The sequence below is a fragment of the Schistocerca serialis genome, chromosome 6 (assembly GCF_023864345.2).
Source record: "Schistocerca serialis cubense isolate TAMUIC-IGC-003099 chromosome 6, iqSchSeri2.2, whole genome shotgun sequence".
Classification (NCBI taxonomy): Eukaryota; Metazoa; Arthropoda; class Insecta; order Orthoptera; family Acrididae; genus Schistocerca; species Schistocerca serialis.
Genome location: NC_064643.1, coordinates 451,003,167 through 452,156,599, shown reverse-complemented (window position 1 = coordinate 452,156,599; position 1,153,433 = coordinate 451,003,167). Strand labels below are relative to the sequence as shown.

At 41.8% G+C, this 1,153,433-nt stretch overlaps 6 protein-coding genes and 2 non-coding genes across 11 annotated transcripts; 4 read left to right on the top strand and 4 right to left on the bottom strand.

Annotated features, from left to right (window-relative positions):
- The first annotated feature begins 55,494 nt into the window (after positions 1-55,494).
- Positions 55,495-110,604, top strand: LOC126484019 (damage-control phosphatase ARMT1-like). Its single transcript, XM_050107344.1, has 6 exons — positions 55,495-55,932; positions 56,946-57,051; positions 67,871-68,100; positions 73,291-73,456; positions 99,257-99,428; positions 105,449-110,604. The coding sequence occupies exons 1-6, from the start codon at positions 55,808-55,810 to the stop codon at positions 106,027-106,029; spliced, it is 1,380 nt and encodes a 459-aa protein (XP_049963301.1). The 5' UTR covers positions 55,495-55,807; the 3' UTR covers positions 106,030-110,604.
- A 24,489-nt stretch (positions 110,605-135,093) lies between these two features.
- Positions 135,094-135,887, top strand: LOC126483680 (mitochondrial inner membrane protease subunit 2). Its single transcript, XM_050106761.1, has one exon. It carries the CDS (start codon positions 135,396-135,398, stop codon positions 135,885-135,887), a length of 492 nt encoding a protein of 163 aa, XP_049962718.1. The 5' UTR covers positions 135,094-135,395.
- A 74-nt stretch (positions 135,888-135,961) lies between these two features.
- On the top strand, positions 135,962-186,017 carry LOC126483679 (KICSTOR complex protein ITFG2-like). Of its 2 annotated transcripts, none has more exons than XM_050106759.1 (5): positions 135,962-136,315; positions 157,687-157,982; positions 158,181-158,378; positions 185,260-185,503; positions 185,666-186,017. In XM_050106759.1, the coding sequence occupies exons 1-5, from the start codon at positions 135,962-135,964 to the stop codon at positions 185,801-185,803; spliced, it is 1,230 nt and encodes a 409-aa protein (XP_049962716.1). In that variant the 3' UTR covers positions 185,804-186,017. The 2 variants fall into 2 exon arrangements, with proteins under 2 accessions (XP_049962716.1, XP_049962717.1); XM_050106760.1 differs by lacking the exon at positions 135,962-136,315 and adding an exon at positions 148,074-148,253.
- Positions 186,018-212,314: 26,297 nt separating this feature from the next.
- Positions 212,315-761,564, bottom strand: LOC126484194 (uncharacterized). The gene is made up of 9 exons (XM_050107608.1): positions 761,296-761,564; positions 751,302-751,795; positions 729,438-730,023; positions 715,270-715,444; positions 297,656-297,822; positions 286,678-286,910; positions 281,062-281,191; positions 224,462-224,656; positions 212,315-212,590 (listed from the first exon to the last, which is right to left on the bottom strand). Exons 1-9 carry the CDS (start codon positions 761,441-761,443, stop codon positions 212,454-212,456), a joined length of 2,265 nt encoding a protein of 754 aa, XP_049963565.1. The 5' UTR covers positions 761,444-761,564; the 3' UTR covers positions 212,315-212,453.
- On the bottom strand, positions 671,875-671,949 carry Trnas-cga (transfer RNA serine (anticodon CGA)). Its single transcript has one exon. It is a non-coding gene; the product is annotated as a tRNA-Ser (tRNA).
- On the top strand, positions 755,249-755,355 carry LOC126485627 (U6 spliceosomal RNA). The gene has a single exon (XR_007588051.1). It is a non-coding gene; the product is annotated as a U6 spliceosomal RNA (small nuclear RNA).
- LOC126484915 (translation initiation factor IF-2-like) lies at positions 761,551-778,102 on the bottom strand. The gene is made up of 4 exons (XM_050108515.1): positions 778,013-778,102; positions 777,865-777,922; positions 761,719-762,648; positions 761,551-761,621 (listed from the first exon to the last, which is right to left on the bottom strand). The coding sequence occupies exons 1-4, from the start codon at positions 778,100-778,102 to the stop codon at positions 761,551-761,553; spliced, it is 1,149 nt and encodes a 382-aa protein (XP_049964472.1).
- A 163,194-nt stretch (positions 778,103-941,296) lies between these two features.
- LOC126485149 (RNA-binding protein 25) lies at positions 941,297-1,129,318 on the bottom strand. Of its 3 annotated transcripts, XM_050108814.1 has the most exons (19): positions 1,129,189-1,129,309; positions 1,108,617-1,108,805; positions 1,102,755-1,102,858; positions 1,064,580-1,064,680; positions 1,064,451-1,064,494; positions 1,057,280-1,057,535; positions 1,056,667-1,056,804; positions 1,053,315-1,053,512; positions 1,039,552-1,039,646; positions 1,035,308-1,035,388; positions 1,004,632-1,004,870; positions 1,002,814-1,003,165; positions 990,922-991,088; positions 990,616-990,766; positions 980,467-980,881; positions 979,933-980,082; positions 973,970-974,127; positions 950,861-951,007; positions 941,297-941,700 (listed from the first exon to the last, which is right to left on the bottom strand). In XM_050108814.1, exons 3-19 carry the CDS (start codon positions 1,102,856-1,102,858, stop codon positions 941,608-941,610), a joined length of 2,889 nt encoding a protein of 962 aa, XP_049964771.1. In that variant the 5' UTR covers positions 1,108,617-1,108,805; positions 1,129,189-1,129,309; the 3' UTR covers positions 941,297-941,607. The 3 variants fall into 3 exon arrangements, with proteins under 3 accessions (XP_049964771.1, XP_049964772.1, XP_049964773.1); XM_050108815.1 differs by lacking the exon at positions 1,108,617-1,108,805 and having other exon boundaries at positions 1,129,189-1,129,318; XM_050108816.1 differs by lacking the exons at positions 1,108,617-1,108,805; positions 1,129,189-1,129,309 and adding an exon at positions 1,102,440-1,102,594 and having other exon boundaries at positions 1,102,755-1,102,864.
- Positions 1,129,319-1,153,433: the final 24,115 nt, after the last annotated feature.

Below are 1,153,433 nucleotides of genomic sequence, written 5' to 3'. Positions count from 1 at the left end.
TATGTTGTGGTCCAGTATGTCAAAGGGTTTACTTATGTCTAAAAAAATGTTAGTGGCACTTTGTTATTTGTCCACTATTTGCAGGACATTGTGTATAAAATCATAGATTGCACTAGTTGTTGATTTATTTACCTGAATCTATGCTAACTATCAGTGATAACATAGTTTTCCACTAAAAATTTCTAACCTCTCATACATAACTTTTTCTATGATTTTGCAAAAGCCTGATAATAAGCTAATTGGTCTATAGTTTTCTATATTTGATTTGTCTCCTTTCTTATGAATAAAAGATGAATTGACTATATCTGTAAGAGGCAGTGAATTTTTTGTGCTTCATTGTTTTATAATACAATCAAGAATACCATTAATTCCTGATGACAATTTCTTAAGAGTTCATACAACACCATTGATTTCATCTGCTGTTGTTCCACAAACATAGATTAAAGACGAACATGACTGCACTTCGTTTTTCTGGTTCTTTCTAGCACCTATTTTGTCACTGACTATTAAATTATTGGTGATGTCTGCATGGTAACATCTGAAAAGATTTGCCATTGGTTTCGGATCAGTTAAACTCTTGTTCTCATGGTTCAGAGTAATATTTTCCTTTTTAAGGGACACTTTATGTGCTCTCTTATTTACCATACTGCTTGGCTTGTATTTGCTGACTCTGTTATGAACCTATCATTGCCCATTTTTTGCCTGACATATCAGTCTTTTGTAGATTTGAATGTATTTCTGAATGTAGCTGTTCAGAAGCGGAGGTATGTTATTGCGTTATCTATGTCTGTGTAATTCTCTTTTCTTCACACTTGAGATTCTGGTACCTGTTGTTATCCATCACATTGCTTTTGGAGTTGTGCCTTCTATTATTGGTGTTTTGAGAGGAAATGAGATTTCAAAGTAATCACTGAAGATGCCAGAGATTTTCTCAAGGTTTTTTTGCTAGATAATCTATTTGTAAAACTTCTTCCCACATTTCTCCTCATAATAGGGAATTGAATGTTACTCTATTATATAGTTTCATTATCACTAAGGCCTAAGGCCTGTACTTATACGTTTTGCAGTACATTTTGTATCTGGAAATAGTTGATCCATGGCAAAGGCAGCAGTTTTGTGATTCTTTTTGGGGTTGTTATAGTCTGTTTTAAATTGAAAGTACCTATGAGGTTGAGCAGTAGCTCTTTTCTTTTTCCAGTTCCAATAAAATCAGTGTTGAAGTCCCCAGACAGCACTATTGATTCTTGTGTAGATGGAATGTGTCTAGTACACATTCAAGCAGATTTAGGAATGACTCAAAATTTCCATTTTGGAAGTGGTAAAACATGCTACAACTGCATTTGCCTAACTGACTTCAACAAGTGCCAGCTCAAAGACGCTTTCGACATTGACATGCTGAAACTTATTATCAGATTTATATTTTAGACATTGTTTCATGAAAATTACAGTATCTCCATTTCTACAACTGTTTCGACAGATATAATTTGCTAGTATGTACCTAGTATAGAAAAATAGACAATATGCTCAAAATTTAGCCAGTGTTTTGCAAAGCACAGAGCACTGATAAAATGGAGTTCTGTATTCAGTAAAATCTCTACATCTAAAATTTTATTTGTTAGTAACTGAATACCTTAATTGCTGACAAAAAGAGTTTTGTTCCTGTAGTTTATTTAACAAACAGTAGTGATTTTTGAGTTAGCATTAGAGCGCTCTAAGGGCATTTTTATTACACCACTACATCTAAAATTTTATTTGTTAGTAACTGAGTACCTTAATTGCTGACAAAAAGAGTCTTCTTCCTGTAGTTTATTTAACAAGCAGTAGTGATTTTTGCATTAGCATTAGAGTCCTCTAAGGGCATTTTTATTACACCGCTAATCTCATTCTTGCTTACTAATTATTTATCTGTGGTGTCACCACCAGACACCACACTTGCTAGGTGGTAGTTTTAAATCGGCCGCGGTCCATTAGTACATGTCGGACCCGCGTGTCGCCACTGTGTGATTGCAGACCGAGCGCCACCACAAGGCAGGTCTCGAGATACGGGATAGCACTCGCCCCAGTTGTACGGACGACTTTGCTAGCGACTACACTGACGAAGCCTCGCTCCTTTGCCGAGCAGATAGTTAGAATAGCCTTCAGCTAAGTCCATGGCTACGACCTAGCAAGGCGCCATTAGCCTTACATAGCAATTGATACTTATCGTATGAAGCATGTCTCATCAAGAACGATGTATACAACAGGGATGGATTAAAGTTAAGTATTCCAAAAGCTACGTACTTTTCTTTATAGCATTCATTACGTATCCTGTTTCAGACCTCACGCCATCCTTCGTGTGTTTATAGCGTGCATTGCGGTCCCCTCAAATCACACTGTGTCGGCACTTCTGTCGACACATCATTATCCATAACAAGTCTTCTGTGTGGGAGCCTGGAGTCTTCTTCTGAGTTGCTGGAGTCCGAGTCTTTTCTTCCAATGAACTGTAGATCACTTGTGCATAAAAGGGAAATGAGTGATGTGTCGTTATCACGTATTGTAGGGCGGTAATAACACACTTTGGATGCCGTTTATAGATTTATTTAGCACTGAAGTAAGCGAGAACAACATGGCAAAACAAAAGTTGTGTGCCGAGACAGCATAGAACAAAGGTACTGCAAAGATGCTATAGTCGAAAGATATGCCGCTTTACGTCCGAGGCGCCACAGAGCTCGCTCCCCCCTCCTTCCCCCCCCCCCCTCCCCCGCGCACCCTAGCAGCATGGAGCATGGCAGAGGGAGAGGGAAGCTTCCTCACTTGAACTCATAATCCTTGTGCTAGCACAGCAGTTGAAGACAGCGAGAAGTGGGCACATCGGAAACCATGCTGCCAGAGTCTCGTGCATTGAACAGCTGCAAAGGCGGCACAACGTCACTGGAAGCGTCTGTGGCTTTGGGAGGCGGAGCGGCAGCGACGGCAGGCAGATTGGAAGTGTCAGAAAGCGGGTCAGACAGGGACCATGCTGGTTTTAAGAGGTTAACGGAAAGTGTTTGAAGTCGTCCATTTAGATTAATTACGAATATATTCACTCCACGATGTAAGATGTAGTGCAGGCCCAAATAAGGTGGTTGCAATGCCGCACACATTGAGTCGTCGTACAGCAGCATGAATTCACATGATACAACGTCCTTGTGGATAAACACTGGTGGTGTGGAATGAGGGTGAGGCAAAGGGGTGTGCAGGCGAGCAACATGCGCACATAGCTGTTCCACATGGGCCGGAAGATCGATGGCGGCAGCCGGCGGTGCAACCTCGACGAACTCTGCTGGATGGAGGAGGGGCTCTCCGTATAGAATCACCACCAGCGATGGATTCAGACCTTACTTATGGGCAGAGCAGATGCCGAGTAAGACCCAAGGAAGGGCCTCAGACCATAACACACCATGCTACATGAGTGTGGCTTTAAGAGTTTGGTGCCGCTGTTTGCCTGCGGGTGATAGGCCATGGTGGTGGAATTTGGTTACACCGCACAGCTCACACAGCCGAGCAAAAAGGGTGGATTCGAACTGTCATCAATGATCAGTAGTGAAGGAAATACGGCAGCCGAACCTCATGACTCACACGGATAAGAAAGAGCGAGCGATGATCTCTGACATAATGTCAACGAGAGGGACTGGATCGACCCAACAAGTTACACGGTCGATCATAGATAATATGTATTTGTAGCCCTCAAAAGGGGGAAGTGGCCCAACGACGCAATGTGGACATGCCGAAGACGACCCCTTGGGATATTTAACTTGCTTAGTGGAGGCTGTGCATGTCTGCTGACTTTCCTACACTGGCATGGGACACACGCGAAGGTCCAAATGCCGCAGTCGTGCCACACACCAGGGCAGATGAAGTGTTCAGTGACCAGCTTCGTTGTGGCCCGCATTCTGCTGATGGCCAAGTTCTGTAAAACATTGCAGATCCCGCACCGAAGAGTGGGCAGTACCAAGGGGCGAGGAGTGCCCGTAGAAATGTAGCAAAGGACTGGGGTCGTCAACCCGTGCAGGAATAGAGGTTGGATAGCGAGCGATGACTTGCTGTCCGAAACCAATTGCTGTGTATTGGTGTCTTTGGTCTGGAACTGGGAAAGGTCAACTAAGTTCAAGGGTGTGGTAAGCACCGATATACAAGATAGATAGTCAGCTACAACATTCCCCGCGCCACAGATGTAGCAAGCATCCAAATAATGTTGACAAATATAGTCCATATGGCAGAAACGTCGTGGCAGAAGGTCCTTAGTTGGGTTGCATGGCCGGCCGCAGTGGCCGAACAGTTCTAGGCACTTCAGTCTGGAACCGCGTGACTGTGACGGTTGCAGGTTCGAATCCTGCCTCAGGCATGGATGTGTGTGATGCCCTTAGGTTAGTTAGGTTTAAATAGTTCTAAGTTCTAGGGGACTAATAACCTCAGATGTTAAGTCCCATAGTGCTCAGAGCCATTTGAACCATTTGGGTTGTATATCGCGTCCATGAGAGGGTTGTGGTCCGAGTAGACTGTGAAAGGTCACCCCTCGAGGTCACTCCAGTGGTGTTTGATTGCCTCATAAGCCGCGAGAATTTCGCGGTCGAAAGCCAACCACATACACTGGCTCTTAGTTAGTTTCTTCGAAAAGAAGCGGAGCGGCTGAGTGGAATCGGCGGTGTACTTGCCCACAGCTGTCACTAGTATCAGTTGTAATAAAAACACAGGCCTCAGGATCGGGGTAGGCGAGTGTGATGGCTTTGGGAACGACAGTTTTGAGACTATCAAATGTGTCGAACATGGGTTTGGTCCAGTCCAACTTTCGTTTCCCCATGGTATTTTTGCCAGAGAGGGAGTCAGTGAGAGCCGAATGGGCAGAGGCAGCCTGAGGGATATGGCATCAGCAAAAGTTTACCATACCCAGAAAACGATGGAGTTGAGGATAATCTTCAGGAAGAGGCAGGGCGAGAATGATTTTGACACGATAATCCGTTGGTCGGAGGCCATCGACCGAGACAGTATGGCCTAGGAGTGTAACTGATGTAGAACAGAGTTGAGATTTATTGTGGTTGACCACCACGCCGTTGGCCGTGAGGGTCAAAGGGACAGCATCGAGGTGAACCTGGTGCTCCTCAGCAGAGGAGGAAGAAATCAGAATGCCGTCGAAATAAGAGAAAGCAAAAGGCAGTGGTAGCAAAATGTAATCAATGAACGATTGCCAAGTCTGCGCAGAATTTTTCAAGCTGTAAGGCAAGCAACAGTATTCAAATAGGCCGAAGGGTGTGATGACGGCCACCTTCGGAATATCCAGCTTGAGCATAGGGATTTGGTGATGTGCCTCTGCACACGAAGCTGAGCTGGCAGTTGTTGTGGATTCCAGCCAGACTATGCTTGTTTCAACAACAATTGGGCAATAGCTGGCAGCCACTGTTTCTTCTCACAGAAGTAGCAGAGTAGCAATGCACCTGGAGTGCTTACAACAATGAGTTCCTTGTGATGTTCAAGGCAGTGAAATACTTCCGATCATCTGCAGAAGCCCATCCTTTCATGATTTTGACTGACTGCAAGCCCCTAACTCACACATTTCAGAAAAACAAAGACAAGTAACTTCACATCAATTCCAGCAGTTGGAGTACATATAGCAGTTCTCAACAGACATTGACCTTATTTCCGGAACAGACAATATCATCGCCAGTTGCTTGCCCCATGCTTATGGCATTATCTCCCCTCCTGTGAAAATTGAGGACGTTGCCGAGGAACAGGAGAGTGACAAACAGTTGGATAGCCTCTACCACGCCACATTCAGTGGGCGACAACTCGAACTAGTGCCCACTCTGCCCACTCTCGACTCTTCCCATGAGACTTTGTTTAATGTTTCAATGGGCGACACACTAGTCATTCCTGGACAAATTCCAGTGCAGTTATTTCGACCACGTCCATGGACTCTTGCCCCATCCCATGGCTAGCATTACTTGATGACTATGGCGGACAGCTTCACTCATTGTCTGGAGGCAAAACCTACAGTGGACATCAACGCTGGGACCATTGTCACTGCCTTCATGGAAACGTATGTGGCACACTACAGTTGCCTCAGTCACACCACAACAGGTGCAGCCACTAGTTTGATTATACACTGTGCTCGACTGTGTTGTGTGCAATTACACAGAACAACCACCTACCACTCAGCATCTAACGGGATGGTCAAGTAGCTGCATTGAACACTGAAAGCCTCCCTAGCTTGCCACAACACTTACTGGATAGAAGCAGTCCCATTAGTGCTGCGTGGGCTGCGAGTAACACCAAAAGACGAGAATAGCACTTCACCTGCTGACAATGTTTATGGACAGTCCCTTGCCATCCTCCTTGATTTTATGGAGGAGGAACTTCAACCCCACAATACTTCAGCCTCATCATCTGCAAAATATCTGCACACCGATATGGCCCATTTCTGACTGCATGCACCGTCTTGGCATTACGTTGGCAAGGTATTATGCATGCCAATCTAAAGTGCTGTACACACATTATTCCACACACTGCTGCTATGTGTACATACTGCCAGCTGTTGTCGTACCACCACATGGGCCTCTGCCCCACCCCACATAGCTAGCCAGGTGGAACAATGGCCCAGGTTGTGCTTATCACAGGCGGTCAGGCCACCCCTTCCACAGCCAGCAGTGGACTACATCAGGCCCACGTGCTGCCGCATCCATTTCAAACGCCTGTGCTGCATCATAACAATACCCTGCCATGTGACGCAGTTCGCATGTGCCCCAGCAACCAACCAGGTTACAGGCTGGTCCCATCTACTGTCTAGACACCCTGTCTCCAGTGGGCCACATCATCAGTGCATTATCTCCAGTGAAACTCTGGAAGCGACCTCCCACATAACAGGCTTCTTGTCCGTCGCAGCTCCTGCTCCTGCACGTCCACCATATTGGGTGTTGAGGCTGGATTAACTTCAGTCCCGATTTTCCATGTTCTTTCCCATCAAGCTCCAGGAATCACCCTCTGCGCTGCTGGGCTTGTGCACTGCAGATCCAGGATCCGCATTCCTGTCACAACAACACTTTACGTAGCCTCCTTCCCTCTACTGTGCCAAAGCATAGAGGCCAAATCGAATCCCGTACCATGATTCCACGACTATATGTGTTTGTGAATTCTGAATAGTGCAACTCGTGAATGTTGGAACATGCTCATTACTCTGTGTTTACAACCAGTGCTGCCTGTCACTGTTGTCAGTAGCCACCAGCATAAGATCATGCAGACTGTGCACCTGCCTGATCCCGCCCACTGACTTCAAGCACTGCTGCTCAGTCACCACTGACTGGCCCACGGCCATTGTGCTTGTGCTGACATCACAACAAAGAATGGGAAACCGTGAGAGAGGACGAGTTACTCTCTCACCTATTTTCCGCATAAGGAAAATTATTAAAGATTTTATTACAACCTGACGCAAATTGAGCGAGACTCTAGAAAGTTAACGGACTGAGCAGACGTTTATGGAGCCTGGTAGGGCGCTAAAAGTACGTGGTATTTTTACAGTTCTTAGCTCTTACAAACAGCATGTTGGGAGTTGAAAGCAATAGGCGGCGAGCCCATCCCTTATTAAATCTTGCTGCACAGGCCCATAGCCGTACAGGACAGGCAGGGCAGCCCCTCGTCAATACAGGTCTCCAGCAGAACAACGCTACGATACCTGTCGTGGCACCAGTAGAAGGCCTGGGCTGGGGCGACGGTCTGAACGAACACTTCTACACAGTGAAATCGTAAACCAGGCATAGTGTGCAGAGCCACACGTAATAAAAATTCACAAGTTTTCATGTTCGCCTAAAGTGCAAATAGGCCAGTAAACCATTCAACCCTGCTGCCTCAGTTGTATAAGAAAAATCCAATGTCTGAGAAACGTTTGGAGGCTCTTTATTGCACCTCATAGCTAGGACTAATAAGCTCCAAGGCACAGGCGATTTAAATACAGATCTTAAAGACTGTATCTGTTTGCTTGTTGCCATAGGAAGTGCCACGACTTTGGAGAAAATCGTCTTTTTCCCTCTGCGAAAACTTAAAAAAGCCAGTAATTGGCGGTTTCTTATTTTTTCAGGGATGCAGATTTCTTAACTCTTCCCCTGGTTCGACATGAGTTTGTGTTGTCATGTGGGAGAGGAGATTTAGCACCTCTAGAGCCTTGTGATTGAAGGTGGTGTCGTTTGTGCACTTTGCGGGAAAACGGAATTTTTTTTATGGAGAGGAGCGAAGCACTCAGTTGCAGGACTTCAGTCTGGAAAGCACTTCTAGTCAAGGCTTTGGCATGTGTGGTTGGTACTTGGGACCTGTCCTGATGCTGACTTCACTTACAAGTATTTTGGACTGGAGAGCCTGTGGTGAAGTTCTTACTTTGGACTGGAGAGCCTGTGGTGAAGTTCTTTCCCGTCTCCGGCCATCCTGATTTAGGTTTTCCGTGATTTCCCTAAATCGCTTCAGGCAAATGCCGGGATGGTTCCTTTGAAAGGGCACAGCCGATTTCCTTCCCGATCCTTCCCTAACCCGAGCTTGCGCTCCGTCTCTAATGACCTCGTTGTCGACGGGACGTTAAACACTAATATCCTCCTCCTCCGTGAAGTTCTTACTGTACCGACAGTGTGACTTCAAATGTCTCGGACTGCTCGTTTGCCAAGGGCACACTTCTTCGTTTTTGGTTTACCAGTCTTGACGTTTGGTATTCTTGTGCGCTCTGTCGTATAAGTGAGCCAAACTGGTCCTTGGTACAACCAACGAATGGGTGTCACACACACTGAAATCTACTGTGATTTCAGGGCTCTGGTAGAAAGTAAATTGCGATCCGTCTGCCTGACTAGACCGTAAAATTTTTGCATTTCTCTTGTGGCCGTGATCGATTCACAGATGCCGCCTCCACGTCTCACCTCCGCCACACACGTCTCGCCAGCTACAATTTACATCGCTACACGAAGCAAACAGGGTAACATACTGCCACTCCGGCACTATCAAGGCATACAGATCTCAATCGCCACTTGCCCTCAGCTGCACCTATATAGAGAAACTTCAGTAGATTTGATCAATCAAAGTCTGCTCAACGTCAGATCAATTCAGATTGCCTCGTCCACCTTTTTAGGGCCAGAGTTAAACCGTCTTAGCCAACCCAGGATCCTTGTCCAGTGTAGTCTTAAACCACCAGTTAGTTGTTCACGGTATTCAATCAATAATTTATTTATCATAATTTATGTCTTTTTTTTTAGAAATTGAATGTTGTTTGCACACTAAAATTATGCCAACACAATCAATCATTTAAACAGTCCCAACCAGCGTTACCCTTCAAGCCAAACACATGTTGCACAAATCAGCTGTACGCTGTACATCAGAGCTTTCACAGTGCTCCAGGGCTCTGCTCTCCAAGTAGGGATCTGTGTGGGAACTATACTACAGGAATGCGTGAAAAGGCCATAGCTGCTCACAGCCAGTACAAGCTAGCTGCCCATGGTATGTGTCAACATGCAAACTTACCGATAGTAAAATTCTGGCAATGTGTGTGACAAGAACAGGTGCGAGTCAGCAGAAAACAACAGCAGTGTGATCTGAACCCACTGTACATTACAGAAGCGTTTCCTGTATTCCGTTTCTGTGAACCGTGCACCAAGTGGGACTAGCTTAACACAAACTCGTCAACGACATGTACATAAGTTTATTTGGCACTCTCCATTCGTTTTCGTTTTTCTTTTTGTCGCATCCATGAAGTGCATGACACCCCACTATCATGAAGAAAGTTCTCTCCATTCCCGTCAAGTGTTCATTGTTCACCCACAGTCATGCTCTCAGGTGATTTGCTCAATACTGACAAGTGCTCAGGTTGGTGTTCGAGTGGAACTATTGTGCAAACACTTTACTGCGATCGCTAGTTAGCAGATATTGCAATTCAGATTTCGATTTTGTCAGTTGTTCATTTACTATTTAGTGTCCAATAATGGCAACCGAAATCGATCTGCAAAATAAAGGATTTCAATCTTCATGACATATGCTGCCACTTATCCAAAACACATTGACAATAATATGGTCCTGGTGCACACGGTTCCCAATAGAATTAGACCTCAAGAATATTTATGGCAGACATGAGCTTCATCAGTTCCCTTCACCACATCGTCAACATAGCATATCTCCTGAACCTAGTGTGTGGGTGTAACAATAAAGGCGACTCATTGCATGACTGACATGTAAGTGGCAATACCAACATGTTTCCCACTTCGCCATGTTCCTCTAAGGTCCTTTTCAACGCTTTTCTTCCCTCTAAGAAAGCAGTTTCCATTCTATTGTGTGGAACGAAATGTGATTCATGAGAATGAAGTAGTCATATAGGAAGATAGGCAACTGTATTTTCAAGGCCATTTCACTGCACACACCAGCTAATTCATTTTATATCAAAATGAAGGTCGTTTTCCCGTATATCTGACGACGTATGGAACGATTGTATAATTTGGTGTACTGGAAGTTGAGCACAGGATAGCTTCTCTACTATGAAACATTCCAAGAGCATTACTCTTCTCCTGATATGCAGTGGCATCTTTTGTGCCAAGAGCATTGGTTCTTGTAGAGTTCATCACTCTTAAGCAGGTGTGTGTATAGTGGTATGAGAATTTGTATAATTTGCGTTATTAATTGTTGGTCATTTATTTGTAAAATATACATTTGTAGTCGAGTCTGTATGAGGTAACAAAGTGGTACAGAAGCAACAGCACCAATGGGTGTGCTTCCACCATGTAGTAGTAAGGGATCTCAAAACATTAAGAATCTGGTCACTATTTTCAACTAAATCATTGATATGAGCCGCCCATGTAAGTTTGCTGCCCAGCATCAGTCCTATGAGTCAGACATTTGCCCTCACCTGTCTAACTTTATCTTCCACTTGTATTAAACAGTGTGTTAGTATGACATCCTTCTTATTAAATATGACTATGAATGATATCTGCAGCTTCATCGTAACACTGTTTCTGATGAGCCACTGGCTTAAGTTCTTTAACAGTGACTTCAGTTTATTTACACCTTCCTGTAGTACTGCATGGAAGGTAAAAAGACAATGTCAACTGCAAACTGAGTGATAGCAAAGGTCATACCTGTTTAAAATAAGGTTAGCAGAAGAGATTCACAAAACTATTGTCCAATATCCTTGATATCCTTTTGTTGTAGAAACTTGGAATATATTCTGAGCGCAAACATAATGATGTATATTGAACAAAACGACTTCCTCCACGCCAACCACATGGCTTTCGAAAACATAGATCATGTGAAACCCAACTCCCACTTTTCTCACATGATATCCTGAAGCCCATTGATCAAGGCAGTCAGGTAGGTGCAGTATTTCTCGATTTCTGAAAAGTACGAGCACACCTATGCTTATTATCAAAAGTATGATCATGGGGTATCAGACGAAATATGTGGGAGGATTGAGGATCTTGATAGGAAAGACACAGCATGTTATTTTGGAATCCTATCGACAGATGTAGAAGCAACTTGAGGTGTACTCCAGGGAAGCGTGTTGAGTCCCTTAGATATTCATATTGTATATTAACGATAGTGGGGAGAATATTAACAGTAATCTAACCCTTTTCACCGATGATGCAGTTATCTACAACAAAATACAGTCTGAACGCAACTGTAAAATATTCAGTCAGATCTTTCTAAGATTTCAAAGTGGTGCAATGATTTGCAACTTGCTTTAAATGTTCAAAAATGTAAAATTGTGCACTTCAAAACACAAAAAACATTGTATCCTATGAATATAATATTAATGAGTCAGAAATGGAATCTGTAAAATCATACAGGTACTCTAGGCAACACTCAGTAGAAACGTGAAGTGGCATGATCACATAAGCCCAGCTGTGGGTAAAGCAGGTTGTTATCCTACCATCAGGTGGTCTGTGGTCGTCCCCTCTACACTAGTGGCTAAGAAATGTGGAGTTTGGAGGTCGTATGAGGACTACTGTGCACTTTACACCAGAACTGTGCTAGACTGCCAGCCAGAAACTTTGTTGCAGGATTATACTTATGCTTTATGTGGAGCTACTATGTCAACGTCCGCTGGTCTGTACGAAAGCTTACAATCAAACTCCAGTAAGAGAGGAGGACATACCAAAACCGGCTACATCGCTACATTTAGGTTCTTTGAAAGTATGTACATGATCTTTGACTTATGGAATGCTGCTCAGACATGGCAGCAATTTATCGATTAGGTTCTGCAATGCCTGTCGTTTTGCATACCTGGATGATATTCTTAACTTTCCTGCCATTGAAGATTGCAAACGTTTAGAGCAGTACAATGTGGCTCTGAACAGTTAAAAATGCGTTCGGGCAATCTGAGATTATCTTCCTGGGCCACCAAATTTCATCTGTGGGCTCCCTACCGCCACCAGAATAGATCAAAGCCATCCTGCAGATACGAAAATCGAAGACCATTAAAGAATTACGCCGGTTTCCGGGATGTTGAATTTTTATGACCAACTTCTACCACATTCAGCATAAAGGCCTGCAAGTTAGAAACAACAACCCAGATGAGTCGATTTATGCAATGAGCTCCAAATTTGAAACCGCAAAACAGAGTCTGATGAGTGCTGCACCTTCTTGCACACCCCAAGCTTGATGCACTCTTAACATTAGTACTGGATGTGAGACAGACAGGTTATTGTTGCAGTGTTGCAACATTGGTCAGATTGCGAGGTGCCGGGGCAAGCAGTGTATTTAACACTAAATTCTTCTAGAATCTACATATGTAAATGATGCTCTAAGCCCCAACTATTCTAACTCCGACTTTTGCTGTTGCACATGGATTAAAAAATATACGCGAACTGACTGTAATCAACCCTGCAAGTGGAGTAGAAAAGCGTTTGGCACCTGCAATAATTTAATTTGATAAATAAGTTAAATAAAGGAAGGTTTCATTAACATAGTGAGAAATGATGGGTTGCTCTACCGATTAACAGAATGAAAGTTCTGTCCAAAATAACAATATGATTTATTAAGACTAAACACAAAATACTAAACAAAAACACATGAAACATTTATAATACATCAAATTGGCTCAAATTGGATACTCAAACAAACGCTGTGAAGGTGAAGTTGTCCCTAAACTAGATTGTGAGGTTTATGACGAAGTGGTATGTGGAGCCAATTCCTTGCCACTCAAATCTTAAGAGAGACACACAGCTAACCCAACATTAATTGCTGCTACTCAAGACAGAACAAAGTTAGAAAAAGACGAACAGGCGCGCTCTGCTGAGCTCTGATTATCACCTAGGAAAATCCCTATCTGCTGGTGCTGCGGACGTACATTACCAAACTGTCTTCTTAACTGCCAGAAGACGATCTGGCGTACTGGAGGCGATGGCTGGTTGCTTCGACGTCCTCGACCGAAAGGCGAGAGCCAACTACCTAGAGCACCCGTACAGGCCGAACACACAACATTCCCGCCCTCACGACAGTGGCCGTGGTTAAACGTTCCAATCAGCAACTCGAAAACCAGCGGAAAATTCCACTCCATTGCCGGAGCACTACCATTCCACCAATGGAGATTCTTGGCGCCAATTTCTGCGCTGATTTTGCTACGTCACGGAGCTATGCCCTGAGCAAGCCAATCACAGTTACTATTTTGCAGAAAGCGCGGGAATTTTCCCGCCACAACTGCCTGGGTACACAAGTCATTCCCACGCCTCGCTGGTAGCCCGCCAGAAAGTGTTTTCGCTAAGATTCTGCGAAGTAACGGAACCTCTAGCCCAGCCGCTACTTCAGACCCCTCTGGGCGTGTCTTTTGACAATGTCGGCGTCTGCAAAGCATTCACTCGACTTCCTCACACCCATCGGCTTAACCATTCCCAGATCAGTGGAGCCCGCCTGTCACCGGACCACCCGGGTGACGAGAGACGCTGCGTGGGAAGTCCGCGTGTGAAGGAATAGCGACTTTTCACTGCATGCAATTAGAGAGGAAAATCGTAAGATAGAAATATGAGAGGGGGCTCATGCCACCTCTCAAGATGACTCATGGCAACTGCTTACACAGTAGTCACACAAGCTGTCACTATCACAGCAGAAGTGGAGTACCTATACCGTGAGCTTCTTGCTATATATGAAGCAGTGAAGTACTTTTGACCACAATTAGGAGTAAGAGAATTCAACATCTACTCTGACCATAAACCGTTGACGTATGCCTTTAAGTGGAACAGGTATAACCACCCGGAATTCATTGCCCAAATTCAGCACAAACATCAAGCGCATGTTGAGTATTGACAATGTAATTGCTGATTACCTCTTGCATGTCAACAATGTGTCACATACCTATGGCGCAACGTTATGAAGTGTCTCGCCACATGCATGCGCCTGTCAGTGATTTCCCAGATACAGCGTTACGTTTCACGCAAATGCACATGATAGGACGACTGCTTTCGTCGATAAACCGGTTCTACTTACTAACTACGATAAATTGTTTCACTCGTTGGCCGAAAGTCGTGCTAGTGGGCAATGTTCCCACAGAAACATAAGCTTCAACTTTCATGTCGATGTGGTTAGCTGGGTTTGATTTTACTCCGCACATTAAACCAACAGCAGACAACAATTTAAGTCTGATTTGTTCGTCCAGCTTGGAATAATCTGTAAATATGTGCACCATAAGATCACCTGCTATCATCAGGCAAGCAGTGGCGTGATCGAGTGATGACAGCATTGCTTCAAAGCTACACTTATGCGTCATGACGTCAACTGGATGACCACACGTCCAACAGCTTTCCTTGGTAAGTTCCACTTATAAGCCAGACATGAATTCCTCCATAGCAGAGCTGGTTCATGGGAAGCATTATGCCTCCTGGGAGAATTTATTGACGTGAATTTTCTGAAATCATCATCTCAATATCATCCAGACTTTATATAATGTTTGCAGCACCGCAGAGAGCACATCTGCCCTCACAAAGCCTCTAGACATGGTACACCACCTAGTTATGTACATCATGAATTGGACAATTGCTCGTACGTAATTCTATGTATGGACTGATTGAAACCACTGTTACACTCTCCTCACACAGTTCTGCACTATGTCGTAAGAAAAGGTACACAAATGCTATGAGGCTAATCTGGAAAGTAGGGTAGTAGTGGGACAAAGAGAGTATCGCCCCACTCCGAATTGTTGCAAAATTTATTCAAGATGGCGAATCCAATATGGTAGCTTTAGATGTAGCAATGATGTCATGGTGGAAAGTTTAAATTTTGGTGGGAAAATAGGTCAATTGGGATACCTCCACTAACCTTACCTCCTTCACTTCCTTCCTCCCTCCCCTCCACCAGAAAATGGCGGGAAGTCCAAATTTTGTTGGGCACCTCCACTAACCTAAGAAAATGACGGGAAAATAAGTCACTTGGGCTACCTCCACTAACCTAAGTCATCTGACCACCACTTCTTCCTTGGAAGTGGTGGGAAAAGGAATCTGCCTGTGCTAGGCTGTTGAACAGGATGGACATAAGTCTTTATTTTGAATGCAGTCTTTATTTCAAGAATCTGAGGCAGTAAGTCCATCCAGTGTTTTCACCATGAATTTTGGAGTCCAACTGATCTAGTACAGAGTACCGCTACCAAGGGCATTGTCGTGCTTCCGTGACGAAATTCAAGATGGCGGTCTGTGGGGAAAATGGCTGGAAAAGGACTCAGCCTGTTCTCTGCTGGATAGGAAGCACTGTACGTATTTTGGAACAATTTATTTAGGGATTTCACGTAGTATATTTATTACACTGATACAAAACACTCACCCTGGCGCGATTGGGGTCACAGTAAATAGTCTACAGATCTACAAACTACTCGTAAATCATCGAAATAGTCAGTACACTGATGTACAGACAAGCAAACAACTCGTAAATTGTCAAAATAATGCGTGTAAAAGGCTCTGCAAACACGCTGTCGAAATTATGTATTGCACAGCCTGCACACCTATTCACAAAATAATAAAACCGACACTACAACAACATGTAAATTGACAAAAGTAATGCATGTGTAATGCTATGACAACATGCTCACAATGCTTAAATAGTTGAAAATAATGCAGTGCACAAACTCTCGTTGCACGTAAAAAACGCTTTTGAACTATCGTCAACAGCAGCATATCAGCAAACTCTTCCCTACAAAGGTCCCAAGGCATGCATACTGGACGGCGCGCTCATGCCGGTCACATATGGGAGACGTCTCTGGGCCACGTGCACATGTTTATCATTGCTGGCGCGATGCCTCTCTACCTGCGATCCAGCGAAGATCTAATTGCCGAGCGACTCACCATTGTAGGTGCAGATAAAAGATTGTCCGTGTTATACTGACGTCACAGGTCTATGTAAATAATAGCCAAGTCTCTCTCTCTGAACGCGCTGTAGAAATCCTGTGCAATGCTTCCCAGAATAGCACAGGGTGCATTGTTCCTTGTGATCCTAATGGGACACGCAAGATGTGTCTAGCCATGCACATGTTTACCTGCCCAGCTTGGCTGACACATCGCCACAAAATGTTCACATAGCGACTCACCATCACTGGCACAGCTAAAAGGTTCTCAATGTTATACTGACGTTAAAGGGCTATGTAAATAAGATCCAAATCTACCTCTCGGAAATAGTAAAGTGCCACAGAAATAGATAACAGTTGCTTTTGTAGGAGCTTTCGTGATCTCTCAGTTTGTCTGCAGGGAAATTCTTGCCCTAACAGAACCTGTTTACGAAAATATCCCAGAGTAACGCTGAACGCATTCCTCCTGGTGGTTCTGACGACATGGCACCCCGTCTATCACGCGTTACACTTCCTGGAAATCGTTAAGTCCTGCTTTCAACAAACATCTCAAAACGCAAACCTTCTCACCGCTATGTAGAGGCTCCTATGTCCCAGCACAAGGGATGCCTTGCGAATGAGTGGAGCATTCTGATCAGCTCTTACTGAATTTATCCGCCAAATTACTGATGCTGCTGGTGTGGAAGCTATGTCCGCCTTTTTCATTTTGCAGACGTGATTTTCAGCGGCAAAAGTATTTTGTACAGATCGCCATATTGCACTGACAGTTAAACCCTGCAAAAGTGGCCTACAGATCGTCAAATACGGGAAGACTCTTACTAAATTACACTGCTCTGCCACTGAGTACGGAAGTTTGAATATTTCAGCGTGAAACCAATCTCCACGTACCATATCGATGTAGTGAACACACAATTCGTATTCTGCAGCATACAAAATCACACCTTTCGCATCATGCATACAGCTATAGAGCGACACACACTCGTACATATATTTTGAAGACAGACAGCATAAGAACACCATATATACTCTACGCAGCACTAGGTATTTCCCACGAGGTCGGGCATTCATCCACCAGAGCCGACAGTCACAAGTCATCCGCTCCTGATGCGTGACCAGAGTGCTCTCAGTAGACCAAAGTCACTCTCCGAACTGTTGTACAAAGACGGGCTCATTTCCCCTCGGCATAAAGGCGTTACTGTTTCTGGCCATGACCTGCTTGCTTGTTTGCTTTCTACTCCCATTTCCAGATCCTGGGAATACAACAACACATGTATTTCCGCACGGTTTGTCAGAATATTATACCATTTATACGATACTTCTCGATATCAAGCAAACAGCACACAGCACACTGCTTGCATAGCAGTATCGATCGTACATCATAATTCCGAAGACATAGACTCGAAATTATTTCTCTAGAAACTCGAAACTTTAGCGAACTAGAGCGTGCTGTTAACCAATGAGTAACTAGAAATTTATCCCATCTGCGAAAACCTTTACGTGAAAACTCGAAAAAATAGAGGAAACTGATATTTCCACTCACGAATACCGATGTCGGTGATGTAACAGATTCCATATCATTCTTATAATTTACAAAGTCATCTAAGGTGTTTCTCACGTCTAGAGCACCAGCAAACGTGTCTTCCACCCGTCTCTCACCTGCTACATGTGCACCCCACAATCGATGTTCTCTCAACTACATAAAGGCGCGAAATGTGGAGAAGCAGTCAACTGGGCAATTTACATGAAGGGGAACAATGGTCCAGCGCAAACACACTTCAATATTGAATCTTCTAAAATTTCCATGCAATCACGACACCTGTCTAACACGCACTAAGTATTAGCACACATGTCACAACACACACGCATATGTTACAAGCCTGATGCTCAAGGTGAAGCTATCATGCATTCCCTACTACTAAGTATAATACTCCTCCAATAACTGATTGCTAACGATATGAGATAATACTGATCAAAAATCGTTGATTTATGACCTGTCTCATAAATTTTTCTTGCGAGTGGTACCACTATGTATTAGAAAGAGAGGCGTAATGGTCTTACAAACTGCCAGATGTTAAAAACACGACGGCAATAACTACTGTATGTTACAGTCACAAGGGGTCTTGGTTCTATAGGTGCACACAAGTATCCAAGGTAAAAGCTGTACTGGCTTTATAAATCGAGGCATGGCATTACCTCCAAATGAAGTGGTTTTTCCAGACAAATCCGGGACACTGAATGTAGATGGTGATCGCCAGAGCGTATATTATCAGACCAACAGTGCGGTCACACATTGCCGGCGATGCAATCTCGTGATAAAATCACCAACTTTAGAAAGTGATTCGGCTAAGGAACGTGGTATGAAACCAGTATTTGCAACTTCCTCATGCCGTTTCTAGATATTTCTCGTATTTGTAAGGCATTTTGTCTTGATGCCACATCAGAGGTTCAGTGATATAAACGCTGAATTATAGGCGATGGTTGAGTGAGAAGGATCCCAAACAGTAGATGGTGTGTTGATTGAGGTCGTAAGAAATGTACACTAGCTTTTCAAATCTCTAGTACCACCCTTTCGGTAGAAATGACGTCCATGATTTGGAATCAAATCTATCCCTTCAACCATGTACCTGCATTGTATGTGATGGAGAAGCCCTTTAATGATTACAGCCACTAGTGAATCATATTTCTGCCACTCTCATATCTCAAAACGAGTCACCTTTTTCGAACCTTTCTGCTACAGTAAAATTTTAGATAGTCCCTATGCCTCTTGCAACTGCTGACATTTCTGTAGCTTTGCGCATGTGATCGTTCCAATTTAAGTAGGAACTGAGCAGAAGTCGCAGAGAACTGTACCTACCACCTTCTGCAACCCATGTAGAAACAGAGTGACCTGAGTTAGTGCGACAGGACGGTGTTTCGACCATTCGGTAGGAAGGGGAACATGTTGTCACATCTCCGCCAACAGTGTACGATGTGTAAGGCCAGTGCCAAACGAAACCTGCTCTTGCAACATGAGGTAGTATAAAAGACAGTACAGGTAGTGGGAGAAGGGCGGGGTTTTTGCTACTGTCCTGTGGCGCATCCCCAAATTACTTACAGGTACTGCTGACCAAAACAGATCCACGTTCCTCAGGGCCCATTCAAGTCTATCACCCCAACATGCTACCTTTGTTTTTCTATACCATTCAACTGAGAAGAATTACGAACTATAAAAAACTCCACTAACTTCATCCAATAGAGAATTCGTGGAAATTTGATTAGATTCAATATGGACGTGTGTTTGCAGTGGACCATTATTCCCTCCCATGTAAATTGTCCGGTTGATGGCTTCTGCACATTTCGTGCCTTTATTTAATTGAGAGAACATCGATTGTGGTGTGTGCATGTAGCAGGTGAAAGACGGGTGGAAGACACGTTTACTAGTGCTCTAGACGTGAGAAACACCTTAGATGACTTTGTAAATTGTAAGAATGATATGGAGTATCGCGTAAATGGTATAGTATTCTGGAAAACCATGTGAAAATACATGTGTTCTTGTAATCCCAGAGTCTGGAGATGGGTGTAGAAAGCAAGCAAGCAAGCAGGTTGGGGGCCAAAAACAATGGCACAGGACATGAATTGTGTGCTCACTACATGAAGATCGGTTTCACGCTGAAATAATCAAGCTTCCATACTCAGTGGCAGAGCAGTGTAATTTAGCAAGAGTCTTTCCGTATTTGACGATCTGTAGGCCACTTTTGCGGGGTTTAACTGTTAGTGCAATATGGCGATCTGTATAAAATAGTTTTGCCGCTGAAAATCACGTCTGCAGAATGAAAAAGGCAGACATTGCTTCCACAGCGGCAGCATCAGTAATTTGGTGGGTAAATTCAGTAAGATCCAATCAGAATGCTCGATTCATTCGCAAGGCATCCCTTGTGCTGCGATATAGGAGCTCCTACAAAGCAGTGAGAACGTTTGTGTTTCGGAGATGTTTGTTGAAAGCAGGACTTCACTATTTCCAGGAAGGGTAGCACATGCCGGACGGGGTGCCACGTTAGGACCATCAGGAGGAATGCATTCAGCATTAATCTGAGCTATTTTCGTAAACAGGTTCTGTTAGGAGAAGTATTTCCATACAGACAAACTGAGAGATCACAAAAGCTCTGTACATCAATATACCGCATTGTTTCGATGATTTACAAGTAGTTGGGAGGTCTCTAGACTATTTGCTGTGTCACAAGTGCGCCAGGGTGAGTGTTTTGTATCAGCGTAATAAATAAACTACTTGAAATCCTCCCATAAATAAATTGTATGCATTATTTCGACAGTTTTTAATCAGTTATGTCAGTTATGTCTGTAGAGCCTTTTACATCCACTATTTTGACAATTTACGAGTTTTTGCGTGTCTGTACATCAGAGTACTGCATTATTTCGGTAATTTACGAATAGTCTGCAGGTCTGTATTCTGTGTACTGCATTATTTGGACAGTTCAGAATTAGTGAGTTTGTCTCCAGATCCTTTTACATGCGTTGTTTTCACAATTTACGAGTTGTTTTGGTGTCTGCTCATCAGTTGACTGCAGTATTTCTGTGATTGACGAGTAGTTCGGAGGTCCGTAGGCTATTTAGTGTGACCCAAAGCATGTCAGACCAAGTGTTTTGTATCAGTGTAATAAATATACTATGTGAAATCCATTCCTAAATAAATCGTCCCAAAATAAATAAGGTACAGTCCTTCCTATCCAGCAACCCAGAACAGGCTGAGTCCTTTTCTTGCCAATTTTCTAACACACCGCCATCTTGAATATGTCACGGAAGGGACGACAGCGCTCTCCGGTGACGGTACTGTGTACTAGGTCAGTTGGTCTCCAGACCTCATGGTGAACACACTGAATGGAGCTGCTGCCTCACATTGTTGAAATAAAGACTGCATGCAAAATAAAGATTTATGTCCATTATATCCAACAGCCCAGTACAGGCTGCGTTTTTTCCCCACCAATTCCAAGGAAGATGTAGCTGTCGGATGACTTAGGTTAGTGGAGGTAACCCAAGTGGCTTATTATCCTGCCATTTTCTTAGATTAGTGGAGGTAGCCCAAGTGACCTTTTTTCCAAAAAAATTTGAACTTCCCACCATTTTCTGGGTTATGGTAGGGGGGAGAGAAGTGAAAGGGGTTAGGTTAGTGGAGGGATCCCAACTGACCTATTTTCCCACCAAAATTTGAACCTACCACCAAGACTTCAATGGGACATTGCCACATCTAACACCGTCGTCTTGGATAAATTTTGTAACAATGCAGGGTCGGGCGATGCTCTCTTTGTCCCGCTGCTAAGGGTTACAAAAATTTCTTGAAGTAGAGAAAATGGATTTATTTCTACAAAATTTACATGCACAATAACATAGAACTTGCATTGTTTTCCATGTAATCACCACTTACATTAATCCATTTTGTCATATGTGGGACGAGGTTTTTGATTTCTGGTCATAGACGTCTACTGCCGCTTTTTTCAGCCAGTTCGCCACTTCGATTTTCAACTCGTCGTCGTCGGAAAAGTGTTTTCCTCAAAGGAAACAGAACATATGATAATCACTAGGTGTGAGATCGGGGCCTTGAGAAGGGTGGCTTAAAACATCCTAACCAAATGATGTCGACAGCACCTGTGTTGCATGACCTATGTGTAGACCCACATTGTCATGACGGAGACAGACTCCCATTGCCAGCATTCCGCTACGTTTGTTTTGTATGGCTGTGCGAAATTTCTTCATGGGCTCACAATATCTTGTGGCATTTATTGTTTCACCTCTTTACAAAAAATCACCTTACAGAAACCCTTTTCTGTCCAAAAACACTGACACCATGATTTTCAGCGCTGTGTGCTGAGTTTTGAATTTTTTTCTTGGCTGGAGGAGAATGAACATGGCGCCACTGCATTGATTGTCGTTTTTTCTTTGGAGTATAGTGACAAGCCAAAGTTTCATCTGCTGTCACTATAGAGTTGGAAAAAGCATCATCTTCAGTCTCAAATCGGTCAAGAAATTCGCGAGCGGCACTGACTGTTCATTGTGTGTGCCTCAGTAAGCATATTAGGCACCTATGCGCACACTACTTGCGATAATTTAGTCTGTCAGTTGCGATTTCATTAATAACAATTCGTGAAATGTTTGGACAAATTGCATGCAGGTCGTCAATTGTCGAACGGCGGTCAGAGAGAAAATGTTCTTCAGTTTTCTGCACCACATCATCAGTCACAGCAGAAGGCCTTCCGCTTCTGTATTCATCGTGAGTTTCCGTCCTTCCAAAATTGAAATTCCGTACCCATTTCGTCACATGCTGCCTTGACATTACATCCTATCCATAAACTGAAAACTGAAACAATTTCGCGACAAATCGCAGCGGCGTTCATATTCTTAGCATGTAGGTAGCGAATTACAGCGCCCACTTCACATTAGGCAGGAGGTACAATGAGAACGCTCATTTCTAACAGTCACCACAACACTAATCGACGCGCTACTGATTGTTGGGAATGTTCGTTGCTTCCGCTGGCTTCCCGCTACACGACAACGGTACCAACTTCCCCCATGGACATTCCATGCTAAAGCTACAGGTAAATCTCTTGTAAGCTTAGTTTCCAGATAACCAACTTAGACATTGCGGTGAATGGCAAGAGTACAATCGTCTCTCTCATTTTCCGGTACTGGCACCACAACCGCAACAGGACATGCAACGACTGATGACCTCAGATGTTAAGTCCCATAGTGCGTAGAGCCATTTGAGAGGCAACAACAACCCGACGCAGAACCGCAACCAGCGCACACGACTCGTTCTGCACACCGTGTGTATTTTCCAAAGCGTTTTCTCGACGACTCTTCGCTTCCGTAGAGTCAAACTGCCATCATCTGCTGTGTATGAATGCTGTCCTTGTCACTGTTGTTAAAGTTGTAATTAAGCGCCAACCAGCGATGCTGTATATAGCAGAAGCAGTGACAGTGTTTATTGTTTGATTTTCGTACAACTTTCTCTTGTCACTGAATTTTGCACGTAATTACGCAGTTTTCCCCATCTAAACTATGCTGGTCACCTTTCTACGTCATGTATAATATTTCTCATGCCTTTTAATTGAGCATGTTATTGAAGAAAATGAAGTTCTTACATTTTTTATCCCCAAGAGCGCTAATTTAGTCTCTACAGCTCGACTTGTTATTATATAATGACCTAGGTCGCATTGCCCTAATTCAAGCAGTATCTGACAAGGCCTACTGTTGCTCGACACGCGCTGCTGATTAATTCCATTTATCTTGTTATTTACTCGCCTTTAAACACCTAACTTCATTTGTTAAATCTTCAACTAATGCCAATAATGAGCACTTACAGACTTAGTTTTTTATGTTTGTTGTTTTTCCTGAGTTTTGAAGGCAGCTTTGCCTACATTTACAGCTTGTCATAAATTCGTTGTTTCCTTTCCCAGGTGAATCAATTTTTGCATGTTGGAAATGAATGAATTATTGCATTCCTTACATGTGATGGAGGTTTTCAATATTTCATCGCTCTTCCTAAACTTTTAATCGTCTAAAGAACTGTTTGTACATGAACTGAGAAACATTGCACTGTTACTTGTGGCCATGTTTGTTCATCTTTACTGTAATTTTATACGGTTTGCAGCACATTAATTCCTTTTAACTGAATAGCCATCATTGATAACAGTATTATTGCCTAGAAAGATAGGTGACACTTACTGAAAATCACTTAAACTGTGTATATTATGAGAATATTTTAATTTACAAAATACTAAAAACAATGATCCTATGGCTTCCCTTGAGAACACTATAATATTACTTCTTTTCTTTCTTTGCTTTGCATATTATTATTTTATTCTTTTTACTATTGTTTTCCTTTACATCTTGAATGTAATTTTGTATACCTTTAAGTGTATTGTTTACAGTATTTTTCGTTCTTCTTCATTAATATTGTATTCTTTGACTCAGCATACATTACAGTACAACCTTTGTATGAAATGTAATCCAACAGCACCAAAAAACTAAAAATCAATAAAAAATTAAAAAAAAACAAATCATTTCTATTCCTTAACAATATTAGTTGTTTTTGACATGTAGCCTTTCTTCCCTTGGTTGTGGACAAGGAATGTTATAAACATATTTACATTGTCAGAGGGAGCAGTTTAAGAAAAAAAATTACAGTGTGAATTAATAATGTACAAGAGTCACTGAACACATTTTAATAGTTACATTTTTATTATTTAGTTTCTCACAAGTATGTGACTGCAACAATGATTTCTTTTAAATATTGATATGTATGTACACCACCTAATCCAGTTAACTTTCATGTAACGATGGAATGTAGTTTTCGTTCACAAACATACAAGGAACCCCTTGAACGTGAGGTTGCAAAAGCACAATGATGTTTATGGGTTTCAACGCCCCATATATTCTCTACCACACAACCACAACATCGGCTGCAAATCGTAACAGGATGTGGGACTGGAATTATCAAATTGTGAACACAGCATAAAACTGTGAAGCGTCATTGAACTGCTTAGTCAACGAATACCTCACAACAGTTACAGTGCTAGTGGTGTTGATACAAAACAGAGCAATGGCAATGATAAACAAAGAAAACAATGCATTATTTCTACAACAGTTGCCAAAGTTGACATCTTGTCAGAAAGGAACACAAGGAATTTCGCAAGAGGGAAAGAAGTGGAAGATGAAATATTGGCTTTTCTGCAGGATGAGTCATTGGAATGTGTGGTTTCACATACATTCAACTGAGCAGAAAGGTACATGAGGAATATAAAGATGGCAATACATGCTTAATAAGTGAAAGTGATATTGAAAAAGCTGTTGAGCCATGTAGTTCATCATTTGTTAGACAGGGAGCCATAAATCCCACCTCCAGCAAAATATGGTCAAGAGCAATCGCTGTCCAAGAGCGGGTGCTACACATAATTATGTACATGTAGGATCATCCACAGTACAGTAAAAAAAAGCAAGTATGATCAGATTTCGAATAAGTCCACAGCAATATGACTGTGTAGTGCAAAAAAAAATTACAGATGTTGAAGGGAGGAGAAGGCGCACTTGTTACAAATCTGGTGTCTGTGCATTTCAAGGATGCTCGACACACTTTACAGGATGTGTATGGTAGTGATCTACTATGTTAAGCACATCAAATTGTGCATCACAGATATCAAAGTAATTTCAAGGGAAGCAGTGGAAAGTTCCATAGCTTCAAACAGTGCTACAGAATTGGAAGACGTAATGTAACGAAATTTCAAACAAAGCATCAATTTGAAGATGCACAGAAAACTGCTGAACTGACACAAAAATTTGTAGATGAGATAAACAAGCTTATCCTATCTTTCATTGAGGAATCTGCTTTTAACTCACCCCAATCAGGATTTGAAGAGGAAATGCATATGAAAGGAACCCTGGAAATTAGAGGTACCAAGATAGTTGTATCAATATCAACTAACATCAGTGCATTAACACATTCATATACACTTATGTGGTGTGAGGAGCCGAAGGAGCTCTGCCCCTTACGATTCTTTCCTGTTTGTGTGATCTTGCAAGGGCAGTACGGAATACTTACACCACAGAGAGTAAGAGTGGGAAAATGGTCTTAAGAGAACTACAACTATGGTATGAGCCACTGCTTTTGGCCAACAGCTGATCAAAATAACATGCTTTTGCTTGATTCCTGGTCTGTACTTCAAAATTATACTCCTGTAGAGCAAATTATCCCTCCTGAAAAGTATGTGACACTGTAGTTCATACCACCTGGAACCACTGGACAAATTCGGCCTTCGGATTTTGTTTTTTTCTGTGCCTACAAAACATGTTATCCCACTATATGCAGCTACACATTAAAGGATAGCCAGTTTCACAATAAACTCCACAACAGACTGTTTCGCATTCAGTTGTATGCCATCACATTCCATCAGTTCTCATCACCCCATTACACCAATAACATTCTATACGCATTCTTTAAGAGTAGACACCAAGCGGAACATTCCACACGGTTCGGAAATCCCAAGGGGTTCGTCATCGATGTTGATGGTGCGAATCTTTGTGATCACTGTGTCGCGCTTTTCTCATTGAGTGCTAGTGGAGCAAGTTAACGGTTCATTTAGAACATTTATTGAGTGTGTACAATGTCGATTTTGTGAAGGGTAAGACATACATTCCATGGAAAGTTGATTTCTGCACCTTCCAGACACTAATTTTCTATCACCCTGCACAATCTATGGTGTGTGAGTAGGCAAATGTGTCTCATGTGTTTGAATGGCGTACTAGTCCTAATTATATTTGTTAGTAGGCTTCGTCTTTGTCTTCAGAAATAAGGAGACAAAATCAAAAGAACCTAGAGATGAATTTGTGGGCAAGGCTCATACTTCACACGAAATAAAATACAAAAAAGTACGTGTACAGCATTACTTTCAGTTCCATAAACACTGATTAAGCAAAAACAGGTAAAATGAGCGGATAAAAGTCCTATGTCAAGGTCGCAAATTTTCTTTACTGTTTACCAGTTTTGGCTCATATCTGAGCCATCTTCAGAGCAATCTAAAATGTCGTTTAGCATGTGACACCCATTACACTTCGTTGTATTTTTTGGAGCTAAGTCGTCCTAGTTAAATGAAAATTCCTTAAGTGAAAATCAGTTGGTTATGTAAATGGACAATGTTAATCACTAATTAAATGTTGTTACAGTGCCCATTTTCCCACACATATGTATAAACTATCGACAGAAATGATAGTTGCATTGGCCTTTATTCGATAGTTTGTTCATATGTGTAGCAAAATGGGCACTGTAACAACATTTAATTAGTTATTAATGTTCTCAGTTTACATTACCAACAAGGATTTTTTATTTAACTAGGGCGACTTAGATATAAATATATGACGATGTCTGTTTACTTACTGCCACTTAGGCCTAATTTTTCGAGTGTGCATATTTAGCTTTATACCGCAATTGTAAGTGCATTTTCTATAGTTTAACTGATTAAATATGTTCATTTGGGTGCTTTTCAAGCTCACCATTGAAGGTTTTTCTTTTATTTGCATATTGTTACAATAACCGTGAATAGTTAGTTTTGTTTACATTTCGCTGCTTACTTTCCAAGTGTGCATATTTAGCGTTATACCGCAATCTTAAGTGCATTTGCTATGGATTAACTGATTAAATACTTTCATTAGTGTGCTCTTCAAGCTTGCCATTAAAAGTTTTTTTTATTTGTTTTTTCTTCCAGAAATCGCAAAAAGTTCGCTTAGGTTACATTCGGCTGTTTAGGACTAACTTTTGAAATTGCATATTTGGCGTTATACCACGAATTTAAGTGCATTTGTTAATAATTTACTTACGTATTAGTTTCCAATACATATATTGTGTCCTTTTACATCTGTATTTCATATAATATCATTATCACTTAGTAAACGTCTTAACTAATTTCCAAACTACCATGGGTACTAAGTGTGTGAGCTACAGTAGGAAAGTTTGTTCAGGGGTTTTGTGCAGCTATCGTGATGGGTGGTTTCATTGGGGAAATTGTATAGGCGTGGGAATTGGGGAAGCAAACGAGACTCTTCCATTCTTTTGCATGGTTTGCACAAGATATAGGATTATAGCTAAACAGAAGGAGAAAATTAGAGCCCTTCAGGCTGATTTAGACAGAGGTAGGGAGGAACTGAAGAGGTTAAGGGGGGAGGAGGGTAAACAGTGGTGGGAAGTGGTAGCTGGGAACAGGGGCCACAGAAAGAGAACAGTATCTGACAGTTTCCCAATTGGCACAACCAATAGATTTGCCTTGCTACCACAGTTAAGTAAGGAAGAGGCTCCAGTATAAGTAGATGTAGTTAAGATACAACAGAATCTCACTAGGAAACCAACTGTTTCAAAAAAAGTAGAAAGTAAGAGGAAAGTTCTGTTGCTAAGTAGCAGCCATAGAAGAGGTGTGGACCAGATTTTGCAGGAAAAATTAGGTGACAAGTACCAGGTCACAAACATTTTCAAGCCAAGTGCATGTCTTAGCCAGGTGGTAGAGGATATAGGTTCCTTGTGCAAGGGTTTCTCAAAGCAGGATCATGTGATGATAGTGGGTGGAGTGGGAAACAGTATTGATAGGGATCAGGGCTACAGTATTGGGTGTGACCTCGTGAAAATAGCCTCTGCAACAACCCATGCCAATGTTGGGCTGGTGCCTGCTTCCATGCAGCATGATCAGCCCCAGTTGAACCGCTCTGTCAGAAGGGTAAATATTGAATTGGATCAGTTGTGTAGGGTGGCCACTCTGTGAGACATTGGATTGGTTGCTATCGAGGCTATTGATAAGATGGATTTCACAAGGCATGGCCTACACCTCAGCAGGAAAGGGAAGGGTAAACTGGCAGGGTTGTTAGCGGGATCCATAAGGGGGGACACTAGTACTCATGGATGTACCTCTTTTTTAGACTAATATCAGTGTCCAATGAGAAGTTCAGCCAGGCAGATGCTAAAGAGATCCAAAACTCACAAGATTCTCCAACAGTAAAGTAAATAATAATGTTACCATTTTCACCAAAATATTCTGGGATTGGAGAATAAAGGAAATGAGCTCCTGGTTTGTTTAGATGACATTGAATCTGATAATGTAATAGATATACTATGCCTCTCCGAGCATCAATTCAGTAATTCAAAACTACCTTCCAAAGTTGTATGTTCAATCAATGACTCAACAATTCGAAATTTCAGGGAAAATCTTCAGCAGTTAGACTGGGATGAGGTGTACATCATACCCAACGCTAATTTAAAATTTAACTTATTTCATGATACACTTGTAAGGGAATTTGAAAACTGTTTCCCCAAGAAAGTAGTTAAATCTAATTATAAGAAACCACGTAAAAACCTAGGTTTACTAAAGGAATAAAAATATCTTGTAACCACAAAAGGGAACTATTCTAACAACTAGAAAGAGTAATGACCCAGAAACAGCCAAATATTATAAAAACTACTGTGCTACATTAAGAAAGGTTATTAAAAGGTCCAGAATCATGTCTGAGATTAATACCTCTGATAACAAAATCAAAACAATTGGGAATATTATTACAAGGGAGACAGGGAAACCTAAAGTACAGGATGACAGCATTACCATCAAAGCGAATGGAAACTTGACAAACAACAAGCCAGAAGTGGAAAACATTTTGAATAATCATTTTTTAAATCTTGTAGAGAAAATAGGATCCAAATGTCCATTAGAAAAAGCAAGATAGTTAATGGAAGAGGCCTTACCCACACAATTTGATACAATTGAAATTCCACCCACCTCCCTTCTGAAATGGGACAGATAATAAACTCCCTCAAGAATAAAATCTCACATGGAATTGATGGCATTTCCAGCAGGATAATAAAAGCATGTACCTAAGAAATAAGTGGGATTCTTAGCCACATATGTAACAGCTCTCTGAAGCAAGGTATTTACCCAGACAGACTGATGTGTGCCATTGTTAAACCACTGCATCAAAAAGGGGATACATCTGATGTCAACAACTACAACCCAGTCTCTCTTCTGACTGCCTTATCCAAAATTCTTGAAAAAGTAATGTATTGTACAGCAGCTTCACACATTTGTAAAAATAAAGTTGTAACAAAATGTCAGTTTGATTTGCAGAAAGTTTTTTCAAAGGAAAATGCTATATATACTTTCACTAAAGAAATATTAAACGCTCTGAGTAACCGGAAGTCACTTGTTGGGATTTTTTTGATTGTGTAAATCATGGAATACTTCTAGATAAGCTCTAGTACTGTGGTATGAATGGGACAGTGCTCAAATGGTTTAAATCATACCTGACTGGAAGAGTGCAGAAAGTTGAAATAAGCAGTTCACATAATATGCAAAAAACTGGTGATTTCTCAAACTGGGGAACAATCAAGAATGGGGTGCTGCAAGGTTCGGTCTTGGGTCCTCTGCTGTTCTTAATATCTGTTAATGAGTTGCCATTCTATATTCACAAAGATGCAAAGCTGGTACTTTTTGCCGATGATACAAGGATAGCTATCACAGCCAACAGACAAGAATTAACTGATGAAATTGTAAATGATGTTTTTCAGAAAACCATTAAGTGGTTCTCTGCAAATGGGCTCTCATTAAACTTTGACAAAACACAGTATATAAATGGAATGATACCATTAATAAATATAGACTTCGATCAGAAATAGGTAGCTAAGGTAGAATATTCAAAATTTCTAGATGTATGCATTGGTGAGGGGTTGAACTGGAAAAAAACACACTGAAGATCTGCTGAAACGTTTGAGGTCAGCTACTTATGCTATTAGGGTCATTACAAATTTTGGTGATGTACATCTCAGTAAATTAGCTTACCACGCCTATTTTCATTCTCTGCTTTCGTATGGCATCATATTCTGGGGTAACTCATCATTGAGTAAAAGAGTGTTCATTGCACAAAAGCGTGTAATCAGAATAATTGCTGGAGCTTATCCAAGATCATCCTACAGACACTTATTTAAAGAGCTAGAGATCTTCACTTTAGCCTCACAATATATACATTCACTTATGAAATTTGTTATTAACAATCTGAACGAATCCATAAGTAATTGCAGTGTACATGGCTACAACACTAGGAGAAAGGATGATCTTCACTACTCAAGTTTAAATCTAGCTTTGGCTCAGAAGGGAGTAAATTATGCTGCCACAATTGTCTTTGGTCACTTAGCTAATAGCATCAAAAGTCTGACAGATTGCCGTATAGCATTTAAAAGGAAATTAAAAGAATTTCTGAATGGTAACTCCTTCTACTCATTATATGAATTATTCGATATAGTAAGTGGGTAATTTCACCACCCCACACCTAAAAAAATTAACTGTCGTGTAATATTTTGTGTAATGTTATATCTTGTACAGACACCTTTTATTAACCTGACACATTCCACATCATTAAGAAGTGTCGTATTCATGATCTATGAAACAAGTCCTAATCTAAACTAATCTAATCTGAACAACATTTCAGATCGATCTGAAGATGACTCAATTATGAGCTGAAACTGGTAATCAGTGAAGAAAATTTGCGAACTTGACTTAGGGGTTTTATCCACACATGTTATAAATCAACAAATCATATATCTACCCCCACTGACTGCCAAAGAATGACGAAAACAAATAACTTGACAACTGAGAGTAACTTAAAAGATATCCCCTGTACACTTACTACTGTTGATTGCTGATAGAAATGTCTGCAATGGATGTATCTTATACCCATGGATTAGGGCAGTGTGTTGAAACTTGAAACATTTTTCAGACTTTCGCCTGTAGCCAGTCCTGTAATAGTAGTTTAAAATACTTTATTATTCAATTTTTAAATAATATCATTCAAATTTGTGTGCTATTGTTTTTTTCTTTAATTACAAAAACTATTCCAGAAAACTAAGGTTTTTCCAAATGTGAAAAAAGTGGTCCACATTGCAACATGGTCATCTTCCTAGGAAGAAACATTCAATTGAAATTTAAAGGTTTTCGAATTAAGAAAATATTGTGACTGCTTCATTTATGCTCCAATTAAAATTACTTTATGACTGACATTTCAGCATGTCAGTCCAATTGTAGTTCTTTCTTGAGCACCACATGTGGCTATTTTTTGAATGTTTTGTACATGTGAGTACATGCAGCACCTTGTGATGTGTTACTGGCTGCATGCTGGGAACTTTGGCCCCCACCACTGAAATCCACCAATCACAAAGTAATTATAACTAGAGTATAATAGTCTATCTGTTACACCCTAAGAATCAGCAAATGAAATCAAGTTCAGGAGAAATTTTATCAAAAACTAGTTACAAGTAAAATTTATTTTGAAACAGAAACTATTGGAAACTAAAACAATTTTCTGCTTCAAGGCTAGTAAAATATTTGATACATTAAAGAACTCAGTTCATTTGGAAATATCACATTTTCCATAGTAGAATACATTCTCCCATTTCAAGGTACAAGATGATGCACAAATGATAAAGTGTGACTTCATCGTCAGCACATTATATAACTAGTTTTAAAAATACATAGTATGTCACTCATCATGAAATTCTGTAACTAAATAATTAACAATATGTTCCAAGGAGCTTTAATATGTTGAACAACAGTTAATATGTATAACTAGAAAATTAGAAATACTTACAAATGTTGCACAAAAAACCTGATTTCCCACAAGAACATAAACAACAGAAAAAGCTAGAGTCTTCGGTCTTAGTGAATACCCCTTCATTTGACTCTAAAATTGGTCACTAGATTGAAACACCGACTGGAAACATCATGTGTTCCTATGTACACTTTTCTATAGTCACGACACTCTCCCCTTCATCTCTCCACCCCTGTGAAAAGGTTCTTTCAACACCTTATCTTCAAAATTTTGGCATTTCTGTGCTGTATTTTTTAGAAGAAATGGCATAAATGAAAATTCAGATAGGCTAAAGAGCGAAATTACCACCGTGTTTGAAATGCCATAATATGCAATATATATTTAGTTGTACGCTTTACTACAGTCAGTGATGCTGAATAGTTTTGAGCCAGCTAATGAACATGTAAAATTTTGAACGTTTGGTTAAGGGTACCTGTGTGGAACAGTCCTGACGTTTAAAGGGCCACAACCACCATAGTGGCACCATGAGCTGTCATTCTTATGATTGAGGTGCAAAGGTAAAGGTCACCGGCTGTGAGCACGATAGGTTACTCCATCTTGGAGCATTTCTTCGAATATGGCCTTCATTTTTGCTAGGCGCTCTGGGGCAATTATGCGAAAATGCTGTGGAATGATTTGGCTGGATGTGATACAAATATGATGCAAATGATGTGTCTGAAGCCGCTACACTATGCCATTATCCGTAAATCAATATGAGACTTCTTCTGTAGGCTGTTGTAGGAGTTGGCTTTGTCAATAATCCAGTAAATTGTGCCATACACAGAGTCTCTCCACATTCTGGTTATTGTGCTGCAAACGAATGTGTCCTGTGATCTTGCTTTCCTCAAATTCGCTGTTAATGCATAGTGAGCAAGGAAGTGGGCGTCTAATAAAAAACTTGGCGAATACAAATCTTCATTTCAAGGGGATGGTGAGACCTAAGTCGATAGTTAGTAGCTTGTGGCTGTAGATTTCGATCACAGAGTTGCGGACCTTCATCAGGTGCAAACGTTCATCTGGCTTACTGTCAGGTGTGCACAAGGCTGGGAGCATGCTTACATCCAAGCTGGTGTCAATTAGAAAGCTCAAGTACGTGTTTGTCTGACATAGACAACGACTGAAAACACTTGGATGTCCCAGCTGCAGAAGTGTCGGTGCAGCTTGTGTATATGTCGTACTGCTATTGTAGATGTACCAACTGTTGCAGCGCAGTTTGTTTCCTGCCGTGTGGTGATGTTCTGCATGTTGTTTATCTTGCTTCTGTGGCTGGCGGCATTTTTTGTTCAGTTTGCGATCTGTTACGCCTAATCCAGGTCACAACTGTCGTTTAGATAGGTACATAGATTTGTTCATTTTCAAGCTTGTTGTCCAAAATTTCCATAATACCAACCCCAGACTGCTGGTAATATTGACATTGTAGCACTGTAGTGTGTCAGGATCTCAGCTGTTTGCTAGGTCCTCCTTGTTCCTGCTATGCAGAAAACTGTCACCAACCATGGTAATGCAGTAGTTAGTACACTGGAGTCACATTTGCAAGGGCGATGGCTCAAATCCAAGTCTAGCCATCTTGATTTAGCTTTCCTTGATTTCTCTAAATTGTCTTAAGGCAAATAGCAGAAAGGTTCCTTTAACACTGTGTTGCCAATTTTTTCCACATCTTTCCCCAATCCCAGCTTGTCCTTTGTCTCTATTGACCTCATTGTCTACTAGATGTTAAACACTAATTTCATTTTCTTCCTTAAAGGGTATCTGGCTACCTATTTAACAGTAACATGTAAACTACAAAGCCCTTCACAGCAATTGGGCAAGTGGTGTGTAGTGGTGGAGATGCCATCCTGTGTCGTCTCTTTGGGCGAATTTGGTGTCCATTGTTTAGAGTTGGCAGGTGTGTTGTCTACCAATGATGTCACAGCCACTTTTGCTAGCATCTACAATGTTGTGTATATTTCACTGGCCACTGTTAGCAATTTGTTTATTGATTGATTTTCATCCACTACATTTACGATTATAGCCAAATAAGCCAGCTCAAATTGTCTGAAACTGTAATTATGTCTATCACACCTTGTAGGTGCTGCCAAAATTACGAGGGGATTTTGTTGCATCTTTTTTCTTAGTAAAGCACCTCTCTGAGCCTTCGATTTGGCAATTTAGTGCAATGATTAATTAATTCAGCTTTCATAGCAGTGTAAGCCCGAGGATGTGGTGCACAATAATGTCTGATGCCACCACCCACTAGTTTAAACTGCTGATCCTTAGCGTAAATTGTTCATGATTATTGGAGAATTGTTGGTGAACGAAAATATTTCCTGTGACCATGAACCAAATTTCTGGTTGGTTAGATTTGAATAGTAGGGCCCATAACTGGACATGCATTGGAGAAGAGCTACTGGAGCTGACATAAAGGCAGTCCGTTGCTCCTTGGTGCAGTCACAAGATAGAAGAATTCGCTGTTGCTTAACGTCATCTCCTGCCATAACAGGAAGATCAAATACAAGATAATGTGTAATTGGCATTTTTGTTTGTGCTCATTGAGCTGAAATGGGGTTGTCTATTGTTTCACTGTTTGGCTCTTTGCACTGTACTGTGTTCACTTTTTGCATTGCAGGAGGAAGAGCCTAAAATTTTGGATTTCATCCCGACATTCTCGATTCCTGTCACTGATGACACTAAACCTTTATTTCCAAGACACCATATTAAACTGTCCACAACATAACTTGTTCACTTCTATACTTATTTCTTCATTGTTGGAATCTCCTGTTGTATGGGTATTACATAAAATACATAGAAATGTAGTGTAATGAAATACTTTTTATTTCGGGCAACACAGATACACATTCATAAGAAAAATCAGATACTCGACAACTGAGAGTAGCTTCAAAGATAACAAACTGCCAAAGTTAATTCTTGTAGCAGCACAAACACATGTTAAGTCAGTTTCTGGGTCTATCATTTCATAAATTGTTATTTTTATGATGGTGGACTATGTAATCATAGGGTCCATCTACCCATTCAAAATTACTGATTCGATTTATAGCCCCACAGAAGGACATAAACAAAGAAATATTACATACCTCCAGATTTCTCACTCTAGAATCTTTTCTGAAAACTACTTTTCTTTTTTTCTGATTAATCACCATTTTTCATTACCAGGGAGGGGATATCACACTTGTAAACTTATCTGTGGAATTCTTCAAACTCGTCACACTAGGGTAATTCAAACTACTGTTTTGTACTTTATGAAGCTTACTTTTTTATGAAAGTATTTAAAACAGAAAATTTCTCTGCTGTCTTCTTCACAGTTCAGATTTTCAAACAAATTGTAGGGATAGTTGGAGATGCTTTGGGAAAGATGTACGATACAGAAAAGGGCAATGAAAGAGAAACATGAAGACATAAACATAATATCTGTAGCAAGTCGCTAAGGAAAGCTCATTAATTGTTTTTGAATAGTGGCTGTTCCATATAGTTTTGTAGGAAAATGGATTGCATTAAAATGTGTAAACATGTCTCTATACTAATCTCAGTATACTTTACTACAACAGTAAAACATCGAAACATGAGCGTTTCGTGTTATTCAATTACCAGAGTTCCAAATCTCATTACATAATAAGCCTTACTGAATCATAATATGCAGGTACATAGACATAATAAATAAAAACATATAAATCCATGTTATGAACTGTATTTCATGTTGTACACTTTTTATAATTGTACACATTTCATTCTGATACAGTAGTTGCAAACATTAACATTTGCATTTGTTCAGACACACACAAATACAAACAACCATGTCCCTTTCAATAACATTGTCAAATTACATTTTACTGATGATTTGACTATTTTTTTTAATTTTGTGGTGTGTGATGGATGGAATTCTTGATATTATTCCCCATGATTTTCACCTAATAGTTACTGAGAAACCATATAAGACCAAGAATGGAATGGTATATGGTATCCTTCTTGCATGTTGATATATTGTTTTAATGCAGCTTTAGTATAAGGCATCTGGGATGTCTTAACAACAGCAATGCCATGACAAAAATAATCTGATGACAATTGCAATTATATATTTATTTATTACTATTTATCTATTTATTTTCGAGTTCTGTAGATCCTTTATGTGAGTGCATCATTAGGATCTAGAATATGTTAGATTATTACAATAATAACCATATATAAATGGCCATCAGATTTACAATTTAAAACACATGTAATCAGATACATGTGGTTCAAGTGTTCAAACAACAACATTAAATTGTAGTAGTAATTATTGTTACACAAACAAATCGTAAGACTTACATTTTAATTCATATAAAATGCATTGTCAACAACTGATATACAGTGTTACTTAGTAATTATTATAGGAATGTTTAAAACTAAACACATTTCACTAATTATTAGAAATATTCAAAAAATTCCTGTAAAGAGTAGAAAGAAGTATTCAAAAGATAAAGTTTTAGCTGTTTTTTAATACGGTCTTATCCCCAGTGACTGATTTAATATGAACTGGAAGTTTATTGTATACTTTTACGCTTGAAAAATGTCTTCCATTCTGTACCACCCTGAGATTTTTTACGTCTTTGTGAAGATCATGTTTACTTGTTGGATCATGATCATAATGTTCAGTGTTTGCCCTGTTCATTGTCTGGTTTTTCTTCACAAAGCTCGTTAGTGGAAAAATATACTGGCATAGCATGGTGAGGATCTCCATCTGTTTGAATAAATTTCTGCAAGACAATCTAGGGTGCACTCTACCCATAATTCTGATGACCCTATTCTGCACAATAGAAAATATTTGATCATTACTGGTTTCCCCAGAACATGATTTCTCACATCATAAGTGAATGGAAATATCTAAAGTACGCAGGTTTGATTGTTCCCAAGCCACAAACAGATGAAATTGAACAAATGGCAAATGCTAATGAATTCAGTTTTTTACATAGGTCAGTGATGTGAACTGACAGTATAGAGTGTTGTAAATGTGTAATCCCAGAAATTTAGAAGACTCCACTCTCAGTCTTTCTGTCTCACCACAGTTTACAGAAATATTTTCCAGTTTTTTGTTTGCTGTTTGAAACTGAATGAATTGAATCTTGCTAAGATTGAGGGGCAGGCTGTTAGAAGTGAACCAGTCTAGAGCTTGTTTGAATACAATGATCACAGAGTTCCCTAGACTTTAGTTTGGTACTTTGTCTATCATAATGTTTCTGTTATATCCAAATAGGGTGGAGTGTGCTTTTTGTGCCCTACACAGATTATTGATAAAGATTAGGAAAAGTAAGGGACCAAGCACTGAGCCCTGTGGTACTCCACATTTCACTGTATCCCATTCAGACCAGGTGGGTGCCACTGCATAATTATTCAGTAACACCTTCAGCTTTCTGTCGTCTAAATATGAGCCCTACACCAAGTCATATTATTGATAAAGATTAGGAAAAGTAAGGGACCGAGCACTGAGCCCTGTGGTACTCCACATTACACTGTATCCTAGTCAGACCACTGCAGAATTATTCAGTATCACCTTCTGCCTTCTGTCATCTAGATATGATTCGAGCCACATCCCTACTTTACAACACCCCTGCTTAACTGCATAAACCGTAGCACTCAGTCTTCATAATGTACAGAGTCGAATGCTTTAGACAGATCACAAAAGATTTCAGCTGATTACATTTTATTGTTTATAGACTCGAGCAGATGATTGACAAATGAGAAAATTGTGTGTTCAGTTGAAATACCCTTTTGGAAGCCATAGTTATTTTTATTAAGGATATTTTGTTTATTAAGATGATCCATTATTCTCCTGAACCTAAGTTTCTCTAGGATTTTAGAAAGCCTTGTTAGCAATAAAATTGGCTGGTAGTTTGAAACCTCAACTTTATCATCTTTTTTGGACAGAGGCTGTCTATTGGGGACAGTATCGTGGTTTCTAGATTCATTAAATATGTGACAGAGAACTTCAGAAATGAATTTGGAGTACTGCTTCAGTATTTTATTTGATACGTTATCTACTCTAGAAGAACGTTTATATTTCATTTGGCTCATTACTTTCTCAATCTCGTCAGCTGTTATATTAAGCATATGCATCTGACTAATTAGTGCTGCCCTGCTTTTTTGAAGAGGGTTCATGTCTTCAAGCATAGATCCTTTACAACCAGTTTGATCCTCCACTGTCACAAAATGGTTGTTGAAGATATTGGGAACTATTTCACTATAATTTTCCATGTTTCCATTATGACACACTTCGATACTGTTTGCATCTTTTGAAATTTTTCCTGTCTCCAAAAAATGTTCAAATGTGTGTCAAATCTTATGGGACTTAACTGCTAAGGTCATTAGTCCCTAAGCTTACACACTACTTAAACTAAATTATCCTAAGGACAAACACACACACACATGCCCAAGGGAGGACTCGAACCTCCGCCGGGACCAGCTGCACAGTCCATGACTGCAGCGCCTTTAGACCACTCGGCTAATCCCGCGCAGCTTTTCCTGACTCCCTGTTGACCACTTTCCAAATAGTTTCTATTTCAGATTTGATAAATATGCTCTTGGATTTTTTCAAATAGATTCTTAAGGCTGCTACAGGATAATTTGTACCACTCCCTATCCTGAGGTTTGTTAGTATTTCTAAGTGAAACATAAAGAATTCTCTTTGTTTTACAGGCTGTTTTAATTCCCTTGGTGAACCACTGTTTCCTGTAGTCACTCAAGTTGAATGTTTTTAAATTCTCTTAGGAAATGCAGCTTCAAAAAGTGTAATAAATTCATTCAGGAATAGGTTAAATTTATCATTTACATTTTAGCCTTACATACTGTATTCCATTACAACTGCTGCAAGTGTCTGCTGAAGATTTATAGATTCTCACTCTTGATTATTCTAAACGATCTACTGATAAAACTACTTTTTTAGCAGAGCTTACATCACGCATTTTTAACAGCTGCCCATCTTGGTCAGAAAGGCCATTTGAGATTTGTGTTACCCACATGTTATCCGTTCTGTTACTGTCTACAAATACATTGCCAATCAGACTTGTACAGTCCTTTGTCACTCTTTTGGGAAAGTCAACAACTGCCCTCAGATTAAAAGAGCTCATTACATTCTCAAAATCTGTTGTAGCATAGTTACAGGTAAGAAAATTGACATTAGTCACCAAGCATGATAATTTCTTTGGTTTTTGAGAACAGGCTATTTAAATATGATTCTACTTGCTTCAGGAATATACTAAGCTTTCCTGTGGGAGCTCTGTAAACAGTAACCACGTAAATAGGCGGAGTATTAACATAGCGTTCAGTGCAAGAAGCCTCAAAATGTTGATGAACACTAAAATTTCTTACATCTTTAGACTTTTACATTATATTATTTTTAACATCCATTATTACTCCACCTTTAACCATTGAATTACTAGTGTTACAAGCTGCTATGTTGTACTTATGTAGTTGTATGATCTCAGTCCTTTCCTTCAAATGATGTTCAGTAAAACGTAATATATGGGCATTGTTCATTGCATCATTGTCATTAATGCAAACAGACAAGTGGCTCAATTTTTTTCTTAGACCCATTATATTATAGTGTCATTTCCTAAATTCTTTGTTCTGATGTCACTATTTTGTTTTAAATTGTAATTAGAAATTGTAGGAAATGTATGTGTAGGTTTCTGAATGCAGTTAGCTCTGGAACTGCAGCTGGGTACCAAAAATTTTGTGGCATTGTGCATTTTCAGGTTCTTGTGCTTCTTCTGCTTGCCTCTGTTACTGCTGATGATTGTGGAGACCCATCAGAAGGGTAAGTGTTTTGCACTGCTGAAGATTCGGGGGGGGGGGGGGGAGGACTAATACCTGTGAAAGGTTTTGAACCACTGATGGAAGCTCAATAGCAGATGAAGTTTCTGACACTGCTGCTGATGAATGCGTGGGGATGGTAGTTATTGGTTTGATAGCTACGTTTTAAGATTCCATGGTGACTGTTGCTGCACTTGAAGTTTGTGGTAATGACCCTGTTGATTCTTCCATTATCTGTACAGGTATGGTTGGGTCTTCTAAACTTGCACTGCTGCTAGGGGCATCAGGATGTTGTTTACTTTACTTGGAGACAGAACAGCTTTCATTATTTTGACACCATAGCTCCGTTATCCTTGTTATTTCAGTGCAGACCATGAGTTACTATACATGAACAGCCTGTCGGATACCAGCTCACGGGAGCCATCCACGACACATGCACAGACACAGACATACAGATAACAGAGTAAACTTGTTGTGATTGGAGGATGCATTCGAGTGAGAAAGATAGTGTATTTGCGCTAGGTGTTGACAGGTGCAATAGATTTACAATCAATTTTAGAATATGTGGCGATAGGTGATGACATGATCACATGGGCAGAAGTGACAAACTCGATAAAATTATGAAAATGATGTAAAATATGTATAAAATGAGGGAAAATATCCCAAAATGAGAGAGAAATTGAGGGGGTACTTGTGTATCTTCTGTCTGGCAAAGGAAAATTCCTGTACATGGAAACGAATATGCGGCAGTCAGAAAATATGAGAAAAAGTTGACATGAAAACATCGGAAATCAGAAAAACAGTCATTTTCCTTTGACAGCGATAACATGGCTCAAATAGAATGTTTTAACAGCGATGACCGCTAAATGCAGAGTAATAGATTTATGTATGTCGGATCACAGGCCCAGGTGTGACCCCAATGTTACTGGCAACCACCTTATAGATTTTTATAAAGTGTCCTTAGCTAAACAGCGTTGTATTACCAGCTGTGTGACTGCAACACACAACTACAGAATGGATCGCGTGCTTCACCCCGTGCAGGACAGTTTAGCTGTTTAAACCCTAACAAACAGTATTTACAATGCACGTCTTTGTACTCTTCAGCAATCACAACCGTGTGGTGTTAGCTAAGAAATACCTTGTAATTAGTTGCTGTATGGTATTTTTAATAACATTCTACTGTATATCTATTGAGGTAATAGCGATACATGCAGGTTGACTGCGGTCTTTGATGCTTTCCTGGACAAAAAAGAGAAGCATTTGTCTCTAAACTGCCTTGCATCTGCGTTAATGGATGACAGAAAGTGGATGGTGCTATGATTGAGATGGGGTAGTAACGAGGTATGACAGTGGTAGACTGGTGATGCCTTCTGGAGAGAGGGAGAGGTTGCCTGCAGGTCATTTATCAGGCATTTAACCATTTTTTCCGGTTTTCTCTTAGAGTGCATCAGTTGTGCTGATTAACCTGCGTTCAACTCGTATAAAGCGGAGTGTTCTGTGTGTGACTTAGAACACTATCTGCCTGCAATCATTAATGGCTTACCTATCAGCTATCAGAGGACTTCTATCTCGTTTGTAACGATAAAACATGTCCACCTTACTTCGGAACCCTCCTCTAGATGAATGAAGATTTGTGCAACGTACTCCATTCCTCTGCTGAATCTTAAGCATGAAATCGAGTCTCCAGTTTCATACAGGTACAAAACGATTGTTACGATACTTTTCACGTTCATGCTATCCGAAATGCACGTATGTTGATCATTGGGGAGAGGGCATGTCTTAGGATATTTTAGTAGGTTTTTGTATAAGATACGCAAATATCCTGGCACAAAATCAAACAGCACATGGATGTGTCAGCAATATGACCATATAAAAATGAAAAATTGTGGAAAAAATGAAAAATGGCGTTAAATCGGTAAATTTCGAGGAAAACCTGGTATAACCACGAAAAATTAATGTGAAATACGTAAAAATTTTGGGAAATACGATGAAAATGCAAAACAGCGAAGACCTAGTAAAATTAGAGAAACTGACTGAGAAAACATAAAATTAGAGAAAAATACCATGAAATGAATACTGAGCAAAATCAATAAAATTTGGTGTCCTGGAGATGTTGAGTAGACTGATGCTACAGATACATGCTTAATAATGGAGAGAGGAGGCACTCTAGAGACGTGGCGTCAAGGTGAAACAGCAATATTATCCCACACATGAGCAATACAACCTAATAACTGAACATAATTTCTGTATGCAAGACGAAGGTTACCAGGGCCAGTGGTGAACTGGGATAACACTGTTACATCTCCTCTGGCTATGGATCGTTGTGTTTATTTCCTTGCAAGATGTCACTGTTTCTTTGTATGCATTTTCGGCTGCCAATAATCATTTTATGGTCAGCTGCAAATTAAATTGAGGACAGTGTCGCAGGGGGGGGGGGGGTTGTCAAAATCAATGCTAGGATATCTTTCAATATCCCGCTTTTCCTAAAAATGCGAGAATCCTGTGTGACTCCTATCTGCATGGGCAGTCGTATTCATAAATTATACACTTTGGTCAAAGTGATGGAAATATGTAGATCACACTTTGGTCAAATATGTAAATCGATATAGGACTCTGTCTGGCATACTGTAGTGTATATTTTCAAGAATTAACCAAGAATGTACTGGACTGTCATCTACCAACATCCAAAAACTAGTATATGGTACTCCCAAAGTAGAGGCGGGGTGGTTTAGCGATCTATAGAAATTGGGAAGCATGTTGTTGTGTCATTGGGTAACGTTGAAATTACGTAAAAACTGGTAAAATTGCTAAAATTGATCGCACTATGAACTGTGATGCTTATTACAGTGAGTTGTCCCATATCAATGGTGTCTATTCAATCCTATCTGCCCACTGGTATGATGTTGATTACCTCATAATGGTTGACTGACATCACTTGTTTGGGTGCAGAGAGGATTTTGTTGGAAGCAGCACCTTCTAGGGACGACCTGCACCAAAAGGTGAATGCATACACGTCTACAGGATGAGGGATCAATCGAAATGGGACACTGAGACATCAGCTAACATGTCACTGTAGAAGATGAGATTAAATGTAGAGGTCATCAATCATCTTTGGAGAGTTGGCTTGGAAGCGGCCCACAATACCACAAACTCTTCAGTTTCCATATGTTGTGATGTCTTCCCCATTTTTTGTCAATAAGAAACAACCACTCTGGCTTTTATTTCAATAATAGCCTACTGTGTATTGTGCAAGTAGATACAGCATAATTCATATCGTGTGATGTCGAGTTTTCTGTGATAGCCAATGGATAGAAATGTGTTAATGTTGGTTTAGCATCTGACACAGACCTCGGGATGGGGACAGAAAAACAAATGTACGGCGGTGTACAAAGCTGTAGTCATACACTGAATGGATATGTTACAGCAGAAAAAAACAGTGTATCAAACAACAGCATGCGGACCACTCTTGTGACTGACAGTCTGTGGGACATGGTCCTCCTACAGTGTAGGTGACAAAACTTTACACTGGTCTGTAGAAGCAACTTCAATCACTGGCCGCCTGCTTGAGTAGACCAATACCTGTATCTTTAATGGAATTCTCACAAATGCTCGTGTCGGCAGACAGGCGGTATTTGTTTCCCAATATATCAGAAGAGAGTAACATGATAATATCTTATCGACTTCTCTACCGGGTGATGTTAGTGGGGTCTTTATAGTTTGTAGCTTTTCACTGTCTGATGGTAAAAAATAACAATGATAGAGAGAATGCTTGGGTGACAGACATGAATGCACCCATATCTCCTTTGGACTGAAGTACCTGTATGTAGTTTAGAGATGCACTCCAATGCAGTAGCAGAATGCTCATCTTTCTTCCAGTTCCTGTATGATGCGGAGTCTTCCTAATTTTCCCAGTAATAAACACCATTGTAAGTGTTCATTCTGTCTTTTCCACTACCTCGTGTTACAGTAGAAAGCTTCGTTTGGCGCTGGCCTTACACACTGCACATGGTTGGCTGAGCTATGACATCATGATCCCATTACCACTGAGCGGTTAAAACATGGTCCTGTCGCATTAACACAGCTCACCCTGTTTCTTCACTGGATGCAGAAGGTGGTAGACATAGTGCTGTCTGGATTCTTCTCAGTTCTGACTTAAATTGGAACGATCGTATGGATAAAGTTGCAGGAAAGGCAGGGCAGAGACTGAGGAACAGTTACAAGATGCAGAGGGACTGTCTAAAAAACCACTGGCGTTTTGCTGTATGAGGTTCTTAGCAAGTAGGTTTCAAAAAGGTGACTCATTTCGAGATATGAGTGTGCCACAAATATGATCCACTAGTTGCTGCAATCATTAAAAGATGTATCCATAGGATCCAATGGAAGTATGTGGTTGAATGGAGAGACTTGATTGAAAATCACCAACAGCACTTGGAAAGCATAACACTATCAGCAACTCTCGTATGTGCATGTAGAACCAAGACCGCTTTTTATGCAGGGTGACAGTAACATAGTCATTGTGATCATGTCTATAATAGTGCAGTCCTTACATGAAATGTATGTTGCCAATGGTAGAATCCTTCTGCGTTCATCTTCAAATGTCAGTTCTCAGTAGTGTTCCTTAAAAAGAACGTCGACTTCCCTCCCGGGATTGCCATATGAACTACCTGGTGAGTGTAATCTGACTAATGGAAAAAAATTAATCGCCTTGCAAAGCGAGTCTCTTGATTGATTTAATTAATTAGTCTATCAGTTTGAACCATGGAGCTTGCTGTTGGTGGGGAGACTTGCGTGCCTCAGCGATACAGATAGCCGTACCATAGGTGCAACCACAACGGAGGGGTATCTGTTGAGAGGCCCGACAAACGTGTGGTTCCTGAAGAGGGGCAGCAGCCTTTTCAGTAGTTGCAGGGGCAACAGTCTGGATGATTGACTGATCTGGCCTTGTAACACTAACCAAACTGGCCTTGCTGTGCTGGTACTGCGAACGGCTGAAAGCAAGGGGAAACTACAGCCGTAATTTTTCCCAAGGGCAAGCAGCTTTACTGTATGGTTAAATGATGTTGGCGTCCTCTTAGGTAAAATATTCCGGAGGTAAAGTAGTCCCCCATTCGGATCTCCGGGCGGGGACTACTCAAGAGGACGTCGTTATCAGGAGAAAGAAAACTGGCGTTCTACGGATCGGAGTGTGGAATGTCAGATCCCTTAATTGGGCAGGTAGTTTAAAAAATTTAAAAAGGGAAATGGATAGGTTAAAGTTAGATATAGTAGGAATTAGTGAAGTTCGGTGGCAGGAGGGACAAGACTTTTGGTAAGGCGAATACAGGATCATAAATACAAAATCAAATAGGGGTAATGCAGGAGTAGCTTTAATAATGAATAGCAAAATAGGAGTGCGGGTAAGCTACTACAAACAGCATAGTGAACACATTATGGTGGCCAAGATAGGCATGAAGCCCACACCTACTACAGTAGTACAAGTTTATATGCCAACTAGCTCTGCAGATGATGAAGAAATTGAAGAAATGTATGATGAAATCAAAGAAATTATTCAGATAGTGAAGGGAGACGAAAATTTAATAGCGATGGGTGACTGGAATTCGGTAGTAGGAAAAGGGAGAGAAGGAAACATAGTAGGTGAATATGGATTGGAGCTAAGAAATGAAAGAGGAAGCTGTGGTGTCACCGCCAGACACCACACTTGCTAGGTGGTAGCCTTTAAATCGGCCGCGGTCCATTAGTATACGTCGGACCCGCGTGTCGCCACTGTCAGTGATTGCAGACCGAGCGCCGCCACACGGCAGGTCTAGAGAGACTTCCTAGCACTCGCCTCAGTTGTACAGCCGACTTTGCTAGCGATGCTACACTGACAAATACGCTCTCATTTGCCGAGACGATAGTTAGCATAGCCTTCAGCTACATTTGCTACGACCTAGCAAGGCGCCATTACCAGTTATATTGAGATTCTAATTATGTACTGTCAAGAGCGATGTACACCAATTATGGATTAAAGTTAAGTATTCCAGCAACAACGTACCTTATTGGCTATATTAATTACATTGTCCTGTTCCAGACCTCACGCCAGTTTGCGTGAGCTTTAACGTGTGCCTTTCGGCTTCCTCCAAACTCCGTGAATTGGCTCCTGCCAATTCACAACACATGGCGACGAGGATGGGATTCGAACCCACGCGTGCACAGCACAATGGATTAGCAATCCAATCCTCGTCACCATGTGTTGTGAATTGGCAGTAGCTCTCTGACATCCAGCCATGACAACTTATTACTATGGACTGGATCGCATGTTTAGTGCTTCTCAATACATCACAGTGGATTCTGCCTTGCAGAGGTATTTGTTCTTGTTGTTGTTGTTGCTGTTGTTTTTACTCATCCTTCTTTGTCCTGTTGTAGCAGAGAGATTCGGTCAACTTAGGAATTCTGTAGTGCTTTAAGAAAGACAATACAGTTAGCAGACCTGCAGTGGTCGGGAACTCTATAACTGTGATGTTATAATTTCACGTTGAAATGTGAAATTCCAACTATCATTTCATACATTTCCACTTCCAATCGTGACTTGAAGTAATTTAGGGTTTGGATTATTTAATGAAATTTCTCATCAAAAAGATAACACTATTGTTTATGCACACAAACTACTGGGCAGTGTTGATCTTTTTTATTTCGAGTAGTTTTAAAATGTGTGAAGCAAATTATTTAAATGCTATATTAACGATTTAATTAATGTTTCCTGTGGTACATCTTCTGAAGCAATGTTTGTGACATCTTCAAGATGTGATATTCCGACCCAGATTTAATCAGTTCTGAAGCAGTTCGTGAAATGAACAACAAGAAAATGCGCCAGGAAGGGTGGGGCATGTTAGAATCCACATCGAAGTGAAATATGCCATGCTAGTTCCTATGTCATCTGCTAAGCAAACTACAGCTCTCTCTTTGTATGCAAGGTTCTTTTCTTAAAGTATATTTCGAATCAGCCTGCTACAAGTTTTGTGACATTGTCAATTTGTGTGTGTGTGTGTGAAATAGCTACTGCATGTACCTTATATCCCCTGCATCATGATCATGTGAGTAGAAGTTAGTTATTTATTAAGTTCAGCAGTATTTCTGGATCGATTCCCTGTCAGGTCCTTGCTTTGGATATAAGGCATCTCTCCCATGTGCTAGTATCCAACATGTTGGTTCATGCATACAGACCACCTGAGATGGAAACCAACAGCTGACAGTGGTGCAATGACCCCAGTGGTGCTCCCAAGTACCTCTGATGCACTGCAAACCCGGACAATCTGCACAGGTGGCGAGATGAGAGAAAGTTTTTCAGATATGTTTAAGCGGTCTGTGCAGTGTAATCGTGTTTCCTTACATAACAAAAATGAAAAAGCCCCACAATTGATTAAATATTCCAAACATCACCTTGTATCCCGTTAATAGTTAAAGCAAATAATATTCCACATTGTCTAAATTGTTTGAGCAATATTGTATACACTACAATCAGTTTCCTGTCAAATTCTTTAAATAAATAAATAAACTATAATCTATACACTGCCTTGTATCCCATAACTTGTTTACATAAACAATACCCCATAACTTGTCTAAATTGTTTAAATAATATTCCATACAGTTCAATCAATTCCTCACCAAATGGCCAATGAACTGAGTCTTTTTCTATCATAATTCCAGGTAGGGGATGGGAGGGTGAGTGCTGGGGGACTTCCCAGAGGAGGACGAGTTAATTAATTGATAGATTTAATTAATCAGTCAATCAAATTGATATCAAAAGTGTGCTTGTATTGGCGAGACAAGTTTCTAGATGGATGAGGGAATAGAAAGTGAAAAGGGGGAGCAGGAGGGTTTCTTGAAAAACCACTTAACCAGGCAATATCCCAAGAACCTGTCAATCAAAATGACAGATTATCCCCAGGGGGTCGTAATCCTCTTAGCAGAACAATAGGTTAAGGAACTGTCAATCAAAAGAGAACAATAGGTTTGCCCCCGAATGTATACTTGTCTCTGATGTAGACAACCTGCACTAACAAAATGCCCTGATCCTGGCCTTGTCCCCTACTATGATATAGCTCATCAGGGTATACATGAAACAAATGTTTTGACATGCATTAGTTTAAAACATTACAAAAAGTACAGTGGTCCCAGAGACATCTATGGGAACACATACTCATACCATCTATCATAGATTTTCATGTCCAGAAGCATGTAACACAAGAGAAGGCAAAAGAAAGAAAACAATCAAACTTAAAATAAATATATTGAACATAAACTGTAATTTACATTGCTAAACAACAGAAGTACGGAAATGTTCTGATAATGTATTTTATGGTTCCTTTATTTCACATGTTGTCTTCATATTTTTCATTGGTTGTTAATGATATTATGTCAATAGACTTCTTTCACATCAAAGACAGTTCAATGCCTCTCCACATCACTTTATCTTATAAATTTATGTGAAATGTACATGTTAACTGTTAGTTTCTTAGAGTCACTTTTATGCTCAGTGTTTGACAGCTGTTGGAAAAGCACTATGTCACAACTCCACTGAAATAGACTACATTCACAATATATCATAACACAGTGTTGGACTTTAATCTTCTCTGCAGCACAGTGTATATACGTGTTTATACATGTGATTTTGACACATCACATTGGAGAGTGTTCACAGCTTCATCATCAATTACATAGTCACACTTCCAGTGATTAAGTTTTATCTACAAGCCACATTTGACGAACCAGATAGTCCAAAACAAGGTAAGACTGGCAGCACAGCTAGCACATACACACTTCTATTACATGTGCCACAATTGATGTTAAAACAGCAAACTTCACAAACCCATAACACGTTTGTCATTAGGAACAGACTGTCCTCAACAAAGATCATAACAAATTACACTTTCACCAGACTAAAGACTGACTTAATACACCAAAGTTAACTTTAAGAATAAAACAAGTAAAACTTATTCAAGCTGTCTCCAACCACACCTCTTGTTATACAAGAACATATTTTCAAAATGAAGTCCCTAATTAATTACTTTTTGTTGCATGGTTGAAAATCAGACCCAGGGAATAATGATTCTTTACCTGTGTAACTATTGGTCCATCACATGTAACCTCTGCACTGAGCTTCTTCTAAAAAATTCAAAAAAACAACAGAGCACAATCACTTCTGGTCTAGACAGGATTGTAAACAATTTCTAAATAGTCCACCACTGCAGTTGACTGGTGACATGCATATAACTACTACTAGAAAATTTAATTTCCATGCCCCTGTAACATTATTCTAACAGTACAGACACCTATGAAAAATTGCCAAACTAAATTACTTAACTGTAAATTACTTAACTGTAAACAAAAATAATTTTCATCTATGTGTGAAAAATTTTTTACTCATTAACACAAACTTAAAAAATGTACCTGTGCTATGCTACTGATTATGATAGTTCATGCGATTATGGAAAAATATTTATTTACAAGACAAGGTGTGACTCACATCCCATGTGTTTGTATCACAATACGGATATATAGTCCTTTCATTTTTCTCAAACTGGGAAAGCTAAGTAAATGTGATCTGGATGATGGAAAAATATAATCTCAATTGGACCAATTTTAGTAATACCAACTCTTTATTCTTTTGGTTAATTAATAACAACTTGGGATAGCTCTGAACCAAAACTGAGTCACTGGTTTTATAGTCTCAGACCTGAGTAATTTTTCTGTTAAAATATAATTTACACATTCACCACAGTTCACTACCTTTGATTTCTCTGATAATAAAACACATCGCCCTCTTTAAGATAGTGAGTCATGAGCTGTGTGGGATTTCCGTTTGACAACCTTTCTTTCACACTGTGTCAGATGGAAGAAACCTCTCCCAATTCTGACATGTTATTGCAACAATCTAGAAAATATTTTCTATGGATTCTGTCTTTCATGTCTCTTTTTTGTCTAGTTTATAGATGAGGTTTCTTAATTCTAGTTTGTGGGCCTTGGATTTCAATTGCTCATCATTCTCAGATATTTTGAAAGATGCAGGTCTCGTGAAAAGTAATTACATCGATCGCATTTCTGTTTTTATTCCGATTGCGCAAGGAATACCGTCATGAAACACACAACACACGTAATTATACACAGTTAAAAGTCTTTCGATCGCGAAGCACACACCGCCCGCCATCCCCTGTCCATTGGACTGCACAGGACGCTACCGCACACGCTCCCAGGAGTCAGGATGCACTGGCGTCCCCCACGAAGTGACGACGCGGCCGTCAGCTGTCTAACCACTGTGCAAGTGTCAGTTCAGGTCCCGCAAGAATGAAGCGGTGGCATCCCTTTGAAACATGACACCTGAGAAATACCTGTCGAAATACGTGTTCACCTAGGAACCATTGCTGGCGTGCTGATGCAGAGTTGCAGGTCCAGCACTGAGAAGGGTGTAACAGAACAGCCCGTTCATTACTTACCAGAATAACACCGAATGCATTCTTCCGGATGGTCCTAACGAGACACCACGTATTCCCTTCTTGGAAACCGTGACATCCTGCTTTCAATATAACCCTCAGAAACGGTAAACGTTCTCACCGCTAAAAGCCCTCAACATGTCTGTGCACGCTCGCGATAAAAGCATTCTTGTTGTTTGGAAAGAGAGCACTGTCTAAGCACAGACGGGAATATCGGAACAATTACGTAAACAGAATTCGAAGCACTTTCCTACAGAATAGAAAAATGGCTGTAATTTTCCGTGTCCTACAGCTACTGGTCTGGAGATGTCGTAAAGCCACAGTGGCGGATGAGTGACGACATCCCCGCCACAGGTGGGCTGCTTCAACTTGTCTTTGAACACTTGCTTTCTCAGAACTTGCCATAGATACCTTGCCTCCATCTTGTTCGATTCAGTTTGGTGTAACTACAATTACGTATTAGGATTGCTACCGCCATCTGACACCAAGCAATGTACTGGATATATCTTCTCTTCACGACTGTGGTTCTGGAACGAATCTCAGTATCTATAGCGCACATAATTTTTCAGGTTAAAAAAAAATCATTCATTACCTTACGACTATCGACTTACTGAATCTATACCTCCTCCACGATAGGACACACAGTCATTTTCTCTGGACACACAAGACACTATAACTTCACACTGCAACATATACGCATTTCAGACAAACAGTGCAGATATCGTTTATATGTGTACAGCACCAGAAAACATTATGGCATGACCACATTCACACCAGTTCTAGGAAATAATTTAACGTTTAAGTTTGCCATTCAGCACTTCCGGAAGGTGTTTCATCCTGTCAAGACTGTCTCAAACAAGTCTTACAAAGTACAGGCATCCAGCACTATGTGATAATGAATATCTCATCTGCGGTGGTAATGCTTGGAAAGACATCACCAACGCTGGTTGGTGTATTGTAAGGACATCACTATCGATAGAACAACAAGGAAAATGCATGGCTAAGCTTAGGGGTGTCGATGAGCGGACGCATTGTTACAGCTGTATTGCCCATCCTGTTTGTGCACTATAGCAAGTAGAAGAGACTGAGAACAACGACTGATTATAGATTGAAAGTTTATGAAAGACTCTGAATAGATTTAAGTTATTGCATTTTTGTTTGTAACCCTACGTTGCACTCTTGCATGTAATAGTGGATTATACACACATCCAAAAAAGTTTTGCATTACCTCGGTTCCAAGAGTTCCAGGGCCTGTACAGAAAATTTGAATAAAGATCAACATAAACGTAATTTCTGCCCTTCCTATTGCTCATGAAAACCGCGCATTGCATGTTGTATCACCATACTTCGAGACCTTCAGAAGTGGTGGTCCAGATTGCTGTACACACCGGCACCTCTAATACCCAGTAACACGACCTCTTGCACTGATGCATGCCTGTATTCGTCATGGCATACAATCCACAAGTTCATCAAGGCACTGTTGGTCCAGATTGTCCCACTCCTCAATGGCGATTTGGCATAGATCCCTCCGAGTAGTTGGTGGGTCACATCGTCCATAAACAGCTATTTTCAGTCCATCCCAGCCATGTTCGATAGGGTTCATGTCTGGAGAACATGCTGGCCACTCTAGTCGAGTGTTGCCGTTATCCTGAAGGAAATCATTTCCAAGATGTGCACGTTAGGTGCGCGAATTGTCGTCCATGTAGACGAATGCCTCGTCAATATGCTGTCGATATGGTTGCACTATCGGTCAGAAGATGGCATTGACATCATACAGCCATTATGGCGCCTTCCATGACCACCAGCGGCGTACATCGACCGCACATAATGCCATCCCAAAACAGCGGTGAAACTACACCTTGCTGCACTCACTGGACAATGTGTCTAAAACGTTCAGCCTGACCGGGTTGCCTCTAAACACGTCGCTGATAATTGTCTGGTTGAAGGAATATGCGACACTCATTGGTGAAGAGAACGAGATGCAATCCTGAGTGGTGCATTCCGCATGTAGTTGGGCCCACATGTACCACGCTGGATGGTGTCGCGGTTGCAAAGATGGACCTCACCATGGATGTCAGGAGTGAAGTCGCACATCATGCAGCATATTGCAAACAGTTTGTGTTGTGACACGACGTCCTGTGTCTGCACGAAAAGCATTATTCGACATGGTGGCGTTGCTGTAAGGGTTCCTCGGAGCTATAATCTGTAGGTAGTGGTCATCCACTACAGTATTAGCCCTTGCTCGGCCTGAGCGAGGCATGTCATCGACATTTCCTGTCTCTCTGTATTTCCTCCATGTCTGAACAACATCGCTTTGGGTCACTTGAAAACGTCTGGACACTTCCCTTGTTGAGAGCCCTTCCTGGCACAAAGTAACAAGGCGGACGCGATCAAACAGCGGTATTTACCATCTAGGCATGGTTGAACTGTGGACAACATGAGATGTGTACCTCCTTCCTGGTGGAATGACTGGAACTAATCAGCTGTTGGACCCCCCCCCCCCTCTAATAGGCACTGCTCAAAAATGTTTCAAATGGCTCTAAGCACTATGGGACTTAACATCTGAGGTCATCAGTCCCCTAGACTTAGAACTACTTAAACCTAACTAACCTAAGGACATCGCACACATCCACGCCCGAGGCAGGATTCGAACCCGCGGCCGTAGCAACAGTGCGGTTCCGGATTGAAGTGCCTAGACACACTCGTCCACAGCGGCCGGCTGGCGCTGCTCATGCATGGTTGTTTACATCTTTGGATGGATTTTGTGACATCTCTGAACAGTCAAAGGGACTGTGTCTGTGATACAATATCCACAGTCAACGTCTGTTTTCAGGAGTTCTGGGAATCGGAGTGATGGAAAACTTTTTTTGATGTGTGGTTTACATTCATTAAATGAACACTAATGATGGATAATTAGGTGAACATATTTCTGTCTGTTAGAATGGCGTACTAAAACTAACTATCCTGGTTCTTTGTCTTCATCAGAAAGAGGCAGACAGAAGAAAAGGAATCCACAAAAATATTATTGTTTTTTATCTGTGACCTATGTAATAGTAGGTTGTATTTATTCATTTCTAATAGATATATTTATGTTAAAGTTGTTGATTTGATTCATAATCCCGTTGAAGGCGGTAAATAAAAAGATATTACAAACCTAACTTTCCTGTCACATCTGAGGAGAACATATACAGCAGCAGTCGTGACTTGAAGCATGTCTGACTCATACACAGGCTGAAGTTAATGATTGCTGCTGCTCCCTTCAACACACAGACGAGACGGCACTTGTTAATTTTCGACTGCATTTTGACATTGTCGCTTGTCAACACCGCTGATATTGTGTACCTTTGGAAGACAATTTACTGGTGCACTTTCGTGGCATAACCAGGAGCCAGGTATCAGTAAAGCATCACGCTTTCTGTTTCCAAATAAAATTATTGCATACGGTAGTATCCTCTCTATACAAATTACTCTAATATCAACTTTGTCTGCCATTACAGCTGATTTATCCAAACTTGATTCTTAACTAACAGAATCTTGCAGTTTCGTCGCTGTGAACTGTGTCCGTACAACTGATTTATCCATTTCATTCCTTCAACAGTTGTTTTCACACACTTTTTGTGTTTGAACCATTCTCTTACCAGCGGAACACAGCTGTTGCCAGCCAATATGCAATGGGCTTTTGAAGTCACTTTTTAATTTTTCTGTATTTTCATCTAATTTTATTTTAGATGTTGGGACTCTTTTATCCTTAGGGGCCCGGTAGTATTGCCACGGTTGCCACAGCCTAGTTACGCCCCTAACGGGGGTTGTTGTTGGGCATATGATGTATCATGTGTGTTATATTATGATAAAACCATGACTGCGGGCATCACCCCTCGTCTCGAGCAAACATCAAGCTGTTATTGGTGAATATATTCATTCAGATTAACTTTTGATGGGGGCGCGAGTGCAATAGTGAAGTTTTGCTTACAAGTAAGTACTGTACAGTTGCATCTAGTGGAAATCGATCGTACGTTTACGTCTACATGCACACTATGCAATTCACTGTAGAGTACAATCAGGAAGATAACATAATAGTACGATTAGGATATCTGCCTGTTCCATTCGTGAATACGTCTCGGGGAGAATGACGTTCGAATGTTAAATGACTCTATGCGCATTGTAACTGGTCTAATATTCTCTTCACGAACCCCAGGGAGCGAGATGTGGGGGACCGTCCGCTGCAGTGTATCCTCATAATACTGGTTCTTGAAGCCTTGTATGCAGGCTTTCGAAGGACAGCTGGGGTCTTTTTAGTTCTTTTCTATCAAGTGTTGCTGAGAGTGAACAATCTGTTGACAGGACAGTTAACTTGTTAAACTTTTGTAATTTATAATTAGCTCGTAACTATTAACAGGTTCTTCTCTTTGCTGAGGATAGAAAGAGTCAAGAATAGCTGCATCTGTTTTTAGCTAGTAGTACCGGTCATTTTCTTCCTAATAATGTGCACAACCCTTCTGCTGACTTATATTGTACCACGACCTCCTATGAAAAAGTCGTGATTGTGCGTATTTCTTAAATAGGCAACTGACAACTTCCGTCGTAATTGATAGCTTGCAAAGAAGTGTAAAGATCAACCACACTTTACGTCACCTATGACCTTAACCTGAACCCAATACAAAGCAAAGCTCCCTCACCATACATGCGAAATATCGCGTTTAGGGATTTTTTGCTTCTATTGTTGACACTCTATACAATAACTCGTATTGTTGCTAACCTTGAAACTTACGAAGAAATTATCTCTGAACCAAAGAATAGCGACCAGTACTAAAAAAAATACGCTGCTAAAGTTGCGTCATGTTTGTTTACAATTGTGTCGTCTGCAAGTGTGAAACTCTATGTTGTTTTCCCTCTTGAGTTCATTAGTATTGTTGGCACGTGTTATTTGAGTTTCGTATTTGTATGCCAAACAGAGTGGGCATTATAATTAGACTTGCGCTTCGGAAGCGAAGCTGCAGATGTAAGGTATCATTAATTTCGTTTTTTTCTAGACGCGTGTGATTTGATAACAAGAACGTTACATAAAGATCGAAATGCGTGCATATGCAAAGACTTTTCTCAGGTTTAGGTCGCTGGACTGATGCAGTTGTTCGAGTGGCTTTTTAACTTTTTGCATATTTGTATTTTATTTGCAATGCGTTCGAATGAAGATTGCATTGATGTGGAAACTCCACCAGGTGTGCCACTCAGCGCTCAGTATATGAGGTAAATTTAATTTACTTGTTATCTCAAAAATCGTGCATTACAGTGAGTGTGACCGTCGTTATTTAAGAGTTCTTATGTGTGCTTCCTGTAAAATGCAAAATAAATAAATAAATAAAATTAAATTAAAAAATGCATATAAAGAATTACATATTTCTACAGAAGTCTCGAAGAAATATTTCTCTGTATTTATTCGCGTTTTGAAAAATTCCTGTACGGTTTGGCTTGTGAGAACACAGAATAAAGATTGTGGTACCTGCTATAACTTTAAGAAAATTCGAAATCAAGTGAGTACAATCCAAACACAAAGCTTTTGGGAATGAATAGTTATTGTCCAATGACGTGAAATAAACACAAGTAGATACAGACAAAGAGAATGTCATCAGCCATTACACTCATATCATCAGTGTTTAACAGCTAGTACCTTGTGGTGGCGTGCCGTTTCTGTAATCACCCAATTCTGACATATGAGATTCTATGAAATGCTTAAAACATGAACACAGGGATTAAAACTGCGTGATAATTTGTCCAAGGAGATGGAAGGCCTACATATATTTGCAGTCAAAGTAGGAATTTTAAATATTATGTACTACACCGTTAAGGATTACTAACAACAAGAGGATAAAAAAAGGCGATTGCTGGTGTATGTGTTAAGCAAACTTGTTCCAAGTATGTAAAATTTAAGAGAACTACACAGTAGGTATAACTGACAGTCAAAGACATGGACCTCAGTTTTGTGATATTAAAGGCTTATGTTCTTTCTGGAATCCTGATTTTTTTTACATTTTTTGTTGTTTTCGTAAATATCATAATGTAAATGCGGAGACGATTCCTCCAACAATGTCATAGCCTACAACTTGTCCTGCACTCTGCTCGTTAGTCACTCTTGTATATTCATATGTCTACATACTGTATGTTACTTACGTTTTCCTTGTATTAAGTTGGCAGATCACGTATGATTGTAGAATCCTTGGACAAATACATTAGTAATACTGAATGCAATTTATATTTTTCAGGAGTTTTGCGTATGCAACAGTGAAGGATCGGCTACCCATTATATTGACCCAGGTCATTGATCATTTAGTGCGTGACAAGGAAGAAATCATTAAAGAACATGGAGAGGTAAAGTCCTTGAAGCAGTCTTCATTTCTTTTGTTAACATAATTTTTTATGATACACCAAAATTTTACTTGGATAATCATGCACTTAGCAAAATTTGTCTTTTATTTGGAAATTAGAGTAAGATCAACAAACTTAAAATTCATGAAGCTATATGATGTAAGAGCATAGCTGTGCTGTAACATTCCATGCATTTTTTAAAAGAAAAAATGTTAATGATGTAATAATTATGGCAAAGAATGATATTCAGTGAAGAAAATTTTTTGGGAATACATTATTTGTATGGAGATGACTACATCATGCTGCAATGCAGTTGTTTTGGAAAGTTTTAATCCTGGAAAAATTTGTTGGGATATAATTATCAGAAACTATTTCATACATGTCTGCAGTCCCTCTAAAGGACACTGTTCATATTAAGCAATAATAAGAAATTAGTTAATCAGGCAGAAACTTGTTTACTGGTCTCAAATAGGTACTAACTGACTGACAGTAGTTGCTCTGTATTGTAGGCCCATAACTTCAAAAGAAATGTTGTTAATCTAAAATAAAATGATGAAATAGGAATGAGAATGGAGTTTGCATCAAATCATTGCTGTTGATTTTCAGTCATTGGGTTGGGTTGATGTGGTCCACTACAGCTTCCTCCCTTATGTAGGGTACCTTAACATGTTGTTTGCCCTCTACAAATGCTTCTGGTGCCACGAAAGTTGTTCCCTGATGTTCTTCCATATATTGCTTTCTTCACCGATTCTGCAGAGAACCGTCTCATCTCTTTTATTATCAGCTCACTTTTTCAGCATTCTTCCATAGCACCACATCTTGAATGCTTCAGTTCTCATTCTTTCTGGTGCGCCAGTTTGTGCTGTTGATTGGAAGTGTAATGTGCAGTGCTGACGAGAGCAGTAGACTGATGAGAAGAAAACAAATCAGAAAGCTAGTGTCATAAAAGGCAGATAACAATGCCCCATCATGACATGTCATATCTGCATGAGAGTGATGAGTTGCTAAAATAGACTCAGATAACTCACTGTTGCAAAAGGCGACTAAAAGGAGTTCCATCATAGGTGAGTTAACACATTGATAGCAACTGTTATCAGGACAACTAAGATGCATTCTGTGATGTGCAACACTTTCATTTCCTGTGAAGATTCCGCACACCCCACATTTGCGTTGATTTATGCGGACACCCAAAAGCTACCATTATAGTAAATTTGTTATGAAGGAGATGATGGTTCATTATGTAACAACAACATAATAGCCCACAGACATTGCAGTCTACTACCAATGCCTGTGCTGTAAACTCCCCATGAATGTCCATTCCGGGACGTTAGGACTCTGATGTATGGCAGATAGGCACTTTTGTAATGGGTGGCACCCATGGAGAGGGGATACAAATGAAATGAGTAGCATCAGGATAGTTCATCTGCAGTGAAATGTATCAGACTGTCCAGATGAGTTACTGTGTTCACATGGTCACCTCAGATAGAAAACAGAATTATAGGATAGAGAAATATAACCCAGTAACTTTTTCGTCTTTGGGCACTACACACCACAGACGAGAATTGAGTAATTTACCCAATACTTAGCTTACCCCAGAACTGGCATAAAATATTTCACAACAACGGAGCTAGATGTGAAAAACTGAGAAAAGACATGAAACGAATCTGTTGATCAAAACACTGAGCACTAAGAAATTACAGACAGTTCACACCTGTGACAATCTTAGGAGGTTACTAGTCACCATCACTCCTTACAACAAACTTAATACCTCAGGGTCTCATCTTTCATTAAGACCTCACTTTACAAACTGACAAAATAGTGCAATAACGTGAAGTGACACAGTTACACTCTGAGTGTTGCATTTAGAGAGGATCAAAAGATAACAGAGGGTATTGCTACTTTGATCTAGACCAATACCTTTGATGGGAATGCTATACCCGAGATGGTAAAGGTTATAGTATGTAAGGGCAACATTAAACCTCATGTTTTCACACCTGTTAAGTGCCTGAGTTTCGGATATACATCTTCCCACTCAATTAATGATTGCATGTTGCAGAGCATCAACACATCAAGACAGACCATGAGAGCAACTAGTCTGTTACACTGCCTGATAAAAAAAGCAAAGCACAGATAAGACATAGTTGGATGTCAGAGTAACTTTGTATGCACACATACACCATTGGTGAGTACATAAATGATTAGAATTGCAGTTCTCTGTGCAGTGTAGAACAGCCACCAGAGTGCATTAGGGTTGCTTGCATGTAATGTTGTCTACAAGGGCCATAAACAGCGTCAGATATTGAGGAATCACTGTGAAGGACATGGAGATGCTGCACACTTGTGAGAGACAGTGGTATCAACACCTGACAAAAAAATGAAAGAGAGCTCATTGTAAGTGTCCGTTTGGCCAGCTGATTGAATCATGCAATATCCAGGTTTGTGAGGCACTCCCATGTGGCAGTGGCCCGATGTTGAACTGCATGGAAAGTGAGGGCAAGGATACGCATCGTCAAGGTTTTGCTTAACCATGTCTGACCACCACTAGGGAGGATTTGCCATACTGTGCACCAGGCACATTATAACACTTTCACTACCCCACCCACCCTCTGAGAACATGTTATGGACTTCTTGAGGTTTTCTGTGTCATCCCACGCCATTGGTCAGGTAAGCTTTCAGGTCAATGCTAGTAGTGATTGAGGGATTTCTGATAGCACAATGACAAATCACAAACACCCTCATGTGTTAACACTGTAGTGTCCAAGTCCAATCATAACTTGGGCTACAGCACTGTGTTCAAAAGACCGCGCCGGAGTGTAGCTCAGGCCACGATTTTGTTGACGCGCGAGCAACCTGTCACTCAGAAACTGGATTCATTTCATATGAGAACTGTACAGACATCTCACTACCTGTCCCTGGACAGGTACTGCCTTCTGTTGTCAATTTCTAGAATTATTTTGAAAGAAACTAGCGAATTTAAAAGCTGCTGTTGTGAACAATTGAGCCGATATGTGATCACATTGTCATTATTTTGCGTAAGTACACATTAGATGTACTCATTAGATGCCCCCCCCCCCCCCCCCCCCCCCTCCATTGAACCATTGACCTTGACATTGGTGGAGAGGATTGCATGCCTCAGTGATAACATATAGCCGTACCATAGGCCCAACCATGATGGAGGGAGGCTAGACAAATGTGTTTCCTGAAGAGGGGCAGCTACTTTTCAGTAGGTGCAGAGGCAACAGTCTGCATGGTTCACTGATCTGGCCTTGTAACATAAACCAAAACGGCCTTACTCTGCTGGCACTACAAATGGCTGAAAGCAAGGGGAAACTACAGCCGTAACTTTTCCTGAGGGCACGCAGATGTACTCTATGGTTAAATGATGATGGCATCCTCTTGGGTAAAATATTCCAAAAGTAAAATAGTCCCCCATTTGGATCTCCGTGCGGGGACTACTCAGGAAGACGTTGTTATCAGGAGAAACAAAACTGGCGTTCTACGGATCGGAGCATGGGATGTCAGATTCCTTCATCAGGCAGGTAGGTTAGAAAGTCTAAAAAGGGAAGTGGATGGGTTGAAGTTACATATAGTGCAAATTAGTGAAGTTCGGAGGCAGGAGGAACAGGACTTCTGGTCAAGTGAATACACGGTTGTAAATACAAAATCAAATAGGGGTAATGCAGGAGTAGGTTTGATAAGGAATAAAAAAATAGGAACGCGGATAAGCTACTATGAACAGCATAGTGAACACATTATTGTTGCCAAGATAGACACGACGCCCACATCGACCACGGTGGTACAAGTTTATATACCAAATAGCTCCGCAGATGAGGAGGAGACTGAGGAAATGTATGATGAGATAAAAGAAATTATTCAGATAGTTATGGGAGATAAAAATTTTGTAGTCACGGGGGACTGGAATTCGATAGTAGAAAAAGGAAGAGGGGGAAAAGTTGTAGGTGAATATGGACTGGGTGAAAGGAATGAAAGAGAATCCGCCTGGTAGAATTTTGCACAGAGCATAATTTAATTATAGCTAACACTTGGTTTAAGAACCATGAAAGAAGGTTGCATATGTGGAAGAGACCTGGAGACACTGGAAGGTTTCAGATTGATTATGTAATGCTAAGACAGAGATTTCGGAACCAGATCTTAAATAGTAAGGCATTTCCAACAGTAGATGTCAACTCTGACCACAATTTATTGGGTATGAACTACAGATTAAAACTGAAAAATCTGCAAATTTAAGGAGATGGGACCTGGATAAATTGAAAAAACCAGAAGTTGTTCAGAGTTTCAGAGGAAGCATTAGGGAGCGACTGACGAGATGAAATAGTGAACGTATAAGAGGATCAAATAGGTAAAAAGATGTGTGCTAGTAGAAATCCTTGGGTAACACAAGAGATATTGAATTTAATTGACAAAAGGAGAAAATATAAAATTGCAATAAATGGAGCAAGCGAAAGGGAATAAAAATGTCTAAAAAATGAGATTGACAGGAAGCGCAAAATGGCTAAGCAGAAATGGCTAGAGAACAAATGTAAGGATGTAGAAAGTTATACCACTAGGGCTAAGACAGATGCTGCCTGTAGGAAAATTAGAGAAACCTTTGGAGAGAAAAGAACCACTTGTATGAATGAGAATAGCTCAGATGGAAAACCAATCCTAAGCAAAGAGGGGAAATCAGAAAGCTGGAAGGAATATATAGAGGGTCTGTACAAGGGAGATGTACTTGAGGGCAATATTATGGAAATGGAAGAGGATGTAGATGAAGATGAGAAGGGAGAAATAATGGTGCATGAAAAATTTGACAAAGCACTGAAAGACTCAAGTTTAGACAAGGCCCCGGGAGTTGGCAACATTCCATTAGAGCTACTGATAGCTGTGGGAGAGTCATTCATGACAAAACTCTTCCATCTGGTGTGCAAGATGTATGAGACGTGCGTCATATTCCGAGGACAAGCCGATTTCAGGGAAGGTCAGTTTGGATTCCGGAGAAATGTAGGAACATGCGAGGCAATACTGACCCTTCGATTTCTCATAGAAGTTAGGTTAAGAAAAGGCAAACCTACATTTGTAGCATTTGTAGACTTAGAGGAAGCTTTTGACAATGTTGACTGGAATACTCTCTTTCAAATTCTAAAGGTGCCAGGAGTAAAGTACAGGGAACGAAAGGCTATTTACAATTTGTACAGAAACCAAATGGCAGTTATAAGAGTCGAGGGGCACAAAAGGGAGGCAGTGGTTGAGAAGTGAGCAAGACAGGGTTGTAGCCTATCCCTTAAGTTATTCAATCTGTATATTGAGTAAACAGCCTAGGAAACCAAAGAAAAATTTGGAGTAGGAATTAAAGTCCAGGGAGAAGAAATAAAAATTTTGAGATTTGCTGATGACATTGTAATTTTGTCAGAGACAGCAAAGGACTTGGAAGAGCCGTTGAATGGAATGGACAGTGTGTTGAAAGGAGGATATAAGATGAACATCGGCCAAATCAAAATGAGGATAATGGAACGTAGCCGAGGGAATTAGATTAGGCATTGAGACACTTAAAATAGTAGATGAGTTTTGCTATTTGAGAAACAAAATAACTGATGATGGACGAAGTACGGAGGATATAAAATGTTCACTGGCAGTTGCATGGAAAGTGTGTTGAAGAAGAGAAATTTGTTAACATCGAATATAGATTTGTCAGGAAGTCCTTTCAGAAAGTACTTGTATGGAGTGTAGCCATTTATGGAAGTGAAACATGGATGATAAACGGTTTAGACAAGAAGAGAATAGAAGCTTTTGAAATGTGGTGCTACAGAAGAATGCTGAAGATTAAATGGGTACATCTCATAACTAATAAAGAGGTACTGAACAGAATTGGGGAGAAGAGAAATTTGTGGTACAACCTGATTATAAGAAGGGATCGGTTGGTTGGACACATTCTGCGGCATCAAGGGATCACTAATTTAGTGCTGGAGGGCAGTGTGGGGGGGGGGGGGGGGGGGGGAAATTGTAGAGAGATACCAAATGATGAATTCAGTAAGCAGATTCAGAAGGATGTAGGTTGCAGTAGTTACTCAGAGATGAAGAGGCTTGCATAGGATAGAGAAGCATGGAGAGCTGCGTCAAACCAGTCTTTGGACTGAAGACCACAACAACTCATTCGATTTTGCATTTTGCTGTTATTCTGCTACAGATATTTCACGTTTGTTGAGTGAATACAAGATTTTGGAAGGACAAGAAGAAGAAATTGCTCAGTCACTCATCTTGCACTTGTTTTTGGAGAGATAATCATACTTTCTGTCACCATAATTTTAAATTTGCAACCTATCAAAGAACTAATGTAAATATGAAAAAGAAATCTTGAAACTTGGTCTTTTTTGTAGTATATATTATTCTTTAAGACATGTCAATTACATATGTACCAGTAACACTTTAAATAATGGCATAAATGGCTGGTTGTTAAAATGTTAGCTCTCATGTGACAATGTTGTGATATCATTTTTCAACAGAACAATGCTCATTCACACATGGCACGTGTGTCTATGAACTGTCTGCATGATGTTGAAATACTCCATGGCAAGCAAGTTAGTCAGATCTGTCCCTGATGGAACATTGTGGGACAATCTCAGATGTTAACTTTGTCCCAGTGCCAGTATTCAAGGTATCAAGGACCAGATACAACAGCTTGCCTCAGGAGGGGATGCAATTGCGTTATGACACCCCTCCCACCCAAATCAGTGTAAGCATCCAGGCCAGTGAGGGTACATCATCATACTAATAAGTGGACTTATACTGCCAAATTCTTTGTAAACTTGACTCAATATTGTAATCGCTACAGTAACATCATAGATCCTCCCAAAGTGTGACATTTCATTTCATTTCCTCCTTTCCTGGGTGTGTCACTTTTTTGTCAGGCAGGGCTGATGTAAACTGCCCAGAAATACACCATGCTTCATTTACTGATTTGTCCAGCATTCAAGAATGAGAAAAAGATTAAGGCGTACAAAATGCCTGACTGCATACCATATTATGTTACTAGAGAGCAGGACGAACTGCCATGCGCTATCAGTATGTTACCAAACTTCGATAACCCAGTAGCAAAACTTAACAGGATGTAACAAAAATATACTGTCTAACATTCCCAACTATTTGACCTAGAATAGGGGTGGAATATTATTTTTAAGCAGAAGCAGGATTGTATCCACTCAAAAAGTATTACTGAAGACACTTTCCACACAAGTATTGAAATCAGGACATGCACGGGAAAATTCAACTTTACTGATGTGACTCTCACAAATATACATTCATTTTGAAAATAATAGGTTTATAGTCTGTTTTTCATGTTGGTATTCTGGTTGCTATGAGTTTATTTATCAATTATCATTTTTTATTTATAGTTCACATTTGCCGTTTGAGTTTACATATTGTAATTTTGTCATTTGGAGATAGTCAGTGGAGCTGTCGATGCCAGAAAACGGAGTGCCAAATGGAGAATTTGGAACATTTCTGACATATTCTTCTATTTGATTTTAATAGAGGGGTGACAGCAGTGGGGGCAGCCAGAAACATTTGCCCCATGTATGGAGTAATGGGTAATGCCATTGGACACAGCATGGCAAGAAAATGATTTTCTCATTTGAAGGTGGATTGTTTTGACATTAATGGTTCTTCACATTCGGCTGTGATACAGATTGTTTAAACCCATTAATCCACAGCGAAGCAATGAAAAATCTGGCATGGAATGTAACCATATTATGAAAAGGATAGTTGCTGCTCACCATATAGGGAAATGCTGAGTTGCAGAAAGGCACAAAAAGCCTGACACAAAATGAGCTTTCGGTCAACAAGGCCTTTGTCAGACTGACACACACACACACACACACACACACACACACACACACACACACACGGCCACAGTCTCTGGCAGCTGAAGCCAGACTGCAGGCTTGTAGGCTTGTTCAGACTGTAAAACTGTCCTCATCGAATTTTTAGATAGAATAATAACAGTGAACACATAGTGTGTTGTGGGGCGATCACCCTGCTGTAGAAATAATTCAAAAGCCAAGATGGCTTAAATACTGTGTGTGTTGTGGGGACATCACTCTGTTGTAGAAATAATTCAAAAGCCAAGGGTTTCAACACACTAAAGGTGCTATCATCGGATCTGAATGTAGCTTAACATGTATAAATCATTTGGATATAACGATACGTGAGGCAGACCAGCTGATATAAAATCATTGTCATAGAAATAAAAAATGGAATAGAATGACCATGAGAGCAGTTGCTTTTTAATTTTTATTTCTATGACAATGATTTTATTCAGCTGGTCTGCCTCATGTATCGTTATATCGAAATGATTTATACATGTTAAGCTACATTCAGATCCGATAATGGCACCTTTAGTGTGTTGAAACCGGTCATCTAGTAAACAGTATTTAAGCGATCTTGGCTTTTGAATTATTTCTAGAATAACAGCACTTTTCCACCAGAAGAGTAAAGAGAAATTTTTTCAGTTAACCACAATTCGTGATAAATATGTCAGTGTCATATTATTTTTAGCCCCATATACAATGCTTACAGAAAGTTTAGGGTCGGTATAAATACTTTTGGAGATTTAATGTTTTTATTTTGCAGCAGGGCAAAGAAAATGGTATACCTGTTCTTCCAACTACAGTGTTATCTTTCTCTAAAACCTCTGGTTCTTCAGCTATGAAATTTTTCCTTCCATTTTATTACAGCATAGCTACCATAAAAATAATACTAACACAACCTGGAGAAATTTTGTACTTATTTGTTCATCTCTGAAACTAATTTTTCCCACGTAAATTCAGTGGCAAATTTTGGCAGTTTCATTCTATGACAGCTCCCCTTTGGCAACACTTACACCAATTCTGACTGCTCTTTTTTTTGGTCTTGTTTGTGATGGATCCACAGCCAGAACCAGATTAATTTATGAGTAAATAGTACATATACATTGTTTACATAAATAAACTACTTTAATAATATTGTAATTAAAATTTATTTACATTGATCAGCCAAAACATTATTACCACTGTCCACAGCGAGGTTGGATGCCGCCTGATGCATTGCGGGGGTTGTGACATGGTAACAGAAGTATGTAAGTGAAGCAGACACGGATGGGGGATCAGCCTGGTGAAGATATGGGATCCATTCAGATAAGCAACTTTAACAAAGGGCAGATTATTATTATGTAGACCCTGTGAACAAGTATCTCGAAAATGGTGAATCTGGTTGAATGTTCATGTGCTGTTATCATTAGCATCTACAGAAAGATGTACAAGAACTGAGAAACTACACCTAGGCACTAAATGATTGGACGCCCATGACTCTTCGAAGATCGTGGGGTTTTGAGGCTTTTCTGCTCTGTAAAGTAGGATAGATGGTGATCTGGTGCATCTTTGCCAAAAGAGCACAGTGCTGGTGCAGGTACAAGTGTTTCAGAGCACACCGCTTATTGCACACTGTTGAACTATGAACTTCGCAGCAGGCCACCCCTAGTGTTCACATGTTGACCCAATGACATCATCAATTACAATTGCAATTGACACGGGGTCATTTAGATTCAATCGTCGATCAATGGAAACCTGTTGGCTCTTCTGGTGAATCACATTTTTGCAGGTCATCTCCACAAACATCGTCATTGAGATGAATGGTGGCTCAAAATGTGCAGTGCACCATGGACGCAGGCTGGTGGGAGAAGTATTATGCTATAGGAGACATTCTCCTGTGCTTGCATGGGACCTGTGGTAATAACTGAAAACATGCTGATGTCGTGAACCACCTGATCCCTTCATGTTTGATGTCTTCCCCGACTGTGATGTCGTTTTTCAGGAGTATAATTGTCTGTGTGACAGAGCCAGAACCATGCTACAGTGGTTTGGGGAGCATGAACTCATGTTGATGTCTCAGCGACCAAATTCGCCAGATGTAAATCCTACAGAATCCATCTGGGTTGCTATTGGGTGCCATCATCACATGTGCAAATCAGTGGCTTGTCATTAATACGAATTACTCGGTTTAGTCATCTTTTTCATACCGCCACAAACCTACCAACAAATTGTTGGATCACTGATACACAGAATCAGTGATGTATTTCATTCCAAAGATGGAAAAACAGGCCATTAAGCATGTGGTCGTAATGTTTTGGTTTATCAATGTATTTTAGTTTTGTGTAGCGCTTCTCAGTGATGAGCAAACATTTCAGGTGAATGTGGTGTAAGTTTGTTCATCAGCAGCTGTGTAAATTAGTAGTTGATATATTGTGTAGCACATGGAGAAAAAGTGTTTCTTGGTATTATTAAACATTTTTATTTGAAGTGTTGGATAGCTGACACTTCAGAACCCTGTATTGCTTAGAGCGCTGCACAGATGTTGGGCACTATTTATTCCTGGGATGCTAGATGGAATCCTTGTCACTCAAAATGAAACTTGATGACTCTAGTGTGCAATTGTCAGAGGAAATTAAGATGTGAAGTGAAGTTAGTTGGTTTGCCTGTCAAAAGAAAATGTCTGTGTGCCAGGGTATCCAACTTATCTCTTGTTCTTCTGTCTAAATGATTATGATTGCTTCAGAAAAAGTGGTGTTTTAAAGTGAAGGTTGTTTGTTTGTTTGTTTGTTTGTTTGTGTGTGTGTGTGTATGTGTGTGTGTGTGTGTGTGTGTGTGTGTGTGTGTGTTTCATAAGATTTAACAGCTGCTTAAATTTATTTGCCTTTGTTCTTTTAAATGGCACATACCTAGTTGCTTATATCTTAAAATAAGACATTATGAAATTGATACTTAGCAGACTAATTATCATTATTGTGTTGCAGGTAGCAAGAGAAGAGCTAAAAACCGTCATTGGTGCATTTTCACAGTTGAAGAATGAAATTCAGACAAACAAACCACTGACACCACTTAAATCAAATAGCTCTGACATTGAAATCTGGAATTCAGTCCTGGAAGAAGAAACAAAAACTAACAAACACAAGTGGTTCAATAGTGACTGGCTATTTTCAGAATGCTATATGTACAGGAAAGTGAGAGAAATATTTGAAGTAAGGTGAGACTGATGTACAGTTTTATAAATCAAGAAAAATATCGAGTTCAGTTGAATAAAGAGGGTTTGATGAGGAGACTCGACTGCTAGCAGTGTCAATAGGTGGACATAACTGTTACAGTCAAATATCAATGTCTCGGGGGGGGGGGGGGATTATGTACATGTACATGCATATATGTCAGCAGCTACTTACCCACTTGTACAAAGAATAGCCTAAAATCATTGCAATGTAGGCTTAAGGTGACAATTGTACAACCTTCAGTTGAGTGTGTTTTGAAGCTTTTCGTTCTATGTTATGTTTATCTTTTCAGTTTTCATAGCTGTTAATCTTTATCTGGCATTAACATATAGATACTGGAAATTAAGGGGGTAAATAGATTTAGATTACGTTTTTCAAGGTCTGATATTGAATAAGTGAGTGCTTTGAGGGAAAAAGTCAAACATTCAAATATGCACATATTGTTACATTTAATAAAATCTTGTTATATCATGATAACGCTCAGAACATGCCAGAAAAGGTATATCTGAATGTTAGAAAATGATCATTTCACTGATGATGGAGAGAACAGCCACCATTTTTTTCTTTAGAGATCACAATTTTCAGTCACTAGAAAAATATCTTATTTGAAAGCCTTAGTCCTCCTCTTGAAGCAAACATTTTAGTTTTTCTGAAAAAGTTTAATATTTCAAACATTATTCGGATCATAAAACTTCATTTTCTACTGTGTTCCAATATTAAAATGCTGTCCTGTTAAAATTCTCCTGTTATAATATTGTAGTCATGACTTTTCTGATTTCAAAATTATATGCTTTCAGTAAAGTAACATGTTAGTTGCTTAAATTTCCAAATTATAAAATGTAACTTTCCAGAATATCTTGGCTTTGGATATCCCTGTGCACATTAAATCTTCCCTCTCTAAAATAGTACCTGTTATCATGAAATTTTCTGATTATATAGCTTTTGATGAAACAGATTTTCTTCACTGTTTATTGTATGTTTCAGTTTTCCTGTCTTTTATGTTAGTATGTAAAATTTAATAGTCCTGTATTTTACCATAATATGGTTTTTTTAATACATACGTATATAAGTGGGTGTTGTTTGCAAAGCAGCAGTTAATCAGTGTTTGGTGATGTTACCCTTAAGGAATATAACAATTCAGTCACCACCCAGTAATCAAAATGGGTACGTCTGTAGTGAGTCTGCCTGGATGCAGCAAGCACAGTGTAATGCTCTCAGTCAATCATTGCAACAGTTGCGAACTTTGTGAAACTTTTCCTAGTTGCTGCAGCTTACCAGTATGTGTTATGTTGATGTTCATAAACACAAGAAAGCTAATCATTGAAAGTAAATTTATGGTTAATAAATGTGAAGAGAAGTGAAAAGAAAATTCTTTGGTATTCATCATCTGGATTTGCTGCACCTGCATTTGCAATGTTTGCTGATAAAATTATTGGGTATACAGTCTGCCTGTATGCAAAACACTGTTTTGTTTGTAGTACACAAACATTTTTCAGCCACTTTGTGTCATTGTGTCATTGTGTTCCTTTATTCAAATCTGTGAGATGTTAGCATATCTTAAGTGATAACAAATCTATGAAAATTAGCTCTGCAATCAAATGATGATAATATGTACCAAATAAACAAGACAGTGAATGCATAAGGAATCCAGAGAGTGAAACTTACAGTGTATTTCATTTATGGACATTGAACCAACATTCCTGACTTTTACATTAATGTAAATAAACAATTTGCAACATGTAAATAAACATAATTGAACAATTTTAATAACTTGGTTAAAGCAGGGTGTAATACAGCCTGGGGCAATTGGGAAATCTGGGAAAAACCTGGGAATTTTTTCATCTGGGAGAAATAAGGGAAAACACAGGATTTTTTTTTTAGATTTTTGGGAATTTTTCATTGTTTTAGTTTTCCATTAAATTTTTGCAATTTTGACTGGTAAGAACTCATACTCTAACAGAGAATTTTACTTTAGCCCACTACTGCAGAATAATACTGCAGCAATAAAACATAAATGAGAGAGCAACACTGAAATAAAGCTTCAGTTGCAAAGAAAATGCATCGTTTACAACAAAAAAAAAGAACACAGTCTACATATATGCATCTGTTGTCAGCAAAATGTGTCACAGACGATGCAATACTTCGTAACAACAAACTGCTTTTGATGTGTTTTTCTCGTGGGCCTCGTTTTGATGAGCGTGACATCACAACTTGTTATATTTCAAAGAGGTGGTGGGAAGATTTAGTGAATGGCGGTTTGAGAAGCATTACTGTCAGACTAAATTTCCTTTTAAGCAAGTCAAATTATGTTACGTGCGAGAATGTGTGATGAATTTCTTAAATCTTGGAACGTCAGACTGTCATTCAAAATTTAACACTGTGGACGAGGCACTAAGAAAAATTTTGGGCCAAAAAGACCAGTCATTTATGCCATTACTTAAAATTTTACTGGCACATTTGTATTTCATATCTTAAAGGGTAACACATGCTAATAAAGACCAAGTTTAAAGGTTAGTTTGTCATATTTCTTTTAATTCTTCCATACTGGTAAATAATATATATGACAGCTTAGCTTTTCTTGTAACTGTATGTATGTGTATTAATTTAGGCCATTAACTTTTCTCATTTGTGTGTTCATGTTGCTTACTAATGATGTTGCTATTGGCTGATTACATCACATGTCCTTATTGCTCTGAATATCAGCTGTCATCGGCTAGTGCAGTCGTATGACATGAGCTATAATTGGTTGACAATCTAGGTTTCTTTGCTTCGGAAGCCATTGTACTGTATTTGGTGGAATTTGTGTTTATACAGGGTGTCCCACACAAACCTCCCTGATTTTGAGGACCCAGGAGAGAAAAACCACAGTAGATATGACAATGAAAAATGCTCCATATTGTAGAGCATCTCAAAGAATTTATATTCCCATGTTAGAACTGCCAAGTATTGTCGACGGATGCAGCATGGTCACATGAAGTGAAAATTGCGACTCCACAGCAGTGCGCGCAAGCGGTAGTGTGGTATGCAGAAACAGAATCACTGATTACTGTGCAAAGAAATTATCATTGTGTGTATAAATGTGACCCACTGGATGTGGAAACAATTAAGGAATGGTATAGGAAGTTTCTGGCGACAGGAAGTGTTCTGAAACATTCTGGTAGCGCATGTTATGGAGTTTCAGAAGAGACAGTGGAGGGCATCAGTCAAATGTTTGTCAGAAGCCCATGTAAGTCAGTTCGTCAAGCATCTAATCAACTTGATATGCCTTGACCAACATTGCATCGTGTAGTTCACCAGCATCTTTGTGTGTGTGCTTACAAAGTGCAAATGCTGCAACATCTGACGTCGAATGACAAACCACGCCGACCACAGTTTGCTGCAGATAATGCTGCAGCATATTGATAAGGATGCCAGCTTCCTGGAAAGATGTTTATTCTCAGATGAGGCAACCGTTCATATATCAGGAAGGGTTAATAGGCATAATGTTCAGATTTGGGGTTCGCAAAATCTGTGTGTTGTCATTGAACATATTCATGATAGCCCTAAACTAAACTTCTGGTGCGGGCTAATGCACGACAGGATTGTTGGACCGTTCTTCTTTGCCGAACAAACAGTGAATGGGTCAGTGTATCTGGACATGTTGGAGCAGTTTGTGTACCCTCAGATACAAGATTTGCAACCCAACATTATTTTTCAACAAGATGGAGCTCCTCTGCATTGGTCAATGGCTGTTCGCAAGTTTCTGGATAGGAAGTTTCCCAGTCATTGGATCGGACGTGGAGGACCCATTGCATGGCCACCACGTTCACTCGACATTATGCCGCTTGATTTCTTCATATGGGGATTCCTCAAGGATCGCGTGTATGCAACCAAAGTGGACAATATTCGTACGTTTTGACATTGTATCACTAATGCAATTGCAACAATAACAGAGGAAATGTTACAAAGAACTTGGCAAGAAATTGAATATAGGCTCGATATTCTTCGTGCTACAAATGGTTCACATGTAGACGTGAATTGGTGATAAATAAATAAATTCTCTGAGATGCTCTGCAATGTGGTGCATTTTTCATTGTTGTATCTACTGCGGTTTTCTGGGTCTTTGAAATCAGGGAGGTTTGAGTGGGACACCCTGTACTTTCTCATAATACGAAAATAAGCGCTGTAAATGTTGCCACGAATCAAAGATCTTTACAAAACATGTTGTTTCTTGCACGGTTTTGTTTCCTAAACTGCCAGGAATTTCTGTGCCGGAGTAAAATCTTCACTTTTCAAAGGACTGATAAAGTTGTACAGTTTCGAGGGAAAGCATATTGTCACTTTAAATGGAAAAAATGCACCTGTGAGAGAGTGTATTTTTAACTGAGAATCCAGGAAGAATCTGGGAACTTTTTTCTTGTCTGCATGCACACCCTGGGAAAGCTGCAAGCCTTTTACTATACAAACATGATAGTTTAGAATTTTTTTTTTTTTGGTAAATGGTAGCAACTCTACTCTGAAACAGTAGTGCATGTATTATGTGCACTCTGTGTGCCATAATGTATACAATTATATCAAAAGAAAATTCAGTCAAAAAAACTTAAAAATTATCTACATCTATGTGACTACTGTGCTTTTCACAATTAAGTGCCTGGCAGAGGGTTTGCCAAACCACTTTCAATCTATTTTTCTACCGTTCCACTCTCGAATAGCACACAGGAAAAAACGCACTCTTAAATTTTTCTGTGTGAGCATAGACGATAATTCCTCACTAAGCAGATACGCTCCAACAAAATATTTTCACACTCCGAGGAGAAAGTTGGTGACTGAAATTTCATGAGAAGATCCTGCTACACCAAAAATGTCTGTTTTAAAGATTGCCACCCCCTTTTGCATATCATATCCATGGGACACTCTCCCCTAATTTTGACACACAATTTCTGGCCAGTATTTACTTCAGGTGGCAAATTGTATAGTAATGCTGGTAGACATATATAAAAGTAAGAAGAACACACTATCTAGTTTTTGAAACTAACCGTTCCTTTGTTGGGAAGCAGAGGATGATACGTTGGAGAACTGTTAATTCTGAAAGCATGATAGAGAGAATTACAATATTTTTTTCAATTATCTGCGAATTCCTTCCAGTGGACTGTGCTGTCACTGAAATGATGTTTGTGCTGAATCTTGTTTTTCAGTCAGTCTCTTACTGCCTTTGATCCTTTTCGTAAATCGAAGGAATCTGGACTCCATAATTCAATCCATTCAGTTGTGATTTTATCAGATCATATGAAAAAACAGTTGGGAGAAGTTGACCAGCTGAAGAGGAATGACATAAGACAAGCATTGCAGCGAATTGTTTATGTAAGTTGTGCACTTGTAACCTTGTTTAGTAAGAAATGTTTAAAAATAGTATGTGGTTATATTTTGCTTACAGCTGTCGTAAGTGTTAGCTAATACTTATGTCATACGTTTTAAGTCTTTTCTCTTCCTGAAATATTTTATGTAGGCGCTAACGATACCAGTAGCATGTAAAGTAGTGCACATTTGTATACCTCAACACTGAGGAAGTGAGACTATTCACATTACTAACAATTCATTTGTTACGGCATATTCGTGTTTAACTGTTTTTTACCTTGACATGAGTCGTGCCATGATACATTCTGTCAACAAGAAATAGACCTGTGGCATTAGATGCACAGTTTACTTCATAAGTGCATCATATCCTTGTGCTCTGCCACAAGGCAGATGGTTGAGCTCCTGCAAAGCTTCATTGTAAACAAGACACTGAAATGTTTTGAACAGAGTGAGGAACTAATGTAAACATACATATCTCAGATGGATTATATTTTGAAAGTAGTGACCACAAATTGTTTTACTTGCGAAGGTAAACTGTATACCCAGTCGTAGTGGGAACTAACTTAGTTGCATGGTTAGGTACAGCCATGTTCCAATTCAAAGTAGCATTCATTGTTCTTACTCTGTAAGCACAGAGAGCAGCCACAGAAAATACATTCATTGACAGCCATACCAACTAGCTGTTTGTCATAAATTTTGCTGACAATGAGAAGGAAGGTAAAAGGTGTGATAATGTCAACAGAGAGGCCAAAGGAAGGTGTTAAGAAAAGTTAATTAAGTCAGTGGTATGCAAATTATGAAAGGAGGAACATGATGCTGAGTGAAGCATGCTTCAGGTATCTGCCCCAAAGAAGAAGAAGCAAAGTGTACACTAAATAATTTATCAATTTCTGTGGCAATATGAGTATTGCAAAGAAATAAACATCCTTGCAAAAACAGTAGTTTTTGTCACACAGAATTGGATTTGGAGGCCAGCAAATAAACTCTGAGAAACACTATTTGATCTATGGTATTTAATTTTAAAAGATGCTGGAATGAAGAAATCTTTATGCATGTCTGAGAGAACATGTAAAAAAGTGTATTTCATTAGATTTTTTGTGAAAAAATGAAGCTTCAGAATTAAAAAGGCCAAAGGTTTATTGAAACAAACCATGGATTCAGAGCTGATACACTGTGACTATGTGTTGGCAAAGTGAGTGTACAAATAATATTTCCTTAAAACAGTGGAAATCAACATTTCATTGTTGTGAATGGATGCAATTTCAGATCATATTCACTTCTCCTCTATGACTGTAACAGGAAAACTTCAGATAGCCATATAGAAATCGACAGAAAAAAACTGAAAATATGTAGAGACAAGGAATGCTGAACTTTCACTGTTAATTAAGGACCGTCTCGTGTTTTTGCATAAACAAAATTTTGTAAGAAAGTAGTTCCCCTCCTACTATCAATGCAGCATCTAGACTTTAATCCTATAGAACTGGTCTAGAATCTTGCAAGGAATAAGATTCTTAGTCTTAGGTTGGCAAGCAACAAACTGATATAAATTACTCTTGTAGTAACACTTACTTTTTTAGGCTGGGCTACTTCAGTATATTACTTCTGTAGTAATATACTCTTTTAGACCTCAATTTCTATTTACTTCTTTTGTTGTAACTAAAGTAGTAACGTCTTTTTACTAATGTAGTAAGCCATTTCTGCACACTGCTGGCATGTGCATTACATTTCCTCTCGGAAAATATTGATTGTCAGCAGACATTATTTCATCACCTTTTGCGTAATTTATGTTCGTCGCTATAATTTTAGAAACTAGAAAGGATTATTAAATTGAATTATTAAAATTGGAAAATCTAAATGCTATTGTACTAATTGATGATAAGATCTGTGAATTATGAAAAAGAAATGTGTATTAATGGACGAATCTATTGTTAACCCTGTCATCTACAGCTACCAATGTCCATTGTTGGTTGGTGACACGTATTCATTTAAGCGCCAGTTTGAGATACGAGCTAGCAGCAACATGGAGGTAGCCAAGAAATGTTCAAAAACATACCAGAAAATGAAAAAGAGCGGTTTCCTGAAATAATGAAAAAGTACATAACTACTATTGAAGCTAAAAAGCACGATTCCAACAAACGAAATAGGAAAAAGGATGCTTGGGAAAAAATACACATTGAATACAACGCAGAAGCTCTTACACAAAGATCACAAGAGCAGCCTAAAGCAATTTGGAAGGAAATGAAAGCGAAAGCAAGGAAAATGAAAGCTAGAAGTATACGAGAACAATTTCAAACTGGCGGTGGAGTAGTTGAGACGGAGATCAATAATGTAAGCCAAATGGTTGTTGATATGATCCCACAAGTTTTCGAGGCGATAGCTGGAGTTAAGGATACAGGGTATTTTTCTGGCTCAGTATTATGTAAAATCAACACTTATTTCTTTCAGGCATTGTTTATAATGTATATGTTTTACAGATTTTTGCTTAGGGTTATTAAAAAAATTACAAAGAAATTGCTGCATTTTTTTTTTTCCAAAATGCTTCCTCAAATTGAGGTACCATTTAATCCAATGTTATACATATGAAGGAGACCATATTTTTAGGAGATATGCATGACATGATGGCTGAGGTACTAGATCTATTTATTCCACCTATTATGTATATTACAAGGATAAAAAATATCACCTCTTACATTTTAATTTTTATAATTTTTTTCCTAATTAAAATGTTATTTTTTTCTATAATTTAGTTGATTCTGCAATAAAGCTTAGGTCTACGACATAAGTATGGACTATTGCAAGTTACAGAAAAAAATTAGAACAATGCTTTATAAATGTTAGGAATATTTGTACTTGAATTCTGAAAATAAAACTTGCAGGAAATTGCGAATGAAGATGAGTCCAATTAAACTGTGCCTCAGAACTTTCTTGAATCATAGTCTTCATCCTGCAGAATTTCTTCATCTTCAAGCTTCCTCTTGTCATTCCTTTTAGCACTTCTTGCTTCTTTGGTAACTTGAAGAGTGACTCTTTCAACTTCATGCACCCGCTGTTTGTCACACGCAAGCAATTAATCTTCCATATTAGAGCCACATTGTATGCCTCAGTTTCTCAGGACTTCCAACCTTCTTATCACTCCATCATTGAAACATATCACTGCATCTAGTACACCAATGTATTTTGTCCTACAAAAACATTCTTGGGTACTCTTTCCCATATTCAGCGGTCGCAACTTTCATTCGTATTCTGAGTATCCCCCCCCCCCAATAAGACATTTATTAGGCAAAACAGGGTCTCTAAAAATTGGTTTCATTTCATTCATAACAGGTTCAGGAATAGATTGCTTATGATGGTATATTTGGACCACTTTCTTTTGCTTTTTGGTAACCACACCAAGAATCTGCTCCTTTAGGCCTCTTACACATGGGCGATTTTCAGTAGCGCTGCTGAGCAGCGTGCTTCTGTGCCCGCGTTTTTTTTTTTTCTCTCTCTGCTTAGCAGTCGATAATATGAACTCGGTGAAGAAGTATTGGCTCTGGCTTTGTTGATCAAAAGAAAATTCAGACGTGAACATCGTAAATGTAAATACTGGCAACACCAAATGCGCACCATTCGTACAATATACAGACACTTCTATACTGTATATAGTGAGTTACGTGAAGACAGTGCAAAGTTTTTCAACTAATTCAGGATGTCAGCACTGACCTTTGAGGAACTACTACATTTGCTGAAAACATGTATTTCACACCAGAACACTTGCATGAGAAGCAGTATTTCTGCAGAGGAAAGGTTGGCCATCACAATAAGGAAGTACAAATAGTTGATTTAAAATGGTTTTAATTTAACAATTTGTGTTACATAAGAAAATAACAATATGTGTAGACATCCTAAAACAAATCTTCCCACACTGAAGTATCAGAAAATTGAGATGGTGATTTCAACGAGACCCTTTGTGCTGAATGAGCCAGTTGTTTGTTCCTCATAAGTGGCTACAGATGCAGATGAGCCATTTTCCACAAAGTGCGTTCCACTTACATTTCCCTGTGATTTTCCATGAGCGGAATCGTTTGTAATGTATTTTTGCAACACACTCATAAGTTCGAATTTCGCATTAAATCGGTTTTCTTCAGGTATGGCTCTGAAATGAGGTAGCAAAGACAAGAGAAATAATCTATCAGGATCTTCCTCCATCAATGTTGATTTCTTTTGAACACTTTGTGCAAGAATCCAAACAATTTCTGCTCTTCCGAAAGTCTCTTTTTTTTGGGAACGCTAAAGCCTGAGACATTAGGAGATAGTTCCTGATGAGTGCTTGACTCTTCATTTGTTGTATTGTCTGTCTCTTTCTCAACAGGAGGTTTAGTTTCACATACAGGCGCTAAATGAAAGTTGCTTGAAGAAAATGTACTGCTTTCTGGCATCTGCCACTAAACCACCCTTCGCTTTTTTCTGTTTTTGCAGCTCTCGAGTGTATGAATCTCTTACTTTTTTCCACCTCTTTTGCAACTGTGTTGCTGAATAAAAAGATTTCTTTTCTGATATCAGGTATCTTGCATCAGGAAATGCATTCACAGATCTACATTACACATACAAATGTGGAGGTTCTACAATCTCAAGCATAATAAATGACACTTGTCAAAATATTTGGAATGTTCTGAAAGAGTCTACATTTCAGATGCTTACTGAAGAGGACTGGTTGAATATTGCAGAAGGTTTCAAGACAAATGCAGATTTTCCAAACTGTATAGGGGCAATAGATGGTCAGGGTGTATACGACCTGGGAAAACTGGGAGATCTGGGAAAAACCCGGGAATTTTTAGACTTCTGGGACTTTTTCGTTGTTTTAGTTTTTAGTTACAGCAAAATGTGTCAAAGGCTTTAGAAAGATTATGCAGTGCTTCATAACAACAAATTGTTTCTGATGAGCATGATGTCACAACTGTTTACCTTAGATTCGTTTAAGCAGTTGCGAACGCACTCTTGCGCATGCGCTGTTGAGTTGCATATGAGTAGTACCTTCGCCCGCTTCTGGATACAGAAGTGTGGCTGTTAGCTGTACAAGCAGTAGCAGCGAACAGCCAGATGCTACCCGGATAAATTTTACTAGTGCGCCCAAGCTGCCAGATGCACCCATGCGCAAAAGGTCTGGATCTAGGGGGTGGAAGGGGGGGGGGGGGAGCATTTGATATTGGTACTTCCTGAATTATATTTTGTCGTGTTATAAAAAATGACCATTTGTGCCAAAACAGTCTTGATAATTTGATGTACGTTACAATGGCTGCAATATTAGAAAGGACTATTTCATTTTATCTAGCAGACAGTGACAAAATAAATGTAATCAGATCGAGAAACCACAACAGTTGTGGGCACTATTTATATTAACAGCTTTTCAGTATTAGATAATGACATTTCGAGTTTTAATGTAGCAAAACATTTAACGAACTTTGATGAGGTAATAGATTCTTTCGCAGAAAGGAATGCACACCATGTACAGTTGTAGCAAGATAGAGAGAAAATGTAGCAAGATAGAGAGAAAAATTAGCTAGGACCTAAGGATTGAAGAAATGTATACTGTCTTGCATGTTTCTTGCCTATACTGTTTTTATGTATCCTATATTTAATTTTATGTCACACAAAACAGCAAGTTATTAGCTAATAGGCAATAAAGAGTGCAAATTTTCTGAAGAGTTATTGTTCTCCCGGTTACAACTCATGCCATCTAGAATTTATTTCGAGGTGTCTTTTTTTTTTAAAAAAAAAGAGGGTTAGTTTGTCAAACCTGTCCTGAATATAGTTTGATGGCATCCATTACAAAATATAAACGTTTGAATTCCACAGAACGAAATTCATTGACGTGCACTGGAATAATACTGTGTGAAGGGGCATGGCGCTGCACTTTGGCACGTCTAAGACAAAATAACATGTCTTACATGCCCTCGAACATGTATGTTTTATGTATCAGACTCTTCAGAAAGATGTGTGCTACAAAATGAACATATTTTTGAAAAGTCCTATCTCAAATGTTCGCGAGAGGGGGTAGGGGCACTATCTAGTACTGCCCCGGTTCAGAAATATCGTAAATCCGCGCAGAGCAATCTGAGTTGTAGTGGAGAGGTGGGTCGTCCCCACCTGGCTCTTGTTTATGTTTAGTAATTTTGGTGTTTCCTCTCCATTTACTGCTCTCGCGTCAAATATAAACAGAACGGATTTCTGTAGCCGGTAACTGTCAAGTGAATTAAAATACATTCACATAATGTTGGAAGGCTAAAATGTGTTATTAGCATTAATCACGTTGCAGGACAATGAACTTTTTTGTCTGTTTGCTACAGAAATTTGCCTTTTATTAATCTTTTCCGCTGAAGCAGGCAATTTATTTGAAACGAAGTGTTTAATTTGACACTATTGGCTAGTTTCAACTGTTCGCAGCATTTCAAGTGCATGTTTTCAGTTTCTAGTATGTATGGCATTATGCCATAATAAAGAACCAAACATGAGAAAATTTACATCCCGAAAAGCACACTGAAAAGCCTACTTCATTGTCGAGGCCCACTTCATTGGGAATCTGGACATACGAATGTGCACTTTAAGCCAGATCATGCATTTTAGTTTGGTTTACAAAATTCCGATGCTTTTGGAGTATCCTCTGATGTCTTATTTCTTTTATGACATAATATAAGATCTTTTAATTTTTTACACGTACGAACATACGGGTTTCCCACGTCGTCGTAGCTGCGCAAGCCCGGTGATGCCTATCTGGCGCTCTGACAACTGCTGGAACAAACCTGTTTCTATCAGGTCGCGGGAAAATATTGCGAATGGTGGTTTGAAAAGCGTTACTTTCAAAGTAAATTTCCTTTTGCACAAGATGAACTATTTGCGAGAATGTATGATGCAGTTCTTAAATCAGAGCGTTTGACTCTCATTTAAAAATCAACTCTTTGATGACGAGCCAGTTAGAAAAATTTTGAGCCCAGAAGATCAGACATTTATGTCATTATTAAAAATTTTACTAGCACATTTGTGTATGTAACATGCGCAAAAAAGATCAACATTATATGTGAAAGCTTAGCTTCTCTTGCACCTTATTAATCTTCGAGACAAATATTATATATGAAAGCTTTGCTGTTCTTGTAGCAACACTATGTATATTAATTTGAACCGTAACTTTTCCTATATTTGTGTTCGCACAACTTGACAGTGATGTAGCTATTGGCTGACTGCATCACGTGCCCTATTCTCTGAATATCAACTTGTCATCGGCTGGCAAGATCACGTGAGATGAGCTATGACTGGCTTACAAAGGAGCATTACAATCTTGATTTCGATGCTTCGGAAAGTAACATGTGATGTTTAGTGGAATTCGGATTTAAATAATTGAAAATATGCAGCGTACATGTTACTGCATATCAAAGATCTTTCCAAAATGTGTTTTTTCGCATGAGTTTTGTTTTCGAAAGTGCTGGAAAATTCTACACCACTGTATAAAACCATAACCATTCAAAGGATTGATAAGTTTTACAGTTCCGACGGAAAGTATACTGTCACACAACATGAAAAAAGTGTATTTTCACCTGGGAGAAAGTGTATCTTTAACCGGGAAATCTGGGAAAAATCCGGGAATTTTTTTCCCTTGTCCTCCTATACACCATGATGGTAGACACATGCATTTGATTAAGCCCCGGTGTAGTGGCTCAGTTTAACTACAAACACTTTTTCTCAATTGTGTTATTAGCAGTTTGTGATGCAAATTATAATTTTGTTTACATAGATATCAGGTCTTATGGCAAAAGTTCAGATTCACAAATCTTTAAAAACAGTACGCTATTCAATAAGGTAAAGAGACCACAAACTGAAAATTCCTAGACCGACACCAATATGTGCTGGAGGAGGGCCACTGCCATTTACATTCGTTGATGATAAAACATTTGGTTTGACAGAATATATGCAAAGACCCTGTGGTGGAAATAATTTGCCAGTCATCAAAAAGATATATAATTATCGTTTACCACGAGTGATACGTTTCATAGAGAGTACTTTCGGAATACTCAGCAACAAATGGAGAATCTTACATCGTCCACTCAATGTTTCAATTGATTTGGCCTCAGATATAATAAAAGCATGCTGCGTATTACATAATTTCGTTCGTCGTAGAGATGAGTATACATTCGAAGACACACTGAACATCATTGGACTACATTGAGTCGAGGAAGCCCTAATGCCGAGAACAAGGAACAAATCAGCCGCTGTTATGAGAGATAAATTTGCTGAATTCTTCATAGGTGAAGAAGGTGCAATGAGTTTGTAATTGAAGAAAATTTGATCTGGAGACTTCTAATATTTGTACATAATAATGTAACATATTGTACATATAATTCTAAGTACGTACTTTTTGGTTTTTGGGATCTGTTGTTTAATTTGCAAATCCTGGAATAAACAGGTCACACAATTCTTCCCCTGCTCTGCGTTTCACAATCGAGTTGCTGTATACACTACATCTTGAGTCCCAAATAGCAGGATGCATTTCTACCTCAGTATCAAAACTCATGGTGCTGTGAGAATGACTGATTCGCTAATGGAATGCCATGTGTGAAAGGTAACAGGCATGAAAACGCCGCTGCCAGCAGCGGACAGCCGCTCATGCACAGATGGTCACGCGATTGCCCCTTCCACTGGCATACAAAGTGCCATGTGTGTAAATGTCCCATCAATTTGCATTATGGAATGCTGACCGCTGCCGCTGCACTGCTCAGCAGCGCTGTGGGAAATCGCACGTGTGTAAGGGGCCTTAGGGCAAAGTCTGTGAATAGGATGGTCATCTGTGGACAACTTATGAAAGTAACATTGAACTCATTAATTTTATTGAAAGCTTTACAGTCACCAGCGCCTAGGTAATTTGTATATCTAGCGTTATAAATGGTACCTTATTTAAAAACAAAGGTGATGTAACTTACCAAACGAAAGCGCTGGCATGTTGATAGACCCACAAACAAACACAAACATATACACAAAATTCAAACTTTCGTAACCAACGGTTGCTTCATCAGGAAAGAGGGAAGGAGAGGGAAAGACAAAAGGATGTGGGTTTTAAGGGAGAGGTTAAGGAGTCATTCCAGTCCCGGGAGCGGAAAGACTTTCCTTAGGGGGAAAAAAGGACAGGTATACACTCGCGCGCACACACACACATATCCATCCACGTGTGTGTGTGTGTGTGTGTGTGTGTGTGTGTGTGTGTGTGTGTGTGTGCGTGCGCGCGAGTGTATACCTGTCCTTTTTTCCCTCTAAGGTAAGTCTTTCCACTCCCAGGATTGGAATGACTCCTTACCCTCTCCCTTAAAACTCACATCCTTTCGTCTTTCCCTCTCCTTCCCTCTTTCCTGATGAAGCAACCGTTGGTTGCGAAAGCTTGAATTTTGTGTGTATGTTTGTGTTTGTTTGTGTGTCTATCAACATGCCAGCGCTTTCGTTTGGTAAGTTACATCATCTTTGTTTTTAAATATATTCTTCCCATGTGGGATGTTTCCATCTATTATATTCATATCGTTATAAATGGTACTTCGTATATCTAACGTTATAAATGGGCACTGACCTCTGAAATATTTTTAGAGCTCCATCACACTCCATACCTACACTGTAACCATCATAATTCTTAGATCACTGATGTTCAGTATATCCTTCAGTGTTACCATGGCAGGTGTGGTAGCACTCAACATCAACATCTTTTCCATTCTCCAGAGAGGTAACACTTACAACACCATTCAATGAACGATGTCCTCGATGTTGCCATATCCCATCAAGTGCAACGGCAATGTCCCTGGTTCCACTAATATTTACAGTTTCTTCTACTGCATGTTTCATAGATGCTTTAGACACAACTCTCAAGGCACCTAAAAGTATTTTTATGTACGTGGAGGAGCAGGAGGAAGGTCCATCAAACCACAAAACTTTGAGCAGCCTTTTTTCCTATTCCTATTGCACGCATTGCATACACTAACTTCAGATTCGCATCATGTTAATTATGCACAATGTTCAAAGTCATTTACAAGGTAGATTTATTGCAGGATCTGCACAGAAATTTGACACTAAACCTTTCCTGCTACTTTATTGTTCAGTTATTTCCAGACAGCCTACACCATCACATTGTTTACATTTCGCCGATTCCTTTATCAAAGAAGATAAGATACCCACATCAACAACAACAAATCCACTACAAACAGTGTCATTGTTAACACAAAAATTTGAATCGCCAGGAGGTGTGCCTTGTGGGAGTTTCTTCCCTGAAGAAATGATACATAGGTTACTTTCAACAGTGTGGCTTGCTTTTTTTATGAACTGGTTACCACAGAATTTCCTTTTATTGAATTTCTTGATGCGTGGCATAGTTTGTATTTATTGCACACTAACAGATATGTACTTCCACAAATCTATTTAGCACTTGGGCAACAAACATTCAGTAACACGCGAACTGCCTGCTTCAGTGAAACAAAAGTAAATACTGTTGTTGTTGTTGTTGTTGTTGTGGTTGTGGTCTTCAGTCCTGATTGGTTTGATGCAGCTCTCCATGCTACTCTACCCTGTGCAAGCTTCTTCATCTCCCAGTACCTACTGCAGCCTACATCATTCTGAATCTGCTTAGTGTATTCATCTCTTAGTCTCCCTCTACGTTTTTATCCTCCCCGCTGCTCTCCAATACTAAATTGGTGATCCCTTGATGTCTCAGGACATGTCCTACCAACTGATCCCTTCTTCTAGTCAAGTTGTGCCACAACCTCCTCTTCTCCCCAATTCTATTCAATACCTTCTCATTAGTTATGTGATCTACCCATCTAATCTTCAGCATTCTTCTGTAGCATCACATTTCGAAAGCTTCTATTCTCTTCTTGCCTAACTATTTATCGTCCACGTTTCACTTCCATACATGGCTACACTCCATACAAATACTTTCAGGAAGGTTTCCTGACACTTAAATCTATACTCGATGTCCACAAATTTCTCTTCTTCAGAAACGCTTTCCTTGCCATTGCCAGTCTACATTTTATATCCTCTCTACTTCGACCATCATCAGTTATTTTGCTCCCCAAATAGCAAAACTCCTTTACTACTTTAAGTGTCTCATTTCCTAATCTAATTCCCTCAGCATCGCCCGACTTAATTCGACTACATTCCATTATCCTCGTTTTGCTTTTGTTGATGTTCATCTTATACCCTCTATTCAAGACACTGTCCATTCCGTTCAACTGCTCTTGCAAGTCCTTTGCTGTCTCTGACAGAATTACAATGTCATCGGCGAACCTCAAAGTTTTTATTTCTTCTCCATGGATTTTAATTTCTACTCCGAATTTTTCTTTTGTTTCCTTTATTGCTTGCTCAATATACAGATTGAATAACATCGGGGATAGGCTACAACCCTGTCTCACTCCCTTCCCAACCACTGCTTCCCTTTCATACCCCTCGACTCTTATAACTGCCATCTGCTTTCTGTACAAATTGTAAATAGCCTTTCGCTCCCTGTATTTTACCCCTGCCACCTTCAGAATTTGAAAGAGAGTATTCCAATCAACATTGTCAAAAGCATTCTCTAAGTCTACAAAAGCTAGAAACGTAGGTTTGTCTTTCCTTAATCTTTCTTCTAAGATAAGTCGTAGGGCCAGTATTGCCTCACGCGTTCCAATATTTCTACAGAATCCAAACTGATCTTCCCCGAGGTCAGCTACTACTAGTTTTTCCATTCGTCTGTAAAGAATTCGCGTTAGTATTTTGCAGCCGTGACTTATTACACTGATAGTTCGGTAATTTTCACATCTGTCAACACCTGCTTTCTTTGGGATTGGAATTATTATATTCTTCTTGAAGTCTGAGGGTATTTGGCCTGTTTCATACATCTTGTTCAACAGATGGTAGAGTTTTGTCAGGACTGGCCCTCCCAAAGCTTTCAGTAGTTCTAATGGAATGTTATCTACTCCCAGGGCCTTGTTTCGACTTAGGTCTTTCAGTGCTCTGTTAAACTCTTCATGCAGTATCGTATCTCTCATTTCATCTTCATGTACATCCTCTTTCATTTCCATAATATTGTCCTCAAGTACATCGCCCTTGTATCCTCTATATACTCCTTCCACCTTTCTGCTTCCCCTTCTTTGCTTAGAACTGGGTTTCCATCTGAGCTCTTGATATTCATGCTAGTGGTTCTCTTATCTCCAAAGGTCTCTTTAATTTTCCTGTAGGCAGTATCTGTCTTACTCATAGTGAGATAAGCCTCTACATCCTTACATTTGTCCTCTAGCCATCCCTGCTTAGCCATTTTGCACTTTCTGTTGATCTCATTTTTGAGATGTTAGTATTCCTTTTTGCCTGCTTCACTTGCTGTGTTTTTGTATTTTCTCCTTTCATCAATTAAATTCAATATTTCTTCTGTTACCCAAGGATTTCTATTAGCCCTGGTCTTTTTACCTACTTGATCCTCTGCTGCCTTCACTACTTCATCCCTCAAAGCTACCCATTCTTCTTCTACTGTATTTCTTTCCCCCATTCCTGTCAATTGTAAATACTAGCAAAGATAATCATTTACTGACACTAAAAACCTGCACTGTTACCAACATATACAATGTATCACACGTATAATCGCTGGAAACAGAGAGTTCACAGTTCTTTTCGAAATAATATTGGTTTCTGTAACAGAAATAAAGGGGGCGTGGCGGCATACATGACGGTAACTTTAAAATTTGGTATATATAGGTCATTTTTCATTTGAAACCCTATAATGTATATATCAATGTAATCAGAAGTCATAAAAAAAAGTTTCGATTTTTCCACCATTTATAAGTACCCTGAATCCTTAATGACAATGACACATCTGAAGATAATGCGATACTTTCAAGCAACTTCAATAATTTCTCTGAAAGTCATGAACCTCGGCCTGCATTCTCTGGTGGGAGCTTATCAGAAGATGCACCCAGCAAAAGTGGGAGAGAACATGTGATTGTAGTTAAGAACCGAGAGTTGTTGAAAAAAGCAGATGAACTTCAATGCATTTAATATGAGAGGGATACAACATAAAAATGTTATTAATAGAAAGACAAAGAGAAATCCTGCAAGAAGAGCTCAGCCTTAAAATGGAAATTATGAGTAAGTTCAGGAATATAATGGAGAAATCTTCAGGTTCCAGTTCTTCATTCAGTGTGCTCGAGAAATTTGGGTTTTTTGGAATGAATAAGAAAATATTCATATGTATAAAACATCTTTTATTTCCTTGATATTTTTTCAAATGGTTAATATGTTCTTGTTTCTTGTATGGCATAATATTTGTGTTTTATCATTTCAGCATCGGTAGTAATTTTTGTTAACACCATCTTCTAATATTTATGTGAATTTGCAATATTATAAAAAGTCTTTTTTTTTTAGAAATAATTGAAACATTGTATGACTTTGTATACTCAATTACAAAATAAAATGAGAATGTTAATCCCTTATGAAAAAAAAGAAAGATAAAGAAAGAAAGAACATAATTACAAAATTACACATAAATAAAATGAGTCACTTTTCACTCCATTAGTGACAGTCTGGTGGCGTATTTATTTATTTATGAAGGAAAAATCTATACACTAACTTCTAGTTTTACTAGCAATTTAGGTACAATTTTTATTAAAGTAATTAAATATAATAGACCTCCTGACAGCTGGGCCTGCAGCTCCTGACAGCTGGGCCTGCAGCATCTGTTTCTGGCTGAAATGCCCATTGTCCGGTGTCATTCACCTCCACAGCATCAGGATGAAACCCATTTCTAACTTCTATTCCAAAGTTGTGTAGAACTGCAGCAGCCACAATAACATTCCCACACTTGTTTGGTATAAATCACTTTGTTTTTGTGAGAATTTGGAAACATTTCTTTAAAACACCGAACGCTTGCTGTATTACACATCTGGTAGCAATATGGGCGTTATTGTAGTGCTTGCCCCGAGATGACTGGGTGTTTGTGTTGTCCTCATCATTTCATCATCATTCACGAAAGTGGCGAGATTGGGCTGAGCAAAGGTTGGGACTTTGTACGGGAGCTGATAACCGCGCAGTTGAGTGCCCCACAAACCAAACATCATACTGTAGCACCATTTGGCTCCTATGTGGGCTCAGAACACAGGCATCATAAGATGTTTGGAGAGAGGATATCCACTATCTCCAAAAAGCAACCCATCATATTGTCCATTTTCCAATTCTGCAGCAACTCCACTATTGTCCCAAGTAAGTGCATCATGCATGGAACCTGGCCAATGGCTTACCACATTCAGAATCTTCATATTGGCATCGCAGATGATTTGTGCATTGATAGAAAATAAATTCTTGTTATTTCTGCTTGTGCTCCAGAAGGACAAAGTATGGGTATATGTGCACAATCTATGGCCCATATGACATTTGGGAATCCATCAGTTTGATAGAATTCTTTGGTATATTTTCTTGGCTCTGTGGCATGGACACATACAGTGGCTTTAAGGCAATTACACTGTTCATCACACTGTTAAAAGCTTTTCCAGCAGCAGTACAATGGATATTAGCGAGATCCCCTGCTATTATTTGATAAGTACCTATGCGAAAGATTTGCAGTTCACAAAGAAGTTTCAGCCTATACACAAAGCATGGTTCCTGTCCGAATTATGCTGCAGTAATGGCTCCGAAATCACTGTCGCTATACATAACAAATGGGTCTCTTCTCTCCAATACAACCCTCATTCTTGAGATGTTCACCTCTTTCTCCATCTCCATAGAGCATAAAACACAGAACTCAAAGATCCCACATTACTCTCTTACTTTACCCTTACTACAACCTAGGAGTAAATTTTGGCCTTATTTCTTCCTTAAGTTACTAACGTAGTAGCATACTCTTTAATGGTGCTCTCCACCAGTAATGGAGTAGATAAATTTACATCGGAAGTAAACGAAAAATTTACTCCAGAAGTAAATGAAAAATTTACTCCTCGAGTAATTTATCCCTTTAGTTCAGTCTATCGATTGGAAGTCATAAATTTCCTTCTCTTTTAGTAACTTACTACTTTAGTTTCACTTACTCCTGGATGGTGCTTGCCACCCTTGACACATCAAGCACTCACCCTCTAAACTGAATAAATAAAAGCTGATGCTTTGCTGCTAATAAATATAAGTCATGCATCATGCTACCTGTTGCAAACCCGACAACATAATGCCATTTTGGCAACTTGTGCGTCAATTTCACAACTTTTATATTCAAGAGACATTTTATTTGACCTCATTAGGCTGAGTCGATCTCATTCCGGACCTTTCCACTATAATATGGGAGACGAGTCTTTGGTACTGACATCTCAGTAGTATCGATCTGTTGCCTAGCAGCCACAGGTAGCTAGCCAACAATGAACTGCACTCGAGCAGGTAGCAGGCGCCACATTGCTGCTCTGCGAACCTGGCAGGCACGTGACGGAATGTACCAGTGAGTGTCTCACATGCAATTGTGCTGTCGTTTCATTGTGTGTGTTCAGTTCATAGTTCATTATGTTTTTAGTGTTTATTTGCTTCTGTTTCCTTTTAAACAATGTCTAGTGCAACAAGTAGTGCCAACCCAACACGTGAAGTGAAATGGAGGAAGAAAAGTGTGCTACACAGCCAGGCCTGCGAGTGTTTGTTGAGGGAATACTTTGAAAAAGAGAAGGAAAAAACTGATCCCTTATTTCTTGTTGCTCAGGCTGTTAAGAGCACTGCAGCAGCATTGAAAATAAGTGAGAAATTGTTCTAACAATAGGGAATGAGCAGTATAGTATAAATTGTGGTGAGAGTGGCACAACAAGGCTGAACACACCAGGAAAGAAGCGGCTGAGAAAGAAGTAAGTGACAGCTTTGGACAATTTTGAGAAAGATGCTGTTCATCATATACATAGCTATTATAAGAGATGGAAACATCACACTCTGTCTAAATTACTAGTGTCACTTCAGAAAGAAGATCTCTATAAAGGAAGCTGAAAGACATAGGCGTCAGCTGTTGAGTGTTTCATGGATGCAAAATATTTGTGGGAAGAGCAGATGTAGTTGCATGGCGGTGCAGATTAGAAAGGACAGATGAAGTTGCATGGCAGTGTAGATTTTTTTTGTGTGCAGTATTATGGGTGTGTGATTCGAAAAAATACTGTGGATAGATTAAACTTGGATTGATGCCAGCCACTCATTACATAAAGGCTGGAGTGATGGAACACCCGAGGGGACCATGGCAGTGCATAGAAATATAAAAGTTTCATTGGGTGACAAAAATTTTCCAACAGCAAAAAGAAATGCTGTAATGGTCATTTTCAGATTCCAGAGCCTTTTCACACAAATATCATGACAAAAAATAATGTGGAAATGACACAAGTATTAATTTATTATATGCCGCAAACAAAGTTATATTAAGAACTGAATAAATGCTCAAGAATTGACTGAGATTTATACTTAAAGCTTCAGATTTTCAAATGATTAGTTAATTAAAAAATTACTCTAAATGTTGACAAATAACACTGTAAAAAACTAACTACTTTTCATGAAAGAACTAATAAAATACAACCCGTGACTTATTTACAACCTGTAGAAAATCAAACAGTGGAAAATCCAGGATGGAATGTAACAATAATATCATGAAAAGGAAAGGTGATACTCACCATATAATGGAGATGCTGAGTCACAGACACGCACAACAAGAAGACTGTCACAAATAAAGCTTTCGGCCAGTAAGGGCTTCATCAACTGTGGTTTCAGTTACATGAGACTACAGATAGGTGTGTGTGTGTGTGTGTGTGTGTGTGTGTGTGTGTGTGTGTGTGTGTGTGTCTGTCTGTCTGTATTGTTGACAAAGGCTTTACTGGCTGAAAGCTTTATTTGTGATACAGTATTTTGTTGGGCGTATCTGTGACTCAGCATCTCCGCTGTATGGTGAGTAGCAACTTTCTTTTTCATAATATTGTTACATTCCAACCTGTAGAAAAGTAACACAGCATAAACAAAAACAATAAGTTACCACATTGAAATTCTTTGCGCAAAAATGTATGAAAAATGAACTACATACTTTTTACATATGGTAGAAAACATTTTTTTCTACAACTCCTTTTTTCAAAGAATAGGTGCATGTAATTGTTGTTGTTGTTGTTGTTGCTGCTGCTGCTGCAGCTATTACCATGTTGCTCTCCTGGGTGAAAATTGTTGTTATTGCTATTATGTTCCTGCTGATGGCAACTGTTACCATTGTTGTTACTAAATTCCCCCTATTGTGGTTATTGCTGTGCCAATTTTGCTTACTACCTCTTTCAAAATATTTGTGCCTACTGTGGTTGTATTTCTCTGTTTTTTCTAAAGCTCTGTCTAATTTATCTACATATTTCAAAAACTTGTCTACCCTGTTGTCTGGTCTATAGATTAGGTCCCATGTAGCTCAGCTGGTAACCTCCTTTTTAAGGCACTGATCTAAGTGAATTTATTGAAAGATTTGCTCACATGAGCTGACTTTTTAAGTTGATTTTTGCAAAACTATTTCATGCTAATACACTCGTCCCTGTAATTTGGTCCATTGAGAAATTCACTTTTTAGTCTAGCTGAAGTCTCTGACCAAAATCTGTCTAAAAATCCTTCCTCAAAATCTGCATAGGTTGTATCATCATTAGTATACTGAGTAGCCCAACTTAATGTTTCACCTTCTAGAAACTTCTTAACAAACTTGATTTTCATAATGTGAGTCATATAAGACACAAAATTATCTCTGTAATACTGCACAAAATCTACAGGGTGTAAACTACCTTCACCTGACAAGTTTTCACTGGAATGTTGCAAAATGTGGTACCAACATTGTTATCAAGATTTCTATCAACTACATCATTGGACAATTCTCCAGCTTTTTTGCACAGAACAGAAACACTACTTTCTAGAGTGCTAGTTTTGTTGTTACTTATTGATACATTTTCTGTGAATTTGTTGTCTACTATCTTCACCTGTTCAAAAAACTGCTTTCAACAAGTGCCAGTTTAGTATCAACATTAGTTTCCAAAGTCAAACTTCAGCTATTTACATTTTTGTCAACGTTACTTATTTCCTCTTGCACTTTTTCAAAAGCAGTTTTTTTCCCCCTATCTTTAGTGATTTCATCTTTAACATTTTTCACTTCAGTGTTAAATGTAAGTTCAGTTTCTTTCATTTTGAATGCAACAGACTCTACTCCATCATCTAACCTCTCAATTTTTTCATTTATATCATTCAATTGAGCTGTATTTTTGTGGATACGATCAAATAATTCTCCTACTGAATGATCAAATTCTGTGTACTGTTTCTCATTTTCTTCTTTATGATTTTCAAGTTGCTTTTTTTAAAATAATATGAACACTGGTGCATTTTCTGTTGTTGAATAGATATATTTACAGTCATTTCACTTCAAAATAAAAAATCATCAAACTCCAAGCTAACACCAACACACATAACTTGTACTCCATCCTCGCATTTCAAACTCGTACTACAAACAGTCCAAAGACAAAGTTGTACCTCTAACAACATATAGCAAAGAAAATACTGTCATATATTGACCTATTTGTGAAAAATCATCTTTGAAACGTATGTTTCAAAAATAGAGTACAAATAATTGTTTATTATTGCTTATCTTTTGAAGAAGTCCATCATCATCATTGTAATTACATAAGTGTGTATATATGTTGATGCTTATACATTTTCAGATAGCTAAATGGTAGAGGATTTGTGCATTTTGAGTCTTCAACTTGGGAATCATTTGTTTCATATGATCTAAGATTGGTTAGCACATTTATCTCAGCATAACCAATTTTATTACAAAATGCTGCCAGGAACCGCATTGTTACTCCTTCTGTGGCCCCTCATGTCTTTAGGGGTAGTATTTTGAAGCAATAACTGGCAAAATCTCTCTAATATGTCATATGAAATACAATGGATTCACATAAATACATACTGTGAAACGTGCTTCAGTACTTTGCCACCCTTTAAATTACAAGTGTAAAAATAATTTCTTTTAAAAGTGCCTTCATTAGGCCCATCTCTGTCTTTGCCTAACTCTTGGTCTGGACATTGTTTTCCCCTTCTACGCGCAACTTAAGTAACCTCAACCAAAGTCTTAATTTAAGTATTTTGAGAATTTTTAAAAGAATGAAAAATCTCCACATTTTATTCATAACATCCCTGTCAAAGTTTAAATAACATTTTGAATTGCTTTTACAGGTACCTTGAAATATCAGCCAACCAGCTGCAAATACAGTTTATTACTGTTAAGAGATAATAAACCTCTACTTGAAACTGGTTGGCTGATTCTTCAATCTGTTCTGAGTTATAAAGTTGCTGTTTTACAGCCATATTTAAGAATTTGCTCTTCCAAGTGAGAATGTTGAGCTTAGTGAATTGAGTTACTTTCCTGCCAGAGTAAGAAAAATAACTTTCTCCTTTTACCCTTGCATTAGGAATACTTTTAAGTTTGTAAGTTGCCTTGTTTACTGCTCATTTCCTTTTAGGTTGTGGTTCGCTTTCTGTACTTCCAGACATCTCACTATAATATAGGCTTATTTTCACTATTACAAAAAACTGACTATTCTGGATTCAGACCACCAATATCAATGAAGTTCAACATAAAAACACTAAATGTCCCCACATTAAACTCAATGCAAATCCAAACCATTACAGGAAGATAGTGTGTGACTATTTTTTAGCAATAAAATGTGTATTTACCCTTATAGAAAAATATCCTGACATGAACTCATTTTTCTTCTACTGGTGCTTTTCTATTTTCTGAAACAAACATTTTCATTTCTGAAGGTGAAATGTCTATACCACGTCAGAATGACGTTAATTCTCACTCTGTCCACAGCATTTTGTAAGCTATGTGCGTGTTTTTTGGTGGCATAAATGGCAAGGAACTTTGGGAAGTGAGTCACCATTTGTTAAGGTTGGAGTTTTTTATGAACTTTAAATTCTTAAACTGAAAAGTGGCCCATGCTGATAGTCCTTTGTTGGCGTAAGATTTGGGCATGCCTATGTGACCGTTGTTGGTTATGACAGTTGAATGTTTATTACCTCAGAGTGAGGATCTGAGCCTTCCTGGATTAGAAGTATAGACCTCTACAAAAACCTGAAAACTCAGAGTGAGCTGCACACTGATATGGAGGATGAGTGTCAAAAGATAAACAGTTGCTGATATCTTGTCACTCCATTGATATGGACTTGACCAGTGGGAGGGGATGGGGGTTAATGCTCACTGATTTCACGGCATTCTCAAATGCCCCCCAGGCTTGCCGAATGCCAAGTGTGTCAGGGAGCTCAGCATTCGTTTGCTGGGTTGTTTAGTGAACCTGGATTTTCTGAGCTGAGGATGGCTAAGCACCACTGTACCTCTGTTGCCTATGTGTGACACCACGGTGGAATGTTGTGTGTCACAGGGAATGGGGATCGTGGCTTAACTGGCTGGATTGTGAGAATGGTAAAAACCACTATATATATATATATATAAACCTTGACGTCAAGCATGCCATGCACTGATGAGATGAATGGCTGTTGAGGTGGAACAATTGGTGGTGGGCAACTTCCAGGGGATTTGCCCAACCTCACTCATACTTGCCCAGGCAAACGGGGCTCTTGTCTGGCTGGACCGTTATTTCCATAGTTGCTTGTGGCCCAAGATGGTACCCTCAGACCTTTCCAGACCACATCCTGTGGAATGGGTGTGTCGCTAGTACATATCGACATCAGACCCAACAAGAGCACTCATGTTGTTGGTCCTCCGGTTATAGGAATTATTTCCAATATTTCAATTTATAGTAAAGGAACAGACTGAATGTGTTTTTAATAATTAAAAGAAAAGAGGACAACTTTGAAAATGTTTCACCTTCCATTGTTCAAAAGGATTAAGAAGTCATTGCTGTCCCCTTAAAATCTGTAAGCAATTGAGGGTGGGAACTCTGTTGATTGAAACGTCTCATTCCCAACAAGCAACAAACCTCCAGACAGCTAAATCCCTAGGGTAATATGCCATCAAAATGGCTACACGACACCTTGGACTACAGCAGTATTCCCAAAGAACAACAGGAGGATACGTGGGCTCAAGATGGTGTGATCGGTATGTAAAATATCCTGAAAAGTGTCAATGGTGAATTGGTGAAATATGGTTCCTTTATTCTTATGTTCTGTAACACACTGCTTTCAGAGCTTAAGGCTGGTTCATTCGCTTAAATGTAAGGCCTTATATATCCAACCCAATGCAATGTTTAAAATGTCAGCTATTTGGGCACATTACTATATCATGTAAGGAGGGCACCACTTGCAGCAAATGTGGTAAGGCCACCCACAATGACATCATTTGTCCATCCTCTGAAGTGTGTTGAAAACTGCTCTAGAGGTCACCCTGTCTTGAGTAGACTGTGGCATCTGTCTTGAAGAAAGGAAGACACAGAAGCTAAAAACTATGAAGTGTATTCCATATGATGAGGCAAAAAAAAAAAGACGTATAAAGCAATGATATATCCCACTTTCACAGCTTTATTTGCTTCAGCTCTCAAAAAGCCTGTTTAGAATGCAAATGCCTCAACATAAACAGAGGTTGCAAGCGACAGCACTAATACTTGTGGCCATAAGCGCAGTTTCAGAGCTTATAGCTTCTCCAAACGCATCAGAACAGGCCGTGGTTGACAGTATTATAGAGCTTCCAACAACTCAAAAAGGCAGACTACAGTAAACAGGCCAGACTGCCACTACCACTGCTGCAGTTGTTTGTCTGAAGTCTCCTCTTGCAACAAACCAAGCCAAACTGGAAGCATTGACTGCAGAAGGAAACAGGCTTTAAATTGTCAAATCACATACACCTCATTCTGTCTGATGATTCGAATGATTCAGCTTGGGAGACAATGGAGTATGAAATCTACATGGGGGAAACATGTAGCACGATGGCTAAGCGTCTAAATGTCGCTCGATCCCCGGCCTGGTGGAGAGACAGGATGAAATAACCTCACCAGTAAAATCAGTGGCTCCCATACTGAGTGGACCATCAGTGGATTCAGGATGCACTTGGAGAAATTGAAATTTCTAGTGCAGGATCGTCCACTGTGCTAGTGTTTACAAGAGACCCATTGTAAAATTACTGATGTCCCTGTGCTATCGGCCTATGAGCTCCACCACAAGGATGATCTGACTGGGGAAAGGGCCAAGGTATGTTTCATATGGCAGGGGGTGGGAACTCACAATGCACCCATGAATGTTGTTGAACGTGGTAGTTTTGTGGTACAGGTATTACGATGTGGGGTAGCATAATGTTGCTTGAGCATACTGGTCTGCAAATAATTTAACAATACATTCGCTGGTCATCATTATTGTGAGACTGTACTCCTTCCCCATGTGTATCCTTTCAGGAGTGCATTTGGCCCTGACTTAATTTTTATGGATGGCAGTACACGATTGTGTCGAACAGTGCAGGTGGAGGAGCTCTTGAAAAGAAAGGATATTCAGTGAATGGGCTGGCGTCTCTGTTCCACCACCTTAAATCCCAGTGAGAACGTGTGGAATGCATTGTGGAGACGTGCTGCAGCATGTCCACAAGCACCAATGACCATCCAGCAGTTGTTAGCTGCACTGGTGGAGGAATGGAACACTCTACCACAAGAACTCCTTACCAAACAAGTGGCCAATACGGGAGTGCATTGCAGAGCACGCTTTGTCATCTGTGGTGAGCAGACAGCCTATTAAGACTATGTCCCACCTTCTTTAATGTCCAGGGGACCATCACAGATTGCACCAACTCCAGATGTTGGCCCAGGAAGAAGGTAACCAAGAAAGGTTCGAAGTGTAATTTTGACTTCAACAGGCGCACTCACAGGCGCAGGCACACTCGAAGTGGGGGGGGGGGGGGGGCACTGAAAAGGGACACCTTTCGGTAAGAGAGCATGAAGGGGCTGAGCCACTGTGGCTGCATTGGGAAGAAATTTATGGTAATATGTAGTCTTTCCAAGAAAGAAACTCTTTGGCATTGGTAGGATGTGGAAAACCCATAATGACATCGATATACTGGCATAAAAGCTTGATGCCAGCAGGTGAGACTTCAAAATTGAGGTAGACAACAGACTGCTGAAAATACAGTGATTTTTTTCCATGTTACATTTCAGACTGGCTCCCTGCTGCACAATAAACGAGGCACAGAGGTTCCACAAGTGTTCTTCTGTTGCGAAACTGGAAACCACAAACAATACCATCCAGGAAATTAATGCACCCTGTCATGGAAGTTGTGATTTTTCCAAAAATTGTTGGAAAATGGCAGGTGCTGGTCTTGGTATAACCCAAAGGAGGTATTTACTATGAGGCATGTTTGGAATCATGTCCAGAGGCAGTTGCAAGTACGCCTCAGACAAATCAGTTTTGAAAAAATGTTGACTCCTAGAAAACTGTGCTAAGAGTTCATCCTGATGAGGTGAGGAATAGGAATCAGTAATAGACTGTGAAATTACTCCCTTCTTAAAATCATCTCAGAGACAAAGGTTGCCACCAGGTTGTGCAAAATCACCAGAGGAGATAGGCATTATAACACACAAAGACATAAGTCTATCGAGTTCTAATTCGATATGCTCTCATGAAGCTATTGGGAAATGGGTGCGAGAAAAGGGGGGGGGGGGGGTGGTTCATTGTGATGTGAGCCTTAAAATAAGTAGCACACTCCATACCTTCCAAAAACAGGAAGGAATATTCCAAGCAGAACATGTCCAGTTGCTGGTACCGAACTGATATCAGGTGAACTTTGTCAAAAATAGGGAAGCCAAAAATTTTGAAGGCGTCTAACCCAAGTTTTCAGTGTTGGCATCATCCACCACTAGAAAGGTCAAAGGCTGAACAAATGCTTTACCCACTATGGGAGTGTTTATTGTTAGATGGGACAACACCAGTGATCCAAGGTCCTCACAGGTTTGAGAATTTAACAAAGTCACCACTACACTCTTGTCCACTTGCATTTTTAACATTTTGACCATAAAACACACTTCAATATAGAGTTAGTTTGGGTCACCATCACTCGGGAAGCAGTTTGCATCCATGTTTATGTCTGATGAAGGAGGTTGAGAGTTGCACACAGATGCAATATCCCCCCCCCCCTTTTTTTACAGTATTTGTGTGTTGACCAAGGCTTTGGGCACATGGCCCATTCATGTTCAGCATAATAATAAGGGTGCGAAGGGAGAGTAGCACACAGCCACTGTTGTGACACTAACTGCTGTTGCTGTTTAGCACAGTGCTGTCCCATGCATTGTGGAGACCACAGTTGCATGGCTCTGATGTCGTCTTCTCCCCTGTGAGCTAACTGACAGTGTCTGAGGAGGAGAAGCAATGGCGGCTATTTCATGCTAGGCATCTGTCTGATTTTCTGCTTCTCTACATACTTGAAAAGACTGAGCAATGTTCAAAATCTCTGTGAGAGAGGGGTTTTCACATAATAGAGCATATTCATGAATTTCTGCATCAGACAACAAACTGGCAATGATAGCTAAGCCCATGAAATTCCACTGCCCAAGCTTTGTACAGCAGCTGCTGCTGCTGCTTTTGATAACGGAAGACCTCTGCGCGAGCAGCAATAACAAGTATAGAGCAACCGACTTATTTCATCAAAAGAGGTGATAAACCCGAGCAGAAATCCATGACAGAAAGAAAGCCTTATACGCATTGGGGTTAGCAACTCTAAAAGCTTGGAATTGTTGCCAAAGATGTTTTTCATATGTGTCCCAATCTTCCACATAATCATTATATGGAGGAAATGGTGGGGTTACGCCAACAGAAATGAACCCTGACACTTCAACAATGCTGCCAAATTGTTTCGTGCCACAGAGAGAGCCTGGTGCTGATTGGTGAGAGCTCACTGGTGTTCAGCAAGAGATCGAAGAATTTCTTCCACTTGCATATTGTCCATAGTGAACTGAGAAGCGAAACATGCAGAGTAGAATATACACAATATCAGAATTCCAACCAACAAACTTTTATTCCGCTTCCACATGCAAGGATATACTGAGACACTGAGTGAAGTAGTACTTAGTACAAACATGCTTAACCAGGAATCACACAGTCTTAACATGACTATCAGGTAAACGTAAATGTGCCCATGAGTCCCGGCATGCCGGTTTATATATCACTGTTGGGCACACGTTGCAGCACTTGCTGCAACATGTGTGCTGACGTGCAGCCACCTGTTTAAGCTGGCCGTGGAGACATGCGCTGTTTTAATTATGCATGCTCACTGTGTAAGATTACAACAGGTTGATTTTATTTACTGCGAGCAGTTGTCCATCATGATTTGACAGTCCATTGAGGATTTGACTTGCGGTGATACACCTGCTCCTGCTTCTGTCAATGGAGATATTGTCAGTTAGACTGTTACATGTACCTGTTGTTCAAGTGGAGTGTTCTAGTTCTCCCCTACTTTTATTTTTAGTTAAGGTATTAATAATGAAATCACTAATTATAATGAAATACTTGGTTCACTCCTCTTTCATTTAGAGGCTTTCCTGTCAATTTTTTTTGAGTTGGAGTTGTCCCTGTTACAATGCATGTTTTTCTATATGGTATATTGGACCAAAAGGACACCTGAAAATGTGAAATTCTCCATTAAATGGCATGTTGTTAAATTCAGTGTGCTCTTTATTGTAGTTGTATAAACTTGGTAACCTGATTTATCATCCTCAGACCTTCCACTCACTTTTGTTACTGAGATTACTAGATAATGTTAATCATTCTTTTGTGTGTTTTTGGTATTTTGTCATTAGAGAGCCATTTAACTGTGTAATTTTTTAATTAACTTATTTTCTGCCACAGCTGAACCTCTGGGGTAACCGCTTCGACCTATCTCTGTCAAAAGGTGTTCAAATTCTCATAACAGAAAATCCTCTTACATATGCTGAAAACTTCAAAGATGATATCTTAGTAGATGATTCTGATAAAATATGGGAAGTTTTATCTGAAGCTGATGATCAGAATAAACTTGTAGGTGAGTTTTCATCTGAAATTGTTATTTTTAAAATGAATAACAGCAAAATAAACAGTCATCCAAATCATATCATAATAATTTTGAAAATAACGATGTTTTTTTTTTTTGAGTGTGCTATATTACTTTCAGCCCCATCAAAACTAATGTGTAAATAAAGAATATTAATGTAGAGGAGGAGAGAATATCATCTCATTACCCTTCATTAAAGTAGGACCACAGGAACAATATGGTAGATGAATGAACAAAAAGAGCGGACTTCGTAGTTTTTAGAATTTTTGCTCTGTATTTGTTTTTCACAGTCCAATGTCTTACTGCTTACCTCAGTTCTTTCACCATCAGGTACTAACGTCTGCTTTTTAGCAGTCCCCTTCTAATTCAGTATACCGTATTTACTCGAATCTAAGCCGCACTTTTTTTCCGGTTTTTGTAATCCAAAAAACCGCCTACGGCCTAGAATCGAGTGCAAAGTAAGCGGAAGTTCTGAAAAATGTTGGTAGGTGCCGCCACAACTAAGTTCTGCCGTCGAATATATAAATATTTACATAAAATTGAGAAGTAGAGGTGATGAACTGTCACTATGAATAAAAAGAGACTGAAAACTTCACTAGCTACAACGTATTGCCTAAATTCAGATTTCTGTTAGGGAAACAACTTAAAGATAAATAACCAGTGTTCTTGCACACAGAATAGAAAGAAAAGGGAAAGACAGGGAATACATTTGTCTCCTCAAAAGTAAATGACAAGCAGCTACCCTCTGCGACGATGGAAATTATAGCTCTATCCATCTTTATTATGATAGTCCTTTCCCAAACATGAGCTATGTTGCTATTCAGCTTTACACAAGACTGGGGACTATTGATTTCCTATTAACAACACAAATTTATCCTTTTTCTTAAGAATCTCTGGTTAAATTTACATCTATAGCACATATTACCATGCCATGAACTACCACGAACTATGCAGAAAAGACAAAAACCTACTCACAAGAGAGCAACAGAACTATAAACACATCTCATCCTGTCCAATTATGGCTATTCACAGACTGGACCTTGAGTGACATCCTTGCCATATCATTGTAAAGTTCTGGACCATCAAATATTTTCTTCTCTTTTCACCGGACAAGGGAATCCCAAATTGTTATAACATATGAATGTGTTTTCCAAGGTGAAGCTGCCTAGAAGGGGAATGAAGTATAAAAAAAAAAAAATACAGCCAAAATTTCAGGATACATTCCACATACACAGAAGAAGAAAATGTATTACAGGAACAAGTGTCCAGAAACACTTTGTTTCCTCATCGAAACTCATTCATACAGCTCTTCATAGTATGTTGTTGTGTTGTTGTGGTCTTCAGTCCTGAGACTGGTTTGATGCGGCTCTCCATGCTACTCTATCCTGTGCAAGTTTCTTCATCTCCCAGTACCTACTGCAGCCTACATTCTTCTGAATCTGCTTAGTGTATTCATCTCTTACGTCTCCCTCTATGATTTTTACCCTCCATGCTGTCCTCCAGTACCAAATTGGTGATCCCTTGATGCCTCAGAACATGTCCTACCAACCGATCCCTTCTTCTAGTCAAGTTGTGCCACAAACTCCTCTTCTCTCCAATTCTATTCAATACCTCCTCATTAGTTATGTGATCTACCAATCTAATCTTCAGAATTCTTCTGTAGCACCACATTTCGAAAGATTTTATTCTCTTCTTGTCTAAACTATTTATCGTCCATGTTTCACTTCCATACATGGCTACACTCCATACAAATACTTTCAGGAAGGTTTCCTGACACTTAAATCTATACTCGATGTCAACAAATTTCTCTTCTTCAGAAACGCTTTCCTTGCCATTGCCAGTCTACATTTTATATCTTCTCTACTTCGACCATCATCATTTATTTTGCTCCCTAAATAGCAAAACTCATTTACTGCTTTAAGTGTCTCATTACCTAATCTAATTCCCTCAGCATCACCCGACTTAATTCGACTACATTCCATTATCCTCGTTTTGCTTTTGTTGATGTTCATCTTATATCCTCCTTTCAAGACACTGTCCATTCCATTCAACTGCTCTTCCAGGTCCTTAGCTATCTCTGACAGAATTACAATGTCATCAGCAAACCTCAAAGTTTTTATTTCTTCTCCATGGATTTTAATTTCTACTTCGAATTTTTCTTTTGTTTCCTTTACTGCTTGTTCAATATACAGATTGAACAACATCGGGGATAGGCTACAACCCTGTCTCATTCCCTTCCCAACCACTGCTTCCCTTTCATACCCATTGACTCTTATAACTGCAATCTGGTTTCTGTACAAATTGTAAATAGCCTTTCGCTCCCTGTATTTGACCCCCGCCACCCTCAGAATTTGAAAGAGAGTATTCCAGTCAACATTGTCAAAAGCTTTCTCCAAGTCTACAAATGCTACATTTCATCAATCTCTTCGTCATCTGCGGAGCTAGGTGGCATATAAACTTGTACTGCTGTTGTAGGCATGGGCTTCGTGTCTATCTTGGCCACAATAATGCATTCACTATGCTGTTTGTAGTGGCTTACCCGCATTCTTAATTTTTTTTTTTTTTTTTTTTTTTTTTTCCAGTATTAAACCTACTCCTGCATTACCCCTATTTGATTTTGTATTTATAACCCTGTATCCACCTGACCAGAAGTCTTGTTCCTCCTGCCACTGAACTTCAGTAATTCCCACTATATCTAACTTTAACCTATCCATTTCCCTTTTTAAATTTTCTAACCTACCTGCCCGATTAAGGGATCCGACATTCGACGCTCCGATCCGTAGAACGCCAGTTTTCTTTCTCCTGACAATGATGTCCTCCTGAGTAGTCCCCGACTGGAGATCCAAATGGGAGACTATTTTACTTCCAGAGTATTTTACCCAAGGGGACGCCATCGTCATTTAACCATACAGTAAAGCTGCATGTCCTCAGGAAAATTTTGTGGCTGTAATTTCCCCTTGCTTTCAGCCGTTCACAGTACCAGCACAGCAAGGCCATTTTGGTTAGTGTTACAAGGCCAGATCAGTCAATCATCCAGACTGTTGCCCCTGCAACTACTGAAAAGGCTGCTGCCCCTCTTCAGGAACCACACGTTTGTCTGGCCTCTCAACAGATACCCCTCTGCTGTGGTTGTTGCACCTACAGTACGGCTATCTGTGTCACTGAGGTATGCAAGCCTCCCCACCAACGGCATGGGGGGGGGGAATCTACTTGGGTATGCATGCATATGTAGTGTTTTTTGTCAGTGTAGCAGAATGCAGGCGGCCATTATTGTTCGTGGAGTAGCATCACTTTGTGCAGTCTTCCTGGTCCTTTTTCTTGGACTGCATCTGCAAGGTGTGTCAGTTGTTACATTAAATGTTAGCAGTGATAGAAGCAATTTGTAGTACCCCACACTATCACTGTTCCACCAGATGTATAACATTGCCTTTTGTGGATGTGCACAGGTCCTTGTATGGGGAATCACTTTTTTGTTTGGGCTCAGCTGTTTCTTTCTTTTCCTTGTATTAGCATAAAGACACCATTTCTCGTCACCAGTAGCAGTATAGGATAGGAATGGTTGGTGATGATGTTCATGAAACAATTGATGATGAGGAAGCAGAGATGCACATATGGCCACCCACTGATTTTTCTGATTTTGTACCCGATTTTTGAACCGTCTCCACTGCATGTAAATGTTGCTCAGTAGTGGAATGCTTGCAGTTAATCACATTTGCCAGTTCTGAAGTACAGTGAACTGTGTCTGTGGTCCTCTAGGGACTTGGCATGTAGTTATTCCTTGGAAATGTCTTGATTGCTAAATACTTTATTTATTATGCATTTTGAGTAATCATTATCTCGTAAGTGCGGCCAAAATTAACACAACAGACAAAATTTAAAAGTGTGCATAGCTTCCCTTCTCGTTAAAAAACATAGTTTCTCCTTATCAACAGTCTGATTAAGCACAGTTTCTTCCATTTGACCAATGAAGTCATTCATTTTTAAGGGTTGTGACCATTCAGACTAGGCGCGTAGTTATTCCTTGGAAACATCTTAATTGCTAAAAATTTTATTTATGATGCATTTTGAGTAATCATCAGCAGATAACTGTTGCTAAAATTAACACAAAAGGCAAAGTTTAAAATGAACTTTCATAAAAGCATGGATAGCTTTCCTTCTTATTAAAAACCACAGTTTCACCTTTTCAACTACCTGACTAGGCAAAATTTCTTCCGTTTGACTGATGAAGTCATCCATTTTTGGTGTTTGACCACTGAGACCTGGCACATGATAATTCCTTGGAAATGCCTTGATCAGTAAATTACTTATGATGTGTTTTGGGTAATCATCACCATTCGGACTGGCATGTGGTAATTACTTGGAAATATCTTGATCGCTAAATACTTTATTTAGGATGCATTTTGAGTAATTATCATCCGATAGGGTCTGTGGCCCCTTACCAGATAGGATCAAGAGGAGATAAGAGAAGATTCAAAGAAAGGCACAGTATTTAGGAATGACTAATGAGTTCATTTAGTAAACAAAGGGGGTCATAGAGATTCTCAGAAAACACTAGAACCAGCAGCTACAACAGAGGTATTTTGCATCATTGAGATATTTGCTGTTCAAATTTGGGAGCAGCAGTATCTACAACAGTAGTGTTGTCCATCACTGAGAGGTTTAATGCTAAAACTCTTTAAGAGCTTTTGAACTAAGAAAAGACAAGCAATTTGCTACTTCCTCCCACATTATCTTGTGAAGTGTCTGTGGCATTGAAAATGAGAGTAATTGCATCTCGTATAGAGGCTTGCTTACTGTCATTCTTTCTTCATGAATAGAACAGGAATGTAGGGAAATGATGGTGGCACCTGAATTACCCTCTGCTACACACTGAGAGATGGCTTGTGGAATAATGCTAATAGGTATAGACATACTGATACAACTGTAAAGAGTAGAAGGGTGTGGTCACAAAGAAAGGATTAAAAATACTCATAACATAAAATAAAATAGAATGAAAAGGAAATAAGAAAAGGATCAACAATGATGTAAATAACTGTTTGATGTGTCTGATGAGAAAATAAAATTGGTCATCAAATAACTGGAGTAATCTGGACAAGCAAGAAGTTTCTGCATGAAGAGATTTGATCTAGACCATTGTTGCTGAGAAGTTAGACAAAAGGTTTGCCTTTATTGTGTTGTCAGTAGGTGAATGTGTGAAATTTTAGCTTTTGAGCTTGTCATGTTGAGCAGTGTACATGGTTGTGTCTTTTGGTTTTACTGGCAATTTATTTTCGACATTTACTTTTTAATAGCTAATTAAAGGAAAATGTTCCACTAAAATATATTATGTTCTGCTATGCCTTATCATACTAATTACATATCTGCCTTCTTAACTGCTTTGTAATGACTGATGTCTGTGAGATACAAAAACTACCATAATTACTAGAAGGAATTGAAGAAATGAACGTTTAGGTTATGAACTTGCTCATCAAATTCAAAATATGTGCTGGGTAGGGCCAAGAACCCAGATTTTTGTGTTTCATGGACAACACCCCTATTTGCTATGTGAGAGCACACTACACAACCCTTCTTAAGACATCAGGCTGTTGTTGTTGCCCATTTGAAGCTGCAGAATAAGTTTCTTTTTAGATCTAGCATGTAATTTATATGGAACTTATCACAAAAGTCATCCTATTTGAATGTATGTTTCCTTTTTTCTTTCCTTTTTAGTATAAACTAATGGCATACCAACCTCTTGAATTCCTTACTTCAAAGCTAGTAGAAGCATTAAAATGCAATTATATGAATTTAAATTTTTTTGCTTGATAAAAATAAAAATGGAATTCCTATTATTATGAATTGTTTGTCAGTTGTTTCAAAGGCTACAGAATATGTAAGAGTTACAGACCTCTATTGATACTATAACGTGACTTGTCTCAGTCGTAAATTTTACTACAGGTGTTATATTGATGTGATAAGTATTTGTTAGAAGTCTTTTTATGTTTTTCTCATGAATTTTAATTTTGTTTCAGACATTGTACTGGATAATGCAGCTTATGAGCTGTTCACAGATTTCTGCCTTGCAGATTACCTGATCACTGCATCACTCGCTAGCAAAATACGCTTTTATGTGAAGGCTATGCCATGGTATGTTTCAGATACAGTGGTGAATGACTTTCACTGGGTTATAAAAACCTTGATCCTTCATGATTCAAAAAATGTATCTGATTTAGCATCAAGATGGAAGAAATATTTGGATAGTGGGAAGTGGGTAATAGAAGTTAAAGATTTCTGGACTTTGCCCTATAGTTACAATAAGATGCAAGAAATACGACCAGAACTGTATGCACAACTATCACAAGCTCAGCTAGTTATTTTTAAAGGAGATCTTAACTACCGTAAACTTGTTGGAGATATTAACTGGCCTCCAACAGAGACATTTTGCAATGCACTTCAAGGCTTCAATCCTACAAATGTTATAACATTACGCACTATAAAAGCAGATACAATATGTGGTTTGAAACCTGGACAGGCAGAAGACACAGCAGCAAAAAATGGTGATTGGCTGATAACAGGAAAGTATGCAGTTATTCAGTTCTGTGGTAAATCTTGAACTCTAATCTGTTTTATTACTTGCTAACTATGGTCTTGTCTGTGATATGGCTCTGAGAATTTTTATATTCTGTAAGAGCTTTATCTTTTTGGGTACTGGCTGAATTTATTTAGTATAGTGTTCTTGAATAAAGTATATTGATTCATGTGAGAGTGAATACTTTCTTCTGTTAATATAAGAATCCTATTATAGCGAATATACAGTCAGCAAATGTAGGGGCATGTCTAACTTACATCAGGTGTTACATAATTATGAATTCCACATTATGACCAATATTAAAAATTACAGGACCTAGAGAAAGAAAGAAATTAAATGTTGTAAGTTAATTTACATAATCCTTTTTATCACCTTGTGCTGTTTCCTTTTATACAGATTTTATTTTTCTTCAGCACTTTAAGGTGTCATATCTTGTTCTGTTAATATGACACCCTTTTAACATAGATGATTTTATAAGGTATGCAAGTTATCCCTTAAATAAGTTGTTGGGCTGTAAATATATCTGGAAATTCCACAGTTCCTCTGTATAATCTTTTCAGCTTCAGTTACACTGCTTGGTTTTACTAGGTCACTATGTTTAGCACTATTAAAGTAAGATTTCAGTTTGAATGCTAGTAATGCCTCCTATGCTGTTGGGAGTATCTGTGCACTGCAGATAAACCATCCCCCCTTTTTCTTCCCAACTGCTGTTTGCTTGTCCTCATTTTTAAAGATTTTAACTGAACATTGAGTCACTTCTGAAGCATACAAGAGACACTTAAAACATTCATAAATTACAAACGTAATTGAAAACTCTCTCTCTTATTGCATTCCTCTTAACCCCAGGGAAAAATACCCTCTCAGAGTTAAAACCTTCTATTATCATTACGTGCACTAGTTACTTCCATCAGTTTTGTAGCAGTTGATTACTGACTGCCTCTTGTGTTATCTACATGTGTGAACAAATTATTATATTGCTGTTACACCATAATGTTTAGTCTTAATTTTATTAATTAAAGTTATTTTTGTGGGGAAAAGATTGATTAGGGAAGAGAGTAGTCTAGACAGTTTTAAACCACCATTGTGTGTCTGATTTTCTTAAACTCATGGGGTGTATTTGATATTTTTCTTCAACACTGCATTGAGGGTGGCATGAGGCAGATTTGCTATTGAATAATCTGTCAAAGAAAGATTTTAAGCATAATGTGGTGCACTTTTCCCTAGATGGTATCTGTGCACCAGTTTCATCCCTATTGGTTTACAAAATAACACAATGGTTTCAAAAAATTTGAAACACAGTAATTTTTTCAAAGTAAATATTCACTTGAGTCTCCCTTGCACCGCTTCCATCATCTTTGTCTCTGTAAATCCTCACAACAGATTCATCCCTCCCATCCTGGGCTCTTCCGTTACATTCCCCAACCTATCCGACATTCCTCCCCAAGAAAGTAATAGTTCTGAAAGCTAGGATAGTTTAAATGTGTGCCAGTATAGCAGTACTAAAAATTTTGCCTTCCAAATGTAAGTATTGACCGGAGTTAGATGTAAGAATGTAAGCTCTATTTAAGCATATGTTCTGGTGAGCACTACTAATTTCAGCTTTGTAAGTCATTATCAAATGCATCCAAATGGTAGACTTCACCAATAGTATTGAACAGAATACAGGAATTACCAACTCCCAGCCATGCATGCCGTAGTGGGGAAGCCAATTCTTTGTATGCACTTAATATTGGTTTACAGAGGTGAAACCATTTATGTTTCATAAAAGAAATTTTGCAACTGGACCTTACATTCTTACTTGTTTAAGTTCACTGCAGAAATAGAAAATTATTTAAAGATATGTGTTTCAGTAAACAAGTGCTATACTAGGAACACATAGGTTTTGGGTTCAGTCAGCCTGAGGGTTTTTTCTGTCTGTTACTTTTTCTTTTATCTGTGGCAATTACTTGTGAATTGCGTTGTCAAACAGCATTGTTAAACTATATTCCCATCTGTAGCTGGCTGATAAGTCTGTTCAGATGGCAGAGGAAGGCATGGGCATGCCATCACCAATAGGGCCATGCCAAATAAAGCACCATACCACATAAAGCATTGTGGTGTTCAGAGCAACTTTCAAAATTTACAGTTATCAGCAGTTTAAACTGTTCTTAGTCTTCATGTACCATAGTTATGGACATAATATTATCATGTATTTGTCTCAGGAAGATAGAAAGCAAATGGCAGAACAGCATTGAAGTAATATGTGGAGTGTTTCATGGATTATTTCCTTTCACCTTAGTTTCTCTCTCTCTCTCTCTCTCTCTCTCTCTCTCTCTCTCTCTCTCTCTCTTTTGTACAGAAGTGTGAAATGCTTAGAGTCCAAAGTTAAGTATCTTTTGCCCACATGAAGATAATGCAGTAGTTTTCACAAGTTGTGTTTTATAGCTGTATATACATAGTAAACAAAGAAATTTTTTTAGTAGGTTCACCAGTTGGGGAAAAAAGTAATTAACAAAATTGATTTCCTTACGAAAGTTAAGTTGTTTCTCATTAAAATCCAAAAATCTTTTGCATAAACGTACTGTAAATACTTTTGTTAATTTAATATGAAAGTCAATGTTACGCATTTCATTTTTCTGTGATGTAAAATCAAACAATGGAAATTCCAGGTTGGAATATCAACAATACACAGAAAAGATAGAGTGCTAATTACCATAAAGATGACATATTAAGCTGCAGACAGGCACAATTTAAAGAAACTTACTCTTTAGCTTTTGGCCACAGCCTTCATCAGAAAAAAAAGATAACACACATACATACACTCCCCCCCCCCCCCCCTCTCTCTCTCTCTCTCTCAAGCAAGCACAGCTCACGCAAGCATGACTGTCATCTCCAGCAGCTCGGAGCTGGTTCAAGCTGCTGGAGATGACAGTCATATGCGTGTGAGGTATGCTTGCTTGTGTGAATGAATGTGTGTGTGTTTCTCTGTCTTTTCAGATGAAGGCTGTGACCGAAAAATAATGTGTAAGTGTCTTTTAATTATGCCTATCTGCAATGTAATGTGGCATCTTTGTGGTAAATAGCAATCTATTTTTCCTTACATTGTTTCTGTAATTTAAGGTTGATTTCCTGAAGAACACATAACTAATGAAATGTAGTGATAATTGATTCTGAATGAGCTGTTATGCATGAATTCCATTATCCTACCTTTCTTTATCAGTATAAGGTTGGTACTTTCCTTTCTTTATCAGTATAATGTTGGTGCTTTGAGGTTTATAATTCAAACAGCAACCAACCACAAGTATGGTTTAAAAAGATTCATTTGAATTAAACCATGACTGGTTTTGTTTTTATTATGTATCCATCTTTCAGATGGTTGTTACAGGATTCCTTGCTTTCTTGCTTAAATCCTTTTGACCTCTGTCAGAACATGTTGATGGGAGTCAAAAGAATGACTTCTGTAGTAGATATTACCAAATAGTGAATAAAAAACTTCCTGTCTATCTTACTGCAGCAAACTAATAACAAACACAGAACAAGGCCCCAGCAAGAAAACAACAAAATCTGTGACAACATTGAAAATGGATTTGTATGAAATCCGAAACAGATTGTGGTTTAATTCAGATAAATCTTTTTAAACCGTACATGTGGTTGGTTGCCATTTCAGTTATAAACCTCATATTATTGCAGTCACATTTCTCAAAATGTCAATTTTCAGTAAAAAAAAGTTGGTACTTACTGTAATGCTCTAGAATTTGTTGGTTTTAGAGTTTTCAATATTTATTTATAGTCAGGACATTTGTACTTGTATTCATATTTTCCACTTTCATGTTTACCTTTCTTACATAGATTTCATTTTCCAAATATGCCCTATTGAATTAGTCAGCCTTGCTTTATAACAGTGGATGGCACTCTAATATGAATTACATTTCAGCATAATATATTGCGACATTTTCTTCTTCATTTATCTCCTGTCGCACACTGTTATGAAAATCTGATAGCATGAATGGTTATTTTGTTACTCAGTATTTCATTTAAGATAAAGCAGAGTTCATTGAACATTAATTAGCAATTAAAATATTGTAATCTAGTTATATGTTTCACAAATTTTATAAAAATATGCCTATATTGACACAAATATGCCAAAATTATATCACTGTGTGTCAAGTATGTGAATAAAATACTTGAAACTCAACAGGAGGGAGGATCTAAATATTCAGTTTTAGTAAATTCTATCTACTCCATTGTAACACCACAAATTATTTGTGTTAATTTCTTGCTTAAGTTCTTTTGACCTCTGTCATAACATGTTGATAGGGGTCAAAAGAACTAAATATCTAGTAAATATTACCAAATAGTGAATAAAATCTTCCTGCTTGGAGGCAAACGGGTTCCCACAGCTAAACTATCTTGTTTTATTATTCACTTTCTATCAAAGTTCCAATATTGAACATTTATTATCCTGGAATCTAAAAACTGTGATTGTTAATAATCAGATATGCTGTTTCTCTTATCACAGAAGATGTAAAAAGTCATAGTTCTGTAACGAATTTTCACTGTCATTGTGAGTGACTGTATTATGCTTCATTCTTCAGCAACATTAAAGTAATTATCAGCAAATATTGCTTTAATCAGTCCACAAACATGAATTAAATTTTTTCATGTTTGAATCATGGAAGAAAACCTTATATATTTGCTGTTCAACAGCACAAGAAATATGTAGATTAGTATGTCAGATCAATAAAAATATGAGTAACAGTACTGATCAGCTGTTTGGTTTACAGTAACTGCTGCACCAACATTTGCATCTGGTTAGTTGTAACTCAGGAATGCCCTAAGAAATCTAGCCTTGGAACAGTTGCAGATGATACAAACAGAAAGAAGTGTAAGAGATTCAAGTCATGAACTGATCAATAAAACGAAGAATGTATTTGAGGGAATCTACTCCTGATTCATTACTGTTATGCTGAGTCTCACGATAAATCTCAGCACATCTATGAAGACAATGTTGTTATTGCCCCCCCCCCCCCCCCCCCAGCACACACACACATGCATTGTAATGCTGTAATATTTATTAAGACTTCTTCTTACATTAGCTATGCACCTAGTTGTAGCCTATACAGTTATATTTAATGTTGACTCTGAACAAGATGCCTTAAATAAGTGTCACAGCATAAATGGAAAAAATATTGCCTTCAATCAACAAATTTATATTTGCAGTGCGCGCTATGGAGATGATGTGAGTGTATCAAGTTTCTTACGTAACATTCTCCTTAGGCTGATGTAGGACTCCTGTGTAGTTTTTACTCAGTGATAGTGTGGAAGCTCATCAACACGAACACTGGACAGTTGATAACTGGAAACATGTTTCCTGGTCGGGCGAGTCTCGTTTCTAATTGTGTCAAGCGGATGGACGTGAAAGGGTATGGAGACAATCTCATGAATTAATAATAAATTTAATATAAATAAATAAATAATAAAATAAATTTACATCGGAAGTAAACGAAAAATTTACTCCAGAAGTAAATGAAAAATTTACTCCTGGAGTAATTTATTCCTTTAGTTCAGTCTATCGATTGGAAGTCATAAATTTCCTTCTCTTTTAGTAACTTACTACTTTAGTTTCACTTACTCCTGGATGGTGCTTGCCACCCTTGACACATCAAGCACTCACCCTCTAAACTGAATAAATAAAAGCTGATGCTTTGCTGCTAATAAATATAAGTCATGCATCATGCTACCTGTTGCAAACCCGACGACATAATGCCATTTTGGCAACTTGTGCATCAATTTCACAACTTTTATATTCAAGAGACATCCATGACCTGTGAAAAATTCAATTTCCATACCCTTTTATAAGGAGGATTATGTAGGGAAACAGGTATGTCAAGGTGTATAAAGACAATGTATTTCCCCTTGTTGAACATATCAATACTGAATGATATTGCTATCAAACCGATATTGAGCTCAGAATGAAAGAGGATGAAGTTCACGAAACTCTGGCAGAACTCTGCAGAGCAGCTCCCGATGGCTGACTCCTTGTATAAGGGGAAGCGAAATAGGACGTGAAGCTGAAGTCTTTTCCCAGTGAAAATTGTACCCACGTAAAAGAAAACTGCTCCCTCTGGAAGTTGAAGGACAGTGTAGTGATTTCAGGTTTGAAAGTAGCAAATGTAAAGTGGCACTTAAGAGTGGGCAGGTGCATCAGGCTGTAACATCTTAACTCAGTGTGATTATTTATCACTGTATAAGACATTGTAATAACTTGATTTGTGCATATTTTGTAAAAAATTTTAGTTGTGTGAAAACACAAATAGAGTATATGGTGAAAAAATAAAAATGTTAGGGAAATGGGTTAATATATGAAAGAAGGGAGGGATGACGGGGTAGCAGTAGATTCACTTCTTTCCTTGTTACTTGCTGTACAAAACTCATCAGATTGTACGGGCAGCCCAAATCTATTGATCACCTTGCAGAGCGTGTACAGGGATATGAGGCAGCTGACTTTTTCATCTCTGAAACACAGTTGTTGTTGTTGTGGTCTTCAGTCCTGAGACTGGTTTGATGCAGCTCTCCATGCTACTCTATCCTGTGCAAGCTTTTTCATCTCCCAGTACCTACTGCAACCTACATCCTTCTGAATCTGCTTAGTGTATTCATCTCTTGGTCTCCCTCTACGATTTTTACCCTCCACGCTGCCCTCCAATACTAAATTGGTGATCCCTTGATGCCTCAGAACATGTCCTACCAACCGATCCCTTCTTCTGGTCAAGTTGTGCCACAAACTTCTCTTCTCCCCAATCCTATTCAATACTTCCTCATTAGTTATGTGATCTACCCATCTAATCTTCAGCATTCTTCTGTAGCACCACATTTCGAAAGCTTCTATTCTCTTCTTGTCCAAACTATTTATCGTCCATGTTTCACTTCCATACATGGCTACACTCCATACGAATACTTTCAGAAATGACTTCCTGACACTTAAATCAATACTGGATGTTAACAAATTTCTCTTCTTCAGAAACGCTTTCCTTGCCATTGCCAGCCTACATTATCTTTATGATTTGAAAAGTAAAACTAACTATACCTTTATATGTTTTGACAGCTCTTTCCAGATTACAGGGTAGCATATCTCATGAATAATTTTTTTATCATCCAACCTGGAACAGAAACTGAGATGAGATATGCAATATATGTGAGGGGCTTGGGCATTTCTTAGTCTCAAGGGTTGCAATCCACATTTTAATCACTGACATTGTGTTCACTTTTATGGTCTTATTCTCGTATTGTTCTAGCCCAACAACACTGTAATTTGTTGCTCTAGCAATACAAGCACAAGGAAGACAAGGTACACAAATGAAACAAGTTACAAAACAATTAACAACACACAAGTGGCGGTGGAACCTTGCAATCTGGCCTACATAGACATTAGTTCCTAAAGGAGATGCAGCCGTGCATGCATTTGCTGTTATACTAGCAGCCTGGGTGGCGTCTCGTGGCTGAGTCAAGCACAAACTTCACATGCGAACAATGAAGTGGTGCACACACAAAATTGGTATTTACAGCACTTATCTTCTTTTGCCATGTGGTAGGATAGGTGATGCTGGTGTACCTTCCATATCCATAACTGAGTCCAACACCAAGCAAGGAGATTGCTGTGTAAGCAGTGAACCAGGCGGCAACTGCTGCGATGAACCAGGCGGCAACTGCTGCGATGGAGGCGGCTGCAGTGGAGGCATCGTCCGTGACAGTGCAGTAGCCGGGGTCCCCCTGTGGCTCCTGACAGCTGAAGGGGGCACCCACAGCAGAGGACACAGTTGTGACAATAACAGAAGTGGCGTCAGAGAATGCGAGGGCAGCACTGGCTGTGATGTGGGAGACGGCCGGGCAGATGGAGGCAGAGGGGCAGCAGAGTTGCATATGGTGCACAGCCACTTCCGCGAGATCATAGCTGGTTGATGTGTTCCAACGCCCTCCCTTTAACCATGTGGATGACAAGGGGGCATTGCCCACAGGTGCTCTTCATCAGCACCCATTTTGGCCAGCGGCTGAACCCGTGAGCCCAAATGGCTGTGCCAAGCCAGAAGCATTCCAGTGTCGGTGCTGGTGGATGGCCAGGTGTTGGCTGAATGGATGCAGCAGAGTCTTGAGCTAACGAGCACACAACACCTCTGCTGGTCTCTTTACCATCAATAGGAGTGAGCCTATAAGAACTGAGGAACCAGTCAGGAATTACTTCCGGTGGCACATCCAAAATATATTTTCTCATCTGAGTCATAAATAATCATACTAATCATTCTGCTTCCTCATTCAATTAAGGGTGGAAAGGAGGAGCCATGACATGGCAAACACCACTTTTTTTTTGCAAAAATTTTCAGATTCCTGAGATATTAACTGGGCACTGTAGTTTGTAACTAACACATACGGAAGACCTTCCATTGCAAAATTTTTTGAAAAAGCTGAAGTTGTTGCCACCGCAGAGGTAGACTGACAGTGCTCCACATACGGAAACTTAGAATAAGCATCAATTATAGCAAGCCAGTATAAATTCAGAAAGGTCTCACAAAATCTACATGAATTAATTTTGAAGGCTGCTGTGGATCTGGCCATGGTTGCAGAGAAGTACAGGAAGCCACCTGATGGTGGCGCAATGTGGGCAGGCTGCAACAATTCATGCTCTTTCCCTATCAATTCCTGGCCAAAAAACATGTCTGCATGCTAACGCCTTTGTACGAACACACCCAGTGGTCCCCATGTAATAAACGGATAACCTCACACTGAAAGGGGGACGTGACTACAACCCGGGGAGCAGTGTCCTCTGTAGCTAACATTAGCATTCTTCCTCAAACAGAAAGGCAATTTTGTAATACAAAGTAATTACTCAAAGGATCAGAAGGCATGGTGGTTTGTCTGTGCAGCCATGTTATACAAAAGAAACAACTTTATTTAAAACAGGATGTGTGGCTATTGCGGGTGAAATTTTTAGTGCTAGTAATAGAGAAACAATCAACAACCTTTTGAGCTTCCATATGTAAATTAAACAAAAGTAATTCCTCTTTATCAAACTCTGGATGTGGACCAATCAGCAAATGTGATGATACATCAGCATTTGCATCTTGTGTCACAGGTTGAAAATGTATCTCAGAATTGTATTGAGACAGGAAGAGTGCAACGCTGTCAGTGGCGTTTGTCAGGGATCCTGAAGGGTTAAAAAAAAAGACATCAGTGGTTTGTGGCCTGTGATCAGATGCAACTTGGACCCATATAGAAAAACATGAAAAAAATTTTTTTGAGCACACACAATTGCTAAAGTCTATGTCTCCATATGAGAATAATGCTGTTGCACTGAATGTAATATGTGAAGGCATATGCAGTTGGGCATTCAGATCCATCTGCATACTTATGAGCAAAGACGGCGCCAGGGCCAAACTGACACACATCTGTTGCTAACACCAGGTGCTGACCCAGCTGAAAAGTGACCAAAAAAGGTACCGACTGCAGCTTGGATTTCAACAACTTGAATGCCTGATCACAAGCTAGGGACCAGTGGCAAGGAACATCTTTACATAATAATGCATGGAGTGGTTGTGCCGCACCAAAAGGCAAATGCTGGTATTGATAAAGGCCAGATGGGAATTGATAACAAGAAAGCATTTAGAGTCCTCATCGAATTGCAGCTGTAAATATGCTTCTGCCAAGTCAATCTTTGAAAAATAATTTTTCTCACAGCTCATCAGGGTGCAGCAAAGACTAGGTATCAGTGATTGACTGTGCATTAAGAAATTTTGTAAAAAATCACTGCAGAGGCATAATTTATCAGTAGCATCACGAACCATTTTATCTGCCTAGCATTTGCTATAAACATTTCTCACAAAATAAAGATGACAGCTAACTCCATGTAGTTCTACTGCCCACACCCACTGTGACTGTTTTAGCCACTTTTGGCAGCGGTAAAACTCTACATGAGCAGCAATAAAGTGAGTATGTTTATAAAGTGATAGGTAGAAAGTAACTCACACAGCTGACTGAAAGAAAGATTTGAAGATTCTTGTAAGGGGATCAGCTGAAACAACAACTGATACATACAAAGTTAAATTCATCACAAAAAAATGGCCTCGCACAAGTTTACATGTGTTACCCCAAATGCCTGGAAATGTTGCTGGAGGCATTTTTCATAAGCATCCCAGTCTTCTGCTGCATTGCCATTCACAGGGAACGGTGGTAGATATATTGTTGGTGGGGCCGCCAGTTGTGCCATTGTAGTTGTTAAACTGGAAATAGCAACTGTCATTGCCTGCTATTGCTCAAGAAAAGATGAAGCACTGCCTCCATAGAAATTAAACTCAAAGGACCAATGACTGAGATGGAATATGTGGAATAGAATACCATACTCATAGCCAAGAAGCGTTATAACCCAAGAACACCGTAATTTATTGCTTGACCAATATAGACACATGGAAGACAAGATAAATACAATTAGCAATACACAAGTGGCCAGTGGAGCCTTGTGCTCCGGCCTACATACAGAGGGCCCAGAAAAATTTAGACACTGTTTGATAGTTAATATCTTGGGAACATAATGAAATATCATTGCAATTTTGTGTGGTAGTGTAGTCTATTCTTTTCTCAACAGGACTTGGTGTGCGTTTTCCAACAGATGACAGTGCAGCAGTGAACGAAGTAAGAGTGTTGTCTGAGCAACACAAGGCTGTATTGAAGTTGTACTAGAAGTACGAAAACGTGATGGAGCTACAACAGTAATCGCACAAAGTGTATGGAATTCAGCCACCAACACCTATAACAATTTATTGTATTCGGGATGAATTTGAAGCTGACGTTATTGTTCAGGATTTGCATAAGGAAAAATTATCAGCAAGTCCAGCTTCCAGCGTTGCTGGACATTTACTAGGTCACCTAAAATATCTGGGGAGTAGGGTGCATGTGAAAGTGGGGTAAGCCAAGCAAGTGCATAACAAATTTTGAAGGTCGCAAAGTGGAAAGTGTACATTCCAAGATTAATGCAACTATGAATGAGGACGACCTAGATTGAAGGATAGAGTATTGCGAGTGGTTTGAAGGCGTGCTTCACGAGGATGAATGGTTTGCAGGGATGGTTATCTGGTCTGATGAGGTACAATTCAAACTTAATGATACTGTAAGCTGCCACAGCTGTGTGTACTGGGGCTCCTGAAATCCACATGTTCATGTGGACAAATGCTTATCTACTGGGTGTCAGTGTGTGTTGTGGTCATCACATGGTTTAATTGGCCCATTTTTCTTTGAACGTACCGTAACAGGTGAGGTGTGTCTTCACATGCTGCAAACATTGATTTTACCTTCCATCCTAGAGGGGTTTGGAAATGAAAGATTTTTACCTACAACAATATGGTGCTCAACCTAACTACCACAGAGATGTCAGAGCCTACCTGAATGATGGATTGGTTGAAGAGGAGCTGTTGAGTACCCGCCATGGTCTCTAGATCTTACACCTCTGGACTTTTACATATGGGGGGACCTTGAAAAATGAAGTTTATAAACAGAAGCCAGCTACACTGAATGAGCTATGAGCTACCATTGAGGCATCCTGTGCGGCTATCACACCAGCAGCACTGACATCCGTAGTTCAGTCAACAGTTCAGCATCATAGAAATTGTTTGGCTGCTTATGGGGCTCACTTTGAACACACAAAATAACCTTCCCCATCTGCAAGAATTGTAATGGTATGTCATTTTGTTCCATTAATATTGACTGTCAAAAGTGTGTCTACATTTTTCTGGACCCCTCTGTACACATTAGTTCCAACAGGGGGCACAGTCGGCAGGCTGCACAGGCAACTGCTGTGGTATTAGCAGTCCAGATGGCCTGTAGCGACTGAATGAAGAACTAACTATGACTCAGTGCACACAAAATTGGTAGTTACAACACATATATTGCAAAATTGTCACCAAACTTTGTGCGTATATCTGGCATGTAGAATCATGTAAATATCACTTTATAAATGCTATCTATAAATGAAAATAGACTGAAGAGATACTGTGGAAAGCGTGTATAAAGTTTTTAGTGCAAGCAAAAAACGTAATTGAGTATTAGCAAGCAGAACATTTTCTTCAATGCACTGACCAACAAACTCACAACAGGCCTTCCCTTCCCCTCCCCTCCCCTTTTGCTACACAACTAGGTGAAAAATAGACCTTAAGCAGCAGCAGCATACCAAGATTATTTCATGGAGAGGTCATATTATTCAACATTTCTGAATATTACATCCAGGTTTCTGTGTATCAGTCATGCATAACTAACTGTTCAGCAACTGAGACAGACCTACTGATCAGCAAGCGTAAAAAGTAAAATTTTTACCAGTATTGCCTATTATATCTTTTCTGACCACCATATTTCTCTGCAGGATTTGTTCTAACAGCGCAGGGGCAGCTAATTATTGGTAGTCAGCCATCTGTAGTAAAAATTTTACTCTGCATGGAACTCCAATATACCTTTGGTTAATGAAAAGTATAGTTCGTGTATTTACTTTTTCACAAGTAGAGAGAGAGAGGGGCTTAAATATTCCCCTATCTTGCATCATTCTACAGAGACGGGGTCAAGAGAGTTTTCCAGAAGTCAGCGAAAAAGATCGGCTGCGAATCTCATGTAAGTCACTTCGATAAAAGAAGGGGGAAGTTTGTATGTCTATTTCTCGTTTTAAATTGCCATCAAAAACGTTAGAACTTTTACCTGCAAACAAGCAAAAACTGGTTACGTAACTTTATTTTCGTCATGCTGATAAAACTGTATACCTATCCTCTTATGCATGTATTTAGCTTTGTTGTTAATAATAAATTACTGCAGAGCCTTGAACAGAGAACTGGACCCAGTAATTGAAGAAGGGCATAGGAGAACTATTTCACACCATATATATCACTCATCTTCACATGTAGCAAAATTCTAGAATGTGTATTACATTCAAACATAATTACCCACTTGAAACAAGTAACATGTCCATATATCTCAAAAACATCAGCCATAATATGAAACCCGGAGTCTTTCATGGCTGCATGACTGGATAAAATCCTTTCGGTTTTCAAGCCGCATCAATCCCAATAAAATTCTTGAGCTTTCGATTTTGCACCACTTGACCTTGTTGCATACGGGATATTTATGGTAACTCAGCTGCTACGAGAAATGATATGTCTGGTCATCATTTGTGATATTTTAAGTGCTGTGCGTAGAAATATCCACTGTGCTAAAGAAAATATGGACACCATATTTGTAACTGAGCTGATAACTTATTGACAGGCAGAGTCCTACCTGTATGCAAAGTTATCCATATACAAAAGAAAAATGTTTCTTTGCCTTGGTGTGATACTTTAATGGATTAGTAGACAAAACTGGCTGCACATACTTTTCATGGATTATGTGATTTTCTGTGGTGTTGATGTAATAACTGATAAAAATTTTAATGGCTTCTAGCGAGATTTTGACAATATATTATTCACCTATTGTGAACTCTAGCTTTTTATGTAGCGCATATTCTGCCGAAACTGTAGAAGAATATACTTGTTTGACTAAATACACACTGCTCAAAAGAATTAGGGGAATACATGTATCAACATCCGGTATGTGGAACCTATTTTGATACAGGCATTACATGCGGTCATATTGCATTGCTTTAGAGCTTCACTTTCAATGTATGCAACAAATAAAGGCATTTGGCATCTGTCAGCCATGTTTTGCATTATAGTGTTGTGTGACTCCTCAGAAGGAAGTGAGTACCAGTGTCCCAGTGTTCTCTAGTGAGGGACACAGGTGGCAGTTGTCATCTGTTAATGTTGTATGCAACCAAGCACCGACAATACATCATCTCAATGCAATGCAAATTGCAAGGGCTGTCTGTTTGATCCGAGAAGGATGGACTGTCCGTCATGTTGCTGTAGATGCCAGTGTCTCTCGGTTATTATGCATAGGTTGTGGGCACGCTACAGTGAGACAGTACTCAAGGTGAGTTGTACTAGGTCACTGAAGCAGTACGAACCCAATTGAAGACCAATATCTGGCTATCTCTGCATTGTGGTATTGTTCAGCTGCCACCAGAGCACTGCAACATGAACCTTAGAAGCTTCACTGTAGCTGCTGTGTCCAATCAGACTGAAAGGAACAGGTTACAAAAAAGGATCTTGCCACCCAGACACCCTGTTTGAGTACACAGCTTGACACAACATCTCACAGCTCACAATTAGTTCTGCTGTTGCCACATCAATTGGCGACTTTGTCAGTGGTGAAACATGTTATTCACAGGTGAGTTCAGATTTCCTCTGATGCAAAGTGATGGTCATGTTCGTGTGTGGAGACACCGTAATGAGCAATATGTGCCAAATGTTGTCCAAGAAATTGACAGATTCAGCCAAGGTTTTTGATGGTGTGGGGAGACATCAGTGTTGACCACTGTACAGATCTTGTCATTGACCATGATTGCCTTACTGCCAGGCAGTGTATTGAAGAGATCCTGTTGGAACATGTGGTGGCTGCTGCATACAGTAGTGGCCCTGAATTCCTTCTCATGTGTGTGATAATGCAAGGACCATGTGGTGGATGCTACGAGAGATATCTTGTGATACCTAGACATTAAAGTAATGGACCCTGCCTAAATCACATCAAGCATATGTGGGACATGCTTGACATACATATTTATGGTCATCCTGCTCCATCACAGACTTTCAAGGGTTCTCATTGAAGAATGGGGACAGATATCACAGGGTGACCTCTGTAGACTTTTACAAAGCATGCCACATAGGTGTCAAGCAGTGATAAACGTTCACGGAGAGCATATGCATTATCGAAGCTCTTAAAGTCCTATGAAAAGCACCCAGGAGAACAGGATGAATAATTGTTTCCACTTTGTTTTTGGTACCTGTTGGTCCTTTCAGTTCTTTCTATGTAAAAGAACAAGGATGTAATGTTTTGTTGTGTACTTAATTTGTGAGAGATTAACAGAAAATTTGGTAATATATCCAGTCCTCAATAATTGCTCAATAGAGTATGGCAGATGGCAAAACTCGTGTTCCTCTAATTCTTTCGAGTAGAGTACATATTTTTTCTATTCCGAATCCTAGAGGGCTGTTGCAGAATGCTTTGCTTCTCCGCAGCCAAATCACAGCAAACTGGGAGCGGGACAATTGGGTTCCCACTTGAGTGTGTTTGGGAAGGAATTGGCATTTCCCAGATGAAACTCCCATCCTGCAGCCCCTAAAAGAAATGTGTTTCTGGGGCTGTTTTTCCAGACAAAAAATAGCAAGATGGCTGTGTGCTTTTAGTTAGGAGTGTTAGTAAGAAAGTGTTGCCTCCTTTTTTATTTTATAAGAAAAATAAATGCCATATACACCAAAGAGCCAAAGAAACTGGTACACATGCCTAATATCATGTAGGCCTCCGCGAGCACTCAGAAGTGCCGCAACATGACATGACAGGGACTCAACTAATGTTGGAAGTAGTGCTGGAGGGAATTGACACCTTGAATCCTGCAGGGATGTCCATAAATCCATAAAAGTACAATGGGGTGCAGATCTCTTCTGAATAGCACATTGCAAGGCATCTCAGATATGCTGAATGATGTCCATGTTGGAAGTAGTGCTGGAGGGAATTGACACCATGAATCCTGCAGGGCTGTCCATAAATCCGTAAGAGTACCAGGGGGTGCAGATCTCTTCTGAACAGCACGTTGCAAGGCATCTCAGATATGCTGAATGTTGTCCATGTCTGAGGAGTTTGGTGGTCGGCGGAAATGTTTAAACTCAAAAGTGTGTTCTTGGAACCACTCTGTAACAATTCTGGGTGTGTCGGGTATTGCATTATCCTGCTGAATTGCCCAAGTCTGTTGGAATGCACAATAGACATGGATGGATGCAGGTGATGAAACAGGATGCTTACATGTGTGTCACCTGTCAGTCATATATAGACACATCGGGTCCCCAACATCACTCCAACTGCACACACCCCACACCATTAAAGAGCCTCCATGAGATTGAACAGTCCGGTGCTGACATGCAGGGCCCATGGATTCATGAGGTTGCCTCCATACCCATACATGTCCATCCGCTCGATACAATTTGGAACGAGACTTGTCCGACCAGGCAATATGTTTTCAGTCATCAATAGTTCAATGTCTGTGTTGACAGGCTCAGGCGTGGTGTAAAGCTTTGAGCTGTGCCGTCACCAAGAGTACACGAGTGGGCCTTCGACTCTGAAAGCCTGTGTCGATGATGTCCCATTGAATGGCTCACACGCTGACAGTTGTTGTTGAAGGCCCAGCATTGAAACCTGCAGCAATTTGTGGAAGGGTGGCACTTCTGTCATGTTGAACGATTCTCTTCAGCTGTCGTTGGCCCCGTTCTTGCAAGATCTTTTTCTGGCTGTAGCAATGTCAGAGATTTGATATTATACTAGATTCCTGATATTCACAGTACACTCGTGAAATGATCGTATGGGAAGATCCCCACTTCATCGCTATCTTGAAGACGCTGTATCCCATCGCTCGTGCGCTGACTATAAGACCACATTCAAACTCACTTAAATCTTGATACCCTGCCACTGCAGCAACAGTAACCGATCTATCAACGGTGCCAGACACTTGTTGTCTTATATAGACGTTGCCAACCGCAGCGCTGTATTCTGCCTGTTTAAATGTCTCTGTATTTGAATACTCATGCCTTTTCCAGCTACTTTGGCACTTCAGTGTACATAGAATAAGAGCTACCACATTAACGTTTAATTTGTCGCTTTTCAATATAATCATCTTTTCCCACAGTTTTTTCCCATCGTGGAACTAGAGCATATATACCAGTGTGATAAAAATTACGGTCCTAGTGCCTCAGCCACTGGTGCACAAATTTTTTGCATCTCCAAAACGATGTCCCCAACTTAATGAAGGTGCAAAATAGGAAGCATTACTTTGGGACTGGCCCTAGTACATTTTGAGTAATCCATGTAATACAAATAAAGTAAAGCGTACAGTGAAAAGTGGAGTGAGGCGATGACATAAGCCCAGTTATATTGGCGAATGGCAAGCTTCGATTCACTATTAGGAAGTTGAGAGCTAAGGAGAGATTGTTTAAAGAACACTTGTATCGTTTACTACTAAAGAAAGAAAGATCGGCACTGAGTCAGATGAACAGGAAATATCGAGTACACTGTGAGAAAAATAAAGATGTGAATGGTCATATACTTCTTTAATTGGTGAAAATTGTAACTGAATTGCTGCAAATATTTTATGGTTTGCTCATAGATAGATGCTGCGTTTCTGGTAAAGATCCGATAGGGAAAATTCGTGATTGGAACAGAAACTACAAACAATCTCTCCCCCTAACGCAGTGGTGATCAGACTGAAGCGAAAACACCAAATAACCTTAAGAGTTAAGTATTTCTGCTCAGTAACAGACCAAAATACATGTAGGGACATAAATATTTTAAGAAGTGATTAATTTTAATTTACGTTGGAGAATTCAGCCACCTGCTAACTAAAATTGGCCTCTTACCCCAGGGGTAGAGGAGTAACCAATGCGGGTGTGTGAGAGAGAATACTTTATTGTCTGTCTTCGAGTACCAGTACCAACAATTCACGAGCATGCGTGACTCCTACCGATCAGCTGGTATGGTATGGTATAAACTGGATACGTTAATAATTTAGATTCGTGAATGCGCATTACAGAGGCGGTTATCTTCAAATGCGGTATGTATTTGTAGCAAGGAATGTGAAATTAAATTACTGATGCTGTAATGCAATGCAATGACTTGGAGAGAAATGGCATTCATATATTTAGCACCCATTAGTGTTTGAGTCTAATATTGCATAATTTGTTTAAAGTATAGTTATTGTTATTAATCAATTAGATTATCTGCTCACAAAGGCAACACAACACATTGTCAGCCAATTGTAATGTTAAAACTTTGGGGTCGCTGAGGGTGGTAGACATCTGAAACAGAGATTTGTCGACACAAAGTGTTCCAAATGGTAACGAACAGTCGGCATCCAACAATTCGTAATTGGGGATTGGAGGCCAACTTATCGCGCTAGTCTAATGCGGAATCATAACATACGAATTTATGTAGATTACCAATTAGTAATAAGATCGGAAGAGTGTGCACGAAATGATGTGGCTGGTAGATAAGTAATCGGCACGCACACATGGGGAAAGCGGTTGTGTGTGTGGGGGGGGGGGGGGGGGGGGGGGGGTTGCGAGCAGGCGCTGTAGGGGAAATGCCGAGTGCTGGAGGAACAGTGAATTGGGGTTCATTTGTGTCGTAGCATACATAATAGAAATCATTTGATTCAGGTACAGGAGATACGTCAAAATTGCAGTAAAATTTCACCAGAAACATACAACAGCTGATGTTAACAAACAACTTAATAACAATAATAATAATAATAATAAAATTTTGTTATATATTCATTTCATCCTCTATTCCTCTATGAATTGTGCTGTTGAATTGTAACATTTCTCCCACAGAATCTTCTGTAGCCTCGTTTTTGAAATTTCTGGCTCCATATTAAATACGTTTTTGTCCGTTAAGTTGTTATATATTGTCAACCCCATTTACTGTGGAGTCCATGTGTATAATTCCAACTGGTGTGTGGGTACTATATAATTATATTTATTTCTCTTGTAATGTGTGTAGTTAAAATGATTCTCGTCAAGTAATTGTTGACTGCCATGTAGGGAGATTATAATTTCATAAATGTATATGGAGGTAACAGTTAGGATTTATAGTTTCCAAAATAATGGGTGACAAGACGCTGTTTGCTGTGCAGTGCACACGTATTTGACAATTTTCTTTTGCTGTTTCAGTATTTGAGATACACTACTTGAATTCCCCCAGAAAATGTACTGTATGTAATAACAAATTCAAGATAACGATGATACACAATTCTTCATATACTCAAGTCAATGGAATTTGTTAGTATTTTGATTGCAAATGCAAAACTGCATAGTTTATTTGATAGTAAGTCAATATGTGTATTCTACCTTAAGTTCTTGTCCACACACAGTCCTAGGAATTTGACTGTGTCAACTTCTTCCATAAGTTGATTGTTGTATTTTAAGTTCCACACATTTTGAATGTTTGGTTTTAAAATGTACAATTTGAGTTTTTTCAAAGTCCAGTATCAATCCATTTAACCAGAACCAGTTTTCTAGGGTATCCAGCTTACAATGCAGCTCAGAATTTTTTCTGCATTGTCATCATCCACAAAAATGGAAGGGTCACCTGTAAACAGAACTGATGGGGAATTTGTACTTATGGGTAAGTCATTTACGTAGAATAGGAACAAGACTGGCCCCAAAATGGAGGCTTGAATCACACCTTGTGATACTGTACTCCATTTAGTACAATAATCCACAGCATCTGAAGATATTTACGATTCGTTTTCTGTTGTGTAAGTATGTGAGCCAGTTTAGAGCATTGTCATTAATTCAGTATTTGTCTGATTTATAGATAAGCAAGTAATGGTTCACATAGTCAGATGGTTTTGTGAGACCACAGAAGATACTTGCAACTTTACTCGTCTGATCCAATGATTTTCATATCTTTTCAATAAAGTTATTCACTGCATCCAGAGTGTTTTTTCCTGGTTGAAATCCTAATTAGTTACTTATAATAATATAATTTTTTACAATAAAATTTTGATCCTGTTTACAGCTACTTTTGACAGAACTGGAAAAATAGAAATAGGGCGATAGTTTCTCATGTGTTCCCTCGATCCTTTCTTATAACAGGATCTGACTTTGGCATACTTAAAACACTGGAAAGCATCCTTGTGCAAAAGATTGGTTGAATATTTTAGTTAAGGGAGGTGCTATTATGTTACATACTGTTTTAATCACTTTAGTGGGTATCCCATCCCACTCAGCAGAGTTTTTATTTTGTAATGATAAAACGAGGTCTTCCAAAAAAAGTTGGAACCATTTTTTAAAATCTGTATGTTTTAATATTGTTTACAAAACAACCTAACCCCCTTCAAAACACTATCCATTACAATTAATACGTTTGCCCCACCCGTGCTTCCAGTGTTCAAAACATTATTTGTAGTCATCTTTAGAAATGGCTGGCAGCTCCTCCCTCTTCAATGATATCAAATCATTGTCCTTTCATACCCCTTTTCATGTGTGGAAATAAAAAGTCGCATGGATCCCCCTACGTGGGGCAGCGGAAAAATGTCAATTTTGGCCAAAAACTACCTAACTGAGATGGCTATGTGTTCAGGTGCGTTGTTGTGGTGGAAGAACCAAAGCCACAAGGCACAAATCATCTATTGCGCAATCTACATATTCGTATCTCAGCACAAACAAATGTTTTCAATATTTTCATCGATTTGGGCTGTTGATGGACGTCCTGAACGAGGTTTGTCGTCAATCGATAAATCGCCATTTATAAATCGAGCCACGGGAGTGCAAATGCAGCCTCCCTCTCTTTTCTCCGCCATGATGAATCTGGAGCTGTGATGTCACCTGGCAGCTACTGCAATTTGTTTACAACGGTGTCGCTCTGTGTTTCTATCGAAGGCGTGCACGTGAGTTCGTGTTACATGTTAGTTTATGTGTAATTCTTATCCTGCCGAGTGTTCAGTTGGAAAGGAATTGTTCCTTGCGTTTTGTAGCCTCGTTTTTGGAATTATGTCTACAAATACGTCGTATTGTGCAGTTGCTGAATGTAGTAATAGTGGACGTAAGACTAAAGGCGTAATTTGTCATCGTTTTCCAAAAAATGTTGAACTACAGCGTAAATGGATTGCTCGTTGTAAACGAGAGGACAAAATTAATGTTAATAATGCAAGAGTTTGTTCTGGACATTTTTGTGAAAGCGATTACAAACGAGACTTGCAGAATGAATTGTTAGGTCTACCTAGACGGAAACTGCTACAGGATAATGCTGTTCCGTCTCTAAAAATATCAAACTGGCACGGAAATATATTCGAAGTTCCAGGTCCCAGCACCGCGAATGTTAGCCTACCGGTAGCGTTCTAACAGAGACAGAACGTCGCTGTGACACTAGATCAGTAAAAAAAGAGCTCTTTCAACGTTGAAAACTTTATCTCCCAAGAAAAGTAAGCTGGACAAATCCAGCAACACAGACGTTTTTAATGATCCGCTAATTTCACTTAAAGACCAGGAAATTCAAGAACTGAGGAAAGAATTGGTTAGTTTGAAGATTGAAAATGTGCAACTGGAACAAAGAATTAAGTCCATGAAAGAAATTATAAAGCAAGCTACATCTATAAAACGTAATGTGTCTCACACTAGAAGCACGAATGTGTATGCTCGGATGTGAGAAGTACACTTTCTCAGTGTTTAACACCAGGACAAATTCGTTGTCTGTTAAAGAAGAGGAAGCAATTAAAGTGGTGCTCAGAGGACATTGCAAATGCTCTCACATTCAGAGCTTTGCCTCCCTAAGCATATGCCTATCTGAGGAGGAAGAATTATCCTTTTCCCTGCAGGTCAACACTCCAGACATGGACGAAACAGTTCGTGCCGACAAGGTATTTTGAAACCAGTTTTGGAGTTAATTAAAGGTAGGTCAGAAATGTTCACATCATTAGTGGCGATTTGTGTCCTAAGCTTCGACGAGATGAGCATTGACGGTCCTGTGGCTTACGATTTGTCCGACGATGTAGTACTCGTACTACACAACAATGTCCAAGTCGTCCTGGTTCGCAGCTTGTTTTCAAAGTGGAAGCAGCCAGTGTATTATGACTTTGATGTTGCAAAGTCTAGTGATTTGTTGCAGAATCTCATAAAAGAACTTGAAACAGCAGGAATCCATTTCGTAGCTGTTACGTGTGACATGGGACCAAAAAATATGAATGTGTGGAAGCAACTTGGCGTGTCTACATCCAAGACGTTCTTTTCAAACCCTGTTGATCATAGCAGAAAAGTCTGGGTTATTTTTGATGCTCCATTATTAAGAAATCATTTTCTTGCTGACGGAATCACTTTGCCTGATGGTACTGTGATTAAAAAAAATGGTTATAGAAGATATTCGACATCAGAAAGGCGATTTTTCGATCAATCACCACATATCGGAGGTTCATCTTAACGTTAGTGGACGTGACCGCCAGAATGTCCGAAGGGCTGCACAGATATTTTCACGTCGCACTGCCCAAGCTGTGAGATATGTTCTGCATAAAAATCGCGAAGGAAGCTTCATTGAGCTCGTGAACGATGTTTTCGATGTGCTGAATTCGAGATACCCTCAAGATGAGAAAGCTCCCCTTATAAGTAGTTTAATATCAGAAGTCAGGAAAACTCTCTAAAAAGATTTCTTGAAATGTGTTCTAATATGCGAGTAGGAAAAAGAAACTGTCTTCTCCCGTTTCAGAAGGGATTCATTACATCAATAAATTCACTTTTTGGGCTTTGCAATGATGTGAAAAATTTCGGAGCTACTTACATGTTGACAGCCAGACTTAATCAAGATTGTCTGGAAAATTTCTTTTCCAGAATCGGTGGCCTTGGTGTCTTCTACAAAATCCCACACCTCTCGAGGTGAAAAACAGAATTCGTTTATTGATACTGACTGGAAGTGCAAGTGAAATACCATTGTCTTCTGGTGCTTCGACTTCAGAGGACAGGAATGAGAATTCTGCTTCTGAAAACTACCCGACACCAGCTGATGAAACTGAGGAAGATTTTGCACGTTTTCTCTCGAGTGATTTATGTGTCAGAGTAACTGATGAATGATTTGACATCGCTACAAATGACGAAAACTTGCTCTTAGATTTCGAGCTCAGTGATTCAGTGTGTACCAGTGAAGACGTGAATGATGATGCTTTAAAATATCTAGCAGGATATATAGCATTCAAGTGCAAAAACGTTGACAGTTCTTTGGGAAATACAGCAGGGCAGTGTGTTGTTGATACAGAATTGTCTGAAGCAAGACTGGATTACTATTATTTCAAAAGGTGGCCTCATTTCTCCCTCTACCGACTGGTTTGCTAAAATACGTCAGTTAGAAATTATAATTCCTGCTTTTCATGAATCAAATATTTCTCATTGTAGTAGAGTGATGGCAACCTTAGCAGATCATATAAGTGCGAAATTTCCCGAACTTAATAGCAAAATAGTTCAATTATATGCCAGAACAAGAACTTTTATATGGATTAGGCATTTAAACAAAAGCGCCAAAATTGATGCAATGAAACGGAATTCGGCAAGGAAGTATCGGCTCTGGTCAGTGTCGCCTTCAGCATCTTCGACGTAGCTTCTGCATCAGCTTTGTAAGGTAAGTTTGAAGATTACTATCTTTTTATTTACAAAAACATGTGTAAAAATAGGCAGTACCCAATTGTAAAACATTTACCGTAGTCAGATGCCTAAAACACGAGCATGAATGCGGATGCGAACATCGGCCACTAGTTTTGCGTGGCGATATATCATCATTGCTACTAATATTTAACGCATTTTTTCGGAGACCTTGTATATAATATTAACATGAAGTGTGTTAAACCCTGTGAGCGCGAAACTTAAAGTTGCATGAGAAGAGACGTGAAAACAATTATTTTGCAATCTCCCGTATTCTACAAACGGAGACTGCTGCCGTCTGGCTGCCGGGTGACGTAAGAAGACGCTGACCAATGAGAGTGCACTAAGCCAATCTGGCATACCTTTTTTTATTCTATGTTCCTTGAATCGAGCAAACCAGTTGTACACGAGTTTTTCCCATAGCTTCATTTTGGTAAGCTGTTTTCAACGTTAACACAGTTTCAGCAGCATTTCTACCGAGTAGAAAACAATATTACACAGCAGAATATTGTTCACTTGCTATCAGAAAAATGAAACAAGAAAAAGACCACTAGCAAAAACAATCACTGCAAGTGGATAGAACAAGCCAGGTCAACAACACAGGCGGCACTGAACTGACAATGAGTTGCGCTATAAACACCTAGTGGCAGAAATGCTTACTATACAAGCTCCACCCAGTGTTATTCCTTTTTTTCTTTCTTTCTTTATTTATTTTTTCTTGCTAGCTCCTCCTGCAACATTCTCCACATCCTGTATTGTCACTTCTTTAAAATCCTTAAGATACCCAGCTTCTTGGTAGAGTCCAAAGGTATTTACTTTACTCTGACAGCTCTGCTACATCAACATCTGACTTTACACATTTATGAGGAATTCATTTAAACACTCTGATATTTGAGCTGGATTTACAATAAAGCCATTATCTACTTTAATCCTAGATATTTCATTACTATAAACTATTAACACCTAACTCTGATTTGATAATGGATTACACTGCTTTTGTCTTACTTTTATCTTGTGAACTTATTGTTTGCCATTCGGTTGGCTGCCTTCACAACTTAATTAAATACAGCTTTATAATAATAGTCATACTCAATAAAAGTCTGTTTTATTATATTTCAGTTTATTGTGGAGTCTCCTCTTTCTGGCACTAGAAATTATTATGCTCTGAGTTATCCATTTAGGTTTATTAGTCATTTTGTTACACGTGGTTCTAACTGGAAAAGTTTCATTACATTTTTCAAGAAAGCTACATAAAACATTGTTACAGTTATTATTAATCGAAATACAGCTGTTGTAAAGCAATTCAATACCTCATAACTTATTTCTAAATGTAACTGAATTTTTGTCATTGTCTTCCCTTTCCATATGGCTTTTGTTGTATGAAATTCCTTTGTTAATTTTTAGTTGTTCAATGAATAATGCAGAATGGTCAGTGATTCCTAAATCTATGTAAAATTTATAAACATCTTCAAATACATACAATACTGGCAATTAAAATTGCTACACCACCAAGATGACGTGCTACAGACGCGAAATTTAACCGACAGGAAGAAGATGCTGTGATATGCAAATGATTAGCTTTTCAGACCATTCACACAAGGTTGGCACTGGTGGCGATACCTACAACGTGCTGACATGAGGAAAGTTTCCAACCGATTTCTCATACACAAACAACAATTGACCGGCATTGCCTGGTGAAACGTTGTTGTGATGCCTCGTGTAAGGAGGAGAAATGCGTACCATCACGTTTCCGACTTTGATAAAGGTTGGATTGTAGCCTATCGCGATTTCGGTTTATCGTATCGCGACACTGCTGCTCCCGTTGATCGAGATCCAATGACTGTTAGCAGAATATGGAATCGGTGGGTTCAGGAGGGTAATACGGAATGCCGTCCTGGATTCCAATGGCCTCGTATCACTAGCAGTCGAGATGACAGGCATCTTAACTGCATGACTGTAATTGATCATGCAGACACGTCTCGATCCCTGAGTCAACAGATGAGGAAGTTTGCAAGACAGCAACCATCTGCACGAACAGTTCTACGAAATTGGCAGCAGCATGGACTATCAGCTCGGAGACCATGGCTGCGGTTACCCTTGACGCTGCATCACAGACAGGAGCGCCTGCTATGGTGTACTCAACGACGAACCTGGGTGCACGAATGGCAAAATGTTATTTTTTCCAATGAATCCAGGTTCTGTTTAAAGCATCATGACGATCGGATCCGTGTTTGGAGACATCGTGGTGAACACACATTGGAAGTGTGTATTCGTCATTGCTTTACTGGCGTATCACCCAGCATGATGGTATGGGGTGCCATTGGTTACATGTGTCGGTCACCTCTTGTTCGCATTGACGGAATTTTGAATAGTGGACGTTACATGTCAGATGTGTTACGACCCATGGCTCTACTCTTCATTCTATCCCTGCAAAACCCTGCATTTCAGCAGGATAATGCACGACCGCATGTTGCAGGTCCCGTACGGGCCTTTCTGGATACAGAAAATGTTCGACTGCTGCCCTGGCCAGCACATTCTCCAGATCTCTCACCAATTGAAAACGTCTGGTCAATGGTGGCCGAGCAACTGGCTTGTCATAATATGCCAGTCACTACTCTTGATGAACTGTGGTATTGTGTTGAAGCTGCATGGGCAGCTGTACCTGTACACGCCATCCATGCGCTGTTTGACTCAATGCCCAGGCGTATCAAGGCCGTTATTACGGCCAGAGTTGGTTGTTCTGAGTACTGATTTCTCAGGATCAATGCACCCAAATTGCGTGAAAATGTAATCACATGTCAGTTCCAGTGTAATATATTTGTCCAATGAATACCTGTTTATCATCTGCATTTCTTCTTGGTGTAGCAATTTTAATGGCCAGTAGTGTAATTTGTTAGTGTATTATCAATGCAGGTGTGTTAACTCTAGTGGGCTGCATGAAGTTTATTTTGAAGCCGAATTTTTTGTTAAGTCAGCAGCTATTACTATCTTTTTCCTCTTTTATTTACTGAGATTTTCAAGCAGGCAATGAAATTTCACCAGAAAATCTTCAATTGCAGCTTTCTCTGGTACTCTATGAATAGAAACTACTTTGACATTTAGGTCCATTAACTCGATACAACAGCTTTCAAATATACACTCTTCATTCAAATGACTAAAATCATTTCATATTTTATATTAGAATGAGTAAGCATGCACAAGCCTCCATGTGATTTCTCTCATCTACAAAATTTTCAGTTTTATGAAGCATATAAATTGTAAGGCAATGGTCATTGAGGAAAATAGCTTTGATATTTTTCTATTCAGACAGAATAGTTTGTAATTCTTCTACTTTATGACTTTTGCTTGAAAAGTCAGCACTTAGACCATTTATATTCAAGTGCATTACGTAGGGACATTGTTTCCTAATTATGGTCTTAAGCATACTCTTTCTTGGGTACCATTTTGGGCTTGCCGTTTTCGTCACCAAACACTGTTTCTCAGCCCCATCATTTGTTATAAGTTTCCTCTAATTTTCAGAATTTTACATCTGTCAGCGAATATTTTACTAAGAATTTTGGACCCTGACCTGTTTAAATGAAGGCCATATCTACCCAAATATTTATTGCTTAAGAACTTATTCGCATTTATGAATACAGCTTCTAGATTGTTACAGTTTTCGTTTAAATCACAGTTTATTCTCTCTCTATATCGATCACTGACTGATCTTCTGTAGATAATACCACTCACTACGATTATAGATGATTTGTAGAGGTTAGTGGGTGGCAGGGGAGTGCCATTTTAAACTAAAGGCTACACTCACATTTTTTTAAATGTTAAGGGGAGTGCCCCCACGCCTACATCTGCATGGTGATAATTCAAAGATCAACTGTCGCCTCTGCTTCGGTTAGTATCTAAAAAGAAGTCTGCTGAAAATGCAACAAAAGTGCTTTTAATTTTCGCCTAGTTTATTAACTTTCAGAGAAGTGTCATGAGTAGTGAATTTTGAGTAAAACCTACATTTCTCTTATTATGTTAAAGTTTGCTTCTTTTGTCAAAATACAGCCGAGTTTACGAAGTGTCACCTCACTAACAGTTGCTAGAGAATTCTAAAACAGCGGTTCATTAAGTGAGTAAAAGTAAGTTCAATAGCTTAACTACGAAAAAGCTCATCCTCAGTACAAAAATAAACGTGTAATGTCTTTACTCATGCTGTTTCAAAATTCACAGCATTTCTCGTTTAACCAGCTATCGAGGGCCTTTAGAAACTACTTTCTTTCATCGAAAAGATCTGTAGTTAGTGGAATAGCACAGCAGATAATGAAATTTTGTATAATAGTCATGTGGCAAAATACCCTCCTTTTAGTGTGCTATCATTTGCCAAAATCTCATTTCGACATATCCATCAGTTTATGAAATGAGGAATGTTGTGGATATTTCATTCTGGCTTAATAGCTGGCACACGCGATCACAAATGAGTGTGCTACGTCAGATCAGTTTTTTCGAAATTGGTGACACAAAGAAACCTGCACCCAAGTCTAAAGAAAAATTCATTACGTTAGCTAAAGTTAATAAGCAGCAACATATTGTGTAATAGCACCAAGCGCAAAATCATAGAGACCCTATTTTCCAGTGCAAACTTTTTTGAATTGCATGCAATGTCTTCCTCAATTGCAAATATCTCAGTAACTATCACCATTAATGAAATAATGGGCACGTCTCCATGAAACTGAAACAATTATTTTCTGTAGACTCGTTTGAGAAAGATTGAAGGGTTGATTCTGTCATCGCCGCGTGTAGCCGATCGGCCGAAAACGGGCAAATAATCTTGGCCTCACCTTCCGAACAAATGAATAATCTCGCCCAGCGCTTTGGACGAAAATTGGTCACTGCACATCGGCCACCGTATCCTGAGCAGACTCTACATACAGTATGTGACCCGAGCTGCCGCTCCACATTGTCAGTATTGGGTCTTGAGCAAAATAGTTCGACTACTATTTAGTGCCCTAAGGTGTCGCTTCTATGGAGACTGCTGACGTAAAATTAGACAAATACATCATCTGTCACACTAGTTTATAAGCGTTATTTTTACACGATATCCACGCATGACACAAGAAGAAGCCATATTAAAGGCGTACGAACTTGCTACACTGACTACAGAATACAATTGTTGAGTAAGCAGCAGGTAGGTAGCAAAAATGAGATATTGCACTGTTGAATTATTTATTTTTTAGTTCATTTTATAATACCGCACAGGTTGTACAGGTGTTATTGAACATACAGAAAGGACGTAACACAGATTACTAGCAAACAAATAAATATATGCACATTATTACAATAATTTAGCTGATTACATTTAAAGGAAAACTTTTAAGTATTTGGAAATTAATGTACAGAATAAAAACAATTGTTTGCCTTAAATATCTGAAATATGTAGGCCATTATAGTCGCGATCGGAGTTGTTAACGCGTGAAAACAACGTGAGAATCTCAAAGGTGAGAACCTAGGAAAATGTGTTGTTGTGCGTAGTCAGCTGACAACAAACCCCTGGAATAGATATTGAAATATAGCAACACGCCGCGACGTAATACTAAACAGACAAAGCTGATGGACGGGACAACTGCAATTAACTTATTAACCAGTAGCAAGAAGTTCTTTTACGAACGTCTCTACAAAATTCTTCAAAAATTTCATTGGTGTTGTTGGTTGTGCGTCTAGGACAAAATTGTTTGATACAGTGAAATATAAACACTAGTTCTGATCATTGTTTCAATAGTGTGGTTCATCTTTCGAATTCGCAAATTTTTTTGCAGCAGAGAAGTTTTGTGTGGTTCTCCTAGTTCGTGGGAATTTAAGTGGGGCAATGTTACCAGTGCATGGTGGATAATGTGGATTGTGGGGATTCAAAATGGCCATGTAAACATTAGCTGACTAGCTGTGATAAATGTGATGGTCACAAGTGTTAACTTAAGTGACGTCATTAAATAAATTTATGGAAAAATGGGTTTCAGCTAAAGGCTTTAATTTTTGCAGTCCGTTTTTTGAAAGATTTTGAATTTTTATTTTCTCTGTGATTTATGGCATCATACTTGTACCATATTATTTCATTTTAGGCTATTTTTTATTTTGCTGCCGTTTTAAATATCTCATATGAAACTACGTTTGATCTTGCGATCTGTTTTATTCGGAATTCCTGTTGGAATTACACTTTTCGACTCGGTGGGTTATGTTGCAAGAGTCGAAGGAATTTCGATGCAGCCTTCATTAAACCCTAATTGTGATGAAGTGGACTATGTTTTCCTCAATAGGTGGGCAGTTAGAACCTATAATATTGCCAGAGGCGAAATTATTTCACTAATTTCGCCCAAGGATCCAGATCAGAAGATAATTAAAAGGGTTGTTGGTATTGAAGGTGACGTGATTAAGACGTTAGGGTATAAGAAACCTTACGTTACGATCCCCGAAGGACATTGTTGGGTAGAGGGTGATCATACAGGTCATTCTTTGGATTCAAATTCCTTTGGTCCCATATCAGTAGGTTTAGTAACAGCGAAGGCATCTCACATAGTGTGGCCACCACATCGTTGGCAGAATCTGAAGCATGACATTCCTGAGGGACGAAAGCCACTAGGACTGAAGTAATACGCTTTCAAACAATAATTTTGTGCGGCCACTAGCGTCAGTTACAGTAGAGAGAAGTCAACCCTAGTAGTAACATGAGAGCTGTTTGTTTTGTTAATCGCTTAGAATTTGAGTTATCTGGTAACGTTTTTCCAAATGCTATGACACTGGGAGATGTTGATAATGATGGCCATCATGAACTAATTCTTGGAAGCACTGACGGTAATTTATCAATTTTTAAAGCAGAAAAGAAATGGCAGACAATTAACGGTTTGGGTATGATAACAGCAGTTTGTGTTGGTGATCTTTTCAACTGCGGAAAAAATGCTTTGGTATTAGTGTGTGGTGATGGATGGTGTCAAATATTTTTTGCTGGTCTTACAAAGAGTGATGGAACCAGTCGCAAACTGGCGTTAGTACACGTTCAAAGAATACCAGCAAATACTAAGGTTTGTATTTATTTGATTGCTAGATGTGTGGTGCAGACTAATACAGTTTAGAAAAAGAACTGCTGAGTGAACCATTGCAGTCATTTAGATGATTAAGCACAGTAGTAGTAATTAAGAAATTTGACTTTAACATGAAAAACTTTTTGGCAAAGAAAATAAATGTAAGTGACATTTCTGAAGTATTTTATTCATAAGTAGCATCCGTAATAAAATACATTAAATAACTGAGGGAATAAGATTTTTTAAACTGACTGAAATTTGTCAGAATCATATTCTTGACAGCTTTTGTTACAGAATTCAAGGCTAAAGTGCGTTTACGGTGTACCTGGTTCTTATGGTAGGATTGTTTGCATTTTTGGCACATTGCTGGGGGGAGGGGGGGGGGGGCAATAATAATAATAAATAATACTGTAGATAATCACATGTCTGCACTTCTGAGATAATTCTGGTATTGCAGTGTTGCAGAACAATATTCTGTTTAGCCCATCTTGGTGAGATATTTCTCTGAGTTGAAATATTAAAATAATAACTGAGGGAAGTAGCAAACACTCAGCTGCTCTCCATACCCAGTAAGGATATTTTTAAATAAAAGTGATCTGCATTAAAGTGAATTTGTTCTTGCAAGAAATGGTTATGCAACTCACTTGGTGTAACCTGCCAATAAATAACTTGGATAGGCTGGGGTTGTTGGGTTTCAAATTACTACCGGAACCTCAAATTAAAGTAGTGTAGGAGAGCTATGACACCAAGAAAATAAAAGCTGTAGGTGTTTCTTTGTCAAAATATGTACTTTGCTTACCATTGTGATCTGTGTAGAAGTAGTCTTGTATGATGCAGCTTCTGCCTGCCTCATTGGATGCTCTTCGTGTTCCTTTTATTGCATATTTTTACTCTTTGTTGTCTTCTGGGGCTGTGCACCTAAGGTAAATAAAGCATCTGTTTAGCTTTATGAATATTGCGTGAAGCTGGTAATGAAACGTCTCACAGAAGAGTTAAAGGAGCTCAGAATTATTACTCACTACCCAGTACATTTACTACTCAGTGAGTTTTCTTGCTGTCAGTACAGATCAGTTTCAACTGAACTTTTATCTACACAGTCACAATACAATACCCATATATAATTTTCTTGTAGATTTTGTGCCCCCTTGTCCACATTTCAATGTGGAGCAATGTAGTATTGTGCTAAGGTGTTTAACAAGCTCCATCTAACATAAAGAAACTGGTAATTGTATCTAGCTTAAAAAAAAATTTAAAAAAATACAATAGCCACTGTTTTTTATAAAATTATCTGTAGATTTACATTCAGTGTTTGCATGCTTTGTTTGGAATACTATTACAAAAGCCAAACTGAAAAGTACTTTAAAGTGTTCTGCCCAGTTATGAGTTAATATTCTGTCGTAGGCCTCTTAAAAATATGGAAAACTGTAAGGAGTGAAATGGGTATGCTTTTGAAGGTAGATTGCCTATTTCTAGTTTTATAGATGGGTGTTATTAAGATATATTCAATTCATTCACAAAGTGAGTCATAGACAAACAAGACTGAAAGAGCTATAGAAACAGGTTTAAGAGAGAGTTAAATCTTGCAACTGGCTGCTTTATGAATATCTTCCCTTTGTTGTTTCTCAGTTTCAATCGAAACATAGTGAAGAAGTCATTATTTTTGTTTTTTAATACAAATCTTTTCTCCTATGATCCCTAGCTGACACCAGTAGATTTGCGTTGTTAATATTTGACTACCATGGTCAATAAACATTGTTTATTGGTTTTATGTCTAAATCACTGAAGATGCAGAGAGAAGCAGACACTGAAGATTGTTACATGTAAAAACAAATTGTGGTGGCTGTTGCACTTTGCCTTGCATTTGTCTTGGAGAATTTTACTGTGACAAATAATTCAAAACTGGACGTCAGAAGCACTAGGTGTCCTTAGTAGCTAGAACTGTCTGACAGTAAATCAGCATTAAAGTTTTCGTAAACAGTGTTTACCCACTTAAGTGAGCATAGCCTTATTAAAACTGCCTCTGGAAACACGGAAGCGTCCGATCCCGCCCGTCTGCTTTGACCCATGACATCACAAATATAGCGGAAACGACCATAAACCACGATTCCAATATGGCGCATATAAATTCATTACGTACACATTATGAGGACGAAAATACATCGAAAAACGAACCCACACATGTTCCACAAAAAGCCTAATGACACCAACGGGACAAGCGAGGGAAATAGGAGTTTTTTGGGTGGGGACAAACTAAATATAATCAAATTTAGACACCCACCCCCACACAAAGCCACGCAAAACGACGAAAAAAGATGACATCACGAAACTCCCCAAATACCACTAAACACAATATCACCTGGAATCAGACACTTCCCTTGACCTATATAGCTGTACACCAGCTCTGGATCCCATCTCCCAATACAAATACCAACATACACCGCCACATTGGGATCGATCACTTCCCTTGACCTACATAGCTCAACAGCAGCTCCAGATCCCATCTCCCAATACACCGCCACACATTGGGATCAAACACTTCCCTTGACCTATATAGCTCTACGGCAGCTCCCGATCCTTTAAATTGGGATCAAACACTTCCCTTGACCTATGTAACTCAAACACATCTCCCAATACCAATACCAACCTTCACAGCCACACATTTCAATGAAACACTTCCCTAGACCCCAACACACAACACATAAACCGAAAACAAAACAATAAAAACTTACCACAAGACAGATCCAGCACCACAAACTAGGTTGGCCACCGCACGCACGTGCGCACACGTGTACACACACACACACAAACACACACACACACACACACACACACACACACACACAAACCAACAAAAAAATATTCAACCGAAAGAAAGACCCAACCCACCCACACCTCCCCCCCTCCCCCCCCCCCCCCCCCCGCCCAACCAACCCAACCTCCCACTCTCACCCCAAAATAAAAAACCCACAAACAAAAACCAAATGCAACATAAAAAAATCTCAATAACACACTACAACTCAACAAAATACATCATCCACAGCTAAAACACAAACCAACACTCCCCCCCCCTCCTCCTCACAAACACTAACACAAAATAAACCACCCACCCCACCCTGAGCCGCAGCCACCCAGCCACCTACCCAGACCACCCTAACCAACCACTTTGGCCTATACATTTTACTGACAGCCCATAAGAAAACCCGAAAAACACAATAGCCCTCAGGGACACTCTTCTGCTAACAGTACTTATCTAAATGAGACTGAGGGTTGGAAGAGCGCCTCTTCCCCCTCCCAAGAACTGACTTAACAACCCCCACATCCCCTCTATCGTATTGGTGCAAGCCCGCGTCTCATAATTTTTGGACTCTAAGCTATGGTTAGCTACTAAATGATGGAATCCCCTCCCACCCCAGCCCCTATATGAAGAAAATGCAGCTGAAACTACTGTGGACCCCGGTTCTATGTACTCCTCAATTAACCCCACTAATTTGGCCTTAGACCTCCCTTCCACAACCCTAAAAACACATTCAGAACAGCCACCCCCCGGAACAACAGCCCCCTACACCCAGAGACCAACCACATACTTACCCCTCCCATACTTCCTTTTCCCAAACTGCGACTTCCACCTCCACAACAACCCCATGCCCCCCCCCCCCCCCCCCCCCCCCCCCTCAGCTTACCCCTGTACTTAATGAACTTGGAACACACTTCATGGCAAAAAGAAAGCCAATCAAACACACTCCTCTCATTCACACCAGCTTCATGTGCGCAAAAACTGTGTAGCGATCTATAACAAAAGTAGTAAGTCACCAGCATAATCTCGCGCATGCCCAACCTAGACTTCTCGACCCAGGTACCGCGCCGTATGGAACGCCAAATGTCGTTTTTCCGACTGTCCCTGGTCCGAGATGATGGAACTTTAGCCAATTTCATTTCTTCGCCGCAAATGCAGCATTTGACAACCTCGGCAATTAAGCCGAAAAGCTGCAAAAACTTAATGAGTTCTAAAGGAGTGTTCCCCATCATAGCCCTCAGACGCGCACTGTTAATTTTGTCTGTCATATCCATTCCTGAACAAAAAACAACAACTGATTAAATTTAATAAAAATACCACATGACATACAGTGAACAACACTAAATTAACCTTCACACAAAACCACAAAATCGTTAACTCATTGAAACGAATTCCACTACAAACACACTCGAACAATACTCGATAATGAGCAACAGCAAACTGAGCCGATTACACCACACAAATGAAAACCCTGAACATACCACCAGAGGGCACAACAAACCACAACATGACGACATCTACAAATACGCCACACTCGCAAACCAAACTCCGCGCCATCATGACGTCACACACCACAACGTCTTTACGTCACGGGTCAAAGAAGACGCTTGGGATCGGACAATCGGACACTTCTGTGACCCCTGCCTCTAGCTGCTTTATAACATTCAAGATTTTTTTGTCATTTTTGCAAGCTTGCCTTTACAACAAACTAGTATTGTGACATAGTGTTCAAAGAGTTGTTCAGCATAATATTCATTAACCTGTAGGCTGTGGTACTTAACTCCATTTTTTTCCACCCCACTTTTTTTCTTACTGGTTCTGCAGTAGAGATAACACGTTCCAACCTGGAATTTCCATTGTTTGGTTCTACAGTAGTGCAATATGACCTTGAACCCTTCAAGATGAATCTGTTCCATACCAGTGATTTCCATGCAGAGTTCTGATATGGACAACAAATCTACTAACATTCCATCTACTCTGTCAATTTACTATATGGATGCAAGTAGTTCATACTATTTATTAATGAGACTATGATGCTTGAAGAAAGGCAGTAAATGCATTTTCTTTAATATCTGAGGCTTTGTTGAAGCTGTAAGTTGTTGTTTCGCTAGCAGCTGTTTCAACAGTAACCACCCTTACTCTGCAGCTCTGCCCTGTACATGAATTTACCCTAACTAAAGGCCAAGGAGACCCATTGAAATCCACTGGGATAGGATGGATACTGCTTCTTGCAATTAACCGTGCAAGTCAATTAGCCCCTTAGCAGAAGTATTAATATACAAACCAAACAATGTGTGATATGATTAAGTGAGAAGTGCTGCATCAGTTATACATGCATGTGAAGTTCCTCTCCAATGAGCAGTTTTCCAAGCTCTGCATTAAAATGTTCCACAGAATGTTTGGAGGGCCTATTATACAGTGAAGAGGATGACACAGTCTTCGCACAAGTATTCGGAACATTCTCAACAACGTGCCTGTATCACCCTCAGTTGCAGACCTGTAACTAATGGTATTCTCCTAACTGATGCCAGAACTCCCTGCTATTATCGAATGAACTTCTTTCCCAAGAGCTTTTCCCTATAGCTGAAATCGTAGGTGACATTGCTGAGCCATGCACTTGGCTTAAAACCACTGCTTACCTGGTAATCGCAACTCTAAGAGTTCCATAGCTTTCAGCTGTATACTTACAGTTAAGTGCTAATACCCTGTACAAAATATGTGTCTATGATTTGCTTTCTTGTGGGGTTTATGGACCTCAATGAATTAAACCATATTTATGGACCTCAGTGAATTAAACCATAATTGTTAGAACGCAGAGAATTTTCAGTTCTTCATGGGTGCAGTAGCTAAGTTATGACATGGCCACAGTCATACTGTATTTTTATGGCTTCAGAAATTTTCTAGTAGTCTACTGAATGATGGAATTATAAAGTAGTCATTTAGTTGTGGAGTATTGTAAATGACTTAAAAGTAACCAATGGTTTCTTAAGAGATCTATTATTTGAGTCCATTTAGATGCAAAAACCCAGTCAGCTGGTCAGTAACAGTTTCGTATAATAAAAATTTCACTTGTTGTAAGGCATGCTTTAGCAGTACACAAAAATAAATTTGCTGAGATGTTTGTTAAGTGCTTTGCTTTGGAGACAACTAGGATTTGGAGGTGCTGAAATATGGTGAATCCTATTTTGTTGTGTATCTATTAGCTATAGTCAATTTTGTTGGATTTCATTGTATTTGGAATGATTAATTCTGAGATAGCACATTATTATGTTTGACTGTGAAGTCGATTTTTTTTTTGCACACTGGAAATTTTGAAATTATGGTTGTAATTTATTTTAACATTAAGTGCTAATAGATATTGTTGCAATATACAGAGTCCAGCGGCAAATGGAAAACTTATCTTCACTGTGAGAAAAAAAGTTTTAGTGAAGCATATAATGATACAAAGTTTTGTCTCCACTCTTTCTGTGCTATTGCAAGGAAGCACATTTCATCAGACATTCGTAAATTATCATGGGTTTTTGTTGTCGTGGTTTCATAAGATGTGTTGAGCATTGGACTAGTGACTGCTTAAATATGTGTTTGTGGGCTGTAAATAGCCTAACCATGTCTTTGTGGTCCCTACAGGCACAATATGTAATGTGGGGTCAGTACTATATCCCTAAAGTTGTCACTTTATATTGTTTTTTGTGGAACTTTGTAAGTAGGCTTCAGCAGAATTATTGGCATCTTTCTTAAAGTGTTTGTCAGTTCAGGCTTTTCACCATTTCCGTGACACTGTATTGAGTCAGACAAACCTGTCACTATTTGTGTTTTTCTCCTTTGCATATCTTCAATATACTGTGTTAGCTCTACTTAGTGTGGGTCCCACATACGTAAACAGTATTCTAGAATGGGTCTCTCTACTTCATAGACTGCTTGAATTTCCAATCAGTGACCTGGTTTGCCACTTGCTTTACTTATGACTATGCCTATGTGATCATTCCACTTACTATCCAAACAAAATTTTATGTATAGCTGATGAAGGACTTAGTTCAGTAACTTTTATTATGTAGCAGTCTTCCTTTTAGTATGCCTGTAAGCCACTCAACACCACCTCTATGCTGTGAGTGTAACCTATCTTTTTCACATTCTTGTTAGTTCCTCACAGATTACATTTGATTCTCCATGTGATGATATTTTTGTTAATCAGTATTGGCTTTATATAAAGTCAAATGCTTTTTGGAAGTCAGAAAATCTGCATCCATTTGATTGATTTGATAAATGGCACTAAGGATGTCACATTTGAAAAGTGTGAGATGTTTTCACAGTGGCATGGAAGATGATAATCTGTTTGGGCTACCTCTTTACATTTGAGCTCACAGTATTCCTTAAAGTTTTATGACAAATTGATGTCATTGGTGTTGGGAATATTTTTTTTGTAAGATTTCTACTGTGTTATGAGTGTGACCTGCACTTTTTTCCAATTATTGGACACTTTCTTTTTGTGCTGTGAATGTGCAGTATGTTATGGAAGATCAAATTCGGCCACGAATTCTGTATAGAAGGTGATAGGGACTCCATTGGGCATTCATTTGCATAATTTTTCACTCCTTTTTGCAAAGATGTATCTATGTGACTTAAAAACTTCTTCTTATCAAGATGCATTCCTGGATACCTGCAATTTAAAAGTTACATTTCTGGTTGCAGATAGTGAAAAATATTGAAGGAGATACTTAATCTCGGATAATTAACACTGAATAAAAATTATATTTCATGTCTACCACTCGTCAATGTCATATCTCTGTAAAACTGTTCTTTTATGCTCAATCAGTGTTAAGAAATCAAAAGGGTGCAGAATTTTGGGAAACAATACTGGGTAATAGACCATTATGATCAGCAGTTTCGTATGAATCATGAATGAGATATTGTTTGTCAAAAAGCCAAACATTTGTTTGAAACATATGTTAACACATGTAGTACTTATGGAGTCATACTTTGCAAAATAGAACTTCATGTGTTATACATTCTACCCTTATCTGGCAACGAAGTGTAAATGTGAAGTTTCAGTGAACTGATTAAATACTAGTGGAATGGAACAGTTTACATATTGGATGAGGATAACATGTGGATGTGCTACATCGCCTTCTGTGCATCCACACTGCAGTAGTGGTGTCAAAAACCACAATTGTCACTTTTTTTCAGATCTTTGCCATGAGCTGTTCCATTCTAATGTGTATTGATCTCTTCATTGCAAAAGACAGGCCTGACCTCTGTGAGGATATCCCTTTTGAAACTATGAGGTCATGGCAGCAACAATAATTAATTATCAAAGTACAAACAGCAACTAGAATAAGTAGAAAGAGTAAACTAGATAAATATGCACCAAGGAGGATCATGAAACATTTTGCCCTGGGTAGGAAGTGTGTGGAGGAGCTGTGGCTCACATTTAGGAAAGTATTTGATGGAGTGCTGGAGAAAAACAGTTCTTGATATCCACCTCCGTAGCGCAACGGTAGTGTTACTGCCTACCACACAAGGGGGCTTGGGTTCGATTCCCGGCAGGGGATGGGGTATTGAGTGTCCTTCATCATCATTTTCATCATCATTGACACACAAGTCGCTGAAGTGGTGTCAACTAAAAAGACTTGCAATACAGCGGCTGAACCCTGAAGGGGATATTCTGGCCAATAAATGCCATACGATAATTTCATTTCACAGTTCATTATGTGAGGATATAAGAATAATAGACAGAATTGATGACCACTGCATTTTTAACAAACATATAAATAAATAAAATGAAGTATAGAGCTGTAGGTAGATATACTAAATAAAATATGTTTGGGTATCAAAGGGGCAATGTGTGAAGCCATCAAGGACTTCCATAGCAGAATCTTATTTAAAGACCTTTCTCAAAAAATTCCATTTTCAAGTATTCCATCACAAAGGAAGATGTAAAAGTAACCCCTCCTCCCCCATTTTAATTTTTACATCATTGCAAAAATAAGTGATACAGGAATTATTAGTGTCTGTGTTGTTTAGAAGCATCTAACAGATGAATAAACAAATTAATTAAGTTTCCCAGAACTCAGTAAGACCCTGTCAGATTCTTTACAGAAACTGTAGCTGTGTTAGGCCTTCTTTTAACCATAATATACCATGGACCCACTGAACAAGAAAATTTGCACAGTGCTTACAAGAAAGTGCAGGTCACACCTATCCACAAGAAGGATAGCAGAAGTGATCCTCAAAACTACTGCCCATAAAGCCAGATGCACACCAGGGAAGTGCAAGGTGCTATCCAAAATTTTCGGGACTGGTGCTGCCATCTGTTGAAAACCTTACCTTTGGACTAATGGTCACCATCACCCTCGAAGTAGTTCCCATCAGTCCTGTTCTTTGAGGATGTTTATCACCGCCAGCAATGCTTCTTGAATCCTCTCTAGAATGTCGAACTGACATTTTACGTTTTGGGAACAGCGCGAAGTCACAAGGAGCCAAATATGGCTAGTACAACAGTCATGTTTTTTGGTGAGCAAGGACGTGTGACAGGGCATGTTGTCATGATGCAGCAGCCAGTTCCCTTGACGCCAAAGTTTGGGCTGTCATCACCGCACGTTTTCAAGGAGCCATCGCAAAATGTCACAGTAGCATGTGGAATTCACTGTTTGGTTGGGTGGGATGAATTCTTTGTGAGCAGTTCCGTTGGTATCAAAGAAAATGATGATCATGCTCTTCACTTTGCTCTTCACCTGCCTCGCTTTTTTGGGTCTTAGAGAGCCCAGGCTCTTCCACTGGGATTATTGTTGCTTTCTCTCTGGCTCATAACCATAAATCCAGCTCTCGTCGCCAGTGATGACCTGTGATAAGAAGGTTGGATCATCAGATGCGGTCTGACGAAGGTCCATGCACACTTCAACATGCTGTGCCTTCTGATCGGCAGTCGAGATCCTTGGCATGAATTTTGCGGTGACATGATGCAAACCCAATCCATCAGTCAAAATTCGTTGACATGTTCCATAACCAATACTCACTTCATCCGCAAGGTCGTGAATAGTTCGGCGTCTGTTGGAGTTTGGCAACAATGTCTGGCGTTGTGTGGCTAATGGGCCATCCAGTGTGAGCATCATCTTTGACGACTGGACGGCTGGCCCTGAACCGAGCATGCCACTCAAACACACACGTACGGCTCATGCTCTGTCCCCCAAACATTTGTTGAATCATAGCAAGGGTCTCCGTAGCACTTTTCCCAAGATTCACACAGAATTTGATAAACATGCGCTGTTCTGTTCGCGGATCCATCGGAAAATCGCCACTCACCAAACACAGAGTATTACGGAAATCACTGTGGACACGCAACGTGTCCTCCCAGCTGAATGCCACTCTGCACACTGACTCATCAGATATACAGCTCTCGCCACCTAGCTATGCAAAGATCTACTACTCCTACTTTCCAGATGGCAGCACCAGACCCGAAAATTTTGGATTCCACCTTAAATGTTGTGAACCATACTGTTCATGTCGCACATAAATAATGTGGCAGACAAGGTTAATTAGCAATCTCAGACTTTTTGCAAATGATGCAGTTATCTATAATGAAGTACTGTTTGAGAAAAGCTGTACAAATATTTAGTCATCTCTTGATAAGATTTCAATGTGGTGCATGAATTGTCAACTTGCTTTATAAGTTCAGAAATATAAAACTGTTCACAGATAAGATCAGTGAATTCATACAAATACTTGGATGTAGTAATTTATGAGGACACGGAGTGGAATGATCATACAGGCTAAGTTGTATGTAAAGTATACAGCAGACTGCTTCATTGATAGGATGCTCAGAAAATAAAATTATTGTTCAAAGAAGTTTGCTTACAAAACGCTTGTGTGACCCATCCTGGATTATTGCTCAAATTTATGGGACCTGTACCAAATAGAAATGGGGGGCAATTGAATGCATACAGAAATAGGAGGGGGGAGGGGGGGGGGGAGGCAGCATGAATGGTCACAAATTTGATCCACAGCCACAGGATAGGGTCACAGAAATTTTGAGGAATCTGATCTGGAAGACACTTGAAAAAGCCACTTAAAATGTTTCAAGAACTGATTTAAAGTGAGGAATCTGAGAATACACAACAGACCCCTATATACTGCTGTTACAGGAACTGCAAAGACAAGGTTAGCCTAATTACGTTGTGCTCCGAGGCATGTAAGCAGTTGTACTCACACACTACATACAAATTCATTCATGCAGTTATTGTGTTCCACAAGAAACTGGGCCCTTCATGCCTGTGGAAAAGTAAAGTTATACATTGACAAGCAGAAGCAACTGCTGCTGGGTAATGATGTAAAGTATACTAGCAACAAATTATGGTTAGTGCTAATCTACTCAAATTGATAATGATACTTGCTTCTAGAGTACTGTATGTAAGTATGTCAAAAGAAAAAGTTACTTTGGGGAGGGGGAAAAAAAGAAAAGGAAACTAACACTATTCCTCCTACCTTATTACTTGGCTGCTGTTTTTATTTAATACATCAAGCAAAGCATTTATGTAACTTTATACAGACCACCATCAGCTGTGGGTGTACTGGCATAGTCATGATCTGTCTTAAATACAAGTATTAGAATTACCCACAATTTACATTATTGGGTTGAAGTATTCAGGGCAGGGATGTTCAGTCTCCATCCAGATCTCCACCGGCAACCTTTGATAGACTTTTGCACTAGAATATATAGGGGTTGGACAAGACTATTGAAACGCCTCGAAAACAATGCATCACCATGTCTGACAAGGTGTAGGAAACCAATTGCCTTTCAAAACAATATCCAGTCACCTCAATGGGTAATTACAGGTACTGTATGATTTTATAGGGAATATCATAACTTTCTTCCTGCCAAGTAGTGGGAAGTTCAGGTAATGATGATGGAGCTGGATAGTGATCACACACCCTTCTCTCCAAAGATGACCTCAATGGCTGAATAATATTGATGTGTGGAGACTGTGGTGCCCAGAAGAAATGGGAAAGTTCATCCTTGTGCTCAAAAAACCAGTCCTGGATTATACGAGCTCTGTTAACAGGGACCCTGTCGTCATGGAATGGAGAATCACTATTGGTGGACAAGTATTGTACCATGAGGTGGACCTGGTCAGCCAAAATTGGCACACAGTGCGCCTTAATCATAATCTGATCTTGCAGAGCAACCATGGAGCCCATGGAATATGATTATATGGCTGTCCAAATTCACACCGAATCTTCGCCATGTTTCATTCTTGGGATGTAAATTTGGTCAGAATTCGGAAACGGTGTGGAACAAGACTCATCTGACCAAATAAATTTCTTCCATTGCTCCATCGTCTAGGTTTCATGACTCAAACACCACATTTTCCTGTTACTGGCATCCGTGTGTCTGATGAGTTGTTTTGGAATTCCTGTTCACCTTGCAGTTTCCTACTTATGGAGCTGACAGAGCTTGCAAGTGTAACATTCAGTTCTGCAATGGCTTTTGCAGCTGCTGTTCTCCAATTTTTTGTCACAATCCTCTTCAATGATACTGGATCACTCAACAAACACTTTTTTTGTGTTCTAATTTACCAGGTGATGTTTTTCCACTTTCCTTGTTTGCTGTATAAATCCTCGATACAGCACCTATTGAAACACCAAACACTTTGGCTACCTTGTTTGTGAAAGCACCTACCATACGAGCACCAACAATTTGCACATGTTTGGATTCACTTAGCCCTGAAATAGTGCACTCACAACTACACAGGACACTGTTCAGACCAAGACTGGCATTTGAAACATATTGAGGACATTGCATATGTGCTATCCATGATCAAATACAGCAACACAAGCTGCAGGCTTGGCTAGCATTTATGTTAAACTGTGTATTTCTCATGCTGTTTGCATATTTTTGTCCAGCAGCAAAACTCTGTTCTGAAACCTAGAGAGGAATGCATAGTATAGATGGAAATTAATTCTACTTCTAGTATTTTGATCATGGATTGCTGAGTTCATTCTAAATTTGCTCTTGTTATTAACCCCAAATATCATTGGGGATATATGTATTGTTGTATAAGTGTAAGAATCCCTAGGTCACTGAAGAGGCTGCTACAAGATGTTCTGTTGTCAACTTTACACAATATTCTATTTGCACACCTCTGTTGAGCAAATAATTTTTTCAACGTTGGTACAGTGTCCCAGATGCCGTAAGACAGAATTGAGGAAAGTTTTCAAAGTATGCTAGTAGTCCTGTCTGCAGGTCAACACAGTGACTATCAACATGCTGCTGCCCACCTCAGTTTATTATCTGACTTCACACTTTGAGCCTCATCCAGTGTGTATCCATTGATATCTAACTCTGATACCTATGAGTCACTTTTATTTGTTTGGCACTGAATAATATGAGTTTTTGCAAAATTAAGGATTCAATTGTTGGCTGTGAACCAGTTGTAAACTTTTTCAATTATTCTCCCAGCTGTGTTGCTATGGATGTGTTTGGGTCCTTTATCAATATCCTCTAGTTTTGCACCAACGTGACAGGTGATGGAGTATGCATTTCCTGTGTAAGCAGGTCTATTGGATATGCTTTCCTTGGACCCCGTATTTTGAGCTACTGTTTAGGAGGATTTCATGGAATGTAGTTGACAATCGTTTGAACTTCACACCCTGTGTCTTGCTACTATTGTCATGCGGGACTGCAGTATAATTTACCTTACCAAGTTTATTTGTTTAATGCCCAACAGTCCTCCAAATTGACCTTGGCTTGTTCTTATAGTTTTGAATATTTTTTGCGTAGTACAGGGTTTTTGCCATTTTGTTGACATGCTGAAAAAATTTGCATTCTGCTCATAGCACAGTTTTAAGTCTTGATTAGAGCAAGTCCCTTGCATTAAATAAGGCTCTCTCTTCGTAGTTCAAGATATTTTGATCCCAGATGTTAGTCACCATTTTTCTCAGCTTACATTGTAAATGTTGCAGTCCAATTGTGAAGGAAAACAGTGTTCAAAATGTGCTAAGAATGGTTTTTAAGAAAGAAGAAAAATTTCTCGTCTGCTTTGTGTCCTTGGTAAACTTCTTCCCATTTTTCATCGTGTAAATTCTCTCCGAATAGTGTAACTGAGTCAGCATTTAAAATTCTCTGAAAGTTTGCATCTTCTTTGTTTGTTAAACTTGATTGATAAGGATACCTTGTTGTTGTTGTTGTGGTCTTCAGTCCTGAGACTGGTTTGATGCAGCTCTCCATGCTACTCTATCCTGTGCAAGCTTCTTCATCTCCCAGTACCTACTGCAACCTACATCCTTCTGAATCTGCTTGGTGTATTCATCTCTTGGTCTCCCTCAACGATTTTTACCCTCCACGCTGCCCTCCAATACCAAATTGGTGATCCCTTGATGCCCCAGAACATGTCCTACCAATCGATCCCTTCTTTTAGTCAAGTTGTGCCACAAACTTCTCTTCTCCGCAATCCTATTCAATACCTCCTCATTAGTTATGTGATCTACCCATCTAATCTTCAGCATTCTTCTGTAGCACCACATTTTGAAAGCTTCTATTCTCTTCTTGTCTAAACTATTTATCGTCCATGTTTCACTTCCATACATGGCTACACTCCATACAAATACTTTCAGAAACGACTTCCTGACACTGAAATCTATACTCGATGTTAACAAATTTCTCTTCTTCAGAAACGCTTTCCTTGCCATTGCCAGTCTACATTTTATATCCTCTCTACTTCGACCATCATCAGTTATTTTGCTCCCCAAATAGCAAAACTCCTTAACTACTTTAAGTGTCTCATTTCCTAATCTAATTCCCTCAGCATCGCCCGACTCAATTCGACTACATTCCATTATCCTCGTTTTGCTTTTGTTGATTTTCATCTTATACCCTCTATTCAAGACACTGTCCATTCCGTTCAACTGCTCTTGCAAGTCCTTTGCTGTCTCTGACAGAATTACAATGTCATCAGCGAACCTCAAAGTTTTTATTTCTTCTCCATGGCTTCATGTCTATCTTGGCCACAATAATGCGTTCACTATGCTGTTTGTAGTAGCTTACCCGCTCTACCATCCTTTCTTTCAGGAGTGCTAATTCTGCAAGATTCGCAGGAGAGCTTCTGTTAAGTTTGGAAGGTAGGAGACGAGGTACTGGCAGAAATAAAGCTGTGAGGACGGGGCATGAGTCGTGCTTGGGTAGCTCAGATGATAAAGCGCTTGCCCGCGAAAGGCAAAGGTCCCGAGTTCGAGTCTCGGTCCGACACACAGTTTTAATCTGCCAGGAAGTTTCATATCAGTGCACACTCCTCCTGCAGAGTGAAAAATCTCATTCTGGAAACATTCCCTAGGCTATGGCTAAGCCATGTCTCCACAATATCCTTTCTTTCAGGAGTGCTGATTCTGCAAGGTACGCAGGAGAGCTTCTGTTAAGTTTGGAAGGTAGGAGACGAGGTACTGGCAGAAATAAAGCTGTGAGGATGGGGTGTGAGTCATGCTAGGGTAGCTCAGATGGTAGAGAGAGCACTTGCCCGCGAAAGGCAAAGGTCCTGAGTTTGAGTCTCGGTCTAGCACACAGTTTTAACCTGCCAGGAAGTTTCATATCGGCGCTCACTCCGCTGCAGAGTGAAAATCTCATTCTGGAAACATCCCCTAGGCTGTGGTTAAGTCATGTCTCCACAATATCCTTTCTTTCAGGAGTGCTAATTCTGCAAGGTTCGCAGGAGAGCTTCTGTTAAGTTTGGAAGGTAGGAGATGAGGTACTGGCAGAAATAAAGCTGTGAGGACGGGGCGTGAGTCGTGCTTGGGTAGCTCAGATGGTAGAGCACTTGCCCGCGAAAGGCAAAGGTCCTGAGTTCGAGTCTCAGTCCGGCACACAGTTTTAATCTGCCAGGAAGTTTCACTGTCTTATATGTTTCCAAGCCTTTTTCTGAAGTACGGCAGTCTAATGGGTGTTCCGTGCCGGATTCACTGAAGTCTGTGACCTGGGACTTTATTCTTCTTTGTGTGTAGCCACTCCCCCTTTCCACAAGTTACATCTAAAGTAACAAGGTATTAACTTGTATCCATCTAAATGCACCTGTACAGTTTTTGTGACCTCCAGAGGATGTTCTGTTACACATGACACACCTGTAAGAATACCTTTCAATTTTTTAATGTCCTGTACTCATATAAGAACCAAACTTATCTTGTTGAACAAGCTTCTTATGTATTGGTGGGAAATGCCTAATATATCATGATTGTTTACCATTTTACTGTCAAAGCTGCCATTTTTTTGTTTCTTTTTATTGTTCCAATGGTGTCTTTAGTTGTTCAACAGCACTGTCCTTAGGAAAAATTTACCCTAAAAAAATTTTGGAAGTCACAGGGGTTGAACAGAAAATTGAAACAAAAAGAACCGTAACATATGACAAAATTGAAAGTACAGATGTAGATGGGTTAGGCGACACACTTGATTTTCTTTGTCTATTTAATATGATCTGATTAGAGCCATCAGGCCCCCTCTTACATCGGATGAGGGTTTCACACATATAATATCTGTTTTACATCATAGTTGCCTAAGAAAAATAATTTCAATATGACAAGTAGTATTAAATTGCTCAGTGTGTCTGAAGTGGCAATGTGGCAATATGAGTAAATACTGATGATGATGAAGATAATCATGATGATGATGATGATGATGATGATGATGGTAGTGGCAGATATAGAAAGAATTTATAAGTGTACAAAAAAATGTTTTCTGATATAGTGAGTTCTGGGGAAAGTAAATTTAAGGAGACTGCATCAGTTAAGAAAACTTGGAAATGAGGAAGATCTAAATAGTCTTCATGGGTTTGCCGCTGGATCACGTTGTGCAAATTCCACAATATTTCCTCAGAGCACTGTGGTGTGTACAAGATCCCTTGTCAATGTGGAACAGCGTATATAGGCCAGACATGCCGCACGGTACAAGAACGCTGCAATGAACATCAGCGTCATATACGCCTTCGTCAACCGGAAAAATCGGCAATTGCAGAACACTGCCTGGATCAGGACATCGCATGATTTATGAAAAGTCGGAAGTTTTATCCTCAGCATCATCTTTCTGGGATTGCGTCATTAAGGAATCAATACATATCGTACAGCCGACAATCTCATCAACAGGGATACGGGATTTCAACTGAGCACAGCCTGGAGCCCTGCATTGGCTGCTATTAAATCATGACTTGAAAATCAAGATTCTTCGATAACAGGCCTGTCATAACACTGGCCTAGTACAGCCATTGGTGAGTAATGTCTGGCCGCACTGTTGATAAACGCAGCGTACAGCGCACGTCCGGGAGAGCCGCTCTGAGATTCTCGGGAGAGGGAGTTTGAATAGGGCAAATCATTGCGCATGCGTGATTTCCACGGCAGCATATTCTTCGCGTACATGTTCTGAAAATGGGGTGTCGGTGTGTGGATACCGTCAGTCGTACCTAGCCACGAGCAAGGTTTAACCAACTGAAGATGTCAGACAGTTGCTCTGAGGAAATATTCTGGAATTTGCATAATGTGATCCGGTGGCAAACCCGTGAAGACTATTTACAACATATCTGCCAGGAAAGCTTGAAGAGTCACATGAGGAAGATCTAGTTAGAAAGAAATATGTAACTGGGTAATGAGTGTGTACAGTGGCAATGCTGATGTCTTCTTGCACATGCTCCGTCCACTTTAGATTTTCATCTGTTAGTGCTCGTAGATTCTTTGCTGTAAGAGAGAAGTTGATATTTGTCCTGTTTAAGCTTAAAAATGGTAAGGATTCCTGATATTTCATGCTAATGACTCTAGAACGGCCAAACAGTACTGTTTGGGTTTTGGATGGGTTGACGTTTAACCATGTATCCTGTACACATTTTGATAGTGCACACAGGTTGGTATTGAGATTCTTGATAGCTGTCTTTAGGTTTCTTGGTTTTGCACTTAGGCACAACTGGAGATCATCAGCATGCATGTGGTATTTGCAGCAGTACAAAACAGATGACACATAATCTACACACAATGAAAAGGCTATAGGACATAATACTGAACCTTGGGGTGCCTGATCCTACGTGCCTCCATTGTGACTTTATGGTGCAGGACATGGTGTTGGCAAGACGTCAGGTATGAGTGAAGCCATTCCATAGTATTTCATGATTTTGGTCATTCCTTGGTTACTGATGTAACATTTGTGCAATTTACATTGAAATTTTTACATGGAAATAAGAAATAGATAGACCTGAATATGACAATGTATAGCAAAGGCTTGAGAATGTGAGCTGTTTCAGTTTGCCACTAAGGAAAGGAATGGGAAGTGTTGCAGCTGAAACAGAACTTTCACTTTTCATGGAATGAATCCTTTGCTTACATGAGGTGTGATCGAAAAGTAACAGACGTGTTTGTTTCTCTCAAAGAATTTTTATTTGCCAACATCAACTTTGTCCCCTTCAAAATAATCCCCCTCAGGTATAATACTCTTGGGCCAGCACTTTTTCCAATCTTGGAAGCGCTTCTTCTTTCTTTATGGTGTCCAGGTTCTTCATCAATTCTGTTTTTATCTCATCAATGGTGGTAAAACAATGACCGTCCATGGTTCTCCTCAGCCTCAGCAACAGAAAGAAGTCGCAGTGGTCCATGTGTGGCAAATATGGTGACCAAACGCACTTAAGAGTTTTGTTTTTTGCCAAAAAAAATTGTGAAGAAGCATTGAAGTGTGAGTGGTAGCCATATTGTGAAGCTATTTCGATGGGTGGTTTTACCACAGTTCTGGTTGTTTTCTTCAGATTGATATGTGCAAACAGCACATAACTTCCAGGTAGTATTTCTTATTGATTGTACGACCATGAGGCAGAAACTTGTGATTCACTATCCTAGAAAATAGTGAGAAGAAACTTCACATGTGATCAAACTTGTTGAATTTTCTTCGGTTTTGGCTCTTCAGGCAGTTTCCATTGGGATGATTGGGCCTTGATTTTGACATAATACCTGTATACCATTGTTTTGTCACCTATTATAACCTTCTTTAGAAGTTCTGAATCATTGTTGACCTCATTAGCAATTACGGAACGATGTATCGTGATGTCAGTTTTGGTCAAAATTCAACAATTTCATAACAAACTTTGGTGCTACATAAAAAAATTGCTTGGCAGTAGCCAAAGGATATGCTGACATCATTAGCAACCTCTCTGATGGTGATTTGATGAGTTTTCCAGAAAAATTTTCTTTAGTTCTTCCACATTATCAACCATAACTGATGTGCTAGGGTGTCCAGGGTAGTCATAATCTTCAATGGCTTCTTGACCCTCTTTGAAACATTTATATCATTTTAAACTCTTGTCTTACTCATAATGGATTCATCAAAAGCCACACTCAACATTTCAAATGTGGCGCTGCCACTTTATTCCATTTTTCAAGCAAAATGTAATGCAACTTCTTTGATCTATCTATTTCGAAAGTAAAAAAAAAGTTCGCTGTGCACTCAAAACACGTAGAACCTTTTCAACTGTCAACAATAAAGTAAATATTCAAATGAGTTGAAAAAGGAAACTTACATCAGGAACACACATACTAACAAGATTTTTTGAAGATCGGGTTTATAATGCCTGCAAAATTAAAAAAGAATTGTTTATTGCTCACACCTTGTATACCAGTCAGTAAAAGGTGCCATCACTCACATTCGTAGGTATACTACTTGCTGATCTCAGTAACTCATACCTCAGCTTTTCCTGGACCTTTGCACTAGTATTTAGACATTGTTTTACCTGTAAGGCAGTTCTTGCCTTCAAATTGTTAGTCACAAATCTTATTCCCTGTTCCTAACCCTCATTGCAGTGCCTGTACCTGGCATAAAGACATTCCAGCTAATACACACCCTTCTACAGTGGGAGAGGCACGTATTATTCTGCTGTGTACCAGGGTGTGTGAGAATTTTTGGCTATGAACGGACAGATCAAGCTGCAAAGGGGACCTGCAGGGAACTTAATGTGGCACAGTATGCCATTTCACTGCAGGCTGTGCCATTCCCCTGCAGACTAACATTTCACTGAAGAGTTGAAGATCCATGCAGTTGTGGGAAGAGGGGTGACTGGCAGTGATGGATGATAAACTGCTGCTGATAAAGCCAGCTATCCAGCCACTACATTCCTCCTGCTGGTCACTTCAACGGGATGAAGTGTCCCTGACCTGCCTCTGAATTGGTCACTGTCCCCTCACACATTTCTTCCTGCTCTGATGAAAGTACCACCTGGTGTGAGATGCCTGTGGTATGCAAATTACTACACACTACATTTTAACTGTGTGCATTTTATGTAGCGATAAGTGGGCAGAAGCAAATTTAGATGGGGATCTGTTCCGTATATTAGCTGAGGACGTCACGAGTGTTGTCAGGCTTCTAAAATTTTGTGAAGTATCTGGACTCTGTCCTAGGCTTTTGACTGGAGATTTTAGTATGTTGTGGAGTGCCTGGCCCAACCCTTTTATTTCACTGATAAGGTAGCTGCAGATATCTGCTGCATTCTTTTGATTCTTTCCACTGTTTTCTCTCCTTAGGGCATTTTTTTATGCTTTTATTTGCAGTTCACCTTTAAAAATTTTTCAGTCTTTGTTAATACTGGTCTCATGAAATTTTAGTTTGCGCACTAAAGACTGTGCTGCTGTGGGTCCTCACCATCACTGTCTTTGATGTTGTCATCTTGATCATGTTCCAAACCCCTGCAGATAATGCGCTCCTAAAACCTCAGAAATAACATTTACCTGCTTATCTTTTGTCAACCAAACCATGTTTTTAGCAAACATTTGCTTCAGATTGGCGTTTAGTCATAGTAACATGTAAAACTGTTTTTAAATCACCATGTCCCATACCTTGGTGTTTGATCTCCAATCTTTATTGCCACCTTTGAGTTTAACTGTTGCAATTGATGATCTTGGTGTCATGAAATTAAGCATATAATGAGATATTTTTGGCTGAGTGTTTCTGAGATGTCAGGGTTTTGTTGTTGAGAGTGACGACTTGTTTTAATGGTGATTTTCATACAGCTGTTTGTCACAATTGGTCATGGTGGGCTGCAGGCAGTTGTGAAACACCCAAAGTAGAGTGATCTCTGTGAAGTTTGAGAGGCAAGGTTTAACTTATTTGATGTGTATTTTCCAATAATGGAAAGGAACTTTTTTTTCACGTATTGAGTTCTAATATCTAAATGTTAATCCCCGTAGTTTACATTATGGCAAATGAAAACCTTTGTTGTTAGGTATTGTTTAGTTACCTTTTATGCTATATTATGCTCATTTATTTAGACAGTAGTTAGCTGTTTTGGTAGATTGTTTTTACTTGCTCTCTTGGACAGTCAGTTGACACCGAAACCTATCGAAAATACACTAAATGCACACCAACAAGTGTCACTCTGGCAATGCTCTAGCCTTACATTATTCTCTACTGTGTAGTAAGTATGGAGAGCAGCAATTACAATTATGTTGTAACACTAATTGTTACAGTGTAAAAAAATAATTGGTAAAGGGTAGGAAGATTGTAAGATTGCCAGTAGGAAACTAATAATACTTAGAATCATATCAATAGTAATTACTTTCGAATCTATTCTCTCAATTTTGTCAGGTTGCTTTGATAAGAGACATAGATGGTGATGGATGCAATGAACTTGTACTGGGACTGACAGATCGTGTTGTTCGTTCATATCGTTGGATTGTTCAAAATGCAGATATGAGTAACCCTGAAAATGGAAAGCTTCTGTGCCTGAATAAGTGGGAATGTACAAATCAAATTGGCACAGTGACTTTGCACCATTATGGGGAGGATGGTGCTCCATGTCTCCTTGTTGCACAGCCAGGAGGTACTTATATGAAGATAAGTTGCCTCATCCGTGAGAGTGAAGATGCAGCAAATATAGATAGGTGTGCTATATTCTGATTTTTATTTGAAATTTGCTGTAAGTAGTTGTGCAAAAATGTAATGAGTTTATCATTCTAACAATAAAGTGAGGACATTTCTTTTCCAATAATATATTCTGTATTAATTCAATATTTATGTTTGTATGGTGCCCTTTTATAAGATCTACTTAGTAATTTCTTTTTGTTTTGTTTTGTTGACAGTGAGGACCTACTAACATCATCATTAGTGGATTACCACCCTTTAGCATCTTCTCACATGCGTAATCCAAATGTGTCAACAGAAATTGTGGGAGATATTGAACCTCCTGAAGTAGCAAAGAAGTCACCAAAAACCAAGAGATATGCTGTTGCAACTCTGGATGGTACACTGATGCTTGTTGAAGATGAAGAGATATTGTGGTAGTTAATATCTTTGTGAAACTCACTTACATATTTATTCATTTTGTAGGTAGGAAAAAGAAATAACAATAAAATCTTTTGTTTTTGGTGCATGTAGCTGACGAGTGTCAAGTGCATGCTCAGCGTCCTCATTTGACCATCTGTTAGATAAATGTCTATTCTGATGTCTTATTTTTGTGCTACACATTGAACCAGAATTTTAAATTGTTTCATTGCAATTTACCATAGTGTTCTTGAAACAAATAACAACAATGTAAATATCCTAATATAAAGTATCCAATTATTTCAGTCTTGAAGATGAAGATCTGAGTATTGCAAAGAGTGTGGGTGTTCTTCTTCAGAGCTGTTAAGAGTCATTAGAATGTTCAATTGCATATATGTCAGGCAGTGGCAAAACACAGAGGTGTAACAAGAATTCTGAATAATGAATGGAAACCAGTGAGTGAGCGGTTACATGAAATTTACTGTGTTTAGTCAGTGGAAGTGATTTGTGAATAGTTACTATGAAATCCCTACATCTACATACATACTCCACAAGCCTAGTGGGAGTATCTTGTACCACTGCTAGTCATTCCCTTACCAGTTCTACTCACAAATGGTGTGAGGTGAAAAATAACTGTTGATATGCTTCCATACTAGCCGTAATTTCTCTTATCTCGTCTTCATGGTCGTTATGGGAGGTGTATCTTAGTGGCAGTAAGATCATCTGCAGTCTGTCACAAATGCCAATTATCTGGACTTTCTCAATAGTGTTTTGTGAAAAGAGTGTTTTCTTCCCTCCAGGGATTCCCATTTGAGTACATGGAGCATTTTCCTAACACTTGCGTGTTGTTTGAATCTACTGGTAGTAAACCTAGCCACAGAATTGCTCAGACATCTTTCTTTAATCTGACCTGGTAGAGATCCCACATGTCCAATGTCCACTGCCTCAGGATACTAAGGTCCAAGTTCCCAGAAACAGTGTACAAGTGTAGAGTGAGTTGCTCTTGTATGAATATGTGTTAGTTTTCTACTTCTGAACGAAGACTTCCTCTGAAAGCTGAAATATTTCTAGTGCTCACCCCCTGAATGTGGTGAGTAGCAATCTATCCTTTCCACATGGTTTTTATACTAAGGTATTAATGTTGATGTATACCTGTTTATGTTGCACAAAATTGTTGCATGACCACTTGTTGCAATATTGCTGATTGGATTCTGTGTGTGATTGTTTGTTTTAACATTATTCTGCAATTTCCCCAGCATGAGTGGCTGGCATAGCGTTCACCAGAGCACGGCAGATTTCCTTCCCCATCCTTCTTTAAACCTAGCTTGTGCTCTCTCTCTTAACATTTCATTGACAACGAGGCTATTAAACACTAATTTCCATTCCCTCAATTGCTTGTGGTGTGGAGTTCAGCCTGTAACTGGAGATATAATGTACCTGCCATGCCAAAGTCTGAGTGCTTTTTGATGGTAGTTACAGTGTGGTTCTCCCCTTACTACGTGAAAAGGTCATTAGCTGCAAAGTACAAAAGGGACCCACTCATAGTGTTGCAAATATACCGCATACTGTACAGGAAGTCTGGACTCTCCATCAGTACAAGGATTATTAAACATAAATTATTGCACATTGGGACATATAGAAAAAAATGTCCATGGTGTATCATGCACTGTATGAGACTGAACATACAATAAAATTAGCTGACATAAGGGTTCTTGCTGTGAAGGTGAGGTACTATGCCTGCTTGGTGAGAGAAGCAGTGGAAATTCGCAAATGCAATAGTTTCAACAAGAAAGAAGAAAGCCTCACCCCAAACAGATCCTGGATTCCCATGCTGCAGCGAATGGCCCTTGCGTGTAGCAAGATGAGAACCACATCAGTAATGACCACAGAAAAGTCCTTAGACACAGGCATAACAGGTCATGTAATCTCAGGCTGCGAGCTTTACTCCAGTCTGCCACCGGCAATTAAGGATTAACCTTTGACAATGCCAGCCACGTGGGCTGGCAAAATGTGTGTGGCAGAAGACAATAGGCAATAAATTTGTAATGTACTTCAGTTTTGTACTGTGTGTGCATTATATAATGGAAGAAGTAATATGCCTAAAAGGCAGAAACTATTTCAATACATCCATTTGTTAACACCAACACAGTGCTTGATCAGTGTTTGAATTAATCAAAGTTACTGCATCCCCAAGTCTGTAACTAGGTAGATAAGTTCAAACAGCATTAGTCCTTTCCTTGTTGACCCAAAATTTTGAAACTAATTGTTTTTTGTAAATATTACAGAGTTTCTTCCTGTATTTTTGGTTGACACAATATTACTGATTTTCGTGACATATTTTGAGAATAGGACTCTCATTCAAAGGGGGGAAATTTTTCACTTTTTTTCATTCTTATAACTCCAATCAATCTTTAATAAAATGAATTCCCCAAATATGTTCATAAACTCTTGTGGTAGAAAAAGCTGATCTCATTCCTCTCTCGTGCTTGTACTGAAGATCTGAACTTGATTCTGTAATTCATCATCTTCAACCCTCACAGCAACAGTGGCAGATTCAATGTTCTGCTCATGGCCATTTGTTTTCAACATTCCAGTTTATTTTTAAATTCTTTTCCCATATCCTTTTCTTACGTCTTAACCTTATTAGTCTTTTTTTAAAATTCTTGTACACTCTTATAGTCCGTTGGAACCACCCTCTTCCTTTATTGAAATTCAGATATCACCAGATCCCATATGTTTGATACATAAGAAAATCTGAAGTTCACATCTCTTTTTATTTTCTCTGCTTATTGATACAATTTTTGTATGGGTTCCTCAGTCCCCTCAAATCCTTTATCTTCTGGTATCTCATTTAATCTTTTACTCAATCACCCCTTATAACTTATAACTTACAATCAATATTTGACATCAACATCATTATTAATGCCACTTGTAAGTTTTCTGGCTCTTTGAATTTCTTCCATTAGTCTCCTTTTATCTAATAAATAAAAAAAAGTGTTGGTCAGATGTTCTTTGAAAGCTCTTTAAGTATTACAGCCCTGATCAAACTCTTCACTAATTTTTCCTTTTTCAGTGTGTTCAGTAGAGCCTCTCCAAAAGTTGATTAGATTAGAAATGACCAGTGGCCTTACCCAGTTTGGAGTTCCGGTTCCTTTTCTAATAAAAGTCTTCTACTGTTCTGTTTGATCCCACTCTGGGGAAGTAAACTTTTCCCAAATAAATCCAGACATCTTCTTCTATTCGTGCTCATCATGCACTGTCACCAATTGCCATATCTTGATTTTGATCACTATGTGGCTATATTCAGTGCTAAAAAAATGTGAAAAACAAGTTACAATAAGGTAACAAGCATACCAAACTCTTTGCCTCTGTATATGTCTGCTTGTGTCTGTATATGTGTGGTTGGATATGTGTGTGTGTGCGAGTGTATACCCGTCCTTTCTTCCCCCCTAAGGTAAGTCTTTCCGCTCCCGGGATTGGAATGACTCCTAACCCTCTCCCTTAAAACCCATATCCTTTCGTCTTTCCCTCTCCTTCCCTCTTTCCTGATGAGGCAACGGTTTGTTGCGAAAGCTTGAATTTTGTGTGTATGTTTGTGTTTGTTTGTGTGTCTATCGACGTGCCAGCGCTTTCGTTTGGTAAGTCACATCATCTTTGTTTTTAGATATATTTTTCCCATGTGGAATGTTTCCCTCTATTAATTCATATCATTATTAAATATACAGTTGCATAAGCTTTAAATGTAAGTCAGTCATGAAATATATACCAGTAAATGTAAGGTAAAACATTGAAAACAATTGTATATGCACATAGTCCCAACTGGACTATTCATGTCAGATGGTGAGTTCACACTGTGGCTGCTGTTTTTGATTACAACTCAGCTATCTTCAGTGTATGTCATATCAACTTACAATGCCCTCCTTACATGTATGTTGCATTGACAACATGTATTAACTTTATTTTAACGTCACAGGTCATGTGTTTTATCATTTTATTTATTATTTTATGCTTTGTAATAACTGATGTATATAAAACAAATAAGATGGTTGTAACTAAAAGCAGTGACGAACGTTTTACAGTTGTACATGGTGGTAACTAAGTGAACTCCCTAGTGGCCTCAGCGACTGCTGCACATTTTACAATTGAACATTATTTAAAAAATACAAAACATCTTGTTCAAATACCTAAGTTAATACAAAGTACTGTTAAAGGAAATCAGACAGATAAGAGTGGTGCTAAAAGACATCATGCCATCAGCAGTGTTTCGAAAGGCTAGGAACCCATCTCCTTTAAAATGTCCTTGCTTATGAGTTTCATAACAAATCCATTATAATTTATACAGTTTGGTGTTAAAACTAATAAACCATTGACTATGTCATGTAATAATTTGAGAAACACATTACATTTGTCTCCAGAAACTCTTATGCGATGTAGGAGAAATTTAATCATAATTAGGTTATCATCATCAGATCAGAGTGTCTGTTGGGTTCAGGGCATAGTAGCCAAATCCCAACTATTTTTAAATTGTTCCCAAAACTGGGAGCTTCTCATTGCCAACTTCCCTTTATGCAGCGTCACACAAGACAATGCTTGATGGCAGGAGATAAACTCTTTAAACAGTTCCATACATCTTCCCTTCTCACATAAAAGGAGCATCCTCAGTGTGAAGACATAACTGGTGCATTGTGCCCACTTGCAAGAAGGTGCCCAGCAAAATTAGATTTCTTTGCTGCATTTTTGTAATCTAATGCGACATGTTTGCTAAATCTGTCTGAATCAGTTTGTCCCACATAGCAAGCTTTGCAGTCAGGACATTCAATTCTGTAGACACCTGACCTATGGATAAGGTTTCCTTTTCCAACAATATTTTTTTTAAATATTCTACCAATGTTACCCTTGGTAGAAATTGCCACTCTTGCTTTTTGTTTTCTAAATGCTGAAGCTACCCTGTCACTAATTGTACCATAGAATGGTAAACAAATGTACTTGTTATTTTAATCATCGCCTACATCAAAATTATTGTCACTCTTCCTTTTGTTCATACTATTTTTGTTATACATATTGTTGATGTAATTATGCAGGTAGTTGTTGACCTTGGTGCTATATTTTATTGTATTCATCTCAGCTTCATGCCCTGTACTTAAAACTAGAATTTTTAACAACCAGTTAATGGTGCATGAAACTATATATGTACATGTGTACTTTGCAGATCATTCTTAATTGCCTGGCAGTGTGTTCATTGAACCACCTTCGGATTAATTTTTTGTTATTCTACTCTTGAACAGCATGCAGAAAATACAAATACCTTTATCTTCCTGTGTGAGTCTGATTTCCCTTGTTTTATTATGGTGATCATTTCTCCCTAGGGGAGGTCATCATCAATAAAATATTTTGGTATGTGGAGGAGAAAGTTGGTGATTGAAATTTATTGAGAAGATCCCATCGTAGTGAGAAACATCTTTGTTTCAATGATGTCCACCCCAAATCCCATATCATGTCTGTGACACACATTCCCATATTCCTCAATAATACAAAACTTGCTGCCTTTCTTTGAACTTTCTTGATGTTCTCCTTTTAATCCTGTCTGGTAAGGATCCCACACCACACAACAGTACTAAAAAAAAGAGGATGAACATGCCTAGTGTAGACAGTATGTGTGTTCTTTCCAATTTAAGTTGGTTGTAAGTGGAATTTCAAGGTATTTAGTTAAATTTACTGCCGTTAGATTTGATTGATTTATCATATACCCAAAGTTAAATGGATTCCTTTCGGCACTCATGTGGATCACCTCACACTTTTCATAATTTAGGATCAATTGCAAATTTTCACACCATAGAGGTATCTTTTTGGAATTTGTTTCTATTGCCTGATAACTGTAGTAGATGATAAATGACAGCATCACCTGCAAACAACCTAAGATGGCTGCTCAAATTGTCTCCTAAATCATTTATATAGATCAGGAACAGAGGATCTATAACACTGCCCTGAGGAACGCCAGAAATCACTTCTGTTTCACTTGATGACTTTTCATCTACTACTATGTACTGTTACCTCTCTGACAGGAAATCATGAATTTAGTTGCAGAACTGAGACGATATTCCATAAGTACTTAACTTGATTACAAGCCACTTGTGAGGTCAGTGTCAAAAGCCTTCTGGAAATCTAGAAATATGGAATCAATTTGAAATCCCTTGTCAGTAGTACTCAACACTTAGAGTGAGCGAAGACCTAGTTGTGTTTCACAAGAATGACATTTCCTAAATCTGTGTTGACAGTATGTCAGTATAATGTTCTCTTCTAGGTAATTTTTAATGTTTGAATACAATATAAGTTCCAAAATCCTGTAATTTAGTGGATACTCCTATTGCTTTTCTTGAATGTTGGTGGGACTTGACAACTCCAGTCTCTGGATGTATCTTTTGTCAAGCAAGCGGTTGTATGTGATTGTTGAATACAGAGCTACTTCATCAGCATACTCTGAAAGGAACCTAATTGGTGTACAATTTGGTCTGGAAAACTTGCTTTTGTTAAGTGATTTTAGTCGCATCCCTACTCCGAGGACACCTACTTCTAAGTTACTCATGTTGGGAACTACTCATGATTCGAATTTTGGAGTATTTACTTTGTCTCCTTTGGTGAAGGAATTTTTGGAAGGCTGTGTTTAGTAACTCTGCTTTAGCACCACTATCATTGATACTATTTCTGTTGATATCACACAGGTAAGTCATTGCTTGTGTCTTCCCACTAACATATTTTACATACAACCGAAATCTCTTCGGATTTTCTACCAGATTTCGAGATGAAGTTTCGTTGTGGAAACTGTTATAAGCATCTCACACTGAAGTCCTTGCTAAATTTCGAGCTTCTGTAAAATCTTGGGGATTTTGAATTTATTTAAATTTTGTGTGCTTTTTTCATTGTTTCTGCAACAGCGTTCTCACCTGTCTTGTGTACCATGGGTGGGCTCAGCTCTGTCATTTTTTAATTAATTTGGTATAAAGCTCTCAATTTCCGTTAATATTATTTCTTTGAATTCAAACCACATCTGGTCAACATTCACACTGCTAATTTGAAGGAGTGAAGAATATCTCTCAAGAAGGCATCAAGTGAATTAGTATATGCTTTTTTGAATAGATATTGTTTGTTATTTTTTTGGAGGATTTTTGAGTTGTGATATTCAATCTTGCTACAAAACCCTGTATTCACTGATCCTTGTGTTCTTTTTGATGCTCATTATTTGTTCAGGATTACATGTTGCCAAGAGGTCAAGTATGCTTTCACAACCATTTACTATTCTATTCACTGATCTTTGTGTTCTTTTTGATGCTCATTATTTGTTCAGGATTACATGTTGCCAAGAGGTCAAGTATGTTTTCACAACCATTTACTATTCGAGTAAGCTCATGAACTAATTGCTTGAAATAGTCTGCAGAGAATGCATTTAGCACAATTTTGGAAGATGTTTTATGCATACGTTTGGATTTAAACACGTATGTTCGCCGACATATTGAGGGTAAATTGAAGTCACCACCAACTTTTAATTGCGAGAGTTGGGTATGTGTTTGAAATTGGACTCAAGTTTTCTTTGAACCTTTCAGTACTTGTATTCTCTGAGTTTGGAGGTTGGTAAAATGATCTAATTATTATTTTATTCTGCTTGCCAAGAATGATGTCTACCTATACTAACTCACAGGAACTATCTACTTCAATTTCGGTACAAGATAAGTTACTTCTAACAGCAACAAAAATGCCATGGCCAATTGTATTTAGCCTGTTCTTTCTGAACAGGGCCTTTTGCAAAAATTTCAGCTGAACTTATCTCCTGCTTTAGCCAACTTTCAGTGCCTCTAACAGTTTGAGCATCAGTGCTTCCTCTTAGTGCTGGGAGCTCTACTACTTTCCCAACACAGCTACAACACTTTATAACTGTTATACCAATGGTTCTTAGACTTACATTATTCCTGTTTTCAACCTGCACCCTTTGAGACTGAAGCCCTTTTTGCATTTCCCTGAGATCCTGTAACCTAAAAAACTGCCCAGTCCATGCCACACAGCCCAACAATACCATGTAGCTACCTCCTGCATGTGGCGGTCTCCTGACCTATTTAGTGGAGCCCAAAACCCCACCACTCTATAGCGTAAGTCGAAGAATCTGTAGCCTACATGCATGCGGAACTGTCTGAGCCTCTGATTCAGACCCTCCATTAGGCTCTGTACCAGAGATCTGCAGGCAATCTGGTCAACTATGCTGCAAATGTTGAGCCCTGCTGTCATCTTGCAGGCAAGGCTGGTAGCCTGTACGTCTTCTGATAGCTGCTCGAAACCAGAGAGAAGCTCTTCTGATCCAAAGCAACACACATCATTGGCACTGACGTGAGCCACCAACTTCAGTTGACTGCACCCTGTGCTCTTCATAGCATCTGGAAGGACCCACTCCACATCTGGAATGACTCCACCCGGTATTCACACGAAGTGCACACTGGCTTTCTTCCTCTCCTTGGCAGCCATGACACTAAGGGCCCCCATAATGCGCCAGACGTTGGAGCTCCCAACTACTAGTAATCCCTCCCTCTGTGACTGCCTAGATCTTGCAGAGTCTGAGAGATTGTCTCTGAAACAGGACAAGTGACTGCTTCTGGCTGAGGGGCAGTGTCAGCCACAGACAGCACCTGGAACCTGTTTGTCAGACTAACAAGGGAGGCCGTATGTTCAGCCCCCTGGGAAGTCTTTTGCAGCCTGCCCCATACCTAGGCGACCTACCACTTGACCATGGGTGAGGGATCAGCGTCAGGGCAAGCAGTAATAGGGCTGGCCCCCAGTGTGGACCGATTAGTGGACTCGTGGGTCATGCTGGATATCCCTATGGCTGGCCCACAACAGTGATGCCCATCCACTGCAGCCTCAGGCTGTGTAACCGAAGCCAACACAGCCTGGAGCTGAGAGCGAAGTGTCACCAACTTGGCTCACATCTGCATACAGGAATTACAGTCCTGATCCATAATAAAGACCATGGAAAACTACACTATACAGACAAACAAAGGAATATTGACACATGCTGCAGAACTCTACTGTAGACACTGACGAAGATGCTAGAAGTATGTTTTGTGCTGACTGGGGAGGTTTGAGTTGTAATTTATGATACTGTTGGTATGGGTGCCTTTTCTGTAAATCTCAGAGATATGTTCCTTGTGTAAAATATTGTTGTTCAAGTCTCAAAAGTTAATTGATCTGTTTGACCCCATCTCACATGTGTGTGATTTTCCTACATAGGCCAATGAACTTGTCAGTAATTTTTTCAACACATTTGTCGCTATCTCTATTCGTTAGCAAGGTATCATCATTGTATATGAATTCGTATATTAGTCTACTTGTCAAATCTGGATTGTCTTGGAAAAAGTTATTCTCTGAATGGTTGGTAAAAATATCGGCTAAAAGACCTGAAAGGGAGCTCTCCATACTTAAACTACCTCTATGTAAAAGTATATCCCTATTGAGTTTAAGGTAATTATACTCCAGAAGTAATGTAAGCAACTTGTACTCCATGATTTAATCATTGGACAATTGTCAACATGTTCAATAGCCTGCATAGAAAAATCAGATTGACATGTGAGAGGGAGTCAAGAAGATCAATTAACTTTTTAGACCTTAATTTTACTCTCTTAATCGAGAAGCATGCTTTGGTATTTACAGAAAAAGCACCTGTACCAAAAGTATCATAAATTACAATTCAAACCACCTCATTCAGCCCAAGAAAGCATACTTAATTTTCACCATCAATCTGTTGTTAAAAATTCCACTTTCAAGTACAGGGCATGAAGCTGAGCTGAATACAATAAAATATATTGATAAGGTCAACAACTAGTCACATAATTATGTTGATGACACGTATAACAAAATAATGAATAAAAGGCACAAGGAAAGTAGTTTCAATGTAAGTTATGATAGCAATAACAAGTACATTTACTTACCATACTATGGCAAAATTAATGACAGGGTGGTCTCAGTTTTTAGAAAACAAATGGTAAATGTGGCTTTTCTGCTACGGGTAATTTGGGTAGAATTTTAAAAGACAATGTTGGAAAAAGAAATCTTATCCATAGGTCACGTGTCGATAAAACTGAATGTCCTGACTGCAATGTTTGCTGTGTGGGACAAACTGATAAATGACTGGAAGCAAGATTCGGCGAACACGTCACATTATATTGTAAAAATCTGGCAGACAAACATAACTTCGCTGCAACTGGACACAGTGCACTAGTTATGTTCTCACACATGAGAATGTTCCAGCCATGTGAGAAGAAAAAGGATGTGTGGACCTGCTGGAGGAGTTTGAAATCTTCTGCCATCAAGCATCATCTCATGTGACACTACTTAAAGAGCAGGTGGCCATGATTAGCTCCCAGTTTGATTACACTCGTCCTAGATCACAGGTGAGAACAAAGTTCCCAGAGACAAATGTAATTCTTTCCCATATTTTTAACACCAACTTCACAAGAGAGAACATTTTAAAGGAGACAGATTCCTGGCCATTCAACATACTGCTGATGGTACTATGACTTTTAGCACCACTCCTGTCTGTCTGAATTCCCTTTCTTGTATGTAATATGTATCACTGTTTTAATGAAATTTTATTTTTGTAGGTATTTGAACAAGAGGTTTCGTGTTTTTTAAATTATGTTCATTTGTAAAATGTACAACAGTAACTGGCTATTTCACGCAGTTACCACCATGTACAACTGTAGAACATTTCTTTTATGTATGTAAACATTTAAAAAGTGTGAAGTAAAAAATAAAATGATAAAACATATGAACTGTGAAGAGAAAATAAAAAATGATCACGCATGTAAGGAGTGAATTGTAAATTGATATGACATACACTGAAGGCAGTTGCATTATAATTGTAAACATCTGCCTCAGTGTGAACTGGACATCTGACTTGAACAGTCCTGTTGGAACTATGTGCATATACAGTTGTTTTAATGTTTTGTTTACATTTACTGGTATTTATTTTATAACTGACCTGCATGTAAAGCTTATGCTACTGCACACATAATAGGCATGCATGTTACTTCATTGTAACTGATTCTTCACATTTCTTAGCACTGAAAATGGCGACACAGTGACTGAAATCTAGATATGCAATGAACATCATTGCAACTGATTGCTGTACCTTTTACTACATGGAAAAAAAGAAATGTTTCAAAATTAATTAAATTAGATATAGTTCTGCTATATCATTTTGTGTGATCCATACAGTAACAGACAGACCAGAAGATTGATTCTGTTTTGTTTCACTTATTCTCCACAACTACATTCCATTGTCATGCTAAACAACTCTATGAGATGCAATAGAAGTTGATGAATTGGATATAGTATTAGCCAAACTTTTAAGTAAGTGTAATTCATAAAATGAAGTATTGCAAATAGTGCAGATGCTTCTTGAACAGAGTTGACCTAATTTGCTTGGAAAGACCTCTACTGGTGACAGTAATTCAGAATGAACTATGTGTATACTTTTACTTTCCAAAGCAGAAACTGATATGAAGATATGCAAGAACAATTACTTATCAGCGTAAAGTAGTTTTTATTTACTTGTATCTGAGGCGATGCACTGTCTAACAGCATTTACATTGCTACTCAGGACATGCAATATGACAATTTATTTGTCACAACAGGACAATAAAAATTGAATTTTCAGGAAGATTCTTTGCTCTTCTTAGTACTACATGTGGTCTATTTTGTTAACAAAGAAACATGTTATGGTGACAGATAAAAGAGTTGGAAATAATGTTACAAATGCTTGTCAAATATCTGCACACTGTACACAGTAAAAAGCACTAAATTTTGTATTATCATTTGTAGGAACAAGACCACAAAGGTTATTTCATCTCTGCTCACTACTGCAATCTACATCCACTTCAACATGCTTACTGTAGTAAAGCCTTGGGTTCTCTGCACAAATTCTGCTCCCACACATCCCTGCATTATCAAATTAACTATTTTGTGATACCTGAAGATATGGCCCATCAATCTGTCCCTTATTTCTGTCATTAGTCATACAATCTACACATGTTACTTTCCGAATTCTTCTTTAGTAGCAAATTTCAAAAGCTGCTATTCTCATTTTGTCTTTCCTTAGACTTCTGAAATCCAAACAAATACTTATGGAAAATATTTTGTAACATGTCAGTTTATTTTATATATTGAAATAGTTTTCTCCTCTCCTTAAAAATTTTTCCTTCTACTGCCAATCTGCATTTTTCATTCTCTTTGCTTCTGATATTCTGTCATTTTGCCACCCAAACAGCAAAACCCAGTTTCTCTTTGCAGTGAATCATATCCTAATCCAATTCTCATTGCATCATCTAATTTAATTTGACTACACTCCATTACCCTTGCTTTCCTTTAGTTGATATTTATCTTATAACCTGTATTCATCCTCATATTCCAAGTTGTTTATTGTCTCTGACAGAATTGTAATCCCATTGACAAAACTCAACAGGAAAGTTCTCATGCTCAAATTAATCTTGAGACTGAGAGCTGGCTGAAACCCAAAGTGGAAAGTTCTGAGGTAGTTAGTGAGTTGTGGGACATATAAATATTCCCTGTATTGAGGTCAAAGTTGAGTATGACAGTGAAGCTGTCTGGTCGTGTATAACAGGTGTACGTGAAACCTAGTTAATTGTTGGATATTTTTACCGGCCACCAAATTCTCCTGTGACAATTCTAAAGTCATTCAAGGGAAGTCTACGGTCAGTGGCACCTAAATACCCAGATCATGCAATACTAGTTGGAGGCGACTTTAACCTACTGAATATAGACTGGGATGTCTATGGATTCATTGTGTGGGGTACAGGCAGTCAGTCATGTGAAATACTTTTGAACACATTTTCTGAAAACTGTCTTGAGAAGCCAACTCAGCAGCCCACATCCAGTGGAAATATCTTAGACCTTGTAGCTACAAATAGGCTGGACCTTAATGACAATGTCAGTATAGAAACTGGGATTAGCAATCATGTCATTATAGCAAGTATGACTACTGAAGTTAATAAATCAGTCAAGACAACTAGGAGAGTGTTTTTGCTAGATAGAGCAGATAAGCAGTTATTAGCATCTCACTTAGACATTGCCAGTAAGATGGATGTAGAAGAATTATGGGCAAAGTTTAAGCAGATTGTAAATCGTGGTCGGAGAGTTATGTGCTTAGTAAGTGGATGGAAAAGATCCATCATGGTTTAATAATGAAATTTGGAGGAAGCAGAGGCTGTTGCACTCTTAGTTCAAAAGAGAAGACACAAATGAAGACAAGCGAAGGTTCGTAGAGTCACAAGTCTGTGAAAAGATTTATGCATGAAGCATGCAACAACTACCACTGTCACACCTTAGCAAAAGATCTGGCAGAGAACCCAAGAAAATTCTGGTCTTATGTAAAATCACTAAGTGGGTCTAAGGCTTCCATCCAGTCCCTTGTTGACCAGTCTGGTGGCAATTGAAGATAGCAAAATGAAAGCTGAAGTTTTAAATTTCACATTCCAGAAAATGTTCACTCATTGGCTCCTTACCTCGCCTGTATTTATCGTGAATATCTCGCCTTGCACCAAGTCCCAAGTGACTGGAAAAAAGTGCAGCTGACTCCAGTATATAAGAAGGAGAAAAGGATGGACCTGCAAAATTACAGACCAATATCCCTAACTTGGGTTTGGTGCAGAATCCTTGAACATATTCTCACTTTGAATATAATAAATTTTTTTGAGGCTGAGAAGCTTATTTGTATGAATCAGCATGGTTGTAGAAAGCGTCACTCACGCAAAACTCAGCTTGCCCCTTTCTCACGTGATATACTCAAACAGTGGATTAAGGGCAACAGGCAGATTCCATATTTCTAAATTTCCAGGAAGCATTTGACATGATGCCCCATTGCGTGATGCATCCAGATAAGAGCATATGGAATAAGTGCACAGATATGTGAGTGGCTCAGAGACTTCTTAAGTAATAGAACCTAGTACATTGTCCTCAATGGCCAGTGTTCATCAGAGACAAGGGTATCAGGTATCATCAGGAGTACCCCAGGGAAGTGTGGTATGAGCACTGGTTGTTCTCTAAGTAAATAAATGATTTGGTGGACAGCGACGGGGGGGGGGGGGGGGGGGGGGCAGGAATCTGTGGTTGTTTGCTGATGATGATGCTGTGGTGTACAGTAAGATGTCGAAGTTATGTGACTGTTGGAAGATTTGGAAGATACAATACAACTTAGACAAAATTTCCAGTTGGTGTGATGAATGGTGGCTAGCCTAAATGTGGTAAAATGTAAGTTAATGCAGATTAGTAGGAAGATCAAACTTGTTATGTTTAGATAAGTATTACTAGTGTCGTACTAGACATAGTCAAGTCATTTAAATAACTGGGCATACCATTGCAAAGTGATATGAAATGTAATAAGCTTGTGAGAACTGTGGTAGGGAAGGTGAGTGGCTGAATTTGGTTTATTGGGAGAATTTTAGGAAAGAGTTGCTCACCTGTAAAGGAGACTGCATATAGTGTGCTTGTGCGATCTGTCCTTGGCTACTGCTCCAGTGTTCGGGATCTATACCAGGTAGGAGTGAAGGAAGACATTGAAGCAGTTCAGAGTTCGACTGCTAGATTTGTTATCGTTAGAGTCGAACAACAGTTAAGTGTTATGGAGATGATTCAGCAACTCAAATGGGAAAGCCTAGAGGGAAGGCAATGTTCTTTTCAAGAAACACTATTGAGAAAATTTAGAGAACTGACATTTGAAGCTGACTGCTGTATGATTCTACTGCTGCCAACCTACATTGTGCATAAGGACCATGAGGATAAGAGATTAAAAATTAGGGTTCATATGGAGGCGCATAGATTGGCATTTTTCCCTCATTCTATTTGTGATTGGAATAGGAAATAAAATGCCTAATAGTGGTATAGGTTACCCTCCCCCATGCGGCGTACTGTGGCTTGTAGAGTATCTATATAGATATAAATGTAGTGTATTTGAAGATAAGAATTACTCTGGTTATGCTGGTTTCTTTTAATGAAGTATTACAATCTGGTGCTGATAATGCAGTTCCTTGCTTCAGACACAGTTACAGAAATAAGTAAATATCCCTTAATAGTATACAGACTTTTAGGATCAAACTTATTGGGAGCTTTTGCAGTGGAGTCACTACGAGGGGCGAGGTGCACAATCACATCCCAAATGAGTGATTTTGCATACGAAATTTTACAGTTCTAACACGTCACTTTGCACTTTGTGTGCGAGACCCTGCAAACCCACCACCCAGGCAGCATGATTGTGCATGTTGTTTACTACACTGATTAAACTGTAGCCTAGCCACAACATGATGTGTCTACTGACCATACTGTAGCTGGTTAACAGAGTAGAGAAATCATTGAAAGAAAAACCACTTGGATCCAAGAGTGTTTGTAGTTTCTGCACAACTTTGTGTAGGTGACTACTAGAAGACAAAATTAAAGCACTTCCAGAAATGCCATAAACAAAACATTACAGTTGAAAATGATGCAGGTAGACTTCCCAGCTCTCTGCAGATTTATTGAAGGCAGTGAGCAGGAGTGGGGACCTTTGCTCTTGAGCTACAAACAGTTGCTGTTGTAGTGACAGCTGTTGCTGCCAAAGTTCCACAAATGTAGGATCTGTAACAGTGTCCAAATGTGTTGCTGAAAACATGGTAGGGTAAGTCCTCTTTGCAACTGAATTGTTTGCACCTCCATGTGAACAAAGCCAAGTTCATCCTGAGCGGGATACTGAGTGAACACCGAGAATGAAAAATAGGAAGTGAAGCTCCAAAGTTAGGTTGGTTTTCATATGGTGGCTAGATGTGATTGACAACTACTCATGGTATACTGCACTAGAGCCGAGATGTGGATCATTATTATCCTGAGGCTGTCATTTGCTCACACCATGTGACTTGTTTCTGAGCCTGTGGTGGTGCTCTTCCTCCTGAGCTGTAACGCCTCAGAGCCACTGTTGATATCATTAACTGGTGCAGATATTAATGGGAGGATGGAGTTTGCACTATTTGGTCCTACTAATTTAGGTTTTCCGCTGTTTTCATACATCATTTCCGGCAAAAGCCAGCAACACTTCTTCAAGGTGACAGCTAATCACCTCTCTTACCCTCTTAAAGCACTTATATACCCTTCGTGAGTGTGTATTATGAGCTACTTATTTTCAGTGTGTTCTGATGACAGATCCTATATCATTGAGAGATGATTTGTGGATGAATAAATCAAATAAAATCAGATAATTAGTCTAGGTACAAAAATTGGCAGTTGTGGTATAGCATAAATAAATGTAAAGTAATATAGATAAAAAATCCTTATATCATTTTACTACTTAATAAGCAATCAGTCACTGAGGCACCCTAACCCTCAAGTGTCTATGAGCATAAGTTGGGGGCAATATAAAGTGGACTGCGTTGACCTATCCATGGGGGAGGCAGATGTTAAAATGTGGTTCATTGGAATACGGTAATCTTGTAACTCATCCATAGGAAAGGCTGAAAACCTCGTTTGACTAATTCTTCAGTATTAATAATTAGTCTGGGACCATTATGAAGGTAAAATATCAGAAGAGACAGAGAAGAAGCAAAGAGGAATTGCCCACTACTTTGTTTTTAGTTAATGTGTGAGTGTCACAGGAATGTTCAACAAATGCCAGTGGGTAACTGTAACAGAAAGGCATGGTGCATACCAGAGAATCTTTTGTATGAATCAAGAAACTTGTGACTTTCTTCAATTTTTCTCTCATGTTATTGTTGCAAGGGGGGAAATTGGATAAATTTGGGTGTATACTAAGGGGTTTGAGAGTTTTTCTTCTTGCACACTATCTGCGATTGAAATAACAAGGTTCAAAATGATTCTGATACACCATGTACACTCCAACAGACATCATATTGTGGCTTGTGGATTACATGTCTAGAGGTAAGAATGTCATCAACACACTGATGTTAGGCAGCAGCAACAGACCATCCAGGAAGCCATTATCATTTTATTTAAATCCAGTTATGAATTATATTAGTTATATTATTATATTATTAGTATGAAAAACTAAGAACATTACTTCTTCACTATGTTAATTTTTTATTTATCTCCAAAGATATGGATAGTGCTGTTAAGATAATTACATTTCTACAATTCATGAAGTTAATCACTTCTCTGCTGTATCTTTAATCCTCTTTATTAAAAAGTGAAACTCCACCATTCCGATAATAAATCTATTTCATACTGGAACATTTGCAAATGAATTCCACAGATTTTAACATCATTTGCTGGGAAATTGAGCTTGCCTTGCACTGTGACATAAGAGTATTTAGTAATTCCTCCTATCTCCTATAAATAATGTAAATTCCCTATAGTACAAATACAGTTATTGCACAGGTACATAACAAATTTTAGTTTGTAACATCAGGTGAATGTCAAGATTATAAATAACCTTCAAAATTATTGTTTTATCTCAATAACTCAAACTGTAAACTACTTAACTGAGTGTTGGATGTATTTTTGTATCACCATGCTATTGTCATACCTTTGGTTGTTATTTTTTGCTAACGAATCTTTCTGTGCCTTGCAATTTCTAAATGTATATGGGAATTGTATATGTGTCCTAATCTCATTCTCCTTCCTCTCTCTGCCCACTTCTCCCTCCTCCTCCTCCCTCCTCCCCCCTCCCCCCTCCCCCCTCCCCCCTCCCCCCCTCTCCCTCTCTCTCTCTCTCTCTCTCTCTCTCTCTCTCTCTCTCTCTCTCTCTCTCTCTCTCTCTCTTCCTCGCCCATTCTCCTCTTCCCTCATCTCTCTGGTATTATGCCTTGGTTACTGTTGTTGCTAATGAATCCTTGATTGGAAACTGAAGTCACTAAAAATGAATGGGTGAGTTAGTTGGGATCATTGTATGAGAGACCTCTCCTGCTGCTGGACCTGGGAGGATAGTGGCTTCAGTGACAGAACTTCACACTATTTCATTCTGCAAATGGGTATAATTACAAAGTTTTGGGTGATTCAGATTCTGTAGTGATATTCTAATCATAAATCAATAAGCCATAAATACAACTTTCCTGTTTTCTGTTAAAACTGATTGTGAGGAAGAAAATGAAACAGCACGTCCGCAGCTCGTGGTCGTGCGGTAGCGTTCTCGCTTCCCACGCCCGGGTTCCCGGGTTCGATTCCCGGCGGGGTCAGGGATTTTCTCTGCCTCGTGATGACTGGGTGTTGTGTGATGTCCTTAGGTTAGTTAGGTTTAAGTAGTTCTAAGTTCTAGGGGACTGATGACCATAGATGTTAAGTCCCATAGTGCTCAGAGCCATTTGAACCATTTTGAAACAGCACATAGTTTTGTATAAAATATTGTTTAAAATTATGTATGAAGAGAAAAAATATATGCGGAAGAAGTAGTTTGTCTAATGGTTTAAATGCCCTGCTATAGTAGTTAAAACTATTTGTGGGAAAGAACTGGAAACCACACATTTTCACAGCACAGTATAGTACAGCATTTTCTTTCCCACAGTTGGTTTTCACAGAAAACCTGTACACTGTTGCTTAAAAAGATATATAGTGTATATTTGTCTGTATATTTATTTGCATAGCATGTAAAAATGCAAGTAAATCAGTCTAGAAATTTTCGAGATTTTTGCTACTGGCATTTCCCCCGTACATACAATCGTTGTTATTTCGTAGACAGTGTAGGAAAAGATAGATTGCTACATACTGTAAAGATGCCTTATTAAGTTTCAGGCAGATGCAATTCAAGACACCTGCTTATTAGCTTTCAGCCACAACCTTCATCAAAAAAGAGAAACACACACCATTTGTTCACACAAGCAAGCGCACCTCATGCACAAATGACCAGCAGCTTTGGCAGCGAAGGCCAGAATGGCATTCTGGCTTCTGTTTCATAAAATAAAGGCTTATCTAGTTTTGAGGGTGTCTCCAATAGACTATTAAAAATTTGTTCCCATGTAATAAGCCCAGTCTTATATGAAATATGTAGCGCATCACTAACTCGAGTCGTTTTTTCCAGAGAGACTGAAATAAGCTGTTGTTAATCCCCTCTTTATGAAGGGTAATAAGAGAGATGTCAATAACAAGCAACATGTTTCACTGTTGACATCATTCTCCAAAATTTTTGGAGAGATGATGTTTTCTAGGATAGTATATCACCTTAGCAACAATAGTATCTGTAGCAGATCACAATTTGGGTTTTAGAAGGGTTGCTGTACTGAGAATCCGGCAGGCAATTTTTGCGACCTCTCTTAAGGCATTTGCCTGCGTGTGTCACAGTATTCTTGTAGATAAATTGAAGTTTATGGGACTGAGGGTATAGCCAACCAATGGATAATTTCATATCCAGCCAAAAGAATGCAGTAAGTTATACTTAGCAATTCAAGCAGTATAGTCCATTGACATAATTCTGACTCAGGAGAAATCATACATGAGGTTCCACAAGGTTCAATCTTAAGTCCACTACTGTTCCTCATGTATGTGAGCGATCTTCCATCTAGTATACAAAAAACAGAATTAGTCATTTTTGCAAATGACACTATATCATAATCAATCCAAACATATGTATATAAATGGAGAACAGTTCTTAAAAGTATCATTGACTGGTTTTCTGCAAAAGGTCTCACCTTCAATTTTAAAAAGACGCAACATATTCAGTTCTACACATCTAGAGTTATTCATCATTGATAAGTGTAACACATGGTGAGGAAATAAAAAATAGGGTAGATACTTCAAAATTCTTAGGGCCCATGTTGATGAGAATTTAAATTAGAAAAAAAATAAATTTGGAACTCCTAAAACAACTTAGTTCAGCATATTTGTGCTTAGTATCATTGACAATCTTGGGGGAAGACAAATAAATAAGCTCACATATTTTGCAAATTTTCATTCAATAATGTCGGATGAAATAATGTTAGCAAAATATTTCATCAGTTCTTGGTGTAACAACATTATAATAAATGAAAAGCACTAGTTTGCTTTTGTTGTACAGTACTGTAGAACAAAAGCAAACTAGCACTTTTCATTTATTGGAATACTGTTCTGGGATAATACAGCTTTAAGGAAGAAAGGTTTCATTGTGCAAAAACATGGTGTTAGTATAGTATGTGGTGCACACCCACAATCATCTTGTAGACATATGTTTAAGGAGTTGGACTTTCTGACTACAGCTTCACTGTATATTTATTCCCTCATGAAGTTTGTTGTAAATAAATCACTACAGTTCAAAAGGAACAATGAGTTACATAATTACAATGCCAGAAGGAAAAGTGACAGTCATTACTCCACACTAAGGTTGTTGTTGTTGGTGGTGGTGGTTAGTGTTTAACGTCCCGTCGACAACGAGGTCATTAGAGACGGAGCGCAAGCTCGGGTTAGGGAAGGATTGGGAAGGAAATCGGCCATGCCCTTTCAAAGGAACCATCTCGGCATTCGCTTGAAACGATTTAGAGAAATCACGGAAAACCTAAATCAGGATGGCCGGAGACGGGATTGAACCATCGTCCTCCCGAATGCACTAAGGTTGTCTTTAGCACAAAAAGGGATGCATAGTGCTGCACAGAAAATTTTTGATCACTTACCCAGTGATATAAAATGTCTGAAGGACAGCAAAGTAAAATTTGATAACAAAGTGGGAAAGTTTCTCCTTGACAACTACTCCTATTCCATTGAAGAATTTCTATTACTGTAAAGTGTAAAAGGTGGTGGATAACAATTACTAACACACATCCATATATCTTTTTTTGTTAAAAAAAGACAAACATAAGAAATTTTTAATTGTAACTGCATGTACAAATTAATTTGCATTGTGAACGTAAAAGGACTCATTCCACATCCTTATGATATATCGTGAAAAATGATCCATGGAACATGTGACTAACTAACTAACTAACTAATAACTAACTAACTAACTATGGTAGTCCATGCAGTGCATAGTTCATGCAGTGCGATGACCACTGTGTTCAGATGTTGCAGTGGTCAGCGCATCTGCATAGTAAGCAGGAGACCTGGGTTCGAATCCTGATACAGTTCAACTTTCCCCATTGACTTAATACTCCCTGGCAGCTAATGTGATTAATTCTTTTATGCCTTGATTTATAGTAGCCGCAGGATAAAAATGGGGTCTGTTCTTTCGGACATATCTGAAAGAACAGACACCACACATATGTATATAGTTTTTTATGTACCTCACATGATGCTATTACTTGTGTAAGATGGTAGCTTTAATTTTACCAGACACTCTACTACTAGTCATCTGCAAATAAATGAAACTTCGCTGCCTCACCTCAACCCCCCATTTCTGACTGAGAATCTCTATGTATCGCAGTATTTAGTGTGTTACGGTTTTATGATGTTGTAGTATTGTTGTGTTAAAGTACTTTTTCTTATTGTGCTGTGAAACACGCATTTTTGTATAGCTTATCAGTCAAGCATGAAGTTTCTGCCACCATTTAACATGTTGTTGTAGCTATGTGGTGGTCATTTGTTTTGTTTCATGTTTGTTTGGGGGCAGCAAGAGATTTAAAGTGTTTTTAGCATTTGAGATGGTGTACATATAAAATTAATTTATGGTACAGGCTATTACTGAATTTGAGAGTTTTTAGATAAGTTTCTGAGTTTGTTGGGTGGTGGTTCTGTGCTGCCAGATGATCAGCAAATGTTGAGTGGGAGCTATAATTTTTCAATGCTCTGAGGTTTTCTGTACATCTGATGTTAAGATTGCTACATGTTAGGCCCATGTATACAGACTGACAGTAATTACATGTTAATTGGTATATACCAAAGTGGCTATATTTGTTGGTGTTTGGGATATGTGTTCCAACTCTGTTCTTTTTTGTGTTGTTAGTTTGGTATGCTACATTGAGGCCTTGTCTCCTTAGTTCATTGCCCACCCTGTGTATAACTTTGTTGCTGTATGTCATAATGTGTCATTTGTTGTTTGCTGTCTGCTGATTTGTACGGTTTTGCATTGTGGCTGTGTGTTTTGTGATCATATTGTCTGTTTCTGTATTCTGTTGTTTATTTTATCTACTGTCTTTGCATCGTAGCCACTCTCCTGTGCAATTTGCTTTATTGTGTTTAGTTCTTGTATGTACTCATGTTTGTTCGTAGGTGTTCTGTTCAGTCTGTGTGGTAAACATCTGAAACTGGATTGTTTTTGGATTGTGGGATGATTGGATTGGATGTGAATAATTGCGCTGGTGGTTGTAGGTTTCCTATAAATTGCGAACTCATGTTTGTTATTTCTCTTGTGTATTACGGGTAGAAGAAATTCAACCTTTCACCCGCCTGTGTCTTAGTAGTGGACTGTATTTGTGGAGGAATAGTGTTTATATCATCATGAAGTTCTTTTGTCTTTTAGACAAATTATATCATCTACATATTTTTTACTGCTGTGGTTTATCAATTTTGTTAAAGATTTGATTTCCTGTGTAATTTATGAACATGTCAGCTAGGAGGCCACCAATTGGGGCCACAAGAGAAACAACAAACATGAATTACCAATTTATAGGAAACCCAGAACCACAAGCACAATTATTCACAACCAACTGAATCACTTCATAATATGTAAACAAGCCAGTTTTAGATATGTGCTATGCTGACTGAACAGAACACCTGCAATCAATCATGACTACATGGAAGTAGTAAATACAGTAAAGCAAAATGAATAATAGACTGGCTACTATGCAAAGGCAGTAGATAAAATAAACAAAAAATACCAAAATAGGCAAAACATAATCAGGAAACATGCACTCAGATACAACACAATCCACAACAAATCAGCAGATAGTAAGCAGCAAATGGTCTGAAATGGTCTGGTCTGAAGTTAGACACAGGTTGGGCAGCATATTAAAGAGGCAATGTCTCAACATAGCATATCAACCCAACAACACAATTCAGAAAGACTTGGAAAATACTGACAAATATCATCAGTCTGTCATAAATCAGTGAACCTGTAATTGCTGTCAGTCTGTGTACATGGAACAAAGCTGTAGGAATTGTAAAACTAGACGCACAGAACACCCAACATTCGCTGATCACCTGAGAGCACAGAATCACCACCCAATGAAAATAGAAACTGATTTAAGAATTCCCAAATTAACAAAAGAAGAAAATTATCGCATCCACAAATAAATAGTAGGAGAAAAGTAAGTACTGTGGAGGAACATTGTTGAAGAAGCCAAGGCGCGCACCCCCCCCCCTTCCCCCCCCCCCCCCCCCCCCCCCCCCCCCCCCACACACACACACTCACTCTGGACGTTTCATATGGCAGCAGCACTTTAAATCGCATTCCAAACCCCTAACAAACATGAAACGAAACAAATGAACACCACATAGCTACAACATAATGTGAAATGATGGCAGAAACTTTGTGCTTGATCGACAAACTTAACAAAATGTGTTGTGCTGTGCTGTGTAGTCATACAGTGTGGTTGCCGCACATAAGACACAGCTGCCGCCTTCTCAAGCACTGTGTGCCAGTGTTCCAGTGGCATCAGCACAGCATACTTCAACGTGCTCACAGTGGGGGCACCACAAGAAATCCTGCTATCATACTGCTGGAGTTGACAGAGCCAATCAGGATGCAGCCCCAAGTGATTAAGTCACGTTGTCGCAGACCAGAAGGCGAGTTGTCTTGTGGGCCTCCTGGAGTATGTAGCAGATCTCCTCTCAGTCGCGACACTGTTACTGTGTTAGTCTTTATGGGAGATGAACCTTGGCTATGAACCTTGACATGAGTGATTACACTGAGTTATGTTTCACCTTGTTTTCAGAATAAATCTTCGAAGTTGTAATTATTTCCAATTTGCCATTTGGTAGTTCTTACCTGGGACACATCAAATTGTATGTTTAATGACAACAGAAAAAGAAACAAGAACTTTAATGCAAAACATGCAAATAAAAAACACAACAACATTAAAAAACCGTAAGCGTAAGAAGCATGCTAAGTAATTCTATGTCTAGTGATTCTCAGTAGCATTTGAATGACAAACAGAAAATAGAAAACATTTCATTTTTTTGCAGATGACTGTTTGGTAGAATTAAAGCTCCATCATACACAGGTATTAGCCACATGTAAGCTATGTTAGCAAATGTATATGCATGTATATTTAATATAAAACTAATACATTTAAACATATTGGAAATGAACAACATGTAATGCCTCAACTCAGTGACATGCCTTAACGTTACATTGTTTGTAAGCTAGTGTCACATACATGGCACCTAATGACGACTTCCTTTTGTAAATGTAGATACTTTTGCACCATAACATGTATCAGTAATGTTTTAGAAAGAAAATAAACAAGAAATCATAAGACAAACGTAAGTAAAACTGTGTCTTGCATAAGATGGGATCTACATCTACATCCATACTCCGCAAGACACCTGACGGTGTATGGCGGAGGGTACCTTGAGTACCTCTATCGGTTCTCCCTTCTATTCCAGTCTCATATTATTTGTGGAAAGAAAGACTGTCAGACTTCGTATGGATTCTAATCTCTCTGATTTTATCCTCATGGTCTCTTCGCGAGATATATGTAGGAGCGAGCAATATACTGCTTGACTCCTCGGTGAAGGTATGTTCTCGAAACTTCAACAAAAGCTCGTTCCGAGCTACTGAGCATCTCTCTTGCAGAGTCTTCCACTGGAGTTTATGTATCATCTCCATAATGCTTTCGCGATTAATAAATGATCCTGTAACGAAGAGCGCGGCTCTCCGTTGGATCTTTTCTATCTCTTCTATCAACCCTGTCTGGTACGGGTCCCACACTGGTGAGCAATATTCAAGCAGTGCGCGAACAAGTGTACTGTAACTTACTTCCTCTCCAGTTTTTCCTGTTACGGTATTGTGCATGGATTTTGAATTTACTTGCAAAATTTTTGCAATCTTTTATTAAGGTTATTGTTTGCCAAAAATTGAAAAAAATTATTTGGGACATGGTTAGTGGGGAAGACTTAATACACATTGTAAAAAAAAAAAAAAAAAAAAAAAAAAAAAAAAAAAAAATCAAGCAAAAACTTTCATATGAGATTTACATTTTTTTACAACACTATTTCCTTAAATGCTTGCTGTAAACAAATTACTTGACCTATTTCTGAACTGTAGTTTTTTTAACGACAACAAATGATAAATTTCAAAAGAGTACTGATGTAACCTCTGTGTAGCGTCACCCTATGGTTACATGCAAAACGAAAAGGCAACCACCCAGTTACTGAATACGCAGGTTGCAGGTCACACTATAAACTTGTACTTCTCATCCCTCGCTACCTCCTGCCCCCTCTCCCCTGGCATCATGCCTCATCACATGGCTCCAATTACTTTCCTGTCCCTCCCTTCCTTCGTTGCACCTTACCCATCCTGCCATCCAGCTACCTCATACCTATCCTCTCATAGTTACACTAGAAAAAGAGAGATAGCTCAAAAGTGAATAACATCTCTGTACTGTTACATGTTTCTAAGTACTAACCTTAATGTCTTTTCCCATTTTTTTAATAACTTTCCTAACTGTGTTTCAGACTACTTTGCTAATGCTTCTAAGTCGGTACTCAAGTTAAGATGTATTGAGTAGACTTTTAATAAGTTTATTGCTTTACCAACAGCTACCTCTTCACTTATTCCAATAAATAGTAATCTTGTCCATCCCAGTGACTAATGCGAGCAGTTCATTTTATAACCCTATTTGTTGTCACTTGCAAGTTCTTATATGATACTGCTGGCTGCAGTTGTAATGTATAAATTATTTAGTCAAAGGTGGCTACTACATACTTATTCACATTTGTGTATTTATAGCCAGTTGCTAATGTTTGCATCACACTGAAATCCTAGAAGGAAATGCACATTAAAAGTTTACCATTTTGTTGTTGGTAATTTCACTGTTAACAAAAGTCTGAAATAGCAATTAATATTTTCTCACAAGACATCAGTATGTAATGTGGACAGTAGTGACTCTAATTCCTTGATGAGCAGTTGGAATTACTTTCATATACACTGATGGGACTCACTGTATTGTGCTATGTGATCTGACTGTCAAGAATCCTTTATCCAGTCACACATCATTCATAAATGATTTTTTCTTAATTAGTCATTGATGATGTACTTTACCAAAATCACATATTAAGTAATAACCTATGTTTTAGATGGATGAGACAAACTTTTTTTCCAAGTCACTTTTTATAATTTTTTACTTGTCTGATGCATGGCATAATGTGGCCAAAAACAGAACTGGTTCAGTTGCATATTTTATATAGAACTTCACAGCCATGTCTGTGAGTTGTTGGGCATTGTTGATTTTAACAATTTTCATTGCTTTTTAGTGACACTAGTGCTGGTGCATATGTGACTTACTTTTCCAATGAAACAGAATTACTTGATTTGCAAAATGACACTTGAAATTAGAATTCAGCAGTTTGGCATTTGTTCATTTTGTCAAATAGATCATTGAGAAATGTCAGACATATGCCAAAATATTTAGAATTTTAGGAATAATCCTATAATAAGGTTATACTGTGGCAATCATAGAAGACCTTTTGCATTGTCTTTGTGGTAGTAAAAAATGCATATTTTTGCCCTTTTTTATGCTGGTTGTGCAGCAGGTGCCGTTATGAAAGAAATGTTTTAGACTTTCTGCTAAGCTCAGAACATATGCTAAATGCTGTAATGATGGCCATGCTTGGAATGTTTTCTTCTTCAGAGCAGACATGGTAAACAGGAAGTACTAGAAGGCAGATGCAGCATAATTAGTGTTAGTAGCTCCTGCTCTGAAGAAGAACATCTGTCTGAAAGTGTAACAGTCATCACCACTTATTGTGCACCTCTCCACTAAACAGTGAGCATTTGGGTAATATTGTATGTAATTTTTTCCTCAGGTCCATTCAAGTTGATCATCAGTTATTTTCATTAACAAAGCTGTCTCTAACGGGTGGAAATGGAGGAGGAGATAACATTGTTGCCTGTTCTTGGGATGGACAAACTTACATACTGGACCAGGAGAAACAGAGTGTTCGCTTTCAACTTGATGAACATGTCTGTGGTTTCTGTTCAGGCTACTATTCCATAACCCTGGACCATCCACCATCCCCCTGTCTAGTTTATACCACATTTACTAACAAGGTAGTGTAAAATGAATTTTTTATATATGTTTTTGTAAAACTTTTGTTAATAATATATTTAAAGTTTTGTGAGGTTTGTGGTAAATAAAATAATAGTACAGCATGATTTAAACATCATGTAAGATGCTACAAATATAGAAAGTTCGTTTATTTTATGTTGCAGATATATGTGTACTATGATGTAAAGATTCCGGGCATGGTGATGAAAAGTTGTGTCCCATATGGAAACATTGGCTTGAAACTAGACAACAAACAAAGAAGGGAGTTAACAGAATGGATACTGTATGGGAAAAAGAAATAATGCAACATGCAGAAAATAACTCCTATCCTGGTTAGGAAAAAAAGAGACATACTTTTTTTTGCTGGTTAAAAGTAATGTTACATGTGATAACAGATGCCTTTATTGTTAACACTAAATATCTAAAGTTTGTTGATATTCAGTGTATTTTACTTTTGTAAATTCCAGATGTTGAACTAAATATTATGGAATAAAATTAAATTTATTTTGCAGTATATTTGTTGTTTTTCATTCTTAAATGAAACATTTTGGTGGGATACATAAAGAATGACAGACACATTTGGTTTAACTGAAGTGTATGTCCCTTGTTCCATATATAAATGTTCAGCATTTATGATCAGATACCAGGCTGAGTTCCATTGAAGAAACCTATGGGCATTTAATTCACTCACTAAAGAACTTCCTTACAAAACCTTGGTCTGATCAGTCCTTGAATTTGCTAGTTGGAGGCCATTCTCAGGTAGCATTAATAGATGAGATAAAAAAGATCCTGAGAGAAGCAAGTCAGTTTGTCTCTTGTTTATTTAGTAAGTGCAAGAGGATCATCAAGGTTATTATCCAAACCTAGTGGTAGAATTTACAAGAGAGGCAGCGTGCAACACACAGAAGTTTACACCTAAAACAATAAGGCCATATGCTCCAAGAACAGTCGAGTAACTTATTACTTCCTCTCATGAAAAGACAGTATTGGCAAAATCAGAGAAATTTGAAGTTATCGAGTCTTATTGACACTTGTTCTTCCTGTACACAACCCATGAATGTAACAGCAAAAGGAAGTAAATGACAGTGATACCCTAAGCATCTTTCACTTTTTATCATAAAGTGGTTTACAGACTATGGATGTTAGGTCAAAGAGCTACATCAAATACTCATAAGAAAATAGTTTAGTTAAAAAGTACATTCACTGAGGTCATCCTTCATTATTGCAATGATCTGTAACTATTAAAGGTGATACTGTTCTCTGCACAACAGGGAAGCCATATAGATAAACGTATCTGCTAATAAATAGAATATGCCTGGGTTTCAAGCCATGTCAAGTGGTTAACTGCGTACGAGATTTTGGCAGAGATTTGTCTGCCACTGTCAACTGGTTGACTGTCATGTGAATGAATGCCACTACTGTGCTGCTATAGCCATGCTGCTACCAGTGATGTCACTGGTGCCCACTCTCACACCATATATGGCAATGTTTTGGTTGCGTGACTGCCGTGCCCACTTCAACTCCCCAATCACAGGATTGCATTATGTACTCAGATGCAATCCGCCATCTTTATTGAGGGTGTTGTATGAATTTTTGATCTCTGTTGCGTCATTTATTATGGTATCCCAGAAGCAGTTGGTATGTTTAATAAATAATAGAAGTATCGTCAAATGCAATTCAGTGTCAGTTTTCTAGTATATGCTCTGCAAAGCTGATTTTTCAGGATAGTGTAGGTGGAAACAAATTTCATGTTCTATGCAGCACTGTTCAATAGTGTGGACAGTCAAACCAACATAAAACTTCCCACACCCACATAGTATTTTGTATATTCCAAGTGTTCTGAGGCCTACTTGTCTTTCACAGGCTTCATTAGCTGCTGGGGGCCTGAAGACTTGAGTTGATTTTATGTTTCCTTAGAAGCTGTCTAATTTTCCCTGTGATTCTGTGTAGTTCTCCAGAACTGAGTACACAGTTTGGTCACTCCTAGGATTTTTATCTGTCACTTATCACTTCTTTCATCACTGAAGGGTTTATTAATGTGCCATAATTGGTGAGATAAGTCAGTTCAGAGATTAGAGGAAGCCAACGGCATTTCACCTCATACAACACTATGCCTAGTGATGCATTGTGGTATTAAAACCAATATTTTGATGGATAACAGCTTTACTATTTCTTGTGTTTGATAAGTAGAGTACCACTACACCAATATTTGTATTTAAATTTCTCCCGTATCACTATCGTTCCATATTTATATAACAAAATTTCACTGTCATCATCATGTTGCACAGTTTTTTTGCAATGGTTTAAATTGTGGTTGTTTCATTGATATTGAATTATAGTATATTGCATTGTAACATCATGCCCTTCTTTCATGCCTTTTGACATCTTTGAAATTTCACCCAAAAAATCCGTGTAATTGTTTGTGCACCACCAATGTAGGCAAATTGTTTAGCCATGATTGCCATTATCAATGATCAGTGGTATTTTGTGATGACGGTACACATCCATGCTGCTTCTGTATATTTTTTAATGTTATCTGTCCACTTTCCATTAGGTAGTCATCTTAGTCATTTCTTAAATCTTGAAACCTAACAGAAGACTTAGTTTATCAACCATCTATTCGCCTAACTATAAGTCCCATGCACCTCCATTTAACTTTTATTATAGTTATAATTATTTCATTCTGCTCTAATCTATTCTCTGATCCCTTACTTTATTTTCCTACACCATGCAGGAATTTAAAACGTGTGTCTGTCTATCACCCACGCTGCAACTGTCAGTTTTTTAATGGTATCAACAGGAAAAGTGTCTCTCTCACTGGTGTGTGTCAAAACTGGTGGTTCACGAGGACTGTGAACATATTAAAAGCCTAGTTTTGAAAGCCCTATTTAGCTTACGAAGAGCACTCCAGAGTGGGTCATATCTGCTCATCTTTTTATTTTGGTAGCTATCCATTCAGTTTTCATTTTTCAAATATCCTAAATAAAAAGCCCCATTAATTTATTCTATGATTTCATTATTAATTTAAACTATTTTATTTTGTATGTGTTAGTTGTAGATTATTTTAGTTGATTATAATTGATTTTTTGGCTACCTGATGGCTTGTTCTATAAAGTTCTTTTATTTGTGATTTAAGTTTATCTGCACTTGAGGCAAACTGCAAGAATGGTGTACATATTCTTCAGCAATAGTAACAAAGATTGGCTCAATGCCTTGTTTCTGTTAGTTCAGATTTTGTTGAGATTGAGACAAAAGATCAATAAAATTCTATTAATATTAGGAACCGTGGTATTCCATATTTATTTGTTGCATTATAATTTTCTTCACAGCTTGCAAATGTTTCGATGGGTCCAGTTTTAAACACAGCTTTCTATTTATTTTGATTAATATTCAATGTGTTTCCAGTGTGGCTGGTGATAATTTTAGTGAATATATCACATGTTTGTCTTGTTTGTTTCCTTTCTTGTGAAATGGGACAAATATAGCATTTTTCCATTTTTGTGGCATTGTCTTCTCTTTACAGGCATTCAGTATTTTTTGCACTACTTTCACTCCAGCTTTTATGATTTTTGCTAAATCTCAAGTGATATTATACATCTCATCTATCTATTTCTGAAATGTTGTCATTTTAATTTTAACTATCTGTGTTTCAGATTCATCTCTTGAATTTTGTCCCAAGATTACTTTAAATGTTTGTAAATTCCTCTGTGTTTTTAGTTGCTGTGTCATTTATCTGATGAAATTTGTTGCCTGCTCCCACATTAGTAGCTTTGAATTTTGGAGAAAGTAAAGGCACAAACAAACACTTTGCATACTTGATGCATTGAATGGTCAATAGACGTATGAACAAGACTGAAAATGTTGCTCAGATTCTGAACTAAATCCTTCTTTTCAGAGTTACCAGTGGAGAAAATGTGTGCACCCCCCCTCCCCTCACCCTCCCCAAAATCCCTCTGCACCCACCTCACTCACACACTCTCTCAGTCTCTCTGTTCTGGCTGATGGATGACTATGTTGTACCAGCACTGTGGCTCATCTTGGATCAAGAGAAGTGGGCAAGGAGAGAAAGGAGGTAGTGTAGGAGGAAGAGAAGGATAGGAAGGAAGAGTGGCTGGTGGCTGGAAAGGAGAGGCAGCAAGTGAACTGGTTAAGAATGTATTGGTGAGCTTTCCATGGCACAGGCAGGGGCTGTTGTGTATGTTGCAAATGGCATGGAGGGTTGGATTAGGAGGGGAAGACAAAACAAAGGGTGAGACTGTGGAGATTGAGGTGTGAGTATAGAAAGAGTGAAGTGAGGTATATCAGGGACAGGGGCCAGTGATGATTGAGGCAAGGAGGACTGTGGGATTGAAGAATGTGTTGTAAGGACAATTCTCATCAATGCAGTTCAGAGAACCTGTAATTTTTGGAAAAGGGGAGAGGTGGGAAGCCTGATGGCACAGGTTATGAAGCAACTGTAAGGTTTTTTGTTTTCTTTGTATTTGTTTTAAGTTTTTCCTCTTGCCAAATTTCACGATCACATGAAACTCTAAAATCATTTTGTATTGTCACACTTTGCATAATTTCTTTGTTGTTTGATAAAATTAGTGAATTTCATGTTTAGTTGGTCCTTGCCAAGACTATTTTTCTTTGTTGTCTTTTTGACGTATGTAGCAAATATGTTATCCTTTTCATCATTTTCTATTAACATATGATCGTTGTCATTTCTAGTATCACTTATCAATTACTGTACCTTTTCATAAAAATCTTTTCCCTTTCACCAGAAAGAGAGCACGTAAGTGTATATGCACTTAAGGTGTTTTAAATCCATCTGTACAACTTTTGAAAAAGCTTATTTTGTTTTCCATACATGTTTTGTGTCCTGTCATAAACATCACTATTACACATGAAAGTCTGTTTATGTTTCCATGAAAACCACTTGTATGTGCTGCAAGTGAAAATGAATGAAAGGCCAGTGCAAAAGGTAGGAATACATGTCAAACTTGATTGCTGATGACACTTATGGATGTAAGCTCAAAACAAATGAAAATGTAGTAAGTAATAAATGACAGTTCAATAGATCTACAACAAAATCAAAATATAATAGATATGATCAATAATTCCAGACCATTGCTGATGTTTCAAATCAATGAAACAAAATGTTTGTGGTAAAATAAATACACAATTTTACTAGTTCCATAGATGGATTTTACATACTTACTGTAATTATACAGCAATTACACATGCCATGGCCATTCACATGAAACAATTAGTGCATATACTTGAATGAATTCCATAGAATATCTTCCGTTTATTTTTTAAACAAACGTTGCATTCCTTCAACATCTGTAACATTTTTAATTTTCTTGTTTACAATAAATCCTGTATCTACATTCATTCCCTGTTGTAAGGAAACAATTAGCTGATTATACTCCTGCATTGTCTTCATTTTTTTACCACACTTCTGAAAAAATTACTGTTTCCAATTTCATGTTATTTAACTCCTCTTTCAATACTACTAACCTACTGCTTTGTGTGGATCTCAAAGTTCTTCAATTTGTGTTCACTAAATAAAAAGTGGTGATAACAGTTGGGGTTTTAACCTCCATGTTATTATTATAATAGTCATATTTTAGAAGCAGTTGGGTTATCTCCACGGCCTGAAGCCACTGCTCAAGTTTTCTCAGTCTACAACTTTCAGTAGTTTGTTACAGAGTCAGAATATTTATGTCCCAGTAACTCACATGTGAAAGTAGTGTCTGTGGCAGCCGTGCTAATTTTACACTAACCTGCCAGGGTCAGGCGAGACTGCTGGGACACATGAACAGTGCTGAACCTCAGCAGAACTGTGTTCACAATAGTCTCAGCTCTGGCCTGAGTGCTTCTAATCTCTGAGCTTATGATCAAAACAACCATTTCGCGTGCATTCCAGGTGTCAGTAGGAAACTCCTGTTGATAAGTCATTTACTTGTTATTCAGTGTTTGTGTCCTTCATGATACATTCAGTCCAGAGGCTGGAGGACTTTTGCTTCCCACATTGCTTGCAGTTAATGAGCAGCCCATACACATTTGTTGCCCATAAAGTGATTCATCAAGATTATTTCTTTATGAATATTATTATCTGCGACACATGAATGACTGGATTGGGTGTTGAGATCTATAGCGGAATCTGCAAATAAGATCTATGGTAGTGTTTCAGTATTGTTACAGCAATGTAGATGATTATTGTTTTTGGCTGCAGCCATGAATGCCATGCAGCTGAAAAGTAGCAGCAGCACTGGTAGCTGCCAGAGGTCTTTTTATGCCGACTCAACTATAACCTAGTCAATTGGCTTTCTCCTCACTATAATGTAATTAAGTGCCCTCCTCTCTGCTCTTAGTAGAGTCACCATTGGAAATAAATTTATATGTTTATCACTACTAGAGCAGCTATTGTTGAAATACTTACTGAAGACAGAGTTAGCTTGCAGAATGTTTGTGGTAGGTACCGGTTATTAAGTTTTATTTCCAAATTTTGAGTACATTTTATCCACCATAGCTCTACAAGATAGAGGCAATTATATAAATTGTGTTACTAGTTACTTTCAGAAATGTTTCAAAAGACAGAATGAAAATGAAGGGTAAATTTACAACCACCTGAAACAAAAAGGGGATGTATTGGAATAGACAGCATAATACAAAATACAAAAACTACAGAACATCTGGAGAAAGCACCTCAGCAACAGAATTGTGAAAACTTTGTTGTGCAAATAAGAAACATCTTTCAAAACTTAATTTTAAAAATGTTTGTCCAAAGGCAAAGACCATAGAACTGAAAATTTGTGGTAACTCATCTATTCTACGAAAAGGGAACCAAAACAGATACAAAACAGTTACTGGGGACTCTATGTCTCCGATCTTCTCAAACAACACTACATTATTGTGAAATATTAAAGCTGACTGTAAAATGAAGTAAATGTAAATGGTGAGAAAATATCAAAGAGGGTGGTTAACTCTGCTCTTGACCTCAATTTGGCAGTGGTCATTAATTCAGGTGAACAGATGGTTGATGCTCATGCCCATATAAAATGCTGTGCAGAAATTGCAGCAGAGCTGGTATGGCCGCTTTAATGGGATAGTATAATCATGTAACAGGATTGGAGTAGGATGTATTGGACGGGTGTATTGTTCAGATCGCACTTATGAATCTTAAGCCATCGGCACATGGACCGTGCGTCCGAAAGTTGAGCATTGAGCGTGCCGAGTTTCTGATGTCATTGCACATTTAGGAGTTTCTCCGAACATGCAGAGCAATATCTAGCATGTCAGATATTCTGAATGTGCATCTGAGGATTGACCAATCAAATGACACAACGCCACCTATGTCACATGCCTGCCGTCTTCCTTCGGCACAGAACTGTGAGGTGCCATATTGGCATTCAGTATAAGCCTATACATATATGTGCCATTTTTGAGCACTGCCAGATTGAGAATCCATGAAAACCTGTTGTTAACTGTGTGATTCGTTGCAATAAAATAATGAGAAAGTTCATATTTATGGCAAAAGAATTATTGTAAGTTGTGTATTATGAGAGTATGCCATTTGAAGGCAGTGACACACTGAGGATCCACCAAAAACAAATTGTGCTTGGTACAATTTGTTATAGTTAAATTTCATTTAGTAACATAATTATGACTAAAGCTTTCATCAAGTGGCAACATGTTAGGATCGACCGTAAACGAACTGTCGTCTGTTCACCATAGAGAATAGTTTAATGATTCACAGTGAGATGCGTGATAGGGTGGTAGTTTGTTGTCTTGCCTCATTTAAATATTTTTTTCCTAACATTCTCGTTTTTAATATGTTCTGATGCTTTATTATTAGTTTAATGTAAGCATATACTACAATATTTGCTGTTATGTAAATATAAGTTCACCTTTCTTTGAGGAGTGAGTTTGTTCCATTGGCTTAATCTACAGGACAGCTTGCGCTACTTGTATAAAGATATTTTATTCCTTTTTCTGTTAAGTTTCGTAATTCACATGTTGTAAAGATTCTGGTACTGGGTAGGAACAATGATCAAGTAAGAATGACCTTAGGTTTGTACTAAAATGTGCGAATGGCAAAATAATGTTTATCTTATGTGGAGAACTATTGCCAAATTTGTGTCGCACTGTTTGTAATGGAACTTTTATAATCTTTTGTACTTATTGATTGACCATGGTACTTTCCTTTTTGTCTTGGAACATGTACATGGATATTGAAGTTTTTATTTGTGTATATTACATATAGAACAACGTGACTAGGATATGGACAATGGAGGAAATGTGCGTTTTAATAGAGCTAACATGGGAATTTTAGGTGCACCTGTTGAGTAAACAGTGTGATTTATGAACTAAAAATATCCCACAACTGCTGCTGGAGTATGTTGCAATTGTGTATACCATGTTGGAGCCCACTTACCATATGCACAAGTCACATCGTTGCTGAGCGTTCAGCAGCAAGTTGAACTTGGCATGCTCAACGTTGATGTTCAACACCATGGCCTGTGTGCCAACAGCTTTATACAGGGATATGTCAGTGGAGTTGGTGTGGCATAATGATGGGTCAGGTTATTGCATAGATTGGGTAGATGGTGAAACACCATGTTGAGAGATGTGGGAAGGAGTGTGGGTATGATGTTCCTTATTTCTGGGGACAATGATAAGTAGTCAAAGTCTCGGTGAAGGACATGTTTCAGTTATTTCAATATGCGATGATACTGGGCACTGAGGGGGTGCTTCTTTTCAGCTGCTTTCTAGTGATGGTGGGAGGACTGAGGTATGAGAGGATGTGGTATGGGAAATCTGTGTGTGACTAGGTTTGGGGGATAGTGGCTTTGAAGGTATTAGACATTCGGTACACTGGACAAGGAAATATTTGTCACGGCAGATACGCCATCCACGGGTGGCCAGACTTTATGGAAGTGATTTTTTGCTGTGGGAGGGATGACAGCTATTGAAATGCAAGTACTATTAGTGGTTAGTGGGCTTGATGTGTACAGAGATGTGGATGGAGCCATCAGAGAGATGGGTCTCTAAGCTGCTGTGGAACAGGTCAAACAAAGGGAGAGAGATGTTGAGACTGTGGAGGAATGAGGATAGAGTTCTTGGTCCTGGGACCAAATGATGAAGGCATCATCAATGGAGCTTAACTAGACAAGATAATTGGGTGGCTAGGAAGTTTTCCTCTATATTAGCTTAGGAGGGTGCCTCATGGGTGCACTCTATATTAGCTTAGGAGGGTGCCTCATGGGTGCCTTTGGCTGTGCCCCCCAAAGGAGTGGTTGTAATGTGTGAGGATGCGATTAGTTGGATGTATAAGGAATGGGGAGGTGAGTTTGGAGTCTGGCAAGGCATTGGGAGAAGTAGTCTCCAGTTGTGGCAAGGCCATGCTCAGGAACATATTGGTGTGTAGGGAGGTGGTCTCAACAGAGATGAGTTGGGTCCAATTGGTTAAGAGAGTGGGGATGACTGAGAATTTGTGAAGGAACTGATTCGTCTCTTTGATATGGGCAATGGGCTGTAGGTCATCTGGAATGGGATTATCGTGGCAGCATTTCTAGGTGGAGGAGTCAGACATTTGGCAGATACCTTCTGTCAGATAATTGCTATGATTCATCACAGCAGTGATGAAGCCATTGTGAGCAGAATGTTGATTGAATCAGTGTCTGTTTTGAGGTAACAGGCAGCTGTTCTTTCTTCCATTGGGGGGTTTGTGTTCCTGAGAAGAGATGTGGGGAAGGGGAGAGAGGTAAGGAATTCCTGGAAGATAACCAGGGGTGGTAATGTGTTAAAGAGGGAGGGTCACAGTTGAATGGTGGCATGAACTGAGACCGTCAAGGTTCATTGCTGGATTAGGTTTGCTTAGGTTTGAGGGATTGGTAACAGAGAATTGTTTATAGTGTAGGGCATGAGGGAAGAGTTGGTTTTTGACAAGTCCAGTGTGACTTTATTGTGGGACTAAACATGAGGTATTCAGATATGACTAAAACTTCTGTAGGATTGAAGGTCTGGCGGCTAGATTGACAGCAGTGGTTTGTGTTTGTTTAGGTTCTGGGTTTTGTGGGTCATTGGGAGAGAGTTTTGGTGAATGTGGCAGATGGAAAAGGTCAGCAAGGCAGGGTCTGGCCATTATGAGGAGTTGACGAGGGAGTTTCCTGGAGTTAGGATAGGTGTCAGTGCGAAGTGTTGCTCTGACATGGCATGAGATACCCATAAATTCGAGATCTTATGAAACTGACATGTGAAGGATCCTCCAAGTAATGGAGGGCAACAGTTTCAGTTTTGGAGATACAATGTATACTGTTCTGTGCAACCACAACTAACTACACTTAGTTGTGGTTGTACAGAACAGTATCTTGCACAGGGATCAGGGCTGCATATGCCCTGGAGATTTATTTCTCTAGTTTTCAGGTTAGTGAGGGGTAGATGGTACATTTGCATGCATGCTCTTTGGGAAGCTGTTGGCACATGGAATGCCACACTGGACATATTGGGGGCCGGGGGAGGGAGGGAGAGGTGGGAGAAGTTGGTCACCCTGACATCCCCAGGTGGTCTGCTCATCAGTGCACCTGATGAGAGCATTATTGTTGTGTGCTGACATATTGTGGCCATTGAGTACAGGAAACTGCTAGTACACCCATGGTGTGTCATATCGACAAATACATTAGGAAAAGCAAAAGAATTACATTATTCTTGTGACTGTTCCTGTTTGCCTTTATGTTACAGCATAGTATAAAAAACTCTCCTTTCATTTGCATTGTATCTTCTTCAGTTTTTATTGCCCTTATGATTATATCATTTTTTGTACCTGTTTTTACTTTTTGTGTATGTCGTATAGCTTTATCTACTTTTTGTGCCAATATTTTAGGAATAAATCATTCATTCATAAATTTGTTACCCATGTTTCCTTACCATCAGATGAAATACAGTTAGTCCTTAATAAATCTTTGTAGATATTTAGTGTGGTCTGCTTGCTGGTCATAAGCATACCATACAATGTTCTGAATGGTGCACTGCATTGCCCACCTGGGGTAAACTGGGTGAGCTGGCACAGTGGTTAAGGCACTGGATTTATTGGGCAGCTACCTCCCCCATTTTAATGCGCACCATCCCCTTTCAGGTTCTCTCAGGACCTGTCAGAGAGGTGCCCTCTTGGCTGACCTTCATAACCAACTTAATCTCTTCTGCTTAACACTGGAGCACCCACTTTCCTTTTTGACTCCTCGCGCACCTCTTCCCATTTGGACCTATCCTTCTGCACTGCCCAGCTTGCCCATCATCTTGAGTGGTCCGTTCTCTCTGACACCCACTCGAGTGACTATTTCCTGTGTGCTATCCATTTGCTGACTCCTATCCCATCCGCGTGCACTCCCAAATGGCAGCTTACTCAGGATGACTGGCAGCTTTACTCCTCCCTTGCGACCTTCGAAGAACAAGATTTCTCCAGTTGTGATGACCAGGTGGAATATCTCACAAATGTTATCTTTACGGCTGTAGAATGTTTCATTCCTCACACTTCCTCTTAACCACATCACTATGTCATGTCCAAGTCCCTTGGTGGACTGAGGCATGCTGTGACACAATTTGTGCATGGAGACATGCTCTCCGCATTTTTAACTGTCATTCTACGATGGCAAACTGCATTCATTCCAAACAGATGCATGCAAAGTGTTGTTGCATTCTTCAGGATAGCAAAAGAGCTAGCTGGATTTCATTCACTTGTTCTTTTAACAATTCCGCCCCTTCCTCTGTTGTGTGGGCCAACCTTCAGTGGCTCTCTGGGACCAAGATCTGTTCCCCAATTTCCGGCCTGACAGTAGCAGACAATGTCATTGTGGACCCTATTGCTATCTCCAACACCTTGGGCCGCCATTTTACAGAAGTTTCGAGCCCTTCCCACTATCACCCTGCCTTCCTCCATCGGAAACGAGCAGAGGAGGCTCAGGCGATACGCTTCTCTTCTCCAAATTGTGAGTGCTACAGTGCCGCCTTTAATATGAGGGAGTTAGATAATGCTCTCAGTTCATCCCGATCCTCTGCCCCAGGGCCAGACGCCATCCACATTCAGATATTGCAGCACCTTTCTCTTGCGGGCAAGCACTTTCTGCTTCACACGTACAACCGCATCTGAGCAGGGGGCACATTTCCCGGACACTGGCGTGAAGCCACCGTCATACCCATACCTAAACGGCTCGAGTCTCACAATTTATTGTCGGACACACAGCGTGGAGCCTCCAGGGGCTCAGCATTCATTTCCTGGGTACGGGCTTGGCGACCCCGGGGTTCCTGAACTGGGGACTGGTAAGCGCCGCCAGTCCCCTGTCACTATAAGCTCTGAGCATATTTCAGCGACCACCGTGCGGCGCGGCGGAGGAACGTTGTGTGTCTCAGGGAATGGGGATCTTGGCTTGACCGCCTGAATCGCGAGGATGGAATAAACCTCTATAAACAACCCCTCAATCTCAAGGTGTGCTGCACGCTGATGAGACGCATGGCTTTTGAGGTGGAACAGTCGTTAGCCGGCAACCTCTGGGGAACCTGCCGCACCTCAGTTGTATAAGGCTTACCTAGGCATGTGGGGCTCTGTCTAGGTGGACTCCTAGTTCCCTAGCTGCTCGTGGGACCGAGATGGAACCCTCGAACTTTTCTTCTTCTCCTCCCAGCGGCAAGGGTGGGCCGCTGGTAGGTTCTAACACCCAATCTAACAATAGGGCTTGTGTAGCCAGTCCTCCTGATTCAGGTAGTAGTAACAGAACGCATGCTGCTTCGCAGAATGTGTTTCTTATAATTAAAAGAAAAGATGGGAGTTTCGAAAAAGTTTCGCCATTTTATATACAGAAGGGCTTAGAAGGTATTGCTGGCACATTAAAATCTGTAAAGCGCTTGCGAAATGGCACCTTGTTGGTTGAAACATCTAGCTTCCAGCAAGTCCAGAACCTTCAGAAGGCACAATTTCTTGGGGAGTTTGCGATAGAGACTGAATTTCACAACACCTTGAACTACAGCAAGGGTGTTGTGACTTGCAGAGATCTCGTTGACATTCCCCAAGACGAACTGAAGGCTGAATGGTCCCGGGAAGGAATTGACGACGTGCAACACGTTATGAAATGGGTGGTTGGTGCTCTCATGAAATCGGACTCGTTTATCCCTACGTTTAACACCACCAAATTGCCCGAGCATGTGATGGCAGGTTTCTTACGTCTCAGTGTACGACCTTATTACCCTAACCCCATGCGGTGTTTCAAGTGCCAACACTTTGGACACACCACTCTCAGCTGTAAAGGGGAAGCCCCTTGCGGGAAATGTGGTAAAGCCATCCATGAGGGAGCGGGTTGCTCCTCTACTCCCAAGTGTGTCAACTGCTCTGGGGATCACCCTGTGTGGAGTAGGGAATGTAGAGTTTTCCTTGAGGAACGGAAGATCCAGGAACTTAAAACTGCAAAACGCATCCCATACGGTGAGGCAAAGAAAATTTACAAGTCCCTGCAGCCGCCCACGTTCACTGCTTCCTTTTCTTCCGTTTTGAAACAGCCAGTCTTGAAAACTGATTCCGCTACACAAACGGAGGTTGCTACTGTCAGCACTAGCACCTGCGTTTGTCAATGTACGTGTGCTGCTGCCGTTCCTGTGATGCCTGCTGCTCCCCCCAGCCTTCTGACCAGGCCGTGGTAGCTGACATCATGGAACTTCCTGCCCCTTCCCGGGTCCAGTCTTGTGCACTGCCCAGCACTGCTACACCCCCTACTGCTTCTGAGGTTTTGGCTCCAACGCCACCTCAGGCCAGAAAATCGAAGCCAAAGCCAAAGGTGAAGACTCGCCCGCTACAGGAGACTGAAGTTATACAGTCTGCTGATGTTGATGTCATTCTCTCTGATGTCTCTCTCGACTCCTCTTCAGAGGTGATGGAGGTTGATGTCAGACTGGGGCAATCATCTCGCCCCAAAACTGAGCCTCCACCTGTTGTGGTCTCTCCTCCCTGACAGAAACTGAGAATGAAGGTCCTCCCACCCTGATAGATGGCTCCCATTATACAGTGGAACATGAATGGATTCCGGGCACATGTGGAGGAACTGAACCTCCTAGCACGGCAACGCCCCCTGTGCTTGTGTTGACAGGAAACACATTTAAAACCATCTGATGTTCCTGTACTAAGGGGCTATACGTTGTATCGCAAAGATGACCTAACTGGAGAAAGAGCCAAAGGCGGAGTCGCCGTGTTTGTCAATAATGACCACCACTCCTCTGCTCTCCACCTGGATACTGACCTGCAAGCAGTTGCAGTTGAAATTCATTCACGTCGGAGAGTTACCGTTTGCTCCCTTTATTTCCCCCACTGGATGCAATGACCTTAGATGCTCTCACAGATCTTATCGACCAACTTTCCCGCCCATTTCTCCTCCTGGGAGACTTCAATGCCCATCATGTCCTGTGGGGCTCCGCTTCTCTTTGCACTCGAGGTCGAATTTTGGGGAGCCTCCTAACATGTTGTGCATCCTCAACACAGGTACTCCGACTCATTTCTCTACTGCTACTGGATCATTCTCAGCCATTGACCTATCTTTCTGCTCTCCAACCTTCATCGACTCTGTTCACTGGGAGGTCATTGACGACCTTCATTCCAGCGATCACTTCCCCATCCGCATTCATCTCCTGGATGATGTATTGCTGGAGCAGAGGCCGCCATCGTGGATGATTGGCAGGGCTAACTGGCCACTGTTCACTAGGTTGGCTGTCTTTGAACGCCACAACAGCGTACAGGAATGGGTGGATCACATCACACTTGTGATCCGTCATGCTGCTGACCTGTCCATACTACAGCCTTCTGGCCCTCTTAAGCGGCGCCTTGTGCCTTGGTGGACAGAAGAGTGCCGTTCAGCCATCCGGGACAGGCGTGCAGATCTTCGCCGATTTAAAGGCGTCCCAACAGTGGTCAATCTTACCGCCTTTCGAATCGCGAGAGCCAGGACACGCCGTGTCATTAAAGAGAGCAAGAAAAGGTTATGGCAGGAGTTCCTGGACTCCATCAACTGTTCCACTTGTTCCACAAAAGTATGGGAAGCCATCCGGAGGATTTCCAGTAAACACAGCCGTTTACCAATAGCTGCAGTCCTGAACCAGGGATGCCTCCAAACGACACCCAGAGCCATTGCTCAGTTGCTGGCAGAGCATTTTGCCCAAAGTACTGCCACTGCAGCCCAGGATCCAGCGTTTCATCGCTACCGTGCGACTGTCGAAAGAGCGAACTTGGACTTCCTGTCGAACAGTTCTGAGGCCTACAACTCCCCTTTCTCCATGTGGGAACTTGAATCGGCACTTCCTGAGACTTCTGACACTGCACCAGGTTACGACCGCATCCGGTACTCCATGCTTCGACATCTGCCAGCGGCGTCAAAGGAAATCCTCCTCGAATGTTTTAATCTCATATGGCAGACGGGAATGTTCCCCATCTCCTCGTGGAGGGAGGCAATCCTCATCTCTCTCCTCAAACCGGGAAAGGACCGCACATGTCCCAGTAGTTATCGTAGTATCGCCTTGACAAGCTGTGTCGGTAAGACCCTGGAATGGATTGTTAACCGTCGTCCGGTCTGGCTGTTAGAGACCAGACAGCTCCTTAGCCGCTTTCAGTGTGGCTTCCGAAAATTTCGGTCCACGGTCGACAACCTGACCCTCCTAGAGGCGGCTATTCAGCAGGCTTTCCTCCGTCAGCATCACTGTATCGGCATCTTCTTTGATATCAGTAAGGCATATGATACTACTTGGAGACACTGTATTCTTGCACAACTGCATCAATGGGGCTTTCGTGGCCGCCTCCCCATTTTCATTAGGTCTTTCCTGTCTCAGCGGTTTTTTCGTGTCTCGGCGGTTATTTCGTGTCTCGGCGGTTTTTTCGGACCCGGGTTGATAACACACTGTCTGATCTCTTTGAGCAAGAGAACGGTGTCCCCCAGGGCAGTGTTTTAAGCGTTACCCTCTTTGCCATAGCCATCAACAGTATAACGTCTACAGTGAGGAGTCCAGTACAGTGCTCTTTGTTTGTTGACGACTTTGCTGTTTTCTGTTCCTCCTCCAATGTTGCAACCGTAAGCCGTCAGTTGCAGCTAACAGTGCGGCGGTTAGAGGAGTGGGCTGCAAAGACGGGTTTTCGGTTTTCTGCCGATAAGTGTGTTCGTGTTCATTTTAATCGTTCTCGTCGTCTTTTTACTTTGCCTGCCTTGCATATGGGGGATACTGTCCTACATTTTAGAGACACAGTGCGGTTTCTGGGCCTAATTTTTGACTCCAGATTGTCATAGCTGCCACACCTACGTGACTTGAAACCAGAACCCTGAAGGCACTGAACATCCTCAAGTGCCTCAGCCACAGGTCTTGGGGAGCGGACAGGGCGCGTCTCCTTCAGTTTTACCGAGCTTTTGTGCGTTCACGGCTGGACTATGGGTACACAGTGTATGGGTCAGCAAGGCCGTCTTATTTGCAGATCCTTGACACTGTTCACCATGCTGGGATTCGACTGGCCACGGGTGTGTATCGGACCAGTCCCGTACCCAGCCTCTGTGCTGAGGCTGGCGAACCGCCACTTACCATCCGGCGGCAGCTCCTGCTGGTGCGTCAGGCTTGTAAGTTTCTTGCAGCTCCCAGCTCGCCTGCTCACCATCTTGTTGCCCATCCACCTCTGGACCGCCTTTTTTCCCGCCGTCCACGGGCTTCGTTGCCGTTTGGGATCCGTGTGCAACGTGTGCTTGAGTCCCTCGGAGTGGAGTCTGTACAACCCCAAATCCAGGGTTTTAACCGCCTGCCACCCTGCTTACTGAAGAGGCCCGGTGTGATTTTAGATTTATTGCAGTACAAGAGAGATTGCACTCCTGCCACCGTTTTTAATGCAGCATTTTCTGCCATTTTTATCTGAGCACCACGACTATGTAGCTGTTTTTACAGATGGGTCGAAACAAGGGGATTCCATTGGTTGCTCAGTTGTTTCTCCGGATCGTGTCCTCAAGGTCCGACTGCCTCAGACTTTTACTGTCTTTGATGCAGAATTGTCTGCGATCTTGCGGGCACTGGAGCAGATGAGACATTCTTCCTCTCCTAAATTTCTTGTCTGTTCCGATTCACTCGGTGCCCTTCACTCATTGCAACGTTTGTATCCGGCAGACAAAATAGTCCAGACCATCCAGGATGCCCTCCTCCGACTACAGCGACTGGGGAAGGTTGTAGCTTTCTGCTGGGTTCCGGGGCATGTGGGCATTACTGGGAATGAAAAGGCAGATCTCGCAGCCAAGGAGGCGTGTCTCGATCCACAAGTATCTCAGTGTGCTATCCCCCTGCACGCACACACCTCGCTGTTGAGCTCACGAGTCATGCGTCGGTGGGAGGATGAGTGGCTGGAAGTGACTGACAATAAGCTCCGTATCGTCAAGCGCACAACGCGTGTGTGGTGTACTTCCTTTCAGCCCCATCGACGGGACGAGGTTCTCCTCACTCGGCTTCGAATAGGCCACAGCCCTATGATGCATGGCTTCCTGCTCCGGCGAGAGCACCCTCCAATGTGTGGTGCTTGCGGCGTCCATGTCACTGTGCGCCACGTTTTATTGGATTGCGTTTTATTTTCTGACCAGCGGGCCTCGGCTGACATGCCCGCGTACCTGCCATCTCTTTTAGGCAACACTCGGATGAATGTGGTTAAAGTTTTAAAGTTCTGTGCCATGTAAATGTTTTTACGAAGATTTTAGGGAGAAGATTTTAATTTGCTCACTGTGTGACAAGTTCGCCCATATTTTATGTAAGTGGCCAGCCAATGACAATTTCCTGTGGCATTCTTGTTGCTATGTTTTCCCTTTCCTTCGGTTTTACTTTCTTATGTAGCATTTTCCTTCTTTTACTGCTTTCTTTGAGTGTGTGCTTCAGTTTTATTAGGTCTGTCTGTCCACATTCGTTCGTTTTAATGTGTGGCAGGGCGCTGATGACCTCGATGTTGAGCGCCCATAAGCCCCAACACACACACACAGTGTGGATTTCGAGCGTGGCGTTCTGCAGTTGACCATCTTGTTACTTTGTCATCCCAGACTGTGGCTGTGTTTTTCGATTTGGAGAAGGCCTGTGACACCTGCTGGACAACTAGTATCCTCCGTACTCTTTACGTGTGGGGCTCCCGAGGCTGCCTGCACTGTTTCCTTCAGGCATTTTTAAAAGACTGAATTTTCAAGGTGCGTGTGAGTTTTGCCTTGTTGGAAACCTTTATCAAGGAAAACAGTGTGCCTCAGGGTTCCATTCTGAGCATCGTCCTCTTTGCTATCACCATTAATCCTACAATGGCCCGTCTCCCGCCAGGCATCTCCGGCTCCCTTTTTGTTGACGATTTTGCTGTCTATTACAGTTCTCCATGGACTGTCTCATTGATGTCTTCATTATCTTTACTCCTGAAGCATTGTCAGTGACTTTCATTTTTCCACTGACAGAACCGTCCATATGAATTTCTGGCGATGCAATTGGTTTCTCCCACCATTTTTACATCTTGGGCCTGACACCCTTCCACTCATTGAAACTACGAAATTCGTGGGGCTCATGATCAATAGGAAACTCTCTGGGTCCTCCTGTGTGTCTTACGTAGCAGCCCGCTGTACATGGTTCCTATGTGTCCTCAATGGTACTTCCTGGGGTGCCGATCGAATCACCCTTTTCCATTTGTACCGGTCCCTTGTTCGTTTGAAACTTGACTATGGGTGCTTTGTTTACACGTCTCCACGTTGTAGTGCCCCGAGAATTTTACGAGAGTCTGGAGACACTTGTGTTCCAGCCGTTTCGAACGCGCGTTATTTTAAAGCAGGGAGTAAGGCTGAGCATGGGATACTGCACCCATTTATTGTTTGTGCAGGCGAAACTGGAAGGGAGAAAATTCGTCGGCGCTGGCTAGTGTTCAGCGCGACCTGCCAAGAATAAATACATATGGCCCGGAAGCTCCATGGCCGGCTACAAGGAGTAATGTAGCTTTGTATTGTTGAAAAACAAATGGAGTGACTCGAGATAGTGACTGCTTATTAGACGTTGAACTGCTGTTGAGAGTACGTGGACTGGACGTAGATAGTCAGCCACGATAAAAGCTTATGTATTAATTGTGTTAAAAATGTGTAATTAACTGATCTTGTGTGCCCGGTAATGTGTGGGTTTACGTCATAAAGTTTAGTTGTTTTTGTGTACAAAGTGGAAATAAATATGTTCGGGTGCATTGCATGATATTGCAAGAGTAGCGTATTTTTTAGATAAGAAGAGAGAGAGAGAGAGAGAGAGAGAGAGAGAGAGAGAGAGTGGAAATTTCCTCTTTCTAGTAGTGAAATCTTCGGAGAAGCGTCCGGTGCTAGCAGAAGACATCGGCGCTGCAAGAAAGCAGAACTAGTATTCTTCAAGTCCACGAAAACGCTTAACATTACACCGGGCCACCGCAGGAACGTGGCGACCGTAAGGAAAGGAACTGAGAAAGAAGGGGAAATATTAAAGAAGTTATAAGAAAAAGAAAAAAAAAACAACAGTTGGGAGTTGCCATAGCAACCGATAACACCGAGGCTGAGGTGTGATTCCACGATACTTATCTAGAAATGTCGTGTTGATAAATGGTGAAATGATTAAGGGAATCAAGAAAATCGCACAACGCTGCAGTTAGTCTCAAGTCACCGACGCCGCCGTCTTCAAACGCCAACACCGTCGCACACCAACGCTGCCGGCGACGCCACCGTACACCAACGCCACCGCCGCCGTCTACAAACGCTGACGCCGCCGTACACCGGTGCCGACGCCGCCTTCTACCGACGCCGAGTGAGCTACTACTGACCTTTGATTGTTTTTTGAAGTGTGGGGTGTTGTGGAAATAAGCGAGTGTACTTTTAATGATAACTAGATTAAAGGCAAAACAAAACACAATGGAAAAAGAACCTCAATCCGATGAGTCTGTTGGGGCTATGGGAATTGAAAAACAGGGGCTAGATTTAGACGAATTAATGAGGTTTATCAAAGCGCAGTTTGAATCACAGAACACAAAACAGGACGAACTGAAGGCAGAATTAAACTCCAAGTTAGATTTGCAAAATACAAAACTAGAGGCTCAAGTTAATATCCTAAACAATCAGATGCAAAGAATGGAAAAAGGAATTGAAAAAAGAATTGTCCGATTCTCTGAGTGAACGGACAAATATTTTATTTAAGGATTTAGAACAAAGAAATGAAGCTAAACTAAACGAGTTAGTTCAAAAATTAGAATAAGATGTAAACTGTAAATGTAGTAATTTTGAAACACAATTTAACGAAAAATACGACTCTTTGAAAAATGGATGTAATGTTACATTTGATGTGGTCGAACAAGAATTAACTACGCTAAAAACCAATGTCCAGGAACAAGATAAGTTGCTCCCCCTAGTACAGGCGCAAATTTCAGGGGTCAAATCACAGGTGGAAACCGTAGAACAGAACTTCAAAGAAAAGTTAACGACTGCAGAGCTTATAAATTTGAATGGTTTAGAAGAACAAATAGAAGAATTAATAGGACGAAAGGTTGAAGAGAAACTAAGTGTTGATATCTCTTCGCCTATAGTAACTTTCGATTTAGATAACACCAAGAAAGACTTAGAAACATTGAGGAAAAAATGCGAGCTTATGTAGGAGAAACTAGAGAAAGGCACAGTTCCCCAAAATATTATATTAAATAAGGACATGATAACTGATTTGCAATGGGGATCAAATTCAGGCTTGTCGAGACAGTTTCCTAAATTGAAACCAGATGGGGAGGTACACCCCACCAATTTCTTAAAACTGTTTAACCATGTCATACCTAAAAGTTGGGAGGATGCTAAGAAAATAGAGTTTGCGGTAGGTGATTTGGAGGGTGAAGCTTCAGAATGGGGCACAGTAAATATTGAAAACTTCACATCCTGGGAAGATTTTCAGAGAAAGTTTAAGGAAAAATATTGGTCTTCAAGTGCACAAGAGAAGTTGATCTCAGATTTGTGGGATCCTAAAGACTATAGTAATGCGTGGGGTACAATGCACAAGTATTTTGACTGGCATTTGACAAGGGCGAAATATTTAGTAGGTCTTGTGATGGGAGAGGTAAAGGGAATGTATAATGTTAAGGATATAAAATGATATGTACAAAACCCCCAGGGACGTTGACGTTCTGTGTCAATGGGCGGAGTGACATCCGCCGGTTCCTGAGTTGAGTTTAGTGTTACTTCCACATTAGTTTTCCTACACCGAACTCCCTTCAAATCTTCGACTATCCTGTAATCTATTTATAGCCCTTAAGCTATCCTATCATATTAGTATTAAAAGAGACCAATTATGGCTACACGATTATGACTAATTTAAGGAGTCACAATATACAGTAACCTCTAAGCATGAGATAAAACTAACAGGGTAACATTCTAACAAGAGATATAATATGATGGTACTGTTTAGGAAGAATGATACCTAGATGACATAAACTGAACATGTGTATGAAATATAAACTGAAGTGACTAACTGAATAACTATTTGATTATAGTGTATATAATTTCTATTTTTATAGAATGTTTTAAATTTTTTGTAAAGTGTGATGTGGTTGGGGAGAGTTTATATCTAATTTTGAAAGGGGTGGATAGCATAGGCACAGACACGATCTACACACCACACCCTTCATACAACCTTCGCAAACAAGTGTGACTGGTTCTTCATCGTTTGCCATTCCATAGGAGTTGCTAAGATCTTTTTCTCAGGGACTTCAAAGGTGACGGTGAGACTGTCCGTTCTGCAGGAGACGCCGAACATCATACCTCCTCCGGCTTCTCACTTAAGTACCGGCGAAGTGGGGATCCTGGGGAAGGGGAATGGGAAGTATTTCCTGTCTTTGGGGCTGTCTTCTTTCTTTCTTCGATCTTAGCAACCAGTTCTTTTATTTCCTTTCTTGCTTCTCTTAAGAGTACCAATCTATTTTTCCCTCTGTCCACATTCATATACCACTATCACTGAAGTCCTTCTCTTTTCGGTGATATCTAAAAATATTCAACTAAGAACCTTAGTAGGCCTCCGAAGAATCAGGACACATGATCACACTTCCACACTCAAACAATTAAATACAAAGACGCAGACAAGTAATACACAGGGAGATGTAACAACCGTCACAGATAAGGGGGGAGATAGTGCTCAGGAAGGGCTCGAGCACATGTGCTAAGTAATGACGGTTGCACATATCAAGTGAAATGGTATGGTAAGCTTAAGCTAAAGGAACAAGGAGGGACGAAGTGTATATCCACCTGTCTTCATAACTATAGTAGTACAAAGTAATATGAATGGAGATAAAAAGAAATAGATATTAAGCCAGAGGTATCGAGTCAAACAAGTTTCTGATGAATAATAGGATAGTGCAGACCGAATAGCCCGAAGAAAAGAAATAAACTTACAACCATGGACGAAACACATTTAGTTATTAAGGCTATAAAAGTGAGCTGTAACCAATGAACAAGCGAAGAATTTAAGCAGGTGGGCTGAAGGACTCAGGAGGAGGAAAGGAGAGGTAGATAGAAATTTTAAATAAAATAGTGTGCAGAGGAGTACGAAAGAGGCAAGACTATGAATCATTGTTAGAGAAGATAGGGAGGGCGCATCCGATATAGATGAAATGAGAGAAAGAGAGGCAGGTAGGCAGACCCAGAGGAGGTTGACCTATACTGTGCGGGCAGGGGCACCAAAAAGGGGCTTGCCCGTACCATAGTTTAGTATAAATGGAAGGGGCGTACCTACCCAAGGATGAGGAAGAAGATGTTTTCATAGTATCAACCCTTACGTAGATTGGAACCCAAAGGGAAAGGGTGGTATAATGACCTTAGATTGTAGTGGAAAGTTTCTCCTGGTAAATTTGAATTCTAAAATTTTTTAAATAGAAAAGACGAGTCCTGCGCAAGGAGATAGAAAAAAAGAGGAAACCCCCAGTACAACTAATTTTTTTTCAGACCCGGAAAACTGGTGGTTATCATTGCAACAGCTTCTTAAAAAAAAAAAAAAAAAAAAAAGTAAAGACTTGACTCAGAATAACGCCTGAACTTTGTAACTGGCTAAGGGGAGGGATTTGTTTTGGCTCAATCCTGGAAGCAAGAGTAGATAAATCTGTTGGAAATAGCTAAAACTTATTGTACTATTCGTTTATCATACTACTATGTCTATGAAAGATATTACCAACAGCTTAATGAAATACCGAAGATGGAAGAGAGTTTTTGTACCTAATGTTTTCACGTAGTACAAAGTAACAAGATAAGTGTGAAGAAAAAAAATTATTAAAATATATGTTGTGTGCAAAATAACGAGTGTTCGAGCTAAGGGGAGGGATATGTAGTGCCCCCAGAATTTTACGAGAGTCTGGAGACACTTGTGTTCCAGCTGTTTCAAACACGCGTTATTTTAAAGCAGGGCATAAGGGTGAGCATGGGATACTGCACCCATTTATTGTTTGTGCAGGTGAAACTGGAAGGGAGAAAATTCGTCGGCGCTGGCAAGTGTTCAGCGCGACCTGCCAAGAATAAATACATACGGCCCGGAAGCTCCGTGGCCGGCTGCAAGGAGTGATGTAGCTTTGTATTGTTGAAAAACAAATGGGGTGACTCGAGATAGTGACTGTTTATTAGACGTTGAACTGCTGTTGAGAGTACGTGGACTGGACGTAGATAGTCAGCCACGATAAAAGCTTATGTATTAATTGTGTTCAAAAATGTGTAATTAACTGATCTAACTGATCTTGGGTGCCCGGTAATGTGTGGGCTTACATCATAAAGTTTAGTTGTTTTTGTGTACAAAGTGGAAATAAATATGTTCGGGTGCATTAAATGATATTCCAAGAGTAGCGTATTTTTTAAATAAGAAGAGAGAGAGAGAGAGAGAGAGAGAGAGAGAGAGAGAGAGAGAGAGAGCGAGAGCGAGAGCGAGAGAGTGGAAATTTCCCCTTCCTAGCAGTGAAATCTTCGGAGAAGCGTCCGGTGCCAGCAGCAGACATCGTTGCTGCAAGAAAGCAGAACCAGCATTCTTCAAGTAAGTCCACGAAAACGCTTAACATTACACCGGGCCACCGCGACATCCATCCCTCTTCCGCCGTCTCAACACTGTCCACCATCGTGGCATCTGTTTGTCCCATTTGATTTCGTTGTATTTTTTATTTTCGTTTATTGTTATGTGGAGTATCAAAGGCATTATTCTTATTTGTCTCCAGCAGATATTCATTAGTAAGAACAAAAAGGCTTTGGTGTGCAGCAGATTGTATAGTAGCAAAACTGTGAGGCTGTTCTCTCAAATTGGATTTGTATTGTTATTGCCTACCATTTCAAGATTTACTGAAATGACGTGAAAATTAGATTGAAGTATTAGCTCAATTTGAAATCTGCATCTATTAATGGCATAGTGTAGGTGAGATGTAGTTCAAGTCCACATTGGGTATTCTAGTTTCACCATTGTGGATCACTTTCTACTTTTGGCGAAGTAATAACCTTTTAATTTGATTAATAGCTGTCTCCTTCATACTGAACATCCTCTGTGACATATGGAGCTGTAATGGAGACAAATTATTATTTTTTGGTAACCTTGGTTGTGCACTTCTCTATGAAAGCCAATTTTTGGATTGCAGAAGAAAAATCAAGCTTTGCAACTTTCCTAGTAGCAAGAGCTAATATCTATGTGATTACAGCACTTGTATGGCAAATGATGAGAGCACCTATTTAAAGGTAAGAAACAAATGGATTAATTGCAGCAGGACTGCTTAGTGATAATTTGTAACTTTTTACCATATATGGAAGACTGTAATGGTCTAAAACTGTACAGGTCGATACATTGAACACCAAGGAGCATAATCTTTAAAAAAATGGAAGTTAATTTTAAAGTGAGTCAGTACAGTGAACTTCCATGAGCCAAACTGATAAGATCAGAATGCACATTCGTGTTAGGTTGCAGAGTGACAAGCTGTTCTGATTCATGTCCACACTAAACCTTACACCTTATTTTCACCCAGTGTACAAGATGTTGAAACAACTCACAGAAATACATCTGGGTGGCATATGCACCACCCACCAATGTGTTCATCTGTTGAAATATTGGCAGTTGTTAAAGATGCAAGCCGGCTGCATTCTCGTAAGTTGTTTGAACAAAGTTCATTGGATTTGTTATGTGGCTGTGACAGACCTGGAGGCCTCAGTGTTCCTCCATGCATTGTGGAACATGAAAATTCTTGGTTTGCGAGTTATTCTGAACTTGGTTTTACACTGGTGTTTGTGAATCTGCTGCGTACATTATACGTAGAAACGTGCAAACTGATTAATTTGCTGTTTTAAGTGTGCAATCATTAAAAAACTGAACTTTTTACAAAGACATCAGATTCTGAATTAATAAATGTACTGAATAAAATTTCACTGACAAGAACTATAATACAGTTTTAGGCTTGTGTTTTCTGATGACTTGTTCCGTTAAGATGAGTTGTCATCAACTGAAAGGTTGATTTGAACACTACAGTGCTTTACTAGGCACGGCCCTACTGGAAATGGTAGGCCATTATCCTCCTCCGATCTTTGAACTGGCTTACGCAGCCAGGTATAGAGCAGTTATAAAGTTTAATATAGGCTGGAAACCACAACGCAAACTGGAATTTTTCACATTAACAAACATTGCCAAGGGCAAAAAAAAAAAAAAAAAAAAGAGAAACAAAGAAAAAAAATACTTGCTAGGACCAACCAGGAATCAAACCCAAGACCTTTGGATCTGTAGCAGGCATGGTTTAAGAAAATAATAACAAGGTTCCAAATTAAACACCTTCCAAAAAAAGTTTGTGCGCACAGAGTAGGCCTTAAGAGCAGTAGTGTGAGATATATTAGTTTAACGTGCTTTTAGTTCTGAAATATATTACTGGTATTCAAAAATATTTGTGTGTCCAGAAAAGATCCCTCATGACAAAAGTGTTGAGATATGTTAGTGTATCCCGCTTTTCATTAAGATAAATTCCTTTCAAAAATATGTGTGTCTTCAGAAAAGATGTCCCATGACAGTACCTTGAGGAATATCAGTATAAACTGTACTCAGAAACAGTGAGTTTTCACTCCTGTGTCACTGAAAATCAGAGGCTTTGGCATCACAGCGTATGCCCGATATTTCGCGTCATCATTTTTTTTGTTTTTTTTTTTGTTTTCAGTCCCAATGCTTTCTGTTGCCGTTAGGCAGAAATCAATGGTTACCAAAAATCAACAAATTCTTTTTACTTTTAATATCTTATTGAATGAATGGTTTCCATCTACAGGTAATGAATTAAGTGACTGGAGTTATAACTTCAAATATATTACAAGTTTAACTTGTTTGATTGAAAGAGATTATTTGAAATCTCCAGATTGATGAGAAGCCTTTTTTATCACGTCTCTGCCGCATATTTTGCCACGAGGCCAAGAATGTGACGTTTTTAAGATGACAAATGCTGTGAAAAATGAGTCCTAATAACATCTTAGCAAAAATAATTATCTACATTGAATTATGTAGCAGATTTGTAACGCTTGAAATCACTAGTATCGTGGAGAGATTTGGTTGGCATGCCGTGATTGGACACTGCATTCTATTAGTACATTCGGTATGTAGGAATAACCCTGCCAGTGAGCAACAAAATGACTTTTGTTATTAACTAATCGTGAGCTAATTACAAAAAAAGAGGCTGTGATGGCTATAGATTATTCAAATGTTAGCTTTGTAAGCTTGAAGAAAGACACGACAGAAATGATTTATATGATAAACAGGTTAATTTATTTGCCGACACAATTATTCAAAATGTTTATTAGAGCAATTGCGTACACATATTTTCAAATGAATTTGTGTGGTTACAAAATTTGTCGTTGTGCGTGTTGCTACTTTTATAGTAATTCTGTAGTACAAAAATAATGTCTGAGTGTTTGCGAAGTGACGTGAGGCAGAATCGGGTGGCTAGCGCCGAGCGCGCTCCACGTCGTGGTTCTGACGAGCGGCCGCCGCCGCCGCCGCAGCAGCAGCAGCAGCTGGCGCCACGTTCGCTGCTCCCTGCTCCTCCTGCACCGCCTGAGCCTCTAACCGCCGGTTCTTTCCTGCAACACACACAGCGATTGATCAGATTCGTACAGGTTAACGAATAAGCATTAAACATACGTCTTCCAGCAAAATCTTTAACCATACACGTGTAGTCTAACGATCGCGCGGGAATTTGTGTTTCGCAGGTGCTATGTTATTCCAGAAAGAGAAAGTCGTAAATATGAGGAGCGGTCGAAAAGTTTCTAGCCCGAGATATTTACCGTAATGTTCGCACAAACACCACCACCTACTTTTATGAAGACTCTGAGTGGGTATGCAAGTCAAATTTCGCGTCTCCATCTTCGTTAGTTTTGTCGCTAGAATGCGTTGTACACCGCAGCTTGCCCCGATACCTCTCCAGGTCCAGACCGAATTCACAACCAGTTTCTTCGCCATCTCTCGGCGCACTGTCAGGGTGACTTATTCGCCCTGTTTAACCGGATCTGGACGGAGGGCGTTTTCCCAACTCGTTGGCAGGATAGCTTTACCATCCTGGTGCTGAAACCTGGTGCAGATCCGTTGGTGGTTGATAGCTATCGCCCTATCAGCCTTCCCAACGTTATGTGCAAACTCCTGGAATGGATGGTGAGTCGACGGCTCATGTGGATCCCGGGGCCTCCTGGCCCAGCAACAGGGGGGCTTCCGTCAGGGCCGCTCAGCGATCGACAATTTAGTCTCCCTAGAGTCGGCTATTCGTACAGCTTTTACTCGGCGAGAACATCTAGTTGCTGTTTTCTTTGATCTTCGGAAGGCGTACGATACCACCTGGTGCCATCATATCCTTGCTACGCTGCACGAATGGGGCTTACGGGGTCCACTTCCGATTTTTCTACGGAATTTTCTCTCCAATCGCTCCTTTCGGGTTAGAGTTGGCACTTATTTTAGCTCTGCTCATATTCAGGAGAACGTTGTCCTGCAGGGCTCGGTTCTCAGTGTTCCCTTCTTTTTGGTGGCGATTCCTCTCTATATGCCGATGACTTATGTCTTTATTACAGTTCCCCAAGCATCAGTGTCGCTGAACGGCGGCCGCAAGGGGCTATCCGTAAGGCACATTTTTGGGCATCCAGCCATGGTTTTCAGTTCCCAGCCTCTAAGACCCGAGTGGTGCATTTCTGTTGTCGTCTAACGGTCCACCTCCATCCAGAGCTCTAGCTTGCCAATGAACTCCTTCGTTTTGAGGGAACGCATCGCTTTCTTGGCATGCTGTTTGATGCCTCAACTCACTTGGACACCTCATCTTCGCAAGCTTAAACAATGGTGCTGGCGGCACTTCAACATCGTTCGCTGCCTCAGCCACACCATTTGAGGGGGCTGCACGAACAACCCTCCTACAGCTCTATAAGGCCTTAATCCAGTCCCGTCTCGATTACGGGAGCGTGGTGTACGACCCAGCAACACCTTCAATGTTGCAGATCCTCGACCCGATACACCATTGTGGTGTCAGACTGGCGACAGGTGTCTTCCGCACTAGTCCGGTGACTAGCCTTCTTGTAGAAGCTGGAATCCCTCCCCTACGATTCCGCTGACAACAATTGCTTGCGTCCTACATCGCCTGCGTCCATGCCTCGGCCGACTACCCAAACCGCAAGCTCCTTTTTCCATCTTCTGCACTCTCCTCCCCACGACGGCGGCCTAGGTCGGGTCTCCCGATCGCGGTACGCGTTCATTCCCTTCTCTTGTCACTCAAGTCCTTTCCCCTTCCTCCATCCTTCCGGCCCTCTTCTTCTACCCCTCCTTGGTGCCTCAATCGCTTGCAGCTTTGCTTGGATTTGTCCTGCAACTCCAAGTCCTCCGTTCAACCTGCCAGTCTTCGTCAACAATTCATGGCTCTTCTTGCCTCGTTTCGCGATGCAGATGTAGTCTACACTGATGGTTCTGTGGTCGATGGACGCACTGGGTTTGCTTTCATCCACGGGGACTACGTTGAGCAGCGTTCCCTGCCTTGTGGGAGCAGTATCTTCACTGCAGAGCTGGTTGCTCTTTATCGTGCACTCTCTCACCTTTCCTCCTGCCCTGGGGAGTCATTTGTCATATGCAGTGACTCCCTGAGTTGATTGCAAGCACTCGACCAGTGTTTTTCTCGGGACTCTTTGGTACGCGGTATTCAAGATGCTGTTTTTGCTCTCACCAAGTGTGGTCGTTCAGCGACGTTTGTGTGGACACTGGGCCACATTGGCATATCAGGAAACGAACGTGTCGATCGATTGGCCAAGCAGGCCACCACTTTGCCACCCCTGGAGCTTGGTCTCGTGGAAAGAGACCTCTGGTCAGCCCTAAATTGCAGCTCTGGAGCTCTGAATGGTCTGTCTTGAACACACCAAATAAGCTCCACATGGTAAAATCATCCACAACCGTATGGAACTCATCCTTGAGGAGCACGTGTAAGGACTAAGTTGTTCTCTGCCGTCTCTGAATTGGACATACACGGTTGACCTACAGCTGTCTCCTTCGCCATGAGAATTCGTCCAAGTAACGCTGTGATGCAGGGCTGACAGCGGTCCATCTTCTGATGGACTGCCCCCTTTTAGCCCCCTTGCGGCAGTCCTTTAATTTACGAGCTGCACTTCCTTTAATTCTAGGTGACGATGCTTCTGTAGCTGACTCAGTTTTACATTTTATCTGTGCAGCTGGGTTTTATCACTCACTCTAGTGTGGGCGCTCTCGCATGATTTCTCAGGCTGCACTCACTCCAGCGACTTTTAATTGTGACGTGGATACCAAAATAGTGTCTTTTATGGTAACAAGTTGTGTTGGTACCTCCATCAACGCTTTCCAGCTGGAGGTTCATCGTTTGTAGTTGAGTGGTTGACCTTTTACCTGATCCATCAACCACTTTAGTCTGTTTTACTCTGCTCCTTTTAAGTATCCTCTATTTTGTGTTATTGCGGTGTTCATTTTGGCTGGGTGTCCGACTTCAAACGTGGGAGACTGCGTGTGGAAGATGCGCCAAGGAGCAGAAGGCCTGTTACCGTTGTCACAGACGAAAGAGTTACTGCAGTTCACGATACGATTTTGCAGGATCGTCGAACAGTGTTGCAGCACGTTGAAACCACATTTGGAATATCCCATAGGCGCCCTCTTGACATTCTTGTGGATATTTTGGGAATGCAGAAAGTTTCACCTCAGTGGGTCCCGAAAGACTTGAACGCAGATAGGAGATGAGAGTGTGCGCAGTGTTGTGAAGAAATCTTCCACCAATTTCAAGCAATTTGGGATGCAGAAGGGGTAATCATGGCGGATTACTTTCAAAAGGGCGTAACTATCAACGAATCTTACTATTGCACCCTTCTGCGCCATTTGAGAGAAGAGATAATGAAAAAAAGTACAGGAAAATTGGCGCGCAGCTTTCTTTTGCATCAGGACAACGCACCGGCACACAAAGGTCTCGCAACACTGGAAACTGCGTGACTGTGGGTTCGAATCGTTACGTCATCCGCCATATTCTCTAGATTTGCCTCTAACGGACTATTCTTTTTTCCCAAACCTAAGAAAAGACGTTCTTTGGAACGACGATTTGACAATGATGATGCAGTGATTGATGCTGTGAACGCTTTGTTGGAATTGAAATCGAAGAGCTTTTATTTGATTGGTTTGCAGAAGTTATCTGAGCGTGCCCACAAGTGCATTAGTGTACACAGGCAATACTTCGAAAAATAAATTGGTATTATGAAATTTCTGTCATTCTTTATTTGTTAAGCTAGAAACATTTCGACCCACCCCCCTTGTATGGGAAACAATTTTATAGGTCCTGCTTCTTGGAAACAAATTCGTTCTACTTCATTCTGGGACAGTTTGCGAATAGTGCTCTGATTTACAGTAGACCGCAGTATCAATCGGTCATAGTTAAACCACTTATTTTTATTGTGATACTATATTAAAAACCCTGTGGGTTGTATCTTAATAAACATATTATTTGAAAAAGAAGAATGTGTGGATGTAGATTCAAGAGAAGCAGAAATGAAAGTAAGCTTCATGAAACTGAACATATGAGGTGGTAACCAAAAAAACAGGAATTATTTTTTTAAAAGCTATGTATTTTCAAATTGTTTACAAAAGAACCCTATTCTCTTCAAAATACTCTCCTTTACAACTAATACAGTCGTCCCACCGGTTCTTCCACTGTTCGAAACATTTTTTTTTTGTAGTCATTTTTAGAAATGGCTGACAGCTCCTCCCTCGTTTTTTTCCACTTGACTACTTCAATGTTGTCAAATCGGTGTCCTTTCATGCCTCTTTTCATGTGTGGAAATTAGAAAAAGTCCTGTGGAGCCAGATAAGGCGAGTAAGGTGCATGGGGCAGTGGAACCATGCCATATTTAGCCAAAAACTGTCTAACAGAGATGGCTGTGAGTGCAGATGCGTTTTCGTGGTGGAAGAACTAGTCTACTGTCTGCCACAAATCGAGTGTTTTTTTGACGAACACCGAGCTCCAAGATAACCCAATAATCTCTGACATTTGATCAACTGTCTGTCGACAGTCTGTGAGCACAAGCCCTTGAATTTATTTCAATATTTTCGTCGATTTGGGCGGTTGATAGACGTCCAGAAACGAGGTTTGTCATGAATCGACATTTTGAAATCGAGCGAACCACTAGTACACTCGAGTTTTTCCCATAGCGTCATCTTGGTACGCCATTATTAACTTTAAAACAGTTTCAGCCACATTTTTACCAAGTAGCAAACAAAATTTCACAGCTGCTCGCTGTTCACTTAAACCTGCCATCATAAAAAACGAAACAAAAACAAAACAGCGCTAGCAAAAGCCATCACTGCAGACAGACCAAACAAGCCATGTCGACAACACAGGCGGCACTGAACTGGCAGAGTTGCGCTATACGTGCTTGGCGGCAGAAATGTGTACTACACGAGCTCAGCCCACAGCAACGTTATTCTGTTTTTTTTTTTTTTTTTTCGGGTACCCCCTTCTAGCAGTGCCCTGTTCTCAAAAGAGTATTGACAAAATTTCAGCTCAAAAAGTCAGGAGAGTGGTACAAAACTTGTTTTGAGCGATATTTTTATACGCAGGTCAGGAGGTTAACTGTTAACAATGTAATACCATTCTGTTGAGTGTTTCAGGCACTCCTTCCCCAAATTTTGTCGCACTAGGAGGCTTTATACAGTACACCTATTTAATATTGTCTGATAGTAGCTTCAAGGAGGCGGTTTGATGCAGTCACAAGCAAAAATTGCTGTCAACCAAAGTACTAATTTTATATTTCCAGTAAATCATGTACATATCTTAAGTCAATCTCGGGCCGGGGGAAAGCATAAACTATATCTCACCATCAAAGATTTTGAACAGAGGTTGGGAAAGTGCCGCCCCGCCCCACCCATTTTTTTCATTGATACCCTGTTAATCTGATGCCACAAGCAACGAAATTTGTGGTGACAGAGTTGCCTAAATTGTACCACTTTTGAGAGTTTATTTATTATATATTGAACAGTAAATTATTATTTAAACGATGTCATCTTGAACTCATTGGAGTAACAAGGGGGTGTATCATACTCCGTGCACCTTTCGCAGAGGGACGCCAAATGGTCTCCAAGACAAACAAGACTCCCGGAAAATATATTATTATTAAATTCTGTACATTAAATTACTATGTGTGTTTCTGTAAGGAGGGAGGGGAGCGCTAATAAAGTGTTGTGCCTCGGGCTCCAGTAATGCTCGCTATTATGTTCGCTACGCAGCAGCTTCAGCGACAGGATGTTGTTCTTGGTATCTGATTCGAAGAACGGAAATTTGAGGAAAGTAAACACACTAAACACAATTTTCTAAACATTTGGAAGTGGTACGAATTGATCCATACATTGTACCACTCTTACAGTTAATGTTCCTGAGTTGAAAGATATGCCTCAGACTACATCTAAGGAAATGTTCCACATTTTAGTTCTTACATCACTGTTTACAGGCATTGCGATACAACTTTTTCCCTCCTTTCCCCACCCCTGCACACCTCGCGCGAACCCACATTTTATATTTCATGCAGTGACTATTTCTTCCATTCATTCTTCTTCGCAAAATTCGCTATTCCAATTCTCTATTTTACTGATGAATTATTGTGGTGGCCTCCGAGCAATCTCTCCAAAACACTTCCGTTTGACTGGTGGAGCTATAATTCTATATTTCTTTTTCCTTTGTTTCGGTTAGTTTTTCCTGGGTGGGCACTTTGAGCCCACTTTGTTACATGCCATGCAGATCTGAATACAGATTCATGATTGTCTCAAAGCTAAGGTTATTTCATGTTTGGTCATCCACAAATAAAACATTATGTTGGCAATTACCTTATAACAGCAATTCTTTTCACCATGTACCCAAAAAGTTAGATAAAAAATAGCAAAAGCAACATTGTCGTTAGACGTTCTGCTCTTCAACACACAGAACTTATAACTGACAGTATGGCTCAAAGAAGCATATGTAGTTCATGCTGATCTCTCTAAAAGTCGTATTGTACAAGAGGTATATATTTTTCAGTACTGGTACGAATTTGTAGCCGATACAATATAGGCATTTCTTCCATATTAACGGGAAAATATTGTTTATAATAATAATAATAATAATAATAATAATAATAATAATAATAATGTTAAATTACTCTTTAATATCATTCTTGAAAAAATTATCAGGACATGGGAAAAAGAAGTCAAAGGAATCCAAATTGGCATTAGAAAAGATAATAGATTCAATGTGAAGTGTTTAGCTTTTGCGGATGACCTTGCAATCCTCACAAATAATAGAAAAGAAGCCACTAACGCCATAGAGAAGTTACGCGAAATTGCACAAAGAACTGGCCTGCAAATCTCATATGAGAAAACCCAGTACATAGAAAGAGTGCCACAAGATTGCCTATTGTGACTACCCATGGGAAAATCGTACAAGTACCACATTTTAAGTACCTGGGAGAAATCATCCAGCCATCAGGGATCAACCTAAAGGCCAATGAGGAAAGAATAAAAAAAACTACAGAAAGCATATAAACTCACGTGGAACTATTATAACAAAAAGTTTTTGGCCCGATACAAGAGCAAGGAATCTGGAAGAAGAGACTATCATCAGAATTATATAAATACACAGACAAGATTGCAGATACAATAAGGAAAAGAAGAATGCAGTTCTACGGACATATCCACAGGATGAATGAAAACAGAATTTCAAAGCGAATTCTTAAAGTCATCAACTCAGGCAGGGGAAAACAAAATGGATAAAAGAAGTTGAAGAGGACCTCAGACAAGCACACATAACAGTAAACGATGCAGAAAATAGAACTGAATTCAGGAACATCATCAAAAAACATAAATTTGACACCACAACACAGAAGAGACCAGGATGCAAATGGACGGCGGAGCGAAAGAAACAACACAGTGAACACATGAAGAAAATTTGGGCTCAGAAAAACATAAACAATCATCATAAAGGAACTGAAGTTCAAACGCTCTCTTAAATGGGAATAATCGAAAATAATAATAATAATGTATTATTATTATGTCGCGGCGGTTATAGTTAAAGGAAATGATTCCTGTTTCACAAATTAGTATTCCAGAGATCTATACATCATTTGACAATTTCATATGGTGATTAAATGTAATGCAGGATTAAGGGGATAATATATTGCAGTAAGTCGCTATACTGAAGCTCTTACAGAAAAGATATATGCTGCTGGAATCGTTGACTTGAGCTAGTATGTTGTTTATGTGTATCGAGGCAAACAAGAGCTATAGATGGTGCTTTGTGAGCGAAAGTTACAATCTTCAGCTTTCCATCTTTGAGGCAGGGTGAATGTTGTATAAAATGACAACATTTTGGTAATTTCCATAGGTGTCTTTTTTTAGTTGTGCCGAGCAGAGACTCGGAATGTTTTTTTTCTGAATGCCAAGAAAGCTTGTTGGACAGACAGCAATCGAGATCTGCGCTCAAAACAGCTATTCAAATTGTCGAAATGTTGTGCAAAATTACTAACGAACAAGGCTGCAAGCTGAGAAATCTGAGATCAGATTGTACTGCGTTTTCCACCTAGCCCACGTGAGCCAACTCATAGATCGAGAATTGTATTTTATACACTAAAAGCTGATTGGGTCCAAAATGTGGAAGAACGCATTCGAATAACGAAGAATTGCTCGACGAAAGTGGTGAATTAAACTAATACATTGAAACTTACAAGCAAGTGTAATCAGTGTGCCAGACCAGACTCGAACCTAGGATCTGCGCGTTTCATGGACAAGTGCTCTACTAACTGAGCTATCCAAGCACACCTCACAACCAGTTAAATTTCACTTCCGCCATTGCCTCATCTCCTGCATTCCAAACTTCACAGAAGTTCTCCTGCATTCCCTATGGGTCTAGCACTCCCGGAAGAAAGTCAAAAGTCCCAAGTTCGAGTCCCGGTCCGGCACAAAGTTTTAATCCCCCAGTACGTTTAGAACAATGGCACACCCCGCTGCAGGGTGAAGCTGATGTATTTTTCATATATTGAGTCAGGGGAGAGAAACAAAGGAATCCTGCAAAATGAGCGTGTAGGGTGCATTTTAATGATAGGTTTCATTAGTCTTGTAGACTCCTATAAAAATTTCTTCAACATAAATTTCCACAACTTCATAATTTTGCAGCTACAATTACGTCGATGTTTGGACATAAATATTCGCGCGGGCAACTTTTTTCCACAATGAAGGGAACGAAATCTATCCACAGAAGTGACAACAACGTTGATATTTTATTGAGAAGCAAAATAACTAGCATTCATTGACATGCAGTGTTTCTGTGTGCGAATAAAATAGTCACAAAATACATACTGATATCAATTTAAGCTTCGTCCGGAAACGACATCCATCATAAGGCTACACCAATCGTAACAAATAAAATGTTTTTTACTTAACTGCATCATGTTAATTCCTTCATTAATTAAAACAACTAAGTTTAATTTTATTGTCATTTCTCGTCAGTGGAACAGCCTTAGGAAATAAATTCGCCACGAAAGGTGTTAAATTACCACCGAGAAGCGATACATCTCTATGGAACTTTTAGCAGCCTTAGAAGAGACGCGTTGATAGCAGTTCCTTGCGCCGAACTGTACTGTTCAGATTCGTCCTCCCCTACTCTCCTCTTCCCCTCCCATACTCGCCGGAACCGCTTGGTGAGGCGTTAGAGTAAGCCAGCTTGCAAAGCAGATCGCTGAACAGGTCTGATTGAAGCAATCATTCTTCCAGCACTGTACACGCGACTGGCATGGGAAGAAATTTTAATATGTGGTATGATGGAAAGTACCCTATACCATGCACTTTACGTTAGTTTGCAGAGTATCGATGTAGATGTAGACGTATAACCTGTTACCAGAAGTACCACGCCATTAAAATGGTAGGGCTGTAGGACATTGAAGTACAAAGTAGATGTGTTGCTTTGATCGACCTGGAAGAGCGGTAAATTAAGTGTTGTACATAGTTTATGTCCCATAAACCGTTCATTTTAGCTGGCGAAGGCATGATAGGAGGGGGCGGCTGGCACCGCGGAAAATAATGGAACAGATGAACATCCGAAAACCAAAATGGCTACAGCTCGTTCAAAATCTCCATTACTGTACTACAGTCTATAGCTTGAGCCTTGTTCCGCAGGGTCAGCTATCGTTAATCCGATTTGGCATGTTAATGTGTAAGAGGTGGCTGGATGCCCTTCCTGCCGCCACCCCGTACTGCCCGGGACGGGAATAGTGTACCCCAACTGTCTGCGTCGAGTGGTAACCATGGAATAGTGCGAATGTGCTCAGATGCCTGCGAGCTATGTAACTGAGGCGGAACAAGGGGACCAGCCCGGTATTCACCTAGCAGGATGTGGAAAACCGCCTAAAAATCACATCCAGGCTGGCCGGCACATCGGCCCTCGTCGTTAATCCGCCGGGCGGATTCGATCCGGGGCTGGCGCGCATACCAGAGTCCAGGAAGCAGTGCGCTAGCGCTCTCGGCTACCCTGGTGGGTCCATTGCTGTACTACAGTGACGTCCTTTTGCCCGGCTTAGCGCAGCAACTCGACGTGGCATGGACTCAACAAGTCTTTGGAAGTCCCCTACAAAAAATATTGAGGCTTGCTGCCGCTATAGCGTCCAGAATTGCGAGAGTGTTGCCTGTGCAGGATTTTGCGCACGAACTGACCTCTCGATTATGTACCATAGATGTTCGATGAAATACATGTCTGGCGATCTGGGTGACCAAATAATTCCCTCAAATTGTCCAGAGTGTTCTTCAAATCAAGCATATGCAATTGTGGCTCTGTGACACGGTGCATTGTCATCTATAAAAATTCCGTTGTTGTTTGGGATGATGAAGTCCATGAATGGCTTCAAGTAGTCTCCAAATAATTCAGTTGGACCAGAAGACACAGTCCATATCCGATGTAAACACAGCCCACACCATTATGGAGCCACCACCAGCTTGCACAGTTCTTTTTGGGGTCTGCACCACACTCGGAATGTACCATCAGCTCTTAGCAACTAAAATCGGGACTAATCTGACCAGGCCACGGTTTTCCAGTTGTCTGGGGTCCAATCGATATGGTTGCAAACCCAAGAGAGGTGCTGCACGCGATGTCGTGCTCTTAGAAAAGGCACTCGCGTCGGTCGTCTGCTGCCACAGCCCGTTAACGCCGAATTACGGAAAAGCCGTTGTTAAGTGAAGGTCGTCGGCCACTCCGTTGTCCTTGGGCAGAGGTAATGCCCGAAATTTGGTATTCTCCACACCCTTGACTATTTGGATCTCAGAATACTGAATTCTCCAACGATTTCCGAAATGCAATGTCCCACGCGTCTGGCTCCAACTACCATTCCACGTTCACAGTCTGTAAATTTCCGTCCTGAGGCCATAACCAGGTCGTAAAGTACCCTACATACGAATCACCTGAGTACAAATGACATCTGCACCAATGTACCGTCCTTTTATGTTACTGCCACTTGTTTATGTACATATCGCTAGCCCATGACTTCTGTCATCTTAGTGTACCGGGTGATCAAAAAGTCAGTATAAATTTGAATACTGAATAAATCATGGAATAATGTAGATAGAGAGGTACAAATTGACACACATGCTTGGAATGGCATGGGGTTTTATTAGAAAAAAATAAATAAATACAAAAGTTCAAAAAATGTCCGACAGATGGCGCTTCATCTGATCAGAATAGCAATGATTAGCATAACAAAGTAAGACAAAGCGAAGATGATGTCCTTTACAGAAAATGCTCAATATGTCCACCATCATTCCTCAACAATAGCTGTAGTCGAGGAGTAATGTTGTGAACAGCACTGTAAAGCATGTCCGGAGACATTGGCGTCGGATGTTGTCTTTCAGCATCCCTAGAGATGTCAGTCGATCATGATACACTTGCGATTTCAGGTAACCCCAAAGCCAGTATTCGCACGGACTGAGGTCTGGGGACCTGGGAGGCCAAGCATGACGAAAGTGGCAGCTGAGCGCACGATCATCACCAAACGACGCGCGCAAGAGATCTTTCATGCGTCTAGCAATATGGGGTGGAGCGCCATCCTGCATAAACATCGTACATTCCAGCAGGTGTTTATCAGCTAAGCTGGGGATGATGCGATTCTGTAACATATCGGCGTCCCCCTCACCCGTCACGGTAGCAGTTACAAAACCAGAATCACGCAGTTCCTCGGAAAAAAGAAAAAAAAAGAGGCTCGATAACTTTTTTTTGGTTCTAATAAAACCCCATGTCATTCCAAGCATGTATGTCAATTTTTACCTCTCTGTCTACATTATTCGGTGGTTTATTAAGTTTTCAAATTTATACCGACTTTTTGATCACCCTGTACTTAGGAATCTCTACCATCTACGTACATCTGTATGGCCGCGCAGTGCTACGGCGAGGAAGGGAGACAGAGGAGGTGACTCACGTGCGAGGCGCAGCATGATGAGCCCCCACCAGATGCTCCAGCCCCAGCCGACGAGGCAGAAGACGACGGTGAAGAGCTGCCCCACGGCGATCACCAGGTCCACGCAGCACGCGCCGACGCGCGCCTGCGGGTCGTCGCGCACCGAGAAGCGCGGCTTGCCGAAGCACAGGCAGAACAGCCCGCTGCTCATAGTGCCTGCAGAACACCACCAAACACAACCTATCACTCCCGGGCCACACTTTGCAATGACAAACAGTTTTGGAAAATAAATCCAGGTCAGCTTTTCAAGCCTGCGAAACAATAATGTGCGTAATAAATTCTCAGTGGAACATCCACAGCAGGCCGGAGTGGCCGAGCGGTTCTAGGCGCTTCAGTCTGGAACCGCACGACCGCTACGGTCGCAGGTTCGAATCCTGCTTCGGGCATGGGTGTGTGTGATGTCCTTAGGTTAGTTAGGTTTAAGTAGTTCTAAGTTCTAGGGGACTGATGACCTCAGAAGTTAAGTCCCATAGTGCTCAGAGCCATTTTTTTGGAACATCCACAACGTTTATTTACAGTAATAAAATTTGCTATCCGCAATCGATTATATCCCTCTAGAGCAGCCTGCTCAGCCAGCTCAGCTCCTGTCACCATCATGAAGTAAAAGGTCTGAAGATGATCAAAGTGCAACAGAATGAAATTGGTCACCAATTTAAATAAAATATCTATGCAATCAAAACTGTTTTTAGCAAATTTTATTGATACACCTGTGATCGCTGTTTTCGTAGAACAGTGTTCCAGGAAATATGTTATTTAGGCTGTTCGTGGTGAATAAAATTCGCTGCAATTGAAATTTCTAAGTGCCTTTATTTGGATAAATGTATGTGCTTTACACGAGTTTCAGGACTTTAATTTCATCTTCAGATGCTATTGAAACAATTTATGAAGAGTAAATAGGATACTAAACAAAAATAATAAATATTAAAATGCCCGTTAAGGCTGTAAACCATCACTGACCGCACTGACCGTGCCGTAGTTGCATACGACCAAATCGTACAGGGTAGTACAGTGAAAAGTAGCATCCCGCCTCCCCTTCGAACATGAATGCAATATTTCCACTTCTGAGTCGAGTAAACAGCCACAACAACGGAGAGTTTTATGTAGTAATCGATTGTTAGCATTCTTCTGTCAGCATTTCTGTTCATTTCGTCAGTGAAGTTAGCCGTTTCTTTCTGCGGTCTGCAAAGTCATTTTCGCGATAGAAGAAAGAATTGACGTTGTGGAAGAGTATGTGAAAATGGGTTCGATTAATGAAACTCGCGAAATTTCGGGGTCAAGTATCCGGATAGAGGACTACCAGCAAACAGAGCAATACATAGTCTGTACAAAATACTGGCGCACTTACGGATCTGTGCAAAATGTAAAATGACAAAGAATTCCTACAGTTCGCACACCAGAAGTTACGGCACACGTTAGCCGAAGAATTATTCGGAGCCCAAAGAAGTCTACACGTAAATTGTCCCAAAAGTAGCATGTAAGTAGGAGGAGTTGCTGGTTGAAGTCTTAGTTTGAAGCCATATCGTATGACGATTGAACAGCAATTACAGGAAGATGATAGTGAGAGACGTGTAGAGTGCTGCACGTGGCTTTTGAATAACATCAACGATGGTTTGTTAGACCCTTTCCATTACATCATGAGCGATGAAGCATGGTTTCATCTTTTCGGTCATGTGAATTCACAGAACACGAGGTACTTGGCAACAGATAACCGTAACATTGTGTTTCAGCAACCACTTCATGATGAAAAATCGGCGTCTGGTGCGGTGTAACAGGAACGCGCATCATTGGAACGATATCTTTTGACGATACCCTCAACACGGTTGCATATATGGAAAGTTCTGATACATTTTGTGAATATGAAAGACACTACTGCTTCTCAGCTAGACGGGTTAACATGTCACATGTCTAAGGTATCCCTTGAAAAAGTCCATGATGTCTCTACTGAGCAACGAACAGTCAGCAAACATTTATGTTCACCATGTTCGCCAGTTCTAACAACATGTTAATTTTTTCTTTTGGGGACGCTTGAAGAGCAAAATCTGTGAAAAAAAAATCCACAAAACAGCGCAGGAACTGAAAGGCAATATGAGCCGTGAAGTTGCCGCCATCGATATCCGAACTTTACGCCGGGCGTATCTGAATTTGCTTAGACGTGCACAGCGGTGTATTGATGTTGCAGGGCGTCACTTTCAGCGTCTTCTGTAAATGTATTTTTCAGTGTATTTTTTATTGTAAATAAACGGTAAGTGAATTTCAGGTCTTCGTTTCTGTAATTTCACTGCATTTCCTTTGTACTTTCAAGGGTACTTTTATCTGCGCCACCCTCTACAAGATCCGTAGAAAAATTAACAAATTTATCCAGTATTATGAGAGAGCCTGTGCGATGAGGCATGAAAACTGCGGGGTCGACCGATAAGAATCGAGATAAACGAGACTAAATCTACAAATATCCACGCATAGACGGTTCCCTAATGGAGTGTGTGTACACTGGAGCGCGCGCTTGCGCTCCACGCGGTCGTCAGTTATACAGGTCATGCTGGGAGTACTCGACATGCAGTTGACAGAGCACTTACATGATAAGTTATTTTTTGTAATTCGACAACTGGTGTTTTAATTGATTGTAACAGCATTTATGCCCGATGTTGGCTTTCTCAAGTCCATGCCTTGTCTTTGGTGGTTCATAGTAGGTCAGTATATGATTGCATGTGTATGGATTTAGTCTTGCTTTTTCGGTCAAACCATGTTTGCCTCGAGTCTTACCGGTCGGCCCGCAACAGGCTCTCTTATACTACTGGATGAATTTGTCAATTTTTCTGTGTAAGTTGTACAGTGTGGTCACACGTAATTAAGGTAGGTTCTAATGATGTTTTACAGTCTTGACAGCCCTTTTAATGTTGCTAATTGTCGTTTTGGCCGTCCCCGGTAGCTGAGTGGTCAGTGCGACAGCGTGTCAATCCTAAGAGCCCGGGTTCGATTCCCGGCTGGGCCGGAGATTTTCTCCGCTCAGGGACTGGGTGTTGTGTTGTCCTAATCATTATCATTTCATCCCCATCGACGCGCAGGTCGCCGAAGTGGCGTCAAATCGAAAGACTTGTACCCGGCGAATGGTCTACACGACGGGAGGCCCTAGTCACACGACATTTATTTATTTGTTGTTGTTTTGCGTCCTATTTAGTCTTCATTAACAGTTGCAGTAGCACCTGAAGATGGGATAAGAGTCCCGAAACCCGGTTAGTGCTCATGTATTCATCCAAATAATGAAAATCTAAAATTAAAGGTGCAGCGGTATTTATTCACCATGTATAACAAAGTACATGTTTAAGAGCAATAACATGTCCAATATCTGTGCCCTCTATCGAATGCGAGGTATCGACACTCTTATTAAAATACTCCGATCTATTATTCTGTGGTCGACTGAATTTCTTGGAGAGCCCAACGTTTCCTTCCAATCTGCCGAGGACATCTATGAGAGCCACATTATCTACACAACAAATGCTTCGGACACATCGCAAAAAATTGATGACTTCATAACAGAAATAACCCCTGTTTTTTATTCATTTTGGAGGTTTTGAACGCAGTCTGGTAGCTATGCCCTGGACTCGCAATTTGGTTTAATCAAATTTCGTAGAAACAGCCCCTTTTGCAACTCGCAGAAAAGTTGAATCTGCGAAGACAACCCTTGTCAAAAACGTTTCCTACAAATCGACCTTTGTCAATTGACGACGGTTACTTTTTGTGAAAGTTGTCAATGTGAGACTACCTTTGAGCACGGTACTTTTTCGAATAATTTGGAAAATGATTCTGTAAGGAAAGTGGATGATATTTATTTAACTTTTTCCTATCACCTGTCTTATAAAAAGGTTTTATGATGAAGCATTGGAATCAGCCTGGATAAATTATTGTGCCAGTGGTGTATCACATAAATCACTAAGTACGTTGCCTATTAAGTCGAAATAACTCTTCAGAATTCTGTTTGAAATTCCATCAACAGCTTATGAACTTTTGTTTTAGAGAACTATTATAGTTCTCTTAATTTCAGCGTAGAGTGTTGGTCTACTCACAGGTCCTAAAAATTTTCTGGAATGACATTTTAATGTATTCTGTTGCTTCTTCAAATTAACCATTTAATCTAATTTGTGTTATATTTTGACAGTGGTTGTTAAAAATAATCGCAACTGGTGAATTATCGCCCACAACATTGTCATTCGTTTAACTGCGATAGTATCTTGTATCCTGATTGGTCCTCCTGTGTCTCATTTCACAATATCCAAACACAGTTCTAATCTTTGGTCGGAATTCAACCAGTTGTGTTTATAAAGTAACGAAAGTGAGGTTTAAAGTACTGGGTATCCCACTCAAACCTCCGTGATTTCAAAGACCCAGGGAAAAAAAACTCACAGTAGATACGACAATGAAAAATGCACCATATTGTAGAGAATCTCAAAGAATTTATTTATTTATCATCAATACACCTCTACATGTGAACCATTTGTAGCACAAAGAATATCGAGTCTATAATCAATTTCTTGCCAAGTTCTTTGTAACATTTCCTCTGTTATTGTTGCAATAGCATTAGTGATATGATGTTGCAACGTAGGAATATCGTCCACTTTGGTCGCATACACATGGTCCTTGACGAATCCCCACATGAAGAAATCAAACGGCGTAATGTCGGGTGAACGTGGTGGGTCCTCCCCGACTGATCCAACGATTGGGAAATTTTCTGTGGTTCAAATGGCTCTGAGCACTATGGGACTTAACTTCTGAGGTCATTAGTCCCATAGAACTTAGAACTACTTAAACCTAACTAACCTAAGGACATCACACACATCCATGCCCAAGGCAGGGTTCGAACCTGCGACTGTAGCGGTCGCGCGATTCCAGACTGAAGCGACTAGAACCGCTCGGCCACTTCGGCCGGCGAAATTTTCTATCCAGGAACTTGTGAATAGCCGTTGACCAATGCGGCGGAGCTCCATCTTGTTGAAAAATGATGTTGGGTTGCAAGTCTTGTATCTGAGGGTACACAAACTGCTCCAACATGTCCTGATACACTGACACATTCACTGTTTGTTCCTCAAAGAAGAATGGTCCAACAATCCTGTCGTGCATTAGCTCGCACCAGACATTTAGTTTAGGGCTATCATGAACATGTTCAATGACAACATGCGGATTTTGTGAACCCCAAATTCGAACATTATGCCTGTTAACCCTTCCTGATAGATGAGAGGTTGCCTCGTCTGAGAATAAACATCTTTCCAGGAAGCTGGCATCCATATCAATACGCTGCAGCATATCTGCAGCAAATTGTAGTCGGTGTGGTTTGTCGTTCGGCGTCAGATGTTGTAGAATTTGCACTTTGTTAGCACACATATGAAGAGGCTGGTGAACTATACGATGCAATCTTGATCGAGGTACATCAAGTTGCCTAGATCCTTGACGAATTGACTTACATGAGCTTTTGAGAAACGTTTGTCTGATGTCCTCCACTGTCTCTTTTTGAAACACCGTAACGTGCACCTCTAGAATGTTTCAGAACACTTCCTGTTGCCAGAAACTTTCTATACCATCCACCTGATGTGAAAACATCAGGTGGCTCACATTTATACAGTCGAAGATAATTTTTTGCACAGTAATCGGCGATTTTGTTTCTGTAAAACACACTACTGCTTGTGGGGGCTACTCTGGAGTCGCCATTTTCACTTCATGCGACCATGCTGCACTCTGGCGACGATACTTGGCACTCCTGACGCGGGAATATAAATTCTTTGAGATGCTCTACAATGTGGTGCATTTTTCATTGTCGTATCTACTGTTGTTTTTCTCTCCTGGGTCCTTGAAATCAGGGAGGTTTAAGTGGGACACCTTGTAATCTGACGTTTATTCGTATTCAGATTCTCAGTTCTTATCTGAACACTATGATGATTTTTAGCTTTTACCTGAACGATTTGAGGAAAAGAGTACGAAAAACTGATTCTGAAATTTTAGCCACAGAACTGACCATACCAAATGCTGCATTGTAGCTACGAATATTATCGAAAAAAATACTTGAGTCCTCTTTAACTGTTCGATCATTTGAAGTGCGTTCTTGATACAGTGCGTTGAGTAATAAGTTTTCTGTTAACGGCGTCAAACTTAACTTTTCCCTTATCACAATACAATGTGAATGCCTTTGTATTACGTGAAGTAACCTCAGATGCGAAATGTTTGGCGTTACAAAATTTGCACTATAAATTCATGAAACCTCAATTATAGCTCTCAGAATTACTTGCAATTACGTTCAATGCTCATTTGAGTATATCTTTGAAAACAACAATAGAATTGTCATTATCATTGTCCACGTTATTACTGTGTCACTAGTTCTTCGTCTTGCCGTCCGACCCATTAATTTTCTTCTTCGAGTCATAGCTTAAAACAAGTACAGTTTCCGTATAATAAGGAAAGTTGCAGCTATTCAAAATGAAGAAACTGAAAACAAGGATTTTATTTCAGATTTTGAGGTAACGGCGACATATCAACAAAAAATTAGTTCCGTTTACTGTTAGACAAAAGCAAGCGAAAAAACGACGCCAGTAAACAACGTTATGTAACGTCTGTGTTGATACCGGAGGCTTCGTTACTACGATCCTTCGTTTTCCTCTGCGTTTTTACTGCAGATGAACCATATGCAACTTTTAAACATCCCTAGAATGCGATTTTACGAAACGTCGTTAGTTTCGCGTGTAATTTCTGCCATAGCACCTTGCTTCGTACAATGGCGTGTAGGAGTGTGAGAGGATACAGGAAAACTTTTCTCATGTGCGTCTGTTTCTTTTTACCTCTCTTAACGACTATGTACATACATTATCTTTTTTGTACACACCAATAGCAAAGTATCTTTCGAATTATGTAAGTTTTCAAAAATGGTTCAAATGGCTCTGAACACTATGGGACTCAACTGCTGAGGTCATTAGTCCCCTACAACTTAGAACTAGTTAAACCTAACTAACCTAAGGACATCACAAACATCCATGCCCGAGGCAGGATTCGAACCTGCGACCGTAGCGGTCTTGCGGTTCCAGACTGCAGCGCCTTTAACCGCACGGCCACTTCGGCCGGCTATGTAAGTTTTACTGGTCTCCTTGTATAATTAGTATTAAAATCGGCAATTTAGTTTTCGATGTTTACGTGTTAACATTATGATTATCTACATTATTAACTTCTTTCATGAAGTGCATATTCCTGGTCATTTCTGTGACTTTCCTTAAAATATTACAGTATTTTTTGTAGAAGAATATTGGATGTCTTCTACAGGGCTTTATAGTATATAAGATATATTTATAATATAATATATATATATATGTTTATAATATAAATCTCGTTTCTCCTCATAGAAGACATATTAATCCATTGAGGTATCAATGGCTTCCTTGTTTTAAATGGACTTTTATGGATAATGATTTAGGTACAAATCTACTATGAAATATATTGAATTTCAGTAGTGGAATATGGTATGACTTTGACAATAATAAAAGCTGTAAGATATCCTTTGCAGATAGAGACGCAACACTGGGTTTCTCTAAGAAATTCATTTGAACACGACATAACAATCCGGAATATCTTAAAAACTATGACATTTTCAACCATGAAAGTTCACTTTTTACAATGAGATATTAACTGCCACAGGCATTGATTACTTCAAATACTTCACTTCACTGCAGACTTCTCGTCGACAGCTATAAAGAGGGGCACAAGCCTGTCATACAATATGGATCAAAAGTATTCAGACAACCCTAAAAACATACGTTTTTCATATCAGGTGCATTGTGCTGCCACCTACTGCCTGGTACTCCATATCAGCTACCTCGGTAGTCATTACACATCGTGAGAGAGCAGAATGGGGCGCTCCGCGGAACTCACGGACTTCGAACGTGGTCAAGTGATTGGGTATCACTTGTCTCCTACCTCTGTATGCGAGATTTGCACACTTCTAAACATCCCTAGGTCCACGTTTTCAATGTGACAGTGAAGTGAAAACGTGAAGGGACACGTACAGAACAAAAGCGTACAGGCCGACCTCGTCTGTTGACTGACAGAGACCGCCGACAGTTGAAGAGAGTCGTAATGTGTAGTAGGTAGACATCTATCCAGACCATTGCACAGGAACTCCCAACTACATCAGGATCCACGGCAAGTACTATGACAGTTAGGCGGGAGGTGAGAAAACTTGGGTTCCGTGGTCGAGCGACTGTTCAAATGCCACATATCACGGCGGTAAGTGCCAAACGACGCCTCGCTTGGTGTTAGGAGCGTAAACATTCGACTACTGAACAGTGGAAAAACGTTGTGTGGAGTGACAAATCACGGTACACAATGTGGCGCTCCGATGGCAGGGCGTGGGTATGGTGAATGCCCGGTTAACGTCATCTGCCAGCGTGTGTAGTGCCGACAGTAAAATTCAGAGGCTGTGGTGTTATGGTGTGGTCGTGTTTGTCATGGAGAGGGCTTGTACCCCTTGTTGTTTTGCGTGGCACTATCACAGCACAGGCTTACATTGATGTTTTAAGCACCTTCTTGCTTCTCACTGTCGAAGAGCAATTCGGGGATGGCGATTGCATCTTTCAACACGACCGAGCACATGTTCATAACCCACGGCCTGTGGCGGAGTGGTTACACGACAATAACATCCCTGTAATGGACTGGCCTGCACAGAGTCCTGACCTGAATCGTGTAGAACATCCCTTTGGGGTGTTTTCGAACGCCGACTTCGTGCCAGGCCTCACCGACCGACATCGATACCTCTCCTCACTGCAGCACACCGTGAAGAATGGGCTGCCATTCTCCAAGAAACCTTCCAGTACCTGATTGAACGTATGCCTGCGACAGTGGTAGGTGTCATCTAGGCTAATGGTGGATCAACACCATATTGAATTCCAGCATTACCGATGGAGGGCGCCACGAACTTTTAAGTCATTTTCAGCCAGGTGTCCTGGTACTTTTGATCACATAGTGTAACAGTTTCGCGGAAGGAACTCTTCAGCAATCCAGCGACATAGAATTGTTCAAAGGATTTGTACTTTTCGTGCGCCGGAACACTTGTGTTGTCCGTCGGCGACACTGTTAGCAGCCTTCCGTTGATATTCTCTTGTCCCTCATTAGCCGTCTACGTGGCCTCAGTATACTGACGGCACTTAGGCTGCTCGGCACCAATTAAACCATTTTTAGTGACCACTACTGCACCTAGTTCCTGGTCTCTATTATTGTAGCCGTCTTCATTTCAACTGCAACTGAGCCACTGTTACATTATGATGGGTGTTCCACTGTTAGTATTGTATTGTATTGTATGCTAACCAGGGACCTGGAAACGATGGAGAGGCTCCGTCCCCACCGCAGCCGCAGTGGTCCACAACCCCACGACGACTACCGCAGTCCACCCCTCCGCCGCCCCACACCGAACCCAGGGTTACTGTGCGGTTCGGCCCCCGGTGGACCCCCCAGGGAGCGTCTCACACCAACGAGTGTAACCCTTATGTTTGCGTTGTAGAGTAATGGTGGTGTACGCGTACCTGGAGAACTTGTTTGCGCAGCAATCGCCGACATAGTGTAACTGAGGCGGAATAAGGGGAACCAGCCCACATTCGCCGAAGTAGATGGAAAACCGCCTAAAAACCATCCACAGACTGGCCGGTTCACCGGACCTCGACAGAAATCCGCCGGGCGGATTCGTGCCGGGGACCAGGCGCTCCTTCCCGCCCGGAAAGCTGTGCGTTAGACCGCACCGCCAACCGGGCGGGCAGTCCACTGTTAGTACTACCTACACTCATAGTGGCCTTTGGTCTTTCAGTCGCCATCTTCCGCACCTCCCTGCTTTCTTTACATTCGAATTGTCAGCATCCCCAATATCACAGGGTCATCAACTGCATCAATAGTACCAAATCCATCAGCTGAACCAACTCCTACCACACCTATTGCTGTACAAATACATCAATAGAAGTTAACACATCAGCACCAAGGACCCCGTGGACTGTTGCTGTAAGTCCGAACAAGCTTTCTCAATGCGACCAATTCCTAGCCACAGTCCCATAGGCGGCCTTTGTTCTTTCACTTCTCAGATCTAAGTGCTATACACATTCAGCATGGTAATTAAGTTCCCCATGATGAATGTGAGTAGTACTGTAAGGCATATGGCATATCGAACGCAAAATAAAATAAATAAATCAGATCTAATATACTGGACTCAGCCCTTCCTGATCTCGACCCTTCCTTCCATGTCAACTAGACCCTACATTCCTTAAATTAGAATTCAGTCACTCAAAATTAAGAAGTACTGCCTGTCCATAACAATGACACAGTTCATCATTCATAATGACTCAGTTATAATAAAATTATCCAAAGCAAAATTCCATTTACGTCTAACCTCTGAAATAGTTGGCATCATCTTTGGGGCCCAGATTTCTCTCGCCACTCTTTTCTCATCGGCTCTAAACAGTCACCACCTCTATGCCGACTTCGGACTGTCACAAGGTGTGATCAAAGTAGTAGACCCTTCAATCGTAGTGGAACAGGTCGAAACAGGAAATTAACTTCAGTTTCGGCGTGAAAATCCCAAGGCTCTTACAAGGGAGATTTCCCATCGCACCCCCCTCATATTTAGTGGTAAAATTGCCCAGAGGATAACCCGTAAAGGACCACATATTAAGCATGAAAACAGGAAGAAGTTGTACTGAACTGTAAAAAAAGAAGCAAAATAGAAACGGTGAATCGTCCAAGCTCAAGATGTGCAACATCAAGCGAAGTGCAAGAACCACGGCGTCATGGTTCTGTGATCACAGTATTGAACTGCAAAGCGGGAGATCTGTGTTCAAATCTATATGGTGCTCCGTTGTTTTACACAAAATTATGAACTTTCCGTCTGGTCATTGACGTGGCTGTTCTCCTTCTCTAGTCTCGGAAATTTTCGTACTATATACTGGTTATAGGATATGAGTCATGTGTTAACAATATATATTACCGTCGCAAGTAAATGTGATGAATAGTGAGAGAAGACGAGATGCCACATAGACCTCTCACAGGAATGAAAACCACACATAAACGTTCCAAAACGGAACGCAAGAGACTTAACATGTGGTACTTGTGTAGAATAAATAGGAGGTATATAGGTCTGGAGGCCGCTTCCTAACGCCTCACTGTTGCAAGCGGACATTACTCCACGACACAGACACATATGTGAATACAGCGAACAGACAGGTCAATGACCGATCAGACAGTCCATAATTTTGTGGAAAAAAATGGGGTACGAGGGAGATATGAACACGGATTTCTTCCTTCGCACTCCAACATGAGACCACATAACCACGATGCCGTGGCGATTGACATTGGCATGATGTTGCACATCTAAAGCTTGAACCGTTCACTGTTTCTATTTTGATTCTTTTATCATAGTTCAGTACACCTTCTTCCTGTTTTCATGCTTCATCTGTGTTGTTTTTGACGGGCTATCCACTGAGTCATCTTACTGTTAAATCTGAGGGTGTTGCAATGATGAGTTTCCCTTCTTAGAATCAACAAAACTCAGGTCTTACTTTCCTTATTCGAATTTTCCCTGAATCTGCCCCACCATCACTCCCTTGGTCACAAATGGAACTACAGTATGATCTTCCATTGTCAACACAGACATGAACAATTCAAATCTCAGCTTCCGGCATACCAACACATCAAATGTCTAACCCATAATAATCATCTTAGCCAAGACTGTAAGAGGTCATTTACCTGTACAGACTGAAAAACTCAATACCTCCTGAAACTATGTTCCGTATTGTAGCACATTTAAAAAATCTACCGTTTGTAACTCTGTGACATCTTGAACCAAGTATCAGTAACTTATCAGCCAATATTCATCTCTGCGCCCAGACAACTTACTTTTAAAACAAGTTCCACTTAGTCCTCCACTATCCAGATTATGTAAACGCATCTCTAGCCCCCCTTTCGTTCACCCAACCATAACATGACATGACACTGAGCAACATCCTGTACAACAGAATAAGAAAGATACTTCGTTTCGTTGCTACGTGTTACAATAGGAAAGTGATACGAGCCAGATGAAGCATCTGCCGTCGAGAGAAAGGTTCGTTTGGGAAGCCGAATGTAAGTGTCGGCACGGATAACATGTGTGAATTCTTCCTTCAGAGCCGAGCGGGGTAGCCGCGTGGTCTTGGGCGCCTTGCAACGGTTCGCACGGCTCTCCCCATCGGAGGTTCAAGTTCTCCCTCGGGCATGGGTGTGTTGTCCTTCGCGTAAGTTAGTTTAAGATTATTCAGTGGCAGTACTTACGTTCAATCTCGTAGAAACGGCAAGTTGTCCGTAGCGTAAGTTAGTTTAAGATTAGATTATTCAGTGGACGAAATTACGTTTATTCTCGTAGAAGCGGCAAGTGGAACTCCACCTACAGCTTAGAGGTGTTAAAAGGCGTTTTGTGAAACTAAAATACTCATTACCGAAAAATGTAACTGTGAGTGACGGAATGACTTTTCACTGATCTGAAACAGTCGATAGACACACTGCTGCCATACGGGGTTCGGAAATCCTGTGCTGGCAGTGAAACTGAACGTGACAGCCTACATTAATATTACAGGAAACGCAGGGAGGTATAGTCTGTAAACTAAAGAGTGGAAAGCGCTTGTGGTGGGGGAATTATCTTCTCCGCAAGAACGCTACAGCTTCCATCAGGATGACTGAGAATCGATTTCTCCCTCTAGCTGTGTAGAACAGTTGCAGAGATTTACCTAATACCTGTCCGTATGCGATCTTAGCGATAGTATTATAACTCCACTTAGCAACTTATCTCTGTATTCAATGCAGTGTTAACACATTTCGTGGAAAATAAACGCCACTCCGGGAGTGTCGACACACTTTGTGGAGCGTCTGCACACTTTGTAGCCGGTGATCCATAAAGGGGGCTGCTGAAGGATCGGTGGAACTGTGAAATACTCTGTCGTGGCTTGTTTGACGTGCCAGTGGACATTGCCGGAAGGCATGCTAGCCCTTAACTCACAAGGTGCCGTCTCTCAGACCATACAAAAAATTTCAAACTCACTCTCCAAGGCCAGTTCTAACGGAATGCTTCTACACTCCCCCTGCCTTCCTTATATCGCCAAACCTATAATGTTTCGTTGTTGGTTGCATTACCCCCTGCTTTTTTTGTTGTTGACACGAGTTACTGACACAAGTTGTGATCTTCTAGACCGCACCTCGTGAATTACTTGCTGGTTTCCTACAGTATAGTGCAAAATGTGTTCGCAGGATCATGACAGTTTTAACGATCCTAAACTTGATGAAACTGTTAATCAGTGGATGGATGAAGATGAAAGTGATATAACTCACAGAATAGAGTTTTTGTAACGATCTGAATAACCATAGTTTAATCGTGGGCCTCATGTCTTGCACTTTGCAAATTATGCAGCAGTTTGTAACATTTCTGGCTTTAGACTCACAATATTCCATTCCAAGCTTCATTTCATGATGTAGTTGAGATTGCATTAGCCGATGTGTGACGTAAGAAGTGGAGTGAGAGCCAGACAACTGTTGGTATAGCGAGAACCGATCCCGTGAGCAATTGTGCCTGATTAGTAAGAGGATAATCTAACTAGCTGCCAACGCAGGAGACACCAGGCCAAATCTTCAATTTTCATTTATTAATGTTTTCCAAAGTGTAACTAAGATTTAACTATCTATCATGCTAAATATCCCTCAATAGTAGGTTATCACCCACTCACTTCAGATGTAACTTTAATAACAGCTTTCATCAACATTAGAATGTCGATATTTAGACGACGCACTCTTTGCATCTTCAGCTACGCAGAAAGTGCGTGCCGAGCGAATTGATTCACGCTGAGCAAGTGAGGTGGAAGAATATCTGCCGGCCGCCCTGACAGAGCGGTTCTAGGCGCTTCAGTCTGGAACCGCGCTGCTGCTGCAGTCTGCTGCTGCGGTCGCAGGTTCGAATCCTGCCTCGGGCATGGATGTGTGTGATGTCCTTATGTTTGTTAGGTTTAAGTAGTTCTAAGAATAGGGGACTGATGACATCAGATGTTGAGTCCCATAGTGCTTAGAGCCATTTGAATCATTTTGAAGAATGTCTGTGATCTATGGGTAGCGTTGTAATCAAAACATCTATAGTCCTGGGTTCGAAACCCGCCACTGCTTTAATTTTGATTAACAACCAGCACTGGCGACCGAAGACTTCCGGCATAAGAAGTCACACTCATTCTGCCAACGGCCTTGTCAAAGAGGACAGAGGAGCAGCAGAGGTATTGTCCTTGGGGTGGGAAACAGCCCGCAAGGGTGGAAGAATGAGCAATGATCAACGGCATGAGGATGCAGGAGGCAATGGAAACCACTGCATTAAATACACATAACGTGTATCCATAAGAAATGTGACCTGTAACTGAGAAAATGTCATGATGATCTCTCCATTGGCAAAAGATTCGGGAATAGTCTCCTATTCGGATCTCTTGGAGGGGACTGCCAAGAGGGAGGTGATCATGAGAAAAAGACTGAATAACCATCGAAAGAATAACGTTCTACAAGCCGGGGGGTTGAATGTGAGAAGCTTGGACGTGGTAGGGAAATCAGAAAATCTGAAACGGGAAATGTAAATGCTCAATCTAGATATAGTAGGGGTCAGTGAAGTGAAATGGAAAGAAGACAAAAATATCTGACCAGATGAGCTGGGGGTTATATCAACAGCGCCAGAAAATGGTATAACGGATGTAGGGTTCGTTATGAATAGGAAGGTAGAGTAGAGAGTGTGTTACTGTGAACAGTTCAATGATAGGTTTGTTCTTATCAGAATCGACAGCAAACCAACACCGTCAACGATAGTCCAGATATACAGGCTGATGACGAGACAGAGGAAGTATACGAGGATATTGAAAGGGCAATACAGCACTTAAAAGGGAGATGAAAATCTAATAGTCATGGGGCATTGGAATGCAGTTGCAGGGGAAGGAATAGAAGAGAAGGTTACAGGAGAATATGCGCTTGGGACAAGGAATGAGAGAAGAAAAAGACTAATTGGGTTCCATAATGAATTACAACTAGTATTAGCGAATACTCTGATCAAGAATCACAAGAGGAGGTGGTATAAGTGTAAGAGGCCGGGTGATCCGGAAATATTTCAGTTATATATTCATCATAATCAGGCGGAGATTCCGAAATCGGATACTGGATTGTAAGGCGTATCCAGGAGCAAACGCAGACTCAGACCACAATTTAGTAGTGATGAGGTGCAGGCTGAAGTTTAAGAGATTATTCAGGAAGAATCAATATGCAAAGAAATGGGATGCAGAAGTACTAAAGAATGAAGAGATACGCTTGAAGTTCTCTAACGCTATAGATACAGCAATAAGGAATAGCTCAATAGGCAGTACAGTTAAAGAGGAATGGGCATCTCTAGAAAGGGCAACCACACAGGTTGTAAAGGAAAGCACAGGTACAGAGAAGGCAACTGCGAAGAAACCATGGGTAATAGAAGAAACACTTCAGTTGATCGACGAAAAAAGGAAGTAAAAAGAATGTTCAGGGATATTCAGGAATACAGAAATACAAGTCACTGAGGAATGAAATAAATAGGAAGTGCAGGGAAGCTAAGACGAAATGGCTACACGAAAAATGTGAAGACATCGAAAAAGAAATTATTGTCGGAAGGACTGACTCAGCATACAGGAAAATCAAAACAACCTTCAGTGAATTTAAAAGCAAGGGTGGTAACATTAAGAGTGCAAAGGGAATTCCACTGTTAAATGCAGAGGAGGGAGCAGATAGGTGGAAAGAATACATTGAAAGCCTCTATGAGGGTGAAGATTTGTCTGATGTGATAGAAGAAGAAACAGGAGTCGATTTAGAAGAGATAGGGGATCCAGTACTAGAATCGGAATTTAAAAGAGCTTTGGAGGACTTACGGTCAAATAAGGCAGAAGGGATACATAACATTCCATCAGAATTTCTAAAATCATTGGGGGGAAGTGGCAACAAAGCGACTATTCACGTTGGTGTGTAGAATGTACGAGTCTGGCGACATACCATCTGACTTTCGGCGAAATATCATCCGCACTATTCCGAAGATTGCAAGAGCTGACAAGTGCGAGAATTATCGACAACAGCTTAACAGCTCATGCATCCAAATTGCTGACAAGAATAATATACGGAAGAACGGAAAAAACTTGAGGATGTGTTAGATGACAATCACTTTGGCTTTAGGAAAGATAAAGGCACCAGAGAGACAATTCTGACCTTGCGGTTGATGATAGAAGCAAGAATAAAGAAAAAAATCAAAACATGTTCATAGGATTTGTCGACCTGGAAAAAGCGTTCGACAATGCAAAATGATGCAAGAAATTCGAAATTTTGAGAAAAATAGGGGTAAGCTGTAGGGAGACACGTGTAATATACAGTATGTACAAGAGCCAAGAGGGAATAATAAGAGTGGACGGCCAAGAAGGGAGTGCTCGAATTAAAAAAGATGTAAGACCGTGATGTAGTCTCTACTGTTAAATCTCTACATTCAGAAGCAATGATGGAAACAAAAGAAAGGTTGCGGGGAGGAATTAATATTCAAGGTGAAAGAATATTAATGATATGGTTGACTGATGACATTGCTATCCTGAATGGAAGTGAAGAAGACTTACGTGATTTGCTGAATGGGATGATCAGACTAATAATTACGGAATATGGATTGAGAATAAATCGAAGAAAGAAAAATGTAGTGAAAAGCAGCAGAAATGAGAACAGCGAGAAACTTATCAGGATTGATGGTCATGAAGTAGATGAAGTTACGGAACTGTACAACCCAGGCAGCAAAACCAATGACGGACGTAGCAAGGAATACATCAAAAAGCACTGGCCAAAAGGACGTTCCTGGCCAAGAGGAGTCCACTAGTGTCAAACATAGGGCTTAATTTGGGGAAGAAATTTCTGAGAATGTACGTCTGGAGCACAGAATTGCATGGTAGTGAAACATGGACTGTGTGAAATCCGAAACAGAAGAGAATCGAAGCATTTGAGATGTGGGGCTACAGACAGACATTGAATATCAGGTGGACTGATAAGGCAAGGAATGAGAAGGTCCTGCGCAGGATCAAGGACATCTATTAAGACATCAGGGAATGACTTCCATGGTACTAGAGGAATATGCAGAGGGCAAAAATTGCAGGGGAAGACAGAGAGAGAGAGAGAGAGAGAGAGAGAGAGAGAGAGAAAGGTGAGTGTGGTTGGAGGGGTCACAGGGTACTGTTCGGCGTAGAGGAGCCGCACGATTAAGATCTGAGTTGTGCACTGTATAGAATGGTCTTAATCACATATCTGCGTGCATTGCGGATCAGAGTAGAGAATTACACTCAGTGTGACTGTAATTTCTGAAATGTATTCAGTCTACCAGAATTATGAGTATTACGTAAGAGAGTTATCCGGAAACTATGGTCACAAGGCAAGTAGCTTTAGCTTGGAATGTCCGAGGGGGAGTTGGTACCACTGCCGTGTAGGGGGAAGCCAGCGGAAGGAACGAGCATTCCCAACAATCGTCAATTAGTGTTGTGGTGACTGTTAGAAATGAATGTTCTCATTCCATCACCCGCCAAGTGCGAAGTGCGCGCTGTAATTTGCTACCTGAATGCTAAGGGCATGAACGCCGTTGCGATTAATTGTGAGATAGTTTCAGTTTAAGGAGAACGTAATGTCAAGGCAGAATGTGACGAGATGGGTACGGAATTTCAATTCTGGAAGGACGGAAATTCACGATGAAGACAGAAGCAGAAGGCCATCTGTTTTGACTGATGATGTGGGGCGGAAAATTGAAGAACATCTGTCTGATCGCCGTTCGACAACTGACGACATGCATACAGTTAGTCCAAACATTTTACGAGCTGTTGTTCATGAAATTGTAACTGATCGACTAAAGTATCACAAGTTGTGTGCGCTATAGGTGCTCAAGATGCTTACCGAAGCACACAAAATGAACAGTCATCGCCACTCGCGAATTTCTTGACCGTTGTAAGACTGAAGGCGAGGCTTTTCTCAACTTTATGGTGACGGGAGATGAAACTTGGCCTTATCACCATACTCCAGAGATGAAACTTGGCCTTATCATCATACTCCAGAGATGAAACTTGGCCTTATCACTATACTCCAGAGAGCAAGCGACAAATAATACAGTGGCGCCATATTCATTCTCCTTCAGCCAAAAAATTCAAAAATCGGCAAATAGCGAGGAAAATCATGGTGTCAGTGTTTTGGGATAGAAAAGAGATTATTCTCGTTGATTTTTTGGAAAGAGGTGAACGAATAAATGCTGCAAGATATTGTGAGACCATGAAGAAACTTCGCAGAGCCATACAAAACCAAACGTCGCGGGATGCTGACAAAGGGAGTTTGTCTCCTTCGTGACCACGTGCATCCGCACACCAGTCATGCAACACAAGAGCTGTTGACTTCGTTTGGTTGGGATGTTCACAGTCCCGATCTCCACCTAGTGACTATCATCTGTTCACTAAATTGAAAGAACACCCGGAAAACACTTTTCCGACGACGAATATAGTGATTATGTGGGAAAATAAAGCAAGACCTATAGTATAATGCATGTAAATTTTGTTAAAATAAATTCATTTTTTGTATTTCAAAAAACTTTAACCTTACTTTCCGGATTAGCCTCGTATATGAACTGTGTGATACGTGTGACTTTGTAGGCGTGCATTTGTTAAGTATTTTGTAAGCAGTTGTCGATTTGTCTGCTATGTGATTCGCGTGGTAATTAAATAAAGCCCTTGGCATTCGAGATCGAAATTTTATTGCGTCTAGAGTCTTAGCTAGCTTACTAGCAAATCTTACAGCCTCATCTCAAGAAAAATGGCCACGCGACCTAAGCGCTAGGTCTGCACAAGGACAAGGACATTTTTAGAAGACACGATGTTGGTGGACAATAACAGAACCTCAGTGTTCTGCCTCGACGCGGCAGAGTATGAATACGCCCCTCGTATTTCCAGCTTTTCTAGTACAGATTGGAACAGTTACATGTTATTTAAGTAACACGGTGGATGGAATGAATAAATTGGAAAAGCGCATGTTGCATTGGACTGCATTTGTCACATCCAGTTGTTACAAGCCTTTGATTCATGCAGCATTCGTTATTCATTTCATTCTACCTCCTTAAGTTTCAAGCACTCAAGATCCGATAGAAGGAACTCATTTTGAATCAAGTAATAAAACATATATTATGAAATTTCACTGTGAGTTAAGAAAAGTGTATGACATTGTGATATATCACAACTCCGCTACAAGTTGGTTGTTGATAAAAGAAAAATGTTAAACTGTTTCACAGGTTCATCTTCCTTAATTCTTTCACCATTTGAAGAAATTGATATTAAGTACCACCATGAGACACTTAACAGAATGTGATACAAGTAGAACCATAAAAAACAATATAAGGAAGGGAACTATTCTGATTACTAGACTATGGCGATACCAGCTGACCTTCGTCATGTTGAGACAAATTTGGAAGAAAAGCAAGCAGAAACGAGGTTTCTTCGATTGTCAGTAAGGAGGAGATTCAGAGGGTGCTAATAAATCCGCTGCTGAGCCCTAAACACACACATACACACACACACACACACACACACACACACACACACACACACACACACAAATGCCAACTATGAGAAATTCATAGAATATCACCATACAATATCACCTCATCTAGGATGAAAGGGAGATCCATGTTTACCAAGATCACTCTACATATTTCAGTACAGGAGGCATCCGCAAAGTGGGCGGGGCAAAGACCAGATGTAGAGATCAAAATCAAACTTCGTAACAAGTAGTCGCCGATGAATGTAAGACATAATAATGATTCTTGGTTCAAATGGCTCTGAGCACTATGGGACTTAACATCTATGGTCATCAGTCCCCTAGAACTTAGAACTACTTAAACCTAACTAACCTAAGGACAGCACACAACACCCAGTCATCACGAGGCAGAGAGAACCATAGACCCCGCCGGGTATCGAACCCGGGGACCCGGGCGCGGAAAGTGAGAACGCTACCGCACGACCACGAGCTGCGGACAATGATCCTTGTTCAGCATAATTAGGTCCTAAAGTCCCTTGTATAGTTTTAACCTTTATTTCCTAAAGTTAAATCTGAAATTTCTTGCAGAAGGTGCGGATTTGACGATTGTCATGTGAAGATGCAGAGTTACTCTTAAACGATTTTATTCGCCAATTTTCTAGGTTCAGATGGCTCTGAGCACTATGGGACTTAACATCTGAGGTCATCAGTCCCCTAGAACTTAGAACTACTTAGACCTAACTAACCTAAGGACATCACACACATCCATGCCCGAGGCAGGAATCGAACCTGCGATCGTAGTGGTCGCGCGGTTCCAGACTGCAGCGCCTAGAACCGCTTGGCCACACCGGCCGGCAATTTTCTAGTTAAACCACAAACACTATGCCCTGTTCTTCGTCCGTTGCTTACTTAAAGATTCAGTAATTACGTTTTCCAACAGTGGACAATACAATAAAAAGGTTTGGAGTGCTGGTTTTCACTATCGTTCTTAATTCGCTCGCAGAGTGAGGTGTTGCGTCGAATGCGGCCGCTGGTGTAAAGAACCCTCTGCATTGAGACACTGACGCTATTGATCCAGCAAATCTGTCGCTGGCGAATGCGTCTTCCTATTACGGATGGTTGTTTGCGCCAGTTCGACGTCCGACTGATAAAAAATGTCGACCTATATTTGAAGTAAAAAAAATAAAGGTTCGTTCAGGTGATTCATATCTGATAAATGATAGCGTGTTGTGTCTTCATTTCAAACATTACGACCATTGCTTTTGTCAGCTCACTTACCGCCGCAAAAAAGAGTGCGCTAATGGCTTCTGACCAACTAATGTCTGTTCAGCCTTTGTAGACAGAACGGAAATCATGCCGCGTCACTATTTCCTACACCATCGCTTCTCATGTAGGAAAAATTACGTCCTATGTTTCCTTCTTCGTTTTGCTGTGACCTTTAGTCCGAAAACTCAATTGATGTAACTCTCCACACTAGTGTAAGCTGTGCAGGTCTGTTCATCTCTTGAACAACTACTGCAAGCAACATCCATTTGAATCTGCTTACTTTATTCCTGTCTCGGTCGCCCTCTACAATTTCTACCCCCTTCCTCCCACACTTCTTTCCACTCCCAAACTGACTATTCCTTGATGCCTCGGTATGTATCATATCAAACTATACCTTCTTTTAGTCAAGTTGTGTCATAAATTTCTTTTTTCCTCAGTTTGAATCTGTAACTCATTAGTCATTCAAGAGACCCCCTACCTTCAACATTCTTCCGCACCTCATTTCAAAAGATTCTATTCTCCTGTTGACTTAACTGATTATCATCTACGTTTCCCTTTCGCATAAGGCTATACTCCAGACGAATACATGGACGAAAAAAAAAAAATCACAACACCAAGAAGGAGTTGTGCGACATAAACGAAAGTTGGAATTCGTATTTCTACATCTGAAAGATGCTGTTTATTTGAACTTCCGCGTCAGTGGCTTAAGAGTGCGCTAGTACAGCCACTATGAGGATGAAAATCAGGTTTGTTTTAAATACAGCCAGCCGCTGTGGACGAGCCGTTCTAGGCGCTTCAGTCCAGATCCGCGCGACTGCTACGGCTGCAGGTTCGAATCCTGCCTCGGGCATGGATGTGTGTGACGTCCTTAGGTTAGCTAGATTTAAGTAGTTCTAAGTTCTAATGGACTGATCACCTCAGATGTTAAGTCCCCTAGTGCTCAGAGCCATTTGAATCATTTTTAAATACACGTTGTAACGGTCGTGAACATTAGTTACCATTGAGATTGGACATGATAAGTTGATGTTAGTCAAGAATGCCTTTCGGGCGACAATCACGCCATTATCAACAAATCTCTGATAAGAGGAGGCCACGACGTTTGGAACGCGAATTTACGGCAAACTTCGTACACTCGTAGTACTCCGTGAGGTCAACAAAATGTGTAAGCAGTAGCGCGTTCTTCCCAAGCGTTATTGAGAAAATCACAAGATAATTTCTGTCGTCAAATATATACCTGTGCCTGGCCATTTTTACTAAGAAGCGGCAGCAGCTGAGTAACCGGCACGGTAGTTTAGCATGTTTGGTCAGAGGGCTGCTCGCCCTCTGTAATAAAAAACGGAGTAAAGGAATCAACGATCAACTTGAACGGATGTCTTGTGACGTCCGCCCAGACCAAACACAACGAACAATACCGAACAAAATGAGAAAAAAAAGTGGTTAACGTTCAAGCCCCGTAATCGCTGGATCCAGTCCCGTTCTCCAGTTTTTTTATTGTCAACACAGCCATTTTCTTTACTATTTATATTAAAAATGATATAATGGGAAAAATACGTGTAATCGGATGAACTTTTATTAAATTTTCCAATGTTATTTGGCAGTCTAAAAATTTTTATCATCACAAATAATATAATATTCGTAACTATCAACTAGTAAACGACCAAACGCATAAAGTGATCCTGAAAATGTATGCTTGTCCGTGTCTTCAAAATTGTTCGTATTTAATCGAAAGAGAGCGAGAAATTGCTTCTGGTGAAGACGCTATTAAAATACACTCCATACTGCATGACCAATTATCAGTGACGATATTTAAGGAAATACTGCGTTATGCATGGTTTGCTTCCATATTATTGGCTGCAAGAGAGGTTTTTGAAAATGTTAACGAGGTTTGTTTTTCCACGGAAAACCTCAAAAGACCTTGCGTAAGCGGAAACATAGCACTTATTCAGAGCAGCTGATGCCGTTTAACTTAATGTTTTGCATGTTTTTACGAAAAATACCATCCTTCAACTTGTAATGTCGAAAGCGACGATTAATTGTACATCTTTCGAAAGCCGCCTGTACCGGCTAAAACTTGCAGGTAACAAGTAGTTTCGGGCATACATTTTCAGTATCACTTTATGCGTTTGGTCGTATACTAGTCGATAGCTATGAATATTATATTATTTGTGATAATAAAAAATTGTAGACTGCCAAATAACACTGTAAATTTAATAAAAGTTCATCCGATTACACGTATTTTCCCCATTATATCAATTGTAATATAAATAGTTAAGAAAATGACTGTGTTGGATATATATATATATAACTGACGAAGGGGACTCGATCCACCGATGCAGCGATTACGGGGCTAGAACGCTAACCACTCGGTTGCCGCCCCTTCATGGTAAAAATGGCCACGCGCAGGTATATATTTGATGACCGAAATTATCTTGCAATTTTCTCAATAACGCTCGAGAGTACTACGAGTGCACGAAGTTTTCAGTAAATCCGCGTTCCAAACGTTGTGGCCTCCCCTTGTGAGTTTGACCGAGGTCATGCAATAAGGCTGTTCGCTTGGCGATCTTGCAGAAAGATTGGCAGGTATGTAGTCACTGTACGTGATTGCTCGCACACCGCATGTATGGTCGCAAGCAGACGGGCCTCAGGACGGCCACGTGCCACTACCCAGAAGGAAGACCATTGTGTTCGGCGTATGGCTGTGACGCATCGTACTGTATCTGGAGCAGCATTCTGAGCAGCAGTGGACACCATATACAACGAACTGTTACAAATCGGTTATTTCAAGTACAGCTTCGAGCCAGATGCCCTGTAGCGTGTATTTCGCTGACTCCAAACCACCGCCATTTGCGATTCAGTGGAGTGAAGCGAGAGATCATTGGAGGGCAGAGTGGAGGCCTGAAAGCTGTTTCTGCCTCGGTCGCAGTGATGGCAGCGTGTTGGTTAGGAATAGGCCAGTTAAGGCCTGCAGCCAACCTATTGAGTGCTGGACACACTGGACCTATACGTAGAGCTGTGGTCTGAGATACGATTCTGTATGACTGCAGGAGCACTCTCGTGTTTATCCCACGCATCCTGACTGAAAATCTGCACGTCTATCTGGCGATTGTACCTGTTGTGCTGCCACTCATAAACAGCATTCCAGGGAGTGTTTTCCAGCAGGATAACGCTCGCCCATGTAACGCCGTTGTACCCCAACAAGCTTACAGAATGTCGACATGTTGTTTGGGCCTACAAAATCACCAGCCCTGACTCCAATCGAGCACATATGGGACAACAAACTGACATCCGGCACCTGTACAACACATGCATGCACGACTGCATGCTTACATTCAAAGTTCTGGAGGTTGCTCTGGATATTAATATATTCGAATTTCACCTTGCAATGGCTTATCTCGCGCTTATCTCTGCGCTCTTCCAATGTTAATAAACTAAATACGTTACCTACACAAACGTTTCCCGAAATTTCATTATTCTACACTACTGGTCATTAAAATTGCTACACCACGAAGATGACGTGCTACAGACGCGAAATGTAACCGACAGGAAGAAGATGCTGTGATATGCAAATGATTAGCTTTTCAGAGCATTCACACACGGTTGGCGCCAGTGACGACACGTACAACGTGCTGACATGAGGAAAGTTTCCAACCGATTTCTCATACACAAACAGCAGTTGACCGGCGTTGCCTGGTGAAACGTTGTTGTGATGCCTCGTGTAAGGAGGAGAAATGCGTACCATCACGTTTCCGACTTTGATAAAGTTCGGATTGTAGTCTATCGCGATTGCTGTTTATCGTATCGCGACATTGCTGCTCGCGTTGGTCAAGATCCAATGACTGTTAGCAGAATATGGAATCGGTGGATTCAGGAGGGTAATACGGGACGCCGTGTTGGATCCCAACGGCCTTGTATCACTAGCGGTCGAGATGACAGGCATCCTATACGTATGGCTGTAACGGACCGTGTAGCCACGTCTCGATACCTGAGTCAACAGATGGGGCCGTTTGCAAGACAACAACCATCTGCACGAACGGTTCGACGACGTTTGCAGCAGCATGGACTATCAGCTCGGAGACCATGGCTGCGGTTACCCTTGACGCTGCATCACAGACGGGAGCGCCTGCGATGGTGTACTCAACGACGAACCTGGGTGCACGAATGGCAAAACGTCATTTTTTCGGATGAATCCAGATTGTGTTTACAGCATCATGATGGTCGCATCCGCGTTTGGCGACATCGCGGTGAACGCACATTGGAAGCGTGTATTCGTCATCGCCATACTGGCGTATCACCCGGCGTGATGGTATGGGGTGCCATTGGTTACACGTCTCGGCCACCTCTTGTTCGCATTGACGGCAGTTTGAACAGTGGACGTTACATTTCAGATGTGTTACGACCCGTGGTTCTACCCTTCATTCGATCCCTGCGAAACCCTACATTTCAGCAGGATAATGCACGACCGCATGTTGCAGGTCTTGTAAGGGCCTTTCTGGATACAGAAAATGTTCGACTGCTGCCCTGGAGAGCACATTCTCCAGATCTCTCACAATCTGAAAACGTCTGGTCAATGGTGGCCGAGCAACTGGCTCGTCACAATACGCCAGTCACTACTCTTGATGAACTGTGGTATCGTGTTGAAGCTGCATGGGCAGCTGTACCTGTACACGCCATCCGAGCTCTGTTGGACTCAATGCCCAGGCATATCAAGGCCGTTATTACAGCCAGAGGTGATTGTTCTGGGTGCTGATTTCTCGGCACCTATGCACCCAAATTGCGTGAAAACGTAATCACATGTCAGTTCTAGTAATATATGTTTGGTTCAAATGGTTCAAATGGCTCTGAGCACTATGGGACTTAACTTCTGTGGTCATCAGTCCCCTAGAACTTAGAGCTACTTAAACCTAACTAACCTAAAGACATCACACACATCCATGCCCGAGGCAGGATTCGAACCTGCGACCGTAGCAGTCGCGCGGTTCCGGACTGAGCGCCTTAACCGCGAGACCACCGCGGCCGGCAATATATGTTTGTCCAATGGGTACCCGTTTATCATCTGCATTTCTTCTTCGTGTAGCAATTTTAATGGCCAGTAGTGTACATTAATTTTTTTTTTTTTTTGGTGTCGCGATCTTTTCCGTCAGTGTACGTTCACAAAAGTACTCCCTGACATTTATATTCGATATTTGACAAATCTCTCTGTTTCGGTAATGCTTTTCTTGCTTTTGTCAGTTTTCTTTTAATGTCCTCTTTACTTCGGTCATCATCAGTTATTCTGCTGCCTAAATAAGAAAAATCTTCTACTAGTTTTAGAGTCTCAATTCATAATCTAATTCCATCAGCATCGCATGATTTAATCCGATTACATATCATTTTTCTTGCTTTACTTTTGTTGAGCTGACCTTACAAGCTCTTTTTCAAGACTCGCCCAATTCCGTTCAGCCGCTCTTCTAAGTCTCTAACAGAATTACAAGGTGATCGACAAATCTCAAAGCTTTTATTTCTTCTCCCTGAACTTGATACCTCTCTCACATTTTTCTCGGCTTTCCTTACTACTTACTCAATGTACAGATTCATTAAGGTCGGGGATACTTCCTTCTTCCAGTGAATCGGTCGATTACACGTTTCCATTGGAAGCGACACGGTAAAGCACGTGCGCCAAATAAAAGCACTTTAGCCAGAAACAGCTTCCTAACCCTTGTGTCTCAAATTAAGAGCAACATTCTGAAGTTAGGAAAGATACCTTTTTCTGCAACATAATTAAATGTGATATTTATTCACCAAAGTATTAGTATGCTGTATCGTCACCCAGTGGCATTTAAACTTGACGGATTGTATTTATTTCTTATTACCAAATCACATGATTATAAGCGTCACCATCAACTGAATCGCAGTTATGCGGTGCTTATTACAAAAGTACTTGCGGTTTGTCTGCTGTAGGTTAGCAGCAGCTTCTTTGCATTACTGCCGAATTGTTTTTGAATTTCTTTACATGAATAGCAAGCCATGAGCGAAAAGAGAGAATCTTGAACACTTGGTGTTCCACAGCTTCCAGATATATTTTAAATGGCATCTCCCATACGCTATGACCTGCATTACAAATATTTTATTTACCAAAACCCGTTTTCAAGTTCATAAAGCAACATCAGCGGCACCTGATACACAGGAACAAATAACTGTATGTACACCGATTTCTACAAAATGATAACTGTGCATGTAGTAGCAGTAATATAAGTCTACTTACATTATGCACTTCTACAGCAACGACATGCATGTCAGTTGATAAGTAAGGATCTGAAATCTGTCCTACAACATAGTATACAGGTTGTAATGCATGTTACTACTGACAAATCTTAGGAAGCGACAATTCTTAATAACATTTGGCATAACTGTCATGTAAACATGGAAATAACTGGTCAAAGAATATATATTACCTATTCGTTTTATTTCTAAGATTATATTTATGTATACCCGTGACATGCATTAATATATGTAAATTACAGTTATTTTCTGTAGTTTGCATAGCAAGGTAGAATATATATAAGGGATAAAACTGCAAAATAATTCAACATATCACGCCAAATTAGACAATTTTACAAGCAGGACAGATTCCAAACCAAAATTATTCGGTTAAAACACTGTTGAAATTTTGTATATACACCTTGTTCCGTAAGGCTCTTTCTTCATTAAATATGTTGTCAAAAATAATAATTTACATATATGAATGCTGATCATAGAAATAACAAAAGACAGGTAATAGAGACTCTTGGACCTCTCAGTCCCTTGTTTACACTATGGCACTGACGTCAAACATTATCAGGAATTGTCTCTGTCCAACATTTGTCACCATTAACATACATGACAGCCTTTATAATATGTTATAGGACAGATTTCAGACACTATCGTATTAAATGGCATGCATGTCATTGCTGTAGAGGTATGCAATGTACAGTCTGTTAAGTAAGATCGTGGTCGGGCTCATCAGCAGAAAAATGTATTTGACAATAAACTAAAACATATATATAAATCATATACGCTGAAGACCCAAAGAAACTGGTACACCTGCATAATATCGTGTAGGGCCCCGACGAGCACGTAGAAGCGCCGCATCACGACGTGGCATGGACTCGACTAATGTATGTAGTAGTCCTGCAGGGGGGTGGGGGGGGTGGGGGGGGGGGGGAGATTAGTGTTTAACGTCCCGTTGACAACGAGGTCATTAGAGACGGAGCTCAAGCTCGGGTGAGGGAAGGATGGGGAAGGAAATCGGCCGTGCCCTTTCAAAGAAACCATCCCAGCATTTGCCTGAAGCGATTTAGGGAAATCACGGAAAACCTAAATCAGGATGGCCGGAGACGGGATTGAACCGTCGTCCTCCCAAATGCGAGTCCAGTGTGCTAACCACTGCGCCACCTCACTCGGTGGTCCTCGAGGGAACTGACACCGGGAATCCTGCAGGGCCGTCCATAAATCCGTAAGAGAAAGACGGAGTGTAGATCTCTTCTGAATAGCACGTTGCAAGGCATCCCACATATGCTCAATAATGTTCATGACTGGGGAGTTAGGTGGCCAGAGGAAGTGTTTAAACCCAGTAGTGTTCCTAGAGCCACTCTGTAGCAATTATGGACGTGTGGGGTGTCGCATTGTCCTGTTGGAATGTCTGAATGCACAATGGACATGAATGGATGCAGGTGATCAGACAGTATGTTTACGTACGTGTCACCTGTCAGAGTCGTATCTAGACTTATCAGGGGTCCCATAACACTCCAACTGCACTTTCTCCACACCATTACAGAGCCTCCACCAGTTTGAACAGTCCCCTGATGACTTCCAGGGTCCATGGATTCATGAGGTTGTCTCCACACCCGCGACACGTCCATCCGCTCGATACAATTTGAAACGAGACTCGTCCTACCACGCAACGTTTTTTCAATCATCAACAGTCCAATGTCTGTGTTGACTGGCCCAGGCGAGGCGTAAGGCTTTGCGTCGTGCAGTTATCATGGTTACAAAAGTTGGCCTTCGGCTCCGAAAGCCCATATCGATGATGTTTCGTTGAATGGTTCGCACGCTGACCCTTGTAGATGGCCCTGCATTGAAATCTGCAGTAATTTGCGGAAGGGTTGTACTTATGTCACGTTGAACGAGTCTCTTCAGTCGTTGTTGGTCCCGTTCTTGCAGGACCTTACCTAGCCGCAACGACGTCGGAGATTTGATGTTTTACCGGATTTCTGATATTCACGGTACTCTCGCGAAATGGTCGTACGGGAAATTCCACACTTCATCACTACCTCGGAGGTGCTGTGTCCCATTGATCGTACACCGACTGTAACACCACGTTCAAACACACTTAGATCTTGATAACCTGCCATTGTTGCAGCAGTAACCGGTCTAACAACTGCGCCAGACACTTACTGTCTTGCCGGCCGGGGTGGCCGAGTGGTTCTAGGCGCTACAGTCTGGAAGCGCGCGACCGCTACGGTAATCCTGCCTCGGGCATGGATGTGTGTGATGTCCTTAGGTTAGTTAGGTTTAAGTAGTTCTAAGTTCTCGGGGACTGATGACCGCAGAAGTTACGTCCCATAGTGCTCAGAGCCATTTGAACCATTTGAACTTGCTGTCTTATATAGGCTTTGCCGACCGCCGCGCCGTATTCTGCCTGTTTACATATCTCTGTATTTCAGTACGCATGCTATACTAGGTTCTTTGGCTCTTCAGTGTATAAACAAAAGGAAAATACACTTGCAATTAATAATATGTCCAGTCACCCGCAGCGTCTATAATTGCTTGGCATCTCCGAGGTATGCTTGAAACCAAGTTTCCCGCGCATTCACGTGGAAGAGACGTTCAGATGCGTGGAATTTGCGTTCAGAGATGTTTCAATGTGAAGATATTTTTTCCTCGCAACTTCTTTTTTATTTAAAACCATACATTTTCTATAGGATTAGCGTCAGGCGAATGTGAGGGCCAATCCAATACCTGCACCCCTTCTCCTTTTACCAGCCTGCTGCGGTGCTTCGGATCATTGTCCTCCTGCAGTGTCCTGTCTTAATTTTTGTCGGTGAATCAACGTTTGTCAGTTGGCGTCAAACATGTTTTGCAAACGCGACGCGTAAGCTGCAGTCATGTCTCTTCATGTGTATCTCATTCAAAAATTCAAAGTAAATTAATTCTTTATGGACACTGCTTGAAGGTTCAAATGGCTTTAAGCACTATGGAACTTAACATCTGTGGTCATCAGCCCCCTACACTTAGAACTACTTAAACCTAACTAACCTAAGGACATCACACACATCCATGCCCGAGGCAGGATTCGAACCTGCGACCGTAGCAGCAGCGCGGTTCCAGACTGAAGCGCCTAGAACCGCTCGGCCACAGCGGCCGGATGCATGAAGGTGAAAGTTTCCCCCTGTTGGGTTGTGAAAGAACTAAGGCGATATCTTTTATTATCTGTTTGTACCCAACTACGCTATTACTTAAAAGACTATAAGTATACTTACGTTAATGCTATTGTACGTACAGTTATCATTTTGCAGAAATCGTTGTAAATACAGCTGTTTGTTTTTCTGTATCAGATGCCACTGATGATGCGTTATAAAGCTGAATACCGGTTTTGGAAAATAAAACATTTCTGATGGAGCTCAATGTGTTCTTTAACAAAGAGATTGAAGGTTTAAGTCCCTTCCACGACAAGGTTATTTGGGACCGAGCACAAGCTCAGAATGGTGAAATACGGGGAAGAAAATTGCCCATCTTCCTTTCAAGGGAACCGCGCAGACATTTGATTTAAAAGTTTTTGGGACACTACAGAAAATCGAATCTGGATGGACGGAGGGGCATTTGAATAGACGTCCTTCAAAATACGAGTCCATTGTCTTACACTGGCGCCACCTAGCGCCGTGACACAAGATTCTGTTGGAAAATTCTCTCCATAAAATATACAGGGTGGCGCACGAAATGTGTTACCATTTTGTTTTTGAATATAAACTTTATTGTCATTATAATCTGAAAGGAACACATACTACAATGAAGAGCCGTCCTTGGAGATTTGTTCTAACTCAGCACATGCTCAATATGTCCACCATTTCGTTTCCTAACTTCCTTCAAACGAACACTGAAGTTAGTGATTACCCTACGGTACATGTCTTCCGTAATTTCACTGCAAGCTTGAAGAATAAATCTTCTGAGCTCCATTAAATCACGTAGACGTTTCGGGAAAATTTTTTCCTTTAGGTACCCCCAAAGAAAAAAGTCACATGGACTGAGGTCTGGACTATTGGGGGGTCAATTTTGTCCGTCATTGAAGCGACATGGAAACCTGAGTGAAATGATCCACATGTCGAAATGCTCGTGTAAAAACTCCAATAGAGTGTTTGCAGTATGTGGCCTTGCTCCATCTTGCATGAAACACTGCGTGTTGAAGGGCAAGGCAGTAGCAAGAAGCTGTTGAATAAAGCTATTGCAAAGCATGCTCAAATAACGCTCGCTGTTCACAGTTTCTTCAAAGAAAAAGGGTCCAGTACGAGCGTGACTGGAAATTACTGCTCACGCTGTAATCCTCGGAGCATAATGTTATCGTTCATGAAGCACTTGTGAGTTTTCAGTGGCCCAAAAGCGTACATTTTGTTTGTTAACCACACCGTCTTAATGAAAATGCGCCTCGTCTGAAAACCAAACGTTGTTGAGAGTTTCTTCCCTATGCACCGCCCACTGAGCAAACAGTAGTCTCTGCTGCTTGTGTTCTTCGTTGAGCTTCTGTGTACGGGTCATCTTGTATGGGTACATATGGAGGTCACTTTTAAGAATGCGTTGAACGGAGCGTCTGGATATTCCCAGTTGCACTGCTGCCTTTCTACACGATTTCCCGGGACTTCTCCGTACAGCAACTCGCACCGCTGCAATATTCTCCGGCGAACAAACAGGCTTAGGCCGAGGTCGCTTCGCTTCCAATACTGTTCCTTCCTGTACAAATTTATCGCACGACCTGTGGATGGTCTTCTTGCAAGGGACCCATCGTGTGTTAAACTGTTGTCGAAATCACCTCTGAGTCACAACAAGGCTTTTCGTTTCATGAAAAAGTAACACAATTGCCGATCGTTGCTCTGTCGTCAGTCTTCCATTGTCAGCCATTGCTGCTTACTAGTCTCCTAGCGGCAGTATCGTGGATTACACGTCATTTCGTAACCTATTTGTTTTTCCAAGCTCTGCTGGTACTGCTGTAGAGATCCCAGCGGGATATCTAATGTGCGTCGTAAATTGTGAAAGAAACAATTGGTAACACATTTCGCGCGCCACCCTGTATGAACGAAGAAGCAGAGTCAGCCTATCTTTCTAACAGTATAATGTACTGGTCAATTCTCGTTATTGTGATCACTTGAGTCACCTCAAAGCCAGTTTCAGACAGAAATTTTAGTGACAGTAGAACACGAACACATGTCACCAGGTCTACGGCTGTTTTTCTTACACTGTAAAAATCAGCTTTCACGGCCGGAAATGTCACATGTCGTGTTCGGGTGGATTTCACCTTGAAAACCAACGTTTCGTCCCCACGTGCGGAGAACGTTTTCAAGAGGGATTGTAGATCCTTTGAACATCTGCTTCACACCCTGGCTCGTTATTGACTGCAGCAAAATTGCTCTTCCTCGTGTTTCCGCTCATTGACGTGACGTCACATGTTTTGAATACCAGAGCGCAATTGGCCGTTGTCGACTGCCGACGTCCGCTGTTGCTATCAGCACATCACCGGAATCCAGATGCCATTCAAATTCTCGCCCGTTCTACTGAAATTCCTGGGGTTTTTACAGTCTCTATGGCCTCTCTGTATACCCTTTTATGGTATCAGCTTGTGACTGTCAGTACTTGAACCCTATCAAAATGAACGTGGTGGTCTCTTGGCTGCAAAGCATGTGCTACAGCAGTTGACCTGTTAATCTCCTCTCTTCGGCAATTACTCTTGTGCTCTTCTAGTTGCTTTTTGACCGTTATTTTTGTAGTATTCACGTGCACCTCCCCACAAGATTGGGTTTTAAGGTGAAATCCATTCGCCCACAGCATAATAGCCCTGCACATTTTATTAGTTGTTTTCTTACAATATTGTGGGCTCCATACTCAGCTCCGAGAAAATTGCTCGTGTGTAACTGTTCAAGATCCACCCTTCAGCTTGTTTGTAATGAAACATTTTTCTGCATACTCTCACAAATTAATTAATTTCTCCATTTGACGCTGACTTCAAATTCCTTTCAAGCCATTCAGTGTTACATCGTTCGTGGGTTCCCTAAATCGGCTAAGGCGAATTCCAGTACGGTTTCCGTCCCTCCATTTCAAGTTCACAGTTTAATGTAAGCTCGAGATAAGCTACTGGAAATGTGAAATTGTGGTACATTAAGTACTGATGTAACCGACAGAATGCTGGCCGTTATGGCCGAGCGGTTCTAGGCGCTTCAGTCTGGAACCGCGCGACCGCTACGGTCGCAGGTTCGAATCCTGCCTCGGGCATGGATGTTTGTGATGTCCTTAGGTTAGTTAGGTTTAAGTAGTTCTAAGTTCTAGGGGACTGATGACCTCAGCTGTTAAGTCCCATAGTGCTCAGAGCCATTTGAACCATTTTTTGAACCGACAGAATGTTGAATGCAAGTATGCAATCGTGCTTGCATTGTGTTGTATAGCTGGCGGATGTCAACTTGTGGGATGGTTTCATGCCTGTTGCTCTTGGGCGGTCAATACAGGGATGGTAAATTCTATTTGCGGATGACGCTAGAGTTTGTCGTCCGATGATGACCCATACGTACTCGACTGGAGAGAGATCTGGTGATGGAGCAGGCCTAAGCAACATATCGACACAGTGAGAGCATGTTGGGTTACAACAGCGGTATGTGGGCAAACGTTATCCTGTTGGAAAACATTCCCTACAATGCTGTTCATGAACGGCAGCACAACAGGTCGAATCAGCAGACTACCGTACAATTTTGCAACCAGGGAGCGTGGGATAACCATGATAGTGCTCCTGCTGCCATACGAAGTCGTGTCCGAGACCATAACTCCAGGTGTAGGTCCAGTGTGTCTAACACGCAGACAGGTTGGATGCAGGCCTCAACTGTCCTCCTCCTAACCAACATATGACCATAACTGGCACCGAGGCAGAACTAGCTTTCATCAGAGAACAAAACAGACCTCCGCCCTGTCCTCCAATGAGCTCTCGCTTGACACCACTGAATTCGCAAATGGCTGTGGTTTGGGGTCAGTGGAATACATGTTACGGAGCTTCTGGCTTGGAGCTATCCTTGAAGTAAACGATTTGGAACAGTTCGTAATGTCACTGTCGTGCCAACTGACGCTCAAATGCTGTTGCAGATGTAGTAAGATGCGCCACAGCCATACACCGAAAGTGATGGTCTTCCCTGTCGGTAGTACCGTCCGGACCCCGTTCTTCTTGCGACTGTACATTCTCTAGACTGCGGGTGCCAGCAGTCATGCACAGTGGCTACACTGCTGTCAAGACTTCCTGCAATGTCGCAGAAGAAACTTCCACCTTCTCGTAGCCCTTTTATACGACCTCGTTTAAACTCAGCGAGGTGTTGAAAATGGCAGCTTTGTCACCTTCAAGGCATTCTTGACTAACATGAACTAACAACGTTCAGTCTCTGAGGTAACTAACGCTCATGACCATTGCAGCGTGTAGTTAAAGCAAACCTGATTTTCATCATCATGGTGCCGCTACTAGCGCCACTGTTATGCGACTGACATCTTTCAGATGTAGAAACACGCCTTCTCACTTTCGTTGCAAAGTTGGTACTTTTTGCGGATGATACAAGTATAGCTATCACACCCGACAGACAAGAATTAACTGGTGAAATTGTAAACGATGTTTTTCAGAAAATCATTAAGTGGTTCTCTGCAAATGGGCTCTCATTAAACTTTGACAAAACAAAGTATATACAGTTCCACACAGTAAATGGAATGACCCCATTAATAAATATAGACTTCGATCAGAAATGGTAGCTAAGGTAGAATATTCAAAATTTCTAAGTGTATGCATTGATGAGGGGTTGAACTGGAAAAAAACGCACTGAGGATCTGCTGAAACGTTTGAGTTCAGCTACTTATGCTATTAGGGTCATTGCAAATTTTGGCGATATACATCTGAGTAAGTTAGCTTACCACGCCTATTTTCATTCTCTGCTTTAGTATGGCATCATATTCTGGGGTAACTTACCATTGAGTAAAAGAGTGTTCATTGCACAAAAGCGTGTAATCAGAATAATTGCTGGAGCTCATCCAAGATCATCCTGCACACTCTTATTTAAAGAGCTAGAAATCTTCACTGTAGCCTCACAGAATATATACATATATATATATATATATATATATATATATATATATATACTCACTTATGAAATTTGTTATTAGCAATCCGAACGAATTCAAAAGAAATAGCAGTGTACTTGGCTACAACACTAGGAGAAAGGATGATCTTCACTACTCAAGGTTAACAAGGTTAAATCTAACTTTGGCTCAGAAGGGGGTAAATTATGCTGCCACAAAAGTCTTTGGTCACTTACCTAATAGCATCAAAAGTCTGACAGATAGCCATATAGCATTTAAAAGGAAATTAAAAGAATTTCTTAATGGCAACTCCTTCTACTCATTAGATGAATTTTTGGATATAGTAAGTGGGTAATTTCCCAACATCCACAAAAAAAAAAAAAAAAAATTGAGTATCATGTAATATTTTGTCTAATGTAATATCTTGTATAGACACCTTTTATTAACCTGACACGTTCCACATCATTACGAAGTGTCGTATTCATGATCTATGGAACAAGTACTAATCGAATCTAATCTATGCCGCACAACTCCGCCTTGGTGTTGCAATTTTTCTCCGTCAGTGTATTTTTACTTTCTTAGATAACATAGGATCCCAAGAATTTGAATATTTGTAAGGTTCTTGTAAGGAACATACCAGCAACATGGCAGTAGTGAGAAGTTCCATTTTCTGTTTTATTTGTACGCCGAAGCAATGTCATGACATTATTTGGTTTACGAGGTTTGATAGGACAACCTCCTCACACAGTGTACACAAATTCAGCGGATTTAGAATCTTCATCCTCAAATTAGTTTTGAAACTGTTGATGGTAGTGAGAAAATTAACGAATTCCTGTCTGCAAGTGCCGTCCAGTTTGGAAGCACCGACAAAGCGAAAGTAAATGTATGACCATCGTCTGAAAGAGCCGTCCGTTATTTTTTTGGACTAATACAGTTTCTTTTGAATCTACACAAGAGCCAGTCTTCTCTAATTATCTGACGCTAAATGACGATATAGAGGTTTCTTTACTGGTATTCTAAAAGTGTTATGTGAAACTTTTATCATCGAACCCCTAGACGCCGGCACATCACGCGATTTCGTGAGGACAGCGTATTTTCCTGTGAAAACCATATCTTTTATCCTACTTCGTGAGTTATATACTCGAATAAGTTTCATGAGGCAGCAGGATACTGTAGCGAAAAGTGATAAGACAAAATGACGTTAGCCACACTTCGTTGATACACGAGAGGAGAAAGAAAAACACCGAGACTATACTTCCTCGAAGCTCAAACATTTCTGTTACTGAAGATTTCATACATTCATAGTTTCACTGAGCACTAGAATACATAGAGCATGCTGAACTCATAGCCGGAAACACAGTAGCTGATTCGAACCGGAGGAAAAATTGTAATGGAAATGTTCCTGTCATCAAACTTAGCGCCAAAGTCAGATACCAAAGCACAACACAGTTTTACGCAAAATGAAATTTTATTTTGGAGAACCCATGACTATTCCTTACTTTAGTAGAGTATGTATTTTGTATGTTCATTCATTGAGCATGTATTTTCACTGAAAAAAGAACAAAAACGCTTTACTGTCACATACGTAATCGGTTTAGACTCAATTAAAATTCAGTCTCCAGTGTGTTAAGTGGATGTGTGATGACAATCCTGCCATACAATAAACAGTATAAAATCGAACATTAAACTAAAGATATTTGAAATCCTCAGAAAAAAATATACAGAGTGAGTGAGGAGGAGAGGTACATGCTTTGAGACGCGATAGTATTAGTGATGTGGACATATGGTCTATTGCGAATGGTTTCCGAGATAGGACTCGTTTAAATCACTTCTATACGTTTTTCTTTAATAACTCTAATACTGCACACTCCAACGAAAACGTGTCTCAGTACACAATTAAAGGAAATTAAATTTGCAACTAAAAAGGTCCTAATGATTTACTTGTGTAGGAATAACAGTTTGTGAGAAGAGATCGCGATAATATTCGAAACCTCGCGCGACGCGCGTGCGCTGTAGCTTAAGTACATTTTGTGGGCTAGTTTGAGGTAGTTTTCCGACTTGATAAACCACAAGCGTCCTGTATCAAAATGTTCGTCTCAACTTCTTTATACTACTGTAGTACTTTGTACACAGTGACAATGAATAATACAGAAAATAAATAGAAATGTGCATTAAAAGGGTTCTATCTCGGAAACCATTCGGAATAGGGCATATGTCCACATCAAGTTTCTTGTTCAGAATTACTAATGCTATCACCTGTGAAAACATTTACCTTTTCTCTTGACTCACCCTGTATACTCTATATGGAAAGACGTGTAATGTACAATACGTTAAGAATCAAGAGAGAATAATAACAATACCAGACCAGAGAGAAATGCTATATTTAAAAAGTTCATGAGGCATGTCTGCAGTCTTACTTCTATACTGTACTAAACGTACATTTGTGGGATAAAATTTAAGGCAAAATGATATCAACGTTAAGATTCGCTGATAATACGTATAGCTCTTCTTTGTGAAAATTAAGAGGAATTACAATATTGTGGAATGGAATGTATAGTCTTCCGAACATAGAATATGGCCTGAGAGCAAATCAAAGCAAGACAAATTTATTGAGGAAGTGCAAAACTCAAAACAGTGACAAACTCATCATGAAAATGAGGACCATGTGGTAGATGAAGTGAAGGAATTCTAAAACCTTGGAAGCAAAATAATGCATAAGGGACGAAGCAAGAAGGGCGTATGAAGTGGGAAACCACAGTCAGAGAGAACATTCTTCGCCAACTCAAGTCGACTAGTACCAAACATAGACTTTAAATTTGAAAAAGAAATTTCTGTGAATGTTCTTCTGGAATACAGCGCCGTGTGCAAGCAAATTGTTAACTGTGGAGAAAAGAGAACGAGAAAAGAGGCGTTTGAGATGTAGTACTGTAGAAGTGCTATGACAGGAAATGAAGGGAGAGGGATCAGGGAATAACTTTCAAGATACAACAAATAATTGACTTCGTTGAGTGCAAATGCTACCCTAGAAATTGGCACAGAAAAGGAAAGCATGACGTGTTGCATAAAACCAGTCGGGAGACTGTTACTCCAACCCTTGCGATGGGGGGGGGGGGGGGGGGATAATGAGAAGTGTGGTTGAGCGTTTTCACACGAAATGTGCATATACAAATGTTGGTTAAAAATGCTATTGCGAATTTTGGCTCTCACGTAAGTCTCAAGGGATGATTTCCACACTTGGTGCATTAGTACACATCCACACCCTCGCATTTGTTATAGTTTTTGAATTAATTATTCACTCAGACATAAGTACAGTTTATGCTAGGGAACAAGAATTAGGCGATTATTATATTAAAATCAGTTTTTCACGAGACAGTTCAATCACTATTTAATGCCGTTGTTCTTTTCTTTCACACAATGAAATTAGCACTGGTGAGGCGGTTTACTGTTTTACTTTGATAATAATTTGACTCCGAACCCCCGATAGTAGTAATGTAGGCTGCTATAATCGAAAGTTATTCAATCAATTCGAACAAATCCACAAGTCCCACTGTCCTCTTTGTTCTAACAGTTTTGGCGCGAAACCACAGTTCGCCACATGTTCACTTACGACGATGTATACCCCGTAAATTGCACTCACACAAATAATCGTAGCACTTCCAGTTCACCAAATATAAGCCTGCACACTTGCACTATTAAACAATACTCTTTGTCGAAATAAATCGGCGTGAAAAAGAATTTTCAAACGACCACATGGGCCACCCTCAAGTGGGGCTTGCTCGCCACCCACCCTCCAAAACGACTGACTAACGACTCACCCCTGGCCAAGATGGCCGCTCGCTCATGTAGGCTCGGACGTCAACCCCCTAGTTATGCAAGTACCAATCTCACCAGCTAAGGTTACAAATTTTGATACATACATCCTTCAACAGAAATAAGTACATCATCGAAACCACGCTAAAAAGTACATCTTATTTACTATGTTACATTAATTTCTAGGATTATTCTATCACCCGTAAATCAAGTTTTAGTTTTTGCAAAATTTCGCCACTTAGAGCAAATTTCTTTGTTTACAACTGTGCTGCAAAGTTTTAACACAGAACTGCATATAGCACTGTTTTTAGACGTAATCTATAGCGTTTTACACACTGCGCTGCTCAAAATCTACATAGCAGTAATAATTAATTAATTATGGGCGATAAATGTTAATAATAATTTGCAAACAATGAAAACTATTGCAAGTTAAGTGTGTAGTATAACTTAACTAGTTTAAAATACGTGTGATGCCACTCAAAATATTATATAGTGCCGTTCTTTGCGTCATGAATTTTCTATTGAATTTTATAAACAATTTTCCCTCAAACTTTGTTTATTGCTCTTTACGGGCTTAATTATTTATGAATCTTAACATATGACTACGGCACTCGATCCGCTATGACGAAATGTTTTTAATGAGTGCTCGCTCATCCCTGTAAGTTGTTATTTATTATTTTTATTAATCATCAGTATTTGTGATATTAACCAATTTTGAGGTTACTATAACTTCTGCGTCTCGTGACTGGAAATAAAGATCGATCTTTCAGAAGGTGAATATTACCGATCACAATCCACTGCCGCTTCGCTCTTCACCGTAAGTTACACCGTTTTCGCGAATCGCGCACCATGTAGCGCGCTCGCTCTTCACGAAGCAAACCTTGCATACTAGAAATATTCATCTAGTAACGGGGGTTTGTACCGTCACACCCTCCATACCCCCGCCGCATAAAAAGAAAAAGAGATCTGACCAGAAATATCTTGTCCTCTTTCCATTCCAATTCTCGCATTTCCGCTAATTCTACCCTTTTTTAATTCAGCATCTCCTACTACTTTCTGCATTCTGTTGTCGTTGATGATCACCGATTTTTACGCTTTTCCTACCGAAATGGCAAGAGCCCCGAATCCAAATGCTCCTCCGTCTACATATTTGCCGTCCTCTGGCGCTAGGCGGCTGCGAATTGTAACCTGTAACATGGCGATGTGTAACCTAGCTATGTCGGTTCGTGAGACAGAGCGTGCTGTAATCGAGTCTAGATTTCGAAGAGTTCGTCCACACATGGAGTGCCCTCTCCTTCAGCACGAGATGCCAGGCTACACACGAGCGCTGCGACATCTGTAGCAATTCGACGCCTTGGGTTCATCGTCGTCGATCATCCTCCATATTGTCCCGACTTAGGCCCATCCGATTTTCACCTGTTTCCATATCTTAAAGAACACCTTCGAGGACTTCACTTTGATAGTGATTAAGTCGTGCAAGCAGAGGTGAGGTTGTGACACGATCAACAAAAGTAAACATTCTACAGTGTCAGTATCAAAAATCTCTCGTTGGGAGAAATGTAAAAAGCTTTAAGAGCTTTTACATAAGAAAATTGAGGAAGCATTACTTTTCAGCCACCCTAGTAAGGGGACACAACTGGACCGTTTCCACATTCCAGTTCTCTGTGAATCCTGTGATACACTTTGTAAGACAGAGATAGTCTTTCGTTGCTTTTAGCGTCGTGACGTCTACTAATCAGTACTGGGCGATGCTTCTTTATCTGTGAATTCCATTCTGTTTCGTATGTGTAGGTTTTTATTAGGTGGTCTTGAGATCTGCTTTCCCTGGACTATTGGATTCAATCATGGGAGCTTTAGATAGAGATCACGCTTTGTAACGAAAGTAACCAGGCCATGTGCCTAATAGGAATATGTGTCTGTTATACTTTTCAAGTATTAAAGTCATGTAACTAATGTCTGTCTAAAATGTTAATAGTGAAATCCAAAGAACTTCGGTTTAATGCTCCTTTTACACGCAACACATTTCTCTAACAATGATTACGTTAGTCTAGCCTCGTTTAACAGTTCTGTTTGTTTCACATTCATACTGAAGCAATCATTGCCTACTTTGTGTTTCGACATTAATTAAACAGACCATCGCTAATCACAGATGCCCCGTTTCATTCAAGTTCTACTTTTAGTACTGTATGTTTCTCCACGACAACCACTGATTCTAAACACGATACTGTTTCAACCACAAATCTCTTATTAATTACACCCTCGCATCTTTCTGCTGGATAACTAAAATTCTTGCCTTCTGCAAACCGACGTAACTATATAACTATTTGTTCTGCTTTATACCGCATATTACTTATCCGCGGCATGGCAGCACGCCCGTGCGGGTGTTGAACACCGACTCTTGCGGAAGATGGCGACTGAAAGATTTCAGGAATGGTTCAAATGGCTCTGAGCACTATGGGACTTAACTTCTCAGGTCATCAGTCCCCTAGATCTTAGAACTACTGAAACCTAACTAACCTAAGGACATCACACACATTCATGCCCGAGGCAGGATTCGAACCTGCGACCGTAGGAGCAGCGCGGTTCTAGGCGGTTCCAGACTGAAGCGCCTAGAACCTCTCGGCCACAGCGGCCGGATGCATGAAGGTGAAAGTTTCCCCCTGTTCGGTTGAGAAAGAACTAAGGCCATATCTTTTATTATCTGTTTGTACCCAACTACGCTATTACTTAAAAGACCATAAGTATACTTACCTTAATGCTATTGTACGTACAGTTATCATTTTGCAGAAATCGTTGTAAATACAGCTGTTTGTTTTTCTGTATCAGATGCCACTGATGATGCGTTATAAAGCTGAATACCGGTTTTGGAAAATAAAACATTTCTGATGGAGCTCAATGTGTTCTTTAACAAAAAGATTGAAGGTTTAAGTCCCTTCCACGACAAAGTTATTTGGGACCGAGCACAAGCTCAGAATGGTGAAATACGGGGATGAAAATTGCCCATCTTCCTTTCAAAGTTACCGCGCAGACATTTGATTCAAAAGTTTTTGGGACACTACAGAAAATCGAATCTGGATGGACGGAGGGGCATTTGAAAAGACGTCCTTCAAAATACGAGTCCATTGTCTTATACTGGCGCCGTGACACAAGATTCTGTTGGAAAATTCTCTCCATAAATTATACAGGGTGGCGCACGAAATGTGTTACCATTTTGTTTTTGAATATAAACTTTATTGTCAATATAATCCGAAAGGAACACATACTACAATGAAGAGCCGTCCTTGGAGATTTGTTCTAACTCAGCACATGCTCAATATGTCCACCATTTCGTTTCCTAACTTCCTTCAAACGAACACTGAAGTTAGTGATTACCCTACGGTACATGTCTTCCGTAATTTCACTGCAAGCTTGAAGAATAAATCTTCTGAGCTCCATTAAATCACGTAGACGTTTCGGGAAAATTTTTTCGTTTAGGTACCCCCAAAGAAAAAAGTCACATGGGCTGAGGTCTGGACTATTGGGGGGTCAATTTTGTCCGTCATTGAAGCGACATGGAAACCTGAGTGAAATGATCCACATGTCGAAATGCTCGTGTAAAAACTCCAATACAGTGTTTGCAGTATGTGGCCTTGCTCCATCTTGCATGAAACACTGCGTGTTGAAGGGCAAGGCAGTAGCAAGAAGCTGTTGAATAAAGCTATTGCGAAGCATTCTCAAATAACGCTCGCTGTTCACAGTTTCTTCAAAGAAAACGGGTCCAGTACGTCCGTGACTGGAAATTACTGCCCACGCTGTAATCCTCGGAGCATAATTTTGTCGTTCATGAAGTACTTGTGAGTTTTCAGTGGCCCAAAAGCGTACATTTTGTTTGTTAACAACACCGTCTTAATGAAAATGCGCCTCGTCTGAAAACCAAACGTTATTGAGAGTTTCTTCCCTATGCACCGCCCACTGAGCAAACAGTAGGATCTGCTGCTTGTGTTCTTCAGTGAGCTTCTGTGTACGGGTCATCTTGTATGGGTACATATGGAGGTCACTTTTAAGAATGCGTTGAACGGAGCGTCTGGATATTCCCAGTTGCACTGCTGCCTTTCTACACGATTTCCCGGGACTTCTCCGTACAGCAACTCGCACCCCTTCAATATTCTCCGGGGAACAAACAGGCTTAGGCCGAGGTTGCTTCGCTTCCAATACTGTTCCTTCCTGTACAAATTTATCGCACGACCTGTGGATGGTCTTCTTGCAAGGGACCCATCGTGTGTTAAACTGTTGTCGAAATCACCTCTGAGTCACAACAAGGCTTTTCGTTTCATGAAAAAGTAACACAATTGCCGATCGTTGCTCTGTCGTCAGTCTTCCATTGTCAGCCATTGCTGCTTACTAGTCTCCTAGCGGCAGGATCGTGAATTACACGTCATTTCGTAACCTATTTGTTTTTCCAAGCTCTGCTGGTACTGCTGTAGAGATCCCAGCGGGATATCTAATGTGCGTCGTAAATTGTGAAAGAAACAATTGGTAACACATTTCGTGCGCCACCCTGTATGAACGAAGAAGCAGAGTCAGCCTATCTTTCTAACAGTATAATGTACTGGTCAATTCTCGTTATTGTGATCACTTGAGTCACCTCAAAGCCAGTTTCAGACAGAAATTTTGGTGACAGTAGAACACGAACACATGTCACCAGGTCTACGGCTGTTTTTCTTACACTGTAAAAATCAGCTTTCACGGCCGGAAATGTCACATGTCGTGTTCGGGTGGATTTCACCTTGAAAACCAACGTTTCGTCCCCATCTGCGGAGAACATTTTCAAGAGGGATTGTAGATCCTTTGAACATCCGCTTCACACCCTGGCTCGTTACTGACTGCAGCAAAATTGCTCTTCCTCGTGTTTCCGCTCATTGACGTGACGTCACATGTTTTGAATACCAGAACGCAATTGGCCGTTGTCGACTGCCGACGTCCGCTGTTGCTATCAGCACAGCACCGGAATCCAGATGCCATTCAAATTCTCGCCCGTTCTACTGAAATTCCTGGGGTTTTTACAGTCTCTATGGCCTCTCCGTATACCCTTTCATGGTATCCGCTTGTGACTGCCAGTACTTGAACCCTATCAAAATGAACGTGGTGGTATCTTGGCTGCAAAGCATGTGCTACAACAGTTGACCTGTTAATCTCCTCTCTTCGGCAATTACTCTTGTGCTCTTCTAGTTGCTTTTTGACCGTTATTTTTGTAGTATTCACGTGCACCTCACCACAACATTGGGTTTTAAGGCGAAATCCATTCGCCCACGGCATAATAGCCCTGAACATTTTATTAGTTGTTTTCTTACAATATTGTGGGCTCCATACTCAGCTCCGAGAAAATTGCTCGTGTGTAACTGTTCAAGATCCACCCTTCATCTTGTTTGTAATGAAACATTTTTCTGCATACTCTCACAAATTAATTAATTTCTCCATTTGACGCTGACTTCAAATTCCTTTCAAGCCATTCAGTGTTATATCGTTCGTGGGTTCCCTAAATCGGCTAAGGCGAATTCCAGTACGGTTTCCGTCCCTCCATTTCAAGTTCACAGTTTAATGTAAGCTCGAGATAAGCTACTGCAAATGTGAAATTGTGTTACATTAAGTACTGATGTAACCGACAGAATGCCGGCCGTTATGGCCGAGCGGTTCTAGGCGCTTCAGTCTGGAACCGCGCGACCGCTACGGTCGCAGGTTCGAATCCTGCCTCGGGCATGGATGTGAGTGATGTCCTTAGGTTAGTTAGGTTTAAGTAGTTCTAAGTTCTAGGGGACTGATGACCTCAGCTGTTAAGTCCCATAGTGCTCAGAGCCATTTGAACCATTTTTTGAACCGACAGAATGTTGAATGCAAGTATGCAATCGTGCTTGCATTGTGTTGTATAGCTGGCGGATGTCAACTTGTGGGATGGTTTCATGCCTGTTGCTCTTGGGCGGTCAATACAGGGATGGTAAATTCTATTTGCGGATGACGCTAGAGTTTGTCGTCCGATGATGACCCATACGTACTCGACTGGAGAGAGATCTGGTGATGGAGCAGGCCTAAGCAACATATCGACACAGTGAGAGCATGTTGGGTTACAACAGCGGTATGTGGGCAAACGTTATCCTGTTGGAAAACATTCCCTACAATGCTGTTCATGAACGGCAGCACAACAGGTCGAATCAGCAGACTACCGTACAATTTTGCAACCAGGGAGCGTGGGATAACCATGATAGTGCTCCTGCTGTCATACAAAGTCGTGTCCGAGACCATAACTCCAGGTGTAGGTCCAGTGTGTCTAACACGCAGACAGGTTGGATGCAGGCCTCAACTGTCCTCCTCCTAACCAACATACGACCATAACTGGCACCGAGGCAGAACTAGCTTTCATCAGAGAACAAAACAGACCTCCGCCCTGTCCTCCAATGAGCTCTCGCTTGACACCACTGAATTCGCAAATGGCTGTGGTTTGGGGTCAGTGGAATACACGTTACGGAGCTTCTGGCTTGGAGCTATCCTTGAAGTAAACGATTTGGAACAGTTCGTAATGTCACTGTCGTGCCAACTGACGCTCAAATTGCTGTTGCAGATGTAGTAAGATGCGCCACAGCCATACACCGAAAGTGATGGTCTTCCCTGTCGGTAGTACCGTCCGGACCCCGTTCTTCTTGCGACTGTACATTCTCTAGACTGCGGGTGCCAGCAGTCATGTACAGTGGTTACACTGCTGTCAAGACTTCCTGCAATGTCGCTGAAGAAACTTCCACCTTCTCGTAGCCCATTTATACGACCTCGTTTAAACTCAGTGAGGTGTTGAGAATGGCAGCTTTGTCACCTTCAAGGCATTCTTGACTAACATGAACTAACAACGTTCAGTCTCTGAGGTAACTAACGCTCACGACCATTACAGCGTGTAGTTAAAGCAAACCTGATTTTCATCCTCATGGTGCCGCTACTAGCGCCACTGTTATGCGACTGACATCTTTCAGATGTAGAAACACGCCTTCTCACTTTCGTTGCAAAGTTGGTACTTTTTGCCGATGATACAAGTATAGCTATCACACCCGACAGACAAGAATTAACTGGTGAAATTGTAAACGATATTTTTCAGAAAATCATTATGTGGTTCTCTGCAAATGGGCTCTCATTAAACTTTGACAAAACACAGTATATACAGTTCCACACAGTAAATGGAATGACCCCATTAATAAATATAGACTTCGATCAGAAATGGTAGCTAAGGTAGAATATTCAAAATTTCTAAGTGTACGCATTGATGAGGGGTTGAACTGGAAAAAAAACGCACTGAGGATCTGCTGAAACGTTTGAGTTCAGCTACTTATGCTATTAGGGTCATTGCAAATTTTGGCGATATACATCTGAGTAAGTTAGCTTACCACGCCTATTTTCATTCTCTGCTTTAGTATGGCATCATATTCTGGGGTAACTTACCATTGAGTAAAAGAGTGTTCATTGCAGAAAAGCGTGTAATCAGAATAATTGCTGGAGCTCATCCAAGATCATACTGCACACACTTATTTAAAGAGCTAGAAATCTTCACTGTAGCCTCACAATATATATATATATATATTCACTTATGAAATTTGTTATTAGCAATCCGAACGAATTCAAAACTAATAGCAGTGTACTTGGCTACAACACTAGGAGAAAGGATGATCTTCACTACTCAAGGTTAACAAGGTTAAATCTGACTTTGGCTCAGAAGGGGGTAAATTATGCTGCCACAAAAGTCTTTGGTCACTTACCTAATAGCATCAAAAGTCTGACAGATAGCCATATAGCATTTAAAAGGAAATTAAAAGAATTTCTTACTGGCAACTCCTTCTACTCATTAGATGAATTTTTGGATATAGTAAGTGGGTAATTTCCGAACATCCACAAAAAAAAAATTGAGTGTCATGTAATATTTTGTCTAATGTAATATCTTGTATAGACACCTTTTATTAACCTGACACGTTCCACATCATTACGAAGTGTCGTATTCATGATCTATGGAACAAGTACTAATCTAATCTAATGTAATCTATGTCGCACAACTCCGCCTTGGTGTTGCAATTTTTTTCCATCAGTATATTTTTACTTTCTTAGATAACATAGGATCCCAAGAGTTTGAATATTTTTAAGGTTCTTGTAAGGAACATACCGGCAACATGGCAGTAATGAGAAGTTCCCGTTTCTGTTTTATTTGTACGCCGAAGCAATGTCATGACATTATTTGGTTTACGAGGTTTGGTAGGACAACTTCCTCACACAGTGTACACAAATTCAGCAGATTTAGAATCTTCATCCTTAAATTAGTTTTGAAACTGTTGAAGGTAGTGAGAAAATTAACGAAATCCTGTCTGCAAGTGCCGTCCAGTTTTGAAGCACCGACAAAGCGAAAGTAAATGTATGACCATCGTCTGAAAGAGCCGTCCGTTATTTTTTTGGACTAATACAGTTTCTTTTGAATCTACAAAAGAGCCAGTCTCTTCTAATTATCTGACGCTAAATGACGATATAGAGGTTTCTTTACTGGTATTCTAAAAGTGTTATGTGAAACTTTTATCATCGAACCCCTAGACGCCGGCACATCACGCGATTTCGTGAGGACAGCGTATTTTCCTGTGAAAACCATATCTTTTATCCTACTTCGTGAGTTATATATTCGAATAAGTTTCATGAGGCAGCAGGATACTGTAGCGAAAAGTGATAAGAAAAAATGACGTTAGCCACACTTCGTTGATACACGAGAGGAGAAAGAAAAACACCGAGACTGTACTTCCTCGAAGCTCAAACATTTCTGTTACTGAAGATTTCATACATTCATAGTTTCACTGAGCACTAGAATACATAGAGCGTGCTGAACTCATAGCCGGAAACACAGTAGCTGATTCGAACCGGAGGAAAAATTGTAATGGAAATGTTCCTGTCATCAAACTTAGCGCCAAAGTCAGATACCAAAGCACAACACAGTTTTACGCAAAATGAAATTTTATTTTGGAGAACCCATGACTATTCCTTACTTTAGTAGAGTATGTATTTTGTATATTCATTCATTGAGCATGTATTTTCACTGAAAAAAGAACAAAAACGCTTTACTGTCACATACGTAATCGGTTTAGACTCAATTAAAATTCAGTCTCCAGTGTGTTAAGTGGATGTGTGATGACAATCCTGCCATACAATAAACAGTATAAAATCGAACATTAAACTAAAGATATTTGAAATTCTCAGAAAAAAATATACAGAGTGAGTGAGGAGGAGAGGTACATGCTTTGAGACGCGATAGTATTAGTGATGTGGACATATGGTCTATTGCGAATGGTTTCCGAGATAGGACTCGTTTAAATCACTTCTATACGTTTTTCTTTAATAACTCTAATACTGCACACTCCAACGAAAACGTGTCTCAGTACACAATTAAAGGAAATTAAATTTGCAACTAAAAAGGTCCTAATTATTTACTTGTGTAGGAATAACAGTTTGTGAGAAGAGATCGCGAGAATATTCGAAACCTCGGGCGACGCGCGTGCGCTGTAGCTTAAGTACTTTTTGTGGGCTAGTTTGAGGTAGTTTTCCGACTTGATAAACCACAAGCGTCCTGTATCAAAATGTTCGTCTCAACTTCTTTATACTACTGTAGTACTTTGTACACAGTGACAATGAATAATACAGAAAATAAATAGAAATGTGCATTAAAAGGATTCTATCTCGGAAACCATTCGGAATAGGGCATATGTCCACATCAAGTTTCTTGTTCAGAATTACTAATGCTATCACCTGTTAAAACATTTACCTTTTCTCTTGACTCACCCTGTATACTGTATATGGAAAGACGTGTAATGTACAATATGTTAAGAATCAAGAGAGAATAATAACAATACCAGACCAGAGAGAAATGCTATATTTAAAAAGTTCATGAGGCATGTCTGCAGTCTTACTTCTATACTGTACTAAACGTACATATGTGGGATAAAATTTAAGGCAAAATGATATCAATGTTAAGATTCGCTGATAATACGTATAGCTCTTCTTTGTGAAAATTAAGAGGAATTACAATATTGTGGAATGGAATGTATAGTCTTCCCAACATAGAATATGGCCTGAGAGCAAATCAAAGCAAGACAAATTTATTGAGGAAGTGCAAAACTCAAAATAATGCATAACGGACGAAGCAAGAAGGGCGTATGAAGCGGGAAACCACAGTCAGAGAGAACATTCTTCGCCAACTCAAGTCGACTAGTACCAAACATAGACTTTAAATTTGAAAAAGAAATTTCTGTGAATGTTCTTCTGGAATACAGCGACGTGTGCAAGTAAATTGTTAACTGTGGAAAAAAGAGAACGAGAAAAGAGGCGTTTGAGATGTAGTACTGTAGAAGTGCTATGATAGGAAATGAAGGGAGAGGGATCAGGGAATAACTTTCAAGATACAACAAATAATTGACTTCGTTGAGTGCAAATGCTACCCTAGAAATTGGCACAGAAAAGGAAAGCATGGCGTGTTGCATAAAACCAGTCGGGAGACTGTTACTCCAACCCTTGCGATGGGGGGGGGGGGGGGGGGATAATGAGAAGTGTGGTTGAGCGTTTTCACACGAAATGTGCATATACAAATGTTGGTTAAAAATGCTATTGCGAATTTTGGCTCTCACGTAAGACTCAAGGGATGATTTCCACACTTGGTGCATTAGTACACATCCACACCCTCGCATTTGTTATAGTTTTTGAATTAATTATTCACTCAGACATAAGTACAGTTTATGCTAGGGAACAAGAATTAGGCGATTATTATATTAAAATCAGTTTTTCACGATACAGTTCAATCACTATTTAATGCCGTTGTTCTTTTCTTTCACACAATGAAATTAGCACTGGTGAGGCGGTTTACTGTTTTACTTTAATAATAATTTGACTCCGAACCCCCGATAGTAGTAATGTAGGCTGCTATAATCGAAAGTTATTCAGTCAATTCCAACAAATCCACAAGTCCCACTGTCCTCTTTGTTCTAACAGTTTTGGCGCGAAATCACAGTTCGCCACATGTTCACTTACGACGATGTATACCCCGTAAATCGCACCCACACAAATAATCGTAGCACTTCCAGTTCACCAAATACACTCCTGGAAATTGAAATAAGAACACCGTGAATTCATTGTCCCAGGAAGGGGAAACTTTATTGACACATTCCTGGGGTCAGATACATCACATGATCACACTGACAGAACCACAGGCACTTAGACACAGGCAACAGAGCATGCACAATGTCGGCACTAGTACAGTGTATATCCACCTTTCGCAGCAATGCAGGCTGCTATTCTCCCATGGAGACGATCGTAGAGATGCTGGATGTAGTCCTGTGGAACGGCTTGCCATGCCATTTCCACCTGGCGCCTCAATTGGACCAGCGTTCGTGCTGGACGTGCAGACCGCGTGAGACGACGCTTCATCCAGTCCCAAACATGCTCAATGGGGGACAGATCCGGAGATCTTGCTGGCCAGGGTAGTTGACTTACACCTTCTAGAGCACGTTGGGTGGCACGGGATACATGCGGACGTGCATTGTCCTGTTGGAACAGCAAGTTCCCTTGCCGGTCTAGGAATGGTAGAACGATGGGTTCGATGACGGTTTGGATGTACCGTGCACTATTCAGTGTCCCCTCGATGATCACCAGTGGTGTACGGCCAGTGTAGGAGATCGCTCCCCACACCATGATGCCGGGTGTTGGCCCTGTGTGCCTCGGTCGTATGCAGTCCTGATTGTGGCGCTCACCTGCACGGCGCCAAACACGCATACGACCATCATTGGCACCAAGGCAGAAGCGACTCTCATCGCTGAAGACGACACGTCTCCATTCGTCCCTCCATTCACGCCTGTCGCAACACCACTGGAGGCGGGCTGCACGATGTTGGGGCGTGAGCGGAAGACGGCCTAACGGTGTGCGGGACCGTAGTCCAGCTTCATGGAGACGGTTGCGAATGGTCCTCGCCGATACCCCAGGAGCAACAGTGTCCCTAATTTGCTGGGAAGTGGCGGTGCGGTCCCCTACGGCACTGCGTAGGATCCTACGGTCTTGGCGTTCATCCGTGCGTCGCTGCGGTCCGGTCCCAGGTCGACGGGCACGTGCACCTTCCGCCGACCATTGGCGACAACATCGATGTACTGTGGAGACCTCACGCCCCACGTGTTGAACAATTCGGCGGTACGTCCACCCGGCCTCCCGCATGCCCACTACACGCCCTCGCTCAAAGTCCGTCAACTGCACATACGGTTCACGTCCACGCTGTCGCGGCATGCTACCAATGTTAAAGACTGCGATGGAGCTCCGTATGCCACGGCAAACTGGCTGACACTGACGGCGGCGGTGCACAAATGCTGCGCAGCTAGCGCCATTCGACGGCCAACACCGCGGTTCCTGGTGTGTCCGCTGTGCCGTGCGTGTGATCATTGCTTGTACAGCCCTCTCGCAGTGTCCGGAGCAAGTATGGTGGGTCTGACACACCGTTGTCAATGTGTTCTTTTTTCCATTTCCAGGAGTGTATATGCCTGCACACTTGCACTATTAAACAATATTCTTTGTCGAAATAAATCGGCGTGAAAAAGAATTCTCAAACGACCACATGGGCCACGCTCAAGTGGGGCTTGCTCGCCACCCACCCTCCAAAACGACTGACTAACGACTCACCCCTGGCCAAGATGGCCGCTCGCTCATATAGGCTCGGACGTCAACCCCCTAGTTATGCAAGTACCAATCTCACCAGCTAAGGTTACAAATTTTGATACATACATCCTTCAACAGAAATAAGTACATCATCGAAACCACGCTAAAAAGTACATCTTATTTACTATGTTACATTAATTTCTAGGATTATTCTATCGCCCGTAAATCAAGTTTTAGTTTTTGCAAAATTTCGCCACTTAGAGCAAATTTGTTTGTTTACAACTGTGCTGCAAAGTTTTAACATAGAACTGCATATAGCACCGTTTTTAGACGTAATCTATAGCGTTTTACACACTGCGCTGCTCAAAATCTTCATAGCAGTAATAATTAATTAATTATGGGCGATAAATGTTAATAATAATTTGCAAACAATGAAAACTATTGCAAGTTAAGTGTGTAGTATAACTTAACTAGTTTAAAATACGTGTGATGCCACTCAAAATATTATATAGTGCCGTTCTTTGCATCATGAATTTTCTATTGAATTTTATAAACAATTTTCCCTCAAACTTTGTTTATTGCTCTTTACGGGCTTAATTATTTATGAATCTTAACATATGACTACGGCACTCGATCCGCTATGACGAAACGTTTTTAATGAGTGCTCGCTCATCCCTGCAAGTTGTTATTTATTATTGTTATTAATCATCAGTATTTGTGATATTAACCGATTTTGAGGTTACTATAACTTCTGCGTCTCGTGACTTGAAATAAAGATCGATTTTTCAGAAGGTGCATATTGCCGATCACAATCCACTGCCGCTTCGCTCTCCACCGTGTTACACAGTTTTCGCGAATCGCGCACCATGTAGCGCGTTCGCTCTTCACAAAGCAATCCTTGCATACTAGAAATATTCATCTAGTAACGGGGGTTTGTACCGTCACACCCTCCAAACCCCCGCCGCATAAAAAGAAACAGAGATCTGACCAGAAATATCTTGTCCTCTTTCCATTCCAATTCTCGCATTTCCGCTAATTCTACCCTTTTTTAATTCAGCATCTCCTACTACTTTCTGCATTCTGTTGTCGTTGATGATCACCGATTTTTACGCTTTTCCTACCGAAATGGCAAGAGCCCCGAATCCAAATGCTCCTCCGTCTACATATTTGCCGTCCTCTGGCGCTAGGCGGCTGCGAATTGTAGCCTGTAACATGGCGATGTGTAACCTAGCTATGTCGGTGCGTGAGACAGAGCGTGGTGTAATAGAGTTTAGATTTCGAAGAGTTCGTCCACACATGGAGTGCCCTCTCCTTCAGCATGAGATGCCAGGCTACACACGAGCGCTGCATCTGTAGCAATTCGACGCCTTGGGTTCATCGTCGTCGATCATCCTCCATATTGTCCCGACTTAGGCCCATCCGATTTTCACCTATTTCCATATCTTAAAGAACACCTTCGAGGACTTCACTTTGATAGTGATTAAGTCGTGCAAGCAGAGGTGAGGTTGTGACTCGATCAACAAAAGTAAACATTCTACAGTGTCAGTATCAAAAATCTCTCGTTGGGAGAAATGTAAAAAGCTTTAAGAGCTTTTACATAAGAAAATTGAGGAAGCATTACTTTTCAGCCACCCTAGTAAGAGGACACAACTGGACCGTTTCCACATTCCAGTTCTCTGTGAATCCTGTGATACACTTTATAAGACAGAGATAGTCTTTCGTTGCTTTTAGCGTCGTGACGTCTACTAATCAGTACTGGGTGATGCTTCTTTATCTGTGAATTCCATTCTGTTTCGTATGTGTAGGTTTTTATTAGGTAGTCTTGAGATCTGCTTTCCCCGGACTATTGGATTCAATTATGGGAGCTTTTCATAGAGATCACGCTTTGTAACGAAAGTAACCAGGCCATGTGCCTAATAGGAATATGTGTCTGTTATACTTTTCAAGTATTAAAGTTATGTAACTAATGTCTGTCTAAAATGTTAATAGTAAAATCCAAAGAACTTCGGTGTAATGCTCCTTTTACACGCAACACATTTCTCTAACAATGATTACGTTAGTCTAGCCTCGTTTAACAGTTTTGTTTGTTTCACATTCATACTGAAGCAATCATTGCCTACTTTGTGTTTCGACATTAATTAAACAGACCATCGCTAATCACAGAAGCCCTTTTCATTCAAGTTCTACTTTTAGTACTGTATGTTTCTCCACGACAACCACTGATTCTAAACACGATACTGTTTCAACTACAAATCTCTTATTAATTACACCCTCGCATCTTTCTGCTGGATAACTAAAATTCTTGCCTTCTGCAAACCGACGTAACTATATAACTATTTGTTCTGCTTTATACCGCATATTACTTATCCGCGGCATGGCAGCACGCCCGTGCGGGCGTTGAACACCGACTCTTGCGGAAGATGGCGACTGAAAGATTTCAAAAATGGTTCAAATGGCTCTGCGCACTATGGGACTTAACTTCTGAGGTCATCAGTCCCCTAGATCTTAGAACTACTGAAACCTAGCTAACCTAAGGACATCACACACATTCATGCCCGAGGCAGGATTCGAACCTGCGACCGTAGCGGTCGCACAGTTCCAGACTGTAGCGCCTAGAACCGCTCGGCCACCCCGGCCGGTGGCGACTGAAAGACCAAAGGCCACTATGAGTGTAGGTAGTACTAACAGTGGAAGGCCCATCATAATGCAACGGCCGCTCAGTTTCAGATGAAATTAAGACGGCTACAATGATAGAGATCAGGAACTAGGTGCAGTAGTGGTCACTAAAAATGGTGAAATTGGTGGCGAGCAACCTGAGTGCCGTCAGTGTACTGAGGCCACGTAGATGGCTAATGAGGGACAGGAGAAGATCAACAGAAGGCTGCTAACAGTTTCCTCGACAACGTCGACAGGCAACACGAAAAGTACAAATTCTTAGAATAGCTCTATTCAGCTGGATTGCTGAAGAGTTCCTTCCGTGGAACTGTTACACTATGTGATCTAAAGTATCAGAACACCTGGCTGAAAATGACTTACAAGTTCGAGGCGCCCACCATCGGTAAAGCTGGAATTCAATATGGTGTTGGCCCACACTTAGCCTTGATGACATCTTCCACTCTCGCAGGCATACGTTCAACCAGGTGCTGCCGGCCGCTGGTGGCCGAGCGTTTCTAGGCGCTACAGTCTGGAACCGCGCGACGGCTATGGTCGCAGGTTCGAATCCTGCCTCGGGCATGGATGTGTGTGATGTCCTTAGGTTAGTTACGTTTAAGTAGTTCTAAGTTCTAGGGGACTTATGACCTCAGCAGTTGAGTCCCATAGTGCTCAGAGCCATTTGAACCAACCAGGTGCTGTAAGGTTTTTTGGGGAATGGCAGCCCATTCTTCATGGTGTGCTGCACTGGGGAGGGGTATCGATGTCGTCGGTGAAGCCTGGCCCGAAGTCGGCGTTCCAAGACATCTCGACGATATTCTATAGGATTCAGGACAGGACTCTGTGCAAGCCAGTCCATTACAGGTATGTTACTGTCGTGTAACCACTCCGCCACAGTCCGTGCATTATGAACAGGTGCTCGATCGTGTTGAAACATGCAGTCGCCATCCCCGAATTGCTCTTCGGCAGTGTGAAGCAAGAAGCTGCTTAAAACATCAATGTAGGCCTGTGCTGTGATAGTGCCACGCAAAACAACAAGGGGTGCAAGCCCCCTCCATGAAAAACACGACCACACCATAACACCACCGAATCCGAAGTTTACTGGCACACGGCGTTCATCGGGTATTGGCCATATCCACGCCCTGCCATCGGATCGCCACATTGTGAACCCTGATTCGTCACTCCACACAACGTTTTTACACTGTTCAATCGTCCAATGTGTACGCTCCTTACACCAAGCGAGGCGTCGTTTGGCATTTACTGGCGTGATGTGTGGCTCACGAGCAGTCGCTCGACCATGAAATCCAAGTTTTCTCACCACCCGCCTAATTTTCGTAGTACTTGCTTTGGATCCTGATGCAGTTTTGAATTCCTGTGTGATCTGGAAGGATGTCTGCTTATTACACATTACGATCCTCTTCAACTGTCGGCAGTCTCTGTCAGTCAACAGATGCGGTCGGCCTGTACACTTTTGTGCGTGTTCCTTCACGTTTCCACTTCACTAACACATAGGAAACAGTGAATCTACGGATGTTTAGGAGTGTGGAAATCTCGCTTACAAACTTACGACAGAAGTCAAACCCAATCACCTTGCCACGTTCGAAGTCCGTGAGTTCCGCGGAACGCCCCATTCTGCTCTCTCACGATGTTTAATGACTACTGAGGTCGCTGATATGGAGTACCTGGCAGTAGGTGGCAGCACAATGCAAAACGTATGTTTCTGGGGGTGTCCTTTTGATCACATAGTGTAGCAACACAGACAGGGAGTGACATCCCCCCTTATGTCCGGTAGGATATTTTCTAAAGCTGCTGTTCTTACGTCGTGTTACATAACGCGAGTACGATACCATTTCTACTAGACACGTAAGAGGGACCAACAAATCGTACAGCTTCATTTACTGTGTTGCCATGGGCGCGTCCGAAGGCGATAGCTCATTTTTGCCATTTTGACACGTCTGTTCATCGATCAACTGTGCTGATACTACGCAACACAGTAACACTTGCAATGACACACACACACACACACACACACACACACACACTCACGAGCGTGCGCGCTACTTCTCCGTCACGACATATGTCTTTGGTGGAGAGTCACGCGGCTTTAATCTATAGAGCTCCTAAGCGCTACTTCATAAATTTAAAGGAGCTATTATTTTTTTCCGCTGAACTTATTCCCCATTGAGCACAACACCGCTCATGGTGTAGTTAAAATTCTAGAACGTAATATTATCAAAATGTGTAAGACGTACCCAGACCAGGTATGATGACGTTGCAGACGAGGCAGAACCAGGCGAGCGGCACGGGCAGGATGGGGATGGCTGCGCGCATCAGTGACGTGTGCTCCACCAGCGAGGGGTCGATCTTGGGGCCCGTGTCCAGCTGCGGCACATCAACACCGCCAGTTATAGCAGCAGTAAGTGCCTAGGAATACTGAGCTCTGTTGCAATTTCTTGTATCATGTCACTCTCGACTTTGGTGCCACAAGAAAGTCACAGAGCTATCATATTTGAATGACAATTTTTACGAAGGTTATTGGCTAAAAATGGTTCAAATGGCTCTGAGCACTATGGGACTTAACATCTGAGGTCATCAGTCCCATAGAACTTAGAACTACTTAAATCTAACTAACCTAAGGACATCACACACATCCATGCCCGAGGCAGGATTCGAACCTGCGACCGTAGCGGTCGCGCGGTTCCAGACTGTAGCGCCTAGAACCGCTCGACCACTCCGGCCTGCTGAAGATTATTCATACAGTAATACACTGAAGTGACAAAAGTCATGGGATAGCGATACCCACGTATACACATGGTATAAAGGGCAGTGCACTGGAGGGGCTGTCATTTGTATTTCGGTGATTCATGTGAAAAAGTCCAGATGTGATTATGGCCGCACCACGGGAAGTAACGGACTTTGAATGCAGAATGATAGTTGGCGCTAGACTCATGGGACATTCCATTTCGTAAATCGTCAGGGAATTAAATACTCCGAGATCCACAGTGTCAAAAGTGTGCTGGGTATACCAAATTTCAGGTATTATCTCTCATCACAAACAAACAGCGCAGTGGCCGACGGTCTTCGTTTAACGATCGAGAGCAGCGGCGTTTGCTTAGAGTTGTCAGTGGTAAAAGACAAGCGGCACTGCGTGAAATAACCACAGAAATCAATGTAGGACGTACGACGAACGTATCCGCTAGGACAGTGCGCCAAAATCTGGTGGTAATGGGCTATGATAGCAGACAACTGACGAGAGTGCTTTTGCAACAGCGCAACAACGCCTGCAATGCCTCTCCTAAGCTCGTAACCATATCGGTTGGTCCCTAGACGACTGGAAAACCGTGGCCTGGTCAGGTGAGTCCCGATATCAGCTGGTAAGAGCTGATGGTAGGGTACCGGAGTGACGCAGACCCCGCGAAGCCATGGAGCCAAGTTGTCAACAAGCCACTGTTCAAGCTAGTGGTGGTTCCATAATGCCGTGGGCTGGATGTTCGGCTACTTTGAAACCGTTTGCAGCCATTCAAGGACGTCACGTTCCGAAACAACGATGGAATTTTAATGGATGTAAATATACGTCACCGGGCCACAACTATTCGCAACTGGTTTGAAGAACATTTTGGAGAGTTCGAGCGAATGATTGGCCACCCAAATCACCCGATATGGCTCCCATCGAACATTTGTGGGACGTAATCGAGAAGCCAGTTCGTGCATAAAATCCTGCACAGACAACACTTTCGCAATTATGGACGGCTATAGAGAAAGCATATTTCTGCAGGGAACTTCTAACGACTTATTGAGTTTATGCCACGTCGGTTGGTCCACTACATCGCGCAAAACGAGGTCTGACAATATGGTAGGGGGTATCTAATGACTTTCGTCACCTTAAAGTATTGCATGAAGTGTGTTTATATTACAACAACACAGCAGGTGTGAATTATCGTGTTTCTCGATTATCCGTGAGTACTTCCGAGATTTTTGAAAAAAATAGAAAACTAGGCATGAAGCGTTCCGTTGTAACCAGAAGGAATATTTTCGTTTATAATCCGCTTTTGTGCGAGGGAGACAAAGTGTTGTCTGCCTGACTACGATGCGGGTTCCACATCGCGCTCTGATAATCGAGAAATTGCTGCCTGTATACAGAGGGTTGAGGTGTAAGTGCAGATATAGCGATCAACCTTAATATGTACCCATTTCAGTGTGTTAGCTACCCCGCAAACAGATCACGTAATTTACTGTCTGACATTGTCTGCACAGTCATAAATGCACGCCTAAGTGGACTATGTCTGTCAGTAGAGACTAAGCGTTTAGCGTCCACTCTTGTCCATCTTCTGGAGTACTGCTGCGCGGTGTGGGAGCTGCATTTCATAGGACTGAAGGAGGAAATCGAAAAAGTTCAAAGACGGGCAGCTCGTTTTGTACGAGGGCAGTTCAATAAGTAATGCAACACATTTTTTTTCTGAAACAGGGGTTGTTTTATTCAGCATTGAAATACACCAGGTTATTCCCCAATCTCTTAGCTACACAACACTATTTTTCAACGTAATCTCCATTCAATGCTACGGCCTTACGCCACCTTGAAATGAGGGCCTGTATGCCTGCACGGTACCATTCCACTGGTCGATGTCGGAGCCAACGTCGTATTGCATCAATAACTTCTTCATCATCCGCGTAGTGCCTCCCACGGATTGCGTCCTTCATTGGGTCAAACATATGGAAATCCGACGGTGCGAGATCGGGGCTGTAGGGTGCATGAGGAAGAACAGTCCACTGAAGTTTTGTGAGCTCCTCTCGGGTGCGAAGACTTGTGTGAGGTCTTGCGTTGTCATGAAGAAGGAGAAGTTCGTTCATATTTTTGTGCCTACGAATACGCTGAAGTCGTTTCTTCAATTTCTGAAGAGTAGCACAATACACTTCAGGGTTGATCGTTTGACCATGGGGAAGGACATCGAACAGAATAACCCCTTCAGCGTCCGAGAAGACTGTAACCATGACTTTACCGGCTGAGGGTATGGCTTTAAACTTTTTCTTGGTAGGGGAGTGGGTGTGGCGCCACTCCATTGATTGCCGTTTTGTTTCAGGTTCGAAGTGATGAACCAATGTTTCATCGCCTGTAACAATCTTTGACAAGAAATTGTCACCCTCAGCCACATGACGAGCAAGCAATTCCGCACAGATGGTTCTCCTTTGCTCTTTATGGTGTTCGGTTAGACAACGAGGGACCCAGCGGGAACAAACCTTTGAATATCCCAACTGGTGAACAATTGTGACAGCACTACCAACAGAGATGTCAAGTTGAGCACTGAGTTGTTTGATGGTGATCCGTCGATCATCTCGAACGAGTGTGTTTGCACGCTCCGCCATTGCAGGAGTCACAGCTGTGCACGGCCGGCCCGCACGCGGGAGATCAGACAGTCTTGCTTGACCTTGCGGCGATGATGACACACGCTTTGCCCAACGACTCACCGTGCTTTTGTCCACTGCCAGGTCACCGTAGACATTCTGCAAGCGCCTATGAATATCTGAGATGCCCTGGTTTTCCGCCAAAAGAAACTCGATCACTGCCCATTGTTTGCAACGCACATCCGTTACAGACGCCATTTTAACAGCTCCGTACAGCGCTGCCACCTGTCGGAAGTCAATGAAACTATACGAGACGAAGCGGGAATGTTTGAAAATATTCCACAAGAAATTTCCGGTTTTTTCAACCAAAATTGGCCGAGAAAAAAAAAAGTGTTGCATTACTTATTGAACTGCCCTCGTATAATGACGAAATACAGGAAAGAATGCCACGGGTATGATACGTGAATTGGGTTCAAATAATTGAAAAAAGCCGTTTTTTGTTACTGCAGGATCTCATTATAAAATTTCAATCACAAGTTTTCTCTCCGAATGCGAAAATATTTTGATGGTGGCCATCTACAGAGGGTGAACTGATCTTTGTAATGAAATAAGAAAAATCACAGCACGCACGGTAAGATTTAAGTGTTAATTTTTCGCGCGCGCTGTTCGAGAGCGAAACGATAGAGAAATAGCTTGAAGGTAGTTCGATCAACCCTCTGAAAGACACTTAGCTGTGAACTGCAGAATAGTCATGCAGCATGCAGACGTATGTGTAGGGAACAACCTCCATAGTACCTGAGGGAGCTGTAGAGGGTAAAAATTGTAGGCAGAGACAGTGAATGGACTATACAATAAGTAACTGAAGATGTTGGGTGCAAGTGCTTGTTCGAAGTGAAGACGAGTTGAAGATGAGAGGAACTCGTGGCGTACGGAATCAGATAAATCATAAGACTGATGACCTAAAACAAAGTCATACGAAACAATGCGTGGACACCAGTCTTCTGCTCAAGAAGTTGTTAAATCCTTTTGAACAACACATTTTTGGTGTATCAGTATCAGGGAGGGAAAAAGGTTACCACAGTTGATTCTAACACTTGGAAAATGTATAAATTTCATTGGTAAATATTTTGAGATACAATGAGACCATTTGTGCCACAGAAATGTTTTTTTATTTTCATTTTTTTTAGATGGGCGTAAATGGGGGCTCGTTAGCGCGGACTTACTCATTCCAAGTTCAATAACCAGTTATTATACGAGGGGCTTTCCATAGATAACGCAACATGTTTTTTCCTTGATCAATTTCAGTTGAAAATATTGGGAATTTGTTGGGGATATTTCCACTTCAGCGGCTATAATTCACGAATTTCCGTTAGGAGTAGCCTTCAAAATGGCGTCTGTAATGGAGCTGCGTTCCAAGCAGAGAGCTGTCATCGAGTTTCTTTTGGCGGAAAGCCAGAGCATAGCAGATACTCATAGGCGCTTGCAGAACATGGAGAGAGAGAGAGAGAGAGATGACAGTGAACAAAAGCACGGCGAATCATTGGGCGAGACGTCTGTCATCATAGCAGCAAGATCGCGCAAAAGCTGTACGATCTCCCGCGTGTCGGGCGGCCGCACACAGCTGTGACTTCTGCAATGGCGGAAACTGAAGAACGGCTTCAGGATGTTCGTCGCTACAAAAGTGCAAACGAACATATCCTTCGCCATGGCAACGCAGGGCCTCACACAAGTCAGCGCACCCGAGAGAAGCCCACAAAACATCACTGGGCTGCCAGATTAAAACTGTGTGCCGGACCGAGACTCGAACTCGGGACCTTTGCCTTTCGCGGGCAAGTGCTCTACCATCTGAGCTACCGAAGCACGACTCACGATCCGTCCTCACAGCTTTACTTCTGCCAGTATCTCGTCTCCTACCTTCCAAACTCGCAGGAGAGCTTCTGTAAAGTTTGGAAGGTAGGAGACGAGATACTGGCAGGAGTAAAGCTGTGAGGACCGGGCATGAGTAGTGCTTCCGTAGCTCAGATGGTAGAGCACTTGCCCGCGAAAGGCAAAGGTCCCGAGTTCGAGTATCGATCCGGCACACAGTTTTCATATGGCAGGAAGTTTCATATCAGCGCACACTCCACTGCAGAGTGAAAATCTCAACGTTGGACTGTTCCTCCTCATTCACCCTACAGCCCGGGTCTCACACCTTCCGATTTCCACCTGTTCGGCCTAATGAAGGATGTACTTCACTGGAAGCAGTACGAGGATAATGGGGAAGTGATGCAAGAAGACGTTGGCTGCGATGACGTCCAGTTATGTGGTACCGTGCAGGCAAACAGGCCCTCCCAATAAGGTGGCTTGAGGTCGTCGTATTGAACGGAGATTATGTTGAAAAATAGAATTTTGTTGCCAAAAAAGTGTGGAATAATATGGTGTATTGGAATCCTGAATAAAACTAACCTACTTCCAGAAAAAAAATGTGTTGCGCTATTTATTGGAAGGCCCTGGCAGTGGTTAGGTTGAAATAAGTGTGGAGCGGATACCTCGTGGGCGTCGCCGACGCTGCTGGTCTTCTTGGAGAGCTGCGAGGTGCTCTTGCGGTGCTCGAGGCGGCCGCGCTGCGGCTGCTTGGGGGCGCAGCAGCAGCAGCGGCAGCGCGAGCCCGGCTGGCAGCAGACCGCGTCCAGGCACAGCAGCGAGCGGCAGCAGCGCCGGCACCGACCGCGGCACCCGCCGTCGGCCCCGCCGGCCGCCGGCCTCCCGGCGGCGCGACCCTCTGCACACGCAACAGCTGACGCTGTACAACACCAGGGGTGCCACGTACTTACAAGGGAACCTCCCCATCGCACCCCCCCTCAGATTTAGTTATAAGTTGGCGCAGTGGATAGGCCTTGAAAAACTGAACACGGATCGATCGAGGAAACAGGAAGAAGTTGTGTGCAACTATGAAAAAAATAAGCAAAATATACAAACTGACAAGAAAACCTCCCCATCGCACCCCTCTCAGATTCAGTTATAAGTTGGCACAGTGGATAGGCCTTGAAAAACTGAACACAGATCGATTGAGAAAACAGGAAGAGGTTGTGTGTGACTATGAAAAAATAGGCAAAATATACAAACTGACAAGGAAACCTCCCCATCGCACCCCCCTCAGATTTAGTTATAAGTTGGCACAGTGGATAGGCCTTGAAAAACTGAACACAGATCAATCGAGAAAACAGGAAGAAGTTTTGTGGAACTCTGAAAAAAATAAGCAAAATATACAAACTGAGTAGTCAATGCACAAGATAGGCAACATCAAGGAGAACGTGAGCTCAGGAGCGCCGTGGTCCCGTGGTTAGCGTGAGTAGCTGCAGAACGAGAGGTCCTTGGTTCAAGTCTTACTTCGACTGAAAATTTTACTTTCTTTATTTTCGCAAAGTTCTGTCCGTTCGTTCAATGACGTCCCTGTTCACTGTAATAAGTTTTGTGTCTGTGTTTTGCGACCGCACCGCAAAAGCGTGCGATTAGTAGACGAAAGGACGTGCCTCTCCAATGGGAACCGAAAACATTTGATCGCAAGGTCATAGGTCAACCGATTCCTCCACAGCGAAACACGTCTGATATATTCTATACGACACTGGTGACGGCATGTGCATCACATGACAGGAATATGTTGTCGGCCCACCTAACTTGTACACTTAACGAATGGATAAAAAGATTCTTCTACCTTGCCCGATTTAGGTTTTCTTGTGGATGTGATAACTACTCCCAGAAAAGTGATGAAAACATAAGAGTTTGTCACATAAACTGAAAATAAAAAATTAAACTTTTCACTCGAAGGAAGACCTCTCGTTCCGTAGCTGCTCACGCTAACCACGGGACCATGGCGCTCCTAAACTCCCAGTGTCCTTGATGTTGCCTATCTTCGCATGGATTACTAAGTTTGTATATTTTACTTATTTTTTTCATAGTTGCACACAACTTCTTCCTGTTTTCTCGATTGAACTGTGTTCAGTTTTTCAAGGTCTATCCACTGTGCCAACTTAAAGCTAAATCTGGGGGGGGGGGGGTGAGGGGGGGTGCGATGGGGAGGTTCCCTTGTGAGTAGTCCATGCGCAAGATAGGCAACATCGAGGATAGTGTGAGCTCAGGAGCGCCGTGGTCCCGTGGTTAGCGTGAGCAACTGCTGAACGAGAGGAAGTTGGGATGGCCACTGAGGCACTAGAGAACGGAAATGCGTTCCCAGGGCACTACAGCTCCCAGAAGCGTTTGCGATAAGACCCAGCTGTTCCACACTTCGGCGGCGAATGCAATTTCCTCCTTTGAAGGCGACTGCCGTTAAGCCACTGGAAGTCTCTACGTGCACTACTCGCCATTAAAATTGCTACACCACGAAGATGACGTGCTACAGACGCGAAATTTAACCGACGTGAAGAAAATGCTGTGATATGCAAATGATTAGCTTTTCAGAGCATTCTCACATGGTTGGCGCCGGTGGCGACACCTACAACGTCCTGACATGACGAAAGTTTCCAACCGATTTCTCACACAGAAACACCAGTTGACCGGCGTTGCCTGGTGAAACGTTGTTGTGATGCCTCGTGTAAGGAGGAGAAGTGCGAACCATCACGTTTCCGACTTTGACAAAAGTCGGATTGTAGCCTATCGCGATTGCGGTTTAACGTATGGCGACATTGCTGCTCGCGTCGGTCGAGATCCAATGACTGGTAGCAGAATATTGAATCGGTGGGTTCAGGAGGGTAATACGGAACGCCGTGCTGGATCCCAACGGCCTCATATCATTAGCAGTCGACAGGCATCTTATCCGTATGACTGTAACGGATCGTGCAGTTACGTCTCGATCCCTGAGTCAACAGTGGGGACGTTTGCAAGACAACAACCATCTGCACGAACAAGCCGACGATGTTTGCAGCAGCATAGACTATCAGCTCAGAGACCATGTCTGCGGTTACCCTTGACGCTGCATCACAGACAGGAGCGCCTGCGATGGTGTACTCAACAACGAACCTGGGTGCACGAATGGCATAACGTCATTTTTTCGGATGAATCCAGCTTCTGTTTACAGTATCATGATGGTCGCATCCGTGTTCGGCGACATCGCGGTGAACGCACATTGGAAGCGTGTATTTGTCATCGCCATACTGGCGTATCACCCGGCATGATGGTATGGTGTGCCGTTGGTTACACGACTCGGTCACCTCTAGTTCGCAATGACGGAACTTTGAACCGTGAACGTTACATTTCAGATGTGTGACGACCCGTGGCTCTACCCTTCATTCGATCCCTGCGAAACCCTACATTTCAGCAGGATAATGCACGACCGTATGTTGCAGGTCCTGTACTGGCCTTTCTGGATACAGTAAATGTTCGGCTACTGCGAAACAAACATGGGGCACATGCTACTGCAGTCAACTTGCGAAGAGCAGCGTAGTGTGGTTGGATATTTATGGGCCAAAGGACGTAAATGGAGCGAATTTCACTGGGACATGCGAGGCGAGCATGAGGACGACTGCAAGGATCATAGCCGTGTCTCCAGCTGATGTGCATTCTACCAAAAGGGCCGTGTACCTGAGTAATTCGCCACGCTCCGGGCTGCAACCCCGCAGAACTTCGGAGCCATCGACTGCAGCAATTTCGAACGGCCGACGTGGGCAGCTGCGAACCTTATTCCATCAGTTCAACATTTCCTACTGCGTGGTGTACGATACTGTTCATGACACACTGAAATTTCGCAGTTTATGCTCGCTGTGTGCCCAATAACCTGACAGAAAACCACAAGGGCCAGCGAATGATGACCACCTTGGATCACTTAGCGTGTTACGCCGCAGAAGGACATCACTTTCTGAAAGAAAGTGATGAGTCGTGGGCGTACCACTACACGCCTGAAACCAAGCAAGCCTCTACGGAGTGGAAAAATGTTGACTCCCTAGCACGAAAAAAAATTCTGAGCAACTCTTTCAGCTAGGAAAGTGATTGTAACAGTGTTCTGGGATATGCATGGTGTGTTTTGGTGTATTTGGCTGAACACAGGACCACTGTGAATGCTCCAGCCTCTAACTTTGGTTAAGTTGCGTCTTGTCCTGCGTGACGACGAACGCTTTGCGATAAACGCGGAAGTGAAATCAGCAGTCCGGAAGCAAACGAACTTCTATGAACAGTGATATTGAAACTGGCACCACGATGGAAGAAATGAGTTGAGAACCTTGGTGACTACGTAGAAAAATTCTTACCTATTAAAATTTTTGGTAACAAAGTTATTGCGCATTACTTTCCGATCTTCCCTAGTATAAGCCAAAACTGGAACATTTCTGGAGGCTTCCCCTGTATTCGCGTAAATAAAGATAATTTCTCGTCGGTCACTGTGGCAGTGGCTGGGTGTTCTCCCCTTCCACGTAGAGTTCCTCAAAAAGTTGGGAGTTAGTTTTAGGGGGAGGATAATTTCGGGCACATTTATTGGAGAAGCCGTCTGTAACATTCGTGATCCAGAGGGCGTCGGTGGCAGCCATTTTCTGCCACCACCTTTTCTGTCCTTATCTGGGACTGACTGTCGCTGTCCGGTGCCCGTCTTCGGAGTTTGGAGTAAGTGTTGCATATCGTTTAGCGCTGTTAACTTTCTGAACTTATGTTGCTTTATTAATTGTATTGTTTAGTGGATCATAGGCTTTTTTTATTTTTCAAAATGTTCAAATGTGTGTGAATTCCTAAGTGACCAAACTGTTGAGGTCATCGGTTCCTAGCCTTACACACTACTTAAATTAACTTATGCTAAGAACGATACACACACCCATGCCCGAGGGAGGACTCGAACCTCCGGCGGGAATGGCCGCGCAGTACGTGACACGACGCCTCAAATCGCGCGGCCACTCCGCGCGGCCGTTTACTTTTCATTTGCGAGCTGCACAGATCAGAAAAGCTTGTAGCATTTCCTAAGCAGTCTTCCACGTAGATGCGGTACCTCCCCACAGTGTTGGCGGGACATTCATGGTTAAACTGAACTTCTAGAGAGCCTGTGTTTCAGTACATTGGGTGACTTTGTGCTCGTCGAGTTGAAGCAATTTCTCAGTCAACATTACAAAACTTTATGTTTATTTCATTGCTAACTTATTCTCTATCGTTTTGATATGGCATGTGTGGAGAACTTAGGGTAAATAAATGATTTATTAAACTCAAAATTGATTTGAATCTCAGAATCAAGCTTTTGCTACAACTAGTCCTAGTTTGGCAACCCTCTAAAAACAAATATAATACCTGCATTTCCAATTTGCTTGTCTTACTGTGACAGTGTTCCATTGCAAAGCAAGTGCCAAACCGTTTTGTTTTAATACTAAATTTGAGAGTATTTTGATCTGTGGTCGTGACTTACGATTTACGAGCATTTCACAGAGTTCGCCACAAATGCGGTAGAGGCAAGTTGAAGAAAGAAAGTAAGACTGACAGCACAGATACCACTCATGTCGACCTCAATCCAGGATAATCATAAAACGAATAGTTCAACCTTACAATTTCATATCAGAGTGAAGACCTTTCCGAATGTGAAGAACACCTAACAAACAGTCTGACTTAGCTTTATTTATGTCTTAAGACATTACGACATAGACCTAATGTTTCCAAAAGAGAAGTATGTCTTTTCCACCTCTCTTATCGTCTTACATCGGCAAAAATCAGTCCACGGTTTGCTCTCTTCCCACAGTGAAATACAGGATAAGCCAAAATTGTTTGGCATCGCATTAGACGTGGTGCTGAGATACCATAAATACCTTTCCATCACAACTGAGAAGGTAGAAACAAGAGTCAACTGGGAGAGGAAGCTGACAAGTAATACATGGAGAGGAAATACATCAGTTCTTCGAGGAGCATCTCTTGCGTTGCCATACCCTGCAGCAGAATGTTGTGCACCAGCGCTCATGAGAAGAGTGGCGACATTTATCTGAAAGAAGCGATGAGAACCATTAATGGCACCGTCAAGTCTACAGCTACATGCTGGCTACCAATACTTTCGGACACTAGTCCAGTTCACTTTCGTCGAAAAGTGGCTATTTGCGACCTTTGTCAGCAAGTGTCTAAAAATGAATCACTCCCGTTTCACACAGATTTATTCTCACTGCCTGGGAAACGCCTCAAATCAACACGAACTATGAAAAGAAAGTCCAAATGTGATCGACTGGGTTCAACTGGGACGCTGAATGGAAAATTGAGTGGTAAGCCACGAAAACCAGGAACCGCGATCTTATTGACAACACAACTGTTCAAGTTCTAGGCTTTCATCATCCTAGGATGATGTGGATACAGCTAAATAGATTCAGGAATGGAGAAGGTACAGTATGTGCAAATACAGTATGCACAAGTGAGGCTTTTGCACTGTGTACATGTGACTGTGACTGATCGTAGACGAGTGTCCTAACAAAAGTTTCCCTGGATTTAGTCTTCTGATATTGTGTACTTGACCCGTTGAATGTTTACGTAGTGCAAATAGTCGCAGCTGTGTACCTTTCGGTTAAATATGTATAGCAATTTTGTTTTTGTTAAGGACATTGATGCAGAAAATAATAATAAGCACAAGGGGGAGGGCATGTACAAAATAATGTGGCTAGACGCAGAAACGAATTACCGTCTTGACAGCTGGGCGAGTCCATTCCTTCGTTCCTAAGGCGTGGCCGCCTCAGTCGTATGTCGCCTGCTGAGCTTTACCCTATTATCACTGGTGAGTAGTTCATATTTTTTGTTCGTTGGACCTATGAAGCCACTGCACTTGCGTTGCTTCACGAATTTCAGTGATAGTCTTCTCAGTGTGTGACCACGTAAGATGTGGTAAAACTATCAGCGTTTCGGCTACAGGTGCAGGCAACTTTCATCAGGGTCACCCTGATGATGGCGAGATTAGATTAGATTAGTTTTTCGTTCCATAGATCCGTGCTGAGGAGATCCTCGTGGATGTGGAACATGTCAATTTTTTTAAGCTGAAATAACAATACTAATAGTATGAGTATATACAATACATAATTTTTTTAAGCCTGTTATAGTACGCAAAACGTCGATATCACACGAAGACTTGGATATACACGTAGAAAAATCTTACTGAAATGGGCTATGCCCGTGAAAGGCTAGCCTCATATTTTGTTTCAAGAGGTTTGACAATTTCTGCACCATTATGAATGTTGCAGATACGCAGTTCCATCGCGCATTGTTCGGCTACACTGCCTACATAGGCGAATAACAACTTCAATAGTCACTGCAGTGGCCGTAGTCTAGTTATTAGGAATAAAATCGTCCTTAGTGGCGTCCTGTCTCTAGCACAGAAAAGTAGACGTTTTCTCCGTTTGTTCCAAGGTGTCTCAGGGAGGCAGGCTATGTGATACTGTTGTCGATCCGTTTGTCGGATGTGGACGTTAAGCTCGGTGTTATTGCAGAGGAGTAGGCTATGTACTGGCACTGAGTTCTATTGTGTCCCATCTCTCCATCAAACAGCACAAACCTGACATCACGCAGTACAAGCTACAGAATCGCCTACACTCAACAGAAACACTTAAGGAACAAAACGCTCACAGCAAGGGAAACTGCATTTTGCGCAGAGAAAGCAAATACCTAGGTTGGTTGGTTGTTTTGGGGAAGACCAGACAGCGAGGTCATCGGTATCATCGGATTAGGGAAGGACAGGGAAGGAAGTCGACCGTGCCCTTTGAAAGGAACCATCCCGGCATTTGCCTGGAGTGATTTAGGGAAATCACGGAAAATCTAAATCAGGATGGCCGGACGCGGGATTGAACCGTCGTCCTCCCGAATGCGGGTCCAGTGTCGAACCACTGCGCCACCTCGCTCGGTAATACCTAGATGTCTACAACTACCAAGCCATACGATTCATTCTTCGACTACTATATTTAGAAGACGAATTTGTCCTATCAGAATACTAGCTTCTGTGGAACTTGTGATTATCCGACCGCTGCCTCGTAATCACCAGCGAAGCGGCCACTGACAACAGTATAACACTGGGCACTATACAACAAAAATGACATCGTCATCCACTTAGCACAAAAGAACATTGCGAAGAAACACTATATCTGGGTGATATCCACTCCGAAGTTCCCAATTCTAATAACTGGTGCATTGAGACTGACAAGAGCACTGAATTTTAGAACCCAGCAAAAGATGTACTCACTAAAAATGGCGAGGATAAGGACTCTACGCAACCTAAAACTACACGACCCTCACAACGCACGTCCATCTTGACAGGAAGTACCCATTGTTTTGTCGGCATGTGATGGCTATAATACAGAGTGCCTCCAAATGTTTTCGCCAATGTTATGTAATAATTTTCTATTTATTTGTAATGTGAAAACGTCAGATGTTGTCTTAACTAACGTAGAATTGTTAATGGTAAAAATTGTTATGACCCCAGGTAATCACCAATGACAAAAGAGTAACAGCTATGTACAGAGCATAGTCTTTGGTCAGTGCGACGTGACGTAAGAGAGCCTGCGAGGTAATAGATATTCATTGAGAACTGAGTGATGGAAATGGCTGCGTGCGCAAGTAGCGTCCTCTGTGTGGCTGCCGTTATGTGAAGCCACTTAATGTATTCACTGGGAGGCACTGTTCCGTGGCAAGTTTGGGCAGATGAAGGAAACACTTATAACAGCAAGTAGCTGCCCCTGAATCTGCCGTGGTTAATGCAAGGGCGCTCGTCAATATTGAAGTTGTTCTAGCATTGTCGCCTACGCCTCGACGACTATAACAAACTGTAAGATCGTATAAAATCATTCACGTTGTGTAGAAACTGTGAGGCACTGCTGCTAGTAAATCTTTCGGGGTATAAGGTCTGGTCCGCGAAACTCTTCTGTTCCTAACATTTCGTCCAGAACTGTGCTGGACCTCTTCAGAGGCGTTGCTCCTCCGTTGAATCTTGCCGACTATGTACTGGTACTGAGGTTTTTGGTCTCCCATCTCTCATCATCAAGTAGCACAAACTTGACATCACGCAATACATGCTACACAGTCACCTACAGTCAACAGATACACTTAGGAAACACAACTTGGGCTAAACGTTAGGAACAGAAGAATTTCATGGACCACGATCTTATACCCCAAAAGGTTTACCGGCAGCAATGTCATATGGTCGAGAAAGCCTTCATTCTATCGTCATGTGGGGCATTGCCTAGTGATATGATTTTGATCATTTTTCAAATAATAAGTGAGACAATAGCGCTTTCCTGTTATATTCCTTAACCTAAGTCGCCGTAACCTAGGCAGGTTCCAAACGTTTCCTGTGTGTGTGCTAATCCGAGTGTCGTGTGTGAAAGAATAGAACTGAATAAGTAAATTAAAAGCCTGTCAGTTTGCTTTGCTACTTAAAAATTAATTAAATGTAGTTATTAGACACGCATCATATAGCTAACTGCTTGTCTTGCATAGCAATCAGAGGCACTGTTCACTGTGAGTGTGAGAAGGTTAAATAGCAATTATACGCAATATTTCTGAACATCATTATCCTTGAGTGTATTGGCTTGGTTCAAAGTTCATTGTCAGCAATGTGTTGCAATTCTCGTAACCAAGCACACGATTAGTTTCCATTCAACTTTACTTTCAAAACTGATAAGAAATCGTATTACAAACTATTTCATTAAATTTCAATTAATTTGTGCATTCTCAAAAACTGCTAGTATCGAGTAATCAGTAGCGTGAGATTACGCAAGTTTCGTCGTTACAATAGTGAGCTTCAGTTCCACTAAATTCAGTGTCGTGTATTTCAAAGCACCTTCCAAGTTATTTCGTTTAACTGCATTATATTATCCGAAGATATTTATGCAATATTCATTCTTATTTTTGGCTTGTAGTTTTAACCACTTGTATGAACGCCTTCTGCTGCATCGTGATTATTTCAGTATTAGTTCAAACATCTACTTTTCAGGTCATTACTAATTTAGCGAACAGTAATTGAGCTACCGGGCTGGCAACCGTAATTATTAATAATCTTAAACTGTTTCAGTTGTTATTGTCCGCTCCCGGTAACTGAGCGGTCAGCGCGACAGAATGTCAATCCGAAGGGCTCGGGTTCGATTCCCGGCTGGGTCGGAGATTTTCTCTGCTTAGGTACTGGGTGTTGTTGTTCTAATCATCATCATTTCATCCCCATCGACGCGCAAGTCGCCGAGGTGGCGTCAAATCGAAAGACTTGCACCCGGGGAACGGTCTACCCGACGGGAGGGCCTAGTAACACGACATTTACATTTTTACTTGAGTTATTGTGGCCTACTCGATTCTTGTGGTACCCCGTTTCTTTTAGTAGATCCACATCTACATCTACATACTCCGCAATCCACCATACGGTGCTTGGCGGAAGGTACCTCGTACCACAACTAGCATTTTCTCTCCCTGTTCCACTCCCAAACAGAACGAGGGAAAAAATAACTGCCTATATGGCTCTGTACGATCCCTAATCTCTCTTATCTTATCTTTGTGGTCTTTCCGTGAAATGTAAGTGGGCGGCAGTAAACTTGTACTGCAGTCAGCCTCAAATGCTGGTTCTCTGAATTTCCTCAGTAGCGATTCACGGAAAGAACGCCTCCTTTCCCCTAGAGACTCCCACCCGAGTTCCTGAAGCATTTCCGTAATACTCGCGTGATGATCAAACCTACCAGTAACAAATCTAGCAGTCCGCCTCTGAATTGCTTCTATATCCTGTCTCAATCCGACCTGACAGGGATCCCAAACGCTCGAGCAGTACTCAAGAATAGGTCGTATTAGTGTTTTATAAGCGGTCTCCTTTACAGATGAACCACAGTTCTACCAATGAACCGAAGACGACTATCCGCCTTCCCCACAGCTGCCATTACATGCTTGTCCCACTTCATGTCGCTCTGCAATGTTACGCCCAAATATTTAATCGACGTGACTTCGTCAAGCGCTACACTACTAATGGAGTATTCAAACATTACGGGATTCTTTTTCCTGTTCATCTGCATTAATTTACATTTATCTATATTTAGAGTTAGCTGCCGTTCTTTACACCAATCACAAATCCTGTCCAAGTCCTCTTGTATCCTCCTACAGTCACTCAACGACGACACCTTCCCGTACACCACAGCATCATCAGTAAATAGCCGCACATTGTTATCCACCCTATCCAAAAGATCATTTATGTAGATAGAAAACAACAGCGGACCTACCACATGTCCCTGGGGCACTCCAGATGATACCCTCACCTCCGATGAACACTCACCATCGAGGACAAAGTACTTCTATTATCTGTGAGCGACTGTACTAATTATTAACTAAGACTACGTAAAGTATAATAGCAGCATAGTAGTAGGAGAGGAATAATTTATTGTTCAGAACAGCTCGTTGTACACATCTTCTCTCTAATCGGTAACATATTTCTTCGCAAACGGGGACCTTATTCAAATTTTTATCATTTTTGTTGATCATGCCCGAAACATTGTCCGGATTAGTGGGGGGGGGGGGGGGGGGGGCGGGAGGCGGGACATCACAGGCCGTGTTCAATGTTCAGGGAGAGGAGACACGTACCTTTTTTCCTGCCGGCGCAGCAGGCGACCTTGTCCCACGGCGCGCAGAAGAAGCGCCGCAGTCGTCCGCCGGCGGGGGCGGCGCTGGCGTCGGTGGTGGTCCTTGGCGGCTGCAGGCTGGCCTTCTGGGGGCCGCCGATCACCGACGCCGGCTGGCCCGCCGCCGGCCTGCAACACGGACACCGCCTGTGTCACCAGGCTCCTGCCTTTCCCCACGTCATTCCTTTCCGACATCCACAGTGCACGACCATGAAGGAAAGCAAACAGCGAAACTGTAGTTTGTAAGTAGGAACAATACACTATTAAATTTGCGCGTTGTTTGGGAGCGCACAGATGTGAAATTAGGTACACAGTCAGCAACAATGGCTCTTATGCGCTGGACATTAATTAGAAATGAGCTTCGATGGCATATTTACATTTACGTGTACCTACATATTCCGCAAGCCAATGTATGGTACAGTTCGGAGGGTACCTCGTACCACTACTAGTTATGGCTTTTCCTGATCCACTTGCAAAAATAACGAGAAAAAGATGATTTTCTACAGGGTGGTCCATTGATGGTGACCGGGCCAAATATCTCACGAAATAAGCGTCAAACGGAAAAACTACAAAGAACGAAACTTGTCTAGCTTGAAGGGGGCAACCAGATGGCGCTATGGTTGGCACGCTAGATGGCGCTGCCATACGTCAAACGGATATCAACTGCGTTTTTGAAAATACGAACCCCCATTTTTAATACATATTCGTGTAGTACGTAAAGAAATATGAATGTTTATTTGGATCACTTTTTTCGCTTTGTGATAGATGGCGCTGTAATAGTCACAAACATATGGCTCACAATTTTAGACGAACAGTTGGTAACAGATAGGTTTTTTATATTAAAATACAGAACGTAGGTTTGTTTGAACATTTTATTTCGGTTGTTCCAATGTGGTACATGTACCTTTGTGAACTTATCATTTCTGAGAACACATGCTGTTACAGCGTGATTACCTGTGAATACCACATTAACGCAATAAATGCTCAAAATGATGTCCGTTAACCTCAATGCATTTGGCAATACGTGTAACGACATTCCTCTCAACAGCGAGTAGTTCGCCTTCCGTAATGTTCACACGTGCACTGACAATGCGCTGACGCATGTTGTCAGGCGTTGTCGGTGGACCACGATAGCAAGTATCCTTCAACTTTCCCCACAGAAAGAAAGCCGACGACGTCAGATCCAGTGAACGTGCGGGCCATGGTATGGTGCTTCGACGACCAATCCACCTGTCATGAAACATGCTATTCAATACCGCTTCAACCGCATGCAAGCTATGTGCCGGACATCCATCATGTTGGAAATACATCGCCATTCTGTCATGCAGTGAAACATCTTGTAGTAACATCGGTAGAACATTACGTAGGAAATCAGCATACATTGCACTATTTAGATTGCCATCGATAAAATGGGGGCCAATTATCCTTCCTCCCATAATGCCGCACCATACATTAACCTGCCAAGGTCGCTGATGCTCCACTTGTCACAGCCATCGTCGATTTTTCCGTTGCCCAATAGAGCGTATTACGCCGGTTTACGTTACCGCTATTGGTGAATGACGTTTCGTCGCTAAATAGAACGCGTGCAAAAAATCTGTCATCGTCTTGTAATTTCTCTTGTGCCCAGTCGCAGAACTGTACACGACGTTCAAAGTTGTCGCCATGCAATTCCTGGTGCATAGAAATATGCTACGGGTGCAATCGATGTTGATGTAGCATTCTCAACACCGACGTTTTTTAGATTCCCGATTCTCGCGCAATTTGTCTGCTACTGATGTGCGGATTAGCCGCGACAGCAGCTAAAACACCTACTTAGGCATCATCATTTCCTGCAGGTCGTGGTTGACGTTTCACACGTGGCTGAACACTTCCTGTTTCCTTAAATAACGTAACCATCCGGCGAACGGTCCGGACACTTGGATGATGTCGTCCAGGATACCGAGCAGCATACATAGCACACGCCTGTTGGGCATTTTGATCACAATAGCCATTCATCTACACGATGTCGACCTTTCCCGCAATTGGTAAACGGTCCATTTTAACACGGTAGTGTTTCACGAAGCAAATACCGTCCGCACTGGCGGAATGTTACGTGATATCACGTACTTATACGTTTGTGACTATTACAGCGCCATCTATCACAAAGCGAAAAAAGTGGTCCAACTAAAATATTCATATTTCTTTACGTACTACACGAATGTGTAATAAAAATGGGAGTTCCTATTTAAAAAAACGCAGTTGATATCCGTTTGATCTATGGTAGCGACGTCTAGCAGGCCAACCATAACGCCATCTTGTCTCCCCCTTCAAGTTTCGTTCTTTGTAGTTTTTTCGTTTGATGCTTATTTCGTGAGATATTTGGCCCGGTCGCTATCAATGGACCACCCTGTATATGCCTCTGCACAAGCCCTTCTTTCTCTTATATTTTATCTTCGTGATCCTTGTGCGAAATGTCATCTGTGTGGAAGGAATGAACGCTTGTTAGGAAAAAAGTAAGACTGATCCTCAGCAACATTGTCATGCAGTTACGAGCGCGCGCAGCCAGTGGTCTGTATTGCTGGAACGCAACCGCCCGTGGGACAGAGCATTTCGCGTGCTAAATGCCGTGACCAGCGCAGCGCGCTGGCCGCCGTATCAGTGGCGCATTACCGCAGATTCCTATCACTCAGCGTGGGATGAAAAAGCTGGCCGCTGGACGAAGGCCTCCGAGGCCACAGCTGCACTCGGCTCGTTAATCACGCGAATGCCTTCCGGTCGCCAACAACGGCGAGCCTAGGGGCGAGCGAGCTGCGCTTAACCACAAGCCACGTAGGCGTGGCTAATGCGCGACTTCACCGATAGCTGTCGATACACGCTCCCAATTACTAAGATTAATAGAACGTCGTGATAGTAACATGTCGGACGCAGTGCGGCGTTCATCGTGACGCTCTCTGTCGCTCCTCCTGTAACTGCGGAGGATTTAAAAAGTCCTGTGGTGTATTTCTAATACAGCAAGCTCACGATTATTCAGGTGCGCATTATCCGACTGGAGAACTGTCTCGGCATAGTTGTGAGAATTTTGAAAAAAAAAAAAAAAAAAGACATAAACGCCTGAGGTGTGCTGTAGTCTTCACTCGCAACACTGCTTTGATGCAGCTTTCCACACTAGTTATTTCCGAACAAGCCTCTTCATCTTGTGGCGTTTATGTTGCACTTCGAACCTTGTTTTATTGTTGTTGTTGTTGTGGTCTTCAGTCCTGAGACTGGTTTGATGCAGCTCTCCATGCTACCCTATCCTGTGCAAGTTTCTTCATCTCCCAGTGCCTACTGCAACCTACATCCTTCTGAATCTGCTTAGTATATTCATCTCTTGGTCTCCCTCTACGACTTTTACCCTCCACGCTGCCCTCCAATGCTAAATTTGTGATCCCTTGATGCCTCAGAACATGTCCTACCAACCGATCCCTTCTTCTAGTCAAGTTGTGCCACAAACTCCTCTTCTCCCCAATTCTATTCAATACCTCTTCACTAGTTATGTGATCTACCCATCTAATATTCAGCATTCTTCTGTAGGACCACATTTCGAAAGCTTCTATTCTCTTTCTGTCCAAACTATTTATCGTCCATCTTTCACTATCGTACATGGCTACACTCCATACGAATACTTTCAGACACGACTTCCTGACACTTAAATCTATACTCGCTGTTTTATTACATCATGTCTAAAATATGTAAGCGTTTAATATTTGCGCTGCTGTCACTGAGAACAAGCAGGAACTACGGAGTATCCACTCCACGTGTAACAGGTGGCCACAGAGCGTGGCTGCTGGAGCGTCGACAGAGAGCAGTGACTGAAGTTTCTCATACTGAGCAGATGGAAGGAGCGATCTAAAAGGTGGTCGGAAATTCCCGTTACAAATTTCTAGGACATGTATAGGGTAGTGAGTACATAACATTCTGAATAGGAACCCATGTCCGGAAACGTATCGTTTCCGTTCTACGACAGTTTCAATGCAGATGATTATCTCATCCACACCCACGTGAGGAATGTAGTTAGGCGTGACCCAGTACAATCCATTTGAAAAGAATACTGACTCGTTCCGTTATTACTTACGCATTTGCATTACAACTTACACCTTATGGTTTACATTAGTCGACAACAACAAGAACCCAGCATCTACGGCACCATCCCCAACGTACCGATGCATTGCAACAGCGGCTCGGTGTGGCGACCACCAACGTTGTTACACACATTGTACTTCCGAAGCATGTTCTGGTACACTCTCTCCACCCCACCTGGTGTCTCTTCGATGTCTTGTGCAGCGGCCAGAACTCGTGCCGGCAGATCTTTCTCTGTCTCTACAGGTGTCTCATGAATTAGGCTCTTCATACGACCCCACAAAAAGTAGTCCATAGGGGTTAAATCCGGCTATCGTGGCGGCCACGCGGTTGGACCACCACACCTATCCATCTTTCACCATACCATCTGTTGAGATGTTTCCGGACAGCCAGTGAAAAGTGAGGTGGTGCTCCATCAGTCTGAAACCACATTTCCTGACGGACATTCGATGGCACAGCTTCCAAGAACGGATCCAGTACGTGTCGTAGGGAGAATAAGTATGCGGGACCCGTGAGCTTGGATGGAAGGAGGTATGGTCCAGTCATATGACCGTCCAGAATACCTGCCCACACGTTAATTCCAAACCTGTCTTGAAATCCCTGAACATGCGTGGCATGAGGGTTTTCGTCCTGAACCTACATTCATCTGTGAAGTGAACTCGACGTGGAAACAGGGGCGCGTCGATGCAACGGAGCAGGATCCATGTGGAGAAGGCGACGCGTTGTGGAAAGTCTGCTGGACCCATAGCGTTTACCCGTTGTAAGTAGTACGGATGTAATTGTTGCTCATGCAGGACGTCCAAGACGGTACTGTGACTAACAGCCATTGCACGCGCAATTGTTCGCGAGCTCTTTGACGGGCCATCTTCAATGCGACGCAGTCCACCTCCTTCAAATTCGGGAGAGCGGCGTCGCCGTGGAGCACCACAGTCCTACCTCCTCACGGTGAAGGTACCCGTTTCTCGTAGCCGTTGTGTAACTTGGGCAAACAGTTTGTGCGATGGAGTGTGACGGTGTGGAAAACGGTCGTGATACAGCCGTCTAATAGCTCCTCCTTACCTCCAGCTTCGCCATAAACAAGGAGCATGTCTGTGTTCCGCAAACGTGTACTGCACCATGTTTCCTCTATCGGTGATGCACAGGTATTGACTCGGTCTTATAACAAAGCAGACAATAAGTGACATCTGGGGATCGTTTGACGAAGTACACGTCATCGTGTCTACCCTGTTCCATACCAGGACAGGGAACTCTGAGACGTTTCTCTTGCTCTAAGCAGACGTTGACGACGTACACATCTGAATTGAAACTGTGTAGAAAATGTTCAAATGTGTGTGAAATCTTATGGGACTTAACTGCTAAGGTCATCAGTCCCTAAGCTTACACACTACTTAACCTAAATTATCCTAAGGACAAACAGACACACCCATGCCCAAGGGAGGACTCGAACCTCCACCGGGACCAGCCGAAACTGTCGTAGAACGGAAACGATACGATTCCGGACATGAGTTCCTGTTCAAAATGTTCTGTACTCACTATCCTCTGCATGTCCTAGAAGTTTTTAACGGGAATTGCTGACCACATTAACATTAAAAAACTTTTCACGGCCAAGATCGCGTTAATTAATACGAGCGACGTTCAATAAATGACGCAACACATTATTTTCTGAAAGCACGGTCATTTCCTTCAGGATTCCAGTACACTATATTATTTCCCACTCGTTTGGCTACAAAACCCTATTCTTGAAGATAATCTTCGTTTAGTGCGACGGGTTTATACCACCTTACCGGGAGAGCCTGTACGCGCGCATGGCACCATTCTACTGGTCGACGTTGGAGCCAATGTCTTGCTGCATCAATAACCTCCTGCTCATCCTCGTATTTTGTCCCGTGGAGCGCATCCTTCATTGGACAAACAGATGGAAGTCGGAAGGTCCACCGGCTGCTGTGGCCGAGCGGTTCTAGGTGCTTCATTCGGGAACCGCGCTGCTGCAACGGTCGCAGGTTCGAATCCTGCCTCGGGCATGGATGTGTGTGATGTAGTTAGGTTTAGGTAGTTCTAAGTATAGGACACTGATGGCCTCAGATGTTAAGTCCCATATGCTTAGAGCCATTTGAACCATTTTTTCGGAAGGTCCGAGATCCGGGCTGTAGGGTAGAAAAGGAAGAACAGTCCAATGAAGGTGTGTGAACACCTCCCAGGTCCGCAGATTTGTGCGAGGCCTTGCGTTGTAATAGAAAATGAGGATTTCGTTTCCTCAATTCCCTGAGGCTAGCACAGTAGCTTCAAAATTGATCATTGCACCATGAGGCAGGGCATCAGACGGGATAGCCCCTTCGGAGTCCCAGGAGACCGCCGCCATTACTTTCCCGGCTGAGGGTACGGCTTTGAACGTTTTCTTCGGTGACGTGGTGTGGCGCCACTGCATAGATTGCCATTCTGTTGCCGGTTCGAAGTGGTGATCCCATGTTTCATCACCTGTGCAGGTGTCGGACAAAAATTTTTCAAGATCAGTCTCGTAACGCGCAGTAGTTCCGCACAGATGGTCCTACGTTGTTCTTTATGGTCTACTGTTGCGCAGCACACTTTTGAGTTCCCCAAATGACGGACGAGTGTGTCAGCACTACCACAGCGATGCTGACAGACGCCTTGCCCAACGACTCATCGTGTTTTTGTTCACTGCCAGATCTCCGCAGCGCCTATGAACATCCGAAATTCTCTGGTTTTCCGCCAAAAGAAACTCAATGACAGCTCTGTGCCTGGAACCATGTCCTACTTTTAAGGCTACGTATAGCGCCTCCACCTACGGAAGTTCACGATACTATGGGAGCTGAAGCGGAAATAGTCCACGTCGTCCCATGACAAATTCCGCATTTTTTTCAACCGAAATCGGCCGAGAAAAAAATGTGTTGCATTTCTTACAGAACGCCCCTCGTAGGTTTAATGTTATAAGCGATTTGCAGTCTTGACCTACGAACCATGAAAGCGCGCTCTACAGGCAGATGCGAAAGAGTTAGCATAGACCAGTTGTAACGAATGACTAGCTTTCATGCACGTAGCATGTGGACTCAACAAATTCTTCTCACATTTAATTAAAAGTGAACTGCAATTTAACATAGCTTCGGGAAACGTTAATGCTCAGAATATGAGTACTTTTCGAGCAGGCAACACATGTGTCCTGTGAGTAGTTACTTAGTTTAATTAAAAGTGAGTTAATCCTTAACTTTGTCTCGCGAAATGTTGATATGCAGTCTCGTCGTACTGCCTTCAGTGTTGTGTGGAAACTGGTGTTGTGTACGGAACTGTAAATATCATGCTGCTAAAAGTTTCCTCCCTCGCGGTTTGTCCAACGTAACCCTCCACATGCAACCTTCCGTAAACTACAACTGCGCAGTTAGCATCTCCGACATAGAAACGTGTCACGGCAGAAACATTTCCTCTAATTAATTTTCGGTAAATTTAGAACGGATACCGCTAAAATCTCTGCGTGATTACTACACTCTACATCCATCACCCTGCAATTCCCCCCCCCCCCCCCCCCCCCCCCGACACTTACGCCTGTCATAAAATTGAGGATTTCTTGATCTGTCCTATTAACTGATCCATTGTTATAGTATTGCCATAGATTTCTTTTCTTCCCATTTCGATAGAGTGCCTCGTCAATATTTGCATTTATATTTGATGTTAACAATTTTTTTCTTTTTGACAAGTGCTTTTCTTACTACTGCCAATGTGTATTTCATATCCTCTAATTTCCTAATTTAATTCTCTCATTTTCGCCTGATTTACTTCGACTACATTCCTTTCCCTCAGTTTCGCTTTTGTTGTTTATCTTATGACGTCTTTCAATGAACATTAACAATTCCGTTCAACTGCTCTTCCAAATCATTTTCTCTGTCTTCCAGAATTACAATGTTATCGACAAACCTTATAGTTTTTGCTTCTTCTCCTGGAATTTTAATTCTCTTTTCCAATTTCTCCTTTGTTTCTTTTACTGCTTCCAGAGGGTACAGATTGAATAACATCGGTGATAGGCTACTACCATTTCTCACTTTCTCAACCACCGCATTTCTTTCACTTTTCTCAACTCTTACAAGTGCAGCCTGGTTTCTGTACAAGTCCTAGATAACTTTTCACTCCTTGCATTTCATCCTTGATACCTTCATAGTTTCAAAGACCGTATTATAGTCAATATCATCGAAATATTTATCTAGATCTAAAAACGCTATTAACTTAGGTTTGCCATCGTTCATGTTCTATGATAAGTTGTTCCGTCAGTATTGCCTATCGTGTTCCTACATTTCTCCAGAACCCATAGTGACTGAGGTCGGTCTCTGCGAATTTTCTCATTCTTCTGTAAATACGAAATTTGCGACAATAATTTGCATCCATGAGTTATTAAATTGATTGCTCAGTAATTTTCAGATCCGTCAAAACCTGACTTCTATGGAACAAGAGTTATCACATTTTTCTTGATATCCAATGGTATTTCACCTGTCTCAATATCTTAGATACCAAGTTCAACGGTATTGTCCAAGAACTTCAGTAATTATGGGGGAATGTCGTCTACCCCAGGGACCTCCTTTCGAGTTAGAACTTCCAGTACCCTATCAAAGTCTCGCAATATTGTATCTGAGGCACTCTGATATAATTAGAACATGTTGTCGTTTGGAATAAACATTTCTGTTTGTGAAAATATATATGACGAAAATATCTGCGGGTGATTAAATCACGATGACCTTTGCGAGACGTGAACAGAGAGTGACGAGGATGTTGGGAACGGAGTGTGTTCTGTAGAGGTCTACAACTCACGAATATCTGTTAACTCTTTCACTACCATTGGTACGTATGCATCTCACGATAGGTTATCGGAGAAGCAATGGGAATATGGTGCATGCTATATATAGAGTGAAGCCTAATAGTGGTTTGCATAGTTCTTATAATTACAGTTTCCACGTATGGGTTGAATTCTCTTCAAGTTTCATTGTTTACACTCTGCTCCGCTCTGTATTGTCGAATAGAATTAGTTCACGCCTCCAGACAAGCAACCCAATGAACAGACTTGAAAAACGGGCTGCTCTCTTGCCTTCACGCACAATACGTGTCAATGAACTGCCCGCACTTACTGGCTTTTGTCGCATCAAAAACGGTGCCCATGTTGATCACCTGTAATGCTCTATTGCACTGATGTGTGGCTGTTTTCTGTATATATTCCAGTTTTTATGGAATCATCTACTGAAAGGAAAACAACACGGCAGGTAATTATTTTTTTCCTATTGTTTCCTCTGAGTCAGATATTGATTAAAATGCCCATATGTTTACGTCTTTCCCTCCGGAAACAAACGATGGTGAAAGGGTGAGAAGACGTTATGGTTATACTGAAGCTGTCTTATTGGAATAAGATGGTTTACTCATCACTGCTGTCCACTTTCAATCATACTTTATAAATACCACGTGGTCTAAATTGGTCACTAAAGACAAGTAAATCATCTTATTCACGAAACACAGATTCAGCGGAACAACGATGTCTTTTAAACAGTTCAAATCAAATGGCTGTAAGCACTATGGGACTTAACATGTGAGGTCATCAGTCCCCGAGACTTAGAACTACTTAAACCTAACTAACCTAAGGACATCACACTCATCCATGTTCGAGGCAGGATTAGAACCTGCGACCGTAACAGCAGCGCGGTTCTGGACTGAAGCGCCAAGAACCGCTCGGCCACAGCGGCCGGCTTTTAAGCAGTTCTTGAGTGAGACGTTACTAGAGGACACTGCAAATGGAGGATATTCCAAAACTCCTCGTCAACATGAATCAAGAAAAATATTACATGAAGTGCAATGGCCACAACAGAAAAATAGAGAAATTCAGGTTTATCCAGGAACGAGAACATCCGTGAATCGTATGGGGAGGACGGAAAATTATTCAAGTGCATTTCCTCCGCCACGTACCATACAGTTGGTTGCGAAATAGCGACTTTTGTGTGTAGAAGTAGATACTATACAGGACTGATAATACACATAGCGAAAGGACGTTGAGGGGTATATCAGTGCGGTAACACATGTATGTGACAGTGGAGCGCTGGTTTTCGGAAGGACAACCTTATACTTTATCAGAATACTAATACAATAGTCCAGCCTTAGACCAAAGAGTTCCTCAGAGCAGATTCTTCGAAGATATTCTGATTCATCTAAACGGTTGAGAAGACACCGTTTAGCTCAAGGTGGTCTGTGAAACAGATTTTACCAAGAGTTTTTAAACTAGCAGTAGACACACTTGCAAATATATAGTGCGCTAGGTGTAAGTGGTACGCTGTGTACCAGGTAAGAGATTTCCTACCAAGAAAATTCTGTCAGAAAGCATCTTGAGATAACTGCATGGAAGATGTATTTAAGTAACGTAGTCGACATACTTCAAATGGAAATAAAGCATTCTTATTGTCTAACTTCTGGAAATAGTTTGAACAGTACACACTGTAGTCACAACTACATGGAACTCAAAACGGTTCAAATGGCTCTGAGCTCTATGGGACTTAACATCTGAGGTCATCAGTCCTCTAGACTTAGAACTACTTAAACCTAATTAACCTAAGGACATCACACACATCCATGCCCGAGGCAGGATTCGAACCTGTGACCGTCGCAGCAGCGCGGTTCCGGACTGAAGCGCCTAGAACCGCTCGGCCACAGCGGCCGGCCGACTACATAGAACTCGAGCTTAATTTACTGCAATATGATATGGGAAACTAAGGAAGACTGTAGTAAATGATGGTGGTGACTCTAAAGTAATAGATGCAACGATTCCTATGCTTCTCTATGGGAGACTACATTTTTCTGAATCGATTATCCAATCACCTTTTGTGTAATGGCAGATGTAGTGTGGGAATAAATATCAAATCGACCCGGAAAAAGCGTTCAACAATGTAAAATGGTGCAAGATGTTTGAAATTCTGATTAAAGTAGAGGTAAGCTACAGGAAAAGATGGATAACATGTAATATGTACAAAAACCAAGAGGGAACAATAGGTGTGGAGACCAAGAACGAAGTGCTCGAACTAAAAAGGGTGTAAGACAGGGATGTAATCTTTGGCCCCTACTGTTCAATCTATACGTCGAAGAAGCAATGATGGAAATAAAGGAAAGATTCATGTGCGGGATTAAAATTCAGAGTGACAGAACATCAATGATAAATTCACTGACGACATTGCTATCCTCAGTGAAAGTGAAGAAAAATTATAACATCTGTTGAATGGAATGAACAGTCTAATGAGTACAGAACACCGAAGAAAGACGGAAGTAACGAGAAGTAACAGAAATGAAAAGAGTTTCAAACTTAACTTTGGGATTGATGGTCACGAAATAGATGAAGTTAAAGAATTCTGCTACCTAGGCAGGAAAACAACCAAGAACGGACGCAGCAAGGAGGGCAAGAGCTTTTAGCACTGGCAAAAAAGGGTAGCAGTGTCAAACACAGGCCTTAATTTGAGGAAGAAATTTCTGAGAATGTACGTTTGGAGCACGCCATTGTACGGTAGTGAAACATGGACTGTGGGAAAATCGGAACAGAAGAGAATCGATGCATTTGAGATGTGTCGCTAGAGACGAGTGTTGGAAATTAGGTGCACTGATAAGATAAGGAATGAGTAGGTTCTGTGCAGAATCGGAGAGGAAAGGAATGTATGGAAAACACTGACAAGCAGAAGGGACAGGATGACAGAACCTCTATTAAGACATCAGGGAATAACTTCCGTGGTACTAGAGGGAGCTTGAGACAGTAAAAACTGTAGAGGAAGACAGAGATTGGGATACATCCAGCAAATAATTGGCCGCATCATATCAATCAGAAGGCCATAACTTAAAAAAAAAGAAGGAAAAGCATACAAGACACCTCAACGCAACGAAGTGCGTGGCAAGCCGTTCTTGTTTTAGACTTTAACGGTATGACAGAGTAAAGATTATGACGTTAGAGGCGTACGGTTGGAGGAGGGGGAGATAGCCAGCCATTACGTGACCAGAAGGTGGCCACGTGGAAGGTCTATATGGGCTTCGAGAATGTTCTAGAGCATTTATATACGTGGACTTCCGGTCTACGGACGTATTAAGACCCAGTAAACTAGGGAAGACACCTATCAACCAAGTTGATGGACTCGCCCATCATCCTGAAACCAGAATAATACCTGTGACAACTACTTATGAAAGATTGGTTTCTGAGAAAATATTATGAGGCATGATAATGAGGAATGTTGTCAGACTCAACAGTGGATGACCCGAGGTGACATGGAGGCGGTAACGCCACTACACGCTTCGCGACATATGAAGTAAAACGTCGTTGAGATCCACCAAGTAGCTGTGCACGTTAGGCAGCAGTTGTATTAGCCTGAGTGCCTTGTAATTGTCGAAGTTAAAAGGTCGAACAGCTGTTAACATTTGTATTCATTTCACGAGTTTAGTTTTGTTCAAAGTGTGTCCTGAAATAATGAATAATGATGTTACACATGAAACTGCATCTAGAAGACATGTTCCTCCTATCCTACTGAGAACATATGCGTCATGCGCTCGGCTTGCGTAATTTCATTTCTTAGTGGACGCATAATTATCTCATGCTGTTGCGAGGTGTGAAGGGAATCCTGTCGCGGCACGTGCAGTGTCCAAATTCTTACATTCCGAGACTTGCGTGGCAGAGAAAATATTTTTGCGGATTGTTATTGTCACAGCAAGTTTAAGCTCTCGGTTTATGGAAAGATAAAGCTGACGTAGGTTCTACGAGGATCATTCCATAAGTCATGGCAACTATGGAATGTCGTGGGGACGTGTGACATCGCCGTAAGACGCCTCAACGCAACGAAGTGCGCGGCAAGCCGTTCTTGTTTTAGACTTTAACAGTACGACAGAGTAAAGATTATGACGTTAGAGGCGTACGGTTGGAGGAGGGAGAGATAGCCAGCCATTACGTGACCAGAAGGTGGCCACGTGGAAGGTCTATATGGGCTTCGAGAATACATTTGAAAGCCCGCAGCAAAAATCAACTGACAGATTGCGGCCGCACGTGAGGATAGCTCAGTATCAGCACCTGAAACAGTGTGAGGTGGCCCTGTTGCAAGATGGATTCTCCCCCACCCACATTACTCACCACACCTCAGTCCATGCGACTGCGACCTCATTCCGCAACTGAGGCTTTCGTGGGAGACGCTTTGCAAACAGGGCGAATGTTCTCATGGTATTTCGGCGACACGCGGCACACATTAATGGCAATGTCAACGGTATTCAGCCCGTTCCCCATCGTTGGCAACGCTGTGTGTATGCACCGTGCTGCTATTTTGAAGCACAGTAGTTGCTTTTGATTGATTTTTGTTCCACTTGTGCACAATAAGTTTAGAGTCCCACGTGTACGTTTCAACCTCTACCGTGACCCGCTGTACTGGAATCCTATTTTATGTTCGCATTCAGATACCCTTTGCCGTACCGGTTCAAAGCACATCGCGGAATTCTCATGTTGTCAGATCATCAGGAGCTATATCACAGTTGCCATTACTTATGAAATGACCCTCGTATATCTTCACGTAGAATACTCTTAGGTTTCCCGTGTTGACTTTTTGTGCTATGGTGTCATGCACAGACTTCAGCGAAGTGGTAACGTCATTTGTCAAGCAGTTTTAGAGGCTATCGAGTCTTCGTAATAAATTGTCTTAAACTTTATTCGGTTCTGTTCTTGCTTGTAGGCTTTGCAATCCCCTTCCATGGTCTAAATTCTCCTTAGCATTTCGACACTAAGCAGTTATATCGAGCTAAGAGTGAAATGTGTGAGAAGTTCCTGTAACAAGGTAAGGGGGAAACCATTCAGGAAGGCGAACTGAGGGCTTGTTGCCAGCGCCTCTACTATTAAGATGAGTCGCTGCACAATTGATAAGCAAAGACAGACAGGCGAGCAAATAGATAGCATTCAGCAGTATTCTCTCACACTATTAAGATCTCGGATAAGACCCAAGGCAGTGGCCCGATGATAGAGTAAGATATGGAACAGATCAATTTTCTGACATTATTTGGTCAGCTAAATACTTTCTGTTGCGACGTCGGTTTCAGACAGACCACAGCAGCAGCCAGCCATGCGATATGCTGGCTACCCAAGTATGTACTTTCGCTGTTGGGCATTGCATAATGCTGGCGTAGGGTTCAGCTATGCAGCTGTCTGCGGCAGCGGTGGGCTGGATTGCTACACGTTGCAATAAAAAGCAACGTTTCACACCCAGCTACCTGACGGCAACCAAGCTCCTATCACAACACCCCCAATTCAGCCGGTAGCTTCATTTTTTTGGCGCAGTGTTTACATCACCACGCCAGTCATCGGTAGGATGCACAGCCAAGCAGCTACAGCTTCATCGAACAGCATCATAGATAAGGTGAAGCCACCGGTCAGCTAGCTCTCACGGTTCCGGGCTCTGAACTGTTACTACTGAAGCGAGGCCTTTCACTGGATGCCTTCTTTGCCTGACCCTCCAGCCAGTCTTTGTGCGTCCTGTGTTCGACGAGGGCGTATCCACGATCCTGTCAGTCGCCTTGCGCCGGGTATATCAGTCCAGGAGCTAAACTCACTGTGCTGTAGTGGGGACACCCGTCTATCCTCAGTTAAGCCAAGGTCGCTGTCACCTGTTGTCACACTGTCTCAGTACTCTATTGCCTCAGCGGACTAATTCGCTGCTACTGGCCGCAGTCAGCATCAGCGTTGCAGCCGGCAGCCTTCTTTAGAGAAGTGTCGGATAATAATGTTACTGCACCAGCAATCTTGACATCGCACTCGCTGCGGTGCTGGAAGATCCCATCCGCAAAGCGTCCTGCACACGACATCCTGGGGGAAGAGGTGACCATCCTGCAGTTCTGGTCTCAGTGTAGCGGGCAACACAAACATGACACCACTACATTTCCTGTCTTTCACATACCAGGATTACTTCTAGAAAACTTGCATGATGTCTCAACCACGATCACCAACGTATTTACTGCGCTTTAGAAGTGCGTTAGTGAGGTAACTGTACGAAATTTTCAGTTCAAGGCCTGGAGTATTAGACTCCATGAAAACCGAGCATTCAGGATGGTAAGAATCCCTTTACAGCTGCGGTATTGCACAGAACCCTGAATGTGATCGTGACGCAGCGGCGTGAACAGCAGGGCACAATGTTAGTGACTGGCCAGTGGGAAGTTTTCATTGTGACAGTATGTTGGGTTGTTTGGGGGAAGAGACCAAACAGCGAGGTCATCGGTCTCATCGGATTAGGAAAGGATGGGGAAGGAATTCGGCCGTGCCCTTTCAAAGGAACCATCCCGACATTTGCCTGGAGCGATTTAGGGAAATCACGGAAAACCTAAATCATTGTGACTGAAATGACTTCATAAACGGCTTTTTAAAGGCTATAACATGGACTTAGAGCTCTGATGGAACTGTGGTATTAATATGAAGTGTCCCGTAAAGAACTTTACAGCTTTTGAAAGTTAATACAAAATTATTCATATGAGTTATAGACATAGTCTTGGGGTAAATTTGTAGCAGTCTGCCTCCCATAGGTCAGTGGCTAGTAAAGTCATCAGAAGATCAAAACTAATTGCAAAACAAGATTTTAAACATGGCTGCAACAGCAACTGTTGAATTTCTTCACGATAAAGGATGACAGCCAAAAACAGTTGCAGGATAAAAATTTATTAAAATTTCTTGACCAAGGTTTCGGTACATATAAATATACCTTCATCAGAAGGTATATTTATATGTACCGAAACTGTTTTTGGCTGTCATCCTTTATCGTAATTGCAAAACGATTTAGAAAATTGGCAATTGACCCTAAATAATGAAAAGTGTGAGTTCATCCCCACGAGGGCTAAAAGGATTCCATTAAACTTCGGTCCTCGATAAATCAGTGAAGTCTAAAGGCCGTAAATTCAGCAAAATACCTAGGAATTACAGCTACGAACAACTTAAATTGGAAAGAATGCGTAGAAAATGTTACGGGGAAGGCGAACCAAAGACTCTGTTTTATTCGCAGCACACTTAGAATATGCAACGGATCTACTAAAGAGACAGTCTATGCTACGCTTGTCCGTTCTCTTTTGGAGTACTGATGCGCTGTTTGGGGTCCTTACCAGATAGGACTAACGGAGAACATCGAGAAAGTTCAAAGAAGAGCAGCACGTTTTGTATTATTGAGGAATAGGGGAGGGAGTACCACGAACATGAAACATGGTTTGGTGTGGACACAATTAAAACAAAGACGTTTCTCGTTGGGGTGGGTCTTCTCAAGAAATTTCTATCACCAGCTTTCTCCTTCGAATGCGAAAATATTTTATTGACACCGGCGATCATCGTAATAAAATAAGGAAAATTAGAGCTCGCAGGGGAAGATATAGGTGTTCGTTTACTCCGCTCGCTCTTCGAAAGTGGAATAATACAGAATTATTGCGAAAGTTGTTCGATGAATCTGATTTGCAGAGTATCAATGTAGCTGTAGTGGCCAGATTGTCTGGCTGCTATACGGAGAACCTGGGTAGTGTCAACGATTTTTCCTTGGTAGGAGGATTGGAACAGGGTGATACCGTGCTCCTCCATATCGAATCCGGATGACGCTGTTGGCAGAAGACGACACAGCGGAGCTAATTTTGTGGGAAAAACGATAAATATTTGACCCACGTAGTACGATGGTAGCGAATCACACAAGCGCTAGCGACAGCTGTAGTTCATATGGCTGCCGTCACTGTGAGGTCATTGTGTGGCTTGGTTTGAAGGATCTATCTGCGACAACTTCACAACTTAATTTTCGTACCGGCTACGTTAGAGATTCTCTCAATCGGCCTGCCATGTATGATCGGGCTAAGAGTTTTGTTCAAACTGGGTGCTCGGTTAGGCATAAAAAATTCTCAGTTCGACCGCGTGTGTCTAACGACGCTGCAGAGCAAGCGAGGCAAGAAATCAATCCACGGTGCTTGTCACGATGTGGGTGCTCCACATGTGGCTCTTTTACGTATGTTAAGAAGACACAGGCGTCCACAAAGGCAGCGGAGGAGGTGAGGGAGGAAAGCAAAAGGAGGCACTTGCTGCTCCCTGGAATCTGGAGCACAGTGTTTTTATTCATTGCGGTGTTCACATACACTTCTCATGCAGTTGAGTTCTCTGGGATATAATAACTATTTTCTGTCACCCATAAAATTTAGTTCTTGTGGCACGACACGTCTCGAAATTGCGCAACACATTTATATAACGAGTGACAATTTTAGAGTCTTGCCGCCCACCCTTTCCTGGATGAATTTCTGCAGATTCCCATGTAAGGAGAAATTTGCCTCGGAAATTAACAATGGTGTACGAACTAAAAGATGCTAATTTGATTCTTCGTAAGGGCTTTTGTGGCAAAAGTTACATCGGTCGGATAAATGTGAAGATTTCATCAGAAACCTCTTTAGTGATGAGTCAAATGTTCACTTTTAGAGGTGAAATTGATCTACATCTACGTTTTTTCTCTGCTATTGACGATAAAGTGCGTGGCGTAGGGTTCAATGAACCACCTTCAAGCTGTCTCTCTACCGTTCCACACCTGAACGGCGCGCGGGAAAAACGAGTACTTAAATTTTTCTGTGCGAGCCCTGATTTCTCTTATTTTATCGTAATGATCATGATCATTTCTCCTTGTGTAGGTGGGTGAGAATATAATGTTTTCGCAATCGGAGGAGGAAACTGGTGATTGAAATTTCATGAGAAGATCCCGTCGCAACGAAAAACGCCTTTAATGTTTGCCATTCCAATTCAAGTATGTGGCAGTATCTCCCCTATTTCGCGATAATACAAAACGAACTGCCCTTGTTAATAAGGAGAACTTTAAGATTTGGGACTGTGAAAATTCGGAGCAAACTTTAGAAACCTCTCGTGATAGCCAATAAGTTACGTTTTTTGTGCATTGAGGAAGCGCAAAGATTACAGACCTAAGAGAAAGAAATCAATGGAAATAGTGTACATAGATACACTGGGAAACTTTTTAATCCAACTTTTTGACGAGGCTGACCAAGAACTTGTTGTACACTTCGTAAAAGAGATGGCAACATTCTCTTGTGAGGATTCGTCAAAGAGGATACTATGTTTGTACCACCATTGACAGATTCTCTAGCAGAGCTCACAACTAAACAACACACCTGACACGGCGCTAAGGTTTGGCAAGAGATCGACCTGAGGCGGGGTGAGCGCTGCATTAGTAGCGGGAGTCATATTCAGCAAGGTTAGTTATTCATATGAGAGCCTGGGGTCTGTTCTTTATATAACGTAAACTGAAGACGGAGGGGAGAAACAGAAGGAGCTATTGATGTCAGCTGAATCAGTAGTTTATGCAGAATCAGCGGCGACGATTGGAAATGTGTGCCCGAGTAGGATTCGAACACATTATCTCCTGCTTACCACGCAGTTGCCTTAACCGCTGCGCCACCCGGATACACTGTTTATCGCAATTGGGCGCGACATTTCGGCACACCACCTAACTGACCGACATTCTCACCCAGCACCACCAGTACGAAGTCCCCGTCCATATCCTCCATACTCGTTACTTTGAGATTCCAGCAAGAGGTCGAACGTAATTATGCATTCACACTGAAGGTTTTGGATTCATAACCCATCAGGAGACCAATTATATGAATGCGTGGTGTCTGTTCTTTCGGACATGAATAAACCCATATATTAATTTTCAAAGTTGTAAAATCATTTTGGAAACACCCACTACATCTGTAAATGTTCACAATTTAAATTTTCTGTTGGTTTATTAATATTGTGGTATGTTTTGATATACCGTTGGTTGTGTACCAAGAAAGAGGTACACAACAAACACCGCGGGGGGGGGGGGGGGGGCCCGCATCTCGTGGTCGTGCGGTAGCGTTCTCGTTTCCCACGCCCGGATTCCCGGGTTCGATTCCCGGCGGGGTCAGGGATTTTCTCTGCCTCGTGATGGCTGGGTGTTGTGTGATGTCCTTAGGTTAGTTAGGTTTAAGTAGTTCTAAGTTCTAGGGGACTGATGACCATAGATGTTAAGTCCCATAGTGCTCAGAGCCATTTGAACCGCGGGGGGTTGCTACCACACAGGCACAACCACTTGCCCAGTGTCTCTCAGTCCGTGCAGCAACCTCTAGATGGTCATAAAACTGGACCTCTTCTTGCTTCTGCACCACTTCCCTTAGCGCTTCATATACTCGTAGTCCGCCAACGGTGTGGGCAGCCGCCATAGGGAGCGCTGTCAACCTTGCGGACTTTATTGCTTCTGCCTTGTACTCGTGGACCTGAAAATCCTTCCGCCGACAGGCACCAAAGCACAACTCACCGCGAAACCTCAGGCAGTTACAAACCAGCAGTTACACAGTTCAGTTGAGCGACTGCAGTCAGCTCAATAAAGTACTCCGACCTAACAGTCGCTATTTAGAGAGTAATTGTACTGTTAGGAGTATCTGAAAGATTACTATTACTTATACAACGTAGACTACCAAGAAACATATTTAGATATTAAGTACCACACATCAAATTGTACCAGAGTTAAGTACCATTTTGTAATGTTCTATTGATAAATGTTATATGTTATTTCTTATTGTGTTGCCACATCTGTTCTAGTGCCACCTAAGTCACACGAGTGTTTAATAATAATAGCATGCAATGCATATCTTTAGTGAACTGTAGTAATTTCTGCTATCGTGGATGATTATGCTGAATTAATAGCAGCATTCTGTTACTACAATCAAACTATTCTACATATTTGCATTATATGTGTCACATTTCCCCGTGATTTAGCCACTCGTAGCGGACTTCAGTACAGTTAAAGAGGAATGGACATCTCTGAAAAGGGAAGTTGGGAAGGTAACTGCAAAGAAACTATGGGTAACAGAGGAAATACTTCGGTTGATTGATGAAAGGAGGAAGTACAAAAATGTACCGGGAAACTCAGGAATACGGGAATACAAGTTGCTGAGGAATGAAATAAATAGGAAGTGCAGGGAAGCTAAGACGAAATGGCTGCAGGAAAAACTTGAAGACATCGAAAAAGAATTGACTGTCGGAAGTACAGACTCAAAATACAGGAACGTCAAAACAACCTGCGTTGACATTAGAAACAAGGGTGGTAACATTAAGTGTGCAACGAGAATTCCACTGTTAAATGCACGGGAGAGAGCAGATAGGTGGAAAGAATACATTGAAAGCCTCAATGAGGGGGAAGATTTGTCTGATAGAATAAGAAATAGGAGTCGATTTAGAAGAGATAGGGGATCCAGTTTTAGAATCAGAATTTAAGAGAGCTTTGGAAGACTTAAGATCAAATAAGGCAGAAGGGATAGGTAAAATTCCGTCAGAATTTCTAAAATAATTGGGGAAAGTGGGAACAAAACGACTATTCACGTTGGTTTGTAGAATGTACGAGTCTGGCGACATACCATCTGACTTTCGGAAAATATCATCCACACTATTCCGAAGATTGCAAGAGCTGACAAGTGCGAGAGTTATCGACAAACAGCTTACCAGCTGATGTATCCAAATTGCTGACAAGGATAATATACGAAAGAATGCAAAAGAAAATTGAGGATATGTTAGATGACAATTAGGTTGGCTTTAGGAAAGATAAAGTAACCAGAGAGGCAATTCTGACGTTGTGGTTGATAACAGAAGCAAGATCAAAGAAATATCAAGGCACGTTCATAGGATTTGTCGACCTGGAGAAAGCGTTCGAAATTTGTAAAACGGTGCAAGATGCTCGAAATTGAGAAAAATAGGGGTAAGCTGTAGGGAAAGTCGTGTAATATACAATATGTACTAGAGCCAAGAGGGAATAATAAGAGTAGACGACCAAGAAGGAAGTGCTCGGATTAAAAAAGGTGTAAGACCGTGATATAGTCTTGCGCCCCTACTGTTCAATCTGTACATCGAGGAAGTAGCGATAGAAATAAAAGGTTCAGAAGTGGAATTAAAATTCAAGGTGAAAGGATATCAAGGGTGCGACTCACTGATAACATTGCTATTCTGAGTGAAAGTGAAGAAGAGTTACATGATTTGCTGAACGGAATGAACAGTCTAATGAGTACACAGTATGAATTGAGAGTAAATTCGTAGAAAGATGAAGGTAATAAGAAGTAGTAGAAATGAGAACAGCGAGAAACTTAATATCAGGATTGATGGTCACGAAGTAGACGAAATTAAGGAATTCTGCTGCTTAGGCAGTAAAATACCCAATGACGGACGGTGCAAGGAGGACATCAAAAGCAGACTAGCTATGGCAAAAAGGTATTTCTGGCCAAGAGAAGTCTACTAATATCAAATATCGGCTTTAATTTGAGGAAGAAATCTACCGGGTGATCAAAAAGTCAGTATAAATGTGAAAACTTAATAAACCACGGAATAATGTAGATAGAGAGGTAAAAATTGACACACATGCTTGGAATGACATGAGGTTTTATTAGAACAAAAAAAAAAAAAACCTTTTGCTAGACGCGTGAAAGATCTCTTGCGCGTGTCGTTTGGTGATGATCATGTGCTCAACCGCCACTTTCTTCATGCTTGGCCTCCCAGGTCCCCAGACCTCAGCCCCTGCGATTATTGGCTTAGGGGTTACCTGAAGTCGCAAGTGTATCGTGATCGACCGACATCTCTAGGGATGCTGAAAGACAACATCCGACGCCAATGCCTCACCATAACTCCGAACATGCTTTACAGTGCTGTTCGCAACATTATTCCTCGACTACAGCTATTGTTGAGGAATGATGATGGACATATTGAGCATTTCCTGTAACGAACATCATCTTTGCTTTGTCTTACTTTGTTATGCTAATTATTGCTATTCTGATCAGATGAAGCGCCATCTATCGGACATTTTTTGAATGTTTGTATTTTTTTGGTTCTAATAAAACCGCATGTCATTCCAAGCATCTATGTCAATTTTTACCTCTCTATCTACATTATTCCGTGATTTATTCAGTTTTCAAATTTATACTGACTTTTTGATCACCTGGTACGTCTGGCGTACAGCATTGTATGGTAGTGAAACACGGTGGGAAAACCGGAACAGAAGAGAATCGAAGCATTTGAGATGTGGTACTACAGACGAATGTTGAAAATTAGGAGGACGCATAAAGTAAGGAATGAGGAGGTTGTACGCAGAATCTGAGAGGAAAGGAATATGTGGAGAACACTGATAAGGAGAAGGGACAGGATGATAGGACATCTGTTAAGACATGGGGAAATGACTTCCATGGCACTAGAGGGAGTTGTAGAGGGCAGAAACTGCAAAAACTGTAGAGGGAGAAAGAGATTGGAATTTATGGTGCAAATAATTGAGGGCGTAGGTTGCAAGTGCTGCTTTGAGAAGAAGAGGTTAGCACAGGATAGGAATTCGTGGCGGAGGCATCGAATCAGTCAGAAGACTGATGACAAAAAAGCGGACTTATTATTTGTGCTTCTCTCTGATGGAGATGTGTCTGGTCCTCTAAACAATAGCTACTTCTCAATAGTAAATTTAACGCGTTTAGCAGCTTTTGCGAAGTGCCGAACATCGACAGACTTATTTATAGCTTGCGCCAACATTTCGTAGAGTTTCATGAATTGATCTGTAGCACACTGAAGTGAGTAAACTTCGGTTGTCAGATTGTGCGAGATGGGAGTCCGACTTCGAATCAATGAATTTTTCTTAGCCGTGCCTCCCTTTTCTCACTCGGTCCAACCCCACACACGTCCACTAGACTGACACAAACCGCTTTACAGGAGATGTAGGGCTCCCGTTTAGTACGATGGCCTATGCCGCTGACGTTAGAGAAAGGACTAACCGAGTCGGCGCTGCTCGAGAGTCGTTCGCGCGGCAGACGGCGTGGTCGGTTCCCGGTTCGGCGTCGCGTGTGCGGCGCGGCAGCTCGCGAGCTCAAACTTTATCCGCGTGTCGGCCAATTACCGCTTCTGGGAGCGTGCCGCCGCACCGCACCGCGGCGCAGCGCTGGCTGTGCCGGGGAGATTAATTCCCCCGCCACACGACTTACGTGAGAACGGGGCGCGTCCCAGGCCTGCATAGCGCGCCGGCGCTAGGTCAAGGCGCGTGTCTGCCGCCGCCGCCGCTGCGTTAATGCAGTCTCTGGCGCGCACCCCCCGACCTTCAGCGTCTGCACTTGTTTATCATTCCAAACTGCAAAATGATAATTGTGTAGTATGTGTCGAATTCGCAACGCAACCAGATCTGTTGAATGTGTGTTTGGGATCTTGGGACGATTCAGGCAACACATCTACATGGATACTCTGCAAATCACAAATAAGTGCCTGGCAGAGGGTTCGTCGAACCACCTTCACAATTCTCTATTATTCCAATCTCGTATAGCGCGGGGAAAGAATGAACACCTATATCTTTCCGTACGAGCTCTGATTTCCCTTATTTTATCGTGGTGATCGTTCCTCTATATGTAGGTCAATGTCAACAAAATATTTTCGCATTCGGAGGAGAAAGTTGGTGACTGGAATTTCGTGAGAAGATTCTGTCGCAAAGAAAAACGCCTTTCTTTTAATGATGTTCATCCCAAATCCTGTATCATTTCTGTGACACTCTCTCCCATATTTCGCGATAATACAAAACCTGCTGACCTTCTTTGAACTTTTTCGATGTACTCCGTCAGTCCTATCTGGTAAGGATTCCACACTGCGCAACAGTATTCTAAAAGAGGACGGACAGGCGTAATGTAGGCAGTCTCCTTAGTAGGGCCGTTACACAATTTCACCTATTATCGACGTCGTAAATTAGAGGCATTCACAGATTTCATTTTTGGTCAAATGCTTAAGCAGAGCGAATACAAGACTACCTAGAAATTAGTTTACAAAGAAAACCTACGAAGTAGCCCTTAGTGCCTGCAGGCAGGCAAGCACTTGACACTCCTCTAATGATAGTTGGCTGCCTGCAGGCGTCTGGGGCTACTTCCCAGGTTTGTCTGCAAAGCCACATTTTTAAAATTCCCAAAAAATGTGGGTGGATGCCACCGAGGATATTGCCGACCTATGGGGGTCTTAGAGGAACCCATTGCCATTGAATTCACGCATATGTGGACGTCGCAGCCCTCTATGATCATGCCACACGTGCATGTGAAGTAGGAGGGCTGAAAAATGCATAACTACACTTTGCTGCTTCAGATCACGTTCAAATTTCGTCGAAGAAATTAAACGGTCCGTAGTGGTTCCAATCTGTACACAGAAAAAGAACTGCAGCCTCACGGCATTCCAAAGGGGGCTCATCAAGTTCAATGGGGAGGCAGCCCCACAAAGTGCTAAGAGAGGGGTTGAAATGTCTGGGGGTGTCAGCAGCGTGAAATGTTGACAAAGTCGTTCTGTTGCACATTGCACTGAGAACTATCTTTCACGGCCCAGAATTGTTCATTGGCGTCCTTTATGCCACCATCCGATGCCTTTCCGTGTCGGTTCTGAGCGGCGGTCTCTAAAATATTTTCCTCGGCTACCCATAAGAAACCACATTGTTTCGAAGCTGGGTGTCGCAGTTCTGTCCTCCGTCGCAGAGGCGTCGAAAGAAGGGATGAAATGTGGGTAAAAGGGAGGGGGGGGGGGGATAGTGGCGACCTTCCCACTGTGTGACACGTCGACGGTTGCGTTGGGCTGAATTGTAGTGAAATTTAATGCCAATGTGACGTCATCCACCTTACACGTCACACGAACTTCTGAGCTCTAGGATTTTTTTTTTCATATGTTTGAAGCGTCGCCGAGCCCGAGGGTTCAAATGGTTCAAATGGATCTGAGCACTATGGGACTTAACATCTGAGGCCATCAGTCCCCTAGAACTTAGAACTACTTAATCCAAACTAACCTAAGGACCCCACATACATTCATGCAAGAGGCAGGATTCGAACCTGCATCCGTAGCGGTCGCGCGGCTCCAGACTGAAGCGCCTAGAACCGCTCGGCCACACCGGCCGGCTTGCCCGAGGGTGACTTCGCAGAGCTCCACGCTTTTCTGCCATTACAGAGGAAGGTTGTGAGCACTTTTGAGCCAAATTTCAAACTTCTATTTTCCAGTGGAAGAAAATTATAGGGCTCTGAAAAAGTGAATCATTGATTCTGTTATTTTTGTGACTTGCAACAACTTTTATGAAGAGACGAGAGAACGTGATATGTAGCTAAGGCGGCACTGATTAGGATCTCTCAGGAACGTACAAACACTGACTCAAATGGACAGTTGTCAATGTATTCAAAGACGCTGTTGAAAATGTACGAAAAGCCAGTGTTACATCAAACGCAAACACAACACAAACTGAAAATTAACCAACACGTCAACAGAAACTACATTCTTGGCTACAGCTTCTTCTAGGAATTTTCAGAACAGCACGCACTCCGCTGCAGAATGAAAATTCGTTCTGAAAGCATTTACCTGATAACTGCATGTCCTACATATCTCATTTCCGCTGTATTTCAGGTGTGGAACAAGTCAGGCGAACACGAAAGTTTATTCCTCACAGACAGTCACATGTTAGTCATTCACTATTATCACTTTCGACAGTTAACAACAGTCGTCTTGAGATAAAAAGCTGATGTTGCAAAACATTCGACAATTCATACTGTATTACGTCATCATCAATGCGTTGTTAAATTGGCAGTAGCAGATGTAGCGGTAATAGTCATCAGTCTGAAAACTTGTTACATGCAGATCTCCACGCTAGACTTTAACGTGCAAGTCTTTTCATAGCTGCGTAACTAATGCGCTTTTCATTATTTGAACCTGCTTTCTACATCCTAGCCTTGGTATTCCTCTACAAAATTTAGGCCCCTACACTTTTCTCAGTTACCAAATTAGAATCAAGGCTTATCCTATGAACCTGTCACTTCTTTTAGTCGAACTGTAGCAAAGAATTTTTTCTCCTTAATTCATCTCTTTAGTAGCTACTCGATCTATGACTAAATTTGACCATTTTTATGTAGCATAGCGCTTCTATTCTTGTCTTGTCCCTACTGCTTGTCATCCATGTTTCACTTCCATATAAGACTACATTCCAAACACGTCCAGAGAAACTAACGCTTAAATTTACATCAAACATTACCACATCTGTCTCTTCAGAAAATTCTATCTTGCTGCTGGCAGTCTACAGTTTATACCCTCTTTAGTTCGTTCATCGTCTTATACTTTGTTGTCCAAATAGCATAACTCGGCCACTACTTTCAGCAGCACCTCATCGCCTCATCTAATTCCATACCACTTTTCAAGAGACTACCAATTCCGTCCAACTGATATTCCAATGCTGATAGAATTAAAACGTCATCATAGAACACGAAAGCTTTTATTTCTTGCTGTCAACTTTAATTACTATTCAAAAGTTTTCCTTTTACTGCTTGCTCAATGTATAGGATGAACCACAACTCAAACGACAAAAATCCGAAGATTGTGGAGGCATACCCACTGAATATTTTGGTATAATGGACTCACGGTCTCCGGCGCCTCGTTATAGTGTAATCACGTAAATATGATGTGTAATCAGCATTGTTTCAGTGAAAATATTATTCGACCATGATGATACTGCGTCTGGGAATGAGGGCGCTTAGGTTGGCTTATCGCGAGTTTCTATCGCGTTATTTCACGAGGACACGCTGAAACACTTGATAGTATCCGCTAAATTGTCTTGAAACCATTCACAATGCGATACACTGAGTCACCGCTGTAATTGGTTGCTGTAACGCCGCCGCAGGTGTCCGCTAAGATCTTGCAGTAATATCGTGACCAAAACAGTGATGAAGCCTGTAATGTACAAGGACTATACGGAAAGTAAGTTGCGATTGGTCGCGAAATGGAAACCACTTTGATAATCAAAAATGTTTTATTGGTATGCAACAGTTACTACACGTTCCAGCTACTTCTCTACATTGTCGCCTCTCCGACTTAGACATCTGCCGTAGCGTTGTACCAACTTTCCAATACTCTCCTCATAGAAGGCACCCCTCTGTGCTTTCCGCCAATACTCTACAGTGGTCTAAAGCTCGCTGACTATGCCAAAATGTTGTCTTTAAAGCGCCAGCGGTTCGTGTGAACAGAAATGAAACTCAGAGCCAGCCAGTTATAGGCTGCATTGCGGGTGATGAAACACTTTCCATCGAAAACGCTGCAGGAGCATCTTCTTTGCCCCTGCAGAGCACGGCCGAGAATTCTCTCGAAGGAACCGCTATAATGTGGACTGGCAATACATCGGGCGATATCATTCACTAGGGCTTCATACTTGGCAGGAGACACTATTTCCTAGGCATCTTTAAGTGCTCGCTGCACTCTCAGAACTGAAAAGAGCGACGTAACGCGATAGACGGGCACACCAGATGCTACCAAAAACATCTGTGTAAAGCTTCATCGGATTTTCACATTGGTTTTCATTTCGTGACCGATCGGAACTTACTTTCCGAATAGGCTTCGTACAACAACCAAGTTGTACAAAACACAACAATTGCAGAATTATTGCGATGTGGTTGCCATCGTCGCTGTGCCGCTTCTCCATGCTGTTCGACTGTAGTGTGTATAGTGTATGCCTTACCTCATCAATAGACCTTTCTTTTTAAAAAATAATTCTTTTAGAGCCATGCTTTTTGTGCTTTTCAGATCGGCCTGTTATCTGTTTATTTTCGTATCCACCTAATATTTTTTCCGATTTGTTATCTGGTTTATCATGATTCTTGTTTTTTAATTGTGACGTATTATTTGATATACACTACTGGCCATTAAAATTGCTAGACCACGAAGATGACGTGCTACAGACGCGAAATTTAACCGACAGGAAGAAGATGCTTTTCAGAGAATTCACACAAGGTTGGCGCCGGTGGCGACACCTACAACGTCCTGACATGAGGAAAGTTTCCAACCGATTTCGCATACAAAAACAGCAGTTGACCGGCGTTGCCTGGTGAAACGTTGTTGTGATGCCTCGTGTAAGGAGGAGAAATGCGTACCATCACGTTTCCGACTTTGATAAAGGTCGGATTGTAGCCTATCGCGATTGCGGTTTATCGTATTGCGATATTTATGCTCGCGTTGGTCGGGATCCAATGACTATTAGAATATGGAATCGGTGGGTTCAGGAGAGTAATACGGAACGCCGTGCTGGTTCCCAACGGCCTATTTTCACTAGCAGTCGAATGACAGGCATCTTATCCGCATGGCTGTAACGGATCGTGCAGCCACGTCTCGATCCCTGAGTCAACAGATGAGGACGTTTGCAAGACAACCACCATCTGCACGAACAGTTCGACGACGTTTGCAGCAGGATGGACTATCAGCTCGGAGACCATGGCTGCGGTTACCCTTGGCGCTGCATCACAGACAGGGCGCCTGCTTTGGTGTACTCAACGACGAACCTAGGTGCACGAATGGCAAAACGTCATTTTTTCGGATGAATCCAGGTTCTGTTTACAGTATGATTATGGTCGCATCCGTGTTTGGCGACATCGCAGTGAACGCACATTGGAAGCGTGTATTCGTCATCGCCATACTGGCGTATCTCCCGGCATGTTGGTATGGGGTGCCATTGGTTACACGTCTATGTCACCTCTTGTTCGCATTGACGGCACTTTGAACAGTGAACGTTACATTTCAGATGTGTTACGACCCGTGGCTCTATCCTTCATTCGATCCCTGAGAAACCCTACATTGCAGCAGGATAGTGCACGACCGCATGTTGCAGGTCCTGTACGAGCCTTTCTGGATACAGAAATCGTTCGACTGCTGCCCTGCCCAGCACATTCTCCAGATCTGTCACCAATTGAGAACGTCTGGTCAATGACGGCCGAGCAAGTGGCTCGTCACAATACGCCAGTCACTACTCTTGATGAACTGTGGTATCGTGTTGTAGCTGCATGGGCAGCTGTACCTGCATACGCCATCCAAGCTCTGCTTGACTCAATGCCCAGGCGTATCAAGACCGTTACTACGGCCAGAGGTGGTTGTTCTGGGTACTGATTTCTCAGGATCTATGCACCCAAATTGCGTGAAAATGTAATCTCATGTCAGTTCTAGTATAATACACTCCTGGAAATGGAAAAAAGAACACATTGACACCGGTGTGTCAGACCCACCATACTTGCTCCGGACACTGCGAGAGGGCTGTACAAGCAATGATCACACGCACGGCACAGCGGACACACCAGGAACCGCGGTGTTGGCCGTCGAATGGCGCTAGCTGCGCAGCATTTGTGCACCGCCGCCGTCAGTGTCAGCCAGTTTGCCGTGGCATACGGAGCTCCATCGCAGTCTTTAACACTGGTAGCATGCCGCGACAGCGTGGACGTGAACCGTATGTGCAGTTGACGGACTTTGAGCGAGGGCGTATAGTGGGCATGCGGGAGGCCGGGTGGACGTACCGCCGAATTGCTCAACACGTGGGGCGTGAGGTCTCCACAGTACATCGAAATTGTCGCCAGTGGTCGGCGGAAGGTGCACGTGCCCGTCGACCCGGGACCGGACCGCAGCGACGCACGGATGCACGCCAAGACCGTAGGATCCTACGCAGTGCCGTAGGGGACCGCACCGCCACTTCCCAGCAAATTAGGGACACTGTTGCTCCTGGGGTATTGGCGAGGACCATTCGCAACCGTCTCCATGAAGCTAGGCTACGGTCCCGCACACCGTTAGGCCGTCTTCCGCTCACGCCCCAACATCGTGCAGCCCGCCTCCAGTGGTGTCGCGACAGGCGTGAATGGAGGGACGAATGGAGACGTGTCGCCTTCAGCAATGAGAGTCGCTTCTGCCTTGGTGCCAATGATGGTCGTATGCGTGTTTGGCGCCGTGCAGGTGTGCGCCACAATCAGGACGGCATACGACCGAGGCACACAGGGCCAACACCCGGCATCATGGTGTGGGGAGCGATCTCCTACACTGGCCGTACACCACTGGTGATCGTCGAGGGGACACTGAATAGTGCACGGTACATCCAAACCGTCATCGAACCCATCGTTCTACCATTCCTAGACCGGCAAGGGAACTTGCTGTTCCAACAGGACAATGCACGTCCGCATGTATCCCGTGCCACCCAACGTGCTCTAGAAGGTGTAAGTCAACTACCCTGGCCAGCAGGATCTCCGGATCTGTCCCCCATTGAGCATGTTTGGGACTGGATGAAGCGTCGTCTCACGCGGTCTGCACGTCCAGCACGAACGCTGGTCCAACTGAGGAGCCAGGTGGAAATGGCATGGCAAGCCGTTCCACAGGACTACATCCAGCATCTCTGCGATCGTCTCCATGGGAGAATAGCAGCCTGCATTGCTGCGAAAGGTGGATATACACTGTACTAGTGCCGACATTGTGCATGCTCTGTTGCCTGTGTCTATGTGCCTGTGGTTCTGTCAGTGTGATCATGTGATGTATCTGACCCCAGGAATGTGTCAATAAAGTTTCCCCTTCCTGGGACAATGAATTCACGGTGTTCTTATTTCAATTTCCAGGAGTGTATATTTGTCCAATGAATACCCGTTTATCATCTGCATGTCTTCTTGGTGTAGCAATTTTAATGGCCAGTAGTCTAAGTTGCGATCGGTCGCGAAATGGAAATCACTTTGATAGTAAAATGAAATGATTTATTGGTTAGCAACAGTTAGCTACACGTTCCAGCTACTTCTCTACATAGTCGCCTCTCCGACTTAGATATCTGTCGTGGCGTTGTACCAACTTTCCAATACTCTCCTCATAGAAGGCACCCCTCTGTGCTTTCCGCCAATTCTCTACACTGGTCTAAAGCTCACTGACTGTGCCAAAATGTTGTCTTCAAATCGCCAGCGGTTCATGTGAGCAGAAATCAAACTCAGAGCCAGCCAGTTACAGGGTGTATTGCGGGTCATTAAACACTTCCCATCGAAAACGCTGCAGGAGTATCTTCATTGCCCCTGCAGAGTACGGCCGAGAATTGTCTTGATGGAGGAACCGCTGTAATGTGGGCTGCAAGACATCAGGCGAAATCTCTGACCAGGCCCTCATACTTGGCAGGAGACACTATTTCCTAGGCATCTTTACGTGCTCGCTGCACACTCAGAACTGAAAAGAGCGACGTAACGCGATAGACGGGCACACCATATGCTACGCAAAACATTTGTGCAAGGCTTCATAGGATTTTCACAGTGGTTTCTATTTCGTGACCGATCGAAACTTGCTTTCCGAATAGCCTTCGTACTACAACCAAGTTGTACAAAACACGAAAGTTGCAGAATTATTGCGATGTGGTTACCACCGTCTCTGTGCCGCTCCTCCATGCTGTTTCACTGTAGTGTTTATAGGGTATGCCTTACCTCATCAATAGACCTTTCTTTTTAAGAAATAATTCTTTTAGAGCCATGCTTTTTGTGCTTTTCAGATCGGCCTGTTATCTGTTTCCGCTGTATGTAGTGTATTTTCGTATATATCTAACATTTTTTCCCATTTGTTATCTGGTTTATAACGATTCGTGTTTTTTAATTGTGGCATATTAATTGATATATTTTTCACCTTGTTATCTAGTATTGTCTTCGCCATGTCGGACGGATGTATCTGGCTCTCCATTCAGTGAACCCATAGACTAGGTGCATATCGGCCAAGTCTTCATCAGTAAACCAATCCATAGCACGGCTGTGCATCGCTGTTAACGCACAACTAAAACTGCCGGAAAACAAAACCCCACACAGAAGTGAGCGGACTGAATGTAAACGTGACGGCAAGAAATTAAAGAGGACGTTACTGCTTTTATCTTTTACGGGTATAGAGAACAAATGGAAACAACACGCACCGTGGATACTATCGATGTTTGCACTGTTAGTACTATTTTCAGTGTAATACGGATACAAAGGTACAGTATTTACGCGAATCTAGTGCGCCCTTTTTTTTATCATTCGAAGTACTCAAAATTGGGGTGCGCATTAGATTCGATGGCACATTAGATTCGCGTACAAACTTGAATCGTCCACCAGGAATTCTTACCTCACGTGATCTCAAGTAGCAAAATATTAATTAAACTCTAGCAAGAAAATATAGGTATGGTATCTGTGAATTAAAGAAGGGAAAACGTAAATCAGGTAAAAGGTTATGGAATAAAAAGAGCTGGTATATATTTTCGGTTCTGAATTCTACTCGCAGGCGTCAGAACAAAATCCATTATTGCCACGAGAGGAAATTTTCTTTACTCGTCGGTTCAAATAGAACGTGTCTTATTTTTTTTGTTTTTGTTTGTTCGTTGAAATTTAGGTACTGTCCCGTGCATTACAACGCATTGTTGTACTTCTCAACCACGTTTCGCTATTTTTGGCCTACTACAGTACTTCGCATTGTGTTTGCATTAGGTAGTCGCGAAATGGAAGGCAAGCAGAGAAGAATATCGTATGAAGCTGCTTTCAAGCGTAAAGTAATTCTTTATGCCGAAAAATGTGGTAAAAGAAGGGCAGGAAGAGAGTTCAGTGTAGGTGGGAGTTGGCTTATGGAGGAAACAGAAATTGCGATTTTTTGCAACTACCGCTAATAGAAAAAAATTCACTAGACCTCACAAAAGGAAGACATCCTGACGTTGAAGTAAATTTTTTGGAATTCGTCCGAGAAAGGAGGAAGAATGGGCAACCTGTGATCAGTGACAACATAATAAGAAAAGAAAAACAGTTGGCTGCAGCTCTTAATATACCGAAGAAAGAGCTTATGGCTAGCCGGGGATGGTTGATCGCCTTATGAAACGAGCCGCCTTATCTCTGCGACGCCGTACAACAATATGCCAAAAGCTTCCACAGGATTTTGAGAAGAAACTTCAAGAATTTCATCGGTATCTTGTCGCACTTCGGAAAGAAAAAAATTTCGATGGGCCAAATTGGCAACGTTGATGAGACTCCGGTTTGAATTGATATGCCACGTAATTACACGATTAACGAGAAGGGTACAAAAGAAGTTACCATCAAAACATCTGGGTGTGAAAAACATCGTGTGATAGTAATGCTGGCAATCTCAGCAGACGGGAACGAACTTCCCCCTTTTTTAATCTTCAAGCGAAAACCAAGCCCCTAGACTCCAAAAGATGATAAGCTATTCCCTGATGACGTCATTGTTCGGAAGCAAGAGAAGGGATGGATGACTGGAACTTTGATGCTTGACTGGCTCCGAAACGTGTGGGAACTCCGTCCTGGTGGGCTTTTCAAGCAACCATCAATGATTTATCTTGAAGCGTTTCGTGGTCATCTCACTGACTACGTATAAAAGAAGATCCACAGCCTATCCCAGCGACCTTATTAATATTCCTGGAGGAATGACTTTTGTATTACAACCCCTGGAAATTAGTATATACAAAGCTTTCAAAGGTTAGGTTCAGGAACAGTATGAAAAATGGTTTTGGGAACCAAATCGTGAACTGACTCCGACAGGAAAAATTATACGTGCTGCACCCTTTATTATTGCGCACTGGGTTTCGGCTGCCTGGAAACGCATCGCAGCACCAATGATCGTAAAATCATTCAAGAAATGCTGTATTTCAAATATTCTGGATGGCAGTGAAGATCATGTGCTCTGGAACGACACCGAGGATTTGGGGGGGGGGGGGGGGGAAGAGGAGGAAATGAATCTATTTCTGATGTAGACTCTTTCGAGGATTCCAGTAATGATGACATTACTGAATAATGATGAGTAACGCTCATAATTTACAGTATGTTTCTTCGCATGTCATGTAGGTAATTGAGTTAGGTGTTCTTTTTAAATAATGAAAATGTCACTTATTACCGCAATGAGTAAATTGTTTTTCGTAGTTCACGTATACATTCACTATTGTTTGAAATAAGGTTAGCATTATAAAATAAATTTCAACAATGCAAAAATACCCTACTAACGATGTGCCAAAATTCTTTGTTTTATTTAATTTTTAAAATTGGGAGTGTTCATTACATTGGATGGCGCACTAGATTCGCGTAAATACGATAAATGGTGCAAGAAACCGATCGAAATGCAATAACTCTAATGAGCCGCCTGAGATCATAGGTACCTTAGACCAAAATATTCTGAAGATATTCCTGAACAGACTCTGAAAATTTGTCAGTGGAGTTCTGCTTTAACCCTCTGTAGAATGAATAACATTGGGCATAGGCTAAAACCATGTCGCCCTCTGTCCTCAACTGCTGCTTCTCTTTCGTGTCTTCCGAAGGTTATAATTGCCGTCCGGTTTCGGTACAAGCTGTAGACAACCTTTCGATTCCTGTATTTTATCTCTGCTGCCTTCAGGAATAGAGAAGATTGCAGTCAACAGTGGTAAAAGCTTTGTTTAAATCTGCAAATTCTTTATATTTTGATCTGGCTTCCTTCAGTCTATCTTCTACACAAGTTGTCGCGTCAGTATTGGATCCTTGAGTTCTTATACTTCTCAGGAACCGCAGCTAATCTACTACCGGATCGGTTTCTACCAGCCGTTCCATCCTTCAGCAGATAATTCTTGTCATTATTTTACAACCACGACGTATTAAACTGTGGTTTGGTAGCATTCACAACTGCAGCCCCTGCCATATATAGTACTGGGATTATTGCACTCTTGTTGAAGTCAGCTAACCTTTTACAGGTATGCAGCCGACTACTTACTTCCGTTCAAGAATTTCTTTGTATTGTAGTAGCAATTGGTAAGAAGAAACAACTTTAATCTGCGTTCTAATTCTCTGTTACTGCTTATCACCTATTTTATTTTTCTGGGTGGATCGTCAATGAGTTTTACAGCTGTTGTTTGCACTCCATGCTGTGACAAAGTTAAAGACATTAGAGGACATTGCAAGCTACGTTCCCATCAGGTCTTTATGCGTTATCCTGTTACAACCAGGCTCAAAAGAATTATTGAATGTGGCGAGTTTGGACTGAGCAAAGGTTGGGAATTTGTATGGGCGCTGATAACCGCGCAGTTGAGCGCCCCACAAACCAAACATCATCATCATCAAATGAATTATTGACAATAAATCAGATCAGAGATTATCTGTTGTGCGATAGCCCTTAACGGTTTTGGCTACTGCCGCTAGCGAAGAACTGTGGGCAAACAAAAGTACAAGAGTTAGCTTGAAAGTACTAAGCAGTATTCTGGAGTAGCTCTTAACTGCAGCAGGAAGTTTCTGCGTCACTAAAACCACTTGATGGCAGGGGCAGCAGCGAGCTTATTGTGGAAATTCTCCCAAGCTTTTGCGACATGAGGAGACGTCTTTACTATTTGTAGCATACCGTAATTCTTGCTTTAGGAGAGATTAATTACAAAGTGTGACAAAGATAGTGTCGAGACACTGTCTGCTTAACTAAACAAAATGGTTTCTAAGAAAGCAACTCTGTCAAGGCATAGCTGTGACGAGACTAATGGAAAACTCTGAATACAATGGACGAACTTTCCGGTCCTATCACAGGCACCCGCTGCTTTTGCAGCCTAACAGAATGTTGTCTATTAATCACTTTTCTCGCGGCAGTATGCTGTATTCTCCGGTATATGGTACGTGTTCTATACGCTCTCTCTCTCTCTGACACACACACACACACACACACACACACACACACACACACACACACATACACACATTAGTATCGATATGCCCTTTCACATAGTCTCCCGCACATTATGGAAGCAAGTATGTATTAACGACAACTCAGATTTTTATTTCTCATTTATTTTAAACTGTCCGTAGTTTGAGTTACAATAACACCTCTCCAGACAGTTTAAAATACAAACTACTGAACGCATTTGATCTCGGAGAGTAAACTAAGCCAACAAGCATTACATGTACTTACGAAATGGACACAAATAACCGAATTTCAGAAAGTGGAATGATATATTTTCAGTAACTCATAAAAGAAAAGAAAATTGATATCGAGTTTTACATGTGTGTTTCTTTCATGTTTTCAGTACAATATTCACGCAGTGGGGTTTAATATGAAATATATCATTCATCAATGGTAATTGCAATTGAGTTAATAGAACATTCGATAATATCAAACATCTTTAACTTATGTTATTGGCCGATAAAAAATTAGCCGCAACCATTAATTATCTATGTAGTCCTTACCTGCAGATTCGTTGTGTCCTGTGGGCAGGTGTACTGCACCTTGCGCTAATACCATAGCAAGGCACCATTTTTGCTTTACTAGGATTAAATAGACATTTAGCACCATAGCGTAGAAAGACGCAACTTGTACTTTAGTAATATTAAACTGTAACACACTAGTAGCACCATACATACCTGATAAATTAGAGCAGCTGAAAGTCAGATCCAAAGCTAAAAGTAGTATCTGTTCTGGATACAACATATACAACAATGGACTAATAATTATTCACTGCCCTCAGTCACTTCAAAATTACATTTACACCGTTTTCCTTTGCCATTAGTGGATTTTAACTAAAACTGGTTAGATGTAAATTCACAGTTTTCTATACACATCGTAGGTTGCAGCAATATTTACACTCTTTGCTGTTTATACGCGCTGACGAGATATGCAAAATCGGAAACTACTCTTAAGGAATATAAGTCGTATCTGCATATGACACGATGTTGGAAACATACAAAAATCATAAGCCACGTCATAGTGATTCACCATCTTACACAAGAGAATAATAGCGGACAATGTAATTTAGCTGTTTCTGTAGGCAAAACTCAGCAAGCGTGTTATCAGCTTGAATCTCCCGACTGGTAATGGAGAAATAAGAGCTGCCTAAGTAAAAGTAATTTAGAAGCAGGGTTTTAGTGATTATTCATCAACGATTTCGAAATTCCTGTAACGGTGTAGTTTGTTGATTATATGCGACAAATAGGAAGGGGAGTCCCATTTTTTTGTGAAATAATTATTTTGGTTACTTTTCGCTTTCGTGGATTACAATGTCGTATAAAAGTAACCGTGCTGTTGACCGTAAAAATAAGGTACAGAAAACTAGAAACTCTGTCGTCGTATTGACTGCAGCCCAGTGATTGTAAATGTTGCATACTTACTTTTTTATAGCTGCATAATGCGGCGCAATCTTGTGAGGATCTACGGGCATACTGGTTACATTTAATACGTACTTTTGAGACGGCTTTTTGCTGTGATTCATGGTGTTCTAAATAGACTGGATTACAATATAATATTCTTTCTACGGCTGAAGACGGCATTTATTTGTCACTGAATTGTCTGGTACGGCTACAGTAGTAAACAATCCAAAATGAAATGCGGTAGAAACTTTGAATAATTTAAGACATCATATCTATGATTGTTTGAACTGAAGTTTTCAGACAATGAATTACCATCACTGATGACATCGTAGGGTTGCAGAAACATTTTCGAGTGAAAACGTATAATATTTTCATTATTTTGAACTTGTGAATGTATTGGTCATTTATTACTAGAAATATTAAAATACATAATTTACTATTTTATAAAAATTATATTCGAGACGTTACTCGTTTCAGGCATATATGCTCTTCTCCAGATATTTACGTTCACATATAAAGGACTATACATTGTTAACACCATAGCAACTGCTGATGCGCTGTACAAGAATTAATTATCTCGTCGTGAAGACCACTTTTGGTTACTTTATACTAACGTATATATTTAGAAGGACCAAATGGATGGTCTTCCTGCAAAAATTGTCGGTATCAGGTACAAATTATTGCCGAGTGCTTACTTATGTATATTTCAAACTCAACGCGTTGCTTTGTGTTTAAAGTGAAGAACTATTTGGCCATCAAATAGCGTGTAATAATTCATTTGACACTCACTTTTTGCGTCTTTCACACGAAACACGAAAGCTGTTCATACTTACTTGCTCACAGTTTTAAGGTGAACATGTGTCGTACGTGCTTTACAAGTGGCATAAAAAATTTTATATTCGTAGCGTGCCAGTGATAATTGTCTGCATATATATTTATGTGACTCCTCTGTGATTCAACAATTAAAATACCAGAATGCCATTCCAATAATTTTACTACTATCTACTGTGCACGGATCATGTATGCATCTGTTCTACAGAAAATCCTTAGCGAATTTAAAAATGTTGCTGTTACACTACTTGAAAGGCCCATATCGACGCTTGTGTGATTAAAATAGTAAGTGAACAATTATGAATGGGCCACACGTGGGAGGTGTGAGCGGCGTATGTGAAATGAATCAGTGTATCTTAACTGGAAACTCTTCGCATAAAATATTGTCCAACGCAACGAGGATTTCAGAGTAAAAACACCGCACTAAAAGTGAAAGGGCATTCAGCTTAATTTCTATTGCGTGCTGACAACAATTTTTGCTAGTAGAGCGTACATATCGTCTCTCCCAAGTGACTGAAACGACTCAATTTTAACAATCGTGGTTCCGACGGCGGAGTAAAATTACTCACCCATTGTAACTGGAGGCGACATGCAGTTATCTGAAGAGGGGCATATATGCGTGAAAACGGTCATGGCTCGAACAGAAAAGTAAATTAAAAAAAAAAAATAGTGACCTCTGATTTACAAGTTCTTCCCAGTACGCCTATAAGGTAAAGTATTAGTAAACCATGATATTATTGCACTTGGCCGCTGTCGGAAACACCGATGACGTTGCAATAAAAAATACTGTGGCGATTAAGGAAAACGCATCGCCATGTCAAAGGTGTCTGGTAGTTGTGCATGTATTATCAACCGCCATTACGCACTGACTCACGTTAAGCCGAACGAGGCACTCCGATTCCGAAGTGCAGTGATATTGTGGTCAACTAGTAATAGAACGGTGATAGCAACAACTCCAACTCTCCCCCTCCCCAACCCTCGCCACGGCGGAGCAGTTGTTGTATGGGCAACAATGACTTGGAGTTAATAAAAAGAAGTCCATCGCACCCCAGTGGGTGGTCGCTAAGGAGAGGAGTGCAACACGGATCAGAGCAGAGAAAGCCGAGAGACGGGGTGGGTGTACGTTACCAGGCCTCGCGGTGGCTGCGGCGGTCCCAGTCGTCGGCGCTGGCGGCGCTGTCCTCCGAGTGCAGCTGGTAGCCGTTCATGTTGGCGCGCGCCGCGGGAGCGCAGCCGCCCACCACGAGGCTCAGGAAGCGCCGCTCCGGAGACCTCTGCCGACAGCCCGGCGCGCGCTCAGTAGCGACACCAGCGCCGCCGCCCCCCGCCGGCCTGCAGCGCGTGCGCCACCGCCACCGCCACCGCCCCTGCCCCAGCCGCAGCGAGCCAAGCCGAGACAAAGCACCCGCTGGCTACCAGCGCGCACGTGCCAGTGCAAACCGTGCAGCAGGCTTTTTGCCAAGCAAGGAAGCGAGCTGGGCCGTTCTAAGGCCCAAGCGATACATGCCGCCGCTTCGAGCGCTAAGCTGACAGGGGCGCCAGAACCCCCATGCAGAAAATTTGAATGCAGGTTGTGTCATAAAAAAGGAGGATCAAGAGTATAGTCTGACAGTGAGGGACGTTTTTTGTATTGTCACCTATGGCATGTCTCATATCTACTGTTATTTCTGTCGTAAAAGTGAACTAACAAGTACATCTACCCAAGGAATACAATTCGATTTTGATCGCCTTTGGATTTTTTTTTTTTTTTACTTTGTGATACGGTACACTACAGCATCACCAGCCTTCCGCAGTCTAACTGTGTTCGTGAGACAGTAAATATAAACCATAGAGCAGTGACACTGCGTCACTGCAATACACTTTGGAGGTGTGGTGGCGCGACTGGATATAATGTACTGTAGAGCAAATATATTTATCTGATCAAACGTAGATGCCAACCAAAGACACGAAGGCTTTAGGCCATTATCAAGCGAAGATGTTATGGCTATTATGCCATGTCAACCTAAGATGAGCTAACACATTTATATGTCTTTTTTTTTCTTCATTGTGATTTCATTCCCCTGCCCCATATGGGCAGGGGAGGTCTGTCAGCGGCACAATCCACCGCTCTTCAGCCGAGTGACATGACAGCTAATACAAGAATAAAATGTTACATATAAAGACGATAAGAGGGACATAAAACAGAGTTAGGGGAGATAATGGAGGTAAAAATACACTGACATGGAGACATTCATAGGGGGCAATTAAAAAAGTCGACGTAAAGTTAAAAAACACAGTTGGCGAATCGTAGAACACAAAAAAGACACTGAAGACACACACACAGGTTAAAAAGTTGGCCATAGTATTAAAAACACTCCAGAACAAGACACTTTAAACCCACTTGGAGAGATGAAGCACACAAGACGAAGAATAAAACTGCCAGGAGGGACCTGACGAGGGAGAGGCCTGAGAGGATGGAAAAGAAGGGGAGAGCAAGGTGCAGCAGGGGAGGGGGCGGGATGAAAAGAGTAGGAGTGTCAGCGAGTGCACCAAGAGCCAGGAGACTGGTGCAGTAGGAGGTGAGGAGGGAAGACAAAGGCAGGAGGGGGTGCAGAGACACTGAAGAGGAGCACAAGAGAGGGAGGGGGAGTAGGAGGGGAAACCCACTCAGGAGAAGGAAGGGGGAGGAGAGGGAGCCCTGAGGAGGAGGAACAGGGGGTTAGAGTTGGTAGGAAGGGTAGATGTCAGGGCAAAGCTCATCATCCAGGAGGGGTAGATGGTGGAAGCTGCGTTGGGAAAGGAGGCAGAGGGTGTGGAGATGGAGAGAGGGTGGGACACAACAGTAAAGGCGCGGCAACAGGCTGGGGTGGAGAGGAAGGGAGACACCAGGGGGTGAGGGGGATCAAGGCGACGGACAATATACAGTGTGCGGATGTGTTCAAGGAAAAGGAGAATGTGGGGAGGGGGGGGGGCATTTATAAGTCCTTGTCATTACTATTAAATACATTGGTGACACTGTTACATAGTGCGAGCACACATATCCATATGTCATAAAACAACATAGTCTGAAGAGACTCATGTTCGTTAGCCCATCACTAGTCACATACGTACTAAACTGCCTATGTGACTAGTGATGGGCTAACGAACATGAGTGTCTACAGACTGACATATGGATATGTGTGCTCACACTATATAACAGCGTCACCAATGTATTTAATAATAATGACAACGACATATAAATGTGTCAGCTCATTTTAGGTTGACATGGCCTAATAGCCATAACATCTTCACTTGATAATAGTCTAAGGCCGAAATTGGAATTGCGAAATAAAGAAAGCGTTACAGTCACTGGCGTAAATATGATGTCTTTTATGAAGTCCTACATAACTGTGGATCCCAGGTATAAAAAGTTAATTACACGAAGAACTGTATGTAATCAATTACTTACGTAAAAATGAGACGTGAACTGTTTTATAATCAACAAATATCACATATCAAAACAAAACTGTATCATTCTAGATCCCACTGAAGATGCCTTGAAGTAAAAGGCGAAACGCATCTGGAAGAAATAAAATACACTGCAACAAGAAAAGGCAGTTTTTATTTACAAAACAAATATCCTGTGTTGTATTTAAGTTTTCTTTTTATATCTGGTGTATTTTTTAATTTTAAATTTACTACCTTTTCAGATTTAATTCTGTTATATTTGAAATTATTTGTACATTGTTGTTGTAACATTACTGTACACCTGTACAACAATGAGAAATCCGCAGAATTGTTAAGGCCGAAAAATACTGAATTTTTTGCTTGTCTCTGCCAAATGTGTATTTGTAATACATCATACATAATTGAATTTGGTACTAACGATACGTTTTGCTGTTAGTCAAATGTCGAAATGTATAACAAAATAATGGGGAGAGCAGATTTCGAAAAAAATAACATTTGCGACAAATACGGATGCACCTTTGTAACGTAAATTAAAAATCACAGAAATTTTATTTGAAGTTTTTTTCATATTGTTCAACGGTTTTCGCTCGCCAATATTAAACCCAGCTTTTTTTTTTTTTTTTTTTTTTTTTTTTTTTTTTTTTTTTTTTTTTTTTTAAGGGGGATCCTTTACCCCCTTAACGGCCGTATGGGCACCTACAAAAAGTTGCTGTTTCTTAGTTTGCTCTACACTGCAACATATTCAAAGCTGATCAGAATCGAAGTATATGCCTTGGGTGGCTTTACTTGTAAGTTCACATGGGTCAAATTACAGTGATGTTGATACCGACTATAATTCCAGTGACAAACTCGTGCCATTCTCAGGTCACTCAAGTAGTGAAGATACGTTTTACACTTAAAACTACATAAAGTCTGCTAAGAAATGTATAGAACAGTCTCTCGTGCAGTACAGTTATGCGAGTCTATGGTCGTATGCGAATGTGAAGTAATTACATTACAAAAAATGGTTCAAATGGCTCTGAGCACTATGGGACTTAACATCTTTGGTCATCAGTCCTCTAGAACTTAGAACTACTTAAACCTAACCAACCTAAGGACATCACACACATCCATGCCCGAGGCAGGATTCGAACCTGCGACCGTAGCAGTCGCGCAGTTCCGGACAGAGCGCCTAGAGCCGCTAGACCACCGCGGCCGGCAATTACATTACAGTGTACTGTGCTTCCATCTAGGGAGTAAAATGTAAACTGTGTCGTGGAGTACACACAAACATAGATAGACATGTTAAAAAAATAGTGTAACTGTATTAGAATAACCAAACACAAGAGCAATGTAACACAGTTTCAGTACAATCACAATTACGACAAATCAATATACTATACTTATTATAAAGTAAGGTTCTCTAAACGAGTTAGGGATCGACCAACTGAACTTCACAACATTGCGCTGAACCTCAGTTATCCCAGAGGACGACCGCTGAACGGTCCAAAGAAGAAAGACCCTGAGTCAGTTCCTCCTATTCACCATGATTTTTACAGGAATTTAATAGCTGTTACAGATGTAGCTTCAAATTCCAGTGAAGATGTGTTGTTAGAAAATGAATAAGATTCCTCAAAATTCTATTTAAATCACCCAAAGCGTCGCCTCTTAATAGTACACAACATTTTACTTAGATGAATGAAACAAGACTGTTGTACAGGTAGCATCTGCGATGAGACAATTAAGTTGTTCATCTTTTATTACACTTTCTAGTACTGGACAGAGATTTTTTCAGGTCTCTAATGTGTGCTTTTTGTTTGAAAAGGCAAAAAAAAGTTGAATACGTGTTACTGACTGTCATTTACTACCCTTAATATCCCAACCGACTTTTTTGTATCGCTGAATGTCTCGAAACATGCAATTCGTTCACTCTGGCACAGGATCCTCGCTAGTAGTGAAAGCTGGCACGGGTGCAAGTACACCATAATAGAAGCAAAAACGGTGCAGTGAGCGTGGGTCTTCAAATGAGCCATTTGCGGAGTAACTGTGATTATGTGTTTATCAGCCGCCACTGATGTCAGTAGCAAATGAAGAGTTGAAATCGAAAACGTTCTAAGTGCCGTTTCTTCACAAAACGCGTTTACAGTGCTATTGTGTTCTCGGTATTCTGTTGTACGCCCCTGGACATGGTACAGGTGCCAAATGTCTTTCAAACAAGCGTTACTAGATGGCGCATGGTCTTTCTACCAAAGTGCTTCCCTCTGGAGTTCTAAAATTGAACAGGTATGAGAAGTGATTTTTAAATAAATAGCAGTAATTCAAAAGAAAAACACATTTTGCATGCTGCACATTAAGTTTTTTTATTTAAATTACTCACTCAGACGCGTTTCGCTTTAGTTACAACGCATCTGTGTCCTGAAATATTACACTATTTTTTCGTTGTCACACATCGGTTACTGTTTGCACATATAGATTATAGATTTAAAACAGTTAACTGAAGTTTTTATAGTAAAATGGGAAAGTACTTACAGATCAGAGTTTATTTGTAAGCCAAAAAGGTTTCTCTCTTATAATAAACTGACTGAAAGTTTGCAGACACCGACACAGAAAATGACAGTTACCGTGCTAAATTTCGAAAACAGTGATCACAACGAAGACTGAAAAGTTTTAACCAAAAGCTTCTTGGCTTACAAATAATGATTAGACGCTGATCTGTAAGTACTTCTCCATTTTATTACAAAAACGTCATTAAACTGTTTTAAATCTACAACCTGTATGTGACAACGAAAAAAATCTTTTATGCATAAGTTCAATAAGAAACTTAGTATACAAAAGGCGTTTTTCTTTTGCTCTACTGCAATTTATGTATAGCTGTTGCTAAAATGGCAACCACTAGGAACTTGGAGTGGTTTTTGTTGACTACAACTCTACCAGTTTAAAACTTCGTGCTGTTTTTCTGTATTCGTATTATCACAAATAAAATGTAGTGCTTCAGTATTAATGTCACTTGGAACAAATCGTTTTTTCCTGCAATTTTGTCTAAAATTGACAATTTTGAGAGGGTGGCTGTTTACAAAAATAAAAGTTATTCTTGCAAGGAAGAGGACAGAACCATGCACTCTTAATAATGCTATTTATTTACTCAAACAGCGCTGTTACCTGTTTCGAACCGACAGGTTCATCTTCAGACGCCTGTTTACGTTACATTAAGTTTGTTGCTGTTTGCGTAAGTTGATGCGATAAAAATAGCCAACTAATGTAAACAATATCAGATGTAATGTACATGTGAACAGCCGTCTGAGGATGAATCTTTCTGTTTGAAACCAGTAATATCGCTATTTCTTTAAATAAATAGCATGATTACGTAGTTGGTTGCTGTTTTCTTCTTTGCAAGAATCAAGTTGGAAAATATTCTTATTGCCAATTTGAAGGGGCCAGCTTCTTGGTATGAGACTTACATGGGGATGGTCCAGTCCGACGTGTCGAAATCTGACCTGAAATTTTTTATGCTAGAATAGACGGAAAGAAAATTAGTTACTAAGACACGCTGCAAATATTTAAAAACATGTTGAAAACTGCTAAATTCGTAGCTTTCCGGCGGCAGGAAAATTTATACCCCTGACAATCGTAGTAGACAGCCCATGCGTAACATGGCAGGCTCATATTATTGGTTGACGGCACATCGTTAAACAGATAACACGGCACAACGCGATCGTAGTTTGTAAACCGATTTTCAGTTTCCATTCATAGTTTTGCTGATAGAATTGTTAACAGTTACTATCCCCTCGTATTTACAATTCATTTAATATCCAAAGTAATTAGCAGTGGTTGCTAATGGCATACGGCTTTGTGCAGGTTCGCAGTAATGTCGAATAGAATTGTTCTCAACCTTGCAAAGATGAAATATGAAGAACGTGGTGTACAATCAAAATTACCTACTTTTCCTGAAGACTTACATACGTATTATTTACTAGTTAATTTCTTGTGCATTAATTCGAATGACGTCGACATTTCGTTTGAAACTGTGGAAATACGAGTATTAGAAGAAACAGGAAACAACTTGGACGATTCCATGATTATTGTGCTGATTAAAGTCCGGAACAAATCAGACTATGTTCCACGCCCAAAGAAAACATCTGCATAATAGCTGTCAATCACAAAGCAAAGGCTGTAAATTTTTTGGTTAAACGGATGGGGGAGAAAACGCTTAAACTTAAGAAGTGTGCAAAGCCAGTTTTTTTACGTAAAATCTGACCATGTGCTGTATAAATGGAAGAAAGATTTACACTAAATACGAAATGTGCACCAAAATGAAAGTCGCAAAAGTTTGAAAGAAAAACTATTTGAAAGATTTAGAACTGCCCGTGAGAGTCAGTGCACTGTTGCCACCGAGCGAGGTGGCGCAGTGGTTAGCACACTGGACTCGCATTCGGGAGGACGACGGTTCAATCCCGTCTCCGGCCATCCTGATTTAGGTTTTCCGTGATTTCCCTAAATCGCTTCAGGCAAATGCCGGGATGGTTCCTTTGAAAGGGCACGGCCGATTTCCTTCCCCATCCTTCCCTCACCCGAGCTTGCGCTCCGTCTCTAATGACCTCGTTGTCGACGGGACGTTAAACACTAATCTCCTCCTCCTCCTCCACTGTTGCCAAACGAGATCTATAAGACTGGGCTCTCTGAATTACTAGTGAGATGAACGTTACTGATTTATAGGCTTCTTCCACTTGGTTAACCGGAGTCAGTAAATTTTACGAAAACGAAGTCGCAAAATTATGAAGGTTACCTATGGTACACTTGTAGAGGAGATATCATTAATAAGTAATACTATGGAGAAATTCGTAGTTTCTCGTTTTCCTCTAAAATGCTGTGTATAAAGCCAAAATGAAAGAATATTTTGTCAGGTGTGCCTGATGTATGGAAAATGTTTGTTTTCGTCATCCAATAGACACGTCGCATTTTTGTGATGCTTACGTGGAATAAACAAGGAACTGTTTCATTGTTGTTAAAACATACATATTAAAAAATTAATAGCTATCCTACAAGAAACTGTTATAAAACACTGGATTAAAGTCCCAATTGATGGAAGTTGTCTGTAATGTATCATCATGCGGTGTCATGATCATCTTTCCTCTGCTAGTCACCTCGGTAACAAACGCATCTGCAATAGTTTTGCTGTCGATATGAACTGTAAGTTATTCAAACAATTAATTATTTGAGACATTTTCGGTATGGTTTAAGTTCTTAAAATTCGCCTGTGTGCACTTTGGACCTGGCGCTACGCAGCCCTATATTTTCATGTCACGACCGCGTCTGTTTATTCGCAGATCGCGCGCTACGCAGGAAGACCTGTTACAAATCACCGTTATAAGCATTTCCTCGTGCAGCAAAAACGAGTCGTTTTACGATTTTTTAAAAAAATACTTGCAATGCGCCACAGCAGCTAAAACTTTGACAGGGCATTTCTTTCGATGTATTCTTCCTGTGTGAAAAATTTCAGCGTGGGTTTCGACTTGTGGGATTGGACCAATCCCTTGTTAGAAAGTTCGTCTCATTTTTGCCGTGGTGCAGTGAACAGCACAGTTGTGTGGTATTAGAGTATCTTCTCAATTTTTTTGGATACAAATGAGTTATGTACAAACATCGATACGTTCTTTTTCATTCTTGTGACAAATGTCGGGTTTGGCGTGTAGAACGTCTTCCATTTCCACTCTTCAAATATTGTTCTAGTTGGTACGGAAAGAAATTTTTAGGAATCGTAAATCCAGTCACTAAACAACAGTACTGAACTGTGCTGAAATTACAGGTCGTTGATCTGTTTTCTAAAGTAAAACACTGATTTAGGTCTTCGGAAATAGTCTCATCGCGGGAGTTTGTAATTACTTTTACATCTGTCGATTTCGTCGTGTTAGAAACACAATTTAGAGTCCTAGTTAAAGACGAGAAAAATGTCAGTATAATGGTTTTATCTAAGGAATAAATTGTCAAAACGTGCACTGAAGAACTATAGGAATTATACGCGACCTTATTAATACGATATTTCTTTGTCGTATTGTACAGAAACTTGAATTTCTCTTTTCAGTCGCATTCAAAAAGACTTTGAGCATGCTTATCAGTTTTCAACTACTTTCGTGGCAAATTTTAATTACGAGTTTTCTTTATATGTAACATACAACTTACATAGTTTATTCTGAACACCTAGATATGAAACGATGATGTTTTTTATACGCCTGTCTCATACGGAAAGTAAAATAATATGTAAATTATACATTTAAGATGTTCCATTGGTGAAAATAAGAAAACCAGAAATTTGTTATTTTCATTCTATCCACTCAGTTTAATAGACTGCTTTTTTTTTCATGGAAACTAGAACAATACAGTCACTCCAGTTCATCCAGCGTTCAGTAGAACAGACTTCAGGAATTACCTTAAATGGAAATGAACGGTTTCTTCTTGTAAAATTTAGCTCTATTTTAAGATACAGAAATTTCTTCCCTTTTGACCTTATTTTAAAAGAAAAACAACTATTTTCACAATCACTATATTTAATCTATTTTTTAAGTTCTTTCCGAAAGCCCTAGGAAAGGCAAATAATGTTTGAGTGACAAGTTGTGGGGGGGGGGGGGGGGGGTCAAATGATATGTTGCTTATGTGGAAAAATGTTCTCGAACCGGCCCTGGTTATGATGTACAATAAACACTGTCCCTGGTTCAATAGCCACATTTGGAAATTTTTTTTCGAAAGTAGTTAAAAAGAATATTTTCATATTTCAACGAGGGCAAAGCACTGTTAAGGCTCTCTGAAAGCAGGAATGGGTGATGATGGCAAGCCATTGATACTTATCGTGATTTCATTATCGACATCTAAACGTAGATGTTTTTAGAATTTTCAGATTTGGAATTCCTCTCTTTTTTATGATGGTCTGTTTGTATTTCATGCTGGACCGTAATAATAGATTACATAGAGAAATATAGAAACACTGCTAGTACAGTGATAGCTGTACTTTGCTGTTGCGTTATATTAGCCTACAATTACGGGTGCAGCCAATATAGCAGTTCTGTCTAACGTTAGTTACAGCCGTCAAATGTTGTAACATAGAAGCTGACTATATATATTTTAATGAATTTGTTTGTCTTACTTTTGAATTTTCCGCTAAAGCGCTCATGGTGGCCGCATGACCTAGCTGTGATGTCGCGAGCCAGCAAGAATTCTGTCGGACGCTATGGATCTCAAGCTATCTTCTGCGCATCCCGATAAGAATGAAGTTATCTGAATGGTCCCCCTCCCCTCCCCCAGCTTCAAGAGCTCAACACTGTCTAGTGAGGGCAAGAACGTTTTTTGTAACGTTGCACTTGCGTACACTTTTTTAATGTCCTGCTAAAATACACTAAGAGGAAAAAAAAACAGGGCACAATGAAGGAATTATCCGAACGAGATGAAAATCGGTAGATGTGATGTTCATGCACAGAGAAATACATGATTACAATTTCAGAAACGTTGAATTATCTATTCAAGAGCTTCACAAGTTGAGCAAGTCAGTAAAGCAACGTCTCTATCAATCGATGCCAAATGGAATAATTGTTTGCATAAGGGCCAGAGATGAACTAAAGTGTTGCTTATTCAATTTGTGAAGTTCTTTCTCTTGAATAAATGATGAAAAATTAATGAAATTGTAATCATTTGTTTGTCTGGATATGTACATCACATCTATCGATTTCTGTCCCATTCGGATAATTTCTTCGCGGTTCGTCTTTTTTTGTCTTAAAGAGTATTAAGTTCAAATGTAAAAGTAAAATAATGAATACAAGCTGTTGCTGAATAATGGGAGGGAAGTTAAGTGAGAAAATATCATTTTATTAATGAATTTCAAAACAAGAACAAAGTTCCTCGTTCACTGCTAAGAACGCCAGAGCCGCTACTCAGCCTCGCTTTCCAGGGACTGCAGAACCAGGAATTTGATGCGAGTGCGGTGGAGGCGTGGAACTATCGTTTTAGAGGAACAGAATCCACGATTAGCGGTAGTTTGAAAAGAAATTACCAAGGATATGAGATTGTAATAGTCAGTCGTTGCATTGTATTAATTCTGTATTGACTGATTTATAATTGTGCCACGAGGGCGGATGCAATTACATTTCCGGAAAAAAATTAGTACACCTGGAAAGACTTCGATTTTGATCTGATGACATATACCACCTGGGGTACAGTAGATGTACTGGTAATGGTTTCAGTGTCATCTGACAACATACAGTGCACCGGCATAGCTACCCTTGTATAGGGAATATTCACAGTCAGAAGGCGCAGTGTGGTGCAAACGTGTGAAGCAAGCAGGAGAGACAGCATGGAGACGCACTTGAGCTTCCTATAGCCAAATGAGCGAGTTTGAAAGAGGTCAAATTCTGGTCTTCCGAGTAGCAGAATCGTCCTTTCGGAGAATTGCCACACAAACTGGACGTGCTGTGTCATTTGTGCAACTGTGCTGGTATCAGTGGTCACGCGAATATTCTCATATGGCTAGACGAGGTTCTGGAAATCCACGCAGCGCAGGATCGTCGTATTGTAAGGGGAGCAGCGACAGAAGATACAGCTACGACAGCACAGGTAAGGGAGCTTGTGGCCCGGCCGGCTAGCCGCGCGGTCTAACGCGCTGCTTCCCGAGTGGGAAGGCGGACCGGTGTGCCGTCCAGCATGTGGATGGCTTTTAAGGCGGTTTTCCATCTGCCTCGGCGAATGCGGTCTGGTTCCCCTTATTCCGACTCAGTTTTCACACTATGTCGGCGGTTGCTGCGCAAACACTGTCTCCACGCACACATACACCATAATTACTCTACCACGACTGCTGTGGCCTGCTGTGGGGTTGTGAACCGCTGAGGGCTACTGCGGGTCGAAGCCTCTCAGTCGTTTCTAGGTCCCCGGTTCAATACACAATACACACACAAGGGGGCTTGTGAACACTGACACTGACATGTCTGTGTCAACATGTACTGCTGCGAACAAGTTATTAGCAGTGGGACCACGGGTACGCAGCCTTCTAGCCTGCCTTCCACTCACGCCACAGCATCGACGTGCACCGCTTGACTGGTGCTGTCAGAGTATCACTTGCAAGATGGAATGAGGCACCGTGGTCTGCAACGATGAAAACAGATCGCCTGCAACAAAGTGATTGTCGTTTGCGGGTATGGGTAGACCTGGTGAGCGCTGTCTCCAAGAGCGCGTTTATCCAAGACACAATGACCGCACCCCAGGCCTTATGGTGTGGGATGCGATAAGTTACAACTTTCGTTCACATTCGGTGTTTCTGGACAGGACGCTAACCAGAACTCGGTGCGTGCAGAATATTGTTAAACCCATTCTTTTACCATTTTTGCAACAGGAAGGTAATGTCGTGTTCTGACAGGATAATGTTCGCCGACACACTGGCAGTAAAGTCAACGTGTTCTGTTAGACGTGCAGGAGCTTCCCTGGCCAGCACGATCTCCAAACATCTGTTGGATATCATGGGACGAGAAGTGACTTCTGCGAGTCGTAAACCAACAACACTTACAGAACTACGTGAACAGTTCGAGCAGACATGGCACAACGTATCCCACGACAGTATTCGCCATCTGTACGATCGACTGGATGCCAGTCAGCGCCTACATTGCCACTCACGGAGCCTATACCACGTACTAATATGGTTGTTTCAGCATGGGTCGATACCTGGAACCTCAGAATCGCTTGCGCTATTGATCTGTAAATGTAATCATTTGTGTATTCCATATGCACTGTTGCGACAATAAATCTCGAGTGAATTGGAAATCTGTAAAAGGGTGTACTATTTATTTTACCAGCAGTGTCTAATTGATATTTTTTAAGACTTATTTCTACTAGTCCTAGTGCCTCTAACATTATTCAAAGAATGTAATGTATTTTAATTTGAGTGAATAATGGTTTAATTTGCAGAATGAATCTGTATGAAAGGGTGACCATTTATTTATGGTAGTTTTGCTTACGGGGCAGATTTCAAATCGTTACGTGAAGCTGATACAAACAATTACTCGTTGTGTTTACTCTTTGTATTCAATTGTTTTATGAGATGCACCAGTAGCGATTGAACATATTTTTATTAGTGCTATGCTTGAGCTCCGGTCGAACTGTTCTAGCAGTTCACGTCACAGCTGGAGCTCTCGTTTGCTGCACGATCTAGTGGCGTCTGTTTGTGCTATCACAACAAGAGATTTTGCCGCTGTTATTTGTTTTCGGGATCGCAGTTGCAGTGAGTTTAATATGATCTATTAGGAATTCGATTCGCAGGTTATTTTCTTCCTTGTTTCATCTGAATGTTACGGTATTGTTTCAAAGCTATTAACAACTGGTAACTTTTTTTACACATTGTTCTGATGGGGCGGGAACAGGGATCAGAATGCTCGTTTTCAACTCTCTGAGTGCATTATTATGGTCTCTAATAACCGTATAGAACACTGTATCCGGTTCACATTGAATGACATTTTTGAAGGACAATACTTTCGCGTTTGACTGTTAGCTTCATATGAAAATATCACTATAGATGTACGGTATCCATAGGTATTATATAAGAACTCCTATATTAAATTAATTCGAATACGATAAGAGTTTCTACGGTGGTAGAATTTATTACCATTTCCACGAAAATGTCAAATTTCAGGCGGAGCTATAGCTTGTTCTTGTGACCCATTTTTTAGTTTCTCGTGATCGCTTGCTCTCGTGCTGCGACAGTGAACTATCACGTGATTGTTCGTGCAACATTTGGTACTTTAACGAGCTCTGCGGCGTATTGGGAAACCACGAGCTCGTTTGAGCGCGAGTGTCGTTTGGCCAGCCCTATTTTTAATACAGCCATATTCGTATTATCGGGCCCCGGTTGTTAGTTTTACACTGGTAAATTAGTTGTCGCAAGGGAGAATCAGGCAGGCTGGGCAAGCTATGCACCATAGGGGAATACTATAGCAATCGTTGTCAATTTACAGTTGGCAAAGATACAATAGATTCCTCCCCCCTTCCACCGCTCCCCCCCCCCCCCCCCAACTAAATTACTGACTTACATGAACAGGACTGGTTTTGTTGGTAGCCAGTTTCCTAACCAAGAGACTAACTGAGGTGAAAATCCTAACAGCCTTGCAAGATCCTGCAAAAATTGGCAACAGTTTATTCGAGATCTTCTTATCATCCTGTTTTTGGACACCAAAATTTTCAATAACCACGATGTGTCCAACCGTACCTTCAGCTATAGGCTATTTTATTATTCCAACATTACGTGTGAACGCCAACTTGCGGGAACCAGATTTTACCAGGGTCCATTTTCTTTCCCAATCACAGTACTCAGAAGAATATTTCAATGTGAATATTGTGTCTGGGGAAGCTGATTTTCGTGGGTTGATCTGTCAACTGACATTGAGATTACGCCCATTCATCAAAACAAACCTGCCACATAACACTTATTTCATGAAGTCACAAGGCTTTCAAAATATGTGTTACCAATAGATCCAGATGTATTAGATTTATTTGACCATTTTATGTCTACGTTGACCTCGATAATGACTATGAACTGTCCTCTTTTCCCTGCTTCGATACAAGTCTCAGTCTGGTTTTAGAATGCAGGAGAAACGTACTCTTTATATGAGGCTACGACAGATTTTTTTCCATTTGTTGACTTTCAGGACGTGTCTATTCAGCCAGCTCAATAGTGAAATGTCAGTTATGACTATAAGAACACATACGACAGTACAACACCCAGCTCACGCGAGGAGAAAGTCTCCGACCCGACCGGCAAGCGAACCCGGGCCCCTTTGCTTGGCTATCCGCTGCGGTGACCGCGCAACTACTGAGGCGGACAGGGCAGATTCTTGCAATGCAGCATCATATGCTGTTTAAACGCCGCCACATAGGACATCGTCATTGCCTGGCACCCCTCAGCTTGCTTGTGGCAGCTAGTATTGCTCGGCCAGCGCGGAAGTATCGCAAAGCCTCTGGCCTGGCTACCTGGAAGCAGATGCGTCAGGTTTTTGTCCACCTTTGTCCACCTGCGCTTGTGGCCGTCGAGGTGTCCGTTAGCAGGGAAGCCTACCTATAGGGTTCAGTAGCCGGAGATTTCTCTCTACAGAAGTCGATCTATGTCCGAGGAAGAACGTCAGGAAGGTTAGCGTTTAACGTCTCATCAATAATTACATGGTTGCAGATGGAGCAAAAATTTTTAAGTCGCTTGTTGCATTTTCGCAAATCAACGTAAGGGAAATCCTGGCAGGGAAAATCGATACATAAGCTATCTGCTGAAGTAATTGAATAAAAACTTGGCAAGGGGAATTACTATGCAAACTGCAGGTTAAAAGCAGCCGTCTCCGGACCTAACAGAACATATACAACTTTCACCACCCTGATTTTATCTTTGTCGGTAGAATAACACGACAAATAGGTTAGATAACGTGGCACTTCTGAGTACGAGCGTATCAGAAATAGTGATCGGCATTTATTTTGGAAATGATCAGGTAATAATAAGTAAAGCATTGAAAATTGTAATTACATGTATTTTTCGGGAATGTTACATCCCATAGTTTTCTAATGGATTCAAGAAACGCGAGACACATTCAAAAACAAAACTTAGTCATGTAAATGACTTGTACTTTATATATCTTAATTAATAGTGAGACACATTATAGCAGCAGTAAGGAGAAATATGATCCCAACGCGCAAGGGCGGAATAAGGAACAAGAATGTGAGGAGGTTCTCAGTTACGATAAGTTGACCGGAGAAACGATACGTTACAGGAGACAGCCCCTTAGTGCGTTCGAATTTAAAGTACTCCATCATCAGGGGACCTGTGCGAAACTTTCGCACTTTTGTAGTTTAAAAAATGACACTATATACGATAAGTGTGATCGTTGGGATAAAGTTAGTTGTTGGATTGAAGAGAAAACATCTTTGAAAATGAACCGAACGACGTGAAATAATAACTCGAAAATCTAACGCGACAAACATTTTCAGCTACAGTAAGCACGTTAGGAAACATTTGGAAACCTGTGGTAAGGTCTTATCCGACCAAATTGCTGGGGTCATCGGCCCGTAGCAGCACGTTAGGCCGTAGAAGCAATAGGTAAGTCACAAGTCAAACTAGTGCAAATATGATTGCTGTTTCGGAAAGTATATTAGTTTAGACAAATGAACTTGTACGACTGGCGAAGTAATGGCCTACAGTAGTTGTCACGTTTATTGTATGTGACAGTGCTTATACAAAGTATCCAGTTAATAAGTACATCAAAACAAATAAAATAATATTAGTAGTAAGATAATATGAAAAGTGAATCTTTTATTCGTGATTAATACGTTAGCTACGTAAAATATAGGTATGAAACAGGAATCCATGTCGCCTGATGGATAATCAGTCCCGTTTCTAAAATAATCTAAGTTCCTGAAAAGTGGTTACAACATATGCTTGATACTAAGAAATACTTGTCAGATTATTTGAGCATATAATATGACTTGTTGTTTTGAAAATGATTTTAAAACTTTTTATTGCTCCATTAGCTAACTTTGGAGGGACTGCGTTGTTTACAGGAACTTTATATTGTATACCAAGTGCACCAAATGCTGCAAGCTAAGTGCTGACAGCTAAGTGCTGGAACGCTGGCTTTTGTGAAAATATGGTATGATTACGATATAACACACTTCATCTGAGCCCAGTTATTTTCACCAGTGTCATAATCCTAGCGCCAAGTAGTACATGGTACGCAATATAAAGTTCCTCTAAACACGCACTATACAGGGTGAATCAGCTGCCCCTATCGATGTCATTTTATACAACTCACATTCTACATCTGGCCTTCAAAACGACTGGCGAAATTTTAATGTTCTCTCGCTCGCTACTCGCAAACTGTTTGTCCTACAGAAACAAAATGAACAGGACCGTTTTGTAGGAATTTTAATGCAGTCAAGTTTTGTACCGGGATACGTTTGCGCTGGAGGTCATGGTTTTCGAGTTATTCGGGGGAGATAGATAGATAGGTAGATAGGTAGGTAGACAGACAGACAGATAGATATATAGATAGATAGATAGATAGATAGAGAGAGAGAGAGAGAGGGAGAGAGAGAGAGAGAGACAGAGATGGACAAATATTAACTGACTAAAGCGGGGTGGCTAAAGAATCTGTTTTTCTCGCAGTTGCAGTTCATGAGGCCCTCGCGTTCAGTACGTAACGCAACTAACGGCCAGTGTACTTCGTATGCAACAAGCGGTAGGCAGGGAGTGGCAATCACAGCACTATTATTCTCCAAATGTGGTGAAGATCATACCGACTTATCCAATATTTCGCAAGAATTATTTGGGAGAGAACCGCTTTGGAAGTAAAACCAGTTCACATTAGGGCAGCTGTGAGCTATTTGCTGCTTTAAGTAAGCCAGTTAGTGACACATACTTTCGTATAAAGGGCATTAAGTGGTCTCATGTAAGGTAAACTTTATAAAATGTGAGGCGGGAAGCGTTTGAGAGAAGTGCCCGGGACTTCGTTTGCACTTAGTGAAGTCATTAACGCAATGAGTCAGGGATGGATCACGTTTCATACATAATGTTACATTATTACCACAGACAGGTAATTGGGTAACACTGACTTTCAAATATGCAGAGGATTGTGTATAGAGAAGAGTCATATTCCAAGACAAGGGGCATAACAGGCCTTCACATTCAGAGAAGACTATGTTAAGATCTAAGTTAGAAGGAAGAGTAGCATACGTCGTAAATTTTAATCCGTCTGTCTAATCTGTTTTTCGAGATCGTTTTCGTCTACTGTGTATCTGTCTTCAGTGCAGTTATATCCAAGTCACGATGATCTATCGTATATAAAATCGCATATGGTACCACGGTGACATTACAGATAACAAATCGTTGAGTTTAATGATTTATCTACATAAACCCGCATATGATACTACAGTGACGTTACAGGTAGCAAACCGTTGAGTTTAACGGTTTATCATCTGCAACGTCAGTGCGATACTGTGTGCGATTTCATTTATGATAGTCGTCATGACTTCGATATAACTGCACTGAAGATACTACACAGTAGCCGAAATCGACCTGGAATAAAAAGATTGAAATTTACGACCCAGGCTGTACTTTCTCCCATCTCATTAATTAGGTCGTGGAGCACGCAGTTTTCCTGATGGAAACAAATCTGAATGCTATGTTTGGCCAATATAAAAAGAAGTGGCGTTTTGGTGTGTTGGCTGTGGCGGAGACTTGAGAACGGCATTTACTTGAAGTTCTTGAGCTGACAATGAAATTTGACGCCAATGATGTGATGATCTAACCTGATCTTCTCGGTTTAGCTTCGCATTATCAGTCTTGATTGATGACAACGTCAACAAGTGTACAATGCATACTCCGCACAGGTTATTTGGCCTTCGTATGGCTGTGAAAATTTTGTTTGTTCATTTAAAATCAGAATTCTGTAGGATAAGGTGTCCTAAAACTGATACTGGCAAGACGTTCCAAAAAAGATATGTCCAGTCTGTTCATCAGAAAAACCGTACATTTCGCAAATACTCATACTGTCAGTCACGATGCCATTGTTTAGGAATAGTCATAATTTTTTTTCCACTAGAAACTTCAGTTTCGAGGTAAAAAGTAGTTTCGACAAACAGAAGTTTAGCTCATGGAAATAATTACTAAGCATTCAATATAACCCTTAAATATGGTACTCTCCTTTTTAAGTGATGCACTGTCGCTTAAGGCGCGGCTACCAGCCACACAGCGGTGTTCTGCGGGTTGCCGCCCTTTCTATACGCGGGGGACTACGGCTCCAGCAATAAACTCACTGCTGTAAAAGAAAAGCCCCCAAACAAACTAGGTGTAAGCCTAAAGCAGGATAGCCCAAAAGCTATGCCTATGGAAAAAGCTGTGGCAAGTACATGAAAAACACAGGAAACTGATGAGATTGCTTCTGATTTCGACATTTCTTTGAAGAGTGGCGACAGCATGGATGATGTCGACCACTTGGGGGGTTCATATCAGATTGTATTGTAATGACTGATCCCGCACATGTAGGCGGAGGAGACTGTATCTACGAGGACGAAAAAGGAATTCATATAGCCACAGATACCTCTGCACCATATAAAAAGTACTGAAAAATGACCTAGATGTTATGGCTCGAATCGGAGTACAATGAGAAAATCGTTTTTAAATTAGGTGGAAAAGACATTTATCTTATTAATAAGAGTGTTAGGGAAAGTGCCGAGTCCTGATGTTGATCATGGGTTGAGAAATACCAGACGAGGTCCTGTTGACCTACATGAAAATAATAAGACAGTGATTCTCTTTTGTGCATCTCTACTCTGATTTTTTAAATAGTGCCAATAAACTATAAGGCCTACAACTTTGCTTCCACCGTTTTACAATAGGCGGCAGTAGTGGAAGTAGTGGTGAAAGTCGTTAGTCGTAAGTGTCATACAGTAAGCTTAGGCATTTGAGAACATAACGCCATTAAAATATCAGTCGATTTTTGATTGCATGATAAAGTTATTCTCAACTGAATACGTCAACTTATGAGCCAAATTCTCGTCATTTGCGGGAGGTTTCAATTTTCTGCTTTGATATGAAGAAATCTGCGGCTGAGGCTAATAAAAAGCTGGGTAAGACCTATGATGAAACGCCTGTTAATGACAGAAAATTGTTTCCATGCTTCAAGAATGGTAATTTTGACGTTGAAGACCGACATGGTTGTGAAAGAGAGAAAGCTTTCGATGCTACTGCGACCGACGGGAACAATCACAGGAGTTCGTTATCGAAAGCAATTGATACGTTTGAGCCGAGCACTGAAAGACAAACGGCCACACTACAGCGATAGACATGAAAAACGGCAGAAGAGAAGTTGTAGTAAAATTGTAAACAGTTTCTACCCATTGCTGGGTGACTTTATAGTGTTAAAATAGGAAATAATGAAGAAATTTCTGTAGTTCACTCTGAAATATCACTGCAGAGGAATCCCGAATATGCATATGTGTCGTTCTGTGTGTTCTTTATAGAATTTTTAAGACCTCAACCTTATGTCTTCAGTATGCATAACAAGATCGCATGTGTATCGTATTCTGGACCAGCGGCGTCATATTTCAGAATTTCAGTCCAAATAATGATCACTGTTGTCTTTTTTGCACTCTACATTTTTAACTTTGAAGAAATAAGTACAGTGCATTGTAAAGCAGCTTAGACTGTCGACACTTTACAATTTTTTCCCAACAGTTACTTTTCTCATTTCAAAAATACAGACCCACTCTGAAGTTGGTTGAACTGTACACAGCCGAAATATTACAAGAAGAAGTGAAATTTATGCGGGTGCACGCCCGAAATTATATGGAACTATTTTATTTCAGATTCTAAGGAAAAACAAAGATGATTAACAAAATGAAGGACCTCAGGACTGTGTAGCTATGTACGACAAGCCGTAGGTGGCAAGACAGTGGGAAAGATGACTAGCCGGGTGAATCGCAGCCTGAATGTTTGAAAACGTTGAATGGAGGAATATCACCTACCGCATGGATGACAATCAAAAAGTTTTTCCGAATTATTACAGTGTGAACAATCGATTACATGGACAAACACCCTAACTAGATGGTGTTTTGTGGACACTGAGTAATTAGATTACGCGGATAAACACTCTATAACTAGATAGTGCTTTGTCATGATAGGATATCACATCTTGGCTATCTGAGAACTAACAACATACAGCGCTCCTATAAACAAGGAACAGAAACTTGTGATTGCCATCGGAAAGTCAGTGCTGAAACACGTTTTAGTTTCTCTACGTCAAAGAAGATATCAGCACATATACACCGCTCAAAATAATTAGGAAAACTTGACTTGTTGCGTCCGTTACACTCCATTGAGCTATAACTGAGGACTGTGAAAGTTACCAAATTATACCTCTATCTTTCACAAATCAAGTTTGCAACAAAACATCATTACATCCTCGTTCATTTACATAACAAGAACTGAAATGTTTGGCAAGGGTCGAAAACAAACTGTAAACTTCCATTCATTCTGTCATACTGGGTGCTTTACGTTGGACTTTGAGACCTTCAAAAACCTGTATGCACCCCGCGAGCGTTTATCGCTGTCTGACACCTGCGTGACCTCTATGAAGGTCACTCTGTGGTATCCTTGGAGAATCTGTGGGACAAAAGGACGACCACGAACACGTCTGTCAAGTATGTTCCACACATACTCAATAGGATTTAGGTCGGGATTCACCGCTGGTACGTTAGCGTCCTGGCTCGCAAGACATCCCCTGACGTCGTCACAAGGTCTCTGGCATGGGAAATCGGTATTCACTTTCTTCTGAGGAGTCACCTACTACTGTAATGCGTAACACAGCCGACGGACGGCGAATGACTTCAGCTGTTGCACATAATGGAAGCGAAGGTCTTAAGCTGTACAGTGAGATCACAGGTGCCACCTGTATCAAAATACATTTAACATACCGGACGTTGGTACACTTGTTCTCTTAATTTTTTTGAGCAGTGTAGTTATCTTTATTGTTACAGGAGAGAGGTCAGATTTCGCAGCAAGGCTTGCATTAATAGCCGTCTTTACTGCATTAGAAAGTGGCTTCTCATTTACTTTACGATTTTTTCGATTTTTTGTAGCTATACAGTTTGTTACTTTTCTACGTAGTAGCTATATAACTTCTAATGGAAAATGGTTGTACTGTTGGTCCCTGAAAAACACATAGCCGGCCCGAGTGGCCGAGCGGTTCTAGGCGCTACAGTCTGGAACCGCGCGACCGCTACGGTCGCAGGTTCGAATCCCGCCTCGGTCATGGATGTGTGTGATGTCCTTAGGTTAGTTAGGTTTAAGTAGTTCTACGTTCTAGGGGACTGATGACCTCAGAAGTTAAGTCCCATAGTGCTCAGAGCCATTTGAACCATTTTTTGAAAAACACATAAATTTACGTGAAGACATTTTCTCCGCATGTGTATCAAGTTCCTCAAAAAGTATTAGAAGAATCAGGTACGTGCTGCGTGGTGGGCTGTGGTTAGTACTCCAGCATTAGTGTGGAATTCTTGTGATGGCGGTGCGCGAGAGCAGATAACGACAGAACATGTCTACATCCAAAGTTCCCAACTGCATATTCGTTTACAGCTAGTGTGTTCTTGGTTCATCTGGATATAAAGTTGATTTGCATAATGGATCTTTTACAACTACGTATACGGTGTTATTAAAAGCAGTAGATTATTTGTGTCAAACGATGGTTGGCATGACATTTTAGAATGAATCTTCGTCCAAATTGATTCAAGGTGCCATCCAGTTTTCCGGAGAATAACCCCATAAAAAAGAGTAAACTTCCTTTACATCTTAATTTCCACCGTCGTCTTGAAAGTAGTCCCCTTGTTCTTGTACACAACGCTTCAAGCAATTTTCCCATTGCTGGAAACAGCAGTGGAAGTCTTTTGACTGAATCGTGTTCAAAATTAGTTGTGTTTATGCTTAGATGTCTTCTATGGAGCCAAAACCCCACGCCTACAATTTCATTTTCAGAAGAAGAAGAAGGAGAAGAAGAAGAAGAAGAAGAAGAAATCACAAGGGGCTAGATCAGGTGAATAAGGTGGTTGAAGGACGCTTGTCATGTTGCTTTTTTGCCAGGAATTCCATCACACTGAGCGAGATCTGTGCACGTTCATTGATACTATGCTGCAAGCAGTCTTTGTTACCCCGTCTCTCAAGCACTTTGCGCGTAACATCTTCCCTTAGCCGCTCAAAACATTACTGTAGAACTTCCCTATTACTATCTGGGCACATGGATAAAGCTTTGACTTGATGTTTCTGCGCAAATTTCTATCGTCTGAAACTGTCGTCTGCACTTCAGTCCACTCCTGAAACATATAGTCCCGTAGACATGCACTCAAAAGTTAAACAACGAACTTCATTGCAATTCGTTTCATGTTCAATTCATGAGCTAGAATGCCTTGACATGTTCGATATGAAATTCTGTCTATCTCACAAACACCATGGTTTGTCTGCCTTCTGTCCTTGTGGGTCACTTCACGCACTTTAGCGAAAGTTGCCGGAGTTTTGCATGATGGCGGTCGGTCAGATTGTTCGTCATCCTCCAGACCCCTGACACCTTTAAATCATTTAGACCACTGGAATGTTCTTGCCTGGCTCAAAGCTTGCTCTCCAAATGCCTCGCTTAGCATAATGTGGGATTCAATTGCAGTTTTGCGGAGCTTACATAAAAAAGATGCAGATCTTTTTATTTCTTCAAGTCAGGTCTTTCGTAGTTTGCAGACATATAGAACACTGTGTAAAGTAATCAGCAACAATGTTCACACATATGTTTTCACAACGACGCTACGTGGCACACTGACAGTTTAAAGACTCAGCTAGAGGCAACTAGAGGTGAAAGTTTGCACTGCTGTTTATTTGGTCACAGAAATCAAATTAGCGGAGGCTTTCAGTAGCATTTCGTAGGTCTAATTTGTGGATGAACTTCATGGGTCTCCACTGGTGACATCTGCTCTAAGGTGCACGCCAACGTTGTGTTGGAGTTCTATCTCCTTCATTGGAGTTATGTTTTAAAAATTTCAGCTTCCGTTCGTTTTGATTCGTAGAATTGCGAGAAACTTAAGTTCCGAACTTACAACGAATTAGAGAAGATACTAGAACCCCTCCCTTGTGTTTCTGCTCCATAAAAACGCCCGGTGGGGTCAGGGATTTTCTCTGCCTCGTGATGACTGGGTGTTGTGTGATGTCCTTAGGTTAGTTAGGTTTAAGTAGTTCTAAGTTCTAGGGGACTGATGACCATAGATGCTAAGTCCCATAGTGCTCAGAGCCATTTGAACCATAAAAACGCCTCACGCCTCCACTGTCACTAAACTTGAACATTCCTTGTAAACGTAGGTTTCCGTGGCCGTTGTCAGTCAATAAAATTCTTCTGGGTTTGCGACCGCATTGTCAACTATTATCAGAGAGCAATACACCCTGAGGAAGGCGTCCTGCAATAGTCGCTGAAACGTCGGAATTTTATAGTTGACAACGCGGTCACAAACCCAGAAGAATTTTATTGACTTGAACATTCCTTGTTTTCCCGCTCCACTCTAAAATTACCTCTCTTTGTAGTAATGACCATCGCGGATTAAATTCTGCATTACTGGTCCCATGGAAACAAGGGCAACATCTGTTAAGAGAACTTCAAACTATAACTGATATTACTTCAGCGTAAATCCAAAGTTATTACCTATTAAATTGTGTAACATCTTTTAGTAAGTAGAATAAATCTATTAAAGTAGTCAGTGACATTGAGCAAGTCAGTTGGGCACTTTCCTGCAATTATTAATGGTCACTGCCACCTCGTATTCCATTTCAGAGGTACAGATGTTGTGTTCCTCTCATCTATTGTTGATAAGGAATCCTGCTTAAGACGATTCTGACAGCCGTCACTTTTGCATTTATTTTATTTTTTCAACTAGTTTTGAAGTTACATTACAGTATCTTCAGGCTGCAGATGTTTTAATTTTCATTTCATATTGAACAGCCGAAGTCCTGATAACTATCCATTTCAAGAATAGACATTAAAAGATTCTGACATCCAGTTTTTTTTTTAACGAGGCTTTGATATACGATCCTATATACTTTAACACGCTTACTGCCTTACACTTGGTAATTATACGGTCAATGAAGGCTAAATCAACGTTTGAATCGTACCATAAAGAACAGTTACAATTTACATACTATGAGAGGCAATCACGGTTGTGATGATACATTTCAAATGATGAAAACAGCAAAGCTGGGTCAAAAAGATTTATTAATTGCGACTAGTTTCATGACGTTACAGTTACGTCTTCAGGTAACAGGTTTTTTACCTGAAAATGTGACTATAATGCCATGAAACTTGTCATAATTGTTACCTGAAGGTGTGAGTAATGTCATGAAACTTCTCGTGATTTATTAATCATTTTGACACAGCTGTTGCAGCTTTCATCATCTGAAATAAAATACTTAAAGAACGAACAGCCTGATTGGAAGGGCTTACATTAGGGACGTATATAATCAGTTTCGTATAAAGATGAGAATTGTTTGCTATAGCATTATGTGTGATGAGTAACGTAGTGGTTTTCAGGTCCTGATAAAAGCTTGCTGCCCCTGACGCACTATTCAAACAGTAAAAGTTTGTACGTAGTTTTATAATTTTGAACTGATAACATTGGGAAACGAATCTGTACTTAGTACTTGTCAGAGATGGCTATGTATTCACGAATTGTTCGCGTTGACGTAGACCGGTGAATGACAGAGTGGGCTTCTATATTTGGAGGTCACCCTTCGACACGCAAGGTCATCAGACTCCCGGCGAGAGGGCAGGCAGTTCTGTGTATTTCGTGACACCCCAAGTGCCAAATAACTCGTCTTTCAGGCTGGTTAGAAATTACCATGGTCATTTGCGCAAGCTGTGACTCAAGGTATGGATGGAGTATACAGTTTTCATTGCTACGTTTTCTGCAGCGAGAAACTACGTAAAAGAGATGGATTAATGGCCTTCAGCCGAGCCGTTGTTTAAATTATACTTGTGACTGGTTGCTGCTATAACTCATAAACCTTATTGAATTTCGACGATAGATCCAACCATTTTCGAACAGGAAATTAACTGACGTCAGAACGTGCCAAAAAAAGCAGTGTTCGACGTAAAATATTATGAACAAACTGATGGAGTGGCGATGGCTAGTTCCTCATCGACTGTCTTGACTAAACTACGCATGGAACAGTTCGAAGCTAACAAACTAGAATTAATGAAATTCAGACGGTACGTGGATGACGTGTTTGTGGTGTGGCCACATGGTAAGACAGAGCTTGAATAGTTCCTGGAACGTTAAGCTGTGTCCATCCTCACATAAATTCGGGATGGAACGTGGAAAGAGGGCTAGCTGACTTTACTCGACTAGTTAAGAGAAGGTCTAACGGTTCCCTGGGTAATAGAGTATATAGAATATCCACACACATTGACCTCAACCTCTGCGCCTCGAGGCGTCACTATCCATCACAAAGAAATTTCTTGCTAACGGCTCTTGTCCATAGAATTATAACACTTTCAGAGAAGGAGAGCCTTGGCAAATTTGCAAGTACCGATAGAACAAAGGCACAATGCGCTCTGAACGTTATGCAAAACTGGTGCAGGAAACAGGATCTAGGGGTCAGTCTCGGGAAAACTGGTAGTACTGTTCGCGAGAAAGCTTAACGAGGACACGTACTGGCATCTTAAGGTCTTTGAAGATTTCTGCCAATAGTGGGGGTTGTAAAACATCGAGGAGTAACCCTAGATGAGAAACTATCATGTACCCCTCACTTAAAGAACATCTGTTCAAAGGGAAAAGTTGCTCTTACGTGTACTAGACGGGCCTATCGTAAAAAGTTGAGGTCAAAGTCCCAGGAATATGTGCTGGATAATTCCCCCCGCCCCTGTAATATGACATACGATAAACTGATAGATTATGGAGCTACAGCGTGGAGAAATAAAGTTGAATAGAAGACGGTTGCTAAGGAGCTTGGGAAGATATAGAGACCTGCTTAGCTTCAACAGGCGGAAGTAGCAGCATATTCACTGCAGGATGGAGACCTTGCTGCGGTGGAGAGCTTGCTGGACATGCCCACATTACACCTGTGTGTTACAATGAAGGCAGTCGCAGGAGCATACAGGTTATAAACTGGAAACGTTAGAGTGCCTACATTGTAACACCAAGGTTTTATATCTGGGTAATATAATCCATGTAGTAAATATAGTAATGGTCGAGGAAACACCATCTGGCTATACAATACAGTCTAGCTGCTTCAATAAATGTTCCAATGTAACAGTTGGAAGTGGGGAGAAGCGGAAGAGCACACTACGATACCGTACAGAGGACAGTGTGGTTTACTAAGCGGTAGAAAACAGATGAAGGCGCTGGGGCCCAAGTATACGAGTACAGACTAGAGTAGAAGGAGCAATCTCTCTAGGGAAACTGGCCACGGCGGAGATATCATCAATCAGAGTGTGCACAGAGGACAATCCGTGTAGGTGTTGCAAGGATAATGGCATCTACATTCAATGAGGCAGCCAGGAGCTCAGAAATCTCCATCAGATTATAGAATGAGATCAAAGATCGTTGCAGAATGTCACAAAGCCCTTGGAGGCTAGTGGAAAGCTACAGGGTAACCCTGCTGTGGGTCCATTGTCATTCAGGAAGCTGTGGCAGCGAACAAGCTGATAGGCTGGCCAAGACAGGTGCTACGAGTCATTTGTTGGACCGGAACCTGTCCTCACCATTACTAAAATCAAAACAGCGGCATTGGATCAGAAGGCAGTAGGTAGAATATTGGAATAAGACCCAAAAACAAAACCATGACAAGCTAATAACGCCGAAGACATACCCTAAGAGGTTCTGCAAGCCTGAGATTGAACAGGAGACAGATTAATTTCGTGGTAAGTCTAATGACTGGCCATGGGAACTTCAAAAGTCACCTGCACACGTCGGATATAGAAAGGAGCCCATAAGTGATGAGGTGGATAAACCGCGGCACACATAATCTCCCTATGCGAAGCTCTGGAAGTCAAAAGACGCGGAATATTCGTGTCATTAATTCTCGAAGAAATTACGTCTACCAAAGAACTAGTAAAGTGTCTGCCACCACTCTGTAAGACTACTGGCTGGTTTTACTAGAATGTCAGGGAGAGAAATTGAAGACTAAAGTTCATTTCCGTGCGGGCAATACTACAGTTGTTTTGTCTCTCTTTGAAAATCAGCTCAAATCAAGATCACTGTTATTTTATCTCCATGTACAGATCAAATCGAATAAAGATCACTGTTAGTGTCTCTCCCCTGCAAATCAAATCAAATGAAATCGAGAGGTTCAGGCTGAGCCAAAGAAAGAGAGGATAAGAATTGCTGATGTACATTATGCTGGCCCAGTATTCGGAAAGATCGGTAGACTACTACCGAAACATGGTATCCAGTGCCTTTCCTCCGGTCATCAAAGATAAAAATTATTCTTCCTAAAATTAAAGACAATCTAGGTCTCTTAATGCCGAATGTGTACCGAATTTCATTCGAAGGTGGAATGAATATGCTACGTGGAGAATTGTATTTGGACAGTCGAGGAGAGAAGCAGTGGCACACCTGGCTAAAACAACGAAGTTAATCAGTTGCTGCTGAACATTACCTGGAATATCATAATAAAATAAAATACTACGACAGCAATAAGATGGCGGAAACACCAAGTTTCTGGGGCAGTATAATTAAGAAGTTTATCGAATTAAAGGCGTCGGAAAACCTAATAAACGCGGATAGCGGTTTAAATTTATGCAAGGTTTGTGATCCAGCATTCAATTTACACTGACGGAAAAAAATCGCAAGATCAAGGAGGAGTTGCGCGACATAGAAGAATGTTGATAGACATGTTTCTAAATCTGAAAAATGATGTCTGTTCAAAAATGGTTCAAATGGCTCTGAGCACTATGAGACTTAACTGCTGAGGTCATCGGTCCCCTGGAACTTAGAACTACTTAAACCTAACTAACCTAAGGACATCACACACATCCATGCCCAAGGCAGGATTCGAACCTGCGACCATAGCAGCAGCGTGGTTCTGGAGTGAAGCATCTAGAACCGCTCGGCCACAGCGGCCGGCTTTTCTGAACAACTGTTAGTGTCACCAATGCCCCCCCCCCTTACACCACCCCCTCTTCTGACCCAACAGTCAGTCCTATCCCATCTGTACTACGATCTGACGTCATACATGACTGGTTCAAATGGCTCTGAGCACTATGGGACTTAACTGCCGCGGTCATCAGTCCCCTAGAACTTAGAACTACTTAAACCTAACTAACCTAAGGACATCACACATATCCAGCCCAAGGCAGGATTTGAACCTGCGACCGTAGCGGTCGCACGGTTCCAGACTGTAGCGCCTAGAACCGCTCGGCCACCCCGGACGGCGATGTCTGTTCAAATTTCGCTCCATTCGCATAACAGTGGGGCTAGTAAATCAGGTTTGCTTCAAATACGCGCTGTAATGGTCGTGAGCGTTAGTTACCATTGAGTGAGTTGATGTTAGTCAACAATGTACTTAAGGCGACGAAGACGCCATTGTCGACACCTCACTGAGTTTGAACGAGGTCATGTGATAGGGCCACGAGAAGCTGGATGTTCCTTCTGCGATACTGCAGAAAGATTTGGTAAAAATGTAGCCACTGTACGTGACTGCTGGCAGCAGTGGTCACGAGACCGTACAGTCACAAGAAGAACGGGCCCTGAACGGTCACGTCGGACTACCTCTCTTGTTCGGCGTATGGCTCTGGCGCATCATATTGCATCTGCAGCAGCAGTTGGCACCACAGTGACACAACGAACTATTAAAAATCGATTACTTCAAGAACAGCTCCGAGCCAGTCGCCCTATAGCGCGCATTCCACTGACCCCAAACCACCGCCCCCAAACTACCGCCACTTACGACTTCAGTGGTGTCAAGCGAGAGCTAGTTGGAGGGCAGGATGGAGGTCTGTTGTGTTTTCTGTTGAAAGTTGGGAATGCCTCGGTGCAGTGTTGACTGCGTGTTCGTTAGGAGGAGGCCGGCTGAGGGCCTGCAATCAACCTGTCTGCCTGCTAGACACTCTGGCTACACCTGGAATTCTGGTCTCGGGTGCAATTTCGTGAGACAACAGGAACACACTCGTTGCTATCCCACGCACCCTGGCTGCAAATTTATACGTCATTCTGGTGATTTGACCTGTTGTGCTGCTATTCATGAATAGAATTCCATGGTATTAGTGTACCACCTTTACACATTTGCAATGGTTTATCTCTCGCTTACATTAACTTGTGACCCTGCAATGTTAATCATTCAGGTATGTTATCTAGACAAAAGTATTCCCGAAATTTCATTACTCAACATCAATTATCCTTTGGTGTTACAATTTTTTTCCTGTCAGTGTAATAAGATCTCGTCGGCCATCGCTGAGAGAAAGTGCTTTTTATGGAACATCAATGTGGGCTCCGAAAAACATCAGAGCATCAAAGGGCGCAGTGGGCGTTGGGAATCGAACTCATAATAACGGTGGAAGACCAACAGCAGCTGACAGTCTAGATCAAGTCCAGGCATCGAGTACGCATAACAGCACAACTCGCAGCACCTGAAGAAGACTACGGCTGCGTCGGTCGTCGACATACTATGAATAAAATGGAAACAGACCTACTGAACACCCGGACGATCACATTCAATCACGCCAAGAAAGCCTAAGGGATGGATTTATGGATAAATAAAACATCTACGAATTAATAAGTCCTCATAGGGACGCCTAAACACATTCTACACTTACTTCTCATACATGAGGTTGGCCTGAATATTATTATGATAGAAATGTTCTGTCACTTCGGCGTATGGTTTTTGGAATACTGATGGCTAATTTTACGCTTTGCCAAAGCAGCATTCCTACAAACGCAGGTGTTTAACAAGGTGAGACCTTGAAACCAAGTTCGTTGCTCTGCGCCAGGCACTTAAGAAGGGATGCGTGCTAATGATATGCAGCGAACTGGCACGAGGCGTCTCTTTGTTCATTTGCTCTTGTTTTTACAACTCGGGGATGTGCAAATTTCCTGTTCCATATCCAGCGAAGTAACCTAATACGAAGCGTTTCTATGTGTGTTTAACAGAATCCATGGCGTATGAGGGCACCTTTGATGTTTGTGTTGAATCAATAGGCAAATATAACTATAGAGAAATGCTGAAGATGTAGAGTTCACTTTTCTGAAAGAGCAAAAGTTTCACGAAAATGTTTACGATCTACTTGATGCTCTGGAGGAAGTAGTTAAGAATGACACTGATACAGCTGTACCAAGAAATATTCCGACATGATAAAGTGTAGAGGAAGTTGGGAACAGGGATAGGGGAAAACACATACAAATAAAATATTGTTGTTGTTGTTGTTGTGGTCTTCAGTCCTGAGACTGGTTTGATGCAGCTCTCCATGCTACTCTATCCTGTGCAAGCTTCTTCATCTCCGAGTACCTACTGCAACCTACATCCTTCTGAATCTGCTTAGTGTATTCATCTCTTGGTCTCCCGCTACGATTTTTACCCTCCACGCTGCCCTCCAATGCTAAATTTGTGATCCCTTGATGCCTCAAAACGTGTCCTACCAACCGATCCCTTCTTCTAGTCAAGCTGTGCCACAAACTTCTCTTCTCCCCAATCTTATTCAATACCTCCTCATTAGTTACGTGATCTACCCACCTTATCTTCAGCATTCTTCTGTAGCACCACATTTCGAAAGCTTCTATTCTCTTCTTGTCCAAACTGGTTATCGTCCATGTTTCACTTCCATACATGGCTACACTCCATACAAATACTTTCAGAAACGACTTCCTGACACTGAAATCTATACTCGATGTTAACAAATTTCTCTTCTTCAGAAACGATTTCCTTGCCATTGCCAGTCTACATTTTACTCTCTAAATAGTAGTACCTGCAAAACCAGAAAAAGCAGCTAATTCATTATAGGACCAGGAGTCAAAAATTAGTAAGGCATGAATTTTAAATTCTTTTTGAAGGAGGACATTGAAAAGAAGGAAGAAAGTAAAGAAAGGGGTCATAACTGCAAGATGAAAGGAAAAATGAAAATGGAAATGAGCGTTTGGCATCATTGGCCGGGAGGCCCCATGCGGGGCAGGTCCGGCCGCCTTGGTGCAGGTCTTATTACATTCGACGCCACTTTGGGCGACCTGTGCGCCGGGTGGGGATGAAATGATGATGAAGACAGCACAACACCCAGTCCCTGAGTGGAGAAAATCTCCGACTCATCCCGTAATCGAACCCGGGCCCGTAGGATGGCAATCCATCGCGCTGACCATTTTTTTTTCTTTTTTTCTCATTTTGTTCGTTGTTGATCGTTGTGTTTGGTCGTTGCGGACGTCATATGGCATCCGGTCAAGTTCGTTTGTTGATCCTTCCACTCAGTTTTTTTATTACAGAGGCCAGCCAGCTCTCTGACAGAACACGCTGAGGTACCGTGCCGGCACCGCTCAGCTATCGGAGCGGACAGATGAATGGGTAAGACGCTGTCATCCAGTGTCTGGCTGAATGTGAATCTGAATGTGTATGGTTGGACTTCCGTGAAGTGGACAGTCTACTACAAAGCACCTAAGTTGCCTTAAGACACTGTATAATTATGTTGTGATGCTTCTTTCAGTAAGTTCATCGTCTTGTCCCTTTGAGTGAGCACTTTTTTAAGACTAAATAAAAGCGAGGCTACAGAACGAGGAACAACCAATGCGAACTGTATATGGGAAGTTGCATTAGGAAGAATGGGAATCCTGTTTAGTAGAAATACATGAAGCACAAACTGCAGAACGGTACGGGGTGTGGAAGGAATTTCAGAGGCTCTGCACACAGCTCAAGCCACAGTATGAAATATTGCCGTTAGGAAAGCCAGAAAGAGGTTGATGTATCTGAAATAAAGAGTGTCTACTAACCCACAACAACGAAAAAAAATAGTCTTAGAAAATCACTGCTAGAAGTCAGGGTGGAGATGTTCCGAATATTTTACAGAACTCCAGAAGTCGTTATTTGGCCAATGGATAACTCGATACAGAGGAAAATACTGAGAAAAACGTATAACAACGTTAAAGGTTGACGCAATCTACAAGATATTCGAAGACAATGTCAAAGAGAATAAACATCATTGAACAAAAGAACCCATAGACGAAATAGTATCCACACGCCGACAAGGAACAAACACATGAAATGAAGACTAAAAAGTTCGTTTCATAGAAGTTTTCAGAACTAACTGCAACACAGCATCAGATGGTCGCTAGGCGACTTCAAGTCGGTCATGGGAAAATAAAAATCAAATAATCACCATGGAGACTATTTGCAATTTCTACTAGAATTCTTTGTTTACAAGAATCACAGCGTTCCACATCCACAAAGAATAGAAGCTTTATTTAGCTTGTTTCGTATTTTTATTACTTTTGCTTCACTAGGAGTCATGAATTTTGGAAAAGAATTAGTAAAACAATGATCTTCAGTTTATTTTTTTCATTTTGAACAGCCATTTTTTTTGTTTACTAAGAGTAGTTACGTGAGATACTTTATAAGAAATGGAAAGGTTGCTCACGCAATGTCCATCTGTTTTCCTGTCCTGTTTGGTAAACGAACCAAAGAGTTATTCCTCAACATACACTGTCCATTCACTTTAATGTGGCGACATGTCAAAATCCTGAATAACCACCTTATTCAGCACGGACCGCTGCATGACGTACAGGAGGAGCGTCAATGAGGTTTTGGAAAGTACCGACAGGGATGTGGAGTCATGTCGACTCCAGTCCCGAGGCCAGCTGCGATAGATTTCTCGGTTGAGGATCTACGGCTCGAACAGAACGATTCTCGATTGGTTTTAAATCTGGGGAGGGGGGGGGGGGGTTGGTAGCCAGGGGAGTACGGTAAACTCAGCCAGGTGCTCGTAGAACCATGAAAGTGCAGTGCGAACTGTGTGACACGTTGTTGCATTGTCGTGCTGGTAGAAGCCTTCGTGCTGAGGATAAACAAACTGCATTTGGGGGTGAACATGGTCCCCAAGGATAGATGCGTACTTGTGTTGATCCATTGTACCTTACAGAATGGCGAGATCACCCAGGGAATGCCACGAAAACATTCCCCAGACCGTAACGCTCCCTCCTCCTTTCTCGACTCTTCCGACGGTGTTGCTGGGTGTTTGCTTTCAAACGTTTCACGGCGAATGAGCATCCTGAAAAGACCGCCTGTCGCTAGTCACTGGACGTCCAGTTGCGAAACTGAGGTGCAAACTCCAGTCTTCGTCGCCGATGAACAATAGTCACCAAGGGTGCATGAACGAGGCTCCTGGAGCGGAGGCCCGTACGCAGCAACATTCGCTGAACGGTTGTTGAGGAGACACTGTTGATAGTCATCTTAGGTATTAGCAAACCGCTTCAGCTGTCCATTATTACTAGATCACTACCGGTTTCGTGGCACTAAAAGCCACATAGTCAAGTGAACACAAAACTAAAACATTGGCACTGGGTAATGACCTGCACAACGGCCGCAGTCGACGAGGCCCTGTGCCCACATTCCTTTTCGGACTCCAGTGTGCGAATCAGCATGCTTTCCGCCATGCCGGAGAACACACTCTGCACTGTAAAATCACAAGTAATAAATATATTTCCATACAACTTCGTTTCACCGTCGCCTTGGGGCATATGACAGTTATCCCTGCTCCTGAGATCTGCCTCCTGCGCCGGTAGCGGCACTACCTCACCACCTCAGCCTCCATTATCACTAAAAATCCTGACCTGAGTCCTGATCACTGCAGTGCTGTGGTGGTGCTGACATGGTTCACAAGCGCGAACTCAGTTCTGCAGAGACTTTTGCAGCTGTCATCCTCTTATTTGTCGTCACAGTCCTCTTCAATAACTACCTGTCACAGTTATCAACACACACTTTCGTCTGCGTTGTTACTTAATGCATGATATTTTTCCGCTTTCCCCGATTTCGGTCTAAATGTTCGATATGTTGCCTCTCGAAAAAACAAAGACTTCCGTTACTTTGGTTACGGAAGCACACGTCATACCAGCACCAACAGTTGTCCCATTCGAATTCACTGAGATCCAACATAATACACTGACAACTAGACAGAACGAGTGACACTTGCAACGTATTAAGAGCGTTGCGCAGGTGCTGTACCATTCGTTGTCAAATATAACAGCGGGACGTGGAGGCTTGCCTATCATCTGCATTTAGACTATGTGATCAGAAGCATCCGGACAGCTGGCTGAAAATGACATACAAGCTCGTGGCGACCTCCACCGGTAGTGCTGGAATTGAATTTGGTATTGGCCCACCCTTAGCCTTCATGACAGCTTCCACTCTCGCATGCATACGTTCAATCAGGTGCTGGAAGATTTCTTGGAGAATGGCAGCCTATTCTTCACGGAATGCTGCTCTAAGGAGATGTATTGATGTCAGTCGGTGAGGCCTGGCACGAAGTCGTCGTTCCAAAACATCCGAAAGGTGTTCTATACGATTCACGTCAGGACTCTGTGCAGGCCAGTCCATCACAGGGATGTTATTGTCGTGTAACCACTCTGCCACAGGCTGTGGATTACGAACAGGTGCTCGATCGAGTTGAAAGATGCAATCGCCATCCTCGGATTGCTCTCCGACCGTTGGAAGGAAGAAGGTGCTTAAAACATCAATGTAGGCCTGTGCTGTGATAATGTCACGCAAAAATTCAAGGGGTATAAGGCCCCTCCATGAAAAACACCACCACACCATAACACCAACGCCTCTGAATTTTACTGTTGGCGCAACACACGCTGGCAAATGACGTTCACCGGGCATTCGCCATAGCCTCACCCTTCCGTCGGCTCGCCGTATTGTGAACCGTGATTCGTCACTCCACACAACATTTTTCCACTGTTCAATCATCCAATGTTTACGCTCCTTACACCAAGCGAGGCGTCTTTGGGCATTTACCGGTCTGATGTGAGGCTTGTGAGCAGCCGTTCGACTATGAAATCAAAGTTTTCTCACCTGCCGCCTAACTGTCATAGTACTTGCAGTGGATACTGATGCAGTTTGTAATTCCTGTCGGATGGTCTGGATAGATGTCTGCCTTTTACACATTACGACCCTCTTCAACTGTTGGCAGTCTCTGTCAGTCAGCAGACGAGATCGGCCTGTACGCTTTTGTGCTGTACGTGTCCCTTCACGTTTCCGCTTCGCTATCACATCGGCAACAGTGGACGTAGGTATGTTTAGGTGCGTGGAAATATCGCGTACAGACGTATGGCACAAGTGACACCCAACCACCTCACCACGTTCGGAGTCCGTGCGTTTCGCGGAGCGGCCCATCTGCTCTCTCACGATGTCTAATGACTACTGAGGTCGCTGATAAGGAGTACCTGGCAGTAGGTGGCAGCACAATGCACCTAATATGAAAAACGTAGGTTTTTGGGGGGTGTCCGGATACTTTTCATCACATAGTGTATGTTCTAGCATGTATATATTGCGGTGTTTTCATATTTTTGTTCAACCCCGTATGCATGCATCTACAAAGGAGGTGGACGTAATACTGAATTAAATTGCATGACTGTTCACTTGATGCCTAAAACCGACACCAACAGACAATGTTTATTGCCTAGTAGGTGTTGACCCACGATATGCGTCGAAAAGTAGGTGCTGGCGTTGAAAGCGAAATGGTTAAACGAAATCATTTACACCTACTCAGTACCATCACTTGCCATGATCCTGGTTGAAATCCACGTGGATTATGCCTGCTGAGTATCTATCACCTGGATGTGCTTTAGAATGATCCATCTAAGAGATGAGCGAAGAGGCTAAGGTGAGGTGTTGGTAAGTGCAGTGACACCTATTCAGATGGGGATATTCCTAAGGACCGATAAAATGTGACTGGAATAGACACAGTCCCTGCTACCCTGAGTCATTCAGTGACGAATAGATCACGAGGGTTGAAGGCTGTGCAATTGCCGTTGCCCAGTTCCGGGCAAAGGTCATTTATTTTCCTCCTCGCTTGCTCATTTGGGTACAACATGTAAGTTGTAAATTATGTAAATTGTTGTTTCAACAGTATCACAAAATATTGCACAGTTGCGTGAGTTAGAGTTCTGTATGGTTACTGACTTCGGTAAGTAAACGGCCATACCCCTATCTCAACTCTGATATTACTATGGTTTTGTAAAGATAAACTGTGGAAGCAGTTTCTAACGATTCCTGTAGCTTTTTCAGGACCTCTATGGATAGGGTACACAATCACACGGAATATTCTGATGTCCAGTTCGATGGAAAAATCAGGATCTTCTAAGGAAATATTCTTTCCAGCGTCGTTTTTGGTGACTAGACTGGCATTTATTTTCAGGACAGCACTCTTTTCGTAGAACGGATAGGCATGATAATATCAAGATCCATCCAGATTTCTTTTACGTGCATCGTGTACGAACGCAGTCTTTTTTCCTTTCGTACGTGAAAGAATAGGAGTGGGAGTCGTTATTATTGTTATGCTGTACTCTCCACCATTCATCCACAATGGTTTTGCGCAGTGTTCAGGTATATGCATGGAGCTGTAGAACTGTAATGCCCTCTTGAAGAACGTATGGGGCGTAAAATGAACAGAGCTGCGCGGGGAATAAGTTCTTAAGTAACTGGTTCTATTTTGCTTGGATGCGTGGAAGAGCTCTCTACCGGAGGCTCTTAAAGTGCCACCACTATCTGATAAGTGTCGTTACACCGTCGTAATAGGCAACAACACGATACCGGTCTGGGTCGTAAAGTCCGACCAGGAAACTAGCCGTGTTCATATTACCATATCTGCGCAGTTCGCTCTTGTTCAGTGACTCGACCCGTAGCTGCCTGCTCTCGTTTGCAGGTTACAGAAAGGAAGACGCCGCACAGCTATTAACGCCAGTCAGAATGGCAACTTCGTCTCGTGTGAGACGTTTCATTAGTAGCAATTAGATCAATTAGGAACTTTTCTTCGATGCAACCCTTCCCTCTCTACATTTACATACGTGGAATTTGTTCTGGACCAGCTTGAGTTATCGGAGTGTGCTAAAGTGTATTAATATTGTCCAAAAGTGCTTCTATGAAGTCTGATATATTTTATGAGAATTTTTGTACGACTTTAACTTGTTCTTTGTGACTGATGTTTCGCCTTATGCGCACATGGTACATAGACTAATAAACCAAAATATCATGATCACTGCCCACCGCAACGCTGGATGCCGCCTGGTGTTGCGGACACGTGACGCCGTAACATAAGCATGTAAGCGTAGCAAATAAGGACATGTGATCACTATAGCGAAAATATGCAATACAAATGGGGAAATCCGTTGAGATAAGCGACATCAACGAAAGATCCTGCAAGAAAGGGACCACCGACAACTGAAGAGACACGTTCAACTTGGCAGAAGTGCAAACCTTCTGAAAATTGCTGCTGGTTTCAATGCTGGGTCATCAACAAGTGTCAGCGAGCGAACCATTCGACGAAACATCATCGATATGGGCGTTAGGAGCCGAAGATTCACTCGTGTACCCTTGATTACTGCACGACACAAAGATTTACGCCCCGCCCGGGCCCATCACCGACATTGGACTGTTGATGACTGGAAACATGTTGCCTGGTCGGGCGAGTCTCGTGTCAAATTGTATCGAGCGGATGGAGACAACCACATGAATCCATGGACCCTGCATGTCAGCAGGGCTCTTCAAGCTGGTGAAGGCTCTGTAATGGTGTGGGGTGTGTGCAGTTGAAGTGATATGGGACCCCTGATACGTCTAGATACGTCTCTGAAGGTGATATGTAAGTAAGCATCCTGTCTGATCACCTGCATCCATTCATGTCCATAGTGCATTTCGACGGACTTGGGCAATTCCAGCAGGACAATGCGACACCCCACACGTCCAGAGTTGCTACAGAGTGGCTCCAGAAACACTATTGTGGGTTTAAACACTTGCGCTGGCCGCCAAACTCCCCAGACATGAACATTATGAGCATATCTGGGATGCCTTGCAACATTCTGTTCAGAAGAGATCTCCACCCCTCGTACTCGTACGGATTTATGGACAGCCCTGCGGCATTCATGGTATGAATTCCCTCTAGAACTGTTTCAGACAATAGTCAAGTCCATGCCACAATGTGTTGCGGAACTTTTTCGTGGTCGCGGTGGCCCTATATAATATTGTGCAGGTGTATCAGTTTCTTTGGCTCTTCAGTGTATTTCTGATTAACTTCTAGTGTGTGACGCCACATAAAGTTTTTCAAAGGGGTTCGTGGTCACCTTTGAATGTAAAACTACACTCCTGGAAATTGAAATAAGAACACCGTGAATTCATTGTCCCAGGAAGGGGAAACTTTATTGACACATTCCTGAGGTCAGATACATCACATGATCACACTGACAGAACCACAGGCACATAGACACAGGCAACAGAGCATGCACAATGTCGGCACTAGTACAGTGTATATCCACCTTTCGCAGCAATGCAGGCTGCTATTCTCCCATGGAGACGATCGTAGAGATGCTGGATGTAGTCCTGTGGAACGGCTTGCCATGCCATTTCCACCTGGCGCCTCAGTTGGACCAGCGTTCGTGCTGGACGTGCAGACCGCGTGAGACGACGCTTCATCCAGTCCCAAACATGCTCAATGGGGGACAGATCCGGAGATCTTGCTGGCCAGGGTAGTTGACTTACACCTTCTAGAGCACGTTGCGTGGCACGGGATACATGCGGACGTGCATTGTCCTGTTGGAACAGCAAGTTCCCTTGCCGGTCTAGGAATGGTAGAACGATGGGTTCGATGACGGTTTGGATGTACCGTGCACTATTCAGTGTCCCCTCGATGATCACCAGTGGTGTACGACCAGTGTAGGAGATAGCTCCCCACACCATGATGCCGGGTGTTGGCCCTGCGTGCCTCGGTCGTATGCAGTCCTGATTGTGGCGCTCACCTGCACGGCGCCAAACACGCATACGACCATCATTGGCACCAAGGCATAAGCGACTCTCATCGCTGAAGACGACACGTCTCCATTCGTCCCTCCATTCACGCCTGTCGCGACACCACTGGAGGCGGGCTGCACGATGTTGGGGCGTGAGCGGAAGACGGCCTAACGGTGTGCGGGACCGTAGCCCAGCTTCATGGAGACGGTTGCGAATGGTCCTCGCCGATACCCCAGGAGCAACAGTGTCCCTAATTTGCTGGGAAGTGGCGGTGCGGTCCCCTACGGCACTGCGTAGGATCCTACGGTCTTGGCGTGCATCCGTGCGTCGCTGCGGTCCGGTCCCAGGTCGACGGGCACGTGCACCTTCCGCCGACCACTGGCGACAACATCGATGTACTGTGGAGACCTCACGCCCCACGTGTTGAGCAATTCGGCGGTACGTCCACCCGGCCTCCCGCATGCCCACTATACGCCCTCGCTCAAAGTCCGTCAACTGCACATACGGTTCACGTCCACGCTGTCGCGGCATGCTACCAATGTTAAAGACTACGATGGAGCTCCGTATGCCACGGCAAACTGGCTGACACTGACGGCGGCGGTGCACAAATGCTGCGCAGCTAGCGCCATTCGACGGCCAACACCGCGGTTCCTGGTGTGTCCGCTGTGCCGTGCGTGTGATCATTGCTTGTACAGCCCTCTCGCAGTGTCCGGAGCAAGTATGGTGGGTCTGACACACCGGTGTCAATGTGTTCTTTTTTCCATTTCCAGGAGTGTATATGAGACAGGTGGAATACCCTCAGACTTCAAAAAGAATGTAATAATACCAATTCCAAAGAAATCACGTGCTGAAAGGTGTGAACATTAGTGAACTGTCAGTTTAATAAGCCATCATAGCAAAATACTGACACGAATTACTTACAGAAGACTGGGAAAATTGGTAGAAGACGACCTAGGGTTCCGGAGAAATGTTAAACACGCGAGGCAATACTGACCCTACGACTTCTCTTACAAAATAGGTTAACGCAAGGCAAATCTACTTTTAGAGCCTTTGTAGACCCAGAGAAAGCTTTTACAATGTTGGCGGAATACATCCTTTGAAATTCTTAAGGTAGCAAGGGTAAAATACGGGTAGCGAAAGATATGCAATTCGTACAGACACCAGATAACAGTTATTAGAATCGAAGGGCATGATGCGAAGGATGAGAAGGAAGCGAGACAGGGTTATAGCATACCCCCGATGTTATTCTGTCTGTACATTGAGCAATCAGTAAAGGAAACCAAAGAAAAATTTGGAGAAAGAATTAAAGTCCAGGGGAAAAAAATAAGAATTTTAGGCTTGCCAATGACGTAATTCTCTCAGAGACAGCAAAGGACTTGGAGGAGCAGTTGAATGGAAAGGATCGTGTCTCGAAAGTAGGATATAAGATGAACATCATCAAAAGCAAAACAAGGGCAATGGAAAGTAGTCGAATTAAATCAGGCGACGCTGACTGAATTAAATTAGGAAATCAGATACTGAAAGTAGTAGACGGGTTACCATTTCGGCAGTAAAATAACTGGGAATAGCCGAAGCAGGATATAAAATGTAGACTGGCGATAGCAAGGAAATAGTTTCTGAAGAAGGTAAATTTGTTGACATCGAAAATAAATTCAAGTCTTAGAAAGCCTTCTCTGAAGGCATTTGTCTGGAGCGTAGTCTTGTACGGAAGTGAAGCATGGATGACAAGCAGTTCAGACAAAAAGCGAATAGATGCTCTAGAGATGTGGCGTTGCAGAATAATGCTGCAGATTAGGTGAAAAATAGCGTGACTAATCAGGAGATACTGAATAGAGTTGGGAAGGAAAACATTTGTGGCCTAATTTGACTAAAAGAAGGGACCGGTTGACAGGACACATTATGAGACTTCAAGAAATCGTCAATGTAATATAGGAGAGAAACGTGGGAGGGGTTGAGGAGGGTGGCGGAGAAACTGCAGAGGGAGACATAGAGACGAATACAGTAAGCGGGTTCAAATGGAGTTATTCGGAAATGAAAGCGCTTGCTAAGGACACAGTAGCGTAGATAGCTGCATGAAACCAGTCTTCAGACTGAATACAACATAACATGAAGTCGAAAATCCAAACACGAAATGGGTCCTATATTTCGTAATTTAATATTTATTCACTATGCGATAGCACGAAAATGTATTTAAAAAGCTATCGGGGTCAAGGAACTTGGCACCAACTTGAGCGCTGTTGTCTGCAGCTGTGGACCAACACAGCGAGACGGGATTCACAACACCACTGCTAAAGGCCATATTGGAATAGAGAAAGGAGAGTTTCGGTCTCAAAAAGGGCCATGCTAGTATAAAAGGTGTTACACAATTCCAAAGAAGATTAACATGTACGGTATAGGTCTATAGTAATGCCCCTCTGTCAGACGAACTTTTACGGAAACGAGAATAATCTGGACCTATTTCCAATTCTTTGGAGCTCCACCGAGAAACTATATTACGTTCTTCTGGACTGAAATAATTTCGGAAAACTGAATTAAGTATTTCAGCCTGCCCTGTGTCATCCTCTCTTTTCTTGCCCATTTTGGCTTCATTCTGCATTCTCTGAAGTAATACCACCATCGCGTACCCAGCTTCGATATGAAGCTGTCTGTGTTACATATTACGTCACTAAGATATTTTACGTCCTTTTATTCTGTGCCGTGAGGGATTTTTGTACGCTTCGTGCGTAGGGATCACGAATGAATCATGGTTGTCAACTAAGTGTGTCTCGTTTTTCAGTTGATGAGAATATTTTGCATCTTTTACAAGTTGAATGCAGTCCTGTCGTGTTCCACACTCATTTCCCATACATTCTCAGCGAAATTACTGTTTTCGTGATTGTTGAAATAAGAAAATTCGTTATTTGAGCAGACTGATGGGTTGATAGAAGAAAATAATGAGATACACAGGGTGTTTATAAATTAATTATACAAAAGTAACCTTGAATTGTGAAAAAGGTAAATAACTTGCAGACGACTTGGTGACACGCCATCTTGCTGTAAAATAAGTCTTGTTGTAATCAAGGTATTAGATAATGTTCGAGCATGTCCAGGTACGATGCGCCAGTTACAGTTGCCTCGATAAAAAAGGAAGGACCTATATCTTATTACAGCTGACAGAGCAAAAATCATTTACCTTAAGCCAGTCCCGTACATGTTGGGTTAAGTGACGTGGTTTCTGCTCACTCCATATCCCCTCCAGCCGGAGGTTCGAGTCCTCCCTTGGGCATGGTTGTGTGTGTGTTGTTCTTAGCATAAGTTAGTTAGGAATTCACACACATTTTGACCTTTTTTTTTATTAAGAAAGTCATTGTTAGTTTATATATTTTTACAGAATTCCACACAAAACTCAGCTCGTTTTTCCTTTTCTCTTTCTCTTAAAGGTCACAACGGTGTCAAATTGTTTGGTCTGAATCACAGAGTTTTTCGTAAGACCTTCCACATTGTAACGCTAGGCATATTCAATTCTAAGCTGGCACGTCTCGTTGATTCACTCAGAGTACGAATGTAAGACTGCCGAACTTGTTCAGCTGCTGCGTCGGAGAGTCTAGGCCGACCCTGACACGGTGTTCTCTTTGATACACAGCTAATTTCGGTGAAGCTATTGTAGCAATTAATAACAGTTTGTCTTTGAGGTGGTGGCTTGCGATATTTAGTCCTGAGTGTCTCTGAACTGCAGTAGCAAATTTGGATTCATGAAATCACGAATAACACTGCGCACACTCTGATCCGTTATACGATGCCATGATGACTATTGGGATAGCTCATATCACTCTTGCTACATGGTGGGAACTTCGAGAACTAACTGTGTTAGACGGCAATAAAACTTGAAGACTACTGCACTGAGTGTTGTATCAAATGTTGCTGTGAGTTATTTACCCTTTTCACAACTAAAGATTACTTTTGTGTAACTAATTTATAAACAATCTGTATAAAAACAGCGCTTGACCGTAATAATGTTTTTACGCAACGTTAGGTTCGCCTTGAACGCAGTTTCAATATAGTCTGACCTGAATTTAGTATCTTTGACTTCAATATCATGGCTAGAGGCTCTAATTTCGAAAAGATGCTCGACATTGGCAACAAGCCGTGGCGTATATTGCAAAATAATGGACGCTTCCACGGTCAGTGCCAATTTGAATGAAATCCTTTAGAGTTTTACGCTGCGTCGTTATGAAAGACTAAAACAATTAGAAAGTGGATGTTATTTTTGCAACATTCTTCTTCAGGGCAACTAAACTGAACTCTATAATATCGTCGTCATCTTCTGGTATGTCACTGGAGGGATGGAAGTCAAAATAGCTGTGGAGGAGTGGCTGTACGGAATTTTCTTGAATGTGCTGCTTTAGCAGGTGTTTGGCAGGCACCAACGAAGCGACAGTTCGTTCCTAGGGCAGCGTTTTCTCCAGCGAGACACATGGTCCTTTTATGGTAGCTTTTTTATGTTGGTGAACTCGTGGAAATGCTGGCTGACGAACTCACACGGCCTGTTGGACTGCAATCTCTGGCAACCAGTCTCTGATACGCAAATTGTGATTGGTCTCCAGTTCTCAACAACGCAGACGTTACCTCATTCACAGATTTCGTAAACGCCTGCAGTATTGAGAGGGTCTACGGCAACCTACGTGGGCCTCAACAGGTCTCGGGTACTGCGCCTACTCTGAAACGTAGGCTTCCCTGCGATGCAGCAGCGTGCCTACGCGGTCGCTGATACCGCTCAGATTCAGTGGAGACAGAGTACGCCCTGTTGGGCGCTTACCTTGCGTAAGAGGCGCATTGACGACCGTTTAGACAAAGTACTCTTCGAGGGCAAGAGTCGCCCCTCAACAGGCGCCTTGATTTCGATCTCTCCAGTGTCGTAGCAAACTGTGAACGGTTGTCACCTGATAACCGACATAAACGTTACGTATAATGAAGACCATCCCCAGAACCCATTAGTTCAATCTCCATGACGAGGATGGCTCCATAGACGGTTGAAACGTCGGTTTTATAGTTGTTATAGCGATTCATGACGATGCTGTCTAACACCCAACATGATTTCTACATCTACATCTACATCCACACTCCGCAAGCCACCTGACGGTGTGTGACGGAGGGTACCTTGAGTACCTCTATCGGTTTTCTCTTCTATTCCAGTCTCGTATTGTTCGTGGAAAGAAATATTATCGGTATGTCTCTGTGTGGGCTCTAATCTCTCTGATTTTATCCTCATGGTCTCTTCGCGAGATATACGTAGGAGGGAGCAATATACTGCTTTACTCCTCGTTGAAGGTATGTTCTCGAAACTTCAACAATAGCCCGTACCGAGCTACTGAGCGTCTCTCCTGCATAGTCTTCCACTGGAGTTTATCTATCATCTCCGTAACGCTTTCGCGATTACTAAATGATGCAGTAACGAAGCGCGCTGCTCTCCGTTGGATCTTCTCTATCTCTTCTATCAACCCTATCTGGTGCGGATCCCACACTGGTGAGCAGTATTCAAGCAGTGGGCGAACAAGTGTACTGTAACCTACTTCCTTTGTTTTCGGATTGCATTTCCTTAGGATTCTTCCAATGAATGTCAGTCTGACATCTGCTTTACCGACGATCAACTTTATATGATCATTCCATTTTAAATCACTCCTAATGCCTACTCCCAGATAATTTGTGGAATTAACTGCTTCCAGCTGCTGACCTGCTTTATTGTAGCTAAATGATAAGGGATCTTTCTTTCTATGTATTCGCAGCACATTACACTTGTCTACATTGAGATTCAACTGCCGTTCCCTGCATCATGCGTCAATTCGCTGCAGATCCTCCTGCATTTCCGTACAATTTTCCATTGTTACAACCTCTCGAAATACCACAGCATCATCCGCTAAAAGCCTCAGTGAGGACCGGGCGTGAGTCGTGCTTCGGTAGCTCAGATGGTAGAGCACTTGCCCGCGAAAGGCGAAGGTCCCGAGTTCGAGTCTCGGTCGGGCATACACTTTTAATCTGCCAGGAAGTTTCAATAAGTAGTTGTAATTCTGTCGTGCTCTCATGGCGGAATCATTTTCACCTGAACCAGCATTACTCGATGAGAACATTTGTTGAAGAATTTTTTTTCACCTCTTGTTCCAGAAAATTTGTGTAGTGCTCTCTAGTTTTCATTTCATTTCTTGCAGTACAGATAATAAGAAGAATCCACACTGCATCCCAGAAAAGCATGAGCCGATAAAACCACATCTTTCCCACCCTAACATAATGGCTCACAATATCAGGGCTCAATATTACAAATAAATTCGTTTTCGCTCTTTTGATCAGCATTCAACAAATGCTCCAGTCACCTAGGTCAGTGCCTTCTTATAGTTAATTATTCATGTAAAATGTATCACGCTTTTTCAAAAGCCTTCAACGGATGGTGCACCAATACATGTCTCGATGTTTTAACCAGTGGGCGCGGATTTGAAATGACTGTCACATGGTTCATCATCGTGAGACGTAGTACCGTATTAGAATTTGTGAAACTGTTTCTGCTGATGCAAATGGCGGATCTGACTTCAAACAGGCTGTACAGGAAAGAAAAACTGTGGACAACGTGTGGTAACTTGTGCGACATGGCGAACTGGTCATTCTTCTTCAAGCTGGAATACTGTGCCTGAATAGGCGCATAATGTGATGCGTGGAACGGCGAGGTCTAAGAACACTTTTGATGTGGCGGTGGATGTGAGTTCCACATTTCGACAGGTAGCCTAACAGAAGCATCACTTCGTCCGTTAAATTTCAGAACAGATCCAAAATTCTGACTTCCAGCTAGATTGCCGAAGGGACATCAGTGATATAAACGGACGCTCATAGTGCGCTGAAGTCCTCCTTCGATGTTACAGGGGCAGCATAGATCAAGCCTTCATAGTACCCTACAGAAGGTAATATAGAGATCGGTGCCATGCAACACGCTCCCCTCTACCAATCCATCGGTTTGGGTATGTGGGGACCAAATCGTTTCATGCATTTGCACCAAAGTAAGCTGAAGCTCCATTGTTTTGCAGCTGCATTACCAGACGAATTCGTAATTGTATCTCATCTAATAACATGGGAAGCACATTTGAAAAAAGTGAGGTAAATCAGTCATATGTGTGTTGCTTTAGGTGTGACCCAGTTATCAGATCACAAATTATCCAAGTCCACATCTTCACGCTGCACCTCATAATTACTTTTAAGCACTTGATTACAGGAGACTTCACTAGCCCAAATGTGAGTGCTGTCTGATTTCATAAGCGAATTTGCGGTCGTCGGTTAACAGCAATAAAGTTGGTAACTATAGCTGGACTATGCAGCACTATGCAAACTATACTTCTCGTGGGTTGTCCTTTACTATTATTGCGTGAAATTTCTGCAGATGGTATGGGCCAACCCGAATGATAATGTTCGAAATGAGCATGGATGACCAGCACCCACTTTCGATTCTAATACTCGACAGAAATGTGGAATAATTGATGCAATACTTGCACTGTAAATAGCAATTCATGGCACAGTCGTATCCCTATCTCGCTTGGCTTTTGGCGCCAGAGCTGGTGTTACATTCAGCCATGGCAGAGTGCGCCTTCAACAGCAAAATAGTAGCTCGCAGTGTGTGGTGAGGCATCGAGCGGCTTGCTGTCACCATCCTGGTGCACGAGAGTGAACCGGCAACATCTACTTGGAGTCAGTACTTGCGGGGGTGGGGGGAGGGCGCTGATGATAGCAGAGGACAAATCTTTGTGTTTCACATCAGAGCCTCTCGTGATGTGCTAGCTGAGCTTGTTTATCTACTGATATGACTCGCCCAGGCAGTTACCATGATGGTGGATCCATGTATGCAGGAAGTGGCAGTCTCTGCGTCAGAATGCGTCAACAGAAGAGCACGAGGCAGTATCAAGACGGTTAGAAAGCAATACAACTAGCAACTTCCGGAGAGAGCAGCCGGCTGGATGTGGTGAAGCAGGAAGTCATGGAGAAAGCATCGAGGCAGCCTGGTGTACTTGCAGTTGGGGATAGAGGCGGCTTGCCATCAGCAGAGCGCATCATTCCATTCTGAAGCAGTGGACTCTGCTTGGCTTTATAGACCTGGTCATGCGTCTGGTATCTTGTAGTGCAGACGAGCGTTTATGTGTTGGCCAAATTAATTTACCGAGAGAGCTGAGGCCACTGTAGGGCCTAGTATACTAAAGTTGGAAGAGTTTATTTTTATTGTTTGAATCTCTCCTTGTTTTCGATATTCCCAGTCCTGTTGTTCTTATTTATCACGCCCGGAAGAGGGTAACTTGGGCTGATGTATTTGACTGCTAATTTTCACTCTCTAGTTGGTTGCTCGTCCGTTAAATTTCAGAACAGATCCAAAATTCTGACTTCCAGCTAGATTGCCGAAGGGACATCAGTGATATAAACGGACGCTCATAGTGCGCTGAAGTCCTCCTTCGATGTTACAGGGGTAGCATAGATCAAGCCTTCATAGTACGCTACAGAAGGTAATAGAGAGATCGGTGCCATGCAACACGCTCCCCTCTACCAATCCATCGGTTTGGGTATGTGGGGACCAAATCGTTTCATGCATTTGCGCCAAAGCCTTTGTTAAATATATTTTACGTTTTGATATTCTGAGCCAACATTGATTATTGTGTGTTTCCTTGTTCTCCATTTATTTCTGAGTTATTAATTTGGTATAGTATTTCTTATCCCTTTCATTGTAAATTTGGCGAAATTCAAGTAGACAGATGATTTTACCGTGTATTCTATAATGCTAGATATTAAGTTTCGCTCTTCGGTAAACTGAATGCTGAATATCTCATTTGTGTCATCTTGTGCATGAGCTCGGAGTTTTTGAAAGCGATGAATAAATATACTAATAAGCTGTTAAGGATTTACACCCACACAACCCTCAGCTACTTTCCACTCCCACTGTTTCCTGCATCACATACTGAAGAGTCCTGCTGTGTACTTAATAAATTTCTCGATACAGTAGTATTTGATGTACAGTAAAATCTACCAAGCAAACAGAACACTCTTTACTGTATGCACATGGTACAATTTTGAAAACACCATACACGGAAAATACTGTACCTACGTGCACAGTGTTGGTCTCCTTCAATCTGGCCTCCCCTAATTACTACGATTGTGAACGATGCAGAATATTTCCGTAGCGAAACCTATCTGCATAAAATCATGCCGCGCGGGATTAGCCGAGCGGTCTAGGGCGCTGCAGTCATGGACTGTGCGGCTGGTCCCGGTGGAGGTTCGAGTCCTCCCTCGGGCATGGGTGTATGTGTTTGTCCTTAGGATAATTTAGGTTAAGTAGTGTGTAAGCTTAGGGACTGATGACCTTAGCAGTTAAGTCCCATAAGATTTCACACACGTCTGAACGTCATAAAATCATAATCTCCTTTTTCCACTATATGTAAGCAGGACACTGGTCATTTGAAAACTTTTGTGCTGGCGCATGACTCAGTGCTATCAATGACGTTAATTAATGATAGACAACGCAACTATCAGACAACAAAACTGTACGATGCCAAAATGGAGCATATGCACAGGAAGGATATTAGGCGGAGTCCTTACATACAGCATATACTGATAACTAATGGGCTGCGTAACTAATTAGCAATCCGAAGAAACTTTGGCACCACAGTTCGCAAACTACGACGTCTCACAAGTGCCCAACTATAAATTTTAGCACACGGATTCCTCTGCGAAAGTGACCAGCATAACATAGTGGCGTCTAAGTTTTTTCCTGTACATGATGTACACATCAAGGACTTAGGATGACTATCACTTAGCGATGGAACGTAGAAAAAAAAAAAAAAAAAGAAATAAAGACAACGACGTTTCTGTTTATCCATTCGACAAGACACAACATTAATACTAAAAAATAAGAAGAAGAAGAAGCCGTAAAGGAAAACTACTCTATATAAACTTGACGTGCGTTATTGCACAGCATGTACCAACGTAACAAATGGAATTAATCGTAGTGATTCAAGTAGTTACCTAACAGTACGCATGTGTGATGATGTCATTCTATGCTTGAATTAATTCTCGCTCTTTGTTCCACAGAGAACACGTGTTTATTTCAAATAGAATGGCATAAGATAACTTAGTGAAAGCAGTGTCCTTTGGCAGTTACAACTTCTTCCCACTTTTCATGTAGCAAATGGATTCTGCTAAAGAAAAAAATCAGGTTTTTTTAGGTGATCCACGTGTGGAGTCAGTTTTCGACATCATTAAAAGATGAGACCTTTCGTTCAGAAATATCATGCTGCATGGTTCGAAACAAATGGTTACGAAGCGGCGACGTCTGGTGGAATTTGGCCGGTGGGTGAGACATCTCACCGAAATCCCTTCAAACTTTTCTTCGCTCGGTTTGCATTAAGTGGTTTGGATCTACGATGAATCAGAATGACTTTGTCATGTCTCTGAACGTTTTCCGGCCGTTTGTCTTTAAGTGCGCTACTGAAATTAATTGTGCCTCGTAATGTCCAGCATTCACCGTATGACCCAGCTCCAACAGCACATGGTACACCGCAGCGACCAGGGCGAATTTTGTCACTAACCTCAAAATCGTCGTTTTTGAATCGTTCAAACCAGCATCCGCTCGTTGTCTCCGACAGGGAATGTTCTCCATATGCTTCCACTAGAAAACGATGACATCCCGGAGCAGATTTCTTGAGATGAAAGCAGAAGACATTTTGCGTAATAACTGCTTGGCTGCTTTCGCAAATAACTTATTTAACGACCGGTTTCGTAGCCTAGAATTCACATCACCAGGTAAAATCTGTTAAATTAGAAAAAGCTTTCGCTGCGATTGTAGTCGAATTATAGTTATAACCAATAGTGAGAAATAGAGCAAACTACTTAACGTAGTGAATCATGACATTAAGTTTGCAACATGGACGGTACTGATCATTCTTTGTCCATCAATAAATGACGCAATTAGCGGATCGCCAGGTAAGCGTAAAGGATGGGTCCACATTACCCAAGCGTGCCTAAAAATTTTTTGAAAACTATAAGAACCGTCAATAAATATCCTCCCAACTTAAGGCGATAAAAGACCAATAATGGGCTAGAATATCCAGTCAAAAATTAAAAATTAAAAACACCTACCATGAATCCGAGACGGACGACGGTAGGCCAGTTAATCATTAGATGTAGTGAGACAATCCGTATAGAGTGCTTAAAAAATAATGAAAATTTGGGAAGTATCGGCAAGAATCTAGTTAGCAATAAGAAAATAGTTCAAATGGCTCTAAGCACTATGGGACTTAACATCTGAGGTCATCAGTTCCCTAGACTTAGAACTACTTAAACCTAACTAACCCAAGGACATCACACACTTCCATGCCCTAGGCAGGATTCGAACCTGCGACCGCAGCAGCAGCAGCGCGGTTCCGGACTGAAATGCCTAGAACCCCTCAACCACAGCGGCCAGCGGTAATAAAAACAGTATAAAGACAAGGACCATAAATACAGGAGACTGCAATGCATGAAGATGCAGGGGGGGGGGGGGGGGAGGTGCCCATCTACAGATTGACCAACGAGCCGTTTAAGGTACTCTGGAAGGATTGTGCGCTATATATATATAGGTTAATCGGTTGTGTTAAGCCTAATATCGTCCGATACGGTTTCGTGGCAGCTGTTTTTAATTTTTAAATTCTGACTAGATGTTCTATCCCATTATTGGTGTTTTATCGCATTGGGTTGGGAGGATATTTCTTGACGGTTCTTAGAGTTTTTTTTTAAAAAAATTAGTCACCCTTGAGGAACCGTTGACCCACACTTCACGCTTACCTGACAATCGGCTAACTGCGTCATTTATTTACTGATGGACAAGGAATGTTCAGCCCCATCCATGTTGCAACATTAATATCGAGATTCATCATCTAAGTAATTTGCTCTATTTCTCGCTATTGATTATAATTCTACCATAATTGGTGATAACACTTTTTTTAATTTAATGGATTTAACCTGACGATGTTACTTCTAGGTTACGAAACCGGTCAGCAAATAAATTATATACAAGAGCATCCAAGCCATTATCACTGAAGATGTCTACTTACAGCTGTGGTTGTCCCTCGCACAAGATAGTGTGAACGGACAAGGGTAACGCTTTCCGCAAATGCTGTCTATAGTTCCAAAACTCTAAATGGTCAAGACACTATGAAGGTGGTGTTTACTCTCCACTCTAAAGCTACACACATGTATGAAAGCCTAATGTTTCTACAAATAAATAGGTCTCGTGTTGCTATCCGCTACGCTGCATTAGTACAACTACTGTCCTCTCTTCGTCAAAAGCGAGAATTAATTCAAACTCCAAATACAATATTCGGTCAAACCTCAATAGACGGCAAGCATTATGACATTGGAGTAAGAATACTTTAGGTATTGTTATAATATGGGTGTGCATAACTGTAAGTTTGGTTTGGTTTTTTGGGGGAAGAGACCAAACAGCGAGGTCATCGGTCTCATCGGATTAAGGAAGGACAGGGAAGGAAGTCGGCCGTGCCCTTTCAGAGGAACCATCCCAGCATTTGCCTGGAGCGATTTAGGGAAATCACGGAAAACCTAAATCAGGATGGCCGGACGCGGGATTGAACCGTCGTCCTCCCGAATGCGAGTCCAGTGTGCTAACCACTGCGCCACCTCGCTCGGTATCATAACTGTAAGACTTGACATTGTAAGGTGAGGTACAAAATCTGTTTCCTACTAGTTTTATACTCTTAACAGTCATGCTTTGACCAGCATTTAATATTGACAAGTTATGCTTACGAGGGTTTGTATTCCCCTCCTCTGCCTTCCTCACTCTCTGTCGCGTCTGTCCCGCACCTCCCACCCCTCTTATGGGTCCTCATCCTCCATCGGCTCCTTTCCCCCTCCCCCCATTCGTTTTTCCTCTCCTTCCCCCCTTTTTATTTTCCCATCATCTGTCCAGTTTCCCCCCACCTGCTCTCGGCTGTGGTGTGTCATGTTTGTCAATTTTTTAATGCAGTGTTCAAGTGAATGTTCAGTGTTGTTCGTCTTTCCAAAGTGTTGCGAACAGAAACCATGCTGTCGCTGGGTGTGAATTTTATGTCTTTTGCGAACAGAAACCAGACTGTCACCGTCTTTTTTAATCGTCTGTCTATTATTTTACCTGTCTGCTTCATATGTTTTTTTATTAGCATCGTCATCCCTTTGTTCTATGTTTTAAGTTCCACGATTTTCTCGCCATGTTCCATTTAAGTCTCTGATTTTATCGCCTGTTCGCCCGCATCTCGTGGTCGTGCGGTAGCGTTCTGGCTTCCCACGCCCGGGTTCCCGGGTTCGATTCCCGGCGGGGTCAGGGATTTTCTCTGCCTCGTGATGGCTGGGTGTTGTGTGCTGTCCTTAGGTTAGTTAGGTTTAAGTAGTTCTGAGTTCTAGGGGACTGATGACCATAGATGTTAAGTCCCATAGTGCTCAGAGCCATTTGAACCATTTTAAACGACAGTCGGCTTTCAGCCGTGTTACCGTGCGGACGGGCTCGGCGCACCGGGCAGTGCTCCGCAGGTGTTGTTGTTTACCCGCTAGCGCGCGGTCGCGTCGTTGTCTTGCCGTATAGTACCTGTACCGACCCGACATGGCGTTCTCATATCGAAAAGCTACAATCAAACTAACGTTCAACGCATCGTACACGAGACCGAAGGCCCATGAAATTGAACGGTTTCTACGAGACATCATGCACATAGAACTACAAGAACTGATAGGAATTCATCTGTCTATTGTAACCAGCACAGTGTACCTCAAACTGATTGACGAAGCGGCCTGCGACAGATTACTCCAACGATCTGCAAACGGCTTTCGCTTCTGTCACGCAGACGGTAACGTGAGCGTGGTAGGAGTTGACCATGCTGGTCTGGGGGTGCGTACCGTGCGCATCTTTGAACTACCGTTCGAAGTCCCTGCCAACCTAGTCGTTGATGCGCTGCGGCCATACGGCACAGTTCTGAGCCACACAGAGGAGAAATGGAACACATTCGAAGCGTACCCTGTCCTTAACGGGGTACGACAAGTGCGCATAGAACTTAAGAAGCACGTTCCATCGTATGTTTTCGTTGGTGGCTGCCGCGCAATTGTTATATATGATGGACAACCGAGGACCTGCTCGGGCTGCGGCCAGGAGGGCCATGTTAGAACTGAGTGCCTGCAGCGCCGCCTAGTTCAGGTGCCCCACAATGAACTTCTCCAACGATCCACTATGACCTCTCTCCCGCTAACATATGTGGAGGCGGCACGACATGATGTGATGGATGATCAAAACCTGCTACCTCCTCAAGCCGCTGCCAGCTCCGTTGGAGAGTCATCGCCGTCGACGACGCCGCAGTCCAACGGTGCAGAGGTTCCTACAGCCTCTGTCCACCACAGCGTCGTGGGCACCCAGCCACCGTCACTGTCGGGATCAGACACAGGGGTTCCTAGCGACCGAGACTGTGTCGAGCCCCGCCCTCCAGTGGATGTCGAATCTCGGACCCGAAAGCAGAAATCACCCAAGCGACACAAGCAGAGGCGATTGTCAGCTGACGAACAGGACAGGAATGTGAAGCCGGCGGAAGACATCGACTTCGTTGACTCGCCCACAATTGCAACGGACTCCAGTGGCATCATTCACCAGAAGGTGCCTGAAGACAAGGAACACTCTCCTCAATCTGGTGGCCCAGAAAACGAGGCGCACTGCGTCGACTCCCAAAATGTGGGCTCCTGTGAAAGCGTCCAGCCCCCAATGACATCACAATCGTCTCTTGGTGATTGGGCAGACGATATGGAGGCAGATGATGCACAGCAAACATCGATATCTCCACCAGAGCCCATGGCTGACAATGAGCCCGGAGGGCTCTGCCAGTCAGGGACTCCTACGGCACAGTAATGCACAGCATGCAGGTGGATGGCTGTGTGGTGTGTGGTGTGTGAAATCACTGTGGGATTGCACCGGCACACTGCCTCCGCCTCTTGATAAGTCTCAGTCATACCGTGTGGGAACAGTCAACGTAAATGGTGTCCACTCCACTGTCAAGACCCGCATGTTACACGACATGATCAGAGCGGCAGACTTGGACATTGCCCTTCTCCAGGAGGTCCGTCCCGAGCTGTGTTTAGACCTATATGGCTACTCCACGTACAGCCTACCCGTAGGTGATGGCGCAGGAGGAACGGCCATCCTTCTCCGAGATGGCATAGACGCGACGGACGCGACATACTTGCCGAACGGGCGAGGCATCGCACTCACACTTGGCGCAGTGCGCCTCATTAACGTCTACGCTCCCTCCGGTAATTCGCACCGTGGTGACAGGCATGTCTTCTATTCGGAGGAGTTGGCCCCACTTTTGCAAGGAAATATTGACCATTACATAGTGGGCGGCGATTTTAACAGTGTTCTGCGGCCCGAGGACCAGATACCGCATTACGTCCCATGCCCCGCTCTACAAGCATTGATACGTGACCTCGCGCTCCACGACACATGGCTCTTGCATCATGGGACCCAGAGTGGATATAACACACTTTACCAGCCATTCTGCCAGTCGTCTGGACCGGATATACGTCTCGCGTGCTCTCCGCACAGCAACCCGTGATGCAGAACTCTGGCCGACGGCCTTCACGGACCATCTCGCGTACATCTGCACTGTCACCTTACCCCGACAACTCACAAGACGCAGCAGGGGCCCGTGGACGCTGAACGTCTCCCTCCTTCGCGAGGAAGCGTGTCGGCGAGCAGTCACTGACACGTGGCGTCGATGTATCAGGCGCCTGCCTATGTATGCTTCCACGTTGCTGTGGTGGCTGGGATGTGTCAAACCTGCCCTCCGAAAGACCTTGATGGCCTACGGGCGTGACAGATCGAACTGGCAAAGGGCAACATCGGAATTTTACTATACAGCGTTACGTGAGCTGGCGACGCAACCGCCGTCTCCCGAACGTCAGATGTCCGTACAACGCATCAAAGCTCGTCTACTTCGCATCAGGACAGAGCAGCTAGACGGTGTCCGCATCCGCGCGCGAGTGCAAGACTGTATCCCCAACGAAACAGCGTCAGTGTATCACATTGTGCGCGAGAGACGCCACCGCAAACGTCAGCTCATTACGGCGGTAAACACGGAGGACGGCGGGCGCGCAGTGACACAAGCGGACATCGCGCACACGTTCGCCAGACACTATGGGACCTTGTACATGGAAGATCCGCGGAATGTACGTGATTATGACGGGCTGTTGCACGATTTTCCCGCCACTCGGGACGTGGCACCCGATGATAGTCTGCTGTTGCCCATTACACCCGACGAGCTGACATCGGCCTTGGCACGTGGAGCACCGAACAAGTCGCCTGGACCGGACGGTTTACCCCTGGAATTCTACCGCACTTTTTATCACCTTATGGGTGACAAGTGGACCTGATCCGCCCTGATTTCACTGTCCCCACAGAATTCACAGAAGGCATCTTGATCCCAGTTCCGAAACCGAATGGTGGTTGTAGGTGGCAGGATTTTCGCCCACTCACACTCCTCAACAACGACTACAAGATCTTCGCCCGTATCCTCCGCGCGCGTCTCCACACCGCTATCGGGAAAGCCATCCACACCGATCAGACATGTTTAGGTGGTGTCAGCAACATTCATACGGCGTTAGGAGCATACCGCGACGTAATTGCTTTGACGGCGGCCTGCAAAATACGAGGCGCCCTTGTCGCCGTAGATTTTGACCACGCATTCGACCGCGTCGATCATGGCTTCTTACGCGCAGTTTTGCATCGCATGGGCCTCTCTCCGGAGTCTGCAAAGGTGGTCCTTCGACTGGTCCACGGAGCGCGCTCCCGCATGATGGTCAACGGTTATCAGTCTGGTCATATTGTTGTTGGACGGTCAGTGCGACAAGGGTGCCCCCTGTCGGGCATATTATTTGCTGCAGCACTTGAACCAGCTTTACATGGTCTACGGCAGCGATTAACTGGTATCTCCTTGCGGGACGTGACCTTTTGTTGTGGTGCATTCGCCGATGACGTGGTGTTCCTGGCCAGATCAGAGGATGAAATGCATATGGCGCTACAGTGGCTACGCCAGTACGGGGCGGTCGCTGGGAGCGTCATCAACGTGAAGAAGACAAAATACATGGAAGTCGGAGGGGGGATTTCCCACACAACGGCGGTGCCCTTTGACAAGGTGCCCGTACTCAAGTGTTTAGGAGTGCAATTCTATAGCAATGTCCGCCGCACGGCGGCGGCTACGTACCGCCGGCTCCTACACCAGACACGTGCTCTGCTGCAGGACAACAAACTGCGTCGCTTGGATATGCTCCTCAGAACACGTTATGTCAACACCTATCTTGTCTCAAAACTGAACTATTTTGCGCATATCCTTCCCTTGACAGCTACGATGGCCGACAGATTTCAAGCAGCATATGGACATTTCGTAAGCACCGGTCTGGTTTTTAAAGTCCGATACGCCACCCTGACACTGCCGCAGCGGGCGGGCGGTATCGGTTTAATTCACGTATATAACCGTGCGCGATCGCTTTATCTCAACACTATGCGTCGCACGTGGACCTCTGCCCACGCCACTCTGACGGGCACCCTGATAGCGGAAGTGGCACCACACTCTCTGCATCCCCCGGTTTCTGTAGGACACATTTCACCGGCACTCACCCACATCAGAGACTTCTTTATTGACTTCAGCTACTTACGTTCAGAACTTCCGACGACACGGAAGCCCAGCACAAAAGACTATTATCGCCTCTATCAGCAGCGGCAACCTGTAAATACGGTCACCCACAGACACCCTGAAGTTGCCTGGAACACGGTGTGGCGAGTGGTACACACGCCTTTTCTACCTACGACGGTGCGTTCATTGTGGTACGTAGTTGTGAATGGGAAGTTCGCTACTCGTCAGAGGTTACATTCCATACATCTGACGGACGACCCCTTGTGTCCGACATGCTCAGTCGCTGACTCGGATGCACACCGTCTGACGTGTGCCGCGACCAGCGAGTGCTGGCTACTGACGCAGCGCATGCTGGGCATTACTCTTGCGGCGATTGCCGGAGTCTATCTCCCCTGATGACGTATTGCGCCCCGACGTCGTATACTTTCCATCAACCAGAACGAACGCCGTTAACTGGCTAAAAGGCATGGCCGTTCACTACATATTTTGCGATGCTCCCAAAGGCACACTCGACTTTTGGTCCCTATTGATGACGACACATGCAGCTTTCAGCCGCCACCCGAAGTACAGAACTCGTTTCGCAAATTATTTAGGTTCATTATTTGCGGATCCTCCTGCTCACTGGGGCGTTCCGGGTATGAGACGCTGAAAATGAAGACGAATCCTGGAGCATATTGATCCTCTACGGACGGAATAGGGGGGAACCCCTCCCAACAGACGAGAAGACGACTCGGACGCTCGGCTACGGCAGTTGTAGGATCTTTCTTTGTAATGAAACAAAATAAATCTATAATACAAAAAAAATGTTGTAAAAATTAAATAAATAAATAAATAAAAAGAACAACATCGACAAACCCACTCCATCCTCTTCCTGATCCTTCGATCCTCGAACTCGAACACGTTGCTTGGGCGTGGCGGCGGGATGGCCAGGCTTCGGGTGTCGACCCCTGCCCTACCCGTCGTCCTGCTCCTGCAGCGGTTCATTAGGAAAAAAAAAAAAAGGGGTAGCATCTTTGATTCATAACCAAAAACGTCATCGGTCCCGGATTCGATCCCCGTCACTGCCTAAATTTTGATAAATAATCAGCATTGACGGGCGAAGACTTCCGGCATAAGAAGTCAGCCTCATTCTGCCAACGGCCTTGTCAAAGAGGGCGGAGGAGCGGATAGAGGTTCAGGGCACTCTCTTGTCCTAGGGGTGGGAAATTGCCCCTAAAGGCGGAAGAATCAGCAATGATCAACGACATGAGGATGCAGAAGGCAATGGAAACCTCTGAATTAAATACACGTAACGTGTATCCACAGGACATGTGGCCTGTAATTGAAGAAGTGTCATGATGATCTCTCCATTGGCAAAAGATACCGGAATAGTCCCCATTCGGATCTCCGGGAGGGGACTGCCAAGGGGGAGGTTACCATGAGAAAAAGATTGAATAATCAACGAAAGGATAACGTTCTACGAGTCGGGGCGTGGAATGTCAGAAGCTTGAACGTGGTAGGGAAACTAGAAAATCTGAAAAGGGAAATGCAAAGGCTCAATCTAGATATAGTAGGGGTCAGTGAAGGGAAGTGGAAGGAAGACAAGGACTTCTGGTCAGATGAGTATCGAGTAATATCAACAGCAGCAGAAAATGGTATAACAGGTGTTGGATTCGTTATGAATAGGAAGGTAGGGCAGAGGGTGTGTTACTGTGAACAGTTCAGTGACCGGGTTGTTCTAATCAGAATCGACAGCAGACCAACACTGACAACGATAGTTCAGGTATACATGCCGACGTCGCAAGCTGAAGATGGACAGATAGAGAAAGTGTATGAGGATATTGAAAGGGTAATGCAGTATGTAAAGGGGGACGAAAATCTAATAGTCATGGGCGACTGGAATGCAGTTGTAGGGGAAGGAGTAGAAGAAAAGGTTACAGGAGAATATGGGCTTGGGACAAGGAATTAAAGAGGAAGACTAATTGAGTTCTGTAACAAGTTTCAGCTAGTAATAGCGAATACCCTATTCAAGAATCACAAGAGGAGGAGGTATACTTGGAAAAGGCCGGGAGATACGGGAAGATTTCAATTAGATTACATCATGGTCAGACAGAGATTCCGAAATCAGATACTGGATTCTAAGGCGTACCCAGGAGCAGATACAGACTCAGATCACAATACAGTAGTGATGAAGAGTAGGCTGAAGTTCAAGACATTAGTCAGGAAGAATCAATACGCAAAGAAGTGGGATACGGAAGTACTAAGGAATGACGAGATACGTTTGAAGTTCTCTAACGCTATAGATACAGCAATAAGGAATAGCGCAGTAGGCAGTACAGTTGAAGAGGAATGGACATCTCTAAAAAGGGCCATCACAGAAGTTGGGAAGGAAAACATAGGTACAAAGAAGGTAGCTGCGAAGAAACCATGGGTAACAGAAGAAATACTTCAGTTGATTGAGGAAAGGAGAAAGTACAAACATGTTACGGGAAAATCAGGAATACAGAAGTACAAGTCGCTGAGGAATGAAATAAATAGGAAGTGCAGGGAAGCTAAGAAGAAATGGCTGCATGAAAAATGTGAAGACATCGAAAAAGATATGATGTCGGAAGGACAGACTCAGCATACAGGAAAGTCAAAACAACCTTTGGTGACATTAAAAGCAACGGTGGTAACATTAAGAGTGCAACGGGAATTCCACTGTTAAATGCAGAGGGGAGAGCAGATAGGTGGAAAGAATACATTGAAAGCCTCTATGAGGGTGAAGATTTGTCTGATGTGATAGAAGAAGAAACAGGAGTCGATTTAGAAGAGATAGGGGATCCAGTATGAGAATCGGAATTTAAAAGAGCTTTGGAGGACTTACGGTCAAATAAGGCAGAGGGATAGATAACATTCCATCAGAATTTCTAAAATCATTGGGGGAAGTGGCAACAAAACGACTATTCACGTTGGTGTGCAGAATATATGAGTCTGGCGACATACCATCTGACTTTCGGAAAAGCATCATCCACACAGTTCCGAAGACAGCAAGAGCTGACAAGTGCGAGAATTATCGCACAATCAGCTTAACAGCCCATGCATCGAAGCTGCTTACAAGAATAATATACAGAAGAATGGAAAAGAAAATTGAGAATGCGCTAGGTGACGATCAGTTTGGCTTTAGGAAAAGTAAAGGGACGAGAGAGGCAATTCTGACGTTACGGCTAATAATGGAAGCAAGGCTAAAGAAAAATCAAGACACTTTCATAGGATTTGGCGACCTGGAAAAAGCGTTCGACAATATAAAATGGTGCAAGCTGTTCGAGATTCTGAAGAAAGTAGGGGTATGCTATGGGGAGAGACGGGTCATATACAATATGTACAACAACCAAGAGGGAATAATAAGAGTGGACGATCAAGAACGAAGTGCTCGTATTAAGAAGGGTGTAAGACAAGGCCTTCACTCTTCAATCTGTACATCGAGGAAACAATGATGGAAATAAAAGAAAGGTTCAGGAGTGGAATTAAAATACAAGGTGAAAGGATATCAATGATACGATTCGCTGATGACATTGCTATCCTGCGTGAAAGTGAAGAAGAATTAAATGATCTGCGGAACGGAATGAACAGTCTAATGAGTACACAGTATGGTTTGAGAGTAAATCGGAGAAAGACGAAGGTAACGAGAAGTAGTAGAAATGAGAACAGCGAGAAACTTAACATCAGGATTGATGGTCACGAAGTCAATGAAGTTCTGCTACCTAGGTAGTAAAATAACCAATGACGGACAGAGCAAGGAGGACATCAAAAGCAGACTCCCTATGGCAAAAAAGGCATTTCTGGCCAAGAGAAGTCTACTAATATCAAATACCGGCCTTAATTTGAGGAAGAAATTTCTGAGGATGTACGTCTGGAGTACAGCATTGTATGGTAGTGAAACATGGACTGTGGGAAAACCGGAACAGAAGAGAATCGAAGCATTTGAGATGTGGTGCTATAGACGAATGATGAAAATTAGGTGGACTGATAAGGTAAGGAATGAGGAGGTTCTACGCAGAATTGGAGAGGAAAGGAATATGTGGAAAACATTGATAAGGAGAAGGGACAGGATGATAGGACATCTGCTAAGACATGAGCGAATGACTTCCATGGTACTAGAGGGAGCTGTAGAGGGCAAAAACTGTAGAGGAAGATAGAGATTGGAATACGTCATGCAAATAATTGAGGATGTAGGTTGTAAGTGCTAATCTGAGATGAAGAGGTTAGCACAGGAAAGGAATTCGTGGCGGGCCGCATCAAACCAGTCAGTAGACTGATGACAAAAAAAAAAAAAAATCATCTTTTTAAAACAAAGTCTGTAGGCTGAAGAGTGGCATACTAAGCTGCTGCCAGTCCGCCCCCTTCGGGGGGAACCGAAACCCAATTAAGAGAAAAAAAACTTACGAGAGCCTTGACCAGTTCACCACTTGGTGCAACCAGTGGTTCCTTCATACCAACCCCTCCAAGACGCAGGCGATCATCGTAGGCCACACCACCCACTCCTTCTGTCTCCATGATTTCTTCCTAACCATTTATGGCCGTCCTATCCACCACACTTCTACCCTTGGCCTCATCCTCGACCACCACCTCACCTGGACTCCCCATATCCTTACAATCCAACACAAAGCCCACAACAGATTCTGCCTCCTGAAACTCCTGTCCAGCCAGACATGGGGACTGCATCTTTTCACCATCCTTCACACCTACAAATCCTTGATCTGCCCCATCCTTCGTTATGCCAGCGTCGATTGGATTTCTGCCCCTCCCAGGTTATATAAAGCCCTCAAAATCCTAGAACACCATGCACTCCTCCTCCCCTTCTGTCCCCCATGCACATCCTCTGCGACCTCATCCCCTTCCCCCACCTTCTCCTTTTCCTTGTACACATCGGCACCCTCTGTATTGTCCATCGAATCAATCCCCCCACCCCCTGGTGTCCCCCTTTCTCTCCACCCCCAGCCAGTTGCCGTGCCTTTACCATTGTGTGCCACCCTCTCTCCATTTCCACGCCCTCCACCTCCTTTCCCAACACAACTTCCAGCATCTACCCCTCTCGGATAATGAGCTTTGCTCTGACATCTACCCTTCCTACCAACTCTAACCCCACCTTCCTCCTGCCTCCTCCTCAGCGCTATCTCTCCTCCCCCTCTCTTCTCCTGAGTGGCTTTCCCCCTCCTACACCCCCTCTCTCTCCCATGCTCCCTTTCAGTGTCTCTGTACTCCCTCCTGCCTTCTCTTCCTTTTTCATCTCCTGCCCTGCCCGTCTCCTGCCTCTTGGTGCACCTCCTACTCCCTTTTTTTCCTCTTCCTCCTACCCCTCTGACCTCCCCCCTCCAATGCACCTAACTCCCCTCTTTTTCCCTCCTCTCCAACCTCCAGTCCCTTGGCAGATCTCTACCAGTGGTTTTTTCCTTATTCTTCATGAGTGCTCTGTCGTTTCAAGTGTTTTTTTAAGTGTCTTGCTCTGTGTGATTTTTTTATACTGTGGCCCACTTTTAACTTGTGTTTGCCTCCAGTGGTTTTTAAGTGCACTTTGATTTGACAGCTGTGTTCTTTTAACTTTAAGTCGACTTTTGAACTGCCCTCGGTGCATGTCCCCATCTTAGTGTATATTTGAACTCCCATCATCTCCATTTACTGTGTTTTTTATGTCCCCCTTTTTATCCCCCCTTTGTATGTAATCCCCCTCTTTATTTTTGTAAAGCCAATTGGCTGGAGAGTGTTGGACTGTGCCGCTGCCAGCCCTCCCCTGCCCATATGAGGTAGGGGAATGAAATTACAATAAAGAAAAAAAAAAAGCTTGTGAGGGCACCGCGCCAATTCCGCATTACTAATTTTCTCCAAATTTAGGGCATACGCAGGATGTGTGCACAAATAAAAGTGACAGAAGGTGGAGCTCCGGATGGGCGCAAGTTGAGGAACAATAGCATTTTTGGCGCGGGTCGAATGAGGCACGGGACATTTATGTTACCATACGTTCTAGGAAGAGGCTAGCACAGTGGAAAGAGTCCAGGACAGGGTCGTTGGGTCGAATCCTTAAGCAGAAACTTTTTAAAATTATCAGCTTTTACATTACTTACTCTGCAAGTAAATCGAAATAATACTCAATGCATTGTATTCATCAACATTTTCATAGAAGAAATGAGAAGGGAAGGCAAGGTAAATTTGGGATTGCAAAAATGCTATTTTTTCTAAACGCTCGGCTATCTGGTTCTCCCACTTGTGTCACTTTCATTTCTAGCCAAGCACTACGTATACTATAAATTCGGAGGAATGCGGTGATGACGAGCAGGCGCAATCCCCTTGTTGGTAACGATATTGTTGTGGTTAACAATGTACTTAGGTACTATTCACAGTGTAAGCACGACTTGAGAATGGTTGTAAGTCAATGAAAGCCAGTTATTATCTAGTTGTAATTACATTATATTGCGATGAAGGTCAACAAAAGTTATGACAGACCTACAGGTGTCCAAAACTTTTGAGCTGATAGCTGTATAGTTGGTGGCATTGATGTATACGAAACAGTGTGGCAGGTGGTGGGCAGTGGATTTTCGTTAGTCGCTGGACAGAGTTTGAAGAGACTGTGAGGTGCCACCAGTATTTCCGATCGTTATACCACGTTAATTGTAAAATGGAGAGTCTTGTATACGTTTGGCATTTTTGTACTTCGAAAAGTTTTCACTCCTGGGAAGTTGGAAAAAATGAGAAACAAGACTCATCCGACTAAATTACTTTCTTTCATTGTTCTATAGGCCAAGCTTTGTAGCCTTGGCACCATTTTTTTCCTATTACGGGCATTTGCATAACTGATGAGTGGTTTTGGAATTTCATCTCGCCCTGCTATTCGCTGCTTATGGAAGACACTTCGTGTTGTTTTGGTGCTGACAGTGTTCGCGAGTGCGACACTCAGTTCTGAAGTGACTTTTGCAGTTGTCGTCTTCGTATTTTCGTCTCACTTGTCTTCAATGGCCGTTAGCCACGGTCACTCAACACATACTTCCGTCCGCGTTGTAACTTAACGGGTGATGTTTTCCCGCTTTCCCTGTATCCTGTATATGGTTACTCTTGAAATACTAAGTATTTCGGTTACCTTGGTAATGGAACCTCGCACCATAAGAGCACCAACAATTTTTCCACGTTCGAACTCACTTAACTCCGGCGTAATGCCCTCACAACTACGCAGAACTCTGCTCTGACCGCCGTGACGCTTATACTGTACTGAGGACACTGCACAGGTGCCGCTGGTAGTGAAATAAAACAGCACAAAGTACAAGTCTGGCTAGCATCTCATTTACGTTCAAGCATGCATTTCTCGCGGTGTGTCCAAATCTAGTGGGCAGTAGATATCCCTTTGTTTCATGCTAGCCTGTGTATTTTATACTTTTAACGTAACTATTCCTTATTTTAAAACCAGATACAAGCATATTTAGGAATTTTGCTAGTAACTTACGTAAAAATGTATTGTTGTTGCTATGAGAGGCCAGGAAATGATCAAAATAATTGTGGATTTATAATAATAATAATAATAATAATAATAATATGTACATAACATATATATGTATAATAATATGTACATTTATATTAGTTTTTAATGGTGGTCATTGTTTCATCATTGAATGTGGATTCAGTAGTGTATGACGCCATGGAAAATATTTAAGAGCGATTAGCAGCGTGCATATGGACTTGCGTCCGTAGCCTGTCGTCGTTGAAGTTTTCTTCTTTTGCGAATGCTATTGTATCGGCGGATGTGCTTGGTAGCAGTCGAGATAAGCTGGGCGCCGAAGCAGCAGCGGTCTTAGTTGAATACTTTAAATTTTAGTTGGCGTTAGAATATTTTGGTGGCTATCGGTGACTGGCAGTAAGCACATACATGTGGGATTAGAGGCAGCTGAGAACTTTAATTATTTTGCTGGGGATAATATTGAGACTCGCATGTAATAGGCTTGTTGCTGGTTTGCGCTGTGACTGTTTAGAATAACGAACTTTAGTTTTAAGTTGCGATCAATAGTGAGAAATTATACTGTCGTACTTTCAGTATTTGCTTACGAATTTCATTACTAATGACCTGTAAAACGAACTTTGCACTAATGTGTTCCATTTTACGTTGCTCTGTTGGACTACACTAATTATTATTTATTTTTGTTTTCATATGCATTCACAATTTTGTCAGGCTTCCTTTCACAAATCTGAGAACTATTTTCAATAAACATCAACTGGACTTGGACGATAGTTATTCTGTTTGGACAGCATTATTAATCCCATGGAATTTATTCATGCAGTTTATTTATTTATAAATTTATTCGCTATCTTGCCTACAACGCTACAAAGAATAACGATCACTTCTTTAACCCTTTGAGCCCCTGTGGTTTCTGCCCAAAACCTCAGTTTTATTCATTTTGTTTTGAAGTATGAGTGTTTTCAACATGAACCAATGATGCCACGAAAGCGCTGGTTCAAAGCTTTCGTAGCATCGGTGGTTCATGCTAAAGGCACTGATACTTCAAAACAAAATAAATAAAACTGCGGTTTGAGGTAGAAACCACAGGGGCTCAAAGGGCGAAAGCGTTGGTGTAAGACTGAACCCTACAGCGCTGAAGCGACCCAAGCCAACAGTGTAGGCCCTAGGTCGTACACTGCCCACACCAAGAGAGTAGAGTTATAAAACGGCTAGTGCAGTTGTGAGCTACTTGTGTAAAAATTTCTGTACACAGTATTACTAGTTGCTTAAGAGTTATTTTTAAGGATAACTACTAGTTAGCGTTCACTGTAGACAGGAATTGTATCTTTAACTTTAGTTTGAGAGTGCTTCGGAGGGACGGTCCTTACTTCTGCACCGTCCATTCCAGATTGCTCCCTGATTATGAAAATACTCATGTTACGATGAAATCCAATTCACATGTCGTAACGGAGGGCGTCAGGCGTGTGCACTAGAGAGGAAAGCCTTTCTCTTGAGAAACTGGAAAACGGTCGATTAGCACCACAACAGTTCTTGAACGTTTACTAAACATCAGCGATGAAGTGAATTCAGATTGTGATCAAAATCATTTACCGATGGCTTCTGCTAAAATCGAGAGGCGGAGTATCACTGGCAGAGATGGCCATTGTAGTTTACATTTCACATGCTTTCCCAGTGGGTAGTTAGAAGGAGACAATACAAAACGTCGCCGGTCATGATCGCAGGTGAGATAGATAGACGTCGATACTGAGAAGGCTTGTTTATACTTCACAAGCAGCAGGTACGTTGGTGAAATGAGTAGTGTACGTCATAATATACAGCTCGAAAAAAGCCGAATTACGCGTATCATGAATACAAGCTGGACAGAAAATTCTTAAATCGATTCCTTAGCGCTGGAGAGATGGTATCGCCTGGGCCACGCCGTGTCGCGTACCGCTCTCACGAAAGTTGCGCCAGCACCGCACGCGGCTGTTGAGTGTTAAGAGCACAGAGGACAGAAGGAAGGTTAAAGTTTAGCGTTCAGGCTACGATGAGGTCAAATAGACTGTATTACTGCCTGCTCAGTATTCACCTCAAGAGATTTAGGGAAAACACAATAAACCTAGATCAGTAGAAACTTTGCATGCATGGCACCCCAATGGTTCCATAAATTCGTGAATTAACATGTCATTTATATCACTTTGGAAACTTTCATTACATAGTTTTAATTCGCCTAAATAGGTAAAGGAATAATTCAGATCAAATGTAACATTTCTTATTTCCTGATCATTCGTTTTGCCCCACACTGACAGAATCATAAAATTACTGAAACGTAGCTAAGTGGTGTCTGTGATGTTTACATGTAGACTGAACCGACAAATGAAATTTGTACGGAGGTCAGGTTTCGAACCCGGGTCTCCTGCTCATATGCGGATGAGCCAACCACTACGCCATTTTGGCACAGTGGTCGTGCATAGCTGCACAGACTACCCTGACACGCATCCCTCCTCACACAAAATCCCTCTTCATGGTTCAGCCAACTTGGTATTCCCACTAAACTCTAACAACATTTCTGAGGCTCTCCACCTGTATGATACATCATAGATGTTCGAGACTTGAAAAGATCTCTGGAACCACATAGTTTCTCTGTCGGTAAAGTAACATACCTGACCAAAGTTAAATCCTGCTCCTCACAAACAAGTCACCCTCTGGATAGCGTACTACCTCTTCGTGACTGCAAAATTCGTTAAATATTGAGAACACTGAATTAAGTCGATTCGGTAACCGGCTGTCAGAGATCGTGGCATTAGGAGCCTAATTTGTTATTGAATATTCAGATTAAACTCAATAAGATTCTTCGTAGAAGTTAGCTTAGGACAATTGATCACAGCCTTGTGATCGGAAACTGCACGGCACAGCATGCAATAACGAGCGAAGTCATTGTAACCACCAGCTTAATAGCGTATTGATCCACTTATGGGTAATTTCGAAGAATGATTACCTATCGAAGTCGCTGGGTCCAAACGATACATATCGAACGTGCGATCGTAAATTGATCATGCGACTCAGATGGCGGGCGTTATGAGTATGCTTACGTTGGTCACTAGAGCAACGACAAAAGAAGAGCGTTACAAAAATACTTGTAATTGCAAAGGAGACGACTTACCTTACTCGTCGTCGGTGTTGTCGTCGTATGAAAGTCCATTACGGTGGTCTGGACAGATAATTTGGAATAGTTGAACCATGTATTCTTCCTGATACCCGTTCCTTCTCCGCTCTTTCCGCAGTGTCCGCAATGAAAGTGTAACGGTATTTCAGCATCGAAACTGTTCTTACGAAGTTTTACACACTTCGCACCACCACAGTGGACTATCAGCTCGGAGATCATGGCTGCGGTTACCCTTGACGCTGCATCACAGACGGGAGCGCCTGCGATGGTGTACTCAACGACGAACCTGGGTGCACGAATGGCAAAACGTCATTTTTTTCGGATGAATCCAGGTTCTGTTTACAGCATCATGATGGTCACATCCGTGTTTGGCACATCGCGGTGAACGCACATTGGAAGCGTGTATTCGTCATCGCCATACTAGCGTATCAACCGGCGTGATGGTATGGGGTGCCATTGGTTACACGTCTCGGTCACCTCTTGTTCGCATTGACGACACTTTGAACAGTGGACGTTACATTTCAGATGTGTTACGACCCGTGGCTCTACCCTTCGTTCGATCCGTGCGAAACCCTACATTTCAGCAGGATAATGCACAACCGCATGTTGCAGGTCCTTTACAGGCCTTTCTGGATACAGAAAATGTTCGACTGCTGCCTTGGCCAGCACATTCTCCAGATCTCTTTCCAATTGAAAACGTCTGTTCAATGGTGGCCGAGCAAGTAGCTCGTCACAATATGCCAGTCACTATTCTCGATGAACTGTGGTATCGTGTTGAAGCTGCATGGGCAGCTGTACCTGTACACGCTATCCAAGCTCTGTTTGACTCAAAGCCCAGGCGTATCAAGGCAGTTATTACTGCCAGAGGTGGTTGTTCTGGGTACTGATTTCTCAGGATCTATGCACCCAAACTGCGTGAAAATGTAATCAGATGTCAGGGGTTCTAGTATAATATATTTGTCCAATGAATACCCGTTTATCATCTGCATTTCTTCTTGGCGTAGCAATTTTAATGGCCAGTAGTGTACTTTTCCACCTAAGAGTCAATGAACTAAGCTGTTCGGCTATAGATGACGACGGGCTGGAATGGAGTGGTTTGCTGTGCCAATGGCTTCGTTTTTGAAGTCAGTAAGGAGGAACATTTTGGTAGCTATTTCTCTTTCAGCCGTTAATGTTGGCTGTTTAAAACCAGAACTTCTCTTTGTCTTACAAACACCGCTGACGTTATACTAACGAGGGAGATGGTTCCTCGTTTCAGGATGTCAATAAATTTAAGATCGTTGACAACCCTGGTCATCGATGTGGCGGTCGGGTACATCGATCGCTTGCAAACAGCGGCATCAGCCAATCAGAGAAATGTATTCGGCGGCACTTTAGTAAGGATTCTAGCCAGATGCGTTGACTATCCTTGGGGAAACCTTTCAAGAATAAGCGCCAGCCGCACAATTTGAGACCTACGGCGTGTGTCACTCAGTGATCACGATTTCATACTGATCGGCGCTGTTAAGAAGAATGATTCAAACTGCCTGGCTGTAAGTAAAAAGCTTCTACCAGCAACGGTGAGATGCTTCAGGATGGCAAAGTCTTCTCTCGGCGGGGAAACGGTATAAGGAATGGCTCCTATAAATAAATCACCATAAAATGGTAATTTCCGAATCGACTGCATGCAGATATAGCGGAACAGACCAACTCGCAGTCACAATCGCTAGACTGCGGTCGATAACCACAGCGTAGAGGGGTTCGGTGGGGAGAATGTCACGACCGTCAGTCGCAAGGAAAAGGGAGGCTGTTAAATACAACCTAGCACTTAGTAGTTATGGTGCACAAATAACTTGGGTATTTCAATGAAAATTTAATTCTGCGGCCGGCAATATTTATAGTAACTTGTCCATTATTGTTATCGATTTGACTGATCTGGCCTTGTAACATTAACCAAAACGGCCTTGCTGTGCTGGAACTGCGAACGGCTGAAAGCAAGGGGAAACTACAGCCGTAATTTTTCCCGAGGACATGCAGCTTTACTGTATGGCATGGAGAGCTGCATCAAACCAGTCTCAGGACTGAAGACCACAACAACAACAACAACAACAACAGTTTCATTAGATATCCATTGACAACGTGTATTTTTCTTGGTCAGTCGTGAGGTTTTATTTCACTGACTGCGCGCTCCAGTGGTTAACCATCATCATCACAAGGAAGGCGACTTTTATACGGTTGTTGTTAGTGAGAAGTATGTCGTATTACATTTCGCTTGCCCACCGTTTCCGTTAACAAATGGACTCCAATGAAGGCGATGTGGCCTTAGGAGCTCTGACTCTGTCCTACTTGCAAGTGAGGATCAAGCAGTCACTATGAATACTGGGTAACCTTAGCTAATGATGCGGGTGTAGGTGAACAGGAAGCACAGTACCACAATAGTAACAAAGGGTAGAACCCAAAATCGTCTAATTACGATTTATTCTGCATTCAAGATTTACAATGCAACCGAAAACGAATATTAAGCACTGAAATCGGAGGGAAAAGAGTGCACTATAGTTCAATTCTTTTATCTTGGCAGTTCGCGCATGCCTACCCAGACGAGGGAGATTGCTGTGTTGCCAGTTGCACGCGCCAAGAGAAGCAGCGCCATAGTATAGTTCGCATACTTAACGTTTAGGGGGGAGCGCGCAGTTTATGAAGTAAATCCACCACGGCCGCATTAACCCTTTCGCTGCTACAGAGACGTGCTCCCCGCATTCCGCGCTGTGCGCGATTATGTCATCACTGCACTGCTCGCCTGTGCAGACACATGGTGTTTCGACTGCTTTGACACACTTTATCATTCGATTTCACAAAAACTATTTGGCCCAAAAATTTGATTTTTACACATCTTCTTGACTGATACCTTCCCCTCATAAATGACTTAATTTTGTTTCGATGTTCAACGCAGTTATTGTGCAGCATTAGATGTAGTAAACCATTGCACGAAATTTTGAAGAGTTTGCAGAGGTAAAAGTCCATAGGGTATACTTTCCGTATGGTCGATTTTAGTTGCCACTAGAAATTTCAAAAAATTACATTCAAACGAATAAAATTCATGAAGTAAGGCACTTCGATATTGTTTTTAAATAAAGAAAATGTTAAGCACTACACAAGGTTTGAACTCAGAACCTTTCGTTTAGCAGCCAAACGCTTTCACCATTATGCTAACGCGGCTCATCATTCAATAGCCCTCCCGGAGGACTTTAAAATATCACACAAAATACCGACAAACACTGTTGGTATGACTATGAATCACTCACGTTTCGTCGAAGTACAATAGGAAATAAACAATTACTGCTGTTCTTTATTGCGAAAATGCGGTTAGTGAGAACTATACAAACACCTTTCCTTGCTATCGCCTGAATTAGGAGGATTCTTGCTTGTTTGGTTTAATTAATTAATAGAATATGAAGCAATTGGTATAAAGAATGCTTTTTCCAAACTTTCTATAAAAGAAAGTCTGCTATCAAGACATTGCTTTTGTTCAATTACTTTATTTATGAGTGAACGTTTCTAAAACTGGAGACGCTCGTCCGCGCTCTGCACTGCAGTCGAGCTCTGGCAGCGTCGTTCTCTGTTCGTTGGCTGACTGTGTTTTGTGACGTCAGATGCGCAGAACGAACCTAAACTCGGCCGCCGTCGTAAATGACGCGCACTTTAGTGCCCGATATCAAGTCCACATGTTACCAAGAACGTGTTAAAATAAATGTTACATTTTTGTAATTACTGAAGCCCCTATGAGGCTGAGACGAGCGAGAGTGAGGTATCTAGTAGTGAGGAGCAACAGTGGAGCATGATGGTGTGTTGTGTAGTCTGCAGGCCGTAGCATCTCGCGTGTGACGGCTGTACACGAGCTCACCTGTGACGGACACGGACTCCACATGATGGCTGCTCCAGGATACAGACGATACTGAGGCTGGGTGACACCGCTGGGTCCTAGTTAAGAAAGTCGGTCGCAATAAGAAAACAGCAGACTGTCAGGGTATGCACTATTTTCTATTGCCACCCTAAACGACCGTTCCTACACAGGGGTTTGTCTGCCTTACCTGCAAGTTCTGAGGGAACTCTCCAAGTGTGTAAGGCTTCCATTACCTGACAGGTCCTACCCACCAATTGCCTCACAGGAAGTATTCCTGCGCTCCTGACATTCTTTCCCATGAATGTATTCCTGCGCTCCTGGATTTCTACAAGCCAAGGAGCTGCTCTAACAAGGAAACCTCCCCATCGCACCCCCCTCAGATTTAGTTATGACTTGGCACAGTGGATAGGCCATGATAAACTGAACACAGATCAATTGAGAAAACAGGAAGAAGTTGTGTGGAACTGTGAAAAAATAAGCAAAATATACAAACTTGTCGTCAGTCTTGGCCAGATAAGCAACATAAAGGCGAACGTGAGCTCAGGAGCGCCGTGGTCCCGTGGTAGAGTGAGCAGCTGCTGAAGAAGAGGTCCTTGGTTCAAGTCTTCCCACGAGTGAAAATTTTACTTTCTTTATTTTTGCATAGTTATTATCTGTCCGTTCGTTCATTGACGTCTCTGTTCACTGTAATAAGTTTAGTGTCTGTGTTTTGCGACCGCATCGCAAAACTGTGAGATTAGTAGACGAAAGGACTTGCCTCTCCAATCGAAACCGAAAACATTTGATCGCAAGGTCATAGGTCAACCGATTCCTCCACAGGAAAACACATCTGATATATTCTATACGACACTGGCGACGGCATGTGCGTCATATGACAGGAATATGTTGTCGACCCACCTAACTTGTACACTTGGCGAATGGTTAAAAAAGATTCTTCTACCTTGCCCGATTTAGGTTTTCTTGTGGATGTGATAATCACTCCCAAAAAAGTGATGAAAACATAAGAGTTTGTCACATAAACTGAAAATAAAAGATTAAAGTTTTCACTCGATGGAAGATTTGAACGAAGGACCTTTCGTTCCGCAGCTGCTCACGTTACCACGAGACCACGGCGCCGCTGCGGTCCCAGTGTCCTTAATGTTGCTTATTTGCCATGAACTACTCAGTTTGTATATTTTGCTTATTTTTTCACAGTTCCACACAATTTCTTCCCGTTTTCTCAATTGATCTGTGTTCAGTTTTTCAAGGCCTATCCTCTGTGCCGACTTAGAACTAAATCTGAGGGGGGTGCGATGGGGAGGTTCCCTTGTAAGTGTCACCACAATCTTGGTGACCACCAATAATTATAGTTTGAAGGTGTTGCCCTAAAATTAACCTAGCTCAAAACTACTCCTGTACAGAGGGAGTAATGTTAAATAATTTCCTACTCACTCTTTTCTCGGGAACGCACAAAAAATCGAGAGGCAGACATTTTTGTTTTAATTTATGGCTTACTTCCCTAATCAATATCCATACTAACATTACAAATGCGGAAGTAAAGATCTCTGATACACTTTCACGACTAAACCGCCAAACCGATTTTGATAATATTTTGTATGGAGATATCCTGAACGCTGAGGAAGAAGTAGGCTACTTTAGAAAGTGTGTAGAACAACGTATTTATTGATTTGAAGAATATAACTTCAAATATGGAACAATAATTGCTCCTTGAAAAAGCTATTTACTTTTTTACATTTGAACTTTTTCATACTTGTGAAACTGTTAGCCGGCCGAAGTGGCCGTGCGGTTGGGGGCGCTGCAGTCTGGAACCGCAGGGCCGCTCCGGTCGCAGGTTCGAATCCTGCCTCGGGCATGGATGTTTGTGATGTCCTTAGGTTAGTTAGGTTTAACTAGTTCTAAGTTCTAGGGGACTAATGACCTCAGCAGTTGAGTCCCATAGTACTCAGAGCCATTTGAACCATTTTTTGTGAAAATGTTTCTGTTGTTTGATATGTTCTACATTATACGATTTAACGTAATGAATACAATGTTTATACAATCCTCTATGTGTTTAAAAAGAAGAATGGGTAGCTTTGAGAAATGAAGTAGTGAAGGCAGCAGAGGATCAAGTAGGTAAAAATACATGGGCTACTGGAAATCCTTGGGTAACAGAAGATATATTGAATTAACTGATGAAAGGAGAAAATATAAAAATGAAGTAAATAAAGGAATACCAACGTCTCAAAAATAAGATTGACAGGAAGTGCAAAATGGCTAAGCAGGGATGGCTAGAGGACAAATGTAAGGATGTAGAGGCATATCTCACTAGGGGTAAGATAGATACTGCATACAGGAAATTTAGAGAGACATTTGGAGAAAAGAGAACCACTTGTATGAATATCAGGAGCTCAGATGGAAATCCAGTTCTAAGCAAAGAAGGGAAAGCAGAAAGGTGGAAGGAGTATATAGAGGGTCTATACAAGGGCGATATACTTGAGGACATGGAAGAGGATGTAGATGAAGATGAAATGGGAGATATGATACTGCGTGAAGAGTTTGACGGAGCACTGGAAGACCTAAGTCGCAACAAGGCCCCAGGAGTAGACAACATTCCATAAGAACTACTGACAGCCTTGGGAGAGCCAGCCCTGACAAAACTCTACCATCTGGTGAGCAACATGTATGAGACAGGCGAAATACCCTCACACTTCGAGAAGAATATAATAATTCCAATCCCAAAGAAAGCAGATGTTGACGGATGTGAAAATTACCGAATTATGAGTTTAATAAGTCACGACTGCAAAATACTACAACAGTTCTTTACAGACGAATGGAAAAACTGGTAGAAGCCGACGTCGGGGAAGATCAGTTTGGATTTCGTAGAAATGTTGGAACACGTGAGGCAATACTGACCCTACGACTTATCTTCGAAGCTAGATTAAGGAAAGGCAAACCTACGTTTCTAACATTTGTAGACTTAGAGAAAGCTTTTGACATTTTTGACTGGAATACTCTCTTTAATGTTCTGAAGGTGGCAGGGGTAAAACATAGGGAGCGAAAGGCTATTTACAATTTGTGGCTCTGAGCACTATGGGACTCAACTGCTGAGGTCATTAGTCCCCTAGAACTTAGAACTAGTTAAACCTAACTAACCTAAGGACATCACAAACATCCATGCCCGAGGCAGGATTCGAACCTGAGACCGTAGCGGTCTTGCGGTTCCAGACTGCAGCGCCTTTAACCGCACGGCCACTTCGGACGGCCTTACAATTTGTAAAGAAACCAGAGTCGAGGAGCATAAAAAGGAAGCAGTGGTTGGGAAGGAAGTGAGACAGGGTTGTAGGCTATCCCAGATGTTATTCAATCTGTACATTGAGCAAGCAGTAAAGGAAACATTAGAAAAATTCAGAGTAGGAATCAAAATCTATAGAGAAGAAATAAAAAACTTTGAGGTTCGCTGATGGCATTGTAATTATATCAGAGACAGCAAAGGACTTGGAAGAGCAGTTGAACGGAATGGACAGTGTCTTGAAAGGAGGACATAAGCTGAACATCAACAGAAGCAAAACGAGAATAATGGAATGTAGTCGAATTAAGTCGGGTGATGCTGAGGGAATTAGATTAGGAAGTAAGACACTTAAAGTAGTAGATGAGTGTTGCTATTTGGGGAGCAAAATAACTGATGATGGTCGAAGTAGAGAGGATATAAAATATAGACTGGCAATGGCAAGGAAAGCGTTTCTGAAGAAGGGAAATTTGTTAACATCGAGTATAGATTTAAGTGCCAGGAAGTCGTTTCTCTAAGTATTTGTATGGAGTGTAGCCATGTATGGAAGTGAAATATGGACGATAGCTAGTTTAGACAGTAAGAGAATAGAAGCTTTAGAAATGTGGTGCTACAGAAGAATGCTGAAGATTAGATGGGTAGAAGAAGCTTGCACAGGATAGACTAGCATGGAGAGCTGCATCAGACCAGTCTCTGGACTGAAGACCACAATAACAACATGTCTTTAATCCATACTGCCACACTAATACCAGTATTATTAATTGCGAAAGTAGCTCACTCAGATGACATTACTGATGAACCGATTCCGATAGTATTTGTTACTGAGATAACTTGAACACTGAGGACGACTACAGGCTACTTTAGAAAGTTATGTTTCTTTGAGCGTTAATAACATTTTAAAATATGTTATACGTGTTTGGGATGCAGAAGACGCTGGCGGGATGGTGACGACTCTTAATGTCTAAAGATTATTCCATGACAGTGCAAATCCAATATTATTTTGCGCATGGTTTATGATTTGCGTTCCTCTACGACATGGCTTAGCTGTAGAGTTTTGGTCGAGATACAACAATAAAATCGGACGGATAGCCCGAGAACCATATTTAAAACTATTACTATAAGCTTCGCATCTGGTTAGCTTGCTGCTCAATTGCCAGGAGCCCACATCAAGATGGCCCAAAGAGACTCCTGCACGCCCAGAATCTCCACCACCTACCAAAGACGAAATCCATAGACACATTTTCAGACTCAAGAGTAGCAGGGCATCTGGTGAAGATAGTGTAGTTGCAGAACTATTGAAGAACATAGGCTCAAATACAATTGATGAGCTCACACAAATCATCATAGACATCTGGAAAACGGAAAAGGTGCCTGAAGAATGGAAATGCGCACTCATCCATCCGTTACACAAGAAAGGTGACAGAACAGATGTCAATAACTGCAGAGGGATTTCTCTCCTTGAAGTCACCTACAAAATTCTATCCGCGTGCCTTCTTCGAAAACACAAAAACAGCTTGAAAAGAAAATTGGTGACTATCAAGCCGCTTTCCGATCAGGGCATTCTTGTGTTGAACAAATTTTCAATTTGAAGATGCTATTGAAATATACAGCAACCCGAAGCTCTGCCATCATCTGTGTGTTCGACGACTTCAAGAAGACCTATGATTCGGTCGATCGACAGTCCCTCTTCAATAGCTTAGAAGAACAAGGACTTGATCGAAAGACATAAGACTCATCAAGGAAACACTCACGGGCACGAAGTCAAAAGTGATATTCATGGGCGAATTTCCAGAGCCCTTTTGAGATAAAGACTGGTGTGCGACAAGGTGATGGATTGTCACCACTGCTCTCTAACCTTGTTCTGGATAAAGTCATCCGAGAATGGGAGAAAGAATTGAAAACCCAGGATCACAGGAAACCCATTCAACTTGGACGAAAGAATGATGACATCAAGGTCAATTGTTTAGCTTTCGCAGGCGACCTAGCGATACTAGCGGACTGCGAAAATACAGCCATCAAACAGACTGAAGTACTCAAGGAATACTCTGAGAAAACTGGACTACAAATTTCATTCGAGAATACCAAGTTCATTTGCACTAAATAGGACATTCAGGAACTGAATACAAAATACGGGCAGATCAAACGAGTTCCACATTTCAAATATCTCGGTGAGATCGTAGAACGAACAGGATTGGAAAAGGAAGCACAGAAAGTTCGGTTACAAAAGCTCAAACGAGCATGTGGGAGAACGCGTGAAATCTACAACAAGAAATTCATACAAAGAGCAACCGTTATAATACAGTGATTAAACCCGAAGTGCTATACGCGAGCGAAACCTTGATACTTAATAGAAAAGGCGATCTGGAGAACATCTTGAAGGAGAACAGAAAGATCACGAGGAAAATGCTGGGACTAGATAAAACACAAGAGGGGTATAGCGTTAAATCTCACAAAGCAACAGGAGAACTGTCCAACATTGCCGCAGATATCAGGAAATGAAGGCAAAAATTCTATGGACACATTTATAAACTCCGATCTTCAAGGCTAACTCACAAGATTTTGACGTACACTGCAAAACTGAAGAACATTCCATGAATAGAAAAAGTCAAATATGGCTTGGAAACGTCACAGATAGGAACATCGGACATACTAGTCAGGAAACTTTACCGTCAGAAGATAAATAGATGGGTAGTAAAGCCAGAGAATGAAGTCACTAAAAGATCAGGGACCAAGTGGTCAGAAGAAAGGAAGAAAGCACATAGTGAAAGAATGAAAGCTATATGGGCTATTAGAAAGGCAAATCATAAATGTAATACGTGATCCGACAGGGTCCATACGCACACAATAATAATATAAGCCTTGCAAACGTAAGTCTGATTTTGCGCATAGTTCTAAGAGAGCTCAAGCTGCGAAAGCTACTCGAGTACAAGAGACCTCAGAGCAATATCACGTCCGCCGGAACTTGGATGCAGAACCTCAGGCGACCTTAAGAGCTACAGAGACATTTCCACAGTCGCAACCCAGCTGTATTTTAGATGCTGAGCGTCACGCGGCTCTTTCAGCTTCCAAGACGCTTGAAGACTCACAACGGGGCGTCATTTAAAAGCTGTACGACAAGCAGAGAGTCGTACCTTTACATGTGGAACGAGGGAGGCTTTTTGTGAGGCTGCATTTGATTATGATCTATTAACTACCTTAATCATGAATTACTCGTCATAGGGGGATGGATAGAAAATGTAGCACCGTGATGCATTAAAATGGAAGGAAGAAACGATTGTTAGATTTTGCTCTGGTGGCAGAATCTCACATCCAGTACTAGGCGAGCCAGCGAAAAGTTAAAAACTCCACTTCTGCACAAATGTAATGGATTGAGGCATTTTTAAACATGATTATAAAATATAATACCACCGGCACTGAATAAATTTGTTATACATACGTCTTTGCGTCAATATATACACAGACATCTCATAAAAATGCTGGCTTCCTTACTCACACTCACTCATCATAACAAAACTACTGATATGCGACCGAAGCTGCGGGTTGTAGCTAGTAACATAATATCACAGGAACTGGTGGTTTAAATTTCGACAGACTTTTTAATTACGCTAGCGTTTGCACCATGATACTGGTCTCATCGTATTGCGTTCCGTGATCATATTAGATGCAGTGTTCGGCGCCAGATGATTTGCATGGTTGTTTTAATCGGCGTGTTTCCTTGCATCTATCTGACTGTTCTAATAATCTGCCCCACGTACGACTTGCCACATTCGCATGTAATGCGACACACACCCGGTTTTCGGAGACTTAGATCTTCCTGAACACTCCAAAGAAAACGCAGTTGAAGGGAGCGAAATACCCTGGATGCCGGGTTTCCGAAAAGTCCATCGATCTTTCCTTATACTGGTCCTGCTTAATGTAGGTAAGCGAGTTTTGGTTGTCGAAATAAAGATGCAAATAATCTAAGGACCACGGGCGGGATTTCGACTTAAATAACGCTAGATATGCTGTAGACGATTTATTAAGATACAGCCGACCATCACATCCACCAGAGTTGGAAAACGCTGAGAGAATGTGCGTTTCACGTAATATCTGTGCGAGCCCTGGATAACAAAAGAGCGTTGGGCGCTGGGAAGCGAAGTCAGGTATAAACAGCGACGTGAGACCACCAATAATTCACAGTTGGTTGTAGTCCAGACAGCGAGTACACGTAACAGCAAAATCCTCAGCACCTGAAGAAGGCGACTGGATCGGTCGTCGAAATTTCAGCACGAAATGGAAACAACTCGGCATCATATCCGGAAGCTCACAGTGAATCAGTCACGTTTAGAAAACCTGAGAGATCACATTAAAAATTAGATTGGGAAGAAGGTCAACGAGACCTGAGCAACCATTCGAACTTAAACAGAGCTGCGTTCACATTCACGTGTCAACAAAGATGTAGTAAGATTATCTTAGTTCATCAAGGTCAAGATAAAGCGTCTGCCATGTAAGCAGGAATCCCGGGTTCGAGTCCCGGTCGGGGCACACATTTTCAACATGTCCCCAATGATGTATATCAACGCCTGTTTGCAGCTAGGGTATCGCTTTAATTATCATTTCATTCATCAATGGTATCTGTTCTTTCGGGAACAGATACTACGAGTACATTCGTATATAGTTAAAATATGGCTACCCGGCCATTGACCCTCTTGTGCGAACGCACACGCTATGCCCCAACTCGTACGGGACTTGGTAGATTAATCTGCCACGAGTGATGTGTGTGATGGGCAAACAGCTATTAGGCGCAATACGTAATGTAGCGGTGTGGACGTGTTGGGAATGTGGGTCTCACAGGGAGCGTGCAAGGGGTAAGTCACTGCAGGCGCTCTATCCTCTGTGCCTTCGGTGGCTCAGATGGTTAGAGCGTCTACCATGTAAGCGGGAGATCCCGGATTCGAGTCCCTCTTGGGCACGCATTTTCAACATGTCCTCAATGATGTATATCAACGCTTGTTTGCAGCTAAGGTGTCGATTTAATTATCATTTGACTCGCATTTGTGCCCAACCACCAGACTAAATCACTATCATGAGACGTTTATTGTAAGCCACACGTTTTTAAAAACAGACGTTATTGATACCCCTAGATGTTTAGTCTTCTGTGCTGTTCCACTATCTAATATCAAAAATTAGAGACATGGTTGTTTTAAAGAGACTTTGGTAAGCAGCCATGTTTTATCTCTCACGTAGAAAAATGTGCCGGAATCATATTTGACTGAATAAGTAAATAATGACGAGCGGCAGTTGGTTATTGTAACATGTTCTTACAGAAATATAAATTCCTTTACGTGCTTTATCAGGTTATCTTGAATCATCTACCTAGATGAATCATGTTATGTGAAAACAGTTGCATTCATTTCTGGAGACGGACCTTTTAGATATTAGACATTACATTCCAGAATACAAGCAAGTTGTTACAAAAGAAACATTGCTTCAGACTGGGCCAAGCAGCTGACCCCCACAGAAGGACTGAATCGTTGCGTAGAGGTACGCTGGATTTCCTGTCGACGTACAAAATTCAGGTAACGAGAAATGATTGATTGCGTTTGAAGGGTTCGTTAAGGTGGAATGGAGCTATTCAGAGCCGTACGGTGTAACCGCGCCGTCTCGGACGCCTTGAAACGCTCCGCGCTGCTCCCCCCGTCGGAGGTTCCAGTCCTCCCTGGGGCGTAAGTTAGTTTAAGTTAGATTAAGTAGTGTGTAGGCTTAGGGACCGATGACCTCAGCAGTTTGGTCCCATAAGACCTTACCACAAATTTCAAATTTTCAAACTATCCAGATATCGAGTTCTAAACCGTTGTCAGAAAGATTTTCCAGGAACCCACTTGGAACTGCATTCGTTGGACAATACACTACTACAGTAGTGTCCAACGGTTAAGCGTGATCGAGAAAGGAGGAAAATAGAAATTAAAAATATGATTAATTTCTGTAAACGACCCTCAAGATTTTATGAAAAATTCGAATTATTGTACACGTGTATGGCTCAAAGAAAACTAAAACTACTGAATATTCCAAGTCATCTTTCGCTCAAGGAAAGCGTGGTCCCATGGTGAACTTTGCCCCCTAATGCCACAAAGATGCCGTCTGATATCTGTTTTGCAAGGCTTTGTTGTAATATGTCTTGAAGCAGTTTCAACACACTGTTTTCCCAGCAGCGTTGAAACTGCTAAAAAAGATCATTTCAAGCTATTGGGAACTTTCCGTGAAACATAACTGGCTGCCTTAGGCCAGTGCTAGAAATAATAAAAGTACTCCCCAACAGAATCTTTACCTGACCTTAACTACATTGCAAAATCCGGTTGCTCCAAGGCAGTTGGCTCAAATGGTTCAAATGGTTCTGAGCACTATGGGACTAAATATCTGAGGTCATCAGTCCCCTAGAACTTAGAGCTACTTAAACCTAACTAACCTAAGGACATCACACAAATCCATGCCCGAGGCAGGATTCGAACCTGCGATCGTAGTGGTCGCGCGGTTCGAGACTGAAGCGCCTAGAACCGCTCGGCCACACCGGCCGGCCAAGGCAGTTGTCTATAAAGCTTGCCGCGCGGGATTAGACGAGCGGTCTGAGGCGCCGCAGTCATGAACTGTGCGGCTGGTCCTGGCGGAGGTTCGAGTCCTCCCTCGGGCATGGGTGTGTGTGTTTGTCCTGAGGATAATTTAGGTTAAGTAGTGTGTAAGTTTAGGGACTGATGACCTTAGTAGTTAAGTCCCATAAGATTTCACACACATTTCCTTACTTCTATAAAGCTTACAGCCACACCAGTAGCTGACATTTCCCCATAAAATTTGTGTGGGAGAGTCAGAAGAGTTGACCTGTGGTTCGCCAGATACTCGCAGGTGTGTTCAACACACAGCGCAGAGACGGGTTCGTTTATTTTGGAATAGCAGGTTCATGCATGAATGGAGGATTGTATTCATCACAATTGGACCTCGCCTCGGTTTGTAGAAAATAAAATTATAAGTTTCGTAGTAGTGTGGCCTTAATGTGGCAAAAGGCACCTCTTTCTTAACCGAGGCCACTAACGCACGCCTGTGCGGTGGCGGTCGATTCGGAGGTCAGCCGGTTCGAATCCTGGTGGTGGGTGAATTTTCACCGCCAGCCTTTGGCCAGCAACAGGAAGAGAGGTGGTTGCATTAAGTCCCTCATCACCAGACTTCGCGTCAATGTCCTGGATTAAATTTCAAACCTCTGTGCAATGTCGCATTAAGAGAGGGCTTGTGACACTGTAATTAGTGATTCGTTCATGGGATGGGGACGTTAAGTCCGAAGGCCAGGTTGGTACTACTCGAGAGTAATAAGCAATGTGCTGGCATCGGTTCTCACCTTCTTCCTTCTCTCATCATCATCACCATCAACATCATCAACATACAACACAAACACCACCTTACATACTATCATCCATTACGCTGACCTTTACTCTACAGTACACATACGACAAAACTCTCGTATAGTAAAGGGGACGCTGCACTTGAATAGAGAACACCCTTTGCGACAGTCGGCTGAACACACACCTGATATAATAGCTAAGTCATTTTTTACATGTTAAATGGCCGTACAGAAATTCAAGCCCCCGCTGGTAGCAGGAGGAGGATCGTTAACATGAAGACATACATAACTGACGAACTGCAATCATGTGTGCGACATTTTAGAGACACATTGGCTTCAGGCTTCCTCTCCATGAATAATAATGCTAGTCTGCACTGAGGTGCACTGGTAGATAAATTTCTCAGTTAACTTTCCGGCTAGACCTCTGAATATTAATTCTCTAGAGCTTTTGGGGATACGTAATGAAACCAGTCAGCTGCCACCAACGACTCTCCTTGAACTCGGCACAACCTTTCTCAGGAATTGGACAGACTGTCGATTTAACTCTGTAGGATCTCATGAAGGGAAACCGACCGAATTTGCTCAGTGGTAACAATCTGCACGGAAGGACGAAGATTCAGATACCAGTTTGGCGGTCCAAAATTATGTTTTCTTTGGGTTCCCTAAATCGCTTAGGGAAAATGCAGGACGATTCCTTTGAGACAGACACGGCCTATTTCCTTCCCCAACCAGAACAGCGCTCGAATGGTAACACTCTTGTCGTCGACTGAACCTTAAACCGTGAACATTCATCCTTTCTCATAGAGAGAGAGTGACACCCTCTTGAAAAGTGATTTTTGCAGTTGGAGGTAATAATATACTGAAGTAAAGGTGTATCGTTTTGGAAGAGACTATAGTTCTTTTTTTAAAAGCGAGTGTATTCGGTATAACTAGGTTCCAGCTACTACTGCGAGCTGAATATGTTATGATTAAGGTTTGCCATTATCTACAAACCTTCCCGTATTCTGGTAAGGAACGTATGATCATTTATGCTTTTGGGTACTAGGGTATGTTTCTGCAGTCCTTGAACGACTGAGTGAGGAAAACCACTGCTGTATCTGAGAAACATTACTCATAGTTTCTGTGCAGATCAACTAATTTGACGACCCGAATTGTTTCTGCTGTACCTGTGAACAGTCAGCCCTCGAGTAAGGCCTTCCAACAGATGCCATCCCAAACGAACTTCTGTCCAGCTACTTCCTTTCAATTTACTGAATGCTTCTCTCCAATAAGTGCACGTCAAGGAAAAGGAAAGAGGAAATGATAGTCACTGGGACCGCTGTCTCATGTGAAAGGAGATTTGTTCTACAATACCACTAGTTTCATGCAAACTACAAGTCTGTGAGCTGAAATTACAGGCTCAGTTACGCCGTTGGTAATTACGATGACTCCACATGATTCAATCCGCTACTACTACTATTTCATTATTTTTATTATTTTATTATTACCCACCCGGATAGCCGTGCATGTTAATGAGTCGCTTTCGGGGAGGTGGACCGGCCCTGAATCGAACCCGCGCCGCGGATTAACGACGAGGTTCGGTGTGTCGACTAGCATGGATGTGGTTTTTAGGCGGTTTTCCACATCCCACTAGGTGATCACAGGATTGGTACCCAAGTCATGCCTGAGTTACATGTTTCGCAAACATTTAGAAAAATTTCGCTCACTTTCACTGGATCAACAGTACAGGGGGGGGGGGGGGGGGGGGGGGTGGAGTAGGCGGTGAAATGAAATAATCGTAAGGCATTTATTGGCCCGGATATTCCCTTCGGGGTTCGGCCGCAGTACTGCAAGTCTTTTTAGTTGACGCCACTTCGACGACTTGCGTGTCAATGATGATGAAGAACACACAACACCCATCCCCTGCTACATCCCCTGCTACATCCGTTAATAACGATGCCGGCCCTACGTCCATGCGGGACAAAGACACAAGAAAATGATGATGATTATTATTTCATTATTATTATTTTCTTCTTCTTTGCGGATGGATCACTCAGGACCACGCGTAATCAACATTTGTTGGCCTTCCTTTTCGCCCAGTATTCCTTCATAAACAACGAATGGGCTAGCTTTCGTTGCGTAGACCATGTATGTCGGTTAGTTTTTCTCTCTTCTTTTCATTTCTCTTTATTATTATTATTATTAGCCCTGTGCTGAAACATAACTATATTTATGTTTCTAAAATTGGTCTTGTCACATGATGTAATTAATAACAATGTATCTAAAGATTTCAATAAATAAATAAAGTAAATGTCCCTGCACTGCTCCGAATTTTCCAGCTGGCGTTGCAAAGATCAGCGAACATATCTTTCAGTATGCCTGAGCGATTGTATACTGCCGGCCGCGGTGGCCGTGCGGTTCTGGCGCTGCAGTCCGGAACCGCGGGACTGCTACGGTCGCAGGTTCGAATCCTGCCTCGGGCATGGGTGTGCGTGATGTACTTAGGTTAGTTAGGTTTAAGTAGTTCTAAGGGGACTTAGTTCTAGGGGACTTATGACCTAAGCTGTTGAGTCCCATAGTGCTCAGAGCCATTTTTGATTGTATACTGAAAACTCCAGGTAGGAATTCACCAATGTAGGAAAGAACAGACTGCTACTTACCGTTGCCGTTGGCGGCCGAGTGTGCGTGAGGTGTGCTCGCTTGTGTCGAGCAATGGTGTGTGTTTCTAAATTTCCGACGACGTTGTGTCCGAAAGCTTAAGTGTAAGTATCTTAATTGTACCTGTCAGCAACTTAGCGTGTAACCTTTACATTGAGTAGTAATCTGTCTTTTCCTGCTTTGTTGACTGTATATTGAAACTGATATCCGCTACATTTGTTTAGTAGTGCCAGTGAACGTACCTTTCAAATGCATTTTTCATTTGTTTTACAATAGGAACGGTTATTTCTTTTTGAAGATTGCACAACTTCTTGGTCTTATGTGTCACTGCATGTGATTTTCACTCACAATGTCAGGACCAGGAGTAACAACCTGAATCGTTAAAGTAAGGCAATCCGCATATGAACGAGGTTATTACTGGACTTGACAGGGACTGACTTGCGACTCAGTGGCTGTAGAAACGTATTACCAGACGAGTCACAGGATAGAGTAGCATGGAGAGCTGCATCAAACCAGTCTCAGGACTGAAGACCACAACAACAAACAACCAGACGAATACTGCCCTGCCAATGTTCGAGGGACTTGGATTTGCTCAGCTCATGTGGGGTGATTTCGCTTGACGCTAGACGGTCATAATCACTATGAAAAGGGGTGTTATAGCAGATGGCTCAGACCCTTATTTAAAAGCGCTCTGCGATTTTGTAAAGTGTATTACTGCTTTTCGGGACTGTGATACAGTATAGATATTACAATTCAGTTTTGACAAATTGCATCTTTGTGTTGATCGTTTCGAACATCAGACTCGTGTAATGTTTTCTCTGCTTTATCCGATTTCTTCCTTTTCATCAACACACCGTGTGCGCGTTCTGATGACTAAGTTATTAGTACAGTGCACCACCTGACTACGAATACGAGTTCATTTGAGCCAGGAAAAGAATCCTCACGCTAAAAGAAGATTCATCACTAGGCTTACAATTAATCTATAAAGTGAAGAAGAGGTGGCGCAAAATTTCAATAAGGCCATAACCTAATTTAAATCTCAGACGTTTCCGTAGTCTGCCACAGAAAAAAAGTGACGGTTTTGGTTGTGATTCTTGATTGGGCAGGCGGCCTCTTTAATGCTATGAGACAGGAGTGTGTTGATTTTCATCAACAACAGAAACAAACTCCACATGCACAGTTCACAATCATCTAACAAAATAGTTGCAAGTAAGGTACAGTTCTAATACTCCACAAAGGGGAAGTAGCACTGGGGATTCAGAAGCAGAAGAACATTTTGAATTAAGGAGTAAGACTTATTTTTCAGTCTATCTAACGTATTTTTCAGTCTGACTACTGACGATACAATGCGACGTTGTTTATGACTGCAGTTATATAACAAGAAAAGCTCCCTTGCATCTTTTACCACAAATAGGTACCTGATTTCTGAGTGTAACTAAGAACCAGCTCAAAAACACCGACTGATCAAGTACGAATTTCAGATTATCACCGCCACGGACAACGTCGAGAGAAGTGACAAAGAAAACACTCCGTGAAATGCCGAGAGGAAATGTAGCGAGGCTGAAGAAACGACGACTCTGCCAAACGAAGAGTAGTAATTTATAAGAATGTAGGATATTCTTACAATGAATCGGGGATCAAGGGAGAAGTGCATTAAGAAAAAATTCCGAATTTCTTTCCGGCCCAGCATATCGGAAAATACACTGGTTTAACAGGCAGTATTGTCACTGTACTGTGTCACCTTTGTGACCCAGAAACAGAGTTAAGGGTTCCGAGGAAAGGCTTCCCAAGCGGTAAAGAAAGACTGTATGTAGGTCAACTTAGCATTAATGGTCGATAGCGAATCTTCATATTCAACGAACGGATAACGCTCAGAGACATCGTAATCGCCGCTTTCATACGATTACAGGCGGTCTTCCTGCCGCGTGGTGCGTGCACTTCATTCACACATTCAGCGGAACGTATTCATTGCTGTTTCACTGATGCGTGTGCGTCCGTGTCAACGGCAAAATAATAAAAAGATTTCGTGTTTTATAGAAGCAGAAATACTGTAAAATTTGCATTATTTACTCATTACCCGACGAACCAGAATACCTGAATTTTACGAGAACCCATTTCTCACATTCACACAAAAGTGATGGGGTGTTGACAACACTTCTTTTGCGATTAATTAATTATTCCTCAAATTCGTTAAGGACGATATACGCCGCTTGTTCCACGTGACACTGTCAGGTGCAGACATGGAAGCTCTTCAAGATAATATGTGAGAGATCTTACCAGCTCATACTCGTACGGAAGGTAAGGATGTGCCTCTAATCAGGTAACTTGTTAAGGAAGCGGCTGAATGCACCAATAAATTAGTTCTGATTCAAAACAGACTCAGTTTGTAGAAGATGATTGAAATTTCTCACTCTGGATTATTCTCTTCCAAAACTGACTTCATCTCCACACCATTTTCTCAGTCGTGCTTCATGTCTTGATATTTTACGAGGAGTATGTCATGGAAGAGAGCAGTTTTCGGGATGAGGTGAAACTCAATACTAAAAACAATTTGACAAATTGTTTTGTCATGCAAAGTGTGCTATTTATGCTTGGCACAGCTTGCCTTATCTAATATCTTCACATCCTCCCCTGTCTTCAGATAGGCAATGTGGATTCTCATCTCTCGGGTACTTACACACAGGTGAACCCCTCAAACTTTTAAGATGCTGACGAATTGTTACAACTGAAGAGCTTCGTTTCCTCGTGCTGACTACAGTAACTACAAGAACCGATATTCGCTTCATATGTAGCTTTGCTGCTCTGCACCTGTATCTCTAACGTCGATCAGTTGTAAAATTTTGGAACACGTATTATGTTCGAGTATAATGATTTTTCTGGAAACTAGAAATCTATTCTGTAGGAAACAGCATGGGTTTCAAAAAAGACGATAGTGTAGACCCAAGTCGCGCTATTCGTTCACGAGACTCAGAGGGCCATAGACACGTGTTCCCAGGTAGATGCCGTGTTTCTTGACTTCCGCAAGGCGTTCGATACAGTTAATGAACAAAGTAAGAGCATATGGACTATCAGACCAATTGTGTGATAGGATTGAAGAGTTCGTATATAACAGAACGCAGCATGTCATTCTCAATGGAGAGAAGTCTTCCGAAGTAAGAGTGATTTCAGGTGTGCCACAGGGGAGTGTCGTAGGACCGTTGCTATTCACAATATACATAAATGACCTTGTGGATGACATCGGAAGTTCACTGAGGCTTTTTGCGGGTGATGCTGTGGTATATCGAGAGGTTTTCACAATGGAAAATTGTACTGAAATGCAGGAGGATCTGCAGCGAATTGACGCATGGTGCAGGGAATGGCAATTGAATCTCAATGTAGACAAGTGTAATGTGCTGCGAATACATAGAAAGAAGATCCCTTATCATTTAATTACAGTATAGCAAGTCAGCAACTGGAAGCAGTTAATTCCACAAATTATCTGGGAGTACGCATTAGGAGTGATTTAAAATGGAATGATCATATAAAGTTGATTGTCGGTAAACCAGATGCCAGACTGAGATCATTGGAAGAATCCTAAGGAAATGCAATCGGAAAACAAAGGAAGTAGGTTACAGTACGCTTGTTCGCCCACTGTTTGAATACTGCTCAGCAGTCTGGGATCCGTACCAGATAGGGTTGATAGACGAGATAGAGAAGATCCAACGGAGAGCAGCGCGCTTCGTTACAGGATCATTTAGTAATCGCGAAAGCGTTACGGAGATGATAGATAAACTCCAGTGGAAGACTCTGCAGGAGAGACGCTCAGTAGCTCGGTATGGGCTTTTGTTGAAGTTTCGAGAACATACCTTCAACGAGGAGTCAAGCAGTATATCGCTCCCTCCTACGTATATCTCGCGAAGAGACCATGAGGATAAAATCGAGAGATCAGAGCCCACACAGAGGCATACCGACAATCCTTCTTTCCGCGAACAATACGAGACTGGAATAGAAGGGAGAACCGATAGAGGTGCTCAAGGTACCCTCCGCCACACACCGTCAGGTGGCTTGCGGAGTATGGATGTAGATGTAGATGCACTAACGCTCTCAGTGACTGCTACCTCTAACTGGCAGTAAATGCTACTTTTTCATGGAATTTCATGTCACTACAAATGGTCATCACTTTAAGATAAGTGTTAATACAACAGATGTGTTGCCGGCCGCGGTGGTCTCGCGGTTAAGGCGCTCAGTCCGGAACCGCGCGACTGCTACGGTCGCAGGTTCGAATCCTGCCTCGGGCATGGATGTGTGTGATGTCCTTAGGTTAGCTAGGTTTAAGTAGTTCTAAGTTCTAGGGGACTGATGACCACAGATGTTAAGTCCCATAGTGCTCAGAGCAATTTTTGAACAGATGTATTCGTTAGTCTCTGATGGCTTGGCAAAACGATCAACAGTAATATACTGCACGTCCTCGCTTTAAAGCTTCTTGTCATTAATTGAGCGAACCGACGCTGATTTCTCCTGCCAAAAGACACGTCTATATTAGCATTCTTTTCGTAAATGACGTCTTTACTGTTCTTTGTGGAATCGAGAGGTGGAAAAGAGGGTGGCGATAACGGCATTGCCAGTGTGTAACCATACGTCCTCGTACATTTAAGTTTTGTTGCTCAGAGTCATACATTAAATGTGACCGTTTCAAGAGTTTTGGGTGGCTGTCTCATACAGTGATATAAATCCTAGAAGGAGACCGCAGGTAACACGGAACATTTCCTAATATTCACATAGCACACGTTTCGCAGCACAGACTCTCTTATCAAACACAGTGCTTTTTGTCCCTAATACCCATCATTCATTCATATTTTTTAAAACATTAATAGTCAAGTTATTAGTCTGTTAGCCTCATAATCCTACATTACGTGTGCGGAGTGCGTAAGATGAGGCTGAGTTCAGTTTATTGGCCGAGGTCTTAGTGCAAAACCCAGCAGTTTTGTTTTTGACTGCTTTTGTTAAATTCTCGAGGGCAGTATACACGTTGTTAAACTATCAATCACAAATTGAAAGCGAGCAATTATACACTCCTGGAAATTGAAATAAGAACACCGTGAATTCATTGTCCCAGGAAGGGGAAACTTTATTGACACATTCCTGGGGTCAGATACATCACATGATCACACTGACAGAACCACAGGCACATAGACACAGGCAACAGAGCATGCACAATGTCGGCACTAGTACAGTGTATATCCACCTTTCGCAGCAATGCAGGCTGCTATTCTCCCATGGAGACGATCGTAGAGATGCTGGATGTAGTCCTGTGGAACGGCTTGCCATGCCATTTCCACCTGGCGCCTCAGTTGGACCAGCGTTCGTGCTGGACGTGCAGACCGTGTGAGACGACGCTTCATCCAGTCCCAAACATGCTCAATGGGGGACAGATCCGGAGATCTTGCTGGCCAGGGTAGTTGACTTACACCTTCTAGAGCACGTTGGGTGGCACGGGATACATGCGGACGTGCGTTGTCCTGTTGGAACAGCAAGTTCCCTTGCCGGTCTAGGAATGGTAGAACGATGGGTTCGATGACGGTTTGGATGTACCGTGCACTATTCAGTGTCCCCTCGACGATCACCAGTGGTGTACGGCCAGTGTAGGAGATCGCTCCCCACACCATGATGCCGGGTGTTGGCCCTGTGTGCCTCGGTCGTATGCAGTCCTGATTGTGGCGCTCACCTGCACGGCGCCAAACACGCATACGACCATCATTGGCACCAAGGCAGAAGCGACTCTCATCGCTGAAGACGACACGTCTCCATTCGTCCCTCCATTCACGCCTGTCGCGACACCACTGGAGGCGGGCTGCACGATGTTGGGGCGTGAGCGGAAGACGGCCTAACGGTGTGCGGGACCGTAGCCCAGCTTCATGGAGACTGTTGCGAATGGTCCTCGCCGATACCCCAGGAGCAACAGTGTCCCTAATTTGCTGGGAAGTGGCGGTGCGGTCCCCTACGGCACTGCGTAGGATCCTACGGTCTTGGCGTGCATCCGTGCGTCGCTGCGGTCCGGTCCCAGGTCGACGGGCACGTGCACCTTCCACCGACCACTGGCGACAACATCGATGTACTGTGGAGACCTCACGCCCCACGTGTTGAGCAATTCGGCGGTACGTCCACCCGGCCTCCCGCATGCCCACTATACGCCCTCGCTCAAAGTCCGTCAACTGCACATACGGTTCACGTTCACGCTGTCGCGGCGTGCTACCAGTGTTAAAGACTGCGATAGAGCTCCGTATGCCACGTCAAACTGGCTGACACTGACGGCGGCGGTGCACAAATGCTGCGCAGCTAGCGCCATTCGACGGCCAACACCGCGGTTCCTGGTGTGTCCGCTGTGCCGTGCGTGTGATCATTGCTTGTACAGCCCTCTCGCAGTGTCTGGAGCAAGTATGGTGGGTCTGACACACCGGTGTCAATGTGTTCTTTTTTCCATTTCCAGGAGTGTATATGATTAGTTTCTGATACATGTTCCACCAGTAAAACTCTCTCACCATGGCGCTTATCCCTATGGAAAGGTAAGAACATGCTATTCTATGTAAAGGTTGCAAACTACAAACTTAAAACTCAAGCTATTTCTCGAAATAATTCTCATTGAAAAATTTTCAGAACTTCCTCGAAATGTTGAAGCTTTCGGAAGAAGGTGTTCGATACCCGTTGGTTCACAGAGTGCCAAATCATTTCGCTGTATCAGTCCTCATACCTGTAGCTACCAAGATACTGGAGCGATTATGTTTATCAGTCGTACTGTTTCCAACTTTAACAGCAGCCAAGAGCTTCTGAAAAGGAGAATATTGTGAATCTTGGGCAGGACTTTATATTAAAGGATAAGAGTGCCAGCACAGGAAGAATCATTTGCTGTGCTACATGAATACTGAGTAAATGGGGCGACGCTCTCCGTGATGACAGTCTTGTTCTTCGTATTCTTCACATTATAGATTTTTTGCCAACATTTTTCGCGCACATTTTATAGCTTCACATCACAGCGAATGCATTTGATCAAAGATAAATAGCTGAGTTAACGAATTTCAACGTTTCTATGGATAAAGCTACGAACGTCGAGAAAATAACAAAACACTCTTTCTTTGCGATACAATCACTTACGCAAACCCTGTTTCCGTAGCTTCAACGGTTTCGAGTATGTCACCAGTTTACTGTTCTCCGTATTGAACACTGAAATTTACTTTAGTTCGTCTGCTTCACACCTTGTATACCGTCTTTAGACGTACCCGTGCTGTATGGATCTGTGTGTGCGTGTGTGTCTGTGCGCGCGCGCATGTGAATGGCGTGTGAATGTGTGTGTGTGTGTGTGTGTGTGTGTGTGTGTGTGTGTGTGTGTGTGTGTGTGTGTGCGTGTGTCTGGTTTGCAACCGTCTTGGGAATTCTACAAGCAAGACAATTTGCTGATTCAGTCCCGTTTAACAGCAATATTTACTTCAGCATGATGACGTTTCGGCAACGTGCTGCCATCATCTCATTCAGATCCAGCAATTATGCACTATTTGGAGTGACTATATACGCAACAGGTATGATTTATTATTATTATTATTATTGGTTGTACCAGTGAGGTTAGGTTGCAAAGTTGTGCCGAGAAATTTACATTGGGTTACATGACATGTTAAAATAACTTCCTAGGAAGAACTCCGCCACAATAATAATAAGAAAACATCGTACCTGTGGCGTATGTAAATTAGCGGTATGGTTGGTGCCTTGAAAAGGAGACTGTAAGATGAATATCAAAAAGGAAACCAACATTTATGGAATGTAGTCCAACTAAATCAAGTAAGACTGAGGGAATTGGATTAGGAAATAAGACCCTAACGGCAGTAAACGAATTTTGCTGTTTGGGTAGCAAAGTAAATGAAGATTGCCTGTGTAGAAGAGATATAAACTGCTGACTGACAGTACAGGAAAATGAGAAAATATATTAACATCGAATGCAAATTTGAGTGTTCGGAAGTCTTCTCTAAGGCTATTTGTCTGGATTACAGACTTGTACAGCAGTGAAACGCGGACCATAAACGGGGAGAAGAATAGCTTTTGAAATGTGACGTTGCGACAGAACGCCGAAGATTAAATGGGTGATAAAATAACTGGTGAGAGGAAATGGATCGATTTGGGGAGAATAATTTATGGTACAACTTGAGTAAAAGAAGGGATCGTTGACAGGATACATTCTGAAGGAAGAACGATGAGGGAAAGAAATCGGGCATGCCCTTCCGAAGGGCTCATCATGGTATTAGCTTTAAAATATCAAAATTATGGAAAACTCAAATATGGATGGCCGGACGGGGATTTGAACCGTCGTCATCCCGAATAAGAGTCCTGTGTCTTACCCACTGATCCACCTGGCCCGGTGACACAGAGAACTGACGGTCTGGTAGTGAACATAAGCGTGTGGGGAGACGGAGGGTTGAATATAGTAAGCAGTTTCATATGAAAGTACATTGCAGTGGTTACGGAGACCTGAAAAGATTTGAGTAGGATACAACAGCGCCGAGAGCTGCATCAAACCAGTCTTCGGAGTGAACAACAACAACAACATGAGTAGATATCCTGTAAACCGACTCGTTCCACACGATTTCGGTAAAAGAATCATTCATATGATTTTGGAACATGTCACTATCTAACTAAAACAACAACAATAACTACAACAAAAACAACAATTAATATTATGCACCTGAAGGTAACTGCATGCTTTCTAAACGTGTGGTGCTGAAGTAAAAATTGCTGTTAAACGTAACTGAAGCAGCAAATACTGTAGATTATAACGATAGCCTGTGGGTTTCATATTAAGAAGGTGGAAAAGCCTACGTCACAGCGAGACAGCGACTGCAGCTACATGCAAAGTGCACGGAAGCTAGAGCCTACACGTGGAGGACAGTTGAAGATAAGGCTGCTGCGACGCTTGACGCCAACCTCGAGAGGAGACGAGAGCGCATGCGCGGGCCAGGCAGGCAGGGTGCATCCGGTGTGAGAGGCAGGACTCACTTTGCCGGTCATGTCTCGCCGCCGCCCTCCGGTCGCAGCTCCCGCGGGCAACTGCCGGCGCCGACGGCCGCCCGCCGCCTCCGGAGCCGCCCCCGGCTCGATATCGGGGGCGGGGTCTGGCTCTGCCCCACTCCTGCTGCGCGCGCCTGCACGCGAATGTCCCGTTACAGACTCATAAGGGAACTGATTTGCGCCTTTCCTGCCGGCCCACTGCACGCACTGCTTTTCGGGGGAAAGATTAAAAACCTTGCCGATAACAAACCCGAGAAAGAAGCAGGGAACAAACTGCACCTTGTTTCTAAAACGACCCCAGGAGTAGCTGATAGCGTGCGTAATTCCCCATAATCAAAGTATGTGAGCAGTGTATGGGATTCGCTTGTGCACTCTAGGAGATGGAAAAATTGATATGAACCCCCGATATAAACACCTCATTGGCTGAGTCTGGTTTATACCTTACCTGTGAGCCCCTGACATTGCGTTTCTTTAACGTCATTGTATTAAGCACACTGGAGAAAAAATTGTCATTTTCAGGACGTATCGCAGTAACATCGTTTAACGCCGGCTCTAGCCTCATAATATCTACATCTATATCTATATCTCCATCTCCATCTCCATTATTGCAATTCACAATTAAGGGCCTGGGAGATGTTTCATTGAACCACCTTGAGGATATTTCTCTACCGTTCCACTCTCGAACGGAGCGCGGGAAAAACTAGACTACTGGTCATTGAAATTGCTACACCACGAAGATGACATGCTACAGACGCGAATTTTAGCCAATAGGAAGAAGATGCTGTGATACGCAAATGATTAGCTTTTCAGAGCATTCACACAAGGTTGGCGCCGGTGGCGACACCTACAACGTGCTGACATGAGGAAAGTTTCCAACCGATTTCTCAAACACTAAAAGCAGTTGACCGGCGTTGCCTGGTGAAACGTTGTTGTGATGCCTCGTGTAAGGAGCAGAAATGCGTACCACCACGTTTCCGACTTTCATAAAGGTCGGATTGTAGCCTATCGTGATTGCGGTTTATCGTATCGCGACATTGCTGCTCGCGTTGGTCGAGATACAATAACTGTTAGCATTATATGGAATCGGTGGGTTCAGGAGGGTAATACGGAACGCCGTGCTGGATCCCAACGGCCTCGTATCACTAGCAGTCGAGATGACAGGCATCTTACCCGCATGGCTGCAACGGATCGTGTAGCCACGTCTCGATCCCTGAGTCAACAGATGGGGACGTTTGCAAGACAACAACCATATGCACGAACAGTTCGACGACGTTTGCAGCAGCATGGACTATCAGCTCGGAGACCATGGCTGCGGTTACCCTTGACGCTGCATCATAGACAGGAGCGCCTGAGATGGTGTACTCAACGACGAACCTGGGTGCACGAATGGCAAAACGTCATTTTTTCGGATGAATCCAGGTTCTGTTTACAGCCTTCATGATGGTCACATCCGTGTTTGGCGACATCGCGGTAAGCGCACATTGGAAGCGTGTATTCGTCATCGCCATACTGGCGTATCACCCGGCGTGATGGTATGGGGTGCCATTGGTTCTGGATATAGAAAATGTTCGACTGCTACCCTGCCAGCACAATCTCCAAATCTCCCACCATTTGAAAACGTCTGGTCTATGGTGGCCGAGCAACTGGCTCGTCACAATACGCCAGTCACTACTCTCGATGAACTGTGGTATCGTGTTGAAGCTGAATGGGCAGCTGTACCTGTACACGCTATCCAAGCTCTGTTTGACTCAATGCCGAGGCGTATCAAGGCCGTTATTACGGCCAGAGGTAGTTGTTCTCGGCACTGATCTACGCACCCAAATTGCGTGGCGTGAAAATGTAATCACATGTCAGTTCTAGTATAATATATTTGCCCAATGAATACCCGTTTATCATCTGCATTTCTTCTTGGTGTAGCAATTTTAATGGCCAGTAGTGTAGTACTTAAATATTTCTGTGCGAGCTCTGAGTTCTCTTATTTTGTCATAATGATCATTTCTTCCTATGCAGGTGGGCGCTAACAGAATATTGCCTCAATCGGAAGAGAAAGTGGTGTTTGAAATTTCACGATAAGATTCCGCCGGAACGAAAAAGACTTTGTTTTAATGATTGCCACGCCTGTTCGCGTATAGATTCCGAAGCACTCTCTCTCTCTCTCTCTCTCTCTCTCTCTCTCTCTCTTCTCTGTCTCTCCCTCTTCCTTCCTCCCTCTCCTATTTCGCGAAAGTACAAAATGATCTGCCCTTCTTTGAACTTTTTCGATGCCCACCGACAGTCCCATCTGATGAGGATCTCACACCACGCAGGAGTACTCCAGAAGAGAGAATCTTTAGTAGATCTGTTGCACTTTTTAAGTGTTCTGGCAACAAATCGCAGTCTTTACCCATAACATTATCTATGTGATCGTTACAGTTTGGATTATTATTAAATGTAATTCCTAAGTATTTAGTTGAGTTTACAGCCTTCAGATATTTATGATGTAATAGTGTAACCGCAATGCATCGGATTTCTTTTACGAGTAGTGCTAATGTTGATGACTTCACACTTGTCATTATTTTCATTTAACTGTCACTTTTCGCACCATACAGAGGTGTTGTATAAATCATTTTACATTGGTTTTGATCATATGATGACTTTACAAAATGGCAAATGATAGCATCATCTGCAAACAATGTAAGAGGGCTGCACAGATTGTTTCCTAGGTCGTTTACGTAGATCAGGAATAGCAAAGGGCCTATAACACTCCCGTGGCGAACGCCAAATATTACTTCTATTTTATATATGACGGCCAATGATCCCTTCAGTGCTGATGCATACCACACTCGAACACTGAAACGCCACGAATGATAAGGGTAATGGGCAGGGGCACTACGTCAGTATTCTGTGGATAATTGAGAATTTGGGATTTGTCGTTGCATATTGAGCTCCTTTCTGAGCTACTGACAGCTTTAATAATGGGTAATAAATGCAGTTAAAATGCCTGTCTCCTTGAAGAGGTGCCTTCATGACGACCGCAGGTGAATTCCATATATCAGGAGGTTGATTCGTTTGTTTCAGAGACTAGCAATTATATGAAGAGCAGAAGTAGCTAACCTTAAATGTTTGAGTAGCTCAGTAATACGCTTATTTCAGGAAGGAAGGAAGAACCATTAGGGTTTAACGCTCCGTCGACAACGAGGTCATTAGACGCGAACACAAGCTCGGATTGTGTGAAGAATGGGGAAGGAAATCGGCCAAGCTAAGGAACCATCTCGGCATCTCCTTGAAGCTATTTAGGGAAATTGCGGAAAAGCTAAAATCAGGATGGTCGGTCGCGAATGCGAGTCCAGCGTTTTAATCACTGAGCCAAATGTGTTCAAATGTTCGTGAAATCCTAAGGGACGAAACTGCTGAGGTCATCGGTCCCTAGACTTACACACTACTTAAACTAACTTATGTTAAGAACAACAGACACACCCATGCCCGAGGGAGGACTCCAACCTCCGTCGGGAGGGGCCACGCAATCCGTGACATAGCGCCTCAAAACACGGGGTCACTCCACGCGGCAATCACTGAGCCACCTCGCTCCGTGCTTTTTCCAGTACAAGTTTTCATCATTGTGTACGCCAAAAAATTTGGAGTCTTCTATCTAGTTTACTGACCCCTCCTCATGTGCCATCAGTTATTTGTGTGACTTACTTGTTATGTTTTACCAAAACTGAGGGAGAGTCCATTTATTTGATAAGCATAATTACGAACTAGTTTTGTTCTTTCTTTACAATGGAATATAACAGTAGTATCGTCTGTAAAAGGTATCAATTCTGCTTGTTGAATGGTCAGAGGAAGGAATACGAGTGGAGCCAAAATTGAACCTCATGGGACTCTCTTCGTGATTTCTGCCCCTAAAATTGTCTCGCTTTCAACATTGTCTGAATTATTCAGCGCAACACTTTTCAATCTGGTGGTTTGTATGATTAACACCTGTTGAGTGTAAGGCTATGGACTGAATGAAACATTGCTTTTTCTGAGATAGTAGCATGAGATGCACAGTCAAATGCTTGGGAAAGCTCACAAAAAAATAACGACTAACTATATATTCTCATTTAAGGCTGTTAATTCTTAGTGACGATGCTTGAAGCATGTTTTGAAGATCAGTTTTCTCGACCACGTTTCAAATTATGAAGTGCTGACAAGAAGCAGACTACTCAGCCTACACGAAATCGTCACACAAAATTCTTCGAACGCAGATTCACTAAATTTACCGAGCGCGGTTTACGAGAGCCCTGCCACCCTCCTCCAGTGGATTCACATTTAAGCTCACCAAGTTTTTCTGTTATATTTTTGTATGGGCTAGAGCAATCTGTTACGATCCTAGCAACGCGTCTCTCAGTTTGTTCGGGGTCTGTTGATATGCCTATTCGATATAAGAACTCTACACACTGGAAAAAATAGAACTGGTCGCACTAGGGTTTTATAGGTGATTTCATTTGCAGATGCACTGCATTTTCGTGCGCCACTTCCAACGAATATAAGTCTTCAATTTCTCATCATAACACCGATTTTACGTGATCATCCCATTTCATACTGTCTTCTACGATCTCTAAATATTGCATTGGATATGCTCAAGTTTTTCGCCGTTAATTTTGTTCAACGTAGGCCTCCGTAGACGAGTGCTCAACTTCACAGACCTTCATGTGGGGGGGGGGGGGGGGGGTAGGCGGGTTAGATTTCCGGTACTACCAGGGATTTTTCGTTGGTGTGGGGACTGCACTGGGGTGCACTCAGACTCATGATACCAACTGAGGAGCTCGCTGATTAAGAGGTAGCGGCCCCAAGGTCAGATCGTCAGCAGTGAGTGCGATGTGCTGACCCCATGGCCCACCATACCGCATCACATGACGAATAGCTGAGGATACATGACGCTCGCTCGACTATCGCATGGGCTTCAGGATCTGATTATGGGATTTCGTTTTCCTTTTTTAATCTTGTAATCGGATATGGTCGGCTGTTTACCTTTGTTACATGCATTGTCTCACACTCATTCTTATTTAAAGAGAGTTGACATTCATTATATCAAGGCTTTCTGCATTTCCTTGCGGCGCCCAATGACAATACACTGGTGCCCAAAATTAATGCAGCTGCCGCTGTTTCCCCTCTTGTGTCTAATTCACGGTATAATGATACAAACTGTCAAGAGATGTCCGTACAGTCGAGTTCTACAAAGAAGGTGGCGTGCTGGTCAATGGAAACCGAAACCAGTGATGACATCAGGGCACCTATCAAACGGGGTAGTGTGTGCCGGGTAGTCCCACATCCGCAGTAGCTGTGTATTTGACAATCACAGACGGGGCAGGATGGCATAAAGAAGACGCCTAGCAGACACCAGGACAGCGGGGCTTATGTGAATCATTCTGTTGTCTCTCGGACGTGCTGACAGTTTATAGAGACCGAAACAGTATCCTGAAGATCACGTCAGGGCCGACCATGTGTAATATCAGAAAGAGTGGACCGTTATTTTGCTGTAAAGGTATGACGGTACCTCCTTTGTACGAGGTGCATTCAAGTTCCGGACTGGAAAGAGATAGAAATACGCGCATTGTTTTAAAATGAGGCCGCGTTCATTGTCAATACGTCCCAGAGATGGCAGCACCGTACGGGCGATGGAATTTTACCGCCAGCGGCGAGAATGAGAACTGTTTTAAATACTTAAAATGGCGACGTTTTCCTTACTTGAACAGCGTGCAATCATTCGTTTTCTGAATTTACGTGGTGTGAAACCAATTGAAATTCATCGACAGTTGAAGGAGACGTGTGGTGATGGAGTTATGGATGTGTCGAAAGTGCGTTCGCGGGTGTGACAGTTTAATGAAGGCAGAACATCGTGTGACAACAAACCGAAACAAACTCGGGCTCGCACAAGCCGGTCTGACGACATGATCGAGAAAGTGGAGAGAATTGTTTTGGGGGATCGCCGAATGACTGTTGAACAGATCGCCTCCAGAGTTGGCATTTCTGTGGGTTCTGTGCACACAATCCTGCATGACGACCTGAAAATGCGAAAAGTGTCATCCAGGTGGGTGCCACGAATGCTGACGGACGACCACATGGCTGCCCGTGTGGCATGTTGCCAAGCAATGTTGACGCGCAACGACAGCATGAATGGGACTTTCTTTTCGTCGGATGTGACAATGGATGAGACGTGGATGCCATTTTTCAATCCAGAAACAAAGCGCCAGTCAGCTCAATGGAAGCACACAGATTCACCGCCACCAAAAAAATTTCGGGTAACCGTCAGTGCTGAAAAAATGATGGTGTCCATGTTCTGTGACAGCGAGGGCGTAATCCTTACCCATTGCGTTCCAAAGGGCACTACGGTAACAGGTGCATCCTACGTAAATGTTTTGAAGAACAAATTCCTTGCTGCACTGCAAGAAAAACGTCCGGGAAGGGCAGCACGTGTGCTGTTTCACCAAGACAACGCACCCGCACATCGAGCTAACGTTACGCAACAGTTTCTTCGTGATAACAACTTTGAAGTGATTCCTCATGCTCCCTACTCACCTGACCTGGCTCCTAGTGACTTTTGGCTTTTTCCAACAATGAAAGACACTCTCTGTGGCCGCACATTCACCAGCCGTGCTGCTATTGCCTCAGCGATTTTCCAGTGGTCAAAACAGACTCCTAAAGAAGCCTTCGCCGCCTTGGAATCATGGAGTCAGCGTTGTGAAAAATGTGTACGTCTGCAGGGCGATTACGTCGAGAAGTAACGCCAGTTTCATCGATTTCGGGTGGGTAGTTAATTAGAAAAAAAATCGGAGGCCTTAGAACTTGAATGCACCTTGTACTGCGCAGCAACTGGCGTCGGACGTCGGAGCACCTACTGGATGTGTTGTATCGAGGCAAATGCTGACAGAAGGCTTCGGCAGTGTGGCCTTTATTGTCGGAGACCTGTTGTATGTGTACCTCTGAAGCTTCTTCACAGAAGGAAACGTCTAAAGTTGAGTATTCAACATAACACCCGGATATCGAACAGTGGGCCAATGCTCTTTTCACAGATGAGTCCCGATTTTGTCTGGAGAGCAATTCTCCAAGCATTCGCATGTGGGAGGAACACGGAACACGATTTCGGGACCCAAACATTGTGGAAAGAGACCCATGTCGAGGAGGATCCCTAATGGTGTGGGCAGGGAGTATGTTGGACCACTCGAACGATTCTTCATGAAACAGTACGGGTGAATCGGCAAGGTTAAACTGCTGTCAGGTATCGTGACGAGATCTTGGGACTTCATGTGCGGGCGTTGCGAGGTGATGCTAAGCCAGACTTCGTACTGACAGAGATAATGCTAGACCTCATGGAGAGCAGGTGGTTGATGTTTTCTTGCTCTCCCGATTTGTATCCCATAGAGCATGTCTGGGAAGCACTAGGGAGACAGGTTGCGTCACATCAGCATCCACCAACAACTCTCCACGACTTGCGAGCAACTCTGCAGGAAGAATGGGCGTTACTGCCTCAACTTGAGATTGATGACATCATTCACAGCATGCCCCGTCGTTGTCAGGCCTGTATTGCTGACAGAGATGGCCACACCCCATACTGAGCACGTTAACCACTTATGGAGATATGTGTGCAAATCCGTTAAGTTGCAAAAAAAAAGAAAAAAGAAAAAAAGAAAACAAAAAACGAAGAACATTTTTGTCAACCTTTACGCATATAGCACTCACTTATTTTCTACATTCTTCACACTGTTTGTACTTTGCTATCACCTCTTTATACTGACAAATTTCCGTTTGTTTCTTTAATTTTGGACACCAGTGTATTTTCGTATGGACAACAGCATCGTCAGCGGCCAATCTGACAGTGCTACTGATCCTGTCTGATAATTATTCTATACTGGGTGTTTCGAACAACAACTTTTGTTGGACACAAAATGTTCTTGATTGGCGACTCCATGTTGTCTTGTGCACTACGACCAGATAACAGGTATACTTGAAAAAAGAGACAGCATTGGTCGTATATTTTTTTTTTTTTTGCAATAGTAAAAAATATACGACCAATACTGTCTCTTTTTTCAAGTATACAAAATGTTCTGCAATGGTTTTCGGCGACGCTAGGTATCTTTTATTGAATTCTCCATCCTGACACGACGAGATTTCAAGAAACTATCCGGGTCTCCTAACCAGGTGTGTTGCCTCTTCACACTGCCTACCCTAGTAAATTGGTAGAGCGATTTTCAACAAGAAAATCTTAAGGATGAGTGTCTGAAAGCTAAAAGGACATTATACATCCTCATAATTTGTTCCGCCTGCCCCTTTCACGCAGAGCACGTCACTGGATGATAGGCAACACACAATGCATACGCGCGCCACAGAGTGCTTACGCCCTGCCGTCTGTCAGGGCATACGCAGTTATAAAAGGCGCCTAATGTCGCTGGGAAGCGACAGTGGGCATTTTGTGCCCATGAAGTGATCTATCACCCCTAGATGTTTGTTGCAAGGACTTCGAACGACCCTGTATGTATTGAGAACATTCGATGCCTTCCTACGCTTCCCTGAGGCAAATTCGATGTTATTTTCGTTTCTGTGGAACATTCGCCGTCCAGCATAAAGTACTGGTTTCTATTTGTCATAAATTAGTTGAGTCAGTCGCATATTTGTGCAGATACTCTGTATGATCTAATCTAGTATAGTAGTAGATAATGTGGTACAGGTTCAATTCCTTTCGAAAATCTAATATGGAAACTGTCCGCATCGCTTACGCGAATGGGTTTCCCTAAATCTTTGGTGGTTCTTTAGAGAAGATTGTTTTTCTCTAGGAATTTTACAGTGTTTTGTAGGGCTCTGCATTATATTTGTTTCTAATTATGTATATCCGATCTTTTTTCCTTTTTGGTAAACACGAATGACCTGTGCTCTTTGCCCGCCACACGGAACTACTTTGCACAAGAGATTCTCGAAAAATATGAGCCAGAAAAGGAGTTGATTCTGGAACGCTTTCAGTGTAGAACTCAACTGGGATTCCGTAGGGCCCTGCTGCCTTTTTTGCTTTAATAATGTTAATGATAAGTTTGGCTTTACGAAAGGTAAAGGCGCCAGAGAGGCAGTTCTGACATTGCGGTTGATAATGGAGCAAGACTAAAGGAAAATCAAGATACGTTTTTAGGATTTGTCGACTTGGATAAAGCATTCGACAGTGTAAAATGGTGCAAGATGTTCGAAATTTTGAGGAAACTAGGGTTAAGCTATAGGGAGAGACGGTTAATATACTACTTGTTCAAGAGCCGAGAAAGAAAATAAAAATGTAAGACCAAGAACGATGTGCCCCGGTTAATAAGGATGTAAGACAGGAGTGTAGTCTTTCGCCCTTACTGTTCAGTCTATACATCGAAACGGCAATGATGGAAATAAAAGAAAGGTTCAAGAGTGGGATTGAAATTCAAGGTGAAAAGATGTCAATGATAAGATTCGCTGATGAATAGCTATCTCAGCGAAAGTGAAGAAGAATTACAGGTCTGGTGAATGGAATGAACTGTCTAATGAGTACAGAGTACGGATTGAGGGTAAATCGAAGAAAGACGAATGTAATGAGAAGTAGCAGAAATGAAAACAGCGAGGAACTCAACGTCAGGACTGATGGTCACGAAGTAGATGAAGTTAGGGAATTCTACTACTTAGGCAGCAAAATAACCAGTACCGGATGGAGCAAGGAGGTCAACAAGAGCAGATTAGCACTGGCAAAACGAACATTCCTGGCCAAGGGAAGTCTATTGGTATCAAACATAGGTCTTAATTTGAGGAAGAAATTTCTGAGAATGTGTGTTTGGAGAACAGAATTGTATGCCAGTGAAACGTGGACTGTGGGAGAACCGGAACAGAAGAGAACCGAAGATCTGAGATGTGGTGCTACAGGCGAATGTTGAAAATTAGGTGGACTGATGAGGTAATGAATGTGTAGGTCTGCGCAGAATCGGAGAGGGAAGGAATATGTGGAAATCATTTGCAAGAAGAAGAGAAAGAATGATAGAACATCTGTTAAGACATCAGGCAATAACATCTATGATACTAGAGATAGATGCAGAAGGCAAAAACTGTAGAGGAAGACAGAGGTTGGAATACATCCAGCAAATAACTGAGGACATATGTTGCAAGTGCTGCTCTGAGATGAAGAGGTTGGCACAGGGGAGGAATTTCTGGGCCGCATCAAACCAGTCGGAAGGTACAGACAGATGAAAAAGTGAGAAGGACATTTACAAGTACTGCGTGTCTTGATCTGTAATAAGGTATATACATGAGGGGCCAGAACATATCAGTGAAATTGTGAATTTCGTTACTACAGGCAATATCAGCAGAAGTGCTGCAGAAAGCTCCAACTGCTTTAGTGTTATGGCCAGTTTTTGGATTATTACTACTAAGTTAAAAGGAATTTTTTGGAATATCAGCAGAGTTGGAGGTATGCAATGTGAATGTTCAGAATACAATGTTCTGGTAGTGACGGCAGTCTAGTTCGAAGAAGAACTAATGACCTTGTACAAGGGTTGGAACTTTAATAGTGGCAACTATTTATTTACAGCTCGTACAAAATAGATACGTGTTTCAAAGTTTTACTGACCTTCAAAGTAGTCACCAGCATTGTGTATAACCCATTGCTAGCGATGTGGAAGTCGTAGGATACTCTTAGCAGTGCCAGTTGTGTTGGCAGTTCAAGCGGCGCGGTCTATTGCCCGACGAATTTGTAGCAGTTCTGAAGCGAATGCCGTGAAGTGTTTCCTTCAGTTTAGAAATCGAGTTGAACTTACGAGGGCTTAAGTCAGGGGAGTGCAGTACGTGGTATAGCACTTATCAGCCCCATCAGTAGCATGTTAGGTACCCTTTGCCATGCACTTCACAATGGTTCTACAGGTACTGTATGTAGATGCAGATGTAGCATCCACTGGGTCTTTAAACATAGTGAGATACTCATTTCGTAAGGCTCTTGTGAAAACATTGCGTATTCTAGGTTTACCATAGCTGAATTTCAAGATTAGCCTTTGGTGTTACGTCCTTAGAGGATTTCCCGTTACGTCACTGGAACTTGTTCGGTCACAAGTTTTCTTATACGAGTAAAAATGGTCCTGCAGTTAATAGCAATGAAAAGAGGCTTCTCTTCAACTGTAAATGGCGTTAAACCAGACATTACACCGCAAGTAAATACACGAGATGACTTAAAAAAGTAAGTCACACATTCCTATGGAAGGCCATGTAACTATTGAATGCTGCACTACGCTTTAGAGTTACACAGGTACATGACACTATTTTTCAGTATAGTCACTAAGGCTCTGTAAACTCTCCACCAACCGTTCAGTTACTCGACGACAGAAATCCGCTCCTTGGCCACTGACCCTTCGAGAACGGCTATGTGAACGCCCTTTCGTCAGAAAATTTGCAATTTCAGCAAATCATATCCTGGCTGCCTGGACATTGTCATCTGTTGTCGATGTCGATGTCCTTCTTTCCTGCTCAGTATCAACGATGTCTGTGCAACCTCGGTCTGACCATTCGCCGCTTTTACACTACAGCTGATCGCGACATTTGGTCCATATACCGCCAGAATTTCACTGTGAATTTGTGTGCAATTTAGACATTTTGCCCACAAGAATCGTACTTTGCCGCGTATCTCAACTTTGGATACATTTCCAGTTGCCACGTTATTTCAGTCGCACAATGTGATGCACCTGTTCTCCGTACCGCTGCAGAACTGCATCTGCAGGAAAACCGGAACATGTACTCTCTTCTGACAATGAGCCACTCTTTCTTCACAACAGTCTTTAAGCGGACGACATGCTTAACTTACTTTATGAAGACCCTACGTAAGCTAATCATTCGTTACACTTTTTACTTGTTAAAAGAAATCAAACATCCTACTGGACAAAAGAAGGCAGGTCTTGGACCAAAACGTACAGTGACAGATTAACGTGGCCATTATTTACTGTGGAAACTTCGCAGAAGTGATAATTAAGCAATAGTCGAGTGTACGGCGAGATATGCCATGCACAATAATTCCATTCTGTACATTTGGCGTCCGGGTTTACCTTCACAGAAAAAAAAGTATCTGATGTCTCATGGGACTTATCTGCTAAGTTCCTAGGCTTACACACTACTCAACCTAAATTATCCTAAAACAAACACACACACCCATGCCCGAGGGAGGACTCGAACCTCCGCCGGGACCAGCCGCACAGTCCATGACTATCTTCACAGAGCCAGTACAAAAACGTACGAGCAACATTCACTTTAGAGATGTTCAAAGTGACTCTCTTGCATTTACAAACACTTCGCCACTCGCTGGGTCATACTTTGCTGGATTCTACGCACTACACCCGCATCCACAATTGTCGAAGCGGTATGCACGCGAGTGATTCGATCATGTACGTCCATGGATGGAAAACTATAAACATATTCCTTTAACTGACCTCACAAATAAAAATCTAGAAGACATGTTAGAGAACGAGTGAAGAATAGAATGGCCTCTTAAATACGTCTATGCCCGCTGTAATTAATTTTGTCTGGACGATCCCTATGGCAGTGATTTGCAGGTCGCTGGCGAATATCTCTAAATTCTTCACTTAATACTGGCCCATAAAATTTTGTAGATTGGCTTTCGTGGAATAATTTGCATCTATCTTCAACATTCCTGATGCTTTCCCTTTTCTGCCTTTTCTGTGTAAGTTCAATATCACTTGTTAACTCTATTTGGAATGGGTACCAGAAACTTGACTGGTACTCAAAGATGGGACGCACAAGTGATTTGTCGACCGGTGTGGCCGAGCGGTTGTAGGCGCTTCAGTCTGGAACCGCGCGACCGCCACCGTCGCAGGTTGGAATCCTGCCTCGGGCATGGATGTGTGTGATGTCCTTAGGTTGGTTAGGTTTATGTAGTTGTAAGTTCTAGAGTCATCGTGGTCTAGGGGTAGCGTCTTTGATTCATAATCAAAACGTCTTCGGTCCCGGATTCGATTCCCGCCACTGCCTAAATTTTGATAAATAATCAGCATTGGCGGCCGAAGACTTTCGGCATAAGAAGTCAGCCTCATTCTGCCAACGGCCTTGTCAAAGAGGGCGGAGGAGCGGATAGAGATTCAGGGCACTCTCCTGTCCTAGGAGACAGTCTGCTTTCGGCCGGTGAGCGGCGAGGGCGTCTTGTTTACGTCCCGTCCGCAGAGTCGCGAGCGCGCGTAGTTTGTTTACTTCCTCGCCGCAACTAATACTCGCGTCCGTGAACACTGAGTCGCCATGGCTCATTCGTACAGAAAAGCTACCATCAAGATCAGCTTCAAGCCCGACTACGCACGACCACGAGCCTTTGAAGTCGAACGATTCAACCGTGACGAAGTTCAAATACCAACACAGCACATCATCGGTATCCACCTATCCATCACAAGTAGCGTCGTTTACGTCAAGATGGTCGATGACGAGTTATGTCACGCAGTTGTGAACAGATGCGGGAACACTCTCAAGTTCAAACACTCCGATGGTCACATCTGAGAGGTTACTGTTGACCATGCTGGACTAGGATTACGCACACTAAGAGTTTTCGAACTCCCTTTCGAAGTACCACCGGACGTCGTTACCTCAGCTTTCCGCCCTTATGGGACGGTAATTAGCCACGTGGCCGAAAAATGGAACACCTTCGAGACGTACCAAGTCCTCAACGGCGTCCGACAAGTGAAAATTGAATTAAAGAAACATGTGCCGTCCTACTTAGTCATAGGTGGCTGTCGAGCAATAATAATATACGACGGCCAACCTCGTACTTGTTCCGGTTGCGGCCAGGAGGGTCATGTGCGCTCGGCGTGTATTCAACGTCGGGTTACACAACTTCCATTGCATTACACGACACCACCTCCTACGCTCACGGCCCTCCCCCTCATTACGCAGAGGTGACACGATCAACCGTCATGACAGACGACAACCCCCCCGAAAGACAGGAAGCGTTAGAATGCGCACCTGTCGCCGGTCCTGGATTGACCAACACCATTACGGTGTCTGCAGGGGTTGAAGAACGCCGCCCATCGACTCCACATGAAGATTCGGACGAGAGAATGGAACTCGACGCTAGGATTGTACCGACCTCTGCCTTTCTCCCTGAGGGGGATGCTATACGGGAACCACAAACTCTTTCGGACACAGAAACCCACGTCCGCAAACAAAGATCACCGAGAAAACATAAAAAGCGACGTCGCACACCCTCAGACGATTGCCTCCAGCGGACGTCTTCTCCAGTTGACGACCGGACGGCCGACGAAACGACGAGGAAAATGGATGACACGAGATCGCCCTCACCTGTCACTTTGTCTGATTTTGACAAACCCGATTCAGCTCTCTCGGACAAACGGATGGCCAGCACAGCGCCCGCCGTTGGTACACAACCGGAGACAACTGCGGATTCACCCTTAGTCACTCAGCCCACAAGTGTTCTACCGCAGCCACCGTTAACTTACGGACCTTGGGCGGATGACATTGAAGACGATTCTACGGCCGCTGTGGTGGATGAGGAGAGGGGTCTCTCCTCCCACACCTCGGCCCCTCCCGAGTAGCGACAGATGACGGCGCGGACGCGGCCAGCAGATCACAGGCCCGACCTTTTACGGCGACACTGACGGCAGCCCCCACCGCAGGAGACGATCTACAGACCTATCGCTTAACGACCATCAACATTAACACCATTCGGACACGTACGAAGTTGTCGCTGCTCCAAGACATGCTCAATGCAGCAGACGTTGACATTGTCTTTCTCCAAGAAGTCTTCGTCGCCGATTTCCCGGGTATGTATGGTTATACGGCTCATGTGTCCCACGCCTCGCCAACTAACAGTGGAGTCGCCATTCTCCTCAGAGAGGGCCTCGAGGCGGACGAAGTCCGATATCTCCCCGACGCTAGAGGAATGGCCGTAACGGTGCAAGGCGTCCGGCTTATCAATGTGTACGCCCCTTCCGGAACGAATCGCCGTCGTGACCGATCGCTCTTCTTCGCAGAAAGAATAGCATCGCTTTTTCAGGGCAGGCACGATGACTTGATATTAGGGGGCGATTTCAATTGCACCCAAGCACCTAAAGATCAGCTGCCACGCCGGGACACTCATCAGCGACCTCCAGCTGGTAGATACATGGGAACATGTCCGAGGAAATAGACCGGGATACACCCATTTCACAAGTCACTCGTCTAGTCGCATCGACAGGATTTACGTCTCCCGTTCTCTCGCGGCAACGGTGAGTGACGCGGAGGTGTGGCCAGTAGCCTTTTCTGATCACGAGGCCTATATATGTGCCGTCACCCTTCGTCGCCAACGGGTGTGGCGCAGCCGACATCCCTGGAAATTAAACCTTGCTCATCTCGCTTCTCCGGATTGTCGACGCGCCATCGAAGACACGTGGAGTTTGTGCGTCCGCCGCCTCCCAACGTATCCTACGTCGATTAGTTGGTGGTTAACCTGCGCCAAGCCGGCCCTACGGCGAACCTTTATTACGTATGGTCGTGAGACTGCTGCTTGGAGGTGGCAGACCCTTGATTTTTATTTCACCGTCCTTCGCGAATGCGCCTCCTTGCCACCCACACTGGAACGACAGCTGACAGTTCAGTGCGCGAAAGCGCAGATCTTAGCCCATATGCGCCGACACCTCGAAGGGACGATCGTCCGAGCGCGGACACAAGACAGACTCGCAACGGAACGACCCACCATGTACCACGTCATCCGAGAACGTACACTGCGAAGACGGGCGCTGATACATGCCGTCACCACTGAGGACGGCCATCATCACACCACACAACGCGATATTGCTGCAGCCTTCTTCGACCATTACGCACGATTTTATTCTGCTCAATGTTCCGACCCGATGACGGTGACAGCAGTCTCACAACTGGTTTACGGCATTGTCCCACAGGATTTACAAACTGAATTATTGAACGACATTACGGAAGACGAAGTTATCGAAGCCATCGGTAAAGGAGCTGCGAATAAGTCTCCTGGCCCCGACGGGCTCCCTGTGGAGTTTTATAGAACTTTCCAGTATTTACTGGCTCCCAAGTTAACAGACATCTGTCGGGAGCTAATGTCCCCCGTGGTGCCGCTCCCTGCGACCTTCATAGAAGGAATCATTATACCGGTTCACAAGCCTAAAGGTGGGGCCCGAATACAAGATTACCGCCCGCTAACACTCGTCAACTGCGACATGAAGATATTCACCAGACTATTAGCAAACCGTCTACGACCGACCCTACCTTACGTCATCTCGCCAGATCAGACTTCCCTAGGGGGTATCAACAACATCCACACAGCACTGTGTCGATACCGTGACTTAATAGCCCTAGCCAGGGCACGTCGCATCCCGGGAGCGCTGGCATCACTAGATTTTAACCAAGCTTTTGATCGAGTGGATCACGCGTACCTAACGTCCGTTCTCCAGCACATGCAGTACCCACAGCAATTCACAGCCGTCGTGATGCGCCTCCTCCGAGGGGCGACTTCCAAAGTGCTCGTTAACGGGCGTCTCTCGCAGTCCCTCCCGATTTTCCGCTCCGTGCGTCAAGGCTGCCCCTTGTCGACGTTACTATATGCTCTGGCACTGGAACCGCTCTTCTGTGGTCTCCGTCAACGCCTCACCGGTCTTACCCTACGTGACGTCACATTTCGCTGTACAGCATATGCAGACGATCTGGTTCTCGTGTTCCGCAATCGCGACGATGTCAACAGAGCACTAGAATGGATTACCACGTATGGTTTGGCTTCCGGCAGCTGTCTCAACGTCGCCAAATCGGTCGCCATGGCCATAGGAGACGGGTTGACCCCAGCGTGTGTCGAACCCCTACAGCTTCGTGGCACTATCAAATGCCTCGGAATAGAGTTTCACGACGACATACGGCGCACCGCGGCTCTTAACTACCGCCGCTTATTACAACAAATTCGGGTCCAGATCCTCAACCTTCGTCTGCGGACCCTCGACATTCTCCAAAGGACACAATTAGTCAATGTTTACCTCGCATCGCGCCTTCCACACATAGCGCGTGGTCTCCCAATACCGTTACTGATGGCTCGACGTCTATTAGCGGCATTCGGAGCCTATGTCAGTACAGGCATACTCTTCAAAGTCAGTTATGAGTCACTGACCCTTCCCCTAGAAAGGGGAGGTCTTGGTCTAGTCCATGTCCACGACAGAGCTGTGGCCCTGTATGTCAGCTCACACATCAAGCTGTGGCGCCACCACCCGGAAAGTTTGACAGGTTTGCTGTTGGAGTCCTTAGCTCCGCCCTCCCTTACGCCCCCACTGACGACGCAAGACATACCCCCACCCTTCTACTACTTTGGGAACTTTTACATTGAACACAGCTATGTCCGTATCACAGTACCACCGACGAAACAGGCGTCGGCGCGGGATATATATCATGTCCTACAGCAGAGGCGCCCACCAAACATCGTGGAGACCAAAAGCCCTCAGGTTAATTGGAAGGTGGTGTGGAAGACGATTCACGCGGTTCCACTGGACACAGCCGTCCGATCCACATGGTACATCACAGTCAATGGTAAACAGATCACCCGATCACGCCTCCACAAGATAAACATGGCGGAATCGCCTCTCTGCGTAGACTGTGGGATACCAGACACGGACGAACACCGTCTCACATGTGGCGCGGCAGAAGACATATGGCGCTTGGTGCGACAAATTTTGTCGTATTTTCTACGAGTGACTCCGGAACACATTACACTTCGGTTTCTACTATTTCCAAATCAACAGTATTTCCCGCGCGCCAAGACCAACGCTGTCACGTGGATCCGCACGCATGCGGTACACTACTTATTTCACGATGGACCTAAAGATGTATTAGACTTTTGGAACTACCTACAAGAACGTCATTGCAAGATCGTACGGAACCCAAAATACAGACAGTATTTTTCTAAATACTTAGGGACTGCCTTACGCGACCCTCCACGCAGCTGGATCATCCACAGGTAGGAGAAGACACCCATTGAGTGAGCTGACATGACTAAGTTCGATCCTCGGTGGAACAACGTGATATACGTGAAGACGTACCTGGATGATGAAGCGTAAGGAGAGTAGCGACACACCCTTCTGCATCCTGTATGAAGCACTTTATTTTCGTCGTCCCCATAAACATTACCTCGGTGTAGGAACGTGCCGAGATATTGTTTTCTTTTTCTCAGAGCACGATGCGGTGCTAGATACATTTATTTTTGTTGTGGTATAAAGTAAAACCACATTAAGAACGTATTAAAAACAGTAAATAAAAATAAATAAATAAATCATAATTCCCACAAAAGATTTCCCTTTCCCATCCCTGATTCCTCGACGGACGGAAAAAAAAAATACGGCTGTAGGCGAAAACAAAAGCCGTATAAGAGTTATGATGAGGCGTTACCATAGAAACGTTTACAGAATCGCGTTGTTGACATGCGACGCAACTGTAGTTAAACATCAGTAAAACTAAAAAAAAAAAAAAAGGTGGGAAATTGCCCATAAAGGCGGATGAATCAGCTATGATCAACGACATGAGGATGCAGAAGGCAATGGAAACCACTGCATTAAAGACACGTAACGTGTATCCACAGGACATGTGGCCTGTAATTGAAGAAGTGTCATGATGATCTCTCCATTGGCAAAAGATTCCGGAATAGTCCCCCATTCGGATCTCCGGGAGGGGACTGCCAAGGGAGAGGTTACCATGAGAAAAAGATTGAATAATCTACGAAAGGATAGTGTTCTACGAGTCGGGGCGTGGAATGTCAGAAGCTTCAACGTGGTAGGGAAACTAGAAAATCTGAAAAGGGAAATGCAAAGGCTCAATCTAGATATAGTAGGGGTCAGTGAAGTGAAGTGGAAGGAAGACAAGGATTTTTGGTCAGATGAGTATCGGGTAATAGCAACAGCAGCAGAAAATGATATAACAGGTGTAGGATTCGTTATGAATAGGAAGGTAGGGCAGAGGGTGTGTTACTGTGAACATTCAGTGACCGAGTTGTTCTACCCAGAATCGACAGCAGACCAACACCGACAACGATGGTTCAGGTATACATGCCGACATCGCAAGCTGAAGATGAACAGATAGAGAAAGTGTATGAGGATATTGAAAGGGTAATGCAGTATGTAAAGGGGGACGAAAATCTAATAGTCATGGGCGACTGGAATGCAGTTGTAGGGGAAGGAGTAGAAGAAAAAGCTACAGGAGAATATGGGCTTGGGACAAGGAATGAAAGAGGAGAAAGACTAATTGAGTTCTGTAACAAGTTTCAGCTAGTAATAGCGAATACCCTGTTCAAGAATTACAAGAGGAGGAGGTATACTTGGAAAAGGCCGGGAGATACGGGAAGATTTCAATTAGATCACATCATGGTCGGACAGAGATTCCGAAATCAGATACTGGATTGTAAGGCGTACCCAGGAGCAGATATAGACTCAGATCACAAGATAGTAGTGATGAAGAGTAGGCTGAAGTTCAAGACATTAGTCAGGAAGAATCAATACGCAAAGAAGTGGGATACGGAAGTACTAAGGAATGACGAGATACGTTTGAAGTTCTCTAACGCTATAGATACAGCAATAAGGAATAGCACAGTAGGCAGTACAGTTGAAGATGAATGGACATCTCTAAAAAGGGCCATCACAGAAGTTGGGAAGGAAAACATAGGTGCAAAAAAGGTAGCTGCGAAGAAAGCATGGGTAACAGAAAAAATACTTCAGTTGATTGATGAAAGGAGGAAGTACAAACATGTTCCGGGAAAATCAGGAATACAGAAATACAAGTCGCTGAGGAATGAAATAAATAGGATGTGCAGGGAAGCTAAGACGAAATGGCTGCAGGAAAAGTGTGAAGACATCGAAGAAGATATGATTGTCGGAAGGACAGACTCAGCATACAGGAAAGTCAAAACAACCTTTGGTGACATTAAAAGCAACGGTGGTAACATTAAGAGTTCAACGGGAATTCCACTGTTAAATGCAGAGGAGAGAGCAGATAGGTGGAAAGAATACATTGAAAGCCTCTATGAGGGTGAAGATTTGTCTGATGTGATAGAAGAAGAAACAGGAGTCGATTTAGAAGAGATAGGGGATCCAGTATTAGAATCGGAATTTAAAAGAGCTTTGGAGGACTTACGGTCAAATAAGGCAGGAGGGATAGATAACATTCCATCAGAATTTCCAAAATCATTGGGGGAAGTGGCAACAAAACGACTATTCACGTTGGTGTGTAGAATATATGAGTCTGGCGATATACCATCTGACTTTCGGAAAAGCATCATCCACACAATTCCGAAGACGGCAAGAGCTGACAAGTGCGAGAATTATCGCACAATCAGCTTAACAGCTCATGCATCGAAGCTGCTTACAAGAATAATATACAGAAGAATGGAAAAGAAAATTGAGAATGCGCTAGGTGACGATCAGTTCGGCTTTAGGAAAAGTAAAGGGACGAGAGAGGCAATTCTGACGTTACGGCTAATAATGGAAGCAAGGCTAAAGAAAAATCAAGACACTTTCATAGGATTTGTCGACCTGGAAAAAGCGTTCGACAGTATAAAATGGTGCAAGCTGTTCGTAATTCTGAAAAAAGTAGGGGTAAGCTATAGGGAGAGACGGGTAATATACAATGTGGACAACAACCAAGAGGGAATAATAAGAGTGGACGATCAAGAACGAAGTGCTCGTATTAAGAAGGGTGTAAGACAAGGCTGTAGCCTTTCGCCCCTACTCTTCAATCTGTACATCGAGGAAGCAATGATGGAAGTAAAAGATAGGTTCAGGAGTGGAATTAAAATACAAGGTGAAAGGATATCAATGATACGATTCGCTGATGACATTGCTATCCTGAGTGAAAGTGAAGAAGAATTAAATGATCTGCTGAACGGAATGAACAGTCTAATGAGTACACAGTATGGTTTGAGAGTAAATCGGAGAAAGACGAAGGTAATGAGAAGTAGTAGAAATGAGAACAGCGAGAAACTTAACATCTGGATTGATGGTCACGAAGTCAATGAAGTTAAGGAATTCTGCTACCTAGGCAGTAAAATAACCAATGACGGACGGAGCAAGGAGGACATCAAAAGCAGACTCGCTATGGCAAAAAAGGCATTTCTGGCCAAGAGAAGTCTACTAATATCAAATACCGGCCTTAATTTGAGGAAGAAATTTCTGAGGATGTACGTCTGGAGTACAGCATTGTATGGTAGTGAAACATGGACTGTGGGAAAACCGGAACAGAAGAGAATCGAAGCATTTGAGATGTGGGGGGCTATAGACGAATGTTGAAAATTAGGTGGACTGATAAGGTAAGGAATGAGGAGGTTCTACGCAGAATCGGAGAGGAAAGGAATATGTGGAAAACACTGATAAGGAGAAGGGACGGGATGATAGGACATCTGCTAAGACATGAGGGAATGACTTCCATGGTACTAGAGGGAGCTGTAGAGGGCAAGAACTGTAGAGGAAGACAGAGATTGGAATACGCCAAGCAAATAATTGAGGACGTAGGTTGCAAGTGCTACTCTGAGATGAAGAGGTTAGCACAGGAAAGGAATTCGTGGCGGGCCGCATCAAACCAGTCAGTAGACTGATGACCAAAAAAAAAAAAAAATAAGTTCTAGGGGACTGATGACCTCAGATGTTAAGTCCCATAGTGCCCAGAACCATTTGAGCACAAGTGATTTGTAAACAGTTTCCTTCGTAGACTGACCGCATTTTCCGAGTATCCTGGCAACGGAATGAAGTCTGCCATTAAGCCGATGTCATCACCCCATTTCATATCCCGACAAATTGTTACAACCAGGTATTTGTAAGAGTTGACTGATTCTGTGAATCATTAATACTGAATTCGTATAATACTATGATTCTTCGTTTGTGTAGTTCACTATTTTACGTTTTTGTACGTTTATAACTAGTTACCAAGCTTTACACCACCTTGAACTCCTATTTGCGCAACTTTTTTACACAGAACGTAAACATAAAAAACTTCATCATCCGCGAAAAGTTTGTGGTTGCTGTTAAAATGTCTACCAGGCCATCAATAAATGTGAACAACATGTGTCCAACACATTTCGCTGTGGCACACATGAAGTTACTTCTACTTCTGTTGATGATCCCCATCCAAGATAAAGTGCTAGCGCCAGCCATTAACAAGGGCGGTCTCCCGAATCAGACTCACAAGGGGAGGCCGCCAATTGTGAAATTCAGATTCGATTCATACTGCGCATAATAAATGCTCATGGCCAGAGGTGTAATGTGGCAAAGCACCAAGATGCTCTTCTCAGCCGTTGTCGAGAAAATCCACAGTTAAAAGAAACCGTTGCGGTGAAATACTCTCTACGCTTAATAATTTTCTACAGCATCGTGGCGCAGCGGTAAGCGCTCGGGTTCGTAATCCGAAGGTCGCGGGATCGAATCTCGCACTATGTAGTTTTTTTAAATTATTTTTTGTAATTCATATATATATATATATATATATATATATATATATACTATTAATGAATTGCTTATGCATGTTGGTGAAGGCGGATCGCTCTCCAATTGTACCGCCTCCATTTTTCCGTTTTTTTTAACAGGGTGTACCAAAGCTCTCCCGTCCGCACTGATTTTCGACGACGTTATAAGTTGCGCTAGGGACCGCATCTAACTTCTTTCGAAGTTAGCAGGCAACTACGCTGTTATGCGGTGGCTCGTTTCGGCCCCTTCAACATCTGTCATTCAAGTGTAACGAGCGAGTAACGGAGTTTATATTTCATACCTGCCACAGCAAATTTGTGTTCGTGGGGTCTCTATACTAATTCGAACGTTTGACTTACGCTATACGTATTCGTTTCGGAACATCGTTTCTACGTCTTCCGTTAACTATACGTGGTTAACATTACGAAGACAATTAATAACATTTGTGAAATACAACTTTGTTTGCGGAAAACATAATGATGTTCGAAGTCGCCAGTTTTTCCACGACAACCGACTTTCAACAACTTTTTATATGCATAATTGTTGCAACTGATTGCCGGGAATTATATATATATATATATATATATATATATATATATATATATATACTCCTGGAAATGGAAAAAAGAACACATTGACACCGGTGTGTCAGACCCACCATACTTGCTCCGGACACTGCGAGAGGGCTGTACAAGCAATGATCACACGCACGGCACAGCGGACACACCAGGAACCGCGGTGTTGGCCGTCGAATGGCGCTAGCTGCGCAGCATTTGTGCACCGCCGCCGTCAGTGTCAGCCAGTTTGCCGTGGCATACGGAGCTCCATCGCAGTCTTTAACACTGGTAGCATGCCGCGACAGCGTGGACGTGAACCGTATGTGCAGTTGACGGACTTTGAGCGAGGGCGTATAGTGGGCATGCGGGAGGCCGGGTGGACGTACCGCCGAATTGCTCAACACGTGGGGCGTGAGGTCTCCACAGTACATCGATGTTGTCGCCAGTGGTCGGCGGAAGGTGCACGTGCCCGTCGACCTGGGACCGGACCGCAGCGACGCACGGATGCACGCCAAGACCGTAGGATCCTACGCAGTGCCGTAGGGGACCGCACCGCCACTTCCCAGCAAATTAGGGATACTGTTGCTCCTGGGGTATCGGCGAGGACCATTCGCAACCGTCTCCATGAAGCTGGGCTACGGTCCCGCACACCGTTAGGCCGTCTTCCGCTCACGCCCCAACATCGTGCAGCCCGCCTCCAGTGGTGTCGCGACAGGCGTGAATGGAGGTACGAATGGAGACGTGTCGTCTTCAGCGATGAGAGTCGCTTCTGCTTTGGTGCCAATGATGGTCGTATGCGTGTTTGGCGCCGTGCAGGTGAGCGCCACAATCAGGACTGCATACGACCGAGGCACACAGGGCCAACACCCGGCATCATGGTGTGGGGAGCGATCTCCTACACTGGCCGTACACCACTGGTGATCGTCGAGGGGACACTGAATAGTGCACGGTACATCCAAACCGTCATCGAACCCATCGTTCTACCACTCCTAGACCGGCAAGAGAACTTGCTGTTCCAACAGGACAATGCACGTCCGCATGTACCCCTTGCCACCCAACGTGCTCTAGAAGGTGTAAGTCAACTACCCTGGCCAGCAAGATCTCCGGATCTGTCCCCCATTGAGCATGTTTGGGACTGGATGAAGCGTCGTCTCACGCGGTCTGCACGTCCAGCACGAACGCTGGTCCAACTGAGGCGCCAGGTGGAAATGGCATGGCAAGCCGTTCCACAGGACTACATCCAGCATCTCTACGATCGTCTCCATGGGAGAATAGCAGCCTGCATTGCTGCGAAAGGTGGATATACACTGTACTAGTGCCGAATTGTGCATGCTCTGTTGCCTGTGTCTATGTGCCTGTGGTTCTGTCAGTGTGATCATGTGATGTATCTGACCCCAGGAATGTGTCAATAAAGTTTCCCCTTCCTGGGACAATGAATTCACGGTGTTCTTATTTCAATTTCCAGGAGTATATATATATATATATATATATATATATATATATATATATATATATATATTTGAATTACAAAAAACAAATACTAAAAAAAAAATCTTGCATGGCGCGAGATTCGATCCCGCGACCAATCGGATTACGAACCCGAGCGCTTACCGATGTGCCACGACGCTGTAGAAAATTATTAAGCGTAGAGAGTATTTCACCGCAACGGTTTCTTTTAACTGTCGATTTTCTCGACAACGGCTGAGAAGTGCATCTTGGTGCTTTGCCACATTACACCTCTGGCCATGAGCTTTTATTATGCGCAGTATGAATCGAATCTGAATTTCACAATTGGCGGCCTCCCCTTGTCAGTACAAAATCACTCACCGAAAGCAAACCCTGACCGAGTGTCCACTCCTCCGACCATTCATCCCTCCGGACTGCAGGCTGTGTTGACTTATAATTTTACATCACACCTGAAAGCGGAGGTGTTCTCTGCTGCTAGGATATGAGACATGGCGCTAGCGAAATACGGCCAAAAGAAAGTCCTCCTCAAAAGATTTGGATGCAAAGGTTTTCCTTTTTAGAATCCAGCGGGGCGGGGCGCTCAGGTAAGGTAAGGAGTGCACAGGCTGTGGGGAGAGCGAGCGAATACTTGATCGTAGCGGCTAAGATGAGAGTTGTAAACTGCGAATGTTTGGAACTAAAGCGTTGGTGAAAAAATTCACATATTCACTGAGGTTATCGAAGTCGTGGGGTACCTCCTAATATCGTGTCGGAGTTCCCTCCAGGCGTCGTGTATCAAGACGTGGCTTGGTCTCAACAAGCCGTTAAGTCCCTTGCAGAAATAATGAGCAATGCTGCCTACATAGCCATCCATAATTGCTAAAGTTTGCCGGTGCAGGATTTTGTGCGCGAACTGAGCTTTCGATTGTGTGCTATAAATGTTCGGTGGGATACATGTCGGGTGATCTGAGTGGCCAAATCATTCGCTCTAATGATCCACAATGTTCTTCACACCAATCGCGAATAACTGTGGCCCGGTGGCATTGGAAATTGTCATCTATAAAAATTTTATTGTTATTTGGGAACATGAAGTCCACGTAGCCGAACATAACCATTCCCAGTCAATGGCTGATTCAGTTGGTGCAGAGGACGTCCATTCCATATAAACACAGCCCACACTATTATGGAGGCACCACCAGCTTGCACAGAGACTTGTTGACAACTTGGGCCCATGGCTTCATGAGGCCTGCACCACACTCGAAACCTACAGTCAGCTCTTACCAATTGAAACGGGACTCATCTGACCAGGCCACGGTTTTCCAGTTGAGCTTGGTCCAACCGAAATGGTCACGAGCTCAGGAAACGGGCTGCAGGCGATGTCGTGCTGTTAGCAAAGGCACTCGCGTCGATCGTCTTGTGCCATTAGGGCAAATCTGGCGTACTGTCCCAACGTATACGTTCGCCGTACGTCCCAAATTGACTTCTGCGGTTATTTCAAGCAGTGTTGCTTGTCTCCTAGCACTGAAAACTCTACGTAAACGCCGTTGTTCTCGGTCATTAAGTAAGGCCGTCAGCCACTGCGTTGATCATGGAAAGAAGTAATGCCTGAAATTTGGTATTCTCCAGACACTCTTGGGATTGTGTACATCGGAATACTGAATCCCCTAACGATTTCCCAAATGGAATGTCTCGTGCATCTATCTTCAGCTATGTTCCGCGCTGAAAGTCTGTTAATTGCCGCCGTGCGGCCATAATCACGCAGGAGACCTTTTCACGTGACTCACCTGAGCACAAATGACAGCTCTGCAAACGCACAGCAGTGATATATCTTGTGTTTGCAATACTACCGCAATCTGTGTATGTACATATCGCTATCCCACGACTTTTGTCACCTTAGTGTGAACTTATCAAAGAATACAGCCTTTCACCCACCTTGAGTAATTTATAAAAGTTGTAAAAACTTAAATATTTGCTCAGGCGATGTTTTGAATACCACTTCTTTATACTGGCAGTCTAGCGTTTCATCCACCACGCCAATTTACTGAGTCTACATGCTAGCTTAGTGTGCAGCTGAGTTACGGATTATCTCTGATGCTGCGGTGCCTATAGTTTCGCCATGACGGTGAAGACGATTCCAAATATCACGAACTAACAAAAACGGTGGAAGCTCTGTGAGATATACCGATACATGATCACGCTTTATAGAACAACGACGCTATGAAGAAATCGGCCAAAGTTTTCTTTCCTGTGGCAATCTTTTGAGCTTAAACATTTACTTATGGCACGTTTGGTACCTTATAATGAGACCACTAGCACTAGAAATGAACGCACATGAATTTAAAATCAAAATCAATTGTGCTCTATAGCTGTGTGCAGAACTTGACATTGTTAATGGAATACATTAAACAACAGCTGAAAAAAGCAATACGGATGTCCGACCTAGAGAAAAAGATAAAGCTAATATCCCTGAGGACATAGTCCTGCTGGTGCCGTGTGCGCTGAGATAGGTGAAGTTGGCCAGGTCAGTACCCTCACATCGTGCAGTCCTTTGCAAGCGATGAATAAATAGGTGCCCAGTAAGATTTTTGACTATCAGTTCACTTCCACTTCACTGTTTTCTCATTTGTTTTTTAAATGCTCCAGTACGACGAATAGTGATAGCAAAGTGGCTCTGAGCACTATGGGACATAACATCTATGGTCATCAGTCCCCTAGAACTTAGAACTACTTAAACCTAACTAACCTAAGGACACCACACACATCCATTCCCGAGGCAGGATTCGAACCTGCGACTGTAGCAGTCGCGTGGTTCCGGACTGAGCGCCTAGAACCGCGAGACCACCGCGCCCGGCAACTGACAAGTCATTCGACTATAAAAGTGAATTTTTTCTTCTATCTTGGAGGTGATATTTATCAGATTGTTCAGCGAGTACATACACTTACCTATGCGCCTCTGTGACTATTCATAGTGCGTCATGGGTTCCAGTGATCCACTATGGATTTTTCGTCTTCTCAATGTGAAATCACTACTTTGCGTTCACCCTGACTTTACTCAAGAGAATATCAGACACTGCCACGATTATTATAAATACGATGAACGGTTCCGTTCAACATTTTTCTCTCATTGAGTGATACAAGACTGGAGAAGTATTACACTCCTGGAAATGGAAAAAAGAACACATTGACACCGGTGTGTCAGACCCACCATACTTGCTGCGGACACTGCGAGAGGGCTGTACAAGCAATGATCACACGCACGGCACAGCGGACACACCAGGAACCGCGGTGTTGGCCGTCGAATGGCGCTAGCTGCGCAGCATTTGTGCACCGCCGCCGTCAGTGTCAGCCAGTTTGCCGTGGCATACGGAGCTCCATCGCAGTCTTTAACACTGGTAGCATGCCGCGACAGCGTGGACTGAACCGTATGTGCAGCTGACGGACTTTGAGCGAGGGCGTATAGTGGGCATGCGGGAGGCCGGGTGGACGTACCGCCGAATTGCTCAACACGTGGGGCGTGAGGTCTCCACAGTACATCGATGTTGTCGCCAGTGGTCGGCGGAAGGTGCACGTGCCCGTCGACCTGGGACCGGACCGCAGCGACGCACGGATGCACGCCAAGACCGTAGGATCCTACGCAGTGCCGTAGGGGACCGCACCGCCACTTCCCAGCAAATTAGGGATACTGTTGCTCCTGGGGTATCGGCGAGGACCATTCGCAACCGTCTCCATGAAGCTGGGCTACGGTCCCGCACACCGTTAGGCCGTCTTCCGCTCACGCCCCAACATCGTGCAGCCCGCCTCCAGTGGTGTCGCGACAGGCGTGAATGGAGGGACGAATGGAGACGTGTCGTCTTCAGCGATGAGAGTCGCTTCTGCCTTGGTGCCAATGATGGTCGTATGCGTGTTTGGCGCCGTGCAGGTGAGCGCCACAATCAGGACTGCATACGACCGAGGCACACAGGGCCAACATCCGGCATCATGGTGTGGGGAGCGATCTCCTACACTGGCCGTACACCACTGGTGATCGTCGAGGGGACACTGAATAGTGCACGGTACATCCAAACCGTCATCGAACCCATCGTTCTACCATTCCTAGACCGGCAAGGGAACTTGCTGTTCCAACAGGACAATGCACGTCCGCATGTATCCCGTGCCACCCAACGTACTCTAGAAGGTGTAAGTCAACTACCCTGGCCAGCAAGATCTCCGGATCTGTCCCCCATTGAGCATGTTTGGGACTGGATGAAGCGTCGTCTCACGCGGTCTGCACGTCCAGCACGAACGCTGGTCCAACTGAGGCGCCAGGTGCAAATGGCATGGCAAGCCGTTCCACAGGACTACATCCAGCATCTCTACGATCGTCTCCATGGGAGAATAGCAGCCTGCATTGCTGCGAAAGGTGGATATACACTGTACTTGTGCCGAATTGTGCATGCTCTGTTGCCTGTGTCTATGTGCCTGTGGTTCTGTCAGTGTGATCTTGTGATGTATCTGACCCCAGGAATGTGTCAATAAAGTTTCCCCTTCCTGGGACAATGAATTCACGGTGTTCTTATTTCAATTTCCAGGAGTGTATATTCCCGGAGGGTGTTATCCACGGCGTAAAACATATGCGTAGTATCAGCTATTGCAACAAGCCTATGCAGCAGGAAGAAGATATCATTCTTCAGGCAGTTTCAGTGGAGGAAATTCAAGTTTCCAATTTTTGCAGACTGATAAATGGAAATTTCATAGAAAGGAACACAAAGTAGAAAAATATTACGAAAGTGCCCTTACAAGCTGCTTCACAAGTCTAATTTGATATGTAGTGGTGGAAGCAATATTGTTTTTGGTGATATACAGGCGAGTCATGCCAAATGCTTTTAGCGTAGGACATAAAAAGTCTACGATTTGCTCAAATCTTCATACTCCAATGGTTTTGCTTCGCCCGGCTAAACCATTCACAATAAAATGCACCATACTCTCGTGTATACAGCATGCCTTTTTAAAATTCACGTAACTGAAAATAACGTAAACATTATTCCATGATGATAAAACTGTACGTGATAACAGAAAACTAAGAACCGTTTTGGAGGTAGAATATAAGTGCCAGTCAAATGAAAACGAGGGAGATGAAAAAATATAGGTAAACTGTTGATTATTTTAAAAGAAATCGCCACAGCGGTTACATTTACCGTACTGTGAGACAAGACCGTCAGTGGCTTCATGGAAAAATGTTTGGTGTTGATAAAATCTTCCAGAGTTGACAGCCTAGTAAATGCTCCGTTCTCCGGCAAGTTTTTTACTTGCCATCATCAGGTGAAGACCGCAGACGGCACGTAAGAAACTTGCTGAAACGTTGTCGGAGGACGACACATTGACTCGGCTGTCAACCAGAGAAGATTTCATCATCGAGATTCGCCGAGATAGCCTGCATTCTCATGTTTGCTGTTGCCTACGGAATAATCATTGTACACAGGGGTGTTCTTCTTTGTACGACGCAAATTAACGGCAAGAAATGTCTTTGTTCAGGGCTCCAAAAATATGGAAATCGCATGGGGAGGGATTGGGACTGTATGGTGGATGTATAATAGCATCCCAGAGAAATTTCTGAAGCATAGTTGAAACAACATTGGCAACATGTGGACCCTGAAGACATTCGTGGCTTTGTGGACGTTAACAGCAAGTACTTCTTAATGAATTGCCGCCAGGAGAGTGATGTCATGAACAAATATAAACGGAGAATGTCTGCTTGACAATGGTATTTGAACTGTATTGAGTGTTTGATGCTTTCGGAAACAGGCGAAGAATTAACATCCGCACGGGATTAGCCGAGCGGTCTAGGGCGCTGCAGTCATGGACTGTGCGGCTGGTCCCGGCGGAGGTTCGAGTCCTCCCTGGGGCATTGGTGTGTGTGTTTGTCCTTAGGATAATTTAGGTTAAGCAGTGTGTAAGCTTAGGGACTGATGACCTTAGCAGTTAAGTCCCATAAGATTTCTCACACAGCGAACTTTTTTTTTTTTTTAAAAAAAAAAGAAGAACTAACAAATTGTGAGGATGGCGGTGATCCGCTATTTGACTGCAGAATAATATAAATATCGGGTTTCGTTCGGTAATGAACAGATTTTGAGCTAGCATATTTGAGCACTGATAGCTGAAAATTCTTATCATTTACTGAAACCAATTATTTATGGTATTCTGTGATCGAAGGCTTGAATAGAGTAAGTTTTCTCATTAGTGCCTCCCATAAATTTGCTCTCTATGTAGGTCGTAATCTAGGGCCGTGGGAGGTTTGTGTCTCGTAACTGCCACACATTCATGCAGCGCAAGTGTAATACACTGGATTGTAATACACTGGACGGTAATATACTGGACTCGCATTTAGGGAGATGGGTTTAAATCCTCATTCAGCCATCCATTTTTAGGTTTCCTGTGTTTTTGCTCAATCGATTAAGGTTAATGCTGGGATGGTCCCTTCGGAAGAACACTGCCGCTTTCTTTCGCCACTTTTCCCCAGTCGAGTTTGCGTTCCGTCTAAAATGACATTAGTAACGCAATGTCATTCCTTCTTTTCTCCTAAGTGCAAGTGAGCTGAAGAAAATTCAGATGGTACTGGAGAGAAATGATAAGTCAAATTATATGTCTGCAAATCTTCGTGGCCGTTGTTGGGGAAACCAAAATACTCTGTCTGATCTGGTCAGTGAAATCGTTGAGTTGAAACCTCCTGGTATACTCCGCAACAGAGTGAAGAAAACTTTACGTTGTAGAAATAGAAAAGGAGGAGACGGCCTAGTTTCTGAAGATATATCGCTGTCACCTATTGGTCAAAGATTTTATCAAAGTTACTTAATGAGATATTGATAACGCCGTGAGGTAATGTCGACAAGAAGTTATCAGGACAGCTGTGATCAGATAGTAATTACGTTGTGTATAGAGCAAGGTGCGAATAACCTCATTCATTAGTGAAATCGGCTTTGTAGAAGAGACGAATTCAGAAAAATGCTGGATTTGAAAATGGATTTTGCCTATAAGTAACAAAGGGGCTTCACACGTAAAGGAAATAGTACTCGTAAACTAAGATCCATTCCTGAACCACTTTCGAATAACAAAGATACATCGAAGTATATTTAAATAAATCCGATATTTGTATTAGAGATCCAGTACTGGCTCGAGTGAAATTGCAAGTGACATTTTGAAACTGAACATCTGGTCTCACCTGTCATCTCTCCAGCATATATCCCAAGAGTCCAAAATGTTTAGAGACTTCATTAATAAGCAACAGAGAAAGTTTAAGATGATAGTTCTTCAGGTGTCCCACATAGCCTCCTCGCATGTGGCCACAGCTTTTATTACTGAAGAGCACGTGAAGTCGTCTCCGTGAGTGACAAAGATTCCAAACGCTTCCTGATGTGATGCTTATTTTCATTGCTCAAGGGCAAATGACATCGTTATGACTATTACTGTCTGTCAAGTGAGTGAGGAAAGTAGCCTTTTTATGTAAAACAGAAACGCACACTTTGTTTTTTGCACCACATGTTGAAGCCGCATGACACGATTCTACGCATTGCTATGATATACGCAATCTCTAAAATTTATGTGTATGAAGTCTGTGGCACACATTTGGTGAAAGTGTTAATACAGATGTGATAAAATTTTTGTTTTTATTTTAGAATGGTCAGATGACAGTAAAGGTCAGAAAACACTAATAATTGAAAAGAGAAAATAAAAATAATCTGAAATATTAGTAATAATAGGTCGAGAGTACACAAATTATGTAAACTCTCACACTGCTAAATGTTGTTTGTAACAAACAGGAGATCCATGTTCACAACTAGTCTGGCACTCCAATAGCGGCACCACCGTTTAAGATAGGAAAATGTTAGCTTCAGTACAATATCTCTGAGTGCACAAGTTACGGCCAGGCGTGGGCCTGTTGACAGTAAGTTACGCTATCAGCGGTTGCGAAGTAGAATGGAGGCCACAAGGCCGTAGACACGCTGAAAAGAGTAAACGCAGCGGTTTTCATGGCGCAAGTTACAGGCAGAAGTGGCCCACTGGCCCAACCCAGGTGTTGAGTACATGACTCGGAGCATCACTTTAGCAAAAAAGAGGCGCACAGCTGCATATAAATAGACGCCGGGTCACTAACAAGGCATTCAAGTGTGACAGCTCTCCTGGACAGCAGGTCGAGTCACACCACCGTCTACACGCAGTAGCAGATGGGGCGCCAGCGTTCCAGTGCTCGGCAGGTCGCTGGTTCGACCCTCTGAGGCCAACAGAGGGTCCACAGACAGCCACTGGGCCACGCCAAGGCTAGCTACTGCAGGCAGTCTTGTTGGTTCCCGATACACGCCGGAGGCATCCCGAGGCGAGGGCCAGAGATTTGGCTGTCGGATCACAGGCGCTTGTTGTCGCCATGATCCTAACCACGATGACGGAGAAGCACGCTGTGGGTGCCTTGCAGCTCCCAGTGGACGGCCCTGAGACAGCAGGAATGGAGACCACTGAGTTGACTGTCAGCGCATCCTGACATCGTCATAACTCAGCAGCCGTACATGGCCGACACACAGCTGTACGTTGCACGGGTCATTGAGGCAGCCATTCCGTGCCAAGCCATTTTGCAGACAGCAAAGTGGTGTCTGCAGCGTTGCGAGACCAGGTGATGCAGACCGAGAGGAACGGTGGCACTGTACCTGGAAATAATAAATCACTTGGGAAACTTGGACGAGTTTTAATTCAGTGCATCCTGACAGTTTCCATCCTCGTCCAACATCCCTCTACGTTTGGTGTCAGAATAGCGGACATCGTCTGTACAGTACGACGTTTGAGCCCAATGCCTGCATTACAGTCAAAAAACGTGGTGAGTGTTGACCAATTTTTCTTTTTGAGTCTTATACATTTTCTTTCTATTTTTGTTTGTGTTTCGAGTATGGCTCATGGCAGGCTATTTTAGATGTTTTGTGTAGGCATATGATTTCTTTTGTCAGAATAAGTGTTAGTGTATTTGGGGCAGTAAGATGTTTTTCGTGGCATTTGATTACTTTTGTATTGGAGTATGATGATACTGAGTATAATGATATGGCGCTTTAGGAAGTCAGGTTAGCCTTGTACTTAAATGTTTTGTTTTGGGACTAACTGGGAACGAAAGCAACACAAAGGGAGAGTAAGGGATGCAAGGTGTGTCGGAACCAGAAGCGGTATGGATTTTGTTGGAAAAGGTAGCACAATTGACAGCGGACAATACGCAGTTGAGACGTGAATTAACATCTAGAAGTGAGCAGGAAACTGCATTGGATCAGGCTGCCGCAGCAGGAGATTGATCCAGCTACCGTGAGTTTGATTATTCCGTTTTCTGGCAAGGCATACGAGGATGTGCGTTCGTTTGTGGAGGACTTGGAAACTTCAGCTGTGCTGAATGGTTGGTCTGATGAACAATTGTTACATGTAGCCAAGATTAGATTTACGGGTGGAGTGAAGTCGCATGTAAGGTATTGTGAGGCGTTGAGGACGGCGGAACAGTTTAAGCAGTTGAAGGAGGGGCTTTTACAGAGGTACAAGAAACATAATAGCTCTCGGTACTTCAGGAAGAGGGTGAGTGCAATGACGAAGAGGCAAGGGGAGACGGTAGAGAAATTTGCGGACAGAATAAGAGAAATTAACGAGTATGCTTACGAGTTGGGTCAGAGCAATGAAGCGAATGGTGTTTTGTTGCAGGAGGCCGAGCAAAGGGCACTTTATGTATTTTTGAGGGGGTTACCGGCGCTTATGTCACGGTTGTGAAGGGACTTCGAAAGATTTGTATTCGGCTATTCAGCTGGCAATTCAACATGAGGAAATAGACGTGGCAGTGTGGGTATGTGATAATGATAGACAAGCAGTGTTTACAGCGGGTATAAAATGTTATGAGTGTGGTCGTACAGGACATGTGCAGAGGCAATGTACCCAGCCACCGAGGAATAGAGGAAGCGGTGGAAATCAGCAGTGTGGAGGATGGAGAAGTGGAGTTAGTAGAGGTGGACAATCGTTAAACGGTAGAGGGGGCTCAAGACCCACCTAAGGGAGCTCCTGTTTAATTTCAGTGATACAAATACGTATGCAGAGGTGGAATGGTCATTGGTAGGATCCACAGGAACTGAAAAGTTTAAAATTTTGTTGGGCACAGGGGCGCAAGTGTCAGTGGCTACTTTAGAGTTGAATGGGACGAAGGAAGTTAGACCCACCACGTTATAGGTTGCATGGAGTGGGGGATAAGGAGGTCACACCTCTGGGGTCATTGACAGTTGGCTTTCGCATAGGGAAAGTCCGATTTGATGCATGCATAGAGGTAGTACCATGGATAAGCGACGGATACGACGTGATCCTAGGAGTAGATTTCTTGTATCAACATCATACCAAAACTGACCTTGGACAACGAACTATGGAACTTGGTGGAATGTTATTTCAGCTAGGGGAAATGGAGGGCGAGTAGTCCCTGTGAACGTGGATATTTTTAGCACTCTAGCCGTGAATTTGAGAAAAGGAGTTTTAGTAGCGAATTTTGATGTACCAGATGACGAAGACTGGTGTTCGAGAGGTAGGCATAGCGATCAACCACTAACTGCTGATGGAGCTGCATTGTGTAATTAAGTTAAGCATTTGAAAGGAGGAGAAAAAGAGCATATGGAAGAACTGTTGTGGGAATTTAAGAATTTGTTTGTTCTGCGAGGGACGTTACCAGCAACTCCATTAGTTCAACGTAGGATACCAACAGGGAACGAAGAACCTGTTTACCGTAAACCATACCGAATACTGAGGTATTTGCAGCCGATTGTGAAGAATTTCATTGATCAGCACCTTGCGGACGGTATTAGAGAGCATAGCAATTGTTGCTGGGGAGCAGGCATTGTCGTTGCGCCTAAGAAATCTATGTATGGAACTAAGAAAGACAGGTTCTGTTGTGACTACCGATACCTCAGTAATAATACAGCAACGGACGCATACCCCAATCCAAACAAATCGGAGACTTTGGATCACTTAGAACAGTGCCAGTAATTTTCTACGATGGATTTGACAAGTAGTTATGTCAGTTAGAGATGGCTCCAGAGGACCGTCCAAAAACTGCTTTATCTACTCCATAAGGTCATTACCAGTACATCAGAATACCATTCGGTTTGAAAAACGCTCCAGCAACGTTTCAGTGGTTGCTAGACAGTGTGTTGAGGGATTTGAAACCACGGCAGTGTCTTGTCTATTTGGATGACATTATAGTGCTTCCAAGTAGTATGGAGCAGCATAGACAATGGTTAAGGGAAGTCTTTATGAGGTTAAGAGCAGCTCGTTTGACGTTGTGCCTAGAGAAGCGTCATTTTGCATTAGAAGAAGTAAAATATTTGGGCCATATTATCAGTAAGGACAGGGTGCGAACAGATCCGAGGTTGGTACAGGCTGTAAGGGATTTTCAGCAGCCGAAAACAGGTAACGAAGTGCGCTCATTCGTCGAAATTTGCAATTTCTATCGGAAGTTCGTGAAGGATTTTGCAGATTTAGCACAGCCGTTGACACGATTGTTACGGAAGGGTGTGAAATTTGAGTGGACAGAAGAGTGTCAGAAAGCGTTGGACAAACTGAAAGAAGTGTTAACATCAAGTCCGGTTGTTGTGTTTCCATGTTTTGAAAAGGAATTTATTCTAGCATGCGATGTATCGAATCAAGCATTAGGGTGTGTTCTTAGTCAGGAAATTGATGGTAAAGAACATCCTGTAGCCTATGCGTCTATGCAGTTGAATGCAGCAGAGATGAATTACTCAACAGAGAGGGAGATGCTTAGCGTAATATATAGAATCACATATTTTAAGTGTTATTTATGTGGGAGAAGATTTCGGGCACTGACAGATCAAGCCGCGTTGAAGTGGTTGTTGGGGTTGAAGGATCCGTCTACTAGACTTGCCAGGTGGGCTGTGAGGCTCAGTGAATTCAACCACGAGGTGGTGCACAAGCCTGGGAAGAAGCTTGGTAATGCGGATGCACTGAGTAGAAAGGTGGCAGCAGTAGAAGTCGTAGGTTATAACCTAACAGTATGGCAAAAATTACAGGACACTGACAATGACTGTAAATTGTATCGGACACAACCACAATTTAATATGTACGATGGTCTTCTGTGCAGGGAAACGAAGTTAGGGCCAAGGGTAGAAGTGCCAGCGAAACTGAGAGATAAGGTTTTAAAGGAAGCACATGACTACATGTCATCTGGTCATGGCGGGTGTAGAGCGACGAATAGGTGAGTGGCAGAGAGGTATTGGTGGAGAGGTAGAAAAGTGGATATGGATCAGTATGTCAAGAATTGTATACCATGTCTGCAGAGAGCAGATTTGAGTTGGAAACAGATACAGCTACAACGATTGCCAGAAACGACATGTCCATTTTCTTTGTTGGGAATTGATGCCCTAGGACCTTTCAGTCGAACACCATCGTTCTGACAATAATAGACCATTTTTCGAGGTATGTGGAGAGGGTGGCTATGTGAAATCAACAGGCAGCAATGGTCGCGGAAGCCTTAATAAACAACTGGATTTTGAAGTTTGGCGTACTGGACACAATAATTACTGACCAAGGGACCGACTTCATGTCAGATTTAATGAATGAACTGTGTAGATTGTTGAATGTAAAGAAGTTGAGGACGAGCGCGTTGCATCCACAGGCAAGCAGAAGGACAGAACGGTTACACAGAACAATCGGGAAGATGCTGAGTTTTTATGTGGATTCTCATCATCGTCACTGGGACGAGTATTTGTAGCATATTGTATGCACATACAATGCAAAACTCCATACTAATACCGGTTTGTCTCCGTATGAGGTAGTGTACGGGCGAAAAATGCCGTCACGGTTTGATTTAGTGAAGCTACAGAAAGGAAGGACCGGTGAAATTGTACGTCAATTCTCGAGAACAATTTGGGATATTTCGAAATGGGTACAAAAGGAGAATATGAAGGTTTTGGAAAGGCAGGAAGACGCAGTGAAGTGGAAAGGACGTTTACTGCAGTATAGAGTAGGGCAATGGGTAATGCTCTCAAGCCCTTATACGCCAAAAGGGAAAACAAAGAAGTTCGTCACAAGGTATCAAGGGCCATACCAAGTAGTAGAATCCACATCCCCCATTAATGTTGAGCTTCAGCTGCCAACTAGAACAACGATAATACACATTGGACGGTTGTGGAAATTTAAGGGTTGTCCAGATGTGATTTCAAGCATGTTACAAGAAGGGAAGAGGAAGAAAGTGAGAGTGAAGAGAGGTGTTCGGCGCAGGGAAAATCACAAAGATAAAGTGCAGCATGATGTACCATATGCTTTGCGACCCAGAAAGTAGTGGAATATTTGTAGCTTTTTCGTTTTCTTATTGTGTATCATTGGGTTTGTGTAAATCAATTAGACATTGTATTTTCATATGTTGTATGTGCTTTCTAGTATTGTGAACCTGCTAGGGATAGCAGTCTTTTTGAAGAGGGAGGAAGGGTAATGGTGATCACTGTCCTCAAGTCACTGAAAAGGGGAGCATTGTGCAAGTTGGTAGAAGTAAAAAACTGAAGAGGCATTGCTGAACTCGGCAGTTAACAGCCAGCTTGCCGAGATGACAAGGGAGGAATTACAGAGCTGCCACAGAGGGAAGGTAAGGGTATGACCAGTCTGGGTGATAAGCACCAATCTGGACACTTGAACGATGCAGTTATTTTTAGCCAGGGGAAGGAAATAGACTGTCCAAGGGTGTTCATGGAGCCAAAATTGAGCTTGCAACGGGTCGGGATGCATTGGATCTTCCCTACCTACGAAAAATTAATAGTAGTAGCAAGTTGTTTTGAGCAGGGAGTATTTGCAGAAGTGAAAAGTGTAGAACTCGAGGGGAGCGGAATTTTGATCAATGGAACTGTGTGTAACATCTGCCAGCATCAATTTCAGGAGTCACGCAAATGAATGTTACATAGCCACAGAGTTTTTACAAAGGCAGGTCTGTTGTGATCCATAAACCAGTTCATGTCAGAGCAAGACGGGCGCATATCAGCCAAATAGCTTGTGCAGCATGTCGCTCAATATAGGGAAAGGCAACACCAAGTAACGATCTTTTCGAACACCTCTGTGCCAAGTGCTATCACAGCCTTAACTTTGTTGTGTGTTGTTTTCATTCTGATCAGGCGGAGAGCCAATTCCAAGAGGAACCGACTGTAGTCCAAATCCCAGTGGATTGGATACCGAGGGCGTAAGACAGGTAGGTAAGGGATTGATCAAGCATTAAGTGTTAGTGATCATCCAGTAAGGAATTTTTATGTTTTGTCTCATGTCATGTGTTTTAGGAGGACTCGAAAACATCTAAGCCTCCTAATAGAAGTAATAAGTATGTCAGAAGTACATGCCGACCCAAACAAGTTTATGAGTACTTAGAGGTCGACCCGGAGACTGGGTCTTATTGAAGGGGGGAATGAGCTAGCGGCACCACCGTTTAAGATGGGAAAAGGTTAGCTTTGGTGCAATATTTTTGAGTGCACAAGTTACAGCCAGGTGCAGACCAGTTGACAGTAAGTTACGCTACCAGCAGTTGCGAAGCAGAATGGAGGCCACAGGGCCATAGACCCACTGAAAAGAGTGAACACAGCTGTTTGCGTGGCGCAAGTTACAGACGGAAGTGGCCCACTTGCCCAACCCAGGTGGTATGAGTACATGAATCGGAGCGGTGCATTAGCAAAACAGAGGTGCACAGCCACCCGGTTTACTAACAAGGCTTTCAAGTGTGACAGCTCTCCTGGATGATGGGACGAGTCACACCACTGGCTACACACAGCAGCAGATGGGGCGCCAGCATTCCAGTCCATGGCAGGTCGCTGGTTCTACCCCCAGAGGCCCACGCAGGGTCCACAGCCAGCCAGTGGCGAGCCACGCCACAGCTCAATACTGTGGGCAGTCTTGTTGGCTCCCAACACACGCTGGAGGCATCCCAAGGCGAGGGCCAGAGATTTGGCAGTCGGATCACAGGTTCCTGTTGTCGCCACGATCCTAACCGTGACTGTGAAGAAGCACGCCGCTGGCACCTTGCAGCTCCCAACGGGCGCTACTGAGCTGGCAGGGATGGAGACTGCTGAGCGCTTAGTCAACTGCCGGCGCATTCTGAAGTCACAACTCTGCGGCCATACAACGCCGACCAGACAGCTGTGTGTTGCACAGATCGCTGAGGAAGCCATTCCATGCCAAGCCGTTTTGCAGACAGCAAAGTGGTGTCCTCAGCATTGCGCAACCCAGTAACACAGACCAAGAGGAACGGGGGTACTGGTGCTGGAAATAATAAACCACTTGGGAAACTCTGATGAGTTTTAATTTGGTGTATCGTGACAGTTTCCATCCTCGTCCAACATCCCTCTACACTAAGTTCAACATTTACAGTCAAATTTGATACAATTTGTATTAATGCATTTCCATTATATTATTTTTTGGTCCTATTTATCAACACTGTCTGACGAAGGTATTCGACAATGCAGTGCATTACACTTAAATATTTCCTTTATTGACTATAACCTAACTCAGAACTTCGCTCTTACATTTAAATACACAGCCTGACAAAAATAGGAAAGCATACAGAAAACATGACTGGATGTCAATGTAACTATGCACATGTACATGCTATCATCTGGTATGTAACTGATTAGTACTGAAATTTTCTGTGACAATAAGAATGGCCACTTGAATGGGTTAGTGTTGTTCAAGTTTAGCGATGTTACTGGGCTTGGTAAAACATATACAGGGCGTGAACAGCATCAGATGTTGCGCAATCGTTGTGAAGGACACCCAACAGAGTTTGTGAGGGGCCTTATTGTAAGTGTCCATTTCGTCGCATGTTCGAATAGTGCAGTTTCCATATGTGTGGCGTTCGGATGTGACAGAGGTCTGATATTGGACTGCATGGGAAACAGAGGACACGTCTGGCCATCACAAGAGAGAATCGCCATATTTTGCACTAGGCACATCGTAATATCTTCACATGTGTTTGCCACCTGGGAACAAGTATTACATTGTGTCACCCTGTATCATTGGTCGGACACGAGGAAGAACCGGACTAGGGAATTACCGATCCTTCCATAGGCTGCCGTTAACGCCAAAAGTCAAACGGCTGTGTTTGGAGTGGTACCATGATGGGCATGCATGTACTGCTAGCGAATGGTGTCATAACGTGTTCAGCGATGAATAGAGGTTATGCTCTACCCAGGATGACTATCTTCGGCGACAACCTGCGGAGAGATCCTGTTCTTCCAATATTTTTGGAGACACACAGCGATATTATGCCTGGCGTTATGGCGTTGGGTCCAGTCATATATGACGTCATATCATGGCTGGCTGTGATTGAGGGAACAGCGGAACGTCATAGATGATATGCGTCTTCAAGTGTTATCTCTCTTGGGATAGTATCGTGATGCCATTTTTCAACAGGATAAGACTCGTCCAAACGTGGCACGTGTCTCTACGAGGTGTGTGCGTGAGGTTGAGGTATTCCTGTGCCCAACCAGATCCACAGACCTATCTCGACAACATGTGGGACCAGCTTGGACGTCAACCCTGTCCCAGTGCAAGTAACCAGGATATCATGGACCAGTTATGACAGTTGCGGGTCAGTTTGCCTCAAGATAGGAAACAATGTCTTTCCCAACCGAATCAGTGCATGCATCCAGGGCAGGCGGGATGCCACATCGTACTCGTAACTAGGCTCATATTTCCAAGTTCTTCTTAATTCTGACTCGATTTTACAACCACAGGAATAGCACCACTTACGTTTCAACCTGTGAAGTTTCATTCGTTTCCTTCTCCCCTACTAGTTGGTCCACTTTTTTTTTGCCAGGCAGTGTAATAGACAAAAAATAAAAAAATTTACTTTGACACATTAATTTACGTATCGTATATCAAAATATGACTAAGAAATTTTTTAAAGGTTAATTCAGTGATTTAAGGAATAGTTCACTGCACAATATCTCAGCAAGCGATCACGTTGCCATCTTCAGCGCACATTATGATGGCAACTTAGTCGCTTCCCGAAATATTGCTCCCGTTGGATACTGACAATCGGCCGTTCACCCGTGAACTATTTCGTCATGAAGTGCGCCGGCAGAAGCTGAAGATTCATAGGTCAATAATAGCTTTTATGGTCCCAGGGAGCTTGTTAGAAAGTATCAAACCTACGTGCAACGTTTTCTTCTGACAAAAATCAGTACTAATGGGTCTATGATTTGAAGGTGTTCATTAAACTTAGTAGTGCATTTGTTAACATCATTATTCTTTACAAACTTGTGTGTTCATTCATTGGATTTGATTTAAAGAATATAAATGTTCTTTCTCATGAAAATACAGAATAGAGGAATTGTATTAAATAGTATACACGTGCTTATACGTAATTCCCTTATTTTACTTCCAATGATTATTGAAACTGACTTATTAATTTCTTAATATACTAAACGATGTCAGAGTATTTTTGTGTGTTTGGCTTCAATTGTACAGTGTCCATAGTGCAGTTTAGTGATGCTGATTCCGTGATTCTTGACATATTTACGTTATAAGAACTTAGAACTTAAAATGTTAAGAGAAACACACGACTAATGTCCAGTTACGAAATTCTTTGTTTCAAACGACGTCTTACACTTTTCTCCAAATCGTAATGGAATCTTTTAGAAAAACAGCGCACCTTGCGTCTGCGCCCACTCTCTACAAAAACGGCTGGAACGACATTGAGGATTATGCTGAATGACTCTTTGTTCACCATCTCTGTTCCACTGACAATGAGTGGGACCACTAACGTACAGAAGGCCTTCAACAGCTTGGAAAGCCTGTTTGTTTCATGAATGTCAGCTTTCCGTATTCACTCATGAGATTGTTGAAAAGACACGCCAACTAAATTGGAAGAATGTTACTATCTACTTGTTTCAGTTTCCGAGCATTTAAAATCAGGTGTTCTGTGAAAATTTTTTTAATGATTAAACTAATTGGTTGTAAATTCACTGTTTGAAATAAGATGACTTCATCGCATTGTCAAAATATTACCGGTTAGTGATGCCGGCTGTCGTTATAGACCAGAGTTTCTCGTAATAGTGCAAATATTAGATCTTTCGTGTTAGGTGAGCAACTAAAACAATAATCATTCGTAGTAAACGACAAGATATATAAAATATCGTTCGGTCTCAACTTTCAGCACATGTTGTAACATGCAAATTTTATCTTTTAAAGCGGTAATAAATGCTAAGCATGGGGAAAAACATGCAGCATTCTTAGTTCATCAAGTAAATGCTTTCATGTGCTGTGTCTAGGTGTACAGCTGCCGTTTTATTTGCAGTACACAATTGTTTTATTTTGAACTGAGATTGGCAACAAGTCTTCTTAAGCTTAATGAGAAGGATATTCCATGGCCTTGCGTAGCAATAAACTATTTATTGAACTCTTCGACTGAGGGTAAATGAAGATTCCTAGACGATAGACGCACGGAAAACAAAAACAGCAGTTTTAGTCATCATACAAAACTCGCTCTAAATTAGAATTCTGAAAACTGTTTGTCATAGTTCTTATCTGATATAATTTGTACAGCTTTGAAATAATGGCCAGTGACAGTCCGTTTGAATGTCCGGTCATTTCTCAGATTTTGCACATTTCATCTGTTCACAACACACACAACCCAACAGTTATTTCTGAAGCTTTCAGCTTTTGCCATGAATTTCACAATAAGTTATGTAACGAAACCTGTAGGTTATTTGCTTTGATTTTAAAGGAAAGTGTGCGCTTGTAGCTACTCTACTGCAGTACAATCCCATTTTATCCACTTTCTTCACTCAACTACAGCGAGAATGGTTGGTTGTTATCATAATGACCACATTCTTTTTTTATTAACCTTTCTACAGGGATGTAATGAGAGAACCTATGGCAGAAAATTCTTTGGTTGTGTTTTTCTCGCCCTTCTTTCATTAAAGTCACATACGATTAATTTTGTTGATTGTCTTTTTTTATGCGGCTCGCCACGAATTCCTCTCTCCGCCAAGCTCTGCATCTCGGAATAGCAAATGTAAACTACGTCCTCAATTATTTGCTGGTTGTATACCAGTCTCTGTCTTCCACTACAGATTTTACACTCTAGAGCTCCCTGTAATACCGCGGAAGTTATTCCCTGATGTCTTAACAAATGTCCTGTCATCCTGACCATTCTTCTCAGTGTTTTGCATATATTTCTTTCCTCCACGATTCTCCGTAGAACCTCCTCATTTCTTACTTTATCAGTCCACCTAACATTCATATTCCTCCGTAGCACCACATCTGAAATACTTCTATTCTGTTTCGATTTTCTCACAGTCTCTGTATCACTGCTATACAATGCTGTGCTCCAAATGTACATTCTCCGAAAAGTCTTCCTCAAATTAAGCCCTGTGTTTGATACTAGTAGGCTTCTCCTAGCCAGGAATATCTTCTTTGCCAGAGCTATCCTGATTCTTATTTCCTCTTTTCTCTGTGGGTCATGGGTTATTTTGCTGCCTAGGTAGCAGAATTCCTTAACTTAATATACATCGTGCTCACCAATCCTGATGTTAGGTTTCTCGCTGTTCTCATTTCTGCTACTTCCCATTACTTTCGTTTCTCTTCGATTTACTCTCAGCCCATATTCTGTGTTCATTAGACTGTTTATTCCATTCAGCAAATCCTGTAATTCTTCTTCACTTTCACTCAGGATAACAATGTCATCAGCGAGTCATATCACTGATATCCTTTGAATTTTAATCGCTGTCTTGAACCTTTCCTTTATTTCCATCATTGTCTCTTCGGCGTATAGACTATTCAGCAGGGGCGAAGGACTACATTCCTGTCTTACACCCTTATTGATCCGAGCACTTGATCTTCCACTGGTTCTTGGTTCTTGTACATATTTTCTTGTACATTTTGTCTATTACCCATCTTTCCCTACAGCTTACCCCTATCTTTCTCAGGATTTAGAACATCTTGCATCATTTTACATTGACGAACTCTTTCTCCAGGTCGATAAACCTCATGAATGTGTCTGGATTTTTCTTTTCTTGCTTTTATTGTCAACTGCGACGTCAGAACCGCCTCTATGGGGCCTTTGCCTTTCCTAAAGCCAAACTCATAGTCGTCTAACACATCTTCAATTTTCTTTTCCATGCTTGTTTATATTATTGATGTCAGTAACTTGCATGCGTGAACTGCTAAGTTGATTGTGTGTTAATACTCGTAATTATCGGCTCTTGCAGTCTTGGGAATAGTGTGGATGATGTTTTTCCTAAAGTGTGATGTTATATCGATAGTCTCACATTCTGTACACCAACATGAGTAGTCGTTTTGTTGCCACTTCCCTCACCGATTTTATAAATTCAGATGGAATGTTATCTATTCCTTCTGTCTTATTTAAGTCTTCGAAAGCTCTGGTAAATTCTGATTCTAATACCGGACCTCCTATCTCCTCCCTATCAACTCCTGTTTCTTCTTCTATCACGTCAGCACATTGTCCTTTTCCACAAAGAAGCTCTCAATTTACTGTTTCCACCTATCTGTTCTCTGCTCTGCACTTAATCGTGAAATTTCCATTTCTTAATGTTACTACCTTTGCTTTTATTGTTATCGAAGGTTGTTTTTACTTTTCTATATGCTGAGCCAGTCCTTCCAACAACCATTTCTTATAAGATTTCTTCGCATTTTTCATGTGCCATTTCACTCTAGTTTCCCTGCACTACCTATTTATTTCATTCCGAACTGACTTGTACTTCTGTATTCCTGACTTTCTCTGAATATTTTTATACTTCCTTCTTTCGTCGATGAACTCAAGTATTTGTTCTTTTAGCCGTGGTTTCTTCATAGTTTCGTTCAATGTAGCCACGTTTTCTTTCCAACTTCTATGACTGCCCTTCTTCGAGATGTCCATTCCTCTTCAACTGAGATGCCTATTGAGCTATTCATTATCACAGTAGCTATAGCCTGAGAGAGCTTCAAACGTATCTCTTCATTTCTGTAACTTAGATTCTTTGCGCATTGATTCTATTGATTAGCCTCTTCAACTTCAGCCTGTTCTCCAACGTTACCAAATTGTGATGCGAGTCTGTATCTGTCCCTGGGTACACCTTAAAATACAGTATCTGATTTCGGAATCTCTCCCTGACATGATATAACCAAACTGAAATTTTCCTGCACCTCCCAGCCTTTTGCAGGTGTGCCTCCTCGGGTGTTCTTGAACAGAATATTCGCTGTTCCCATCTGAAATTTATTGCAGAACTCTGTTAGGTTTTCTTCTCTCTCATTCCTACTAACGTGGTCATATTCACCAGTAACCCGTTCTTCTGCTCCTTCGCATATAACCGCATTCCACTCCACCATAACTATCAGATTTTCATCTACGAATTGAATTACCCCTTCAATATCCACATATACTTTCTTCATCTCTTCATCTTCTTCTTGCAACATCGGTGTTGGCTTGCTGTCTATTCTGTGAGAAAATCCCTATCATTGAACTGTTCACAGTAAGATCTCTGTCCTACCTTTCTGTTCGCTACAAATACTACTCCCGTTACACCATTTTCTGGTGCTGTTGATATCCTATACTCGTATGACCAGAAATCCTTGTCTTTTTTCCATTTTACTTCACTGATCTTACTGTATGAAGATTGAGCCTTAGCATTTCCCTTTTCAGATTTTATGGCTTCTCTAGCACGTTAAAACTACTGACATTACACGGCCCGACTCGTAGAACGTTACCCATTCGTTGGTAATTCAATCTTTTCTCATGGCCACCTTCCCCTTGGTAGTCTCCTCCCGGAGATCCACATGGGTGAGTAGTCCGGAATCTTTTGCCAACGGACAGATCAATATGACACGTCATCAGTGAAGGCCATATGTCCGTTGATATGCATTAAGTGTCTTTAATGCAGTGATTTCCTTTGCCTTCTTCTTTCTCGTGCTGTCTATCACTGCTGATTCTTCGCCTCTTCGGGGCAGTTTCCCAAGAAAGTGCCCTGAACTTCCGGCTGCCATCTGCCTTCTTTGACAAGGCCGTTGGCAGTTTGAGGGTGACTTCTTATGCTTCGGTCGCCATTGCCGCTGATTTTTATTCAAAATGCAAGCGGTACCGGGGACTGAACCCAGGGTCAAAGACGTTTCGGTTACTAGTCAAAAACGCCATCAGTGTCGTTCTGTGATACACAACGTATGTGGATTTGTCTACAGAATATCGGTATTTTGAGTCATATAAATGCTATGTCCAGATAAATTAATATGTATGTTAACTCTGAGGGACAGGGAAATGAGGACAAGGTGTTCAAGAAGGAGAAGTAATGGTGTTCTTATGACTGGTTTGTCGCGCACGAGATGTGGGAAAAGTTGAAGTACGTGTCACTGACAATTAACTATCTGTGTAGAAGATATAAACATCAGCAGGCGACTACACTTTGCAGATATCGGATGTGCAGTCTACGTTTAGACAATGTGCATATAGACATTGTGCGGCTGATGAGCTATATTTCATTTTTCATTCAGGTGTTGGAGGCAGAGTTCCTGTTTGAGATAAAATCTTGCAGATTTTTTTCAGTGTCTGCTCACAGTTTTTCCCGTTTTTTTTGGTTATATTTAGGTGTTCAGAGTAGTTTGGTGATGAGCCGCCACAAATCGCCCGACGCTGATGCAACCAGCAGTCTACCGTAGCGCATAGCAGTCCCGCACAGTCCGATCGTTAGATAGGAAATGAACGCTCACAATCGACCGGACAGGCGACAGTAGTGGAAGTGTAGACGGGACAATGAATTATCAGGCATGTCAACGTTGCTAGTTTATTTCATTACTCTCACTTGTGTTCAGTTCCCCTCATATGCCTCATGAGAAATTAAAATTATTTTGGCAACCAAAACAAGTGTGTCAATATTTAACGCCAATCTGGTCGCAGATCACCTTACAGGCTTCTTGTCTAAAGTGATAAAAGCCTATAACCATCCATGGTGTCATTCTTTACATACACTCAGCGTCCGCTGTTAAACCTATCTGAAATGAGTTCCACACAATTGGGAAATATTCTAAGACAGCACACATGTGTTCTTTGAAGTAGACTGCATTTTCTCAGTACCTTATCACGGCACTTATGGACTGGAGTCTGACATCTGCTTCAGATACAATCTAGCCCATAAATTAGTATACCCACGTGTAAGTCCGAATTGACTGAATCCAAATGTAACTCGTTGATACTGCAGTCATAAGATACTACTTTTCAGCGTTTTCTGAAGTGCGCAGTTTTACAGTTTTGATCATTTCATCGTATTTACGTTCACACTAGCTATTTTTCCCTTCATTCACTTCTTTCTTGACTCCATATTTCATTCTGCTTTACTGGAAAAGGAAATGTATCTAACAGCAAGAAAGAGTAATGATCCATAAACTAGCATACTAATAAGGAATGTTATTAAAATCTCCAGAAGTATGTGTATTATGTCTGAGATAGCAACTCTCATAGTTAGATTAAAACAATTTAGAATGTCATTGAAGGGGAAACAGGGCAACCAGGAGCACTGGCAGACTGCATTACCATCAAACTGAATGAAAAGTTCATTAACAAAAAATCAGCGGTAGAATATACTTTAATAATGATTTTTTAAATGTTGTGGAGAAAATACGACCCAGATGTTCATTAAAAAAGGCAAAGTTATATATGGAGGAGGCAACACCTATGCAATTTGATAAAATTGAAATTCTGTCCACCTCTACTTCTGCAGTTAGGAAAATGATAAACGCAATCGAAAATAAAAGCTACATGGAATTGATGGTATCTCCACCAAAGTACTAAAAGCTTGTTCCCATCAGATAAGCTAGATTCTCAGACACGTATATAATAGCTCACTGAAACAGGGCATTTTTCCTGATAGTTTGAAATATGCTGCTGTTAAACTCTTGCATAAAACCGGAGATAGGTCTGATGCCAACAATTAGCGCCCAATATTTCTTCTGACAGTTTAGTTAAAAATTCTTGAAAAAGTAATTTATTCAAGAGTAGTTTCACATATCTGTCAAAAGTAATAACAAAATGCCAATTTGGTTTTCAGAAAGGCTTTTCAACTGAAAATGGTATATATGCTTTTACGGATCAGATATTAAATTCTCTGAATAACTGAACATCACCAGTTGGGATTTTGTGTGATCTCTCAAGGGCTTTTGATTGTATAAATCATGGAATTCTTCTGGTTAAGTTTAAGTATTGTGGTATGAATGAGACAATGCATATAGGGTTTAATTCATATTTAACTAGAAGAGTACAGAAGATTGAAATAAACAGTTCACATAATGTGCAAAAATCAACAGGTTCCTCAAACTGGGGATGTGTCAAGAATGGTGCTACACAAGGCTCAATCTTCGGTCCCTTATCGTTCTTAACATATATTACGGACGTAGCACTATATATTCACAAAGATGCAAAGCTAGTTCTTTCTGCTGATGAAACAAGTATTGTAATCACACCCAACAAAATTATTAAGTGGTTCTCTGCAAATGGTCTAGCACTGAAGTTTGATAAAACACAATTATAAATTTCTGTACAGTAAATGGCACAACACCATTAATAAATATAGAGTTTGAACATAATTCTGTAGCTGAAGCAGAATAATCTAAATTTTTGGGTGTGTGCATCGACGAGAGATTCAGTTGGAAGAAGCACATATATGATCTGCTGAAACGTTTGAGTTCAGCTACTTATGCAAATTTTGGCGACAAACATACAAGTAAATGGGCTCACTATGCGCATTTTCGTTCAGTGCTTTAGTATGGCATCATATTTTGGGCAATTCATCATTATAGAAAAATGTATTCATTGCACAAAAGAGTGTAATCAGAGTAATAGCTGGAGCTCAGCCAAGATTATCTTGCAGACATTTATTTAAAGAACCAGGGATATACACAGCAGCTTCGCTATATACAGGGTGTCCCAAAAAGAATGGCCTGATTTTAACTTGTAATAACACTGAGACAAATGTCACTAGGTAACTGAAACAGTGCTACATGTAATCGGCATGGTCTAGAGTTTCAGAAAAAAACCGCTATGTCGCTACGAGCGCTGACCTGGAGTGTGCAGCCAGTCTCGCGCAATATGGCGTCCGCGCAACAGAAGGCGTATTGTGTTATTGAATTTAGTCGTACTCAGTCAGTGATCACAGTTGAGCGGGCGTTTCATATTCGATTTCGTGCTAAACCACCATCACCAAAGAACATTCGATGGTGGTATAAACAGTCTGAAGAAACATTGTGCCTCTGTAAAGGCGAAAGTCCAGGCTGGCCACTCGTTCCTGAACAAACAGTGGAACAAATCCGATGAGCATTTTAGCAGAGCCCCCACAAGTCTACGCGTCATGATAGCCGAGTAGTTGTGTTACACGCATGACAGTGTGGCTTGTGTTACGGAGTCATTTAGCCCTCAAACCATACCGATTACAACTGGTACAAGCCCTTCGAGGTATTGACAAAGTGAAGCGAGTGGACTTTAGCAATGGTATTCTAGAGGACATGGAAGATGACACTTTTATGTCACGGTTGATATTCAGCGATGAGGCAACTTTCCATATTAGCGGTAAGGTTCACTGTCATAATGTCCATATATGGGGGCTCTAAAATCCTCATGAAAGAATTGAACACGAACGTGATACACCAAAAGTGAAAATTTTTTTGTGCTGTTTCGCAAAGCAAGTTTTATGGACCCTACTTTTTTGAGGAAGAAACCGTAACAGGACAATCATATCTTGCAATGCTATGGAACTGGTTATTCCCACAACTTGGCTCTGAAAATTTCATCTATCAGCAAGATGGAGCACCACTGCACTGGTACAACAACATGCACAGTTTCCTCAATGCCAACATGCCTCAACTTTGGATAGGGTGTACAGGACTGCGAGACCAGGCTTTACCCGCTTGGCCTCCTAGGTCCCCTGACTTTTAGCTGTGGGAATATGTTAAACAATGTGTTTATGTTCCTCCCTTACCTCGTGACACAGATGAACTAAAAACCAGAATATCAGCTGCTGTAGCTTCAGTGACAGAAGACACCTTACGCTCAGTTTAGGATGAATTTGGCTATCGGGTAGTTATCGTCCGTGCAGCCAATGGAGGACATATTGAACATTTATAATGGATTTTTTAAACTTCTGTCTTTCCTGAGCAATGTAGTATGCAATTTGTTGGCGTTAAGCCCTTCTTCCTAATAAATAATTCTATTTAAAATCGGGTAATTCTTTTTGGGATACCCTATATATGAAATTTGTTATTAATAACCCATCTCAATTCAAAAGAAATAGCAATGTGTATAGCTTCAACACCATAAGAGAGCCTGATCTTCACTATTTTTGGTTAAATTTGGCGTTGAAAGTGGTGAATATGCTGCCACAAATATCTTTGATCACTTACCAAATAGCATCAAAAGACAGACAGCTAGCCAATCAATAATTTAAAAAAATTAAAAGAAGTTCTAAATTACAACTCCATCTATTCAATAGATGAATTTTTAGATATGAATTAGTAATCTTACAACTAAAAAAACCATTGAATTATGGCATGTTAAGAAACCTTTTGATAAACTGACACAGTACACGCCATTATGAAGTGTCGTATTCATGACCTATGGAACAAGTATTAATCTAATCTAATCGTCAGAAGCGAGCAGGCCGGAAGAGGGAGCGTTATGGTCTGAAGAATATTTTCGTCGTGTTTCCTGGGTAATATTATCTATCTGGAAGGCATCTGTTCTTGGGAACCATATCCACCCTACATGCAGATTTCTTTTTCCCGGCACCATGGGATCTACCAACAAGATAATGCAACATTTCACACAGTTCGCAGTATACATGCGTATTTCGAAGCGCACTAGGATGAGTTTGCGGTGCTCCACTGGCCAACAGACTTCCCAGATTTAAATTCAATCGAGAATCGTTGTTTTCGGGCCACGGATCATCAACCGGGAAACCTAGCACAGCTGGACACGACACTGGAGAATATCTGACTGCAAATCCCTGTCGCCACCTTCCAGCACCTCACCAACTCTGTTCCTGCACGTCTTGCAGCGGTCCACGCTGCAAAAAGTGGTTATTCAGGTTTCTGGCAGGTGGTCACTTTGATGCGACTGGGCGGTATAGTATAGGGCCTCACGATTGTAGCTTCCAATGCGAAAAGAATTTGCTAGAGTGTGGGTGGTAAGGATTTTTTTTAACCGGTCTCCTACTTCCAAGCATGTAGTTCAGCCGCATACATGCTTCAAATGGCTCTAAGCACTATGGGACTTAACATCTGAGGTCATCAGTCCCTTAGACTTAAAACTACTTAAACCCAACTAACCTGAGGAAATCCCACACATCCATGCCCGATGCAGGATTTGAACCTGCGACGTAGCAGCAGCGCGGTTCCGAACTAAAGTGCCTAGAACCGCTCGGCCACAGCGGCCGGCACGCATACATGAGGAGTGCGTTATGCTTATACGTATTTTCAATACGCAAAATGTTTTTTCAAGAGGGCTGTTGGGCAGTTACATGAAGGCTTATCGAAACGTCTGGACAGGATGGTTTTCACGCAGCCATATCTTCTACAAGCTGTAAACTAGACCACTCTCAAGTGGACACTTTTGAATTACTGTTGCCTCTCTTATGACTGACAGTATTGTTAAAGTGTATTTACGCAGATGGTTCAAATGGCTCTGAGCACTATGGGACTTAACAGCTATGGTCATCAGTCCCCTAGAACTTAGAACTACTTAAACCTAACTAACCTAAGGACAGCACACAACACCCAGCCATCACGAGGCAGAGAAAATCCCTGACCCCGCCGGGAATCGAACCCGGGAACCCGGGCGTGGGAAGCGAGAACGCTACCGCACGACCACGAGATGCGGGCAATATTTACGCAGATACATTAATCGCTATTCACTTAGCACATGTGTTATCAGACCAAAAAGCGGAGGTCACACGCTCACCATACATCATGATAGCAGAGAAATAGAAGTATCTCCGTAGGCCATGACTGAAAGAGGAAACCAATGTCTGAAATCCGTCACAAATTTTTCTCAGTTGTTGTAATATGATCGATGAATTATAAGTTTTTGCTAAGTTATTAGAAAAAAGTCGTTGTAAAACGGGTAACTCCTGTGTAAGTGATTTTTGTAACTTCATATGTTCGTTAATAATTTCATACAACAGCTTTTACCAGAGAATTTATTATCAGTAGCAGATGTTCTCCGTGATCTAGCTTCTTAGCAATAAGAGACAACGTGAACAGGAAAGATGTTTCGAAACGTGTTCTGATTGTGCAACTGAAGATTACTATTCGATGAGACTCTAGTGTCAAAAGATGTCAAAGTTTCATTGCGAGCCCGGACAAGTATATTACCTGAATCCAAGCTAGAGCGAAGATTTTGTGCAGGTAAGTGTGCATTTAATCTGATGTTGGTTGAACACTCCTCCAGTAAAAATACACTCCTGGAAATGGAAAAAAGAACACATTGACACCGGTGTGTCAGACCCACCATACTTGCTCCGGACACTGCGAGAGGGCTGTACAAGCAATGATCACACGCACAGCACAGCGGACACACCAGGAACCGCGGTGTTGGCCGTCGAATGGCGCTAGCTGCGCAGCATTTGTGCACCGCCGCCGTCAGGGTCAGCCAGTTTGCCGTGGCATACGGAGCTCCATCGCAGTCTTTAACACTGGTAGCATGCCGCGACAGCGTGGACGTGAACCGTATGTGCAGTTGACGGACTTTGAGCGAGGGCGTATAGTGGGCATGCGGGAGGCCGGGTGGACGTACCGAAGAATTGCTCAACACGTGGGGCGTGAGGTCTCCACAGTACATCGATGTTGTCGCCAGTGGTCGGCGGAAGGTGCACGTGCCCGTCGACCTGGTACCGGACCGCAGCGACGCACGGATGCACGCCAAGACCGTAGGATCCTACGCAGTGCCGTAGTGGACCGCACCGCCACTTCCCAGCAAATTAGGGACACTGTTGCTCCTGGGGTATCGGCGAGGACCATTCGCAACCGTCTCCATGAAGCTGGGCTACAGTCCCGCACACCGTTAGGCCGTCTTCCGCTCACGCCCCAACATCGTGCAGCCCGCCTCCAGTGGTGTCGCGATAGGCGTGAATGGAGGGACGAATGGAGACGTGTCGTCTTCAGCGATGAGAGTCGCTTCTGCCTTGGTGCCAATGATGGTCGTATGCGTGTTTGGCGCCGTGCAGGTGAGCGCCACAATCAGGACTGCATACGACCGAGGCACACAGGGCCAACACCCGGCATCATGGTGTGGGGAGCGATCTCCTACACTGGCCGTACACCACTGGTGATCGTCGAGGGGACACTGAATAGTGCACGGTACATCCAAACCGTCATCGAACCCATCGTTCTACCATTCCTAGACCGGCAAGGGAACTTGCTGTTCCAACAGGACAATGCACGTCCGCATGTATCCCGTGCCACCCAACGTGCTCTATAAGGTGTAAGTCAACTACCCTGGCCAGCAAGCTCTCCGGATCTGTCCCCCATTGAGCATGTTTGGGACTGGATGAAGCGTCGTCTCACGCGGTCTGCACGTCCAGCACGAACGCTGATCCAACTGAGGCGCCAGGTGGAAATGGCATGGCAAGCCGTTCCACAGGACTACATCCAGCATCTCTACGATCGTCTCCATGGGAGAATAGCAGCCTGCATTGCTGCGAAAGGTGGATATACACTGTACTAGTGCCGGCATTGTGCATGCTCTGTTGCCTGTGTCTATGTGCCTGTGGTTCTGTCAGTGTGATCATGTGATGTATCTGACCCCAGGAATGTGTCAATAAAGTTTCCCCTTCCTGGGACAATGAATTCACGGTGTTCTTATTTCAATTTCCGGGAGTGTATATCACAGTTGCGAAAAGTTTGGAAGTGGAAGACACTTGTTAATCATTAATTTCTCGAAATCCTTTCCTCCTTTGAATATTACGCCACTGTGGTTTCAGACTTTACAAATAAGCAGCTCAAACTTAAAGGAATAAGTGATCGAAATCGGAAAAAATTGTTTCGCAGGTTATCTGGATGTCACTAGATTTATTCGCTTTTTAACTGACACCCGATTATTCTCTTAGCAATGACTGAGGTCGGAAGGCTGCAAACGTCCATCAGGACTCAATTACATCTCACACAGATCAGAGACAATGTGCGTTTATTGATCGGGAAAAATTACAGTAATCAAACTAATGGTGAACTGATAAATTTAAGAATGGAGTCACATATAAAGAAAGTTAAAAAATAGTACAGTGCAGGCGTTCACGGCCGGTATTTGCATCGCAGATAACTTACTCTGTATGGGCATTAGGCCATGGTCTAATCCACTGAACTATCTTTGAAAGACTGGTACGTTGACTGACGGCGTCAAATATTTATGTAGTGTGCAACAGCTTCAATATTCTCTTTAAAAAGTTCTTTGCCTTACAGTCAGTTTCCAATAGTTACTGAACAGGACGATTTGTTAGTGACTCTGGCCATTTTCAATTCACAAAATTTTTGCTGTGCTCGGATCGTAGTAGAGACAGTTTGTTTTCTCTACAGTACACGCCTTGTTGGAGCTAAATGACATCCACCTGCCGGGGCAACGAATGTTTGTGTAATGATTATCGCATCTGGCGTTCAGTAGCTTGAAACGTTTTTAATGACATCACCATCGCCTTTGTCTGTTAAAATGTTTATTCAAAAATCCACCATTGTAATTTAGATCAATAACTATTATCTAATACAGAAATAATTTCGGTATCCGATGATGCACAAAACATTTGGTGCACTGCACTTTAAAAGGCTGAATGACAGAAAGTACAAAAGTAGATTTCAGGAATAAGGAGTTTTAAACAGTGAAAGGTGATGATGAGGAAGTTACAAGGTTTAGGACTGATGAGCGTATCTAATAATATATCTTCCGGAATTACAACAACATTTGAGATTCGAGAATGAGATTTTCACTCTGCAGCGGAGTGTGCGCTCATATGAAACTTCCTGGCAGTTTAAAACTGTGTGCCGGATCGAGACTCGAACTCGGGACCTTTGCCTTTCGCGGGCACGTGCTCTGCCAACTTTTTTTTTTTTTTTGTCGATCCATGAGAACGTGGAGGTGTTGCATCATGTGTCAGGTAGGCATGGCACACCGCAACTTTGAGGGGGGTCAAGGAAGACGCTGCGAAGATAACCGGCAAAAGTTTTTCGGTAAGATGGTTTCCGGGTGAGGGTGCTATGCGCGGTCACAACTTTGTACCAGAAGTCAAGGGCTGTATGCGGACCACTCTGAAAGAGATATTCTAAAGCCTGTCCTCGAAACCAGATTAGGGTATGGTGCTTAGCAAGAGGGTAGTGAAATGTCTGGGGCAACAACAAGAAATCCGGGGTTACCGTCGTTGGCGGGGCACGGAAGTAAAAGCCCGCGATTCGTTGGATGAGGAGCCATATGTTTCGTTTTAGGGGGCACGTAAGACGGTGCTCGTCGGTGTCTTCCAGCTGACAGTCAGGGCAGAGTGGGGAGGTGGCCAGTCCTATGCGATAAAGTCGACTATTAGTCGGTAATTTGCCATAGACTAAAACATACCAGAGTGCAGACACAGACGACGGTAAAAAGGGTGCATGCACACATCCCCAGACCGTTCGCCAGTTAATGTCAGGATGCTGTAGCACCATGGGGTCGCAAGGGTTGGACAGCATAAACAAACGATAATAATCTTTTGTACGGGGAGGACGGGTGACTGGAAGATCGGTCCGAACGTAGCGGATCTAACATTCTGCGTGGTGTCTGTTTGTTCTATATCGTGTCTCCCTACCACTTTCGCACAACGACGCTGTGAGCGTGTTTTTTAGGGAATTGGCTAGTTTGAACCTGGGACCTGTTGCTGGTAAGGAGACGCCAGACCACACATGACATGTAGAATTCAGAAGAGTTCAGTGAGACTAGCTATGATATAACCAAATACTTAATGATTTCAGCGTCAGCTCCACTGCACTCCCTGTAAAAGAATCTTAATACTAACTTAATTTAGTGGAAGGGGTTCAAGGCTTTCCTATTTTTAGTTAGCTGGTAAAATGACGTCGAAAAAGCAATTAAGTTTACCATTGGAAATTTTACTCTACTCACAAAACATTGTTTATAAATTGCACTATTGATAAAAGGAAATGTTTTAATACAGGATGGTAAAAACCAACTGCGTTCAACAAAAATGTGAACGAATATTCCCTGATTGGGCTTCCAAGTACTACAATAGATCGAAGGATGACCTATGCCACATCACATCTGTAATCTAGGTTTAAATTAAGTTTCACAAAAGAGAAAACTATCAAAGTGGTCTACAGTGACCCTCAATTAACTTTAATTACTTATCTAACTTGTCATAAATTACAGTGGCTGATGTGGCTTCTCAATAACTATATAACAGAAAAATCATCGCGTTTCAGATTTTTACTTCAGGTGGCAAATGTGAACACCATGAGCTTTAATTGACGCTCGACACTAGTATTACGCAAAGAGGGGGTGTAACAGATGAGACTTCTGCAGTTCTGAGTGAAGCTTTATGCGCTGTTATGCGGCATCGCGTGCGTTCATTACCTTGTCGGTGTTCGTCAGGGGGCGACGGGCAGCACAGCTCTGCACACCTCGCGTCTTGGAAGCAACTCTCCTCCTAACTTCTCCTTACTACAATTTACCGAAGTTGGTTTAAAAAAAACTATCTGGCTGTGCTTTCATCTGACCTACCAGGGTCTCAATGTTAACCTTAAGCTCCGCCTACAAAAATTCTGTCTATCCAATGAGAAACGTTATACTTTTCGTGGTGGGGCAATGTTTTTAAAGTTAGCAACGTAACAGAGACGCGAAAAAGTCTCACGTTAAAACTTGCAGCTGGGTGTGGCCCTTTTTGTGTTATCGTAAGATCTATACTGTTCTTCTGGAGGGCTCTAGCTTTTAACATGGACTGAGGAGTGGTACTGACGTAACAGGGACGCGAAAAAGTCTCACGCTAAAACTTGCGACTGGGGTGGCCCTTTTAGCTTAACACGGTTCTGCTCTCGGCTTCTGTTCTCGTTTCTCCCCTCGGAACTGCGTCTGTCTCACGGTGGGAAGGAATGACATGCATTTAGGCATTCTTGTGTTAGTCTGTGGTATTCCATTTGCTCACTCGTTAGTCGTATTACTTTGGATAATTTAATGTCACGATTTATTCGGAGCTATGTGACATACTACTGGATTTGCTTATCATGTCAGGGTTTTCATGGAAGGTGTTGGATTTGCCTGACACCTTACACGGAGTTCTATGAAACTATTGGCGACGTGGTACAATAATGGAGAAATGGGTGCCACATTGATCGGTGGATCGAGAGAAGCTGGGCGGAGGATATCTAAGAGACTGCGTGTTAAGGACGGGACTGGCCCCCGCCAGTGCCGCAACAGAGTGTGGACAAAGAGTGCAGAAGATCGTGCCCGCACGTTGACGAGTCCGAGGCCACCATTTGCAGGAGGCAGTGTTAGAGTGCTGTAGCGGACTTTGAAAAGTGCCCCTGCTGACACGAAATATCCAAAGGCTGATTGGATGCGGCGGCCAAGGAGTAACGGTATTTAGAGGATCTGGGCGACGTGTACCAGTTTAGGGGCGACATACACGTTGACATAGGACACACGCTGGAGTTGGTTTAAGTTACGGTGTACTTGACAGCGGACATGGTGCCGAATCGACTGCAAAAGCCACCGGTAAGCGAGGGCCACTGTGCGGTGTGCGGAGCTCGTAAATTCGATACCCAAGTAACGAAGGGTGGTACTGACTGGGAGTGGGGTCGGCACCATAGCCGGGAGGCCGGGCCCAATGTCCATCAAAGTCGATTTACGGACATTAAGAATGCTACCAGAAAGACGTCCATACTGGTGGATCCATTGGATGGCGTCATTGAGTTCCGTGGAGGAGCAGGTGAGAAAGAAGAGGTCGTCTGCATAAGCCCTGCAGTGAAAGGAGTAGTCACGTAAAGTGAGACCCTGCAGTCTAGAGGTAAGACCAGTGATGAGGGGCTCGAGTGCAATGGCATATAGTAAAGTAGACATAGGGCATCCTTGACGTACAGAGCGGCGTGTAGGAATCGGTCCTACAAGCCTCCCATTGACTTGTACCATCGAGACCGCGGGAAGTAGTAACCGGCGAATGGCATCGACAAAAAGTAATCAAAAAGTAATGGGAACCCCATACGTGTCGCCACCATGAGGAGGAACCAACTGAGCTACCCAAGCACGACTCACGACTCACGACTCACGCCCCGTCACAGCATGTGAGAACGAACATCTCTGGAGATGTTAGCTCGCAATATGTATAATGGTTTGTACATGCAAGAGTGAACATACAAGATACAAGCAGACTCACCCACTAACCCACCCACACACACACACTCTTTGACGTACAATCCATGAAGGTAAACATCCCCTTTTAATCTTAAATGTTGTAACTCTGGACACAGTTATTAGTTGATACGCTCATCAGCCTAAACCTTGTAACTTTCTCATCGTTATCTTTCAAAATTTACATATATTAGCTGTCGACACCGCCATCAGGGATAATTCGGATTGAAAGAAGACATCGAAGCAGTTCAGAGGCGAGCCGTTAGACTTGTTACCGGTAGGTTCAGTCAGCATGCAAGTTGTACGGAAGTGCTTCGGGAACTCAAGTGGGAATCCCTGGAGGGAAGATGGCCGAGCGGTTCTAAGCGAGTCAGTCTGGAACCACGCGACCGCTACGGTCGCAGGTTCGAATCCTGCCTCGATCATGGATGTGTGTGATGTCCTTAGGTTAGTTAGGTTTAAGTCGTTCTAAGTTCTAGGGGACTGATGACCTCCGATGTTAAGTCCCATAGTGCTCAGAGCCATTTGAACCATTTTTGAACCTGGAGGGAAGAAGACATTCATTTCGAAGAACACTACTGAGAAAGTTTAGAGAGCTGGTATGTGAAGCTAACTACAGATCGATCCTACTGCCGTCAACATACATTTCGCATAGGACCACGAAGATAAAATACCAGAAAACAGGGCTCATACGGAGGCATATAGATGTCGTTTTTCCCTAGCTCTATCTGCGCGTGGAACAGAAAAGGAGTATGTATGTATGTATATGTAGATGTAAATGTTGACTTCGGAGTACGTTTGCAGCGGCTTAATCAGGACCACACGAAGTTTCGTGGTCTTAGCTTGCGTAAATTTTGTGTGAAGAGGATTGTAATTTCGAATGACAGCTCCTATTTATATTACCACCGTTACCTATGATTTTAGTAATCAACTATCAGAAAGATGATACCTGTATTAAATCATGTTCATTTTATATGAAGATCACCATTGTGTTACATCACTTTAATATTTAATTATTACGCCACTGACTACAGTAAAAATGGATTATGGTAACCTTAAAATGTGACGTAATTCGAACGAGTGCCACTCATTAACACTTTGTGAGACACCTAAGTAAGACATTATCTTGAACTGCACTTTAATCTCTTTATCGTACTTCATGTTCTTCTATGTAGCAAGCCCTCGCTCGGCTGGGGGTGGGGGTTGGGAGGGAAATGTGGAAAGAAGAGTAATGAAGGAATGGGAAAATTACAATGTTAATACTATATACTGTCTGTTTGTCGTTTTCCCGATTTCCACAAATCGAGTGATAAGAAGAGATTAGCTTAAGAAACTGTGTATTTGGATGTTTATGCTGGCTGAACATATAAAAAAGTAGTATTATCAACTTTAATATTTCTGAAACAGTTACGAGTATTTTATGAGCTGGGTAACGTTATTTATAACGATTAATTAATGATGGAAGCCCGGATAGATGTGAGAGCGATTCTAAAACACCTTAATCTTGCATTTCAATGAACAGATTGATAAAATAAGTCATACTGCTTCTTGTAACATCAGGTAGCTTCTATAATAGCCTAGGGGAGATAATGCGGCCAGAGAGAAAGGAGGTGCGTATTTTTAAGCGCAATTGTCCGCCATGGATCGAAATTGCAATTTGCTACCCGCTTTGTCAAGCAGGAACGAGGTTTTCCTTTCAAAGCTTCCCAGAACAATAAATCAGCTAGAACAGTTTTCTCCAACGCTATAGGATGATGTTGTGACTATTGTTTATTTTGTGGCAGTAGAACTAACGAAAATGAGGGAGCCTGTGAAAAGCATATCTAAAGTATAGCTTTAAATAACATAACCTGATGAAACAGTATCTTTGCGTAAGACTAAGTTACAAATCGTACAATGATATGTAAACTACAATGATACCGATTGACAGACGAAATAATCGCTCTGTGTATCGTAAAATGAAGTGAATTATCTCCGCTGGACTAATTTTTTAAGGCCAGCACAGTCGCTGTTAACTGTAGGAATTATTTTTTTCACAATTACAACTTCGCCCTAGGGTATTTTCAAGTGGTAGTGCAAAAGATTTGGCTTCAGCACATGTCAGTCTTTAATATCCTCCGACATGTATACATGTCATCGTCAAAAATAGGCCTTTTCACTGTACAAATGCAATGTACATCGTTTCACGACGTACAGAGCTTCGCACTCATCTGATGTTACTGTATTTCTAAGCAGAAAGACCTGTTTTTGAAGATAACATGTATACATGTTGGAGGATTTTAAATTCTGACATGTGCGGAAGCCAACCGCTTGAAAATGCCTCAAATGCCGAAATTGCAATTGGAAATAAAGAATAACAACAATCAAAGGCGAATTCGATGTTCTTTAAAAAATTCTATATGACTGTGAGCCCCGACCATGAGAAGTTAATTTATTTGTTAATTACCTCTGCCGTTTAGAAAAAGAAAATAGTGTACGCTGGAAATTGTAAAATTCGTGGAACACGTCTGTGGGTAAAAAATACAGAGGGTTGGTTGCGATGTAGACAACCGCGTTTCCAGAGAATCACTTCGACCACTTGTTTCTGCGACATGTAGATATGTTGCATGGCGTACTAAAGTTAGGAGAATATTTTTCAATTAAATAGCATCATCCCACTAATACATTTTATTTCAACGGCATTCGTACTTAGTTTACGGTAGATGGGTCCCCCATTTGCAAGTAAAAATGCAAATGAGTCTACATAAACTACTGACTACTGAGTGATCTCAGAAGATGACTATGAACGGTCAGATTAAAACTCGCTGCCAGATTAAAACTGTGCTCTGGAACATAAGTTACTGTACTGCAGTACAGTAATTTCTGTCACAGAGCACAGTTTTAGTCTGTATCATTATCAAACAAGCCATCTTAGCAAGCTTCATGTCTGGACTAAGAGTTTCAATTTGTCATTATTCCTCTCTTACATTTTTTAAACAGTCCCGCCGTTATCTGTATTACTAAACGGTTGACCCGGTCCATGGTGCACAGTCCTAATCGTATCAGCTTCCAGGGGCTACAAAAATTTGATGTTCAATATTTTGTACAGTTATTAATCGAAATTAAAGATTTAAAATTCTGTCATAATCTACTCATTAAGAGGCATGGTCTTATATTACAGGTTTGACATCGCAAGACAAATACTGCAGTTGGAAATTGCGTATCTATTTTGAGGCAGCGTAACTCACGACACGCAAATTACCCAGACTTTATGCATCCAAAATGAGGGCAACTTAAGTGTTTTCCAACAAACTTTACTCAATTTCAAATCTTTTCAGTTTTTTTTCCTCGCTGACACTCCCCGTAAGATGGGGAAAGGAAGAAACTTAATCGCTTACTACATTTTCGTTGTTCACGCTGTAAAACTTCGGCATCAACCATCTCGTTTTAATATATTAAAGCTTTACGATTAACTATTCGCAACATATTCTGCATACTCTTCGTATACCATTAAATGTACCTGCAAAATTGTATCATTGCACGAGACATAGTTCAAGATATATGACGTCATAAACATTGAGGTGCGTAAAAAACTGGCCTCGTCTAAAACACTGTTTAAATTACGTAGACTGTAGTCATCCACTATTTAATAATGACAGCACTTAGCGACTTTCAACAAACTTTAAACATAATTTCAAACCTTTTCTGAACTTCTTGTCGTTCATAGAGTTAATGTCACATATCGAAAATATATACTCAATTGTAATCAGACGTTTGAAACTATCTTATAGATGGGAGTAGGGGTTTATTGAGTGTATTCGACAAACAGCGTTGAGCCAAGGGTTATGGAGGAGAATGGGTTCGAAAGAGCCGTTGTGTTGTTTCTACCATTCAAGTGCAACGTATGCTGCCGTATATACTATTGGAAAGAGTCAGTGTCTCAGTACAGCGTAGACCGTGCTGCAGATGAAGACCTTATTCTAGAAATGATGACTTGTCATGTATAGTTGGGCTTCCGACCTGCTAGTGCGCGTAACGCGAGAGCTTCCGCTTCGGCGAACGGGTGGTGCGTCACCCCGGATCGAACCCGCTTGCCGGATTAAGGGTAAACGGCCCCGCACAATGGCCACCCAGTTGTGGCTCTTGGCGTCTTTCTAGGTCCGCGTACGCGAAAGTTGAACTAGTTACCTATTTAATTTCGTAAATTTATATTATGCCAGAGGTGAATAACGAACAAGTGTACAGAGTATTGTTTGCAGGATTTCAGATACGTTGCATATTGTACGTTTCAGCCCTATCGAAACTATAATATAGTGTGTGTTTTGGCGTTAGGAAGCAACACAGACACATAATAGATGGACCCGTCAGCAACAAGGTTAAGACAGGATTTTCAGAAAAGAAAGAATTCGTAGCTGACTCAAAGTCCCTGATTTCGAGTTTAGCAGGGCAGCTGAATGAGTTCTCGTAGTTATGTTTGACGAATAATGGCGTTTTGTGGCACAGAGCGATTCTTTTACGCTACAATATGTAAAAAATTAAAATCCGATTTAGATGCTTTACCTTTTTCTTAATCTTGCAAGCATCCTCTTGGACGTACGTTAGACATTTTTCAGTAAGCTCGTAAACGTTGTTACATACTTCTCAACATTTCTCCATTCATCTCTGCTGTTCGCTATCCGTGTCCCTCGCTTTAAATCTTCTTTTGCATTTTCTACCATAATTTTCTGGGCCTTCCTCGTGCTCTTCTTCCTATTGGTTTTCCATGTAAGACCTTCACTGCTCTTGTTCCTCGTATTCTTTTCACATACCCTGCATACCGAATTGTCTCCTTCTTCTTCGCTTCTAGTACATTCTTAACGCTCCATACAAGCGATACAGCTCACCTTTCCTTCTAAAACTTCATCCTGCGTTTCCGTAATACTGGTTCAAGTATTTTCCTCTTCCAAATTTGTAACAGTTTTTCTACCCTAATTGTTTCATGTGTCTGCTTCTGCTGTTACCACGGTCTAACTATGGTCACATATTCTTATTTTTCAAGTCCCAGTGCACGTGATACCTTGGAGTGCCTAATCGCTTAGGTGACTGAAGCTATTCGTTCTGCTCCTTTGCTCCCTGATTAACTCGCCTCTTCCCTGTCTTCTCAACATCACTATGAATTTCGTTTTTCCTTCGTTAATTTTAAGTATCTTTCCTGCTATTTATTCTGATCGTAGAGAGGTTTATTTACTTTCGCATCACAATTGCTCTATGGTCTGTATTTGACATTGACGTATTCTATTACAAATACTTTCTTCTCGATAGATTTCCTTTAATTCTTTCATTACTGTTCCCACTATTACAGGGAAAAGAATTTTTGAGAGTAGACTGCTTTGGGGCAGCCCTCTTTTGTTTCAAAACTTTCTTGTAGATTTCTGTCAACGTTGATATCACTAAATTTGTATTAGTCACCATTGGGATGTTTATCGGCTTTCGCAGGATTCTAAATTCTCTGATTATTTTCGATAGTTTCCACACTTTTTTCGAATCGTACGCTTTCTTAACAATAGAAGTACCGGTCTTCACCGTGCCCTTTGGAGGACCACGCGGGTCATTTTTGACCCACATTGGGAAACCACCGTTTTATTGGTATCTGGATGGAGTTTTGGGTGTCTCCGTGTCAACAATGTCTTCGGGAAAAGTAGACTGTGACCAAAGGATAATTTTGTCTCTAAAATGAGGGTCAAAATGTACTATTTATATGAGTACTAATAGCACAGGTAAATACGGTAAGTACCGAATTTTTCTAAAGATTCTAGAACAGAGTACGTCACTAAAATGCTCTTCGTGTTTTCTTGCTTATTGCAGTCAGGGAACAAAAACATGAGAATGAACAAGTTCACTCTAGAATTATAAATATTTGGAAATATTTAGGAACAAAGGAGTGGAAAAAATTTTCTGAGCTGGGATAGGCTCAGAACCCAGAATGAAATTTTCACTCTGCAGCGGAGTGTGCGCTGATATGAAACTTCCTGGCAGATTAAAACTGTGTGTCCGACCGAGACTCGAACTCGGGACCTTCGCCTTTCGCGGGCAAGTGCTCTACCAACTGAGCTACCGAATCACGACTCACGCCCGGTCCTCACAGCTTTACTTCTGCCAGTATCTCGTCTCCTACCTTCCAAACTTTACAAGTTTCATAGGCTCAGAATGCTGACATTCGACAAGAGTTCTGGCTTGGCAGCTTTTGCACACATATTTGTTGCACAATAAAAAATTTGATATGTTTTATTCTCCTTTTGTTCTTTCCAGGAAACCTGAATTTGACAAAGCTATTTCCTTGTAGGACAGCGCCTGTACCGAGTGCCTGCGAGGGGAAATTGACTCCTCTCTGCAGTTTGGAAGGGCCAGAAAGCTCATCTGCTACTCTGAGGATAAAATCTCGTCGTGAAACCTTCTTGGAGGTAAGTAACTTAAAAAATGTGTGAGCATTCATCATTGGAAGTTCAAGAATGTTGTAAAAGACATGCTCAGGCTGCTGGTGGGCTCCAGCTCGGGCACTGTAGAGTCAACTATATCGACTCCACCCTTGGTTTCATTCTAAAACTTCACAGTGTCTTGAAGTTTCTTCTCAGTATTCTCATTGACCTGACATTCAAAATGCATGTTACTCAGAATAAGGATCTTTCTTATTCTTCTTCCCTTGGTATACGAGAGAAGATTGTCGCCTGACTTATGCAAGTGCTTTGCGTACAGCGCGTCATCTACATCTCTTTGACCTCCGAAGAGAGCCAACTAAACTTGTTCCTTTTTGTTTCTCCTCATCCGCCAGTTTCACGGAGCTGAAGAGTTTGTCAGTCGCCCTATTAGGACCACAGTTGAGGAATGGCTTTGCCAACATCATAACGACATGGTGGCCACGACCCTTGCTCGGATCGCTAATTTCAAGTTTGTCACGGTAAAATGAATTCATTCAGAAAGTAGGTCTTGTCAGCATCACTCAAAAGCCAGTATTTTACGCCATACTTATCAGGTTTACTCGGCAAGTACTGAAAGAATGAGCACCTGCACTTACAAGGGTACAGCTCCTCGACGACAGTCATGATCTCGTCTGCAGTTCTCAGTAAATAGATTCCATATTTCTGAAGCAAGGTAAAATTTATCAGTTTTATTGCCTCCTTGGTAACAAAGAAGCAAACCTAAGATGACTGCATGTCACCAGTCTATAGGGAACCGAAAGCTGCACTGGTGTACTGCATCGTCCAACCACCGAATTCTTCGTCCCAGTCCCATGTCGAAATATGTTCCACCATATCATGAATAACGTCGGCCGGCCGGGGTGGCCGAGCGGTTCCAGGCACTAATGTCAGGAACCGCGCGACCGCTGCGGTCGCAGGTTCGAATCCTGTCTCGGGCATGGATGTGTGTGATGTGCTTAGGTTAGTTAGGTATAAGTAGTTCTAAGTTCTAGGGGACTGATGCCTCAGAAGTTACGTCCCATAGTGCTCAGAGCCATTTGAACCATTTTTTGAATAACATCGAAGCATGCCCAGAAACCGGCGTTATTGATATCAAATTGCGTTAAACTGTGTGTGTGTGTGTGTGTGTGTGTGTGTGTCAAAAAATGACCCACGTGGTATTTCAGGTATACTTCTAGGTGGGCTAGGAGGATGAAATTTTGGTGAGTTGAGCAACCCCGTAACTGATTACAAGTCACTGGAGCTTTTAGTCTTGCGATATTTATGGAGGGAGGTAGTGCCCTCAACAAACCCTCATGGGTCAAAATTAAGCCACGTGGTGATCCTAGTGTTAAAGTCGACATACATTTCGTGTAGTTAAATAGCGAAATTTGTGGAAAACTCAATGAGAATCTCTAAATTGTTTTTCAGCATTAAATAATATCGGATTTTTACAAAGCTGTTGGGTCAAAATTAAGCCACGTGGTGCTCCTAGTGTTAAAGTCGACATACATTTCGTGTATGTTAAATATCGGATTTTTGCAAAGCTGTTGTTCATATAATTTTCCTATCCCACTTTCGCATATAGCTGTCAATATAAAATTCTACTGGGAGAGAAATGCACACAGATTTCTGAACATGGAAAACGAAATTAGAAGTCAGTATTCTGTGTGAGTCTTGGGATCTAACGACTGCTGGTAAACGTCATCTATTCCCAGGCACTAAGTGGTTGTATCCCAGTCGTGCAACAAGCAGAACCTTCGGCATGTTCCCTACTTTTCGCGGGAGTATGGAGTAATGACAGAAAAAGTTGCACTGACGGCGTGACTACTACAGGCAGATCGTGTCAGATGTATCGTTGTAGCAGCTCGGTGCGTCATCGCACACAGGGAGCCATGTGTTTTGTTTGTCAGGAAATTAATTAAGTACGCTTTCTTCGGCTGCCGGCCGCTGTGACCGAGCGGTTCTAGGCGCGTCAGTCTGGAACCGATTTTATGGAAACCAAAAATGAGTCCAAAAAATGGCCAACAGATGGCGCTGGACAGAAACACACACCATGTATAAAATGAGCTGTAGCGAGCGAGGGAGTCATATCATCAACAGCTTGGCTGATAAACACTTGCTAGAAGGGATGCTAAAAGACATCGGACGGCAGTTTCTCACCATACCTTTCCCTCGACTACAGGTATTGTTGATAAATGACGGCCGACATGTTGAGCATTTGTCATAAGGAACATCGTCTTTGCTAAAAACCAGTTGTTATGGTAATTATTGCTTTTGTGTCATATGAAGCACCATCTGTTGGCCCTTTTTTGCACTTTCTTTTTTCCAGTTATATCCCATGCCATTTGAAGCATGTACATCAATTTTTATTTCTCTAGTTACTTCCGTGAAGCATTGAATTTTGAAACGTTAACGGATTGTACAGAAAAATTTACATTGTATATAATAATAATAATAATAATAATATAAGGGTTATGATAGCTTTCATTCTGTTGCCAAAGAATAAAAAAATGGTCAGATGTGTAATTTAATCCCATGCCCACAGAAGCTGACTGCATGTCCTTATTTTCGTGTGTTCTACTTATTCCGCCTTGCTTGAAATGAACGCTGCGTCAATTTTTTCGGAAACGGGAGCTCAGTGATTTAAACGCTTTCATAAGGCTGCCTGCAAGGTACGGCTTGCCCTTGTTAAACCGACGATTTACTAAATCACAGTGCTTAATTTATATTCAACGGTCGACAATACTTACGCAGAGGAGAAGTCATGGGGTACAGCTTCAGATGTACTTCAGCTGACCTGTATTATGATAAGATAGAAGTGTGAAAGACAGTAAAGCTTTCGACTACTGGACTTCCCTCCTGCGCGAATACAGGTGAAAAAGTCAGTAACATAATATATTTTTAAAGTGATTTAATGTACATTTAAATGTTTTTACTTACGTATTATAGCATTACGTGTAAAATGTACTTCATTAATGCTTTTATTTCTGTTTAATGACAAGCGCACCAGCGATGCAACATTTCACCGGCTGTATGCATGTACGCTCGAAGGAAAAAAACGATACACCTCAAGGAAACTGTCAGAATCGGACTGAAGTCGGTAGACGGAAAAATTGGATGATTTATTCAAGAAAAAGAGCTTCACAAATTGAGAAAGTCAACGTATTGGTCCATGTCTGGCCCTTACGCAGAGAGGTATTCGGCTTGGCATTGATTGAAGAATTGTTAGATGTCCTCCTGAGCGATATCGTGCCAAATTCTCTCCATCTCGTGCGTTAGATCGTCAAAATCCCGAGCTGATTTGAGAGCCCTACCCATTATGCACCAAACGTTCCCATCTAGGGAGAGCTCCGGCGACCTTGTTGGTCAAGGTAGGGTTTAGCAACACGAAAAGAAGCAGCAGAAACTCTCACCGTGTGCGGGAGGGGGCAGCCTTATTTTGCTGAAATGTAAGCCCAGGATGGCTTGCCGTGAAAGAGTTGGGTTGGGTTGTTTGGGGGAGGAGACCAGACAGCGAGGTCATCGGTCTCATCGGATTAGCGAAGGTTCGGGAAGGAAGTCGGCCGTGCCCTTTCAAAGGAACCACCCCAGGATTTGCTTCCATGGTTCAAATGGCTCTAAGCAATATGGGAGGTCTAAGCAATATGGGAGGTCCTTAGTCCCCTAGACTTCGAACTACTTAAACCTAACTAACCTAAGGACATCATACACGTCCATGCCAGAGGCAGGATTCGAACCTGCAACCGTAGCAGCAGCGCGGTTCCGGACTGAAGCGCCTAGAACCGCTCGGATACAGCGGCCGGCCCGTCATTTGTGTGGAGGGATTTAGGGAAATCATTGCCATGAGGGACAACAAAATAAAGTTCGACGATCTTCTACGCCCCATTTCGTTGCCCTTCGTGGCAAGCCACTCTGGGCTTACATTTCAGCAAGGTAATGTCCACCCGCACACAGTGATAGCTTCATATTTCCCAAATCCTACCTCGTCCAGCGAAGTCGCCGGATCTCTTCCCAGGTGAGAACGTTTGGAGATTTATGGAGAGGGCCCTCGAAGTAGCTGGAGGGTTTTGACGATATATGGTGCCAATTAGACAGAACTGGGCACAATATCATTCAAGAGGACATTAAACAACGCATCAATCAATGCTAAGCGGAATAACTGCTTGCATAAGGGCCAGAAATGGACCAGTACGTTACTGTCTTGCTTTTTGTGAAGCTCTTTCTCTTGAAGAAATCATGAAATTTGCATGAAATTAGATACCGATTTCCGTCCCATTCGGATATTTCTTTCGTGGTGCGTCGTATTCTATGTTTCTTAGAGCGTACACTGAACCCAGTCAAGGGCGTGTGGATAAAGAGTTGGATACAGATAGCCAGGTGATGGGAGTTCGACTGCCGAAATACATAGCTGGGATCACAATTCAAGCAAACATAATCGATAAGAAACGTTGTATATCGACGTAAGCTTCCCAAACAGAACGCTTTGGTTCGTTTATTGCCAGACTAGTTTCGGACGCAGAGTCGCATATGGTTGCCAATAACACACAGAATTAACTAATTATATGACAGTTTAATAAGTACAGTAATTTGGAAATTACCATTTACAGTGATGTGCTTTACGTCCAAAGACGAGCACGTGCCGCCGATACTAGTCCGGCAGTAAATAAATATATCTCTGTGGGATTAGGTTTGGAAGTCGCCGTCACATGCTACTTTATTGATATTAACCATTGTTTCAGGCTTTGCAGCAATCATCAGATCTAAAACTTAAGGCTGCAAAGCTGAAACTGGCTATCAATTTTAGTAAAGAAGCATGTGAGCAAGACATTGACTTTTATAATCTAATCGGATACAATGGTTACGGGTCTCCTCTGTAGGTGCAGTTTGCATAAGTATTTCGGACCAATAATTACGAGCTGAACGAAGAGAGGGTCTTTTAGCGAAAATCGTGTCATGATCTCAAGAGATAATGACACTGAAGACAGAATGATAAAACACAATACCCGAGAGGTCTACATGTCGAAATTTCTGTGGTGTCACTACCTGTCGAATTTGACGACCGTAACTTGCGGTTAAAAAAAAATGGCTCTGAGCACTATGGGACTCAACTGCTGAGGTCATTAGTCCCCTAGAACTTAGAACTAGTTAAACCTAACTAACCTAAGGACATCACAAACATCCATGCCCGAGGCAGGATTCGAACCTGCGACCGTAGCGGTCTTGCGGTTCCAGACTGCAGCGCCTTTAACCGCACGGCCACTTCGGCCGGCTAACTTGCGGTTAGGCGAGCGCGAAGGCTACCACGGTATTCCTCTGCGAAAAGCTGGAAAGGTGCTGAGCCAATATGACGAAAATAACTTTACAGGAGAGGAAAACAGGGATTATCCCAAGAATCTGCCGTAAGTGATTAATGGAAATCACGGAAAACCTAAATCCGCTTGAGCGAACGGGGAACTGAAACCCAATCCTCCAGTATGCACCATCTCGCGCCGTTTACAGGAGAGGACTAATTTGATCTGAAAGGAGCAGATGGGCATACGGTCAGTATCTGGCGAAGTTTTAAATAATATGATGTGAAATAAATAGGGAGGAATCGGAGTTACTGTTGTACAATGGTGGAGGCAATATTATTTCTGGTTTTAAGCTCACCTTACCAAATTGAAGTCACACTACTGAACGCGCACATTGACCGCTTTGGAACCCTGTAGGTTTTATAGGAATGGTACCAGGTGATCAGATAGCGCTCCAATGCTGACGTAAGTCATGGCGGTGAAATGGTGACTATGTACCAGTCAGTGGAATAAGCGCAATAAGAAATGTAGTCGTGGAGACGTAACTGAGTGGCAGAAAGGAGCAATAGTGTTTGGATGCGCCCACGACCAATCTTTAGCGAAGCTGTGCTATTTATTAGAGTATCAGCGCTTGTTGATTAACGTGTCTACAAGGAATGGTGTACCACTCACGCCAGCCGGGGTGGCCAAGCGGTTCTAGGCGCTACAGTCTGGAAACGCGCGACCGCTACGGTCGCAGGTTCGAATCCTGCCTCGGGCATGGATGTGTGTGATGTCCTTAGGTTAGTTAGGTTTAAGTAGTTCTAAGTTCTAGGGGACTGATGACCTTAGAAGTTAAATCCCATAGTGCTCAGAGCCATTTTTTTTGTACCACTCACGGTCACGTAACACAGCGTAAGAACAGTGGCCGTATGAAGATACTAAGCGGCAGGGATCCGAGACGAATGTCACGCTTTGTCAGTGGCAATCGGATTGCGACATGTGGTCCGGGTGGGGCGTAAATATGGTAGGAAAGTCACCTTCTCGGTGATGGAGGCTGTCGACAAAATACGGATTAAGTCAAGGAATCTCCCCACCGACTTCGGAGCCCTCCAAGTGAATACAGGTCTACCTCAATCAACTGTCGAGCGAACATTGCAAAGAGAACTGCACGGAAAGCACATTTGGAGTCATACACATCGGGAAAGGCTATGACTCATCCCGGCATATAAAGCTGCATGGCTTCAATGTGTGAAACAAAACAGAAATGGGACAGTAGCTGATCGGAGGTGTGCACTGTGGTCCGACGAGTAGCGATTTTACCTGTTTTACAAAAATAAAAAGCATAGAGTGTGCCCACGACACCATGAGTCATTTAACCCACAATGAGTGTGGTTCAAGCCAGAATTGGATTTGTGAGATTTTGTGTGCCTTTCTGCCACGACTTGGAGCTAGTCATCAAGCCACTGTCAACATAAACCAGGATATTTATTTCAATATTCTTGGTGATCAATTGTCCTATCTTCCACATCTTCAAGATTATGCTGTGAATAATCTCGTCTTCCATGATGACGGCAGCTGTGTATACAGGATTGAACGCTTACATTCCTGTTCCGACGAACGCTCACATACACTACTGCACATAGACTGGCTCGCTAAATCATCCGATCGTGAGCCCATAAGATATGTCTGGAACTGTTTGGATCAGCGGGTGAACATCCCAGAATTTTGGCAGCTCTACAGCGCTTAGTCATCAATGAGTGGCTTCTTTGGCGAGAGGGGCGCCTGTACGTTACTGAGTCTTTGACGGCCGCACGTCCGCTCTCGCTCTCTTAGAGTTGTATCAGCGAGCAGGAAGGAAGTAGTGTGGCAAGCAAGAGGTCGGAAGTGTCCAGACTCTGACACGTGGCCTGGAGAGGGGGTGGGGGCAGTGTCGGAGTTCCGGAGAGTCCTGAATTTTTCGCTGTGCTGGGCCGTCGGATATGCGGGGCGTATCTTGGCGCAAGTTGGAAAACAGAGAGTCAGGGGACCGGAACAGTGCGACCGTACGGAGCGTGGAGACGGTACCTCGTAGCAGGGGGACCGTTGCAGGCCAAGGGGCGTATTTTGGTGTTGCCATCCAGCTCCAGGGACGACAGCAGCCAACAACTTGCAACCAGAAGCAGCCTTCCTGCGAGCCTTCATTTAAAAGAACGGGTGAGCAGCTTCTCGAATGTTACACTAGAATTCCCTTCTCATATGACGTACTCCCTTACGTGGTTTTTATGTCACACAATCCTTGTGTGTCTCCGCCGCCGTGTTTGTCTAAGTGCGAGCTTGCTAGTGCATGGTGTTTGGGAAGTGAGCTTCTCTGACGGCAAGCCATTATTATTGCGACTGGAATCTGTCGTTACGTTAGGCTAAGCTCAGTATCCCGTGGGGAAAATCCTCCTAGTGAGTTTATTGGTTACTGATTTACTGTTCCCCCCCGGATGTGTATGTTTATCAACCTTTTTGATGCGACACAGATTTAATGTTTCTTATTGGATGGCTTAGCATCTACCGTTGAAATTTATCTGATACTTTCTTAGCGCTCTTGAGGGAATTATTTACTAATTATTAAATTACCTTTTGTTTGCTTTGTGTATGAGAAGCGATCTGTTAGTCACTGAAAAATAACTGATCTCTTTGTCGTGCGTTTTGGGTACTCTCATATTTGTTGAATTGTTGCTCAAAAGTGGAAGCGTTGATTGAAGTGTGCACACAGTATTTACTACATACTGGTGTTTCTTTCTGAACTGTCGAGAGAAAAATAAACTGCTTGGCTTAGTCTGTGCGTCAATGAGGCGGCATATTGCTGCAGTATGATTATGTGTATCTATTCTTTGTTAAAATTTGTGCTTTGTGTGTTTCAGAAGCAGCTAATACCGGTGCCTCGGCCACATTATTGTAAGGCGTGCCGGTACCCGATGACGTCAGGGTCAATCTTGTTTACCCTCCTCGGCTCCGGAGCCAATCTCAGGCTTTAGTATCTCATTATGACGAATTTTTTACGCTTTGTTAATGTGTTTTGGCATTTACCGTGTAATTCAGGTATTCAAAGTAGTTTCTGCTCTGTTGAAACTTAACTGATTATACTGCTGTTTGAAGATCGATGTGAGTTAGAAATTTGAATTACGCTGCAGTTTTCCCGTTTCATATTTCACAGTGGATTTAAGGTAATCTCTATTCAGTTTAAAACTTAAAATTTAGCTGATAAATCTTAAACAAGAAATTGGTTTTTTGATATTTAAATATTCACTATTCAGTTTGAAATTTAAGTGGTTGTTGCTGCAATCTGAAAGAGAATTACTGCGTTGCTTCTTGTATGCGTTTGTTTTAAATTCGTCTTTTCTTATTAATAAATGCTGTACAGGCTTACAGTCTGTAACGAAGGTTGTTCAGTGACCCGCTCATCCAGTCCTTCCACGTCCCAGCCCATAAGCGCAGGCATTACTCACGCAGCACATACCTCATACATGATGAAACTTGGCTACTCTTTTTGTCGCCATATAGAGGCCAGTAACCATACTAGAGGCTGTGATACACGGTACTGACCTGATGTCTCGTGGGGGTATGAGCTGATTGTTCGGAGCCCTCAAATCGGTTGTCTTTGTTCGACGGAATGCCAAGTGTGCGATAATAGAAGCCTCTAACTCGGATCTTCATGATTCTGGCATGGGAGGATGAGCGCTAATAACCTACACTGAAGAGCCCCCCCTCCCACCCCCCCCCCCCCACCGTGCATGCAGAAGTGCCACAATACACCGTGGCATGGACTTGACTAACGTCTGATGAAGTAGTGCTGGAGAGAATTGACACCATGAACCCTGCAGGGCTGTCCATAAATACGAGGGGTGGAGATCTCTTCAGCACAGCATTTTTCTAGGCATCCCAGATATCCTCAATAATGTTCACGTCTGGGGAGTTTGTTAGTTTGTTGGCCAGCGGAAGTGTGTTCCTGGAGACACTGTAGCAATTCTGGACGTATGGGATTCTGGACGTTTCGGGTGTCGCATTGTCATATTGGAATTGCCCAAGTTCGTCGGAATGCAAAATGGACATGAATGGATGCAGGTGGTCAAACAGAATGCTTACGTACGTGTCACTTGCCAGAGTCGTATGTAGACGTATCAGGGGTCCCATATCACTCCACCTGCACACGCCCCACACCATTATAGAGCCTACACCGGCTTTAACAATCCTCTACTGACTTGCAGCGTCCAGCGTGGATTCATGAGGCTGTCTCCATACCTGTACACGTCCATCCGCTTGATACAATTCGAAACGAGACTCGTTCGACCTGGCAACATGTTCTCAGTCACCAACAGTCGAATTTCCGAGTTCACGGGCCCAGACGAAGCGTGAAGCTTTGTGTCGTGCAGTCAGCAAGGGTACACGAGTGGGCCTTCGCCTTCGAAAGCCCATATCGATGATGTTTCGTCGAATGTTTCGCACGCTGACACTTGATGGTCCAGCATTGAAATCTGCAGCAATTTGCAGAATGGCTGCACTTCTGTTACGTTGAACGATTCTCTTCAGTCGTCGTTGGTCCCATTCTTGCAGGATCTTTTTCCGGCAGCAGCGATGTCGGAGATTTGATGTTATACCGGATTCCTGATATTCGCGGTACACTCGTGAAATGGTCGTACGGAAAAATCCGCAAGTCATTGCCACCTCGGAGATGCTGTGTCCCATCTCTCGTGCGCCGACTGTAACACCACGTTCAAACTCATTTAAATCTTAATAACCTGCCATTGTAGCAGCAGTAACCGATCTAACAACTGCGCAGGACACTTGTCTTATACAGGCAATGCCGACCGCGGTGCCGCATTCTGCTTGTTTCCATGTCTCTGTATTTGAATACGCATGCCTATACCAGTTTCTTTGGCGCTTCAGTGTACAATGCCAGCGGGTGAGAACGTAAACGTGTGTTGGTACCCACTTTCAAGGCTGTGCCCGCGGCGCAAGGCCGGACGTGGGTCGCGTGCTCAGCTGCGGCACGGAGCACGGGGCAGCGACCAAGGCTGGCCGGTCTAGGCAGGGCGCGGGCCGGCCATCTGATAGCCGGGCGTCCAGCAGTCGCGGCTGCGGCCGCGGCCGGCTATCGACCGCCTGCCGTGTCGCGGCTAATCTCCCTGCATATTTCTTACGTCCCTCTTCTTCTCCCTGCGCACTCGATGGAGGCTACTCGATTTACCGCTTTCATTCGGTGTCGGAGCTGATCTATAAAAACTTCCTGACAAAAAAGGGAAGCAGCTAGAAGACGTGGTCGGATGTAAATGTAACTTCATACATGTACAAACCGTCGGCGGCTATGTAAATGATTCGAGTTACAATTCTCTGTGATAGGTAGAAACGGCCAACAAGTGCATCAGCGCTGTTTGTATTTAATCTTGTTACTACACCTTTTATGGTATATAAGGTAAATTACCTAAAATTTCCACAGCAAATATTGCGAAATGGGAAGTGCTCTTGATGTGCGGTTTTCACAGAATGGATTAGTAATCAGGGTCTTGCATTGTTAGTCAATCAACAGATTACAATAACATTTAGAAAATGTATGTTTGTGCAAACATGCACTTTTTTTAAATAGCGTAATGCCTATTGACATTAGCAAATTAAAAGTAGGGTAAATCAGAAGGTCAGTGGTATTTGTTGCACGATTTTAGTGCGAGTCGTTTACGAGATATCGTATTTTGAAAAGTTCCCACACCGAAACTTGTACAATATCTTTGGTAGCACACACTAAAGAACAACACAAGTGCATACGCTAGTTATATGATAGTCCTATATGACCGAGTAAGCGAGCACAGAATACGAGATGGGGCGAGCACACTCTAACTGGATAGGCTACCCGCACTAATTCTTGTGACCGAGCATAGAAGCCGTGACCGAATATGTAGCACGTAACTTCAAACACATTACACGTGTCATTATCCGTGTGAGACTGCAGCCAGTACGGGCTTCTCGTTTGTGGTGTGTCTCTCTCTGTAATCATGCAGCGCGAGGAAGCCAGTGCAGTAAGAAGCAAGATTGAAACCAATGTTTACACACTGATAAAATGGTAAAGTATAAAAAGCCAAGTGTGGAGTACATTTCTGTTGGTCGTAGACGAATACAGTGCGTCTACTGGGTACGTATCGTGCATAAACTGCTCCACATTGTTATTGCGTTTCCAGTCGGGCGTCGGGTGCCACTCATTTAAAGAAACACAGTTGCAAGAAGCCTCACAAAGATACAGCCCCTTCAGGGATACCGGCAGTAATAAAAAATAGTATTACAGCAAAGTGTCTTGCAATGTGTGCTAAGGATATGAGACCTTTTAATGCTGTTTCTGGTGAAGGTTTCAGAGAACTAGGCCAAGAATTAATACATCTAGGTGCGCATTATGGAGACGTTAACGCGGCAGATGTCATGCCACATCCCTCTACTATAAGCAGACATGTTAAAGAACAAGCTGATGCAATAAGAAACAGCATAATGCCTTCTGTTATTGCGGAAGTTATTAATAAGACATGTGCTGCGACAGTTGATATGTGGACTGATTCGCATAATCAGGTGCACCATTTGACGCTTACAACACGTTACATTTACACAGATTGGTCTCTTGTGAACAATGTTTTATTTACAACCAAATTACCGGACGTTAAGAAAACGGGAGTAAATATTACGAAAGAAATTGAAGAGTGGATGGCTGATTGGGATATTTCGCCGGACATGTAGCACAGTTTTGTTTTTGTCACCGACCAGGGTGCCAATGTAACAAAGGCTTTGGAAAATCACGAAAGGATTCCTTGTGCTGCTCATTGTATAAACACAGCACTTAGCCATACTTTAGATGAAGTAACTTCTTGTTAAATCATGCCCCGAACATCGCATAAACAATAAATATTGCAAAATGCATTGAAAGGTACATTAAGAAAAGTGGTCTCTGCTCGTCTTTGAAATCATCATTGAAACAAGAGGTCTGCACACGCTGGAACAGCTTGTACACTATGCTGGAATCCTCACTCACTCAGTATAACGAAGTTGCTGCTTTGCTGACGGAAAAGGACTCCGCTTACAGATTGCAAGGACGTGATAATGAGCTTGCAGGAAAAATTGCGCATTTTCTGAGACCGTTTAAAGAGGCCACAGATGAATTACAAGGCGAAAAAAACCGACAATCTAGTTAGTTCTTTGGTTGCACAAACTGCAACAAATTTGCAGTGCCAATGACACTGACTTTCAGGTGAGCAATTACTGCAGTTAAAAGCACTGTTTCATTATGATACGCGATAAATTTATAGTTAACTAGCGTAATTGATGTGTACTAACACATATGTATTTTTTAACAGGAGGTACAAAGGATTAAAAGTCGAGCCTTGACTTTCGTTTGTGAGAAGATTGTGATCACTTCCAGACATAAATTTGCTACGTTTCTTTGGCCGTCTTTCCGTGATCTTAATGTGCTTGAAATAAATGAAAAGCAGGAAATTCTTAGCAATGTGCGACAAATGTGTGCTACTTACGCAGGTACAACGTGCAATCATTAACATCATCGTTTTTGCATAGTTAGTGGAGGGTGTATTGTAGAGAAACGGGAATGTTATAATTCGTATAATATTTCATTAACGTAAAACACCTCGTTTTTACGGGAACGTTCCGATGATTTCCACATCAGTTCTGTATTACTTGTCACTTTTGTTTATTATCATAGATCCTTCAAGTACTGTGTCATCACCACCCAGAAAGAGAGATCGTTTCAAGGAATGGACGAACAACAGATCATCCGCAGCAGATGAAGTAGATCTCTACATCTTAATGCACCCTGGAGATGATGATGACATCTTAAAGTGGTGGAGCAGACATGAAACAGATCTGCCAGGTCTGGCTGCAGTTGCAAGACGTATTTTATGTATCCCAACAACAAGCGCATCTAGTGAAAGATGCTTTAGTAAAGTCGGCATGTTACTAACAAATCGCCGCAGCCAATCAAATCCGGAACGCGTTAGTGATATACTGCTGATCAACAATAACTATAATTTTGTTTCTGTTGCAAGCAAGTGAAAAGTATTACAAGTTACGTCTGTAAATGTTTAATGTTCTTTGTATGCTTTCTTTGTGAAGATGGTTGTCTTCTAGATTACAGGGACAGCACTTATTTAATGATCCTATTAATGAAGGGAAAAATACACTGCTGGAAATGGAAAAAAGAACACATTGACACCGGTGTGTCAGACCCACCATACTTGCTCCGGACACTGCGACAGGGCTGTACAAGCAATGATCACACGCACGGCACAGCGGACACACCAGGAACCGCGGTGTTGGCCGTCGAATGGCGCTAGCTGCGCAGCATTTGTGCACCGCCGCCGTCAGTGTCAGCCAGTTTGCCGTGGCATACGGAGCTCCATCGCAGTCTTTAACACTGGTAGCATGCCGCGACAGCGTGGACGTGAACCGTATGTGCAGTTGACGGACTTTGAGCGAGGGCGTATAGTGGGCATGCGGGAGGCCGGGTGGACGTACCGCCGAATTGCTCAACACGTGGGGCGTGAGGTCTCCACAGTACATCGATGTTGTCGCCAGTGGTCGGCGGAAGGTGCACGTGCCCGTCGACCTGGGACCGGACCGCAGCGACGCACGGATGCACGCCAAGACCGTAGGATCCTACGCAGTGCCGTAGGGGACCGCACCGCCACTTCCCAGCAAATTAGGGACACTGTTGCTCCTGGGGTATCGGCAAGGACCATTCGCAACCGTCTCCATGAAGCTGGGCTACGGTCCCGCACACCGTTAGGCCGTCTTCCGCTCACGCCCCAACATCGTGCAGCCCGCCTCCAGCGGTGTCGCGACAGGCGTGAATGGAGGGACGAATGGAGACGTGTCGTCTTCAGCGATGAGAGTCGCTTCTGCCTTGGTGCCAATGATGGTCGTATGCGTGTTTGGCGCCGTGCAGGTGAGCGCCACAATCAGGACTGCATACGACCGAGGCACACAGGGCCAACACCCGGCATCATGGTGTGGGGAGCGATCTCCTACACTGGCCGTACACCACTGGTGATCGTCGAGGGGACACTGAATAGTGCACGGTACATCCAAACCGTCATCGAACCCATCGTTCTACCATTCGTAGACCGGCAAGGGAACTTGCTGTTCCAACAGGACAATGCACGTCTGCATGTATCCCGTGCCACCCAACGTGCTCTAGAAGGTGTAAGTCAACTACCCTGGCCAGCAAGATCTCCGGATCTGTCCCCCATTGAGCATGTTTGGGACTGGATGAAGCGTCGTCTCACGCGGTCTGCACGTCCAGCACGAACGCTGGTCCAACTGAGGCGCCAGGTGGAAATGGCATGGCAAGCCGTTCCACAGGACTACATCCAGCATCTCTACGATCGTCTCCATGGGAGAATAGCAGCCTGCATTGCTGCGAAAGGTGGATATACACTGTACTAGTGCCGACATTGTGCATGCTCTGTTGCCTGTGTCTATGTGCCTGTGGTTCTGTCAGTGTGATCATGTGATGTATCTGACCCCAGGGATGTGTCAATAAAGTTTCCCCTTCCTGGGACAATGAATTCACGGTGTTTTTATTTCAATTTCCAGGAGTATATATCTTCTGTTTGGAAATAAGACTCGTCTTCTATCCGTGATTGTATTGAAATATCATTTTATTTTCCAAGTGCTTTATGAATTTAGCCGTGTCACGTACCAGTTCTTGGAAACGTTGCTTTTGTATTAAAAGAGAGAGAGACAGGGATAAATACATTGTGTGTGTGTGTGTGAGAGAGAGAGAGAGAGAGAGGGAGGGAGAGAGAGAGAGGGGGGGGGGGACGTTGGATATGTACAGTACAGTGCAGCGAGCCGGGGCGAGGCGAGGTGAGACGTCAGCGGTGACTGGTCATGCTCGGTTATCCATGTGTCCGGAAACCGGACAACAGACATGGGGCGAGTACGTGACCGAGCCGAGTCGTGTGGGGCCGGACACGAGAGGCTCGGTCCCTCTGTCAACAGGCGAGCCGTGACCGGTCAAACATTGAGGGTTGCAGCATTCTATTATGTGGATTCTGATAAGTAACGATACAAATGACCATCACAGGTTGTGTTCAAAGTGACTACCGGCAGCACCAATGCTAGCATTTCAGTGGGGATGTCCGAGGAGCCGCTCGGGATTAGCCGTGCGGTCTAGGGCATTGTAGTCATGGACTTTGCGGCTGGTCCCGGCAGAGGTTCGAGTCCTCTCTCGGGCATGGGTGTGTGCGTTTGTCCTTACGATAATTTAGGTTAAGTAGTGTGTAAGCTAAGGGACTGATGACCTTAGCAGTTAAGTCCCATAAGATTTCACACAGATTTTGTCCGAGGAGGCTGAAGTAATACGTCGTTGCATATCATTGGTTGTAGTTGGTATGTCCTTGAAGACACCGTCTTTCAGCACAGAAAAATGTCTACGGGTTCAAATCTGGCGGACAGGCCGGCCAATGTACAGGTGCTCTGCGGCCAATCCAACGATTTGGGAACAGTTCGTGAAGACACGCTATCTACTATGGGCTGGACAGCCGTCATATTGGTGCCACAGGTGCCTCCTGGTCTCCAGCGGAACGTCTTCTAGCATTCGTACAAATGTTGTGTTAGGAGGCTGCGATGCTTGGCGCGTTCAATGTTCCGTCTATGAAAAACGGGCCTATGAGCTGATAATTCACTACCCCACACAATACGCTTACATTCCATGGACGCTGACTTGCCACCTGACGAAGTCAACGGGGCCTGTATGGAGAGCAACGTGATACATCTGAAGTACCCTGTCATAATGCCCATGCACAGAAGTTAACACGATTCGCATAATCATTTGCATGCAGCTCTTGACGGAGAGAGAGGTGATAGGGATGGAACCTATGTCGATGAAGAATGCATAGGACACTGGCCTGACTCATGCGACTTCTTCATGCGAGGGAGGTAACGTGCGGATCAACTGGCACAGCAACAAGAACATTAATTTCCCCCTCTACTGTCATCCCCCTCTCCTGTCTTTGTCCCAATACATAGGACAAAGAAGTAGAAATTTCCGGGCGAGGTACACAGAGCACACGAGATTTCAAAAGAGTGACAGCACACTTTCCACTTTCGCAGAATACCTAATGAAGAAAAACCATAAACCCAGTAATATCAAAAGTGATCAACACATCTTGAAACACAGCATTTTATACCGACAACTAACAATAGAAGAAAATGATTGCATACAGAAGGTTGTAGTGGAAGGGAAAAGCGTAATAAACGAAAACAGAACACTTTGCAACAACACACTCTTTACCGCTCTGAGAGAACTGACCCAGGACACGGAACAGAAGGCACACACACACGCAAAAGAACCACTCCCCCATCACACACAGAGACAAATATTGAACAGAAGTCGTCAGAACTCCCGCCACAAGTTTCATAACCTTCTCGCAACATGCGATACATTTCTCGCCATACACACGAAGAGCAAGCTTGCGTAATGTTTTGAATTACGGATGATGTGCGAAACTTATGTTTTCCTGTACATAAAAGTAGCTGCAAGCCGTCTAACGAACGTGAGTACACGACAAACTAAGTATCAGCCTAGTAACCACCATAACTATATCCAGAACACTACAGCAATCCCAATTGTATGCCGCTGACACACTTAAGTTCAAGTTTTTGTTTTTGTTTGCCAACAGCCGCTCACACAGTTACAGGTAACATGATGTATGCCGAGAAAAATCGGCAAGAGAAAAACACAGAAAATGCGCCACAAACAGCGACGACAATCCTAAGACCATGCTGTAAGGTACTATGAACTCAGAAGAGTGTTTCTGAAGCCACTCTGTAGCAATTCTGGACGTGTGGGCTGTCGCATTGTACTCATGGAATGTCGGAATGCACAATGGACATGAATGAATGCAGGTGATCAGACAGGATGCTTACGTATGTGTCACCTGTCAGAGTCGTATCTAGACGTACCAGGAGTCCCATACCACTCCATCTGCAAACGCCCCACACCATTACAGGGCCTCCACCAACTTTAACAGTCCCCTGGTGACATGCAGGGGTCACTCATTCATAAGGTCGCCTCGATACCCGTCCATCCGCTCGATATAATTTGAAACGAGACTCGTCCGACCAGACAACGTGTTTCCAGTCATCAACAGTCCAATGTCGGTGGTGACGGGTCCAAGCGAGGCGTAAAGCTTTGTGTCGTGCAGTTATCAAGGGTACACGAGTGTGCCTTCGGCTCTGAAAACCCATTTCGATTATGTTTCGTTGAATGGTTCGCACGCAGACAGTTGTTGATGACCCAGATTGATATCTGCAGCAATCTGCGGAAGGATTGCACTTCTGTCACTTTGAACGGTTCTCTTCCGTCGTCGTTGGTCCTGTTGTTGAAGGTCCGCAGTTCGTGGTCTCGCGGTCGCGTTCTCGCTTGCCGAGCACGGGATCACGGGTTCGATTCCTGGCGGGGTCAGGGATTTTCATCTGCCTCAAGACGACTGGGTGTTTGTGTTGTCCTCATCATTTCATCATCATTCATGCAAGGGGCGAGACTGGACTCAGCAAAGAATGGAAATTTGCACGGGCGCTGACAACCCCGCAGTTGCACGCCCCACAATCCAAACATTATCATTACCGTTCTGGTAGGATCTTTTTCCGGCCACAGCGATGTCGCAGATTTGATGTTTTACTGGATTCCTGATATTCAAGATACACTCGTGAGAAGGTCGTACGGGAAAATTCCTGTGTCCCATCGCTCGTGCGCCGACTATAACACCACGTTCAAACTCACTTAAATCTTGATAACCTGCCATTGTAGCAGCACTAACCGATGTAATAAGCGCGCCAGACACTTTTTGTCTTGTATAGACGTTGTCGACCGTAGCGCTGTATTCTGCCTGCTTACATATCTGTGTAATTGAGTATGCATGCCTTTACCATTTTCTTTGGCGCTTCAGTGAACAATGCCAGCGGGTGAGAATGTAAATGTGAGTAGGCACGCCCTTTCAAGGCTGTGCCCACTGAAGTAATTGTTCGGAAAAAGTTTTATTTGAAGTACAAGAAAAACACAACATATTTTTAGTTCTCATGTTTTTTATCCATGAAATTGTTCTCAAACGTTTAGAGACAAATTATTGGTGAAAAATATTTGATTATTTCAGACTGGAAGTCTCATGTCACAGCCTGGTTGGTATCCTTTGTTATTGGTCATATTCGTTGCTTCATAAAGCAGAAGTTGACAGTATGAAACTGTGCTCATATATTAAATTGCGTTCCTGAACGAGCTGTAGAAGTATTTGCAAATATTTTGTATTCTTCCAAAGGAAATTTCTAAATTCCAATCAAAAAAATTGTGCCAATGTATTTACGATCTGTCTTAAAAGTGTCTAAATCTCTTTCTCGCTAGTGGAGATTCGTTTACCAGTCTTCTGTATAATTTGAAAGTGTCCAAACAAATAATATCTTTCGTCTCACCACGCAGAGAATTACGTTTGCGTCTATAATTGATTCAAGGGGAAGAGGAAGCCTAAAATTGAGTCATTTGCTGCGCAGCTGCAAACTTTTCTTTATATAAACAAAAACATGCATAAATAATTGAAAAGTACAGGTTTTGCACTGCCAAGTTTTTTTCCATTTTTTTTGCTGGACATTTGTTCTGAAACGATTGCAGTCGGTTGGATGTCACTTAGGAGTGACCTCTGTTCGCTCCTTCTCCCTCTTTGGCAAGGCTGTTGGCTGCATGAGGGTGACTTAGTATGCCGTAAGTCTTCGTCCGCCATTGCTGATGATGGTGGCTGGATTCTAACCTGGGTTCTGACAAGTAAGAGAAAAATTTAAAAAGTTTAAGGCAGACGTTCATAATGTCCTTGTAGAATTTTCAAAAAGCTAATTGTCTTTCGTATACTTGGGTCGACAACTGAAATGAATTCATTGTATGAGAACTTTTTCTTGTACTCGTGATGTCTATATTTGTTCGTCTAGCGTAACCCGCACCGCATTAGCTAGCGGGAAGATGACAGATTGGACCGAATCCGCAAGGCGTTTTAACTACCGTGGCTGGTGCACCGGCCAGAGTGAGTGTAAGAAGATACAAGACGACTTAGACAAAATTTATAGATGGTGTGATGGAAATAGAAATGAGCGTTTGGCGTCATTGGCCGGGAGGACCCTTGCGGGGCAGGTTCGGCCGCGTTGGTGTAGGTCTTACTACATTCGACGACCTGCGCGCCGGATGTGGATGAAATGGTGATGAAGACAACACAACACCCAGTCCCTGAGCGGAGAAAAGACCCAGCCGGGAATCCAACTTGGGTCCGTAGGACGGCAATCCGTCACGCTGACCACTCAGCTATCGGGGCGGACATAGATGGTGTGATGAATGACAGGTAGCTCTAAATGTGGAAAAAATGTAAGCTAATGTGGATGAGTAGTTCCTACTCAATAACTAACTCATGTCCGCCCTCGGTAGCTGAGTGGTCAGCGAGACAGAATGTCAATGCTAAGGGCCCGGGTTCGATTCCCGGTTGGGTCGGAGATTGTCTCTGCTCAGGGACTGAGTGTTGTGTTGACCTAATCATCACCATTTCATCCCCATCGGCGCGCAAGTCACCGAAGTGGCGTCAAACCGAAAGACGCAACCGGCTAACGATCTACCCTACGAGAGGCCCTCGTCACACGACATTTTTTACAAACTTGTACGTTCAGATATAGTGTTGCTAGTGTCCTCCTTGTCACAATCAAGTCGTTTAAATGCCTGGGCGTAACGTTGCAAAGCGGTATGAAATGGAACGAGCATGTGTGGTAGGGAAGGTGAATGGCCGACTTGGGTTTACTGGAAGAATTTTAGGAAAGAATGGTTCACCTGTAATGAAGACCGCATGTAGGGCGGTGGAGCGACCTATTCTTGAGTACTACTCGAGTGTTTGGGATCAGTTCCAAGTCGGATTGAAGGAAGACATCGAAGAAATTCAGAGGCTGACTGCTAGATATGTTACCGGTAGGTTCGAACAACAGAGAACTGTTATGGAGATGCTTTGGGAACTGAAATGGGAATCTCTGGAGGGACAGCGGCGTACTATCCGAGGAAAACTATTGACAAAATTTTAGAGAACCGGCATTTGAAGCCGACTGCAGAGCGATTAGGTTGCCTCCAACATACACTGCGCGTAAGGACGAGGAAGATAAGATACGAGAAATTAGGGCTCATACGGAGGCATATAGGCAATCGTTTTTCTCTCGTCCTGTCTGCGAATGGAACAGGAAAGGAAACATGTAGTAGTGATACAGGGCACCCTCTGCGACCCACCGCACGGTGGCTTGCGGAATATCTGAGTAGATAAAGGTGTAGATGTAGAAATAAAAACTTGTGAAAATTGAGTACAGCGGAAGGATACAGGACAAACGCTAACGAAAAGTCTACGTTTATTAAACACCACTCTAGCATTCCTAGTTTCGAATCCTTTGGAATTCGTGTCATTATCCCACTTGATGGCATCATGCCACAGACAATGCATACCAATCATTACTTATGCTTGATGATGACCAAGGGTTCGAGAATGATCTATCACTAAAGTCTTTGTAGGAAAAAAGTGTTTTAAGATCTTTATCAAAAAGCTTTTGGTAATATTTCAGGAGGTAAAATCAGGACAGTTTTTGGAAAGACAAGGACATAACGTGTTTCTAACTGCACAACCGAAAGACAAAGACTCAATGATAACACGTCAATAGTATGTCACCCGTATAGCCACCGAATAAAAGTCCAACCTAAGGAAGAAGTAAGAGAAGCTTATTGAATTCCTCCTACAACTTTTAATATTTGTATGGAAGGCCTTTTGAAGACCTGGAGAAACACAGAAACAAGTGGATTATGTCCGAGGTTCTCCTCAGTACTATTCTGTACTCCGATACTCTCAAAGAGAAATGTAAAATACTGCAAATCTTTAAGATAAGCATAACTTTTAGTAGTCTTGTGTAACTTAACTGTTATTTTCGGCAAAAGCAAAAATGAAACTTCCTGGCAGATTAAAACTGTGTGCCGGACCGAGACTCGAACTCGGGACTCTTGCCTTTCGCGGGTAAGTGCTCTACCATCTGAGTTACCCAAGTACGAGTCACGACCTGTCCTCACAGCTTCAGTTCCGACGGTACCTCGTCTCCTACCTTCCAAACTTCATTTAAGCTCTCCTGCGAATCTTGCAGAACTATCACTTCTGGAAGAAACGATATTGCGGGGACATGGCTTAGCCACAAACTGGGGGATGTTTCCAGAATGAGATTTACGCTCTGCTGCGGAGTGTGCGCCGATATGATACTTCCTGGTAGATTAAAACTGTTTGCCGGACCGAGACTTGAACTAGGGACCTTTGCCTTTCGCGAGCAAGTGCTCTACTATCTGAGCTACCCAAGCACGACTCACGCCGAGTCCTCACAGCTTCCATTCCGCCAGTACCTCGTCTCCTGTCAGGATGGGCCGTGAGTCGTGCTTGGATAGCTCAGATGGTAGATAACTTGGCAGCGAAAGGCAAAGGTCCCGAGATCGGGTCTCGGTCCGGCACACAGTTTTAATCTACCAGGAAGTTTCATATCAGCGCACACTCCGCTGCAGAGTGAAAACCTCATTCTGGAAAAGCAAAAATCTCCTGCAGGCGTCACAGCGAGCGTTGCAACTAACGTACAGCTTCCGCAGGTCGCCTGTTATTTGATTTTTTTCACACAACAGACGAGAGTATGCTCAGATATTTATTGCCGTTGTGGCAATACGTTATACTATATATGAAGATAGTAACTGTTCTCGAAAGAACAGATACCATTGATGACCGTGCAGCTTCTCTAGAATAAATGATAATTAACTGAAACCCTCAGCTGCCGACAGGTGTTGATGATATACCTCGATGGGGACAGCTGTAAATGTGTGCCTCGTCCGGGACTCGAACCTGGGATCTCCTGCTTACATGGCAGTCGCTCTATCCATTAGAGCCACGTTATACGTTTAAAGCACCGCTCGATACCATGGCGTGAGTGCATCCAACTTACATGAACATCCGCATCAATATACATACTCCGTAAGCCACCTATGGTGCGTGGTGGAGGGTACTCTGTACCACTACTAATCATTTCCCTTCCTATTCCATTCGCAAGGGGGAAGATTTGTCTAATATGATAGGAAGAGAAACAAGAGTCGGTTTGGAAGAAGCAAGGGGCCCAGTATTAGAATCAGAGTTTAAGAAAGCTTTGGAGCACTTAAGATCAAATAAAGCAGAAAGGATAGATAACATTCCATTAGAATATCTAAAATCATTAAGGGAAGTGGCAACAAAACGACTATCCACGTTGGTGTGTAGAATGTATAAGTCTGGCGACATATCATATGACTTTCGGAGAAATATCATCCACAAAAGTCCGAAGACTGTAAGAGGCGACAAGTGCGAGAATTATCGCACAAACAGCCTAACAGCCCATGTATGCAAGTTGCTGACAAGAATAATATACAGAAGAATGGAAAAGAAAATTAAGGATGTATTAGATGAGGATAAGTTTTTGCTTTAGGATAGGTAAAGACACGAGAGAGTCAATTCTGACGTTGCAGTTGATAATAGAAGCAAGACTAAAGAAAAATCAAGAAACGTTTATAGGATTTGCGCGACCTGGAAAAAGTGTTCGACAATGTTAAATGGTGCAATGTTCGAAATTCTGAAAAAAGTAGGGTTAAGCTATAGGGAGAGACGGGTAATATACAATATGTACATGACCCAAGAGGGAATAATAAGAGTGGATGATAAAGAACGAAGTGCTCTGGTTGAAAAGGGTGTAAGACAGGGATGTAGTCTTTCGTCCCCACTGTTCAATCTCTACATCGAAGAAGCGATGATGGAAATAAACGACAGGTTCTGGAGTAGAATTAAAATTCAAGGGGAAAGGATATCAATGATACGATTCGCTGAAGGCATTTGCTATCCTGAGTGAAAGTGAAGAAGTATTACAGGATTTGTTGAATGGCGTGAGTAGGATCGATGGTCACAAAGTAGGCGAAGATAAGGAATTCTGCTACCTCAGCAGCAAAATAACCAATGACGGACGGAGCAAGGAGGACAGCAAAAGAAGACTAGCACTGGCAAAAAGTGCATTCCTGGCCAAAGGAAATCTACTAGTATCAAACATAGACTTTAATTTGAAGAAGAAATTGTGAGAAGTACGTTTGGAGCACATTATTTTATGGTAGTGAAACATGGACTGTGGAGAACGGGAACAAAAGAGAATCGAAGAATTTGAGATGTGGTGCTACAGATGAATTCAGAAAATTAAGTGGACTGATAAGATAAGGAATGAGGAGGTTCTACGCAGAATCGGAGAGGAAAGGTATATGTGGAAAACAATGACAAAGGGAAGGGACAGGATGATAGAGCGTCTGTTAAGACATCAGGGAATGAGTTCCATGGTATTAGAGGGAGCTGTAGAGGGTGAAAACTGTAGAGGAAGACAGCGACTGGAATGTGTCCAGCAAATAATTGAGGACGTAGGTTGTAGGTACTACTCTGAGATGAGGAGGTTGGCACAGGAGAGGAATTCGTGGCGGGCCGCGTCAAACCAGTCAGAAGACCGATGACTCAAAAGAAAAAAAAAGTGGATGCGTTCTTGTACCCCTCTTATATAAAGGAGTCACTTGCACATTTTTACAATCGCTTGGGACTTTGCGCCGGGCGAGAGCTTCGTGATAAATGCGAGGTAAAGGAACAATGCTGTAGAGTACGTTCTGTAAAACCGAACTGAGAGTCCATCAGGATCTGGCGACTTTCTTGCTTTCAACTCTTTCAGTTGTTTCGCAGCACCAGTGATGCTTACTACTATGTCCTCCATACTGAAATTGTCAAACGACGGTATGTTTGTACGATTTTCCTGAGTGAACGATTTCTTAAATTCGAAATTTAAAACTTTTGCTTTCCTTTTTCCTCTCCTCTGCTGCCATGCCAGACTGGTCTGTGAGTGACTGGATAGAAACCTTAGGCCCTGTCAGCGGTTTTGCGTATTACCAGATTTTTCTCAGGTTCTCGGCAATATCTATTGCTAAGGTATGAGGCTGGTAGTCGTAGAAGGATTCGTGCATCGATCTTTTTATAGATGAGCAAATCTCTATTAACTTTTGCTTCTCGTCATTTGCGCGTTCTCTTTTGAACAGAGTGTGTAGCATTTGCTTTCTTACCATTTCCAGTATTTCGTTGTTAAGCCACGGTGGGGCTTTTCCATTCTTTATCCACATACTCGGGACGTACTTCTCCAGAGTATCATTTACAATCCGTTGAACTTTGCCCATAATTCCTCTACATCCATCGTACTGGAACTAAATGATATCAATTTATTTTCTAAGTGGGATTCTAACAGTTTTCTATCAGCCATGTCTAGCAAAAGTAATTTCGAAGCCTTCTTGGTTAATTTAATAACTTTAGTATCCAAAGCCACTAAGATATCATGATCACTAATCCCTGTCACTATACCGGCGCCGTAGATTATGTCAGGCCTGTTTGTAGCTACATTGTCTAGAATAGTTCCATTCCTTGTGGGCTGTCGCACTAGCTACTCAAGACAATTTGCGAAAAACATGTACAAGAGAAGTTCACAATTCTGTAGATCTGTGCCACCTGTAAGTCCTGGCCTACTCTCGGTAGGTTAAAGTAACCTCCAACTAATATTTTATTATCTGGCCATTTCCGCACTACTGGCCGTAGAAGTTCTGTTAGTGACTCTCAGACCGTCGCAGTGGAATCGGAAGGCTGGTAAAGGCATCCAACAATTAATTTGATTTCACCTAGACCTGTTATAAGCGACCAGATAGATTCACTTCACAGGATAGAAACGTCCAAAGAAATATGAGCTGACATCAAGTCCTGCGTCTTTCTATATTTTATATAATATTTTTAATGTAACGAAATCTCCTAGGTAACTAAAGAGATGTGTCACTCTGATATGTGCTTGACACATAAGAATACCTAGAATTTTTTAGGTAACATATATTGTCAGCATTATTTTGTAAGACAATATGTAGAGATTTGTTCCAGTACCTTGTTTTCCGCTGCGTCGTCCTAGTACCGCTTAGTTTGCTACTGATGTTCAACTACGGAGATACTCAGATATTTTCTCACTGCTGAATAGATCCCAAAAATAAGTATTCACTTTGCTCTTCGTAAATGGTTTCTGACGCGTTTAGGGCCCTACCAAACATAAGGAATATCACAAATAAGAACAAAGGCTTTACACAGCGTGTGGAGTCATGTGTTACACTCATCAGTGTCGGTCTTAAGTGTATTAGTGATCTGGTAAGCAGTGGATAAAGATTAAACTTCACAGAACGGTCACAAGGCCTCTTGCGTTACTTTATGTTGTACCTTAAATGTTCATAAACTTGGCTCCCTGTATCCGACATAAGGCTGATTACAAACTAAACAGTTGGTGTCCAGTACCGTTTCAAAATGGCATATATATATATATATATATATATATATATATATATATATATATATATATACACACTCCTGGAAATTGAAATAAGAACACCGTGAATTCATTGTCCCAGGAAGGGGAAACTTTATTGACACATTCCTGGGGTCAGATACATCACATGATCACACTGACAGAACCACAGGCACATAGACACAGGCAACAGAGCATGCACAATGTCGGCACTAGTACAGTGTATATCCACCTTTCGCAGCAATGCAGGCTGCTATTCTCCCATTGAGACGATCGTAGAGATGCTGGATGTAGTCCTGTGGAACGGCTTGCCATGCCATTTCCACCTGGCGCCTCAGTTGGACCAGCGTTCGTGCTGGACGTGCAGGCCGCGTGAGACGACGCTTCATCCAGTCCCAAACATGCTCAATGGGGGACAGATCCGGAGATCTTGCTGGCCAGGGTAGTTGACTTACACCTTCTAGAGCACGTTGGGTGGCACGGGATACATGCAGACGTGCATTGTCCTGTTGGAACAGCAAGTTCCCTTGCCGGTCTACGAATGGTAGAACGATGGGTTCGATGACGGTTTGGATGTACCGTGCACTATTCAGTGTCCCCTCGACGATCACCAGTGGTGTACGGCCAGTGTAGGAGATCGCTCCCCACACCATGATGCCGGGTGTTGGCCCTGTGTGCCTCGGTCGTATGCAGTCCTGATTGTGGCGCTCACCTGCACGGCGCCAAACACGCATACGACCATCATTGGCACCAAGGCAGAAGCGACTCTCATCGCTGAAGACGACACGTCTCCATTCGTCCCTCCATTCACGCCTGTCGCGACACCACTGGAGGCGGGCTGCACGATGTTGGGGCGTGAGCGGAAGACGGCCTAACGGTGTGCGGGACCGTAGCCTAGCTTCATGGAGACGGTTGCGAATGGTCCTCGCCGATACCCCAGGAGCAACAGTGTCCCTAATTTGCTGGGAAGTGGCGGTGCGGTCCCCTACGGCACTGCGTAGGATCCTTCGGTCTTGGCGTGCATCCGTGCGTCGCTGCGGTCCGGTCTCAGGTCGACGGGCACGTGCACCTTCCGCCGACCACTGGCGACAACATCGATGTACTGTGGAGACCTCACGCCCCACGTGTTGAGCAATTCGGCGGTACGTCCAACCGGCCTCCCGCATGCCCACTATACGCCCTCGCTCAAAGTCCGTCAACTGCACATACGGTTCACGTCCACGCTGTCGCGGCATGCTACCAGTGTTAAAGACTGCGATGGAGCTCCGTATGCCACGGCAAACTGGCTGACACTGACGGCGGCGGTGCACAAATGCTGCGCAGCTAGCGCCATTCGACGGCCAACACCGCGGTTCCTGGTGTGTCTGCTGTGCCGTGCGTGTGATCATTGCTTGTACAGCCCTCTCGCAGTGTCCGGAGCAAGTATGGTGGGTCTGACACACCGGTGTCAATGTGTTCTTTTTTCCATTTCCAGGAATATATATATATATATATATATATATATATATATATATATATATATATATATATCTGTGTGTGTGTGTGTGTGTGTGTATGTGTGAGTTTTAGAGAGAGAGAGCGAGGGAGAGGGAGAGTAGGAAGTGTCTCTGGGCTTTCAGAAGACAGGTAGTCAAAAAAATATAAGACGTACAGAAAATAGAAAGATTCCAGTGATTAGAGAATAGCTCATAGTTTTTAACTCACACCACAGGTGCTTAATATGCGCACTGTCTATGACGCGGCAAACATCAATACGTGGCTGAAATCCATTGATCTCGCTGACGCGAAATGCTCGGAAAAGCGCGACTGCAGCTCACTTTGGAAACCTGTTCACTTGGTTGCCTATCTGCAGGCGCGAGCTGATTCGAAGCGACAATTCGGAGGGGATGCTTCGTCCATTCGTTCTTACACGCCTGTCCCCTAGTGCATCTACGCTACGGCGCATATTACAGATGGAAGCTGGGAGAAATGCTCTATCCTCTGATATGTGCCATTTTTCTGTATGCCTTGTAATTTTCGCGCAGATGTCTTCTGAAACCTTAACGTACTTACAAATAATCCTACATTACTGCACCACTCGAGTAAGAACATTACTTAATTTTTATGGTCAGCGTTGTATTAATTGGACAGCCTGACGTACGGAGGAAAACGACGGAGGAAATTGCATACATAAAATGTTAGTTCTCACGCCTGGTTCTGACACCACTTAAACTTCCGGTCTAATAGGCCGTGGCCGATGTGTAGAACGTTCTCCTAAGGTTTCCTCTCCGATTGCGGGAGACATCTTCAGAGGTAAAATGGCGAACTGCAACCAGAAATCGAGGGAGGGTCGAATATATGGGCAGTGTGCAGAGCGTCACAGAGCATTACGTGATGTCGGATATGAGGTTATCTCTGGTAGTGCTAACATTCTCGACTGAAAGTAATCGATCGTTATTCTTAAGTGCTATGTTGCCATCCAGATTTTATCTAATTTAACACCTTCCTGTTGTGTGTTAAAATTATTGCAGTTTACATAAATCTCAATAGCCCCTCCATACAAGATAATGCGATGTTTTCGGTATAAAGCTCGTCTCAGTGAATTTTATTTCATGAACAGCCTCTTGGTAAAGATGTTCCACAACGGCGATTTATCCGTATGTCCCAGGCGGCAATTCCTCTTGTGTTCAACCAGACGGCTGTTAACATTTCTTTTTGTGGTGCCTTTATAAACCTGACCACAATTGCAATGTATTTTATTTACACCCGGAGTAGCCAAAGGATGTCTCACATCTTTAGGCGACGTTAAACGTTCTTTTATCTTCCTGGAGGGTCTCACGGTAGTTTCCGTACCATACTTTCTCAACAGTTCCCTATTCAATCTCTAATCATACTGATGAACGGAAGGAAATCTTTCGCTTTTGGCGGCCGTGATTGCTCGCCGATCCGGACTCTCTTTTTCGGGTACATCTCAACAGTATCAATGGAAAATTATAATTTTCTATTTAGACAGGGAATAATGGGTAACTGAATTTCTTTGATGTGTCTTATCAATCGAGGGGACGGGACGTTGGGCCATAGGCTATAAAGAAAAGCCTCGCATACTGACCATTACCAGCACAAAGATTCTAACCAACACCCCAGACAAAAAATGAGGTGTGATAAAAACCTCGGTGGAAGGGCGCACAAAGTTTGTGAGCCATCTTATTAGATGAGCTTGAACATCTACGGTAGACATTCAAGAAGAATGGTTATTCGAACAAGCAGATACATCGAGCACTTCACCCAAGGGAGAGAATCAGGATCGACGATGGACGACGCCCTCCCAAACGGAAAGTTTTCCTTCTGTCATCAATACGATTACAGATCGCATTGGGAAAGTGTTGAACAAGTATGGTGTGGAAGCTACCTTCACACCCTCCAGGAAGACAAAAGAATGTTTAAGATGGGCTAATGGTGTAGGACATCATCTGGCTACTCCGGGTGTATATAAAATTGCTTGTAGTTGTGATCAGATTGTACAGATGCCACAAAAAGAAATATTAACAGCCGTCTGGTTAAACACAAGATGAATTGCCGCCTGGGACATACGGATAAATCAGCCGTAGTGCAACATCTTTACCAAGACGGTGATCACGAAATAAAATTCACTGAGACGAAAGTTATATCGAAATCATCATATTGTCATGTCCCTATGTATAGACAGGCTATTGAGATTTACGTACGCCGTAATTTTAACAGAAAGAGGAAGGTGTTAAATTAGTTCAGATTTGGATATCAACACTGCCAACTAAGAATGGCGACCGATTACTTTCAGTCGAGAATGTTGGCACTCCCAGAGAGAAGCTCATAGCCAACGTCACGTGATGCAGTGTAGTGCCCTGCACACTGCCTATATATTCGGCGCTCCCTCGAGTTCCGGTTGCAGTTCACCATTTTGCCTCTGAAGATGTCTCCCGCAGTCGGAGAGGAAATGTTAGGAGGAAGTTTTACATATCGACCACGGCCTATTAGCCAGGAAGTTTTAAGTGATGGCGGAGGAAGTGCTTCTTTCATTAAGTTAATTACAGCATTTACTGCCCACAACGAACTGTCCACATGTGTGGTTATTTATTATCTTTAAGTATCGAAATCTAATGACAGTTGTATTCCTTGGGCTTATTTTCTTCTTTCAACAAGTGGCATGGGGATACATAGAGAGATGGCAGTCAAATCAGGATACTCCCCAAGGTTTGAAGGTGAAACACGTTCTTCTGTAAGTACAATGACCCTAGTCATGATGAAAACTTCTGTTTCTATATTTTATCGTGAAGCACTTGTTTTTTTGACTGATTTATCGTTGATACGTCAGCAAAGTTTTAGTTTGATGTGTTTCTTGATAATCCACATAATGAGGGCAGCGAAATATCGTACAGTTACATTTCTGTCTAAGTTGAGTCCATAGGTACCCTTACTTGCGTTGCCCTTAACATCTGTCTCGCATGATCTTTGTACCAAAATACTTAAAATTAAAACAAACAATAATTCTGATTCGTCGAAAACTGACGTCATGAGACTGACTGTGTACCAAATACAGGTTGAATCTTGCAAACAAGTAAACAACTAACCGGCATCGTGACTAGTTATTGTTTTCTTGTTTCCAACATTCAAACAGTAAATAATAATTATTTTGTTACGTTTTCGACTAGACATCTGCTCGACTGAAGATGAAACTGTATGATTTCGAAATAGATGATGTGAATTAAATGACATAAAAAGAACATCTGAAAGGATTATCCAGTAGCAGTATATTCATGAAATACAGCTAAATGCCCCTAAGGTTCCACCCACGATGAAGCACAGCAAAATTTCGGGTTAAAAAATTAACTTTTTTTCTGCCATCAATCTTCTGACTGATTTGATGCGACCTCCCTTCATTTCGTGTCTTCAAATCAGAAAATCACTTCCACCATATGCTCTCAATTATTTGTTGAATGTATTCCATCTTCTGTCTTGCCTACATTTTTTATCCTCCAGAGCTCGCTCTAGAAGCATGGAAGATACTCCCTGATGTCTTAACACAAGTCCTATGCACCTGGCCCTTCTTGTTGTCAGTGTTTCCGTATGTTCCTTTCTTCACAGATTCTGCGAAGAAGGTTCCGATTTCCTGTCTCAACAGATCACTTAATTTTCAACATCCTTCTATGGCACCAGAACCCACATGCTTCGATTCTCTTCTTTTCTAGTTTTCCTGCAGTCTAGGACTCACTTCCGTACAACGCGGTCCTCAAAACGTACCTTTTCAGAAATACAGTTCTGATATAAGACGAATTTTGATACCAATAGACTGCCCTTGGACAGAAATGCCGTTTTCGCCTTTCCTAGTCTGTTTTTTTTTATGTCTGCCTTAAATGTGTCGTTTCGTTTCCAAGGTAGTCCTTAAGTTCCTGTACTTCTTAAGTTCTTGTACTTTGTGGTCACCAATTTGAATGTTAATTTTATCGCTAACCTTATTTATGCTGCCCCTCATTACTTTAGTCTTTCTTCCATTTACTTTCATTTCACATTCTGTACTTATTAGACTGTTAACTGCATTCAACAAATCATGCATTTGTTCCTTACTTGCACTGTGGTTAGCAAGGTCATTAGCGAATCTCGACAATGATATCTTTTCACACCGAGTTTTAATCCTCCATGGACTTTTATTTTATTTTCGTCATTGCATCTTCAATGTACAGATTGGACAGTAGAAGAAATAGACTGCAGCCCTGTCTTACACGTTTTTAATTGGAACACTTCTTTCTTGGTCTCCTATTTTTTTCTGTTCCTCTTGGTTCTGGTACAAGTTACATATTATCCGCCTTTCCCAATGCTTACTCGTACTTTTGACAGAATTTTGAACTCTTTATACCATTTTACACTGGCTAACGTTTTTTATGTATCGGTAAAACCTAAAATATTCTTAAATCTTGCTTTCATTATCAAGCACAACGAGAGAATTGCCTCTCTCGTGCCCTTACTTTTCCGAAAGCCTAACATATTGCCATCTGGCAGCTTCTCAGCTTTGTTTTCCATTGTTATGTGTTATGTGTGTTATTCTTGTCACGAACTTGGATGAATGATATGTTAATCTGTTAGTAAGATAGGTCTCTCTCTTATCTGTCCTTGCTTTCTTCGGGAATATACTTTCCGAAAGTCTAATGGTATGTTTCTGGACTCACATTCTACAAAGCAACTTGAATAGTCGCTTAGTTGCCACTTTCCCCAATGATGTCAGAAATTCCAAAGGAGTGTTATGCCCTCTGTCTTATTTGATCACAAGTTTTCGAAGCCTATGCTACACTCTTGCTCTAATATTGGGTCACCTATGTCTTCCACACTGACTTATATTTCTTCTTCTATCACATCATCTGACACAAAAGTCTTTTTCTCATAGAAAAAATGGCGTGTGACGAGGGCCTCCCGTCGGGTAGACCGCTCGCCTGGTGCAAGTCTTTCTATTTGACGCCACTTCGGAGACTTGCGCGTCGATGGGGATGAAATTATGATGATTAGGACAACACAACACCCAGTCCATGAGCGGAGAAAATCTCCGACCCAACTGGGAATCGAACCCGGGCCCTTAGGATTGTCAGTCTGTCGCGCTGACCACTCAGCTACCGGGGGCGGACTCTGCTCATTTCTCAATTCATTGCACTCACAACATAAAGTTAACTATTACGAGTTAACGATCAACTTTCGATAATTCTCCTATAAAGTAAAGCATTAGCGTTTAACGAAGTTAACTTCTGTAGCAACGGATTAAAGATTAGCGAAATTAACATTTTGATTAACGTTGCCCAACTATTTCAGGAAGAATATGACATACAATAGAACGCATTTTATTCAGGACATGGCTTTACTTTAAAGTGTTAGAGTGAATGACGTCCGGAGATACATCATTATCTGACAAGTGTCTCTTTATCGTTTAGGAAGTTATTACTGAACACTGCGGACAGGTAGCATGTAAACTTTACAGGCACGTTTACTGAAATAAAAATTCAGGATTTTGATGGTAAAGCTCTTGATGGCACTAATGTAATTTCTGTAGGAAACAGTGCACTCAGAGGACGTAGTTGCTTCGGAGAGTAAGAATACGGTATAATACACAGAACCCACAAAGTTGCGAATATATAACGTGTTTCGCTGATACCAGTATATATATATATATATATATATATATATATATATATATATATATATATATATATAAGAAAGTCGTGTTAGTTACACTATTTATAACTCAAGAACGGCTGGACCGATTTGGCTGAAAATTGGTAGAGAGGTAGCTTAGAACCAGGAGACGGACATAGGATACTTTGTATCCCGTTCGACCGCTATAAAATGTGGTATAACAAAAACGCATCTGGCATGGAATAACAAAAAGCAAATGTCAGCTATACGTCACTATAAAACGTGGTATAACAAAATCGCATCTGACATGGAATAACAAAACGCAAATGACAGCTAAACGTCTATGGTTAAGTATCAGTATACATCATTAATTAAAAATTTAAAGAAATAATTTGTATTTTCTTTGAATCATCATTAACAATGCCGCGACCAAGACGATCGAATATTTCTCGACAAAGCCGTAATGCAAGAAGGATACAAATCATTGCGAATGAAAGGACTGAAGAAGAACAACAAATTGCCCGTGAAGAGCGCCGCGTTAGTATGGCTCGACGTCGTGCTTCTCCATCGCAAGAGCAAAGTGAGGCAGCCCGTGAAACGGCTCGGCTGGCAATGCGAAAACGTCGAGCGAACAACAGAGATCAACATGTAGATAATTTTCGACGCACAGAAAAATGGTTCAAATGGCTCTGAGCACAATGGGACTTAACATCTGCGGTCATCAGTCCTCTAGAACTTAGAACTACTTAAACTTAACCAACCTAAGGACATCACACACATCCATGCCCGAGGCAGGATTCGAACCTGCGACCGTAGAAGTCGCGCGGCTCCGGACTGAAGCGCCTGGAAACGCTCGGCCACCACGGCCAGCTTCGACGCACAAGAAGAGATTTATCACATTAATGAAGGCAATTGATGATGGAAATGGTGGTTTATATTTCCTGGATGCCTCTGGTGGAACTGGCAAGACACTCTTCATGTCAGTAGTTTTAGCCATTGTTCGTGCGAGATCCAACAATGCGGTTGCAGTTGCTTCTTCTGGAATAGCAGCCGCATTTTTAGAAGGATGCCGTACGGCTCATACAGCATTAAAATTACCGTTAAATCTTCAAGCTATTGAAGAACCAACATGTAATATTACAAAAAAACTCAGAAATGGCCAAAGTTTTATCAGCATCCCAGATCATCATCTGGGACGAATACACAATCGCGTATAAACGTGCATTAGAGGCACTTAACCGAACATTGAAAGATCTACGCAATGACTCGAGATGTTTTGGAGGAGGAATGATATTACTGTCTGGCGATTTCCACCAAACACTGCCAGTACTTCCAAGATCAACGGCTGCAGACGAAATAAATCCTTGCCTCAAATCATCGAATCTATGGCGCTATGTGAAGAAACTTCAGCTGACAACAAACATGAGAGTTTCATTGCTTAATGATACATCTGGCGAAGATTTCTCTGAGCAATTGCTGACTATCGGTAATGGTCAAGTACCTGTCGGAGAATCGAGCGTATTGATTTCATTTCCTCATAATTTCTGTAACTTTGTCTCATCGAAAGGCGAATTTATCAACAAAGTATTTCTAAACATCATTACTAACTACAAAAGTAATGAATGGTTGAGTGAGCGAGCAATTTTAGCGGCTAAAAATAAAGATGTAGATGACCTAAACTACATAATACAGAATGAGATCATTGGTAAAACGCATTCATTCAAATCTATTCACTGTGTAACAAATGAAGATGAAGCCACCAACTATCCAATTGAATTTTTAAACTCCTTGGATGTGCCTGGCTTACCTCCGCACAATTTACGCCGAAAAGTTGGCTCCGTAGTAACCATGCTTCGAAACATAATCCAACCAAAACCGTGCAACGGTACGCGTTTGGTGGTAAGTAAATTGATGAACAATGTTATTTAAGCGATACTCAAAGGAAAATTCGAAGGTGAGGAAGTTCTCATTCCGAGGATCCCGATGATCCCAACCAATATGCAGTTTGAGTTTAAAGGACTTCAATTTCCGATCCTTCTTGCATTGGCCATGACCATTAACAAATCACAAGGCCAATCCTTGAAAGTTTGTGGTTTAAACATGGAATATCCATGTTTTTCACATGGTCAATTATATGAGGGATGTTCACGGGTCGGAAGACCATCTGCGTTGTTTGTTCTTGCGCCTGATAATAAAACAGAAAATGTCGTGTATGACAAGGTACTTAATTGAAGAGTGGAATCTATGCACCAAAAAACATAAAGAATAAAGAATCATTAAAATACTTAATTTTTTTGTATTTCCTAATAAAAAATTGAACTTAACATCCAAAATCTGATTATTTATTGGCTTTAAGGCGGAACGGAGTTCACCAGGTCAGCTAATATAAAATATTTTTCGGTTATGGAGAGTAAAGATGCGGCGTTTGGCTTGGAGTTTATTTTCTGTCACAGTGACGTCGTTAGATCTGATGCACTTGATACATTAAAGAACGAGACGGAGTATGGCTTTGATGAAGCAAGTTCAGAATACCTCGGAAACATAATAGAAGCTGCGCTAACCGAAGTTACACTCGACTGCTTTATGTAATGAGACGTTAGGTTCATTAAATTGCCACTTTTGTACAAATAGACATTGTTAAGAAGGGACTACGCATTGGCAATTAAAACGTTAAATTTTATCAATACTTCTTACAACTTGGTGCTTTTATAAATAAGAGTTTTATGGTGGGAACAATATCATTTCTCTGAAATCACTAGACTGCGTGGGAGTGTTGGGAATGCATTTGTTGAATCATTGCTAGCACTGTGACATGCCGCAAAGCCTTTCTCGACGCGCTGCGCTTGACGCCTACGGGTTATAACGTAACGACATCTGCTTCTTGTAGTTCGCGCGCCAGCTGACAGATGGCAGACGAGCGTTGCCCACTGTTGGATCCAAGCGCCTAAATCGATTCATTGCGCAGTATTGGCTCTGCTACAAACGGCATTTTTGCGATTAACAATTGTAACAATAACTTTACCTTGTATATACTCGTAGTAATTACATAATGAATTTTCTGAAAGTTGTTTGCACAATCGCAACTTACACCGTTGGTATACAGTGGAGAACTTTCACACTGTGCACCGTCACCTGACCGAGCTATTACTGGAGTAGATATCCTTGACTTTCAATAGAATATCCTGCCACCTCCGTTAAATTTGCAGAATAAACTCAAAGTATTTTGTTAGTGCCTACAATTGGTAGTTAAAGTAGGCAACCATTTCATTGTGACTAAGAATTATGTTTAGTGCATGTGACCTTCTGTGCATCTTTTTGTCTTATAATGAGCTGAATGAAGAAATTTGTAGAGTTATGAAGTTTTTATTTGAAAGTATTTATTATTCTCTTATTCCAAAGTATAAAGCTGAAATACTCTTCGCCGGCCGGAGTGGTCGAGCGGTTCTAGGCGCTACAGTCTGGAACCGCGCGACCGCGACGGTCGCAGGTTCGAATCCTGCTTCGGGCATGGATGTGTGTGATGTCCTTAGGTTAGTTAGGTTTAAGTAGTTCTAAGTTCTAGGGGACTGATGACCACAGCAGTTAAGTCCCATAGTGCTCAGAGCCAATTTTTTTAAATACTCTTCAATAAATGTAGTACTGCACTGGCGCATTCCTAAAATTTCAAATAGTATTTCTTAGTTACATAAAAAAGATACTACTAAGGAAAATTCTGATGATACTACTCAAGGTATCTTCAGAAATGCCATCCAAGCTGACAACTGTTTAATATACCTGCTTCCACGGATGATGGAGAAGAACAAATTTATGAAATTAAAATAGGGAACCATGTTCTCGAAAATGAGCCGAGAGTTGTAAGCCAAGAAAATACTTTCACAAAATATGACAATTTAAGAATTACTGTTGGTCTCAAATAGACGATGAAAATTCAAATATACAATTTTTGTGATAATTTTATTTATTTTTGCAATTTACAAGCGTTTCCACATTTATGGCAGTCTTTGAAAGTGCCGTCGTCCAGCTTCTACGAGGGCGTGATACGTCCTGTGCTCGAACATAGTCGCAAACAGCGAAAAGATTTAGTAGCAGATTCTTTTCACTCTCGTAAGGTGTGTCGTACATGAAACGTTTCACATGACACCACAAGAAGAAATTTAATGGATTCATATGGAGTGAAGGAGCGGGCGACAAAACAATACGTTACCTCCGCTCATATCTACCCTTCAGGTACGTCCCACGTCTGGTCAGATTAGGCTATGGTGCAATTTTGTCAGCTCCATACATAACAAATTACATCATGCGAACGACGACATGTGACTTCCTGCATTCCACTGGCCGATTTGTCCCACATCACATCTGGCGTCTAAATTTACGTGTCAGTCGTTTCCAGACCACTATTCATCATCCCAAATCGATACTTTTGCTCTTCTTCATAAATCCTGAAATTTTGTGTCATCATCGCTCTGTACGTGTTAGGGAAAACCTGCACAAAATTTATTTTCAAAATGTATCGTGATAATATTAGAAGCACGTGTGTGTCGGATTAGTTGTACTCAACGGTTTCCTAACGCATTACAGACAGAACTACAGACGTTTAATGTTTTACCAGAAAATGTCTTAGTCAAGAGAATTTTCTATAATTAGAGGACTGCGAAAAATTTAGCGCTCTATTTAAAAGGGAAGCTCCGTCATAACCAACCAAGAAAACCGTAAAGCATTTCAGGGAATTGTATTCATGTATACTTGTGACTGTAGGGCACTCTAAACCAATATTATTACAATTTTGAAATTGCCAAAATTGTGTACATTGTACTGAGGAAAAAAATTCTGAAACAGTTCAGTCTTGAAGTAAGTTGGGAGACAGATCTACTGCACGATAAGAGCACAGAGGACGATGGGGAAATCGGCGTTTCTGAGATCAGAGATTAGATCCAAATAAACTACTCAGAAGCGTGTTTCATCATTTGCAGATCTGTGAACGCGTGTGAACTTAGATTCAAGAAGAGTAGGAAATTAAAGAATCATTACGAGACTAAAGGAATAACTAAGACAAATATGGCCTGTTCGAAAGTTTGCGTCTTTGTAGATCTGTGGTGCCAGTGCTTGCTTATTACTCTACCTGGCACTTTCTAGATATCAGATTTTCGCGTAAAAGAAATAATCTCGCGGTTTACTGGCTCAAATTCACGTTGTGTGAAAGATGAACTTTATAATTAATTGTGTGGTGGCTGCTCTTTCGTACACGGTCGAAAGAATAGACATCACACATGTAATTGTCCAGATGCGCCTCGACGGGCATACGACTGAATTAATGTAAATGAGTACCATCGTTCGCCCGACCCCTCCAGGAATACCGTAAGGCTGCGAGCAAAGGAGAAATGAACGGGATCACAAAATCAACGGTGAGCGGCGCTTGGGAATTGGAGCCGGATGGGAAGCGTGTCTGTGTGATCGAGGCTGTTAAGACAACCCCCCAAGAAAAGTGAAGTAGCCAGTTTCGAGTCCTCGTTCAGTCACAAATTTTCAGTTGGAGCTGCTGAAGTATTTCAACGCCCAAAACAGCTACTCGTATCAATCTCCCTTTAGTTAAAAGATGAAATTTTTCGGGGCTCATAACGCACCCGCATAACAGTGCTACTTCGCGGGTGGCCTGTACCACAAGCCGCAGGGCAATTCAAAGCGCAGGCCCCAAATACAGGCGCCGGTGGTATCACTATTTGAGGGCAAAGTCAACACGGACCTATCCGCTTACGCAAGGTCACTTGCTCGAATTTAAGTTTCACTAGAACTTTTTTTCCTGAGTCATCAGTCTTCTGACTTGGTTGATGCGATCTGCCACGAATTCCCCTCTTGTGCCAACCTCTTCATCTCAGAGTAGCACCTACTTCTTCAATTATTCACTGGATGTATTGCAATCTCTGTCTTCCTCTACAGTTTAAGCCCTCTACAGCTCCCTCAAGTACTATAGAAGTCATCCCTGATGTCTTAACGGATGTGCTATAGTCTTCTCCCTCCTCTTGTTAGTGTTTCCCACTTATTCCATTCCACTCCGATTCTCCACAGAACTTCCTCATTTCTTACCTTATAAGTCCACCTAATTTTCAGCATTCATATGGAACTACACATCTCAAATGCTTCGCTTCTCTTCATTATCATACAATACTGTACTCCAAACGTTCATTTATATAACTTTCTTCCTCAAATGGAGATCTATGTTTGATACTAGTAGACTTCTCTTGTCCAGGAATGCCCTTTTCGGCAGTGCTAGTCTGCTTTTCATGTCCTCCTTCCGCCGTCCGTCATTGGTTATTTTGCTGCCTAGCTAGCAGAATTCCTCAACTTCATCTGCTTCGTGACCACCAGTCCTGATGTTAAGTTTCTCGCTGTTTTCATTTCTGCTACTTCTCATTAATTTCGTCTCTCTTCAGTTTATTCTCAATCAATATTCTGTAGTTATTAGACTGTTCATTCCTTTTAGCAGATCATGTAATTCTTCTTCGCTTTCACTGAGGACAGAGATGTCACCAGCGAATCGTATCATTGATATCCTTTCACCTCGAATTTTAATCCCATTCCTGAACCTCTCTTTTATTTCCATCGTTGAATCTCAGATACACAGATTGAACAGTAGGGGTGAAAGACTACATCCCTGTCTTACATCCTTTTTAATCCGAGAACTTTGTTCTTGGTCGTTCACTCTTATTATTCCCTCTTGGCTCTTGTACACATTATGTATTATCCGTCTCTCACTATAGCTTACCCTTATTTTTCTCGGAATTTCGAACATCTTGCACCATTTTACATTGTCGACCATTTTTTACAGGTCGACAAATTGTATGAACGTCTCTTGATTTTTTTTTAGTCTTGCTTTCATTATCAATCGCAACGTCAGAATTGACTCTCTCGTGCCTTTACCTTTCCTAAAGCAAAAACGTATCCTCATCTAACACATCCTTAATTTTCTTTTCCGTTCTTCTGTATACTATTCTTGTCAGCAACTTGGATGAATGAGCTGTTAACCCGTTTGTGCGATAATTGTGCCAGTTGTCAGCTCTCGCAGTCTTTGCAACTGTATGAATGGTATTTTTCCGAAAGTCAGATGGTATGTCGCCGGCCTCATACAGTCTACTCACCAATGTGAATAGTCGTTTTGTTGCCACTTCCCTTAATGATTTTAGAAATTCTAATGGAATGTTATTGATCCATTCTGCCTTACTTGATCTTAAGTCCTCCAAAGCTCTTTTAAATTCTGATTCCAATACTGGATCCCCCATCTCTCCTAAATAGACTCTTATTTCTTCTTCTATCACATCAGACAAGTCTTCCCCTCATAGAGGCCTTCAGTGTACTCATTCCACCTATCTGCTGTCTCCTGTGCATTTAACTGTGAAATTCCCGTTGCACTCTTAACGTTACCAGCCTTGCCTTTAATTTCACCGAAATTTTTTATGGCTTTCCTATATGCTGAGTCAGTCCTTCCGTCGATCATTTCTTTTTCGATTTTTTCACATTTTTCATGCATTCATTTCATCTTAGCTTCCCTGCACTTCCTATTTATTTCATTCCTCAGTGTCTTGTATTTCTGTATTCCTGAGTTTCCTTGAACATTTTTGTACTTCTTTCATCGATGAACTGAAGTGTTTCTTCTGTTACCCATAGTTTCTTCGCAGTTGCCTTCTTTGTACCTACGTTTTTCTTTCAGATTTCTGTGATTGTCCTTTTGAGAGATCTCCATTCCTCTTCAACTGCACTGCCTTCTGGGCTATTCCTTATTGCTGTGTCTATAGCCCTAGAGAACTTCAAACGTATCTCGTCATTCCTTAGTACTTCGGTGTTCCACTTCTTCGTGTATTGACTCTTCGTTATTAATCTCTTAAACTTCAGCCTGCTCTTCATCACTACTACATTGTGATCTGAGTCTGTATATGCTCCTGGGTACGTCTTACAATTCAGTATCTGATTTCGGAACCTCTGTCTGACCACGATGTAATCTAACCGAAATTTTCCAGTAGCGCGCGGCCTTTTTCAAATATACTCCCTACTATTGTGGTTCTTGAACAGAGTATTCGCTATTATTAGCTCAAATTTATTACGGAACTTAATTAGTCTTTCTTCTCTCTCATTCCTTGTCCCAAACCCATACGCTTCTGTAAACATTTATTCTGCTCTCTCCCCTACTACTGCATTCCAGTCCTCCATGACTATTATATTTTCAACCCCCTTTACGTACTATATTACCCTTCGAATATCCTCGTACACTTTCTCTATCTCTTCATCTTCAGCTTGAGACGTCGGCATGTATATCTGAACGATCGTTGTCGGTGTTGGTTTGCTGTCGATTCTGTTAAGGACAACCCAATCACTGAACTGTTCACAGTAACACACTTTCTGCCCTAACTTCCTGTTCATAACGAATCCTACTCCCGTTAAACAATTTTCTGCTGCCTTTAGTATTACCCTATACTCATCTGACCATAAATTCTTGTCTTCTTTCCATTTCACTTCACTGACGGCTGCTATGTCTAGATTGAGCCTTTGCATTTCCATTTTCAGATTTTCTACCTTCCCTACCACGTTCAAGCTTCTGACACTCCATGCCCCAACTCGTAGAACGTTATTCTTTCGTTGGTTATTCAATATTTTTGTCATGGTCACCTCCCACTTGGCAGTCCTCTCCCGGAGATCTGAATTTGGGGTGGGGGTGGGGGGTTATTCAGGAATCTCTTGCCAATAGGGAGACCATCATGATGCTTTTTCATTTATAGGTTACATGTCCTGTGGATACAAGTTATATGTCTTTAATGCGGTGGTTTCACTAAATATTGGCTTCTAACAGTATTTAGGCCGGCGCCTGGCTGCAGCAATCAGGTTCTCCACAGAAGACCTCTTTGAGCAATCGCCCCTACCGCTACCAAGGCTCTTCAGTCAGAAGCTCTCCTGGACTCACCCCGTGACTTTTCGTCCGAGGACAGCGTACTCACTGGGAATCTTATTCTCCATTGCGACGTGATGCAGCCAGCTGTCATTTTCGAGCTGCGTCGAACTTGGCCTCTACAGCGAGTATATCCTGGACTTTTTTTTTTTTTTTTTTTTTTTTTTTTTGGCCCGACGCAGTTCTCTTGTATATCTAGACATTCAGTTCCTCGTGAACCAATATATTTATTGTAGAAATTGGGATTACCCTGGATCATAGTTCACGGGATTTACATCTCTTTACAGTTCGAAGTCAGCGATTTACTTGTGAACTGCTGTTTGTGTGATGAAAAAATTCTGAGAAGAAAGACTAAGGTTTATGTTCATTTTCATAAACACGTTTTTCGTTATTTACCTGAGCCTTAGATGTTCTGGGACACTTCAGATCTAATACTCGATGCCAGTTATCGGATTCCATCAACCTTTTCTAAAGTCTTAAATCAAGAGATAACAAAATTACAACTAAAAATATCAAAACGACAGAAGTCATGGTTATAGGAAAGAAAGATGGTGGAGGCAGACTGACATAAAAATAGGCGTGAGCAAGTTGAGGAAGTAACCGAATATTGCGATCTTTGTAGCAATGTGGAGGAAATCAATAGATGTGTCAAGGAAATCAAGATAAGAATAGCAAACGCCCAGAGTGCCTTCCAAATTAATAACCTTCTGCTGAACAAATACACCAGCTTCCACACTGAAATAAAGAGTTGTGAAGACTTTGTTATAGAATGTCCTGACATAAGAAAGCGAAAACTGAACGTTAGCAAAGCAGGAGAAACCTCATCTCGAAGTTGCGGAAATGTGGTCCCGAAGGAGAATAACAAGCGAACAGACCCACATTCAGAAAATCGGGTTAAGGCTTCTAGTGATAAGACCTTGCATATGTTCGGTGGGTAGTGAACTGGACGAAAAGATACTCTAGAAATGTAGAGGGTAAATGTGACGTGGGCAGGTGCACGCTTTGTAGCTGCAGGCAGAAGTGGCGCGGCGTACGTCAGCTTGGCAGTCAGGGCGCAACAAATTGCACGGTAGCGGTAAGCGATTAAGTCTCCTGTTGCTAGCTCGCTATTGCGCATTGAAGATATCTCGTTCCAGATCATGGCGCAGGCAGAGCGTCAGGCGTCCACAATAAGCCAAATGAATGTGTCCGGCCACGCGAACTGGAACACGTCACTGCTGAGTGACGCCGCACCTCCAGCTGAGACCTTACCTGCAATCGCTGCATGTCTGAGACTGCTTGGAATAAGACACACACATTAAGCAATTATTAAAGTTTATTTAAAATGGTACTATGCAAAGTAACAGGAGCTTACACAGATACATTTTAACCACCACAACCGTATTAACGTACTATACATCATTGATTAGACATGCTGTTATTGGCGGTGGTATGCTGTTGCCTTCCTCCGACCTTTGACCTGTCTTACTCTGTCAGCTATAGAGGGACCACAGTTTAACGTGGATTTCGATCCACGGTGCAACTCAGCATTTGAAGCAGTCATCAATCAGAGGAGAGCCAAACAGATAATTGCAGCATCCAAGAAGAAATCTTGGGAAGACTTTGGAAACAGGTTGGAGACATTGGGTCAAGCTGCTGGAAAACCATTCTAGAGTGTAATTAGCAGTCTTCGAAAGGGAGGTAAGAAGGAAATGACGAGTATTTTGGACAGGTCAGGAAAACTGCTGGTGAATCCTGTGGATGCCTTGGGCAGATGGAGGGAATATTTTGAAGAGTTACTCAATGTAGGTGAAAATACGATCAGTAATGTTTCAGATTTCGAGGTAGAATCGGATAGGAATGATGATGGAAATAGGATCACATTTGAGGAAGTGGAGAAAATGGTCAATAGATTGCAGCTGGGGTGGATGAAATTAAGTCGGAACTCATCAAATACAGTGGAATGTCAGATCTTAAATAGCTACACAGGATAACTGAAATGGTCTGGGAGTCGGGACAGGTTCCATCAGACTGGACAAAAGCAGTAACCAGACCAATTTTTAAACATGGAAACAGAAAAGATTGTAACAACTACAGAGGTATCTCTTTAATCAGCGTTGTGGGTAAAATCTTCTCAGGTATTGTTGAAAGGAAAGTGCGAGTATTAGTTGAGGACCAATTGGATGAAAATCAGTGTGGGTGTAGGCCTCTTAGAGGTTGTCAGGGCCGATCTTTAGCTTACGGCAAATAATGGAGAAGTGTTATGAGTGGAACAGGGAATTGTATCTATGCTTTATAGATCTAGAAAAGGCATATGACCGGGTTCCTAGGGGGAAGTTATTGTCTGTTCTACGAGATTATGGAATAGGAGGCAAACTTTTGCAAGCAATTAAAGGTCTTTACATGGATAGTCAGGCAGCAGTTAGAGTTGACGGTAAATTGAGTTCATGGTTCAGAGTAGTTTCAGGGGTAAGACAAGGCTGCAACCTGTCTCCACTGTTGTTCATATTATTTATGGATCATATGTTGAAAACAATAGACTCGCTGGGTGAGATTAAGATAGGTGAACACAAAATAAGCAGTCTTGCAAATGCGGATGACTTAGTTGTGATGGCAGATTCGATTGAAAGTTTGCAGAGTAATATTTCAGAGCTAGATCAGAAATGTAAGGACTATGGTATGAAGATTAGCATCTCCAAAACGAAAGTACTGTCAGTGGGAAAGAAATATAAACGGATTGAGTGCCAAATAGGAGGAACAAAGTTAGAACAGGTGGACGGTTTCAAGTACTTAGGATGCATATTCTCACAGGATGGCAACATAGTGAAAGAACTGGAAGCGAGGTGTAGCAAAGCTAATGCAGTGAGCGCTCAGCTACGATCTACTCTTCTGCAAGAAGGAAGTCAGTACCAAGACTAAGTTGTCTGTGCACCGTTCAATCTTTCGACCAACTTTGTTGTATGGGAGAGAAAGCTGGGTGGATTCAGGTTACCTTATCCATAAGGTTGAGGTTACGGATATGAAAGTAGCTAGGATGATTGCAGGTACTAGTAGATGAGAACAATGCCAGGAGGGTGTCCACAATGAGGAAATCAAAGAGAAACTGGGAATGAACTCTATAGATGTAGCAGTCAGGGCGAACAGGCTTAGATGGTGGGGTCATGTTACACGCATGGGAGAAGCAAGGTTACCCAAGAGACTCATGAGTTCAGCAGTAGAGGGTAGGAAGAGTCGGGGCAGACCAAGGAGAAGGTACCTGGATTCGGTTAAGAATGATTTTGAGGTAATAGGCTTAACATCAGAAGAGGCACCAATGTTAGCACTGAATAGGGGATCATGGAAGAATTTTATAAGGGGACTAGGCTCCAGAATGAATGCTGAAAGGCATAATTAGTCTTAAATGATGATGATGATGATGATGATCAATCAGAGGATTCTTTTGAACACCACAGTGCTTTACTAGACCTGTTCTGTTTGGCGGTGGTATGCTGTTGCCTTCCTGTGCCCTCTGAACTGAATTACTCTGTCGATTATAGGGAGACCCATAGTTTAACGTGGTTTTTTGATCCAGGGTGCAACTCAGCATTTTGGCAGGAACAAACACAGCTAGAGGGAAAAGAAATGAAAAGTGACGTAAAAAAATCCTATGATTGATAGAGGATCGAATCCGAGAGCTTCGGATTTGTAGTCTGGTCCTTCACACTTTTTGCTTTATAATTGTGTAACTACCATGTTACAGATGATAACCTCATAGTGAAGTACATGTACAAGTATTAAAGTCTTATAAGTAATCATCAACTCAACATCAATTTACTCTCAAGTACATAAATAGTTTATCGCTCCACCATTGAATAATTTGGAGAATTCTGTCTTCAGTTTTACGAAGTTTCTTCTACTTTCCCTGAAGCCATCAGCTTTGTAAGAGGGTTCTTCGTAACGTCATCTCTCCATTTCGAATTCGTCAGCAGGGCGTTAACGTTATGCCCGCAGTGGGCATAAGATATGGCTGCGAACGAGAGGAACATATCGCATGTGCACTCTGTGTGCATACCGGGGGCAGTCATTTTAAATAAGGAACGGATGCGACCGTGTAGGTTGCAGATTCGTCGACTTGCATCATAGAGTGGTGTATTTCCGGATTCCGCTAAATATGTGAGGAGTCCACTACACGCAGGAAAAAAAAACATATTTAAAGTCTATGGTAGGCATAAAATGTCGTCCGAAATCTTACTAAATACCTTCTCAGAAAATTATTTTGAACTAGTTTAGGAGCCGGCTCGAAGTGTTGAAAGATGCGACAAAAATAACTGGTCTCTTAGCATCATTAATCCTGACCAAATAAGGAACATCATGACAGATACAGGAATTGATGACCACAGAGCTGTAGCTAAACTGAATACCGTAACAGCTAAACCCACCAAATATACATGAAATACATCTGTTTCAAAAAACAATAAAAATTCGCTTCACACTATCCTACGAGATAGTCTTCACGCCTTCCTATCGTACTGTTTAAAGGTAGAGCAGATGTGGTTTCAATTCGAATAAATACTATCTAAGGCAATTGAGAAATATATACCAAATAAATTAATAAGATATTGCACAGATCTCCACGATACACAAAAACGCCAGTACACTAATGCAGAAGCGACGAAAAGAGCATGCCAAATTTAGAAGAACGTAAAATCCCCAAGATCTGCAAAGTTTCACAGAACCTCGAAATTTAGCGCGAGAGCTTTTAATAGGTTTTACAACGAAAATTTGCCTCGATATCTGACAAAAAAACCCAAAGAGATTCTGGTCGTTCATAAAGTACACCAGTGGCAGGAAGCATTCCGCGATAACAATAGTGATGTTATTCATGACAGCGAAACTAAAGCGGAGTTACTAAACACGGTTCCCTTCATAAAAGAAGACGAAGTAAATACTCCAGAATACGAATCAAGAATAATTGCCAACATGAATAACTCAGAAGTAGATATCCTCGGTGTAGCGAAGCAGTTTAAACCACCTAACCCACGAGCGGGCGCGCGGCCTACGTTGTACACATGCACTGTGTTTGTGTTACCAAGGTAAACATGTAAGAGCAAACTCGTGGTTCAATTCTACTTTTATTAAACAAGGCTTAAATAAACTTACATAATAGGCGCTAAAGCACTGTTTAATTAAACAACAATGAAATAAACTTTCACTATATCACTCTGTGATGTAGCAGGAACTGTCAAAGCCAAACGAATGCAGTGGACCGGCCATGTGGCCAGGATGGAGGATCAAAGATGGCCTCGGAAGATCCTGGATTTCACACCTACAGGAAAGAGACCGCCAGGGAGACCTAAGAAGCGTTGGAGGGATGGACTCCAAGAAGATTTAAACCAAGTGTCAATAGATGTGGACGAATGGCGGATAGCAGCAATGGACAGAATACAGTGGAGGAGGAAACTTGTAGATGCGTGCGGTCCACTGGGCCTGATCACGTAGTAGTAGTGTATCACTCTGTTGCCCGGGCATATATTAACCCACAGCAATGACCCACTCGAAGCATTAAACAACGCATTTGCATCAGATTCCAGCCAAATGCTTATTCAATTACTCATTATCTCGTAATTAACTGCCTCATTAACGGATTGTGGTGCTAGCTTGTAATGTGGGTCATTTTCTTGCACAAATCGTATTTTTTTCCCTAGCTCGCTGTTTATTTAATATTACTGCTACTCACTTGGACGTATGCCAACACAATTTGTTACTTATTAACTGAAGCAATAACGAAGGAATAGATATGGGCTCTCCATTGTGAAACCAAAATGTAATGGCGTAACCAATTTTATTTGTGTGATTCTTCCAGCTCTCCCGGCGGATATGCTGTGAATGGTCTTCACGGGTTTGCCGCACAACGTGATCCGGAGGCAAACCCGTGAAGAATATTTACAATTTTATTTGTGTTCGGTGCACTTTCTGCGTAGGTACGTCCGCCCAATGGTTAAGAAAGGCAAGGTTTCCGGCTCAGATTGTAGACTAGTCAGGTTCCTTTCAGAATACGCTGATACGATAGCTCCATACTTAGCAATCATACATAACCGCTCGCTCGTGGAAAGATTCATACTCAATGCCAGGGAACATGCACAAGTCACACAAAGCTCAAAGAAAGGAAACAGGAGCAATCCGCAGAGTTACAGACCCATATTACTAACGTCGATGTGCAATAGCACTATATAATGTGCGAAGGAAACTATTTATTGACAATCAGCCAACACGGATTCAGAAAATGTCTGTCTTGTGAAACACAACTAACTCTTTATTCTCACGATGTGATGAGTGCTATTGACAGGGGACGTCAGATTGATTTCATATTTTTCGATTTCCAGAAGGCTTTTAAGACCGTTATTCACAAGCGGCTTCTAATTAAAGTAAGTGCCCATGGAGTATCGGCTCACTTGTGTGGCTGGATTCGTGATTTACTGTCAAAGGTCACATGACGGAAAGTCATCGAGTACAACGGAAGTAATACCTGGCGTTCCAGAAGGAAGTGTTATAGATCCGCTGTTGTCCGTGACCTACATAAACTATTTAGGAAATTGATCAGTCCTCTTAGATTGCTTGCAGATGATGCTGTTATTTGCCGTCACGTAAAGTCATCAGATGATCAACGCAAACTGTAAAATGATCTAGACAAGGTATGTGTATGGTGTGTAAAGTGGCAATTGAGTCTAAATTTTAAAAAAAGTTTGAAGTCATCCACACAAGCAATAAAAAGAATACGCTAAATCTCAGTTACACGATAAATCATGCAAATCTAAAGGCTTAAACTTAACTAAAAACTTAGAGATTACAATTACGAATAATTTAAGTTGGAATGATGACACAGATAATGTTACGGAGAAAGCAAACCAAAGGTTACGATTTAATGCTAGAACACTTAGAAAATGTAACATGACTACTAAAGAGAGTGCTTACACTACGCTTGTCTGCCCTCTTCTGGAGTATTCCTGGGTGATGTGCGATATGCATCAGATAGGATTGACGGAGGACATCGAAGAAGTTCAAAGAAGGGCAGCACGTTTGTATAATCGCGAAATAGGGGAGAGAGTGCCACGCGGATATGATACACGAATTGGGGTGGCAGTCATCATCGTAAGAAAGAGTGCTATCACAGGTGGTGGCACTGGACAGCTGTTTATTTTAGGGAGGGGCTTTACTTGCTGGAAACTGTGTGTGCGTGGGAAGGGGTCGGGGGGGGGGGGGGGCGGGGAGATGGCTCTGAGCACTGTGGGACTTAAAATTCTGAGGTCATCAGTCCCCTAGAACTTAGAACTACTTAAACCTAACTAACCTAAGGACATCACACACATCAATGCCCGAGGCAGGGTTCGAACCTGCGACCGTAGCGGTCGCGCGGTTCCAGACTGAAGCGCCTAGTGGACATACCACATTAATTTCGTATGAGGAAAAGTCAGTAGTGCCATACATCTCCTCAGCCAGCTCGCAAAGATAGTTCCTACCCAAGCCCTGAAATTAGTATATTATGGAACACTTTACCCCTTTCTCAATTACGGAATGGAACTATGGGGCTGTGCAGCTGATGTACATTTAAAAAGAATACTACTACTACAGAAAAGAGCAATAAGACATATATGTGGGATGGGACATAGAGATTCATTTCGTGAAGTGTTTGTGAAGCACGAATATCTGACAATGTATTCTATGTACATCTTCAAAATAGTTGTATTTTTTATAAGTCAACCAACAGAAGCTTCAAGGGCAGTGATGTACACGATCACAACACTAGAACAAAGTGTAATTATTTCCGTAACAGAACAACGTTAAAAAGACTTATAGAAGTCTATATATCAGTGGTTTGATTTGTACAACGAGCTACCAAACTCTCTAAGAACGTACACGGGAAATTTTTTTAAAACAAAATTAAAATCTTTTCTAATACCAAAATGTTTATATTCTTTCAATTAATTTTAAGATATTGATCGTAAAATGAGGCATTAACATATCAGTTGTTATGTGATAAATGTAAAAAATAGACATAAGAAGCAACAGCTACAGAATATAGTGTATTTTATAAGTATAAATATAACCATAGTATTAAGTCTGACGTTTGCAAAAGGCATCATTACGATAGCTCCACGCAAAGAAAATGTAAATAAATAAATAAAAATAAATAAATAAATATTGAGGTAACGCCCAATTCATAAATAAAAACAGAGGTCGAAATTTCCAGTGTGAAGCATGTCAGGGTATAAGAATGACTATTGCAAAAATAATTTCACAACTAGCTGAATAATGACCAACACACGACCTAAAATATCAAAAGCGAATCTTCTCGATCAAAGTAATGTGGCAATATGACGTGGTAGTTGGGTGGGTTGTTTTGGGTAAGGAGACCAGACAGCGAGGTCATAGGTCTCATCGGATTAGGGAAGGATGGGGCAGGAAGTTGGCCGTGCCCTTCGAAAGGAACCAGCCTGGCATTTACCTGGAGCGATTTAGGGGAATCACAGAAAACCTAAATCAGGATGGCCAGACGCGGGATTAAACTGTCGTCCTCCCGCATGCGAGTCCAGTGTGCTAACCACTGCGCCACCTCGCTCGGTAACGCTGTAGTAGTTGTAGTAGTAGTAGCAGTAGTAGTAAATAGCAGTTTGTGGTTTTATTCATCCGTGGATCAATTGGACATATCACGGTATTACAATTAACGGACAAAAATAACAATTCATATGTACAGGTGTCTACATTGTTACAGGTCTGACTTGACAAGAATGATACAGGTATTTGGCCGTGGCCTTACGGTAGGAACTATCCCGGCATTCGTCTCAAGTAATTTGCGTAAATCACAGAAAACCTAAATCAGGATGTCTAGATAGAGGTAAGAAGCACCATCCTAACGAATACAAGACCAGTCTGTTTAAAACAGCGCCAACTCATCCGGTTCATCCTTAGTGTACAACGCTGTTTTGCAAAGAAGTTATTCTGTAAATAACGCTGTTAGTTCACTTCCAGAAACCGATCTCCGCAGAGCTCTACGGACGTTATTCCATAATGTAGCACCATACACACTGACAGTTGACGTCATGGCCATCCGCATCTCGTGGTCGTGCGGTAGCGTTCTCGCTTCCCACGCCCGGGTTCCCGGGTTCGATTCCCGGCGGGGTCAGGGATTTTCTCTGCCTCGTGATGGCTGGGTGTTGTGTGCTGTCCTTAGGTTAGTTAGGTTTAAGTAGTTCTAAGTTCTAGGGGACTGATGACCATAGATGTTAAGTCCCATAGTGCTCAGAGCCATTTGAACCATTTTTCGTCATGGCCACGATCATGTTTTGTGTAAAACAGTATTGTCTAACGCAATTTCTCATTTGCTTGCCTGAAAAATTGAGTCAGTATCCTTCCATAGTGAGTGAGATATTGAGCAAAGAGAATAACATGTTAGTGTTATCCATTGCATAGCTTTGCAATAAGGTTTTCCAGAAAAGAAAAAAAAAATATAGTGTGAAAGTGAGGTGTCTAGTGACAGATGTTGTATTACTAATATTTTGTGATACATTTTTACCAACCTCGTCTGTCTTACCTAAGCGTTACTTCGCTGTACAGAAAGTAGTGTTTGACTAGTACTCGTTAGCCATCGTTTGAAATTAGTTTGTTTTAGTAATCTTTCTGATCTCCTTCAGCTATTCATCACACAGTTTTATTCCTTGGTATGAAATTCTGTTTTGGGTTTTACGTTTATTCTTTCCTTGCAAATATATGTTCGGTCTAGATCGTTTCATGGTGATGGTCAGAACTATTAAATTACGTACTGGAATGTACTGGATGATCGCGACAGCCGCTGACATTGCGACAGAAATATGGGCGGTTGTCGACCCACTGTCACCCGATTGCATTACCGTCAGTTATTTGAACTTTATGTATGCCCGGAGAAACTCATATGGAATGAACTGTTCAATGGTTCAAGTGGCTCTGAGCACTATGGGACTTAACATCTGAGGTCATCAGTCCCCCAGACTTAGAACTACTTAAACCTAACTAACGTAAGGACATCACACACATCAATGCCCGAGGCAGGATTCGAACCTGCGACCGTAGCAGCAGCGCGGTTCCAGAATGAAGCGCCTAGAAATGCTCGGCCACAGCGGCCGGCACTGAACTGTTCGTACAGTGATTATCATGCTATTTTCATGTGCATAACAGACTGGTTAATAACTCAAAAGACCAATAGATGGACCACAGAGCTGGATAATACTTAACAGTTGCTTGGTTTCATATCTGTTCTGTGCTCGCCATTCGTTTTTACAAAAGTTTACAGAAATTTCCTTTACATATATTGTATATGCGATAAATGTGGTAATAAACACGAAAGGCATGCCAGCCCTTCTCTTGCTAGAAGCACGTTGTTGCAGCTAGCCTAGGCTGACCTGCTACCTTCTCAAAAATTGTATTGTCTTCAGAACCCCAAAAAGAGAATTTCACTGCAGCTAGACCCTGGTAAATCAACCACCCGCATCTTGTTATCATTGCACATCGACCCGCAATAGTAATAGTCAAGATAACACGGGCGCTCTGGGGACTGATAACAGCATCATACATTAGAATTCTAGACTATACTGGCGTGGAGCGAATGGTGTTTGCCATCACAGACTGATACACTTACGTTTACACGTTGAAGTCCGACATTTGATTGTATTTACAGGAGAGACTACAATCAGGTTGTCTTCCACTTTGGTCCACTGAAGAGGAACAAGAACATTTGTGCAACTACGTATTCTTACGAAATTTCGATTTAAGGCTATTCGCGTTAAAATTAACTTAAGATAAAAATTATAATTTTATACTTGTCACTCAGTGGCCTTCGGATTTAGATTAAACTTTCGCTGGCGGTGTGATGTTTTACTCCCACCATATACAGGGCTATTACAAATGATTGAAGCGATTTCATAAATTCACTGTAGCTCCATTCATTGACATATGGTCACGACACACTACAGATACGTAGAAAAACTCATAAAGTTTTGTTCGGCTGAAGCCGCACTTCAGGTTTCTGCCGCCAGAGCGCTCGAGAGCGCAATGAGACAAAATGGCGACAGGAGCCGAGAAAGCGTATGTCGTGCTTGAAATGCACTCATATCAGTCAGTCATAACAGTGTAACGACACTTCAGGACGAAGTTCAACAAAGATCCACCAACTGCTAACTCCATTCGGCGATGGTATGCGCAGTTTAAGGCTTCTGGATGCCTCTGTAAGGGGAAATCAACGGGTCGGCCTGCAGTGAGCGAAGAAACGGTTGAACGCGTGCAGGCAAGTTTCACGCGTAGCCCGCGGAAGTCGACGAATAAAGCAAGAAGGGAGCTAAACGTACCACAGCCGACGGTTTGGAAAATCTTACGGAAAAGGCTAAAGCAGAAGCCTTATCGTTTACAATTGCTACAAGCCCTGACACCCGATGACAAAGTCAAACGCTTTGAATTTTCGGCGCGGTTGCAACAGCTCATGGAAGAGGATGCGTTCAGTGCGGAACTTGTTTTCAGTCATGAAGCAACATTTTTCTTAATGGTGAAGTGAACAGACACAATGTGCGAATCTGGGCGGTAGAGAATCCTCACGCATTCGTGCAGCAAATTCGCAATTCACCAAAAGTTAACGTGTTTTGTGCAATCTCACGGTTTAAAGTTTACAGCCCCTTTTTCTTCTGCGAAAAAAACGTTACAGGTCACGTGTATCTGGACATGCTGGAAAATTGGCTCATGCCACAACTGGAGACCGACAGCGCCGACTTCATCTTTCAACAGGATGGTGCTCCACCGCACTTCCATCATGATGTTTGCCATTTCTTAAACAGGAGATTGGAAAACCGATGGATCGGTCGTGGTGGAGATCATGATCAGCAATTCATGTCATGGCCTCCATGCTCTCCCGACTTAACCCCATGCGATTTCTTTCTGTGGGGTTATGTGAAAGATTCAGTGTTTAAACCTCCTCTACCAAGAACCGTGCCAGAACTGCGAGCTCGCATCAACGATGCTTTCGAACTCATTGATGGGGACATGCTGCGCCGAGTGTGGGAGGAACTTGATTATCGGCTTGATGTCTGCCGAATCACTAAAGGGGCACATATCGAACATTTGTGAGTGCCTAAAAAGACTTTTTGAGTTTTTATATGTGTGTGCAAAGCATTGTGAAAATATCTCAAATAATAAAGTTATTGTAGAGTTGTGAAATCGCTTCAATCATTTGTAATAACCCTGTAGTTCATACCCAAGATCTCGTACTGACCAACCAAGCCATTCACAAGTCGTGTAGTTCTACATAACTCATATCTGATAAGAACTGCAAGTGCCTGAACATTGCTCAGTAGCGTTTCTTGTAGTAGGTGACTGACTCTGTGAAGATCACAAACTGTTCTGGTTTTTAGAAATAAATGGAAAATTACGGAAAACGATGATAACTCAAAAAGTTGTTTCAGACATAATGAAATGTAACCAAAGGGTTGAACTATGAGACACCAGTAATGTAACATAAATATACAGTTCCACAGAAAGAAGTTATGTGGAAAGCTTAGGATGTAAAGAATGAGTGAGCCGTTTTGGTTTGTAACAGGTAACGTCAATACGGAGAATGACGCACAGTGACGTATAATGCTGTTAGTGATGCTAAGGACATGGTGAATATCTTCGTTCTTACAAAGCTGCTTTCAGTCTGTAGGACAGCAGTATACGCGTCCCACACCATCCTATGGAGTCCCAGTACACAGCGAAATCTTCACACCACAGTATTGTAGCACGCCGCTAGAGGAGATCACGAAAAATGCACATCGCTAAAGTGGAGTATCGTGCTGTAATTCGTTTTCTGAATGTGAAATGGGACAACATTGCAACAATTCATTCTAAGTTGGTGGAAGTTTACGGCGACAATACACATTCGTATGACACAGTAGTTAGGTAAGGGGTTGTAACTACTGTTGCCACATTAGCTGTAGTGCATGCAGGCAAGCCACCAGCGAAATCCTGCTACTGAGTACCAGACCACCACTGGTGTACTATTCTAGGATACAGCATTGAACTGAGTTACCACATGCCAAGCCACAGTGCTGAACTTCTGCATCCACCTATTTCAAGTATACTGTCTCCTGTCATAGTACAGCTGGCCAGAGCGAGTATAAATGCTCGGCACTCAGACATGAATAGCACTTGTTCTTGAACATCCTACTCCATCCGACGCTGTGACAGTCTCCTCGCCAGCCTAGCAGCTTTAACGTCGCCAAGCCGTTTCTTCAGCTAGGTAGAGCCACTGAACTACAAGCCACCAACTACACAACATCGTTACGAGCTTCGAGCCCATTCCGCCGAGTCGAGGCCGCTTCCAGGATGTCATCAACCGAGGCTCCAAGTGGCTCTGAGTATCCTAGGTTCAGCGCCGGACGTCTGGCGGCCAAATCGGCTGTTTGGAGCTGCCAGGAGTCCATCGTAAGAGTTCTGATAGCCGGGTTGACACCATCCTGGCGTCAGCAATGCTGCTCATCGGCCGCTGCTATTTCGCTATGGCAACACCTCTTCCTGCTGACAAACGCGCCGTTTTTGCTACTACCTCGTTGTTCGCCAGCCTGACCCAACGGTAATGGGATAAGGCCATTTGATTCTTCGGTCCTTTAAGCTGCACCATCGCTGCTCGACCTGCTGCTCTCTATGATCCTCGCCAGGTGATGATGAACAGCTGGTTTGTCTGTTGTCCCACAACATCTCCTGAAACTTCAGCCAGTCATAGCTGCTTCAAGGTTATTCCAGCAGTACCATGCTTGACTCTGATAACACTCTGCTAGGTAGGTGAAGCGCTGCAGGGCAGCCCGACGAGCAGCGAGGCTGCAGCATATATGCAACTGGGCTTCTGGTAAGCAGCGAGGTGAGATGCATCAGGTGCAAGGTGCGAAGTGCCATCAGTGAGCAGCGAGGATGGAAAAATTGGAAATTTGTGGTAAGTTCCTATGGAACCAAACTGTTGAGGTCATCGGTTCCTAGGCTTGCAGACTACGTAATCTGACTTGAACTAACTTATGCTGAGGACAACACACACACCCATGCCCGAGGGAGGAATCGATCTTGCGACGGCGGGAGCAGCTCGAACCGTGACAAAGCGCCCCAGACCACGCGGCTACGCCGCGCGGCCAGCGAGGATGCAGCATAAATGCATTTTAAACGCTGAGGTAGCTTGCCACTGTCTCAATGACCACACCTGCTGCTGGGAGACAAACATCAGCTTCTGTATGGGTATCGTGCTGAGTAAGAATTGTTGGTGCTCAATGAGCTTTCGTGAACCCGCACTCACCATGATATTGGAATATCGCAACTGCAGTTACCTCAAAAGCCATTACGGGAAGAAGTGATCTTTGGTCTACAGCTGGTGTCAGTACTGATTGCTGTTCCACCACATACTGCACTGGGTGCAGTGCTGTCGCATTTCTGGTGCCAGGAAATACTTGGCAAACTTTGTACCAGTACACTACAGCCATGGGGTTACGGGTTAAGAACTTAGTGGGCTTTCTCCCCCTCCTGGGTGCCTGCCCTCACGCCACCTAACACGTTGTCTCACAACGAAATACCCTTGTCCCAACCATCGCCGCCCAAGTGCCCACACACTACATTACACCATTAACTGGCCGCTCTCCTCCCTCTTGGGTCAAGAAGTTAAATAAGTAGCAACACTTAATGCAGTTTGTTTTAATTTGAAACACTTTGGTAAGGCGAAATATAATCTTATCAATTTTTCTCTGCATCCTTACATCACAACCCAAGATAAATTTTCATTAAATGCAAAACAAAACTGTTCAAATGGTTCAAATGGCTCTGAGCACTATGGGACTTAACTGCCGAGGTCATCAGTTCCCTAGAACTTAGAACTACTTAAACCTAACTAACCTAAGGACGTCACACACATCCATGCCCGAGGCAGGATTCGAACGTGCGGCCGTAGCGGTCGCGCGGTTCCAGACTGTAGCGCCTAGAACCGCTCGGCCACCCCGGCCGGCAAAACTGTTTCTTATGAGAATCTTTAACTAGTGAGGTAGTCCTCTTATGTTCAGAATAAAAACATTAAAAATCATTTAATGACAACGCTGAATAAAATCACAAAGTAGAATAGTACCCATTTGCAAGAGAAAACAACGAATTGATAATTTCAAAAAAAGTAAGTAGTGTGAACACCTATGTAAAAATATAGATTGCTACTGAAATGTATGTGCTTAACAACTTAATGTCCTGTATTGCAACACTTAAATCAGTTTTTCTTCGTTCTTGAACATGTACTCCAAACTTATTTTACATTTGTACCTGAAATTAAATTTTTATAAACATTAGCTGTCCTGGAAACAAAAAGTGGACTGCAAGAGGAAATGTCACTGAAAAACGTAAGTGCACCATTTTTAAGATCTTCGTAACAGGTGGTAGATATGAAATATGGTTGAGATTCTGGGTATGAGTCTTTAACTGACTTTAATCCTTAAAACCATTTATTAATTGCGAATAAATATTGTTAATAATTGGGTAAACAAACAGTCGCTCTGAACCTAGTTATTCATTCCCCTGTTCTCTCAAGGATAATCAAAGTGCCTCTTTTATGACTGAATCCGTTAGTCAGGTGCTTCTTTTATGACTGAATCCGTTAGTCAGGTGCTTCTTTTACAGGTGTTGAAAAATTCCTCAAGGAGCTTGTCGAATGATCCTTTGCTGGTAGCTGTTTGTGACGGCAGCTGACTCAGGTGTCGCAGCGGTAACACACTGGACTCTCATTCCATTTCGAGTTTGCGCTCTGGCATTAACGACCCAGTCGTCCGGAAAGCGTTAGACCCTAATCTGTCTTATTTTCTTTCTGACGGCGGCGTTCCTAAGAGGTCATATGCAGGTCAAATTAGCAGGCTTCGGATGCTATTTTGAGTCTTTATACTACCGTATTTTTAATCTTAGTACAGTAACAAAGCAGTAGGATCCAATTAAGTTGGTAAGACCTATTGCTGCACTTCCTTCATGATATTTCTTGCTCGTACGAAAAATGTTTGTCTGAGCCTTATGTAATTTAGTGAATCTCTCTTCATATGTAAAATGAAGTCGCATCGTCCAGCAGAACGCGTTGGGTTCAGTTTCCTTAGCATTAGACTTGAAGCACTCCAGAAAATTTTTGAATCCTACCACTATAGCATACATACTGTGGCCAAATAATATGCAGATTTTATTCACTGTTTCATAATACCTGGATATTTCTTGAAAACCTTCTTAGCCTCTATGGCGCCCCTAAGGGCTAAATTTAAATTGCGATTTGATTCCAATTTGCACACAATTCTCTACACTTCTCATGACTGGTACTCCGTGATAGCCTTGGCCGAAACATTTGCTCACATCTCATCTCTTCATATTTCAGTTAATTAGTTAATCGATGTTTCAACCCTAATGCAACTCTCAGCAGGGCGATGATTCGCATATCTTTACTTCAGAAGGATTTGCAAAGTAATTTTCAAGTTCCCTAATTTAGCGAAAGAATTATCTTGATTCCTTTTACCAATTTCTCCATTCTTCCTTCTCGTGTTAATAGTTCCTTAAATTTTTCCTTTCTTTCCTCCGCAGTGGGCGTAGGGGGCGGGGAACATTTACCCCGGCCATCTCAGCATGGTAATCTGCTGTTATCTCTGGCTTGTTTCGTTAATTACGTGGTGATTATTTTCTGCGTCTCCTCGCAGGGTAAACGGCAAATCGCGACATGATGCAGTTTTCAACAATACAAGGATATCTCCGGTGACATATATCGTTGCTTAGCAATAGTTCGAGAAGAGCGGAATGGCGAGCAATATGGATGTTTCCGTCCCAGTCACGATCTTAAGAGAATCATGCAGTACACTAAGAGCACTGAACGACGATAGCAGTCGGAAGGTAAGCCATGAACCAGAAATAATAGGTGTCATGTCGACTGCGTCTTTCTGTGAGCGCATACTACAGTCAGAGGCAAGTGTGCTTAATGATTAGGGAGGTCTTTTATACATAACTTATATTCAGGATAATTTGAGTTTGGAAACCAGACATACAGGCTGTTTGTCACGGTTAACCTAAGTGCAATTTCTGTTGGACAAGCAAGAATTTTATAAATGTTGTAATTACAGGTAAATCGGGCCTTGAAAAACCGGGGCAATATTGTACTTACGGGTCCGCGGCTCTTCCGTTGCTTTCTAGTGTTGGCAATTCGTTATCGTTGGTCGTAGCCAATCGGCTGATAGCATACGGTAGCCAATGAGAATTGCTCGATCTTATAACCTTGGTTGTCACAAGTATATCGTTGTTTTCTTTCGGAATATGTCGCGATTTTCGACCAGATTGTTATGTTGGTACCAAACAGCACAGCTTAAACAAAATGCCAGCTAACATCGTTTACGGAGAAAGAAAATATAAAAAAGGACTGTGAGTAACTAAGCACATCGGACTCATGATTCGTCGTGCTCACTTGCCATCATTCATCGCACAAACCTTTACCAAACACAGCATGCAACGAAAAGATGGCAGACACAGTGACTGGACTTTTACTAAAATCGGAATACTGAAAATTATGTCTTCTCCTATGAAGCTTCCATGCCAAGTGTTCTATGTTCATTCGTACAGATAATTTTCGATAATTAGAGTGTATCAGAAATCTGTTCCGAAACACGCATTTTATATGCAGATATCATAAGGGACAGTACATTTTGTAAGAATTTCTACTACATTATAGAAGGATTTTATTCACATCAAGTGTAATGTGTCGATGATCGTAGTTTATTAAAAATAACTTGAGGTCCTCAGTTTCATCACAGTCATGACTGCAACATTTGCCCACGTGTAGTTTATTTAGTTTTATGGATCTAATTTTTGCGTCCTAACACAGACTTATATTTGGCCTGAATAGAGGACCAAATTATTCCTATATCTTGAGCTGTTAAGGATTTCCAAAACCATCTTTAATTAATTTAAAACAGAGAAAGATTTCATTTAACTGATCGATGTTACTGATATTTTCCAGGTCGACTTCCACTTTTAATTATAACTGATTCTTCTTTTCGTTTCTTTCTATCGGGCGCCAGGAGCCCTATGACAAGGCCTCGGTTGCCTCAGCATAGTTTTGCCTGTGATTAGTTGGTACAGATGCTTTCATTGTGATCAATCACTTCTGAATGACGAAACGAAGTAGCAGGCTTTTTCTCTGTGAAGAACCGGGAACCGGAAGCGAAGTTGAGCCCTTGGTGCTCGAAGGCCGGCGTATCACAATTGAGGCGACAGTGGAAAAAGTGAAAATCAGTCTTGGTTTAGTTTTCAACATGTCACAGGACGGTTCGAATGTGACAAAGGACGCTCCCATAGGCAGCGGCACCTGAGTCACCCTGTTATTATGAAATACTGCCCATGAAAAACCTAGATAGGTAATGGGGACATATAAGTAGTTATCTACAGTTACACTCCTTAAGCTACCGTGTGGCGTGTGGTGGAAAGAAAATTCCTATTTCTTACCGGGATGGTACATTGGAAAGCAAGAGATATATGTTAAGTAAAATAATGTTTTTGACTTTTCATGAAAAGTGGACTCTTCAAATTTTGTGAGCAAAACGGTCCGATATTTACAGTATATTCTTGTGGCGTCCATGAATCACATTTTCTTGGAATTCTCCCTATAAGAATGAGCCTTTCTCATGGCGAGATGTACACTACCTGCCAAAAGTATATGGTCACCTTACTATGGGGTGTGTCACCCTTCGCTTCTATACCCGTTCGAACTCTGGTGAGGACACTTTCAGTGAAGTGTCTGAATGTCTGAGGAGGAATGTTAGCCCATTCTTCCTCAAGAGCCTAAACCAGAGAAGGTCCTGGTGCCGGAAGCTGTGGTTTGGAGAGAAGTCTATATTCTAACTCATCTCATAGTTGTTCGAATGGGTTAAGGTTGGGACTCTGGGTAGGTTAGTCCATTCCAGGAATGTAATTGTCCACAAACTATTACATCACAGATTTCAGTTTATGACAGAGTGCATGGTCATGATAGGACGATGATCAGTCTCCGAAGAGTTCCTCAACTGTATACAGCACACAATGTTGCAAAGTATGCTCACATCTTTTCACAATTATCGTTTTCTTACGCGCAATACGGTAACCACACCCCAACTACGAAAAACTTCCCCATACCGTAACACCAACTTCTCTGTACGTCACTGTTGGCACTGCACATCGTGACAGGTAATGTTCTCCAGGCATTCGCCGAACCGAAACCATTCCATCGGACCGCTACATGGAATAGCCTGATTCATCACTCAATATTACTCTTTTTCCAGTCATCCACTGACCGACGGCGTCGCTCTTTACATGACAACTAGTGTCACTTAGCACTGAATACACAAATATGTGACTGAGGAGCTGCTCCACAGTAGTACCACATTATTTTTAACTGCCTGCGCACAATCATTGAGCTAGTTGGGCTATTCTTAGCAGTTTGGAATTCAGCAGTGATTACCTCCATTTATTTCATGCTATTTTTCACAACCACCATCCGCAATGCCCAACGGCCACTGTCTGTCAATACATGACGTCTACCTGGTCTTAAGTTAGCTGTGGTTTTTCCTTTGCGTTTCTACTTCACAATCACATCACTAACAGTCGACCTGGGCGGCCTTACAAGGTTGAAACGTACTTGACGGATTTATTACTCTGATGAGATCCAACACATTCGAAGTCACTGTTACTTTCTCCATATAGACTATACAATACCTCGCAGCTCTTTTTACACACATCAAAAAACGTTTTGCCTCACCCCGGTTCCGAGAGTTCCAGAACCTGTACAGGAAATTGGAATAGAGAGCGACATAAGCATCATTACCGAGTTTTTTATTGCCCATGAAAACCACACATTGCATGTTTTACCACCATACAGCGAGACCTTCAGAGGTGGTGGTCCAGGTTGCTGTACACACAGGCACCTCTAATACCCAGTTGCACGTCCTCTTGCATTGACGCATGCCTGTATTCGTCGTGGCACACTATCCACAAGTTCATCAACGCACTGTTGATCCATATTGTCCCTCTCCTTAACGGTGATTCGGCGTAGATTCCTCACAGTGGTTGGTGGGTCACGTCGTCCATAAACAGCCCTTTTCAATCCATCCCAGGCATGTTCGATAGGGTTCATGACTTGAGAACATGCTGGGCACTCTAGTCGAGCGATGACGTTATACCGAAGGAAGTCATTCACAAGATGTGCACGGTGGGGGCGCGAATTGTCGTCCATGAAGACGTATGCCTCGGCAAGATGCTGCCGATATGGTTGCACTATCGGTCGGGGGATGGCATTCACGTATCGTACAGCCGTTACGGTGCCTTCTATGACCACCAGTGGCGTACGTCGGCCCACATAATGCCCACCTCAAAACAGCAGGCAACCTCCACCTTGCTGCATTCACTGGACAGTGTATCTAAGGCGTTCAGCCTGACCGAGTTGCCTCCAAATACGTCTCCGACGATTTTCTGGTTGAAGGCATATGCGACACTCATCGGTGAAGAGAAGGTGATGCCAATCCTGAGCGGTCTATTCGGCATGTCGTTGGGCACATCTGTACCGCGCTACATGGTGTCTTAGTTGTAAAGATGGATCTCGCCATGGGCGCCAGGGGTGAAGTTCCGCATCAAGCAAGCTATTGCGCATAGTTTGAGTCTTAACACGACGTCCTGTGGCTGCACGAAAAGTAATATCCAACATGGTGGCGTTGCTGTCAGGGTTCCTCCGAGACATAATCCGTATGTAGCGGTCATCCACTGCAGCAGTTGGGCGGTCTGACCGAGGCATGTCATCGACAGTTCCTGTCTCTCTGTATCTCCTCCATGTCCGAACAACGTCGCTTTGGTTCACTCCGAGACGCCTGGACACTTACCTTGTTGAGAGCCCTTCCGGGCGGAAAGTAACTATGCGGACCCGTTCGAACCGCGGCGTTGACCGTCTAGGCATAGTTGAGTTACAGACAACACGATCCGTGTATCTTCTTCTTGGTGGAATGACAGGAACTGATCGGCTGTCGGACCCCCTCCGTCTAATAGGCACTGGTTGTTTACATCTTTGGGCGGGTTTAGTGATATCTCTGAACAGTCAAAGAGACTGTGTCTGTGATAGTCTGTGATACGATATCCACAGTCAACGTCTATGTTCAGGAGCTCTGGGAACCAGGGTGATGCAAAACTTTTTTGGTGTGTGTATATTGGTGTGTCCGCCTTTCGCGACGTATTGCGGTCAATACTGCTTTGCACTGTGGTGTCCGGATACTTTTCATCGTACAGTGTATTTGATCGTTCAGTCTCAAGTTACTCCTGACAGACTTCTAGGTACTTGAAGGTAAAGATTGTTTCCAGCGACTGATCGGCAGTAGCGTTGTCAAACGATAACCCATATTTTCCACCTAAATTCATCGTATGTTGAGGGTCCTCTGGCGACCTTTGTACCACGCACTCATCATCTGCAAGCCTCTGTGTATTTCATAACAAGCTACTCTCCTGTACACAACTCCAACGTCGGCGAATGTCTTTATATATAAGTAATCACAATTTCACGTGGAAATATACGAAAATCTTGCACAAACATACCATTCCATATGCGGATGGATAATAGAAGATTTCGGCTTGTGATACATTCAGGACTCATCTATTGTAACTCTGCAAATAAAACCAGGAAGAGGTCTACCATTGGTCTGTAACGTGGTCTAAAAGCTGTTGTGCTGACAGGAATCTTTCTCTGCTGCGACGAACATTGAAAGGTATGACTAGTTAACATGCCTAACCTTCAAGGAGCTTTCTGTGCATGGTATGATGTCACCGTTTTTGTGGCAGAAGTGGACGTTTTAAATGGGTCAGGGCCGTTGTCATTTTCTTTCATAACTATAACAATAGATACCAGTCACTATTGCAAGTCCTGTTTAAGTCGTCAATCATGTGATGAAAATTGTTAGCACGGGCAGTGAACAGCAGAAGAACGAAGATTTAATAACTGCCCTCCTCTGTCTGTGTCTGTTACTGACTTGGGCTATCTCCAATGTACAATTATAATTCAACCGCAGTTTGTTTTGTATATGATGCCTAGCACCATTCGACCAAGATAGCAATCCCAGATGTTATTTCTCATACTCACCACACAGCATAAAGTATCGCTATTCTCTCCAAGGGGAATGGTTCATCAATTTGCAGACGTAGAAAGCGCATTCCAGTGCAACTCGTTTTCATGTGTAGTTTCATGCAACACTGAAACGTAGTCAGATTACTTTCAATTCCTTTACGTTTCTCGATGTAATTGCGAATTTTGTAATTTTTTCTTCTGATTAAAAATAAGAAGGCATAGAGCACAATGAATTTTCACTCCGCAGCAGAGTGTGCGATATCTGAAACTTCCTGGCAGATTACAATTGTGTGCTGGACCGGAACTCGAACCTGGGACCTTTGCCTTTCTGGAAACAATCCCCCAGGCTGTTCCTAACCCTTTGCAATAGCCTTTATTCCAGGATCGCTAATCCCGCAAATCCCGCAAAGCATTCTGGAATACTTCTGCGAAATGAGGAATGTAGGAGATGAGGTATTGGCAGAAGTCATGATGTGAGGGCGGGTGATGACTCCTCCTTGGATAGCTCTGTCACTAGAGCGAAAGACAAAAGTTCCGATTTCCACTCCCGGTATGGCACACAGTTTTAATCAGCTAGTAAGTTTCAAGGTATAGAGCAGTTTGAAGAAAATATCTAACAAGAATTCCTGAAGCGTATTTTCTGAATATTCCACCTTGGAAATTTCCGAGAGAATAACGTCAGAACCGTACTGTTTCGTTTTTCATTTTTTTATTTCTACAGTTAGTAAATTTTCATGCATTTCCAACTGAAAGAAACAGGAATATATTAAAACAAAGATAAAAATGGGGCAATTAAGAAGTTTGTTAAAGAGCGTGTTGTAATTGAAGTAGTAACGATGCCCGTATGAGTGTAAAAGAAGGGTGCCTCAAATAGCAACCAAAATGTTCATCAGATACGACACGACCCGGTCACACACCCGCAAGGATTGTATTGAAATAGATTCCTGTCGCGAAAACCTATCCTCTTGTATAAACAGTTTTATAATTCAAATCATCAAAAAGAATAAGTTAAGCAGATACCCACTGGTCCAATCGTATTTCCAATTTGTTTCTTTGTGACAGCACGGGCATCGGAGCAAACTCCCTGTAAGCGCGCTGTTCCGCCCCATAAACGTGCTCAAGTGCCGTCCGACTGTTCTTGAGAATTCGAATACGTCGTATCAATCACACCTAATACTGCATTAGACATTTCTATGTCATAATACCGAGAAGAATAAGCGCGGTCACCATTACTGCGTGCCAATAGGGCATATAGTGCAAAAAGCCACAGATTTTATTAGATCCTTAAAAGCAAACGAAATCTGAATAAAATCTCTAACATTGACGATTTTTATTTCAAGCTCCAGCTTGACTGTCAACTGCATTCGGTTTCGTACAAGGAGACATTGTCTAAGGTAACTTCATTACTCTTGTCATCAGTGTGTAACACCCGGTGTCCCGCAATCAGTGCTAGCCTTATTTTATACTCAATTCTTAACTGTGAAATCTTTTGGGACTCAAATGCACAGAATGTGAACATAGATGAAAAGGTGCATTCGGATCATAACGAAAAATAAAAGCGAACCTCACTGAAAAGACCTTTCTAGAGATTAGGCTTACTAAATGCACAATGCAAGTACATCTGTTTCGGACCGTTTAATTTTACGCAAGGTGTAGCATCTCTCTCTCTCTCTCTCTCTCTCATATATATATATATATATATATATATGCCCAATACAACCGGTCAGAGGGAGTTATCAATCTGACAAATGTGTTGTGAGCTACCATTAATGCGTCGAACTCCATTTCGAATGTCCTGCTTAATTTATTCAAGAAGCATGCTGAAACAGTTTTCAAAAGCATAGTATCATTATAGATATAAACATTACGAGAAGGGATACTGCATCACGCAGCACATTTTGCACTTCCAGTTGCGTACAATAGACAGGGAAAATGTAATAATATGTGCTATAATAGGTTTTCAAGAGAAATTTAAAACTCAGTTTCTTATAGAAAGATCAGCTGAGTTAGATAAAGTATAGACAATATACAAATGATTGAGATTACATAAACATACGAGATCTCCAGTCTGGAGTGAAGCACTCGTGTGTTGTAATCACAGCCTCAGGCCATCAGTCCAGAATAAGTTGTTTCCTCTTCCTTGCTAGCAAGCATTCACCAGACATTTTCGATGGAGATCTTTCACGCGGTTGCGTTAACGAGGGAAACAGTGACGGTACCGTCATTGTGCTACAAAAATGTGAAATGTATCGATGCCTCAAGCCGGGGTGCTACCTTAAGCTCCAAAAGCTCCCTAATGTAGCGGTTCATTTTCACATTGTGTTCTGTGTGCAGGAATAGAAATCACAAGATGTAAGCAATAGCGAATAAAAACATTACATAAGATTTTAATTTTCTATGCCACTTAACAATGGATAGTGGGGCTGTTGGAGTGCATGCCACTACTCCAGAACGCAATAGACAGTCGCAGACCATCGACGTAGAGAGGTTCACATCTATAGCAGTGCTCAGAGTCGAGCCAATACCGTGCATGGATCTGCTCGCTTTGTTATGGCCATACTTCCCTGTTAAAATTTTGTTTGACTGTGAATCACACTATGCCAGTCCTGTTTTTCTATCCTGTACTCTGAATTAATTAAGGCGACTGTGTCTGTTTCAGTTTTCACAAAACTTCGCGTATATCTTGGGTTGACAGTTTCTCCTCAGAGTGACTAGAGTAAGAATACCGTCAACGTGAAAGTGTTTCTTCAGAATTATGTAAACGCAATTCCCGAATGAAAGATCGTAGCACGTCCTAACAGTTAAACAGTGATAGAGGTTATGAAATAGTGACGCCTCCAATACTTTAAGAACGTCCATCCATAATTTATAAGCTACTGAGTAGCTGATGTTTCAGTGATGATCATCAAGGCAGGTGTTCTTTCGGCCCTTGGCGTGACTAAACAGACGAAAATGGCTTAACGTTACGGCAATATAAGTTGAAAAATGTTAAAACCGACGAAGGAAATCAGATCTACTTAAAAATGCCAGCAGATATCCATCTCCGGCCTCGGTACTACGTGTACAATCATTTCATGAAATGTGAACAATATTCTCTAAAACAAGCGGCACTGGCAAGAGGGACATCATTACACTGGACTGATCATATCTCAGGCTTTCTTAGCACGCAAGTTCCCGCTCCTGTCCTTAAGTATCTCAGCGATTAATTCAAAGAGGCCATTAAAATTCACAAGGATGTTAACATTTTTAACAAGGAAGAGGAGGCCTGAAAATAAACGCCACGAAGGTCCTGTGCAGACGTTGCTCCTCCGCTGAGAAGTAAAAGTGCACAACAAAGACGACAGGAATCCGCAGGTTGCAGAATCGTTTACATCAAGCAATCAGCTATTGATATCACAGTGTTATTATATTTCCAAAGAACCACTTCGAATTGTCAGTGACAGAATACATCTTGATAATAGAAAAAGGCATCAGGTGAGCAACTGCGGCAACAATGTTTCGAAATAGTTATCGATACCTTCTCTAAAGAAATTCGATGGTAATACGTAGTAAAAATATGGATTCAATAAATAGTTCTATTGCCTGTTATAATCGAAAACTGAAAACAAATACGCAAGCTTTTTTTGTGAAAATTGCAGCGTTAAGGCCGATAGCTGTGACCGAACAGAGGGAGGAAGATAGGGTTCAACGTAGTGTCGACAATGATCTTATTAGATTCAGACAAGAATAGGGAAGAGTATGAGCAGTTTCCGATTCGAAGAAACCATTCTGGCATTTATCTCGAGCGATTAATGGGAACCGCACAATGTTCAAATCAATAAGTTCAAATGGCTCTAAGGGCTATGGCTCTAAGGGCAACTTAAACCTAACTAACCTAAGGATATCACACACATCCATGCCCGAGGCAGGATTCGAACCTGCGACCGTCGCAGCAGCGCAGTTCTGGACTGAAGCGCCTAGAACCGCTCGGCCACAGGAGCCGGCAAATCAGTAAGCAGGGACGTAGAGTGGAACCACTCTTCTTCCTAAAGCTTGTCCGATTCTATGATTAATGCACGCTCTCTATCGGTGACAAATGAATTATAAACCAGAGATTAGGTACAGGGCAAGTTGCGATGATTAAATTCATACTGTTGTATATGATATTACTGCGGGGATTCAGAACGCTGTGAAATCGTCACGTCCTGTAATCGGAGAGTCCGTAATGGATGATAAGAAAAGTGAAGCATCCAGAATGGGAGGAGAAAACAAAAATGAAACTTCACTGGTTGAGTGGGAATATGGCGTTATTTCAATGATTATAATACCTAGTCAATAACTTTAACGTATGAGCCCACTTTTACTCCGATGAGCCAAAACATTATGACCACCTGTTTAATAGCTTGTTGTTCCACTTTTAAAACACAGTACAACAGAGATTCTGCTTGGTATGGCATTTACAGGTCATTGACAGGATTCCAGAAATACATGGCACCGGATGACTACGGTCAGGTCAAGCAGTTCCCGCAAATTAGGGGATGGTGGTTTACGAGTATGCAGTTGGGGCCACAAATGTGTTCCAGTGGGTACAGATCAGGCATATTTGCTGGCCAAGACATCACTGTGAGTTCGTTATAATGCCCTTCAAACCACTGCAGCACGGTTCTGACCTTGCAACACGGACAATTATCCTGCTGGAAGCTTTCATAATCGTAGGGGGAGACTTCAAACAAGAAGCGATGCAGATGGTCAGCAGTGATGTTAAGGAGTTCACTGCTGTCTTGATCCCTTCGATTACACCACAGATCCGATGGTAGCCCAACCCATTGTACAAGATAGCATAATTCTCCCCTCGCCGACCGGAGTGGCCGAGGGGTTCTAGGCACTACAGTCTGGAACCGCGCGACCGCTACGGTCGCAGGTTCGAATCCTGCCTCGGGCGTGGATGTGTGTGATATCCTTAGGTTAGTTGGGTTTAAGTAGTTCTAGGGGACTGATGACCACAGCAGTTAAGTCCCATAGTACTCAGAGCCATTTGAACCAGTTTTGAATTCTCCCCTCAACGGCCTGCATCTGTTCCGTGCAGCTAATCGCCTGGATGATTGCTTGTAAAGACCCAGACATCGACCTGGTGTGACAAGAAATGCGATTCATTCGACAGGTGACACGTTTCTACTAATCCACGGCGAAAGCTCAGTGACGCTGTGCCCACTGCAATCATAATTGACGATGATGTTGGGTCAACACAGGAACATGTGTCGTGTGATTAGGAGTTTCATGTTCAACAATGTCATTTTACGGTGTGCTACGAAACGTACCTGTACCAGCATTGTGGCCTATCGTTAGATCTGTCACTGATCGCTGCCTATCCTGGATTACACAGTGGGGGATCTTCCGACCTCTACGTCTTGTGATGAGACGTGGTCGTCCAAAACCTTACTGCGTACTGTTCATTTCACCTTCCTTCAAACAATCTCCGTAGGTGCTCACGACAGTAGTGCGCCAACAGCCGACCAGCTTTGCCGCTTTAGAGATCCTCGTTTCCAGCCGCAGCGCCACAACAACGTGCTCTTCGTCAAAACCCCCTATATCAGTATCTTCGCTGTAATGACTGCCCATTCGTCTCTCTTCCACTTAAATTTTTCCTTACTGCATCACGTGCCCGTAACACCACAGCAGGAGGAGTTTAACCTCTCGGTGGGTAGTGGTCATGATGATTTGTCTCATCAGCGTAATAAGTATATCGACCCTCCAGGGAAGCCGAGAGCGCTAACGCGCTGCTTCCTAGACTGGGGTAGGCACGCCGGCCCGGGATCGAATCAGTCCAGCGGCCTAACGACGAGGGCTGGTGTGCCAGCCAGCCTAGATGTGGTTTTTAGGAAGTTTTCCACATCCAGCTAGGTGAATACAGGGCTGGTCCCCATGTTCCGCCTCAGTTACGCGTCTCGCAGACATTTGACACACGTTCGCACTATTCCATGGATTACACTAGATGCAAACAGTTGGGGAGCACACATTTCCGTCCTGGGAGGGGGGGGGGGGTACGGGGTGGCGACAGGAAGGGCATCCAGACACCTCTTAAAATTAACACGCCAAATCCGGTTAACCATAACCATAACAGCAGACCCCACCAATCGGGATAAATGCTTGGAAAGAGAGAGTGTCTCTCCCCCCCCCCCCCCCCCCCCCATTTAGCCTGGATGAACGCACTGATTCAATTGGAAACGGTGTCACAAAGCCACTGTACTTTTCCTGAGGTAAAGTGGCACATCAGTGCTGGAACTATGGCCTATGATATCCCGAATACTAGCACTGGATGGAGCTGACATCGGAGCTGGTCCCATACATGCTCTACTGGGGACTAAACTATGGGATTTTGCTGGCAACGGGAGTTCCTGAAAGTCACGTAGACAGCTCATAAAGACATGTACCACGTACGGACGAGCGTTTTCCTGTTGAAAAATGACACCGTAATACTGTCACTTGAGAGGTAACGCATGAGGAAGCAGCTAGTCCTTCGTTATTACTGGCTGAAAGTAAATGGCTACAGCCAGCAGTGTAGAGCGGCGGAATGATAGACTGCAAAATACACGTCATCGAAGGTAGCCCGCTGCTGGCGGCAGCGGCTCTCTTTAAGGAGAGATCCTTAATGGCCTAATTAGCGGCGGCAGAGAGGCGGGATCAATAAGCCATCGGAAGTGGCGCCGAGTTGACGCAGCCCAGCGGGCGGCTGCACGTCCTGTCGCCGAGGAGCGGGCTGTTTGGCCAGGTGCCGCACCACTTCCGCGCTGGCCACTGGCTTCTCGGGAGTTCCTGCATACACCGACTAACCAAGCAAGCCTTTTTCTACCTTCCAGGTTCATGCACCACGTCGTGGTCCTCTACAGACTTCGATATTCGATTCTGAAGCCTCCTTCTTCAGTTTACCTGTCGAAAAACTTCCAAACTTTTACTGTTAGTGTTCGTTAATCAGTAACGACGTTACTACAACCGAGTGCAGACTCACTTGGAAATTTCAGTTAGGAATACGTCGCCGAGTTGCTGAAAACTAAACAACGTCGTCTGCACTTCATTGGAAATTGTAGAGTACCCTGAGGCGCTCTGGCAGGATGGACAATTGACCCCTCCCTTACCGAAATGAATCTGATCATTCTTCTACTGGTCAACTACATTTTCGACCAGCAGCGTAATCAATGTAACTATGGCATTATTGTCAGATGTTTGCCTCCTATTGACGCTTCTATATTTACAGTAAAAAATCGCAACACCAAAAAATAATTAATGTAGAGTAATTAAATTTTGGTAATAAATTTGTATAAGTAACATATTTAACTGGTTAGCATTGCAAGATCGCAGGTTAATGTAAGCGTGCGATAAACCATTGCAAATGTGAAATTCTAGTACGTTAATAACCTGTCTAACCTCCAGAATGTTGAATGTAAGCATGCAGGCGTGCATCCATTGTGTTGCACAGGTGCTGCAGTCAGTTTACGGGATGAAGTTCCGAGCCAGCTGCACATGGTCGGTCAATTTAGGGACGGCTAATTCTGTCTTGACGGTGGAATTATCGTCCGATGATGTCCCATATGTGCTCGATTGGACACAGATCTGGTACTCGAGAAGGCCAAGGCAACATGTCGATACTCTGTAGAGTACGTCGGGTTACAACAGTGGTATGTGAGCGAGCGTTATTCTATTATAAAACACCCCCTGGAATACTGTTCGTGAACAGCAGAAAAGTAGGTCGAATCACTAGACTGACGTACAAACTTGCGGTCAGGGTGCGTGGGATAACCACGAGAGTGCTCCTGCTATCATACGAAATCGCACCCCAGACCATAACTCCAGATACAGGTACGAGGGCAGTTCAATAAGTAATGCAACACTTTTTTTTCTCGGCCAATTTTGGTTGAAAAACCCGGAAATTTCTTGTGGAATATTTTCAAACATTCCCGCTTCGTCTCGTATAGTTTCATTGACTTCCGACAGGTGGCAGCGCTGTACGGAGCTGTTAAAATGGCGTCTGTAACAGAAGTGCGTTGCAAACAACGGGCAGTGATCGAGTTTCTTTTGGCGGAAAACCAGGGCATCTCAGATATTCATAGGCGCTTGCAGAATGTCTACGGTGATCTGGCAGTGGACAAAAGCACGGTGAGTCGTTGGGCAAAGCGTGTGTCATCATCGCCGCAAAGTCAAGCAAGACTGTCTGATCTCCCGCGTGCGGGCCGGCCGTGCACAGCTGTGACTCCTGCAATGGCGGAGCGCGCGAACACACTCGTTCGAGATGATCGACGGATCACCATCAAACAACTCAGTGCTCAACTTGACATCTCTGTTGGTAGTGCTGTCACAATTGTTCACCAGTTGGGATATTCAAAAGGCTGGGTCCCTCGTTGTCTAACCGAACACCATAAAGAGCAAAGGAGAACCATCTGTGCGGAATTGCTTGCTCGTCATGTGGCTGAGGGTGACAATTTCTTGTCAAAGATTGTTACAGGCCATGAAACATGGGTTCATCACTTCGAACCTGAAACAAAACGGCAATCAATGGAGTGGCGCCACACCCACTCCCCTACCAAGAAAAAGTTTAAAGCCATACCCTCAGCCGGTAAAGTCATGGTTACAGTCTTCTGGGACGCTGAAGGGGTTATTCTGTTCGATGTCCTTCCCCATGGTCAAACGATCAACTCTGAAGTGTATTGTGCTACTCTTCATAAATTGAAGAAACGACTTCAGCGTGTTCGTAGGCACAAAAATCTGAACGAACTTTTCCTTCTTCATGACAACGCAAGACCTCACACAAGTCTTCGCACCCGAGAGGAGCTCACAAAACTTCAGTGGACTGTTCTTCCTCATGCACCCTACAGCCCCGATCTCGCACCGTCGGATTTCCATATGTTTGGCCCAATGAAGGACACAATCCGTGGGAGGCACTACGCGTATGATGAAGAAGTTATTGATGCAGTACGACGTTGGCTCCGACATCGACCAGTGGAATGGTACCGTGCAGGCATACAGGCCCTCATTTCAAGGTGGCGTAAGGCCGTAGCATTGAATGGAGATTACGTTGAAAAATAATGTTGTGTAGCTAAAAGATTGGGGAATAACCTGGTGTATTTCAATGCTGAATAAAACAACCCCTGTTTCAGAAAGAAAATGTGTTGCATTACTTATTGAACTGCCCTCGTAAAATGAAATGAGCGTTTGGCATCGTTGACCGGGAGGCCCCACACGGGGAAGTGCGGCCGCTAAGTGCAGGTCTTATTTCAGTCGACGCCACATTGGGCGATGTGTGCGCAGGTGATGAGGATGAAATGATGATGAGGACAACACAACACCCAGACCCCGAGCGGAGGTAATCTCCAACCCGGCCGGGAATCGAACCCGGGCACGCTTGCATGGGAGGCGAGCACGTTAGCAGCCAGCTAAGCATGCGGACAGATCCAGTGTGTCTAGCACATACAGCTTGGTTGCAGGTCGTCAATTGGCCTCCTCCTTACTAAACACGGCCATCACTGGCAACGTGCGTCTGGCTCGAAGCTGTTTTTGGAGTAACAGATTTATAACAGTTTGTTGTATCACTGTGGTGCGAACTGCTGCTTAAATTCCTGCTGCAGATGCACTACGATGCGATAGAGCCATAGGCCGAAGAGGACGGTCTTCCCTCTCGTTAGTGCCACCTGGCCGTACGGAGCTCGGTCTTCTAGCGACCGTATATTCTCGTGACCACTGCTGCCAGCAGTTACGTACAGTGATTACATTCCTGGCAAGTTTTTCTGCAGTATCAGAGAAGGGACATGCAGCTTCTCGCAGCCCTATTATATGATCTTGTGTGGTGTTTATAATGGCGTCGTTGTCGCCTTAAAAGCATTCTTGAGTATCACCAACTCACCACATCCGATCTCAAAAGTGAGTAATACTCACGACCGTTACAGCGTGTATTTAAAAGCAAACCTCATTTGCATCCTTATAGTGCCGCGAAATTTGAATAGACATCTTTCAGATATAGAAACAGGCCTACTAACTTTCCTTTACGTCGCAAAATTCCTTCTTGGTGTTGTGATATTTTCCGTCAGTGTATCATGTGATTTTGTGAAAGTGCTAAATGTTAAATAAAATATTGGTAGAAAAAAAAACAAAAATAAAAAACCTAACTAACGTCGAAGAATGGTAATCGGGTAGTCAATGAATCTCTGGTTCGAATCTCGCTATTTTTCGTTCAGTTGGAACACATACATCATCTAAACACGATTTTCATCAAATATATGCTAACACATATCTAATCATCATTTTCATGAAAAATGCGCATCTTCTTGTTTATGAAAACATATCACACGCATGGCAAATGTAAGTCCTATTTATCGATAGTTTTGTAAGTTTTAAAAAGTTACAAATTTATTAATACTATTTTATAAGATATCGATATTTAACAGCTTATATTTGCAATAAAAACTGAAATTTTGCGTGCGATGTGTAGTAAGAAACAATACGACATGACTGTATATATATATATATATATATATATATATATATATATATATATATATATATATATATATGTTAGTTAGCATATATTTAAATAAATTTTTTATTTAGGTGAAGTAGGTATTCGAATGAAACCAACCAGCGATCCGTTGATCATCTGAGTGTCGTTCTCCAACGGTACCGAGTGAGCTACGCGGCCTGCCGTGAAAATCGCTTTAATTTTTGTAGGTCAGATTTCCTTGTACATCTGAAGTATTTTTTACAGTGGCATCTAATTGCTGTGGAAATAGATATTTGAGTTCTGAAGTTCACGTACCATAATTATGAAAAATTACATAAATTCGATTGCCGGTTGGTTTCTTTGTTAGAAAATCCTGACTTTAAGTCACAAATCCGATTCGGTGCTCGGTAAGCTAGTATTTTTCCCGACCGTGCGGAACTGTACCCTACGGCTTCCGATGGCTCAAATGTTCAAATGTGTGTGTATTCCCGTATTCCTAGGGGAGCAAACTGCTAAGGTCCTCGGTCCCTAGACTTAGACACTACTTGAACTAACTTATACTAGGAACAACAAACATACCCATGCTCGAGGGAGGACTCGAACCTCCGACGGGAGGGGCCGCGCACTCAGTAACATGGCGCCTCTAACAGCGCGACCATTCAGCCCAGCGCTTCCTATGGTTGAGGAACGTGGTGTCAATCTGAATTCGTGTCGGTTTTTACAGAGGAGGTTTTCGATCTCTTGAAAACTTACAATGCGCGAGCGTTTAACTTGACCAGTAACTCAGCAGACTGACGTCAGCGATATAGGCTTATAAATGTGTGCTGTAGTTCGACTATCCACAATGAAAACGAGAATCAGCTCAGCTTTCTTCCAATCATTTAGTTCCCTTCGTTGTTCCAGCGACCTGTTGCTAGAAGGGGAAGCAATCCTTTCGCATAATCTCTACAAGCCTCACGAATATCTCACCCAGTTCAGATATTTTTCCACTATAAAGCGATTTTACTATTGCCTGGCAGTGTCAGGGAGGAGACGACGATCTTAATGTGGTTAAGTAAATAAAAAAAATTTAAGCTAACGACTTTTAATGCCTAGATCGCAATTTTACTACTAAATTAAATTCAAAAAAATGGTTCAAATGGCTCTGGGCACTATGGGACTCAACTGCTGTGGTCATAAGTCCCCTAGAACTTAGAACTACTTAAACCTAACTAACCTAAGGACAGCACACAACACCCAGCCATCACGAGGTAGAGAAAATCCCTGACCCCGCCGGGAATCGAACCCGGGAACCCGGGCGTGGGAAGCGAGAACGCTACCGCACGACCACGAGATGCGGGCAATTAAATTCAGATCATTCAAAATGTAAAGAGCGGTGAATGTGCACAACCTGTCTTGTTCACGGTGATTTTTTTAAACACCACATTTTCTTCGTATTTACGAATGCAAGTCATTGCATGACTGTAGAAATGATGCTTTCCAATACATATCCATCGCTATTTTACATTTTGAACGATGTAAAAAAATGGTTGTAGACAGCACCCGGAACTAGTTATCGTAGTTTAATTGTGACAGAAAAAATTGTGGTCCGGGCATCAAAAGTTTTTTACTTCAAAACATTTTCATTTAATAAAGCGATTTTAGTTCATTTTCTTTTCCACTATCAATTATCTCAGTATCTGCTATTTCGTCTTTCGCGCAATAATCGAATAGAGGAACCACCTTACAATCATCCGCGGTGAAACAATTTCAGACTACTGAAGTCAGTATGTCGAGCTTCACTCTGTCATCTTTAGTTTCGATGCCACTGAACGACTGATTACAAAAAAATGGTTCAAATGGCTCTGAGCACTATGGGACTCAACTGCTGAGGTCATTAGTCCCCTAGAACTTAGAACTAGTTAAACCTAACTAACCTAAGGACATCACAAACATCCATGCCCGAGGCAGGATTCGAACCTGCGACCGTAGCGGTCTTGCGGTTCCAGACTGCAGCGCCTTTAACCGCACGGCCACTTCGGCCGGCGACTGATTACAAGATTGCGATCTACATACTAACTTTTCTCAAGTTAAAAAGTTGTTACAGTTTCTAGTCAGAGTTTGCAAAAATGTTGCTTTCGAATTGACTGAATGCTACTCACATTACTTTCTTGACGCTAATTTTCGCTTCATTCAGTTTTGTATGTCAGTTAGGCTTCGCTTCAATCTGTGATGAAACTCTCTTTGGTTTGGTAGCAACTCTCTGTCATGGCTGTTGTGCCAAAGCGGGTCTTCACCATCCTCACAATCTTGCTCGGTAAATACTGGTCTAAGGTCTAGTGTGCATTGCTACTGAATTTCACAATTTTGCTCCACGTCTTCGTTCTGATAGGTAAATAGTTGATGTTGCCTACTCAGATAAACTTCAGTTTGTTTCTTATCACTCTAGTTAAACGAAAACCTTTTCCTGCCTTTCCTAGCATTCCTTATAAAACTTGTGGTCATCAAAATTGTTTTGCGTCATCAGTCCTCTGACTGCTTTGATGTGGCCCGCCACGATTTCCTCTAAAGTGCCAACCTATTCATCTCAGAGTAGCACTTATACCTAACACACTCAGTTATGTACTGGATATATTCAAATCTCTTTCTCTCCCTAGAATGTTTGCCCTACACAGCTCTTTCTAGTACTTTTTCTGTCATCACATGTCCTGTCGTCCTGATCCTTCTACTGGCAACGCTTAATACTCTTATTGTTATCCTCACCGATTATGCGAAAAACCACCTCATGTTTTAGCTTATCAGTTCATCTAATTTTTTTAGCATGCTACTATAGCATCACATCTCAAACGCTTCGATTCTCTTCTTCGGTCGGCACTATAATAGCCTTGTGATCACTCCGCCATTGTTCATATCTCCACACTACTCATCTTCATTACTCTCGTTGCCTATAACGGCAAATGGTACTTCTTCCGACTCCTGGTTGGACCTTCTGAGCTCTCTTCAGTTCATAACGTCATCGAACCGTCATCTTTAGTGACCAAGAGTCCTAACGCAGCGAATCTCCCTGGCTCAGGTTCCTCTGAATTGTCTTTTAATTTCACCTACTAACAATTCACCTGCACCACAGCCAACTTTTCCTTGAAGTGCAAGACTATTTTATACTGCTTTAAGGAGTCCTAAGATTGCTTTTACGGCAAGAGTCTGAACAACTAAGAAGTTCACACTGGACATGTGTGACTGACATTCAGTATCAGCTCTAACATGTTCCTTTACTCTGGCACTTCTGTCGCTCACAACACCGTTAACTTTCATTCAATTCATTTTAAACACTGGCCGTTGCTTCTCTTTGTTGCATACCTCATATAGGTCTTTATCAAGTACCGAAACCTGACTCCTGAATCTAGTACATATGGTTCTATGCTACCACTCGTATTTACATTAATTAGCATGTAGGTAATATTGTCCTTTTTATTCTCCCTTGTAATAAAGTTTTCCAAATTCATCACACTCAATAAGTAAGGCCCTAGACAGACTTACACTTTCCCTCTGCAACTCCGGAGCGGCCACTGCTAGTCAGTTTCTTGGTCCATGATGCTGTTCATAGTTTCACTGGTTCCACTGGGGATTAGGTTTCTGGATACCTACTACGCCTTCTCACTCTCTAAATTGACCATTATCCCTTCTTCCACTGTGATCACTGATGTCACCTTCTACATTAAATGATTCGGAAACCTCAAGTGTGTTAGTCACTTGGAGGTCTAAGAAATTATCCTCACTAGTCACTTCTCTATCTGCTCGAAGTAACTTTTAGATAAGTCATTCAAAACAATTTCAGACGAATGCCTGCATTTGGCACCAGTTTGAATCGGATGCATCTCCTACTCTAGAAGTGGAAAACTTAAGTCTGTTCCATCGAAGTGTCATGTCGAGAAACTTGCTCGGAATGGTGTCCAAGTTTTCTCTGAAGCGCTCTGCTACTACAGCTCTACGGCTCCTGTTGCATGTCGTCTATAAAAGCATCCAATTATCTTGTTTAATCCACCTTTTATGCTCCCTTTTACCCAGATTATTTCACATTTGGATTCTGTTATAACCTCACAAGATATTAGCAATTTATTCACGATATTAATACGTCACCATCATTGGCGTCTAGAATACCCTCGTGACATATTTTCCAATCTGAATTTAGAATTACGCTTTTATTCACGTCTGGTATCAGCCATCTTTCCGTTCCTTCTAGTGTGTGGGCATTCCTGCGTTTACATGTGATGCTAATTCTGGGACCTTACCATGGGTGTTCCTACAGGATGATCCAGCAAGTAATCACCGTTCTTCTACCTGCATATATCTACCAGCACACAGAAGAAAACCGCAATGTGAGCGCGAAGATATTTGGGGAGGTGGGAGTATGTTAGCATAAAGCAATTGGTGGTCCTCTAGATGCTCAAGAAAGCCGTTCTGAGAGTTACTCTTCTCACTCACTGAGAGAAAAACGCTGCCTACAGTCTCTGGAAAACGGTGTAGATAAACAACGTAACATATATATTTATATAACAGTGAAATTTTTCTACGGCTGCCGCCGCCTCTCGGATCCCAATTTCCACATTTTGCGGTCGTTCCAGTCTTCTCCATCAAGGGTTCCACCTGCCATTGCTTCAATAATATCATCTTCAGAATTTCATTCCACTATGGATAGAAAGCAACAGGCAGATTCCATATTCCTAAATTTCCGGACAGTGTTTGGCACGGAACCCCACTGCAGGCTCTTGAAGCTCCTAGTTTACGGAATACGTTCCCAGGTGAGTGAGTGGCTCGAAGACGTTTTGAGTAACATAGCCCAGGACGTTATCATCCACGGCGAGTTTTCGTCAGAGACAAGCATATCGTCAGGAGTGCCTCAGGGAAGCGTGCTGGGAACGCACTTATTCCCTGTATACGAGTACAGAAATGATCTGGTGGATTGGGCGAACAGCGATATACGGCTGTTTGCCGTTGACGCTGTGGTGTACATGAAGATATCATCCTTGAGTGACTATAAAGGTATACAAGACGGCTTGACAGAATTTCTAGTTGGTGTGATGAATGACAGCTTGCTCTACATGTAAAAAAAAGTAAGTTAATACGGATGAGCAGAGAAAAAAATTCTGTAACGTTTGAATTCAGCATTAGTAATGTGCTAGTTGAAACAGTCATATCGATTAAATGTTTAGGCGTAACGTTGCAAAGCGATATGAAGTGGAACGAGCACAATAGGACGATAGTGACTTACCGGCATCGACTTATTGGAAGTATTCTAGATACGTATAGCTCATCTATAAAGGATACTGCGTACAGATAGACCCGTTCTTGAGTACTGCTCGAGTGTTTGAGATCCTCACCAGGTCGGATTGAAGGAAGAAATGGATGCAGCTCAGAGGCGTGCTGCTAGATTTGTTACCGTTAGGTTCGATCAGCATGCAATTACAGAGATACTTCGTGAACTCAAGTGGCAGTCCCTGGAGGGAAGACGACGTTCTTCTCGCGGAACACTACTGAGGAAATGTAGAGAACCGGCTTTTGAAGCTGACTACAGAACTATTCTACTGCCACCAAAGTACATTTCGCATAAGGACCACGAAGAGAAGATAAAAGAAATTAGAGTTCGTACGGCGACGTATGGATAGTAGTTTTTTCCTCACTACATTTGCGAGAGGAAGAGGAAAGGAAATATCTAGTAGTGGTACAATGTACTCCCCGCCATGTACCGTACGATGGCTTGTGGAGTATGTATGTTAATGTAGATCTGTAAGATCTGCTAAGCATTCCTTTTTCTATGTGGAGCCTATTTCCACATCCGTTTTGGCGCTCTTGTGTCTGGAATACGTCGTAAGCGACCATACCACAGTAGGCGCTTGTTTCTCTTGTTTTCTATGCAGTCTAGAGTTGTACTTTCATGATCTCTAAGATCATGGTCTTTCTAACATGATCAAGCCTGTAAAATCCACAACTGCGTCTACAAAAATCCATCTTGACAGCTGACAAGCGGTCTTTTTGCCTTTGAGTTACTTCTCACAACTCTGAGCCGTACGTCGTGATACTTTCAACAATGGAATTATAGGTGGTATGTCTTGTTCTGCGCGTTATGTTATTGTTCCAGAGGACACCAGTTAGTTGTTTTATGGATCGGTTGTCCTGGTCAATTTTATTGTTTATATTGTCCTTGTTACTACTATTGGACGTCAGTGTCACTGCCAAATATTTGAAGTTACGACACCCCTTAACAGTATTAGTACCCACTTGTATGTCAAACAGTATTTATTTCCACCTTAAGATATTCCGTTATAGGTATGTTTATAGTGAGTCCCCATTACTCGTACTCTAAATGACATTCCGCAGATCGTGGTCGTACGGTAGCGTTCTCGCTTCCCGCGTCCGGGTTCCCGGGTTCGATTCCCGGCGGGGTCAGGGATTTTTCTCTGCCTCGTGATGACTGGGTGTTGTGTGATGTCGTTAGGTTTAAGGGGACTGATGACCATAGCTGTTAAGTCCCATAGTGCTCAGAGCCATTTTAACCATTTTTGAACCTCTAAATGACAGAAACAATGTCTTATCGAGTGAGGTCTATAGCGCACTGGTATATTATACTCTGTTTTAAAATCCACGTCATTGAAGAAGTAGCACGAGCATCGTGATGTTATTTTTTTAAAGTACGACTCCTCTGAAATCGTAACATAATAACTGCTTTAATCCCTTGTCAATATCAACTTGCAAAAAAGATATTAGGGGAGAGTGTAAGTGTTGTAGCTTGGAACACATTTCAGACGTGCACCTCTGGCCAGCCCTATAATAGATGTGTAATATATTTTGTCGTTCCGTTTTGGATTGATGGCATTCACATTATGTGTGCTACAGTCTTTTCCCTAAATCACAAAAATTACTCCGGCCAATTAAGTTATTTTCAAATTTTAAAAATTGTCCCAAGGTACAACATGGTCGTATACCTAGGAACAAATGAGCTATTCAAATTTAAAAGAATAGTAACGGAGAAAATTTTGTCAGTGCTATGTTAAATAGCTACTGGTTCAAATGGCTCTGAGCACTATGGGACTTAACTTCTGAGGTCATCAGTCCCATAGAACTTAGAACTACTTAAACCTAAGGACGTCACACACATCCATGCCCGAGGCAGGATTAGAACCTGCGACCGTAGCGGTCGCGCGGTTCCAGACTGTAGCGCCTAGAACCGCTCGACCACTCCGGCCGGCTGTTAAATAGTATTTGCTGTATTATTAATCTACTACACACCAGTGATCAGTAAGTGCAATCAATTTAAGAAGTATAATGGAAAACCAGTTACCAGTTAAACAAAATTTTGAAATGGACGCTGCTGGCAACTACCACAAATTTCCATGTTCAAGACTGGGAAAATTCTTAAGTCATTACTGAAACTCAGTACATGCCCAAATATCACGTGTTCCATGGTAGAAAACTTCCTTCCGTTTCAGAGTACAAGATGGTACATGACTGACGAAGAATGCCTTAACCGTCCAGAAGTTATATCACTGGTTTTAAAATTATATAACATGTGGTCAATATAAAACGCTGTAACAGAAGAATTAACTAAATCCTCCAAATAGTAAATATATATTGTACAACACTTAAATACATAGAGCTCGTAATACTTGCAAATGCTTCACAAAACGCAGTCTCATGTGTCACAAAAATAGATGCAATAGAAAAGGTCGGAAAGCACTTATGGCAGTCTCTAGTGCGCATTCCTTCATATGATTCTGAACACCGACCAGAAAACTTCATGTGTTGGCTAGGTGCGCTATCCTCCAGGTCCAGCACTCTCGCCTACTATTTCCACCGTTATATTTTTAGAAGTTAAGTAGTATTATCGTTTATGTTAGCACAATCATATCTGACCATTTTTAATGTCCTAGTACTAACTGGAACTTCAATATGACCTGGAGTAATACAGGAGCGCAAAAGTACGAAATTAGTGTTGCTCACTGATAGAAACGAAGATTTTTCTCTCGGTAGCAGGTGACACGACACACGTTCTATCCCTGGCAAATTTTTTGCAGAACCGCTACATTCAGGATTTAAGTAGCATAATCAGGACACAGATTATAAAACCAGCAAATCCTGTCTACATACATTTGGTAACACCGGAAAGGCAAACTCTTGTGCCTGGCCGAATAATAATAATAATAATAATAATTGTTATTATTATTATTATTATTTCTTTACTTTCTCAGACGTTAAGTCTGGTTAAAAATGCAAAGTGACGCGGACCTTGATCATGCATCACTTCCTTTTAACTGTATGGTATGTGTTATATTGCATTTAGGAACTTTCGGGTAATTGAACATGTATCAATAATTACAGATTTCTGTAGTTGTATATATAAGTTTGGATGTAGCTGTATTGCTTTGATGCACTGGTGGATATTGTGTGGTATGACTCCTGTAGTTGATAGTATAATTGGTATAATGTCAACTTTATCCTGATGCCACATTTCCTTGACTTCCTCAGCCAATTGGATGTATTTTTCAATTTTTTCTCCTGTTTTCTTTTGTATACTTGTTGTATTGGGTATGGATATTTCGATTAGTTGTGTTAATTTATTCTTTTTATTGGTGAGTATGATGTCAGGTTTGTTATGTGGTGTTGTTTTATCTGTTATAATGGTTCTGTTCCAGTATAATTTGCATTCATCATTCTTCAGTACACTTTGTGGTGCATACTTGTATGTGGGAACGTGTTGTTTTATAAGTTTATGTTGTAAGGCAAGCTGTTGATGTATTATTTTTGCTACATTGTCATGTCTTCTGGGGTATTCTGTATTTGCTAGTATTGTACATCCGCTTGTGATGTGATCTACTGTTTGTATTTGTTGTTTGCAAAGTCTGCATTTATCTGTTGTGGTATTGGGATCTTTAATAATATGCTTGCTGTAATATCTGGTGTTTATTGTTTGATCCTGTATTGCAATCATGAATCCTTCCGTCACACTGTATATATTACCTTTTCTTAGCCATGTGTTGGATGCGTCTTGTTCGATGTGTGGCTGTGTTAGATGATACGGGTGCTTGCCATGTAGTGTTTTCTTTTTCCAATTTACTTTCTTCGTGTCTGTTGACGTTATGTAATCTAAAGGGTTGTAGAAGTGGTTATGAAATTGTAGTGATGTAGCCAATGTATTTATATGAGTGATTGCTTTGCGTATTTTGGTAGTTTCTGCTCGTTCTAGAAAGAATTTTCTTAAATTGTCTACCTGTCCATAATGTAGGTTTTTTATGTCGATAAATCCCCTTCCTCCTTCCTTTCTGCTTAATGTGAATCTTTCTGTTGCTGAATGTATGTGATGTATTCTATATTTGTGGCATTGTGATCGTGTAAGTGTATTGAGCGCTTCTAGGTCTGCGTTACTCCATTTCACTACTCCAAATGAGTAGGTCAATATTGGTATAGCATAAGTATTTATAGCTTTTGTCTTGTTTCTTGCTGTCAATTCTCTTTTCAGAATTTTTGTTAGTCTTTGTCTATATTTCTCTTTTAGTTCTTCTTTAATATTTGTATTATCTATTCCTATTTTTTGTCTGTATCCTAGATATTTATAGGCATCTGTTTTTTCCATCGCTTCTATGCAGTCGCTATGGTTATCCAGTATGTAATCTTCTTGTTTAGTGTGTTTTCCCTTGACTGTGCTATTTTTCTTACATTTGTCTGTTCCAAAAGCCATATTTATATCATTGCTGAATACTTCTGTTATCTTTAGTAATGGTTGAGTTGTTGAGTTGTTGCTGCCAGTAGTTTTAGATCATCCATGTATAGCAAATGTGTGATTTTGTGTGGGTATGTTCCAGTAACATTGTATCCATCATTTGTATTATTTAGCATGTTGGATAGTGGGTTCAGAGCAAGGCAGAACCAGAAAGGACTTAATGAGTCTCCTTGGTATATTCCACACTTAATCTGTATTGGCTGTGATGTGATATTATTTGAATTTGTTTGGATATTAAGTGTGGTTTTCCAGTTTTTCATTACTATGTTTAGGAACTGTATCAATTTAGGATCCACTTTGTATATTTCCAATATTTGTAGTAACCATGAGTGGGGTACACTATCAAAAGCTTTTTGGTAATCAATGTATGCATAGTGTAGCGACCTTTGTTTAGTTTTAGCTTGATATGTCACCTCTGCATCTATTATCAGTTGCTCTTTACATCCTCGTGCTCCTTTGCAACAGCCATTTTGTTCTTCATTTATAATTTTGTTCTGTGTTGTATGTGTCATTAATTTCTGTGTAATTACTGAAGTTAATATTTGGTATATTGTTGGTAGGCATGTTATGGGGCGATATTTAGCTGGGTTTGCTGTGTCTGCTTGATCTTTAGGTTTCAGATAAGTTATTCCATGTGTAAGCGTATCAGGGAATGTGTATGGGTCTGCAATGTAACTGTTAAATAATTTAGTTAAATGTGAATGTGTTGAGGTGAACTTCTATAGCCAGAAATTTGCTATTTTATCTTTTCCAGGGGCTTTCCAATTGTGAGTAGAATTAATTGCTTGGGTGACTTGATGTTGCAAAATTATCATTTCAGGCATTTGTGGTATCATCTTGTATGTGTCTGTTTCTGCTTGTATCCACCGTGCATGCCTGTTATGTTGTACCGGGTTTGACCATATGTTGCTCCAGAAGTGTTCCATGTCTGTTATGTTTGGTGGATTGTCTATTTTAATGTTTGTGTTATCTATTGTCTGGTAAAATTTCTTTTGGTTTGTGTTGAATGTTTGGTTTTGTTTCCTTCTATTTTCACTTTTTTTGTATCCCCTAAGTCGTTTGGCCAATGCTTGTAATTTCTGCTTTTTTCATCTAATTGCTCTATCACTTCTTTTTGTGAAATTTTACCTAACCTTTTCGTTTTTTTTTTCTGACATTTCATTTCTTATAAATTGTGTTAGCTGTCCGATGTCCTTTCTCAGTTTTTCTATTCTGATCTGTAGCCTGTGTTGCCATGCTGGTTTTGTGGGTTTCTTCTGTGTGTTGGTTGGTTCTGATCTCTGCCTAGTGTGTATATTTAGTGTAGTGAGTGCTCCTATATAAACCAGTAATTGTAACTCTTCCATAGTTGTGTTTTCATTTATTTTGTTGTATATGATTGTGTTGATGGTTTTTATTGTTGTTTCGACTTGTGGGTTATTTGGCGGTCTATGCAAGAATGATCTAATGTCTGTATTTGTGTCTTTGTATTCTATATATGTCAGCTGAAATTATTATTATTATTATTATTATTACTATTATTATAATGTCAAGTGAAATTCCTGCTTGTGGACTGCCACGTAGTAATTCCTAATATTTCAGCTAGAAATAATTGTGGAATTATGGCAACTACGTTGCATGAATGGTAAAAAAACTATTTCTTTTGGTTTTACTTGTAAAAAACGAAATATTCGGTAAATTAATATTTTTAACCGCTGATATTATACTAACCTTCATTTTATGAAGTTTTAATTATTCTCTCTATGAAATAGAACAAGTAGCACTTCCCATCTCTGTATCCAGGAGATCTTGCGATTGGCTAAGCCATTTTGTATGGACGCTGCTTTAAATTATTTGACAAGCTTCATTTTGCATGATCTGCTTGGGGTTGACCAGAAGTTTCATGCCTAGAAAGAGTGGGAGGAAATCAGGTTGTAATGAAGGCAATCATAGACTGAATCGAGAGTCCACATTAGTGAACTGAGATTTGTTAATATCGAGGCAGGATGCGTCGAGGGACTCTCTGGTGGGTATCCAGCCAGCACCCATTGCTGAACAGCGTATAATTTGCTTGAGACGTTACTGGCAGAGCATCCAGTAATCACTCTTAAACTTATTCTGTGAAAGTGCTGTTTGTGCCACTTCAAACAGAACCATTTTGTTTCTCTGCAAGCAGAGGAACAAAACGATGCTTCTCCATGAGGCTTTAAGCATTCCGAGCTGCTCACTTACAAACGTGCACTTGAGTAAAATTTCTGCTCCTGGAAAGTGCGGAAGCAGATAGTCTTCGCTCATGAATGGGCCCTGTACTTGAGTAACTTCGAATGCAGGAGTTCGCGGACGCAGCCACGTGTCTTCTGTGTAGTTAGTCACATCTGCACATCATATTGATATTATATTGTCGTTCAAATGACAACAAATTTAAGTATTTAGCAGTACTGTAATAAATTATAGTTAATAATAGGTAAAGAGCTAGTTGTAAAAGAGCATTTTTAAGTTACTGTATCTATTAGGAGGAAACAAATAACGAATTCGTTACTAGGTATATAAAGTTCTATTCATTTAATACTTGCGTAGCGAACACAATGCAACCTAACCTGTCTCTGCTGCAAAGGCAGCTAAATTCCAAAAAAATCGACTTTTTTGGTTTAATATGCTCTCTGGGATGTCTACTTTATTGATGTTTTCATCGTAAGTTCGCCAGAAACTCAGGTATCGAGTTGCAAGACAACTTATAAAGAAGTGTCCCTGAAAACCATTCACAGTGGAAAAAAAAAGTCGAAATAGTGGCCAATGTGGCAGCATGTAATTTCAACGATCGCCTAACAGGCACTACGAAAATAATAAACGTGCTCTAATTTGAGGTATGACCAGCCTCCAACAAGTTCTGTACAAAAGCGGGCAAAAAGTGTATCGAGCAAGTACAGCAACGGATGGCAGCTTCTGCCATAAGAGGGCTGCAGGACCACCATGGCCACAAAGACGATGGAGGAGGGCCTCGTTTTGGATCTGGAAGGATTGGTGTATGATGCAGGAATCACTGACTTAACTGCAAAAAAATAACCCAAAACTTTAAATTCATCTTTGTCGAAGCTGTATGTTCCAATTTGGTGGGAAACATAGCTTGAGAATGGTACATACGATTTTGATCGGAATTTTAAGCCAGAATTCTAAAGTGCACGTTCTGTCAGCGTACAAAGCATTTCGCAGTATCTTCAAAAGTCTACTTTCAGTGCACGCTTTTATTTCGACATTTTGGGCAAAGATATGACACGTGTTTCAACATGTTACTGGGTGTTAGACCAATACTTTTCAGCAATCCTACGCATCCTAATAGAAAATGTATTGTAAATGACTTATACAAGATTATTGCGTTACAGGTTCAGTAGGAAAAAATACTCAATCTGCGTATGCCTCAAACGCACAACGGTACCGACGGGCCGGCGTGTCATCCTCAGCTGACTGGCGTCACTGGATGCAGATTTGGAGGGACATATGGTCAAAACACCGCTCTCCCAACCGTCGTCAGATTTCGTGACCGGACTGCTACTTGTCAGTCAAGCTCCTCAATTGGCCACATAAGAGCTGAGGCCGGCCGGAGTGGCCGAGCGGTTCTAGGCGCTACAGTCTGGGACCGCACGACCGCTACGGTCGCAGGTTTGAATCCTGCCTCGGGTATGGATGTGTGTGATGTCCTTAGGTTAGTTAGGTTTAAGTAGTTCTAAGTTCTAGGGGACTGATGACCTCAGAAGTTAAGTCCCATATTGCTCAGAGCCATTTGAACCATTTGAAATTGGTGATAACAGGAAAAGATGTGTATTGATGAAATTTCGAAATCTAATTGCAGTAATATAGAGGATGGAGCAGGACTCCATCTTTAGCTCCTTGAAATAAATAAATAATAATAATAACAATGCAATCATGCCATAAAATACTTGAGTTAAATTTGAATAATAAGTGGGCATCCGAACAACTGTGAATGAAAGTAATAATGAGCTGGAGATACAAATCGCAATCAAACTGTGTTGGAGGTATTTTTGACTTTTGAACAACCGATGCGATCAGCGAAGTTATTGAGCCTCCCAGTTTGCTTGGATCGCACGTGCGCGGAACGTCAAAATGTTAAGAAGAATATTCAACAGAAGTAGTATCCTTGAACAATGAGTACATCCAGATACAAATGAGACATGCATTTTCATTCATTTACCTAAATGATTCAAAAAATCTGTCCTCATATGTTTGCATGCCGTACTTATTCAATTTGTGTTGTACTCGATTCAGGATTACATTGCGCACGCTTTCCCTATAAGGAGTTTAAAAGAACGGTAGTACACCACAGAAATAAGGAGAAACATGGTGAACAGAGTCGGTAATAAAGTGGCAGTGCGACCTCCAGACCAGATGAGACGAAACAATGATCACAGCAAATCGTAAGTAATTACTTTTTTACATACAAGATCACGACTTGAACTGTTTGATAATAGATCCCACTGATGATGCCTTAGAACAAGAAAAAGGCGAAACGTGTCTGGGAAAACTAAATTAAGTGGCAGCAGGAAAAGGCGGTTTTTATTTACAAAACAAGTACTACGGGATTTCCTGTTGCTGAGACCATTTAGCGGAAAATGATTGTCTTGACCATACATGTTATATGTTACAATTTTAATTAATATTGTGTTTATACTGGTTGCTGGTGAGGAGGAAATTTAGTTATTAGTATTTTATTACTGATCTCATTAATAAGCAGCCATATCACAGTCATCACAGTCGCTCAAGAAAGTTATAATTAAGCTTTACTTGTTTAATCAGAATCGAACGATGACTCTCCTTGTCCGCAGTCTCGATGATTCGACGCGATCTGCAATCCTGTGTAAATAAAATGTCTTGCCTTTCTTGCGTTGCGTAGTCAGTCGGGAAACCTCAGATCAAGCGGAAAGTTTTCTTTGATAGAGTTTAATTATCCGATGAAATAATGGAGCTCTTGGATCTAATGATCGCAAGTTCGTTTCCAAGTCATCGGAAGTTCCCTTCTGATTACCAACGAAACGACACCTCCGTGCAAATTTCCAATTAGAGAATAGATATGTAATAAAATTCCTTACAGACCTTTTATGTAAATGCTCACTATATATTCTCTTGATTAGCATACAATATATTTCCAATCTCTTTCTTCCAGTAATCTCGATAGCAAAATTACAATTATTCAATGCGGCTATTCGGCACGGAGAAATTCCTAAAGTCCCCTCTACACACACCAGAGAGAATATTGCAAACGTATTTGTTTATATGTTCAGATGTGCTAACAAAACTAACGGGTTTGCAATTAAAAAAACGTAGGTTTGTGTTAAAAAAACATACTTCCGTGCACCAAAGTATGTTTTTTAACACAAACCAATTTTTTTTAAATGGAACCCCGTTAGTTTTGTTAGCACATCTGGATATAATCAAATACGTAATCAGTGCCGTTTGTTGCATTGTAAAATGTTAAATACATCCGGAGATATTGTAACCTAAAGTTGACGCTTGAGTACCACTCCTCCGCTGTTCGATCGTGTGTATCGGAGAGCACCGAATTACGTAGGGATCCAAAGGGAACGGTGATGGACCTTAGGTACAGAAGAGACTGGAACAGCACATTACGTCCACGTGCTAACACCTTTTTATTGGTCTTTTTCACTGACGCACATGTACATTACCATGAGGGATGAGGTACACGTACACACGTGGTTTACGTTTTCAATTACGGAGTGGAATAGGGTGTGTTCCGACATGTCAGGCCAATATATGTTCAATGTGGTGGCCATCATTTGCTGCACACAATTGCAATCTCTGGCGTAATGAATGTCGTACACGCCCCAGTACATCTGGTGTAATGTCGCCGCAGGCTGCCACAATACGTTGTTTCATATCCTCTGGGATTGTAGGCACATCACGGTACACATTCTCCTTTAATGTACCCCACAGAAAGAAGTCCAGAGGGGTAAGATCAGGAGAAGGGGCTGGCCACTTTATGCGTCCTCCACGTCCTATGAAACGCCCGTCGAACATCCTGTCAAGGGTCAACCTAGTGTTGATTGCGGAATGTGCAGGTGCACCATCATGCTGATACCACATACGTCGACGCGTTTCCAGTGGGACATTTTCGAGCAACGTTGGCAGATCATTCTGTAGAAACGCGATGTATGTTGCAGCTGTTTGGGCCCCTGCAATGAAGTGAGGACCAATGAGGTGGTCGCCAATGATTCCGCACCATACATTTACAGTCCACGGTCGCTGTCGCTCTACCTGTCTGAGCTAGCGAGGATTGTCCACGGACCAGTAATGCATGTTCCGTAGATTCACTGCCCCGTGGTTTGTGAAACCCGCTTCATCGGTAAACAGGTAGAACTGCAACGCATTCTCTGTTAATGCCCATTGACAGAATTGCACTCGATGATTAAAGTCATCACCATGCAATTGCTGACGTAGCGACACTTGAAACGGGTGAAAGCGGTGACGATGCAGTATGGCAACAGCAGCTAACACACCAACTGCACCCGCTTCTCCTGTGACGGGCCTGTTATGGACCCGTTTGCGTGCTACGACCATACCTGTTGCATACAGTTGGCGGTAGATGTTTTGCAATGTGCGGCACGTTGGATGCTCTCTGTCCGGGTACCGTTCTGCATACACCTTGCAAGCTTCAGCTGCATTTCGTCGACACTCGCCATATATATCATCTCCGCCTTTTCATAGTTCGAATACACCATGGTCACAGTTCCTACAACACTACACTATCACAGACGTTTGGTAACACGGTTGGTCTGCGTGCGGAAACGAATGCAGAATAACAATAGCAGCATGCGGTACATGCGGACACTGCGACAACTAGACCAAACCACAACAGTGCACTACAGCCACACTCGTAAACACGGTCATCATCTTAAACATGTCCCTGCAGATGCTGCTCGCCGACCGTGGCCCGTGTTTGTCACAACACGCAACTGAACGTCGGAGTTTTCAAGCGTCAACTTTAGGTTACAATATCTTCGGATGTAATTAACATTTTACAATGCATCAAACGGCAATGATTACGTATTTGTTTATATTTTCAGATGTGCTAACAAAACTAACGTGGTTCCATTTAAAAAAACGTAGGTTTGTGTTAAAAAACACTCCCGTGCATTTTTGTATGGTTTGTATTAAACAATTACACTAGCCTCTCTCCTCACGTTCGGTCTGTGGAATCGGTTTGTCAGTATTTGATGTGGTTTACGAAATATATCCAGCGGTAACGTTAGGTGACTCACCCCGTATATATAATGACTTTTGGCACTATTAAGGTCTCTGTCAAAACCTTTAATTTGCTAACTATGCCTATCAGTAGTTAGTGCCTTCAGTAGTTTGAATCTTTTATTTAGCTGGCAGTTTTGGCGCTCGCTGAATTGCAGTAGTTCGAGTAACGAAGATTTTTGTGAGGTAAGTGATTCATGAAAGGTATAGGTTATTGTTAGTCATGGCCACTCTTTTGTGGGGATTATTGAAAGTCAAACTGCATTGCGCCAAAAATATTGTGTGTCAGTTCAGTGATGATCAGAACAAGTGAAGAGAGGAATGTCTGAGTACGTTCAGTTTTGCTCAGCTGTTTGAAAATCAAATAACGTAAGAGGTTTACCAGCACAGTAATTTATAAATTTTTCTAAGGGGTTGTTTCAATTATTTTGTCACGTTAACTGTCTAGGGGTAGAATTCAGGGTAGGGAGTGTGTTCGTTACTTTGGCTCGACACTAGTAGATATTAGAGGTCGAAGGAGAGCTTACAACGTGTGACTAAAGCACGAGTTTAGTATTAAAGAGGACGCTGAGACTCAGCTGGGACAGATGGCAGCGCGGCCCGGCCTGTGCTGTGAAGTGGCCAGTTGGCCAGTGGCGGTCCCTGTGCCATTCGATCGGCGCGCCAGGGCTATCGTGTGACGGCCGCGCCGGGCCCGGTTGGCGTGCGTGCAATCCGAGCCGCGGTGGCCCGCAGGCCAGAGACACGGCGACCGCACATGACAAGCGACTGGCGCACCCGGCGAATCGGCTACGCAACGCGGCCGAGTTCTCACGACTCACACAGCCCACGAGCCCTTACGAAATGTTTCTCCTCACCTCCTCTATGTGCTCCCTCTGTCTCATCTCAAACACTATCTGTCCCACGACTTTCAGGGACCCCATTGCTCTTAGTATGACGAAAGAAAATTCGGTCTGCACGATTTTCATTCAGGTCGACATTATAATCCTCTAACGGTAAGGTGAAGTTTCCTGACATAAACAGTAAGGTGGGGTTGGATCAGACCCCACCCTCTAAATATCGATTTTTCGGGGTAAAATAAAAAGTGAATAATAGGAACAAGTTTTATTATCAATACCGGAGGTCCATAGGTTGCTGAGAACATCTCATCTACACTGAGCATAGAATTTTTTAGGACACCACTCATGAAGAGAATGCCCATCAACCCTTTTATTTCAACGCTCTCTGTTGGTGAATGAAACCACTGGACCGTATTGTACTTTTGCCTAGATTTCTCGATTTCAAGATTTGTGTACAAAACAATTTTTTCTATAATTTTTGAATCTATAAATAATAAAAATATTTCCAATTCACTAGTGGCCCCCTTGCTTCCCCAAGTGGACCAGGGAGATGAGTAATAATATTTGACGCTGGTGTCCTAGAAAATTTTGAATGGATGGGTTTGTTGGTCCACATTGTCTCTATGTCTTTACCTTGCTCAAAATTTCTCTCATCATCTACATCTGACTGAGAATTATCAAACTCGACTGCGCCTGTCGCACTATGAAATACATCATCCTCGTCATCAGTATTAGATAATACATCATCCTCGGTTTCTGAACAGTTTTCTGCATCGATATTGTCGCCATCCTCTGACTGAGCCTCCTGTCGGAGAAACTCGTTGTATATCTCCTCAGGAGTTCTAAGGAGTTGATGCGCCATTTTAGTAAGATACTAGAAGAGAAAACAAAACTTAGATGTAATATAAACATCAATATGGGGTTGAATCCTCCCCACAAAAGAAACTGATAAGTGTGACGTAAACGTTAAGATGGGGTCGGATCCAACCCGAGCGCGGGTAATGTAGGTTTCGGATAGAGAGGGTAGCTGCAGGTCACTCACCAGACTGACGTGGCCTCCTCGGCGTTCTCGGGACGACTGGCTGGTAGGGTAGCTGGAACCACAGCGCTCTCAGGAAAGTGAGTGGGGAGTTATAAACAAAACAGAATCGCTGGGGTCGGATCCAACCCCAACCTTACCGTTAGAGGGTTAATTACATAGCATCGTTCCGAATGAAAATAGGTGGAAACCGAATTCCCGTACAGTTGCCGCTCTTTCCATAAAACCGAGGTCCATTGCGAGCACTCGATCTATTACAAATCAACTGTTGTAAACTATAACCTAAAAGTCTACGTAACAACGGTTGGTTCTGATACAACGTAAGACACTTTCGGCCACTACCCAAAACCGCTTGGAATTATCAATATTTCTGTATCGAGCTTTTTTCTTGTATTTTCTTTAACAGCTTTCTTGAGCTTCACTAACAAGTATTGGAAATTAGAACAACGTCTTATTCGCAGTAACATAACAGGTTTATTTGAGGGATTGGTTCCATGAACCAAACCAGAAAAGCGTGAAGACTGTTTGTAGTGCCTCGAGAATTTCGACCCCGGGTTCCCGGGTTCGATTCCCGGCGGGGTCAGGGATTTTCTCTGCCTCGTGATGGCTGGGTGTTGTGTGCTGTCCTTAGGTTAGTTAGGTTTAAGTAGTTCTAAGTTCTAGGGGACTTATGACCACAGCAGTTGAGTCCCATAGTGCTCAGAGCCATTTGAACCATTTTTGAGAATTTCGACGCTAATTCTAGAGACCCTCGGTTTTCTAACGTCTCGAACACAATATTTTACGTACAAGAGTGAGAGACTGCAGAGTGTCTACCTCGCGCCGGTTTTCTGTGTGCGCAGGGTGGACGTGTATCAAGAGAATGCTACTATGTGGACGGTTGATCGACGAGGGCAAGTGGTTGCCGCACTCGCGACAGAAGCTACATGCCCAGCACAAGGAGCAAGCGCGTCTTACTCCGTGACGGTGCTACGTCAGCCATTATTGTGAACAGTTGCATTACGTTATAAGAAAAGAAAAAGACGCTTACTTACTTACTCTCTTGAGATTCTGATGGTGGGCTTCCGAGAACTTCGATAGATTTCTGGAACTGAATTTATTGTAAAAGTACTTAATAGTTCTGAGGGTCCGCTAGTCATTGGGCTTACGAAATATTGTTTAATGTGGAAGGGAAAATATAGTGGGATTGATTTAAAAGTGTCTTGTTGGTACGGAATCATTTTGAGTGTAGAGAAAATTCCTCCAAACAGCATTATATCTTCGGAGAAGAAGTTGGGGAGATCGACGCAGCCGGCTATCCTGAAAAGAAGATCGGCAAAGCACCTCGAAGTAAGTCCAATGATGAAGGGCACGTGTGAGTCTTGCGCACCCAGTACCACACTGCTTCCTCTAGTCGCCGGAAACCGCCAGATGTTGAAGGTATTCCAAACGAAGAAAAAGCACGAAACACCTCGATTCTGATAGCTAGTTAATCTTATAATACGATGTTTTGATTACTATTAATTAATCATAACTTCGATAAAGATGTGTCGACAACTCTCGTAATAATATCACTAGACAAAATCCAATTTCAGTTCCGCACTCCTCTGATCAAATACGTTTGATGTATACCACAATAACATTATGTTTGATTTTTATTTTGGACTTTTCTAATGGTTTTTGTTTCGTGTGTTTTCAGCCCTTCAACCTCCCTTTTGAGCCCAGGACCAAAAAGTATATTAAATACAAGATTTGCTAGCGGTCGGAATTGGTAGTTTGTGAGGGACTTCCAATATCGCTTGAATGCGCTTCATTATCTGCGTAACTGGCCGTCAAAACAAGCTAAAATTTCATGAAACGTAATTTGATTCGTAACATATGTGCTATTTCGCACTTAGGGCTTCTCTGACAGCATAGAACGACGTTACAAACCACAAGAATAAATGGAGCTGATGCTGGGCAGTTGCGGTGAGAGTGTTGGCACAATGGGTGTAACAACCAGACACATTGACAGCTGCAGAGGTCCTCATTTTTCAAGACGGCGTTGTATTGTTTAAATCTAACGTGAAGAGGGCAACACTGATGCATCGAGATAATAGACTGCATCTTACTAGTGTCCTTATTTTGGTAGCCAAATAAATAAACATTACAAAAAGTTCTTGTTTGTAACTTATAAAGTTAAGTACCTCAGTCAAAATATGGAGCTGTGGATCTGCAACCTAGGACAATCAACGACCACAAGTATATTCATAGGAGTTATGGATTTGAGTATCTGCTGAAGGGCCTCGTATTAATGTCATTTCGAACGAAATATAGGTACAAATCTCATTGTGTCATGCACAATTGTCCTGAAATTTCCATAGCGTATAAGAAAGCAATAGAGACTTGAATTCCACTGTCGTTGTTCGTAAGATGAATGTCGGCTTGAAATTACTGTGCTTTCGTAATAATGGTGTCGTGTCGGTTGTTCGGATTTTTTTTGACTTCGACAGTGAGAGATGGTGGTTACGCAGTGTGCCGTTGACTAGGACAGACAGGATAAGAAATGAATAGGTCAGTGAATATAACAGAGTGGAAGACCAATGAAGAAATGTAGTGAAAATGATATGTATGTGTGCGGGACACTTAACCTGGCGAATAGGTGATAAATGAACTAGAGAAGTTCTTTGCTGGATTTTAAGAGACGAGGAAGGAACATGCCTGCACAGGAGACATTAAAAATAAAACGCAGCCGCAACTAGGAGGCGTAGTGACAAAGGAAACCCTTGTCTTGCAGTAAATGTCAAATGGCTGATGATGACAAGTACTGACAAAATTCAGATACAGGTATTTATTAAAAGTGTTAAATTCCATAAAATTGTATTAGTTGTATAAAGTACAAAATACTTCTTAAAAATCTAGAGAGAAGACTGAGTGTTAACAGGAAGACATATAGTGCATTCGTGGATACAGAGAATGTAAAATGGAAGTATCTCTTTAAGGCCAAGAAGGACAAAGAATTGTACTGGAGGCACGGGAGACTAATTCTGCACCTGTACAAAAACCAAAGAACTGATATAAACACGAAGGGAAATTAAGGACTTAAAACGGGAAGTGCGACAAGACGGGACACTATCCCCATACTTGTAACATATCCTTAAGGAGGCCATATTCAAATTTAGGCAGAAAACTAAAGGCATCAATCAACGGATAAGATGATTAGATTGAAAAATCCGCTTACGACTTCGTTTCATTATAAACAGGACCAGTTCCGGGAAAATAATATCTTTAGGTGTACAAATTGTAATCAGTTGCGAGATGATCACATGCCATGGACGCCAGACTGCTCTATGGAATAGGCGGACGTGACGACGTGGTGCACCTGAACACCTCACAGCTGACTACTAAATTTGTACATCTACGTCTACATTTATACTCCACAAGCCACCCAACGGTGTGTGGCGGAGGGCACTTTACGTGCCACTGTCATTACCTCCCTTTCCTGTTCCAGTCGCGTATGGTTCGCGGGAAGAACGACTACCGGAAAGCCTCCGTGCTCGCTCGAATCTCTATAATTTTACATTCGTGATCTCCTCGGGAGGTATAAGTAGGGGGAAGCAATATATTCGATACCTCATCCAGAAACGCACCCTCTCGAAACTTGGACAGTAAGCTACACCGGTTCCCGGGTTCGATTCCCGGCGGGGTCAGGGATTTTCTCTGCCTCGTGATGGCTGGGTGTTGTGTGCTGTCCTTAGGTTAGTTAGGTTTAAGTAGTTCTAAGTTCTAGGGGACTTATGACCACAGCAGTTGAGTCCCATAGTGCTCAGAGCCATTTCAACCATTTTTTTAAGCTACACCGCGATGCAGGCGCCTCTCTTGCAGAGTCTGCCACTTGAGTTTGCTAAACATCTCCGTAACGCTATCACGCTTACCAAATAACCCTGTGACAAAACGCGCCGCTCTTCTTTGGATCTTCTTTATCTCCTCTGTCAAACCGACCTGGTACGGATCCCACACTGATGAGCAATACTCAGGTATAGGTCGAACGAGTGTTTCGTAAGCCACCCCCTTTGTTGATGGACTACATTTTCCAACGACTCTCCCAATGAATCTCAACCTGGCACCCGCCTTACCAACAATTAATTTTATATGATCATTCCACTTCATATCGTTCCGTACGCATACTCCCAGATATTTTACAGAAGTAACTGCTACCATTGTTTGTTCCGCTATCATATAATCATACAATAAAGGATCCTTCTAAGTATTAGCAATACATTACATTTGTCTATGTTAAGGGTCAGTTGCCACTACCTGCACCAAGTGCCTATCCGTTGCAGCTCTTCCTGCGTTTCGCTGCAATTTTCTAATGCTGCAACTTCTCGTATACTACAGCATCATCCTCGAAAAGCCGCACGGAACTTCCGACACTGTCTACTGGGTCATTTATATATATTGTGAAAAGCAATCGTCCCATAACACTCCCCTGTGGCACGCCAGAGGTTACTTTAACGTCTGTAGACGTCTCTCCATTGAGAACAACATGCTGTGTTTTGTTTGCTAAAAACTCTTCAATCTAGCCATACAGCTGGTCTGATATTCCGTAGGCTCTTACATTGTTTATCAGGAAGACGGGAATACAATTTTCCCGAAACCGCCCGTGTTTATAATAATTCTAGGTCACAATTGAAGCAAATATTTTGAATCTCACCATGCAGTTCCGTAAATAAAATCCTATGCAACCGACAAGAAATTTACTACATGAGGTTAGCAGATGACATTGCATAACTGCAGAATCGGGGAAGGAAGGAAGTAAAAAGCCGTAGACTTCATAATCAACTCTAAAGGAAGCAAGACTGAAAAGGAACTCTTCAAAAATAAAAGTAGCGATTGTCAAAAAATCCAGTGAAGAGACACAAATAAACGTTAAGTTAGATGTAGAAACCATGCAACAGTGCAGTCAGTTCTTCTACTTACAAAGCATTGTCGCTCAAAATAATAGGTGCACCACTGAAATCCGAAGGAGAATTGCCCTTGCTAAACAGGCCTTCAGTAACAAGAAACAGCTTGTGACAAAAGGGCACGTTAAGTATTAAAACTAGAAAAGAATTAAAACATTTCAAATATGTGGTGTTCATTTTAACTGAAGACATTGAAATACCTCGAAAACTTTACATCGGATCAAACAAAGCCATGATTCCAATTTGTTTGTCTCGGAACGGAACTCGTACAATGATACCACACTCGAACCCCTACCCCACACTGTGCGTGGATGGCGGACAGCAACTTTGAAAGTTTCAATGGGAACCCCTGTTTTTAAATTGCATATTACGATTCTACAGCAAAATCTACATACTTTTGTCTGAAGCATTTTCTTCGTTTCCCCACAGATGGCCCTGTCATCGGAGGAATAGAAATGGCTACACAGTCTAATTTACGGCATGTTACTCAATGTCCCTTGAATATCCAATGGCACATAGGACCCCACCACTATGCTGCGAGGGCGGGACAGGCCAGTATTTCATAACTTCTGATTGGAAACCTTATTCGCAACGCTATATTGCTTCAACATATCGAACAGGGGACTACTCGATGTGCACTGCGGCCGTGGCTCGAGGCGAAAGCTACTCTACTTTTCCAATTAGAGTAAGTATTCAAACACAGTACCGCCAACTTCAATAAGCTTAGCGATCCGCTTTCAAATGACCGTACACAGGACAGAAGCATATCTGCGGGAATTTCAGCACAGGCGTTTCTGATGCGGTCGACCATGTCTTCACAGCTTGTTGGCTCTTGCTGATACACCTTATCTTCTAAATATCCCCACAGAAAGAAACCTGGCGACCCCAAATCCGGCGACCTAGTGGGCCAGTTAATAAGTCCACCTCTGCTGGTCCACCGACCAGTGTAAACGCTCTGTAATACTTACCATTTGTGTAATGCACTGAGCAACCGTCATGCTGAAAACACGCACGTTGTCGAACGTCCAGGGAAACACACTACAGCAGTACCGGTAGTTCCTGTTCCAAAAGCGTTCAATATTCGTGTCCATTCAACGTGCCGTAATAGCACACCATACGTTAACAGACCAAGGACGTTGATGGTCAACTCGCTGTAACCAGTGGGGTTTGTCTACACTCTAGCGATGCGTGCTACGCCGATTAACGCTACCATTGTTTGTGAATGTACACTCTTCGGAAAACAATAATACCTCGGCAAAGTACGTGGGGGTCTTTTGAACTTATTGGCGTACCCATTCACGAAACACTACCTGGTTATGTTAATCGGTGGTATGAAGTATTCATTAATCACAAGCGAGTACCGTAACCCCGTAAATATGACACTGACAGCCGCCTTTAAACAGTAGTTAGTCTAAAACAGAAACAAGATGCCATTCACACCTCCTTTAAGTAACATCAATTACTTAAAGGAGGTTAACGCTCGAGCGAACTTTGTGATTTGTATTTTATTTTACCAACTGACTCAAAAATTAAAAAAAAAGGAGGAAACTATCTTGGACAATGTTTATTAAAATAATAAAAGTACTTAACTAAAGTCAGATCCAAAAGGGACAGCTGTACTCTTAAAGATGAACAGACAGTTAAATTTCGCTTATAACCGTAAGTAGTGAATAACAGATCTGAAATTTACAGCGCTTCTGCTTTAAGGTAATTCATAAGAACAGAGACAACGCCTGCTTAAGAAGTGCACTCAAATTACAATATTCAGTTCTCACTATTTAACCAACCGGGGCTAGAGGCGCCTCTGAAAATTACTAGTAAACAGACACCACCCAAACATTCCCGTGAAATTAAAAGAACAGATGCTCACCATGAAATACCATTATGCAAGAATTCCATTGTTTTGGTTCCCACATAACTCTCCATCCACTACGAAGCCAGATAGAAATTTCAAACAGAGGCTTAACACCTCCTTCCGTGCCGTGGCGATCTTGCGGAACAGAAGCAGCTTTACCAAGCTGCACCCACCCGGTTGGTATCTAGTGTCCATGCTCCACCCAAGCTCCAATGACACTTCGAGTATGCACAACGCTGCTTTACTACGAAGAGCACATTGAAACAAGTCCATATAATTTCACCGGAGTGAATCTTATATCGTGTATTATATCGAGAATTCTCCTCAAAGAATCGACAGCCCACGCGATTCCCGCAACCTCACACATGCGAGCCAGAAGCCAAGTACCACCAGTCGGTCTCTTCCAACGCTTGAAGGCTTCGCACAGACCGTCTCGCAAACTAGCGGAGAGGCAGAACAAGAGCAACAGCGATAACCTCTCTGAAATAGATAGAGAGCGTCTCAGGGATGTAACTTCTATACATCATATCTTGGCTTTTTCAGAGAGGCCTTTGTCCCAAACTTGGCTCCTATCACTTCGCAGGAATGATTCTGCTTGTCTGCCAAGTTCGCTGATCTATTTCTTATTCCTCCATTTTCCTCTACCACACTTTTCTGGTACTTGAAACTTTCTACCTTCTTCAATTGTTCACCACCAGTCCTTATTCCGCTATTGTTCTGTCTTTCGTTCTAGTTGTGATCAGGATCTCATATTTGTTCACATTACATTTCATTCCATACTGTCTCACAGTTTCTCCGCAAGTATCCAGCTGTTCCTGGATCTCCTCCTCCCTGTTTCCCCAGATCGTCAAGCCATCAATGGTCATCATTGCTTTCATCTTGTCTTCTCTACTTTTTTCTGCCTCCTTACTCATTATGTCATGCAAGACCACAGTGAAGCGGAGAGGTGATAATGTACTTCCCTGTTTCACACCAGTTATTTGATGAAACCACTCCATCCTTTCATTTCCCTCTTTCACACAACTCAGTCTTCCACAGTACATTTCCTTCACTCTGCTTGTTGTGTTTCTTTTTTTCACTCCCTTCTTTTCTAGTGTTTCCCAGACATTTTTTTATAGGCGATGTCGAATACCTTTTCTATATCGAGAAATGTCATCAAATGTCTTCCCCAAATTCAGTGTGGTGCTCCTGGAACTGCCTCGCTACAAATATGAGACGGTCATCGTTTTTACGTGAGGCCAGGTGAAACGTACTAACAGTTCCGTTTATAAGCAACAAAATTACAGTTCTCCAGTGAATATATGCCCAGAGAAGTCTTGTTTTGACCCTACACTTTTCGCAAACGGATGAAAATCTCAATACTATACCCATTCTTAAATGTTTGGATATGTCTCCTCTAGTTTTAGCGATTTCTTCATATTCCATCCAAATAAGTATATTACATACAGCCAGGGGCGGCTCCTGTATAGGTTTCCAGGTTTGCGCTACCCCGAAGGAATAATTTTGTTCAACTGTGTTTGCCTTCTGAGCGTTCTATACTAGTGGAGAAGTAGCGCACCGTTTATCTCTTTTTGAAATTCCCGGTCTCCAAACGCCGAACGCAGCGGAGTTGGGACAGAACGTGCCAACAGCGACAGCGGGTTTGCACCGTGGCTGCAAACGTGGACTTCGGTGTCTCACAGACGTTGCGGGGTGCGGGGGCAACGCTTGGCACCACTGTACTCGTATGCGGGCCTTGTGTGTATAAACCCCTCACCCGGGCCACCCTGCCAGCCGCAGGAAGAGGGCCGGAACTCTTCCGAAGAGAAACGGAACTATCGGATCTTCGAACAAAGTGGGATTCTCGCGTCACATTACCAGTTCAGGTGTAGCTGCGAGCGAACTAACTATTTCCTGTTCGTTGTGTTAGTCATTTTAGCGTGTGCTACAGTGAATTTTGAGGCTCAGTTGTCAAGTGAATACGTGAAATAATGAATCAGGTAATTTCATTGCTCTCTGAACCCTTCAGTTTACGGAAGTTTGAAGAAAAATTAGAAATCAAGAGGTTAGGTAGGCCGACTCCTGCTTTAACAATTTCGCAGACCGTTAAAACGAAAGGTCGCCAATTCAATAGGGAATTTAACTCTGAATTGTACAACAAGCATGAATGGCTGTGTGGTTGTGACATGAAAAATACCTTATTTTGTTTTCCTTGTTTATTATTTGGAGGAGATCTTTCATGGTCTAAACACGGAGTCTGTGACATTCAACACCTCCATGACAAAATTAGAAAACACGAACTTTTTTCAGTCAATGTAAATAACGTTTTGAATATGGTAAGTCTAGGCAATGTAAATATAGCTACCCAATTAGACAGTGGGTGCATAAGGTCCGTGGCATTACACAACTAAAAAAATGGTTCAAATGGCTCTGAGCACTATGGGACTCAACTGCTGAGTCATTAGTCCCCTAGAACTTAGAACTAGTTAAACCTAACTAACCTAAGGACATCACAAACATCCATGCCCGAGGCAGGATTCGAACCTGCGACCGTAGCGGTCTTGCGGTTCCAGACTGCAGCGCCTTTATCCGCACGGCCACTTCGGCCGGCCACACAACTAAAAAGTTATCGATAATAGGTACATATTGAATCTAATTATTAACTGTATTCGTTTCTGTGGTACGTTGGAGCTTGCCTTTAGAGGACATGATGAGACTGAATCATCTTCCAATCCTGGTGTTTTTCGTTCTTTGGTTAATTTTAGTGGAGAATTAGACTCTGTATTAAAATCGCATTTAGAGAAAGCTACAGTTTTCAATGGAACCTCAAAAACCATCCAGAATTAACTCTTCCAGTGCATGCTTCAAGTCTGCCAAGAGGAAATTAGAAAGGAAATTAAGGGTGCTGAGTTTTTGGCCGTAATAGCTGATGAAAGCAGTGATTTAGTCTGTGTTTTCCAGATGGTTATAGTATATAGGTACATCATTAACGGAAAACCAGTTGAAAGATTTTGGGACTTCATAGCACCAGAAAAGCATGATGCCCAGTCTTTGGCAACGTCCATCATCGAACAGATAAATAACCATTTGAGGAATTGTCCACATAAGCTAACACCGCAAAACTGTGAACATGTATCTATTTTGTACGAGCTGTGAAAAAATAGTTGAAACTGTTAAAGTTCCAACCCTCGTATGTTTTCATTGTTGTAAAGGTGCTTTCACAGCGACAAAGGTAATTGGGGTTACAAGCCGAATTAATCATAATTACATCATTACTTTGTAATGGGCCACTGGAGAGCACAGATTCTTTGTACCAAAAAACTGTTAGACTCTGAAGTTTTGTGCGTGGAGTTCGTGTTCTCGGTGTATGTTGTGGAACTGATGTCGTCAGCGCTCCGGCTGGCGGAACTCTACCGAAGAGAATGCCACACATGCTACGGCAGTGTAATGCGTGATGCATAATATCACAGCACGCATATGAAACAACTCCTACAACTTCCTGGCGGAAGCCCTTTGGAGCGCAGGGAGAGATTAAAACTGCTGATATGGCATGCTGTACCGCGCAGGAAAATCCCGATCGTGACAAATGGAAAGGTCGAGAATGAGGTACCGAGTGAGTCCAGTAAACTGACAACGAAAAAGATTTACTCTTTGACAGGTGCCAATACTGACAGTAGTCTCTTCGTTGTTAATATCTGGAGAACGTTTCCAAAACGCGAAAGGCCTTAGACAATACTGGTAACTGTAATATACTAAACAGTTGGTGAGTCATTCAGTAGATTAAAATCTTAATGGAATATTCTTAGAGCATTATGGTAGAATAGCTGGAGGAAACAGAAAAACAGTCACATTTCTGACGTAAGATATCACATGAATCACACTTGTTGGAAAGGGCAATTTGCACAACGGAGAAATAATTCGATGAGTATCACATTTATTAGTAGTGACGAACGATAATAGAAATCAACGTTCCCAGAATGAGATTTTCACTCTGCAGCGGAGTGTGCGCTGATATGAAACTTCCTGGCAGATTAAAACTGTGTGCCCGACCGAGACTCGAACTCGGGACCTTTGCCTTTCGCGGGCAAGTGCTCTACCAACTGAGCTACCGAAGCACGACTCACGCCCGGTACTCACAGCTTTACTTCTGCCAGTACCTCGTCTCCTACCTTCCAAACTTTACAGAAGCTCTCCTGCGGACCTTGCAGAACTAGCACTCCTGAAAGAAAGGATATTGTGGAGACATGGCTTAGCCACAGCCTGGGGGATGTTTCCAGAATGAGATTTTCACTCTGCAGCGGAGTGTGCGCTGATATGAAACTTCCTGGCAGATTAAAACTGTGTGCCCGACCGAGACTCGAAAAGCCCTTAATTACCACATTTTGCAACGCGGACAGCTGCGTTACGTGCAGTAAAGGAGTCAGCGCGGTTCTGGTAGGTATCGATAGGGATGTGGTGCCACGCCGACTCCAGTGCCGAGGTCATTTACGCTAGGTTTATCGGCTGAAGATCCATGACGCGATGAGCCCGATCTTGGAGATCCCACAGATTCTCAGCTGAGTGTCGGAGTACGAAAAACTCGTACTGGTGCTCTTCGAACCACACACGTAGACTGCAAGCAGTGTGACGCGTTGCATTGTTCTGCTGGTAGATGCCTTCGAACAGATGGGGAAAAAAACTACATGTAGTAGTGGGCATGGTCCTCAAGGATATAGGAATACTTGTGTTGATGCACTGTGCCTTCCAGAATAACTAAAACATTTCCAAGATCACATAAAGTTTCCTTCTTTGGCCTAGACCCTTCCGACGATTGGTGCCGGGTGTCTGATTTCAGTCTTTCAAGCTGTACACGCCATCGACAGTGTGTCCGATAGAGCGTAAAGCGTGATTCATCTGAAAAGGCCAACAGTCGCAACTCAGTGGACGTCCGTGGTATTGGTGGGCAAATTCTAGCCTTCGTTGCCGATGGAAAGCAGTCAGCATGGGTGTGTCAAACAGGCGCCTGCTGTGGATGTCTATATACAACAACGTTCGCTGAACGGCTGTTGTGAAGACACTGTTGGTGGTCCCTTGGTTCATCTGGGCGGTTAGTTGTTCAACGGTTGCACATCTCTTCTCCCGTGAACACCTTCCCAGCCACTGTTCGCCCCTATTGTCTATGGTCCGTGGGGCACTACAGTTGCCTCAGCGCCGGTTTTGGATAGCATAGTTTTGCCTTGCATGGTATACTTTAACCAGGGCAGCATGGGAACAGTTTGCAAACTTAGCCGTCTCGGAAATGCTTCCGCCTTTTGCCCGAAAGCCAATGATCATTCCCTTTTCGACCTCAGATAAATCGCTCTTTTTCTAGCATTACGATAACGACTGCACTGTTTTCCGCGTCCCCCCGACACACTTCATATACCCTCCACTGCTAGGTCTGCCACCTCTCGTCTGTGAGTGGTTATTGCACGTTGATGTCGAAAAAAAGGTGGTGGTTACATCTGTGTGACTGGACCATGTAGTTTACAGACACGACTCTCAACCTTTTGTGCTCTTCTGTGAATGTATTTTATTGTCCATAGAGCGGAGGCAGTTATGGAGGTAATTACGGTTTTCGTCAGTAACAAATTTTAATGGTAACTGTTTTCCTTACTTGCAACATCAAAAAGCAAATTACTGGTGACAAACATCATTTTCAGTAAATGACGGAACATTTCCAAATAGTGAAGCTTGAGCCAGTGAACAATTTTCACGTATATACAATTCTTAGAATGCCTTAGCAAATGTCTTGGGATGGGCACTTAATAACACTTGGGGTCTCCTCTTTCCATGCAGACTGCAGTGAGACTCCATAGAAGTAAGCCTAAAAGATCCTTTTACTCATATGGAAGCAGCTGACACCAAATCGTTTCCAGAGCCACAGCCAATTCTGGTCTTGCGTAGATGCAGGATCAATGGCGCTGAGCGTGCGTTCCATGACGTTCCATATATACTCGATGGTGTTCAAACCGGGGTTCCGGGGCGCCATCTCAGTCTTTGAACCTCCTCTGCATGTTCCTGGAACTATTCCCAGTCGACGAGGGAGCGATGTGATGGCGCGTTATCATCTCTAAACACCGCACAATCGTCAGGGCGTTGGAAGGCCAAATGTGGATGGAGATGGTCCCCGAGCATTTCAGCATACCGTAGGTCATTCCAGATCCCTTCCAGAACAACTCGGGAGCCCTTTCCATAACAGAAAAATGCACTCCAGACTATAACAGAGATACCACCGCCTTGGACCACACCTTCTTGGCGGGCATGATCCATCGATTCATATGGTCTGCGCCACAAACAGTGCTTGCCATCGGCATGATGCAATTGAAATCGTGATTCGTCCACCATTATACGTTACGCCATTGTTTCATTGTTCACCCCTGGTTGTTTGCGACAAATGAAAGCCGTTGCGCGCAATGGCGTTGGGTTAAAAGTTCTACGGATTGTCCACCGGGAGACATGTATATCATGTCCTGTGTTGAAACGAGATTTGATTTGTTGAACTGTTGCGCTTCTGTCACTACTGACTATGAATCTCAGATGACACCTGTCAATGTCGTCGATGGTGGCTGGACGGCCGATAGTTCGTCTGTTGTGGATTGTGATACCCTGTTTCAATCATTCACGATACACCCTGGAAGCGGTTGAACTTTCAACCCGAATTCCTGCACCATTGCCGAAATTTAAATCCCCATCCGTCAGTCACCGACCACTATACGCCTTAGAACGGTGGCAGCTCACGACGACATTGTATGTTACACAAATCACTTGCACAACCACTTCTCAGGAAGTCTCCTACACAACTGCAGCTAGCACAGAGGGCCTGTGGTGTGCATACAACACACCTGCGCCATCTGTGCCCCACTGTCCCATTACTTTTGCTAAGTCAGTATAGATTTTGCTAAAACAGAACTAGCATTATTTTAATGAGGGCCGATAGTACCCATTAATATCGGTAAACCTCATAGTAAGTATCGATTCTTCTCGCAACAACTTACAGCTGTTGAAGTTGGCTTTAGTCTATGGTAGCAAAAAAAGACGAAAGAGTGGAATCCATTAAATTTCGAGCATGGCTTACGATGTGCATTGGCCAACACAAAACCGAATGTAAGAAGGATTGATAGAAATAATCAGAATTAGTCTCATCAATTGAAGACATAAAGTCTGAAAATGATTCCGCGATATATTTTTGGCACTTTATTTTACAGGTCAGACTTGGTCACATAAATGAGCACTTACTATGTGCCTACATGCTCAGTTTGACGTTGATATTACATCAGAATAGTCAATGATCTGAAGATGGCAGTGGCCGAAACCGGTAATAGTGAAATGTAAAAAAAAAATTATGTGCTCACGACGGACCTGAAAAATAAAGAATTAGTCTCGTTCCCCCTTTGAATCCCAACAAACAAACAAAAAACCAATTTTACGTTTCTTCACAAAACTGACCTTCGTCATCATAGAAAGCAACGAATACAAGAAAAAATTTCCAAAAAGTAACAATCGATTATTTTAATGAAGTGGTTCCACTTCCGAATTTCATTTAAAAAATTTTCGCATGATTAACCATTTTCATCATTATAAGTAACGAATGCCAAAGGAAATTGGCATAAACAGCCAGTTCTTTTGAAGTTGTGGTTTCACGTTGGAAGCACTGTGACATACGGTTTTACGCTACACATCGTTTTATGAGGTATATTTCAAAGAAATTTTGCATTTTTCCTAGACACCATCCCACATCTCGGAAGTTCCATGAACTCATAACGCCTAAAATATTATGTTCCTAAACAACAAGCAAATATGGGCCTGTAATATAACAAATTTTTATCAAAAGACAATAGTGCTCCAGTTGTTCAATTTTGAAACAGCTCATAACAGCAGTAGTACATAATCTTATTTGCATTTCAATAACTTTAGACACTTATCTTTAGTCATTGATCTCCTCATCACGATCAATATAAAAAATAAAAAAAACGCAAATTCCGAGATTCAGATGCCCAAAGAATCTAGGATTACGTATCTTCCCCTTCACACTTCAAAAAAATTAAAATACGGAAAGAAGTGAGTATACAGATGTTCTCCCAGCAAATCAGTAATATGATAGGCAAGTGTCACTAGAATATTATGAACTTACAAATACATTGCTCTATGGTCTGAGCAATAAAAGCACAGTAAAGTATACGAGAAGGTAGGAATCATAAACCACAGAATGAATGGCATGGAGAATAACGAAGGGCGCAAAATATAATAAAATTATATTCGCCGATCTGAGTTAATTGCTTGACGTTGATAGCTGCAAAAGCTAGCGACATCTCTTTGGCATTAGTCAGTCAGGTAGCAGCAGTAGCAGCATCAGCCGGCCGAGATAGAAAGAGCAACGGGGAAGTAACCGAATTTGTGACGTTTTACGAGTTTCGAACCAGAAGAGAATTGTATAGTTTCGTCTATATGCTGTGGTAGTTTAGTTTCTTAGTTTCTGTGTGTTAATTTAATATTTAATAGACACAGTTCTCGTGTTTCCGTTTGTGTCGAAAAGTAAACCGATTTCGCAACTTATTACAAGTCCCTAACCAGGAGCGAATTATTTAGTCTCACCTGAGTGATTTGGCTGTGTGTTAATCTAATTTATTAAAAATAGTTCTTGCGTTTTCCTTAGTGTCTACAGTAGAGCTCTGCAGTCCTTGCTTGTCTGTGTAGTGCAGTTTTCCGCGGTCTTTAGTATGGATAGGGAGTGTGATTGCTTTGTGCAGATGCAAGCCGAGTTGGTGACACTTCGCTCTCAGCTCCAGGCTGTGTTGGCTTCGGTTACACAGCTTGAAGATGCAGTGGATGGGCATCACTATTGTGGGCCGGCCATGGGGATCCAACAGACGTTCAGCACATCCGAGTCCACCAATTGCTCCTCCCTGGTGGCCAGCCCAATTATTGCTCGCAATGAGGTTGATCCCTCACCCATGGTCGAGTGGGATGTCGCCTTGGGGTGTGGTAGACTTCCCAGGAGCCGAGTGCAAGGTCTCCCCAGTTAGTATGACGAACAGGTTCCAGGTGCTGTCTGTGGCTGACACTGTCCCATAGCCAGATGCACTCGCTTGTCCTGTTTCAGAGGAAACCTCTCAGCCTGCAGGGTCCAGACAATCACAGATGATGATGTTTGGTTTGTGGGGCGCTCAACTGTGCGGTTATCAGCGCCTGAACAAATTCCCAACCTTTGCTCAGTCCAGTCACGTCACTTTCATGAATGATAATGAAGACAATCACAGAGGGTAGGATTATTGGTAGTTAGGAGCTGCAGTGTTAGGCGCGTTATTGGGTCATGTACGGATCCTTTTGGATGCCATGAAGAGCAAAGGACGAAGCCAACTGCAGGTTGTGGCTCAAGTTGGTACCAGTTACTTGCGTCGCTTTGGATCGGAAGATATTCTCTCTAGGTTCGAGCAGCTATCAGAAGTGATAAAGGCTGTCAGTCTTGCTTGACAGATGAAAGTACAGCTCACCATCTCCAGCATAGTTGCCAGGACCGATTGGGACCTCTACTGCAGAGGCTAGGGGAGGGTTTGAATCAGAGGCTCGGATGGATCTGCAACCGTGTAGGCTGCAGATTCCTCGATCTGCACCATAGGTAGTTCCGTTTGGGGTTCCACTACACACAGGAGATGGCTACATGGGTAGCAGGGGATGTGTGGCGTGGACTGGGCGATTTTTTAGGTTAGGGGGTTTCAGGGAAACACAAAAAGGTTTCAGTCTAAAAGGGTGCAGGTCAAAACACAGGAACAACGTAGATCAAGGAACCATCGGTATAACAGTTGTAAGTTTTCGTAGCTGTGTTGGGAAAGTACCAAAGCTCCAAGCGCTAATAGAAGCAATTGGTGCTCAAATCGTTATAGGCATTGAAAGCTGACTAAAGCCGGAGATAAGTTCAGCCGAAATTTTTGCGAAGCTCCTAATGGTGTTCAGAAGGGATAGTCTAAACAAAGTTGGCGCTGGTGTGTTTGTTATTGTTAATGGCAGTTTATCGTGTAGCGAAATTGATGTAGATAGTAACTGTGTGTTAGTACGGCAAGTGGAATAAAATCATGACTGGATCCATTTACCGACCTCCCAACTCACAATGACACAATAGCTGAAAGGTGCAAAGAAAACTTGAGTCTAATTTCAAATACGTAGCCGACTCATACAATTATAGTTGGTGATGACTTTAATTTACCCTCTATATTTTGGCGAAAATACATGTTTAAATCTGGAGGTATGCATAAAACATCACCCGAAATCGTGCCAAGCGCATTCGCTGAAATATTTCGAGAGTTAGTTCATGAGCTCACTCGTATAGTAAACTGTTGTGAATAAACACTTGACCTCTTAGCAACAAATAATCCTTGAGCTACTGACGAATATCAAAACGATCACAGAGATTAGTGATCACAGGGTTGTAGTAGCGAGACTATATATTGTAACTCCCAAATCCTCCAAAAAGAAACGAAAAACATACCTATTCAAAGAAGCAGATGAAAATTCTCTTGACACCTTCCTGAAAGACAATCTTGACTCCTTCCAAATTTACAATATACCAAAAAAGTATAGGCAAGATGTGGCTTGAATTAAGAGAAGTAGTATCGACTGCAGTTAGGAGATTTATACCAAATAAATTAACAAACGGCGGAGCTGATCCCCTTGGTACACCAGACGGTCAGAACACTGTTGCAAGAACGCATAATCTCCAAGATTGGTGATATTTTCAGAAGCTCGAAATTTAGAGCACACTTCTCTGAGATGCTTATAACAGTTTCCACAACGAAACTTTGTCTCTAGACCTGGCAGAAAATCCAAGGAGATTCTGGTTGTATGCAAAGTAAACTAGCGGCAAAACATAATCAATGCCTTATCTGTGCGGGAGCAATGGAAATACATCGACAACAGTGCTGCTAAAGCGGAGTTACTGAACACAGTATTCCGAAATTCCTTCACCAAAGAAGACGAAGTAAATAGTCTAGTATTCCAATCAAGAATAACATGAATAACTTAGAAGTAGATATCCTCGGAGCAGTGAAGCATCTTAAATCACTTAACAAAAGCAAGTCTTCCGGCCCAGACTGTATACCAGTTAGGTTCCTTTCAGAGTGTGCTGCTGCAATAGCTCTAAACAATGATATTCAACCACTCGCTCTACGATGGATCCGTACCCAAAGACTGGAAAGTTGGAAGGGTCAAGGAAGATAGTAGGAGTAATCCACTAAATTACAGACTCATATGATTAACGTCGATATGCAGTAGCATTTTGGGAAATATATTGTGTTCGGACATTAACAATTACCTCGAAGAGAACTGTCTATTGACACTCAATCAACACGGACTTAGAAAACATCGTTCTTGTGAAACACAACTAGCTCTCTTGGTCGCGCGGTGTAGCCACGTGGTCTCAGACGCCTTGACGTGGTTCGCGCGGCTTCCCCGTCGGCGGTTCGAGTCGTCCCTCGTACATGGGAGTGTGTGTTGTCCTTAGCGTAAGTTAGTTTAAGGTAGATTAAGTAGTGTGTAATCGTAGCGACCGATGACCTCAGCAGTTTGGTAGCGTAGGAACTTACCACTACCACAACTAGCTCTTTACTCACACGAAGTGTTGAGTGCTATTGACAAGAGATTTCAAATTGATTCCGCATGTCTAGATTTCGAGAATGCTTTTGAAATTTTGCCTCACAAGCAGCTTCTGATGAAATTGCTTGCTTATGGAATATCATCTCAATTATATGACTGGTTTCGTGATTTCCTATCGGAGAGGTCACAGTTCGTAGTAATTGACGGAAAGTCATCGAGTAAATCGGAAGTGACTTCTAGCGTTCCCCAGGGTAGTGTTATAGGCCCCCTGTTGTTGCTAATCTATATAAACGATTTATGAGACAATATGAGCAATCGTCTTCAGTTGTTTGCAGACGATGCTGTCGTTTATCGTCTAGTAAAGTCATCTGAAGATCAAAACAAATTCCAAGACGATTTGGGAAAGATATCTGTATGGAGTGGAAATTGGCAATTGACGCTAAATAACGGAAAGAATGAGGCCATACGCACGAGGGCTAAAGGGAATCCGTTAAACTTCGGTTAAACGATAAATCAGTCAAATCTAAAGGCTGCAAATTCAACTAAATACTTAGGAATTACAATTACGAACAACTTAAAATGGAAAGAACACACAGAAAATGTTGTGGGGAAGGAAACCAAAGACTGTGAGTTATTGGCAGAACACTTAGAAGATACAACAGATCTACTAGAGAGACTGCCAACACTACGCTTGTCCGTCCTCTTTTGGAATACTGCTGTGAGGTGTGAGATCCTTAGCAGATAAGGTTTACGGAGTACATCGAGAAAGTTCAAAGAAGAGTAGCACGTTTTGTATTATCGATAAATTGGGAAGAGAGTGTCACTGCCATAATATACGATTTGGGGTTGACATCATTTTTCACTGCGGCGGAATCTTTTCACGAAATTTCAATCACCAACCTTCTCCTTCAAAAGGAAAATTTTTTGTTGACCAACCTAAATAGGGAGAAACGATCTTAATAATAAAATAAGGAAAATCAGAGCTCACACTGAAAGATATAGGTGACAGTTTTTTCTGCGTGCTCTTCGAGATTGGAATAATACTGTATTATTCTGAAGGTGGTTCGATGAACCTTTCTGCCAGGCATTTATGTGAGATTTGCAGAGTATCCGTGTGGATGTAGGTGTGGATGTAGATAGATCATATCTCTCAAATGCGTTCGAAAACCGGTTTCCTAAATAGCAAACAAAATTCACTCTTTACTTCACCTTGCTTTTAGAAAAGTTCGTTTTATTTCAGCCCTAGAATGAACTATCAGGCACTAAATAAAAGTAATTTGGCAGCTCTTACTTCCGCCTGTTACACTCCTTGGCATTCCTTGAGAATACGAGACCGGTAGCAAACATGACACTGAGACGACGAATCGCATTTAAACTCGTCATAACGGAATTAGTTTTCGTCATAGATCCGAGTTCAAAGCGGCCGACGCGGCTGTTTTCTTGTGGCGTGACTTCGTCCACACCGGCCAAGGAGTGCGTGAACTGTCTCCACATTTCCTCACAGGGTGGCATGTATACATTTGCAAAGCACATTTTTCACAGCATGACATTGACTAAAATTAGCAACACTTCTACGAGATTAAGAGTACGTATTCTAAGATGCTTATGTATTCATAAGAAGAATAAGCCATTCGCTGTATTCGACGAGTGGAAGTCGCTTGCTTTTCCAGATTCACGTAAATGCTTTCAGATACACCGTGTAACACTTCGGTAATTTTTACAGCCAGTGAATTATAAATTTTTCACTTCTGCAATGGAAGACGAAATCAATAAGAATGAATTAAAGTTAAACAATCTAGTAAACATGTGGAAAGTGGAGATGGCAATTGTCTCCTTTGCAACATAACTTATTTGTATGCAAAAAATTGAGAAGGTATTCACCAGAGAATTATGCTGCTCACCACTTCATTGAAAAAAATAATGAGAGAAATTAGAAAATAAATAAGTTATTAAGTACGTTCTAGGTACTATGCCAGGGAACTGACTGGTTCTAAGAGCCGATAAGAATGATTTTGTTTCAGTTGCCACAAACACTGAGGCACAACGTTTACTCGAGATAATACACGTACAGAAATACAATAACAATATTTTAACTGGTATAACTGTAATCAACAAAACCATTTCCCATATTTCAATTTATTAACTAGACGATAACAAAATTAAATTTATTAAAAAAATTCTTAGTATTCGCTATTGTTTCTTATCCGATTGCGTTCTTCGGACCAAACGTTGCAAAGTTTACGGTAGAACTCTCTACGTTGTTGAGAAAGAAATGTCAACAACGTCAAAAAGTCTTTTTGTTTTATCACTGTTTTCTAAACACGTTGTTTTGCCTGTTCATTTTTCAGACTTTTTTATCTCATTCCATTACGAAGATATTTTATTGATACAAACAAAACTTCACATGCACTCTGCTTACCACGCAAACTGCGCATTATCTACATAGAGGAGACCGCGACGCACTGCACATGTTACTCTAGGGGAAAGAGCTGGTTGGCCGGATATGCAATAGTATGCAGAGAACACAACAGCACTGAAAATACGTTTTGTGTAAAAATGACACTTAAGTCCCTTGACGTTCCCACTCTTCACAGGTTGTTCGTAGAAAAGAAACGGCACAGAGTCCTAATATGACTCCGCTTGAAACATGCAACACTAACATAAACCACGAATAACTCGACATGTGGATACTATGATACAGAGTAATGCTAGCCCAAACACATGACTGGGAAGTGAATAATCCCGCTGTCCTGAAATAATGTGCGCTAAAAAATCTATCGATTTTCTTGTTGAGACTGTAGAGCCCGTATTAATCCCTCATCAGTATCAGTTGGATGATGCTTGCATAAAAACTGATCTCAATAACTCTCAGTGAATTTCTAAATACAGATCTAATAACTCGAACGCCGTGCAAACTTGTATTACGAGTGTCGTCTGACGTTCATCTCTAGTATCTGCAATTTGGAAACGAAATGTAGCTTCAAATATCCAAACCATTATACAGAATCTACCCCTTAGGGGTAATTTTTATCTCCTTTTACTAAAAAGATGTTTTATAGATGCAAACAAAACCTTACATGCACTCTGCTTACTATTCCTTGCTGGCACGAATGCAAAAGAATGTATTTTTTAAAGAAACAGCTTTTGGTTAACATACGATGCTCTATAACTAAAGTAAAGCTGTTCTCAAATCGAAGGCCTGTTTGAACACCACAGCACTTTACAAGGCATGGTTCTACGGAGGTTCTATGTTTCTACCTTTCTACAGCTTCTTAACTGACTCACCCAAGTGGCAGACTCTGCAAGAGAGCCGCTCTGCATCGCGGTGTAGCTTGCTCGCCAGGTTTCGAGAGGGTGTGTTTCTGGATGAGGTATCGAATATATTGCTTCCCCCTACTTATACCTCCCGAGGAGATCACGAATGTAAAATTAGAGAGATTAGAGCGCGCACGGAGGCTTTCAGACAGACGTTCTTCCCGCGAACCATACGCGGCTGGAACAGGAAAGGGAGGTAATGACAGTGGCACGTAAAGTGCCCTCCGCCACACACCGTTGAGTGGCTTGCGGAGTATAAATGTAGATGTAGATGTAGAAACAGTTAAAACAGGACCTGGACTCCGAGCTACGGTGAGACTTGTACTTTTCACGTACACAAGGGATTGCAGAGCTGAAAGAAGTCACAGGACCAACCGATGTTTGAACCCCGGGCCCTCGGATGTAGATTGACTCGAACCCACTTAGCCACCCATGCGAAACTAACAGTAACATTCCGGCGTCAACACAGCCTGCTAAAACGAACAGGACAGCTACGCAATGGGTGATCGTTATATATAAAATATGTGCAAGAACAAAGGGTTTGGAAGACCAAGGGAGAACTGCTCGTATTAAAAGACTCATGAGGCAGTGCTGCAGTCTCCCATATCTACTGCTCAACCTGTACACTCAGGAAACAACGAAAATAAATGAAATATTCTGTAGGTGGTCAGATACGCAGATGAAATTACTATTCTCAGTAAGAAAGGCCTACAGCACCTGTTGTATGGAACGAACAACCGATTACAGACAGAATACAGCTTGAGAGTTAACAAAAGAAAGAAAAAGGTATTTAGAAGCAGCAGAAATGATATTAGCGACAAAATTAGGGACTACATAGCAGACGACGCCAAGAAAGTATCCTAACTTCAAAGCAAAATAACAGATGATGGACAAAATAAGAGGTCATAAGATGTGTACTAACACAGGCACCTATTGCATCCCTCGTCCAAACAAGTCTACCAATGAAAAACGGGTCGTTAATATTTGCGGTCTTTTTCCTCAGTTACTGCTTCAACTGTACTTTACCAAACAGAGAGGAAAAATTACGTTTTCTGCAATTGAATGTTTTACTCGTATGTACCAAACATCTTTCGCCTATCTTAAGTCGTCTATAACATACTGAAAATTATTTAAATATACGTATTTTGATAGTAGATCTGTAGAGATTCTACTGCCAAAAAACACTACAGATCTCCTATCGAAATATGTATAATTGAACTATTTCCTTTATTTTATAGCCCAATGAAGATGTTTAGCATTAATAGGCGACGCGTGTTTTGTTCACACAAATGCAACATTCAGTTGCAAAGTTTGGAATATTTTCTTATCGATATGATACCGTAAAATAGAGTGAATAGAAAAGATGGCGTAAAACTTCAAAAAAAATTGTATGCTATCTTGTCGGAAGACAAACACGAATATTATTCAAAGATCTGTTTGTTTAGATTTGTAGTTAACCAACTAAAAGGGAAATTATGAATTTGAAAGTTGGCGACACAGTCAGTTGGTGATTTGTTCCCTCTGTGACAAACATCGGATGTGGTACTGAATCTGCTTACTTCGAACTTCATTTGTAAATACAATCTAAATTGTGTTGTTTTAATTTAAGTACATTATAAGCAAATTTGGAATGCTGTTTCATTAACCAAAACTTTGGTTTTAAAGTATATTTTTCTCTAACTTGTGTTTCGGCTAATTAAAAACATAGGGTTGTATTTTCGAAATTTATATGGTAAATAGAAGCAGTAGTTGTCAGAGATTCTTCAGAAGAAGACCAAGACTTTGACGGAAATAAAAGCCCACCTGGCACTGTTCTCAATCCAGGAGGTTATGTTGTGAATGAAGTGTATGGAAACACTAAGCAGCTATTTAGACTATATGCATGTAAAGTTCCTACTAAAAGGCATTGATTATATTGATATTTTAAGAAAGATGATTAAAGACTTTTATTTTAACAGATGAAAAGTCATTTTTAGTCAAGGAAATGTTGTTCCCTACTTCCGGATGTACGGTTAGTAGATTCAAAGACTTCATTTTTAAACGAAATGTCAGTGACAATTATGAAGCCAATCAAGTTCATCAATTTAGTGTTACAAGCAAGTAATTACAGATATATCAATTATTATTTGGAAAAGAGAATTCGTGCATTATTTTTTAGTTTTCCTATTGAATAAAACATTTTTAGAATCAAATTTTGTTTTTTATTCTCCTAGATCCAAGACAAGTCGCTATTAACCCCAAAGACCAACAAATAGGACAAACAAAACATTAATACTGCTGTTTCTATTCACCCTCCTGTGTGAGGTTAATATAAACACGAAGTTTTTATTTTTATATGCTATGAACGTTTGGCAAGATCCCAGGTCTAAGTTTAAAGTTACGCAAAAAACCTATATTCATACATAATTCCTTTTCAAAATCATCAATTTCTTCTTTTGCAGTTCAAAACTGTTTCTATTCACCCCATCTTATGGTAAATTATAATTAAATCATAGGTCTTAATTTGAGAAAGAAATTTATGAGAACATTTGTCTCGACCACAGCATTGTACTAAATTGGAACCTAGACTGTGGGAACACCAAAAGAGAATTGAAAGTTTTATAATGAGTTTTAAAGAAGAATTACGAAAATAAGATTGACACATAAGGTAAAAAATAATGAGGATAACCACAGAATTGGCGCCGAAAAGAATGTGTGGAAATCTCAAACTAGAACAAGGATGATGAGACATGGTGGTTTAGGCATAAGGGAATAATCTCCATGGTGCGACAGGGAACTCTACAGGCCCGCGGGTGGCATGCGGCTCGAATTAAGTATTCGTGCAGCCCGCATTTCTGATCTATATTTTACAATGAAGAGCCAAAGAAACTGGTTACCCTGCCTAATATCGTGTACGGCCCCCGCGAGCATGTAGAAGTGCCGCAACACGACGAGGCATGGACGTAGTGATGGAGGGAATAAACACCATAAATCCTGCACGGTTGTCCATAAATCCGTAAGTGTACGGTGGAGCGTAGGAGGGGGGGGGAGGGGGGGGGGGAGGGGGGGGGGAGGGGGGGGGAGACGGAGATCTCTTCTGAACAGCACGTTGTAAGGCATCCCAGATATGCTGAATAATGTTCATGTCTGGGGAGTTTGGTGGCCCGCGGAAGGGGTTAAATTCAGAAGAGTGTTCCTGGAGCCACAGTGTAGCAATTCTGGACGTGTGGGGTGTCGCATTGTCCTTCTGGAATTGCCCAAGTCCGTCTGAATGCACAATGGACATGAGAGGATGCAGGTGATCAGACAGGATGCTTACGTACGTGTCACCTGTCAGACTCGTATCTAGACGTAACAGGGGTCCCATATCACTCCGACTGTGTACGCGCCACATCATTACAGAGCGTACACCAGGTTGATGGTTCAAATGGCTCTAAGCACTGTGGGACTTAACATCTGAGGACATCAGTCCCCTAGACTTAGAACTACTTAAACCTAACTAACCTAAGGACATCACACACGTCACAGGATTCGAACCTGCAACTGTAGCAGCAGCGCGGTTCCGGACTGAATTCACCAGCTTGAACAGACCCCTACTGACATGCAGTGTCCATGGATTCATGAGGTTGTCTTCCTAGCCTTTCACGTCTGGTAATCTGGTGAGAGTAGGTGACTCTTTGGGATACGGTTCAGACCACAGATCTAATGGCTATTGCTAGACTTCCATTTTCGGCCATTTGACGTGACGTTCAGAAAATACTTCTAAATTTGTAATGCGTTAGACTGATAGTTATCATTCACTGGGTCTCCAGAATCTAGGTGAAGTAATTTAGCAGGGCTTCATGTTCTCCGTATCTGGACGTGGCGGACGTCACGGTAGGTTTACAAATGATCACTATGCTAAGTTTCAGGCAATTACCAAAAGCATTTCCGTGCCTGTGCGTGTTCTAAGCTCTCCCTCGCTCCCATAGCCCAGCCATTTCCCCAAACCCTTGAACACCTAAGCTGTCGCATTTTTTCGTCTTCCTGGTAGAGTCACGCAGATAAGGCACACGTAATTAGAAAATAAAAACCGTTGCCCGGTCTTACCGCAGTGTAAAAATAAGTGGCACGCGGTCGATGTAGGCGTGCATACGGCGCCGGCGAAGGCGCGGCCGAAGCAACCGGTGTTGCGAATGACGTCATAGAGCCACGATAAGACCACGGCAGTGGCGAGGGTCTCGAAGGACGCCGGCCGCCGCCGCTGCTGCTGCCGGTGTTCCACTATCGTCCTCGCCATCTCTGACGCCGCATTTCCCGGCTACGGTCTTTCCGGTTTTCAAGCTTCATCAGCTATACCGCTACACCATGAAACACAGATCTGTCATTTATGTACATGCAGAGAAGCTCAACACTTTTTTTTTTTTTTTTTTTTTTAGTGGTTTGGGGGGTCAGGATCTTCGGTCTTCTAACTGGTTTGATGCAACCCGCCACGATTTTCTCTACTGTGCCAACTATAGTTCTTACCTTTCACAGCCGGCCGAAGTGGCCGTGCGGTTAAAGGCGCTGCAGTTTGGAACCGCAAGACCGCTACGGTCGCAGGTTCGAATCCTGCCTCAGGCATGGATGTTTGTGATGTCCTTAGGATAGTTAGGTTTAACTAGTTCTAAGTCCTAGGGGACTAATGACCTCAGCAGTTGAGTCCCATAGTGCTCAGAGCCATTTGAACCATTTTTTTTACCTTTCACAGTTCCTAATGTGCCATGGAAGTTAGCTCCGTACCACTTCCTCCGGTCAATGTTTTCCAGATGTTCATCTCCAAGCCAATTCTATGAGAACTTCCTTGTTTCTTATGAGTCCACCTAATTTTCAACATCCTTTTATAGGCCGGAAAGAATGTCATCTGTGTTTTTTATTGCCGATCTAGATTTCGACTGAAAGTGCACTTATCATCAGTGCGTTATAAGCAGTCATGCTGACTCAACGTAATTACAACGATACATATTCCAGTCTAAACTCAGTCATGTACAAGCATTAGTCCAAGTCAAACAAATGTTTGTGCGAGGGTCACTCCAAAAGAAATGCACGCTATATTTTAAAATCAATCTTTTATTCTACATGTTCGAATGTTTTACAGTGTGTGGATACATCCTTTAGGAACAATATTCTCATTTCTCCACATAATTTCCATCTCTCTCAGCTGCCTTACGCCATCTTGGAACCAGCAGGTGTATACCCGCAAGGTAAAATTCTGGACCAACCTGTTGGAGCCACTGTTTGGCAGCGTGCACAAGGGAGTCATCATCTTCAAACCCTGTTCCATGAAGAGAATCTTTCATATGAAGAGATGATGGTCACATGGGGCCAGGTCAAGACTGTAAGGCGGGTGTTTCAGTGTAGTCCATCCGCGTTTTGTGATCGCTTCCATAGTTTTTTGACAGACATGTGACCGTGCATTGTCGTGCAACAGCAAACATCCTGCTTTTGCCGATGTGGTCGAGCACGACTCAATCGAGCTTCAAGTTTCTTCAGTGTTTCACATATGCATCAGAATTTATGGTGGTTCCACTTGGCATGATGTCCAGAAGTAAGAGTCCTTCGGAATGGAAAAACACCGTAGCTATAACTTTTCCAGCAGAAGGTGTGTTTTTGAACTTTTTTTTCTTGAGTGAATTTGCGTGATGCTACTCCTTTGATTGCCTCTTCGTCTCTGGTGAAAAATGATGGAGCCATGTTTCATCATCTGTCACAATTCTTCCATGAAAGTCATCTCCACCATTCTCATACTGTTCCAAAAGTTCGCTGCATACAGTTTTTCTTGTTTCTTTGTGAGCCACTGTCAACATCCTGGGAACCCACCTGGCACAAACCTTTTTTAGCGCCAACACTTTCAGTATTCTGCAAACACTTCCTTCCCCTATCCCAACGTAGGGTGACAATTAGTTCACTGTGGTGCGTCTGTCAGCAGTGACCAATTCGTTAACTCTCTGCACATTGTTTGGAGTGTGTGCAGTACAAGGCCTGCCGCTGCAAGGACAATCCGCAGACTAACTGTACTGCGATCGACAGCAGCATCTCCATACACGTTTTCCAACCTCTTGTGTTTGTTTCCCACCGTCACGTTTTCACAGCACAGGAATTCTATGACTGCACGTTGCTTCTGACGAACGTCAAGTGTAGCAGCCATCTTGAAGACATGCTGTGACGGCGCCACTCATGGGAACAGGTTGAACTCAGTTTTAAAACAACCGGGAAGGATGTATCTACACACTGTAAGACTTTCACACATGCAGAATGAAAACTGTATTTTTACAAAAATAGTGTGCATTTCTTTTGGAGTGACCCTAGTATATGCCTAAACAAAATTGGAATATGTATCTTTATGATTACGTCTAGTCTACAGAACTATTTATAAATCACTGATCAAGGCTGCACTGACGTCGAAATTTACATCTGCAATAATAAAAAACACAGATGACATTACAACCGATGCTGACCTTCTTTCCGTCCTGGATCATATTACGGTCGTGGGGAACACTCATTCACGTAGAATCGAGCAAGTTGATCCTTTTGTAGCACCAAATTTCAAACTCTTCTTTTCTGTTTTCCCACAGCCCACGCTTCATTTCCATACAACGCAATGCTCCAGACGAATATTCTCAGAAATTTCTTCCAGATATTGAGGCCAATGTTTGATATTATTAGACTTTGTTTGGACCGGAATGCCCTCTTTAACTACGCTAATCTCTTATGTGCTCCTTGCTTCGTCCAGAGTACGTTATTTTGCTTCCAAGGCAGCAGAATTCCCCACTTTGGATACTACGCTTGAAGATAAACTCATTTCTGATACACCGAATAACATTCGTCCTTCTTCGGTTTGCTCGCTAGATTGTTCATTCCATTCAACAAATCCAGGGATTCTTCCTCACTTTCATTGAGGGCTGCAATGTCATCAGCGAATCTTGTCATTTATATCCTTTCACTCTGAAATTTAATCGCACACCGGAAATTTTCTTTTATTTCCGACACTGCTTCTTCGATGTATAAATAAAATAATAGCGGTGAAAGTCCTCGTCCCTGTCTTACAGCCCTTCTAATCCCAGCGCTTCGTGCTTAGTTTTCAGTTATTATTGTTCCCTGTTGGTTTTTGTATACGAGATCTGTTCAAAAAATTTCGGAACTTTGTCCACAAAATTTTTCTACGGTTACCTTTTACTTACTGTGCATGGTCTCCTTCCAAACACTTTCCTCCACAATTCATACAGCGCTCCCAATCCCGATTCCACTTCCGAAAGCAGTCGTGGTACACCTGTTGTTGGATGCCGCGAAGCGCAGTCTGTGAATTTTCTTTTATTTCGTCTATCGTTGCAAATCCTTGTCCTTTCGACGGGGTTTTTAGCTTTGGAAACAAAAAAGTGTCCGCAGGGGCCAGGTCTCTAGAGTATGGAGGACGAGACAGCACGGTGATTTCGCTTTTGATGCAATAGTCACGCACCTCAGGGATGAATGTGCGGGTGCGTTACCGTGATGCAAGACCCATGAATTGTCTCGGCATATTTCAGACCGTTTCCTTCTCAACCCAGACAAAAACACCTACACCCGTCCTTATGATTTTATTTTATTTTGTCACTACCAGTTTCGACGCTTCACTGCGTCATCTTCAGGCTATTTTGGTGCGGTACAGATAGATACAATCCCCATGCAGAACCCATCAGTTGCCAGACTTACTGGATTCGCAGATAATGTGTCAGCTCTCCAACCATCAACTTTTCTCGCACGCATCGCAACACGTGCCGACAGTACCATCGATTAACAATTTGTCCCTGTGGCCGGAATTCAGGATGAACTAATCGTTCAAAGTCAAAGAAAACTATCAGCATGGCTTTGACATTTGACCTGACCTATCGAACGTTTTTTGGTCTTGGAGAACTTTTCCCGACCCATTGTGAAGACTGAACCTGGTCTCAACATCACAATCGTATATCCGCTTCATTACCAATTACGAATCTCTTAAAGAACATTTCGTTCTCATTTGCATAATCAAAAAGCTGTTCACAGATTTCGAGGTGAGGCCTTTCTGGTCTTGACCCTGAGCCTTGAGACGAACTTGGCGGCAACGCGATGCATTCCAAGATGTTGTGTCAGGATTTTAGGACATAATCCAATTGAAATGTTACACTCTTCTGCAGTTTCTAGGACAGTCAGTCTTCGATTGGCACGCACAGTTTCGTTGACGTTCCTGACATGAGTGTCAGCGGGAGACATCGAAGGGCATCCTGAACGATGGTCACCTTTAAGTCCCGTCCGGCCATTTTTAAACCGTGTGAACCATTCCTAATACCGAGTACGGCTTAAGCACTCATCACCGTAGGCTTCCTGCATCATTTGATGTTTCTCTGTAAAGGTTTTCTTGAGTTTCACGCAAAATTTAACGCGTTGTTCCTCTAACTATGCCATCTCGAAATTCGCAAACTGTGCGACACAAAGTTCTACTTAACACAGCACTGAAAAATAACTAACCGGTATACAACAATGAAACTTCCGGCAGCTACACATTAAACACTGGCGTGTGCAGAGATGGGATGCCAACCACATTTCGCTCCAACACATCGCTGGCGCGAAATTACGAATGTTCTAGAATTGTTCACTACCCGTCTTTGCCTACGGCTTCCACCTTTTTTCTGAGCATTTAGAACTGCTTGCACCACTTTACATTGTCAAGCGCTTCTTCTAGATCGACAAATACAATGAACATGTATTGATTTTTTCTTAAGTGTTGCTTCCATTACCAAGCGCAACGTCAGACCTGCCTCCCTGGAGGCGTTGCCTTTCCGAAAGCCAAACTGATCGTCATCCAAAATATCCCCAGTTTTCTTTTCCATTGTTCTGTATATTAAGCTGGTTAGCAACTTTAATACATGAGCTGTTTATCTCATTGTGCGATAGTTCTCGCGCTTACCTGCTTTTGTTAGCTTTGTATTGTGCGGATGATGTTTGCCCGAAAGTCGGATCTTATGTTTCTTGTCACATTGAGTCCGCAAAGCAACTTGAATAGTGGTTTGGTTCCCACTTCCGCCATTTGTTCTAGAAATCATGAAGGAAATTGTCTATGCTTTCCACGTTATCTGATCGCAGGTCTTCCACAGTTAAAACTCTGATACTTTCATATCAACTTCGATTTCTTCTTGTATCACGTCATCAGACAGTTCCTCTCTCGTAAAAGCCCTCAAGTGCCCTTTCCACCTATCCGCTCTCTCCTCTGCATTTAACAGTGGAGGTTCCTTTGCGCCATTCATGTTGACGCCATTGCTTTTGGTTTCACGAAAGGCTGTTTTGAATTTCTGTATGCTGAATCAGTCCTTCTGACGACCGTTTCTTTTTCGATTTCTTCACGTTATTTCTGCAGCCATCTCTCCTTGGCTTCCCTACACTACCTGCTTTTTACGTCCCCATATGACTTACATTTGTGAATTCCTGAATTTCCGTGACCATTTCTGTGCTTCCTTTTTTCGTCGATCAGTTGGAGTATTTCTTTTGTTAGCGAAAATTTCTTCGTAATTACTTTCTCGTGTCTGTATTTGTACGTCCTATTTCAGTAATTGCCCTTGTTAGAGATGTCCATTCCTCTTGAACTGAATTGCTTCTTGTGGTATTCATTATTGCAGTATCTACAGCCTTAAAGGACTTTAAACGCACCTCATCATTTCTAAATGCTTCAATACGCCAGTTCGTTCCATATTGATTCTTAATGACGATTCGCTTCGACTTCAGCCTGCTCTTCATCATTACCAAATTGTGATCTGTGTTTATATGTGCTCCTGAGTACGCCTGACAGTCCAGTATCTGATTTCGGAATCACTGCCTCATTTATTTTGGTCCAGTAAGTCCTATTTGTCTGTTCTAAAAATGGTTCAAATGGCTCTGAGCACTATGGGACTCAACTGCTGTGGTCATAAGTCCCCTAGAACTTAGAACTACTTAAACCTAACTAATCTAAGGACATCACACACATCCATGCCCGAGGCAGGATTCGAACCTGCGACCGTAGCGGTCGTGCGGTTCCAGACTGAAGCGCCTTTAACCGCGCGGCCACTCCGGCCGGCTTGTCTGTTCTAGATGTGCTATCATGCAATCCGGCTGGAATATGCCCTTTCCTCAAAGCCATTTCCAAATATACCTCCTATTCATGTTATTTTTGCTATTTGGTGTTACTAGCTGAAATTATTTGCAGAACGCAAACAGTCTGTCTCCTCTCTCATTCCTAATACAGAGCCTTTATTTTCCCGATCTCAAACTTCTATCCGGTCCCCTACTGCAGCATCCCAGTCATCCCTGATCTCGAACTTCTGTTCTGTTCACTACTACAACATTCCAATCAGGCAACTCCCCTTACGTCCTGAAACACACATTCAGTATTCTGTTATACTTTCTCTCTCTCTTCATCATCTGCTTACAAGGTCGGAATAGATACCTGAACTATCGTTGTTGTTGCTGGTTTTCCGTCGACTATGATGAGAACAACCGTATCACTGAACTGTTCACAGTAACTAGCCCTCTGCCATATGTTACTGTTCATATCGAATACTACCCCCGTCACATCACTTTCTGCTGCTGTTATATTTCTCTGTATTCACTTGACCAGAAATCCTTATCTTCTTTCTATTTTTACTTCACTGGCCATCGCTATATACAGAATGGAACTCTGCATTTCTCTTTACAGATCTTCTAGCTTCCCTCCCACCCTCCAGCTTCTGACGTTCCAGGCTCCACCACGTGGAGTTCTTCCATCTTTTTCTCATGATCACCTTCTCATGTCCGCCCCTGGTAGCTGAGTGGTCAGCGCGACGGAATGTCATACCTAACGGCCCGGGTTAGATTCCCGGCTGGGTAGGAGGTTTTCTCCGCTCATGGACTGGGTGTTTTGTTGTCCTTATCATCATAATTTCAGCCCCATCGACAAGCAAGTCGCCGAAGTGGCGTCAACTCGAAAGACTTGCACCAGGTGAACGGTCTACCCGACGGGAGGCCCTAGTCACACGGCATTTCCATTTATTTACCTTCTCATTTGCAGTCCGCCCCCAGAGGTTCCAGTAGGAGGCTAAAGTTAAGTATTTTGCCAATGGAGAGATCATCATTACACTTCTTCAATTACAGGCCACATTTCCTGTGGATGCACATAATGTGCCTTTAAAGCAGGGATTTTTAGTCTTTCTCCTCCTCATGACGTTGATAAATGCAGATTCTTCCTCTTTTTAGGGGCAGTTTCCCATCACGAGCGCAAGACGGTCCTCTCAACGTCTGTCCGAACTTGCGCTCTCTTTGATAACGGTGTTGGCAGGTGACTACTGTAACGTTCCCTGGCCGCACACATACTATTAATAAACTAAAATTTAATTGTACTATATACGCCGCTATGAAGCAATTTGTATATACTGTAATTATTAAAAAAAATATTATTTAATTTTTTGTAAAGGACATTCGTTATTACTGTAATATTTTCTGTAGTAATATTCTCGATGTATTTATGATTGTAATATTTCTATACTCATAATGTAATTACGAAATGTGTCAATATCTGCGATAACAAAAATGTAAAATACAGCCGCAGATTGCAAAGAGACATTAACGGTTGATACTGATATAAATAGGAATACATAGTGTGCATTCTTTGTCTTCTTCCTCGAGAGCTGAGAGAGAGAGGAACCTGTGACGTAGCATTTTATGAATGGGTAGACTTCATTTGTCTGTATCTAGATTTAGCCGCCATTAGAGGAGAAATTACAAACTAATGTAAGTTGAATTATTGGTGTGGTCTAAATACATTATAATTTATCAAAAGTGTGTATAACTAATGTAAATTAGCTTGCCCATGTCATCTATAATATTTCCTTAAAGAATTTTCAGCATTTTTAGAAATTATCGCTGGTGTTGCTGGGCTGTGCCGCGACCGAACGATTTGCAGCGGCGGCACATTAAAAAAATTGTTCCGCTAAGAAAAATTAACCAAACCCGTAAATCGGGAGCAGATAAAAATTAGCAGTGAATTAAGAAAATGTTTTTCTTTTACAGCGATTCTGAGACTGACGGAATTTATTACTAGTTTCACATTTGTGAATTCATAGGCGGATAGTTAACGTTGAAATTTAACAATTTGTTGGTTCTTTCAAATAACTTAAATGTATAGTGAAGTGTTTTTTATCAATGATAATTAAACGTCGGCTTGGCAATATTTATCCATTTTCTGCTAATAGAGACAGTCTTGTGTTCCATAGCTAACGCCGGGAAAGAAATCAGTAAATATTTAAAAAAAAACACTGCATTTTAAAAATGTGTGCCAAGGCCGAAATATGTAAAAGATTTAATTCTCAACTAAATATTCTTAATCAGTTCATATGAATTTATCAGCATGAGAGGGTTGACTAAGTTCACGTAATTTTAAATGTACTTAATTCTGTCTAAATGAATTTTTATTACCACACGTAAATAAGGGGTTCTACAACAAAGTTCGTATTGACTGAAATAAAGAGCAAATAACAAAAAACAAATTTAAAAAAGGGTAACATTTGAAAACAAAATCATTTCATTAACTATTTATTTTTTTATTTATTTAATTTCATTAAATTGGCGCCCAATAACGCGGGGCTCGAATCTTCAGTGGCCACAAAATACCCATGAGATAACTAGGGAATTATTGTAGTCGAACTTCGGTGGAGAACAATTAATAATTTTTTCATGTATTGTATGTATTACCTGACCAATATTGTGTGGTAATACCTGTATATGATTTTTTGCATGAGAACATTATATACCCAGAGGCAAGCTGAAGAAGAGAGCCCATTATATCAAAAAATTAATTACCTACCACAATACCAGGGGGCAGCTGCACCCAAGATAGATCACCAAAAGGTAAAGCTACAGTGTAGTTGTCCTGTGGGTAGTAAAGTAGCCTCAGTGCGGTGTTCTCGGATCATTAGTGGTGTGCTTGTTGTTAGTGTTCTTTTTTAAAAAATAGCAGGACATTTGAGTAGTTAGTCATCGTAGTATATAATAAGTGTGTTTCAACAAATGACCATTTCTTGTGTGATTATGTCAGTGAAACCTGAGTGTTAGGATATTTAGTTCAGATTTTGTTTCTTTTGTTGATTATGGTTAGATTGCGTAGTCAGAAAGATATAAACATGGATAATGAACAACAGTTAGCAAGCAGTGATACCGAGTTACAAAGTGGGGCACAAAGTAATGTTAGTGGCGTAGTTCAGGAAGTACAATGTGAGAATCTGGGGGCAGATGGGCAAGAAATGTTGCCACTGCCAGCCAGTGATTTAGTTGAAAGTAGAAATACTGTGCGACCTACAAGCACTAGACACGGACCAGAGAGTGGTGAGATGTCAGAAGTGCAATCATTAAGAGTTATGTTCGAGCGCATGCTCAATTTCCAAGCTACGTTTGTGCATGAACAAGCAGAGCGTGACCAGAGATTGGTAGCTGAATTTGCACGTATGCAAGCAGAACGCGATAGAGAACGTGATGCTAAGCAAGCAGAGCGTGATCGATACCAGCATGAGAGAGACTTGCAGTTAATGCAATCTTTGGAAGGTATGCAAAGTGAGATTGTTAGTTTGAGACAAAACTATGAAACCACACCCAAAGCGGTGCAAGAACTGAGCGAAAGAGTAGATAATATCCAAGTGGCTAACGCCAGTATCGTAGATGAAATTAGTGTACTGGCTAACAGTATTAGAAATTGACACAAGTCAAGTAATTGAGCAGAAAATGTCCGAACAAGTGCGTGGGCTCCAATGCGGAAGCGCAGGACCTAAAAAGGGCGGTACACACTGACATTCCGCTGTGGCAGCGGAATGTCAACCGTCGTCTTACGGAGCTGGAAAACAGCTTGCTGCACGGCGACGCACAGGCGTGTCTCGCTAGCCAAGTCCAACAATGATAGGCAAATAAGTACAGCAGTGAAAAATTGCGACTGCGAGACAGAACAGGCAACCAATGTTAGCGAAACAAACAAATGTCACTCCAAAATAGTGATTGAAGAAAGCCTGATTAGAAACCGACAGTTTCAGATCTTTACAACGGAGAAGAAATCTGTTCACCCTGTAGTATTTATCAAGGGATTTAGAAACATTTTGCCTAGCGTTTGGAGTCATACACAGAAAATACAGTTCGTTATGTCTTACATACAAGGAGATGCTGCATTATGGGCAACCGAAGCAGCTGACGGTTGCGACACATATGAGCAATTTGAAAAGGCATTCTTGGCCAAATATTGGTCAACATGTATTCAGGAGAGATTACGGAAAGAGGTATATAATCCAGAGCTGTATTCTGCACGAATAGGCAATTTGCGAAAATATTTTAAGACGTACATAAATAAGACCCGTTACTGGGACGAGCAGATTTCATCCCGGGATTTGATCAGACTTTTGAAATCACACTTGCTGATACACGTAAAGGAAAAACTTATACACGTACCGGAGAACGACATTGAACATTTCTTGTCTGTTCTGGACTCAACTGATCGGATTCAGGAGGATGTTAAGGCAGCTTCTGAACAGGCTAGCAGTAACGGAAACGGTTACAGAAATGGTCGAAATAACACGCCTCCACCAAATAATGGAAACGGCGGAGGTAACAATAGGAGACAAGATTATGTACAAAACGGGAACAGAGGTAGAGACCGGAACGGCAATAGTCTGCCGGTGAACAATGACCGGAAAAGGAGCCCCTAGTAGACCAGACAGCCACACGCCTCTCCGTGCCGTAGCTGTCAACACCGGGGGCGGTGACCTACACGGAGCCGACGCGCCGCGCCGAGCGCCGCTCAACAATCACTCCGCACCGCTCACCAACTACAGCATTATTGACATATTCCAAAATATTTACACAAACTGCATAACATGTCAATGAACTCGATTTTTGATAAACATTGGACATTTATTATGTATACCCGTAAACTGACAAGAGAAAATGAACACTAACAAGATTTGTAACACGTAGGTAGTGGGAACATTATGAAAAGTGACGTTGTGCTAAATGATTTCAAGTAACTAAGTGATATATCCTAGTACAAGTGACCTTGCAGTATATCGCAAAAATAATAATTACGAGTTGTAAATCACACACAACAAACTTTCGTTGAACTGTATGTGACTGTGATATTATGTAACCGTAGATGACAAACTGCTAACTCAATTCAAAAGAATGACTGTTAAGGAGACAAGATTAATCATGACCCAACTGGGATGGCTGGGCTCCGGCACAGTTTTGCCCAGGTTTCCTGTCTGCCTTCGCCCAAATGGGGGAGCCATGAACATATATAACCCTGGGACTAATTAAAAGAGCCATTCCATAAGAAAATACAGAATTGTAAAGAACGTTACTGGCACCATTGTGTCAAAGTATAGAAACTCTTTGCCGAATGCTGACAGGGGGCAATGTAACGTTCCCTGGCCGCACACACACTATTAATAAACTAAAATTTAATTGTACTATATATGCCGCTATGAAGCAAATTGTATATACTGTAATTATTTAACAAAAAATATTATTTAGTTTTGTGTAAAGGACATTCGTTATTACTGTAATATTTTCAGTAGTAATATTCTCGATGTATTTACGATTGTAACATTTCTATACTTATAATGTAATTACGAAATGTGTCAATATCTGCGATAACAAAAATGTAAAATACAGCCGCAAATTGCAAAGAGACATTAACGGTTGATACTGATATAAATAGAAATACATAGTGTGCATTCTTTGTCTTCTTCCTCGAGAGCTGAGAGAGAGAGGAACCTGTGACGTAGCATTTTATGGATGGGTAGACTTCGTTCGTCTGTATCTAGTTTTAGCCGCCATTAGAGGAGAAATTACAAACTAATGTAAGTTGAATTATTGGTGTGGTCTAAATACATTATAATTTATCAAAAGTGTGTATTACTAATGTAAATTAGCTTGCCCATGTCATCTATAATATTTCTTTAAAGAATTTTCAGTATTTTTAGCAATTATCGCTGTTGTTGCTGGGCTGTGCCGCGACCGAACGATTTGCAGCGGCGGCACATTTAAAAAATTGTTCCGCTAAGAAAAATTAACCAAACCCGTAAATCGGGAGCAGATAAAAATTAGCAGTGAATTAAGAAAATGTTTTTCTTTTACAGCGATTCTGAGACTGACGGAATTTATTACTAGTTTCACATTTGTGCATTCATAGGCGGATAGTTAACGTTGAAATTTAACAATTTGTTGGTTCTTTCAAATAACTTAAATGTATAGTGAAGTGTGTTTTATCAATGATAATTAAACGTCGGCTTGGCAATATTTATCCATTTTCTGCTAATAGAGACAGTCTTGTGTTCCATAGCTAACGCCGGGAAAGAATTCAGTAAATATTTAAAAAAAACCACTGCATTTATAAAATGTGTGAGAAGGCCGAAATATGTAAAAGATTTAATTCTCAACTAAATATTCTTAATCAGTTAATATGAATTATCAGCATGAGAGGGTTGACTAAGTTCACGTAATTTTAAATGTACTTAATTCTGTCTAAATGAATTTTTATTACCACACGTAAATAGGGGTTCTACAACAAAGTTCGTATTGACTGAAAGAAAGAGCAAATAACAAAAAACAAATTTAAAGAAGTGTAACATTTGAAAACAAAATCATTTCATTAACTATTTATTTTTTTATTTATTTAATTTCATTAAATTGGCGCCCAATAACGCGGGGCTCGAATATGCAGTGGCCACAAAATACCCATAAGATAACTAGGGAATTATTGTAGTCGAACTTTGTTGGAGAACAATTAATAATTTATTCATGTGTCGTATGTATTGCCTAACCAATATTGTGTGGTAATACCTGTATATGATTTTTTGCATGAGAACGCTATATACCCAGAGGCAAGCAGAAGAAGAGAGCCCATTATATCAAAAAATTAATTACCGACCACAATACCAGGGGGCAGCTGCACCCAAGATAAATCACCAAAAGGTAAAGCTACAGTGTAGTTGTCCTGTGGGTAGTAAAGTAGCCTCAGTGCGGTGTTCTGGGATCATTAGTGGTGTGCTTGTTGTTAGTGTTCTTTTTTAATAAATAGCAGGACATTTGAGTAGTTAGTCATCGTAGTATATAATAAGTGTGTTTCCACAAATGACCATTTCTTGTGTGATTATGTCAGTGAAACCTGAGTGTTAGGATATTTAGTTCAGATTTTGTTTCTTTTGTTGACTATGGTTAGATTGCGTAGTCAGAAAGATATAAACATGGATAATGAACAACAGTTAGCAAGCAGTGATACCGAGTTAGAAAGTGGGGCACAAAGTAATGTTAGTGGCGTAGTTCAGGAAGTACAATGTGAGAATCTGGGGGCAGATGGGCAAGAAATGTTGCCACTGCCAGCCAGTGATTTAGTTGAAAGTAGAAATACTGTGCCACCTACAAGCACTAGACACGGACCAGAGAGTGGTGAGATGTCAGAAGTGCAATCATTAAGAGTTATGTTCGAGCGCATACTCAATTTCCAAGCTACGTTTGTGCATGAACAAGCAGAGCGTGACCAGAGATTGGTAGCTGAATTTGCACATATGCAAGCAGAAAGCGATAGAGAACGTGATGCTATGCAAGCAGAACGCGATAGCGAACGTGATGCTAAGCAAGCAGAGCGTGATCGATACCAGCATGAGAGAGACTTGCAGTTAATGCAATCTTTGGAAGGTATGCAAAGTGAGATTGTTAGTTTGAGACAAAACTATGAAACCACACCCAAAGCGGTGCAAGAACTGAGCGAAAGAGTAGGTAATATCCAAGTGGCTAACGCCAGTATCGTAGATGAAATTAGTGTACTGGCTAACAGTATTAGAAATTGACACAAGTCAAGTAATTGAGCAGAAAATGTCCGAACAAGTGCACAAAATTCAAAACCAATTTATAAAAAAATAGACGAGAACGTGCACGCCGCGATTGAGGCCAAAGACGTGGGCTCCAATGCGGAAGAGCAGGACCTAAAAAGGGCGGTACACACTGACATTCTGCTGTGGCAGCGGAATGTCAACCGTCGTCTTACGGAGCTGGAAAACAGCTTGCTGCACGGCGACGCACAGGCGTGTCACGCCAGCCAAGTCCAACAATGATAGGCATATAAGTACAGCAGTGAAAAATTGCGACTGCGAGACGGAACAGGCAACCTATGTTAGCGAAACAAACAAATGTCACTCCAAAATAGTGATTGAAGAAAGCCTGATTAGAAACCGACAGTTTCAGATCTTTACAACGGAGAAGAAATCTGTTCACCTTGTAGTATTTATCAAGGGATTTAGAAACATTTTGCCTAGCGTTTGGAGTCATACACAGAAAATACAGTTCGTTATGTCTTACATACAAGGAGATGCTGCATTATGGGCAACCGAAGCAGCTGACAGTTGCGACACATATGAGCAATTTGAAAAGGCATTCTTGGCCAAATATTGGTCAACATGTATTCAGGAGAGACTACGGAAAGAGGTATATAATCCAGAGCTGTATTCTCCACGATTAGGCAATTTGCGAAAATATTTTGAGAAGTACATTAATAAGACGCGTTACTGGGACGAGCAGATTTCATCCCGGGATTTGATCAGACTTTTGAAATCACACTTGCCGATACACATAAAGGAAAAACTTATACACGTACCGGAGAACGACATTGAACATTTCTTGTCTGTTCTGGACTCAATTGACCGGATTCAGGAGGATGTTACGGCAGCTTCTGAACAGGCTAGAAGTAACGGAAACGGTTACAGAAATGGCCGAAATAACACGCCTCCACCAAATAATGGAAACGGCGGAGGTAACAATAGGAGACAAGATTATGTACAAAATGGGAACAGAGGTAGAGACCGGAACGGCAATAGTCCGCCGGTGAACAATGACCGGAAAAGGAGGTTCGATGACGGATTTGAAACAGGCCCACCAAGCAATAGTAGATGGAAAAATGCCAGGAGGCCGTGGAACACTAATTCCTATAACGATGCAAACCGAACTTGGCCACAGAACCAGAGGCCCAGTCCAGACCGGCAAAACAGTGAAAGATATGACAATAACCGACCGCCACCACAAAATGCCCCAATTGCGCAACCGTGGCGGCCGACGCAACACAACAAACACATAGTGGAAGTCAGCGACATAGAGCAGCCACACCCATCCACCTGTAATAATCCAACAAACTAGATTCAGTCGAGATACGCTCTCCATCGTCGGCTGAGGTTTGGAGTGAGAGCAGCCCGACACAGAATAAAACATCGGAAATCTGTATCCTCAGGTATATCGAAGGGGTACAGATGGGACATGATTTAATAGCTGAACCACCCATGTGCATAAAGGAGCACAAAGACAAAGTAAAAGCGATAATAGAGATCAAAATTAACAATATTGATGTGCAAGCAATCGTAGATACAGGTGCTACTGTCAGTGTCATGAGTATGGACTTATTCAGAGTACTGGGGAAACAAAAGCGTATGCTGACTTTTCCTGTGAACAATTGCAAAGTCACTGGATCCATCAGTGTACAGCGACAAATAATTAAACTCCAAGTGCGGGTAGAGATGTATGTAGGGGGAGAAGCCATAGCGTGCTCATTCCTGGTAGTAAAGGGTTTAAAGATAGCCTGCAATTTGGGGGTAGATTTTTTGAGAGAAAGGGACGCAGTAATCGACCTTTCTCGGGGAAAATTAAGTTTGATGAACGCGGGTAGGAGGATAGAATTGTCCATGCTCAGATCTGAAGAGGTACCTGTGCCTAATTGTAATGCTATTAACATAAAATGTAGGAATCAGTGGATACTACATTTAGACAATCATTCTCTAGGGCAAAATCTCTATTATCCAGATGTACAAAGTGATTAATTAAAAGCAAATGTGGCCGCACTTGTGAACAAAGTATCACAGTCCGAAAATCTGAACTCAATGCAACAGCAGGATTTGGTACAGTTATTATCTATCTATGCAAATGTATTTTCAGAACGACCAGGAATTGTTAAGGGGTATCAATACAATATCGAGGTGAAGCCTCAAAAAACCTACTGTCGAGCCTCATACTCCATTCCTTAGTCCAAGAAGGAAATAGTAGCTATCTCTTAGCAGATCCCCACTCAGGGAGAATACGAGGAATGTATCCGCGTAAGGATATGAAAATATTCCTACAGTAAATGACTAATAGTCCTATGTGTTATGTGTAAAAGGGTACACCATTCTTTTGAAAATGAATGAACATTAATGATGTGTGATCTGTAGAGATAATGTACTAGTGTAGAAGTATTTAGTTATAAGAATATGATTGACTTTCTCTTTTGTTTATGAATATTTGTGTTATGTCTTTTTTTAAATTAGTGTTAGCTTAAACATGCTCTAAATGTCTGCACAGATAACCTGATTAGTGCAATTATTTATAGTGTTAAATTGTGACAGAGATCAGTCAGGTGGAACATTTTAGTAGTTATTAGTTTGTGTACTGCACAATACTCTATATGTGTGTCTAACTTTAAATACTTCTTGGTACAATCTTTACTATTATATATATATATATATATATATATATATATATATATATATATATATATATGTGTGTGTGTGTGTGTGTGTGTGTGTGTGTGTGTGTAGCTGTCAGATTGACAGATTCGAACCCAGAATAATATCAATAATATGAGACCCTGAGAACTTTATTTTCAAACCAGTGTTATCAAAGAGAATAATGAACCCAGTAGTGACCCGAGGGCACCATGGGAGACAAAATTATTGCAAATTTAAGTAACGCAAAGTTACGCACAAAGAAGCTTCAATTGAAGCATGTGCAGATCCAATCAGTTAAAAGATACAGGCCAAGTCAATTTTAGCCTACAGAGACTACATTGTAGTTACGTAGGACCTTGCAAGTAAAGTGAGACATAATTTCAAAGGAGTTATTGAACAATATGCCTGAATACGGCTGGAATGCACAAATAAAATCTACTCGAACATAAATATAGATGATTTTTGGGCAAACTAATACGAAATTTTAATATTTGTTACCATGTACGCAATTATCACGCACCTTGGTAAAGAGCGAACAAAGAAGTTACGAACGTGCTGTTACAAAAAAATTGCACAACGGACATTGTAACTGAAAAAACTTAAACAAAAGTGCAGTATTGTGTGGCAGAGACAGACAGTGACTGTTAAACCTGCAGCAATACGTCACGAGGTTGTTTTGGACAAGCAATAAGAAACTGTATCATCGCCGTGTGTGCAAGTGGACAAGGAACTAGCACGACACGAACAGTGAGCCGATAACAGACGGTGGACCAAGTTAGTGTCAAACTATAACTCTTTGTGTATCAAGGGACGCCAGAAAAGCGCATTGACTACAGAGATACATTTTGTCCTAAGGTGAAAACTTGCGTGTGACTAATGACAAGTCATGACATGGTGACAAAATATTGTGTGCCCATAAAACGTGTTACTGTGACAACGAAACATTGTGCAAACCAGACTAGTGAAGGCCTACTGAATAATAACTGCCAATAACTGTGTGCGTTCTTTCCCACAGCAGGAAAAATGCCCATAAGGATAGTACACTGTTTGTGAACTTGCTGCATGTTTGCTGGAGCACTGCAAGAAGTCACACGGGCGAGCTGATATACAACGCGCATCCGGCTACTTCAGCCATGCAGCGACCGCAGCAGCCCGTAGTAGACCAGACAGCCACACGCCTCTCCGTGCCGTAGCTGTCAACACCGGGGGCGGTGACCTACACGGAGCCGATGCGCCGCACCGAGCGCCGCTCAACAATCACTCCGCACCGCTCACCAACTACAGCATTATTGACGTATTCCAAAATATTTACACAAACTGCATAACATGTCAATGAACTCGATTTTTGATAAACATTGAACATTTATTATGTATACCCGTAAATTGACAAGAGAAAATGAACACTAACAAGATTTGTAACACGTAGGAAGTGGGAACATTATGAAAAGTGACGTTGTGCTAAATGATTTCAAGTAACTAAGTGATATATCCTAGTACAAGTGACCTTGCAGTATATCGCAAAAATAATAATTACGAGTTGTAAATCACACACAACAAACTTTCGTTGAACTGTATGTGACTGTGATATTATGTAACCGTAGATGACAAACTGCTAAATCAATTCAAAAGAATGACTGTTAAGGAGACAAGATTAATCATGACCCAACTGGGATGGCTGGGCTCCGGCACAGTTTTGCCCAGGTTTCCTGTCTGCCTTCGCCCAAATGGGGGAGCCATGAACATATATAACCCTGGGACTAATTAAAAGAGCCATTCCATAAATAAATACAGAATTGTAAAGAACGTTACTGGCACCATTGTGTCAAAGTATAGAAACTCTTTGCCGAATGCTGACAGGGGGCAATGTAACGTTTCCTTGGCGCACACACACACTATTAATAAACTAAAATTTAATTGTACTATATACGCTGCTATGAAGCAATTTGTATACACTGTAATTATTTAACAAAAAATATTATTTAATTTTGTGTAAAGGACATTCGTTATTACTGTAATATTTTCTGTAGTAATATTCTCGATGTATTTATGATTGTAATATTTCTATACTCATAATGTAATTACGAAATGTGTCAATATCTGCGATAACAAAAATGTAAAATACAGCCGCAGATTGCAAAGAGACATTAACGGTTGATACTGATATAAATAGGAATACATAATGTGCATTCTTTGTCTTCTTCCTCGAGAGCTGAGAGAGAGAGGAACCTGTGACGTAGCATTTTATGAATGGGTAGACTTCATTTGTCTGTATCTAGATTTAGCCGCCATTAGAGGAGAAATTACAAACTAATGTAAGTTGAATTATTGTTGTGGTCTAAATACATTATAATTTATCAAAAGTGTGTATAACTAATGTAAATTAGCTTGCCCATGTCATCTATAATATTTCTTTAAAGAATTTTCAGTATTTTTAGCAATTATCGCTGTTGTTGCTGGGCTGTGCTTCGACCGAACGATTTGCAGCGGCGGCACATTTAAAAAATTGTTCCGCTAAGAAAAATTAACCAAACCCGTAAATCGGGAGCAGATAAAAATTAGCAGTGAATTAAGAAAATGTTTTTCTTTTACAGCTGTCCTGAGACTGACGGATTTTATTACTAGTTTCACATTTGTGCATTCATAGGCGGATAGTTAACGTTGAAATTTAACAATTTGTTGGTTCTTCCAAATAACTTAAATGTATAGTGAAGTGTGTTTTATCAATGATAATTAAACGTCGGCTTGGCAATATTTGACCATTTTCTGCAAATAGAGACAGTCTTGTGTTCCATAGCTAACGCCGGGAAAGAATTCAGTAAATATTTAAAAAAAAAAAACACTGCATTTATAAAATGTGTGCCAAGGCCGAAATATGTAAAAGATTTAATTCTCAACTAAATATTCTTAATCAGTTCATATAAATTTATCAGCATGAGGGGGTTGACTAAGTTCATGTAATTTTAAATGTACTTAATTCTGTCCAAATGAATTTTTATTACCACACGTAAATAAGGGGTTCTACAACAAAGTTCGTACTGACTGAAAGAAAGAGCAAATAACAAAAAACAAATTTAAAGAAGTGTAACATTTGAAAACAAAATCATTTCATTAACTATTTATTTTTTTATTTATTTAATTTCATTAAACTACTTACGTCGGAAGTATTCAGCGCCATTGCTGATGATATTTATTCAAAATTTAAGGATTGATTGGCATTGAATCTGTGAGCCAGAACTCACTCAAAGTCGATACCCCCAGACCACGGCGAACGGCGAGCATCCTGTTCGTCTCATAGCGAGTTCAGCCGTGGAGGGTTACATTTTGGCTGGTATGCCACTCCACTGGCGCCACTAACTACTGCTGCAGCCGACATTGATCCTGGTCATATTCCAGGGCCAGGGTCTTTGGTCGAGGAATGTGCTGTTGGGTTTGGCGGGGCGTAGTACCAGCAGTTGGCGGGAGGCAACGTGGCTGGAGAGTTGGATTTCGTGGCACTCTTGCTGCCCGGGCGTGGGGCTAGTGTGGCTGCGAGTTGTTAAGGTCGTCGCAGCCAAAGTTGTCCGAATGGAGACGGCACCTGTAGACCACCTGCACGGATTGGAGTCAATAATATCCCCGGAATCCTGGAAGTCATGGCTCCTACGCAGCTGAGTGAAGTTAAGTCTTGATCTTCTATTGGCACTTGTTATCGCAAGTCCATGTCGGTGTTAATGTTGAATTAGACTCGTCATTTTCATTACACCGCAAACGATTGTGTGGATGGTCACCGGTCAGTGTAACTGTTCGTTCCAGATCATATTCATTGCAAGTGCATGAATACTACCTGTTGTAAATTGAGTTGATGTGGTTGGGTCTGCCATATAGTCTGTGGCAAAGGCAATGCACTGTTAAAAGAGGGTATGCCCTAGTATCAGATTACTGTTTCCCTTGTGATGCAAGCTGTTAGGGTGGTCCTGGTCGTGGATGACGCTTTCCTGTTTCCTGGGCCCAGAGCAGAGACGTATTTTCTTCCTGCTGCGGCGACACTGCCGTCGTCACCCGACGTCTAGGTTTACCCGCAGTCTATCAGCTGCCTCGTGTCAGCTCAAGTTAAGTAAATTTGATCGTTTTTATACTTGCCACGGCGCAATGTTGTCCCAATTCCGGAACCCTTGATCTATTCCAATATTGAAAGTTGAGCAAGCACACAAGCGTTATATGTGTTCTTCAAGTCCGAAATTCCTTGTGACTATATTTGCCCTTTAACAACGTGTTTGAATCTTACAGACCCTATTTGATAGTTCTGGAGCATGTTAAATTTTAAAGGCTTTTACTTTTGAATATCAACTGTTGAGTTTTTTTATCCGCAGTCATTAGCTAACTCCGCCATTCATTGTCAAACTTTAGTGGTTGCTGCCAGTTTGCTGTGATAAGTGATAGCTGTAACTTGTCACCTTTCTTGTATTTTGAGGGATTGTATATTTAATTATCAGTCGTTATTATTAATGTTTCCCTCTTCCAACGGCCACAATCAGTGGCGTGACTTGTTATCATTACTGTATTTTGGGTGGGAGTTGTCAATTTTTTTAAAGTTTCAGTCATGCTTGAGAACTGTTAGTACTTTTAGTGGCAGTCATTTGTAATTCATTTTACAGGTAAAACTCGGTTTGTTGAACCAGCTTGCAGTCAAACATAGTTGGTGTGAGTTCTTACTTGTATTTGGGGACTTACGTGTATTCCTGGTTTTAAGCCCTGTTCTTAATGGTACAGACTGTTAAAGTTTTTGTTAATAAATTGATACTGTTCAAGTTCTTTAAATTCATTTTTGACCAGGTTTTAATTTGTAATCATAACAACTGTTGTTAAGGAATAAAGTGAATTCCACGAAATGACAAACGACGAAATATGTGGGTCCATCTTCCATAAGTTTTTCCTTAAAATTATCCCAACTCTTTTGAGATATCAGAGTCTCGAAAGATTAACTTTCATTCTATTTGGGACTGACGTTAATCATCATCAACATCACTATGAGGTATGATCCCTACGGGCACGAATATACTCCTGTACCCTTTGCGACACTGAAGAAAACAGCCTACATTTGTCATCTTGAGGAAATCCTTGCCATGACTGAAACACATGCAGTGCCAGTCCGTGAAGGCCGCTGGTTGGAGGCTAACATAAAGTATACGTCATCCCATCGCATGCCATTCACAGTCTGTTGTTGACAAATCAGGACATCGAGCAGGCCACTCAAGGTTCCAAACATTTCTAAAAGTGTTTGCGGTGTAAACTGCAGTATGGAGCCTTGCATCATCGCTTAGTAAAATGGCCATGAAGTTTGTGAGAATATAGCTTATCATTCTTGGCACATACCGCTAGCATTGAGCCTTTAACAGTCCTCTCATTGTATCCAATTGCTCCTCACACCATGATTCCAGGAATTTTAGTCGGACGCGTCTCGAGAACAGCTGCTTCCTGTGACCATAGGCCAAGTCATCTACGAGCATGTTGACGTCAATTTCACCGCCTTCAACACAAGCGAAACTCATCGCTGAACACCACAGAACGCCACGTAATATCCTAGTTGACTCTAGCTCTGCGCCATGCCAGTCTCTGTTGAGTATGGTATGATGTCGGCAGTAAATGATGCATGGAAACTCGAGATCTCAACCCACATTCCAGTATTTTGTTCCCGACGGATCGTGGTGATACTTTGCCAGTAGCCTCTGCCCGGTTTTAGCTGTTGTCACCTATCTACTCATCAGAACAAGACGAACACTCCTACGATCTTCTGGTAGTATAGTCGTTCTGGAGTGCCCTTGCCTACTCTTTCTGTCATACTGAAGTTCCGAGTCCATCTCGTCACCGCCCTCCTGCAGTCAGCTGCATTACAGCCAACTGTCAGTACGATCTGTCGTCTGATACTCTCCTACAGCTCACGCCAATGATTCGACTTTTCCCAAAGTGCGAAAGATGGCGGAAAGCTGCAAGTGCACGTCATCTCGGCATCTCGTGTTTAGATCTTTGCCGTAAAAGTTTCAGTAATATTAGACACACCGAATAGAAATGATGTACTCACACGATAATTCAACGCGTAGTAATGGCTTTTTTTTTTTTAACTGAAAATAAGATCGCATAAGGACGAATTTTTAATCAACGTATCCCACAAGCATAGATATATTAGAATATCAGTTAGCACTTTTAATTTTCATCTGCTTAATACCCCTGAAGTTTCGACAGCTCTCACCATCCAAAGTCATGAGCGAATTCCTGTGTTGCCAGCAAGTGTTCTCATCAAATGAATTTGCAATAGCGAATAAGAACTATCATCAGTTGTAGAATGGAATGATGACAATGAAAATTTATGTCGGATCGGGACTCGAACCGAGGTCCCACTTACTGCCAGCGATCACCTGACCATTTGGCTACCCGTGCACGACTCACGGCCCGACCCAAACCTCCATATGTCGTCAACCATGCGCCTACGACCTCAACTCGTACGTCCATTATGTGTATTCCCGTACAGGTCAGACATTGTATCTCAAAGTCGCTTGCCCGGTACCGGCAGATAAATACGATATTTCAGTGCCTGTGTTATTGTGGGAAATACGGGTTCGAATCCCGGTCCGGCACAAGTTTTCATTATCGTCATTCCATTCTACAGCTGATGATAGCCCTAATTCGCAACTGCGCATTCATTTGATGTGTTTCGTAATGGCTGCGGTCGCCACAGTGCCTGTTCCTTTGGACATACATGCATGTCCAGAGGATCTTTGCATCACAATCGCAATCACACAGGCTCTGCAATGGCGAATAAGTGTTCTGCTGTAAGTTATGAAGTACAATCGTTTCCTCGTCTAAAGCAATACCAGAGAAGATACTACGTGTAGCGGAAGATACACATTGTATCTGTACGATTGCATCGCTACCCATTCCATTCACAAATCGACATCTGGAGTTCAGCAGTTAACGCGTCCACTGATATTGGGTTCCCGGGTCAACTAAGAATGCTTCCTCTCATGAGGTGACAACAACGTGTAGCAATCTCGTAATTACAGCAAATGAGCTTTAGTGGTCTGCCCGGATCTTGTACCTATCTGGCCTGTTTGAGAACTTCATTTCATTCCGAGATGCTGCAGGGAAGTTCTGAAATCATAACGAGTTAGTCAAATTTTACTGTTATGATAGTTATATGCGTGGAAGTATCTTCTTCCTCGAATAGTCCTGAAACGCCATCAATTAAAATTTTAAGAAGTAGCTTTTCATGTTGCTTATCTCTTCTGTGGAATTTAATAGTGAAGTTGATGATGATAGAGTCCCATTCTCCGGGACAGAGCGTAGGGGAACGATGCGGGAGACTCCACCTAGTAGAGGTGGTTTGCCATTGCCTTCCTCCGACCGTAATGGGGATGAATGATGATGATGAAGATCACACAACACCCAGTCATCTCGAGGCGGCAAAATCCCTGACCCCGCCGGGAATCGAAACCGGGACCCTGTGCTCGGGAAGCGAGAACGCTACCGCGAGACCACAAGCTGCGGAATCGTAGCACAGTATTGCTAATCAAAGATACCAGCGACGAATAGGACGATTCTTCTCTGAATCGTTTATTTTTCTTCCTTTAATTACGGTGAAGAACAGTACTGTAAACGGAAAAAGCTAAGCCACTACGTCTGTTCAGTATTATGCCAAATAAAACTATTAATGGTCCATCATCGTTACCGCGTGTTGTGGTTTAGAGAAACCACAGTAAACTTAAATCTTGGTGGCCAAAAGGAGTTATGAAACGCACACCTACGGAGTGCATATCCAGTGTCTCAACTGCTGCACCCATTTTCTCGCTTGTTTCTAATGACCCCGTTGTCCACTGCACGTTAAGTCTTAACAAAAAGGAGCGATGTCGCAACTGCAGCACGATAATCCCACGTTAGAGCTGCAGGAAAATCAGACACATACGAGCTTCATTACAGTACCTCGCTCTCGTGCCGTCACCACGCAAAAAGTGTGTAACTGACGTCTCGTTACAAGCAGACACGCCATAGGCTTCGCACAGTTTTCTTTTACATTTTCGCCTTGCCTGTCCAATTGGAGCATGCGTTTTGACACTGATATCGCAAAAACAAAATAACCATCCTCCCTTTATTTTCACTGCATGAAACACTAGGTCTGTTTCTACAAGTCCGGAGAGAGATACAGTTGTGGTTTTCTTGGTTTAATAGCCCGACATTTAATATTTACAGATGTTTCGCTGTTCAGTTTACAAAAGCGAACTCCCATCAGAATATTCTCAAATCTAAAACTTCTGAAGATATACTTATCTTGTGGTTGCTGATTGTCGAGAGTTCTAGGTCCGTGGATCAATCTTCTTTATGTGACGTGATGTTAAAAACAGCGAACAAAAATCGAGAGTAATATTTATTTATTATTATTCAGTATAGAAACAAAAACATTTTGCAACTGATTTCGTCAGTGTTGCCAACATATTATTTAACATAACAGAAAAACGGTATAACTGGCCTAGCTAATTCAACACTCTGTAAAACTATAAACGTTCAACTCAGGCTGCTTCTTTTTGTATGGCAAATTGTGACGTCATTTGCATGTCGTCAATCAAGCCCTACGCCAGAATTACGAGATGTCTTATGAATCAAATTAAGTTTCATGTGTTTTTAAGTTATGTTGATTCCCAATGACATGGACAATGCAGTGCATCCAAATCATACTACCAATCTCTCACAAATTGCCGGCTCTGTTCGAATGCAAATTGTATTTGTAATAAAGGGCTATTATAAATGATTCACTCATTCTCAGAGTTCTACATTTTCCAAAGTATTACCTATACAAACACGACTGATGCTTGAATTGAACCGTAAATTCACCGAGTTTGTATTGTACCCCCAGTTGTTGCTTCGTGTGCAGTGTCTTGACGAAATGAAGACGAAGCAAGAAAAGAGCTATTGTGTGTTGGAATATGCAAGATGTTCATCTGTTACAACACTGTAGAGTGCACTGGGAAGGAGTTGTGGAAAAGAAATGTCATGTCAACAGAGGAATTTGCATTGTTAACGACAATTTTGAGGCGCTGATTGCGTCCCCAGTCGACCAAGTCTTCCAGATGCAAGCGTGGAGCGCGGAAGGGACAGTTTCGTACGCAATACAAGCCATGAAAAGGAATACCGTAGCAAACTGTGTGGCAGATTTTGCGACAGCAGTTACATTTAAAACCGTAATCTAACTTACGCTAAGGACAACACATACACCCATGCCCGTGGGAGGACTCGAACCTCCGACGGTGGGAGGCGCGCGAACCGTGGTAAGACAACCTAGGCTGCGTGGCTATCCCAAGCGGCTTCTAGAGGTATCGATGTTTTAATTAATCAGTAGTAATCAAAAACCATATTTCAAGTAAAACTGGGTATCAGAATCGAGCTATTATGACCTCATACCTCGTTCGGAATACCTCAATTACTTCAAAAGGCTTTTTTATTCAAAATGTTAAAATTAAGGTTAGCAGTATCTTCGTATCAGATTTTACAGGATTTGTTGCTGGAAGCAACTCCCACAAAACCTATGACGTTGCTGCGAGTAAGAGGTGGTTCTGATTTCTAATAAGTGCTACTAAAGCTGGGAATAATTTCAAAAAGACTTAACCACAGGGAGATACATGAAAAAGTGAATACAAATTAAAAGTTCGACACGAAAAAGGACAGATAATTTCAAGCAATTTTATGTACTCACCGAAAGTGTTTTGCAAATTTTATTACGTAGAATTATAGGTTATAGTTCGCAGTGGAGTTTTCATCTAAAGCAAACGATACCGGATTTACGAAAAGAGCTTTGAGTTTAACAGATTTACATTACAGATTCACCGGAGTGATTGATGGTATCACAAGACATGTACAGAGGCTGGACGAAATAATGTGCTGTAGGTTCATATCTGTCATCCAGAGAAACCAAAATCTCCCCTGGATTGGATGCGTATAAAAGTGACTATCAATAGGTCTTATACATTTCTCATACTGAAAAGGAATTTCGTCGTAATGACGTAACCTCCCCGTATATAATGTTTCATGTCCCACACACTCTCTCTTTCTGTTATCCATCTCATCGTGAATGGCTCCTAACTATGAGCTTACATTCCGGCTACATCACACGAGGAACATCGATGTGTTGTAACTTTTCACAATGTGGAAAAGTCTTATTTAAGCGGAAGCGCACTTTCTCGTTTTTTTTTTTTATTTTTTATTTTTTTTTATTATTTTTTTTTTTTCGTGTGTCACGTCAACTTTGAGGTCTCATGGAAACCAGAATATAATTACCAGGAAAATTGCTTATGCAAAGTGTGATGGTACAATCTTTTTCTGTTTGCAAGCGTATTTCCTTTATTTTCTGGTTAGTTGTTTCATCCCTATAATGTCAAGGCAGGACGCTGCGATTGAGCTTACCGTTGTAGCTACTGCGGCGGAGAAAACATGGGTGTAAGGCTTAGACTTTTTTTGGTTACATCATATGTCAACACTAATGAATATTCCCCGTGTTTGCCATTAAGAGCTGTAAAGCAATTGTGTTAATAGATCCAAACCATGGGAGCCTGTGTTAAAGTGTAGTTATCATGGCAACATGCTATTATTGTTGTAAAGTGCCTGTTCACCAGTGAAGAATGGCAACTTCTGTTTTGTCAGATAGTTGCAATTTCGTTTTTGCAATGTGTTGCTGGAGCTAGTCGAAACACATACTACTGATCAAGTCCATCAAGTCACGCATGCCACACCCATTACCGACAGAAATCGTCAGTTTGTATCCCATTACGACAAAGTGAATTTTAAAGAGAACTTTTACGTGCCCATTCGATTGAGCGGTCTCAAACCCATCTAGTACGATATCCGTTTTATCGATCTGAATTACCAGGAACAGTAAATGAAGAATAACCAGTATTCTAGTAGTGACTGAGCAGCTCTGTTGCACAGTGGCAGCACTCAGTGTGGGCCAGGGCACTGCTGTCGCTGCTGCAGTATTGGTTATTTTTCGTATTTTATTGTCTCTGTTAATACATATCGATAAGGTGAATATTGCAATAGATCAAAATGAAAGACTTTTCTTGGAATACTTATTTTTAAAATGGTTAGAGATGAATGATATTTAGTTTGTTTGCGTGTGTGTGTTTGGCAAAGGGGGTCGTGTTAGAATGAATGACGAAGGAATTCGTAGTGCATCGCAGGTGCTACCCACAACTTCTTCTCAGACAAGAAAGCTTATTATCCACTGTGAGGGTAGACACTTACTACGAAACATACTTCCCCTGCATTACTCCTCTCCATTGTGGCAATAGCTTGACCTGTAGACTGTGACTCCATTTAAAATCAAGCAAGTTCATATATGTGCCTTATACTTACTGTTTGTGAATCACTTGTTTGCTGGATCCGTATTTCTGAAATGGCATAAATTGGGCGACTTCAGGCTGTTAATGATTTGTGTCTAACCAGTCTAATAATAATAATAAAACTGTGGGCAGCTTTATGTTGTTACTACTGTGTCGTGCTGTTTCGAAGCGAGTAATGAAGCAATTTCTATACGACTGCAGGTATTATCTACAACTTGGACAAGACATTTTCTTGAGATATTTAGCGTTTGTTACGTATATCTCGCACTTTTATCATCAGCAATGCACGGGACGAAGCACAACATGTACGTGTAGTGGGTGAACTACCTCAAGAACCTGTAACCTTCACCGAATTAATGCTACTAACCGAGAAAAAAATACTTATTGATATCTTATATAATCAACATTAGAGTCTTACAAAATGTGATAATAGTAAAGACCTTTTGAGAATAATTTAGTTTCGTGAATGAAACAGAATCTAATCGGTTAGTTTTTACCCCTCAGAAAATCTCAGTTTACCCGTCAGGGGGTAATTACCCCAGTCTAGGAACCGCTGCACTAGATTAGGAGTATGGAATCAGTCTGTTGCACTTATCCACTGTAGCCACACTTCATAACGATAAAATTGTGTGATGTGATGGCGCTTGAATCAATTACTCCAATAAACTGAGCAAGATTTGAGGAGGAGACTGGCTGTGACATGGTAAGTTTGCCCGTAGGGAACACGAGAACACGTTTCACATCATAACGGTTTCCGTGAGATTGATCAATGAAGCACGTAACTAACTAACTAATTAACCAACTGTCAACAATCAACCTCCCGGCGCAGCGTTAACAGTATTGAGAACGATGTGCTAGGAGAATTGTGCACATTTTTCGGCCCCTTGAGCTGTAGATAATCGATGTTATAGACTTTGAATTTGATGTATCAGTGGACAGGTTGTAAATCTTGATACCAACTTACTTTCTTTCAGTTTTATACAATCTAATCTGATTTGTATCAAACTCATTGACAGAAAATAGAATGGATTACGGGCAATCGGTCATTTAACGACCTGGACTATATTACTTCCATTCATTTCAATGTCCTTGGTAGTTTGCTTATTATTTTGTACCTTGTATCGTAGTTTGTACCCACAGGTATCCATACATATTATAAAAATGAAATCCGTGAAAAAAACTACCGCATTGAGCATGATGTTTAAATTTTTAACTTCTTTGCTACTAATTCTATTCGAACCACATTTTGCAAAGAGTATCCACATATGCCGCTGAATGTGCTTACAACATTATATTATTGTCTGGCATATAGATCAGGAGGATCAGGTGATATGACGTCATAAACACTGACATGAATGAAAAAATGCCGCATCGTGCATGAAGTTTAAGTACATTTATTTCTTACTACTACGACACTCCCACAGTTGAGTCTACGAAATCCCTGGCACCTCGTGGTGCTTTTGACGGCTTTTAACTGTGAAGCACAAACAGGTATAGACAAAAACAATAGCCGTCTGTAGAGCTATCAAAGGGCGTTGCCATAGAAACGTTAAAAAATCGCGTTGTAGGTGTGCGAAGCTGCTGCGCCGAGCATAAAGAAACCGTACGTTTCTAATAGAAAACTGGTAAAATGAATACCTGGGCAATGCCGGGTTTGTCAGCCAGTTATTTTGTAAAACACTGAGTTTCCGTGTACAGCGTACGTAATTCATACGAAGTGGACTGACATGACATGCATTTGCATTCTGTGACCACATATGTGATCGTATCTCACATGCTAGCAAGACTTAGTCTTCCAATTTCATAGTTTATGTCATCAAGAAGTATGTTTCGCTTTATCAGTGTATCCTACCTCGACGTCCATTGTGTCAAATTATCGATCGCTACGTTTGTGGTTCATGGCCGTCTGCAAACTCAACTCTCTAGTGACTTGACCATTTATAGACGGGAAGGAGAAAGATTAAGAGTAACGACCAGTCTACCACAACCTCGGAACGGACAGGAATAGTAGAAGAAATAGACAGTGACCTTGTTTACTTATTCATTTGTGGAGCTTCATGTCCTGTCTGCCATCGGGATTTAGGGAAATAACCAGAAGGTTGTCTGTGCATGATAGTGCTTATAATGCAGTGGATGGTAGGTGTGGCATTGTCTCTCGTTCTTGCATGTATTGTAATTATTGTTCATTTGTTCTAATAAAGATACATAGTTTGGAAAGTAACCTCTCTAAGAACACGTAAAGCCGTATAAATATCCAGCCAGATCATGATAAGATTTCAAACTTGTGCAGACAATGGTAACTTTCTTCAACTGCTCGTAAATGTGAATCAACACACTTTATAAATAGCAATAGTGTGGTATCCTGTGACTACAGTGTCAATTGAATCACAACTGGAATCAGATAATTCAAACAAATAACTGCGTGTAACAATTCGTAGGGATAAGAAATGAAATGATCACATAGATTCATTCGTAACTAAAGAAGGCGGCAAACATTGCTTCATCTGCAGGATACTAGGAAAATACAGTCAATGTATTGCTTACAAAAAGATTCCTTCGCCCCATTCTAGATTATTGGTCAAATGGACTAACATGGGCTATTTAAAGTATGCAAAGGAGGGCATCACGAATAGGAAATACTGAAAACCTAATCCATATTCTGCGATCATTTGATTGTTTATTCGATGCAGCATGTCCGCCCCCGTTAGCTGAGTGGTCAGCGCGGCGGAATGCCACGCCAAGGGCCCGTGTTCGATTCCCGGCCGGGCAGGAGATTTTCTCCGCTCAGGGACTGGGTGTTGTGTTGTCCTCATCATCCCTTCATCCCCACTCCAACTCGTAAGTCGCCCATTGTGGCGTCGAATGCAATAAGTACTTGCCCTCGGCGGCCGAACTTCCCCGAATGGGGGACTCCCGGCCCACAATGCCGTACGCTCATATCCATTTTGCCATGCAGCAAGTCTTGTAATTATTCCTTACTTTCACTGAGGGCAGCAATGCCATCATCGAATCTCACCACTGACATCCTTTCACCTTGAGTTTTAGGCCCACTCCTCAATTTTTCTTTTCCTTTCTTTGACTTCCAAAGAGCGAGTTGGCGCAATGGTTAGCACACTGGACTCGCATTAGGGAGGACTAGGTTCAATCCCGCGTCCGGGCATCGTGCTTTAGGTTTTCCGTGATTTCTCTAAATCGCTCCAGGCAAATGCCGGGATGGTTCCTTTGAAAGGGCACGGTCGACTTCCTTCCCTAGTCCAATGAGACCGATGACCTCCCTGTCTGGTCTCCTCCCCCACAACAACCCTATATTTCCGTCATTGATTTTCGATATATGGATTGCCCTGGTTCCCGGGTTCGATTCCCGGCGGGGTCAGGGATTTTCTCTGCCTCGTGATGACTGGGTGTTGTGTGGTGTCCTTAGGTTACTTAGGTTTAAATAGTTCTTAGTTCTAGGGGACTGATGACCATAGATGTTAAGTCCCATAGTGCTCAGAGCCATTTTTGATATATGGATTGAAGAATAGTGGCGAAAGATTACATCACTGTCTTATGACATTTCAAACCCGAGCATTTGGTTCTTAGTGTTCCACTCTTATACTCTTACTTTTCTTCTTGGTTCTCTTATATAATTTACGTTACACATCTTTTTCTATAGCTTATACCTATTTTCACGAGAACTTCGAACTTCTCACACCATTTTACTTTGTTGAACGCTTTTTCTAGGTCCATGAATATACAGAATACTATATTTTAATTGCACTAATGTGGCCAACGTGCAAAATGTTGTCTTTCGACGAGACGTATTACCAAAAAAAAAAAGTCCGCGAGTCTCCGTGAGACAGCTCAGAGATGTTTGGGTTTATTCAAGACAATTTCTCGTCATCAGAGCGTTAAGAACAATTCGATACGCTCTCTGTTCTTGTTTTCAGACCAATACTGGTGATTAAAACTACTTCTCGGTCGAGCACCAGCGCATTTGCTTACATTAGCGATATCGTTACGGAATCGTTTAATTTAGGGGCGGCGGTGATAAATTGACGAGAGCGGTAAGATGACTAATTACTTGGTTTACGTCCATGTGCCTAAACGGAGCAGTCATACGGATGCTACAGACGCATCACGCTGTGAGAAACTGACATCTCATGAAGTGGATCGGCGACCGTCTATTCAGTGTGCGTTAGATAATTGTCGTGTATATTGCCTGAAGTCTTGTAATGTTCAAGAAACTCAACATCGGCTGTGTTTAAATAACAAAACTTATGTAGCTATTATTTGTTAGAGATGAATAAATACGCAATATGCATTTCACAGTCTCCATTTATGCATGCCCTGTTCTTGTTAATGCTGCTCAAAACTTCAGTTTGGCCATTTGACAATCTCGTCATCTATTGAGCACTGCTTATTTCAAAGCATCTGTCGTTGTTGATACAGTTAAAGTGGTCAGAGAATAGAGCTTGACTTTATTATTCCCCTTGTGTTTAATAAGCATGATTTTGATGGGACGAAATCCGCAGATGGTGTTCTTGTCACGGGCAGTGCTCAAACTGAAAATTCTCCTGCTCACGCTGTAGAACGTTTAGGTGAAACCACAGAAATGGCAAATGAATCTCCTGGTGAACATCAGCTAGAGCATAATGAGTAAGCTTCAACGAATGCTGCTCACATTAAGCCAGAAAGGTGCAGAATCATTTCCGATTTTAAACCATTGTCTAAAAAATGTCCATGTGTGAAACAAATTAATGAATCGCAGTAAGCAAGGTGCAAGTGTTTTAAGAAGCTCATCTATATAAAAAGTGATGCTGGCTAATAATGAAGTGCACACGACGCAACAAATACATTTAAAACAGCAAGGAAAAACTTCCAAGGAAGATACAGTGTAGTGTTCTGCATGTGTTGAAACTATACTGATCCTCCACATGAAGACTACGAGTAGATAAAGTGTTGCGGACGCTACACATAACGGGATGAGCATTGCTGTAACTTTGAAGTAGGAAAGTCTGTTGATGAAAAACATTGACCTACAGTTACATTAAGTTTCAACACAATAATTCAATCACTACATAATATTCAGTGAGAAATACATAGCAATATATAATAATTAATGTACTGACTTATACTTTCTAGGAATAAAAATGTATGCAATTTTTATCACTACTATCATCTTGCCCACTCAACGAAGTCATCTTTCCCCCTGGATTAACTTTTCAAATTGGTAAAATAATTATTACTGAATTAAAATAAGAGTTTATACCACTGGGTACTACACAATAAAATGGTGTTTTATTAATATTTCCAAAGAAAAAACAAACTGTCTCAAAAAATCTATTTTTAAAACTGATTTACCGGAAACATTGGCATCTTTCTTTGGTCTCCCCAACTAAATAATTTTCGAAAAGTCAAGAAACTGATAAACAAAAAGATTCCTTTGTACATTATGTGTGAAAGGCGTGGATTTATCGTTATATCACAGAGAGCTTCGAAATTTGTGTTGGCAGCCTCAAATACCCCTCCACCGAACGAGGTGGCACGGTGGCCAGCATACTGGAATAGTATTCGGGAGAACGACGGTTCGAATTCGCGTCCGGTCATCCAGACTTAGGTCCACCGTGATTTCCCTAAATCGCTCCAGGCAAATGCCGGGATGTTTCCTTTGAAACGGCAATGCTGATTTCCTTCCTCATCTTTGAAACTTTTCGAGCTCATGCTCTTACTCTAATGAGTGCGATGTCGAGTCTCTAGTCACACGACGAGGCCCATACAACGGGCTTAAAGTGAATTTGCTACAGCTTGTTTAATAGAAGTGACAAAACCTTATGGTTATGCATCAAGTTTTATAAAATTGACTTCGGACATGGCTTGTTTTAGGCAAACATTTAAATAATATTTTATGTTCTGAAGAAGACGTTATTACTAACGTTGAAACCTAGGTAAACGATAAAGTTAACCTGCAACTGTAGGCTGTATATTCTTATATAAACAATATCAGTTGCTGTCGCTGCATAAAAATGTTAAAAATTACGTTACTCTTTCTTCTTTCCTTCAAATGTGTCCTCTCTATGCTCTATGGTAGTGCTGGACTGGTAACATCTACATATTCTTAGCTGCCGAATAATACTCACTAGAGCATGAGCTAGCCAAAAGCCGCAAGTCCTGCCGGCACCGTCAAAAGTCTCTTGGCCATTAACTACTGGATGACAGCTTTTCTCCATTTCGCTAACGATGCATGAACAAGTAATCTTCAGCGAAAATGATGTGCGTCATTAGGAAATCCACCACCAGCAAAACATTTTGTGACATTCATAGTGGATTTCATCGATTCGTGGAATTCCGTGAGCTTAATGCGACGGTAAAAACGCAACATTGATGTAACAGCACTTAGTGGCATCTCTGCCCATTACATGTCGCCTGAATTCGTTCGAAGGTTCCCGCAGTAGAGAATGCAGTTACTTTTCTATTATTTTCCTTTGTGACGGATGTCGGAAAGTGACCATTTTTGTTTTGGTGCATAGGTTGCGAACTTACGAGCTTCGCGTACCAGCTATAAAGACAATAGACAAAAAGCTTCAAAAAAGTGAAACTAATAACCCAATAGAAACATATATTCCCCGAAGTGATCATCATTAAGATCAGAGTCAATAAAAGCAACTATTTTACATGTTTAGTTATGTCAGTTATTTGGTGTCGAGCAGTATGTAGTGATGTTGCGCTCTTCTGTTACGAACGCCGTTAAAAAGAATCATTCACCACGTTATGTGTGGGAATTGCATAACTTTGCCCGCTTGCTCCAATAATCCAACAGTTGACACCTCTATTTGTGAAGTACGCCACCTGTAGTGAAAGAGATACTAGTAACAAGGCGTGGGCACTGGTAGTCAGAAGACTTCCAGTATAACATTTACTTTCTCATGGACAGACTGCAAATGCTAGCACCTGCTGGTATGTCCGATGGTAACTTCATATGGCCATTTAATGAAAAAATTATGTGCTCTAGCAAAACCCACTTCTTCATTCCGACAAGAACATAAAATGGTAGTGCTGCGCTCCTTCATCCATAAATTAGGCACGTATTGAAATAGGGCAAAGCCCACAATTTTGAAATCAGTCTCCAGGTTAGTTGGCATGAAACCAAAAGGAACGCCGATATGTCATAGTTCCATAGTTTGCATGCGAGTCACAAAGAATGAATGGTGGTTCCCGGAAACCGAGACGAACAAGTTATCAAGGAACCACATCTCCATGTTCTTTTTCTGACATGTCAGACGCACGTCTTCATGAAACTAAAGAGGCTTGCACTCCTATTGTCACTCGTGGCCGAGTGTCGTTCTGCAGACATAGGCATGTGTCACTGTTTGATAGCGTGGTAGTCTCTCTATCTGTCAGTTGCTATTCATATTTTCTGGAAGTTAAAACTGTCTGCCGGGCAGGGATCGGACATTCGGGGACAAGTGCTCTACCAACAAAGTTATCCAAGCCCGACCCGTCCTCACAACTTCACTTACGCCAGAATCTCATCTTTTACCTCCAGAACTTCACAAAAATTCTCCTGCATGCCTTGTGTGTCTGCCATTCCCGGAAGAAAAGATAATGTGGAGACATGGGTCAGCCACAGCCCGTGGGCTTATTTTCTGAATGACTTTTCATCCTGCAGAGTAGTGTGCGTTGATATGAAATTTCTTGGTTACGCCATTTCTAGGCAATATACTGTCTTTCAGGAGTGCTAGTCCCGCAAAGTTTTTGGGAGAACTTCTGTGAACTTCGGAGGATAGGAAACGAGGAGCTGACGGAACTGCAGCTGTGAGGGGGTCTTGAGTCGTGCTTGGACAGCTAATTTGGTATATCACTTTAGCGCGAAAGGCAAACGTCCCAGATTCGAGTCCGTGTCTAGCAGATGGTTTGATCTACTAGGAAGTTTCAGTAGGGTGTATCGTCAGAGTGACAGAAACAGAATCCTGTACTATATACATCATGGAAAATGTGTTCGTATCCTTCACATTTAGCGCTTCCTTAACAATAAGGCCACCACATCGTAACTACTAAAAACACACTCATACCGTAAGTAACACCATCACCTCCCCATTTCATTGCTGGAAATACGATGATGGCAGGTAACGGTCTCCAGGAATTCGCCAAACCCAAACCCTTCCATCGGATTGTCACAGGGTGTAGCCCTATCCATCGCTCGAAATCACTCGTTTCCAGCCATCCACTGACAAGAGTGTCACTAAGGAGTGACTACAGAAATGTGTACCTTGCGAGGAGCTACTCGACTGTTGTAGGCCATTCTTTTTAACTCCCTACGCAAATTCATTGTGCTACCTATACTGTTGGTACCATTCCGGAACTCACGAGTGATTCCTTCCCAAGATTTCATGCAATTTTTGTACAACCACCTTTCACAATCATCGGCGATCCCTGACAGTCAGTGTTGGAGGGTTTCCTGGCATCGGTTTACATTTCCGCTTCACAAACGCATCACCAACTGTCTACGTGGACAGCTTTAGAAAGGCTTAAATGTCGCTGATGGATTTGTTACTCAGGTGACAAATCACGTTCGAAGTCACTGAACTATCCCGAACGACTCATTCTGCTGTTACTGCTTCCCCACTGAGTACGCAATACTACCCTTCTCCTTCCACACTGGCAGGTCGCCTCTCGTGACATTTATTCGTTTTACAGAGAGATGTATGGTTACTTTTGACCAGATAGCGTACTTTAAATCTTCCTTCCCATAATTTACCTTTGTTATTGTACAAAGTGCCTTAATAAGAGTATACGTATTTTAAACCTATTAAACTGTAATACGTATAACTATGAGACTTGGGACATGTTTAAGAATTTTCAAGTTTAGATTACAGATGTTCAATGTGTCCTCCACCAGTGACACGAACAATGATAGACTGAGACTCGAAGTCCTCCAGTACTCGGGTAAGCAAATCCATTGTCGCTGATGTTATGGCAATAAAGATCCTGTTCTTCAACTAAGTTCTGTGGTAGTGTTGGTGCATGAGACTCCACTGGATGAAGTCACAGGACGTCAGATCCGTTGACCAAGGAGGCCAGCTGAGAAGCACTACATCGCCGGCTGTTTGACGACCATCCAGGGGCTCGGTAGAATTTCATCAAGGTATTTACGTGTTTATCGACTCAAGCGAGGGGGTGTCCCGTCTTGTTGTAAAATGTTTTCCTCGTTCAGCCTCGCAAACAACCAACCAAAGAAGAATGGGCCGTAAACAGATGAGAGAGATACCCCACAAAACACATCGATTTTGTGTGAATATCGTACATGTTCAATGTGTGCTTCTGGGTTCTGCCGGCCACAAATACGAACAGCGTGTTTGTTTACTCTCCCAGTAAGATGGAAAGTCGCTTCGCCACTGAACAAGATGCGTTGTGTAAAAGTTCTAGCGTTGTCAATAGCATTATGAGGCTCGGAGGAAGAAAATTACCTGCATTTGCGTTTGTCGTCATGACGAAAAGCTTGTAACAGCTGTAACTTGTAGTGCTTCTCAACCAACCGACGTCTCAAAATACGCCAAATTGTTGTAGATAGCACTGGCACGACAAGGTGATTTTGTAGGACTACTTTTGAAAGCCGTTTGAATTCGTTCGACATTTTCATCGGAAACGAGAGGGTGTCTAGGATTCGTTCATTCACATGCACATCCTGTGTCTACAAACAGTCGATACCATCTGCCAATTTTCCATCTATTCGGAGGATCAGTTTGGTACCTCAACTTTAAACGTCTTTGCACTGTAATCACGGAATTACACTTTTCAAACTCGAGAACACAAAATAATTTCTGCTGCGGAAGAGCCATTTTGCAACATTTGACGATAACCGTGCAAACAGAAGACAACTGACATCTAGCATCAATGAAAACAAACTAGGCATTGTTTTCGTTCCTCCAATAACAGCCGTGCCGCAGCAATCGATAGTTTCGACAACACACTACTTGGTTCAAATGGCTCTGAGCACTATGGGACTTAACTTCTGAGGTCATCAGTCCCATAGAACTTAGAACTACTTAAACCTAACTAACCCAAGGACATCACACACATCCACGCCCGAGGCAGGATTCGAACCTGCGACCGTAGCGGTCGCGCGGTTCCAGACTGTAGCGCCTAGAACCGCTCGGCCACCCCGGCCAGCAACACACTACTTTTAATACGTATATTCTTTTTGAAACACCCTGAAATTCTCATGAACAAATGTAAACTGTGTTTCCTTTTCCTTATGCACTATAGAATTTTTAAACGTTTTATGATGTGAATTAGATGTAACTAACAACGTTCTTATCGTAATCAGTGTAATACAAAGTATGTAAAATATTTGGTCATATGTAGGGGAGGGGCTGAACATAATCGTGGCAGACAAATAAATAAATTTAAAAAGTTTAGGGGAAGCACACAGAAACGTAAAATGTGAATGGCCGAACAGGGATAAAATTGCCGTCTTCCGAAATGAAAGTGCTGTGTCATTCCCACTGTGCGAGAAGACACAGAGGTAAGAGAAGTGTTATTAAAGGGAATGTTCACTATTTGTAGCTGTTTAAATAAGGACGTACGGACCAAGTGCTTTCTCACCAAACTGCGCTAAAGATAACGGTTCCAGTAATCTTTAATCAGTCGTCGTGAGGGTCCCAGGAAAAAGACCGTCACAGGAGAGAGCAAACCACGTAGAGTACTAATGACTGCCGCCTAGTCGCTGTCCCCTTTCCCCCTTACTCCCTCCCCCCCCCCCCCCCCCCCCGCCATACCCCCCCCCCACCCCGTTTCGGCCGCCACGCTCCTCCTCCTGCTTCTAAGACAAGACGGCATCGCGTGTCCAGCCGCCTTATCAACACATCGCTTTACATTTACGGTCACGAACTGGGTCGAGAATTGATCCGGCGAGCTGCCGCTTGTCTAAATCTTAAGCGGCGAGATCCTTGCGAGCACGCGCCCCTACGCAGGTGTGGCGCTCCTAGTTTTCGCACGGCCGCCCGTCGCGCCCCCCGCCGCTGTGGCTCCGACTCTGTACTGACGGCGGGCGGGAGTCGAACCCGGCCCCTCCGCCCCGCCTCTGGAAAGTGTGCCAGTGACTGGGGGCGGCCGTGGCACACGGAATCGGTAGGGTTGACTGGGTGTGGAGGACGCCTCGCTTCGCTTTATGGCCAGAGGCCGGCGCCCTCACGGGCGTGCCATTCATAACGGCCGTGATGCGCGGCCTTGAACAGCCGCTGTGATCGATGCTCTAGCCGGACGCCTTTACCGTTCAGTTCTCTGTGGACCAGCAACACACATAAAATCATTCTCATAACTCCAGTACTCAGGAAGGCAGTGTTTTTACGCTGGTCCTTTCACACAGTTCGTATGATCCTTCTGAGCGTAGCAGTTGAACTGTATTCTCTGACGAGAAATGACTAGGACCGGCGTGGTGTGCAGGTTGCCTAGGCAGTCAACGGAAATGCTTTCTAACCTATGGTAATTACCCCCAGAGGGTTAAAGTGATATTTTCGAAGGGGTAAAAACAAAAGGGTTCGATTCTGTTCTAGTCCTGAAACTAAATTATTTTTAAGAGGTAGTTACTATTATTGCCATTTCGTGAGAGTCTAATGTTGACTACACAAGTTATCAGTAATTACATCTTCTCCAAATACTAGCATTAATGCGTGACGCAATGTGGTAGAAGTTACAGATTGCGAAACAAATGTACGATCTTCCTCACGTATGCCACCCACGACAAACATATGTTGTACTTTGCACTGTGCACCTATGACACTCAACTTGAGACATATACGTCACATATCCCTAATGGGGAAAAAGAAAAAAATAAGGAAACTTCCTGCGAATAGGCCTCGGAAGGACCAACAGTACCGACCGACCGCTGCGTCATCCTCAGTTGACAGGTGTCACTGCATGCGGATATGGAGGGCCATCTGGTCAGTACACTGCTCTCCCGGCCTTGTCATCTGTCGTGACTGGAGCCGCTACTCCCCAGTCAAGTAGATTCTCTACTGACCTCACAAGGGCTGAGTACACCCCTCTTGCCAACAATACTCAGCAGACCCGGAGGGTCACCCACCCGAGTGCTACGCAAGTCCGATCGGCAGCACTTCCGTGATCTGATGGGAAGCACTGTTAAAACCACGGCAAGTCCATCAGTACATATCCGTAAATGCCTACGCCGGGTTGCAGGTGGTTCCTACAGTGGACCAGAAATTGCTGAATTATTCATTAATTGACAGCACAATAAAGCAATGTAGTCGATAGTATATTCCTATAGGGCCACACAGTATTATTATTATTATTATTATTAGTGGCAGTCGGCAGACTCAAAACTTTTACAGTGAGGAGCAAGAAAAAGACTGGTATACCTACCTAATATCGTGTAGGGCCCCCGCGAGCACTCAGAAGTGCCGCAACACGACGTGGCATGGACTCGACTAATGTCTGAAGCAGTTCTGGAGGGAACTGACACCGTGAATCTTGCATGGCTGTCCATAAATCCATAAGAGACTGAACAGCAGGTTGCAAGGCATCCCAGATATGCTCAATAATGTTCTGTCTGGAGATTTTGGTGGGCAGCGGAAGAGTTTAAACTCAGAACAGTGTTCCTGGAGCCACTCTGTAGCACTTCTGGACGTGTGGAGTTTCGCATTGTCCTGCTGGAATTGCCCAAGGCCGTCCGAATGCACAACGGACACGAATGGATGCAGGTGATCAGACAAGGTGCTTACGTACGTGTCATCTGTCAGAGTCGTATCTGGACGTGCGAGGCCTCTTATCACTCTAACTCAACACGCCCCGCACCATTACAGAGCCTCCACCAGCTTGAACAGTCCCCTGCTGACATGCAGGGTCCATGGATCCATCAGGTAGTCTCCACACGCGTACACGTCCATCCACTCGATACAATTTGAAACGAGACTCGTTCGACTAGGCAACATGTTTCCAGTCATCAACAGCCCAATGTCGGTGTTAACGGGTCCAGGCGAGGCGCAGACCTTTGTGTCGTGCAGTCATAAAGGGTACAGGAGTGGGCCTTCGGCTCCTAAAGCCAATATCGATGATGTTTCGTTGAATGGGTCGCTGGCGGACACGCAATTTTGCGTAAGGGTTGCACTTCTGTCACGTTGAACGATTCTCTTCAGTCATCGTTGGTCCCTTTCTTCCAGGATCTTTTTCCTGCTGCAGTCATGTCGGAGATTTGATGTTTTACGTGATTCCTGATATTCACAGTACACTCGTGAAATGGTCGCACGGGAAAATCCCCACTTCATCACTGCCTCGGAGATGCTGTGTCCCATCACTCGTATGCCCACTATAACACCATGTTCAAACTCACTTAAGGCTTGATAACCTGCCACTGTAGCAGCAGTAACCGATCGAACAACTGCACAAGGTACTTGTATTATACAGGCGTTGCCGACCGCAGCGCCGTATTCTGTCTGTTTACGTATCTCCATATTTGAATACGCATGTGTATACCAGTTTCTTTGGTGCTTCAGCGTACAACCTTAAGTTTTCCAATTTCAAAAGTAAGGAGTACAGCAATAAAGTGATTTGCGAATAGTAGGCCTAAGTACAGTGCACACATTTAACTTGATTGATTTTAAATGGGGATGAAAGCTGTAAGAGAATTATGAGTTCACGGAGAAAAGTGGATTAAAAAAATTATTTTTGGTAACAATCGTTAATCCTCAGTGTGGACAGTTAGCTTTCTTTTCTGAGAAGAAGTTGTAGGTAGCACTGGCACTGAGAAATTCTTCATCATTCTGTAAAGCAAGATTGTCAGAAATAAGCAGCACCAAGTCTCTCATTGACACATTAGTTCATGGTTTATTAAGCCACTCATAAAAACTAAGTATAATTTATTTTGCATCATTTTAAAAATAGATGTACTCAAAGAAATTTTTCAAACTGAAGTTAAGTTAGGCGCTAATGTTGACGATTCTGGGGGAAGGGGGGTGGGCAGAAGGTTTGGTACTAGCTAATATCTGATTGCACTCAGAGGTAATGGTCTCAGAATTGTTGAGAATCGCTAGTCTACTGGGCAACGAGAATTTTTATTCTCATATCTAGTTTTTACCTAAATTTTCGTCTGTAATGCTCGATTACAAATCACTATGGCAGCTATGGTGCTTGAGTAAGATCGTCGCCTCAGTAGGGGATGTCTTACCGACAAGCCAGTAAGAGCTGCTTCTGAGTGGGCCAATGAGAAGTGTGTTGGTGCCTGAGGCACCAATGCCGTCAGTACAAGCCAAGACACTTTCTTTGATCCCAGCGTCCAGCTAAACACTACGCGCACCACCCTTTGTCTGAGCTGATCCTTTCAGACATTGTTCCGGCACAAAGTGACACCCTTCCATGAACATCTTGACTAGCTAATGGTCAGGCATTCTGTCCTGGGCCCATCCAGTTGTATACTATACCTCAGAATAAATTGAACTGAGTTTAAATAACGTGTCATTTAACCAAGCACTCCCTTTACAGGCTCTCTTCCTCAACTATCCTGACCAAGACCCAACGATACTTGTTCAGTGGGTGAGTTGAATGGACTGAAATGACATAAAATGATGCCAGTGACATGAGCTCAGATAATGATGAACTTCAGTGGAGTAAACATAAAGTGATCTATGGAAATGGGTGGCAAATCGCGACCTTATACTAACATCTTAATGTACGTGACTACTTCGCTGTTCACAGTCAAGTGTTTCAGACTACTTCTCGGTATTATACTCTCGAATAGCACGTGGGCGCCGGCCGAAGTGGCCGTGCGGTTAAAGGCGCTGCAGTCTGGAACCGCAAGACCGTTACGGTCGCAGGTTCGAATCCTGCCTCGGGCATGGATGTTTGTGATGTCCTTAGGTTGGTTAGGTTTAACTAGTTCTAAGTTCTAGGGGACTAATGACCTCAGCAGTTGAGTCCCATAGTGCTCAGAGCCATTTGAACCAAGCACGTGGGCAAATTACCCCCTATATATTTGCCCTCCTGTATTAGGAATGTCATTTTTCCCTATGTAGGTGTGAGTAAAAAAATTGTTTTGAGATTCGGAGAAGAAAGTTGATGTTTGAAATTTCGTGAAAATATCTCGCCGCGACGATAACCATCTTTCTTTTAATGTTTGCCGTCCCAGTCCCTGACACTCTTTCCTCTGTTTCGCGCTAGGACAAAAGACTTATCCCTCTTCGAAACTTTTCAATGTCCTCCATCAATTCTACAATGTAACGTTCGCGCAGTGTGCAGCAGTACGCCCACAAGTGGACGAACCACCGCGATGTAGGCAGTCTCTGTAGTGGATTTGTGGCATCATCTAAGCGTTCTGCCAATAAAACGCAGTATTTGATTCTCCTTCTCCGCAACATTTTTATACGAAGATTCCAATTTAAGTCATTCGTAACTTTAATCCCCAGATATTTACAATCGCCTATTGAATGTTGTAATTATTCCTATTGCTAAGAAAAATTGGAGAGAAATTCCACCTTACGCAAGACATTGGTTATAATTTTGTCATTACACAAACATGTTGCAGTTCCTTGTGCTTTCTGATACGTTATACTAAATGCGTGTGTAAGAAGTGCTTTAACACGTCAAAAACAACGTTACTAAAACCACAACATCAAAAACGCCTGACAAGCTGTGTATGTATGATAGATGTAAAGATACCCTCTTACACAATTAATGGCGTCATGTGAGAACGAAAATAAACAAAAAGCCCACCGAAGATAGCACATGACGTGCTGAAACATGTACAGATAATAACAAAACAATGCAACGGCGTCTTGTATATGGTCGTATTGCATTGATGGCCGGAAGGCCCCATCCGGGGAAGTTCGGCCGCCGAGTGCAACTCTTATTTCAATCGATGCCACATTGAGCGATTTGCGTGCCGGTGATGAGAATGAAATGATGATGAGGACAACACAAAACCAAGTCCACGAGCGGAGAAAATCTCTAACCCAGCCGTGAATCGAACCCAGGCCCGCCGGAGAGGAGGCGAGCACTTTACCACGCAGTTAAACAGGTATTTAGTATAAACGACAACTTTTAAATTTACGTGATTTATCGTGTATCCCAAATTTAATGGGATTTTTGAAGTACTCATGTGAATGACCTCACACTTTTTTATCGTTTAGAGTCAATTGCACTTTTCACACCGTGCGGATAGTTTATCTAATTAATTTTTTTTTCTGGGGATATGCACTGACGAGTGAAAATATTATGACCACTGGCCACGTGGGACTGAAGGCCGCCTGATGCGCTGTGTGCACGTGACGCGGTAACGAAACAGTATAAGCGGAACTGGGAGGATAATAGAAGAAAGGATTATGGAGCACAAACGCCACATACGTTTAAAACGAAGTGTGAAATCTGCGATAGGGGAACGTCAGAAGAATTGCGGCCAAGATAGATTCCAATAAAGTACGAGTGCTAGCCTAAGAACGCAACATATGCAGAAGGAAAATTCGAGAAGCGGTCGTGATTTTTAAGAACGAAAGAAATTTCAATCACCAGAAAATAGGCGGATATGCACCTGTTTAAAAAACTGTCTCAAAAGTGATGTACCAGCTGCATCATTCTACCTTCTTCAGCACCTTTAAAAATTTTCCCTAGTGTTTCGTTTTGCGAACATGTTCTCGATCTTTTTAACATGGAACTCTCCTCTGACTGCCTCAAGCTCTCCTAACTGTAACTCGCTCACACCCACTACTCCATCGCTGTTAAATCGCTCAAATCCCTCCACTCACACTTGGCTATTCTCACTCACTCATTCGTTCAGATCATCTCAGTGTCACTGTATCTTTGAGTCTCTCTGCCTGCCACTGTTTCCTGTCTCACAGCCACAGTTAACTTCGTTTTCTCCTCCTAATACTGTTTCCTCTCACTGTCACTGTCTGCCTCTTGCTCTCTCTTACTAATACTATCGCATTCGTTCCCTCCAATAGCTACTGTCTCTTCTCACTGTCATTATATCTCTCAGCCTCACTGTCATTTTCATACACTCTGTCTCGCATTATCACTGGCTCACACCCAGTTCCACTTCCTCTTTCTCGTTATTCCTCTCCTCTTGCAATGTCTCGTTCACTCTTTTCCTAGCACTGTTCTGTCACTGTCAACTATGTTCCACTGCTACTGTGACCCTCTTTTCTCTCGCACTGCCATTGTCTCCTTCGCTCTTTCTATACCACATCACTGTTAACCATCTTCCAGTGTTTATTACTTTCCTGTCTCTTTCCCAGTGCCACTGTGTCCTTCGCTCTCAGCATAAGATAGCGCAAATAAGTTCGCAAGCCAAAATTTTTGAGAAACTTTTGTAGGTGCTGAGGAAGGTAGAATGAGGCAGCTAGTGCCCCACTTTTCAATCTGAATCTTTTTAACAAACAGGAGCATATTCGCCTTTCTTGTGCTCCGATAGCAGCATTTTTCCACTGGTTCCCTTCTTTTCCGTGATACAGCAGGGTACGTCACTCATGTGAATAGAAATTTATGGGTCAGTGACATTTTGAAAGTTAACTTATGTGAAACTGAAATAAAGTAAAACTAATTTTACACCTCAGACACTGATTTTATGATAAATGCACAAAAGTTTTGCATGTGCTTCAGTACTACAACATGGGATTCCCATAACCCTTCTGATACATATTTCTCGATGCTACGTCAATTTATAAACTAAGTTTTCGCCTCACACTTGATTTTAAGTGCCTATTTCACACGTACAAGTAGGTTAACTTTGAAACTCTGTACCTCGGAAACGGATAAAGATATGATGAAATTTTCAAGGTTGTTCGTGATGGAGATCTTAGGAATGTATCGTAAACATTACAGCCTGGAATGTGCGGCTCAGTTTTGGTACCCAAAAACCATAGTTTTGGGGTGTTTTTCGATAACGGATAAAGATTTTTGAAAACGGGAAGATGACACTTGATAGACGCCTAGTGAATATACTGTTAAAATGTGATGCAAATTTTCTGTCGTTAGTTGTGTAGACATCCGCTTCTGACACGAAAAAATGGTGAAAAATGTTTTTTTCCCGTTTTATCAGAAATCACACAGAAGTAAATGGTGCCTCCATAAGACCTGTAACGAGCATCGTAAACCGCATCTAATACGAAAAGAACCAGCCAATTTGCTCAATTTGTCCAAGCTGAAGGGAGTGTGTAATATTCAGACTTTGACCCTCCACTGTAAAATAATTACAGAAAGACCATGCTTGTGTTTGATATACAGGCGATTGCCAGCCTAAGGGCTACCCTAAACACTTGACCCTCCCTTTCTATCACCAATAGAACCCGAGTTATGAGACTCGTAAAAATCCCGTTTTTGTGCAAGGCGTTATAGAACATATTGGTTGGTTTCAATTTCAATAGATATGACGGCTATACTTTTCCAGCTTCGTGGCTTCCGGCCGAGAAGGAAGTAATTACCCAGCCGGAGCGCACAAGAAATACAAACAACTAACAGGAAGAAACCTTGGCGGCACGACAATAATATCTCGCTAAACATTCAACCTAACTTGTTCTGTGTCCAATGTCGTTGGCCCACCAATAGTAACCGAAAAATTTCTCCCGGTAACGCCACTTTTCAGTATAAGCGCGAGAGAAAAGTTAATAAAACACTGGTCTTGTACACGGCTCAGCTAACCGTGAACATCGAAAGATCCTGAGGGGGATCTCAGCAGAGATTCGGAAAGCTGATTGTGCAAAAAGATATTTGGAGAGGAAAATAACCTTCTTCAGTGACAACTGCCACGAAAGGTTGCAGGCTTATGTAAGATGTACCTGCCTTCCCTATATACAAAACAAATAATCACATTTAGATAATAATAATGGAAGCAAGACTTAGAAAAATTAAGACACGTTCATAGAATTATTCGAACTATAAAATCGTTCAACAATGTAAAATTCTACAAGATGTTCAAAATTCAGAAAAAATAGCAGTAAGCTATAGAGGAAGACGGAACGGTATAATATATTCCACAATCAAGAGGGAACAATAAGAATCTAAGACCAAGAACGAAGTATTCGGACTAGAAAGGGTGTAAAACAGGGATGCAATCGTTCATCCCTACCGTTCAATCTCGACATTGAAAATGTAGTGACGGTAATCAAATAAAAGTTCAAGATCTGGACTGAAATTCAGAGTGAAAGGATATCAGTCATAAGATTTGCTGATTACCTTACTGTCCTGAGTGAAAGTGAAGAAGAATTAAAGGACCTGTTGAATGGAATGAACAGTCTAATGGTTACAGATTGTGAATTGAGTGTAAATGAAAGAGTGAAGAGGAACAGAAATGACATTACCGATAATCTTCCCATCAAAATTGGTGTAGTCGAAGTAGGCTAAATGAAGGAATTCTGCAACATTGTGCGCAAAATAACACATGGGCGAAGCATGGAGGCATAAAAACCAGACAAGCACAGTCAAAGAGAGCATCCCGGTCCATAATAAATCTATTAGTACCAAACACAGGCCTTAATTTGAGGAAGAAATTTCACAGAATGCACATTGGGAGCGGAGCTTTATATGGTAGTGAATCATGGGCTGTGAGTAGAATGGGAAAAGAAGATAAAGCATTTGATATGTGTTGCTACAGAAGGGCGATGGAAATTAGGTGGAATGATAAGGAACGAAGAGGTTTTTCCGCAGAATCGGCGAGGAAAAGAACATTTGGAAAATACTGGTAAGAAGAAGGGACACGATGATAGGACATGTGTTAAGGCAACAGGCAGGACTGGCTCTCGGGAGGAGGTTGGTGGGGTGAGAGGGGAGGGGGCGAACTCTGCCATTCTCTAGGGCTGCATGTTTTTGGGAGCGGCAAAATCTTAAATTTTAATACGGATCCGAAACGACGAAATAAACATAACGAAATTTTTGCTTAAATGGAGGAGTATGAGAATAAGTGGGGAATACAAATCGTTCATAAAATCTAGTGTCTTATTAGGAATTATCTACAATACTGTGAAACAGATGACAAATGAAGCATTGGAGTTTCATAGTATCAAAGCTTGCTAGTAGTAGTGTTGCCAACTCAATTTCTACCATATGCTTACACAACACTCGAAATGTACCTACGGCAATTTGTAAGCCCCTACAGAAGCGAAAAACTTCTTGAAAAAAAAATAAAGATAAATGTCAGCATACAATTGCCTAACAGTTCCTGTGCAGCAGCCTTAAACACCTATAGCAATACCACTGAGAAAAACGCTTTGCAACAATTACACAAAGTAAAGTATGAACTGCTCGTCATATACCATTGTCTTCTGAAACCAGGCATTGTGACTAAGCAGCGTCTACACGTGTAATGATGAACGGAATCCTTCCCCCACCATTCCTTCTCCTTTGGATCTGCCAATAATACCACTGCATTATTCTTCTTCCTGCCACACTTCACTAAATTATTTTTGCTCTCTTTTATCTGTAACTTCTTTTATGTTTTCCCTCGTTTCCTCTTCTTTTTTGGTGTTGAAGCCGGAATCTTTTGATGTTGGTATTACGATAATATGAGAAAAAACCTATCAAAATTTTTTTTGGAGCTGAAGACACTAATCCGCTCTGCAAGAAATGTTTATCCAGTTTCGGCCGTGTTTCAAACTGTCCGCATTGCAATAATTTTATTCAGGATTTAACTGTTAATTTTCACTGCACAAAATGAAAATGCTTTCAAAATTACCTGTTTTGAGCCACAACTCGTGGTCGTGGCGTGTCGGGAAGCACGCCTTCTCTATATCTGACGATAGCCGTTTCTCCTTTATGTACTATAAACACACTAAGTAGGCACTTGGGATTTATATACACTTTTTCAAAAAATAAAGCATTTATATGTAAGTCACTCGCTATCCTATGGCCAGCGTCTTCGTATAGCAGGAGCGCCGACAATACCGCCGACAATGAAGTACTCAACCGTGCTGGTTGTCAACAGGGCTGGCGCCACAATGTTGTAGCGGTACTGCCGCTCCGTCTCCACGGCGGTGTTGTGAACTCTCTTCTTCCGGCTGTTAGCAACTGACTAGTTTTACTGTAGAAAAACAGCATTCGTTCACTTCTTTAATGGACTACAATTAATAGTTAAGTAGTGAATGTAGTGTGATATAGTGATCTAAGTGCGGTTTGTGTCGCTGATACAGGTCTGTTGGTGTTGTGCTTCTCAGAAACGTATTTCATTTGCCACACGCACTTTATTTTTTTCTGTTAACTTCGTACGATAGTCAAGTCGGTGAAGAAGGTTTTGTCACCGTTTTATCATTCTTTTTACAGCCCGTCGAGCAAAGACGACAACAACACTTGTGTTAAAAGTTAACATTGGTACATTCACTCTCAGTATCCAGGGATTAGTGATTTAAAATGAAAAGGCTTTCTCAATATGACGTGACGGGGTTTCACTAGGCAACATTGCAAATGTTATAAACTCTCTCAATGTCTGACGGCAGGAAGTTCCTCTCAGGAAGTCAGTACGTGAAAAGGCGAGCTGAAAGAGAAAATGCAGCAAAAAATTGAAATTTTCTTTAGGTAAAGTTTTTCAACCTGAAGAACGTTTTCATCAAGATGATCTACGCACGAATTCAGATGCAGACATAAATCAGGGTAAGCCTTCGGCAGGTGAAGATGTGCCTTCAATGTCACAAGTTAAAGTGGACATTGTGTGCGAGCTGTCTCATGAATGCGAAAATATTCCAGTTTAGTCTAGCAACTGGATATCTCACACTCAAAGTAGAAGTTACGTAGTTGATTTCGACTCCGCAAAATGGCTCGAGACGACAACCTTAGTCAAAAGAGGTCCTGTAGATTAAATAACTGAATTTGACAGCTGTCCTAAGGATGATCTGATGGGTAACGAGAATTGCGAGACAGAAGATTTGGATGTTGTATTGTTTTTAACTTCATTTTTTGTCGTGACGTAATTAATGCTTCCGCTTGTAACATCGGTATCATGTTTACATCCGCGCCTATGTGGATACCTCGCGTCCACTGTCAGTTTACTGGCAGTCTTTTGCTGGCAACCAGGAAGGCTAGCAGCAACATTCGACATCGATCGGGTGCAACATACTTCTGCTTTACATAACTGACAGCAAGAGCGCAGATCCGCGATGCTGCCAGTCTGAAAGCTGGGCGACACAGCCTGGTTATGCTGATAGTGACACAAGCTAGTGGTGAACTCATGGTCTAGGAGGTAGCATCTCCTGTCAACGGCCTTCTCAAAAAGGGTGAAGGAGCAGACAGAGGTTCAGGGGATTCTCTTGCCCTAATGTGGAAGATCGTCCCGAAAAGGTGGAAGAACCAGCAATGTTCAACGAAATGAGGATGCAGTATGTGTATCCACAGGCCATTTGGATTGTAATTGAAGAAATGTCACAATGATCTCTCTATTGCAAAAAGATTTCGAAGTAGTCCCCACCCTTTAGGATCTCCGGGAGGGGACTACCAATGGAGAGCTGACCATGAGAAAAAGATGGAATAACCAACGAAGGAATAACATTGTATAAATTGGACTTGGAATGTTAGAAATTTGAAAGTAGCAGGAAGGGTAGAAACTCTGAAATGCAAAGGATCAGTCTAGATATAGTGGAAAGAAGATAATAATTTTTAGTCATACAAATGTAATACAAACAGCAGCAGAAAATGATACGAGAGAAAGAATTCGTTATGAATAGAAAAGTAGGGCGGACACTGAGCTACTGCCAACTGTTGAGTGATTGGGTTGCTCTCATCATATTCGACAGCAAACCAATGCCGACAATGACAGTTCAGCTACACATGCCTACTTCGCAAGTGAGAGTATATGAGAATACTGAATGGGTAACGCAGTATGTTAAGTTCGTTCTTTACATTTGGCATAGAGAATTTCAACGATTCTTATATCGAAATGACGTGTAACGAGCTAGTTTACGGGATATATATATATATATTATCGATTCTTTTATCGAAGCTCGTTACACGTCATTTCGATAAAAGAATCGTTGAAATGCTCTATGCCAAATGTAAAGAACGAACTTAACATACTCCGTTACCCATTCAGTATTCTCGTATATATATATATTTTAACGTTAATGAACACATTACCATTTTATTTCTACTCATAGAACTACCCTGAAAAACTAGTTTTTATTTTTATTTTTACTGACTACCAGTTCTTGTGCAGAAGTTCGTCATCAGCAGACAGATGTTATTGGGAAAACAATCAAAAATTTTATTGCTGCGTGTTGGACTCCTCTCTGAGCCACTGTCAGCTTTGACAATGGGTAATAAAGTTCTTTTTCCTTCTAGTGTTGTACGGATATACATTACTGTTCTTCGCAAACTGTGATGCATTATTTATGGCGAATTTCACTAGCAAAAATATGTATTCTGACGGTACAGTTAAAATGCCTGCATTCTTGAAGAGACACCTACATGATGTCCATGGGTGAACACCACAAATTATTCTTACTGCTCCCTTTTTTGTAATCAGTACATTCTTTCTTAGTGAAAAGTTGCCCCAGAAAATTATTCCTTACTACGTTATTGAGTGGAAATACGAAAATATGTCAGAAGATTGATACGTTACTTTCGAAGATTAGCAGTTAGCAAAAGAGCAAAAACAGTTGAATTTAACTGTTCCAGAAGCTCAATAGTATAATTCTTCCACTTCAAGTTTTCATCAATATTACACCCAAATATTTATAACAATTTGCTCTACTTACTGACTCCTGCTCATGTGCTAAATCAACTGATGGTATGACTATTTTTACAAAATTTAGGGAGAGTCAGTTTTCACAAAACCACTCAACAGTTAGTTGGAAAATATCATTCACTAACTCTTTTCTTGCTTTCTCTCTAATGGAATTCATTATAAAACTAGTACCATCTACAAAAAGTACCAATTTTGCCTGTTGAATTTTAAGCAGAAGGTCAATCACATGTATAATGAATATGAGTGGACTCAAAATTGAATCCTGTGGGACTCCCTTTGTGATTTTATCACAGTCACTAAAATTTCTACCTTTCTGACATTGTCTGAATTATTCAGCAGAACCTCTTGCAATCTCTTTGTCAAATATGATTCAAACCAGTTGTGTGTAAAGTCATCAGTTACATAAATCTTGATTTTTTCTAGGAGAGTATCATGATCTACACAACTGAAGGCCTTACAGAGAGATCACAAAAACTGCCAATGCACTATTTGATGAGAATGTATAAATAGCATTCTCAATCCAGCAACTGTTCTAGATTCCAAACTGTGGTATGTTAAGTAAATTGTTTTCAGTTAAGCTGGTGACAACTCTTGAATGCATTACTTTTCCCAATATTTTGTAAAAAGACATCAGCAAGGAAATTTGACGATAACTGTTTAATTCGGTCTTGTCAGCTTTCTTCTGAAGTGGTTTAAAATGGCATATTTTAACCTGTCTGGGAACATTCTCCGTTTCTGTGCACATATCACTAAGGACATTACTAATTAAATTGGAGGAACCTTTCAGAATTCTGTTTGAAATGCCATCAACCTCACAAGAGCTTTTGTTTTTTAGAATTTTATTAGTTTCACCGAAGGGTGTAGGTGCTAAATCTAGCTGGTTAAGCTTTTGTGGAATGATATTTTCAATACATTCTCTTGTTTCTTCAGGTGGACTATTTAATCCTGTATTGACTGCTACATTTAAAAATGATTCCAGAAAGTACCTACAACTTATGAATTATCCATCATTACATTTCCATTTAGTTTAATTGCTATGACATCTTGTACACTGATTGGCTGTCCTGTCTCCCATTTGACAATGTCCCATATATTTTTAATCTTATTTTCTGCATTATTTATTTCTGTCAGTACACGCATACTTCTGGACATTTTAATGGGTTTCCTTAAAATACTATGATATTTTTTGTAGTATTCAAGTAATGTCAGATTTTGACTTACTCTGGCATTTACATAAATTTGCCTCTTCATGTTACATGAGATTATAATTTTCTTACTTATCCATGGCTCATTTGTTTTTTAATGGGTCTTCTGGATGAATTTTTTAGTAAAGCAATTTTTAATAATTGACCAAAACTAACTATGGAATAAATTGAATCTGACATTAGCGTCTCTTTCTGCATATACCTTTCCCCATACCACCACTCTTAGCTTTCTCTTAGAACATTGTATCCTGTTCTCATTCAAAAGCCTCATTGCTTTGTATGAAGCTACCTCTGTGTTGAAAGGTTTCATATTGTTTATTTCTATTAATTGTGCATCATTTTCATATTGTTCATTAGCAACTGGGTTGACATTAATTGTTTCAGCCTGAGCACTGTCTACAAAAATGTTATCAATCAGCGTCCTACTATTTTAATGCACACGAGTTGGAAAATTGACTACTGAAATTAGATTGAAACATCCAAATAGTAATTCTAGTTCATCTTTCTTGACTGTATCTATTAAGAAATCAACACTGAAATCTCCACAAGCTAATAACTGTTTATTCTTATCTGACAGATAGCTCAATAATGCATCTAGGCTTCTCATAAATATCTGAGAGTTTCGCAGAGGGGAACTGTAGGAAGTTACCATAACCAGAGAAATATTCTGCCGCAACGAATCAAAAGCAGGCCATGATTAGTGTAAAAAATCTAATAACCATGGGGGATTAGAGAGCGGTTGTAGGGGAAGGAATAGGAGAAAGGGATATAGGAAAATATGCTCTAGGTAGCGGGAATGAGAGAGAAGAAAGACTAACTTAGTTCTGCAATAAATTTCAGATGATAATAGTGAATACTTTATTCAAGAATAACAAGAGTAGGAGGTATACTCGGAAAAGACACGGGAAGACACATGATGGATTGCATCATGATCAGACAGCGATTCCGGTATCAGATATTAGATTGTAAGGCCTACCTGGCACCAGATATAGACTCAGATCATAATTTAGTAATGACGAAGAGTAGAATGAATCGTTGAGGCCAAGCGGTTCTAGGCGCTTCAGTCTGGAATCGCGCGACCGCTACGGTCGCAGGTTCGAATCCTTCCTCGGGCATGGATGTTTTTGATGTCCTTAGGTTAGTTAGGTTTAAGTAGTTCTAAGTTCTAGGGGACTGATGACCTCAGATGTTAAGTCCACATAGTGCTCAGAGCCATTTGAACATTTTTTAGAGTGAATCGTACGAATCGTGTGAAAGAATGAGTGTGGAAGGAAGTGGAATATTGAAGTAATCAGGAAGGATGAGAAGCGTTTGAAGTTCACTAAGAATATGGATACTGCGATATGGAATATCACAGTAGGTAGTTCAGTTGAAAAGGAGTGAACATCATTAAAAAGGACAATCACAGATGTTTGAGAGTCCCGACATAGATACGAGGAAGGTAACTCAGAAGAAACGTTGGATGGCAGTAAAAATACAATCTAAAACAAAAAAAATGTCCCACAAAGAAATTGTCCGAATGAAATGAATCGGTAGATTCGATGTACCAGTGCATGTACACACAAAGAAAGTCTATAATTTTTTTTAAAAAAAAATTGATGATGTATTCAAGAGAAAGAGCATAACAAATTAAGCACATCAATAACGCCTTGGTCACCTGTGGCCCTTATGCAAAAAGTTATTCTGCTTGGCATTGATAGACCTTTCGGGGTATAAGGTTGGGTCCACGAAACTCCTCTGTTCCTAATGTTTCGTTCAGTGCAGTTTTGGACGAAACAGTAGAGTTACGTGGACCACGACCTTATACCGCGTAAGATTTATCAACAGAAATGTCATCCAGTCGTGAAAGTCTTCATTTTATAATTGATTGATGGAATTGTTATATGTCCTCCTGTGGGATATCGTGCCAAACCTTGTTCATTTGGCGCGTTAGATCGTCAAAATCCCGAGATGGGTCGACAGCCCTGCCCATAATGCTCCAGATGTTCTCAATTGGGGAGAGATCTGGCAACATCGCTGACCACGGTAGAGTATAGCAAGCACGAAGGCAAGTAGTAGAAACTCAAGCCGTGGTCGGGCGCGAGAGGAACAACAGTCACAATCTGGAGTCCAGCCAGCGACCACAGGTAACAACATAGCTCGCAGCACCTGAGGAGGGTTGGGTCGATCGCCGAAATACGGCGTACACAATGGAAACATCGACTTCACTGAGTACCCGGATCACACCATTAACAAACAGTTAATTACGTGACTGCTTCAGAAGTGATAATTAACATTTCGTGACTGACCTTTCTACTTCAGAATTACACAGTAACTTAATTTCTACCTCGTCGACTTGTGTTCATTCATACTTTTGGATTATAGATAGCCACCAGCTGATGGCACCCGGTCAACTGCCGCACGAGATTTCGCGGCCACATGTGAGACTCACTCTTGCCACGGAGCTACTACAGTAGCGTTTAGTCAACACGATAAACCGACGGTGGTCAGGGAAGGGCAGACATCGGCGCTATGTGCTCGAGCAGGAGGGGCGCAGCGGGGGCACGCGATCGCTGCTGCCGGAGGCCGCGCCGCCTCCGGCCTTCGCCCCAAATGCGGGAGCGCCAGCCAGCCTCGTTACCGCAAGTAGGCCAGCCAGGCCCGGCCCATCGTACCAGCATGAGGTTCTTCCCCACACAGGTTCGTCATTTAACCAAATAAACACTACTCAAAACTCAGTTTGCACGTGGTGGCTGAGCTGTTCTAGGGGCTTCAGTCCGGAACCATGCTGCTGCTACGGTCGCAGTTTCGAATCCTGCCTCGAAGATGTATGTGTGTGATGTCCATAGGTTAGTTAGGTTTAAGTAGTTCTAAGTCTATGGGACTGATGACCTCAGATAGTGCTTAGAGCCATTTGAACCTTTTTTTTCCAGTTTGTACGCAGTTAAACGTACAGTACCTGATAAAAAGTGCCCAGACGCCCTTCGCCTTTTTCAAGTCTTGAACTCTGTTGGAGTCGCTCTCAGTGAGATGTCTGAATGTCTGTGGTGAAATGGCAGCCTATTCTTCCAAAAGAGACGAAACCAGAGAAGGTAGTGAGGTTGAATGCTGGCGTCTGGAGCGAAGGCGTCGTTCTAACTCAGCCCAAAGACGTGGGTTCAGATCGGGACTCTGGATAGACCAACCCATTTCAGAAATGTTATTGCCCACAAATCACTGCCTCGCAGAAGCTGCTTTATGGCAAGGCGCACTGTCTCGCTGATGCAAACAATTATCATCTCCGAACTGTTCCTCTATTGTACGCTCTACATAACGCCGTAAAATGTGCTCATATCCTGTAGCATTTACCGTTCATCTAAGCACAATAAGAGGACCACACTGTAACCAAGAGGAACACCCAAATACCTTAACAATATATATGAAGTCTTCACGGGTTGTCAGGCAAGTAGCATCGTCGTCTCGTAGCAACGTTTCGATGGAATGCGTCTCCATCATCTTCGCCTGAAGAACACCAAGAGGAACACCCAAATACCTTAACAATATATATGAAGTCTTCACGGGTTGTCAGCCAAGTAGCATCGTCGTCTCGTAGCAACATTTCGATGGAATGCGTCTCCATCATCTTCGCCTGAAGATGATGGAGACGCATTCCATCGAAACGTTGTTACGAGACGACGATGCTACTCGACTGACAACCCGTGAAGACTTCTTGTACGAAATTCGCCGAGAAAGCCTGCACTTGCATATAACCTTAACAACGTCTCCTCTGAACTTCACTGTTGGCATTAAACATGATAACAGGTAACCTTCTCCGGGCATTCGCCAAACCTGAACACTTCGGCCGGATTATCGTAGGGTATGGCGTGATTCACCACACCAAATCATTCGCTTCCACTCACGCACTGCCCAATGGCGTCGTTCTTTACACCACATCAAACATCATTTAGCAACGACTACAGAATAGAGGGGCTTATGAGGAGCTGCTCCACCATTGTAGCCTGTTCATTTAACTCCTGTACACACTCACTGTGTTAGTTGGACTAGTTGTAGGACTTTGGAACTCAAGTCGATCCTTCCGTTGATTTCATGCGATATTGAACAGCCGCCCTGCGCTATGCCCGACCGTCCCTGTCTGTTAGTACCTCAGGTCTGCATGTCCTGGGCCTAGTTGTGGTTGCTCCTTCGCGTTTCCACTTCACAGTAAAATTACCAACACTGCACTTGAGAAGCTTTGGAAGGGTCTAAATGTCCCTGATCGATCTGTTGCTCAGGTGACATCCAATAACTACGAGGGGCGTTTGAAAAGTCCGTGCAAAAATAAAAACTACATACGTGTTTGGGGTAAACCTTTTTTTCTTTTTCGACATAGTATCCTTTTAGACTTATACACTTCGTCCAACGCTGTTCTAATTTGTTGATCCCTTCCTAATAATAGGAATTGTCCAAGTCTGTAAAATAGATATTAGTTGCAGCACTCACCTCCTCGTTTGAATAAAATCTTTATCCCTCCAGCCATTTCTTCAAATTGGGGAACAAATAGTAGTCCGAGGGACCCAAGTCTGGAGAATAGAGTGGATGTGAAACGAGTTGGAATCCTGTTTCCAATAATTTTGCGACCACAACTGTTGAGGTGTGTGCTGGTGCATTGTCGTGATGGAAAAGGACTTTTTTGCCGTCCAATCGCCGGCGTTTTTCTTGCAGCTCGGTTTTCAGACGGTCCAATAACGATGAATAATATGCACCTGTAATAGTTTTACCCTTTTGCAGATAGTCGAAGAGGATTATCCCTTGCGAATCCCAAAAGACAGTTGCCATAACCTTTCCAGCCGAAGGAATGGTCTTCGCCTTTTTTAGTGCAGATTCTCCCTTGGTAATCCATTTTTTAGATTGTTGTTTGGTCTCAGGAGTATAGTAATGTATCCATGTTTCATCCAAAAAGACGAAACGACGCTTAAAGTCGTGCGGATTTTTCCTGAACAGCTGCAAACACTTCTTGCAACACTTCACACCATTCCGTTTTTGGTCAAGCGTGAGCAATCGCGGAACCCATCTTGCGGATACCTTTGTCATAGAATGAGAATTTCACTCTGCAGCGGAGTCTGCGCTGATATGAAACTTTCCTGGCAGATTAAAAGTGTGTGCCGGGCCGAGACTCGAACTCGGGACCTTTGCCTTTCGAGGGCAAGTGCTCTACCAACTGAGCTACCCAAGCACGACTCACGCCCTGTCCTCACAGCTTTACTTCTGCCAGTACCTCGTCTCCTACCTTCCAAGCTTTACAGAAGCTCTCCTGCGAGCTCTGTCATATCCAAATGTTTATGCTAAATATTATGAACCCATTCATTCGAGATGCCCAAAGCATTAGCAATGTCACGCACCTTAACTCTCCAGTCATCGATCACCATATCATGGACTTTGTAAGGGGTCCGTAGGCCCTTACTATAAGTTTGCACTCGGCACAGGTCGACAGGGCAAACAATCGATAGTGTCGGGTTGCGAGAGCGAGTGTGAGTTGAGTCAGTTCCCAGGTTGCGGGCCGAGCGGTGTGGAGGCCTGTTGTTGTAATGCAAGGTTTACCGACATAGGGAGTGGCCATCGCCGCGGTTTAACCCCTTTGTGTTAGAATAATACGGGAAAGTGAAGAAGTATAATTACGATAGTGATATTTCTGTGCCGATATTTGTGGTTTCGCGTCTACCGCGCCGGCATCATTTGGATTGCAGTGATTGTATTAGCGTGTGACGATTATGAATAACGAAGAAGCCTTTGCTGAGATTAGCCATAATTAAATACGAGTATGTATGACGAAGGCAGTGGCTGCTCCTTCTTTTTTGTGTGTTTTTGAAACGAATATAGGTCCTTGATTAGTGAAGCTGTGTTGGTGTTTCTTCTTGTCACCGGACATTTCATTATTACAGCATTTGAGAAGGACAAAATGGAATGTAACAACTCCGTAGCAGTCAAATCCGATTTCCAGCCCCATTAGGTACACGGTCACATTAATTAATAATTATTTGGGCTGCTATCAGATCCGGATCGGGTCGAGATGCATAAATCTGACTTGTTACAACTTTATCAATGATTTCTGGAGTCATAACCTCCACAGGGCGTCCAGAACGTTCAGGATCACTTGTGCCCATATGTCCACTCCGAAAATTTTGAAACTACTTATAAACTGTTCTCATCGAAGATGTAGAGTCACCGTAATGTTTATCAAGCTTCTCTTTGGCCTCATGAGGCGTTTGCCTTTCATAAAGTAATGTTTAATCACCACACGAAATACTTTTTCGTCCATTTTTTGACAATCACTCGACTTCCTCGATTCACGCGAATGCTAAACACAAAGAAATAGACCAATATGGCTGAAACTTGGTGTGCGTTCTTTCCACAGATGCTACTAACTAACATGACCACGATACGAGCCGGTGGTGCCATCTCTCGGACTAGGCACGGACTTTTGAAACGCCCGTCGTAATCCACATTCCGAGTCACTGAGTTCCCCTGCCTGGCCCTTTCTTCTTGATTCAAATGGCTCTGAGCACTATGGGACTTAACATCTATGGTCATCAGTCCCCTAGAACTTAGAACTACGTAAACCTAACTAACCTAAGGACATCACACAACGCCCTTTCTTCTGCTAATGCTTCTCTAATGACAACGCAATAATCCTCGCCTCCTTTTACATCGGCGGATCCGCCTGTCGTGACATATAGTACTCAATTTCACATTCCATAAGAGTGTCAGAATATTTTTTATCAGCATGTGCAACGCGCATTGCCGCGCATCATACCGAAACATCGTACTGAAGAATGTGAATGTTTCTGAGGCTTTGAAACGCATTTCCGTCGTCTACACTTTCAGAAATAAATGTTGTGATGACGAACCTACTACACAAATGTACTAAACCGTTACTCAAAAAGAAGGAATATAGGGGTTTAATGTTTCGTCAATGATGAGAGGATTAGACAAACTCAGCTGCACGAGGAAGCATTCCAGCATCGTGTGTACGCGGTTTAGGAGAATCATGAAAAATCTAAATCTGGATGGCTAGGTGGTAAATAGGAGACCTCTCGTCCCAAATGCGAGTCCAGTGCTTTCAAACACTCTGCCGCCTTATTCAGTACCATCGCCTGAATCCGGCTGTTTGCATTATTTGGACTACGCTGTACTATCTCAGTCACAGAAACACGTTTTCAGAAGTGCCCCGCACCTTCGATTACTGACTATCTCACTCTCGCATTTTGCTACACCACATATGTTCTGCTGTATATCTTGCTGAAAGAACAAGCCTTAGTGAATTTGGAAAATATGGGGTCTGCCGTGAAGTATACCCCGATGTCCCATGCGTTGGAGCATTCGTTGCACGAAGGCGAAGGTCCAGGGTTGAGTGAAACTTTTATTCCCGTAAGAAAATGTTTCAAATTGCATATCGAGTGATTGTAAAATTCGGAAGAGATCTGTTAAGAAGGACTGGATTCGTATTTAACAGAACCGCGGTGTAAATTGCAGTCGAACGTTCATCACAAGCCTCCGTTATCTTTGCATCATTAAGACTGTAGCCGATTCCCTCATTCGTCATATCCAATAGATGTAGTGTTTCGTCTCAGATGATACCGTATAGGTCTGCGTATTTCAGCTGATATTCTTAATAGTCACTGTTAGCCGTAACGTAAATTTCTCGAATTCCCGTAGCTTGTCTTATTTACATTCCTACTTGGTAAATCATACCTTCATAACTTGGACTTACTTAAACTTGATATATCTTAGGTGATATTTACGAACGGCTTCTTTAACATGCAGTGTCACTTTAATTAATTTTATAAGGCTGCTTTTAATGAAACGTAATGCGATTCAGGAAAGCAGCGCCTGATAATTGAAATACTGCATCTCTGGTAACGCAAAAAGTCGTATATTAGTAGAGCGTACGTTACGTTGATCGTAAACATGTCCTCCTGATTATGGAGATATAATGTTCCGAAATGGTATTGATTGGAATGATCAAGAAAAGTTATAGTCACTCGCATGATTCAATTAAATTACGTATATTCAACCGGAGGTCCAACTCTGGCCTTTTTTTCTTTCTCTCGTCAAGGAAGAATGTGTGGACAAGACTTGAAGCAGTTGTCTGTGGTATCACACGAGACACTGATCAGCTACAGGTTCCTTGCGTGTGATCGATACATCATTTAGACTTCCTCAGACCATTCATTAGTCGTACCAGAGTTAGATGTCAGTCAATACGTCAACAAAGTTAAGCTCTAACTAAACTATAGATTAAACAAAAATTAACATTCCTGTTTTTAAAGTGACGATACAGAAACAAAATTTATTTAACATTCAAACAAATTAAAATAACATTTTTGTGGGCGTTTTTGTCTATATTCAACATGCATATCTCAAATAGAGATCAAAGTTCATTGTTGTTTTCATTGTTGCCACAGTCGAAAAGTCACTCAATGTATAAACTGAGGGGAATGGAATCTGTGCGTTCAAGTCTTTTTCCGATAATAACGGATGCTCGCCACCAACTTTCCACCAAATGTTACCACTTATGATTTCGTAGTGTGCTGTTTTCTTGATTTTCGGGAAATTGCACTTTGTCTCGAATTCTACTGTCTGAAAATGTTTACTCATTCGCTGAAATGTCCTAGAACCAAAGCATTTACTTGTCAGTTACACTAAATTTTTTTTTAAAAAAGTTGCTACTAAATTTATTACTCGACATAAGCCGCCTTATTTCACCCGAAAACAAGCAGTTTTCATTGCCTGCTTCTTGCTCCAGTGTCATTTATGGAAACGTACAAAGCTCCTCAACTTCCACCCTGCGCCATAGTTCCTTGGAAACCTGGGTTAAGCTTATTTATTTCTGAAAAATAAATAAAAATGGTTTATCTGTTTCCAGAAAGTTTCACATATCTATTATTTTGGTTCGGTAAGCAAGTGAACAACAGACTATCGAGAACTTGGAAAACAAGCGAGGCTATCACTATTGAATGACAGAAAGTCCTCCACCAAGCAAGTGCCCCACTACTGTACGAGGCGGTCGCAGCTGGCTGCGGTCGGATATCAAATGGCGTCGCTTCACAAGCTGTGGCTTCCGACACACCGTATCATTCGCTGATGTTTTTTAGACAAGTGTTGGTAAAGGTATTTTGTAAATATAAGAAATACTGAAGTCTTAATTTTAAAAATATTTCAGTTTATTGACTGAACCGTAACTGAATGCTTTTTGTTTTCACCCCCTCGGAATATTTCATTTTAGCCGAGAAATGCAGATTATTCGCAAGTTAGAAACTACTGATGCTGCTGGGGGGAAAAAGGTTTTGCTAAAATGGAAACGTACCTGGCAGCTATCCAGTCCTGAATATGACCTAGATATGAGCTAGTATTTCCTACTAGCAGGCGGGAATAATCCCCGACTCTTCCTTATCCACAATCAACGTGGTTAAGGTATTGTTATAAAATGACATGGGCGGATCTTAAAACTGTGCTATTATAGAAGTCACATTCAGACTTAACTAAACTGATTGACAGAAGTTTTCAATTATGAATGCAAAGAAGCTCGCTTTGACAAATGTAGTAATTTTAAAATAGCCAGAAAAGAGCGCATACGATTCTTAGCATGAAAATTTCTATTGACATAGCGCCTAAACTATTGGCCCTTGTTGTCTGGAGGCTGACTATACAGGGAGGTCTCTCGAAAACAGTGAGAGCAGCTTCTCTGCTTGGGACCAGTCTAAAATGTCTGACTCTGAGAAAAACAGTCAAGTCACTAAAGTGGCACTTCTTTTATGGTCATCCTAAATGGGTCTTTCTACCAAGTTCTAAAAGGACCACTCTGCACTGTGAGTTTGTTAACCTCTGGTGACTTTTTAACATCAACCTAACCTCTTATCCTAGAAAAACTTGTTTTTAATGGAAATAGTCATCTATTTTTTAATAGAAATCGACATCTTGACGATTCCATGAAATTTTCACTCAGCAAGGGAGTGGGCGTTGATATGTAACTTTCCTGGCAGATTAAGACTCTAAATAGGGACCTTTGCCTTTCCCGGACAAGTGCTCTACCCATTTTTTAAATTTATTTTTTGATCTGATTTTGTTCGTTCTATTTGTTCGGAGCGGACGTCCTATCACGCTTGTTCAAGTACGTCTCCGTTCCGTTAACTCAGATTTTTACAATAAAGTGCGACTAACCCTGTGACCGAACACACTGAGCCACCGTGCGGGTGCGACTGACCTATCCAAGAACGACTCACGACCAGTCCTCACAGCTTTAAATCCGGCAGCACCTCGCCTCTACTTTCCAAACTTCACAGAAGTTCCCCTGCGAAACTTGCAGAGCTAGCACTCCTAGAAGAAAGGATATTGCGGAGACATGGCTTTGCCAATGCCTGGGGTATGTTTCCAGAATGAAATTGTCACTCTGCAGCGGAATGTGCTCTGGTATGAAACTTTTCTGGCGGATTAGAGCACTTGCCCTCGAAAGGCAAAGGTCCAGAATTCGAGTCTCGGTCCGGCACACAGTTTTAATGTACCAGGAAAGTTTCATCTTGACGATTATTTGCAGTTTATTAATGCAACTATGCATAGATTAGGGGCATTAATGAACTGCAAATAATTCATAGATTCTACCCCCCCCCCCCCCACCCGTGAACCATGGACCTTGGTACTGCTGGGGTAGCGATACAGATAGGAGTACCGTAGGTGCAACCACAACAGAGGGGTATTTGTTGAGCGGCCAGACAAACGTATGGTTCCTGAAGAGGGACAACAGCCTTTTCAGTAGTTGCAGGGGCAACAGTCTGCATGATTGACTGATCTGCCCTTGTAACATTAACCAAAATGGCCTTGCTGTGCTGGTACTGCGAACAGCTGAATGCAAGGGAAAACTACAGCCGTAATTTTTCCCGAGGGCTTGCAGCTTTACTGTATGGGTAACTAATGATGGCGTCCTCTTGGGTAAAATATTCCGGGGGTAAAATAGTCCTCAGTTCCGATCTCCAGACGGGGACTACTCAGGAGGACATCGTTATCAGGAGAAAGAAAACTGGCGTTCTACGGGTCGCAGCGTGGAATGTCAGATCCCTAAATCGGGCAGGTGGGTTAGAAAATTTAAAAAGGGAAATGGATAGGTTAAAGTTAGATATAGTGGGAACTAATGAAGCTCGGTGGCAGGAGGAACAGGACTTCTCGTCAGGTGAATACAGGATTATAACTGCAAAATCAAATAGGGGTATTGCAGGAGTAGGTTTGGTAGTGAATAAAAAAATAGGAGTGCGGGTAAGCTACTACGAACAGCATAGTGAACGCATTATTGTGGCCAAGATAGACACGAAGTCCACGCCTACCACAGTAGTACAAGTTTATATGCCAACTAGCTCCGCAGATGACGAAGAGCTTGGAGAAATGTATGATGAGATAAAAGAAATTATTCCGATAGTGAAGGGAGGCGAAAATGTAATAGTCATGGGGGACAGGAATTCGATAGTAGGAAAAGAAAGAGAAGCAAATATTGTCGGTGAATATGGAATGGGGATAAGGAATGAAAGAGGAAGCCGCCTGGCAGAGTTTAGCAGAGAACATAACTTAATCATAGCTAACACTTGGCTTAAAAATCATGAAAGAAGGTCGTACACGTAGAAGAGGCCTGGAGACACTGGAAGGTTTCAGATAGATTATATAATGCTCAGACAGAGATTTAGGAACAAGGTTTTAAATTGTAAGACATTACCAGGGGCAGATTTGGACTCTGACCACAATCTATTGGTTAAGAACCATAAATTAAAACTGAAGAAACTGCGAAAAGGTGGGAATTTAAAGAAATGAGACCTGGATAAAGTTACAGAACCAGAGATTGTAGAGAGTTTCAGGAAGAGTATTGGGGAACGATTGACAGGAACGGGGGAAAGAAATACAGTAGAAGAAGAATAGTAGCTTTGACAGATCAAATAGTGATGGCAGCAGAGGATCAAGTAGGTAAAAAGACGTGGGATAGTAGAAATCCTTGGGTAACAGAACAAGTATTGAATTTAATTGATGAAAGGAGAAAATATAAATATGTAGTAAATTAAGCAGGCAAAAAGGAATACAAATGTCTCAAAGATGAGATCGACAGGAACTGAAAATGGCTAAGCAGGGATGGCTAGAGGACAAATGTAAGGATGTAGAGATGTATATCACTAGGGGTAAGATAGATACTTCCTACAGGAAAATTAAAGAGACTTTTGGCGAAAAGAGAACTATCTGTATCAATATCAAGAGCTCAGATGGAGAACCAGTTCTAAGCAAAGAAGGGAAAGCAGGAAGGTGGAAAAAATATATAGAGGGTCTATACAAGGGCGATGTACTTGAGGGTGATATTTTGAAATGGAAGTGGACGTACAGGAAGATGAAATGAGAGATATGATACTGCATGAATAATTTGACAGATCAGTGAAAGACCTAAGTCGAAACAAGGCCCCGCGAGTAGAAAACATTCCATTAGAGCTACTGATAGCCTTAGGAGAGCCATCCCTGACAAAAGTTCACCATGTGGTGAGCAAGATGTATGAGACAGGCGAAATACCCTCAGACTTCAAGAAGAACATAATACACTACTGGCTATTAAAATTGCTACACCAAGAAGAAATGCAGATGATAAACGGGTATTCATTGGACAAATATATTATACTAGAACTGACATGTGATTACGTTTTCACACAATTTGGGTGCATAGATCCTGAGAAATCAGTACCCATAACAACCACCTCTGGCCGTAATAACGGCCTTGATACGCCTGGGCATTGAGTCAAACAGAGCTTGGATGGCGTGTACAGGTACAGGTGCCCGTGCAGCTTAAACACGATACCGCAGCTCATCAAGATTAGTGACAGTTGCTCGGCCACCATTGACCAGACGTTTTCAATTGGTGAGAAATCTGGAGAATGTGCTGGCCAGGGCAGCAGTCGAACGTTTTCTGTATCCAGAAAGGGCCGTAAAGGACCTGCAACATGCGTTCGTGCATTATCCTGTTGAAATGTAGGGTTTCGCAGGGATCGAATGAAGGGTAGAGCCACTGGTCGTAAAACATCTGAAATGTAACGTCCACTGTTCAAAGTGCCGTCAATGCGAACAAGAGGTGACCGAGACGTGTAACCAATGGCACCCCATACCATCACGCCGGGTGATACGCCAGTATTACGATGACAAATACACGCTTCCAATGTGCGTTCACCGCGATGTCGCCAAACACGGATGCGACCATCCTGAAGCTGTAAACAGAACCTGGATTCATCCGAAAAAATGACGTTTTGCCATTCGTGCACCCACGTTCGTCGCTGAGTACGCCATCGCAGGCGCTCCTGTCTGTGATGCAGCGTCGAGGGTAACCGCAGCCTTGGTCTCCGAGCTGATGGTCCATGCCGCTGCAAACGTCGTCGAACTGTTGGTGCAGATGGTTGTTGTCTTGCAAACGTCCCCATCTGCTGACTCAGGGATCGAGACGTGGCTACACGATCCGTTACAGCCATGCGGATAAGATGCCTGTCATCTCGAGCAGCAATATAGCGATACGATAAACCGCAATCGCTATAGACTACAATCCGACCTTTAACAAAGTCCGAAACGTGATGGTACGCATTTCTCCTCCTTACACGAGGCATCACAACAACGTTTCACCAGTCAAAGGCGGTCAGCTGCTGTTTGTTTATGAGAAGTCGGTTGGAAACTTTCCTCATGTCAGCACGTAGTAGGTATCGCCATCGGCGCCAACCTTGTGTGAATGCTCTGAAAAGCTAATCATTTGCATATCACAGCATCTTCTTCCTGTCGGTTAAATTTCGCGTCTGTAGCACGTCATCTTCGTGGTGTAGGAATTTTAATTGCCAGTAGTGTAATTCCAATCCCAAAGAAAGTAGGTGTTGACAAGTGAGAGAATTACTGGACTATCAGTTTAATACGTCAGGGCTACAAAATACTAACACGAATTCCTTACAGACGAATGGAAAAACCGGTAGAAGCCGACCTCGGTGAAGATCAGTTTGGATTCCGTAGAAATGTTGGAACACGTGAGGCAATACTGACCGTGCGTCTTAAAGAAAGGCAAACCTACGTTTCTAGCATTTGTAGACTTAGAGAAGTCTTTTTACAATGTTGATATGAATACTCTCTTCCAAATTCTAAAGGTGGTAGGGAACGAAAGGCTATTTACAATTTGTACTGAAACCAGATGGCAGTTGTAAGAGTCGAGGGGCATGAAAGGGAAGCAGTTGCTGGGAAGGGTGTGAGACAGGGTTGTAGCCTACCCCCTATGTTATTCAGTACGTATATCGAGCAAGCAGTAAAGGAAACAAAGAAAAATTGGGAGTAGGGATTAAAACTCATGGAGAAGAAATAAAAACCTTGAGGTTTGCCGATGACATTTTAATTCTGTCAGAGACAGCAAAGGATGTGGAAGAGCAGTTGAATGGAATGGATAGTGTTTTGAATGGAGGATATAAGATGAACATCAACAAAAGCTAAACGAGGATAATGGTGTGGTGTCACTGCCAGACACCACACTTGCTAGGTGGTAGCCTTTAAATCGACCGCGGTCCGTTAGTATACGTCGGACCCGCGTGTCGCCACTGTCAGTGATTGCAGACCGAGCGCCGCCACTCGGCAGGTCTAGAGAGACTTCCTAGCACTCGACCCAGTTGTACAGCCGACTTTGCTAGCGATGGTTCACTGACAAATTACGCTCTCATTTGCCGAGACGATAGTTAGCATAGCCTTCAGCTACGTCATTTGCTACGACCTAGCAAGGCGCCATTATCAATTGCTATTTATCTTGTGATGCATGTACCGTCAGACCGATGTTCACCAATTATGGATTAAAGTTAAGTATTCTAGAAGCTACGTACTATTTTTGCTACTATAAATTCCTTGTCATTTTCCAGACCTCACGCCAGCCTGCGTGAGCTTAAACGCGTGCCTTTCGGCTTCCTCCTAGTGGATTGGCTGTCTTGCCAGCCACAACTGTTTGGCGACGAGCTAAATCGCGTTTGTACCAATTCTGCCCTGATTTACTTGTGTAATGACTTCGCCATCATCTCCAGATGTACTGCCCGAATTTTATCGCTTACAGAATCAGCAGACACAGGCCTTACTGGATGCCCTTGGACAGCTCGTCCAGGGTCAACGTGCAATGCAAAACGATGCGGCCGCCGCCGCTCCACTGCTCCCGCAGCCACAACACGCAGTTGCACCACCTTTTCGTCCTTTTGATGCGGCACTGGAAAGCTGAACGGAGTGGTCACGCCAATTTGGATTCCATCTCGTCGCCTACAGAATTCAAGGTAATGAGCGGCAGCCTTTTCTGCTTTCTTGCGTCGGAGTGACCACGTACTGTGTGATAGTGAAATTATTTCCCCAAAGCGACGTAGCAACTCTGTCCTACGAAGAAATTTTGTCTGCATTAGATGCATATTTCAAAGAATCAGTCAATGTAGTTGCCAAATGGTATATGTTCTTTCGTACAAAACGTACTGCTGGTCAGACTAACCAGGAGTGGGTTGCAACCTTGCAAGGCCTTACTAGGGATTGTGCTTTTGAGTGTGAATGTGGACTCCCTTATTCTGATACTATGGTACATGAAGCTATTGCACAGAACGTTTCTGATGTTCGTATGCGGGAACAGATTTTGAAACTAGTCAATCCCTCCCTTCAACAAGTGATAGACATATTGGATTGGCAGGACACACTTGACTTTGCTCAGGAATCATTTGAAACTTCACCGGCCGTGTGTCACATTAACCGGCCCGCCGGGCATGCTGCACGGAACAGTAAACAGCCCTCGCGCCCGTCCGCGCAGCTGCCGCCAAGCTCTCCGCCACGTGTGCCACTCCAGCAAGCAAATGCAGTGCTAACATCATGCCCGCGGTGTGCTACTAGACATTCGCGTGAGAACTGCCCGTCACGCCAAGCTTTTTGCTTTTTCTGTAATAAAAAAGGACATGTTGAAAGTGTTTGCCAGAAAAAGCTCAGAATGGACCCTCACAACCATTCCAGGCCCCTTGCTTCTCGCCGGAATCAGAATCGAACCAAGAATACTCAGGCTCGTGAATCTTCGCCCATGGAAATTCATGTAGTTCATTCCACTCCGTCCAGTGCCACTCTCTCTAACGGTGACTGTGTTTGTCCCACAAATAGTGTGCGTCGGCATCGACGGAAATCCCGTCACGTCGCAAGTGATTCTGTACCAGTGTCAGTTCACGTTGCACGCGACAGTCGCTCTTGTCGTCAACAGGACAATAAACGTTTTGTTGACTTGGACATTGACGGCAAAGTGATACCATTCCAGCTCGATTCCGGAGCTGTAGGTTCACTGATCAATCAAGACACTTACAAACAGCTGACCACACCTCCGTTGCGTGCCGCAAATGTTAAGTTGAGTAGTTATTCAGGACAAGCTATCCCTGTGTTAGGACAGTGCAGCCTTCTTGCAACATACAAGGGAGAAACAAAACTTGTGTCATTTTATGTCCTTCGTTCTTCTTCTGCAGTGAACTTGTTTGGTGTCGATTTGTTTCAGCTGTTTAACTTGTCTATAGTCAATCAGGTCCTATCAGTGAACCAGACTGTGCCTTCAGACAGTGTTTCTCGTCTGTGTGAAGAATTTGCAGACATTTTTGCACCGGGCTTTGGTTGCGCTAAGAACTATAAAGCACATTTGGAACTGTAAGTAAACACGCAACCAAAATTTTTCAGAGCGCGCAATGTTCCCCACGCATTGTGTGATGAGGTCGCAAGAACATTAAGCGATTTGGAATCACAAGGTGTGATTGAACGTGTGCAGGCTTCTCTCTGGGCATCACCCTTAGTAATTTTGCTAAAACCTTCTGGAAAATTTACACTATTGTTTCCGACAATGGCCCACAATTCATGTCCGCAGAATTTCAGTCATTCTGCAAGGCCAATGGTATTCAACATCTGACGTCCGCGCCGTTTTCGCCACAGTCAAACGGTGCCGCTGAACGATTGGTCAGGACTTTCAAGTCACAGATGTTGAAGTTGAAAGAGTCGCATTCTCGGGAGGACGCGTTATTGCTCTTTTTGTCCTCGTATCGCTCTCAGCCGGCTGAGTTGCTCCACGGTCGTCCTCATCGAACCTTGATGTCTTTGCTACATCCGCCGCATCAGGTTCCTGTGCAGCGGCAGACACCTGCTTTTGCCCCAGGAAACGTTGTCTACTATCGTAACTATCGAGGTTCACGGCGTTGGCTCGAAGGGCGCGTTCTTCGCTGCCTCGGCCGCGCTATGTATCTGGTTTTGGGGGCCTCTGGTGAGGTGCGTCGGCATTTCAATCAGCTGCGCCTCTGTCGTCGCACGGGTTCTGCTGCTCCCCGTCTGCTTTCAGCGACGGTGCCGTCCGGTCAGCGCCCTGGGGACCCATCTACTGGCTCGCCTCAGCCCCAGGTGTTACCGACGATGCCTTCCCTTTTGCCCCATGGCGACGCGCCGCCACCGCCGCCACCGACTGTTCTCCCGCCGGCGACGCCCGCAGTGGACGCGTCGCTGCAACCGCCGGGCGCCTCCCTGGGTCACGCGCCGCTGATCGCTTCACGTGACCCGCTGTCCTCCGCCATGGAACTCTTGCCCGCTCCGCACCACTTGGCGTCTTCGCCCGTCGGGTGCCCCGACCCGATGGAGGTCGACCCTTCGGCCCCTCCTGTCTCTCTACGGGCGCGTACACCGCATGTTGGCGTGCACCCTGGACTAGGTTTTCAGGCGTTTCCTAGCTCCCCTCGGACCGAATGGCAGGGTGCGGGTGGCACAGCCTCGCCTGTTGTTAGGCTCCCCACCTCGTCGCATACGTCAACATGGGGTCCTCCCCACGGCGTGCGAAAGCCTTATAACACAACCGTACGCCGATTTGCGGGGAGGAATGTGGTGTCACCGCCAGACACCACACTTGCTAGGTGGTAGCCTTTAAATCGGCCGCGGTCCGTTAGTATACGTCGGACCCGCGTGTCGCCACTGTCAGTGATTGCAGACCGAGCGCCGCAACACGGCAGGTCTAGAGAGACTTCCTAGCACTCGATTCAGTTGTACAGCCGACTTTGCTAGCGATGGTTCACTGACAAATTACGCTCTCATTTGCCGAGACGATAGTTAGCATAGCCTTCAGCTACGTCATTTGCTACGACCTAGCAAGGCGCCATTATCAATTGCTATTTATCTTGTGATGCATGTACCGTCAGACCGATGTTCACCAATTATGGATTAAAGTTAAGTATTCTAGAAGCTACGTACTATTTTTGCTACTATAAATTCCTTGTCATTTTCCAGACCTCACGCCAGCCTGCATGAGCTTAAACGCGTGCCTTTCGGCTTCCTCCTAGTGGATTGGCTGTCTTGCCAGTCCACAACAAATGGAATGTAGTCGAATTAAGTTGGGTGATGCTGCGGGAATTAGATTAGGAAATGAGACGGGTAAAGTAGTAAATGAGTTTTGCTATTTGGGGAGCAAAATAACGATGGTCGAAGTAGAGAGGATATGAAATGTAGACTGGCAATGGCAAGGAAAGCGCATCTGAAGAAAAGAAATTCGTTAACTTCGAGTATAGATTTAAGTATCAGCAAGTCGTTTCGAGAAGTATTTGTATAGAGTGTAGCCATGTATGGAAGTGAAACATGGACGATAACCAGTTGAGACAAGAAGAGAATAGAAGCTTTCGAAATGTGGTGCTACAGAAGAATGCTGAAGATTAGATGGGTAGTGCACTTATCTAATGGGGAGGTACTGATTAGAGCTGGGGAGAAGAGGATTTTTTGGCACAACTTGACTATTAGAAGGGATGGGTTGGTGGGATATGTTCTGAGGCATCAAGGGATCACCAATTTAGTATTGGAGAGCAGCGTAGAGGGTAAAAATCGTAGAGGGACAAAAAAATGGCTCTGAGCACAATGGGACTTAACATCTGAGGTCATCAGTCCCCTAGAACTTAGAACTACTTAAACCTAACTAACCTAAGGACATCACACACATCCATGCCCGAGGCAGGATTCGAACCTGCGATCGTAGCAGTCGCGCGGTAGAGGGACACCAAGAGATGAATACACTAAGCAGATTCAGAAGGATGTAGGTTGCAGTAGTTACTGGGTGATGAAGAATCTTGCATAGGAAAGAGTAGCATGGAGAGCTCCACCAAAGCAGTCTCGGGACTGAAGGCCGCAACAACAACATGCATAGATTCGCAGGCACCAGGGGAAAATACTCGTATACCTGTGGAACATCATCATACTTTCATCATCTCTCAGTCACACTAGAAACAAAATCAATACTCATCTTTTTGTGTCTGTTAATTAATAAAGATTTTCATTAACTTTTGCCTTAGTGGCTTCCCTTGATTACACATGTACAGCTACAGGCATTGCCTGAAAACCACTGAAGTGCATGGAAGACGGTTCTTCCCATTGCAAGAATTATTAGTCTTCTTCCCGTTCCGTTCATGTATTCATGGAGCGAGAAGAACGAGTGCTTAAACATCTCCGCGCGCACTGTAAGTGAAACAGTCCTAGCTTCACAGTTCCGACGAAAACGACACGTAGGGGTTTGTAGTATACTCATAGATTCAAGACGTAAAGTTCGTTTCCGAAATTTTTTGTATGTATGCTTTCGCGAGACAGTTTGTGTCTATCTTCAAGAGTCTGCCAGCTCAGTTTTTCCAGCATTTCCGTGACGCTAAACCATTACTCAGACAAACCTGTGACCATTCGTACTGCCTTTCATTTAATATGTTCAGCATCACCTGTTAGATCTACACGAAGTAAGTCCGACATATTTGAGCAATATTCTAGGCCTGGCCGCAAGAATGTTTTATAAAAAAACCCTCCTTCGTAGACTGATTGCATTTTGCAAGAATGTTTCCCAGAACTTTCAGACACTCTACTTCTTTATAAATAACCGCATAATAATCGAAAAATTTGATGTTACAATCAATATAGTCTACAAGATCGTTGATATGCAACATGAACAACAAGGATCTCAACGAATTTCACTTGGCACACCTGAAGTCACTTGTACATCTGTCGATGGATCTCCAACGAAGATAACATGCCCCAGCCAAGGAATCCCCAATGAAGTTTCAAATTTGTCTAGACATCCACTCTATCGTATTTTCGGTATCAAGCGTTGTTGTGATACAGAATGAAATGTTTTTCGGAAAACAAGAAATACTGCATCTACCTGACTGGCTTGCTCCGTGACTTTCAGAGTATCTTGTGCGAGAAGTGCTAGATGGGTTTCGCTTGATCTATGTTTTCGGAATCCCTGCTGCTTGGCTGGCCGTGGTGGCCGAGCGGTTCTAGGCGCTTCAGTCCGGAACCGCACGACTGGTACGGTCGCAAGTTCGAATCCTGCCTCGGGCATGGATGTGTGTGATGTCCTTAGGTTAGTTAGGTTTAAGTAGTTCTAAGTTCTAGGGGACTGATGACCTCAGATGTTAAGTCCCATAGTGCTCAGAGCCATTTGAACCTGCTGCTTGGAGTGGAGTAGGTCATTCTGTTCGAGATAGCTTATTACGTTAAAACTCAGAATATTTTTCTTATATTCTATCATACACTGAAGCGCCAAAGAAACTGATATAGGCATGCATATTCAAATACAGTGATCTGTAAACAGGCAGAATACGGCGCTGCGGTCACCAACGCCTAACTAAGACAACAAGCGTCTGGCGCAGTTGTTAGATCGGTTATTGCTGCTACGATGGTAGTTTGTCAAGATTTAAGTGAGTCTGACCGTGATGTTATAGTCGGCGCACGAGCGATGGGACACAGTACCTCCGAGGTAGCGATGAAGTGGGGATTTTCCCGTACGACCATTTCACGAGTGTACCTTGAGTACCAAGAATCCGTTAAAACATCAAGTCGCCGACATCGCTGCGGCCGAAAAAAGATCCTGCAAGAATGGGACCAACGACGACTGAAGAGAATGGTTCAACGTGACAGATGTGCAACCCTTCCGCAAATTGCTGCAGATTTCAGTGCTGGGCCATCAACAAGCATCAGCGTGCGAACCATTCAACGAAACATCGTCGATATGGGCTTTCGGAGCTGAGGGCCCATTCGTGAACCCTTGAAGACCGCACGACACAAAGCCTTACGCCTCGCCTGCGCTCGTGAACACCGACATTAGATTGTTGATGACTGTAAACATGTTGCATGTTCGGAAGAGTCTCGTTTCAATTTCTGTCGAGCGGATGGAGACAACGTCATGAATCCATAGGCCCAACATGTCAGCAGGGGACTGTTCAAGCTGGTGAAGGCCCTGTAATAGTGTGGAGCGTACTGATTCAAATGGTTCAAGTGACTCTGAGCACTATGGGACTTAAAATCTGAGGTCATCAGTCCCCTACACTTAGAGCTACTTAAACCTAACTAACCTAAGGACATCACACTCATCCATGCCCGAGGCAGGATTCGAACCTGCGACCGTAGCAGCAGCGCGGTTCCTGACTAAAGCGCTAGAACCGCTCGGCCACAACGGCGGGCTGGAACGTACTCAGTTGGAATGATATGGGACCCCTGATACGTCTACTCTGACAGGTGACATGTATGTAAGCATCTTGTCTGATCACCTGCATCCATTCCTGTCCATTGTGCATTACGACGAACTTGGGCAATTCCAGCAGGACAACGCAACATCCCATACGTACAGAACATTCTTCTGAATTTAAACGCTTTCGCTGGCCACCAGACTCCCCAGACATGAACATTATTCAGCAAATCTGGGATGCCTTGCAACGTGCTGTTTAGAAGAGATCTCGACCCCCTCGTACTCTTACGGGTTTATGGACAGCCCTGCAGGATTCATGGTGTCAGTTCCTTCAAGCTCTACTTCAGATGTTAGTTGAGTCCATGCCACGTCGTGATCCCGCACTTCTGCGTACTCATGGGGGCCCTACACGATATTAGGCTGGTGTACCAGTTTCTTCACCTCTTCAGTGTAAATGGATGTCAAGAACATAGAAATGAAGTTTGCGGATAACGTCTATTGATATTTTAAATTCTTGAATGTAACATAGAATATAACATCGATAGTACCCGCCGCCCCCCCCCCCCCCCAATCGAAAGTGTGACATCATGCAATTTAGTACCTACAGAGCAATCTGCTTTACAGTGTAGGTGTCTCCGTTGCTGGTGTGGTACGCAGAGGCCCGCTATATATAGGCAGTGGGGTTTCGGCGGCAGTGCCGGTGTGCACAGGTAAGCGCAGCGTTACATTACGTCAGATTGAGGGTCCTTGAGGCACGCGGCAGCCGGGCCGTCAGCCGTTATCGCTCAGAGAGCGCGAGTAGTAACCGTAAATCTGCTGACCGCGGCGAACGCCAGCAATTCCACAAGGTGGTGGGCCCATTTCGCGCCTGGGCCAGCTATGTCGCTCGTGTTTCTAGCGCAGCCGCTCCGCAGAAACATCAACTACCTGGCGAAATAACACCTCTGTCCCGTTCTACTAACAGTGGTCATATTCAGTTCCCCTGAAGGAATCGCTGAGGCACGCTCAAATGACAGTCTCGCCTCGTTATAGCATGAGAACGGTTCGGTCTCTTGTAGAGCAGAAATATTCTTTAATTATCTACTTTACAACATTTGCAGCTCTGGCAAGATCTTTGCTTACTCTATGGAAACAACGTGATATACTTTTATGACAAACCTTAGACTTTTAACGTCGTACAGTGCGTCCTCAAATACCCTGTTACCCTCATAACGCTTTTGTATGCAAGAAGCTGAATAGCACCCAGTCCAAATTTGAAACTGACACATTTGTCCATAGTTAAGGACATATATTTACGGAAGAGCGATTGTCTGTAAAGCTCCGTGTTAGCTCTGATTTCTCTGACTGCCCGTTCGGGCCGTTTAAAGAGACGTATGTGGGAGGAAGTGGTACGTTACCGGACTCTTCCTGGAACGTACTATCTCGGAATTCCAATAGCAAACCTGTCCGTGATAGGTTGGTTGGTTCGTTTATTAGCGAGGTCATCTGTCCAATCGGATTAGGGAAGGACGGGGAACGAAATCGGACATTTGCCTGAAGCGATTTAGGTAAATCACGGAAATCTAAATCAAGTTGGCCGCACGTGGGTTTGAACCGTCGTCCTCCCGAACGCGAGTCCAGTGTGCTAAGCATTGCGCCACCTCGCTCGGTTCCGTGACAGACAACACACTTTTGTAGCAACTGTCACAGTAGTTCGTTGAGTTTCTCCGTAATATTCTCGTGCTGAATAAACGATCCCGTGGCGACACGCATCGCTCTTCGTTGTATCTTATCTATTTCTCCAATAAATCCAACTTGATAATGCTCCGAGACTGACGAACAATTCTCAAGAAACGGTGCAACATGTGTTTTGTAGGCCACCTCTTCCGTGATCTTCTACAAAAATGGTTCAAATGGCTCTGAGAACTATGGGATTTAACGTCTGAGGTCATCAGTCCCCTAGAACTTAGAACTACTTAAACCTAACTAACCTAAGGACATCACACACATCCATGCCCGAGGCAGGATTCGAACCTGCGAGCGCAGCGGTCGCGCGGTTCCAGACTGTGGCGCCTAGAACCGCTCGGCCACTCCGGGCGGCGAACTTCTACAGTTTCTTAAGATTCTTTCTATGAATCTCAGCCTGATACCTGCTTTTCCTACAACTTGTTTTATGTGGTCATTCCACATTAGGTCACTCCAGATGATTATTCTAGGTATTTTAAGGTAATTACTGTTTCCACTGCTTTGTCACTATGCGGATGTGGAACTTGACATTAGGAAAAACAAGAGAGAAAGTGGTTAGAAGCACTGGAGATTTGGTGCTACAGAAGGATGATGAACATCAGCTAGAGTAACCAATGAAGAAATGCCGAGAAGAACAGAGGAAATTAGGTATCTATGGAAGCACATCCAAACTAGAAGAGACAGTCTAGTGGGACACATTTTAAAACACAATAGTATCGTTGGAACAAAAGCAGAATGAAGTTTGGACGAAAGGAATCGACAGAGACGACCAAGGATATCATACATGCAGCAGGTTGTGGATTATGTGGCATGCGCCATGTATGCGGAAATGAACAACATAGACCGAAGAGTGTAATGGCATACTGTTCCAAATCACTCTCAGTGTTGAACAATAGAGAGGAAGAGTAAACGTAAATGTTGTGTGACTAGGGCCTACCGTCGGGCAGACTGTCCGCCAGGTGCAAGTCTTTCGATTTGACGCCACTTCGGCGACTTGCGCGTCGATGGGGATGAAATGATGATGATTAGGCCAACACAACACCTAGTCCCTGAGCGGAGAAAATCTCCGATCCAGCCTGGATTCGAACCCGGGCCCTTAGGATTGACAGTCTGTCGCGCTGACCACTTTTTTTTTTAGTCTCATTTTGTTCGCTTTCGTTCGTTGCATCTGCTCGGGGCGGACGTCGTAAAACATCCATTTAAGTTCGTTGTTGATCGATTAACTCAGTTTTTTTAATACAGAGGGCTGCTAACCCGCTGATCGAACACGCTAAGCTACCGTGCCGACGACCACTCAGCTACCGGGGGCGGACAGACGAACAGTGAAAGCGCACAGTCGTGGATTTCTTCGTCTATTTATACGCTAGATGTTATGTTCATTTACGTAATAAACTGTTATGCACGTCTATGATGAGAGACTTAAATGATATCCAAAGCGCGAGGGAGTTGAAAGTAATTAGAAGAAGTTAGAAATTGCGCGTCTGTCTTATCAGCAGCCACCTCACGACGGCCACATTACACTGCTCGTTAAGCGCCGTTGTCCGCCAATGGTCAACTTACCATTTGGTTTATTATGCAACTTTTACCAAGAGGCGTCTCGTTATCGAGCCTGAAATGGGCGTAACGGATTGGCTTTGGAGAGGTGATTAGTTATTTTAATTATTTCGTGATATTATGCGGAAGAAAAAGTCTCACTGGAGTCGGAAAATCAGCTCAGGAGCGGGCGGGGGAGGGGGGGGGGGGCGGGAGGGGGCGAAGGAAAAGGCAAGAAGAGAAATCTGCTATCTATGGCTTCGATGAACTAGACTTCCCATCATTTCCCTGAAGTTATTTACAGAAACACCGGAAAAGCTGATGTCAGATCGCCAGACTGCGATTTTAACTTTCTTCTTCTGAAATAAGTCTTGGAAAAGGTTCCACCTTTCTTGAACCGAAATTGCATTCCGTATAGGTGGCAGAGTTAGCACGGGAATGGAAGTGTGGAAGACGGCACCTGAAAACTAGTCGAATAGTGAAAGTGATGGTTCGTCAGGAACTGCGACGGCCACTTGAGGGGACAGACTAGCCATCTACATTGCAGCGTCGGACCGCAGAGCTTCAACTTGTGATGTGAATGGCCTGGTCGTTTTATTAATTTCATACGATTAACGAGTACCATTTTGTGCTCACACTTATTGTGGGGCTAAAACCGATATCTGTCGATGTCGCTGTAGTCAGAAATATATGGTCTTTGCAGCTAAGCAGTTTGATAAAAATATCGCAACATTGTAAACGATAGTTAACATTATAAATAAGAAGTGTGTTTGGTTGAAATGAAATGGGCGCGTGGCTAGGGCGTCCCGTCGGGTATGCCGGTCGCCTGCTGCAAGGCTTTTTAGTTGACACCACTTCGGTGACTTCCGTGTCAACAAGGATGAAATGACGATGAGGATAACACAACGCCCAGACCCCGAGTGGAGGAAATCTGCGACCGGACCAGGAATCGAACCCGGACCCCTCGCATGGCGTTCTGCCGCACTGACCACTCCACGTTTTTTATCTCTTTTGTTCGTTATTTTTCGTTGCATTTGTTTGGAACGGACGTCCCTCGACACCCGTTCAAGCCCATCGTTAATCCGTTCACCTATTTTTTCTTTTATTACAGAGGGCAGCTAACCCTCTGACCCAACACCATGAGCTACCATGCAGGTGCCGCTCAGCTACGGAGGCGCACAGTGCTATTGATTAATAAGATGTTATTCTCCAGACAATCAGCTTAAAAATGTTAAAGTTATGTATTTCAGCCGGCCGTTGTGACCGAGCGTTTCTAGGCGCTTCAGTCCGGAACCGCGCTGCTGCTACGGTCGCAGGTTCGAATCCTGCCTCTGGCATGGATGTGTGTGATGCCCTTAGGTTAGTTAGGTTTAAGTAGTTCTAAGTTCTAGGGGACTGATGACCTCAGAAGTTAAGTCCCATAGTGTTCAGAGCCATTTGAACCACTTGAGCATTTCACTGTTGAAATTGTGATATTTCAACAGGTATAAATTATTTATTCTATGTTTCAAAAAGTATATTTCGGATAAAATTGCTAATACCTACAGAAGAAGTACGTTTACACATATACAAATCGGGCATTGTTAGGACTGGTTGGTTGATATAGGAGGAGGGGACCAAACAACGAGGTCATCAGTGCCGTCGGACTGTCGAAGGATGGGGAAGGAAGCCGGCAGTGCTCTTTCGAAGGAACTATCCTGGAAGCTGCCTGAAGCGATTTACAGAAATCACAGATACCCTAAATCAGGATGGCCGAATGCTGGTTTGAACCGTCACCCTTCCGAATGTGAGTCCAGTGTGCTAAGCGTTGCATCACCTCGTTCGGTCATTATTAGGAGACCAACAGCTTTAACGTAAATAGGGTTTTTTTTTAAATTTGTGTAGGTCTATTTTTGTGTAAAATGTGGTTAAGGTATTTATGAATAAATTTTAATACTTTGGTATGATTTATAAAAAGAAATTCTGCTTCTTAATATTTCACTATCTGGTGTATTGTCTCTGGGTGAGAACCCTAATGAAAATATCTTTTGTAAATTTTTTTGTGCTGTTCCGTCAATTCTTAACTTTTAAAACCTGTTATTAAGCATTGTACAAATACAAAAGCTTTGTTATTGTGTAAACAACTTACGTGAAATTCAATGAAACTGAAACAAAATGAGTACTGTAAGATCATGTAACACACAACAGTGTCACACACGTTTATTTACGTAGAGGATTTGTTCAAAGTAGGGAATTAAGTTTTCTCGGTGCAGTTTTCTAGCTGAATCATTATTTAAAATACATCCTAACGACATGAAATACTACGTTTTGCAGCGGTTAAAACTCCCGCTGCTAGATCCGAATCCACACTTACAGAAGACGACACCAATACCAAGAACAGCCAGTAGGATAAGTAATACATTTTTTCTTTCGAAAATTCAGTGAAATTTGATAAAATAATTTTTAATGTATCACACAATAAGCTCGTCTTCCGAAAGGATATGTTTTGTAACATAAACTCGGTCGAGTGTGTCCAGGTATCACATTTTTGGAATACAACTAGTTTCGACTGATGTCTGATCATCTTCTGATCCGTATAGTTGCACAAACAAACCGTTCGTATCCGTTTTCTTCTTCTTTTTCTTATGCCTGTGTCCTGCAGGTTTCGCAGGATCGGCACGGTTACGATCGGATTTGGCAAGGTTAATTGAGAGCGCCGGAACAAAAACCGATAAATCCGCATTTGCTGTTAATACAGAAAGTAACAAATAGTGACCTCTAAATGGCTCCACTAGCTATAAAAAGAAGAAACACACCATAAAACACTTGATGTCTCGTTGTGCTGAAAATTATTTTGAGGCAGCATGTATTATTACTCCCGTATCTCCCCCTACAGCTCAAACACGCGAATACAGCAAAAGTGGATATATCGGGTTTTGTTCAGGCGCTCCTCAATTTTAAGGGGTGGCCAGATGCCGTTCCTGCCGCGTTTTCTGAAGGAATGTGGTACACTCTGATAGAATGGAGTGTTCGACTAGGGGTGTTATAGAATTATGCACTCACTGAGAGAATAGTACGGTGCAATAGTGTTGTAAAAAGGTGATTTATTTTCGCTTTGCGTAATAGGATCTCGCGATGATTGACGTTTCGCTGGCACTGACGAATTGTGATGCTGATCGAATTAGATTAGGAAATGAGACACTGAACGTAGTAAATGAATTTTGCTTTTTGCGAAGCAAAATAACTGATGGCTTTCGAAGTTGGGAGGATATAAAATGTAGACTGGCTGTGGTAAGGAAAGCGTTTCTGAAGAAGAGAAATTTGTTAACGTCCAGTATTGATTTAGGTATCAGGAAGTCTTTTCCGAAAGTATTTGTATGAAGGGTAAACATGTATGGAAGTGTAACATGGACGATAACTAGTTTAAACAAGAAGAGAATAGAAGCTTTCGAAATGTGGTGCTACAGAAGAATGCTGAGGATTAGATGGGTAGATCACGTAGCTAATGAGGAGGTACTGAATAGAATTGGAGAGAAGAGGAATTTGTGGCACAACTTGACTAGAAGAAGGGATCGGTTGGTAGGACACGTTCTGAGGCATCAAGGGATCGACAATTTAGTACTGGAATGGAGCATGGAGGGTAAAAATCGTAGAGGGAGACCAAGAGATGAATACACAAGAAGATTCAGAAGGACGTAGGTTGCAGTCGTTACTCGGAGATGAAGAGGCTTGCACAGGATAGAGTAGTATGGAGAGCTGCATCAAACCAGTGTCTGAACCGAAGACCACAACAACAACAACAACAACAACTGTAAAATGCTTTGCCCAGGATCTATGATAGATTGTGGTGAGGTGCTGAACCAGCCTTTTCAGACTGGCGAAGGAACAACATGAAATATTCGACGAAGTCCTGATGCCAGTCGAGTGCGTGTCTTATTTTGTGTGTGTGTGTGTGTGTGTGTGTGTGTGTGTGTGTGTGTGTGTTGTGGCGTACTGTGTACGAAGTGCACTGTAGTGTAGTGTAGCGTAACGAAGTGTAGTGTGTGTTTGTGTTAGTAGTGCGGGCAGTGACCAGTGATGTGGCACAATTCAATAGTGTTAAAGTATTTTTTGATAAAATAAAATTAATGGATCAATGATTTAAATCATTTTAAAAATTTTCCTTTTACTACTAAGATTACAAGTTTGATATCATTTCGTAATAGATCTATGACTGATAAAAACTAACTAAAATTTAGTTTCGTGCAGGTAAATACTACGTTCAACGTACTGATAATTCAATAAGATTTTCCTTCTTATGAGTGAAAAACACACTATTATTTATGTTCAAAACGATTATGTTATTTTACCAAGAAGCGGCGGGAGAATCATTTAACTTGAGTTTCCTTATTCTAAACGAAGAATTTCAGATGGAACTTTGGCTCTGAATGGGTCCTGACTCCATGTGTATTATCCGATTGAAAGTTTTTTTCGAACAATGTAACAAGCTGTAACAGATCCTTAAAAAAATAATATAAATATTTTGTAGTTCAAGTCAAATCAACTTCATTGGAGACTACAAACTGGTGCTCCAAGGGAAAACAACATCGATACTATGCCCATTAGCTTTCTTTTCTAATGATGTACCTCATCTTACAAGATCTAAAAGTAGCGAAATACAGAGAATTCAGATTGCCGAAAGGGAATCATTGCTGTGGTAAAATCTTTGCTGTGCCGCAGTTGACAATGGCGAACATGTTTTGCATATGCTCCATCCACGATATTATGACGACGATGGTACAGTTGACTACGAATAAAGATCAACGTTCACTTTTCATGACTACCGCACTGAGAGAGAACTGTCTCCGACACGTTCCAGTGCGCACAACATGCCGGCAGCTTTCTGGGAACACGAACTGGCTGACCGCTTTCACTTGCGAATATCGTGTATCCGGTGGTGCTCACACCCTTACTTGGAAAACAGGAGGCGCCAGTTCCACTGAAGGCAGAGCTCTCTGACAGACGTGATGCTGTAGTGACAAAGATGGATGACGAAACGCATACATATCGCTGATAGCTACAATGCCTGCGCTTATATAGTATCTGTATCTTCGCAATACAATGTCCTTCAGACGAATTGTGCGAGCGTAAGGTTTGTGACTACGTGGCTTCTCGCAGGTCTGGGTGGGTCCTTGAGGCGTGCTCGTATAGATGAAGTGGTTAAGGCGGCAGACGCCGGTAAGCGGGAAATCCGGAATCTAGTCCCGGTCCAGCACAACTTTTCATGTGTCGCAAACAGCTGACGTCAATGCATAGTCGCAGAATGCGCATCTATTTCGTAACATACCTATTGTGTGTCATGTTCAAATGGCTCTGAGCACTATGGGACTTAACATCTGAGGTCATCAGTCCCCTAGAACTTAGAACTACTTAAACTTAACTAACCTAAGGACATCACACACATCCATGCCCGAGGCAGAATTCGAACCTGCGAGCGTAACAGTCGCGCGGTTCCGGTCAGCACCTAGAACCGCTCGGTCACAGCGGCCGGCGTGTGCCATGTCTCAAAGATTATACTATGGATTCGTATGCAGGAAGAAATTATTCCTAGGGAATAAGTGTAATGTGCTGCGAATACATAGAAAGAAAGATCCTTTATCACTTAGCTACAATAAAGCAGGTCAGCAACCGCAAGCAGTTAATTCCATAAATTATCTGGGAGTACGCATTAGGAGTGATTTAAAATGGAATGATCATATAAAGTTGATCGTCGGTAAAGCAGATGCCAGACTGAGATTCATTGGAAGAATCCTAAGGAGGTGCAGTCCGAAAACAAAGGAAGTACATTACAGTGCACTTGTTCTCCCACTGCTTGAATATTGCTCACCAGTGCGGGATCCGTACCAGATAGGGTTGATGGAAGAGAGAGAGAAGATCCAACGGAGAGCAGCGCGCTTCGTTACAGGATCATTTATTAATCGCGAAAGCGTTACGGAGATGATAGATAAACTCCAGTGGAAGACTCTGCAAGAGAGACGCTCAGTAGCTCGGAACGGGCTTTTGTTGAAGTTTCGAGAAAATACCTTCACCAAGGAGTCAAGCAGTATATTGCTCCCTCCTACGTGTATCTCGCGAAGAGACCATGAAGATAAGATCAGAGAGATTAGTGCCCACACAGAGGCATACCGACAATCTTTCTTTCCAAGAACAATACGAGACTGGAACAGAAGGGAGAACCGATAGAGGTACTCAAAGTACCCTCCGCCACATACCGTCAGGTGGCTTGTGGAGTATAGATGTAGATGTAGATCCACACTAAATCTACACTGACGTACGGAAATGCTGCAATGAACTCTTAAATGCAGCAGCTTCTAACGTGGGTACATCGCATCCTCGACTGGACTGAGCCTCCTGCAGAGGCGTGTTCAAGGAATTGGGGATACTAACTACTGGTTCTAAATATGATGTTTTCTTAATGAAATACGCCATAAATAGTATACCTCTTATTCAGATCAACGGCATACGTAGTGGAATCAATACCAAAAGGTGGACCTCTTAGGTTTTCTTGGTGTAATTGATTAATAGTGGAGTTCGTTGCCTTCAGCCGAGATGTTTCCATTTTGTGCACAATACTTCTTCACGAGCTGCGAGTTCCCGTTATGTGGACTACCCGGACCCTAACCACATTGTGAACTGTTGTTGATCTCTCGCGGCTAGCTGCAGCTGAGTTCGATTCCCCACGCATCCTACGCCCTCTGACGCTCTTTTCTTTTTCAGAACCCACACTGATATTCCATGTTTTATTAACTCAAAATGTGGTAAATATTTTTCACAAACGCAAAAACGTGAATAAAATAAAGGCAACCCAAGGTTGCCGTTGTAACGTTACGAAAACATCAATGGGTGAAGACAGAAAAACAAGCTATTGTCTTGCGCTCAGCGCAGAAACCTCAATACACATTTCTTGTCCAAGCAAAACAAGGTCGCAGAAAGGGTGCTGTTATAGGGAATAAACAAGCGAGTACGAATATTGACACATGTTAGCACGGTGGTAGTTTGTTTCACAAAAAACCTTCCTGAAGCTTCCAGTTTTTGTTTCAGCTGAAAGTCATATTCACCCTTAACCATTTTTTGTTATATGTCTGAGCACGTTTTACTTTCTTACGTTTCATGTCACTAAATGAAATTTTATGCGTCACTACGTTTCTGTTTCTTCCCAGTTCAGCAATTCTGTAAGTTACCGGTTTTGCCGACCCTGTAAATTCCTTCGCTACTGTTGTCTGTCAGCGTTCCATGCCATGTCCTGACATTGCGTGATAGCCTCAAGTACATGAGAAATACTCGCAAGGAACGCGCTTCGCATTGTTGTCACTAGAACGTAATATCAACACACTTTCATATCAACGACACATTCTCCTTTTTGAAACGTACCGCACTCCACTTTAGTCTTTGTTGTTTCACTGAAACAAGACGTTCAGAAAAATACGACATGAATTTAATGAAATAGAATCGAAATCTATATATTCAGTGCAGATTTACGTAACTTGAATGTTTAAATGTGGATTCGTACACCGAAGATCCAAAGAAACTGGTATAGGCATGCGTATTCAGACACAGAGATATGTAAACAATGTCAATACGGCGCTGCGGTCGGCAACGCATATATAAGACAACAAGCGTCTGGCTCAGTTGTTAGATCGGTTACTGCTGCTACAATGGCACGTTATCAAGATTTAAGTGAGTTCGAACGTGGTCTTACAGTCGGCGCACAAACAATGGGATGCAGCATCTCCGAGGTAGCGATGGAGTGGGGATTTTCCCGTACGACCATTTCACGAGTGTACCGTGAATATCAGGAATCCGGTAACACAACAAATCTCCGACATCGCTACGGCCAGAAAGAGATCCTGCAAGAGCGGGACCAACAACAACTGGAGAGAATCGTTCAACGTGACGGAAGTGCAGCCCTTCCGCAAATTGCTGCAGATTTCAGCGAAGGGCCATTAATAAGCGTCAGTGTGCGAACCATTCAACGAAACATCATCGATATAGGCTTTCGGAGCCGAAGGTCCACTCGTGTACCCCTGTTGACTGGACGACACAAAGCTTTAAGCCCCGCCTGGGCCCGTCAACACCAACATTGGACCGTTGATGACTGGAAACACGTTGCATGGTTGGACGAGTCTTGTTTCAAATATCGAGCTGATAGATGTGTACGGGTATGGAGACAACCTCGTGAATTCATGGCCCCTGCATGTCAGCAGGCGATTTCTCAAGTTGGTGAAGGCTCTGTAATGGCGTGGGGTGTGTACTCTTTGAGTGATATGGGACCCCGGACACGCCTAGATACGAACCTGACAGGTGACACGTACGTAAGCATCCTGTCTGATCACCATTCATGTCCATTGTGCATTCCGACGGACTTGGGCAATCCCAGTAGGACAATATGACACCTCACACGTCCACAATTGCTACAGAGTGGCTCCAGAAACACGCTTCTGAGTTTAAACAGTTCCACTGGATACCAAACTCCCCAGATATGAACATTTTTGTGCATATTTGGGCTGCCTTGCAACTTGTTGTACAGAAGAGATCTCCACCCCCTCGTACGCTTACGGATTTATGGACAGCCCTGTAGGATTCATGGTGTCAGTCCCCTCAAGCACTACTTCGGACATTAGTCGAGTCCATGCCACGTCGTGTTGCGGCACTTCTGCATGCTCGCGGGGGCCTTACACGATATTAGGCTAGTGTACCAGTTTCTTTGGATCTTCAGTGTATTAACACTTTTACACGACTAAAGAACCTACATTTGCATTTGTGAGAAAGACGAATTCATAGCGACACGACAGATTTTTCCACGCACTTTGCACACCGTGCCTCTAAGAAACTAATAAAGGGAAGTGGACCCGAGCGTGATTATGAAGGCGGCGAGTACACTGAAGGTAGAATGCGCACTAAAATACTTGTCTCTTAATCGCGCAGTTGGTGCAGTTCGATAGCTGCTCGTAGCGTTTGTAGAAGCACTGAATGTCTCGCGAGTATATCTAGCAAATCTGTAAACAATTATATTATCAGGTTTTGACAGTATGATGAATTATTAGACAAATATAGATTTTCAAAGCTACTAGGTTTTCACTAGAGTAACGAAAAATAAACAGTCGCATAAAAAAAGGATCAATCAAAGCAAAATAATATCGACTACTCGCTGTCAGTATGAACTCTTATAAAACTAAAATAAAGGTAAAAATGTAGCGTAGCGGACAATGTCGCTTGCTACCATGCTGACGGTGTAAAATGCAGAACATGTGTCTCATGGAAATTAACAACCTGTTCAGTAATATTATCTAAACACATAATTTTCTCCTTTCCGTTCCAAGAAATAAAGTCTTTGACGTAGCCGAATGTATGCTTTATTGTCTTTATTGAATTACTGGAATAGATAGCGGTTCCTGCACAGTTTTTAACGAGATTTTTGCGCTCTTGTTAGCCTCTTTCTAAAAACATTTAAGGGCATTACATTTAATCACCCATACCTGATTATGAAAAACTCTGCGTATTGTGCGCAAAGACTGTGATGTTGTGATTTGTAGTAAAGAGACGGTCTCGAGAAGGCTCGAAGTGGGCAAGCGACATTGTTCAAGTGTTCAAATGTGTGTCAAATATTATGGGACTTAACTGCTAAGGTCATCAGTCCCTAAGCTTACACACTACTTAACCTAAATTATCCTAAGGACAAACACATACACCCATGCCCGAGGGAGGACTCGAACCTCCGCCGGGACCAGCCGCACAGTACATGACTGCAGCGCCTTTGACTGCTCGGCTAATCCCGCGCAGCCCAAGCGACATTCACAGAGGCGGTCGCCACTTCAGGAGAACGGGATGGGCTCTCATAGAACGAAATTAGAATTATAGTAATGCATTCAGCTGCTGACGGGCGTTGATATATATCAACGGGGATAGGTGAAAATGTGTGCCCCGACCGGGACTCGAACCCGGGATCCCCTGCTTATATGGCGGACGCTCTATCCAGCAGAGCCACCGAGAGCATGGAGGATAGTGCGACTGCGGGGACTATCTCGCACACGCCTCCCACGAGACCCACATTCTCACCTTGTATGTCCACATACTACATTCGTAGTGTCCCACCGCAGTACACTCATTACTCGCGGAAGACATTCTTACCAAGTCCCGTAAGAGTTCGGGGAATATGTGTGCATTCGCACAGAAGAAGAAGGTCATGGTCGGTATTGCCAGAACTATATACTTATATGGATATGGTGCCTGTTCTTTCGGACATGTCCGAAAGAACAGACACCTTATCCATATAAGTACATCCATATAAGACTCGCATAGAGGTCACGAGTTGAATACATGTCTGTGTCAGTGCTAGTTATTTTGCACCACATGTATTTGCAATGGAGCAACAAATATTACAATGATACAGTGCAACTCTTCACAACCGATTGTTTCCCAAGCGGGACCTCGGGGTGCTTTGTAGCAAAATCTATCGGAATATTTCTTTATATCAAAAAAATGGTTCAAATGGCTCTGAGCACTATGGAACTTAACAGCAGTGGTCATCAGTCCCCTAGAACTTAGAACTACTTAAACCTAACTAACCTAAGGACATCACACACATCCATGCCCGAGGCAGGATTCGAACCTGCGACCGTAGCAGTCGCGCGGTTCCGGACTGAGCGCCTAGAACCGCTAGACCACCGCGGCCGGCTTCTTTATATCAATGAACACTTTAGTCCCTCCTAGAGTCTCTCAGAATTCGATAAGGTTTCTGTGACTTTTCCAGTAAATTCTGAAAGCTAGCCATTTTCTTTTCCACTCTAGTTAAGTTCCCAACAGAAATTCTGCAATGACTTAAAACAAAGTCATGCCGTAACCATATGATAATGCTGTCGACCTTGAAGGGCTTCAGCGACAAACAATTAAAATTTCGGAAACACAGCGTGGGATTTATAGATGTGTTTCTGAAGGAAACTGAGTCAATAATCATAGTATGGAAATATTTATGGCTAATGTAAACAAGTCTTATCTTACAGGTGAATACTGTCGCAGTACATAATGTCTTTGCAATTTATGCGATCCGAATCTAAGCATACAAGAAAACGAGTTCTTAAGTCCCAACAATTATTGACAAAATTTCGTAGAACCCTAGTCAGCTCTGTGAACTGAGCCGGAAACTTCATTCAGCGACAAGCTACAACAACAGTACTTACTATGAAACTGAAATGTTAACTTAGGAACAGCACAATGCGTGGCGGTGCATAGCATGTGCATTACTTATAGTTAAGGGGCCGTTAAACAGGACAAAGAGGTATAGTGAAAAGACTGATAGTTTTTGTAAAGACGAATACTTTGGTGACAGCTCTAAATAGACTACTAAAAACCGTCTCAAATTTTACACAAAACCCCTAAAATTATTAACATGATCAACATACCTGCTTACTGAAAGTTAAGAGAAAGAAGAACTGATTTGTGTAGAGTGTCGTGGATGTGAGAAGTACATCTGGATATTTTTATCCGCAGTCGCCCGCGTTTGCGAATCTACGACAAATGAATACTTTGCCCCATACAGTTTGACTCAATATGCGACACGGTAAATTGGTCCACAAGAAGCATGATTCCAAAATAATGTGTCCTGCGGGAAATGCATGTAAAACACACATAGGAAACTCCCTTTTAAGCCAAGCGCATACATCGATCTCACCCACGTAAGTGCAGCTGCAGCCCGCCCGGTTAGCCGTCCGGTCTAATGCACAGCTTTCCGCATTGGGAAGGAGCGCCTGGTCCCCTGCACGAATCCCCCCGGCGGATTTTGTCGAGGTCCGGTGAGCCGGCCAGTCTGTGGATGGTTTTTAGACGGTTTTCCATCTGCCTTAGCGAATGCAGGCTGGTTCCCCTTATTCTGCCTCAGCTACACTGTTTCGGCGATTGCTGCGCAAACAAGTTCTCCATGTAAGCGTACACCACCATTAGTGTACCACGCAAACATAGTGGTTACACTCGTCTGGTGTGAGACATTCCCTGGGAGGGGTCCACCAGGGGGTTGAACCAAACAATAACCCTGAAAGAGTAGTTCTGTGTGGGGCGGCGAAGGGGTAAAGTGGACTGCGGTAGTAGTCGTGGGGTTGTGGACCACTGCGGCTGCGGCGGGGAAGGAGCCTCTTCGACGTTAGTAGGTTCAAAAAATGGTTCAAATGGCTCTGAGCACTATGGGACTTAACATCTGTGGTCATCAGTCCCCTAGAACTTAGAACTACTTAAACCTAACTAACCTAAGGACTTCACACACATCCATGCCCGAGGGAGGATTCGAACCTGCGACCGTAGTGGTCACGCGGTTCCGGACTGAAGCGCCTAGAACCGCACGGCCACACCGGCCGGCTTCGTTTCTAGGCCCCCGGTTAACATACAATACAATATAATACAAGTGCAGCAGCATGACGAAAGAACAGACAAGCGTCCATTCGGTACCAGGACTTAAACCAGAATAGAACAAAACGGTCTCCCTTGAGACCAGCCATTCATTCGCTAACTGAAATTCGTGTTAAGCCTTCTGAATGGCTTCCGCAATGCAAAGTCATTGACATCTGCGGGGCATACCGTATTTGCTTACACAGAGAGAATCCACCACACGAGCTAGGAGAAATTGGTCCACAAGAAGCATTATTCCAAAATAAGGTATCCTGCGGGAAATGCATGTAAAATACACATAGGAAACTACCTTTTAAGCCAAGCGCATACAGCGATCTCACCCAAGTAAGCCTTTCTCTCGCCATAAATCCAACTGTGACTCGGTGGCCCTACAAACGACCAGGACTGCTGACCGGTTAAGCGAAAGAGAAATCCATATGGGGGCAAAAATCCTATTTCTGGAAAAATATCGTTTTGATATCTCCCTGATTTTCTCCGTATTGCGTGCATAACTTGTACTACCTCAAAACTATGAGTTTGCTTCCAATGACGGACATGTGCTGCAGCGCCTGTGAGCGAACAGCTGAGCTTTCAGTATACCCCTGTCAAAATGACCCTCATCGGTTGGACTGGCCGACAGTCTCACCCACGACCTGGCAGAAATTTCTGTATTTAGAAAGGAATCAGAAGACCGGGCCACAGCGCTGTGATGAGCTTATGAAACAAGTCGACACGGATAGCCAACGTATTTCAGTTCAGTTTCGCTCTAATTTTCCTGACTTTACCACTAAATTCAATTTGCCTGAGAACTGTCAGTTTTCCAGACAAATCGCGGCACCTGTTGGGACGTGACTCCCCTGGCGGCACGTGTCCGCGGCAGAGGCGGTCTCCGGCAGGCTGCGTGACGCTTTAGCGCGGCGCTGCAGTGTGAGCGCCGCGCGGCGTGTCTTGTCACGCGACGCGATGGCGCCGCGATAAGGCGGCCACGCGTCCCCCAGGCAAAGCAAAGGGCCGCCGTCGCCACTGCCAGCGCAGCCTCCCTCCACCCTCTGCGTGCTGCTGCAGCGCCTGGCCACATTAGCCGCTTTTCTCTCGCCATAAATACAACTCTGACTCGGTGGCCCTACAAGCGACCAGGACTGCACACCGGTTAAGGGGAAGTTCAAAAAATCGATTTTTTTAAATTGCATTTTTGGATCCATAATAGTGTTTAGAATCCACCCCTAAAACAGCTTTTCCGAATACGGAACGGAAACGTTTGTTATTCGCGGTTGAACAAAAAAATGCACCTGCCTGAAATCGGCGTTTTTCACGCACCAGTTTTTTTTCTTTCGGAGGACGAGTTATTGTACCAGTGCTTGGGAGGAAGCACACTAAATTCAAATGAAAGTTTGAATGCGTGTGTTTGGAATTTAGCCCCCAAGCATTTGCATTCTGGTGCGAAGACTATGGAAACTGCGACTTTCCTGGCAGTGAGCAGCTTCAGCGAAGGGTATTCAGCAATTCTGAAGACCATGACAACGATGGACGTCACCCTGGGAGTCTATTCGATGCAGTTCGCCAAGCATTCGGACGACTACCGGATTCAAGCGGCCGAAAACCGCTTGTCACCTCTCCCTCTAGGAGGAAGACGAAGGACTAGTTTATGGACTCGGAATAGCAGATTGTACGTAAGTTGCATAATATTGCATTTATATGTAGTCAAAACTTCAAACGCGTTTTTCTCGAAATGACCTTTTTTTATCACGCGGTATAGTAACTTCAAATCTACTGAACAGATTGGCATCATTCTTTGTTTCCGACGAAGCTAACTAATATTTCTCGGAGTTGTATCACTTTTATTCCCATCCCTCAACTATAAATATTTTTACTTGGCCGACGAAGACGAAAAATCGATGAAAAAACCCTTTTTTTCACATGGCCGCCATTTTGTTTCCTATGGCCCAAATAACTTAAGCGAGGTACAACTCCTAAAGAATGTTATATACGTCGCTGACGTCAACTCAGTTTTGATTTCAGACGAGCCGGCTGACCTGTGACATACCGCGCGTGGAGGTCTACATCGAAATTTTGTTTCGTTCCGACAGCACTTCCGCCTATGCTCTTCGACATTTCCGGTCGAAAAAATTTCAGTTTGTAGAGGAAATATCAATAAACATTTTGACCAAATTTGACATTGATGTCTATAACACATCCCGAGAAATAAATTCTCAAAGAACATGCTTCTTTCGGGCCAAAAACAGAAAACCTCGCCTTAAGCGAAAGAGGAATCCATATTGGGGCAAAAATCCTGTATCTCCCTGATTTTCTCTGTATTGCGTGCACAACTCGTACTAGCTCAAACTATGAGTTCGCTTCCAATGACGCACATGTGCTGCAGCGTGTGTGAGGGAACAGCTCAGCTTTCAGTATGCCCCTGTCAAAATGACCCTCATCGATTGGACTGGCCGACAGTCGGACCGCTCCCAATGGGCTCATGACCGTCGAATAAATCTGTTCGGAGCGTTAACGCCGATTACAGTTTTAACATGAATGTGTACATTCCAAAGAACAACTTTTATAGATTGATGAGGTAACCTGAGAATAACGATGTTATATTTCGCCTAATATCATGCCGTGAATACTTTTATGAACCTGATGATGGTCAGACGACTGAAACTCGTTGTACATTTTAACAGCAGCTCAAGACGGTGTGCCGGCCCTAGCACACATCAGACATAGGTGTTGCACCTCACAAAAGATAACAAATAGGGTGATCAACTAACTATAGACTGAAACAGTGGTGCACATTAATCCACGTTTGTTACAAAGTTCCTTGCTAATATACATGAACATCAAATTACTACAGGATCTGGTCAATCACAACAACGACAGGAAAAAGAAAATTAACAATTGTTGACATCGGGAGTACTAGTTCCGATGGCTCTAAGCACTATGAGACTTAACATCTGAGGTCATCAGTCCCATAGACTTAGAACTACTTAAACCTAACTAACCTTAGGACATCACACACATCCATGCCCGAGGCAGAATTCGAACCTACGACCGTAGCAGCAGCGTGGTTCAGGACTGAAGCGCCTAGAACAGCTCGGCCACTGCGGCCAGTTCGGAAGTACGAATGTAACACTTCAATATTCTGGGAACAACTGGACAACTTACGTGAAAGGGTACAAAAATAATCTAGGCATTAATTATGAAGAGGTAAATCTATGACGGACACACAGTGATTGCCTCAATCCAGAAGAATAAAAACTGCATATGCAAATAACATTGCTGATCGAATCACGAATGAGCCTTCAGTCACTCGAGAAAGGTATCAGATTCACAAAGTGTACCTAGTCCTAACACATGATACTTCTCATACGCTGCTCATCCAAGCTACGATTTTCCACCATATTCAGAACTCAACTGCGCTGGGTGTAGCGAACGCCGAGCGCCGTGATCAGTTGCAGACTACCACGCATCAGGTCTCTATAGGATCTCCAGATGAAGTGTGTTATCTCTCGTTTTGTGAAATGAAGTACTCCTTTCAAAGCCCACAAAGAAATGTTCTCCACCATACCCGAAACTTAAGTACATTTCTCGCCGAGTTCTTTCTCATCTGTGCGATTCCAATGTTCCAATCAAAAAGGATCTGCAAAATGCTGGCCAATGATGTTATTCTTAACAAAAGGTTTAAGACATTAACCAACCGTTTCATACCCATGTCCACAGTTCTTAAGCCGTTGTAACTTACTCTACCACTTCTCAGCTAAGTTTTCTACTTCAAGCAATACGCTTGACTCCACTTCTCCGTATCTCGGAGACTGCCTTCTCCTACTCTGTTGTTTCTTTCCATAATCAATGAGAAGCCGTCTTACAACTTCTTAGGCCAGTGGTTCTCACCCCATTGAAATGACCCCAGAAAGTCGACTCAATACATAACAAAGACGATAGAATCCCTGTCCACAATGCAGGTGTTTCACTTGTTACAGAGCACCGAGATACTTATTTGTCATTGACTTCCCCTGACCGACCATGCTCGGATGGCGACTCATCGGCGCAAAATAAGGTTAATCTGAAATGTATTTTGGTCGGATGGCACTGCTCGTAAAAACTTTTATTCTGCAAAAGTGCAGGTGTTTGTCACGTTATCTATATCTACATCTACGTGGATTTTCTGCAGATCACACTTAAGTGCTTAGCAGAGGGTTCATCGAACCAACTTCACAGTAATTCTCAATTATTCCAATCTCGAACACCACGCGGAAAGAACGAACACTTATATCTTTCCCTGCGAGCTCTGATTTGCCTTGTTTATTATGATGATCGTTTCTCCTTATGTAGGTCGGCGTCAACGAAATATTTTCTCATTCGGAGGAGAAAGTTGGTGGCTGAAATTTCGTGAGAAGATTCTGCCGCAACGAAAAACGCCTTTGTTTTGATGACGTCCACCCTAAACCCTGTATCATGTCAGTGACAATCTTTCCTCTGTCTCGCGATAGTATAAAACGTGCTGCTCTTCTTTGAACTTTCTCGATGTCCTCCGTTAATCCCGTCTGGTAGGGATTCCAGACCACGCGGCAGTACTCCAAAAGAGGACGGACAGTCTCTTTAGTAGATCTGTATATTTTTCTAAGTATTCTGCCAATCAGATGTAGTCTTTGGTTTGCCTTCCCCACAACATTTGCTGTGTGTTCTTTCCAATTTAAGTTGTTCGTAATTGTAATTCCTTGGAATTTAGTTGAATTTACGGCCTTTAGATTTGATTGATTTATCACGTAACCGAAGTTTAATGGATTCCTTTTAGCATTCACGTTCATGACCGCACACTTTTCATTATTTAGGGTGAACTTTCAACATTTGCGCCATACAGATGTGTTTTCTAAATCGTTTTGTACTTTGTTTTGATCTTCTGACGATTATACCAGACGATAAACAACAATACCATCTGCATACAATCTAAGACGACTGCTGAGATTGTCTCCTAAACCGTTTATGCATATAAGGAACAGCAGAGGCCCTACAACACGACCTTGGGAAAAGACAGAAATCACCTCTGTTTTACTCGAAGGAATTCAGTCAGTTACTACGAATTGTGACCTCTCTGATACGAAATCACGAATCCAGCCGCATAACTGAGACGATATTCCACAAGCAAGTAATTTCACTACAAACCGCTTGTGTGGCACAGTCTCAAAAGGCTTCTGGAAATCCAGAAACACGGAATAAATTTGAAATCCTCTGTCAGTAGCACTCATCACATCGTGGGAGTAAAGACCTAGTTGTGTTTCACAAGAACGATGTTTTTTTTAAAAAAAAATCCGTATGTCAATAGATCTTTCTCTTCGAGGTAATTCATACTGTTCGAACACAATATATGATCCAAAATCCTACTGCATATCGACGTTAGTGATACGCGTCTATAATTTAGTTGATTGCTCCTTCTACCTTTCTTGAATATTGGTGTGGTCTGTGCAACTTTTCAGTCTTTGGGCACGATCTGATAGGATTTCTGGACCCCCTATCGAGCAGGACACATTATATAAAAAAACTGCAGGAACGCAACTCACAGACACCAACACTAACACGGCACAGGTTGCCGTCCGCTAGCTGCCTGCCATCTTGTCTCAGCCCCTCACGATTTTCTCTGAAAGAAGAGCCACGATTACCAGTTCTGTCGGTTCGAACACCGAGTTTGGAACAAAGAAGACACCTTACCAATCTCTCTGTGGTGGAGGGCCATAAGAAGAATGGAAGCTGGACAGTCGCAAACTGATGTGTCCCGATGGTTTAATGTGAACTGTTCTGTTGTTTCTCCGATATGACGACAATTTATAGAGACCGAAACAGTATCCCAAAAATCAGGTGTGATATCAGAAAGAGCGGACTGTTATTTGGCTGTAAGGGCACGACAGTACCGCCGTAGTACTGCACGGCAGCTGGCATCCGTCCTCGCAGGATCCACTCACCGTGTTGTATCGAGGCAAACGGTGTACAGGAGGCTTCGGCAGTGGGTCCTTTAATGTTGGAGACCAGCTGTATGTGTACCTCTGATGCGTCTTCACAGAAGGGAACGTGTAGAGTGGAGTCGTCAACATACCACCTGGATGGCTGAACAGTGGGCCGATGTTCTTTTCGCAGATGAGTGCCAATTTGGTCTGAAGAGTGATTCTTGAAGAATTTGCATCTGGAGGGAACACGGAACACGATTTCTGGAATCAAGAGTTGTGCAAAGAGAGCGATATCGAGGAGGATCCCTAATGGTGTGGGCAGGGTTTACGTGGACCACTCGGACATCTCTTCATGGAATTGTACGGGTGAATCGGCAAGGTTTAACTGCTGTCAGGTATCGTGACGAGATCTTGGGACCTGATATGCGGTTGTTGCGAGGAGGCGTGGACCCAGACTTCGTATTCATGGACGATAATGCTCGACCTCACAGAGAACGTGTGGTGGATGTTTACAAGGAAACGGAAAATGTTGCACGCTTGGTGTGGCCTGCTCGCTCTCCCGATTTGAAGAATATGCCTGGGATGCACCAGGGACACAGGCAGCATCACGTCAGCATTGACCGTCCACTCTCCAAGGCTTGCGAGCAGCTCTGCAGGAATAATGGGCGTTATTGTCTCAACATGACTTTGATATCATTCACAGCATGCCCGTCGTTGTCGGGCCTGTATTGCTGCCAGAGGTGTCACACCCCATACTGATTACATTAACCAGTTGTTGGAATGTCTGTGCAAATCTGTTAAGTTGGAAAAACCGAAGAATATTTTTATCTCCCGTTATGCGTACAGCATATATTTACGTTATGTATTCTTTACATTATTTCTACTTTACTATCACCTGTTTATACTGTTTCGTGGCAGAATAATCGCAACCCTGCTAAATTTCCGTTTTTTGCTTTAGTTTTGGAAACCAGTGAATTTTATTAGCTGATGGGAATAGAATTCAGACAGTAATGATTTTTAATCAGCTATGGATAAAACACGAAACGTGGCAGTCCAGCGATAGACTGACGCATATCACTCAGCGAAATGTGAGTAAGCTAAAAAGTAGTCTCACAAGTGCCTTTCTCTCTCCGACTTTCCCAGTACTTTGGTGCACTTTCCTGGCGGCAAAATTTAGTAAAAGTTCCACGGCTGTTGCGCTGCGTGATGATATTGACAGCAACTCGCGTTCTGAACGGTGGCAAGTGAATATCACGAATCGTGAATAAGTTGGCGGTATCCATTCAGAATACTCTTACTTAATTTCGTATGGTTCGTAGATAAAGTTAATTGGTATCTTATTTTGTTAGGTTAGAATGTAAAGACGACGTCGAAATTTTCGATACTATCGGAAATAAGATTGCAATGATGAATGGATATCTCTGGTTACGCTACACATCAATCGATTAGAGTATGGCAATCGTATTTTCATACCGAGATTCACTGGTTTCGCCAACTCGCAGTCAGACTGTTACATTCCAACCCAACCTAGGCCTTAGGCTACGGTGAACGTCAGTCTATCGGCACTTAGTCTTTTTTAGTCGTCATGGAAATACGAAAATCAATAACCAGCCTTAAAATGCGTAATAACCAGGTCATTATAAGTTAATCTGGTGCTCTCCAAATCGAAATCAAATGTAATCAGTTGCAATCTTCTGGCGAAATAAATGATTAGTTTCAGTGATTCTCACTATCACTCGATTGCCTACAACCATCGTCAACGAACTTCCAACATCAGAAAGCAACGCGAGAGCCGCTGACACCGTAAGTGCATTTAAGCTTACAACATTTTGTAATGGAGACTTGTAGATACTACTGGTATTTATAATCACAATTTAGACGAACCTTTCGGCACTCAAAATAGAAAATTCCACAAAAATGTTTGTTTTAATTACATCCAAACAAATCTTTTGAGATGTGTGGACTATACTACCACGCCCCCCCCTCCCCCCCTCAAAGGATCAGAGTAATATTGCCAGTCAAATGTTTTTTATTCCAGTTTTTGATCACAATATCAACTCTTTTGACGATGATCGGTTTCAGCCAGTAATGACCATCCTCAGATTTTTTCTACACCATGTTCTAAAGTGATAAGTCCGTAATTAGGACATGGTGCAGAAAAAGATCTGCGGATGGTCATTACTGACTGAAACCGGTCATCTTCAAAAGAATTGATATTGTGATCAAAGACTGGAATAAAAAACATTCGACAGTATTGGATCACTGTTCTTATACGCGACTACGTCGCAGCTGATGAAAATAATGCCAGTAGTTGACCTGCACTATGTAGCTGTCCTGGGAAGGATCTTTTTCACATATAAGTCTCTGCCCACCTGCTCATAAGCATGCTCATAACTATGAACAAATGTGCATATATATACTGGCTCAGTACAGCGTATCAGACCGGTGAAAGAAGAACGGTGCCTCCGATGTATTTACCGTGTGACGGGCAATGTCCAGGCCTGACCCTGCCTTGTATCCGCTAGTCTACGCTACACACACCTGCAAGCTTATCGGGTGTTACGCTTTTTAACGTATGACGTGACCACATATTTGCTTCGATTCAGTTTTATTATACATGACGAGAGCAGCCTATATTTGTCGATGCCTTAATCGTAGCGTCCAAAACCCACTTACCAACATCGTATTGGTTAAGCTGAAAATTATTTGTATTAGGCAAAACGCACGCCATAGATAAATGGAGCTATAAAATCAATTCTGCAAACAAGACTGTTGTTTTCACCACATTTGTTATGGTTAACAACATTATAAATTAGAAGCCATGAAGAAAGAAATGTCCATTACCATTAACATGATTGGATGTGAAGTGCTGGTAGAAAAGAAAGTGTTATACATGGCATGAATGTTGAATAAAAGTTGTTAGTTTATTTCCTGTTTCTACACTTTGAGGAGCGCTATTAATTTTTTTTTCTGTTCAACGAAATTTCCTAAGCCGACCTGATATTTTTTTTCGCTTTCAGAGTTCCCAGTCTCAGTGTAAACTTTGTACTGTTGTTAAGTGAATAAAAATATTTTTTGTGAGTATTTGATAGCTTAAGTTCCTGAACAGCTGGATAAGCAGAATATCATTATGTGAAAATGTAATTGCAGATCATTAACTCAAAAAGGATGTCGATATTCATAGTCTATTAATAATATACGAGTACTAATGATGTATCCTTACCTTTTAGGTATAAAAATAATCCGCTTCCAAAATATTGACTGGATCGCTGTAGAACGTGAGAGCAACAAAACTTTTTGTATATTTCTTGTAAACTAGGTCAAAAATGTCAATTTTAGAATATACGGCCTCTTGGAAAAATTTCTGTGTACGCCCATGCGTCCATATCGTCACTGGAATGTTTGTTGTACGCACTTCGCTTTTTCTGCCTTTCAGGTACATACTTGAGTCTCCCTTGCTCAGTTCTGCATCCCCCCTGCCGTAGTTTTCGAACCATTGACGTAACTCCCCTTTAACATTTTTCTCGCATGTTCCGTGCCCTTCCTCGTCAGCACAGCCACTCGCTTCATCTCCTCGTCGTCGTCAGTAAACGGAACGAAGTTAACAGAAAGACGTTACGACTGCTAGTGAACGCTTTTCCCCGGTCTCCTTATTGCTCAGACTGCGAGGTAACAGCCGGTACTACTTTGAACTGCAACCTGACTGTACTTAGTCATGTGACCAAGTTAGTTCGCGCTTGGCTGGCTCTACAGCTCGCTTTGCCGAATCATATGTACTATGACTGCCAGTCTCCGAGTCTATCTTCACGTGACGTTTAGAGGGGAACTAGCCCAGGCTGTTCCAACACTGCTCCACAGGATGCGGACACTCTCGTTAGGGATGGCGGTTATGACTGACACAACCGGTTTCCGGTTATATCGGTTTTTCCCACGCCAGTTAAACCTGACTGTTAAACCCGCTCAAAATAACCGGTTTCTCAAATAATCGATTTTCGCTTTTTTTCCTAATATTTTATGTAATAAGTTTAGAAATCGAACAAAGATTGAACAGATTTGGCTCTCTCAGCTTCAAGATACTTAGAATCAAAATATTAAATTAAAGAAGGAAATAAAAGGAACTTTACACCCTCCTTGGTTGATTGTTTTTCTTGAAGAGTAAAAAGTGGATGGCTAGTACAAAAAAATCACCAGTATTCTCCTATTGATTTTAATTTTTTGAAACTATACTCATAAATCATATTGTAATCGGGGATCATATCACCATTTGGGCATTACGAACAGTCAGTGTTAAAGTGTGAAAATTTAGTTTGAAGAACCCTGTTTCTCAAGGGTTAAAAGCAGATAAAGGCAGATTATGTAGACACAGGCGGCAGATCAGCTACCTTCTGTTTTTATTGTATACTATGACTGAACTTTTGTTAAGTTTTTAATTTATCATTCTTACAATGATTTCCTTCCTCTTTTTATTATTTCATAGAGACGCCAGACAAATCTTTAAACTATTAAGGTAAATGAAACATTGTACTTTCATTGCTACATCACTGTTTAAAAATATTTCCAGACTAGGATTGGTGCTATTCTGCAGTACAATGGATGTACAGTGAGAAACTGTCATTTAGACCAGATGGGGTCAACTCTTGCTCACTGCATGAACAAGAGTACCTTAAGCCACGACACGTGTCACTATGGACATTATTGTCTCATCAATGCTATACTAATTCTTATGCCACGTGATTGTTGCTCGTTTCTGTCGGCATTGTTATTAAAAGACCACTGATCGCTTTCCCCATTTTTGTAATAATACAATATATCAAACCAATGCAGATTTTATGAATAAAAATTACTACTTTTTTTTAAAAAAAAGTTTTCTTTAAAAATGAAAACCTTTGCACTGCTGCTATGGTTACTTGATATTTCGATTTTTTATTTGGTTATTAGAAAAAAATTTAAAAAACACTTGTTACAACAGTAACTAAAACAAACATCAAAAAATACCGGTTATTTAGAACTAAAATAACGGTATCGGTTTTAACTGGTCGGTTTTTCCTATCCCTAAATCCCCAGCGCCCCTCAGCCCGCTCGTGGGCAGGCTCTAGGGAACTCGCCAGGCGGCCATGTTACACGCATTTTGCACATGCGCAAACCACTAGAAGTTACTATTTTATCTTGAGGAAGACAAAAGAAGAACAGAAAAACATCAGCATGTACATATCACACAGCTATAGCAATAATTACAATACTATTATCAGCAACAACAGTATGATGCGAGGATTGCAAGATGTCTTTGAAAACTATAAAGACGTTAACTCACCAGTTACAAGGAAACGTGTGGTGACCAAGGCTAAAAGTAAGTATGTAATATCACCGGTCGCGTCACTTACCCACTGGTTTGCGAGACCCGCTTTCTGATATGATGGAGGCTGTGTACTCACCCTTTGGCGGTCATGAGCTTGTTGGCGCTGAGTGTCTCTGCATCGGGCCCTTCCTGCACCAGACGTTCGCTCGTGGTGATGGCACCGTTGCTACTGCTCGCCGACTTGATGTCGCTGTTGCTGTTGCTGTTGCTCTTGCTGCCCTCTTGTTTCACCGAGCCTTGCTTCTCCGACCCTGTGGACAAGTACACCCGTCTCACATAGAACCAGGAGGTAACAGAGCGGATTATACGGTAACTAACGGGACTAGTTTTACAATTCTGCATGATCGTTTCTGCCATCACATATATTGCTGAAAGGAGGCTACACCAATTCAGATTCTGTGGTAGGCGATATTGTGCATACTTAGAACCGAAAAGTAGTTCCGTGACACCATTAAGCAAATTAAGTAAGTTTACTGATACGAAGGTGAAATAGCTCCACCTCTCAGTATAGCATCTCAAATAGCTCAGTGTGGCAAATCTGCATCGACCCATGTACTCCGCAGTTCGCCGTATGGCACTCGGCCGAGGCTTCTTGGACCTGTTATTCGCCGCTTCCTTTCATGTTTCCATCGTGCACTGGGAAAAATCACTGTATTCACCTGATCACGCAATAATCTGGCTTGTATTGTTATGAGGGCGCCTCCGTAAAAATTTTGATACATGATAGAGACAGTAGAACAGTTTCATGGTCCTTTCTGTCTAAACTCCCGTCCTTTAGCACAATATCATAAACCAGGACAACAAAAATAACCCGGAGAAAGTTGAAGAATTTTGGGAGATACTTGAAATGGAACTGGATAGATGCTCAAAGAAGAACATAAAAATGTTAGTAGGCGATTTTAACGCACAAATAGGAAGGGAGAAAAAATACCATGGAACAGTAGGCCTCTTCCCAGGTCACAAAAGAACTTCAAAAAATGGAGAAAGGCTTATAGAGGTATGTAGGCATTTCAACTTGAAAATAATGACAACACATTTCAAAAAGCTGAGCCGAAAAACTAAAACATGGAGATCACCAAATCCACTTCTCGGAGAATTCCAAATTGACCATGTGGCTATCTCACTTCATTGTCAAGAAGAAATTCAAAACACTAAAGTGCTGAAAAGCCTTGATGTTGATTCAGACCACTATTTGACTACGATTAAATTCAGACCACTCCCATTTCGAAAAGAGAAGAAAACCTTTTACAAAATTCCAAAATATAACACAGAAACTTTAAAAAATGAAGAAATTAAACAACGGTTTCAAATAGCATTGCACAAAGATAGCGATGGCATATCCACAATAAATAAGGAAGCGGGATGGGAGGAGATCAAAAACGAAATAGTTGAAATAGCAAAAGAAAATTGTCTCGTGAAAAGAGTAAGAAGACATCCATGGTGGGACAATGAATGTGATGAGAACCTGGAGAAGAGACAGAAATTGTGGCAGAAATGGAACTCCACAAAAGATCCTCAAGATCTTGACAATTTTAAAATCCAGAGAAGAGAAACAGCCAAGCTTTTCCGTAATAAAAAAAGAAGACAATTTCAGGATAACCTAGAACAGATTGAGGAAGACTTTAAAAGAAATAATTCTAGAGATTTCTACAAAACTTTTAGAAAACAGCTAACCAAATACCAATCCCCAAATTTATGTTTTAAAGATGAAGAGAACAAGCTAGGTTTGACAAACAAGACTAATTGTGAAATATTAGCAAAATATTTCGAGAATCTACTAAATTGTGAACCACCCAAAGATAAAATGAGTTTTGAAAACCACCGAAATACTAATACCGAGTCAAAACCTCCAGACGCTGAAGAAATAAAACACGTAATACACAGTCTAAAAAACAATAAAGCCCCAGGTGAAGACTCCATAGTACCAGAAATCCTAAAAATAATGGATACCAACCTCCCACAAGTTTTGGAACATATGTTTAAGAAGATCTGGGACGAAGAAAGAATTCCTGAAGACTGGCAGTGTGCCCTGATACACCCACTACACAAAAAGGGGGATAAGATGAATGTTAATAATTATAGAGGGATCTCGCTACTACCAGTAGGATACAAAATTTTGTCAAGGAAATTACTTCAAATTGTGGAGCCAGTTCTGGATAAAAAAATAGGTGAATATCAAGCAGGTTTTAGACAAGGTAGATCCTGTGTTGAACAAATATTTAACCTGAAAACACTAATTCGTTACAGAATCTCAAGAGGCCAGAGATTTGCAATAGTATTTGTAGATTTCAAAAAAGCATACGACTCGGTAGATAGAGAAACATTACTGAAAGTATTGGAAGAATTTGGGGTCGATAAGAAAACAATTCAAATTATCAAACAGACGCTAACAAACAGTAAGGCCAAAGTTAAATTTATGGATGAAATTTCAAGGAAGTTCGAAATTAAAACAGGTGTTAGACAAGGTGATGGTTTATCCCCAATCCTCTTCAACTGCGTACTGGAAAAGATATTGAGAATATGGAAAGAAGAACTCAAAGGCACCAAGAATGACATCAGAATTGGAACAAAAAAAGAAAAAATAGAAGTGGACTGTTTAGCTTTTGCAGACGATCTGGCAATAGTTACAGAAAACGAAGAAATAGCTCAGAACTACCTGGAGAAACTACAAGAAGTTTCGGCCAGAGCTGGACTGCAGATTTCATTTGAAAAAACCGTGTATATGTCTAATCATAGAAATAACAAGAAAAATCTTATTACTAAATACGGCAATATTAAGAGAGTAGAAAAATTTAAGTATTTAGGTGAAATAATTCAAGTGAATGGTTTAGACAAGAGTGCAAACCAGGCGAGAGCAAGGAAAATGGAATTTGCTTTTCAAAAAACCAAAGACATATATAACAAAAAAAACATTTCGATTCAAGCTAAATTAAGACATTATAAAACTGTCATTAGACCAGAATGCCTGTATGCATCGGAGTGCCTAACTCTTAACAAAAAGGGGGAAATAGAAAACATTGAAAAGAAAGAAAGGAAAATTTTGAGAAAAATATTAGGACCGAGAAAGATTGGAGAAGAGTACAAGCTAAAGAGTAATAAGGAAATATACAAAACTATTGAGAAAGTGAGTGAGGCAATGCGTAAACGCAGACTAACGTTTTATGGTCACCTGTCGAGGATGGATGGAAACAGACTAACAAGAAAAGTGTTTGAACATAGTAACAGGAACGAAAAAACCAACAATAAATGGATACAGATGGTGAAAAAGGATTTGGCCTATTTTAATGTCACCCGTGAGTCAATCAGGGACAGGGAAAAGTTTAGACAAATAGTGAACGAAATTAAGTGTTTTCCAGAAGAAACGAAACTAAAGAATAACAGGAAATGGTCGGAAGAGCGGAGGAGGAACCACTCGAAAATGATGAGGAAATATTGGGAAGAGAGAAAAAAAGATCAAAAAGCCGGGCAAGTGAATTGTTGAACGTGGTCCAAAGATGGCCGAAATCGAAAGAAGAAGAAGAAGAACAATATCAAGTTTGATATGTCCCATTTTACTGCGTGTGTGCCCCAAGGCTCTGACCTCACTCCTCTCCTTAATATCATTTACATTGCTGATGTGCGTAAACCATTTCCATTTGTTCACCTCCTTCAGTTCGCTTATGATACCAGTTTCCTATCCTTACCCTACACCTCAAAAATCTCAACAGTTTCACAAACTCCAGTGTAACCGGCTGACCTAGTTCTCGTTTGGTAGTATGTATGGACATCCCCTGGTGCACTGTCTGACATCGTAACGCGCCCTGTATTCCGCCCGCGCCCCCGAATGGCTTTGATTACGATACCATCCACGCCCAGTGCTCTCGCATGACGTCGCCTTCATTATGCAATCATTTCTAAAGTAATACCAACTGTTGTACAATAACTTTACTATGTCAGTGTAGAAGCAGAACAAAAGAAGTAACATTTCCCACTTTTCAAGAAAATGAAGTAATTACTTTTATAGTTGTTGCATATTTTTCCATGTCTTTATGATCAGCAGTATAGAAAGCTACAAAATTCAAATTTGTCAGAAACCTGAAATTTTGGATACAATATATATTAATTTGGTTGAATTTTCTATACTTACAATATTCAATGAGCAATTTCGGTGGAAACTAATGCCACGCAAAATTCAGTAGAGTATCTGTAGAGTATCTGTAGGTATTCAAAGAACATGTACATTAGTATATTCTGCAGAAATTATTAGCGTTTCAATTATTTCAGTTGAGCGTGTGTTCTGTTGCGAGATAGGCACAGGGTCCTCCATGGGTCCTGATAACTTGCTGCATGCGTGATGGCATTGACGCGTGTAAAAGGCGAATGGCGTCCTGTGGTACAACCATCCATGCTCCATTTACGTGGTTCCACAGGTCATCTGCGATGGTTGGCATTGGGAAGCAGCATTGTACCCGTCGTTTCATCATATCCCACACATTTTCGACTGGCGACAAGTCTGGTGATCTGGCGGGTCGGAGCAAAAGGTTGACATCCTGTGACACAAAGAAGGCAGCAACATGTGGTCGTTCATTGTATTGCTGAAAAATGTCTTCTGGGCTGTTGTGCAGAAAGGATATGGCTACGGGTAGCAGGATGTCATTCACGTAGTCCACAAAGGTCACAGTTCCCTGGACACGCACCAACCGTGATTTTTGATTATACCCAATAGCACACATCACCACAAGGCCTTGAGTTAGGGCTGTATGTCTCGTTTGAATGCAGTCACTGTGATGCCGCTCCCCCTGTCTTCAGCGAATCAAAATGCGGCGATAATTTTCAAACAAACAGAACCTGGATTCGTCCGATAACACTATCTGATGCCATTCCTGTCCCAAGTGAAGTCGTTCCTCACACCATTGCCATCTAACATGTTTTGTCACATTCGTCAAAGGAAGGCAGAGAAGTGGACGACACACACGTAACCCAGGCGGTAATAAACAGCGACGGACCGTCATCACCAATAGTGTACAATGTGTCCCACTTTTCCAGTGTTGCGCCAGAGCCAAGGAGGACGCAGATCTGTCCTGAAATGCCATTCGGATGAGTTGTCGATCTTCTCGAGGAGTGTTGTGGGTGTTCCGACCTGATCCATCCCGTCGTGTTCTACGACTTTCGCCCGCATCTCGTGGTCGTGCGGTAGCGTTCTCGCTTCCCACGCCCGGGTTCCCGGGTTCGATTCCCGGCGGGGTCAGGGATTTTCTCTGCCTCGTGATGGCTGGGTGTTGTGTGCTGTCCTTAGGTTAGTTAGGTTTAAGTAGTTCAAAGTTCTAGGGGACTGATGACCATAGCTGTTAAGTCCCATAGTGCTCAGAGCCATTTTTCTACGACTTTCCGTGAACCATTCTGCAAACACCCGCTGCACTGCCTAAACACTTCGCCCCACAGAGCAGCAACTTCCCCGATGAATGCACCATATTCTATCATGCCAGTAATGTGCCTTCCTTCAAACCCACTGATTTGGCGATGGGATTCGCGCATACGTCTGCGAGGCATCCTGTGCGTCTGTTCAGGTCACACTGATTCATTACCTTCGGTTTATAGCCACAACGAGAGCCTCAGGCACCTTTTGCTGGCAGGTGGTGTTGCGCCGCGATATCGATGTTGACCTTGAACGCTTAGGCCGACGTGGTTCAAATGCTAATTATTTCTGCAGAAAATGTCCTCTTTTAGAAAAAGAGAATGGTCGATTTCAGTTTGTTGGGAGAATTATACGAAAGTGTAGTTCATCTGCAAAGGAGTCCGCATACATCTACATCTACATCTACATGAGTACTCTGCAATTCACATTTAAGTGCTTGGCAGAGGGTTCATCGAACCACAATCATACTATATCTCTACCATTCCACTCCCGAACAGCGCGCGGGAAAAACGAACACCTAAACCTTTCTGTTCGAGCTCTGATTTCTCTTATTTTATTTTGATGATCATTCCTACCTATGTTGGTTGGGCTCAAGAAAATATTTTCGCATTCGGTAGAGAAAGTTGTTGGCTGAAATTTCGTAAATAGATCTCGCCGCGACGAAAAACGTCTTTGCTTTAATGACTTCCATCCCAACTCGCGTATCATATCTGCCACACTCTCTCCCTTATTACGTGATATACAAAACGAGCTGCCCTTTTTAGCACCCTTTCGATATCCTCCGTCAATCCCACACCGCGCAGCAATATTCTAACAGAAGACGAACGAGTGTAGTGTAAGCTGTCTCTTTAGTGGACTTGTTGCATCTTCTAAGTGTCCTGCCAATGAAACGCAACCTTTGGCTCGCCTTCCCCACAATATTATCTATGTGGTCTTTCCAACTGAAGTTGTTCGTAATTTTAACACCCAGGTACTTAGTTGAATTGACAGCCTTGAGAATGGTACTATTTATCGAGTAATCGAATTCCAACGGATTTCTTTTGGTACTCATGTGGATCATCTCACACTTTTCGTTATTTAGCGTCAACTGCCACCTGCCACACCATACAGCAATCTTTTCTAAATCGCTTTGCAACTGATACTGGTCTTCGGATGACCTTACTAGACGGTCAATTACAGCATCATCTGCGAACAAGCCAAGAGAACTGCTCAGATTGTCACCCAGGTCATTTATATAGATCAGGAACAGCAAAGGCCCCAGGACGCTTCCCTGGGGAACACCTGATATCACTTCAGTTTTACTCGATGATTTGCCGTCTATTACTACGAACTGCGACCTTCCTGATAGGAAATCACGAATCCAGTCGCACAACTGAGACGATACCCCATAGGCCCACAGCTTGATTAGAAGTCGCTTATGAGGAACGGTGTCAAAAGCTTTCCGGAGATCTAGAAATACGGAATCAACTTGAGACCCCCTGTCGATAGCGGCCATTACTTCGTGCTACTTGTGCCGTGTTGCCAGCCGCACCAGTTTCACTTTCGCGGCGGTCGCACTGAACACCGCCTCGGTACTAGAGGGCGTACGCGACCACCGTGTATGGTGGAGCACCGAGGCGTTCTACACAGCTAGAAGGTTTCTTGAAACTGACAAGGAACTCCTTGAGTGCGAGGTCGCAGCTTCAGTCATAATGAGGCTCATTTGAAAGCGCTGTGTTAACAATTACGACAGTAAACACGATGGCTGCTGATGAGGCACCATGTGCGTCAGGAGGGCTATAGAAAATGGGTGTCGAAGAGGTGCAGAGATCAATCTTCTATGGAATGAATGTATTACATTTCACAAAATGGACATCGTCGACATTCAAGAAACGTTCAAAACAAACTGTTAGCGTGCATCATGAACACCGAATGAAAAAAGGCGTTCCACGGTGATCGTAAAGGCTCACACTGTCAAGATCAAAGGCGAACTCCTTGGGAGTTACAAACCGTGCCGGACGTGCAGCTAGGTCTTCCACTCGTAATGAATGCATGTAGAATCGTATTGGCGTAGAGGAGTGATGAGAACTGATGGAATGTGATGGCGTCCAGTGAAATTTGAAACGGTCTGTTATGTAGTTTATCGTAAAAGGTGTAGTTGTAGATAGTACTACAATATGTTTTATAGGCATGCAAAATACAAACATCCAGAGGCTGAATTTGTCCAATAGTTCCAGGTGCTATGAATTTCATGAAGGATAGTTTGCTCTAAAGGGGTATGATTTTTATGCGCAGACCATGAATAAAGAAGAAGCAAGCTATTTTGACCACCAATTGGCCAAAAACCATGCTCATACCATAGTTGTAGTTCTGTTACGCTTATTTTCCCATTCTTGCTTTCTGTGACGTAAATATCCCCAACTGCCCTTGCAAGATCACGCATATGAGAAAGAATCGTAGGGGCCGGAGCACCCCATCTTCTTGCAACACAATAAACAACTTTACAGCCAATTTATCATGTAGATTAACAGTCGGCATAATCGTCACCGAATGCGTTAAGCCGTTGGCGTCAGTTGACTTTGATACACCTCTGTTGATACCTCTAATTTTCTGGGTTCCTTTCATATCCATTTCCTCTTCAAATCGCGATGGTCTACTTGAAAACAAATTCCTTACTGAACTTTGAGACAACTTTGTGTATCTACAAATTTTCGATACGATTCCGCAGTTTGCTGTGCATCGTTAAGGTGATGCTTTGTTTGGAACTTGTTACCTCACATCTTCCAAATCTGTAGCATTGAAATTACGCAACCATCCACTGCTTCCCTTGAAATCACCGTAGCTTATGTCACGAGCAGTTTCATGAGCATAAAGTGATAGGTCAGTATCATGCACATTCTGTAAGTTGTAACATCCTTGAAACGTGCATACATCAGTTTTTGTAACAATTGTGCCTTGTCTTCCCTTGAATATCCGTTGTTTTTCTTATGCACTACACCTTCATATTGCTGCAGTGTTTTTCGAAATCTGTTCATAATTGCTTATTACTATGCAGCGGATGATCTTCCATGTACGTAACTACGTTTAGTATCCGTTCCTTGGACAACGATTGTCCTTTTCACTGGAGACGGGATTTGTGGCTCCCTGTCCGACAAGTATGATCAACTACATGGCTTGACACCTGTTTCAGTATCGTTTTCACTTGTTAAGCACGTATCGTCATCACTGTACTCCTCATATACATCGTCCACACAGTCTAGAGTACACGACACCATACGTTCCTTTGGTTCACCTTGCAGAAACGTTAATACTTCATCTGCCACTTCTTCCTCACTCTGCGAAATTCTTTACGTCCCTTTCTGATGAAATGTCAACTTCGGCAACTATTGCTGTAGATATAATGCACTGTTTGCTTTGTTTATCTTTGCTATTGCTTTACTCTGTATCAACACCACTAGCACTGTGGCACTTTTGTCAGTTACTTGTCGACTAAACAGTTCAATTATGCTCCATAGCCTCAGGCTATGCTTTCCATTGGATATCTCCGATCCCACCCCCTGTTACTATTGGCAGCCAATATTGCGGTTGCACGATAGACAATATGTGGGGCGTCGAATACCGTAAACATCATTGGCCTTTCTCAAACGTCGGACAAGATGGGTCCATTGTGAGTGAGCTAGTCAACATCACATGGGCGGCTGACTGCGACCGTTGCTGGCGGAGAGCTATGGCTTCACTTCTGCTAACCTATGGAGACGTTACAGAACGTGGCAGGTTCCTAATACGCGGCATGTCAGCAGGGCTCCTGAGACGACTGTCAGCTACCCAGAAGAAACCTGAGGAGCCTAGATTTTCCTTTCAATCAGCTGCTGAAGTAAAATTCTATGTTCGTAATTTTATAATTTCAAATTCAACCTGTGGTGATTCAGATTATCGGAGCTAGGTATTGAATCTCAAATCCTTCGGTGGCTGGTGTGCCTGCCTAATTAAGTTCAAACTCCTTAATTTTTTTGGTAAAATCGCCTTGCACCTAATTATTGAGTTCAAATTGTTGTTATTATGATGCCTGTTGTGTCGTGATCAAAAAATGCCTCTGAGCACTATGGGACTTAACATCTATGGTCATCAGTTCCCTAGAACTTAGAACTACTTAAACCTAACTAACCTAAGGACATCACACAACACCCAGTCATCACGAGGCAGAGAAAATCCCTGACCCCGCCGGGAATCGAACCCGGTGTGTCGTGATCAAATTCAAATTTAAATACTTGACACAGCAGCCATTGGCCCTGATATTAAGTTTAATTTCATGGCTTTTGGTAAACTGGCCGTTGAACCTAATCACTACGTTAGAACTGTTGTTCCCATTATTTTATCTGTTGTCTTTCAATCAAATCCAGTTTTTTTAAATTTAGTATTAATTTTTTGGTAAGCTGTACGTTAAGCCTAACTTTTGAGTTTCAGCTGTTTTTTGCCGCGCGGGATTAGCCGAGCGGTCTTAGGTGCTGCAGTCATGGGCTGTGCGGCTGGTCCCGACGGAGGTTCGAGTCCTCCCTCGGGCATGGGTGTGTGTGTTTGTCCTTAGGATAATTTAGGTTAAGTAGTGTGTAAGCTTAGGGACTGATGACCTTAGCAGTTAAGTCCCATAAGATTTCACACACATTTTTTCAGCTGTTTTTTTGTGAAATTCAGTTTTAAAATTGTTGGCCTTATTAAATTCAGTTTTAAAGTTCTTTGGTAAAATTTTCGTTGGGTTTGAATATTTACTCGTTTTAATAAGAGTTGTTATAAAAAAAATAACCCACTTAATCATCCAACCCTTCCACTCACCTATGCCTCTGTTACACAACTCATTCTTGAGTACTGCTCGAACGTCTGGGATATGCGAAGGTCGGATTAAAGGAAGATCTACATCTACATGGATACTCTGCAAATCTCATTCAAGTGCCTAGCAGAGGGTTCATCGAAACGCCTTCACAATTCTCTTTTATTCCAATCTCGTACAGCGAACGGTAAGAATGAACACCTATATCTCTCCGTACGAGCTCTGGTTTCTCTTATTTTATCGTGGTAATCGTTCCTCCCTATGTATGTCGGTGTCAACAAAATATTTTCGCATTCGGAGGAGAAAATTGGTGATTGGAATTTCGTGAGAAGATTCCGTCGCAACGAAAAACGCCTTTCTTTTAATGACTTCCAGCCAAAATCCTGTATCATTTCAGTGACACTCCCTCCCATATTTTGTGATAATACAAAACGTGCAGCCCTTCTTTGAACTTTTTCGATGTACTCCGTCAGTCCTATCTGGTAAGGACCCCACACCGCGCAGCAGTATTCTAAAAGAGGTCGAACAAGCGTAGTGTAGGCAGCCTCCTTAGTAGATCTGTTACATTTTCTAAGTGTCCTGCCAATAAAACGCAGTCTTTGGTTAGCCTTCCCCACAACATTTTCTATCTGTTGCTTCCAATTTAAGTTGTTCATAATTATAATGCCTTGGTATTTAGTTGAACTTACGGCTTTTAGATTAGACTGATTTATCGCGCAACCGAAGTTTACGAGTTCTTTTTAGCACTCATGTGAATGACCTCACACTTTTCGTTATTTAGGGACAACTGCTACTTTTTGCACCATTCAGATATCTTTTCTAAACCGTTTTGCAGTTTATTTTGATCTTCTGATGACTTTATTAGTCGTTAAACGACAGCGTAAACTGCAAACAACCGAAGACGGCTGCTCAGATCGTCTCCAAAATCGTTTATATAGATAAGGAACGGCAAAGGGCCTATAACACTACCTGGGGGAGGATATCGAAGCATTTCAGAGGTGCGCTGCTAGATTTTTTACCGGTAGTTTCGATCAGTAGGGGAGTATTACGGAAATGCTCCGTGATTTCAAATGGGGATCCCTGTCGGGAACAAAAAGTTTTTTCTGTGAAACTTTATTGAGAGAAATCAGGCAACAGAATGGTTCGGCAGCCGCCAGCGGGGTGTAAGCATCGCGAAGACAAGATAAATGAGCCATCATATGGAACAATACAGGCATATGTTTTTCCCTCACTACAGTCGGAATAGGCCAGGAGCAGATACCCTCCACCTTGCACCGTACAGTAGCTTATGGAATACGTAAACAAGTTGATGTAGATGTAAAGCCCGTTTTACACCAGCGAATTTCCGGTCAAAATAGACTATTCAAAGTGCGTGCACTTTTTGTACCCGCGTGTAAAGCGACCAACCAGGGCACGAGTGTGTGTATGACGTCAATGATCTATTGACTGTGCCGAGTATGGAGCTCTAAATTTCCGAGTATGCTGCACACTACGTATTCGCAGAAACAACAGACCCTGGCGGCATCCGATAAAATCGAAAGTTAACCTGTTCTGGAGTAATTTTCTCTTATCATAGAAATGGATTCTCTGCCTTAGTGTCTCTTTAATTTTTATTGTGTTGTTTGCTTTGTTTTCATGACACATTGCAAAGCTGCACACTGTCCTGAATTTTTCCTACTAACGTTGTCTTAAAAGATAGATGAAATGTCTGAAACGATGGAGGCATCTACATTTTTGAGAGAAAAAGCTTACACTGTGCATAAATGAGATAAACGTGTTTTAATGAAAATTATTTCAACAATGAAAAAGTCAGAATTATTTGACGAGAAAAGTAATTTTCGATGTTTTTGGCACTCAGAAAGAAAGAAAACAAGATAGAAATGCTAAAGTAAAAAGACGCTATTTACTGCGTTCTAGATATTGTTTAATGTATTTGGAAGTACATATATTTTCAACAAATAAATGTATACGTCCTGAAATGATCTGAGGAGTGTATAGAAATTATCACGCTACCTTTGACAGTAATGTTCACTATGAATTCCCCTTTTGACCCTAATATACTATTTTACTCTTGCTTCTTCCTAAACTTTGCTACTATATTCCTATTTTTTATAAAAAAGAACAATCAATCATTACGTCACTTTTGCAATTCAGATGCCAAACTGTAAAAGAAAATGTTGCACAGAATAGAAAACTGAAGTGAAATAATACGTTCCCTAACACAAAATAGTAAATTACTGATGTAATCAAATAGCTCTGAGATAGCTATTGCAACAGAGGCTACCCATTGCACGCAGCATTGTTTCCTTTCCTCCACCTACAAGATGGGTAGCCGACATCTAGGTTCTGAATGACATCTCCTTTTCCCTCTCTGAAGTAGGAACTTGTAGTTTTGAAAGCTGTGAGTGTGGTTACATACGTTGGTGTGTTTCTATTGGCTGAGCCTTTTACAAGTATGTAACGGCCAGTCTGTTCTTTGTGGAAATATTTAATAATCACTTCCTATCGATAGTTGCTAAGCTGAGTAGAAATTTAACAAACTCACGGAACATTTACAAGCTGGTGAACCAGGACATTGGCACAACTGTATTCGTCTGCTTGTAAATGTTCTTTGAGTTGGTTAATTAGAAGAAAATAGATATTAAATCACTTATTATGTCGCTGGTGATCACTACGCTGTAATGAAATATAAAAGAGGATTATGAAGATATGAGCATCACACTTCAGTGTCGCATTAGATGGCCGGCCGGTGTGGCCGTGCGGTTCTAGGCGCTTCAGTCTGGAACCGCGTGACCGGTTGCAGGTTCGAATCCTGCCTCGGGCATGGATGTTTGTGATGTCCTTAGGTTAGTTAGGCTTAAGTAGTTCTAAGTTCTAGGGGACTGATGACCACAGATGTTAAGTCCCATAGTGCTCAGAGCCATTTTTTTTGCTTTAGATCCCTTGAGTGCCGGCTGCGGTGGCCGTGCGGTTCTAGGCGCTCCAGTCCGGAGCCGCGCTGCTGCTACGGTCGCAGGTTCGAATCCTGCCTCGGGCATGGGTGTGTGTGATGTCCTTAGGTTAGTTAGGTTTAAGTAGTTCTAAGTTCTAGGGGACTAATGACCACAGCAGTTGAGTCCCATAGTGCTCAGAGCCATTTGAACCATTTTGATCCCTTGAGTAATGTATCGCGTGCATAGCCAGGTTCCAGACAGATTAAAATACTCATTGCTCTTTCTTTCCTGGGATTCTCCCTATTTACGGAGGCTTCAGATGAAGGACACTTGCTCCCCTCGGATTTTCTATTTCAATATTTTCTCTGAAGTTCACTACTACTAGCATCACATCATTGCATAAAGGAAGGTGATGTACGCCATTTGCTGGCAACAACGTGGATTTCGTTCTGTATATTTGAAATATTTGTGCTTCTTAGTTCGAGGTGGCATTTGCCTAGACAGTGTAGGCGATGATTTAAAACAGCACACAGTCTGCCCAGTACGTGTACGAGAACAGCCATCATTAGTTAACCAAAATGACTTTTCACTCTGCAGTGAAGTGTGCACTGAAATAACCTTCCTGACACATTAATACTGTGCGTTAGCCCGGAGGCAGTTCTCACACTTCACAAGCAATATTTTCGTTAACGTTTAAACGAAAATGACCACACGAAACAGACGAGACACGGTACAGGAATGAAAAGCCACGGCGCTGCAGCAGATTCAGTTGTGTTGAGCGTAAAAAAAAAAAAAAAAAAAAAAAAAAAAAAAAAAAAAAAAAGTGGCTGCAAGTACTATGGGACTTAACATCTGAGATCATCAGTCCCCTAGACTTAGAACTACTTAAACCTAACTAACCTAAGGACATCACACACATCCATGCCCGAGGCTGAATTCGAACCTGCGACCGTAGCAGCAGCGCGGTTACGGACTGAAGCGCCTAGAACCGCTCAGCCACAAGCGCGGCTCGTTAAAGGATTACAACTAATAGTTCAGTAGTGAGTGTAGTGTGATACAAGAAGATGGGTACTGTAAAAGAGGCTTTAGTAGGCCCTGCTGAGCCTACATACCCGCTTTGCGCGCCGTGGGCACGCCCATGTGGCTGGTCTTGACAGCGCCCGTGGCTGCCTTGGCCGCAGCCGCTGCCCCCGCCCCCGCAGCCACACTCGCGCCGCCCCCGGCAGCCGGGGCCTTGCCCTCGGCGGCCGCTTTCGACGCCAGCAGCTTCTTGACCAGCGAGGCGCTGTCGACGCGCGGGCCCTGGCCGCCCTCGGTGCCTGCATCGCCGCCACCGGAGGAAGATGTCGGGTTCCCAGAGGCCTTGCCGGGGGATTCCGTCGACGTCGCTGCCGCCGCCGGCTTGGTGGTGGAGGCAGCCGGGCCGAGTGGTGGCGCAGCCTTGTTGGAGGCCACGGAGAGGCTGGCGGCGGGCTTGTCGCTCTTGTGCTGCTGCGGCTGCGGCTGCGGCTGCTCCTGGGCCTGCGGCTCGGCTGCGGGGTCGGCCAGCTGCAGGGCGGGCGTCGTGGTGGAGGCCACCAGCGCGATAGACGTGTCGGGCGTGCTGGGCGTGGCCGGTGCTGCGGGGGCGGCGGAGGCGGCGGGGGCAGCAGACACGCTGATTGGCTCTGCCAGCAGCGATGCCGACGCCAGGTGTACCTGCACACAGGGACCATACGGAACCATCTTGCCTCATTCTCATCATTACTGAACAATCAGTTTAATAAGCCACAGCTGCAAAATACTAACGCGAATTCTTCCCGGACGAATGGAAAAACTAGTAGAAGTCGACCTCGGGGAAGATCAGTTTGGATTCCGTAGAAATGTTGGAACACGTGACGCAATACTGACCTTACCCCATGTTGTTGTTGTGGTCTTCAGTCCTGAGACTGGTTTGATGCAGCTCTCCATGCTACTCTATCCTGTGCAAGCTTCTTCATCAACCAGTACCTACTGCAACCTACATCATCCTGAATCTGTTTAGTGTACTCATCTCTTGGTCTCCCTCTACGATTTTTAACCTCTACGCTTCCCTCCAATACTAAATTTGTGATCCCTTGATGCCTCAGAACATGTCCTACCAACCGATCTCTTCTTCTAGTCAAGTTGTGCCACAAACATCTCTTCTACCCAATCCTATTCAATACCTCCTCATTAGTTATATGATCTACCCATCTAATCTTCAGCATTCTTCTGTAGCACCACATTTCGAAAGATTCTATTCTCTTCTTGTCCAAACTATTTATCGTCCATGTTTCACTTCCATACATGGCTACACTCCATACAAATACTTTCAGAAACGACTTCCTGACACATCTATACTCGATGTTAACAAATTTCTCTTCTTCAGAAACGCTTTCCTTGCCATTGCCAGTCTACATTTTATATCCTCTCTACTTCGACCATCATCAGTTATTTTGCTCCCCAAATAGCAAAACTCCTTTACTACTTACCCCTTATCTTAGAAGAAAGATTAAGGAAAGGCAAACCTACGTTTCTAGCATTTGTAGACTTACAGAAAGCTTTTGACAATGTTGACTGGAGTGCTCTCTTTCAAATTCTAAACGTGGCAGGGGTAAAATACAGGGAGCGAAAGGCTATTTACAATTTGTACTGAAACCAAATGGCAGTTATAAGTGTCGAGGGGCATGAAAGGGAAGCAGTGGGTGGAAAAGGAGTGAGACAGGGTTGTATCCTCTCCCCGATGTTATTCAATCTGTATATTAAGCAAGCAGTAAAGGAAACAAAAGAAAAATTCGGAGTAGGTATTAAAATCCATGGAGAAGAAATAAAAACTTTGAGGTTCGCCGATGACATTGTAATTCTGTCAGAGACAGCAAAGGACTTGGAAGAGCAGTTGAACGGAATGGACAGTGTCTTGAAATGAGGATATAAGATGAACATCAACAAAAGCTAAACGAGAATAATGGAATGTAGTCGAATTAAGTCGGGTGATGCTGAGGGAATAAGATTAGGAAATGAGACGCTTAAAGTAGTAAAGGAGTTTTGCTATTTGAGCAGCAAAATAACTGATGATGGTCGAAGTAGAGAGGATATAAAATGTAGACTGGCAATGGCAAGGAAAGCGTTTCTGAAGAAGGGAAATTTACTAACATCGAGAATAGATTTAAGTGTCAGGAAGTCGTTTCTGAAAGAATTTGTATGGAGTGTACCCATGTATGGAAGTGAAACATGGACGATAAATAGTTTGGACAAGAAGAGAATAGAATCTTTCGAAATGTGGTGCTACAGAAGAAAGCTGAAGATTAGATGGGTAGATCACATAACGAATGAGGAGGTATTGAATAGAATTGGGAAGAAGAGGAGTTTGTGGCACAACTTGACAAGAAGAAGGGACCGGTTGGTAGGACATGTTCTGAGGCATCAAGAGATCACAAATTTAGTATTGGAGGGAAGCGTGGAGGGTAAAAATCGTAGAGGGTGACCAAGAGATGAATACACTAAGCAGATTCAGCAGGATGTAGGTTGCAGTAAGTACTGGGAGATGAAGAAGCTTGCACAAGATAGAGTAACATGGAGAGCTGCATCAAACCAGTCTCAGGACTGAAAACCACAACAACAACAACATAGTTATTTCATCCCGCTCGCCCCACATGGGAGGGGGACGCTGTCAGTGGTACTATTCTCAATTTTAAAAAAATTATAATGAGAATATACAAATAAAATTTTGTGCATTTTCTGTTTTAGACTAAAAATCAAAGACAGACATCTAAAAAAGGCAAATATATACACTACTGGCCATTAAAATTGCTACACCACGAAGATGGCGTGCTACAGACGGGAAATGTAACCGACAGGAAGAAGATGCTATGATATGCAAATGATTAGCTTTTCAGAGCATTCACACAAGGTTGGCGCCGGTGGCGACACATACAACGTGCTGACATGAGGAGAGTTTCCAACCGATTTCTCACACACAAACAGCAGATGACCGGCGTTGCCTGGTTAAACGTTGTTGTGATGCCTCGTGTAAGGAGGGGAAATGGGTACCATCACGTTTCCGACTTTGATAAAGGTCGGGTTGTAGGCTATCGCGATTGCGGTTTATCGTATGGCGACATTCCGGCTCGCGTTGGTCGAGATCCAATGACTGTTAGCAGAATATGGAATCGGTGGGTTCAGGATGGTAATATGGAACGCTGTGCTGGATCCCAACGGCCTCGTATCACTAGCAGTCGAGATGACAGCCATCTTATCCGCATGGCTGTAACGGATCGTGCATCCACGTCTCGGTCCCTGAGTCAACAGATGGGGACGTTCGCAAGACAACAACCATCTGCACGAACAGTTCGACGACGTTTTCAGCAGCATGGACTATAGTTCAGAGACCATGGCTGCGGTTACCCTTGACGCTCCATCACAGACAGGAGCGCCTGCGATGGTGTACTCAACGACGAACCTGGGTGCACGAATGGCAAAACGTCATTTTTTTGGGATGAATCCAGGTTCTGTTTACAACATCATGATGGTCGCATCCGTGTTTGGCGACATCGCAGTGAACGCACATTGGAAGCGTGTATTCGTCATTGCCATACTGGCGTGTCACCCGACGTGATGGTATGGGGTGCCATTGGTTACACGTCTCGGTCACCTCTTGTTCGCATTGACGGCACTTTGAACAGTGGACGTTACATTTCATATGTGTTACGACCCGTGGCTCTACCCTTCATTCGATCCCTGCGAAATCCTACATTTCAGCAGGATAGTGCACGACCACATGTTACAGGTCCTTTACGGGCCTTTCTGGATACAGAAAATGTTCGACTGCTCCCCTGGCCAGCACATTCTCCAGATCTCTCACCAATTGAAAACGTCTGGTCAATGGTGGCCGAGCAACTGGCTCGTCACAATGCGCCAGTCACTACTCTTGATGAACTGTGGTATCGTGTTGAAGCTGCAGTGGCAGCTGTACCTGTACACGCTATCCAGGCTCTGTTTGACTCAATGCCCAGGCGTATCAAGGCCAGTGTGGGTAGAAAGATAGGGGTGTGGAGGCAAGAAAAATTTGGATATGAGGTGAATAGTGGGAAATACAGTCGGTGGGAAAGAAAGAGGGTGAGAAGTAATGTGTCATATAGCTAGGGTAATGGTTGTAGTAGGAAAGGGATGGGGATGGATGTAAAGGAAAAGGAGGGAGGAGCTCTGTTGTGGAATGGGATAGGTGTGGAAGAGTTAAAGTTGTAGGAGGAATAAATATCGGGGCAGATCTCATTGTCTGGGAGAGTGTTGAAACTTCGTTGGGATAGGATATGAAGTGTGTGTAGGTGTTGGGATGGCGGGGTATATTCGTGAAGACCTGCCAACATACCAGGCTTGGTGATAAGAGAGGAGACAATGGGGTAATTAGAACCTAGTTTGTGGAGAGTAGAGGTGATGCGGAGGTGTTCGATGTGGGTGAGGAGGAGTGAGAATTTGATGAAATGGTAGAGGAACCAGGTGGGGGGAGGTAAATGGATGCAGAAAGCGAGACAGAGTGGATGACGTTCGAGGATTTGGAGCGACTTATAGAATCTTGGTGTGGTGGAGATATGCATAGCATATGCATATGCATAGCAGAGGATGGGCCAGGTCAGGATTTTGTAGGAGTGGAGAATAGTGGAAGCGTGTAATTCCCAAGTTCAGCTTGTTAGTAGTTTTAGTGGTTTTAGTCTATTGTGGGCCTTTTGTTGGATGGTTAGTATCCACGTTAGTTGCCAGTCGAGGGTTAGTCCAAGATATTTTAGTGTGTTCATATTGTACAATGTCTCGTCTACATCTATTAGAGATGCTAAATTTTCATTGCACAAATTAAAGAAGAAGAAGGGAACAGTAGCGGTTAACATTCTGTCAAGACCGAGGAGGGAAAATTTTAATGACTGGGGAGAAATCACGAAGGATTGTGCAGGATTCAATTTTCTGTGCACACATGTTTCATATGCGGTGAGGTATTTTGTTATAAGCTAGATGTGATGACCCCATTCAGTGTAGTGTTTCCTTGTTTTGTTAGCAGATAACGTGAAATTTTACTCTCGATTAGTAATGCAGCTGCGCTCTCCCGTGGTCACCGCGGTCACCGCGGTCAAAAGTATGAGCTGACAAAACAAGTTACTGTCATGTGGCTATTTTCATAATTGTGAATTGGTTGTCGGTCCGCAGCAAGCAAGCTATATGTATTTTATTTAAACAGGCAAGGGCGATAGTGATACGCAAATAATTTGGTTTATTTATTTTGTGAAATATGTGACGACACGGACCTTTGAAACTCAACGGTTAGCGTTCTGACAATCGGACTCCATCCTGGGTTACTCATTTCAACGACTATCAATGTTACTCTCACATCAGCTCTACACCTCTCTGCAAGACGTTTATAGCAAATACTGGAGAAAGTATTTCACACACATAACTGATATCAAGAAAAAAACAGGTCCATCATGGACACATTCCTCATTTTGCTTCATACCCTACTACGACCGCTGCAAAAAACAACCAACTAAGGAAGATGTCTTCATGTGAGACAAGTGTCGTCAACACTCAAATTCTGAAGATAAGGACTGATGCAGTAAAGTGAATGAAACTCTGTATTCCGAAGTTACTTTACCATTACTGCAGAATAACCTTACCTACTGCAAATTAACCTTCCCGTGTATGCTTCAAGGTTATGTACAATTATGAACAATGCCAGTAATAAGAAGAGTATAATACGTTTCTAAAATCTGGCTCACATATGTAGTTACTTAATTTTATTAATTGCAACATATTTCATTATTTTTCTCCAATAAAACAATACGTTTCTTTGAAAATACTGCCGAATTACCTTACCCTTTCAAATGTGTGTGAATTCCTAAGGTACCAAACTGCTGAGATCATGGGTCCCTAGACTTATCCACTACTTATACTATCTTAACGCTAAGGAAAACACTCACACCCTTGACCGAGGGAGGACTCGACCCTCCGGCGGGAGGGGACGCACGATTAGTGAATGGCGCCTCTAACCGCGCAGCCACTCCGCGCGGCACCTTACCCTGTACGTAAATGACCTTCCACTTACTATTCGTGAAGCAGAATTGGTACTACGAAGTTTTTCTGCATGGCCATCTTCACTGCAGCTGTTATAATCAATTATAATTGGTTTCTCCCTCTTAAGGTCACTGCAATTAACTAAACTGTGTGCTACATCATACGTGTTTCGCTTTTATTTCTGTTGTGTACATAGTTCCGCGTAGTCAGCGCGTACACAACTTTCCCACTAGAGCGCGCCCCGCTAAGCACAACAGCGCAGGTGCAGCGCTCGTCCGTCTCCGCACTAAGAGATGGCGCTGTCTTAGAGACGGACCAAATTTTGCTTCCGTCGATCCGCGTATTAATATGTAACGCAGCCAATGAGATTTCTGCTAAAGTAGAACCTTTTCTCCTCGCGGATCACACTCGCGCAGTGATACCTGAACGCGCGAGGTATTATAACGAGTGTACAGATCTCCGATTAGTCAGTCTGCATTAGTCTGCACCAGTCTACATTAGTCTGTACCAGTCTATAGTCAAGTTTCAGTCTGCGCCTAATAAGATTATCATATTCCTGTACATAGCCATGAAGATAAATGCATAGACACTTTGTCAAGTATCAGAGATATGTGAGAATAAGATTAACGTACCAAGACCAAAGGAACTTCAGATTGTCGATTGTAAATAGCATCCAGAACCAAGTTAAGTAATTTTTAGGCTTGTTATTATTTTAATAAATGTGTGTGAAAATTAATCAAGTTCTGTTTAAAGTTGGTCACAGTCAATCTACTACTCTAAGCGTGCAAGTGGCATTTCTATCGTCTGACCTAACGGCAGAAGATAAACACGCCACGATAAGACCACGAGACATATTGCTGACACTCGCCTACTTCGTTAGAGCGACAAGTCAAATAATCTGATGGTGTGTGTACTGAAGGTCTTACAGTACACACACCACAATTTCCAAAGCATATTCCATGGTATTCCAAAAATATGTAATCGTTATGTTTGTATTTTTGGTTATAATAGATTAAAAAGAAAAAACTGCGTTTATTTACAAAGCATCTTCTGAAAATACTGATACGTAGTAGCCTGAGGTAGCAAAAGTCATGGGATAGTGAAATGCAAATATACAGATGGCGGTAATATCGCGCACACGAGGCATAAAAGGGCAGTGCATTGGCGGAGCTGTCATTTGTACTTCAGGTGATTCGTGTTAAAAGGAGTCCGATGTCCTTACGGCCGCGCGACGGGTATCAACAGACTTTGAACGAAGAACGGTAGTTTAAGCTAGACGCATGGGTCATTCCATTTGGAAATCGTTAGGGAAATCAGTATTCCGAGATTCACAGTGTCAACAATGTACCAAGAATACCAAATTTCAGGCATTACCTCTCACCAAGGACAATGCAGTGGCCTACGGCCTGCTCTTAATTATGGAGACCAGCGAAGTTTGTGTAGAGTTGTCAGTGCTAAAAGGCAAGCAACACTGCTTGAAATAACAGCAGAAATCAATGTCTGACGTTCGACAAGTTCAGTATCAGTTAGGACAACGCGGCGAAATTTGTCGTTAATGAGCTATGGCAGCACACGAGCGACGCGAGTGCCTTTGCTAACAGGACATCGCCCGCCCCACCTCTCCTGGGCTCGTGACCATACCGGCAGGACTCTAGACGACTGGAAAAGCGTGGCCTGTCAGATTTTAGTTGGGTAAAAGCTGATGATAGGGTTCAAGTATGGTACAGACCCCACGAAGCCAAGGACCCAAGTTATCAACAAGGCACTGTCCAAGATGATGGTGACTCCACAATGATGTGATCTGTGTCTACATGGAATGGACTGGGACCTCTGGTCCAACGGAACCGATCATTGACTGGAAATGGTTATGTTCGGCTACTTGGAGACCATCTGACCATTCATGAACTTCATGTTCCCGAACAATGATGGAATTTTTATGTATAACAATGCGCCATATCGCCGGGCCATTTTCGCAATCATGGACAGCTATAGAGGCAGCATGGCTGAATATCTCTGCAAGGGAGTTCCAACGACTTGAGTCCAAGCCACGTCGTGCAGCTGCAATACACCGGACAAAAAGAGCTCGGTCACGACATTAGGGCCGAGAGGTTCTAAGCACTTCAGTCCGGAACCGCGTTTCTGCTACGGTCGCAAGTTCGAATCCTGCCCCGAGCATGGATGTGTGTGATGTCCTTAGGTTAGTTGGGTTTAAGTAGTTCTAAGTTCTAGGGGACTGATGACCTCAGATGTTAAGTCCCATAGTGCTTAGAGCTATTTTGAACGACATTAGGGGATACCTCTTGACTTTTATCATCTCAGTGTAATCTAGGTACATCTTACACGGGGACCACACTTTGAAGGTTCAGTCACTATTATCACCTGAGTTCACATTTGGTATGGATCATGAGATTTTTAAAAAGTATTGGATTTTAAACAGGTATAGAATTAATACGGCTTTAGAAGTGGAAATTATTGAATGAAATTTTAAAATGGGGCTATTAATTAGTCAAGTACGTAAAATTAATAATTTAGAGAAAGCAGAAAGATAGAAAGTTGCAACGTTGCCGCCAAATGGCGCGGTGGCGATAGGAATTCGCGTAATAGTACCTATCCACTACAAAAATTGCCTAGAAGTTCTAAACTTTGTATACCGTGTAAATCTCTATAATATCTCGAAACAAATCAAAAATATGTTGTAAATTTAATTTTAATCCATACCGAATTTCATAAGGGACCCAGCTGTTATGGATTGTTGATGAATTATACCATCAGCCACAAATATTTTTAAAATGCTGTATTTCATTGTCATAACCGGTTTCGGGCATTCCACGGCCATCTTGAGATTGCTAACATTTCCGATTACGTTGTTTTCGTCAGCAGTTTGCTGTGTACTCCTGCAGTATCTCTTTGTTTTGATATAGTTTTTAAGCTTTTTCAGGACAAAGCAATAGTAAAGTGTACTACTCTGACAATTGCGAGGCAATCGCAAGAGAAGTTTTACGCGTCTATTATGTAACTGATGTATCTGCGTGCAGGTGCCGGACGTTACTGGTGTTCTGGCTGTTAGAATTCGAGCTTTGTAAGACGATTGTGTGTGAGCTGACGGCTCGACTCCCGTTCATACTTTCTTCTTGCTACATTCGCAACGTCTCACCGCTACGCAGTTTAACTGCCAAACGGGGTCTGCCTCTGTGTCGAAGCGTCGAGGTGCAAGATAGTAAAGGGATTTCGCAAATCACGACAGGCATACATTTTAGGGAATGATCTATGCGTTTCTTTATTTACTTGTCGATAGCTATAAATATGTTTGTTCTAATAATTAAATTCAATTAAAAATAGTAAGTAGTCAAATAACATGAAATTTAGTAAAACTGCATGCACGTACAAGTGTTTTTTAATTGTATTACCTCTGAAATATAATGTAAATTAAATAATATGACCAGTGATGAAAAACATATATTAAAACTTAAGTTCGAGTCGTCGCCATATACAGATTTGTCTACACTATGTGGTCAAAAGTATCCGGACACCTGGCTGAAAATGACTTACAAGTTCCTGGTGCCCTCCCTCGGTAATGCTGGAATTCAATACGGTGTTGACCCACGCTTAGCCTTGATTACAGCTTCCAATCTCGCAGGCATACGTTCAATCAGACGCTGGAAGGTTTCTTGGGCAATGGCAGCCCATTCTTCACGGAGTGCTGCACTGAGAGGGGGTATCGATGTCGATCGGTGAGGCCTAGCACGAAGTCGGCGTTCCAAAAAATCACAAAGGTGTTCTATAGGATTCAGGTCAGGACTGTGTGCAGGCCAGTCCATTACAGGGATGTTATTGTCGTGCAACTACTCCGCCACAGGCCGTGCATTATAAACAGGTGCTCGATCACGTTGAAAGATGCAATCGCCGTCCCCGAATTGCTCTTCAGCAGTGGGAAGCAAGAAGGTGCTTAAAACATCAATATAGGCCTGTGCTGTGATAGTGCCACACAAAACAACAAGAGGTGCAAGTCCCCGCCATGAAAAACAAGACCGCACCATAACACCATCGCCTCCGAATTTTACTGTTGGCACTACAAACGTTGGCAGATGATGATCACCGGGCATTCGCAAATACCCACACCCTGCCATCGGATCGCCACTTTGTGTACTGTGATTTGTCACTCCACACAACGTTTTTCCACTGTTCAATCGTCCAATGTTTACGCTCTTTACACCAAGCGAGGCGCCCTTTGGCGCTTACCGCCGTGATGTGTGACGTCTGAGCAACCGCTCGACCATGAAAGCAAAGTTTTCTCACCTCCCGCCTAGCTGTCATAGTAGTTGGAGTGGATCGTGTTGCAGTTTGGAATATCTGTGTGATGGCTGAACAGATGTCTGCCCATTATACATTACGATCCTCTTCAACTGTCGGCGGTCTCTGTCAGCCAACGGACGAGGTCGGACTGTACACTTTTATGCTGTACGTGTCCCTTCACGTTTCCACTTCACTGTCACATCGGAAACAGTGGACCTGGGGATGTTTAGGAGTGCTGAAATCTCGCGTACAGACGTCTGACACAAGTAACTCCCAATCACCTGACCACGTTGGATGTCCGTGAGTTCCGCGGAGCACCCCAGTCCGCTCACTCACGATGTCTAATGACTACTGAGGTCGCTGATATGTGGAGTACCTGGCGTTGGTATCGCCACGCTGGACCTAATACGAAAAACGTATATTTTTGGAGGTGTCCGGATACTTTTGATCACGTAGTGTAGATCAGTTACGTAATAGACGCGTAAAATTCTCTTGGGATTTTCTCGAACTGCCAGAGTAGTGCACATTACTACTTACGCATTGTGTTGTTTTAATGGCCTACTAAAGGTATATAAAGTTTGACGGAAATCTGTGATCCCAATGTCGTTACCTCCCCTTCTGGGACAGCAAGACCGCTGAGGAGTAACGGAGCTCCAGGTGAAAGCGGAAGGCTGTAGGGGGTTTCGTGCTAACTGCCGTGGCCACGCGAGTTGCCCTTATCCTCATCTCCAGAGTTCTTGGAGATTTCAGTCGCTCGAGAAATACCTTCCTCGTGATAAGGCACGTCAACGTCTTCGACACGCACCGCTTTCGTTCTACTCTCGTAATAAATTGGGGTACCTTCAGTTCCAACCACTTTTATGACGTCGTCGCGGTCACAGACATTTTTAGAAGGTAAAGAAAGCATTTATTTTAGTCAATCTCTGATAACCATTTCAGTCTCGCCTTTGATCAATACGGACGTAAGTATCAAGATGATAACCATAAAAGTCCGATTCCTCTATTCTGTTTACTGTTGCTTGCTTTAGCCACGTAACCAGCATAAGCCTACATGAGTTGACTGGTATCGTCAGCATTTCCATCGTCGCAGTAGGAAACTTTTACTCTCTGTTTCATGTAATGCGTTATTATTTATGTAAATTGGAGAGACATTGTCAGATAGATAAAATGTCAACATTTTGGATCAGCTCTGTAACTGGACTTTATATTTGCATCCATATATAAATTTACATTTTGCAAGCCACGTTATCATTAATAAAATGTTCCGGGCTATCATGTCGTGGTCGAATGGATTTCACGTTAAGACCCAACGTTTCGTCCCTAGCTGCGGAGGACATTTTAAAGGGGGATCGTAGCTTTTTTTTGAATGTCCGATTCACACCCTGGCTCGCTACTGTCTACAGCAAAATTCCGCTACCACGTGCTTCCGCCCTGTTATGTGACATCGTGTGTTTTGAAAGAGCGAGCGGAATTGGCCATTTTCTACTGCCGTCGTCCACTGTTATTATCACCCCCTTGGTGGAAGACGTTACACATCTTGTTCAACACCGGATTCCCGATGTCATTCAATTTCACGTCCTCCTCCTTCTTACTGAAATTCCTGGGGTGTTTTACAATCTCTATGTCCTCTCTGTATAGCTTTTCATGGTATCAGCTTGTGGTAGACAGTAAATGAGTCCTATCAAAATAAATCTGGTGCCTCTTGAGTGCAAAGCATATTCCGCGACAGCTGATCTGTCAGTCTCCCCTCTTCTGCAGTTGCCCTTGTGCTCTTCTAGTCGTTTTTCCGACCATTTTTTTTGTAGTACCCATGTACACCTCCCCACAACTGCACGGAATCCTATAAATTCCTGCTTGTTTTCAGCGCTTGGCCGATTGTAGGTGATCTTGTATCTTCCGGGTGGGTTTGTATATCACCGCAATGTTCCGCTTTTTCAAGATTTTTCCTATGCGGTCAGTAACGTCCTTAATGAAAGGCAAGAAAACTTTCGATTTCACCGGCGCTTGAGCATCGCTATGATTTCTCCGCGTTGGTCTTAATGCCTTTTTCACCTCAGCAAAGGAATAACCATTCTTCAGCAATGCATTGGTGAGATGTTTTAATTCTGCGCCAAGCAATTCCAGTTCGCAGATTTTTCTTTGTCTACCCGCCAACGTTTTTATGATGCCTCGCTCTTATTATGGGTGGTGGTTCGAATCCCGGTGTAGGCAGAGGGCTGTGTGAATGAATTTCGGTAAATCATGTGGCCCAAGCCACAATCTTCTTTCTTGAAAACTAGTACATCAAGAAAACTCAGTCTTCCACCTGTCTCCTCCTGCGGGGCATCATAAAAACTTTGGCACTCGTGTGAGGAATAAATATGACAAGGGAAAAGAAGAGCAACTGATGAAAGAAACTAAACTAATATTTTAGCAGCAGTAACACAAAATGCAAATGTCAGTAAGACGCATCTCGAAAGTACGAGATGGATTAACCAAAAGAGTCGTGATGACCGGGTGTTGTGTGAGGCCCTAGGTTAGTTAGGTTTAAGTAGTTCTAAGTTCTAGAGGACTGATGACCTCAGATGTTAAGTCCCATAGTGCTCTGAGCCAGGGCAACCAAACGAGTCTTCTGCCAACACTACAAAAAAATGGTTCAAATGTCTCTAAGCACTATGGGACTTAACATCTGAGGTCATCAGTCCCCTAGAACTTAGAACTACTTAAACCTAACTAACCTAAGGACCTCACACACATCCACGCCCGAGGCAGGATTCGAACCTGCGACCGTAGCAGCAGCGCGGTTCCGGACTGAAGCGCCTAGAACCGCCCGGCCACATTATATTCCATCGTGTTTCATCCTTTTCACATTTCACTGTATCTAAACTTCATGGCAATGACTTTCAAAAATTGTTTACATTTCTCGGAATATTATTGACGAAAAGTGTGAAGTGATGCGACACACTTATGCAAACATTTGTTTAAGGGAGAGGCTTACATTTCTCGGAATATTATTGACGAAAAGTGTGAAGTGATGCGACACACTTATGCAAACATTTGTTTAAGGGAGAGGCATCGTTTACAAACCATGAACAAGTAACTCTTTGCAATATGCACTAATCGTCAGCTGAAAATCCACGCTCCGAAAGAAGTGGATAAAAACAGTGGACTTCGAATGTCAACGTTTGGTGCGTGTTTTTCAAGATTCATATCACTGGGTCTGTTTTATTGAAGGGAATCTAAATACACTCAAGTCCCTCGAATTCCTAAGATATGTTGCTGAGCCGGCCGGAGTGGCCGTGCGGTTCTAGACGCTACTGTCTGGAACCGCGAGACTGCTACGGTCGCAGGTTCGAATCCTGCCTCGGGCATGGATGTGTGTGATGTCCTTAGGTTAGTTAGGTTTAAGTAGTTCTAAGTTCTAGGATACTGATGACCACAGCAGTTGAGTGCCATAGTGTTCAGAGCCATTTTTATGCTGCTGACGCAGTTATTGGAAGACTCCTACTGGCCATAAGGCAATCAGTGTGGTGCTAACATGACGGATGTCCCTCCCATTCTGCACATGGAACGACAGACCCTCTTAAGACAACATTCCGAGAGCATTCGAACGGTCGTTCAGGAAATGAAAAAAGTTTTGCATACTCACCAAACTTAACGCTTCTAATCTTTTATTTGTAGCAAAAATTAAAATAAGAGCTCTGTTAGGAAACGCTAACGACTCCCGAACACGGGCTTGTGGAGCAGACAATTCCAGAAGAAATTCAACGTGCAGTATTGTTTTTTCAAAATCACTTCATAGCGCGTAGCAGTGCTCAAGGACAACATTTCGAGCACTTGGTATGATGGCCGTGATAATAAACACACGAACCGTACCTTAGTTACGTGGTTTTCTTACATTTGGTGAAATAGAGCAGAGGTTTGAGGAGCCGCACGGTTTAAGGCGCCATGTCACGGATCGCGCGGGCCCTAACGCCGGAGGTTCGAGTCCTCCCTCGGGCATGGACGTGTGTGTTGTACTTAGTATAAGTTAGATTAAGTTAGTTTAAGTAGGGTATAAGTGTAGGGACCCATGGTCTCAGCAGTTTGGTCCCTTAGGAATTCACACGCACACACACACACACACACACACACACACACACACACACACGTACGTTTGTGGAACCTCTTTTCCTGGCGGCAGGACAGAGGTTTTCCACTGCTGTTATCTTCATGCTAGTCGCTGAAGTGACAAAAGTCACGGAATACTAATACACACATATACCGATGGTGGTAGTACTACCAGTACTACCACCATCGGTAGTATCGTGTACACAAGGTAGAAAACAGTAGTCCATTGGGAGAACTGTAATTCATACTCAGGTGATTCATGTGGTGAGTTTTCTGACGTGATCATGGTGGCACGACGGGAATTAACAGAATTTGAACGCGAAATGGCAGTTGGAGCCAGACGCATTGGGCATTCCGTTTCGGTAATCGTTGGGGAATACAGTATTCAGAGATATATAAAGTGTCGAGAGTGTACCGACGATAGCAAATTTCAGCAATTACCTCTCACCACGAACAATGCAGTGGCCGGCGGCCTTCACTTAACGACTGAGAGCAGCTTCGTTTGCATAGAGTTGTCACTGCTAACAGACAAACAATACCGCATTAAATAACTGTAGAAATTAACATGGGACGTACGATTAATATATCCTCGGCTATGTCAACAGACGACTCACGCGAGTGCCTTTGCTGACAGCGCGATATCGCCTGCAGCGCCTTTCCTGGGCCCGTGAACCATATCGGTTGGATCCTAGACGACTGGAAAACCGTGGCCTGGTCAGATGAGTCCCGATTACAGTTGGAAAGAGCTGATGGCAGGGTTCGAGTGTGGCGCAGATCCCACGAAGCCATGGTCCGAAATTGTCAACAAGGCACTGTGCAGCCATTCTTGGGCTTCATGTTCAAAACAACGACCTAATTTTTATGGATAACAATGCGCCATATCACCGGGTCACAATTGTTCGCGAATGGTATGGCCACCCAGATCGCCTGACATCGTCGAACATTTATGGAACACAATCAGGAGGTCGGCTCGTGCACCTACACCGCCAACATTTTCGCAGTTATGGACGGCTATAGAGACGGCTTGGCTCAATATTTCTACAGAGGAATTCCAACAACTTGTTGAGTCTGTGTCACTGCAAGTTGTTGCAATACGCCGGCCAAAAGGAGGTCCGACACGGTACGAGGAGGTATTTTATGACTTTTGTCACCTCAGTGTATATTCAAGTCCCGTACACGTTATGTCGTTAAAGTTCCCTTAGAAGCATGTTTCAAATGCCACAGAAAAGACTGCATAGTTTCTTTAGAAAAAAAGAAAGTCGTCGGCGTCGTAATTCTGTGACTGTAAACGATAAAAGTATCTTATGAACGTCAGGAAATTTGCGATATTGTCAGATATAAGTTGGCGAAAACCGCTTCTCGATATATTCATTCATTTTCTATGTATATGCGGTGGTGTGTCTTAGCTGCTTCAGCCTGTATAAAAAAATTAAGTATTTCTGCCTTCATTCAATCCTCTTCTGTGAAGGTGGCGTCATAATGATTCAGTATCTAGACAGATGATTTTGTACCATCGACTGATTTTATGTGGATTCAAAAATTTTCAGCGTTTTTTGGCATCCAGGCAGGTAATAACTTCATTTCTAATTAATTGAACACTTCTCACGTAGAGGTCCTTACACTTGTTTTTCTTCATTCAGCGTTTGTTTGTCAGCTCAATGTTTTCTTCTTTCAGCTTTTGTTTGTCAGCAGCAATGGTGTTCCTTTTTGATTTGCTGTGCAGCTTTCTCTGTTTCGGTAGTAAATTTGTAGTATAGTTACTGAACCGTAATGTGTTCTTCTCGACTCTCACTATCTTCCACGGCACGAAATTTGTCTCAGTTTGCAGCAGAGATCTTCCACAATCGTCTGACAGAGTTGAATGTTTTTTGCTGAGTGGTCAGCTTCTGATTATCATCTTGTCACACATCTTAAGGAAAATCATCTTTCCACTTTCGTTTTTTTTTCCCACATGCAATAACGTCGGCAATGTCTATTTGATGTTTTGAAATCTGACTTTAAAATTGTTTTATTATTAGTTTTTTAATATAGCTTTAACTTATTACAGTCCATAGGAGCTATTGGCGTCGTCTATAAGATGAAATTAACGAGTGTAAAGTGTTTTCAGTCTACTTTCCCGGTCAAATTCCAGTAAAAATAGAAGAGGCGAAGAGTTCCATCGTATCTATCGACAAGGAACCTAATTCTCGTGAGGTCGGTGCCCGCGTGTTCTCTCTCTCTCTCTCTCTCTCTCTTCTCCCTCCTTTTTTCTTCTCTAGTGTGCATTGTAATCACAACGTGCCTCTCTGTAGTAATATCAAGCACCCGCTGCCAAGCAGCACTATGGGTGTAGCCGGTGTCTCGGTTAACTTAGTGGCTATAAGCCAGAGTAGAAGGCGTGGGATCCAATTACCCTTGATGATAACAAAGTTAGCGTCGGCGAGTATCTGAGGTCTTCCTCGAATCAGTCTCGGAAAGAAGACCGAATATATTTTATACTAGGATATCGTCAAAGAGAACTTCGTTGGCATATGAGGGAAAGTAGTTTATGAAAGAAAACAACTGCAGCTTCTTGTATAGAACTACAGTGATGAGACTGAGCTGAAGCAAACAGGAAAACACTCACCTCATATTCGAAGCGCGACTCAGTCAAGATTCTGTATGTATTCATCTCAAATGTGAATCCCTTAGTCTTTTCTAAAAGTATTAATCTGGATTGTAGCGTATGTGGAAGTGAAACGTGAATAATGAAGAGTTCAGACAGGAAGAGGAATGAAGCTTTGAAACGTGGTACTACAGAAGAATGCTGAATATTATATGATACGACTAAAAGAAGAAAGCAGGGGATGGGGGTGGGGGGTGGGGGGAGTTTAAAAGTAGACGAATGCGTGACTATAGAAAGCAAGTTAAAATGGATGTAAGTTGAAGAAGTTAATACAGAGATGAAGATGTTTGCCCAGGATAGACCAGCGTTGAGGGTTGCATTAAACAGTCTTTGGTTCAAAATGGTTCAAATGGCTCTGAGTACTATGGGACTCAACTTCTAAGGTCATCAGTCCCCTAGAACTTAGAACTACTTAAACCAAACTAACCTAAGGACATCACACACATCCATTCCCGAGGCAGGATTCGAACCTGCGACCGTAGCGGTCTCGCGGTTCCAGACTGAAGCGCCTAGAACCGCTCGGCCACCACGGCCGGCAATGATGGATTCCACAGCTAGTTTGTAATAAATTTTACAATCTACTCTGAAACCTACTTTTCCATTGCATGTACTCGGATTGTGTTTTTAAGAAATTATTAATATGAACCACTGAGTTTATTACAAGGACGCCATGGCGTTTAAAGTTAAATAGGCGCAAGTAATTGTTTTAATTAACACACATAAGGTTACGGAGTGCAGCTATTGCATGATTGTGTTATGTATTTTATTGCTGTGTTAGGTGCATAATACGTATTACAGCACGTCTAGCGAATTGTAAAATAATGAGCGTTTTTTTCTGCTGTATTCAACATTGCTGAATTATATTGTTCTTGAAGCATTACCTAAGATTAGGAAAGGTTTTAGTTTGATGATCAGATTGAGTCAGACACTGCCACTGGAATAAATTAGTGTCTACAAACGACCTATTGTGTCAACCAGAGTATTGTCGCTTTTGTCCGATATTTTAATTGCATCAACTGAAGTAGCAAGCGTCTTGTATGAGTCTTTAAGAATCAGTGTCCATGTTTCAAATTCATACTTTGTATGGAGAGGATTTGTCGTAGGTCGCAGTTACCGCCCGTAAGTTCAACAATAGCTTTGTCCTGTTAATCTGCCACGTTTCATTCATTTCCGAATTATCCTGATGACAACATTACATTCTACACATCATCATCTTCATCATCATCTTCTTCACCATCATCATCTTCACCATTACCATAATCATATCATGCATTAGGTCCTTCAATTTGATGCTAAGTTCACAAATGGTCTTTCCACCTTTTCTTTCGTCTTCCCGCTCTGTGGAACCCTCTAGGCTTCTTGTTGTAGACCGATTATGGCAAATGTTCTTCAGCGTCATTTGCATATGAGACATCCAATTTTGATAATACTGTAAGATATCGTGATTTACGCTGTAAATCTTGCACGTCTGCCACATGTTTTCAATTCTCGTCTCGTCCTTTTATGACACTCCCAAAACTAATAGAAGAATTCGCATTTCAGAGACTTGAACTCTACTTTCGTCGTTGCTAGAGCGGCCCCACACATCAACCCCACTCGCCGGTACCGGTGTTGTCTTCTAGAACGTCAGGACTGTTTATTTCCTCACTTTTTCATAGTTTTTCACTTATCGTACTAAACATTCCTTTATATTCATCCAAATGTTGAGCTTTTCAAAATTTGGGAGAGTGTAACCAAGGTAAAGTAAATTGGATGACCTGTTTAATGTGCATATTATTAATATATAATTTAAGCGGACTTGAGGCGGTCTACAAAATGTCATGGATTCTATACTTAAACTTTCCGTTGTTGATGGGCTGTGGGCAATGCAGTCTCAAAATTAATTTGCGAAAAAAGACATAGGCTCAGCAAATGAAATGTGTCAGGTCCAGAGACATTACTGGTCTCACAGAGATATGATTTATGCATGTAGACTGAAGCGGCGAATGAACATTTGTACTAAAGCCGGATTCGATTCCCAGCCTTCGTACAAATTTTCACTCGTCGCTTCAGTCTACATGCATAAAATTGCCTCAAACTACAATTAAATAATATAACAAAATGAAGAGCATTTAATTACAGTCTGAGACCATTTTCCCTAATCTACCATCGGTTATGTTTAAAGTGCCAGAAGTTCAAAATCGTCCTGCTCCGTTACTTATTCAAACAGAGCTCACTGTAAGCTGTAAGTGAGCTATTAATAGTCACAAACTTTCGTATTTTCAAAGGTTTAAACCTTCATCATCATATGGATTTATGCGAATTAACCAACACTGGACTAGAATTCGGGAGGACAACGGTTCAAACCCTCGTCCGGCAATCCTGATTTAGGTTTTCCATGAATTCCCTAAACTGCTTCAGGCAAATGCCAAGATGGTTCCTTTGAAAAGGCACGGCAGATTTCCCTCCCCATCCTTCTCTCACCCGATGGGACAGATGACCTCGCTCTTTGGTCCCATCCCCCAAATTGTCCGCCCCGATAGCTGTGTAGTCAGCGTCACGGATCGCCGTCCTACGGGCCCGGTTTCGATTCCCGGCTGGGTCGGAGTTTTTCTGCGCTCAGGAACTAGGTGTTGTGTTGTCTTCATCATCATTTCATCCCCATTCGGCGCGCGGGTCGCCCAATGTGGCGTCGAATGTAATAAGACTTGCACCAAGGCGGCCGGACCTGCCCCGCAAGGGGCCGCCCGACCAATGACACCAAACGCTCGTTTCCATCCCCCAAATTAACCAATCAAGCTATGTGAATTAATACGCGACACGTATTTTTTAGGTACGACTTTGAAGTACTGCCTACTAGCAGAAGACAAAAACAAAAGAAAGTTTTAGATAGTGTTCAAAGATTTGTGCACATGTTTTTGACTGCAAAGATGAACACTAATACAAATGTCAGACTACCTCCAGTGGCCGCAGGCTGCTTTTCCTACCTTAATTACTTCATGTACAACATCACATACTGAAGTGAGAAAAGATGGCGTCTAGAACCTAATAAGTACAAAAATATACGTCTATGGACAACACATACCTGTCTTACTAATTCACATAATTGTGGAAATAAAATAATCGTGACTTGTAACAGTTAACTTATAGTTGCACCACTAATGGTCACGACGAAGCATAACCTAAATTGTTCATAGTTAAAAAACGAAATATTGAGCTCTTTCAGTCTTTCGAATATGAATAAACACTGCCTGACAAAAAAAGTGAAACACCCAGAAGACACGGCCGGTTGTCAGATTAACTTTGTACAAACACACAGCATTGGCCGGTATGTAAATGATTACATTGCGATCCTCTGTGACTGGCCACGAGAGTGTATTATTGTTTTCCTGTTTAGTGTTTTTAACAGGCTTGGTACGGTATATAAGGGTCGTGAATAGCGTCAGAAACTGAGTTATCACTGTGAAGGCCATGGAGATGCCGCGTACTCTTGTGAGACAGCGTTATCAGCACCTGACAGAGTCAGAAGGGGACATCATTGTGAGTCTCTGTTTGGGCGGCTGATCGAATTTTACAATATCTGGATTCGTGGGGAATTGGGATGCGACAGTCGATCGATGTTTGACTGCATGAGGAACGTAAGGGCAGGCACATTCGTCGTCAAGGGTGAGGTCGACCACGTCTGACCACCAAATGGGAGAATCGTTGTATTGTGCACTAAGCACACCGTAACCCCTTCTCAGAAGCGCCTGCCTTCGGAGAACAAGTGATGAACTCCCTGCAACATTCTATGTGAGGCTGCACCATTGATCGGAGACTAGCAGCAGCCGGACTGGAGAATCACCGAGCAGCGCTTAGTCTGCTATTAACACCACAACACAATCGACTACACTTCGAGTAGTGCCGTAAACGGGCAGCTTTGACTGCTGATGAATGCCGTCTCGTTGTGTTCAGTGATTAATCGCGGTTCTGCTCCATGCCAGATGACCATCTTCGATGAGGATGGTAGCGACCTGGGACGAGGCCCCATTCTTCCAGTGTTGGACACGCAGCGGTGTTGCTCCTGGCGTCAGGTTGTGTGGAGCCATGTCACAGCTGGTAGTGACTGAGGGGACTCTCACGACACATGGTACGTCACGGACATCGTTTGTCTTTACACGGTACCTATCATGCGAACAATACCTTTGTGCCATTTTAGATCAGGACAATGATCCTCTAGATATGGTAAGTGACTATATGAACTGTCTGCACGATTCTGATATCTTCTCCCACGGCCAACAACATCCCCTGATCTGGCCCCAATAGAGCATATTCGGACCAGTTCGGACGTCAACTCCATCCCAGTGGCAGTATCCAGCATATGAAAGACCAGTTACAACAGCTGTGGGCCAGCATGCCTCCAAAGAGGATAGTTCAACATTTACAAGACCCTTACAACCCGAATAAGTGCAGGCATCGAGATCAGGGAGGGTGCAATGACATACTGTTATGTTAACCCCTACAAACTGGACTCGATTTTCAATCGCTGAAATAAAATCGAAATTGTAGAGATTCCTCATGGGTCACTCTTTCTACACTGTCGAGGAATCCCTTGAAAAATTAAGCTGATACCTGTGTTATATTGTTGAATGCTTTTACATAAACTTATGGTTTGTCTTTTTTGGGTTCATAAGCATTTTATTTTATCTGTTATTACTTTTATGTTGCAGTTCCATGTACTGACACGTTCATGACCTTGCAGATAGGCCCCCCAATTTGGTTCTACGGAACAAGACGTGTAAAATAAAATAAACATTACGCACTCTCTCAACTCGTAAAGGTTCATTTCGTTTCTTCATTCCTTTTTGGGTGCTTCGCTGTTTTTTATGAGGCATTGTAGACGTAGTTGGGGATGTCGAAAGGGCAGAGTGCGTACCTGTGTCGCTGCGGCGGTGGTGACGGTGGGTTCCTCGACGGGCGCCATCGGCTGCTTGTGGGAGGCCGAGGCGGAGGGGGCGGCAGCGCCGGTGGAGGAGAGCGCGGCGGGGGTGGTGGTGGTGCGGTTGGACACGCTGGTCACCGTGGCAGTGACGCTGGACGGCGAAGCCATCGTGGGCGTCACGTACACCGCTTCGTCCGGACGCAGGCCGGCGGCTGTGGCGGTGGTGGTGACGGGGGCGGCCGGGTCCGGCTCCTCGGCGGCGTCGGCGTCCTGGGAGGCGGAGGAGGCGATGCTGGAGAGCTGCCTGCGCGCGCGGTCTGCGCGCCGCCGCATCACGGAGAGCGTCATCAGCCCGCCCAGCCGGCCCCCGGTCCGGGACGGCTGCTGCTGCAGCTGCTGGCCGCGCCGAGAGACCGCCTTGCTGCCCGGCGACTGCATGCGCGACACCACGGAGGCCGTCGACGCCAGCGACGAGTGCTTGCCGCTTCCTAGCCCGACACAGCACAGATATAGCCTAGCACATAGCATGTTTCGAGAGAAATACGCTAGCGGCCATTAAAATTGCTACACCACGAAAATGAGTGCTACAGACGCGAAATTTAACCGAGAGGAAGAAGGTGCTGTGATATGCAAATGATTAGCTTTTCAGATCATTCACACAAGGTTAGAGCATTCGCACAAGGTAGGCGCCGGTGGCGACACCTACAACGCGCTGACATGAGGAAAGTTTCCAACCGATTTCTCACACACAAACAGCAATTGACCAGCGTTGCCTGGTGAAACGTTGTTGTGATGCCTCGAGCAAGGAGGCGAAGTGCGTACCATTACGTTTCCGACTTTGATAAAGGTCGGATTGTAGCCTATTGCGATTGCGGTTTATCGTATCGCTACATTGCTGCTCGCGTTGGTCGAGATCCAATGACTGTATCCAGAATATGAAATCGGTGGGTTCAGGAGGGTAATACGGAACGCCGTGCTGGATCCCAACGGCCTCGTATCATTAGTAGTCGAGATAACAGGCATCTTATCCGCATGGCTGTAACGGATCGTGCAGACACGTCTCGATCCTTGAGTCAACAGATGGGGACGTTTGCAAGACAACAACCATCTGCACGAACAGTTCGACGACGTTTTCAGCAGCATGGACTATAGCTCGGAGACCATGGCTGCGGTTACCCTCGACGCTCCATCACAGTAAAGAGCGCCTGCGATGGTGTACTCAACGTCGAACCTGGGTGCACGAATGGCAAAACGTCATTTCTTCGGCTGAATGCAGGTTCTGTTTACAGCATCATGATGGTCGCATCCGTGTTTGGCGACATCGCGGTGAACGCACATTGGAAGCGTGTGTTCGTCATCGCCATACTGGCGTATCAACCGGCGTGATGGTACGGGGTGCCATTGGTTACACGTCTCGGTCACCTCTTGTTCGCATTGACAGCACTTTGAACAGTGGTCGTTACATTTCAGATGTGTTACGACCAGTGGCTCTACCCTTCATTCGATCCCTGCGAAACCCTACATTTCAGCAGGATAATGCACGACCACATGTTGCAGGTCCTGTTTGGGCCTTTCTGGATACAGAAATGTTCGACTGCTGCCCTGGCCAGCACATTCTCCAGATCTCTCACCAATTGAAAACGTCTGGTCAATGGTGGCCGAGCAAGTGGCTCTTCACAATACGCCAGTCTCTGTGGTATCGTGTTCAAGTTGCATGGCCAGCTGTAGCTGTACACAACATCCAAGCTCTGTTTGACTCAATGCCCAGGCGTATCAAGACCGTTATTACGGCCAGAGGTAGTTGTTCTGGGTACTGATTTCTCAGGCTCTATGCAACTAAATTGCGTGAAAATGTAATCACATGTCAGTTCTAGTGTAATATATTTATCCAATGAATACCCGTTTATCATCTGCATTTCTTCTTGGTGTAGCAATTTTAATGGCCAGTACTGTAGTAAATATTGTAAACCAAACAAAGGGCGACTTATTGCTTCGTAAGGCGGAAGTTGTGAGTAGTCATATACAGATCTAACAACACTCACCGTTCATGAGACATGTGTGGAACATCGAAAATACACACGCTTATCACAGCCAGACAAGTCAGCTGTGGCCGAACATTGTATTGATACAGGGCATTCCATGAACTACAGTGATGGGAAGCTTTTAACATCCAACGTTTCCTTTTTGGATTCTGTCTTCAAGGAAGCTACAGAGATTAGATTAGCTAACAATTTAATAAACAGAGATAATGGTTTTAATTTGGACAAAACATGGAATCCGGCTCTTGTGGTAATTAATCTGCACAGAAGTCGTCATGGTGTCACGGCCGCCGAAGAATACATCGATAAGCGAATCGACTGTATGTACGGCTTCGCCACAGGCATGCGCAGTACCGCCGCGGAGGTGCCTATAAGGCCGCGCTTGACACCTTGTGACTTCCGCCCATCCCAGGTTCTGTAAAGACCTCCAAATCGTCGAACGCCATGCACTCTGTCTCGCCTTCCGCATCTGCCTTCCGTCCCCCATGCGCATCCTCTACGACCTCATCCCCTTCCTCCACTTTCACCTTTTCCTTGAACACAACCGCACCCTATATACTGTCTGCCGCCTCGATCCCCCTCACCCCCTGGTGTCTCCCTTCTTCTCCACCCTCAACCCGTTACCGTGCCTTTACCGCTGTGTCCCACCCTCTGCCTCCTTTCCCAACGCAGCTTCCACCATCTACCCCTCCTGGATGATGAGCTTCGCCCTGACGTCTACCCTTCTTACCAACTCTAACCCCACCTTCCTCCTGCCTCCTCCTCAGGGCTCCCTCTCCCCCTTTCCCTTCTCCTGAGTGGCTTTCCCTCCTGCACCCCCTCCCACTCCTGTGTCCCCTTCAGTGTCTCTGCACCCTCTCCTGCCTTGTCTTTCCTCTTCCTCTCCTCTCCCACCTGTCTCCTGCCTCTTGGTGCACACCCTGACTCTTTTCATCCCTTCCCCTCCCCTGCTGCACCTTGCCCTCCCCTCCTTTTCCATCCTCTCAGGCCTCTCCCTCGGCAGGTCCCTCCTGGCAGTTTTATTCTTCGTCTTGTCTGCTTCATCTCTCCAAGTGGGTTTAAAGTGTCTTGTTCTGGAGTGTATTTAATACTGTGGCCAACTTTTAACCTATGTGACTTCAGTGTCTTTTTTGTACTCTACGAATCGCCCATTGTGTTTTTTCACTTTATGTCGACTTTTTAAATTGTCCCCCCATGAACGTCTCCATGTCAGTATATTTTTACCTCCATTATCTCCCATTACTATGTTTTTATATCCCCCATTTTTATCGCCTTTCTATGTATAATTTTCTTCTTGTAGTAGCTGTCAAGTCACTTGGCTGACGAACGGCGTATTGTGCCACTGATAGCCCTCCCGTGCCCCATATGAGGCAGGGGAATGAAATCACAATAAAGAAATAAAAAAAGCTTGTGACCAGTCTTGCGACTCACTCTGAGGTTGGACGGATGATAAGCGGCAGCAATATCAACAGAAGCAATTTTATTTGCACGGCTACATGCCCGAAATTTAATAAACTCACAGAGGGTGATCACCAAAACATATAATTACGTTAAAAGTTCATTTCAATAAATTCCACTTCCTACTTCAAAACATTTTCAAATTGTGATACGAAGAGAATGAACGCATTATTTGTCTTTGGGCATTGCAGTGTATAAATGGGGAATGTTGAAAATTTGTGATGGACCAGGACTCGACCCGCATTTGCCTGAAACAACAGACACTGCATATACATATGACGAGGGCGAGGTGACCCAATAACGCCTACAGTACAGTTGTACAAACAACCACAAACTCCTACGGGAATCGGCGATCGCTGATGGGCAAGAACACTACTTGAGAAGTGTGTGGTAAAGTTGGGAATTTCAGTTGGTCCTGGACCATGACTTCATGGACGAGGCGGTGCATTCGTTTCGGCAGTACATATATTAAAATTGGAACGATACAGAGAAGATTAGCACGTCCCATACGCAAGGATGAGAAGCAAAATTGTGAAGCTTTCACATTTCTTTTGCGATGTCACCTTCTGACGTCTCACATCAGCTACTTACACTGAAGCACAAAAGAAACTGGTATTCAAATACAGGCAGAATATGGCGCTGCGGTCGGCAACGCCTATACGTGAGACGATATTAACGCTATGACCCATCTTAGAAATAAACTGAGAAAGGCAGCGAAAGGGTATTTACAAGTTGTACATAAGCCAAGTGGTGATTATAAGAGTCGAAGAACATGAAAGCGAAGCATGAGTCGTGGAATGAGAAAAGGTTTCAGCCTATACCCTATCCCCGATGCTAACCAGTCTGCACATAGAGCAAGTAGCAAAGAAAAAGAAAATCAAGGATAATAGAATGTGATCAAATTAAATCAAGAAATGCCGAGCGAGTTGCCGAAGTAGAGGAAATATACAATGCTAACCACAAGTAGCAAGAAAAGAGTTTCTGAAAAAGAGAAATTAGCAATCAGCGAAAATAAATTCAAATCTTAGGAAGCCTTTTCTGAAAGTATTTGTCTAGTGCATAGCCTTGTGCGAAAGTGAAACGTGGACGATGAGCTCCTCAGCCAGGAAGAGAATAGAAGCTTTCGAAATGCGCTGCTACAGATGAGTGTGATAGTTTTGATCGATAGACCGAATAACAATGAGTAGGTACTGAATCGAATTGTGGAAAAGACAAAATAATGACATGACTTGAGTAAAAGAAGGGATCGTTTAATAGGGAAGCATCAAAGAATAGTTTGATAATTGAAGGAATTGTGTGTGAGCGAGTGTGTGTGTGTGTGTGTGTGTGTGTGTGTGTGTGTGTGTGTGTGAAGTTGTGGGGCAGGGGGGGGGGGGGGGGGGGGAGATGGCATAAAATTGTAGAGAGAGATCAAGACATTAATATACAGCACTTTTCGGCTGCAGTAGTTATGCAGAGGTGACACGGCTTGCACAAAATGGACTAGCGTGGAATGGTGCATCGAACTTGTATTTGAGCTGGAGAGACACCTTTTGAGACAATATCTGTGTGTGTGTGTGTGTGTGTGAAGTTGTGGGGCAGGGGGGGGGGGGGGGGGAGATGGCATAAAATTGTAGAGAGAGATCAAGACATTAATATACAGCACTTTTCGGCTGCAGTAGTTATGCAGAGGTGACACGGCTTGCACAAAATGGACTAGCGTGGAATGGTGCATCGAACTTGTATTTGAGCTGGAGAGACACCTTTTGAGACAATATCTATTTTCAAATTATTAGCAATAGTCAGGAAGTACAGTAGAATCAAAATATGAGATAAAAACCTTAATCCTACTGTCAACAGAGATGAAAAATTCTGAAGGGAACCATGGCATAAAAAGTTAAATCACTTGCTTTTACCATCGATGTTAAATGAGATGGAGATTTCGATCTTTCTTTATCTCAGAGAAAAGGGCTAGGCAAATGCACATATGTGAAATCGGTCGCAGACATGTAGCAGTTGAAGAGTCCTACATTTAATCGGAGATCGGGAACAATAAAAAAATATTTCAGAGACGTCTTTCTGCGGTAAAATATGAGTCATAGTCAAAAAAGCATGTTATAGATGAAAGCATTCATTGTACATTGTAAAGAGTTTTGCCACCAAACCAAACTAAGCATATGTACCAGAATGAATGTCCGCTCCGAAGCAGTGTGTGCACTAATATTAAAATTTCTGAGAGATTAAAATTGTGTGTCGGACCAGGACCAGAAAATTGAATCATTGCCTGTCACAGGCAAGAGCTTCATCAACTAAGCAATCCGGAAAAGACCCTCGATCCATTCTCGCAACTATTCTTTGGCCGGTACCTCTTCTCCTACCTACCAAACTTTCCAGAAGTGCTCGTGCCCTCCTTGCGAAGTAACACTCCTGAAAGAAGGAACTTGCTGAGAAGCTGTGACGGCCGGTCGTAAGTCGTGCTTGGATAGCTCAGTCAGTGTAGCACTTCCCTGTCGAAGGCGAAGGTCCTATTCGAGTCCTAGTCAGAAACACAGTTTTAATCTGCCAGGAAGTTTCTTAAGATGGATATTCCGCAACCTGATAATCGGGAACTTTATTTATTACAAATTTAGAGACCTGTCACTAGATATTTTAGAACATGTCCTACATATTACAGTGTTCATTTGTCATCTTTTCGAAGTTCTTAGTTTTGTTTTTGTCTGCAGTTATTTGCCATAGAATAAATACTTTTTAAAAAATTACAAATAATTTGAGGCTGAAATATAAAAAAAGTTGTATTAAGTAGAGTGCAGAAAGATGATAGAATTGCCGCGCGGGATTAGCCGAGCGGTCTGAGCCGCTGCAGTCATGGACTGTGCGGCTGGTCCCGGCGGAAGGTTCGAGTCTTCCCTCGGGCATGGGTGTGTGTGTTTGTCCTTTAGGATAATTTAGGTTAAGTAATGTGTCAGCTTAGGGACTGATGACCTTAGCAGTTAAGTCACATAAGATTTGACACACAGTTGATGATAGAACAGAGCAGACATTTGTTGGTGCCATGACCGATTGTGACTGTCGGTGAATACCTCGGAATGATTTCTTCAAGCTGTTGACCGCCATTCACAACAAAATAGTTTATATTTAGTAGTACAGAAATGATATTATTAATCATATGCATTAACAATTGGTACTGATCTGTGTACAACGCTGAAGCTTTCTTAGCTAGACTACACTATATTTACTCTAGTATTAGCTATCCTTTGCTATTAGTTGAGTGATATGTAGAATTTGTCAATGAATTTTGGCATGTTATGTCTGACAGATAACTTTTGGAGTCTCATTTACTGTTACATCTCATCTTCCTCCTCTTGATCCTCTTCAGTGTCACTGTTGTCGCTATCACCGCGGATGTCGCTGTCCACTCTCTGGAGCTTGCTACACTGGGCACAGAAATGTTTGTTAGTCGTGCCTGTAAGTATTACTCATGTGTTGCTTTTGAAGTTCTCTCTGTTAATGCATTTAATTGCGGTCATTGCTCTTGATTTCTTATTGCTTTGTATATATGTATCTCTGTATCTGTGTACTCTAAGTGTAGTGTACGTCTATGGTTCGTGTATTGCCCTCAGAAGAAGACAGAGTGTTCTAGGAAATCTTCTTCCACACATGTGCATGTATGTGTCTGTCCCAGACCCCGGTTAGAGTGCGTGGGGTAAGGTCGGTGTCCAGAAGAGAAATGTGCGATACCACAGCTGGGAGTGATATGTTTCATTCTCAACCGTTCCCTTATGTCAGCGAGGAGGTCGAATAATCTATGTGCCTTACCACTTACATAGTAATTTTTCCTTTAGGAATGGTCAGTTTCCTGAGCGATTAAAGTACTCAGTAGTAAAGCCGCTTTATAAAAACGGAGAAAGGGATAATGTAAATAATTTTTGACCTATTTCTATGCTATCAGTTGTGGAAAAAGTTATTGAAAAGGCTGTATATGTAAGGGTAATTGATCATTTTATATCACATGATTTGCTATCAAATGTACAGTTTGGCTTTAGAAGTCGTTTAACAACTGAAAATGCTATATTCTCTTTTCTCTGTGAGGTATTGGATGGGCTAAACAAAAGGTTTCGAACGCTTGGCATCTTTTTGATTTAACTAAGGCATCTGATTGTGTTGATCACAAAATGTTGCTCCAGAATTTGGACCATTAAGGAATACGGGGAGTAGTTCACAATTGTTTCACCTCTTACTTTAGCAATAGGCAGCAAAAGGTCACTATTTACAATGTTGATAACGGCTTTGATGTAGGATCTCAGTGGGGTACTGTCAAGTGGGGGTGCCCCAGGGATCAGTGTTGGGACCACTCCTGTTCCTTATTTATATAAATGATATGCCCTCTAGTATTACGGGTCACTCTAAAACATTTCTGTTTGCTGATGACACTAGCTTGGTAGTAAAGGATGTTGTGTGCAACACTGGCTCGGTTTCAAATAGTGCAGTACGTGACGTAAGTTCATGGCTTGTAGAAAATAAACTAACGCTAAATCACAGTAAGACTCAGTTTTTACAGTTTCTAACACACAATTCAACAAAACCTGACGTTTTAATTTCACAGAACGGGCATATGATTAGCGAAACTGAACAGTTCAAATTTCTAGATGTTCATATAGATAGTAAGCTGTCGTGAGAAGCTCACATTCAGGATCTTGTACAAAGACTTAATACTGCCATTTTTACCATTCGAACGGTATCAGAAGTGAGTGATCGTTCGACATGAAAATTAGTCTACTTTGCTTATTTTCATTCGCTTATGTGGTATGGTATTATATTTGGGGGTAACTCTTCCCATTCTAAAAGGACATTTTTGGCTCAGAAACGGGCGGGTCGGCCAGTAAGCGGTGTGAGTTCGCGAACCTCTTGTCTACCTCTGTTCACAAGTCTGGGTGTTTTGACATTGGCCTCTTAATATGTATATTTCTTATTGTCGTTTATTGTTACCAATGTTAGTTTATACCCTAGAGTAAGCAGGTTTCACTCGGTTATTTCTCGGCAGAAATCAAACCTGCATTTGGATCGGACTTCCTTAACTCTTGTGCAAAATGGTGTGCAGTACACTGCTGCATCCATTTTCAATAAGCTGCCACTCGGATTCAAAAATCTTAGCAGTAATACACGCGCTTTCAAATCGAAACTGAAGAGTTTCCTCATGGGTAGTGACCCATGAGGAAACTCTTCAGAAGAGTTTCCTCATGGGTCACTACCCATGAGGAAACTCTTCAGTTTCGATTTGAAAGCGCGTGTATTACTGCTAAGATTCTTCTATTCCGTCGAGGAGTTCCTTGAAAAATTAAGCTAATACTTATTGTATTGCTGATAGCGTTTACTTTAACTTGTGGGATGACTTTTTTCAGGTTCATGAACATTTATTTTTATCTGTTATTACTTCTATGTTGTAATTTCATAAACTGACACGTTCCACGACCTTGGAGATTTGCTCCTCAATTTGGTCCTACGGAACGTGACGTGTAAATAAAAAAAAGTAGAGAGGTTGTTGATAATTCTTCCGGGTTATATGGCCATGGTCCATGGAATTCTTCTATTCCTAACGTTTCGTCCAATACTACGCTGGATATCTTCAGAGGTATGGCTGGTCCTGCTGAGTCCTGCCGACTGAGGAGTCGGGCGTCGGAGAGCGGCCTAAATACCGAGGAAAGTGGGCGTGGTCTAGCTTGCAAATAGTAGCAGAGAGAAAACTAGTCAAGGATAAAATGCAACTATCGATAACCGGTATTCAAACCTACCAGAAAAGTAGGACAAGTACTTCGTTCTGTTAAAGATAGAAGGCCACCATTATCATCTAGCGGTGTGTATAAAATTCCGTGTACTTGTGGCAAGGTCTATATTGGTACTACGAAAAGAAGTGTGAATACGAGGCTAAGGGAGCATAAAAGTCTTTGCCGACTGGGAAAAATAGAAAAATCGGCCGTTGCGGAACATGCACTTCAGTCAGGTGACCATGTAGTTAAGTTTTCTGAAACTACAGTTTTAAGTGCTACCACGAACTATTATCCACGACTGTATAGGGAGGCTATTGAAATTTATAAACATGAAGATAATTTTAATAGAAAAGAAGAGGCCTTGAAATTAAGCGAGATCTGGGCAGTGGCGTTACAGAATCGATAAGTGATTTTTATCTATGACGGACTATTATCGATAGTTATATTTTATCTTTGACTAGTTTTCTCTCTGCTACTATGAGCAAGCCAGACCACGCCCACTTTCCTCGGCATTTAGGCCGCTCTCCGACGCCCGACTCGTCAGTCGGCAGGACTCAGCAGGACCAGCCATACCTCTGAAGATGTCCAACGTAGTATTGGACGAAACTTTAGCAATAGAAGAATTCCATGGACCACGGCCATATAACCCGGAAGAATTATCAACAACAGTACCATCCGGTCGTGAAAGCCTTCATTGTATGAATAGAGAGGTTGCTGTAGTTAGAGATAAAAGTGGAACACAAGTACCTGGTCGGCTGCGCGGGGACTGCACCCTGGACGCCACGGACGCCACAGCGGCCACGGACCCGACCGACGAACCAGGGGCGGCGGTTGCCGCTCCAGCAGCGGCTCGGCCCCTGGGAGACTGCACTCGAGAGGCCACAGACGCTGCCATCGCGAACGATCCCACCGTCGTCCCTCCTCCTCCGCCGCCGCCGCTGCTGGCTGCTCCTCTCTGGCCGCGCGGCGATTGCAGGCGGGAAGCGGCCGCCGCCACGCCTCTCAGTGCGCCGGCTCCCGTAGAGCCCCTGGCGGCGTTGGCCGCGTCCGCAGCTTTGGGGGAGCGGGCGCGCCTAGCCGCCGCCGCCACGCCCGCAGCCGCGCGCACCGGTATGCCGCCACCGCCGCCGTCTCCGCCTCCGACCTCACCTCCGTCTGCGTCGTCGTCACCTGCAGCCGGCGAAGCGCCGCGTCTCTTTCCGGAATGGATGCGCGCCGCCAGTGAAAGGGCGGTGGCCACGCCTCCGGTACCGGCTTTCTGCCCCCGGGCTGCTTCCTCCTGCCTCCGCCCCCTGGTCGCCGCCGAGGGCGACTGGACGCGCGACGCTAGCCTGGCGACGCCAGCCAGACCCGTGCCGCCGCCGCCTCTACGACCCGCGTCGCCGCCGCCGTCTTCCGGTTCTTCGGGCGCGTCGACGCCGTCCTCGCCGCCTCCCGAGTCCTGCTGTTCCGCGCTCCGCCTGCTCCTCGGCGACTGCAGACGCGACGCGAGTCTGAGGGCAGTACCGACGCTCGGCCTCGCCCCTCGAGACACCGGCTCCACGCTAGCTAAGGGCCTGCCACCCTTCGGCGAGGAGAGCCTGGAGCGCACGGCGGCGGCGTTGGCGGCGTTCTTGAGGCCTCCGTGGCCGCTGCGGCTCTCGTCTTCGACGGTGCGGGCAGGTGGCGGTGGCTCGCGGCCGGCCTTGGACGCTGCGACCCGGCCCGCGAGCGCCTTCTTGAGAGCCAGGCCGCCTCGGATGGACAGCCCGTGCTGCGGCCGCTCGCCGACGCCGAGAAGCGCCGGGTCTTCCGCTACCGCCTCCGCCTCCTGCGACTGCTGGCTGTCCTGCGACGCGCCGTCGGTGACGATGTTGGGCGCCGGCGCGGTGCCGTTCTGGTGCGGGCCCTCAGGGCCGGCGGCGTTGCCCGGAGAGGCGGGCCTCGACGCCCGTGGCGTGCCGTGCTTGCCGGCGGCCGGCCGGTGGGCGGGAGAGCCCGACGTCGACCTGGGGATGCGCGACGGCCGCCGGCGCTTGGCCGACGGCGACGGCGACGCCGCCCGGGAGGACGCGCGGGTCGGCGGCCGGAAACCGCGCCCGCGGAACGGGCTGACGCGACCTGCCGACAGAGCTTCAACTCGAGGAGGGAAACACAAAATTCGGCCACGCACATAGTTTCATGTTTGAGTCTCTCCTGCATTTGATCTACATAAATGATTTACTCAAGGCATTAGTGGCCGCTGATATGGCGCGCGCCGCTAACCTGTGATCTTGTTCAGAGCGCGCACTGTAATCGATTATAGTTCGCTGTCCTGGTGTGGGTGGCGCTCCGGTGGCGATTTGCTATGACGTCGATGGCGTGTGTTTGTGGTGGCCGGCGGAAAGCGAGAGGGTAGTTGGTTTTTCCGAGGACTGGACGGACCGTGAAGTTCGCTCTGCCTGACCTGCTAGTGACTAGCGCCAAGGTTGTTGTGCCTCGCAGTATGAGCAGAGTGGTCTGGGGCAGAGGTGACTCGCCGCTGTGCTGGTCATGCGGTGGTGATTTATTGGAGTCGGCGTACTTGTTCTTTCTGCCTGTCTGATGTGGAGGTCCGGTGTGGTCCTGTGATATTCTGGCCCGGAGACAACTAGTTGCTGAATTTTGGAGTCGTCTGCCAGGTTAGGGTGTGGGCTCGGTTGGCTCTTCAGATTTTCCCATGGAAGCTACAACAGCGGTTTCTGAACTTATCTGATGTGGGACGGTGTTGTTGCAACCTTTTGCTGTGTGTGTGGCTCGTTACGATATTTGTTGATACTAATTTATTTGCTCAACTGGAGTCCTGCCCGGAGTTGCGTTCATGTATGGTACATTTGGCAGTCGAGGTGTTAGGTAAAGTCTGCCTAAGAAGAACGGTTTTGTGCAGTATATGCATAGTGAATTACTGCTGCTTGGTATATGTGGCCTTCTGGAACCTGAACAACACTATCTAGTCAATTTGGTTGTGTAAAAGCATTTAGTGGTATGTTCTGTATTTTTTTATTGTGTGAGTGTATGCTTTCCCGGCGTATACAGCTGGCGAAGAGTTCTCGGGCTTCCAGCCGGGTGGCGGTGTCTTTTTTTATTGTGTTATTATTAACTTGGTGGAATAGTCACGTTTGGTGTCGTTAAGGCACTTACAAGACTGTGGTTCGACTATTCATGTGCGCTTGGCTTTTATTGTTTTGTTTTAGGAAGCGAGAATTGTTTGAGATTTGTGTGTTGGCTTCCGGTACTTAAGAGCGCCCGAGTTAACGGCACTGTGGTTATCGTGTGCTGTCGGGATGTTATATTGTATTTTGAATTTTATCTTGTGTTGATATTATCTGTCGTGTGTTACAGAACATAACCAAGGTGCGTAAGAGATGGGCAGTTGTGGGAGGCATGTCGGGGAGCTCTCAGCGGTTTATTTCGGGGACCGTTTCTAGTGGGAAGGCTCCGAAGTGTTGAGAGCTCGCTCTTCTGTGATTGCGTTGGGAGTTGCCCGCGCCATTTGGTTGTATCAAATTATTTTGTTATTATATTTATTGGTTGTGTGTTGCGCTTCTTTCATTTTATGGTGCCAAGCGCCATTATCGTAAAGTTTTTTATATAAATCATTTTAAATTGTAATGCCAAGTAAACTTATTATTGGATTTTGTCTTTTGGATAAACTCTAAAAGCACTATTGTAAAAGGTTCTTGATTTTATGGTGGCAAGCTGCCGTTATTGTTTTTTCAAGCTCACTCTTTAAGCATTTGTTAAGTTTTGTAAATTATATGAATTTGTTATTATTTAAAGGAGTTTAGTATTGGTAATTTAATAAATTGTGTACAGAGTCTGCTGTTTGGATATTATTGGGTGGAACTCCTTGGATAGTTATCCTATAAGAATGCACATTTCAAATGCCATATCAGCCGCTTCAAAAACTGTGGCGTATCATGATGACACAGACATCTACGTATATTCTACAAATGGATCTCCTTTAATTTATATATATGTATGTTCCACATCTGCTCCTAAACCCTGGATTTGTTTACTAAAGACATTTCTAGCTTTCAAGATATATTAACATTGTTTCCACTTTAGTAATCCACTGTCCCAAATAAAATTCTGTATAGGGGAATTGATTATGTACAACCTTCAGCTACCTGAATATTTTTGTATTTTTATTTGTCTTGGGGAGAACTTTGGTATCAGTTATGATTACTAGCCAGCAAAAGGTATAATTGTATTGTTATATGTTAATATTCATATTATTTTTTATTCACATGAAATTTGAAACTTTATTTATTATCACATATAGAGAAATCTAGTTATGTTCAATCTAAAGGCACATATGCAGCCTGCACACTCAGGAATTGTATGAACGAGAATCTGGTTTTAGGAGACACCATGCATTTTAAAAATTCACTGTTTATACTCATTTTCTTTTACACTAAGTATAATTATAGTCTTTTATTAATTATACTAACTTTGGTAACCACTTGTCTATAACAATTGATGATTTGTAATGTTGTCTCATCTTTAAATTTAATTTTTAAATTTTGAATAGAGGAATCTTGTTATGTTCAACTATACCTACCTGAATACTTCCTGCATCTAAGATTGCTTATGCAAGAATTTCGGCTTTAGTTTTTTATTAATAAAATTGAAATTTCAACTTAAACCGATATCATTATATCTTAATATTCATTATGCTCCCATATTTCATGCGAAATTTTAACATCATTTATAATCTCATATAGAGAAATCTAGTTCAGTTCAATTTTGGGGCACATGCACAGCCTTGCACTGTGGAATTGCATCCGTGAGAACTTGCTTCTTGATTGATAGTTTAGAATTCTTTTTCTTTTTTTGTGTATATTTTATTTCTATTTTGTTTTACTTTATACTTACATACACTCCTGGAAATGGAAAAAAGAACACATTGACACCGGTGTGTCAGACCCACCATACTTGCTCCGGACACTGCGAGAGGGCTGTACAAGCAATGATCACACGCACGGCACAGCGGACACACCAGGAACCGCGGTGTTGGCCGTCGAATGGCGCTAGCTGCGCAGCATTTGTGCACCTCCGCCGTCAGTGTCAGCCAGTTTGCCGTGGCATACGGAGCTCCATCGCAGTCTTTAGCACTGGTAGCATGCCGCGACAGCGTGGACGTGAACCGTATGTGCAGTTGACGGACTTTGAGCGAGGGCGCATAGTGGGCATGCGGGAGGCCGGGTGGACGTACCGCCGAATTGTTCAACACGTGGGGCGTGAGGTCTCCACAGTACATCGATGTTGTCGCCAGTGGTCGGCGGAAGGTGCACGTGCCCGTCGACCTGGGACCGGACCGCAGCGACGCACGGATGCACGCCAAGACCGTAGGATCCTACGCAGTGCCGTAGGGGACCGCACCGCCACTTCCCAGCAAATTAGGGACACTGTTGCTCCTGGGGTATCGGCGAGGACCATTCGCAACCGTCTCCATGAAGCTGGGCTACGGTCCCGCACACCGTTAGGCCGTCTTCCGCTCACGCCCCAACATCGTGCAGCCCGTCTCCAGTGGTGTCGCGACAGGCGTGAATGGAGGGACGAATGGAGACGTGTCGTCTTCAGCGATGAGAGTCGCTTCTGCCTTGGTGCCAATGATGGTCGTATGCGTGTTTGGCGCCGTGCGGGTGAGCGCCACAATCAGGACTGCATACGACCGAGGCACACAGGGCCAACACCCGGCATCATGGTGTGGGGAGCGATCTCCTACACTGGCCGTACACCACTGGTGATCGTCGAGGGGACACTGAATAGTGCACGGTACATCCAAACCGTCATCGAACCCATCGTTCTACCATTCCTAGACCGGCAAGGGAACTTGCTGTTCCAACAGGACAATGCACGTCCGCATGTATCCCGTGCCACCGAACGTGCTCTAGAAGGTGTAAGTCAACTACCCTGGCCAGCAAGATCTCCGGATCTGTCCCCCATTGAGCATGTTTGGGACTGGATGAAGCGTCGTCTCACGCGGTCTGCACGTCCAGCACGAACGCTGGTCCAACTGAGGCGCCAGGTGGAAATGGCATGGCAAGCCGTTCCACAGGACTACATCCAGCATCTCTACGATCGTCTCCATGGGAGAATAGCAGCCTGCATTGCTGCGAGAGGTAGATATACACTGTACTAGTGCCGACATTGTGCATGCTCTGTTGCCTGTGTCTATGTGCCTGTGGTTCTGTCAGTGTGATCATGTGATGTATCTGACCCCAGGAATGTGTCAATAAAGTTTCCCCTTCCTGGGACAATGAATTCACGGTGTTCTTGTTTCAATTTCCAGGAGTGTATTTATATCGGTTTTATTAACTATTTTGTTAGCCGAGCGGTCTAAGGCGCTGCAGTCATGGACTATGCGGCTGGTCCCGGCGGAGGTTCGAGTCCTCCTTCGGGCATGGGTGTGTGTGTGTTTGTCCTTAGGATAATTTAGGTTAAGTAGTGTGTAAGTTTAGGGACCGATGACCTTAGCAGTTAAGTCCCATAACATTTCACCCACATTTGAACATTTTTTGAACTATTTTGCATTAAAACATCACTTACTGTATTATATAGTGTACCAACACACAGAGCAAAAGCCAGGGCAGAAATGTTAGAAAAAGGTCCGCCTCCCCGTAGCAAGGACGGTAACGGAATGGGTGCTTGACTAGCTAATCTAACTTGCGAGCAGCCATTACGGCTAAGAGACCTACACGCTCCCTGGCTTGTTACTTGTCTTACATAGCACACGGCCCATATTAGTAACCCAGGTGGTGGGCTACTCTCTTGTGTTTAAATGAAAAAAGAAACCTGGACCACTTGCAACCAAACTTGGTACACACATCGCTTACTGTCGGTAAAGAGTTTCTATGGGGTAAGAACCACCTACCTGTCAACAGGATGGAGTCTGGGGCGAATTCCCACAGTCTAATCATCCAGTATTTGAGAATGAGAGCACTTAGTAACCTGTGTGAAACTTTTTTTCGCTGACAGTCGCAACAAAATGACGAAAAGCCAAAAGTTATCGTATACTACATTTTCGCTGTTCGTACAGTAACACTACCGCGTGAAGCATGACCTTTTAATTCATTACTTATTTAGTACTAACTGTATTAACAACAGATTTCACAGATAGTAACCACATTTATCACTTGACGTACCTGCAGAATTGTATCATTGTACAGCACACAGTTCAGGAGATACGACGTCACAAACATTGCGCTGCGTGAAAATGGAATTACAGGGCGAAATTCGCTAGAGATATTGGCGAAAAATGTGTATAAATAAGTGTGAAATGCGTTAAATATATGTGACATACATGTGACGTGTGCGCGCGCTGGCAAAACCACCAGTAAAAAGCTCATCCTAAACCTCTGGAATTACTTCAAAGAAATTTGGTACACACTTTATTTACGATCCCGCAAGAAGTACTACGGAGGTAACAAGCACCATCCTCCTATTGGGGCGAGGATGATAGGGAAGAGAGAGAAGAAGGAATGAGCAAATGTACAGACAGCAAGCGGGAAGGAGGAGATAGACACAGGTAGGAAGACGAGGATATGGACAGAGAGAAGGGAACGGGAAATGATCAGAGAGAGGGGAGAGGAGAATGAAAGGGAAGAGGTGGAGATGGACCGAGACAGAGAGGAATAGATAAGCAGAGGGGAGAAGAGGAGATGAACAGACAGAGGCTGATGAGGAAATGAAGAGGGAAAGGGGAGGAGATGCACAGGGAGAAGGGAGAGGAAGGAATGGACAGAGAAAGAAAATAGGAGATGATGAAGAGAAAGGAAAGAAAAGAAGATGAAAATAGTGGGGGGAGGACACAGAGAGAAAGTAGGAGAAGACTGAATTAGAGCGGAGAGGGCGCAGGTGATGGAATTAGAAGACAGAAGAGCCGGAGGAGATGGTGAGAGTGGGGGTTGGACAAGCAGGTCAGCGTGAGGGGGTGGAGGAGATGGACAGAGAGGGGGTGAAGGAGGAGAGGGACAGAGAGAGAGGAAAGAAGGAAATAGACTAATAGAAGACTGGAATAAACACATACCCGGGCGATGCCGCGTACTCACCTAGTATTTATATACATTTACAAAAACCATTGTTATGTATATACAAGGTTTGGACAAAAACTATCAGAACACTGGTGAAATACATGGTTGAAAATAACGTAACGAAAGTGTCTGCTGTATCGAAGCATCGTATCGAAGTTACAATACGCATCGTATCGAAGATTTATTCAAGGAAAGCTGAAATACATCACCTGCTAGGTAACAACGAGGATGAAAGTGTATGTTGAGTTATCGTGACAGATGATCACTGGAGAGGATGTGACGAAAAAAAGGTGATGACAGATACGCAAATCACTGCAGAACGAATCCAGTCAGCACCAAAACCCTACGAAGGAAGCTCAGTAAACTGGGAACTGTAGAGAGAGGTGAAATTCCAAAACCACTCATCCTTGATCTAAATCACTAGGCCCCTGTTCAAATACCTCGCGTCGTCCAGCACCTGTTTTGTGAGCACGAGAATAAATTGTTGCATCTCAATATTAATAAACTTGTGGTCTACTTTGGGGAGAGGGGAGTATGATCGCTATCCACCTCCATCAACGTTACCTGCACTTGCAACTATTTTGAAGGAAGAATGATATACGATACCCTTGAAAATCATACAAGACACGTATTTATCCGTTCCAAGGCGACTGGAAGCTGTTGTGAATGCCAAGGTTTTTCCTACACAATATTAGGCATGATAATGCATTGTGTTCTTGGTCTTTCCATATTTCTGTCCACCTCCACACCCCCCCCCTCCCAATATGTACGACTACATCACCTACAAATTTTCGGTTTATCAATTTAAACACCTTTCTCTTGTTTCAGTCTATATTTATATCTGTTTTAGGCTCGTCTCATGTTTAACGTCAAGGGATCTTTAGTGGATTTGATCTGCAATAATACAAATTTGTTTTCGTTTGTTATATTTACACATCAGAAAATAGTTGACGCTATATTTGTTCGTCCGGTCGAAACTAAAGAGAAGACACAAGATGGCACACAATGAGACACAAAAACAAACTCATTCATAAAATCTCCAACATTTCGAAAACAGAGAAGACACGTGTAGAGTACAAAACAGACAGTTCCATCCAGAAATACATTCCAAAATTAATAACAGATATTGTTGTTGTTGTTGTGGTCTTCAGTCCTGAGACTGGTTTGATGCAGTTCTCCATGCTACTCTATCCTGTGCAAGCTTCTTCATCTCCCAGTACTTACTGCAACCTACATCCTTCTGAATCTGCTTAGTGTATTCATCTCTTGGTCTCCCTCTACGATTTTTACCCTCCACGCTGCCCTCCAATGCTAAATTTGTGATTCCTTGATGCCTCAAAACATGTCCTACCAAGCGATCCCTTCTTCTAATCAAGTTGTGCCACAAACTTCTCTTCTCCCCAATCCTATTCAATACCTCCTCATTAGTTACGTGATCTACCCACCTTATCTTCAGCATTCTTCTGTAGCACCACATTTCGAAAGCTTCTATTCTCTTCTTGTCCAAACTAGTTTTCGTCCATGTTTCACTTCCATACATGGCTACACTCCATACAAATACTTTCAGAAACGACTTCCTGACACTTAAATCTATACTCGATGATAACAAATTTCTCTTCTTCAGAAACGCTTTCCTTGCCATTGCCAGTCTACATTTTATATCCTCTCTACTTCGACCATCATCAGTTATTTTACTCCCTAAATAGCAAAACTCCTTTACTACTTTAAGTGTCTCATTTCCTAATCTAATTCCCTCAGAATCACCCGATTTAATTTGACTACATTCCATTATCCTCGTTTTGCTTTTGTTGATGTTCATCTTATACCCTCCCTTCAAGACACTGTCCATTCCGTTCAACTGCTCTTCCAAGTCCTTTGCTATTTCTGACAGAATTACAATGTCACCGGCGAACCTTAAAGTTTTTACTTCTTCTCCATTAATTTTAATACCTACTCCGAATTTTTCTTTTGTTTCCTTTACTGCTTGCTCAATATACAGATTTAATAACATCGGGGAGAGGCTACAACCCTGTCTCACTCCTTTCCCAACCACTGCTTCCCTTTCATGCCCCTCGACTCTTATAACTGCTATCTGGTTTCTGTACAAATTGTAAATAGCCTTTCGCTCCCTGTATTTTACCCCTGCCACCTTCAGAATTTGAAAGAGAGTATTCCAGTTAACACTGTCAAAAGCTTTCTCTAAGTCTACAAATGCTAGAAACGTAGGTTTCCCTTTTCTTAATCTTTCTTCTAAGATAAGTCGTAAGGTTAGTATTGCCTCACGTGTTCCAACATTTCTACGGAATCCAAACTGATCTTCCCCGAGGTCCGCTTCTACCAGTTTTTCCATTCTTCTGTAAAGAATTCGCGTTAGTGTTTTGCAGCTGTGACTTATTAAACTGATAGTTTGGTAATTTTCACATCTGTCAACACCTGCTGTTTTTGGAATTGGAATTATTATATTCTTCTTGAAGTCTGAGGGTATTTCGACTGTCTCATACATCTTGCTCACCAGATGGTAGAGTTTTGTCATGACTGGCTCTCCCAAGGCCGTCAGTAGTTCTAATGGGATGTTGTCTACTCCCGGGGCCTTGTTTCGACTCAGGTCTTTCAGTGCTCTGTCAAACTCTTCACGCAGTATCTTATCTCCCAATTCGTCTTCATCTACATCCTCTTCCATTTCCATAATATTGTCCTCAAGTACATCGCCCTTGTATAAACCCTCTATATACTCCTTCCACCTTTCTGCCTTCCCTTCTTTGCTTAGAACAGGGTTGCCATCTGAGCTCTTGATATTCATACAAGTGGTTCCCCGCGGGACTGCTACGGTCGCAGGTTCGAATCCTGCCTCGGGCATGGATGTGTGTGATGTCCTTAGGTTAGTTAGGTTTAAGTAGTTCTTAGTTCTAGGGGACTGATGACCTAAGATGTTAAGTCCCGTAGTGCTCAGAGCCATTTAAACAAGTGGTTCCCCTCTCTCCAAAGGTCTCTTTAATTTTCCTGTAGGCAGTATCTATCTTACCCCTAGTGAGACAAGTCTCTACCATTTGTCCTCTAGCCATCCCTGCTTAGCCATTTTGCACTTCCTGTCGATCTCATTTTTGAGACGTTTGTATTCCTTTTTGCCTGCTTCATTTACTGCATTTTTATATTTTCTCTTTTCATCAATTAAATTCAATATTTCTTCTGTTACCTAAGGATTTCTATTAGCCCTCGTCTTTATACCTACTTGATCCTCTGCTGCCTTCACTACTTCATCCCTCAGAGCTACCCATTCTTCTTCTACTGTATTTCTTTCCCCCATTCCTGTCAATTGTTCCCTTATGCTCTCTCTGAAACTCTCTACAACCTCTGGTTCTTTCAGTTTATCCAGGTCCCATCTCCTTAAATTCCCACCTTTTTGTAGTTTCTTCAGTTTCAATCTGCAGTTCATAACCAACAGATTGTGGTCAGAATCTACATCTGCCCCTGGAAATGTCTTACAATTTAAAACCTGGTTCCTAAATCTCTGTCTTACCATTATATAATCTATCTGATACGTTTTAGTATCTCCAGGATTCTTCCAGGTATACAACCTTCTTTTATGATTCTTGAACCAAGTGTTAGCTATGATTAAGTTATGCTCTGTGCAAAATTCTACAAGGCGGCTCCTCTTTCATTTCTTCCCCCCAAACCATAATCACCTACTATGTTTCCTTCTCTCGCTTTTCCTACTGACGAATTCCAGTCACCCACGACTATCAAATTTTCGTCTCCCTTCACTACCTGAATAATTTCTTTTATCTCGTCATACATTTCATCTATTTCTTCATCATCTGCAGAGCTAGTTGGCATATAAACTTGTACTACTGTAGTAGGCATGGGCTTTGTGTCTATCTTGGCCACAATAATGCGTTCACTATGCTGTTTGTAGTAGCTAACCCGCACTCCTATTTTTTTATTCATTATTAAACCTACTCCTGCATTACCCCTATTTGATTTTGTATTTATAACCCTGTAATCACCAGACCAAAAGTCTTGTTCCTCCTGCCACCGAACTTCACTAATTCCCACTATATCTAACTTTAACCTATCCATTTCCCTTTTTAAATTTTCTAACCTACCTGCCCGATTAAGGGATCTGACATTCCACGCTCCGATCCGTAGAACGCCAGTTTTCTTTCTCCTGATAACGACGTCCTCTTGAGTAGTCCCCGCCCGGAGATCCGAATGAGGGACTATTTTACCTCCGGAATATTTTACCCAATAGGATGCCATCATCATTTAATCATACAGTAAAGCTGCATGTCCTCGGGAAAAAATACGGCTGTAGTTTCCCCTTGCTTTCAGCCGTTCGCAGTACCAGCACAGCAAGGCCGTTTTGGTTAATGTTACTGATCTCAGTCAATCATCCAGACTGTTGCCCCTGCAACTACTGAAAAGGCTGCTGGCCCTCTTCAGGAACCACATGTTTGTCTGGCCTCTCAACAGATACCCCTCCGTTGTGGTTGCACCTACGGTACGGCCATCTGTATCGCTGAGGCACGCAAGCCTCCCCACCAACGGCAAGGTCCATGGTTCATGGGGGGATATTGTTATCGCACGTGAAAATGTGTCGATGTTTTATTCGTAAAGTGACAGTCCGTCGTCTGCACTATGAGCAGATTAGAGGAAACGCAGATTTCATTGGGTCAAACGTCCGTCCCCGGTAGCTGAGTGGTCAGCGTGGCGGAATGTCAATCCTAAGGGCCCGGGTTCGATTTCCGGCTGGGTCGGAGATTTTCTCCGCTCAGGGACTGGGTGTTGTGTTGTCCTAATCATCATCATTTCATCCCCACAGACGCGCAGGTCGCCGAAGTGGCGTCAACTCGAAAGACCTGCACCAGGCGAACAGTCTACCCGACGGGAGGCCCTAGCCACACGACATTTCATTGTATCAAACGAATAACTGTAAGTAATAATTTATTAAAGTAAAAGCGGGAATGGATAAGGGACAGAATACATGAAGGTATAAGAAGTGGGCCACGCAGATTTAGAAATAAGATGCTGTTTGCCGACAACCAGGTTATCATACAGGACTGCGAAGACAAACTACGAATTGCGGTACATAGATTAAACGAAATAAGTCTAAATTATAATCTAGAGATATGAACAACAAAAACAAAAAGAATTGCTTTGTTTAGGAAAATAACCCGTGAGGACTAAGATAATTAAAAACCGAACAGGTGTTCCATTTCTAGAATCTAAGATGTAATATAACTTCTGAAGTAGAGAGAGAGAGAGATAAATAAGAAAATTGATAGCTATGAAGCGCCAAATAAATTGGTATAGGCATGCGAATAAAAAAATAGAGATATGTAAACAGGCAGAATACGGCGCTGCGGTCAGCAACGCCTGTATAAGACAACAAGTGTCTGGTGCAGTTGCTAGATCGGTTACTGCTGCTGGAATGGCAGTTTATCAAGATTTAAGTGAGTTTGACGTAGTGTTATAGTCGGCGCACGATCGATGGGACATACCATCACCGATGTAGCGATGAAGTGGCGACTTTCCCGTAAGACCATTTCACAAGTGTACCGTGAATATTAGGAATCCAGTAAAACAGCAAATCTGCGGTAGCGCTGTGTCAGGAAAGAGATCTTGCATGAACGGGACCAACGACGACTGAAGAAAATCGTTCAACGTGACAGAAATGCAGCACTTCCGCAAACTGCAGCAGATTTCAGTGCTGAGTCATCAACAAGTGTCAGTGTGCGAACCATTCAACGAAACATCATCGATATGGGCTTTCGGAGCCGAAGGCCCACACGTCTACCCTTGATGACTGGACGACACAAAGTTTTACGCCTCGCCTGGGCCCGTCAACACCGACATTAGACTGTTGATGACTAGAAACGTGTTACCTGGTCCGAGGAGTCTCATTTCAAATTGTATCTATCGGGTGGACCTGTAGGGGCATGGAGGCAACCTTATGAATCAATGGACCCAGCATGTCAGCAGGGGACTGGTCAAGCTGGTAGAGGCTCTGTAATGGTGTGGAGCGTGTGCAGTTGGAGTGATATGGGCCCCCTGATACGTCTGGATACGGCTCTGGCAGGTGACACGTACGTAAGCATCCTCTTTGATCACCTGCATCCGTTCATGTCCATTGTACATTTCGACGGACTTGGGCAATTCCAGCAGGACAATGCGACACTCCACTCGTCCAGAATTGCTACAGAGTGGCTCCAGGAACACTCTTTTGATTTTAAACACTTCCGCTGGCCACCAAACTAACCAGACATGAACATTATGGATCATAGCTGGGATCCCTTGCAATCTACTGCTCAGAAGGGATCTCCACACTCTCGTACTCTTACAGATTTATGGACAGCCCTGCAGGATTCATGGTGTCAGTTCCCTGCAGCACTACTTCAGACGTTAGTCGAGTCTATGCGACGTCGTGTTGCGTAACTTACGTGTGCTCGCGGTTGCCCTACACGGCATTAGACAAGTTACCAGTTTCTTTGGCTCGTCAGTGTATATGCCACGACAAGAAGAACATCTAAGGCTAAAACGAGAAGAGAAAACCCAAATGAAGTTTTATGAAGTCATGGCACTGCCCACAGTACTATATACAGCAGGAAGCTGGACGTTAAGGTGAAAAAACCTAAGTGAACTTGAAACATCAAGAATGAAGTTCCTTAGATCTGTTGAAGTCTGCACAAGAGAAGGCAGAATAAGAAATTGAAGAATGAGGGAGCAGTCATTAACTAAAAAAGTAATCCAACGAAAACAGAATTGGAAGGAGCATGTATTGCGGACGTCATCTGAGAGAATCCCTCGACAAGCAGTGAAATCGTATTGGAAGGAGTGTGAAAAGACCGAGGAAGAGATGGCCTGAACAGGCCAAAATGCCTATTCTTGGATTGACACAAGAATTAGAAAGGCGTTAACTGTTTTCTAATTTATAACTATCGTATATGAAGTGAAAACTGTATTATTGCAAGTTAAATCCTCTGGAGCTACCTTAATCTACAGGGCGACACACATTTGCAATATAAATAGAGTGAAGCATTGAAAAGGCGTTTCAGTTTATAAAACAAAGGTTTATACACTTGCTGCGGAAAATGGCCACACCAACAAAAATTACGTGTAAATTTTATCACGTACTCTTCCTGCTACTCTGCGTAAGCATTAAAAGTAAAACGTCATTATTTGCTATCTTTTTTATATTGCAATTTTAATGGCCAGCAACGTATTTTACGCAGATGAATTCGTTATTGTCAACAGAACAAGTAATCTTAGCTCAAACGGTTAAAGCAACGTAAAATTAAGGTACATGCTTCTGAATGTATTGTGGGCCGCACGGACACCGGACAGCTGACTTAGAAATATTATATTGTATGCCTGTGTTCTTTTTTACGATGAACTCTGCAATGTCCTTCAAACAAGCATGTGTATGTGAATGCATTGCCCAAAAATCACAGGTACTACAATACATTTTTTGAAGCCAAAACAAGAGAGCGACAGTAATTAAAAGTCTTATTCTGTGCAGGAATCACAATTGTGCGAGCACAGGACGTAGATACATGCACATGGTGACATCTGAAAGTTTGGGTTAGTCCTGGAGGCCGGATGGCCGAGGCGGCTGTAAGTAGGCTGTTTAGGTTTTTATGTTGGTAACGGCACGTAGGCTCTGTATGAAAATCACTGACTGTGCTGTGTGCAGTCTGTGGCTGGTTGGACTCATTGTTGGAATATTCGCTTGTGTAGCGTTGGGCAGTTGGATGTGAACAGCGCGTAGGTGAGCCGCCAGCAGTGGTAGATGTGGGGAGAGAGATGTCAGAGTTTTGAGAGCGGACGATCTAGACGTGTGTCCGTCAGAAAAAGGAAATTTGTAATACTGGATGTCATGAACTGATATATATAGTTTTATATACTTAATTAATACACAGGTTTTCCTTGTCTTCAACTTCTTTAGTTATTACTCATTATAACACAAATGATGAAGGCCATTTCTGGGATTTATAATAAATGAACAGAAAAGTTACACAGGGTTTTAAAGAAAAGTGGCCCTTACCTGATCCGTTTTCATTTAAACTTGCAGCTTGCAGACTGTATAAAAACAATGTTACATTTGTTACCTGATATAATTTCTCCACAGTGAAGACAAGAGAACCATGGATTCTACATGCGGATCTCCCTTCAACACACAAAACTCGTGCGTACATGGCCACACTACAGTTGCTGGGGCAGCTATTACATCAGATTATTCTCTTTCAGCTTATGGATGATTTTTTAAAATTTCATGATGCAATGCATTTTGTATTGGCATTGCATCATGAAATATATATATAATGACTTTTGAGCACTATTAAGGTAAATACATTGTTTGTTCTCTATCAAAATCTTTCATTTGCTAACTACGCCTATCAGTAGTTAATGCCTTCAGTAGTTACAATCTTTTGTTTAGCTGGCAGTATCAGCGCCCGCTGTATTGCAGTAGTTCGAATAACGAAGATTTTAGTGAGGTATGTGATTCATGAAGGGTATAGGTTACTGTTAATCAGGGCCATTCTTTTGTAGTGATTATTGAATGTCAGAATGCGTTGCGCTAAAAATATTCTGTGTTAGTTTAGTGCTGATCAGAATAAGTAAAGAGAGAAATGTCTGAGTATGTTCAGTTTTGCTCAGTTGTTTGAAAATCAAATAACGTAAGAGTTTTTCCAGGAGTGTCATTCATAATTTTTCAAAGTGGACGTTTCACGGTTAAGGCGATCACTCGCGTAAAGCGGGAAATCTGGTTCGAGTCCCGGTCCAGCACAAATTTTCACTGTCGACAATAAATTGTGCAGCTGGATTCTGATGATATTCGCAATTGCAAATACATTTATTGTCTTGGCAATGTCTTAGATGTGGCCAATAGGGGGTTTCACCCTAGAATGGCGAATCGGTCCACCTACCAGCAAAGGAACAATATGAATGTTCTAAGTTCGTAGGCATAAACGGCCAATGTCATTATGAATAAGATAATAACGTCATGTATTAGGTCGCGTCATTATAAAATACTACAGCGACTAAACTAGCGACGTTTCGACCGACTGTGCAGGGGCAGGGTGGTTAACTGTACTGGCGACGTTTCGATCTACTTTGCAGCTGTCATCTTCAGGCGGTTAGCTGCCCTGAAGAGGACTCCTACAAATTCGGTCGAAACATCGGAAATTCAGTTGCTTTAGTCTTCTATAAAGACGCGGTCTAATACACAGAATTATTTTATTTAAGATGTGAATGGTGTTTACAAGATATCTTGCAGGCATACCTTCTGGAGGTGGAGGTGTCTTGGGCGGCGTGATCTCTGCGACGACGGCGAAGGCGGCCTGCTTGCCGCGGCCGGGCGCGGCCGGCGCGAGGCGGTAGGCGTGCGAGGTGGGCGGCGGGGGCGGCGCGGGTGGCAGCGGCGGCAGCACAGTGAAGGCGTCGCGCTCCACGTGGGGGCGGCGCGGCAGCTGCGCCGGCACGCCCACCGGCACCGACGGCAGCCGCGGGTCGGCGGGCATCGCAGCTGCGGGCGCGGGCGCGGGCGGCTCCTAACAGGCGCGAGGCCTGCGCACACACACGCACGTCTGCTGGCAACCTGAGGCTCCTTGCACTCATGCACAACTTATCACTGCCATCCCCCTTGCTTTCACAGGGACTTTTCCCCCTAAGAGACAGCCTACACACTGATGTGACAAAAGGCATGCCGGCCGGTGTGGCCGAGCGGTTCTAGGCTCTTCAGTCTGGAACCGCGCGACCACTACTGTTGCAGGTTAGAATCCCGCCTCGGGCATGGATGTGTGTGATGTCCTTAGGTTAGTTAGGTTTAAGTAGTTCTAAGTTATAGGTGACTGATGACCTCAGATTGAGGCCATCAGTTGCTGTTTTGGAGAGCGCGCCGCAGCGCGTAGTGTGGAGCAGTCGCCCTCCGTTTCTGGCGGTGGCGCCGCTGTGGCATTCGCAGCTTTGGTGTCTCCCTCTGGTGGGAAAGGGGAAAGGTTGCTATTTCATGTGCATTTAAGGGGCGCTATGAGCTCGCCAGCCTGTCAGTCTTGGTCAGTCTCTCGTCCCCAGTTTGCTAGTCTGTCTCTCGTCCGCATTTGTTAGGCAGTTAGTGTCTCTCAGTCGTTCGGAGTGCTAGTATGTCTGTGGTTCGGATCAACCTTTAAAGCCGGCAAAATGAGAGTCTTTCCACTCCGCCAGTTAGAGAACTCAGCGGGTGGTCGCCCGGGCGTGATTGGTGATATGTTGTTTGATTTACTCTTGTATATTCTACTTGTTTTCTTGGTGAGGTCACCAGCCGTTTTGCTTTGGGGTCGTGCCACCATTCTTCTCCGTTTGCCCACCCGCGGGAAGGTGTTTGTTTATAAATTGGGTGGTCCGTTTTTCCCTTGTGGAGTAGGGGCGGGTTAGAGCAATCTGCGGTTCGGGTTGTTCGGTAATTTCCCTATCAATCTACCGTACGTTAGTAGCTGCCTTTGTCATGTTTGTCGGATTTGGTGTGTTAACGAATTTCCTGTATCTGAGTCTGCGCGTTAGGTCGCCAGTCTGCTCGAGTTTTCTCAGGCAATGGTCATTGGCGGTTGGATCGATCGGTTGGTCGGTCGCGCACTGAGACACAAGATGACTTGTCCGTCTTGAGTGTCGGCGCATGTGAGGTCGCCACGTGAGTCCAGTGGGCCGCGGCGTATAATGAGGGGTAGTGACTTCGCGGCCGACACGAGAGCAACAGGAGTCAACCCACGACATCAGTCTGGCCGGTGCGAGCTGCGACGCCGTGAGCCGGGAGATGGGCGCGCCTTCCTGCGTCTTTTGAAGCGGCTGGCAGTGGACGGTTGGGGAGAGCGATTTGGGGGTGCTGCGCCAGGTCTTCTCGAGAAATCGAAGTTTATTAGAAGATAAGTGATTGGTCATATGTTGTTTGATTTACTCTTGTTACATTCTACTTGTTTTCTTGGTGAGGTCACCAGCCGTCCCACCATACTTCTCCGTTTGCCCACCCGCGGGAAGGTGTTTGTTTATAAATTGGGTGGTCCGTTTTTCCTTTGTGGGGTAGGGGCGGTTTAGAGCAATCTGCGGTTCGGGTTGTTCGGTAATTTCCCTATCAATCTACCGTACGTTAGTAGCTGCCTCTGTCGTGTTTGTCGGATTTGGTGTGTTAACGAATTTATTGCTTGGAGTGTAACAGCCTAATACCTGAAATATGTTTTGATCTTTGGAAACTTTGATATTATTGCCTATGATCTTGAGAGGCGGTATCTGTGTACTGTAGGGCATCTTAACTATTGTTTGGCCAACCTTGTAGAATTTTATAAATGATTGCAGTTCATGGGCTTCATTTAAATGACCATTTTAATATATAAAGTTGCCACCCTTTCACCGTAAGACTTTTCCTAAAATTAAAATCAAGTTGCACCTTTGGTGGCAAGGTTAATATTTTAATTGTTGGTGTTTTGTACCATTTCTATCCCTCCTACGGGGGGCTGCATAGTTTGTGTGCTTGTGTAAATTGTTAAAACTCTTAGTTTAAAGCTATCTGGTGTGTTGCAGATTTGCACCAGTGTAGTTTTTCAGAGGCTGTTATGAGCGGTCGTAACTACGACCGTGTCAAAAGGGAGCGGCAAGGTTCTCTGCCAGAAAGCTCATACAGTCAAAACTTGTTTCTTTCTGCCTCTGAATAAATTGTAACTTTGACATTTATAGGGTGCTTTCTGATTATAATTTTAAATCTGTTTCTTTTAAAAAATGCTTTTAGGCATTATTAAAGCGAATAAAATTACCATTTGTTAAAAGGAATTTGGTTATGATTTCATCAGTTACTCCCTGGCAACTACTTCCATGCTTACATAGTGTGATTAAATGTGTTAATGTTCTTGATGAATTGCTAGTAAATCAAATAAACTCTTAAGAATATTCTTTTAAAATAAATCACGATTCACAGTTGTTAAGTCTCATAGTGCTCCGAGCCATTTGAACCATTTTCGATAACAGGCATGGCGTAGCACATATACCGACGGCGGTAGTATCGCGTGCACAAGGTATAAAAGGGCAAGGCACAGGCGGAGCTGTCATTTGCGGTTATGTGATTCATGTGAAAAGTTGTCCGATGCGATTATGGCCACACGACGAGAACACAGAATGGTAGTTGGAGCTAGAAGCATGGGACAGTCCATTACGGAAATCGTTATGGAATTCAGTATTCTGGGATCCACAGTGTCAAGAGGGTGCCGAGAATACCAAATTTCGGGCATTACCTGTCGCCATAGACAACGCAGTGGCTGACGGCCTTCACTTAACGATTAAGAGCAGCGGCGTTTGCATAGAGTTGTTAGTGCTAACAGACAAGTAAAACTGTGTCAAATAACCGCAGAATTCAATGTCGGACTTGCGACTGGCTTTAATGGGCAATGGCAGCAGATAACCGACTCGAGGGCCTTTGTTAACAGCACGACACTCCCAGCAGTGCCTCACCTGGGCTCTGACCATATCGGTTGGACCCTAGATAAATGGACAGACGGGTCCTGATTTCAGTTGGTAAGAGCTAATGGTAGAGTTCCGGTGTGGCACAGACCGCCCGAAGTTATGGAGCCAAGGTGTGAACGAGGCATTGTGCAAGCTGGTGATGGCCCCATAAGTTAGGGTTGATCTGTGTTTACGCGGAATGGACTAGACCCAGCTGAATCGATCATTGACTGGAAATGCTTATAGTCGCCTACTTGGAGACCACTTTCAGCCATTCGTGGTCTTCATGTTCATAAAACAACGATGGAATTTTTATGGATGACAATGCTCCATGGCATTGGGCTACAATTGCTCGTGATTGGTTTGAAGAATATTCTGGACAATTCGAGCTAATGTTTTGGCCGGCCCGATCGCCTGACATGAATCCCGTCGAACATTTGTGGGACGTAATCGAGAGGTCAGATCATGCACAAAATCTTGCATCGGTAACACTTTCGAAGCTATTGCCGGATATAGAGGCAGCATGGCTCAATTTCTAACGGCTTGCGAGTTTCTGTACTACGCCGGTCAAAAAGAGGTCACATGCGATATTAGGAGGTCACATTCCGCAAGGCACACTGTCTGATGAAAAGTATCCAAAGATCCTTATGTAATGCGGAGCTGATGATCACTGGACGTCACTACAGGCGGAATCACCAACATAAAATAAAAGAAAGCGGGGAGTATTTTGCTGTCATTAGAGAAACAAACAGCAGAGTGGGTAGCTCAACATACTTCAGTGATTTCGAATGTGGACTAGTCACTGGATGTCACCTGAGTAATATGTCTCTCACGCACATGTCGACCCTTCAAAAGCTGTCCCAGTCGACTGTTGGTGATATTATTGTGAACTGGAAACGTGAAAGAAGACTCAAGATAAACTAAGATCAGGCAGACCTCATGACGGAGGGGGCAGGAAACCAGCTGTCCAGCTAGTAAAATGGCTGAGCATACGCAGTTAGTGTGAAGGGCGACGAAACCAGTTATTTTTTGTGATGACTCATGCTTTGTCCTGTGGGAATAGGATGTAAGGTGTGGCTACAGCATTATATACTACGTGCATTAGAGGAACAGTTCGAAGAAGATGCTTGATTATACAACAAGATAATGCATCCTGTCATAAAGCAACACCTGTGAGGTAATGATTGGTAAACAATATGATTCCTGAGATAGCCTGGCCTGCCTAACGTCCCGACCTGAACCCAATGGTACGTCTTTGGGATGATTAGAACATCGACTTCGTTCCATACCTCCAGTCTAGTTTCGGCTCTTGAGGAAGACTGGACTGACTTTCCTACACAGACATTCAGTTACGTTATTAGAAGTGCCCCCAGCAGAGTTGAACCCGTCATAAAGGAGAAGGTTAGAGTACTCCATTTCAATGTACGCTAGTACCTGATCGGATACATGTGATCAGATAGTGTACATTCCATAGATGAATTAAGCAAATAATAGACAACAGCCTTAAACGTGGAGCAGAGGTACCTTGTAAAGCAATTGAACATGCTGTGCATAAAGTTTGTCGAAGTTAAAAAACTTTCTACTCTTTTTAGTTGCCTATTTTACTTTGGTAATCATTGTTGCTAATCAGTCTCATGGCCACTAATAGAAGTTTAAATGTGAACATGCTTAAAGAGATCATGTACATTTGTTCTCATTAGATCCAATATACACTACTGGCCATTAAAATTGCTACACCAAGAAGAAATGCAGATGATAAACGGGTATTCATTGGACAAACATATTATACTGGAACTGACATGTGATTACATTTTCAAGCAATTTGGGCATTGATTCAAACAGGGCTTGGATGGCGTGTACAGGTACAGCTGCCCATGCAGCTTCAAAACGATACCACAGTTCATCAAGAGTAGTGACTGGCGTGTTGTGACGAGCCAGTTGCTCGGCCACCTTTGACCAGACGCTTTCAACTGGTGAGAGACCTGGAGAACGTGCTGGCCAGGGGAGCAGTCGAACATTTTCTGTATCCAGAAACACCCGTATAGCATCTGCAACATGCGGTCGTGCATTATCCTGCTGAAATGTAAGGTTTCGCAGGGATCCAATGAAGGGTAGAGCCACGGGTCGTAACTCATATGAAATGTAACGTCCAGTGTTCAAAGTGCCGTCAATGCGAACAAGAGGTGACCGAGATGTGTAACCAATGGCACCCCATACCATCTCGCCGGGTGATACGCCAGTATGGCGATGACGAATACACGCTTCCAATGTGCGTTCATCGCGATGTCGCCAAACACGGATGTGACCATCATGATGCTGTAAACAGAACCTGGATTCATCCGAAAAAATGACGTTTTGCCATTCGTGCACCCAGGTTCGTCGTTGAGTACACCATCGCAGACGCTCCTGTCTGTGATGCAGCGTCAATGGCAACCCCAGAAATGGTCTCTGAGCTGATAGTCCATGCTGCTGCAAACGTCGTCTAACTGTTCGTGCAGATAGTTGTTGTCTTGCAAACGTCCCCATCTGTTGACTCAGGGATCGAGACGTGTCTGCACGATCCGTTACAGCCATGCGGATAAGATGCCTGTCATCTCGACTGCTAGTGATACGAGGCCGTTGGGATCCAGCACGGCGTTCCGTATTACCCTCCTGAACCCAACGATTCCATATTCTGCTAACAGTCATTGGATCTAGACCAACGCGAGCAGCAATTTCACGACACGATAAACCGCAATCGCGATGGGCTACAATCCGTCCTTTATCAAAGTCGGAAACGTGATGGTACGCATTTCTCCTCCTTACACGAGGCATCACAACAACGTTTCACCAGGCAACGCCGGTCAACTGCTGTTTGTGTATGAGAAATCGGTTGGAAACTTCCCTCATGTGAGCACGTTGCAGGTTTCGCCACCGGCGCCAAACTTGTGTGAATGCTCTGAAAAGCTAATCATTTGCATGTGACAGCATCTTCTTCCTGTCGGTTCAATTTCGCGTCTGTAGCACGTCATCTTCGTGGTGTAGCAATTTTAATGGCCAGTAGGGTATTTCTAACATAACCAGCCTTCGAACTATCTACTGTGTGTAGTTTTCAGAGAAGGCTTTTAGCTAAGTTTCACAGTATGTCTTCTCACGTCCAACACTTACAAATTTGTAAGTATCCCAAGGAGGGTGAAGGAGATATAGCGATCTGTTTGGTTATTGAAAATTTCAACAGTCTTGACTGCAATAAAAATAAAATTGCAGTTTACCCACTTCCAGTTTTGACTGATTAAGAACTGTCCTTCAGTCAATCTTACACCTAAAGAAACAGTACCTAAATTCACTATTGGCTATAAAACCATCGTTAGTAAGTGTAACTCAGATTATGCTTACTATGGAATCTGTACATAATTACAATGAAGGGCACATCATCGTTACTTAGATTAACATATTGAAAGTAGCCGGTTCACTCACCAGTTTCATTTTTTCCCATTATATTTTGCTTTTAGTAAATCACAATATTTATCTCTGGAAAACTTTATGCGAGTCTTTTATAGTCAGTTTCGATTAATCGATATAAGCAGTGCAGTAATCTCTTTACATAGTCAATGAAACAATTTTACATCTGTGGGGAGTCAGTTTCACTTCGATCAATGCAGACCATGAGGTGCCTCTTGTTTGACAAAATATTCGCCGTTCCAGTCCATGTTCTGTTCTGGGTTCTGTTGGAGCCATAATTGAAGAGAAGTCGGTATTTGTCTGGTGGAGATCCATGCTGTTATGGAGGTTCTACAACAAATAAAGAATTGGATGAGGCTGTTTCAGTTTACTTGTCGCGGTGAAGCTTAGATAAAGAGATGCAGCGATACTGGCATAGCTTGTTCGGATTACTCCGCGAGCAGAAGAGGGGCTGTGTGCCTGCGCGTAGTATAATGGAAACTCGTAGGTTGCTTACGCTTAGTTGAAAACTGATTATAGTATCACATGTTATCTTCTCAGTTCGTCGTGCTGAAAATCCGAAGTTGTAGACCCTCCTGAAGCATAAAATAGTTTTTGCTTCGTTCAAAACCGTGAGATGAGACATCATGTTCCGATTGCTTGCCGTGAAGCTGAATCTTGTGGTTCCGTCCAGATTTTGTTCCATGGGACGGACAGAGCTCTGAGTGCGATTTAAGCTGACGATGCGATTCATTATCGTGAAACCAGTTATACCTTTATGCCTCAGTGAACGAGGATTAGCAGCTACAAGAGGACTCTGTAATATTTTTTGCTCTGAATTATGAAAGCACGTATATGTGTCTATTTCTATCAATTTTTGCGGGTCAGATAGCATTTCCATTACATTTTATGGGGCTTGAGAATTATACATCGAAGGTTCAATTTTTTCTTGTCACTACTTATTGGGAGTAGCCTTTCTTTTTAACGCAAAATACGTTTTTAAACGTCAATAGGAAGAAGCTGATCAAAGCATGGCTGTAAAGTTTTAAAACCATCGGAAGACTAACCTCTCGCTATTGACTGTTCTATGATTAACGCTTCCTCCAGGATGACGTTATGGGTGGGAAACTTTGGTACCACAAAACTGAGGTTTTTATCTTACGGTTTCGGTTCCATCTGGGGACGACTCTGGTGGTCGACAAAAAAAACACACTTTTGATGTAGAAAACAGCTAAAGTGTAAGATTCAGTTTTTTTATTTAACTGATGACTAGTTTCGAGTTACCTGAACCCATTTTCAAATCATCCAGACAGACAAAACAGTATATTCCGTAATAGTATGCAAATCAAGTTAAGATTCAATAAAAATTTTCTGGGTTTGTGACCGCATTGTCAATATATATAAAACTACCGATGTTTCGGTGCCTGTTGAAAGCGACATTCTCCTGGGTGTTTTTGTTTACTGCTTAATGAGTTTTTTTCTTCTTTATTGAATTTCGATTCCCCACCAAAGGGGGGCGGGGGGGCTAGCAGCAGCGTAATATGCCGGTCTGTAGCCTGCAGAAGAGTTTAGAACATAATGAGTAGAGAATAAGCAATAAAAACAGGCGATAAAACGCTGACTGGTTACAAGTGTAACAGAGCGAAAAGTTGCGGAAGTTAAAATATAAAAAACAAAGGGTCGGTGATGCTGATTAAAACACACAGTAATTAGATACCACAATTAAAAAAAAACATGACGACAGTCTGGTATCTGTTCAGAAGAGGAAAAACAAAAACCAAGTGACAGGATGATGTCTGTTCACATTACTGACTTACCACTTGAACACTGCACTATAAAATAGACATGAAAGCAGACAGGAGGGGGGAGCTGAATGAGAAAAATTTGTTTCTTATATACTTGCAGACATGGCTGTTATCTAATTGTGATGAGCCGTTTAGGATGAAGGGGAGGAATGTTAGTCTTTATTGATGTTTTTATTATTTCTTTTCTTTGGTGGAGACCCGACGTTTTGATTGATGTTTGCACTACTGCTTGTGATTGGTGGAAATCGGAGAATGGAAAACCAGCTGTGACATGGCGTTGTTTTCCTGCTTTGTAGCGCCGGCCGAGGCGCGCCAGTGCTCTATGTACCTGCGGCCGCTGCGGCTCCCGCTCGCCTGTGTGTGGTTCCTCACATGAACTATCGTCCCGTAGCGCTGTTACTGCCGGCAATTAACACAAAAGCACGTTAAAATTTTACGCGAAGTTTTAGGACCTAGGTTTCCGTAGCGAATTAACCTGACACACGTGATTTTACTTGGACATAAAGATAATAACGGAAATCGGCTTCTATATATAAATACAAAGTTCCCAAAATAAAATCGGTCTGAAAAATATTTACAATAAGATGGACGCGGGATTGGCCCTTGTTAATGCACATCACAGAGGAAGCTGGAAATATCCGCTGTTGAAGTCGATGCAGTGCTATGCACGATTTATCAAGCTGTGTGTCACACGTAACAGCTCTCACTGAGGGATAGCAGCAGTCGGGCTTCAAGCGTTCTTCATTAGCTCTTCCAGTGTGGGGGCACTGTCTGAGTACGCCTGACCCTTCAATTTGGCCCACAGTAAAAATCACAGTGAGCGAGATTAGGTGATCGAGGTGGCCCGGCAATTGCACTGCCTCTGCTGATTGTCCTCTCCTCACCGAACACGTCGTGCACTTGCGACAAGGTTGTCAAGGTGGCGGGTGCTGTTGTTGTACCACGCGGAAAATATTCAGACATTCCTTCACCTCCTGTGAGTTGATCCACTTATGGATTAAACAGAATGTAGACATAACGATTAGCATTAACAGTTTGTTGAAAGAATCGTGTTACGGTGCGGACAATAGACACCAATCTTGAGATTATGCCACTGCTCTTCAAAGTACTAATGGGCATTTTCTGATGCATAGTGGCGCGTATTCTGTGAGTTCACGTACCCTTACAGGCTGAATCACGCCTCATCTGAACTGAGGATCCAGAAAGTCCTGATTATAATTCACTCAGAAACCACTGGCAGAAATCAACCTACGTAAGTTCGTCTTGACGTCTTAACTCACGCGCAACAGTAAATTTTTGGAGATACAGATACATGTCCTTTCGATAAGATTTCGAAACGACGATCTCCTAGTTGCCACTTTCACAGATTTCGTCGGATTCTGTTCCAGGCTTTCCTTCACTCGAGCAATGTTTTCTGTTGTACGAACTGTTTTCGGATAGTTACGATTTTCATTCCGTACAGAATTCGTTTCGTTGCGCCTAAGTTTTGGACTGCGGACCTTGCTGGAGGGCTTGTCAAAAGACTTTCGGTCTTAAACTCTCGTGAAAATACTCTCATGCTCATAAATTAAGGATAATGCTGATACATGGTGAAACAACGATTTGGTGAGCGGTTTGCGGGTTTAAATCACCTCGGGATATGACCATGCGGTAGTCGCACGGTGGCGCTGGCAGCAGTCCACATACGTAGAGGGGTGTTGGTGCATGTCAGAGTACGGTGCAGCGAGTAAGTGTGCAGACGTTTCCAGACGTGCTAATGGTGAATATGTGTTGAAAATGTCTCAAAGAACGCATATTGATGACATTATGAGGGGTAGAATACTAGGGCGACTAGAGGCTGGTCAAACACAGCAGGTCGTAGCACGGACCCTCCGAGTGCCACAAAGTGTGGTCTCAAGATTATGGCAAAGATTCCAGCAGACAGGAAACGTGTCCAGGCGCTACAGTATGGGACGTACACAGTGTACAACACCAGAAGAAGACCGATGTCTCACCATCAGTGCCCGCAGACGGCCACGGAGTACTGCAGGTAGCCTTGCTCGGATCCTTACCGCAGGCACTGGAACAGTTGTCTCCAGACACACTGAACAGACATGGTTTATTCGCCCGGAGACCTGCAAGGTGCATTCCACTGACCCCTGGTCACAGGACAGCCCATAAAGCCTGTTGTCAAGAACACAGTACATGGTCATTGGAACAGTGGTCCCATGTTATGTTCACGGACGAGTCCAGGTATAGCCTGAACAGTGATTCTCGTCGGGTTTTCATCTGGCGTGAACCAGGAGCCAGATACCAACCCCTTAATGTCCTTGAAAGAGACCTGTATGAAGGTCGTGGTTTGATGGTGTAGGGCGGGATTATGGTTAGTGCAGGTACACCCCTGGATGTCTTTGACAGAGGAAATGTAACAGGTCAGGTGTATCGGGACGTCATTTTGCACCAGTATGTCTGCCTTTTCAGGGGTGCAATGGGTCCCACCTTCCTCCTGGTGGATGATAACGCACGGCCCCACCGTGCTGCCATCGTGGAGGAGTACCTCGAAACAGAAGATACCAGGCGAATGGAGTGGTCTGCCTGTACTCCAGAGCTAAACCCCATCTAGCACGTCTGGGATGCTCTCTGTCGACGTATCGCTGCACGTCTTCAAACCCATAGGATACTTCCGGAACTCCGACAGACACTGGTGCATGAATGGGAGGCTGTACCCCAGCAGCTGCTCGACCACCTGATCCAAAGTATGCCACCCCGTTGTGCGGCCTGTCTACATGTGCATGGTGATCATATCCCATAATGATGTCGGTTTACACGCACAGGAAACAGTGGCGTTTTGTAGCAAATGTGTTTTGGGACGGTTTTCTCAACTTATCACCAATACCGTGGACTTACAGATCTGTGCCGTGTGTGTTCCCTACGTTCCTATGCTATTGGCACCAGATTTGTGTAGTGCCACGTTCTGTGGCACCACATTCTGCAATTATCCTTAATTTATGAGCATGAGTGTAGTTCCGCACAGGTTTCCCACGAATTGTGCTTCGTTTAACACTCGACAATGAACACTGCTGCTCTCATCCACTCAAACGTAATGACACAGCGAAGTACTAGACAGCATGCGGGAGGTCCGCACGCGCAGACACATGACAGGAACCGATTGCTGCAACTAAATTGCTGTTTCTAGCATTTTCTGTTGGGGGAACTTCTCCTGTTCCTTAACAAGGATCAATTCCGCATCAGTCTTAAATATTTTTCGGCCCAATTTTAATTTCTCCACCCTGTATAAGCGAATAAACATCCGAGAAGAATTAATTTTGCCCTTAGCCTTTTCAAGACAACTTCTACATCAGAGTGCCAGAGATGAGCAGTGTAGCGTCAGTATCCATACACATTATAAATATTTGTGTGTATTTTTGTATATTAATATGTTGTATACTTGTATGTATTTGTGGGTGTGTGTTTTCCACATCTCCTCCTAAATCACTGGAGCGATTTCAACCAAACATGGTACACATACTTTTACTGCCAGACAAAAATCGCTGTGAGGTAAGAACTACCTACCTAACACAGTTCACGAGACATGACGTCATGTGAAAAACTACCACATCATGCATGAAGTTTTACGTTTATTCTTTACTAATAACACTCTCGTACAGTCGAGTTATGTTAAGGAAATCCCTGCCACGTGGCAGCGTTTTTGACAGCTTTCAAATGCGAAGAACAAACGGCTGTAGGCAAAAACGGGTGCCGTCTACAGAGCTATGAGCAGGCGTTGCCGAGAGACGTTTACAAAATCGCGTTGTCGGCACACGAAGCAGCTGCGCCCAGCGTGCAGAAACTGTCCAGGATCATGTTTCTTAATTTGGATACTGTACTTGTACATTTCTATGTTATGCATATTTCTTTGCACGACTCTTTCATAATTCAAAGGTGTTTTGTGAACACATGAAAATGAAATTTTTCCGTTTCTAACGGAAAATTGGCAGAATGAATATCCGTGCAATGCCGGATTTGTCAGCTAGTATTTCGCTAAAACAACGAAAATCGTGGAGCATAGCAAAGCACTTCTTCCGCATGAGACAGCTAACAGTGCAAAGCGATTTACTGCTGAACGAACAATTAGCTACAGTAGTAGAAACTACTAAAATCATATGGCATTTATTGGTAGCGGGAGTTCTGAGTGGCAGAAAACATATAAAGTTTTTCTCACCCGAGGCACACTGCACCCCCTTCTGCCAAGAGCAGATTTGTCTTAAGTGTAAATGTTTTTTCTGTGTATCTACAACTACATGATTACTCTGCAACTCACAATCAACTACCTTCAAGCTATTTCTCTACCGTTCCATATTCGAACAGCGCACGGGAAAACTAACAGTTAAATCTTTCAGTGCGAAATCTGTTTTCTCATGTGTTATTATTATTATCATTACTCCCTATGTATGTGAGCGCCAACAAAATTATTTCACATTCTGAGGATAAAGTTGTGGATTGAAATTGCATGAGAAAATCCTGCCGCAACGATAAACGCCTTTGTTTTAACGATTGCCACCCCAATATAGTGGCACTCTCTTCCCTGTTTCGGGATAATACAAAACAAGCTGCTGTCCTTGACGCTTGTCCGCCGTCAGTCATATTTCATGCGGATCCCACACCGCACAGCAATACTCCAGAAGAGAGCGGACAAGCGTAGTGCAAGAAGCCTCTCTAGTAGATCTGTTGCATTTTCTAAGTGTCCTGACAATAAAGTCTTTCGTTTGCTTTCCCCCAAACATTATTTACACGATCGTTCCAGTTTAAGCTATTCGTAATTGTATTCAATAAGTATGTAGCTTAATTTACTGCCTTTAGATTTGTGAGACTTATTGTGTAACCGAATATTAACGTATTTCTTTTAGTATTCACGTGGACGACTCCACATTTTTTGTTATTTTGAGTCAATTTCCACTTTTCCCATCACACAGGTATCTTGTCCAAATCATTTAGCATTTGGTTTTGCTCATCTGGTAACTTTACGGTAAGTGACAGCATTATCTGCAAACAGTCGAAGACAGCTGCTCAGATTGTCTCAAATCATTTACGTAGTTTGAAAACAACAGAGGATCTGTAACACTCGGAAGACGCCAGATATTACTTCTAGTTTAGTCGACGACGTTCCATCAGTTACGAACTGTGATCTTTCTGAGGCGATACTCCATAGGCCCACAATTTGATTAGAAGACGCTTGTGAGGAGTGGTGTCAAAAGCTTTCTGGAAATCTAAAACTATGGTATAACTTTACCACCCACTGTGCATAGTACTCATTACTTCTTAAGAATAAAGAGTGAGTTGTGTTTCACAAAAACGATATATTCTGAATCCGTGTCGGCTGTTTCTCAATAAACCGTTTTCTTCGAAGTAATTCGCAATGTTCGAACACAATAAACGTTCCAAAATTCTACTGAAATCAACTTTAGCGATATGGTACTCTATTGTGGTGGATTACTCCTATTTGCTTTCTTGAACACTATAACAGCAGCTGTGTTTTCAGAAGGAATTAGGAATTGGGTTACGCCTGCTTACACAAACCACAAAATCTTCGAAGGTCACGTTTTTGCCCAAACAAGTTTAGATTTCTGCCACCATCAGTGGGGTCATATTTTATTGAGGCCTTAATCTCTAGCCGGTTAGGTTTGCAGAAGCTCCGTTAATTAGTCAGATTACTTGTCATATTTTGTATCGTCGTTCTCGTCATCATAACACTTTCAAGTCTTATTGATGGAAGTGCAAAATCACTGCACATTTTATTTATAGTCAAAAGGAAGGAGGATTAGGATGTAAGGTCCCTTTGACATTTATAGTTCAAATGGTTCAAATGGCTCTAAGCACTATGGGGCTTAACATCTGAGGTCATCAGTCTCCTAGACTTAGAACTGCTTAAACCTAACTAGCCTAAGAACATGCCCGAGGCAGGATTCGAACCTGCGACCGTAGCAGAAGCGCGGTTCCGGACTGAAGCGCCTAGAACCGCTCGGCCACAGCAGCTGGCGACATTTATAGTCAACATCTCTCACAAGTTCAACCACTGCTCATCCCAAAAATCAAACACTATGTTTTGCAGTTTCAAAAATGTAGCTCCTAATTTTCTCACAACGAGGCCACACATTTCTAGAGCGTCCCCTCACTCAAGGCCAACAGAACCGATGTGAGAACCTAATTACACTTGACGATGGTTCCGCAGGGCTCGGAAAGCATCGTGTGATGTAGTATAACACAAATATTTGTGAGTGAATGGGTAGGTAATCACCGTTAGTACCGTATGTAGAATCCGTCATTCAAGCACCTGCTAACTATCACCGAGCGAGGTGGCGCAGTGGTTAACACATTGGACTCGCATTCGGGAGGACGACGGTTCAATCCCGCGTCCGACCATTCTGATTTAGGTTTTCCGTGATTTCCCTAAATTGCTCCAGGCAAATGCCGTGATGGTTCCTTTGAAAGGGCACGGCCGACTTCCTTCCCCTTCCTTTCCTAATCCGATGAGACTGACCGATGCTAACTATCGATAAAATTAGATTAATATATTTCACTAATGAACAGCCAATTTTTTATGATAATTTGTAGACCCATCCTTGACGTGTCAAGTATCACTTGGTCTGAAGGCAGCACATGTCACGTACTTGTCCCGCGACTGTTGCGGCCTGCCTTGCACTACTCACGTGGACTCCGTGCGGAATCTCTGGTGGCGCTGCCGTCGTAGTCGGTTCGCCGTCCGCGGCTGGTGCGCTACTGGCCACCATTGGGAGAAGGCGGCCAGCTTTCCTCAGCTAATTACGACCACGCTGGTTCCAGGACACGGGCGCGTCACGCTCTGTACGGCAGGCTGCCAGTAAGGAACGCGATACACTGCGGTGGACAAGCTGCGTAGAAAACGAGCTCGTTTTAGCTGCCCTCTCCTTGCCTTGCCGCACAGGAAACGTTATGTAATACACTGCGCAAGTTACATCACAGAAAACCATCGCGTTTCCAACCGCTAATTAATGTGAGTGTCCAGCTGTCACGGGAAAGATACCCAGTTTGAAGATGGGTCGTGTATAACGGTCAAATGTTGTTACTAGGAGCGGCGTGCGGCACGACTGTGGTCACGACATTCGAGCAGTTGCATAATGCCGACAATATAGCCTGACATAGCCTGATAATGTTGTCCAGTTACTTTGCTGACTACACGAAATCCAGCCACATGTTCAACAACATTGCCGATAATGTTTGCGGCAGTATATTCCCGGGCAGAAGAGTTTACACGAATCACACAATGGTTCAAGTGGCTCTCAGCACTATGGGACTTAACATCTGAGGTCATCAGTCCCCTAGAACTCAGAACTACTTAAACCTAACTAAACTAAGGACATCACACACACCCATGCCCGAGGCAGGATTCGAACCTGCGACCGTAGCGATCGCGCGGTTCCAGAGCGAAGCGCCTAGAACCGCTCGGCTACAGCGGCCGGCACGAATCACAGTACGGCCGCAAACTGGACGAAAGCGAGATATTATAGTGGAAGCGAGTGCGTATCTCCTGCATTTGCATTCCACAATGAAAAATAGTAGCAAGTAAAAGAAGGATCGGGCTTTGTGGAAGTGTTTTTTTTTTACGTAAGTGAATTGCTTCTGAAACTTTAACTCGTGAACTGGTGTTGGTTACAACCCTTTTTCCATCTGCATCTACATGACTACTCTCCATTCCACAATTAAGTGCCTGGCAGAGGGTTCACCGAATGACCTTTAAGATTACTTCTCTACCTATCCACTCTCTAAAAGTGAGTGGAAAAAAAGACTCGAATCTTTCCGTACGAGCTGTGATTCCTCGTATTATGAAAATAATTTCTTCCTCTGTAGGTTGGCGTCACCGGCCGTTGTGGCCGAGTGGTTCTAGGTGCTTCAGTCTGGAATCGTGTGGCCGCTGCGGTCGCAGGTTCGAATTCTGCCTCGGGCATGGGTGTGGGTGATGCCCTTAGGTTAGTTACGTTTAAGTAGTTCTAAGTTCTAGGGGACTGACGACCTCAGATGTATAGTCCCATAGTGCTCAGAGCCATTTGAACCATTAGGTTGCCGTCAATAAAATATTGTCGATTGAGTCGAGAAAATTGGTCATTGAAAATTCGTGAACAGACCTCGCGGCATCGAAAAAGCCTTTGTTATGAGGACTGCCATCCCAATTCGCGTCATATCTGTGGCACTGTCTACCCTATCTCTCAATAATACAAAACGACCTGCTCTTCCTTGAACTTTTCCGATGTCCTCCGTCAATCTTATCTGATGCGAATCACATGCTGTGCTACCTTACTCAAGAAGAGGATGGACAAGCGAAGTGTAGGCAGTCTCTTTAAGAGACCTGCAGCATCTTCTAATTGTTCTGCCAATAAAACGCAATCTTTGGTATGCTTTCCCTACAACATTATCTGTTTGATGGTTCCATTTAAGTTATTCCTAATTATAATTCCTAAGTATTTAGATGAATTTGCAGAATTTAAATTTGTGCGATTTTTTGCATGACAGAAATTTAGTACTCATGTGGATGACTTCACACTTTTTCTTATTTAGAGGTAACCGCCACTTTTTGCACCCTACAGATATCGTGTCTATTTCATTTTGTAGCTGTTTTTGATCTTCTGATGTCTTTACAAGACGGTAAATTACACTATCATAAGCGAACAATCAAAGAGGGCTGCTCAAATTGTCTCCTAAATCGTTTATATGAATTCAGAACAGCAGAGATCCTACAGGACTTCATTGGGGAACGCCAGATATCACTTCTGTTTACTCAGTGACTTTCCGTCGGTTACTATGAACTGTGACCTTTCTGACTAGATATCAGGAATCCAGTTACACAAATGAGACGATACTCAATAGGCATGCAATTTGATTATAAATCTCTTGTGAGGAACGATGTCAGAAGATTTCTGAAAATTTAGAAATTTGGAATCAATTTAAGATCTCCAGTCTGTAGCACTCATCACTTCCTCCGAATAAAAAGCTAGTTGTGTTTCGCAAGAACCAACTTTCCGAATCCGTGCTGACTGCGTGTCAATAGACCGTTTTATTCGAGGAAATTCATAATGTGAAACAGTTTTTAATAAACCGGAATAGCAATTTCTTCGAGATTTCATAAGACCAATGCTGACATGAGATACTGCATATCAGTTGCAAACAGACTGGCGATCACCAATCAGTTTTTTGCTGCTGGTGATACACACAGAAATTTTATGTATCTCTTTAAAATGCACTTTTCATCTATATGCCTCTTGATACTTGACATCTGCAAGGCTATGGTGTACAGACTCGATGAATTCACTACGATAAGTTTGAAATGACAGCGAAATGTTTGTTACTATTTTACTGTTGTTCACCAATACAGTGAAAGAACTACAGAGGGGCCGAGCGGATGACGCCTCTGCACGATGTCAGGTATCGTCTGGAAGCGCTGTAGAAAAACATGATTATTCAGTGAATCGTTAATTGTGACAATTTTAAAAACGGTGGTGCACTGTTGGCCGTAGTTGCCTCCTGCCCTGATCATGGACAGACTCCCGGTGTCGGACCCTGCACCGTCCTTGCGCCTGAGTCCTAGCAAGACGTCGTTCCTCCTGCGTCGATACGGATGCTTAGCCCAGCCTGGTACAGCATGGGGAGCTGCTACCGGCTGAGGAAGTGTTCTGGCTTCCACTTCGTGCCTCTTCTTCCCTGGACCACCCCATCCGCAGTGTGGTGTAGGAGTCAGGCGTTGAACCCAGTACTGCCGGCCTGGTAGGCCCCTCACATGGAGGCGCTTAGGCTCTACCGGACGTTGGTCCGCCAGGAACCCTGGTCGTCGTCTTCCGTCCCACGCTCAGAGACTACAGCACCTGGCACTGCACTGCTGCTGCTAGTTCATCAGCTCTCCCATCACTAGTGGTTGATGTGACACAGCAAGTTCGTCAATGAAGTTCAGCTCTGCGTCACTCCACGGCTGGCTGGTACTGCGCTGGTGGATCTGAGACAAGATTTACTAAAACAACATGGTCATGGAACGGAATGTCGTCGACACGGACTCCATCGTTTTCATTAACCTGAACCGTTCTCCTCCACTTGGAACTGTGGCTCCGATATTTAAGGAGCTATCTGTTCTGTGAAGTGCAGTTTACTAGCGATGATCATATGTGGCCTCGTTATTCTGCTGCCCTTGCTTTAATTCTCTTTTAGCAGCTAGTTAAATTGGTCTATGAATGTTTTCTCTAACCGTGTCTATTGCTTGTTCCGGCATCCTGCCGCGAGAACGAGCATACGTGTTATTTTGCTTAGTCGCTGTCCTTTTCTATTTTCCCGCAGCGTGTGCTCTCTCTCACTCAGCTACTGCAGAGTGGCAGACAATGCTGCCCGTCTGCCTTGCATCACCGTTCTTCCTGGTCCGCCGCTAATCGTGGCGTAACCAGCCTATCTTACGTCAAGGTGGTTGAACTCCGTTAAAAATTTTATAACATGGAACCCGTATTACTCTGTGCCGTAGCAGAACTATGAGCTTCATAAATGCGATACTATGAACAGAGTTAAGGGATATGAAAAATATAATTTTTTTAAAAAAAGTTCAGTTGGCGAGTTGCTGCCGACGAACTGGGAAACACAAGCCATAAGGCTTTAAAAAATTTACGAGTCTTAACAGCTACGTAGAATACAATTACGACTAGTTGCTACAGATCTACTACGACATAGTGGTGAGAATGTCCGCTTTCAGACTGCGGTCTTTGTATGTATTACGTTCTACGTTCCATAGGCCAGGTTGTGAATGCACTTATCACATTTACGAAATCCATGGTTCTCTCGTTTACTCACTTCTGCACACCTGTATACAACAAACAAATTGGGTGCATCTACGTTCGCGTGCCATCTTCCGAAATGAAGCGAAGTGATATTGTTTCACTATTCAAATTACGTGACTTGCCAACCGCACTGGGGTCGGTGTGAGAAAGAGGAAGCACATACAGAGAAGGACATAGATATATATGGCCCGGTCATACGAAATATCCTCCAAGCTTTGTGGTCAACACTGGCAACGCCTCTCCTATGCTTCGACAAGTATCTACCACAACCTGCTCCACTAGCAATATTTATTGGCCATTCTCATTATTGCTTTTTACTGTAGCCACAGGTCAGCAGTGTTGACGGTAACACGTTACTACAGGATACTGGCCGCGTAATCGCACCTTTACATAAAGGTGTGTAATACACAACCATCACATTGCAAGCTAACCGACATTGAACGGTACAAGAGGCATGGTTCATAGCACATCCGTGATTCAATAGTTTGCGTTTCCGGTGTCAACTGAATCTAGCTTGATCTTCAGTATTACAGTAACAATATTTTCACACTCGTAAACTGCCGCACTTTTCGACCATGAGTGTCTGACGAACGAACGTCACAGAGCCTCCGCAGAGTCATACGGATGATACTGTACCGTGAGCCAGATCGACACCTCTTTCAGTGTGGAGCATCGAAACCCTTACAGCGTACGTGAGATTCATTTCTCTAGGCAAACTTTTCCTTGTCCTATATATTACCATTTAGTAAGAATCATCTGAAAATCTGACGACAGGAATACCCTCTCCTCTTACCAAAAAGAACGGCGTGCTGGTGGTGCTTATACGAATAACGACCAGAAACTAACTTACGATCGCGTCCAGAAATGGCGTACGTTACTGAACGGTAAAAGCGCTTTTATAGTGATGGAGGGAGGGTAAAGGCAAAAATGAGGTGCCTTTTCATTGATGCGATCGCAGTCGCTTTTTCACAGCGCTAGGAGGAAATGGCACTCGTTGATGAGACAAAACATTATGACATCTACTTAACAGTGTGTTGGTCCACCTTTGGAACACAATGCAACAACCACTCTGCGTGGCAAGAATTCGACAAAGAGCTTTGCAGTTTTCCGAAGTGATGTGGCACCGGATGTCTACGCAACAGGTCACGCAATTCTCGTAATTTAAGTGCCGGGTGTTTTGGGGCGCGGAGCTGGCGCCCAAATGCTTCCCAGGCGTTTTCCATCGGCGTCAGACCAGGCGAATTTTCCGGTGAATTTAGTTGTCAAGACACCGACGTGAGTTCACTAGCATACTCCTCAAACTACAGTTATTCCACTGAAAGATGCCATCGACATCAGGAAAGATATAAAGCGTGAAGGGGCGTAGGTCCTCCACAATAATCCTCACATAGTCCACAGCGATCACAGTGGCTTCGATTACTAGCATACGTCCCGCGGATTCCCGTGTGTCCCGCACAGCGTAATACTGTCCCTACTGGCCTGAATCTGTGGCACGTTGATGACGGTGCAGCAAAGTGGTGTAACAACAAATGTAATTCATCCAGCCAGGGGACACGTTTACACGCATTCACGGTTCTGTCTCAATGATACTATGCCAACATCAATCGTAATACTCGTTGAGACAACAATGGAACACGTATGGGGTCGACTGCTCCTTCTTCTCCTTCTTCTTCTTCTTCTGTGGCGCTACAGTCTAGGAGGAACCTTGACCTTCCCAACGAGCCACACTTCAACAATGTGTGCCGAACGGTGTGCTCCGAAACACTTGTGCCTGCACCACCACTGAACTACACAATCAGATCTGCCGCGGATCGCTGCCTGTCTTGCTATACAGAGCGGAGAAGCCACAGATCTCGACGTCCTGTGATGAAGCGTGGACGTCGAAGACATTGTCGCCTACTCGTGATTTAAGTGTTTTTCTACCACTTTCCATATTTGCCCACGAGGGTAGCACGTGAACAGCACGGCAGCTTCGTTATTTCCTAAATGTTCGTTCCCAAAAACAGACCAAAAGATAAGGTCGCCTGAGTTAGTGGATTTGCCCATTTGAGGGCGATATCGTCACGTCGCTAGAATGATTCCCCAATTCGTCTCTGTTCCGCATCATGTTCCCGCATGCCGCCAGTCAGCATTCAGTTTTCGGTGGGGAGTGGTCATGGTGTTTTGACATTATTTTGCTCCAAGTGGGAGCTCCGTGCAGCTATCAGATTCCTGCCGACGCTAGAGTCATTTCCAGCAGAAAACCTTCGTCTTACGCGCGGATGGAACATTATGAACGACAGTGTGATAAGTAATGGTGCAGCCAGTTCAGCGAAGGTCCAAGCAATGTGCATGACGAGGATCTAGAACTACATCAATATTTCGGAACTGATCTGAGCGTGTGTGGCGGAGGACACTTTGGTACCACTAACTGATGCCCCCTTCCCTGTTCCATTCACGAACAGCATCTGGGAAGCCTCTGCACTAGATCTAATTCCTCGAATTTCTCAGATTTTCTCACTGCGGTCATTTCAAGAGAAGTATGCCGGAGGAAGTAATATGTTGTCCGACTTTTCCCGGAAAGAGAGAAATTTCAATAGTAAACCTCTCCTGAATGATGCATTATCCAGATTTTTGGGGCGTTTAGATGTGGACTGCATGGCAACATGAGAGCCGGCATACACGTCAAGATTCTGGCCGACCGTGTCTGACCACCACAAGGAAGGATAGCCATATTGTGAACCAATAACATCGTAACCCCTTCGATCTGCGAGCGCCACCTGGAAACAAGTAATGGACGCCATACAGCATAGCCGCGGCTGACGGAGAGTCGAGTCCTCCCTCGGGCTTAGGTGTGCGTGTTTTCCTTAGCGTATGTTAGTTTAACTTAGATTAAATAATGTGTATGCCTAGGGACCGATGATCTCAGCAGTTCGGTCCCATAGGTACTTACCACAAATTTCAAAAAATTTCCATACAATATTTGGTGTCATCCCACACCACTAGACGGAACCGTACTATGGAATTACCGTCTCATGCCCAGGCTCCCGTCAACAGAAAATACAAATGGCTGTGTTTGGAGTGATGTCGTCACCAGGAAACACGGACTGCTGGTGAATGGCGTCGACATGTGTTCAACGATGAATCATTTCTCTGACCACCCCGAATCTTCGGTGACTACGCAGTCGACCTGGGGAAAGGCCTCATTCCTCGAATGTTTTGGAGACTCAAAGTGGTGTTACTACTGGCGTCATAATGTGGGGAGATATCGATTATGACTTCAGGTCACGTATGGTAGTGACCGAGGAAATTCTCATGGCACAGCGGTGTGTGATTGACATCCTGCGTTCTCATGAGTTGCCTCTCATGCAACAGTATCGTGGTGCCAGTTTGAACAGAAAACTGTTCGTTCACATATGATACATGTCTCTATGAAGTGATGCTGACGTACTCCCGTGACCGGCAAGATCCCCAAACTATGTTCCCAATAGAACATATGTGAGCCAGTCGCACGTCAACGCCATCCCATTGCCAGTATTCAGGCTATCAAGAGCCAGCTACAACAGTTGTGGGTCAGTTTGCCTCAAGGGAGGATACAATAGCTTTCCACCTAAATCAGTTAATGCATCGAGGCCGGAAGGGGATGCAATACCGAACTGACACGTGGCTTCATACTGCCAAGTTCTTTGCAAATTTGATGCGATATATGATGATGTGGTATGATCATGTAATATGATGTGACAGAGCACTGAAAGACCTAAGTCGAAACAAGGTTCCGGGAGTAGACAACATTCCATTAGCATCACTGATAGCCCTGGGAGAGAGAGCCCTAACAAAACTCTACCGTCTGGTGAGCAAGATGTGTGAGACAGGCGAAAGACCCTCAGACTTCAAGAAGAATATAATAATTCCAATCCCAAAGAAAGCAGGTGTTGACAGATTTGAAAATTAACGAACTATCACTTTAATAAGTCACAGCTGCAAAATACTAACAAGCATTCTTTACAGACGAATGGAAAAACGGGTAGAAGCCGACCTCGGGGAAGATCAGTTTCGATTCCGTAGAAATGTTGGAAGACGCGAGGCAATACTGACCCTACGACTTCTCTTAGAAGATATATTAAGGAAAGGTAAACATACGTTTCTAACATTTGTGGACTTAGAGAAAGGTTTTGACAATGCTGACTGGAATACTCTCTTTCAAATTCTGAAGGTGGCAGCAGTAAAACACAGGGAGCGAAAAGCTATTTACAATTTGTACAGAAACCAGATGGCAGTTATAAGAGTCGAGGGGCATGAAAGGCAAGCAGTGGTTGGGAAGGGAGTGAGACAAGGTTGTATCCTATCCCCAATGTTATTCAATCTGTATATTGAGCAAGCAGTAAAGAAAAAGAAAGAAAAAATTGGCGTAGGAATTTAAACCCATGGAGAAGAAATAAAAAATTTGAGGTTTGCCGATGACATTGTAATTCTGTCAGAGACAGCAAAGGACCTGCAAGAGTAGTTAAATGGAATGGACAGTGTCTTGAAAGGAGGATACGAGATGAACATCAACAAAAGTAAAACGAGGATAATGGAATGTAGTCGAATTAAGTCGGGTGATGCTGAGGGAATATAGATTAGGAAATGAGACACTTAAAGTAGTAAATGAGAATTGCTATTTGGGGAGAAAAATAACTGATGGTGGTCGAAGTAGAGAGGATATAAAATGTAAAATGGCAATGGCAAGGAAAGCCTTTCTGAAGAAGAGAAATTTGCAAACATCGAGTATAGATTTAAGTATCAGGAAGTCGTTTCTGAAAGTATTTGTACGGTGTGTAGTCATGTATGGAAGTGAAACTTGGATGATAAATAGTTTAGACAAGAAGAGAATAGAAGCTTTCGAAATGTGGTGCTACAGAAGAATGCTGAAGATTAGATGGGTAGATCACATAACTAATGACGAGGTATTGAATAAAACTGGGGAAAAATGAAATATGTGGCACAACTTGACTATAAGAAGGGATCGGTTGGTAGGACATGTTCTGAGGCATGAAGGGATCACCAATTTAGTATTGGAGGGCAGCGTGGAGGTAAAAATCATAGGGGGAGACCAAGAGATGAATACACTAAGCATTTCAGAAGGATGTAGGTTGCCGTATGTACTGGGAGATGAAGAAGCTTGCACAGGATAGAGTAGCATGGAGAGCTGCATCAAATCAGTCTCTGGACTGAAGACCGCAACAACAACAATAGTATTGGAGGGAAGTGTGGGTGGTAAAAATCTTAGAGGGAGACCAAGACATGAATAAAGTAAGCAAATTCAGAAAGATGTAGGTTGCTGTAGTTATTCGGAGATGAAGAGGTTTGCACAAGGTAGAGTAGCGTGGAGAGCTGCTCCAAACCAGTCTTCAGAGTGAAGACAATAACAACAACATTTGAATCACTGAAATACCATCACACACCGTCTCAGATCATGAAGTTTCACTTCGTTTCTTTCCACTGTGTACATCACTTTTTTGTGAGGCAGTGCAGTTGTGTGAGCATTGATTGGATCTTAACAAGTGACTGCAAGGAGTTGTGTGATGATTTGCTGTTGAAGCTGACACCTTAAGTGATATCAAAAGGAAGATAAAAGAGAGAAGTGACAACAAAAAAAGCAGCGGAACGTGCGTCGAAGTTTGTTCAAGAGAGTGAAAAACTAATAGTAATATCCAGCGCTCTTGTTGTTGTTGTGGTCTTCAGTCCTGAGACTGGTTTGATGCAGCTCTCTTTGCTACGCTATCCTGTGCAAGCTTCTTCATCTCCCAGTACCTACTGCAACCTACATCCTTCTGAATCTGCTTGGTGTATTCATCTCTCGGTCTCCCTCTACGATTTTTACCCTCCACGCTGCCCTCCAATACTAAATTGGTGATCCCTTCATGCCTCAGAACATGTCCTACCAACCGATCCCTTCTTCTAGTCAAGTTGTGCCACAAACTTCTCTTCTCCCCAATCCTATTCAATACCTCCTCATTAGTTATGTGATCTACCCATCTAATCTTCAGCATTCTTCTGTAGCACCACATTTCGAAAGCTTCTATTCTCTTCTTGTGTAAACTATTTATCGTCCATGTTTCATTTCCATACATGGCTACACTCAATACAAATACTTCCAGAAGCGACTTCCTGACATTTAAATCTATACTCGATGTTAACAAATTTCTCTTCTTCAGAAACGCTTTCCTTGCCATTGCCAGTCTACATTTTATATCCTCTCTACTTCGACCATCAGCAGTTATTTTGCTCCCCAAATAGCAAAATTCCTTTACTAATTTAAGTGTCTCATTTCCTAATCTAATTCCCTCAGCATCACCGGACTTAATTCGACTACATTCCATTATCCTCGTTTTGTTTTTGTTGATGTTCATCTTGCATCCTCCCTTCAAGATACTATCCATTCCGTTCAACTGCTCTTCCAAATCCTTTGCTGTCTCTGACAGAATTACAATGTCATCGGCGAACCTCAAAGTTTGTATTTCTTCTCCATGGATTTTAATTACTACTCCGAACTTTTCTTTTGTTTCCTTCACTGCTTGGGAATTTAAGGAGATGGGACCTGGATAAACTGACTAAACCAGAGGTTGTACAGAGTTTCAGGGACAGCATAAGGGAACAATTGACAGGAATGGGGGAAAGAAATACAGTAGAAGAAGAATGGGTAGCTTTGAGGGATGAAGTAGTGAAGGCAGCAGAACATCAAGTAGGTAAAAAGACGAGGGCTAGTACAAATCCTTGGGTAACAGAAGAAATATTGAATTTAATTGATGAAAGGAGAAAATATAAAAATGCAGTAAATGAAGTGGGCAAAAAGGAATACAAACGTCTCAAAAATGAGATAGACAGGAAGTGCTAAATAGCTAAGCGGACATGGCTAGAGGACAAATGTAAGGATGTAGAGGCTGATCTCACTGGGGGTAAGACAGATACTGCCTACAGGAAAATTAAAGAGACATTTGGAGAAAAGAGAACCACATGTATGAATATCAAGAGCTCAGAAGGAAACCCAGTTCTAAGCAAAGAAGGGAAAGCAGAAAGGTGGAAGGAATATATAGAGGGTCTATACAAGGGCGATGTACTTGAGGACAATATTATGTAAACGGAAGAGAATGTAGATGAAGATGAAATGAGAGATATGATTCCGTGTGAAGAGCTTGACAGAGCACTGAAAGACCTCAGACGAAACAAGGCCCCGGGAGTCGACAACATTCCATTAGAACTACTGACGGCCTTGGGAGAGCCAGTCCTGACAAAACTCTACCATCTGGTGAGCAAGATGTATGATACAGGTGAAATACCCTCAGTCTTCAAGAAGAATGTAATAATTCCAATCACAAAGAAAGCAGTTGTTGACAGATGTCAAAATTACCGAACTATCAGTTTAATAAGTCACTGCTGCAAAATACTATCGCGAATTCTTTACAGACGAATGGAAAAACTAGTAGAAGCCGACCTCGGGGAAGATTAGTTTGGAATCCGTAAAAATATTGGAACACGTGAGGCAATACTAACCCTACGACTTATCTTAGAAGCTACATTAAGGAAAGGCAAACCTACGTTTCTAGCATTTGTAGACTTAGAGAAAGCTTTTGACAATGTTGACTGGAATACTCTCTTTCAAATTCTGAAGGTGGCAGGGGTAAAACACAGGGAGCGAAAGGCTATTTACAATTTGTACAGAAACCAGGTGGCTGTTATAAGAGTCGAGGGACATGAAAGGGAAGCAGTGGTTGGGAAGGGATTGAGACAGGGTTCTAGCCACTCCCCGATGTTATTCAATCTTATATTGTGGAGGGCAGCGTGGAGGTAAAAATCGTAGAGGTAGATCAAGAGATGAATACACTAAGCAATTCAGAAGGATGTAGGTTGCAGTAGGTACTGGGAGATGAAGAAGCTTGCACAGGATAGAGTGGCATGGAGAGCTGCATCAAATCAGTCTCTGGACTGAAGACCACAACAACAACTATAGTATTGGAGGGAAGTGTGGGTGGTAAAAATCTTAAAGGGAGACCAAGACATGAATAAAGTAAGCAAATTCAGAAAGATGTAGGTTGCTGTAGTTATTCGGAGATGAAGAGGTTTGCACAAGGTAGAGTAGCGTGGAGAGCTGCTCCAAACCAGTCTTCAGAATGAAGACAATAACAACAACATTTGAATCACTGAAATATCATCACACACCGTCTCAGATTATGAAGTTTCACTTCATTTCTTCCTACTGTGTACTTCACTTTTTTGCGAGGCAGTGCAGTTGTGTGAGCATTGATTGGATCTTAACAAATGACTCCAAGGAGTTGTGTGATGGTTTGCTGTTAAAGCTGACACCTTAAGTGATATCAAAAGGAAGAGAAAAGAGAGAAGTGACATCAAAAAAGCAGCGGAGAGTGCGTCGAAGTTTGTTCAATAGAGTGAAAAACTAATAGTAATGTCCAGCGTTATAGTTTTTCTTTTCAGTTTGTGGTAAGTTTCTATAGGACCAAACTGTTGAGGTCATCGGTCCCCAGGCTTACACACTACTTAATGTAACTTACGCTAAGAACAACGCACACACACCCACCCACCCACCCACACACACACACACACACACACACACACACACACACACACACACACACACACATGCCCGAGGGAGGACTCGAATCTCCGACGTGGGGAGCCGCGCGAGCAGTGGCAAGGCGCCTTAAACTGCGTGGCTAGCCCGCGTAATAGAATGTGGAGTTCCAATATTTACTCGTGCAATGGCAGCTGTTTGTCGATACTGAGCAGCATAAGGGAATATTAGCTACACAGAAACTTCGCAGCCTTAGCAACAAGAAGTTTAACTATGATGACGGCAAAAAGAAAACTGTCAGAAAAAATCTTTCGTTTGAAGTGTTGGCAGAATAGACGAATGCCCAATGGATGGGGCAGAGGAAAGCCAAAAGGCACTCAAACAAAATCTCATTGTCGAAACGGGAAGGGATATAGATCACACATGAGTGATAGTACTTAATAAAAGTACAAAGTAGTTGTACCAAACGGCATTTAATGCTTATGCACTCTGTACAGCACAGTTTGGAAGGACAAATGCAAGAATCGCCTACTCTAAAAGAACAAAGTCAACCGGAGGTTAAGGCACTGAATTCACGTACTAATGGAGTGGGGTTCAGACACTAAAGGGGCCTTATAGTCTCGTAAGTCACGTGCCGGCATGGTTCTTGTTAAATATTTCGAGCTTTACGTCTCTAAAGACCTTGTCGTTGATTGACCGTCAACCCCTAATCTTCCTTTCTTCATTTTATTTTGTAACTTCAAAACGATTAAATGGCTCTGAGCACTATGGGACTTAACATCTATGGTCATCAGTCTCAAAACGATTTAAGTTTTTATTCTTATTGTGTCTGTGTGTTCGTTCTGATGAAAACCTCAGTCTGCCTTGTCTGTCCTTTACATAAGTACTCAGATGCCATACTATCGTTTGACACGTACTCGCCTTGTGATAGTGTGTGCCCAGACAGATGTACGCGAATCAACAGCCCCGAAGAAGGCAGTTCCCTGCAGCGGGAGAGCGGTCGAAACGCTTTCCCCTCACACCTGAGCAGCCAGCAGCGGAGAATTGCCGCTTTCGCCTGCAGTTTAGACCGGAAACTTACGAGGCTCGTAAACGCACTTTGTTATTTTCGCCTGTACCTCTGTGCTCGTAACGATATATTTACACTGCTAAGGGTTCAGTGTTGCGCTTCTAATATTTCTACTAAGCGAAATGAGCCAGTGGAAAGACACTGAACTCATATTTGGCAGGTCGACGGTTCAACTTTCCGTTCGGCCATCCAGATTCAAATTTGTCGTGATTTCCAAATCGCTTAAGATGACGACGGAACAGTTCCTATGAAAGGGCAGATTTTCTTCCCTACTTTCGCCAATCGGAACTTTTTCTTGGTCCTCAGTGACTCAGTCGTGGGCGAGACATTATTGAATAATCCTTCTTTTCGTACATTCCTATCATTATGTACACTATTCGATCCAAAGTGCCCGATCACCTGTATGTCTTGTGGAGTTCACTACGAGATTCCACAAGGGACAGATCCACCTTACAAAAGGAGATGGTTCAAATGGCTCTGAGCACTATGGGACTTAACATCTGTGGTCATCAGTCCCCTAGAACTTAGAACTACTTAAACCAACTAACCTAAGGACTTCACACACATCCTTGCCCGAGGCAGGATTCGAACCTGCGACCGTAGCGGTCACGCGGTTCCAGACTGAAGCGCCTAGAACCGAACGGCCACACCGGCCGGCACAAAAGGAGACAGAGAGTATAGTGGTGTTAAAAGTGAAGCAGTGACAGCAGAATAGGTCGGTGACGAGATCTCAGTGACTTTTAACGTAGACTAGTCACTGCACGTCAACTGTAACGGATCCATCACGGACATTTCAACCCTTCTGCACCTACCCAAGTTGACTGCGTTGACGTGATTGTGAAGTGGAAACATAAAGGGACAATCACACATAAATCAAGACCAGGAAGACCTCATAAAACTCAGAAACCGTCGAGCTTTCCGGAGGGTGGTTATAAAAAATCGCATGGAATCAATGGAACAAATCACTCGTGGCATTTTAAGGGCTACCAACAGCCCAGCTAACACAATGACTGTGCGTAGGGAATATAAAAGAATGTGGTACACTGATAGAGCAGCTCAGGTATTCTAAACAGTGACGCCACTGGACTGTGGATGACAGGGAACGAGTGATCTGGAGCGATGAATCACGTCATATTTAATTTAAGGGGAGTTGGAACGCCCTGCCACGATAATCTTAAATTTAGTGACTTGGCTTTCCTGTATTTCAGGAGCCACTGTAGCCATTGACATGAAACTTTTACAGGACTTTAAACTGTATGTTCTGAGTCTGCTGAACTACAATAATTGCATTTCAGCCACTGCTTTCGGAAATACAATTTTTTAACTACATGGTTAAAAATTTGTGTACTTTTTTGTACGTTATCCTAAATAATTTTCATCATACATAACATTATGTTCTTCTTTTAGTTCAGTAGACTCAGGATATGTATGTTATTACTCCCTGAAAATCTGAATACTCTAATCGAAGAGATCCATGGAAAAATGCAACGGTAATGTAAATTTTCAGGAATGGCCTCTAGAGTTTCAAAGGACTGTAGCTCACTTAATGTATGATTAATTTTTTTATTTTTAGTCATTCAGAAGCACCCTGCACCGTACTATATATCATCCTCTTGAACTTTTTCAAAATTTTTTTCTTCTTTTCTTCATTCTGGACTCCTTAGTGGCCAAGTAAGCTGCATACTCTGCTTTATCAATGCGAACCTTGTCCATCCGTTCAAGTTCTCTGATGCAGTTTGCTCCAGGATTAATTCCCATATGCTTTAACACTTTCACCTTACCAGTGTTGCCATCATTAAAAGCATCAGTGATCTACCACTTTAGTGTCTTTATTCCAACAAAAACATTTTTTGGTAATCGAGTCCTTATAAGATTATTGAACGACTCATAGGGATTTTGTGTCTGACCATGCAGACACGTCTTCAGTAATTCAGGATTTTCCAGGTCTCTAAATAGGTTTTATTTTATCCATGACTGCTGCTGAGATGGAATGCTTATGACTGTATGAACTGTTTGAGTACTGGGCATTGCGGTAATTGCACGATGAATCAGGTCCAGGAGGGCAAAGGCGGTGTACTGGTTTTTCATCAGTTGACAGTCTGTGGAAGAAAGTGGCCCATACTGCCCGCTTCATTTTCAACAAATCCTCAGTATTATTTCTAATGACCATCCCATAATACTGCTGTAGTTCATCAATCGTTTTGTCTGCCAGCCTGCCTCTGATGGTTTTACCATCAGAAAGTTTCTTGTCTCTCAAATTTTGTTTCAACTTCTTCAGCCTGGTGCCCATTCATCCTTTGACATGACCTTTATAACACAGCAATCCACATCCTTCTGTATAAAAAATTACTGATTTTATTAGATCTTGAAGTAATGCTCGTAAAAATTTTAAGGTTTTCAACAGATGTAGATTATATTTAAAAAAATAAAATAAAATACTTCCAATGTAAGTTTACGTGTGATATATATACATCGTCTTATCCGGAAAATTTCAAATTTTATAATGAGATAAAAATCCAAAAATGTGAAAAAAATTTCTCTTCTAACATCCCTTAAAGGAACTTGTAAGAAGAAAACGCGCGGAGGCGACGATTGTTTGTATTAGCATGACAATGCACTATGTCAAATAGCAGCATCTGTGAGGCAATCGTTTGCGGAAAATAACATTCCTGAAAAGACCTGGCCTGCTCAGAGTCCTGGCTTTAACCGAACTGATGACCTTTGGGATGGGTTGGAACGTCGATATCGCTACAAACACTAGTGTCCAAGCTCACTACTACCTTTGGTTTCGGCTCTTGAAAAAGAGTGGATTACCATCCGTTCACAGACATTCCCCAAATACCCCATTAAAGATTCCCCAGTAGTGTTCAAGCCATCATAAACGAGAGGGATGGACACACCCCATATCAGTTTCCACTAATAGGTGCCCGGATTCTCTTGGTGAGATTGTGTATAGAATGTTTTTCGGGTCGTCTGTCATGACGGTCGGTTCGATTTCTCGAGTGTACTTAAACACACACGATTTCTTAGATTTATTCAGGTTTTTTCAAGGGACTTGAACGCTAATTTGATACGTCGATAAATTCGATATACAGAGATTCGAATTAGCACTTGTCGACCTTGAGTTACTATCGATGGTCATACACTATGTGATCAAAAGTATCCGGACACCCCCAAAAGCACACGCTTTTCATATTAGGTGCATTGTGCTGCCACCTACTGCTAGGTGCCCCATACCAGCGACCTCAGTAGTGATTAGACATCGTGGGAGAGCAGAATGGGTCGCTCCGCATAACTCACGGACTTCGAATGTGGCCAGGTGATTGAGTGCAGTGTTGCCAATAGCTAAAGTGAGCTCCCCACTAGTTTCAAGTGCAATAACCACCAGAAAACCACTAACAAAAATGGCCCTACTCTCATAATCGCTAAAATTTCCGCTAAGTTTTTTTTAAATTATTATGAAAGAAAACAATAAGTATATTAGTAAGTAGTTTCCTTTATTGTTAAGTAATAAAATATTCACAATCATTGAATGAACATACAATAAATAAATCAACAAGTCAAGATTAGGAACATACAAATAGTTCTATATCAACAACTAATTATTTAAATGAATTCGTCTTCTTCAGATGAATCATTTTTGTCTGCTTCATCATCATCGTCGGTTTCGGATTGATGAGATTCTTTGGTGCCAATTTGTTTTACAACGTTTATTGTAATTTGATATTCGTTGCAGCGTTTTCCTTCCAACCTCAAACCACAGCGTATTCTTAATATAGCAGTTAAAAGATTTAACCTCATTCTATTCCTGTGCTTCTTTTTCATTACATTCACACTGCTAAATAGCCTCTCAACATCGGCATTGTAATGAAGCAGTATTACGAGAGTAATCGCAGAAGTCGCTAATTCCTCAGATCTGGATTCCCTTTGAGCACCTTTGAAATGCAATACTTCATTCCAATTTTTTTTGTATCTTTTGTCTCGTTCCTGTTCAACAAATGCATTTGTCACCACTGATCATCCACTCTTGCTGTAAATTCTCCACTTTTATTGCATGCGGCATCATATCAATTACATTTTCCTTGTTGTGATTAAGTACTTGATCAAAAATTTATTCTGGAAATTTTTTTCATCAGCGTCAAATTTTCTGGTAACCTGTTTTTTATTTCTTCAATCAGACCTACTGTAAATGTTATGCACTGATTACGCAACATTTCTTCGTCTTCCCGTGGTAATTCTTTTTCTCTCATTTAAAGCAACTGCTTTTCAATTCGGAATCCTAGATAACACCTTCGATCGTAGAAATCACGAATATATTGAGTAAAAATATTAACTTTATTTGCAGGTAACGTAACTTTGCTGACACGCATATCTGTCTGGTTAGTCAACTCTTCAATGAGTTTTTGTGATCTGCACCTTTCGACTCGCACATTTTACTAACTCTGTTTATTTCAATTAATATTGGATGTTAAAATGAAGTATAATTAATCTCGTTCGCATATATAGCGAGCAATAACTCTGCCATGTACACCTTTCGCGCACTTTAGCTACGGAAAAATGTGTTTTTAGCTCTGTGTATATTCTTGATACAGCGAATTCTATTGATATCCACCTTGTCTGGCACGCTTGAACTACTATTTTTAACGGTTTCTGTCGATCGTTGATGGTTTTGTATGGCTCCTTATAAAGAGACTGTCTGGAAGAGGAGCGATTAAACCAATATATCTCTTTAATTAAAAACTCCAAATTTCTCGGTGAAAATTCTTTTGCAGCAGCTGAAAAAGCCAGTTGCAAGGAATGGCATAAGAAACGTAATACACTCCTGGAAATGGAAAAAAGAACACATTGACACCGGTGTGTCAGACCCACCATACTTGCTCCGGACACTGCGAGAGGGCTGTACAAGCAATGATCACACGCACGGCACAGCGGACACACCAGGAACCGCGGTGTTGGCCGTCGAATGGCGCTAGCTGCGCAGCATTTGTGCACCGCCGCCGTCAGTGTCAGCCAGTTTGCCTTGGCATACGGAGCTCCGTCGCAGTCTTTAACACTGGTAGCATGCCGCGACAGCGTGGACGTGAACCGTGTGTGCAGCTAACGGACTTTGAGCGAGGGCGTATAGTGGGCATGCGGGAGGCCGGGTGGACGTACCGCCGAATTGCTCAACACGTGGGGCGTGAGGTCTCCACAGTGCATCGATGTTGTCGCCAGTGGTCGGCGGAAGGTGCACGTGCCCGTCGACCTGGGACCGGACCGCAGCGACGCACGGATGCACGCCAAGACCGTAGGATCCTACGCAGTGCCGTAGGGGACCGCACCGCCACTTCCCAGCAAATTAGGGACACTGTTGCTCCTGGGGTATCGGCGAGGACCATTCGCAACCGTCTCCATGAAGCTGGGCTACGGTCCCGCACACCGTTAGGCCTTCTTCCGCTCACGCCCCAACATCGTGCAGCACGCCTCCAGTGGTGTCGCGACAGGCGTGAATGGAGGGACGAATGGAGACGTGTCGTCTTCAGCGATGAGAGTCGCTTCTGCCTTGGTGCCAATGATGGTCGTATGCGTGTTTGGCGCCGTGCAGGTGAGCGCCACAATCAGGACTGCATACGACCGAGGCACACAGGGCCAACACCCGGCATCATGGTGTGGGGAGCGATCTCCTACACTGGCCGTACACCACTGGTGATCGTCGAGGGGACACTGAATAGTGCACGGTACATCCAAACCGTCATCGAACCCATCCTTCTACCATTCCTAGACCGGCAAGGGAACTTGCTGTTCCAACAGGACAATGCACGTCCGCATGTATCCCGTGCCACCCAACGTGCTCTAGAAGGTGTAAGTCAACTACCCTGGCCAGCAAGATCTCCGGATCTGTCCCCCATTGAGCATGTTTGGGACTGGATGAAGCGTCGTCTCACGCGGTCTGCACGTCCAGCACGAACGCTGGTCCAACTGAGGCGCCAGGTGGAAATGGCATGGCAAGCCGTTCCACAGGACTACATCCAGCATCTCTACGATCGTCTCCATGGGAGAATAGCAGCCTGCATTGCTGCGAAAGGTGGATATACACTGGATATACACTGTACTAGTGCCGACATTGTGCATGCTCTGTTGCCTGTGTTTATGTGCCTGTGGTTGTGTCAGTGTGATCATGTGATGTATCTGACCCCAGGAATGTGTCAATAAAGTTTCCCCTTCCTGGGACAATGAATTCACGGTGTTCTTATTTCAATTTCCAGGAGTGTAAAATCAGGTGTGGTACCTCTTCTTTAAAATATTGTAAATACCCCGTTACTTATTCTAACCATGACAGAGACATTATCTGTACAAACGCCCATTAAATTTTCAAGTCGCAAATCGAATCGTTGAAGTGTCTTCTTTATAGCACAGATAATAGCTTCAGCATTACACTCGTGCAGTTCAGCAAGGTCGAGGTATGCAGATCTGGTGTAATTTATTGCAATAAAATATAATCAATCCTAAGTATTTATGTACAGCAATATCAGAAGATGCATCAGTTAATAAGCTAAATGATTGATTTTTCCAATATTGTTTTAGAACGTCAGTGAAATGCGGTACTAACACGTTCTTTATAACTGAGGTGCACTTAGACCGGTTCAGCAATTTTAGGCTGCATAGTTACAACCTGCAATAATTTATTTAGTCAAAGAGTGGTCAAAGATATAAAACCGATCAATGAATGACTAATCAATTTTAAAAAAAGGTTGCTTACCTTTTTATTTTGTTGATGCTTCTTTGTCATCCCTTGACACTTCAAATCTCCATAGTGACCACTTAAAACTACACCACAAAATTTGCACTTAGCTACCTGACCCAAAGTACTTTCAATAACTTGAAGCCAATCTTTTAAATGTGGGTCTTGAAGCGAAGAATCCCTAAACTTTTGCGTATATTGTGGTTTCGGCATAGTTATACACGAATGAAGTCGTGAAATAATACCATAAATTGAGAATCACAATTGTATAGTGTACCCCTCGACGACAGTCGAGTTACTTTCTACGCGCATCTGACGTGTCGTACCCTGCATGAGCCAACAAGCGCTCAGTGGTTATTCGAAGCGACAATGAAATAAATGAACACCGATTGTTTGAAACCGGTCCTGTACTCCCTGCACCTGCGCATGCAGCCTTCACTCTTGAAATGAACTAAAACTAGGTGCTACTAAATATTGTTCATTCAACAGGGAATCCCCGCGTTTAGTCTATCGAATGTGATGGTTTGTTTGATGTCACATTGTAATGCATCAGTGTTGTCTTCGCAGTGAAACTTTGATACTCCTGAAATCAAATAAAGTAGAGATAACATATTTCGAAACATATAAGTAGCTTAGTGGTTGAGAGATTGCATTTTCAGTAACTGAAACTGAATTCCATTAAACCACTATAAAATCCACCAGCCACCAGAAGCAATATTTCGCCACTGAAAGGAGGGTAGAAACGACCAGTTCTAGTGGAAAATCCACTAAGTTGACAACACTGATTGGGTGTCACTTGTGTCATACGTCCGTACGCGGGACTTCCACACTGCTAAACATCGCTAGGTCCACAGTTTCCGATGTGATAGTGAAGTGCTCGTGGTCGTGCGGTAGCGTTCTCGCTTCCCACGCCCGGGTTCCTGGGTTCGATCCCCGGCGGGGTCAGGGATTTTCTCTGCCTCGTGATGACTGGGTGTTGAGTGACGTCCTTAGGTTAGTTAGGTTTAAGTAGTTCTAAGTTCTAGGGGACTGATGACCATAGATGTTAAGTCCCGTAGTTCTCAGAACCATTTGATAGTGAAGTGGAATCGTGGAGGGACACGTAACATACACGCCGACCTCGTCTGTTAACTGACAGAGACAGCCGACTGTTGAAGAGGATTGTAATGTGTAATAGGCAGACATCTATTCAGACCATCACACAGGAATTCCAGACTGCATCAGGATCCACTGCAAGTACTATGACATTTAGGAAGGAGGTGTGAAAACTTGGATTTCATGGTCGAGCGGCTGCTCATAAGCTACACATCACGCCAGTAAATGCCATACGACGCCTCGGTTGGTGTAAGAAGCGTAAACATTGGACGATTGAACAGTGGAAAAACGTTGTGTGGAGTGACGAATCACGGTACAAACATGGAGATCCGAAGGCGGGGTGTGGGTACGGCGAATGCCCGTTGAACGTCATCTGTCAGCGTGTGTAGTGCTAGCAGTAAAATTCAGAGGCGGCAGTATTATGGTGTTGTCGTCTTTTTCATGGAGGGGGCTTCCACCTCTTGTTGTTTTGTGTGGCACTATCACAGCACAGGCCTACTTTGATGTTTTAAGCACATTCTTGCTTCCCGCAGTTGAAGAGCAACTCGGGGATGGTGATTGCATCCTTCAACACGATCGAGCACCTGTTCATAATTCACGGCCTATGGCGGAGTGCTTACACGACAATAACATCCCTGTAATACACTGGCCTGTACAGAGTCTTGACCTGAATCCTATGGAACGCCTTTGGGATGTTTTGGAACGCCGACTTCGTGCCAGGTCTCGCCGACCGACATCGATACCTCCCCTCTGTGCAGCACTTCGTGAAGAATGGGCTGTCATTCCCCAAGAAACCTTCCAGCACCTGATTGAACGTATGCTTGCGAGAGTGGAAGCTGTCATCAAGGCTAAGGGTGGGCCAATACCATACTGAATTCCAGCATTATCGATAGCGGGTGCCACGAACTTGTAAGTCAATTTCATCCAGGTGTCCGTATACTTTTGATCACATAGTTTACCATGGGGCCACTCTTTATCAGAGTCACTGGAACACGTTGGTCTGGCCCTTAGTGTAAGCATATGGATCACGCACTGATGGAGCATGTGCCAACTTCTGGGCCACATTGTTTTATATCAGCTGTTCCATTAAAATGTTATTTCTTTTTATGGTGCCATGTGCAGTTCTTAATTTAAAATGATAACCAGTTTAGTTTCTTCAGCGTTTCTGTGCCGCTTCTCCAGGCTCAAACAAATCTGTGACCATGTTTCTGAATAGTACACCTTCCTCCACTGTATTTGCATATACAGCATTTTTTAACTGTCTCTGTGACTTTCAGACTTTAATATAAAAGCCTTCTTATACGTTCCTTTAAATTAATTACAGCTTGTATTTAAATCAAAACATTTATCTCTTTACGTGAAAGATGGAGCTAACAACCAGGACCAGTTTGAGGACACTCGATGTCTTATAATTCTGTTTACATTTAATATCATAAGTGCCTGAAGTTAGCGCGTTCTTCTGTTATAAACATTCGCCATCTTTGTAATAAAGGCTAGGCAGGGATGGTTTACTCCGCAAAAATCTATCGCTCTCTTACTTTTTCTATATGCTACGCGAACTACACTGAAAATCTTAAATTATTAAATGATCAGTAACCTCACATTATTATTTCTCGTTTCATTTTTAGCTTCAACTTCGCTTTTGGAAAACATCCCTTCACCGTAACAGTTCAGCCCTTTAGAACGATCTACAACAGAAACTAATAATTCTTTTCAATTGTCACCTGTTTTATACCCTACTGTTTTTCGAGAACGTTTTGTCGCCTTGGAAGTTCTTTTTGTTGAGATTGTACCATAATTCTGAGTTATAAATTAGTGTTTTCACGTTGAATTGTAATAATTAATGCCGTGTTAGGCTTGATCTTTGAATTACTAAAACTGCAACAGCCCTCGATGATGCTTACAGCTGTTTAAATTCTGTGACAATCTGAGTTGCCTCTTTATAATGTTTTGTTGTGACCGTTACGATCCACCCATTATTGCCTTCAAGATTTTTATTTTTATTTTATTAAATACTTCGGTGCGTTAGTAACACAGTTTTCGAGAACATTTATTGCTCTCAGATTTTTAATATTGACACTTATTCCAGAATGAGATTTTCACTCTGCAGCGGAGTGTGCGCTGATATGAAACTTCCTGGCAGATTAAAACTGTGTGCCCGACCGAGACTCGAACTCGGGACCTTTGCCTTTCGCGGGCAAGTGCTCTACCATCTGAGCTACCGAAGCACGACTCACGCTCGGTACTCACAGCTTTACTTCTTCCAATATCTCGTCTCCTACCTTCCAAACTATACAGAAGCTCTCCTGCGAATCTTGCAGAACTAGCACTCCTGAAAGAAAGGTTATAGCGGAGACGAGATAGTGGCAGAAGTAAAGCTTTCGGCTCTTTAGGTGCTTATCTTCCGTTTAGCAATGCGCTTCTCGTCTTGCAACCTCGCTAACAGCCTTACTCTATGTTCTGAATCTCTCGCGATAATGAGTGTGCCGGCCATCCGGTGACGGCAGAAACCAGACATTTAGCTGCAGTTTCTCTTCGGTTGTGTAATGCGTGTATCGAATCAGAGGAACAGAGTGTTCTCCCGATGGTTATAAGAACCTGCAGCTCTGCAACTTCGCTCTCATCTTGCCTACTAGATAAGATGACGTCAACTTCGCAGGCTCACAGATTCGCTTGTTTAGTCCAAAGAGCGGCGTGACCAGTAACAATATACGTAAACCATTAGGAGTATATCATCCATTGTGACTGATGTTTGACATTGAGTGTAAGATCAAGTAACTCTTCGATTTTGTTTTTGGAGAAACATAATAATATAAATTTCGCAGTTTTCTTACATTTACTATAAATGAAGATTTATACTCTTTGGCACGGCATTCAGGCAGCTCTGTCGGTATTTCCTGGCAGATTAAAACTTTGTGCCGGACAGGTACTCTAACCTGGAACTTTGCTTTTTGTCGGACCTCCATACCACCTCTTTCGCTCTCTATTTACATCCTCTTCAGCGAGCATCTCCGTTCTATTTTTAGTTTCAGAAAAAAATCCAATATGCACTGGCTATAATTTGCCTTTTAACTATCTGTATTTCCTTAGAAACGAAGTTCGTAAAGGAAAGTTCTTCTTGAAGCAAATCAAATGTAACGTATCCTCATGAAATTAAAATTCTTGTCCTTTTTAAACTCACAACTTTGTCTTAAAATAAAATAAAATAAAATATCGCTTCTTCTTAGCGCATAAATTATTTTTCTCTTCCGTTAAGACAAATACCACCATCAAAAGCGGATAAATTTTAAAGGAAAGAAAATGTTAAATTAATGTCCTCTTGACGAGTTTTGCAACTAAACTTTATTAGAACTATCCAAGCATGACTCATGACCCATCCTCACAGCAGTACTTCCGCCAGTATCTCTTTCTCGCGTGCCAGGTTCGAGTCCCGGTGTGGTACCCAATTTTAATGTGACGGGATGTTTCATGTCAGCGCACTCTTCGTTACAGAGTGAAAATTTGGTGTGGAAGTTCTTTTGATAGCTGAAGTTTTCTCAAAAGGAAAAGCAGATGTTAAAATATTATTCCGAAAAAAGAAACAAGCGTAAGAACACAGTTCGAACGTCTGCAGACAGGACAGTACACAGTGGCACTCACTCGACCATTCGTTGCATTTTGTGCTTCTACCTTCCACACAGAAATCTTACTGGAATACACCAATGAACTCACAATAACTTCCAGATTTATTTGATTAGCAAGTAGCAGGGAACAGTTACCCATCCTGCAATGTACTTTCGCAGATAAAAAGTAAAGGAAGATCAGGTTTTCCGTCCCAGCATCGATGAGATCATTTGAGATGAATGTTTCCTTTTAAAAGGTCTCATCACAGCACTTGCCTTAAACAGTTTAAGGAAAAATGAAAAACTAAAATGCAAGTGGCAGGACGTCGATTCAAATCCTTACCCATCCAAATTCAAGTCCAGTGACTTTGCTATTGCACCACTTTGCTAGGTTCGTAGAGGGAAGTTACATTTGTTGTGGCGTTGGTGCAGGAACTGATAAACACTTCGTTCTTTATCCACTTCATCGGATTTGTGGAAATTCAGCTTTAAAGAGAGGGAACGACTGAGTTTGTAACTAAAGAAACGAGAAGTTCTGAAAGTCAAGAAAAGAAACTATTTATACAGAAAGGCATGAAATGCTGTACTCACAGTAGAGTATGGGGTAAAAGTTTCGTTGTGGAACCCGCTGGCATTTTCGTAGTCTATGGGCTATACATGGTTGGGTTCAAAATACTCGTCGGAGACTTTTCCATTATCAAATGTAAGCTTTCTGATTTAGAACTTTAAAGATGACAAAATCTTTTAAATATGGCGCGAACGTAAACATCGCACTACGTGTCATATCAGTCTGTTCCCGCTCTACACTGGAAAGCCAAAGAAACTGGTACACCTGCCTACTGTCGTGTAGGGTCCCCGCGAGCACGCAGAAGTGCCGCAGCATGATGTGGCGAGGACTCGACTACTGTCTGAAGTAGTGGTGGAGAGAACTGACACTGTGAATCCTGCAAGGCTTGTCACAAATCTCTAAGAGCACAAGAGGGTGAAGATCTCTTCTGAACAGCACATTGCAAGGCATACCAGATATGCTCAATAATGTTCATGTCTGTGGAGTTTGGTGGCCAGCGGAAGAGTTTAAACATAGAAGAGTGTTTCTGGAGCCACTCTGTACTAATTCTGGACGTGTAGGGTGTTGTATTGTCCTGCTGGAATTGCCCAAATCCGTGGACATGAATGGATGCAAGTGATCAAACAGGATGCTTATGCACGTGTCACCTGTTAGAGTCGTATCTAGATGTATAACGTGCCCCATATCACTCCTATTGTACACGCCCCGCATCATTATAGAGCCTCCACCAGCTTGAACAGTCCCCTGCTGACATGCAGGGTCTATGGATTCATGAGTTTGTCTCTGTATCCGTACACGTCCATCCGCTCGATACAATTTGAAACGGGACTCGTCCGACCAGGCAACATGTTTCCAGTCATCAACAGTCCAATGTCGGTGTTCACTGGCCCAGGAGATGCACAAAGCTTTGTGTCATGCAGTCATTAAAAGTACATGAGTGGGCCTTCGGCTCCGAAAGCCCATATCGATGATTTCTCATTGGATGGTTTCCACGTTTACACTTGTTGGAGGCCCGGCATTGAAGTCTGTATGAATTTGTGGAAGAGTTGCACTTCTGTCACGTTGAACGATTCTCTTCAGTCGTCGTTGGTCCCATTCTTGCAGGATCTTTTCCCGGCCGAAGCGACGTCAGAGATTTGGTGTTTTACCGTAGTCCTGATATTCACGGTACACTCGTGAAATGGTCGTACGGGAAAATTCCCACTTCATTGCTACCTCAGAGATGATGTGTCCTATCGCTCGTGCGCCGACTATAACATCACGTTCAAACTTACATAAATCTTGATAAGCTGGCGTTGTAGTAGCAGTAACCGGTCTAACAACTGCGCCAGACATTTGTTATCTTATATAGGAATTGCCGGCCATAGAACCGTATTCTCCCAGTTTACATATCTCTTCATTTGAATAAGCATGCCTATACCAGTTTCTTTGGCGTTTCGGTGCAGATGTGGACATACTGGTAAAACAGGACAAGCAGCGAAATGTGGCCGAACTAACAACAGACTTTAATGGTGGACAGAGTACAAGTGTGTCTGTACACACAGTGCACAGAACACTCCTAAAGATAGGCCTCCACGACGACAACCCATGCATGTTCCAATGTTAATACCACGAAATCGACAACTACGACTGAAATGGGCGCGTCACCATCGGCACTAAACGTTGGCGCAGAGGCAGAGCTTTGCGTGGTCTGATGCATTCCCGTACTTCTTCATCATGTCAATGGGAGGGCGCGAATCTGTCGTCTTCCAGGAGAACAGCTCCTTGACACATCTACTGCGGAAAGGAGGCAAGCTGGTGGCGGCTCCATTATGCTGTCCAGAACATTCACTTGGGCATCCTTGGGTCCAGAGGAGCTCGTGCGAGGCACCATGAGGGCCAAAGGGTATCGTAAACAGGTACACTCTTTCATGACGATCGTGTTTCCCGACGGCAGTGTCATTTTTCAACCAGATAATGCGCCATGTCACAAGGCCAGGAGTGTGATGGATTGGTTCGAGTAACACAGTGACGAGTTTCAATTGATATGATGCCCCCCACCCCCCCAAATCTTGCCAGATCTGAACAAGATCGAACACATCAGAGATGTGACTTAACTTGGCGTCAGAGCTCATTGGCCCGTCCCCGGGATTTACGGGAGCTAGGTGACTTGTGTGTACAGATGCTGTGTCAGCTCCCTCCAGCGTCCTACCTAGGCCTCGTTGCTTCCGTGCCACGGCGAGTATCCGCTGTTATCCGTGCCATAGGTGGACATGCTGGCTATTAGGTAAGTGGTCACAATGTTCTGCCTGATCAGTGTATATGTAATCACTTCTGCTCTCAACGGATTCCCAGAGGCATTATCCAGTATATCAAGGACCAGTTATAACAGTTGTGAGCAAGCTTGCCTCGTGAGAGGATACAACGGCTTTATAACACCCTTCCCATCCGAATCAATGCGTGCATCCAGGCCAGAGAGAGAGCAAAGCCATACAGATACGTGAACTCATACTGCCAAGTTCTTTGTAAGTTGGACTCCAATTTGTAATCACTGTGACATCATCACATATCCCATATACCTGTGAAGTTACATTTTGTTTCCTCCTCCTCTTCTAGATCCTTCAATTTTTTTGTCAAGCAGTATAATTGTAATTAGATATTAACAAGCCTTTGAGGCTAGTAGTTGCAGTCATATATGAAATAAGATTTTTCCTATCATTTTATTCGTGGTTTCGTGTGTGTTGCGAGGGTGGACGAGAGATACCAAATAGACAGTAATGTTTCCCCCGATACAGTGGTACTGTTTGTGGTGCTGGTAGTAATTTAAATTAATTCACAAGTTAATAATTTTTGCCAAGACGAATTTTTCCATTGTGAGAGTGTCATTTGCGCCAAGTTTTGGCAGCTCTCCTTACATGAACACACCAGGGAGGCGCCACATTAGTGATTCTAGTCTTTACGAGAAGTTATTTCCAGTACGAAACTTAAGTAAGTAGCCTACCGAAAACTGTCCAAGTAACCCACGGTTAGGTTGATTTTGAAGAGCACAGTCCTCAACGCAGTCGACTGTTTTCCTCGACACCTCAAGTTTCATTTAATTCGCCCAGAAATATCTCTGCCTCACTGGGAGCCCTACTTGTTCTGCCGTCAAGACATTTTTTTATGGCTAGTTAGTCTCCCGACCACGCCATTCTACCGTTTAGACGTCATGTTGAGACAGTTTAACTAAGTGCTGCGGGTGCCAGAAGTTCCATTAGAGATTGCTGGTTAGTAATAGAAATAGTTAATGATCATGCTGTTCGTAATGACCGCCACATCCGGACCACAGATGCCCCCAATTCACCACTAACGCAAGTCTGCCACTTTCTACTGCCATGTGGAATCATTAGACAGTATCTCTCTTGGTCGCCCTCAGTTAAGTGCTTTATTTCTTCATTTTGTGTATGACCTCAGATTACTTAAATGTTTGGTTATTCTTGATTGGCCGAGGTTTGCCTCCGGTGCAGTTACAAATACCTCGTATTCAGGCACTTCTGCCACCTATTTCAGTGCCTGTTACCTTTTCCAGTTATGTGGTCTTCATTATTAACGTATTTGTGGGTCTATGTCAATATACATGTCGTCGTAACTGCCGTCTGCTTCACGTCTGCTGTGCAGCGAGCTATGTTAATTTAAGTATTAACTGTATTTTTCTTACTTGTCACTTCTTCTTCCGTGTGTATTTGCTTTTAGGAAGCTTTAATTGTCGAGTGCTAGTAATAGTGTTCCATAGATTTCGTGTTTGTTTTGAATACAGTCAGAGAGAGTCCCTTTAGTCAACTAGTAGTGCTAGTGTTTGTTTTCAATACAGTCCAGAGACAGGTAGTGCTATTTTCATTGTTCTCTACAAGAAGTGTCTAGTAACCACAGTTTAGTCAACTATCAGCCGCCTTTAGTGAATTAGCAGTCTAGTTAAAAGTTGATTAACTCTCTACAGTAAATTGATTTCTTAGGATGGATAGGATGTGTGACTGCTGTGTACGGACGCAGGAGGAGCTGGCCACTGTTCACGAACAGCTGAACGTGTTGATGGCCTCGGTCAGCCGTCTTCAGGCTGCTGCCTCGGAGTGTAGCGGCAGTGGGGAGTCTGGTGCGTCGCAAGGTACACCCCAGGTGTTACATGCTTCATCCACTGTCCCTGCTGTCGAGACATCTTCGCGGGTACCGGGCGCTGTTGGGTCACCCTCTCCCCAAGGGGAGTGGCGGGTTCAGCGGCGTTCGCGGCGCACGAGGCGGAGGGTCAATGTGGAGGCTGGCCGTGTGGCATCGCCCGCTCTGCCTGTGAGTGGACATGTGGCCGCTCCTTCATCAAGGTCCGAGCAGGCACACGGGGGGAGGGGTTTATTAGTTATTGGGAGCTCCAACGTTAGGCGGGTGATGGGGCCCCTTAGGGAAACAGCGGAAAGGTCGGGGAAGAAGGCCAGTGTTCACTCTGTTTGCTTTCCGGGGGGTCTCATCCGAGATGTGGAGGAGGCCCTGCCGGCGGCGTTAGAGATCACTGGGTGCACCCGACTGCAAATTGTTGCTCATGTCGGCACCAATGACTCCTACCGTCTGGGTTCAGAGGACATCCTCAGTTCGTACAGGCGGTTGGCGGAATTGGTGAAGGCGGAACGCCTCGCTCGCGGGGTGCAATCAGAGCTAACTATTTGTAGTATCGTTCCCAGAACCGATCGCGGTCCTCTGGTTTGGAGCCGAGTGGAAGGCTTAAACCAGAGGCTCAGACGATTCTGCGGAGATCTGGGGTGCGAATTTCTCGACCTTCGCTATCGGCTGGAGAAATGTAGGGTCCCCCTGAATAGGTCGGGCGTGCACTACACGCGGGAAGCGGCTGCAAGGGTAGCGGAGTACGTGTGGAGTGCACATGTGGGTTTTTTAGGTTAGAGAATTCCCTCCCTACGCCCGACAAGACGCCTCCTGAGACGCGGCAAGGTAGGAGTACGCAAAATGCAACAGGGAATAACAATATTAATGTGCTAATAGTAAACTGTAGGAGCGTCTATAGAAAGGTCCCAGAACTGCTCTCATTAATAAACGGTCACAATGCCCATATAGTACTAGGGACAGAAAGTTGGCTCAAACCAGACGTAAACAGTAATGAAATCTTAAACTCAGATTGGAATGTATACCGCATAGACAGGCTGGACAGTGAAGGGGGAGGCGTGTTTATAGCGATAAGAAGTGCAATAGTATCGAAGGAAATTGACGGAGATCCGAAATGTGACATAATTTGGGTGAAGGTCACGGTAAAAGCAGGCTCAGACATGGTAATTGGATGTCTCTATACGCCCCCTGGCTCAGCAGCTGTTGTGGCTGAGCACCTGAAGGATAATTTGGAAAATATTTCGGGTAGATTTCCCCACCATGTTATGGTTCTGGGTGGAGATTTTAATTTGCCGGATATAGACTGGGAGACTCAAACGTTCATAACGGGTGGCAGGGACAAAGAATCCAGTGAAATTTCTTTAAGTGCTTTATCTTAAAACTACCTTGAGCAGTTAAACAGAGAATCGACTCGTGGCGATAACATTTTAGACCTTCTGGTGACAAACAGACCCGAACTATTTGAAACTGTTAACGCACAACAGGGAATCAGCGATCATAAAGCGGTTACTGCATCGATGATTTCAGGCGTAAATAGAAATATTAAAAAAGGTGGGAGGATTTTTCTGTTTAGCAAAAGTGACAAAGAGCAGATTACAGAGTACCTGATGGCTCAACACAAAAGTTTTGTCTCAAGTACAGATAGAGTTGAGGATCAGTAGACAAAGTTCAGAACCATCGTACAATATGCATTAGATGAGTATGTGCCAAGCAAGATCGTAAGAGATGGAAAAGAGCCACCGTGGTACAACAACCGAGTTAGAAGATTGCTGCGGAAACAAATGGAACATCACAGCAAACATAAACATAGCCAAAGCCTTGCAGACAAACAAAAATTACGGGAATCTAAATGTAGTGTGAGGAGGGATATGCGAGAGGCGTTCAATGAATTCGAAAGTAAAGTTCTATGTACTGACTTGGCAGAAAATCCTAAGAAATTTTGGTCTTATGTCAAAGCGGTAGGTGGATCAAAACAAAATGTCCAGACACTCTGTGACCAAAATGGTACTGAAACAGAGGATGACAGACTAAAGGCCGAAATATTAAATGTCTTTTTCCAAAGCTGTTACACAGAGGAAGACTGCACTGTAGTGCCTTCTCTAGATTGTCGCACAGATGACAAAATGGTAGATATCGAAACAGACGACAGAGGGATAGAGAAACAATTAAAATCGCTCAAAAGAGGAAAGGCCGCTGGACCTGATGGGATACCAGTTCGATTTTACACAGAGTACGCGAAGGAACTTGCCCCCCTTCTTGCAGCGGTGTACCGTAGGTCTCTAGAAGAGCGTTGCGTTCCAAAGGATTGGAAAAGGGCACAGGTCATCCCCGTTTTCAAGAAGGGACTTCGAACAGATGTGCAGAACTATAGACCTATATCTCTAACGTCGATCAGTTGTAGAATTTTGGAACACGTATTATGTTCGAGTATAATGACTTCTCTGGAGACTAGAAATCTACTCTGTAGGAATCAGCATAGGTGTGGATGGCATCGGAAGTTCACTGAGGCTTTTTGCGGATGATGCTGTGGTATATCGAGAGGTTGTAACAATGGAAAATTGTACTGAAATGCAGGAGGATCTGCAAAGAATTGACGCATGGTGCAGGGAATGGCAATTGAATCTCAATGTAGACAAGTGTAATGTGCTGCGAATACATAGAAAGAAAGATCACTTATCATTTAGCTACAATAAAGCAGGTCAGCAACTGGAAGCAGTTAATTCCACAAATTATCTGGGAGGAGGCATTAGGAGTGATTTAAAATGGAATGATCATATAAAGTTGATCGGCGGTAAAGCAGATGCCAGACTGAGATTCATTGGAAGAATCCTAAGGGAATGCAACCGGAAAACAAAGGAAGTAGGTTACAGTACGCTTGTTCGCCCACTGCTTGAATACTGCACAGCAGTGTGGGATCCGTACCAGATAGGGTTGATAGAAGAGATAGAGAAGATCCAACGGAGAGCAGCGCGCTTCGTTACAGGATCATATAGTAATCGCGAAAGCGTTACGGAGATGATAGATAAACTCCAGTGGAAGACTGTGCAGGAGAGACGCTCAGTAGCTCGGTACTGGCTTTTGTTGAAGTTTTGAGAACATACCTTCACCGAAGAGTCAAGCAGTATATTGCTCCCTCCTACGTATATCTCGCGAAGAGACCATGAGGATAAAATCAGAGAGATTAGAGCCCACACAGAAGCATACCGACAATCCTTCTTTCCACGAACAATACGAGACTGGAATAGAAGGGAGAACCGATAGAGATACTCAAGGTACCCTCCGCCACACATTGTCAGGTGGCTTGCGGAGTATGGATGTAGATGTACATGTAGATACATACTGACGGGAAAAAATCACAACACCAAAACGGAGCTGTAGGACTTAAACGAAAGTTAGTAGGCGTGTTTCTACATCTGAAAGTTGATCTATATTCAGATTTGCGTGCCTCAGCGATACAGATAGCCGTACCGTAGGTGCAACCACAACGGAGGGGTATCTGTTGAGAGGCCAGACAAACATGTGGTTCCTGAAGAGGGGCAGCAGCCTTTTCAGTAGTTGCAGGGGCAACAGTCTGGATGATTGACTGATCTGGCCTTGTAACATTAACCAAAACGGCCTTGCTGTGCTGGTACTGCGAACGGCTGAAAGCAAGGGGAAACTACAGCCGTAAATTTTCCCGAGGACATGCAGCTTTACTGTATGATTAAATGATGATGGCGTCCTCTTGCGTAAAATATTCCGGAGGTAAAATAGTCCCCCATTCGGATCTCCGGGCGGGGACTACTCAAGAGGACGTCGTTATCAGGAGAAAGAAAACTGGCGTTCTACGGATCGGAGCGTGGAATGTCAGATCCCTTAATCGTGCAGGTAGCTTAGAAAATTTAAAAAGGGAAATGGATAGGTTAAAGTTAGATATAGTGGGAATTAGTGAAGTTCGGTGGCAGGAGGAACAAGGCTTTTGGTCAGGTGATTACAGGGTTATAAATACAAAATCAAATAGGGGTAATGCAGGAGTAGGTTTAATAATGAATAAAAAAATAGGAGTGCGGGTTAGCTACTACAAACAGCATAGTGAACGCATTATTGTGGCCAAGATAGACACAAAGCCCATGCCTACTACACTAGTACAAGTTTATATTCCAACTAGCTCTGCAGATGATGAAGAAATTGATGAAATGTATGACGAGATAAAAGAAATTATTCAGGTAGTGAAGGGAGACGAAAATTTAATAGTCATGGGTGACTGGAATTCGTCAGTAGGAAAAGGGAGAGAAGGAAACATAGTGGGTGAATATGGATTGGGGGAAGAAATGAAAGAGGAAGCCGCCTTGTAGAATTTTGCACAGAGCATAACTTAATCATAGCTAACACTTGGTTCAAGAATCATAAAAGAAGGTTGTATACCTGGAAGAATCCTGGAGATAATAAAAGGTATCAGATAGATTATATAATGGTAAGACAGAGATTTAGGAACCAGGTTTTAAATTGTAAGACATTTCCAGGGGCAGATGTGGATTGTGACCACAATCTATTGGCTATGAACTGCAGATTGAAACTGAAGAAACTGCAGAAAGGTGGGAATTTAAGGAGATGGGACCTGGATAATCTGACTAAACCAGAGGTTGCAGAGAGTTTCAGGGAGAGCATAAGGGAACAATTGACAGGAATGGGGGAAAGAAATACAGTAGAAGAAGAATGGGTAGCTCTGAGGGATGAAGTAGTGAAGGCAGCAGAGGATCAAGTAGGTAAAAAGACGAGGGCTAATAGAAATCCTTGGGTAACAGAAGAAATATTGAATTTAATTGATGAAAGGAGAAAATATAAAAATGCAGTAAATGAAGCAGGCAAAAAGGAATACAAACGTCTCAAAAATGAGATTGACAGGAAGTGCAAAATGGCTAAGCAGGGATGGCTAGATGACAAATGTAAGGATGCAGAGACTTGTCTCACTAGGGGTAAGATAGATACTGCCTACAGGAAAATTAAAGAGACCTTTGGAAAGAAGAGAACCACTTGTATGAATATCAAGAGCTCAGATGGCAACCCAGTTCTAAGCAAAGAAGGGAAGGCAGAAAGGTGGAAGGAGTATATAGAGGGTTTATACAAGGGCGATGTACTTGAGGACAATATTATCGAAATGGAAGAGGATGTAGATGAAGATGAAATGGGAGATAAGATACTGCGTGAAGAGTTTGACAGAGCACTGAAAGACCTGAGTCGAAACAAGGCCCCGGGAGTAGACAACATTCCATTAGAACTACTGATGGCCTTGGGAGAACCAGTCCTGACAAAACCCTACCATCTGGTGGGCAAGATGTATGAGACAGGCGAAATACCCATAGACTTCAAGAAGAATATAATAATTCCAATCCCAAAGAAAGCAGGTGTTGACAGATGTGAAAATTACTGAACTATCAGTTTAATAAGTCACAGCTGCAAAATACTAACGCGAATTCTTTACAGACGAATGGAAAAACTGGTAGAAGCGGACCTCGGGGAAGATCAGTTTGGATTCCGTAGAAATATTGGAACACGTGAGGCAATACTAACCTTATGACTTATCTTAGAAGAAAGATTAAGAAAAGGCAAACCTACCCTTCTAGCATTTGTAGACTTAGAGAAAGCTTTTGACAACGTTAACTGGAATACTCTCTTTCAAATTCTGAAGGTGGCAGGGGTAAAACACAGGGAGCGAAAGGCTATTTACAATTTGTACAGAAACCAGATGGCAGTTATAAGAGTCGAGGGGCATGAAAGGGAAACAGTGGTTGGGAAAGGAGTGAGACAGGGTTGTAGCCTGTCCCCGATGTTATTCAATCTGTATATTGAGCAAGCAGTAAAGGAAACAAAAGAAAAATTCGGAGTAGGTATTAAAATTCATGGAGAAGAAGTAAAAACTTTGAGGTTCGCCGATGACATTGTAATTCTGTCAGAGACAGCAAAGGACTTGGAAGAGCAGTTGAACGGAATGGACAGTGTCTTGAAAGGAGGATATAAGATGAACATCAACAAAAGCAAAACGAGGATAATGGAATGTAGTCAAATTAAATCGGGTGATGCTGAGGGGATTAGATCAGGAAATGAGACACTTAAAGTAGTAAAGGAGTTTTGCTATTTAGGGAGTAAAATAACTGATGATGGTCGAAGTAGAGAGGATATAAAATGTAGACTGGCAATGGCAAGGAAATCGTTTCTGAAGAAGAGAAATTTGTTAACATCGAGTATAGATTTAAGTGTCAGGAAGTCGTTTCTGAAAGTATTTGTATGGAGTGTAGCCATGTATGGAAGTGAAACATGGACGATAACCAGTTTGGACAAGAAGAGAATAGAAGCTTTCGAAATGTGGTGCTACAGAAGAATGCTGAAGATAAGGTGGGTAGATCATGTAACTAATGAGGAGGTATTGAATGGGATTGGGAGAAGAGAAGTTTGTGGCACAACTTGACTAGAAGACGGGATCGGTTGGTAGGACATGTTTTGAGGCATCAAGGGATCACAAATTTAGCTTTGGAGGGCAGCGTGGAGGGTAAAAATCGTAGAGGGAGACCAAGAGATGAATACACTAAGCAGATTCAGAAGGATGTAGGTTGCAGTAGGTACTGGGAGATGAAGAAGCTTGCACAGGATAGAGCAGCATGGAGAGCTGCATCAAACCAGTCTCAGGACTGAAGACCACAACAACAACAACAACAACATTCAGATTTGGCGCCTGTCGCAAAAGAGTGGCAACTATGAGGGTGAAATGAGGTTTGCTTTAAATAAACCCTGCAACGGTCGTGAACTTAAGTCACCTTTGAGGTTGGACGTGGTGTGTTGTTGTTAGTCAAGAATGACTTTAGGGCGACGAAGACGTCATTGACAGCACCTCACTGAGTTTGAGAGAGGTCGTGTAACAGGGCTACGAGAAGACGGGTGTTCCTTCTGAGACACTGCAGAAAGATATGGCAGGAACTTAGCTAATGTGCACGATGGCTGACAGCGGTGATCAAGGGAATGTACGGTCGCAAGAAGATCAGGCTGTGGGCGGTAAAGTGGCACTATGGAGAAGGAAGACCATCGTGTTCGGCGTATAGGTCTGGCGCATCGTACTGCATCTGCAGTGCCGGCCGGAGTGGCTGAGCGGTTCTAGGTGCTTCAGTCTGGAACCGCGCGACCGCTACGGTCGCAGGTTCGAATCCTGCCTCGGGCATGGATTTGTGTGTTGTCCTTAGGTCAGTTAGGTTTAAGCAGTTCTATGTTCTAGGGGGCTGATGACCTCAGATGTTAAGTCCCATAGTGCTCAGAGCCATTTTTTGCATCTGCAGTAGCAATTTAAGCAGCACTTTAGCACCACAATGCTATAACGAACTCTTACAGATCGGTTGCTTCAAGGACAGCTCCGAGCCAGATGCCCTGTAGTATGCATTCCAAATGGTTCAAATGCCTCTGAGCACTATGGGACTTAACATCTGAGGTCATCAGTCCCCTAGAACTTAGAACTACTTAAACCTAACTAATCTAAGGACATCACACACACCCAAGCCCGAGGCAGAAGTCGAACTTGCGACCGTAGCAGTCACGCGGTTCCGGATTGAAGTGCCTAGAATCGCTCGGCCACCTCGGCCGGCTGTGCATTCCACTGACCCCAAACAGCCGCCACTTCAATGGTGGCAAGCGAGATCTCATTAGAGGGCAGGGTGGAGATCTGTTGTGTTCTCTGATAAAATCTCGTCCTGCCTCGGTGCCAGTGATGGCCTTGTGTTGTGTAGGAGGAGGCCGGTTGATGTTCTGCAACCAACCTGTCTGCGTGCTATAACACACGGGACCTACACCTCGATTTATGGTCTGAAGTTCTACTTCGTGTGATAGCAGGAGCACTCTCGTCGTTATCGCAGGCATCCTGACTGCAAATTTGTACATCAATCTGATCATTCGGCCTGTTGTGCTGCCATGCTTTATCAGCATCCCAGGACTGTTTTCCAACATAATAACTGTCGCCCACATACCGTTGTCGTATCACTTAAATATACTGCCGAGACAAATTTATTTCCAAAATTTCTTAACTCTACATTAGTTATTTTTTTGGCGTTGCGATTTTTTTATCATCACAGCACATACAGGGTGTACCGAAACTATCCGTCCAAATAATAAGGGAGATACAGAACATCTAAATAAATATAATTGGTTAAGGAACATATGGCCTCTGAAATTAGCTTGTAGTGTTAGGGATCATTTTGTTAGTGGTGCTGGGGTAAGCTGTTTTGTCTGTGTCACTGACTGGGTATGTGGACTGACATTCAAATTTTCACAATTCTCGTGTTTTGGCACCTGTAAATGCACGAAGTACTCGACCTAGTGCACAAGGACAACAGTTCGGCTTTATGTGTAGGCCGGCATTCTTGGTGATAGGTTGACTGGACCATACATTCCCCCATTCCCCTCAACGGAAGGAGATATCGCATCTTCGCGGAACATGTGTTGCCAGAATTGCTACCTCTGAATGTTAGGCAAAGGATTTACTTGCAGCACAATGGGTCACCAGCCCATTTCAGCACTGCCGTGAGGAATCATTTGAGAGCCACTTTCAGACATCGATGATTCAGCTGAGTTGGCCCTCTGTTTTGCCCACCCAACTCACCTAAGCTCACGTGTCTGGAATTCTTCCTCTGAAGCAGCTGGTGTATGAAACCGTTGTGGAAACAGAAGAACACCACAGCGCTAAAACTGCCGTCGCTGCTGGTACCATTGCGGACATGCGAGAAACCTCGAACGGATACGATAATCAATGGTCCGACAATGTAGTGCATGCACACGGGCCAGTGGTCGCGCATTCGAGCGGTTTCTGTGACTGCCACTGCTGTAATTAGTATACTGAACTACCTGCTGTGTAAATCGTCCCTGGCATCAGAAACTGTCTTCCGGGACCATATGTGCCATACTTAAATATATTTGTATTGATGTTCTCCACTTCCTGTATTAATTAGAACGAATAGTTTAGTAACACTCTGTAGTAAATTGAGTCTGTAGTAGACTCCTATTTAATTAGAGTTGTACTACACGCATCTGCCCTTAATATGTCTTCATTCCTGACGTACTTCACTGTAACCGTGAAGTCGAATCATGCCTGTAGCAGGAGATGTATTCGATGGCTTAGGCACGGTAGGGGAGTGGTTATGGAAGTGAGCAATTGCTTCCAGTTCACACAGCTGGGGACACGGATCACCTTTCCACATACAGATGTATATTTTGGCGAGACACACCTACCAGACAGAATACACCTACACTTAGAGCAAACGAAATAATACTTTTGTTTTAAAATCAGAGCAAAGCAGGCTTCTTTGGCATGCAGTTGTCGTCTGTCGTGCATTTTAAAGTTACAATGTAGAAACTAATTGCGTGAAGTATCCCTTCATAAAGCAATAAAAATTAATCACAAAGTATTGTGATTAGGGATGTTTTTGACGGACACCCTTTCCCTGCCGACTGTAAAATAAATACGATGACGCGCTACACTGCCCCCAAAATATAGGGGGGATGGTAGACTGCTGGGAGCTGATGAATGAAAATTGAACTCTGAGAACAGTTTTTTTACAGTTCACATCACTTTTTCTCAGAGGAAAGAGTAGTAGTGTTTCTGAGCTACTCCACTACTGAAGAAAGTATTTTTCCTTTTATTATGTTATATAGGGTAGAACTGGGAGCTCCTTTTACTAGTAAATTCCACTATGTAATACTGTTATTGAAAGCGTATTCTTCTGGTTATGAAAAATGCCTTAAATGCTGCTCATTACATAATGTCTTCGTAAAAAAAATTGCACAAAATTTTATAAGAACAGTGCTACAGGCTTACTAAATCCAGAATTCTTAGTACTAAAAATTAAAACCACGGCACTCGGCAAATTGGATTAAAAGGTCTCCGAAAACCATTCACAATCTGACGGCAGAAACCTCGTGCATTTTGACAGAATATATGTGCGTGTAACCGTTAAAACCACGGAAGTGAAAATCTGTTTTAACAAATCCAGAACAACGGGAAACAATAAAACAACAACAGGGAGTAAGGTAATTTTTATAAAGCGTGGTGCATATACGCAAAACTACCAGCCCAAGGAAACTATCAGAGTTACATAAGACAAATACACAAAAACCCACTGAGGATAGAACACAGAGTTTAGAAACTTGTATGGATGACACAAATATAAACTATGCCTTGCACAACTCGAAAATTACCTTCATTTTTTAATAAAGATTACTGCATGTTTTTTCTCGCTTCAATATCCATTTCAGTTAGCGGCATAACAAACATTCAAGACTCGGCAGCTACCAGCACCGCAATTTGGTACCCCTGCACTGCTTTGGAGGCCGTAATCTAGCAGTCGGAGAACACAGATTACTTAAATCACACTGAGTGCACCACAGCGAAGAAATTAGCGCAGCCATCGTGCTAAAGATGCGACGTGCCGGCCAAGGCATCTCCACCCAGCCAGTTAAATGAAAGCGAAGAAAGAAACGCTTTACTGCAACGTTAATAACTATAAAATAACCGAATCAAAATTTAACATATTACAACTAACAGGCTAATGCAGTCATATCACTTACATAAAATCAGTATTTTCGTGAGAAAGCTTATTCGTGTCATGTGATGTCTATTCTCGTTTAAGTTTTCCTGATTCACTAAAAAAGAAAGCCTGCATGGTTCCTTTGCCGATTTCTCTCCCATCATTTTGAAACTGAGTTTCCACTCCACTGATCTCGAAATAGAAGAAAAGGATGAATTTTAACCCTCCTTCGGATTCTTGTGTTTAATTTTGTTGGTTCTTCGGCTCAATATCACAGTCCAGATCAAGTTGATAACTGCACCGCTAAGTACAGGCTTTTACCTGTGCCGGCGTCAGTAAGCTCAAATTTGAATCAATTCAACCATTAATTTTTACGGACACTCTATGAGAAGAAAGATACTGAATAAACGCTATGCAATTGAAGCAGCGACAAAAAATGGATTAATTACCACTTACTGCTTTGCAAGCAGGTCTTATATCTTAGTAACAGCCCACATACCACAGTGGTATGGCAGTGCCCAGTAAGCTACTTGTGGTTGCCTGCACTGCGAAGGGTTTACCTGCTAGGATTTTTTATTTCCTGGAATTCCTTCCCCGAAGACAAAGCTAAGACTGGTTGTAAAAGCTGCACGTAGAGTTGGATTTGTGTTAGTACCAGCAGAGATTAATTTGATAGAGCTTCGTTAGACCTATGTCGGAACAACGTACCTGGAATGGACTATATTCTCTCCGATTTATTAAGATACTTGGGAGAAACGCGATGATAAAACTGTTCCATCTCTTGCGCGAGTGACTTACAGTAGAATGTAATTCTGAAGGAGGCAGATGCTGATATCTTTGTATAGTACGGAACCATCAGGTTAATGACTCATTGTTGCAAAATCCTGACGCGAATCGTTTACAGAAGAACGGAAAACTAATAGAGGCCGACTTCGGTGAAGATCATTTTGCATTCCGTGGAATGCAGGCAATACCGACCTTACGACTTCTGTTAGAAGACAGGTTAAGAAAATCCAAACCAACTTTTGTAGCATTTGCTGATTTAGAGAAAGCTTTTGACAGCGTTGACTGAAATACACGCTTTGACATTACGAAGGTATCAGCCTTAATATACAAGGAGCGAAGGGATATTCACTAATGTACAGGAACAAGATTGCACTCATAAACGTCGAAAAATATGAACAGGAAGCAGTAACTGAGAACTAAGTGAAACGGGGTTGTAGCCTATGTTATTTAATCTGTGGATTGAGTAAACAGTAAAGGAGACTAAGCAGAAATTTGGAGAGAGAAACAAAGATATAAAAAAGAAATAATTACAGTGTCATCGGCAGACCTCAGTGATAGAAAAGGGCTTGGAAGTTCAATTGAACGGATAGGACATGCGTCATAACATGAATTTCAACATAAACAAAACAAGGTAATGCAATGTAATCGAATTAACTCAAACGATGCTGAAAGAATTCGACTAAAAATGAGACACGGAAAGTAGTACATGAGACTCGTTATTTCGGTAATAAAATAACTGTGAGAGAAGAAGAGAGAGTGTAAAATGCAGATTGACAATAGCAAGAAAAACACAAATTATAGAACCTCAATTATAAATTTAAGTGTTAAAAAATCTTTTCTGACGGGGTCTTTGTGGAGTGTAGACTTGTAGAGAAGTGAAACGAAGAAGATAAATTGTTCACGCAAGACTAAAATTAAGCTTTTGAAATGAGTTGTTACAGGAGTATGCTGAAGACTAGATAGGTCGATCGAATAACTAATGGAGACGTACTGAATATGACTGGAGAGAAGGGAAATTTACGTCACAACTTGACTCAAAGAAGGGATCGAGTGATAAGATACATCCGCTAGACTCAAGGAATTGCCAGTTTGATAATGGGAAAAAATGTGGGGGCAGAGGTTAAAATTGTTGAAGGAAACCAAGGCTTGACTAGAGAAAACAGACCCAGATGGATATTGTATACAACAGTGTGGAGAGATAAAGAGGCACTGAAAAGACTAGCGGTTACCAGTTATCGAACTAGAGACCACGACGACAACAACAACAACAACAACAACCCGCTACCAGCTCCAACATAAGTGCGCTGATGCATAGCACATTATAGCCCATGCATAGAGCAGCACAGGCACACGGTTTAAGAAAGAAGATAAGAACTGGCGATTCTCATGCTGTATTATCAAGTACATGCTGCGAAATACAGATACTAACATACGATCTCAGTGCATGCATTGCAACTACACTGAGAGCGTTGAACGCCAAAATCAAATGTTTGCGGAAGTGTGAGTTGGAACGCAGTGGAAATTGCCAGCACATATAAGAAACACGCACAGCCACTTCAGGACGGCAAGTTCTTAGATTACGTGCGCTCGCCACTGCGGAGAGAAGGCGTGAGCGACGCTTGGCCGGTCGTTCACCGCCAGGGCGACAGCAACGCTGTCAGCGCGTACAGCGGCCGGCCTAACCACAAGGGGACTCCAATTACGAGCACGCGCTTGTGCCAACAGCGTCGTTGTTTCTCTACACCGCATGAAGATTTCTGAGAAGCTGAGATCAGGCAATATGTCAGTCCTGCAACGCCTGTATCGATGATCTTCAGTGTTGAATACACATTTCGCGAGGGCGTGTGTGTGTATGTGTGTGAGAGAGAGAGAGAGAGAGAGAGAGAGAGAGAGAGAGAGAGAGCGTGTATGTGTGTGTGTGTGTGTGTGTGTGTGAGAGAGAGAGAGAGAGAGAGAGAGAGAGAGAGAGAGAGAGAGCGTGTGTGTGTGTGTGTGTGTGTGTATGTGTGTGTGTGTGTGTGTGTGTGTGAGAGAGAGAGAGAGAGAGAGAGCGTGTGTGTGTGTGTGTGTGTGTGTGTGTGTGTGTGTGTCTGTGTGTGTGTGTGAGAGAGAGAGAGAGAGAGAGAGAGAGAGAGAGAGGAGAGAGAGAGGGAGGGAGGGAGGGAGAATCAGTTTTTGACTCATTGACAACGCTCGCTTTAGAGATCACAAAAACAATTGCTGGCAATTCCACGAATAAATCGGTCGTAATTTCGTTAAATAGCAGGCCATTCGCCATTTCCTGAAGAAATCCATCAGCAAGTATATTAAACCAGGTATGGAATAGAAATACTAATAGCTTAAGCTTATTATATCTAAAGCGAAAACGCAGATGATTAGTTTGGACATTGCATATCTTGTGAAATTCAGTCATCGAAGGTACTTCAAACAGTATCATGGCAGGCCATATCCATGTGGTACAGATACATAAAATTTTTTGTACATACACACCAAGTCCTCGTCGATAGAATCCGTTCCCTGGTCGCAGAGCCATTTTCTCCCACGAGTTCTTTCAGTTTTCCGAAATCGCATGGTGTAAGCCCTGAACTTCGCTATTAGCGTCACCCCTCTTTCTGCGGCCTTGGTCAAATTTATGACACCGTTTCATCATGGCTGGACGCGAGACTGCTTTTGGTCCATATACCCCCAGAAATTCACCGTTAATCTGTATGAAATTTAGACGTTATGCGGAACAGAATCGTACTGTCCCGCTTACTTCAACTTGGCGTGCATTTCCGGTTGCCGCACCACTTCACTCCCACATTGTGGAGCACATGTTATCCGTACCGCAGCAGAATTGCATCTGCAGGAAACCCAGCACACGTACATTCTTCTAAAAATTAGTCATTCCTGTTTCGCTATGGTCTCACCGTGGGATGAAGTGAGTAACTTACCTTCTGTAGTGCCTAGGTAACGTAAATATTTCAACACAATAAAATATGTTAATAGCATTATGTGGGTCATTGTGTATAACTGATGAAATTATTAAAAAATGTTGCTATTTTCAGCTGCTAGGAACTCATCTGCTACAACTTTAATTCCAAAATTACTGTTATTTTCTGACCTCTTCTTCTTCTTCTTCTTCTTCCATTTTTTGACGTCATCTGGCTGATTTTCCCCTTGTCTTGTTTCGAAATGGATAAAGTATTTGAAAACTGGGAGAAGGCTCTTCTAGATAAATGCCTAGAGAACATACCGTTAAAATGTGAGCAATGTGCTGCGGTTATTTATTATTTACTTTGCCTCATATCGAATTTTAAGAGTAGAAGTAGATAGAAGTAGACTAGCTTTGGACCTCTGTATCTTGGAAACGGAAAAAATATGAAGAAAATTTTCAAGGTTGTTCGAGATCGGTATCCTAGGAATATATCTTAAAAATTTCAGCCACTTGCTGTGCATAGCCGTCTTGGAATCCTCGGCTGGGTTAAGGACTACTGTTAACGGCGAGAATAAAGTAAAAAACCCTTTTTTGCTGTCTTCCGAGGGAATATTAGGTACGCACGCTGTCGCATGCATACCGATACTTCTCCTTAACAAACCTCCCCTATTCCCTTTTTTCGATTAGTAAATCCTCCAGCTAACCATTGTCTCCGGATCTAACATAATTATATCTCTGGATGACAATACTTTTACACTCGACTATGGAAGTCACAACTTCTGATCCACGACGAGTATTACTACAGCAGTGTTTCTGTCCTAAGATCAACTGCTCGTGCACCAAAGTACTAGTGCTCACCTGCGAGATTCACTACTGCCAAAATACTGCCTCCTACAGATGGCAGAAAGACCACATATCATCCAACATCCTGAATAACGTTTATCGCTAAACTGAACTACTGTAGTGGTTTTTAAGCCAAAGAATTCTTGGACGCAGCTCTTCACGCTAGTTCGTCCATGTAAGCCTCTTAATCTCTGCGCACCTGTTGCGACCTGAATTCATTTGAACCACGTAGCTGTAGTCAAATCTTGATCTCCCCCTACACCCCCCCCCTCCCCCGCCACCACCACCATCACCACTTCATTATCAAAGTGACCACTCATTGATTCGTCAGGATTGACACCCATAGTCTAGCAGATCGTGGTCAGCTCGGCGGATCATTAACTGAAGGGGCCCGGGTACGATTCCTGGGCGCGTCGGAGATTTTCTCCGGTCGGGGACTGGATGCTGCGTTGTCCTCGCGTTCGTACAGTCATAACTGACATTCTACTACTGAAACGGCTGTATGAGCACGTCCCAAAAGCCAGCTAATCAAATACAAGGGGTGGTAGCGTCTTTGGCCAGTAATCACAACGTCCTGATCCCGTTCATCATTTGTATTTGCAGCTCCTTGTGTTTACCGTGTTTGTAATTAAAATTGTACGACGTGAGGTCCGCCAGTTATGAAAGACACCGTTTTTTCAAAGTACCCAAACATGCTCCAGCACCACTGTGCCATCATCAGTGGGTTTCCGTTTTATTTAATCTGTAATGTGAGCATTTTTACTAAGTGATTACAAAATTATGTCGATATTTAGTTCAAACAATTGCTCGTTTCTTTTTGTTAATACCTTTATACTTGGTGTGCATGATTATCAGGACCACTTGTGTATTATTTTATTTATTACAGGTAGCCTGTCATCTGCAACCAAGCGATGTTGATGAGAAATTTTGTTTTGGAGTTAACCTATCATCTAAACGTAATTTAGTTTGTTGCGATGTTTCGCGCCTATATTCGTTTTTACTTACGTTTTCGTGAGGCAAGTCTCTTCATTCTCAGCATCATGGTGAGGTGTCGTGATGCACACGTAAATATAGCACGTATTTTCACAAATAAGGTCGTAAAAGCACTTTTCCCTTCACCAAAACACAGTGTAATTGTGGTTGTTGTGTGTCCCAGCCCAGTCATTGTTCGTTTGTTCACCATAGTTCGCCACTAAATTTGAATTTTGTTTGCATTTTATCTTTGTGTGTGTGTGTGTGTGTGTGTGTGTGTGTGTGTGTTTGTGTTTGTGTTTTCTGTACGCTTCTTAGCTGTTTGTGTTGTCTTTTACATGGTGTGGTGTGTGTATGTGTGTGTGTGTGTGTGTGTGTGTGTGTGTGTGTGTGTGTGTGTGTGTGTGTGTGCCCATTATGTGGAATTCGATGAATAAATAGATAAATACAGAAATTTGAGGGATCAGGGACATGGCGTATCTTGCATACCTTGCAATTCATTGGTCTATGTTCCCTGACATGTTCACAAAATCGAACAAACTCGTTCCTGGACAGAAAGCGCTCTTACACAGTGTGTCCTAGGTGGAATGACCAATATTCGGAAACATTATAGGTAGGTTCATTCGAAGCAAAAATGTCTAGTAAACATGAGCTCTGAAAACACACTTTAAAAGCTATGAGCACTTGGTCATTTCCACTGCTGTAAAAAACATCTATTGAACAAGTGATCGTAGCTCTTAAGGCATGCACCTTTTGAGAACCCAACTATACTGAACTTTTGCTTCGAATGATCGTTACTGTTGTATCCCTGAATACTGAACATTCTTGCTAGGACGCCCTGTACAGACAAAGCGACGAATACTACAGAAGATATTTCTATTAAACTAATAACAAAGTCCCAGAATCTTTTAGAAAACATAAAGCTGAACAAAATAAATTGATATGGAAAGTCCATGACCCTATTCATTTCACTACACCTACAAACTATCATTTTGAGCTAGTAACTTTTACCATGCGATATTCTGAAGGCTTTCACCACCGATGTCATTCACGCGTTTAATTACAGCAAATCGTAGCAAAAACGACGCGTTTTTCATATGTCTTCAACGTGCAGTACCATCTTCACAGAAGACGAGTTATAATACCAAAAGTATCAAATACAAAAAGCGTCGTTTCCTGTAATTTTATTGTGACAAATTTTGCCAAAAAAGACACATTTTCCAGAGATCCTCAACGTGCCTGTGTTTTGAAATAGCATTTATTCATAGTATGTACGTTATACGAGGCGCATTCAAGTTCTAAGGCCTCCGAATTTTTTTCTCCGGACTGGAAAGAGATAGAAACATGCGCATTGTTTTAAAATGAGGCCGTGTTCATTGTCAATACGTCCCAAAGATGGCAGCACCGTACGGCAGATGGAATTTTACCGCCAGCGGCGAGAATGAGAACTGTTTTAAGTACTTAAAATGGCGACGTTTTCCTTACTTGAACAGCGTGTAATCATTCGTTTTCTGAATTTGCGTGGTGGGAAACCAATTGAAATTCATCGACAGTTGAAGGTGACATGTGGTGATGGAGTTATGGTTGTGTCGAAAGTGCGTTCGTGGGTGCGACAGTTTAATGATGGCAGAACATCATGTGACAACAAACCGAAACAGCCTCGGGCTCGCACAAGCCGGTCTGACGACATGATCGAGAAAGTGGAGAGAATTGTTTTGGGGGATCGGCGAATGACTGTGGAACAGATCGCCTCCAGAGTTGGCATTTCTGTGGGTTCTGTGCACACAAACCTGCATGACGACCTGAAAATGCGAAAAGTGTCATCCAGGTGGCTGCCACGAATGCTGACGGACGACCACATGGCTGCTCGTGTGGCATGTTGCCAAGCAATGTTGACGCGCAACGACAGCATGAATGGGACTTTCTTTTCGTCGGTTGTGACAATGGATGAGACGTGGATGCCATTTTTCAATCCAGAAACAAAGCGCCAGTCAACTCAATGGAAGCACACAGATTGACCGCCACCAAAAAAATTTCGGGTAACCGCCAGTGCTGAAAAAATGATGGTGTCCATGTTCTGGGACAGCGAGGGCGTAATCCTTACCCATTGCGTTCCAAAGGGCACTACGGTAACAGGTGCATCCTACGAAAATGTTTTGAAGAACAAATTCCTTCCTGCACTGCAACAAAAACGTCCGGGAAGGGCTGCGCGTGTGCTGTTTCACCAAGACAACGCACCCGCACATCGAGCTAACGTTACGCAACAGTTTCTTCGTGATAACAACTTTGAAGTGATTCTTCATGCTCCCTACTCACCTGACCTGGCTCCTAGTGACTTTTGGCTTTTTCCAACAATGAAAGACACTCTCCGTGGCCGCACATTCACCAGCCGTGCTGCTATTGCCTCAGCGATTTTCCAGTGGTCAAAACAGACTCCTAAAGAAGCCTTCGCCGCTGCCATGGAATCATGGCGTCAGCATTGTGAAAAATGTGTACGTCTGCAGGGCGATTACGTCGAGAAGTAACGCCAGTTTCATCGACTTCGGGTGAGTACTTAATTAGAAAAAAAATCGGAGGCCTTAGAACTTGAATGCACCTCGTAATATAAAAGCCAACTCGTTTGAGCTTCACTGAGAACGACAAAGCGATCTTGCACCGACTGGCCAAGCTCCCCACCACGAAGCACACATCTGCCACGCGAATTCTGCCTTTTACTCTTGGGAATGCTTCATAACGTAAATTTGCACATTCTGACGTCACAAAAGTCGACCTCTGGGAGGATTACGTGTAGGCATCTGTTTGGCCTAGAATGTTTGTGATCGACTGAAAGAGCATTTTCTTTAGTTAGAATGATGTAGTCATCTAAACTGCCTCTCGTGAAACCAGCGGGCGATGTATATCGACCGACACCCATAATCTTTACCCAAGAACGCACCGTAGCAAGCTTCCCTAACAGTTTGCGTGCTCTTCCTTTGTTCCCCTGGTCGTCTTTCCACGCAAAAGTTTTCAACATTTAGAGTCCACTTTTCTTCATTTCATCATGGAATCTACACTGCAGAACTTTAAATTATTTTCGGTGTAGTTGTAAGCAACAAATCAAACCAAACTTTTTGAGAATGTGTTTCAAAACATATATTTTCAAAGATGTAATGAAATATTCGATTGAAGGACGTTATTTCGTCACATTCACTAACTTTGAGAACATTGTACATACAGTATTAAACGCTACAATGCACAGAATGGCTTTAAAAATTAAAACTTGGGGAACTTCCATTGTACGTATAGTAGTAAACACTATAATACATAGAATGATCTTAACAAATTATGGTAAAAGAATTGTATGATTATTACAACTCTGAATAAAATTACGTTTGCCGCTATGTTCACTGCTCGTACGAGGTAAGTTGCGGTATCGTAGGTGGAGCACGATGGATGACCTCTGCATGTACCACCACGCCCAAGACGACACTATAAATCATCCGGACGGCCTAAAAGTCACCTAAATGTCACAGCAGCAGCTGAGACGAGTTTTCCAAGTCTCCACTATACGAAATTTGCACAACACTGTTGCGGATCAGAATACGGATGAGAAGCATGCGTATTCGAATGGTATCAAGAATAAAAATCAGAAAGAGAATAAATAATATCCTGGCTTTCTTTATACGTCTGTAAACAAACCCTGGTAGTTGTCTCTAAGCGTTTGTCTTAACAAGTACCCTCTTATATTCTGATTGTGTTATGGGTTAATAGATATTATAAAAGGATTTCATTTAATTTATCACATTAAAATAGGTATTAGCAAAGACGGAATTTCCAGTAAAATATCAGGAAAAGTTTTTCTGGTTCTAAAACTCTGTCAATTTGTAATACTACTCTGAGTAAAGTATAAGTGAAAAATAAAAATTACAAAACACATTCAATTTAAGAGTTTCAATGTACTTCACATTTTTGTTTCCTGGTGTGGAATGTTATAGTAATCTAACAGAATGCTTCGATTACACTAGTTCATAGTGGCCTCCATTCCTACATATTGAGGAACAAACATGTGTCATACATTTAATATTTTAATGTCGGCCCTATTCATTGAGAAATGCTAAAAATTAAACATACTCCTATAACGATTGATCAAGGTGGTGCAAGACTTCGGACATTGCAGAGGACGGCGGTTCAAATTCCCTCAAACTATCCAGGTTTACGGTTTCCATGGTAGCCTCTACATCGCTTAAGTCAAATATCACTTTGTTCCTCTGAAAAGTTTGTGCCCCATACCTAATGACCGCGTCGTCGACGAGACTTTAATCACTGATTCTTCTTTTCTCTCTTCCTTATCAACAACGGCATATAAGAAAAAAATCCGCTCTTAAATAAGTTAGGTTTTTCGGTAATCACACGTAACCTCACACGAAACTATTATGTCAATTTCCACAGCATCGGATTGTGATTATATATTCAACATATGACATACGGTACGATGAACAGTCCTATCTTTTCATTACAAAATCATTTCTCAAACAGCTTGGTAGAATTTCCTGTAGTCATGACTTGCATTTTGAGAATCTTATTGTCAAGACATACGAAACCTCGTTTCCTTGCTTATTTCCTAATTTTATTAAAGTATCAGGTATAAATAATAAGTTTTTTCACATCAGTGAAGTTTTTCCAAACCCACAGAAAATTTTCAGGGAAAGAGGTCTTATTAATTATATAGTTTTCATGAAATAATTGGCTGTGAAGTTAATTTACTTTTGGTCCATGTACACCACGGGTAACTTAGCCCCGTCCTTTTTCCCAGTGATTCAGTAACCATTTGTACTGTTTTGAGCAAGTAGGATTGAAATTTCGTATTAGGGAAATCTCTTAGAGCTAGGAAATTAAAAAATACAAAGGTACGTTAGTTTGCTTTTAAAAATTGTCAAGCAGAATAAAAAGCAATAATTGAATGGTGCATATATTTGTGGGAAATGACTGAGAAAATATTCTATACAGTACTGTTAACCCACGCTTTTTATGTAAAACTGTTAAGGTATTATACCTAACAAATATTGTCATAAAAAATTTAAAAAGACCTTTCTTCACAAGTTTTAGAGATTTTATTTCTCCAGCAATACTTTCTCGTTTATACAACAAAATATACTTCGAAGTTCGCCATTTCTAGGCTTTGCTGACGGGCTCCATCCATTCGATTAGAGCACCTTCGTCTTCTGTTTGATAATTACTAAAACACCCTTGAATAAATTAGATTTTACGAACAGCAATATAGTTTTGCAAATGAATGTATTTTACGGGCTACTTAAGTCTACATCATAATAATGCGTTTGAGAGTTAGAATTGTGCTACAGGGTACTTGAATCCAGATGATATGCTGAAAGAAATGGGCTCGAGGAGCCCACTACTGCATGTTATGTTGACAAATATTTTAAATCAGCCTGTTTATATGATTTATTTTATGAAAAACATTAGTGTTATTATGGATGAAGTTGTAAAAGGTAAGAAATTTGAAAAAGAATCACTGACCAGCAATCTGTATTCTTCGCAGGTGCATGCATAGACGGGAGTTCTAAGGGGGAACGAAACAATTTTTCACTGTGATATACAAGCCAGAACAGAATCTGTGGTGACCAGAATAAAAAGTAATAAATCTGTCCGTATTAAAGATGCTGCCGTTGCCTATAGGAAAATATTAGTAGTAACTCTCTCATCGACAACTATGATGAATGAGATCAGCTTCAGTTGTACTGATTATTAACCTTCAGCGCCTAAGTAGCCCTAGTTTACGGTACACTAAATCTTTTACATTGCTCCTACAATAAACTGATTGGTATACAATTCAAATACTGCAATATATCAACACATTGCTTTACGCCACATATTCCATTTCGTTGGGCACAGACTTTTCTAACTCGTGGAAATAAAGATTTCAATACCGGTGACTACTTCTGAAGCTCCCGTGGGCGCCGTGGGCGGAACAGAACCCTGTTCTGTGCTCATGTCACATTTCGTAGTTCCCCAGTGGTTTAATTAAAATGTTTGTGCTATTCGTTCATGGAAGGGCTGCAACTGTAGCAGCTTTCCTGAAATAATCCAGCACGAATTTAATCTCCTTCTATTGATTTCGTTTCCTTGTTTAGTTTCCGGTCCACATAATTCTGAATGCTACGCGCGAGAACTCATAAACAAATACTGAAGCCGTATCAACAGAAAAACTGTAGTGTAAACTGAGAAGAATCATTAAAAAGTGTTAAACGCCAAGACTGAGATGTTCTGCAACAAACCGACGGAGTTAACATCTCCCCCCCCCCCCTCCCCCCCCCCCCCCCCCCCGCAAACCTCCCTTTCTTTTCACACGGAAGGTCACTCTAAATCATTATTTTCACCATGGCAGCGACAACAGCAACCGTTACGAAATTTTCTCGAATGAAAAACAGTCCACAGTTGCACTAAATTATGTTTATTTTAAACCTTGACCATGGTTCATGTTATAATAATATAGCCTTCTTCAGAAGTCATACACACTAATGAATGGAAAATGTCTTAGCCCAGTGGCTACGTCAAAACCAATAAAATAACTTCAACAGATATAAGCCTATTTCGAACAGAAGTAAAATTACATATGGCACCCTATGTCCTCCGCCACTACCTCAGTTATACTGGGCGCACGGTCTTGACGTGCGTTCTTTTTTGCCTGTTGCACAATACAGTAGTCATCGGCTGCTGTAGTTGACCATGGTCGACCACCTCCTCCCCTTCGGGCAGCAGTGCTTGTGGTACGGAATGCTTTCCATGCACATAAAACAATGCTGCGAGCAATACCAAACTCGTGGGCTACATTTGTGACACTTGCCTTCTTCCAGTTTCCCAGTGATTCTTCCTCTATGAAATCATCCAAATGCAGTCTCCGGGCGATGTTGTAATGAAAAACACAACGATAATGCACCGTAACTGCTCGCTCACTGAAATATGCACTGTCTTTTCCCGTTCCTTCAACTCCTCGTGTTGGGGCAACCCCTTCTAGCGCTATAGTTGCACTGACCTCACGCCAAGCGATGTCCAACTTTCTGTGCACGACTGGGAGACACCTGACAACATGTTCCCGCACTTTCCTTCATTTCCAGCGAGTTTTTAATACCTTACGCTCCTTTTTTTGCAGAGCATTGTATTTAAGTGGGCCGGAGACGAATGAGAAATCGTTTTAGCGACAATACGGGTCAAAAATGAGAAAATCCACAGACAGAAGGGACTTACACAGAAGTCAGATTTTTATACCCCAGCAACTTGGAACGAGCATCTCGGAAATAGTGACAATTTTTTGGACGTCACGTTCCTCTATACAACGTGCAGCTCGCTGGCTTGGCTGCTCTGTAAAGCAGAGCAGGCGGCGATCTGTGGCAGATCTGAGACAGACTACAATGCTGATTCCGCCACAAATACCTCGAAGCACACCGTTCGGTGCACATTGTTGATCATGGAGCTCTTATCCCTACTTGTTACCATGTTGATCTAACGACATAGTCAATTTGCAGTCAGCACGTAATCATCGAGATTGGACCAAGAATCAATGGAAACGAGTCGTCTAGTCGGATGAATCATGTTCCTTGTTACATTAGATCTAGTGGCGGCGACTTCTTCATGCAAGAGAACGGCTGCTCAAAACATGGCACCGGTGATGGTAATCGAAGGCAGCTGTGGATGACGTGAACATTATTGCGGACCACCTACGTGCCGTCATGCTTGATGTTTTCCACGACACATCGATGGCACCTTAAGACAGGATAACTATTTGAATCACAAGACCACAATCGTGCTACCAAATTCTCCTGATCTGAACGCATGGAACACATCTAGGACACTTTCAGCTGTCAGCTCCACGCCCACAAACCACCAACCCGTAATTTATGGGAATTGGGTGCCTTGTGCACAGGCAACTGTTGCCACATTCCTTCGAGAACCCAAGAAGGACATACCACAGAGAATATCTGCTGCATTGCATTGCAAAGGAGAACCACCGCGCCTTTGAGCAGGTGGTCGTAGTGTTTAGGCTCAGCAATGTACAAGGTGATTACAATTAAAGTTAAACTTTCAAAACACTATAGAAATAACACCACAAGTCAGAATGACGTCAGATTGCAACGGAATATTATTGGAAAAGGGGGAAAACGTATGGCAGAAGAAAGAAAATAGTGTGAAAATTGATCAATAGATGGCGCTGTATGTGCCAGAACACGTAAATGAAAACACCTGTCATGCGAACGACCCATTAAAGTTATTACAAACACGCTGGGTACACGGCTTTTCCTCCTTTCGCGCCTGCGACGTTCGCCGTAACTGTCTCAACGCAGGATCGCGCTCTGCTTGTAAAGCTGTATTACAAGAAAGATGACTGTGCACTCGTCGCTCTGCAGAAGTTCCGGACACTGAAGGGTTTGAAAAAAGGCATTGGTCCGATGACTGCCGTGGGTCTGGAGAAAATGATTCGGAAATTCTAAATGACTGGTCCTTTTGGTGTGCAACCTGGTAGAGGGAGGAAACGAATTGATTCGACGTCAGTGGAACCAGCTACCACAGCAACGCAGGAGGAGACGGGTGGTAGTGTGCAAACGTATAGTGTACGGAGAACTGCCCGAACATTGGACATACCCTTGAGCACGATTCGTAAAATCCTACGAAACATCCTTCTTTGCTATCCATTCAAAATTACCATGTGCACGAGCTGCTTTCTGTTGACCTGCCAGCAAGAGAGATCTTTGCTTCAGAATTTCTGGCTCGCATGGAAGTGGACAGTGATTGGCCGTGTAAACAGACGAATCTCACTTCCATCTGACATGATATGTCAATACACAGAATTGTTGAATGTGGGCAACGGAAAATTCACACTCATATCAACCAGTACCACTTCATCCTGAAAAGGTCACTGTGTGGCGCAGTTTTACGGCATCATCTATCATAGGGCCATATGTTTTCGAAGAGACAGGTGCTTCCGGTCCTGTCAGCTGCACCGTCACTGATAAGCGCTATGAGTGTCTTTTGCGCAACCACGTCATTCCAGCTCTCCGACAGCTTGGATGTGTGGCTGGGATCATTTTTATGCAAGATGGCGCACCTTCTCACATTGCAAACCTAGTTAAGCAGCTTCTGAAGCGCAATTTCGGAAATTCTAGTATTATCAGTCGCCATTACCCTGCAACCTGGCCGCCCCAGTCACCTGATCTGAATCCCAGTGACTTCTGGCTGTGGGGCAATCTGAAAGATGTCTTCACTGTTTCGGTTACAAACTTAGCTGCATTGAAGACACGCATTGCACAACACTTTCTGAACGAGACTCCGGGAACACTTCGATCAGTTGTGGAACATGCTGTTTCTCGATTTCAATTAAACATATTTTGCGCCAGTCACAAAGAAATTAATAATTCGATTTGATTTTGATTGATGCTTTTTATGCGGTTTTCGGCCTCAGGACAATTAAAAAGCGATTTTTCACATCCGATGTGATATAACCTTGCCGTGATGGATGGGCTTACGTAACTAACAGTATCACAACTGTACTCCCATGCACACTGATTAGTAGTTTGTTTAACGTCTAACGTATACCTTAGGCATTGTTGTGTGATTCATTTGTCATTTGTAACCGACCACTGTCAATTATGATGCTTACAGCGCCATCTATTGCTACATTTTGTAACTATTTATTTGTCTTGTGTCATACGTTTTCCCCCTTCTCCGATAATATTCCGTTGCAATTTGACGATATTCTGACCAGGGATGTTATTTCTACAGCAGTTTGAAAGTTTAATTATACTCACCCTGTAATCTTTCAAATAAATCAGTTTCCAAACCAAGTGTTTCTTTCATCTCTAGCCTATGTACAACTGATCTTTAGCTTTTGCTTCTAATGCTCGTGCGCTCGACCTTATTCAGAATTATTGCGAAGGAACCCACTTGGCTTATACGATGCTTGCCAGATAATTGTAGTCAAGTAGTTAAATTACCAGCTCTGTAAACAACATACAACAGTAATATCTCACTGAGGTAAGCAGCACGCGCTCAAATTTGCACAGCTCCGCTTTGCTGTTATCTCGCTCATGTCGCACAGACAGACACTTGAACTGGTGGCCAAGCGGTATATTCGAATAAAAACTTGTCAAAATAAATACGACAGACACTTGAACTGCTAGCTGAGCGGCAAATACGAATAAAAACTTGTCAAAAGACATACGACGTGATATTATACTGATATTAGAGTATACGTAAAAATGAGCTGCATGTAGAAAGCTGATTTCTGATGGAATGGCATTTGGGTTGCAAAAAGGAGATAATCGATGACACGAAGCAAGGGCAGTTGTTAGCCGGGTGTTAGTTAGAAATACCAATACACGCATTAACTGAGATAGTAGTGCACTCAGAAACAAGAGATATACAAGAGTGACGGCAGAATGGATTCGTAAGAAGCAGGACTGTGCTCCAATCATTTTCTGGGCGTCATCATTTATTGGGAGCTTGAATTACGGGGCTATTCGTTTATTACGGTCCGATCGGTCGCGAAATGGAAACCACAGTGAAAATCAAAAATGTTTTATTTGCAACAGTTAGCTACATCTTCCAGCTGCTCCTCTACGTGGCCGCCATTCCGACTTAGACATCTATCGTAGTGTTGCACAAAATTTCCTACATCCAAGTCACAGAAGGCATCCACCTGTGCTTTCTGCCAGTTCTATTTGCTGGTCTGCAGCTTGTTGTCTTTGTCAAAAAGTTGTCTCTATAGCCAGCAGTTCATGTGAGCAGAGATGGAGCTCAGAGGGAACTAAGTTCAGGCTGTATGATGTATGATCAAACACTTCCTGCTGGCCTCTGTGACCGAGCGGTTCTAGGCGATTCATTCCGGAGCCGCGCTGCTGCTACAGTCGCAGGTTCGAATCCTGCCTAGGGCATGGATGTGTGTGATGTCCTTAGGTTAGTTAGGTTTAAGTAGTTCTAAGTCTAGGGGACTGATGACCTCAGATGTTAAGTCTCATAGTGCTTAGTTATTTGAACCATTTTATTAAACACTTCCCATCGAAAATGCTTCAGGAGCGTTTTCATTGCCCCTGCAGAGGGCGGCCAAGAATTTTCATGAAGAAGGAAATTCGTGACAGTTACGTCAAGTGGGCTGCTTGAAATCAGGGGAAATCTCTGAGCAGGCACTCATACATGGTGGAAGACACTATTTTCTAGGCAGCTTTACGTGTTCATTGCGCGCTCAGAACTAAAAAGAGTAACGTGACACGATCGACGGGCTTACCAGAGAAGCTGCCAAAAACATCTGTACAAAGCTTCATCGGATTTTCACTGTGGTTTTCATTTCGCGACCGATCGGATCTTCATAAACTAATAGCCCTTGTAATCCTCGCTGTTGAGGGCGAGGCACTAGCTGTAATGGACCAGCATAGAGAGCTCCAATACGAGACCTATTTAACATCACGATACAGACATATTTGCCGTCAGCCACAAGACAGCATTAAAATAATTCGGTGGTGACAAGTGAAAATTTGTTCTGAACCGGGGATCGAACGCGGATTTCCCATTTTACACGAATGGTCACCTTATCCGTTATGGTTATCCGAGTACACCCTACCAATGTTCAAAGTGTGTGAATTCCAAAGGCGCCAAACTGCTGAGGTCATCGGTCCCTAGACTTACACACTACTTAAACTAACTTATGCTAAGAACAACACACACCCATGCCCGAGGGAGGACTCGAACCTCCGGCGGGAGGGGCCGCGCAGTCCGTGACATGACGCCTCAAACCGCGCGGACACTCCGCGCGGCTACGCTCTACCCAAATTACAAACTTGCCGCACACTACTTCTGTATAACCCCTCTGCCCATCTTCCTCATTGCTCGCAGTTTCTCGCATGATTCCCGAAAGAGATCAGACCTAGATTGTATCCATACTGAAGATATTATGAAATGCCATCAAGGTGTAGATATTATTATTATATGTGTGGGCTGTTGTTCCGGAAATGTCCGAAATAACGGATACCGCACGTATACCATTAATACCTATTTAACAATAGAAACGTTCGGCTTTCGGATCCGTGTGTGACATTCGGATAAAAAAAAATAACACGCCTATTTAGTACCTCAAACATGTCCGGGTTTGTACCCAAATGCAGCGTTTGCGGAAAGTGTTACTCTTCTGCCTGTATCTCGCGAAATATACTGTGGATAGTCATCGTTAGCTAGTGAAAGCTTATGGAGAACATGCTCTGTAGGAAACAACCCGCAGAATCGGTTTCGATGATTCCAAGAGAACAATTTCGAGGTACATGACAAAACGTGCCTTGTTCTGTTTGATGCACCTTGAGCGGTAAACGCTGAATTCTACAAAGCACTGTTACTCTATTTCAATCGTGCACTTTAAAGCAAACGCCCGTAATATGCTCAGAGACATGAAAAAGTCGTTTTGCTTCATGACAATTTTAAATCACCTGTTGCAAACCGAGTGATGCAAAAGTTGAGACACTTCAGTCATATTCACCAGATATCGCCCATTCCTATTGTCATTCGTTTGGTCCGTGGACCATGGCCTTTCTCAACAACACGGACATCTTTTATCAAGCTTCAAAACTGGCTCCATGAGTGGATCACCTCAGAAGAACCTGAATGTTTTTTATCGCAGAATCCATTTGCTACCAGAAAATTGGGGAAAGGTTGCAGCTGATGAAGGACACCACTTTTTGTAAATTCTCTTATACCATCCTGTAAGAGAAATTCACATCTCAGCCGCAATCGGGTATCGAAACAAATCCAATGGTGACAAGTGAAAATTTGTGTTGGACTGGGACTCGGGTTTCCTGCACTATGCTGGCGGTTGCCTTAACTGCTTCGGCTTTCTGAGCACGCTTCACACCCAGCCCAAATCCTCAACTTGTCGCACACCACGTGTGTAGCGCCCACAGTCCATTACCGTCAAAGGGGGCCTCATAATAAAAATATGTATTGAGAACTTTCACACAATTCCTCTCAAGATATAGACAATTCAAAACAAAATACAGCCCTAAATGTTACATTCGATAAAAATAGGCTTACATTATAGATAATAAAAACGTAGTCACAGACTATATCTCTGACAAGAAAAAAGGTCGGTAATATGATAGCTGCAGAGTTACATCATAAGTATCACAGAGAAAAATAATGTAAAAGCCTAGTAAACGTTAATAAACAGTTTCCAAACAACGACCAATTGAATATATACACTATGTGATCAAACGTATCCGGACACCTGGCTGAAAATGACTTATAAATTCGTGGCGCCCTCCATCGGTAATGCCGGAATTCAATATGGTGTTGGCCCACCCTTAGCCTTGATGACAGCTTCCACTCTCACAGGCATACATTCAATCAGGCGCTGGACCGTTTCTTGCAGGATGACAGCCCATTCTTCACGGAGTGCTGCACTGAGGGGAAGTGTCGATGTCGGTCGGTGTGGCCTGGCACGAAGTTGCGCTCCAAAACATCTCAAAGGTGTTCCATAGAATTCAGGTCGAGAGTCTGTGCAGGCAAGTCCATTACAGGGATATTAGTGTCGTGTATCCACTCCGAAACAGGTGGTGCCTTATGAACAGGTGCTCGATCATGTTGAAAGATGCAGTCGCCATCCTCGAATTGCTCTTCAACAGTGCGAAGCAAGAAGGTGCTTAAAACATCAATGTAGGTCTTCGCTGTGATAGTGCCACGCAAAACACGAGGGGTGCAAGCCCCTTCCATGAAAAATACGATCACATCATAACACCACCGCCTCCGAATTTTACTGTTGGCACTACACACGCTGGCAGATGACGTTCACCGGGCATTCGCTATACCCACACCCTACCATCGGATCGATACATTGAGTACCGTGATTCGACACTCCACACAACGTTTTTACACTGTTCAATCGTCCAATGTTTCCGCTCCTTACACCAAGCGAGGCGTCGTTTGGCATTTACCGGCGTGATGTGTGGCTTATGAGCAGCTGCTCGATCATGAATCCAAGTTTTCTCACCTGCTGCCAAACTGTCATAGCACTTGCAGTGGATCCTGATGCAGTTTGGAATTCCTGTGTGATGGTCTGGATAGATGTCTGCCTGTTACACATTACGACCCTCTTCAACTGTCGGCTGTCTCTGTCAGTCAACAGCTGAGGTCAGCCTGTACGCTTTTGTGCTGTACCTGTCCCTCCGTTTCCACTTCACTATCACATCGGAAACAGTGGACCTAGGAGTATGGAAATCTCGCGCACAGACGTATGACACAAGTGATACCCAATCACCTGTCCACGTTCGAAGTCCGTGAGTTCCGCGGGGAGCCCATTCTGCTGTCTCACGATGTCTAATGACTACTGAGGTCGCTGATATGGAGTACCTGGCAGTAGGTGGCAGCACAATGCACCTAATATGAATAACTTATGTTTTTGGTGGTGTCCGGATACTTTTGATCACATAGTGTATGTATAATGGCTTGGTATCATACGTGTACCACTTGAAAATCAGCCTTTGTAGAAACTAACGAAAAATAATATAACATGAAAAATAATAACTGCATCTCTCGTGGAATACATAAAAAAATTCGCATCGTACTATTCATTAAAATTCACTTCGTACTATTCATAACTTAAAACGTGAGGGAAATTCGAGCTTAATTGACAACTGGAGCGGTTTATTTAAACAATCACGCAACTAACAGTTGCGGAAGAGATGCTTGGTTTCGAGCATCGGAAACTCGCCCACAGATCTCGAAGCATACACTGTCGAGTTCTGAAACATTAGAACATCGCCGAGCTACCATTCTTACACAGTTATTTAATGTCAAGCCGAGACGCAGTGGATGAAGAAAAGTTCATCGCGCAGCTGTTTATTCGTTTAGCCGCATTTAATCTCAGCACGGGAGGGCCAAAACAAGTTAGTGAAGTCTTGGCAAAATGAGTTCTCGCTTAAGGCTGCGGGGGGCCAGTAGCAACGGTGGACTCTGGGGACCCTAGGTAATCCAATTTTTAAACTTATTATTTTACTTCCATACAATTTGTGATGGTAATGGCAAATAAAATTCAAAAACAGTCTGCAGTGGGCCACCGTGTCAAATGTTTTCCGGAAATCTAGAAATTTGAAATCTACCTGTTGCACTTCATCCATATTTCGCAGTATATCATGTGAGAAAAGGCAAAGATGAGTTTCGCACGAGTAACAGCAATAAAATTGGACGGACGTAAAGCATATTGCGTTCGACATAGTGAACGTTGATAATTGTCGATTGCAGGAGCACAGTTTTCAAAAACAATATTTTTTTCATACCTATATGTTTGGGTAGACTCCTTCGCACAAGTTAGAAATACTATTGCACGTAGAGGGAGTTTATCCAAGTCGCACATGTTCCGGGGCCCTCCTTGTCAGTGGAGCAATACTGCATGACACTGCCTACAGGGAAGAAAATTAAAGATTAGCAGTTTTAAATTGCAAATAATGACTCTGTTTAATTTTATGTGCGCATGGTCGTGCAGTATTTTTTAATGCACTCGGAATAGTAGATCACTGATGTAAAGTTATATGTATTTTCGAATGTTTGACGAATACATTCCACGTAATTATATTTTACTAACCCACATTTTACATATTACACAATTGCAAAAGAGATTTATTTACGTGCCTGATTCCACTATGGTCACTAGCGGAAATTTCGTCACGGTATTTTCGACAGAGGTTGTTTGCTTTACATTAATAGCGAAGCTCGCCGAAAGTCATTTGTCGACGTAGGCTGCACAGCGAAGCAATTAGTCAACTAGACATTCTCAAGGTTGACAGCGCTTCATTTCAATTAAATTTAATGATAATCTAGCTCACTTAGTACTGCCTATGTATCATGTTTTATGTTCCTGTAACTTTAGTTCCGTCATTGTCTATGTACAGTCTACCTTCTTTCGAAGCACTGGTTTAGAGTTTTCATTTATTAACGACTCTTAAATCTATTCAGATACGCCAGTATGTTGATTTTCTCTCGCAGAATGACTCAGTGTTAATTTCCAGCTTCCTACACTAAGCACGATGAAAACTGAGCTTTCCCAAGCAGCGATGGTTGCGTGGCGTTTTAACGTATAGCTTAGTTCTATGGAGAGTGTCACGAAATTTTGTTCTGTCCACAGACGTATGCTTTAGGAATTCATAATACTCCGCACCATACTTCTGATCGTGAGATATAAAAATTTATAATTAAATAGCGATTCGGCAATACTTTCTAGTTGCAAAATGTGTATGGGAACTGGATATGCGGCCTAATCCGGAACAATCCTGGCAATTGTATCAGAAGGCAAATTTCGAATCCTCGCTGCGGCTTGAAGGTATGGAACTGGATATTATAATGAAAAGAATAACGGAATATGAGTTCCAAAAAAATCTTTTGATTTCGTTTCATATTGTTTCTATGGTTTTTTAAATGTTTTGCACACAATCAAATTACAAAACTTCAGAATATAAAAACATTTTTCGTTCTCTACATATTGTGTGGTAAGAGAATGAATTGGTTTTCTGAACTACCAGTTTGTGAAAAGGCAACATATAAATGCGAAAAGCACTCTGATCGTAAATCAGTTCCAATTTATTTGAATGTCCAACCATAAAAACATTCTTTATTTTTACTGCAAACTAAACTTTGATTCACTTAAATTGCTGGAGAGTGAGATAGATCTCTCCAATTGCTGGCTCTGTGAGGATAGCAGCTTCCACGACGTTATTTCGCATAGCTTTAATCTGCGAACGTGTAGCATTATAAAGTCTCAGACAACTCAGATAGTGTAGCAGAATTCTAATCGCAAACTGAGCAGCCTATTATCTTTTAAAACCGACTGCGAGAGAAAAACAAAAAACAAAACAACACATTGTTGTGTATACAACGTTTGTTTAAAATTACATATTTTGAGAAACAATTTGTGTAGGAAAAATAATTTGTCTAATTGCTTACATGCCCTGCCATCATAGTTAAAACTGACTGCAAGACAGAAAACGAAATCGCACATTTTCACAGCACACTAAACCATTTTCTTTCTTGTGGTCGGTTTTAATGGCAAACTTGTACACTGTTATACATGCTACGCCCCTAGTATTGCGTAAAAAATTGAAGTAAATGAGTCAAGAACAATTCGAGATTAGTACTGATTTTTGGACAGTCTGCATAATTCACCGCCTGCAACTGTCAGTTTCAGCTCTGCTTGCTCATAATTCGAGCGTTTGTAAAAATATAAATCAGAAGCCGTTTTACTCTTCCCCATTACTTGTTAGTGAAAGCATGAGTAGAGCTCTTCGATTATATGGTCAGTTTCAGTGTATATATGGTCTAACTAAGTAAAGGTCCAAAAATGTTTCTGTTTTATGCATGAGAAACGTATTATTCGTAAGCAGGGATTTTTCCTGCCTTGTAAGTATAACTAATAAGAACTGTGACGCGTAGTTTTGGTGTCTTGAGTAATGTTGATTTTGATGCTCAGATAATGGTTCAAAAATAAAGGTGCTTAGGATTTGTTTGTTTTCGAATGAAACACTCTACAGAACTGCGTCGAAAGAAGGTAGGCAAACGCACTGTACATAGATACTGACTGAACCAAAGTTCAGGAATATAAAACACTATACTTAGGGAGTACTAAGTGAGCTAGATTATCATTGAATTTAATTGAAACGAAGAGCTGTCAGACTTTGGGAATATCTGGTAGACGAGTTGTTTCGCTGAGCAGTCTCCGTTGACAAATGACTTTAGGCGAGCTTTGCTATCAATGTAAAGCGAACAACCTCTGTCGAAAATACCGCAACGCAATTCACTGCTGACCATAGTGAAAGCGAGCACATAAATAAATCACTTGGGCAAATGTGTAACAGGTAAAATGTGAGTTAATAAAATGTAATTACGTGGAATGTATTTTAAGAATTTTCGAAAATGTGTATAACTTTGCATTAATGATGTAATATTCTGACTGCATTAAAAAATACTGCTCGATTATGCGCACATAATACTAAAGAGAGTTATTATTTGGAATTTAAAATGCTGAGTTTTAATTTTGCTCCCTATAAACAATACAATGCGTATAGGTCCACTGACAAGGTGGGCTCTAGAGCGTGTGCAACATGGACAAACTTCCTCTGGCTACAGTGGTTTTTCTACCTTCTGCAGAAGTTTCTACGCAGACATACAGCCACGAAAAAAATAAGTACTTTGAAAACCAAACTCTTGCAATCGACAATATCAACGTCCAGTAAGGTTCAAATGGGTCTAAGCACTATGGGACTTAGCATCTGAGGTCATCAGTCCCCTAGACTTAGAACTACTTAAACCTAACTAACCTAAGGATATCACACACGTCCATGACCGAGGCAGGATTCGAACCTGCGACCGTAGGAGCAGCGCGGTTCCGGATTGAACCACCTAGAACCGCTCGGTCACAGCGGCTAGCGTCCAGTATGTCTAATGCAATCTGCCAGTCCAGTTTTACTGCTACAACTCGTGCGAAACTCATCTTTGCCTTTTCTCACAAGATCTACTGCGAACTGTGGATGAAGTGCAACAGGCAGATTTCATATTTCTAGATTTCCGGAAAATATTTGACACTGTGCCCCACTGGGAACTGTTTTCGAATTTTATTTGCCATTACCTTCACAAATAAAATAATAAGTTTAAAAATTTTATTACCTAGGGGCCCCATAATTCACCAATGCTACTTGCCCCGTGCAGCCTCAAGCGGGCAATCATTTTGCCAATGTCTTCACTATATTTTTTTTTTTGCCCACCCGTGCACAGATTAAATGCGACTAAATGAATAAACAGCCGCGCGATGAACTTTTCGTCATCCACTGCGTCTCAGCTTGACATTAAATAACTGTGTAAGAATAGGAAAAGAAAGATTTCATATATCTGGATTTCCGGTGCCTCACTGCAGACTGTTCACGAAGGTATGAGCATGCGGGACAGTTCCAAAATGTGTGTCTGGCTCGAATACTTCTTAAGTAGTAGAACCCAGTACATTGTCCTCAACGACGGGTCTTCATCATAGGCGAGGATATCGTCAGCAGTGCCACAGGCAAGTGTGTCCGGACCACTACTGTTTTCTGCATACATAAATGACATGGCGGACAGGTTGCACATCAATCTGCGGCTTTTTATTGATGATGCTGTCGCGTACGGTAAGATGTCGTCGTTGAGTGACTGTGGCAGGATACAAGATGACTTAGACAAAATTTGTAATTGGTGTGATGATTATCAGCTAGCTTGAAATGTCGGAAAATGTAAGTTAATGAAGACGAGTAGAAAAAACAAAGCCATTATGTTCAAGTACAGCATTAGTAGGGTGCTGCTTGACACCGTCACGTAGTTTAAATATTTAGACATAACTTTGCAAAGCGATATGTAATGAAACGAGTACTTTAATACTGTAGTATGGAAGGCGAATGGTCGACTTTGGTTTATTGGGAGAATTTTATGGAAGTGTAAAGGAGACCGCATACAACACTACTCGAGTATTTGGGATCCGCGCCACATCGGATTGAAGGAAAACATCGAAGAAATTCAGAGACGGGCTGCTAGTTATGTTGCCGATAGGTTCAAACAACACGCAAGTATTACGGAGAAGCTTCGGGATCTCAAATGGGAATCCCTGGTTCAAAAATGGCTCTGAGCACTATGGGACTTAACTGCTACGGTCATCAGTCCCCTAGAACTTAGAACTACTTAAACCTAACTAACCTAAGGACAGCACACAACACCCAGCCATCACGAGGCAGAGAAAATTCCTGACCCCGCCGGGAATCGAACCCGGGAACCCGGGCGTGGGAAGCGAGAACGCCACCGCACGACCACGAGATGCGGGCGGGAATCCCTGGAGTGATGGCGACGTTCTTTTCGGGGAAAACTATTGAGAAAATTTAGACAACTGGTGTTTGAAGCTGACAACAAATTATTCTACTGAAGCCAACGGAAATTTCTCGTAAGGTGCACGAAGATAAGATACGAGGAACAGGGCTCATACGGAGGAGACAGTCGTTTTCCGCTCGCTCTATTTGCGAGTGGAACAGGAAAGGGAGTGTCTAGTAATGGCACCGCCTGTCACGCACCGTACGGTGGCTTGCGGAGTATGTTCGTAGATGCAGATGTAGATAATCGTTTATCGTTTGTCTTCATTATGACATTATTAAATGATCAGTTCGAAATGAAATTCGAAACATGAAGCGTTATCCGCGATACTGCAAACCCAATCGTGTCATCCATTGTCGCCCAAGGTGAACACAAAATTGTGACTGTTAATACCTCCCTGAGGTACTGATTACAACCCTAGAGAGGTGTATGTAAGGAATCGGCCCGTCGACTGTCTTTGCGAACACGGCTGGCGTTCCGGGAATTCGTGTTCGCACGAGAGGCTTTTGTATTCCGGCTTCCTCAGCACGATGCTATCAACACATCACCTGTGTCACACGAATCTGATTATTTACACGCTACGTTCACAAAGAGATGAATGGAGGAAAAGTACCTTCGTCCTATGTGCCCTAGAAGCCACGATTTTCGCCAAATAACGGCAGTAAATCAAGCTCAGGCGGATAGTTGACCGGCTGATTTTTCGGGACTCCACTCACTGAGAATCTAATAAAGTGCTTTGTGCTATATTCTTCCACTCGGTTTTACATTGTGCTGCTGCATTTTTCGCTAACAAAACAGAGCGATGCTGTGCAGCAACAAGTTTAAGGAGCACACAAGGCTACCGCCTAGAATGTCCGTTCCCGGCCAATTCACAAGAAATTTTGCCAAATCGTTCTATGTATTCGATTTCCTGTCTTAAAAACTACTTTTGTCCATAAGCATTGCTCAAAAAAGGTTTTCTTTCCGTGACTGTTGCAATTCTAGTAGTAGAATATTACCCAAGAGTGTGAGTCTCACCCCAAATAAGACTAAGAGGGGATAATGAACTTACACAAAGAAGGGAAGCACGAATGGTGACAAGTCTTTTCGGTCTACGGGAAAGCGTCACAGCCATACTGCAAAATCTGAATTACAAACATTTGAAAATAGACAAGTATCCGACGAAAAGCTACTTACTAAGTTCCAGTGTCAGTCATGTCTACGTGTCGCTCCCATTCGGATCACGAAGACTATACTAATTACAGTGCACACGGAGGTATTTAAGCAATCATTCTCCTCACGTTGCATAGGTTAACAAGCTTTATACGTGGTACCCTATGCCACAGTAGTTGGAAAGTATAGTTACAGATGTTGTTGTACGCCATCGCAACTAACAAAGACACAATAAAAGCGTCATGAATAACTAATAAAAATGATCACGTTTTATCAGTTTCTTTACATTAAGTAAGTGAAGAGAAATTCTAAGGAAGCGTAATAAGAATGACGGACCCGGTGTAAAATTATCAGCAGTATTTCCAACTCCCATCATCCTATGAGGCAACAGTACTCTAAATTAATAAGAAACAAATGATTTCTGATATGTTAAGGAGCAAGTAACTGGTCTTGCAGTCAAACCACCAACCGCATACACAAAAAAAGACATAAATTATTATCAGCCTACAACATAACACATCAATTCACAACGCCTGCACTCGATGAAAAGAAATTCGTTATATTTTTATGTCGTCTTTAGGTTGTCCTAACGCCGAAGGATGATTTGCGCCCAGCACTTGAGGGCACAACTTCTTGCCACGCCCACTGCACACCCATGCAAATCAAATAAAAGCTGCTACGCAACGAAGGTCCAGCAAATAACTTTTAAGACTCATAATTAAAAGAAATGTCCTACGATAGTGTCGAAAAAGCACTGCTTTCTCCGTATTAAATATTAGAGGTAAGAGATTGCAAATACATATGGCAATATTCTAGCTACGACTCATTTCTTTTGTTTCAAAAGCTCTTCACGGACAGCAGAATTTTTTTTTTTTTTTTTTTTGTTCAAACGAATGTAACATGCGTTATTTATAAATTGCGTCATGTACACTTTTCCCATTATTCCCAACCACCAACGTAGTAATCAAGTCTGCTTCTAGAGGAAATAACACAATGCATTAAGGAATGAAACCAGGGAAGATATAGGGAAGTGTATCCTCACAGAAAGTCAAATCAAACTAAATACTTTCGTAACACTGTGCAAATGAATTTATCGCATTCTATTTCATATCAAAGTTCAAAATTTTATAGAGATTAACAGAGTTTCTTGCACAGTAAATAGACGATAAGTAAGAGAGTTGCGTATAAAATTACCATCATAAAGTTTCTTATGCAGATAGGAGCCCAGAATTTTCATCAAATTGACAAAAACTAAATAAATACCGACGTGTTAGCAAGAACGTCAGTTTTAGATCGTCTTTCATGCAGCTACAGTAGCTCTTTCTGACCAACTCATCGGGGCTAGTTTTCTGTTGAAACGACAGATCATTTAAAAGTGTTGTTAAGTCTGCGATGTAACACATGCAAACGGGCGACCTACATATTGAAAGGATACTTCCCTGTACTTGTTGCGTGACCTTCAGGTGGCAGAAACTCCCGGCTCCAGATTGGCGCCACTGTTTTGAATAGACGACTTTTTGCTGCACCCCATGACAAGAGCGCAATCAACGCCCTATACAAGAGACCCAACTGCAAAAATTCATCGTGGCAACTTGTAAGATTGTTAATACGACGATATGTAATAAGGCGCCGCCCATAGAATATGGCGTTGTATTTACCACGTGTTGGCTAAACAAATGTCAAATCTGTATCAGACTTCTTATGACACATTTTTACGCTATTTAAAGCCACTCTTGGACATTCCTTTCAGAGAATGCGATATTTCTTCTACACAACAGTAATGGTTACGATAGTTTGAAAGTGCGTACCGTATGTTTTCCGCGGGGTTTTCAATAAATAAACCAACTTCGACAGACATATTTCCCGAGAGAAATTATTCGCACAAATTATGAAGAATCTGAGCTGAGAAAAAGTTATTTGTAACCAGATAAATGTCCAGAATGTAAGGTTTCCGTCGCTACTGTTCGTAACAGGTGAAAGATTTACCCAGGAGCATTTAAAATGAAGAAAATAAGGGAGAATGTTATAGTGTGATGAAGAAAGTCTCTTTACCACGGAGCAGAAACGCAGTTTATAACTACAAGACACAAATAGGTATCGTGAGATGGAGAAATATATTTGCTACTGTCCAGCCTTATTTCTAAGACGTGCTCTCTCCGCTGAGTTCAGCAAGGCAATCGACGACACAGAAGACCCAGAAATGCAGCATTCTGTCAACTACCCGAGGTAAACTTCGAAAAATCACAAGAGGAACAATGCTGGGAGAAAAACCGGAAGAAGTAAACGGTTTACAGGCAGGTCTGCAGTTTTTGTTCGTAGTAAGTGCATTGGGTACAAGATTCAGCAACTCCAATCCCGTGAAGAAGAGCATTACTAGAAAATTACGGAACTTAAAAAGCTGAGAGACAACAACGAAGCAGAGGTCTCCAGTGACAGACGTAATGTTTACGTCTTGCGAGGAGCGTACGCAGCGACAAGTGGCGAGGTGGCGCCCCTCTGTTACCTGAGCGGCGAGCCTCATGGGTGCGAGGCGTGTGGGCCGCGTCGCCGTGGTGGTGGTGGTGCGCGCGCGCCGCCGGCCATACCACAGCCGCAGCCTGGCGAGTCCGCCGCTCGACTGGACGCCCGCCGCGGCCCGCCGCGCCGCCGGACACGCTGACGTCACTCGCCCCCAGCTGTTGCCCGCCCCTGCCGCAGCGGCTGACCCGCCCGACACGTCGCCACAGTGCGCCCTCCGTAGGCGCCCCCTCACCTGTGGAAGTCAGCAGCCAGGGGAGCGACGGTGAGCTTCCAACGTCTCGTTTTTTTGTTTGTTTTCAGTTTCTGAGCCATCAGAACAAAGTAAGAGCATATGGACTATCAGACCAATTGTGTGATTGGATTGAAGGGTTCCTAGACAACAGAACACAGCATGTCATTCTCAATGTCATTCTCAATGGAGAGAAGTCTTCCGAAGTAAGAGTGATTTCAGGTGTGCCGCAGGGGAGTGTCGTAGGACCGTTGCTATTCACAATATACATAAACGACCTTGTGGATAACATCGGAAATTCACGGAGCGTCGCGGATAGCGAAACAAACACTGACAGCAGTTACTTCTGTAAAATATCTGGGAGTATGCGTGCGGAACGATTTGGAGTGATCATATAAAATTAATTGTTGGTAAGGCGGGTACCAGGTTGAGATTCATTGGGAGAGTCCTTAGAAAATGTAGTCCATCAACAAAGGAGGTGGCTTACAAAACACTCGTTCGACCTATACTTGAGTATTGCTCATCAGTGTGGGATCCGTACCGGGTCGGGTTGACGGAGGAGATAGAGAAGATCCAAAGAAGAGCGGCGCGTTTCGTCACAGGGTTATTTGGTAAGCGTGATAGCGTTACGGAGATGTTTAGCAAACTCAAGTGGCAGACTCTGCAAGAGAGGCGCTCTGCATCGCGGTGTAGCTTGCTGGCCAGGTTTCGAGACAGTGCGTTTCTGGATGAGGTATCGAATATATTGCTTCCCCCTACTTATACCTCCCGAGGAGATCACGAATGTAAAATTAGAGAGATTCGAGCGCGCACAGAGGCTTTCCGGCAGTCGTTCTTCCCGAGAACCATACGCGAGTGGAACAGGAAAGGGAGGTAATGACAGAGGCGCGTAAAGTGCCCTCCGCGACACACCGTTGGGTGGCTTGCGGAGTATAAATGTAGATGTAGGTGTAGATGTAGGCTTTTTGCGGATGATGCTGTAGTATATCGAGAGGTTGTAAAAATGGAAAATTGTACTGAAATGCAGGAGGATCTGCAACGAATTGACGCATGGTGCAGAGAATGGCAATTGAATCTCAATGTAGACAAGTGTAATGTGCTGCGAATTCATAGAAAGAAAAAACCTTTACCATTTAGCTACAATATAGCAGGTCAGCAACTGGAAGCAGTTAATTCCATAAATTATCTGGGAGTAGGCATTAGGAGTGATTTCAAATGGAATGATCATATAAAGTTGATCGTCGGTAAAGCGGATGCCAGACTGAGATTCATTGGAAGAACCCTATGAAATGCAGTCCGAAAACAAAGGAAGTAAGTTACAGTACACTTAGCCGGCCAGAGTGGCCGAGCGGTTCTAGGCGCTACAGTATGGAGCCGCGCGACCGCTTCGGTCGTAGGTTGGAATCCTGCCTCGGGCATGGCTGTGTGTGATGTCCTTAGGTTAGTTATGTTTAAGTAGTTCTCAGTTCTACGGGACTGATGACCTCAGCAGTTGTCCCATAGTGCTGAGAGCCATTTGAACCAACAGTACACTTGTTTGCCCACTGCTTGAATACTGCTCACCGGTGTGGGATTCGTACCAGATAGAGTTGATAGAAGAGATCCAACAGAGAGCAGCGCACTTCGTTACAGGATCATTTGGTAATCGCGAAAGCGTTAGAGATGATAGATAAACTCCAGTGGAAGACTCTGCAGGAGAGACGCTCAGTAGCTCGGTACGGGCTTTTGTTGAAGTTTCGAGAACATGCCTTCACCGAGGAGTCAAGCAGTATATTGCTCCCTCCTACGTATATATCGCGAAGATACCATGAGGATAAAATCAGAGAGATTAGAGCCCACTCAGAGGCATACCGACAATCTTTCTTTCCACGAACAATACGGGACTGGAATAGAAGGGAGAACCGACAGAAGTACTCAAAGTACCCTCCGCCACACACCGTCAGGTGGCTTGCGGGGTATAGATGTAGATGTAGATGTAGATCAGTCTGCTGTCTGCTTTGAAGCGGCTCGCCACGAATTCTTCTCTGTGCTAACCTTTTGATCTCTACGTCCTCAATTACGCAAATAACCTGGTATATAGTGCGTTTAAAAAAAGTTGCGACTTTTGACAGTTCAGTACTGAGTGAGTGCGAGGAAACGTAGTTGCTAGTGTGTGCTGCGGACTTCAGCAGGTGACGGCAGTATAATGTCAGGCGTGGAACCTGACAGGTTCACTTGACTGCGTCAACAGCAAGCCGACGTATCTACGATTTTTCTAAAACGACTTTAAAGAAACTATTTTGTCAAAATAGTAGGTAAACTACTGCAATAAATCTTTAGTTTACAGAGAAAAATAGGTGTCGCAATGAATTTGCGTTTTGTGTGTGTTAGGTTGCATGTTGCTGCGTATTAAATGTAGACAATATATTGACGTATTCCTTAAATTTTGAAGGATATCTATCTGGAAATGCAGTGTATGATCCGCGCGCGGCTCGTGTTCATTCCGTTTATTGGTTGTCGTCTTCTCTTACCGTACTGCCACCTCGTTTTCTTATTCCATTTACTGGACTCACTAATTTCCGTGAGTGGCAGCAGCAGCGCTTATCGATTAGTGCTCTGTCGTACTATCTCTGGAGCTACCGATAGTATTTCCGGATCGTCATGTGTCTAAGAGTTAAGTTGGGAGCTCAGTCCGGACGCAGCAGCAGTGAAGTCGGGAACTGAGCAGCATGGGACGCAGCAACAGACGGGCACGGAGCAGTTCAGTCGGGGACGGAGCGCCAGTGAGACGTGGACAGTCAGTAATTGCCAACCGCTGGCCACACACATGAACTGTCCGACGGAAGGAGATTGGAGCGGGAACATTCAGTCGGTCATCTCATCGAGAGACGTGTATTTGGTCTTCCGATAGTTTCTGAGCCCCCTTCAATTGATCATTTTGCGGGACTTTGGTCGGTTCCTTCCTTGTGCAGAGATGTCGGGTGGCCACTGGGCCGGTGTTCCCTCTGCATTGTTGGGTCAGAGCCAGTGTGCCCGGGTCGCCGTGTCTCCGAGTTCCGAACGGACATAGAGTTCAGTCCGTACAGCCAACACTCGCTCGACCGTTGCCGGCACTCATAACTTGAGTAGGGGCGACCTTGGTTGGTGGTTTGGTCGCCGACCGCTTACGGAAACTCTGTGTGTGTGGTGTGACTTGTCATTTCTCCTCGTTGTTCCACGGTGATTGGTTTTAGGATTGTCGGTGTTCTTGATGCAAGTGTTTACATGGAACTGTGTGTAGTTTCTGCGAGTTTCATTGAACAGACGAATGCTGTCTGCGTACTGGAATAGGCAGTTGGTCGATTGCGACAGAGGGAATTGATTAGATTGTTGGTTGGTTTTTCATCCGTCTCTAGGTCGTGTTGCAACCCGATTGTTTAGAGTTACCCTTGACTGTCTGTCTCACCTAAACGGTGGTTAGAGTTTCCTCCCCAGGCCGACCCTTGGAACACTTCTGAGCGCCACTGTGCGTTATTTGTGATTGTCGTTTTATCTGGTCGCAGGTACTGTGCCAGGCCTTCAGCCATGTATTAATATTGTCTGTTTTATGTTTATAATATGGCCTTCAGCCGAACTTCATAACAACTTTAAGACTAGGCCTTCAGCCGCGTTTCATTTAAAATTCTTATTGTTCTGCATTTAGGCCTTCAGCATCGTTTGTTTCAGAATCTGTGACTTTAGTATGTAAATCCTTGTCTGTAAGGTTTCTCTTTAATTATTCTGAATTCTTGGAAAGGCCTTCAGCCGTGTTCTGTTAATGTTTATCTTAAAGTTGTCTTAAATTATTCTTGAGTAATTGCTTGGGGCTTCAGCTGACAAGATACTTCAAGTTTTCTTCAGATGTTTTTCTGTTGTACTGTGTAAAGGCTTATCTTTAAAGTTCTCCTTTATTATGTAAAGAAAATTTTTTTAAATTGGGTTTTCAGCCAAAGAATTAACTTGAATTTTCCTTAACATGGCCTTTAGCCAGAATTTGTAAATGCTTGGCTTTTAAAGAATTTGCTTAGCTGATCTGAAATATTATTTCGGCCTTTAGCCGAGAAGATATTGTAATTTTGCTTAAGTAAGGCCTTCAGCCGTTACTCTAAATCCTGGTGTTTTAAAAGCAATCATATAAACGTATTCTGGAGAAGTTACTTGGGCCCTCAGCCGTGAATTGATCTTTGTTGTTTTAAAGAGAAAACTGTGCATTGGTTTGAGGAATAAAGCTGTGTGTGCTCTTGTATAATTAACAGTAATTGACCTTGGCTCCTTTCCACAACCTGATCCGCTCTGTCCTGAGAAACCAGATTTCAAAGTATGTAAAGCGTTCCGTCAGGAACTCGTGCGTCGCTGAAAAAAGTAGAATGAAATATTCACAAATTCCTCGTATCTCATAAATGGTTTGAGATCTCGAAACAAGAGTTTGGCAAATGACAGCGCACAAAGACGAATGTTTCACCATATCGTTAATATGCGAAGCTTCCATATCTACCGTGATATTCAAACGACTATAGATTTTTTCAGTGATTTAATGTAATTACTTAGGGCCATCGATAGCTGGTGAAATGAGAATTGTTGTGGGCTTTGCAACAGTATAAGTGAAGAAGTTACACGTTTATTTTTATACTGAGAATGAATGGGCTGTTTCATAAACTATTGTCCTGACTTGCACTCAGTTGTTAGTTTAATACACTATATCAGGAGTCTGTCGCAATTTCAACTGCATTGTAAAGTTAGTGACATGAATATTTCTAAATTCTGCTGTGTTTTGACAAAAGAAAAAGATTTTAACAGGGAAACAAGAGAAGTTACGTATTCCTCAAAGTTTGTCACAGTCCTTCATGAATCGATATCTCCTTCTTCGTTTGGCTGGTTTGGCTGACAACTCAAGACCAGTTCTGTCGTGTAACATTTGCAGTGGCTTCTTTTGTCGGAACTTCAATCTCAGTGAGTGTACAGTTCCTGTTGCTTTTTGCCACATTATTTTTCACCTAGGCCCATATACTCTGACAGATTTAAATGGGCATGATACTGAGGATGCCTGATTAAACTATGCCCTTCACATTTAGTCAATTCGTCGATCTGGTAGCGTGAAGTTTTGGCTTATACGGCACTAAAAGTTCCATTAATTTCGCTTTATGCATGTTAGTTTCAACTTGATCTCATGCAACATGTCTTTGTACACAGAGAAAAACATCCATTTCCTCCACTGCATTGTTGGAGACTTATGCATTACAACAGTGTGGTATGGTGTTCTATCCATTACTATCGTCAAATTCCGAGGAATGTTTTGCAGCACAACGTTATCTTCCCAGCTGGTGAACGGTGAAATACAAAACACTTCTTCACAACACATGACATCTACAGAACATTTCAATGGCATAAAATACGACGTTACAACAAGAGCTGACGAACGTTGACGCCACGGGGTACTGTTTATTCACGGTTTGGCAACAGGGGGCTTTACCAGCAGGACCGCTGGCGGCGTCGCAGGGAAAGCAAGCTCGCCATTGGTGTTGCCTGGGAAACTGTGTCACGTCCCCCTCTGGTCAGCCAAATGTCAAAAGTCGCAACTAGATTTAGACACACTATAGGCTTGAGTATTAAAATACAGAGATATGTAAACAGGCAGAATACGGCACTGCGGCCACCAACGCCTCTATTAGACAAGTGCTGGCGTAGTTATTAGATCGGTTACTGCTGCTACAAAGGCAGGTTGTCAAGATTTAAGTGAGTTTGAACGTGGTGTTACAGACGGCGCATGAACGATGGGACACAGCATCTCCGAGGTAGCGACGAAGTACGGCCATTTCATGAGTGTACGGTGATTATCAGGAATCCGATAAAACATCAAATCTCCGACAACGCTGTGGCTGGAAAAAGATAACGCAAGAACGGGACAAACGACGACTGAAGAGAATCGTTCAGCGTGACAAAAGTGCAACACTTCCGCAAATTGCTGCAGCTTTCAATGCTGGGCCATCAGCATATTGTCAGCGTGCGAACCATTCAAGGAAACATTATCGATATGGGCTTTCTGAGCGGAATGCCCACTCGTGTACTAATGACTGCACCAGACAAAGCTTTACGCCTCGCCTGGGCCCATCAACGCCCACATTGAGCTGTTGATGACTGGATACATGTTGCCTGGTCGTAAGAGTTTAGTTTCAAATTGTATCGAGTGGATGGACCTGTAAGGGTATGGAGACAACATCAAGACTCCATGGACCCTGCATCTCAGCAGGAGACTGTTCAAGTTGGCGAAGACTCTGTAATGGTGTGGAGCGTGGGCAGTTGGAGTGGTGGGTGGTATGGTACCCCTGATACGTCTAGAATGACTCTGACAGGTTAACATATAAGTAAGCATCCTGTCTGATCAGCATTCATTCATGTCCATTCCGACGGACTTGGGCAATCCCAGCAGGACAAAGCAACACCCCACAGTCCAGAACTGCTACAGAGTGGCTCTAGAAGAGTCTGAGTTTAAACACTTCCGCTGCCCACCATACTCTCCAGATATGAACATCACTGAGAATATATGGGATGCCTTGCAACGTGCTGTTCAGAAGAGATATCCACCCCGTAGTGATCTTACGGATTTATGGACAGCCCTGCAGGATTCATGGTGTCAGTTCCCTACGTCACTACTTCAGACATTAGTTGAGTTCATGCCACGTCGCGTTGCGGCATTTCTACGTGCCCGCGGGGGCCCTACATGATATTAGGCAGGGGTACCATTTTCTTTGGCTCTTCATTGTATTTGCTGGATGTATTCCAATCTCTGCGTTCCCCTACAGCTCTTACTCTCTACAGCTGCCTCTAGTACCTTAGAAGTTATTCCCTGACGCCTTAACAGATGTTCTACCATCCTGTCCCTCTTTCTTGGCAGTGTTTTCCATACTTTCATTTCTTCGCCAGTTCTACAGAGAACCTCCACATTCCTTATCATTCCACGGAATTTTTAACATTCTTCTGCAGCACCACATCTCAAGTAGTACCATTCTATTCTGAGTTTCCCACAGTCCATGTTTCACTACGATCCAGTGCTGTACTCCAAACGCACGTTCCAAGAAATTTCTTGTTCATATTAAAGTCTATGTTTGTTACTAATAGACTCATCTTGGGCAGAAATTACCTTTTTGGTAGTGCTAGTCAGCTTTTTACCTCCTCCTTGCTCCATACGTCATGGGTTATTTTGTTGCCTAAATAGCAGAATTCCTTGACTTACCCTCAGTTCTGATATTAAGTTCATCACTATTCTCGTTTCTCTTACTTTTCATCACTTTCGTCTTTCTTCGATTTACTCTCAGTTCATATTCTGTTCGTTCCGTCAAAACACCATGTAATTCTTCTTCACTTTCACTGAGGAAAACAATGTCATCAGCGAATCTTATCATTTATATCCTATCACGATGAATTTTAATTCCTCACTTGTATCTTTCTTTTAGTTCTGTCATTGCTTCTTCGATGTATAGATTGAACAGTAGGAGCGAAAGACTACATACCTGTCTTATACCCTTTTTAATCTGTCTCGTACAGTCGATGTAATTAGCAATCTCGCATAGTGGAGAAGAGCACCCCTCATCTGTCTCTAATACAAAGCTCGCCATTGAAACTGCAACAGTAGAAAGCATTGAAAACAAGCATACACAGGGTGTTGCAAGTAATCAGGGATATGACAGAAACTAATTTGAACTCTGGAGAGGGAGTATTGTCCGGATCAGTGGATTGGAAGGAACGGTGCAACACCCTGGCCACCCCGATGTCCAGACATTACGCGCCTTGACTTTTTTTGTGGGGCTATATCAAGGACAGAGTCTTCGTCACATCTGTTGCTGACGTCGACGAACTGAAGGCTAGGATACAAGTTGCTGTGGGTACTGCGACATAACACATGTTACGAAACACTCTGCGGGAACTGGAATACCACCTCGACAGTCTCCGAGCTACCAAGGGAGCACTCCTTGAGGTTTACTAACGTAAGTGGTCTTAAAAAAGCTAGTAACACTAACCTATGTAACGGCATCAAATGTAAATTATTATGTCAAATGGTTATTCTGTAATAAATTGTTATAATCAGGGCAAGACTTAGTGCTCACCCAGAACCTCTGTGTCCACGTGACGTGTGGAAGGTGTTTGTTCTTCGATAGCTGCGCCGCAGGTTTCCTAGTGTGCGCGCTGCTTGGAGGCGCAGCTGGTCGCCCCGGGTAGAGCCTGGAACGAACGGCGTGTAAATATACTGTTTCTATACAGCACGGTGTCACGATGCCCGTCTTGTGTGTATGCAAAATCGCCGGAGGAGAAACCTTGCGGACGAGAGGTAGGCGACCCTGCAAGGCGGAGACGTCGGACTAGCAGCGGACATACCGTAGACAGGCAAAATTATGTGAAAACCTATACTTACTTGGGAATAGTCTATTAATAAGGGGTTGGACCCCATTTGTCAGTAATGCAGCTGCGATTCTTGGAATACTGGCATATAATGATTGTATAGTCTCCAGTGGAATGTCACACCACTCTTCGATCAGAACCTCTTCTAACTCCTGTAGTAAAGAGAAAGGCCGAAATCTGCTACCTAGTCTGCGCTACAATAACGCCCACAAGGGTTAGATAATGTTCAAGTCCGGGGACTGTGCTAGACAGGGAAGACGCTGCAGTACAGTTGCATGTACCTCGTACCACGATTTTACTGTCCTGGCTGTGTGAATGGGTGCATTATAGTCATGAAATTTGGCATCATTGTTGGGGACCAACTTTAGGATTATGGGGTGCACCTGATCACCTAAAAAATTCACATAATCATTGGCTGTAACACGGCCTTTAACAGTAATGATGGGACCAGCAGAATACCATGATATGTCTTCCCACACCATCACACTTCCACCTCCATGCTTAACCTTGGAATCAAGCAATCAGGATTTTAGGCTTCCCTTGGCGTTCTCCAAACGTAAACCCAGCCAGATGTTGGAAATAACGAACACGTTGATTCGTTGGACCATATGACGTATTTCCACTGATCATCCGTCCAAGATTTATACTACTGATACCATGGTTCTTTGCGTTCTTTGTCGTCTCTATTTGTTTCGGAATAGCAGCTCACCATGAATATTCGCCTTATGAAATTCTCGTCAGACAGTGCCAATAAATACGGGGTCTGTAAGATGGCTATTGAGCTCTGCAGTCACTTTAGACGCTGTAGTTTGTGTTATTTTGACACGATCTACGTCATTTAGTTTTGATTTGCGTCCACTATTACTTTTACATGAAGATGTCTTTCCATGTCTTGTGTAGGCTGTCGAACTGTTTAAGCAGTTGCTTTTGAAACATTCAATGAATTGGGTGTCTTGGTTACTGGTGCTCCAGCTAAACGGGCCCTCACCATCTGTCCTCCTTGTAACTATGTTACGTCTTAAACTACACCTCGACCTCGCCTCTGAATACAAATACGAAGTGTGCACTACTCGCAACGACCTGCACTGTTGCCTAATCCGTATTGAACACGCACAGTCCAGCGCGACTCGTGCCTCTCCTACGTTGTTGACAGTCAAACACAACCATCCCATTACTAACACTGTTCACATTACTTTGCCTATTGTGAAATACAGTATCTGGCGCCCAGTACTATGCGGTCACGTCCCCTCCCCACTCCACCTGACGCGGCATGTGGCCGGGTAGTGGGGGAATGGAATAAGTGCAAAGGAGGCGCGATGTAGCGATGACAATTGTCTACAGGTATCGCCTGAAGATGACAGCTGTCGAAATATGGTGCTACATAAACGACTGAAAATTTAATAGGCATAGGGGACTGGAACGAGATTGTAGGGGAAGGAGTAAAAGAAACGGTTACGGGAAACTATGGGCATGGCAGTAGGAAAGAGAGAGAAAAAAGAACAATTGAGTTCTGCAACAAATTTCAGCTAATAATAGCGAATACTCTGTTCAAGAATTACAAGAGGAGAATGTATACTTGAAAAAGGCTGGGAGATACGGGAAGATTTCAGTTGCATTCCATCATGGTCAGGTAAAGATTCCAAAATCAGGTATTGGATTTTAAGTCGAATCCGAGAGCAGATATAGACTCAGATCACAATTTAGTAGCGATGAAGAGAAGGTGAAGTTTGAGACCAGTCAGGACGAATCAACAAGCAAAGAAGTGGTATACAGAGGTACTAAGGAATGAGGAGATACGCATGCAGTTCTCTGATGGTATAGACTCTGCGGAAAGGAATAGCTCAGTAGGCAGTTCAGTTGAAGGGGAATGGACATCTCTGAAAAGACCACTCACAGAGGTTGGAAAGAAAAACTTGCGTAAAAAGAAGGTAACTGTAAAGAAACTATGGGTAATAGAACAAATACCTTTTTTGATCCGCGAAAGACGGATGTACAAAAATGTTCGGGGAACTTCAGGAATACGGAAATACAAATCACACAGCAAGGAAATAAACAAGAAGTGACTGCTGGAAGGACTAACGCAGCATATAGAAAAGTTAAACACATCCCCTCCCACCCTCCTTCGTGAAATTAAAAGCAAGGATGGTAACATTTAGGGTGCAACAGGAAGTCCACTGTTAAATGCAGTTAGTCGTTTGATGCGGCCCGCTAGTAATTCCTTTTTTTTTTTTTTTTTTTTTTTTTTTTTTTTTTTTTTTTTTTTTTTTTTCACTGTGAGACTTAACTTCTGAGGTCATCAGTCCCCTAAACTTAGAACTACTTAAACCTAACTAACCTAAGGACATCACACACATCCATGCCCGAGGCAGGATTCGAACCTGCGACCGTAGCGGTCGCGTGGTTCCAGACTGTACGCCTAGAACCGCTCGGCCATACTAATTCCTCTCTTGTGCCAACGTCTTCATCTCAGAGTTTCACTTGAAACCTACGTCCTCAATTATTTGCTGGATGTATTCCAATCTCTGTCTTCCTCTACAATTTTTGCCCTCTACAGCTCCCTGTAGTACCATGGAAGTCATTCACGAATGTCTTCACAGATGTCTTATCGTCCTGTCCGTCCTCCTTGCCAGTGTTTTCCACATATTCCTTTCCTCTCCGATTCTGCGCAGAAGCACCTAATTCCTTACCTTATCAGTCCATCTAATTTTCAGCATTCGTCTGTAGCACGACATCTCAAATCCTTCGATTCTCTTCACTGAAAACTCAATGAACTGTGGATGAAGCCCGACCAACAGGCATTACATGCATTGATCAAAAATGATAGTGCATTGAGAATGGCTAGTTTCTAGCTGAAATCTAGATCTGCCAATAAAATTTCTAAAGGACGACTGATAGCTGAAATCTATTATTCACAAGTCAATATAAGAGTCGCTGCGTGCAACAGCCTTCTGAATGGTTCAAAAATGGCTCTGAGCACTATGGAACTCAACTGCTGAGGTCATTAGTCCCCTAGAACTTAGAACTAGTGAAACCTAACTAACCTAAGGACATCACAAACATCCATGCCCGAGGCAGGATTCGAACCTGCGACCGTAGCGGTCTTGCGGTTCCAGACTGCAGCGCCTTTAACCGCACGGCCACTTTGGCCGGCCTTCTGAATGGAGGGTAACCTGATGGAGACCATGTAATTCTTCTTCACTTTCACTCAGAATAGCAATGTCATCAGCGAATCGTATCGTTGATATCCTTTCACCTTGAATTTTGATTCCATTCCTGAACCTTTCTTTAATTTCAGTCAATGATTCTTTGATCTACAGATTGAACAGTAGGGGCAACGACTACGTCTCTTCTTCCACCCTTTTTAATTCGAGCACTTCGTTCCTGGTCATTCACTCTTAGTATTCCCTCTTGGCTCTTGTACATATTGTGTATTATCCGCCTCTCCCGATAACTTATTCCTATTTTTCTCAAAATTTTGAATATTTTTCACCATTTTACATAGCCTAACTCTTTTTCCAAATCCTGTGAACGTATCTTGCTTTTTCTTTATTCTTGCTTCCATTATCAACCGCAACGTTAGAATTGCCTCATTGGTGCCTTTACCTTCCCTAAAGCCAAACTGATCGTCAGCTAACACGTCCTCAATTTTCTTTTCCGTCCTACTGCGTATTATTATTGTCAGCAACTTGGTTGCATGAGGAGTTAAGCTGACTGTGCGTTAATTCTCGCATTTGTCATCTCTTCGTCTTCGGAATTGTGTGGATGATGCTTTTCCGAAAGTCAGATGGTATGTAGCCAGACTCATACATTCTATCCACCAACTTGATAGTCGTTTTGTTGCCACTTCCCCCAATTCTTTTAGAAATTCTGATGGATTGTTATCCATTCCTTCTGTCGTATTTGGTCTTAAGTCCCCCAAAGTTCTCTTAAATTCTGAATCTAATACTGGATCCCCTACCTCTTCTAAATCGACTCTTGTTTCTTCTTCTATCAAATCAAACAAATCTTCCCCCTCATAGAGGCCTTCAATGTACTCTTCCCACCCATCCGGTCTTTCCTCTGCATTTAGTGGTTACTATCATAGCTTTTGATTTCGCCGAAGGCTATTTTGACTTTCTTATATGCTGAGTCAATTCTTCTGACAATCATTTCTTTTCGATTTCTTCACATTTTTCATGGATCCGTTTCCTCTTAACTTCCCTGCATTTCCTATTTATTTCATTCTTCATCGAATTGTATTTCTATATTCCTGAATTTCCTTGAACGTTTTTGAACTTCCTTCTTCCATCCATCAACTGAAGTATTTCTTCTGATACCCATGGTTTCTTCGCAGTCCTTTGTACCAATGTTCTTCTTTCCAACTTCTGTGATTGCCCTTTTTAGAGATGTTCATTCCTCGTCAATCGTACTCCCTTCTGAGCTATTCTTTATTGCTTTATCTACAGCCTTAGAGAACTTCAAGCGTATCTCGTCATTCCTTATTACTTCCGTGTCCCACTTCTTTGCTTATTGATGATCCCTGTTTCATTTCTTAAACTTCAGCCTACTCTTCACCACTACTACATTTTGTTCTGAGGCTATATCTGCTCCTTAGTACGCCTTACAGTCCAATATCTGATTTCGGAATCTCTGTCAGATCATGCAGTAATCTAACTGAAATTTTCCCGTATCACTCGGCCTTTTCCAACTATACCTTCTCATCTTATGATTCTTGAACGGAGTATTCGCTGTTACTAGCTGAAATTTATTAGAGAACTCAATTAGTCTTTCTTCTCACTCATTCCTTGCCCCAAGCCCATACTCTCCTGCTACCTTTACTTCTACTCCTTCCCCTACAATTGTATTCCAGTCCCCCATAACTATTAGTTTTTCATCTCTCCTTACGAACTGTATTACTCTTACGAGATCCTCATATACTTCCTCTATCTCTTCATCTTCGGCTTGCGACATTGAAATGTATAGCTGAACTATGGTTGTCGGTGTTGGTTTGCTGTCGATTCTGATAAGAACAAACCTATCGCTGAACAATTTACAGTAACACACTCTTTACCCTACCTTCCTATTCATAACGAATCCTGCTCCCATTATACCATTTTCTGCAACTGTTGATATTACCCTATACGCATCTGACCAGAAATTCTTGTCTTCTTTCCGTTTCATTTCACTGACCCTTCTACATCTAGATTGAACCTATGCATTTCTCGTTCAGTTTTTCTAGCTTCCAAACCACATTCAAGCTTCTGACATTCCACGGCCTGTCTCGTAGAACTTAACAATCTTTTTCTCATGGTCGACGTAGAAGAAATTGGGGGGTCCAGAATTAGAATTTAAAAGAGCTTTGGATAAACTTAAGATCAAATAAGGCAGAAGGGATAGGTAACGTTCCATTTGAATTTCTAAAATCGTTGGGAGTAGTAGCAACGAAACTATTATTTACGTTGGTGTGTAGAATGTATGATTCTGACGATATACCATCTGGCTTTCAGAAAAACATCATCCAAGCAAGAGCCGACAAGTGCAAAGATTATCGCATAGTTAGCTTAACAGGTAGTGTGTCCAAGTTGCTGCAAGAATAATACAAGAAGAACTGAAAAGAAAATTGAGGATCTGTTAGATGATGATCAGTGGGCTTTAGGAAAGGTAAAGGCACCAGAGAGGCAATTCTGACGTCGTGGTTGACAATGGAAGCAAGAATAAAGAAAACTCAAGACACTTTCACAGGATCTGTTGATCTGGAAAAAGCGTTGAACAGTGTCAAATGGTGCAAAATGTTCGAAATTCTGAGGAAAATAGGGGTAAGGTATAGGGAAAGACGGTAATATAAAATATTAAAAAGAACCAAGACGGAATAATAAAAATGGAAGACAAAAAACGAATAGCTCGTATTAAAAAGAGTGTAAGACGCGAGTGTAGTCTTTCGGCCGGCCGTGGTGGCTGAGCGGTTCTAGGCGCTACAGTCTGGAACCGCGCGACCGCTACGGTCGCAGGTTCGAATCCTGCCTCGGGCATGGATGTGTGTGATGTCCTTAGATTAGTTAAGTTTAAGTAGTTCTAAGTTCTAGTGGACTGATGACCTCAGATGTTAAGTCCTATAGTGCTCAGAACCATTTGAACCATTTTGTAGTCTTTCGCCCATACTGTTCAATCTATAAATCGAAAAAGCAATGACGGAAATAAAAGAAAGATTCAATGTGAATGGATATCAGTTAATGAGTTATGAACAGTCTGAGCACAGGATATGGACTGAGAATAAATGGAAGAAAGACGAAAGTAATGAGAAGTAGGAGAAATGAGAACAGCGAGAAACTTAATATCAGAGTTGGTGGTCACAAACTAGATGAAGTTAAGGAATTCAGCTACCTAGGTAGCAAAATAACTCGTGACAAACGGAGCAAGGAGGAAATCAAAAGTAGACTAGCACTGGAAAAAATGGCATTCCTGGGCAATAGAAGTCTACTAGTGTCAAACATAGGCCTTAAATTGAGGAAGAAATTTCTGAGACTGAACGTTTTGAACAGATTGTGTGATAGTGAAACATGGACTGTGGGAAAACCGGAAATGAGGAGAATCGAAGCATGTGAGATTTGGGGCTTCAGAAGAATTTTGAAAATTAGGTAGACTGATCAGGTAAGGAATGTGGAGTATCTCCGGAGAATCGGCGCGGAAAGAATGTACGGAAAACACTAACAAGAAGTTAGGACGTCTGTTAAGAGCATCACGGAATAACTTCCACGGGAAGAGAGGGAGCTCTAGTTGGTAAAAACTGTAGAGGAAGACAGAAATTGGAATACATCCAGGAAATACTTGAGGACGTTGGTTGCAAGTGATACTCTGACACGAAGAGGTTGGCACAGGAGAGAACTTCGTGGTGGACCGCATAAAACCAGTCGGGAGACTGACAAAAAAAATCTAATACGCCCGGCTGGTCACGCAAGAGAGTCTGTAGGCAAAGAGGATTTGCAGGAAAAGGGGATATTATGATGCTGAGTAACATGATTGGACAAGTGCAATTGATGGCAGGTACCTCCAAATCCGCGATGTCGAATTTAAAATGGGGAGTTCTGAATAACACCAAAGTAGTACGTGAGTTAACGACAGAGTTAGTCCAGTACCCACGGGATACAATGAAAACAGTAAACAGTGATTTGGGAGAAATAAAAAGTCGGCTGAGTTTACTAGTAGCAGCCAGCCTACTATGGGCTCTGGCGGATAGACTCAGCGATGCAAGAATGGTAGTAGAGTCATTACAACAAGCAGTTTACCGTGCAGTAAACAGACAACAGTGTTCGGTACTATTAGTGCCTCAATAGTTTCTGGCGGGGCTGTGCCTAGCGGAAAAATAATTTCCTGCGGAACTACAACATCTGACTGAGGTGAAGGAAAAGAACTTTGCCATATTTTACAACACAGCAACTGTGGAAGTGAATACGGACAAACCAAAGTTCTACGTGTTGGTCCGAGTGACAGTGGAAGGGATACGCAATATCGGTGTTATACAATTCACCCTTACACACTGGGTAAATGAGTACGAGTAAAGACTCGAGAAGTATTAATACTCGTAATTTATGAGCATGCCACTAGGGGACCTATATCACAGTCTCATTTTCAGAAGGTAGGATGACATTGGATCTACTCAGTTTCTTTACTGTAAATAGTGATCATGAATTGCTATGAGAATGGGAAACCTAAGGACACGGTGACGTTCAGATTACATAATGGCAGTTTGCTGAAAGGACAAACCAAAGTTCTACGTGTTGGTCCGAGTGACAGTGGAAGGGATACGCAATATCGGTGTTATACAATTCACCCTTACACACTGGGTAAATGAGTACGAGTAAAGACTCGAGAAGTATTAATACTCGTAATTTATGAGCATGCCACTAGGGGACCTATATCACAGTCTCATTTTCAGAAGGTAGGATGACATTGGATCTACTCAGTTTCTTTACTGTAAATAGTGATCATGAATTGCTATGAGAATGGGAAACCTAAGGACACGGTGACGTTCAGATTACATAATGGCAGTTTGCTGAAAGGCACAACTTGTGAGATAGCCGAAATTTCGCCTACCAGCTATGCTCACGTGTATGACTGTACTCAGACTAACCCACTCTGTGTTGCACGGCCCAGGGAAACCATTCAAGTACTGTCAGCACAAAATTTCGACAATATCCTAAATCCTGACCTTATACACTCTTTAGATAAATTAATTGCATCCCAGCAACGGAAAATTTCCACGGGACAAATGTTTCAACACGTTCAGCAATATCAAGAGAAGGGCATCGAAATGTCATAACTATAAGCATTACAACCACGAGTCTTCTCAGGATTCTATTAGCAATTGCGTACTTTGCTTTAGTCTCTAACGTAGAAATAGCCATTCTCAAGAGCCATCGACACATCAGATACCTGCTGAATGGTTAACTGACATAACACGGAAAGTATACACTAAGAAAAACTGTAAATTTGTGATATCCTGCAAGAACAGATATAAGAATAGCATAGCGTAACTTTAAAAAGTGTTCAGTGAAGCAAAACTTAGGATCAATGGTATAGAATTAAAGAACTAAAAGAGGATCCTTGTTGGTCAACTCAAACAAGCAAAAAAGTTGGTGCAATGAGCACAGTATACAAATCTATAGTTAAAAGTATGAGATTGTTGTGGAGGATAATGAGAGGAAAATTCGTAGCAAATTTTTGGAAGAAGGGAGGAGCGTTGCGCCCCAGAATGAATTCGGTGTGCACACCTAAAATTTTTAAAGCGTTAGCCAACGAGCTCAGAGCCGAGGACGCCAGCACGGGTCTGGTGAGCCAATCAGAATGGCGACACAGCGTACCGCCGATGTAGCAGAATACAGGACACCATGTGCGTATTGCCACACAACCTCTGAGCAAGGGAAGCAAAAGAGCAAACGCCGCGATACACCGTAACAGGGCAGCATGCAATAACACTCCATAACTACAAGCGCCAATGCAATAGTCAAGCGTTACAGAAAGACCAGAACTTGGCAACCCAGAATAATTATTGATCCACCACAGTAAGGCAAGGGTCGTTGACGAGACCAATAAATGAGTGCATATTCTATTGTTCTTTGGGAGCCGCAGTCCAAAATATGTCTTCTAATGACATTGTTATTATGAATATCAGCCAGCTACACTGTTCTTTAAATGATTTTTATTTTATAAATCACTGACGATGAATCCATTTGGGCATGCTGCCATCATCAGGTGGTCTGTAAATACATAACTAAATTGTGGTATTAATGTAGTGGTCTGTAACTATGATCAGAAAAGTTATAATACATTTTTTGGCGTTTTTACCTTCCTTGTAATATCGTTGCTGCCATGTCCTGCATTTTCGTAGGATTATTGCTTTCTCCTTAGATGCATGCTGGAGACGTATACCTGATATATCTGACTTAATCGGTTTTTATGTATGCTATTTTTATCTTGACGGATTGGATGACAGTGGCACAGCGATATTACGTGCTTAAATAGTTACCAATATAAAGAAGTGTCTGGAAATTCGGTTTTTTATTATTTTTGTAGGTTTGGTTCTGATTATGTTTTGCCTGGAATTTGTTCATTTTCATGTCATATTTTTATTTCTCGTAATAATTTTGTTATTGTCTATGATTGGTGATGTTTTCTTTGTGTTATTTCTTTGTTCTATACCTTTCATGTTGTTATCGTTGCTACAATGGAAATGTGTTATTTGCTATGTCTTATTTATTACTTTCCCCGTTTTCTTGCTTTACAATGTCCTTTTCGTGCTTTATGTTGGTTTGTTCATTCAGTAAATTTGGTGGTTGCTGTATATTCGCTCATTTTCAGCAAGTACACCAAGTCCTTTCATCCATACATGGATTTTTTCATCATTACGAACTTTTCTGCAGGAGCGTGTATACAATGTAAATGGCATGTTACTATAAACATAGCTAGGTCTACTTTGGGTCTTCGGATCAATACCACAGTGCCACGTCTTGTAGGCGATGACATCTCGATATATTAAATGGACCTATATTCATACGTGGTTGTAGGGTTAATTTTACTCTCGACATCGCTACTGGAAATCCTGGTAGTGGTTGGTTTACCCTAGCCATCGTTCGTTGTGAAAACGCCTTCCTTCCCGGACTTGAATCTTTCGCCGATCGAGATGTCATCGCCACAAGACGTGGCATTGTGGTATTGGTCCGAAGACCCGAAGTAGACCTAGCTTGTTTATAGTAATATGCCATTTACATTGTACACACGCTCCTGTAGAAAAGTTAGTAATGATGAAAAAATTCATGTATGGATGAAAGGACTTGGTGTACTTGCTGAAAATTTAAGTGTAACTGGAGATATTACTCTATACTATAATTATTAATAAAGTTAGTAATGATGATAAACTTCATGTATGGATGAATCTTTCACCGCATCATAGGCATGGGCTCCGCTCTTTAAGTAACGAGGCTTTCGGGGGCTCGTGCCGCCATTCTGTCCGTGCTGGCAGAACCAGAGAGAATGTCAGTCTGTTGAGCTTCACTGAAACCATGACAAGCTGTTCGACGATGGTCTGCCTGCTACCTGCTTGCTGATACGCAGCCAACCTGGTACAGATCACGGCTGTCGTCTGCTGTTGCCGCGTCCTGGGACATCGCGAATGACAAGAAGACCGGTGTGCCGGCTGTCCTACTCTCACTGATAGTCATTCGTGGTTGACCTGTGAGATGACCGAGGGCTAACCTTCGTGACAACGACACCATAGACCACACAGTCAGCTATCCTCACCTAAGCACGCGACGGACCATCATATGTGTGTGTGTGTGTGTGTGTGTGTGTGTGTGTGTGTGTGTATGTGTGTGAATACATTTACCAGTCAGTTGTTAACATCAAAATTAACATTGGTAATTACTGCACAAACAGCTCTGTCCATGACCATGCAACAAGAGATAAACTCAACTTACATTTACCAAGGAAAAATAAATATAAAACTCAAAACAGCATTTTCTACCAAGGAATAAAACTGTACAATAAATTACCAAAAGAGATTAAAGAAATTGCCAGAATACACTTATTTAAAAAGACAGCTAAAAAGTACCTGTTATACAATACATTATATACATTGAAGGATTACTTAGCTAGAACAGAGTAGGGTTTTGATAAAAAATGTCTTACAAATAAATAATAATAATAATAATAATAAAATATCCAACATTCCACATAACACCTTCACTTTGTTTTTCCCCCCTTCTTTTTTTCCTTTCTAGAAATACTTAACCCCAAAGCTATGCATACCACAATACTAACTCGTCTTCTTCTTTCTGAGTTCAACATCTCACTCATTATGGGGGGATGCTGACTCAGTTTTTCAGGATAGCAAATGGGAAGTTGCGGTACAGAAAATGGCCCAGAGATCATCAGTGTATGTGTGTGTGCGTGTGTGTGTGTGTGTGTGTGTGTGTGTGTGTGTGTGTGTGTGTGAGTGAGTGTGTGAATGAAGTGACTGAAGTGTTATGAAACAATGTGTGTATAGTGTGTGCAGTGACTGAAGTGTTATGAAACAATGTGTGAATAGTGTGTGGAGTGACTGATAGTGAGATGTGAGTGAACAATGTGGCATTGCATTATTTAATAAGTTATTTGGAAAAAAAGTATTGTATACCAAGAGCACATCTAATGATTGTCTCTAACTAGAAGTCTGTAAATATATGTGTATACGAATTAGCTCATTTTAAATTATCCTAAATTTGTAAATGAATGAAGCTACTACTACTACTACTACTGCTACTACAACTACAAGATCGCTGACATACATGGCCGCCCTGTACACAGAACGTCTCGTGCAGGCAACCTGGACACTGCACGACGCACTGATGCAGCTTTATTGTTCTGTGTATTCATACTGGTGAACAAATATTAGGATACGGCTCTGTTTCTAATGCCTTGGAGCGTTTCTCCAAACCATTACCCCATACTTCGTGCTTGCCCCCCAGCACAGCGACCACAGCTCCCCTGCAACACTTTCTTATTTTATTCACAGTTTTTATTAACGTTTCATTAATTTTCTCTTGTATACCATGTTTCGACCAATATGACAATAGCTGTGTTTCATTTCACCACATTATGAGTGTTAACACATTTCTGCAGGAAGTATTTGTTATCTTTCTGCTTTTGTTAGATCAAGTGATGATGTGTAATGAGTAAGTTTTCCAACAGAAATAAATCGCTAGAAAAATAGGAATATTCCTAGTTCCACCCCACCCCCCGTTTCTGTGAACGAACGTCAGTTGGAAGAGGAGGAGGACAACGACGTAATGCAAGTAATCTCTCAGGCTAACAGGTCTCAGTTACTTTAAGCTTTACAATATTCTACCGATAAAGGTGTACATGAAGCATTACAGTCTATCAATAAAATATCTTTGATATTTTCAGTTCATTAGAGATAATTAAAAATAATTTCAATCACATAAAGTAAATTTTCAGAATAATTCTTCAGCACAACAGCCCACTTGAGGCCCAATGGGACGTGCCTATCCCACTTACATTTTTCAAAAAGCTATATGCTAAGCAAACTTTTGAATACATGTCGTCCATGAGTAACTCTTTCAGGCCAAATTGCAAACCTTCAGCAGAGGATCTCAAAAACAGGGTATATGAAACGTATCATGAAAGCGTTAAATGTACAGAAGAAGGAAAAAAAATGCTGTACTAGGTGCCGACGCTGAATAAAGGTGCAACAAAATTAAAGTTAGGTTTGTTCCTTGTCTCCTTCGCATTATAAGCCATTTACAAACATTAAAACAGTAAAACAATTTACGTTGCAGTGCCTAAAGATCATAAGTCTAATAATATTAAATTCATAAGAGCTATTAAGACTTCACAACTTTCATTTGTGAGTTATTTATTTCCTTCTAATGTCAAATATGTTTTTCTCAGATTATTGTGTGCGCTGGTTTCTTTCTGCAAACTGTGGTGTAGATAAACGAGGTAACAGAAACGAACAATTGCGACTGATCATGAAAACACCAACACATAAATAATCCAACTACAACACATGGAATTTACTACAAATGGAATGACTAAGTAACACAAATACTATGACGGAAAAAATCGCAACGCCAAAAAAATAATTAATGTACAGTAATGAAATTTTAGGAATAAATTTGTATAAGTAACATATTTAAGAGATAAACATTGCAAGTTCACAAGTTAATGCAAGCGCGAAATAAGCCATTGCAAATGTGAAACGCTGGTACGTTAATAACCAGAATGTTGACTGCAAGCAGGCAAACGTACATGCTTCGTGTTGTAGAGGTGCCGGATGTCAGTTTGTTGGATGGAGTTCCGCCGCGTGGAGAGGCCGCGCGGTTTGAGGCACCATGTCACGGATTGCGCAGCCCCTCCCTCCGGAGGTTCGAGTCCTCCCTCGGGCATGGGTGTATGTGTGTGTTGTTCTCAGCGTAAGTTAGTTTAAGTAGTGTGTAAGTCTAGGGACCAATGACCTCAGCAGTTTGGCCCTTAGGAATTCACATACATTTGAACATTTGATGAAGTTCCACGCTTTTTGCACTTGATCAGTCAATACAGGAATGCTTAATGCTGATTGTAGATGACACTGGAGTTGTCGTCCGATGATGTCCCAAAGCGACTCGATTAGAGACAGATCTGGTGAGCGATCAGGCCAAGGAAACATGTCGACACTCTGTGGAGGATATTGCGTTACAACAACGGTATATGGGCAAGAATTATCCTGTTCGAAAACACCCCCTGGAATGCTGTTCGTGAATGGCAACACAAGATATTGAATCATCAGACTGACGCACAAATTTGCAGTCAGGGTGCGTTGGATAACAACGAACGTGCTCCTGCTGTCATACGAAATCGCACACCAGACCATAACTCCTTGTGTGGGTAAAGCGTTTGTAGCAGGTAGACAGGTTGGTTGCAAACCCTCAACTGGCTCCCTCCTAACCGGCAACGGCACACGGCCTGCACTGGCACCGAGGCAGAACCAGCTTTCATTAGGAAACACAACAGATCTCCAATCTGCCCTCCAATGAGCTCTCGCTTGACACCGCTGAAGCCACAAAAGGCGGTGGTGAAGGTTCAATGGAGAGCATCTACATCTACATTTATACTCCGCAAGCCACCCAACGGTGTGTGGCGGAGGGCACTTTACGTGCCACTGTCATTACCTCCCTTTCCTGTTCCAGTCGCGTATGGTTCGCGGGAAGAACGACTGTCTGAAAGCCTCCGTGCGCGCTCTAATCTCTCTAATTTTACATTCGTGATCTCCTCGGGAGGTATAAGTAGGGGGAAGCAATATATTCGATACCTCATCCAGAAACGCACCCTCTCGAAACCTGGCGAGCAAGCTACACCGCGATGCAGAGCGCCTCTCTTGCAGAGTCTGCCACTTGAGTTTATTAAACATCTCCGTAACGCTATCACGCTTACCAAATAACCCTGTGACGAAACGCGCCGCTCTTCTTTGGATCTTCTCTATCTCCTCCGTCTAACCGATCTGGTACGGATCCCACACTGATGAGCAATACTCAAGTATAGGTCGAACGAGTGTTTTGTAAGCCACCTCCTTTGTTGATGGACTACATTTTCTAAGAACTCTCCCAATGAATCTCAACCTGGTACCCACCTTACCAACAATTAATTTTATATGATCATTCCACTTCAAATCGTTCCGCACGCATACTCCCAGATATTTTACAGAAGTAACTGCTACCAGTGTTTGTTCCGCTATCATATAATCATACAATAAAGGATCCTTCTTTCTATGTATTCGCAATACATTACATTTGTCTATGTTAAGGGTCAGTTGCCACTCCCTGCACCAAGTGCCTATCCGCTGCAGATCTTCCTGCATTTCGCTACAATTTTCTAATGCTGCAACATCTCTGTATACTACAGCATCATCCGCGAAAAGCCGCATGGAACTTCCGACACTATCTACTAGGTCAAGTTATAGAGCGCCTGGCTCGGAGCTGCCCTTGAATTTACCGATATGTAAAAGTTCGTTGTGTCACTGTGGCGCCAACTGCTACTCATACTGCTGCTGCAGATGCAGTACTATGCGCCAGAACCATACACCTAACACTATTGTCTTCCCTCTCACAAGGGAACCTCCCCAACGCACCCCCCTCAGATTTAGTTACAAGTTGGCACTGTGGATAGGCCTTGAAAAATTAAACACAGATCAATCGAGAAAACAGGAAGAAGTTGTGTGTAACTATGAAAAAAATTAACGAAATATACAAACTGAGTAGTCCATGCGCAAGATAAGCAACATCAAGGACAGCGTGAGCGCAGGAGCGCCGTGGTCCCGTAGTTAGCGTGAGCAGTTGCGGAACGAGAGGTCCTTGGTTCAAGTCTTCAATCGAGGGAAAAGTTTATTTTTTTTTATTTTCAGACTATTATTATCTGTCCGTCCGTCGGTCCGATGCGAGGTAACTGCGCCGTAGTATGGGAACGCTACACCTATGATTTTGCGAAGCTGCACAGGTACACAGAGCAGTATTGTTTACGTGATCGTGTGTCAATTACCAAAGTTCAGGCACTCACACATAATCAACTTCGCTCTCCAAAATTCCAGGACATGTTCAGATTTGCTTGGACGTATGCAGGATTTGACGGTCTACAAACGGAAAAATTTGAAAACGCTAAAAACATATGTTTTGACAGAGTACGGGGCAAACTGCGACTGTGAAACTGTTGCATTCATTTGTTGCAGTTTATGTGACAAACTCTTATGTTTTCATCACTTTTTTGGGAGTGATTATCACATCCACAAGAAAACCTAAATAGGGCAAGCTAGAAGAATCTTTTTACCCATTCGCCAAGTGTACAAGTTAGGTGGGTCGATAACATATTCCTGTCATGTGATGGACATGCCGTCACCAGTGTCGTATAGAATATATCAGACGCGTTTTCCTGTGGAGGAATCGGTTGACCTTGCGAGCAAATGTTTTCGGTTCCCATTGGAGAGGCACGTCCTTTCGTCTACTAATCGCACGGTTTAGCGGTGAAGTCGCAAAACACAGACACTAAACTTATAACAGTGAACAGAGACGTCAATGAACGAACGGACAGATCACACAACTTTGTGAAAATAAAGAACGTAAACTTATCACCTGAGAGAAGACTTGAACCAAGGACCACACGTTCCGCAGCTGCTCACGCTAACCACGGGACCACCGCGCTCCTAAACTCACACTCTCCTTGATGTTGCCTATCTTGCGCGTGGACTACTCAGTTTGTATATTTTGCTTTTTTTTTTTTCATAGTTCCACACAACTTCTTCCTGTTTTCTCGATTGATCTGTGTTCAGTTCTTCAAGACCTATCCACTGTGCCAACTTATAACTAAATCTGAGGGGGGTGCGATGGGGAGGTTCGCTTGTCAGTAAAGCCACGTGGCCGGCCGGAGCCCGGTCCTCTTGCTATCGCATATTCTCGTGACCACCGCTGCAAGCGATCATGTACAATGGCTACATTCCGGCCAAGTCTTTCTGCAATATCATAGAATGAATATTTGGTTTCTTGTAGCCCTATTACACGACCTCGTTAAAATCCAGCAAGGTGCTGATAATGGCACCTTAAACGCATTATTGACTAAAATCAACTCATCACGTCTGAACCGTGCGCGGCTCGTGTTCACGCCATTTATTGCTTGGCATCTTGTCACTGCGGTTATGGCATCTCGTTTCTTGTTCGATTTACTGGTGTCACTAAGTTGTTGGCTTGCCTGCCGTGAGTGGAAGCTGTGGTGTCACCGCCAGACACCACACTTGCTAGGTGGTAGCTTAAATCGGCCGCGGTCCATGTAGTACATGTCGGACCCGCGTGTCGCCACTGTGATCGCAGACCTAGCGCCACCACCAAGGCAGGTCTCGTGATACGAGAGTGGACTCGCCCCAGTTGTACGAGAACCTAGCTACCGCCCAGTTGTACGAGAACCTAGCTACCGCCCAGTTGTACGAAGCCTTTCTCTCTCATTAGCCGAGAGACAGAATAGCCATCAGCTAAGTTAATGGCTACGAACTAGCAAGGCGCCATTTGTATCAGTGCCTATAGCTTACGAGTATTCAAGAGAGATGTATTCCAAGGACTAATAAAAAGATAAGTAATAAGCATCTACATACTTTTCTTCTTATTCATTTATAAGTTCTCATGTTCCAGACTTCACGCCCGTCTGCTTTAGCCGTGCGTGCCCTATCGGCTACAGCGTTAGTCTAGAGTTCATTTTCAGCCATCTCAACTTCACGGTGTCGGCCCAGCTACCGACACAACAGAAGCAGCAGTGCTTATCGATACAAGTACTGTGGTACTATCGCTAGTATTTCTGGGTCGTGTTGTGTGGAGTGAGAGTTGCGAACGGACATCAGGTCGCTTGGGGCACAGCACTGAGCAGGTCCGTGCAGCGCGGCGGCAAGCCGGGGCCGCTGGCGGTGTGCTGCCACTGCCGGATCGAGGGGTAGCTGCGAGGCCGACGACTGCGTTGTACACCGAATCCTGGATGTTTAAATTGGGTGGAGAGTTAACTGCTAATGCAACCTCAACCATTCTCAGATCTCGCCTGTGGTCATGGAGTTGTTGCTCCCAGGGCCGCTGGGCCTGGTGTAACGAGTGAAGTGTTTCGAGGCAGTGAAATACTGCAGGTGTCTTTCACTATTTGTTATTCATCATTGAATTTAGCATTATTCTTATTAGTGAAGTGCATCCAACGGTATTTTCTGCCTTGTGGCCGCTAAGGCCCCAGTTACCTGCCCTGGAGGTTAGTGTACCTTTCCGGCAGTGTACCTTTCCTCGTCGTGTTGATGCTGTCCGACACAGCGTGTAGTTCGACAGCCTCTTCTATTGTGCTGTGCATATTATTTTGGGAGGCCTATCTTGGTTTTAGTGTTTACTTCCGCCTTGGGTGTTTTCTGAAGACGTGCTGTCTGTCTCCAAGCCTTGTCTAAAAATATTCAATCGTGGTACCGGTGATCGGACGTTAGGCGGATTGGTTAGTCGGTAGGTCGGTCGGCGCTTAAGCTGCCCCTAGTTTGAGTTCCCATTCTGTCACGTGAATACAACTCTTGGCTGCCTGTCTCACCTTACCTTATATTTCAGTTAGCTTCCCAGGCCGACCCTTGGAACACTTGCTGAGAACCGCTTGTCCTGATTCCTTAGATTATGATGTTTGTTTTAAAGATATTTGTAATTTTCTAATTATTGTTGGTGTGGCCGTCAGCCGAGTAATAATTTCACTTCTTTTATAATAAGGCCTTCAGCCGTGTTACAGTTTGTTTTAAAACGAAGTATTTATCTTAATATGTACTATTTGGAATTGTCCTTCTGGCTTCTAATTCAGGCTTTCAGCCGTTTATTGTTTGAGGTTATTGTTGGTGGCCCTCGGCCCAAAAATTGCGGGATTTTTTTCTGTGATAAGGCCTTCAGCCGTCATACAGTCAATTGTGCGTTTTTAAAAGATTTTCTTTAAAATTTCTTTAAATAAAGTTTACGTATTTGTTGTGCAACCGAGAGTAACTGATTACGGTCCCATCCACAATCGTAACCTTATCCTGCCCCATTCTGAGAAACCAGCTCTCAACGTTCAGTCTCAAAGATAATTAACTCTCACGACCATTACGGCGTGCATTGAAAAGAAATCTGATTTGCACCTCATAAGAGGCGCTACTAGCGCCACTTTTATGTGACTTGCTAGAAAATATAATAGACATCATCTTTCAGATGTACAAACACGCCTACCAGAATTCGTATGTCGCACAACTCCTTCCTGGTGATGCAATTTTTTTCCGTCAGTGTATATAAACGCTAGGAGCCTCGAGAGCACTTTTACACAGACAATAACGAACACAGCGTGCGAAGTAGATAATAAAGCTTTCCAACAAAGACGACCTGCCGGTCCTAAATAAGCAACGTTTAGCTAGTATCCAAGGTACAAGCAACATACCTGTTAATAATGGTACAATATCTAGAACGTATGAAGACGGTGGACAAAAAGAAAATTAGGATAGTAGGGCTGCACTGGTCTGAGGTACTTCGTACCAAAATTAATAATTCTCTGTCCTGCTTCACCAGAATAGGGATCGAGGGAAAAGTAACTGTAATTCGTGTTTGTCCTAAGCAGTCTTGTCATATTTTCAACAATGTATTGTCATATTTTCAACAATGTATTGTCTTGCTAAAAAATGGCATCTGAGGTGTTATGCAGGAAGGGTATGGCTACGGCTCGCAGGATGTCATTCATGTAGACCACACTGGCCACAGTGCTCTGAACACGCATCAGAAGGTTCAAATGGCTCTGAGCACTATGGGACTTAAAATCTGAGGTCATCAGTTCCCTAGAACTTAGAACTACTTACACCTAACTAACCTAAGGACGACACACACATCCATGCCCGAGGCAGGATTCGAACCTGCGACCGTAGCGGTCGCGCGGCTCCAGACTGAAGCGCCTAGAACCGCACGGCCACTCCGGCCGGCGCATCAGAAGGTCTTGCGTTGGCGCTGTATGTCTTGCGCGAATGTAGTCACTGTGATGCCGCTCCCCCAGCTTGCGGCGACCCGAGATTCGGCCACGATTATCAAACAAACAGAATCTGGATTCTTCAGAAAACATTATCTAATATCATTCCTGTCCCCAGTGACGTTGTTCCACACACCGTAGCCCCTCTAGCATGTTTCTGCACATTCGTCAAACGTAGGCGGAGCAGTGGGCGGTTCGTACGTAACCCACGCAGTAATAAACGACGACGGGGTCGAGGCGGACGCAAATCTGTCCTGCAACGCCATTCGGATGGGGCATCGATATTCTGGGGAGGGGGAGACGGCTCTGTGTGGTGCGACCAGACTCATCTCGTCGTGTTCTACGGCCGTTCTGCACACACCCGCTGCACTGCCAAACACTGTTCCCACACAAGTCGCAATTTCCCGGATGGATGCATCACTATCTCTCACGCCAAAATGCGCCCTCTTTCAAACTCACTGATTTGGTTCAAATGGCTCTGAGCACTATGGGACTTAACTTCTGAGGTCATCAGTCCCCTAGAACTTAGAACTACTTAAACCTAACTAACCTAAGGACATCACACACATCCATGCCCGAGGCAGGATTCGAACCTGCAACCGTAGCGGTCGCGCGGTTCCAGACTGAAGCGCCTAGAACTGCTCGGCCACCCCAGCCGGCTAAAAGTTTAGCGATAAGTGTTGCCGTCTGTTGGTGTGCAAGGAAACTATCACAATTGACATTGGTCTCACCCCTCAAATCATATTAGGATATTGAAGGGTGCGACCAACGTCAATTGTGATAGTTCCCGTACCCAGCAACAGGTGGCAACACTCATCTCCACGTTTTTTACACTTGAGGGTTAGACCATTTTTCTGCGCATGTCTTCAATTTAAAAAGTAAAAAACAAGTTCATTGTACTTATTTCTACTCATTAACTATTCACGGCGTCCATTTATGAAAGCCAACTTACACAGCAACATTTCATATACAAGTGAATTACAAAAGCTCCAGTGTTCGTCTTAGAGAGTCTTGAAGAGACCCTTTCACAAAGCTTAAAATTTTAACAAATGTTTAGAGATTAATATAAATCATATTCATAACACTGACTTTTTTGTGATTCACATGGTCCTTTGATGTTACCAATTCATACTTTAATGAAACAAGGTGTAAAGGAACTTTTATCAACAAACGAAATACACGATACCCCCCAAATTCCGACAACATTTGAAATTTATTTCATTTTTAAGCTGAATAAAGTAATTCAGTGGATATTTATGAACGTATCTAGCCATTGCTCTCGAAATTTATCGTATTTATAAATTTTATTTATAGACAGATATTTTGGGCCATTATAAGAAGAACCGTGAAAATTAGTTTTTACAAATTCTTCAGAAAACAGTGCAATGCAAACTACAATATTCATTGTTAATTTTAACACTTATTGCTAGTATCAGTCACATCCTATGTCACAAATCATAGTTTCTTATGTTGCAAATCGATAGCGAAATCTATATCACTTTTTAACAGCAAATACGAAAACTCAACAAGGACAAATGTTCAAACTTTTTCCATCAACTATGTATCGAAAAAGACGTTAACCAAACAAACACTGTAAAAAAAGTCACGACATCAAGTGTAAACTGTATTATCAAACATGAACACAAGTTCGTTCTTTTAACGTTAGTTCTAGGACGATCGATAAATTCGATCCTCCTACATTATCTTTTCCACTAAGCCGGTCGAGGCAGTCGTAATTTGGTTAGTTTTGTGGCAACACCTACGAATCTCTTTTTGAGATAAGTTCTATTACAACAAGTTCTTCAGAATTCCAATTCTAATGTAAAGATGTGATGATGTGGACGAAGAAACTATGTAATATGGATCCAGAAATAACCATCATGATTCAACAGAAAGGGGCAGACTCCAAGCTGACTTAGCCTTTCCAACAACCCTGAACACGTTACAGCGAATTCCACCATATTTCCACAAGACACTGAAGCCGATAACCAGGTAAGTTAGCTTTATTTATTATGCTGTGATGTTTTTACTTTTGGACATTTACGTACATAGTACGGAACCAGTAAGGTTTGTCTACTGTGTTGACGAGAATTATTGCTTACAAAAGTAAAATAGCGTCATAATGTCTCTTTTAATACTAGAGTGAATTACAGAACTTCCTGTTGCCCACCTCCTCCTACACCGATGTGCGCGTTTGCAGTACTTTGAAACTGCGTGAATTATGGGTAACAGTGCTGCGCAGTGAATGGGTCGCAGTGACCCAGATGTGGGGTCCGTACCGCAGCGCCTGTTAGCGGAGAGTGCTGCGGCGGGCATTAGTCGGATTTGCTCGGGCGTGTCCCGCCCTCTATCACGGGACCCCTAATAGCCCGGATTGACTAATGGCTACATACATCGCGATAGCTCCCTCGCAGCTTGTTCCGATAATGGACGAATTAAAGTTTCCTTTTTTTCGTCGGTCGGTTGCTGCAGACAGGATTACAAAAACATGACGGCACTATACCGCTCCTGCTTCCACCTTCGTCGTACTAGGCGATGCAGTAGACATATTCTGGAATAGCAAGGTTCAAATCGCTGTCCGACCATCCTGATGTAGGTAACACTACACTGATTAAGGCGAATGCTGAAACGAATCCTTTGAGAAGAACACGCCGAGTTCCTCCCCAATTCTTGTCTTATCAAATTGACGCTCGGTCGCTATGATCATAGGGGACTGATGACCTCAGATGTTAAGTCTCACAGTGCTCAGAGCCATTTGAACCATTTGAGCTATCATCATCGTCGTCGAGATGTTAAACCGTACTCCCCTTTCATTTCCTTCTCGCCTCCTGGAAAGCGTCAAAATGTAGGAGTACAAGCAACAAAAAGCGGAATAAAGAGATTCCACTTGCGAGCGACTTACTACAGACTTCATATATTGAACACACCATTAAGAGCAGCTAGATGCGATACACTGATGAGCTCTTGGTTCATAAGTCAATGTCTCGTACAGGGTGAAAAGCGAATTAACTTTTACCGCACTTCATTTGTATCTTTAGGATGAATCTTACAATAGAGTTTACATCTTTATCCCCTGTGAACGAACGGCATGAGGTAGAAGGTAAGTAAACTGAGGTGACAATGTCAACGGAAAGCGATATGCACATATACAGATGGCGGTAGTATATTGTACACAAGATATAAAGGGACAGTGCATTGGCAGAGCCGTCGTCCGTACTCAGATGATTCATGTGAAAAGGTTTCCGACGTGTTTATGGCGGTACTACAGGAAATAACAGACTCTGTACTCGGAATAGTAGTTGGAGATAGACTCATGGGGCATTCCATTTCGGAAAACGTTAGGGAATTCAATATTCTGTGATCCACAGTGTCAAGAGTGTGTTAAGGACACCAAATTTCAGGCATTACCTCTCACCCAATGCAAGGGCCGACGGCCTTCACGTAACGACGAAGAGCAGAGGCGATTGCATAGGTTTCTCATTACTAACAGACTAGCAACGCTGCTTGAAATAAGCACAGAAATCAATGTGGTACGTACGACGAACGTATCCGTTAACACAGTGCGTTGAAATCTGGTGTTAATGGGCTATGGCAGCAGACGACAGACGCAAGTGCCTACAGCGCCTCTTCTGCGCTCGTGACCATATTGCTTGAATCCTAGACTACTGGAAAACAGTGGCCTGGTCAGATGAATTCCGATTTCAGTTGGATAGAACTGATGGTGGGCTTCGAGTGTGCCGCAAACCCCACGAAACCATGGACCCACGTTGTCAACAAGGCACTGTGCAAGCTGGTGGTGGTTTTATAATGGTATGAGCTGTGTTCACACGGAATGGCTTGGGCCCTTTGGTCCAACTGAACCGATCACTGACTGAAAATGGTTATGTTCGGCTACTTGGAGACCATTTGCAGCCATTCATGGTCTTCATGTTCCCAAAGAATGATGGAATTTTTATGGGTGACAATGCGTCAAGACACCGGGCCACATTTGTTCACTATTGGTTTGAAGAACATTCTGGACATTCCGAGCGAATGGATTGGCCACCCAGATCGCCCGACTTGAACCCCATCGAATATTTATGGGACATAATCGAGAGGTCAGTTCGTGCTCAAAATCCTGCACCGGCAGCACTTCTGCAATTATGGACAGTTATAGAGACAGTATGGCTTAATATATCTGCAGGGAACTTCCAACGACTTGTTGAGTCCATGGCACGTCGAGTTGCTGCACTAACCGGGCAAAAGGAGGTCCAACACGATATTACGAGGTGTCCCATGACTTTTGTAGCCTCAGTGTAATCCATGTGTCATTTGTCCGTAGTAACATGGGTGAAAAACTGGGATAATTGCAAAACTGAGCTCTCTGAATGTGAAGCAGGACGCGTCAACCCCTGAAAGACGGAGGCCAACTTTTTTAAAAAGACTGAGTTGGTACCACCAACCATTTTGTAAGAGCCAAAGAAAAACTGATTTAAGCAGGATGTTTAATAAGGACGCCAGAAGGCGAAGTGACGCTCGAGATATTCAGCACAGTCAGAGATGACAGTAGAAGACGTAGAAGGCACAATATAAGAAGAAAAACACTGACAAAGACACGCTAGAGATGTGACCGGCAAAATCAAGTACATTATGGCCGCCTTTGGCCAGAAAGTAGACAAGAGATGTGTAATATTAACTAGGTTGAAGTGATGAATGAACAAAAATCTCATTTGCAGATGGTTCGCCTCCATATACGTCTGATGTCTAATTTTATCATCATAGCCGTAACCAGAGCTAATATGGAAATAATCGGTTCCCCGATTTATGTGCACTCAGAATTTTCGATATTAATCTCTGACACGTCATTCCAGTAGCGTCTCCCACTGAAAATTGTTGAACTTCATTGTGAGGATATCCACCGACTAAACAAACTTTTAACGAATTGTGCACCTCTTCTCTACATCATGTTTAGGTCTATCGCTGTGCCGAATATGTTTTATTTACTAGTCTGGCTCACGGCCTGCTGCAATTCTAAAGTAACTGCAAACAGAATTGTGTAACTGACCACAGTAAATAATGCGTCTGTAGTGTGCGTGTGTGTGTGTGTGTGTGTGTGTGTGTGTGTGTGTGTGTGTGTGTGTGAGAGAGAGAGAGAGAGAGAGAGAGAGAGAGAGAGAGAAGGGACAGGGTTGCTGTTGTTGTTGTTGTGGTCTTCAGTCCTGAGACTGGTTTGATGCAGCTCTCCATGCTACTCTATCCTGTGCAAGCTTCATCTCCCAGTACCTACTGCAATCTACATCCTTCTCAATCTGCTTGGTGTATTGATCTCTTGGTCTCCCTCTACGATTTTTACCCTCCACGCTGCCATCCAATGCTAAATTTGTGATCCCTTGATGCCTCAAAACATGTCCTACCAACCGATCCCTTCTTCTAGTCAAGTTGTGCCGCAAACTTCTCTTCTCCCCAATCCTATTCAATACCTCCTCATTAGTTACGTGATCTCCCCACCTTATCTTCAGCATTCTTCTGTAGCACCACATTTCGAAAGCTTCTATTCTCTTCTTGTCCAAACTGGTTATCGTCCATGTTTCACTTCCATACATGGCTACACTCCATACAAATACTTTCAGAAACGACTTCCTGACACTTAAATCTATACTCGATGTTAACAAACTTCTCTTCTTCAGAAACGATTTCCTTGCCATTGCCAGTCTACATTTTATATCCTCTCTACTTCGACCATCAGCAGTTATTTTGCTCCCTAAATAGCAAAACTCCTTTACTACTTTAAGTGTCTCATTTCCTAATCTAATCCCCTCAGCATCACCCGATTTAATTTGACTACATTCCATTATCCTCGATTTGCTTTTGTTGATGTTCATCTTATATCCTCCTTTCAAGACACTGTCCATCCCGTTCAACTGCTGTTCCAAGTCCTTTGCTGTCTCTGACAGAATTACAATGTCATCGGCGAACCTCAAAGCTTTTATTTCTTCTCCATGGATTTTAATCCTACTCCGAATTTTTCTTTTGTTTCCTTTACCGCTTGCTCAATATACAGATTGAATAACATCGGGGAGAGGCTACAACCCTGTCTCACTCCTTTCCCAACCACTGCTTCCCTTTCATGCCCCTCGACTCTTATCAATGCCATTTGGTTTCTGTACAAATTGTAAACAGCCTTTCGCTCCCTGTATTTTACCCCTGCCACCTTCAGAGTTTGAAGAGAGTATTCCAGTTAACGTTGTCAAAAGCTTTCTCTAAGTCTACAAATGCTGCAAACGTAGGTTTGCCTTTTCTTAATCTTTCTTCTAAGATAAGTCGTAAGGTTAGTATTGCCTCACGTGTTCCAACGTTTCTACGGAATCCAAACTGATCTTCCCCGAAGTCCGCTTCTACCAGTTTTTCCATTCGTCTGTAAAGAATTCGCGTTAGTATTTTGCAGCTGTGACTTACTAAACTGATAGTTCGGTAATTTTCACATCTGTCAACACCTGCTTTCTTTGGGATTGGAATTATTATATTCTTCTTGAAGTCTGTGGGTATTTCGCCTGTCTCATACATCTTGCTCACCAGATGGTATAGTTTTGTCATGACTGGCTCTCCCAAGGCCATCAGTAGTTCTAATGGAATGTTGTCTACTCCCGGGGCCTTGTTTCGACTCAGGTCTTTCAGTGCTCTGTCAAACTCTTCACGCAGTATCTTATCTCCCATTTCATCTTCATCTACATCCTCTTCCATTTCCATAATATTGTCCTCAAGTACATCGCCCTTGTATAAACCCTCTATATACTCCTTCCACCTTTCTGCCTTCCCTTCTTTGCTTAGAACTGGATTGCCATCTGAGCTCTTGATATTCGTACAAGTGGTTCTCTTCTCTCCAAAGGTCTCTTTAATTTTCCTGTAGGCAGTATCTATCTTACCCCTAGTAAGACAAGCCTCTACATCCTTACATTTGTCCTCTAGCCATCCCTACTTAGCCATTTTGCACTTCCTGTCGATCTCATTTTTGAGACGTTTGTATTCCTTTTTGCCTGCTTCATTTACTGCATTTTTATATTTTCTCCTTTCATCAATTAAATTCAATATTTCTTCTGTTACCCAAGGATTTCTATTAGCCCTCGTCTTTTTATCTACTTGATCCTCTGCTGCCTTCACTACTTCATCCCTCAGAGCTACCCATTCTTCTTCTACTGTATTTCTTTCCCCCATTCCTGTCAATTGTTCCCTTATGCTCTCCCTGAAACTCTCAACAACCTCTGGTTCTTTCAGTTTATCCAGGTCCCATCTCCTTAAATTCCCGCCTTTTTGCAGTTTCTTCAGTTTCAATCTGCAGTTCATAACCAATAGATTGTGGTCAGAATCCACATCTGCCCCTGGAAATGTCTTACAATCTCTGTCTTACCATTATGTAATCTATCTGATACCTTTTAGTATCTCCAGGATTCTTCCAGGTATACAACCTTCTTTCATGATTCTTGAACCAAGTGTTAGCTGTGATTAAGTTATGCTCTGTGCAAAATTCTACAAGGCGGCTTCCTCTTTCATTTCTTCCCCCCAATCCATATTCACCTATTATGTTTCCTTCTCTCCCTTTTCCTACTGACGAATTCCAGTCACCCATGACTATCAAATTTTCGTCTCCCTTCTCTACCTGGATAATTTCTTTTACCTCATCATACATTTCATCAATTTCTTCATCATCTGCAGAGCTAGTTGGCATATAAACTTGTACTACTGTAGTAGGCATGGGCTTTGTGTCTATCTTGGCCACAATAATGCGTTCACTATGCTGTTTGTAGTAGCTAACCCGCACTCCTATATTTTTATTCATTATTAAACCTACTCCTGCATTACCCCTATTTGATTTTGTATTTATAACCCTGTAATCACCCGACCAAAAGTCTTGTTCCTCCTGCCACCGAACTTCACTAATTCCCACTATATCTAACTTTAACCTATCCATTTCCCTTTTCAAATTTTCTAACCTACCTGCCCGATTAAGGGATCTGACATTCCACACTCCGATCCGTAGAATGCCAGTTTTCTTTCTCCTGATAACGACGTCCTCTTGAGTTGTCCCCGCTCGGAGATCCGAATGGGGGACTATTTTACCTCCGGAATATTTTACCCAAGAGGACGCCATCATCATTTAATCATACAGTAAAGCTGCATGTCCTCGGGAAAAATTACGGCTGTAGTTTCCCCTTGCTTTCAGCCGTTCGCAGTACCAGCACAGCAAGGCCGTTTTGTTTAATGTTACAAGGCCAGATCAGTCCATAATCCAGACTTGCCCCTGCAACTACCGAAAAGGCTGCTGCCCCTCTTCAGGAACCACATGTTTGTCTGGCCTCTCAACAGATACCCCTCCGTTGTGGTTGCACCTACGGTACGGCCATCTGTATCGCTGAGGCACGCAAGCCTCCCTACCAACGGCAAGGTCCATGGTTCATGGGGGGAGGGACAGGGTAAAATGTTCAAAAATGTTCAAATGTTTGTGAAATCTTATGGGACTTAACTGCTAAGGTCATCAGTCCCTAAGCTTACACACTACTTAACTTAAATTACCCTAAGGACAAACACTCACACCCATGCCCAAGGGAGGACTCGAACCTCCACCGGGACCAGCCGCACGGGGTAAAATCTGGTGCCAACACACAGCCTACTTCTACCTAACAGCACCAAAGTGGCCACCGAGCTTAACATGACAATCCAACAGTTTCATATACCCTCACTTCACGAGCTACCGTAAATAAGTTTGCAGTTTAATCCAGGATTCTGATGTAAAGACTGGTGATCCGGAATTTTACACCACCCACCATTCCTCCTCTAGCTACATAAATAGTGGCAAACAAAGCTTATTTCACCAGCAGGATTTGTACCTGTACTTACGAGTTAAGAGCCACCGCGCAAAGGTGCAGCTACGAGACAGGCGACCAGTTAGGCAAGATTTCCACATTTTCGGACAGTAGACGAGAACTGACAGGCAGTGAGGTTTCCAAATGACTTTCATGAATAAACAGCTATTTTTTAGGACTCTTCCAACGAATATCATCTGACATCTGCCTTCTCAAAATTATATTTCTGTAGCCTTTCTGCATTACATTTCCTCCATTGCAAAACGTTATATATTTTACATATGTGTACAGTTTCAGAGATTGGTGAGCGACGTTGTACTCAAACAATTAACTTTTTCCCCCCATTTTTGTTGAACCTTTATGCACTTCAACTGTAGATAAGAAGAGCCAAGGAAACTAGTACACCTGCTTCATATCGTGTAGTGGCTCAGCGAACACGTAGAATTGTCGCAACAGGACGTGGCATGGACTTGACTAATGTCTGAAGTAGTGCCGGAGGGAACTGACACCAAGAATCCTGAAAGGCTGTAAATCTTAAGAGTACGAGGAGGTAGAGATCTCTTCTGAGCAGCACGCTGCAAGACATCCTAATTTTGCACAATAATGCCCATTTCTGGGGAATTTGGTGGCCAGTGGAAGTGTGGAAACTGACAAGAGTGTTCCTGGAGTCACTCTGTACCAATTCTGGACGTGTGCGGTGTCACATTGTCCTGCTGGAATTGCGCAAGTCCGTCGGAATGCACAATGGACATGAACTGATGCAGGTCATCAGACAGGATGTTTACGTACGTTTCACCTCTCAGAGTCGTATCTGGACGTATCAGGGGTCCCATATCGCTCCAACTGCACAAACCCCACACCATTACAGAGCCTCCACCAGCTTGAACAGTCCCCTGCTGACATGCAGGGACCATGGATTCACGAGGTTGTTTCCATACCCGTACACGTCCATCAGCTCGATAGAATTTTGAAATGAGACTCATCCGACCAGGCAACATGCTTCCAGTCGTCAACAGTCCAATGTCGGTGTTCACTGGCCCAGGCGAGGCGTAAAGCTTTGTGTCGTGCAGTCATCAAGGGTACACAAGAGAGCCTTCGGCTCCGAAAGCCCATATCAATGATGTTTCGTTAAACTGTTCGCACGCTGACACTTGTTTACGCCCCAGCATTGAAATCTGCAGCAGTATGCGGAAGGGTTTGCACTTCTGTCACGTTAAACGATTCTCTTCAGTCGTCGTTGGTCTCGTTCTTTCAGAATCTTTTTCCGGCCTCAGCGATGTCGGAGATTTGATGTCTTACCGGATTCCTGATATTCACGGTACACTCGTGAAATCCCCATTTCATCGCTACCTCGGAGATACTGTGTCCCATCGCTTGTGTGCCGACTAAGTTCAAACTCACTTTAATCTTGATACCCTGCCATCGAAGCAGCAGTAACCGATATAGCAACTACGCCAGACACTTGTTGTCTTATATATGCGTTGCCAACCGCAGTGCCGTATTCTGCTTGTTTACATATCTCTGTATTTGAACACGCATGCCTACACCAGTTTCTTTGGCGCTTCAGTGTATAAGGCGAATGTCCAATAGATGCTGTCAAAACGGTACGACGGTGTATGGATATTCATTCTGATCGTTGTCATCTATGGCAGTAGGCATTTGCCCGAACTATTATTAATTGGAAATACACATGAATACTTTCTTACGAACATTCTACGAGTTCTTCTAGAAGACGTATCAATGGATAAGACACAGTGTATGTGGTACTACCTACGCGGCTACCCAGCTCACTCTTCCCGCGTTGTGACGCAGATACTGAATGTTTTCTGACTGTTGGATAGGACGGAATGCTTCAGCACAGTGGCCGGCCAGGTCCCCTGATTTCACTCCTCTTGATTTCTTTCTATGGGAAACACTTAAAGATGTAGTCTGTCATCGTGCCCCTACTACGGCAGACGATAAGCGCCGTCGAATCGTCACAGCATGCAACGGCTAATCATCAAATGTACATTCATGTCTGTCTATCTCTCCCCGATTTTGAGAACGTGCTTAAGTGTAGTGTAACAATACGTTTCGTTAAGAAATGCATTTCTTTTGTGAGTGATATGCAATCAGCCATTCTGAATAAAATACATAGTGTATTTAAAGTGTATTCTGTCTAATTACAATTTCGAATAGTATCTGTGCACACAATCGTCCAACCGCTGGTGCTATTATTATTATTATTATTATTATTATTATTATTATTATTATTATTATTATTATTGTCTAAGAAGGTTAATAAACTAGTTTATTTTTTCCGTCAGTAGCCAGTATGAAATACGAATGGCCGCAGTCTCTGTTTCGGCTTTGACAAGTAAGCAGCGACAAGGAGGGTTCAAATGGAAACCTGCCTGACGAAACTGTAGTAGTTTCCACAAAAATCTGAAACGTAAACACATTTCAATAGGTATACTTGAAAAAAGAGACAGCATTGGTCGTATATTTTTTTACTATTGCAAAATCGATTTTCTGTCACTGAGTGACCATCTTCAGTGCTATATTGTATAACTTAAATTGGGATGCACTGTTGTCACTATGTGATTGCCGTAAGCTTAGTGACAACAGTGCATCCCAATTTAAGTTATACAATATAGCACTGAAGATGGTCACTCAGTGACAGAAAATCGATTTTGCAATAGTAAAAAATATACGACCAATGCTGTCTCTTTTTTCAAGTATACCTGTTACCTGGTCGTAGTGCACAAGACAACATGGAGTCGCCAATCAATACATTTCAATAGTTTTTCTAAGTCACATATGATCTGCCAGAAGCTAGTATATGCCGTAGATCCATATACAAAAACCACACCTGACCCTGTATTTATTTCGTATGGGAAACGAGGGTTTTCTTACAAGTAAACCTACCCGAGAGATGCATTTCGATTTTGACCGACCTTGAATAAGTGGTAGTGTAAAGCAGAATAAGAAAGACACTTTTTTTACACATGCCCTACGGTCCTTAAGCGGTGAAACATCCCCTTGAAAAAAAAAATAAGTGTAATATCTCTAAATGAACACCGTTTGAAACGGTAACAGATATTTAAAAAAAACTTCAAATAACATTTCTATGGTTTTTGGTATACGTTACAATGGTACATCCAAATTTGAAAAAAACTCGTTTTTTTATCAAATCCCCTTCCCTACTATTTTGTTTTTCATTTGGGCAGCTGATTAATAGCAAAACGTATAGCGTCGTTAATACCAAATTAAGTCATATATGTTGAAATGGTACTCCAAAGACGAATTTGTTGAAATATATATATCGCTATAAGAACGTCCGTACATAAAACATAGAACCACTGACCAGATCAGTGCTTACATACGCCTCTGGAACCTGGACTCTGACAGCAAATGATGTAAAGTCGCTGGATGCATTCGAGAGAAGGATACTCAAGAGAATCATCGGCCCAATTGAAGATGACGCAACGCCATTTTGGTTATTTATCGAATTATCCATGCCATACTGTATGTTATAAGCCATCTTATGTTATAGTAATAGTTGTTTTTCCAAAACGACGTAAATCGCTGTAAAAACAGCGTAAGAAAATGGCAGTTATTTCAAGGTGATGCATCTCCTAGTTGTTTTTATTTACAAGCAGTCGTTTTTCCATACGGACAATAGGAAAGTTAGCTTATAGTATGTGACCACCTAGCGGTTTTGACCACTGTGTTTCGTTGATGTTAGGTGTTTTCGTGTTGTTTCTTCAAACATGTCGGAATTGCTCGATAACGTTGAACGAGTATCTCGTTGACACGCTAGAAAGAGGCAAAGTGAACCATCGGGGAGGCATAAAAATAAAGTGCGGAGATGTGCGAGTGACTGTCGCAAAGCGGACATTTCGTGAAAACGTGATGATGGACGTTGCGAAGCAACTACCTTACAAGTTTCTAATTATGAAAAGTTTCATTGTTGTTTTATAGTTCGAAATCTAAGGTAGATCAAGACAATTTCATTACTAATCCTGTAATCGTCCAGAGATGTGAGAGGAGTAGAGGACAAGATCAAGAACGACGAAAGTTTTCTGTTCAAACATGCACTGGTAAAAAGTGGAAGTGTGTTGTTCTACATCCTGCAACATTCTCAGAATAGACCCGATGAGAGTAAAACATCTTGCAGCATTTTATTTTTCCAGTGGGTTACAAGAAGAAAGAGACGAGGTGGTAAACGGCTTAATCAAAGAACTGACTCAGAGAGCTAATGCGACAGCACATTCAGAGCTTCAAGTGCTCCGAGGGACATTATGGCGGGGATAAGGTAAGCATTGTAATATTGATATTTCGAACAACCAGAATAACCAAATGCAGTAAAAACGCCATTATAGGCCTACATACTTTATTTATGTGTAAATCTCTTACAATCTGAATGGTTCCCGCTAAAATACGACATTAAATTTCGCATTATTTGTTTCTCTATGCCTGATATACAGTATTATGTATAAAGTAACTTCAACTGTTCGAACGAAGTTCTATGTGTAAAAAAATACTAGTTTTGTGTTATTAATACGTTACTTTGTTAAATTTTTCAGACTCCACATAGGAAGTATCTTCCATTCGAGCTATCAATTAGAACAACGTGGAGAATGTTCCGCGAGGCCTTCTTCGATAACGAGGAAGCCAAAAGCTTCAACTATCACTTATACTACAGAATTTTCATTACTGACTTCAACCTAGAATTTGTCACTCCTAGAACAGACGTCTGTAGCTTTTGCGAACAACGCAGCGAACAACTGAAAAATGAAGTTGATGAAGTAAAAAAGGAGATTGAGTGAGAACGTTTGGTGCATAAGCAAAAAGCAAAACAGTTGTACCGTCTAATGAATGATCCATATTGTTACAACGCTGCATGTTTTATTTTTGACATGATGCAGAACCAACCACTGGCACGTATGTATTTAGGCGAGGCATTTTATTCACGCCAGGCGTGCCAATATTACACGGCATCATTCAGCATTATGGTGTTAGTTCAGAGTAGACGCACGATGATGCCCACTGTTACACGTGGTGTGAATATGACGCTAATCGTGATAGTTCATCAGCTGCAAGTGCAGTTTCCTATCGCCTCGAAAGGTTTTGTCGAAATAATCCACACATTCGTCAAATTAACTTATTTTGTGATGGATGTAGTGCTCAAAATAAAAAATATCTTTTGTTATCGGTTCTTAGTAAGCTTTCGGGTTTGTATCATGTTACCTTCCAGATAACTTACCTAGTTCGTGAACACAGCTATTTGCCAGGAGATAGGGTTTTTAGAAGAGTGGTGAAGACAATAAGAAAGACTGAACTGCTTCTTGTTCCTGACGATTATAATCTTACTTTGAATAGTGTTGGTAAAGATAATAGTCTTGGCAACTACTGGCAAATTGGAAAAATGCAATCAATTTGTGTATTAAATCACAATTGATTTCAAAATGTCTGAAATAAAGCTCATAAGCGTCACCTCAAAATCTGACACTTGTAAAGTGCATTACTCCGACCTGCTTGCGGGGTGCAAACATGGGCTATTAAAACGTGGTAGTAAGTGGTCTCGTCTTGTTCCCAAGCAAGCTTCCTTTGAAGAAGGAAAAGATGGACGATCTAAGGCGTCTTCTTGAAAAACTTGCAGTACATGATGGCCCTCCTACAATGATATTGTATTCAAAAGTGTTACAATGTAATAACGAATAATGTTATTCCCCCTGTTATTGTTTCGGGCTTTAATAAAGTGACAATAATAAACACTCCCGTCAGTAATGTGTTTCAATGTTAGTCTGATCGTTCAATACTTTTTTGTTTCTCTACACTGTATTCAAACACGACAAAAATCAGGAATGAAGCATTTACTTTCCTTTTATAAGACATTTCGTTCCCAGGTGACTTAGCTCCAGTACAAGTTGCGTATTTTCTCGAAATATTTACATCCTGGATTTTTTTTTTTTTTTACTTTTGCACATTTATTTACAATTAAGCAATGGAGTTACTTACAAAATGTTATATAATTCCAATCACTCTTATGGCTGCTATCACATTTTACATTTCCCCAAGTTTCGTATTTCATGGAGATATGTCACTTTGGAAATACACTCTTCAGTTTGCGAAAGGGAAAGATGGACGACGAGATACGACCACGAGTTGTACGCCATCTACAAAGATCAGCCTTTTAAAAGAATTGTGAAATCATCTAGGCTGAGGTGGGCTGGACACGTGACACGGATTAATGATACAGAAGTACCAAAAAAGGTCTCACAGGTAAAGCCAGGTGGGCAGAGATGACGTTGTCGACCGAAAACTAGTGGGAAGAAGGAATTAGAAATTTCTAAGCAAGCGGCAGAGGTAAATGGAAGGAGATAGTTGAAGAGGCCAAGATTCGTCATGAGTTGTAGAGCCGCAGAAGAAGAAGAAGAAGAAGAAGAAGAAGAAGAGCAAAATATGCGACACTTTTTTTATGCGTGCCCATATGACCCTTAAGGTGGTGAAACACTCCCTTGAAAAAAATTGAGTTTAATTTCTCTGAATGACTACCGTTGAAACGATAATAAACATAAAAGCTTGAAATAAAAGTTCTATGGTTTTTAACGTATGTCACAACGGTGCACCCAGATTTGTCGTAAAAGTCATTTTTTTCGAAATCCCCTCCCCCATCCCCACTACTTTGTTTTTCATTTCGACAGGTGACTAATAGCAAAACGCATAGCATCGTTAACACTAAATTAAATTATATTATATAAATAAAATTATGAATCCATTTTGAGGAAGCCTTGAACAAATGTGAAAAATTACCATCATCCCATTACCATCGTCCCTCGCTTGTAAAGCCCACCTCTTTATATCCAAATCATATGTCAGTACTGATTTATCCCGATCAATTTGAAATTTATCAATTTCATTTTTGGAAATACCTGATAACTTTTCATTTCTCGTCCCACCTGCAGCAATTTGTGCTTCCCATTTATGCAGATCATCTCTCTTTGTGACTTTTCTGTATCTATGTTTTGCAGTTTCAGATTTGTTTTTACCAGAGCTCCAGAACGTAATAGCTTTCTTTTTATACTCAAGGTCTAGGTAAAGTTTTGTCTTTTATCGTCTTTTGCCGTTTCTTCATAATCTTCTTCATCATGTCCTTCAACTAGAATAAGATCTTTCGTCTTCAAACTTAATGTGGTGTGACTCCGTAAATACGTCATTATCAATAGCAACTTGAATCCAGTCATATAACTGTGATACAAAGGTAATTTCTTCGCTAGTTATCATAATTTCCGCGTTGTATTGTGGTTGATCGAACTGTGTACATAGAAAATGCAAAATGGTTTGTCGGTTCACTGACATTTTCCGCATGTACACAACTGTACATATTTATGACAGTAAAATTCTTCATGAAGACAAGAGCTGAGGAAATAGCAGACTGCGCGCCCAACACTCGACGTGTCACTATACAGGGCGGTCCAAAAGTATGGAAACACCCTGATAAAATCCAAATGGAGTAGCAAACACGGAAACAGAGTTCCTACACACGAGGAACGGGAAGGGGGAAACTTTATAGGCTATTCTACCAACATGGCGGCCATCTTGAAAGCCGCCATCTTGGATTCAACTTCAAAATTTCAAATGGGAATGTGGTCATGTGACATATCAAACAGATAGAGAATTTCACCAGAAAAACAATGCCGTTGTTATTTCAAACATAGCTTTGTTCATTCTCGGGTTATAGCCAATTACTTGTGGCAGCAGTGGGACGCTCAGCAGCGTGAGTATTACGTACTGAGAAGTCATAAAATTGAGTCTGAAACGGTGTAAAGTGACTATCCCATGTGTTTAACTGTTAGGTATCATTTACTCATGCTGACCTTTCAATTATTGTTTCCTTACTTACAGGCTACAAAATGTCCTTAACACATGAAGAACGCATTGAAATCATCTTGATATCAGGAGAAAGATGCACACAGGTCATTGCTGAGGATTTCAACAGTCGTCACCCAACCAGACAGCCCATCACTCACAGCGCAGTTGCCAAGCTTTAGCCCAAATTCCTAGCAACAGGTTCTGTCGCAGTTCAACCTAAGGTTGGAAGACCAAAATCCGCCACCGATGAAGCAACAACACTGAGCGTGTTGGCATCATTTAGCAAGAGTCCACAACGGAGTACTCTTCGCCTGTCACAAGAATGTGGGTTAGCCGTACCTCCATACTGCGAATTTTATCGCAGCACAAATGGCTCCCGTAAAAAATTCAGCTGCTCCAACACCTGAACGAGGATGACCCAGACCGTCGGGCACAGTTCGCAGAATGGGTGACACAGCAGCTGCAGATAAACCCACGTTTCCCCTATCAGGTGCTGTTCAGTGATGAATCCAATTTCTTTATCAATGGTGAAGTGAACAAGCAGAATCACAGATACTGGTCCGACACAAATCCGCACTGGATTGATGCTTCCAAAACGGTCGACTCATAAAAAGTGATGGTCTCGTGTGGTGTGCGGGGTACCAAAGTCGTTGGACCTTTTTTTATTGATGGTACGTTAACAGCAAACGGTTATCTGAGGTTATTGGATGAAGAAGTGTTCTCCTCGTTGTTAACGGAGGACGGGACATTTCCGACATCTTCCAGCATGATGTAGCCCCACCACATTATGGGCACAATATGCTAGCATACCTGCAGGTGCAGTTCCCTCAGAAGCGGATTGGTCATAAGGGTGCTGTGGAGTGCTGGAGTGCCCACCGCGTTAACCGGATTTGACTCCTTTGGATTTTTATCTTTGGGGTCATGTCAAAGCACTGGTTTATTCTGTGCAAATATGGGATTTGCATCATCTAAAGCAGCGCATTGTTGATTGCGTGTGGTGAAATTCAGCCAGATGTGTTGGTCAAAGAAAGTTCATCAGGACTGGGTTCGGAGGATAGCATTAACAATACAACATAATGGACAACATATCGAGCCATCCCTATGACTGTTGGTGGTCTCTCAGGACTGTGTAACATCGGCGTAATGTTTCTTCGGCACATTACACACATGCTGCCGAGCGTCCCACAACTGCCACATGTAACTGGCTATAACCCGAGAATGAATAAAGCTATGTTTGAAATAACAACGGCATTGTTTTTCTGGTGAAATTCTCTATCTCTTTGATATGTCACATGACCACATTCCGATTTGAAATTTTGAAGTTGAATCCAAGATGGCGGCTTTCAAGATGGCCGCCATGTTGGTGGCATAGCCTATAAAGTTTGCCCCTTCCCGTTCCTCGTGTGTAGGGACTCTATTTCCTTGTTTGCTACTCCATTTTAATTTGATGGGGGTGTTTCCGGACTTTTGGACCACCCTGTAGTAATCAGCACCGTTTCCCTCACACCTCTTGTAACCAACTCCATTGCCCGTGAGCTTGGGTAAGGTTGATCGGCCGAGGGGAAGAGGGGCGGGGGGGGGGGGGGGGCGGTTGCCTCTTCCTTCAATCTCCTATCATGTACTCTAATAATTTTGCGCTTTCTCATTACTGTATAGATTTACAACAATGTTGCAATTATTGTGTATAAACAATTTAAAATATAACATAATTAAATCTGCAAAGATCACAACTTTAAAATATAAAAATACGCCAAATGTAAAAATAAAACACAAATACCACACAAGATTATAATATATGAAACATCTCTATATCGCTATAAGCGCGCCCGATGTGTGTCCGCTTCAGAGCCAGTAATCATGTTGGGTTGTTTAATAAGTCTTTCCCAGACAAATATATTCTAAATGTATATTGTACATATATTGTTTTACACAGGAAGTTCATTTTACACCTACATCTACATTCATACTCCGCAAGCCATCTAACGGTGTGTGGTGGAGGGTACTTTACGTGCCACTGTCATTACCTCCCTTTCCTGTTCCAGTCGCGTTTATAGTTCGCGGGAAGAACGACTGCCGGAAAGCCTCCGTGCGCGTCGAATCCCTCTAATTTTACATTCGTGATCTCCTCGGTAGGTATATGTAGGGGGAAGCAATATATTCGATACCTCATACAGAAACGCACCCTCTCGAAACCTGGCCAGCAAGCTACACCGCGATGCAGAGCGCCTCTCTTGCAGAGTCTGCCACTTGAGTTTGCTAAACATCTCCGTAACGCTATCACGCTTACCAAATAACCCTGTGACGAAACGCACCGCTCTTCTTTGGATCTTCTCTGTCTCCTCTGTCAACCCGACCTGGTACGGATCCCACACTGATGAGCAATACTCAAGTATAGATCGAACGGGTGTTTTGTAAGCCACCTCCTTTGTTGATGGACTATATTTTCTAAGGACTCTCCCAATGAATCTCAACCTGGCACCCGCCTTACCAACAATATGATATTTCCACTTCTAATCGTTCCGTACGCATACTCTCAGATATTTTACAGAAGTAACTGCTACCAGTATTTGTTCCGTTACCATATAGTCATACAATAAAGGATCCTTCTTTCTATGTATTCGCAATACATTACATTTGTCTATGTTAAGAGTCAGTTGCCACTCCCGGCACCAAGTGCTTATTCGCTGGAGATCTTCCTGCATTTCGCTACAATTTTCTAATGTTGCAACTTCTCTGTATGCTACAGCATCATCCTCGAAAAGCCGCATGGAAATTCCGACACTATCTAGTAGGTCATTTATATATATTGTGAAAAGCAATGGTCCCATAACACTCCACTGTGGCACGCAAGAGGTTACTTTAACGTCTGTAGACGTCTCTCCATTGAGAACATGCTGTGTTTTGTTTGCTAAAAACTCTTCAATCCAGCCACACAGCTGGTCTGATATTCCGTAGGCTCTTACTTTGTTTATCAGGCGACAGTGCGGAACTGTATCGAACGCCTTCCGGAAGTCAAGGAAAATGGCATCTACCTGGGAGCCTGTATATAATATTTTCTGCGTCTCATGAACAAATAAAGCGAGTTGGGTCTTACACGATCGCTGTTTCCGGAATCCATGTTGATTCCTACAGAGTAGATTCTGGGTTTCCAGAAATGACATGATTGTTGTTGTTGTTGTTGTGGTCTTCAGTCCTGAGACTGGTTTGATGCAGCTCTCCATGCTACTCTATCCTGTGCAAGCTTTTTCATCTCCCAGTACCTACTGCAACCTACATCCTTCTGAATCTGCTTAGTGTATTCATCTCGTGGTCTCCCTCTACGATTTTTACCCTCCACGCTGCCCTCCAATACTAAATTGGTGATCCCTTGATGCCTCAGAACATGCCCTACCAACCGATCCCTTCTTCTGGTCAAGTTGTGCCACAAACTTCTCTTCTCCCCAATCCTATTCAATACTTCCTCATTAGTTACATGATCTACCCATCTAATCTTCAGCATCCTTCTGTAGCACCACATTTCGAAAGCTTCTATTCTCTTCTTGTCTAAACTGTTTATCGTCCATGTTTCACTTCCATACATGGCTACACTCCATACGAATACTTTCAGAAATGACTTCCTGACACTTAAATCAATACTGGATGTTAACAAATTTCTCTTCTTCAGAAACGCTTTCCTTGCCATTGCCAGTCTACATTTTATATCCTCTCTACTTCGACCATCATCAGTTATTTTGCTCCCCAAATAGCAAAACTCCTTTACTACTTTAAGTGCCTCATTTCCTAATCTAATTCCCTCAGCATCACCCGACTTAATTATGACATGATACGCGAGCAAAAAAACATGTTCTAAAATTCTACAACAGATCGATGTCAGAGATATAGGCCTATAGTTTTGCGCATCTGCTCGACGACCCTTCTTGAAAACTGGAACTGCCTGTGCTCTTATCCAATCATTTGGAACCTTCCGTTCCTCTAGAGACTTGCGGTACACGGCTGTTAGAAGGGGGGCAAGTTCTTTCGCGTACTCTGTGTAGAATCGAATTGGTATCCCGTCAGGTCCAGTGGACTTTCCTCTGTTGAATGATTTCAGTTGCTTTTCTATTCCTTGGACACTTATTTCGATGTCAGCCATTTTCTCGTTCGTGCGACGATTTAGTGAAGGAACTGCAGTGCGGTCTTCCTCTGTGAAACAGCTTTGGAAAAAGGTGTTTAGTATTTCAGCCTTACGCGTGTCATCCTCTGTTTCAATGCCATTATCACCCCAGAGTGTCTGGATATGCTGTTTCGATCACTTACTGCTTTAACGTAAGACCAGAACTTCCTAGGATTTTCTGTCAAGTCGGTACATAGAATTTTACTTTTGAATTCACTGAACGCTTCATGCATAGCCCTCCTTACGTTAACCTTGACATCGTTTAGCTTCTGTTAGTCTGAGGGGTTTTGGCTGCGTTTAAATTTGCAGTGAAGCTCTCTTTGCTTTCTCAGTAGTTTCCTAACTTTGTTGTTGAACCACGGTGGGTTTTCCGTCCCTCACAGTTTTACTCGGCACGTACCTGTCTAAAACGCATTTTACGATTGCCTTCAACTTTTCTCATAAATACTCAACATTGTCAGTGTCGGAACAGAAATTTTCGTTTTGATCTGTTAGGTAGTCTGAAATCTGCCTCCTATTACTCTTGCTAAACAGGTAAACCTTCCTCTCTTTTTTTATATTCCTATTTACTTCCATATTCAGGGATGCTGCGACGGCCTTATGATCACTGATTCCCTGTTCTGCGCCTACAGAGTCGAAAAGTTCGGGTCTGTTTGTTATCAGTAGGTCCAAGATGTTATCTTCACGAGTCGGTTCTCTGTTTAATTGCTCGAGGTAATTTTCGGATGTGCACTCAGTATAATGTCACTCGATGCTCTGTCCCTACCACCCGTCCTAAGACACTGAAATATCTCGAAAACTACGCATCGGATCAAAAAACAGTTGTAGTTCCAATTTGTTTGTCTCGCAGGGGGTCATCCAACGATACCATCACTCGACCCGCCACCCCACACCGTGCGCAGGTTGAGGGGAGCGGCTTCGAAATCTTTAATGGGAACCCCTGTTTTCTATTCCAGATTAAGATTCTACGGCAAAATCTACACACGTTTTGTCTGAAGCATTTTCTTCGTTTCTCCACAGATGGCACAGTAACCGGAGGAATACAAACGGGTACACAATCGTAATTTACTACAGGCTACTCAATGGTCCTTGAATATGCAATGGCACGTGGTACTACTCCTCCATGCTGGAAGTATAGGACAGGCCATTACTTCATAACTTTTACTTGGAAAAGCCATTCGCAACGGTGTATTCCTCCGACATAACGAACAGGGAACTACTCGACGCCCCACCGTGACCGTATAGCGATCTACGACGTATCATAACAGGCAGTGCGAAAACGGAAACGACACACGACGTGGTGGGGATAGCACAAAATCCTATGTCGTGAGGACATAGAACAGATGATGGCTCTAAATATTACAATAATCGCGCACTGTTCATTGCCTGCAAACCTACCTGTCATTTGGAGAACAGACGTGCAAGTGGACGATGAATGTAGCAATCGTAGACAGTCGTCATTGGTTACGACACGTTGACCATCAACGTCCTTGGTTGGTTAACGTATGGTGTGGAATCACGGGGAACAAACTCATTAGCTTGAATTTTATAGAAGGCACCTTGAATGGACACAACTGTGGAACATTTTTGGAACAGAAACTAACGGTACTACTGCACGATGTTTCCCTGAACGTTCGATAATGTATGGGGTTTCAGCATGACGTTTGCCCAGCGCATTACGCAATTCAAGCACGGGAGGTATTAGACCGCATTTACACTGGTCGGTGAATCGGTGGAGAGGGCCGTATTAATTGGCCCGCTAGGTCGCCATATTTGGCGTCGCCGGATTTCTGTTTGCATGGATATTTAGCCGAGCGGGGTAGCTGCAGGTCTAAGGCGCCTCCCCACGGTTGGTGCGGCCCAGATCCTTCACGTGTGATTTTCACATTTTTTACGATCTGACCAAAGACATGCATAGACTTGGGTTTCAGTCGGACAAGGAAGTGCAAGAGGGGGTGTGGTTGTGGATCCGCCAGCGACCGACCGCGTCCTGTGAAACAGGAATTGACTGCCTTGTCTCCCAGTGGGATAAATGTCCTAATGTTTGTGGTGATTACTTTTGAATTGAACCACTGCCTGATACCACTGTCGTGGGTGTTCAGTTTTCATTTGACTGCCTCTCATGTGTATTGTTATCGCATGAGGGAAGGGAGGAGGGGCGATGAAACTTACTATTGAAAATTGAGGCACGATTACTGAAAGGTTGAGAAACGCTGATCTAGATGACCTAAATTTAAAGGAAGTGGATTATGACTGCTACTATTATTTTTCCCTTCCCCTTGAATATTTGGTAGCTACCAAGTGACAGGTAGCATTGTACGAGGCATGTCCATAAAGCAAGCACTGTTTTGGAAAAAAAATACATGAAAACATTTGAACCGCTTGTTGCAGAAACCCCTCATGTTCAGTTTTTAAGCAAATTGAGATACTGAGATCATATGATGGTTTGTATAGATGCATCGATTTGTGTGGAAACCCCTCATCTCAGCGGTTAACAGTGGCTCCAGTAGCTGATGGAAGTTTTCATTTCATGAAGGAACACATCACGCGCAGAAGATGAGGACTTTTTATTCAAAACGTAAGGTTGCCAATATTACAGGTTATTCTACTGCATCTGGTTTCTTCCCGCATTTTTACTTGATGTAGGTTTCAGGCTGTGTGCATCAGTTGCAAGTGAATTGGCGTCCTGTAGTGGTGAATTCAGTCTGAATAAAAGAAAGAAAGGAGTGAAAAAGCGTTATATACAAACAAGAACGAATAAAAGAAAGTAGAGTTAAAAACTGTATATTTGAGCTATAAAGGTGGACCACTTAAGCCTAAAGAACAAGGTTATGATTGCAGGTTAACTGTTTGCATTAACAACGCCTGTGAAACTACTATCATTTTTTGGTTATTCTGTTACTATTATTCATCTTACGATTTTTTTTTTTTTTTTAACAAGAGGTGGAGCCCCTCCACGCCCACACCGGTATGATGGCCAACACAAAGGGCTACTGCCATCTCTGCATAAGTGTTAGTATTCACTAAAGTGAGGTGTCGCAGGATGTGGGTACTGCGATGTTTGCGTACGTCTGGTTAGGATTAACCATTAATACGCGCTCATCTGGAGATAGATTGGTCGAAATCTGACGAAGGGTAGCGGTTTGAAGGGCAGAGGAAAAAAAGTGCCAAAGCAAGAGCCAAGGGAAAAAAACCTCTGCGAAAGTTAGGTCGGGCGGCAAGAGCAGTAGCGGTTGTCTTGCTGCCTGCGATAGGTTGTGCAAGGATAGGCTTTGTTAGTAGTGGGTATCATGCATGTCGATACCTTGACGTTGTGCGTTTGTGCTGCTCGGCGGCTGGCGCTGGGTGCTGGTACAGAGTCCTCGTTCAGCGTCCTGCAACCTGCAACAGTTAGGTTTGTTATCGGTCTTGTGTCCGATAGGTCATATACCGGAGGCACAGTGTGAGGGAGTGTTGGCAGATTGTTCGTGCGTCTGTGGGCGAGCTCGTCGGTGTCCCTGCTGTGGCCTGTTGGTCGGCTCTAATAGCAGCTGGTAGTTGCCAGTCAGTGTTGCTGATATGCAGGGGCTTACCGGCGTTTGTCGCTGTTTGCGTATGTTAGTTTACCATAGGTGGTTATGCCCTAGCTAGCAGTGTCTTTGGCCGCTTGTGTTTCCACCTGTGGTTGTGATCGTAGTTTCCCAGAGTGAGGATGAATGGATTGTTCGAGTGTCTCGAGTTCCTGTATAGTCGTGAGGCGTGTTTCTTGAATACTTCCTTGAGGGTATCAAGGCGGTATTCATGGTGAAGATCCACGGTGCGTGTGTAGCGTGGAGCATTGCTGATGATTCGTAGCATCTTGTTCTGTATGATCTGCAGGCGGCGCAGTCGTGTGGGAGCTGCATATCCGCAGACGGGAGCTGCGTACGTCATCAGAGGTCTAATCAGTGTCATGTATAAGGACCTCCACACCCTCCTATTCAGTGTGCTTGCCCTGTTGAGCATTGGGTAGAGCTGTTTGAGCCTCGCGTGCGCTCGGTTGGCAACGTATTCGATGTGGTCCCCCCATGTAAGTTTCCGGTCCAGCCAGACACCAAGGTATCTGACTTTCTCTCGGAAACGTATTGGGCGTGTATGTAGTGTTACCGGTCTACAGTGTTGGTGTTTGCGCAGTAGTTTCGGCCTGCGTGTGAACAGAACTGCTTCGCACTTGTCGACGTTTACTTTAATACGCCATCGCTCCAGCCAAGGCTCAGCTGTTCTGAGTGCTGTCTGTATTCGTGAGTTTATGTTCGACGGTTTCCAGTCTTGGGCGAGGATGGCTGTGTCATCCGCGTAGACGGCTAACGTCGTGTTTCGTGTCGCTGGGAAGTCATTAATGTACAGGTTAAACAAGATGGGCCCTAGGATGCTTCCTTGGGGTACTCCAGCTTGGATATCGTGTTGTGTTGATTGTTTATCCTGCACGTTAGTGTTGAAACATCTGTTCGTGAGATATGAGTGTATGAGACGCACGAGTCCGTCCGGGAAACCAGCTTCGCTTAGTTTGCGTATGAGTCCGTTGTGCCAGAGACGATCGAAAGCCTTTTCGATGTCTAGGAACATGGCCCCTGTGGCTTTGTTCATGTTGTAGCCGTGTGTTATATGTTCGACTACGCGGAGGAGTTGTTGTGTTGTCGAGTGGTGATTCCTAAAGCCGAATTGCTCCGGTCTTAGGGTGTCGTTGGCGATGCAATGCCTAGTGATACGTTTTAGTATTACCTTCTCAACAATCTTGCTGAGCGAGCACAGCAGACTGATAGGTCGGTAATTTTGTGGGAGGGAGTGGTCTTTCCCTGGCTTCCTGAACATCAGGACCTTGGCCGCCTTCCAAAAGTCAGGGAAGTGTTGGTGTGTCAGGATGGCATTCGTTAAGTGTGTGAGGTATTCTACGGCTTTATCCGTGAACTCCTGGAGGACACGGTTTTGAATGCCATCAGGCCCAGGGGCTTTTCTAGCGTTGGTGTGCTTGATAGCCCATGTGACTTCATTTGTGCTAGTACGTCTTATTTCGTTGCGCGAGGGCTGGGCTACAAGTCGTGTAACTTCCTGGTCCGTTTCAAGTGTGAATACTGGGTCTGAAGGAACCAGATTCGGCATGAAAGACGCTGCAAGTGTTGTGGCCATAAGCTCTGCCTTCTCCGTCGCGGAGTAGGCTGGGCCGTCTGGTCCTTGTAGCGTGGGAATGTAATGTTTCTCCCTGGTGAAGTGTCTGGCCAGCTGCCACACGCCAGGACGTGTGGTATCCAGCCCAGCGAGTTTCTGTCCCCATTGTTAGTTTCTGAATGTTTGAATTTTATTCCGTATTATGCCCTGGAGTCTGTTGACGTGCAGTTTATAGAACGGGCGCCTGGTACGCTGCCAGTATCTCCTGAGGCGGTTCCTCATTGAGATAAGGCCCAGGATTTCCTGGGGCAGGGCCGTCGAGTGTTGTCTTGGTGTTGTGAATGGAATGGCGTCAGTCATTGCGGCTTGGACGGCAGTTGTGAGAGCCTCCACAGCCTCATCGATTTGCTGTGTGTTGTTAATTTCGTGTGTGTCAGGAATGCGACTATCAAGCGTTTCCTTGAACAGTGTCCAATTCGCACGCTTGTAGTTGAGCATCCTGCGTGGTTCGATGTCCTGCAGTGTCTCTTCCATGTGCAGTATTACAGGCATGTGGTCTGAGTCCAGATCGTTTTCAACCGTTAGGTTGAGTGTACATGTGATGCCCTTTATGAGGGCTATGTCTAACACGTCTGGCCTATGTCGGGCCTGTGTAGGCACGAACGTGGGAACGTCCGGTCCAAGTATAATGTAGTTTCGGCCTAGCGCGTGTTCGTACAGTTTCTTGCCGTTGGAGGTTCGTACTCGTGAGTTCCAATCAGTGTGTTTTGCGTTGAGGTCTCCAGCGGCTATTACCCGCGGTGCTATGTTGAGTACTGTGCTGATATCGCGTGTTACTATGTTATTAGGAGGATTGTATAGCGATACCAGTGTGGTGTTGGCTCCGTTGAACTTGACCCTGACGGCCGTAGCCTCTAGTCTTTCAAGTGCTGGGAGCTCGATGTTCGTGTGGTCTATGTCTCTGTGTATGATGATTGCCGTGCCGCCTCCCCTCCTGCCATCCGCTCGGTCGGTACGATAGACGCAATAACCTGGGAAGTTTAGTTGTTTGCGAGGCGTAAGCAGTGTTTCGTTCACAAGAGCGATTCGGATACCCTTTCGCTCCATGAACGCGGCCATCTCGGCTTTTTTGCTTGCGATCCCGTTGGCATTCCAAAACAGGATCTGTGTGATTGTGTTTAAGTCTGCGTTTCGGGGCTGGTGTGGTGTATTATCCATGTAGTAGTGTGAAAAGCGGTGTGATAGTGGCTTGGAAGCTAGTCCAGTTGAGCGTACCCGACATGAACTGCATGAAGAGTTGTGAGAGACACCCCATAATCTTCAAGACTATTTCGGTGGTCGTGCGTCCGGGGAATAATGTTTCCATTATTCTCTGGAATGTTGTCGTAATGTTGGTCATGTCGGCCTGCGAGTTATTGGTCGTGTTAGCGGCTGCTTGTTCCAGTGTTGGCGTTTGGTGAGGGCTGGCCTGCGAGTCGGTTGTTCGTGTGGCAGTTGTGGTCGCCTGTGTATTCTCTGTGGTGAGTGGGTGTGTAATGTGAGTTGTTGAGTTGGTGTCCGGGATGTGTTCGTGGGTGTTGGTGTTCTGTTGCCTGTGTGGTTGTTGTGGTGTGGTCGTGTTCCTCGTGCTTCGGCTGTTTCTCCTTCTCCTCCTCCTCTGGCGCTGTGGTTGTTCCTGTGTAGGTGCGTTTTCTGTAGCCTGTGGTGGACTGCAGTTCGCGATCTCAGGGGGTAGGGTGTTGTTGTTGCTTGTTTCGTGTGGTGTGCCCGGTGCGGGTGTGGTGTCAGGCGTTGTGCTTGTCTGTTGTGTGTCTGTTGCTGGGGGTGTTTGCTGAGCGAGTTCTGAGCTCTGGGGCTCCTCTGACCGTCCCGCGCTGCTGGGGCTGCCAGCGACCACTCCAGCGAAGGATATTCCACTTCTTACTTGGCGCGGGGGCGGTTTTGGAACTGTGATGGCGGTAGGTTTCGCATGTTTCGCGATTTTGCGCCTCAGAGCTGCTTTGTAAGCAATGCACCCTCTGTAGTTTGCCGGATGGGCAGCACCACAGTTGGCGCACTTGCGAGGTGCTGTATGGGGGAGTTTGCAGCGTTGGGTTGTGTGACCGCCAGCGCAAATGCGGCAGCGGGGTGCGAGACCGCATCTGATACCCGCGTGCGCATAGCGCTGGCAGTTGTGGCATTGTTGGGGGGTGCGCGGCGTGTTGTAAATTTCTACATTTACGACCATGTGAAGAAATAGCTTTAACTTCAGCAGGTCGCGGGATTTGGCCGTGTCGGCCAACTCCGCCATGTAGTTGTGAAACGGTCTCGCTGTGCCGAACTCTGACATTCGGTTTACCCGAATGCACTCCCACCCGAGAGCAGAGAGTTCATTGTGTACTGTGTCGGTCGGGGTTCGTGAGTCTATCCCCTTTATCACGTACTGCTGAGTTTTTTCCAGGACTGTCCTGTACGTGAAGTGTTCTACCTTCCTTTTTTTGAGAAAGTCCAGTAGATTCGTGTAGTCTGCTTTGTTCGCCACGTACAGTGCGGCGTGTTCCCCGGTGAGCTTGGAGTAGTATGTTGTGGGGCTGTGCTGATTGTTAAATTCCTTGTTTAGGAGACTTAGGTCTCCGTAGTTGTGGATGATGACCGGTGGGAAGCCAGTCGCGGTGTTGTTTGTGTTCTGCGTAGCTGCTTGTATATTTGTGGTTGCTGCAGTCGCAGGGTTGTTTGTGTTGGTCCCTGTGTTGTTATTGTTGTTTGTACGTGATGTAGATGGTGTTGGCAGCAGCGCTCGGCCGTTGTCTCGTGAGTTTGTGGGCTCACTTGTTTGCGTATTTGGCTGCTGTTTGCGCCTTGGGCCGACCTGCTGCCACGGCCCGTCTTCATCTGTGTTTGTTGTATCCTCTGTCGGCTCTGGATCCGGTTCCGTCGGTGCCTGGGCCGCCAGAGGTGAGATAGGGGGCATGTCCTTCTGTTGTTCAGCAGGTGTCTGTGTGTGTGGTGTGGGTGTTTCTGTTTGTGTGTTTTCACTGCCCATCAGCTCTGCGATCAGCTCCAGCTGTTCCGCGATCTGTTTATCCTTCAAGGCAACCTGCTCTTGGAAGGTGGACAGTGGGACGGAGATGATGGCGGGAGTAGCCGGCATCACCGCCTCTTGCGCTGCAGCTTTGCTGCGGGTGAGTGGTGGGGAAGCACAGGAAAGATCGGAGATCTTTGCTGTTTCGGGATTATTTATTTATTGGATAGGGAAGGATGGATGCACGACAATTTTGCTCTTTTTCAAGAAGCGACAGTATTTGCTTTTTAGCGAAAGCGCTGTGTATCGTGTTCCTACAGAAGAGGGGTGTCCCTACGACCTATCTGCGCGGAGTGCAATGCGCGGCGCAAGAGAGCGCGGGTTGAAGAGAGCGGCCTACAGTGCGCGGGGTTATCCGACGTGAACGGGCCCCTGACACTGAGATAACCCTACCAAAGAACGGGAGAGTCCCGCTGGGGAGATTTGCAACCGAAGTTGCAGGAAGTTGAGCCGAAGCTCTTGCCACTTAGCGCCCGAAAGCGTTAAGCGGCTTGCGCGGGTTCGTGCCGCTCAGTAGAGCGTCACTGTCAGCTACGCCAGTTGCAGCTTGTTAGAGACCACTCCGAGGAGCTATCAGCGGGCAGCTACGCCAGGTGCAGAGAGCAGCGTTCCGCTCGGGTCGGCTGCTCGACTGCGAGTGCCATTCATCTTACGAATGCACTGATCTGTAATTCAAGGTGCAAATGAAAATGCATAACTACTAAAATTGGCTCGGACGTTATGATGGAATTATATTCCGAATTCTTAAGTTTCGACATTTAAAATGAGCAAGATGGTTATTTACAGAGCCTCATAGAAGTATGTGACATTGCACCGAAACGTCAAAGACCGTCAGGCGACAACAGCTTACCTGTCAAGGACAAATCCAAAGGTCACACGTACAAACATTGGCTCTCTAGCTCTGACGCCCGTGTTCAAGTCTATAAGTCTGCAGTTATATCCGTGTGTGGTGTTTCTGATAGACTGCGGTGGTTAAGAGATCTGCTAATCACTGGTAAGTCCCCCAAAGACACGCGGGGGAAACATTGGTCTGCAAATGCATATCCAGCTGACGTAACGCTGTTAGTTGACAACCACATAAATAGTTTTCTAATTCATGAATCACACTGCACAAATAGAGTGTACAAATACTTGGCTTCAAAGCATTATGTGAAAAAGATGTGGGATATCCTGACGTGAAAGTTATATATTTTTATTACCGGGAAAACTTTAATGAAAATTTCAGTTCGAAATTGATTCAAGTTGTATCTGCGAAGAATTAAATGTGGAAATAAAAAGGCCTACCTTAAATGACAATGCAAAGCGTGTTGCCGCATCCGAACTATAAACTCATAAAAGAAGAGCTGGAGAGTCCCACAAGACAATCGATCGTTCGCAGAAAATGTGGAGAGATTCTGAAGATGTCGCTGGAACTTGCTTTGATTACATGCAAAATATGATGCTTCCAGTTATTCCCATTTAACATACAATCTATTTGCGTCAGCTTACTTACAATGTCTTCAGTATACATGATTTAAAATCTGGGAAGGCTGTATTCTACACATATAATTCAACAACTAAGAAGAGCACCAATGTTGTTTGCTCCTTTATCTTAAGTACATAAATGAAAATGTTGCCAAAAACGTCTGGCAATTCGAAATTTTCTCTGATGGCTGCGCTGGTCAAAACAAAAATCATTGTGTAATCCGGCTCGTGTTGATACTGATAGCCAAAGGAAGATTTGAATCAATTCATCAGTATTCTCCCCATCAGCGGACACAGCTACCTGCTTTCTGACAGGGACTTCAGTGTCGTGAAGAGAAACGCGAAAACGACTGATAGAGTGTACTTGCCAGTGTCGTATACAGAATTAATCAGATCCTCTTACAGCAAAATTTCTCCTGATGTGGTGAAAACTCGAACGTTCATTGGTGGGCTGCAGGAACATACCTTCAGACTTGCAGATGACGAACAACTTTCAGATTTTCCATCACAACCAGTTTTCCCATCTGAAGTGGCAATGATTTGGCAGATTTAAAAAAAAATTCAAACGTTACCTACCTCATTCTGAAGAAATTCAGCGATTCTACAATAATTTATAGTCTCGACTCACGTATGTGGATAAAGAAAAGTGACAGATTTAATACTGCGATGAAATAAGTACTGTTGGTGATGGTTTTTACATGAAATTGTTTAATTCACGTAAATGTATTTACGTTTTTTTCAGAAACCCCTCACGTCCGACAAATTTAACAATGTGCCTCTCCGTAGTGAATATTTAATAGAGATTCAAGACTCGTTTAAAATATGTACATTCCATGTAACTACATTTACATCTCGTGTCAATACATAGATTCACATTGTGACTCTGCGTGAAGCATTATCTAGTTTTTTTCATTCTCCTGAAAAACTCACTCTTATATGAGGAGGTTTCTATAACAAGCTGTACATTTTTTTTTCCAAACCAAAATTTATGCTTATAAAAACGAGCATTTCTTACACTATTTTTCTACATAGTTGCACCATGACGTTTGTCATAAATGGGAAATATACTTTTTCTATGGCCTCTTCATAGAAAGATACCGCCAGTGAAGACAGCCACTTCTGAACACTGTTTTTTTTCCGTCGTCACCACTGTCAAGACGCCTTCCTCCAAAATCACGCTTCAAGTTCAAGAGTAAGTGATCGTCAGAAGGTGCAAGAACGGGGCTATAAGGCGAGTAATCGAACTGTTGAATAAGATTTTGAATGCACCAGCAGAATGGGGACGTGCGTTGCCATGAAACAAAACAATACCTTGACTGAACGTTCCGCGCATTTTGTTTTAAACTGCGAATCGAAGTTTTCTCATCGTTTCACAGTAGCGTACCGCATATCTGGAAGGAAACTCAACAAGAAGAATGCCCTGTTGTCCCAGAACACCAAAACTAAAACTCCGCCGGAACAGGCCATGAAGGTCCAACGGTACCGACCGGCCGCCGTGTCATCCTCAAATCACAGGCGTCGCTGGATGAGGATATGGAGAGTCATGTGGTCAGCAAACCGCGCTTTCCCCGACGTATGTCAATTTACGAGACCGGTCCCAGAACACAGAGCATGATTTTTGTGCAAACAAAGTTGTTTTGAATTTTTGTTTTCTGGTAGATCGTCAGCGCTTCCACTCCGTCGACGTTGCTTTGAGGGTGTGGAGTGACATGATAAATTCAAGTCTCATCACCAGTTACAATTCTGTTTAAGAATTCATCCCTTACATTACTGTATCGGATAAGAAATGTCAAAGCATTGTAAAGTTGCTTTGTTTTGTTGACATCCGTAAGCAATTTCGGAACCCAGCAGGAACACAACATGCAAAAATTTAAGCGATTTATGACAATCTAGTGCAAAACAGTTTTTTACTTTTGTGGAAACTCATCATAAAGCATTCTTATTGTGAACCGTCTGTCTTAACCAGTTTTTTCATTCACTTTCTCAATCAGACCATCACTGACCCCATCACTGAATTGTCTCACCCACTTTATCAGTATTCCATCAATCATTACACTTCCATAAATCCCTACAAGCTGATAGTGAATTTTAGCTGGCTTCACAGTCTTTGCGTTCAAACAGTCATGTTACTGAATGCGCTTTACGGTTGGTGAACTCAGATATAGTCAAAATTTCGAACGATCACTAACAAATATAAGCACAAAACAATCCGGTTCTAATGGAGTCATTGGAAACGTAATGAACCAGAGGGACAAATGATCCACACTTGTGATGTGGTGGCGGTAAAACAAAACGGCAGCCTGTTTACTTTCTTGACATGCCTCAACGTACTGTAGTGTCTACCGTCACAACATAGCAAACCTTTATCTATAAACGACAATTTCCCAACTGAACACATTCAATAATTTATCCATTACAGGAGTGAATATTCTCTTGAGCCGTACAAAATATGTTATCCGCAGGATACAGTTACGAATTAGAAGTGTGACAATTGTGCCGGCCGTTGTGACCGACGGTTCTAGGCGCTTCAGTCTGGAACCGCGCGACCGCTACGGTCGCAGGCTCGAATCCTGCCTCGGGCATAGCTGTGTGTGATGTCCTTAGGTTCGTTAGGTTTAAGCAGTTCTAAGTTCTAGGGGACTGATGACCTTAGATGTTAAGTCCCGTAGTGCTCAGAGCCATTTGAACCATTATGTGATATTTGACAGCTTACATACAGTTTGGACGTTGCGTCAAAACACATTGGCCATTGAAGCCATCCTTGTTCGAAGAACTAGACACCCTTAGAATAACTAAGTTTACGAATATCAGATCATCAGTGTATGAGAGACTATTGAAAGATCAAGAAACACAAGTACAAAGACAGTGTTAAACACCTGATGTGTTGTAATCCCTGTACTGAATGTGTTATTTATAAGTTCGAGTACTTTTTGTCAACCCAATTACACTGTGTCTTATTCACGATACAATCATACAAACTGTCAACAGATGCCCGTACGAACTTGTTCTGCACGGAAGATAGCATCCCTGTCAATGGACAACCACACCAACGATGACATCAGGGCACCTATCAAACGGGGTATTGGTTGCAGGGTAGTCCCGCATGCACTATCACTGTGTACACAGCCACAGGTGGTGCAGCATGGCCTACCAGACACTCTGAAGTGGAGGGCCATAGCAAGAATGGAAGCAGGACAGTCGCAGCCTCATGTGGCCCGATGGTTTAATGTGAATTATTCTGTTGTTTCTGGGATGTGGCGACTGTATCCCGAAGACGAGAACTGGGTCGACCACGTGTGACGTCGGAAAGAGAGGACCATTATTTGGCTGTAAGGGCACGACGGTATCGCCTCGGAACTGCACGCAACTGGCAGCAGACCTCGCAGCATTCACTGTACGTGTTGCATCGAGGCAAACGATGTACAGAAGGCTTCTGCAGAGTGACCTCTATTGTCAGAGACCTGCTGTGTGTGTACCTCTGACGCGTCTTCACAGAAGGGAATGGCTAGAGAGGAGTCATCAACATGCCACCTGGATGATCGAACAGTGGGCCCATGTGCTTTTCACAGACAAGTTCCGATGTCATCTGGAGAGCAATTCTTACGGATTCACATCTGGATGGAACGTGGAATGCGATTTCGGGACCCAAACTTTGTGGAACGAGACCGATATCGAGGAGGATCCCTAATGTGTTGGCAGGGATCATGTTGATCACACGAATGCCTCTTCATGAATTTGTACAGGTGAAACGGCAACGTTTAACTGTCATCAAGTATCGTGACAATATCTTGGGACCTCATGTGCGGTTGTTGCGAGGTACTGTGGGTCGAGACATTGTACTGATGGACGATAATGCTCGACCTCATGCAGCACAGTTGTTTGATGTTTTCTTGGAAACGAAAGATATTGCACTCATGGCGTGGCCTACTCACTCTCCCATTTTGTATCGTGTAGAGCATTTCTGGGAAGCATTAGGTACATGGGTTGCATCACGTCAACATCCATCAACCAGTCTCGAAGACTTGTGAGCAGCTCTGCAGGAAGAATGCGCTTCAATGCCTCAACATGAGTCTGATGACATCATTCACAGCACGCACACAGTGTCAGGCCTGTATTGCTGCGAGAGGTGATCGCACCCCATACTGAGCACATTACCCAGTTGTCGTCGGAATGTGTGCGCAAATCTGTTAAGTTGGAATAAAAAGGTGAACACTTTTGTCTCCGTTATGCGTTTTGCAGTTGTTTCCATTATGTATTCTTTACATTGTTTCTACTTTACTATCACCTGTTTATATTGTTTTGTGGCAAAGTAAACGATACCTTGAAAAACTTCCGTTTGTTGCTTTAATTTTGGACACCAATGTACAAGACTGCATCCACTGCATGATACATCTTAAATGTGATCCGGTGAAATGCCAAAGGACACAAATACATTTATTTCAGGGCTACCTATACATCAGTGCTTCGCAACGGAAGTCAAATAATACACCTTTGCACAGTACCGCTTTTTAGGGTTCCTTACCTCAATCGGTAAAAACGTAATCCTTACAGGGTCACTTCGTCAATAAATTCAGATTTTCTAGCCAAGAAGTCGGATATTAAGTACACCTATAAGACTGCGGCACTTAGCTCTGACGTAAACTTCCGCTAATACTTCTGTCACAGCGGTTAAAAAACTAACAGCGCCATCTATTGGTTCTTTGGTGTACTACACTGTCACTGTGGTAAACATCTGAATTACTCCTGCAACTTTAAATTATGGTATCTTTTCTTCCGAGATCTGATAACGATGAAATAAAGCCTACCGGTATACGTTGCCCCAAGCTACACTGAAGTTATCTGTGAAAAGCACATGAGAATTTGTATAGGAGTTTTGGAGATTACCGTTTTCAGATAGACAGACATGCGGTTTTACAGTTTTATTATTACTATAGATTCATACAAAGCAAACTGCATCTTCGTAGCGTTGAATGAAGGCAGCAGAGTGGCACACATAGTTGGGAGTGGCTGATTCGTCCAGTTCGGTTGTGTCTACGTTGGACACCAGCGACCAGGAACCTCATCTACAACAAGGGCGATGTAACACAGGATGGCGACCCAGAGATCTGCAGGCACAGTCCACCCAGCCGGGACACTGGCAGCATAGCGCACTGTTTTATTAGGGCGCTCTCGAAGACATTGTAGTTCACACCTAGTTCAGTGGCCAACAGCTCCGCACAGGACGACGGCACCTGTGTGGCAGTATGCCCTAGCCTCCCACCATGAGACAGTCATGACTCCAGTAGTTGTCCCAGGTGTAGCCATCAGGTGGCAGCACAAATGCACCTCTACCAGACAGTGTGTGTGGCCATCAGGTAGGAGGTCACTCTCGACTGACGCCCAGTGTGACTCTGGTCGAAGATGCTCAAGTCTTCGCATCAGTGGCAGCAGCAGCCTTCCACAGCAGTGGAGAGTATCAGATGGACTAGTGTCTCTTAGTTGTGGATTCACTGTAACTCATGATACTGTCACACCAATTGACTGCTTGCAGATAAACACCATTAAATAGAATCAAATGTGCTGTGCACTTTAAAAGTTCCCATATTTACACTGGTCGGCTCATGCCAACAACATTATGTAGCTGCAGCAATAAGTGAAATTGGCCTTATTTTCTAAGCTTGTCAGCTCTTTACACTGTATAATGGTGTAACAACTGTGGCTTTCAGCTCTTCAGCTTGGTGCTTTCAGAGGTATAGTGAGCTGAAAGTCGTTCTTGGATATCATTTAGGTGTTGTTACAGCACATTGCAGGGCTGCCAGAATGACATTCTGATCCAGTCATTCTGCTGCGATCGCAATCTATGTTCTCTGCTCAAGTGTGGTGTGGCAATGCCCCAGTTGTGTGCCTCACTAATTGCTTTTCTCTCTGGTTACATTCTTACTGTGGTACAGCAAGCAGGCCTGCACTTGCCGTGAGATTATACACCCAGGATTTCTTTCTGTGGTGCTACAGAGATGTTATCTAAAATGAAATGTTTCTGCCACACACCCTCCCTCATCCACCACCACACACATTCCCTACTCTTTGATGATAGGGCAAATATGCCAGGGACCCTGAAAAATCTTTCACTATACTTTTCAAAATCCAAAGCACACTGATAATACAAAGATCGGGAATGAACAAGCAGGTTCCTGAAATGAGAAAGAACTGAAAGACATTATCAACAAGCACATGTGGTTTCAGTGTGTCAGCCAGTGAAACTTTCAGCAACTACTAGGTTTCAGAAGAGTACAGGACAACATAGTACAAAACTTTACAAAAATGAAGAAATCAGTAGGAAGGCAACATTATTATGTACGAATTTTCAAGACTGTACACACCATAACATCCATCTCTGTTGACTTCCATTTCATTGATTTTGAGAACCACAAAGAGCTGAACTGTAAGGAATAGGAATTGTTAACTTACAAAATGGAACGGAACTCTACACTTTGAGAAGAAAGCAAATGAGAAATTAAAATAAATAATGAACAGAAAGCAAAATATTTTTAAGAGCCATACAAATGTGTGATACAATAAGAAAATGAGGCTGCAGAAATGATAACAACAAGCAGCAGTAATTAATTAAAATATTTAATGGGCAGCCAAATGAAAATGAGTTGAAAAAAGTAGGTAAACTGCTCATACTTTTGGATTATAGTACACCACTCACAAAATAGCAGAAGCAATGTTGACAAACACACACACACACACACAAAAAGAAAACTTGCTTGGTTTCGGAGTTATGCTTTGATGAGCTAAGCATGGACTGTTAGTCCATCCAGAAATCATGTACCAGCAGAGGTGCACGTATTTCATGTGTGTATTTCACTCTACATCAACAAAGGATGACTCTGAAAGCTAGCTAGTTTTCTTTCTTGTGTGTGCCCCTGTCGACAACTCAACACTTCTGTTTTTCTGCGAGTGGTCTATTTGTTCCAAAATCATTTGCACTCTATAGGAAACTTCCTAAAGCATTTAAGTAAACTGTTCATTATTTCAAAAGTAACTGCGATGATGTTAATACACTGATCCCACTGCGTGATGAGACAATCAATGCCTTCATGGAAAAATATTTGCAGCTGCCTACAGAACCACAATTGTACCCAGCTGTCGGACCTCTTTGACAGAAAAAATTGAAAGCCATGAATGTCTTTCTTCAGGGTTCCGAAAATATGGAAGTCACATGGAGAGAGATCAGCACTGTATGGAGGATATGTAATGCCTTCCCAGAAAAACTGCAGTGTAGTTGAAACCACCTTACCAACATATGGGCATGCATTATCCTTCAAAAGAATGATACTGTCCATAAACATTGCAGGGCATTCGGGCTTGATAGTGCACTTCAATTTTTGCAAAGTGTCCATGTACCGCTAAGCATTAATTGTGGCACTGTGCTTCAGGAAGTGACAGTCAATTTGCTTCGGATGAAGAGGTGCACATCTCGGTACAATTACGGTTCTGTAGGCAACCGCAAACATTTTTGCATGAAGGCACTGACCATTTTATCTCATAGTGGGATATGTGTGTTAGCAGTCATAACGGTATCTTTTGAAATAATAAACAGTTTACTTACATTTTTCCATGTCTCATTTTCTTTTTACTGCCTCTTCTACTATGAAAATAAAAAATTATTTCACAAAGGTAAGTAAAGTGAGACCATTAACTTAAAGTATGTGTAATGAGGAGGTTGGCGGGCTTGAAGCAGTACCTGCACTATTCCATATAGAGAAAAAATGAAACGCCTACAGCCGTCCTTACGATTTTACTTATTTTTTTAGGGAACATATCACCATCTTTGAGACTGGATTCAGGACTTAGTTAGTAAATAGAATTCAACAAATCATTTTTAAGGGGTAAATGCATCAGATGTAAAACCAACCATGGGAAGTGTTACCAGAGAATTATATGTATATTATCTGGTGGGAAGCTTTGACAAGAAATTCATGAGTGATTCTTTTTAATAGACAAGTCACAAACCAAAGTTTTAATGAAATGCAGGAAGACACACCAAGGATTGACTCCCGAATCAGAATTGGCTGTTGGTCTTCCACATAAAAAAAGGAAAATATTGTGCATACACAAATGGAAAGATATTACTGTTAAAGTGCGCAATTGGCAATCATAGGAAATACTAAGAACACACGTCCAGAGTAATTTGTAATGGAACTACATTCTCTTAACAGAAAAAGAATGCTAGAAATGTTCAGCTTTAGGACTACATCCATCAGAAGTAGAGGACAAGCATACGGTCATAGAGAGGAGCTATAGAACAGCAATGTGAACTTCCCCGCAAATAAAACTATATGCAGAACTGGGTCTCTAACTTTTCATGCGTAAGTGCTCTACTGAGCTATCCAAGCAAGACTCGAGCCACTTCACACAGCTTCATTTCCCATCAGCCTGTAACACCAGATTTGTATGAGGGGCATTTGAAAAGTCCATGCAAAAATAAAAACTACTTATGTGTTTAGGGTAAACCTTTTTTTATTTTTTGACAGTCTCCTTTTAGACTTATACACTTCATCCAACACTGTTCTAATTTGTTGATCCCTTCTGAATAATAGGAATTGTCCAAGTCTGCAAAATAGCTGTTAGTTGCTGCAATCACCCCCCTATTTGAATAAAATCTTTGTCCCACCACCCATTCCTTCAAATTGGGAACAAATAGTAGTCCAAGTGAGCCAAGTCTGGAGAATAGGGGGGATATGAAATGAGTTGGAATCCTATTTCCATTAATTTTGTGACCACAACTGCTGAGGTGTGTGCTGGTGCATTGTCGTGATGGAAAAGGACTTTTTTGCGGTCCAACTGCCGGTGTTTTCTTGCAGCTCGGATTTCAAACATCCACAATGACGAATCGACGCTTAATCCTGTGGATTCTTCCTGAACAGCTGCAAACCATCCTTGCAACACTTCACACAATTCCGTTTTTGGTCAAGCGTGAGCAATTGCGGAACCCATCTTGCGGAGAGCTTTCACATGTCCAAATGTTTAAGCAAAATATTATGTACCTGTTCGTTCAAGATGCCCACAGCACTAGCAATCTCACACACCTTAACTCTTCTGTCATCCATCACCACATAATGGATTTTATCAACGATTTCTGGAGTCATAACCTCCACAGGGCATCCAGGACGTTCAGCATCACTTGTGCCCATATCGCCACTCCGAAAATTTTGAAACCAACTGTAAACTGTTCTAATCAAAGGTAAAGAGTTACCGTAATGTTTATCAAGCTTCTCTTTAGTCTCCTGAGGCGTTTTGCCTTTTATGAAGTAATGTTTAATCACCACACGAAATTCTTTTTCGTCCGTTTTTTGACAATCACTCAACTTCCTTGATTCACATGAAAGCCAATCACAAAGAAATAGACCAATATGGCTGAAACTTGGTGTGCGGTCTTTCCAAAGATGTTACTAACTAAACATGACCTCGATACGCGACTGTCATGCTATTCCTCGGACTTTGCATGGACTTTTCAAACGCCCCTCGTATAACAACAAAAACTTTGGCACAAGACAGCAGGTGCAGTCATATTCAAAAAGAGATAAATAAAAAATTCTAAATATTGTAATTTCTGCAAAAAACTAATCGGACTTTGATGAGTGAAATACAATCAAAGTTCTGCCTGAAAAAGCGAAGTTGATAACAACATCTCTCTACTTAAAATATCTACAGAAAGATACCATGCATCATTTTGTGAGCACTTTTTCACAATCCATTTGATATCTTAAATGGCTTAGGAAATACCTGAGGTTCACTGCTTAGCTGAATCATCCTGTATGCAATGCATCACTTGCACAGGAAATTTTTCCAGAAAGATTATTATTTTTTGTCATCAGTCTTCTGACATGTTCGATGTGGACCATCACAAATTCCTCTCTTGAGCCACCTCTTCATCTCAAAGCAGCACTTGCATCCTAGGTCCTCAATTATCTTTTTGATGCATTCCAATCTATGTCTTCTCCCCCACAGCTGCTACCCTCTATAGCTCGAAAAGTTTCTAGCCTAACAAATAAAGAATGACAGAAATTTCATAATATCAATTTATTATTCAATATAAAAACACTCTTGTACACGAATACATTTGCGGGCACACTCAGATATCTTCTGCAAACCAATAAAATAAAAGGTCTTAAAACTTCAAGTCCAATCAAGTGTTTACAGCATCAATCACTGCATCAACATTGTCAAATCGTCATCTTTTGAGGTCTTTTTACGTTTGGGAAAAGAAAAAAGACTGATGGAGCCAAATCTGGATAATATGGCAGATGACGTAACAATTTGAACCTGCAGTCATCCAGAGTTTCCAGTGTTGCGAGGGCTTTGTGTGCCAGTGCGTTGTCCTGACGCAAAAGAACTCCATGCACCAGTTTTCTGCGCCTTTTTTGCTTTATCTCTTCTCTCAAACAGTGCAGTATGGGGCAATAGTATGATGCATTGATAGTTACACCCTTCTGCAAGTAATCCACCATAATTACTCCTTCTGCATCCCAGAAGACCGATGCCATCACCTTACCACAGCTGATTTTTGCACCCGGAATTGTTTTGGAGTAGGGGGATGAAGGATGTTTCCATTGTTGTGACTGTTGTTTCGTCAAGACCAAAGTGGTGAACCCAAGTTTCGTCCCGTGTCACCTCGCAAGAATGTCGTCTTCATCTGCTTCAAATTGGTGGACAATTTCTTGACAACTCTGCACATGCTCCCATCTCTGATATGCATTCTAGTCTCTTGGGACCTACAGAGATGAAACTTTGCACATTCCCAAAATATTCACAACAATGTCATGAGCACGCCCATTGGAGATTCCAAATGTGGTTTCAATGTACTGCAACGTAGTTCAACGATCCTGCAAAATCGTATCATGAATTGCAGTCACTGTTTCATCAGTGGCAAAGGTGACAGACCTGTTACTTGGCGCACCTTCCACTCTTTCTTCCATGTTTGAAGTCAGACACCCAGTTTTGTCCTCTGCAATTTCCTTGGGCATTATTCCCCTGCAAATGAAGATACTCAACCCCAGCATAGTTCTTGATTCTCTCAATATTTGCTTACACTTTGGAACACAATGCATCCTAACGGCAAAACTAACGAAGATAGAGCCACGAAATTTGACTTGCATAACCACAAAGGGTCACCATAAAAGTAGGTGGTGGTGTTTGTGAATTATATTTCGGTAACTATCTAAAGCTAGAAACTTTACAACCGCCTCTCATACTACAAAGGAAGTTATTCCCTAATATATTAACATATGTCCTGTCATCCTTGCACTGCTTCTCGTCTGTGTTCTCCATGTGTTTCTCTTCGTCAATTCCACGGAGAACCACCTCATTTCATACCTCATCAGTAGACATAGTTTTTAACATCATTCTATAGCACCACTTCTGAAATGCTTCGATTCTCTCTTTTCCTGGTTCTCCCTTTTTATGTTCTCTTTGCTTGTCAGTCATATGTTATTTTGCTTTCAAGGTTGTAAACTTGGAAGTAAAACTTCATCACCAATTTTGATATTATGTTTATTGTTATCCTCTTTAATGCTACTAGTAATTACTTTCTTCTTTATTCGATTTACTCTCAATTCATATTTTGCTCTCAACAGACTGTTCATTCCATTCAACAGGTCTTATAGTAGTTCTCCGTAATACTGTTTTCCTTTCACCCTAAATTTTAATCCTAATTTGAAACCTTTCCTTTATCCTTGTCGTTGCTTCTTCAATAAAGGGACTGAACAGCGCACACAAAAGACTGCACCCTTGCAGTACACCGTTTCTACTACTAGCTCTTTGTTCTTAGTCTTCCATTACCATTCCATTTTGGTTCTTGTACATACAAGGATGAGTCAAATGAAACCTTAAATTTGTAACAACAAATCAAAATTTCACGCAGTTATTCTCTAAGTTCGTAAGCACGCTACAAACAGTGTGCAGAATGGCCTATAGGTGGCAGCATAGTGCAGATGCACACATACCGTTGCAGTATCAGTATAAAGATGGCTGCCCAACTTGCGACTTGCACCAGGGAAGAACAGCATTCTGTTATTCGGTTTTTGCGTAGTGAAGGTGTGAAACCTATTGAAATTCATCGACAAATGAAGGTTCAGTACGGTGATGCATGTTTGTCACAGCAGGAAGATGCTCCTCGTCCAGGTCAGGCACAACGAGTTGTGACTCCACAGAACACTGCATCAGTTGAAGCCATAGTGAAGGAAAACTGCCGAGTGACACTGAATGACATTGCAGCATGTTTACAGATTAGTCATGGGTCAGCACACCACATTGTGCATGATGTGCTCCAGTTTCACAAAGTTTCTGCAAGAAGGGTGCCATGGCAGCTGATTCCTGAAATGAGAGAACGGCGTGTTGATATGTGTGAAGAACTTCTTCGGCACTTTGAACGAGAAGGTGATGGCTTCCGTGCAAGAATCGTTACTGGGGACGAAACCTGGGTTCACGTCTGCCAACTGGAAACAAAGAGAGCGAGCAAGGAATGGTGTTATTCCTTATCACAACCAAAACCAAAGAAGTTTCGAACAAAACCATCAGCAGGGAAGGTTATGCTGACTCTTATGGGACAAAAAAGGCGTCATTTGGAGCATTACATCCTAGAGAGACCACTGTCAGCAGTGCTTCAAACACAGATCTCCTAAAAAATCATCTGCGGCCTGCAATAAAATCAAAGTGACGTGGATTGCTGTCAGCAGGTGTCCTTTTGCAACACGACAATGCAAGGCCCCACACTGCATGTACAACAGTTGCAACAATCACAGACCTGCATTTTGAGTGTCTTCCTCATCCACCATGCTCACCAGACCTTGTGTCAAGTGATTTCCATATGTTTGGACCACCAAAGACGCAATGGGAGGAAAGAAGTTCTGTTCCGATGAAGATGTACGCCACGCGGTGCACGAGTGGTTGCGCTGACTACCAAAAGAATTTTTTTCTAAAGGAATTTATGCACTTTGTAAGCACTGGAGGACTTGCACTGAGCGTGGGGGAGATTATGTTGAAAAGTGATACAGCTTTGTACCACTTCTGCACAATAAATAATATTTAAAAAAATATTTAAGGTTTTTATTTGACTCACCCTCTATTTCTTTTTACCTCTACCTTATTCCTATTTCTCTCATGACAAATGAGGAAGAAAACTGAGGATCAGTTAAGTAATGATTTTCGTAAGAAAGGTGACATGGAAAACTTAAATGGTTATCAACCAATTTCCTTACTATCATCTTTAACTAAAATGGTAGCCTCACATTAAAATAGACACAATTTACGTAGCACATCAAAGTTTGGATTCCAGAAAGATTGCTTGATTGGAAATGCTATTTATACATTCATTCACCAAATATAACAAGCCTTAAATAACAAAAGATCACCAGTTGGTACTTCTGTCGTTTTTTAAGACATCTGACTGTATAGATCAGTTACTCTTAGAAAAACGTAAGTTTCATGGAACTAGTGGCTTTACAAAGAACTTATCTGAAACATACCTAACAAACAGAACCTGAAAATTTGTGCTGAATAATTCTAACAATGTTGAAAAGGTTGAATATTTTTGTGACGGTGGAAAAATCATGGAAGGAGGTCTCACAGAGTTCAGTTTTGGATCCACTCCTATTTCTCCCACTTAACATTCATAAAGTACGACTGGAATTTTCTCAGACATTACAAGTTTTATAATAAATCACTTTAGAGTGCAACAAGGCAAGTTATTAATGAAATTTTTCAAAGGATTATTAAGTGGTTCCCTGAAAATGGACCCTCACCAAAATTTTGAGAAAACACTATATTCAGTTCTGTACAACAAATAAGAGTCATGCCAACAGTTGGTGTAGCACATGAATAGGAATCAGTAAAAAGGTCAGAATGCTCAAAACTTTTGGGTCTACATACTGATAAGTCTATAACTGAAAGAAGCATATTACTGAGCTTTTCAGACGATTATGATCAGCTGCTTTTGCTACTTTAAAATTTCTAATAATGGAAACAGAAAAGTCAACCTCCTAACATATTTTCGCTCAGTAATTTCTTGGGCAATAATTTTCTGGAGTAGCTCAACACTTAGGAAAAAAGGTGTTTCCAAATGCGTATTTCAACATTTGGTGTGATTTTGAAATGGTTTCCCCACATTTAAAACAACACTTCATAAAGAGAGTCTGCTCTTTCAGGTCAGCAATTGCAAAACCAAAAACGTAACAATGGAACTATGTTTTCCACCTATTAACAAAATCACTCAGCCCACAGCCCCATTATACACTGTAGCAAGAAGGATGTATGGGGACACCCAACAGTATTTCAGTGTACACAAAATTCAAAGTCAGGTAAGTTTTGGATATTACTTCACACACCTGTGGATTAGTCACAAGATGAATACTATCTGCAATGACTGAGAAAAACTTGTTGATGGCCTTTTGTGCGCTTTGATGATATAAATGTAAAAAGAGGGTATACATGGAATAAAGAGCTGAATACCTGAGGGAAAAAAACACACTCACATGCCAAAATAACTGACCTCTAGCAGCACCACAGCTGCACCAGCAACATGACCAAATAAATTTGGACACTGGTACCTAATGAGATATTTTAAATGAAACACAGTGTAGGCATGAGCTAAATTAGCTAGTTGCTGTTTCCCAGCCATGAAAGAAATTCAGTTCTCACTAAATAAAACATGCAAATGAACACACAGAAGTAGAACGTCATGAAGTTCTTTTCTCGTGCCTTGAACAAAAAATTTTAATAAATTCAGCAATAACAAGGATCAAACAACATGTAAGGAAGATATGGGTTTGAAATTGTCCAGCAGAAATATCACTGGAGACCCAAGCTCAGACTGGAAAAGAAAAGTGGCCAAGTCCTTTTCGAAGTAACCATACCAGCATTTCCCTTAACTGATTTTGGGAAACCATGAAAAAACTTAGTGGCTTTCAAAGTGTGATTCTAGCAATTTAGCAGTGCACTGCGTCACTTGATTTGACTAGGTTTGAAGATAGCCACAAAACACAATAATGTGTAACATGAAAACATACACTATGGTTTACACACATAAGCAGTCAGACTCCTATCTAAGTGACTTTCTCTTTGAAGAGGAGCCTGTAGTTTCATAACATTCATCACTACGAAAGGTCGGAACTAGATGAACTTACATTATACTGAATAGCTATTCCAGAAGTACTCCCCACTGCTGATAATACTTATGTGAAGTTCACTTCATTATGCTTGATTAACCATTTCTTGTAGTTTTCTTTGTGCCCTTCTATTTATCTCATAAACTTCTACTCTATAGAAGTAATTCCAAATTTCAGCACTAGTTCAGTGACAACAGACCTCAACCTTTTAGAAATGTTTCTTGCCTGAAATGTTCCACTTTAAATTAGCAGTATATATACATTTTCTTGTCCACAAATAAGTATTATGTAGTCCCTATTTCATCTTTTTTCCCCTTTTCTTCATTTCAGCCTTGTTTCTCTAACAGTCACACTACCAATCAAAATCATAAATCAGCTTGATTGGTGTAATGATTTAAACATTATGCTCATTTATATTAGAATGCTAATGTTAGACAAACAGCTAGTTTTCTGATAATTCAAAATGAAGCTATGAGGTATTACAGGGTGTCTACGTGGACAAGGAAAAAAATTCCCGGATTTTTCTCGGATTTCCTGGTTAAAAACACACTTTCTCCCGGATGACAGTATATTTTCCCCTATCACTCCTTTGAATGGTTATGGTTTTGTACACGGGCGCACAATTTCCCGGCACTTTAGAAAACGAAACTCAGAGAAAAAGACACGTTTTGGAAATACCTTTGATGTGCCGCAAGATGTACGCTGCGTATTTTCGTATTACAAAAACATACATTAGAAAATCCACCAAACACCGCATGTTACTTTCCGAACCATTGAAACCGAGATTTCGATGCGCTTTTGTAAGCCGTTCGTAACTCATGTCACGTGATCTCGCCAGCCGATGACAGAGGATATTTAGAGCATAGGACATGTGATGTAGTCAGCCAATAGCAACATCAGTGTTAAGTAGCGCGCCAAACAGGGAAAGTTAATAGTTTAAATTAATGTACATAGTGTTGTTACAAGAAAAGCACAGCTTTCACATAAAATATTGGTCTCAAGCTGCAAGAAAAGCTAAGCTTTCGCATATACTGTTGATCTTTTTTGCGCGTGTTACACTTTAAGAGATATCATACAAATGTGCCTGTAAAATTTTTAATAATGACATAAATGTCTGATCTTCAGGGTTCGAGATGCTTCTAAATGGCTCGTCATCAGACACCTTATTTTTAAATGAGAGTCAAACGCTTTGTGATTTAATAAATTCACGGTCCATTCTTGTACGTAGTTCAACTTACGTAAAAGGATATTTACTTTGAAAGTAACGCTTTTCAAACCACCAATCGTAATATTTTCCCGTGACCTGTTACAAATAGATTCGTTTCAGCAGTTGCCAGAGAGCTCAGGTAACAGGCGACACTGCGCTTGGGTAGATATCAAGACGTAGGAAGCCCGTATGTACGTACGTGTAAAAGATCATCAATGAAAGATGATACTGCAAGAGCATCGGAATTTCGTGAACCATATTAAAATGTGCACATTTAAAGTGCATACTTAAAGGCACATTCGTATGTCCAGATTCCCAATGAAGTACCGTAGACCCCGACCTGATATTAAGCTTTTAAGTGTGGTTTTCAGGATGTAAATTTTCTTGGAGCACCAGTACTGTATTATATCATGTTTGGTTCTTTATTATGGCATAATGCCATACGTGCTAGAAAATGAAAACGTGCACTTGAAATGCAGCGAACAGTTGAAACTACCTAGTACTGTGGAATTAAGCATTTTGTTTCAGATACATTGACTGCCTCTGCGGAAAAGATTAGCAAAAGTCAAATTTCTTTAGCAAACAGACAAAAATAACTTCATTGTTCCGCAAGGCGATTAATACTTGACTTGCAGAAAGGTGGAAATAAAATAAAATCTGAAACTAATGACATATTTCAGCTTTTAGTAATCATGTGAATGTGTTTTAATTCACTTGATAGCTCCCGGCCACGGATATCCGTTTTGTTTTCATTTGACGTGAGAATAAACGAAGGGGAAACAGCAAAATCACTGAACGTAAACACGGGTCACGTGGAGACTACCTACCCACCATAGCTCAGATTGCTCTGCGCATCAGCCCTGGATCTACGACATTTGCGAACCGGGCCAATATTTAAAAAAATCAAATTTTCAAAATATGTTCATCTTGTAGCGCACATCTTCCTGAAAAGTCTAAAACATAAAACGTATGTATTCGATGAAATGTAAGACAAATTATTTGGTCTTAAGTATGCCCAAGTGCAGTTCCATGCCTCTTCATAAAGCATTTTTCTACTGCACGTACAAACTATATTCAGGAGAGTGGAAATTGAAATGTCCTGTGGAGCCTCTCCTGCTCCCAGTCGGCTGGTTTGGCAGCCTGCCTCTCTTAAAAAAAAGTCTCGCAATTAATAGCGGATGGGATTATTTATAATCGAGAGAACAAGAACTCTTCGGAAAATCTGAACTCTTCATTGCCCATTAGTTAATAACTTGCTGTTTTGTGTGTCATAAAATTAAATACAGGATATATAAAACCAGTACTGACAAGAGATAAGCAAGAAATTACACATTTCTTCAAACCTTAGCTCCTAGCATTTTTTTCTCTCTAATCTTCCTACAGCTTTACATGGCGTGTTTTCCTTTCTGTGAAAGAATCTTTTTACCTCATCAAAGTTTGTCAAACGTTTTGCTACATGGAAAATCGAAATGTAGTTATCTAATACTGAAAAAGCTGTTAATACAAATAATACCCAAGACTGGTGTGGTTTCTCGATCTGATTACGTCTATTTTGTCACTGTCTGCTAGATAAAACAAAATAGGCCTTTCTAATACGGCAGCAATTTTATAACACACCAAATAAACGAGACTGTTTTGGCACAAATGGTCATTTTTATAACACGACAGAATATAATCCAATAAGTGTCAATATCAAATGTCTATTAGGCCTACTACAAGCAAAAAGCTTTATGTTAGGAAATAGTTTCACGTTTCATTCATATGCACCAGCTTCTCTAGCATGACATCGAAAACTAGTATTACGAAATTTTTATATAAATTTGGAATCGTCTTATTCTTCCATAATTTGTGTGATGTCCTTGTTTCTTCTCCGTCCTCGTTCTAACAAACAATCCTGTCATCACCAATTCTCTAGCTATTGCTGCCACTGTCAAAATTTGTTCGCCGATTAACTTCACTAACCCTGCCAGAATCACTGGTTTAGTTCTCCCGCAATTATTCTCCGGTTATTCGTTGTTACATGTTCGTACAACACGTTTTCCGCGTTACTTCCATAACAGAACTTAAGCGGCTGGTAGCCGGGGACTGTACTACTGGTCCTTACTAGTGTAACGATCTGGCCAAACATTTTCTGTCAAAACTTCATTTTCTTGGACATGCCGAGAAGATAATACATAATCTTTCTCACCTGTTATTCCTGTCAGTCGTTTATTTCCATTCTGATAGTATGAATCTATGGATTTTGCTAGTAATTATAACAACGCTGATCATTCCCACAACCAATCAGCCACATAATCAGACAGCAATTGCCATTCATCCATTCGGCTTTACTCCACTCAGCTCGTATAGCCCCGTCCCCTTTTGTCTGTGGAAAGTTTATTTCTAGATGCGACGAGGATTCTCCTGACAGAGACATCACGTACACTACGCGTGCGTTCAAAAGTCAGCTTATGATTCATTCAGAAATCAACTTAAAATGTGTTCAAATACCAACAGAGAAGCTTTTCAAAATCATATGACTAATTGATAGGCAAATGCGCGCTGGGTGCTAGGTGCTTTGTGAAACAAGTTTTTTTCCCCTCAAGAATATGAATTAGGCGCCCCCTTTTCCCAGAAGTATCTAGCTGCTTGCTGCGACTGTTTGCACAGCCAACAGACACATTCCTGTTGACAGAAGCGGGAGAATCTACTACTCAAACGTGACTCTACTGCGCATGCGCATGAGCCCGCGCATTAACTGCTAAAACAAATCGAATGTAAACAGTTGCGACTTCACGCTCATTGGAGGCAATTTGTTGTTATGAAGCACTGCATAGTCTTCCTAAAGCCTTTGACACATTTTCAATCGGCAGACGCTTGCATGAGCACTTGTGTCGTCGTCGTATATGGCGCATTTCCTTTGCAATTTAAGTTATTTTCGTTTTTTTCTCTCGTTTATGTTTTATTGTTGAAGTATTATTCTGCAGTAGCGGGATACAGTAATATCCTTTGTTAGTGTGTCGGTTCTTACTAGTCAAAATTACAAAAATTTAACTGAAAACTAAAACAATGAAAAATTCCCGGAATTCTAAAAATATCCCTGGTTTTTCCTGGTTTTCTCCCGGATGAAAAAAATCCCGGGTTTTTCCCGGATCTCCCGGTTGTCCCGGGTCATAGACACCCTGTATTACTTTTCATATTATACACTATTATCTACATTTCTAGAATTTCATGAAATGCTGAATGAACTATTTAACAATTAGTAGCTTTAAATTTTATGCCTATTTACAGGGTGGCTACTGAAAACTGAAAAGTATTTCCCTGATAATTCCAGACATGGGGAGAAAGATGGCATCATAATAAGTTCCTTATAATTAATGGTGAGTGGAGAGGGGGCATCTCGCAATAACGACTTTATGCCCTCTCAACTGAGATAGTTTGATCGCAGTTTTTAAACAGCGATAATTTATATGGAATAATATTTATATAATTAACATACTTCAAAACACGAAATATTTTAAAATCTGTGATTTATAAAATTCAGTAAAATGCAATCTCAATGCTAGGTTAAAAAGCAAGAATTCCCTAAGATTTTATGAAATTCCTGAAATTCGTTGAGATTTCCTGATTTTTCCATGTTAATGTAATTCCCCAAGAATTCTGAGTTTTCCAGCAGGATCGTCATGCTACTTTATCAAACACGTTTTTGTTATTGTCATCAAAAGTTGATAACTTAGCACACAAAAGCAAAGGGCGAAGCACTGACCTTTGTATGCACTTATATTTTTTTTTTTTTTTTTTTTTTTTTTTTTAAAGGTTGTTTATTACAAGATGTTCTGTATTAATAAAACTTACTGAAATAAAATAAATACACAAAATTACAAAAGTTTCTATATTGATCACAATGTGCAATCTTGAATCAAAATGAAAAAATTAAATTACAAAATTTAAATACAACCCACATTGGCATTTTTATATACATTTCACAGTCGGGTTGGCACAGTTCCTAGGGAAAGTACCAATGCACATTCCCCACAGTCAAGAAACATTATTCAGTCATCACCCAAAACACACAAGAGGCAGAAGCATTCACTGTTCAATTCAATCTGCACTAGTTTTTCATGTCATTTTTCTTCACTGTCTGAAGTCTTCCTACATACACTTTGTACAAATTTATTGTCTAAAATGTTCATTTTACAAGTCCTAATTTCTTTGCTTCTATTTCATATATCAGTAACCGCCACATTTTAACAACAAACACTTCCGCTTCTTCATCGAGAACCTGTCAATCAGAAAATTTTAATTAAAATACACGCTGATATGTACAGAAAACATACAGATTATGCTATGTTAGTATCAAAGGGAAAGCACACTACCTGGAACATATCAGTTTACTACTGTGTCCACGCTTTCCTTTTAGTTACAATATCAGCAATTTTGCTAAGAAAATAAGTACATGGGTCAGGAGTGATGCTTTCCATTTTACTAATAAAAAAATAAATAAAAATAGCTACACCTTACTAACTACTATGATTCACTGCAGTTTCACAATATGAGACAGAAATTCAAGTCAAAGATAGACCAAACCATATGGAAATTGCCTAACGTATCACCCATAGCAATTGTCATTCCTTTGTTATTGGTGAAAAGAATTTTCGCTTGTTCGCTTTGCATTCTATAAGACAAATACTTGATAAAATCCATCATCTGACTCCCTACAAAAATATAAACAGGTTTAAATTTCAAAGTTTCTTGACAAAGTTGCTCATAATGAGACTGGCAGGTGTTACAGCCTGGTCTCAATGTCTTGACATCATCCCCCAGTGAGATTGAAAGAGTACATTTTTGTTACAATGTTTTAAATCAGTCTCATGAACTGTAGAAACTGTGTGTGTGTATGCGTGTGCGTGCGCGCGCACGCTAATAATGACCCAGAAAATAAACTTTTTTGCAGTAGTTACAAGATAGGCACAAGACTTTTGCATTCCAACTTCTGGACTAACATCAGCCATACAAAAGGCACCTAACTTAATGTGGATCATTTTTGTTCTCACTGACAAATAATAACCATCTTTGTAAAATACTTGCCAACAGGAAATGTACACTCAGCTAATGGTCAACTGTGTGTGGATGCCATAGAATGGGGCAATTAAATTCAAATAATAAGCTGAACACACACTATGTAACATCTGCACAGTGTGTTTATACATAAAATCATATCTAGAAACAGTCACAAGTAACTGATTTGATCATACTTTCTAACTACAATATAGCCTACAGGCAGTGAAGTGAGAAAAGACAAAAATGATCAATCAAAAACTAATAATAAAATCACTGGTCACTGAGTGGAATAAAAAGAGTAACAAATCAATTTAGACATTTGATTCTGAACAGAAATACTATAAAAAGAAGATTTGGGGAGGGGGAGGGTGAATTAACAGTAAGAGCATACTTACATACTCTGTCCTCTGCTACCTACTAAGTAAAATTGTTTTCCTATTTTTATCTCGATGTGCTAAATAACAAACAAGAAGCAGGTAGGAAATACAAGACACAACACACTACATGAGCACAAATGCAACCACATACTTGAAAATTGTTGCAATATTGTCAGAGAAAGTATCATCATCATCATCATCATCATAATATCCAGAAACTGAAATGGCTACAACAACAGATCCTCCTGAGACATGGCAACATCATAAGTCACCTGCACTCAGCAAAATTAAGTAGAACTTCTTTGAGGCAACACTGAACTTAGATACCAAGTAAGACTTCACAAATTTTCTGTATCTCTATTAATAGAGGGTTGGTGTAATTAATCAGCTCCAATTTTTTCCTTGGGGAGGAAAAAGCAATAGTTTGGAGAAGGTTAAAAAGGAAGTGGAGCACGCTCAGACCCCAGGATGAGCAGAACAAAGCAAGACATGTCTTTTAGCAGTACTGAAATTTTGCCTCTGTGGCGAACCATCTGTCTCCTTTTAATTTTATAGTTTTAAAAGGAACAGACATTTTAAAAGTTTTACATAAAATCAACAAATTTCTCGTGTCAATATTGACAGACCACTCATAAAACAACCAACAACAGGTTCCCATTTCAAACATAACAAATTCTTGCATATAAACATAACTACTGTTTTGATGTACTGAAAACACAAATATTTTTTCTGAATATAACATAAGCATCAATATTATGGAGAAGACTTATTGAAAAGTCGATACACTGACACTTAAGCAAATTCTGCCTACTTGGAACTCAAAGCAAAGTGCACAAACAGTTTAAATTTCATGGTATTACAAGGCTGTGGAGCATACGTGGCTTTGTTGTGTCTTACATGATCAAGAAAGGTGTGCATTGTAAGTGTAGTGATCTGCACAGATCCACATCTGACATCCAGGCACACAGTCTTAAGGCGCACCACAGAAATCAGCAGATGTGCTAGAAGTTAAACATCAATCAGAGGTCGCCACTCATGGAAAGTGCACATAGCCTCTTGTCTGTGCGCTCAAATGGCCAGCTGACAGCTTTTGGAGATGGGCCCAGCCAACTCCAACTAAGTCACATATTTACCTCTGTATATGTGTTACTAGACTACACTCCTGGAAATGGAAAAAAGAACACATTGACACCGGTGTGTCAGACCCACTATACTTGCTCCGGACACTGCGAGAGGGCTGTACAAGCAATGATCACACGCACGGCACAGCGGACACACCAGGAACCGCGGTGTTGGCCGTCGAATGGCGCTAGCTGCGCAGCATTTGTGCACCGCCGCCGTCAGTGTCAGCCAGTTTACCGTGGCATACGGAGCTCCATCGCAGTCTTTAACACTGGTAGCATGCCGCGACAGCGTGGACGTGAACCGTATGTGCAGTTGACGGACTTTGAGCGAGGGCATATAGTGGGCATGCGGGAGGCCGGGTGGACGTACCGCCGAATTGCTCAACACGTGGGGCGTGAGGTCTCCACAGTACATCGATGTTGTCGCCAGTGGTCGGCGGAAGGTGCACGTGCCCGTCGACCTGGGACCGGACCGCAGCGACGCACGGATGCACGCCAAGACCGTAGGATCCTACGCAGTGCCGTAGGGGACCGCACCGCCACTTCCCAGCAAATTAGGGACACTGTTGCTCCTGGGGTATCGGCGAGGACCATTCGCAACCGTCTCCATGAAGCTGGGCTACAGTCCCGCACACCGTTAGGCCGTCTTCCGCTCACGCCCCAACATCGTGCAGCCTGCCTCCAGTGGTGTCGCGACAGGCGTGAATGGAGGGACGAATGGAGACGTGTCGTCTTCAGCGATGAGAGTCGCTTCTGCCTTGGTGCCAATGATGGTCGTATGCGTGTTTGGCGCCGTGCAGGTGAGCGCCACAATCAGGACTGCATACGACCGAGGCACACAGGGCCAACACCCGGCATCATGATGTGGGGAGCGATCTCCTACACTGGCCGTACACCACTGGTGATCGTCGAGGGGACACTGAATAGTGCACGGTACATCCAAACCGTCATCGAACCCATCGTTCTACCATTCCTAGACCGGCAAGGGAACTTGCTGTTCCAACAGGACAATGCACGTCCGCATGTATCCCGTGCCACCCAACGTGCTCTAGAAGGTGTAAGTCAACTACCCTGGCCAGCAAGATCTCCGGATCTGTCCCCCATTGAGCATGTTTGGGACTGGATGAAGCGTCGTCTCACGCGGTCTGCACGTCCAGCACGAACGCTGGTCCAACTGAGGCGCCAGGTGGAAATGGCATGGCAAGCCATTCCACAGGACTACATCCAGCATCTCTACGATCGTCTCCATGGGAGAATAGCAGCCTGCATTGCTGCGAAAGGTGGATATACACTGTACTAGTGCCGACATTGTGCATGCTCTGTTGCCTGTGTCTATGTGCCTGTGGTTCTGTCAGTGTGATCATGTGATGTATCTGACCCCAGGAATGTGTCAATAAAGTTTCCCCTTCCTGGGAGAATGAATTCACGGTGTTCTTATTTCAATTTCCAGGAGTGTATTTTGTACCCATTATAATAAGTTGTTTTCTAGACTTAGTAAAGTTTGTTGTATCAGTCATTGTATGGTGTTCCCTGTGGGAACAGAACACACTGGCGATGAACAGGGTTGTACCTTCATGTGCTGTGCAGTTGCTTTTCACATTTTGTTATGGTATAGAGATTCTGATTCAAATGTTGGTGGAGCAACAGAAGGACCTTGCTACGATCATGCAACAGGCTTCGCCGGCATTGCTCTCCAAAAATTCATCTCTGACTCAGCTTTGTCCTTAATTCCTGCTGTTCAATGAAGCAGCAGAAAACTGGTAGGCATATGAACATCACCTACGGCAGCATTTTCAGACCTCTCACACTACAGATACTGCCATCATCAAGGATTTGTCCCACTTCGTATTATGTGCTACAGCAGTTGGTCCCATTGCAGGAACTTTACTCATTGTCTTTTGACAACTGATATTCGCTCCTATCACCATCGCATGCAAGTCGTGGCCACCAGGATTGAATTTTACCAATACAAGAAGCAGCCCCATCAGTCTTAAGGTTTACACCTGTACGCCTTGTTGCTAGGGGCTGTGCGGATGTAGTGTAGCTTGTCCCACACACATGTAGAGGCATGCGTGTATGTTGTACCTCTTCCTCAATATGAGTGTGCAAATGATTCCATTCACACCTGTGTTGACAGTGGGTGCCTCTTCTTCCATGTGGGACAAGCTACAGCTGCATGGCGACAAGCCACAAGGCACACAAGTGGAAACGCATAGCTATTGTACCTGGGTCGCAACTCTACATGGCTTTAATTGCAAGAGCCATTTTGTCACAGATGAGTCAAAAAGAGTCGTCGTGGAGTAAATGCTTACATGTTCACAGTAATACCTAGAAGCACTTTTTACACACAGCAATGAAACATCCTATTGAAGTGCCATAGTTACCACTGAATCTGTCAGACCCTCTACAGTACCTTCACTGTTTGACATTGCTGCTATCCTGTTTAGTTTTCCAATCCTTGTTATTTGAATAAAAGGTAATACAGCTAGTTTTAAGGTCAATGTAATTTTTTGTACTAAAGTTCTGTCTGAAGCTAAGTTACCTATCTTGACTATGCAAGCTATTTACAACGGTGTGCAACAAATCCAAGAAACGAAACCCTTGAAATGCACCTGACCTCTAAGTTTTGTCAATTCGCAAATTTTGTTCCAGAAATAAGGTGACTGTCCTCCTTCCAGCCAACCTATTCCCCAGTATGCCAGGTTCTGTATGTATAGACAGAGGTGATTCCGTTATGATGTTACAAACTTTCTAAGATGACGGAGAAGGATAAATGAGTCAGTTTGAGGTAAGGGCTTCTCTGTTGAAAATGAATGAGTCTAAAGTTGCAAGCAGAAATCATTCTGGTACCTCTGTCAGGATAATTCATGTACTGGTACTGTTGTTGCTAAGGCTGTTGGGTAGGCAACTTTCAGAGGTGGTAATACGGACCAACGAAAAATGTCCAGTAAACATGGGCTCTAAAACGCTTACCTGAGGAGCTATGAGAACTTTTTAATCTTCATTACTGTGAAACACATCTCCTCTGTTGAAGAGGTGCTCATAGCTCTTAACATAAGCATTTTACAGTCCATGTGCACTGTACATTTTTTCTCTTTTTGATCCATATTGCCACCTCTGAAAGTTGCTTTCCCTACAATCTTAATAAAACCAGTACCAGTACACGTACTGCACTGTCAGGGGACTCATAACAGTTTCCACCTGTAACTTTCGATTCATTCATTCCTGGTACAGGGACCTTTGCCTCAAATTGATACATTTATCCTTCTCCTTCAGCCTGGAAAGTATGGAAGATGTTTTCAGACATGGGTTCCTATGTAAAACTTGATCTACAGCCTCTAAAAGTGTGTGACATGAACTGTGAAACACCCTGTATGTACTACTGTAAGTACCTTGCACAACTTTTTCACATAGCACCCACACAGTTTCAGACTTTTATCCAATCACAGCACTAAATATGAGATGGCCCTGTGGTAGAGTTCACTGTGGAACCACTGTCACGCTGCTGTCTTGGCTTCATCATTGTACACTAATTGCTGTCCTGCCAAGAGCACCTTTAGTAAAATGATAAAAAGGAGTCCACTATGCACATGTTCTGGCCTGTGTGGTGGGTAGTCCAGACTCTTCCACTGAAATGTGTGGAGCTTGTTGGTAGCTCTCATTGACACAAGTTGCCTTGCACTGTTGTGGAGAACGACCACATTATCCACATTGAGAATCCTTCTGCATTTCTTCTTCATAGCAGCCTGCAGACGTGACAATGTGCAACAATAACTGACAGCATTGATGGTTGCACCTTGTGGCATGAAATATGACAGGAACAGTTCATGGTTATCCCAGAAGTCCATTAACATCACTTTCCCAACAGATGATGTGGAACTGACCCTTTTTTTTTTTTTTTTTTTTTTTTTTTTTTTTTTTTTTTTTTTTTTTTTGGCACATGCTGTAGAGTTAAAATTCTGGCATGAAATGCAGTATCCACGTTCTGTCGCCAGTAACAATATGGTCCAGGAAACTCACCCTCCTCCACACACTGTTGCAGTGATTCAGGGACATTATCATTCGCTGGTGTGTCATCATGTTGTTCAACTGCTTAGGCACACACTCACGAAACCTTCCGGCACCCCAAGGATGTGTGAACAATGCTGTAAACACATCCATACAAAATGCCAAAACTCCCAAGAAATGTCCTTGAGGTTCAGTTGCCAATTCACTTTCGCCATTGCATCTAGGCAGGAAATGTTCTCGTCAGTCAACAATGAACGTGGCCTCCATTAACGCTTATTGTCATGCAAGTCTCCTTGCCCTTTTTGTGAGCTCCCACTACTGCCACCACCTCCACCACCACCAATCTCTCAAAGCAAGACTTTCTCCCCATATATGTGCTGCATTTTTCTGTGGATTTCAATGGGCACTTGTCTCTTGTTCCATAGAAAATGAATCACAGTTCATTGCTCATATTCCATGGACGTGAAGCACAACCACCGTCTTCAACAACTAACAGCAGCACCATGCCGCAAAGGTATCAGCAGATAAGGCTATTATGGTCCAAGAAAGGTCCACAGCTGGGAAAGGATATATTTACTTCACATATACCGCCATTATTCAGGAATTTATAAGCAAAGTCTGTTTTAACAAAGACAATCACTTACTTCTAAGGCCCTTCAGCACTTTTTCCAATAATTTCTCCAGTGAGTACCTTCCACCCTAGAAGTGGGATTCTGGAAGATCTACTGAATAGACATCTATGGTTGCCATAAATCATCTTCAGATAAAGATGATTGCCATAAAAATCATCTTCAGATAAAGATGACTGCTTTTGTATCCAAAAAATACCAGCCACAATATTTCTGGAAGATATAATCTATTTCACCACAACTACCAGCTTTCACCCACAGCTTTGACTGCCATTTCCTTTCTGACATAAAAAGGATTATCTATTCTCATTAATAGTTACAATATGGCTCAAATGCTACAATATGGCACAGAAAAATCAGTGGAATTCTTTCAAAAGGTTCAAACATTAATTTTCAGTCAGCATTTAACAAATGTGGCACCCATCTTGCACTAAGCTCCCTCCCAGTTAATTCTTTACCTAAAATGTACTATAGTCCTACTTCCAACACAGTTACAGCAACTGTCCAATTGTATAAATGGTTCAAATGGCTCTGAGCACTATGGGACTCAACTGCTGAGGTCATTAGTCCCCTAGAACTTAGAACTAGTTAAACCTAACTAACCTAAAGACATCACAAACATCCATGCCCGAGGCAGGATTCGAACCTGCGACCGTAGCGGTCTTGCGGTTCCAGACTGCAGCGCCTTTAACCGCACGGCCACTTCGGCCGGCTTCCAATTGTATACTTTCTGCTTTCATCAGTGCATGTAGTTTTCTGACATTCAGTATATGGATAGGTTTCAACATACATAAAGTCAAATTTTTGAAAAAGAAGGGGCAAATTCCTTACACCTCTTCACAAATTCTGGGCGAATTTCCACTGGTAATACACCATCCAATGAATGGTGCTGTGTTGCAGTTTACTAATTTCAACAAAATGTAACTAATTAATACCACCATATAAAAAAATATTGCACAGATCAAGTTTACTCTTTAGTCGTTAGTGTTCGACATGTACTTACATAACAAAAATAAATTTTAATTGTTATCAACATCATTACTGTCTCAGGTCAAGAACTTTATACGTTACCCTTCATAAACTAAATGGTGGCCTTTTTCCAGGTCCTTCATCAGTTTCCAATTCTTTCATTAGAATGTTCTCTTCAAAAAGTATATTAAGGATGGTGAGAATGAGTCTGAAGAGCTTGTATGGGTCATGCAGAGTAGGTCGTGCTGGGAAATAATGGTTAAGAAAAAATTTCATACGTTGCACCACTTCTGAGATAATTAGCATTGAAGTTACCCAATCAGGCCAATGCACACACAAATTCAAGTGGACCACCAGGTACAATTAGTGTCAGTTCTCATAGTGTATTTCAGATGATTGCTCACGAGATTGCTCATCCTTTGGCTGATTTCCGTTCTTACTGCCATCCCACGCCCAATTTCTGTACTGCTCTCTTGTTCAGATGTAGGAAACCAAATGAAGACCATGTTTGGCACCAACATCTCTGGTGTGCCACATAAATTTGTGCAAGCAACAGTCTGGTTTTCTAACTTCAATGCTTATTAACTCAGAAATGGTGCTGCGATGTATCTATCATTTTATTAACAATTATTTCTCAGCACAACCTACCCTAAAACATCCTTACAGGCTTATCAGCCTATTTCTGACTATCCTATATATCTCCCCCCCCCCCCCCCCTTGCCACGTCACCTCACTTTGTATACAGCGTCTTGTCTTCACTTTCCATTTCCAACTGAGCAACTTTTTAATTCTCAGCACTAATTTTAAATCAATACAAATTAAAAATATGAATTTTCATGTTCTATCTTTATAGATGGCAGCAGGACACATGTAGCATTATTGTCACTTATTTGGAATCTTGATATAAATTTTCTGCAAACAGCCACCTTGAGAAGAAGAAGAAGAAGAAGAAGAGGAAGAAGAAAAATCACATACTTTATTATTCCTCAATATTTTTCAACAGATTTACTCTTTCTTTCCTTTGTACTCGCACATTTCCGTTCATCATTGATTTGCCACTTTTAATTGGCAAACAGTTTCACTACTACCAAAAATAACTGTATTATAAAGGTTGCTTGAAGAAGTTTAAGTTTTGATGAAGTGAAAGGTTTCCATCCATACTACAAATAATGTCATAAAATTATAAGGGAAAGTACTGATTATATTAATGTTCCGTCTTGATCACGATCAAGATGGAGCAGTATAATAAACAAGACTTCATTAATAGAACTTACCATTTGAACATCGTCCAGAATGCCTTGTGGTGCACTACCTGCCAAAACCTTCGAACAAATGAAGTCAACTAACGTAGGTTCTGGTTCACCTATATATTCTATAATTTTTTTGTTAATCCAAGGTCGTATCCTCCTTTCCATTAGATGCTGCAAGAAAAATACAACAATTAATAGTACACAACACCAAATTATATGAAATTACTTTGAAACGTTAGACTTGAAATAATAATTTTTGGTAAATGTTATGAGCTTCACAATTCTTTTGACCCTGACACAAAAGCTGCATATTTCTAGTTTTCAAAATAAATAAAAGTATTTACCCAAAAAATGGACCACAACTTCCATTTCTTTGCATACAATCTATTATCATCAGCAGATTGATACAGTCTACAATATCAAGAAGTTTTTACGGGTTTTATTTACATATAATATTGAGGGGACAGAGATGAAAAGCCTTATTTGCCTTCTGAATATCACGGATGAAATGAAATTGCAAGTACATTTATTACCTACTATTAAAAACAACTGTCTTCTTAAATAGGAACTGTTGCAAGATATCAATTTTTACTTGTATGTATCAACACGTTTCTGACGAGCATAAATTGGAAGGTTGGGGAGGAGGGAGGATTGGTTCAAATGGCTCTGAGCACTATGCGACTTAACTGCTGAGGTCATCAGTCGCCTAGAACTTAGTACTAATTAAACCTAACTAACCTAAGGACATCACACACATCCATGCCCGAGGCAGGATTCGAACCTGCGACCGTAGCGGTCTCGCGGTTCCAGACTGAAGCGCCTAGAACCGCTCGGCCACACCGGCCGGCAAGAGGAGGGAGGAGGATGGTGCTGTAAGTTATAATGATATTCAGTGTCATTAACTTCAAAGTTATCATGAAATATTCACCAACGAGTTGTGCAAAATGATATGAATGAAGGGAATAGAACCGTGGTGTTCCTACTATGTTGACAAGATAATCAATGGTTTGAAAAACAATGCCTCTACAAAAGTCAGAGCCTCAGTCTATAAAATGACTGTGAAAAAAAATACATGCAAACAAGAAGATTAATAGATTAATAGAAGTTTTGTAAACTGAAAACTAAACTTTTGGTATCAAACATTAGGATGAGAATCCAATGTAAAAGCACATAGTTTTTTTGTGAGGGCAAAAGAACAGGAAGAAGCAGATGAGGAAGAAACAGGTGATTATAGTGCTGCAAAGTGACAGTGGACAGACATCTGGAGACATGGGCTCATATAAGGCTGTAGGAATCAATAAACACTATCTCTCTCTCTCTCTCTCTCTCTCTCTCTCTCTCTCTCTCTGTGTGTGTGTGTGTGTGTGTGTGTGTGTGTGTATGTAGATTTTGACTACAAATCATACAACAATGGCTTCTGTTGCAATGTGTCACCCTCATTCTGCAGATGAACTTTATGATGGAGGAACAAATAGAGATTCAGGACATCAACTTGCTATTCCAATAGTAAAGTGTGCCTAAAGATGGAAGAATCAGCAGTGTTTTACAACAGGAGGAAGTAGACGGCAAATGAAACCTTTGCATAAAAGACGTACAATGTGTAACTGTAGGAGATGTAGCCTGTAATTGCAGAAGTGCCACGATCACTTCTCTATTGGCAAAAGATTCTGTATCTCCCCGCCATCCTCAGTCTTCTACAGCTTGAATCCCACGTGCCACAAATTCATCTTTTGGGCCAATCTCTTTATCTCAGAATAGAACTTGCACCCTATATCTTCAATTATTTGTCAGACATATTCCACTCTCTTACTTTCCCTACAGTTTTTACCCACAACAGTTCCCTCTGCTACCATGGAAATCATTGTCTGCTGTCCGAGCAGATGTCCTATCATCCTTTCACTTCTGCATACATTTGTTTTTTCACAGATTCTCCAGAGAAGCAAATCCTGAATCGTTTGAAATTTTTAAATAAAATGCCACATTCTGCAATTAATACACTTTTCACAAAATTTAAAAGTTGCATAAATGGTTAATAAACAATCCATTCTACAGTTTAAGAGGATTGTTGGATACTAGTATTGTACAAACTGAGTTTTAGTATTAGCTTTAAAATTCTGGACCACAGGTTAATATAGGACAAATTACTTGTACATGCAATGTGAATAGTAATTAATATGGTGATTGCCACTGTATATAAATATAAAGCCCATTGCACTACTTGCGGTCAATGGCTAATAAAGAATCTAAATCTAATTCTTATCAGTCCCTCTAATTTTCAACATTCTTCTACAGCAGCACATTCAAATGCTTTTATTCTGTTAGTCCATGAATCACTGCCACATAATTACGTGCTGCGAATGTGCATTCTAAGGAATTTCTTCCTCAGGTTAACGCTGATGTTTGACAGTAACGGACTTCTGTTGGCCAGGAATACCCTCTGCTTTTACTAATTCGATTTTTTGTGTCGTCCTTGCTTCGTATGACGTGTTATTTTGTTTCCAAGATAGTTAACTTCTTTAACTTCGGGCACTTTGTGTTCCCAAATTTTGGTAAGTTTATCACTTATCTCATTTCTCCTACTCCTTATTACTTTTGTCTCTTCTTTGGTTTACTCTCAATCCATATCCTACACTCATTAGACCGTTTGTTCCATTCAATGCATCCTGTAATAATTCTTCAGTTACACTTAGGATAGCAATGTCATTAACAAATCTTACTACTGATATCCGTTCACTCTGAACTGTAATACCTTTCTTGAACTTTTCTTTCATTTCCATCACCACTTTTATGTACAGACTGAATAGTAGGGTGGAAAGTTTGCATCCTTGTTTTACACCCTTTTTAATGATAGCATTTCTTTCCTGTCTTCCACTGTTGTTAGTTCTTGTACATATAATTTATTATTCATTTCTCCACATAGGATAACCCCATTTTTCTCAAACTTTCAAACATCTTGCACTGTTTTACACTGTCAAACACTTTTTGCACATTGACAAATACTATGAACATGAATTGATTTTTCTTAAGTCTTTCTTTCATTATCAACTGCAAGCATTGGAGAGTAGGAAGTCAAAAGTCTGAAAATGGTAGAAAAGTTAGAAAATCTGAAGGGGAAAGTGCAAAAGTTCAGTCTATAGTGAAGCAAAATACAAAGAGGATATACTTATCTGCTCAGATGACTATAGGGTAATATCAACAGAATCGGAAAAGGGTATAGCAGACACAGGTTTCATTATGAATAGGAATATGTGTGTGTGTGTGTGTGTGTGTGTGGGGGCAGGGGGGGGGGGAAGGGGGGGGGGGGTTGCTGCAAACACTCCAGTGATTTTACCTTTCCCAGTGATTTTATCTTTCACATCATAGTCAGTAGTCAGTATCAAACCTTTTACAACAACAATAGTTCAGTTATACATGTTGATGTCACAAGCCAAAAGTGACAAGATAGAGTGTGAGACAAACTGAATGGGTAATTCAGTATGTTAACAGAGTTGAAAATCTAATACGCTTGAGTACTTTACATGCTATGGTAAGGGAAGGAATAAAATGCAGAACAGTGGGAGAATATGGACTCAGGAACCAGAATGCATGTGGAGAAAGACTGCTATGTTCTGCAACAAATTTCAGCTAGTAATAGTAAACACACGTCTCATAATTCACAAGACGAAGTGATATACTGGTTTACTTGGGGAAACAGAAGAGAGACAGGATGACACCAGCTGCATTGTATCCAGATGAGACAGAGTCCGAAATCTGATACTGTGTCAAGCTGTACCCAGATGCAACATCATGATGAAGTGACGAGGAAAACACAAACACCCAGCTCCGGGCAAAGAAAATCACCAACCCGGCCAGGAATCGAAACCAGCACTCCGTGATACAGAGGCAGCAACACTGGCCACTAGACCACGAGCTGCGGATGTACCCAGTTGCAGATATAGACTCCTATCATAATTTATTAGTGATGACAAGTAGGCTCAAGTTTGAGAAAACCATCAGGAGGAGTAATAAATGAAAAGCACTAGTTTGCTTTTGTTCCACATTATTACTTTTGTTGTGTTATCCAGTTATCAGCTTACAAGGCCATCTTCATCTTCAGACATTTATTTTTTGGTGCTTTTCACGGAAGATTCAGTTAAAATCAGGAGGAGTGTTAAGCAGTTATGGAATATGTTCACACTTCTTACACGATTGTGATAACACAATAATGAATTTGATGGTGGCTGGTTTAGCTGACAAGGAATGGATATACACAAAAAAATATGAGATAGAACAAATATTGGTACAAGAAAGCTAACTGCAAGGAAATTTTGTGTAATGAAAGAAATTCTTCAATGACTGACAAATTAAGGAAATGTAATCAATAGGATGAGTACTGAAGCTAAAGATAAATGGCTGCAGGAAAAATCTGAAGAACTTTATCAGGAAATGGCTGTCAGAAGAACAGATTCAGCATAAATAAAAATAAAAATAACTATCAGAAAATTTAAAAGCAAAGGGGACAGTATTACAAATGCAAAAGGGAAATTCACAATTAAATGCAGAGGACAGTTTGAATTGCTGGAAAGAGTACATTGATGGCCATTAAGGATGAGGGGGAAAAAGAAAATCTCTGATGACAAGATAGAAGATGACACGAGTTTATTAGAAGTACATGGGGATTCCAGTATTAGATTCAGAGTTTTATGGAGCTAAAGAAAACTTGCGATGAAACGAGGTAGTAGTATACATAAAATTCCTACAGAAATTTCTAAATTCATTACGGGTAATGACAACCAGAATTTTACCCAAGGTAGTGTGTAGAACTATGAGGCAGGACACTAACAACTGGAAAGAGGAAGAAGAAAAAAGAGAATCTGCAACAAGCTAGTCAGTTTCACTTTAGCAAAGGTAAAGGCAGTAAAGGTGATGAATCACTGCCAAATCTCATAGTTCAATGACACTTGGATCATACACAGAAAGGCAATTTTGAAGTTATGCTTGACAATGGAGGTGAGACTTTAGGAAAGTCAAGATGATTTCATAGGTTTCATTGACATAAAAAGGTGTAAGATATTTGAAATTCTGAGAAAAATAGCAATAAGCCATAGGCAAAGACAAGGACAACACTCCGGTGTTCAAAACTAAATTACTTCACATGATGAATCACCACCGAATATCACAGCTCAATGACACTTGGTTCATACACAGAAATAACTGCTGTAGCTTAGTGCAGATGGTAACCAAAAGAAATACGCAATAAGACAAGCCAAAAGAAATACGCAATAAGACAAACAGAAATGAAACATTTGTTCAGAGACAATAATTACACTGAAGCACCACTATTTATTGATGATTCCTTCAACATGACAAACTTTGGGCCATACTTCTGACAGTATGCTATTATGACCACGACCTTCTGAAGGCACACCTTTTAAACTTTAGTATGAATCAGTGTTTGCCACTTGCTCTGACCCCCTGCAGTCACTTATGCTCAAGTGTGAAGTACTATACAAAGGAATGAGCAAGAGGTTTATGAAATACAGTTTTGGTAAAGATAATTTGTTCTGTGTGTCAAAGTTCAGGGTTTCTAACCTGCAGCTGGTGCCAAATATCTCTCTGCTTTGAACATTTTTATGCTGTGATTCACAAATGCAGAGTAAAGGAATGAAAAGAAAGAGTGTATCATTAAATAATTAGCATAGTACTATATCATTATTAACATTTCTGTAGTGTATTATTTTCTTTGGATGTTAACATGGAGCACATTTGCAGGAGATGTACAATTCTTCAACATGAATGGCAAGATTAAATTTTAAATCAAATGTCAGTAACTTCATTTCATTTCACTTCATAATAATTCTTCAGTTACTTAGGTTTAGTCACTGATTTTGAGGTGTGTATGCAGCTGCAAAATATCGACACGAGAATACTGTTGAAATAATATTGAATGACTATGTACCTGAAGTTGACAATTAAATTCTCATATTACTATCTTTCATGTAGAACAAAGTGTTCTCGAAAATGATGTCAAAACATGTTGGACAGATGTGTCCACCTCTTCCATCCTTTTCCTTTGCCTTCAATGTCTCATCAATAGGATTGGCTTTGATTATTACTCCACTGCTATGGCATTAGGTTGCTACAGTGGGGCACAGCGACTGATTAACAACCAGTACATGTGAAAGTTAAAAAGCTGTACATTTGGAAGTAATAATAATGTCGTGTGACGAGGGCCTCCCGTCGTGTAGACCGTTTGCCTGGTGCAAGTCTTTTGATTTGACGCCACTTCGGCAACTTATGCATTGATGGGGATGAAATGATGATGATTAGGGCAACACAACACCCAGTCCCTGAGCCAAGAAAATCTCCGACCCAGCCAGGAATTGAACCCAGGCCCTTAGGACTGACAGCCTGTCGCGTTGGCCACTCAGCTACTGGGTGCGGACATTTGGAAGTTCATAAATGAGTATTATGAGAATTATGGCCCAAATTTTCATCTAATGTGGGGCTAATATCTTGGAAGTGTGCCTTTTTCTCCTTGAAATACATTATGTGATCAAAAGTATCCAGACATCTGGCTAGAAATGACATACAAGTTCATGGTGCCCTCCATTGGTAATGCTGGAATTGAATATGGTGTTGGCCAATAATCAGCCTTGATGGCAGCTTCCACTCCCACAGGCATATGTTCAATCAGGTGCTCAAAGGTTTCCTGGGGAACAGCAGCCCATTCTTCATGGTGTGCTGCACTGAGGAGAGGTATTGATGTCAGTCGGTGAGGCCTGGCATGAAGTTGGCATTCCAAAACATCCCATAAGTGTTCTATACGATTCAGGTCAGGACTCTACGCAGGCCACTCCATTACAGGAATGTTATTGTCATGTAACCACTCCGAAACAGGCCGTGCATTATGAACAGGTGCTCGATCATCTTTTAAGATGCAATCGCCATCCCAGAATTGCTCTTCAACAGTGGGAAGCAAGAATGTGCTTAAAATACCAATATAGGCTTGTGCTGTGACAGTGCAACGCAAAACGAGGGGGTGCAATCCCCCTCCATGGAAAACATGACCACACCATAACACCACCGCCTCCAAATTTTACTGTTGGCACTACACATGCTGGCAGATGACATACACCGGGCAGTCGCCATATCCACACACTGCCTTGGTATCGCTGCATTGTGTACTGTAATTCGTCCCTCCACACAATGTTTTTCCACAGTTCAATTTTCCAATGTTTACGCTCCTTACACAAAGTGAGGCATCATTTGTCATTTACCGGCGAGATGTGTGGCTTATGAGAAGCCGCTCGATTATGAAATCCAAGTTTTCTCACCTGGCGCCAAACTGTCATAGCACTTGCAGTGGATCCTGATGCAGTTTGGAATTCCTGTGTGATGGTCTGGATAGATGTCTGCCTATTAAACATTACGACCCTCTTCAACTGTTGGCGGTCTCTGCCAGTCAACAGACGAGGTTGGCCTGTACGCTTTTGTGCTGTACATGTCCCCTCACTACACTATCGCACTGGAAACAGTGGACCCAGGGATGTTTAGGAGTGTGGACACATACAGATGTATGACACACGTGACACATAATCACTTGATCAAGTTTGAAGTCCGTGAGTTCCGCGGAGAGCCCCATTCTGCTCTCTTACGATGTCTAATGACTACTGAGGTTGCTGATACGGAGTAACTGGCAGTAGGTGGCAGCAAAATGCACCTAATATGAAAAACATATGTTTTTGGGAGTGTCCGGATACTTTTGATCGTGTAGTGTACGAGCTCAAGTTGGTGTCGTTTGCTTGCCAGACTGAATCTGCTTTCATTCAAGAAGAGTGTCTGACTCAACTCCTCGATGGTCCAGTCCCTATGTTCTTGACACCATTACAAACAGAGCCGCTGATGCGAAGGTATCAACAGAGCATAAGGTACCGGTCATCAAGCAAAGAGACCATCCCAACGCATTTGCAGTGCCAATGTGGAGCGTGAAACTGTGTGCCTTGTAGTCTTGTTAAATGTGGTTGTAACTGCACCTGCTGTTTGATGTGGGTCCCTTCTTGCTTGTTAAACAATGTAGAGATCATCTCCTGCTTGTAGGTGGCTGTGGTCAAACAACTACTCTCCTTTGGGCAGTAGTGTGTGTGGTTCGGAATGAGAAACATTGTTATGAGCAATACTGATGTCTTAGGCTGCACTCATTTCACTTCAGCCTTTTTCTAGTTTCTGAAAGTTAAAATTTTAAGATTGCTCCCTGACTCATGTTCAAGAGAAAAATTAGTTCATGAATTCAAGGTTTCACATTGTTTAGTTAAACTAACCCAAAAATTAGTGAAAGAGCAAGGCATTCTTCCAGTTTTAGGAAAGAAGAAAGGAGTAGGTAAAAGTGAAGAAACAATTAAAAAGATCCAGCAGTTTTTTAAAGATGATAAAAACAGTAGAATGTGGCCTGGTTGCTACGATAGCAAAAGAGTTGTTATAAATGAAGTTATAGTAACAAAGCAGAAATGACTAGTGCTGTCAAATTTAAATGAACTTTATATCTAAAAACAAAGATGATGTGACTTACCAAACGAAAGCGCTGGCAGGTCAATAGATGCACAAACAAACACAAACATACACACAAAATTCAAGCTTACACAACCAACGGTTGCTTCATCAGGAAAGAGGGAAGGAGAGGGAAAGACGAAAGGATGTGGGTTTTAAGGGTCAGGGTAAGGAGTCATTCCAATCCCGGGAGCGGAAAGATTTACCTTAGGGGGAAAAAAGGACAGATATACACTCGCACACACACCAATATCCAACCGCACATACCAAATGAACTTTATGTAGCTTTCAAAAATTCTCATCCTGAATGCAAAACTGGAAGGTCAAAATTTTGTGACCTCCACCCTAAGTGGTGCATTTTGGCTGGATCCTCAGGGACACACTCCGTATGTGTTTGTTTATATCATCAAAACATCAAACTGATGATTGTGGGTGCAAAAATCAGTGATATTAACTGCAAAGCATTACTAGATTTAATGGTCTGTGACGGTAACAGTTATGACTGCATGATGGATTTGCGTAATAAATGCCCTAGTAAGGAAACCATTATTGAATTGTTGAATTGCTTCACGAATATGATGAGGAAATGCCAGACAGTATTACCTTCAAACAGTGGGTCACAACTGACAGGGCAGAAATGATAACAGTGGTTAAATCTCAGGAAGAGTACTTGGAATCTTTAATTGATAACTTACAAAAACTCAAAAGTCACCATAATGTTTCTAAAATCCAAAGTAAGTTTTTGAAGGACAAAAAAGCACAACTTCATTAAAATGAATGCATAGTGCTACCCGATTTTGCAGAGAATTTTACATTTGTGATTCAGGATACAATACCTGGGTACCAATGAGTCAATGACCAGGCAACAGTGCATCCATTTATTCTCTACTTCAAAAATGATAAAGATGAAGTTTGCAGTTCTTCAATTTGCATTGTAAGTGACTACTTGGAGCACAACACTTTGGCTGTAGATATGTTTCGAAAGTATGTAATGAATTACATAAAAGAAAATTTTCCCAAGGTTGAGAAGCTGATACACTTTTCAGGTGGAAGTGATGGTCAGTATAATAACAAAAAGAACTTTTCAAATCAGTGCAACCACAAAGTAGACTTTGGGTTGGAGGCTCAATGGCACTTTTTTGCATCTTGCCATGGTAAAAATGCAACCAAGTTATCACTGTACAGGACATGTATGTCTATTGCAAGGATAATATTAAAGGCATTACCTATTTTCTGATCAAGAAAGAAGAAGTGGTTCTGCATATGGAAACAACACTTCAACCAGATTTGAAAACTGTATAGCAATAAAAGGAACAAGGCATTTCCACAAATTCCTTGGCATTGCAGAAAACTTAGTTCGATGCTATGTAAAATCAGAAACTGAAATTTATTAGGATTATTGTGTCAGTAAAATTACATCTCTGTCTTTAATGTTGCATAACATGTTGGCATGTGTGTACAATGGACAGTGGTGGCTTGCAGAGGTTGAGAGAATAAGTTTGGAAAACAATGCTGTTTCTGTGCATTTTTACCACCCTGATGGCCCAAGAACATCATTCAAGAAATCTACTAGTGACATAGTTTGGATACCAATGAAAAATGTTTTAAGGAAACTTTCAGCGCTTCAACTTACCACAGCAACTGGAAGGTCTTATTCTATATCAAAGAAGCTGTCTGAAGAAATAATTGAAAATATTTATTCTAAGTATGTCAAAATAATATAAATGTTAATTTCAGTGAAGTTTCCACTTTTTGTATATAATTCAGTACCTTGCTTCAATAATAATTGATTATATCCTGCCAATATCACATATGAATAGGCAACAGCCATAAGATCAGTTGTAGGGTAATGTGAATTATCACCTCATTTTCAAAAATTCATATCTTTGTTAACAGTCAGATATCAATGTTGAAATTTTTACAGTGCGTTGCTATAATATAGGTGTACAAACTGTGCAATAATCATATTTTTATATTCAGTCCCACCTGAGATAACTAACCCCAAACTATACAAAAAACGAAAATTTTCAAATTTCAAAAATTCATAATTAAGGAAAGGTTTAAGTATTCTTGCTCTGTATGAGGCTAGTCGTGTATGATATCTAACGAAAGGGGGGGGGGGGGGGCAGACACTCATAAATCACTCCTTGTTTGTTATTTTTGGGCCTAAAAAGTGGATTTTTGAAAACTTGGATACCAAACTTTGGAGGTCATTTTGACTGATTATTTTTTAATTTAGGGTATTTTGTGTAACAAAAAATGTTGTAGAGGACACTTTTCTAAAAACAATGATGTCAATTACAATGTTGTAACTTAACCCAGTGCAGAGATATTCATATTTTTGCTGACATCTCTAAACTGAAACATCCTCGCGAGCTTACAAACGAAAATGGCTGCCATTCAGTAAAGGTGAAAGGTAACAGGTAAAATTTAAAAAAAAACTGTTTTGAACTTCTCAGTTATAGGGTAATCACATATAAAAAAACTTGAAATATTTAAAAATAGTCAAGCAACCAACTTAATTTTTATTGGACCACTTCATTTGGGTTGACCCAAACGTAATCTGATCGACATCTACATACCACTGTCCATAAGCTCCGATCCTACATTCAGGACACTGCTCACTTCCTCCACAGCTTTTCCACAGTTCCTGGTCTCATTAGCACCAGACTCCTTGTTGGTCACTGTGGATGCAACGTCCTTATACACAAACATCTGCCACGCCTAGGGCCTTGCAGTCTTGAAAAACCACCTTTCCCAATGTCATCCTGCTACCGAGCCCACTACCTCCTTCCTAATCTTCCTACACAAACACTGTCCTGACCCACAACTATTTCACTTTCGGTACCTTCCTATGCCAACTGACATATGGGCCATCTGGAGCAATCCTTCCAATCAACACCCAATACCCCTCGTCTGGTTCAGACTCACTGATGGCATTTTCATGATCTGGAATCAAGGCAGGGACAATATTTGCTCCTTCCTCCACAACCTTAACATCTATTACCCAACCCTCTTCCCCTGGACTATAAGTTATGTAATTACTATTTCAAACTGTATAAAAAATTGCCAAGGTTATCTGTGAAGCCCACAAACTCTAGACCTGGAAGTTTACATTCTACTCTAGAAATAAACGTAAAGTCATGTGAGGAGTTACAAAGTCAAAACACGTTGTGCCACAGTCTATAATTTACCAAATAATGGCATTCTGTAAATTTAATACATAAAACAACAAAAGAAATACCGTCAAGGCTAGAGGAGGCACCAGACAAGAGTTGAAACATGTCTTGTGATCGAAAAACATCATCCCTCATGGTAGGCAGATTAGTAAAATGCCCTAAAGCTGCCAATATATTTGAAACAAAATATTTTATTCAACAATAATGATCAAATTTGCCTGTTTAGTCATCTTCAAGTGAACATTTACATATGTTTGTATGTTTATAGCATAATAAGGTCTTATGTTAGACAAGACAGGATATCAGAGAATACTCAAATAGCATTGCAATTTCATAAACCGTACTAAAATGTGTAAGTCACCTTAAAAGTGCACATTTAAATGTCCAGATGTCCGGTGTGGTTTCTGGGATGACAATTTTCTTTGAATACCAGTACTGTATTATCTCGTGTCTGGTTCTTTATTATGGCAAAATTCCACATGTGCCAGAAAATTAGTGTGCGCTTGAAATTGAGCAAACAGTTGAAACTGGCCAATACTATGGAATGAAACACTATACTGTAAACTGAATAATACTACGGAATGAAACACTATACCGTATCTCAAATGCCCAATAGTGTGGAATGAAAAGCTATAATTCAAACACCCAATAGTTTGAAATGCAACACTATATTTCAAATAAACTGACTGCCCCTGTGGCGAAGATCAATAACAGCTAAATTTCTTTAGCAAACCAACAAAAATAATTTCATTGTTCTGCAAGATGGTTAAGTTTTGTTGCTAATAACCTGGAAATAAAATCAGAACACTGAAACTGTTAACCTATTTTAATCTTCTGTGATTTTAATTTACTTGATAGCTCCTAACCACATAAATCTGATTTGTTTTTATTTGGCAGAACTGTAAACGGAGAAAAGCAGCAAAATCATGAAACAAACATGAGTCACATGGAAACCACATCCCATGACAGCTCAAAACTGTTCTGTGCACACACGAATCTGACATCTTGGGAGCACCAGCTAAATTTTCGCAGGTAGCATCTGCCTTCTTGCTGCTACTACCCATACAACTAACAGCCACAGATCAAGTAGTTGGAAGTAAGAGAAGGTGCTGCTCTTACATGAATTCAGCTCTGTGCATGTGCACAAGTACACTGGCAACTGCCAACACAAACCTGAGATTGCACTGCATGAAGCGCTATTGTCAACCAATCATAGTTCATGTCACATGATCTCACCAGCCAATGACATCAATATTCATGGCATACAAAGCACCATGTAGTCAGCAAATAACAGCATCACTGTTAAGTAGCATGAATGGCTCATCATCTAGACCTGAAATTTTTCCAAGTGGCTAGTCCTCAAACTGTTAAGTTCTGAATGAGAGTCAGACATTCTGCAATTTTAGAAATCCATCACTCAATCTCAAATGTAACGTAACTCATCTTGCAGAAAAGGTATCTTACTTTGAAAGTAACACTTCTCAAACCATCGCTCGTAGTATTTTCTCACACCCTGTTACAAATGTAAACAGTTATGATGTCACACTTATTGAAAGCAGTCTTGTTATGAAATATTGCCCAGTTTTCGTCCTAAAGCCTTTGACACATTTTGCTGTTAGCACATGCTTGTGTGAACATCATTCTTTGGTGTTGTACATGGTGCATTTTCTTTGCAACTAAAGTTTTATTTTGGAGTTATTCTCTCATTTGGTATGTTGCTACAGGATTATTCTGCAGTAGCAGGCTACAGTAAAATTGTTGGAGTATTAGTCCCTAACAGTCAAAATTACAAAAATTTAACTGAAAACTTAAATAATGAAAAATTCCCACAATTCTAAAAAATTCCGTTACTTCCTATATTAAAAAATCCTGTGTTTTTCCCAGATTTCCCGACTGCTCCAGGGCATATACACCCTCTATATCCTACCAACACCATTCAAAGTAGTGTTCCCATCACCCACCCAAACTACAATACATCCTTGTCCATCCCTACTAAAATCCTGCTTCCAATTCTGCACACCATGGGTAGTCAACACACGTGCCAGACCCATCCCATACATTTCGCCACCACTTCCTACTGCAGTCTGGTCAGAGGCATCTTCTGCCCAATAAAAGTCAAGACCACATGTGAAAGCAGCCTACAGTGCAATTACTGTACAGCATTCTATGTAGGCATGACAAGTAACCAATTGTCCACTTGCAAAAATTGCCCCCACCTAACTGTGGCAAACCGCATACTTAACTAATCAGTTGCCAAATATGCTGTACATAATAACACTAATGACTTCAACACCTCTTCATTATGCGGGCCATTTGGATACTCCCTTCAGCAAAAGTTTCTCTCAGCTATGCAGGTGGGAATTCTCTCTTCAGCATATCTTGAGATCTCTCAATCCCCCTGGTGCAAAACCTCCGGTAACTTGTTTCCCATTGCCTCAGTGTACAACCCCTCCTTCCCTCTATCCCTTATATGCTCTACACTCGAAACTCCTTCCCTCTTGTACAGCCGCTGAAAAACATGGCCAAAAGACCTGCCTCACACTAGCCTTCTAATTCCCTCCCCCCCCCCCCCCCCTTTCTTTCGTGCATCCTCCCTACCCCATATCAGCTCCACCTACTCAGGCAACTGCTTTCGATAATCAGTATTGAATTATCAGTCAGACAAACGTGTGTACTCTTACCAGAAAATGAGCAAGAGCTAGAGTTAACTGCTTTCTATCACAGGTTTGTGTGTGCTGCGCACTGATACTCTGTAGGTAAATTGTTACCTTTCCCTAATATTTTGTTTTTTCCAGGAATTTCCATTATTGTTAAATATCATTTTCAGTGTTATTCTGTTACTTCCAAGCAACTAATGACACACAATTTTACACCAGATGTGGAACTTAGCTTTTATGGATGGTTCCCATATTGCACTTGGAAACTTATTTTTCTTTTATGTAGGCTGAGCAGACATCCCAGTTTTACCGGGACAGTCCCAGTTTTCACATGAATGTCCTGGTTTCCTGAGAAAATCATTTGGGACACACAACTGTCCTGGCGTGCAATAATATTTTTATTTAATAAAATATTTGTGAAAAACAAATTTCTAGAATAAGAACATTACAGAAATATATATTTTCACAATGCATACTGGATTTGGTTTAACCCCCCTTACACCTAAAGAAAGAATAATAGATATGAAAAGAAAAGCAGATATTACATACCCCTGATCCTAATGTGTCGATCTTCAACTTAATAGCCCTCGACACATACAAAATCACAACTAAAGTACGTATTAAAGAGCATCACTTAAACCATTTCTCCTAATGAGACTGCAGCCACAGAGAAGTTAATTTTGCAAAGAATGTGAGCAATGCAGTGTGCTTTAGCAATATTTATTGAATACTGTTTGCCATGTATGCATGCTCACCCTGACAGTTAGCAGTCAAACAATATGTCGGTGCATTGTTGGCAGCTTTCACTCACTCAGTAACAAAACTGCAAGTCTAACACGTCTACAGAATTTTAGAACAACTGACAACTATTCAGACTTAGAAATAAAAGTCAGCGGATTACCAACTGAACAGACAAAGTTACTACCTACTAATGTTAGCAGTCAGTGAATGCGAATGTTAAACTTATGAAGTGTGGTGTCTGGTGAAAATGACCAAGCACATGTGGTCATTTAATGAAACGTTAAACAAAGAACGACAGTTATTATTATTATTATTATTATTATTGTGAAAATTCGATTCATCTTGCACAGAATTTTATGATTATCTTCTTTCTAACACGGAACTCACTCCTACAATCGATTCTTTCTTCTGATAAATATCGCGAAAGTAAATCTTGGGATGAAATGTGAAACTGCCTCTCCAATTCACAAAATGAAGATAAATGTTTGCTATTAGTTTTTCAGCTGCTGCAGTGTCGTAGGCCTGCTATTGATTTCAAAATACAATAATAAATGACAAGAAATGTCAGCATAAGTGTAGTAATGAAGTTAAGTAGAAAGTATAAACCAGACTTGCAACGAATAGAATATTCAGGTGTATGCAAAATACCGAACATTCTTTGGGCTTTCTACAAATAGCCGACTATTAAGCAGAAGTATTTGGCCAGAGCCTGACAGGAAAACTTGTAGTGATGTGTTTGGTTCTCACTCATTTGACCAAATTTACTTACTTGCTACTAACTTGCTAACTAACATTTCAAGTCTGTGCGCTTTCATTTCAGGAGTCAGCATCCAGGGTACCCTTCGTGCACAGATCTTCTGATATCCAAGCAAAGCAATAATGTGTACCCATCATGCACAGATCTTCTGATATACTAGCAAAGCAAAAATGTGACCCACACTTTCTTGTGAAGTGTCGATTGTGTTTGCAGTTTCTCTCTGAGTGATACGACGATATGCCGGGCTGTCCCACACAATTCTTACCGCACTGCGTGTTTCGTTGATAAATTTAGTTTGATACACATCGTCAATATGTAAATACAATTTATCGTACACTATACTTTTCGAACGGCTGAAAGCAAGGGGAAACTACAGCCGTAATTTTTCCCGAGGACATGCAGCTTTACTGTATGATTAAATGATGATGGCGTCCTCTTGGGTAAAATATTCCGGAGGTAAAATAGTCCCCCATTCGGATCTCCGGGCAGGGACTACTCAAGAGGACGTCGTTATCAGGAGAAAGAAAACTGGCATTCTACGGATCGGAGTGTGGAATGTAAGATCCCTTAATCGGGCAGGTAGGTTAGAAAATTTAAAAAGGGAAATGGATAGGTTAAAGTTAGATATAGTGGGAATTAGTGAAGTTCGGTGGCAGGAGGAACAAGACTTTTGGTCAGGTGATTACAGGGTTATAAATACATAATCAAATAAGGGAAATGCAGGAGTAGGTTTAATAATGAATAAAAAAATAGGAGTGCGGGTTAGCTACTACAAACAGCATAGTGAACGCATTACTGTGGCCAAGATAGACACAAAGCCCATGCCTACTACAGTAGTACAAGTTTATATGCCAACTAGCTCTGCAGATGATGAAGAAATTGATGAAATGTATGACGAGATAAAAGAAATTATTCAGGTAGTGAAGGGAGACGAAAATTTAATAGTCATGGGTGACTGGAATTCGTCAGTAGGAAAAGGGAGAGAAGGAAACATAGTAGGTGAATATGGATTGGGGGGAAGAAATGAAAGAGGAAGCCGCCTTGTAGAATTTTGCACAGAGCATAACTTAATCATAGCTAATACTTGGTTCAAGAATCATGAAAGAAGGTTGTATACCTGGAAGAATCCTGGAGATACTAAAAGGTATCAGATAGATTACATAATGGTAAGACAGAGATTTAGGAACCAGGTTTTAAATTGTAAGACATTTCCAGGGGCAGATGTGGATTCTGACCACAATCTATTGGTTATGAACTGCAGATTGAAACTGAAGAAACTGCAAAAAGGCGGGAATTTAAGAAGATGGGACTTGGATAAACTGAAAGAACCAGAGGTTGTAGAGAGTTTCAGGGAGAGCATAAGGGAACAATTGACAGGAATGGGGGAAAGAAATACAGTAGAAGAAGAATGGGTAGCTCTGAGGGATGAAGTAGTGAAGGCAGCAGAGGATCAAGCAGGTAAAAAGACGAGGGCTAATAGAAATCCTTGGGTAACAGAAGAAATTTTGAATTTAATTGATGAAAGGAGAAAATATAAAAATGCAGTAAATGAAGCAGGCAAAAAGGAATACAAACGTCTCAAAAATGAGATTGACAGGAAGTGCAAAATGGCTAAGCAGGGATGGCTAGAGTACAAATGTAAGGATGTAGAGGCTTGTCTCACTAGGGGTAAGATAGATACTGCCTACAGAAAAATTAAAGAGGCCTTTGGAGAGAAGAGAACCACTTGTATGAATATCAAGAGCTCAGATGGCAACCCAGTTCTAAGCAAAGAAAGGAAGGCAGAAAGGTGGAAGGAGTATATAGAGGGTTTATACAAGGGCGATGTACTTGAGGACAATATTATGGAAATGGAAGAGGATGTAGATGAAGATGAAATGGGAGATAAGATACTGCGTGAAGAATTTGACAGAGCACTGAAAGACCTGAGTCGAAACAAGGCCCCGGGAGTAGACAACATTCCATTAGAACTATTGATGGCCTTGGGAGAGCCAGTCATGACAAAACTCTACCATCTGGTGAGCAAGATGTATGAGACAGGCGAAATACCCACAGACTTCAAGAAGAATATAATAATTCCAATCCCCCAAAGAAAGCAGGTGTTGACAGATGTGAAAATTACAGAACTATCAGTTTAATAAGTCACAGCTGCAAAATACTAACGCGAATTCTTTACAGACGAATGGAAAAACTGGTAGAAGCGGACCTCGGGGAGGATCAGTTTGGATTCCGTAGAAATGTTGGAACACGTGAGGCAATACTAACCTTACGACTTATCTTAGAAGAAAGATTAAGAAAAGGCAAACCTACATTTCTAGCATTTGTAGACTTAGAGAAAGCTTTTGACAACGTTAACTGGAATACTCTCTTTCAAATTCTGAAGGTGGCAGGGGTAAAATACAGGGAGCGAAAGGCTATTTACAATTTGTACAGAAACCAGATCGCAGTTATAAGAGTCGAGGGGCATGAAAGGGAAGCAGTGGTTGGGAAAGGAGTGAGACCTGAAGGTGGCAGGGGTAAAATACAGGGAGCGAAAGGCTATTTACAATTTGTACAGAAACCAGATCGCAGTTATAAGAGTCGAGGGGCATGAAAGGGAAGCAGTGGTTGGGAAAGGAGTGAGACAGGGTTGTAGCCTCTCCCCGATGTTATTCAATCTGTATATTGAGCAAGCAGCAAAGGAAACAAAAGAAAAATTCGGAGTGGGTATTAAAATTCATGGAGAAGAAGTAAAAACTTTGAGGTTTGCCGATGACATTGTAATTCTGTCAGACACATCAAAGGACTTGGAAGAGCAGTTGAACAGAATGGACAGTGTCTTGAAAGGAGGATATAAGATGAACATCAACAAAAGCAAAACGAGGATAATGGAATGTAGTCAAATTAAATCGGGTGATGCTGAGGGGATTAGATTAGGAAATGAGACACTTAAAGTAGTAAAGGAGATTTGCTATTTAGGGAGTAAAATAACTGATGATGGTCGAAGTAGAGAGCATATAAAATGTAGACTGGCAATGGCAAGGAAATCGTTTCTGAAGAAGAGAAATTTGTTAACATCGAGTATAGATTTAAGTGTCAGGAAGTCGTTTCTGAAAGTATTTGTATGGAGTGTAGCCATGTATGGAAGTGAAACATGGACGATAACCAGTTTGGACAAGAAGAGAATAGAAGCTTTCGAAATGTGGTGCTACAGAAGAATGCTGAAGATAAGGTGGGTAGATCACGTAACTAATGAGGAGGTATTGAATAGGATTGGGGAGAAGAGAAGTTTGTGGCACAACTTGACTAGAAGAAGGGATCAGTTGGTAGGACATGTTTTGAGGCATCAAGGGATCACAAATTTAGCATTGGAGGGCAGCGTGGAGGGTAAAAATCGTAGAGGGAGACCAAGAGATCAATACACTAAGCAGATTCAGAAGGATGTAGGTTGCAATAAGTACTGGGAGATGAAGAAGCTTGCAGAGGATAGAGTAGCATGGAGAGCTGCATCAAACCAGTCTCAGGACTGAAGACCACAACAATACTTTTCGATTTGTTTAAAAGTGAAACTGTGTAAGAGCTAACTAACAGACATTGATTATGGCTCAAAAAAAACCCTATATGGACATACTTCACAGACAATGGAAATAATCCGTAAAGAGGAAATTACAGATCAAGATACAGATGTAAGTAAATCTTCGATATTATAAAAGCAACCGTGTGTAAGACTGAGCTGAAATACAAGGGTTGAATGAAAAGTAATGCCTCCACCTTTGTTAATTGGGTTTGGATGGGAATATTTTAATAAATAAAACGCAGAAACAATCCTTAGAATGTGATCTTTAATTACCAATATTCACTTTTCCACATAATCACCAGCCAATTGGATACATTTCTGCCAATGATGAGCAACTTTTCTGAAGGCATGTGGAGGATGTCGACACTGTTTTCTTTTTCTGGGGCAAGTCTTTGTGTCGATATTCCATAGACTGACGTTTTGTCTCCGGGTCGTAATGGTGTACCCACGTTTCGTCTCCTGTCACAATTGACTGGAGAAAGACGTCACCTCCATTCTCGTAACATGGGAGGAGTTCCTGGCAAATTTCAAGTCTGTGCGCTTTCATTTCAGGAGTCAGCATCCAGGGTACCCATCGTGCACAGATCTTCTGATATCCAAGCAAAGCAATAATGTGTACCATCATGCACAGACCTTCTGATATACAAGCAAAGCAAAAATGTGACCCACACTTTCCTGTGAAGTGCCGATTGTGTTTGCAGTTTCTCTCTGAGTGATACGACGATTGCCCTGAATGAATGTGTCAAACATTTTGCTTCTGAAATTCCGTGGTTGCTGTCACTGGATGTCCAACTCTTTGCTTGTCATGCAGGTCAGATGTTCCCACCTAAACAAGTTTAAACTTGCTCACCCAACGACACACAATACTCACATCAACACAATCACCATAAACTGCTTTCATTCTCTGATGAATCTTCTTTGGAGTGACACCTTCTGCTGTCAAGAATTCAATGACTGCACATTGCTTAAATCGCATTGACCGACCATCTGCACAGGGTTCCAAACATTACACACTAACAGCACAACTGTTCAATGCTAAGGCTTCCCACCAATTGGAGCCGTAGACAAGAGGCTACGGAAAAAGCCAGTACCTGCCGTATACCAATGCTGCCAACTGTTTAAGAGTTACGAAGGTGGAGGCATTACTTTTCAGTCAACCGTCAGACATAAACCACGGAACATTAATTATCTCAAAGCAAAATATACCATCTCTTAATTATAACATTTGACAATGAGGCAGTAAATGTAGTAGAAAGGGCTGGTTTTAGAAGACTGACCCCTAGCGCTTGGCCGTGGTATAAAATACGAAGCCACCTCAATTTTTCAGACAAAATAGTTCCAGAAATATATCATAAGGTGTTTGAGAAATTAAAAGATTACTTTTTTAGAGACTGATTCTATTTCCATGACACGCGAACTTGTAGATGTGCTTACATAATCAAAACTGTTTTTAAACTTTTATTGCGCATTTCGATCCTGAATTCAATGTCAAACATGTAGTATTGATCATCAAGCATTTTGAGGGACAAAACACAGCAGAAAACATAGTGATAGCTTTACAGTAAAGTCCAAGTTTATGGGACATCCAGCTGGCAAAAATTCATGTTGTTATTCATGATAATGGACAAAACATAGTAAAAGCTGTCAGAAATGCAAAGTTGGCCTTAGTGCATTGTTTCATTCATACTCTTTATTTATTGTCTGAAGGCTCAGTCAAATGTGACTCATATGATAGCAACACATACAAGGATCATGACTTAATTTAATTGTTCTTGCACTGCACAAGAAAAACTGCATTGTATCCAAAAGAGTTTGGATCTCTCTCAGCATGAATTGGTATAAGATGTCAGTATGAGGTGGAATTCCACCTATTATATGCTTGCAAGGCTAACGGAACAAAAACAGGCCATTTCACTCTATATCATGGACTCTGACACTGTCAATCTGACTGCTGCACAGTGGGAGCTTTTAGAGCAACTTCTGAAACTATTACAACCACTTGAAGAAATATCACAAATTACTAGCTCCAGATATGATTGCATTTCTGAAATTATTTCATATGTTATTACATTCATGCGATATTTCGATAAAATGAGCACAACAGGTTTAACACTCAAATTAAGCCAGGTGAGTTTGTCATACAACATGAGTTGCAAGAACGATTTGAAGATACCACAACAGGTAAAAACTATTTGGTGGGTACACTTTAGATCCATGCTTTAAAATGAATGTTTCACCTGACAATGCAAAGAGAAAAGTAAGCCAGTATGTTTTAATTGATAGGCTAAAGACGAACTGTGAAACAAGCAACGACCATAGCACAAATCGTCACCTATTCGGGCCAAGAGGACGAGAACTGAAGTCTAAGCCAAACTACTAACTCAACTTACGGACTGCTTCGAAGAAGTGGTTACAGAAAAACACACCGCTCATACCGGGACTTCGAAAGAAAATAATGCAGTTGCAACTAAAATAGTCCTGTATTTATGTATTAAGAACCTATCATGTCATGGCAATCCATACATATGGGGGCAAGTGACAGAAGATAAATTTCCGTTTGGTAAATCTTGCAGCAAAAAACCTGTCAGCACCAGAAAGCAGTGTTTAGTCAGAGCATCTTTTCTCTGAAGCTGGGAATGTCGATGAGAAGAAAAGGAGTACTCTACTGCTTGAAAATGCAAATAAATCAATCCCTCTGCACCATAATCTTCCACTTCTAAATTTCAATCAAGAGAATTCAGATACATAAACATTTATTATTTTTAAAAATGAGCCCACAGAATACATAATTTTTTTATACCTAGTTTTTCGTTAACTTTTATAATATGAAAGTTGATTATGTACCTATGACTATTTTAATGATTGTAAGAAAAATACATTATTAATATAATAATTATTATTATTATTAAATAAATCAATATTTTCATTTTACCAATTATCTGTTCACAGCAAAACATCTTACTTAAAAATTTGGTATTCGGTCGCACAGTACCTATGGTATTCGACCACATATGATAAAAGTAGTCAAATTGGCCGAATAACGAATAATACCTGAATATTCGTTGCAAGTCCAGTATACACACAAGTGTCCTGGGTTTTCCTCTTTGAAATCTGGCCAGCCAAGTCATATAGCACCCTAAATATCAATTAGCTAGTTCAGTTTCTAACTGGAACCACAGAGCAACAAATACGAGAAGTTCACTTCAATTAACAAAATATGGGCACAAAAGTTGGTTAAGTGTGGCCGTAAATATACTACTTTCAAATTCTGCTGGTGCCCCAGAGACAACAAAATTTCTCTTTGCATTTTTGAATCAACTGTTACATAATTGTACTGCTAATGCCATGGAAAACTTCTGACAGTTAGTTTCTTTACAACAGCGCCACTTCTTATGGAAATAATTATGTACCAGCTTTTGTCCAATTGTGACTTACTTCAGAAAACACAAAGCCTGATTTTTACAGACCTCTGGCTGTCATTGCTAAATTCAATAAACATCTTGTGAGAACTGCTTGCAGTAGAAGATGTGACTTTTTGTACAGTAAAATTAATTTCTTATACAGGCACTCAAAGAAACTGGTCACTAAATAGACACTGTAACTTATGTTCTCAACTGATATCCCATTCCCTACTTTTTAGAATTCTCACAATAGTATACTGAAGATCTATATTTAATACTGTTCCCAAAACAATAATGAATGAATTGTTTAACTCACATTGTCTACTGCCGACCAGTCTAGCTGAAAAGCAAACAGTGCTGTCTTCTCAGTGGGGATTTGATCAATTATTGTCTTTATGTGCTTCCGTTTCTCTTCTTGAGATTTTGTAATATCTTCTTTTTTCTCCTCTTTCTTCTTCTTCTCTTCTCCATAATCTGTAATCAGAACATACTACATGTAGTTTGCAGTTCCTTAATGTCCTATTTCTGCATCATAATTATTTAATCACTATCACATACAATTTAATATCAAGGATTAAAAAAACATATTAAACATGGGAACAATATGAACTCTCAAGAGACAACATTGTTCCATAAACGTTGCAACTACATCGGAGGTAGACAATATCTCTCAAAAAGCAAAACACTTTGACAGAATTAACATATTTCTAGCATTGTCACTAAACTCAAACTTTACTTTACATTCATATATAGTCCCACATCAATGAACCATGTGATCTGATGATTTTTAAGCATTCCTGCTTTCTTTTAGCCTAGCATGCTACAAGTGGACCTGACATTTATACTGCTTTTTTCATTATCATGAATTAACCAAACACAATATTAAATGCCATGTTTATAAGGAACTTACACACAGTTATCAAAGAAAACAGAGAGACTTTCATTCTCTCAGATGAAGAGAGGATTATATAATTTCAGATACAGTATAATGCACCAAAATATGTGCTATTGCCCACACAAACAATGAAAAGGAATCTGCACCTGTGGAATGGCTCAGAAACAATCATGACAATCATTATTATTGCCTTCGGTCACAAGGACTGGGCACTGCTAATGGCCAACATTACTTTGCACCTGAACAGTACAGGTTCAATACGATTATCAACTGGTGCCCTAACAACTTATTTTCTCTCTTCAAGAACAGCAATCTCTAGCTCTATAGTAGTTTTAATGGTACTAGTTTAGCTGCAATGAGTCTCTAAAGCAAATTCCAGGCACATTCAATAGAATTCAAGTCGATGGAGTGCAATGGCCATGGCACACAACTGATTCTCCCTTGGCGCACTTATTCCACCCATTCAACTCCAAGCAGATACGGATATCCCTGTGGTTGGCAATGCTAATTTCTGCCCACACTATTAGCCCAGCCGACCAACATGATACTAGGACCTTTCTACACAACTTTAGGGATTATTTTGTGTTCTACATTCTCTCAAGATGTGAAATATGTTAGATGTTACCTAGGTACTGATGTAAAATGTACAAGTAAAATAGTTTCTTTCTAACACGACATAAACCATGGGTGTAAATACAAAGATATAATCAATATAATAGAGGGAAACTCCACGTGGGAAAAATTATATATAAAAACAAAGATGAGGTGACTTACCGAACAAAAGCGCTGGCAGGTCGATAGACACACAAACAAACACAAACATACACACAAACTTCAAGCTTTCGCAACAAACTGTTGCCTCATCAGGAAAGAGGGAAGGAGGGGGGAAGACGAAAGGAAGTGGGTTTTAAGGGAGAGGGTAAGGAGTCATTCCAATCCCGGGAGCGGAAAGACTTACCTTAGGGGGGAAAAAGGACAGGTATACACTCGCACACACGCACATATCCATCCACACATACAGACACAAGCAGACATATTTAAATGTCTAAATGTTTAAATATGTCTAAATGTTTAAATATGTCTGCTTGTGTCTGTATGTGTGGATGGATATGTGCGTGTGTGCGAGTGTATATCTGTCCTTTTTACCCCCTAAGGTAAGTCTTTCCGCTCCCGGGATTGGAATGACTCCTTACCCTCTCCCTTAAAACCCACTTCCTTTCGTCTTCCCCTCTCCTTCCCTCTTTCCTGATGAGGCAACAGTTTGTTGCGAAAGCTTGAAGTTTGTGTGTATGTTTGTGTGTCTATCGACCTGCCAGCGCTTTTGTTCGGTAAGCCACCTCATCTTTGTTTTTATATATCAAAGATATAATCATCTGGAAAACAACTGTAGGTCAATATTCTGCATCTTATTATTGTTAGACATGTATGTTAAGCTCACTGCTAGCCATTTGTTTACTAGGCTCATTGTGTTCTGTCACTTGTCTTGACATTATGTGGGCTCAGTCTCTGGTTACAGTTGCTGAAGGACAGCCTTGTTGTAATCTTCAAATATCAGCTACAGTTTGAATGAGAGTCCAGTCACAAAATTATACTTTGAATCATTCCAATGCACTGGTGAGCTAAATAGCCTTTTCCCTTTTCCTGTAATAACAAACAATTGTACTTTGTATTTCAAACTGATCCAGACAACTTTCTACTAAGGGTGTATCAGGATTCCTTGAGATGTTGCCAATAGCTCTGGCAAGGGAAACTCCCCATCGCACCCCTGCCAGATTTAGTGGTAAGACAGCCCAGTGGATAGCCCGTCAAAACCTGAACACAGATCAAGCACAAAAATAGGAAGAAAGTGTACTGAACTCTGAAAAAAGAGCAAAATAGAAACAGTGAACAGTCCAAGATTAACAGGTGCAATACTGAATGTAAATGAACAGCTGCGGTGTCATGGTTAAGTGGTCACAGTGTTGGACTATGAAGCGGACATGTTCTTTTTAATTTTATTTTTTTCACGACACTGTGAGATGTCCGTCCACTCACTGAAATGTCTGTTCTCTTTCTGTAGTCATGGCAGTTGTCATAATATACACTGGTTATGAGTCATACGTTTCTGTTTCAAATAAACATGGCTAATAGTGAGAGCAGGTGAGATACCACATAGACATCTTACAGAAATGAAAATAACAAATAAATGAATGTGAACTATGTTACAACAAAGGAATTCCAGAGTCAAAACTTCAAATATGTTAAAAACATATGTTCTTACAGACCACAGAGAAACTGTGTGGTTGTAAAACTGTTGCGTTCATTTGTTTCAGCTTATGTGACAAACTATTATGTTTTCATCATTTCCTTGGAAGTGAGCACATTCACATTCATACTAACACCTAAAGCGGGCAAGGAGAAATTTCTCATTAATTATAGGTGTACGAATTAGATGCACTGACAAAAGATTCCTGTCATATGACACACATACTGTCACTAATGCTGAGTATGACACAACACATGTTTTCCAGTGAAGGATTCAGTTGACTTGTCACCTTGTCATCAAAAGTTTGTGTTTCCTAAAGTCACTTCCTTTCAACTGCTAATAGACTAGTTTTGCAGAATCAGCTATCGTTATAGGTCCCTTCTTTCAACCTCGCTATTGCAAACGGACAGTACACCATGACACAGGGACAAATTTGAATACAGCAAACAGCGGGGTAAAAAATATATATATATATATATATATATATTGGCACTATGGACGTTTGAACATGACATGCCCTCTTGGCAGTCCTACACTGTGACCACTTAATCACAATGTCCTTCGTGTTTACATCTGCTCGATATTGCACTTCTTGTCCTTGGACCATTCACTGCACCGTCGTAACAGATAAACATCTCACATATTTCAATACATTAACCCTTTGCACTCCGTAAGGCAGACACAGGGCGGCTCCGCGCGCTCTTATTTAAATCGCCGCCGCCTGGGTGGCAGTGCACTGCAGAGATTCGCGCGGATCTCTCTGTGGAAACTATGTGGCCGCTGGCCAAAAATTGGGGTATACATTAAAACAAAATATGTGCTTTCATTCATATATTTACGTAAGCTTTTACAGTACAAAACTTTCCATTGTGTGGTATTTTTTGAAACACACTTCAGAGTGGAGAGCTGGGTTTTGTGAGCATGTTTCGTAGTAATACACAGTTTCACGCCTTCTACCTTTCTTTTTTCTGTCTGAGCGCACTGCACAATCCTTATGCTTGTTCCCAGGAAGCTTGTTGATAATGTGCAACTTTCCATTCAAGCGTTCTTCATCATCAGAAGTTGAACGACGTCCTCATTTCTGTCCTTGAGTTCTTTCTTCGGCGACTAATCCTCTTATAACCCTTTTACGGAATGCTTTGTGAGACGGTATTGTCAAGTTGTTTTTCTCACAGTGGTTCGTGTATAGTAAATAGCCGTTTACAAGTCCTACCTCCAACAGCCAGAAGTATAGTTTTCGCCACCAGTTGAGACTTGTCATTAGAAAACCGTAACTGGAAATAAAATGATCAGATCGATCAACTCCACCCATCTTTGAAGTAAAATCAATAATCACATTCGGTTTCTTTATTTTTTCCCTTTCCTTTCTGTTTCTTCTTTCTGCAAGTGACACTGAGTTATTGGCTTTTGTAGAAAGCACGAGAACTGTTCGTTTATCTTTCCATGCCAGAACCATCATTTTGCTGTTGCGGAGGCATTTTATTTCGTGCTTCCTTAGACACAGAGCTCCTTTCTTGATTGCAGCTGGAAGGTTTTTGCGATTGGCCTGAATCGTTCCTGTGAGATGCATGTTCTGTTTCAACAGATCATCAGCTAATGCAACACTTGTATAAAAATGGTCAGTGTACAAATGATACCCTGATTGCCCTGTAGCATTTCTGATATTAGCTAGCAGCTCTCAGAAAAATTCAAGTGTGGACAAATCAATGACTCAGTTGTTACAGCGCCAAAATAGGGTATCAAACTGCAGATATAACCATTTGATGAATTCGAAATTACATAAAGTCTGAGTCCCCATTTTGTTGGTTTTTGAGGATTGTACATTTTGAATAATACATGACCCTTGAACGATACTGTAGATTCATCAGCAGCTAAATACTGATATGGTCGATAAATTTCGAGAAACGTGCCAGACAAGCAATTCAGTACATTTGTCACTTTACTCAGACATGACTGAACCTGACTGTTGACATGTGTAGCACTCGTCGGATTAGAAACATGAAGTGCCCAGAAAATTTGCATAAATCGTCGGCGACTAAAACAGTCTGGAAAGAAGTTGGATGTTTGTAACCATTCTCTTGAAAAAAAAAAGTCCTGCAAGTTCTTACACTTTTGTAATGCCATATTCAGTAGCACACCATGGAAGCATTTCATTTCTTCCATGGTAACATTTCTCCAGTCAAACCATGCAGAATGTTGTGGAAGTGGTGTCACTTTACGTATTTTTGATGTAGCATACCTATTCGTTTTATCAGCTATTTGTTGAAATAGGTTATCTGTAAAAATTAATTGAAAGAATCCGACGGGCGATGATGGAACAGAACTACTTTCTGTTATAAAACCACACTTTGATTCGTCAAAAGGAAAATCTGTGAAGTCAGTGTCAGTGTCGCTCCACATTCGCCACGAATCCTCTGCTGAATCACTAGAAACATGCAAATTGCCACTGTTTTCTTCGTCATTGTCACTCGAATTGTTTTGAAATGAATCACTATCATAATCAAAATCATTTTCACTCTCTTTTTCACTTAGAGATTGCTCTAAAAGATCTAAAGTCTCTTCCTCAGAAAGGACTGTACGTGAAGAACTAGCCATTTCGAGCGCGTGGACTTGAACGTAATAATTACAAACTTTGACTAACACAGCTGCTACTGTTCGACACCGAGTTCTCCTAGACGGCAGCACACTGCAGCAATAATGCCTAGTAGACTCAAAGTACGTCTGAGAGCTTTGAAAAGTCGTGTCGAACGAGGCTAGACATCGGAGCGGAAAACAAATTTTGCGATGTCGAGTGGCACTCGACATTGGAGTGGAAAGGGTTAAACCTCTTTTATAACTCTGTCATCATTTTGTCACAGTACTGCACTCATCATGCCAACTGTTGGGTGCAATGAAAAGTTGGTAATCTTAGAGTTCTATTTATGCATCAACCATTTTTGTACACATAATACTTAGGAAATCATTTAAGTCTGACAGCAAATTAACCATTTATAGTAACCTATATATTTGTTCTGAAAAATTGGCTGAAAATTGTGTTTTTCTTGAAATTTAAGTTTGATTTGCAAACAAAAAATTAGGGTTATAACATTTATGAGGTAGTCACTTCTTTATCTTTCTAAACCGGATAAAAGCAACTAACCCAATGGCACCAACTTTCTCTTCTTTCCAGATCCCAAATTACTATCATCGTCATCATCAGTATTGAATACTTCTTTCACGTCAAGTTTTTTCTTCTTGTTTGGAGGTGCTGCTGTCTGCTGTTGTGGGGAGTGCCACACTTTCAAAGAAGCTGAAACCAGTAAAAATACATTATATTAAAGTTCAATCGAAACAATGGGTTTAGAAACTAAAATGCCATTTTATGTTAGTATAATTAAAAGCAAAGTAGACTTTGGAAATTTATCAGGAGTTCATCTTTAGCATCCATCAACTTGTGTCAAAAAAATTTCAGCACAACCATCATACACAAATATGTTAAAGTATGTTAGCAAAGGGTTAAGAAATGCTGAATACATCTGACAGAAGTAGTGACCATTGACCTTGCAATGAACAAGCCTAAAAGCATGTTAATATTCTCCTAATTACACATCTAAGGACACAAATTACAGAAGGTGCTAAAGTTGAAATACAACATCAAGTTCAGTACAACTTACTCAAGTTCAGTACAACTTACCAGCTTTATCCTCTGCTCCACTAGATATTACAGACATTTGGCTTTCTTCTTCCACAGGTGCGGGTGGTTCAGGTGGTTCAGGACTTGCATAGTTTGTGACCCTCTCTTCATAATCACGGTCACGATCTCCTGCATCGTCACTTTCTTCTACAGACCTTACTTCTGGTTCTGGTGGAGGTGGTGATGGTTCTGGAGGTGCTGACTCTATACTTGCTTCATTGGTGATATGCCTTTCTTCTTCCTCAGTTTCAACTTCTCTCTGACTTTCACGTTCTCGTTCCCTTTCCCGTTCCCTTTCTCTCTCTTTCTCATGGTCTCTCTCTTTCTCTCTTTCACGTTCTCTCTGTTTACTATTCTCGAGATTCACATTGATTAGGATCTTTGGCTTGTACTCTTCTTCTCGTTCACGTTTCATCTAAAATGAAAATATATTTGTCAGGGGGAGTCGATTAAATGATTGAAGTTATTTTCATCACAAACAGCAAAATAAACTCTTAAACAAATGGATAACCATTTCTGTTCTCCTTGGTTCTGATGTATGCACTACAGTGTGTAAAAATCTGCACAGAACAGTGTCAACTAGAGAACAAAGACAACAACAGGTACAAGAAAAGGAACAACACAAGTCTTTAAAAAAAGGAAAGTGTTGGAAGGATGCTGAGAAAGAAGAGGAAGTTGAATAAACTACCAAATATAACATTCAACTGCGTGCCTGCAAACTGTTGTATCTTCGCAACATAAATGCAACAAAAATGAAATAAACATTTTCCGCAATCTCCAACACCCCCTCTCACTATATGCTAAAGTAGATAGCATTCACTCATAGTGTGAGATGTACACTGAACAATCAAGGTCAGGGGGAGAAAAGAGAGCTAAATTGTAAAAATACTTTGTTAATACGTTCAGTTTCATCACCAAAATAAATAAGTTAATTTAATGACTGCAACACTTGCAGTCATAACTTAGAATAGACAACCTCTTTATTTTGCCTCTTCACAACAGCACAGTTTGTGTAGCTATTTTCAGATGTTTAGGCAACAAATAAAATTAAAATTAAATGAGACAGACATATTTGTGTTAAGAGTTAAAATGTATGATGATCATACATTGCTGAAAAGCAGCTGAGTGGCTTGGATGCAATAAAGTACACTTAAAAAGTGGTTAGCGCAAAAAAATGGATAATTTCATTAACAAAATACCAAACATTTAAATAAACTACATGATATGATACAAATGCTTAATGAATAGCAGTGACATAACATACCACTTGCAAGAATAAAGGTGTTCTGGACTAACAAGGAACCCCGTGAGTGCGAGACTGCACGTTTAGTCTTTAACAAGCCTCATTTGAAAGTGCTGTATTAACAATTATGACAAGAAAAAGATTAGCTGCTAACAATTCACTATCTCCATCAGAGGAGCAACAGAAAATAAGTATCCGGGAGGTGCAGATATCAACCTTCTAAGGGACTTATATATTACACTTCACAAATTGGACATATCATCTCTTAAAGAATGCATACAGAAACATATTGGTGTAACAGGGCGATGGCAACTGATGGAATGCGATAGCATGCAACCAAATGCGAAACAGCCTTTCATAGAGCTTACCGTGAAACTGGCTATCCTTTAAGGCATAGCTGCAGATATTGTGTGAATATATTTCATAGGCACAGAAAATACAAACATCCAGAGGCTGAATTTGTCCAGTGGTTCCAGATGGTATGAACTGCAATGCCACACACTTTTTCAAGAGGGGTAGTTTGCTCTGATGAAGTATGATTTTTTATATGCAGGCCAGGAATCAAGTAAAAGCAATTCATTTTGACCAGTTATTGGCCAACAGTATTGCTCATATCAAAGTTTCTAGCTTTTGCTTGGTGTGGTGGAAATACTCCCTATTGCCCTTGCAAGTTCACACACGTGAGAAAGAATTGTAGGGAGCGCAACACCTCAAATTTTTCACAGCACAATAAATAACTTTCCAGCCAATTTACCATCCAGATTAACAGTTGGTATTAATTGTGTACAAATGCATTAAGGCACTGATGCTAGTTTTGTCACCTCAGTGTAATTAGCCGTCAGGTTTTACATCATTGTCACATTGTGAAAATTTTGGTGACGTTTACAATAGTCTTCCGAACACTTTTTGGAATGAATTCATGTTATAGAGAATTATTACTATGTCTTTTAATTGTGTAATGCTACTGATGTGCTAGTTTAATTCCAGTTTAAAGTGTAGCATACTCTGTGTTAGCACAGTCTGTGGTTTGTGTGGAACATTAGTGAAATGATGAAAAATTATATAAATGTGTTGCTATGGTCCATGGATGCTTAACCACTGTTGGTCCTTTTAAAGTGAGAAAACCAGCATCCCAATGCCCTAGAGGCCATGCCTGATAGCTGTGCAGCAGCAGCAGCAGCCATGGGTAGGTTTATTTACTTCAAGTTCCCAAGACTGATAACGATCTCTTTACACAGAATCCCAAACCTGTTGATACATTTCTATAAGTTTCAGACGCCAAAGTTAGAAGAGATCTATTTTAGGATCCTAAGCTCATATTTACTACAAGCTATTTGAATGTTTTACAATTTTCATTAATTTTCTATAGAGCATCATGAGGAAAAATATACTGCTGGCCAGATGAGTTCATTTCTTGGTCACCAGGACTTTTGATTTTATCTTCCAGAAAGAGTTCTAAACAATTGTAGAGCATAATAAAAGATGTCAGGTTTAATCTGAATACCAATTTGGGCCCAATTTCAACGCAGCTCCACCCTGTCGTCATTCTTAGTGTCTTACATGCTTACAATGCAAAACTCAATCTAGTTTTTAGGTGGTTTACGATGCGGTCTTCCTTATGAAACCTCTTTAAAAGCATTTTCAGCACTCTTAAAAACAAGTGGGACACATGGCCACTTCTGGCGTTTTTAGATAAATTGTCAACTTTGCACTCAATTTGTCAACTAATGGAAAGCAGTAGGAGAATGAAATTTTATATTCAAAGTCCTTGTATTGGTAAGTTATGATGTGCAAGGTTCCAGGTTTATCCTACAGTTAATTCCAGAGATATAAAAAGCTAAACCTACATTTTTTCAAGCATGTATCTTTTTACCCAATTTTGCTTCAAATTATTTATATGAAAATAGCCCAGGAATTTTTAAATTATTATTCCATTTAAGAGAGTGGAAAAAGTTGTAAAAAATAGCCTAGTTTTGTAATTTTAAGAAAATATTAACAGTAATATACCTCGAAGGTGCTTAAGACTCACGGGTCCACTGTTGACAGCTGCACTATGGGGTCAGACGATGATTGTATCTACTGAAACATTGAATTAGTGATCGTGAAACTTTACCAACGTCTACTGGGAACATGTGCGAATGTTCACAAAAAATGTCAGCAAAATCCGTGATGGTCATGTGGGAAATTTTTCTGAAATTAGCTCACTCGGCATTGAATGGCCCAGGGATGAAGCTAATGATATCAGTTTAACCTCAGAACCTACGTAAAAATGCAACAAGGGAGCAGAAAATGGTGCATTACTTAAATTTAAAAAAAGTTGTAGTAGTAGTGGTGGTGGTGGTGGTGGTGGTGGTGGTGGTGGTGGTGGTGGTGGCGGCAGCGGCGGCGGTAGTAGTAGTAGTAGTAGTAGTAGTAGTACAAGAAAAAGTAGTAGAAAGTGGTATAAATGTGAACCAACATACGCAAACACCAATGAACCAGGAACCAGGTAAGCACAATGTCTAGCAAATAAGACAGTCCTAGGTGTCTGAGGAATTGTTTTCTGGGAAACCAGTGAACACTATTATACAACAAAGCAAAATCTTCTAAACAAAGAAGAATTAAAATCCCTTACTGGCATACAACTACTGAGTGGGTCTCATAAATTTCCCCATGAGAGTGTGTACTGGGGACAGCTCCATAACAATACACAGATTTCAGCAAATAAAGAAATTAATTCGCTTGAATGACAAAGACAGAAGTGCAAAGATACACAAATTGAGGTTGTGTTTCAAAATATTGTGGAAGGAATTAGGGAAATTTGGTATATTTCACTCAGGATTCTCAATTGATGAAATGATGGCATGGTGTTATGGCAAACATTCAGCTAAGGTGTTGCTGAAGAGAAACCCTGTCAAACGTGTATTGGATACAAAATTTGGAGTCTTACTAGTGAAAAATGAAACCTACTGGAACAATAAAAGAGATGTGTGCGGACAGGGGAGTGTGGGAGTGCAGGGGAGTTGGGAGTGGGGGTTGGGGGTGTGAGAAGGTGAGAGGGAGAACTATTTACAATGAGAGCAAATATTATGAATCAAGTTCTTAATGAATTGAATGAATTGCCCTATCTTTCCTCCAATGTCATTTTTGTTTTCTAGTCTCCTTCGATGCACTATCTCAAGAGTTGATTGTAAAGCATTTGTTTTGTATTTGGAAATCCATCTTTCAGCTGTTTTTCATAGACATAAAGTAACAAATTTCCCAGATTCCTAGCAAAATTATCTATTAAGTATGAACATCAATTTCAAAATGTGAAATCTAGGCTCCACGCATTTTAAGACTAAGACTTGTGTATTAACTCTCTTGTTGCTGTTAACATAGATACACTCCTGCTATGCTGTTCCGCAGGTGCCGTGGCAGCATATATGTGCACTGCTTGCGTTTTCCTACAGTGCTATGGAATTCTGTAAGCATCCTGACCTACTGACTTTTCACTGGTGTGGATGAGTTACTTCCACAGGTCGGTGAATAAAAAAGTTTTGAGCATTTGTCATACAACATGTGCACCTCACTGGGTACTATCATTTGCAAAAAACCTAATTCCGCTATCTTTAATTGTTTATGAGGTACAACAATTGTTACGCCCACATTATTCGCAATATGCAAGGATGTGAATAAGCACGTTGTGCGCGACTTTGTCTGATATAAAACCCACACACTGGAAACTCCACATTGGAATATCAACAATATTAGGAAAAGGATAGTCTTACTCATTGGATTTCTGGTCGGAACTGCCAGTGGCAGAGGTCGTGTGTGTGTGTGTGTGTGTGTGTGTGTGTGTGTGTGTGTGTGTGTTGCGGGGGGGGGGGGGGGGGGGGGGGGGGGGGGGGGGGATGAAGAAGGAAGGCTTTGGTTGAAAGTTATAATGCGCAAGTGTCTTTTTGCTGTGCCTGCCTGCAACTCAATGGATTGCCTTCACGATGAGTAGCAATCTATCCTTTTCCTAATATTGTTGATGTAAAATCCAATACCTCGAGAACAAAATGAGACATCACTCTGCTCTCAACTTCAAATGAAATTTTGATATATTATCTACGTTTTATTCACTGCAATGTATGAATTAAAATCAATCATATGCAAAGTTTCCCCAATATGTTTCTACCTCTACAAACTCTCTAAAATTGCATGCAATGTTTTATTTAATTTGACAAAGTGCAGTATAACAGGTAACGACAAGGAATTCGGTTCTTTATCGAGTGAAGTTATCAGACTGTAAGATGGGCTAACACCAATTTTTTTCACCTAACGGTTTTCGAAAAATCGGACAAAACAAGTATTTTGTATTGGCTGGATAGCCATCTTTCAGCATTCGCACCAGCATTTGGCAAGTAGTACAACTATAACAAAAGCAACTCTCAGCATGGAATGCATCGAGCGCGTCTGTAGCAGCGAAAAGATTTAAGATAGTACACCAGCTTGTTCAGTCTCTGCCTGCAACCAATAAGGAAACATTATTATATAGATTTTGAGGATACTCCAGTATTTTGTGGCTTGCTTCACATATTTTCCTCAGAACCTTTCTCTGCTACCTCTCCTCTTTTCAAAAATTCTCTTTTGCGTAAGATTTACTTATGCAAAATAACTCACGATCATAAAAGATCTTCAATTAATTTTAACATAGTTTTTGCATGCATGAGCAAGAGTTTAGAAGAATTATTTATACATAAAAACATCATTGTGTTGAAGTTTTCTGAAGTCTTACCTATTTTTTTTAGTTCATTATTGTGTGTCATCACAACTGATGAAGTTGACAAGAAAATGTCACAGACTAAATGCATTCTTCAAAAACTTATTTAATAGCACTCGCTTTATTTGAAAGAGTACATCTTTCATAATGACAAATGTAACATTTGTTATGCCATATGACTAATATATTGTTAGTGACAGTCAAGTGCAAACAGCATGCTTTATCGGTGGATTTCATCTTATGTTGTATGCCTGACATGGGTACTCTATCGGCAAGATCATATCAGCACTGAGCTTTTTGCGTTCCACTTTACATCAATTTCACAAAAACTGCAACTGCCAGAGTCAATCAAGTCAACAGCAAAACATGTTACCATGGGCATTTCTGTTGACTACCGCAGATTTTAACAGTGATTAGATGTGTCACACTCCATCAAATTAACCGTCAATTCAACACTCAGGATGTACACGCAAGCAAGGAACAAAAATTCCTGATTTTTCCCAGATATTCCGATTAAAAAGTATACTTTTTCCCCGGCGAAAATACACTTTTTCCATGCTAAGTGACAGTAGGTTTCCTGTAGATTTTTCCTTTGGAACTGTAAGAATTATCAATCCTTTGAATGGTTAAGAACTGGTTTAGAACTTACTGGAAAAAAAAGAAAGAAAAAACAGGAAAGAGAAGTTTTGGAAAGATTTTGTATGGAGACGGGGAAAAAAAAAAAAAGAGAAAACACAAAAAAAAAGGCAAGAAGTTTTGGTACGACCTTTGATGTGCAGCAAAATATACGCTGCATATTTTCGTATTACGAAAGTATAAATTCCAATTGCACCAAATAGAGCACGTTAGTTTCCGGAGCATTGAGATAGAGATTGCGATGTCCTTATGTAAGCCAGTCATATCTCATGCCATGTGATCTCGCCAGCCAATGAAAGCAGATATTCAGAGCATAGGACACGTGTTATAGTCAGCCAATAGCACAATCACTGTTACGTACCGAGAACACACAAAGAGGAAAAGTTAATGTTTTAAATTAATACACGAGGAGGAATCCAAAATTTTAGGGACTGGTGCCAACATCTGGAAAGTAGGAGTAGTAGATCTTTGCACTGCTAGGTGGTGAGATGAGTCAGTGCGCGGTGTGGCATTCAGCTGGGAGGACGTGTTGCGTGTCCACAGTGTTTTCTGTAATACTCTGTGTTTGTTGTGTGGTGATTTCATGATGGATCCACGAACCAAATAGCACATGTTTATCAAATTCTGTCTTCTTGTCACAGGTTATCACTGGCAATGAGAGCTGGATTTACGGTTATGACCCAGAGACAAAGCAACAATTAACCCAGTCGAAGAGCCTGGGCTCTCCAAGACCCAAAAAAGCGAGACAGTTGAAGAGCAAAGTGAAGAGAATGATCTTTGATAAAAAGGGAATTGTGCACAAGGAATTCGTCCCAACAATGAATTCCGCATACAACTGCGACGTTTTGCAATGGCTCCGTGAAAATGTGCGGCGATGACAGCCTGAACTTTCGCATCAAGAGAATCGGCTGCCGCATCACGACAACGCGACCTGCCACACGTCCTTGCTCACCAGGACTTTTTGGCAAAAAACAACATAGCAGTTGTACCCCACTCACTGTACTTGCCAGATTTGGCACCTTGTGACTTCGCGCTATTCCCAAAACTGAAACTCAAGTTAAAAGGCCATCGGTTCGATACTCTAGAGAGGATTCAAGAAGCATCGCTGGCGGTGATAAACACCCTCAAAGAACAGGACTTCCAGAAAAGTTTGCCCAGCAACAGAAGCACTGGGACCAGTGTGTACATGCAGATGGGAACTACTTCAAGGGTGATGGTGACCATTAGTCAGAAGGTAAGGTTTTCAATAGATGGCAGCACCAGTCCCGAAAATTTTGGATAGCACCTCATACATAGTATAGCTACAAGAAAAGCTAAGCTTTCTCATATAGTATTGGTCTCTAAGATTAATAAGCTACAAGAGAAGCTAAGCTTTCACATGTAATATTGATCTTTTTTTGCGTGTGTTATACTTTAAGATACATCACACAAATGTGCCAGTAAATTTAAAATAATGACAAACGTCTGTTCATCTGGGCTCGAAGTGACTGGTCCTCAAAGTGTTCAGTTTTAAATGCTCCGTGATTTAAGAAATTCATCCAACTTTCTCACACATAACATAATTCATCTTGCGTAAAAAGAAATTTACTTTGAAAGTAACACTTTTCGAATCCTCGTTCGCAATACTATCTCGAGACTGTTAGAAATGGATTTGATTCAGTAGTTGCCAGAGCGCACCAGAAAACAGGCATCAATGCACGTTCGCAGCTGCAGTGGTGTAGGAAGTCCGCATATTCGTATGTATAAAGCACTAAGAGAGCTTACATTGCACCATAAAAGAAACAGGACATCGGAGGATACTGTAAGAGCATCGGAATTTCTTAATCATACTAAAATGCATAACTTGGCTTGAAGTGCACATTGGTTTTTTCCAGATTCACAATGAAATAGGTCCCATCTGATATGAAGCTTTTCAGTGTAGTTTTTGGGATGTAAATTTTCTTGGAGTACCAGTACTGTACTATCTCATACTTGGTTCTTTATTATGGCATAATGACATACATGGCAGAAGATCAAAATGTGCACTTGAAATTCAGCGAATAGTTGGAACTAGCCAATACTGTTGAACAAAACACTTCTTTTCAAATAAATCGATTGCCTCAGAGAAAAAATTAATAAAGCCAAATTTCTTTAGCATACTGTCAAAAATAATTTCATTGTTCTGCAAGGCGATTAATGCTTGACTGTTAATAACTTGGAAATAAAATAAAATCAAAAAAGTGAAAATAGTAATATATTTTTGCCCTACATGATTACGTGAATGTATTATAATTCACTTGATAGCTCCCAGCTGCAGAAATCTGTTTTGTTTTCATTTGACGTGGGAGCTGTACACAAAGAGGAAACAGCAAAATCACTTAATGCAAACAGGGGTCAGTTGGAGACTAACCCCCTCCCCACTAGAACCCAGACAACTCAGCGCATGCGCCAATCTGGCAGCTAGGGCACGCAAGAAAAAATTTTCTCATTAGCATCTGGCTGCTTGCTGCTACTGCCAATACAGCCAACAGCCACACTTCAAGCAGCAAGGAACAGGAGAAGGTACTGCTCATACAAGAGTCAACTGCACATCTGCATGAGCCTGCTGGCAACTGGTCAAATGAACCTATGTAAACAGTTTTGATGTCAAGCTCATAGAAAGCAGTTTATTGTTATGAAGTATTACATATCTTCACCCTAAGGTCTTTGACATAGTTTTGCTATTTGCAGACACTTGTGTGCGCATGGTGTTTTATTGTTGTAAATGGCGCATTTCCTTTGCCACTAAAGTTTTATTATTTTTTTCCTCGTTTTTATATTTTATTGCTGCAGCTGCAGTATCATTCTCCAGTAGCAAGATACAGTAACATTCATTGCTAGAGAATTAATTCTTACCAGTCAAATTACAAAAATTTAACTGGAAGCTAAAACAATGAAAAATTCCCAGAATTCTGAAAAATTCGCAGGTTTTTCCTGGCTTTCACCCAGATGAAAAAATTCGCAGGTTTTTCCTGGCTTTCACCCAGATGAAAAAATTCCCGGGTTTTTCCTGGATTTCCCAGTTCGTATACACCCTGACACTGGACAGTGACAACAAGGAGTAGAGGTGTCATCCACAACCACCATCTGTACCTCAACTCAATGCACAACATGGACACATGAAGTATTGAAAAAGGTCAAATGGACTGACTCATTATACATTTTAGTACATGGCGATGATAATACATCCCCAACAGAGCACCACTCAAGTTGGTGACAGAGGTTTTCTGTTATAGACGAAACTGAGCCGTTGATAGGTCTGATGTTCTTTCTGGGTGGTGAATGATACATGAACCTACTGTATGACAAAAATATATAGTGAATACCTCAATTTCAAAGAAAACTATCATTCCATAGACAACTGAGTGGCCTACATCTTCAGTAAGACAAAGCACCAAGGTATCAGTCCTGCACTGAGACAATAAGGTTTGAGGTGGGTGTGGGGGTGTAGTACCATTTTTCATGAGTACATTTTGAAGGCAATCATTTGCTTATATCTAATCACTCAAATGGAACCTCTCAATACCCTTTCAAATTCTGCAGTTGGGTCTTCATGTTCTTCAGAGAATATTTTTAATTTAATGTCCTCTAGTTCCTCCTGCTCCTTCTGGCGATCTCTACCATCCATTTCTATTTCTTTTTCCCTCTCTGCAAGTCGCCTCTGGAGTTCACGACCCCTATAGAAAACAATGATAACTGTGTTAAAGCGAGTTTCTTATCAGCAAAATTCTTGCAGCATATTTCTGTGACATTACAAAGTATTAAATAAATTATAAACAAATATGAACATTAACACACATTTATTTGTGAATCCAAACAAGGTAATACATACTTATAAAACCTAGCATCATCTCTTTCATCATCATAATCTTCCAGGAATTCTTTGAGCTTCTTTGCTTCTCTTTCTCTTTCTTCTTCCTTTAACCTTTCCCTTTCTTTTTCTTTTTCACGTTCCTTGAATTTACGGCGTTCCCTTGTCTCCCAATTTCGAAGTCTTTCCTGTGAATTACAAACAAACAGAAAGGAATACTACAATAATTTTACAGCAGCACACTTCATATATCTGAAAACTTTAATCACAGACAAAAATAAGGATGATATTACAAGTTGTAGTCTTCAACAATAACTGGGAAGGAGTGAGCAGGACTCTCACTCTGAACCTTCTGTACAAATTTAATTTTCTCAAACTATTTAACAGCTTTAGACAAAACACGCATGAAAAGTTTTATATTTGATGAACAAGTTTGCGAGTATCAAAACATGTGACACAAATGGCTGTATCTTTTGACAGCAATGACTTGGAAGCTTCAAATTTTTTACACTGCAAATGGACCATACACCTTAGTATGTAACATAAATTTCAACTTGGTAAATCTACCATACCTGAGGAGAGCGGTTTTTAACGATCAAATGGACGGACGGAGAGACAGACAGACAAAAAAAAGTCATCCTAAAAGTGTTCCATTTATACCGACTTGAGGTACAGAACCCTAAAAATGGAAAAATATGACATATATATACTCAAATATTTTCCACTGAGTAACTAAGCAACAATCCAAATACTATACAAAACAAGCGTTTGTCCACTTGTATAGAGATTTACAGTCCCTTGTGTCTTCTTCTTCTTCTTCTTCATGAACTATGGAGCAGCTGATCGTACGTGTACATCAGAGACTGTCACATCTCCATATGCAATGAATGAGTACCCACAGGCTGGTAGGTGAATAGTATAATTAAACTGACTGCTAGATAATCTGACCTGTCCTTTCAACAAATCTATTACCTGTACTTAAATTGATACCCTGTAATTTTACATTATGCCATCAGAATTTTGTTTATTCAGTCAAGTAGCTTTTGGAAAATTACCTAAGCAACAAACATTTCTCACTGTCAAAATCCAACTAATTGGTTCACAACAGTTTAATTTTTTTGAAAGCGTGATACTACTTACTGGTTTGAAGCAGCTCTCCACACTACTCAACCCTGTGCAACCCTCTTCATCTCCAAATAACCACTGCGGCCTATATCCTTTAGAAACTGCTTACTATAGTCAGCTCTTGATTTCCCTCTACAATTTTTACCCCCCACCCCCAGTACTACAATAGTGATCCCTTGACATCTCATAAGGTCTGCTATTAACCGATTCCTTCTTTTAGTCACATTGCGATGCAAATTTCTTTTCCTCCCCAGTTTTAGTCGTCAGTATCTCCTCGTTGGTTATATGGTCTATCCATCTGATCTTCAGCATTCTTCTGTTGCACAAGTTTCAAAAGTTTCTATTCTCTTCTTGCCTGAACTGTTTATCATTCAAATTTTCCTTCCTTACACGGCTACACTCCAGACATACACCTTCAGAAACAAACTTGCATATTTAATGCAAACAAATTTCTATTCTACAGAAACACTTTTCTTGCCATTGCCAGTCCCCATTTTTACATCCTGTCTACTTTGGCCACTGCCAGTTATCTTACTGCCCATATACCAAAATTCATATACTACTTTCAGTGTTCTGTTTCCAGATCTAATTCCCTCAGCATCGCCTAATTTGAATCTACTAAATTCCATTACTCTTCTTTTGCTTTTGTTGATGCTCCTCCTTTCATAACACTGTACATTCTTTTCAGCTGCTCTCCCAAGTCCTTTGCTGTCTCTGACAGAATTACAATGTCATTGACCAACCTCGAAGATTTTATTTCTTAGACTTTAATTCCTTCGCCAAATTTTCCTTTCCTTTCCTTTGTTGTGTGCTCAATGTAAAAATTGTAATGAAATGTAATGTTTGGAAAGGCTACATCACTCTCTAATTTCTTTCTCAACCACTGTTTCCCTTTCGAAAGAACGAAGGTGGGATTGGTAGTAGTATCAGGTGGAGTGGAGAGGGAGTGCACAGGGGGACGATTGGAAGAGGTGGGGAGATTGTGTTTGGCACAGGTGGGGGAGAGGAGGGGTGGAGAGCATGAGGGGAGGGGAGGGGAGGGGAGGGGAGGGGAGGGGAGGGGAGGGGAGGGGAGGGAGAGATGGGAGAGGGGAGAAGGGTGGGAGTGGGGAATAGGGTTTGTGGGGAAGGGGAGGGCCCTGGCATTATTGTGCATGAAAAGAAATTAAATGCCACCACCATATGTAGCAGCCACACAGTCCAAAAGGATCTGTTGACATGGAAATGGTGAAACTGAAGGTGAGCTGCCAGATATTGTACTCTAACAGGATGTCTGGGAGGTAAGTTCCTTTCTTGTAAACTGTTCCTTATAGTCTGATCAGACACATTGGTTCCGACAGTCCTCCTATTATCTTACAGTGTTCTGGCAGCAGACATATGCCACAACAATGCAGAGATGGCCAGATATCAGTCCTCACTTGAACTTGTAATGTGTCAGTGACCTTGTCCCATTTGTCTTATGTACTAACCTCTCCCCCTGAGTTGTGTTCACAGCCTATGGATGACAGACAGAAAGAAATTGGCATCTGCAGCAACACAATGATAAGACCATCCTTCTTGGATCAAACAGACTGCCATTGTAACCTGCACTGCAATGTCACAATGCATGTACTTGGTTGAATATAGCATCCACTACTGACAACAGTTATCAGTGTACCTTACTAGAAAACACTGAAACAATGGTATTCATTTCCTTCCAATGTGTCACCTCTTATTAAAATGCATATCACTGCCAACACATGGTGAATGGCTTTACTAGATGCATACATTGAAAATGAAGTTCTCAAACTCTGCTGTGAGACCACAATTAGCACCTGTGTCAAAATAGATTTGACATACAGGCTGTGATACAAGTGCTTTTGAGAGTGTTAATATTAGGGAAAGCTGCACACACAAGGTATAACAGCTTAATGAATATCAATGGCACATTGGTATTGTTCTATAGATTACACCTGTAGTGGCAAGCCATTGCGTGTCCATAGGTCAGTCAGTTAATTATACATTCAGTAAACAGCATAAAAGAGCATTAGTGTCATATCTCAATGAGGAACTTAAAACTTCCAGCATAAGGCAAGAGAATGTAGAGACTGTATAGCTCAATTTTCAAAGAATAGTTGACCATACACTGGACAGATATGTACCCAACAGAACAGTTCATAACGGGAGAAACCGTCCATAGTACACAGTTGCCATGAAGAAACTTCTGAAGGAACAGACCATTGCATAATAGATGCAAAACAAAGCATAACACTCTAGATAGAGAGAGAGGCTGAATGGAACTTCTTTGGCTGTCAAGAGAGCAATTTATAAAGCCTTCAGTGACTACCAAGCGGAATACTGCCAAAAGATCTTTCACAAACCCAAAGAAATTCTGGTCATATGAGAAGGCACTTTGCAGCACCAAAGTTAGTGTCCAGTCACTCGCAAATGGCACGGGAACTGAAATTCAAGACAGCAAAGCAAAAGCTGAATTGCTTAACTTCATCTTCAAATGTTCCTTCATAAAGGAAAAGCCAGGAGAATTGCCCCAATGTAATTCTCATACCACTGAAAAGATGAGTGAAATAAGTATTGAGAAACAGCTGAAATCATTAAAACTGAACAAAGCTCCAGGGGCAAATCTGATTCTATACTGAATTTACAGCTGAGTTAGACCTTCTTTTTAACTATTATCTATCATAGACACCTCAAACAAAAAACTGTGCCCAGTAGTCGGAAAAAAGCAGACGTCACACCTGTTTACGAGGAGGATAGTAGAAGTGATTCACAAAACAACTGCCCAACAGCCTTCACACTGAATTATTTTAGAATTTTAGAACATAGTCTGAGCTCAAACATAATGAGGAGTCTCTAACAGAATGACCCTCTCTATGCCAACCACCATGGATTATGAAAACATCGATCATGCAAACCGCAACTCACACTTTTTTACATGACATTCTGAAAGCCTTGGATCAAGGCCACCAGGCAGATGTATTACTGATTGATTTCCGAAAAGCACTGACTCAGTTCTACGTTTATGCTCACTGTCAAAGTACAATCATAGTACAATCATATTGGGTAACAAGCAGTATGTGACTAGATTGATGATTTTTTGATAGGGAGGATGCAACATGTTATCTTGGATGGAGAATCATTGTCAGATGTAGGAATAACTTCAGGTGTGCTCCAGAGAAGTTTGTTGGAATCCTTGCTGCTCACGTTGTATATTAACAACCTTCCAGACAATATCAATAGCAGCCTCAGACTTTTGCAGATGATGCCTTTATCTAGAAGTAAGTACTATCTGAAAAAATCTACATAAATATTCAACAAAAATAATCAATGTAATCAGAGAGAGGAAAAAATCTATCATTGGCAGCAGAAGTGTACACATAAAAAACAGTTTTACGTATGCAAGCCTTTTGTGCCAGTTGCTGCTCCTTCTGGCAGAAGGGTTGAAGGGGAAGGAAGAGGGGTGCAGGTAAAGGACTGGAAACATTTAGTAAAAGAGGTAGAGTTCGGAACAGTCACCCAGAACCCCGAGTCAGTGGAGACTTACCACATGGAATAAGAAGGAAAGAGTGCTGGGGACTGCACTGGATGAGACTTGGAAACCTGAGAGCTTAAAGGTGGAAGGCAGGGTAATATGTAAGACAGAGATTATTGCTAAAATGTTATGCACAAGTTAATACCTAAGTGCACTTTATGTAACAAAGGTGGGAGGAGAACATCGAAACATAGAAAGCTCACAATACAAAAGATGTAGAAACTAAAATGAAGTGAAGAAAGAAGTAGTTACTGTGAGAAATGCTGAGACAGAAGGGATTAACATAAATTAAGGCCAGCTGTGAGGCAAGAACGTGAAGCAAATTGTAGCACTAGTTCCCACTGCAGAATTCTTTGGAACTGGTGTCGGGGAGTCCAGATGGCTTGTATGGTGAAACAGGCATGGAAGTCATGAATCTCATGTTGTAGCGCAAGCTCCGCAACAGGACAAAGTGTGTTGCCAATATATACCATCAGCCTACGCCCACTTTCATCCTAACTGATAGCTTGGTGCTAAGTCATGCTGCTGTAAATAGGCCGAACAGTGTTTACATAAACAGCTGGTATATGATGTGTAATTTAATAAGTGGCTCTCAATTTGATAGTACATGTTTTTCCATTTGCAGTACTGGTATAGGGGAAGTGAAAAGCTATTCTAGGTGTGAAGAGCAAAATCTCAGACAGTACGGATCTCATTTATGGCATGATTTTAGGAAGTCATGACCTTGTCAAAGTAGCTGATTAATACATTCATAAACAGGACAATACTGAGAGTGCACCCAAGTTGTCCTTTGGTATGATCAACAGTACCAGGATTGGAAGTTATGGCCCAGGAAATAGCTGTCATCGTCGCTTGTGCGCGACTGTGTATAAGGCCATAGACAACGTGGACTTGAAGACTGCTGTTATCACAGCGAACAATAAAGTTAAAGTTAAAGGCATCACTTCTCGTGCTGTTATTGATGGACCGCGTGTGTTTTTAGGTTGTAGATTTGATTTTGCTGTAAGTCAGGGTGGTGCTACTCCACCTGGTAACTGTAATGGTTGGTTAACTGATATGTTTGCTAGATGTGGAGGCATAAGTGAGTATGGTGGCCTTGAGAGTTTTGCCCACAGAGATGTAATCTCTTATCGTACTTTTCACTTTAGTGAAGTTGTAAGTGGTAGTAGTTATTATTTTAGTTCCTGTGCAAGCTTTGTTTCTACAAACTCGTGGTCGCAGGAAGATAGATGATGATGAGGCTGTATATGTTTGGTGTAAAGGACATGGTTGCTGTGAAGATATAACACTTTTGAACTAGGCTGGTGGGTTAATTACATCCAGCAAAGGCTGGGGTGGGAATGGTGGTGTACTGCTGTAAGGCTGCATCTGAACACATACGTTTGCCTCTAATGTCAAGGCTGTATGGGAGGGAATGTTTGACATGAGAAAAGATGGCAACTGTCAAAATGTAAGTACTGTTATTTGTGAGAAGGTCTGGTGTGGACAAAAGTGTGTAGCTCATATTCGGTGAGGATGAAATCAACAACAAGGAATAGTGGCAAGCAATTTGGAATAAGACCATGTGAAATTTAATGGGGAGCCTTTCACATCAGCATGACTACCACCAAGTTGTCAGTTATGACTAATGAATGTAGGCAGAGGGTGTATACCAGCAAGACACAATACCCCATGCCTGTTTCACCACACGTGCCATCTGGATTCTTCCAACATACACCAGTTTATCAGAACTCCACATGTGGGAACTAGTGCTATAACATGTCCTTGGTTGCCGCCACCCAACTGGCCTTAATTTATGTCAATTTCTTCGGTCTCAGTATTTCTTCACAGTACCCTACACCTTTCTTCACTCCACTTAGTTTTCTACATCTTCCATTTTCTGACCTGTTTATTTCTTGCTGTCCTCCTCTCACCTCTGTTATATACAATGCACTTCACTTTTCACTCTTATCAACTCGTGTACAATATTTTAACAGTAATCTCTCCCTTGCATATTAAGCTCTCAGGTTATCAAATCTCATCTGGTGCAGTCCCCAACAATCAGTATCTCCTTCTCATCCCGCCTGGTAAGTCTCCCCTGGTCAGGGTTCTGGGTGACTTTTCCGAACTCTACCCCTTTTCCTAAACCCCTCCAGTCCTTTTCCTTCACCCCTCTTCCTTCCCCTTCAACCCTTCTGCTGAAAGAAGGAGTCACTGGCTCAGAAGGCTTGCATAGAAAACTTTTTTGTGTGTTCTCCTGCCGCCACTTGGTGAGTAGAATTTTTTATCTATCCAATTATATCACAAAATATTGCCAGATCTTGATAAGATTTCAAAGTGTTGCAAAGTGTGGAAACTTGCTTTAAATGTTCATAAATGTAAAATTGTGCGCTTCACACAATGAAAAAGTAGTACCCTATAACTATAATACCAATGAGTCACAGTTATAATTGGCCAACTAGTACAAATACCTGGGTTTAACACTATATAAGGATATGAAGTGGAACAACCACATAAGCTCAGCCATGGGTAAAGCAGTTGGTATACTTTGGTTTATTCATAGAATACTGAGAAAATGCAATCAGTCTACTGAAGAGATTGCTTACAAATCACTCATGTGATCCATTCTGGAATACTGTTCAGATGTGTGTACATGTACCAAATAGGACTAACAGAGTATACTGAAGTATACAGAGAAGGGCAGCACTAATCGACGCAGGTTTGTTTGATCTGCACGAGAGTGTCACAGAGATACTCAAGGAACTGAACTGGAACACTCTTGAAGACAGACATGAACTATCCCGAGAAACTCTATTAACGAAGTTGCAAGAACGGGCTTTAAGTGATGTCTCTAGGAATATAGTACAAACTCCTACGTAATGCTCGCATACCCCCTATGTATTGCTCACGTATAGTATTGCCTATGCAGTATGCAAAGGCGCATTTAAGCAATCCTTTTTCCTGCACTCGATACTTAAATGGAATGCGAATAAACCCTAATAATTGGTACAGTGAGATGTACTCTCTGCAATGCACTTCACAGTGATCTGCAGAGTACAGATGCAGATATATAATTAGAACATCATTCAGATTCTGGTGCAGAACTTATCCTTTTGTGATTCAGTAGTCAAAGAAGCATCAGCTTATGTCTGACAAACAATGGCCAACATGTTCCTTTTAGATCCTTACTGATATTCACATATAACTCACTAGGGCAAGATACAAATGTGAAACAAAGGTCATAGTTAGAAATAACTGAAGGTGGAAATTATTTTAACTGCTTTGATCATTTGTTATAGGCCACACAGTGCATTTTATATCTCCGGAACTATAATCATAAATGACGTTTGAGCATATGAACAGCTTGGAAAGTGAGGTTATTTCACCACTTGGTGAAGAAACATATTTTAGTTAGGTTTGTGGTGAAGCAACATATTTTAGTTAGGTTTGTGGTTAGATACAATGACACAACAGACTATGCTGTTGAAGGGACAAAGCTCACAGGAGGAGGACTGCAAATAAAATAAGGTTAAATCGAATGCTATGATACTTACTGTTCTTAGTGTTCAGCTGGGGTTCTTTAAGTACAAGACAACAACCTAAAGGATGCAAGCTAGTCCTGAATTACCAAGAATAATGGTGACTGCAATAAGTTTGTGGACTGGTCTGCTGTCATAGAATCAAACAAAACTATTCATAAACTTTACCAAGAAGATGTGAGAAGTTATACATAAAATTAGGAAAGAGAAATAATATAAAACAGTAAAAGTGAAGAAATCAAAACAAACTTATACTGTATACACACCAAATTTCACCACATATCATCTGATGGCACAAGAGAAAAAGAATTTCCAAGGATTCCAAGACCGAGTTACATCTTAGTGCAGTGCACAACACAGATCACAAACACATTTAGTTAATAATGAAAATAACACCACTACACAACACATGCCCTTAGAGCTGTAGAAATCTTTTCTGAGATATTGAAAAGGAAAGGCACCTGGAGACAATGGTGTCTGGATTTTACAAAATCTTGGACGATTCTGAAATTATTCTATTCAACAAGAAAGACAACAAACAATACATAGTAAAAACTGTAAACCCATCTGCCTTCCCTCTGTAATGTACAAGATACTTGTTAAAATTTTTACAGGGTGTATACGACCCGGGACAACTGGGAAAAACCCGGGAATTTTTTCATCCATGAGAAAACCGAGAAAAACTCGGGAATATTTCGGAATTCTGGGAATTTTTCGTTGTTTTAGCTTCCAACTGTTCACTGAATTTCAAGTGCACATTTTCATTTTCTGCCGTGTATGGCATTATGCCAAAATAAAGAACCAAATATAAGATAGTACAGTACCGGTACTCCAAAGAATTTACATCCCAAACACCACACTGAAAAGCTTAATATCAGATGGGACATACTTCACATACAATGTGCACTTCGAGCCAAATTATGCTTTTTAGTATGGTTTATGAAATTCCGATGCTCTTGGAGTATCCTCCAATGTTCTGTTTCTTTTATGGCGTAATGTAAGCTCTCTTAGTGCTTTATACCCATGAACATGCGGGCTTCCTACACCACTACAGCTGCGCACGCGCAATAATGCCTGCTTTGTGGTGCTCTCTGGCAACTGCTAAATCGAACCTACTTCTAACAGTCTCGGGATAGTACAGCGAATGGTGGTTCGAAAAGAGTTACTTTCCAAGTAAATTTCTTTTTATGCAAGATGAATTATGTTACATGTGAGAAACTGGGATGAATTTCTTAAATCACGGAGCATTTAAAACTGAACACTTTGAGGACCAGCAACTTACAAGAATTTTAAGCCCAGAAGACCAGACATTTATGTCATTGTTTTAAATCTACTGACACATTTGTGTGATGTATCAAAGTATAACTGACACATTTGTGTGATGTATCAAAGTATAACACATGACCAATATTACATGTGAAAGCTTAGCTTCTCTTGTAGCTTATTAATCTTCAAGACCAATATTAACCGTGAAAGCTTAGCTTTTCTTGTAGCTACACTATGTATATTAATGTAAACCATTAACTTTTCCTCCTTGTGTGTTCATGTTAAGGAGCAGTGATCTTGCTATTGGCTGGCTATAACACATGTCCTACACTCTGAATCTCTGCTGTCAAGCTGCTGGCAAGATCACGTGGCATGAGAGATGACTGGCTTCCAAAAGGACATTGTAATCTCAATTTCAACGCTCTGGAAACTAATATGCTGTATTTGATGCAATTCAAATTTATACTTTCGTAATACGAAAATATGCAGCGTACATTTTGCTGCAAATCAGAGATCTTTCCAAAACTTCTCTCCTTTTTTTCATTAAAAGTCTTTCCAAAACTTCTCCCCCCTGTTTTTTTTTTCCCTTTCCTTTTTTGGGAAGTTCTACACCAGTGTGTAAAATATTAACCATTCAAAGGACTGGTAAGTTTTACAGTTCCGAGGGAAAAATCTATGGAAAACCTACCTGTATTACCAACCACATAGAAAAAATAATGCATTAAATTTTAATCAGCAGAAGGAACAAACTTATTCAGAAGTGGATAGTACAATGGCTATTTTCAAGTCATGAATGAAATTAAAAAATGGAGCAATAAGTACAAATTTAGGGTTGTCACAAGTTTCCCTAAGAGCGAAATTCCCTGATTTTCAGACAGGTTTTAGCCTTTTACCGAAACACATTCTGAGATCTTAAAAATATGTAAGGACATCTGTATTTCTACCCAATTTCACACACAAACAAAAAACAGAAAGAACAATTACTTTCTGTATACTTCATACCACTGGTGAAATGAAATGTCGTGTGGCTAGGGCCTCCCGTCGGGTAGACCGTTCACCTGGTGCAGGTCTTTCGATTTGACGCCACTTCGGCGACCTGCGCGTCGATGGGGATGAAATGATGATGATGATTAGGACAACACAACACCCAGTCCCTGAGCAGAGAAAATCTCTGACCCAGCCGGGAATCGAACCCGGGCCCTTAGGATTGACAGTCTGTCACGCTGACCACTCAGCTACCGAGGGCGGACATACCACTAGTAAGCACACACACAACAATAATCTGACAAACTCTCACCACTTTGCCTCTCCAATGATGTAGTATCATCTCCTTCTGAGTTCCTGAATTAAATATAGGACACACTGCCACTATCCATTTTCAAACACACTACATAAACAATAATAAAAACCTGGAAACCTGACGATTATTACCATGTATACTGAATATGCTTACTGACAGGATGATCTCTTACAGCCAACAATGATACCTATATACTCACTACCAAGTGAAAAGTGGCCATATAGATTGCTCTTTACATGCTCACCACTCAACTATTGGCAAGAATAATACTAAATCAGTTCAGGTTTTTGAAGGTTTGTTTCTACATTGCCAGAGTAAATTCGAGATGTTTAAGTACCAATTTATTCCGAAATATAACTCCCAATTTCAAGTAAAGTTGTTAAAACATTAGTTGTATAATCCTGCATCACTGAACAACACTGAATAAAACAGAGAATATTTCTGGATTATGATGTCTAAACCATCCCCGATAAATTAACGTTGAGAGGGGGGGAGGGGGTGTCCTCTCACAATAACAACTACTGTTTCCACACAGCTGAGATATACTGGTCATGAGCAGTAGTTTGACCAGTTTTTGAACACTAATAATTTATATAATAATATTAAGTATTTTAAAATTTGTGATTTATAACACCCAGTACAGTTAAATTCCAATGCTGAGTTAAAAACACAGAATCCCCAGAGGTTCTACGAAATTCCCTGAGGATTCCATGACTTTTTTCAGATAAAATGTAATTCCCTGAGAATTCAAGGTTTTTCAGGTATTCTAGAAGTACCACCGCCCCGATCTGAATGCCTTCCCACAAAATTGTTATGGCAATGACGAAACAAAAATTCTAGAAACATCATGAAATTTGCTCTGGAAAAGCTTTTTTTTTTTTTTTAATTCAACAAAGGGCAATAGTAGTTTTAGCTGCATACTTTGCAAGTAATTTTGAACTGCATTTCAGTGACGGAATATTCTCCTAGTAAATATGTTTGTACAACAAAGCAGCCGAGTCAAAAAGTAAGCGTATTTGTGGTCTAACAATATTTCACTGCAAAGTCCAGAATTTTTCACCATATTGTAAAATTGACTGGGTTACATGCTCTTCCTGTGGGACTTAAGCAGTGATTCATTTTCTAAAATTTCTTATTCAATCATTTATTACTAAACAGAAAGAAAGGAAACTTACTTGATACGCAGCTTCCTTCTCGCGGGCTTTTCTTTCAGCCTTTTTCCTTTCCTTAGCTTCTTCCTCCTCTTCTCTTTCTCTTGCAATTTCACGGTCAGTCTTCCTCTGGACCTCTTCTCTCTCTCTGTCACGATCTCTTTCCCTCTCCCTCTCCCTTTCTCTCTCCCTCTCCCTCTCCCTTTCTCTCTCCCTCTCCCTCTCCCTTTCTCTCTCCCTCTCCCTCTCCCTTTCCCTCTCCCTCTCTCGCTCCCTTTCTCTCTCTTTCTCCCTCTCTTTCTCCTTTTCTCGTTCACGCTCTCGTTCTCTTTCCTTTTCTCTCTCTTTTTCACGCTCCCTCTCTCTTTCCCGATCTCTAGAAAACCAAACAAATGAACAACATTAAATCATAATAAAAAATTATCTTTATTGGTCACTCCAACACAAAAAATTACTGGAAAGTCCTGTGTGTAATACAAGTAATCAAAGGAGTAGGTAGTGAATCACTGTATGATTGAGGCACTGAAGGGCTGACCGGTCACATAAACAAGACTAAATCACGAGCAATCGATATGAAATGTATCAACTGCTGAATGGCTTAACTTAATAGTGAGTCATTCACTATAACACCTTCCATTATTTGTACAGTAAATAGTTTGCATCTAATTATGTCAGAACTGCAGATGAGAAGAAAATCATACAATTTTTTTTTTCTGAAAAATGAAACTCTCTCTCCACAAAGATAAATTTTCTGACTTTAAGTAAATTAATACACTAAAACAAAATGGATCAATAAGGTGAACTTACTTCTTTAAACAGCAATGCAATCAGCTACCCACAATCAGCACATTAACCGGTTTATTTTTTTCCAAATACTTCTCAAATTACAACTATTAAATAGAAAGTATGTTAAGTGTATCCTTTGTATGTGTGATTATATACAAGGTTTGTTTTTGAAACACACATTAAATGGTATAAGAAATACGAAAGGATGTTAACAAACTCCTCCCCGTAATATTTACACGATTTAGCTTGAGGAAAATTAGCTGTATGATCACAGAGTTAAGTTTAGTGAGAGTAAATTAAGATATTATAAATAACAGAAACCGAAGTTCACAAATCACCAACATGGAGTCTGCTGTACTTTCCTAAGCACAGTAACGAACTATTTTTCAGATGGGATGTGAACTAAGTCAGTCCAATGCATTTGCATTAATACAACACTTCCCTGTAAAATCACTACTTTAGTTTTGCACTTCTGACACTAATATGTCACTCAATTTTATTTCTGTAAGATAGATTACGTACTTTCTTCAAGAAATGTTGCTGTGAAGATTCATCACCATGTGTGTACAAGAAAACCTCTACAACTATGTACTGCTGCTACGTGTCCCTACTACAGTAAAATACAAAACACTGACACATTCCTGTTAAGCCATTCTTAAATGTTGCGATATAACTTCTTCCCAAATAATTGTTGACAAATCCTAAACACTGGCTGTGTGAAATTCATTGGTATGTTTCAGGTAAGATCCTTCAATATACAATTGTTTAGTGAATGAGTGGTTAATATAGTTAATGTAGTCCTTGTAAATGGAGTTGTGACTTCAAAACACGTTGGAATAAAACAGGAATATGAAACACTGTTATTAATGACAACTTATTACTAACAAAAATATTCTTAATCTTTAAGTCAGCCAAGAAAGGCATGAAAATAGTGCTTTCCCTTTTCTATCTAAGATATCGTAAAATACGATGTCTGTAGGAAATTAGCCCAAAATCACTGAATTGACATCATTTTTGTATAATTCACCTTTAAGATTTGATGCAGCCATAGTTTACCTTGAATGAGAGTGATGCCTATCTCGCTTCGAACGAGTTTTGGCAGAATAAGAGCTGTCTGGTGTTTGACTTCTTGTAGCATCCCTATTGTGGGATCTTGACCTCGAACGACTTTTGGAGACCGAGCCTCGAGATCTATTTCGCGAAGATGAAGCTGCTCTCCTTTCTTTCCTGTCTCGCTCCTCACGGTCTTGTAACTCTTTTCTCTTCCGTTCAACCTCCTTCTCTTCTTCCTGTTTCTGTGTAGAGAAATGTTTCATTTGTTAAAGTTTCACATTCAGAAATGAGGTGGTGATATGCTCAATGACCACACACTATGCACACCACACTCCAAGAAGCCAAATGTATGTTCTACTCCAAGAATGTACTAAAAGTGTTTTCAAACAGCAGTTGAAAGGTCTTCACAAAAATTCAGTTGCATGTGACAGCAATGCACTGAAACTGTCACTACAATGAGGGTAACACTTAATACAGCAATACATAAAAATTGCCAGAGATGAAATACTACATAATTCAAGCCTCCATTAAAAATAATAACAATTAATGGATGCTGGAATTTTCTAATTAAAGAAAAATGAAGTAAGACAAAAAAACAGAATATTATACATTACATACATTTTGAGACATCCGCACAGAGATGCAATGGCATGAAGAAACTGGAAACCAAGAGAATTTGCTCAGAGAGAGTGTTATATATCTTCATCTTCTGTCTTCCTCAGAAAGTGATGGAAAGTAATTCAATACCAATAGTCTTAACTGAAAACATTACATAAAGGCGCAAAGAAACACTAAATATTGCAGCGTATCTGTGTGTCTTTTGAGCCAAATGATCGAAAAATGCTGGCAGCAGAACAGTGTTGGATCACTGGCCACAAATTTTTACAATGAAGTCAACTCTGCTCTATACCAGCAATTTTTCTGTTTTCCATAAAATGGATAAGTGCCATATGTAACTAATTTCATGATATATATTAGCAGATATAGAAAACTACAAAAAACAATATAGAATTCTTTTTTCTAATTTACATTACGTGGAGAAAAATCAATAAAAAATATATACAAATATACATACTCATGTCCTACATCAATTGTCTGCAATTCTAGTGTAGTGAAGTGAACCGAAACAGACTGAACTCAAAAAGTGCAAGCAGCTCATGAATCATGTTAGCAGTAAACAGTTTGTTTTGTGAAACTGTGACTCATATTTCTTTCATTTCTTGCTGGGTCCAAAAGGAACAGTGTGTTCAATTTATGGAAGCTGTTATGGTGTGCAGTCTTAACAAAGAGGAAGGGGGAAAAAATGATCTTTCGGCACAGACGGACATCATTTCACAAATGCACTACTTATTAAGCTATTACTAACGCCTAATACTCTAGTACTGTCAATGGTATAAATTTATGAACAAAAAGAAGAGTCTGGATTACATTCAACTGGTCACCGTATTAATAGAAATCAACTGTCTCAAGTACAGTGTAAGTAGTGATGATGTTGAGCAGCAGGCACATTGTCGAACACGTAGAAAACTACAACCACTGATAAAGGTTAAACATCCAGGGCAATATCATTAGTGAATCCAGGTAATTCAGAATATCCAACAAACAAGACACAGTCTTTCTAACAAACACATAGCCCAACTGAGATAAAAGACATCATAAAGAACAAAATTTCAAAATTAATAGAGGTTACTAACTGCTTTTCTAATAACAAGCTACACGACAAAGTGGAGGCTATCAATCTAATCACTTTGAAGTCAACATAATATCAGTTTTAGTGATTGCTGTCGCCCAAAAGAATGTTCCAATGCTGGAATGTTCCAATGCTGGAATGTTCCAACGCTGGAACGTTAGCAATGCAGTAAAGGACATAACTTGAAAATAATACTACAGTTTTAAAAGACTAAACAACAAAGTGCATAACAATTTGGGATTTATAATGCCATTAGTTACTGATAATTAATTTTTTTTTTTTTTTTTTTACTGAAACACATTTTACATGTCAAAATGACTTAAAGTTACATATAGACTTGGAAGGGTGAAGATGCTATGCTGTAAAATGTGGTTTGCCAGTTGATGAAGTCTTCCAGAACTGGAAGCTTAACCTCAATTTGTTGTATGAAGATCAATAAGGGCAGTACTACAACCAATTAAATAGAAATTCAGCTCACAGAATCGGAAACACAAATATCTCAGCATTGTTAACAACACAGGTTCTCAGACTCTCCGATTTCATACTCCAAAGTGGATTTTATTGCATCTATTTAATGAAGGTGAAAGACAAACTCTTTCATGCTTCAATATAATTATCATCAAAGGGGTCAATCCACAGAATCAAAACACTGCTTTATTGATGTGGGACTTATCATACACATTATCGAGGGAATTTGTAACAGTGACACTGCCACAATTTCCATCAAAGCCAGTTGTTTTTATGACAGATTTTACCAGTATATCATATATGCTTACTACCCAGTAAACATTTCAGGCAGCTCTGACTTATTTTAATCATTCATACTGAACACTCAGATGAAAGATTTGACATGTCGATACAACTTAAATAAAATCCCAATTTCCTCAACTCCTTACAGACTGTCACCAGTTTTGGAGAAATGATTGATTGGTATAAAGTGTCATTAACGAAGAATTTTAAGACACACAGTATCAAAAACCTATCTTTTTCAACATACACAACACAACTGTTTTAAAAAATTACACTAACAATTACTCTACTGATCAAGATGACAATTTACACTTAGCAACTTGTACCCTTACAATAATGCAAAATTTCACTGCTATCATCATCTCTGTGTTTGCCTAAGAACTGTACAACGTGAGTACATAACTATTACATAATTGGAAGACCAAAATAATTTGACCAGATCAATAGCAATTCCTCCAAAGCAATAACAATACCTGACAAATCATACAAGTAAGTCCATGCACTGACATCAAATGGAATGCAAATTTGCACTAATTGTGGGAAGAGCGAGTGGTAAAGTTTATCAGAGAACACTGTACTCTTGTACACAGACCTAATAATCTAATAAGCTCTCTTCCTGTCTGCTATTACTGACTACTTTAATACTAACTGCACACTACGAAATATTCCATGTGTATCGTATAGTGAGAAGATAACATGGAGTTGAAACAGAAGTTGAAGGCTCTTGACACACCAGTTCCATCGATTTGACAAATACAGTACAGAATCTAGCCGAAAGGAAACATGGTATCATGTTAAATTGTTGTCAACACTGCATAAGATTTAAGTAAGAGAAGATTTCAACGGTACAATGCTTCGACAAGTCAGAAGTTCTTCACAGATCATAACAGCAAAATTAAAGACATCAGAGCAGATACATTCCAGCCTGGATGGGAACGAAGTAGAAGAAAAGCACACAACTGCATCAATCACATAACACACACTTATGTGAAGAATACAAGCAAAGGTGTATACATCTAAATCAGAGGAACATGTGATGGCCTTGAGGGGAACAGACAAAGATATATAGACAATGAAAAAATTATAGACACTATACTTGGAAACTATTGTCTCTATATACTTTGATCCAAATCGATCAATGTTTTATCCAGTTGAATGCTGACTATAACAATAACATTATGAAAAAATATAGATTGTTACTCACCATAAAAATGAAACACTGAGTTGCAGAAAGATACAACAAAAAGACTTTTACACATAGAGCTTTCGGCCAAAGTCCACTTCAGAAAAGAAAACACACACACACACACACACACACACACACACACACACACACACACAAACAAACAAACAAACAAGCACACCTCACACACACCAATGCTACCTCCGACCTCTCTGGCCGGAATGCAATCGCCGCTTTGAACAAAAGCAGCAATCCAGAGTGGGTCAGAGAAAGGGGGAGGGATAGCACGGTCAGTTCAGGAGAGAAAACACTATCTGTCAGGGCGTGCAGGGACTAAATGATAGCAGGATAAGCTGCCAGGCGCAGTGGCAAGAGGCTTTGAGGGAGGGAGGGGAAACAGAGAGCGGCACAGAAGAAGAACAGAGAAGAGTACATGACTGGTGAGTGCACTGGCAAAGAAAAGCACACTTCAAAGGTGAGGGGACATGAACTGGGAGGAGGTGACAGGATAGCGAGGGTGGAAACTTTTGGTTGCAGTGTATGGGAACAGCCAGTTACCGTAGGCGGAGGCCGTGATAATTTCCGGAGCAGAGAATGTGTTGGAAGGATGATTCCTATTCACACACTTCAGAAAAGTTGGTGGTGGAGGGAGGATCCAAGTGGTCCAGATTGTAAAGCACCCATTGAAATCAAGCATGTTTATGATTTGTTCAGCTGCATGTGGGGCCACAGGGTGGTCCACTTTGCTGTTGGTCGCAGTTTGGTGGTGGCCATTCATCCTGGTTGACAACTGGTTGGTAGTCACACGAATATAAAGAGCTGTTCAATGATTGCAGCAGAGCTGACATACGACATGGCTGCTTTCATAGGAGACCAAGACTCTTAGGGGGTAGGATTATCCTGTTGCAGAACTAGAATAGGATGTGCTGGGTAAGTGGACTGGGCAGGTCTTGCACCCGGATCTTCCACAGGGATATGATCCCTGTGCAGGAAGTTGGTATTGGGAGTGGCACAGGAATGAGTTAGGATACTGTGGAGGTTGGGTGGGCTAAGGAACACCACTTTAGGAAAACGGGAAGGATCTCTACTAAAGTGATGTTCCAGCGCCCACCCAAACTCCACGTCAGTATCCCAAACCCAATCCCTTGCCACAGGGCTCATATCCCTGTGGAAGATGCAGGTGCAAGACCTGCCCAATCCATCCACCCAGCACTTCCTATTCCAGTCCTGTCACAGACTTACTGTACCCCATCAGAGGTCAGGCCACCTGTGAAAGCAGCCTTGTCATGTATCAGCTCTGCACAGCTTTTCTCATTGATATGATTACCACCCAGCTGTCCACCAGATTGAATGGCCACCACCAAACTGTGGCCAAGAGCAAAGTGGACCATCCTGTGGCACAACGTGCAGCTGATCATAACATGCTTGATTGCAATTGATGCCTCACAACCCTGAGCATCTCAATCCTGCCTTCCATCACTAGCTTTTCACAACTGCAAGGAAGGGCCTTAAAACACATTCTCCACTCCTGAAATTATCCTCAAATTCAGCTTACCATAACCCGCTGTCTCCACACCCTCAACCTAACAGTTTCCGTCCTCTCTGCCCTACTGAAGTCACGCCCCTCACCCTCATTGTGCGCTATTCTCTGCCAATGCAATCACAAGTCTTTTTTACTTCCTGTTCCCTCCACCTCCCTCCCCCACAGCATCCCGATGCTGCACCTAGAAGCTCATCCTTTCTATTCCCTGGGCACTCTGCCAGACAACACACTTCTCTCCCCCCACTCATACTCTACTATCCCTCCCACTTTCCTTTCCATTCCCGACTGCTGCTTTTATTTAAAGCAGGAGTTGCAGTCTGACTGGTGTGGTCGGAGATAGTGGTCATGTGTGCATAAGGTGTGCTTGCTTGTGTGAATGTGTGTGTGTTTTCTTTTATGCTCAATATGTAATAATCTTTTTGTTATGTCCGTCTGCAACTCAGCATGACATCTCTATGGTGAGTTGCATGTATCGTTTTCATAATGTTGTTCTAACCTGGACTTCTCATTGTTTGAAAATGATGAGAATTCTCTTATGCCTGTCATCAATTTCAACAGCACACACACAATCACAAGTTATAATATTTACTCTTTAGAAGCTAATGAATGTTTTGTGCAAACATTTTATAAGAGACAACATTTAAATTTTTGAAATCAGTTATTTATACTTTATAGAAATTACTAGAAGATGATTTGTTTGCAGTGTTGCTTCAGGTTTGTGGATAATTTGGAACATAATTTCCACAACACATAAAATATTGTAAGGTAAGAATTTCCATTATACTTTAAAAAAAAATGAATATTTCTACATTATTCAACTGTTAAAAACCTAAAATAAAACTATTTTTCACACAGACAAAAAAGTGTTGGAAGATACCATATATGGCATTCATATATTCTCTCTCTCTCTCTCTCTCTCTCTCTCTCTCTCTCTCACACACACACACACACACACACACACACACACACACACACTAGAATAAATGGACTACAGTGCAGAAAAATTAACTGTTTAAAAAATAATCTGCTCTTAAAATCAAACTTTAAGAAAGGGGGAAGGAAGGGCATTTTATTGCTTTCGTTGAAATGATTTTTACTTACAGAAAGATGAACTCGTTGATAAGCGTTTGATGAAAGCTGAGTATATTGTTGAATGTTTATGCAACATGACGTACTTGATGGGCTGGGAAATATTGCACAAGTCAGGAAATAGTACAGCCCACATAGTAAAGCCAACAAGACATTATCTGTGTTACTCTTAATTTCATAAAGTATATTACTTGTTAGCCCAAGTAAAGAAAGTTTTATATTTTCTGCAATTAGGATAAATAATTTTCATGACAATCACATGTAATTCACCATATGAACATTGCTAATGCTGGTAGTTACTTCATCGCACATAAGAAAATACAGCACTTTGTGTATAGAAAAATTGTTTGTTTCTTGGGCTAACATAAAGTACATATTACATGAATATAATACTCAGTGTGGATATACACAAGCATTAAACTGTAACAGTAACTGATCACAATTAATGATATTTACAACAATGGCATATACACAAACCACAGTCCTAAATAATGATACGTAAATGAAAAAGCATTCAAGACAACAAGAACCTTAAGTTCTATGTCAATACTAAAACATTAACTAGATACAACAAATACAGGAGAGATCTTACCGTAAAAGAGATGCATTTTTCTGGACAATGGTGTTATCTGGCTCAAAAGTAGGTCTAAATGAAGTAAAGAAAGAGTTCAAAACATACACTACCCAGCCACATTCAAGTGTCAGAAAAACTGCTAAATCTCAGCAAATACTAATTAAACGTCTTGCTCTGCTATGGTTAAAGATATCATGCAGCTGCAATGAAAACCCTGCCAAATAGATAATGATAGCAAAGAGTACAAAGACTGTTGTATCTCTCCCCCAATTTCTAATCCTACTACCACACACACAGAGGGTAGACAGTAATGTATGTAGAGAACAGAGAGAACACCATGAATGAAACAAATAGGTTGAAATAAATTAAAGTAGCTGATATCTTAAGCTATATGTGCGCCAAAGAATTTGCATATATAATGAAAGAAGCACATGGAACAGGTTTCTTTAGGATGGGTGCAAAATTTATGTGATGAAATATAGAATAAATCCCAAATTTACAATAAAAACCGAAGTAGCAGATAGTAAGAGAACGTTTTATTTAGTAAAAATATTAGCAGGAAAAATATTGCAATTATTCAACATGTAATAACTAGTAAAGTGTTAGCACCTAAGAAGTTATTACTTCAGCATATTAAAACATTTGGTGTTAGAAACTTCTGAATATTCCAATTCAGTGATTATCTTCTCCGCAAAATTTTGAAGTTCATTCTAGGTCCAAAGGTATTGAGTGTGGCACACAGGACTGATACATACAACTAGAACAAAGTTTATACCATGAAAATTTCCTGCTGGCTTCCGTGTCGGGTTCTTCAGCCGATGTCTGACAATTTTCCCGGTGTTTTGCCAGTACGAGTGGCTAGCACTGTGAAAGCTTCACCCTCCATTGCTGGTGACTGACTGCCACAAGCAATGGACGGTGAAGCTTTCACAATGCTACTCACTAGTGCTGGCAAAAACGTTGAAAAAACTGTTAAATGAACATTAGTCGTAGAAAGCGAAACACAAGCCAACAGGGAATTTGTCAACAAGTGGCCACGAACACCTTAACAATTTTACACCATGATCTCCGGTTTCAAAATTCTACACTTTTCTCTTATATATAAATATATAATCTGTATGCTTGTGTGTGTGTGTGTGTGTGTGTGTGTGTGTGTTTTGATAATCCCATTTCAGTTTTATCATGGAAGTTTATATCAGTTACATTACTGTAAAAAGCAAACAAAGTGTCAGTTTAAAAAAAAAACTGTTAAAATTACAAAAAGAAAGAATGCTGCCCAATATTTCCTGTCAGAATGTGAAATTAATAGTACTGCAGGTAGAAAAACCTAAGTTGGGAAATATTAAATTCAGCTTTCAGAACATAAGTTCCCTTCTTCTGGGATGAAAGAGAAATTCTTCTGAAAGGGGTAGGAGGTGCAGGTAAATCAAACCGTGGATTGCAAAGGACCCACCTATTTGAAGATATCTTGCCCATCCCCCACCTCCTCCTTGCCCATCCCCCACCTCCTCCTTCGCAACCAATGCCCATTTCGTCTCTGAAAATGGAAATGTACAAGTTCTGAAAGCAGAGAATAGTATTTTCTACCAGAAATATTTTTATTGGCATTAGTAGTGACTTCTGTCTCCTGAAAGTAAGTACAGGCCAGCCATTCTAACTCCTTGTACTCGTAAAAGGCAAAGTAATTACAAATACGATAATCAGCTTGTAGTCCTTTCATGACCACACAGACTATGTATGTTCATCATTATATTCAAAGATAATTCAGTATTAAAGAAACTGTCATCAAATGGTTTGCTGGCGCAATAGCTTTTATACACTACTGTATGACCAGTTCCCATCGTATTCATGCTAACACTTACCTATGAATTAGGAAACAATCAAGTGTGTTAATTACACCCTCATAACACAGAAGAAAAATATTTAGTTATTTTAGAAAGTAAGTTGGGTCCTACCTCAATAAACGGGTCACAGATGGTCTTCAGCTTCTCTTGAAATGTACACAAGGCATTACAAACGAAGTTGGTTGTATTACAGGAATGCTCACACACAAATTGTGAATGCACTGATACATTATGTACAGCTACACTTCAAAAAACAAGAAACCTGCTTTTTCTCATCTCGTCCATGACTCAAGTTTCACAAACTTTTAATTCAAACCTGATACCCTACAAACTGATGCTACAATAATCAGCTTTTTCCCTTCTTCTGTTGTACTAGTACGTAAATATTAAAATAATACAGGTAACTCTATGTTAATCGAATTTACATACAAAAGCAGAGTCATTACAACTACATAACTACAACAACAATTGCTGTGCAGAAACAACAAAAAAGTGAAATTGCTGAAAATTATATTAAAAAGCTTCTAAACAGCTTTATTTAATACCAATACAAGTTTCAAGTCATGCCTATCTTCAGGTGGATAACTTTTCCAACTACTGTAATGGATTTTCAGTGGCATGCACCATCTTCTACAATATGTTCTAGTGGTTGGTATTTAGTCGTGCTTCGGTCCTTAGTTCTTTACATGATAAAACATGAGAGTGTTGTTGTGCCAACAGCACACACATTGTAAACAAACCACTGTGGCACACAAACACTACACAATATTCATCATGTCTGTTGCAGCCTCAGGCAAGTGAATTACATTCGACATTTTCCTTCCTCTTTGCATAGTAAACAAAAACAATGACTGTACTGCACATGGATGAGGCTGTGAAGGATATTAGGAATATTATGAAGTGTTTGTATGCTACAGTAGTTTGTTGAGAAGGTGCGTGCTGTTTATGCTGCAACACTTTTAAGCACCACCCTGGTAAGGAATAAGGACCAAAGCAAGACTGAAGACCATCCAGTGAACATGTTCTAGGCGGTGATGGCATGCTGCTGACAAATACATTACATGATGCATATCTTCAGATGGCTCACTTTTCCAAGTATCATAGCCTGAAATCAGTAATGGCATAAAATAAGGCTTTTTAAAATTATTTGTGGCTGGTTGCATCCTTAACAGCCACAGAGATCAATATCAGCATGGATAAAACAACATTTATACAGAAAAAGTTACAACTGAGTACATTCCAATTTGGTTTTCAAATACCTAAATATTTGTATGCCTTTACTGACCTACACTAACACCTCCCAAATACAAGGATGTATTTTCAACATCTCAGTTCATTTACAGACATTTGATAACTATACAACCAACCACAATATATTTTTTTACAATATGAAGTGAAAAATAAATATATTAGAAAGCTTGACAATACAATCTTGCCTCCTCATTAATAAGGGTAGAAAGCAAGAGGTCAGATTTCCTTGCAAAACCTGACAATATATCACAGGAAGAATTTCTCCTAAATGACTACCATCATAATTTTACAAAATTGTTAGTGCCCAAAGGAAGAGTTAACTCTAGCCAGATCTAATTAAAACAGAAAAAAAATAAAATTGTACTCTAGCTATATGTTGTTTAGAAAACCATAGCACTTTACCCGGCTAGATTCAATGGGAGTTGTTACATTCTCAACTTCTTTTTACCCATGAACTGACTTAGCCCGACAAAGATAGAGGGCCTACTGTTTAACATTGACTGTTGATCATGCTGCAATTATACATTTTTGGTAAGTACGAATCATAACCAGGTGTAAAAGACCCAAAAAGCGACTCAGAAAGAGCCTAGGACCATTTGCACATCAAATCTCCAATTAATTAAAATGTCATTATAAATTTCATGTTTTTAAAACACATTTCTAGAAAAAAAAATACTAATAAATTAACCCAACTTTAAGTTAATATATGAGCAAACTGTATGTCCCCCCCCTTCAAAGTAAAGTTGTGAACCAATTACTAATACAGCATGTATAAAAGTACAGAAACAGATAACATCAGTTAAAATAATGTGGCTTTTAAAAACAACACCAAAAAAATGGATATTGTTGCTCCTTTGAAACTAATTTACACAGATAATATGTTATTTCTGTCTATATTATTCACGAATTGAAAAAGCAATCTCTGCTCCAGTGCTGTGGCTCGGAAACAAGCAAAGCAGCAACCATTACTGTTCTCAAATATGGTAAGTGGTTACAGAATAAGCCCAATGTTGCTTTGTACATGAATGCATCAGTTCAATTAGGGTATTGATCAATTTGAGAGAAAAGCCACCTCTAGATTTGAAAATGTTGTGGGAGTTGGTGGCCTAGATATATGTTTTCTAGTATGTCACCCAACAACTGAGCTCTTTGAGACAATGAAAATGTCACACAACAGAAGTCAGAAGAACTGATGCACACAGCTATCCTCATAAAAGAATTTTCTTTTTAACAGCTTCTACTGTCTGAAATAAAGTTCTCAACGTGGAATTACACTTTTTGATGCTTCAACTGTATTTGTGAAGTAACTCCATGGCTAACTGGTTGTGTCCTCAATGTTGACTGCCATTGTATCATCAACAATCATGTCACGAAGACATTGCACCACAGTTACTCATGCTGAAGTGAGTGCAAGTATTGTAAACAAGCAACATCTGGGGCCCCAACAGTGAAGTAACAGCTTACTCATTAAACATATTATTAACTCATTAAAAATATTACTTATCAATCTCATGTACAACTGGCATGTCCTTCTGAGCAGGATAGGGCTTTCCCCCACTTTTATGTTTGCAGCAAATTTGCTTTACCACAAAGATGTCTAGACAAATCCCCATCAGGAGAAAACATATGTAGACTAATTTCACTGATAAGATTATTGTATACCAATATAGCCATGGGGAAACAAGGAAAACACATATTTAGCCTTCATAATCAAATCTACTATTTTTCTGCTCACATCATGTACATCCCTGTGCTAATATATGCAAACTACATCTAACCACAACGGAATTTCAGCACTATCCATGTAATTCAAGTACCACACAGTATTAACACAGACGAAATTCTGCTCCATACAGAAAACATCAGCTCCATATAGAAATCATCGCAACTGACCCAACTGACCACATTATAATGATTAATCTCAAGGTAAGTAATAAGTTTGCCAAATGACATGATTTCCAGCATACACGGAACAGTTCTAACCTGCACTTACAAACAATTATTGTCAACTAGCTGTTAACTGCCGCTACACTCATATATTAGCAGTTTTGTTATGATGAATGATGGTGAGTAAGAGAGCTACTGTACATGCAATAACATGAGCTGCCCTCACGTCTGCCTGTTGGGGTAAGCATAGATCATAGTGTACAGCCCCCTCTTCCTACTCCCAAACAGTCCCAACACACAATGTGTCGGCATGCAGAGCATCATTGCTGAGCAGTGCGTACAGAAGGGCATGAGCAGGAGTTTGCAATTATGAATTATGCAACTGAAGTAGCTCTATAATATACAACATAATACATTATGCAACAAATAGTGTGGAAGTATGGATTAAACACACTGACGATTGTATAAGCACTGTATTCCTTACTTTGAATTGTTTCAGGGTAGCACATATCAACCAATAAAAGAATTTTTCACAAATATGATAACGATCAAATGTAAAAGAGCAATTTTTTCCGGGAGTAATTATTTTTCTCTATTTAACATAATATTCTTCAAATCAGTAAGTCTCTTGTACCACACACTTTCTTAAGTAGCTTATATCCTTCGTCTGGGTTCAAGTCACCTCCATACCAAACTTCATGACAGATCAAAACTGTGTCAGACCGAGACTCAAACTTAGGACCTTGCCCGTGACAGGCAAAGGTCCCGAGTTTGAGGCTCAGTCTAGCACACAGTTTTAATCTGCCAGGAAGTTTCATATTAGTGTACATTCTGTTGCCGAGTGAAAATTTCGTTCTACCTCCATATCAAATTTAACTGAAATCGGTTCTGTGAGTTAGTCATGAAAATGTAACAGACAGCATTAATCCCACATTTATAATGATAGTATGGATAATACTTTCAATTACGATACCCATTTTTCCCATTGATCAGATTTTGATGAAGTACAGACTATATGGTACCCAGCATGTTCAAACAGACAAACTTTACAGTTTTGCAGATTTTTTATTACTGCAGATTTCATTTATACTAGAAACTATCAGCCTTATCAAAAGGTGCATGTGGCCAACTAGTTATTGATAGTGGGACAAAAACGAGTTAGACACTACTTGGCCGCATCTATGTTTTCCATAGTTCAAAACATATCCTCAAAGGGAATTTTCTATTAATTTACTAACTAGCCCTACAGAAGACCAAAATGCCTAAAACACAGTGCTATCATTTTAATCAACAATCATCACACTAATACATACTCAATCTATAACACATCAAAACAAAGGCTGTTCATACATAAATGTCACTTTTGTTGTGACAGCTTTACTTCTTGAGTCAATTCTCTCAAATATTCAATGATACCTCTCACTTTGACCTGATTTTAGTTCATGATTGTTTTCTGCTCACAAATCATGCATATCTTCATAAACAGATTTTCCCATATGTCAAACATAACACTGAGTTTTAAAACACTGAGCCATGCAAAAACTACTTAACACCATAAGATAAACAAAGCTCATCAAAATAAAAATGCATCATAATGAATTATCCTTTTCTGGTCACGGCTCATCAACAATTACAGTGCAAATAGTGTTCCATTATATCATTTATCTTTTGTATGTCAGATTAAGAAACTACTGTACACATGTGATGTACCTGAACTGCAGAACAAAGTAACAACTTTTGTTACTTCATGTTTTAATTGTATGTACGAGATATTTTTATTGTTCTAATCGGCGTATCCCTGCATTAGTAATAATAGCCAATGACATTAAGAACTGAGAGACAAAGTTGTGAAATCTGAACAACAAATCGCAACAGCTAAAGAACTTTCACAAATGATTGCAAAGAACAATTACACAATGGAATATATAAGAGTTACTTAACAAACACGAGGCATGACTACCTAGTCACAGGTGGTAATACAAACAGCACATATCTGCTACTGCAATGTTTTCTGCCAACAGAATAGAGTAGCACTAGTGAATAAAACAAAGAAGAAAAACGGCGTGCTAATATAACTGCAGGATAACAGCAATATCTACATTATTCTATTTCAACAAAATGTGGAAAATTGATTTCTTTTGTTTTCTGTAGGACAGTATTTTATCTAAAGGACTCAACAGTGCATATAATTAACTATAAGAAATTACAATGTTTTCAGATTTAGTGGAATGGAATCTCCTATGAAGCAGCACCACATTTGTGTTTTATTTGCCCAAATGAAAACAGATGATTTCATTTTTTATCACAGTGCGCTGTTATTTCTCCTCTGAAGTCTTCTCTTTACTTTCCAAACACTGTTAAGCAAGATAAGCACTTATTATTCTGAACTATATTATTTTGAACAATTTGCCCATACTGTAATAGGTGAAATTTAGATAGCGAAGACACAGTTATCAGTAAAAATTAAAATTTCTCATTTTGTTTAGTAAGCATGTTACTAATGACTGCGTACTTGTTCCATGAAACATTAAATTTCTTTTAAATCATATTCACATTTACATCATATGTTTATTGAATAAAATATTGCAGTCATTTATTAATAACTATGCACTGCAATACTTTCGAAGAGTGTCTTTATCACAGGTGTAAAATGCATACTTCTGATAGTTTCGCATTTTGTTTTATGACTACACCAACTACTTATTATTTCAGCTACTTTATTGAACTCTAAATATCCTGCGAAAGTCTGGCCCATCATCTCGATTAATTCTGAGCGAGAACAATATCGAGTTTACATAGCGAATACTGCTACACCTTTTGTGTGTTCATTCTTTGTATTAGAATGAAACAAAGCAATAAAATATGCTAATGTTGGAATTGGTAACTTTAGAATGAGAATGCATTCATGCAATAAGAGGCTCCTAAGAAAATCTTAAAGACTACATATTAGTAGAGATCAGTGTCTATCCTGAAAACCATGGTATAACCTAAAGATATGGTGCTCTTAAACATGCTACAGCATCCTGTTTCTTTTAAACATGTTGCAGCATCCTGTTTATGCATAGCCACTTCAGGATGTGGGCTTTAGGTGAAAAGGAAGTTTGTAAAATGTGAGAACATGTGTTGACCAGGCTATACTGCATGTTGAGAAGTAACACGGACTGCCAGCTTCTTATTTTAATGGGAATATCCTTCCATACTCATCAACACGTAACAGCACAATCACTCACTTTTATAACAAAATTAAAGTCTCCGTTATAGAAAACCACATGCCATGAAGATACCTGACTGCTCTCAACAAAAAGACAAAGATAAGCAATAATAATGCGTGAATATATAACAACTAATGCCTTCCAGCATACAGAAATTCAGAAAAATCATCAGACAAATGTGGGCCAAAGAACCTGAGACAGAAACCAACAGCAGCCAACAAGAAGTTTCTCATGCGGAAATTTCATGTACCTTCATTAGTACATCTTAAGGTTTTTTCATTTATACAGGCTCCATTAACTGGGCAGCTGTAAGTAGAAAAAAGTTGCTCCCTGCCCGTATCATTTCAAACTTATTAATTATTACTGTAAGGATAGGTGTCACAGTGGAAATTCTTGGATGAACAACAGCAAACAGAAAACAAAGGAGGACAACCACTTAACACTTGGCAAATTGAACCATATATCTGGCAGAATTACGACATGGTACAGTTCGAAGTAGTACCCGTCAGTATCAGAGTGTAAGCCGGGGCAGTGACTGAAGGAACTGTCTTCAAAGGCATCCATTATAGCTTACTGTTGCTTACTGTTAACAGCATTATGTTAGTTGGTGAGAAAGAGAAAGGAATGACAATACTGAAGGAAAAGGTGATATAAAAGTGTAAGAAAAATGTTAAAAAGAGTAAGGCAATGATGTTAAAATTACAGAAGGGGGGACACGATTCCCAATGGAGTGTAGTTTAAGTATTTACTCCGAAGAACAAAAGTAAAGTGCACACAATAAATATCCCAGTGACAATATGGGTAAAATTTTTATTACGCAATTTCTGCAGTGTTATGAAAAATGCAAAGAACATCAACTTTGTGAAAACTTCACAGTTTTTATTACACAGAACTGTAAGTCAAGGTCTGCAGCTAAAATCAGAGAAAAATTTTACTGGCTATGATGGGGAGAGAGGGGGGGGGGGGATGGGTATCGGTGGAGAAGACAGGACTGGGGCAGCCGGGAGTGGGGAAGGATGCAAGGAAAGGGTAGAAGAATAGAATGGATGCAGGAGAAGGGAAGGTAGATGATCCTTAGCGGCTGTGGCGAAATGTGGATTACTTCTCGTAACAATCATAAAATTGGGAGAGGAGTGTGAATGCGTGTAGCATTTGTAATTGTACTACAAAAACAATGAAAGCTTGGAAGTTGGTGTGATTTTAAACCTGTTAAATGTACGTATGTACAACTCGTCATTATCTGTAAGTGACTGACTCCACTACTTTTTAATTGAAGTGTTATAGGTGTTGTCTTATTCCTTTTCCTGTCTCCGAAGCAAATTTTTGTTTACTACTATGCCGAAGTTATGCAATGTTTAGGTTGATGTAACCACTAAAGACTTTTTGCCTGGCTGTATTTTGGAGTATTCTTTTTTATTACCCACACTGCAATTGCTGATTCCCCTACTGTATTGCCTCTCTTGCTTCTCTTTGAATACAAACCATAACTTGCGCACTTCCTAGAATGTGACTAACCTTGGCTCCTTCAAGCTCTAATTTCGTATATGTGCTATTTGTGGTAGTCCATTTCACCAAAGGTTAAGTGTAAGTGAAAATTATGGTAGTATGATTTTAACGACAGATAACTGACTGAAAAGTGAATTCAAAATATTTGAAAAATAATGTATATGGCCTAACTCAAAGAAACAGAAATTTCATAATGAAGAGAATAATAATCTTTCAGTAAATATTCCATAAAATTTCATTTGTTCTATTCATGTGATAGAGAGCAAGGGGGTGAAAAAAAAATTAATTTTGCAATTTCCTTATATCTGCTACACATATTCTTATCTTGGTTTGTGTTCCAGGAACACCAAATTACAATGGTTGGAACTTAAATAGTGGTAACTATTTATTCACAACCGATACAAAAGAGTTACATGTTTGCACCTGTTACTGTCCTTTAAAGTAGTCATCAGCGTTGTATAGAACCCGTTGCCAGCGATGTGGAAGGCGTAGTATACCGTTAGCAGAGCTGGTTCTGTTCAAATGGTTCAAATGGCTCTGAGCACTATGGGACTTAACATCTGTGGTCATCAGTCCCCTAGAACTTAGAACTAATTAAACCTTATCTAACCTAAGGACATCACACACATCCATGCCCGAGGCAGGATTCGAACCTGCGACCGTAGCAGTCGCGTGGTTCCGGACTGAGCGCCTAGAACCGCGAGACCTCCGCGGCCGGCTGGTTCTGTTGATGGTGCGAGTGGAGCGGTCTACTGCCTGTCGAATCTCTGAAACAGTTCTGGAATGAATGCCACTAAGTGGTTCCTTCATCTTCGGAATCAAATCAAAGTCACAAGGATTAAGTCCGGGGAGTATGGTGGACGGTACAGTACTTCCCAGTCCCATAGACCAAACAGAGCAGCCACAGCTTGCGCTGTATGCGCCCGCTTATTCTCGTGCAAAATGATGGGTGGGTTGCACAGAAAGTGTCACCGCTTTTTTCGCAAAGCTGATCACAGGTGATGCTCCAAAAACAAACAGTAATACTCTGCACTGACAGTCTGCTGTGGAGGAACGCAATGCATTAGGATAACACCATTATAGTCGTACACAAGAAACACCATAACTTCAGACTGCTCCATTTGCACCATCAACAGGCTCTGCTAATGGTATACTACGCCTTCCACATCACTGGCAAAGGGTTGTACACAATGCTGGTGACTACTTTGAAGGACAGTAACAGGTGCAAACATGTAACTCCTTTGTATTGTGAATAAATAGTTGCCACTATTTAAGTTCCAACCCTCGTATATCAAAAAAAACTTTTCATGTGTTCGGTTCATAATGATATAGAGTTTTTTTTAAAAAAAAGACACCATGGTCACATTTGACAGAAAAAACTTTGTGTATAAAAAGCCTACTATTGTAGTTTTGGCCATGCGGCTATAATCAGGTGAAGTACTGAAAAAATTGTAGTTCAGCACACACCAAAGTTTAAGTTGAAGTCTATGAGTCAACGTTACTTTGCGAATAAAAATATTAGTTACTAAAATCATTTTGGCTTCCTTCCATAGCATAAAGCTTACACCCTCTCACACTATAACACTACAGCTGGTAAGTGTATATATGGTAACTGAATAATGAATAACATAGGCAGCAGAAAATGTTACTTATGGAGTTATAAGTGAATGTACATAACATAAATAAATCATCAGGCTGAATTTCGTAATTGTTTTTGCAATTTTGTAATCAATTAACAAGTAGGGAGATGCTCATACAGGTTACTAACTATTAAAACAGCTGTGTGTAACGCCAAGTTATCATGACAGTGAGATGATGTATCATTTATATTTCTATGGGGACTTAATAGAATTACAGAGCAGAAAGACTAAAAGCAAAATCACTTGGGTTATGTACGATTCTGCTGTTGCCATAAGTCATATAACACTGGCATGAACAATGATGATGAGAATTTTTAGATGCTTCAAGAAGCAAAGGAAACAATGTATGCTTTTAAAAAAAGTTAGTACTAAAGTTGAGTGATGAGTATTGCAACCTACCTAATGAAACACACACATCCTTTGCAGTGTTAAAACATTACAGCATGCACAACATAAATACGACAGCATTTGCAAATGTATTTTTAAAAATATAAATTTTGTGTAGAAACACCTTGTTTTTGTGTTGCAAACAGAAATGAGATAATTACAGAGGCTTTGACAGAGCAGTTATCTTTCACACAAAAAGTCTAAGTAAGTTCGATATTTGATTACATATAGCATTTATGTAAGATACTTTGTATTTGACATCACCAACATATTTCAGTAGCAGAAATCGGGGAGGGCGCACACTATGAACAGATGGAGTGGTTTTTCTATTTTTGGTTTTCTTTTTTCTTTTTTTTAATTGAGCCATCCAACAACAGCATAAAAAGAGGAACAACACTATTAAAATTTTCGGGAGAATTTTCTTATTTGAATTATTATTATTCTCACAAAGTAAGATCATAATACTGAGCAGCCAAATTCTAATTTGTACTGAAAAACGGCATTTTTCTGTACGTTAGGCAATGACTGACCAAGCACTACATAGCTTCGGCAAGGATTATGGACACAACTAAGTGAGAATAATTACAAAAATTCTATTTCCAAGTAGTCTATCCTGTGTTTAGTCAAAATTAATGTCTTTCTGTTACACCAGAATTTGGGTTGCATCATACAACCACAGTGAGGCATTGCTCTATCACCTGCCCATTTACTGAATATTTACATATTGATACACAAATTTTCATCAAACACAAGAAACAAGTCATATGGCTCCTTAATAAGCTGAAGCTGTCACAACCAAAAGGTTGGTTAGAACACCACAGTGATTTATCAGGCATGGTTCTACTTAAGATGGTATGCCATTGATTTCTCTGGCCTCTGAACTGACCTACCCAGCCAATGACAAGAGACTCTGCAGCTTACTGTTGACTCAGAAACGTTACGCTACTCCGCATTTTTCACATTAACATATGTTGTCAGAGGTGAAAGAGGTGATAAGTGACAGATAAAAATTGTATAACTGTGTGGAGAGTGGACCCAAGACCTTTGGCTCTGTAGTCTGGCACTTCAGCACTGAGTGACCAAGCCACATCCTACGATTCTGAAAACTGATTCCAACACTACAAGACATTTTTAAAACCCACTGTGTCATAAGTTTTACATCTTATTTGTGAATATCAGGATCATAAATGTTTAGGCATCTATTAATGAATTCTGATGGCAGCTCCTGTGATATCCCCAAAGAAACTAACTACTACATTGGAAACCAAGTTTGATTGTAAGCATAAAATTAAATGTAAGCAATTTTTTAATAAGATATCTGTAATAATCATACAAAATTGTACTGAAATAGCAGAACAGAAACTGTTTTCATATTTGAACATCAAAAGTGAACAACATACACGGTGTCCCTCCAGTAACGGATATCAGAAATTTCATTTTTGTGATGTGTAGCTGAAGTCACCACAAGCAAGTATTGCTTATCATCTCTCTTGTGACACCCAACATCTAAAAAGCATCAGTTTGTTTCCCGTCACAAACAAAATTATTTTTTAAGTGATATTTTACATGCCCCTTTGATAGAATTGTCCAAAATTAGTGTACCGCAATATTCGTTTTGTCAATGTGTATTAACAGGGACAGTAAAATGCAAATAATAAGCAATACTTTAGCAGCAACAGCGCCACCCTGGCCCACACTGACTCCTACTGCCATGCAGAAGAGCTGTTCAGCTGCTGCTGGAGTACTGATTATTCTTCATGTTCTACTGTTCCTGTTAATAAATATCAATAAAACAAATAACAGACTGGGCTAATTTGGGACTTTTCTGTCAAATAGATACACAAAATTTCTTTTTTTAAAATCATTTTGTTTGTAACTAGAAACAAACAGAAGCTTTTCATCAACACTGGTCACTGCCTGAAATGTGGTGAGCAGTATTTGTTTGGGACAACTCCAGATACATACTGCAAAACTGAAATTGCAAATATCTGCCAAAACACCAGAGAAAATGTGCCTGACAACTCTTAGAAGGGGCACTTGATACAACTATTAAACAAACACAAAATATAATTTTTTTTAGGTTCTTTCCACGTGCTTCCTTTTAGAAAAGTATATTAAGAAATTGTTTTAAGACTATTAGCAACACTTAATGTGATTTTAAACACTAACCACAACTAAAAGAAATACAATCAAGGGAAACTAAGGCACAGAACATTAGAAGAAGAACAAAATAAAGGGTGTTTCAAAAGGAATGATAGGTTTTTAACAATTTATATTTACTGATGGAAACAAGTTACAAATCAGGCTGTACCTGAAAACCCTTACATTTTTCGCTATTTTGTTAAACCATAAAATGCTCTATACTCCATGACCAGTAGCAGGAACAACTACCCTACAGCTCGATTCAGTTGATGATGTATTTCTTCACTGTCTGAAGCCACTGCTGCTGTTATTCCTTTTTTGACTTGATTTCCACCACAAACCAAAGGATGAACGAAAACACATTTCCTCGCACATACCCACACGAGAAAGTCACAAGTGGATCAAGTTGGAAATACTGGACCACGGCAACAGTGTCCAGTGTGTCCTATTCAGCATTCAAGCAGTGTCACAGAGAAACATTAGCATTTTACTGTGTAATAGTAGTGGGGGAGGGAAGGAGGAGGGGGGGGCGTGAAATAATTACAATCCTTTTGAAATTGTGGCAAAATCCACATCTGAAACATTTCAAGATGGCTCATTCTAACCACTGTGTTGCCTCAAAACATGAATGGGCCATACACATTTTCATACAAAATGGCACAAAACACATTCACTTTACACAAATCTACCTCATGCTCAATGCACTGAAAATGAGCCATATAATAAATTATCCATTTTCCATCCGTTATAAGCAAAATTGCTAACAACAATTTTTCCTTTCATTATCCTCACAAAGAGCTTGAACTAGCAGCATTTGGTATGGTTTGTAGACCAAATTTAATCTCAATGAATGCCTGGCGAGTAAGACTTTGGTTCCAAAAAGCAGCTTGTCAAATGCTCTCCATTCTTTCATCAAAAATTTGATTTCAAATTCTACTCTTATCTTTGGAGACACACCATCGACAAAGTTTTTTTCCCCCCCACAGGATAAACAATTTAAAAAACAGCTATTAAAAGCACAATGAACCACAGTCACTGACACATACTTGCACAATCGTCACAAACTAAAAGCCTTCTCTTGTGCAAACAGCATTTTGCTTCAGACTGAGATTAAAAACAAAATCAATACATAGACAGGCAGATTCCTATAAATATGCAGTCGAATAACCAATACACATCTGATTCCCAGGATGTCTATTGTGTTATAATTTATAATGTTTTACAATAGGGTCATACAAAAATTGTAGCAATAGAGGAAAAAAATTGCAAAATCTTTGAAGATTTCTTAATTTGTCTGTTTTGTGGCATGTGTGCCACAATAAATATCAATTGTTAAAAATCAAATCATTCTTTTCGAAATGTCCTACATAATGAACAAGAAAATATATAGAAGCTATTCGTCTAAAAAAAATTGACTGTGTATTTTGAAATTCATGATTCCCTGACAAACTTCATTTCATAAATTCATTCAATTTTAATACACAATCCAATCACTGAAAACATATCACTATTGTCAAAGATGAATTGGTACTAACCAAAAGAACTTGTACCCTACTTTCAAGGAAGGATTTTCAAGATAAAGGAGACAATAAATCACAATGATCAAGACGGTGATACCTTCCAACATGGTAACAGGCCAAACAGTCATGTAGAAATCTGTCTCCTCCCTTTACACACACCTCCCAGTGGTAGTTAATTTCACAAGAATCATACATAAAAGATTTCAGCTGTCAATACGAAAAAGGGGGACGGCAATAAAATGTTTTTCACATGTTTCTGCAATCGAACCCAATTGCTGTACAGCCCACAGTTCTACTACTACTCAACACTGTGCTCTCTTGCCACTGCTTCCAACAGTTTGCAACATGGCACACTGAACTGCCACTTGAAAACTGAATTTGTGTAGCAAGATATTATTTATATTTTATCTGTGATGTTCTTTCAAAATTGGTAAAGACTATTCACAATAATCACTACGTTCCTAAGGTGTGAACTATTATTCCTTGTAACTATGGAAAAATATTTACATAATGTTCCAAATCAACACTGATGCAATTTTCCTAGTTTTTGTTCTTCATGCACTATGAACAGACAAATAATGACAACGTCTGACAAATATTTCAGACACAGATATACTGTCTTTAACATTTTTATGCCAACCCGAATAGCAACATCTCCAGAGTGACACCTGCATTTTCTGATGAATGATCTTCATATTTTATGAGATTTTAAACCAAGGACAGCAAAATGAATAAGTGTTCTACTGAGTGTAAAAGAAGACTATTGCAACAATGATAACACTTGAAGTGTAGTGATCTATCCATAAGAGTTATGTAAAATACATTCAATGGGAAAAAAATTTTTTAGTCTTAGTGCTCATTTGTCGTAATGATCACACTTCCAGAACAAGTTAACAACGCAGCTCTTAATGATTTAGAATTTTATATTGTGAGCAAAAATCCAGAAGGAAAAGGTATTTGTTCCCACAAAATGGATAAAAGAATGATGCATGAAAAATTTAATACTTTGCTTTCCCATTTTTCCAGAGTTCAATGAATTTATCATATTTTCTTTAATGACCTTTACACATGCGTCCCAAAATTACCTACTGAACCTTGGTTTCATGATACATAATACAGATAACAAGGAACAGTATAACAATGAAAACAACCAATTACTGACAAAAATATTTAATTGGATATAAAAAAGATCTAATCACCAAGTGGCGGCAGAACACACACATAAAAAAACAGTTGTAATTGGCAAGCTTTCGGAGCCAGTGGCTCCTTCTTCAGGCAGAAGAAAGAGGGGTGAAGGAAAAAGACTGGAGAGATCACTCAGCACAATGTCAGTGAGCTCCCACATATTATCAAATCTGACTGGATGTGCCAGTTGTGATCATGCGGCCTGGCACCAGGGTGCAACAGGAGAGCTAATAAAATATACACTCCTGGAAATTGAAATAAGATCACCGTGAATTCATTGTCCCAGGAAGGGGAAACTTTATTGACACATTCCTGGGGTCAGATACATCACATGATCACACTGACAGAACCACAGGCACATAGACACAGGCAACAGAGCATGCACAATGTCGGCACTAATACAGTGTATATCCACCTTTCGCAGCAATGCAGGCTGCTATTCTCCCATGGAGACGATCGTAGAGATGCTGGATGTAGTCCTGTGGAACGGCTTGCCATGCCATTTCCACCTGGCGCCTCAGGTGGACCAGCGTTCGTGCTGGACGTGCAGACCGCGTGAGACGACGGTTCATCCAGTCCCAAACATGCTCAATGGGGGACAGATCCGGAGATCTTGCTGGCCAGGGTAGTTGACTTACACCTTCTAGAGCACGTTCGGTGGCACGGGATACATGCAGACGTGCATTGTCCTGTTGGAACAGCAAGTTCCCTTGCCGGTCTAGGAATGGTAGAATGATGGGTTCGATGACGGTTTGGATGTACCGTGCACTATTCAGTGTCCCCTCGACGATCACCAGTGGTGTACGGCCAGTGTAGGAGATCGCTCCCCACACCATGATGCCGGGTGTTGGCCCTGTGTGCCTCGGTCGTATGCAGTCCTGATTGTGGCGCTCACCTGCACGGCGCCAAACACGCATACGACCATCATTGGCACCAAGGCAGAAGCGACTCTCATCGCTGAAGACGACACGTCTCCATTCGTCCCTCCATTCACGCCTGTCGCGACACCACTGGAGGCGGGCTGCACGATGTTGGGGCGTGAGCGGAAGACGGCCTAACGGTGTGCGGGACCGTAGCCCAGCTTCATGGAGACGGTTGCGAACGGTCCTCGCCGATACCCCAGGAGCAACAGTGTCCCTAATTTGCTGGGAAGTGGCGGTGCGGTCCCCTACGGCACTGCGTAGGATCCTACGGTCTTGGCGTGCATCCGTGCGTCGCTGCGGTCCGGTCCCAGGCCGACGGGCACGTGCACCTTCCGCCGACCACTGGCGACAACATCGATGTACTGTGGAGACCTCACGCCCCACGTGTTGAGCAATTCGGCGGTACGTCCACCCGGCCTCCCGCATGCCCACTATACGCCCTCGCTCAAAGTCCGTCAACTGCACATACGGTTCACGTCCACGCTGTCGCGGCATGCTACCAGTGTTAAAGACTGCGATGGAGCTCCGTATGCCACGGCAAACTGGCTGACACTGACGGCGGCGGTGCACAAATGCTGCGCAGCTAGCGCCATTCGACGGCCAACACCGCGGTTCCTGGTGTGTCCGCTGTGCCGTGCGTGTGATCATTGCTTGTACAGCCCTCTCGCAGTGTCCGGAGCAAGTATGGTGGGTCTGACACACCGGTGTCAATGTGTTCTTTTTTCCATTTCCAGGAGTGTATGTTGCAGACAAACTCTACAAACAAACTACACAGAGATGCTGATTTTATATTCAAATTTATCTTGTTGATGGCAACTCAGCAGTTACTCAGGAGCCATCATTGGCCCTCAGTAATAATGGTGACTACACAATTAAAAATCCTTCCACCTACAAATGAACTGTCACAGCTGACACGCATGAACTGCCAGTTTCCGTAACACCTGTCCACATTATCAGAAAGCCATCCACCCACCAGCCAGAGATTTCTGTCACACATTTTCCTTCCATGCTGAATCGCTATCCTTTTTTTTTTTTTTTTTCTCCTACTTCCCATATGATGATACAACATTCATGAAAGTATGCTCCCGGATTTATGGATACTGTCGCAGACCTCGTACTGTGGAACCTCAAACACTGCTGCGAGCTGTGCTGCATGCAATGCAGAGTAAATATTAGCACAGTTGGCTCTTATGCTGTGAGTCATCATTTCAAATCCAATCATCAGCAAATATGTTTGTTTAATATTAAACAATGGAAACGCCAGGCACAAATAGCAACACTGTAGGAAGAGATAGATTGCTACTCATCTCAAAGATGAGAAATTAAGTTGCAGACAAGCACAATCAAAAGGCACTTACACAAAGCTTTCAGCCATAGCCTTCGTCGAAAAAGAGAAACACAAATCATTCATTCACAGACGCAAGCAGAACTCACAACTCATGCACAGAAGACTGTCAAATCTGGCAGCTCGGGCCTGAATGCAACTATCAGGTGGGATGGAAGCTGCAATCTGGAAGAGGCAGGGCAGGGGAAGGGATAGCAGGGGATGGGTGGGAGGACGGAGCGAGGAGTGCTCCTCTCCCCCCCCCCCCCCCCCTCATCCATACAGTGTTATCCTTTCCCCTTCTGCACTCCCTCCAGACAGCTGCTTCCATTGCACACGATAGTTACATTCTAGCCTGAGCCGCCAAAGCTGACGGTCATGTGTGTGTGAGGTGTGCTTGCTTGTGTGTAATGAATGGTGTGTTTTTGAAAGAGTAAACTGCCATTTGACTGTGTATTACTACATTTCTCTTCTGTATAAAAACTGAAATCTAGATTGTAATGAAGATAAATTTTGTAATACACAGTCAAATGACCATTTACGCTTTAAAAGTATTGCATGATGGTGGCTAAACACCATCAAAAACAATGACCATTTACGCTTTAAAAGTATTGCATGATGGTGGCTAAACACCATCAAAAACTTGAATGGCGTGCATTTCTCTTTTTCTGATGAAGACTGTGGCTGAAAGCTTTGTGTAAATGTCTTAATTGTACCTGTCTGCAACACAGCATGTCATCTTTATGGTAAGTAGCAATTTATCTTTCCCTACAGTGTTTATTTACTATTTATCTTTTCTAGGAGCTTCTCAAAATTTCAAGTTTGTAATGTTCACTCATTCTAGAATATAAACAGCAGCGATCTCCATCTAGGAGGAAGTTCTGTACTGCCTGTATATTGGTGTCTGTCAAACACTTTTTTTAGTATTGATTGTGTTTAAGACATGACAATAGTAACTAACTCTCTTGTAAAGTTGTAGAACTTTTTATGATGGTCATCAAGCAAGTGCTATGGTAATGGGGCTCCACTCCCAACCACACAGATTGATCACAGATGTTACAGTGTATTAATGTATAATCACAGACGTGACCGAGCAAACATCTTGGCATCGTGTATAAAGTGTTTTCACTATGCCTGTCACATCAATGGTATTGAGCTGTAAGCTTTTCAACAATAACATCTGTTGTCTTCATAAGATTTACTCTTATATGTAGTCAATGATTTTGAAGAAATTAAAATGTGAATTTACACGTATGACAGAGCTGTTGATTATGCACTCTGCAATGTATTGAAGCAGGCACTCAATACCAGGAGACCACTAAATAGTATCCACCATATTTTAGATTGTAATGAGAAAAATTATGCTGTGTTAATATATCAATGGTGGTATTGATGGACAGTCAGCTGTTCCCCTGAGAAGGGCATAGGAGAGTATCATAAAAAATGTGGAATTTTACACCATTTTGATGCAAGATGTTAAACAAGAACATTTCCTATAGTCATTTGACTCCATAGGAGTTGATGGTGATATTAGACTGTGTAACAACTTCATTTACCAAGCATCAAAATTAGACTGATATTCAAATCCAATATCATGAACGCCAAGATAACTCGTACTTTGCATTTGTAACAAAATATGTAATCACTTCATTTTGGCATTATTTCTCCACTGAAATTTTTTTATCTTTCCACATCAGACATCAAACAATTTCTTGACGACAACATTCCAGCTCAGAGAGAAAGAAATATTGTAGCTTAACTTCCTTTTGAAGACAAAGTCATTTAGAGACAAAGCACAAGGCTCTCATGATATGGATGGAAGTACGAAATCAGGCACATTCTTTTCTAACCAATTATACCAGGTTTATGGAAACTACAGAAATCCTACTGCAGAATAGTGAAATGGGAGTTTTGTAACCCCCTTCCTCTAAACATCAAGTCCAGAGAAAGTATACCACCTATACCTGAAAGACTAGTTGTGCATAAAAATATAGCTGCTAACAGAATTTTTTCTGCCTTTTAAAAAATTAAAACTGTGATGTATTTAACATTGTTGAGATTACTGACTGACTCTTATACTGTTCTGTAACTTTAGTTACTTCCATAAGGAAGAACATTTCTTTTGAACAGAGCTGAGAAATAAGTTTCTTATCAACTTTATACAAAAACGCATTGCCGCTTATTCTTTACCCAACAAGATTAATTTAATCTCTGACTGATAACTGGATTGGGAAGTATCACTTACATTTTCTTTGAGAATAAAACTCTCATCTATTTCTTCACTGGTGGTGGGCTTTAAGTCCACAATATTGAGAGTTCAATCACTTCCACTGATATGTATTCAAATAGTAGTCAAACACTTTAAGGGCCGTTCTGCGTATCAGATTATCTCCATATGTGCTTTCTATTGATAGTTTCACCTGGTGCATAATGTATATCTCCATAGCAAGCTATAAAACATTCATAGTGTTCCGTATCACCTGCACTGGGAGACAAAGTTTTTCTTCAAGTTCAAACTTTGTTCAAAATGATGCTTTTCAACCATTTGCCAGGAATTAACAGACGTTTGAAGTGGTCTTCAGTGACGATTGATTGCAAGACAGCTACATTTCTTGAATCATGTGCAATAAGCTTGTTTTAGTACCTAGCTAGCAACATTCAGCGGAAAATCATATCTCTGCTGCATGTGCCACACCTAGAAATATCTCCCCCTCCCCCTACCTTATGGTATTTTCCAGTGTATACTGCGAACTAAAATTTGGTATGTGGTTATTATATGATGTTAACTATGGGAGACAAAAAATAATTATGGGATGTTTGGACACATTATACTGGTCCCTCCCCCTTGAATATGAAATTACTGAATTGCAGCACACTACATACACATATGTAAATGTATGAAGTCTGCTTAGAATTCAGAACTAGCACAGCTAAGGATCAGGAAACTTTCATGCAGAGATATAACTGCAAAAGATCTGGTGCAAAAGCTTCTCACAGCTCACTGGCCTACCTTTTTTCTCCCTTATTTTCAATTTGTGGGACTTGTAATAAATGCTGTCACTTTTTACAAAAATTACAAGTATTTCACAGATATGAAGGAAACCAACAACCTGTATACAAATAATATCTGCAAGTTTCTTAGAGTGGCCATTTTCCACAGCAGCTATACAACTTGTATCAAGTAAAACTTTTTTTGCATCCTGATACCAACTAATACTTGGTTCAAATAATTCTAAGTGCTTAAGACAGTGAGCAGACATGCTTGCTTCTCTCAGTTTACACATAAAAATTCTTTGACGCAATACTCTTTGTATATTCATAAATGAAATGGTGCATGATGATATGAAACACAGTATTGGTTACGTCACTTATAGCTTTCCATAAACATTTGTTTCAGAAATTTGAACTGACAAGAAAGGCAACTGCTATTCAAGCCCTTTACAATTATTTCAATTCAAACTACAATCACCACAAATAATTTATTTTTAAAAACATTGTGTTTCTACTCAAAAAGTCCATATGCATATTGTTTTGTAGTAACTGTACAGACAGCCTGAAACAGATATTCTGTAATACCTTACATATATTACAGGTATCTAATTTCTGACTGATACATAAACATGTAACTTGTTTGCACTTTCTACAGCCGCCAAACCAGTCGGCTCATATCGAATTTAACTACTGTATATTTGGTGTTCAAATTAGATCATTCTACAACTTAGATTCTCAAGCAAGAATAATTTGTCAAAGTGTACAAACAAGTATCTGTGTAATCTAGAATAACAACTGCAGTAACTCGTAACCTGCACAGTAAGATTCTATAAAACAAATTACAATAAATAGTATCTGTTTCTCGTGCAAACAAGTTAATTATTTCTTGACCTTAGCAGTATTTGTTTTTCTGCACTAGTGCTATACTCACCACCCTGATGCGCTTGTGCACACTAAACAAGGCAACCAAACGGCCTGCAACAACTCTCCTTGACATCCCCGCCGGGCTGCCTAGGTTTAAGTGAGGAAGTATACCATACGTCACGTCAACTTCACCTCTCTAACCTAACTACAGCACACACTCTTGGGCTTCAGCAGACAAGATCATACAATCAGCTCTCCACAATCTAAGTCTGGCTCTATACTGAAGCTCATGGAAATAAAATGCAAATGTAGTGAATACAGTATTTTTGAAAAGGTGTATTCCATAAGCACCTTATTAAAAAATGAGGAAAATCATTCAAATGGACAGTGGATTGTATGATCAGTTTGCTTCCTCAATATAATTTTAAGACATTTTCTTATAGAACAAAAGCAACTTCAAGTTAACGGGGTAAAATTACATTTCATTTCTTCAACTTTTCCCCGTGTAAACCCTAACAATGTGTGTGAATGAGGAATAAATAAAAAAGTGAAGGATGCTAAAGTAAAAATGAGGTGACTGTTACTGTTAAAATCTATTTCAGTCACAAAGCTTGAATTTTTTTAAATGAATGGGAACTATGTGTTTCTGATAACAACAGCTTCCTTCATAGTTACTACATAAGGAAGTTTGAAGGAAAAAACTTATAGCTAGTTATTCTAATAACAAGTGATATGAATGCTGGAAAACATTCTAGGCCCTATGTTCTTGTCACGGTGTAAGTGTCTGCTAAGTTGAGGGAACAATCAATTATCTATATGACCTATAAGCAGATCACAATGTTAAGTTTATATGGAGAATTAGTAAAACCTACATTGCAAACTCTACTGGCCCACAAATGCTTTATGGAATTTTTTTGAAAGGTGTGCGCCTGACAGAAGACAGAGTATGTGCTCTAAACAGGATAATACAAAACTACATATAAAATTAATATTTTTGGAAAACAGATCCCAATACTGACAGACGTCAAAACCGTAATGCTAAAAGCATAACACCTTCACAAAAAAGTATGCATATTAAATATAATAATTTTCTAAGTATACGAAATACTGCCAGTAAACAACTTTTTAAAGTGTTTATTGAAATGAAGACAATAACATTAGGAAAAGATTTTACCTTCATGATTTCTCTGAATTTTCCAATTTCTCGTGTTATTAAGTCACGTTTTCCCTCTTCTATATCCACATCATCCAACAGCTGTTGCAAAATAAAAAATTATGAGAAAATAACACTGGTACAGGAAGGAAATATTTTATAGTGAGGAGCAAATTCCACAACACAACTGAATGCAGACAATGCTGCAAGTCTTCAAAACTTATTTATTATGTGAAAACACATCATAACAGCAGCTTGTACTAAACATATGACCATACATCCTGGAATAGTCTAAAAATTACACAATAGCCGTTCTACTGTTGCCCATGTGTCCAACAGTCAAAATGTGTGAATATTCATTATCACCAAGGAGGACAAAACTATTCTACAGCATTGCTTTAAGTTTAAATTTCAACATTAAGAGCTTTTGTTGTGTCATTTTCGCATCTTTGTCAGCCTCAAAAGCACCATAAAAAAACCTATTGATACAACTGTTCACCCCCTGCAGCCTAAGTCCTGCTAAACAAAGGCTTTGATAATGTTATCAACCACTAGGATGTGTGTTTTTCAACAATTATGTAGATTACTTTTGAGGCGATTAATGGTTAACTTTTTTCCCCCACTGAGGGACTAATTTTCATCCAACTGCTCTAACGGAAAAGAGAGAGACAGCACAAGTTCTTGGTTGAAGAAAGTGTTAAAAATTATTAGAACTACAATTTTGTGTAGGTAACTAGTTACAGATGTGAGATATTTGTAGAAATACATTTTCATTTGCCATCAACTCTACACTGACGTGAAAAGTCGTGGGATGCCTCCTAATATTATGTCCAACCACCGACTCCTCTTAAACTGAAAAAACAAATCAGTATTGTTTTAATGTTTGATTTCACCTGATGCGATTTCCTGTGGTGATGAGAACTTGAAGTCTTCCACTGGCTTCATTGAATGGATCTTATGGGCACTTAACAGCTAGGTTATCAGTGCAGCTTTGTCATTGCTTTGATTCAGGATCATACACATAGCACCAAGTTTCATCAGCTGTGATAATTATTGAAAAAAAGTAAGTTTGGATCATTCCAGGACTCTTCTTTCAAAGCAAGACATGCTTACTTGTGAACTTGTTCTTCTTCATCAGTCACCAGTCGCGACACGAGTTTGGAGTCCACCATTTTCATTCCCAAAACTTCTGCACTTAACTAATAGTCACTCCCGATACCTACGCAATTTCTTCAATGGTCCATTATCGAGCTTTGTTGATGACTGCAAGAATGTTTTCAACATTTTCATGTGTTCAGGCCATGGGAGGACAAACAGACTGAGGTTTGCATCAACTGACATTTCACCATTTTTGACATGGAAAATCACTCAAACACCCAAGAGTTCCCCTTAGTATTGTCCTTGTATGTCATTTTTATCATTTCAAGAGTTTTTGTTCAACTTTTTCTGAATAAAAAGCAGAATTTCACTGCCACAAACTGTTCACAACAAAAATGACAATCACAAAAAAGAGTTTTCACTACCAGCTGTGCCGAAACTGGTCCTGATCTCTTTCAGCAAGGGAACTCTGACACCTGATTCTAGAATGTTCACTCTATGCACTCCTAGTGGCAGAACACGGTACTACAAAAGCTCTGCACACCACAAGATTTGTTTCGTTTCTTTTGGTTACCCTATCATATTGAGCCACACTGCCTCTCAGATGTCCATAATTACAAAAGTGTTGCCTGTGCAGGACTTTGTGGAACTGACCTCTCGATTATGTCGCATAAACATTTGATGTGTTACAGCGTAAATTCAAGAGCCAGCACACCAGCCGGAACAAGAAATCTGAAGGGCTGTGAAGACGACGTCACCCAACTGCATGCTGACCGACCCTTTCCTAGGATGACAACATGACAGCAGCAGCCTCTATGTGAAGAGAACATAAGCGCCGCACCAAACTGGCTGCGGCCCAGTTCTACAGAAGCACCAACTGTATTACTTCACTTGTATTACGAATTGTTATACTGAAGAGATTTCTTATTTTGTCTGTTGCCCTTTGCTTGTGACATATCTGTTTAACTCAAAGTAACTGTTGTCTAGCGATCCGAGCAGGTTTCCTCGACACCCCATGTTCGATGACTAGGCAGGATTCAACATGATGGGATTTATGTTGGGCAATCTGAGTGGCCAAATTGTTTGCTCTAACTGTCCAGAATTTTCTTCAGACCAATTGTGAACAAATGTGGCCTTATGATGGAGCTTAATAGTCAAGTCAAATAACACTTGGGAACATGACGTTCATGAATGGCTACAAATGTTCTCCTAGTAGCCAAACATAACCATTTCCAGACAATGATCGGTTCAGCTGGACAGGAGGACCCAGTCCGTTCCATGTAAACAAAGCCCACACCATTATGAAGCCACCACCAGCTTGCACAGTGCCTTACTAACAATTTGGGTCCATGGTTTACACTGGTCGGCACCAAACCCACACCCTACCATCAGCTTTCAACTGAAATCAGAACTTGTCTGACCAGGCCACAGTTTTACAGTCGTCTAGGGCCCACCAACATGGTCTCGAGACCAGGAGAGGCACTGCTGGCGACATCAAGCCGTTAGCAAAGGCACTTTTATTGGTCATGTACTGTCATAGCCCATTAATGCCAAATTTTGCCGCATTGTCGTAATATATACATTCATCGTACATCCCCCACTGATTTCTGTGGTTACTTCATCAAGCAATGCTGCTTGCCTTCTAGCAGTGACAACTCTACGCAAATGCTGCTGCTCTGGGTTGTTAAGTGGAGGCTGTTGGCCAATGCATTGTCCATGGTGAGAGGTAATGTGGGGAATTTGATACTGTCGGCACATTCTTGACATTGTGGATCTCTGGATACTGAATTCCGTAAACATTTCCGAAACAGAATGTCCCATGCGTCTAGCTCCAACTACCATTCCGGGTTCAAAGCCCATTAATTCACACTGTGTGGCCATAATCACATCAGAATCCTTTTCACGTGAATCACCTGAGAACAAATGACAGCTCTGCCAATGCAGTGCCTTTTTACACCTTGTGTATGCAATACTACCATCATCTGTGTATGTGCATATCACTATCCACTGACTTTTGTCACCTCATTATATGAATAATATATATTACTGACTTGTTATGGTTAGTTAAACCATCATCAACTGGATGAAAAAAACAACATCTGCTAGTTTAAAATGAGAAATACGTATTTTAAACCAACAGATTTTACAATTATTGTTCCCATTGATGATGGTTTAATTAACTGCAACCAGTCAACAATAAATGTTACATATTTATAGCTGATGGCGAATAAAAATGCACCTCTACAAAATAGTAAGAACTAAACGTAAAAAAGAATTCATAGTCACACCACATAACCTGTCATTGGTCATTACTATTGGTTTACATTTGGAAGGAAGGCTGACATTTGATTTCTTCTCAAATGTGAGGTGATTTGTAACAAAGTACTTGCTCAGTTTGATGAAGATTATGAAAAAGAAAATTAACCACTGCCCCTGCAAGACACTACAAAGACGGTGGCAGGGGGAGGGGGGGGGGGGGGAGCTGTAGCCCCCCCTCCCCCCTTGGATTAGCATACTACAACGACTTCAGAAATCATTTTTTTTATAACTATGTAGAAATGTCGGTTGCAATGTATTCCAAACACAATTTAATAAAAGAATAAGAGCAGCAAATAGCTTACTACCTAAACCAATAAATATCATTTAACTTAAAATAGGTGTCTTATTTATTAATACACATTTTTTACCATGAACTCCAAAACAGTTACAAAAAACTACTTTAAGCAACACCAAATTTTACCAATTTGTTGGTAAAGGACCCCAACTCTCCTTTTGTTAAGCCATATTCCATTCCCCCAACACCCCCCCCCCCCCTCTTATTAGCCTCCCCCTTGACTGACTTCTAGAATCGCCTCTACAAAGGCGCATAAATATACAATAAGCACACACACACACACAAAAAACGTATTCCGTCATTTACTGGGTGTGACTTCTGCGTCAGCAACTCATTTGAAAAATTATGGAATATTTTATTTGCTGGGTAAACTTCAACAATAACCATCAGATAGTATTCCAGTTGATGGTGTTACAGCCACAGCATAGCAAAGAACTGAAGTCATAAGATGTGTTGTTCACTTTTAGTAGAGACAAAACTATAAATACTTTTTTAATAGTTTAGTAAGAAAAGCTGAACTATACAATCAATTTTGAAACTAAGGATAACTCACCAAAGGAGCATCTGCACTAGGTACATCTTGAGCCCCTTGACTAAGCTTCATTAATTTTTCTTGTGTCCGAGACATTTTGCGTTCTTCATTTTTTGCTAGTAGGGGAAAAAAAGTTTAAGTTGAACACTGTAAAAGCATCACAGAATGTTAATATAACAACAGCAAACACACTTATTTATGCTGTTCATCTTTAGTCCTGGTACACACTGAATCCTGGTATCACAATACAACAGGACACTGCTAGAGGAGCTAAAACAAAAGATGCACCCTACTAACAAAGTAGAGTATCAGACAGTAATTTGTTTTCCTCAGAAATGCCTAATGAAATCATCACTGGCCTGACATGGTTTGTTGCAAAAACTCTTTGCTGCTGATAATGAATTATCACATGATGCTCTACTTTAGCAATGAGCTGTGCCATTTTGTTTTGGCTCCTCTAGCAGCATGCTACAGTACGATGATACATCACGAATTTCGGTCTACCGTGACCGAAGGCATATACCTGCAGACAAACAAAATATTAATTAATTCATTAATTCTAGAGGGAGAGGGAGGGGGAGAGGGAGGGTTACATGTGCTTACCTCCAGGTGATGTAAAGAGACTTGTAAAAGAAAATAACACTCCTTGATATCTTTCCGAAGGGAGGAAAGATAGGTTGGTTGGTTGGTCGATTTTGGGGGAGGGGCCCAAACAGCGAATTCATCAGTTCCAAGGGACAAAAGAGAAATTCAAAGTGAACAGTTGGATATGAGAAGCAAGGTGAGTTGAGGTTACTCTGACCTGACCGTACCTTTGGTTAAAAGGGACACTCCAGTTATGAATGTAGTTACATGTACATGTGGAACGTTTGAATTTTATACAGTTACCGTTACCTCTGAAAAAAGAATGAAGTATGATAAATGAAAACCATAATTACAGCTATTTTTTTAATATTAAACTACTCGAATACTAAGTGTATCTGATGAAGCCAGAGGTCCTCCTGCCTGAAGAAGGAGCCACTGGCTCTGAAACCTTGCCAATTACAAATGTCTTATATGTGTATTCTGCCGCCGCTTGGTGAGTAGATTTTTTTTTATCTACCCATTAAGTAACTGCAGATCATGGAGCATATTGGAAAAAAAATGCCTGTCATCTGGGTTCCAAGGTCACACTTGAGTCATACCAGTGACTGGCAGAGAAGGGTGGGAAGTCCAGCCTTGCACACAGAGTTTCAATGAAGCTCACAATTTGCAGCATTTTCCCCAGAACTGATCGTGGTCCTCTGGTTCTGAGTCGAGTGAAAGAACTGAACCAGAAACTTTGAACGTTCTGCGAGTAGCTAGACTGCAACTTCCTGGACTTGTGCCATAGGTTTGAGACCAGGTCCAAAAGAATGCCCCCACAGGTGAGAGTATTAAGTGTAAGTCATCCATGACTAAATGCCTTTTCTTAAAACTACTTAAAACAGATAGTTCAGAATCCCACTCAAGATGGAAATATGAGGTGTGTTCAAAAACAAACCAAACTTTTGCTGTATCAGCTGCATTTCTTATTGTACAACTTTTTAAGCACCGCCCCCCTCAAAATAGTCCCCTCTACTGGCAATACACCATTCCCATCATTTCTTCCAGTTTTGGAATGCCTTCTGGAATGCTTTTTATGGGATGGCGCACAGGATTCTCATCGCATTGTCCTGTATCTCCTCTATGGTTTGGAAATGAAGTCCTTTCAACGTGTTTTTCAGTTTGGGAAACAGGAAAATGTCAGCTGGGGCTAGGTCTGGAGAATATGTTGGATAGGGCACAACGAGAATGTGGTGTTTTGCTAGACAGCTGCAGACAAGGAGAGACGCATGAGCTGGCGCATTGTCTTTGATGCAACATCCAACTCTTTGTTTTTCCACAATTCAGGCCTCTTCCTGTGCACAGTATCCCTCATGTGCACTAGGACTCCCTGGCAAACTTCCTTGTTTACCATCTGACCAAGTGGCATAAATTCATGGTGGATAATACCTTTGTAGTAAAAAAAAAAAACACACCAAAATCACGCTGATCTTTGACCAACTCGTGCACGCTTTTCTTGGACAAGGTGACCCTTTGCCTTCCCACTGCGACGACTGCATCTTTATTTCAGCATCATTGCCGTACAGCCACATTTCATCACCTAATATGATGTTCTTAAGAAAGTTTTCATTGTCATTAACAGCCGCAAGCAGTTCCTGCACATTTCAACATGGGCCTGTTTCTGATCTTCAGTCAACAAATGCAGTAAGAATTTTGCACTGACATGACACATCTCAAGTTTTCAACTCAAAATTTGATAGTAAGATCCTACACTGATGCCCACCTACTCAACAACTTACCAAACAGTTAAACAATTATTTCTGTGGCTCACAGCACGAATGCTATCCACATGGGCATCATTTGTTGATGTGAAAGGATGTCCAAACTTGGAATCATCACAGACCAACATTCTGCACTGTGAAAACATTTAAAACACTCGTAGCACTGCGTGTGATTCATACAGTCCTCCCTGTATGCTTGGCTAAGCATTTGAAATGTCTCTGTGAAAGTTTTGCCACATTTGTAGCAGAATTTCTCTCTCTCTCTCTCTCTCTCTCTCTCTCTCTCTCTCACACACACACACACACACACACACACACACACACACACACACACACACTCTGTTCTTCAAGGTCCTTCATTGCACTATCTGACGAGCAACATGAAGCACATTTCAGTCTGTTGTCTAAACCTGCTGCTTGGTGTGCTCAGTAGCTGCAGTGCCCTCTCTCTGCTGGTTGGCGCGCTATTTCAAAAGTTCAGTTTCTTTTTGAACACACCTTGTATATTGGATCTAATGGCAATAAGTAGACCTGACCTATTTGAGAATGGCCACACGGAAACTGATATCAGTGACCATGACACAGTTGTGACAACAAAAACACGCAGAAAGATATTACATGTTCACTGAAGTAGGTAAACAAGCAGTAGTGTCACACGTAAATGAGGAACTTGATACTTTCAGCACAGGGCAGGAGCATAGTGGAACTACGACTCAAATTTAAAAGAACAGTTGACCTGCATTGATAGTTACGTACCCAACAGAACAGTTGATCATGGGAAGGGCCCTCCATGGTGTCCAGTTACTGTAAAGAAACTTCTAAGGAGAAAGAGACTACTGCATAATAAATGTAAAACAAGGCCTAGATCCTAGATACACAGAAGCTGAATGAAATTCATTTGGTTGTCAAGAGAACAACACATGAAGCCTTCAATGACTACCCACAGCAGAATATTGTCAAATGATCTTCCACAAAACCCAAAGAAAATCTGGTCATTCGTAAAGACCCTTGTTGTTGTTGTGGTCTTCAGTCCTGAGACTGGTTTGATGCAGCTCTCCATGCTACTCTATCCTGTGCAAGCTTCTTCATCTCCCAGTACTTACTACAATCTACATCTTTCTGAATCTGCTTAGTGAATTCATCTCTTAGTCTCCCTCTTCGATTTTTACTCTCCACACTGCCCTCCAATGCTAAATTTGTGATCCCCTGATGCCTCAGAACATGTCCTACCAACCAGTCCCTTCTTCTTGTCAAGTTGTGCCACAAACTTCTCTTCTCCCCAATCCTATTCAATACCTCCTCATTAGTTACGTGATCTACCCACCTAATATTCAACATTCTTCTATAGCACCACATTTCGAAAGCTTCTATTCTCTTTTTGTCCAAACTATTTATCGTCCATGTTTCACTTCCATACATGGCTACACTCCATACAAATACTTGCAGAAACGACTTCCTGACACTTAAATCTATACTCGATGTTAACAAATTTCTCTTCTTCAGAAACGCTTTCCTTGCCATTGCTAGTTTACATTTTATGTCCTCTCTACTTCGACCATCATCAGTTATTTTGCTCCCCAAACAGCAAAACTCCTTTACTACTTTAAGTGTCTCATTTCCTAACCTAATTCCCTCAGCATCACCCGACTTAATTCGACTACATTCCATTATCCTCATTTTGCTTCTGTTGATGTTCATCTTATATCCTCCTTTCAAGACACTGTCCATTCCGTTCAACTGCTCTTCCAAGTCCTTTGCTGTCTCTGACAGAATTACAATGTCATCGGCGAACCTCAAAGTTTTTATTTCTTCTCCATGGATTTTAATACCTATTCTGAATTTTTCTTTTGCTTCCTTTACTGCTTGCTCAATATACAGATTGAATAACATCGGGGAGAGGCTACAACGCCGTCTCACTCCCTTCCCAACTACTGCTTCCCTTTCATGTCCCTCGACTCTTATAACTGCCATCTGGTTTCTGTACAAATTGTAAATAGCCTTTCGCTCCCTGTATTTTACCCCTGCCACCTTCAGAATTTGAAAGAGAGTATTCCAGTCACTTAGTGGCACCAAGATAGTGTCCCGTCACTCGCAAATGGACAGGAACTGAAATTGAGGATAACAAAGCAAATGTTGAAATGCTTAACTCTATTTTCAACTGTTCCCTTACAATGGAAAACCAGGAAAATTTCGCCAATTTAATCCTCATACCACCAAAAAGATGAGTGATATAAGTGTTAGTGTCAGTGTTGTTGAGAAACACCTGAAATCATTAAAATTGAACAAAGTCCCAGGCCCTTATGAAATCCCTGTCAGATTCTATAATGATTTTGTAGCTAAATTTGACCCTCTTCTAACTACCATCTATTGTAGGTTCCTTTTTTTTAAAAAAAAGTTCTCCCTAGCTGAAAGAAAACACAGCTCACACACCCATTTTACAAGACAGGTAGTAGAAGTAATCCACAAAACTACCACCCAACATCCTTGACATCAACTTGTCAATCTTAGAACATATTCTGAGCTTGAACATAATGAGGTATCTCTGTCAGAATGACCTCCTCCATGCCAACTATCACGGATTCAAAAAACATCAATCATGCAAGATCTTAACTCTCATTTTTCTTACAGGACATAATGAAAGCTTTGGATCAAGTCAGTCAGGTAGATGCAGTGTTTCTTGATTTCTGAAAATCATTTGATTCAGTTCCACATTTATGTTAATTGTCAAAAGCACAGTCATATGGGGGTATCAAGCAGTATTTGTGACTGGACTGAGGATTTTTTGATGGAGAGGGTGCAGCATGTTATCTTGGATGGAGAGCTGTTGTCACTGTAGAAATAACATCAGATGTGCCTCAGAGAAGTGTGTTGGAACCCTTACTGTTCATGGTGTATATTAACAACACTGTGGACAATACTACTAGTAACCTCAGTCTTTTTGCAGGTGATTCATTAATCTATACTGAATTACTGTCGGAAAGAAGTTGCATAAACCTTGGTAAGATTTTGAAGTGGTGAAAAAATTGGCAACTTGATTACATGTTCATAAATGTAAAATTGTGCATTTCACAAAATGAAAAAAAGATAGCCTATGATACAATATCAATCAATCACAGCTGAAACATGAACTCATACAAATACCTGGGTGTAACACTTTGTAGGGATATGAAATGGAATGACCATATAGGTTCAGTCATGAGTAAAGCAGGCTGTAGCTTTCAGTTTATTGGTAGAATACTGGGGAAATGCAACCATACTACAAAAGAGATTGTTTACAAATCACTCATGCAACCCATTCTGGAATATTGCTTAAGTGTGCGGGACTGTACCAAATGGGCTAACTGGTTTCTTTAACAGAGAAGGGTCGCATGAATGGTCACAGGTTTATTTGACCCATGGGAGAGTGTCACAGAGATGCTAAAGAAATTGAACTGGCAGGCTCTTAAAGATAGCTATTCTGAGACAGCCAGCTTACAAATTATCCAGAACTGTCTTTAATTGATGACTCTACGAATATGCTACAGCCCCCTATGTATCACTTACACAGGGACTGTGAAGCCAAGATTATATTAATTAAAGCATGCACAGATAAACTTAACATCTACATCTGCATCATACTCCATAAGTCACCTAATGGTGTGTGGCGGAGGGTACCTTCGGTACCACTATTTCATCTCCCCAATCCTGTTCCACTCGCAAATAGAGCATGGGAAGAATGATTGTCGGTAAGCCTCTGTATTGGCTCTAATTTCTCGAATTTTCTCCTCTTGGTCAATTTGCGAGATGTATGTGGTGGGGGGGAGGGGGGGGGGGTGTTGTGTCTGCTTTTCCCACTATCTGTTTTATATGGTCATTCCACTTAAGGTATTCTGGATAGTTACGCCTAGATATTTTACGGTAGACACGGTCTGCAGCTGTTTGTCATCAACAGTCTAGCTGTACGGTAGTGGATTTCTTTTCCTGTGTATGCGCAATATGTTACATTTATTTACGTTCAGGGTCAACTGCCAAAATCTGCACCATTCATCAATTCTCTGAAGGTATAAACAACTGCATGATCTGCGAATAGCCTTAAAGAGCATCCGACGCTTTCTACTAGATCATTTATATATATTGTGAACAACAACAGTCATATCAAACTTCCCTGTGGTACTCCGGATATTACCTTTACATATGTAGATTTAGTTCCATTAAGAGCGACATGTTGAGTTCTATCCGCAAGAAAGTCTTGAATCCAATGGCAGGTCTGCTCCGATACTCCGTAAGCTCATATTTCTTTCATTAAACAGCAATGAGGGACAGCGTCAAATGTCTTACTGAAATCAAGGAACACAGCATCACCCTGAACACCGTTGTCCACTGCACTTTGGATCTCTTGGAGGAACAGAGCAAGCTGAGTTTTGTAGGATCTCTGTTTGCGGAATCCATGTTGATTTTTATAGAGGAGCTGTTCATTTTCCAAGAATGTCATATATCTTGGGCATAAAACATGTTCCATTATTCTACAACAGATTGACATCAACAGTATACGTCTATAATTGTGTGGATCTGTCTTACAGCCTTTCTTAGAAACTAGAATGACCTGCACTTTTTTCCAGACGTTAGGTACGTTTTGTTGCTCAAGCAATGTACGATAAATTATTGCTAGAAGGAGAACAAGTTCTTTCACATAATTTTTATAGTGTCTTATAGGTACCTCATCTGGTCCTGAAGCCTTTCCACTACCAAGCAATTGTAACTGCTTTTCAATTCCGCAATCGGTTATCTCAATATCTGCCATTTTGACATTCGCACGACAATTGAAAGAAGGGACAGTGTTACGATCTTCCGCGGTGAAACAGCTTCAAAAGACCGAATTCAATATTTTGGCCTTCTCTCTGATATCTTCCGTTTCAGTGCTGGTGTGGTTGCTGAGAGAATGAATAATTGATTTTGACCCATTTACTGATTTTACATATGACCAAAATCTCCTAGGGTTTTTACTCAGGTCGGTTGACAACGTCTTACTTTCAAAATCACTGTACGCTTCTCTCATTGATCTCCTTACACTCATTTTTGCTTCGTTCAGCTTTTGTCTGTCAGCTAGATTTTTACATCTCTTGAATCTGAGATAAAGCACTCTTTGTTTATGTAGCGCTTTTCTAACACTCAAACAATCATTCTCCCACACTCCATATGTGAATGGACCAGGAAGACAACCTAGTATCTGGTACAATGGAACTTACCCTTCGCTGTGCACTTCACAGTGGATTGTACAGCACAGATATAGATGTAGACATTAATCTAATTTTCAACATGATTTCCAACTACATTTAAGCAATTACCGTATCATACGGCCAGCTTCTGAAATCATCCTCATATACAACAGCCGCCATTTTGTAACTAGTCCTGTACCGATATTTTGACATCATTATCTTCCTCGTAGTGCTAACGAGCAAGGTGCTTTTTTAAGTGAAAGAACCAATGACAGTCATCGGATCCTAGCTCAGGGATATATGAAGGTAGATTAAATGGCTCCTACCTGAATAAGTCACAGCTGCAAAATACTAACACGAATTCTTTACAGACAAATGGAAAAACTAGTAGAAGCCAACCTCGGGGAAGATCAGTTTGGATTCCGTAGAAACACTGGAACACGTGAGGCAATACTGACCTTACGACTTATCTTAGAAGAAAGATTAAGGAAAGGCAAACGTACGTTTCTAGCATTTGTAGACTTAGAGAAAGCTTTTGACAATGTTGACTGGAATACTCTCTTTCAAATTCTGAAGGTGGCAGGGGTAAAATACAGGGAGCGAAAGGCTATTTACAATTTGTACAGAAACCAGATGGCAATTATAAGAGTCGAGGGACATGAAAGGGAAGCAGTGGTTGGGAAGGGAGTAAGACAGGGTTGTAGCCTCTCCCCGATGTTGTTCAATCTGTGTATTGAGCAAGCAGTAAAGGAAACAAAAGAAAAATTCGGGGTAGGTATTAAAATTCATGGAGAAGAAATAAAAACTTTGAGGTTCGCCGATGACATTGTAATTCTGTCAGAGACAGCAAAGGACTTGGAAGAGCAGTTGAATGGAATGGACAGTGTCTTGAAAGGAGGATATAAGATGAACATCAACAAAAGCAAAACGAGGATAATGGAATGTAGTCTAATTAAGTCGGGTGATGCTGAGGGAATTAGATTAGGAAATGAGGCACTTAAAGTAGTAAAGGAGTTTTGCTATTTGGGGAGCAAAATAACTGATGATGGTCGAAGTAGAGAGGATATAAAATGTAGGCTGGCAATGGCAAGGAAAGCGTTTCTGAAGAAGAGAAATTTGTTAACATCCAGTATTGATTTAAGTGTCAGGAAGTCATTTCTGAAAGTATTCGTATGGAGTGTAGCCATGTATGGAAGTGAAACATGGACGATAAATAGTTTGGACAAGAAGAGAATAGAAGCTTTCAAAATGTGGTGCTACAGAAGAATGCTGAAGATTAGATGGGTAGATCACATAACTAATGAGGAAGTATTGAATAGGATTGGGGAGAAGAGAAGTTTGTGGCACAACTTGACCAGAAGAAGGGATCGGTTGGTAGGACATGTTCTGAGGCATCAAGGGATCACCAATTTAGTATTGGAGGGCAGCGTGGAGGGTAAAAATCGTAGAGGGAGACCAAGAGATGAATACACTAAGCAGATTCAAAAGGATGTAGGTTGCAGTAGGTACTGGGAGATGAAAAAGCTTGCACAGGATAGAGTGGCATGGAGAGCTGCATCAAACCAGTCTCAGGACTGAAGACCACAACAACAACAACAACCTGTAAGACGCAATGGGAACTTTAGTGTAGTGAGCCTTTGGGGACAAGCATTGTCACGCAGAAAAACTGAGCCTGTTGTGACTTTTGTTTTGGACTACACAGTGCTCTTTCTTTAAGATCTCTCAATAACTATCTGCACTGACTACACCACCCCAAAGCAGAAATTGACAATCAAAACATTCTGCCTACCTCAAAGCACAGTGTAAATAATTTACGGTATGAAATTGTTTGCTGAAACTTCAGTTTCTAGGGGGAGACTTAACGCCTTTGTTCCAAACACTGTTTTGTTATAGAGTGATATGAGCAACCCATGTTTTGTCAACAGTGACAGTTTGGCTGAAAAACTTACTCCCTTCAACACAATATGTCAGGATGAATAGTCACTGCACTGGCTAACACTTGTTTTTGTGCAACTTGGTCAGCATTTCTGGAACCCAATGTGTGTACAACTTCCGAAACTAAAAGCCAGGGGGTTTAAAACCTATGCATTGCGGCTCCCGGGGGTTTCACGGCATCACAGTGTGAGCGTTGCAATGATTTGAGAAAATAATATGGTTTATTTGCTTTCTGAGTAAAGGAATAATGTACATCTAGCTGGCTAGCAAGTAGGTGTTATCGCTATGGAAGCATGGCAGATGGCAATCTAATCACACTAGGTGACGCTTTTGTTTTTAACAGTAACAATAGTCTGAAGGTTAATTTTCTTGAATGCATATCATTGTTGTTTTTTCTTCTGTGATTTGTGTTTATCTACATGCACAAATTTTTACATATAAGGACAAAATGTGATATTTAAAATCTATCATGCAGTTCTAAAGACACGAGTAAATGAAAGTGCAGAAAGTATGACAACAGTTGGTTGAACTACTGTTGGACATCAAGAATGACCACAGCATGTCATTTGTTCAAAAAGCATGAGCTGCTAAAAGTATGCTTCCTAATACAATTAAACTACAATCTTACTAAGTTGCTTGCCATGTAGCAGAGATTGAGAAACCTTACACCACGGCAGACAACCTTTTTTAATCAGATGCTCTAGACATGATACCTATTATGATAGACAAGTCAGGTTCCATGCAACTGACAAGTGTATGTTAGTAAGACAACACTATCAGTCATTGAATCAATATGGCTAATAACATTAATTATCAGTTAGTTAATGTACTCAAAGGTAATGGAGATTTTGTTATTCAGTTGGATGAAGCTACAGACAACTACGGTGGTGCACGTCTAATTTGATATGTGTAGTTTATACATGACAACAAATTTCATGAAAATCTTCTTTTCTACAGAAAAAGATCTCTTAAAACAAAAGCAACTGACCTCTTTCAAATACCATTAACTGAGAAAATTATATAGGGTGTGTATATCTAGATGTCTAGTACAGCTGGCTGTTACAGTGAAATGCAAGCTCTGACCTGTAAAGAGGCTCCTCATACTATTTAGACAAACTATTTTATTCATTGAGAAGTACTGGCATTAAGCAGCATGAGTCCTGCTCTTCATGAGATTGAAGAGGCAAACTTTATTAAACATCAGCCACTTAAATTGTTTTCTGAAAAATGTGCACTGATATGGGGGCTGAGCACAATTCCCTAATTTATTAAAGTACCTCTCACTGGCTTTCAGGGGGAGGGGGAATGTCTTGATAAAGGGTGTGTGTAAACTTAGCAATAAACTTGGGTCTCACCTTGCTCAAGAGAAACATTTGAGTTCCAAGATCAGTGAGTGACTACTTTTAACCTGGCATTATCTTTGCGAAATTCAATTCACTGAATCCCTTCAACATTCTGCAAATTTCAGCCTTCAGAAAGTAACAACAATTAGATAAGAAACAGATGGATGATAGAAATACACATTACATTTTCGCTTCTCTTCCCATGGTTTTTGGAGACAATGACATTCAGCTGAATGAAAAACCGAAGAATGTTTTGTGGATCAACAGAATTCGGTGATTAATTTCTGAAGTATTTTCCATAAGAAGTTAATCAACACAGCTAGATCAAATATCTTTTCAGAACAGGACATCCATCAACATTTTCATTATCTGTTTGTACCAAAGTGAGCATGTGATATGTTTAATGAAGAAACAAAACATTGTGTGTCTTCGAATAAAAAGATTTCATTAAAACGAATACAAACATGTTTTCCTTGCTTTCTCTAAATGATGAGAATGCTACTTGGATCAGTATGGCTCCACAGACACCATATTTGCTCTAGAAATTTACTTTCATTAGTATCCACCTGTGGAAGCCCTTACAAGGGAGGCTAACAAACATAATTTTTATCTATGCCAGAGCTATTACAGTTTCTAGCTGCAGTCTGTTTTTTCATCTCACCACAAAACTTTGATTACTGAAAATACACTTTTGAGAGATGCATTATAATCTGAAACAGCAACAAAATTTCAACCAAGCTTCTAATACATTTCAGATATATTCGCTAATTGTAAAAATAAGTATAAAAATTCCTGCACTTTTACAGCGACACTACAATTTTATTTCATATTCCACTCCAGCAATTTCTCTTCGCTGTATTTACTTACACAACAGAACTCTTCAAGCAATTCTCCCTCAACTACACTAAAGTTCATGACATTAGAGTTTACAAAACTATACAATTTGGAGCACTGATCAAGATTTAGAACAATCTACACCACTAGATAAATAAGTTCCAGAAATTGTTCAGACCATTCATGAATATAGTCAATCCAGGTATCGTAGAAAACTGTGGTGACATTTGACTGATGTGTCCTTAGCCTCTCACTTTCCAATTCATGTAACTGCTGTTTTACTGCGTTATCAAAAATTTCTGGGATTTTTTGGATTCTAATTTGTTGAACAGTGTTTATTTCGTAAAATGTAAACTTCCATAGTTGGAAACATCACAATAGAATGTTCCGGGCTATTATGCCGTAGTCAAATGGATTTCACATTTAACCCCAACATTTCGTCCCCATTTGTGGAGGACATTTTCAAGGGGTATCGTAGCTTCGAAGAGTGTACAATTCACACCTTGACTCACTACTGACTGCGAAAAATTCTATTTACGAGTGGTTCCGTGCAGTGAGATGACATCACGTTTTGAATACCTGAGCACAATTGGCATTGCCAATGATAAAAACAGCAGACAACAGTAGTCGGCAATGGCCAATTGTGCTCAGATATTCATGTTATGTCATGCCACTGTGCAGAGGCACACAAACGTAATTTTCCTGCACTCAGCAGGGAGCCGGGGTGTGAATCGGACAGTCAAAGAAGCTACTATCCTCCTTGAAAATGTCCTCGCAGATGGAACGAAACAATGGGTTTAAATATGAAATTCACTCAACTGCGGCATAATAGCCCAAAACACTTAACCATGGTGTTTATTTTGTATGCAACTGTTATTACAGTCATTTTTAATCCACGGAATACTTTTGGAGAAAGCACTCAGGGTCTGAAGGATGATGCTGATGGACAATGGCTATTCAGGAAAAAAAATCCTCAGTGTGAGTGGACACATAACACAGGACAGGAGGTAGGATTTTAGTGCTCGGAAAACATCAATCACTCATTTGAAATATGGTACAACAGATGAGCATCAATTTTACTATAACGAAATTCCCTTCATTATACTTCAGTGAACTTTCAGAACAATTTTAGGTTTTCAACGTGTGCAGCTTAACTTAAGGAATGCTGATAAACTTTTACCAATTATGAGCTGTATATCAATGAGTAAGCCATCTCCAACAGTTTGGACAGAATTGTGCACACTCTGGATATCTTCAGCTTACTAAATAATTTTCACTCATTTCTTCCAACTTAAAAAGGATTGTTTTTAACGTTCCTTGTCTTTCCTCCATGATTTGTGTGTGTGTTGCTAGCCAAAGTTGCTACTACCTTCTCATGAGGTCAAACTTTCCCAATACCTCTAAGAAATATGAAGTCAAATGTGCTGCACTTCAACACCAAAGTTCACCAACTCCAACATTCTCACTATGATGGCTTTAACTGGATGGGAGAATCTAACCACTAAAAGGGCCAGCTGGAAGAATCCACTGTCACTAAAATAAAATGTGCTTCTTTTAGTTCCTTCATTATCTGATCCATAACAAATGGTGCAAACACATTCACAACGATTGATTTGGTTTTTGGTTGCGAGTGTGAGAATTTCTTGTTGAACAGTGGTGCAGTCCATGGACTTGGCTCTGTGTGTAATGCAAATGTGTCTTTTTTGGGCCAAAAGTGTCTTAGCCATGAGTGGTAACTACACTGCTAACATAAACAATATGAACAAACAATAGCATCAAATCATTTTGAAATCCCGAATGCCAATGGTTTGTGTTTAAAGCCTGCACTGACTGGCTACCGTAACTTTTGAGAAATTATTTATGTCAGAGTTTTTTTATATCCCCTAAAATCTAAATATTCCTTTCTAGCCATTTGTACTGTATCTCAAAGTACTCAGTGTAGTCTTCTCTATCATCTGTATAATTAAGACGCTAATAGTTTAAGACACTCTGTAAACATAATACATGAGTAAACATTAAGCTGAAAATGTCTTACCTCTAGTTATACACCAAAGCTCAAAAAAGGAAAGGTCATATCCCTTAACATCACTAAAATTTTTCAGCCGAATCATGTAAAGTTGAAAATATCTTACCAGCTTTTGCTCTGTCCGCCTTCGCAGATGAAGCTGCATAGTTATTCATATCTGTTTCATAATCTTCCATTATAAGTTTTATTCTCTCCAGAGCAGATTTATCAGTTTGTTTCATGTTGTCATCCATATAGTCCTCTTCATCTTCTGGTGTTTCATCTTGCAATGGGGACTTCCCTTTTATCTTCTTTCGCTTTTCAGCTGAAATTATTTAACAAAACAGCCAGAATAACCAACAGATTTTCAAACAGAAAAGCTCCAGTGCATTTTGCCATAACATATCTAATTTTTTAAAAAAGGATCTAACAAAAAAGTAAATTTACCAATAAATTCAACTTTCCCAATGCCTAATGTTCACCATGCTTTAGCTACTTTTAAATAATACTTAAGATTTACAATGCTGGTATTTGTTACTCGTTTAGGGCTTTATGCTTGAAACTATGACCACATGTGCAAGGAATCACACACACACACACACACACACACACACACACACACACACACACACACACTCCCAGCAACATACAGGTGAGCTACAGTGACAGTACGATTTAGACACAGAGAGAGAGAGAGAGAGAGAGAGAGAGAGAAATCACGTTTGCATGCTAGTTAGCTCTGGAGGAGGACACTGTCCAAACTAGATGTAAAATCCTTGGGTCTTGCAATCCAACTGCCCACATTATGTAATCTACACCCACCTTTACAATTATGGGTGAAATAATAAACTTTTGTAATAATTAGTTTTTTCCATTTAAAATTACCCACCTCATTAAATTGGCAGAGTATCCAATGAAGATGTCAGTAAATTTGGAGAACAAGAGGTAACAAGTTTCTAATAAGAAATATATCTCACAGGAAGGCAAATTGTAGTATTACAACTTACCACATTTTAAGTCTTATAAGGCATTATGTACTATTAGACACACCTTAATTTTCAAGCTTTTTTTTAAAAAAAATAACATTTTTGCTATTTTTATTATTGGACTGCAAAGCCAGACTAAAAAAATTCTTAGTTTATAACAACAAAGTGACCTTCAAAATTCCTGAAAATCATCATCTGAACTTTCTTCTTCTTCTTCTCCTTCTTCTTCTTCTTCTTCTTTTCCTCCTCCTCCTCCTCACCACCACCACCACCACCACCACCACCACCACCACCATAGCTGTCCTCTCCATATATAAGATGGTCTTCACTGCCATCGAGAGCCTCACGTATCCAGAATGAGATTTTCACTCTGCAGCGGAGTGTGCGCTGATATGAAGCTTCCTGGCAGATTAAAACTGTGGCCCGACCGTCTCGGTCGGGCGCACACTTTTAATCTGCCAGGAAGTTTCAGCATCACTTATGCCGCACTTCTTGAAACATTTAAAATAATGCCTTCTCTCATCTAGACCACGACTGTTTTATCCACTGCCACAATTGTTTGACTGTAGATCATTCTAAAGCTCCCTTTGGCATGAAATAATGTTGGTTTTCACCCTTCATCCATTTGCTTCATTCCTCCCCACAACTCATGTTTGTTGTGCTATTGCCAGTTCAATCCACTGTTGCCAGATAGAGATATATTTCCCATGGCATCAAGTATATGGTCATTTTTAAAACTGGTGCAAAATTTAAATCACACACTGGACATTTTTATATTAATTTTGAGAACAGATGCACCTGAATTTTGGAGGCAATTTTTCAAAGAGAAAAGTGTATCTTATAGTCTGTAAAATATGGCAGAGCATGGTACACAGGAACAAAATTCTACAAAAATAGCACGACTAACAAACTACGTAATTATCCATGACAGATCTTGTTGAAGTCCATTGCTGTTGTTTTCTTTTAACTATCTTTATACCAAATAATTCTTACTCAAGTGAGATTTAACGAAAAACAACTTAATGAAACCATGAGAAAAAGCGGAAGTCTGTTTCAGTTGCAGCTGACCTGGATGGAAAACCGGAGGTGTTATTAGAGACTTTACAAACATATTAATAAACATAAATTCAACTGGAAAATTTAATATCAGCTGAGAAAGAAGAATCCTATTTCTGAAAAGATCAAAAATGAAAATTTTGGATTTTACGTCATTAAAAACGAGTCAGGAAAACTGGTCTGACAAGAGAGAAGTGGAACAATGTGATCAAATCAGGAAAACAGCACTCTAATCAAATCATACAATATTGGAAAAACTTGGTATTCAATTACAGGTAGTAGTTCATATAGTCCAAATTAAAGTGTTGCATAATGTAGTTAAATGAAAGTTTCTGATATTGAACTAATAAGAAATATAATGTGAACTCTGTTGTTTTTGCAAACTTACTGAATTAATGAGAGGGACAAGAGAAAAGAGCTTTTTTCTCTCCTTAAGAATCAGAATTTCAGCAGAACCTTAGCTTTACTGTGTTGTCAGAATGAAAAAAAGTAAAATACAAATTGAATTAGGCAAAGGATCAATCTTGCCTGAGAAGGTGGACATAGAAACAGAGAAGTTTGGGTGCACAATCAATTGTGGACACCGATACAATGCAATAACATTTTATGGATTTATTTGCAGTTATTATTTGCACAGTCCAGTTTGTAAGTTGACCTTTTCTTGTGAGGGTATTCAACGACTTTTCCTTACAAACTCACATGCTTCACTAGGACAATGTTACATATGTTCCTACAATTTCTTTCCCATACATATTCTGGACAAACATCAGACTATCAAATATGGTATGAGAGCAGTGGTAGGTGTTAAATACATCATAACAAGTTTCTATGACATCTATAAAGAAACAGATGTCCACCTTCTCAGGCAAGATTGATCCCTTTGCCTAATTCAATTGGTATTTTACTTTTTTTCATTCTGGCAACATATTAAAGCTAAGGTGCTGCTGATATTCTGATTCATAAGGAGAGAAAAAAGCTCTCTTATCTTGCCCCTCTCATTAATTCAGTAACAGAACAGAGTTCACATTATATTTCTTATTAGTTCAATATAAGAAACTTTCATTTGACTACATCCAAGCTACCCTAGTGACATAATATTCTACTTGACTGACACACGCGCGCGCACACACACGCGCGCACACACACACACACACACACACACACACACACACACACACACACACACACACACACACACACACAAGGGGGGGGGGGGGAATTAATTTTGAAAGCCATTAATGATCAGCTTGTTATTTTCATGAAACATATTGGTGCCATTCAGAATATGTAAGTTACTTTGCCGTCCTAATCTATGATTTAGGATTAGATTACAAATTCAGACCTGCCACCACAGGTAACAAGTTAATTTACAGTATTCCAGATGAGAGATTTACTTTTTTTTGCTATTGTTACTGCCTTTTAACTGTAAGCTATTACCTTTGTATTCATCAAGAACAGTTTTTGTTTTTGCATCAACTTTGACCACCAACTTTTTTCCACCGATCTCCATGTCATGAAGTAAGCGAATTGCTCTCAAGCCAGCATCTGGACTCCCAAACTCACAAAATCCAAAGGCTGAAAATTGAAATAAATTTTTATACACAATAATGAATAAAAACACCAACTGTATTATAAAGAAAATTAACTTGAGAAACAGTAAAATTACAACAAGACAGAATAACTAGCCCGTATTTACCTCCAGGACATAAAACTGTAAACCTGTTTTCAGAACTGTTGGTTCCTCCCCAAAGGAGAACTGAGGAATAGGTTTGGAAAGGAGGGTATGGTCCCTCAGACCCCAGTCTGAGAGGGACTCACCTGTTGTGAGGACAAAGGGACATGAAGTTGAGGAAGGTGTTTGAGATAAAACTATTTCCTCTCTGATGGAAAAACTACCAGTTCCCAAAGCAAGGAAGATATTTTTCGCTTTCAAATGTGTCTATCAGCAGTACTGGAACTCTGCCTTCGAAATGAAAGTACCAGTCAGTGACACTGTCTCCTTGTAATTTTGCAAAAAGTGTCATACAATTTGATGTTGAACCACCATTACCTTGCACTCTCTTCCATGAGACAACATGTCCACATGCAGCCAGAATGTGCCTTATCATTGCATCTGGAGCTCTTTCAGTTATGTTTCCCACAAATACTGTAACAGGTGGACCAGATGGTTCACTCTGTCTTTTGGTGAATGAAGCAGGTCGAACAGTTGTCGGTGCAGCATGATGTGTCACAGTTGGTTGCTGTGGTGGTCTGTACGTTCTTATTGGTGGCGCTGGCATTGGAGGCATTGGTGGTGCAGCCAACATCTAAAGTAAACAAAAATTCAAAAATTAATCAAGGTGTATATTATGATGATTCAAAACTAGTTATAGCTCCATACACAACCAGAACACGCTTCATGTGACCTTGACTACTTCTACACTACTCATTTTTCAAACTTCTTGTATATTTGCATCTTGATTCTTCTACATTTACACATATAGTCCACAAGCTATTACACAATATGTGTCAGAGGGCAATTCAAACCAATACTGATGATTTTTTGTCCTATTCCACTCACACTTGGAGTAAGGGTGCACACAATATAATTTCTTTTCCGGATATCTCAAGCCCTAAATATCACGCAGAATGGAGGTTGCAGATCTGCTGTACAGACTCCTTCAAATACTAGTACATAAAACAGTATTAACCAGTTCATCGAACAGTATTAAACAAGAATTTTGTCTACTCTCTTTTGAAGGCTACCGTATTTAATGTTTGCATGCAGCCGTGTTAAACTTGTCAAAAGTTGCCAGCATTTTGACAAGTAACACCATCAGTTCCAAGGCATAACCTGCAGCCCAACCTCCTAATGTCAACCTCCTAATGTTACACAATTTAAACTCATAGGGGAAGAGAGCATCACACTTGCAGACCATGTAAGAGGCCACGCAGATAGATGAAATAACACAGGGTGTCCAGGCTAGAGGTATACAAAAACATTTGTTTATATTTCAGTACTTGTTAATTTTCATAGCTTTATTTGTTCAATGTTGTGTACAGGAACTAAACATTTTTATGCATGTTAGTACAGTTATTTGAGGGCACATTTTGTAGCTTGACATATATCAAAACAGTACTTCATTTCCTGCCACATGTTCGTGCGTTCGACAGGTGTTATGACCTCTACTGCAGCAAAGACCCATTGTTTCAACGTTACCAGATCTCATACCATTGCTCTGTGAATGATGTCCTTGATAAACCCCCATACACTGGTATCTTAGATTGGGAGACCGAGGGGAATGGAGAAATGTGGTAACAGGCCCATGATAGTGGGGTGTAGCACCATCCTGCTGGAAAACCATGTCAGGAGACACCAGTGGAACTGCATATTTTTCCAACATATTGAGATCAATCCACACAGTAACTGTTGGTGTGCCTCTTTCATACTCAATCAATTCTCCTGGAGTCTCACTTCCCCCATATTCAACAGTTATGTTGGTTAACTTTGCCACAGATATGGAAGTTAGATTCATCACTGAACAGCACTGAATTGAGGTAGTAGTTTTCTTATCTATATGACGCAACAGTTCAACAGCAAAATTACATTGCCTGCATTAGGTCTCATGCTTAATGTGATGCAATAGCTCGAGTTTGTTGAGCACACAAGCGAAGATGTTTATACACAAAGTTGTACATCAATGAATGGGGGACATCTAGTTCCCTACTAGCTTGTCTAATGGATTTACATGGGCTTCTAGAGAATGTTTCAAGCACATGTTCCACAGTCTCTTCATTCACTTGTGTTTCAGGATTTCTTCCAACATTTGAAATCAAGCTTCCCATTTCTCAAAGAGTTTTGTCCCACTGATGAGTGGACTTACATGAGGGAGGATCCACATCCATTCTCTTCGTGCACACTGCTGAACATGCGTTACAGATTTACATTCTACTAATCAAGCGCACATGGCAGCTTTTGTCGTGGCATCAACATAGTATCTGTCAGGAGTACGTCTGCCAGCTCCAGGGTGAACATTTGTGTGCATGCTCCATAAGACCAAGTGTTGTTCATCTAATGGTAAGGATCACATATTAGAGTGTGTCTATCAACCTAGTATTACCCAACAGCATAAAATATAGAGTTCTTAGATTACGCGCATTTGTTTGCTTATACTGACACCCTGTATAGTGTATAACATTGGTGCCACTGTCTGCCAAAGGTAACTACCACTAAGATGTATCAACAGTACACAACGAGTGGTGAGAGACAGGTTGGCGGAACGAGAGAAGGGGGGTGCCACGGGCTAATGGGGTGTAAAGAGGGCTTATCTGCAATCTGCAGTGAGAGGAGACATACCAGCATGCCCCCCCCCCCCCCCCCCCCGCCCCACACACACACACACACACACACACACACACACACACACAAACACAAACAAAATTAAGTGCAAAGAAAGTTGCAGAGTAAAAAATGCCTTTGTGCTTGCGAGATTTTTAATAGTGACAGGGAAAGGGCAAAAAGCATACTACACATCAGTTGGAATGGCAATAACAACAAAACAAGGTAAGATAAATAACCAGGACAGCAAGCGTATGGGGCCACACGTGTCCCCCGAGGCACTGCACATGATGGGAGCTGTTCTTCCCACAGCCATCTCACTCCTGATCCATTACAGCTACATGGTCAAGCCACCAGGCAAAGGGAGGTCTCTCAGACACATCCTGTAGTGGGACCCCCACAAAAAGACAACTGGGAAGGCATAATCACTAACATCAGAAAGGTTATGAGTATCAGATATCACAGGTGACAAGAGTAACATTGATCAACAGCCTGCAGACTGGTCATTGAGTCAGTACCAATTAAAATTCAGTCAATAGCATAGAACATATGGCTCTGTAAATGGCTATTAGTTCTACCATAAAAACACTACATGTTCCCAACCATAAAAGCTGTTCATGACCAGTGGGAGATGTAAAAGCATATTCCGTCCTATCCATGGTTTTAGAATAAATGAGCACCCACCACGATACTCCTAAAGAAGAGAGAGGAATGGACAGCGAATGGCCATGGGGGTGACAAACTTTTATGTCCTCAAACAGACCGATCACAAACTTTTACGTCCCCTAAACAGACCAGTCCTGGTCTGTGTACTAACCAAGGAGGCTGTGCAGGCAAACAAGAGAGAGTTGGGTTGTTTTGGGGGAGGAGACCAGACAGCGAGGTCATCGGTCTCATCAGGTTAGGAAGGGAAGTCAGCCGCGCCCTTTCAAAGGAACCATCCTGGCATTTGCCTGGAACGATTTAGGGAAATCATGGAAAACCTAAATCAGGATGGCCGGATACGGGATTGAACCATCGTCCTCCCGAACGAGAGTCCAGTATGCTAGCCACTGCGCCACCTCACTCGGTACGCAAACAAGAGAGACACGTTCTAAAGAGGGTAGGCGGAAATCCCAGAAGAGGACCTCGAGGTGCATTCGAAATAATAATCCCACCAGAGGTGGGCTCAGTGCCACGTGTATGCAAAAATTTGGATGATGGTGGCTCTTCAGTAAGCAGACTATCTATGGGATCAGTCTGTAACACGCCAGTAGCCGGCCTTACACCAAAATTACGGATTGGGTCTAGCAATTTCAAAACTGAGCCATAAACCTGACAACCATAGTCCATAGGGGACACGACCAAGGTCCGGTACATATAGAGAAGAGCAGCACGAGTGCATTGTTCTCATCTCAGTGTAAATAAGTGACTTGCCTGGAGGCAAATAAATGTTACAAATGGTGAGAGCAGTGTGGTTTACACTCTTATTGGGACTGCTTCCAATATCATACAAAAGCAAATACATTCACTGACGTATGAGCAAGCTGATTTACAGACCCCTATAGATGCTCTCTCAGGGCCTGTAAGATTCCAACAGGATGCATGGTTATTTCGAAGAGTTTGAGAATCATCATCAGTTGTTTGTGTTTCTTCGAGAGCAACACAGTTGTCAGAACATGAGGAAATTAGTAGTGTAGTTCCCAGTGGGTGACAGTAAAATCCAATGCCTTTTGATTGGATTGTCGTGTTAGGCTGTCCTGGTTAAGCATGAAGCGGCCAGGAGGATAAGTCATTTCCCAGAATCAGTATCTGTCACCAGTGGGGATGGCACAACATCAATGAAGATTGGTTTGGAGTCTGACAGTGTGGAGGGATCTGGCATCTGTGGCAAAGTCACCAGGGCAGCCTTCGCCAGAGATTTTTCCCTTTTTAATTTTCACAACTTCTGGCAGTTGATATCCTTGTGAGGACTTACCACTGTGGGGTGAATGAATGGGAAAATGGTGGGAAACTTGAGAGACCACAGCCCGCTGCTCGTTCAGCCACTGGCCAGTATCGGGCCTCTGATCCGTAGATTTCAGGTGAGGGGCTCTGAGAGGGAGCCCTGTCACTGATAGATGATGGAGGAGGACGTCATACACCAAGTACTGCTGCTGAGATTGGATATAATCAGTCACTTCTTCCAAGCTTCAAAATCTGAGATATGATCTTTGACCCTCAGTTCTTGAATTTTGCATTCCTCAAGCAGGTTAGTACACTTCGAGGATTGTGGAGAGTGGTAGTGCACACGATGAATTTTGTGAAGCGGCCAGTCATAGTCACCATGAATCAGGTCGTGTGTGCACTTAAAATACATATTCCCGAAGTGGTGGCACTTAAAACGCCAAATGTGATATGGGTAACATAGTTTCACATCGCACCATGAACACATGATTTTTCCACTTTCCTGGAAGTGAATCCCATCAAAAGCGAGAATGAATGCATCACTGTCTTCCTTGCTGTCTGGCAGTCTTCGATTTATATAATGTACAAAGTTGATCCCCCACATTCAAAGTGTTCACATAGTTCCTTGTCTGCATACATCCTTAAGTCCTAGTGAAAAATTTCTTTCTGTAACATGTTGACATTATAATGGAGAATGATTTTGACAGGTACATCAACAAGTCGCTTAAATGAGAGTGACACTGGGGACTGCATAGAATTTTTTTAAAGATGGAATTACTTCAAGATTTGCTCAGGGGAGAGAGTGGCCTAAAGATGTTTAAAAAAAAGGGGGAAAGGGGGGGGGGGGGGGGGGAAGCAGAAACTGCGAGGATAACTGTCCATAATTTGCTTATTTTCTTTCCCTTCCATGATATAGCCAAGGAGGTAAAGTTCCCAAGGTTATAACAATTGGCACTAAATTGGCATCATTGTGAAGAGACTGCCAGAGCCTTGCAGTCACCAGCTGATAACTTTGGCCAAATATCTGCAATGACACCGCCTACTGCAAACAAGGGCTCTCCATACAGGCATCACCCAGCAAGAGCAAAGACCACCTTGTATGATGGCCAGTACCCAGAGAGCCAGTGTCACGAACTGGTGAAGCACCTACTCCTTGGCATGTACGAGGAGTTGGCAGTACGGGGAGTAGGCAGCATGGGGAGTTGACAGTACAGGCATCAAGTGTGCGAACCCTGTGTGGATAACCAGCTATCACTGTGTAGGTACTTGATGGCCACCCCACATGAGCTGGCTACTATATTGGGTAATGGGCAAGACTCCCAATATGGCGAATGCAAGCTGTAAAAAATTATGGAAAAAGCGAATGTCCAACTTGCTTGTGTGGATGAAGATAAATTAGCTAAAATATGTGAGGTAAAAAGGAACAAAATGGAAGAAGTCAAAATAGACATCCAGTGAGTGAGCTAGATTGTCAGCAGGGAATCTGTACTATAAAGATGTCAGAGAAAGGTAAAATCAAAGAAAAATTGCAGCACACACGGAAGGAATTAGTACTGCAATGACTTGGAACCCCATATTCATCATGCACGTACTCAAAAGTGTTGTTAGCCCTCTGGAGAGGGAGAGTGTAGGGGTATACATGGCAAAGAGGTAGATGGGATGCAAGAGGGTGTGGGTCCAGGGGGTGTACATGGGGAACAGTAAATGGGGTATAAGAGGGTGTGGGTCCAGGGGGTGTACATGGGGAACAGTAAATGGGGTATAAGAGGGTGTGGGTCCAGGGGGTGTACATGGGGAACAGTAAATGGGGTATAAGAGGGTGTGGGTCCAGGGGATGTACATGGGGAACAGTAAATGGGGTATAAGAGGGTGTGGGTCCAGGGGGTGTACATGGGGAACAGTAAATGGGGTATAAGAGGGAGTGGGTGCAGGGGAGTGTACATGGTAGACGGGGTAAAGAGGGTTTGGGAGCAGATAGGGACGATGTTAGAGAAGTTGGGGGGAGGTCAGATGGGGCAGGGGGAGGGATAAGAGGTGGGTTAGAGTGAGGGGTGGGGGGTGAGGGGCAGAGGGGGAGGGGTGGGGCAGATGTGCGGGTGGGGGCGAGGGGCAGAGGGGGAGAGGGGGAGAGGGGGAGGGATGGGGCAGATGGGCGAGGGGGAGAGGGGGAGGGATGGGACAGATGGGCGAGGGGCAGAGGGGGAGGGGTGGGGCAGATGTGCGGGTGGGCAGAGGGGAGAGGGGCAGGTGGGAGAGACAAGGAGGGGGTGGAGGGTGTAGAGGGGCAGAGGGTGTAGAGGGGCAGAGGGGCAGAGGGTGTAGAGGGGCAGAGGGTGTAGAGGGGCAGAGGGGCAGAGGGTGTAGAGGGGCAGAGGGGCAGAGGGTGTAGAGGGGCAGAGGGTGTAGAGGGGCAGAGGGGCAGAGGGTGTAGAGGGGCAGAGGGGCAGAGGGTGTAGAGGGGCAGAGGGTGTAGAGGGGCAGAGGGTGTAGAGGGGCAGAGGGTGTAGAGGGGCAGAGGGTGTAGAGGGGCAGAGGGTGTAGAGGGGCAGAGGGTGTAGAGGGGCAGAGGGTGTAGAGGGGCAGAGGGTGTAGAGGGGCAGAGGGTGTAGAGGGGCAGAGGGTGTAGAGGGGCAGAGGGTGTAGAGGGGCAGAGGGTGTAGAGGGGCAGAGGGTGTAGAGGGTGTAGAGAGAGAGAGAGAGAGAGAGAGAGAGAGGGGGGGGGGGGGTGGCTGCTTGAAGTTTCAGAGTTTTTTTGTCTATATGTAGCTGATGAGTAATGCCATATTCACAAGAAATTCTAGTGTGAATATCCATATACAGTATGATTCACAATTAATTGGCAACAATATTACACAATGTTTCGATAATATTACTGAAACAAATTCTGTAAAAATGACCGTTTCCTTCAGGTAGTACTATCTATATGGCAGAAACATAAATCAAGTATCTATTTGGCAGAAATATAAATCAGTCTTACATGAGGTGGCATAGGCATCACAGCAGGCATTAGCGGCGGTGGACCTAGAACAAAAATAATCTCTCTTAATGCATTCTATCATCCAGTAATAGATTGTTCTACAGTAAAAAATGAAGAGAAAATACAAACCTCCTATAGGCATATAGGGCATGGCCATTGCAGGTGCCATTGGCGGAATCCCAGGCACCATGGGTGGGCGCCCTGGATACGACATCACCATGAACCCAACACTACAATAAATGAAATAAAATTTTGTTATAATTAAGATATAAAGACATAAAATATGTAATTTGATTAATTAAAATGCTTGCTGCAACATTCAATCAATCTTGTCAAATGCTCTTTGGAAATAATACCACTGACTCCCAATAACCACGTGTGATGCCAACAATAACAAACACTTATTAATAGTAAACCAAATAAACCATAATGGGGTCATGAGTATTTTTAACAAAAATTAATTCTTGTAAACAATTAATCAAATATCTTAATCACTTTCAGCAAAATAATTTATCCTTAGCTCATTAAAAGATTAGAATGAAAATTTCAGTGCTCTTGGATTAACAATGAATGGATAGTGTGTTTGAAAGTGGGGAGGGGGAGGGTGAGGAGGAAGCTAGCTTGAACAGCAATTCTATGTAAATAACATAAAGCAGCACTAAAGTTGCCTAGAAACGTTTAATCCATTCAAACTCCAGTTCTCAAATCATCTAGCAGAATTATTCCGTTTATGTATTTTAGAATTAACCATCTTGAGAGAGCCTTGTCAAAAGAAAAAAAAACTGTACATAAATTTACACAAGTGGTGAATACTATATAAGATAAACATCCGCTTCTTTGTGACATTATATGTTCAGGAAATTTTTTGCCAGAATATCATTAAAGAAATAAAAGAAGCATTTAATTTATAGAACTGAATGAAGGGTCCACATCTAAAATGTGTCAAGTTGCAACTATCCTCTCAAGAGAAATACACAGCTCAACAAAAAAAGTTAAACACCCATAAGATGTGTCAATGTAACTTTGAATGGCAACTTTCTGCGACAGGTAGAACAGCCACCAGAGGTCATTAGTGTTGTTCAGGTTTACTGTTATTACCAGGCTTGGTAGGACATATAAGGGACGCTGACAGATGTTGAGTGATCCCTGTGAAAGACATGGAGATGCTGCTTACTCTTGTGAGACAGCATTATCAGCATCTGACAATTTGAAAGGGTTCTCACTGTGGGTCTCCAGGTGGCCAGATAGTCGAATCATGCAATATCCAGATTTGTGGGACACTCAGATATCACAGTGGCCTACTCTTTAGGATTCAGACTGACCACCTGAAGGGGGATCACTGTATTGTGCACCAAGCACATCATACTACTACTCATGTACACCTGTCATTTGAGACCAAGTAATGGACTGCCTTGAATATTCTGTGTCATCCTTCACCATTAGTCAGAGACTAGCAGCAGCCAGACTTAGCAATTAGGTCCCTGTGTAACTTAACAGCAACATCACAACACAAATGGTTGCCTTTGGAATGGTGCCATGACTGGGAAGCATGGACTGATGAATGGTGTCACATTGTGTTCAGTAAGTGAATATGGCAGAAACCTGATAAGAGGTGCCATTGTTCCAATGATTTGGAGAGGCACAGTAGTGTTATTCTAGTTTCCATGGCTTGTAGAGCCACCGGGTATGAATTCAGGTCACAGATAGTAGTGATTAAGGGAACTCTGATGGCACAATGGTATTAGCACTCAAATAAAGTATCGTAGTGCCTTTTTTCAACAGGACAGTGCTGATCCACACACAGCATGCACATCTATGAACTGTGAGTGATGTTGAGATACTTCCATGACCAGCAAGATCCCCTCATATGCCCCCTATAGGATGTGTGGGGCTAGTTCAGATGTCAGAACAGTCCCAGTACCATTATCCAGGACCAGTTACAATAGTTGTTGGGCAGCTTGTATCAAGAGAGGATACAATGGCTTTATGATACTCTTCCCAACTGCATCAACACATGCACCCACGCCAGACAATGTGTAATGTCATACTCATAAGAAAGGTAATACTCTCAAGTTCTTTGTAAATACAACCTGCATTTTGTAATCACTGAAGTAATATCACAAACCCTCTCAAACTGTGAAGTTTTTCTTCTTCCACTTCTTCCTCCTCTTCTGATTACTTCAAATTTTTTGTCAGGACTTTTTTTTTTCAGATATTCCAAGCACCTGACTGACAATATAGCACTGTTTCACAATATATGGTTCCAACATGTAAACTCAAATCTGAATACATATTTAAATGACTTGATATCAAATTAAGCCACCAACGAATATTCAGCATTCAGAAGAGAAGCATCTGTTTACCAACTGTAGAATCAAGAATAATATAGGCAAGCTAACAGGCACACACATGCGAAAAACCAAACGTTAAATCTCAAGAATTTAAAATATTTTCAAGCTGCTCCCTTCAATTAGAAGAAATGGATAAGTAGAAAGGTAAAGTAGGATAAGTAGAAAGGAAAAGTAATGACCAAAAATTCCTGAAAGGAAAGTAGAAGTTGTTCCAAACCAAGTGATGAGAGAGAGACCAGATGCAATAGAGGACTTAAAAGCAACAGTGGACTAACAACTAACAGACAAATTCTGTATTACTTATAATGAGCTGCAAGCAATCAAAACATGAGAGCTAAACATGAAATAAGAGTAGAAAAGTAGAAACAAAAGTTACACAAACCTATTTAAAAAAAAAAGGTATGAAAGAGATGGAGAGAAGGCAATGAATTGGGAGAAAGAGGAAAATTGTCTACTGTTTCATAGCTTGATCCTCATTTCCTTCTTATCCCTTTCGCGTGGTGAAGAAACACCTTCACAAGTTTGATAAGTGCCCTCGTCCTATTAGTTCATATATTTCTCCCTCAGTGTCATGTAAGTAATAGAGATCAGAAATGAGCTGTGTATACTCGCTTTAAACTAGTCAGCGAATCCTGCGATGTCATCTCCAAACTCGACGTCTTCCTGTGCCATGAACTCTACTCTTGAGCCTTCACCACCACCAACTTGTTACCAGAGTCTTTGTTGGGTACAAGTGCACTTGACTCACTCACAAAGGGAGTGAGTACATGAGTTTGCAAACATAACCACGGACTCGCATCATTCTCACTACACACGCAACCATTTTGAAAGAAATTTCCGCCATTAAACTGTACATTGCTATTCATTTATTTCATGCACTCATGTTTTCAGCTTCACAGCCATTCTCAAATGAAAGCTGAAATGCCACAAAATGTCGATCTGCCTAAATGACAGAAACAAGTTATATACCAATAAAATCAACCGATCAGTTAGCAGTGAATATTGTTCTGTTTATACAAACATTTATACAGATTAAACTTTTTCGATGACTGCTGTAAATTTATTGTAATATTTAATATATATTCAGAGAACGTGTAACAATTACACTGAATACATTCAGGGCATTGCCAAGTATATAACAACAGTACCAGAAAACATGATATGAGGATGAACTTCAATCACTAAACAGTTATTAGTTATTGAAATAAATTACAGAAATGAATGATAAGCTACACAACTTGCCGTTAGCCCATAAATAAAAGTTGCTACAGCTGAATGAATACAGAAATAGTGCTCTTTTTGGTTGTAGGAATATAACAGTGACATTGCTCCTTTTTTGTTTTCTAATGGCAGGGGGGTGAACTAAACAAGAATACAACCATTTTAATTGCACTGGACGACATTTGTATGTTCTTCATCTTGAGCTTGAATTACAAAATGGTTCAAATGGCTCTGAGCACTATGGGACTTAACAGCTGTGGTCATCAGTCCCCTAGAACTTAGAACTGCTTAAACCTAACTAACCTAAGGACATAACACACATCCATGCCCGAGGCAGGATTCGAACCTGCGACCGTAGCAGTCACGCAGTTCCGGACTGCGCGCCTAGAACCGCGAGACCACCGTGGCCGGCGCTTGAATTACAGTATGAAACTTATCCCACATATCTTCTCTCCTCTTATGGAGGACACCTGCAAATGTGTACTTTGCATCAATTAATTTTCATCTTACACCCTCCACAGTCTCAGAAAACACAGCTTCATTAAAGCCATCTGATCCCGATAATCAGTCATTTCATTTTGACAGTGTTACTATACAGCAGCAAGATCGTTTACTCATCTTCCATACTAACAGTAAATCACGAGTAGCATTACACTCCTGCATGCTTCAATCAGAGAGAATAAGTCTAGGAGTACAAAGTGATCATAGTGCCACAACTCTCAGACTCATCATCTTCGCGGAGCTACAATGAAGTGACCATAGTGCCACAATTCACAGACTCATCACCCTCGCGGAGCTACAATGGGAACACAAGAAGACAGTTAGAGCTGATATAACAGCTGTGCCTTTATTTGTGAAGTATGTTACCCAAATGACAGACTCTTACTCGCTCCGTTTCTGATCTCAAATAAGTAAATGCTTCACACACACACACACACACACACACACACACACACACACACACACACACACAGACAGAGACATGTGTGTGCACCCAGCAGGGCACACGTGCACTGGTAAACGTTATGAATACAGTGTGTTATCAGTGAAATATTATAACGAAAACCAGTTTTTATGCAAAAGCTGTGAGAGTTAATTTTCTTTTAAAACTGATTTCTCACTTACTCACGAAAATTATTTCATAAAAGAAGTCAGCAAATTACTTAAAATGTTATGCACATCATATGAACTCTAATGACAGATAGGAGGAAAAGCTAGTTTATACACAACTTAATATGGTACTAACATGCAGTACAGTCACCTACTTTGAAATTCCAACTTTTAAGAATGTTTGCAATAAAATTCATAAGTTTTGAGCATGGCGTTAGATTTATTAATAATGACATGCCCTATGAGGACAGAATTACTGGAAGAGCATCAAGCCTACAGTTATAGAACATAAGAGCAAGAGTAATTGGATATTAATAAAAGAAAAACGAGAAACCATTACAATTCAACATCCTACCAGCAATGAGGTTATAGCCTGAGTGCAGCCTGAAATGGACGAGAAGGGAGTGAAGACAACACAAGTGGAGGCCTAAGAAGGTAATGGAAGAGTAGGAAACATTTAAGAACGTAGGTCACTCAGTGTTCTAGTTACAAATTTCTTTAAACTTCTTCAAATTTAAATTGATGATGCAACTTTCCACTAATATCATCACTCACCAGTACAGAAGAAACCTCATGTAACAGTTTCCTTATATCTCTTCAATCGCTGCCCATAGTTCTCACAATTCTCAGACCTGACACACCTGCTCACTGTTCCTCCACATTACTTTCACCTTTTTTCCCTGTACCATGCACACTTTGGATAAGATTATTAGGCACCTAATATGATGGTTGATTCCAGGTGAATTTTTTGAATTGTATTTGTCAAAAATCTTTTTACTGATTATTTGTAGCTGTCATAAGTGATAGTGTGATAACCTGTGTTGCTATGCCTAGGACTGTTGGGCAAACCTTTTGGAATGACTACATGAGAGAAAATAAAGTGGTTTTTTTTTCCTCTCTCCAGGTAAGACTATTAAGCCTAGCAGTGCCCTTGCTGTTTTGCATGGATAGCATTTGAATCTACAAGACTTCATAAACAAAAAAATTAATTCAACACTACATGTAAAGCTTTTAGATCTGTTCTGGAAACTGAGCTACTCACAGCTTGTTAAAGAAAGATAGAAGTGGATCAAAATGAGAGAGAATCCATTCCAAATCCACAAATGAAATATTCAGCATGGAAAACATTCTACTGGAGTCTCACGAACTGCAACATTGCAAACCCAAGCAACTGTGCACTCTTCATAAATAACTTTTTGATGCATTCTGTATATTTACCATCTAAACTGCTTCTTTTGTAATTGAATTCTGAGCCTTCATCTCTTTGCTGTAGTTCTTATGTTTTCATCCTTCATATGCAAATGTGGACACCAATTCTAGGCAGTCACACACTTGTATTAACCCAACAACAATTTTACCTATCCCTTGCCCACATACATGGTTTTTGAATCTTTTCTTGTGAAAATATGTATTATCAAGCACAACAATTTTACAGTGTTTTTTCCAAAGACTGCATCACTTAATACCTTCACGAAAATAGGTAAACTGTAATTAACACAGCAGACTTCAAACACTGGCCAGTTTTGGTGGTTTTGCGGTGCTAAATACAATATTCATAATTATAATTGACAATACTTTGAACTGTGAGACTGCAATATCTTGTGGTTGAGAATCCACTTGGAACTCCCACAATAACTAACTGCACAGAATGGCTTATAAATCAAAGGAATTAGAGTCTGTGTCCCCTCCACCAGAGTACAATCTACCTTCCCATTAGTTAAATACTTATTATTTTATGGTTGGTGTTTGGGTACTGAGTACATTTCAGCTGTATGCAATTGTGAAATTAAAGGGCTTTGAGTGGGAAAAATTGCAATAAATGTACTTGTGAAGCTGTTACTTCTTCAGTAGTGCTTAGTTTTCATTCCACATGTAAAGCATTTATCATCCAACCATTTCATTTGGAGGCAATATACTGACTGCTATCATCAAAGAGATATTTATCAGCTTTAACAAACGCACATTGCAGCTCCAGAATACTTCAAAAAACAATCCATTAACATACAACTACACAACACACCACTGCGCATAAAACATTCTAATATGATGAAAGCTGGAAATTGCTACATTGACAGAAGGTGCCACTGTAGCAAATATGTGACAGTACCCATCTCCATATGTAAGTAAGTTATTGGTACACTCAAATATAGTATATAAATAATATGGATGAAAGTAAAACAATAAATGTCCCCTTTCTACACTAACACTTTTAAGTTGGCTACAAATACATCCAGGGAATATAAGGCAAATTAACAGAGCATTCACATCTATGATATTAATTTAACATGAATTTTCCCATTAGGGGAAACATTGGTGACTATGAAAGTTTCAGTCAGACCTGGAGGCATGCTCATAGAGTCTAAGGGTTAAAGCAACTGCCCACAAAAATTAGGAATCCAGGCTCAGGTTCCACTTTGGCAGCTATTTACAACTGTCACAACAAATCTATTGTATCTGGTAGTGGTCTAGAAGATTCCAATAGAGCAATATTTCCCTTTGAAAAGAAAATCTAGAGGTCAGTTAACTGCATTGTCCATTGCTCAATGAACAACACATGACCAATGACACTGGATTCCCTCTGCTCTCCTACTTGCATAACCACAATTACTCAAGTGAGCTGGTGTAGTTTTAATTAACCAATAGTTATTAGGCTCATCTGCTGATTGCAGAATTTTGAAGAAAAATTACATTTCAGTTTTATTGGAGACACCAGTGCGTGCTTCTTTAGAAGATAATTTATTTTCCAGTGCAATCACATGAATTTCAATACCAAATTGTCAGTTTGAGCCATCACTGGCCATCTTCAGATCTGGTAATGGCCAAGGCCAATAACTTCAAAATGCCTATGGAGATGCCTATGATCACTGGTTTTGAAAATAATTAATTTTTCTAGGCAATCACAGGAATTTCCATGTGAAATTACCAGTTTTGGCCATCATCAGTTCTGAAAATGACCCATGATGGCCAAAACCAGTTATTTTGTATTAAAATTCAAGTAAAATTTGTACAAAATTTATTATAAGTCATCGTTCCTTACATATACGTCCATGGCGATTAGCTTGCTATATTACTCTAAGCATTCAGAACTTCAGAGATTTGTTCACAATTTGTGTGTTCTTTTCATTAATGCTGTCAGTAGTCTAGACTTTGAACGGTTTGCTTCACGCACTTCAAGTATCATTAGAATAGCTGTCTGGATTGAATATTTCCAAGATGAAGTATGTCACTGGACATATTTTGCTTCTAAGGTAGAACATATCCCTCCTGAACCAATTTTTTGTTTAGAGCCATTACTGAGAACATAATTACTGACTGTAAAACTAGTGTAGAAGTTCCGATTATTTCAAAATAAATGTGAAACACAATGATCTGCAATCAACATACATGCTAGTGTATATCAAGCCAGTTAGCTTTTCAAAATACTATTTTAACTAACATTAATTAAATCCCCTTGTTAAATAGATTTGTGATATACATACATACTAAATTATGAATTTCCAATCAAATAATTACTTTTCCTCTACACTGAAAATCCATTGCTTTGCAGCTGAAAAATTAATAAACAATTTTTAAATACTTATGTTTTTAATTACACATGGGAGCATGAAAAGGCATTATTTCAAAAACAAAGAAAAGCCCATCAGCGGCTTAAATCCATCCATTTAATCTCAATGTCTTTAACTGGCATTTTCACAGCAGTGTACGGATTTTTCAGCCTACTAAAATCAACAAAAAGTGAAGATGTAATGCTCGTTTTTAGTACAACAATTATTTTTACAAGTGCCAAAACAAAGCATTGAAGACAAAAAAGAAATGATAATTTTATTACTCTCTGAAGTAATAATATTAAAAACTTTGAACATTATCACTGATGAAGTCCACTGAAAAACCACCTACTTTTTCTACGGAACAAAATACAATCTCCCACAAGTTGTGAATATTTATATTAGTTGCTTACACTAAAAACCTTACAAAACCTAGTCTTCAAAACAATCAAAGGAGAAACTGCTACTCATTGCATTAATACAATTCACAAGAGAGTTTGCAGTGAACAACAAATTTAGAAAACAACCAATTAAGCTACATTTATCTGATGGGACAGAACACCAACTCAAGAAGGGATGACAGAGAAACTATAAGTTTCCAAGTTCAAAATTTGGATGCTCTTTTGGATGCTCTTTCACAAGAAACACAAAGTGAACCCCATAAGCTGGGACTATGATGGGCAAGGCACAATAAGAAGGCAACCTCGAAAATCTGACTCTTTCAGCAGTGTGTGTATGATGCCATCACTAAGCAACAATCAGATACATATCTACAAACTTATTCCTTCTTGTTTACCCTATGTGTCTAGTTCTTGGTGCTTTGCTTTTGGGTCTTACAACTACTTGGCTTCTACTCTGGCTATCATTTGGGCCTCAATTTAGTTTGTGAATATTTTGTTAGCAACTTCTGCTCATATTTGTAATCCACTTTCCAAACCACAAAATCAAACATGTGCAGCTCCACCGCTTCTTTTGTTGTTATCAACAGATACAATTCTGCTGCTTTTGCACTGTTCCAAACTTTGTAACTACCTAACAAAATAGGCAGTTTTCACTGTTTCTGTGTACAGTCCCTTTATTTTTAATACTATAATAATAAAATGTGCAAAAACTGATGAATAGGGACAGGAAAATTTTATAGAAATGACAACACAAAATTAACGGTTTTTAGAGAAATAAACTGAAATCGAGGATTTTTATGAGAAATAGAGAAATATGTAATTTCACGATACAAAAATGTCATAAATCTGAGGACAGTAGTTCATAGTTGTAACTGAAATCTCGGAAAGTAGCGAAAATCTCGGCTCGGAAAGAAGCGAAAATCTCGGCTCGGAAAGAAGCGAAAATCTCGGCTCGGAAAGAAGCGAAAATCTCGGCTCGGAAAGAAGCGAAAATCTCGGCTCGGAAAGAAGCGAAAATCTCGGCTCGGAAAGAAGCGAAAATCTCGGCTCGGAAAGAAGCGAAAATCTCGGCTCGGAAAGAAGCGAAAATCTCGGCTCGGAAAGAAGAGCAAAACTCAGAAAGAAAAGCAAAACTCAGAAAGAAAAGCAAAACTCAGAAAGAAAAGCAAAACTCAGAAAGAAAAGCAAAACTCACAAAAAATTCGGAAAAAATGCAAAGTTCGTCAAAAAACAAAATTCGTCAGAAAAACCGAAATCCGTCAGAAAAACGAAATCCGTCAGAAAAACCGAAATTCGTCAGAAAAACCGAAATTCAGCAAAAAAAGGAGAAATTCGGAAGAGACACCAAATTCGGCGCAGAAAAACTAAATACGGCACGGAAAAACTAAATACGGCGCGGAAAAACTAAATTAGGTGGAAAAACTAAATTCCTCAAAAAACCCATAAATTGGCGAAATTGGGTAAAAAACCGAAATTCAGCAAAAATACAAAATTTGATAAGAAATAACACCAAATTTGGCAAAAACAACACTGTATTTGAATATATCAACATCAACTTTGGGGAAAATTGCACTGAATTTGGCCAAGACAACAAATTTGGCAAAAAAAGATAGTGAAAATGCAAAAAAATAAAACCAAATGTGGCAAAAAGTAACACAATGTGGCAATAAGTAACACTAAATTTGACCATAAGATAAAAACAATTTTTTCCTTTCCCTATCGACAAAATATTGACAATGAAAGCTAAAGAAAAAGACTGTTTGCAGAATATTAACTTCTCAATTTTTTCCTCAAAATGGAGACCAAAATGTGTTGCTTCCTAAGGTGATTCCTTCAGCTGTACTGTTGCATTGCAATGTACAGCTCACATTAACTTTAAAAAAAAAAATCCAAACTGTTCCTCAACATGGAAATCATTTAGGACTTAAGTATCCAGCAAGTTTAATTACTCACTAACTACCAGAGATCACATCATGAAGTCGTTGCTTAAAAGCTAACGACAGCCTGCTTCTTATTGCTCCTCTTCACGAAAAGCTATTAGTAAATTCTACAAAGTCTCTGAATGATCTGTCATCACTTCTCAAAAACTCATTGTGTGTCAACTCCTGCCTCATCTTGCTTGATTAGGCACATGAGATATACACTTTGGTGTGTCAATGTACTTTGATGCATTACATTTCTGTTATTGTTGATAATATATGTTACAATATTTGGTGTGGCTTGACAGGAAGTCTTTCTACGCAAGCACATGTGTTGGAAGGAAGCACTCATTTTACTATTAAAAATTAGTTTACAGTTAGAATTAAGTTATGTATCACAATAGGCACTAGTATGTGTAGTGTTGAGGGAAAAAGAAAGTGCCTTCTTAAAGAAAAAAGCAGAAAATTAGCTACTAATTTTCACTACCTGACTATCCGTGAAACATGCTGTCAAAGTATTCTGAGCAAAAAAGTTATAAAAATCACAAGATAAATGCTAAAAAACCCAGTTAAGTCAATAAAAATTTACGTTAAATGAAATGGGCACAGACTAAAATACAAAAAAATTTAACAAACAAATACAGAAAATAAATATTTAACAAATAAAAAAAACCGAACACAATAACTAAGCAAGAAGAATTAAATTTTTGAGAATTATATGAAGGAGTACTTTACAGCAAACATTCAGCAGTACTTAAATGACTGTTCTTATCTTAGAATAACTTTTAGTACTTCTTGTTTTAAATGTAGAAGCTGCAGTAATGCTATTACCTCCAGAACATATCAGATTTAAACATTTCTCCACACCAAAAATGTAATAAGCATTTTTTTATTCAAAGATTACTGTGTCTGCAGTACTGGATAACTATGCATTTCTTATGTACCTATATTCACTTTCATCTGAATAATACTGAAGAAGAATGCTGGAAACCAGCACAGCACTGTCCTAACAACGTACAATATCTATGAAATATGCAAGCTGAGGAACCTTTTACACATAGTAATTCTCACACACTGCACATGTTTTGCCTTCCTGATACCAAGTTACAGATTACTATATGCTGTCATAACCATATTTTAGTATATACGAGGGCCGTTCAGAAAGTAACCTCCGGTTGATTTAAAAAAATACACCAAGTTAAATAAAAATATTTTAATACATACATCTTACAACTACATCTTTGCACTATTTTTCTACATAGTCTCCATAGCGATTGAGGCACTTATCGTATCTCTTCACAAGCTTTGAAATTCCTTCTGCATAAAAATCACCCGCTTGTGCCTGGAGCCAGCCTGTGACCGCATCTTTGAGCTCCTCGTCGTCATCAAACCGCTGTGACCCGAGCCATTTCTTCAAATGCATGAAGAGGTGATAATCACTTGGCGCCAGGTCTGGGCTGTAAGGTGGATGGTTGATAACGTCCCACTTGAAGGACTCAAGAAGGGCCGTTGTTCTGCGAGCAGAGTGAGGACGGGCGTTATCGTGCAAAAAAACGATACCGGAAGTCAGCATACCACGGCGTTTGTTCTGTATAGCCCGTCGTAACTTTTTTATTGTTTCACAGTACACGTCTTGATTAATGGTCATACCACGTTCCATGAATTCAACCAACAACACCCCTTTGGCATCCCAAAACACCGTTGCCATCAGCTTTCTGGCAGAAAAATCTTGCGAGGCTTTTCTTGGTTTGGTAGGTGAATTTGAATGTGCCCACATCTTTGATTGTTCTTTTGTCTCAGGGTTCACGTACTTAATCCAGGTTTCGTCACCGGTCACGATTCTGTTTAACAATGGTTCTCCTTCGTCCTCATAACGTGACAGAAAGTCTAATGCAGAGGCCATTCTTTGAGTTTTGTGGTGGTCGGTAAGAATTTTGGGCACCCATCGTGCACAGAACTTACGGTAACCCAATCTTGCTGTCACTATCTCGTACAAGAGAGTCTTAGAAATCTGTGGAAAACCAGTAGACAACTCCGACATTGAGAAACGTTGATTTTCACGAACTTTTGCATCAACTGTCTGAACGAGTTCGTCAGTCACCAATGATGGTCTACCACTCCTCTCTTCATCATGAACGTTTTCTCGTCCACTTTTAAATAAACGTACCCATTCACGGACAACTCCTTCACTCATAACTCTTGGTCCGTACACGGCACAAAGCTCACGATGAATAGCTGCTGCAGAATATCCTTTGGCTGTAAAAAACCTTATGACAGCACGCACTTCACATTTGGCGGGGTTTTCTATTGCAGCACACATTTCAAACTGCCACAAAAACTAAACTAGCGCAGGTACGACGTTCACTCGACCAGGGCTTGATGCCGACTGACCTGTTGAGTGCGTGACCGCACAGATGGCGTCGCTACTCCCCTCACAACCCGCACTGTGACCAATCGGAGGTTACTTTCTGAACCGCCCTCGTATTATACCTACTTATACATTCTCCACAGTGCTCATTAGCTTTTTTCTAAATGGGGAAAATTAACTGACAATTTTAGTGGTGGTCATAAATGGCTCTACATTTTAACTTTTATATTACAAACATAGTAACAGAGAGGGAAAAAATATTCATCTCTACAATTATGAAAAGACTAGATTGCTACTAACTTAAAGACAAGATGTTGAGTTGCAGACAGGCATAAGAAAAAGACAGTTAGATGCTGAGCTTTCAGCATAGACTTCTTCAGAAAAGAAAGGAACACATGCATACATTCACATAGGCAAACAAACCTCGCACACACATGTCCACTATCTGTGGCCACTCTAGCAAGACTATGAGTAGCAATCTATCCTTTTCATAACTGTTGATATTCCAACCTGGACTATCCGTTGTTTGAAATAATCATCATTATAACAGAGATATAAGTATTAGTACTGTCAGGTTTAGGATGAAAACAGAAGCACTTGTTCCATCTCTGTCATTGGAAACACTGCAGTAGCAATGCACACACAGAATTTCTAATCTACAAGCACAAAAATTTGGCAAGAAAATTTCAACTGCCACAAACTGTGCCAATGTAAACAACAATATATACACCGTTATTTATGGCATATATGTTAACTTTCATGGTCACAAAACAATGACCAAAAGGCATATCTGAACAAAAGCCAGTCAGCCACAGTCTAAATCACAACAAAAAAGTGCCAGTACAGTGCCACACAAAATGCTAAGCTAAATACACAAATCAATGCATCAATTTTTGCTCAGCCATAATGTCCTTTGGTCATAACTCATAATACACAAAAGCCTTAGATCTGATTTACACAGTTTGCAAAAATTCTGTTAATTTCATCATCCAAAACAAAAGTGTGCCATTTTTATTAATTCACAACAATGATTGTCATTGTCTTGAAAGTTCACATACCTTACAAAAGGGATACTAGGGAATATCGGTAAACTTACTGACCACAGAAAGCTGTCTTGACTTGAATCCTACTTCACAAGCATTCTTATAGGGTTATGGCACACAATCTTAACCTTTTTTTTCCTTTCATGAAAAGAATTTATCACACAAGGTTGGCAATGCATTATTTAGCTGATCTTTTTTTCATTAAATTGTGTCAAAATATGGTGGAAAATACTGATACACAGCGAACTGAAAAACATCAGCCAACTAATCTCCTGCTACGAAGCTATCCTACAGTAAGATATGGTTTCTCTTATGGCGATGAGAGAAAGAATGCTTTTGCTCTATCATTTCCAATAAATTTACATTCACATTCTTTTATATCTGGTTAATAAGTCATCAACTACAAGATCATTATGGAATAAGCAAGAACTACTTTCTGATCACGATAGTGGCACTAATCAATACTAGTGTCAAAGTAAAGATCTCTACGCATCCCCAAAATGATGCAAAAACTCTATTAAAAACCTAAAGGCTGGACCAGTACCTCACCTCCATGCATATGTTATAATTTAAACATATAAACTGAGCACTAGAACATATTGTTTTGCAACTTCCTTATCTCTGTAGAGGCTTAAATTGTGCCCACCGAAGTTCCTTGTGCCATTTGTGTATTAGCATTGCATTCTTTGAAAATTTAAAATCAAATGCAATTCACATCTGTTTGTTCCTTTACTTTCAAAATCATGAGATGCTCCAAAATCAATACTATTATACACACAAACTAAATACACCTTTGTATACACAGCTTAATTGAATATACTCAGCAATACTGATAAATCCAAGCAGATATTAAGATTCGATTACATTAACCATTTAAACTGACAGCCTGTAACAGCCCACCATTTATCTAAGCTAGTCATATCAATTCACTAACAACTGCAAACAAAGTTTTTTGGATTTTATCGCAGTCAGGCACTGTGAACTAAATCTACAAGTATGTATTTTATAACATTTTATTTTTTCAAGCACGACACTGTTCCCAACATTTAGACTGATGTCTGCTTCCAGTGATACATAAACACTTTATTTATTTCTAATACATAAATGCTTTATTGATTTCTGCCTAGTTGTGATTTCCATTCTCTCTTCACACCAGCATTGAGGTGGAAAAGGCTATCAAAATAAGAAAGGGTGTTGATTACTTGTACAAAAACAACCCGAACTGGTCCAAAAACTTTTAACTTTTGCAGGATTACAGCACAGACTAATGGTGAACAAACCTTAAAGCATCTTTGATCAACAATTTTTATACATATTGTAACTGATTTGTGCAGCAATAGCATTCAAAAAGCAGGTAACCCAATGGAAAATTAGAACAACAATGGAATACGTTTTTTGTAAACCATTTTGGCCTACTAATTCAAAACTAATCAGAAGATGGAATGCTGAGCAATTAACACTCAGATTTGCAGACATCTTTGTTTCCCAATCGCATTCACAAGGCGACTAAAGTATCAAAAAACTTACAGACTCACACGACATTACATTTACATTGCAAGTAGTACCACTTTACTCACTGTCCACAGTAGATTTTTCTGTTATTTCCTGAGAACCTTCTGCGTAAAACATCTAGGACTATCTTAGTAAATAAAACTGTAAGCACAAGAAATAACCTACGGCTCCAAGCATTAGGTAGTATTACAGTACAGCACACAGCAAGACAAATGAGCCAAACACATCACAGTAGCAACATACTAAGTCAAGTAACTCCTTATAAAAAGTGCACTGTAATTAATAAAGTTCTATAAACAAGGTCAGGACATTACATTCATAAATGAACTTAATTTTCACATGCTTTTCCAAATTTGCAAGGTAAAATCTATGATAAAGCTGAAAGATAAATCCAACTGATAGCTTAAGGATGCACTATTGCGCAAGCTCTCAATAACTCATCTACACAATGCACAACAAAACAAAGTTTTGTTGTTTTGAGAGCTTAAAATAAATAAAAGGATGTGACCACATTATTAGGATCATGTTGTTGCGGTGGGAAGAGTGACTGTAATAAGTGCTTAACAAATAACTGTAACAACGTGAGTTGCAGCTAGTCATCTGCCATCAAAAATTACCTGAAACCTTTGTGCAAATATCTTCATAATCATGTTTATCCATTTCCATGCACAGCTGTTGCAGCTACTTCTCAATTTACATACCAGATATGAGCAATGAGCCACAAATACATTACTAATTAACATAAAATTCTTCACATTTTGACAACATATTTCCAAAATCAATCATTCCCTAAACTCTCTCTCTCTCTCTCTCTCTCTCTCTCTCTCTCTCTCTCTCTCTCTCTCTCTCACACACACACACACACACACACACACACACACACACACACACACACACACACAGTGAAGTAGTGTAATATTAAACCTAAATAACAAGTAATAATGCACAATGAATTTCAAATTTTCTTCTTTTTAGCCATATAATTTATGTGAATTTTTATACAAACCTCGGATTTCACATCCAGGCATACTGGATACTATTACTGCAACATAACCAATGCAAGTGCTAACAAGCTTCTGTGATCATAATTATGTAAAGAAAAAAATGTTGCTAATAACAGACAGCAGTAAGAAAGGTATAAACTTATCCCAAACCAACCTGACAACAAATAAAATACTGGAAGTAAGCTAAGGTAACAGTAACTCTAGCTTCCAGCTGTTATTTGGGGAGAAAATGACTCTTGCTTCCAGTGCAACCAACATTAATAGAAAATACACTATTAATACAAATTAAAGGATGGACTGCACTAACATTGTAACATTGTATTCACAGCATGAGACAGGGCCATACTGTTCATCCTCATTAACATAAATCGACAAAAGAATATGCCCTACATGCATATATACTGTCTACATTAATACTTTCATAAATAATGCATGCAAACAATACTGAACATAGTAACAGTTAATGGTACAAGAAAAGCATCTCATGTGATAGTCACCAAGTAACAAAAAACAATTCTGAAAGTAAACAACGACAAAGTGTTAGAATCTGTGACAGTATTGGAGCTATAACAGTGAAATTTAGTTATAAGCTCAGATTGTAACTACAAATGTGTTTATGACTGGTTCAAACTAGTCTTCAGCAGACCTATTGATGCACGTGCAAAGAGCATAGCTTTTAATGTATTGTTCTCAATTGCTCATTAGGCAGTTTTATACAGGGTGTCCCATTTATCTTGCTCGCCCAAAATAAATCTTTGCTGGTGCTTTAAATAAAAAGATATTTGAACCAACATTTTTTATCATCATTGTCTAGTTCTTGATGATGATATACATTTTATGCATCCCCACAGATGCAGTAGACACAGGATAGAGGTTAATTTTTTTAAACACAATCATGTACATTTTGTTCACAAATACACTTAACCTCTCCAAAAGCTATTCAAAAATGTATCACACTGTACCATTTTTGTCAATAAAACATAGATAAGAAAAAGATAAAGAGTACACATGTTGTGACAAAAATGAGCTGTTTACTGCCTTGATTGTACACATTATGCACCCAATGTAGTGCTGCAGTAGACGTGTGTGTTTTGCTTATGATTTCCACTGCATGTAAACAACACAGGTACTCCTAGACAGACACAGACACACACACACACACACACACACACACACACACACACACACACACACACACACACATCTCCACCTCATTTTTTGTTACTTTAGCATACAGTACACTGCATACCAGTGTAGTCGTGCATCAGAGTAACAAACTGCATAGCAATAGTGCACATTGTGAATGCAGTTTTTGTTGAGTAAAGGTGTATGGTGTACATGCATCACAATAAGGTAGAAATGCTGCTAATCTATGGGGAAAGCACATTGACAGGAAATAATTTAGTAATTTGCATTTTTATGTTCAGTACTGTTAGAGAACATTGTGATTATGTTATTATGTCTATCTTGTACTCTACTGTAAATTAGAAATCATCGTAGAACACAACAGTCGAACCTGCTGAGGTCGCTGTGCTCACTGGCATAGCCATAAATCCTCAAGTAAACAAACGATGAATCCAACATGGAGTTGGAATCTCAATAACAAGTGCACACCACATTCCATCTGGATTTTTTTCTGTGGGGAGCAGTCAAGGATGCTGTCTATCAAAATGTTCCAACAACACCAGAGGACATGCAGCAATGCATTACTGATGCTTGTACAGTCATCACAGAGAATGTAGTAGCATGACGTAGGCATCCATCACCCACAGATAGACCCTATGTATGGAGGTCAATTGTCACCATCTTGAGCATGTGATTTAAACACCCTGTTTTTCATGTAGTGGTAATATCACAGTTAAAGTGCCATGTCACTTCATCGCTGTCATGAGTACTGTAATACTGTGCTTTACAATAACAAGATCCAACTACTGTACAGTGCAGTACTGCTGCATTCAATGTTTATTGGTAATTTATAAATGTTCAAGATGTTAAATGATTTAGTTAACGAAATGCTCTGAAATGTTATTTAAATTAGAGAAGTTATGCTGCTAGTTTTGTAGATAAAATGGTACAGTGTGATGCATTTTTAATAGCTCTTGGAGAGGATGAGTGTATTCTTAAATAAAATGCAAATGATTTCCTTTAAAAAAAATTAAACTCTACCCTGTACCTGCTACATCTGTGGCGTTACATAAAACATATCCTTCAGCAAGAACTACCCAATGGTGTTAAAAAACGTTGGTTGAAACAATTTTTCATTTAATTCATCAAAAAGAATTATTTTCGGTGAGCAAGATAAATGGGACACCTTGTACACCTATGAACAATGCAAGTGATGTCTGAAATGCATCAAAATATTCTTAATTCAAATTGCAGCTATGGTCATAACTGAAATAAATACAGGGTGACAATTGCTAAACCTTATTGGGGTGGGGTGGGGAGGGGGGGGGGGACAAATGTAAATTAGTTACAAACTATGGCTTGCCCACAATTTATTCAACATGTAAACTTCACTACAGATATTCAGAATTAGGTTATAACATGTTTGATATGGCTGCCTTCATTGGCGATGATGTACCACAGACGAATAGTGAAATTCTGCATGACCTGCTGAAGTGTCAGAACATCTACCCTGTTGTTGACCTCCTGAATGGCTGTTTTCAGCTCAGCAATGGTTTTGAGGTTATTGTTGTACATTCTATCTGTAACAGAACCCCACAAAAAGGAGTTGCATATGTTCAGATACAGAAAATATGGAGGCCAATCGAGGCCCATTCTAGTGGCCTCTGGGACCCCAGAGCCAGGATGCAGCCCCAAAGTGCTCCTCTACGACATCAAACACACTCCTACTTTGATTGGGTCAAGCTCCATCTTGCATGAACCACATTTCGTTGAAATCAGAGTCACTTTGGATAATGGGGATAAAATCAGCTTCCAAAATCTTTACATGCCATTCCGTAGTCACCATGCCATGAAGACATATCACACTGATTATTCCTTGACAGGACACTGCACACCATACAGCCATCTGTTGAACATAAAAAGACTTCTTGATTGCGAAATGTGGATTCTCAGTCCCCCAAGTGCGCCAATTTTGCTTACTGAAAAGCCCATCCAAATAAATGAGGGCTTCATCACTACACCAAACCATATTCACATCAAAGTCCTGTTTGTCAATTCTGTGGACAATAGTGTCGGCGAAACATAACCGTTGTCACACGGCTCTGGGGCTTAATGGGTGATGGGTTTGAATTTTATGTGGGAAGAGATGCAGGTCTTCAACAACAATTTGGCACAGCATCTCCAGATTGATTCCCACCTGTTGTGCAGCTCATCTGGTCAATTTCCTGGGGCTGGTTAGAAAAACAGTGCGTGTCTTTGATATTTTCAGGCGTTTCCACCCTGTTTGAACAACAGACATTGGCAACAATGTCATCACAAAGACTACCCGTTCTCTCAAACTTCCAAATTAAATTCTTGATTTTTAGCACACCTGTACCTATTGTCTTCAGCTTGAACTCAGTCACAAACTTTCTTTGAGCAACAGTTGGGCAGTTATTGCACACATAGTATGTCTTCACATGTGCTATACACATGCTGAACCGGGACATTTTCATGCGCAAATGGCCAAAAACAACAAGGAGCACGCGCCTACGCATACTATTTCCCACCAAGCGCCGCAGTGAACAAATCAGTTTGAACGTCCTGGTGCAAACCGTTCAGAAGTTATGATGATTTTTTAAAATATAATTCAATAATTGTCACCCTGGATCATAATAACAAAAACAAAATTTCACATTACATTGTCTTGTGGAGAAGGTAATGGGACAATACAACAGATGCTACCTGATTTTTAGAGACTCATTTCCAAATTATTTATGCAATTGTTTCTCATTACTTGATCTGGTTTTTTTTTCCTTTTCCTTCTGATGACATAAAACAACACAAAATCAGCAATACAATGTTTTTGTTAATAACAGTCAAATTTAAATTAAGTATATTTATCCTCTGAATGAACCACCAAATTATCATTTTGTTTTGCTGTCAGTAAATCAATAATGACCTTTCCAACACTCAATGAGTAGCTTTGTATACAGTTTTGAGAAAAGTTGCAAACACTATCACACTGTAGTAGTGACATTATTTTACAAATATGAATTGCCAGAAAGAAAAAGAAACAGAGCATAAGAAATTACCATACAGGGCAAGGACTCACAATTAAAGGAGACTTTGTCGAACAATTAAACACACTTCACTGTCAAGAAAACTGTCTGAGTGTCCTGCAAGTTGTGACATCACTTGCTGCTAACAGTCAGCAGTTTGTTCATATCTCTTCATTCAGATTCTTCTATAGTATTAGTATAGATTCTTCTATAGTATTAGTATACAAGAGGTGCAGATGCTTTCAGCAATAAATAGGCCTAAACAGCACACAGTAAATTCTCTGATGTGACTGTTTCACACTATCTTGTTCACAATGTTCCTCAATGTGGCAACATGAATCTATCCTGGGGTATTCTTAAAGTGAAATGGACTGGAACAAGTGAACTACGTATTGAAGAGGAACTGAGGGCAGGAGCAGGGGAGGGGAGAGTGCATCAGAAAGAAAGAGAGGGAGAGAATGAGGAGGAGAGATCATTTTTAATTTGTGTACAACACAGGAAGGATGGGTAAGCATAGAACACAGTGGTGATGGCAAACTGCAGCTTTTCAACTTAAGTTGCAACATTATGTAATAGTAACAAACATGCAACAACAAAAATATTCAACCTTTATCTGCAATTTATGCCCAACTGGTGCACGCAAGACAAACATTTAATCTCAAAAATGCAACAAGTTCTTTTTGCCAGGAAAAATGACTATACTTCTCCATTTTACAACCAAAGCCAGTTGCATGCATCTACAAATCACAGACAGAGGATTATCATGGGTCACACAAAATGTTCAACAAATACACTGTCAGTGCCTTAGGAAGAAAAGATTTGATCAAAGGCAAATATGGATACCTTTGGAGACTATATTTTTCTTTTTATTACACATCAAAGCACTGAAGAGTATTCCAGATCATGAGGAATAATTCCTCAAATTTTCAGTGTGTGTGTGTGTGTGTGTGTGTGTGTGTGTGTGTGTGTGTGTGTGTGAATAAGAGTATGTGTGAATAGTCACTGTGTGAGTGTAGTAGAAATGGTGGAAGGACTGCTAAGAGGGGGAAAAACAGACGTGTTTTGTAACACCATACTGACTTATAAGAAATGAATGGTTTCATATGACAAGGAACAGATGTTATTTAAATTCATCAAAAATTTGGCTAGTCATCATTCCCTCTAATCCCGCTTCACTGTAAACTTTTTTGGAAACTAATCAGAGCTGATTTCTGACTAAACAACTGTAGCATATGTAAAACATTCTCGGTTTTCTTGTCGCATCAATTCGGGATAAAATCTCAAGCTTTTGATGATAGCCTCCATCATCACTGTCAGCTGCAACTGACTGTCTTCACTGCTGCTGTGGTGGGCTTATATAGCCCGTGGACGGCTTCTGGTTTGTCACCTTGTGACTGGTCGGCGATTACATACTGCTGTCGCAGACGGTGTCAGTGTCTGCACTGGTGGCGCCACTGCTTCCGTGGGAACGTAAACCCTGCAATACACTTTCTCCTCCGGGAAAATACACTTTTTTCGTGTTAAGTAACAGTATACTTTTCCTCGGCACTGTAAAACTTATCTATCCTTTGAATGTTTATGGTTTTATACACCAACGTAGAATTTCGCGACACTTTAGAAAGCGCAACTCAGGAAAAAAAATAATAACACTTTTTGGAAAGATCTTTGATGAGGAGCAACATGTACGCTACATATTTTCGAGTTACGAAGGTATAAATTCAAATTCCACCAAACACCGCATGTTACTTTCTGAAGCATTGAAATCGAGACTGCGACGCGTTTTTGTGAATCAGTCATAGCGCCTGTCATGAGATCTCGCCAACTGATGACAGCATAGGACACATGATGTAGTCAGCCAATAGCAAGATCACTCTTAAGTAGAGTGAACACACAAATATGGAAAGTTAATGGTTTAAATTAATATACATACTGTTGCTAAAGAAAAGCAAAGCTTTCACGTATAATACTGGTCTCTAAGATTAATAAGCTGCAAGAGAAGCTACCTTTCACATATAATGTTGATCTTTTTTGCGAGTATTACACTTTAAGATACATCACACAAATCTGCCAGTAAAATTTTTAATTATGACGTAAATGTCTGGTCTTCTGGGCTCAAAATTCTTCTAGATGGTCATCCTCAAAGAGTTGATTTTTAAATGAGAGTCAAACGCTCTGTGATTTAAGAAATTCATTGTACGGTCCCGCACATACTTTATCTTGCGTAAAAGGAAATTTACTTTGAAAGTAACACTTTTCAAACCACTATTCACAATATTTTCCTGTAACCTGTTAGAAATTGGTTTGTTTCAGCAGTTGCCAGAGAGCGCCAGATAACAGGCATCACTGCGCTTGTGCAGCTACGACGACGCAGGAAGTCCGATGTTTGTACGTGTAAAACATTAAAACATCTTGCATTATGTCATACAAGAAATCGTACAAGAAACAAGATGTCAGAGGATACTTCAAGAGCATCGGAATTTCACGAACCATACTAAAATGCATAATTCGGCTTAAAGTGTCCATTTGTATGTCCAGATTCGGTTGTAAATTTTCTTTGGTACCAGTACTGTATTATCTCATGTTTGGTTCTTTACTATGGCATAATGTCATACAAGCTAGAGGATGGAAAATATGCACTTGAAATGCAGCGAACAGTTGAAACTAGCCAACAGTGAGAAATTAAACACTTCGTTTCAAATAAATTGACTGCCTCAGCAGAAAAGATTAATAAAAGCCAAATCTCTGTAGCAATCCGACAAATATAACTTCATGGTTCTACACGGCGATTAATGGTTGACTGCCTGAGAGTTGGAAATAAAACCTGAAACTAATAACATATTTTACCTTCCATAAATATGATAATGTATTTTAGCTCATTTGATAGTTCCCAGCCACAGAAATCCATTTTGTCTACATTTAATGTGAGAGCAATAAATGAAGAGGAAACAGGAAAATCACTAAACGTAAACACAGGTCATGTGGATACTACCCACCTCCCCGCAACAACTCAGACTGCTCTGTGCATCAGCCCCAGATCTATGATATTTCCGAACCGGGTAATATTAGATAGTGGCGCCCAGCCACACATCTGTAGCCAGAAGCAGGAGAAGGTACTACTCATACGCAACTCGACTGTGCATGCACAAGAGCCTGCCCGTAACTGCTCAAACGAATCTAATGTAAACAGCTGTCAAGTCACGCTCATCGGAGGCAATTTATTGTTAGGAAGCATTGCATAGTCTTCCTAATGCCTTTGATGCACTTTGCTGTTGGCAGATGCTTGTATGAGCACTGTGTTTTGTTGTTGTATATGGCGCATTTCCTTTGCTACTCAAGTTTTAATTTTGTTTTTTTTCTCTCGTTCATGTTTTGTTGCTGCAGTATTATAGGTACTGCAGATGTGGCATACAGTAATACTCTTTGTTAGAGTATTGGTTCTTACCAGTCAATCACAAAAATTTAACTGAAAACTAAAACAATGAAAAATTCCCGGAATTCTAAAAAATTTCTGGGTTTTTCCCGGTTTTCTCCCAGAGGAAAAAATTTCCAAGATTTTCCTGGATCTCCCGGTTGTCCCGGGTTGTATACACCCCGAGAGACATTCCTTGCAGGGTTTACCTTCCCACAGAAGCGGTGGTGCCACCAGTGCAGCACTGAAACTGTCTGCAACAGCAGTACATAATCGCCGACCGATCACAAGCTCTTTGCCACCACAGCAGAAGCAAAGACTGTCAGTTGCTGCTAATGATGATGATGGAGGCTATCATCGAAAGCTTGAGATTTTATCCCAAACTGACGCAGCAAGAAAACCGAGAATGTTTTACATATCAGCGCCGTAGCAAAAGACTTCGTTCTCATACAACTGTAGCATAGCAGTAACAAACTACAACTCACAGAAACAACTATCAATTTTCTGCTTCTGCTTCTGCTGCTGCTACAGCTGCTGCTCGTTCTCCTCCTCCTCCCCCCAACCCCCCTCTCCTCATTTTGGCATTCAATGACTGAAGATGGGCCTTCCATGGGAGGACATAAAAGATTCAAGAACTACATAATTACAGCCCACACAAGTAACATTGTGATGAAATTTTATAATAAAATAGGTTGGTCATTCTCTTCTGCCGAAAGATTTCCAGGCTTTTTCAGCTTTGAATTATGAATTTCATATAAATGGTTTTTGTCGTGGTTTATATATATAGAAGTTGGTGTCTGTGTATGTGCGGATGGATATGTGTGTGTGTGCGAGTGTATACCTGTTCATTTCCCCCCCTAAGGTAAGTCTTTCCGCTCCCGGGATTGGAATGACTCCTTACCCTCACCCTTAAAACCCACCATCCTTTCGTCTTTCCCTCTCCTTCCCTCTTTACTGACGCGAAAGCTTGAATTTTGTGTGTATGTTTGTGTGTCTATAGACCTGCCAGCACTTTCGTTCAGTAAGTCACATCATCTTTGTAGGTATGTGTGGATGGATATGTGCGAGTGTATACCTGTCCTTTTTTCCCCCCAAAGGTAAGTCTTTCCGCTCCCGGGATTGGAATGACTCCTTACCCTCTCCCTTAAAACCCACTTCCTTTCGTCTTCCCCTCTTTCCTGATGAGGCAACAGTGTGTTGCGAAAGCTTGAATTTAGTGTGTATGTTTGTGTTTGTTTGTGTGTCTATCGACCTGCCAGCGCTTTCGTTCGGTAAGTCACCTCATCTTTGTTTTTTTATTGCCACTTCCTTATACACAAATATTCCGCACGTCCAGGGCCTCGCTGCGATGGAGCACTTCCTTTCACGCCGATCACCTGCCACCCTACCTAAAACCTCTTTCCTCATTACCTTAGCCAGCTTCATCCTGACCCACAACTTCTTCACTTTCGAAGGCCAGACATACCAACAATTAAAGGGAACAGCCATGGGTACCAGGATGGCCCCCTCGTACGCCAACCTATTCATGGGTCGCTTAGAGGAAGCCTTCTTGGTTACCCAGGCCTGCCAACCCAAAGTTTGGTACAGATTTACTGATGACATCTTCATGATCTGGACTCACAGTGAAGAAGAACTCCAGAATTTCCTCTCCAACCTGAACTCCAAATCCCATGCCACTTTCCTTGACATTGACCTCCATCTGTCCAAGGGCCAGCTTCACACGTCCGTCCACATCAAACCCACCAACAAGCAACAGTACCTCCATTATGACAGCTGCCACCCATTCCACATCAAACGGTCCCTTCCCTACAGCCTAGGTCTTCGTGGCAAACGAATCTGCTCCAGTCCGGAATCCCTGAACCATTACACCAACAACCTGAAAACAGCTTTCGCTTCCCGCAACTACCCTCTCGACCTGGTACAGAAGCAAATAACCAGAGCCACTTCCTCATCCCCTCAAGCCCAGAACCTCCCACAGAAGAACCACAAAAGTGCCCCACTTGTGACAGGATACTTTCCGGGACTGGATCAGACTCTGAATGTGGCTCTCCAGCAGGGATACGACTTCCTCAAATCCTGCCCTGAAATGAGATCAATCCTTCATGAAATCCTCCCCACTCCACCAAGAGTGTCTTTCCGCCGTCCACCAACCTTCGTAACCTCTTAGTTCATCCCTATGAAATCCCCAAAACCACCTTCCCTACCCTCTGGCTCCCACCCTTGTAACAAACCCCGGTGTAAAACCTGTCCCATGCACCCTCCCACCACCACCTACTCCAGTCCTGTAACCCAGAAGGTGTATACGATCAAAGGCAGAGCCACGTGTGAAAGCACCCACGTGATTTACCAACTGACCTGCCTACACTGTGAAGCTTTCTATGTGGGAATGACCAGCAACAAACTGTCCATTCGCATGAATGGACACAGGCAGACAGTGTTTGTTGGTAATGAGGATCACCCTGTGGCTAAACATGCCTTGGTGCACAGCCAGCACATCTTGGCACAGTGTTACACCGTCCGAGTTACCTGGATACTTCGCACTAACACCAACCTGTCAGAACTCGCCCTTCAGTATATCCTCTCTTCTCGTTATCCGCCAGGCCTCAACCTCCGCTAATTTCAAGTTGCTGCCGCTCATACCTCACCTGTCTTCCAACAACTTCTTTGCCTCTGTACTTCCGCCTCGACTGACATCTCTGCCCAAACTCTTTGCCTTTACAAATGTCTGCTTGTGTCTGTGTATGTGCGGATGGATATGTGTGTGTGTGTGTGTGTGTGTGTGTGTGTGTGTGTGTGTGTGTGTGTGTGTGCGCGCGCGCGCGCGCGTATACCCGTCCTTTTTTTCCCCCTAAGGTAAGTCTTTCCGCTCCTGGGATTGGAATGACTCCTTACCCTCTCCCTTAAAACCCACATCCTTTCGTCTTTCCCTCTCCTTCCCTCTTTCCTGATGAGGCAACAGTTTGTTGCGAAAGCTTGAATTTCATGTGTATGTTTGTGTTTGTTTGTGTGTCTATCGACCTGCCAGCGCTTTTGTTTGGTAAGTCTCATCATCTTTGTTTCAGATATATATATATACACTACTGCTCCTCATGACTTGGTAGTGACTATTCTAAGTTCATTTGGCACTGAACAAAGTTACTATGCCTGAGAAACAATATTATGTCCAAAACTTTGTAGAAAAGTTATTCCATACAATTTAAAATTTTTAATTACAAATATCAAGTCCACTGTGAACTTAAAAGTATTTATGATATCGTAACAGATTTGACACTGAGTGATGACAAATTACTCTCTCATGTTCTCAAACACACTACATTCAGACAAATTCCTGCTCTACATTCATACACTTGTCATTTTAACTTTCTAGTTTGCATTTTCTTCCTCCAGAAAGACTCTACAAAAGGTCACATCATGTTTTCTGCGCAATGGTGCGTGCATCTACATTACACAAACTTTGCATTATAGTATCAGCTACCAAATCATATTGTCAGTTCTTTTTGAGAAATATTAAAATAAGTTTATAAGCACATTTTGTCTACAATAAAGAGTAGTACTAATCAGACTCAAGTCAGCACTACTGCAGATTTTATGACCAGATAAAGCAGCAGATCCTGGAGCAATATTTTGAAACTGAAGCATTTCTGCTGAACCAATGTTCTAACAATTTTCCATTCCTTAGAAGCATTTTTTAGAAAAAGAAACAGTGTTGCAAAGAGTCAATTCAAACATCTCTGTGTATTACTGATGCAGCATTTTACAGATTTTGAGATTCATAAATCATTTTCCTTGAGTCTTCAAAATTAAGATTAGGACTTAAAGTCTTGATAGATCCACATCACAAGGCAATGAAATAAAAAACTAGTTTTAGTATGTAAACATTGATCACTGGTAACCTTATAACCATTTTACAACTTATTCAACTTATGGTCAAATTTGTCCTCCTCCTCCCACTCAACAAATTTAGTGATATTAAGTGACTGCCATCATCCTTTATCCAATATTTGAATTCTCCAACTGTCTGATACAACAAACTTTCAAACTTTGAGAGGAAAACATCACGGATAGGATGTTCAGATCAGAAAGTTTTTCATGCTGGTACATTTTTGAATAGACCATGGGTAGCTCTCAAATAAGAAGTGCACATGGAAACATGCAACAAAAAAAGGCAGTGTTCTACATGAAACATTTCTTTACATTACATAAGGATGTTCATAATTCTACTGGAGAGTTCTTTTATTATTCTGATCGATAAAATTATTGATATTACAGAATAGCGGTAAAAACTCTATACTTGGCAGATTTGCTAGGTATACTGCTATGAGAATTTTGGGGCTGTGTATCATCAGCTGGACAACAAAACAGTGAAAACCAACAATAATTTGTCTACAATTCTGTAAGTTTTAAGTTCTTGTCTCTACTGCTAGTGTGCCAGCTGTTACTGCCACTTGTCATTATCCATGCAGTCTTGTAAGTGTAATGCTAGTACTCAAATGAATACAAGTTGACCTTCTATCATTGTAATAGCCCAATTTATTAATTTTTATTGGTTATATTTCACAACATTTCAAATCAGAACCCTGCCACACTGTAGTTTCTCTTCGCTTGAAACAGGACACTGTGATTGTCAGCGAAGTACACGCTGGTACTGTAAAAGCAAAGCCTGAACATTCAATGCTTATCAATAAAACATATCTTCAAAAATATCCATAATTATTTAAAAGATTAACTAAAAAACCCATGTTACTTTTAAATGAGGGAGGACTTTTTAACTTTATGACAAATTCTGGCATGTTTCAGTCACAAAAAAAGAATGCAAAATAAACCTAGCTCCCCAGAATATACGTGCATTAAAGAAACCTAGCAAGAGCGGCTAGTGCACTGGATGCAATAAGTGCAGCCAATCAATCCCATCCAGTATTTCAAAATCACTGCACACTGCAAATTCTTTACACCTGTTTTTTAATTTCATTTAAAATTAACTATTTTCCACTCAGCTTGCTGCATTGTATATACAAGGTGTGATTCATTTCTGGGTAGAGGACTGCGCGTGGACCAGTTCAGCCAGAGGGGGGGAGTAGTGGGATGTCTCAGGGAACGAACTGACGCGGCAGCAGTTGCCTCCAGAATCGTGGAGAGTGCGCATCACTTGCAGCACGAGTGCGTGTCATTGACCTCGGTCGAAAAGTGGGAGAGGCGAAAATGGGGCAGCACTTGGAGCAGCGTTATGCAATTAAGTTTTGCCTGCAACTGAACAAAACCACCTCGGAGATTCTCGGTATGATTCACGAGGTCTTTAAGGAAGAAGTCACATTCCATGCAATGGTTTTCATTGGCACAAACATTTCAAAGATGGCCGCGGTAATGTTGAAGACAACAACCACTCTGGGAGTCCATCATCCAGCCAAACGGATCAAAATGTGGAGAGAGTGCGGGAACTTTTAAATAATGACCATCGTCTTAGTACTAGATTAACTGCCGATGAACTGGGACTCAGTCAGAGTACGGTGTGGAGGATTGTGATGGAGAATTTGATGATGCGGAAAGTGTGTGCCAAACTGGTGCCAAAAGTTTCGTTAGTGGATCAGAAAAAACGGCGCATGACTGTTTGCCAGGAAACACTCCAATGGTTGAATGTTGATCTGAACCTTCTGGAGAAAGTAGTTACTGGTGATGAGACCTGGGTCTACAAGTACGATCCTGAGTCTACAAGTACAATCGATTGAGTCAAAGCTTAAAATGGCACACTGTTTCCTCGCCGAAGGCCAAGAAAGTTCGCATGAGCAAGTAGTGTGTGAAGTGCATGCTGACTGTTTTTTTCTGGAAAAGGAGTGACGCATCCACCTGGCAATCAAGGGCAATTGGATTCTCCTCCACCACAACATGCCCGCTTGCACGTCGCTCGCTGCCACTGAAGTTTTGGTCAAGTTCAACACGACAACACTGCCGCAGCCACCCTACAGCCCCGACTTGGCTCCAAGTGACTCTTTTCTCTTCCCCCGACTCAAGACAGGCCTAAAAGGGAAGCAATTCGACTCCATCGACGCCATCCAGCAGGCTTCGATGAGAGCCCTTGACAACAAGACACCAGTGGCCTTTCAGAAGGGCTACGAACAGTGGAAGAAGTACTGGCAGTGCTGTGTTGATGCTGAAGGATCATATTTTGAAGAATTTTAGTCCACTGTACTTAAATGTCCAATAAATTTCTAGTTCTGAGTTAAGTCTTGAAACTTTTGAATTCACACCCTGTATATAAGATATTATGTTGTAACATGATAAAGTATGTATTACTTGCCAGGTAATATCCATTTACCGTATTTTACCAACCATAAGACGCACTTTTTTCTCTGAAAAATTGCCTCCAAAATTCAAGTGTGTCTCATAATCAAAATTAATATAAAAATGTCCAGTGTTTGCTTTGAACTTTCCACCAGTCTTAAAACTGGATATTTAATTGATGCCGTCGGAAATCTATCACTATTTGGCAACATTGGATTCAACTGGCAGCAACAGCAGCATGGCACCAATGTGATGAACATGAGTTGCAGGGATTCACAAGCTTGCTAACACTGTCTCCCTCCCGCACCACCAGCACAAGTCCAGAACACTATCTAGCCTATGATGCTTCACTGCAGTCTACGGTGAACTGGAATTGAAAGTGATTTGTGTCATCAATATCAGTACGATATTTTTGTTAGTAGCTAGTTTCGTAATGGGAAAAAACAAGGTTCTCGTATGATGCAGGCTATAAATTGAAAGTAATACCATACACAGAAGAACATGGCAACAGAACAGTTGACGGCATTTAGAAAAAACCATTCACGGCTGGCAGACTAGAAAAGAAGAACTGAAAAAAAATGAGAAACATTAAATATGCAAATAGAGGACCAACGCAAAATAGACAAAACTAGGATATGATGTACTGAAATGGATTCAAGGACACCATCAAAATGGCATTGGAATCACTACAAAAATAATTCAAGTATATGCTCATAATCTAATGCTACAGTTGAACTTAAAAAATTTTAAGTGTGGAATTGACTGGTGCTACAGGTTTTTGTGAAGCATCGTGGGCTTAGCATACCAACAAAAACCAAAATATCTTAGAAAATACCAGAAGAGTATGAAGAGAAAATATTATCTTTACAGGGCTTTATTATTCAACACTGAAAGAAAGCCAGTGTGGAACTAAGCCAAATAGTGAATATGAACAAAACTCCTCTGACATTTGATGTGCTGAGCAACAGAACTCTTGCCATGAAAGGCACTAAACTGTAACTATAAAAACAAGTGGACATGTAAAAATGCACTACACTGCTGTCTTTTCATGTCGTGCTGACGGTACTAAACTTAATCCAATGATCTGAAATACTGTCAAGTGGTGGTGTTCACATACATGACAAGGGTTGGATGGTTGAGGGTGGTATGAAACTATGAATTAACACAGTGAGAGAATGAAAGGCACTTTATTGAAGAAGAGTTCTCTACTTTTGTTAGACCAGTTTAGTAGTCATTTGAAAAATTCTGTGAAAGAGAAATTGAGACAGGGAAATACATAGCTTGCTGTTATTCCAGGAAAATTTACTTTACAATTGCAACCTCTTGATGTCTCAATAAATAAACCATTTAAAGTGTACAAGAGAGAGGAATGGAAAAAATGGATGATGGGTGAAACTCAACCTGAATTCATGTTGAAGGGAGCTTTAAAAGACCTACAGTCAAACAAGTGGTCAGTGAATAAAACAGTCATGTTCTAGAGTGAGAGAAGACATTATTGTTACATCTTTCAAGACGTGTGGCAGTGGAGATCATCCTATACATGCAGAGGACGACGACTACAACAAAGAGGAGGAGGAGGAGGAGGAGGAGGAGGAGGAGGTTCAAATCACAATTTTCAGGGATTTTAAAGGTAAGTTCAGTTTTACAAACTAAGAAATTTTTTTGTGTGGTGTGCTGTGCAGTTTTGTTTTATGGCACAAAAACATCTTAAGTGCCCATGTCATAACTTTAGAACACTAAAACAAAAAAGAAGTTAAAAGCAACTATTCGTTAAGCCCAATCAAGTGAAGGAAAGAGAGCTAATAAAATGGACTTCCTCCTGGAGAAAGGTCACAAATTATGCCGAAGAGACAGTGGAGGTCCCTAACTGCAGATTAAATGTCTTTCTCCATGTTGCTATGACAAATAAAAAGCAGAACATAACCGACACCTCGGGCATTGCTTGCTAAAACGGCCACTAACTGAAGATGGCAAACATACACTAAAACATAATGGGTTAAAACGGCACACCATCAAATACTGATGACAATGAGGACAAAGTGATGAAGGATCACCACTTAACAAATGGTGACAGCTAAAAAGACAACGCCCAATACTCAACTTAACTAAAATGATCTCCTTATGGCAAAAAGGCCGAGAGGAGGTCGGAAAAGCTGCTGGAACAGGTTTAATTCCCCGGAGCTTGTTCCCATGGAGAGAATACCAGTGGTGATGCGAAAGTGACACCATCTATTGATAGATTGCAACATGGAGATCATCCGACAGAATGGAAGAGCTAGTGGGCCGAGTTAGGACTGGAGACTTGGCAGCGGCATCAGCAGCTTCGTTTTACTTCAGACCGAAGTGACCAGGAACCCACAAAAACATCACAGCGGCTCCCTCAAGAGTGAGCAACTGGAAGCTTTCTTGGACCCTTTGCACTAAAGGATGGACTGCATACAGCACACAGAGGATCTGAAGAGCACAGAGAGAATCGGAGCACATGACACAACTGAAAAGCCCATGTCGCTAGATATACTGGTGACCCAACAGAGGGCGAAGAGCTCTGCTGTAAATATTGAGCAATGTTCCAGAATCCAATACCAAAAATGGTTGGTGCCAATGACAAAGGCATACCCAACACCACAGTCAGTCTTAGAGCCATCAGGGTACACGAAGGTGTTATCGCTAAGTTGTATGTGAAGGTCGAGAAACCTACAGCAGTAGATCAAATCCAGAGTAGATTCCTTATGAAGCAAATGAATTCCAATATGAACAGGGGCCACCACACAAAGCCACGGTGGGGCAGGGCTCACACCCACCGGGAAGTTGGCACGTAACTTGAAGTTAAGCTGCCAGAGCAATAGCCATAAGTGAACTCCATGATGTAACACAGAAAAGGACACTTCCCATACTGGCAGTCCAGGTAGTCATAAAAAAAGGAGGCATACGATGGGTGGCCAGGAACGGCAGACAAACAGTATGTGTATCTGCTGAGGAGAAAATGACGCCAATATGACAATGGTAGTTTGGCACATTCTGCATAGAGACTGTTAACCAAGCTAGTGTAAAAGGCACCACTGGTGGCTAATCAGATTCCACAATGGTCAACTGCATTAACATGGTGTAAGATGGACAGATGTGCAGATGCATTAACGGAATACTCATAGTCTTGTTTTGAATGGACAAGGGATCATTATGAACGGAGGAGGGTGCTCCGATCCACTCCCCAGCAAGTACCACTTAGAACACACAGGACGTAGAAGGACCAGGTACTGCGAGTGGTCAGGTAAGACATGTGAAGGACTAAGAAAGTTTTCTATCAAGCATGAGCCCCAGGAATTTCATAGTTTCAGTGAACAGAGAAACAACAGGCCCAAGATGTACAGACAGCGGAAGAAACCCATAGCGCCGCCAGAAATTTTGTCAGTGTAAAAGCAAACGCCAGTGTCGATGCTCCACAAGTAAAGACCACCGAGACATTGGTGAAGACGTCACTTAAAGAAACAAGTCCATGGAGAACTGCAACAGATCGCAAAGTCATCGACAATAAGGGAGCCAGGTCATAATATGGTTAATGGCTATTATAAAAAGGATGACAGTGATGATGGAGCCTTGAAGCACCCTGTTCTCCTGGATAAAGGTGTCTGACAAGACAAAACTCACATGTACCCTGAAACCCGGCTTTTCAAAATTCCTGAATGAAACGGAGCAGGTGGCCTCAGATGCCCCATGTGTATGGAGCATGGAGAGGATACCCGCCCTCCAACAGGTGTTGCAGGCTTCATCCAAATCAAAAAACATGGCCACTATCTGGTATTTCCACAGAAAACTGTTCCTGGCACAGTTTTACAAAGTGATAAGGTGGTCAACTGCAAAACAGAGCGCTCAAAAACCACATTGTGCAGTGGCTAGTTGATTGTGAGATTTGAGCCACCATACCAACTGGCCTTGAATAATAAATTCCATCACCTTGCAAACATAGATGGTGAGAGAAATAGGGCAGTAGCTAGAAGAAGGGTGTTTGTCCTTACTGGGCTTACATAGAAGTATAACAGTGGCTTCATGCCAGTGTCTGGAAAACATGCCATCTGTCCAAATGTGATTGTACATATGAAGGAGGAAGTGCTTGCCAACATGAGAAAGATGCTGCTGCAACATCTGAATGTGAATATCGTCCAGCCCTGGGTAGAGGAGGGGGATGAAGTTAGAGAGTGGTCAAGTTTCATCGAAGTAAAGGCGGCATTGTAGCATTCATGATTCTGAGAGGAGAAGGGAATCACCCAAGCCTCTTCCACTTGTTTCACAGGGAGGAAGATGGGGTGATGGTGGATGGAGCTTGAAATCTCCACAAAATAGCAGTCTAAGGTATTAAAGAGATAGCAACCGGGTCCACAATGGTATCATCTGGTACACTCAGGCTGGAAATTGGGGAACGGACCTTAGTCCCAGAGAGCCAATGGAGGTTGCCCCACACAATGGAACAGGGAGTGAAACTGTTAAAAGAACTTTGCCATCCCAAAGAATCCGATGATACTGCACACGCAACTGTTTATAAAGAATATAGTTCGCCATTGTAGGATGACAGTTAAAAACACAGAGAGCAAACTCAGCAAGTGAATCACTTCGCGGCATGGCTCAGTCCACCATGGACCGAGACACGGTGCCGTAAAGATGAAGCAGACCAGAAGGAAATGCGCGAGGTCGAAGCAATTGCCAGGATGCAATTTTGTTTCTTGGAGGCAAACAACAAGCGAACACTGTGATTCCAAGATCAGCCATAATTCTTCCTTGTTGCACCTAATGCCACTAAAGTTCCACTGGCGAAGAGACATAATGGTTCCAAGGGGAGAAGGGAACAACTGAAGGGTTGTAACCTCTGTGGTCACCAAGTGCCAGCCTTCAAAGACTCACTGCTACAGGGCACAGAGGCAGGATGATTCTCTTCCATGAGATGTACAGAGGTACTGGCATTCTCTCTGGGTAGGTCTACAGATACAAGGACAGAAAAACAGTAAGTAGTGCACATCAGTGAAACGGAGGTCAGCCCTGTCAGGCTATCACACAGCGACATCACTGAAGAGGATCCCGAAGTCAGAGAAGGAGAAGACCATTTGTCTTTGTTTTATTTCTTAGAGCCTTTGCGGTTGGCAGATGAAGATTCAGACATTTATTGGCTGGAAGGATATAAGAAGGCTTCACAGGAGCGTTCTTTTTCCCCTTTCCAGCCTGCTGGTTATAAAGCCGGTGATTTCACCATCGGGGGCAAAAATCTGGTGGCTTGTTCCGCAGCTGGAGGAGGAAGAGATGGAGATGCTACTGTGATACTGGGCAATTTTACAACTGCAGTGCTGAATTGGAGGTCACAAGATTGCATGGCTATGTCCTTCGTAGAGTGATGCGTAGCAAGAATGGTAATGTGTCAGATGGTAAAATGCAAGGCTTTTGACGAACCAACAAATTGCGAATGACAGGGTAAGGTACTTTTACCTTCACCCAGATCTCCTGGATGGTCCGCTCATCAAGATACACAGGACATTCCCAGGATGAGGCTACATGGTCGCGATTGCAACTGATGCAGCAGGAAGGAGGAGGCAGGCGAACTGATCTCATGAGTATCCCTAGCACAAGTAACACATTTGGCGATGTTTTGACAGGACAGGCAAGAATGACTGTAATGTTGACACTGGTAGCAACAAATCAGGTTTGGAATGTACAGTCAGACTGCAATGACTTCATAGACTGCTCTGATCTTTGATGGAAGCACCACCCGATCAAACGTGAGAAAAAGAGTGCGTGTAGGCACTAATGTTTCATCAACCTTTTTCATTACCCGATGGACTGCAGCGATGCCCTGATCAGAGTGGTAAGTTTGGATTTCTCCCTTGGTCAAACCCTCAAGAAGCCAAGTGTAAATAACACCACATGAGAATTCAGCGTTTGATGAGCCTCAACACGAACAGGCTAGCTGTGGGAGAACGAAGCAGTAAGCAGTCGTTGGGCTTGAAAATCACAATTGGTCTCCAGATGAAAGTACCACTATGTAAACAAGATTAGGGTTTCACTGGGCCTCAACTGCATCAACAACTTTCCAAATATTAAACGGATTAACCATAGCAAAGGACTGATGTCCTTCAGTATATGATACCACAAGGAACCGAGGTGCAGCTGGGAGATCCTTTGAATCATTAGCCTCATTCCATTTACGTTTAGTAGACGTAGAGATAGTGACTGGCTCATTGCAAGAAAATCCTCCACAATTGCTGGCATCTCGGATGGTGTGCTCCTTCCAACTGAGGTGCCCCTCTCAAAGAGGGCTCAGCCACCTTAGGTGATTGTTCACACCTCAGGTTAAACCTCCCAAACTCCTGACACAAGCACCAATTGGCAATTTGGGAAGGTAACAGCTCAGGCAATCACGCCTCTCTGGGCTTGGCCTGTACCAGCAGTTATGTGCAATCCGTATCTGTCGACCTGGGGCTGGGAATTTACACGTTACCCCTTGTCACCGGTTATGCAGCAAACACTTGTACTGGGGCTTCAGGGGTGCACAGGGAGGAAGAAGGAACAAGAGGAACCTCAAATGCTGATGCGGAGGAAAAAACGGATGATGGGCTGTTCTGATGTCAGGCTATTAAAACCTCAGAACACATTCCCAAAAATATCCCAGACATGTTCCCAAGGGAGGGGAAGAAGAATAGCAGAATAGACATGAAGCATGGAAAGGGAAGAGGTGCTGCAAAGGCTCGAGCCCCACGGTCGCGATACACGAACTTGCCAAAGAGTGGTGAGGTCCCTGGAGCTTTTTAGTCTTGCTTTACAATCTAATAATGAAAATTATAAAAATGTTATTTAAAAACATGCTTAAAAATTAAGATGTGTCTTAATAGTCCATAGCAGCTTACAGTCTGTAAAATACTGTAGTAACGCAGCAGTATGAACTTCATTTCTTAATACGAGGTCCAAATATTGCACGACATGTCTGTATTACAAAAACAAACCATTCATTTGCAACAGATCGGAGATTTATGTCTTATTTATACCCCATGATATCAACCCTCTAAACCGTACATTTCCTATATATATATTAAACTATGATTCAAACACACCTCGTTCTTAAACTCTATACTGAAACGCAGTTGAGGCAGCATCAGACCAATGTGACTGTCTGTTCTGAAGAACAACACACGTTCATAGACTGATTTACTATGTTCAAGTTCTTATTTATATGCAAATATTCATTCAATGCCACAACCATATGGTAAGTATAGCTTGTAAAGTACATATGTTTTTATTAAATAACTGACTCACAAACTGTTGATATGTTCAGTGTAAATAATGGAATGACAGTGTCCCACAGATCTGAAAGGTGATCCTGATGCAGTGGTCATGGAGTAACTGACAAAACCATGTTTGCCACCTGACCATTTGTTATAATTCATGCTTCTATGAAGCAACAAACCCCAAAGATCTGACACCATAAGGCCATGCAAGTGACCACAACATTTAATGTCTGCATAAAGGATACTACCAGATAGTGCTTTTTAACTTTATGAACATTTCAGAAATGTTACAAAATGTGAGCAAATAAGTGCATGCAATATTTAGTTTACCAATACATGTAAGAAGCTGACATAGCTTGAGCCAGCACAATAAAATACTGGCATAAACAAGCAATGACATACCGTCCAGGAGACACAGGGTGGGAATGATGGACAGATGTTTGTCGTTTTATTTATCTATATATCGCTAGCTTTCAAATTTTTAGTTAAAACATTCAGCAATTGCTGTGAGATTGTCTCCAATTGACAGGATGGAATTTATGTTCAGAGCGATGGTCCTGAAATGCCAACGTTAATTAGTCCACGGCGTACGTCCATGATAATGTACCCAATATTATACTGAAAATGGGGAGCTATACATCTATGTTTCTCTAGTCTATGATGTAACGCATATGGCAGCTGCAATTTGTTTTTAATAAAGCAAATAAACAAACATACCTTCCTGCAGATGATGTCGGTATGTAAGTAGTTGGTATGTTCCCAGCACTGGCTTCATACAGGTTCTGATTAGCCTGGATAATTCTATTGTGGTCTAGTGACATCTGTAAAGAATAAAGCATACATAACGCTTTACATTAATGAGTAACCTAAAAAAATCATTACTATACTACAATATGGATCATTAACACTAAATATTATGGTAATTCATTGTTAGTCTTTAAAAACTAAGGCAGTACCCAGTCTGATGGCCTGGCAGTAACAGAACTAAGGATTTGTAGACTTCCTGATGTTGCGGCCATAAATGTAATGCATAGTTATATGTACTGAAAGCAACAAGGAACAGGAAAATTTTGGTAACAATTCATTCTAAATATGCAGGACATGTACGTAAAAATCTACAATGGAATGCACATGGTATTTACAGAATGGGTGTAAATGTCTGCGCACTGACTAGGTCATAAGTGAAATCAATGGACAAAGAAAGCAGTCAGGTAGATGATAAATAAATAGGACTAATATTCAAATTTAATGGAAACTAATGAATGATGGATAGTAAACAACTGCATGCACGTTAGTTTTTTGTTCAACTTATCATTGTCTTAGTGCCAGTCATGAGCGCATTTTTTATCAGAGAAAGAAATGCAAGACACTCAATTAATGATGCAATTCTGGATAAGAGTTTGTGGACTTCCGAAGTGTGAAAGATCTGTTAATTATTCACATCATCTAAAAATCAGTGTTCACTCCAAAGCTATAATTATTGTAAACTTATGCTGTTCATTCCCTTATCTACTATACTATACTACCACATTATATCAACAAAAATAACAGTTTCTGAAACTACGATATAACTGGATGGATAATAAATTTACTCACCAAGTGGCAGTAGGATGAAACATCAATAAAAGGTAATGAAGTGTGCAAGCTTTCGGAGCTATTGGCAACTCCTCCTTGCAGAAGGGCTGAAGGAGAAGTAAGAAGAATGAAGAAAAAAGAGAAAGTTATGGAAAAGTCACCCAGAACTGCAGGCAGAAGACTTACCAGAGAGAACAAGAAGAAAGGACTGATTGTTGGTGACTACACTGGATGAGAAAAACATGAGAGCTTAAAGGTGGAGGTTAGGGCAATATGGAACACATTACCAAGAAAATATTGTGCAAGAGTTAATAAGAGTCGAAAGTTAAATGCATTATACATGTTAGAGGTGAGGGGGGGATAGGCAGGTTACAAAACGAAAGATATAGAAAACTAAAAGCGAGTGAAGAAAGGAGTAGTTACTGAGAAGAACTGCTGAGACTGAAAAAATTAAAGTAAATTAAGGCCAGGTAGGTCACAAGAACCAAGTACATTAACACCAGTTCCCACATGTGGAGTTCTGAGAAACTGGTGTTGGGGAAAAATTCAGATGGCATGTGTGGTGAAACAGGTACCAAGGTCACAACTGTTATGTTGTACTGTTGCCAGTAGGTACACACTGTCTATGCCCATTCGTCCTAATGGATAATTTGGCGGTAATAAGTTACACCATATTAAAATGCCACACAGTGTTTACATAAAAACTGGTGAATGATGTGTCGTTTCACAGGTGGCTCTTCAGTTGATAGCATATGTTTTACCAGTTACTGGGCTTATATAGTTGGTGGCAGGAGGGTGCATAAGGGTGGGGGGTGGAAAACTATGTTAAGTTTAGTGGACAAACTGTCAGACAGAATGGGCCTATGGCATGATTTCAGGCAGTCATAGCCTTGTTGACGTAGCTCATTTATAGGTACATTCAAGATCAGGATAATACTAAGTGAAAAGAGGTACCTAAGTTGATTTTTGGAGGGATCAGCGATACTAGGACTGAAAGTGATGTCACCGGAAATCTGCTTTTGGACGAGACTGGTGAGATAATTATTCCAGTGTAGGCTGAGGTGAGAATGGTGGTGTACTGCTGCAAAGAGTCTGCATTTGAACAAATACATTTGTCTGTATACGGGAGGGAATGTTTGACATGGAAAGGATGGCAGCTGTCAAAATATATATACTGTTGTTTGCTAGTGGCTTTAAAATGAACAGACATGTGTCGCTAACACTTGGTGAGAAGAATGTGGCATGAAATTCAGTATAAGCCAATTTGAAATTTAACTGGGAGAATGAATTTAGAGGTTCCACGAATTGAACAGATCAACCTCACCATGAGTCCATATGGCAAAGATGTCATCAAAGTATATAAACCAAACCAGGGGCTGAAAACTTATGGGTCCCAGGAAGAGCCACTCCAAGCAACCCATAAAAATGTTGTCATAGGAAGGAGCCATACTGATTCCAATGGCCATGCCCCTGATCATAATTCAGTTGTTTAAGATGAGCAGGAAGGAAGTCTTAGGCTTGGATCATTTGGGTGCTGGATGAGGCAATGTTCTGCAGCAGACAGATCGTGTACATGGGGGACATTAATACAGAGGGAAGCGGCATCAACAAAATGTGTGGTGGGTGTGGGAAAGGCACAGATTTCAGATTATCTAGGAAATAGTCGGTTTCTTTAATACAGGAGGGGGTCTTTGTACTACAGGTTGCAGGCATTTATCAACTATAATAGATACAAGTTCTGTGGATGCTTTGAAGCCAGGAACTATGTGATGAACAGGGTGATTTGGTTTGTGGATCTTAGGAAGAGGTAGAAGGTAAAAGAGTGCATGGTTCAGGTGGGGTAAAAGTTCTTTGGATTGAGGTTAGACCTTATGAGGAGAGTGAGGTTTTATGGAGGGACTGTAGGTCAGTCTGTATCACAGGAATGGGGTCTTGATGGCCAATGCTGTACATAAAGGTGGCATAGGTCCTCCCTTAAATATCCCGTCGGTCTAGCACCACAGTGCTAGATCTTTTGTCCATTGGGAGGATAATGAGCAAGTCTTCAGTATTTAGGAAATAAAGAGCCAGAGGACAAGTTAGGGTTATGTTGTAGGAACCTCAGCAAGGATTATGAACCAATGCTGGATCTTAGGAATTCTTAGAAGGTTTGGAAAGGGTGATTTTGAGGTAGTGATGGTGGAGCAAATTGGGATCTTGGTCAGAAGTGTTCAAGGCAGGGTTCAATGTCAGGTTTGTTGTTCGAAAGCAGCACAATTAACTGCAGGACAATGGAACCAGGATGGCTCCTTCTTATGCCAACCTTTTCATGGGTCTCTTGTAGGAGGCATTCCTGTGACACATGGGCCTTCAGTGCCTGGTTTGGTTTATATACATTGATGAGATTTTTGCCATATGGACTCATGGAAAGGCTGACTTGTTAGAAGTTTTTGGAATCTCTAAATACATTCTCTCCGTTAAATTTTCCATGGTCCTATTCTGAATCCCATGTCACTTTCCTTGATGTTGCTTTCATCCCTACTGAGGATAAGCTATTCAATTCTGCTCACATTAAAACAACTAACAAACAACAGTATTACTTTTTCACAGTTGTCATCCTATCCATGTCAAATGTTTCCTCCCATACAGCCTTGGCGTTCGAGGCAAACATATTTGTTCTGATGAAGACTCTTTACAACACCTTTCTCACACCTCCACTGGGCATAATTACCCCACTAGCCTATTCTGGAAGCAGATTTCCCAAGCCATCTGCTGATCCCTTCAAAAAACAACTTATTTTACTTTGTCACTAAGTACTATCCTGGTTTTGAATGTATGAATCAGATTCTTCGATAAGGTTATGACTTCTTAAAATCATACCCTGAAAGAGGCCCAGTCCGTCTGACAGTTATCCCACTACACTACAATAGCTTTTCACTGTCGCTGACCCCCTCTCACCTCACAACTTCCGCAATATCCTGCTCAGAATCTATGCTCCTTCTGCACCCATTTCCATACACTATGGCTCCTACCCCTGTAAGACATACCCTATGCAACCTCCTACCATCACCTAAACCAGCCCAGTAGCTGGTAAAACATATACAGTAAGAAGCCAGTTAACTAAACTTGGGTCAATCAAAACCCAGGTTATCTGAAACAACTCCACAAATCTTAATAATAAAAGGAACCTGTATTGCAGGGAAAAATGATTCGAGGTAAGAGTGTGCTGGGATGTGGTTAGCTGGTAGAGGTGAGTTAGGTAGCACTGCACTGTGCTATGAAGTGGAGAGCCACCTGTGAAATGACACGTCATATACCAGCTGTTATGTTAACACTGTTCGACCTTCTACAATGGTAGGATTACACCAAGTTATTGTTTAGGATGAAAGGGCATAGAGAGAGGGTACATACTTATCCTGTTGCAGAGTAAGCTCTAAATATAACAGTTGTGACCTCGGTACCTGTTTCACCACACATGCCATCTGGATTCTTCACCGACAATTTCTCAGAGCTCCACAGGTGAAAACTGGCATTACATGTCCTTGGTTCTTGCCCTCCATCTGGCCTTAATTTCTGTTAATTTCCTTAGTCTCAGCATTTCTTCTTGCTAACTATTCCTTTTTCACTCCCTTAAAGACCTATCTACTTTTTTTACTGCATTCCATCTCTACTTCGCTTTCCATTCTTATTAACTCTTGCACGATGTTTTGTGAATAATCTTTGTCTTCCTTAGTACCCTATCATCCACCTTCAAGCTGTAAGGTTTTCCTCACCTGGTACAGTCTCCAACAATCAGTATTTCCTTCTCATCCTGTCCGATAAGTCTTCCCCAGGCCCTAAAAGACTTTGGTGTAACTCCCCCATCTTCTAAATCTTGCTTGTTCTTTTCCTTCATCCCTCTTCCTCCCCATTCAACCGTTCAGCCAGGAAAAAGTGTTATCTCCTGTCACCACTTGTTGAGTAGATTTTTTTTATCTAACCAATTATACAAACACTGTTATCCAATCAAATCATTGTCAGATAATTTTACGATGTGTAACACCTACTCTCAGCTTTTGCTGTCCAAAGTGAGCAAATACTTTACCACATTTTTGTTCTACAAACTGAAATTAGTTTTCTTAACTCCAAACAAAACAGCAAAATAAATTATTCATATGAGCTGTAATGCTGAGTTTAACACTAGTTTTGCGTTCATCATAACAATTTAACTGTCAGTTTTCTATTGTGCCTCATTTTTATTTTGAAACTCCTACTGCTTGCCTTAAAATCACTGGAATCAATTTACTGCACCTTTTGGCATCGACAATGCATATACCATTAGTGGGCACAAAGTGTACATGGCTCCAGGTACCCAAGTTAGACAAACTTAAGTAATATTAAGAACTATAATACTGAGGTCTATTACATATGATTTCCTCTTCCAGAATCAGAGTTTGACAAGCAGATATCTATATCATCATCTTCCAAATTGCATTCTTTAGGTCTATAATAATCATAGTAAATATGTAACATTTTGAGAGCACACTTCTACTGCACGCAGTCTGCGAAGAATGTAACCCTGAAAGCTGGGCACCAAGTACCTCTATTATCTGTTTACCATTCAACACTTTCTCTGTAAAATAAGTCTGTCCCAACACTTGAACAATCCTGCTCTCTTGGGGGAAAAGTAAAGCATAATTCAATCTAGCACTCCTGAATGCTAAATAACTTGACGAATTGGTCTTAATCACTTTTCTGCAAATATTTGGTCAGAATTATATTTATCTGTACAGGCAAAACTGGGCTCAGCAACAGCAAGGTTTTCATCTTCTCTGTCACACCCATTTTTAAAAGTGAAAAATGTCTCCTGGCACACATACTGAACAGCTGTAGTAACAGACTCATCTGCATGAATGTGCATCAAGTATGAATGAAGTCAGATACACAATACAAGATGAATTTTCTTGAGGCAGTGAAGGTGTGACATTTGTCTAATCAGAGTGTTTCATGTAGTGTATAATATGACACAAAAACAAAACAAGTCACCTTTTTTTAAAAAAAATCCAGTTACTGGTTTTGAGCCAATTTGGCTTATCTTCAGCACAGAAATCTCTCTTCAGTTACATGTAGTTTTTAGTACATTGTGTGTATCATTTCACAGAAATAGCGTGTCCTTGCTTGAGCATGCACCTAAGATCAAATTCAATATGCCGTTGATGAAGACGATGATTTGAGCTGAAACATGCATTAAAAATTTGCAGCATACAATAAAGTTTGTTTCATTACAAATGTTTACACTTTTAAAACATTCCACTCCACTAAACAAGCAAAAGTGTCATTTACAAAACCAAGTCACACGTTTGTACACTTGGAAATAAATGCATCAACAACATCCTATACTAGGAAGCATTTAACCACAGTTACCAGAAAAGCAACTGTTGTCCTAAAGAACCACATTTTTGTGCAAGTGATCTGACAGGAGATCACTGATATAGTTAAAATAATGTTGAGGGACGAAGCATTGCACAAAAGGGCAGGAAACACATTGGTATAAATCATGAAGACATCTAATTATATTATGGTGCCAAATAAAAGTCTATTCTCCTAACGACAAGAATTAAATTTACAGAATAGCATAACTTGCTGTAATATATATTAATTTTCTGGCAACCAGTTTCAGTACAGCAACATCTTCACGTTGCAGACTACCATTATGTAAGGTTAACGGAAGATTCCTTGTCATCAAATAGCTGATTGTTTACAGTTGCAGCATTGGTCACATATACCATACACTAATCTGTTATCCTACACGTTTTCCATCAGTCGTAAAGTGCAAAACTCTATAGTCCACTTCAGTGTTCAGCACACTGTTGGGCTAAAGTTGTGTCATAATTCTGATTACAGAGTAGCTCGCCACACTCTATGAAGAACAGGCTATCTGTCACACTGGACTGAAGAATGTTGCTGGAAGCTTCAACAGCATGGTGGAGCATTTAAATAAGGAGGTATACCTGTTACAGGATGAAGCCCGACATTCAGAGTCACTGGATTGACTTTACAGCATTCAGTTTGGCATTTTGAGCCCAGAACTTGCTCCCAGCTTCCTTTCAAGGCGTAACCTGATTACAGGTTTCATAAAACAGCTTTGTGATTAAAAAGTGTCTGTGGCAGCAGGCAGAGTTGCCAGCTAGTATGCAGTAGCCACATGCCCAAACACACAACCACAGAGAGAGTAAAATGGTCTGTGTTAAAATGTGGTGTTGAAATCCTAACTGATCTACAGAAAAAAGCTGAAGTTAACAACAAAGGGAAGTGTAGCTGGCTGATTAACAAAGAATGTTGAGCCAATCTCCCACCTTGATAACACATTACAAACTTCTCCAAAACAATTTCGGGAGTAAGTCAGGCATTTCATAAAATATTGAAAGTTATACTACATTTGTTTCATTGTCTGCCAAAACTGAGGACAATATCTTTTGCCCTATTGCCTACATACAGAAGAAAATCAAAATTTGATGTACTGAAATCTGTGTGCCATAAGAAGACACACTGAGAGTCCTCTAAACAGAGAAAGAAGTTATGCAACGTCAGACTGTGCTTTGTCCATAGTTGAGTGAGGTCTTCATCTCTCTTCAGTGTATAGCAGTAGGTACCCAACAGCCAAATGGTTGATTTAAACAGCCACTCTTTTCTACATCTACACTCTGAAAACCACCATGAGATGCATGGCAGATGGTACATCTCATTGTACCATGTATGTATGCATTGTGAAAAGAATGCTTGACTGACTCTTTGTGTACAGTAATTATTCTAATCTTATTCTCACGATCCCTGAGTGAGCAACAAATAGGAGGCTGTAATACATTCCTAGAATAATCATTTAAAGCTGGTTCTTGAAATGTTCTTAATAGACTTTCTCAAGATAGTCTGTGTGTATCTTCAAGAGTCTTCCAATGCAGTTCCTTCAGTATCTCTGTGACACTATCCCATGTATTAAACAAACTTTGACCATTCGTGCTGCCCTCCTCTGTACATGTTCAATATCCCCTCTTAGTCCTATCTGGTATGGGTACCACATACTTCACCAATATTCTAGAACTGGTTGCACGAGTTATTTGTAAACAACTTCCTTTGTAGACTGACTGCACTTCCCCACTATTCTACCAATATAACGAAGTCCACCACCTGCTTTACTCATGACTAACTCATATGATCATTCCATTTCATATCCCTACAAAATGTTACACCGAGGTATTTGTACACGTTGACCAATTCCAACAGTGACTCTCATTGATATTACAGTCATAGTATACTACATTTTTTCGTTTTGTGAAGTGAAAAATTTTACATTTCTGAACATTTAGAGCAAGTGTCGGATAGACCACCAGATACAGAGCACCTCATGTTCCTGCTGCTAATAAGGTGAGTACACCGTTTGTTTGTTATATATTTTTATGAGTTTTCAATAAGAGTGACTTATTTACAGATACCTGTGTAGTTACTAGATTATTTTTGTAATTTCTTGTGTGCTCAAGTGCTTACTAGACCCAAGCTTTTAGTTTAATAACAGTGTAGTGTACAGTACCGCCATTGCTATCGACCATTATATCGACCCTCATATCGTACAGGCTTTTGTTTGTTTTGGTTAATGTAGCTCAGTGTCATTTAGACCATTAGTGAGAGAGCACTTCGAATTCCTGGAGCTAGTAAACAAGTACACGGTTTGTTTGTTACATATTTTTATGAGCTCCAAACAGGAGCGAGGGCAATCCTTCGCTCACAGCTCCAGGCTGTGTTGGCTTCCGTTACACAGCTTGAGGCTGCTGCCAAGGAGCATCACTGTGGGGGGTCAGATGCAGGGATGCGAAGGACATAGAGCATGTCCCACGTGTCACCCAATCGTTCCACTGCTGCGGCCAGCCTGGGTACTACCTGCACTCAGGTTGACCCCTAACCTGTGGTCAAGTGGTAGATTATTCCAAAGTCCGGCAGGCAGAAAAAAGCTTTCCGAGAGGCCGATCGTAGGGCCTCCCTGGTTCGTTTGCCGAACAGGTCTTGCTTGCGAGATTAAGATGGAGCTCACCATCTGCAGCATCATCAATAGAATCAACTGTGGTCCTTTGGTGCAGAGATAAGTGGATGGTCTGAATCAGAGGCTCAGGCAGTTCTGTGACTGTGTAGGCTGCAGATTCTTTGACTTGCGTCATCAGTTGGTGGGTTCCCAGGTTCCGCTTAATACGTCAGGAGTCCATTACACACAGGAAGTGGGTACATGGGTTGCAGGGGCTGTGTGAATGGGACTGGAAGGTTTTTTAGGTTGGAGGGTCTCAGGGAACCACAGAAAGTGCATCTGTCTAAAAGGGGACAGGTAAAACACAGTAAGTTAGTACTAGAAACGATCAGTATTGTAGTTGTAAACTGTTTTAGCTGTGTTGAAAAAGAACCAGAGCTTCAAGCCCTACTAGAAAGCACTAAAGCTCAAATAGTTATAGGTACAGAAAGCCGGCCCACGCCAGAAATAAGTTCAGCCGAAATTTTTTCAAATGATCTAACAGTGTTCAGAAAGGATAGATCAAATACAGTTGGTGGTGGAGTATTTATTGCTGTCAGAAGTAGTTTGCCTTGTAGTGAAATTGAAATAGATAGTTCCTGCGAAATAGTATGGGTAGAAGTTATACTTGACAATCGGACTAGTCTATTAACTGGATCGTATTACCGACCCCCCAATTCAGAAGATATATTTGCTGAACCGTTCAAAGAAAACTTGAGTCTCATTTCAAATAGGTACCCCACTCATACAGTTATAGTCAGTGGTGGCTTCAATCTACCCTCAATATGATGGAAAAATTATATGTTTAAAGCCGGCAGCAGGCATAAAACGTCATCTGAATTTGAATGCTTTCTCAGAAAATTATTTTGGACAATTAGTTCATGAACCCATTCAAAGCGTAAATGGTTGTGAAAACATACTTGATCTCTTAGCAACAAATAATCCTGGGCAAATAGTGAGTATCCTGACAAATACAGGGATTAGCGACCACAAGGCAGTTGCTTCTAGGCTGAATGCCGTAACACTTATAACCATCAAAAAGAAATGCAAAGTATATTTTTAAAAAATGATAAAAATGCTCTTGACACCGTTTTAAGAGAGAATCTTCACTCCATCCGATCTGGTCATGTAGTGTAGAAAAGCTGTGGAATGATTTCAGAGAGATAGTATCACCAGTAATTGAGAGATATATACCACATAAATTAATAAGTGATAGTACTGATCCGCCATGGTGCACAAAACAGGTCAGATCGCTGTTGCAGAAGCAGTGTAAAAAGCATGCCAAATTTAAAAGAATGCAAAATCCCCAAGCAGGCAAAGTTTACAGAAGTTTGAAATATAGCGCGTACTTCAATGTGAGATGCTTTTAATAATTTTCATAACAAAACTCTGTCTCAAAATCTGGCAGAAAACCCAAAGAGATTCTGGTCATACATAAAGCACACCAGTGGCAAGACGCAATCACTACTTGCACTGCGTGATAACAACGGTGAAGTCACTGATGACAGTGCCACTAAAGCAGAGTTATTAAACACAGTTTTCCGAAACTCCTTCACCAAAGAAAATGAAGTAAATATTCCTGAATTCCAATCAAGAACAACTGCCCATATGAGAAACATAGAAGTAGATATCCTTGGTGTCGCAAAGCAGCTTAAATCACTTAATAAAGGCAATACTTCTGTTCCAGATTGTGCACCAGTCAGGTTCCTCTCAGAGTATGATGATACAATAGCTTTGTATCTAGCAATTAACTACAACCACTTGTTCACAGGAAGATCCGTACCTAAAGACTGGAAAATTGCTCAAGTCACACCAATACCCAAAAAGGAAAGTAGGAGTAATCTGTTGAATTACAGGCCCATATCACTAACATCAATTTGCAGTAGACTTTTGGAACATATACTGTATTTGAACATTATTAGGTACCTCGAAGAAAATGATTTATTGACACATAGTCAGCATGGATTCAGAAAATATCTTTCTTGAGAAACACAACTAGCTCTTTATACTCGTGAAGTAATGAGTGCTATCGACAGGGGATGTCAAATTGATTCCATATTTTTAGATTTCCAGAAGGCTTTCGACACTGTTTCTCACAAGCATCTTCTAACCAAACTGTGTGCCTATGGAATATCGCCCAGTTGTGCAACTGGATTCATGATTCTCTGTCGGAAAGGTCACAATTTGTAGTAACGGATGGAAAGTCATCGAGTAAAACAGAAGTAATATCTGGCATTCCCCAGGGAAGTGTGACAGGCCCTCTATTGTTCCTGATCTATATTAACAATATAGGAGACAATCTTAGTAGCCGTCTTAGATTGTTTGCACATGATGCTGCCATTTACCATCTTGTAAAGTCAACAGATGACCAAAACAAATTGCAAAATGATTTAAATAAGATATCTATATGGTGCAAAAGTGGCAATTGACCCTGAATAAAGAAAAGTATGAAGTTACTCACATAAGTACTAAAAAAAATCCACTAAATTTCGATTGTGCAATAAGTCACACAAATCTGAAGGTTATAAATTCAACTAAATACTTAGGGACTGCAATTACAAATAACCCAAATTGGAACAATCACATATATAATGTTGTGAGTAGAGCAAATCAAAGACTGCACTTCATTGGCAGAACACTTAGAAGGTGCAACAGGTCTGCTAAAGAGAGTGCTTACACCACGTTTATCCACCCTATTCTGGAGTATTGCTGTGCAGTGTGGGATCCGCATCAGGTGGGACTGACAGATGACATCGAAAAAGTTCAAAGAAGGGCGGCTCATTTTGTATTATCATGAAATAGGGGAGACAGTGCCACAGACATGATAAGTGAATTGGAGTGGCAATCATTAAAACAAAGGCATTTTTCGTTGCTATGGGATCTTCTCATGAAATTTCAATCACCAATTTTCTCCTCCGATTTCGAAAACATTCCGTTTGCATCCACCTATGTAGGGAGAAATGATAATCACGATAAAATAAGAGAAATCAGGGCTCGCACAGAAAAATTTAAGTGCTCATTTTTCCCGTGCGCCATTTGAGAGTGGAACGGCAGAGAGACAGGTTGAAGTTAGTTCATTGAACCCTCTGCCAGGCACTTCATTGTGAATAGCAGAATAATCATGTAGATGTAAAGTTGTCATTCTCTGCACCATGTTGAAATCTTATCAATATCTGACTGAATATTTATGCAGTTTTTTTCAGATAGTACTTCCTTACAAATAACTGCATCTGACAATGTTTATGCAACTTCTTTCAGATAGTACTTCATTATAGATAACTGTATCATCTGCAAAAAGCACAATTTCACTAATAATATTGTCTGCAAGGTCATTAACATACAACACGAACAGCAAGGGTCCCAAACACCCAACAAACTTCTCTGGGATACACCCAAAGTTACTTCTACATTTGACGATGACTCTCCATCCAAGATAATATGCTGTGTCCTACCTACCAAAAAGGCCTCAATCCAGTCACAAATTTCACTTGATACCCCCGTGTGATTGTACTTTTGACAATAAGCATACATGTGATACTGAGTCAAATGCTTTTCAGAAATCAAGAAATACTACACCTACCTGGTTGCCTTGATTCAAACTTTCAGTACGTTATGTGAGAAAAGTATGAGTGGGTTTCACATGATCAATGTTTTCAAAATCCTCACTGGCTGGCATTGAGGAGGTCATTATGTTTGAGCTCAGAATATGTTCTAAGATTCTACAACAAATCAATGTCAAGGATATTGGATGGTAGTTTTGTGGATCACTTCTGCTACCCTTCTTGCAGATGGAAGTGACCTGTGCCTTTTTCCATGAACTGGGCACAGTTTCCTCTTCATGGTATCTATGATAGATTATACTTAGTAAAGTTTCATAAGATATCTTATCACATCCACCACTAACAAAACTGTAATTTTCCCATCTGACTGTTGGACAAATAAAGTCTCCACTGATGATTACAGTATGATTGAGGAACTTGCATACAAGTGAACAGAGGTTCTCTCTAAAGTTTTTTGTTATGCCAGGAGATGAGTCTGGTGGGTGATAGAAGGATCCAATTATTTTATGCCCACCCCCGATACTGAGTCCTGTCCAAACAATATCATATGCTGCTTAAATTTCTATCTTGGTGGATCTGAGTTCATTTACTGTGACAAATACACCACCTCCATTTCCCATTTACTTATCCTTATGACATACACTTAAATTTTCCCAAAAAACCTCACTGCTATCAATTTCAAGTTTAAACCAGCTTTCTGTACCTAGTGTTACGTGAGCTTCACTGCTTTTCATGAGTAATTCAAACTCTAACAAACTCCCACAGAACCACAGGCCACAATCAGTTCTGGAGACAAGCTGCAAATTATGCACTTTGTTGAAACTCCATACACACGGCTGGTCTTCTCAACTTTTTCTGATAATCACTGGAATGATCCAAGAATGACCTCAGAGCCTAGACGACAGGCATCATTTGTTTCAACAAGTGTCACAATCTGCAGTTGGTTGCACCCTGCTCCCTCAATGGCTGCTGGAATAGCCTCTTTAACATGCTGAATGTGGCCCCCAGGCATACATACTGAGTGCACCTGGTGTACTTTCCTGTCCTTTGCTGCCATTTCGTGAAGGGGAACTTTCACTCCCTGTACGTTTGAACTGCCTATGATTAATAGATCCCCACCCTTCGTGTTTACCTCCTCCTGGCACCAGACAAAACAAATTTCCCCAAAACAGGTGAAGTGAGTCCCAATGGTTCAAATTTCAGTTTCACTGAAAGACAGTCTCTCAAATTTGTTGGTTGGGGGATCTGTACAACATCCTGGTACCCGTCCACCCTGTGCAGTATGCCTAGATCTATCATTGACAGACCACTAGTAGCAGTTCCTCCTGCTTTTTTATTTCATTTGTTGTCCTCGGTGTCGACGTACTGTGTTGCTACACTGGCTGAAAAATGGGTTGTGGATTCCGACACACACTACTGTAAATCATATAGCTGACAGGTGCCCAGTTGCGTTTCACAGTACTTTAATTTCTAAGTGGCACACAGTTTGATGATATAACCACGAAGGTACTCAGCAAGGGTCTCAACTTCACAATGACCCCCAGAAATGTCCCATTTCAGGTTTCGTCAGTGCAGTAGAGCAAGTTGCAGCCACACTTCCACCCAATGTGGCAGAGGAAGTCCGCCGAGAGACTTGCAGGGCACTCCCCAATGCCAGGCCTCCAAAATCAAACATCACATCCGAGGAGAGGCTTGCAGTGAAGAAGCTCCGGGAAGACAACAGTACTGTAGTACTGCCAGCAGACAAAGGGAACTCTACAGTCATTTTACAGCGGGTGGATTATGATAAAGTACGTCAACTTCTGGAGGACACAGCATATAGAACTTTGGAGTGTGGCCCCACTGACAAGGTGTACAAGAAGAGCAGGGCTCTCCTGAAGTAGACAGGGATGCCTGAGAAGATCATCAGACAAATTCGGGCAAAAGCACCAGTGCCACCTAGGCTGTATGGTCTGCCTAAAATACACAAGAAGGGCATGCCTCTACGTCCTATTGTCACTAATATTGGGGCACTTACATATGCAACAGCCAAGTATTTGAAAAATCTGCTGTCTCCGTATGTGGGGAAATGTGTTCACCACATCCGAAACTCAGAAGACTTCCTGCAACGCCTCAAACAACTACGCATCACAGATTTGGACATCATGATTAGTTTTGATGTGGTATCACTGTTCACCAGGGTCCCACTGAGACACTCGCTAGAACTGATTGCAGAAAAATTTGATGGTGCTCTGCTGAACCTGTTCAGGCATACACTGACATCCACGTATTTCCTATACGGGAACCAATATTATGAGCAAACTGAAGGTGTAGCTATGGGTAGCCCACTGTCTCCTGTGGTTGCCAACGTGTTCATGGAGAGATTTGTGGAGAGGGCATTAGAGACAGCCAGATATAAACCCACACGCTTCTTCAGGTATGTGGATGACACCTTCGTAATCTCGCCTCATCGGAAAGACAGGCTCGATGAGTTTCTGGAACATTTTAACTTGTGCCACCCGAATATCTGGTTCACCATAGAACAGGAAAAGAATGGCCAGCTGCCGTTTCTGGATGTACTAGTAAAAAGGAAAGCAGATGGATCAATTGGCCACAGTGTGTATCGAAAACCCACACACACTGATTTATATCTGCAGGCCAGCAGCTGTCACCACCCTGCACAGAAGAACAGTGTTCTTAAGACATTCGTCCACAGAGCACGTGACTTGTCAGACCAAGAAAGTCTACCGACAGAAATATAGCATCTCAAAACAGTGTTCTGCAAAAATGGATATACACTGAAACAAATTGAGATGGCACTCCAACCAGCCACTACACCACAAGTTCCAGAAGCAGAGCAAGATGAAGCAAAGAAGGTGGCGTATTTGCCCTATACTGGCTCTATTTCTGCCATAATTAGTAGAATCCTCCGTAAATACAATATCAAGTGTGTTTTCTGTCCATCCAGCAAGATCGAGGGACTGGTGGGGAAAGTCAAGGACGACCTGGGTTTACGGAAACCATGGATTTATAATATACCTTGCCAATGTGGCATGTCCTACATTGGCCAAACAACGAGAACAGTAGCCATCAGGTGCAAGGAACATCAGAGGCACACCTGATTAAGACAGGCAACAAAATCAGCCATTGCTGAACACTGCCTAGAATTAAGTCATGCCATGAATTATGAAGAAACCAAGTTTCTAGCACAGATGCCCAGATTTTGGGATAGTGTTGTAAGGGAGTCAATAGAGATAAAAATGACCGATAATCTCATGAACCGTGACACGAGGTACCAACTAAGTAGAGCCTGGGATCCTGCTATGGAATTGCTGAAGAAGCAACGGGGACAGCTGCAGCACTCCACAAATAGAAGAACATGGACATGGAGAACGATCCCCACACAGAGTTATGGGTGCACCAGACTGAAGATGGAAAGCCCAGGGTCAGGACTGATGGGCGCGGACCACAAACGGAACATCTAGAACCGCAACGGACCGAAAATGGGACGGCAACGCTCCAGCAGATTACAGTGAGCAGGAGAGGACCACAGGGGGAACGCCTGGTAACACAGACGGGATTCCAAACACACCAGACCGAAGATGGAACACTCAGGAGCCTGTCTGGCGGGCGCGGACCGCAAAGAGAACACCCTGGACTGCAGCGGACGGAAAAGGGAACAGCAATGCTCCAGAAGACCACAGCGAGCGGGTGCGGACGACAGAGGGAGTGCTTGGTGAAGGGGGAAGGCCACAGGCATAAGTAATGGACCAGGTCCACTCGAGGAGTAGTCTCAGGTTGCACCTGATGAAGGTAACGAGTTACACTACGAAATATCGTGCAAGTACGACGCTGATATCCGGCAGAGCACCCAACAACCCAAGATATTATTACAGGATTGTTTTTCCTACTCAAGCATATTAACTTACATTTTTCTACTTTTGGAGTTTGCTGCCATTTATAATACCAATTAGAAATTCTGTCTAAGTCATCATGTATCCTCCTACAGTCACTCAATGAAGACACCTTCCTGCACATCACAGCATCATCAGCGAAAAGCCACAGACTGCTGCTCACCCTGCCTGTCAGATCATATATGTACGAGATGGAGTCAAAAAGTAACAGGAAATTTTTAACTTCACAGGGACTATGCATCCGATTTTCGATTCTTTCTTTTTTTATCTTGCTGGTACACTTTCCGATGTATGTTCGCATCTTTCACTGTTTCGAGTATGTAGTTTATTGTTAGTCTTCTTGACGAATTTGCTTTTGAAAAAGGTGGATCAATGAATTTGCATCAACGTTTGTTTGAAAAATGGAATACAATGCAGCACCGCATTTGAAATGTTGACTATACATGCGGACGGGTCACTTGCATTACGTCCGAACCTTTCCTGCACTAAGGTAACAAAGTGGTCACAAAAATCGTCGTTTCTCATAATCGCTTCAAGGTATCAAAACAAAGATTTTTGGAAATGACAGCACACACAAAGGTCTATTTTATCATATGATTAACACTCAATACATTTTTGTAAACGAGCGAGCAGAGTGAAAACAAGACTACCTATAAATTACACCGTGTGGTTTTGTCTGAATTTTCATAGCCAAATAAAGAGAGAGAAACTGGCAAACGGGTATCAACGTGACCGGCATGAGGTCTAGTTTTGAATGAAAATTTTTAACTGCTTCAAAGTTATCAGTGTAAGTAAGAAAAACTTAATTAACAAGTCGAGGAAAAACTGAAATATTTCATGAAAAGCTGCTGCCAATCTATGTAAATGAAGTGTCGAAAATATCATCTGTTCAAGGTGTAGTCTTTTACACATAAAAACGTACATTGGTGTGGTATTTAAATGCCAAAGGCTTCCTTCGAATCAAGTACCAGTTAGGATTTTCAAGAACAGAAGACATTAAGAAGGCAAACGAGGAGTCAGTAAAATCACACTTTCTGAATAAAGCTTGAAAATAAAAAAAATGAAATACATCGTTCAAATTTTTGATGAAATTATTTGTGTAAAAGAAATAGTAGACCAGAGAAACATTCTACATGCCTTACAATGATGCTTGAAATGATGAACAGAAAATGAGGTGCACCAAACAATTCCCTAATATTTTTTATTTCATACTTCTAGACAACTCATTTCACAAAACGTTTTGACTTTCTTTTCAAAACTTTTGTGTGCTTTACTTTTACAGACTATTTAGATTAATTGAAACACTTGGCCTTAACACTGACTGCTGATGAATTACGTTCACAACATCAACTATCTGTAAAATTTCATGGTTCATTGTAATTTATTAGGAATTTAATGTGCGTGATATACTGAGACAGGTGTGTACACTTAAAGATCAAGTACTTTGCCACGACCTTAAATATATGCTTAGTGATGCAGTGTAAAAAGTAGACAAAAAATTTAGTACACAGAATTGTAACCGAGTCAGTTAAAACGTAAGAAGTACCTGGGATCGAACCCAGTACCTTTTCAAATCCATAATCACAAACTGTAACACTATCGCTACACCACAGCTAGCTGTTATTCGCTGTTCTCAATCTGTACACATATTTAGGCTCATCAGTCATTCCTCCGCATTTATCGGCTGTTAATAGCTCTTGATCATGTAAAAAACCACTTGTCTTTAATTTATCGATGAGATAGTCGAATGCTCCTCTGCTCGTTCACATGTATTCGAGGAATTTGTCCTGCGATCTTCGTAATTGATGGTATAAATTATGAAATTCCTCCCTTTGTAAATTTCATTTATTTTCTTAAGTAAACCTAATTTTGTAGCCTTACTCTTCCGCTACAGTATTCTACAGTTTAGGGGTGTCATTTTATAGAAACAGCTGGTTGGGTCGAAGCAGCCATGTTGTAGCAGGAGATGGTCGCTCGGACGCAGGACATCCAAGTTTTTCGCCCAATGCTGCTGCTTGTCGCTGGAGCGTCACATATCCATACGTTGTTCACTGTCGGCCGTTTCTGTCGCTCATGTAGGGCACAGCCTTAGAGAGAGTGATGAAAACCTCATTCATGAATCAATGAATCAATCATAAAACCAGGTCAGCCCAAGGCATCACCTGCTACCACCAGGGGTAGCGAGTCAGGAAGATTACAGTGTCTGCTGCAGGGTGACTACGTTAAGACAGTCCAGCAAAATGTGGACCACAATCAAATGGCCACCACAATGACAGTGGAGCGGATCGTCAGCCAAGTATGGGCGATGGAGTCCTTGTCAGAGGCATGCATAGTGGTTTTTTTGGACTTCCACAAATTCATGGTATCCTTTAGTGCTTGTAGTTTGTTTAGCGAAGTCAGAGTATGCCATTCTTTACACAAATCCTTACAATTTGATTGGATAATACCAATCGAAGTTCTGGTGCTGGAATATCGATCTCAAGAGGCAGCTTGCCGGTAATAAATTCGGCCAGCAAAGGGGGGGACGGGGGGGGGGGGGGGGGGGGGGCGGCACTGGAGGACTCACAGCTGCCAACAGGCCATCAATAGCCACTAAAAAGAGAGGTACCCTATTCTCTTGTGTATGGAAGATGCTACAGAAGGTGCTAACCTGTACCTGAAAAGTGCAACATGAAAGGAAGTTCTGGATAAAAATCAGGAGTGGGAATCAGAGGCCCCACTCATGTAAGGTGGCGCCATGTGGTGGTATAAGCTGTATGCAAATCAAAGGAGACTGCAACACAATTTTGACACCAGGCACAACCATTCAGATAACAGACTCCAGGTGAACTAAATTATCAGCTGCAGAGTGGCACTGGCAAAAACCATATTGGACTGAAGACAGAACGTCCCAGGATTCAAGAATCAAATAGAGTTTTCAACTCACCATATAGTCAAGTAATTTGCAGAGGGCATTGGTTTAACTGATCAGACAATAGCTGTCCATCTGAAGAGACAGTTTACCAGATTTCAAAACTGGAATGATAACATCTTCTCACCATTGGGAAGTGAATTCCCCTCATGCCATAGATGGCTGAAAAGGGAAAGTGCATGATGTTGGCTAGCTAACAATAAGTAGTGAAGCATTTGAATGAGCATCAAGTCTGGTACACGAGCCATCTCGGAGCAGAGAGCATGGATGCTGGCGAATTCCTACTCACTAAACGTGGTGTTAATAGGTTCCAGGCAACGGAAAACGAAAGATAAAGGGACTCATTCCGACTCGTGTTTGAAACGACGGAATGCAGGCAGATAGTGGACCCATGCTGAGGCCTGGGTGACATGCTGAGCAAAATACTCAGCAACAGAGTCCGGGTTGATGAGAATAACACCATTCAGGGAAATTCCTGGCAACCCGTATGAGGATGGCAGCCAAATATGCACCTGATCTTTGCCCACACCTGTGAAGAGAGAGTATGCAATCCTATGGCAGCGACATACTGTTACAAAAAAATCTGTTTTTGGTATTAACTTAGAAAACAAGCCCAGGTAAAAAGCTGTTTAAAGGCCAGGAGATGGTTGAGAGATGGATGCAATTTGTAGCATTGAAGGGCACAACAGTGGTCGTTAATAGCCGCAGCAATTTTCGGGGGCCCACCATCGAGGATATCCCGAGGAAGAAGGAATCGCTGAAACAGCTGCTGAAAGGATGGTGTGGGTCAAATGGACTCATTGGTGGCATCGTGTCGTGGAACTGATGGGATGGCAGCCAAGGAAAAGACATCCTAATCCACATTAGTGAATGTGTTCAGATGAATGATGCTAAACAAAAGATAAGACACTCAGAAAATGATCCTAGAGGGAACCACATTCCCAATGGGTGTTAAAGAAGAGGGTTTCTTCTCCGGCCACGGTTCCATGAGAGAAGGGAACAAGAACGGCTAAAGAGGAGAAAAGGGAAAGGGGACAGGATGTAGGTGAGGAGGAGGAAAGGATGCAACAGATGTAACGGCAGATGTTACAAGGTACCTTGTGGAGACAGTTGAACTTCTGTCAGGCCTAAAAGGAAGACAGACAGTTGAGAGTTTTGGATTCATACCCTGAAGCTTTCTTTCCTTTTATAGATTGGGCACTCTGGCTAGTGAGGAAAATGTGGGCCGAAACAGATCACACACATAGGCAGCAGAGTGCGAGGACTCCCCACATGGGGAGGGCAGCCACAGTCGCCGCAAATAGGTGGCGCCTAACATAGCAAGACACATGGCCTAAACAGAGACAATGGAAAGAGCGGATGGGAGGTGGGTATAGGGCTTCATGTTGCAATGTTAAATCATTACTTTACTTTTTCTGGAATTGTATACCCATCAAATGCCAGGATGAAAGCACCAATATCAACACAATTGTCCTTAGGATATCTCTGGGCTCACCAGAAGAAATGAACACTGCACCAAACAGATTAGCCCAGAGTTCATCATCAGATTGAAGAAGGTGGTTCCTATGGAAAATACTGCCCTGTGTCATAACAACAGACTGGTGAGGGGTACTACTCATCAGGATGTCTCATAAGTACTCGACAGTACAAAGGGAAGCCGACTGATTGGCAAAAGATATTTTAATACTTAGGGAACTAGATCGCAACTTTCAATGGGAGTCAACTTCACCACCGAACTTATTTTCAATGTGGGGGAAAAAAAAGAGCAGTTTGGAAGTGGTAAAAGTTTCACCATCTGTCCTGGAACAAAACAAATACCGGGAAAAGGGTTTCCGTCAAGTGGGCCTGGCCCTCCTCCCAGGGAGTGACCAAGAGGGGGAAGGTCAAGGAAGTAAAAGTAGGAGCAGACTGAGAACTATTCCTATCTGAAGAGATGGCTGCAGACAAGTAGCCACAACTGTGGAGCTTAACACAGGCTTCATGTGCAGAGCCTTCACCTGGTACCACCCATTCCGATCAAGAGCTCACCCCTTGGATGTCAATGAGCTGCAGCAGGGGCAACTAGGCACAACAGTCGTAGCCGGAAGTTCCAATGCTCCAAAAAGATAAGCAACTATTCCCAGGCATGCGTGAGGCAGTGACAGCTTATGTACCAGAAGTGTGATCCCTGTGATGTCAGGGGGCTCAGCCAGATGAGTACATAACAGCCCTACCATATGGACTGGCAATCGTGCTGGTGACCTAGCTGGGAGAGGGGAAGGGGTGGGAGGAAGGCTACGGAGAGGGTGGAAAGGGAAAGGAGGAGGGAGAGGCAGCCAAGCCAGAGACATCAGAGAGGGAGTGCTTCCCCAAATGGGTCACACTACGGAAACAATTTAGAAAGGGAGCTCAAACACTAAGGGGGATCACGAAAAGCCAAAAAGAAGGAAATGCAAGATAAGACCACACAGGAATAGCAAACCCACCGGAATAGCCAGGTCATCGTAAAGGGAAACACCGAGGGAGAAAGAGTGGGGTTAGAGAGGGAGAAGCTAGTGTGGGGCCAGAGGGGGGTAAGAACCAACTACCACATACAGGGGTGAGAGTGGTAACATGGACAAAGAAAGCAAAAGAAAATATAGACACAGAGAAAGCAGGAGACGATGGACAGAGTAAGTGGGAAGAGGAAAATTGAGAAGCAACCCACACACACGAATGCAGTCTCAGGCAATCGATGTGGTTTCTGTTGCCTAAGACGGCAGTCTTGTGTGTGTGTGTGTGTGTGTGTGTGTGTGTGTGTGTTTCAGTTATCTATATTTGATGATGGCCTTACTGGCCAAAAGCTTTATTTTTGACAGTCGTTTTGTTGTGTCTATCTGCAACTCAGCATTTCAGCTGTATGGTGAGTAGCAACTTTCCTTTTCATATTGTTTTACATTCCATCCTGGATTTTCCATTGTTTGAATAAATACATACCCTAGCTATGCCAGTTACGCAACTAGTATGACAGTAAAAAAAACCTAGCTGTAGAGACAGCCTGATCTGTAGCTTTTCCTGATGTCTAGGTTAGGTTGGAAAATAACAGTTTTGTTGTGAGTTCGTAAAGCCAACGAATGTGATACTAAAACAAAGACTTGAAGTTTAGCCTATTCGAAAAGAAAAAAAAAATCACCAATAATGCCACATTATCATCACCGTATTGTTTAGAGCTTGGGTCGCACCTTTCCTATGTCAGTCATCAAACCCGAAGACTCTTATGGAACATTTCCCTGCATCTAAAATTTTTTGCTCATCATCCCTGCTCATCTACAACCTATCTCAAAGTATATCCACAATGCTCCGACATCTAGTCACCTGGGATTTGTGAAAACTAGAACAAATCAGATGTAGGTATCACTGATCAGATCTCCACCAATCTGTTAAGACACTACTTGAGCTGTTGTAAGGAATGCCAGTGACAGAAGCATGAGCTGCAATTATCTCTGGGGCATTTGATACAGATTCCACCTGCAGCTGCACAATTCACCCAAATTGGAGAGGTTCTCAAAGCCAACAAATGGAAATAAATGGATAATAGATTGCACTGACTACCTCACCTCCTACATCAGCAAAGCTGTGTCAACTGCTAAAGCTTCAGAAATTGCAAGGTTCCTTGTTGAAGACAATATTTTGAAGCACAGAACACCCCTTGTGATGATCTCTAATCACGGAAAGATTTTTCAGTTGAGACTAATATCAGAGGTAATTTCACACTGTGACAACACCCACAGGATGACAACTACCACCCACATTGAAATGGCCAAACAAAAGCTTTAGTAAGATGTTGGCAGAAATGCTCTTGATGCACATTTACAGTGAACAGCGACTGGGATACAATGCTGTCCATTCTGACAGTCAGACATAACGTATTGAAGAGAGACACTACAAGCTCACATTGTTCTTTCTGCTCTGTGGCCACACAGTCCAAAATAACAATGGATACACTGAAAGTTGCCATTTTAACTGGATGATACTCAGGATGAATATTTACCTTATCACCAGGACCACAGAAGTAAGACAGTTGGCTCACACACAGGCCCTCGACACTGAGGAGAAAGACTATGAATGCTACACAGCCAAGCACCTGCAAGTGAGCTACAGCCTGGGACGCTTGGTATAGATTTATACTTCTGTGTGGAAAGTGCGAGTATTGGCAAAGTTACTAATGTGCTACTTTACACTGTATGGTATTTTCCATCACGTGTCGGACACCAAATAAGGATTATGATCTTTCATCAATAAGACAAAAGTCAAGAGACATTGTCCATGTCCTTCATACGAGGCCCTCCTACAGTCCTGAGGCATAGGTCAACACCATGGTCTCCTCATTCAAGGAAACTGAAGCAGCGCTTTATGATCTCAAAGCTTCGATGCTCGAATATGACAACATGAACCGAACGTAACGATCCTCCAGACCTGCCATATGAAAACCACTAATAGTACCTAAATCTAGGATACTGTACTCAGCTCCAATGAGAACTTCTAATACAGTGCATTGCTGTTTCTCAGGAGAGGGAGCAATTCCATGAGCTGTGCTGTGGCAATCAGTGCGTCACCGGCTCCAACCTGATCACCAGCAAAATACTTGTTATTAAGTAGCTGTCATTTCTGGAAAGTTCTAGAAATTTCTTATGTTTATAATGTTTGCATATTCTGCAACACTGCATGTCAAGGACGCAGTTCCATCTGCATGTTAATGTCCATAATAAATGTGCTTTCAGTGTAAGTGTTGCATTTCAGTGATGGCCCTGGTTTTGTTTTTGGAGTTGATTAGGGATGTGGTGTCACCGCCAGACACCACTCTTGCTAGGTGGTAGCTTTAAATTGGCCACGGTCCATTAGTACATGTCGGACCCGCGTGTCGCCACTGTGTGATCGCAGACCGAGCGCCACCACAAGGCAGGTCTCGAGATACGGAATAGCACTCGCCCCAGTTGTACGGACGACTTTGCTAGCGACTACATGAACGAAGCATTGCTCATTAGCCGAGCCAATAGTTAGAATAGCCTTCAGCTAAGTCAATGGCTACGACCTAGCAAGGCGCCATTAGTAACATTGCATGTATCTAAAGAGTCTAACTTGTATCGCCACAATCTCCAGATGTACCAAAAGGATGGATTAAAGTTAAGTATTCCAGAAGCTACGTACTTTTCTTTATAGCATTCATAACGTATCCTGTTTCAGACCTCACGCACCCTGCTTTGGCTTAGCGCGTGCCTTTCGGCTTCCTCTCATTGTGTCTAGGCTGTCTTGTCTAGACACAACAAGGGATACAATGTGACAATACATAGGCCTCTACACTGCAGGACTCCCAACACAACAGAAAATAATCAGAAATGAAACTATCAACTTCAAAGCTAAAATACACGTCCAGCTTCATTACATATAAGTTTGTCACAACAACCTAGGTTCAAATACACATTCACTGGTTTCACAACACACAGCTAAACTGTCACTTTCCAGCCTGTTTTAGACATTGGGATATGCTATAGATCAGTCTGTCACCACTACCACAGTTCCACCTTTGTGAGACACACCTACTTAAATTAATAGTTGGAAAATGGTGTACACACAATAAACACCTGTAAGCGACAAAAGCTGAAAATTAATGGGCCAGTCACACAAAAGAAGTAATTTGTATTATTTTCTCACCAGAACAAATATAGGCTACATATTTCACAAAAGATCATTAATAACATTTCAACATATGGGGTAGAAAAATGTTATTGGCACAGAATATCTGAATATGATCTACGATGTTTCTGACCACTATCAGCAGCTTTTATTTGCAGAAAGCAGATGTCTAACTTTCTGTGAAAATTCCCTTCATGCAACTTTTATTTGCTTGGACAAGTGGGAGAATTTATGGATGGACAAAATTTCACATAAAATTCATCTGCACATCTCTCTATCCTTAAAACACATATCTATAGACATAGGACAATGAACCTGTGTGGTTGGGCTGTGCTGTTTATAAACAAACAACACGTGTGATATCAAGAAGCCTATTTCCAATCATCTCAATCAATTAAATTTTGTGAAAAATACATTATTGCATTACTGGTTGAAACTGAGCTCTTACTGGGGAATTAAACCAAAAATTACAAGTATTCTTCTATATAAAAAAAAACTTGAATTATTTTTACATCAATAGGCAAAATTCAATTTAAAGACTCCTAGCATAATGTAATTGAGTAGTATTCTTGCACAATTAATTCTTCAATCCACAAATCAATTTTCATTAATGCATACCAGCACCTTTTACAGAATTGTACAATGGCAAGCATTTTACTGGTACAGAATTGAAGTACGAAGTACATAAACAGGATATTATATTGTCTAACGCAAATGAGTGTCGAAATGCAATGTAAATAGAAAAGGTCTATGAGGAACTACCAAAGTTTTGTCCAGCAACACATTTCATTATTTTTCATTGACATCCACATGACAACACTTTCAAAATAATAGTTTAAATGATGAGTCTGGTACTCGACATGCAGTTGTAATACATCATCCTGCAGTTTTCAAGTTCATAATTTCAATGTGTCAAAGACTGCTATCTTTCTACAATACAAACCGGTGTTTGTTTCTTTTGTCAGTACAGAAATACCTTAGTGGTCAAAAACGATTACGAGTATATTTCTTCATGAAAATGCCCCTTTTGCAATACAATAAATTGCCACAATAGACCATACAATAAAATTTTGTAGATCATTTAACAAAGACGCCTAAGTTCTGTGCATCAAATACGTTGTAAAATTGTGTAACACAAACTTCCAAGTCCGCTTTGAGTACACCAACATTATTTGTATCAGAGCGCGATCAACTCCCTGCCCAACGGAAGGTTACCTGACGCTCCTTCGAACTTTTAACGGTGTAACTAAGAGGCAAGTATTCTTAGCGCGGGCAAGTTTCCCCTACTATATTGTCAATCACACAATGTTATCACGGCAAAGTGGCTTCAATTCATTGTTTATTTCATATACCCGTCGTGCTGCATTTTTTTATTCTGAAAGGACGAAGAATTCCTTACTTATTTGAAGTAAAACGTTGATGCTACAAATCAAAAACGAACTGGTAACTAAAATTAAACTACGATCTGGCTGCCTCCTTAACCACACGTGAGTAAACTTACGACCCATACGTTACGCATTCCTATAATTCATTACATATACAGTTAATTTACCTGAAACTGATATTATAAGTCCGTTTGCATAATAAACATGAATCACTACCACAAAAACACACAGCACTTCGTACAAATTCCAGTACAATGGCTGCCGACTTCCAAGCAGAGATTCCAACGTAAACCCGCAACTACTACCATAATTATCTTTGTACACCATCTTCAAGCGGATCAGTTACGCTGGGTTTCCAAATGCAACTTTGGCGACGCCACTTCACAACCATTTGCTTTCATTGCTGTTGTCGTCTGAACCATCCTAGATTAAGAGTCGTGCTCAAGACTTCAGTTCTGCCAGCATCTCTCTCCTACTTTCCAAACGTCATGTAAGCTCTCCTTCATACTCTGTTAGATTAGCAATCTGAAAACAAAGGATACCACAGATTTATGACTCGATTAACAGTTCCTGAAACGCTTTCAATTTTTGTGGAAGTTTCATAAATTCTTGTCAATGAAGTGTTATTACTTCGTCAATGTTCATATATCTGTCGACTGGCAAGCATTTGGCTGCGTTGTCTGAGGTTTTTTTCCTTGTTATTTTGATAAGAAAAGTCATTTCCATTAAATATCATTCAAGATGTCTGTCACAATGTGTGTGTGTGTGTGTGTGTGTGTGTGTGTATGTATGTGTGTGTGAGTGTGTGTGTGTGTGTGCGTGTGTGGTGAGTGAAGTGTTATGAAACAAAGTGTAAATAGTGTGTGCAGTGACTGATAGTTAGATAAGAGTGAACGCTGTGGCATTACATTATTTAATAAGTTATTTGTAAAAAAAAAAAAAAAAAAAAAAAAAAACTATTGTATACCAGGAGTAAATCTAATGATTATCTCCAACTAGAAGTCTGTAAATATATATTTGTATACGAATTAGATTATTTTAAATTGATCTAAACTTTTAAACACTTGGACATGTCCTATAACTTTGTAAAAAGTAATCTACCGATGAGTAAAGATACTACTACCACTAATATCTCATGAGTTATAAGATGGTAAGCAACAACTAAAATCACCAGATCTCGTCAACATAACCCCAGATTGTAACATAGTAGAATTAAAATATTAAAATCTATAAATTTCGAAATCTTTCTTCCAAAGCTTACAAAACATCGATTTTTATTGCTCAATTTTGGTTCATTACATATTTTATTGGGCACTGTTTACTGGACTAGAATATTTTGAGAGACACAGAACACTGACAGTCTATATTTAAAATTCGAAATAGCAAATTTTCTATGTTTTTAATTCCTATTTGCATACACAACTAACTGACAAAAGATTTTAAATCCAGTTTACAAGCATTATTTACAAATTCATTGTTAGAATAACAGTTCATTGACTTAGTAAAAGTAATCATCAATAACGAATTAAGTTTATTGGTAAAGAAACATTTAACTTTTTTGTTGTTTGATGTGACTGCCTACGCTATAGAATAATTTAATTGTTATGGTTGAACTATATTTGTGATAGAACAACTTCTCCAACTAATTCATCAGGACATTAATGCATGTTTTGGAGTGAAAATGTTTATTTTGTCATAGTTCTCCAGTTATGTTTAAAAAATCACATTTACTGGCTATTTTCTAGATAAGATTCTATGTACTGTACTTAGACGCATCTGACATACCCATGGGCTAGTTTTGGATGAGAGCATCATTTTTTATGATTGCGAATATTTATGACAGTATAGTATAACTTGATAAATGTGTGTTATAGTGTTTGTGACGTTCAGATTTTGCGAATTAGTGTGAACATGAAAATGGGAAAGACAGAGACAGAAGAACAGAGAGAATTTAGTAATGGCAAAATTGATCTCAATTATTTTGGTAGGAAAATTTATTTATCAACACAATACTTTTGTATTAAACTAGTTTCTATTTTGCTAACACACTCATTAAACAGTTTGCACACATCCTTCAGTGCTAATAACCTGGTGTTTTCTGCTGAAATATATCATATACAACCGCTCGCTCACCGATAGATCTGTACCTACAGATTGGAAAATTGCACAGGGCGCACCAGTGTTTAAGAAGGGTAGTAGGAGTAATCCATCGAACTACAGACCTATATCATTGACGTCGGTTTGCAGTAGGGTTTTGGAGCATATACTGTATTCAAACATTATGAATCACCTCGAAGGGAACGATCTATTGATACGTAATCAGCATGGTTTCAGAAAACATCGTTCTTGTGCAACACAGCTAGCTCTTTATTTGCACGAAGTAATGGCCACTATCGGCAGGGGATCTCAAGTTGATTCCGTATTTCTAGATTTCCGGAAATCTTTTGACACCGTTCCTCACAAGCGAATTCTAATCAAGCTGTGGGCCTGTGGGGTATCGTCTCAGTTGTGCACTTGGATTCGTGATTTCCTGTCAAGAAGGTCGCAGTTCATAGTAATAGACGGCAAATCATCGAGTAAAACAGAAGTGATATCAGGTGTTCCCCAGGGAAGCGTCCTGGGACCTCTGCTGTTCCTGATCTATATAAATGACCTGGGTGACAATCTGAGCAGTTCTCTTAGGTTGTTCACAGATGATGCTGTAATTTACCGTCTATTAAGGTCATCAGAAGACCAGTATCAGTTGCAAAGCGATTTAGAAAAGATTGCTGTATGGTGTGCCAGGTGGCAGTTGACGCTAAATAACGAAAAGTGTGAGGTGATCCACATGAGTTCCAAAAGAAATCCGTTGGAATTAGATTACTCGATAAATAGTACAATTCTCAAGGCTGTCAGTTCAACTAAGTACCTGGGTGTTAAAATTACGAACAACTTCAGTTGGAAAGACCACATAGATAATATTGTGGGGAAGGCGAGCCAAAGGTTACGTTTCATTGGCAGGACACTTAGAAGATGCAACAAGTCCACTAAAGAGACAGCTTACACTACACTCGTTCGTCCTCTGTTAGAATATTGCTGCTCGGTGTGGGATCCTTACCAGGTGGGGTTGACAGAGGACATCGAAAGGGTGCAAAAAAGGGCAGCTCGTTTTGTATTATCACGTAATAGGGGAGAGAGTGTGGCAGATATGATACGTGAGTTGGGATGGAAGTCATTAAAGCAAAGACGTTTTTCGTCGCGGCGAGATCTATTTATGAAATTTCAGTCACCAACTGTCCGCCCCCGTAGCTGAGTGGTCAGCATGACGGATTGCCGTCCTCTGGGCCCGGGTTCGATTCCCGGCTGGGTCGGAGATTTTCTCCGCTCAGGGACTGGGTGTTGTGTTGTGTTCATCATCATTTCATCCCCATCCGGCGTGCAGGTCGCCCAATGTGGCGCCGAATGTAATAAGACCTGCGATATGGCGGCCGGACCTGCCCCGCGAGGGGCCTCGCGGCCAATGACGCCAAACGCTCATCATCATCATCAGTCACCAACTTTCTCTTCCGAATTCGAAAATATTTTTTTGAGCCCAACCTACATAGGTAGGGATGATCATCAAAATAAAATAAGAGAAATCAGAGCTCGAACATATAGGTTTAGGTGTTCGTTTTTCCCACACGCTGTTCGGGAGTGGAATGGTAGAGAGATAGTATGATTGTGGTTCGATGAACCCTCTGCCAAGCACTTAAATGTGATTGCAGAGTATTCATGTAGATGTAGATGTAGATGTTTTTTCTAATTCAGGTTCTCATCTTACTGCATTCGTTTTCAATATCACTTTCTAGTCGACTTTCGTCTTTTTTGCCTGCAAATATAATTTCGATTATCATGACTATGGGTTTTCATTGTCATCTCATTAAACATTTGATTATCTTTTCACAGAGTTCCAAATTATAGCAGAGTTTTACTGTATTCATTGAACGAGTGGAGTTTTATTTCTTTCTAACTTTTTCTATGTTTGTTAAAGAAGTTATACACAGATAGATGAAAAAATGGTAACATCACTTTAAAACCAGTTTCGAATGGATTGGATGGTATTTTATGTCACATATTTAAAAATGTATTTCATTTTTTCATGTAAGCATTAATGCATGTAGTTAATACATCGTCCTCAATTGGAATTTCTGCAATAGCTTAGAAACAGTGAAAACATGTCATCTCTTCAATAAAGAAGAAACTGCTAATGTAAATGACTATTGCACTGCATCTTAGTTCATAGTTTTTTAATAATTATGTAACACAGATTTTTATACTAGGCTTTAAAGCAGGGTCATCAAAGAATTGCGCCCGGCGGGCGCGCCCGCGCCCCACAGGCGCAAGGCAGTGTGGTTCAGCGCCCTGTCCGTGACCATGTGTCGCTACTGTCGCCATAGGAGCGAGAGAGAGAGAGAGAGAGAAAGAGAGAGAGACACAGACAGCTGCGGAGCGAGTGAGAGTGCACAGCACTGCTCTGCACTGGACTGTCCCGCGGTCTGATCCAACGTAAACAAAATATTCTATTTTAGAAATAATTTTATGTAAGGGATATAGTGCCTCATTCTTACTGTTAGCAGTTACAAGTAAATATTTTTTGTTATACTTCATGCTACAGCTTTCTGTATCCCTTTTCAGAGTATAGAAATCGGATTCTTAGTTTATTGTTTTGTACATAATAATTTTACCTGACCAAGTTTGAAAATTTATTAAAAATAGAATTAAAGTTATAAAGCTCTTTAATTCTTACAGTCAACATGTGTTAAAGAAGACAATTAACATTCTACAGTTTTTCTTTTTCGAGGAAACGATTTTGTCTAGGTTTGTTACAATATCCCGTGAGACTGCTAACCTCAAAGAACTGGTAAAATTTTTATCGCCAAGTAATGAACGGTTCTTAGTTTTAGCAAGCTTTAATAGAGAGAAAAAGCACTCACAAATATACGTAGAACCAAACATTGAGAGAAATGTGGCCACGTGCTTGTGCAAAAGACGATATTTCTCTCGTGGAAGACATCTGTAAAAGTCAGTCAAAGTTTTACACATAAGAAAGTGGTTCTTCAGACGGATATCACACTGCAGGTCAGATGGTTCAAATGGCTCTGAGCACTATGGGACTCAACATCTGAGGTCATCAGTCCCCTAGAACATAGAACTACTTAAACCTAACTAACCTAAGGACATCACACACATCCATGCCCGAGGCAGGATTCGAATCTGCGACCGTAGCAGTCACGCAGTTCCAGACCACTGCAGGTCAATCAGCTCTAGTTGAAGTACTTGTGGAACGTCCTGTGCCCAAAGGGAAAACGAGCGATCAAATATATATAAAGCTGGCTGAAGCCCACTTATCTCCAAAAATCTGTTTTCAAACTGTTCTTGTAATTCGCAAATGATTTGATCATAATCTGAAAAATCCACATCTTCTTTAACACTGTCTAGTGCAAGAAAGTGTCCACAATTCTTCTCACGCAACTGTTATCCCCACAAAATATATTTTTTTAAATGCTTGAATCGTCTGCACTAATCCAGCAACAGAGTGATTTTCGTCTGGGAGTGAAATGTTCAAAGTATTTAAATGACCAGTAAGGTCACTCAAAAAAACCAAATTCGCTACCCACTTAGGATCACAAAGCAATTCTTCTGGATGTCCTTTCATTTCAAAAAGGTATTTATTTCACTCCTCAAGGAGAAAAACCGATGAAACACCTTTCCTCTGCTCAGTCATCTTACTTCAGTGTGGTACAGGATGTCCGGGTATTCCACTGCGATATCAGCCAGAAATTCTTTAAATTGGAGATGTGTGAGTCCATGCGATCAAAGATAATTAACAGTTCGAAGAACTGTGTCCATAACATTTTTTATGTTGACAACCTTCAGACAAAGTGCCTCCTGGTACATCAGACAATGGACTGCCGCGAATAAGTAACAGCCCATTTCAGCTATTTTTGACCTGACGTAACTTAGGAATCCAGTGCGTATCCCTCATAGCACAGGGCTCCATCTGTTGTTACACTGGTCAGACGTTCCCATTTTAAACCCATTGACTCTAACACGTTTTCCAAAGCTAGAAAAATATCCAAGCCCGTGGTTGTGTTTTATAATGGCATAACGTCGAGATGCGCGGCGGGCGGTCGGGCGGTCCGCACGGCCAGCTGAGCGACACGGCTCGGCCACTGCGATAACACACGAATTCGCCCGGGGCGCTGGCCACGGGCGATCCCGAGCGCTAGCGCCCGAGGGGCGCAGTTTGGAGGAGCCTGCTTTCAAGCAACATTAGAAAACTTCTTTATGCTATTTTGTCGAAAGTCGACATGTTGAGAAACGTGGCTGTTGTACTTTAGGTTTGTAATTTATAAAAAACAGCTACCAGCCACATGTATGGTTTAAAAAAGGCTTATTTTCTTCAGACCATAAGAATAAACCTTTTTTAAACCATACATGTGGCTGGTAGCTGTTTTTTATAAATTATAAACTTCTTTATTATTTAAAATATGACAAAAGTTTAGCAAATTCTGATGTGCATCAGTGGCTACGTATGAGTATTTTTTCCTCATTTGACAGTGCACTACATCTACATCAACATCCATAATCCACAAGCCACTCGACGGTGTGTGGCGGAGGGTACTTTCTGTAACTCTATGTGTTCTCCCTTCTATTCCAATTTCGTATTGTTCATGGAAAGAAAGATTGTCGGTATGCCTCCTTGTGGGCTCTAATCTCTCTGCTTTTATCCTCATGGTCTATTCGCGAGATATACGTTGGAGGGAGCTATATACTGCTTGACTCCTCGGTGAAGATATGTTCTCAAAACTTCAACAAAAGCCCGTACTGAGCTACTGAGCGTCTCTCCTGCAAAGACTTCCACTGGAGTTTATCTATCATCTCCATAACACTTTTGTGATTACTAAATGATCCTGTAACGAAGTGTGCTGCTCTCCAATGGATCTTCTCTATCTCTTCTATCAATCCTATCTGATACGGATCCCACACTGGTGAGCAATATTCAAGCAGTGGACAAACAAGTGTACTGTAACCTACTTCCTTTGTTTTCAGATTGCAGATGACAGGGGAAATGACTCTGGCATTTTTCTAAAAGCATTTGACATAACTGATTAAGATACACAACAAACTTCATTAAGCAATAAATATACTGAGAAGCTGTGATTAGTATGTCCAATTCTTCGAAACCTATTCAAAGAATTGGGCATACTGACCACAGCTTCTCAGTATATTTATTCCTTAATGAAGTGTGTTGTAAATAATTCATCTCTTTTTCCAACTAACTGCTTAGTACACAGTATCAATACTAGGAATAAGAACAATTTACATGAAGATTTAAAATCACTTACTCTTGCACAGAAAGGAGTCCAGTATTCAGCAAGTCATATTTTCAATAAGTTACCAGCAACCATTAAGAGTTTAGTTTCAGACAAGGCACAATTTAAACATAAGTTGAAAGAATTTTTGGTGGCCAGCTCTTTCTATTCCATCCATGAATTTCTCAGCAAGTGCAGTGGACCATTTTAATGAAAACTTATTATACTTTAATTTTTGACAATACTTGGTTGTAACAGCCTAGTAACTACCTACTGTTTGAATGATGGGTGTATGGAAAGCAGATGTAAGTATTAAGTCTGTAAATAGTGGAAGATTAATTTTAAATCTTGTACATAATTTGACTGTTATTAACTGAGGTTCATTGAAATGAATAATTTACTTTAATTTTTGACAATACTTGGTTGTAATAGCCAAGTAACTAGATTCTGTGTGAATGGTGGATTTAATGAAAGCAAATGTGAGTATTAAACCTGTAAATATTAGAAGTTCAATTTTAATTCATGCACATAATTTTACTGTTTATTGACTGAGAATCTTTAAAATTAATGAAACTCAAGTTTTTCTCATTACATTTTTGTAATGTGTTCATCTGACATGTTCGACACTAAGGAGGATCCCCTCTTTTATGGGTCTATGAAATGAATAATTAATCTAGTCTAATCCATATTTCCCTTGATAACATTAAATTACATAATCTGGTTCTGTCATCACTAAATTCTTTCTGTTCTTCTGTCTCTGTAATTCCAATATTCATGTTCACATTAATTCGCAAAAGCTGAGCATCATGATCACTATCACCCATATAAAAAATTGTCAACAGCAGTATTTTTTTCACAAGTAATTCCAGCTGAGGAGTGTACAGACTCAAAATTATTAATTACATTCAACAGTTTATTTCTATGGTTAAAATCTTTAACAAAGTCAACATTTAAACCTACACAAATGGCCATATCCTTCCTATCAGCTTAAGTATTGTTAACCACCTTTTAATAAACTACAATAAATATTTTCCAATCTTCACACATAGATTTGTAACATAGTCGAATTAAAATATTAAAATCTAAAAATAAGGAAACCTTTCTCACAAACCTTGCGAATCCCAATCCATATAAAAAGGGAAATCCTGAATCAGAAAAATAACCATGAGATGCATACACTCCCTTAAGACTCTCTTACAAAACAAAGTTAAAAACTTCAGTGTGTATCATGAACTTCAAACAAGACGAATCATTTGGTTGGCAAAGTTACTTCAAACATTTGAAATGGGCACCTATAAATGCAAGTGATATCCTGGAATAACTCACGATTTCCTACTGTTCTATTACAGTGATTACTTGGTTGAGTGTTACCCCAAAAAGACACAAGCATCTACTAATGTACTGATAGACTTTGAACAGCTAATTGCAATACTCAAGCTGAATGCTGCTCAGGAATAGTTCTAATGTGCTGGTACTGCTATTTCTGCTCACCATAAAGTATCAGCATGTGTTGAGTAGGATGTCACTTCCTTCTCTGGTTCTCTGCTATACGAAGCTAAATCGCACCCCTCATAGACTCGACATTAGACCTTTAATCAGCTGCTCCAGTGGAGATTGCTGATTTGAGAGATACGATCAGCCCCGAGACCCATGGCAAAGTCCCCTCTTCTTGTATACCAGAAATGAGAAGCCTGCTATTCTCTCCCCACCAAAACAACCTGACTACCAATCATTTTTCAGGCACTCTGTCAATGGCATGATTCTTTTTTCGTCAGAAATCGAAATCAAGACAAGGCATCATATAAAAAATTTCGATGACTTCTCTGTCCTCCCGTCTTCTCTAACAAAACTTCCCTCTATGTGAATTGGCCCCATGAAGTCACATATATTTTTATCAATCGGTGTTTTTCATGCCCAGGACCTAGCCTTGCTCCTGTGGTCCTCACAAAGTTAAAACCTGTGCCCAAGGCTATGTGCTAATTATGCGACCTCTTCATGTTCTTACGAAAGTTGGAGATCATTATCTTCTGAAGACAGTATTCTAAACATGGAAGAGTGGCTTTCCCTCTCAACCCACTGCTCATTTCCCCAGTCAGAGTGGAGATGTGCCATACAGTCGAACAAAAGCTTTCATTTGCTGGGGCCCTGTGTAACACAACTTTCACCTTGACAACACATGGCTCCCTACCTATGTGCTTCCTGCATATCAAACCCTGATTTTTCCATTGGGCCCTGCAACCCTCTTCCAGAGTCCATCATGTGTGTGATTCCCAAACTGTTTCAGACAAGCAAAGAACAGACTCACACCAGTGTAAATGTGAAAACACTGATTATGAGAAGAAGCTACCAAGAAGTCAGCACATACAGTCGCTGCAGTCACTTTTACCCTTCAAAATTATAATTGTTGGTTCCTGTGTCAATTATTATCCTCTGATGGAAATTAATTGTTATTGAATGAAAACAGGCAAGCCAAATAGCTTGCTCCTTTTCATAGCATCCCACTTTTATCTAGATATTTTGCGCCAGAGGTGACCCTCTTGATATTGGTAGGGGGCCAACAGTAATAAAAATTTACAAACGACCATAACCTGTATTTGGTGGGAACATCAATGTTATGTATATGATAATCAAAGGTAAAGGCTGCTAACAGGGCACTACAAAGGGTAACTCTGCTAACCCCGACATGTAAATAATGTTCAAATAATTAAGGCAATACTCAAACAACCAGAAAGAAACCAGTATAACAGATTACCATTTTAATGCTGTCCTGGATGCTGAAGGCGAACCCTTGATAAAAAAAATGTACACAAAGACAACAATGATTCCATTACCAGCTGTCCAAAGAATCGGTCAGCTCTTTACTGAGGCCAGATTTGCAATCAAATTACAATAATCGTTTGTTTTTTGTTTGCTTTTAACAAAATGTGGTTCCTTGCCCATTTACTACACGAAATGATTCAGTTTTCTGACTGAAGGTCCACCCGTACCACATGTTCATCCATTATCCATATAGTTAGGTCATTAGAGGATAATCTACTACTTCCATCATTTTCTCCAGTGGTGTATGATTCTTTAGGGCAGTTAAAGTGGGCAGTAGTGTCAGACTGCCTGGCATCTCGTGTATCACCTCTCGTTATTCCCTCAAAAACGTGTCCCACTTAGCATGCTGTTTGTTACAGTATATTCTGGATAGATTACCCAGAATTTCCATGATGTAAGCTTCAAACCGGGGTGGTATGCAGAGACATATATAGGCTGTATCCTATGTCTCCTCAGTGTTTCTCTAGAATGTTCATATTTATATTGTGGTACATTATCAATGACAGTCTTGCCAAAGCGACCAACTTGCACAATGAAATACTCTCACACTATGGATACTGTCAGCGCTGTAGCTCTGAACAATGGTGTAAGGATCAAAAACTTTGACTTGAAATCTGCTACTCCAATAAGTAACGAAAACTGTGTCTAGTGACTAGGAGAGGACCCACTAAGACAGCTGCCCCAAGATGTCGCAATTTCTTGGTCACAGTAGGACAGAGATGAGGTTGTACTGCCTGAGGTGATAGTTTTGCCTTTTGACATTTGTATACAGAAAGTATTTTTCTTATTCTTCATTCCATATTGTTTCATATCTCCTCATGTATACAGAGAGCCCACAGTGGCTCAGAAATACTTCTGTGATGGAAAAGAATTCCGTTTCTCAGTAAATAGAATTGCCTAGTTGTTGCTTGATCTCGATATCTCTTTCAATTGCTTAAGTGCCTTCCTTGTTCTGCTCCTTCTTGACCTCTCTCATCAAAATGATAATACAGATTTTTAAGGCCACGTTTCTCAAATAAAACAAGCAGAAGAGGTTTCCCCTGCGTCTTCAGTTATTCCTTCTTCTAATCCTTTCAGTGAATGAGACAATGCTTCAGTATGACATTTTTTCAGTTGGCTCATAGGTCACAGAAAATCAAATTCTTGGAGGACTAACATCAATCTAGTTAAATGTTCATGCTTTAATTTAGCCATCATTAGGAATTCAAATGCCCAGTGGTCGATATAGAGCCTAGTTTTGTGCCTGAACAAGAAGTCATGAAACTTCTTGAACCACCACACTACAGTGAAAGTTTGAGCTTTGTTATCGAATAATTCCTCTCACATTTAGACAAACATGGCTTCCAAATAAATTGATCAATTTTACACATTCTCCATTCCCCTCAAATTTTTGGAAAATCATAACGTCAAATTCTGTCTTGGCACTTTCAGTGGAAATACAAAAGTCTTTCGTCAGGGTGGGCTGCTACAGTATAGGAGTCGTTACCAGTAAGGTTTTAATGCATGAAATTCACTCTCATCAGCAGTGTCCTGCATGCTTGGTGTTTTCTTCCCCATCAGTACACATAACCATGGTTTCACCAGTGAATCAACCTTTATGAATTTTTATAGACATTTATGATACATAAGAATCCTCTTAGTCCCTCTCTGGTTTTTGGTGTCAGAAACTAACTGTGCAATGACTTTGATCTTATTTGGATTCAGTGATATTTCTTTCACTGTAATTACATATCCTAAGAATTCCTCTTTTTCTTTCTATAACAGGATTTTTCTAGATTGGAGGTTACACTGTGTTTCTTTGGGGCAATGAGCAATACACCTAGGGTTCTATGATGTACTTCTCGTGTTTCCTTGGCAATTAATATGTCGTCTATATAACTTGTTACATGTTGTTTTACAGATTCAGCATGTAATCCACAAATGAAAGCAGCAGAGAATGCGTTCAGTCTGAAAGGTAGGCAACGAAATTGGTAACATTGTCCAAGTGCAAGCAAAGTAGTATACTTTCTGCACAAAGGATGCAGTTCAATTTGCGAGAAACATAATCTTAGCTCGACTGAAGAGAAAACTTTCATCCTGTGCAACTTCTATGTCAGCTCTTCCAGTTTCTCTTGTCTGCTTATGTTGCTGTTGTGGTCTTCAGTCCAGAGACCGGTTTGATGCAGCTCTCCATGCTATTCTATCCTGTGCAAGCTTCTTCATCTCCGACTAACTACTGCAACCTTCATCCTTCTGTTTAGTATATTCATGCCTTGGTCTCCCTCTACGATTTTGACACTACATATTTCCCTCCAATATTAAACTGGTGATCACATGATGCCTCAGAACTTGTCCTACCAATGGGTCTGTTCTTTTATTCAGGTTGTGCCACAAATTCCTCTTCTCCCCAATTCTATTCAGTATCTCCTCGTTAGTTAAGTGACTTACCTATCTAATCTTCAGCATTCTTCTGTAACACCACATTTTGAAAGCTCTAATCTCGTCTTGTCTAGACTGTGTATCGTCCATGTTTCACTTCCATACATGGCTACACTCCATACAATTACTTTCAGAAAGGACTTCCTGACACTTAAATCTACACTCAATGTTAACAAATTTCTCCTCTTCACAAACGCTTTTCTTGCCATATCCAGTCTACATTTTATATCCTCTCTACTTTAACCATCCTCAATTAACTTGCTTCCCAAATAATAAAACTCATCTACTACTTTAAGTGTATCATTTCCTAATCTAATTCTCTCAGTATCACCTGATTTAATTCGACTACATTTCATTATCCTAGTTTTGCTTTTGTTGATTTTCATCTTAATTCCTCTTTTCAAGGCACTATCCATTCTGTTCAACTGCTTTTCCAGGTCCTTTGGTGTCTGTGACAGAATTAAAATGTTGTCAGCAAACCTCAAAGTTTTTTATTTCTTCTCCATGGGTTTTAATTCCTACTAAAAAAATTTTCTTTTGTTTCCTTTACTGCTTACTCAATATACAGATTGAATAACATCAGGGATAGGCTACAACCCTGTTTCATTCCCTTGTCAATCACTGTTTCCCTTTCATACCCCTCGACTCTTATAACTGCCATCTGGGTTCTGTACGAGTTGTAAACACCCTTTCACTCCCTGTATTTTACCCTGCCATCTTCAGAATTTGAAAAAGTGTATTTCAGTAAACATTGTCAAACGTTTTCTCTGTGTCTACAAATGCTAGATACGTAGGTTTGCCTTTCCTTGACCTTTGTTCTAAGATAAGTTGTAGGGTTAGTATTGCCTCACATGTTCTAACATTTCTACAGAATGCAAACTGATCCTCCTTGAGGTTGGCTTCTACCAGTTTTACCATTCTTCTGTAAAGAATTCGTGTTAGTATTTTGCAATTGTGACTTATTAAACTGATAGTTCGGTAATTTTCACATCTGTCAACACTTGCTTTCTATGGGATTGGAATTATTATATTCTTTTTGAAGCCTGTCTCATATATCTTACTTGCCATATGGAAGAGTTTTGTCGTGGCTGGGTCTCCCAAGGCTATCAGTAGTTCTACTGGAATGTTGTCTACTCCTAGGGCTTTGGTTCGACTTAGGTCTTTCAGTGCTCTGTCAAATTCTTCATGCATTATCATATCTCTCATTTCATTTTCATCTACATCCTCTTCCATTTCCATAATATTGCCCTCAAGCATATCGCTTTTGTATAGACCCTCTATATACTTCTTCCACCTTTCTGCTTTCCCTTCTTTGCTTAGGACTGGCTTTCCATCTATGCTTTTTGTATTCATACATGTGGTTCTCTTTTCTCCAGCGGTCTCTTTAATTTTCCTTCAGGCACTATCCATCTTACCCCTAGTATATCCTTACATTTGTCATCTATCCATCCCTACTTAACCATTTTGCACTTCCTGTTGATCTCATTTTTGAGATGTTTGTATTCCTTCTCGCCTGCTTCATTTACTGCATTTTTATATTTTCTCCTTTCATCAACTGAATTCAATATTCAGTGCTTCATCAGATTCTTCACATAGTATTGTATCTCCCTTCTCAACTTCATCTACATCATTTCCATAATAATTCCCTCAAGTACATCTCCCTTCTATAGACCCTCTATATACTACTTCCACATTTCTGCTTCCCCTTCTTTGCTTAGGACTGGTTTTGCATCTGAGCTCTTGATGTTCATGCAGATGGTTTTCTTTTCTCCAAAGATCTCTTTAATGTTACTGTAGGCTGCATATATCTTATCCCTAGTGGCATATCCTTTTATATCCTTACATTTGTCCTCTAGCCATTCAGGCTCAGCCATTTTGTACCTCCTGTCGATCTCATTTTTTACGTTTTTATTCCCTTTCACCTACTTCATTTATTGCATTTTTATATTGTCTCCTTTCATTGATTAAATTCAATATCTCTTGTGTTACCCAAGGATTTCTACTAGCCGTACTCTTTTTACCTACTTGATTTTCTGCTGCCTTCATTATTACATCTCTCCAAAGCTACCCATTCTTCTTCTGCTGCAACTCTTTCCCCTACTCTGGTCGATAGTTCCCTAACGCTCCCTCTGAAACTCTCTACAACCTCTGGTTCTTTCAATTTATCCAGGTCCCATTTCCTTAAATTCCTACCTCTTTTCAGTTTCATCAGTTTGAATCTACAGTTCATAGCCAATAAATTGTGGTCAGAGTTCATACTTGCCACTGGAAATGTCTTACAGTTTTAAACCTGCTTCCTAAATCTCTGTCTTACCATTATACAGTATAATCTATTTATAATCTTCCAGTGTCTCCAGGCCTCCTCCACATATACAACCTTCTTTCGTGATCCTTAAACTAAGTGTTACCTGTGATTAAATTATGCTCTGTGCAAAATTCTATTAGGTGGCTTCCTCTTTTAATCCTTACCCCTGTCTATATTCACCTACGAATTTTCCCGCATGACTATTAAATTTTCATCTCCCTTAACTATATGAATAATTACTTTTATCGCATCACACATTTCTTGAATCTCTTCATTGTCTGCGGCACTAGTTGGGATATAAACTTGTACTACTGTGGTAGGTGTGGGCTTCATATCTACCTTGGCTACAATAAGGCATTCATTATGCTGTTCGTAGTAGCTTATCTGCATTCCAATTTTTTACTCGTTATTAAACCTACTCCTGGATTACCCACATTTTATTTTGTATTTATAACCTTATATTCACATAACCAGAAGTCTTATTCCCGCTGCCACCGAAATTCACTAATTCCTACTATATCTAACTTTAACCTATCCGTTTCCCTTTTTAAATTTTCTGACCTACCTGCCCAGCTAAGGGATCTGACATTCCACACTCCGATTCACAGACTGCCAGTTTTGTTTCTCCTGATAATAACGTCCTCCTGAGTAATTCCAACCAGGAGATCCAAATGAGGGACTATTCTAATTCCAGAATATTTTACCCAAGAGAACACAATCATCATATAACCATACAGTAAAGCTGCATGCCCTCAGGAGAAATTACAACTGTAGCTTCCCCTTGCTTTCAGTCGTTTGCAGTACCAGCACAGCAAGGCCGTTTTGATTGGCTGCTGCCCCTCTTCAGGAAACACACGTTTGTCTGGCCTCTCAACAGATTCCCTTCCAGTGTGGTTGCACCTACGTATGGCTATCTGTATCGCTGAGACATGGAAGCCTCCCCACCAACCGCAATGTCCATGGTCATGGGGGAGGGTGTGCCCATATGTAATGTGAAAATGGTGTTAATTTGTCTGAATCCAGTATGAGCCATGTGGACCCATCATTCTTTTTGACAACCCCCAGCAGACTACCTTACACTGTAACTACATCAATCAGTCCATCCTTTAATATTCTTTGTGTCTACTGACTCACCTTGTTGTGTATGAAGCAGAATGGGGTACAGAGGCACAAAAAAATCTGCAATTGTCCTTCACCTTAAATGCATACTGGAAGTTCCTGATGGTACCTGGTTTTGGTAAAAATACCTCTTGGTTTGCAAGTCGTATTCTTCACAATCCTTCTCTTTCTTTCGACTCGATGTCGTTAAGCTGCCCCACCTGTTCATTAATCGCCATGTTGATTTCTTGTTTTATCATCTCCTCATCGTCTACATGTTGTTTTTCATGAAGCCTGTGTCAGTTTTCTCTCTCATTTCTAGATCTTCATGCAGAGCTTCACGCAGCAATTCATGGTAGTCACTGAGATAGGTTTCTTTCCAATATTCAAATCGTTGACTAGTTTGTGTACCACTAGGAAGTTTCTTACCAAAGTACGACATGTGGCGCTAACAAACTAGTTTAAGTCTGTCTGATGGTTTACCTCTGTAAATATATCCATTTTTGCTCCCCTTATACTCGTTTTTGTTAGTAAGAATGCTGGCCAACTGAAATTTTCTGCACACCTTTTGAATGCTGTCTTAGAAATCATGGAAAGCTACCTCCCACTGTCCAGAAACCCTCTCAGTTTCATGTCACCTATCATTACTTTATTTGCCATATGAATGTCCTTTATCATTGTTACCTCTGTATCCTCTAATAGTATTTTGGGTACATTTTCGTACTTCAGTACATTTATTTGGCTGGTTCTGACTTGTGTGGCGGTTGTAAAGATAGCCTCTCCCACATCTTCACATTGTCAGTGCTATAATGGGTTACACCTCCGCTAGTCAGTTTGTGGATCTGGCGGTCTAATTTCCATAATTTCCTATTCTCTGTTCCTATTATCTGCTGCTCCTGATTACTACCGCCCACAAGTCCATTCCTATTGTTGTAGGTATTACTGCTATGGCGACATGTAGGTTACTGAAGTTACTCTCATGATCACACTTTCCTTCTCTATTATGGTGTCTGTCGAACACAAACTCCAAGTCAAAAAGTGTATTTGGAAATTTTTCTATGTCCTCATTGCTTCATCTCATTAGTACCTGTTAATAACTCGATGGCAGCTTCACATAGTAGTATCAAACAATTTCCCTAGGAATGCATGGAACATTTAGGAATTGATTCTTCTTCATAATTGCATGTAAGCACCTCTCTGGGCTTTTGAAACTGGATCTGCATAGTCTTTAGATATTATCCTCCCGTGTTTTGTCCTGTCTCGCGTTTCACAGACCAATAATTCGACAAGAACATGTCTCTAAACTCCTTGTAGGATGTGCATGTGGCCTCTCATCTATTCTGTTACAGTTCCTTCAAGGTGTCCCCACACAAGTTCTAATGTGTATACCAATGGCCATGATGGTAGCAACGACAAATCAAACCAGAAGTCATAGTCTTGGGGTGCAGTGTGCTCCCACTGTCTTTATAATTTTGAAACTTCCATACCTGGATAACATGCCTGAAATCACATGGCTCCATTCCATTTACACAAACCCCCAACTGTCGTTTCTGTCGTTCTTCTCATCCATTTCTGTCTGTGCTTGGCATGTGACTTCTGACTATTGCAATGACCACAGCTGCATTCACTTCCACCATGAACAAGACTCCTGCTGAGTGACACTCAGTTGTGTATTTCGCTCGAACTTGATTCCTCGCCTAATGCAACTCTGACTTTCTCTTGCAGATTACAGTGATTCTTATCTCCTTCTTCGTTCCTTTTTCACTGCCTTGTGTTGATATTTTATTGTTTGTTCTTGAATGCAAGAATTGTATGTACCTCTTGAGTTTCTGCTAATGATATTGGGTTAGTAGTTTCAAACGCCTCTCTGACTTTGTGAATTTGATCTTCTGCTATCTCAAAATTATGAATCTGTAACAGGCTTATTGCTTCTTCTAACTGGCTGTTGATAGGTTCTTCGACCTTACCAATGCGCTCCCATGGTTTAACAACCCATTTCTCTATCTTTTCTTGCTGCTCCTGCAATTTTGAATGGCTCTGCTACACACCTGAGAGTTGCCCAGTCCATGCTTCACGTTTCTACTCTACTGGGTAGTTTCGTTATCACCTCACGATTTCCCTTTACTGCTTTCCTGCGTTCTTCTTCCACTACCAGCGGCACTCTCTTGGCTTCGTGTGCCTCTTTCTTCTCTTTCTATGCCATTATTTTAGTTTCTTCTGTCAACTTCCTCGTTTCTCCCTTTATTTCCTTATTTCATGTTTTTTTCTCACAATTCTTTATTCATTTTCTATTCTTCTTGGCTTATTCTCGCATTGCTTTTAGAAATTCTATGACGCCAAAACTACCTCCTGTCTCACTGCACCTATTTAGTGAAGATGCTCAATGGATTATTAATTGTCACTCACGTGTTCAGCCTCTCATCCACCTCTGCTTCGCAATTATGAACAGCACTTCTACATGTTGTGGACTGGCCTCCTCTTCCACCTCATTGTTATTACAGTTTGCTTTATGATCCACATCATCTGTCTGTATGCTATTCATCACATTACCTTCGCTGGCCGCGGTGGCCGTGTGGTTCTAGGCGCTGCAGTCCGGAACCGCAGGACTGCTACGGTTGCAGGTTCGAATCCTGCCTCGGGCAGGGATGTGTGTGATGTCCTTAGGTTAGTTAGGTTTAAGTAGTTCTAAGTTCTAGGGGACTGATGACCTAAGATGTTAAGTCCCATAGTTCTCAGAGCCATTTGAACCATTTGAACATTACCTTCGTTACTGCAATCAATTGGACTTGTCCGTTCCATGGGATAAATTATCGGTTCCTCTTCTGAATTGCAATCACCTGTAATTTCCTTGATGCTAACTGTTTTACTTTCACAGTGCTCTAGTTAGTTCTGTCTTCATACAAAACATCAGTTTAAATGCGAAAACACTAATTATGACAAGAAGTGGCCAAGAAGTCAGTGCATATAGTCACTGTAGTTATGTTTACTCTTCAGAGTTACTGTTGTTCTATTCTGGATCCTCATTATCCTCTGACAGAAATTAATTGTTATTTAATATAACAGGACAAGCCATATGGCTTGCCACCTTTCAATCTAGTGTCCATATTTTTCTTCTGTTGCAAACTCTACATTATCTTTCACATCCATCCCATGAAATTAATCATTGTTTCATTAATAATAACTATGTAGACTTCATTCAAAAATCATAGCTGGCATAATATGTTCTTTAATTAACTACATACTGAACGTCAACATGCAGTTCCCTAACTTGTTTCCTATAGACCGAACATTGTCATAGCACTTTAGAAGATATGTATATATTTAATTCCAGTTGTTTCTGATAAATTACTTGTGTAAATGTAAGGGCTATTGGACTGATTCTGGCCACGAGAAAATTTTTCTTGTCACTTATAGAGTTTATGCATCTTTTTCCAGTAACAGGCTGTAAATATTTCCTTGCAGTTCCTTCAGTTAGTTGCCAAAGCCATTCCAATAAATACTGGATATGTAGAATGAGATTTTCACTCTGCAGCGGAGTGTGCGCTGATATGAAACTTCCTGCCAGATTAAAACTGTCTGCCGGACCGAGACTCGAACTCAGGACCATTGCCTTTCGCGGGCAAGTGCTCTACCATCTGAGCTACCAAAGCATGACTCAAAACCCGTCTTCCCAGCTTCAATTCTACCAGTACCTCGTCTCCTACCTTCCAAACTTCACAGAAGCTCTTCTGCCAACCTTTCAGAAATAGCACTCCTGGAAGAAAGGATATTGCGGAGACATGGCTTAGCTACAGCCTGAGGGATGTTTCTAGAATGAGATTTTCGCTCAGCAGCAAAGTGTGCACTGATATGAAACTTCCTGTCAGAATGAAACTGTGTGCCGGACCGCAGAAGAGCGTGTTCTGCAGAAGAGCTTCTGTGAAGTTTGGAAGGTAGGAGATGTGGTACTGGCAGAATTGAAACTGTGAAGCTCAGATGGTAGAGCACTTGCCCACGAAAGGCAAAGGTCCCGAGTTCGAGTCTCAGTCCGCCACACAGTTTTAATCTGGCAGGAAGTTTCACTGGGTATGCAATCTGTAAATGATGCCACTGACATACACAACACTCATGGCTTGAAATTGTATCCATTTATTTGTAGACCATCTGTAAAATCATTTCACAAGCAACGAACCAGTTTTCTCTAAATGAATTTATAACTGATATGAGGGCCTCATGCATGAAAAAGCAATATTCTCTCACAAGTGACATTTCATTTACATGTAAAGCAGCCCCACATACTCGACTATCAGAAGAGTTATTCGCTTTCCCAGGAGACTAGAATCTTCATGACGCTTTTGGTGGATGTTTTGTAAAACAACGCTGATAGCATGCAGAATTTAAACATCTTTACATTGACGTTTCAAAGCAGTGTCGTACTGGGAAATATCTAAAACAGCATTTGATATGCAAATTATCTTCAGTGTGACAAGTAGAACATATAGAAACATCTACGCCGTTGGAATCTGAGGTAAAATATTTGTAGCTAACTATTAAATGACATTTCTCATGTATATTTTCTTACAGATATTACACTTTTTAAGGGTACAGACGTCGATCCGGCATTCGCCAGATCGAATCTGCCCCTTACATTTCTTAGCTGCAGCACAGCGGGCCTCTTTGCTAAGGTGCAGCGGCATCGCTGAGGGTGATGCCCCAAAGTTCTGGAATGTGAGAATCGGCGCCTAGAGATAGGTTGGTTGGAAGCAGTGGGTCAGTGGCACTCAAGCCATTCCTGGAGCCATCACGTGAGCTGGTCATGACTGTGTATGAGAGTGCAATGACGGGAATAGTGTTAAAAATATTAATTTCTCGATTATGAAACGTTCAATACTGGAAAGGCGACTGCACAGAGTAAGAATGGCAATGGATAACTCATTTTATATCTTGAATGATGAGTATATGCAAGTGTGGTGCGAAGAGGATTAGGAACCATGTTTAAGTGATTTGCAATCAAGGAACGAATAAAATCGAGTGCTCCATACAAGTGTGTTATATAATTTATGACCGAAATCGCTTTCCTAACTTTTGAATGGGACTGTTTTGCGTTAGTGTGAACGGAGTAAATAGAGCAAGTGTCGTAGGCAACACTGTTGAGACTCTAATTATAAACACATGTATTTCGGGAGTAAGCTTGCCCCTCTAGATGTTTGACGTCTTTAAAGAACTTCAAATAGCCAGACTGAAATATTTCCAGCAAACTGTTGTAAGGGGAGGGGGCGGGGGGGCAGCCTACATGTGACGACACATGAAAACGTGGACTGCAAGATCCTTGGATGCGTTCATAAGAAGAACAAAGGAAGGAACAGTTTTCTAAACGTTTCAGATACAATGTAAACGCTACTACAAGAAAGAAGAAAAAGCTGGACTACCTGACGAATAACAGAGTAAACAGATGCCACATCACAACAATCATCAGGCAACAGTGCAGCAGCCAGCAGCAGCAAGAGTATAAAATATAAGTGTCGAATGTTGCTGTAGGCCAATAACCAAAAATTGGTGATGTAGAAACTGATTAACAGTGTGGCAGAGGGTAGTCGCTGACAGGTGCTGCATAGACTATCTGTAAAACTCCATGTGACAAAACAGTGAAATTTTAGATCTGTGGATAGTGATAATTTGGGATAATATTCAGAATAATAGTAGTACATTTCAAATAGTACAAAACTGAGCCAGTATTGCATGTATAGGAAATCAAACAGGAGAGTGTTTCAGATGAGGACGATTATCAGTCAGATGTAGAGGAACCAGAAACCTAGTTGTCAGGGAGTGAAATGAAGCAAGGAAATGAATCTGATGGGGTGGAAAATTCGATAGCTAACCTAAGAAAATTATTCTTTGAAGATAGCATGGGGCAGCAAAGTGTGGGAAGTCAGGCCACATCCCAAGCAGTTGGTGCAAAAACTGTAACCACAGCCAAAACGGAAAGGTGGGAAGCTGTGAGAGCAACCAAAGATAGTAGGTATGACATTTTCGAAGAAACACCAAAGCCAAAGGGTGGAACTAGTTTTGATTTCGATCTACTCGTGAAGATATTCAAGAAGTTAGATGAAAAAACAGATACATGTCCAAAAGAAATGAAATCGTCAATATTAACAGAACTTTAAAGAAAATGGTTCAAATGGCTCTGAGCACTATGGGACTTAACGTCTGAGGTCATCGGTCACCTAGAACTTAGAACTACTTAAACCTAACTAACCTAAGAACATCACACACATCCATGCCTGCAGCAGGATTCGAACCTGCGACTGTAGCAGTCGCGCGGTTCCGGACTGAAGCCCCTAGAACCGCTCGGCCACCACGGCCGGCAACAGAACATAAATCAGACGTTAGAGCACTTAAAGAAAAAAAATTGCACGTTTTGAGGCAAGTTGTAAAGCATGGGAGTAAAAATGCATAATGAAGTAAAGAAAGGATAGGAAAAAAAGAGAGTAAACCAGGAAATCGCAATTGGGGAGACACGAAAGTAAAAGAACAGCAAAAACAGGTGCAGGAGAGCGTAACGATAAATATTTGGCAAATATGAATGCACAAGGAGAAGAAGAAACTAATAAACGAGTACAAGAGGTCGAGAAGATGGTGAAAGTGCAAGGGGGTGGTGGCAGAAATACAGAAACTACAACAAAATATCAAGCAACAAATGGAGCAGGTTGTAACTGAGAGCCCAAGTAGTGAAATAAAATCATTACGTGGGCAAACTGCAATAGTGACCATGACGAGTTCATAAACACTTGTATGTTCAGTAAACTCCACCCCAGAGGTAAGTTGCACTCTGTTCCGTCTATAAAGAATTTCCAGGAATTATTGCCAAAATCATGGGATGGAGGGACTAAAATTGCTTGCGTTGTAAATCAAATGGAGGAGAAGCATGTAACTGGGATACATGGTTAGGTAAGAAACATTCAACCTATGCAGAATTTGAGAAGATTTTCCTACGTAAATATTGATCCAAGAGCAAAAAGGACGACAAATTAATTTGTATAGGCAATCCTCCATATGATAGGAGAATGGACGGAACTTAGTGAGTTCTTAGAACAGGAATTAGAGAGGAACCAGTATCTTGACACACCGTATGATGAGAGAAATATGGTGCCATGAGTGATACAAAGGCTGCCAGAAGTCAGCAACAAAATACAAGAAATTACGAATATTGATAGAAGAGCAGCCGAGAGGCTACTCACATTAACTGAAAAATACAGAAAAGTTGTTGGAAAGAGACCAGGAATAGTAAAAGGCTAAAAGGCCCATCATATAATATAAAAATAAAGCCTAATAAGCCATATTTTAGGCCACCTTATCACATTCAGGAAAATAAGCAGAGGGAATTATAGAAGATGCTAACAAATGATACAATGGAGAGAGCTCGAAGTCAGTACAACAGCCCACTAGTTATTGTGGGTAAGAAGAATGGTAGTGTGAGGCTTGTGTTGGACGTAGGACGAGCCAACAAGGTATCTGAACTGGAAAGGGACCGACTAGTGGACACTGACGAACTGTTACAGAAATTTAAAGGAGCAAAGATATTTTCAAATCAGGATTTGACATCCAGATGTCACCAGATAGTGCTAGACCCAGAGTCAAGGCCAGTTACAGCATTTTTGTACGAGGGAAGATGTTTATATTTATAGAGTGCTACCACTCGGATTCAACGTATCTATGCCTGCTTTTATTAAAACGCGAGACTGAGTGCCAAGAGAACATTTACTGGAGAAAATTACGATCTATATGCAGATGACGTATTAGTAGCCAGTGAGACGTGGGAGGAGCACTTAAGGACTTTGGAGGAGATATTAGAAAGATGTGAACATGGTGGCACCAGACTTAATTTTCAGAAGTCGATGTTTGGAAGACCAGACATATATTTCCTGGGACACATTATCAGACCAGAAGGAATAAAACACGACCCAGAGAAGCTGTCGACCATAAGAAATTTTCCGACACTAAGAGTGATGAAAGATATTAATAGATCATACAGAGTATAATTCAGTAACAGCCGTAGTAAGTGAGGACACTGTATTCGTATGTTTGGGAGTGCCATTAACCATGTTTCTCATGATTCCACGGGTTATGTTCCAGCAGAAATATTGTTCAATCGAATTCCGGGCAGTCTAATCAGAAATCTGTTGAAAAACACCCCTGACAAAGACCTGACGCCGAAAAAAATCTAAAAGGCCAAACAAATTCTTATTAGCAGAGCTGAAGCACAGACAAGACAATGTAATAAGATTGTGCATCCAGATGTGTACTGTGAGGTCCTGACCACTCGTCTTGTATAGGGTGCCTAAAGGATGCTGCATTCTCGGAATGCTATACAACAATTCAAGCAAATCAAATTAATAGTTTTTATTACAATGAAGAAGATTTACAATACTTAACTCTGAATTTAAAACGGTGTCGCAAG

Excerpts from the sequence above, each read along its gene's own strand:
- LOC126484019 (XM_050107344.1), top strand. The coding sequence starts at position 55,808 with ATGCAGTTGTTCGAGTGGCTTTTTAACTTTTTGCATATTTGTATTTTA. Across the intron at positions 55,933-56,945 it reads CTCAGCGCTCAGTATATGAG|GAGTTTTGCGTATGCAACAG; the intron begins GTAAATTTAATT and ends TATATTTTTCAG. Across the intron at positions 99,429-105,448 it reads TGATCAGAATAAACTTGTAG|ACATTGTACTGGATAATGCA; the intron begins GTGAGTTTTCAT and ends ATTTTGTTTCAG.
- LOC126483680 (XM_050106761.1), top strand. The coding sequence starts at position 135,396 with ATGAAACTACGTTTGATCTTGCGATCTGTTTTATTCGGAATTCCTGTT.
- LOC126483679 (XM_050106759.1), top strand. The coding sequence starts at position 135,962 with ATGAGAGCTGTTTGTTTTGTTAATCGCTTAGAATTTGAGTTATCTGGT. Across the intron at positions 136,316-157,686 it reads GAATACCAGCAAATACTAAG|GTTGCTTTGATAAGAGACAT; the intron begins GTTTGTATTTAT and ends CAATTTTGTCAG. Across the intron at positions 185,504-185,665 it reads ATACCACATTTACTAACAAG|ATATATGTGTACTATGATGT; the intron begins GTAGTGTAAAAT and ends TTTATGTTGCAG.
- LOC126484194 (XM_050107608.1), bottom strand. The coding sequence starts at position 761,443 with ATGGCAGCGTCTGTGGCCTCTCGAGTGCAGTCTCCCAGGGGCCGAGCC. Across the intron at positions 715,445-729,437 it reads GCCCACGGCGCGCAAAGCGG|GGTCGGAGAAGCAAGGCTCG; the intron begins GTATGTAGGCTC and ends ACTTGTCCACAG. Across the intron at positions 212,591-224,461 it reads CATCATGCTGCGCCTCGCAC|GAAAGAACCGGCGGTTAGAG; the intron begins GTGAGTCACCTC and ends TGTGTGTTGCAG.
- LOC126484915 (XM_050108515.1), bottom strand. The coding sequence starts at position 778,102 with ATGCCCGCCGACCCGCGGCTGCCGTCGGTGCCGGTGGGCGTGCCGGCG. Across the intron at positions 777,923-778,012 it reads TGGAGCGCGACGCCTTCACT|GCCGCCTTCGCCGTCGTCGC; the intron begins GTGCTGCCGCCG and ends CGCGGCAAGCAG. Across the intron at positions 762,649-777,864 it reads GACACCTCCACCTCCAGAAG|GTCGCGTCAGCCCGTTCCGC; the intron begins GTATGCCTGCAA and ends CTCTGTCGGCAG.
- LOC126485149 (XM_050108815.1), bottom strand. The coding sequence starts at position 1,102,858 with ATGTCACTAGACCACAATAGAATTATCCAGGCTAATCAGAACCTGTAT. Across the intron at positions 1,064,495-1,064,579 it reads GCCCTATATGCCTATAGGAG|GTCCACCGCCGCTAATGCCT; the intron begins GTTTGTATTTTC and ends TTTTTGTTCTAG. Across the intron at positions 1,056,805-1,057,279 it reads CTCATGGAAGAGAGTGCAAG|CCTTTGGATTTTGTGAGTTT; the intron begins GTAATGGTGGTT and ends TTCAATTTTCAG.